The 1130670-nt window shown below is 39.8% G+C and overlaps 1 protein-coding gene across 2 annotated transcripts; it reads right to left on the bottom strand.

Annotated features, from left to right (window-relative positions):
* Window positions 1-239555: 239555 nt before the first annotated feature.
* On the bottom strand, window positions 239556-954752 carry CCSER1 (coiled-coil serine rich protein 1). 2 transcript variants are annotated; one of them, XM_070948723.1, is made up of 9 exons: window positions 953459-954752; window positions 948730-948917; window positions 911072-911165; window positions 857397-857514; window positions 757856-758066; window positions 695408-695485; window positions 664675-664758; window positions 609033-609110; window positions 239556-240041 (listed from the first exon to the last, which is right to left on the bottom strand). In XM_070948723.1, the coding sequence occupies exons 1-9, from the start codon at window positions 954729-954731 to the stop codon at window positions 239556-239558; spliced, it is 2610 nt and encodes an 869-aa protein (XP_070804824.1). In that variant the 5' UTR covers window positions 954732-954752. The 2 variants fall into 2 exon arrangements, with proteins under 2 accessions (XP_070804824.1, XP_070804825.1); XM_070948724.1 differs by lacking the exon at window positions 239556-240041 and adding an exon at window positions 601549-601815.
* Window positions 954753-1130670: the final 175918 nt, after the last annotated feature.

Here is a 1130670-nt window from a genome sequence, read left to right on the forward strand (position 1 = left end):
TTTTAATATGTGCTGGTGCCTCTCTCTCTCTCTCTCTCTCTCTCTCTCTCTGTGTGTGTGTGTGTGTGTGTGTGTGTGTGTGTGTGTGTGTAGCAATAGCAATAGCACTTAGACTTATATACTGCTTCACGGTACTTTACAGCCTTCTCTAAGCGGTTTATAGAGTCAGCATGTTGTCCCCAACAATTTGGGTCCTCATTTTACTGACCTCAGAAGAATGGAAGGCTGAGTCAATGTTCAGCCGGTCAGGCTCGAACTCCTGACAGTGAGCTGAACTAGCCTGCAATACTGCATTCTAACCACTGCACCATCACTGCTGATATATTCATATATACATATACACCCACATCTTGTGACAATAATGGTGACAATCCTGGCATATGGAAGACTGAGACCCAGAAAATGTGATCTACTACGTATGTAAGGATGAATGTCATTTTTAGTATTTTTGAGAGGAAATTATTAGCTTGTTTCATCTCCTTGTCTTTGTTTTATAAGTAATAGTCTAACTCAGTATTTCACATTAGCATTTCTTCCACTTTGTTAACCAAAAATCATTGAGGAAACTGTAGTCAAGTAAATATAATATTCCTTTCCTCTGTATCTCAATGCTTTTACAGATTGTCCTTGCTTAAAACAACAATTAGGATCGGCAACTCTGTCACTATATTAAGCAAGACATCACATGACCACAGCAGTCCCACTTTTACAGTAGTTGTTAAATGATTCACTGCAGTTTTTTAAACAAAGTTATTTTTTCAGCACTGTCATAACTTCAGACAGTGGCTAAACAGGGCAGTTGTTAAGCAAAGAGTACCTACTGTATTTTTTGGACTATAAGACACACCTGACTATCAGATGCACCTAAATTTAGAAGAGGAAAACAACAAAAAAAAGTTTTTGGCCTCCCTTTTTTCGGGCTTTTTGTCGGCCTTTTTCGGGCCTTTTTTTTGGCCCATTTTTGAGGCTTTTTTCAGCAAGTTTTTGGGGCTTTTTAAATCCATTTTTGAGGCTTTTTTCGGCACATTTTTTTGGCTTTTTTCAGCCCGTTTTTGAGGCTTTTCTCAGCCCCTTTTCTTGGCTTTTTCCGGCCCCTTTTCGAGGCTTTTTCATCCAGAAAAAAACGGGCCAAAAAAAGACTTGAAAATGGCAAAAAAAAAAAAAGACCTGAAAAATGGCAAAAAAGACCTGAAAACGGGCGTGCGGGTGGTGGGGCTTCAGCAATATTCAGTCTATAAGATGCACAGACATTTTTACCCCCTTTTGGGAGACAAAAAAGTGCATCTTATAGTCTGAAAAATACAGTATATTAGGTCTTAGTCAACAAGAATTAAGGACAGACTTGATCTGTCTGTAATGTTCACAGGTTTCCAAGAAAAAAAAAAAAGAAGGAATTAAAAAAGGAAATATCTGCGTGGAAGTTTGTATCATTTTCTTCTGTATTCTTTGTATGGTAAATCTTATTAAAATTTATATGCATTTCTTGTTAAATCCATTCTTAAAAGAAATTTTCTCTAGTATATCTTTGGGTGTATATTAGATGCAATAATATACATAAGGAATTTTCCATGGTATGCATATTTGTTTGTTTGCTTATTTTTTTTATCTGAACACTTAGAGAAGAGAAGAGAAGAGAAGAGAAGAGAAGAGAAGAGAAGAGAAGAGTTGGAAGGGACCTTGGAGTCTTCTAGTCCAACCCCCTGCTTAGGCAGGAAACCCTAAGGCACATCAGACAAATGATTATCCAATCTCTTCTTAAAAACTTCCAGTGTTGGAGCATTCACAACTTCTGGAGGCAAGTTGTTCCACTGATTAATTGTTCTGACTGCCAGGAAATTTCTCCTTAGTTCTAAGTTGCTTCTCTCCTTGATTAGTTTCCACCCATTGCTTCTTGTCCTACCCTCAGGTGCTTTGGAGAATAGCTTGACTCCCTCTTCTTTGTGGCAGCCCCTGAGATATTGGAACACTGCTCTCATGTCACCCCTGATCCTTCTTTTCATTCACTTGCATCTCAAAATATTTTTTAAAAATCCCCCGTTTCCATATTTATTTTGGAAGAGTTTGAGTTGGTTGACTAAAATGTGAGGAAGAATCAAGATGCTTTTCCTAAACGGCCGTATCCACAAATGCAGCTAAAAATGCTGATGTAATTGGCAGTTCCCTATTTTAGTTTTAGATATCCACCTAAAACTGGTGGTGACAGCAACCCTCATGGGTGGAGATAACATATGACCAGATATGGAAAAGAAATGTACAGAATGGGTCCTATTGTAGCCACTATCAGACGTGACCACTGATAAGACCCAGCAGAATGATTTTCTTGTGTGTCCATTCTTAAAATAGAATGCAAGATATGAAACAGTTTGCATCAGATTGTCTGCAAAAGAGCAGGTTTCTCTTTGAAGACGTTTTTAAAAGATAACAAATATAACCTTTGATATGTGGCATTTAAAGATAAAAAAAAAGCAATGAACTTCCAGGAGAAATGGCTTGATATTTTGCTCACGGTAGACAATAAGTGACATGTAGATGTTGAGAAGTCTTTCAAATCATGAGATTTCCTGGGAATTATTACAGATATATTTTGTCAGACAAAATCTTCATTTGTACTTCCATTGAAGAAGTACAAGATGTGTGCTGTCAAAATTGAGAAAAGCAGAGGGTGACAATTTCTCTGTCTCTTTGCTGCCATCTACTGGCCATCTGGATTTTTCCGAACAAACTATCAAATTCAATATTTTCTTACTTGATTTTATGGTCTGAAGAGATTCTATTAGAACACTCTGTAAAAGTTATGAGTCAGTACACACATCCCAAGTAAAATGCTGTTTTCCTATGGCTTCTCCCTGGGTATCTTTTGATTTCAGTTTTGTCATTCACAGTGGAGACATTAATAAGAACAGGGATTAAATTGCCCATTCCTACTATTATATTTAATATAGTTAATATGGGAAAATATCCTTGAATATCAGAGATTTGGTTTTGTTTATATTAAGTAAGCTGTCGCTTTAACCAACATATTTATGTCTAAAAATCTGCTTTGGAATGGGAAATATATTGATCTACTGAAATTTACAGCTCAGAGTTTTCATCATGAAGGAGATGTCTCACGATTCTTTATAACATGGGTTTCCAACTCAATTTCATTGTGGGCCACATCAGGGTTGTGTTTGACCTGGGGAGGTGTGGCAGGGTGGGCATGGCCAGGGTGGGCACGGCCAGCTCGACATCACTCGTGTTGGGGGCACCTGTGATGGCCTGAGTGTTCTGCCAGTGAAAACAGGCTTCTGAGCTCATTTTCGGCTGTGCTGGCCTCCTGCAACCCTCTGCCAGTGAAAATGGAGCTCGCAAGCGCCACATGCGGCCCTCGCGAGCTCTGTTTTTACTGGCAGAGGCACCGGGCTGATCTTTCACTGTTTCCAGGGTGGGCCAGATCTCAGCACCCTGCGGGCCAGATTTGACATCCCTGCTTTATAATATCCACTGTGGCACTCATGATTCCATGAATATTTTCATTAACGGACATTATCACAAGTTTACTGAATCTTGAAAGAGAAAAAATAAAAATAAAATATCTTTCTGTCTTCTGGAAATTTCTCCTGGGATACTCATCATTTTGCTCCTTTTCTCTCACTTCTGAGAGTGAAACACAAAGATGGACATACATACTGTGTTTCCCCAAAATTATATTTTTTGAACCCCAAAATAAGTGCTTGGCCCTATTTTTGGGGAGGTCTTACTAGTTTGGGGCGCGTGGAACAAGATGGGGCTCCTCTTGCCGTCTTACCTGATTTCCAGCTCTGTCTCCCTAACTCTAACTAGAGGAAATGACAGGGACCAGCTATGCATGCATTTAAATATTTTTTGGGAGGGCTTATTTTCGGGTGGGGGGTATTTTAGTGCATGCGCTCAAAAGCCTGATTGGGCTTATTATCTGGGGAGGTCTTATTTTTGGAGAAACACAGTATCCATATATATTTAAAAGCTTGCCACCTGTCCTCCCACCCATATCCCCCCCCCCAAAAAAAATTAGAAAAGAAAGAAGCCACAAAGCTCTTTAAGGTGGTATTTTACAAAAGCGCTAAGTGATTTATCCAAGTTTATTCAGAAGATGCAATAATAGAGCTATTTTATTAAGGATATAGCTTTAAGTACAAGTACAGAAGTATCCTCAGATATATTACCGAATGTGCTAACATAAAACACTTTTATTTTACTTTTGGGTGGAGGGAGAAGGCAAATTGTTCTATTACCTACTCTATTTGATGAAGGATTATGAAGAAAATGCATTACCTCTGTAATGTAAATATGGATGCTTTCTAAAACATTACGTATCATTATTTTTGTTCCATTTCTTGGGTGGGCTAGAGAGTCTGTATTAAGGGAGAGATGGAATAAATGGACACAATAGACACCAAAATGCCAACCTTGATAGATTTCTGCTCAGAAGTCACCTTGAACCGCGAGATGGGTAACAAATAAATTTAATGGTAATAATAATAATTTTTTACCTCAGAGAAGATGACTTTTAGATATCAATCATAGGAAAATTTGAATGGGAGGGTAATATTGCCCTTATCTTTTGTTTGTAAACTTCCCATACACATATACTTAGCCATAATGGGAACAAAAGTAAAGGTGTTATATTTCATACATCAGAGCTTTCTTTTTCATATGTTGTATGCAAACTTGAACAAAAGGTGTGGGGAAGGATCAAGAAATTCACTAAATGATTTTAAAAACAAGTTATTTAAAAAAAAAATCCCTGCTTCTAATGCATGGTAGAAGAGAATCCTGTTCTTGGAGCCCTGAGGTAAACAATTATTTGCATAACTACAATTGGTAATTTTATCAGGTAATGCCTCTCCCCCCCACCTTTTTTTTTTCCTGCAGTAAGTGAAATGGTAATTTTTGTAACATACAATCCCTTACAGTAGATACATTAAAAAAAAACACAATCCTCTGGTCTTCTGTTTGATGTAATAAAAATTGACAGCTGAGATTTATTTCCTGGTACACTGGTGATTTTTTTAAAAAAAGAACAGAAAATAGTTTCCTTTGAAGGCTCATATCTATGACTGAAAATTTGCATGGTTCTATCAGCTTAATTATTGTGAACAGTTTGAAGCTGTTCAGAATGTTTATTTTTTTAGTGAGCAATTGAAAAAAAATAAATATTGTAAATTATTCTTCAAACAATAAGGGTTTTCTTTTCTACAATGAACATAGAACATTATAATTGTTTCTAGTCCGTTCCTGCCTGGGTGACATTGGAGGAAGCTTTTCATCAAATGTAATAGAGTGAATATCAATAAATGATACTAAGACGAATACAGAGTTCCCACCCCTAATCCATTATCCTAATTCACCATGTGGTTGATCACTCAGGGATCTATAGAGTAGAACAAATATGCCTCTTAGATACATGCAGAGAAGTCAAGACACTCAAGATGCCAGGCAGAAGGTACGAGATGAAGACTCATCTGCTTTTAATGTGTTGAGTACAGTCAGATTCAAAAGGTACAGAGCTGCCATCTTGACTGTTTTGATACCCTTTCCTTATGGATGCCCCTGGATGTTAAGGAGAAGGAGGTAGAGATGGAAGCTTGCCGTACGGGGTCTAGAACAATTCACCACAGCTGATTCACCACGGCCAACTCACTGAGGGACAACTTGCCATTGGATAACTCCAGAGAAGGACAAGTGAATTGCAACAGATCTTGTCTTGCTTTAGGTTTGAACCTTCTCAAGTTAGAAATCCTTGAGGCTGGGAAGAACCAGAACGTGGAGTTACTTGTCCCTCTTGTCCTCTCTTGAGTTATCCCATGGTGAATTGTCCTTCAGTGAGTTATCCCATGATGACCTGGCTGTGGTGAGTTGTGCTGCAGCAAGTTGACTATGGCGAGTTGTCCTGTGGTGAGTTGCCTGTGGTAAGTTGTCCTGTGGCCAGTTGGCTGCAGCGTGTTGGCCAGGGTGAATCAGCTTCAGCTCAATGGCCTTGGCAAGTTGTCTGTGGTGAGTTGTCCCATTCTGTGCTATATGCTCTGGAGGCAGCTGATAATAAGGAAGAAAAAGATGGCTTAGCCCAACTAAGCATGTAAAGATTTAGCACCGTAACTTCTACTTTCAGCAATGGCCTAAAGGAAAATGAAACGTTTCAAAATATTTGAAAGGTATCTCTTAACTGAGAAATAGATGGCATGGAACTCTACTTATAAAAGTTTCCAGTCAGAAAGCCTATTTGTTCTCCTTTTCAGTTCAATTGTGTGCCACACTTGAAGTTCAATTTTTTATTCCCCGTGCTGATTTGCTTTTTTGTCATAGCTTTATCTGAGGGACAAGAAATGTCACGAGTTCTTAGCACCAAATTAGCCAGGCTCTAACACAGAATCCAGGCCAAATCAATCCCTCCTATCCAAAACATAGATATCTAGTCATGAGAAAAATTGATTTTGCCATGTTGACTATAATAAGGCTTTCTGGGAATTTGTCCAGGAATTAAACTAATTTGGCTTTGACCTTTGGATCACTTTACTGACTACTGTTTCTCTCCGTGGCTATGAGTTGCACTTTTGGAATTAGATGATTGGATGATTAGATTCTGGATTGTAGAGGGCTTTGGCATCTCCCAGAAGGAGACTTAGCTATCTGGACTTTAAATTCTTTGAACTAGATACTGTCTTTGATTTGATTTGATTTTTTTGTACTCCACAGTTCAACACTGAGCTACAAATATTCTATCAGTATTTTTATCTTTGTTCTCTTCCTATGGAGCAAAAGTGGAGATTAAATGATGTGGGGAGGGGAGAGAGAAAAGCATTCCAGTTAATTATGGATAAGATTTGAGGATTTCCTGGTTATTTTATTTTATTTATTTTTATTTTATTATTCATATTTCTATGCCACCCACTCTCCGAGGACTCTGGGCGGCTTACACCAAAGACAGTATACTAAATAGCATATTGCCCCCAACAATCTGGGTCCTCATTTTACCCACCTCGGAAGGATGGAAGGCTGAGTCAACCTTGAGCCGGTGAGATTTGATCTGCTGATCTGCTGAACTAGCAGTCAGCTGAAGTAGCTGCAGTACTGCATTCTAACCACTGCGCTACCTTGGCTCTAATTGCATTAGCTATTATGTGGAACAAGCGTTAAATGTAATGTCAAATGATGTGACACCCTGCATTAAATTGACAGTGTTATTTTCACCCATTTTCCGTAATATAATGAAGGAAATATTACTTTGGCTCCTGAAACGTGACATAATTGTTGAATAAGACCAGATTAAAAAGTGGCCAAAGAATATGTGTTTCAGAACATTGGTTTAAGTTTTTAAAAAAAATGAACCAGGTTCATACCTTCTAAAATCTCCCAAAACATGGGTCTTGAGCTTGTGCCACATCTCATCAACAAGACATATAAACAATATTCTTTACGTATGGAAATTTTTTTTAGAAGGACCACTAAAATCATCCCTTCCACTGAATCCTGTCGACAGTTTTTAATAGATTTTTCCACAAGTCTTTTTCAGAACCTGTGCACCACTCTTCCAATTGAACTCTTTTGTTATTGTGTCATTGCTGTCCCTCCCACATCCCTTAAGAAAGTTCATTATTTGCACTCTTCTTTCTTTCTTTTTTCTTTTTTTTTGCCCCTCTGTCCCAGCCTAATGGTTTGGGAATCCATAACTTGGAACCAAGCAGGATGGTAATTGCTGCCCCTTGGAGCTAATTATCCATGGAGCAACTGACCACCATCAGTAAAGGTCATCTGCTGTAAGCATCTGCCATAAGCCCAATTTTCACTCCTGTGTTGCCAGGAAAATGCTCATTAGTGTATGTTTTACTGCTGTATTATTTACTCTGGTGGATTTATGATCGCATCCTCTCTCTTGTCTCTCTCTCTCTCTCTCTCCCTCCCTTTTTATCCTGATGATGATGGTCATGATAAAACTTCTGGGAGTGCAAAGCCTTGCATTTTTCTTCCACTTTAGGATCAACTTTACACATGACTAGAATAAAAACTTTATTGTCACTTTAAATGTACACTGATCAGCATACATTAAAATGAAATTTTGTTGCATTCAGCTCTTGGAAAATAATCGTTATGCATATACCCACATGCACACACATATGTGACGCAGAGAAACATCACAGTCTAGTTCAAATGTATACATATACATGGCAAAAAAAAAAAAAAAATCCAGCAACTTTATAAGACGGATGATATAAGGAACAAAGCTGTTACAGAATCTAGTAGTCCTTCTACAGATACTTCGAAACCTCCTCCCAAACAGAACAACAGAAACAGACCATGAAGTGGATGTATGGGGTCTGTAAGAATACTTCGAGCTATAAGCCCATAGCGCTTATAAGCAGTATCCTATATGACAGGAAGCGAGCTTCCTATAATCTTCTCGGCTGTCCTTACCACTCTCTGTATCGACTTTCTATCTGAGGCACTGCTGCAGTGGGGGATTCAAATTTTTTTACTACCAGTTCTATGGCTGTGGCACGGTGGGCGTGGCTTGGTGGGCGTGGCAGGGGAAGGTTAATGCAAAATCCCCATTCCCTCCCGATCAGCTGGGAATCGGGAGGCAGAGAATAGTCTATTTACCCCATCTATTCTCTATACCCCAGTCAGAGGTGATATTTACCGGTTCTCCGAACTACTCAAAATTTCTGTTACCGGTTCTCCAGAACTGGTCAGAACCTGCTGAATATCACCTCTGCACTACTGCCACCAAACCAAAGAATGATGCAGTTTGTTAAAATGCTCTCAATCGTGCCTCTGTAAAAAGTGGCCAGAACAGAAGGAGAAAGATGTGCTCTCCTCATCCGATGCAGGAAATGCAAACACTGGCCTTCTATATCATCTTCTATATCAGAGGTCCCCAACCTCCCAGTGTGAAACCCAGTGCTGGGCCACAGTCTATTGAGAACCAGACCGTGGAAGTGGTGAGCGAGTGACCATGAGTGAAGCTGCATTTGTGAAAGCAGTGTGTCAGTATGTGTGTGTGTGTGTGCACGAAACCATCCCATCTCCCCCCCCACCTTACTGCCACCACCACCGCCTCTGTTTGCCAAGTTGGTCCCCAACCTGTTTTTGGCCATGCTCCACCTAAGCATCTCTAAAATCCTGTTGCCTCCCCACCCCGTGACATATAATTTTTAGTATTCCAAAAATTAACTCCTACTCATGCGGAGGAAGCCTAAAACACGATTAACTTGGTTTAAACAAGGTTCCAATTGCCCCCATTAAAAATCAAATTGCCCCCCTGTGGGGCTTGGGTCAGAGGTGGGTTTCAGCAGGTTCTGACCAGTTCTGGAGAACTGGTAGCAGAAATTTTGAGTAGTTCGGAGAACTGGTAGTAAAAATTCTAACTGGCCCCACCCCCCATCTATTTTCTCCCAAGTCCCAGCTGATCGGGAAGAAATGGGGATTTTGCAGTAACCTTCCCCTGGATTGGGGAGGGAATGGAGATTTTACAGTATCCTTCCCCTGCCACAACCACAAAGCCACACCCACAGAACCAGTAGTAAAAAATTTTGAAACCCACCACTGGCGTGGGAACCACTGATCTATACACTCTGATTACAATGAGTAGAATCAGACAACCATTTCATGACATGGTGATTTTTTTTTTTGAAACAACTACATAAATAGGTTCTTAGATATTGTTGTTGTTCCACTATGAATCATGTCCCACAATTAAATTGCAGTCTCACTTAAGATTAAGCTATAGGTTACACCAGCAGCAAGCTACCATGTTTGTTGCTGAAATTTAACTGAAATGTTATGTTTATAATAAATATCTCTCATATTTTATAAAATACCTATTATATTTTAATCTCATAGAGTATGCAATTTCCAACATTTTAAAATCTGTTGAATTCATTTAGTTTTATTAGAAAAAGGTGTTTAGGCAGTTGTGAAATCTAAAATTTGTTACTACTGGTTCTGTGGGCATGGCTTGGTGGGGCTGGGTGGGGGGGGTAATGTGACTGGGTTGGGGTGGCCAACTTTTTTTTTTTTAACTTTTAAAACCATTTTTTCTATAACCTCTTCAGTGAAGAGGTTGTAAAAAAATGCTTTTAAAAAGCTCTGACAATCCCAGCTGAGTTGCCTGATCGGCAGAGGCTTTTTTTCTTTTAAATCTACAGGTCCTGTAGATTTGATGCTTATACAATAAGAAATAAGAATAGTCAAGGCTATGGTTTTCCCAGTTGCAATGTATGGCTGTGAAAATTGGACCATAAGAAAGGCTGAGCCCCAAAGAATTGAGGCCTTTGAACTATGGTGCTGGAGAAGATTCCTGCGAGTCCCTTGGACTGCAAGGTGATCAAACCAGTCAGTCCTAGAGGAGATCAAACCTGACTGCTCTTTAGAAGGCCAGATCCTGAAGTTGAAAGTCAAATACTTTGGCCACCTAATGAGAAGGAAGGACTCACTGGAGAAGAGCCTAATGCTGGGAAAGATTGAGGGCAAAAGAAGAAGGGGATGACAGAGAATGAGGTGGCTGGATGGAAGCAGTCAGTGTGAGCTTAAATGGATCCAGAAGATGGTAGAGGACAGGAAGGCCTGGCAGAACATTGTCCATGGGGTCGCGATAGGTTGGACATGACTTCGCAGCTAACAACAACAACAAAATAAGAACATGGGTGCCAGAAGTTCCCACCTGGAAAAGGCTTTCCAGATTGAGGATGCACTTGTCTATTGTTCAACCTTCTAGATCTGTGCAAAGGATCTCTTCCATCCTCTAAGGTTCTCACCTCCCTCTGATTTGTCACAGTGGACCAACCTGAGGCAATTGCTTTGACATGGAAAACCGAATTGCTTCATCCCACCACTTTGAACTGAAGTTCAGATAAATACCATGTTAGCCTGATGAAAATTATTATTTGTGCATGCACTGCTCCATGCACGGGGGCCCTCTGCTATCCTCTGGATTTAAACCAAGCAGCCACTCTGATCAGCCACTTCAAAGAGAAGCATTGCTTTGATTCAGCACAGTTTGTAGCAGCACTTGAGTTGATGCTTCATTGAACTGAAGTGCCCTTTTGAAGCTTTGCTGCCCCTTAAAATCTTTCCGTTCAATCAAGATTCCCAAACACTTTATTGCATACATACCCTTTTTTGTCTGTTATCGTTCATCACACATCTCTTCCTTCTAAATATCAGCCAAGGAAGCACTCGACAGAGTAGTCATAAACCTGAAGGAAAAGAGTGAAAATAAAATAACACTCTTTGAAGTCCATACGTAGCTGTGACATTTATTCAAGAGGTGGTTTTCCAATTTAATTCCAAACACAATCTAAGTCCTTTTGTTTGCAGGCCAGGTTTTTAAATCGTCTTCTGGGAGAGAGCCATCAAAGTGTATTCTGTGTAAATGTGGAATTAACTAAGCAAAGCTTTACTCATCTCTCTGGTGTCATATAAATTATAACTATTGTCCACAGACAGGTCTAAACTGTTTCCTGGGTTATCTAATTCCATCACCTTTCAGATCACTTTTGTGGATAAGAACCCAGGAAGCCTTTGTAATTATATGTGCTCTCTCCAGCAGGCTGGGTTGTAAATATAATATAAGCCCGAACATCAGACTGAAATGGAGATATTATTTTCAGACACATGGTAGGATATTCAAATAGACTTTTAAATGAATTATTGCAGTAAGTAGGGGGTACTAGAAATTGATCGAGTCATTTAGAATTTGAATGGAAAATTCTGTTTATATATTTAGCCAATCATACGAAAATGGTTGCTTAGTGATTCAAATGTCTCTGCTCTAATAGAAGATTTAGAAAAGGATTGTACAATTTCTCGTTTATTGTATTAAATTGCTGCAAATTCCAAAACAGAAGAGGCCCCATAGAGAACATTGAAATGACATCATCCATCCATCATCTATCTATCTATCTATCTATCTATCTATCTATCTATCTATCTATCTATCTATCTGGTAGGCTGTTTCAATCAGTTTGGCTCGCAATCAGCAAAATTCAAATACAACAACAATAATAATACAGTACTTATAACAGTAATAACATGTAACAATCAGTTGAACAATATATTTTAATCACACAATAGTTCATAAATCATGCATGATTTCAAAAATGAATGTATCACATGTTGGAAATGCCATGTTTTCAGAAATTTCATAAATATTAAGAGTAAGAATGAAGATGTTCCAAGGCCCCCACAGAAAATGCTTGTTTCCAAGACCAGATTTACGGTAAACCTTCTCTAATCAAGCATATTCCCAGGTTTCAAATTTTGTAGGATTTTAAAATAATAGACAGCACACCGAAATTATGTTTATTATTATTTATTAGATATTTATCTCACCTTTATTACTTTATAATTAACTGAAGGCAGCAAATATACCTAATACTCTTTCCTCCTCTTCCTATTTTACTCACAACAACAGTCCTATGAGGGCTGAGAGAAAGCCACTCAGCTGGCTTTCATGACTAAGGCAGGACTAGAACACATAGTATCCTGGTTACTAGGGCATCACTTAACCACTACACCAAACTGCCACTCCAGTTTGTACCTGCAACCAATGTACTACAGTTCTTACGCTACTGGCGATATTAAGTTGTCTCCGTTGAAATTTAAGCTACTGCATTTTACATTAAGTTTTTGGACAGACTCCAAGATCAATCTCATGTGTATGTTTTATATACACATCTGTATATAAAACATCACCTGTGAGGTGATGAATACATGAGTGATTATTGCCAGGTAGCCTTTCACAGACACAATAAAGACATAGAAGTGGTTCTGCTTTGCTGCTCTTATGACCATGGAATAGGCCTGAACTTGAGCATCTGTTCTTGTTCACTTGACTTTGTTTCTTGTCATCCACCAGCAATGCTCAAGGGACTCACCTCTGAGAAAACCAAAACCAACCTTAAGGAGGTCAGTGGAAAGGAAAGGCTACTCAGGAATGTGTTTGAAATGTGAAATCACCTTCATATTCCTAAAAGATCAACTAGGCTTCTAACAGATTGCTAAGAAACTGCTCAAGCACTTTCTGAAAATCAACTGGATCCATTAAATGACTAAGGTTGACTAATTAGTCCTATCTCCCTGTGGGGATATGTGGTCTTGATCAACCCTGGCAAATCACTAGCAAATGGTCTAACTATGGCAAAGATTCACTTTACCATCAGATCTCAAGTTATAAACCAGATCTAAATTGTGGCCTTCCTATGTATGGGCCTTCAAAGAAGTCCATAATTGTCATAAAAAGGTAAAGCTAAAGACTCCCCTCGCACATACTTGCTAGTCGTTCCTGACTCTAGGGGGCAGTGATCATCTCCGTTTCAAAGCCGAAGAGCCAGTGCTGTCCAAAGATGTCTCCGTGGTCATGTGGCCGGCATGACTAAAAACCAAAGGCACACAGAACGCTGTTACCTTCCCACCAAAGGCAGTCCCTATTTTTCTACTTACATTTTTTACGTGCTTTCGAACTGCTAGGCTGGCAGAAGCTGGGACAAGTAATGGGAGCTCACCCCATTAACATGGCACTAGGGATTCGAACCTCGGAACTGCTGACCTTTCGATCGACAAGCTCAGCGTCTTAACCACTGAGCCACCCTATCCCTTATAATTGTCATAGCATTCATGAAATCTTAAGCCAAGTTAGAATCCCCAGTGCCCTTAATGTAGGTATCTCATTTGCATAACACTACTACTAAAATGAGTTCAAATAGCTCAGTAGTTCAATCAATCAGAATAGAGCTGGAAGGGATCTTGGAGGTCTTCTTGTTCAAACTCCTACTCAGGCAGGAGACCTTGTAGAATTTGAGACCAGTGGCTGTCCAGTCTCTTAAAAGTCTCCAGTGATGGAGCACCCATAACGTTTGAAGGAAAGCTCTTCCACTGCTTTTTTTTTTTTTTTGAATTTGCTTTTATTTTATACACAAACAAACTTTTAATACATCAGTCATCCCTCCCATGTGACATCTCGGTGTTTTCTCTGTAACTTCATCTTCTTCTTGTTGTTTCTTCTGTCTTCGTTTTCATCAAATCTATTGCAACATTTCTCCAAAAGTACAATATTCTAATTAAACCATTTTTTTTACATAGCTATTAATTTACTCATCTGTATCTTTTTTCTAACCACTGGTTAATTGTTTTCACTGTTGGGAAATTTCTCCTTAAGTCCATGCAGGAAATGATCTCCTTAAATGACCTTTACATGATCTCCTTAAGTCATGCTGGGAGTGATCAGCAGAAAAAAGCAGAAGGGGCCATTCCAGTATCTGCTGGCTGGACACTATAAAGGATGACACTGGGATGACCATGGCAGATCTGAAAATAGGCAGTGCGAGACAGAGGGGCAGGGAGAGTGCTGACCTATAGAGGGGCTGAGGGTCAGACATGTCTGAATGGCTGACGACAATGTTTTGTTCATCACCCAGAGTTAGGCAGCCCATCCATTTCAATAAATAAATTTTAAAAAAACTCAAAAAGTAGAGATGCTTATAGCTGAAATACTTGAGATGTGTAGCGATGACAGAGATTCTGGTAGGAAAAAACATGTGTTACGCTTGGAAAAATTCTCCCTAATTCATTAGAGTAGAAGTGGGAACAAGTTGAAATCTCAGATAAACTTTCAAATTATATTACTATAGCTGATATCAATAAAGTACCATTCCAGTCAGTGTTTTTCAGACTGTCTTTTAAAGCAATTACGTTTTAATAATTGCATTTTTATTCCTTTACTATCAAGTTTCATGCATTTTATTTCTTATTTTATGTATTGTGTTTGCATTTGAAAAAAATATGTGTTATTCAAATGCCTTGATGGCACAGCAGACTAAAGGGCTGTTAAGTAGCACCAGCTGCCTGCAATTACTGCAAGTTCAAATCTCACCAGGCTCAAGGTTGACTCAGCCTTCCATCCTTTCGAGGTAGGTAAAATGAGGACCCGGTTTGTGGGGGCAATAAGCTGACTTTGTATAAAATAGAACACCGCTTTGGGGGGGGGAAAGCCCTACTAAGCAGGTATATACAAAAGTATGAAGGCTATTGCTTAACGCATTGTAAGCCGCCCTGAGTCTCCAGAGAAGGGCGGCATATAAATCGAACCAATAAATAAATAAATAAATAAATAAATAAATAAATAAATAAATAAATAAATAAATAAATAATTACAAAGGTTATTAGATAGATTGACAGGTACTTTATTATAGTCATAGTGCATTTCATAAACAGAAAGAGAAATGTGCGAGGGCAAACAAAAAGCACAACAATTATTAAATAGGTGAGGTCAAGGCATGCTGCATTTTACAAATACTAAAAAAACCCTTACATAAGTTACATAAAAAATAAATATATAATAAATAAATATCATTGTTTGGATAATACCAAGAAGAGCCTTGGTAGTACAGTGGTCTAAGGCACCCTGTTATTAAGCTGGTTATTAAGACCAGCTGCCTGCAATTACTGCAGGTTCTAATCTTGCCAAGGCTCAAGGTTGACTCAGCCTTCCATCCTTTCTAAGGTAGGTAAATTGAGGACCCAGTTTGTGGGGGCAATAAGCTGACTTTGTATAAATATACAAAAGGATGAAGGCTATTGCTGAGCACATTGTAAGCCGCCCTGAGTCTCCGGAGAAGGGCGGCATATAAATCAAATTTAAAAAAAAACTATAAATAAAATGCAGTGTTGGGTTGCTACCGGTTCGTGCCAGTTCGGGTGAACCAGTAGTAGCAGTGGTGGGAGGCTCTGCCCACCCACCAGGACATCATCAAAATACCCTCTGTGCATGTGCAGTTTGTTCATGAGTGAACAAAGCAAAGGTAAATGAATCCCACCACTGATAAAATGGATCAGGGTAGCCTTGGGCATTATTAACTGGAACTGAATTTTGATAATGGTAGCAATACAAAAAATGTAGGTACAGTTTCACAACTGGATCAAAATTTACTTAAATTCAAAACCCTAGAATTTCTTCTCAAGAACAGATGTTTGGAGGACATCAAATCTCATGAATGGAAGGCAAATATATGTGTCCCATCTGGGTTGGTCACCAGGATGAGAGACTCAGTCTTCTAAACTTTCAGACTCATGCTGGGGCCCATCCTCAGGGAAATTCTCTTTCACCCAAATGTGATGAGACACATTCTCTCACATTCTGGTGAGAGAAAAGTTCCCTGCACAAGTCCCAAAAGCTCAGAAGTCTAAACTTCTGGTCCCAGTGATTAGGCCCGGTGGTGGGATTCCAAATCTTTTTCTATTGGTTTTATGAGAGCGTGTTTTGCACGCTCGCCTAACGTGTGCTTTGCGAGCATGTGCAGCACTCAAAGACCACCTTCGGTGTCAGCGCTGGTGAGGTGAGCTGTTGTTTAGCTCAGCTGAGGCACGGCAATCTGCTCTGCCGCGCGAATCAGCTGAGCTAAGAAACAAGGGAATATAGGGCAGGGGACGGGAGGGCAGGGCCATCCAGAGATGGTGTTTTCCAGTTCTCCAAACTACTCAAAATTTCCACTACTGATTCACCCGAACCGGTCTGAACCGGCTGAATACCATCTCTGATTAGTCCAGATTAGATCCTGCAACATTAAATCTGGCCAGGGTTAGGGGAACCTCTGAATTTGGGGATCACTATTTGGCTTAGATGTAGCTGGCTTGAACAAAAAGGTGAATGACTTCCCAAGAACACAATTTTGGTTTTGGCAGCCAGATGGGATTGGACTCCCAGATCCTTGGCACACTGTTTAAGGGCCATCTCTGCACACTCATATCTCATCACTGAAATTGCATTAAATGAAAAACCACAGCACTTCAATTTCTCATGCAATGCTCTAGCCCAAGATCATACTAAGTCATTACTTAAAATTAAAGGTGTTAAGCCCATGGGGGAAAAAATAATTTTAAATAAAATGCATGCCCAAACATGGCTTTCTATTTTGGTTACACCAGCCCCATGGCACAAGACTATATCACAAAGACATTGTAGGATAGTAAATACGTTCCTTAAGAATTTAGATTGCACTTCCTTCTAAAAGGTGAACTATCTGCAGAATGCCAAATGGGCTTCAAACAAAACCTGTGGTTGATCATACTTTTCGTGCAGCAGGTATGAATAAATCCTTCTGGGGTAGTAAAAGGACTGCAGATTAGTTTTTTCTTAACCCATCTCTTACCACACCTACCATCATCCTCTCCTACCCAGAGTTGTCCACAAGAGGTGAAGTGTCAAGGGATAGAAACAGCAACAACAGAAGCTTCCAACTTCCTAACTTTTTAATTCACAGCTGCCAGAATTCTAACACAGTTGAATCCAAGGGATATTAGAAAGTCAAAACAATAACCACCAGAATGGAGAGGAACCATTCCACTGTAAGAACTTATCACAGCAGAAAATGTGGGAACTGCTCTTCTGAGTGTAAGCTGTGGAAGAATTTTTTAGCAAGAATAACATAACAAGCCAGAGAAGCTAACCAGCCATAAAGAAAAAAAAATCACCTCTTGGATCATTGCCTTTCACTGAGAGACCTAATCTTCAATGCTTCTTAATCTCTTCCTAAATATCCAGCTCTGTATAGGACTAAAAGATTCCATCTATCTTGTAAAGGATGGCAGCGCATGGATTTTGATCCTGAATTTCTTTCCTGACTTCTGACTAACAAGTGCATTTGTTATGTCTCATTCAAGAGTTAATATAATTTTATTTCCTAACATATTGGTTTCAGGTAAAACATCTTAAAAAGCAATCTTCTAAAATGCTTTCCTCTTCACCTATTTGTTGACTTGTTACACAGAAAATCTTTGGAGTTCAAAGCATTTTATAATGCTTGGAAAGCATTTAGATTACAAATGGAAAGTTTCTCCCCAGAGAGAATTAATATTATTAGTGTATGGTGTTGTTACAATCATACTGCAGCCAAGAGACCACAATGCTATTGCAGAGTAGTAGTTTGGCTTGCCAAGATGCACTATAGGAGGGCAAGATAGCTTCGCACTGCTCTTCCTGCAGCATCACCCAACCCTCCCTTCCTGGAGCTGCCTCACAAATGGGCACTGCATCTGGGAAGGTTCAGAGCTTTCAGGAATCTGACAGCCTGCACAGAGCACCAGCTCTTCTTCCCACCAAAGTAGTACCTATCTATCTACTTGCATAGAACATGATTTGGAACTTTTAGGTGGACAGAAGCTGAGGCAAGTGACAGGAACTCAGCCTGTCACACAAAGCTGGGGCTCAAATCACCAGAGTTGAGACCATCTCCAGCGTTATTAGGCCATTGAGCCAACATGCCTCTCTACCCCACAGAAAATAAATTTGGAGATTTAGAAGACTACAATCCATGTCTACAATTTGTACTGTATGCTGTTATAGGAAATCCCATTCTTATATCATTTCACATGTGCATGTATCATGAATCTTTTTGCATATAGTTCATTGTTGAAGTTTATATGCATGAATGTCTTCTCTTTCATTCTACTATGTCTCCCAGCAAGCTGACTTTTCATGCTTTATTAAATCCCAGGAGAAGATGTTATGAGAAAATTCCTTCTATGTTTTCTTTTTCTTTAGTGGTGCTACTGCCTCTGTACAGAGAAGTCTTGTACCATTTAGAGATGATTCTTGGCAATTTACTCAACTTAACAATTTGCTATTTGGACAATTTGGTCCTAACTGCTGCTTCGGAAGATCCACAATTGTTAAAGGAATCAATAGAGGCTCCTAAGTCTAATTACTGGTCTACTAATTACTAATCTAATTACTAAGGAAGTTCAGTATTAGCTATTTATGTGATGTTGGGGATATCTTAGATGCTTCCTGTTGGAGGGGCAACTCAGGAAAAGGAACATTAACTCATTTTAGGATTAACTTGTCCAGAGATCTGTTAGCATGATTTTAGACCAATCTCTTTCTTCCCCTTGCTCATGACCCAGCATTTGACATGTATCAAGGCATCATGTATGGTGGATGTTTCTGCACATGATGGTTACAGCACTGAAAGAATATATCCACATTTGATTTCTAGAAATGCACTGCTAATATGTGAGATCTGTCAACCAGCATTTCATGGAACTAGTTTGTTTGAGCTTATTTTCCAGGCTCTCTCCCCTCTTTTGTGAACATTGCGATGCTACATTATTATATTGACACTGGTATATGTGTGCACATTTTTTTCCTTTGATTTAATAAAAAATAATGTTAAGAAAACTAAAATAGTAAGCCTATTGTTTCATTTTGTTCAGCACCGCTCTTTGACTCTTTTAAACTAACTTATGCTTCATTGTTTTTAGTGAGCTTTAATTATGACTAATAAGCTGGCTTTTGCGCATGGCCTACTTAAACAGTTTTAAGCTGGCAGATGTTTAAGCAGGATGGACTTATCCAGATGGCCAAGAATATGGGATATTGCTGTAACTACCCTGTTTCCCTGAAAATAAGACATCTCCTGATAATAAGCCCAATCGGGCTTTTGACCACATGTGGTAAAATAAGCCTCCCCCCGAAAATAAGCCCTTACCTAAAATATTTAAACACAGAGCTGGAAATCAGGTAAGACGGCAAGAGGAGCCCCATCTTGCTTCATACACCGCAAAATAATAAGACCTCCCCGAAAATAAGGCCAAGCGCTTATTTTGGGGTTCAAAACAATATAAGACAGGGTCTTTTTTTTTTTTAATTTGATTTATATGCCGCCCTTCTCCAGAGACTCAGGGCGGCTTACAATGCGTTAAGCAATAGCCTTCATACTTTTGTATATTTACAAAGTCAGCTTATTGCCCCCACAAACTGGGTCCTCAATTTACCCACCTTAGAAAGGGTGGAAGGCTGAGTCGACCTTGAGCCTGGGGAGAATTGAACTCGCAGTACTTGCAGGCAGCTGGATGTTAAATGCTGCCTTTAGGAGGCATTAGCCTCCTACGCCACTCAGCTCCTTTTGGGGAAACACGGTATATTAGCAGGCAGGTTTATTTTAGTTATTTGTGTCTTTAAATCAGTTCTGTAAAGGACATTTCTCCTTGCCTAGACTTCAGATCATTTTTTCCTCCTTACACTTTATGTCCAGCAAAAGAAATTAATAACTGCTCAGGTGTTACAGTCTTCCATGATACAAGGTAATCAGACAGGTTTCTTGCGTTTTCTTCATTTTTGTGTCAGTTAAAAGAAATGGCTCACTTGGAGTGTATTTAGTTTCAACAAAAAAATCTCCTGCTTTTGTCAGCTATTACCTGGAGAATTATGGGTATTTCTATGGGATTTGTTGCCACAGAATTATGGGAACACCAATTTACAGAATTTTAAATAGGGATCAGAAATACTCATTCAAGTCTTTTGATAATAATAAGCCATGATGTGAAGTGTCGTGATGCAAAGTTTGAAGCACTTTGGAATCTTGTTTGAACTATGCTGGGGATCCTTGTTTGGCAACAGTACATGTTTGGCTCAGTGGCTAAGATGCTGAGTTTGTTGATTGAAAGTTTGGCAGTTCAGCGGTTTGAATCCCTAGTGCCGCGTAATGGGGTGAGCTCCCGTTACTTGTCCCAGCTTCTGCCAACCTAGCAGTTCGAAAGCATGTAAAAAATGCAGGTAAAAAAATAGGGACAACCTTTGGTGGGAAGGTAACAGCGTTCTATGCGCCATTGGCATTTAGTCATGCCAGCCACATGACCATGGAGATGTCTTTGGACAGCACTGGCTCTTTGGCTTTGAAACAGAGATGAGCACTGCCCCCTAGAGTCAAGAATGACTAAGATAAATGTGTGAGGTGAGCCTTTACCTTTACCTTTACATTCAGCAACTGTTCAAAATTACAATGGTGTTGATTTACAACTTATGCGCAATGTTGCAGCTATTGCGCCCATGCGTGCGTGAGCGCGCGCACACACATATATGACACCATGGTCATATGACCAAAATTCAGGCACTTGGCAGCTGGCCTGCATTTATGACTGACTGCAGGATGCTGCAACTTCTTTCACCTTCCTGTATCTCTTTTTATACATACCTTTCACAAAAGATGTTCCTTTTCAGATGCATTTTGTTTTTACAAGCAAGTAGTTGTCGAAGGAGAATTTTGAACACAAAGTATAGACTCTTGTTGTTGTTCAGTTGCTAAATCATGTCTGACTCTAGGCATTTGGTCTTGAAGTGGGAGCCCTAATGAATTTTTTCTTTTACAAAATCTTTTTTCATGGATGGACAGAAGAGCACTTGCCTGTCCATATAGACTTCTATATATCATTTGAACTTTGGCCGTGCTCACATTACAGTACATGCAGGGGTGGAATTCAACTGGTTCGGACCGGATCGGGTGTACCGGTAGTGGTGATTTGAAGTGGTTCACCGAACTGGTAAAAACCACTCCTGATTGGCCATGCCCATCCTCGCCTGCTCGCCCACTCGCCACTCTCTCCTTCCGCTCTGTGTGTATGCCCGAGAAGGAGGAGAAAACCTGGCCAAACTTCCTCCCTTCACAGCAAAGGGAAAGGAGCCTGCTTGGAAGGGAGCTGTGATAGCCTGCCTGTGACTGTCCCTTTAAGGTACTTCAACCCCTGGGAGGGAGGGAGGGGGAACCATGAAGGGAGCAGCAGCTCTGCTGTGAATGGAGGCTTCTCTCTGCCACAGCATTCAATGTTAAATGCTGCAGCAGAGAGAATCTGAAATGTTCTCCCTCCATTCACAGCAGACCTGCTGCAGCCTGTCCCTTTAAGGTAATCCCTGGGAGGGAGGGAGGAGGCCAGAGGAGGACCATAAAGGGAGCAGCAGTTTGACTGTGAATGGAGGCTTCTCTCTGCCACAACATTCAACATGGCTGCTTCTCTCCTCCTTCTCAGACTCATACACACAGAGCAAACATGAGAAGGAGACAAGAAACAGTCAGGTTGAACGCTAGAAGACTTGGCTGAACTTTTCTGTTGGTTCTGTGGGTGTGGCTTGATGGGCATGGCCTTGATGGGCATGACCTTTCCGTGAGTGACATCAAGTTGGCCACACCCACTCAGTCACATGACCCCCACCAAACCACAGTCACAGAACCAGTAGGAAAAAAATTTGAATGTCACCACTGAGTACATCCCAATAATACGAAGAAATGCAGTCTTAAGAAATAAGAGCTATTAACTGTTTTTGTTCTGACTTTGTCCTACTGATATTGCTCTGAGAAAGCTTCTAAATCCTTAACACAGCCTTTAATTAAATGACTTTAATTGCAGCCTTATACCAGTGTAAAGGTCATTTGCTGTCCCAAGGGAAGCCTGAAAATTAGGTCCAGAAGGAGCAGGAGAGAACATTAACAGAATACACACATTGCCTCCAATTTATTATAATTCCCAGGAAGCTTTGGGGAAAAGTGGAAAGATGAAACTAATTTCAGTTTGTGGCATGACAAACTCTTTAAAGGGGACAGTTGTGCTTAGTACAGCAGCTTCTCCCATAATTGCAATATCATGAACATATATCATCTTCAAGGGGCCATGGTGGCTCAGGGGTTAAACATGCTGAGTTTGTCAGCTGGAAAGTTGACAGTCTGGGTTCAAGACCCCTGCGCTCTGTGATGAGCTCCTGTTTCTTGCTCCAGCTCCTGCCCACCCAGCAATTTGAAAGCAGGCAAATGCAAATAGATAAATAGGTACCACTTCAGTGGGAAGGTAACAGTGTTCTGTGCGCCTTGGTATATAATCATGCTGGCCACATGACCACAGAAGTGTCTTTGGACAATCTTGGCTAAGAAACGAAGATGAGTACCGTTCCCTAGAGTTGGGCACGACTGTGTTGTGGCCCGCCAGCAGCCTGCGCGGATTGTGGCTGATCCCAATGACGAGGAGGCTGGTGTGGGGTCACACCAGCAGCCTGCGCAGCTGGTGCTCACGTCGGACAGCGAGGAGGCTGAAGAGGATGTGGTGCCAGAGGCAGAGACTCAGCCAGGGCCTTCAGAACCTCCAGAGGTTCCTTCAAGTGGAGAGAGTGAAGTGGAGGAGCCTCTCCTCAATGCTTGAGCATATAGGGCTGCCAAAAGGCAGGAGTGGCTACTCAGGAGGAGGAGGTCTCCTCGAGAGTAAGGTTTGAGGATAATTGGCCATTCCCTTAGCCTATTTAAGTTGCACACAGTTAGTAATTTCTTACTGGAAACAACATGTAATTATTACAGAGCATTTTGGAGAGTGAGTGTCTTATCGTATCTTGTTTTCTGGGCTGGTTGCCAACCTTTGCCGGACTTTGTTTATTCTTGGTATGTTATAACTTTGATAAGGACCGTTGGTGTGTGTCACAATCCTTGGGAATCCGGAGCTGGGGCAGAACAGAGTGACAGGGAAACCTTTTCCCCTTCAAGGAAACTTTTAAAGGTAAGAATTATTTTCAGATCCTGAATCTGACAACCCCTGTTTAAAAGGAGTTGGAGCACTGCAGCCTAAACAAATGATTATGTCAGTGCAGCTTTCTTGACATTAAAGAAAGCACATCATTGTAACAGGTGATGGAATTGCTGCTTGCAGTTTTAAAAGCACGGACAAATATTTTCTTGCTTCAAAAGTGACACATGGCCATTTAGAAATCATTTGGAGAGAGAGATCTGGCTCGGAGCTTTCATTTGATATACTTTATCTTATAATCACTACCATCAGCCTTATCTAGACTATTCTAAATTAGATGTGTAACTTAAGACTGGTGCACTTCAGCAACCAGGAATCAACCTGGAATCAAAGATTCATACGTCTGAAATAGTGACATTTTTCCCTCAGCAAATCTCATATCTAAGACTCCATTCACATGTACAAGACAAGCTGAGATGCTCATTGGAGAGGTAGAGCTCCAAATGTGAAGGTAATAATAATTTTACACATATCATGCATAAGCCAGTGATAGAGTGAGTGGGGGAAGGGAACCAAGTGGTTGTTTTCCAGCACAAAGGATAATTTCTCATAGTGGATGCAAATTATTACTGTCAGACAAGTTCTCAAATATTCTGTTTTAGAGACAGTGTTTTTTGAAATTAAGAACAACCCCCTCTTCCATGATCTGTTTTCAGCCTATCCTACTCTGTAATGTGTCAAGAAACAAATTCTTTTCATTCAGATATTATTACTGATTGGAGAGGAGTTCATCTGAGGTACCAGAAATTTGCATGAGTTCTGCTACAAACTCCACTTTTAAAGATAGTTCTTAATCTAGTTCCCAAAATCCTCCTTTCCTAGAAGATTCACCTTTCCAAACTTGGGCTTCTTCTACACATCTACTAAGATTGTTAGAAAGACAATTGAGCCACTCCACAAATGCCAAATACAAACATTCTACTTCAGTGGTGAGATCTGAACCGGTTTGCTACCGGTTTGCTGGCCGCTGCGCACCAAGCATGCACTGCATGCGTGCACATGCACACTGCATGCCAAGCATGTGCTGCATCTGCGTGCATACGCAGTACATGCCAAAAGGAGGCTTGGGAAGGTAAGTAGAAAAGCATGGGGAGGGGAATCAGCTGTGCCGCATGATTTAGCTTTTCTTGAAAGCAGGATTTCCTACTTTTTAGCAAAGCTAAACCCCGCAGCACAGCTGATTGTCGGAAATACCATTTCAGAGGAACCAGTAGCTTTTTTAAACTACCGGTTCTACTTCCTTTCTCATTGAATCCTTAGCACCTGAAAAATGATTCAAACACTATTTCACTTCAGATTTATTTATTTATTTAGCATGTGGCACAATATACATGGACTTACCATGTATATTAACATTATAGTTAGATTAAAAACAGAGTAAAATATGAATGTCAAAAAGATCTATATTCAGATACCAATGTCCATCTAACCACTGAAGCGCAGCGTCATTTATCTGAAAAAAATAATAATCAGATACTGGACCTGTATATGCCCTCAGACTGCAGCTGGTCATGAGGTGATTTACAGTTTGATATGGGATTCCACAGTCACCATGGGGGTGGGGTGGAGGGGAATGCGATACCTTATTTATACAGTGAATCCCGTCAGTCACCATGTGAGGTGCGAATCCTATTCAGGGTTGTCCGTTGCTGGTGAGATAGTTCAAAACCTGGCACCTTTTATATGGTGTCTTCCTATGACTGGGCATTCAATGACCCATTTGGCTTTCCATTGGGAACTGATGTTAAAATTGTTAAGCAGATGTTGTGCGACTGCCAGTGGGGGCTTCCTATATTTGAGCCTTCAAAGTGATACATGGGAAAAGTGCATCAGTATGAGAGAATGGTTCATAATATTCTGTATTCTCTCATTATCCCAAAGGTGCTTTTTCAGGAGGCAACTGAACTTCCTTGTTTTTTTCTTTTGAAGATGTTTCGCTTCTCATCCAAGAAGCTTCTTCAGCTCTGACAGGATAGTGCTAGAAGGATTTATATTTCATTCCCCACCATCTTGTCAGAGCTGAAGAAGCTTCTTGGATGAGAAGTGGAACATCTTCAAAAGAAAAAACAAGAAAGCCCTGTTGCCTCCTGAAAAAGCACTTTTGGGACAACCATAACCTGGATGATTGAGAATCTCTGTAGAATTATTCTCTCACTAGTACATCTTGCCTCCATTGAGCTGCTATGTGGCTCAGAACAGGAAACTGGAAAGTCAGAGTGGTTTTAATACATCTGCTTGTAATCCTCATGGTGTCACTGAGTCTGGCATCTAGCTTAATAGTATGGCAGGTCATTTCAGAAAGGACACAGAACACAAGTAGCATCAGTGAGAAGGAAGAAGAAGTGAAGAGCAGAAATAATGATGAGGTGAGAATTCCCTCTGCCCAGAAACTCCTTCTCTCAAAGCTTCCACATAACTGCTTTTCAGTTCTATTTTGAGCAATTGCTTCTGAACCACACATAAGCCAAAAATTACCATATTTTTCAGAATATAAAACACACCTTTTTTCCCCAAAAAAAGAGGGTGAAAATCTGGGTGCATCTTATACTCCAAATGTAGCCCTGCCCAGCCTCGCAATGGAGATTTCAGAGGCTGAAAGAAGCCTCTGAAAGAAGCTTCAGAAAAAAGCATCAGAAATGAAGCTTCAGAAAAAAAAGCCTCTGAAAGGCTTTTATCTAAAATAATATGGCAAGCAACAAAAGAAGAATCAGTAAAGGTTCTAACCAAACTATGCTAACAAATCTGGAGAATGACACAATAACCAACAGATCGAAAGAGGTTAATCTATATACCAATACCAAAGAAAGGAGATTGAACAGAGTACAGATAGTTCTTCAGAATAAAAGCCTCTGAAAGAAGCTTCAGAAAAAAAAGCCTCCAAACAGAGCTTCAGAAAAAAAAGGCTTTTTTCCTGAAGCTCTGTTTCGGAGGCTTTCAGAGGCAGAAAAAAAAGTTTTTTTCTGAAACAGAGTTTCAGAAGTTTCAGAGGCAGGAAAAAAAGCAAGGCACAGAGCTCACAACCAACAAACCTGTTGCTAAAAGTCACCTCTGGGTATAGCTGATTGGGGGTATTCCGGGAGGCTGATCCACCCACCAATCAGCTTTTTTCTTATTTTCCTCCCCAAAAACTAAGGTGCGTCTTATATTCCAGTGTCTCTTATACTCCGAAAAATACGGTAATTTCCTTATTTATTTGTTTATTTGTTTATTTATTTATTTATTTATTTATTTATTTATTTATTTATTTATTTATTTTACCTCCCCTCCCCCCCAAGATGATATGAGAACACAAAGGTAGTCTATTCCAGGTTGGCCAGGAGAAAGAAGGATTCTGGGATCACATTCCCAACATAATATCAAAGAGCACCAGATTGAAAGTGTTTCATTTTGACTTCATTTTCCAGCCCAGATTTGTTATATCCAAGAGCTCTTTCCTGTTAGACTTACAGGGATCATTTCTACTGGAAATCATTTCAGTTTTTGTTACGGGATTGTTTTGAGTTTATTGTGCCTTTAATTACCACTGTTTTGAGGATGAACAGACAAAACTAACCAATTCTATTTTGCTCAGCTTCTCATTTTTGTTATGTTTGTTCTATCATGTTTGATTATTTGTTAACACTAATTTTGGTAAGTTAAAATATCACTTACCTTTTTACCGTTGTATTTATAGAAGTGTATAAGTCTTTTGAAAAGTCCAAAAATGTTTGGGGAATTTGAGGCATTTTTTAAAATGCAAACTGATAAGAATGTTTGTACAAAAATTAATTGCTATTTTGAATAGAATAGAATAGAATAGAATAGAATAGAATAGAATAGAATAGAATAGAATAGAATAGAATAGAATAGAATAGAATAGAATAGAATTTTTTATTGGCCAAGTGTGATAGGACACACAAGGAATTTGTCTTGGTGCATATGCTCTCAGTATACATAAAAGAAAAGATATGTTCATCAAGAATCATAAGGTACAACACTTAATGATAGTCTTAGGGGAGAAATGATACAAGTAACAAAATTACAGTTATACAGTCATAAGTGGAAGGAGATGGGTAATGGGAACGATGAGAAGATTAATAGTAGTGCAGACTTAGTAAATAGTTTGACAGTGTTGAGGGAATTATTTGTTTAGCACAGTGATGGAATTTGGGAAAAAACTATCCTTGTGTCTAGTTGTTCTGGTGTGCAGTGCTCTATAGCATCGTTTTGAGGGTAGGAGTTGAAACAGTTTATGTCCAGGATGTGAGGGGTCTGTAAATATTTTCACAGTCCTCTTTTTGACTCATGCAGTATACAGGTCCTCAATGGAAGGCAGGTTGGTATCCATTGTTTTTTCTGCAATTCTAATTATCCTCTGAGGTCTGTGTCTGTCTTGTTGGGTTGCAGAGCCAAACCAGACAGTTATAGAGGTGCAGATGACAGACTCAATAATTCCTCTGTAGAACTGGATCAGCAGCTCCTTGGGCAGTTTGAGCTTTCTGAATTGGCGTAGAAAGAAAGAATTTCATACCATTTCCTTATATATATTCATTTCCTAGGGATTTGGGCTGGGGTTTTTCCTTAAAATATTTTCTACTTATAAAAGCATTTATTCCACACAGCGACTTCCATGAATGCTTACTGGCAACACCCGGCTAAGCTTCGTGGAATTCAAGATGCAGAAATGTCCTTTTCTTTTCTTTCAATACATTGTCACCATAATCAGGGTTTTAAAATGTAAATAGTTAAGAGATTATGCACTTTAGGCGGGAGTCAGAATAATATATCTTATTTGTTGCAATATTTTCAGGATCAGACTCAATAAGATTAGTAAGAGTTAAAGGTTTAAATATATTTCCTTTTATTTACAATAGGCATTCTATATTCACTGAATATTCACAGATAGAAGCAAGGAAAAGGGTGCAGGTAGCTCCTTATATATACAATGGGTGGAGCTATAAATGGGAGTGGTGAATTATGAATACATTAAGAAGTGAAGAATAAGTTAACCCCTGATACCCCGTTCATATACTATTTACACATTAGAGAATAAGGCATTTACATCTGACAAATCCCCCTCTAAATGCCGATTCGTTATGCAACACCAATTACACTCAGATTCAGGACAATATAAAACATACAACTTAGACGTTAAATATTTGTGCTGCTTAGAAGGCAAAGGCTTTGTCAATATGTCAGCTAATTGTTCTGAAGTATCACAATGCACTGCTTTAATAAATCCATCCTGAGATAATTGTCTCACATGTTTAAATTTTATATCTATGTGTCTGGACCTTTGTCCAATGGCATCAGATCTAGATATTTCAATGGCTGCTTTATTGTCTTCATGCATAACAAAAGGCAAAGCAGGTTTTTTCCAAACATCTGAAATTAAATCATTAAACCATACAAGGTTATTTGCAGCTTTGGATAAACAAACATATTCCGCTTCTGTCATTGAAGTGGCCACTAGTTCTTGTTTACCAGTGTACCAGTAAACTGGACAGTCATTTAAGAGAAATATATAACCAGATGTGCTTTTTCTACATGAGGTGTCTCCAGCCCAGTCCGCATCTGCGTAACATGTAAGCTTTGGTTCTTTATTATCATTAGGTTCTAACATTAAGCAAAAGTCTAGTGTACTTTTCAGATATCTTAAAATTCTTTTAACAGCTTCCCAGTGATACATTGTTGGTTTACTGACATGTCTGGATAATAAATTGAGTGGTAAGGCGATATCTGGTCTAGTCCAATTAGATATATAAAGAAGTGAACCTATGATTGATCTATAAAATGTGTTATCCTTGAATTCGGGGGAAGATTCATCAGTATTTCTTAGAAAATCAGTTTGCATAGGAGTATCACAAGGTTTGGCATTGTTTAAATTGCATTTATTTAAAAGTTCTATGATCTTATCTCTCTGATTAAGTTTGAATCCCCTTCTAGTCTTATTAATTTGGACACCAAGATATTTGTTTACTTTGCCTAGAGATTTCAACGAGAAATGTTCATTTAGCTTAGTTACGAAAGTTTCTCTTCTCTCTTTATGTTTTCCTATGTATAAAATGTCATCCACATAAATCAATACAAATTCAATGTAATCATCACCCTTTTTGACAAAGAAACAGTTATCAGCAGTGGTAGCGTTGAAGTCCATGGTTTTAAGTACTTTTACTAAACAATCATACCATTGTTTACCAGATTGTTTTAACCTGTATAAACTCTTGTTTAACAACCAAATCTCATTTTTGTTTGTGTATTGACTGTGAGGTGCTCTTACGTATATTTCCTTATCTAGTTTTGCGTGTAGATACGCAGTCTGTATGTCATATTGAAATACATCAAGATTGAGTGCTGATGCTACCACTAGAGCTGTTTTGACACTCTCTGTTCTTACTGTGGGGGAATACGTGTCAGTATAGTCCTCCGGATATTTCTGTGCATAACCTTGTGCAACTAGTCTAGCTTTGTATAGAGTATTGCCTCCCTCTAAGTTCTTAATTTTATATATCCACCTGGTACCAATAATTGTTTTATCTTTAGGTGCAATTGCAGGTGTAAATACATTTAATCCTTGTAAACTTTCCATCTCTTTCTTCATCGCTAATTCCCATTTTTCTTTTTCTTCACAAGGGAGTTTTAACACTTCCTCATATGTATTAGGTGTTGTTGGCTCACCATCCATATGCATTATATAATCCTTGTATTTATTTGGCATTTGATTTCTGGTGCTTCTAATGGTTTTTTCAGGTTTACTATCGTTATCATGCAAATATCTTGCTTCCTTTTTTGTTAGTGTGTCTGTCTTTATTTTGTGTTGGCTATTTGTCCAAGTTTTGGTTTTGTTTTTATATTTGTTGATATTTTGCTTTTCTATGGTCCCTTTCTCATGAGATTTTGTATCTTTGTATTTATTTGGAAATATTTCATTAAGATGTAATTTAGACCAGTTGGCTTGTTCATGGAACACAGCTGTTCTGGAGACTATAAATTTGTTATTATTATCAATGAATCTGTACCCTTTAGTGCCAGTCTCATATCCCATAAATCTGAGTCTTCTGGATACGTTTTCTCCCTTTCTTCTTAATTGCTTAGGTATGTGTACGTCTGCAGTGACTCCAAATATGTGCATGTGTGCTAATTTTGGTTTCCTATTATACATCACTTCATATGGTGTCTTATTTACAATGCTGGACCAGGTTCTATTTTGTGTGTAATTTGAATAATGTAAGGCTTCTGACCAGAATTGTTTGCTTAAGCCAGCATCTTCCAATGTGCATCTAATCATGGTTTGTAATGTTGAATTCTTCCTCTCTACAATCCCGTTCTGGAACGCAGAAAATGGACTAGATGTGTAATGTAACATTCCTTTGTCTCTTAACCATTGAGAGAATTCTTTAGACATGAATTCACATCCCCTATCTGTCATGATTTGTTTTATTTTGATATTGTGTTGTGTTTCTATGCATTTGTAAAATTCTTTAAATTTTTGAAAGGTTTCATCTTTGTGTTTTAATGTATAAACAAACCCATAGCGGCTATAATCGTCTACTATTGTCAGGAAGTAACGTTTTCTATAAGTGACTGATGGAGTTAATGGACCAACTAAGTCCATGTGTACTAAATCAAAAATTTTGTTAGTTGATCTAGTAGATTTTCTTGGCCTGGGACTAGTTTTTAGTTTTGTAGATTTACATACTGAGCATTCCAAATAGTTTTCACAATTTTTTATTTTAACACCTTCTGCGTGTTCAGTCATTTTTTGTACTACAGGAAAACTGGCATGTCCTAACTTCCTATGTAAGATATGAGCACACTCATCATGAATTGGCTTACCTATTTTTGGTTTTTTTTCATTGTGTGCATCTATGTGATCATGAGATATTTTACATTCATCATTGTCACTGTTGCTAATATTTTCATCATCTACTTCAATACAATCTTCCATATTTGAATCAATGTTATGCAACCATTTTTCCTTTGTTATCAGATAAGGTAGGCCTCCTTTAATCATCACAGTGCCTATATTTATTTTATTCTTTTCCAAAGTCGCTTTTCCTTTTGAAAAAACAATGTTAATGTCAGAATCTCTACTTAGTTTTATGGCACTTAGTATGTTATGAGGTATTTCAGGTATTAGCAATACCCCCTCTATTTTTCCTAGACCAGGCAAGGTTACATTCCCTCTACCTAATACTTGAACCTTTTCTTGGTTAGCTACCTTTATTACAAATTTATCTTCTGCAAATGAAGACAATATATTTTTGTTATTAGTGGTGTGATTAGTTGCTCCAGAATCAATAAGCCAATTATTGTTCTCATTTTGCTGTATGTTAGTGTTGTCTTGTTTATTTAATCCATTCAGTGAACCAGATTTTCTGTCCTTTGAATTATCTCTGCCCCCTCTATCCTCTTTGTAATTTGGTGGGCTTCTATATCTATGTCTATCTATGGAAGACTGTCTATAATTGTATTTGTTTCTATATTCTGACCTATGTCTTTCCTTTGAAATTTTGGGGCAATCTCTTCTATTGTGTTCCCTGGATCCACAATTGTGACATTTAAATGTTTCATTATATTTTTCTTGGAAAGCTACTTTCCTATATGGTTTGTGTTCTGTGTGATTATTAGAACGATTCCTTCTTGAATTGTCTTCTGCTATCAATTTATTGGATAGACTTTCTATGGATAAGTATCCTAGATTGATTGTGTCTAAATGTGACATAAAATTGTCCCATGATGGATCAAGTGAGTTGATAATAACACTTTTCATTGTTTGGTCTGAAATCACCTCCCCCCTCAAATGCAGCTCAGCTCTTATTTTGTTTAAAGATATTAAATGCTCACTTATGGAAACCCCTGGTTTTACCCTAGATGAAAAGAACTCTTTAGACATCCTTGTGGTGGTAGCTACACTGTCACTGTGAAACAAATTAAACATGCATTGAATAATTTCTGAAACAGTCAGATTTGGCTTAATGCTGTGATACATTGCAGGAGACACACTAGATATTATTAAGAAAAATGCTCTATGGTGTAAACAATCTATTTTTAGAGTCCAAGGTCTTTTTGGGGGACTAGTGATAAAAAACAGTAAGTTTTCCTTCATAAAGACAACCTGGAGCTGTTGATACCATTCTTGCAAATTAATGCCATCAACCCTTAGCTTTGGGAAGTCACTGGGTAAATTTCCGACATTATTGGGTCCATTACTTACAACCTGAGGTAGTCCGTGGTCTCGTAAATGTAGAAAATTGCAAAACGGCGTGGGGATGCTCGCAACGAGCCTGTATGGTCTTCTCGCCAGTTCATGTCTTCCCGGACCGTCTGCGTAGTTTTGCGCATGCGCGTTGTCCATTTCTTCTTTGGAGTCGTCGTGGAAGGTTCTCCCCATTGCGGCTCGCTCGTTCTGCTCCTCTTCAGACGAATCGGTCTCTGGTTCGATTTTGGGAGTCCTGACGACGGCGGCTGCTCTTCCTCTTCTTTTGAGGGCGTTGGTGCTTGCTTCGGTCTGTGGCGTAGGGCGGTATCGGCAGGGCTCTCTGGGTTCGGGCGTCGGCGCTCTCGTAGTCAGGATGGGAGCGGGCAGGTCTTGAGGCATTGGCTTGCTCGCTCGCTTCTTCGGTATCTTTTTAGTAATTTTTAGTTTTGGCCCAAATGCAGCAAAAAGCGTTTTCATTGCTGATTTTATTTGGTATTTTGTTGAATCATCTTCACTTTCTGATTCTGATTCTTCTGAGGTGTTTGAATCTTCTTTTTCATTTTCGTTGTCTGATAATGTTTTTCGCGCCAGAAATTTTGAATTGAGCTTTTTGATTGGCTCTGCTTCGTTCACCTTGGAGGCCTGTTGAAACCAAGATGGCTGCCATTCAAAATTTCGCGCGGGATCACCGTTTTTCTTCTTCGCAATGACTTTCTCTGCAGTCATATCACTCACTATTTTTGGGTCTTTAGATTTTTCATTAGTGATGTTTTTCTCTCTCGCTGCTCCGCTGTTCTTCAGCATATCTTGGAGGTTCGCGATGAGGCTTTCATCATTCTTCTGGCTCTTTAATAGTTTTAATATCTCTGACCTGAGCTCGTTATTCTCTATTTCGATTTCCTCCTGGTCATCATCTTCATCTATTATTTCTTCGCCTTCAGTGGTGTATTCTTCGGATTCTCTCGAAATTGCGTTTGTGGATTCGTTGATTATTTCTTGTTCTGTTTCCATTTCTTTGCTGTAGGCCCTGGTGTTGGGCCTATCTTTCTTAGACATTTTTAAGTTTTTTTATTGAGTCAATTAACCATCCTCTGCTACCAGCTTGTTGCAATATTTTCAGGATCAGACTCAATAAGATTAGTAAGAGTTAAAGGTTTAAATATATTTCCTTTTATTTACAATAGGCATTCTATATTCACTGAATATTCACAGATAGAAGCAAGGAAAAGGGTGCAGGTAGCTCCTTATATATACAATGGGTGGAGCTATGTGTGGGAGTGGTGAATTATGAATACATTAAGAAGTGAAGAATAAGTTAACCCCTGATACCCCGTTCATATACTATTTACACATTAGAGAATAAGGCATTTACATCTGACATTATTTACATCATTGCTATATGGAAAAAATATCACACCACCTTATTTGCAAAGTTCAAAGAACAATGATAATGAAATCATCGGAAGCCTTCAGTCTCTTATGCAAAATTCTATAGAATGCAAGAGACAGAATCCATGACAAATGAAACTCCATTTTTCAGCAAAAAGTCGATTAGTTATGTTTACCCATTTTTTAAATCTTTTCGAGATGACTTTTTCCCCATATTTCTTCTGTCATGCCCCCGCCAGAGCTTGAATCTGTGGGAGAAGATGAGCTGGAACCTGAGCCAACAGAGATTGAGGGGGAGGCTTCGTTGACTTCAGAGGAAAATGGGGAAGGGAAGGGCCAGTCAGGCCAGAGCTTTTCAGGATTAGGACAGTTTGTAGACGGGGAGGAATAGGGGCAGGATGAACATGAAAGACAGAGCTCAGGCGAGGAGCAAGGACCACCCTCTCCTGATCCGAGAGCATGGAGAGTGGAGAGAAGGTGAGAACAGCGCAGACTGAGCAGGCTACTTGGGAGAAGAGTGCCCTGCTCATCTTCAGAAGGCACACCTGGGAAATGAGACTTAAGGAGACGCTATGGGGAGGGGCATTTGTTGGGAACAAACACGAGTTCCTGAAGTGTTGAGTGCTGATATTTGAACTTCCCAAGAGTCCTTGCATTCTTTCTGGACTAATTACCTGGATCCTTTGCTTCCTGAACTCCTTGATTTGTCCTGCTGAATTTATTGCTGTGCAGCCATGGGGTACACAGCGCTGGGCTGGACTATTTGAAGCTAGAGGCTGCTTGAGGTGTATGTGTGTGGGGTTTGACATCACTTTGCTCTGGGACTTGCCAGAAATGTGGGAGCATTTGAGGAAATTTGGAGCAATAAAGGGATGGTTTAAACTGCCAGCTGTTTGTTTTATCTCTGTGCCATGCCCTGGGTCATCACATATTCTTTCACAGGTCCAAAACCTATCTAGCATGAATATATTTACCCCCATTACTGGTAGCATATCAAAGGAACGGATTTAATCTAAGGGATGCTAAGTTTTCACCATTTTCCCTGCACATTCTCACAAGAACATCAGACATAGAGCCCAGTCATCTGTGTTACAGAGACATAAAAGGATGCATCTGGGAAACTTTCAGTCTAAGAGAGGTGGGCAATGGGATTCTTCCACTTTTGCTCCTTGGTGGCTATTTAATTATGCACCCTGTGCAGAAGGTAGTAAAGGGCCATTAAAACTTGCAATCATTATAGCCTGTCCTCTTCCAATTTAAACTGCACAATGATGTGCGTATGCGCACACACACACACAGACACACACTCACACACACATAGATACACACAGAGCTTAGATTTCTGACCAAAGAGAAAACAGATAATCAAAATTATATGCTAGGTAACAATCACTACCTCAAGAAACCGAACTATACATTCATTTAGAGTGCAGTGTTAGGATTTCTGCAAGGCTGTCTTGAGATCACAGTGCTGATCAGATCTCTCAGCAGACAGAAAAATCCACAGACAGAAAATGAGGTCCTTTTTAAAGTCGTTGCATCTTTAATCTCGGATGCATCGTCACATCAAAACATTTGTTTATATGTTATCTATTGCTTATTTTTCTTTTTTCTTTTCTATTAGAAACAGCAGCAGCAAGAGTACAAGAAGTGTCTGGTTCCCCAGCAAAAAAGACTTCCAAGTGTGGACCTCATTTTCTGCCTGTCGATTTTCCTGTCTACTTAAAGATCTGATCAGTGCTATGATCCCAGAAACCCTTCTGAAAAATGCTTCCAAAAATCCTAAAATTGCACTCTAAATCAAGGGTCCCCAATTCCCAGTCAGTGGACTGGTACTAGTCCTTGGCATGCCAAAAACTGGGCCGTGCAAACCAGCAAGCCCATCCATGGGATGCCGGCACCAGATGAAACCATGCTCCCTCCGGTCCATGGAAAAACCTCTGTCCACAGAACTGGTGCCCAGAAGGTTGGGGCTGCTCTAAATGAATGTATAACTCAGTTTCTTGAGGTAGTGATTGTTGATCTAGCACAAGGTTGTCAAACTCAAGGCCCATGGGCCAAATCCGGCCCTTGGGGTGCTTAGTTCTGGTCTGCGGGGCCGCCCTGGAAACAGTGAAGGAACAGTCCACGGTGCCTGTGCCAGTGAAAACGGGCTGCACATGGCCCTCCCGAGCTCCATTTTCAGCTGCGAAGGCCTCCTGCAGCCCTCTGCCAGTGAAAATGGAGCTCCGTTTTCACTGGCAAAGTGTTCGGGCCACCACAGGCACCCCGATATGAGTGATGTCGAGCTGGCCATGCCCATCCTGGCCACACTTTCCCACCCATCCGAGGTGAAGCACAACCCTGATGTGGCCCTCGATGAAATTGAGTTTGACAACCCTCATATAGCATATAATTTTGATTAGCTGTTTTCTACTGTATTTCTTTGGTCAGACTGTCTGTCTGTCTCCCTCCCTCCCTCCCTCCCTCTCTCTCTCTCTCTCTCTCTCTCTCTCTCTCTCTCTCTCTCTCTCTTTTTCCACATGCAGAGGTGGGTTTCAGCAGGTTCTGACCAGTTCTTGAGAACCGGTAGTGGAAATTTTGAGTAGTTTGGAGAACCGGTAGTAAAATTCTGACTGGCTCCACCAGCTGATCTGGAGGAAATAGGGATTTTGCAGTAACCTTCCCCTGGATTGGGGTGGGAATGGAGATTTTACAGTATCCTTCCCCTGCCACGTCCACCATGCCATGCCCACCAAGCCATGCCACACCCACCAAGCCACACCCACAGAACCGGTAGTAAAAAAATTTGAAACCCACCACTGTCCACATGTGCACATGTGTGCGCATCATAGGTACTTTATGTTCTCTTCACATTTTGCTGTAGGGTTTTTTTTAAAAAAAAAAACTATTGCAACGCTCTCTACATGGGGCTCCCCTTGAGGAGCACCCGGAGGCTCCAACTGGCGCAGAGTGCGGCCGCGCGGGTGGTAATGGGAGCGACATGGCGTTCCCATGTAACACCTCTCCTGCGCGAGCTGCACTGGCTCCCGGTGGTCTTCCGGGTGCGCTTCAAGGTTTTGGTTACCACCTTTAAAGCGCTCCATGGCTTAGGACCCGGGTACTTGCGGGACCGCCTACTACCACCAATAGCCTCCCACCGGCCGGTACGCTCCCATAGAGAGGGGCTCCTCCGGGTGCCGTCAGCCAAACAATGCCGACTGGCGGCCCCCAGGGGGAGAGCCTTCTCTGTGGGGGCACCTACTATCTGGAACGAGCTCCCCGCAGAGATACGGAGGATCCCGGATCTGCGCACCTTCCGCCGCGCCTTAAAGACCTTACTATTTCACCAGGCCGGCCTGGCCTAATTTTCCCCCTCTTTTATAAAAGATTTTTAAAATTTTAAATATCTTTTAGTATTTATATATTCAATTTTAAATTGGTTTTAAAAGTTTGGGGTTTTAAATTTGTCAGGGCCAAAATTATTTAATTTGATTTTATTCTATTTTTTAAATTTTGTATTGTATGTGTTTTTATTGTTTGGCTGTGCACCGCCCTGAGTCCTTCGGGAGTAGGGCGGTATAGAAATCTAATAAATAAATAAATAAATAAATAAATAAATAAAGCTAGTTACAGTATGTGTTTCCCATATAGTACTATAAACAGAGAGCCAAATGCAGTTCATTGCCCAAGAAGCTGCCCAAAATTATGAAGCTTCTTTTCCTTTGGAAATATGCTTTGAGATATCCATGCACCATCAACTCTATGTACAGTGAAGTTAAATATGTTTAAAAACAGACTAAAGTCGCGCGATAATAGCAACCAGAAGTCTCTAGGCTAAGTAGCAGATAGAAATGGAATTTGACACAAGTAGAGAATGGGAAAATACATTACACAAATACACAATAATGGGCGAAATGAGCATATCATATTCATTCAAGTAAATAAGACAAAAATATAATCATCACAATTAAATTTGGGTTTTTTTACATGAATTATTGAAATAACGAAGCATACACTTCTATTCCTTTGTTAATTTGTCTTAATTATGTGTTTAATTTCCAGTAGAATGCTGCTGACATGGATTGTATTATGAAAATATTTACACATGCTTGTTATTGCTAAGTATTAAGTATTATTCATTATTAATAATTTATGTTTATCTTCAGTTTTTCATAGAGAAGACCTATTCCAAAAAGAAAAATAACAAGAAAAATAGTATTAACTGCACAGCAATTAGTGCCTTTCATTATCTTCATTAAATTTCAGCTGACCTTACTATGGTTACTTAGAAATAAGTGTCTTTGAATTCCAATACATTTTATTGCCAAATAGGATTGTAAGGCTTATTTTTTTTTTGTTTATTATTGTTGGTACTTCAAGGTAGATGTCAGGCACAAGAAATCAGGAGCCGGGATAGAATTCAAAAGTACTATGAGTTTATTTCATGCTACCTATATACAAGAATCTAATCTACTAAGAGGCAAGGCAAATTGGTGCTCAGTGAGAGTCAATGGAATTCATGGGGGACTGGACTTAGGTCCAGTGTGAAGACAAGAGCTCCTTCAAATATCTTGTAAAAATATATTGTAAAGGGCCTTAAAAAGTCTGTGCTAGCAGTTTAATTACACTGGAAATAAACTAGAATCAAATACAGTTGATGAGGGTTACCCTCACTGCTTTATTTTCATCCAACTAGAGTCTCCAAACCAATTTCAAAATCAGTCCATTGTATAAAATATTACAGAACTCCAGTCTAATTGTTATAAGGCTATTGTCTTTGTTCATCACAATTTGTACATTATCGGTAATTCAACCTGGGGCGGAGGAGGGGGGGAGCAAGAGACAATGTTTTGTCCTTTACAGTCAATAATTCCATTGACTCAGTTCAACTAAACAACAAATGCAATGTTTCTGACACAATAATAGGATTACCAATAATTGCTCTCTGGACAATGCAAAGTTTTTACAACAAAACCATAAGTACTTGCCAATCAATAACATATTCTACTTTTGCAAAACTGAAAAAAAAAAAAAGAGAGAGAACAGATTTGGATTTGGGATAAGCAATGTGTTGTAGTAATTTTTTTCATACAGCAAAGATCTCGATAAATGCATATTATAATTGAGAATGGTCCCAAGACCATTTTAATATGACCAAGAGTCATATTAAAAAACCATTTCTATTTCAAAATTAAAAATATTTTTCCTTTTGAAAATTTATAAAATTTATTTCCACTGATGTTTATTACTTTGGTCATTTTAGAGTGATCCATCCATCCATCCATCCATCCTCCCTCCTCCCTCCTCCCTCCCTCCTTCCCTCCCTCCCTTCCTTCTAGATTTGAAGGTGTTTTGATAGTTCATTTAGAAAGTAATGATATTTTGGTGTAGATTTAGCTGTCGAAACACAAGCAACAGATTTAAACACATTTTTATATAGTCAATCTTTAACTACCAAAAAATTAAGAATTGCTGGACATCCAGTTGGGAGGTAAGATATTTGTCAAGAAATAGATGGCACACTTCCTCCATCAAACAGCTATAAATGTAGCACTTTCAAAATCTGAAAAGTCAACATTGCTACCAAACCCTGTGGTATGATTAATTTTGGTCTATCCTCATTCTGACAGTATCTAAATTGATGCCCCATTAGTCTTTCGAGTTTGGGATTGGTTCCTTCAAATAATATTCCAATTTTTTTATTTCTATGATTGATGTGAAAGATGTTTCATTTCTAGATAACTTGGCATCCAAGTGTCCATACCCTCTTCTGTTTAGCCTAGTAGCTTTCTTATCGATGGCTAGTACCCTTATTTCTTATCACTCTTTTTCTCTAGAATACAGCATATTCCTGTTATTGGAAGGACATGGGAACATAAATCAATCAACACCACCCTTTTCAGTCATTTGCTTCTCTTCATAAAAACATCATCACAGCAGTTAACCAGTGTTACAAGTTAAAGTTCAACATTCAGCAGAGATACCACAAGGCTAATCAATCTATGTCACATTCCACAACCAAGCAGAGAAAGGAAAGAACAAGAGCATTAAACACATATAATTCAGGCAATATTATAGGCCTACCATGATGAATATTTGCATTCAGATATGTACAACTTATGTAAATATAAAGTCTAACCAGCCTAACAGGCTACCCTTGTCTTTGAGTAATGTACTGAAAGTCAGACTGCACATTCCAAACTCTTTTTTGGGGGGTCAGAGGTGAAGAAATAGCACTTAGATTTATATACCGCTTCACAGTGCTTTACAGCCCTCTCTAAGCGGTTTACAGAGTCACCATATTGTCCCCAACAATCTGGGTCCTCATGTTACAGACCTCGGAAAGATGGAAGGCTGAGTCAACCTTGAACTGGTGAGACTTGAACTGCCAAACTGCTAGCAGTTGGCAGTCAGCAGAATTAGTCTGCAATATTGCATTCTAACCACTGTACCACCATGGCTGTTAAGGAATGCTACTCTTTAGTTATGTATTCATTAAATACACAGATTCCATCACTTCAATATACTCTTTCTTGATGCCCCACCCCACCAAAGGAGGGAAATATATTTATATTTAATATAGGGGTGTTTTAACTGTTGGCCAAATTAATTTAATTGGATTTTAATATTGTTTTAAATTTTGTATTTTTTGTATTTTATCTGCTGGCTGTTCACCGCCCCGAGTCCTTCAGGAGAAGGGCGGTATACAAATATAATAAACATAACAAACATAACATAAGTAAAGAGAAAATAAAAAAAAATAAAAAAAAATCCTAAATTCACGCATCTATATTTTTAACAATATATTGCTTCTGAAAACAATGTTCTACTACAAATGAGCGGTTAATTATATGCAGTTACTTTTACTATTTATAATTCTAGAATTATTGCTTTAAAAATGAAGTCACTGAAGTGTATTTTGGAACATTGGAGATAACTCCAGACTGCATGAATTGTACAGAAGTTCCAAATTAGATGTGGGTGGACAATTCCAGGCAACAGGTAAGATGAAGCGGCAGGCAGCAAGCTAAGAATGAAAACAGATCCAATAGAGGTTTTGAAAGCGAAATGGAAATATATAGTTAGAAAGAAAGAGATTACTAAGATAAGAATGACTAAGAAAGGCTTAGATTAAGGAATAAAAGACTTTCACCTTTAACTTTTTTATATTCATTAGCAATGTGACAAATGGAGTTTAAAAATAATAAGACTGCAATATTAATTTTCATTGTGCTGGTAACTCATTTTGTATTGTAAGACTTTCATTTTACTCTGAAAACTTTGCTCTATTAGCAATTAATAATGAGGCATATTTTGAGCTGATGCCAAACCATATTTATACTCCAATCACTCATGTGATCAGATACGTGAGTCCCAACAGTAAAGTGAAATAATGCCAACAACAAAATGAAATAAACCAGAAAATAAACAAAGTGTAAAGAAAGAAAAGGAATATATATATATATATATATATATATATATATATATATATATATATATATCTTTTTTCTTTTTTCATAGGCTTTTATGTGCATATTCTTTCTAGCCAGGTTTTACCTATGTAAACTTAGTTGTTCTTCAGCCCTAGGTTCTGTGAAATCTCATTCACAAGTTCTTGGGCCCTTTTTCTGTTGACAAACTGCAACTCTGTGTTGCTTCCTGGGAGACCCAGATAGCTATTTCTACCTCTTAAGGCGTCTTCGGTGGGCCACACCCACTTCCCAATTATCCTCCCTGTAAAAGGCATAATGTATCTTTTTTTCTTTTTTCATAGGCTTTTATGTGCATATTCTTTCTAGCCAGGTTTTACCTATGTAAACTTAGTTGTTCTTCAGCCCTAGGTTCTGTGAAATCTCATTCACAAGTTCTTGGGCCCTTTTTCTGTTGACAAACTGCAACTCTGTGTTGCTTCCTGGGAGACCCAGATAGCTATTTCTACCTCTTAAGGCGTCTTCAGTGGGCCACACCCACTTCCCAATTATCCTCCCTGTAAAAGGCATAATGTATCTTTTTTCTTTTTTCATAGGCTTTTATGTGCATATTCTTTCTAGCCAGGTTTTACCTATGTAAACTTAGTTGTTCTTCAGCCCTAGGTTCTGTGAAATCTCATTCACAAGTTCTTGGGCCCTTTTTCTGTTGACAAACTGCAACTCTGTGTTGCTTCCTGGGAGACCCAGATAGCTATTTCTACCTCTTAAGGCGTCTTCAGTGGGCCACACCCACTTCCCAATTATCCTCCCTGTAAAAGGCATAATGTATCTTTTTTCTTTTTTCATAGGCTTTTATGTGCATATTCTTTCTAGCCAGGTTTTACCTATGTAAACTTAGTTGTTCTTCAGCCCTAGGTTCTGTGAAATCTCATTCACAAGTTCTTGGGCCCTTTTTCTGTTGACAAACTGCAACTGCAAAATAGTTTCCCTACGTAGCCAAGGTTTTTTTGTAGCTCCAGCTCAGTAGAATCTCATCTACTCGGTTCTGGGCTTTTTTCTTTTCTAACACCTAGCAAGCTCTCACTCTCACATATATATATATATGACATGGTGGCTCAGTAGCTAAGATGCTGAGCTTGTCGATCGAAAGGTTGGCAGCTCAGCTGTTCGAATCCCTAGTGCCGCATAATGGAGTGAACTCCCGTTACTTGTCCCAGCTTCTGCCAACCTAGCAGTTTGAAAGCTCGTAAAAAATGCAAGTAGAAAAATAGGGACCACCTTTGGTGGGAAGGAAACAGCGTTCTGTGTGCCTTTGGTGTTTAGTCATGCCGGCCACATGACCACAGAGACATCTTCGGACAGTGCTGGTTCTTTGGCTTTGAAACGGAGATGAGCACCGCCCCCTAGAGTCGGGAACAACTAGCACATATATATATATATTATACAGGGATAAAATAGTACTCATCTTAAAGGAGAGCTTGGATCACATGTAATTATATCAGTCAAATTTACCACGGCATTGCTGGTAATGCTTGCTGAATATTTTTATCACTTTAACCACTTTCTCTTTTTTCGGTGAAATATATTTTTTTCCTTCTCTCTTTTTTATGCTGACTTTTCCAAGGCAGAAATGAGCTTTCCAACCCTAATCTCAATTCTGAGCCAACTGCTTATCTTCATGTTTTTCCTATCTATCAGGGAATCTTTGCTGTCATATAGTAGAATCAGACTGGTGTACATCTACATGGAGTGAAGAGCTAAGAGTTTGCAGAAAGCGTGGTTTTGAACACAGATTGCTCTAGAGTAGGAATGGAAATTATTTACAGTGCATCATTGCTACTGTCAAATCCTACACTGTTGCGAGAGATCAATGAAGTAAGAATTACAGATTGCAATAAGAGATTGTTAAAACTAGTATCTACGGAGATTCTCAGTCATTCAGGTCATGGTTGTCCCAAAGGTGCTTTTTTCAAGAGGCAACTGGACTTCCTGGTTTTTCTTTGAAGACGTTTCGCTTCTCATCAAAGAAGCTTCTTCAGCTCTGACTGGATGATGGGAAACGCATGGCACAACATAGGAGAACAAACACATCAGGGCTAGATTCAGCAGTCCATCTGCATTTAAAAGACACAGGCCACTCATTTGAAGACAACGAAGTGCATATGTAGACCATACATATTAAGGACACTGTATATTCACTTTCCCTCCTTTCACTTTTCTTGGAGTTTTCTTCTTTCCAAGGAGTTGAATAATTTAGGTGGAGACTTTCTGATAGCAGTGTTCTAATGTCTCAGGGCCTGCCACAAAGAAGAGGGAGTCAAGACAGGGGTGAAATCCAGCAGGTTCTGACAGGTTCTGGAGAACTGGTAGCAGATATTTTGAACAGTTTGGAGAACCGGTAGCGGAAATTTTAAGTAATTCGGAGAACAGGCAAATACCACCATTGGCTGGCCCCAGAGTGGGGTGGGAATGGAGATTTTGCAATATCTTTCCCCCAGGAGTGGGGAGGGAATGGGGATTTTGCAATATCCTTCCCCCAGGAGTGGGGAGAGAATGGGGATTTTGCAGTAACTTTCCCCTGGAGTGGGGTGGGAATGGAGATTTTGCAGTATCCTTCCCCTGACACACCTACCAAGCCATGCTCACCAAGCCACACCACACCCACCAAGCCATGCCCACAGAACTGGTAGTAAAAAAAATTGGATTTCATCCCTGAGTTAAGCTATTCTCCAAAGCAGGACAAGAAGCAATCGGTGGAAACTAATCAAGGAGAGAAGCATTTAGGAGAAATTTCTGACAGTTAGAACAATTAATCAGAAATTGTGAATGCTCCAACACTGGAAATTTTTAAGAAGATGTTGGATAACCATTTGTCTGAAGTGGTGTAGGGTTTCCTGCCTAAGCAGGGGGTTTGACTAGAAGACCTTCAATATCCCTTCCAACTGTTCTATTCTATTCTATTCTATTCTATTCTATTCTATTCTATTCTATTCTATTCTATTCTATTCTATTCTATTCTGCCTTTACATACACACTTGGGGTTATGGGAATTGTATACCTGTCAAATAAATACCATAATTACTTAAAATTTTTATAAAAATTATCAAAGAATTGTCTGGGCAAATGGAGAAAACCTCCAATAATTCAGAACATTTTGAATTATCAAAAAAATGCCACAGTTTTTTATTTATTTAGTTTGTCAAACATGTACAAGATAGCAGGTATAAGTATAAACATGGACATGAACAAGGAATGAGTAAAAGTACATGGGGACAGTAGGACAGGCACGATGGTGCGCTTATGCACGCCCACTTTACAGACCTCTTAGAAACGGGGTGATATTCACAGTAGACAGTTTAAGGTTGAAGCTGTGAGAGTTTGAGGATGTAACAACAGAGTCAGGTAGTGTTCTGCTCCAGCTCTGGATTTCCGAGGATATTGATACACACCAACAGTCTTATCAAATTTATTAAGTAGCAAGAATAAACAAGACCGGCAAAGGTTGGCAACCAGCCCAGAAAACAAGATACGATAAACCAAAATACTCTGATAATAAATACGAGTTGTTTCCAGGAAGAAAGCACTAGCTGTGTGCGACTTAAATAGGCTAAGGGAGTGGCCAATTATCCTCAAGCCAACTCTCGAGTAGACCTCCTCCTCCTGAGTAGCCATTCCTGCCTTTTGGCAGCCCTGCGTGCTCGAGCATTGAGGAGAGGCTCCTCCACTTCGCTCTCTCCACTTGAAGGAACCTCTGGAGGTTCTGAAGGCCCTGGCTGAATCTCTGCCTCTGACACCACATCCTCTACAGCCTCCTCGCTGTCTGACGTGAGCGCTGACTGCACAGGCTGCTGGCGCGACACCACACCAGCCTCCTTTTCATTGGGATCAGCCATGATCTGTGCAGGCCGCTGGCGGGCCACAACAGGTAGTGCATTCCAGGCATTGGCCACTCTATTGCTGAAGTCGTATTTTCTGCAATCAAGTTTGGAGCGGTTTACCTTGAATTTGTATCAATTGTTTGCCCATCTATTATTGAGGTTGAAGTTGAAGTAGTCGTTGACAGGTAGGATGTTGTAGCTGACAATTTTATTTACTATGCTTAGGTCAGACTGTAAGCGGCATAGTTCCCGGTTGTCCAAGCCCAAAATTTCCAGCCTGGTGGCATAAGGTATCCTATTGCGAGTAGAGGAGTGGAGTACTCTTCTCGTGAAATATCTTTGGACCCCTCAATTGTATTAATGTCCAATATACAGGGTGGATACACAGTGGATATACAATGTGGATATACAGTTCAATCATGCAAAAACTGCTATCCTGAAGTATAGGAAGATTTTACTTAAAGATAGCCACTTAAACTTGCACCAAAGTTTTTAGGCATGGTGAGCCACAATCTGGAGATGAATAACTGGCAGAATAATTAGAAAAGGCCTTTATGTTGACTTACCTATGCAGATATAATTGCATAATACCATTATTATTATTTTTTTCCTAAAGGGAAAATACTGAAACCACAGAGCAACAGAATGAGAATAAACTCCTATGGAGCAATTATTGTTCATTAAGAGACTCCATCTGTCATGGGATTTCATGCATTAAAGGACAGTATCATTTTTAACAGTTACCTGCAACCAGCTTAGTTCTTGAAAGTTTATGATTAAAAATGTTTCTAAATTCTGTATCTTGAAGTTCCAAATTGTTTGGTTTTGTTTCTAAAGTGAACCCAGGGAGCAAATCGTTCTTCACTAATATATGTTCTGCTTTGGGGTTTTTTCCCCCCATTTTTGAATGATGTGCCAAATGCTGTGCAATCTGCAGTCAAATTCATCAGAATAAATTACAGATTACGCTGGATTTAGACATTTTAGAAATAACATAAAGAGATTAAAACGGACAGGTGTTACTTGGCATTATACCCTTAGAATGCCTCATCCTCCAAGGCAATCTAGATTTGGAATTAGTGGACTTACTCTTTAAGATATGAGAGATAGACAGCTGCAAGTATTCATCATTCAAACATTTTACTTTTTTTCCCAGACTTGACATTTATATGACATTTCAATTCAGCCTTAAAAGGTACTAGTAGTTTGTACATGTGGATATTATTACATTAATAGATGTGACGCATTTACAGTGATTGCAGGTCCATCTCACCTGCTATCAATTCCAATACTTCCATGAATAAAAAAAAAAAAAGATGAATGGCTCTAATAGTTAATCAGGAGGGATGTGAAAAGTGGATTAAGAGAGCTGCATCACCATCGTTATTTCCTACCATCTCAAGCATCCTCGCTGTTAATGACCAGTAAACTACAGTCAAATGAAATGGCTTTTTCAATGAGAATAACACTAGCACTAGAAATAGTACTTAGACTTATATACCGCTTTACAGTGCTTTACAGCCCTCTCTAAGTGGTTTACAGAGTCAGCCTATTGCCCCCAACAATCTGGGTCCTCATTTTACCCACCTTGGAAGAATGGAAAGATGAGTCAACCTTGAGCCTGGTGAGATTTGAACTGCCAAATTGCAGGCAGCCGGCAGTCAGCAGAAGTAGCCTGCAGTACTGCACTCTAACCAGTGTGCCACCACAGCTCAGAAATCAGAAGTTCCTTGATTGCTGGGGCTGATTTATAGCTCAGTATTAGAGAGCATTGCTGATCAACTTTTCTGAAACCCCTTCTCTGAATGAGACATCAGCCCTGGTGGTGCAGTGGTTAGAATGCAGTATTGAAGGCATTTCTGCCCACAGTTGGAGTTCGATCCTGATGACACTCAAAGTTGACTTAATCTTCCTTACTTCTGAGGCCAGTAAAATGAGGACCCAGACTGTTGGGAGAAATATGCTGATATTGTAAACTGCTCAAAGTGGAGCAGTATATAAGTCTAAATGTCAGGATTTCAAGTTATAGACCCAGAGCAAGCAAAACTCCAAGGCAGGTAGATTCCTCAAAAAATAGCTTTATTGGATATATCATATTGGCACAGATCTGGTGAAAACTGACTATGAAGATTCCTGTGGTTTTTACCTAATTAAAAGTAAAGGTTTTTCACTTCCACAAAACAATTAGTCACATGGTCCAGTCACGGCTCTGTCTGGTTGCCTGGTGACATCACTCCTCCTTCCTCTGACCATGTGTGAGAATGTCTTTGGTTCCCAAGAGAAAGCATTTTATTCTGGCTACGAAGTCCCAACTATTTGAAATCTCCCTATCCCTATCCCTCAGCTCCAGTGTGGCAACACTGAAGCTCCAAGATAGCTTCTGTCAGGTCAGCTTCAGGGTTGACCCTAAATGCTATTGCTATTGCTGTCATAATGGAGATGACCAGGATTCTCTCTGTGTATAAACTGTATTAATGCCACATAGGTTTATGAGGTCACTAGCAGAAATGTTATAAAATAGCTGAGGAGATGCCTTCTTTTGTTACATTCTAAATTTGCTTAAAAAAAACAAAAAAAGGCAAAGTCAATAAATTAAGCAAATGAATAAGTGAGTATTACCGTATTTTTCGGAGTATAAGACACACCTTTTCCCCTCAAAAAAGAGGGTGAAAATCTGGGTGCATTTTATACCCCAAATGTAGCCCTTCCTAGTTTCTCAAACAGAGGTTTCAGAGACTAAAAAAAGCATCAAAAACGAAGCTTCAGAAAAGAAGCCCCCAAACAGAGCTTCAGAAAAGAAGCCCCAAACAGAGCTTCAGAGGCTTCAGAAGTTTCAGAGACAGAAAAAAAAGCAAAAAAAAAAAAAAAAAAAGCAAGGCACCTCTGAGAACAGCTGATTGGGGGTATTCCGGGAGGCTGATCCACCTGCCAATCACCTTTTTTTCTTATTTTCCTCCCCAAAAACTAAGTTGCGTCTTATACTCCGGTGCGTCTTATACTCCGAAAAATATGGTACTTAATGTCAAGGCAGTCTAGTGGCATTGATTTCAAAACATTAAGCTTCAAAGAAGATTCACATAGAACTGATTCTGGAAGGTCTTTTCCATCGCTACCTTACAAACTGATCACAACAATTTAGCAAGTTCAAGATTGTTGTTGTCATTCAGTTGCTAAGTTGTGTCTGACTCTTCCTGACCCATTGGACCATAGTATGCCAGGTCCCCTTTCCTCAACTGTCTCCCAGAGTTTGCCCAAATTCATGTTCATTGTGTCAATGACACTATCTAACCATCTCATGCTCTGCCATCCCCTTTTGCCTTCAATCTTTCCCAACATCAGAGTCTTTTCTCTTTTCATTTAGTATTTGGGATTTTTCTTCAGTATCTGTCTTTCCAAAGGACAGTCAGGGTTAATTTCCTTTAGGATTGACTTATTTGATCTGCTTGCAGTCCAAGGGACTCTCAAGAGCCTTCTCCAACATCACAATTTGAAAGCATCAATTTTTCAGCACTCCTTATGTACAACTCTCACAGTCATACGTTACTACTGGGAAAACCATAGCTTTGATTACACGAACCTTTGCTGGCAAGGCAATGTCTTTCCTTTTTAATATGCTGTCTAGGTTTGCCATAACTTTCCTCCCAAGGAGCAAACGTCTTTTAATTTCATGGCTGCAGTTGCCATCTGCAGTGATCTTGGAACCCAAGAAAATAAAATCACTCACTGCTTCTATTTCTTCCCCTTCTACCATGTGTATTATTTTATTTTATTTTTATTTTATTTGAGACGACATCGAAACCTGACACCATGTTTCCCCGAAAATATGGCCTACTCAGAAAGTAAGTCCTAGCTTGATTTTTACACGTGTGCCCAATATAAGCCCTACCCCAAAATAAACCCTAATTAAGACCCCCACCTACTCCAGAGTGCACGGGTAAAAATTAAGCTAGGGTGGGGATGTGGGGTGAAGATGCCCTACTACTTACCTTCAGATAGTTGCAGCCAGGCCTTGTACACCTTGGCCCATTTCTTCTGCAGCCAGCAAGGCTTTCCTGAAGGCCGGATCCGGAGTTCTGTTATCGGCTACAGAGGCCTTTCAAAAAGACTTGTTGGCTGCAGAAGAAATGAGCCAAGGTGTGTGAGGCCTGGCTGTAACTATCCGAAGCCCACGAAATTCCTGAAGGCCTCTGACAGCAAAAAGAAGGCCGGGGGCAATGCACGCAAGTGAGGTGAGTCAGTGGATGACATCCCCCCCCAAAAAATAATACCTGGTGCCTTTTTTGGTGGCAAATATATTGGGGAAACACAGTATTTTCCAGGAGTTCAGGAATTGCTTCTGTCCAAAAACCAATGGAGATCTTGAATTAGGTTACAATAAGCATCACCGTTCAGTGAAAGTATCCCCAATTACCATGTTTCCCCAAAAATAAGACCCCGTCTTATATTTTTTTGAACCCTGAAATAAGCGCTTGGCCTTAGAGCCTCGGTGGTGCAGCGGATTAAAGTTCTGTTAAGTGCTAGCACTTAGCTGCCAGCTGCCTGCAATTAGTACAAGTTCAAATCTCACCAGGCTCAAGGTTGACTCAGCCTTCCCTCCTTTCGAGGTAGGTAAATTGAGGACCCAGATTGTGGGGGCAATAAGCCAACTTTGTATAGAACAACACCGCTTAGGGGGGGCCGAAAGCCCTAATAAGCAGGTATATACAAAAAAGTATGCAGGCTATTGCTATAATGCATTGTAAGCCGCCCTGAGTCTATGGACAAGGGCGGCATATAAATTGGACTAATAAATAAATAAATAAATAAATTATTGCCATGCGCTCAAAAGTCCGATTGGGCTTATTATCAGGGAATGTTTTATTTTGGGGAAAACAGGGTATGACTGTGGCCTTTGGACAATTGTGTAGTATTGTCAATAGGCATGAGGACTGCGTTCATGGAAGGAAAAGAATAATTGTATGGCCAAGAAATTAATACCTTGTGATGTCTTCATTCCCTCTATGAATCAGCCTTCTTATGGTATACAGAAATGGAAGATCTAAGGAATGGTTATGATCAAATAGATCAGTGGGATGTTTTGTTTTGTTTTTAAAAGAAAGAACTCCTAGAAATAGCATGCATAGCATCTGTGCTATTCTGGTAAACAAAGGAAACTCCACCTGAGTGGCTCTGAGTGGGCTGAGGAACGCAATATGTGGGAGCTCAGCTAGGAAATGTGGTGAGAGAAGGGGTAGGCAGATTTATTTGCAAGAATAATCCAGCACATGGCAATCATCAGCAGAAGCCCAGCCAGCTCACAGCTAGCAAAACATGCCTTATCCACAGGTTATAGCATAAACACAGATGCAGCAAAATGAGTCACTGGAGTAAAACAAAAATTCAAATTGGACGCAAATTAAACTCTGCGCACATGCATGACAAGGAATCCATTGAGCAAAACTAATTTTATGCGAGTGCCAGAATGGCTGTTTTGCATGTTGGAAATGAAACTGAGGCATTGGTAAAAGAACCACAGTTCAGTGGAAGGGTTCATGCTTTGCATAAATAAGCGCCATATCTTTTCTTTGACACATCCATTTGAAAAGTGTCAAGAATTGGGAATGCAGTTTTTAAACGACTAGCAAAAAGTGAAGTTTTTAATGATCTTGCAGATGAGAATGTACAAGTCACAGATTTCCTCAGTAAGAAACGGTCCAGTTCTACATTGTGAAAATAAGTATCATGTGAATAGAAGACAGTCACATGACGAGTGTTATCAAATATTCCTGGGATTTCTTTAGGTAGAAAAAGGACCATTAATTGAACTGTTTGGATTCATTCCAGGTTTTTCAACTCAAACCTATTTAAGGTAGTAAGAATATGTCATTCTGCAGTATCTCTGAAAACAAATAGTTTAGTTTAGTTTAGTTTAGTTTAGTTTAGTTTAGTTTAGTTTAGTTTAGTTTAGTTTAGTTTAGTTTAGTTTATTTGTATACCGCCCTACTCCCGAAGGACTCAGGGCGGTGAACAGCCAAACAATAAAATACATAGATACAAAAAATTTAAAAACCAGATAAAATCAAATTAAATCATTTTGGCCCAGACAGATTAAAATAGAATAGTCTATGACAGGGGTATCAAACTCAAGGCCCGTGAGCCAGATCTGGCTGTTTAGGTCGGTCCCGTAGGGCTGCCTGGAAACAGCGAAGGACCGGCCTGCGGTGCCACAGTCAGTGAAAATGGAGCTCAGGAGGGCCACACGTGGCCCACCCGAGCTCCAGTTTTGCTAGCAGAGGGTTGTAGCAGCTCTGTTTTCACTGGCAGAGGGTTGCAGAAAGCTGTCGCAGCCGAAAACGGAGCTCCGGAGCCCATTTTTGCTGGCAGAGCACTCAGGCCTCCACAGGCTCTCCTGACACAAGTGACATCAAGCTGGCTATGCCCACCCTGGTCATGCCCACCCTGTCGCCCTCAAGGTCAAACACAACCCTAATGCGTCCCTCAATGAAATTGAGTTTGATACCCCTGGTGTCAGCACTCCAAGCTGCATTCACTCCAGTGCTGACATAAGAAGGAGAAGGTGGGGGCATCTGGCAAGAGGACACTTGACTTTTCACCTACTTATTTTCCCTGGAGATACTATCCCCTATCCCCTATATGGGTTGGGAGGGGGGAAATTCCTTTGAGCTGAAGTAGTAGATAACAGCAGAGTGACTTGGAAGATGGCCAATGAGAAGCAGAGCAGTGGGGAAAGGAAAGGGAGGGTTTGGACCAGGAAGTCAGTGTTGGCTTCAACTGAGTCGGAGTTTCAATTGTTGTGCCTAATAAATGAAAGATTTTGATCAAGGACTATTTGTTTGAAATGCAGTTTATTTGATATGACACCGAATCCTGACCCTAGTCTATGTGTTATGCTTCAGCTACATGTTTATTATTTATTAATAAATACGAGCCTGGTGGCGTGGCAGACTAAAGCACTGTTATTAACAGTGCTGTTATTAACATCAGATGCCTATAATTACTGCAAGTTCAAATCTCACCAGGCTCAAGGTTGACTCAACCCTCCATCCTTTCTAAGGTAGGTAAAATGAGGACCCAGATTATGGGGGCAATAAGCTGACTTTGTATAAATATACAAAAGTATGAAGGCTGTTGCTTAACGCATTGTAAGCCGCCCTGAGTCTCAGGAGAAGGGCGGCATATAAATCAAATAAAAAAAAAAGTTTCTGTATTGTTGCAATCTGTATATCTATTCAAAATAAATAGATTTTTTTCTCTCTCCTAAGGAGATATACAACAACTTCCATTCTTATTTGTTATTGGAAGTCCAATCATACTTATAGAAGATATAGAAGAATATTTGTAGCTTAAGGTTGAACTCTGGGGCCTTTGGTGGTTGGCAGGCTTTTTTTGTAGCATCATGATGTACCTATTTTGGCAATGAAACATCTGCAAGAAAACCACCAAACTCAGAGAGCACCAAGGACCCCACAACTCCAATCATATTTGTTCTGTTGGAGAAAAGAAATATGTAAATTATGCAAAGGAGGCTAGGATTCTGTGCATCTGTCCTTATTTCTCTTTTGTTGTTGTTCTGCATAAGAATACTCTGAAAACTGAACACAACAGGACCAAATTTGGTATAAAGAGAGAAACGTTGGGAACAACCTTAAGTTTCAAAATGAGCTGGATTTGATTGGGGCTGAAGAGAAAAGAGTAGCCTAAACTATTCCTCACCCACTGCAGGGGTCTCAAAATGGCGGCCTGCAGGCCGGATGCCTCACGGGCAGGCCACGCCCGTCCCAGCTCCACGAAGGGGAAAAGCATCACGAAACGTGAAATAACAGCAACATGATCAAAACGTTGTTAGCTGCTCCATTCTAACCACCTTTCTCTCCACCTTCCAATCATAAAATCCAAAGCAGAGCTAATTAAAGCAAGAAACTAAAGAATTTCAGAAAGCACGCTCCTATCTTTCACATCTTCCTTTGTACTCCCTCATTTCATTCCCATCTATTCATATCATTAACAGAGTAATTTTCCCTTGGATCACATTCATTAAAAAGGTTGGACATTTTTCCCCCATACAAGCTTATTTTTGAAACCTAGGCGTGGGCAGAATAGCCAAACTGTGAAATGGTCATGTTAAGTCAGAAGTTAGGAAGCAATTAATGAGAGCATAAGAAGGTAAACTCAACTAGAAAAGATGTAAAGGTGAGATGGAAGGATGCTGACCTAGAAAAGATGAAGTAACAAGAGTACATCAAAATCTATCCCTTCATACATTCTACCATCAAGTGTTCATAGGACTGAACACACTAAGACTTTATGGAACAGTATGGTTAAGATCAGTGTCAATCTTACAAGTCTTAATCCATCTTGCTTCTACATCACATTTTAGATGTTCCATCCTGGCTTATTTTAAAACTCTATATAGATATTTATTTTTTAATAAGGCAGCAAACATATCTTCCTCCTATTTTTTCCCAACAACAACAACACTGTGAGCCCGGGGGGGGGGGGGGGGGGGTTAGAGGAGGTGATTCAAAACTGCACATTTTCTCTATAGTTGTAATATACAGCTTTGTCTACAACTGCCACTAATTAACTAACTTAGAGGTAAAGCCTTTTTTATAAATAACCGTTAATTGATTATAAATATAAATAACCAAGTATAAATATTTGCTGTTAATAAATGTTTATTCCTAATAAGATAATGTTTATTGTCACTTTTTCTGTGTATACACTGCCACACATTAAAAATGAAATTCTGATACCCATACCTATATCTTTATCTATACCCATCCATCCCCATCCCCATATACATATCATCATTGTTTAATGACCACATAATCTCTTGCGGGGCAACTAAATGGAGCTAGCAGAATGTTTACTGGCCGGATGCCCTTCCTGACACCAATGTGGAGATTTGTTCAGCAGATATATTCTCATTGTGCCCAGAGAGAGAAATATCTGCCTCTACCTAGGATTGAACTCACAGCCTCCTTATTGTGAGGTGAGAGCTCTACCTCTAGGCTACCACACCACTCCTATATATACATATACATATGCTATATATATATATGCATACACACACATATAATCACTGTCTGTTTTGAATCTGGGGTGTGTGTAGCTTTCTTTCATGTAAAGCAGTTTATTTATTTATTTATTAGTTCGATTTATATGCTGCCCTTCTCCAGAGACTCAGGGCGGCTTACAATGCATTAAGCAATAGCCTTCATACTTTTGTATATACTGTACCTGCTTAGTAGGGCTTTTTGGCCCCTCCTAAGCGGTGTTCTTTTTTATACAAAGTCAGCTTATTGCCCCCACAAACTGGGTCCTCATTTTACCTACCTCGAAAGGATGGAAGGCTGAGTCAACCTTGAGCCTGGTGAGAATTGAACTCGCAGTAATTGCAGGCAGCTGGCAGCTAAGTGCTACTTTAACAGCAGTTTAGTCTGCTGCGCCACCAAGGCTTCTTACATGATTTAACCTAATATATAGTTGTAAAAGCAATTATTTCCATTGTATATTCTTTTCTTAAAATTGCAAATGCCACAAATGAAGTTTTGCTTTAAATTTTCAAAATATATATTAGATGCTAGCAGGGTCCATTTTTCCCCCCAGGCTGTGTTGTAGCAGTTAGTTCACAATCACAGCAATTCAGCCCTACAGAAAGCAGATGTTTTCTTTCTTTACAATAGAGTGACATGAAAAGTGCCTTAAAGAACAAAATAATTTCAAAATATTGAGTTAATGAGGATTCATCCAATAACAGGCCAACTAATTACAAAGCCTTCTTTTTACTGTAATTTTTCAAGAATACAGCTTGTTTCCCTAAGGAAACCAAAGGAAACAAACACCACATCACAAATTACAAACTGTCTGGTTTGGCACAGCAATCAAACAGGACATCTACAGACTTCATCGGGTAGTTACCGTATTTTTCGGAGTATAAGATGCACCTTTTTTTCCCCGTAAAAGGGGGTGAAAATTTAGGTGTGTCTTATACACTGAATGTAGCCCCGCCCCCCACTGCCCCCCCCACCCTTTGGCCTCTGCCTCCCAGCAGTTTACCTCCTTGCAACAAGCAGCAAGAAGAAACAGCCCATTTCAGCTTCAGCATAGCCTAATTAGCACAAGTTGATTGTCCGGTGGATCGGCCTCCCGACTCTCAGCTGTTTTGCGCGGGCCTCTGCTGCTTGCTGCAAGCAGGTAAATTGTTGGGAGTAGATTTTTTTTTCTTGCGCTAATCAAGCTATGATGAAAACGAAAATGAAAGTAAAGCAAGCTATTTGCTGTTTGCTGCAAGGAGGCAAAATTGCTGGGAGGCAGAGGCAGAGACAGATTTCTTTTTCTTCTTTTCCTCCCCAAAAAAGGTAGGTGCGTCTTATAGTCTGGAGCGTCTTATACTCCGAAAAATATGGTAGGTGTGCAAAAGAAAAGAAAAGAAAAGAAAAGAAAAGAAAAGAAAAGAAAAGAAAAGAAAAGAAAAGAAAAGAAAAGAAACAATTACAACCAGCCTACCTTGCACTGAGGACCTATATACTGTATATGCAGGAGCCAGAAGGAGGGCTGAGAAAATATCCACAGACTACTCACATTCTGGACAAAAACTGTTTTAGCTCCTCCCCTCAGGACATCACTAAGGACATTGCATGTCAAACAAATAGACACAAAGATAGTTTCCCCACCACCACCATGCTATCACTCTATTAAACACTTGCCTAAAGATATTTATCTATGTAGTAGGGCTGTAGGATAATTACTAGTATCCTTCTCATCTTCTCAACTTTCCTACTATCTTTTCCTATTGGTATCTTATGATTAATCACTTGCTTTTTATCTTATAATTTATGATTTATGACTTATCACTTTGTTGTTTGTGTGGACCCTGACAGCAAGCCAACTTTCTCAAAACTAATTAAAATAACCGGGACTCCTTACGCACAGTCACTCATGCCCTCGTCACCTCCCACCTGGACTATTGTAATGCTCTCTACATGGGGCTCCCCTTGAGGAGCACCCGGAGGCTCCAACTGGCGCAGAGTGCGGCCGCGCGGGTGGTAATGGGAGCGTCATGGCGCTCCCATGTGACACCTCTCCTGCGCAAGCTGCACTGGCTCCCGGTGGTCTTCCGGGTGTGCTTCAAGGTTTTGGTTACCACCTTTAAAGCGCTCCATGGCTTAGGACCTGGTTATCTACGGGACCGCCTACTACCACCAATAGCCTCCCACCGGCCAGTACGCTCTCATAGAGAGGGACTCCTCCGGGTGCCATCAGCCAAACAATGTCGTCTGGCGACCCCTAGGGGGACAGCCTTCTCTGTGGGGGCACCTACCGTCTTGAATGAGCTCCCCCCAGAGATATGGAGGATCCCGGATCTGCGCACCTTCCGCCGCGCTGTGAAGACTCTTTTATTCCATCAAGCAGGCTTGGCCTAATCTCCTCCCTCTTTTAATATATAAATTTTAAATCTGTTCTTAAATTATTGGGGTGTTTTAATTTGTCTGGGCCAAAGTGATTTAATTTGATTTTAACTGGTTTTTTAAATTTTTGTATTTATGTATTTTATTGCTTGGCTGTTCACCGCCCTGAGTCCTTTGGGAGTAGGGCGGTATACAAATCAAATAAAACATAAACATAAACATAAAACTCCTGAACACCAGGCTCTCCAGTCACTCCCTGACCCCCTGGGGTGTGTGGAGAGAAACTCAGGCTACCATGGCAAAGGGCGGACTATCTGAAGAGAGCCTGTTCCAGGTGACCCATAAAGAAGCAGGCCTCCACCCAGGGACTTCCAGGACCGAGCAGCCCAATTGAAGCTGGAGTGCAGTCCTCCCTGACCATGAAAGCCAAGATGCCCACCCCAGCAACCAAAGCAAAAAGGGATGAGTATTGGTGGAAAAAACCCAAATACCCAAACAAGCCTGGGGGGGAATTGCAACCCTAAAATCTATACCTGTACTCAAATTGTTTTTGCTTTCCACAGGTCACCTTCAGGAAGTGAGGGGAGCCGAATGTCAACTTGCAAAACATCCCTGGCCTGGGCCATAGGCGAGGGGGATGGGAAAATGAACTCTGCAACTGCGGCAAGGCAGCATGTCAGTCAAAATAAAAGCACATTCCAGCCATATCTCTGTCAAGGCCGTCTCCATGGATACCCACAGTAGCTGGAGGGGAGTGATCTCTACAACCAGCAAAATTGCTTTGTTGGAGAATGTGACTGATGACACACTTTAGGGGAAGGGGGAAAACAGGGTCAGAGCTGGAACATAAATTACGTGGGGTCAGAGTTGGCTTCACTTGGAACATGCTGACATGAAGCTCCTAATAAATAACTGGATTTCTTTTGAAGCTTGGCTCAAGGCTCATGATTTAATTAGAGCATTGGTCAGAATCCTGACACTTATCCACCAGAGACAAATTCCTTATGTGTCCAATCACAATTGACCAATATTCCGTATTCCAATTACAAAGTTTTGTAAAGTCAGAGTTAGGGAAGTGACGCTCATTGGCAGAAACATATTTGGAAATCTCATCAGAAATAGAATGACGTGCAAGAAAAATCCAAGAAGCCTTGCTAATAGTCATGGTGGTCATAGGCATTTGGTACAAGCTAAAAAAAATAAAATAAATCAAAAGTATCAAGGCATCACTGTGCCAAATTACCTGATGATGCATTTGTTATCTCTCATCCTCTCCCTACAGACACCTGTAATGATGCCAGCTACTTTTATAATCCAAGTTTAATTCTGGAAAATTATGCGTTGTTTACTTATTCCCCCATTGCTCCAGTGGACTAATGTGATGAATTAAAACAATTACACTTCCATCACTGGCAAGCAATAAGCTTTGCAGCAAAATAAATAAATAAATAAAATTCTCCAAAGTGTATTTATTGTACCCACCAGAAAAATGTAATTGCACAATGGAGTATTTTGCCTGGCCTGGCTTGTTTTATTTTAATGTTTGCTTTGGCTATGTCTTCCTTTCATCCAGAGAAATGGAGCGAACAGCTTACCTCTCCAAACTGTTGTAAGATCACATTGTGGCTTTGTAATAAAGAAGTTCCTTAGATGAGGTGTAGTAATAAAAAAAAAAAAGCAGTGCTATGGGACAAATGTTCATCAGCAAGTTGTTCACCGGTGATGCGATGAAACTTTAAGTGCTAATGGTGGTCTCCAATCTGCTTCAGAGACTTAATTTTCAAACTGAAGGGCACGTGTGCTAAGTGTTGGTAAAAAGCATTGGTGAACAGCTGGAACTCTTCATTGCAACAGCTGTTCAACAACTTATCCCACTAGCCTTCGCATATATCATTATCAATTGGGAACATGGACAATTAACATGGAGATCTATGTAAGCACCTGTAGCTTTAAGAGACATAGCACATTTTCAGTCTGTTCCACCCAGCTACAATAAACTCTCTTCCATGACCAGTATTGCATAAGATCCAGGATCTGATTCAGCCTCAGATAAATGCCAATAGTCCTATTTTTGTTAACCAATTCTATTACAGAATCAGAGTTGGAAAGGACCTACTACACTACAGGATTCTCTACACTACATGATCCTCAATAGATGACCATCGCAGGCCTGTCAAACTGGCGGCCCACGGCCAGATGTGTCATGTGCAGGCCACGCCCACCCTGGCTCCACAAAGGCAAAAAATCTCATGATATGTCATGATACCGTTGGTGGTATTTAGCTGGTTCTATCCGGTTCAGGAGAACTGGTAGCAGCGGATGCAGGAGGCTCTGCCCACTCGCCTGGATGTCATCACGTCCCGTTTTTGATGCTCTGCGCATGTGCGGAAGGCTCTGTGTATGCGCAGAGGTGGCATGTGCAATCGCATTTGCGAACCGGTAGCGAAGGTAAGTGAATACCACCCCTGCATGATACGTCCTGTGACATGATCGAGTTTGACACCTGTGATCTAGTGTCTATTTGAAATCCCCCAGTAAAGGGGAAGAAATTATCTATACCTGCAAGGATTAGATCTATGCAGATCAGGGGTGAAATTCAAAATTTTTCCCTACCGGTTCTGTGGGCGTGGCTTGGTGGGCATGGCAGGGGAAGGATATTGCAAAATCTCCATTCCCACCCCACTCTGGGGCCAGCCAGAGGTGGTATTTGCCGGTTCTCCGAACTACTCAAAATTTCCGCTACCGGTTCTCCAGAACCTATTAGAACCTGCTGAATTTCACCCCTGGTGCAGACAATGGTTTTATACTGTATGTGACACTATATATCAGGGGTGTCAAACTCATGTTGTCACGGCAGCATCATGTGACATATCTGGACTTTTCCCCCCTTACCTAAAGCAGGCATGGGTGTGGCTAGTGTGTGACGAATCCGGCCCATGAACCGGGTATTTGACAGCGCTGCTCTATATACACAACACAGAAGGACTGACACTTTTTAATGATGAGACTTGAGAAATAATTGAGATAATGCTGAGAAAATTGGAATTACAGAGAAGAAAAGACAACCAAAAATAAATTGGTAGATGGTGAATTCAGCAGTGATGGTAAATTATTATTGATAGTATTTTTAAATAAGTAATTGCATAATTATTTGTTAAATTGTTAAATAATTAAATCACTAATATTAATAAATATATTGATCAGGGCAGTACAACATTAGAAGAGTTGAAGAGTTAGGTATAGAAGTGAGATCCTGGAGAATGTTTAGATTGATGGTTCAAGTCAGTACTGACTTGATGACATGTAATCCAATCAGTTTACTAGCTTTATGTTCATAAGGTCTAAAAACTGGCTTGCTTTTTAAAAAGTCCATTCTGATTTTCCGTACTGAGACTAATCTTCATAAAATACACAAATGTGTCCTGAGCCAACTATTGACATTAACCTCTGATGTAATTAAGGTTTCAACATAATTTATTATGGGAAAATATTTTGACTCTTCAGCAAGTCCAGCTGTTTACTTACATGTTGGCCATGTTTAAAAAGCACATTTAGAATTAGACCTCTTTTCCTAATTTCAGTAAATAGCACAAATACAATCCTCAGCATACAAAATGCTGATACAGGTACAACGGAGTAATAAGGCCTCGAGTGTACTTTCAAAATCATAGAAAGCAGTAATTCCACTCCATTCAGCATTGGTCAGATTCCAGCTCTAATGCTGTGCCCAGTTCTTGGCTCTGTGCTTTAAGAATAATAGCAAAATAAGCAGGTAGAAAGAAAGGTCTTTAAGGCAAAATAGAAGGAAGCGGTTTTGAGATAATCTAGCAAGGATTTCAAACCGCATTTTTCAGAATATAAGACGCACCTTTTTCCCCAAAAAAGAGGGGGGAAATCTGGGTGCGTCTTATACTCCAAATGTAGCCCCGCCCAGCCTCTTAAACGGAGGTTTCAGAGGCTGAAAAAAGCCTCAGAAATGAAGCTTCAGAAAAAAAGCCTCCAAACAGAGCTTCAGAAAAAAAGCCTTTGAAATGGAGCTTCAGAAAAAAAGCCTCCGAAACAGAGCTTCAGAAAAAAAAGCAAGGCACAGAGCTCAGAACCAACAAACCTGTTGCTAAAATTCACCTCTGGGAACAACTGATTGGAGTTATTCCAGAAGGCCAATCCACCCACCAATCAGCTTTTTTTCTTATTTACCTCCCCAAAAACTAAGGTGCGTCTTACACTCCAGTGTGTTTTATACTCCGAAAAATACGGTATCATCTTTATGAACAGGTCCCATAGAGAACAGGACTGTGACGTGTTCTCAGGCACCCTTAGTTGAAGAAAAATCCTCTCCAAACCTCTTAAATTAATGGATTCCAGTTGAAAACCTTATCAACAGGGAAAGTTGCTTGATAATGAAACCAATTATATAGGGCAGGGATGGAGAACCATGGCCTGTCAGCGTTCCAAATAATACACCCATTGCAAACAGAACTCCAAGGCAGGTTGATTCCTCAAAGAACAGCTTTATTTGGAGATATCATCTGGGCACAGACTGGTGGAAAACCAACTCTGAGAGTTCCCGCGTTTTCCACCTCATTAAAAAGTGAAGGTTTCTTGTTGTCCCAAACAATAAGTCACATTGTTCAATCTGGATGCTGGCTGGTTGCATGGTTACTTTTCTCCTCCTCCTCTGGCCAGCCAGCAGTTGGAATATCCTTGGCTCATAAGAGAACTACGTTGTTTTGGCTATAAAACCCCAGTTATCTCTACACACAACCCCTCAGCTCCATGCTGTATCAAGCATCCTGGACATAAACTGTTTCAACTCCTACCCTCAAAACGACACTCTAGAGCACTGCACACCAGAACAACTAGACACAAAAACAGTTTTTTCCTGAACGCTATCACTCTGCTAAACAAATAATTCCCTCAACACTGTCAAACTATTCACTAAGTCTGCATTACTATTAATCTTCTCATCGTTCCTATCACCCATCTCGTCCCACTTATGACTGTATGACTGTAACCTTGTTGCTGGTATCCTTACGATTTATATTCACTGTTTCCTAATATGATTTGCTTATTTGTTCCCTATGACTATCATTAAGTGTTGTATCTTATGATTCTTGATGAATGTATCTTTTCTTTTATGTACACCGAGAGCGTATGCAGCAAAGACAAATTCCTTGTGTGTCCAATCACACTTGGCCAATAAAGAATTCTATTCTATTCTATTCTAAGCCATGTGAAGAAAAAAGTCTATAGAGAAAGCTACAAAAAAGAAAATGGTTACAGCCAGGTCAGCTTCAGGGTTGACATGGCCCGTTTATGAACATGGCTGGCTCAGGAATTCTGGGAGTTCAAGTCCACAAGTCATAAAAGGGTCATGGTTCCCCACTCCTGATCTAGGGAATTGCAATTCTTTTGGTGTCTTCTGGGCAACCACATCTAAGGGTATCTTATTTTAGATTTCTCCTCAGAGCAAGTGAGTGGATTTGATGGTTTCTGCAATTAAAAAAAAAAAATCTCACAAATGAACAGAGTGACTTCAGGGAAGTCTAATCCACCATTGAATCATTGCGTTGTACCAGTGGTGAAATCCAATTTTTTTTTACTACCAGTTCTGTGGGTGTGGCTTGGTGGGCATGGCAGGGGAAGACTACTGCAAAATCCCCATTCCCTCCCCACTCTGGGGCCAGCCAGAGGTGGCATTTGCCGGTTCTCCGAACTACTCAAAATTTCTACTACAAGTTCTCTGAACTGCTCAGAATTTCCACTACCGGTTCTCCAGAACCTGTCAGAACCTGCTGGATTTCACCCCTGCCTTGTACTCAAGAACCTCATCAAAAATAATATAAAAAATATCCTCCTGCTGCTCTAAATTGTCTATGTTTCTTTCATAGATTTCAAAGCAGCATTTAACTCCATCTTCAAAGTAAAATTATTGGAAAAGTTGGAAACCCCCTTTATTGATCATCATCTAATGCCTTTAATACAAATGTTTCCTGAAGGTATCGTACATCAAGATATAACTCTAGGGCCATTCTCGTAGTGCTATTAAAAATGTATAAATGGTGTAAATCAAGGCTGCACATTTTTCTCACTCTTATATTTATTCCATATTGAGCCCCCTCTAAAACATGAACTGCCAGTCCCCACCCCCACCAGATCATAGAAATCCATATTTCTGTTATATTCCCTGCAGACAATGCAGCGATGCTTTCAAGAACATCTCTTGGCTTTTAAAAAGCACTAAGGACAGCTGTCCTGGTGACCTATATAGCACCTATATAGCCCCTTCCAGATCTATACTTCTGTTATTCTGTAAAGAAGAGACATGTCGCTAAACATTAGTGGCCTACAGTGGAATCCTAACTCAAAGATATGCTGGCTGGATCAGAAAGTAATCTTTAAATTTAGTTTTGCTGACAGAAATATCCTTCTGATGGAAAACACCAGGACTCACCTGAGAGGTTTTTTTTTTTTTTAGAGAAGGCAAAAAGACCTAAAGAAGCTTCTTATCCAGAGCACACACACACACACACACACACACACACACACACACACACACACACACACACACAGAGAGAGAGAGAGAGAGAGAGAGGGAGAGAGGGAGAGAGGGAGAGAGGGAGGGAGAGGGAGTGTTGGCAGAGTTAAGTCTTCCTTAGGAATCTGTACAACTTCCAATGGACCCACTGTAATGAAATTTTCAAAACACGATTGGGATTCCTATGACAACTTAGCCAACTAAAGTTTCTGCCTGCCACCTTCCTATGCAGCTCTTTAATTATACCAGGCACCTTTTGAATAGCTTGAATTGTTATCTGGAACGGTCACAGTTTCTCATTAGCACAGATTTAGATAGTCTTCCACTTACGAACACAATTGAGACTGGAATTTCTGTTGTAAGTCATTAGTTGAGTCTGTCAGGGTTCCAAGTAATACACCCATAGCAAACAGAACTCCGAGGCAATTAGGTTCCTCAAAATAATATTTTTATTGGATATATCATATTGGTGAAAACTGACTCTGAATGTTCCCATGATTTTCACCTAATTAAAAGTTATTTTCCCTTCCCCAAACAATCAGTCACACGGTCCAATCAAGGTCCTGTCCGGTTGCCTGGTAACTTCATTCCTCCTCTCCCCGACCACCTGTGGGAATGTTCTTGGTTCCCAGGAGAAAGTATTTTGTTTTTGATACAAAACCCCAGCTATCTCTATTCTGCCCTCCGTATCCCTCAGCTCCAGTGTGGCAACACTGAAGCTTCAAAATGGCGTAGGTCAGGTCAGCTTCAGGGTTGACAGGGTCATCCTGTGATTGGACCTAATTTTACAACCATTTAAACCAGTGATGGAATTCACATTTTTTCTACTACCGATTCTGTGGGCATGTCTTGGTGGGGGTGGCAGGGGAAGGATACTGCAAAATCTCCATTTCCACTTCAGGGAAAGGATACTGCAAAATCTTCATTTCCACCCCACTCCAGGGAAGGATACTGCAAAATCCCCATTCCCTCCCCACTCCTAGGGGAAGGATATTACAAAATCTCCATTCCCACCCCACTGGGGCCAGCCAGAGGTGGTATTTGCCGGTTCTCCGAACTACTCAAAATTTCCACTACCGGTTCTCCAGAGCCTGTCAGAACCTGCTGGATTTCACCCCTGCTTTGAACCATGGTTGTAAATCAAATCACAGTGTTATAAGTCAAGTCATGTGGTTGTAAATGCAGCTTAATCATTGGTGGTTTTTGCTGGTTTTTATGGGAAACTGCAGTTATTCATAGTTATGCCAGTGAGGTCCTTTTGCTTCAGTATAGCTAATCATATTTGCCATCTACCAATTTCTCCATTGTTATAATCCTGTTTAAGTCATTGTGGAGAAATGAGCCATTCATATTTGTTTAGCTACTAGTGTTGAAATAGTGCTTTGGTAAAAAACCAAAGATGTGAAAAGGTTTTTCCCCTGTTTTATATTTAACACCCTAAAAAGAAAGGTTGACCAATCCATTGTTTGTGTTTGACCCCAAAATGGCAAACTCTAAACCTCATTTTCTCATCTGTAACTTTTTTGTAGAATGAAGTGTATATGTAGGGATCACACTGAAGACTTCAAGAACACTAAGAGCTGCTAAAACAGCACAGCACAGTATGACAAATATTTTAAGAAACATTTATATGGTCTTCAGATTTAATTTTAATGAAACACTAAGTTATGCAAAACTATTCTTTACCCTGAGGGAAAGGGAGTATGTTAAATTATAATTGACAAATTATTTATTGGTTGACTTTTAAGAGTAGTATGAGGAAGGAAGCTAGGCATCAGAATCTGGAATTAAATATTCCCAAGAATAACTGAATTTTAACTTGTGCCAACTTTTGCCTTTCAACTCTGTTTTCCCCCCCTCCCTTTTGAGTTGTCTCATGAAGCAGGTCACAGTTTTTTTCTTTTAATGACACTGTAATCCAGGGGTGTCAAATGCGTGGCCCGCGGGCCACATGCATCACACACTGGCCACACACCGGTTTAGCAAAGGGGGAAAACATCGCAATACGTCATGTGATATGATGTTGCTAGTTTGAAACCTCTGCTGTAAACCCTTTCATCGGGGGAAGAGTCAGGCAACTGAATGAAGCTGAGAATTTACTGGCTGGATGCCCTTCCTGACACCTGGAAGCAGATCACAGTACAGAACTGAATTTTTTTTTTTAATTTGATTTATATGCTGCCCTTCTCCGGAGACTCAGGGTGGCTTACAATGCATTAAGCAATAGCCTTCATACTTTTGTATATTTTATACAAGGTCAGCTTATTGCCCCCACAAACTGGGTCCTCAATTTACCTACCTTAGAAAGGATGGAAGGCTGAGTCAACCTTGAGCCTGGTGAGATTCGAACTTACAGTAATTGCAGACAGCTGGTGTTAATCACAATGCTATCAGTCTGCTGAGCCACCAGGCCCGAAATATGTATTATCATAGCTCTTATGATTTATCTAGGCATACAACTGACCACCTGACTGATTTATTTGCCTGTTAGCCAGTAAGTTATAATTACACACATGACTGAAAATGTAGTAGTGTAGACTATGAAAAAAAGCCTCCCTTTCATGTTTTTCCCTTCAAAGTCTTTAAAGAAAGAGACATTGCTTCCTCTTCATCCTTTGCTACACAATCCTCTCCCCAATTGTTTGTAACTTCTGTAGCTAAGCATCCTCAGAAACATTAGAAATGTTAAGAGTTCCCAGTGCAATAGTTTGGAAAACCTGAAAGTTAATAATTACTACAGGAATTTTTAAACAATGGTTCATACATTCCTATACCTGTCGCCAGGAAGGTTCATGATCAGGGCCATCAGAATATTTGTTTGTGTTTTGTTTGTTTGTCTATTCAAGTTGTACAATTTTGTCACAGTGCCTGGAGGCGTGGGAGTCTAGATGAGGAACAACAGGTTTCAACTCAATCCTAGGAAGACTGAGTGACTCTGGTTACACTCCCTCAGACAGAACTAAATTGAGGGTCCTCCAGGACTATGGTTCCTCCCCAAGGAGCAGATGGCAGTCATGGAGACGAGAGCCTTTGCATAGCTTTGGATTGTGCATCGGTTGTACCCCTTCCTGGGCTGTGAGGATCTCTCATAGTCACTCATGCCATAGTGACATTCTGATAGGTATGTGCCGTATCATGGGACTGCTCTTGAAGACTATTCAGAAGCTTCTACTGGCACAGAATGCAATGGCATAAGCAATAAGGGCACCTGTTATTTCACACATGTGATACCATGTTCCTTGAGTTGGACTGGCTATCAATATACTTATAGACAGGGTGGGTTTCAAAAATTTTAGCAAGTGGTTCTCTACCCGGTTGCTTGGTGGGCATGGCCATGGTGGGCGTGGCCTAGTCAGCCTTCTGCATCACAGCAGGGTGGGGGGTGTTTTTGCTCTCCCTGGGCTCTGGGGGCTTTCCTTAAGCCTCCGGGAGGGTGAAAATGGCCTCCCCAGGCTCTGGAGGCCCTCTGGAGGCCAGAATGGACCCATTTCCAGCCTTCCCCAACTTCCAGTAGGCCAGTTTTTTGCCCTCCCTACATGCATGCCTTGTATCCAAAATGGGCCTCATGGGGACTCCTGGGAGGGGTGGGGTAGGCGGAGTGGGATTTGGGGGTTCTCTGAACTGCCCAGAATCTTAGCTAGAGGTTCTCCCGAACTCCTGCGAACCCCCAGCAGCCCACCCCTGCTTATAGATGCAACTCAAGGTTGCATGCACCTTTCATGATTTAGGAGTGAGTTACTTATGAGACAGTCTCTTCCTCTTTATATTCATACCGTACCATCCAGCAGGAGGAGCATATTTCAGATCCTGTTTTGTAAGGAAGTGTTGTTTAGGGGGCGCCAGAAGGCGACCTTTTCTACTATGGTGCCTGCCCTCTGGAATATCATCCCTCCAGAGATCAGATTGACCCCAACCCCCAACAAGGCTTTCCAGACTTGGTGCTATGCTGGAACCAGGGACCCTCGGTGTAAAGCTCATTGTCCTGACTATATTAAATTTTGTCATTTTCACTCCACTCCACTCCACTCCACTCCACTCCACTCCACTCCACTCCATTCCATTCCATTCCATTCCATTCCATTCCATTCCATTCCATTCTATTCTATTCTATTCTATTCTATTCTATATAAGGCTAAATGCTATTGCTAATGCTATATAAAACACTGTCTCTTTCCTTCTATCTACTGTAAGAGTCAAGTGGATTGTTGCAGTCCAGAAATGGTAACACTTTAGATGTTCCGTTAAAAAAAAAAAGCATTGATTAATGGGATGAGAGGACCACATAATGTGAGCTGTCAATAGGACATTTTCCACATAAGGTCAATCAAATATATGCTTATTCAACAGATCATGGCTTAATGCAATGAACTAATCCAACCCAAGTTTCAGGATGTGTCTTAATATAGGTAACCCTGAGCTCTAGTCTGCTTTGTATTTTTCCGTTCCTACTCTTCCCCCTCCTCAAAGTGGAATTACTTCCTCTTATTTGCTTTATTTATTTATTTATCTAAAATCAACACTTCTGCTGCTTTGATTGTGAGTAGTGTAGTCCTGTACTGCAAGCGCTGTATTTTCTTTGATAAAACTCCAAACCATCCTGTCTGTGCACTTTAGTAAATAATGTGTCTTCTTTATCCGCCTGCTTTAATGTTACTGTAAAAGAAAACTATTTCTATGTTAAGATCCTCTTTTTTTCTTTTTGTTTTTCTTTTTTCCTTCTTAACATGTTCTTAAAATCTTTTCGTAACTCCAGCTTTGGAAACTGCTTCCTCTACACAACGACGCAGAAGAGAATTAATGCCAATCTCTTGCCCAGCTCAAGGAGCTGTCTCTTTTGAAAATATTAATATAAATGTAAAAAGGGTGGAGGAAGGAAGAAGAGAAAGGGGAGGACTATAGTGTACTTTCCTTCCATTGCAATCGTTTTAGTTTAAATATTTCATCTGCCCTTTAAAGAAAGTTCTAGGCTACTCTGCTGCTTGGTGACAATTTATGCAGGTAAACATCTATACTAGAGGTGTCAAATTCAAGGCCTGTGGGCTGGTTCTGGCCCACAGGATGCTTAAATCCGGCCCATAGGGCCAGCCTGGAAATATCAAAGGATCAGCCCTTGGTGCCTCTGCCAGCTAAAACGGGCCAAGTGCACCCCTCCACATACACGGCCTATTTTTGACTGGCAGACTGCTGCTGGAGGCTGAGGAGGCCGAAAACAGGCTGTGCATCCCATTTTCAGCCTGTTTTTGGCCTGTTTCTGGCTGGCAGACTGCTACCAGCAGGGTGAAAGTGAGGCATGGGGGGGGGCGTAGGCACCCCACATGCCCTGTTTCAGCCGACAGGGTGCTGCAGGAGAGGTCCGTCCATTTCCCCCCCTGCTCCCTCCCTTGCCAGCTCATGGTGGAGAACTACAATGCTGATCCGGCCCTCGAAGAAATCCAGTTTGACACCCCTGATCTATACAATATAAGAACATAAGAAAAACGCTGCTGTATAAGCTGTAGGCTCATTAGGTCATATCTTTGTGTGATACAGCAGCCAACTGTATGGGAAGATCAGGAATATGGATAGGTAGCTTTCTTCCACAATTGCTCCCTAGTTGCTAGTATTTCAGGTACGCCACCTGTAATTCAGGAAGTAGTAAGCTTCTGTCAAGATTGGCTTGAGCTCCCATAAATTTGCCCTGTCCGCTTTTAAAAGTATTTAAACTGGTAGCCACATCTGACAGCAGCAAATTCCATCTGTTGTGGAAAGAATAGCTTCTATCTCACATGAGTTTCCTACATGTTGTTTTACTTTGCTACTTAGCCATGTGCTTCTACTGACTAAAAAAAGGAGGTATTGAGAAATGGTCTAACACTTTCCTGCAAGTATTAGGATATTGTGGAGAGAAAGGGGGAAGTTTGATCTGAAGCACTATAGTCTTTTTTGAGTTTCTTACCCTGTCCATGCTTGTCAGTTTAGGTAGTCTGATGGTGACATATTAAGCTTGAAGAAATGGCAGCACTAAGAGGAAATGTGTGTGTCTTCAATCCTATGTTTTACAGTGAACTGGCCCACCAACCTAAGTAGAACACTTGTCAATAATTTAACCTAGGTAATTAGGTTTGGTCATGAGTATGTAGATGGGCTCCTGGTAGAGTTTCAATATCTTCAATTATCATTAGGCAATATTGTTCTTCAAGCATTGTCCTTTTTCAATGTCTTCTTGTAAGAAAAATTGTCAGATGTTGCTTTTCACTGCAAAGTGACAACACTAAGTGACTGAATCTCACTGACTGATGTACATTAAAAGATTTCCATTATTTTGCTGTTCTTTGGATGTTCATAGTTTTTATTTCCAAGTATATCTATGACATTTGTCTAGACACAGGGGTTTTTGGGTTTTTTTTTTTTTAGAATAGAATTCTTTATTGGCCAAGTGTGATTGGACACATAAGGAATTTGTCTTGGTGCATACCAAGTGTACATAAAAGAAAAGAGATATTCGTCAAGAATCATAAGGTACAACATTTAATGATAGTCATAAGGAACAAATAAGCAATCGAATCATATTAGGAAACAGTCAATATAAATCGTAAGGATACCAGCAACAAGGTTACAGTCATGCAGTCATAAGTGGGAGGAGATGGATGATAGGAACGATGAGAAGATTAATAATAATGCAGACTTAATAACTAGTTTGACAGTGTTGAGGGAATTATTTGTTTAACAGAGTGATGGCGTTCAGGAAAAACTGTTCTTGTGTCTAGTTGTTCTGGTGTGCAGTGCTCTAGAGTGTCGTTTTGAGGATAGGAGTTGAAACAGTTTATGTCCAGGATGCGAAGGGTCTGTAAATATTTTCACAGCCCTCTTTTTGACTAGTGCACTATACAGGTCCTCAATGGAAGCCTGTTTGGTAGTAATTGTTTTTTCTGCAGTTCTAATTATCCTCTGAAGTCTGTGTCTGTCTTGTTGGGTTGCAGAACCAAACCAGACAGTTATAGAAGTGCAGATGACAGATGCAATAATTCCTCTGTAGAACTGTATCAGCAGCTCCTTGGGCAGTTTGAGCTTTCTGAGTTGGTACAGAAAGAACATTCTTTGTTGTGCTTTTTTGATGACATTTTTGATGTTAGGTGTCCATTTTAGGTCTTGAGATATGGTAGAACCTAAAAATTTGAAGGTGTCTACTGTTGATACTGTGTTGTCTAGTATTGTAAGAGGTGGTAGTATGGGAGGGTTTCTCCTAAAGTCCACCATCATTTCTACGGTTTTTAGTGTGTTCAGTTCCAGATTGTTTGGGTTGCATTACGAGGCTAGATGTTCAACCTCCCGTCTGTATGCAGATTCATCATTATCTCGAATGAGACTGATCACTGTTGTGTCATCTGCGAACTTCAGTAGTTTAACAGATGGATCATTTGAGATGCAGTCATTGGTATAGAGAGAGAAGAGAAGTGGAGAGAGCACACAGCCTTGTGGGGCCCCTGTGCTAATTGTACAGGTATCTGATGTGATTCTGCTTAGCTTCACCTGCTGCTTCCTTTTTTTTGCATAAGGGTCACGTGAAGTGTGTGTAACTCATGAATGTGGCCTCATTTGAGTTCACTCACTGAACCCAACTTATTGTTATCTATAGTGTCTGTTTCTGAATATATGTATTCTTTGGGCTCTTTCACTGGCATTACAAAATATGTAGCAATCAAAGGGAATATTATTTTGTTCAGTATGGAAAAGTGTTGCTCTGCGAAATTATGTTTTATAGATCATGCAGCTTTAATTACCTTCAACTCCACATATCAGATAAACCAACTCTTTTTACATACCAGAAGCAACTTTTTATCCCATTTTATTTAAGATTCTCAACTTTCTTGGAAAATAATTTTATTTGCACAATGATTAAATGAAAAAAAAACATGAGATCAGAAATTCTGGCTGCTGTTTAAAACAATCAACTTTGGTTGTACTTCCAAGTCTTCCATAAATTGTAAGAACCTCTTTGGCCATTTCCCCATTTAGTTACTTAACTCATAGCATAATAACTTATAGTTTTCTCCAACCATAATTGAAGTGACATGAAAAACTACCCTCATTACTGCAACTTTGGAGTCTAAAGAAGTTGCTAGTAGGGAAATTATTTTAGTTGGAAATGTGAAGTCATCTGATCCAAGGTCAAGGACATTTGGAACAGAAAATCTGGGGATTTGGTTTTCAGATAGACAGAAAGACTATATAGCTGGCTGATGAACTTATGAAGTAGGCCATAAGAGACACAACATTTATTGCCTAAATGCTTACACACCTCAGACAAGGAAGGTGTGATAACTGTGTGGGTTGATTTTATTTATTTATTTATTGGTTCGATTTATATGCCGCCCTTTTCCGAAGACTCAGGGCGGCTTACAATGCGTTAAGCAATAGCCTTCATACTTCTGTATATACCTGCTTAGTAGGGCTTTCGGCCCTTCCTAAGCGGTGTTCTTTTTTATACAAAGTCAGCTTATTGCCCCCACAATCCGGGTCCTCATTTTATCTACCTCAAAAGGATGGAAGGCTGAGTCAACCTTGAGCCTGGTGAGATCTGAACTTGCAGTAATTGCAGGCAGCTGGTGCTACCTAACAGCACTTTATTCTGCTGCGCCACCAAGGCTCTAATTTTCCTCTCCATGCTTTTAGACTTGGCATATATGATCAGGTTACCTCTATCAGTTATTACAAAATTGTATGTTTTAATGTGTACAGTACTTAACAATAAATAATGGGCAGTAGTCATCTTAATATTCAATGTTAGTGATATTTACATATAACTTAATTTTTTTCCCTAACCCTACTCAGTTCAGACTCAATCTCTGATAAAGACTAATCTCGTCTATTCCCCCCCCCACACACACACATTATTCCATCCTCCATTAAGTCAAATATCACTTTATATCCTTGGAGTATAATAGAAGTAATTTCTATGAATGATTCTGAAATCCCAACTTTATTAAACTGGAAGTTTAAAGCTGCATCCTAAGTCATCAACACAAAAAATGGCAAGATTCACACCAATGGTGAAATGTAAAATTTGTTACTACCGGTTCTGTGGGCGTGGCTTGGGGGAGGGTAATGTGACTGGGTGGGCGTGGCCAACTTTTTTTTTTTTAACTTTTAAAAGCATTTTTCCTACAACCTCTTTGGCCAAAGAGGTTGTAAAAAAAATACTTTTAAAAGGCTTTGACGATCCCAGGTGAGTTGCCTGATCGTCAGAGGCTTTTGTTTTCTTTTAAAAACATTTTTTTTTTATCAGGGAGCATTTCACCCCTGATTCACACATTACTTAGTCATGTCAAGGTGCTTTTCAGGTGAATATTTAGGTGTACTTCAGAGAATACAGATAAACCCTCAAGTGGCCTCAATGACACTCAAGGGAGCTAACAACTCACTTGCTAATGACTGGATAACTGCAAAGAACATAAATCCTTCCATTCCCCATCAGTCAGTGAGAACCAAAGAAGATTCTTGGATGAGAAGTGAAATGTTTTCAAGGAAAAAGACCCCCTAGAATTTTTGTTGCCTTTTGAAAATTACTTTTGGGACAACCATGACTTGGATGATTGAGAATCTCCCTAGACATTTCCTTAGCCATGGTTTATTTTAAACATGATTTGCTGAAGAAGGCAAACCTGGCTGGGATCACAATTCATACAATCCAGAATTGTTGGAAGCACACAAAACGTAAGGTAAAACCAATTAAACCACACTTATAGCTTAGTGCAAGGCATGCTTCCACACAATATGTGGCTTCTCTGATAGAAATCTCTTTTGTCACAACTTTCAGCCTTTATCTTGATTGTCTACCTAACAGCTTTGAGAGACAGATCCCTATGTTAAATTACAATCAACCCTTAACTACATTCCTTTGAATTTACAGCTAATGTTCTTTCCTCCAGGTAATGCTGCTGTTTTCTTATCAATTGAAATTGACATGGACACACACTTACACACACACACACACACACACACACACACACACACACACGTTGTTATGATAAACCTTTGAAATATTTTTTTTTGCCTGCCTGAAATCTCTGGTGTTAATTCACAGTTTTAAGAAGCCGGTATGCAGAAAAGGGAGAGGTGTCTGATTAATTGTGTATTTTATCCAGAAATATTAATTAAAAAAACCAAGAATCTTAGAAAGAGGGGAAAAGCTTGATATTCATCTAAATAAGATTTGTAACGGGCATGTATTGTAGCATTCAATTAAATTAGTAGAGTGGCTTATTAATGAATGTGTAATAATAAATGGATCACATATGTTTTAAGCATTATTCTTAAGCCTATTTATTTTAATATAGACACACTATTATTCAATTCATTTTTTTTCCTAAGCAAGGGATATTTTTTTTTTCCCTTTAGTGACTAACATAAAACATTGAGTTAAAGCACCAATATTGGAAAGTTCATTACTTTTGGTTTGTTTATCAGTATTTATACACTGCCCCAAGGAATCTGGGCAGCATTCAACAATAAATAAAAAATGAATAAATACAAGAGCAACATCACACTAAAATCCACCAGATAAAATATCTATGAAAGACACTGTCAATCCAATCAACTGCAGCTAAAGCTGAGGTTGGTTTGTAAGAATCATGCAAATGTGATGAGTGGTATAGAAATTTGATAAATAAATAAAATATGAGCAGAGTAGTAACAATGCATATCTCTGGGGGGAGAGTATTTCAGAATGGTGATCTCCAGGGAGAAATTTTGTCACCTCCAGTCAGTCCTAGAGGAGATCAAAAGAAGCAAAAGAAGAAAGGGACGATAGAGAATGAGGTGGCTGGATGGAGTCACTGAAGCAGTAGGCGTGACCTTAAATGGACTCCAGAGGATGGTAGAGGACAGGAAGGCCTGGAGGAAGGTTGTCCATGGGGTCGCGATGGGTCGGACACGACTTCACAACCAACAACAACAACAACAACAACCATATCTCTTATAATTCACGTGAGTGGGAAAATGTTGCAATATCTCTCTGACTGCGCCTCCCAAAAAGGTTCATTTGTGGTAGGCTGTTGCTTGAATTATCATGTTCTTCTTTCATTTCTACAACTGTCTACAGAGAATCAGTATTCTTCCTTCCTTCTCTCTCTTCACTCATACATTTTCCATAAGCAACTGCCAAAGTATAATATTTGTGTACTATATAAATATACATACCTTCTAGAGCAGGGGTGTCAAACTCGTGGTGTCACAGAAGCATCAGGTGATATATCGGGATTTCCCCCCCCCCCTTTGCTAATCTGGGTGTGGGTGTGGCCAGCACATGACACATCTGGCCCATGGTCTACGGGTTTGACAGCCCTGAGCTACCGCGTGGGCTTTCTGTTAATCAGCCCTGGGAAAGAAAATGTTTTGAGGGATTTCTAGAAGGCCACTAGGGTTGGGGTCACCTTGGAAGAGATGATTTCCAAAGGTTGGGTACCACAGCAGAAAAGGCTCATATCCTAGATGTCCTCAGATGGAAACCCTATAAACGTGATGATGAACCTATGGCGTGCGTGCCACAGGTGGCACGCGGAGCCATGTTGGTGGACACATGAGCATTGCCCTAGTTCAGCTGTGGCTGAACGGGACCGGAACTCAGGAAACAGGCCATTTCTGGCCTCTGGAGGGCCTCCGGGGGAGTGGGGAAGGCCATTTTCACCTCCCCAGGCTCCTAGAAAGGCTCTGGAGCCTGGGGATGGTGAAAAACAGGTCTACTGGGCCCACCATGCCATCACGTGCCAAAAACGAGGAGAGCATGGGGGGCTGTCATGCATGCATGCACAGGGGGCACATTGAATTATGGGTGTGGGCACACATGTGCGCAACTCCCCCATGGTCCCCCTGCTTTTGGCATGTGACAGCAAAAAGATTCGCCATCACTGCCCTATAACATTTCAGAAAATTGGTTGTCCAATCTCTTCTTAAAAGCCTCCAGGGTTGGAGCACTCACAACTTCTGAAGGCAAGCTGTTCCACTGCTTAATTGTTCTCACTGTTAGGAAGTTTCTCCTTAGTTCTAGGTTGGTTCTCTCCTTGATTAGTTTCCATTCATTGCTTCTTGTCCTGGTGCTTTGGAGAATAGGTTGATCCCTCTTCTTTGTGGCAGCCCATTAAGATATTGGAACACTGCTGTCATGTCACCTCTAGTTCTTCTTCTCGTTAAACTAGATATACCTAATTCCTGCAATCTTTCTTCATAGGTTTCAGCTTCCAGTCCCTTAATAACCTTTATTGCTTTTCTCTGCACTCTTTCTAGAGTCTCAACATCAACATTTATAATATATAATGGTGATCAAAACTGGATGCTATATTCCAAATGTGGCCTTACCAATGCATTATATGCATTTGTTTTCAACTGGAGGGTACCAAATTTAAGGAAGCTAGCTTATCACATGAATTAGCCAAAATAAAGATCCATGTGGGTAGGTTTTGTTAACCGTGATCATCACTATCAACCAATCTTCATTCCACACGCACCACTTTTTTTTGCCCTCCATTATAGGGTAGCTTAGACAGTGCTATCCATACTATTAACAGAAATGTATCTTGTGTGGATTTCATTATCCGTCTACAAGGAAGAGTTTAATTAGGTTAGGAAATTTTATAATTCTTAAGAAGTTCTTAAGAATTATTAAGGACTAAGATTATGAAATTTCCTAGTTCATGGTTCAGTCATTTCATTTCACTAATGAAATTGTGAGGAAGATATGGGGGGGAGGGGGGAAGCAGACTGTGCAGAAGAGCCTGTGAAATAATTTCATCCCAATAGCTCTCACACATGACTTGACTTGACATGACTGAACCATGAACTAGAAAATTGGTAGCTTCCTTTCCTTTCCTTTCCTTTCCTTTCCTTTCCTTTCCTTTCCTTTCCTTTCCTTTCCTTTCCTTTCCTTTCCTTTCCTTTCCTTTCCTTTCCTTCTTTCCTCTCCTCTCCTCTCTTCTCCCTCCCATCTCCCCTCCCTCCCCTTCCCCTCCTCGCCCCCCTCTGCTCCCCTCCTCTCCTCTCCCCTCCTCTTTCTCCCCTCCCCTCTCTTCTCCCCTCCCCTCTCTTCTCCCCTCCCCTCCCCTCCTTGCCCCTTCGCTTTCCTCCTCTCTCCTCCGCTCCCCCCCTCCTCTCCCCTCTCCCCTCTTCTCCCCTCTCCTCTCCCCCTCTCTTCTCTCCTCTCCCCCCCTCCTCTCTCCTTTCCCCTCCCCTCCCCTCTACTCTCCTTTCTTCTTAATACCTTTCTGAATGGAAAACTAACAAGAATAAGGGATAGGCATAGAAAAGACCTATTTGTGGAAACCACATATTCTCAAAGATCTAGCCATGGAAAAGGCAGTGATTGGTGCTTGTTTTCTTCTCACTGGGGACAAAATAAAGAAGCAAGAAACCCATCAGTTAAGGGCTGTGAAAGTTAGGATAGCCTATCCTAAGGAACAGTTGAAACCTGGATAATTTCCATTAAGTTTCACCATGAAAGACAAGCAGCTTAGAGCTACCATGCAAAAACACTTACAGTCTGGAGGGTTGGTTGGTTGGTGGGGTTGCTACTGCAAACGGTTTCAAGGAAAAGTCTTTATAGATTTCCTGCAGCTCTGTGCATTGGAATGTAGTTAACATGATAAAATGGATTAACTTGAAGTCATTTCTGGAACAATACAGAACAATAACAAATAACTGTTATTAATTACAAATTAATTAAGGTGGACATAGCTGGCAAGGCTGGATGAATGGGGGATAAGGGTTCAGTAGCTTATGCAAATGTTGATTGTTTTGCTGGAGTACAATAACCTATCCAGTTATTTATTTATTTATTTTTTGCTTTAGAAAAACATAACAACAACAACAAAAAAAAACCCCACCCCATAAGATGATGTTCCTAGCAGGAACCTTTGCTTTGATTTCTTCATGCCAGCTAACAGTGTCTTTAGACAATAAAGCCAGGCAGAATTAATTACAAGACTAGAAGCGGCAGGTCAAGAGTTCCTCCTCAGTGAAAAGGGGAAACAGATTACTGGGTTGGGAAGTTGAGGGATTTAAGGCAAACTGCAGTGTCCTTCAGGTTAATATAATAATAGCATTTTTTAAAAAAAATTATACAAGGTGTTTTTAAAATTCTTGTCTCGTGTATCTTCAGAAAAAAATCCCCGACCGATTACTAAATTTCTTTTGCTGGGTAGACAATTTTGCTATAAGCTAGAGATAGCAGCAATGTTGTGTGAAAGCAAATATTTCTCTGTATGTTCTACCTCTTGCTTTTAAGGACCATCAGTTGTTCAACGAATCCCTGTACTTTTTGTATACTTACAAAAACATAACATTAATATCCATTAATACAGTCCCTGATCACTACTACCAGTCTTACTTGCATGATATTACATTTTATTTTATCCCAATCTTTATGTTTTAAATATTCAAAATAGGTTCCCTACCTCTTCCTCCAACAGGTTATGAAAAACAGTTTTTACTTCCTCGCTTGGCATATATTTGCTAACAATAGTTCGTAGTTTTGCCCCTGTAAAGCTATATATAAAAAACCTTTAATTGTCAAATAACATTTTGTTTGATTTAAATGTACAAATCTGCACTTTTTCACATAGTGGTAGCTATATTAGTCAATGGTGATTAAGATACTTTGAAGAGGGAATGGTAGAATCTGGGGACGGAGTGAAAAGAGGGTTCAACCTGGAATCCCTATATAGCCACAAGTGAACTAAGTTCAACTTCTCTTGAGTGGCATAGACCCTTATCTAACTCTAACCAAGTGCTGACAGTTGTAGTTGAGAAGATTCCAGTGCATAGACCCGTGATGGCGAACTTATGGCATCTAAGACCAAAGAGCAAGTGTCCCCTTGTCCTTTGCACTCACTTAAGGCACAAAAGTAAATATTTCCTTAAGTTAAACACAACACTTGATGATTGCCTTCAGCACGTTCATGACATTTTTTTCCTGGGGAGGGGAAGAGGAATAATACAGAAGTCATTTGTCATTGCCTTTTTTTTTTTATTATTTGATTTATATGCCGCCCTTCTCCGGAGACTCAGGGTGGCTTACAATGTGTTAAGCAATAGCCTTTATACTTTTGTATATTTTATACAAAGTCAGCTTATTGCCCCCACAATCTGGGTCCTCATTTAGAAAGGATGGAAGGCTGAGTCAACCTTGAGCTTGGTGAGATTTGAACTTGCAGTAATTGCAGGCAGCTGATGTTAATAACAGTGCTTTAGTCTGCTGCGCCACCAGGGCTCTTTGGGGTTTGTTTGTTTGTTTTGTTTTGTTTTTCATTTTAAACTTCTCAGTCTAACCCTGAAATTTTGTAGTGCCTCCCATCCAATGCTCAGCTTTCTCAGGACTATCAATGTTGTTGTTGTTAGTTGCGAAGTCATGTCCGACCCATCGTGACTCCATGGACAATGTTCCTTCAGGCCTTCCTGTCTTCTACCATCCCCCAGACTCTATTTAAGCTAAGGTGACCAGATTTTAACATTGGTAAAGAGGGACATTGTGGGCGTGGCTTATTTTGTGGGCATGGCTAGCTGGTCATGTGACCGGGTGGGCATGGCTAGCTGGTCATGTGACTGGGTGGGCGTGGCTAGCTGGTCATGTGACCGGGTGGCCATGGCTATGCGTATAGGGTAAAGTGAACAGATTTTAACATTGGTAAGAAGGACACCATTGTGGGCGTGACTTGTTGTGTGGGCGTGGCTTGGAGGCCATGTGACTGGGTGGGCGTGGCTAGCTGGTCATGTGACCGGGTGGCCATGGCTATGTGTATAGGGACTACTCAGAGGGCTGAAAAGTCATTTCTGACAGGTCCTCACACTTTTGACTGGTCCTCACACTTATGACCATCCTCACATTTATGCCCGTGCAGTATTCTTAACAACCATGTCACTCATTTCACAACTGCTTCTCTTCACCATGGTGACAAGATAGGGCAAAAACGTAAAATGTGAGGACAGTCGTAAGTTCGAGGACTGGTCAAAAGTGTGAGGACCAGTCAAAAATAACTTTTTCAGCCCTCTGAGTAGTCCATATGCACAAAAGGACTAACCAGAGGGCTGAAAAAAGTCATTTCTGACAGGTCCTCGCACTTTTGACTGGTCCTCACACTTATGACCATCCTCATATTTATGCCCATGCAGCATTCTTAACAACCATGTCACTCATTTCACAACTGCTTCTCTTCACCATGATGATAAGATAGGGCAAAAATGTAAAATGTGAGGACAGTCGTAAGTTCGAGGACTGGTCAAAAGTGTGAGGACCAGTCAAAAATAACTTTTTCAGCCCTCTGAGTAGTCCATATGCACAAAAGGACTAACCAGAGGGCTGAAAAAAGTCATTTCTGACAGGTCCTCGCACTTTTGACTGGTCCTCACACTTATGACCATCCTCACATTTATGCCCGTGCAGCATTCTTAACAACCATGTCACTCATTTCACAACTGCTTCTCTTCACCATGATGACAAGATAGGGCAAAAATGTAAAATGTGAGGACAGTCATAAGTTCGAGGACTGGTCAAAAGTGTGAGGACCAGTCAAAAATAACTTTTTCAGCCCTCTGAGTAGTCCATATGCATTAAAGGATACAGCAATAGAGAGGGATGAAGGAATGGAAATTAGAGTAGGAGTGAGGGTAAGAGAGGGAGGAAGAGAGGAGGAGAAGGAGAAAGGAAGAGGAAGTAGGGAGGAGAAAAAGAGGGTGGGGGGAGGAGAAAGTAAGAAGGAAAGAAAAGAGAGTGGTGGTAGGTTTGAGGAGAAAGATTGCTGTACAATAAAAAAGATGAAAGGGAAGAAAGCCAACCCCAAGCAAATATAAAGATATTAAGATTAAGAATGAATTGTTAAACTTTAAAGAATAAAAGAGAACAAATATGAATAAATAGTAATAATTAGAATTTAGAAACACACATACAAACATGCAATGTATTTTCTTTGAACAGAATATTTGGCTGGTTCACAAATTTAAACAGCGTTTAGTCATTTCAATTAAATTTACAATTTCTATATTTCCTTTTTGCCATATTTATTCCTCATCTATTTTTTTAAAAAAACAATATTACCCTTCATCCTCATCTCTAATCTTAATCAAATTCAATTTTTCCCTTCTATTCTATATTATACCCCTTCCCATTGTCATCTATTTTTATATCCATCCTCACATTGGTTAATTATGTAATTATGTAATACAGTTGTTTAATACAAATTCAACATTTTAATACAATTATTAATAGTATCTCAATTATTACAATTCCCTAGTTAAATAGAGCTTTTTTTCTTTTGTGTTTTAAAATCCAAAATTTCCCATTGTTTGCAGTTTTGTACCTACCTTTTTTGGTGAGGAAAAAGAAAAAGAAAGAAATCTGTCTCTGCCTCATTTTGTCACGTTGCAGGTTTAGTTTCGCTTTCGCCTTTGTTTTCAGTATAGCTAGGGGGGGGGGGAATCTGCTCCAGGAACTTTTTGCAGCTTTTCGCAGCTAATTAACCTAGCGGAAGCTGTTAACAGGGGCTGTTTTTCTATTTTTGCAGGCATGGGTCTATTCATTTTTTTTTTAACACTGATCAGCTGTAGGTCGGCCCTTTGAAGCCCCGCGGCAAGAGTTTAAAGAGTTTTTTTCCAGCGGGGATTCAGGAGGCAGAATTAAAAATCGGGACTTTTTTAAAACGCCGCGGGACGCGGGACAAATTGCTCAAAAGCGGGACTGTCCCGCCAAAAGCGGGACGTCTGGTCACCTTAATTTAAGCTCACACCGACTGCTTCAGTGACTCCATCCAGCCACCTCATTCTCTTTCGTCCCCTTCTTCTTTTGCCCTCAGTCATTGAAGAGTAAGAGATACAAGGATACAAGTGTCAGGTTTCGATATCGTCTTCAAATAAAATAAATTGCATTTCCAAACAGAGAGTCTTTGAAGAAATCTTTCATTTTATTAAGCACGACAATCTGGCCCCGATCGTGGCGTAGCCAGCTCTGGCTTCCTGACCCCAAACCCTCCCTTTCCGTTCCCCAAATCTCTGGGTCTCATTGGCCTTCTTCCAAATCACTCTCCCAATATCTACTACCTAAGCTCCCAGGAATGCCCCCCCTCCCTCTCATCTCCTAGGGGATATTATCTTCAAGGAAAATAAGTAGGTGACGTGTCAAGCATCCTCTTGCCAGCTGGCCCCTCTTCTCCTTATGTCAGCACTAGAGTAAATGCAGGTTGAAGTGCTGACAACAAGACTATCAATACCTACAATTAATCTGCAAAAGCTGCCTTCATAGTTCTAACTAAGCAAATTGCAAGATGCTATTTATTACATACCTAGTAGATAGCATTTTCATGGTGCCACTGTCTCCCAAAAGAAACTATAATTTCAATAATATCCATAGTAGAGAATAGCGATTCGGTGCAGGCAAGACAATAAAATAAAAGCAAAGGTGACATTCAAGTAGTAATCACAGTTTTCCTGCACCACCTAGACTTCCAGACCTCAATTTAGAACCTGGGAAGATTAGATTCTAAATTTAATGTACAGGAAACTTCTAGAAGTGGACAAACTTCACCAAAGTTGCCCCTTAATACACAGAGGAGGAAGAGTACAGTCTCAGGACAGGGGTAAGTACATGGCAGCTGTGTCATATTTATAAGACTCTTCTTGGAAATAACATTAATCATGGTTCATGAGTTCTAACTCCAAATCTCATATACTGTGTCAATTATTTGGTACAAAAAAAAAGAAAGAGAGTTGTTATTCTGTTTTTTCTTGGACTATCACAGATACTTTAGGGGAGGAGGGAATATGGATGAAAAGATAAATCAGATACCCACTTTCCTCTTATTTTCCCTGTAGCTGTTTTTACTCAGACTGGAAAAGTAAATTTAATAGACAAAAGAGAAGAAAAGGAAAAGACGAGTAAGAGCAACAGGCAGAGGCGCCAGTCTGCTCCAGAAAACAAATGCATGTTGAGTTCAAATAAACCAACCAGAGTAAAAAGTGGAGGAAACAACCAGCCTATTAACCTCAAGAACCTGCAGTTGGTTGTTGTTTTTCAAAAGAGAAATACAAGACATGTTGTTGTGTTTTGGCTTGCTCTCTTATGGTACAACAAGCAGGACACCTTGTTTTATTGTTAACAAAGAAACACTGAATTAGGTCAGAAGATAATCCAACCGGAAGCCTTATGTTCTAATGAGATATTTGCCACATACACAGACAGCCAATCGATCTTGCCAAGCAATGACAAAGGAGAAATAATCTTACTAGTCAGTTTCTTCAACCTATTCCAGGCTCCACTGAGCTTTAAATCCAGCTTCTTATGTACCTTTCAACATCTGCTCACAGTTTAGAAAAAAAAGGCTTCTCAAGTGATGAAAATCCATGCAACCCTATGTAGAATAGAATAGAATAGAATAGAATAGAATAGAATAGAATAGAATAGAATAGAATAGAATAGAATAGAATTCTTTATTGGCCAAGTGTGATTGGACACACAAGGAATTTGTCTTGGTGCATATGCTCTCAGTGTACATAAAAGAAAAGATACGTTCATCAAGAATCATAAGGTACAACACTTAATGGTAGCCATAGGGAACAAATAAGCAATCAAATCATATTAGGAAACATATTAGGATGTGGGACATCTGATACACAAACCCTCTGCAGGCATGGAGGGAAAAGTGTGAACCACAGTTCTGAACTGTGTAACAGGGTTACTCAACAAGCCCTTCCTTGAGATTTTGCATTCGATTTGCTAAAGGACAGGGTATATTTCTGTAATGCAGAGAACACTGATTTTGATTTCTCTGCAGTTTAATTGGATTAGGTTGCGTAGGAGCCAACTCGTGAAGTCTTTGTCATTATTAATGGAGAGAAACATATGTTTAGACAATGTCAGTGTACAAGCAAGACTATTATTGCACTAAAGAACATGATTTGCTTCAAGGATAACTAGCCTTCCGTTATTAAAAAGCCATATTAAGAGATCCAAAGCTATCAAATAATTCGGAGATGGGGGTGGGGAATAGCATATGCCACCAAACCATGCTACCGTTTCCAATCAAATTCTGTTCTCTAAATAGATACTAGTACTTCTTTTGATTAAAACATCTGCTACTTTCTCTTTTCATTAGAATGTGATAAGAGCCTATGACAAGACATCAAACCCAGTGGTGGGTTTCCCCCGGTTCACACCGGTTCTATAGAACTGGTAGTAAAACCGGTGGGAGGCCCCGCCCACTGACCCTGACATCTTGAAACTACCATTGCGAACCTGGTAGTAAAGATAAGTAGAACCCACCCCTGATCAAACCACCCTCCCCTAATATATAATGGGAATGCTAATGAATCAGCACAATTATTAGGGCATATTTGATGGTGCGAGATATCAAAAAAAGGAAAGATGGGGGTTGCAACCATGCAATCAAAGCCCTTCCCCTTTTGTATGTCTGTGCAACAGTGGTGTCAGTAAAAAAGAGTAGGGCTTTGATTATATGATTGCCGTTGCCACTGTGATTTTTTTTTTAAAAAAACCCACTTTTTACTTCATTGATGTCCCTGATCATTCTTGAACACAGGTTTGTAATTGTTACTCGCTCCTACAGAAGAGAAACTATAGGCCATCTTAGTGGTGGGTTTGTACTGGTTCGCTCCAGTTCTGACGAACCGGTAGAGGCAGTGGTGGAAGGCTCCGCCTAACCACCCAGATGTCATCACGGACGCTCTGCGCATGCACATTCCCAATTCCAAACCAGTAGCGAAGGTAAGTGGAACATACTACTGGGTCAACTGTATTCCATTCTCTCCCTGACAAAGTACTGTATATAGTCCTTCTGAAAGAATATAGACGGAGCAGGGAGATAAGGATGCAGGCAGTTCTATTTTATAAGCAAAATCTGTCATGAAATGCTTAATGTGGGCCATTTCCAATTTCCTAGATTCCCATTATCCTTTCCCCTCCCGCCTACTTTTTCTACTTAATGGACTAACCTAAAACCCAGAAGTTAATATCTTAGAGAGGTAAAGCTGGTTTATATGAATGATATTCATCATTTTAATGACATGAATCTAAGCAGCTTTCTAAACACTTCGGGTTGCTGTTCTGTAACTTCATTTCTATTCAAAGCATTGTGCTGCCGCTACAGACGGATCACTTCTTTAATAAAAGATTGAGATTAGTCAAGAACAAAGCTGAAAGGTAACATTGGATAACTATATTCCGTACCACTATGTGAACTCCTGGAAGGAAAAGTTGGAAGAAAAATTGATAAATGAATGAGATAATATCTAAATGGCTGTCTTGACATATAAGAGATTTAATATGAAGCAACAGTAAGGTTGAGCATGATAGTGAAAGACTACAGATAGCAGCTAGGATTGCACTTCAACCTGGCCCCTCATTTTAACTTTAAATTGGCTTAAGAAAATCTTGCCTAGACTGGTTGCTTTGGTGGCATCTTGACTAATACTCAGTGAAACTGCAAGCTACTGTAGGAAGTTAGCACCCACCCCTCTCCTAGGAAAATGAAATATTTTAGGAAATATTAAAAGGGCAGAATATTTCCCCTAAAAGGGAGGCAGAAACTCAGCCCCTCCATCTTTGTCAATGGGCCATTAAGGCCTGGGCCAGTCTATTCTACATAATGAAGATCTACCTCCTTCAGGCAGAGCCATAGTAGGAATTGCCCAAAGCCCCTTCATTACATCATCACCTAGCAAGGCTCAACCGAGCTTGGAACTCAAACGCACAACCTGCATGGCCCCATGGGAGTCTGACAACCAATCAGAAAACAAGCTCAAATTCAAAAGCCCAGAGCGGGTATAAAACTCAGGCACTCTTAGCATCCCTTCCCTTTTTTTTCTTCACCCAAGATCTTCAAGGCATGTGATCCTGTCCACCATTAAAACTATCTTTCCAAACAGCCACCATGTTTCCAGTGTCTTTCTCCCCACTTGGAACTGAAGCCAGATGGACATTTCTTCCAACACTACCAATCCTCCCACTGGATTTTCCCATCCTGCTACGTTCTCCCTGATTTCCATGTCAGGAAAATAATTGTTAATCACCATCCTTCCCATGAGTAAGTCTTACTGGAGTTGGATGGCCAATACATTTAAACAAATAAGTAAGCATTTTTTTGGAAACACTTACTGTACACAGGTAAATTTATATATACAAAGTTAAACTGTATAGATATGCTGGAAGAACAGCCAGATTTTTTTCCCCATGAATTCCTCTGTTGTTGCTTTTTTCAATGCCAGCTACAACAGAGTTTGTTATGTCAGATTTTCTGTATTGGCATAACAGTTGTTTGTTTGTTTGCTATCCACATGCTATACTTCCTTTTGCCTTACAAGCAATATTCCTCATATTTGATATCTGAACTATCACAGTTCAAAATGGGAGAAAGAAAGAAAGAAAGAAAGAAAGAAAGAAAGAAAGAAAGAAAGAAAGAAAGAAAGAAAGAAAGAAAGGAGAAAGACAGAAAGAGAGAGGGGGGGTACCGCAGGCAGGCAGATAGATATAGAGAGACAGAGATAGACAGCCAAATGGACAGATGGATGAAGAGATACAGGCAGGCAGGCAGACAGGCAGACAGACAGACAAGAGACATTCTGCCTGTAAATCAGTAATTATGGTGATAATCCTGTAAAATAATCTTGTAAGAGACTCTGCAACTGATATTATTCAGGAATAACAAGGCAAATGTGCTAAAGGTCTTGTGAGGTTCATGGGTTGACCAGAGTGTCAAGCTCAGGTCATCAACATGGCATCATGTGACATATTGGGACATTTTCCCACTTCACTAAACCAGGCATGGGCGTGGCCAGCACATGACGTATCCGGCCTGCGGGCCAACAGTTTGACAGCCCTGGCCTAGAAGAAGTCCAGGCAGCATTACTTAAGCCAACAGAAATAGGAATACGAAGCAGAAAAATGGGCTTGGAAGTCCCATTTTTGAAGGGCAGTGGAAAAACGAGATTAATGCTTTCCATTTCTGCTGTACTGGCATTTCAGAAGATTTCCAGATTGGTAAGGAAATAGTAATTTTTTTCTTTTCCACATATTAGGTATAGTTACAGTTCTGGGTGAAAAGCGTTACTTAATCAACTGAGACAATCTGTATGCTCAACTTAACAAGCTTTGCATTGTAAATCCATTCACACATGGGCTCTGAAAATGTCACTTAGGAAAGTTTGCAAATAGCATCATTGTATTGTAAATCACTTTCACCCTTGAGTCTGTTTGTACAAATACTTCTACTTGTAAGAATAATCTAATTAATCTAACACCTGCTAAAGGTGCAGGTGGGGGGGGGACAATGGTTGCACTATAACGATGTTTGTCTTAACAATATTTTTAGCAAAGAATCACTTATCTAGATTCCTGGATTATTGACTACCAACATTCTCAAATCATACTCAAGCATTTGCTGTGATGATGCCTTACTTCAGAAAGTCTCTAGCACATTTTGTTTGATCTGTACTGTGGGTGGGAGGGGCAGGTATGGTGAAAGCAGGGGGCCCGACATGATAGCCGGGGTGGCGGTTGATACCCCCAGGCTTATGGTTATGGGGGATTTCAACCTGCCATCTGTCAGTGAAACATCAACAGAGCCTTGATAGTACAGTGTCTACACAGCCTGTTATTAACACAGCTGCCTGCAATTTACTGCTGGTTCGAATCTCTCCAAGGCTCAAGGTTGACTCAGCCTTCCATCATTTCTAAGGTAGGTGAAATGAGGACCCAGTTTGTGGGGGCAATAAACTGACTTTGTATAAATATACAAAAGAACGAAGGCTATTGCTTAACGCATTGTAAGCCGCCCTGAGTCTCCGGAGAAGGGCGGCATATAAATCAAATTAAAAAAAAAATGGCAGCCTGGGAGTTCATGGCTTCCATGACGGCCTTGGACCTGACCCAGTTAGTTCAAGGCCCTACCCACAAGGGGGGATACACTCTGGATCTGATTTTTGTCTCTGGTCAGTGGCAGAATGATCTAGAAACAGGGGATTTAGTCACCAAACCCTTGTCATGGTCTGATCATTCTCTCCTTTGTATGGATTTTCAAACCGCTACCCCTCGCCGCAGGGAGACGGAACTGACTAGATGGTTCCGTCCCAGGTGCCTGATGGACCCTGATAGGTTCCTGATGGAGCTTGGGCCATTCCCTGAGGCTCTGGCTCATGGCTCGACTGAAGAACTGGCGGCCGCCTGGGATAGGGCGGCCGCTGGAGCTTTGGACCGTGTCGTGCCTTTGCGGCCTCTGACCCGGTGCCAATACTAATTGGCTCCCTGGTTTTCCGAGGAGCTGAGAGAGATGAAGCGCCGGAAAAGATGCCTGGAGAGCGACTGGAGGGCCAGCCGCTCCGAATCTGACCGAACACTGGTGAGGTCTCATATTAAGATCTACCTAGTGGCGATAAGAGCGGCAAAATCTAATTATTTTTCCACTCTTATTACGTCTGCAGAGAACCCTCCAGCAGCCCTGTTTGGGATGACCCGCTCCCTCCTTCATCTGGGAGTGAGGGAAGACCTCTTGAAGGGCAGGCCTGAGGATTTTATGCAATTCCTGCATGATAAAGTCACTCAGATTCAGGAAGGCCTGGACTCAGATTGGGTAGATTCAGATGGGGTGACGGAGGTGGGTCTTGAGATTGTTATCTGGGAGGGGTTTGACCTTGTGACTCCCAAGGACGTGGACAGGATTCTGGGTAGGCTTAGCTCTGCCACATGCTTATTGGACCCATGTCCCTCCTGGTTGGTGCTGCCTCCCGGGCGGTTACACAAGGCTGGCTCCAGGGGATTATTAATGCTTCTCTGAGTGAGGGTTTCTTCCCTCCCTCTCTAAAAGAGGCAGTGGTGAAGCCCCTCCTCAAGAAGCCTTCCCTGGACCTGGCTGTATTAGCGAACTATCATCCAGTCTCCAACCTTCGCTTTGTTGTGAAGGTTGTTGAGAGTGTGGTGGCGCGACAACTTCCCCAGTACCTGGATGAAACTGTCTATTTAGATCCGTTCTAGTCGGGCTTCAGGCTGGGGTACAGCACGTAAACAGCATTGGTCGCATTGGTTGATGATCTCTGGAGGGCTCGGGACAGGGGCTGTTCCTCTGTCCTGGTCCTATTAGACCTCTCAGCGGCTTTTGATACCATCGACCATGGTATCATGCTGTGACGATTGGAGGGGTTGGGAGTGGGGGGCACCGTGTTGCGGTGGTTCTCCTCCTTTCTCTCTGACCGTACACAGTTTGTGTTGGCAGGGGGACAGAAGTCGACCTCGAGGCGCCTTGTTTGTGGGGTGCTGCAAGGGTCAGTCCTCTCACCCCTTCTGTTCAACATTTATGTGAAGCCGCTGGGTGAGTTCATCCGTGGTTTTGGGGTGAAGTTCCACCAGTATGCTGACGACACCCAGCTATGCATCTCCACCCCGGACCATCCCAATGATGGAAGGAACTAAGAACTCCGTAAACTTCATTCTCATAATAGAGGTACTATTACTGCTTCAGCTGAAGAAATTGCACACGGCCTTTTTTTTTACTACAGTAGTCCTCGACTTACGTCCACGATTGAGCCCAAAGTTTCTGTTGTTAAATGAGACATTTGCTAAGTGAATTTTGCCCCATTTCACAGCCACAGTTGTTAAGTGAATCACTGCGGTTGATAGGTTAGTAACCTGGTTGTTAAGGGAATCTGGCTTCCCCGTTGACTTTGCTTGTCAGGAACTCGCATGATTTTGGGACACAGCAATGGTCATAAATGTGAACCAATTGTCAAGCATCTGAAAACATGATCAGGGGGATGTTGCAAAGGTCGTAACTGTGAAAAACGGTCATAAATCACTTTTTTCAGTGCCATTGTAACTTTGAATGGTCACTAAATGAACTGTTGTAAGTTGAGAACTACCTGTATTCTATTGTCATGAGAAGGAATTTGAGTTCCATTTAATAAGCTGTATCATTCTCAACGTCCAAAATAAACGCATTGTTTCATAGGAAGGACAAGCTGAAGTTGGTGAACTCATGGTACAGCCAAAATTCAAATCACAATCCTCTGGCTAAAAAGTGGTCAATTTTGAACTTTTATAGGGTGATGTTACCAAAAACCAGTCAACTCTTTATAGACCAAACTAAAATTGCTGATTACACTAGAATTTACATTTGGTTATACATTGAATGCGTCAGCATTCCAAGTAATGCACCCATCGAAAGCAGAACTCCAAGGAAGGTTGATTCCTCAAAGAACACTTAATTGGATATATTATATAGCACAATTGGTGAAAACTGACTCTGAAAGTTCCCCCAGTTTTCACCTAATTAAAGAAAGGAAGTTGTTCCTTCCCCTCAGGTCATCGGTCACATTGTCCAATGATGGGGCTGCAGGTTGCTTGGTTACTCCACTCCTCCTCTTTTCAGCCACTTGTTGGAATGACCTTGCTTCCCACACGAAAACTTTTTATTTTGATGGCAAAGCTGAGCTATCTAAATTTTCCCCCTCCCTTTCTCCCCCTCCATTTTGTGGCAACCATGAAGCCTCAAAGATGGCCTGAGCCAGGTTCACTTCAGGGTTGACCGAATGAAATTCAAACATGATGGTAGAGAATGTGTCTGCTCTAATTTACTCAGATTTGCTTGGTTAGGAAGAAGGAACTATTCTACTCCAGCAATCCAGTGTGTCTAAGCAAGAAAAGGCAATTTGTATTTTAAGGAAACTGACATTTCTTTACCTTATCTGAGCACTGTGTTTGCAAATCACCCCTCAAATTCTGATCTCTTTCAAAAGAGACAGAAAGTTTTGTAAAGTTCAGTCCACTCCTGAATGAAGGCGAATATATGTGTCCCAGGATAATGTTGTAGGATCCAATCTGGGTTGGTCACAGTGGTGGGATTCAAATAATTTAACAACTGGTTCTCTGCCCTAATGATTGGCTAGGTGGGCGTGGCCATGCTGGGTGTGGCCAGGGGGTGTGACAGGCAGCACTCAGCCTCCTGCATCCCCCTGGAAGCAAAAACGGGCCATGGGGGGTACTAACCCCCCGCTCCGGTGCCCCATTTTGGGCCTAGTAGGCCTGCCTGCAGCCTCCTGGGAGCAAAAACAGGGCATGGGGGGCGTGCCTCTCTCTCTCTCTCACACACACACACGTGCCCCATTTTGGGTCTAGTAGGCCTCCCTGCACTTACCTAGGAGCCAAAACGGGAGCGTGGGGACTTCTGGAAGGGGAGGGGCCAGCCAGCAATTTAACAACTGGTTCGTCCGAACTGGCCTGAACCGGCTGAATCCCACCACTTGTTGGTCACCAGGACCAGAGATTTAGTCTTCTGAACTTTCAGACTGAGGAAGATGAGCTCCAGCACAAATCTGAAAGATCAGAAGACTAAACCTCTGATCCCAGTGACTGACCCAGATTGGTTCCTGCCTCAGTCCACTCCCTCTGGTTCATCAGGGAGTAAAAAAAAATCCCTTTTGGTCATTATAGCAGCATGTTGCCTTATAAATGACACCTCACTTTTCCCTGATAATTTGGTGCAAAAATGTTATGATGACAAACTCAAATCCCGCCTGTATCAAGGGGAAAAAAAGGATATTAAGAATTAGAGCTCTTCAAGAACGAAGAATATGGTCAGACATAGCGACATAGATGTTCTCAAAAACTTTTTCTAATGATATAGTGTTTTATTTTTTTCCTGATGCTACTGATTGTGAAAACCATAGAAAGTTAACTTGAAAATAATTTCAGATACTATAATAAATTGTATATCATTTGCAATGCTTAACTAACCATAGATATTAGGTTTTTTTTTAGTGTATTATTTTTTTCCTCACATAATTATACACATTTTATCCATCAACATAATTAAAGGTGTTAAAATAGGCACTGGCTCTTAATTAAATGTTTTAATTGCATTTCTCTTCTCATCCCTGAAGTATAGTAAAAAAAGTCAAAGTTTTTTTTTTTTTTTTAACAATATATTTCAGTGAGTCTGGGTTTTTCTAAAAAAAAAAATTAAAAATCAAACCCAAAATATTAATATGATCACACACAATTCTCATATTAATAATCTAAAAATCACAGGGTTTTTAATATTGGAAACCAGATGGTTATTCAAAATATATTGACAATTATGTGGTTTGTTGCAGTTCAAGAAATATGTTTGATGAGACTCACACTTTTAACGATTGCTGATCTTAATGTTTCAGTTGCTTGATAATGTTTAGAAATTGGTTTAGTTAATTGCTTTAGTTTTAAGTGAAATTTTGAAGTAAGAAAATAGCTATACGGATGATATATCCATTCACCAATTATTTAAGATGTGTGTATGCCTTCAAGTTGGTTCCTGCCTGGACAAGTCCCTGCAGTTTTCCTGGCAAGATTTAAGAAATAGTTTGCCATTGTCATTTTCCTAGGGCTGAGAGAGAGTGACTGGCCCAGGGTCACTTAGTTGGCTTTGTACCTAAAGAAGGACTTTGTGGTTGTTAGTTGCAAAGTCGTGTCTGACCCATCCCGATCCCATGGACAATGTTCCTCCAGGCCTTCCTGTCCTCTACCACCCCCGGAGATCATTTAAGCTCATGCCGGCTCTTCAGTGACTCCATCCAGCCACCTCATTCTCTGCCGTCCCCTTCTTCTTTTGCCCTCAATCGTTCCCAGCATTAGGCTCTTCTCCAGTGAGTCCTTCCTTCTCATTAGGTGGCCAAAGTATTTGAGTTTCATCTTCAGGATCTGGCCTTCTAAAGAACAGTCAGGGTTGATCTCCTCTAGGACTGACTGGTTTGATCGCCTTGCAGTCCAAGGGACTCGCAGGAGTCTTCTCCAGCACCATAGTTCAAAGCAGTGGGGAAATCCAATTTTTTTTACTACTGCTTCTGTGGGTTTGGTGGGCATGGCATGGGAAGGATACTGCAAAATCTCCATTCCCTCCCACTCTTGGGCCAGCCAGGGGTGGTATTTGCCTAAGGTGACCAGATTTTAACATTGGTAAAGAGGGACATTGTGGGCGTGGCTTATTTTGTGGGCGTGGCTAGCTGGTCATGTGACTGGGTGGGCGTGGCTAGCTGGTCATGTGACCGGGTGGCCATGGCTATGTGTATAGGGTAAGGTGAACAGATTTTAACATTGGTAAGAAGGACACCATTGTGGGCGTGGCTTATTGTGTGGGCGTGGCTTGGAGGCCATGTGACTGGGTGGGCGTGGCTAGCTGGTCATGTGACCGGGTGGCCATGGCTATGTGTATAGGGACTACTCAGAGGGCTGAAAAGTCATTTCTGACAGGTCCTCACACTTTTGACTGGTCCTCACACTTATGACCATCCTCATATTTATGCCCGTGCAGCATTCTTAACAACCATGTCACTCATTTCACAACTGCTTCTCTTCACCATGATGACAAGATAGGGCAAAAATGTAAAATGTGAGGACAGTCGTAAGTGCGAGGACTGGTCAAAAGTGCGAGGACCAGTCAAAAATAACTTTTTCAGCCCTCTGAGTAGTCCATATGCATTAAAGGATACAGCAATAGAGAGGGATGAAGGAAGGGAAATTAGAGTAGGAGTGAGGGTAAGAGAGGGAGGAAGAGAGGAGGAGAAGGAGAAAGGAAGAGGAAGTAGGGAGGAGAAAAAGAGGGTGGGGGAAGAGAAAGTAAGAAGGAAAGAAAAGAGAGAGGTGGTAGGTTTGAGGAGAAAGACTGCTGTACAATAAAAAAGATGAAAGGGAAGAAAGCCAACCCCAAGCAAATATAAAGATATTAAGATAAAGAATGAATTGTTAAACATTAAAGAATAAAAGAGAACAAATATGAATAAATAGCAATAATTAGAAACACACATACAAACATACAATGTATTTTCTTTGAACAGAATATTTGGCTGGTTCACAAATTTAAACAGCGTTTAGTCATTTCAATTAAATTTACAATTTCTATATTTCCTTTTTGCCATATTTATTCCTCATCTATTTTTTAAAAAAACCAATATTACCCTTCATCCTCATCTCTAATCTTAATCAAATTCAATTTTTCCCTTCTATTCTATATTATACCCCTTCCCATTGTCATCTATTTTTATATCCATCCTCACATTGGTTAATTATGTAATTATGTAATACAGTTGTTTAATACAAATTCAACATTTTAATATAAATCAATTAGTTATATAACTATCTTTTTTGTATATTAATCAATATGAACATGAATATTCCAATTATTTCCATGCAATCCAATTTCTTACAAATCAATTAATTATATTTACCAATAATAATAAACCAAATAATTTCCCCCATATATTCCTCCAAACCACAACTTAATTGCTGGGTCGCCCACCCCTCGCCCTGCCCCGCCTCCCATCCGCGCGGCATTAGCCTACCCTAGCCCAGGGCTGGGCAATTGTGGCTCTTTTACAACCTGTGGACTTCAACTCCCGTCGAGCCCATTCTGGGGAATTGTGGAGAATTCTGGGAGTTGAAGTCCACAAGTCTTAAAGCTGCCAAGGTGGGAGACATCAAGCATGAGGCTGGCCAAGTATCCTCCTTGAGAGACAACAGTTGAACATCAGGAGAGCTGTAAGAGGGCAGGGCTACATTTGGAAATTTTCGCATTTTTGCAGGTGGTGCATTACGATCTGGTGTCTGCAATGGAGAGCAAAATCCGGCTTCTTCTCTCCGCTGTAAGGGCGGCATCAGGATTCCACCTTGGTATATTTGCAGCGCAAGGCAGCCCTCCTCTCCTGTCGCTTGGGACTCGGAGCGGTAAACAGCGTCTGGTTCGGGGAGCAGCCGGATTTTGCTCTCCATTGCTCTCTCGGCCCCCTGCAAGCTCTCGTCTCTCGAGGAGCGCTCCCTGAAATGGCGCGGGAAACTTTGGTTGGGCTTCTCGAGAGACGAGAGCTTGCAGGGGGCCGAGAGAGCAATGGAGAGCAAAATCCGGCTGCTCCCCGAACCAGACGCTGTTTACCGCTCCGAGTCCCAAGTGACAGGAGAGGAGGGCTGCCTTGCGCTGCAAATATACCAAAGTTTTTTTTTTAACACTGATCAGCTGTAGGTTGGCCCTTTGAAGCCCCGCGGCAAGAGTTCAAACAGTTTTTTTTCCCTCTAGCCATCAGCGGGGACTCGGGAGGCAGAATGAAAAATCGGGACTTTTTTAAAATGCCGCGGGACACGGGACAAATTGCTCAAAAGCGGGACTGTCCCGCCAAAAGCGGGACGTCTGGTCACCTTATATTTGCCGGTTCTCTGAACTACTCAAAATTTCCCCTACCGGTTCTCCAGAACCTGTCAGAACCTGCTGGATTTCACCCCTGATTCAAAGGCCTCAATTCTTTGGCGCTCAGCCTTTCTTATGGTCTAATTTTCATAGCCATACATTGCAACTGGGAAAACCATAGCCTTGACTATATGCACTTTTGTTGGCAGGGTGATGTTTCTGCTAAAGAAGGACTAGAACTCATTTCCCAGTTTGCAGATTGATGCCTTAATTACTACATCAAACTGTCTCTTTTTAAAGAACTGCACTGCATTTAATAATGTACATTTGCTTGCCCGATAGTAATACAGCTTCTTAAAACTTCCTGTAGAAAATGCTTCTTATAATGTTGTTTTAAGTCTTATGCAGGTATTTGTAAAACTCCTTCTCCTTCTCCTTCTCCTTCTCCTTCTCCTTCTCCTTCTCCTTCTCCTTCTCCTTCTTCTTCTTCATTTTAGCCATTGGCTATCCACTGCAGGATAAAGGCCTCTTCCACATGTCTCCAACCAAGATGGGATAATTTTCTGAGGACCGTTTTCATGATAATGCTATTTACCTATTCCAGGACAACTGGGCTGGATCTAGCCAACTTTATGGGAGAAATGAATAATGTTTGAAGCAACTGATGACAACATTGGAAGCTTTGCTGGGTAAATACAGCATATCCTCCTACAGTTCGTGCGTTCCGTTTATGAACTCTCTGCAATTTATTTTAGTAAGTTCAATGTTTTGAGTTAGATATTTAGCAGGCCTGACTAATCACTGCACTCCTACAGGTTGGCATCTCAGTAAGTAGCATGTTCAGAAGGACTGTAAAAGATGCAAATAGAGATGGATATATGCAAACCCTAACATCTGTTCCTGTAGCATTTTTATGTACATCTCATATGGCCAAGAAAAGCTTACTGAAGTTCACTGTTCAAAATTGGTGATTTGCATTGTATTCAACCAGCTGATCAATTTTATATCGGAGAAAAGGCTACTGTATTGGAAACTCTCCATTACAGTTAGAAAGGCTATTTTGATTCTGCACATACTATTGCTGTGATAGTGAACCTATGGCATGCACAACATGCAGAGCCCTCTCTGCTGGCACGTGCGCTGTCGCCCCAGGTCAGATCTCCATGGCATTTCTTTTGTGAGCTTCTGTTTCTCTGCAAACGATGAAACAGAAGCTCACGGAAGAAAAAGATCTTACTTCTTGCTGCTCTGCCAGTGTTGGGATGCCCCGCCTCCTGCTGGCAGATGGTCTTCGGGTCTCTGCTGCGCATGCGCATATGCGTGCATGCCTGTGTTCGCGCATGCCTGTGTTCGCGCATGTCCACTCATGTCTGTGCATGTCTGCGCAGTTTGGCCATGCACACGCGCACAGTTTGGGCACTCGATGCCTAAAAGGTTCGCCATCACTGTACTATTTCATACATCCCCCAAAAGTCTTCTAACTTTCTGCTTTTTAATCTTACTTACCCTTTTGTAGCCAAAAGCTGTCTTCCTCATTTGAAAGACTAGAACATGGTAGTCCGTTGGGTTGGGAAAAGACCAGTGGTGGGATTCAGCCAGTTCGCACCACTTCGGGAGAACCGGTTGTTAACTTTCTGAACAGTCTGGTGAACTGGTTGTTGGAAGAAATCATTAGGGCAGAGAACCGGTTGTTAAATTACTTGAATCCCACCACTGGAAAAGACACACTGTTAACAAAATAACAGAGCTGAAAGGGGACTTGAAGGTCTTCTAGTCCAACCTCCTGCTCAAGCAGGAGACCTCATACCATCATTTTTATGAGAGTATTTGAATGTGTGTGTGTGTGTGTGTATGTGTGTGGGTGGTTGCCTCCTTATCTTTCCATAGTACATATTGCCTAAGTTCACACAAATTATAATGATGCTTGTCTATTATAAAGCTAGAATAACAGAGTTGGAAAGACTTTAGGGGTCTTCTAGTCCAGGGGTCTCCAACCTTAGCAACTTTAAGCCTGGAGGACTTCAACTCCCAGAATTCCCCAGCAACTTTAAGCCTGGAGGACTTCAACTCCCAGAATTCCCCAGAATTCTGGGAGTTGAAGTCCTCCAGGCTTAAAGTTGCTAAGGTTGGAGACCCCTGTTCTAGTCCAACCCCTGCTTAAGCAGGAAACCTACCATTCCAGACAAGTGGCTGTCTAGTCTCTTCTTACAAACCTCCAGGGATGGAGCACCCACAACTTCCGAAGGCAAGTCCCTTCACTGGTTAATTGTTCTAACTGTCAGGATATTTCTTCTTAGTTCTAGATTGCTTCTCTCCTTGATTAGATTCCATCCATTGCTTCTTGTCCTGCCTTCAGTTGATTTGGAGAAGAGCTTGACTCCCTCTTCCTTGTGGCAACCCCTGAGCTATTGGAACACTGCTATCATGTCACCCCTAGTCCTTCTGTTTACTAGATTGTTATGTAGTTCCTATGTGGACATGGAGGTGGCTCTGCAGTCCCAGGCTGGAAGTACAGAATCTAGCACAATAGAGATGCTGTAAGTTTACTTGTGTAGTAGGCTATGGGAATTCTGGGATGCTGCTCATAGTTTTCTATCTGTTTTCTCCAGCACATGTTTTCAAAGCCAATGGAAGCTTCATTGCAGGGGTTCGCCACTGGGTTCTGCTTTTAGCAGCTGCAGCTTCTAGTTCCCTTGGCTGGATGCCACCATGGCAAAGGGTTTCTTTCACAGCATCTTTGTAATGCTTGCATTACAACCTCAAGGTCTCTTCCCAGACTTCAGTACACTATAGAGCAACTGGCAAGGCATACAGCAGTCATCCATTCTGATGATGTGTCCCAGCCATCTCACCTGGGCTTTGATCATCAGAGCCCCAAGTTGGAGACATAGTCTTGTCAATAAACGCCAAGGATGTGAGAGAGACTGCACATGTGAAATTTCTCCAATTGTTTGATTTCCCTTTGATACAGAGTCCAAGACTCGCCTCCATTTAGGAAAGAAGGAATAACTATAGTTCAATAGACAGATTCTGTAACTTTGTGGAGATGTGGCTCTTGTGTTGATTGTGTGCAACTGCCCAGTGCCTGGCTGGTTCACAAAATCTGGAACGGGCATTGTGTACATGTTTGCATGAAAAGAAATCTATTAAAAGGAAAACTAATGGGAGCAGGGCATTTAAGAAACTGCATGAGTTGATTGTCCCAAAGATGCTTTTTCAAAAGGACAACTTGACTTTGTTTTTCCTTGAAGAAGTTTTGCTTCTCATCCAAATATATTCTTCAGTTTTGAATGGATGGTGGAGGATGGAAAGATGTATATTCCTTGCAGAATCCTTCCATTCTCCACCATCCAGGACTGAGAATCCACAGACAGTATGTGTTGATTGGCAACAATTTTTTTCTGAAAACAGAATATCTTATGGTTGCAAAGAGTCCCAAGGAGTGCAATGAAAGACTGTGGAAACATTGCATGAAAAACTTAAGTAGATTTACCCTCACTCAAGCATAAAGTAAATATGGATGGTCCAATTATTTTCATAAAAAGGAATATATAGAGAGGTAAGCAACTACACCCCTTTCACGTCTTACTTTACACTGATACTTTCATACTCTTCCTTTGTAAATCTATATTTGGATGTCGGCATGAATCTTAACCCAAAAAATCTGTTATAAGGACTCATGGTTTTGAATGTTGGCAGCAAATTGTTCATTAATGAAGGTGTGATGTGCTATTCATAGTTAGTTATAAAAAAAAAACCCCAAAAAGGAGACATAAGCCAAAGTACAAGCTTAATGCTCCTTCAAAATCAAATCCCCATTCCCCCTACAATGTCTCTGCCATGCCAAATTACGCCATGCTTTTAAGTCACCCTTAAAATAAGCATGATTTATACTCACTAAAAGTCTAACTACACATTCCTGTGCTATTGTCTCGTGTTGTCCAATTAATTTTAAGAATATACCGTATTTCCCTGAAAATAAGACCCTGTCTTATATTTTTTGAACCCCAAAATAAGCCCCTGGCCTTATTTTTGGGGAGGTCTTATTATTTTGGGGTGTGTGGAGCAAGACAGGGATCCTCTTGATGTCTTACCTGATTTCCAGCACTGTCTCCCTAACCCTAACCAGACCAGCTGCGCATGCATTTAAATATTTTCAGGGAGGGCTTATTTTCAGGGGAGGGCTTATTTTGGGGGAAACACGATATATGGAATCCAGTGGATATTTTTTTTTTTGTAATGGCCATCATTGATTTATAGAAGAAAATTGTTATTGTTGGCTGGTCTCCAACCTACCAGTTCTTGATAATTTAGTAGAGAGGCCTAGAAATGCTCCTGAATGAGAATGATGATTCGGTTCAAGCTGCTTTGGTCACTTTCACGAATGTGTTATGGCAGGATTTAAAGCAAATGCATCTCTCCTAATCCTGTTAAACTTTGAAGGAATGCTTGATACCATCTGCAGTGCTAAAATCCTGGACCATCTGTTAGGGCAGGTGACTGAAAGATCTATTTTGAAATGGCTCTGCTACTTTCTCAGTGAGCAATTGCAGTTGGTGTCTTGGAGATCAACTTCAAGGGCTTGGCTCTCTTCTCATCTTCTGCAATAGCTAGATGAAACCTCTGGAGAAGATCATAAGTTGATTCTGGTGAGATGGGCAGCCATGTAAATTTGGTAAATAAATACATCTGCTATAGTAGTACGACTACTACATTTATGTCATGGTCTGACCACTCACTCCTTCGCCTAGATCTTCGAACCGCGACCCCTCGCCGCAGGGAGGCGGATCCAATTAGATGGATCCGCCCCAGGCGCCTGATGGATCCTGATAGGTTCCAGACGGAGCTTGGGCCATTTCCTGAGGATCTAGCACATGACTCGGCCGAGGACCTGGTAGCCGCCTGGGATCGGGCGGCTGGTGGGGCCTTGGACCGAGTTGTGCCTTTGCGGCCTCTGACCCGATGCCGATCCCGTGCGGCTCCTTGGTTTACTGAGGAGCTGAGGGAAATGAAGCGCTGGAAAAGACGCCTGGAGAGCGGTTGGAGGGCCAGTCTCGCTGAATCTGATCGAACACTGGTAAGGTCGCATATTAAGGCCTACCTAGTGGCGATAGAGACGGCAAAGTCTAACTACTTTTCCGCCTCTATTGCGTCATCAGGGAATCGTCCGGCCGCCCTGTTTAGGGTGACCCGCGCCCTGCTCCATCCGGGAGTGCGGGAGGATCCCTTAGAAGGCAGGGCGGAGGATTTCGGACAATACCTGTATGACAAAATCGCCCAGATCCGGGGGGATTTGGACTCTGACTGGGTAGATCAGGGCAGGGTGACGAGGAATAGTCTTGAGAATGTTATCTGGGAGGAGTTTGATGCTGTGACTCCTGATGATGTGGACAGGATTTTGGGGAGACTTAGTGCGGCCACATGTTTACTGGACCCGTGTCCCTCCTGGTTGGTACTGGCTTCCCGGGAGGTTACACGAGGCTGGCTTCAGGGTGTTATCAACGCTTCGTTGAGTGAGGGTTACTTCCCCACCGCCTTGAAAGAGGCGGTGGTGAGGCCTCTCCTCAAGAAGCCGTCCCTGGATCCGGCAATATTGGCCAACTATCGTCCTGTCTCCAACCTTCGCTTTATGGCGAAGGTTGTTGAGAGTGTGGTCGCACGACAGTTTCCGCAATTCCTGGAGGAAACATCTTATCTAGATCCGTTCCAGTCGGGTTTCAGGTCTGGGCACAGCACAGAAACGGCATTGGTCGCGTTGGTTGATGATCTCTGGAGGGCTCGGGACAGGGGTTGTTCCTCTGTTCTGGTCCTGTTAGACCTCTCAGCGGCTTTTGATACCATCGACCATGGTATCATGCTGCACCGGCTGGAAGAGTTGGGGGTGGGAGGCACCGTGTTGCGGTGGTTCTCCTCCTTTCTCTCCGACCGGTCGCAGTTTGTGTTGGCAGGGGGGCAGAGGTCGACCTCGAGGCCTCTCATTTGTGGAGTGCCGCAGGGATCGGTCCTCTCGCCTCTCCTGTTCAACATTTATGTGAAGCCGCTGGGTGAGATCATCCGTGGCTTTGGGGTGAGATACCACCAGTACGCTGATGACACCCAGCTGTACATCTCCACCCCAGGCCACCCCAACGATGCCCTTGAAGTGATGTCCCAGTGCCTGGAGGCTGTACGGATCTGGATGGGGAGGAACAGGCTCAAGCTCAACCCTTCCAAGACTGAGTGGCTGTGGCTCCCGGCATCCCGATATAGTCAGTTGACTCCATCACTGACTATTGGGGGCGAGTCATTGGCCCCCACAGAGAGGGCTCGCAATCTGGGAGTCCTCCTGGATATGCAGCTGTCCTTGGAGGAACACCTGACGGCTGTAACCAGGGGGACCTTTTGTCAGGTTCGCCTGATTCGCCAGTTGCGGCCCTTTCTTGATCGGGATTCCCTGTGCACAGTCACTCACGCCCTCGTCACCTCTCGCCTTGACTATTGCAACGCTCTCTACATGGGGCTCCCCTTGAGGAGCACCCGGAGGCTCCAGCTGGTCCAGAACGCAGCAGCGCGGGTAGTGACGGGAGCAGCATGGCGCTCCCATGTAACACCGCTCCTGCGCGAGCTGCACTGGCTCCCAGTTGTCTTCCGGGTGCGCTTCAAGGTGTTGGTTATCACCTTTAAAGCGCTCCATGGCATAGGGCCTAGCTATCTTCGAGACCGCCTGCTGCTACCAACGACCTCCCATCGACCCGTGCGCTCCCACAGAGAGGGCCTCCTCAGGGTGCCATCAGCCAGACAATGTAGGCTGGTGACCCCCAGGGGGAGAGCCTTCTCTGTGGGGGCACCTACCCTCTGGAATCAGCTCCCCCCAGAGATACGGAGAATCCAAGACCTCAGTGCCTTCCGTCGCGCCCTTAAAACCCATTTATTTAAACAAGCCGGGCTGGCTTAAGATGAAATTTTTAACTGTTTTTTAAATGTTTTAAACGTTTTTAATTGGTAATGAGTTTTAATTGGGCCAAATTTATATATCTTTTAATTGTTTTTAATATTTGTTCTGCATGTTTTTTAATCTGGCTGTACACCGCCCTGAGTCCTCAGGGAGAAGGGCGGTATAGAAATCCAATATAAAATAAAATAAAAAATAAATAAATGTCAGAAGCATTTACCAAGGAGCTTCCAGGTTGAAATTTAGTATCATCAATATTCTAATTATACCCTACTTCATGTCTCTATTTCAGGTTGAGTAAGAGATGATGGGGAAGACTTAATCCAATGCCCGTAAACAGTGTGATACTGAAACAGTCCAAAAGTGAATACTTTCAAGATGGAATTACTATTGGTACAGCAACCTTATGGTTCAATCAATGCTTCATTGATTAGCAATATCAATAGCATTAGACTTATATACTGCTTTATAGTGTTTTATAGCCCTTTCTAAGTGGTTTACAGAATCAGCATGTTGCCCCCAACAATCTGGGTCCTCATTTTACTCACCTCAGAAGGATGGAAGGCTGAGTCAACCTTAAGCCTGGCAAGATTTGAAGTGCCAAATTGCAGGCAGCTGGCAGGCAGCAGTAGTAGACTGCAGTACTGCACTCTAACCACTGTGTCACCGATTGCTCCAAACGGAACTGTATTTTCCCTGAAAGTGCTGATGGAAAGGCTGGGTGGGGAGGGTTCACCAGATCTCATATCTCCAACTGGAAGATATGCCATTTGTACTTATTCATGTACCAGGAGAGGTTTGAAAAGCACTTGAAGATCATGTCTTTGTCATCTCTCATTTAAACTATTGTAATTTGGGAATAATTTCCCTCTAAGGGAAACCCATAAGCTGCAATTGGCATGGAAACCAGCTACCTGGTTGTTGACCAATGCCGATATAATGCCGGTTCAGCAGAATGACATCTATCATTCAGGATCTATAATGATAGCTAGTAGACTTTCAATTCACTGGCCTGGCCATTACGTACAAAGTCATACAGTCCTTTTTTTTCATTTTTTTAAACAGTAGTCTGGTAGAATCTGCCAGTCCTACATTGTCTACCTGGGAGAGAATACGGTCACTGTCACCCCAGATAATGGCTTTCTCAGGGACAGCTCCTTCATTAGATAATAGCTTAATTTCTGAGTTTACCCCACACTTTTGTGTTTAGGAAACTAATAGCATCCCTCCTCTTTCATAAGGTGAAGAAGATTTTAACTGAGCCTGTATCTTCTTATGGTGTTCCTTATATGATAGTCCGAGAAACGTTTTGCTCTCCCTGGTTATTATCAAATTTGAGGGTCATACTCAGAAATGTTATATTCACTTTTTTTTTAAAAAAAGGGGGGATGTTACCACTTCAGTCATATTCCAGGTTGCCTTTATCAAACCATACAGCAGTGTCAAACTTGGTCTCGGATCTGTCGTTCTATTATGTTATGATAATTTCTTGCTACAATAATAGGTTTGCTGCAGCAATCTATTTTCTTTCTCTTATCTGTAATGCTGGTCAAATACCATAATAAAGGCATTTCAATTGCAACTTCAGTGGAGGACAGCAGTGCATATAATTTTAACGTCTGACTGTTTTTCCCTTTAATAGACACTTGAGTGCATATATGTATCTGGTAAGTTATTAGGCTGGACAAGTTGACGGCAGGCAAATATTTGTAATGAATTCCTTGCATTCCTTGGGATGCATCTGTTTCTGAAAAGCCTATGAGGTGCAGGACGTATCTGTTTCGAAGCAGAAGGATCTGGCACAGACTATAATGCCATACGTTCCCCCAGTGACAAAGCCTTAATGTCTCCACATGTTCCAGTATTTCCGAAGCAAGAAGGAAAGCAGGTTGTCATTGTGGCTGCGTTGGCTTCATTTTCCTCATGAAAATGGTTTGTGAAGTAGTTTTCTTTTTCCCTTTCTATTCTTTAAAGCATTGTCTACTCCAATTATGTCAATTTTCCCCTTTCCAAATTAGCAATTTGTTTTAGCAAACACGTAGAAGGGAAGCTTGTTTGTTTGTTGTTTAGCTTGGGTGTGAATAGAATATTTTTTTAGTCTGACATTTAACTATTCCTGGGCCCCTGCACATGAAATAGTTGTTGCTTTTAACAGTGCTTCTCCTATTTCCACCCCCTCCCCTAATAGAACGACGTTTATGGCCCAATTCTTCTTGATTCTAGCAACCACTAAGTGTACTGTTGTCAAATTGCATAAGGCTCCTCATTCCCTAGAAGTTTGGTTTCCCTGCAATTTATAAAAAAGCATGGATTCCTAAATTCTCCACATAATTATTATACGGTTGCGTCAACTTTCAGGATATTACAGTATGTAGAAACATTTTGGGTACTGTATATTGATGGTTATGGCCAGGTTTAGTTTGGTTTTGTTTTTTTCACCACGCAGTATCTTTGTAATTGGTTCGGCTTATAACAGATGGGTGAAATTTCAAATAAATTATTCAAGCAAACAAAGAACCATCAACTACAGAAACATTGTATTTCCAAAGTGGTTGGTATGAGTCCCATCAGGACTTAGATTAGTAATGGAAATCACTGGTGTTATGCAACCCAACAAGACAGACACAGACTTCAACGGATAATTAGAACTGCAGAAAAAACAATGGCTACCAACCTGCTTTCCATTGAGGACCTGTATACTGCACGAGTCAAAAAGAGGGCTGTGAAAATATCTACAGACCCCTCAAATCCTGGACATAAATTGTTTCAACTCCTACCCTCAAAACGATATTATAGAGCATTTCACACTAGAACAACTAGACACAAGGACAGTTTTTTCTCTGAATGCCATCACTCTGCTAAACAACTAATTCCCACAACACTGTCAAACTATTTACTAAGACTGTACTACTACTATTTTTCTCATCCTTCCTATTACCTATCTCCTTTTTTACTTATGACTATGACCTTCTTGTTTGTATCTTTACAATTTATATTGTTTTATTTAGTTTCCTAGTATGATTTGATTGCTTATTTAGTATCATATGACTATCACTAAGTGTTGTATCTTATGATTCATGATGAATGTATTTATGATGATCATGATTCATCACTTATATCTTTTATGTACACTGACAGCTTATGTACCAAAGACAAATTCCTTGTGTGTCCAATCACACTTGGCCAATAAAGAATTCTATTCTATTCTATTCTATTCTATTCTATTCTATTCTATTCTATTCTATTCTATTCTATTCTATCCTATCCTATCCTATCCTATCCTATCCTATCCTATCCTACCCTACCCTACCCTACCCTACCCTACCCTACCCTACCCTACTCTACTCTACTCTACTCTACTCTACTCTACTCTATTCTATTCTATTCTTGTCATTTAGGAAAATATTAGCTGCCCAGAGTCATCTCTAGATTGCTACCTCCTATCACAACAAGCCAGGGAGATTAATGCATTTTTTAAAACAATGTCTGCATTTGTCTGGAGGCCAGGAGTTCTTTTTCTGAATGGTATTAATGGTAACCTTCAAATTGTACTTCAAAAGTTTGTCAGCTTTTGAAATAATTACCCTTAGAAGGTATACTTGCTTTACGTTCCTCCAGTCTTTTATTTTTGGATTCTAATAAACTGTTTGCTTTTGTATAAGCTTTTCCTCGGTGTATTGCCTTCCATACGGTAGTACCAAAAGTCAGTGCAGTTAATGAGTTGTGGTTTGTGTTCCCTGAATTCATTATCCCTATCGTTTCATTAGCAGGCTTGCTTTTTAAAGTGGTGTGATGGGGGTGAGAGGTTGAATATATTCCTTTGCAGGTTTACTTCTTTCTAGAACATGTTCTCAATTCCCTGAATGCTTGTTCCTTTTTTTCCACCCTTTATATCCAATGGTCTGTTTTTTGTTTTGTTGCATTTTGTTCCTTCTCTTAAGAAGCCCTTAAAGATTTGCTGTCTTGTCTGCCTTCATTAGCGTGCTAGGCATTCCTAGCATGGTGGCTATCCCGGATCTCTATTTTGATTCATTGATAATGGTAATTGAAATTATGGAAGGCTACACTTGAGGCTATACATGGGATGCGCTTATAATAGAATGGTAGTTCTAAAACAGAGCTGCGCGTGCTTCTTCACAAATAAATTAATTGACTAGTAATAGCCTTCAGCAAGTCCAAGGAACTTATTCATAGCAAGGCAGCAATTCTGAGAATTAATGTTTTGGGTGGATAGTTGTGTTTGAAAGGATGGGCCTGAGCCACATAGATAGTCCTTTTCTTAAAAAAAGGAAGTCCATTGTTGGAAGATATTCTGTCTTTGAGAAGTCCTGCAGTCCAAATCCAGCTTTCAGTTCAAGAGTGTGAGAAGGGAAATCAGTCTATCAACAGTGAGCAACTGAATATTATTAGTAGAGTCAGTTTGGTATAGCAATTACAAGCCCTGAAGCTAGAAAGAGTTTTAGTTCTACCTTAGGCACAAAGCCAGCTGGATAAATTTGGCCCAATCACTGTCTCTCACCCTAGAGCAGAGTCTTCAAACTTGGCCTAGCTGGCTGGAGAATTCTGGGAGTTGAAATCCACAAGTCTTAAAGCTGCCAAGTTTGAAGACCCCTGCCCCTAGAGTGACAGCAATGGCAAACAATTCCTGAAAAAAAAAAAGAAAACTATTTGTGTTTTTATCAGATATCAGTTTTGAGTTAAACATGCCAAAAAAGTACATTTATAGCCCACCGTTCTACATTTATAAGCCCCCAAGCTGGTTTTAAACAATCAAGTAGAAAATATAAAAGGCAATAAATTAACTGAATAATGACAAACTCAGGAAAAAGGCATTTTTGTCATTTTCTTAAATATTGGGAGAATAGAACCAAACCTTGCCCAAAGTTACCTTAAGGATAAGATGGACAGCCTATAAAATAGATAGATGGATAGAGAGATAGATACAGAGATGATAGAGAGATAGAGAGATGACAGATAGATAGATAGATAGATAGATAGATAGATAGATAGATAGATAGATCCATTGTGTGCAGAAGGAACACAAACTTAAGGTTAGGTATCATGTGCCAGTTCAATTAGCTTCTGAAAGTAAAAGCATATTAAAAGGGCTTTTTCTATCAATCTAAAAAACCTGCAAAGAGGCAATCTGGTCGTGCCGTAAATCCTTTAGTAGATTGAAAGGCAAAATTTCCCTTTAAATTCAACCTAATACACAATTATTATTATTGTAATTATTATTACAATACACAAGTATTGGATTTAAATAACTTGTGTGCAAATTATCTTGAGCTGAAATGGAAAGTGAATAAAAGAAACAACTTAAACAGAAAGCATGGCACTTTTGTCTGCCAAATGTAGTGAGATAATAGACCGTTTGAGGTTTCTCTTGGTGTAGCACCTACATTTTGAACTAGAATCGGGAAGATGCAATTTCTAGACTACCCTTGGATGTAAAAATTTACTGGGTGACTTTGGGACCATCACTTTCTCTCAGCACAACCTATGTTTCAGGGTTGTTGGAGGGGAAAGTAGGAGGAGGGACTCCCATGTATACCTCAGTCAGATATCAATAAAATATGTATATATCTCAACCAACAAATGCTCTGTCTTGCACATTGGCAAAAGAAATCAGAACACAAAATACAAGCTGGGTGGATACAACCTCGTAGATGACCCTCACTCTGTCCTTGGAGTATTCCAAGGACATTGGAGTACTCGTATCTAATGATATAAGTGCCAGAGCTCACTGTAACAACATTGCCAAAAAGGCTCTAAGAGTTGTTAACCTAATCTTGTATAGCTTCTTCTCTGGTAATATTGTACTGCTAACTAGATCATACAAAACATTTGCTAGACCAATTCTCGAATACAGTTTATCTGTCTGGAACCCACAGTGCATATCAGACATTAATACAATTGAGCAAATTCAGAGATAATTCATGACAAGAGTCCTCCACTCCTCTGCTTGCAACAGAATACCTTATGCCACCAGGCTTGAAATTTTGGGCTTAGACAATTTAGAACTATGCCACCTTCAGTCTGACCTAAGCGTAGTACATATAATTATCTGCTACAACGTCTTACCTGTCAATTACTACTTCAGCATCAACCAGTGGTGTGTTGCCCCCGGTTCACACCAGTTCTATAGAACTGGTAGTAAAACTGGTGGGAGGCTCCGCCCACCAACCCTGACATCATCAAAACGCTTCTGCGCATGCATGGCCCCATTGTGAACTGGTGGTAAAGGTAAGTAGAACCCATCCCTGGCTTCAACAATATATAAAGTTAAGGTAAACCACTCCAAACTCGATTGCAGAAAATACAACTTCATCAACAGACTGTTCAATGCCTGGAATACACTACCTGACTATGTTTTTTTTCCCCAAACCTTCATAACTTTAACCTTAGACTGTCTACTGTTGACCTCACCCTATTCTTAAGAGGTCTGTAAGGGGCATGCATAAGCGCACCAATGTGCCTACCGTCCCTGTCCTACCGTCCCCATTTATTCGTATCCATTTCATGTATTCATAATCATGTTTATACTTCTATCTGTAATCTTATATATGCTTGACAAAATAAATAAATAAATAAATAAAAAATACCACTTGAGCTGCTTAATGAAAGATGGAATGTAAACCTGATGATAGATAGATGGATAAATGAGATGAACTGTGCAAATCAGTCAAGAAGCTTGCTCAAAAAAATTAATTTCCTGATTTGCCATATGGGTGAAGTGCAATCGTGTTGGGTAAGCCTAGAAAACAATAACCTTAGCCTACCTTAGTTTGTCAGTTTGTTGGAGGGGAAAAAATGAACTAACATTATGAACTTTGAATAACATTATGTACTTTCAAAGAGAGACATTAAAAAAATAGAGTCAGCAGTATTCTTTTATCCAAAGACAGCCTGTGCATGTATAATAAAGGCATAAAATGCCACATTTAGATTGCAAATCCAATCATTATTCCAGATTTTTCAATTTGCATGAGAAAGGAAGGCTGGCAAAGAGCTTTTTGGGGAATGGAAAAAAGAGGGTGTGGAGACCTTCATGTTAACTCAGAAATATTAAAATTGTTTTAAATTTTTAAGAAATAAGCTTTATTCTGGACTGGGAAGAAATTATTCCTCACATCGTATAATGTAGTTTGTGATGATGATGATGATGATGATGATGATGATGATGATGATGATGATAATATTGTGTTAATAATATTGTGTAATAGAAATTGTGATAGAAAAAATCACAAAGTACCGGGACTTGCAAATTGAAGTTGAGCGACTGTGGAAAAAGAAATTGTGTGTTGTCCTGATTGTAATTGGAGCCCTTGGGGCAATACCCAAAGGGCTAATCCACTTTTTAGAAATTCTAAATTTACTGGACTTGAACATTTTGACTCTACAAAAAACCACCTTACTCGGAACAGCTTATATCCTCCGACGATACCTTAACAGTTCCTAGGTCCTTGGTTAGGACTTTATCTGCTGAGCTATTAACCAGTCTCAAAGGCTGTGAATCTCATTAAAGATTAACCAGTAATAATAATAATAACAACAACCAATAGTGCTCAGTCTTTCCAACCTGTTTCATGGTCTCCTTCCTTCTATCTTTTAATCTTTCTTTTTCTGCTATTAAAAAAGAAATATAGTTGTTCCTCTCAAAGAAAAGTTTTACAATGGAAATGTTGAGCTCTCTATTAATTAGTTATAGAGCTTTGGCGAAGATACTTTTTCACTGAAATGTTTAATAGACTAATTAAGCAAGGCAAAGAAAAGAAAATACATTTAGTGTGGCATTTTCATCTATCAATCAATAGTATCATTTTTCAGCCCAAATAAATGTGTGGATGAGGAGCTAGAGCTGATTAGCAGTCTTAAAAGTGAAAATCAACATTCAATTTGTACCCTCTTTTTTTAATGCCCTGAAGGAAAACTCTGGATATTATGTATATCCATCATTGTATTACGAACCCCGTGAAATCTACAAATAGACTCCAAGATGAAAATATATCATATTGTTTGTTGCTTCTTCAATTTGCTGGATTAAGTGTTGCTGAAATGTGAAAACTTGCCATGATTGTTTATTACTTCAGTTGGACTAATAAAACTACTCCTTGTGTATATATTTTGAATAATTTATGGGAGATGGGAAGACATGTTTGGAATGCATCATATTTCTCAAGGGTCTTCATGTTTGGAAGTGGAAAATCTATTTTTAAGGTTTTTTTGTCTGGATAGATGGACGGGGGAAATGGAAATACATTTTCTAATCATAGGCATTAAAGCCAGGAGCTTCCAAATACCAAAATTCTTATAGCAGGGATTTGACTGCTTCTCTAAACATTGAATATTCTTTCAAACGAAATCATACCTTTCCAAATCGAACAGATAATCTTTTTTATGTTTACCGTGTAGATTTGTTCATTTCGATGAATCATTTCGATAAAATCATAATAACTTAAATAGATTTTGTCTACTCAATTGCATTCATATTAATGTACACTATTAGAAGGAATGGATAAAAAGATTATACATTTCCAACAAATGTCAGTATTAAAATGCCTGAGAGAAATTAGCAAAAAGCAAGCAATGTTAAATATTCAGTTGGCTGTCTAAAAAAAACATTATCCTTCAGCATCATGTTGATTAAAATTAAATTTCCCAGAGCGACAATTCTTCATTCTTACTATATAACTGACTTAAAGAACATGATATATTGGAGAAAAACAATGACAGAGATAAAAGATGCCCCTTCAAATAAGACAACAGCCTAATCTGTTTCTGGTAGCACACAACTCGGGGCTGACCCAACTCTGTAAGATTGTCAAATCTGGTGAACTCTGGGAGTGTTTCAATAGTTGGCTGGCACTGATGACCTGACCTGCTGGCTGGCTTTGTCTTTCAAGGCAGAGAAGAGATATAGAAAGCAAGAGTCAAACTAATAGATGAAAATATAAAGGAAGCAGATTCCAGCTAAACGTGAAAAGAAATGTCCTAGAGGTAAATGTTGTTCAAAAGTGCCATAGATGGCATTCGGAAAGGAACTTGCTCATTGGAGGAAGAAATGGTTTGCCATTTTCTTTGGGTAGAGACCAGGGATGAAATCAACTTACCTTCCTTACCGGTTCAGAAGTGTGCATGCTGCGCGCATCATGTGTGATTTTGGACCCTCTGCGCATGCCCAAAACCACCTACACATGCACAGAGGGTCAAAAACAGATTACTTCCTGGAAGTAACCAGGAAGTAACGACATCCAGGCGGGTGGGCAGAGCCTCACGCTGCCACCGCTACCGGTTCACCGAACCATGCGCCGCCAGCGCTACGCGAACCGGTAGCATTTCACCACTGGTAGAAACAGAGAGAGTAACAGGCTCAAGTTCACCCAGCTGATTTTGTGCCTAAGGTGGGAGTAGAACTCCTGGTCTTCCAGTTTCCAACCTGATGACTAATCGTTACATTAAATTGGCTATGATGGTTAGAAATATCAACAAATAAGCAGGCTAGTATCTTTTTTCTGCCTCCCTCTACTCCAATTCTTTGGGAATAAATATAAAAATGTCCTAGATCTAGGGATATTGTTTTCTTTTGAGCTTCTTTGAGCTTCTCTAGTATTTGTTGGCTCACAAGTTTTTGTATGTTTGCTTCTTTGTTTAAAATGTTTCTTTTAGCATCAATTAGCCAGTATGTCTTTGATGATAGTCACCATTTGGTATTTTGGCATTTCCATAGGGAGGTACTCCTTTTCTAATTTGAGTGTTGCACAAGCTTTTTTCATCAGACAAAGACAGTTATCAACACTCACACACACACACACACACAGAGAGAGAGAGAGAGAGAGAGAGAGAGAGAGAGAGAGAGACAGACAGACAGACAGACAGACAGACAGACAGACAGACAGAGACAGACAGAGACAGAGAGACAGAAAGACAGAGAGAGAGACACACACATACAGACAGAGACAGAGAGACCAATACAATGAATATCTATCAATCATCTATCTATCTATCTATCTCATCTATGTCTGTCTGTCTGTCTATCATCTATATCTATCTATCTATCTATCTATCAATCATCTATCTATCTATCTATCTCATCTATGTCTGTCTGTCTGTCTATCATCTATATCTATCTATCTATCTATCTATCTATCTATCTATCTATCTATCTATCTATCTATCATCTATCAATCTATCTCATCTATGTCTGTCTAGCATCTATCTATCTATCTATCTATCTATCTATCTATCTATCTATCTATCTATCTAATCTCCTGGGGGTGGAAGTGTTTATTTGCTCCAGCTAGGATGTTTAGGCTAAGTAAAATAATACTACTGTTATTTATAGCCGAGACTTTGACAGGCAAATTGGGGTGCAGTTGTGACTGATTTTACATGTATTTTGGATAGAAAGTCTGCCGCATTTCAAAAGCTAGAGCCAAAGTAAGAACCAGTTTATGAAGTTGTGTTCATTATTTTCCAAGGCCTTATCGTTATGCTTCTTTTTCCCATTCCTAGCAACTAACTGAAGAAAAGAAAGTTGACTCTCCAACTCTGCAACAAGGCATCCTTCCGAGCTTGGCAACAGAACTGAGAGGAAACAGAACAAAGAAATTACTAGAAAGGGAAAAGACACAGTAAAGAGATTGGCGAGTTGGCTGAAGCTGAAGCCTCTTGGCATGCTTATCTCTTTTTGAGAATCTGATGCAGGGTAAGCAAATGTGTTGCCTGCTTTGAAAATACTTTTCTCCCAGTCTTCTCTTTCTGTATTTATATATGAACGTATCACAGAGATGCCATCAGTTAGTATCCAGCATTCTGTCACTAATTAAAAAATACCACCCTCCTGGATATTTGATTGCATGGTGAAATAGTTAACACATACTGAGATACAAAATGTCCGGTTATATCCTACTAGGGGAGGTACTATTATAAATTATTGAAATTAGCTGCCACTGCTGCTGTCTCTCCTCCTCCTCCTCCTCCTTTTCTCTTCTTCTTCTTTTTCCTCCTCTTCTCTTCTTCATCTTCTTCCTCGTCCTCCTCTTCCTCTTCTTCTCTTCTTCGTCTTCTTCCTCCTCTTCCTCCTCTTCTTCTCCTTCTCCTTCTTCCTCCTCCTCCTCCCCCTCCACAAACTTTAAGATCTCATTTAGTTGTGCAGGGAAGGTGATATAAGTGCCCTATGTCCTGTTAGAAAATTATTCAAGTACTGGGATTGTTGACACAGCATCCTTTAAAAAAAAACAACACCATGTTAACTTTTCATCCATTAGCTATACAAAAGGCAGGGTGAGGAACAACATTCAGCCTTCTTGATCTCTCTTAACTCATCAAACAGCTGTTGAGCAGAACTTAACATTTGAAAGCTCTCTAGACACAGCATTTAAAATTAGAATGGAAGGGTCCTATCAATTAAGAGTGAGCCTCATCAGTTCCAGAAGGCGAATCTAGCAATATATTAGATCACCCAGTTTCATTTGTTTGGCTTTTAAAATAAGTTACATATTTGTAAACCCTGGCTGTTTACATTGTTTTAAAAATTATGAATTTTAATCAACCTTCTTTTAAGAAGAATTGTTCAGTAATATTACATTCTGTGTGTTGGCATGTTTATTTCATGGAGTAGAACTTTGATAGTGCTAGATCAGGGGTCTGCAACCTTAAATAGTCAAAGAGCCATTTAGACCTGTTTCCCACAGAAAAGAAAACACCGGGAGCCACAAAACCTGGGTGGGTGTGGCCAACTCGATGTCACTCACTTCTACCAGTCACATGACCCACTAGCCACGCCTACCCAGCAGGTCATTAGGGCAGAGAACCAGTTGTTAAAAAACACCGGGAACCACAAAATCCTTTTGACATCTCTCTCTCTCCTCCTCCCTCACTCCTTCCCTGCCTCTCTCCATCTCTCTCTGTATCTCTCTCTCTCTGCCCTGGCCACTTCTCCATCCCTCAGTGTTGCCCTTACTTTATCAGGCCAGGCATGGAGTGACTGGGAGGGGAGGGCAAGGGGCGTGGCTAGTAGTGATGGGATCACCTAACAGGGAGCCACAGCAGAGGGCCCAAAGAGCCGTATGTGGCTCCAGAGCTGCAAGTTGCTGACCTCTGCTCTAGATAGTGAGATGGGCAGCATATGAATTTAATAAATGAACAAATTCCTTCCTTCCTTCCTTCCTTCCTTCCTTCCTTCCTTCCTTCCTTCCTTCCTTCCTCCCTCCCCCCCTCCCTCCCTCCGTTCCTTCCTTCCTTTCTCCCTCCCTCCTTCCCTTCCATACATCCCTTCCTGCCTTCCCTCCCTCCCTTTCTTTCTCTCTCTCTTCTCTCTCCTCCTCCCAATAAACAAACAAATAAATAAATAACTTCATACTGTGTGGCTATTCTGCAGATGGTTGAATATTCAAGGATTGAAGAAGAAGACATTAGAGCTTGTATTGAGAATATTTCACTTTCTTTTAGCATTAATCGTTCAATTTTTAAGCTCTTTCTTTCTGATTTATGTCAGGTTTTATTCTTTAAAAAAAACTGAACAATTTACTCTCTGATTTCAATTTTTGTCCATTCTTGTTAAGTTATTCCTTTTTGGGGGGGGGGGAAGAGAGAGAGAGACGAGTGAAAAAAGAAAGAAAAAAGATACAAAAATACATATTGTGTACAAAGTAATACTGGGCATTTAGGTATATCAGAAATTATACCTAATTTCAAATTAAATCATTCATCTGAACTTTCTTGGGATTTTTTTTCCTTGAAAATATTTAGCTTCTCATCCAAGAAACTTCTTCAATTGTGTCTGAATCGTGGGGAATGGAAGGATTTATATTCTTTAGTAGTCATATATCCTGTTTTCCCCAAAATAAGACATCCCCTGATAATAAGCCCAATCGGGCTTTTGAGCTCATGGCAATAAGGCCAAGCGCTTATTTCAGGGTTCAAAAAAATATAAGACAGGGTCTTATTTTCGGGAAAACATGGTAGTTGTTAATACATTGAAGATCCATCATTTGCTCTCTGTGAGTCATTAAGTCCACTGGGAGGTTATCTCAAAATAAACTCCAACTAACCCCCCCTTCCCAAGTAGCCTCAACACAGTATAAATCCTTCCATCCCCACCATTCAGCCAGAAACGAAGAAGCTTCTTGGATGAGAAATGAAATGTTTTCAAGGGAAAAAAAAACCAAGACAGTCCTGTTGCCTTTTGAAAAGCATTTTTGGGACAACCATGACCTGGATGACCGAGAAATCTCCATAGACATAAACCATTCAATTTTTGAGCACCCAAAGTAAGACTCATTGGTCTTTCACTTGTACCAATAGAATATCGGTTCATAGCCAGTTTGGTTTAGTGGTTAAGGCACCAGGCTAGAAAGCAGGAGACCATGAGTTCAAGTCCCAGCTTGGATGACTTGGGCCAATCACTCACTGTTAACCCAACCTACCACAGAGAATTGTTGTTGTGAGGAAAATAGGAGGAGGGAGATTTGTTGGATATGTCTGCCTCCTTGAATTATTTGTAAAAATAATAACAGTGGAATACAAATAAATAAATAAACAAAATGAGTTCTCTATAATCTGAAACTGGCTACATCCAGGCTAATTCTCTCTCTCTTCCTGTCAAGCCCCAGAGACAAAAAAAGCAAAAGCCAGAAGAACAGCACCTTGGAAACTGTAAGAGAAATTTCTCACCCTTATTTATAGTGAATTAATTACAACAGAGTCTTTTTTTAAATGCCTTGAAATGTTTCTTTGAAGTTTTCTCTGCACCTTGGCTACATTGCAATTTATGAGGTATGCTGTCAACTGACTTGCCCACCGACTTTTGATTATTGGTGTCTACAACAATCTCCCACATCAAAATTGAATAATTACCTTGTTTTCAACCCTTTCAGTACCCTTGTGCACTATGAATCCATAATTCTTCATAGATTCCAAAACATTGATAAATAATTCAAAGGTAAATCCACATACTTAAATAACAAGCACATTTGTAAGTCTGTGTTAAAAACTGTGTGAAAATCAAATCAAAATGGAAGTTGTCTGAAGATTGAATCATTGCAACTGTCATGGTTACGAGTAATAAGGTAAAGGTAAAGGTTCCCCTCGCACATATGTGCTAGTCGTTCCCGACTCTAGGGGGCGGTGCTTATCTCCGTTTCAAAGCCAAAGAGTCAGCGCTGTCTGAAGACGTCTCCATGGTCATGTGGACGTCATGACTAAATGCCAAAGACGCACGGAACGCTGTTACCTTCCCACCAAAGGTGGTCCCTATTTTTCTACTTGCATTTTTTTACATGCTTTCGAACTGCTAGGTTGGCAGAAGCTGGGACAAGTAACGGGAGCTCACCCCATTACACAGCACTAGGGATTCAAACCGCTGAACTGCCAACCTTTTGATCAACAAGCTCAGCCTCTAAGCCACTGAGCCACCGTGTCCCAAGTAATGCTCTCAACCAATTCAAGACTCTGAGGCCTTGCCTTCCTCAAAAATCCGGTTTATTGGGTACATCATGTCAGCACGGTCAAAGTGAAACCAACACTGAGTAATGCCGTTTTTGGTATAATTAAAGAATAGATACTGGCCACCTCCCTTGTGTTACAGGTCATGTTAGCCAACCAAGCAGGTGATGAACTTCTCAGCACTCCCTCCTGCCGTTGCTAGGGCACGCTGATTTGGCCTTGGTTCTCAGGAGCCTTATTGTTGTTATGCCTGGCACACTGAAGGAAAGCATTCTACATTCCATAAGGCCCCCTCTCCCCCATAAGTATGGCAACTAAAAAACAAAGCAAGAAAAATATGGCTTCAGCTAGAGTCTTTTTGAGAGTTGACAATAACTGGACTAATTTTTTTGCTGTTAGTTTCATTGCCCATCCAGGCAATGGGCAAGAAAGTCAGAGCAAGGCAATAGGCAGAGCAAGGCAATAGGCAGAAAGTCACTGGAATGTACCACATTCCTGCTACACCAATCAGAAGACTTCAGACAACTCTACCTGGATGATTGAGAATCTTCATAAATAAAAATGGAATAACAATTGAACAAGCCCATAAACCAGAGGCACATGAAAGGGGGAAGGGCAGGTGGAGGACAGCTCATAAAGACACCTGTGTGCTGTCAGTTCCTACCCTATTATGTTTGTTGTACCAACACACAAATGTATGAAATGGGATTTATTAATATCTATTGAAGTCCAACAGATTTGGAAAAGGAGATTTTTGTTGATGTCTCCGTACCTTAAGATCACAGGAGCTCTATTTAATTCTTTATTTATTTGGCTACTAATGTTGAATATTCTCCCTCCTTATTCTAACATGCCGGAGAATAACTGATAGTCACCTTAGTGACAAAACTTTAATTGTCTATAAAAGTTTGGTGTGTGGTTTCTATTTTTTTTAAATAAATTTTATTGGAGCATTTTGTTATAGTTCAAAAAAATAATTATTATTATACATCTGGTATGTGGTTTCTAGATAACTAGAATAGCTTTCAGTAATGTTAATACCTTCATCTGTGGCAAAAAAAAAAATGGTTGTAAAGATCACTGAACAGCTTTCTCGCTTAGCAACAAAAATTTGAGGCTCAATTGTGGTCCTAGGTTGAGGTCTACCTGCATAGACAATGGTCTTTAATAGGGGTGTCTGTTAACTGGATTTGTTCGAGGTCCGGATCAGCATTGTAGTTCTCCGCGGGTCAGCTGGCGGAGGGGGGGGGGGAGGAGATGGGATGGATGCCTCCTGCAGCACCCTGCCCGTGACCCCTGCCCCTCACTTTGCTGGCAGGGTGCTGCAGGAGGCCATCCAGGCTTAAAATGGAGCATGGGGGGGCACGCACACACCCCCACCCCCCGTGCCCCATTTTTGCTAGCAGAGGCACTGCAGACCAGTCCTTTGCTATTTCCAGACCGGCCCCGTGGTCCAGATTTAAGCACCCACGGGCCTTTTGTTTGACAAAAGGTCTTGAAGATCAGGTACCAAGGCAGCGATCGAATGAATGATGCTTAATAATAATAATAATAATAATAATAATAATAATAATAATAATAATAATAATAATAATAATAATAATAATAATTTTATTTCTAAACCGCCCTTCTCCCGAAGGACTCAGGGCGGTGTACAGCCTATTTAAAAACACAGACAAAACAACAATATAAAATTTAAAATAATTAAATAAGTGGCTCAGATTTAAAACCCCAATAAATTTAAATACCCCAATTTAAAACTATTGTGTTGATAGTCCGGCCTGGCGGAACAACAGGGTCTTCAATGCGCAGCGAAACACCCGGAGGTCGGAGATCTTACAAATTTCCGGGGGCAGTTCGTTCCACAGGGCTGGGGCTCCCACAGAGAAGGCCCTCCCCCTGGGCGTCACCAGCCGACATAACTTGGCTGATGGCACCCTGAGGAGACCTTCTCTGTGGGAACGGACTGGTCGGTGGGAGGCTATTGGTGGCAGAAGACGGTCTCGGAGGTACCCGGGTCCTATGCCATGGAGCGCTTTAAAGGTGGTAACCAACACCTTGAATCGCACCCGGAAGACCACTGGGAGCCAGTGCAGCTCGCGCAGGAGGGGTGTCACATGGGCATAACGGGTTGCGCCCATAACCACCCGTGCGGCCGCATTCTGGACCAGTTGGAGCCTCTGAGTGCTCTTCAAGGGGAGCCCCATGTAGAGAGCATTGCAATAGTCCAACCGGGAAGTAACAAGGGCATGAGTGACCATGCGCAGGGCGTCCTGATCCAGAAAGGGCTGCAACTGGTGAATCAGGCGAACCTGATAAAAGGCCCCCCTGGCCACGGCCGTCATATGCTCTTCTAAAGACAGCCGCGCGTCCAGGAGGACACCCAGATTGCGAGCCCTCTCTGTGGGGGGCAAAGATTCACCCCCAATAGTCAGCGATGGCACCTGCTGACTATATCGGGGCGCCGGAAGCCACAGCCACTCGGTCTTGGAGGGGTTGAGTCTGAGCCTGTTCCTCCCCATCCAGACCCGCACGGCCTCCAGGCAGCAAGACATCACATCAAGGGCATCGTTGGGGTGGTCTGGGGTGGAGATGTACAGCTGAGTATCATCAGCGTACAGATGGCACTTCACCCCAAAACCACGGATGATCTCACCCAGCGGCTTCACATAAATGTTGAACAGGAGGGGCGAGAAGACCGACCCTTGCGGCACTCCCCATACAAGATGCCTCGAGGTCGACCTCTGTCCCCCTGCCAAAACGAACTGCGAGCGGTCGGAGAGGAAGGAGGAGAACCACCGCAAAACGGTGCCCCCTATTCCTAACCCCTTCAACCGCTGCAGCATGATACCATGGTCGATGGTATCAAAAGCCGCTGAGAGATCTAATAGGACTAGGACAGAGGAGCAACCCCTGTCCCGAGCCCTCCAGAGATCATCCACCAACGCAACCAATGCCGTTTCTGTGCTGTACCCCTGCCTGAAGCCCGACTGGTACGGGTCTAGATAGATAGCTTCATCCAGGTGCCGGGGAAGTTGTCGTGCCACCATGCTCTCAACAACCTTCGCCACAAAACGAAGGTTGGAGACTGGACGATAGTTGGCTAATTCAGCCGGGTCCAGGGAAGGCTTCTTGAGGAAGGGCCTCACTACCGCCTCTTTCAAGGCAGCAGGAAAGGCACCCTCACCCAAAGAAGCACCTATAATCCCCTGGAGCCAGCCTCGTGTAACCTCCCAGGAGGCCAGTACCAACCAGGAGGGACACGGGTCCAATAAACACGTGCCGGCACTAATCTTACCCAGAACCCTGTCCACATCCTCGGGAGTCACAGGATCAAACTCCTCCCAGATAACATTCTCAAGACCTGCCCCGGTCTCCTCCCGTGGACTCATCCAATCGGAGTCCAAGCCATCCCGAATCCGAGCGACTTTATCGTGCAGGAATTGCACAAAATCCTCAGCACGACCCTGCAAGGGATCTTCCCGCACTCCCCCCCGAAGAAGGGAGTCCATATCAAGAAAGAGATTTTGAAAAATTACTTAGACAGCACTCTACATCTTTTCCAGAACTGTGCATTGTATTGTACAAGGGAATATACACACATACATCTCACTTATATTAAGTTGCTACAAATATAATTGTTTCTAGTTATTTTTAATGCATTCATTTCAAGCTGGATATTTAGGAACAGAGATCTGAGTTTGTGTATACAATAATCTGCCAATCTAACAGCTGTCTGTGGAATCGTTTTGCAAGCCTTTCCAAATCATGGCTTGAAAAAAAAAAGAGTGAGCCCAGAGCACTGCATTGCAGTAAAGTAATATTCATAAGCCTGTATAAAACAAAAATGCAAAATTTAATAAAGTTGTAGCAAAGCATTATTCATCATCACTTAAACTAAAATTCATAGCAAGAACTTTGGAAAAGGAATTTATAATAATATTCTCCCATGGTTGCTCAAATAGATATTCTTAAAAAATAATTTCCATTGCTGAAATATGCATATTATATTATTTAAGATGAAGATCCTTTAGGTTAGGAAATCTCATTATTTATTTATTATTGTAACCTCATGGAATCCGGTTGTTTTGTGAGGCAAATAAGAGTAATCTACAGAACACTTCTCTCGCTGGAGAATTCAGTCATGTTGGTCTGCTTTCCCTTTTGATGAGTATCAAAGACATAATCTGAACGAAACCCAGAGCATGGGAGGAAAGTTCAAGCAGAGAAAATGTCAAGGTAAGACAAGACTCTGCATGAGCTTACACCATCAACAGATATCTAAAATGGCAGATACTGGGAAATCTTACTAGAGTCTGGAAAGGATTGGATTTAAAGACAGCACTGAGGCACTGATCAGAACAGCAACGAGAACAGTCCATAGAGATTCATCCAGGTCATGGTTGTCCCAAAGGTGCTATCTGAAGAGGCAACTGGACTTTCTGATTTTTCTTTGAAGACGTTTCGCTTCTCATCCAAGAAGCTACTTCAGCTCTGACTGGATGGATTGGGGAATGGAAGGATTTATAATCCTTGCAGACAGCTGGTCATTTGCATTATTTTAGCAGGTTGTTAAGGTCACCTGGAGGTTTATCTGTGTCATCAGGGTCACCTGAGTGCCCCTGATGACACAGAGCCATGTGCAGATCTGTACATTGGGGAAACAAAACAACCACTTCATAAAAGCATGGCACAACATAGGAGAACAACCACATTATGACTAGATTCAGCACTCCATCTGCAGTTAAAAGACACAGGCCACTCTTTTGAAGACAGCAAAGTCCACATTTTAGACACAGAGGACCACTGGTTTGAAAGAGGGGTCAAAGAGGCCATCTGTGTCAAAATTGAACAGCCCTCTCTCAACAGAGGGAGAGGAATACAACATCATCTATCTCCAATCTACAACACAGTCCTTTCAACAGTTCCAAGAAGGCTCCACACCCATTTGCACCACTCAGGTCATTTGCATTCTAAAAGAATGCAAATGACCTGCTGTCTGCAAGGAATATAAATATTTCCATTCCCCAATTCATCCAGTCAGAGCTGAAGAAGCTTCTTGGGTGAGAAGAGAGACGTCTTCCAAGAAAAAACAGAAAATCCAGTTGCTTCTTGAAAAAGCACCTTTGGGATAGCACAAGAACAGGCATTGAGAATCAGATCTATAGAAGCAGAGGTCTACCAAGCTTGATAGAACCCAAGATGGAATCTGGGAAAGAGGCCTCAGAGACAATCCAATACATAGCAGCAAGGTGTAAAATATATGCAGCAACAGCGTATGCTGAACGTTGCAATCAAGCAGCTGGTATTGTGTACCGAAACATCTGCATGAGCTAGACCCTCCAAATCCATATAGGAGATCCCACAGAAGATTGTGAAGAATAAGAAAGCCAAGATCTAGTCTGATCTAGACCAATAGGCAAGTATTAACTAATCTACAAACATTGTGATAGTAGACAAAGACAGTGGTGATGATAGAGGTAGTGATGCCAAGTGACAGCAACATCAAGCAACATCAAGAAGAAGAAGTATAAGAATCTGGAAGGCCTGAAAGAGGAACTAGAGATAGTGTGGAAAGTAAAGTAAAAGTCAACATTGCCCCAATGGTGGTAGGACCACTTGGGGCAGTGACTCTAGGCGGGGAGACTGGCTCCAACAGATCCAATCAAAGCCCAGAAGAGCACAACAGTAGGAACAGCTAAGATACTGAACAGAACCTTCAAAATCCCCAAGATCTAAGATTGAGGAAGACACATGCCACCCATAGAGGTGAGAACGAGAAGTTTTCTTACATCCCTCCTCTTTCTGCCTTCATCCCACCCTCTCTCTCTCCACCTCCCTGGTCACAGATGCAGTCTGGCTAAGTTAGTTAAATTAAATTGGCTAAGTTAAATAAATTATCAGATCAGAAGAGTTTCTACTTCTGAGTACCCCAGCCTTTTGAGATTAGCCCTAAAGTGTACTATTTGAATCAAGCCAAGTTCTACTTGCCAGCTATATTTGGCAGTTCACTAAAATACCACAGTGGACCTATTAGCAAACATATTGAAAAAGCTGCAAAGTGCCAGGTAGGAAACTTCTACCTGCTGGCCTGCTACCAAACCAGCTGCTTCATTGCATATAAGGCATTCAGATCCCCAGAATAACTCACTTTCTCTTAATCCTTGCTACAAGAACCAAACTGAAAAGATCTTCAACGTGATGCATTAGGAGGTGGTTTTGACACGTGCCTTCAGAGGCAGCTGTTTTGGCCACCTGACATTTCAGTTTTTTTGTGGTCTTCTCAGAATGACACACAGCACTCCAGCTGGCTAAAAACAATACACCGAGAGGTTCGTGACAGGTGGAAAACACAGCAGGAGCAGCGAAGGCTACAGCAGATTGTCCACCTACCTCAGGCACCAGATCTTCTTATGTTCCCCTGCTCAGTATCAGTCGCCTGCTAAACCTCAACATACCAATGCTTATTTATTTATTTATTTATTTATTTATTTATTTATTTATTTATTTATTTATTTATTTAAACACAGCTGACAAAAAAGCCAACGCAGTCCTAGGCTGCGTTAACAGAGGGATAGAATCAAGATCAATGTGAAGCGTTAATACCATTTTATAATGTCTGGGTAAGACCACGCTTGGAATATTGCATCCAGTTTTAGTCACCATGATATATATATAAAAAAAAGACGTTGAGATTCTAGAAAGAGTGCAGAGAAGAGCAACAAAGATGATTAGGGGACTGAAGGCTAAAACATATGAAGAATTGTTGCAGGAATTGGGTATGTCTAGTTTAATGAAAAGAAGGACTAAGGATGATATGACAGCAGTCTTCCAAATTCTCAGGGACTGCCACAAAGAAGAGGGAGTCAACCTATTCTTCAAAGCAACTGAAGGCAGGACAAGAAGCAATGGGTGGAAACTAAGCAAGGAGAGAGCAACATAGAACTAAGGAGAAATTTCCCGGCAGTTAGAACAATTAATCAGTGGAATCACTTGCTTCCAGAAGTTGTAGGTGCTCCAATATGGGAGGCTTTTAAGAAGGGATAGGACAACCATTTGTCTGAAATGATATAAATTGAGCAGGGGGTTGAACCAGGGGTGGTATTCACTTACCTTTGCTACCGGTTCGCAAATTCAGAGTGTCAAAAACAGGATATGATGACGTCCGGGTGGGTGGGTGGAGCCTTCTACAGCTGCCACTACCGGTTCACTTGAACCGGATAGAACCGGCTGAATATGTTGTGGCCCCGCCCTCTGAGCCTGTCCCATCGGAGGAAGAAAGCTCCGAGCATGAGGAAGAGGAGTCAGCCAGGCCTCCCTCTCCAGGCCCCTCCCCTCTGGCATTGTCTCAAGTGCCGGCCGAGGGAGAGGAGACAGCTGATTTGGATCAGAGTGATGAGGAAACATCATTCCTGGACGCACGCCTCCGAAGGTGTGATAAACGTTTGCAGCAGCTTAGGAGGCATGCTAGGGATTAGAACTGAGTCACTGGACCACACCCCAGAGACTATATAATAGAGGGTGGTGGTCAAGGATCTTTGTGACGAACAAAGCAAACCTTGGATAGTCACTAAAGCCTCGTCCGGAGCTGCTGAGAGAAAGATTTAAAGTGTCGGACATTTGGACTCTTGAGTATTTATCTTTCTGTTTTACTTTGAAAATAAAGTCACTTGGCAGACGTTGTGTCTATCGCTGCCAAGTGGGAGATAAGACCTGGGTGCGTTCCAAAGTGTTTCCTTAACCCTCGACTGGCTGTGTTTGTGTGTGTGTGGGTACGGGGACAGATCAGAATACCACCACTGGGGTTGAACTAGAAGGCCTCCAAGGTCCCTTCCAACTCTGCTATTCTATTATGTTCACTATTGAATTGTCTCTGGGCAGCTTCAACAGGTCCAGTAGTCTTGGTTTTAATGGATTCAATATTGCAATTGATGCCTACAAGAAGCATGTTGTTCAATGCAGTGGTGAAATCCAATTTTTTTTACTACCGGTTCTATGGGCGTGGCTTGGTGGGCATGGTGTGGCTTGGTGGGGGTGGGAGTGGCAGGGGAAGGATACTGCAAAATCTCCATTCCCTCCCCCACTCCAGTGGAAGGATATTGCAGAATCTCCATTCCCACCCCACTCTGGGGCCAGCTAGTGGTGGTATTTGCCGGTTCTCCAAACTACTCAAAATTTCCACTACTGATTCTCCAGAACCTGTCAGAACCTGCTGGATTTCACCCCTGGTTCAATGGATATACTCTTTATCAACTATGCACATAGCAATAGTGAGCAAGCCAATTACTTCCCTAACCTATTGAAGGCATGCACAAACTTTCTGCACAAACTTTCAGGGAGGTGGCTAGACACTATAATGCTTGCTCCCATTATGTTCAATTATTGAGGGATACACTCACTGGTGCATTGATTACTTATTTATTTCTAAAAGAGTTTTACCACTAATCGTATGCTGCAGTTTAGTTAATATTGAATAATTGGGTGTTTTATCATTGTGCTGAAGGTTTTACATTGTCTGCTCTACTTTCTATATAAGCTCTCGTGTTATGCATAAAAATCAGGATACAAATAAGAGAGAAAGGCTTGTCTTGTTTGAATATGTCTTTGCAGGTAAGCTTTAATACACAGAGAGAGACTTATGGCTGTACTACTGTGTGGATACAATCATTATATAGTTTAATCACTAGATCGTGTTTGTACCTAATTGTATCTAGGTGTGTTTGCTGTCACTGCTGTATCTTTAATGCAAAGAGGGAATATTCACAAAATGCCCCACAAAAGCACATGACGTAATTGTACATAACACAGGTTAGCCTAGTGTGGAAAGACTTTACCAGTGAACATACATTTAAATGTGTTGAATTTATGTTTTACCGACAAAGAAATAAAGGGAGACTAGTATAGATCTATTTCAAGCTATTTAGCTCTCATCAGCTAGCCATACCCTTCTGGGATTTGAACCCTTCTGGGCTACTTGCATATTAGGTAGATGTATAAACTCTAAGCCGTGGGGTCTCCTTGCTTTAGACTGGTCTCACCAGAAAAAACACTTAATCTCTCCCCTGGTGTAGCCGACAAAGCGAGGAGAGCCCATGGCTTAGAGGTTAATATACATCTACCTAATATGAAGCAGCCCTGGTTCGCATCCCAGAAGGGTATGGCTAGCTGATGAGAGCTAAATAGATTGAAATAAATCTATACTAGTCTCCCTTTATTTCTTTGTCAGTAAAACATAAATTCAATACAAAAATAGTTTGTCGCGACTGCCTGCGAAGGCTCCTGGATTGGGGCTGAAAGGCGAAAGCGGAAGCAGTATGTTCCGTCCCATAATTGGGTAGACCAGGTTGCCCTGATAGATCGGTCTCACAGGGAAAAAGTACATTTGAATGATCTGATAAAAATCTTCTCTGTTGATGATTGCACACAGTTCCACCATAGGGAGCAGTGGTTCCCTTCTTTCATTACAAAATGTCATATATAACTAGAAGTTCATCAATGGAGATCTGTGCCATTCAGATATAGAAATGCATTCTCGCAAGATGGTCAGAGATGGCTAGCCCATATGCCCGAGCTCAGGTATTCTTTCAATGTTTAAGACTGGGTGTAAGACGAATGCTTAAAACATTTTCATTTAGCTTCTTGAACTCAAAGGTTCTAGCAGAAATTTTAAGTAGTTTGGAGAACTGGTAAATACCACCTCGGACTGGACTTGCCCCCATCTATTCTCTGCCTCCCGAGTCCCAGCTGATCGGGAGGAAATGGGGATTTTGCAGTAACCTTCCCCTGCAACATCCACCAAGCCACGCCCACAGAACCGAAAGTAAAAAAAATTGAATCTCACTGCTTGAACTTGCTGTTTCTTGATTGCAAACATTTCAATGTAAAGGAGTAATTTGGAACACTCAATAGAATATGCTTATGCAATTGACCCTCCCTATGGGATACCCCTGTGCTAGAGAGGAATTGAAGGGGAGGACAATAGCTCTACAAAGCTTGGTCAATTCTGCAAAAGGTTAGTAGTTTGTGCTGAAATCATGTTGTTTAATTAGAAAACAAAATGGAACACACGCAGAGTAATTCAGTGCTTCCCAAACCTGGGTAAATTACTCAAAATTAGGTAATAGTGGTTTTTCTTTGGGTAATGAACCCATGACCAAAATCACAACATGGATATTTAAACTGACTTACAGTGTTTTATTTACATTGGACAAAGCGGAATTTCTGATAAGTGGTTTTGGGTATTGAAGGAAGAAGTTTGGGAAGCACTGTTGTAATGCATGAATGAAAATGGGTAAGGTAGGAGCTAATAATCCACAGCTAGAGGGCTATTATGCAAAACATATCTCAACACCCTTAAGAGAAAGTCAGGTCTCTTTGTAACTTGGGAAGAGGAATAAAAAAACCTACAGGTCATTAGTATTATTAGCATATAGAGTTGTGGTTACAGTAGCCAGGAGACCACAATGCTTATTGCAGAGAAGTAGTTTGGCTTGCCAAGGTACCAGTCTTGTTATAGAACACGTTTGAGCACACCCCAAGGTGCACCATAGGAAGATGAGCTAGCTTTGCACTAGAAAGAACGATGAACAGCCTTTCCTGCAAGCGTCACCCTAGGCCCCCTCCCTTCCCAGACCTGCCTTGTAGATGGGCAGTGGAACAAGGAAGGTTCAGAGTTGTCAGGAATCTGACTGCCTGCACTGAGCACCAACTCATCTCCCCACCATAGTGGTACCTATCTATCTACTTGCATAGTAGTCTGTAAAGGGGGCGTGCAAAAGCACACCACCATGCCTACCGTCTCTGTCCTACTGTTCTCATTTATTTGTATTCATTTCCGTCGTTCATGTCCATGTCCATGTTCCTATTCATACCTGCTATTTTGTACATGTTTGACAAACAAACAAACACATACATACATACATACATACATACATACATACATACATACATACTTGCACAGTGTCAGTTTCTGACTCACTCTAGTAAAGAAATGTGATGAATCTTTATATAGCTCTCTGGCACGCTTCAACAAACACCCATGAAGATGAAAACATTGTTAGCTCTGTTTGCTCTGTGCTCCCCACCACCTTTTAAAGGTTCCCGCTTCCCTTTTCAGCTCCACCCCATGGCCCTGTGGCCGCATCAGCAATGTCATTTGCATATTGCACCGAACACCAGCTGGTCGCCTCCCAACAATGAATCGGCAGAAGAAATGGCTGTGTTTATTTATTTATTTATTTATTTATTTTATTTATTTGATTTGTATACCGCCCTACTCCCGAAGGACTCAGGGCGGTAAACAGCCAACAATAAAATACATAAATACACAAAATTTAAAAACCCGATAAAATCAAATTAAACTTTTTGGCCCAGACAAATTAAAATACCCCAATAATTTAAAAACAGATTAAAATTTACATATTTAAAAAGGGAAGAGATCAGGCCAAGCCCGCTTGATGGAATAAAAAGGTCTTCACAGCACGGCGGAAGGAGCGCAGATCCGGGATCCTCCGTATCTCTGGGGGGAGCTCATTCCAGATGGTAGGTGCCCCCACAGAGAAGGCTCTCCCCCTAGGGGCTGCCGTGTTTCATTTCGTCATGGGTCTGCGGCACTTCATAGCCTAGCAAGATGGTATTGGGGTTTCAGGGATGATTCCGGTCTCACCTGTGGCTGGAATGCAGCGACTACATTGGGCTCTGGGTGGCTTTTCCTGTGGCTAGTTCTCTCCCCCCCCCGAATGGCAGCCCGGCGGGATGGAACTGACACATAGCACATGTTAAGTATTCAGAAGCTGAGTTGAGTAACAGGAATTCTCTCTGTTACTCAGTGCTTGAGCTTGAACCAAGCCACTGAGCCTCTCAGCCCACAGGTTAAACTCTAGGATATATTTAAGGTCTCACATCTATTCCCTAAAATGAGTAATTAACCAGATAGAAGTAGCTATGTCTGAATAGAAGTGTGCAATTAACATGGTAACACTATAGCAACTAAGACTATATTTGGTCTGCTTTTATCATCAAGCAAAATTCCTCACTTTATTTGGACCTGGAAATCTACTTGATGTCTCCAAAAGTGAATTGTAATTCATTGTCATATTATGCCTGGCACAAAACCTGGGTAACACAAGTCAGAGTATGGAGTATGTATCCACATACATGGACTTTAATATTCTCAGAATATTTAATATTCAATATGGACATTGCCTGTAAATGCATTGTTTAATTTTCAATATACAGGTCTGAGATGATGAGCAGATGATAATGTTGCTTTGCAGAAGCTAAACAGATCTGGATTTCAACAATTTTCAAAAAATAAGAACAATAATAGCAATAACGCTTAGACCAGGAGTGGGTTCTACTTACCTTTACTACCGGTTCGCAACGGGATCACACGTGCGCGCCTTGCTTCTGTGCATGCGCAGATTGTTTCTGATGATGTCAGGGTCAGTGGGCGGAGCCTCTCACTGGTTTTACTACCAGTTCTGTAGAACCGGTCCGAACCGGGGGCAACCCACCACTGGCTTAGACCTAAATACCGCTTCACAGTGCTAAGAGGTTCACAGAGTATTGCCCACAACCATCTGAGTCTTCATTTTACCAACCTTGGAAGGATGCAAGGCTGAGTCAAGCTTGAGCCAGTGAGAATCGAACTGCTGGCAGTGGGCAGAATTAGCCTAGGATACTGCATTCTAACCACTGCACCACCATGGCTCTTCCCTGCATTTCACCTTGAGTTCCACAGTGGAAGATAATAATAGATGCATAAAAAGTGCCTTCTTAACTTAAAATGATTATAAAGAGGAGAACCAGAATCTCTACTGTTTGAGCTGCTTTAAAAACAAAATTAAGTTATATATAAAAATGAAACAGTTAAATGTTTAAACTGATAACAGCAAGCTTTTGAAAGTGGATTTTCAAATGCTGCTGCTGAAAATCTCTATCTCCCTCTCTCATCTCTTCGTACAATTGAATGATCTTGGTATATCTCAGGGGGTACCTGACATTTTGCTGTTGTTTCATCATATTAAATCTACGGAGCCACATACAGTATGAAGATAAACAAAAGTCAGCTCACCTCTGGATGGATATATATTTCTGAAATCTGTGGTTAACCACTTTTAAAAACATCAGATTATGGGGATTTATAGACAGAAAGAAAGCTAGCCAAATGTGCATCTGATGTGATCTTTCTATGTGTAAAAATAAAAATGTTAATTCAAAAGTTCACTGCTGCAGAATGTCAGATAACCTCTACCCGTGAGTATTTAATAGGAACAGTTACAGTAGTTGAAACAGAACAATTAAGTTTTGGTTTCATTGTATGAGCTAGTATGCAATTTCATGTATATCCTATGTATATTGTAAACTATACCGAGATTTGTGCTGAATTGTTGGAATACAGTGGGAACTTCAAGTTCAAATCTTCCATTTCAGTCTCCCTGGAAGAATTATTATTAGAATGAAATGGGAGATCAGGAACAGCATATTGTAGCTCGACCTCCTGGCTACCAACTGAGTCCACCAAATGGTTCATTTATTTAACCACACTTACAAACCACTGCAATCCCAAAGAGTTCTCCGTGGTTTGCAACATAAAATATATACTAAACATATACAAGTATTTAAAAACACCCGAATTAAAAGTTTGCAAACCAATTAACAAACATAAAAAAGAAATTAAATAGCAAAGACAAACCATAACCCAATCAAGATGCTTTCATAGTCCAATGCTCTCCAGAAACCCTTGTTTTAAGGCTTGCTTGCTACCTTTAGTCTCTAATGGTCTGGGTCCTGGGTACCTAAGAGAACAGCTTACTCTTTAGGACATTTGCTTTCATGAAATGAAATTTGCTTTCACTCGATCCATCATGGAAGAGCGAGTCAGCCTATTCTCCAAGGCTCCTGAAGGTGGGATAAGAAGCAATAGATAGAAACTAACCAAGGAGAGGCCCAATCTAGAACTAAGGAGAAATTTCCTGACAAGGAGAACAATTAATCAGTGGAACAAATTGTTTCCAGAAGTTGTCGATGCTCCAACACTGGAAGTTTTTAAGAAGAGATTTTAAGAAGAGACTGGACAACTGTTTGTCTGAAATAGTATAGGGCAATGATGGCTAAACTTTTCTCATCGTGTGCCAAAAACAGCCTCCTGGGCCCTATGTCCCTGCAGCCTACTAGGCCCAAAAAAGGTCCATGGGCAGGCGCGCACCCCCCCATGCCCCATTTTGGGCCTAGCAGGCCTCCCTAAAGCCTCCTGGGCCCAAAAATAGGCTATGGGTTGGGCGCTGCACCCCCATGCTCCTCCCTTCCCCCCACACATGCACGTGTGTCTCCCACATGCGCCCCCCCGTATCTTGAAAATCAGCTGGCCAATGGGAGGTGCATGCACACATGTGCAGTGGAGCTTCGAGATGACTCCGGTGGCCGCAGAGAGGACTCTACATGCCAGCTGTGGCACACATGCCATAGATTCGCCACCATGGGTATAGGGTTTCCTGTTTGGACTGGAAAACCTCCAAGGTCCCTTCCAATGCTGTTATTTTGTTCTGTTATTTATTTAAATATTGGAATAGCAAACCAGAGAAGGAAAGAGAGACACACACACTCACACAACTCTTTTTTTCTGCCTTTATCTCAATACTCTGGGGAAAAGGGAGAAAAAAAACCAGGCCAGATTTATGGTGATCCCAGGAAAATGGTAGACAAACAAAACGAGCTCCCCCCAGAGATACGGAGGATCCCGGATCTGCGCACCTTCCGCCGCGCCTTAAAGACCTTACTATTTCACCAGGCCGGCCTGGCCTAATTTCCCCCCTCTTTTATAAAAGATTTTTAAAATTTTAAATATCTTTTAGTATTTATATATTCAATTTTAAATTGGTTTTAAAAGTTTGGGGTTTTAAATTTGTCAGGGCCAAAATTATTTAATTTGATTTTATTCTATTTTTTAAATTTTGTATTGCATGTGTTTTTATTGTTTGGCTGTGCACCGCCCTGAGTCCTTCGGGAGTAGGGCGGTATAGAAATCTAATAAATAAATAAATAAATAAATAAATAAAAACAAGTTTATAGCAGAAAGGAAAAAATAAAGGCATTTTAGAAACGGTGTGATTATTCTTAATTGGACGCATTCTGATTCAGTCCTGGATGTGAAAAGAAATCAAACTATTTTTCAACTTAAAACAGAATATATCAGTCTTTGGAACCTAGCACTCAACCTACTTGGAAGTTTCTGATCATTTTAAGAAATTTACATCCCGTTTCTCTTTTGTTTTCATTCTTTTATTTTCTAACTCTCGTCTCCATCGTCTCTTTCCTTCTGATTCATCTTGACACATTTCGAATCAGCCGTCTATGGGAGATGTTAAAGACAGAAAGGCAGTTCATGAAGGTGAATGAACCCAGGCAACCGATGTGCTGAAAAAGACAACCCAAGCGAGAAACTCACATTATGCTGCCCTTTTCCCGAGAACTTGGATTAATTGATGTATAGACTTCCACTGCGTGACAAGATCATTCAAATGATGCTCTGTCTTAATTCTTGAATGAAAACAGAAATACCCAGGGATGTTTTAGTTCATATCTCTTTATTAGCTCTGCCACATATATCGATCCATATTTTCTTTCTTTCCCCCATCTGTCTGTGCCTCTCCACCTCCTCTTTAGTCTCTCCATAGAACAGGGACAGTCTTTTCATTTTATTGCTTATTAATAAGCCTACGAGTTTCTGACTAAATTAAATCTAGATTCTGTCCATGTCCTTTGGGGTTGCATTTGTTTGTTTGTTTTCAAAATGAGCTCTTTTTATGGAGAAAGGGAGGGAGAAGAGGAGTGAAAGCAGCTGTCAATTAGGTTTTAGAACTCAGTGCTGGCAAAGACATTAATTTTTTTTTTGTTTTGCCGGCTCTGCAGTCAGGACTGTCTTCAAACTAGTTCAAGGTCAAATTGCATCAGTCTTCCCCAAATAAACAATGCACCTTCTCAAAGTATACTGACAGGAAACCAATAATGTCCAACTGAAGGGATCAGGGCATGAGCAAATTTCAGGAGCGCTTGTGCTTTAGGGGCCGGGCTTTAAGTTAGCTCCCCCTTTTTTTGCCTTCATAGCCTTAGAAAAGTGACACTAATGCATCAAGGATAATTTAGCAGAGATACCATATTTTTCAGAGTATAAGACGCACTAGAGTATAAGACTCACCTTAGTTTTTGGGGAGGAAAATAAGAAAAAAGCTGATTGACAGGTGGATTGGCCTCCCAGAATACCCCCAATCAGCTGTTCCCAGAGGTGAATTTTAGCAACAGGTTCCTTGGTTGTGAGTTCTGTGCCTTGCTTTTTTTTTTTTTTTTTTTTTTGCTTTTTTTTTGCCTCTGAAACTCTGTTTCAGAAAAAACTTTTTTTCCTGCCTCTGAAAGCCTCTGAAACAGAGCTTCAGAAAAAAAGCCTCTGAAGCTCTGTTTGGGGGCTTTTTTTTTGAAGCTTCTTTTCTGATGCTTTTTTCAGCCTCTGAAACCTCCATTTGAGAAGCTGGGCAGGGCTACATTCAGAGTATAAGACCCACCCAGATTTTCACCCTCTTTTTTGGGGGAAAAAGGTGTGTGTTATACTCCAAAAAATACAGTAGTATGGCTACTTCCAGAATGGACTTTGAAGCTCAGTTTTTCCTTCTGATGAGGGAACAGGATTGTGCGTGAGATGATGATGATAGAATGGATGGACAAGAGGTTTTATTCAGGGAAAAACTTTATGAACCCCTTTGCCTTCTTCTAGAACAGGGGTGTCAAACTCAGTTTCAATGAGCTCCATTTTCTCTGGCAGAGGCACCACAGACTGGTCCTCTGCTGTTTCCAGGGTGACCCCGTGGGACATATCTAAGCACCTTGTGGCTCACAAGCTCACAAGCCTTGAGTTTGACACCCCTTTGCAGGGGTGAAATGCTCCCAGTTTGGACCGGATCGCCTGATCCGGTAGCAATGGAGGCGGGTGGTTCAGAGAACCGGTAGCAAAAATCCCTGCCCCCCCCCATACCCAGCTGAGCCGCACAATCATCAGAGGCTTTTTTTTTACTTTTAAAAGTATTTTTTCTACAACCTCTTGTAGAAATGCTTTTAAAAAGCATAAAAATGCTTTTAAAAGTAAAAAAAAATAAGCCTCTGAGGATCATGTGGCTCAGCTGGGATCCTCAGAGGCTTTTAAAAGGCTCTGAAGAGGTTGTAGAAAAAATGCTTTAAAAGCCTCTGAGGATCCCAGCTGAGTTGTCTGATTGGCAGAGGCTTTTTTTCTTTTAAAAGCCTCTGACGATCCAAGATGAGTTGCCTGATTGGCAGAGGCATTTAAAAGAAAAAAAGCCTCTGCCGATCAGGCAACTCAGCTGGGATTGTCAGAGCCTTTTGAAAGCATTTTTTACAACCTCTTCGCCGAAGAGGTTGTAGAAAAAATGGTTTAAAAAGTTTTTTAAAAAATTGGCCACGCCCACCGTCACATTACACCCCCCCACCAAGCCACGCCCACAGAACCGGTAGCAACAAATTTTAGATTTCACCACTGCCCCTGTGCTAGAAAGTTAGCTGAAGGGGAATAGGAGAGGAAGAGAAGAAGTGTGATCTTACCAATTAGTGATCCATCCATGAAAACAGGCTTCCATGCATTGTGTTTACTTTTAGTGTGCAGTGTGAGTTTAGACTCATCTAAATTCAATACATACAGAACAGAACAGAGTTGGAAGGGACCTTCCAGGACTTCTAGTCCACGCCCCACCCCGCCGTTCACATAGGAAACCATTCAGACAAATAGTTATCCAATCTCTTCTTACGAACCTCCAGTGATGGAGCACCGACAACTTCTGGAGACAAGTTGTTCCACTGATTAATTGTTCTAACTGTCAGAAAATTTCTCCTTAGTTCTAAGCTGCTTCTCTCCTTGATTAGTTTCCACCCATTGCTTCTTGTCCTGTCTTCGGGTGCTTTGGAGAATAGAGTGACCCCCTCATTTGTGGCAGGCCTTTAGATATTGGAACTGCTATCATGTTCCCCTAAGCCTTCTTTTCATTCAATTAGACCAGGCATCTGCAACCTTAAATACTCAAAGAACCATTTAGACCCGTTTCCCACAAAAAAGAAAACACTGGGAGCCACAAAATCTGGGTGGGCGTGGCCAACTCGATGTCACTCACTTCCACCAGTCACATGACCCTCTAGCCACGCTACCCAGCAGGTCATTAGGGCAGAGAACCAATTTTAAAAAACACCAGGAACCACAAAATCCTTTTGACATCTCTCTCTCTCTCCCCCCTCCCTCCCTCTCTCCCCTCTCTCCCTCTTTCTCTGTATCTCTCTATGTCTCTCTCTCTCTCCCCCTCTCTCTGTATCTCTCTGTCTCTGCCCTGGCTGCTTCTCCATCCCCCACAGTCGCCCTTACCTTCTCAGGCCAGGTGTGGAGTGACTGGGAGGGGAGGGCAAGGGGCGGGGCCAGCCAGTGGTGGAATCACCTGATAGGGAGCCACAGCAGAGGGCCCAAAGAGCCACATGCAGCTCCAGAGCCGCAGGTTGCTGACCCCTGAATTAGACATACCCAACTCCTGCAACCATTCTTCGTATGTTTTAGCCTCCAGTCCCCTAATCATCTGCTATTCTCTGTACTCTTCTTTGCATCCTTTCTAGAGTCTCAGCATCTTTTTTTTTATATTGTGGTGACCAAAACTGGATGCAATATTCCAAGTTCAGCCATCTATTGCATGCATTCACTTAGTCTTTCATTCTGTACAAATTATTTAAACTCATATGCCCAACACTCTATCTGGATCCCTAGCCTGAATTCAAAAGAAGCTCCCTTACACTCTCTATGCCATAATTACATAAGAATTTTTTATTGCATACTGGAATGAAACCGCACTGAGTTGTTGATTATCAGTTCTCAGTATGAGAGTGCTGTTCCCTCTTAATATCTACTGCAATTTAAATCCAGCAATTTTCTCCAACTTTTTATGCCTTAATGAACACCTTGCACATTAGTGACAGTCCTGCTCTGAGGAAATCCAGCCCTCTAACCACTTTTTTTCTGGGTAACTTTTTTTAACGTACCTATCTGGCATAAATAACCATATTTGGGGCACATGAACATTGCTTCTATTAGTTTGTGAGCCAAGAACTATAGCAGCAAATTGCAACCTTTTGCTCTAAATCAGAGGTGTCAAAATCGTGGCGTCACATTGTCGTCAAATGACGTATCGCAACTTTTCCCCCTTCGTTAAACCCGAGATGGGTGTGGCCAGCAGGTGACGCATCTGGCCCATGGGCCACGAGTTTGACACCCCTGCTCTGAATTAAATCCATGCCAGTTTCTTTCTTCACGCTAATTTTTTTTTACTCTTTGAGCTGATTGGGAAGAAACTGATGGGCAATGGCAACAGAAATCCAGCATGAGAGAACCACTGTTTCGTCTAAGGATAAATCCTCATTTCTAGTATCCTGCTTTCTAAAGGAGCCAACCGTTTAATATTTGGTAAAGAGACATCTTCTACCAGTTCATACCTGCACTTAAACTGCTACATGGAAATGGGTAGGCCCCATACAACGAATGTATATTCGCTGTAGCTAAATACAAGTAGTCCTCAACTTACGACCACAATTGAGCCCAAAATTTATGTTGTTGAGCAAGGCATTTGTTAAGTGAAGTTTGCCCCATTTTACAACCATCATAAATATGAGTCGGTTGCCACTGTCATGTGACAGTGGGAAGCTGCAATGGTTGTAAGTGTGAAAAATAAGTCACTTTTTTTCAGTGCTGTTGTAATTTTGAACAGTCACTAAATGAACTGTTGTAAATCGAGGACTATCTGTATTTCTCCCATATGTGTCAACACATATCCCACTTCCTCTGGCCCAGGGGTGAAATTCAGCCGGTTCTATCTGGCTCAGGCGAACTGGTAGCACCGGCAGCGGGAGGCTCCGCTCACTTGCCTGGATGTCATCATGTCCTGTTTTTGATCCTCTGCGCATGCGCAGAAGGCTGTGCGCATGTGTGGAGGAGGTGCGTGCACTCACATTTGTGAACCAGTAGCAAAGGTAAGTAAATTTCACCTCTGCTCTGGTTCTTAGAGCTGAAATGGACCTCCCAACCATAAGTTGCTTCTTCTTGCTGAAATCATAACACACTGAAGTAGCTAATGCGTCAGATCTTCCTCTATGCTTACCAGGTTTGGAAAACTAGATTCTTCTTTTTTTCCCTGCTGATTAGATTTTCAGATTGAGAAGCTGGATGAGATGCTGCTGCTTGCACATCTGAGGAGACATTAAACTGCAACGCATAATGGGAGGTATGAGAGAGAAGCGTGGAACTATGTAGAGCAATTTAGATTGAATTAGAGAGTAAATTAAGTTGTAATTGGCTCCCATTATGATTATAAAACAGTACCAAGTATTCCAAGTTACAATTTACATCCTGATTATTCCAACAGTTTACAAATGGATGGTGAACAAATGGCTGCCAAATCTCCTCATATATAAATTTCACAGGGAAATGAACCCAAACCCAAATTTGCCCTTAAATGCTTGCACAGCTTGGACATTTTAATCTTTCTGACAACATAGTAGTGTTAGACAACTCTAAGCATAGTACATAAAATTATCTGCCACAATGTCCTTCCTGTCAATGACTACTTCAGCTTCAACCACAACAATACACGAGCAAATAATAGATACAAACTCAAGGTAAACCACTCCAAACTCGATTGCAGAAAATATGACTTCAGTAACAGAGTGGTCAGTGCCTGGAATGCACTACCTGACTCTGTAGTTTCTTCCCCAAACCCCCAAAACTTTAACCTTAAACTGTCTACTGTTGACCTCACCCCATTCCTAAGAGTCTGTAAGAGACGTGCATAAGTGCACCAGCATGTCTACCGTCCCTGCCCTAATATTCCTTTTTACTTACTCTTTTCATGTATTCAAATTATGTTTATACTTTTACCTGTTATCTTATATATGCTTGACAAATAAACTTATGATTATGATTATATGATATGATTATAACATCTGGAGAAGGGAGGTGAGTATGAGTACTCTAGCTCCACTTTCTTTCCATTCCCCTTCTTATTAGCTTTCACTTTTTCTTAGTATCACTGAACTTTTTTTAAAAAAATCTATTTGAGCTCCACACACAAATGCTGCATTTGCACAATATGCTACAGCAAGCAAACTCATCCGGGGAGCAAATTCTTGACATCTTACTCTCTGGTTGCGCTTTTTAGTGTAATCATGATTTGAGGTTTGCTATGTCACTGAAACTAGAAAGCGCTGGGATTTAATAGTCTAGTTTGTGCAAATCCAAATGGCAGAAATAAGCATCAGATAAGACTATGATATGCATACTTGTTAGCCAAGAGTTTCGGTTTAACGTATCACGTGAACAAAAACAATACGGAATCCTGATTTTAGACCATTTTGCCAGCCACAGAGAACAGCTGCAGTGGGAGAATCTAAATTGTTTCAAAAACCGGTTTTGAATGCAAGGAAGTTGATTAGAATACAGACAAAGTGGAGACAAGATTCTTGACTTCATCCTTACCTGTTTTCCTCCTGGGCGACAATAGGATTCAGAATAATTAAAGAAGGATGTTATCTGTAGCCTTTCTACCAGATAAGCAATGAGCACAATGCAGTCAGAATGATGCACATCTCACTGATTTCAAAGAATATGTCAAATCTTTCCCAGTGAAATTAGAGAGATTTTTTAATGGGAAATCCATAATTCCCACATAGAATTTTCAGGTAATGATGGCTTCTATCAATACAAAAGCTTTAATTTATGGATGAATAGAGGTAGCACCAGGGGTGAAATTTACTTACCTTTGCTATCGGTTCGCAAATGTGAGAGCGCGCACCTCCTTCATGCATGCACAGAGCCTTCAAAGGACAATTGCCCCCACAACAGGGGTGCGTTCTACTTATCTTTACTACTGGTTCGCATCGCTCCCACATGCACAGATCACCTATGATGTCATCCCGGTCAGTGGGCGGAGCCTCCCGCCGGTTTTACTACCTGTTCTTGTGAACCGGTCTGAACCAGGGCCAACCCACCACTGCCCCACAATATGTATCTGCTCTGCCATTTCACTTCACTTCCCTGGTGGTCTCAAGGCAGTTGTTGTCTGTCCATGCATACTTCATTTTTAATCTTCATAGCATAACTATTGTTGGAAGAAATATCCATCTGGTTCAGTTCCAAGCCGGGAGAAAGATACTGGAAACATGGAGGCTGATTAGAAACATGATTTAATGATGAAGCAGAACCACATGGGTAGTTCTGGTACAGCTGACCACATGGAGTTGAGAGTGAGGGGCTTTTATACGTTCTCTCGGGCTTTGCACTTGAACTTCCTGTTCCTGTACAAGACCATGTATTTTATTGGCTGTTGTAGGGATCACAGCTGACTCTGTAGATTGTCTGAGCTACGTTTGGTTGAAGTTTGGAGCAGATGCAATGAAGGGGCTTGTTGGGCAATTCCTATTGTGGCTGAGGGCTAACTCTACCTTTTTTCAGACCTTGATGCAGGGAATTTGCTTATGAATAGAGTTAGCTATCTCTTTATCCCTTAAGTGCTGACATCTACTGAGGGCTATTAAGAAAGGTGGGAGCTATTAAGAGTGAGTCTCAGTGGTGAAATCTAATTTTTTTTACTACTGGTTCTGTGGGTGTGGCTTGGTGGGCATGGTGTGGCTTGGTGGGTGTGGCAGAGGAAGGATACTGCAAAATCTCTATTCCAGGGGAAGGATATTGCAAAATCCCCATTCCCTTCCCATTCCTGGGGGAAGGATATTGCAAAATCTCCATTCCCACTCCACTCTGGGGCCAGCCAGAGGTGATATTTGCCGGTTCTCCGAACTACTCAAAATTTCCGCTACCGGTTCTCTGAACTGCTCAAAATTTCCGCTACCAGTTCTCCAGAACCTATCAGAACCTGCTGGATTTCATCCCTGTTGAGTCTTCCTGCCTCTAACAAAACACAAGTTTCTCCATTTCTCATCCTGGAAAATATAATATTCTGACTTCTTAATCTTTGTCAAAATATTTCATTCTTCTAGGAGAGGGGTGGGTGCTAACTTTCTACACTATGTTGGGCAGAAAAAATAATAATGTGTGGTTTAAAGGCCATCAGTTTCCACGGTTGAGGTCGATTTGAACCATGGCTTACTCTGACTTATTTCCACACTCTAACTACCACAACCTATTGACAGTGGTGGGCTACTGCTGGTTCACAGCCGTTTGGGCGAACCGGTAGTTGCAGCTGGGTGCAATCCCATCCTATATCACCAGTGGTGGGTTGCCCCCAGTTCGGACCGGTTCGCAAGAACAGGTAGTAAAACTGGCAGGAGGCGCCGCTCACCGACCTGGACGTCATCAGGAAGTTTCTGCACATGCACAGAAGCTTCTGTGCATGAGTAAAGTGAGCCCACGCACGTGATCCCGTTGCGAACCGGTAGTAAAGGTAAGTAGAACCCACCCCTGTATATCGCTGTGTGTTTGACGCCGCATGCAAGTGCAGAAGGCGCGCATGAGCGAATTGCCGTGTTTATTGATGCCTCACGCATGTACGGATGTTTTCCAGTGCTCACATTTCCGGTGCTGGGCTAATCGGTTGTTACAATATGTGACGTCCACGTCTGCCTATTGACCATTGGTTTATTTGCTTCAACACAACTCCTGTTGTATTCTGAAGTTGGCTACCCGTAGACTTGTTTTGCCAATTCATCATCTGGAGAACTGCTTTTTCAAATTAAAATGACACGCGTGCATTATATTTTATGAAGGCATATTTGTGAAACAGGTTCAGAGAACAGATTCATTTTTATCTGTTAAAAGCCCGATCAATGAATAAATTGACAGGTTAAATCAGCTCCTCTGAAGGTTTCGTGAACATTTATCATACTATATCCTTTAGAATATTTTTGCCTGCTGTTTCAGGAACTATAATATAAAATTATGTTTCCTCAAGGCTTCATGAATGGTTGGAGGCTTTTTCCCAAGTATTCCATTCGATTCTCCCTTTTCTCTGGCATAGGAGGTATAGAAAGTTATCACCCATCCCTCTCCTAGAAGAATGAAATGTTTTAGGAAATATTTCCCCTAAAAGACAAGTAGAAATCTTAAGGCAGACAGAAACTTAGAGCTTCAGTTCCCTGCCCCCAGCAGATTTGGTACCCATTAAGAATCCCTAGTCCTACATAACGGGGTGAGCTCCCATTACTTGTCCCAGCTTCTGCCAACCTAGCAGTTCGAAAGCACGTAAAAAATGCAAGTAGAAAAATAGGGACCACCTTTGGTGAGAAGGTAACAGCGTTCTGTGCGCCTTTGGCATTTAGTCATGCCAGCCACATGACCATGGAGATGTCTTCAGACAGTGCTGGCTCTTCGGCTTTGAAACAGAGATGAGCACTGCCCCCTAGAGCCAGGAAAGACTAGCACATATGTGCGAGGGGAACCTTTACCTTTAAGTAAGACTGGGCCAGCCTACCTACAAAACAAAAGACCTTCAGCTCCAGGGTGATGGGATTAAGACATGATCCTGCAGGACATTATAGGATTATCTAGCAGCAGGACTCACTGCATTACAAAATCACCTGGGGATATTGCATCACCCAGCAAGCTTCAACCAAGCTTGACTCAGAAAACCTACAAGGTTAGCTATGAACCCTACAAGAGCAAATAGCTTGCACAGGAACAGGAAACTCAAGTTCGAATCCCAAGAGAGGGTATGAATAACCCTCTCTCTCAACTCCATGTGATCAGCTGTACCAGGACCACGTTCTTGATGGTTCTGCTTCATCATTAAACTATCTTTCCAACCAACCACCATGTTTCCAGTGTCTTTCTCCCCACTTGGAACTGAACCAGATGGATATTTCTTCCCTACAGAGGGTTTTTCACTTTTGTTCCTTTTTTATTATTATTAATATACATTTATACTTGCTAAAGTCGAGTGCTCAATACATATTCATAATTTTCACAAGCATTATATAGAACAGAGCTAATATCCTAAGGACATTTTTTTGAAAAAGAAAAAAAACAACAACACACCATAGCCTGGATTTTTTAAAATATAAAACCGATTGATTTATGTTTTTAGAAGAAACACTGCTTCCTCCCGATTGGCGGAGCAGGAAGAGAATCGGGCTAGAATTCTTGAACCAGAGCTTCCATTCAAGTCTGAGGAACATTAAATGGCTTTAATCCAGCCATTCTCATTCAAACGAGGCTACTTCATGAGGTGATGACAAGGAGACAATGAAAACAGTTCCCTGGGTTTCCAGGCTTAAATTAAATCTCAAAGCAAGCTGTCAAGAGAAAATGTATCCCATGGGGTTTTTTTTTCAGCTGGTGGCCCTATTATAACCACTAAGAGGAACGCCTCACCCTGAGAGGCATTGGATAATTTCTATTTCCCCTGTTGACTATAAGGGAAATCATCCTCCCCAAATTCTCCGCCAATGAATTGGGTGAAAATTTGTGAAAGAGCAGCAATAATAATAACAAAATGTTATGCAATAGCTGGTGAGAAGGAACAGGACATATCTGGGAGGAGCTCATCAAGGAAGAATAGCAGGCAAGCTTTTTGTTTCTGTTTTTTTTTTTTTTTAAAGAAAAGGGGTTTCTAGAATGAGCCTAAGAAATGTGAGGCAATGTCTTTGAATGCTAGAAGACAGATGATAGGTAAAGGTAAAGGTAAAGGTAAAGGTTCCCCTCGCACATATGTGCTAGTCGTTCCTGACTCTAGGGGGCAGTGCTCATCTCCGTTTCAAAGTCGAAGAACCAGCGCTGTCCGAAGATGTCTCCGTGGTCATGTGGCCGGCATGATTAAACACCAAAGGTGCACGGAAAGCTGTTACCTTCCCACGAAAGGTGGTCCTTATTTTTCTACTTGCATTTTTTATGTGCTTTCGAACTGCTAGGTTGGCAGAAGCTGGGACAAGTAATGGGAGCTCACCCCATTACGCAGCACTAGGGATTCGAATCGCTGAACTGTTGACCTTTTGATCGACAAGTTCAGCCACTGAGCCACCGCGTCCCACAGATGATAGACAGATCTACATTAAGGTGGTAGAAGAAGTATATATACCCAGGAGTGTCAAACTCAATTTCATTGAGGGCCACATCAGGGCTGTTTTTGACCTCGGAGGGCCAGGTGGGCGTGGCCATGGTGGGCATGGCCAGCTCAATGTCACTTGTGTCGGGGGCACCTGTGGTGGCCAAGTGCTAAGGCAGGACTTCCCTGAGACCCTCCCTCACTCTCATTATAATCTCCTTCCTTCCTTCCTTCCTTCCTTCCTTCCTTCCTTCCTTCCTTCCTTCCTTCCTTTTCTTCCTTTTCTTCTTTTTCCTTCCCTCTTCATTCTCTCGTCTTCTTCCTTCCCCTCTTTCCTTATTTTTCCTTCCTCCCTCCCTCTCTTCCCATCTTCCCATCTTTTGCTTTTTCTTTCCTCTTTCCCTTTCTCCTTTCCTGTCCCTTCTTGCATGCTCAAATGCAAAAGGAAAAACACTTTTCTTTTGTTTTTAGTTTGGCCCCCAGAGCTCCGTTTTTACTGGCAGAGGCACCACGGGGCAGTCCTTTGCTGTTTCCAGGCTGGTCACAGGCTGGCCAGATCTAAGCTCGCTGAATGCCCGATCCGGCCCACAGGTCTTGAGTTTGACAGCCCTGCTATATGCAATGCCCCAGGTTAAATCATCTTCACCTAGGGCTGGAAAAATTCCTCCTTGAAAATAACTGGAGAGCTTCTACCCATTGTTATAAACAACAAAAGACAACTGCAGGTATCCTGAATTTGCTTTGCTTTCCCCAAGCTAGAGAAAGACAGAGGGAGGGTTCCTCTTTTTGAAAACACTATAGCCTTTTTCAGTCACTGCAAGGCTGCAAGGAATGTGATGCTATTGTTACTGGAGGAGGTGTGGGTTGCAGTTTTCAACATGTCTTCAAACATTTTTGGGTGTACATTGTTCTGGGAAAAATAAATATCTTTATCTAATCTGTTTTAGTGCTTTACAAACAAAAAACAAAACCGCCAATTTTAAAACAAGAATTAAACGTCTAATCTGGAAACATCTTCTCCATATAACTCAACAGAATGGGGAAAAACCATTGGTGGTCTTCAGCCGGTTCGGACTGATTCAGGCGAATCGGTAGTGGCAACCTGCAGGTGGGCCCGCCCCCGCCCACCCGCCCTGGTGCTATGTCATCCTATTTAGCCACATTTTCTAAGCCTCACTAGTGCGTGTAAGCCGCACACACGAGCAAAGTGCATGCACAGAAGGCCGGGCGCATGCGCGGAAGGCATACTTACATTTTCGGTGCGCGGAGAACCGGTGGTAAAATTATGTGAAACTCATCTCTGGGAAAAACCATCTTGTCCTTTGTCTTAACACTTGATTCTATCTTGATTCCAAGAAGAGAACTGATAATACAGTGTTGAAATCCAAATTTTTTTACTACTGGTTCTGTGGGCATGGCTTGGTGGGCGTGGTGTGGCTTGGTGGGCATGGCAGAGGAAGGATACCGCAAAATCTCCATTCCCTCCCCACTCCTGGGGGAAGGATATTGCAAAATCTCAATTCCCATCCCACTCTGGGACCAGCCAAAAGTGGCATTTGCTGGTTCTCCAAACTACTCAAAATTTCTGCTACCGGTTCTCCAGAACCTGTCAGAACCTGCTGGATTTCACCCCGTGTTAATGTCTTGAGAGCTGAAAGGCACAGTAATGTCCAATGCTGCAGTTCCAGGAATGATTGATTTGAACCCCTAGATAACGCCTCTTCATCAGGAAGAGCTTTCTGCTATTCTTCAGAAACGTTCATCCCTTGTAGGTCTCCATCAGTACTGTGTACTCTAATATCCACCTGCATTCAGAACTCTATAAATCAGCCCCAGGGAAAGGAAGAAGACTTAGAAATGACATGACAAGGCCTTTGGGAGACTTTACATGGTTCAAGAGTCTTCTAATCAAAAACAAAACCTCCTTTATAAAGGGAAAGTTTATTCTCACGATATCATACCTGGGCATAGAACTCAAGGCATGAATCATACCCTTGTGTAAAAGATAGCTTTTCTCCCAGATGAATTAAATTGGTTCTCTCCTTCATATCAAGGAGACTCAAAACACAACTCCATGCTTGTGACTCAGAAATAAGCCTTATTAAAAGTTAATGGCACTTTCTCCCACTGTATATAGCAGTGATGGCTAACCTTTTTGCCATCGTGTGCCAAAAGCTGGGGGAGTGTGGGGTGGTCATGTGTGTGTGTGCCCACACCCATAATTCTATGCACCCTGCCCCCCCACGCATGTGCATGCGACCCCCCCATGCTCCTCCCACTTTTGACATGTGATGGCACCGTGGGCCCGGTAGGCCCGTTTTTTGCCCTCCCCAGGCTCCAGAGGGTTTCTAGGAGCCTGGGGAGGGCAAAAACAGCCTTCCCCACCTCCCCGGAGGCACTCTGGAGGCCAGAAACAGCCCATTTGCTAACTTCCATTGGATCCAGAAGGCCCAAAAATCAGCTGGCCAGTGCGTGCATGCGTGCTGCAGCTGAGCTATGGCAACGCTTGCGTGCCCACCAATATGGCTCCGTGTACCACCTGTGGCACACATGCCATAGGTTCGTCATCACAGGTATATAGGATTGTTGTATCCTAAAATGTGCTTGGTTTGGCTAGGCCTTATAAAATATTGATACCCCTAATCACATTTGTATCTGGAAGAACTTTTCAGGAAAATAAGCAGCCTTTGAAATAGCAATGAAATAAATTGGGGTTTTTTTATGCCAATTTCACAATTTGTTTAAATATCGATGATAAACTATAACAGGTTACATTCCAAAATGCATTGTACATGAATTGCTTGGTTAGCTTTCTTCTTGACAATTGTGCATTTATGAAAAAGGCAGGAGCTCGAAACAGCTTCTGAAATAACAGGAACCTACAGATCGTTTTACAAGGAACGAAATGCACCTTTTTAAAATTCATGCATGAATACGCACTCTTAAATTTTGAAGTAAAAACACGGGGAAAAAAGAATCATTGAGGATAAAACGGTAGATCTTTTTGTTCCTTCCACAAGAATTGTAGTGAGAAAGATGTCGAGAAGATTATGGGTACATGAAATTGTGTAAAAAAAAACCTGTGAGTTTAACATACCATGCTGTCTAAAACCATTCAAAGTTCTGTATCTTCAGTTATATCGTTAAATAACTTCTGTGGAATCTGTCTTTCTTGGTGAAGAAACTTTTCCTTGAGAAATTTCCCAAACTGTCTTTTGATACTAGGCTAGGTAGCATAGGGGTGCTATGGGGTGCTATGGGGTTTACACAGGGGTGAAATGCTCCTGGTTCAGACCGGATTGCCCGATCCGGTAGCAATGGCGGTAGGTGGTTCAGAGAACCGGTAGCAAAAATCCCTGCGCCCCACCCCCCACCATGCCCAGCTGAGCTGCACAATCATCAGCGGCTTTTTTTTTTTACTTTTAAAAGCATTTTTTCTATAACCTCTTCCAACAAAAAAATGCTTTTAAAAGTAAAAAAAAAAAGCCGCTGATGATTGTGTGGTTCAGCTGGGATCGTCAGAGGCTTTTCAAAGCATTTTTTTCTGCAACCTCTTGGCCAAAGAGGTGGTAAAAAAATGCTTTGAAAAGTCTCTGACAATCCCAGCTGAGTTGCCTGATCGGCAGAGGCTTTTCAAAGCATTAGAAAAAATGCTTTGAAAAGTTAAAAAAAAAAAAGTTGGCCATGCCTACCCAGTCACATTAACCCCCCCACCAAGCCCTTCCACAGAACCTGTAGTAACAAATTTTACATTTCACCCCTGCATTTACACTGATAAACTGTAACCAATAAAAGAGATTTTTTTGTAGCTCAGGGTTGAAGTGAGGAGTCCTTGGTGGTCCCCGAGCTTCCCTGTTTTCTTGCAGACATTTCGTTACTCAAATAACTTTGTTTTGTTACTCAAATAAGTAACATCATCTTCCACAGCCCTGCCTTACATACCTTACAAACAATCAGATTCTGATTAACACCATTTGATGACCAAATAGATCAGATCTGGAATTTTTGGAAGTCTTAAGGTGGAGAAATTTTTTTTACTACACAGAGAAATGTTTATTCATTCATGTCTTTTACATTTATCAAGAAGTGCATTGTTTTCAAGCCAAGATATACCTCAATCCAGTGGTGAAATCTAAAATTTGTTACTACCGGTCCTGTGGGCGTGGCTTGGTGGGGGAGTTAATGTGACTGGGTAGGCGTGGCCAATTTTTTTCTTTTTTCTTTTAAAAGCATTTTTTCTGCAACCTCTTCGGTGAAGAGGTTATAAAAAAATGCTTTCAAAAGGCTCTGACTATCCAAGCTGAGTTGCCTGATCATTAGAGGCATTTAAAAGGAAAAAAGGTTTTTTTTTCTTTTAAAAGCCTTTGAGGATCCCAGCTGAGCCGCACAGTCACGAGAGGCTTTTTTTTCTACTTTTAAAACCATTTTTTCGGCTGAAGAGTTTGTAGAAAAAATGCTTTTAAAAGTAAAAAAAAAGCCTCTCATGACTGTGCGGCTCAGCTGGGGGGGGGGCAAGGATTTTTGCTACCGGTTCTCCGAATCACCCGCCTCCATCGCTACCGGATTGGGCGATCCGGTCCAAACCGGGAGCATTTCACCCCTGCCTCAATTGGTAAAGACACAATGTCATTCCTGCTATAATTTAACATCAAGAAAGTCATGGTCTAGACCAGTAATGACTAACCTTTTCCAGCCCAAGTGCTCAAAGCGCACCCCCAAAATGCAAGGTGTGTGTAGTCCCCATGCATGCATCCCACAGCCCCCTGTATGGGCGTGCCCCATGCATGCATGCATGGCCCCTTACATGTGCCACCCCCCACACATGCATGTGTGTCTCCCCACATGCCCCCCGCCCCCGTGCATGCATAGCAGAGACCCAAAGACCAGCTGGCCAGCAGGAGGCATGCGCGCATGCACAGCGGAGCTGAACTGGAGTGATGGTTCGCATGCCAGCAGAGAGGCATTGCGTGCCACCTCTGGCACGCGTGCCATAGGTTCGTCTTCATGGGTCTAGACACATGAAGGAACCTCTTTGCAGCCTCCTGAATAAGAAAGGCAAACCTTGTTCTGCAAATCATTAAAATACTGTACCAGAGGTGGGTTTCAGCAGGTTCTGACCAGTTCTGGAGAACCGGTAGTGGAAATTTTGAATAGTTTGGAGAATCAGTAGTAAGAATTCTGACTGGCCCTGCCCCCATCTATTCTCTGCCTCCCAAGTCCCAGTTGATCGGGAGGAAATGGGGATTTTGCAGTAACCTTCCCCTGGATTAGGGAAGGAATGGAGATTTCACAGTATCCTTCCCCTGTCATGCCCACCAAGCCACATCCACCAAGCCACGCCATGCCCACCAAGCCACGCCCACAGAACTGGTAGTAAAAAAATGTGAAAGTCACCACTGTACTGTACCTCTCAGCTTGAATCTTCTTCCATATATTGTTCTTTGTCTTCTTACTTCCAAATAAGATCCCTTGTTCTGTACAATATTTTTTGTCCAACTGACATTTCTGAACATGCATGCCAGGCAGTAGTGGGTTCCATTTACCTTTGCTACCAGTTCGGAACTCTGAGCGTGCACTTGCTTCGCTCACACACGGTGCTTCTGCGCATGCACAGAACCTCCATGATGACATCCGGGTGGGTGGGCATAGCCTCCTATTGCCGCCACTATCAATTCGCCCAAACCGGGGTGAACCAGTAGAAACCCATCACTGATACCAGATGCTTTTCACAGTGATACGTTCACTTTGATATTCTATCACGGATGATCTAGATCAGTGGTTCTCAACCTGTGGGTCGCGACCCTTTTGGGGGTCGAACAACCCTTTCACAGGGGTCGCCTAAGACCATCGGAAAACACATATTTTCAATGGTTTTAGGAATAATTTTATGGTTTGGGGTCACCCCAACATGAGGAACTGTATTAAAGGGTCGCGGCATTAGGAAGGTTGAGAACCACTGATCTAGATACTTTTTATCAATATGTTTAAAGGATTAGCTTCAGTCTAGTCTATATCAGTGTTTCTTACCCTTAGCTACTTTAAGACATGTGGACTTCACATCCCAGAATTTCCCAATCAGCATGCCTGGTCATGTGGTGGGCTGGGGAATTCTGGTAGTTGCGATCCATACATCTTAATGTCCCTTAGGATGAGTCACACTTAAATAATATAAAATTTCAGAATCTGGTTTAGATGAGTAAAAAGTGACCTTGCGGCTCCTTAAAAATCTCAACACCTTTTATTATGACATAATCTTGTAGAGTTCACACTTCCTTCATTTTATAGTTGAAGTGCTATCTTGAGTCAGATGTACATGCACAGAGGGTGAAAATTACCTTTCTCACAATGATCATTCACAAAACAATCGTTGGAAGTGACACAATAGTCTTATTACAAGTTTTTATTGTTTTGCTGCAACAAAATAATAGGCCTACCTCTAGAAATAGTTTGTAATTAAGTGTTTTAGCTGAATCCGAACTTGCGATAATTTGTTTAGTTGTCTTTTTAAAATTATGGTATTCTCATAGAGGTTTAACATAAATTGCTTTCAATAAACTTCCACTGGGAAATTTAGCAGGATAATTTTGCAAGCACGAAATAAAATAGATACACTGCTACTAAAAGTGGAATTTTTGAGTATTGAAGTATTTGGAGAATACTTCAATACTTTGAATACTTTGAAGAATTTGGAGTATTTCATCCTGGAAGACCCGATGCCATTCTGCCATTTGAATCACCTTTCAGACTGTTTACAGAAAAGCGATGCATGCAGAGAATTATGGATTTTCATTGTATTAAATGATCAATAGTAGTATAAAGGCTCTAAACAAGAAGAGTTCTTTGGCAGTGTGGAACATTTAAGTCTTCGCTACATGAAATGTTTGACCATCTGGTACACTTGAACTGCACCTGCATCCCTTGCTGATGGGCACCATGAAAAACAGCCTTGACAAAAAAAAAAGGGTATGAACTGTCTTTGTGGACCTGACAGAGTTCCCAGTAATGGCATTTAGAAGACATTAATCTTTTAGCAACAGAATAAAGTTCCATTTTATAAACAGAAGGTGAAGGCTGCTCCTTGGTCTTTCTTTCTGGCATCTGGTACCCAGAAGAGCACAGCTATTTACAGTAGATTTACTCAATGTGTACTCAATGAAGCATTATTTTTGGATGAGTAGAAATACAGCAGCAAGAAGGGGAAGTTAATCTTCTGTGATCCAAGGGACTTTTCTTTATGAGCACCATTTCCAGGGCAAGGAATAAACAGGGGGAAAGAATTCATCTCTACATTCATCCCATCTCTTTCTTTCCCGAATTAGCTGATTATTAAAGAGCAAGTAGAACGTTGGTTTGTTGTATGGTTAAGGCATCAGGCTAGAGATTGGGAGAATGTGACTTGGGTGGCCTTGGGCCTCTCACTATCTCAGCCCTAAGACCACATGGGGATTTGCCATAAATCAGGGAGGGACCCCTGCACAGGAGGTGGGTGGTGGGAAGACCATCCCAAACTCAGTCGGAGGCTGCAATCGGTGAGAAACGTGGAGTCAACAAACAGCTAATCCCGACTGAATGCAAGCCAGCTGACAAGCAGCTGATTGAGTTTGCCAGCAGCCCGACAATCAGCTGATTGGGCCTGCCGGATGGTCGGCTGCTCCAGCAGTGGAAGGATGCAGCCTTCAAAGGGCGCTGGGAGTTGGAGGCTCTCAGCGCTAACTTTATTCCTTCATTCTTGTTGATGGAACTCACTGTGTGCCGAGAATCCAGCTTATTAAACCATTTGGAACTCGGAATGAGTGGCATCCTCTTTGTGGTTTATTGTTTATTTATTTATTTATTGGTTCGATTTATATACCGCCCTTCTCCGGAGACTCAGGGCGGCTTACAATGCGTTAAGCAATAGCCTTCATACTTTTGTATATACCTGCTTAGTAGGGCTTTCGGGGCCCCCTAAGTGGTGTTCTTTTTTATACAAAGTCAGTTTATTGCCCCCACAATCCGGGTCCTCATTTTACCTACCTCGGAAGGATGGAAGGCTGAGTCAACCTTGAGCCTGGTGAGATTTGTACTCACAGTAATTGCAGGCAGCTGGCAGCTAATTGCTACTAAACAGCACTTTAGTCTGCTGCACCACCAAGGCTCTTTATAGGTCCGGAGCTCAGACCTGTGAGAAAGGCAATGATAAACCACTTCTGAAAACTTATCAACCCAACTGCAGAGACTTGTACAGGCAGTTTCTAAGAACTAGCTATGATAGAATGGAGGAAAAAATAAAGGAGAAAGGTTAAATATGTTGTGAGGTAAATAAATGAAAAGATAGAGTTTGGATGGGGCTGGAATTTGCTGGTAGATCTAAGTGGAGAAAAAGCTGAGAATTCTTTTTTGGTTGTATGCTGATGTGTGTTAATAATTTTTATCAGTGGGACCCAACTTTGAATGTTGAAGAACACAGTTGACATTCAGATGGAATGGTGAAGTCCCCCCCCCCAAAAAATGGATTCTTGATTAATTTGATTATTGCCATCAAGTCATTATTGACTCTTAGCAACCACCTAAAAAGATTTTTCTCAATGGCAATCTGTTCCTAACCTGGTCTTTCAGATCTCCAAATGGTATTATAATCATTGCTATTATAACTGAATTTGTCTGCCTGCTGGCTCTCCTTTTCTTCTAACTTTCCCAGCATTAGAAGTAGGAAAACTAGATTTTCACATAATGTGGCTAAAGCAGGATAGTTTGAACTTGGTTATTTAGGCCTTGAATGAAATGATAAGTTGATTTTTTTTTTAGTGATCCACTTGTTGTTTTTTCTTGGCTGTCTAAGGTATTTTCAGAAGTCTCTAAAACCAAAGTTCAGAAGCATCAATATTCTTCCTATCTGGTGTCTTCAAAGTCTAATCTCCACTGTATTTTACAATTTCATACTTTAAAAAACCTGAACCTTAGTAGCAACTTTTATTTATTTATAAAAAATAAATTTTTACTGGGATTCTGGCAGTTATATCCGACTTGATATCTAATATAAACTTTTAGGTTCATATAATTCCACACTACAAATTCCACACTTATTTAAGTGTATATTGCTTCCTGAAGCTTGAATTGAGACAACATTGGCTCATCTATACATTTAGAGATGACGAGTTTTAACCTTACCCTGGACCCTAATAACTTTCCAGGCAAGATGGAAACCTTGCAATATTAAATTGAATGGTAACAAATTATGGAATTACAAGCAATAAAGGGAGTGACATTCCAATAATGTTTAATTATTGGAATTCCCAGAATGTCAATCAGGTGGTATTCAGCCGGTTAGTTTCCCCGAACCGGTAGCAGAAATCGTGGGTGGGCCCGTCCCCCTCCCCCCCAGCTCTATGCCATTCACGTTTATGAGGCCAGGTGCATGCATGGAAGCATACATGCAAGGAAAGCGGATGTGCAGAAGGCCAGATGCATGCACAGAAGGCAGGCATGTGCACAAACTGGGCGTGCACATGGCTAACTGGTAGCAACATAATGTGAAACCCACTGCTGCAAACAATCATTCTTAAAGATTTGACCCAGAAATAACCATCACTTTGCAGCATTCTTCAATGGAATCCTAAAATCCCACCAAAACCTGGATTTTAGTGTTGCACTGAATGTCTTTATTATTAGCTTTGGAACTCTCCATGGTACTGCAGTCCTAATCCAGCTGCATGAACTCTCTGTTCCCAGCAGGGGATTACTGTCAATGTGAGAGATTCTGTAAGTCTATATGTGCACACTACGGACATTCTGAAATATTTTTAATTGCTTGTGTCTACTGCCTAAGACTCAAATGTTGCAGCCAGCAAACAGTCTCAGTCTTAATACTTCCTTAGTTTTAATAGCGCAGGACTCACAAATAAAATGAGGATTGTTAGATGGTGCATGCCTAAATGCTAGAGTACATAATTTATGCAATCTTGAGCTCTGGGATTTGATACTAATCCATTAATTGGTCTGAAAATCACTCATCCTAAACTGATACTTATCCTGATACTTATCTGGCTTTACTTAAGGCTAAATAGTCAGTGTCTGAACTTCTTACGGACTTCGGTAGGATCTGTCCCCTACTAAAAAAAAGAAAAAGAAAAGATAATTGCTATTATAGTCTAATTATTTCCTATGGTAAGTAGAACCCAAGAGTAGAACTCAAGGGAGAACTTCCTTTTTAAGTAATTGGTGAGTATTGATGTTTTCATCTGGAAATTCAAGTCTTCAAATGTCTCAATTCCATCCTCTCCCAAAACCAATATGTGATATTTTGGGATTCCTAGAATTACAGTTTTCCTCTGGAGTTCTATTTTACTTTTTCCCCCTTAGTTATGCTTATTTATAGTAATCTAATTATCCTGGACTTCAGGGAGAATATATAAAGCTACTGATACTTTTTCATGGCAGCAGGAGATGGTTATTGTTGCCTAGAGATTTATAAGTTGTCCAATAAAGCACAGAGCCCACAAACCTTATAAAGAAATAAAACTATTTTCCTGTTCGAATATCTTCAAAATCAATTTAGATGCTGTTGATGATTGTCAAGAATGCACTGTTTTGCAAAAGATGCATTTGACTCCACATCAGATACTTAAAACAAAAGTAAAGGAAATCCTATATTTGGTGTTACATATACTCTGGGTAATTACATAACCTAAGAACTGTTCCTCTTAAAATTACAGTATAGTAGATCATCTAACAATTTTTCAAGTTTTGGAGCACAACTTGAATTTGTGCTCTTCCTTGAATAGAAAGAAGTAGTAACAGCACTTCTGTTTCTCTTGAACTCCAATTAATTGTTCCCATTGTCCAATTAATGGTATATCTTACTGCATTCATTTATCCTCTTTTTGCAGTTTATCATAAGCTGTACTCGTGGACAGAGAAGCCAACCAAGTGAATAGACAAAGAGGTAGCCACTTTTCCCATGCTCCATTCATGCACATACAGTGCTCTTATATATCATGAGCTCGGGCTGCCTGATGCTGTACTTCAGCATTCGTTGGAGTAGACAGCACACAGCTACCAAGCGGAGCATCAACAACAATAGCAAGAACACTTAGACATATATACCACTCCATAGTGCTTTACCGCATCTCTAAATTGGCAACTCCAAATCTCAACTAATAAATGCTCTGTCTTACACATTGGCAACAAAAATCAGAACACCAAATACAAACTGGGTGGATACAATCTCGTAGACGACTCGGTTAAGGACCTAGGAGTACTCATTTCAAACGATCTAAGCCCCAGAGCTCACTGTAACAGGATTGCCAAAAAGGCATTAAGAGTTGTTAACTTAATTTGCAAAGCTTCTTCTCCGGTAACATTGTACTGCTAACTAGGGCATACAAAACCTTTGCCAGACCAATTCTTGAATACAGCTTATCTGCCTGGAATCCAGACTGTATATTAATACAATTGAGTGGGTCCAGAGGTATTTCACGAGAAGAGTACTCAACCCCTCTGCTCACAATAGAATCCCTTATGCTACCAAGCTTGAAATTTTGGGCCTGGACAACCTGGAACTATGCTGCCTATGGTCTGACCTAACTCGATTGCAGGAAATACGACTTCAGCAATAGAGTGGTCAGCACCTGGAATGCTCCACCTGACTCCATTGTTACATCCTCAAATCACAGCTTCAACCTTAAACTGTCTACCGTGGACCTCACCCCATTCCAGGAGGGGGCGTGCATAAGCGCACCAGCATGCCTACCATCCCTGTCCTACTGTCTCCATTTATTTGTACTCATTCCTTATTCATGTCCATGTTTATACTTATACCTGTTATCTTGCACATGTTTGACAAACTAATAAATGGAATAAATAAATAAGTGATTTACAATGTCAGCATATTGCCCCTAACAATTTGGGCCCTCATTTTTACCAGCCTCAAAAGGCTGGACGGCTGAGTCAACTTTGAGCCCCATCAGGATCAAACTCCAGGCTGTGGGCAGAGTTTGCCTGCGATCCTGTATTCTAACCACTGCGCCAAGTAAGGGGCACTGAGATGATAGTAAGGATGAGGGCTGTTTTGTTAAACTCGGAATTGCAACTGTGCCAAGTATGAGCCTAAGACTGAATGAAAAAGTACAAAGCATTTTAAAGTGATGATTATAAAAACTTTTTAGAACAGCTTGCTCCCGGTTGGCAGGTCGGCCTCTTCTATTTTCTTTGTCCAAAATCAATTTTCTGAAAGATTTCATCCTTTAGTTCTAGTTCTGGCCTTCTCTGGACATACTCCAGATAGTCAGTGGGGCATTTCAAACTTAACACACTAGTCCACAACTTCTTCTTCATGCTTTAGAAGATGACAAATCGGTGCTGTCCAGATGTGATTAGTCAGATGGTCTCCGTTCTTTATATATAAATATAAATGATATTATATACTGCTGTATATTATATGCTGCTGGGTTAGGATTTAATGGTCTGATGGACAGAAATGAAAATCATTTGCAGCGGAAATGTACTTCCATTAACAAAGAACAAAAAATTAAACAACAACCTTTAAAAGGATAGCATTTTCATCTAGTTTTATCAATTGAATTAAATGTGCCTTATAAAGAGGGCAGTTCTCAAGATCTAAATAAGCCCCTAAATATGAGTTAAAATATAATCCATTGGCAGCCTTTTAATTATAAAACAAGTGTATTATAAAGAATAAATTACTTCCATTTTTCTGTTGACATCTTCTTTTGACCCTGTCATATGTATGAAGCTTATTATTAATTTGAAGGTCTAACATGAGAGCAATGTCTTTTCTCTCCGCTTTGGGAGTAATAAAATAAAATAACCTGTTCTATGATAGCTATTAAAATTTCTGAAGTATGAATAGACAGCTGGAGTCTTTTTTTCTATTATATAATAGCATAGGACTGACCTAAATATTAGTTTGTATTGAATCTAATAGTTCAAGAAACTTGATATATTCCAAAATCTGTTGCTTTCAGGGCATGGACACTTTACTCTGGGGTCAAAGAAGAATAATCATGTTCCATAAAATTGTCCATTTGGGTTAGTTAATATTACAGTTCCCATTGATTAAATTCGGATTCAAAATAGACAGGTTATTGCTCTTGATTATGGTTCTATCTCACTATAATAAAAACCAGCTTTTTCTTTTGTGGGCTGCCGTTTCCTACGAAGTTGATCAAAGTTGATCAATTGGATCCCGTCAGCTGTCAGTCTTGTTCAGCATTCTTTATGCTTCCATTCCTTGGAAGACCTCCTAAATTATCCTGGTTTATGAATCACCATGTTCTCCATGAGCCAAGGTTGATCAATAATTTATTGCTCACAAAATATTGATCGCTGCTCTAGGATATGTATAGTAATGGAGGGGAGGGGATATTAAACTTTTTTAAAGAGCAGCTGCTGATTTTTTTACAATGGTATTTGAACAGAGTTCTGTGGACTTTATCAAGCCTCTCGTGCATTCCCATGTAACAACCTGATCCTCACCCCCATGGACTTCCTTGCTGCTTTCTCCCATCTGGCATCCTGCTGTCTTGAGTGTTCAACTTCCTGGGTCTCGTAAAGGTGCTTCAGAACTGAAGAAGCTTATTGGATGAGAAGCAAAACATCTTCAAGGAAAAACAAAGTCCAGTTGCCTTTTGAAAACACACTTTTGGGACAACTATGACCTGGATGACTGAGAATCTCCATAGACAACTTCCTGGTTGCTTCACTACTGATTTTCTCCCTGGAAGCTTCCCACAAGTAAAGTAAATGGAAAAGATGGAAGGAATGGGATGGAGAGAGGGAGAGAAGGAAGGAAGGAAGGAAAGAAAGAAGGAAAGAAAGAAAGAAAGAAAGAAGGAAGGAAGGAAGGAAGGAAGGAAGGAAGGAAGAAGAAAGAAAGAAAGAAAGAAAGAAAGAAAGAAAGAAAGAAAGAAAGAAAGAAAGAAAGAAAGAAAGAAAAAGGAAGGAAGGAAGGAAGGAAGGAAGGAAGGAAGGAAGGAAGGAAGGAAGGAAGGAAGGAAGGAAGGAAAGTTTTCTGATGTTCCCTGACAGCTTCCAACAGGGAAACTTGTTGGGAAATGGGAAAGCCATCAGGAAGTCAGAAGTCTCTCCTTTTTCTCACTGGCTTTTTGCCCATTTGTAGTCATTCTGTTTTTCTGTTTACATAAGGAAAACAATGACCGAACTGGACATGGCCAATCTAGTACACTTGTATATTTTTTTTCTATTTAATCCTTTCGTAAGTCATGTTCCCTGACAGCTTCCAACAGGGAAACCTGTTTGGAAATGGGCAAGCCATCAGGAAGTCAGAAGTCTCTCCTTTTTCTCATTGGCTTTTTGCCCATTTGTAGTCATTCTGTTTTTCTGTTTACATAAGGAAAACAATGACCGAACTGGACATGGCCAATCTAGTACACTTGTATATTTTTTTTCTATTTAATCCTTTCGTAAAGCATGCTTTATTACTTACGGGATTCCATGCTGGAATCTAAATAGAAACAATAGACCTATTATAAGTCTTCAAATAGATGTAACTCAGGAGAGTAAAACTTGAGATTCCAGGAATGCTTGCTAATCTTATGAACGCTTTGAAAGCAGCTCCAAAGGCCTTCCAAAACTCATTCCCAATTACAATTTTCAATGCAAGGGATGAGGAAATTCATTGTACGTAAGAACTGTGGTGGTGCAGTGGTTAAAATGCAGTATTGCAGGCTACTTCTGCTGACTGCCAGCTGCCTGAAGTTTGGCAGTTTGAATCTCACTTGCTCAAGGTTGATTCAGCCTTCCATCCTTCCGAGATCGGTAAAATGAGGACCCAGATTGTTGGGGGTTAATATACTGACATTGTAAATTGCTTAGAGAGGGCTGTAAAGCACTGTGAAGTAGTATATAAGTCTAAGTGCTATTGCTATTGTACATATAGCAATTATCAGAACCCAATTTAATTTCATGATGTGTAATTGTATTTTAGATAGACATGCAGTTTAGTTCTCCTGACTCCATCTGCTTTTGGAAGGTGAACCCAAGCATACTTCTCAATCGTCATGTACGCCATCAGCCGAAATAGAGCTGTGCATTCCTGATCTAACATCAGTCTAACATCTGAGGATCCATCAAGATTGTACTGATAAATCTACCTAGGGATATACAGTAATATGGTTTCTGAAAGCAGAGACTAGGGCTGTCCAGTCTCCTAGCTCTTGTACCAATTAAAAAATCTCAACTGCTGTGATGGTTGACATGCTGCACTTTGAACCTTCAGCTTGGTCAAGTATGATATTATTCAAGGAATTTAACCTTTAGCCTTTGACTGCTTAACAAACCCTCTGTAGTTCTTGGAGTTTCTAGTTCATTTTCTTCCTCCACATCTTCCATAAACAGTTTTCCAGGGGTGGGCTTCAAAAATTTTAGCAAGGGGTTTTCTGCCCGGTTGCTAGGTGGGCATGGCCATGGTAGGCATGGCCTAGTCAGCTTTCTGACCACAGTGGGGGGGCATTTTTGTCCCCCAGGCTCTGAAGGTTTTTTTTCAGGTCTCCGGGAGGGCAAAAATGGCCTCCCCAGGCTTTGGAGGCCCTCTGGAGGCTGGAAATGGCCCATTTTTGGCCTTCCCGAACTTCCAGTAGGCCCGTTTCTCACCCTCCCTGAGCCTCCATGTGCACCCTGCACTTACCTGCATCCAAAACGGGCTGGGTGGGACACCTGGGTGGGGTGGGAGGGGAGGGGCCAACCAGGAGTGGTATTCTCCAAACTGCACAGAATCTTAGCTAGAGGTTTTTCCAAACTGCTGCAAACCCCCAGCAGCCCACCCCTGTAGTTATCCCAATTTCCTGTGGGATAAGTTTCTGGAACTTCAAAAAACATGGATTTCTCTTTGAGATTTAGATTGTAGTTTGGCTAAAAGCTATGCATTTCTGAATTTCCCTTTCTGTAAAGCCTATTGTGCAGTTGGATAACTCGCAGCTCTTTTGTTTTGAACAAAGGAAAAAAGTGTGTGTGAGTGGATGTCAGAGCTAATGCCAGATGGATGATGATGGAGAACTTTTGAAGTGAAATATATCAGAGGATCATGACAGACCCATAGCAAAGCCATACGGGGCTTTGATTATATTCACTGAGCTGTTCTGACTCTGCAGGGGCTGCCCCTCTGAGTTCAACCTTCATACTCCATTTTGAGCCATCCGTCATTCCAATTCCAATGCATTGCAAGCACAATAACACAAGGGATAAGAACCCGATCCAAATTTCACTGAGGCAAGTTATTAAGATTTGCTGCATGATTAATCTGAAAGCAAAGGCAGGGAAAGGGACATCTGGCTGGGGATGGGTTACGTGTTTCACAGAAATCTGAGTCAGAAAGTTCACTGCCAGAGAATATTCTCCCTAAACGGAGGTGTTGTTACATTCAGGTGTTTAGAGGCAGAGGAAGGCAAAAAGAGAATTGGTCTCATAAGGCAACAACGCTATTAATCGAGGGAGGTGGGAAGGGATCTGCTGCACAGAATCAGAATCACAAAATCAGTGGAATGACTTGCCTCCGGAAGTTGTGGGTGCTCCAACACTGGAGATTTTTAAGAAGAAGAGAAGAGAAGAGAAGAGAAGAGAAGAGAAGAGAAGAGAAGAGAAGAGAAGAGAAGAGAAGAGAAGAGAAGAGAAGAGAAGAGTTGGAAGGAACATTGGAGGTCTTCTAATCCAACCCTCTGCTGAGGCAAGAAACCCTACACCACTTCAGACAAATGATTATCCAACATCTTCTTAAAAACTTCCAGTGTTGGAGCATTCACAACTTCTGGAGGCAAGTTGTTCCACTGATTAATTGTCCTAACTGTCAGGAAATTTCTCCATAGTTCTAAATTGCTTTTCTCCTTGATTAATTTCCACCCATTGCTTCTTGTCCTGTCCTCAGGTGCTTTGGAGAATAGCTTGACTCCCTCTTCTTTGTGGCAGCCCCTGAGATATTGGAACTGCTATCATGTCTCCCCTAGTCCTTCTTTTCATTAAACTAGACATACCCAGAGATTAGACAACCATTTGTCTGAAATGGTTTAGGGTTTCCTGCCTGAGCACAGGGTTGGACGAGAAGACCTCCAAGGTCCCTTCCAACTCTGTTATTCTGAATCTAAGGGAAAGACTGACTTGAATTTATTGCTAATGGCTTCTTGAAAGTTAGAGAAGGTTCCCACAGATAAAGGTGCTTTCTTCTTGCACTTATTAAATGGTGAGTGGGTGGACGTAAATGTTCTACAGCAATCATTATGCTAGTCTGTAACCTCCTCGGCTTGCCCTAAGTAAAGGTAAAAGTTCCCCTGCACATATGTGCTAGTCGTTTCCGACTCTAGAGGGTGGTCCTCATCTCCGTTTCAAAGCCGAAGAGCCAGCACTGTCTGAAGATGTCTCCGTGGTCATATGGCTAGCATGACTAAAATATAGTAAAAGCAATCATAGATGCATAAAGGCGTTGTTAAAACAAGGAACATTTTAATCGTGCTACTAAAATATTATAATTTTACTTCTATGATATTTTAATTTTTTTTAAGGCATGAGTGAATATGTATTGTTTTAAGGCTTAGCCCTCTTCTTAGTCTACAGCAGGGGTTCCCAACCAGGGGCACGAGATGATATTCCAGGGGGTGCGAAAAGTTGGGTTTAGAAGTTTCAAAATTATAGTGTATATGTATAATTATATGCATATAATTATTTATTTTTAAGGGATATGAGAATATATCAGAAGTGTTCTAGAGGGCAAAGATAGCCCCGCACCCCTAGAAGACTTCTGATATATTCTCGCACCCCTTAAAAATAAATAATTATATGGATATAATTATACATATACACTATAATTTTGAAACTTCTAAATTAAACTTTTTGCACCCCCTGGAAGAGGGGTCACCAACCTTTCGGACCTTAGGGACCACTAAATGCATAATTTTAAATCCCACGGACCACTAATATGATCTGCCGAATGACTGGCTGGGTGGGTGTGTCTAGGTGGTCATGTGACTGGGTGGGTGTAGCCAACTCGATGTCACTCATGTCGAGGGGTGCCTCGCCGGCCTCTACTAACCTCTCCCCTCCCAGCCACTCCTCGCCTCCTGCCCAGGCTCCTTAGGGCCCCAACAGGAAGCAGTTGTTGGAGCTAAGCAGCCACCATGAGAAAGAGTTGGCAAAACAGTTGGTTCAGTTCAAACTGGATCTGATTGAGAAAGAGATTCAGCAGAAGCACCTCACTCAGGACTACGAGCATAGGCTTTCCAAGCAGAGGGAAGACCTGCGGGAGTGCAAGGCCAGATACCGGTGCCTGGAGGCTCAGCAGGCTGAGATGGTCACCAGTTCCAGGTCATGATGCCGTCCCATTGGAACAAGACCCTCCGGCTCTTCACCACCAACGATGCTTCCCTCCACCCTTTCCTGAAAGCCCCACACCAGGAGGCTGAAGCAGACCTCAAGTTGGAATTTCTGCCCCACTCCAACCCATACAAAAAGACCCCAAAGGGGGAGACTCTCTGCAGAACACAAACATCCATTGCACGTATCTGTCCCAGGGGCCGTAGTTTGAGGACCCCTGATTTAGCACAATATAAAAAATGCAAATAATTTTTCTGCGGACCACTAAAATTTTCTCACAGACCACCAGTGGTCCATGGACCACCTGTTGGTGACCACTGCCCTGGAATATCATCTCGCACACCAAGGGGGTGTGACCATCCCCGGTTGGGAACTGTAGATGTAGACTAAGAAGAGGGCTAAACCAGGGGTGGGTTCTACTTACCTTTACTACTGGTTCACAATGGGATTGCATGCGCAGATCGCTGATGATGACATCCGGGGTGGTGGGCGAGGCCTCCCGCTGGTTTTACAACCGGTTCTTGCGAACCGGTCTGAACCAGGGGCAACCCACCTCTGGGATAAACCCTAAAACAATACTTATTCACCCATGCCTTTGAAAAAAATTAAAACATCATAGAAGTAAAATGTAGACTCTACATTAAAGAGAAGGCTTTGTTTCAACCATCACTTCCATGACAAAAATATGGAAAAAGTTTATTCTGTTTACTCTTTTTTTTTGCTATCCTTGTTCCCCACCCCTCCCCCCCACCCCCTTGGGTCATCTTAACTTTGAGTTAAAGTGTATTTTGGTGTAGTTTAATCCATCATCATTATCACCGCACAAAAGAAAACTGCCATTCTATGCTTGAGTGAAATATTGGCTAACCTGATGGGACCAGTGCAGGAATTTCCTACTTCGTTTTGATTTCTTTGTAAAGATTGTGTTTCCTGGGAACTCTGAGAGGCCTTCGTAAAATGTCACTTTGTATAAAAAAGTAAAGAATACAAGGAAACGGAAGCAGGGCCCACAGAATAGTAAGAAAGCTCTGGCATTGTCCAAATCAATCCTGAATTATGACAGATCCCCCTGTGATGCCATAGAGTGAAACAAATGTTCACATCAAACAGCAATGAGCACTTAGTTCTGAATGGCTTATGCTCTATTTACTGGGGGTTTCTAAAGGGCAAAATCTGAAAAGCCAAAATGTAAGTTGAGGATATGTGGAATGAGCTGAACTTGAGTTCTCCTAAGCTGCGCATTCAGAGCAGATTTAGATAAAATCCAAAGAAGCTGACCTGAAGTAGCATTATTTATGAGAGTCTAAAACAATGTGTCTCATACTGAACTTAAGAGGGACTTTACTGGAGTCAGGATATGACCTTCCCTGTTATATGTCCATGAATTCTAATCAAAGTTGGAAGAAGTGACAACAGTAAAAAAGAAAAGAAAAGAAAAGAAAAGAAAGAAACTGCTACTATTATTTTCCTGAATCTCCATATTTCATGGAATCCACAATGCAGTGTACCTATTCCATCAATCAACACTCCAAATGGTTGCACTCAGGCTTACAAAATAACTGCTGTCTTGCAGGAAACATTATTTTATTTATGAAGATCTTTGTTTCATTACTGAAATGTGAGCAGATTAGGTTGTATTTGTTGATGGGAAATAACTGTCAATATTGATAGCAGTGTTCCCATATCTAAAAGGCTGCCCAAAGAAAAGGGAATCAACGTATTCTCCAGAGCATCTGAGGGCAGGACAAGAAACAAAGGATGGAAACTAATCAAGGAGAGGACCAATCTAGAACTAAGGAGAAATTTCCTGACAAAACAATTAACCAGTGGAATGGCTTGCAGGTGTTCCAACATTAGAGGTTTTTAAGAAGAGATTGGACAACCATTTGTCTGAAATGGTAGAGGGTTTCCTTCTTGAGCAGGCGGTTGGATTAGAAGACCTCTAAGGTACTTTCCAACTCTATTATTCTGTTAACTGTTATATCCAGTGGTGGGATTCAGCTGGTTTGGGCTGGTTTGGGTGAACTGATAGTTAAATTGCTGACTGGCCCCATCCCTTCCCGCCCTGCCCCTTCCAGGAGTCCCCACGCACCCCATTTTGGCTCCCAGGTAAGTGCAGGGAGGCCTCCTAGTCCCAAAACGGGACATGGGAGGGGAGCAGCATGCCCCCCCATGACTCATTTTCACTCCCAGGAGGCTGCAAGGAGGCCTACTAGGCCCAAAATGGGGCACAGGGGGGCGCATCCCCTGTGGCCCATTTTTGCCCCCAGGGGGGTGGGCAGGAGACCAAGTGCTGCCTGTCACATCCGGAGGCCATGTCCACCATGGCCATGCCCACCCAGCCAATCATTAGGGCAGAGAACCGGTTGTTAAATTATTTGAATCCCACCACTTGTTATAGCCGTTATGTTCCAATGCTCATTTTCTCATATTGGTGCTTGTTTCTTCATTTGCTTCTTTGTTTGTTCATTTGTTAATTTCATTAATTGTACAAGGCCAGCCATCTCCACTGCAAGTTATGGTGCTGCCCTTGACAAGTGATCTGAAGCTTCAGTTCACTGCTTAATGAGATACAGTAATGATGATGATGACTACATCATACTGAACTTGAATTTCTTCACTGGCTGCTGATGAGCTCTCCAACCTAATTGTAGGTTGCCAGATTTTCCTATGCAATCTTTGTGAGCCAGTCTGCCACTAATTAGACATTTAAAAACCCTCCCATGGTGCTATATCATTAATGAATCTGTAGGTGAGAAAGCAAGTTGATTGCCAGTTTGTTGATCAGCAGAAAGTGAATAGGTTTGGACTATGGAATGTACTGGGGAAATATGGAATCGAAGATACATTACTGAATGAGATAAAAGTATTAGGTAATGGGAGCAAAGCACACGTGAAAAATAAATGGGGTCATTATCGGAATGGCCCAGCAACGCAAAAAATATGTGATATCTCCTTGATCATTTATATATTTATGGTTTAAAATGTAAGGCTGGCCTGCATAACATTGTTGGTCAAAGGCAGCTCAACAAGCAGGTTTGTTTAGACAGTTGGCATATTTTTTTTTTTAAAAAAAGCTCAACAAATCCAGTTGCCAAATATTACCACCGCCAGGAAGAACCTGCTGCCACCACCTAGTTATTTTGCAGACACACTGCCAACCTGATCCAATGACCCCAGGTCTCATTAATGCTGCCAGATCTATCACTGCTACATACTGTTAGCAACAGCTGATCACCATACCAACTATTGTTTGTGTGTGTGTGTGTGTGTGTGTGTGTGTGTGTGTGTGTGTGTGGCTTGCAGTTATATTTAAAGTGTCAATGTGATATCTTGCCTTCTATGAGTTGTACAGGCCTGGTGTAACCAATGCTTATGGTAATACTAGTATAGTGTATGGGAATATAATGTTGCATGCGGTTTTGAATGCAGATGATGTAATATTGTTGATTCAAAAATCTAAACGATTAACACTAAATGTTAAATCAAACGTATAATGCAACGAGAAAGATGGATCTGAACATTAATGTATTGAAGAGCAATTTAATCGTGTTTACCAGGAAAAACAAAGTGAAAGATTACAAGGTATACATTAATGACTAAAAACTAGAGCTGAATGAATTGCTGAATGAATTTGGAATGAATGCAAAAAGAAGGGGCATCGCCAATGGATTTGGAGCCCATTGGACTGGTTAAGAGGCTGCATACTTTTTGACCCTGCCTTTGTTATGACCTAGGTTTACTGAGTCATTACAAGACACAATTAGTCCCAAATAAACCTATTTTATTGTAACAGATGAGAATTACATTCATCCCCAGCTGAGTCTCAATTAGTTGCAAACAAGTCCTTCAGAAGACATCCTTCAGAATAATCACTAACCTTTATCTTCTTTGACACCCTGCCAAAGGCCTTACTTGGCAAAGCCCCATGAAGTTCAGAAACAAACGAGATGCCTACCGGAAACAGAGTTAGCAACTTTACTTTCCTGCAAAAGGCCGAAGTGCCTTTGTTTCTCTTTTAAACCTTATGGGAGGGGCCAATCATCTCCTGGCCTTACTCCCGAGTTGTCCTTTTCCTTTAGCTGCTCTTGCCTTCTGGCAGCTCTGCACATGTGTGCACTAGGAACAGGCTTCTCCTGTTCCTCTGCCTCTCTGCTGTCCGACTCTGGGGGCTCTGGAGTCTGCGCACTTACAACCACAATTGAGCCCAAAATGTCTGTTGCTAAGTGAGATAGTTGTTAAGTGAATTTTGTCCTATCTTACGACCTGTCTTGCGACAGTTATTACGTGAATCACTGCTGCTGTTAAGGTAGTAACACGGTTGTTCGGTGAATCTAGCTTCCGCATTGACTTTGCTTGTCAGAAAGTCACAAAAACGTATCAGATGACCCTGGGACTCTGTGACCATCATAAATATGAACCAGTTGCCAAGCATCCAAAATTTGATCACGTGACTATGGGAATACTGCAATGGTCGTAAGTGTGCAAAAGGGTCATAAATTACTTTTTTCAATGCCTTTATGAGTTTGAGGAGTCACCAAATGAACTATTGTAAGTGCAGCACTACCTGTACTGAGATGAAGGAGCCTAGAAAACTCATGGCTCGATGGAGTTGATGAAATTCTTAAAAGGAAAGAGATGAGAAATTGAGGAAAGAAGGAAGAGAAGGGATGGTTTGCAAAGATAAACAAGGATGAAAAAATATAAAAAATATTAGTGTAAGCTGAAGTTCTTTTTTTCCTTCCTTCCTTCCTTCCTTCCTTCCTTCCTTCCTTCCTTCCTTCCTTCCTTCCTTCCTTCCTCATTTATTTATTTATTTATTCATTTTCTTCTCTCTCTCTCTCTCTCTTCTTTCTTTCTTTCTTTCTTTCTTTCTTTCTTTCTTTCTTTCTTTCTTTCTTTTTCTTTCTTTTTCTTTCTTTCCTTCTCTTTTTCTTTGTTTTTCTTCTTTCTCCTTCCTTCCTTCCTTCCTTCCTTCCTTCCTTCCTTCCTTCCTTCCTTCCTTCCTTCCTTCCTTCCTCATTTACTTATTTATTTATTTATTTATTATTTATTCATTTTCTTCTTTCTCTTTCTCTCTCTTTCTTCTTTCTTTCTTTTTTCTTCATTCTTTTTTTCTTTCGTACACACACACGCACATAAATACAGTTTCATATTGTCATGGATAGAAGTAAGAATTTTAGCTTTAGCAAGTAGTTTTGAAAAATAGGACCTTTTAATAGTATCTTGAAACGAGAAGGGTCGTACGACTAAAGATCCAGACACCCTAGAAACATTCAAGGTTAGTGTGAGAGTTAATTATCACAATCCGTGAAAAACGAATAGCTGCAAAAGTGATAGTTCCCCCCATAAAAACGTGTGGGCCAAGGATTCTGTTGCAGCCTGGGAAAGAAAAGAAAATGAACATTGCTTCTATGTATACATGGATTGTTCCTGAATCATAGCAGTTGTTGAAATTCTTTGATTACAGCTTTGTTCTTGGTTCCCCCCCCCCCCAATAGATGTCAGTTATCTGCAGTTCTTGGATTTCTTATGAGCTTAGCCTAAGTAGCTCACTTCTGCCTGAAGGATGATAATTCTAAAAGAAAAATGAGGAACAGAAAACACTCAGAAATGATTCCAGAGAAAGCTTGTCATCAATAGGCACATTTAAGAATCACACACAAAAAAAGTGGTACAACTCACTTTCATGTCATGAAAAGCCAGTTTCCATGAGAACAGCACAGGTTTTTTTTGCAGCAGGGAGATTTCAGTGTAGAATTGTACAGGCAAACATTTCATGCAAATTTCAGGGTTTATTTTTTTGCCGAGTTCTTTACTCATGCACTAGCACATCTTTATGGAGGGAAGTGTTGCTTCTGCTACTTGTATGGTGAGTTGTCTAATTTCTTTCAGCCTTAATTTAAGGCTGGCCCTATGAAAAAAAAGTGAATCAGAATCCAGGCTGTGTCACTGATAGACAGTCTGTGCAGGGTAATTCGAAACAGAATGAAAACACCTTGTCGAGTTTTTCAAAGTTTGCAAATTTTCAAATTAACTGTCTGGGTTTGTCACTGGTCACACCATTTCCCGATGCATCCTCATTATTAAAAGGAATAATGTGTTCATAAAACCTCTGCATATTCATTTTTCAGGAGAAGAAAAGGGCCCAATTTCTTGATTTTCTCCAGTTCTTGATCATGACTTGAAACTTCTTGTCAAAAGAGAGGAGAACATCAATGAACTTATCAGGAGCGGAGTAGACATTTACATTAATATTGTATCTGCCGTTGGGCAATTCGCTCTCAAAAATATACCCGAGGGGAGTGAAGAAGTGTCCCAAAAATTAAGATGGGCACCTCAACTCATGATTGAAACTGCCATCTTGATTTTTTTTAACTTATACCCCAAAGCTTCCTTTGCTTCTTACAACTTCAAGTCAGTACTAAAGGAAGTACTGAGAAAATTTCTCCTTGAGGCTTTTTTTTTTTTACAGTGGAAAGTATGGGCAATCACAGAAGCTTCAGAGTGATGGAAACACATGCAGCAGAAAAGAATAGCTGTAGTAAAATCTGCTGATCCAATAATAAAGTAAGCTCAAAAAATATCTCAAGAGAAATTAGTGTGTAGGTGGGAAGGGAGACAGGAAAATCAAGCATTTTTTTAGAGTAAGAAAAAGAAGCTGAAATATTGTTGGTAGAAAATAGAACTGCGGCGAGGCAGATATTAGCCAAATATTGCTTTATATCATAGTATGCAAGAAATTGATGTATTCCCATCAGCATATTTAGAATTAGAATTCTTTATGGACCAAATGTGATTAGACATACACAAGGAATTTGCCTCCGGTGCATAAGCTCTCAGTGTATACTGAGCAACAAGTGATAATTATAATCATAAAATACAATCATCATAAATCATAGATACAACACTCAGTGATAGTCATAGGATACTAAAGAAATCAACGTAAATCATAATAGGAGGCTAAAGAAAAGCAATCAACATAAATCATGAGTGTTTATGGAGATTCTCAGTCATCCAGATCATGGTTGTCCCAAAGGTGCTTTTTCAAGAGGCAACTGGACTTTCTGGTTTTTGTTTGAAGGCGTTTTGCTTCTTATCCAAGAAGCTTCTTCAGCTCTGACTGGATGGTGGGGAATGGAAGGATTTATACTCCTTGCAAACAGCTGGTCATTTCCATTCTTTTAGTGAGCCATTAAGGCCACCTGGAGGTTTATCTGTGTCATCAAAAAGGCCGTATATGTCGAAATTGAATAGCCCTCTCTCAACAGAAGGGGTCGGATATGACATCATCTATCTCCAGTCTACAACACAGTCCTTTCAACAGTTCCAAGAAGACTCCACACCCATTTGCACCACTCAGGTGACCCTGAGGACACAGATAAGCCTTCAGGTGACCTTAACAACTCAGTAAAATAATACAAATGACCAGCTGTCTCCTGCAGCCCCACCCCCACTCCATTTTCACTGGCAGAGGCAACATGGGCCGGTCCTTCGCTGTTTCCAGAGTGGCCTCATGGGCCAGATCTAAACATCGCACAGGCCGAATCTGGCCCGCAGGCCTTTGAGTTTGACACTCCTGCCCTATAGTGTTGTCTTGAGGGAAGAAGTTGAAAAGTTTACGTCCAGGATGTGACAGGTCTGTAGATATTTTCACAGCATTGTTCAAGTCCTCAGTGGAAGGCAGCCTGGTTGCAATTATTTTTTCTGAAATCCTAAATGTCTTTTTGAAGTCTGTGTCTTTCCTGTTTGGTTGCTGTGTTTGTTATTGCATATCTATAATTGTTTTGGCATCTATTAAAAACAACCTGCATCCAATCGTCCTTTTAACACTGTGAAATTCTAAATCCTAGTTTATTATTTGCAGCCGCGGCATCAGCAGCTCTGCTATTTGTAACTGTCCTGCTTAACAAATTAACATACTTTTTGTGGTCACGTATGTAAATATTGATGGAATTGTACTTAGGGCATCATTTATTAGGAGGAGAATTAAAAAGAATCTAACTGGTTCTTTTGCTTTAATTTATTTTTCTTTATTACACATATTGATCAACTGGAACTGTATCATGGTGAGAAATTGATCTTTCCTTAGAATCATTTAAGATTTTGGCATTTATTCAGTCTACCACTACATTCTGACATTGGCTAATGACTTATTGTAATTTGCTTTTGAAGTTATAGATTCCAAAAAGTGTTTTTAATTATGTCTTCCCCTTCTACGCACCTCAGTGAATTTCTATACTTGTCAGGACAAATGATCCTTATTTTTAGGAACTTGGAGGATTCCTTCTTTATGTTTTCCGTTCATTGACAAGAATAGATCTATGTTGAAGTACAGGCTTATATATGAATATACTCTTCCTTCAGACTCTCCATGACAAACATGCAGCCCTCTGTTACCTAGAATGCCATTAAACAAAATGTGAACAGGTTTGGGCAAATACCAAGTGAAGAAAGTTAGCACCCACCCCTCCTAGAAGAATGAAAGCAGATATTTGGTGCACATTAAGACTGGGCCAGCCTATCTACAAAATAAAAGACCTCAACTCCAGGGTGATGGGATTAAGACATAACCCTCCAGGACATAATAGGATTATCTGTCAGCAGAGCTCACCCCGCACAACCAAGCCCCTCCATTACATCACCCAGCATGGTTCAATCAAACGTAATTCAGATAAACATGACTCCACATGGGAGTCTGTAACCAATAGGATACATGCCGTTGCCACAGGAACAGGAAGCTCAAGTTCAAAGCCCAAGAGTGGGTATAAATACTTCTCACTCTCCATTCCATGTGGTCAGCTACCCAGGACTTCAAACCCATGTGGTCCTGTTCACCATTAAACCATCCTTCCAAGCAGCCTCCATGTTTCCAGTATCTTTTTCCTCACTTGGAACTGAACCCAGATGGACATTTCTTCCAAAACAAGACATTCATTCAAAAATATAAATCTGGTACACTGAATGCTCATTATGACTGAAGATTCAGGAATCAATGAGAAAGTATGAATAGCTGTAATGCAGCACAAAGAGAGCCTTGATAGTACAGTGGTCTACGCATCCTGTTATTAACACAGCTGCCTGCAATTTACTACTGGTTCGAATCTCTCCAAGGCTCAAGGTTGACTCAGCCTTCCATTCTTTCTAAGGTAGGTGAAATGAGGACCCAGTTTGTGGGGGCAATAAGCTGACTTTGTATAAATATACAAAAGTATGAAGGCTATTGTGTGGCATGGTGCGAGAAGGGGGTTGAGGGGTTTTTTAGTTAAATTTTTAATCAAAATTTTAAGGGGACCCGGGAGGAAGGGAGGGGGTTCTAAAAGAGGACCCGGGGGGGTTCAGATAGCAACTGAGCGGGGTGATGGGTTGATTGGCTGCAACGGAGGGGTCGTGAAAGGAAATTTAACCGGGGAGCAGGGGGATGATAGGAAGGGCTGTGTAATTGAAACAATGAGTGGGAGGGGCAGGTATGACGGGCGCAGAGGGCCATATCATGTGCTGGGGGTACGCACACGCTGTTTACGAGCAATTACGCACCCCGGCCCCCAATGTGCGACTCGTGTCCTGGGTTGTGCAGAGTCTCAGGCCCAGGGTCCGCGGCTGATGTTGTGTAATGCCAGGTCGGTCATTAATAAAGCCCCCCTCATCTGTGATCTTATTTTAGAGGGGGGTGCGGACCTGGCAGGTATTACAGAGACCTGGTTGGGCCAAAAGGGGGGGTTCCCCTCGTTGAGATGTGCCCACCAGGTTTCCGTGCATTTCATCAGCCAAGGGCCCAGGGGAGGAAGAGTCTTTGTCCGAGGGAGACTACTGTTCTTCAGATAGCCAGATGTGAGTCCCTCTTTGTGAAGTGGGGCCGTGGGGTGCAGATGGGTTTGCGGACTACGTACCTGGCTCCCTGCCACATGGCAGCAACCCTGCCCGAGCTACTCGACGTCATTGCCGGGGTGGCGGTTGATACCCCCAGACTTATTGTTATGGGGGATTTCAACCTTCCGTCTGCGGGTGAGGCACCAGAGGTGGCTCGGGAGTTCATGGCTTCCATGATGGCCATGGACCTGACCCAGTAAGTTCAAGGCCCGACTCACATAGGGGGACACACTCTGGACCTGATTTTTGTCTCTGGTCAGTGGTTGAATGACCTTGGTAGAGGGGACCTAGACATCAAACCCTTGTCATGGACAGATCATTCGCTCCTTCACTTAGACTTTCCTACCGCTTTCCCCTGCCGAAGGGAGACAGAACCGACCAAATGGTTCCGTCCCAGGCGCCTGATGGACCCCGAAAGGTTCCTGACGGAGCTTGGGCCGTTTCCTGAGACTCTAACACACGACTTGACTGAAGAGCTGGTGGCCGCCTGGGAGATTGCAGCCGCCAGAGCTTTGGACCACATCGTGCCTTTGTGGCCTCTGACCCGATGCCAATCTCAATTGGCTCCTTGGTTCTCTGAGGAGCTGAGAGAGATGAAGCGTCGGAAAAGACGCCTAGAGAACATTTGGAGGACTAGTCAATCCGATTCCGACCGGACACAGGTGAGGTCTTATATCAAGACCTATCTAGTGGTGATAAAAGCGGCGAAATCTAACCATTTTTCCGCTCTTATCACATCTGCAGAGAACCGCCCAGCCGCCCTGTTTAGGGTGACCCACTCCCTTCTTCGGGGGGAGTGCGGGAAGATCCCTTCAAGGGCCGCGCTGAGGATTTTGTGCAATTCCTGCATGATAAAGTCGCTCGGATTCGGGATGGCTTGGACTCCGATTGGATGAGTCCAGGGTAGAAGACAGGGGCAGGTCTTGAGAATATTATCTGGGAGGAGTTTGATTCTGTGGCTCCCGAGGATGTGGACAGGGTTCTGGGTAGGATTAGTGCCGCCACATGTTTATTGGACCCGTGTCCCTCCTGGTTGGTACTGGCCTCCCAGGAGGTTACACGAGGCTGGCTCCAGGGGATTATAACTGCTTCTCTGAGTGAGGGTGCCTTTCCCGCTGCCTTGAAAGAGGCGGTGGTGAGGCCCCTCCTCAAGAAGCCCTCCCTGGATCCGGCTGAATTAGCTAACTACCGTCCGGTCTCCAACCTTTGCTTTGTGGCGAAGGTTGTCGAGAGTGTGGTGGCACAACAACTGCCCGGGCACCTGGATGAAGCTATCTATCTAGACCTGTGCCAGTCGGGCTTCAGGCAGGGGCACAGCACAGAAACGGCATTGGTCGCATTGGTGGATGATCTCTGGAGGGCTCGGGACAGGGGTTGCTCCTCTGTCCTAGTCCTATTAGATCTTTCAGCGGCTTTTGATACCATCGACCATGGTATCATGCTGCAGCGGTTGAGAGGGTTAGGAATAGGGGGCACCGTTCTGCAGTGGTTCTCCTCCTTCCTCTCCGACCGCTTGCAGTTCGTGTTGGCAGGGGAGCAGAGGTCGACCTTGAGGCGTCTCGCATGGGGAGTGCCACAAGGGTCGGTCCTCTCGCCCCTTCTGTTCAACATTTATGTGAAGCCGCTGGGTGAGATCATCTGTGGTTTTGGGGTGAAGTGTCATCTGTACGCTGATGATACTCAGCTGTACATCTCCACCCCAGACCACCCCAACGATGCCCTTGATGTGATGTCTCACTGCCTGGAGGCCGTGCAGGTCTGGATGGGGAGGAATAGGCTCAGACTCAACCCGTCCAAGATCGAGTGGCTGTGGCTGCCAGTGTCCCAATATAGTCAGCAGGTGCCATCGCTGACTATTGGGGGTGAATCTTTGTCCCCCACGGAGAGGGCTCGCAATCTGGGTGTCCTCCTAGACGCACAGCTGTCTTTAGAAGAGCACATGACGGCCATGGCCAGGGGGGGCTTTTATCAGGTTCGCCTGATCCGCCAGTTGCAGCCCTTTCTGGACCGGGACACCTTGCGCATGGTCACTCATGCCCTTGTCACTTCCCGGCTGGACTATTGTAATGGTCTCTACATGGGGCTCCCCTTGAAGAGCACTCGGCGGCTCCAACTGGTCCAGAATGTGGCCGCGCGGGTGGTTATGGGCGCAACCCATTGTGCCCACGTGACACCCCTCCTGCGCGAGCTGCACTGGCTCCCAGTGGTCTTCCGGGTGCGATTCAAGGTGTTGGTTACCACCTTTAAAGCACTCCATGGCATAGGACCCGGGTACCGTCGAGACCGTCTTCTGCCACCAATAGCCTCCCACTGACCAGTCCGCTCCCACAGAGAGGGTCTCCTCAGGGTGCCATCAGCCAAGTTATGTCGGCTGGCGACACCCAGGTGGAGGGCCTTCTCTGTGGGAGCCCCAGCCCTGTGGAATGAACTGCCCCCGGAAATACGTAAGATCTCCGACCTCCGGGTGTTTTGTTGCGCATTGAAGACCCTGTTGTTCCGCCAGGCCGGGCTATCAACATAATAATTTTAATTGGGGTATTTTAAATTTTTGGGGTTTTAATCCGGCCAAATTTATTTAATTATTTTAATTTTTAATCATTGTTGTATCTTGTGTTTTTAAATTGGCTGTACACCGCCCTGAGTCCTTCGGGAGAAGGGCGGTATAGAAATAAAATTATTATTATTATTATTATTATTATTATTATTATTATTATTATTATTATTATTATTATTATTATTATTATTATTATTGCTTAACGCATTGTAAGCCGCCCTGAGTCTCCGGAGAAGGGCGGCATATAAATCAAATTAAAAAAAACAAACAAAACAACAACAACAACAACAAAAACATCAGATTGCTGGTTTTACTTATGTCCAAGTCTCTTTCTGTAATGAAAGGGGGAACAAAGCACTTCGGAAGCAGGAACAGAGGTTCTGTGCTGTAAATAAAATTATATCTGAACATCCTGAGTATATTCTCCATGCAAAGATAATGAAGAATTCCAATATTTGTCCATCCCAGAAAGTGTCACAACGTAACCAGAAATAACCATTGAACATTCTCATCTCAACCCTCACAACTGAAAACACCAAAGCTGATAATACTACACAACTTGCCTTACAATTGAAAACACCACAAACCAACTTCCTGTTGTAGAAAAATCTCCATACTTCAAATAGTGGAAACAGCATGATTAGAAGGAAACCCAAAATATAAAAATGTTTTTTTCAGAATGTTTAACACCCACCGCCCCAAATATGTTTTGTAGAAACTAAGCTCTATATTCATGAATTACTTTATGATGTGATCTGTAATATGTTCTTCAAATTTAGAGTGTCTCCAACTATACAGAAATTAATTGTTGGGACTGCTTGTCCTCTGGATACCAACTTTTCTTTTAGTAAAATGGGAAGTCTATTCTTTCAGTTTCATAAATCTGTAATTCTAAATGTTTACTCATTGTTACAAGCTTACAATAGAACTAAATCTGAATGAGGAAGCCCACATCCTCATACAATTAACTAATAAACTAATTAACTAAATATATTTTTCCATATAATTTTTATTAAAGTTTTACCAAACGTATCGAAACCTACAGAAAGAAAGAGAGGGGGGAGAGGGGAGGGGGAGAGACAGAGAGAGAGAGAGAGAGAGAGAGGGAGGGAGGGAGGGGGAGGGAGGGAGGGAGGGAGAGAGAGAGAGAGAGAGAGAGAGAGAGAGAGAGAGAGGAGCCTGGATAGCTTTGCAGACAAGGCACTGTAATTTAACACCAGCTGTCTGCAATTAAAGTAAGATCGAATCTCGCCAGGCTCAAGGTTGACTCAGCCTTCCATCCTTTCTAAGGTAGGTAAATTGAGGACCCAGTTTGTGGGGGCAATAAGCTGACTTTGTATAAATATACAAAAGTATGAACCATAAATGTAGATATTGTCTTTCTCTTATCAAAAGAAGTTAATTTAGCTTTTCTCTGCAAGTTTCAGCATCTTGACCAACTATTCTTCTGTTGTTGATAGGTGGTGTTGAGACATTTCACATTTGAGCATATAATAGTTTTCCCCCAATTGTCATATATATTTAAAACCTTTTTCTAGTTGTATATCCATTAATCCCAAAAGGAAAGTTTCCAGTTTCAGTTGTACTTTAACCTTTAAAATATTCTGAATTAATGCTTATATTTATATCCAGTGATTTTGATTTTTTAAAACATATCCATGAAACATTATAAAATGTCCCCTCATGTTGTTCACATTTCCTGCAAAGATTCAAAATACTTTTATACATTCTAGTCAATTTCTTTGAAGACAAATACATCATTTGATTAAAAAATACTCTTTAAAGCTAGAACATAAGCGGGATTTCTATTCTTTCAGCCACCTATTCTCCCATTGGTCCATTTGCATATTCTAGCTAAAACTTTTAGCTCATCATATCACAGATTTGTTGACTCCTTCTTCTTCTGTCTCATATTTCTGTAAAAGTTCATACATTTTAGCAATAGCATGTTCATCATTAGTACAAAGTTCTATTTCAGTCTTAGCTTGTTCAAAACCATATCTTTTACCCACCTTAAACCTTTCCATTAATTAGAGAGAAAAACAACAACACTGACAAGAATATCCTTCTGTTATCAAGTCTTTTCTTGATTCCATTTTACAGTCACCTTGGCAAATTCTAGTTCATCTTGGTAGGTTAGTCATTGATATTTACTTATTATTTCTTGTCTATAAAATGCTTCTTAGCACTCCTGAGTTTATACTTATTCCATTATGTATAGCCTATCTAACATAATGATTTTTAAAGTCTACATTCACCTTAGCTTTAACAAACTATAGAATAATTAACTAATAAATAGAAGGTTGTGCTATTTATACATGCAATTACTAGCTGGGGAACACTGAGTTACAATTCTCTGAAGATTTTGGATCTCATTAATTAGTCTTCCCCATGATACATAATTGTCAGTCCATAATTCTTCAGAGAAAAGAAGTATTGCTTTTTATTATAATTCACATGTAAAATAATCAAGTTTAAACTCACTTTAGCATGATGTTACTATAAGATCAAGCCGTTCTTTATTGTTGAATAATACTTGCATTTTTATTTGAATCCGGTTAGAGATTTGTGTTTGCACTGAAGATCTTTTCCATGATTTATTGTGACAAGATTAGGTCATACAAACATTTTTAAAATAGTGATTTACATGAGGAAGATGCCAGAACTTAACTTGTTGGCCAGGCAATTTGTCTTGTGAATGCTTCAGTAAATATTGAGCGTATGACTTAGAACTCTGTCTTAGACAATATTTCAAAAATATTCAAGGATTTAAGGGTACGCTTCTGTCATTTGGAATTCTTGAACAAAGAATGCATCAAGAGGACTTTTTGATATTCCATAAAAAAATAATTACTACCAACCTGCCTTCCATTGAGGACCTGTATACTGCACATGTCAAAAAGAGGGCTGTGAAAATATTTACAGACCCCTCGCATCCTGGACATAAACTGTTTCAACTCCTACCCTCAAAATGACACTATAGAGCACTGCACACCAGAACAACTAGACACAAGAACCATTTTTTCCCAAACGCCATCACTCTGCTAAACAAATAATTCCCTCAACACTGTCAAACTAGTTACTAAGTCTGCATTACTATTAATCTTCTCATCGTTCCTATCACCCATCTCCTCCCACTTACTGTATGATTGTATGACTGTAACCTTGTTGCTGATATCCTTAAGATTTATATTGACTGTTTCCCTATGACTATCATTAAGTGTTGTACCTTATGATTCTTGATGAATGTATCTTTTCTTTAACTGAGAGCCTATGCACCAAGACAAATTCCTTGTGTGTCCAATCACACTTGGCCAATAAAGAATTCTACTCTATTCTATTCTTTTTCTGGCTCCTCCATGGGTAGAATAAGACATTTTAACTTCCCTTTTATATCTTTGAGTACTTATAACTTATTCTAGAGCAGGGGGGTCAAATTCGCGGTGTCACAGTGGCATCACATGACATATCATGACTTCCCCCCCTTTATTAAACCGTCTATAGGCGTGGCCAGCATGTGAGGTATCCGGCTTGTGAGACACGAGTTGCACAGCCCTGTTCTAGAGGATAATCAATATTTAAAATGGCAGTCACACAGGGATGGAGACGAAATTCATTTTATCATATGTATGTATGCCTGCTAGTTTAGGGTTCTGTTGATGCATTGCGTAAATTCAATTTCTTCTGTATTTACAGTTGCAGGATGATCAGAGCAAATGATTAGAAAAGAAAAAAGAGTTTCCTCAATTTACATTTCATCAAAAGTTTACATATAAATATAGTCTACAATAGCAGTGGTGGAATTCAATTTTTTTTTACTACCAGTTCTGTGGGCGTGGCTTGGTGGGCATGGTGTGACTTGGTGAGCATGGCTTGGTGGGCGTGGCAGGGGAAGGATACTGCAAAATCTCCATTCCCACCCCACTCCAGGGGAAGGATACTGCAAAATCTCCATTCCCACCCCACTCCAGGGGAAGGATACTGCAAAATCCCCATTCCCTCCCCACTCTGGGGCCAGCCAGAGGTGGTATTTGCCAGTTCTCCGAACTACTCAAAATATTTGCTATCGGTTCTCCAGAACCTGTCAGAACCTGCTGAATAGAACCCCTGTATAACAGGTTTGGGGCATTAAGCTGCAATTCTCACTGATTTTTACATTATCAATGATCAAGCAAATGGTAGGGCCGATCTGCAGATCATTGGAAGCACCAACTTTGTGTTTCTACAGGAAATAGCATCCAGGGAGAAGTAAGACTTTTGATTCAGATCATTAAAAGCTATGCTTTCCACCAATTGTGAAAATTAGCCATATCGCTAGCAAGCTGTCAATAAGGCACAGGAGGACATAAATTTCATCTTCTGTGAGATGTTAACAAATGACTCCTAAAATTACATTTAGAGGAGGAAAGCTGGAGAAACGATACACACATAATCCTATATCAGACTTCCTGAACTTGCCACTCTCCAAAACTGTTGAGGCAACAATTCTCAGAATTTCCAAGATCAAGAAAAGTGACAAATTGGGAAAGGCTGCTCTATATTTAACTCTCTAAGTCTCATCTTTCAATATATTTTAGCAGCTTATTTAAAGCACCGTTTTAGGTATATCATAATTAGTAGCGTATTAGGCCCTGTACAATAGATCAAAAGATCGATAGTCTTCGAATATGAGATATAAGATGTTTTGAATACTAATGGACAGAGCAATCATACCTAGTGCTAATTTTCTTCTGGATATTACATTACCACTTTTCCTTCCTTCTGATGAAAATAGATTTTCACTCCAAATGTAGTTCAAATGCAATGAGAATTTTGGCAAAATTTGGTTTAAAAATTTTCTTATCCATGTAGGGTATCCTTGGATGTATTTAATTGCAAGTGTGTCTGTAAAGTTCCCATGTTTCATTGCATCTATACCTTTCAGAGATTCTGCAGCTTTCTTAGCTTCCCATGGGCCTTTTTGTATAAATCATAAGAAAAGTCATTCAGATGAAAATTCTCCCTTTGAGCTTTTTCAGATTTCCAAAGGCATGAGCATTCAGAGAAGCTTAAGAAAATACAATAATAGAATTCTTTATTGGCCAAGTGTGATTGGACACACAAGGAATTTGTCTTTGGTGCATAAGCTCTCAGTGTACATAAAAAATACATTAATCATGAATCATAAGATACAACACTTTGTGATAGTCATAAGATACTAAATAAGCAATCAAAATCATACTAGGAAACTAAATAAAACAATATAAACCATAAAGATACAAGCAACAAGGTTATAGTCATAAGTAGAAGGAGATAGATAATAGGAAGGGTGAGACAAATAATAGTAATACAGTCTTAGTAAAATGTTGACAGTGTTGTGGGAATTAGTTGTTTAGTAGAGTGATGGCATTCAGGGAAAAACTGTCCTTGTGTCTAGTTGTTTTGGTGTGCAATGCTCTACAACTGTGATGGCGAACCTAGGCACGCATGCCAGAGGTGGCACACAGTGCCTCTCTGATAACAGATGAGCTGTCGCCCCAATTCAGCTCTGCTGCACATGTGTGCACGCCTCCCACCAGCCAGATGGTGTAGTGCCACACATGTGTAGTGGGTGGGGTGTATGCGATAGGGCCATGCGCGCATGTGCATGGGATGGCTGGGGCACATGCATGGGGGCTGTGCATGGATTGCATTTTGGGGGTTTGGGCGCATGCTTCGGGCACTTGGTCTGGAAAAGGTTAGCCATCACTGATCTATAATGTTGTTTTGAGGGTAGAAATTGAAAACAATTTATGTCCAAGATGTTGGGGAGGTCTGTAGATATTTTCACAGCCCTCTTTTTGACTTGTGCAGTATACAGATCCTCAATGGAAGGCAGGTTGATAGCCATTGTTTTTTCTGCGGTTCTAATTATCCGTTGAAGTCTGTGTCTGTCTTGTTTGGCTCTGCAAACTGTCCGGTTTGCAGAGCCAAACCGGACAGTTATGGGGACGTATGCAAAACAAAACAACCAGAGCAGTAGTTTTCTGCACCATCTCCAACATCAAGAGCATTGGATGGGAATTCTTAACCAGAACTTTATACTTTAACAATAGTATAGAAAAACACCCTTAGGAGAAAGCAGAACAAAGTTTGTCAGTGTATTAATTTTAACCATTACAGGGGACATTTATTTGTGATAAAGTAGTTTTTCCTTAGACAGCTTGATGGTGTCCAAGTGCTTGATCTGGAAGCCTGCAGAGGGAATGAGAAGTCTTTGGATTCAGTGGATTAATTGACATCTCAGGAACTTTTCATTGTTTTGAGGGGGAACCACTGCAAATGTTTTTCTGCTAGAGCTGATCTCTGCTAGCAAAAAGTCTCCATGAAGAATAGTTGTAGGAACTGAGTAGGACTAGTTTAATGAAAAGAAGGACAAGGGGTGACATGATAGCAGTGGTCCAATACCTCAGCCTCTCAAACTGGCGGCCTGCGGGCCAGATGCATCACGCACAGGCCACGCCCACCCCAGCTCTGCAAAGGCAAAAGAACATTGTGATATGTCATGATACGTGATGCAATTGAGTTTGACACCTGTAATCTAAGAGGTTGCATAAAGAAGGGGGTGGGTTTCAACCTATTCTCCAAAGCACATGAAGGCAGGACAAGAAGCAATGGATGGAAACTAATCAAGGAGAGAACCAAACTGGAACTAAGGAGAAATTTTCTGATAGTGAGAATAATTAACCATGGAACTACTTGCCTTCAGAAATTATGGGCTCTCCATCAGTGGAGATTTATAAAAAGAAATTGGACAACCACTTGTCTGAAATGGCATAGAGTCTCTTGCTTGAGGTTTAAGGTTTAAGGTTGAAGGTTTATTTGGATTTATATACTGCCCTTCTCCCGAAGGACTCAGGGCGGTGAACAGCCAAAGATAAAACACATACAATATAAAGTTAAAAAAAACAATTTAAAACATATTAAATTTGGCCCATACTAATTAAAACATACTAATTTGAGCAGTGGGTTGGACTAGATGACCCCCAAGGTCCCTTCCAACTCTGTTATTCTGTTAATTTTAATCCTTGTCACTCATCAAATGATGACTATAAGGGATCTAAATTCAACCTGGTAAGTATCCTTCCAGTGCCCAAGGGCAAGTTAAATTCAGTCTTTGAGGAAATAAATGATTCATAGTTAAAAATGCTTTCAGCCCCACAGCTGTGTAAACACAATTTAACTGCATTTAAAAAGTGGTTTTTGAAACTTAGTGGTGTTTTTTTTAAAGAGAAATCTGCTTGGTTAATATTTTATTTACCTTCTCATGAGGTGGCTGCCTTGGGGGGAAGGCACTAAATTTAGGAACTAAGTGTCTATAATGTTACAATGTTGGTACACATGAATACGAATTTAATAAAATCTAATCTTAATACTAATAGTCCATTCAGAATTACCATGTAGCTTTGTGCACAGCACAAACTCATAAAGTCATTTTCTTGTTATCATGTTTGTGCAGAAATGGTGAATTTACTTTGAGATAGCAATATTTTCAATAATGCTACATAATTGTTTGATTGCAATGATATTTGGGAAAGCTTTGAAATATTTTTGCTAGCAGGCATAGCAATTTATTAACCCATTAGAATTAACAATGTGTTAGTTTTGTGCAATCAAGATTATATTCACTCTATTGAAATGTGTATCCTCTGTCTTAAAGCCATTTTCATAGGCAAATTCTTGTATTCATTAAATCAACAGTAAATAAATGAAAATGCAAAGTTCTTCTTCTTCTTCTTCTTCTTCTTCTTCTTCTTCTTCTTCTTCTTCTTCTTCTTCTTCTTCTTCTTCTTCTTCCTCTTCCTCTTCCTCTTCTTCTTCTCTCCTCCTCCTCCTCCTCCCTCCTTCCTCCTCCTCCCTCCTCCTTCTCCTCCTCCTTTGAGTCAGCCTTGACTCCTGATGACTGCCTTGACTAGTCTCTGCAGTTTTCTTGGCAAGATTTTGAAAGTGCTTTGTTCTTGCCTTCTTCCTAATCCTGGGAAAAAGGGATTGGTCCAAAGGCACTCACCTGGCTTTGTGCCTAAGGTGGGACTAGAACTCACAATCTCCATGTTTCTAGCCTGATGTGTAATCAAAAGTAGCTTTTGTAAGATGCAGTGATGAATAATTATTGTTGTTGCTTGATTAAACATTCCTGGAATCCTGCTTCTTTTGGTCTGCTTGAATCTGTTGTAATTCCTACAGACTCGCTGGAGTAATCCTTTGAGAAGTTTGAAAGAAAATAACCCTCACAAAATGGTTCCTGGCTAAGGTGTCTTTTGCTTGATCAGGAAAAAGGACACAGCAGAAAATGCCAGTGTTTTATTATTCCTTCGTGATATCATTTATATACATATCAGAATGGTTTTTGTTTTGTTGGTTAATCTTGCTTTCATTCATCATGGAACATCCAAGTCTTGTCTTTGAACCAGCACTGATACAAATATTCTTGAGCTAAAAGAATTTGCAGTTAATGTTTGGTTTTATAAGGGCCAGTAGATTTCAACCCATTTGTTTCTTGCTAGAAGAGTCAACATGTACAAAAATTGACAAGGGAGGAGGCGTTAGCTTTGGCACTGGAATAACTATTCTCCTCTTTATCTCTCTCAAACCATTTCAGGGGTCATAACATCATCCCCAAAACTGGGCAACAGACAACTGGCCTCTATTTAAATGATCCACTAATGAGGTAGTGATTTGGGGAAGGCTAATTTGGCTCAGGCTTTCCTTTGAAGCTTTTCTTGATACAATTAGAGTTTTGATCATGAATAATATGCGCTAATTCTAAATCATCCATCTCGTGTCTCCCATACCATTCTGGAGCAGAGAAGAATGAAGTAATTTATTTCTGATCTGCCATTTTAGAATGCAAACAATCCTAAACTCCATCTGTTCAGTTTTGCATTATTATTTTTTTTTAAAACTGGCAAAACACATTTAAATTATATACATTTTTCCCCTTCAAAAATATATTCGTTTTTGGCTGGCATGGTTCTTAGGGACCCATCACAAAAATCAATCAATTTTTATTACGGAAAAGATAACTATATTCCAACTGGCATTCATTCACAGGATGTACAAATGAGTATAGTTTGCATAAAACTAGAGAAAGAAGTCCCAAAGGTGTATTTTTCAAGAGGCAACTGGACTTCCTTTGGTTTTTTTTTTCCTTGAAGACATTTCGCTCAAGAAGCAAAATGTCTTCAAGGAAAAAGAAAGAAAGTCCAGTTGCCTCTTGAAAAATACACCTTTGGGACAACCCTGACTGATGGTTGGATGACTGAGAATTTCCACAGAATGCAGTAGTGGCCAAAATTGTGGAAAACGTTTTGGGAAAAGTGTATTTTTGAGGTTTGTTGGCTAATAGCACCACTTTTGGGGGGGAGTTTCAAGATAATCATATTCCACTGCTGGAATGGCCTGGGAATAGTCCAGACCCTTAACCCAATTGAAAATCTATGGAGCCGACTAAAGTACCTTCGAGACCGACTTCTGCCACCAATAGCCTCCCACCGACCAGTCCGCTCCCACAGAGAGGGATCTCCTCAGGGTGCCATCGGCCAAGTTATGTCGGCTGGCGACACCCAGGGGGAGGGCCTTCTCTGTGGGAGCCCCAGCCCTGTGGAATGAACTGCCCCCGGAAATACGTAAGATCTCTGACCTCTGGGTGTTTCGCTGCGCACTGAAGACCCTGTTGTTCCGCCAGGCCGGGCTATTAACATAACGATTTTAAATTGGGGTATTTTAACTTTCTGGGATTTTAATTGGAGCCTAATTATTTAATGATTTTAAATTTTAATTGTTGTTTTGTTCTGTGTTTTTAAATAGGCTGTACACCGCCCTGAGTCCTTCGGGAGAAGGGCGGTATAGAAATAAAATTATTATTATTATTATTATTATTATTATTATTATTATTATTATTATTATTATTATTATTATTATTATTATTATTATTATTATAGAAACTTGTTAGTCAGAAGCGACCCAGCAATAAAACCCTGTTAATAGAAGCAATCCTTCAATCTTGGTTTCACATTATAACAGCTGCAGAACTAAAAGACTTGGTTCACTCCATGGGAAGACATTGTAAGGCCGTAATTCATGCTAAAGGTTACCCAACTATTAACTGATATGGTGATAATTTTTGTATATCTCCTTTTTTCTATGGTGATAATTTTTGTGTATCTCGTTTTTTTCTGTATGTTTCACTTTTCTCCTTTATACTGTAACTGCTATTCTAATAGCAAATCCTTCATAAAACTTATTGCATTACATTCTTGATTAAATTATCTTTCCATTGATATATAATTTTATGGTACTACTCCCAAAAAAAAAAAAGTGGTGTTATTAGCTAGTTTTAGAAAATACACTTTTCCCAAAAGGTTTCCACAATTTCGGCCACTACTGTAGAGAGAGAAGAATATCCAACATCCTCTTGTGCTCATGTTACATCTAAGCAAGTATTTAGATATTTCCTGAAGTACTTTGTATCTCTCTCTTCATAAGCCATAGTATTCTCATCACAGTTGTCATTGGCTTTTACTATGTAACTTTGAGAGGTATCACTCTCAACCTTTCTATTGAATTCCCATCAAAGATATGCGAAAACAACATTTCTCTTCTGATGAATCAAGAAAGTCTCTCAGTGAATGCAATCTGTGACCATACTTCAAACCATAAGTTGCCATGGTAATGCGAATGCTGCCAACCCCTTTTCTTCCCCATGTAATACTTGCTGGCATTGACCATTAGAATTACTTAGGTTGAACGGTTAGCTCCAACTTGTACCTCATCTTTATCTACAACCGAATGTGTGATTTGGGATGACCCACATAGAAGCTGGTTTTGCAAACAGAGCTTAAATGTGACCACAAAGTAGAGAGATTTCAGTAGCAACTACGTTGCCATGGTGATGGATGAATCAGGTCCAGGAGGAAAGATGTTTCAGGAGACAATGATAAGAGAGATTAATAAGAGTCTGATCACCTAATAAGCTTGTTTTCTAAGCAACAAATGGAACCTATTTCTTAGGCTGCTTCCAGTCATACTAATGTTGATTACGAGGATGTAATGGTAGAGGAAATACTTCTGCTTGAAGACTGAGCAGAATTGTACATGTTTTAGACAGAGGAAAAGAAAGATGAAATTGTTAATGGTTAAAAAAAGCAATAGAAGCCTTACTTGACAAATGAAGTGAAACATTTGAAAATGGGATGTGTTAATATCAACACTGAAATTGCAAGATACAAGCCAGATTAGCAAATCCATCTGCTCCTGGAAAGCAGACATGTCTTGCCTTATCATAGAGTTTAAATGAGAATATGTATTCCACGGCTCACATATTTGCATTACAATCTTTTATTGGCTGGCACCTTCTGCAGTTCACAATCTCAGTTTCTCATCTGTCACACTCCAGAAGTAATCACACCCCCAAAAGAGTTGTTTGGGAGAGCAAATGGAATAATTAATGCAAAACATTTGGCTATAAATCATTCATCATCATAAATCTGATTATCTGAGTGGAAATATAGAGCATGTTCACACTTCCATTTCAAATCGCAATGGATTTAGCCTGATATTAATTTCGACTGTAGAAAAAAAATTAGCACTAAAATATTCACAATGCCACATCAGTAAAGAGGGAAACTTCTGTTGCCCTTTTCTGTTTGTCTCCGTTCCAATAAGAAACTGAGAAATATATTTTATGCCTTTGATTTTAATTAGGATAAACAAGTGCCCTTTTGAAAATCTTAGGCTGTCCAGTAATTTCTGTTCGCAACTTGTTTTTTCCAAACAATTTACCTGATTGTTTCCAGGAGTTTCTGCAAAGTTGGGTGCAGGATCTAAATGTTATTTAGACCTTCCTGTTATCATTTATTTTTCATTTTTCTATTAATCACATGCAAGTTGCTGAAATAAATACCAGTGGTGGGTCAAACATGAAAAGTCTAAACCAAGACACGGAGAAAGCAAAATGATTTCAAAACCTCGTATATTTCCTACAAATACTTTTTCAACGTATTACTGTCTCTAGCAGCACATAAATCATATTGTCAATAATCATTCCATTAATTATTACACTGTCCAGAAGTGGGATTACGAAACTCACTTTTCTCATCATTTTCTCAAAGAGATGGTTCATGTCTTTTTAGGGATTGCTAACAATTTTGAAATTTTGAAAGTTGAACCATAAAAAAGGCTGAGCGCCAAAGAATTGAGGCCTTTGAACTGTGGTGCTGGAGAAGACTCCTGTGAGTCCCTTGGACTGCAAGGCAATTAAACCAGTCACTCCTAGAGGAGAGCAAACCTGTCTGCTCTTTAGAAGGCCAGTTCCTGATGATGAAACTCAAATACTTTGGCCACCTAATGAGAAGGAAGGACTCACTGGAGAAGAGCCTAAAGCTGGGAACAATTGAGGGCGAAAGAAGAAGGGGACGGCAGAGAATGAGGTGGCTGGATGGAGTCAGTAGGCATGAGCTTAAATGGACTCCAGAGGATGGTAGAGGACAGGAAGGCCTGAAGGAATGTTGTCCATGGGGTCAGGATGGGTTGCGACTTCACAACTAACAACAACAACAAACAATTTTGAGAACACAGGCATAATTCCAACTCCTTTTGTTTTTTTGAGCCTTTGATTCATTGCATGATTGCTCAATTGCCACCATCTGAATTTCAGAAAAGGGGACAAAGGACTCTGAAAAACCATGTAATTTTAATTTTTGCATAGAGAATACCCAAAGATCAAATGCAACGTGATAGAATTCACGTACACCCAGTTCCTTGGGAAGCACCTTAACAGAATCCTGGATTTAGTATCAAAACAATGAACACAATCTCTCTCTCTCTCTCTCTTTCATTGTGTTCTTTATGGACATATTTTAATACTTGGAAACTTCTAAAATCATCAGCACATGCAGCCTAGTATGAGGGAGAACTGTGTCAAAAGGAAAAAGATTTGAATTCCCCAGTGAAATAGAGATGCTTAGATGTTCTAGAAGTTCTTCGTAGAGCACATGGATGGTCTTTGAAACTCCAGTTGCTTTGTATTTTCTATTGCCGTACTCAACATATTTTAGATCCAGAGACTTCTTTGAATTTCTGAGAAAGAAATTATGGGTCCCATTCTAAAAAAAACTATACGGGGAAAAACTATACCGCTACAAAACACAAACTTACAGTTTTCTGCTGTTAAAAAAAAAAGGGTGGGGGGGGGGAAACCCAGCCATTTAACTGGGAGTCAATTCCCTCATTTTAGATTGCTTCTGAATACATTCTTCAAAAATTAGTTTCCCCAATTTAGTTTTCCACGCTCAGAGCGTCAACTTTTTTATGTGAGTGCGATAGATGCAGCTCATTAAAATAGTGGACCAGGTTGCCAGGTTGCACCCAGAATTTTGACCATTGACCCACCCTTCTGACACTTGTATCTGCCAAATAAGATCATGCAACCTGGTTCTTTCCTTTATAAAACATAGCCCATGCCATCAGCATACAAAGGTTCTGCTGAGCATGCGTTATTATGTATACATGTTTAGCCATTATGCTATTGCACTTTAAAGCAGAGCTCAGAGAAGGAGTTAAATGTAATAAACGGAAGAAATTAAAGGCAGAAGAGGAAAAGAAACCCACAATGAGTAAGTAGCTTATTCTGCAAGAACTGAATGCATATACAATTGTTTCTCTCTCTTTCTGTTTTTTTTCCATAAGCATTTATTTCTCTAGTAGATTATATGAAACAATCCTGCTATGCAGCATTCCCAGAACAGCATACAATTTAGTTTAAAGCATTCCAAACAGCCAAGCATGTACAGTAATGTAAAGGAACATGCTTTATTCTCTTTCGTGCAACAAATAAAGCTCATCATAACAAAAAGTGCAATAGAGTTTAGGGTCTCCTTAGTACAGACTTCAGATATTGGGAGGGACAGTTAGCAAACTACTACCCTTGGTTATATCAATGCCTCTGTTTCCCAGAGCTGGAGGTTGCAAACACTGCCAGCAGATGCAACTAATGATTTAAATTTTAAGTGGAAATTTTAACCTAGTAAAAGGGTGTCAAATTCGCAGCCTGTGGGCCAGATGCATCACGTGCTGGCCACCCCCACCCCCAGTTTAGCGCAGGGGGAAAAAATCATGATATATCACATGATCACAATGGGATGACATGAGTTTGATACCCCTGCCCTACAGGAACATTGAAAAAAGTGACTGATGACCATTTTTCACACTTACAACCAATTTTTTTCCCTGCCACAATAATTTTACTATTATTTATGGGTCTCTGTATTTTGTAATACATTAAACCTGCAGGCTGCCGCCCATGAATAGGTTGCCAGGGTAGCCGCACAGCACCAGCAGCAGCTCATGGATCATGGCACCATGCAGGGACTGGGCCTTTACCCCTCTTCATAGGAGCCCCAATGATGTCCCTGACCTCCTTAGGGTAGAGCTGACTCTGGGCACTAGATTGACTCCCGCAAAACCCATTGTCTGCTGAGGAGCCCGGCCAAGGCCTCGCTTGCTGCCCGCCGAGCCACCTGGTGACAGATGGGGTCCTTCAGACACTTAGCTTGGCCACCTGTTTAGTAGCTGCAGTCCCTCCCTCCAAGTGCCTTTTCAGAGCTGCCTTCGGGTTTTGCCTGTGTGGACGTCGCTTGCTTGGAGGGGGGCGGAGGGTCAGTTAGAGGAGTGGCAAGATGCCAAAATGGCCTCAGGCAAGGCCGGGAGAGGCTGGGAGGGGAGGAGTGAGCTGTGAGACAGGCCCAGGCATGGTGATTCAGCCGGTTCGCAGAACTGCACACAATGTTAACAACCGGTTTGGCCAATTTGGTGAGAACTGGCTGAATCCCACCACTGATTAGATTTATTGTCCCAAAGATGCTTTTGCAAAAGGTGGCTCCAACTTTGATTCAGAGCATTAGGGAAACTATTATCCTCAAGCAATCTATAGTATAACAACAAACGTTCTTCTTCCTCAAGTTCTGTGGTCTCGGTGATGTGCTGAGATATCCCAGGTGCATAGATATTTCAATTTAATCAGGGCTAAATTTGCATTATTTTCTATTAGAAGCTGTTTATGAAGGAAAAAAGTGTCTCCATTTACAAGTCATTCTCAGTAATACATTATTCATTAAATTGTTCAACAGATTTGATGAAAAGATAGTAGAATTTTCATAAAAAATCATTCTTGTTCATACAAGAAGGATCTGTAAATCCTGCAGAAATGCACTAATAATACTCTAACTATTCCCAGGAAAAATATTTCAAAACCGTAGGGTAACTGTTAAAGGAATGTATTTTATAAATAGGCTGACTGCTACAACTACTACTACTAATAAGAAGGACCCAATAGGTAGATAAAAATGTCAAATGCAGTCTAAACATCTGGCTGATTGTGCAATTAATCATCGCCATCATAATCGCAACAATTGCCAATAAGAAAAGCAAAAAGTCTTGATAGTGGATGTGGCATAACCTGGAGACAGCACAATAAAAGAGGAAGTACTAGAGAAAATTACAAAATACAAAGACCCACAAATAGAAGTAAAAATGATTGTGACAAAAGAAAAGAAAAATGGTTGTAATTTGAAAAATGACCATCAGTCACTTTTTTCAATGGTGTTGTAACTTTGAACGGTCACTAAATGAATTGTTGGAAATCAAGGACTACCTGTACTATGGTGATTTCAAAATGCATAAGTGTTAGAGCAGGGATGTCAAACTCGATTTCACTGAGGGCCGCATCAGGATTGTGTTTGACCTCGGGGGGGGGGGGGGCTGGGGTGTGGCCAGGGTGGGCATGGCCAGGATGACATCATTTGTGTCAGGGGCACCTGTGGTGGCCTGAGTGCTCTGCCAGCGAAAATGGGCTCCTGAGCTCCATTTTTGGCTGTGACGGCCTCCTGCAACCCTCTGCCAGCAAAAACGGAGTTTGGGGTTATAATTAGGGAATAATTATGAGGCAAGAGGACTACGGAACAAGGGCATTTGCAGTTGATCTGGTTGTCACCCTAACACGGTCGATGGATTTAATAATCTAGATGAAAGACTTGGCAGAAGATATCATATGGAATATAAATATAAAGTCACTCGGGGTGGGGGGGTTTATACATAAAAGTACTCTTCAATGATGGGGGCAGATGGCAACTAAAGACACTAAATACACTGTTGGAAGAAGGATCTTATGTGATTGTTTAGATTTTATAAATAATTATATATGGTGGACCTGCGGGAAAGTGGGTGAAACGAAACTGATATGGTATATGGTGATAGGTTAGGTTATATTGGAAAAGGGATGTTATTGAAGAATGGACTCTGAAGGTGGCCAGTCTCACAGAAATGGTGAAGTTATCAGCATATATAAAAGACTGGACACAAGAGATTTATATAAGGGAGAGGAGGATATGGATAGATTATGTGTAGAATAAATACTAAACTAGGAAGTACCAGATAATTCTTAGATGAATGTTGTCTAGAAATGTATAGTTTACAGGGGATAGTATATTAGAATGTCAGGAAGAAATGTATAACATATAGGGGGTAGAATAGATGGGCGGTAAAGTATTATATAACATGATTTGGATTTGGATTTCATCCTGGGGAAGCCATGGGGGGAGGCTAGGGTAAGGGAGGGCTAGGGAAGGAAAGGGAGTGGGGGAAAAAAAGGGGGAAAAATTTGTATTTGTAAAACTTTTTCAATAAAAAAACAAAAAAAACAAAAAACGGAGCTTGGGGAAACCACGTGTGACCCTCGCGAGCTCCATTTTTGCTGGCAGAGGCCCCACAGTCCAGTCCTTCACTATTTCCAGGGTGGATCCCTGGGCTATATCTAAGCACCCCGTGGGCCAGATCCGGCCCCTGGACCTTGAGTTTGTCACCCCTGTGTTAGACTAAACATTGGAGTGAAGACCAGATTCAGATCCTGAGACGTGTAAGAATTCTTCATGTGTTAAAGGGGATGTGAAGCTCACAATTGGAGCTCGTATCATGGATTTGTTGGGGTCTATCTTTCCAAATGGCCCCTTCACTTTTTCACCTAAAATAAAATCAGCGCTAGAATAAAGCTTCTCTTATTCTCCCTCTTCCTCACATCAGTCCCTCAAGCAGCACGGCACAGTTGGCGCTGCCAAGCCAAGTAATTACAGTACATAATTCCAAGTATTTAATTGATTGTCAGACTAGATGGGTAAATTTTCCTTATCATCATAACTGCCTATGCTATTACTTATTGCCTTCAGCTTCAGCCATGTTTCCTTTACACCACAGGTGATAGGTAAATTTAACCAATCAACTCTCTGACATTTATTGCACATTATTTTTGTTTTTGGTTAAGTAAAAGGCGCCTCTGCTTTTTTCCTAGGAAAGTCAAACGGTGAATGCTTTAGTAAAAAAAACAACACAAAATGCAGGTAGTCCTCAATTTATGACCACAATTGAGCCCAAAATTTCTGTTGTTAAGTGAGATATGTGTTAAGTGAGTTTTGCCCCATTTTACGACTTTTCTTGCCACAATTGTTCAGTGAATCACTGCAGTTGATAAGTTAGTAACCAGGTTGTGAATGAACCTAGCTTCCCCATTGATTCTGCTTGTGAGAAGGGTGCAAAAGGACATGACCGTCATAAATATGAGTCAGTTGCCAAGCGTGCAAATTTTCATCACATGGTCATGGGGATGCTGCAAAGGTTGTAAGTGTGAAAAATAGTCATAAGTCACATTTTTCCAGTGCCGTTGTAACTTTGAGTGGTCACTAAATGAACTGTTGTAAGTCGAGGACTACCTGCACTGTATTAGACTTATTGTCCCAAAGATGCTTTCTCAAAAGATAACTGGACTTTCTTTGTTTTTCCCTAAAGAGATTTTGCTTCTCATCCAAGAAGCTTCTTCAGTTCAGAACAAACTATTTTTGTGCTAAATTTATGTTTTACCGACAAAGAAATAAAAGGAGACTAGTATAGATCTATTTCAAGCTATTTAGCTCTCATCAGCTAGCCATACCCTTCTGGGATGCGAACCAGGGCTGCTTCATATTAGGTAGATGTATTAACTTCTAAGCCACGGGCTCTCCTCGCTTTGTTGGCTATACCAGGGGAGAGATTAACTGTTTTTTCTCCGGTGGGACTGGTCTATCAGGACAATCTGGTCTACCCCATTGGTGGGATTCAGCCAGTTCGCACCACTTCAGTGGAACCGGTTGTTAACTTTCTGAGCAGTTTGGTGAACTGGTTGTTGGAAGAAATCATTAGGGCAGAGAACTAGTTGTTTGAATCCCACCACTGGTCTACCCAATTATAGGACGGAGCATACTGCTTCTGCTTCCACTTCCGCCTTTCAGCCCCAATCCAAAACCCGAGCTACAAGTATTTTCTATTATTTCAAACTCAAGCTCCTTGAGTGCATGCAAACAAAGTCCATCTGGTACTTGTTTGGGGGCCATATTGTTCCCCCCCCCTCTTCAGTGGTGGCTAAAATATTGGTGAGTTGTCTGGAGGATGAAGCTGAGTCAGCTGAATGAAGTTGCCCTCAACATTGCTTTGAAGCAACCCAGACTATTCAACCTTCAACTAATGCTGAATCTCCTCTTACTGCTCCTGGGTAGCAAGACTTCTGTAATAGAAGGCCAGAACCAGAATGAGGTGAAATAACATTGCTGAAGTTTTGGCCTTCAAAGGAAAGAAACCACAAGATGGGTTCAGCAGAGCGCGTGGCGTGAAGCTTCATTAAAGCCAGGAAGCTCTTCAAAGCTTGACACGTCTCTAATTAGTTGCATTATTACACTAGGCTTTGCCTGTCTGTACAGAAGCAAGAAAGGCTATCAGTTGGGGGAGGGGAACCCCTATTCCTTTGCATGCCTCCTTAAAAGTGAAGTGAATCTCGCTAGATTTACTGTTACTTCTTTCCAAACCTGTATAAAATTATAACCTCCTTAGAGAGATGGAAAGAATACACTTAGCACATCTATCTATCTATCTATCTATCTATCTATCTATCTATCTATCTATCTATCTATCTATCATCTATCTATCTATCTATCTATCTATCTATCTAAAGGCAAAATCCACTCACTCATCATGAAATCTCCAGAACGGTAAAGCCTACAAACTTGAAATTTGGCTTGTACATTCCTCTTGGCTTCTAGGTGCTTGCTAAGAAAGGATTTTTCAAAATGACCATCAGATCATTAGTATTTCATATGCAACATATTCATTCATATACAGTATATTAACACTTTCTGATGCTATGGAGTTAGTCGTTCTACTCCCCTTCCCCACCAGTTGAAAAGTTCCAGTTGAATGTGAGGCAAGTGGCAGTTGAAAAGTTCCAACTGCCACTTGCCTCACATTCCGTTACCTCAGGTCAAACTGGCAGACATTCCACTCTTTCACTCAGGAACAGTCTGAGGCTCCTTACAGTATTAAACTTCGATACCTCACCAAAATGTCTACGCCTTCCACCTATGGAACTTCCAAACTCCAAACTCAAGGCGGCGGGAGAGATATTCCCTTATGAGTTCACCGACCACCACTGAGCCAACGGATTGTGAACCAAATTTCTCCTGCATAGTGCCCCTGCCCCAACTCTCTTCTTACACTGACCTCCTCAGTTCAGATGAATCTGTTCCTTCTGCTGTAACACCAGTTAAAGGGAAAAGACTGTCTTTCTGCTCGCCCGGAAATACAATGGATGCTTCCAAAGGAGCCTTGGTGGTGCAGCGGACTAAACTGCTGTTAAAGTAGCACTTAGCTGCCAGCTGCCTGCAATTACTGCGAGTTCAAATCTCACCAGGCTCAAGGTTGACTCAGCCTTCCATCCTTCCGAGGTAGGTAAAATGAGGACCTGAATTGTGGGGGCAATAAGCAGACTTTGTATAAAAAAAAGAACACCCTTGGGGGGGGGCAAAAGCCCTACTAAGCAGGGGTATATACAAAAGTATGAAGACTATTGGTTAACACATTGTAAGCTACCCTGAGTCTCCGGAGAAGGGCGGCATATAAATCGAACCAATAAATAAAATAAATAAATAAATAAACAATAAATAAATAAATGAAGTCTTTTGGAGCCAGAGAGATGAAAGAGGAAAATAGCCAACATTTGAAAGGAGGGAGAGGAAAGAGAAGAGAAAGAGAAGAAAGAGTGCTGAAAAACAAAAGATGAAATGGAAGAAAAGCAACCCCAAACATGTTTAAATGTATTAGGATAAAGAATGAATTATCAAGAATTAAAAGAGAATATATATGATTAAAAATGGAGAAATTAGAATTTGAGGGCGAAAGAAGATGTTGTTTATATGCATAAACATAGAAACATTAAGATCTGTTTGAAAAATATGGAAAAAGAATATTCTGGCAGAAATTGTAACTAAGTAAAATGTATTTGGATATGATAAGTTGTATAAGATATGATATGGCCAATACACTGTTCATAAAATGTGTGTGTGTGGGGGGGGGGTGTTGAGGGAAAAAACCTAATAAAAGTTGATTTTAAAAAAAAGGAAATAGCCAACATTCTAAATTCAGGGCCAGTTCTACCACAGAATAAGGAGTATCATGGTGGGGCCTCAGCAGCAGCCTTCATTTCTCCAGATATACTTTGTTAGTGATGATGACAATGAGAGTCTGTCAAGACCATGGGGATGCTACAAGGTCATAAGTGTGAAAAATGGTCATAAGTAGCAAAGCACGGGTATCCATCTAGTAATTAATACAGCAGCAACAGAAACCCTACCAACCTCTCCATCTCTGGCACTCACATCCTCCTGCACTCACCTTTGTTTTCATTCCCTGAAAACCATATCAGGAAGCACTTGTTACCTAGACAATATTTTGGGAATTGCTGGGAGTGGGTGGGCATTGTACAATGCTATACTACATTTTCCTACTCGTGCTCAAGTCCTTAGGCTTATTACCAAAGAATAGGCAATAGACAATGCAGCCTTTTGAAAGAGAACAAAACATGGAGAGCAGGGTCAGATAAAATCGATTGCACAGAAAAAGACAATAAAAATAAAAATAAAAAATGAATCATCTCCCTCTTGCTAATCATTGGTTATAATAAAAGAAATATTAATTGCTCCTAGAGGCATTAGAACTTGCTAGGTTTGCTCACATAATGGCTTTGCTCTTAGCCATTGATCAAGCTAACAATCTTTCTACTTATTTGAGGTCTTGGAAATAAAGGAAATAGCCACCCAGTAAATTTTGATGACTGAGAGTGAACTTGAGCCTGGATCCCTTACTCTTAGCACAAAGTCATAAGAGCTCTATCATAAAGAAGGATATTGTCATTTGGCCCGTTGATTTTTATTTATTTTTTTAATGACAAGTAATAGAATGCATTGTTCCTGGAATGTTAGCCCTCCTTCGAAGTCATCTGCATAACCATGACTACAAAAAGAAATTCTGCATCAATAACAAGAATACACATGGTCAGAGTATCTCTGAAAAATGCATTTTAGCCTACCTAAGTTGGAAAAATTTAGATAGCTACAAAATAGCTGCGAAGAGTCAGACTTTTTTTCTGTCTCTTTCTTCAAGTAGCAATTGTCTGAAATATTGCAGCACAAAGCATAGATAAAGCTTCTCCAATTGTTCTGACCTTATATACCAGGGACACTGACTATTGTTGGGCATAATCCCTATGCAGCCACAACCATAACTTGCCCCACCATGTGCATATTCAGAGCTGGCCATGGCATTTGTCTCTGCAAAATATATACTAAGAATCAGAACAGAGCAGAATAACAGTTGGAAGGGACCTTGGAGGTCTTCTAATCCTGCTCAGGCAGGAAACCCTAATGTCAGGGTTCCCCAAAACACCCCCAACAAAATAAAACTCCAAGACTATATATTCCTCAAAGTTCCATTTTATTAGAGATGTCATGCTGGCACATCTGGGAAAACCCGAATCTGAAAGCTTCCAGATTTCCCCCACCCAGTTGAAAGTTCACAATCCTGCTCCACACCCACGTTTTGTTTTGTTTTTAATTTGATTTATATGCGGCCCTTCTCCGGAGACTCAGAGCGTCTTACAATGCATTAAGCAATAGCCTTCATACTTTTTTTTTTAATTGAAAAAGTTATTCAAATACAGATTTTTTCCCCCTTTCCCCCCCCCCCTCCTCCCTAACCCCCCTCCCCTCCCCCCATGGCTTCTCCAAAATAAAATCCAAATTAATATCACATTATATAATACTTTACTTTACCATCCTTTTACACCCCCCCCCATATGCTAACCATTTCTTTCTAACATTATTATTATATCCCCCCTATACTATACATTTCAGAACAACATTCAGCTGTAAAATTATATAATAAATCCCAATTTGGCATTTATTCAACTCATAATCTACCCATTTCCTCCACCCCCATACATATATCTCTTAATTCAAATCTTTTACGTATATTAATATCTGAACATAACATTCCTTTTCCTAAACTAAACAATCAGTAACCTACCCTATCTCTACCCACTTTCCTACAGGTCTACCATACATAATATTTTTAATATCTTTGTTCTTCTGCCCACACCACTAAAAGATATTTCCATGTATAAATAAAATCCTCGAATGACTTTAAGTTTGTAATCCATATAGTATCTTCTGTAATGTCTTTCAACTAGATTATTAATTCCATCGCCCGTGTTAGGGTAACATCAAGTTCTGCTTCCAACAGTATATTCAGTATCTTCAATTACCATCTGCCCCCATCAATAATAAATGTTTCTGTATATAAAAAACCACCCGAGTGACTTTATATTTATATTCCATGTAGTATCTTCTGTAATGTCTTTTGTCTAGATTATTAATTCCAACCACCACGTTAGGGTAACAACCAGATCTTCTGCATGCCCCAATTCCGTAGTTCTCTTGCCTTATAACTCAACATATATGTAATCTATTTTCCAAAGAATCCAAAATAGAAAGTTCCAATCCGCTCAATCAAAGGCCATCTTCCACATCCCAAAAACACCAGCACTGCAGAGATCTGTTATTCTTCTCAAAATAGTATAAGTCTATAATTTGCCTCAGTTATATTTTCATGTATCAGCCTTCTATAAATCCCGCTTATTATATTTAATCGTCTCTTAAGTAACTGGCATTAGTCTGTTGGCTAAAAAAAAAGAAAAAAAAGGTTTTTTTTGTTTAGTTTAAAATTTTTTGGTTTTGTAGAACCTGCTTCTTCTTTTCTTAACGTGTTGTGATTTAGATCTCCATCCCGGTTGCCTTTCTTGGACTTGTATATCAGCTGATTGAGTTACATGCTGGTCTGTAACTTGATAAGACCTCAAATCGAAATCCAAAGCCGCCTCTCTTATATTTATAGGTGATCCAGCTATAGCCTCTGGAGAAAAATCCAGAAGCGGCTCATCCAAAAAGGCCTCTATAACTTGTTGTTTTTCCATTACCTCTGTCTCCATCTGCTTAGCCTGAGTTTCAATCTCTTGTTCATTTTGCTTTTCTTTATCCCCCTCCTGTGTTCCTAACACTGATGACATACGAGGAGATGTTGGGTCCATTTTAAAAACCTTGTAGTAAAATTCTTCCGCTTTTTCAACAGTATTTAGTTGATATCTTTCTCCTTGATATCTCAATATTATACCAACTGGAGCATCCCACCTAAATGGGATGCTTTGTTTCTTTAGCTCAGTCACCAAAAATCCAAAGTCCTTTCTATCTTTTAACATCTTGGACGGCAGCTCTTTATATATCCAAATCTTCCTTCCATTCATTTCTAGAGTGGAGTTAAAAGACTTTTGCACAATATCATTTCTTATTCCTTTATCAGTAAAGTAAATCACCACATCTCTAGGCAACTGCCTTTGCTTTGCCACCCAAGAATTTGCTCTGTAGGCCTTATCAATCTTACAGGATACCTCTTCAGGACTAACCTTTAAAACCACAGCCAGAACTTTAGCAGACATCTTTCTCAAGTTTTCTCTGTTATTTTCCTGAATTCCCCTGATTCTGACCGCAAATTCCATGGATCTAAATTGCATCATTGTGACTTCATTTTTAATCCTTTGTTTTATATTATCTGCATTGTAAGTCTTGTGATCAGCTTCCTTTATTTTAGACTCTACTTCTGAGCTATTTTCTTGAATCATTGTCAAGTCATTTTCAATTCTTTGTATTTTATTATCCAAATTATAAATCTTATAATCAACTTCCTTCATTTTAGACTCTATTTCTAAGTTGATATCTTTATCCATCTTTATAATTATTTTTGAAAAACTTTTCAAAGCTGTTACAATATATCGTTTCAGGTTATCATACTTTTGTTGTACCAACTCTTTAATTTCCTGTCTAAATTTTTCAAGGTTCTGGTTCACAATCTCATCATGTCTTGCCATCTCCTCCAAAACAAATTCCTTTAGGTCTTTAAAGCCATTCTTCTTCATCTGCAAGCTCAAAACTTGTTCATGTGATTTATAAATGAGGGAGCCCCCCTCCCAGAGCTTAGTTGTCTGGCTTTGTCAGTTTTAACGCCATCCTGCCACACAAACAAAAAAATTTTTCCCTTTTAAAGAAAAAGACTTCTCTCCAGACAATATCAATATCAAGTCTCTAAGAAGGAAGAAACATGAAATAAGAATTTTTCTCTTCACTTCTAGCCAGCGCTATTGTTTCAGATACTTTGTAACGTATTAAACTATTCAAATGGAAGGACTTTCACTTTCAGCTTTCTTCTCAAGCCTCAGCCAGTCGCCATTTTAAACTTTCTTTTTCCCCCTTTCACTCACTCTTCACTTTTAAAAACAGTCTTAGGGTTGTTAGAAATACTTGCAATTTAGAGTCCCAGACCCGGATTTCATCCTGCTTGTTCAGACGATCTGTTATTTTTCATTAGTTGGGTTGGTCCCATCGCCTGGCTCTGCAAAGCGCAGAGTTCTCCCGAAGCCCGGAGCAGCGGCGAGCAAAAATAGGGAGCCTCATCCTGCTTCCTCCCCAAGAGTAAAAAAAAAAAATTCTGGGGACTTCGCAGAGGGCTCTACCTGCCCTCGCCGGCTCTGTCTCACATTTCCTTAAGGAAATGGAGTTTTTCGAGCTGCCTTTCAGCTGTAAAGGCGGCTCTTTATGGGCGACGGGGCTGGCGGTCTCAAAAGACCGTCTAACGGCGACGGAAGCCAAACCGGAAGCCAATAGCCTTCATACTTTTGTATATTTATACAAAGTCAGCTTATTGCCCCCACAAACTGGGTCCTCAATTTACCTACCTTAGAAAGGATGGAAGGCTGAGTCAACCTTGAGCCTGGCGAGATTCGATCTTACTTTAATTGCAGACAGCTGGTGTTAAATTACAGAGCTCTGTCTGTTGAGCTATCCAGGCTCCCTTGTTAATTCAGGCTCAACTGGAGAAAATCCCCAGTCACTACCATCCAGCTTTAGGCAAATATCCTTGACTCCCAGAGTAAGGAATGTTGTTATGGCTAATCTTCCAGAGTTCCAACAAAAAAAACCCCTCCCAATTTCTCAGGCTCAAATATGTGGCAGTTAGGAAGTAAAAAGAAAAAAAATGGTTTCCAAAACTGACACCTATACCATTTCTGACAAATGGTTGTCCAGTCTCTTCTTAAAAACTTCCAGAGTTGGAATGCTCCAACACTGTTTTGTTTTTAGAAAACAAAATGGGTATCATAGAATTGGAAGGGATCTTAGAAACTACCTGATCCAAATCCTTGCTCAATGCAACATCTCTAATAGATGACAAACCAGCTTCTATTTGAAGACCTTCAATGAAAGAAAACACACCACTTAATCTGGCCCTCTCTTGACTCTCATCTAAAGCTATTTCATTATAAATTTAGCCCTGTGGTTATAGTCCTTTCCTTTGGGGAGAAAGAGAATAACCTCTGACCCTCCTCTATATGACATTTCTCTCCAAGTACATTTTGTTGCACTTCATTCGTAAAGGTTCCAGGAGGATACGTGCTAATTAGGAGGAAATCTGTGATGAAGAAAGAAGATGGTTACATTTAATAGTATGCATTGGAAATACATGCATTTGTTTCAACAGGCCACTGAGCTTATTCTTTGTTTTAGAAACAAACCTGGATTCTCCAAGAGGGAAGAATATCAATTGGAACAGGAAAATCTATTCAAGAGGGGGCCAGCCAGGGCGGGCTGCTGGGGATTAGCAGGGGTTCGGGAGAACCTCTAGCTAAAATTCTGTGCAGTTCGGAAAAGCCCCAAATCCCACTCCTGGCTGGCTCCATCCATCCACCCCGCCCCTCCCAGGAGTCCCCATGTGGCCTGTTTTGGATGCAGGTAAGTGCAGGGAATGCACGGAGGCTTGGGAAGGGCTAAAAACGGGCCTACCAGAAGTTTCTGGGCTCTAGAGGGCCTCCGGAGCTTGGGGAGGCCGTTTTCACCCTCCTGGAGGTTCAAAAAAAGCCTCTGGGGCCCGGGGAGGGGGCAAAAACTCCCCGTCCCCACCGTGGCGCAGGAGGCCAACTAAGCCATGCCTACCATGGCCACGGCCACCCAGCAACCAGGCGGAGAACCCCTTGCTAAAAATTTTGAAGCCCACCCTTTGGGCCAGCGTATTTACCAAAGCACCTGAAGGCAAGACATGAACTAATCAAGGAGAGAAGCAACCTAGAACTAAAGAGAACATTCCTAACAGTAAGAATAATGAACAAGTGAAACGGCTTGCCTCCAGAAATTGTGAGTGCTCCATCACCGAAGGCTTTTAAGAAGTGACTGGACAGCCATATGTCAGAAATAGAATAGGTCTCCTGTGTGAGCAAAGGATTGAACTAAATACCCTCCAAAGTCCCTTCCAATTCTTTTACTGTTACTGAACAAGAAAATCTATTCAAGTTGTTGGACAAAGGTATGATAAAAGAAATTAAAAATTTAGCAGCAAAGCATGGAAGTAAAAAGGCAACAAGTGGTCGTACAAATGGTATTAAAAAGGACTTTCAGATTAAAAGCCGCTCTCTTTTTATGACTGACCCTGTCTTTCCATATAAAACCACATCTCTGTGCCATTTTGAGTGCTGTGTTCATGAATACTCTATTCAGAGTTAACCCAAAAGAAAATTTAGATAGTGAATGTTGGCTGTGAAGTATAAAGGAACAATTATTTTGTTTATTTTTTTTAAAGTAATGGTTTAGTAATAGATTATAAGGCAGGAGTGAAATGTAAAATGTATTACTACTGGTTCTGTGGGCATGGCTTGGTGGGGGAGGGGGGTAATGTGACTGGGTGGCGTGGCCAACTTTTTTTTTTTTTTTTTTTAAAGCCTCTCTGACGATCAGGCAACTCAGCTGGGATCGTCAGAGACTTTTCAAAGCATTTTTTTTTAACCACCTCTTCGGCCAAGAGGTTGCAGAAAAAATTGCTTTGAAAAGCCTCTGAGGATCCCAGCTGAGCCACACGATCATCAGAGGCTTTTTTTTTCTTTTACTTTTAAAAGCATTTTTTCATCGGAAGAGGTTGTAGAAAAAATGCTTTTAAAAGTTAAAAAAAAAAGCCTCTGATGATCGTGCGGCTCAGCTGAGCATGGTGGGGGGGGCACAGGGATTTTTTTTATAAAAAATCTAACTCATCTGATGTATGTAGCAAGGTGCTGAGAAAGAAACATTTTATATTCATCAGGTGTTTTCTTTTAAGATGGAAGGTAGAGAAGAAAAAAAAAACATGGAACTGTAAGGGCAGATACTGTGAGGCACAAAGAGAATTATTTGGGAGGCAAAAAGTAGAAATTCTTAGATAACATCCATAAATAAACTACAAAGTGGCCATTCCCAGGGAAATAGCGGTATGAGTTTATTGCAACAAAAATAATTAAGAGTTCTGAGGCATTTCGAAGACTAATAAATCAATTATCACATGAACTTATTATGCCGAAAAAGAAGTAGATTTATACTGTTGAGTAAGAGAGGAGAGGTTGAGAAGAGAGAATGAAAGAAAAAGAAGAGACAGAATGACAACATGGGAAGGAAAGATGACAAGCTGAAGGGCATAAAGAAGCATTTAGCTACGATCTAAATATTCTTACCCTGTAGAGGCCTGTGTAAATATCCACACCCTGGGAACTGCTACCAGAATGATAGTAATAACAGATTTCTTTGATGATTTATTTTTTGCCAGAGAACTTTATAGATGTTGCCTTCCCCTTAAGACATTTAAACTAAAGCAGCCACCAAATCAATACATGGGACTGTGTATGTGCTCCAAAATTAAGGCAGACGTGAGTATAACAAATGACATTTTTGTTCTGTACGTTAGGATTTTAGAACATTTTACTTACATTCAAGCATTTATTAAGTCAGCTGGGGAAGCAGAAATCTAACCAACAGCATCAGTCACTTTAGAGGTGGTGGTAGTGGGGGCAGTGGTGGGATTCAAAAGTTTTTACTACCAGTTCTGTGGGCGTGGCTTGGTGGGCATGACATGGCTTGGTGGAAGTGGCTTGGTGGGCATGGCAGGGGAAGGATATTGTACTCCATTCCCTCCCCACTCCAGGGGAAGGATACTGCAAAATCCCCATTTGCTCCTGATCAGCTGGGACTCGGGAGGCAGAGAATAGATAGGGGCGGGGCCAGTCAGAGGTGGCATTTACCAGTTCTCTGAACCACTCAAAATTTCCACTACCGGTTCTCCAGAACTGGTCAGAACCTGCTGAATACCACCTCTGGGCGGGCCAGTGGGGGGGTGGATTGAATACTACTTATTTATTTATTTGCTGTCCATCTTGTTTCAGAGTGACTCTGGGTAGTTTACATCACAAAAACATTAAAATAGTCAAAAATAAATGTTTGTAACCCAAAAGAATGACAATACAATCAAACTGAAATCATTATCATAAGATGGAGAAGAGAGAGCTTAGAAAAAGAGAGATTAGAAATTATGGGGATTTTGAGATATATTCCCGGGATTGGTTAAATTTTGTTAACTTTATTAGTAGTCCTAGACATTTGGGATATTGAAATTATGGGAGAATAATGAGTAATTTTCAAAATCTTAAATATTAGTAACTTAGTATGGGATAACAAATACATGGTGCAAAGAAATGTTATTTATGTTTAAATGAATTAATGGAAAAAATGATAAAGAATTAGAAAGAGAGAATGGTACTGTTGAAGTTGGAAGATCAGGATTATGCATGCTCATTTGTATTATTACTGTTAGCATTGTTTAAAAAAGATTTGACCCAGTCAATATACTGTCCACAAAATTTGTATTATATTTTAAAAAACAATTTAAAAAAAGATGGAGATGAGAGAGCCAAATAAGAGGAGGAGGTGGGATTAGCGCTTATATGCATTAATCTCCTCCAGTGTGATGCTTCCCCACTGGGGACCCAAGCCATCTGGCAGAACCAGATCTTCAGGTTCCTGCAGAAGGCCTGAATAATTGAAATCAATCTCACCTCCAAAGGGCAGGAGCCATGGCAAAGAAGGCTCTTTTACTGCACCCCACTTTTTAGAAAATTAGATATATTAAATATAATATTTTATTGGCCAAGTATGCTTAGACACACAAGAAATTTGTCTCCAGTGCAGAAGCTCTCAGTGTACATGCACAGCAACAGTGAGAATCATAATAGCACTAGCAATAGCATTTAGATTTATATACACTGCTTTACAGTGCTTTACAGCCCTCTCTAAGCAGTTTACAGAGTCAGCATCTTGCCCACAACAATCTGAGTCCTCATTTTACTGACCTCGCAAGGATGGAAGGCTGAATCAATCTTGAGCCTGGTAAGACTTGAACTGCTGAATTGCTGGCAGTCGGCAATCATTCGGTAGTCAGCAGAAGTACCTGCAGTACTGCATCCTAACTGCGCCACCATGGCTCTTATTGGTATCATAATAATGATACCAGTAAGAGGGAGTGGTATAGAAGACAAATATAATAATACTATTACAGCCATATAACATGGCTAAATATATTTAGATATAAAACAATACTGTGAGGATTAGCTGTTCAGCACAGTGATGGCACAAGAGAAAAAAACTTTCCCTGTGTCTAGTTGTTCTGACATGCAATGCCCTGCATCAGCGTCATCATCAGGTCTGTAGATATTTTCTCCGCTTTTTTAGCTCCTTTTTTCTTTTGAACCAATATTAATAATAGCCATTAGTGTTGACTAGCTGGGGTTGCAAGTATGTAGACTGACTCTGAACAGGGTGTAAGAATCATGCAGGCAACATTTCGTTACTCACGCAGTTTCTAATAATATATAAGCAGAATCTGGTGGATGAATTGAAACAATTCATACGTATGCCTGTATGTATTTATGTGTCTATGTGCATAAATGCGGGCATAGAGGGTGCATGGGTGGGTGGATACATCAAAAGATAAAGTAAGCAATTAACTCTGTGTGTGCATGTGTGTGTGTGATTGTGCACGCACGTATAAGATAGCCTTCTGTTTGTGTAGGTGTGTACAACTCTTCTATATAGATGAAATCTCCATCAGACACTCCAGTTAATTGCAAATGACATCAGCAACCATCAGAAGCTTTAGAACCAACCATGACTTATCCTACTGCATTGGATGGACCAATTTGACAAGACCGCCATTGTTCTCAGTTCCAAGATTTCGTAGTATTTCCTTGCTGTCATAAGTTATAGGTGGCAAAGATGACTACACATGTTGGGCCATTAGTCTGTGACTCTAAGATTGACCTTGACATACTGGTCCTCCAAGGAATGCTGGAGCAGATTGTCAATGTGTCACATCTAATCAGAAATCAACACATTGCCTATTCCATATGACTGATATGTTTAATTTGTGCTACATGAAGAATCAATCTTGTTTCTGCAAAGTGTACAGTATAATACTTTTAGAAAACAATACAGTTGGCATTATTTTGAAAGCACCTTTTTTTCTGTCTGTTTTCTTTAATATAATGATACTTTTAAGAATTTCTTCATCTAACTCAACTTAGATTTACGTTAGTTATGACCATTTGTTAGTTTCAGTGGGTGTTCTCTGAATGTCACTACACATTAGTAGTAACTATTGAGAGGGATCTTGGAGTCCCAGTGGACAATCACTTAAATATGAGCCAGCAGTGTCTGGCAGCTGCCAAAAAAGCCAATACATTTCTAGGCTGCATTAACAGAGGGATAGAATCAAGATCATATGAAGTGTTAATGCCACTTTATAACACCTTGGTAAGGCCACACTTGGAATATTGCACCCAGTTTTGGTCACCACGTTATAAAAAAGATGTTGAAACTTTGGAAGAGTGCAGAGAAGAGCAACAAAGATGATTAGGGGGCTGGAGGGTAAAACATATGTAGAATGATTGCAGGAATTGGGTATGTCTAGTTTAATAAAAAGAAGGATCACAGGTGACATGGTAGCAGTGTTTCAATATCTAAAGGGCTGCCATAGAGAAGAGAGGGTCAACCTATTCTCCAAAGTACCTGAAGACAAGACAAAAAGCAATGGATGGAAACTAATCAAGGAGAGAACCAACCTAGAATTAAGGAGAAATTTCTTGACAGTTAGAACAATTACCGTATTTTTCAGAGTATAAGACGCACCTTAGTTTTTGGGGAGGAAAATTAAAAAAAAAGCTGATTGGCAGGTGGATCGGCCTCCTGGAATATCCCCAATCAGCTGTTACCAGAGGTGAATTTTAGCAACAGGTTCCTTGGTTGTAACCTCTGTGCCTTGCTTTTTTTTTTTTTTTTTTGCTTTTTTTTTTTCTGCCCCTGAAACAGCTTCAGGAAAAAAAAACCTCTGAAGCTCTGTTTGGGGGCTTTTTTTCTGAAGCTTCGTTTCTGATGCTTTTTTCAGCCTCTGCAACCTCCATTTGAGAAGCTGGGCGGGGCTACATTCCGAGTATAAGACGCACCCAGATTTTCACTCTCTTTTTGGGGGGAAAAAGGTGTGTCTTATACTCCAAAAAATACGGTAATTAGTGGACCGACTTGGTTCTAGAAATTGTGAGTGCTCCATCACTGGAGGTTTTTAAGAAGAGATTGGACAACCATTTGTCTGAAATGGTAGTGCTGTGGCTCTGTTACCGGAGCCTGTGTCATCGTCAGGAGAGGACTCCAAGAATGAAGGGGAGGAGTTGGCAAGGCCTCCCTCTCCAGGACCCTCCTCTCTGGCAATGCCTTTGGTGTCCGCCGAAGGGCAAGAGATAGGGCCAGGGCCAAGCACGTCTACGCAGCCACAGATGGACAGTGATGAGGGTAATGAGTCTTGGCTGGACCCACGCCAGCGTCGCAGAGATAAGCGCACGCAACAGAAGGGCATGCCCGAGATTAGGCTGAGTCACTGGACCACACCCCACAGGATATAAAAGGGAGCATGGTGGCCAGTCAAACCTTGTGACGAACAAAGCTGAAAGCTTCCACGCCATTCTGCATTGCCAGACTTTTGCTATAAGACTGGATTATCTCTGGACTTGATTGTAATTATTGAGCTGCTTTCCTTTGATATATCAGAAGTGGGGAGAAGTTATCTCTCCTCTTTGTAAATAATAAACTCTTGGCAGGCAGCCACTAGGTTGTTGCCAAGTTCCGTTATCATAAGGAAAAGGATTTTACCGGCTGGTTTGGTCTTTAACTCCTGAACGTCTGTTGGTGTGTGTGCGTGGGGTTGGGGACAGAACAGGTAGAGAGCAGTGATGGCTAACCTTTTTGCTGTCGTGTGCCAAAAGCAGGAGGAGCATGGGGAGGTTGCGCACGTGCATGCTCACACCCATAATTCAATGTGCCACACACTCCTGCGCATGCATGCGCGACCCCCTGCGCAACCCGCTGCGCGACCCCCACTTTTGGCACACGATGGCACAGTGGGCCTGGTAGGCCCGTTTTCCACCCTCCCCAGGCTCCAGAGGCTTTCTTGGAGCCTGGGGAGGATGAAAAACGGGCTTCCCCATCCCCCAGAGGCCCTCCGTAGGCCAGAAACAGCCTGTTTCCCAATTTCTGGTGGGCCCGGAAGGCCCGAAAATCAGCTGGCCGGTGCATGCATGTGCACCAAAGCTGTGCTAGGGCAACGCTCACGTTCCCACCGAAATGGCTCCGCATGCCACCTGTGGTACGCGTGCCATAGGTTTGCCATCACGGGTATAGAGTTTCCTGCCTGAGCAGGGAGTTGGACTAAAAGACCTCCAAGATTCCTTCCTACTCTGTTATTCTCTTGTTCTGTTATATAAATTCTTATAGTGTCATTTAATAGCACATATTATATACTACGCACTATATTAGGGTTTGAAAATTTCCCTTATTGTTTCCAATAATCCTTCTGAAATAAAATTTCCTGTTTGTCTATTCTCCCCCAGATATTCTCTCTAGAGCATACAGTATAGTTCAACTAGATTCCTGTTTTTGGTTAACCATGCATCTGGGTGATACTGCTGAATTATTATTCTGCAGCAACTCTAATTTGATTGCTATCTATCTCAGCATGTTGCCTAGAAAGTTGTAAACTGTTGAAAGTACAATGTCTTACTCACATCCCAGTAGAGTCGTACATAGAGTACGTTGTATTGCAAAAGTCAGCATCTCATTTAAAAATTTTAGTTCTTTTTAATAAGCACATTTTCAACATGACTAGAGAATAGCAGGAGACCAATATTTCGTTTTAAAAATATGCAATTGTAGAAATCAAAATTAAGTACTTACTGTATGCCTTTCTGTCTTTGTCTAAGGGGGCACAGTGATGTTCTTTCACAATGCATTTGAAGCAGTTAATCTACTGTATTTTCATCATATTCACTGTCTTATTATTTATGTTACACTGATAATTATCATAAAACCAATATAGTTTTCATCTTCATCGCTGCATGACCCATCAACATGGAGAGAACAGCAGCATTAAGGTAAAAGTGAAAACAATGCCCACATTAGTCCTAAACATAAGTAAAATCATTACATTGAAATATTACAATGTGAGAATGAACTATGCCATTGTTTCTCAATCTCGGCTAATTTAAGATAGGTGGTCCTCAACTCCCAGAATTCCCCAGCCATGCCTCATCCAACCCTATATAGGTGCATTGAAACGTCTCATGAAAAGTGCATGGCTTAATTCAAAATAAGTTTGTTTTCTGAGATGCCATATGACCCTTGTCTATGGAGCAGTGGTGGATTCCAACTGGGGTTACTACCGGTTCTCCTTGTGCAGGCACTTCGCGCACGCTTGTGTGTTAGATATCTGCCCAGCTGAGGTGCGGCAATCCACTCTGTCACACCTATCAGCTGGGTTGAAAAAGAAGAAATAAAGGTAGGAATAATGCAGGGGCGGGCAGGAGGACCCAGCTCCCAGACAAAGAGAACCGGTTCGGTGACGTCACATCGTCACCGCTACCTACTCAGCCGAACCGGGCTGAACCGGAAGGAACCCACCACTGCTATGGAGATTCTAAGTCATCCAGGTCATGGTGTCTCAAAGGTGCTTTTTCAAGAAGTAACTGGGCTTTCTGGTTTTTCTTTTGAAGACGTTTCACTTCTCATCCAAGAAGCTTCTTCAGCTCTGACTGGATGGTAGGGAATGGAAGGATTTACACTCCTGGTAGACACCTGGTAATTTGCATTCTTTTAGAGAGTTGTTGATGCCACCTGGAGGTTTATCTGTGTCCTCAAGAGTAGTGCAAATGGGTGTGGAATCATCTTGGAACTGTCAAAAGGATTGTGTTGTATACTGGAGATAGATGATGTCATATCCTTCCCCTTCTATTGAGAGAGGACTGTTCAATTTTGACATAGATGGCCTCTTTGATGACACAGATAAACCTCTAGGTGGCCTTAATGATTCGTTAAAAGAATGCAAATGACCAGCTGTCTGCAAGGAGTATAAATCCTTCCATTCCCCTCTATTCAGTCAGAGCTGAAGAAGCTTCATTGGATGAGAAGCGAAACATCTTGGCATAGGACCCGGGTACCTTCGAGACCGTCTTCTGCCACCAATAGCCTCCCACCGACCAGTCCGTTCCCACAGAGAGGGTCTCCTCAGGGTACCATCAGCCAAGTTATGTCGGCTGGCGACACCCAGGGGGAGGGCCTTCTCTGTGGGAGCCCCAGCCCTGTGGAATGAACTGCCCCCGGAAATACATAAGATCTCCGACCTCCGGGTGTTTCGCTGTGCACTGAAGAACCTGTTGTTCCGCCAGGCAGGGCTATCAATATAATAATTTTAAATTGGGGTATTTTAATTTTTGGGGTTTTAAATCGGCCAAATTTATTTAATTATTTTAATTTTTAATCATTGTTGTGTCCTGTGTTTTTAAATTGGCTGAGTCCTTCGGAAGAAGGGCGGTATAGAAATAAAATTATTATTATTATTATTATTATTATTATTATTATTATTATTATTATTATTATCTTCAAAAGAAAAAACAAGAAAGTCCTGTTGCCTCTTGAAAAAGCACCTTTGGGACATATAACCCTTGATTTTTGTCGATATCTCTGATTTCTGAACTGTCTTGATGCACATGCAGTTTCTGTTGGAGGAATTTTTTTTAAACTTATTTATGCTGAAAAGTGATCTTATTTTTCATGAACAGCTATTCGGTCACTTTAACTCTCCTAACAAATATGCTTTTCTTCTATCTCCAGTTGAGACATTTCTCTAAATCGTTCAGTTATTAAATTATTTCTTTCATTCTATTTCTAGTGATACTGGCCCGGAAAGAAACTGCTGTTAAATTATTATTTTTTTTCAATTTGGACCGGCTTAAAAGCAGCAACGGCGAACCAATAATGTTTTGTTTAGATTTCAAAATACAGTTGAAGTGGCATGTAAAAGTCCAGAAAGTTGTCAGAAATGCTCATGGATTGTACCTTGATTTATTTTTTAAGGGCTGTCAGATTCCATTGTAAATCATATGCTGTGTACACCTAGGAGTTTCAAAGATAACTGAATAAATGAAGTATGGAACAGCACCAACAGTTTCTAAGGCTTCTGATAATGCTGTCATGCTTCCAAATAGACAGTGAAGCAAATGATGAATACTGATCATAAATTAAATCTTTATTCAAGCTCTTTTCATGCCCAGTTCCTGTAGATTTTTAATGACAGGGCATGTTGGCACTTTAGTTTCCTAAGAATATCTGGAATTAGGAGAAAAAAAGATATAAATCATCTTCTTTTAATGACCCCATACTCCCTTGCGGGGTGGAATCTGGGCAACTGAATGGAGTTGAGTGTTTACTGGCCAGATGTCCTTCCTGTCGCCAATGCGGAGTTATATTCAGCAGGAATATGTTTATGTTTATGTTTATTGTATTTGTATTCCGCCCTTCTCCCGAAGGACTCAGGGCGGTGAACAGCCAGCAGATAAAATACAGAAAATACAAAATTTAAAACAATATTAAAATCGAATTAAATTAATTTGGACCACAGTTAAAACACCCCTATATTAAAATCCATAATTTAACAATTTAAAATTAAAACAATTTAAAAAGTTAGGTCAGGTCAGCCCAGCTTGATGAAACAGAAACGTCTTTAAGGCACGGAGGAAAGTGCACAGATCCGGGATCTGCCGTCTCTCCGGGGGCAACTCGTTCCAGAGGGTAGGTGCCCCCACAGAGGAGGCTCTCCCCCTGGGGGCCGCCAGCCGACATTGTTTGGCCAACGGCACCCTGTGGGAGCGTACTGGTTGGTGGGAGGCTACCGGCAGCAGAAGGCGGTCTTGTAAATATACTCATTGTGCCCAGAGAGAGAAATATCTGTCTCTACTTAGGATCGAACTCACAGCCTCCTGATTGTGAGGTGAGAGCTCCACCTCTAGGCCAATGCACCACTCAGGGAAAAAAAAAAAAAAGATACAAATGATGACTACAAAATATTGGGTCTTTAAACAGAGAGCTGTATAGGTAATCCTCAACTTACAACTGTTCACTTAGTGACTCTTTGAATTTACAACAGCACAGAAAAAAAGGAACTTATGACCATTTTTCACACTTACGACTGTTGCAGTGTCCCCATGGTCTTGTGATAAAAATTCGGATGCTTGGCAATTGGTTTTATATTTATGACAGTTGCAGTGTCCCATCATATGAGCATCTTTTGTGACTTTCTGACAAGCAAAGCCAATAGTGAAGCCAGAGTAACAACTGTGTTGCTAAGTTAACAACTGCAATGATTCACTTAACAACTGTGGCAGGAATGGTTGAAAAATGGATGAAAAACTCACTTAACAACTGTCTCGCTTAGCAACAGAAATTTTGGGCTCAGTTGTGGTCGTACGTACGTCCTTGTAGTAGATAAGTAAATTTCAGAATCTACTTATCACAGTTGCAAGTTATAGATCGAACATAGCAGAGTTCAACCTATCTGGATCCATGTCATGAGGGAAGGATTTTTTTGAGATTGTTTTTTTGTAGAGCAAATGCCCTTAACACTGCCCAGTTCTTCCTTTTTTTTTTTTTTTTAGTTTCCCAGAGTTTTATGCTGGCCATGCCTAATAAGTTTTAGGAAAAAAATATCAATCCAACTCAATGTAAATAACATCACATTGTTGTATATGATTGTGTTTCCCCAAAAATAAGACCCTGTCTTATTTGTTTTTGCCACCAAAAAAGGCACCAGGTCTTATTTTCGGGGGATGTCATCCACTGACTAACCTCACTTGTGTGCATCACCCCTGGCTTCCTTTTCATTGTCAGAGGCCTTCAGGAACTTCTTCTAGAGCTGGCAAGGATGGCAAGGAATTCCTGAAAGCCTTTGTAGCTGACAACAGAGCTTCGGATTGATTTCAAGGCAGGTGTTGGGGTGTACAAGGCCTGGCAGCAAGTATCCAAAGGTAAATAGTAGGGCAGCACCACCACCCCTATTCACACCCTAGTTTAATTTTTACCCGTGTACCCTGGAGTGGGCTGAGTCTTAATTGGGGCTTATTTTGGGGTTAAGGCTTATATTGGGCACCTGTGTAAAAATCAAGCTAAGATTTACTTTTATTTATTTTATTTTTTATTTATTTTATTTTATTTCTATACCACCCTTCTCCTGCGGGACTCAGGGCAGTGTACAGCCAAGATAAAACATTGCATATAAAATTTAAAAACAATTTAAAAAACAATTAAATAATTTCGGCCCAAGATTTAAAAACAACCCAATTAAAACCGAATTCAATTAAAACTGAGAGGATGGGATCAAGCCAGCCCGGCTAGATGGAATAGGTGTGTTTTCAGGGCCCGACGAAAAGTCCAGAGGTCTGATATCATGCGTATCTCAGGGGGTAGGTCATTTCAGAGGGTGGGTGCTGCCACAGAGAAGGCTCTCCCCCTGGGGATCACCAGCCAGCACTGTCTGGCCGACGGCACCCTGAGGAGGCCCTCTCTGTGTGAGCGAACCGGTCGGTGGGAGGCTATTTTGGTAAATTTTAGGTCATATTTTGGTAAAATATGTATTTTGGTAAAAATTAGGTCGTATTTTCAGGGAAACACGGTATTAGTAACTGGACTAATATATCCAATTTATACCCATGTATAATATATAAAGTCCTAGAAGCATAGGTCAGAATAGCAATAGCACTTAGATTTATATATTACCCCACAGTGCTTTACAGCGATTTCTGGGCGGCTTACAATGTCAGCATATTGCCCCCAACAATTGGGGTCCTCATTTTACCGACCTCGGAAGGATGGAAGGCTGAATCACCTTGAGCTCCACCAGGATCAAACTTCAGATTTTGACTGCAATACTGCATTCTAACCACTGTGCCACCAAGGATAAGTGCCATTATTATTGCTCTTACTATTGCTAAATCTACTCTATTACAAGCAGGGATGGGATCCTACCGGTTTAACAACCGGTTCGCTGAGCATGCGCTTCACTTGCATGTGTGCCAGATGTGCACTATGCGTGCATGCGCAGTTTGCAGAAAACTCACCTTTGCACTGCTACTGGCAAGGAAAACAGCTGAGGTGTGGCAATCCACTCTGCCGCCCCGATCAGCTGGGCTCCAGAAAACGGAAATATAGTTAAGTATAACACAGGGGCGAATGGGCGGGTCCACTTCAAAATCGGAGCAAACCAGTTCGCTCACGGCTGAAAGTCTGAGCTAACGGTGCGCCTAAACTGATGCAAACTGGTAGAATACCGCCACTGATTACAAGGTTACATTAACAGAATCTTGCAAGCCTGAGGGTACAAACTTCCCGCTGCCACTTTTAAACACCTGATCCATTAGGGCGAGTCCTTCCTAAGTTGCTTTCTCTAAATGTTAAGCCATTGGGATTCCTGCCTTTCTCGTCTGATTGTTTCCTAGGCAGCATCTCTTCCACTCCCTTTCCCCAAGGTTATTCCCACATTCCATTACACTTTTAGACCTTTCGCTTAAGCAGAAGTCATCTAGAAAAAGACATGCGTACCGAAATGATATCTCTCCTCTAAAACCAGAAGGAGAACTTTTTCATCCCCCAAAATAACAAGGCATGTAGGCTCACAGGATTGTCCCACTACTGAATGTACTCTGTGTTCTCCCATACAGTATCCCCATACTCCAAGAAAGGTTTCAATTGTGGCTAGGTGAGCCTTTCACAGCTTCATGTGCATCATTGTGCCCATTGCTGGGGGGGGGGGGGCTCTGTTCATTGTCACTCATGTCCTAGTCATCTCCAAATTGGACTACTACAATGTGGTCTACATAGGACTTCTCTTGAAGAGTATCCAGAAGCTTCAGCCTGGTGGAGAATGCTGCCATTTGGACAGTTTGTGTGCTCCTAGAACAGTGTTTGCTACACAAGTTACATTGGCTGTCAGTTTGCATCTGGGTCCAATACAAAGTGGTGGTTTTAGTCTTTGTGGGAAGTCCCACCTTCTCCACAGAATAAAAATATTCTACAGGATATTAAAAGAGGCAGGATAGACTATTTCCCCTAAAGGATAAGAAGAGGAAAATCTTAATAAAGGCAGATGGCAGCCCCAGTCTTCATGCTATAGGAAAACAGCCTCAAGCAGAAGCTTGAAGAGGCTAGCTTTTAGGAACGGATATTTTGCATCCATTCAGAAAGTTGGGCCACACTATTCATAAACAAAGAACAGCCAGAAATCCTAAATAAGCCACACAATAGGCAAGGAGCCCAAACTGACAAGATTAGCTCAGACAAACAAGACACCTAGATTTGCATTTCCCCTCTTCCCTGTAGAGCCAGCCATTATCTCTACATGACCCCATAGGAATCTGGCAACAGCCATTAAAATATTAAAGCACATATTCTGACACAGGAACAGGCATCTCAATCACAAAGACCCAAAGAATGCGTAAAAACCCACCTAATCTCAACGCCATTTTGTAAGCCACCCCAGAAACATGCTGCTGTCACTGAAGTTTCTGCTACCAAATATACAGAGACCTCCTTTCCTGTAGCCTGCCTCCATTTTATTTAAGGGTCTTTCTCCCAGCTTGGAACCAGACCTGATTTTTCTTCCAACACCTTTAAAGCCCTTTAACCAGGGGTGAAATTTAAAATTTTTCCCTCCTGGTTCTGTGGGCGTGGCTTGGTGTGCGTGGCAGGGGAAGGATATTGCAAAATCTCCATTCCCTCCCCTCCTGAGGGAAGGATATTGCAAAATCTCCATTCCCACCCCACTCTGGGGCCAGCCAGAGATGGTATTTGCCAGTTCTCCGAACTACTCAAAATTTCTGCTACCGGTTCTCCAGAACCTGTTAGAACCTGCTGGATTTCACCCCTGCCTTTAACCCTAGCATGCAGCTGGGTTGTCTAAGGGACTGCCCCTCCAGGATTATATCTGCCAGTTCAACCAGATGTAGAGGTCCCAGTAGGTAGGCCTTCTCTGCCATGGTTCCTGTCTTATAGAATTTTCTCCCTCATGGAAGTGATGTTAACTCCATTCCACAGGTCCTTCAAAATTTGACTATGCTTCAGGCCTGGGGGGGGGAGGGCGGAGGTCCCAGGGTACTGGGGAGAGCTTGTGATGGTTCCTTACTTCAGCTAACATCATCCTCTTGTTATTTTGTGCTTCTATAAGTTTTTAAATATGAATGCTTTATATATTTATTTTTTAAAAAAAATTAAGTGTAATCTGCTACCTAGAGTCACTTTTTGTGACCTGAGCAGCCATATAAACAAAGAAACAAATAAATAAACAAACAAATAATTGTGCAGTCATGAGTTCAAAGATGCAGCCCAAAACTTGGATTCAAAGCTGAATAGTTGAATATGTAAATATTAACAAAATCTGCAACAGATTTCTGTAAGAGTAGATTTGTGCCAAAATGGATTATGCAGCACTGAATGAATTCTATTGAATCCACTCACACCAGTTATTCTCTCTGTCTCTCTCACACAGAGAGAGAGAGATTGATAAATTTGAAAAATAAGAAATGCCTCTGAAAAGGAAATACTAAAAGAAAGTATTCATAATTAAAAAAAAATATGGGACACAGTGGGACATTATAATACAATTGTTTATGTTCAGGAAAGTTGCAAATAAAAATGAATGTAGAATCTTAATGGATCTTTTTGTAAAGGGAATCAGTAAACAATAACTGCTTAATATAGACCTTCTAATAATGGTAGTAAAACATCTCAGATTTATCTGTCTGTCTGTCTGCCTGTCTACCTGTCTGTCTGTCTAGCTAGCTATCTTCTATCCTAGTCCAGTTGGATGTGTAACATGTATACTTATAGTAAGAGAAATAAGGCCCATGTTTAATTAAAAGATTAATTTCTAGGTATTAAAGATATTCTTTCTATGCTTTTGCTTCCATACATGAATTATCCAAAACTTTGTTTGGCATAATTAGTCCTATACCTAGTTATTACCTGAACAAATCTTTAAAAACTTAATCATAGCCAAACCTTAAATCATCTTTTAATTTCCTACATGTATATCTTACGGTTGAATCATTCCTTAATGTTGCAAATGTCACTCTTAGAGCCATCATGTTGATTCAAATAAATATTAAATTGAATTATTGACATCTCTTTAAATTATTTTTTAATTTAAAATCGTGTTATATGAGTACATCTTTCTCCACTCCAGTGTGTGAACTATGACTAAAATCCATTTGACTTCAACTGGTTTCTTAAAATCAATCTGCATTTTACACTGTTCTGACCAAAGCAGATAACTTTAAAGTATCCCTTACATACTCATGCTATCTCCATTCCATTGTTTAAATACATTCACTGAAACATGCCATCAAAGTCTTGGTCATTCTGATTTCACAGTCTCAGCTCTTCAGCCATTCACAGTGCTAGCTGAACTTAAAAACAATTGTCTAGATGGGCAAGAAAAAAAGCAATTTAAGCTGTTTTTCTCAGATTGCTCCAGATGGAATGGTGTATTAATTTTCTCAGCTTTCCATTACTTCCTAGTTCCCTTAACTTTTTTTTCCTATACTCCATAGTAAACTTCACAAACTCTAAAAAGCAAGGATGAAATCAGAGTACTTTGGTGAATTGAATTGAATTGAATTGAATTGAATTGAATACTTTATTTGGCCAAGTGTTATTAGACACACAAGACAGACATCTCTACTTGAAGTGAGGCAGCTTCACTTTCCACAATACCCTTAGTATAGTTTATTGAATAGCCCGAAGGCCTTTTCAAACAAAACAGAAGAGAAAAAGGGAAAAAGTTACAAAAGTTACAAAAATAGCAATCTAAAAATATATGATAGATGACATTAAAATTTTACCATATCAAATTTCAATAACTAAGTTGCCAAGACTAGAAGACTAGATAACCCAAATAGGATAGCTCCTCTCTAACTGAGCTCATCTTTCTTACAATCGATAAAATTTTCCTTGATATAACTGGCTCGTATTGCCGTCAACCTTTTAACGTATCGAGTGATCGCTCTTACCAGGGGAGGAGAGTCAGCCCTCAACATACTCTGGTTTCTCTTCAGATCGTATAAATCTTTCGCCTTTTACTTTCCACAATAAAACCCTGTGTACACTCAGGGCAAGATCTCAGAGGGAGGGAGGGAGGGAGGGGGAGAGAGATGAAGGGAGGGAAAGAGAGGTAGAGAACAGAGAGAGAGAGATGGGAAGGGAAGAGAGGGAGAGAGAGAGGAATGGAGGGGAAGAGAGAGGGGGAAGAAGAAAAGAGGGAGAGGGGAGAGCGAGATGGGAAGGGAGGGAGGGAGAGGGAGGGAGGGAAGAGGGAGAGAGAGGTGGAAGAAGAAAAGAGGTAGATGGGAGAGAAAGAGTAAAGGAGAGAGAGGGGACAGGGAGGCAGAAAGGGCAAGAGAGAATGAGAGAGAGAGAGGGAAAGAGATGATAGGACAGGATCGGTGTAAACATTATGGCTGAGCCACTTTAGAAATGATTTGGAAGCAAAGTCTGTGTTTTGCAACTCTTTGCTGCTAATTAAGGCAACCATATTAAAATATAAACCTGTAAAAAGATTCAGACAAATTAGTAAGTTGGTTTATTAATAAATATGATGAATGTTCTGCAAGGTCTAACCTTATTATTAGGCAGGTCCTGATGGAATACGCAAATTGCTAAAGTGATGATAGATGTGTGTAGAACAGCAGCCTGAGCTCTCTGACATTAGGATTGTCCTTAGGTAGATGACAGTTTAACCTGGTAGGCTATGTTTTTTCAGTTAGCCTTTTATAATGCATACTTAACGATACTATCAGGAATAGCTGTGGATTAGAGAACTGTCATTCCAGGATGGCTGAATGATATATTATGAGAATTACCAAATTCTCTGAAGGAGACATTCATTTTATAGGCAAGGGCTGAGGCAGCCTGCTAGTTGGAAAAATGACGTCATAGCCCTTCTATTTTCTTATAAACTGGCAATTGCTAGCATCAAAGGTATGGGGAAAACTAGAACAGGACTGCACCTGTTCTTCTCATTCAAAAAAAAATATCTTGCTGGTTTTCTCCCCCTTCCATGTTTGTCATCCCAGCTAATTGCCTCATTTGGCCCAATGCCAGGGCTGGCCCATTATGGATTCTTCCTCCTAGTAATCTATCCCCATTCTATAGAAACAGGATCTAATTTCTGCAGGTCACTTCTTGTCCACTAACTCAGGTCTTTTCGCCAAGTGATTCTGACGCTAAAAGCTATTTAACGAATGGCAAAGTGAAGAAGGTGACAGGCAAGGCAATTGCATGGAGCAGAGCATGATAGTAGATGCGTCTTAAATCTTAGATTTAAATCTTAAATCCAAGAGCTTATTGAGCAGCAAAAGAGGCATCTGTACCGTGTAGCCCCAAAAATAAGACCGAGGCTTATATTAATTTTTGCTCCAAAAGACACATTAGGGCTTATTTTCTGGTTAGGTCTTAGTTTTGGGGAAATATGGGACTAAATGCACCTATCTGGCTGACAATCTTAACTGGGGCTTATTTTGGGGGTAGGGCTTATATTACGAGCATCCTGAAAAATCATGCTAGGACTTATTTTCCGTTTGGGTCTTATTTTGGGGGAAGCAGGGTAGGCTAAAAAACAAACAAACCCCAAGAAATCCCAGTTGCCACCTGAAAAAGCATCTTTGGAACAATCATGACCTGGATGACTGAGAATCTCTACAGACTTTTAGCTATACAATTTGGGATGGACACCCTTGGAATGGTGTGAGAGTTAGGAATGGGTTTCCAAAGGGTGGGGGGGGAATTGCAGACTACAGGAACCAGGAGCACCACTCAGGTGATCCTGAGGACACAGATAAACCCCCAAGTGCTTCAGCGACCCTCTAAAAGGATGCAAATGACCAGCTGTCTGCAAGGAATATAAAATCCTTCCATTCCCCACTATCCTGTCAGAGCTGAAGAAGCTTCTTGGATGAGAAGCGAAATGTCTTCAAAAGAAAAAAACAAGAAAGTCCAGTTGCCTCTTGAAAAAGCACCTTTGGGACAACCATGACCTGGATGACTAAGAATCTCTACAGACTGTAGGCTCACCATTAAGAATTGCAGTTCTTGCAATTCATTGATGGAAGCTTTACTGAATTTCAGGTAGGATTTTGTTCCAATCCTCTTTGAGGCATCAGGTAGATAAGGTTTCCTGTATGCAGACATCATTGAACTTATTGACATAAGTTCCTTTCCCAACATTTACTAAATGAGCGAAATTTGTATAAAGAGAAAAATATGCCAAAAAGCTAACTGAATTTAATGTGGCATATCCCATCAGCTGCATCATTGCTTAGGAGCCACAACAGTTCTTTTATCAAGCAAGTCACAAGGCACCTAAACTCAAAGTAGCAGAATTAACAGGTTGCAGATGCCAACAGATGGTCCTTCTGAATGATTGATTTGCCTGCTGGGTCTAAGAAAAGCATTGATGTACTAAATGTTCAGAATTAGGCTATCAAAGGCTTTTAGTCAGGAATCCCTGCAAAACACAAATCTAACACAAAACTAAATCAGGAACTTTGCTGTTGAGGAGCTAAAACTTTGTAAAGGTTACTGAAGAAAAATGAGAAGACGAGGTATCATTTTAGTCTCGTGGAATTTAAGTAATTTTGGCTGTAATGGAAGAATGTGCAAATCCCTTTCTATCCTCCCATTCTCTCTCTCCCATTCTATCTCCCCCATTCTCTCTCCGTCTCCCTCTCCTTTTCCCTCCCCCTCCCCCTCCCCCTCCCCCCTCCCCATCTCCATTTCCAAACTAAAAAACATTAACTCTGTGGAACAAAACAGCAGATTTAAGGCAATTATTTAATACCAATAAGTATAAACAAGTGTAGCAAATTGATTCCCTACCCAAACTACTTTCCCACAATTTACTCTGTATTATTTTTTTTTTTTTTGTATTAATCTGAAAATTTTATTTTCCCCAAATGTATGAAGGGTGAAGGAGGCACTGCTTTTTAAATTTATAATACAAAGTTTTTGCAATAATGCAACGAAAGATGATGGTTACCCTATACCAATGATGGCTAACCTTTTCCGGACCAAGGATCTCCCGCTCATGTACTCTGCCCCCACACCTATGTGCGTGCCCACCCTAATGCGCCCTACCCCCCCATGCCTGCACGCATGCCCCCGCATGCGCCCTGCCCCCCGTGCATGCGCAGCAGAGACCTGATGACCAGCTGACCGGCAGGAGGCACGTACGCATGTGAGTGGAGCTGAACTGGGGTGGCGACTCGTGTGCCCACAGAGAGGACGCTGTGTGCCACCTGTGGCGCGCGTGCTATAGGTTCACCATCATGGCCCTATACAAAATGAATAGTTGATAGTTATCAACAATATTAACCTAATTCCTAAGAAGCAAGTGTATTACATAACTGGAGCATCTCCTATCACTGCCTTTTCTGTCAAGGTTCCACCCCGGCCATCTAGTTATCAAGTATTGTGTGAAAGCAGTCAGAGTCCAAGGGTGGCCATTCCCTTGCCCTTAAGTAAGTCAGTAGAGAGATATGGAAAAGCTCAGGCAGTCTGGCGCTTCTTTGGAAGACTACATCCATATCCAGTAAGGACCAGCTCATGAAACTTTTTAAAATGGCAATGGGAACCATGCCCTCTGACATAGGGATAATCACTCATTAAAACTCTTTCCAATGTTCATGTTATGTATGTTTTAAAAGTATTGTTATTTTTCTCAAAAGATGTGTGCCAACAGTAGTTTTTTTATATATACATTTTTAAATATGTATTTTCTTTACAAAAACAGCCTTAAATGCCTGTTTTGGCACATTTCGTTTGAGATATACTGTGACACAGCAATTTATAGGAGCATAAATTAGAAGAGACTAAAAAAACTCTAGTGGATTAATAGATTGCATATATTGTAAATTCCAGAAGAGCAGATTAGGTCACTTGAATGTGCAAATGTTGAATTGCTCAAGCATGTGTAAAACATACTAAGAAATACTATATGAAACACAGTAATTAAGAACAATAAAAGGCTAGAAATATATAAAATATACCCAGATAGTGAACTAGACTGGATAAATCTGAATAAATCAAATGAATTGCACATCCAAATTATTTTATTTAATTTCATTCCTTTAAATCCTTGCCTTGTTTACTTTAACGGGTTCGTCTCACTGACATATTTATTATAGCCCTAACCCCCCCCTCAAATTCTGCTTTATTGTGGTAGATTAAGTGTAATCTGAAATTTTGTGGGGAAAATAGCAATAACACTTAGATTTATATACCACACAGTTCTTTAAAGCTCTCTCTAAGCAATATACAGAGTCAGGATATTGCTCCCAAAAATCTGGGTCCTGATTTTACTGACCTTGGAAGGATAGAAGCAGGGGCGAAATGCTCTGAAGTCTGCTACCGGTTCACTTCGCTACTGGTTGCGTGCGGGGATGCGCGGTGTGCACCAAACACGTGCTTTGCATGTGCAGTGCGTACCAAACATGCGCTATGCATGCAGGTACACTGCAAGCACTACCACACAGCACTGAAAAAGGAGGATTAAGAAGCCTTTTCTAAGGTAAGTAGAACAGCGAGGGTGGGGAGCAGCTGTGCCACATGATTTAGCTTAACTAGAAAGCAGGATTTCCTGCTTTCTAGTGAATATAAATCGTGTGGCACAACTGATCGTCGGAAATACTGGTTCGCCCGAACCGGTAGTTTTTCTTACTACCGGTTCGGGCGAACTGGTCCAAATCGGTAGCATTTCACCCTGGATGGAAGGCTGAATCAAACTGGAGAGATCCTCATATCATCAATTTTCAAGTAAACCGTGAGTGAAACTTAGTGACTTCTTGTTTATCAAGCTAATTGTGAACATGCACATATTTTTCGGGGGGAAGCAATGCGTTAATCTTATTTTGTTTTTATATTTCTCATGACTGGTTTACTTCTGATATCACAGATTGAATAAAGGGACATGTCTGGAAGCAGCCAGATATGGTGGAGGTTACTAAGTCTCACTTTTAAAATTCCCACTGCAGATTTCATTTTATGCTTAAAATAAACACATGCACAGATACTTTACAGCCAAACTGAGCACTAGAGGCTCATAGATCCAGTCGGATCTAAGAGAAATGTCAAATTAAGGGAGCATGGACCAATCCACTCCACTGCCTATGCACCTCCATTGTAATAAATTGCACAAATTGCATTGTAATAAAAGCCACATTTCCTGCATCAAATAATGCTTTTAAACAAATGTAAGAACATTCTTTTGCAAATTACGTAATTTTCAAGCAGTGGGAGAAAAAGCGAACTCTTGTATTGTTCTTCCTGCTTGAGAACCGAGAAATGATGTTGAGACCATATTAACAAAAGAAATCTCACTTGCTTTCCACATCTTTTAAAAGTAATGCAAGAATAGTATCAATTGCAATAGTTTTGTTTTCCTCCCTGAAGGTAGAGGAAATAACTGTCCTTCAGAATCTCCATCATAATAGAAGGCGATGCAAGAAAGCTGCATCAAAATTAAAGACACCAGACAAAGTGCTCCCAATTAAAAAAAAAAAATCTTAGTTTTATATTAACAGAAGGTTGAAAATGCACAGAAGAATCTGGGGCTTCTGGAAACTTATTGTAATAGGCTTTTTGCAGGAAGATGACAGATTACTATAGATGTCATTAGAGGGAAAAATGATTTGCTGGCTAAATGTGGCCACTCTTCCCACTCCAAAAAAATAAACAAATGAGGAGGAGAGGAGAGGAGAGGAGAGGAGAGAAGAGAAGAGAAGAGAAGAGAAGAGAAGAGAAGAGAAGAGAAGAGAAGAGAAGAGAAGAGAAGAGAAGAATATATATTACTGCCAGCACTTGACTTGCACATTTAGAGTTGTTTAGTAGCTGTCCTGAAAGAAATGTGTATAATACTGACTTCTGGAATATTTTTTTTCCTCAGGGCTGCTGTTAGTGTTTTCCTGTCTTCAAGATTGCTGGAAATTTCTAGTATATCCTAACCATTTTTAACTAGCAGTAATTGTGATACAGATACAGAGACAGATAGACAATGCTTGCAATGATTTTTTTAAAAATTGATGGTGTTAGTATCAGAATCTTGAAAGTTAATACTAGTGTTTCATTTGCCTTTGACCTAATAAAGAAATGAAGAAAACCCTAATGTCTTTTCTTCTGCTAAGGGGATTTGAAATTTAAAGTGGAGTTTAATCCAAGTGTTCACAATTTGTGAAGATCAAGCATGATTCTAGTCACTGTTTTGAAATAAGCAATTTATTTATTTCCTGCTTCCATGAAAGAATAAATTCCAAGCTCTATATGGATTCACATGTGCATAGTCTGTAGCTGACAGATTTTTTAAAATGTAATTTTATCTCTGCACTGGACAGTCATTTGCACACATAGCTTTCAGTATTTACAAAACTATAGAATAAATTATTAAAAAAAATATAATTATAAAATAAAAGTAAAAGACATACAGAAAAAGGTAGACAGAAAAGGTTAGTCTTTCGTGTTTGTTTCTTATTAAATCAAAATTTAGAATTAGAATCTCCATGGTGCCTAGATAAACTCTGAAACTGGCTACTGCAAGCTGTAGTGACAGCTACAAAATGGACATTGTTGGAAGAAGTATCCATCTGGGCTCAGTTCCAAGTGGGGAGAAAGACATTGGAAACATGGAGGATGATTGGAAAGATGGTTTATTGATGGACAGGACCACATGAGTTTGAGGTCCTGGGCACTTGACCACATGGAGTTGAGAGAGAGGGTTATTTATACCCTCTCTTGGGCCTTGCCCTTGAGCTTCCTGTTCCTGTGGCAAGGGCATGTATTCTGTTGATTGCTGTCAGACTCCCATGGGGCTATGCAGGGGTTATAGCTGATCCTGTAGGTTATCTCAGTCAAGCTTGGTTGAAGCTTGGGTTGATGCAATGAAGGGGCATTGTTGTGCAGTTCCTATTATGATGAATGGTTTTGCCATGAAGGATAATCCCATCATCTTGGAGAGGAAGATCTTTTGTTTTGTAGATAGGCTGGCCCAGTCCTGCTGGGGCTATTAACAAAGGTGGGGGCTGCTTTCCAAGAGCATGTTTCTCCTTTAAGGAAATATAATATTCTGCCTTTTAAATATTTCTCAAAGTTTTTCATTCTTCTAGAGAGAGGGGTGGGTGCTAACTTTCTACAACACTTTTGAAAAAAAATATATGAGAAAAACGTTCCAATATATAACCTAATTTGCCATGAATCCCTTCGTGCATTAAAGGCAACACTATTTATCACCTTAAGGTTCTTTTGGGTTACTCCAATTGCTTTCAGGAATATTCCACAGCCAGAGAAATAAATATTTGCCTTGTGTTATGTATATACAGAACCTGGATATGCTGGTGAAAATAATCTGAAGAGAGTGGAGGAAAACACTCTTCCTTTTATTTTTAGAAGCAGGAAAGGGGGCACACTAGCTAGTTTCCAAACTAGCTCCGCTTCTTTAAAGCATCATCAAAAGGCAGACTATTGATGTCTTGAATTTTGACGTTGGAAAAGATGCTTGAGAATACCATGGACAGCCAAGAAAACCAACAAATGGATCATCAAAGAACCCAACAGAGTTCTCACTCAAAGCACAAATGACCAGGCTCAAAATATCCTACTTTGGACACATTATGTGCAATCCTAATTCCCTAGAGAACCCTGTAATGCTGGGCAAGATGGAAGGAAGAGGAAGAGTATTATCTGCAGCATAGTGGAGGGACATAGTTACAGTGGCAGTAACTGCATATTTGGAAAAGCTGAAGGACCAGATTAGTGACAAATCACCATGGAGAACACATCTACGTAGTTGCTAGGAGTCAGTAACAACTTGATTACACATTATCAATCAATCTTCAAGTCTGAGCAGTATATTTAAGAAACAACTTTTTAAAATGTTTCTTTGGCGTTGAGGTCCCTCAAAAATGGGGACTATACACCAAATAAAATTTAAATTTTCTTTCCAACAAAAATGAAGTATGAATAATTCCACCCTATGAACAATACAAGCTTTCTAGCTTTATTCATACTTTCAAGATCTGTTCTACAGAGCTAGGGAAATTATGGTGAACCTTGGGAGCTATAAGCACCAAGACGTGGTTGCACAATATTGGTATGTCATTGTCAAATGTAACATTTTGTATTCCTTCTCACCTGTGGTCAAAACACATACCATACTTTTCAGACTACGAGACAAACTTTTTTGTCTCCCAAAAGGGGGCGAAAATGTCTGTGTGTCTTATAGACCAAATATTGCCTAAGCCCCACCCACCCAGCCATTTTTGGCCTCCACATGCCCTATTTTGGGGCCTTTTTTTGGCCTTTTTCAGGCCTTTTTTGGGCCCATTTTCGAGGCTTTTTTTGACTTCTTTTCTAGGCTTTTGGGGCCATTTCTGGGGCTTTTTTCAGCCCATTTTTGAGGCCCCCTTGGCCTATTTTCGGGGCTTTTTTTTTTTTGGCCCATTTTTGAGGTTTTTTTCCAGCCCATTTTTCAGAAAAAAGCCCCAAAAATGGGACGCAAAAAGCCTTGAAAATGGGACGCAAAAAGCCTTGAAAATGGGCCAAAAAGCCTCAAAAATGGGTCGAAAAAAGCCCCAGAAACAGGCCAAAAAAAAAAAAAAAAGACTGGAAAAGGGCTGAAAAAAGGCCTGAAAAAAGGTAGGCCAAAAACTTTTTGTTGTTGTTTTCCTCTTCTAAATTTAGGTGCGTCTTATAGTCTGAAAAATACAGTAAATAGATCAATGGAAAATCCCCATCAGTTGTAGACTTCCTTTTTCAATGTTGGTATCATATTCTTCTTTTTTTTTTTTCTTCAAAGGGTCTTTGACTCAGAAATTAATGGAAAACCGGTCATTATATCCAAAGGGAATCATTGTTGACCTAAGAATTTGGAGATTTAAAGCCTATTTAAAGCCTTGTTTATATGTTGAAAGGAATATAAATCCTACCGCAGAGCCAGAAGTCCAGGGTTTTCATTAAAAGGAGCAAATTGCCTAAACTTCTTGTCTTCTCTGAAGGAATCATTGTTAAAAGATGAAGGTAAACTATCAGATATACTTTAAGCATTACTTATCTTTGAAGTAGATGCTGTTGGTCAAGGCTCAAGCCATATGCAATGGAAGGTCACTGAAATGAGTTTGAAAGAAGGGCAGAAGCTCAGCAATTTACCGGTAAGTCTCTCTGGAATCAGTCCCGAAAATAAAGTGCATGTATTTATAAGATAGGTCTCCTTGGGAAAAAAAAGTTCAACTGAGTATACAGTTGTATTCGGAAGGATTTTTTAAAAAAACAGGATTTAATGGCTGCAATTTCAATTTGTTCTAAAAATGTGTTAGAAAGCATAAAAGGAAATTAATTGGGAAAGTTTACCTTTTATTTTTCCACTTCGGTTTTGGGTAGCAATCATGACAATATATCTCCTGGAAATGTTTCTAGTCTATTTTAGGACAGTGCATTTTTAAAAATAAGATAATCACTTATAGGATTTACACATTTACCCATAGTTCATGCCATCTTGATGCATGCAGAAAGAGAAATTACTTTTTTTTAACCTACACCGGAAAGCACATGTGCAGAAAGATGAAAGAAAGATGCTAATCTATCCTACTGTTGTAAAATGAAAAAAAAAATTGATAAAGAAAGTGGTTTATAGAACCCTCTGGGAAAATGCCCACCTGCTAAGGCAGGTTAGCAGAGCAATTCTGCATTTTACAACTCCTGGGAAATTACATCATCATGTTTAACTGCACAAAATGAGTGCAGGGAGGGCCAAAATGACTTTCTTAAAAAATAAAATAAAATAAGGGAATAATAGTTACGTGTTTGAAAATATTGCTTGCAAGTTGCTTCTGTTGATGCCATTCTAATTTGCAACTTATTCATGCTTGGGAGAAACTATTGGAGGAATCTAATTCCTTGACATAAAATCAACAGAATGATGACAAAAATCATAGCCTACCAAGGAAACACTTGATCTGTCAAGCCTGGAGCCATCTTGGAATGTCTTCAGGGTTGCCACAGTGAGGCTGGAGAGAGCTGTGGAAAAGGGAGGGGGGAGTAGAGATAGCTGGGGGAATATGTAGCCAAAATAACATTCTTTTTTCTGGGAACCAAGGACACTCCCACCAGCACCAGGAGGAGCGTGGCTGGGAGCCATCTAGGTTGGGGAGGGTGACCTGATTGGGGCATGTAATGATTATGTGAAATGGGGGGGAAGACCTTTGGATTTTTGAATTGGGTGGGGAAAACCCAGGGTACTTCAGAGTCGGGTTTTCACCAGCTGTCCCAATATGACATGCCTAATAAATTTATACTTTGAGGAAGCCTCGGGCCTTGGAGCTTTGGGATGTTACTTGGATCCCTGGCATAAACTGAATGTTGCATTCAAAGCTACCTCATGAGTCTAGGCTGGTCAAATTCAGTGTATCTCTAAAAGCAGAGCTTTATTCAGCATTAATTGGAAATGCCAAGAATTAAACCTGATTGTTTTCCCATTACCAAATATATGCTCTATTCTTGAATGTTGTCTCCTTTCTACAAAAATCACAATAATAGCCACATTCTGGTTTACCATCCTTAGATGGTAAATTTGAATAGTAAGTAATTTTAACTATAGTTTTCAATGTGCAGTGGAGATTAACATGTCAATGTTTTGTTTTTCCCAGTAAAAAAGAAATCTCAGGAACTTCACCTTCTGTTTATTAAAACGACTATTTCCTTGTTTTATTTGTATGGTAGAGAGTGGTTGAGATGTGGCCTAGAATAGGAGTCTCCAACCTTGGAAACTTTAAGGCTTGTGGACTTCAACTCCCAGCTTTGCTGACTGAGGAACTCTGGGAGTTGAAGTCTATAAGCCTTAAAGTTGCCAAAGTTAGAGACCCCTGGTCTAGAGCACATCCTTTGAAAAAGGAGATTATAGATGGATGGATGGATGGATATAGACAGATGATAGATAGGTAATAGATAATCTGTTATCCCAAACTTTGTTAGAATATTCATGACTGGGAAGACATGGTAACAAGGTCAGTCAATGAATAGGCGTAGCAACTACTGTAAGTCAGCCAATTGGGGGCTGAGACAGGGCGTGTCTTAGTCTGCAGCTTCTGATTCTGTGCAGAGAAGAGAAACCAGTGTGTGTGAACCTGTGCTGCTGATCTGCTCTGCTGAAATGAAATTGTGAATCTGCTGTTGGTATTGTAAACTTACATTATGTATTATTCTTGTATATAAAGAAGTTAATAAATCCTGCTGCATCAGTTTATCTGTGTGTGCTTCTGAATTTGATTTTTGCAAGAAACTCTGACAAACTTCTTTCAAAAAGTTGTTTTTGATTGATTACACTGTCTAAATACAACCACTATTTGACACAACCTATACTTGTACTCATATGTACTGCATATTTGTACATTTCATTTAAAATATATATATTTTCAACAAGCAAAAAAAAAAGAAGAAAAGAAGATAATATAATTTCAAAAGATGTGGTACAAATAATTTGTTTATATATAAAACTGTTTGCCTAACGTTAAAGATAGAAAAATACAACAAAAGATTAACTAAATAGACTAGCATTTCATTTTTTTAAAAAATGTTTATGTTATGTCAATTAAATTATATTAAAAATGTGGATATTAAAGGAAAAGACTTGTCCTGCCGAAGTGGTATTTATTAAATAATTCTTTCCTACTAACTATGAAGCATATTAAATTGTAGCAGAATCTTTTTTTTAAGATGTGGGACTCATTGTTACTTGTAATATTTATTGAAAATGAAATCTAGTTTCTCTACTCATTCTGCACCATAGAAATCCATCTAGAAAGTTTTCTTGGCATTATTGATTTCTTCAAAAGGAAGCTTCAGTAAGCAGCATCTCTGAAAACTACACCACCTTCATTTGCTGACATTAATGCCAAATAATCAAACTGTATATTCCACATAGCTTATGGGGAAAAAAAATAGAATAACAGAATAACAGAATTGGAAGGAACGTTGGAGGTCTTCTAGTCCAACGCCCAGCTCAAGCAGAATTTCAGACAAATGGTTATCCAATCTCTTCTTAAACACTTCCAATGTTGGAGCACCCACAATTTCTGGAGGCAAGCTGTTCCACTGACTAATTGTTCTGTCAGGAAATTTCTTAGTTCCAGGTTGCTCATCTCCTTGATTAGTTTCCGTCCATTACTTCTTGTCCTGCCTTCAGCTGCCTTGGAAAATAGGTTGCCCCATCTTCTTTGTGGCAGCCCCTTAGATATTAGAACACTGCTAACATATCACATAGTCCTTCTTTGTATTAAACTAGACATACCCAACCTGCAACTATTCTTCATATGTTTTAGCCTTAACCATCCCATAACCATCTTTCTTACTCTTTTCTACACTGTTCCTATAGTTCCAACATCTTTTTTATATCACTGTGATCAAAACTGGATGCAATATAGAAGAGAACATCAGTAGGATAATTTGGGACTATATGGTTGTTTGAGATAGAGTGACATTTGCTAGAACTCTTGCATACTATACCTTGAATTCAAGATGTCGGAACAAAGTAATAGGAGTATTTGAACCTATAGCAGGGAACATTTTTGCTTTATTCATGTATTGTTTAAGCCCAACTTCATTGTGATATAGCTCATTTCATCTCATTAATTCCATGCTTTGGCAATTATAATGATTTGAAAGATAAAAGCCACAGTAAAGTACAACAGAATTTTTATTAAACAGTTTTCCTTTGAAGGGGGATAAATTAAAGCCATTTAGAACAACGAGCAGAAAAAATCTGTTGATACATGAACATCATTGAGTTCTGCTTGACAATAGAACATTGTCACAATAAAAAATGTTGTTTCTGAACATCTAAAAATAGCATCCTTATACTCTTCCCTCCGACTTATCATGAATACACTGACAGACAATCATTTACAAGATCAGGCAAGCTGTTAATAATCATATGATCCATAGAAGAATGTATAAAATATATAAAACGGTATAGAAGTTTAAAAGCAGTTCTATAATTCCAGATTTTCTAATGTAGCAAATGAAAATCATTATTCTGTTTGCTCAATTGTTACATAGACCAAGCTTCCCAATCTGTGCTCCCCAGATATATCGGATTTCAATTCCCGTAATTCTGGATGGCAGATGGAGGGATACCATAATACAGAATTATATTAAATAAGATCATGTGGAATTCTTCTATGTATGGGGGAATTTCTGTCCCATTCACTGCATGTAACTTTCTTCTGTGCCTACAGAGATTCTTCTATCCTACAATGAATGGTAAATATCTGACAAAGCTCCACATAGAGAGCTGTTATGATTCTGCATTTCAAGCAGACCCAAAGCGCAGCATGCAATCTATGATCAAGTCATTTCTGGGCTAAAAACTGGCTGAGTTTCAGTTCTGTAGTTGCAAAGTTTGAATCGGATCGTGTAGATCAGGGGTGTCAAACTCAAGGCCTGGGGGCTGGTTCTGGACCCTGGGGTGCTTAGATCTGGTCCGTGGGGCCACCTTGGACACAGCAAAGGACTTGGCCTACAGTGCCTCTGCCAGTGAAAATGGAGCTCAGGAGAGCTGCACGTGGCCCTCCCGAGCTCCGTTTTCACTGGCAGAGGGTTGCAGGACACCATAGCAGCTAAAAAGAGAGCTTGACAGCCTATTTTCACTGGCAGAGCGCTTGGGCCACCACAGGCACTCCCGACATGAGTGATGTCAAGCTGGCCATGCTCACCATGGCTATGCCCACCCTGGCCCCCCAAGGTCAAACACAACCCTGATGCGGCCCTCAATGAAATCAAGTTTGACACCCCTGATGTAGACAGACTCCAAATCAATCAAGCCATGCCACACAGAAGTTGCAAGGAAGAGGAAAAGATTGGACCTACAGTAGTTATTGTTTATGTTTAAAAAAAAAAACTTTAGTTCCAGCATCTATTTTAATGAATAAAAATCATCAGGCTGAGAATTCTAGCAATTCGTAGCTAAAGAAGCCAAGATATTGGCAATGCGATTTGGATTTCATTGCTTTTTAATGTCATTTAGCAAAGTTTATAACTTTTACCTTCTTCACACAGTAAAATCATTAAAGATAAAGCAATCTATTCCATTTGTTGCACACGCTGAATATTTGGAAATAAAAATCACAGAATGCTATCGTGCATCATCTAAGTGTATCAGGTAGATGCTTGTAGAAGGCTACAGAATCTTCCAGAATGAGGAACTAAGCAACGAATTGTGCCAGATTGACAGTACAGGAACACATAATTCTTAATCACTCTCATTTACAGCTGGCTATCTGTCTGTCTTAATAGATCAACCTTTTAATGATCCGTTCACAGAAATCTGACAGATTGTTTGAATCAAAGGTGAGTGAACTGGTGTGAATATATAACGGACAGGAAAGAACACTGAAAAATATTATTTATATTTTTTTTGACCCAGAAAATAAAACAAAATGTGAAAGCACATTCCTGTCAAATTCACTGGAGACAGATTCTACTGAACAGATTTTGGCTTTAGGTTATATAATTAATAGTAATTTCCTACAAAGAGTAGAAGCACATGAATTATTCCTTAAAGTGCCAAAGAAGCATTGTTCTTGCTTTCTACCAAATATGGAATACCTGGGATAGAGCTGATCAGGTATAAGTTAAGCCAGTGCTTTACTTTGGAGAAGTGTTTTGCCACCTTGTGTATCTCGAAGATGTGTGAACTTCATTTCCCAGAATTCCCCAACTAGCATACTGGAATTCCCCTATCAGAATTCAATTCTGGAAATTGAAGTCCACACAGCTTCAAGTTGTCCAGGGTTGAGAAACACTGCTCTAGATGTATAAAAATGGATTTTTTTTAAAAAAAAAAAACAAGCTTGAGTCTAAGGACAGTATATTTAATGGATTTGCGCTCAGGAGCAAAGACACACACACACACACACACACAATTGTCTAATGACAAAACTAAATGGGATAAAGAAACCTGTAAGAGCTCCTACTAGACTTGAAAATGATGCTGAAGGAAATCATTGATTTGCCCAGTTCTACCTTTTCTCCAAATCTGTCCCATCTAATTACTTCACTGATTTAAAAAAAAAAGAAACAGGAAATCTAGCTTTACAAGTATATTAATTTGCAGCGTACCTAGGCTGGTATATTAAACAAAATCTGTAGCAGAAAGGATACCAGAACTTTGGCTGCAAAAATCCTTTTCCTGTTAAAGGTAAAATGACATTAACAACCTCTGGAAGTTTCTTTGGAGTTCCTTTCTTTGTCCTTTTATTGGGGCTTCTCCTTCCTTGCATCAAAGACGTTACCAACACTTGTTGCAGCTTTTCCCCTCCCTTGTTTATTAAAGAACTGATTAGAATAGGATGTCTTAGAAGCCCCTTGATTGCATGTCACCTACAGCACCTCTGTGCTGTTATTGTCAGAAGAGCTAACTGACAATCTGTCATTCTTCCCATCAGTCTTGTGCGAAACATCTGCTCTTCTCTCAGAGTTTAATCTTGTTCCTTGGCTGACTGATACTAGAAATACCAGCATTTGTATTTCTGATGCTCTTTTTTTTCTCAGTCTCTCTCTCTAGCTGCTTCCAAAAATGGGAAGAGCAATATGGCAAGGTACACCACTGCTGTTAGAATGGGATAACAAGCAAGAAAAAAAAAATAGCCAGGGATTATTAAAAAGAATCTGACAATGTAGCAGGGCAACAGTGTGAAGAGAGCCACGTTTCTCCTCTACCTAATTCTGCACTCTCCTTTTCACACATATTGAGAGATTTTGAAAATGTGATTTATTTATTTATTTTTTAGAAAAAGACTAATTAAGAGGGCCCAGCTCTCTGCTGTTCTGTGCTGCAAAAAACAAAAAAATCTGTTGTAGCTGTGTCACGTTTGATGTTTTGCTGCCCCAGTGAAACCAAAACATCAAACGGGTAAACAATATTTGGTATAATCCTCAAAATATTTGTTCAAAACCAACATCGATCGAAAGGAGGTTTAGCCTCTCATCCAGTCCTGTGGAAGAGACATAGGAGTGAGCTCATATATGGGTAGAACTATGAAAATACACAGGCATAATACATTAGGAAGAAGATGGTACCCTTGCCTGCTTATAAACCTGGCATCATAGCACAAACCCACCTATTCTGTAGTCAAGGCAGACATTCCTATTATGCCTTAATGTTCCTGCTTAAATAAAAGATCAATCACTAAAGAAGATGCAGTGATTTTGCATTTCCACAAGATGTACCAATATATGGTGAATTTTTAAGGGGAAGCTAAACTAAATGAATACAAATGCAATATGCGTAACTTAGCTGATCACAGTGAGCACATGTCTGGCTGGCATGATTTGTTCCATGTTCCTTTCGCTTCTCAAAATTGGCTGATACCCAGCTGCTTGTGTTTACTGACTCACGGTTGTAAAAGCTAAGAAAGGGTGCTTCACACAAAAGCTAAATTATAACGGTGGTGTTTGGCTCTGGCGTAGCATGTTGTATTAATCTAGCAATTATGGCTTATTCAAAAATCATGATTAAACATGGCCCACGTGATGAACAACCTAGCCAACAATATCTTACCGGAGGCTATGGGTTCATGGCTGAATTGACCATGAACCCAGTAACTCCAGCCTAGACTGCATTAGGTAGGGTAAAATTCAAAGTAACGTGGGAGCAAAGTCTACATCTGATGTTTAAAAAATATTATGGCCAGTTGCAAATGTGAGAAGCATCAAAGTTGAAAATGTGTATCAATTAAGGCTTTCTGGCCTCCAACTACATCAATCAACCAACATGCAGTTACGATAGTTACTAATGCATACTTACTGCATGGTGCAGCATATTAAATCACATTGAACTGCACATGTAACCTTACCAGGGTGGAAGTTATTATCTAGTATTTCTGGGATCTAAATTGGTAACTTGCATTGCATTATAGCTAAATCCCATTCATTCAATTGGCACATTAAAACATCATCATATTTATGGATTGTGTGGCATTGCAGAAACAACCATTTTTATTAAATGTAAGAATTTATACAAATGTAAGAATTTATACAAATAAATTTGTAAGAATTTATTTGTAAAAGGGTTCATATGATAAGGCTTTCTTTCTTTCTTTCTTTCTTTCTTTCTTTCTTTCTTTCTTTCTTTCTTTCTTTCCTTCTTTCTTTCTTTCTTTCATTCATCTATCCTATATTAGAGTTGTTTAATATTTATCAGTCTGAATAACAGTTCACAGTATCAAATAAGCAGAAAATGAAGGCTGAGAACGAAGGCTTGAATGAAGGATGGAAATAAATAAACGCTCACATGCACACACATACCTACACTTGACCCAAGCATTAAAAGGAACTAACATGGTGAAATAATTAAGAATCACACGAATCTTGTCTGCGATCAATACTTATACCAGCACTCAAGTAGTTTTGATTTGCACATAGATTAAACTGTGATTCTTTGGAAGATATTTTTTAGTTTCCTTGCAGTACTGAATGTGTTTGCCTACAGGGAACATTTAAATAACTGCTTAGATCTTTGGATCGACAACAAGGCTGTATATTGAAAGGGCTACACTGTAAAGCACTCTGTAAAGACAGAGCCAAGCATTCAGCGTCAGGATCTTAAGGCAGCTCTCTCCTTCAGTAACAAACAATGGTTCTGGCATCAATAGCATCAATTAAGGAAGATGGAGATCCTGAAACATCTCTTTGCTCTACTATCTAGAAGAAATTCCACATATGCAAACTCTATGTTCCACCTAAATGTCTATGGACATTCTCAGTCATCCAGGTCATGGTTGTCCGAAAGGTGTTTTTTCAAGAGGCAACTGGACTTTGTTTTTTCCTTGAAGACATTTCACTTCTCATTCAAGAAGTTTCAGCTAGAACTCAAGAAGCTTCTTGCATGAGAAGCGAAATGTTTTCAAAGAAAAACGAAGTCCTGTTGCCTCTTGAAAAAACATCTTTGGGACAACTATCAAGAGCCTTGGTAGTACAGTGGTCTAAGGCACCCTGTTATTAAGCTGGTTATTAAGACCAGCTGCCTGCAATTACTGCAGGTTCGAATCTCGCCAAGGCTCAAGGTTGACTCAGCCTTCCATCCTTTCTAAGGTAGGTAAATTGAGGACCCAGTTGTGGGGGCAATAAGCTGACTTTGTATAAATATACAAAAGAATGACGGCTATTGCTTAGCGCATTGTAAGTCACCCTGAGTCTCCGGAGAAGGGCGGCATATAAATCAAATTAAAAAAAAACAAAAAACTATGTTCCATACTTTCGGTAAGTATGGGTGAAACACTATGTGGTTTTAGAAGCCTAGGATAGTGGATGTGATTTCACTGAGCTATGGCTGCAATTTGAGAAACTTGGTTTACGTAGGAAAATACCCGGTTGAAGAAAAATACACACAAAAACCTACGATAAGAGAAGAAAGCAAATACTTAGCCTCTACAGGGAGGGAACATATGGTAAGGGTGTGGCTAACTGATGAGGACCAATCAGGCCAAAATAGATCTATATTAGTCTCCCAATAGGCAGCAAAATGCTTGCTTGCTGTCTGAAGAAGCCTAGGATAGTGGATGTGATTTCACTGAGCTATGGCTGCAATTTGAGAAACTTGGTTTACCACATTTATATTTGCTGATAAAGAAATAAAGGGAGACTTTTCCTTATCAGCAAATATAAATGTGGTATAAAATGGTTTGTCATGAATGCGACTGCTTGAGGGCTCCTGGATTGGAGCTGAAAGGCAAAAGGGACGCAATATGCTCCTTCTCACATGCTGGGGTAGACCAGGTGCCTTGATAGAAAAATATACACACATACACACACACACACACACACACACACACACACACACTGATGGAGGGATTTTAAGCAAAAGCTTATCAGTGAGATTTAAGATCTTTATATTGGCAGAGGTCAGAACCATTTTTTCAACTGTGGATATTAGTTTTGCAGAAGGAAGCACATGAGGTCCTAGAAGCTATAACATACAGGCAGTCCTCAATGTACAACCACAATTGAGCCCAAAAATTTCCATTGCTAAGCAAGACAGTTGTTAAATGAGTTTTGTCCCATTTTATGCCTTTCTTGCCACAGTTGTTACTTGAATCACTTCAGTTTACCAGGTTGTAAAGTGAATCTGGCTACCCCATTAAAGGTGATCACATGACCCCAGTACATTGCAACCATCATAAATAGTTGCCATTTGTTAAGGATCTGAATTTTGATCACCTGATCATAGGATGCTGCAAAGATTGTGTCAAAAACGGTCATAAATCATTGTTTTCAGTGCCATAGTATCAGTGGTGAAATCCACTTACCTACTGGTTTGGGAACGGGAGCGCGCATGGTCAGAGGGTAAAAAATGGGACATAATGATGTCCCAGCGGGTGGGCGGAGCCTCCCACCGCTGGCGCTATCGGTTCGTGTGAGCCGGATAGATCCGGCTGGATTTCACCACTACATTGTACCTTCAGTCACTAAATGAATGGTTGTTTGTTGAGGACTAACTGTAGTGCAAATTATCAAAAGCACCATACATTGTGTAACTTTACTGATGCTGTTGCATCAGAACATTACTGATTTCTCTTTATAAAAACTCTCTATGTATGAAGGATGGTAGCCCTTTTCTCTCTATGAGAAAAATAAAAATGTGTCAGATTGCAATAAAAACTTTTTCTTTTCTTTTCTCTGATTTCCTTAAGACATCAATTAAACCATCCCCTCTAATCTAAGTGTCATACTTGACAACAACAGTTCTGGAATAAACAATAGAAGTTTGTATGTTTGCTCATGTGTGTGCACATGCGGGCACACACACACAATGCACGCAGAAAAAGACACACATACCAAAACCACATGATTTTTGGCTCGTCAGAAAGCTCGGCTCCCTTGAAAAAGATGTATAACTCATTTTTACATGGCACTGCCTTATAAAACTAGAGATCTTTTTCAGTACAAAGGGTTCCTATTCATTGAAAAAAAATGTCAGCATGTGGTTGTTTTATGTGTTGTATTATACACAAGAGTATATTGCAAATGACCTCTGCTTTGGAGGTGTTACTATTGTACAATGTTACAGTATATAGCTGCCAACCTCTCAGGAGGCAGTACCGTTTGCGGTATTGTAAGAAGTACTATACGAATGCCGGAAACACAGATAGAAAACAGGAACAAGTGGATATTCTTAGCTTACACCCCTTGTTTTAAGTCTTATATTGCTTTTTTTTTTTAACAGCGAAATGCATTTTTTAAAAAAAATTAAGAAAATTACAGAGTTATCTTTTCAACAGCGTTATGCAATTTTTGAGACATAACAAAAAAAAAGACAATATCCCACCCACCTCAAGACTGAGACTTTAGATGTGCATAAAATGGAAGAGGCACCTTTATTTATATCCAGGAAAGAATTATTTTTGACATTGAAATGCTAATTGTACATTATCAGGGTGGCTGCAGGACTTCAAAGAATTCCCCTTTCCATAAGCCACACTGAAACCCATTGTCATATATATATTTCATTAACAGGAGATATACTTCTAAATCAGAATAGTGAAATCCTGATATTGAACAATTGCTGGGCTAGTTTTTTTTTTTTTTTTAGTGTTTAATAGAGCAAGTATGACTTTACTAAACCCAGGTAGTCCTCAACTTACACCCACAATTTTGGTTGCTAAGTGAGAAATTTGTTAAGTGAGTTTTGTCCCATTTTCCTGCCTTATTTGTTAAGTGAATTTCTGCAGTTGTTAAATTAGTAAAAACTAATTAAGTGAAATTGAGGGATGCGGTGGCTCAGTGGCTAAGACGCTGAGCTTGTTGATCAAAAGGTTGGCAGTTCAACGGTTCGAATCCCTAGTGCCGCATAATGGGGTGAGCTCCCGTTACTTGTCTCAGCTTCTGCCAACCTAGCAGTTTGAAAGCACATAAAAAATGCAAGTAGAAAAATAGGGACCACCTTTGGTGGGAATGTAACAGCGTTCCATGTGCCTTTGGCATTTACGGCCAGCGAAAACAGGCTCCCAAGCTCCATTTGCGGCTGCAATGGCCTCCTGCAACCCTCTGCCACGGCCCTCCCAAGCTCTGTTTTAGCTGGCAGAGGCACCTTGGCAGTGGTAGGTTCCCCCGGTTTGCCCCGGTTCAGGCGAACCAGTAGCGATGGTGGTGGTAGGCTCTGCCCACTCACCCAGACATCATCAAAAATGCTCTGTGTATGCGCAGAAGTGCCATGTGCTTGCAAAGTAAGCAAACACGCCCGCACGCTACTGATAGCGAACCAGTAGCACCGGGATTTGAAACCCAGATTGGTCCTTCACTGTTTCCAGGGTAGCCCCATGGGCCAGATCTAAGCACCCCGTGGGCTGGATCTGGCCCTTGGGCCTTAAGTTGGACACCTCTGTTACAGATAGTTTAATGGAAGCAGCAAATCTGTTCCAAGCTTGACTCTATAACCAATCACCCACATGAGTTTACAGAGCATGAATAAAAAGTGGGCCATTGTCCTAGTATGCTATGTCAAGCAGCTTATTGTATTAAGCCCTAAAATACAACCTATGTTTTGTGGTTGCATGGGGAAGTGATTTTGGGAGGAATGGGGATGAGGCTGTTGTTGAGGAAGGAAGCGATAAATCTGTTGACACATTGCCGTTCCAAGAACAATACCAATATCCATTTTGTATATCTTTCCTCAGAAAATCAAACACTGGTGTTACTATATAACATATAGCTTGATCTTGTGTTCAGTTGCTACTGCCATCTCAAGCTACAATCTTAACCAGACATAAAGGTGCATATGCCATTTAATATATTAGGGCTTAATTTATAGTAAACATCCATAGAATTCTACCTAAATCATAAGCAAAACATGAGGAAAAATGCATTTTATAAAGTGGGGTTTCTAATTTGTTTAGAAGTTTTAAAATTTCTTGCCATGTCTCTTATCAAGTTGATGTGGGGGAGGGGAGGGTATATACTGAATTAAGTGGTCTTCTGAATTTTTCTTTGAACTTATGGTATGTTATAAATTAATTGACTCCAGGAGGGTCTTCTAATTTGACCTTATATTATCTTATTAAATGTCACTACTCCCCTTAATGCAACAGTTAGTTTGGGCAAATATAAATACACCAACCAGATAAAGAAGGAAAACTAATTAGTATTCAATTGTCCTTCCCAAATGGTAAGTGGATTTTACAAAGCTAAATAAGTGAAAGATACAAACATCAATTGTGAGAAGATACGAACATCAATTGTGAGAGGATACAAACAATTGAAGCCCTTGTCGCTGGATTCCTATGTCTATGGAAGTATTTACGTCTGTGAGTTTCACTTTTACATCTAACAATTTTCCCACCTCAAAGTGAAGGTGGGAATTACAGATTGGCTTCTGTAAATGTAAGGGGCAGATTCAGAAAAAAAATTGCGCAATTAGGGTGCACAAAATATTGTTCAACAACGCTTACAATTCTTTATTGCACATTATCCACCTTGGCTCATTTTGATATTAAAGGTAACAAAATCAACAACACATTCATTTATAATTAATTAGCTGATTTGATGCCCTTACTATTGTGGTAATTTAATGTGGTGATATGCAAGTTCAGACAAAATATTCCCACTTGCAACAATTTGGTTACGAATTGCAAATAAAGTTGTAGTGATTTGCATGTCTCCACATGAGTATGTGGGAAGTCAGCTGTTATTAACCCTATCCGTGATAACTAAACTGATTGATGTTGGAATCCATCAACATTAGGACATTTTTAATCCATGTATTATGCCACCAACAATGCAGTATAAAATCTGCCACAACCCAAATTACAAAGAGTAAAAGCAAAATTGTTATTGATACTAAGCCTTGAAAGCCAAATAAAACCTTAAGTGATTTTCATATTTAATATTTAATACTACCTTTGGAGCCAAAATAAGAAAAAAAAATCTCTCTGAAAATATTTGGAGATTTGCTTTTGAAGGTAATTCTAAATCAAATTAAAATGTGTTTTCAGATTTTTTTTTTAATTAATTGTGTGCCCCTAAATCAATTTAGATGATCTCAACACTTCGGCTCATGTGCAAAAACTGCTTTTTTTCTAATCAAATTGAACTGACTTAGTTTGCTGAATCTATGCGAATCACAATTTTTTTACTACTGGTTCTGTGGGCATGGCTTTGTGGGCGTGGCTTGTTGGGAGTGGCAGGGGAAGGTTACTGCAAAATCCCCATTTCCTCCTGATCAGCTGGGACTCGGGAGGCAGAGAATAGATGGGGGTGAGGCCAGTCAGAGGTGGTATTTACCGGTTCTCCGAACTACTCAAAATTTCCACTACCATTTCTCCAGAACCGGTCAGAACCTGCTGAATACTACCTCTGATGTGAATGTCCAAAGATAACTGAATTGATTTTCCAGTTTGAATCAGCATTTCAAATTAAATTTTGTGTGATATATATATATATATATATATATATATATATATATATATATATTCCCCGAAAATAAGACATCCCCTGATAATAAGTCCAATCGGGCTTTTGAGCGCATGCACTAAAATAAGCCTCCCCCCCAAAATAAGCCCTCCCTGAAAATATTTAAACGCAGAGCTGGAAATCAGGTAAGATGGCAAGAAGAGCTCCATCTTGCTCCATGCTCCCCAAAATAATAAGATCTCCCCTTATTTCGGGGTTCAAAAAAATATAAGACAGGGTCTTATTTTGGGGGAAACACGGTGATTGTCTGTCTGTGTGTGTGTGTGTGTGTGTGTATACAAAGCAAAATGAAAGATGGAAGGAAAATCCCAAAGCCTACAATCATCTTCTTACCCCAATTTAGAAATTGTTACTAATTCTATTCATTCCTCACATTTACATCTACATTAACATTATTAAAAGAACAGAGGTGCTATTTGATATAGTCTTCAGAAATTGTAGGCAATCAAGTGATGGACAGCAAAAGGAAAAAAATAGAATGTTGGACCTCTTCTGGATGTTCAGTCAAGGTGTCCCATCCATTCAATAGGAAGCCAAGGCAGTTATATCATCAACTTCACAAAAATTTAGAAATTAGTCTGAAGAATTCTGGAAAAAAAAAATTCAAATACTCATTAAAGTTAACATGCTAGCTCCCCTATCCTCCCTCCCCTCCCCATCCAATCCCTGTCTTTATTTTACAGGAACAGCTCCAATTTCAGAAATAACCGTTATAAAAGGTAAAACAAATGGGTAGCAGCAGCTGAGAAGAATTGAAGTCAGTTAAATTGTCCACCTGAATAAATACTGACTCTCTTTACCCATCTTGCTGGCCTAAAGTCTGAAGTTCAGAGGTGTGAAGATTGTGGTGAAGGAACACGTTTTTCCTGCTGTACATGTGCAAAGAGATTGGTCCTCTTGGGGGTTGTCCAAGCCTTCCTATGAAGGTAGAGGGTTGTCGACTCAGCGAAGGTTGATCTTTTGGAGGGCCTGGAAAAATGGCGCCGGTATCAGCCTTGGCTGTTGATTTTGACACGTTTTGCACAACTCCTGTTAAGCCGTTGTGGTTCACTTCAGAAGGGAGGGCTTCATAAGAGTCTCTTGTATGCTTGATAACTTCCGCTATTTCTTTCTCCTTCAGGAGGTTGCCGAGACAGACACTTGACAACTGGCAGTTTTTGTTTTCACAGGATGTGGCCTGGCTGCCTGGCGAATATCTAAAATGGTCCTCTGTGACTGTATGTACTGATCTTTTGTCCTTTGTGTTGAGAGTTTGGCTCACCATTTTGTTTAGGTATGTAGCCTGGAGCAAAGGAAACAGAAAAGGGAAGGAGAAAAATATTAGAGAAAAAACATCACTTTTCAGCAAGGTTGCTTAGGGCACGCAAAATGTTCCTGTTAATCTCCGCAGCTACACAACTAGGTGTGTTTTCACCACATCTGCATTAAAATTAAAATCCCCGCCCCTACCTGTAATACTCCGTTAAATGGCCATCATATTTTTCCCTTTTGATGTTTAATTATCATTCTCTATTTTAAAACATCATCCTAATTTATTTTTTAATTTTAAATGTTAATTTTGAGACTTTTTTTAATTGATCGAGAGCCCCTCTTTGAAAGAGAGGTGCAATTTAAAACTGTGAAATATAAATATAAATACATAAAATAGCAACGAACACCAATGTCTGATTTTTCCTTGCAAAGATAAAGAATCTTAGAGGATTTTTTTTTTTTTAATTTGATTTATATGCCATCCTTCTCCGGAGACTCAGGGCGGCTTATAATGTGCTCAGCAATAGCCTTCATCCTTTTGTATATTTATACAAAGTCAGCTTATTGCCCCCACAACTGGGTCCTCATTTTACCTACCTTAGAAAGGATGGAAGGCTGAGTCAACCTTGAGCCTTGGCGAGATTCGAACCTACAGTAATTGCAGGCAGCTGGTCTTAATAACCAGCTTAATAACAGGGTGCCCTAGACCACTGTACTACCAAGGCTCTTTAACTTTAAAAGAAACAACATTTCAGGTATATTTTTTATTGAACAAAGAATTTATTTATTTATCTCAGATGGACGGAAACAGTCAAAAAGGAAATCTTGTCCTAGTCTTATAATACCAAATTCGTGAATAACTCTAATATGTTAATATATTTATCAAAACATTCATTCCAAACCATAAGACTTTTCTTCAAGTTGTTGTTAGCATTCTTTGGTGCTGTTATGTAATTTGGATCTCAGCATTTTATTTCAAAGCAGGCATCCAACTTAAATTACAAGCAGCCCTCAACTTATGACAGTAATTGACCCCAGAATGATGGTCATAAGTTTTGCGAGTTGTAAAGCAAATCATCAAATAACCTCCCAAATATTATGGCCTTTTTTGTGTGTGGTTAATTGTTAACCAAATGCTGTGGTTGTTAAGCAAATCCATTGTCTGCAGTGGGTTTTGGGGTTTTTTGCCAGAATGTGGAAGTAAAAATGTGGTTTCCAGCAAAAAAAACATAATAAATTGTAAAATTTGGATGCTGAAAACATCTGTAATTGTGGGTCAGTTGCCAAGCTCCCAAAATGCAGTCAGGTGACCACGTGGGGATCCAGCCATCGGAACTTTGGTTTGCAAGTTCCTTTTTTGGAGGATCATCATAACTTTGAACAGTTACTACCAGTAAGTGATTGGTCAGAAGTTTGAGGATTACTTGCATTCCAAATAGATGCTGTCTGGTTTCTTTTTAAACACATCCATTGTTTTAGATCTAGTGACAAGGAACCCGACATCTGTCTAAATTCACAACACCCTGGTGTAACCCTGGCTCCACCACCATAACATCTATCCTGAGATCCAAGTTTAACTCTCGGAAAAAGTTCTAAAGTAAGTTATGATCTCATCAATGGACAAATATACAACTGGAAAGATATAATTAGATTTCAGGAACAGAGACATCTAACAATATGAGATAAGTCTGAAAAAAGACAGCTAAACACCTGTCACCAGTGTATTCAGCCAGTTTGGACAGGTTCAGGCAAACTGGTAGCAGCGATCGCGGGTAAGCCTGCTCACCCGCCCCGACACTATGCCGTCCTATTTAGCCACATTTTGGAGGCCGGGCGCATGTGCGGAAGGTGCGTGCGCAAGCAAAGCACATGAACAGAAGGCTGGGCACATGCATGGAAGGCGCATGCACAAGCAAAGAGTATGCGTAGAAGGCCGGACGCATGCGTGGAAGGCGCACACATGCGCAAGCAAACGTGCATGCACGGGGCGAACCAGTGGTAAAAATATGTGAAACCCACCTCTGCAAATACCTCTTCTCTAAGAAAGAATGCTAAAGGCCTGTGTTGTGACCCAGGCCCAAGTAGGTATTATCAGACGCAATCAGTTCGAAACAAACAGACTTTATTAGAACAGCTGAGAATTAACTGATTCTCAGAGTAGTCCAAACTAATTCAAAACAAATTCTTCATAACACAATTCTTCAGCCTTATCACCAACCTTGGTCTCATTAGGCAACCTGCCAAAGGCTTTTCTTGGCAAAAGTTCAGAAGCAGAAGATGCCGACAAGAAATAAATGCAGCAAGACAAGAAATAAATCTATCAAATCTTTGTTTTCCGACAAAGAGGCCAAGAGCCATTGCTGGTCTTTTAAGCCTTATGGGAGGGGCCAATCATCTCTTGGCCTTACTCCCGAGTTGTCCTTTTTGCTTTAGCTGCTCTTGCCTTCTGGCAGCTCTTCTCATGCGTGGACTAGGAACAGGTTCCTCCTGTTCCTCTGCCTCTCTGCTGTCAGCCTCTGGAGGCTCCAAAGTCCGCACATCACTCCCAGATGGCCCTGGCCCCATCTCTGCCTCCGACACAGAGCCCTCATCCAGGCCTTCCCCAGCCTCCAGGACTGGCCCATGTTCTTCCTCAGCCTCTTTACTGTCCAACTTCGCTGCCAGCTCCGCAGGCTGCTGGCGGACCACAAGAGCCTGCCATGGTAGAAGTTCTCTACCTATAGTCACAAAAACTCGCATTCATTTTTCTTCCCTTGAAAAAGTGTGTCATAATACCTGCTGCCAAATTCACATCTTCTAAATGTATTCATGTTGATGTTATCAAGTTAAAGAATAACTGAATGTTTTAAAAAGGGATGTACATGCTTGTATGTAGATTACACAAAGATATGCACAAACACATAGACATACTTTGTTACCCAAATAGGGACCATGGTAACTTCTAAGGGAGTAATTTAAAAGCTATGGCATACTGCAATTAACAAGTTATGTTTCTCGCTGCTTTCTGAAGATAGGAGAAAAATTCACACATATTACAGTTCTAAAGTCCTAGGTTGTTATATGAGAACCGACTATCTTTTGTACATTCCCTTTATGTTATTATAATTATTCTCTAATTACCACATTTCCTGATTTGCACCTGTCTATGAATTTGCCTAGGTATGCAAGTGTCCAATAAAAATGGAAAACACAGGGATTTTTTTCCTCTTCCTACCTTCAGTTGAGTTCATCAAAATGAAAAAAGAAAATATTCAAGTACAAAATTTTAACCAGCTTTTTACACTATAAATTTAACAACGTTAAATTTGTTAATTCAACATATGTAATATGTAATAATAAGTGTAATGAGAAAAATGATTAATGACATGGAAACTATAAAGCATCCAAGAGGGATCTTGGAGTCCTAGTGGACAACCATTTAGATATGAGCCAGCAGTGTGCAGCAGCTGCCAAAAAAGCCAACACAGTTCTGGGCTGCATAAACAGAGGGATAGAATCAAGATCACGTGAAGTGTTAATACCACTTTGGTAAAGCCACACTTGGAATTCTGCATCCAGTTTTGGTCACCACAATGTAGAAAAGACATTGAGACTCTAGAAAGAGTGCAGAAAAGAGCAACAAAGATGATTGGGGGACTGGAGGCTAAAACATATGAAGAACAGTTGCAGGAACTGGGTATGTCTAGTTTAATGAAGAGAAGGGCTAGGGGAGACATGATAGCAGTGTTCCAATATCTCAGGGGCTGCCACAAAGAAGAGGGAGTCAAACAGTGATGGGTTCCTCCCGGTTCGGTCCGGTTCGGCCGAGCCGGTAGCGGTGACGATATGACGTCACCGAACCGGTTCTTCCTCCCGCCCTCCCTCCCCACCCACGTTATTCTTACCTTTTATTTGGTCCCACCCCCAATCTATTGCTGCCTACTGAGTCCCAGCTGATGACTAGAGGGAAAAAACTGTTTAAACTCTTGCCGTATGGCTTCAAAGGGCTGCTCTACAGCCGATCAGTGTTAAAAGCAAACAAATGAGTCGGGTCATAAGTGCGAGGACTGGTCGTAAGTGCGAGGACCTTCCAGAAATGACTCTGACCAGCTAGCCACGCCCACCTAGTCACATGACCTCCAAGGCACACCCACAAAATAAGCCACGCCCACAGAACTGGTAGTAAAAAAATTTAGAACCCACCCCTGGAGTCAAACTATTCTTCAAAGCTCCTGAGGATAGAACAAGAAGCAATGGGTGGAAACTAATCAAGGAGAGAAGCAACCTAGAACTAAGGAGAAATTTCCTGACAGTTATAAACAATTAATAAGTGGAACAACTTGCCTCCAGAAGTTGTGAATGCTCCAACATTGGAAGTTTTTAAGAAGATGTTGGATAACCATTTGTCTGAAGTGGTGTAGGGTTTCCTGCCTAAGCAGGGGGTTGGACTAGAAGACCTCCAAGGTCCCTTCCAACTCTATTCTATTCTATTCTATTCTATTCTATTCTATTCTATTCTATTCTATTCTATTCTAATCTGTTCCTATATGCTATGCAAACTACAGGCAACTGAACAGGGATTGGCTCGGTTCCTTTCTTTATAGCGAAGTGTTTTGACTGCTGATTGGTTGAGCCATGCAAGCTTACATAAATTCAATAAACCATGATGCAGCAAGCTGTAATTTACTGTGTTGTCTGGATCCAGCTTTTAAGTCATTTGCCCTTCTGACAAATGGCAAATGATGGAAAGGTTACATGATGTTGACAAATGATAAACTACTAATGGGCTATATAATCTTCTTTTCTTTTCTTTTCTTTTCGCCTCCTAGGCTGATCCATCTAACCTGATGCTAGAATCTCACAAACGTGCTATATGCAGCTCAGAAACTTTTTACTGGAGATAAAATCTACACAGACATCCCCATCCCCATCAATTCTTTTCCACTTTGGGCTAGGCGACATTCTAAAATTTGCAAAACAGAGTAAGAAATAGTAAGCCCAAGGAATGAAGACATGAGATAAGGAAAAATCTTCTTCTTGTGCCATATCCGTCATCAGATGTTGGCGATAATGTTGGCGATCCTATTTTTATCAACAGCTGCGCGAAAAAAGTGCTGCTGAGTTTTGCCCAAACCAGTCCCTTAGATTTTGAATTGACTGGTTCAAAATAGTTAAATCTAACTTGCACTAAACAATTTGCTATTTGTCTTCATATTTTTATATCCCTCTATATTATCCCTGAGAGCAGTGTTGAAATCTAATTTTTTTTACTACTGGTTCGGTGGACGTAGCTTGGTGGGCGTGGTGTGGCTTGGTGAGCGTGGCTTGGTGGACAAGGCAGGGGAAGGATACTGAAAAATCTCCATTCCCACCCCACTCCAGGGGAAGGATACTGCAAAATCTCCATTCCCTTCCCACTCCTGGGGGAAGGATATTGCAAAATTTCCATTCACACCCCACTCTGGGGCCAGCCAGAGGTGGTATTTGCCAGTTCTTTGAACTGCTCAAAATTTACGCTACCAGTTCTCCACTGTCAGAACCTACTGGCTTTCACCCCTGCCTGAGAGCCTGTTTCGTGTCGTGGTTACAGTTTCAGGCTAGAAATTAGAAGACTGAATTCTATTCCCACCTTAGGCACAAAGTGAGCTGGCTGACCATGGCCAGTCACTTTCTCCCAGGCCTGGGAAGGAGGCAATGGCAAATCTTGCTAAGAAAACTGTAGGGACTTCAATCTCCGAGAATCAGACCCAATGGATTGTAAGAAGAAAAAAAACTGCTTCTTCCTTGTGCAAACACTGCTTCTTTAATTACCTCTATTTGTTTTTGTTATTGTTGTTCTCCATCTAACTATGCCTCTACAATCCTCATTACCTTTGACCTACCCACTTTTCCTTTTCATATTTCTGTTAAGATATAATATTTATTCTCTTTATATAACGAAGTTGTCTTGATGGATTACTTTCATAGCAATCTATTCCACATTATTATTCATATTTCTACACATGTGCTTAAGTAATCCACTGCCACTGCATTCTCCTTACTTTTATATTTTTTCCAAATTTACCCAACTTTCACATTTGTCTCTTACACAGACATTTTCATTTATTCTGACAAACATTAATTCCTTGCAACAGATAACATACTACCTGTGACCTTCTTAACAGCATTTGTAGAGCTTAACATTTCTTCCGTTCCCTTATCTTTAGCACACATTCTCTTAAGGTTCAAATATTCATCCCCTATTTCTGTTTTTTGCTATTTATTTACAATCGGCAGAAATTCACTTCACATTCAGACTGATTTACCTTTGACTTTAATGTGTTAATTTTTTTCAATTCATATCCATCAATTTATCGGAGTGGAAATCACTTGGTAAATACGGCCAAATCTCACACAAGATAAATTTATAATTCAAGCCTGTTCACTATTACTATTATTATTATTATTATTATTATTATTATTATTATTATTATTATTATTATTATTATTATTATTATTATTATTATTATTTGAATTTCTCCGCCCTTCTCCTGAAGGACTCAGGGCGGTGAATAGAATAAGATTTCATATACATATAATAAATTTTTGTTTATAAACAGTAAATAATAAATTGAGTCAACTTAGTGTATCTGCTAAGACCTTGGCATAGAATTTAGATGTTTATGCTAGCCCTGCTTGTATTATATGCCGTCTCTAAAGAAAGAAACATATAATACATTTTCCCAGTCATACATTTCTTTTAACTTGCTGAAGAAAAATAATAAAGCAACAGTTTGGTTTCCAAATTTTGTTGATGATGATTTCTCATACAGCTTTGATCCAAAATTGTGCCAATTACATAAGGCACTTTATCAATGGTGTAAGGTTTCCTTCCCAAGATTGGGGTTGGACTAGAAGACCTCCAAGGCCCCTTCCAACTGTGATTCTATTCTATTCTATTCTATTCTATTCTATTCTATTCTATTCTATTCTATTCTATTCTATTCTATTCATGCAATTTACCATGAGTTGTAGTGTTGGCTATCAATGGCTATCAATGTTGATGGCAGTGTTAACTATCTCTGAAAGCCTATGTGGGCTGCCTTGTGCAATTGGTTGGTCACTTTGAGAACATACTTCTGGACTAGATGGGCATAGAATAAACAACAGCATTTTCCAACCAGCTGTCAAGCAAAAAATTGTTACATGAAGAGCTCTATCCCTCTATGGGTGAACCACTTCCATATTTACTCCATCTACAGATCCAAATTATTGCACAGTCTTTCCCAAAATGGTTTACCAGCCTATGATCACTTCTGTATGATCCCCACCACCACAATTTGCATGCCAGAGCAGTTCATGCTTTATGACACATCCTTTAGCTAGTTCCATTTATAATGAAATCTATACTTTTACTTCCCTGCAGGTATCCTCAACTTTACAAGATCAAGCCATCTTCATTTAGAACTACTGCATCCTTCTCCTTTCTGTTAGGTTCCCAGACAATTTTTTCATTCATTCATTCATTCATTCATTCATTCATTCATTCATTCATTCACTCACTCACTCACTCACTCACTCACTCACTCATGCTCTTTAATATTTACTTCTCTTAAATTTCAGGTCACAATCTTTCATATGCCATGGGCATACCACAGATTGGTCCACACATAAAGATATCTGCTGTCATCTTTACTGTGAACAATTATAGTAAGGCTTGCACATATAATCCTTTAGACCCAGTGACAAGATTGAGGTAGAGAAGACTTGAGACTTCCAACCTTTTACCTTATAGATTAGAGTTTAGAGGGTAAAAGCCTAGAAGTCTCAAATCTTCTCTCCATTAATGTTTTATATTTCCATACCACATCTTGATGTGGCATCTTGGCAATTCTTGCCACCATACTCTATCTTTCAGGAAGATATCTCTTGAACGTAAACATATGGGAGGAATAGGGCTCCTGCAACTTATGCATTTACCCAACAAATAAAAAGGGTTACAGGAAATAATGTAAGATAACAACAACAACAACAATAATAATTAAGATACTTGGTCGATACCTAAGATGCTGGCAGCAACCCGTATCAACTATCAGAGCCAGTCAATGATATTTGTGATACATTTTAAAATGTTCAGTTGATTGAGTTTCATGTTTAATGAAGAAAAGATAATAATAATAATAATAATGATAATGATGATAATAATAATAATAATAATAATAATAATAATAATAATAATAATAATAACAGCTGTACCAGGAGACGCCAGAGTCAAAGAAAAAGAACTGGAAAATATCATGAAATATTGTGACCTGGCCATCAAAACTATGCGATTATGAATGAAACATGTCACAGTGATACCCATTGTCATCAGGGCACCTGGTACCATGTCCAAGAATTTTACAAAATACATCAAGAAATTGCAGCTTCTTGCAATAACACCAACAGAACTGCAAAAAACTGTGCTACTCAGAACATCGTACATCGTAAGAAGGTATTTGGTTGATACCTAGGATACTGGCAGCAACCCGTATCAACCATCGGAGCCAGTCAATGATATTTGTTAAATGTTCAGTGGACTGAATTTAATGTTTAAATAATTAATAATAACAACAACAACAAAATACAAAGACCTACAAATAGAAATTGAACAACAGTGGCAAAAGAAACAAGGGTAGTACCAATATTAACAGTGGGCTTGGGCGCAATCCTAAACAACTGAAGCATCACTTGAACGCCAGAGGTTCAGCAGGTTCTGACCAGTTCGGAGAACCGGTAGAAAAATTCTGACTGGCTCCACCCCCATCTATTCTCTGCCTTCCAAATCCCAACTGATCGAGAGGAAATGGGGATTTTGCAATAACCTTCCCCTGGATTGGGGAGGGAATGGAGATTTTACAGTATCCTTCCCCTGCCACACCCACCAAGCCACACCCACAGAACCGGTAGTAAAAACATTTGAAACCCACCACTGTTGAATACAATTAGCATTGACAAATTCACCATCCGTCAATTGCAAAAGGCAGCTTTACTCGGAAGAGCTTATAAAATGTGACAACACGCCTCTAACACCACAAAACATTATCATTTGCCTATCCCAGTTCGTTGGGAAGAACTTGATAGGTGGATAAAAATGCCAAATCCTGGGCTGAATATCTGTCTGACAGTGTGACAAACAATAAAAAGAGAAATAATTCCTTTTTTGTCATCCTCTCCCTGTGGAAAATAGAGTCCACATTATATTGTGATTAATTGAATGGTATTTGAATAATGAAGGGAAAGAAAAAAACCAGATATTATTTTCAAAAGCCCTCCTTTTTAATGCTAAGTAGCTACATGTGAGCATAATCAGTGATGGAGGAAGTGTCTGTTTAAATCATACATGGCAATTTAGTAGAATATCCTGCAGAAAAATATGCAGGAAAATATAAGAATCTGAGCATAGGATCCCAAGACGATTCTGGCTTACTGTGATGTAGAAGCATCTGTAATGTAAATAGTTGCCGATTTGCATAAATACACAAAAACTAAATTTGTATAGAGCCAATAACCGCCAGAGACAAAATATTAGATTTAGAAACAAATACATAAAAAGATATTACATACTTATCACCGTTCTTAGTTAACTTTTCTTTATTTCTTTGGAGAACAGAAGACCTTGTAACAGGTATTATTTCAATGCCAGTGTGTTCCCTGAAAAATACTTCTGACAAATTCCAAATCTAATAAGAAAGAGAATCTTTGCTCTTTATTTCTGATCCATGCCTTAGCATAACGCACCTTCCAAAATTTGGTCATGTTTTCCAAAAAGAGCCTAAATATTTGATCTCTCACAAAAAGAGAGGAACTGTGGAATTCTTTTTTCATACGTGCTTAAGGTCATGCTAGAGATGAGATCTTAATTCTAATATATGAACTGAAAACGTGTGTGTCGGGGTGGGTTCTACTTACCTTTACTAGGGGTTTGCAACAGGACCGTGTGTGCATGCGCGCTTCACTCTCGCACACGCACACGCATCTGCTTCTGCACATGCGCAGAAACTTCCTGAGGACGTCCGGGTCGGTGGGCGGAGTCTCATGCCGGTTTTCTACCGGTTCTTGCAAACCGGTCCGAACCAGGGGAAACCCATCACTGGTGTGTAGCATGATGGGCTTGGCAGGCAGGTTAAGAGGCAGGATAATGCAAGGAAGGTTGTTTTCCTATTCACTAGGCATATAACAAAGCTGTGTTTTCTCAATTTTTTAAAAAAAATTGAGCTTTGTTCTTTCCTTTTATCTGGGTCTAGCATCTCCATAGGCTTCAAACCTCCAATTACTATTTCCCCAGTGTCTGTCCAAATAGGCACAGTGGAAATCTTTTCGTACATTCATTTCAGTTTCGTTTAAGTAATCAGAGAAAGACATTTGGAAGTAAATTTAGAGAAGCCACCAAAGCTTTTTTTTTTAATCTTCAAAGTTCTTGGTTCAGGGATCCCCCAACGCTGCATGTCTGGTACTCTTTCTCTCATATTGTTCCTTAGCTTCATTAGTAGCTGTTTATTTTGAAAAGTGCTGAGTTAAGTCACCAACACATGCTGACTGCAGATGGGGATTTTTATTCGTTCAAGAATATCTTTGGCAAAAGACCCGTGGTGAAAAATATTCATAGCAAAAGAAAGAACCAAAGTAAGTCAAATGGACAAAGTTGATCTCGAGTAAAACTATAGTATCAAAATCAAAGCTGGATGTCCGTGATGGGAATAAACATTCAAACTAGGTTTGGGCAACCCGGCTGAAAGAGAAAATCAAAGGAAAGGCTATGAAGCAGGGGTGAAATGTTCCCGGTTCGGACCGGATCGCCCGATTCGGTAGCAATGGCGGTGGGTGGTTCTTAGAACTGGTAACAAAAATCCCTGCGCTCCCCCCACCATGCCCAGCTAAGCCACATGATCATCAGAAGCTTTTTTTTTTTTTTACTTTTAAAAGCATTTTTTCTACAATCTCTTCCGATGAAAAAATGCTTTTAAAAGTAAAAAAAAAAAGCCTCTGATGATCGTGCGGCTCAGCTGGGATCGTCAGAGGCTTTTCAAAGCATTTTTTCTGCAACCTCTTGGCCGAAGAGGTGGTAAAAAAAATGCTTTGAAAAGTCTCTGACGATCCCAGCTGAGTTGGCTGATAGTCAGAGAGGCTTTTCAAAGCATTTTTTAAAAAGCCTCTCTGACAATCCCAGTTGAGTTCCCTGATCGGCAGAGGCTTTTCAAAGCATTAGAAAAAATGCTTTGAAAAGTTAAAAAAAAAAAAGTTGGCCACGCCCACCCAGTCACATTAACCCCACCACCACCACCAAGCCACGCCTACAGAACCGGTAGTAACAAATTTTACATTTCACCCCTGCTATGAAGGTTTGTAAAGGAATACATGCAATTTGCTCAAATTGGAAATATGTATGTTGCCCTTCGTTTAAGAACAATCGCAGCAAAAGCTAAGATGACAAAATCTAGGTGTCAGTCCTGCTGCACTGCGCCTTGCGGCTTGGGGCTGTCATTCAGGCAGGACCGGGGACAGTGGTGGGTTGCCCCCAGTTCGGACCGGTTCTATAGAACTGGTAGTAAAACCAGCGGGAGGCTCCGTCCACCGAACCTGATGTCATCAGGGAGCTTCTGTGTGCAGCCCCATTGCAAACCGGTAGTAAAGGTAAGTAGAACCGACCCCTGACTGGGGAGCTGACCTGGCGATGCTCAGAAGTATGTCTGGTCGCCCAGCCTAGGCATCAGAAGCCTGCTGCCACCGCTGTGATCGCCACCAAAGCCTGTGCCACTGTTGCACAGCTGAGAGGTGGGCCCCAGAAACAACTGACGTTCGGGGCCTGCGCAGAGCCAAGCCAAACCAAGTCTCGGCTGGTCTGATGAGTCGAGAGGAAAGGAGGAGTTAAAGCAGGCTAGGTTTGATGTAGGTTGGCTTGCTTGGTCAGATGTGGGTTAACTGTAGAAGAAACGCAAGACGGGGGCGGGGCCAAAGGGTGGAATCACAGATGGAGCATGGGAGCCTTTAAAATGGTGGTGGGGAGCACTGCGCAAAAGCATTGACAATATCTCACTTGGAAAGCTGGTGATTGTTGGAACATGCCTGAGGGCCTGATAAAAATCTCTACAACTAGGAACCCGGTTGCCTGAAGTCTTATTTCAAAGCATCATTCCGGAACCTGACACCAGGCACAAGAGAGAAATGAGCATCATGGTATTCAAAAGAATACCGGTGTCTGAAGAATTACAACATTACAAAAGTTAAGAGTGGGCCAGTCCATAATAAGCTACTGCAGACTGATATAGATTAATAGATCAATTTATTTTTCACAGGAAGAATCCTAAGAGAAAGGAGTAAGGAAAGAAGCTTATTGAATGAGAAGCAAAACCCTCAGAGATTCCTATTGCTTTTTTGGGGAGAAAAGAAAAAACCTTAGCACAAGAGGTCAAAGCCATAAACAGAAATATTTCACTCTGCAGCAGCAGTTTGTGACTTAATGTAATCAACACTGATGATTTTATAGAAAGGAGATAAAAAAGGAAAACTGCTTGCCCCCTTTCTATACTCATACGATTTTAAACAGCTTTTGTAGCCCTGACAGTTTATGTAACTGCGGATCTAATTTACCAGCAACAGTTTAATTTACCAGTTAAAATCAGCCCCATAGTATGTATCCCATCTGTCAGCATGTCAGCTGCTTAATTTCTACAGTGCCTTGGTTTCATGCCCACCAGCATTCAGCGCAGCAAATGATCCAACAGAATGTAATTTAGCTAGACTAGGTAATAGTTCTTCATTTTAGTTTGTTAAGACCTGTTCTTATTTATTGATTTTGGGATGCACCTAAACCATCCACTGTATTTTTTTTTTTTTTTTTACAACCTGAATCTGTTTCCATTGATCAACTTCCTTCTGGCAAATATCTACCTAGCCAGGAAAACAAAGATCTCATTCACCCAAACAAGAGGAAGCAAAGAAGCTTCAGTTATGCTGAAATAAAGCACAACTGGTAAATTCACCACCTGAAAAACCAGCAGGGTGCTAAGTGGTTTAGAAGAACAATACAGAAGGAGAAAAAAAAAGAAAACATTGATTAGCCTGCATTCTCCAATTTTCATTGCCTAATTTAATATCTAAAATCTTCCAAAGTTGTTGAAATAGTGTATAAATGGCTTGTTCTCGTGTCTTGCTCATCGTGCCATGAAGATGGCTTACAATGCAATATTTTTTTAAAAGTATGTCATCTTGAGGTTATCTCCACTTCTCAGCTGAGGCAAACTAGAATCGTCTGAAGTTTTTTCCAGTTTGGAAGTGATATTTTTCTTCTTTTTTCCCAAAAAACCAATCTAGGGCAGGGGTGTCAAACTCGATTTCATTGAGGGTCGCATCAGGGTTGTGTTTGACCTTGTTGGGGGGGGCAGGGCAGGTGTGGCCAGCTCGATGTCACTCGTGTCGGAGGCACCTGTACCTGACTAGGTGGCTCAATGGCTAAGACACTGAGCTTGTCGATCAGAAAGGTCAGCAGTTCGGCGGTTCGAATCCCTAGTACAGGTCTCCTGCGTGAGCAGGGGGTAGGACTAGATGACCTCCAAGTTCCCTTCCAACTCTGTTACTGATGATGGCCCTAGTGCTCTGCCAGAGAAAACAGGCTCCCGAGCTCCATTTTCAGCTGTGATGGCTTCCTGCAACTCTTTGCCAATGAAAACAGAGCTCCTAAGGGCCGCAGGCCAGTCATTTACTGTTTCCAGGTTGACCACGCAGGCCAGATCTAAGCAATCCATGGATCGGATCCAATCTGCGGGCCTTGAGCGTGAAAAATAAATTGATCTATTAATCTATATCAGTCTGCAGTAGCTTATTATGGACTGCCCACTCTTAACTTTTGTGATGTTTATTTTATTGGCCAAGTGTGAATTTGTCTTGGTGCATATGCTGTTGGTGTACATAAAAGAAAAGATACATTCTTCAAGAATCATAAGGTACAACACTTAATGATAGTCATAGGGAAACAGTCAATATAAATCTTAAGGATACCAGCAACAAGGTTACAGTCATACAGTCATAAGTGGAAGGAGATGGGTGATAGGAATGATGAGAAGATTAATAGTAGTGCAGACTTAGTAAATAGTTTGACAGTGTTGAGGGGATTATTTGTTTAGCAGAGTGATGGTGTTCAGGAAAAAACTGTTCTTGTGTCTAGTTGTTCTGGTGTGCAGTTCTCTATAGCGTCGTTTTGAGGGTAGGAATTGAAACAGTTTATGTCCAGGATGTGAGGGGTATGTAAATATTTTCACAGCCCTCTTTTTGACTTGTGCAGGATACAGGTCCTCAATGGAAGGCAGGTTGGTAGTAATTGTTTTTTCTGCAGTTCTAATTATCCTCTGAAGTCTGTGTCTGTCTTGTTGGGTTGCAGAACCAAACCAGACAGTTATAGAGATTTGTGTGTATGTGCTGTATAAATCACAATTTAAATTAAAGATAAACCAATTTGGTCTAGAGGTCAGTCCCTTGGCTAGAAACCAGGAGATTATGAGTTCTAGTTCTGCCTTAGCCACCAAATACCACTGGGTGACTTTGGGCCAATCACCAGGAGTCTGTGAGTTCTAGACCAGCCTTAGGCATAAAAACTGACTGGGTAACCTTGCCTCAGTCCCTCTCTCTCAGCCCAACTCACCTCACAGGGGAAAACAGGAAGAGGAAAGAGTATTAGATATGTTTGTTTACTTGAATTATCTATAAAAATAATCAAGGTAATCCTCAATTTACAACAGTTTGTTTAGTGACTGTTCAGGGTTACAAGAGCACTGAAAAAAGGGACTTATGAGCCTTTTTCACACTTATGACCGTTGCAGTATCCCCATGGTTATGTGATTTACATTCGGATGCTTGACAACTGTTTCATATTTATGACGGTTGCAGTATGCCAGTGTCACGCGATCCCCCTTTTGCGACCTTCTGATAAGCAAAGTCAATGGGAAAGCCAAGTTCACTTAACAATGGTGTTACTAACTTAACAACCGCAGTGATTCATTTAACAAATGTGGCAAGAAAGGTCAGAAAATGGGTCAAAATTCACTTAAAAAATTTCTCACTTAGCAACATAAATTTTGGGCTCTGTTGTGGTCGTAAGTCAAGAACTATCTATATATAAGTAAATGAAATGAAATTGTATTGTATTGTTTAACAATCTAACATAAGGATTGTAGAAAATTGCTTTATATCAATTCAAAGTATTTTCCATCAAAGGGAACACTGTTCATTCCAAACACAGTTAAGAATTCTGGACACAAATAGGATTTTTTTTTTCCAATTCTTAATGGAAAATACTTAGAGTGAAACTTTGGGCAATTACACTCAAGGCATGTCTATTACAACAGAATGTATACTGCCCAAATTACACACAGCTTCTTTTCTTTCCGCACAACTCTTCCAACAGCGCAAGCATCATTTCAATATTAGCCAAGAACACAGAGACAATTTATAAAAATGTCTTAGCGTTGGATGTATTTTTAATTTCTGTTTTTATTAACTGTTGGTTTTACTGATGTTTAATCAAACCATCACCATCATTTGATTTGATTTTGTACATGAATTTATTTTTATAAGTCCTTGGGGTTGGCTTGACTGATTGTATATTCTTAATTAAAGAAATACTGATATTCGAAAAGATTGACACTGTAACACTAGCTAGACAAATAACAGGAGCTTTTAATATTTATGCCAAAAGTTTAATTCATTTTCTTATTTTTAAAAAAACAGATAACCAGGCAAGTTATCAGATAACAAATAGCAAGTTTTTGAAACTAATGGGTAAGTTTGTTTGACTTATATTTCTCATTACTTCTCCAGTTAACCTTTTTTTTTTCTTTTGGGTATGTCCCTGCATAGCAGATTCTCAAAATGCTGGAAAACATTATGTCTTTATAAGGATTTTCAATGCAAAATAATAATATTCAGTGCCTGGCTGGAAAATCATTTTAGCAATGTTGAGTTCTGCCATAGAAGTATATATCAATATCACCACCTTTGCTGTGAAATTCTAGATTCTATCTCTGGCGTCAGTAAACAGTAGTCTGTACTATGGAGAATTGAAAATCAATTTTCACCTAAGACCTTGGAGAACCAGTATTTTTGGGGACTATAATGGGCTAGATTTAGCAATAATCCCAGGCCTGAGAGACAGATGTGTAAATATTATAAAGCAACTTCTGATATTCAATCCCAATCAACTTCCACTAATTGAAAACTAGACTTATAAAAGCTTCCACTTAATTTACCTAGAGCTAATGGTGTATCATATCACTCACTGATTTTAAACCTCTCTGTGATGTATTTTCTGGATGTGCTAATTATAGATCACACCCTTCTTTCATGCCATTAAAGCCCTCAAGCAAACAGTAATATTGATAGGCCCTTATCAGCCTTCACCATTTTGGATATCTTCCAGTTTGTGCGTTTGTCCTGCAGATTGGGGAATACTAAGAGTTGAATCCACATTATCTGAGAAGAATTCAGATTGGAAAAGGTTGCTCTGAGGCAGGGGTGTCAAATTTGATTTCTTCAAGGGCCGGATCAGCATTGTAGTTGTCCTCTAAGTGCGCACAGGAGGAGGCGGGTGTACACGTGCACAGACCCGCCCCATCTCGGCCTCCTGTGTGCATGTGCTTCTGCCAGGATGGTATGGGCTGGGACCGTGCGCGTACACACCTGTCAACTCCTGTGCGTACGCATGCCTGCCATGATAGAAGGGGCCAGGCCGGGCTGAAGCAATGCAGGCCAGGCCCTTACCATTTCCAGAATGGCCGTGTGGGCCGGATCCAACCACTTTGTGGGCCAGATCCGGCCCGCAGGCATTGAGTTTGACGCCCCTGCTCTAAGGATTACTTTCCATTATTCTACATCAGAATTTTTTTTTTCCATTAGGTTCAGTATGCACCCCCTAAAAATAATTTGACCAATTATTATAACGTCAGAAAATGGGAAGAGGGAAAGTGGCTTGTGTAAAACTAGTTCCTGCGCACAAAATAGAGTTTTCTTTATCCAGTAGCACTCTTCTGAGTTTATACTAAATAGACAAAAATGAATAGAAGATTTGGCAAAGCAGTTCATTCGTTGTCAGCTTAATCGGTGGAGGCATCCTTCATTTTATTTATTTATTTATTTATTTATTTATTTATTTATTTATTTATTTATTTTATTAAATTTCTATACCGCCCTTCTCCCGAAGGACTCAGGGTGGTGAACAGCCAGAAGATAAAACACAGAAATACAAAAATTTAAAATAGATTAAAAACGAATTAAATAATTTGGCTGAATTTAAAATACCCCATAATTTAAACAGATTAAAATTTGTATTTAAAATTTATATTTAAAAGGGGAGAAGATTAAACACACAATTCTATTTCACAATGAAAGCAAACATCCAAAAAGAAAGGTTAGTTGGATTCTGATGCAAGAGCTGGGGGGAACCCCTTCCTAATTATCTTCTCACTTTTTTTTTTTTTAATTTGATTTATATGCCGCCCTTCTCCGAAGACTCAGGGTGGCTTACAATGTGCTCAGCAATAGCCTTCATCCTTTTGTATATTTATACAAAGTCAGCTTATTGCCCCCACAACTGGGTCCTCATTTCACCTACCTTAGAAAGGATGGAAGGCTGAGTCAACCTTGAGCCTTGGCGAGATTCGAACCCTGCAGTAATTGCAGGCAGCTGGTCTTAATAAGCTTAATAACAGGGTGCCTTAAACCCCTGTACTACCAAGGCTCTGATTCACTTCTTATGTTTAATGATAAAAAGCCTGAGAAAAGGGCAAATTGTAAAGAAAAATAAAAATGACCCAGTCATATAATCCTCCTCAAACATTTTTTAAAAGAAAGAAATGAAGGAACATGGACGTTCCAAGCTAAAACAAAACTCCAGTTTTCAGAGGTGTTTTTTTTTTCCTATTTAAATTAATGGAGTTATTTATATTTTCTCTTCAGAAAGGAGTCCTATAGAAACAATAGGACTTCATCCCAGGAAAATGTACAGGAACTTTTCTGTATTTTAAGTCTTCCAGATTACATTGGATTTTAACTGCCCAAATTCCTATCCCATACAGATAGCCCTCAGCTTATGTCCACAATTAAGCCCCTCATTTCTGTTGTTAGGTGAAACATTTGTTAAGTGAGTTTTGCTCCATTTTACGACATTTCCTGCCACAGTTGCTAAATGAATCACCGCAGTTATTAAATTAGTAACACGGTTGTGAAGTGAATCTGGCTTCTCCATTGACTTTGCTTGTCAGAAGGTCGCAAAAGGGGATCACATGATTCCGGGACATTGCAACCGTCATAAATATGAGTCAGTTGCCAAGCGACAGGATTTTGATCACGTGCCCATGGGGATGCTGCAAAGGTTGTAAGTGTGAAAAAAGGTTGTAAGTCACTTGTTTTCAGTGCCATTGTGACTTTGAATGAACTGTTTTAAGTCAAGAACTACCTCAGGGGTAGGTTCTAAATTTTTTTACTACCGGTTCTGTGGGCATGTCTTATTTTGTGGGCGTGGCTTGATGGTCATGTGACAATTCTTTAGGATTTAGCAGAGATGCTGGTCTACCAAGCTTTTAACTGCTTGCAGAGTTGTACCGGTCTACCCATTTGTTTTTTGAGCGTCCCAGTCTACCCGTTTGTTTTTCGAGCATTCTGGTCTACCCATTTGTTCTTGGAATGTCCTGGTCTACCCATTTGTTTTTGGAGGCACCGGTCTACCACCACACTGCCTTTTAACACTGATCAGGTGTAGGGTAGCCCTTTGAAGCCCCAAGGCAAGAGTTAAACAGTTTTTTTCTTTCTAGCCATCAGCTGGAACTCGGGAGGCAGCGAATAGATTGGGGGCGGGGCCAAATAAAAGGTAAGAATAACACGGGCGGGGTGGGAGGGCCCAGCTCCCAAACAAAGAGAACCGGTTCGGTGACATCATATCGTCACTGCTACCACTCGGCCGAACCGGGCCAAACCGGGAGGAATCTACCACCTGTCATTAACTAGAAAGAGATCTAAAGGAATCCAGATTGGAAACAGGCTGGTAGATAAAACTGCAATCTATTTGCAGTATTTTTTCAGTTCAAGAGTAATTACAGTTACTCTTCTGTTTTTAATTGCCAAAACTATAATATACTGAAATTTGTTTCTTAAACAAATACAGCAAAAGGAGGATTTTATTGAATATCGTCTACTTTTCCTGTAGAAGATCACAGGTTAAAATCCCTGATATTCAGCAGCTGTTTGAAACCTTGGATAGCTTGCTGACTATCAGCAGAGTGAATACTAAGCAATGTGTGACAATGATTTGATTCTGTTCAGTATAAAGTAAATTCCTATTAGCTTTATGTAAATTGCAGGCATTAAATAAGACAAGAACGCTCATTATCAAGCAGCTGTTAAATAATAATGGTACTATTGTATGCAAATGTTTCATTTTAGCATTAATTGGAGTCCCTACGAGTGGCATTTCTTTATTACCATTAAACCACCTGTAGCACCTTTAGGTCACTTGGGGCACATTTTTTATTTTTATTTTTTGTTCATCTAGAGAACAAGATTTTGCTCAAAGAGCAAAATGAATGCAATAAACTTTACAATGTTTGAAGATATCCTCATCTTTTGCTTTCCTCCAAAAATTGGGCCATGATAGCATTTTGAATTAGGGCAGGGGTATCAAACTTGCGTCGTCACGGCAGCGTCATGTGACGTATCAGGACTTTCCCCCCCCTTTGCTAAACCAGGCAGGGGCGTGGCCAGCGCGTGACGCATCCGGCCCGTGGGCTACAAGTTTGACAGCCCTGATTTAGGGTTTGAGCTTTAAGCTTTCTCAAATTTCAGCCCAGTTCATGTCAGTGATGTCATGTTATCCTGAGTGATGTTCCTGCAAAAACAGCAAGACAAAATGTAGCTTTCAAGTTGCAAAGCTTCCTCATTCCTCATCTACAATTTAACAATTATAAACTGTGGAGACTCAGGTGGCAAAAACCTTTAATAAATTGTTGTCAGTCAAACTCTGAATTCAAACAGACAAGCATCTGCTACATAATATCACAAACGTAAGAATTACCGATAAGAAAGACAAAAAAAGTCTGGATAATGGGAATCAATGCCTGGACTCGGCAGAAAGAACTGGAGAAAAAAAATCACAAAATTCAAAGGGCAGCAAATAGAAATAGAATGACTGTGGAAAAAAGAAAGCAAAGATAGTACCAAGAATCCACAGGTGAATGGGAAGCAGAATGCTCCTTTTCATATTTGGGTAGATCAGGTTGCCCTGATAGAAAAAACACTTAATCTCTCCCCTGGTACAGCTGACAAAGCGAGGAGAACCTGTGATTTAGAGGTTAATACATCTACTGAAAATACAAGCAGCCCAAGTTTGAATCCCAGAAGGTTATGGCTAGCTGATGAGAGCTAAATAGCTTGAAATAGATGTATACTAGTCTCCCTTTATTTCTTTGACAGTAAATATAAATTTAACATAGTACCAAGAGTGATAGGTGCTTTGGTTACAATCCCTAATCATCGCATGAACACCACTGGCATTGACAGAATCACCAACAGTCAATTGCAAAAGGCAGCTTTACCTGGAACAGCTTTCATCCTACAATAATACTTGTAACATCATCAAGCAACAACCTCTGCCTATCCCAGATTCTTGATAGGTAGATAAAAATGCCAAATCCAGTCTGAACTCTGTGATGAACTGTAATAATTACTTGGTTATGTTTTGAATGTTTTAACTGATTATATTCCATTCACGATACCGTCAAAACATGCCATACAATATGCAGTCATGTTTCGATTTTTCAAAAACTAGAATTAAATAATAGTTGCAGGCTATTAAATGCCAACTATGCAAGAAATCTATTTCTTAAGATTTCTTTGTACTTCAGATCATTTTAAAACAGGCCCTCTAAAAGTTGCTGTTAAGTTATAATTTGCAATATGACTGAAGGAGGAATGATTAAACACAGTGGAGATAGTTATACTAACTGAACTTCATTAACTTTCAATCAAAGTAACATTAAAAATGATTCTATTTTAGATTTGCTCCAATTCTTGCTAACTTCTTTTTATAGGCATTTTCCACTTTCTAGAGCAGGGCTGTCAAACTCGCGGCCCACAGGCCGGATGTGTCACATGCTGGCCACTCCCACGCCTGGTTTAGTGAAGGGGTAAAAAGTCCTGATACGTCATGTGACGCCGCCATGATGACGTGAGTTTGACACCCCTGTTCTAGAGTAAATTCCCTAGTACAGTGATGGCGAATCTTTTCAGCCAGTGCACATGTGCGCGCCCCCCAGGTGGTCTTCAGGTTTCCGGCATGCACATGCATGCCAGCCAGCTGGTTTCCGTGCGCATTGGAGCACCAGAAACACAAAGACCAGCTGGCTGGCATGAGCATGCCTGATTTTGGGGCGTTTTTCAGGGTGTTTTGGGGCCATTTTCAGGCTGTTTTTCAGCCCATTTTTCAAGCTGTTTTTCAGCCCATTTTTCAAGCTGAAAACAGCCAAAAAAAAAAAAAAACAGCCTGAAAAACAGCACGGAAAACGGCCCCAAAAATGGCCTGTTTTTTGGGCGTTTTTCAGGTGCTCTGGCACCTGCAAAGATGCACTCCGGAAATCAGAAGAGCAGCTGGCGATGCCATGCGTGCCCACTGAGAGGGCTCTGCGTTCCACCTCTGGCATGCGTGCCATAAGTTCGCCATCATGGCCCTAGTAGGTTCTCAAGGGTTGCTTTGAGATGAGTAATAAATAAAATTTATTTATTAAGAACAAATAAAATTAGTAATAAATATGGGCCAATTGACTCTCAGCCCCTTCCCAAAGTTATCCTATGTCATATTTGAGTGAGAGAATCAATATATGCCTGTCTCTGGGATAATCCTATCTTGATATCATCTTATTTCTAGCCTTATCCCCCGTTTCTAATTGCATAATCTATGCAAAAGCTGGACAATCACCATTACCCCCTCAAGTTATATTGCATGAATACTGTAATCAAGACATATGAAACTTGATAATCTCACTAGGATTTTCTGCTACGCTGCCAGCTACTTTCTTAAAAAGAGTTTGGAGAAAATAATTACAATTTGTCTCCCAGATATCTATATCTATATTATATCTATATCAATATCTATATCTATATCTATATCTATATCTATATCAATATCAATATCTATAGCTATAGCTATAGCTATAGCTATAGCTATAGCTATATCTATATATCTCACAGGAGAAATATCTTAATTGAAAAATAATCTATATTTAAAACCATTCATTTGAATAATAACCTCCATTTAAATGCATTTCATTTGGAAATGAAAGAACCGTGTTTTGTAGTTTTAATACTGGATTGAATCAAATATCGGTTAGGCGCTCAGGTTTTGAAGTAAAAAGCCATGTCATTAGAGAGTCCTATTAATCTCACATTCCTCATCTGGATAGAAGTGTTTTATTTAATTTCATTTTATAATATCAACCTCACTAGATTTAAAACTCAATAAACATTTATATTTTTCAACCCAGAACACAGGAGAGTTGAGAAAGAGGATAAAAGTGGGGCAACATATTTGATGCTACAAAAAAATTCAAATAGAAACTTGCATTTGCACATTATGGAAATATTCATCTGAAGCTTGCTGTTGAATGCTTTAACTTCATTAACTTTGTATGTTTAACAGTAGCCTTTTTGAAGTAGTACAAAATATGTCAATCAATTTGCTGACATTTCTTCATGTCCTTTCCTTTCTGGTTTTTCTTTAAAATTATGATTCCACAGGAATTGGCCAGGTACCAGATTCTTCAAGATCAGCAAAGACCAGCCCAAATCCTGTGGAATTTGATGAATTGTCAACACAATCTTACACAATGGCTATCAATGATATTGATTCTTCTGCTGCATTTTCTTACCTTCCCTCTGCTCTGAAACCAGAGAACTTGATGTTTTATGAGAGCAAGAGTATTTGGGGTTCCTGGGCACTACCAGGCCCTTCAACCCACCTGCTGCTTTGATTTGGTAGTCAAGGTCACTGCCTCTCTTTCATTCTGCTTCTAAATTCTACTGTACATCATCTCTTCCATTGTATTCTCCATTCAGTTTTTATCAACACCAACATGCACAATAAAAGGTAACACTGGTACAAGGGTGGGCTCCGCAAATTTTAGCAAGGGCTTCTCTGCCCGGTTGCTGGGTGGGCGTGGCCATGGTGGGCATGGCCTAGTCAGCCTCCTGCACAACGGCGGGGTGGGGTGTTTTTTGCCTTCCCCGGGCTCTGGAGGCTTTCCTTCAGCCTCTGGGAGGGCGAAAACGGCCTCCCCAGGCTCCAAGGCCCTTCCCGAACTTCCATTAGGCCCGTTTTTCACCCTCCCTGAGCCTCTGCACATGCCCTGTATTTACCTGCATCCAAAATGGGCCATATGGGGACTCTGGGGAGGGGAGGGGAGGGGCGGGGTGGACGGGGCAAGCCAGGAATGAGATTTGGGGGTTTGCCGAACTGCACAGAATCTTAACTAGAGGTTCTCCCGAACCCCCAGCAGCCCTCCGGAGACCTGAAATGGGTCTGTTTCCAGCCTTCCCGAACTTCCAGTAGGCCCATTTTTCACCCTCCCCGAGCCTCCGCATGCGCCCTGTACTTACTTGCATCCAAAATGGGCCGCATGGGACTCCTGGGAGGGGTGAGGTGGGGTGGTCGGGACCAGCCAGGAGTGGGATTTGGGGGTTCTCCAAACTGCATAGAATCTTAGCTAGAGGTTCTCCCGAACCCCTGCGAACCCCCAGCAGCCCACACCTGCACTGGTAGATTTGTACAGCTAAGGTAATGCGCCTTCTTCATTTCAAAAAGTATATGCCTAAAGTAGTTTCACCAATCATATATACTACTGCAAGAAAGGCTTCCAATGAGAACACTGTAATGGCAAATGCTCTAATATCTTAATGATCTCATTGCTCCAATGCCTTAATTACCTACTTGTGCAGAAAGGCAGCACCGCAGTGATTAACTTGTCCATCATTCATATTTTGATTGTTTCCCCTTTATAATGTCACACAGGCCTTTAGTTGGCCAGTACATGCAAGCTGTCAGCTTTTGGAAGACCCTTGAGGCTCTTTTTGATTTTCAAAATGTCCACCAGTAGCTCCTTTTTTTAAAAAAACAACCAAATTGGTTCCCTACCACTTTTCTGGGGAAAAAAACGATCCTTTGCTTTGATTTAAGGATCTGCTACACTTGAAGTAAACCATTCTGCTTTATAGAAATTTCTATAAAAGAAGCAATATATGTAAAATGGTAATCACATCTCGTGTGTGTGTGTTTGTGCGTGGACATCATTGTACAAATTCTTAAATATAAAGAGGCCCATAAAAATATATGTGGCTTTTTTTTTTTTTCAATATGTGGTGAAGACCATGGCTTCCAGCTTTGGGGGAGGGAATGAGTATGTCAGTGCTTGAAATTTGGTGACATTAATTTCAGCGGAGAAAAACAAGGTTTTAAAATTTAATTACTACCAAATGTCTTGGTTCATAAATACCACATGTTCCAATGTAGTATAGTTTGGCAATATTTTTGAATGTTTCTTCCTACTGCAATATTTTAGGGATTTGCAGCACAATTTATTTTGGAAAGATGGGAAGTGAACCGGGGGAGGGAAAGGAAACATTTCGGTCTGTGGCGTGCTTGTTTATAATGTGAAAATTTGCATCTTCATATCTATTTCATACTGGCATCTTAATTTTTGTAAAATTTTTGCACCAAAGGATGTTGAAGGTATTTTAGCACAGAATGAAGTGCTGAAATGAATTTATAGGATTGTGCTTTATGCCTATAAAGGCAGTTCTTGACTTCTCATTGTTGATTTAATGACAGTTCAAAGTTATGAAGGCCTTGGAAAAGGTACCTACCACCTGTCCTCAAAGTTATGACTGTTTCAACGCCCCCTTCCCTGGTGATATATGACCTTCCAAATAGTTTCTGATAAGTCAATGTCAATTGGAAAAGTTGGATTTGCTTAATGGCCACATCATTTGTTTAAAGACTGTGGTGAAAATGGTTCAAAACTCATGTTTGGTCATGTCATGACCAGACCAATTTATGATAGAAATTGTGATCCCAATGGTTGTCAGTCAAAGAATATCTGTAATTCCATTTAGGTAGGAATTTCACTCTTGAATCCAGATATTCCAAAACTGATTCTGAGAAAGGGGGAAAAAATGATATTTTCTAAAGTTCAAATTATGGTTCAGACTTGATGGAAATCAGGGATGCCTTGAGGAAATGTCTGCCTTCCAAGCAGATGGATAACCAAAAAAAAAAAAAAAAAATTGATTCCTTTGGTAATGAACTTTAAAGGTACCTGAAGCTTTTAAGATTTTTTCAAGACAATAAAAACACAATAAATCTAAATGCAAAGTAATCATCCAAATCTGTAGAAATATAAACAATAAAACGATCAATTAAAAGCAGCAGCTGCATAAGATTACGACTTTGATTATAACATTTCTTCCCTGTAGATTTTGATTCCTGATTATCTTCTACAACAGATGGAAACCATTGGTCTTAGAGGCCTGATTTACTGTACTTTCTGGTGAATGTGACTATAGTTGTTTGTTTGCTTCAGCTTTGACTATTCTCATGAATCTGTACCTGCCAAATCTCCTGGTGACCTTGTGGTAGATCAAGTTGATACTTCCCTGCAACGTTCCTTTATATTTGGCTCCTCTACCAATTAATATTTCCCACTAAGTAGAATCGTATTTGCAGAGTACTAGAAAAATGAGGAAACCCCTACAGAAGAAAATGTAATTAATTCTTTTTAGATGGTGCAGAAATGGACAGATGGACATTAAAGATTAAAAAAAAAAAGAAGATATAGAGTATTTTCAAACATGGGACTTGTTTTACAAATGGTTGGATAATAGAGGTAGAAATGAGAAGTGGGAAAAGTATTATTATATCAGCAAAATGATCCAGACAATATGCTGTTCCCTAAGCACTTACGTATGTAAAGTGAAAATGTATAAATAAACTGTTAAAAAAAAAAGAAGAAATATATAGATGCCCGGGGGGGGGGGGATGATTCCCACTAAGTACTTCAATTCATTTTGTACATTTGGTGTTATTATTTAATGCTCTTTTTTGCATACATATCTTGGTTTTGGCTTTTGGTTCTTGTGGGTTTATTTTGTGTGCATTTTCTCCATTATTTTCAAGTAGGTTTAGGGATTACTTTCTTTTGCTCTTTATGGTAAGCAGCTAATGCAGTGTTAGCGAACCTTTTTAGCACCGAGTGCCAAAATGGGAGTGTGCGCACGTGCGTGGGAGAGCACCAGAAACCGGAAGAGCAGTTCCCCAGTGTGCATGCATGAGCTGGGATACTGAGCTTCTGGTTTCCGGCGTGTGCATGTGCGCCGGTCACCTGGTCTTCTGGTTTCTGGCATGCATGCGCATGCAAAGACCAGCAGGCTGGTGCACATCCATGCACCGGAAACTGGAAGCTCAGCTTCTTGGCACACGCATTCACATCAGGGAGCTGCTCTTCTACTTTCTAGCACTCCTGCACGCACCACAGTGGTGGGTTGCCCCTGTCTCGGACTAGTTCGCAAGAACCGGTAGTAAAAATGGTGGGATGTCTGCCCCGGATGTCGTTATCGGTGATCTGTGCATGCGATCCCATTGCAAACCAGTAGTAAAGGTAGGTAGAACCCATCCCTGGCGCACCAAGTTCAGCATCAGAAACTGGAAGAGCAATGTGTGACAGTTGGCGTGCCTGGAGAGATGGCTCTGTGTGCCATTTCCGGCATGCGTGCCATAGGTTCACCATCACAGAGCTAACAGATTTGACAATTAAAGAAGACAAGTCTTGTGCTCAATGTGGTTGAACTCCGATATCCTAAATATATTCTGGTTCTAACTAGGATTCATCTTCCATGTGTTCTTCCTTTTAGTTTCCTTCCAGCCTTCATTTCTTGTTTAAGTATTTACAGTAGTTTTATGTGGGTTTTTATGTGTCAAAATATTGAGCTAAGCTACATTTATCTCCAGCCAAAGATTAAAAATCCTTTCTCTCAATGTGCATCTATGGAACATATATTTCTGTAATTTCTTTTCTGATAAAGTTAACTAGGTAAAAAAGTGTAACTTTGACTGACAGGTTCTCCTGATCAGAAGGAAGAATAACTTTTCTTGCATATGCTTAATGATAATCATAGCCAGGATTGTTTTTATATAATGCAAGTATTCATCATCATCTTTGTTTAACGACCCCATAATCCCTTGCTGGGTGGAGTCTCGGCAACTAAATGGAGCTGAATTTTTACTGGCCAGATGCCCTTCCTGACACCAATGCGGAGATTTGTTCAACAGATATCTTCTCATTGTGTCCAGAAAGAGAAATATCTGCCTCTACCTAGGATCGAAATCACAGCCTCCTGATTGTGAGCCGAGAGCTCCACTTCTAGGCCACTGCACTACTCCTTATAGAATACAAATATTGCCACAGCATAATTGTGTATGGCAGAGAACAGGATGCTATAATTCAAGTTTACTTTTAAACAGAATTTAGGGTAGGAATGTGTGATTACTGGCTGGACCAGTAAGTTTGAATAACAAGTCTTTGAAACTTAATCAAGGTTCAACACATCCATTACTGCTATTTTAACAGTTTGACTGCAAAGATTTCATTCAGTGCACATTGTGCTTTTGAGCTCCTTTGTCACCAGAGAGTAAATGTAATTTTGGAATATAAATTTTGTTTTGGGGATTAAGAATATATTACATTGTATGGATCAAGAATACAAATAAGTAAACTCATTTCCATAGCTTTGTAATCAATCTGCATTGGTCTTCTGGGAAGATGGTGATGTTTGTTTCTGTTTCTTCTGTTGAAAACAATATTTTGGATTGCTTATAAAACCAACTTGTAAGCAAAAAAATGTTAATTGAAGTCTTCTCAACTGTTCTTGGAATTTTTGGGAAAAGTCATCCAGTGAGCAAAAGAAGCAAACTTCTTCTCCAGTAATATTACACTATTAACCAGAGCATACAAAACATTTGCTAGACCAATTCTCGAATACAGCTCATCTGTCTGGAACCCGCACTGCATTTTGGACATTAATACAATTGAGCGTGTCCAGAAATATTTCACAAGAAGAGTCCTCCACTCCTCTGCTCGCAACAAAATAATTTATGCCACCAGACTTGAAATTCTAGGCTTAGAAAACTTAGAACTACGCCGCCTTCAGTATGACCTAAGTGTAGCTCATAAAATTATCTACTACAATGTCCTACCTGTTAATGACTACTTCAGCCTCAACCATAACAATACATGAGCACACAATAGATACAAACTTAAAGTGAACCACTCCAAACTCGATTGCAGAAAATAGGACTTCAGCAACAGAGTGGTCAATGCCTGGAATGCACTACCTGACTCTGTGATTACATCCCCCAGCCCCCATAACCTTAACCTTAGACAGTCTACCATGGACCTCACCCCATTCCTAAGAGGACTGTAAGGGGCATGCATAAGAGCACCAGCGTGCCTAGCGTCTCTGTCCTAACGTTTCCTTTATTCGTATTCATTTTATGTATTCAATTCGTGTTTATACTTATATATATTATCTAATACGTACTTGACAAATAAATAAATAATAAAAATTTGACAATCCTTCTTATAGGCAAGAAAACTTTCAGTATTGAGTTTTTAGTCATGTAGGCTTCTATCAGAAGAACGTTCTTATTTATCTTTCAAAGGTGGTTGCATGTCAGGCATAAAGAATTAGGACCATTTGTAAGGCTTCGACATAGAAGATTTATTTAAGACCATACACAAGAATCTGGTCACACTAAGTTGGGCCGATAAGGGTCAACAGAATTCAGGAATGATTGGACTTGGGGGATTGCAAGGACTCTAAAGTAATGATGCATTTAACTCCACCATCACCCGAGCTTTGCCTATTCTTTTCCTACATTGCATTAACAACAAAACACGATGCTTTGCAAAACAAGTTAAAAGATATAGAAATTTAACTGAAATGACAATTTAAAATTTGGGGAAAGAATACAAAACTTGGAAAGAAGTGTCAATGGTTTCCCCAAAAGCAATTGCTTTGAACCCAATGTCAAATATGTTATTTGTTGTTGTTAGTTGCAAAGTCATGTCCAACCCATTGTGACCCCATGGATAACATTCCTAGGCCTTCCTGTCCTCTACCATCCTCTGGATTCCATTTAAGCTCACGCTGACTGCTTCAGTGACTACATCCAACCACCTCATTCTTTGTCGTCCCCTTCTTCTTTTGCCCTCAATCTTTCCCAGCATTAGGCTCTTCTCCAGTGAGTCCCTTCCTTCTCATTAGGTGGCCAAAGTATTTGAGTTTCATCTTCAGGATTTGGCCTTCTAAAGAGCAGTCAGGTTTGATCTCCTCTAGGACTGACTGGTTTGATCGCCTTGCAGTCCAAGAGACTTGCAGGAGTCTTCTCCAGCACTATAGTTCAAAGGCCTCAATTCTTTGGCGCTCAGCCTTCCTTATGGTCCAACTTTCATAGTCATACATTGCAACTGGGAAAACCATAGCCTTTACTATATGCACTTTTGTTGGCAGGATGATGTCTCTGCTTTTTAGAATGCTGTCTAGATTTGCCATAGCTTTCCTCCCCAGGAGCACGTGTCTTTTAAATTCTTGGCTGCAGTCCCCATCTGTGGTGATCTTGGAGCCCAGGAAAATAAAATCTGTCACTGCCTCCATTTCTTCCCCATCTATGTTATAATATGTTATATGCATATGAGAATAATGAGTTTTCATCTACCAAGTTATACATTTTAATTTATAACTTTTAAATTATATTGTTGCATTGTGGTTGGTTAATTGATTGACAGATGTAACTAAGAGGAGAAAGATATTTTACAAACTGCAGTTATGAAATCCTGAAGATGCATTTTTCTGAAAGAAACTTACATTCTTCTTGATAAAAACATGTTTTGGCTATAAAGTGGGTGGATCAGATTTGTATAATTGGAAAATCGCCGGAGGGATGGCAATATTAACTAGGGAATATCTAAATCTTATACTGCAGTTCAGAAAAAAAGTTTTGGATACTGATAGATACCATAAAACATAATTTTGATTGGTAATGATGGAGGCAGCTTGCTTATATTGCTAAAATCCAGCTAGTGAAAAATGAACACTTTAGACATTATTTTGTAAATAGTTTTTGTTTAGAGGTAGTTGGGGATTATAACTGAGTCCTCAGAAACAGAATGCCCTCCATATGGCACAAGCTCTTTGTAGAAACTATTTTTTAATATCTCGATCTATAATTAGCTTAGTTGAGAAGTGCCACATTGCTCCAATTACTTTTTTTGATTATATCATTTAAATAATGTCACTGGCTTTTGCTTAAAAAAATCAAATTAATAGGGAATGATATGTTAATCTGGTTTTTGTTAGTTTGTTTTGTAAATATGTATTTGATTTTTTTTAAAAAATCACATACTTTTTTTAAAAAAATAAACAGATAATAATGTGAGGAGCAGCTGTCAGCTGTTCAAATCATCCCTTTAATCTTAGATTATAGCCTATAAGTTTTTACTAAGAAAATTTAGTGAAGAACATAAAGGAAGCTTTGAATATTTATACTAGAAATTATACTTTGGACTTATAAAATTGGGAACTCAACCTATTATATCATTTAAATTTATTTAAATTATTTAATTAAAGTGGATTAAGAAATACTGGGAGTAGGAAGAGAATTTGCAAATTGTTGGCTTCACGGTTAAAATAATTGCAAAAAGGAAATGTAACACATGTAAAAAGAGAATTTATGTGGACAATGAATAGGAATTATAATTATTTTTCCATATTATGGACTTTAACTCATGTTCTGTGCATTTGGAATAGGTGGATGTTTTTCAAAATGAAATAAGTTTTCTAAATATTTTGCTGTCCAAATTTAGTTACCTCACTAAATTTATGGGATGTATTTGTTATGAAGCGTGAAAAACTGGAGAGATCCATGAGTCAGATCATATCCTTTTTGAATGTTCTAAAAAACTAGAAGCAAAACCTGATTGTAATATTATTACAAATATATAATTAATGCTTTGAAAAATGGGTACTATCTTCATTGCAGCTTATACAATGGAACCTCACAAACTGTGCAATTTATTATCCTTGTTAATTTAAAGGACAGAATTTTCACTACTATTTTCCCACAAAGATTATAGAGCCGTGATGGTGAACATATGGCACACGTGCCACAGGTGGCACGCAGAGCCATTTCTGTGGGCACGTGAGCTGTCGCCCTAGGTAAGCTCCACCGTGCATGCATGTGCACCACCCACCAGCCAGCTGATTTTCGGGTCTCTGCCGCGCTTGAGGGAGACACATGTGCATGCCCACAGGGTTTGCGCCGAGGCTCTGGGAGGGCGAAAAATAGGTCTACCAGAAGTCTGGAAATAGGATGTTTCCAGCCTCTGGAGGCTTCAGAGAGGCCTGCTAGGCCCAAAATGGTGTGCGGGTGGGGCACATGCATGAGGGGGTAAGGGAGCATGGCGGTCACACACGCCTGTGCGGGGGGGACATGCATAGGGGGCATTACATTATAGCTGTGGGCATGCAAGCGCACGCTACCGTACACACGTACATACTTTTGGCACCTGAGGAAAAAAAGGTTAGTCATCGCTGTTATAAAGGCTATTATCATTAGTAATCTATCCTGCATACTCTGATTTTATGAAAGGAAGTCAGGTCTCTGATAACATTAGATTACTTGTAGACATTATACTCTGACAATAATGAAATAGCCATAATGTCTTTATTAGGTGCAGAAAAAAAACTTTTCAAAATGATGCAAATAAAGCATTTGGAACAAGTTATTAAGAAAAATGTATTTCCATCTCATTTTATATCTTGAGTATAAATGTATTATTCTATGGCTTCCACTAAGGTAATTATCAATAGGATTATTTTCCCTGAAATTAAGATGTGACATGAAGCTCATCAAGGGTCTACCATCTCTTTTTAAATATTTAATTTGCTGAAGGAATTTTTGGTATATTGAATAAGACAATCCAATGATATTTATATGGCAGGATTGCGCAGAATTTATTACGTACTGGTGACAGCTTGGAACTTTTGAATGATGGTCAAAGATCTTTATTTTAGTCCATGATAAAGCAATATATGGCAAGTATCGTGAATGAACAATAAATTGGAAGAAATCCAATATTTTGCTAATTGGTAAAATACTTTTGCAAATATGTGAAAACTGAATTTTTGTTTTTTCTTCTGATTCTATCGAAAACCTCAGAAGTATTTTTTAGATATCTTACAAGTTGTGCAGCATGTATAGACTGTAGAAGAACACAAAAATAGACAAATTGAGAGATGGTTAAAAATCCATATTAGCTGGTGGAAAGCAATACATGTAGTGAAAAAATAAATGACTGAATAAATAAAACAGATAAGGCTGTTATCTTAGAGATAATTATATGCATTAAGAGCAATACTTTTTTGAGCCTATGCAGATGTTTTAAGGAAATTGACAAATGAACATTCAAATACCAAGGATCTCCATTTCAAAGCTACAGCTTTCATGTGAAAATGGAAGCTTTAATTTTCTTGACTCCAGATTATTTTATTATGAGTATTTGCTTTCGAATAGAATGGAATGGAATGAAATGGGATGGGATGGGATAGGATAGGATAGGATAGAGTAAGATAGGATAGGATAGGATAGGATAGGAGGGGAGGGGAGAGGAGAGGAGAGGAGAGGAGAGGGTAGGATAGGATAGGATAGGATAGGATAGGATAGGATAGGATAGGATAGGATAGGATAGGATAGGATAGGATAAAATAACAGAGTTGGAAGGGACCTTGGAGGTCTTCTAGTCCAATCCCCTGCTTAGGCAGGAAACCCTACATCACTTCAGACAAATGGTTATCCAACATCTTCTTAAAAACTTCCAGTGTTGGAGCATTCACAACTTCTGGAGGCAAGTTTTTCCACTGATTAATTGTTCTAACTATCAAGAAATTTCTCCTTAGTTCTAAGTTGCTTCTCTCCTTGATTAGTTTCCACCCATTGCTTCTTGTTCTACCCTCAGGTGCTTTGGAGAATAGCTTGACTCCCTCTTCTTTGTGGCAGCCACTGAGATATTAGAAGACTGCTATCATGTCTCCCCTAGTCCTTCTTTTCATTAAACTAGGCATACCCAGTACCTGCAACCGTTCTTCATATGTTTTAGCCTCCAGTACCCTAATCATCTTTGTTGCTCTTCTCTGCACTCTTTCTAGAGTCTCCACATCTTTTTTTACATCATAGCGACCAAAACTGGATGCAGTATTCCAAGTGTGGCCTTACCAAGGCATTATAAAGTGGTATTAACACTTCAAGCAATCTTGATTCTACCCCTCTGTTTATGCAGCCTAGAAATGTGTTGGCTTTTTTTGGCAGCTGCAGCACACTATATAATTATATAATATAATTATATATAATATATAATATATTAAAATGAAAATTATATTGTTATATACCTTACAGCTCAATCAGAAAATTACTATTTAGCACCGTAAAGTCCTAGCAAGCATTTTGTTGTGAATATAGTAGGAATTATTTAGTATTTCCAGCACCGAAGCAATTAGATATATTTGGGAATGCTTGGTAAAGAAATTAAAATTGAATATTGATGTTCATGAGGTATATAAAATGACCCTATTTTAAAATTGTGAGAATTTTTTTCTCAAAAATATGGATGGATAATTATTACTAGAACAATTAGTATTGTTGGTTTTTCAAAATTACCTAATTTGATTTAAAGAAATATTATTAAATTATATTCCTCAAATTTGGAATGTATTTATTTATGAAAAGCTCTGGATGTATGGAACCAGGATCTTTTTTAAAAAAATGATTGTATTTTTGGAAAGATACTTGAATACCATATTCTAAAGATTGAGTTAATAAAATCTGTCTCGCCACCACCTTTGAATGAAGATCAGGAATATGATTTTGTGTGGTCAAGAATTAATTTCCTGTTCAAAAACTATTTTATCTCCATTATAATAAAGTAAAATTTCTTGCCTATTTCCTTCCTTTTCCCTTTACATTTATATTATCTTGTAAATTGGCTTTTTAAAGATTTTTTTAATGTATAGTTTTGTTTGTATTGTTCTTACAAGATTCCTTTTTATATTCCTCTTGTACTTTTGAGAACATTAATCAAATTACAATAAAAAAAAAATAAAGCCAATCAGTATTGTTATCATATGTATATGTTTGGGTATATCAACATTCAAGAAATGCATACAGAATTCTCGTTTCCTAAATTGAATCACAGCCAAAACTGCAGCTTAGATCAATTCCACCTAGGAAATATTAATAAGCTTGAACGATTCCTGAGTATTCTGTGACATTGAAGGCAAATGAGAAGACAATTTTTGGAATACTTGCACCAATAAATAATGAAAGTAAGAAAGGGAAAAAAATATATTTTCCTTTTCTTCCTAAAAATAAAATAAAACAAAAATATTGATCAATGAAAAATGTATAATTTTCATTAAGACTTGGCTGTGAATTTCTTCAAATTCACAGCCAAGTCTTAATTGATTATGCTAGTCTAAAGCAGGGGTGTCAAACTCAATTTCATTGAGGGCCGCATCAGGGTTGTGTTTGACCATGGGGGAACAGGGGGTGGGGCCAGGGTGGGCGGGGCCAGCTCAATGTCACTACTGTCGGCTCCCGAGCTCCATTTTCTGCTGCCACGGCCTCCTCTGCCAGTGAAAACAGAGCTCGGAAGGCAGTGTGCCGGATCATATGTATCCAGCCCCTGGGCCTTGAGTTTGACACCCCTGGTCTAAAGCAACAAATTAATTATTGCTTTAGACTACAACCATTTTGTCAGCACTTCAACCTGCAATTTATTTGAGACGATATCGAAACCTGACACATTTCATGAAGCAGAGCAGCAGTCTTGAAAATGGCTTAAAAAAATTTCCCACTTAAAAAAAACTTACATAAAAACATAAAAAAAAAGATAAAACAAAAAAGATAAGAAAAGCTGTATTGTAATTGTTTTTCCCTATACAAATGGTAGAAATGTTAATCTTTAGAATGATCCCTAAAAATGTTCAAATAGCATTATCAATTAAAATGAGTCAATGAAATTTTCAGGCAGAATTCTGCAACAAAGGCAAATGTTTAGCATGAGCTCAAACACTTTTGTACTTGTGCCATAATGTCACAGACACAAACACACACAAAATCCCAGTCTTGGAGACATGACTCGCTGCATAAATTCTAAAGGACGTTTTGAAAAAAATACCGTGTTTCTGTATGTACATGCATATGGAGAGGTATAATAAATTTACATATACACATAGAGCAAGGCAATGATGGGAGAAAGAAAAATGAATTATTTAATCACGTGAATATTTCTACCATCATTTCATATCATTAGTGAAGTGTCCCTAAGGCATATTAGTCTTAAGTCTAACCTATAAAGCATTCATAATGTATATTTCACTGAATATTGCACAATATAAACAAACCATCTGTTTTTGTTATGAACTTGAATGAAAATATTTACCAGCAATCTTTCACATTCTTTGATTCTGAGGGGACCAATGTACTGTAGTACAAAAGGTAATGACTATCCATTATTCACTCTGTGCCATGGTGACGTATGTAGCAGACCAGCAACAAGTTTATTATTCATCCCACACTATGAATTCATTAATAACCCATTAAATAATACAGTTTTAACTGTTTTTTGAGAAATCCTCTAAATCACGGCTCAGTAGTCCCCTCTGATAAAAATCAGAATCTTTGGTGAAAATTTTTGGGGAGGGGAGAATTCCATATATTCATTGATAATCTAAATACATTGATAATCCTCATAGACATAATAGAATGAATTTACACGAATGTATGAAAGTGGGACTATACCTCAGCTAGTGACACTGCCCATTGATGCCACCTAAGACTGCCACCCTGAGGGGTCCTTGGTGCTCTCTTAACTTGGTTATTTTCCTGCAGATGTTTCATTATCAAACTAGGTAATATAATCAGTGTTGAAATGTCGGCACAAAATCAACCAAGCTCAGAGAGCACCAAGAAGAGTGGTGGAATTCAATTTTTTTACTGGTTCTGTGAGCGTGGCTTGGTGGGCATGGTGTGGTGTGGCTTGGTGGGCATGGCTTGTTGGGCATGGCAGGGGAAGGATACTGCAAAATCCTCATTCCCTCCCCACTCCTGGGGGAAGGATACTGCAAAATCTCCATTCCCACCCCACTCTGGGGCCAGCCAGAGGTGGTATTTGCCAGTTCTCCGAACTACTCAAAATTTCCACTACCGGTTCTCCACAACCTGTCAGAACCTGCTGAATAGCACCCCTGACCAAGAACACTCATTTCAACTCTGAGCCTCTAAAGTTTTCTCTATGAGAAGCAATATTCCATGTTAATGATCCACATTGCACCCTAAAAAAAGAATTGGAATGCCAAAATGTGTATTGACTTATATTTTTTACAGATGTTTTTTTACATCAATTACGGATGTCCCCAAACCTTTTGCCCATGAATCTTCAGTCTTTAGCAATAGTATATTTTTAGCATAGGCTAAAAATATGAGATAAATGGAACAGTGGTAGCAATTCTTTTACAAGGGGGTGTTGCATATTTCTTCCTTCTACCTGGTCCAATGTGTCTTAAGAACTTAAGCTTTGACAAAGGAAATTGCACTGAGCTAGTAAGAGCCACACTTGTGTTGAAAACATAAAATGAGTCTGCTAAGAAAAGTCTGCTTTCACCTTCAAGGGCACAGTAAAATATTGCCATAGAGATCTATTTTTAGAGATTGCTATCAAAAAAGGCATTTCACACTTTGTACTTTCTATCTTACACTTATCATAAATGAATATCTATTTAAAATGAGGAGAGGGCCAGTGTGATGCTTTTGGTACAACAGGACATACAGGGTCAAGAGTATAATGTTTTCAAATGGTTACGAACTCACAGATTTGGTGATATTTTATTTATTCCTGTTGCATCTTTTCTCAGAAAGCTCAAAGCAGATAAAATTAGGAGGGTTTCCACTAATTTTATACGCCAAAGCAGAGGTGGTATTCAGCTGATTCTGACCGGTTCTAGCGAACCGGTAGTGGATATTTTGAGTAGTTCAGAGATCCGGCAAATAGCACCTCTCACTGGCCCTGCCCCCGATCTATTCGCTGCCTCCCGAGTCTCAACTGATCAGTTGGGTCTTCTTTTGGTGCCCTGCACAGGAGAACGGAGCTGGAAAGCAGGTTAGTGGGGTGGGGTGGGGTGGGAATGGGGATTTTGCAGTATCCTTCCCCTGCCATGCCCACAAGCCAAGCCACACCCACCAAGCCTTGCCCACAGAACATTTAGTAAACATTTTTGAATCCCACCACTGCTCCAAAGACATTGGGATGGGGGATTTGAACAACTTTACTCCAATACTTTGAATATTTCTTGGTCCTGATATCAAATATCTTCCATTTGGACCTTCTTCAAAGCGGATTATAGCCCTTGGCTCGGCTCCAACTACTGTACATTATAAATCTAGGAACATGATTATATGTCAATGGAGAACTTGTATAAAACTAGTACTGGATTGAAGGTATGGGCTCTGAATACGTAGATCACTCTTTAATTTCTTATGGTTATTTTTTTAAAAAAAGAATCTTATCTTATGGCTCTTTGCACATTTTTGTTGTTTGTTATTCTAAGGAATTGTTAAACAGATTAATTTGCATATTCCTGCATAAATAATCAAGGATACTCTGCAACAGATCATCTAAAATGTGGTAAAAATTGACTCATAAAAACTCTTGTGAACATCTTTAACCTCAACAATATGATTTTGAATCATGATAAATAGTACGATGTGTTTGTTGACATATGTTGTTATTTACCTGATTAATGTGGATTCCTTATCTCTATCTCTTACTACATTTTTGATCTACTATTGACAATGGTGACATCTAAAAGGCAGGTCAAAAAGATGTCAGTTATAACTGCAGGATCAAATGTGGATGCCCCTGGCATTATTCACATATGAGTGTCAACTTTCACTAATTTGTTATACTCATTACATGATTTACTACCCCCATGCTGAACATTTATGTTAAAAAAATCCTAATTTAAAAGCCAACTCCAGAGCATGCTATTCATTTCCTTTTCTAAAATCAGGTTACCATTTATACTTTTCAGTAGCTCCCAACAACTTGTTAAACTAGTCTAAAGTTCAATCCATAACTTACTTCAGTCTATTTCACCGACTTTAACAGGATGTTACTGAACACATCTTTAAATATTCTTCATGTTCTCACCTTGTCATTGGTGCTGATTGGAACACATCAACTTAAAAATAGTTTTTAATGTGGAAAACTATATGTCCATGAAGTGATGCTTATTTTCTTAATATATGACCCATTCAGCCTGCATAACTGCTATATGCTACTTCATGATCAGTGGCAGCTGTCAACCTTGCACAATAAAATTCGGTAATCTGATCTTTTTTTACTACCTGTTTTCCAACCAAATCAAGAGCATTGAGTAAACCAGTAAAAAATTATCCATGCTTTTGAAAGTCTGGGGGAAACAAACTTAGTTATTTTCACATTTTATTCACCTAATAGAGCTTTGATTTATATTAAATTGCAGCTGTGCTGATTGATTGGTCTGAATACCTAGAGAGTTTAAGAAATACATACACTAATGAATCAAATACTCCCTTTACATTTAAAAAGCAAAGTGCTAGTTCTTTTTAATTCCTTTTTTAACATCTTCTTTTTCAGCATTTTGTTCTTTTAATCATCTGTAGCTTTTCCCTGTTCACATCTCACATATGCTTCAGAAAAATACCTTCAAAAGGAAAAGTAATTTGCTTGGCCATTAGCAATACCTATAATACCACTACAGGAGCACTTATTTTCTATTTATTATTGCAAAGAAGGCTTAGGTGCAGACTTTGAAAGGAGTGATCTGCAACTTATTTTTATAGAGGTAACAGAACTTAATTTACCATGGTCAACTGATGTACAAACATTTCTGTAGGGTTAAAGGGAAGGACCATGGCAACAGCGGTTAAGATGCTGGACTTTTTCACTAGAAAGCCAGCAGCCAAGGTTCAAGACCCAACCATCAGGCGACAGGGTGAGTTCCCATCCTCACCTCAGCTCCTGCCAACCTAGCAGTTCAAAAACATGCAAATGTGAGTAGATAAATAGGTACCACTTCAGTGGGAAGGTAACAGAGCTTTGTGACATCATGCTTGCCATGTCTGCGGAAATATCTTTGGACAGTAATGGCTCAATAGTCTTGAAACAGAGATGAGCACTGCCTCCTATAGTTGACACCGACTAGTGGAATAAAATCCACAGGGACTCATTTACATTAAAGGGGAGGACCAATTTCAGCAGTTAGCTAACTGATAAATTCTAGAATGATAATTTAGCACGACCATCATTTTCTTAATGTGCAAGGCCCCTGTTGCAACCATTTTGTGATCAGGTTCACCAATGCCCTAAAAATGCCCAGTGTGACCAGCATTTTGACAAAGTTATAGCCATAATCTTAATGATTCCTGGGGAAGGGACAGGGAAATGATTGTTACCAGTGGGCAGGAATTGCCACTACTACTACTCATCATCAGTAAGATACCGGAGGTTGCAGTTTCCAAGAGGGACCCAATCATTTTAAACCCTTTTAAAACTCATCTTGTCATCTTTTAATAGAACCATGTCTGATAAAGAGGCATGTGGCTCAGTGGCTTAAATACGCTGGACTTGCCGATCAGAGAAGGTCAGCTCTCTGTACTCCAGTGGTTCGAATCCTAGCACTGCGTGATGGATTGAGCTCCTGTCACTCACCTCAATTCATCCCAATCTAGCAGTTTGAAAACATGCAAAATGCAAATAGATAAATCGTTATCATTCCAGTGGGGGGAAAATAATGGCATTTTGTGTGGAGGCAAGGAGCCAACCAACGCCAGACCTGCCTGAATTCAAGGCAAAACCAGAGGAGAGAAGCCGTGGATGGCGCTAATAATATGCTGGCCATTAAAATAAACCCTGGATAGCACATGAGCTTGAACTGAATGGATGGATGGATAGAATCCTGAGTCCTTTTACATATTTCCCCCCGCCCACTATTTAATTTTGAGATTTTCCCAATGGATTTTTTATTAGCCAATTTTGACAAATATATATATATATATATATATATATATATATATATACACTCTGACACATCTTTTTTTAAAAAAAAATCAGACAAATTTATAAACCTCACTAGACTCCTTGCCAACCCGTATTTCATATATGCTATAAGAAATTCCTTTATAGGTATCTCAATAATCGGGCAAAAAATAAAATAAAATTCTACGACAGATTTCGTTTGCATTCCTAACGCTTCATGAGAGAAGAATGTCCTTTCAATTAGACAGCCTGATCCTTGGCTGAGGCTGCCTCTGCAATATGAAGATGCCATTTTTAAGAATCAAAATAATATAAAAGAAGCAGTGACATTTGACTAGGCAGATAAACACATAAGTTTTAATTGATTCAGTTTAAGGAACTGCTAACGTTACCACAAAGATGTCTTCTTCCCTTTTTGCAATCAAGATGTCAACTTCTTGGTTACAAAATGAACTTTACATTCGGTGGATACATGCAGTGATTTCTTCACTTGAAGCATAGTCGTTTACATATTATTATGTAACAGTTGGTTTAGATCAAATTGTTCCCAGCTTTCTTTCTTTCTTTCTTTCTTTTTAAAAAAAGTCTCTTCTTCTTGTTTGACAATCTGAATCAGGCTTTCTCTAGAACTTTCTTCCCCTCTCCCCCACTTCTCTGCCAAAGACGGAAAGCAGATTCATCATATTTCAAGTTCTGTGGAGAGAAGAGGATGTTCCTTGGTAATTTAATATATTTTACTAAACGAACATTGACAATAGTTTAGGCAAGTCATTAAACTACCTCTGGTTCCTTAAGGAGAGATAATAGCTGACTACTCTTATCTCAGCCTGACAGAAACATGGTAGACTGATGAATGGAACAATTCTTATAAATGTGCTTGCATAAGGGTAGGATCACACAGATACCAAAGTATCCATTTTAAAACTAAAAGAAATGGATTCATAAGTTTGGCTTTCTATATAGCTGTATTTAAAGCTCATGGAAAAAAATTTCCAGTTCAATTTTAATAAGGGGCAGAAGGAGAGGGAATGGGGAAGGGGGGGAAAACCATAAATTCCTTGGAGAAGGTAGCAATTTTTTTTTTTAACTAAATGAATCGTAGTTTGTCTGATTATGGAACCACTTCACTAAGAATATCAGAAAGAGTGGAGAGTGTAGAAAGAGTGCAGAGAAGAACAACAAAGATGATTAGGGGACTGGAGGCTAAAACATATGAAGAACAGTTGCTGGAACTGGGTATGTCTAGTTTAATGAAAAGAAGGACTAGGGAAGACATGACAGCAGTGTTCCAATATCTCAGGGGCTGCCACAAAGAAGAGGCAGTCAAGCTATTCTCCAAAGCACCTGAGGGCAGGACAAGAAGCAATGGGTGGAAACTAATCAAGGAGAGAAGCAACCTAGAACTAAAGGGAAATTTTCTGACAGTGAGAACAATTAATCAGTGGAACAACTTGCCTCCAGAAGTTGTGAATGCTCCAACACTGGAAGTTTTTAAGAAGAGATTGGATAACCATTTGTCTGAAGTGGTGTAGGGTTTTCTGCCTAAGCAGGGGGTTGGACTAGAAGACCTCCAAGATCCCTTCCAACTCTGTTATTCTATTCTATTCTATTCAGCCATCTTGCTGACAGCTTGGGTGTTGCTTTTTAAAGGACATTGGATACCTTGGCCTCTCTTTCTCAGCACTTTAAGAAATTTACTTTTAGCTATTTTAAAGTTCATAGAGATCTTCAAACCAACAAACCTAAAAACTGCCTGGTGAGTTTACCATCATTTTTGAATAAAGGAAAAATTAACTACAGGCATTAGAATCTAAAGAGTTATAAATAAATGGCAAAATGTTGAATAAGACTGATCTAAAAAAGTTGTAAATGAATTAAAGGTCAAAAAGATCTGGATATTAGGTTATTTACCTAATGATTTTGGAAATAATCACATAAATAGACTGCCTTTCGTGGAAGTGAATTTAAGGATTTTATGATCCAGAAACTGAAGAGACTAAAGAGTCTAGTCAGGAAAAAAAAAAAAAACCATTTTGTTTTCACTGAAGTATGATACAAAATATTATGTCATTTGAAGTTTTTTGAAGAATGGGATCACAAAGTAGCAGCTACAATGTCAGCAATAGTATCTGCTTCTTTGGTTAGATTACGTCCAAAAAATGTTAATGAAGGAATGATAGATGTGAAAGAGAATATTTTGAAAGATTTACAGCATAAAGGGGTGAAACATTTTTTTTTCTTTTGTAGAAATATTATAATCAGAAATACTGGAAAATAAAAAAAAGCATTGATTGTAAGACAAAAGATAACTAAAGTGGAAACACAAATGAATGACCTGTATAAGGACTTTCTAATAGACAAAGACGTTGTTTAAAGCCTTGGAAATTAAAGTGGAAATACAAATGATAAACCAAGAGAAATGAACTGAATAATGACTTTTTATTGGATTTACAAGAGAGGATTTGCTAAAGCCTTGAAGAAGCCTTTGGGATGGGAAGAAGAAAAATTGAAGAGAGATCAAATCCTATGACAACATCGGAATGAATTAAAGATCAAGATAGTTAGAAGTAAAAGGAAGGAATATAAAGTTGGGTTGACCAAGGTTAAAATAAGATATGCATTTATAAAGCTCTGGTAACCCTTTCCAAACTTACAAGTTTCGCCTGTTCAATATCTAAGGAGTTTATATTGCCCCTATTTAAAGACCAGAGGTTTAGGTAGTCTTACACTAAAACCACTGAGCTTGTATTGTTAATTTGCTTAATTTGCTACAACAAACTTCAGGTAGAGATAGAGTAGAGTAGAGTAGAGTAGAGTAGAATAGAATAGAATAGAATAGAATAGAATAGAATAGAATAGAATAGAATAGAATAGAATAGAATAACAGAGTTGGAAGGGACCTTGGAGGTCTTCTAGTCCAACCCCCTGCTTAGGCAGGAAACCCTATATCATTTCAGACAAATGGTTATCCAATCTCTTCTTAAAAATTTCCAGTATTGGAGCATTTACAATTTCTGCAGGCAAGTTGTTCCACTGATTAATTGTTCTAATTGTCAGGAAATTTCTCCTTAGTTCTAAGTTGCTTCTCTCCTTGATTAGTTTCCACCCATTGCTTCTTGTCCTGCCCTCAGGTGCTTTGGAGAATAGTTTGACTCCCTCTTCTTTGTGGCAGCCCCTAAGATACTGGAACACTGCTATCATGTCTCCCCTAGTCCTTTTTTCATCAGACTAGACCAGGGGTGGGCAATTGTAGCTCTTTTACAACCTGTGGTCTTCAACTCCCAGAATTCCTGAGACAGGAATTCTGGGACTGGGAGTTGAAGTCCACAGGTTGTAAAAGAGCTACAATTGCCCACCCCTGGACTAGACATACCCAGTTCCAGCAACCGTTCTTTATATGTTTTAGCCTCCAGTCCCCTAATTATCTTTGTTGCTCTTCTCTGTTTTCTAGAGTCTCAACATCTTTTTTTTTTTACATCGTGGTGACCAAAACTGGATGCCGTATTCCAAGGGTGGCCTTACCAAGGCATTATAAAGTGGTTTTTAAGTTGTAATACTTCAGGAATTCAATATTGGTTGATTTTATTACAAACGGACTTGATTCACACTCCCCAGGCTAATGTGAAGATCAGAATTCATGCATTCATTGTGCCTTTAAAAGCTATTTTCAAACAGATCATATATATTATAATGTGAGCATTCATGTGGACAAAGAAACAGATTACAAAACAATGTGGAAACAGGAGTGAATTGATTTTTGCATGAATGCATGCAAAATTACCTACATTGGAAAAGGTGGACTAATTAGCTCTACCATCAGGTTTAGGTAGGGAATTGGATCATTTTGACTAGAAACAGCTTTCCAAAGAGTTGTATGTGCTGTTGGTTCATCTAGCTGTGTAATTATTTGCTGTTCAGCTTACTTTCTAGGGCTACAGTGTTATTTTTATCAGAGACTATCTACATATAAAAAAAGGTGTTCTCAGCTGTAGCTTTGTTTTCTGTGATAACAACAAGGGGCTTTCAATACTTATTGTGTTATTAAGCAGTAACATTCACGATAAATAATAAAATGTGCAACTCTAATCTTTCTATTTACCTCCATATTAACTATTCATGTACTTTTGTTGAATCCTGCTAAAACATCTTGTATTATGCCACACACTGCATCTTTGGTTCTGTCAAAATGTAATTTTTGGCCTACTGTAATGCTCCTCAGGCTAAACATTTGTATCAGTGGTGGGTTGCTCCCGGTTCGCACTGGTTTGCAAGAACCGGTAGTAAAAATTTGTAGTAGTTTGGAGGACTGGTAATAACATTGGCTGGCCATGCCTCCAAACCGGTCCCTGGCCCAGTCAGTGCTCACTTACCCCACTGAAGAGGTTGTAGAAAAAAAATGCCTTTAAAAGCCTCTGACGATCCCAGCTGAGTTGCCTGATCGTCAGAGGCTTTTAAAAGCATTTTTTTCTGCAACCTCTTAAGGTTGTAGAAAAAATGCTTTTAAAAGTAAAAAAAAAAAAAGTTGGCCACGCCCACCCAGTCATATTACCCACCAAGCTACGCCCACAAAATAAGCCACACCCACAGAACCGGTAATAAACATTTTTAGAACCCAGCCCTGATTTGTTCCTATATATTTGCCTCCCCTAGGTTGGGTCATTCACACAACAAAAAATAGGGACTTAGCTAAAAAAAAAAAAGAGGGGGGTAACATATTAGGAAGATAAAGGTGGGTTTCTTTAATTTCATTAAGTCTAATGAGTTAGAAAAGATGCACTTTTTGAGGTATTCACATAAAAGATACCTACCTGTATCCATACAGATGCTATTATCTATATCCAAAATATTTCCCCCCCTGGAATTTTGGATTTAGTTACCTTATAGGTATAAATTTTGTTCATGCACTCAGGGAATACTGATCTATTGGAATGGTTTGAAAATGCGTTACTTGTGAGTTGCTTTTGTTTCTTATATTTATTTTTCTCATCAGGAAAGGATAGAGGGAAAGTGGACCTAAGGAGTTGACTCTAAGCAGCAGGTGAAAAAAAGCTCATATGCTTTTTCGTGCCATCGAATTCATCATTCAATTTGATGAGAATTTGCTTTATGAAAATATTTCAAAGCAGAAGAGAATGTGAGTGGCCAAGAGGTGTGTTTTCACTTATCCTTCACTGCACAAGTCTCTCCAAGGACAGCTTCTCTAACGTCTTCTTTTCCATTACATTCCAAAGGAAGATGACTATAGGAGAACTTCTCCAGTTATTTTATTTTAAATTAGCCATGAATTTAAAAGTTGCTATAACTGATAAATTATGGGAGTAGTTCCTTGGAAAAAATTCAAAGAAACCCTTCACATTTCTCCGCATACCAACCTGGTAGAGAATTTTAAAAGCTCTATTGGAGCCCAGGTCTTGATGAGATAAATCTCTGGGAAATTCTTCTTCAAGATGATAATGGCAATAATTCTGGAGAATACAGCTCCAGTCTATTTTTGACTTTCCTATTAAGCAATATATAGACCCTGAAGCTCCTGTCTCTGGTCACTCAAAGCTTGGAGTTGAAGTGATGGGATGCCAGATTTCCAAACGTCTCTACAAAATATTAAAATATGTATAAATAATAAGGCATTGGTGTGCAAGGCAGATATTTTGGAGTTTAGGGGTTGCTAAAGTCTATGTTTTCAACAGCCATCTTTGCATTCTACACTCAGTATCTTCAATTTGGATTCTTACTGATCTTTTTCTGTACTTCAACCATGTTTTTAGTCCCTTCACATATAGTTGTCCCAAATGACCCTCTTAAAAGGATGCAAATGACCAGCTGTCTGCAAGGAATATAAATCCTTCCATTCCCCACTATCCTGTCAGAGCTGAAGAAGCTTCTTGAATGAGAAACGAAATGTCTTCAAAAGAAAAAAAACAAGAAAGTCCAGTTGCCTCCTGAAAAAGCATGATCTGGATGACTGAGAATCTCTACAGATTTCGTATATAGTTCTACATTTGGGGCTAACTATCTGGGCTATTGGTGTGAGCTGTAACGCAGAATGGGAGAAGTCAACGTGACTCACAACTGGGCCTAACTGGGCCTAACTGGGTCAAAGACCTATTGCTTTTTTTATCATGCATCACATGTATTCCAACACACATAAAATAGAGATACAGGACTTTGACTTTCTGATCACATAATCATTTTAATCCTCCCTGTGTGGACAATCCCCCAGCGACTGATCTGTCTCTCCGGCTCCTTGCAGTTTGGCAGGATACAATATCAATTCTCAACTCTTTCTATTAGATGAGCTATCAGGATTTCCAGTTTATTCTGGCTTAAACTGCAACTAGGCCCTGCAATTTCTGTCATATTGATATTCATATTGAGTTATCCTCTAGCCTTACTCTTTTGCTGTAAATAACATACAAAAGTCAGTTAAGAGGAAAACACAATTTCATCCAAGATCGAAAAGCTACTGTATTTTTCTCTACTACAAGGAGAATAAGTACATTTAACAAAATCGGTATATAGGTGAAACCTGCTCATTTTTTAATGCTGTAAAATGGAATCTCAATGCAAAAGTGATGTTATACTGAATAGGGATATGTTGTATGGCCCAAATATTATAGTAAAACTCCAATAACTGAGTAAGAGGCAAACTGAACAATAAATTTGACTGATACTGTATGTCAAGCCAATCTGAGCAAGCATCTGTCATCTTACTGTTTCTAAATTGATAGCTGATTATGATGACTAATTCTTCTTACTAACCATCTCTTTATCAGGAAGCTATCCTTGTCTTTGTGAAAAATCATGTTATGTATAACTATAAAACACATTGTCAGACCTGCCCCAACTTGGTCCTTTAGATAAGAAAGACCCTTGACTCCATTCGGGTTGAAAGGTATACTTTACTAAAAGCCAAGTAGAATATAATGTAGCAAAGCCGAAACTGATGTTCACATGCCAAAACTTCCCAGTTAACTTTCCCCATTCCGTTCCTCCCCTCTGCTTATTGCCCAACTGTATTTGAATACATTGTTTTGGTAATGGTCTCTTCAATGGCAGGCTGATTGTTGAACTGTTACCAGGGCTTTGACCTTGAGATGGTACAATGAATTGCCAACCTCCCTCCCACGTGTCCGGCTCCCTCCTCCCCATAGTTCATGGCAGACTGGCAGCTACCAAATGTGAAGCACAGCATATGATGGCAGTGCTGACACATATACAATCTTACAAAGAGGACATAAATTGTTGGGAAAATATTAGTGCAGAAGAATCCAAGTGCCTAGTTAAACAAACAAACAAACAAACCAAGTTGAACACAATTTTTGACTCACTAGAAAAAGCCAATCAATTCTTCCCTTGTTTTCATGGCATTATCAGTGAAGCCTTTATCTTGACAATGATCTGCTCCATCTTATTGTATTTGCAGAAAAATTACTTTATCAAAGACAATGAAGGAAGAGAAATATTGAGATAAGATATTTGTGGCCTCTTTTGAAAAAGCCAATAAAAATACAAACCACCATTTGACAGTGAAATGGCAGAGTTAGTTCTGGGGAAAAAAAACCCTCTGATGTTTTCTATAGCCTGATATATATACAATATTACAAGTTAACTTGTAGTAAGAGTAACATATCTCTTGGAGTCAAATTTATTTACATAGATAAAATTACAACTGAGAGGCTGAAACAGCACAGTTTATCCAATAATCACTCCATTTTGTACTTCTATAGGAATAGGAATAACAGAGTTTATAATTTGAAGCCCTTGCATTTCACAGACCAATTTTTAATGTAATATGAGTTAGTTCCTTCTATCAGTTTAACCTCTGAATTTTCCTTATCTAAAGACTAGTACGGCAAACTAGAAAAGCAACTATGAGAGGTTTATTTATCTCTCTGGCGTTAAATTATAGCCTATGCAAAAGCAGAAGGACATATTAGTGAATAAACTGCAGTAATAAAAGTTAAGAAACAAGCATAACACAATTTTGGATCTAGGAAAACATTTGCAATCAACTAGAGTTAATGGAATTCAGTTAGAATAGAGCTGGAAGAGACCTTGGAGATCTTCTAGTTCAGGGGTCTGCAACCTTAAACACTCAAAGAGCCATCTGGGCCCTGGATGGGTGTGGCCAACTCAACATCACTCACTCCCACCCAGTCAGATGATCCCCCCCCAACCATTCCTACCCAGGTTTTGTGGTTCTCAGGGTTTTCTTTTCTATGGGGAAACAGATATCTCTCTCATGCTTTTCTCATTCTGTTCTGTTCTGTTCTGTTCTGTTCAGCAAAAACCTGTTCTTCAGCTTGGGAAACTATCTTCCCTTGTCCTCATTCTCCTCTCTTGCAACACTTCTCTGGATCAGCTGGAATATATATTCCCAAGTGCATTTCTCCTACTTTCCTTTTTCATTGCAATCACCAAGTGAGTTTCCTACTCCCTTGATTTCTGATCATCGTTGTCAGTCAGGCAGCAGCAGCAGCTGTAGCAAGCTCCTGAAACATTTGTGAGCTGTAGTTGGTAAGGAGTAAGTGAAGAAAAAAATGGATTAGGTTTACAGTACGCTGGGGATAGCTTGCAAATCAAATGGGTTGTGGTGTGACAGGGCTCATTAATTTTGAAAGAAGTACAATTGATGAATCCAGACTACACACCATACATACCTTGATGGGTTTTTTTTCTTTTACTGCTGTTAAGTGCATGCTTTTCCCCTGGCTAATTTTTGGCACCATTCTTCTTCTTCTCAAAACTCCTGCTCTTAAATTGATTGGCTTTGTTTGCAACCTACATGACTTGTTTATTTGAGTCCATGAGATTATATACAAAAGCAAAATGAGTTGCTAGACTAAAAATGCTGGCATGGAAAATTGAAGACATAAGCAAAAGAGAAACGGTTAGTTAATAATTTAGAATATGAGGACAAGAAAGTGCTGAAAATTGTAGAATGTAGAAGACGTGCTTGACAAGAATGAAAAAGATGCAAAACTGAAAAAGATTGAGCTCCCGGCTCTTCAGTGCTTTTAACCTAAGGTCACTCATTTTGTGTGTGTGTGTGTGTGTGTGTGTGTGTTGTAGAATTCAACATCATGGATCTTATGACAGGGTACAAAATCATCCCATGGAAGAAATATGAACATCATTTTCTTCTTGAATGATTATAGACTATTGTGAGTAGAGAAGGAACTACAGGGAAATATTTATGAAGGCATCACTGGGAACTGAATATACAATGCTTCTAGTTCATTAAATGGAAATGGCAAGCACTATTATCTCAGATGAAAAGGTTTCTGGCCATCTTAATATGTGGAAAACTCAAGGGATATGTCATTATATCTTCTTTGGGTTTTTTATTATGCTTCCTTGAACAATGACACAAGTGTTTTTCAGGTGCCAAATTTTTCAACACACATTAAATTTCAGAAAAGACTTCCTGGCTGATCTGAAGGAGAAACACCAGTGACTTCTTAGCTGCACCATTTGAAATATAACTGAATAATAACATGAACATGGAATCATGCAAATGGCTAGACGTTATACACTCTTGAAGATGTGTAGATAAGGGTTAATAAAATCTTGTTCCTAAGAGAATGAATTTGGATGAAGTAGTTCAAATTCAAATCCCTTAAAGTTCCAGAATGATCTGAAGCTGAACTGAGTTCTTCTCATGACATTAGAATAACCTTTAAGGTAAGAGAGTGGTTATGATTTTAAGACAGTGTTCACTATTTTCTGGAAAAACAGGGAAGATTCATGGAACTTTAAGGGATAACAATTTATTATTGTATACTATGTTTCATGAAAGCTTATACATAGTGTTGCAAAGATAAATTGTTAAAACACAAGCATAGAGATAAGTTACTAAAATAATAAAAGAATAGATTAAAAGAATAATGAATAATGAATAAAAACAAATACTTGATCAGAAAATATGTAAGCATGACAAGCACATTATAGATTTTATTGTACCTATCTAGTCTTATGAAAAGAAGGACTAGGGGTGACATGATAGCAGTGTTCCGATAACTCAGGGGTTGCCACAAGGAAGAGGGAGTTCAAGCTATTCTCCAAAGCACCTGAGGGCAGGACAAGAAGCAATGGGTGGAAACTAATCAAGGAGAGAAGCAACTTAGAAATAAGGAGAAATTTCCTGACAGTTAGAACAATTAATCAGTGGAACAACTTGCTTCCAGAAGTTGTGAATGCTCCAACACTGGAAGTTTTTAAGAAGAGATTAGATAACCATTTGTCTGAAGTGGTGTAGGGTTTCCTATCTAAGCAGGATGTTGGACTAGATTCTTGTTTTTTTTTTCTTGTTTTTCTTTTCTTCTAATCTGTTACAAGGATTTCTTATTATGATGACCTACAGATTATTTAACATTTGGTTTGTTATTATTTTAACTAACACTGATGTTATCACTTAATCTTGAAATTACTAGAAATACACCATTGTCCACTGATATAATTATAGAAAACTATGTTGGTCTGAGTAAAAATATGGGACATAATAATTTGTGATTTTAATAATAATAATAATAATAATAATAATAATAATAATAATAATAATAATAATAATAATAATAATAATAATAATAATAATTTTATTTCTATACCACCCTTCTCCCGAAGGACTCAGAGCAGTGTACAGCCTATTAAAAACACAGAAATATACAGACATCAATTAAAAAATAATTAAAATTATTAAATAATTTCGGCCCAAATTAAAACCCCAAAATTTAAAACACCGAATTTAAAATCATTTACATTGATAGCCTGGCCTGGCAGAACAGCAGGGTCTTGAGGGCACAGCAAAATACATGGAGGTCGGAAATCTTGCGCAATTCTGGGGGCAGTTCATTCCACAGGGCAGGAGCTCCCACAGAGAAGGCCCTCCCCCTGGGTGTCACCAGCTGACATACCTTGGCCAATGGTACCCTGAGGAGCCCCTCTCTGTGGGAGCGGACTGGCCGGTGGGAGGCTACTGGTGGCAGAAGTCGGTCTCGAAGGTACCCAGGTCCTAAGCCATGGAGCGCTTTAAAGGTGGTGACCAACACCTTGAATCACACCCGGAAGACCACTGGGAGCCAGTGCAGCTCGCGTAGGAGAGGTGTCACATGGGCACAACGAGTCGCGCCCATAACTACCTGCGCGGCCACATTCTGGACCAGTTGGAGCCTCCGAGTGCTCTTCAAGGGGAGCCCCATGATTGAATAAATAATATGAAATCAGTAAAGAATACATCCCAAAGAGTAAAAAGTGCCAAAGAAAAAAACCTGAATGGTGGAAAGACCATCAAAGCCATCAATACCTGGGCCATACCTGTGATAATGATACACCATTAGAATTATTGTCCCAAAGGTGCTTTTTTGAAGGGGCAGCTGGGCTTTCTGGTTTTTCTTTGAAGACGTTTCACTTCTCATCCAAGAAGCTTCTTCATCTCTCAGCAAGAAGCTTCTTGGATGAGAATCGAAACATCTTCAAAGAAAAACCAGAAAGTCCAGTTGCCTCTTAAAAAAGCACCTTTGGGACAACCATGACCTGGATGACTGAGAATCTCCATAGACACTGCAATTATTAACTCTAGACAAGCACAACTGGACAGTTTGGACTGAAAAACAAGACAGCTGATAACTATTCACTACGCATTAAATCCCCATAGTGATATTAATATCTTACACCTACACTGCAAGAGGTTTACTCAAATCAAACAAAGTGTTGAAGAAGAAAAGCATGCATTGGCTGATTACTAAAAGACAGCCAAAACAAGCAATGAAGCACATTAAAAAAATGGCACTTTCTGAACGGCACAAATAAAACATGAATATCAAAATAATAAAAATAAGAACAAAATGCCAGCAAGGAAAAGCATTACTTATTCAATTTCAATAAAAGGATCGAGGAAAAATATAGATAAAGTTAAAACCTGCCAATGGCTTACAAGTGGAACATAAAAAAAAAAGAAAGAAAGAAACTGAAGGCTTAATTTTGGATGCTGAAGAGCAAACTATTCTATCTAATGCAATCAAGTCCAGATTTGAAAAATAATTAAATGATTCAAAGCGAAGCTTGTGCAAAGAGGCAGAATAAATCAGATTATGCAAGAAGATTGCACAAATTATAAACAACAACATGACACAACATGACACAGTCACCAAAGTGATTCACTTGAAGATCTGTAAAGCTTATCATGTAATGCGATGCATAGGAAGGCCAATACCAGCTTAAAAAATGGCATCTGTAATTTTACATTTTTAGTGTAAATAACAACAACAACAACAACAACAACAACAACAACATCTATAGTCAATGATAAAAGATTAGATTGAATAGCATATAAATAAATGCAGGTTTTATTTTATTTTTTAAATTGTTCTTTTTCTTGAAATCCTTCCCAAACTAATATCCCTCAGATGTCTGGGGGTTACAGGTCTCAATACATCTGGTTATACAGATAGATTATTTTATTGCATGAACCAGGATGGGGAAAAGCAGATGGGAGAGCTACATGAGATAGCTCAATTGTTACTTTTGAAAAACTGCCCTAATTAACAAGACAAATACAAATTGATAATACGTCCATGTGTTCAATAGTTTTGTTTACCACACTGTACTTTCCTCTCCCTGAACAACAACAATAAAATGCAGCGTTGTTTAAAAAGCAGATGTGCAGTTGAACAGGTGATACATATGGTACTGTATTCACACAGTAGGTACCCGAAGCAGCAACAGTAAATTGAAATGACAAATTTTGCTATCACGGCCACATTCCATAACTTTTTGTGGGAGAACAGTTTAACGCAGGTCTCTCTTGCTAAACCAGCTTTGATTCTTATACCTCCACATTTTGGGTCTTCCAGACCCAAGATCTTCCATTTCCTGACATTAATAGCAATAGCAATAGCACTTAGACTTATATACCGCTTCATAATGCTTTTACAGCCCTCTCTAAGTGGTTTACAGAGTCAGCCTATTGCCCCCAACAATCTGGGTCCTCAGTTTACCCACCTTGGAAGGATGGAAGGCTGAGTCAACCTTGAACCAGTGAGATTTGAACTGCTGAACTGCAGCTAGCAGTCATCAGAAATAGCTTGCAGTACTGCACTCTAACTACTGTGTCACCTCGGCTCTTTTTAGCATGGATTTCTTACTCCCCTTATCATTCAATATCTTTAGTTAATTAGTTGTCATTCTGATTGGCAACACAATTTTTGTCTCACCTAACCTTGTAGCATAATCTTACCACCATTACAAGTATGAAATGTATCTATATCTATATCTATATCTATATCTATATCTATATCTATATCTATATCTATATCTATATCTATATCTATATCTATATCTATATCTATATCTATATCTATCTATATCTATATCTATATCTATATCTATCTATCTGTTTTCTGAGGTTTTTGCAGGTGTTTGTATGTAGGTCTTTGGTTATTTGGGTTTTCTCCCACATAAAATTGGAAGTGTCTTGGCGATGTTTTGACGAGGTCTCACTCGTCATCTTCAGGCTGGTGTTTTTGGCTTCGTGCTTCTGCAATGCTCCTAGAATTGGTCCTAAAAGCACGAAGCCAAAAACACCAGCCTGAAGATGACAAATGAGACTTCATCAAAACGTCGCCAAGACACTTCCAATTTTACGTGGGAGAAAACCCAAATAACCAAGGACCTACTATATATATATAGTATCCTCCCTGTAAAGGTACAATGTGTCTTTTTTCCTTTTTCGTAGGCTTTTATGTGCATATTCTTTCTAGCCAGGTTTTACCTACTCCCAGAGAGCAACACAGAGTTGCAGTTTGTCAGCAGAAAAAAGGCCCAGAAACTTGTGAATGAGGTTTCACAGAACCAGGGCTGTAGAACAACTTAGTTTACGTAGGTAAAACCTGGCTAGAAAGAATATGCACATAAAAGCCTACGAAAAAGGAAAAAAGACACATTGTACCTTTACAGGGAGGATATCTGAGAAGTGGGTGTGGCTCACTGATGACGCCTTAATAGGCAGAAATAGCTTTCTGAGTCTCCCAGAGAGCAATAGAGTTGCAGTTTGTCAGCAGAAAAAAGGCCCAGAAACTTGTGAATGAGATTTCACAGAACCAGGGCTGTAGAACAACTTAGTTTACGTAGGTAAAACCTGGCTAGAAAGAATATGCACATAAAAGCCTACGAAAAAGGAAAAAAGACACATTGTACCTTTACAGGGAGGATATCTGAGAAGTGGGTGTGGCTCACTGATGACGCCTTAATAGGCAGAAATAGCTATCTGAGTCTCCCAGAGAGCAACACAGAGTTGCAGTTTGTCAGCAGAAAAAAGGCCCAGAAACTTGTGAATGAGATTTCACAGAACCAGGGCTGTAGAACAACTTAGTTTACGTAGGTAAAACCTGGCTAGAAAGAATATGCATATATATATGCATATATATATATATATATATATATATATATATATATATATATACACACACACACACACACATACATACATACATACATACATACATACATACATACATATGTACATACATACCATAATGTATCATAGTGTAGCTGGCTAAATATTCTGAGTAGATATGCTAACAGCTGTCCACAATTTGATAGCTGGTTTATTATGAAGAGCTTCTAAGTGTTAATAATTAGAGACTGGATACTTTGAAAGTACTAAATCAATCCAATGATCTGTGTGATAAGCCTGTTCCCCATCATAGCTTCTCACTAGCTCTTCATCTATCTATGTACACAGCCAAACCAAACAGGTTGTGCTTGCTTTGCTGATAAGAAGCTAAGAGTTGGTCTTAATTTAGATTCTCATAGAAAAGCTCTGAAAGTGACTGTAAATCAGAGGTGGGTTTCAGCAGGTTCTGACCAGTTCTGGAGTAGAAATTTTGAGTAGTTCAGAGAACCGGTAAATAAGAAACTGCCCCCATCTATTCTCTGCCTCCTGAGTCCCAGCTGATCGGGAGGAAATGGGGATTTTGCAGTAACCTACCCCTGGATTGGGGAGGAAATGGAAATTTTACAGTATCCCTTCCCCTATGACGCCCACCAAGCCACACTCACCAAGCCATGCCATGCCCACCAAGCCACGCCCACAGTAAAAAAAATTGAAACCCACCACTGCTGTAAATGGACTGATACCAGATTCAAATCCGACACTGGCATCAGAGATGAAATTTTAAATATCCATCAGAAAAGATTTTGGAAGGCTCAATAGTATAAGTGACAGCAGCCACTAAAGATATTAGAATGGGCAGAATGGGTTTGTAATGACTTTGAACACAGCCTTCAACATCCAGAGGAAGATGGCTAGAAATCCTAAAATGGATTGAGCAGTGTTTATTTCTGTAGATTTATTTTTTTCCTTCGGCGGTGAGAAGGCCACAAAGTGCCCAATGGTAAGTCCAGGGATGTGATTTTCTGATGAGGAAAAGAATCATAGAATAACAGAGTTGGAAGGGACCTTGGAGGTCTTCTAGTCCAACCCTCTGCTCAGACTATACCCTATACAATTTCAGACAAATGTTTGTCCAATCTCTTCTTAAAAACTTCCAGTGTTGGAGCATTCACAACTTCTGAAGGCAAGCAGTTCCATTGATTAATCGTTCTAATGGTCAGGAAATTTCTCCTTAGTTCTAGAATTGCTTCTCTCCTTGGTTAGTTTCCATTAATTGTTTTTCGTCTTGCCTTTTGGTGCTTTGGAAAATAGTTTCACCCTCCTCGTCTTTGTAGGAGCCCCTGGAATACTGGAAAACTGTTATCATTATTTATCAATTATGTTAGTGCTATCAAAGCATTAACATAATCGGTAACCGGTACAAATGGCACAAGAGATTCCTCCAGAAAATAGATGGAAGAAAGAAATTCAAAGAGTCACCTATCCAAGGATTATAAAATGGATTCCCGCCAGCTGCTAAGACATCTGATGAAAAGTGAGGAAGATCTACTATTCAGTTCTGAAAGCTCTTTTCTTAAAATTATACAGGAATAGTTCCAGTGTTTGGGAACATAGAGGAATACATATATATTAGGCACAGAGATATGTTAAGGTTGACAAATTTAAGTATCTGTTCTGATTAAATTAAGAGTTGTTCGGAGCAGAAAAGTTAGAGAACAGAAAAAAGATGGTTGCTTAGTAATTTTGCACCAGACCATGTGTCAGGAAGAGGGGACTTTGCAAAAAAATTAAATAAGAATCAAAACAATTAATCGAGCTGGGAAAGTGAAATTGCTTGACAGTTCTGATAAAGCTTGACTGAATTTGCTTTAGGTGGATAAATAAAAGAGAAAACAAAACTGTGAAACTCTTTTGCTTCGTTTTGCTTTTTAATTGCAAAACATTAAACACGTTCAAACAAGAGAAGATGAAAATGGGACCCTCAACTCAACTTGAATTGCCTACAGGTTGAAAGTAGCATTTGAATCTGTCAACACAAGAGAAGTTATTTAATGTGCATATGATTTAATCTGTTTTGAGGATGGGATTTTTAGTGTGCACGAATGTTTTGACATCTTAAACTGCCTGCAGAGGCTTAGTGATAGCATCACTGCTTCAATGTGATAATTTCAGGGTCAATGGAATGTATGTAGATAATTGAATATAAAATTAGGTTTCTAAAAACCAAGTAAAGATAGTCTTTGACTAACAATTGGGACCAGAATTTCATTTGCTATAAAATGCTATGTCTCAGGTTATATTGATATACTACAGTACATGGTTATACAGTAATGGCCAAAATTGTGGAAACCTTTTGGGATTTGTGTATTTTCTAAAACTAGCTAATCACACCACTTTTTTTTGGAGTAGTACCATAAAATTATATATCAATGGATAGATAATTTAATCAAGAATGTAATGCAATAACTTTTAGGAAGGATTTGCTATTAGAATAGCAGTTACAGGATAAAGAAGAAAAGTGAAACATGTAGAAAAAATGAGATATAAAAAAATTATCGACATAGAAAAACGAGAGATACAAAAATTATTACATCAGTTAATACTTAGCTGGGTAACCTTTAGCATGAATGACGGCCTTACAACGTCTTCCCATGGAGTGAACCAAGTTTTTTAGTTCTGCAGCTGTTATAATGTGAAATCAAGATTGAACGATTGCTTCTATTAACTGAGTTTTATTGCTGGGTCGTTTCTGATTAACAAGTTTCCTTAGTCAGCTCCATAGATTTTCAATTGGGCTATTCCCAGGCCATTCCGGGAGTGGAATATAATTATCTTGAAACTCCTCCCCAAAAAAGTGGTGTTATTAGCTATCAAACCTCAAAAATACACTTTTCCCAAAAGGTTTCCTCAATTTTGGCCACTACTGTATTCTCAGCCTATATACTATAGCAATAGCAACAGCCTTAGATTTATATACCGTTCCATTGTCATTTAGAGCACTCTCTGAGCGGTTTACAAATGTCAACATATTGCTCCCAACAATCTGGGTCCTCATTTTACTGACCTCCAAAGGATGGAAGGCTAAGTCAACCTTCAGCCTGTCAGGATTGAACTCCTGCAGGTAGGCAGAGTTAGCCTGCAATACTGCATTCTAACCACTGTGACACCTCTGCTCCTATATACTATAGAAATCAAATCAAATCAAATCAATCAATAAAAAGATAACCCACTCACTTTGGATCTCAACTATCCCACTTGTTGGTGAGCTTGCTTTTTATCACTATGGGTAAAACAAACTCAAACCAAGATACTTTTCTTCACTCTTATTTTCTGTGGTTCTTCAAACTTCTGTCTAATTGCTGCCTTTGACAACTTTCTTCTGGTCTAGTTAGGGCTTAAGCAAAGTTGCTTCTGGTGGTGACTAACATTGGCCATGGAAAGATGCAGGAAATCTCTATGACAAACATACATTTAGGACATTCTGCATAGAACGTATAAGCTCAGTCTCTGTTTTCTCTTCTGGAAAGGAAGGATTTTAATGGCCGCTTTTCAGTGCCAGAAAAAATGCGCCAAACAATGTTTTGGAACTATATTTCTATTCATTGTTTAAAACAGATATACAATTGCAATTTTGGAGGAGTATTTTGGAAGCCAAAGCAAGCAGCTGGCAGCTAAAAACAGTCCTGTGTAGTCATTTGTAATGCTTTCTGTTTGTAATTCTATCTGAAATCACAGACTGCATTGGAAGAAGACTGACAAGCATCATTGGGATTGGATCAGGCCTTTGAACCACTATATCGCCTGTAAAAACAAAGGCAATCGTCATGTTGATGATTAAAGCACCTATCTACACTGAAAATGTGCCATGGACTTCAGTTAGATATAGATTTACAACACAAATCTGTGTTTCTTTAATATATTGTTTTGAACTTTTCTGTTAAAAGACATCAACTAGTGAGTAAATCTGAAACAGCTTATAAGTAACATTTTTATCAAAGAACTAAAGCTCTTTCCAAAAAAACAAAAATCACCTCCAAACTTATGAGGGTTTAGATATGCCTATAGAGTGCAAATCTGTGTTTATGTAACATATTTTTTAAATGTTTCTGTTAAAGAGCCTTGGTGGCGCAGCAGACTAAAGCACTGTTAAGTAACACCAGCTGCCTGCAATTACTGCAAGTTCAAATCTCACCAGGCTCAAGGTTGACTCAGCCTTCCATCCTTTCGAGGTAGGTAAAATGAGGACCCGGATTGTGGGGGCAATAAGCTGACTTTGTATAAAAAAGAACACCGCTTGGGGTGGGGGGGCGAAAGCCCTACTAAGCAGGTATATACAAAAGTATGAAGGCTATTGCTTAACGCATTGTAAGCCTCCCTGAGTCTCCGGAAAAGGGCAGCATATAAATCGAACCAATCAATCAATCAATCAATTAATATATCAACTACTGTGTTTTCCCCAAAATAAGACCCTGTCTTATATTAACCCCGAAATAAGCGCTTGGCCTTATTTTTGGGGAGGTTTTATTATTTTAGGGCGTGTGGAGCAAGATGCAGCTCCTCTTGCCATCTTACCTGATTTCCAGCTCTGCATTTAAACATTTTTGGGGAGGGCTTATTTTAGGAGGGAGGCTTATTTTAGCGCATGCTGTCAAAAGTCTGATTGGGCTTATTATCAGGGGATGTCTTATTTTCGGGGAAACAAGGTAGTGAGTAAACCTAAAACAGCTTATAAGTAACATTTTTTATCACAGATCTAAAGGCTATTCTGGGGGGAAAAAACCCCTATGAGGGTTTAGATCAGAGGTGGGATTCACTTACCTTCCCTACCGGTTTGCAAATGTGAGCGCGCGGGCCTCTGCCCATGCACACAGCCTTCCTCGCATGCACAGTGCTCACACATTACGTCCGGGTGAGTGGGTGGAGCCTCTCGCAATCGCTGCTACTGGTTCGCCCGAAACGGACAGAATTGGCTGAATCCCACCTCTGATTTAGATATAAACATATAGAGCTGTGAGAAGAAAAACTAATTATTTATCCTCTGGTGATAGAAAAGGAGTTCTGTGAATATGAAGTTTTTAGAAGCTCGGACCACCATTACGGATACTACAGAGGATTTAGTGATGAGCAATGGATTTAGATGAATCCTGGATGTGAATTTAAACAGATGTTCATTTGGTTAACATAGCTTACCATGATAGGGTGTGGAAAGTAAACTTCAAAAGTTATGATTTTAACCTATTCATTAGATAGATGTCTATATATGATCAGGAGCAGGATTCAAAATCTGTCGCTACTGGTTTGCTCGTGGGCACGCATGGACGCGCATGGCGCTTCTGCACATGTGCAGAAGCTTCCGGGTGGGTGAGCGGAGCGTCTCACTGCTGCTACTACCGGTTCGCCCAATCCAGGGCGAACTGGTAGCAACCCACCACTGATGCTAAAATTTGAATTCCTCCATTAAACAAGGAACTGGATTTACTGGCATAAAAATCCTTTTTAAAGATCCTTCATTCATGATGTTGCTGAACTTCTATGTGTAATATCGAGTAGCTTAGTGAAGGAATAAAGAAGGAAGGAAGAAAGGAAGGAAGAAGTCAAGATATCTCACATTAAAGTGTAATCCTCATCTGTGGGGCCAGTCCAAAGAACTGTGATTCTGGTAAAAAGAATGGAAGGGAGTGCTTTGTAATTGTTGCTCTTGAAGGAAAGGTAATATTTATTTATTTATTTGGGTTATATGCCACTCCAATCACAGCCGTCCCTGAACAGCTTACACCTCACTACATCCAGATAGTATTAGGATTAACCACAAAACCCAAATGCATATAATCTCGCTGGCGTGTTAATTTTATATGTGTCCAAAGGGGTTTGGAGAGATTATAGATGTTTAGGACACCTACTGTTACTGTTCCAAAAATGGCATATATCCTTGGAATGCTACAAGTCTTTCTTTTGTTATATATATATCATTTGGTGGTTCATTGCATGCTGGGGATGAGGAAAATTAGATGGCGGGGTCATGCAGTGCTTTTCATTTATGATCCTGAAAATAGATGCAGATATTTTAATCAGATTGACATTGGTGGATCTCCTTTAAGTTCTGAAACAGTGCATAACCCTGACATACTGTATAGTTGGCCCCAACCCTGCTGGCTGATCTGTCCCCATCCACACATCCACACAAACACAGCCAGCCGAGGGTTAAGAAAGTACTTGGCACGCACACAGGTTGTTATCTCAAACTTGGCAGCAATATAATCACCATCTGCCAAGAGCTTTTACTGCAACAGATAACATAAAATTACATACGCATTGCAAATAGTCCAGCAAAACAATATTCCTTTCGGCAGCTTCAGACATTGTTCAAGTGACTAGCCAAAGTTAGTTTTTGTTCGTCACGGAGTTTTACCAGCCACCACCCTCTCTTATATAGTCTCTGGGGTGTGGTCCAGTGACTCAGTTCTAATCCCCAGCACGCCTCCTTAACTGCTGCAACCGTTTATCACGCCTTCGTTGGCGTGCATCCAGGAATGATGGCTCTCCTTCGCTCTCATCTGAGACACCTGGCTCCTGGCTAATCTCCTCTCCCTCGGCCGGCACCTGAGACAGTGCCAGAGGGGAGGGGCCTGGAGAGGGAGGCCTGGCTGACTCATCTTCCTCATGTTCGGAGCTTTCTTCCTCCGATGAGATAGGCTCAGAGGGCGGGGCCACAACACTGGCATTTATAAAGACTGCCAACGCTATTCTTCTATTCCCAGACCTTTGAATTATGGTATGCTTGAACCCTAGTTGAATGATAATATTACTGCTGTTTGGATTGTCATTTTATTTATTTTTTTATTATTGTTTGTAGATATAGAGGGGTGCGGCGGCCTAGAGGTGGAGCTCTCGCCTCACAATCAGGAGGCTCTGAGTTTGATCCTAGGTAGAGGCAGATATTTCTCTCTCTGGGCACAGTGAGAATATATCTGCTGAACAAAGCTCCATATTGGTGACAGGAAGAGCATCCGGCCATTAAACGTTCTGCTAGTTCCATTCTGTTGCCCAGATTCCACCCAGCAAGGGGTTCTGGGGTCCTTAAATGATGATGATGATGATGATTGTTTGTAGATATGCATATATGATTTGTTGTTGTTAGTTGTGAAGTCATGTCCGACCCATTGCGACCCCATGGACAACGTTCCTCCAGGCCTTCCTGTCCTCTACCATCCTCTGGAGTCCATTTAAGCTCACACCGATTGCTTCGGTGACTCCATCCATCCACCTTATTCTCTGCTGTCCCATTCTTCTTTTTCCCTCAATAGTTCCCAGCATTAGGGTCTTCTCCAGTGAGTCCTTCCTTCTCATTAGGTGGTCAAAATATTTGAGTTTTCTCTTCAGGATCTAGCCTTCTAAAGAGCAGTCAGGGTTGATCTCCTCTAGGACTGACCACTTTGATCGCCTTGCAGTCCAAAGGACTCGCAGGAGTCTTCTCCAGCACCATAGTTCAAAGGCCTCCATTATCAAAGGCATATATGATAGTTTTATTTTTGTTGAGACTTATTGAAGTATGTGAAAATTTCCCCATGCAAATTACTAAATGCATGAGAAATCTATGTGTAAATGAAGTGCCTGAATCCATATTGCTTTGAAGTTGGATTTTTTTCCCCAAAAAAATTCAAAAAGTAACGGCACCAAGAAGTTGTTTTAACTTCTCCTTCCAACCTACAAGAGAAAACAAAGGATGACCCATTTATTCAGAATGGTACCCCCCCCATTGAGAAATGAAAAACAGAGAAATTATGTGTGATGGATGCCCTGCATTGTTAGTCAAAACTCATGTTGGTTTCAAGAAGAAAATGATAATCATCCATTTCATTGTATTCCTCCTGAGTAGAACTAGGCAAATTTTGATGTAAAATAAAAAAATAAAAAAAGATAACACAGCTTTTCTAAGGAATAGAAGAAATACACAATAGTTGGTTGCAACTGCAAAGAATCATGTACACATCAGAATTGCAAGTAGGTCATAAGGCATGTTTGCTAACTTTTCCATTATGATTTGTACAATTCATCTATGGAGAAATAATAATGTAGTTAAAGTGATTAAAGTTCAGATGTCTTTTCATAATACGGAAGATCCACTTTTGATTATATAAAAAGGCTTTTGTAAAAATGATGTAATAACTCTTCAATTCATCTTCCTAAACCGGAATCCAGGACTATCTAAATCTATAACTACTTATTCATTTAATTTATTCTGTTTTTACGTATTTTCATTATTTGTGACCCTTTTTTCTTTTTCATTTAAATTACTATTCCTTTTAAACCAAGGGTAGTAGGACAATCTCTTTCTAAGATGAAGTTTTTATTTGGAGATTGTATTATTTTTATCCAACAGGTCTTACTATTAACTTTAAACACATTTCAGTAGGATATAGAGTAGGATATACTTAGAAAATATATAATGCAAATCATTTTGCATAATATTCTTGGCCATGATGGTCCATGCTGAAAAAGTTACAGTTCAGAATAGGTTGCTTGTATCTACAGTTGGAATCCTTCAACCTGAAAATCTGTATTTGGGTCTCAACATCTCCATCAACATTTAAAATGCTAAGCAGAGGGAAAGCTGGTTAGTACTTGGAAGTACTTAGACCTTAAGAAGATCCATGACTGATGTAACAAGACTATAAAGGTGGATCTTAGAAGAGGGTAAGGGCAAACTACTTCTTCCTCATTGCCAAGATGAATTAACCAGCATTCAAGACCTTACTTTCCTTAATTCTTCAATGTTATAGAAAGGCAAGTTCTGCCATATAAACTGACATTCTTTTAAAGTTTAAGGGAATATTAACAGGGATGGGCTGCTGGGAGTTTGCAGGGGTTTGGGACAACCTCTAGCTAAGGTTCTGTGCAGTTCAGAGAACCCCCCAAATCCCACTCCTGGTTGGCCCCTCCCACTCCACCCCTCCCAGGAGTCCCACGTGGCCCGTTTTGGATGCAAGTAAGTGCACGGTGCGCACAGAGGCTCAAGGAGGCCTCTGGAAGTTTGGGAAGGCCGGAAACAGCCCCATTTCTGGCCTCCAGAGGGCCTCCGGAGCCTCCAGAGCCTGGGGAGGCCATTTTCACTCTCCCAGAGGCTCAACGAAAGCCTCTGGAGCCAGGGAGGGCAAAAATGACCGTGGTGCAGAAGGCCACCATGGCCACACCCACCCAGCAACCAGGCAGAGAACCCCTTGCTAAAATTTTTGAAGCCCACCCCTGAATATGAATGATCTTAATAAGGTCCCAAAGAGATGCCTGGGGCACAATCTTTGAGAGCATTGGTGGCCTGTCCTTTCTACTTTAGCAGCAGTACTGGAACTAACGGTTCTGAACCATTTTCCTTCAGTATACAATATTCTCTTTTGTGGGGAAGATTGATGAGATTGTAGTCACAACTACAGCTTCAGAGTATCCTGGATGAAGTGGGTTATGTGAATCTAACGATGCTTTTTCAAGAGGAAACTGGACTTTCTGGGTTTTTCTTTGAAGACATTTCACTTCTCATCCAAGAAGCTTCTTCAGCTCTGCCTAAATGGTGGGGCATGGAAGGATTTATACTCCTTGCAGACAACTGGTCATTTGTAATTCTTTTAGAGAGTTGTTGAGGCCACCTGAGGTTTATCTGTGTCCTCAGGGTCACTTGAGTAGTGCAAATGGGTGTGGAGCCTTCTTGGAACTGTTGAAAGGACTGTGTTGTCGACTGGAGATAGATGTTGAGAGAGGGCATCAATTGCATGATTAGCTCTATGTTACATGTTTGCTTCACAAACTGATTGTTTATCAATTTGCTGCTAGGTCCAATTCAAAGCTAGCTCCTGAAACCTATCATCTGTTCTGTAGTTTAGCAATTCTTCATATTAGGATTTCCCACCACCCACCCACCCACCCCCGATATTCAACCAAAATCTACTTGCTTTCAACTGAAATGCATTGGTTCCCCCCCTCCCCTCCCCGCCATTTTCTGGAAGAATTCTGAAAAATCTTGTATCAAGTCTACCTAACTGGCCTCCTATTTGAAGATAAATGTCATGTTTCTCCCCCATCTTTTTCTTCTTGAGGCTAAACTCACCCAGCGCCTCCAAGCTATTCCTCAGAAGTATTTCAGAATTATTAACCGTGGCCTTTCAGATGTTGCTTAACTACATCTCCTGACATTCCTTCTAGCATAGCTATCGACTTTCCAAACTTGCTATAATAGCTTAAGAACATTTGGTTGTACCCAGAGTTGGCCTTGCGCTTATTATGCTTATGAGATGTCAAGATTAAACAATACCCAGGATAGAACATTAAGCTTAGTGACCCAGTTCTTGTCATATTTTCTAGAAATTATAAACATCAGATTTAAGAGCACAGCTCTATTGTTGACAAGTACAATGAGTAGTTCAGATGAAAAACCCTTTCCTCCAAAAAGCAAGATTAATTGTTCCCTTGCATCTTTATTACAGCCTTTGCAACAGCTGAATGGTATAAGCTGACTTTGAGTTACTGCAAATGAAACATAAGTTCTTTTTACGGTTCCTTTACAATTGTGTAAGGCATATCCTTAAATATATTCTCTATAAATTGATGGCTGACTACAGCCTAATAATTTTTTCTCCCTTTAACTCATTTAGGTGATATCTTTCTTCTCTCTTGACACCAGTTCACTGTCTTTTTCGCACGTATCATCATTCATTCCCAAATGTATATGGAATTTCAATGGGCTGCATTTAGCTTTTTCTTTCCTTTTCTTTGGAAAGGAAGTATTAATTCCACGTGCGTTTCCATAAGCAATATTCTGATTTCGTTTTATCTCAAGTCATCCAGAGACTTCAATCAAAATGCTACACTAAAAGAAGATGTGTCCAGATCATACTGTACAGTTAAATTAAAATTAATACTGTTCTTGGATTGAAAACATGCTTTCAGTAATACCTGAATCACATTTTCTGGATATATATCTTTTTCTCTAGATCACTGATTCTCAACCTTTTCTTCACCTTGGACCCAGGGGTGAAATTCAGCAGGTTCTGACAGGTTCTGGAGAACCGGTAGAGGAAATTTTGAGTAGTTCAGAGAACTGGCAAATACCACCTCTGGCTGGCCCCAGAATGGGGTGGGAATGGGGATTTTGCAATATCCTTCCCCCAGGAGTGGGGAGGGAATGGGGATTTTGCAGTATCATTCCCCTGGAGTGGGATGGGAATGGAGATTTTGCAGTATTCTTCCCCTGCCACGTCCACCAAGCCACGCCCACCAAGCCACACCACGTCCACCAAGCCATGCCCACAGAACCGGCAGTAAAAAAATTAGGATTTCACCACTGCTCAGACCCCCTATAGATACTGTTTGTGGCTCAAGATTTCTTCAAGCTTTTGCAGACCCCCTGTGATATCATGGCCCCCCCAGAGGTTCTCTGACCACATGTTGAGAATCACTGTTCTAGACCATTAGACAATTTAGAAATGGATAAGAATAGGGCCATTACTCCCTGCCTCCCTCCCTTTCTCCCCCACTCTCTTTTTTCTCCCTCCCTCTTTTTTTCTCTTTGTTTCTTTATCTCTCTCTCTCCCTCCCTCCTTTCCTCCCCATTTCAATCTAGCTCATTTCTGTCTTCCTTCATTCTCTCCATCTGCTCCTTTGGACTTTAATGAATAAGATGCTCATCCACCACCCGCCCAAAAAAGAATAGGGCCATTACTACTGATATCACACTTCTAGACCCAAAAATATTTTCACATTGCTAGACATCCGCATAGTGAAGTGGTTTGAAGTTGCTTTGGAAGACTATCAGCTATGCCACTTCTGAAGCTCCTTCGTACCTTTGGTGCTCAGCATCACAGTGGGCCCTTCCTGTCCCTTCAGTTGTAGGAAAGGCTTTCATGCAAGGACTTAGCAAGGCCCACAAGGCAAGGCAAAGTACCTTGAGGAAGCCAACCCTGCCATCACTACTTTTGACCTTTGCATCCAAATATTCTTGTTCAGGATGCCTTTCTCAGCCTTATTAACATTATTCCGGAAATGTTTTCCGCTTATATTTGCACAATAACAACAAAGGAAAATGTTTAATCTTTAAATCAGGGATGGGCAACTTTTTAGCAAATTGGTATTGCATTTTTCTTTTTTAGTTCTGTTTTGGGTAGCCAAGAGCCACAATGAGCAGTCCATGGGTGGACTGCTCATTGTGAATCAAGATCACGTGAAGTGTTAATACCACTTTATACGGCCTTGGTAAGGCCACACTTGGAATACTGCATTCAGTTTTGGTCACCGCAATGTAAAAAAGATGTGGAGACTCTAGAAAGAGTGCAGAGAAGAGCAACAAAGATGATTAGGGAACTGGAGGCTAAAACATATAAAGAAGAACGGTTGCTGGAACTGGGTATGATGAAAAGGAGGACTAGGGGAGACATGATAGCAGTGTTCTAATATCTCAGGGGTTGCCACAAAGAAGAGGGAGTCAAGCTATTCTTCAAAGCACCTGAGGATAGAACAAGAAGCAATGGGTGGAAACTAATCAAGGAGAGAAGCAACCTAGAACTAAGGAGAAATTTCCTGACAGTTATAAACAATTAATAAGTGGAACAACTTGCCTCCAGAAGTTGTGAATACCCCAACACTGGAAATTTTTAAGAAGATGTTAGATAACCATTTGTCTGAAAGATGATTAGGGGACTAGAGGCTAAAACATATGAAGATCGGTTGCTGGAACTGGGTATGTCTAGCTTAATGAAAAGAAGGACTAGGGGAGACATGATAGCAGTGTTCCACTATCTTAGGGGCTGACACAAATTAGTTAATATATATAAGTATAAACATGATTTGAATACATGAAATGAATATGAATAAAAGGGAACATTAGGACAGGGAGGATAGACACGCTGTTGTGCTTATGCACGCCCCTTAAAGACCTCTTAGGAATGGGGTGAGGACAACAGTAGACAGTCTAAGGTTAAAATTTTGGAGGTTTGGGGATGAAACCACAGAGTCAGGTAATGCATTCCAGGCATTGACCACTCTGTTGCTGAAGTCGTATTTTCTGCTATCGAGTTTGGAGTGGTTCACTTTAAGTTTGTATCTATTGTGTGCTTGTGTATTGTTGTGGTTGAAACTGAAGTAGTCATTGACAGGTAGGACATTGTAGTAGATAATTTAGGGCATACCGAAGGCGGCATCATTCTAAGTTGTCTAAGGCCAGAATTTCAAGCCTTGTGGCATAAGGTATTTTGTTACGAGCAGAGGAGTGGAGGACTCTTTGCATGAAATATCTCTGGACACCCTCAATTGTATTAATGTCTGATATGCTTGCGGGTTCCAGACAGATGAGCTGTATTTGAGAATTGGTCTAGCAAATGTTTTGTATGCTCTGGTTAGTAGTGTAATATTACCGGAGAAGAAGCTACACAAGATTAGGTTTACAACTCTTAATGTCTTTTTGGTGATGTTGTTACAGTGGGCTTTGGCAATTGGATCATTAGATATGAGTACTCCAAGGTCCTTGACAGAGCGAGGGTCATCTACAAGGTCGTGTCCACTCAGCTTGTATTTTGTGTTCTGATTCTTTTTGCCAATATGTAAGACAGAGCATTTGTTGGTTGAGATTTGGAGTTGCCAATTGTTTGACCATTCTAACACACAGTCAAGGTCGTTTTGAAGGGTAGCAGCATGTCATATTTAAAAAAAATCATATGAACATTGGGAAAAGTAACAATCAGATTGCATTTTTGTACCAACAATGTGAATGCTTAAATACAAGGATTTGGCTTTGGACTTAAAATAGCATGCTAGACTCTGAGCAATATACTGTATAATACTAGGAGAAAATCTTGTTTAGAAGGTATGAGTCATTTTTGTCGATGGCAACAATTTTTACTCTTTTGACTAGTCTTCGAAAAATGCTATTACTCAACTGTAAGGATTCACTTCCTTGAAATAGATGAGCAAATATTTACCTTGTCCTTGGCTAAAAATCGACTCTTTTTTCTTGAAAGACATGCGATTGTATCTTTAGTTTCATCTAAATTGTTGGAACAATAAATCTGATCCTTGCTGCAAGTGAAATATATATTTCTTCCAATACTCCAATACTGTACAAAGTGAAATGATTAACATGAAGGTCTCTGGACTCTCACCTCTGATTTAAAGTTGAAAGGGATTTTTTTTTAAAACAAAACAACCTCTACTTTATTATGCTCTGAGAGTTTATCTTCAATGGGGGAAATAATCTTCTGAAATTGTAACTGGCTATTTGTAGAAAATAATAACAAAGCCTTCTTTATCTTTCCGTGCATCATATAATGAATAAAATATTTGGAGGAAATTATAAAAGTGGTAGGTACTTATATAAATTGTATCTTTTTCTTTCAATATATAAACAGTAACTGAAACAGCATGAGGTCTGCCTCTTCAATCATTCCTGATTATATTTGATTTTACATTATCTTCATCTTAGCCAAAAGTCTGAGCGGTATGTTTGGTCTTTTGACTGTAATAAAATAATCCAGTTAGCTAGCTAGTTGTTACATCCTGTTTTCCCTTCCTCGCTTAAATCGTACAATGGGGTTGAAAGGCTGGTTAAGAGAGGCTGCATCGTTGCTTGTAAAATCCCCCTATGTCCGTGATGGCGAACCTATGGCACGCGTGTCAGACATGGCATGTAGAGCCCTCTCTGAAGGCACACGAGCCGTTGGCCTAGTTCAGCTCTGCTGCACATGCGTGCGTGCCTTCTGCCAGCCAGCTGGTCTTCAGTTCTCTGCCACGCATGTGCGGGGGCTGGGGCACCTCTGCAGGGTACATGCAAATGGGGGCACATGCGCAGGGTGCATGTGCAGGAGGCGTGCACACATTGCATTTTGGCGGTTCACACACACTTTGGGCACTCGGTCCAGAAAAGGTTAGCCATCATTGCCCTTTGTAAATCTTGATCATGAAGATTTCAAATGTTTGGTGCCAAAATGTGGACAAGAAGGATGATTGTAAAGAGGACCTAATGTCCCTGACTGTATTGCTTCCCTTAATGAGTGTAATTACAAAAGGAAACAATGGCTGGAGAATTGACCCACTGTCAGCCTCTATGATGCTTGCTTGCTCTCGGCTGCCATTGTAACGGGAGGGGGGAGGTATTGTAGGTAATTGGGAGCGGGGGGAAATGAGCTGGTGGAGATGTCTCGAAAAAGGGAGGAAAATTCTCACTGTCTTCATAGCAGCTGCAGAGAGAGCTGATAGCTGTCAAGGTCAACTGTTCCAGCATACCAGATAGATGGAGCCATATGAAGCAGCACCCCACATGACACCTTGGGGAGATGTGGATTGGACACTCAACTTGTGTCCTTGGGGGGAGGGATTTGGGGATGCTTTCAACATGTAATTTTCATGCCTATTGCCTCAGACTTTGCTTTTCTTTCGTTGCATTCAGTTCATACTCAGTAAAAGTACCTTTCTCTTCAAACATGGAGTTGGGGTTTTCTTTTCTTGAGTTTTGAACGGATGCACACTTGACACCCACACTTTAAAACAAAATGCAAGTTTCAACAGAACCACAGAACGGTCTTGTTTTAAAGAACAAAACTGGGATTTATCAGTGTATACATACAGTATTCCAAATTGAGCACGGCCATAAGGAGTTTGTCTGCAAGACCCAAGCACCACCTATTTCAAAGGAAGAAGTGATGAATACATCTATGAGGGGTCCTTGGTGCTCTCTGAGCTTGGTTGCTTTCTTGCAGACATTTCATTACTCAAACAAATTTCATCAGTGCTAGTGCTACCACTGAAGATGTTCCCTAGTCTGGACAATGAAAGGTCTGCAAGAAAACAACCAAACTCAGAGGGCACCAAGGACTCCTCATTTCAACCCTGAGCTACAAATATTCTCTTTTATGAGTACCTCTATTCAGTGGCGGATTAAGGCTCACTGGTGCCCTAAGCACAAGATGTTTTAGTTTACTTTTACCAATTTTTTTTTTTTTTTTTTACAAATCTTCATTGGTTTTTTTTCTTTCTTTCTCAACTTTGTGGTGCCCTCTTTGGGCCTGTTGCCCTAAGCAGGTGCTTAGTCTGCTTAATGGTTAATACACCACTGCCTCTATTGCACGTTATGGGGCAACTGAGATGCACAAGCTGATACCCAAGGTTATCATCCAACATTTTCTTAAAAGCTTCCAGTGTTGGAGTATTCACAACTTCTGGAGGCAAGTTGTTCCACTGATTAATTGTTCTAACTGTCAGGAAATTTTTTCTTAGTTCTAAGTTGCTTTTCTCCTTGATTAGTTTCCATTCATTGCTTCTTGTCCTGCCTTCAGATACTTTGGGGAATAGCTTAACTCCCCCTTCTTTGTGGCAGCCCCTGAGATATTGGAACACCGCTATCATATCATCCCTAATCCTTCTTTTCATCAGACTAGACATACTCAGTTCCTGCAACCGTTCTTCATATGTTTTAGCCTCCAGTCCCCTAATCATCTTTGTTGCTCTTCTCTGCATTCTTTCTAGAGCCTCAACATCTTTCATCATGCTCAACATCATGCTGCCCTCAATCACCTGGAGTTTGACCCTCAAGGCTCTCCCACAGATGCTTCCATATTATAGCTTTCAAGTTGAAATAGAAAATTATTAAAGACATTAAAAATAGGATGATCTTATCAACTAGAATTTCACTAGGTATAAATGAAGAAGAAATATTTAATTTTGACTCTGTCTCCACATTTTATTTCCAGTTTCCAGTTGCACAAAGGTCTAAAAAATCTGCTGCAGAGCAAAGCTTGGAGGAGAATTTGATGAAACTACACTGGCTAAACTTTTGAGGGAACAAAAATAATTCCTAATTCGTGAATAAGATTGATCTAGGACTTAGATGGAAGGTATTTGCAAATGGTTACTAAAAGATGGTGGTGAGAATGCCATCATTCAATGTTTGGGATTAGACAAAAATATCTTGACAAAATAGTAAATGTAAAACAGTGGTTCTCCTTGTTTTCTGATGCAGAGTTGAAATTTCTGGAGAAACTATAACAAAGCTGTTTTTTGATATTTTAGGGAAAAGGCATCCATGCATTCCTAGCACGTAATCCAGGGGTGAAATCCAGCAGGTTCTGACAGAACCGGTAGTGGAAATTTTGAGTAGTTCGGTGAACTGGCAAATACCACCTCTGGCTGGTCCAGAGTGGGGTGGGAATGGAGATCGTGCAATATCCTTCCCCCAGGAGTGGGAAGGGAATGGGGATTTTGCAGTATTCTTCCCCTGGAGTGAGGTGGGAATGGAGATTTTGCAGTATCCTTCCCCTGCCACACCCACCCAGCCACACCCCACCCACCAAGCCATGCCCACATAACCGGTAGTAAAAAAAAATGGATTTCACCACTGATGTAATCCATGCATTCCTAGGAGTTTCCTCATGCTTCTTTATTGACTTCCACATCATGTGACTATAAACTTTGACAATACATATCCACAAGTCTTCTAGCAACTTTCATCTTCCTCTGAACTTCACTTTCATTCCAGGTATTATTATGGGGGAAAGGAAGCCACTTAGCCTGAAAGATGCTTGCAAAATGTTTTATTGCAAAGGACTATTATTGTGTGCGTCCTCCCTCCTAAACTAATAACCTTATCTCATTTACCTTTCCCTTATGGCTACATTTTTCAGTTGACAAATCACTCCCACATGATGCTACCAAGAAATATGATAATATATGAAAGCGTTTTCTATAAAGCATCTCTAGCAAGGTGTAGGACTTTCCCATTCATAAATGATCCTGGGAGAAAGTGGGATAGATTGTTCATGCAAGACAGTAAATTTCCTTGATTTATGGATGGGGGTTTGTGCCTACAATACATAATCAAATACTTGAAAAGTAGAATAAACTTTTTCCATAGCCTTTTGTATATTCCCTTTGCAGTAACTGGAAGTGCACTTAGCAATGACATTTTACTAATGAGTAGAGATTTTGGAACCTCATTATGGCTGAGGCTTCACAATCCAATTTTCTGACTGAGAAATGCCTTTATTTCTATACAAAACAAATGATAAAGAAAAGAAAAGACTGGTCTGGTGTGTCATAAACTAAATGAATAATAGAAACTATGACTCAGGCTGAATAAGTATTAAATGCTAGTCACCATCCCCAAATATTAACCTGGTAAGTAAAGAGTAGGCATTTGGTAGTTGGTACTCCATTCTTTGCTTATTTCTTTCTATAATTTTCTTTCATTTAACATAACATTAATCAGTATAGTGCATGGCTGAAATAGAAAAAAAAATCTTTTCTTTTTGTCATGTTAGAAATTTATAAAGTTGTGTATTATAAAGCTCATATTCTGAAACTTAAGTGCAATTAAAAATGATGGATTTAATTATAGCATTCTTTACAAAATCATCTCACAAACTTTACAGAAAGACATGGGATGTAAGATTCCCTCTAGTAAAGGGAAGTATCAAGCCTATTTTTTTTTTTTATTACTGCAGAATTTGTATTTTGAAAAATGTAAGGGCAAAGGAGTCTTAGCAACAGGCCTTCCTGAATGAACTTAGTAAAATACATCATCAATGCAAAGGTGAACAGAAATGCCATTTCAAAAAGTTGACCCGATCGTTCTATGAAGCACTAAATGCTCAAGTAGCTGTTCGTAGGTCTTTCAGAAAATAACAGAATTTAATTACTGCCGTTCTTTTGTCCTTTTGCAGGTCATGAACTTGTCACTCAAAAGTCTCTGAATATAAAGTGGAGGGTGAAATAAGCAGTGTTTTTGTACCTGAAAATTCTGTAATGGAAAGATGGTACATTTAATGCAAACTGTTGTATACTCTGCCACGCCAGAGCATAGTAATAAGGAAATGCCTCCCATTGGCTGAAACATGACAGTTCTGCTGGCGGGAAAATGGACGCCCGCTATTGGTTGGCCCGTTTGATAGCTGCTATATAAATAGCAGCTGTCCCGTTTTGTTGTTTGCCGGTTTTCCCCTATTGCCTGTTAGCTTACTGCTGTTGCCGAATAAATGGCTTAAGTTCCATCCGTCTGACCCTCATATCTCTCCACCCTTTGTTCTCCCGAGTCAGAACACAAACTATGCTATTGTTCTCTCTACATATAAAGATTGCTTTTATTAACTTACCCCACTATATTTTTATTTATTTATTTATCAAATATCATCAATGGTGAGAAAAACAATGATTCTAAAATCCCCATTAAAAAAAATACCCCATATTAAACAATGCCCTAAATAAGGCAGTCCTTGACTTACAGCAGTTTATTTAGTGACTGTTCGAAGTTACATCACTGACAAAAGTGACTTATGACCGTTTTTCACTCTTATGATCCTTGCAGGATTCCCCATGGTCACGTGATCAAAATTTGGATGCTTGGCAACTGGTTCATATTTATGACGATTACAGTATTCTCTGATCATGTGATCCCCTTTAGCAACTTTCTGACAAGGAAAGTCAATGGGGAAGCCAGATTCACTTAACAACAGTGTTACTCACTTAACAACCAGGGCGATTCACTTAACAACTGTGGAAAGAAAGGTCATGAAATGGGCAAACTTCATTTAATATCTGTCTCACTTAGTCACAGAAATTTTGGTCTCAACTGTAGTCGTAAGTCAAGGACTTCTTGTAGCATACTATAGACCAGTGATGGCTAACCTTTTTGCCATCGCGTGCCAGGAGCGGGGGGAAGTCATGTGCATGTGTGCCAACACCCATAATTCTATGTGCCCCCCCGCTACCCCATGCATGCGCACATGACCCCCCCCGCTACCCCTGCTCCTGGCACTCAATGGCCCGGTGGGCCCATTTTTCTCTCTCCCCAGGCTCCAGAGCTTTTCAGGAGCCTGGGGAGGGCAAAAATGGCCTTTCCCACCTCCCGGAGGCCCTCCGGAGACCGAAAACAGCCCATTTGTCAACTTCCGGTGGGACTGGAAGACCTGTTTTTGCTCTCCCCAGGCTCCAAAGCCTTTCTGGGAACCTGGGGAGGGTGAAAACGGCCTTCCCCAACCCCCCGAAGGCTCTCTGGAGGCCGAAAATGGCCCGTTTGTCAACTTCCGGTGGGACCCACCAGTTGGCAAATGGGCTGTTTCCGGCCTCTGGAGGGCCTCCAGGGGGGTGGGGAAGGCCATTTTCGCCCTCCCCAGACTCTTAGAAAGGCTCTGTAGCCTGGGGAGAGAGAAAAACGGGCCTTTCCCACCACCCCATGAGGCCCTCCGGAAGCCGTAAACAGCTTGTTTCCCTACTTCTGGTGGGCCCAGAAGGCGTGACCACAATATGACTACGCGTGCCACCTGTGGCACATGTGCCATAGGTTCACCATCATGGCTATAGACCTATCCTAATAGGTGACGATAAACAGTGTTTTTTCCATAGCCAAGTATTCCTAGTAGTAAGAATGCAGAGAATTCTAATTTATAAACACATTACATTCAGGGTAGAAAGAAACTAAGTCTCCTTTCCCTTCTTGTTATCTTTCCTTTCTTGTTTTATCCCCAGTAGGCATACTGATCAAGTTGTGAGTGTCTTCGAAACAAGTATGCATTTGAAATGTCTTCTCCTTAGAATTTAACTTGATTTGGAGACTTGCCTGTTAAACTAAACATTTGCCATTCGCTGCATATAAATAAATAATCCTTTCTTTGTCAAAGAGAACTCTGAAATCATTAAAAAAAAAACTCAGAAGAGAAATGGGAGAAAGACATTTAAATATGAAATAGCACAAACACTATTATGCTTAGACATTCAGTATGATTCGAACAGAAAGCTAGATATAAAGACATATGGTAGGATTCTATGATGGAATGAACGACTGGACTTTGAATTGGTTCTGTTAGTAGAACAATCATTTTATAATGCTTGTTTATCTAATGACTGTTTTTTTTATATATATTGTTGCTTTATTGTATTGTTGCATGTTGCCCAGAGTCACTTCTGGTGAGATGGGCAATTTGGGTATATGCATTTATTAAACAAACAAACATTCAACAATGGCAGGTTTGAGTAATGCGCTCTATAAAATTTCAAGATAGAGGAAAAATTATATTCACATATGTGAAGTAGTGGTGGGGAATAGAATCTCCTAATCATTGAAATGCGTAAAAATTTCAGAACAGTCATCTAGAAAAAGATTTGGTAAATCAAAATCTTTAAAGCCACGGACTCAACAAAATGACATGCTATTGCTTGTTTCTCCTGAAGACAATAAAATCTGAATACCATGACTCCCTATTCAGGTTCAAAAAAAAAAAAAAAAGCTGAAAATTTCTCCCTCTTAAAAATAACGACTATGAAATCACAATTTTACATTCTGTATGGGGGAAAAGAGGCCTCGGATACAAATGTCCATGCTGTGATTATGTTATTTGCATCAATAATGAATAGGAACAGTTGTTTCTTTGTCTTTGCCCGAGCCCAACCAAACTTCCATGGCTGTTACTGTGGAGATAAAATACAGGAAGACTCCTATGTAAGCTGGTTTGAATATCCTGGTGAAAAAAAAAAAAAGGCAAGATACAAATATTAAAAGTAAATAAGAATAGAATAACAGAGTTGGAAGGGACCTTGGAGGTCTTCTAGTCCAGTGGTTCTCAAAGTGGGCAGTACCACCCCTGGGGGGGGTTGACTTAGGGGGGTGATAAGAGGCAAGGAGGGCGGCAGGGGTGCTAAGAGGCAAGGGCGGTGGCAGAGGAGTGCTGGAGATGGGTCCCTCGCAGAGCGCAATTCTGCCTGGGGCTCTGTCGGCCGCCAGTCAGCTGAGCACTTCTGATTCTGGCCCGACTCACCCCATCACCTCCTGCGCCTGTGCATACCGTACGCTGGCAGCCACACTAAGCCTCGTCCATGCTGCTCTGTTTTGCCTGGCTCAGCAAACTTTCCCTATTTTTTTAAATTAAAAAAGCAGGTTTCTACTACTCCCCCCCCCCCGCAACTGTAACTCTTTTCAAATCAGATGTGAACACACACATATTGTATGTATTCTGATTTTCAGAGCAGAAATGGCTAGAATCTAGTCCAACCCCCTGCTTAGGCAGGAAACCCTATACCACTTCAGACAAATGGCTATCCAATTTCTTCTTTAAAACTTCCAGTGTTGGAGCATTCACAGCTTCTGGAGGCAAGTTGTTCCACTGATTAATTGTTCTAAATGTCAGGAAATTTCTCCTTAGTTTTAGGTTGCTTCTCTCCTTTATTAGTTTCCACCCATTGCTTCTTGTCCTACCCTCAGGTGCTTTGGAGAATAACTTGACTCCCTCTTCTCTGTAGCAGCCCCTGAGATATTGGAACACTGCTATCATGTCTCCCTTAGTCCTTCTCTTCATTAAACTAGACATACCCAGTTCCTGCAACCGTTCTTCATATGTTTTAGCCTCCAGTCCCCTAAGCATCTTTGTTGTTTAGGGGACTGGAGGCTAAAACATATAAAGAACAGTTGATAAATAAGAAATCAATTCTTCTCTAATTCAGGTCTAAATTGACTCTCAGAAAAATCACTCCACTGGTAATGCTTGCGTGATATTTACAGTGCTATTTTTCTCTGAAATGGTGTTTTTTTTAAAAGCCACAATGAACATATGGACACATGGCAGGCTTACATCTTTTAGTAAATGAACAAGCCAATTGATTTGTTATTGACCTAAGTTATGTTTGGGCATTCATGTGAAATTAGGTAGAGCTGAAAATTAAGAGGAAAAAGGGATCAGACATGCAATCCCTGTAAATGAACTAAGTTACTCTGTCCGGCCTTCACAACTTCAATCTGGAGTTCTGCAAGGTAACTGTACTTTAAATGCTCGTCCATGTTGTTGGTTGGTTAACCATGTCTGGAACTTTCTGCTAAGTTGCATTTATACAATGCAAGTACAACTCTCTTATTCCTTCCGGAATAAATTAAGATTAGAGAAAAAGTGGTAATGTTTCAACTGTACATGCCCCATTCTCTCCCTGGAGTGTTCTCCATATGCTCACATGACATGAATGTCTGAACAGAACTGTGGTTGCTAGAGAGATGAGAGACAATATTGCCTCTTTCTAAAAACACAAATTTTTATGTATTTGCAATAAAATTGAATGAGTAGTTCCAAAAAGACACCCAAGACTTCAAGAGCTCATGTTTACACAATGTATTTTAGGTAGTTCTTTCCCAATATGTTTCAGAGTGGTTTATATAGGATGATCTGATTTTACCCTCGCATCAGCCTTGAGGTAGATTAAGATGCCTCAGAAATGGTTCTTTTCTAGTTGAAAGTAAAGAAAGAAAAGCTTGCAGGATGAAAACCTTGTGTAATTGACAAGAATGTGGTTTTTCTTAGTTAAAATTAAAAGCCTTCTTAAGGATTAGAGAATAACACTGGTTCTTCTGCGGTCTATTGAAGCAGAAAGGTGTTTTGATTATATAATTGTCTCCAGGCAAAAGCAAATGTGGCCACACAAGGTAACATTGATAAGTCTCAGTTTGCTAGGTCAAAACATTGCACAAGCTTTATGAGGTAATTGACAATAAGCTTCATGATAAAGTAGGAATTTGTACTCAGAGCTAAATTATGCCTAATTTTGGTTGTATAGTTCTGACTTTGACTGAAAAGAAATATATAATTTCTTGTCCCTATACTTAAGCTCAGCATCTTATCCAGTTTATTATGCTTATTATTTTTTCCTTTTTAGGGAGTTAGAAACATAAAATGGGAATTTGTTTACAGTTCTGAAAGATCCTGAAAATGAAAGACATCACAGGTTTGTGAAACTAAGATATGTCTAATAAATCTTAATTGATTTATGGGATTATGTAGGATGTAAAAGGAAAGGAAAGGAAGGGAAGGGAAGGGAAGGGAAGGGAAGGGAAGGGAAGGGAAGGGAAGGGAAGGGAAGGGAAGGGAGAATAAAGAAAGGAAAAGAAAGGCATAAGATACATATCTGAAACATTAGAATAATTTAATTGGAAATCTCATGAAATGTGATTGCAGATAATAAGGATATTAAACTTCTGTAGAAATAGAAGCCACATTTTTAATAATAAAGAAGAGAAATAACACATTTCATTTACCAATGCAACATCATTTCATTTCTATGTGAATGTTGTATTCGTCACATATAAATGAACTGGGAAAAAAGATATAATTTCCAGATAGATACAGTGAAACAAAGAAACCAGTTCTTGAAACAAACACAATAATTTCCTCAGACAGCAGAGTTAACAGATGGATAGGAAATCTCTTTTTGAGTAGCATAATGTATGGCACATTGACCTTTGTATGAAGAAAACTATCTGAAATTATACATATGTAAAGCATGATAAGAATGAAGAAGTAATGAGCAAAGAGTGCTAAACTTCTCAGCTAAGAGAGGAACCAAGGAACGTAAAAGAGATAGTCCTCGTCTTATGACCACAACTGAGTCCAAAATTTCCATTGCTCAGCAAGAAAGTTGTTAAGTGAGTTTTGCTTCAGTTCATGATCTTCCTGCCACAATTGTTAAATGAATCACTGCAGTTATTAAATTAGTAACATGGTTGTTAAGTGAATATGACTTCCCCCATTTACTTTGCTTGTCAGAAGGTTGCAAAAGATGATGACATGACCCCAACCGCTTGGCCAGTTGCCAAGTGTCTGAATTTTTATCACATGACCAGGGGAATGCTGCAATGGTCATAAGTGTGAAAAACTGTTTTTCAGTGCTGTTTTAACTTTGATCGGCCACTAAACAAATGGTTGTAAGTCAAGGAGTATGTGTACAGCAATTATAGTAGCATTAACAGCAAATAATATTAAAAGTACAGTGGTATCTTGATGCTCACCTGCTTTGAAAATTATCAAATTTGGTACTCAATGCATTCTGATCCAAAAATTTTGTCCCGGTACACATTAGATACACAGCTAGAACTTGCCAGTGTCAACTCTCTTGTGACTTACTACATTGTTCAAAATTTGTTTGACATTCATCACATCTCCCGGAACCAATTAATGATGAGTGCCAAGGTAGCACTGTACTGTACTTTGTGAAGTGAAGTATGTATGAAGTTAAGTTAAATACATTTTATTTGCCCTGTTGTTTCAGAAAGTTTAATAACTAAGCAGCAACCTTCTTCAGTTGTCTTTTGAGGGCTTATGGCCAGTTGTTGCTAAATACACTATTCTGATAGCAAGTATTTCCACATAGTGTTGTGGCCTGTCAGCCACCATCCTCTCCAGCAGCCAAATCAGAGGAGGAGGAAGCGTGGGAGTCAGGTCAGCAGAAGGCAACCGGGAAGCTCCGAGGGGTAAGAGAGAATGGAGCTGGCAGAGAGAAAGAGACAGAGGCAGAGCCTGGGCCGTCCGTCAGCCCTCAGATGGAGAGTCAATAGCCTCCAGGTCTGGAGGTGGCTGATTGATCTGTCCCCGTCCACACACACACACAAACACAGCCAGCCGAGGGTTAAGGAAGCACTTGGAACACACCCAGGTCTTTATCTCCAACTTGGCAGCGATATACACACTGTCTGCCAAGTGCTTTTATTTCCACAGAAAACAGAAAGATAATATACTCAGCATCCAAATGTCCAACAACAATAAATATTCCTCTCAGCAGTTCCGGACGAGGCTTTAGTGACTATCCAAGGTTTATTTTTGTTCGTCACAAGGATCACTGGCCACCACCCTCTATTATATAGTCTCTGGGGTGTGGTCCAGTGACTCAGTTCTAATCCCTAGCACGCCTCCTGAGCTGCTGTAATCGTTTATCACGCCTTCGGAGGCGTGCGTCCAGGAATGATGTCTCTCCCTCACTCTCATCCGAGCCACCTGTCTCCCTGTTAATCTCCTCTCCCTCGGCCGGCACCTGAGACAGTGCCAGAGGGGAGGGGCCTGGAGAGGGAGGCCTGGCTGAGTCCTCTTCCTCATGCTCGGAGCTTTCTTCCTCCGATGGGACAGGCTCAGAGGGCGGGGCCACAACAGCTGATGAGGAAGAGGAGGAACAGCTGGGTCCAGTGCCTGACACACAGATGCGCAGAAGGCAGAGGAGAGGAGAGCAGTGGAAATCTGTGGGCCGATCCTTGGGAAGGAAGAGCCACCACTGCTAGCGAAGCCCCATCCTAGCTCTGGGGATAGAAGGCAGGGAGTGGAGATGAATAGATGTGGCAGACAACTATTCATCTTCCGCCCAGACGGACTTGTTAGCCTGTGGTGAGAGAGAAACTTTTTGCCAGGGCTACCAGAGCTCATAATAAAGGAATCTTTGAGTTAACTTCAGAGGGTTTGTCGTGTTTGGGGAGCTGGGTCAGAACACATACAGTAGCTTCTTGTTGTCTCACCTAGGGATTTGGGATGGGGAAAGTAAATAAGGTTCAATAGAACTAATAAAATTGTTTTTGGAGGATCTAATCTGGGTTGATCACCGATACCAGAAGTTTAGTCTTCCGAGCTTTTGGTCTCGTGCTTGAGCCCATCCTCAGCGAACTTCTCTCTCACCAGAATGTGTGTGAGAAAAACACATTGTGGTAGAGAGACGTTCCCTGAGAAGGGGCTCCAGCACAAGTCCAGAAGCTCAGAAGACTAAATCTCTGGCCTGGTAACTGACCCAGATTGGATCTTGAAATATTATCCTGGGACATGTATATTTGCCTTCATTCATGAAAGTTGTTTTTCACATATCTGTTTTCTTTGTTTAAGTTCAGATATATGACTTCCTTACCTATATGCCATGGGATTCTAAATTTGGATTTCTCACATGTGTACAATTTCATCTCCAAGTTTTCCTGGCTGAAGATCATGTTATCAACTAAAATCTTATTAAAAGTCATACTAGCTGGAAATTATGGTTCCAGCAGTATAGAAAGTAGCAAATTAGGGAAGGATTGGGTGAAGATGTTTTTTTTCTCCCTAACGATAAAAAGTAATACTGGGGAAAACAAAAACAACAACAAATCTCCTTCAAGAATACATAATCGTAGATGTTCTTTTGGTTACAATAACTATATGGCGAGTGGCATGTACTAATTCTTATTCTAATATTTAGTCTCCATTTTTTTATTGACAACGAGAAATTGAAATGGAACAACATAAAACTGGCTTCAATATAAATGGATGTGAGGGTCTTGAATACAACCAAGAAAATGCTGAATTTATATTAGAATGAAATGCTATGAAATATTATGTGTCAGTAGATGCTTTCTCTTTCTCTTTCCCTTTCCCTATATACATGGACTAGTAGATATATATATCAGTGTCCATATAGTATGCATGTGTATTATTTCATTGTAAATAATAAAAACAATGGCATTTACTAATCAATATTCCTAGTTGAGCCATGGTGGCACAGTGGTTAGAATGCAGTATTGCAGGCTAATTCTGCCAACTGCCAGCAATTCGATCCTCAATGGCTCAGGGTTGATTCAGCCTTCCATCCTTCCGAGGTCAGTAAAATGAGGACCCAGATTGTTGGCTCTCTAAAGCACTTATATAAAGTTGTAAAACACTACAAAGTTATATATAAGTCTAAGCGCTATTAGTATTGTTGTCAATTATCCTACTTAATTTTTTATGTTTTAATTATTTGTTATATATTTTAATAAATGTTGTAAAAGTACCTGTTCTGCATATACTGCAAACAGCCCAGAGTCATTTAGGTGAGATGGGCAGGGTATAAATTTAATAAATAAATAAATACTTCTATAACACATATTTTGAAATTTGGTTGAAAATTATTGCTAACTTTACAGCAAATAAGTTTTTATTAACGAGAGCATTTTGTAGGTACATAGAGCTCTGCCTAACGTTCTCATCTTAACCAACGTAGAAAATGTTTTTGTGAACCATGACCCATGAAACAATGAAGAGTAGATTTACAAAATATAATTAAAACATACATAAAAGAACCATGATTAAAATTACAATGGTTTTTGGCAAAGCCATCATTTAATTATAAGGGAAAATGAAAGAAACAAATTCATCAGGATGCCCTAATCAATTATACTCATAAAACTGTCAGTAGACAATGACACACAGCAAATACAGTAAATACAGCTTTGGTGCTTTTAGATAAACCCACAATTAAGCTTAAAAATTTAAAGCTAGTGGAAGAAATATGATTGCAGCTGATGATCAGCACATAGGTTGTGTTAAGTTCAATGTACATGAATTGCTGTTAATATGAAATTGCTATGGGGAGTTTCTATGAAGTGGAAAAACGAAGCAAATGTTTCTTTCAATGTCTTTTATTAATTCTAAGGCAGGGGTGTCAAACTCGATTTCATTGAGGGCCGCATCAGGGCTGTGTTTGATCTTGAGGGGGCCGGCAGGATGTGTGGCCAGAGTGGGCATGACCAGCTCAACATCACTTGTGTTGGGGGTTTGTGGTGGCCCATGTGCTCTACCAGTGAAAACGGGCTCCCAAGCTCCATTTTTGGCTGTGATGGCCTCCTGCAACCCTCTGCCAGTGAAAACAGAGCTCGGGAGAGCCACACGCAGCCCTCATGAGCTCCACTTTTGGCTGCGATGGCCTCCTGCAACCCTCTGCCAGCGAAAATGGAGCTTGGGAGGACCAATCGTGCTTTTGAGCGCATGCACTAAAATAAGCCCCCCCCCAAATAAGCCCTCCCTGAAAATATTAAACATATGCACAGCCGGTCCCCGCCATTTCCACTGGTTTCTCCACACGCCCCAAAATAATAAGACCTCCCCTGAAAATAAGGCCAAGTGCTTATTTCGGGGTTCAAAAAAATATAAGTCAGGGTCTTATTTTCGGGGAAACATGGTATGTATCATCCAAGATCAGACCTGTTGTGGCTCCGTTACCTGAGCCTCTGTTATCAGCAGGAGAGGACTCTGAGAGTGAAGGAGAGGAGTTGGCAAGGCCTCTCTCTCCAGGACCCTCCTCTCTGGCAATGCCTTCGGTGTCCTCGAAAGTCAAGAGATAGGCCTGGGGCCAAGCATGTCCATGCAGCCACAGGTGGACAGTAATGAGGAAGATGAGTCTTGGCTGGACCCTCGGCAGCGTCGCAGAGATAAGCGTGCGCAGCAGAAGAAGACGCGTGCCAGGGATTAGGCTGAGTCACTGGACCACCACCCCCCACAGGGTATAAAAGAGGGTGTGGTGGCCGGTTCAGCTCTCTGACAAGCAAAAAAATGGATATCGGACGACCTTCTTTGTATTTACTGGACTTTGTTGATTATTGTGTATTGGCTTTGTTACCGGACGAAGGGAGAAACTCCCCCCTCGTGAGTAAAGAATACCTGGCAGCCAGTCACTGGGTTGCTGCCAATTATGATACCGGATAAACTGTTATCAGTTGAGTTCTTTAACTGTTGCCTGTCTGTGGGGGTGCGTGTGTGAGACGGGGACAGAACAAGACCTTCCTATTTATCCAAAGAAAAAATAAATTTTATTCTATATCTTCTCATGGATTATAGCACTTACAGTATAAGAATTACTGTAGATTTGTATTTAGAAAAACCTGGACTTTTTCTTTTAATCAGTCCTTTTCCTGTTACTTATTAATTTGCTACTATTCTGTTCTATGTCTATGTTGCAACTTGTTGACCGTTCCTGAATATTTGTGTTTGTCTTCTATGTACACTAACAGACATTTTCCTTATAATATTCTGCTTTAATATTTTCAGTAATATACTAAGCCGTAGCCAGAGTATGACAATTTTATGAAATTCAGAGTATTAACTTGATCAAAGACTGAAGGAATTTTGCTCAAAGACAATCTCAGATAAGAGTTTCAGAGTCCCATCTGTTTTAAAAGGCTGAGCTGCATGCATTGATACAACCACCTGACACCACAATATACATTCTTATTGAGTCCAAGAAAATGGATGCCAACAAAATTTGCCACCTACTGAATGTGGCTAGGTTTGAAATCTAGCACAAGAGAATCCAACTGTAATCAGAAATAAAACCGTCCCTACTTTTTACAGAATTGCCGAAACAATTAATGTTGTTTCTATGACAATGTAACATTGAAACATAAAGAGGAAAGATGGCAAAAGTAGCTTTGAAAATATCTTGGAATACTGTAGCAAAGACATTTTAAAGAAAGGGATAAAATATTGTGATTTACCCCTGTATATGGGCCTTGAAAACATGGGGCTTGAAATGTTGATTGAATTCTACTTTCTACTAGCTACTGGCAAAATCTAAATGATAACAACTTATTTATCTATTGAGTCTAGATAAAATATCCTGAAAGGTGGAATGGAAATGATAAAATGATGCTATGACCATGTGTGAACCAACATGATCTTTATAGAGGTGCTTGTGAATTTTGTTTGAAATGCTTTTGAAAGTGAAATGACAACACTCTTCAACGAATGTGTGAAACTGAATGCAATTTTCCACCTGACTGCAATTTCCCAAATTTTGTATTGCAGCTTAGCTATTAAAATTCATATTGAAATACAATATGCACATTATAATGACATGCATATATAAAATGCATTATTATGCCAGTTTGTAACAAAACCGCACATTAATTTTCTTGCTATTTTTTTTTAAAGGAACAAGACAAAATGGGCACGAAGATGTGAGGCAACCTGGAGATAGAATGATCTGTCTACCCTAAGTAGTAACTCATAAGACCATTCCAGAAGTGGATGAATCATCAGAGGATTTTATCTTTGTGGGCTTAAGCATTAAAAGAAATAAAAGAAATCATGAAAATAGTTTTCTTGACATTCACCCATAGGCATCTCTCATTCATGGGAATCACAACATTGGAAAACTCAGGGCTGGTCTCTCCTTTTATTCCAAAACAATATAAATTCATTTAGAATCATCATCATCAATCATCCAGTTGACATTTCTAAAGGTTTCACTCTTTCTTCCCAATTTGTTTCCCACAAAACAACTGACAAAACCAAGTTTTATAATATGCCCAGGCTTAAACAAAGAATGTACCATATTAAAACTATATTGATTGTTAGCTGAAACAACATTAGTGCACTATAAAATACAAGATCCAATCAAACCTCACTTGTTCATCTAATTGAATTGTGCTGAACTCAGAACTGAGTCAGAACAGACAACCAATACTTACGAGCCAGTTGTTAGCAGAGCACAAAACAAGAACGACCTCCAGCCAAACCTTTTCATAGGAGTCTCTTTTTCTACTTTTGAAAAACTGTTTTCTAGCACCAACTATAATATATATATAACTATATTGATATATTAATACCTGAAAAAGGCTGAGCACCAAAAAATTGAGATCTTTGAACCAGGTGTGAAATCCAGCAGGTTGTGACAGGTTCTGGAGAACCGGTAGTGGAAATTTTGAGCAGTTTGGAGAACCGGTAGTAGAAATTTTGAGTAGTTCAGAGAACCGGCAAATACCACCTCTGGCTGGCCCCAGAGTGGAGAGGGAATGGAGATTTTGCAGTATCCTTCCCATGCCATGCCCACCAAGCCCACAGAACCAGTAGTAAAAAAAAATTGGATTTCACCACTGCTTTGAACAATGGTGCTGGAGAAGACTCCTGCAAGCCCCTTGGACAGCAAGGCAATCAAACCAGTCAGTCCTAGAGGAGATCAACCCTGACTGCACTTTAGAAGGCCAGATCCTGAAGATGAAACTCAAATATTTTGGCCACCTAATGAGAAGGAAGGTCTCACTGGAGGGGAGCCTAATGCTGAGAAAGATTGAGGGCAAAAGAAGAAGGGGACAGCAGAGAATGAGGTGGCTGGATGGAGTCACTGAAGCAGTCAGCGTGAGCTTAAATGGAATCCAGAGGATGGTAGAGGACAGGAAGGCCTGAAGGAACATTGTCCATGGGGTTATGATGGGTCGGAGATGACTTTGCAACTAACTACAACAAATATATATGTGGGTGTTTTCTCACCCAAAAAAGGCCATCTCTGTTTGTTCATTATGCAAGATAAACCTATGTAAGATGAATTCCCCTGCATTTAATGGATTTATTCCTTAATAAATATGATTGAAACTGGCAGCCTGCTAAATATATTTACTCTACAATTAACAGGAAAGACTGAAGTGGTACTAAAACAAACAATAGAGCAAAAGGTCAAAAGGTATACTGGACATGATAGTAATTCACCAAGGACTTGTACTAATAGGAGCAATCCTTAGTAAAATGAAATTGCAAAGAAAATAACGCTGAAGGAAGGAAAAAACCTAGAGAAGTAGTAAAGAAAATAGAGATCTTTTGGAGTATGATTAAGAGGTCCTTTGAATAATTAGTAGCTATACAACTTTCTCATAGTTTAGGCAATTGTATTTGCCTTTAATTGGCAAGAAGTTGTGTCCTATTAATTTGCTGAGCATCCTTCAGGTAAATTATCCCATTCCACTGAATGAGAGTGCCCTACTTTTAATATAATGTGAACAGGAAGTAGCCTGGAGTACCCATTTTCACAAAGTTAAAGTGGCCCTTAATGTAATCAATAAAGATATGCTTTTACCTGCCCCAAATACGATTTCATTTGAAATCCTACATTTCAAATGTTCGTAAAGTCATTTGTAGGGACGTGGTGGCTCAGTGACTAAGAGGCTGAGCTAGTCGATCGTAAAGTCGGCAATTCAGCGGTTCGAATCCCTAGTGCCGCGTAATGGGGTGAGCTCACCTTCTGTCAACCTAGCAGTTCGAAAGCACGTAAAAAATGCAAGTAGAAAAATAGGGACCACCTTTGGTGGGAAGGTAACAGCGTTCCGTGCGCCTTTGGCATTGAGTCATGCCGGCCACATGACCATGGAGACGTCTTTGGACAGCGCTGGCTCTTTGGCTTTGAAACGGAGATGAGCACCGCCCCCTAGAGTCGGGAACAACTAGTACATATGTGCGAGGGGAACCTTTACCTTTTAAAGTCATTTGTGGTGAAATAGTGTTTTGAATCCTATTCATCTCATCTCTATTGCAAGCAACTAGTTCATGTAACTGGAGAATTGTTATTTTCCCCTTTAGGAATATAATATAATTGAAAATAGTGTTTGCATAACCAGTAAAGGGAGGGTACTGCTCTTTATCTCTCCTTAATGGGGTTTCCTATGGCTCTCTATCCATGAAAGGTTCAACATTCCTACATTTAACAGTTCTTGCTAAGGAAGCTATATTCCTTTACTACTTCCATGGTACAAATGGAAAATAATGAAAGGCAACAATTTCCATGCTTGCAGTCTGGCTTCCTATTCATCTACTGTACGTTGTGTGAAAGCCATAGCTAAACAGAACTTGAAGTAAATAAAATGGGTTAAAGAAGGTATTTGTTGTTGTAAAGTCGACAAGATCACCCAAGGGGCCGGTCAGGCTGAGTTTTTGCTTCCTTTATTACCCTAGCAGATGGAGTGACAAATGTGTGACATATGGCAAAACCTATCTTTAATGCCAGTTTGTTTAAACAGATTGTCATTTTGACCACTGCTTAGAAAGGCAATTGAAAACCACAGGCGCCGCAGCCTTTACATAATGAATATTTAAAATACGCAAACGTGGAGCCTTTCAATGTATTGTCAAAAATTACTTTTGAACTGATTATGTATTCGTTCCTCTTTCTTTTCCTCCTTTCTGCTTCACCATGCGGTCCTTTTCTTTCTTTTTTCTTTCTTTTTTTTCTTTTTTCTTTTTTATTATTTTTATTAAATTATAAACAGAAATATGAAGACAATACAAAGACAAACGAAATCCCACCACCTACATACCCACACAACATTCTACATATATGTTTTAGTCATCAACAAAGTATATATTATATTACTTTATGAATTAATAAAAAAGTAGTAAACTCTTGGTTCAAGTATTTTACATTAAAAATAATCTTGCATCTTCCCTGTATTCGTCTCCCATTTTTTAATCTTTCACCCTATTTTCTGTCATTTACATTTGTACTGATTTTCCTTTCCAGCCATTGGTACCATCGGTGCCACACAAGATAGTATTCACTTTCTTCCTTATCCTGGAGTTCCAGTGTCAGTCTATCCATTTCGGCACATTCTGTTATCTTTGAGATTATTTTATCTTTGGTTGGGAGTTGATCTGATTTCCAATTTTGAGCGAACAGTAATCGTGCTGCTGTCAGAATATGTATAATGAGGTGTTTTGTCTCTTTGGTGTATTGTGCTGTTATCATGCCAAATCACCATGCAGTCCTTTTCAGGTAGCTTCAAAACATAACTTGCAGTCCTCAAATCGTGAGTGCAGTAATGCTCCAATGGCTGCTACCACTGTTTAACTTTTAGCAGGGCAGAAGTTATTCAATATATCAGGGAACGCCTTATTAACCAGATTAAATCAAATTGTTTTAAATCAAATGAAACGTGACATGATGTTTTGAGTCTCCTCCCAACATGCCATTCAAAAGCCAACTGCAGCCTGCAATCTAGAAGCAGATATTTTAAAACAACACTTTGGTACCTGATTAGTTCAAAACTCAAGCTGGAACTCTGAATGATCAAATGGTCAATTCCCACTTTACAGCCATTTTTGACAGTTGTTAAGTGAATCAGAGCAATGGTTAAGTTAGTAACACGGTTGCTAAGTGAAACTGGCTTCCCCATTGACTTTGCTTGTCAGAAGGTCACAAAAGGTGATCAGATGAATCTGGGACATAGCTGTTGTGGCTCCCTTGCCTGAGCCTGGGCTATCGACAGATGCAGACTCTGAGAGTGAGGGGGAGGAGTTGGCAAGGCCTCCCTCTCCAGGACCCTCCTCTCTGGCAATGCCTCTGGAGGACACCGAAGGCCAAATGATAGGCTCAGAGCCAAGCACGTCCCCGCAGCCACCGGTGGACAGCGACGAGGAAGATAAGTGCTGGCTGGACCCCCGCCAGAGGCGCAGGGAGAAGCGTGCGCAGCAGAGGGGAAGGCGTGCCAGAGATTAGCTGAGTCACTGGACCACACCCCACAGGCTATAAAAGGGAGTGTGGTGGCCATTCGGACTCTGTAACGGACAAAGTTAATCTCTGGCGAGGCACTTTGCACCTTCGGACACAACACCTATTTGCTGTGGATTTAATTACAAACTGGGCTATTCAAACTGTGTGTATTTTTGTCTGTGTTATCGGAGTAAAAGTGCTTGGCAGGCAGCCACGGAGTTGCTGCCAAGTTCCTTATCACTGACGTTGAGTGTTTGAAGAGTTTATTTAACCCTCGGCTGGCTGGTTGGGTGTGTGCGTGGTACGGGGACAGAACAATAGCAAGCGTCATAAATATGAGTCAGCTGCAAGCAGTTGACTCATATTTGATCATGTGACCATGGGATCATGTGACCATGGGGAGGCCACAACAGTAATAAATATGAAAAATGTTCATAGGTCACTTTTTTTAGTGCCGTTGTAACTTCAAACAGTCAGTAAAGAAAAGTTTGTAAGTCAAGGTCTACCTATATTTCTGTCCTATTTTATATTAGACCTATCCTCATTTATCTTTGCAGTCCTGGGTATACCTGGAATTTACTGAGTAACTGCCCTGCCTTGACATGGATAAAGCATGCAGCTGCTTAAATATTTGGAAAATCTGTCTCTATAAACAACCATAATGGGCTCAGAAGCTCTGAGAAGAAATGCATAATTACTGTGTAATACAATGGGAATTTAGGTGGGCAGGCTAAAGCTATTCATTTAATCATTTTTTGTCTTGCAATCTTGGATTGGCCTCTCTGATTATTTTCCCTAGTCTCATTTGCAACTTCCTCACTCATACCTTACAGAGTTCTGTAGAGACAAAAGAGTATGGAGGCTGACCTCACAGGGAACAGCTGGAGGATTGCTTTCTTTTCTCCCACTCATAATAAACGCTACTTGCCACTTCTAGGTGTCTAAGAGTCTGTGCATGGGGGGGGGGGAAATCATCATTTTGCAAAGCACTTTAATATATGGCAACAAAAGGTTGCATTAATTCTTCCGACACAAAACTAACAAATGCAGGAAATCAACTCCTCCTTCCCCTCCATTGCCTACTGTGAAAAGAGCTGCTGTTTTCCTTTCTTTTTTTAATGTTATCAACCTACTAGCCAGACCCCCTCCCCCCCAAAAAAATCCTGCAAGCTTACAAAAATAAACCAAAACCCAAATAAATAAATAAATAAATAAATTTCCCCTTGAGAATACAGATTTATTACTGCATACGTAATTGAGAAGAATGCAGAGCAATATAGAATCATCAACATTTAACATTTTCCCCCCAAAAAATGGCTTTGGTGCTGATGGAGTCAATTTATCAGAAAGAAAATATTGATTGATTGATTATTTATGTATCTATGTATGTATATATGTATGTATGTATGTATTTATTTATTTATTTAGTCAAGCATGTATAAGATAACAGATATAAGTATAAACACGATTATGAATACATGAGATGGATACGAATAAAAGGGATCATTAGGACAAGGCACGCTGGTATGCTTATGCACGCCCCTTATAGACCTCTTAGGAATGGGGTGAGGTCGACAGTAGATAGTCTAAGGTTAAAGTTTTGGGGATTTGGGGATGAAATCACAGAGTCAGGTAGTGCATTCCAGGCATTGACCACTCTGTTGCTGAAGTCGTATTTTCGGCAATCAAGTTTGGAGCAGTTTACCTTAAGTTTGTATTTATTGTGTGCTCGTGTATTGTCGCGGGTAAAGCTGAAGTAGTCATTGACAGGTAGGACATTGTAGCAGATAATTTTGTGTACTATGTTCAGGTCAAACCAAAGGCAGCATAGTTCTAAATTGTCTAAGCCCAAAATTTGAAGCTTGGTGGCATAAGGTATTCTGTTGTGAGCAGAGGAGTGGAGGACTCTTCTCGTGAAATATCTCTGGACTCGCTCAATTGTATTAATTAATATGCAGTGCAGGTTCCAGATGAGAATTGGTCTCGTTTTGCAAAGGTTTTGTATACCCTAGTTTGCAGTACAAACTAAAGTTTATCTAACTAATAAACATTGTCTAAATTTGACTAAGGTCAGAGCCAAAAAACAAAACAAAAAGAAAACATCACGGAAATATATTTGCTGTATCCTCATTGTCAATTTCTTTTTTGACTCGGTAATGTAGCTGGTGCTACCCTTACTTTTTAATGCAGGGCTAGGTAAGGACAGCTTCTGTTAAATTCTTCTATTTTTGTTTCACTGCCCTATGGCATCGCCAGCTGGTAAGAGGGAAAAAAGATATCTTCAAGGTGTCATTACCTGTCAGTTAAAGTACTTTTGAATATAGGTCTAACACTCTTATTAAAAGCCATTAAATGCTCCAAAATAGTCCAGGCAAGAAGTCATTGGCATGGAGGACAGAAATTGGAAAAGTAAGAAGAAGCAAACTCCATTCTCAATTAATGGTGCAATAGGAGGGCAATGCTGGTATGAAGCAACCATGTTTGGAAGCACCTGAAAGCAGGGGTAGGCTTCTGGGGGTTTGGTAGGGTTCAGGCGATCCTCTAGCCAAGGATCGCCGGGGTTCAGCAAACCCCCAAATGCCACCTCTGGCTGGCCACACCCTGATCTGTCCCCGTCCACACACACACACACACACACAAACACAGCCAGCCGAGGGTTAAGAAAGTACTTGGCACGCACACAGGTCGTTATCTCAAACTTGGCAACAATATAATCACCGTCTGCCAAGAGCTTTTACTGCAACAGATAACATAAAATTACATACGCATTGCAAATAGTCCAGCAAAACAATATCCCTTTCGGCAGCTTCAGACGTTGTTCAAGTGACTAGCCAAAGTTCGTTTTTGTTCGTCACGGGGTTTTACCAGCCACCACCCTCTCTTATATAGTCTCTTGGGTGTGGTCCAGTGACTCAGTTCTAATCCCTAGCACGCCTCCTTAACTGCTGCAACCGTTTATCACGCCTTCGTTGGTGTGCATCCAGGAATGACGGCTCTCCTTCGCTCTCATCCGAGACATCTGGCTTCTGGCTAATCTCCTCTCCGTCGGCCGGCACCTGAGACAGTGCCAGAGGGGAGGGGCCTGGAGAGGGAGGCCTGGTTGACTCATCTTCCTCATGTTCGGAGCTTTCTTCCTCCGATGAGATAGACTCAGAGGGCGGGGCCACAACACACCCAGCCCTTCCAGCTCCACCCACCTGCCCCTCCCAGGAATCTCCACGCAGCCTGTTCATCATTCCAGGTAAGTGTAGGGCCCGAAGGAGGGTATGGGAGGGCAAAAAACGGGCTACTGGATGTTCCGGAAGTCTGGAAACGGGCCTGTTTCCAGCCTCCGGAGGACCTCTGGAGCCCGGGGGAAGCTGTTTTTGCCATCCCTGAGGCTTGAGGAAAGCCTCCAGAGCCTGGGGAGGGTGAAAAACACCCTCCCCCCCCGCCGCAATGGTGCAGGCAGCCAACTAGGCCATGCACATCATGGCCATTCCCACCCAGCAACGGGGCAGCCAACCCGTTGCTAAAGGATCTGAAGCCACCCCTGCTTGGAAGTATAGGTGGCCCTCAACATACAACCACAATTGAGCCCAAAATTTCTGTCAGTGAGGCAGTTGTTAAGTGAGTTTTGCCCCAATTTATTACCTTTCTGGCCACCGTTGTTAAGTGAATCACTGCATTTGTTAAATTGGTAACACAGTTGTTAAATGAATCTGGCTTCCCCATTGATTTTGCTTGCCAAAAGGGCACAAAAGGTGAGTCCAGGACACGGCCAGCATCATAAATGTGAACCAGTTGACTAGCATCTGAATTTTGATCATGTGATCATGGGGATGCTGCAACGGTCATAAATGTGAAAAGTGGTCATAAGTCACTTTTTTCAGTGCTGTTGTAACTTTGAACAGTCACTAAAAGAATAGTTGTAAGTTGAGGACTACCTGTATTTATCGTATAGGCTAGGGGTGTCAAATACGATTTCATTGAGGGTCACATCAGGGTTGTCTTTGACCTCAGGAGGCAGGCAGGGCTTGGCCATGGTGGGTGTGGCCAGCTCAACATCACTCATGTCAGGTGCCTGTGGTAGTATGAGCACTCTGCCAGCAAAAACAGGCTCCTTATCTCTGTTTTTAGCTGTGATGGTCTCCTGCAACCCTCTGCCAGCAAAAACAGAGCTCGGGAATATTTCACACGGGGCCTTCACAAGCTGCATTTTTGCTGACAGAGGCACAACGGGCCAGCCTTTCACTGTTTCCAGGGTGGGTCAGATCTAAGCACCCCATGGGTCAGATCTGGCCTGTGGGCCTTGAGTTTGACACCCCTGGCCAGTGGTGGGATTCAGCCGGTCCTCTCCAGATCACGTGAACCGGTAGCGGTGACTGTGGGAGGCTCCGCCCACCCGCCCGGACATGATGCACGACTACTGCACATGCTCACATTTGTGAACCGGTAGGGAAGGTAAATGAATCCCACCTCTGTCCCTGGCATAGGCAAAGGAAGACCTATTAAAATAATAAAAACAGTAAAAAAAAAAACAAAAAAAAAACACACCAGGGCTATATGAAATCCAGAATCAAAAGCAGTAGAAAACCCACAGTGCATCATGAGGGAACCCAACAGGAGCTTGACATATCCTGACTATGTCCATGAACTATTGATGAAGCATGCTGGGTTATATATCCATAACAAAAACTGCCAAAAATGAGTGAAAATACAAGAAGAATGAAAGAGGACTTTAATCTGCCTCAGTTACGGGTTGAAAACAAAGTCATCATAAAATGCCATTAAAACAATAGCTATCAGGCCATATTTATGCCACAGTAAAAGATAAGATTTCCTAAATTTCCTAAATTTATTCTTCTTTTTATAGTTTCCCAACATTTAGGAATAAATTTCCTAAATTTATTCTTCTTTTTATAGTTTCCCAACATTTAGGAATAAATTTCCTAAATTTATTCTTCTTTTTATAGTTTCCCAACATTTTCATGTCTCCTGTGGGATTAATTTTAAAAAGATTTTGGATATTTTTTCTCAATTTCAACACACCCTCCCCCTTCAAATTTCCCAAACTTTTGGTTAATTGGGGATTCCATCCAAAGATGAATATACGTGCCAATTTGTTTTATAACCTTGCCAACAACATCTAAAAATATTGTGATTAATGTAATGCAATTCTAATGCAGTATTATGCCATCAATTAATTATTTTTATTGCCCTTTCTGTATGAATCACTGAAATGGATTTAAAGAGGATTCTGAGCCAGAAAGAATCTTTGCTGAGATTCATTAACTTCAAAACCTAAATCCTGTCCCCAAAGTTTTTAAAGATTTTCCAACCTGTTATAGCCAGACATCAATGAGATTCCTTTACTATCAAAAGAACCATATGAACTATTCCTCAAATGTTTTTAATGAATTAAGAGCTGCTGTCTTCTCCCGCCTCAAAATATTCTCCTGGGTGCCTCTGTTTTAAACATTAGACAGAGGACCTCTGAACTCAGAACTTCTAGATGGAGATTTGTCTCGCACCAATATTCACTGTTTGCAAGGATGAAAATGCATTTGTTCCCTAATTAATAAAGCAAATATTATAGGTTTAATTTATTTTTATGACTAGATAGATTGTATCATTAGTTGATCTTGTCTGAACTCAAAGTGATAAGCATTCAAAATATTAAAAGTTGTCTTGAATAGAATAGAATAGAATAGAATAGAATAGAATAGAATAGAATAGAATAGAATAGAATAGAATAGAATAACAGTTGGAAGGGACCTTGGAGGTCTTCTAGTCCAACCCCCTGCTTAGGCAGGAAACTCTATACCATTTCAGACAAATGGTTGTCCAATCTCTTCTTAAAAACTTCCAGTGTTGGATCATTCACAACTTTTGGAGGCAAGTTGTTCCATGATTAATTGTTTTAACTGAATCTCGAATATTGTCTTGTAATATTACATGTCTTGTAATATTCCAGGTTTTGCACTTTTATATACAAATATTTTGAATGCAGTGAAACTTGTGTTGCAACAGTATGATGCTATGTTTGACATTTGTCCTCCTCAAATCTGCTCTCCGTGTCTCTAATTAAATCTGGTTAGAATTTGAAACTATAGAGATCATCCAGAAATATTAAGGCAGTAGGCTTATAAATAACAACAATAACAGAAGACAAACTAGTTCTGTGCTATGGCTAAGACGTTACTTGGATCTACATCTGTTCATAAAATTCCATCCTGCTTTGGACATCTTACCATCCCGTTACCATCACAGTATTGTGCAATTGTCAACTACATATATTCTCAAGCAAAAAGCAAAAGAGCTGAAGAGAGAGATAGACCATTTATCGAGATTAACTTTTCAACTAGCGATTTTCAATGCTTGTATATTTCTATCCTGTTCAAGGTAGTTTACATCAGCATTCCCCCAACCTTTCTGGGTTGGCAGCCTGGAGGAGGGCAAGTGGGTATGATTTTATGTGAGGAGCAGGTATGGATGTGCATGCACAGTTTCATTTGTGTGAGTTGCATGAGTGGGGCTGCAAGCGCTGGTGCCCGCCGATAGCTCGGCCTGGTTACAAATAGGCCATGGCCCAGGAATGGAATTCAAGATGGCGCTGCCAACAGCCACCTCAGTGAAATGCTGATAGCTTTGTTGTTTTTTATTATTCTTTGTGATTCACTTCTGATGACTATGATAATGATCTATCACTATTGTTGTATGTACACTGAGAGCTTATGCACCGGAGACAAATTTCTTTCATGTCTAATCACACTTGGCCAATAAAGAATTCTAATTCTAATTCTAATTCTAATTCTAATTCTAATTCTAATTCTAATTCTAATTCTAATTCTAATTCTAGTTTTAGTTTTAGTTTTAGTTTTAGTTTTAGTTTTAGTTTTAGTTCTAGTTCTAGTTCTAGTTCTAGTTCTAGATCTAATTCTAATTCTAATTCTAATTCTAATTCTAATTCTAATTCTAATTCTGATTCTAGTGGGCTGGCGACCCCTGATTTAAAATGGAAGTCATCTTTTATTTTAGCCCCACTACAGTTCACTTGTGAAGCACATTGGACTGAGAGAGAGTGGTTTGTGAACTTTCATGGCTAAAGGTACATGTAAGCTTTAATCCCTAGGCCATTATCTTAGCCAACATTCAGCATGCTACCTATTAACAGCACACATCCAGAGAGACAAATTGGCATGGGAACTTTGATACTCCTAGATCTGGACAGTGCCAGGTTACGAAAGGCCATCTTATAAGACAATTCCTTATGCCTCTATGTTACCTCTGCAAAATCTAACACTGGATTTTGAGCAATTTTGGAAGAAGGCATAAAATCTATTGCTAAGACCTTGCTGAATGGATTGTAAACTGAAGGTAATAATACCAGGAGTCCAAAGTGAATATGCTGAGAGATTTATCACCTGAAGTTGTACCTGTGACCAGTGATGCGTTTCCTAAATATGTGAGTTCTGCTTAAATCATCATTTACAATCCCAAGATCCTAGTGCCATTTTTCCGCCTCTTGGAGGAAACAAACCTGATTATCTCTTACAAGGAAGGCTTTTCCATTCCCTGTAACGGTGCTAAGTTAAAGGGTGAGATTTTAAGTATATGTTCTTGAAAGTGAGGTCAACCGAAGTCAATGCAAAGAACTAAAAATAGATTGAGCTGGTATGGCAGCTTATTTGCGAATGTGATGCATCACCTTGGCCGCCATCAGTGATATATTACAATGGTTTCATTTCTGATCAATAAACGATTGTGAATGAAATGTACCCACACAACGCTGCTTTTAAAAATATACCACAAAAATCAACTGCTTCCCATTTGATAAGCAAAGGTTTGGAGTTTAAACCATAGCATCTCTCTCTCTCTCTCTCTCTCTCTCTCTCTCTCTTTTTTTTTTTCTTTCCCTCTCCCTCTCTCTCTCTCCCTCTCTCCCTCCCTCCCTCCCTCTCCTCAGAAGAATAGTGATGGATGGGGTTAAAGAGAAACTATTAATAAGCTCTGTGGGGAGCTTTTAACTGCTGTAGCCTAACAGCCTGACAGGAAGAAAGTTTCTGCTTTAATAGCAGATGATACCATTTTTCCTTTGATACACATCTCTTGTTAATGTTAACAGGACCTGCATGTTTGCATCAAGCCAATAGCATAACCTGAGATCTTGGGTTTGGAGAGTTTAGCATGGTTCCAAACCTGTTTTTTTTTTAAAGTAAGCTATGTAAAATTTACTCTCAGATGATTTTTAACTAAGCACAAGGCAAGCTCCTGTAAGCTTTCATGTTTCTAGGATGAAGAGAAGGGCTTGAGTCATTTTTCCACCGCATCATTAAGCCATGAATGCAGCCAGTTAACAACAGACCCGCAAATTAGAGAGGCATGATGTTTGGTGGTTTGGTTTTATGTTTTGCATATTCTGATTGGGGGTCATTGTCTTATTACCGGGATTCTTCCCTTAATGTAGCTTCAAACAATCCTTTCTATTAAAGCTTCAAAATGCCATCTTGATGCTATTTCATAAAATGTTACATGCAAACACAAAACAGAAAAAAAAAGGAGAAAGCAACTAAGCTGGCAGAACCCCCAGAAGACAAGCTCAAGATCCAAAAAGAACTTGACAAGACAACACTGGGCCCTATCTAACAAAATGGAATTCAACATAGATAAAAAGGAAGGTTTTACACTTAGGCAGCAAAAACCAACTGTATAGGTATAGACTAGGTGAATCTTGGCTTAATGCCAGTAACTGTGAGAGGGATCAAGGAGTTGTAGTGAACAATCACTTATGTGGCAGCAGCTAAAAAGGCAAATGCAATCCTAGGCTTCATTAAGCGAGGGATCAAATCAGGGGTGGGTTCTAAATTTTTTAACTACTGGTTCTGTGGGCGTGGCTTATTTTGTGGGTGTGGCTTGGAGGTCATGTGACTAGGTGGGCGTGGCTAGCTGGTCAGAGTCATTTCTGGAAGGTCCTCGCACTTACGACCCGTCCTCGCACTTACGACCCGACTCATTTGTTTGCTTTTAACACTGATCAGCTGTAGGATGGCACTTTGAAGCCCCGTGGCAAGAGTTTAAACAGTTTTTTTTCCCTCTAGTCATCAGCTGGGACTCAGGAGGCAGCAATAGATTGGGGGTGGGACCAAATAAAAGGTAAGAATAATGTGGGGGTGGGAGGGTGGGGGGGGAGAACCGGTTCAGTGACATCATATCGTCACCGCTACCGGTTCGGCCGAACCGGACCGAACTGGGAGGAACCCACCACTGGATCAAATCAAGATCATATGAAGTTCTAGTACCACTTTACAAAGCCTTAGTATGACCATCCTTGGAATACTGCATCCAGTTCTGGTCACCACAATATAAAAAAGATGTTGAGAATCTGAAAAGAGTGCAAAGAAGAGAAAATAATAATTATAATGATGATGATGATTAGGGGGCTGGAGGCTAAAACATATGAAGAACGGTTGCAGGAATTGGGTATGTTTAGTGTAATGAAAAGATGGACTAGGGGGGTGACATGATGGCATTGTTCCTATATTTGAGGGCTCCTACAAAGAGAGGGGGTGAATCTATTTTCCAAAGCATCAAAAGGCAAGACAAGAAGTAATGGATGGAAATTAACCAAAGAGAGAAGCAACCTAGAACTAAGGAGAAATTTCCTAACAGTGAGAGCATTCAGTCAGTGGAATAACTTGCCTTCCGAAGTTGTGGGTGCTCCCACACTGGAGGCTTTTAAGAAAAGACTGGACAACCACCTTTTTGAAACATTATAGGGCAGTGATGGCTAACCTTTTCTGGACCGAGTGCCCAAAGCATGCGTGCCTGAACTCCCAAGATGCAATGCATGTGCACATGATCCCCCCACACACATCACAGACCCTGTGCAGGCACACGTGCCCCCCCGCCCCCCACGCATGCACACATGCCCCCCCCACGCACTCACCCTACCCCTTATGTGCGGTAGAGACCTGAAAACCAGCTGGATGGTGGGAGGCACGCACGCATGCGTGGCAGAGCTGAACTGGGGCAACGGCTCACGTGCCCACAGAGAGGGTGCTGCGTGCCACCTCTGGCCCGTGTGCCATAGGTTCACCATCATTGTTATAGGGTTTCCTGCTTGAGGAAACTAGAAGATCTCCGAGGTCCCTTGTAACTCTCTTATTCTACATCCTGTGTTCTAACTTCTAACACTGTACAACATATCTGGGTGAGATTCACATTCAGAAATGTAGCTTGAAAAGAAATACTACTTAGCGTTTAGCAGTATCCCATCTAATTAAATGATATTTTATAATTCTTAAATTAAGTGTCAGGTTTCGAGGTCGTCTCAAATAAATTGCATTTCAAACAAAGTCTTTGAAGAAAAACTCCTATTTATTAAGCACGACATTCTAAATCTGACTCCATCGAAGCCAACACTGACTTCCAGACCCAAAACCCTCCCTTTCCGTTCCCCACTCCCCTGCACTCATTGGCCATCTTCCAAGTCATTCTACCCTTAATCTACTGCTCCAGCTCAAAGGAATTTCCCCCCTCCCATCCCATCTCCTAGGGGATATTATCTCCAGGGAAAATAAATAGGTGAAAAGTCAAACATCCCTTTCCAGATGCCTCCGCTTCTCCTTCTTATGTCAGCACTAGAGTAAATGCAGCTTGAAGTGTTGACACTAAGGTCACATTGGAATGCTGAACCTAGGTAAGGTTATTAATAAGATTTATTAAAAGGATAGCATAAAACATCTTTCCTGATAATTAATTTTGTATATGAAATGGGTGTGTGCATGTGTGACTGACAGAAAGTATTATATATACCTCTATCTGAAATTGTAAAATATACAAGTTCCTAAGTCATCGTGAAAAAAAAAAATCTTAGTGAATTTAGGAAGTGAGTAAAAGTAGACATTCTACCTACAAATGTCCTTCCATTTATCAGTGAATACATTGAGTGACTGGCATTGCTGCTCAGTGCTTTTGTAAATAAACGACCTATTACACTCTTTCCAATATGTGTGTGCTACAAAATTGTCCTGAATTACATATTTGGAAGAGAGCCTAACCATTTAAGACAGAATATGCTTCCTTCAAAATGTGCTAGACTACAACAGGAATTACACCTAGAGACTTTATCGTGGCTTTGAACAGTCACTAAACGGACTGTTGTAAGTTGAGTGTATTTGGTGTTCTTTCCATTCATTCTACCTTTGACGTCATATCAACTGTATCTGACATCTGTTGTGACATAAGCGTAGGACAAAACCAGCATTTGAGCTTGTGTCTTTGGGCCATGCATACGTGCACACGGGTATTGTAATGTAAATGTCTTGCATCAACACAACCTTCTATTCCCAAAACAGCCCAGGAAACCAATACAGATATATTTCTATTTACAACTTTGATTTATTTATTTTTTTTGTCCTGAATTCAGATTCACAATCCGAGCTTGGCTTTTGTTTTTTTGTTTTTTTATCAAATGTGAAATCCAACAAAAGATGGATCTGAAAGAGAAAAGAGACATAGCGTAATAGCCTGAGCAGCTCTTTTTATGTTAAGTAGTACTTTCTATCAAGTATGGGAGATTACAGTGATTTGGTGCTGCTGTAGAGATATTGCACACACACACACACACACACACACACACGCACAAAAAAAAGGAAAGGAAAGGAAAGGGGAAAAAAAGGCACAATTATGGTGATTCTGCAATCTATATTGTCCAGTGGAACAATGTTAACAGTAATGATGCTAATTTTGAAACATGCTGTTTTGTGTCATTAGCTTCAAAACGCTATTTATTTCACTCGACCCACTGTAGCATGGAACATTATATTGTAAGTATCTTTTCTAAGCTTCCTGTGACAGATCTGTTACTTGCTGCAGCCAAGAATTCAGAGGACAGACTGTATTACTGAGAAGCCAGGAGATATTTTTCCCTGTTCCATCTGTTGAGGCAAAACAAAGGGCTGAACCCTGTTTCCTATGAAAAATAACATAAAACAAAAAAACACCCCAAAAAAGTACTGTTCGCATTGGTACAATCTTATGTTTCAGTATTTAAATTTCAACAGTTTTATGAACGTGGCTTCCTGGCAATGTTTAAATTGCATTTTTAGAATATAGCGGAAAAACACATATTCCTTACTCTAAAAATAGCAGGACTAAAATAAAATTAAAAAAAAAAAAAAACCCCAGAGCAGATGAAATTAACTTGGGTCTGAAAAGCCCCAAGTCTCTTTGTTAGTTAAACTTTATTATGACTGCAGACTAGCATCAAATCTTTGTTAACATTCTTAAAACCATTAGGTGGCATTTAAAGAGTTTAATTAAAGTTGTGGCTTTCTCTGCTGCATAATCTTGAATGCAAGATTTCAGGTTTCAGGCAGCTGTGGAAAGTGACTTGCAAATTAATTTGGAAAGAAGCTTTTAGGAGACTGAATGACTTTTAACTATGACATTTAGAAAAATACCTAATGATATTCCTTTAGAAAGAAAAAAAAAGAATCTGACTTTTCTCTTTCCAAAATTATTTGTGAAAGCTAGTTTTGAGTACTTCCTGTTTTATTTTAGACATAACAATGCCAATTCCTCAAAAATGGTGCCATTTTCTGAAAGGGCCTTTTGTCTTTCTCCTCAAGCAATTCCAATTTTAAAAGCCTAGCCTGACAATTCTTTTAGGGCTTGGGGAAGAACTGAATTTTTTTTTTATGTAAAACTTTCACAGAACTCAATGTTCTCCAAAGTACAGAGCCTGCTGTTCATTTATACTCAGTTGAAATAAAATTAATAAGGGGAGGAAAAGTAATTTAAAATGATGATAGGTCAATGTTATTCTTAAATATATTAACTTGCTAAGACTTCTGAGGTTTTACTGAAGAAAGGTAGGCGCTTTTATTTAAAATATGAAGCAGGAGAATTACAAGTTACCAGTTGTGCCAAAATTACTGGAGCCATCCATTTTATATATTATGAAATAGAATTCCAGATAATTATCAATTGTTTAAATGTGGAGCATGGGCTGATTAGTATGGCCTCTATTTTTTTAATTATTGGGGAGGATTTTTTTCCTAAGTGTTTTATTTTATTTGCACTACATTTAGGAACTATATTAAATGAGCTTTTCTCTACAGGCAGAATATAAATATAAATGTAATAATGATGCAGATGGTAATGTTCTGTTTTAAGCAAATATAAGGGGTGGATGAGTTTTTGATTGTTTAAATCTGTCTGTAATCAAGATATGCCAGAACGAAGAATTGGCTAAGATATTCAAAGTTGCCATAATATGGAATCAAATGAATGCTTTGTCTAGTTCAGCGGGAAATTCCGTTGGATGGTAGTCCTGCTTCAATAGTTTCAAATGGGTCCATTTCTCAGACTTAATAGGAATGAAATGTGCACTTTTTGGTATGATAAACATACAGATCCTTCTGCCGTTCAGAATCATATGCTAATTACATATTTAATTGCAATTAAATTGCAGAATCATATGCTATATTCCATTTGTCCGATGCAACTGATCCACGATGCTTTAATAAAACATGCCTTCCAGTTTACCATGGTTGAGGAAATATCCCAAATGAAGCTGGAAGCAGTTAATATGAAGCTCCTTATTCTATTAATAATAAAATAATATAGAATACAATAGAATAGAATTCTTTATTGGCCAAGTGTGATTGGACACACAAGGAATTTGTCTTTGGTGCATATGCGCTTAGTGTACATAAAAGAATAGATACATTCGTCAAGAATCATAAGGAACAACACTTAATGATAGTCATAGGGTACAAATAAGCAATCAAATCATATTAGGAAACAGTCAATATAAATCATAAAGATACCAACAATATTATTCCAATAATAAGGATGATCACTGGGAATTTCTTCAGGATAGAAAAAGTACCAAACAACAGCACAGTTATATCATGGCAACAATTAGCGATACTTAATCCTTAAAACAAGAATAGAAACTTAATCTTTGATCCTTAAATCCTTACAACTCGAATAGAATAGAAACAAGAGCACAATATACATGTTTCCAGCATAGGTATTCTTTCAATTCATATTCATAAAATTAATTATGAATAGCCAAGCAAGGTTACATCAAGTCATACACATATCTTTTATTGCATGAATGTTCTGTATAGATCTTATCACCTTGTCTGTTCATAAGGAATGGTTCTGACCAGCTTAGAAATAAGGTGAGCATTATGCCAACTAATAGGATTATTTATCTGGAGGTTCCTTCAGAATTATCTACTATCTACATAATCTGCTTGCTTCATTTTTTTTTCTTTTTATTAACCAAGATCCCTCTACACCATGACTGTTATTATTAAATGTTTAAGCATCTCTTGATCTTTGCCCTTGTTATTAACAATATTTGAAATTGGTGTGTTCTCTAGCAAATTATATAGAATTATATTCCTTATAGGTAAAAGCCAGAGCTGATGTAAGCCTTCCATGACTACCAAAGTAGAGGAAAGGAAAAGCATATCACACCAACAATAAAGCACCAAAAAATAGCCATATCATGGCAACAATTAGCGATACTCAATCCTTAAAACAGCAAGTGAATTTAAAAAAAAACTGCAATATTTGACACATAAAGTTTAAAAGTATACACTTAACTATAGAAGTATATTCAGTTTTGGCAGTGATTTATTATTTTCTATTTTTTTACTTTCCAGGCTAGCCTTTAGTCTTTCAGTCTTAGGATTCCTGATAGTTTGCTATCCCATATTAAAAAACCCAATTCTTCTTAGGTTTTCAGACCAAACAAGAATAGGCACTAAAGTCTGGAAAAATCAGGTTTTGTTCCATACGGCTCTGAAGCGAGATAAGCTTTTCTTGGTAAAGAGGCAGAAAAACCATTGGGAACATTATACCATGAATAACATAAACCTAGGCATGGTCAGTCCTATTAAAGCTTACTCCTAATTTGTTTACTGGACTGCAACCAATTGTGAGATGTCCAGTCACATTTGGCTGAGCCTGTTTCACCTCCTGGCATAGCGCCTAGTATTTAGGTAGAGGAAGGAGGTGAAGACTGAGGAAAGCGGTTACTTAATGCAATTTGTGTACCCATGCTGTTTATTTCATTTATTTATTTTTTCCATTATTGTATCTTAGGAAAGGCCAAGCATGAAATTGGAGCTGCAAAAGCCAGCCTGGATTTATTGATATGAATCTGCGCCGAGAGTTGAATAGGCGTGCAGCAAAGCAAGAAGGGTAAAGGGGCTAAATAATTCATTGATGTTTTAAGCATTAACAAATCCCACTTAGAGTGAGGGATGCCTCCCCCCACCCCAGAGTAGATGTGTAGCATACATGGAAAAGAGGAGTGATACTTCATGAACGTGTTAGGAGGACATTGCAATAAACACCACAGAGGTTGTTTCTTTCTTGGAAGTAATTCTGGGCCGAAAATACAATAAGCCCGTCCTTTTACTAAAAGACATAAAGATTTTATTTTACTTGGCTTGCTGTTTCCAAAGCTGCAAAGGTAAGAAGGCTAAGTCCAAAAGAAAACTAGGAGTTGGATTAAAAAACAAAAATACAGTGGGGAATAGGGGATGGTCAAGGAATTGCATAGCTGCAGAAACCTGGTTACTAAAAACCTGCTAGTAATTATACCTTAATGCCAGTTTAGGAACCAGCTAGGACAGGGGTCAGCAATCCACGGCTCTGGAGCCGCCTGTGGCTCTTCCATCCCTCTGCTGCGGCTCCGTTGCCGGTTGGCTCCATAATTTATAGGGCTTTCGGTTAGGACAGGTAGAGGAAAAAGGAAGACATGCTAGGAGGAGACTCTATGGTGGACTTCTGGTCGGCTCCAGAATTGAATGGGGGGCTTCCAGTTAGGACCTTTGTGGCTCTTTGAGTGTTTAAGGTTGCTGACCCCTGAGCTAGGAGATAACTGGTTCAAATAAAAAGTGGGCACATCAGGAAAGTACCTTGAAAGCTGTCAGAAAGCAGAAAGGTAAAGTACGGTAATATAAGGAAGTAAATTAGGGGAAGCATGCCACTTATAATTATTTCCCACTCCTTAATAATAGCTCTGCTCTGGGTCACATAACTTTTGCTGGATGCTGGAGATACAAATATTTTCAGCTGCTGCCTAAATGCCTCTCTTATACACTGGGGAAATTGGGAGATTCCCCCCCACTCCCACCCCCACATCCACCCATCCTTATGTGGCCACTTTTGTTGCCACCAGTTTAGACATTAATGGCTGTAAGTAAGTAAGCTTTTATTGCGGTCAGAGACCAAATTAAAATAGACAAAGAAAGGGAGCATATTTTACAAATATGGATAGATCATGGGACAGTACACCATCTACTGCCTCAAATACAATCTGTACTGTCAATACTAGTGATCCTCTGCCATCGGGCTTACCCATCTCTTTTCCCGTTTTTTTCCAGCCACGACTGCAGCAAATTTTTTTGCCACCTTTAGAGTTATATTGGGGTCTGCGTCCTGGAGTAGGAAATAAAGGCTGAACATATCAGGTGAACCAGGCAATCTCTGGGAAATAGGAGAAATGAGTCTTGATCTTATATCCCGACATTAATGGCTGTGTGTTGCGTTACTTTGAGGGGACAGCACATTTACACTGTTATACAAGCTGTATACTCACTACTTTACATTGTAGCCAAGTGTCATTTCTTCAGAGCTGCCCCATGAAAAGATATACTTAAATATTTACAAAATGTGAGGCGGTATATTCACTTCTGTGATATACTGTTGCTTATATTGTATGCTCCCACGCTTTAAGGTTTTCCCTGGTTTCCACATTTTATATTTTTCTTAGTTGCTTGGAAAAAAGATTAGAAAATCAACTAGTATTAAAGGTGTTTCTTCTTGACAAAACAGGATTATAATACATAGATCTTTTTTTAAAAAAATAATTTTATTAAAGGTTTTAATGATAGTAAAGGTAATACAGAATAAAATTAAGAGAAAAAAGAAAATGAGAGAAAAAAAGAGAAGAATAATATAATGAGGAGAAAAAAGGAAGAAAAATATACTTAAGGAAGTGATTTCCAATCTTCTTTACAGCAGTTACAAATAGACTTAATATTACAAGAAAAGATATATTGGAGCTCTCTTTGCTCTACCCTTTTATCACCAATATTCTTATTACAAATTTGAGTATCCCCTCAAGAAGTTTTATTTTCCAGGTAAGCATAAAATTGAGCTTTATAAATAGCAGAAGGTAGGCCTATTTTCTCTGAATTAAAAATAAGACAATAAAGGAGAATTAAGAGCCAAACTTGATGATGAGAAGCAAAAATAATTTGAACAGATGGTGCGCACAATGTGTTTCAAAAGTAGCCTATTGGGGTCAAAAAAGTCTTAATCCGTCTTATTCCACAACAACAGCTAAAACTGAATATGTCTAAATCATTATAAACAACTTGAAGTTTAGAAATGTAACACAGGTCAGAAAAATAGGAGAGCGGTCCTTTTTTATTTCTTCATTTGGATATAAGAATATTCATAAATTCTTTCAAAAATAAATCAGAAAATCTTAATAAATCTTAATGGTGCATGTCATAACATCAGCAAGGTTGGCTTATGCATAACTGGAAAAAGGAAGATACCCCCCCCCCCCGACTCGGAAGAAGAAATAATAAAGAAAATCTTGACATGTGCAAATATGGACAGGTTGACACCAGAACTCAAAAACAAAGATGAGACAGAATACTATAAAATCTGGAATAAAGTGTACCAATAGTTGGAGAGGAAAAAAGGAGTTGGAACAAAAAAAGATTTAGGGTTTGTAGAATTAATACTGGATAATATTTAGACAAATATCCGGACAAGGGATATGTATATAAGGACATAGAAGCAATGTAAGTTAAATAGTAATTATATTTGTTGTTATGTTAAAAATATGTATGGATATGACAAGACCAGGATGGTCATGCTGTATCCAATGTTTTTAAAGTTTATTTAATAAAAAAACTTAAAAACAAATAAATAAAAAAAATGGGATTTCAAAGAAATTGAAAATATGAGACAAAGAAAGTGAGAGATCGTTTCCATATTGATTGAAGTATGAGGTCTTTAAACTGTCCTGAATTATCTAATTCAGCATTTGATAAGTTTGACATCTTTATATTTAAAAGATACAACATGGCCCTCTCCATACTGGATGAAGCAAGATTCATCTATTTCAGGGGTATTAAATTTGAATTCATTGAGGGCCGCATCAGGGTTGTGTTTGACCTCGGGGGCCCGGGGTGAGCGTGGCCAGGGTGAGCATTGCCAGCTCTACATCACTCGTGTTGGGGGCGCCTGTGGTGGCCTCCTGCAACCTTCTGCCAGTGAAAATGGAACGTGGCCCTCCCGAGCTCTATTTGCGCTGGCAGGGGCACTGCAGGCCGGTCCTTCGTTGTTTCCAGGGTGGCCCCGTGGGCCAGATCTAACACCACACGGCCCAAGTCCGGCCTGCAGGCCTTGAGTTTGACACACCTAATCTATTTGAATGGATAAGAATTCAATTTCGTTCTATTTAGGATCTCACTAAAATGCACAAAAATTAATCATCAATAGCATGGAAAAAAAGTCTTTTGTACCACTTGGGTGTCTAAACTGTTGGCAATATATTATAGCTTTAATGAATATCATTAATTTTATCATTGCCTGAATTCTTAGTATAAGTTGCCGGTATGTACTGATGTGCTCATGTTGATGTGGAGGGGATGGGGAATGTAAAAAAAAAAAGAAAGAAAGAAAAGAAAAGACAGAAAAGTGAGATGCAGAAAATATGGATAGTCCTTTTTTTAAAAAAGGGAAAAGAACATGTAGAAATTGACATGGAAAAACCAACTTCTACAATATCTAAATCTTTGATCAGTAACACACGTTAAGGTTGTTGGTTTTTTTTGCAGGTGTTCTCCACCCTACATCCCCAACCATGTTCTGCTATGCTTCTTAATTATGGTGAGGAAGAAGATATTCCTGGGAGGGTTGAGTATTTGCCAAGAGTAAATATTCTCAGCAAGATCACCCAGGCATAAAAGTCATCTCAACTGGCCAACTAAAACAAGCAGGCTTCTCTACTGAGCAGCAGCAATATAGGAAGACTCTAGAGCAGATGTTCACTCTAGTGAGAATGGCAAACCCATCCATTCATGTTATGTGGGAGAAGAGAGTGGTGACCACTCCTGTATATTTTTACTGATAAAATCACATGGAAAGAGAATTTAAAATTTAAGGCTGTACAGTGCCTCTCAGATTTGATGGCACTCAATCTGTTACTGAGGAAGAACAGGCTCAAGCATAGTACCAATGTTGTTTTATGGCTAGGTTAAAACTTTCAGGATGTCTAGTTGCTGATATTGCCATAAAGGAAAAGACACTCTGAAACTACAAAAAAACATAGTTACAGTAGGAATATGGAATAAACAGTGGGAACATGGAATGACTCAAGAAAGGTCAACACAATGTGAGGTGAAATGAAATGACTACAAATTGACATCTTAGAAGTCCTATCTCTTATCTAAGTCTCATGTCCATGTGCAAAATCTATCTATCTATCTATCTATCTATCTATCTATCTATCTATCTATCTATCTATCTATCTATCTCATATATTTATTTGTCTGTCTATCATCTCTCTATCTCTCTATCTCTCTATCTCTCTATCATATATTTATCTGTCTCTCTGTGTCTGTCTGTCTGTCTGTCTGTCTGTCTGTCTGTCTGTCTGTCTATCTATCTATCTATCTATCTCTATCATATATTTATTTGTCTGTGTCTGTCTGTCTGTCTGTCTGTCTGTCTATCTATCTATCTATCTATCTATCTATCTATCTATCTATCTATCCATCCATCCATCCATCCATCCATCCATCCATCCATCCATCTATCCATCCTCATCTGATTTTAATTTTTACTGTCTGTGATATTATTTAGATATTACAAATGGTGTCTCATGTTCAAATCATATTGAATTCTGAGCACTTTAAATTGCTTTGCCTTTGGGATGCTTTCATCAGAAGCATCATTTTTCCCCCTGTATCTTTCTTCTCTCTTAATGTCATTTTTTTATTATTATTATTATTTGAGACTTACTCAGGGAGAGGATTTTCTGCTCATCCATTGTCAATATCTTAATAAGATGCTGAAATTTTACTTTTCCTGTTCTTTTTTCAAAAAATGATAAAGTTCCTGTGTCAACATCAAATAAGAAAAATGATGGCAAAGATCATGAAATAAAGACCCTCAGTACAGTTTTACAGAATGGATATGCTGACAGATAAGTATGCCAATCATACTTAAGTTAGTTTTTGGTGCTTATAAATTGTGAACATTCATTATTATGCTGCAAATATCTCCTAGCTATAGACAACAGTATGTTATCTTTCAAGAACATCATTTGTACAGAAGAGTTCGAACATATTTACAGTACAATTGGGTTTTGTGGCATACTGGGCAGAATCTGCCCAAAGTGATCCATACTTCCTTACTATTAGGAGGGATTGATGAATGTAAAAGTGGGAATAAGGTTAATATTCTGATCAATATCTTTCAATTAAAAAAACCCTCCATTTTTATGACCCTGTAATCCCTTAATCAGTAGAGATGTGATGGCTCAGTGGCTAAGACACTGAGCTTGTCGATGGAAAGGTCGGCAGTTCAGCAGTTCGAATCCCTTGTGCCACATAATGAGGTGAGCTCCCCATTACTTGTCCCAGCTTCTGCCAACCTAGCAGTTTGAAAGCATGTAAAAAATGCAAATAGAAAAATAGGGACCACCTTTGGTGGGAAGGTAACAGCGTTCCGTGCGCCTTTGGCATTTAGTCATGCTGGCCACATGACCATGGAGATGTCTTCAGACAGTGCTGGCTCTTCAGCTTTGAAACGGAGATGAGCACCATCCCCTAGAATCAGGAATGACTAGCACATATGTTCAAGGGGAATCTTTAGCTTAATCCCTTAATCTGGGGTAAAGTTGGGGCAATGGGAGCAAAAAGAAAAGAACATGTACTAACAAATGAAAGATAAAGAAGGAGAGGGATGGGTGGTTCCAAAATGTGAAGAAGGAAGGGAGGGAGGGAGGGTGGGAGGGGAAGGGAGGGAGGAAGGAAGGGAGGGGAAGGGGAGGGAGGGAGGGAAGGGAAGGAAGGGAAGGGAAGGAGGGAGGCAAGAAGGAAGGAAGGAAGGAAGGAAGGAAGGAAGGAAAGAAGGAAGGAATACATTTGTGAAACTAAAAGGAAAATAAAAAGCTGATATCAGATCTGAATGAAAGCGACCTAAGTTTAGGCAATGGAATTGACAAATGCATGCAGAGAAATGAAGTTTTAGATTTAATTATGAATGAAAAGGATAAAATGCATGAGAAATGCAGCTGGTGCCATCTAGATTATTATGGGTTAATATGAAAGCAGGAATCCACTGGTTGGTGAGTTCCATATTTATGCTTCAATGAGTGATGGTAAGGGATAATTATTGACAAGCAATGTGCAGCTTTATGAGTACTATGGAAAGAAAATATATGAGGTGACAAAAACAGATGAATGGGAATGAGAAGAGAATAGATAGAATTTTTTTTTTTTTTGGCTCACTCAGAGGTCTAACAATGAGAATGGTAAGTCTCTCATGAGTATCCTATTGGAGAATGGTCTGAGTTTTAAATAAGTAGCCTGAACAACTATTCATGCATACAGAGAGCAAAGAATAAATAAAGTTTTCTTTTAAAAAAAACATTACTGTTTGAATACTTATGATGCAAAACAGATAATTAGGAAAGGATAAAGGGGTGAGGGAAGTTTTAAATGTGGGACAGCCTTTTTTTATGTCAACAATGGATGGTGGAAAAAATGAAGAAAAGGAAAAAAGTAAAAAGAAGTGAGTTGTACTAATGGGAAACATGAAAAGAGCAATATGTAAAATAATGCAGTGAAAGAGGCTGTGCTTGAGGAAAAGCCTGGATGTATAGTTACCATCATAATTCATCATATGTCGACTGGCGGCCCCCAGGGGAGAGCCTTCTCTGTGGGGGCACCTACTATCTGGAATGATCTCCCCCCAGAGATACGGAGTATCCCGGATCTGCGCACCTTCTGTCACACTCTTAAGACTTTTTTATTCCATCAAGCCAGCCTGGCCTAAATCTTTCCCCTTTAAAATGTAAATTTTAATTTGTTTTTTAAATTATTGGGTGTTTTAAATTTGTCTCGGCCAAATTGTTTAATTCGGTTTTATTCTGTTTTTAAATTTTGTATTTATGTGTTTTATTCTGTGGCTGTTCACCGCCCTGAGTCCTTCGGGAGTAGGGCGGTATACAAATCCAATAAATGAATCCCCGTGCCACATCCCCTCAGATTATCTGATCCCTGTGCAGTCCATCTCCTTGGTTCTAATTTTTATACAGTGTAAATGTAATTTTAAATTTAATTGTTTCTATATTTATCTTTTACTGTTTGTAAACTACCCAGCACTGCCTTATCGGCGAGAGGGGGAAGCATATAAGTTTAATAAAATAAGTAAGAATGCTGCAAAGAAGGAGAATGAGAGGAAGATATTACATATTGTGTATAAACAGAAAAAGACTTTCAAATAAGTAGTCAAGCATCGAATTATACTTAAGACTAAAAGAGAAATTTTGATGGAACTGGAACATTGTTTTGGAAGTGGGAGATGCGGGCTGAATGTAAAAGTCCCAGAAGTATCAATGGAATTAAAAATAAAATTAATAAAATTACCTTGGATGAAGGAATGCTGAAAGTTTTTTAAGCCATCTGTATTGTTACAATAGTGTGATATATATCATATCACACACACACACACACGTATGTATGTATGTATGTATGTATGCATGTATATAAGCAGTTGAAAAAGAATGGCAATATTGCTGGGATAGAAATATTGTAAAATACAGATGTGGGCCATTTATTGGCTGAGCAGCTTAACATGTCTGTGAAAAATGAATCCATGCCATTTGTCCAGAGTGGGGTTTCAGCAGGTTATGACCAGTTCTGGAGAACCCGTAGTGGAAATTTTGAGTAGTTTGGAGAACCAGTAGAAAAAATTCTTACTTGGCCCGCCCCCATCTATTCTCTGCCTCCCAAGTCCCAGCTGATCGGGATGAAATGGGGATTTTGCAGTAACCTCCCCTGGATTGGGGTGGGAATGGAGATTTTACAGTATCTTTCCCCTGCCATGTTCACCAAGCCATGCCATGCCCACCAAGCCACACCCACAGAACCGGTAGTAAAAAATTTTGAAACCCACCACTGCATTTGTCCTATATGGTCCAAAACCACTAGTTCAGTAATGATCTATTTTGTTTCTAACCCAAGGCTGGGTATTTGATTTTTATAGTAGCTTTGTAGCAAAATGTTTTATATTAGCAAAACATCTTTGCACCGAGGTTCTTTACAAAAACCAACCTCCGATCTATCTTAAATTGACTGTGCCTTTTAATCACTATCCAACAAGCAGGAAAACAAAGCAAAACAGTGACATACAATGTCAAGATTTCCAGTTGGTCAATTCTTTCCATGGATCATTGATACCATCTGTAGCCCAATTAAACTCAACCACTGTCCAAGTGTTTACAACATTGCTAGCAAAAGCCCCCGTTCCCTTAAGAACGTCTTAAAATTGTTATGAAATGGTATTTGCTTTCTTTGGGTTTGTTTTGGATTTTGCTTTCACACAACTCTGAACATCCCGACTACATAATGTAACTATGGAGCAGAAAAGAAACCAAGCATGGCCATTGGGGGAGAAAGAAACAGCAAAAACTATAAACTAATTAAAACAAACAACTTTCAAGGGTGTGTATCTTGCAAAGGGAAATGCAAAATAAAGGATAAAGTAAGATGCCTGAATCTATGTTGGATATTAAATACCTGATTTTTTCCTTTTATGCAATTAGGGGTCTTTTTAAGAGGAAGATTGATAGTTGAAAGGTTAAGCAACAGTGTTGCTGAAATTCTCTGACTTAAAGCAATATTTTAAATAAGTGGGAAAATTGCATAAACAAGACAAAGGACTAGAATTTGTGATCTAGAATGCTAATATCTTCTAATAGATCAATATAGGCCAGATGCCTGGACTGCCTTAAAGGCACCTGTGTTGCTTTCTTATTTGATGGAATCCATAAAAGAATTAAAACTATATATCTATCAAAAACTCAAGAATAATTTTAAAATGGGGATTTCTGGGATGTTTCAAACATGGGCTAAAGAACTAGTGTCAGATAAAGTCCCATCAATGGATTCATGCCTTTAAAAATGTTTAAATGATATCTGTGAACCTGAGATTAAGGTTGATTCATCAAAAATTGTATTTAGGGTGTACTGGACTCCCCAAAGCATCTATTTGAAAGGACAGATATAAAATGTAATAGTCTGGAAGTATAAAAAAATGTGAGGGTCATATGATCATTTAGTATTCTTTTGGGATAGACCATTGATGTATATAAAATGAATTTAGGGGAAAATCTATAAATATTGGAATAGAATAGAAGAGAAGAGAAGAGAAGAGAAGAGAAGAGAAGAGAAGAGAAGAGAAGAGAAGAGAATTTTTTATTGGCCAAGTGTGATAGGACACACAAGGAATTTGTCTTGGTGCATATGCTCTCAGTGTACATAAAAGAAAAGATAAATATTAGAAATGTTAATGTACCGTTGAGCTATATACACAAAAGCTTTAGAAATTGTTCATCAGGTATTCTGGTTGTAAGGAAAATGGAGGGTGGGTCTAAAAGAATTATACGGAAAAATTGGGGAAGTGATATTATTCCCGATAAACAGTTGTTCGAAATGTGTGTGTTGCAATATTTTCAGGATCAGACTCAATAAAGATAATAAGAATTAGAGATTTAAATATATTTCTCTTTAATAATAATAGGCATTCTATATTCACTGAATATTCAAGATAGAAGCAAAGAAAATGGTGAGGGTGGCTCCTTATATATACAAGGGGTGGAGCCAGGAATGGGAGTGGTAAATTATGAATACATTAAAATCCAAAGAATAAGTTAACCCCTGATGTCCCATATATACATTATTTACACAATAGAGAATAAGGCATTTACATCTGACAAATCCCCCTCTAAATGCCGGTTCGCTATACAACACCAATTACATTCAGATTCAGGACAATATAATACATACAATTTAGAAGTTAAATATTTGTGCTGTTTAGAAGGTAAAGGCTTCGTTAATATGTCAGCTAATTGTTCAGAAGTATCACAATGTATTGCTTTGATGAATCCATCTTGAGATAATTGTCTCACGTGCTTAAATTTTATATCAATATGCCTGGACCTTTGTCCAATGGCATCGGATCTGGATATTTCAATGGCTGCTTTATTATCTTCATGCACAACAAAAGGTAATGCAGGTTTTTTCCAAACATCTGAGATCAAGTCATTGAACCATACAAGGTTATTTGCAGCTTTGGATAAACAAACATATTCCGCTTCTGTGGTTGAAGTGGCTACCAGTTCTTGTTTACCAGTGTACCAGTAAACTGGACAATCATTCAATAGAAAAATATAACCAGAAGTACTCTTTCTGCATGATGTATCACCAGCCCAATCTGCATCCGCATAACAGGTAATTTTTGGTTCTTTGTCATTATTAGGTTCTAATACTAAACAAAAATCTAATGTACTTTTCAAATATCTTAGAATTCTTTTGACAGCTTCCCAATGATACATGGTTGGTTTGCTAACATATCTTGACAATAAATTGAGAGGTAATGCAATATCTGGTCTGGTCCAATTAGATATATAAAGGAGTGAGCCTATAACTGATCTGTAAAATGTATTATCTTTAAATTCAGGGGAAGACTCATCAGTGTTTCTAAGGAAATCAGTTTGCATAGGAGTGTCACAGGTTTTGGCATTGTTTAAATTACATTTGTTTAGAAGTTCAATGATCTTATCTTTCTGAGTAAGTTTGAATCCCCTTCTAGTTTTGTTAATTTGTACACCAAGGTATTTATTCACTTTACCTAGAGATTTCAACGAGAAATGTTCGTTTAACTTATTTACAAAGATTTCTCTGCTCTCTTTGTGTTTTCCTATATATAAAATATCATCCACATAAATTAATACAAATTCAATGTGATCATCACTCTTTTTTACAAAGAAACAGTTATCAGCAGTGGTAGCGTTGAAATCCATGGTCTTTAGTACTTTTACCAAGCAATCGTACCATCTCTTGCCAGATTGCTTTAATCCGTATAGACTCTTGTTTAATAACCAAATTTCATTCTTATTAGTGTATTGACTATGTGGTGCTCTTACATATATTTCCTTATCTAGTTTTGCGTGTAAATACGCAGTCTGTATGTCATATTGAAATACGTCCAGATTGAGTGCAGATGCTACTACTAGAGCTGTTTTAACACTCTCTGTCCTCACCGTGGGGGAGTATGTGTCAGTATAATCTTCTGGATATTTTTGTGCATAACCTTGTGCAACTAGTCTAGCCTTGTATAAAGTATTGCCTCCTTCTAGGTTCTTAATTTTATAAATCCACCTGGTACCTATAATTGTTTTATCCTTAGGTGCGATCGCAGGAGTGAATACATTTAATCCTTGCAAACTTTCCATCTCTTTTTTCATAGCTAGTTCCCATTTTTCTCTTTCTTCACGAGGGAGTTTTAATACTTCCTCATATGTATTAGGTGTTATTTGTTCTCCATTCATATGCATTATGTAATCTTTGTATTTACTTGGTATTTGATTTCTATTGTTTCTAATAGCTCTTTCAGGTTTGCTATGGTTGTCGTGCAAATATCTAGCTTCCTTTTTTGTTAATGTGTCTGTCTTTATTTTATGCTGACTATTTGTCCAAGTTTTGGTTTTGTTCTTATTTTTGTTAATGTTTTGATTTTCTATTTTCCCTTCCTCGCAAGATATCGCATCTTTGCATTTATTTGGAAATATTTCATTAAGGTGCAGTTTAGACCAATTGGCCTGCTCATGAAACACAGCTGTTCTGGAGACTATAAATTTGTTATTATTATCAATGAATCTGTACCCTTTGGTTCCAGTTTCATATCCCATAAATCTTAATCTTCTGGATACGTTTTCTCCCTTTCTCCTCAACTGCTTAGGTATGTGCACATCTGCAGTGACTCCAAATATGTGCATGTGTGCTAATTTAGGTTTCCTATTGTACATCACCTCATACGGTGTCTTATTCACAATACTGGACCAGGTTCTATTTTGAGTGTAATTTGAATAATGTAGGGCTTCTGACCAGAATTGTTTGCCTAAACCAGCATCCTCTAATGTGCATCTAATCATGGTTTGTAGTGTGGAATTCTTTCTCTCTGCAATCCCGTTTTGAAACGCAGAAAATGGATTGGACGTGAAATGTAGCATTCCCCTATCCTTTAACCATTGGGAGAATTCTTTAGACATGAATTCACATCCCCTATCTGTCATAATTTGTTTTATTCTGATATTATGTTGTGTTTCTATGCGTTTGTAGAATTCCTTAAATTTCTGAAAGGTTTCATCCTTGTGCTTTAATGTGTAAACAAAATCATAGCGACTATAATCATCCACTATTGTTAGAAAGTAACATTTTCTATAGGTAATTGATGGAGTTAATGGACCAACTAAATCCATATGTACTAAGTCAAAAATATTGTTAGTTGATCTGTTAGATTTTTTTGGTCTGGGACTGGTTTTTAGTTTGGTGGATTTACATACTGAGCATTCCAAATAATTTTCACAATTTTTTATTTTGACACCTTCTGCGTGTTCAGTCATTTTTTGAACTACAGGAAAGCTTGCATGTCCTAACTTCCTATGTAAGATGTGAGCACACTCATCATGAATTGGTTTACCTATTTTTGGTTTCTTCTCATTGTGTGTATTTTTGTGATCATGAGGTATTTTACATTCATCATTGTCACTGTTACTAACATTTTCATCATCTGCTTCAATACAATCTTCCATATTTGAATCAATGTTATGTAACCATCTTTCTTTCGTTATCAGATAGGGTAGACCTCCTTTTATCATCACAGTGCCTATATTTGTTTTGTCCTTCTCTAAAGTTGCTTTCCCCTTTGAGAAAACTATATTGATGTCAGAATCTCTGCTTAGTTTTATAGCACTTAGTATGTTATGAGGTATTTCTGGGATTAATAATACCCCCTCTATTTTACCTAAACCAGGCAAGGTCACATTTCCTCTGCCTAATACTTGAACCTTTTCTTGATTAGCTACCTTTATCACAAACTTATCTTCTGTAAATGAAGATAATATACTTTTGTTGTTAGTGGTGTGATTGGTTGCACCAGAATCAATAAGCCAATTATTGTTCTCATTTTGTTGTGTTTTGGTGTTTTCTTGTTTGTTTAGTCCATTTAGTGACCCAGATTTTCTCTCTTTTGAATTTTCTCTACCCCCTCTACTTTCTCTGTAATTTGGTGGGCTTCTATATTTGTGTCTATCTGTGGAAGACTGTCTATAATTGTATTTGCTCCTATATTCTGGCCTATGTCTCTCCCTTGAGACTTTGGGACAGTCTCTTCTACTGTGTTCCCTGGACCCACAATTGTGGCATCTAAAGGCTTCATTATATTTTTCTTGGAAAGCTACTTTCCTAAAAGATTTGTGTTCTGTTTGATTACTGGAACGATTTTTTCTTGAATTGTCTTCTGCTATCAATTTGTTAGATAGACTTTCTATGGTTAAATATCCTAAATTAATAGTATCTAAGTGTGACATAAAGCTATCCCATGATGGATCAAGTGAATTGATAATAACACTTTTCATTGTTTGATCTGAAATCACTTCCCCCCTCAATTGCAGCTCAGCTCTTATTTTGTTTAGAGATATCAAATGCTCACTTATAGAAACCCCTGGTTTCACTCTAGAAGAAAAGAAATCCTTAGACATTCTTGTAGTTGTAGCTACGCTATCGCTGTGAAATAGATTAAACATGCATTGAATTATTTCTGACACAGTTAGGTTTGATTTGATGCTATGATACATTGCAGGAGATACGCTAGATATTATTATGAAAAATGCTCTATGATGTAAACAATCTATTTTTAAAGTCCAAGGTCTTCTTGGAGGACTAGTTATAAAGAATAGTAAATTTTCTTTCATAAAGACAACCTGAAGCTGTTGATACCACTCTTGTAAATTAATGCCATCAATTCTAAGTTTTGGGAAGTCACTGGGTAAGTTCCCCACATTATTTTGTCCATTACTTACAACCTGAGGCAGTCCGTGGTCTCGCAAGTGCAGGAAATTACAGAACGGCATGGGGATGCTCGCAACGAGTCTGCGCGGTTCTCTGGCCAGTTCAAGTCTTTCGGGGCCGTCTACGTAGCTTTGCACATGCGCGTTGCTCATTTCTTCCTTGGCGTCGTCGTGGAAGGTTCTCTCCATTTCAGCTCTCTCGTTCCGCTCCTCTTCAGATGAGTCGGTCTCTGGTTCGGTTTTAGGGGTTCTGGTGGTGGCGACAGCTCTTCTCTTTCTTTCGTGTGCGTTGGCACTTGATCCGGTCTGCGGTGTAGGACGGAATCGGCATGGCTCTCTGGGCTCAGGTGTCGTCGCCTTCGAAGTCAGGATGGGAGCGTGCAGGTCTCGAGTTGTCGGTTTGATCTCTTGCTTCTTCGTTGGTGCCTTGGAAATTTTCAATCTTGGCCCAAAAGCAGCAAAAAGCGTTTTCATTGCTGACTTTACTTGAGACTTTGTTAAATCGTCTTCACTTTCTGATTCTGGTTCTTCTGAAGAGTTTGAGTCTTCTTTTTCACTTTCGTCGTCTGATAGCGTTTTTCGCGCCAGAAATTTTGAACTGAGCGTTTTGATTGGCTCTGCTCCATTCTCTTTTGAAGTTCGTTGAAACCAAGATGGCTGCCATTCAAAATTTCGCGCGGGATCACATCTTTTCTTTTTTACAACGACTTTCTCAGTATTCATTTCACTCACAGTTTTTTGATCTTTGGGTTTTTCTTTAACGACGTTTTTCTCTCTCGCTGCTCCGTTGTTCTTCAGCATTTCTTGGAGGTTCGCGATGAGGCTTTCATCGTTCTTCTGGCTTTTTAGTATCTTCAATATCTCTGACCTGAGTTCGTTATTTTCTATTTCGATTTCTTCCTGGTCATTATTTTCATTTATCAGTTCTTCTTCTTCAGTGGTGTATTCTTCGGATTCTCTCGAAATCGCGTTAGTGGATTCGTTGATCATCTCTTGTTCAGTTTCTATTTCCTTGCTGTAGGCCCTGGTGTTGGGCCTATCTTTCTTAGACATTTTTAATTATTTATTGAGTCAATTAACCATCCTCTGCTACCAGCTTGTTGCAATATTTTCAGGATCAGACTCAATAAAGATAATAAGAATTAGAGATTTAAATATATTTCTCTTTAATAATAATAGGCATTCTATATTCGCTGAATATTCAAGATAGAAGCAAAGAAAATGGTGAGGGTGGCTCCTTATATATACAAGGGGTGGAGCCAGGAATGGGAGTGGTAAATTATGAATACATTAAAATCCAAAGAATAAGTTAACCCCTGATGTCCCATATATACATTATTTACACAATAGAGAATAAGGCATTTACATCTGACAGTGTGACTGTTTTTGAAAAGACAATATTTTCTACTAATCAAAAGTAGCAACAATTTGTGTTACTATGGTGCCAATTTTGTGGTGTTTTACAATAATATTTTGCATTGCTCATAATATAGTAGTGAATTCATTAGGAAACCGGAGATTATTGATGAGAATAAACTATACGGAAGATATTTTAATATATTTTTCTCAGTTTGTATATTATTCTTGCTGTGATTGCTTATAGTTTTATATCCTGCCTTTTTTTATGATTTTAAAGTCACTTATAGCGGCAGACAGGGAGGGGATACCCAACTAAATTGTCTATTTTTAATGAACCCCTGTCTGGATTCCAACATATGCAATTTCATGAGATACCTCAAAGACTAGGAAATGTATTCTCATTTAAACTTTTATGAATGTTTATTTATTTCTAACAATTTAGAGGCTGCCTGACTCTCAATAACCCTGTCAACTTACAAAAAAGGAGGGGGAAAAAATCAAGAGTGACCTTTAGACAAACATGTAAACACAAAAGTCATCCCATAGGGGCTCAACCTTCACTCAAAACCTGGAAGCCATGTTTTTAATTCTTGGTTAATGCATAAAGAATGGTTAACAAAAAAATCTTGATTGAATAAGGAGGGTTTTTTTTGGTCTAGCACCTTAATCCTTGCACTAGGCTTTAAATAACATACTTTGCTGCTTTATGTGATTTTTAAAACATGGCTGGAACAATACTTTTTAATTGTGATTTTTCAAATAGATGCTCATTTTTTAAAATGCTTTTTGTACTTATTTTGAAGCAGACTTTGATGGACTCCATAACTGTTCATTAATATAGAAATACAGTGATGTATTCCATCAGCTCTAAGGGATGCGGTGGCTCAGTGGCTAAGACGCTGAGCTTGTTGACTGAAAGGTTGGCAGTTCAGCAGTTCTAGAATCCCCAGTGCCGCATAATGGGGTGAGCTCCCGTTACTTGCCCCAGCTTCTGCCAACCTAGCAGTTCGAAAGCATGTTTAAAAAAATACAAGTAGAAAAATAGGGACCACCTTTGGTGGGAAGGTAACAGTGTTCTGTGCACCTTTGGCATTTAATCATGCTGGCCACATGAAGGGCATAACTAATTAGCTTGAAAATGAAGACAGTTTTTTTTAACCCCTAGGAAATGAAGATTTAATGCAAATCAACTCTTCCTATATGACATCTTTCAGATACTTTTGACTTCAATTCCCATCCTCCCTGATTAGAAGAGCAATCTAAATCCAAGAGGACGAAAACTGATGGATCTACTAGGTCATCTCAAGGCTGAGGTTCACAGAGAGAAAAATTACCTAAGCTTGCTCTACCAGAATTCAATGCATGCTGGCCCAGTAATTCTGAGAGTTGAAATCAGGGGTGGGCTGCTGGGGGTTCGCAGGGGTTCAGGAGAACCTCTAGCTAAGAGGTTCTCCCGAACACCTCTGTACAGTTCAGAGAACCCCCAAATCACACTCCTGGCTGGCCCCACCTACCTCATCTCGCCCCTCCCAGGAGTCCCCATGCGGCCTATTTTGGATGAAGTTAAGTGCAGGGCACGCTCAGAAGCTCAGGGAAAAACAGGCCTACTGGAAGTTCGGGAAGGCCAGAAACAGGCCCATTTCTGGCCTCCAGAGGGCCTCTGGAGCCTGGGGAGGCCATTTTTACCCTCCCGGAGGCTCGAAGAAAGCCTCCAGAGTCCAGGGTGGGAAAAAATGCCTCCCCGCCGTGGTGCAGGAGGCCGACTAGGCCACACCCACCATGGCCACGCTCATTCAGCAACAGAGCAGAGAACCCCTTGCTAAAATTTTTGAAACCCACGCCTGGATGAAATCCACAGGTTGTAAAGGGGGCATAATTGCCCACCCTTGATTTAATGTTTGCCATAATATAGTTAATGTTTGGGCCTGGGTTCATGAATAGAAGGATTTTAAATCCTGCTATGATCAAATTATCTCATTTGGTGGCTTCACATTTGCTACTACTGGTGAAAAACTTTTGTGCATGATGACTTTTCTATTCATGCTGCTTTCTTAGAACATGGAAGGGCTTTTATAAGTAGCAATAGAAGAACTTCTGTCCACCAGCGGTGTCTCCATTTAATCTTCCCTCATTAATCTGCATCTAATGATGGAATCACTCTCCTAATCTTGTTGAAGAGTCCATAAAGGATTGTGGAGCAACAGTATATGGATCTGTTCCTAAAATTGAAAACAGATGGGAAATCCCATAATACTATGTACATAAAATGTGTAATGAATAAAGGTACACATGCCTATGGGCTTTGTTGTTTATGGACTTCTACCTACACATCTGCTAATTGTGATTTTAAAAATATAAATGGTTTAAAATCACAATTTTAACTATAATATTTATAATTAAGAAACTGGTAAAGTAGCATTTTCAAGAGGGACTGATCTTAAACAGGTTTCTTAAATACTTATGAAATTGTTGAGGTGGCAAAAGTTGCAACTTTAGTTCATGCTATGCTTAGCTTTGCAATCTTATTGACATAAACAGTCGATTCCATGTAATATTCTCAGATTGTGCACAGAAACTAAATCAATATATTAAGTGGCGAGGAAAGTAATACTCTTCAGCCTCACCAAAAGGAGATCATTAATAAAGTCATTCATGCACAACACAATACTATTAACAGTCTTATAGCCTTAGACCATATAAAGGTATTCATGACTGATGGATTATATTTTCAAAGCACATGTTCAATAATAATTTTAAAATATCCAAATGATGCACAATCAAAAAAAAATATAGAATACATATAATTCTGAGAACTTGCATAAGGAAAGGATTTGTGTAGAGAAAAAAGTACCCATATTGGAGAACCCTGGGTTGAAATGAGGGGGTACTTGGTGCTCTCTGAGCTTGGTTGTTTTCTTGCAAATATTTCATTACCCAAACCAGATAGCATCATCAGTGCTAGTAAACCCCACTTCAGAGTTGCCCACCCTCCATCTTGCTAGCACTGATGATGTTACCTATCAGAGGACCCATCAGAGAAGAAAGTGCCATTATGATTGTCAGTGAAAGTGCATTGTCCGATTGGTATCATGATGGATTCTTTGAAAATTTGTGTTTTAAGAAGTGATTCTTTCTCATCTGTCAGAGTGTTTACAGCATGATTACTATTTTGAGACCAACCAGGAGCACAATACAGGACACAGAGGTTTGTCTTACAAACAGTGATTTATATACAATACTTCTATATACAGACATACATACCAGACAGTGGTGGGTTCCTCCCGGTTCGGCCCGGTTTGGCCGAGCCGGTAGCGGTGACGATATGCATCTGGGGAGGGTGAAAACAGCCTTCCCCACCCCCTCAGAGGCCCTCCAGAGGCCTGAAACAGCCTGTTTCCCAACTTCTGGTTGGACAGGAAGTGATGTTTTTTGCTGTCTCCAGCCTCCAGAGCCTCTGGCTGAGCTGGCGTGCCCATTGATATGGCTACACATGCCACCTGTGGCACGCGTGCCATAGGTTCGCCATCACGGTCCTATGGTCTTGTGATTGCTATTTGGATGAGTACGAATCAGCTTGAGACAAGCAGAATTAATAAATGATGTGGAAGTAAAATCATTAGTGACAGTCACATAATGTTTCACTTAATGACCATGGTGATTTGCTTAACAACTGAATGGGAAGTGACATCATAAGGCTATTGCAGGCATGGAATGTTCAATTTAGTGCCTGTGGCATTTAGCAAAAGAGTTGTTTGCCTGAATTGTGGTTGCTAAGAGAAGACTATCTGTATATGATTTAGGGTTGTTGTTGGTTGTTTTTTGTAATAATAATATTTTTCAGAAAAAACCTTTTCACCATTTTTTCTTGTCAATTGTTATATTGAGAATCCTGCTGAACATGCATCTTTGCTCCTTTGAGATCTTTTTTTTTCCTTAAAAAATCTCTACTGTTATCATCATCATACATTTATATATTTCAATTTGAATCCTGCCCAGAGACGGGAGCCTTTGATTTAAACTTGTCACATATGGCACTTGCAAGGTATTTTTTTTATCAGCATTTCCAGAGAAAATTCAGATGTTGTAAAGATAAGGAGTTCTAAAGTTTACCTTTCAAAATAATAATATGTTTATGGCTACTGTACAGCTTTCAAAATGGAACGTTTTATGGACTGACAAGGAGGTAGCTATTTTAAAATAGGAGAAAGGATGAGAATAATTTGGCAACTCAGTGATTCTGTTTGCTTCAGCTCTACTATCTAACATATTCATCTAATCAATTTATCTCCTGATGTTCTGTACATATACTGTCCCAGCAGCTTTCTGTTTCCACTGTGGATATATCACATCTTGCCAAAATAACTAAAGAAATAGCAAAAACAGTGGATCTTATGCAGTATAAAATATTCACAGCAGCCAGAGGATTTGTTAAGCATACATTTTTAACAGATGCAAATATGGATATAAAATATTGAAATGTTGAAGGCAGAGGTAGATATATAAGAATATTTTCCTCCCTATATCTATAGGAATACAGGAAATAGGAAATAAAAATACTCTGAGGGATATTTAAAATAAAAACAGTTTCTTCCATAATCTTTGTATCACAAGAGGCAATATTTCTACTCCATTCTATATTGATCAGACTCAAGGGCTATCTTCAATTCTGAGCATCACTTTAAAAAAAAAAAGTTTCTGTTAGGCTGGAAGAACATAGAGAATAGCAATGAAGATAATCGGGACCCTTAAAATCTTGATGGGGTAATTTGGAGGTATGCTTAAAAAAGCAACTTCTGAGACCAATAAAAGCATTCATTAATTGTCTGAAATATGTTATAAAAAAGAAAGTAGAGGTCTGTCCTAAAACACTTCAAGGGATAGGAGAAAGTATAATTGATTTAAATTAAAGATCAGATAGTGTTGGAAATAAACTTCTTAAATATTATGAACCAATTAACTAGGGATGTTGTAGTTTTCCTTTTCTAGATGTCTTCAACTAGCAGTTGGACATATGTTTCTTAACTTATACTCAGCGGTAGGATGCTGCTGGTTTAACAACCGGTTCGGTGATCGTGTGCTTTGCATGATCACCGAACCGGTTATTGGTTTTACAAATACTAACCTTCTGTGTTACCAGTGGTGAAATTCAACTTTTTTTTACTACTGGTTCTGTGGGCGTGGCTTGGTGGGCATGGCAGGGGAAGGATACTGCAATATCCCCATTCCCAGGGGCAGGATGCTGCAAAATCCCCATTCCCAGCCCTCTATGGGACCAGCCAGAGGTGGTATTTGCCGGTTCTCTGAACTACTCAAAATTTGCACTACCAGTTCTCCGAACTACTCAAAATTTCTGCCACCGGTTCTTCAGAACCTTTCAGACCTTGCTGTATTTCACCCCTGGTTTGTCTTGGGCCTATCCAAATGTTAAAAATCAACAGTTTCAGAATCTGAAGAAGCTTCTTGGATGAGAAGCAAAACGTCTTCAAGGAAAAACAAGAAAGAAAGTCCAGTTGCCTTTTATAAAAAGCACTGTTGGGACTATCCTAGCCAAGTTCACAAATGTGGTGTGAATTTTACAAATTAGGGCTGCACAAATCCAAAAGGCAGCAAAGAGCTAAAGAAAACTCTAACTCTGGACTTAAACAGGCTGGAATTGGTAGTCCTAGTGAAGTAGCTGTTCATACAGCCAGGACAAAAGCATCTGTTGAAACTTGTAAAGAGATGTGGCTGCTTTAAGGATCTGAAAGAAGATTGTCTTTCTGACTAAGACAGTGAAGATGGAAAGGCAACAAACCATGAAAACATGATATCCAACATTTATAAGATTTTCCTCTAAAAGTATTGCATTACAATTTATCTGAAAAGTATTTGATTGCAGGAGTAAGTGAAAGACCCACTCCAATTTTATGGGTCAGAAAGTGAGTCTGATTGTTTGGATGACAACTAAAATCTAAACTGGCAAATCAAGAGGATCAGATTTTAACAAGCGAGCGAGGAAGCCAGATAAGGTTGAGGAAAATGCTTAACTGGCACCATCTAATGGTAGAACTACACAGTAAAAAATGCCGATGTTATCAAAAATTGCATCTTTTGCTGTCTTTTCCCCCTAGAATAAAACATGGCCCATATTGTGTGACAGCAATGGATCCATAAGATGTCTACGTGGATTTCTGTGACGGCTGTCAACATTTATTCCTAGGTGGCCCAAATTGCCATATTGAATGGGTTTTTTTACCATCTGGTGGAAAACAGTCAGACCACAAAAGAAAAAAAAATGTGCAAGATCGGAAGTTGGATATAAAAAAAAAGGAGTCATTTTGTTTTGCTTTATAAAAAAGGTGTTAAGTTTGTGTTAAAATATTTGTGTGAATGATATATAAAAGGCTGACATTGTGTGAAGGAAACAACAGTACATAAGACTGACATTGGAAAATTCCCCCCCCTTTTTTTTTCTTTAACATCTATGCCTCTTACTAAAGATACCTTCAAAAGAATCATTTCTCAGAGAAAGTTGCAGATAAAATAGGTATTTAACACATTAACTATATTAAGATAAACTGAAATGCTGCCACATTTATGTAAACAATAAAGTGAATCTGATTTATAATTCTCCATTTAGCCTTTCTGTTTTACTTGTACAGAATAACATGAAATATAGAATATGTTCTCAGCACAAATACAATACTGTATGGAGAGATATTCTACTTTTAAAACAGAGTGCAGTTTTAAATGTCCAAATCTTGGCCTTTGCTTAGACTCTAATTATTCAGCTGAAAATCTGAACAGCCACATGAGTTTTCCATATAACTGATGTATATCAAATGAGGCTGTCAGCACAGATTAGCTACATATGCTGCCAGTCTTTTGGCCTTCTAAAAAGGCCTTAAAACCTGACTCTGCGGATTCGCCTGATGGTGGTGTGTCTGTTGGAAGGGACCTTGCAGATTTTCTAGTCCACCCCCTGTTCAAACAGGAGACTCTATATCAGGGGTGTCAAACTCAATTTCATTGAGGGCCACATTAGAGTTGTGTTTGCCTTTGGGGGGCTAGGATAAACGTGGCCAGGGTGGACGTGGCCAGCTCAACATCACTCATGACAGGGGCACCTGTGGTGGCCCAAGTGCTCTGCCAGCGAAAACGGGCTCCCAAGCTCCATTTTCAGCTGCGACGGCTTCCTACAATCCTCTGCCAGAGAAAATGGAGCTCGGGAGAACTGCCCCTGGCCCTGAGTTTGACACCTCTACCCTATACCATTCCAGGCAAGTAGCTGTCCAGTCTCTTCTTAAAAGCCTCCAGTGATGGAGCACCCAGAACTTCTGAAGACAAGCCTGGTCTGGTTAATTGTTCTCACTGTTAGGAAGTTTCTCCTTAATTCCAGGTTGCTTCTCTCCTTGATTAGTACCCACCCATTGTTTCTTGCCTTGCCTTCTGGTGCTTTGGATTTTTTGTGGATATTGGAATACTGCTATCATGTCACCCCTAGTTTTTTTTTTTTTTTACTAGACTAGACAAATCCAATTCCTGCAATCCTTCTTCATATGATTTAGCCTCCAGACCCCTACTCATTTTTGTTGTTCTAGTGGTATCCTGTTTCCCTGAAAATAAGCCTCCCCCTGAAAATAAGCCCTCCCCAAAAATATTTAAACACAGAGCTGGAAATCAGGTAAGACGGCAAGAGGAGCCCCAACTTGCTCCATGCGCCCCTAAGTAATAAGACCTCTCTGAAAATAAGGCCAAGCGCTTATTTTAGGGTTTAAAAAAAATATAAGACAGGGTCTTATTTTTGGGAAAACACGATAACTGTATTAGAAGATCTCACCTCCACTCTATTGTTTATACCCCATCATGGCATGTAAAATTTGCAGTCCTTTACAGAACCAAAACTGCATACCTATCTTAATTATCAGTTTATTGAAGAACATTTATATGGCTGCCCAACTCATTCTGAGTGACTCCAGGCAGTTTACAAAGGTACAATTCCAATACAAAAACAATAAAAAAGCAATAAATCTCCACTTCCCTAGTGACAATGGTCAAATGAGTTATTTGATGGGCTTCATCCCACTCTAGGGTTCCCAGGCATGTTGGCAAAATCAGGTCTTCAGCCCCTCGTGAGTGTCAAAGTTTGGGCGAGAATGATGATGAGCCACCACAGAGAAGGTCCTTCTTGGTCCCACTAGATGGACTTCCTTAGGAGAGGGGACCCATAACACTCCCTGCCTCCCCACCTTATTTATCCAGTAAATACGACTAGGAAAAGAAATAACTTGTTTATGAACAGTTTAGCGTTTCAAATCAAGGAACAGGAAATTTGAAAGAAAGTTCAGGAAGTGTTTTCCAGTACAACATGTAATCTTCAAGCACAGAAGATGTAATTGCTTTCCTTGTTTTGATAGTAGTAACTCATGTTTAACTGCTTTGAATGAGAAGTATTTCTTAGTTTACACCAACTATGCTGCCTTTGTAACCACTAAAGACACTGGATCAAAGCTTTCCCTTTTCCCCCCTCTTCACATCAAAAAGATAAGAAAAAAAAATCCAGCTTCTTTAACTTTAAAGAGTATATGGTTTATCGGGATAAGAAAATATTTGTCAGCATTGAACAATGCATAATCTCATCCTGGCATTTCCCTTATCTTTATTCCCAAAGAATAAAAATAAAGTTTGTAGGTTGTGTTTTTTAAAATTAAAAACCTCAGAAATTATTCACGAGTTCAGCATTAGAATGTCTTCATCTCTAATCAAACTATCCATGCTCATATTTAAATATTAATTAAACACATCCTGACAGTTTTTAGAGCTTTATTATCTACTCAATCTTCATATGGAAGTTTGGCATATCAATTAGATGTCACCCCGGTAGGGAGATCATCTAGACAAACTAGGGAGAAGGATTGAACATGTTAAGGTATTTAAATTTAGTAGCTGGAGCAATGGGGTTGTGCAATGAGCCAGAACATACAGCTGTGCTTGATTGACTGGAGAAGGCTGGCTCCTGCATGAGGCAATCTGTGCTGTGATTGGTTGCTGTGGGTGTAGAGGGGGCGTTTCCCTTATTTCCCGCCTTTTTCTTCTGTGTGCCTGTATGCTCTGTGATTTACCTCATGATGCTTCTGTTTGCCTGACTATCTAGTTTGGTGTATATATAGATGTGAAATATATTCATTTATGTAAAATTAAAAATTCATGTCAACAATTCTGATTTATTTGCTAAAATACAGAGGTTGACTCTGATTCACACGTGCTTTTAAAGTGACCACTGCACTCTCATCAGCAGGGGTGGTATTGACTTACCTTCGCTACCAGTTCACAAATGTGAGTGTGCATGCACAGAGTGTCAAAAACTGGATGTGATGATGTCCAGGTGGATGGGCGGAGCCTCCTGCAGCCGCCGCTACCAGTTCTCCCAAACCAGATAGAACTGGCTGAATACCACCTCTGCTCATCGGCAAATAACACTTCTTCTTGAGCCTTCAGATAGGTATGAAAGCATTAAGGGTGTGTTTTATTTCAAATTTTATGACTTGGTTTTGAACAATAAATAAAGGAATGCAGCTTTTTTCCTGATATAATTTTAACATTAAAAATTTACCTCAGTTGATTAATATTAATAATCAATAATTATTAATAATAATCAGTAATAAGAACAAGTTTGGTCTAGTGGTTAAGGCACCAAGCTAGAAAGTGGGAGACTGTCAAGCTTTACCTTAGTATGAAAACCAGATGGGTGACTTTGGACCACTCTCTGTCAGCCCACCCTACCTCACAGGGTTGTTGTTGTGGAAAAAAATAGAAGGCGGAAGATGTGTTGGATATGTTAACCACTTGGGGTTGTTTATAAAAGTAATAATGATGAGATACAAATAAATGTTTGTTATTAATTATAATATTGTTATGTTATTAACTGTTATTAATTATTTTAATCATTTTACTACTTGTTATTTTATTTAATTATTAATAATTATATTAATTTATAATGATTGTGTGATTATTAATTAATTACAGTTATTAATAGTAGTAGTTTATTATCACTGAGTAGGGCATAGTTTCTAGTGATGGGAGGGCAAAGGCTTCATATCATCTATGAAGCCTTCTATGGCTACTACAATACATACACCTTCAACGTTATCCCAGTGATCGTTTTATTCCATTTATTCACTTTATTTGCTGTCTTCCCCTTTAACCTTGCCAAGCACAGTTTTTTCTTTTCCAAACCATAGTTTTCTATACTAAATTTAATTTGCCTTGCAATCTGTTTTATGCACTTTGGGGATGCTGTATTATTACTCTCAAGAAAAATGTTAAGAATCTGGAATTGCTCATATTCCTGAAATGCACATTAACCATAACAATCAGAAGTATCTAAGTATCTGATTTAGAAAGCACAGTTAATCCATATGTTTCCTCCAGAGCAAAATAGGTTTATATATTTTAGTTTAAATACTTATGGGATGAGAGTGGACTTAAAAGTTTGATACTACGAATGACATGTCGTATTGACCTAGTGAAAGAATCTGTCACTACTTGCCCTTATGTTTCCTTCAGTGTCCCAAAAAGTATGTCTTTAGACCATTCAAACTTTTAGTTTCCTTCTTACCATCATTAAAAAGTTGTTTTTTTCTTTCTTAAGAGTTTGCTTGGCTCACGGTGATAAATGGCTTTTGAGTGTAATACAGATAGTCCTCGATTTACAACAATTCATTTAGTGACCACTGAACAACAACACTGAATAAAGTGGCTTATGAACATTTTTCATACTTACAACCATTGCAGCAACTCAGGATCATGTGATTAAAATTCAGATGCTTGGCAACTGGTTTATAACTGTCGCAATGTCCCAGGGTCATGTGATCATTTTTTGCAATCTTGTAACAAACAAAGTCAATGAGGAAGCCAGATTCACTTCACAATCGGATTACTAATTTAACAACTTCAGGGTTTCACTGAACAACTGTGGCAAGAAATGTCATAAAATGGGACAAAACTCACTTAACAGATGTTTCACTTAACCACAAAAATTTGGGGCTCAATTGTGGTTTTAAGGTAAGGATCACCTGTAATTACCTAGCAGCTATAAATACCGTACTTCTGAATTAAGGTGAGACTTTTCCACAACTGTCCACTTTTCAATGTACATTCAGATAGATTGCTAAGTCTTATGAATCAAAGTGATATCTTGCTTGCAGATTTTCTGCAGTCAAACTCAAATGTGACCAAAAGATCTTTATGCTGGGTTACAGGCAGTGGTGGGATTCATCCAGTTCACACCATGTTGGGAGAACCGGTTGTTAACTTTCTGAGCAGTTTGGCAAACTGGTTGTTGGAAGAAATCATTAGGGCAGAGAACTGGTTGTTAAATTACTTGAATCCCATCACTGGATACAGGTAGAGAATCAGAAAGTTTTGATATCCAAAATGTCTGGCCTAGATGTATAGATATAATAGTTTTTCATTTAAAACATTATGTTTTTTTTGTTTCTGAACTGACTTGAATGTCTTTCTTCTGACTTCACCCAAGAATTACAAATAATACAGAAAGTTAGGCATGTTCAAATCAATGAGACATAAAGAATCAGTAAGGTTTTTAAATCCCATTGATTACAGGAAAATCTAAAGATAATTATAAAGATATAATTTTCCCAATACATTTATAAATACATTTTCTCCCTAAAGAAGACTTAATAGATATTAAAATGGGTCCAGATTAATTTTTGTTAATATTGATGTTTGTAGGAATGTTCAAATCAAAATGTTCTGGTCTTTGTTAAATGAAATCCATTTCATACACTTCCTGCATTAGTTATAAATTGCTTTTTTTAAATAAAGAAACACACACAAAAAAATATGTGTGTGTTTGTGCATCCACACACCTGCCTTTAGCCAATCTTGACTCCTGACACCTGTTGTTTTCCCACCAACATTTTTCAGTAGATAAAGATAGTTTGTCATTGCCTTCTTCCTATAGCTGAGACAGAGTGGTTATCCATAATCACAACCAGCTGGTTTTGTGCCTAAGTCATGAATAGAAGTCATGGTCTCCCAATTTTTAACCCAGTGCTTTTAACTACGATTCCAAATTGGCATTCATTGATCAAAAATACACAATTCAATTCTCGACTGCAATTTTCCCTTGCATACAATTTTTCAATACAGTTTTTTCCCAGTAAAATACTGAGAGTGATGAATTCTGAAAATAAGCATGCTTTGTATTCAGATCAGTCAAAGAGTAAGAATTTCTAGAAGGTTTAGTTTGGGGGGGGGATTGGGGATAGTGTATTTCCTTTTCTGTACTTCGGGTTGTTTTTAAATGTCAACACATTTATGAAATCTGAAAAGCTAATGAATAACAAAGATCTAGATTAGGGTGTTTAACCTTGACACCTTTAAGACTTGTGGACTTCAGCTTCCAAAATCTCACAGCCAGTATGGCTGGCAGGGGAATTTTGGAATTGAAGTCCACAAGTCTTAAATATGCCAAGGTTGGACACTCCTGATCTAGAATGCCTGAAAATTTAGCTTGTATCAGAAATCAGAAAGATTGGATTCCCTCTGGCATTTCAAAATTGAAGTGTAGATTCTAGTATGAATCCACTTAAGGTCTTGTGCTTTAGTTTGTAAAACTGCCTTATTGTAGATGTTTCTGATTATCCAGGGTTTTGGACTGTACAGTATATATGCTAAATTTCAGCTGACTGGATTGCTTAAAATAGCATAACCCTATTTTGTTTTAAAAGACTGTCCCGTTTTTAGAATCTTGGCTATGCATCTATTGAATGTCTGATCTGATATGAAATTAACTCTTAATCTAGGTAATTATTTTCTAGAAAGAAACTAGAAAGAAAGGGGAATATGTGCTTGCAAAGGTAGTAGGTATAGAATATTCACCAATAGGCAGAGAAAACACCTTAAAAAGTCAATGGAAAAAAGTGAGGAAGTCTCACCAATTTTTCACCTGCTTATACTCCAGAGTGCCTGGCTACAGCACCTCCTTGTCCCTCAACAGATGCCTTTTCTTCACTTAATGCCTTACAACAGCAATTGGAACTGAGGGATTACCATTGCTAAGCGATGCAGACAGGTAACATCACACTTTAGGACTGAATTTGTCAGTAATGAAAATTCCAGTCCCAATTGCATAATTTATTATGATATAACTGCAGTCATAACAAATTTTAACAACTAGAAAGAGAATAGAAGTTTTACATTATGTTAGAAGTATTCACATGAGACCAGAAATTCATGTTAATGAACTTGGCAGTAATGTAGAGAATATGGGTGCTAAACTAAGTTGAGGAATAAATAAAAATTACCCTTCATTTGCTGTCTACTATTGTCCATCCAACCAAGAAGAAAAACAACCATAGATCTTTCAAAGAGTCATGAAATAGAATACTGATTAAGGATTTAAATTATTCTGACATCTATTGGGAGATAGATTCTACCAAGCGTGTATCTTCTAGGACATTCCCAGCCTGTGCTACTAAGAAGTTTCTTATTCAGAGGGTATACTTAAGATGATCAGCTGCTCTTCTTCTGATACTAACCAAGAGAGAAGAGTTAAGGAAATGGAAGCAGCTGAACAACTATCAACAGTGATTTTTTTTTTTTGAAAGGCAACTGGACTGATTTTTTCCCCTCAAAAAATCAGTCCAGTTGCCTTTTCAAAAAACAAAACAAAGCAGGTTTGATATAACTATGACCTGGATGATTGAGAATCTTCATAGACGTTCAGCTGAACAGCTGGTCAGATTCTGTATGAGATTCTGTAAATGCTTGTGTGTTTGATTTTAATGAAAACTTAAGCTACAAATAGGACTTCAAAAACTAATTTTAATAAACGATAAGCAATATAAACTAATGAGAAAGATAAGTGAAAAGATGCTCAAGGTAGTTAAGAATAGCTAAAGTGGGGTACTGGAAGTCCACTTGAAAACAACTTCTGAGTAGTGGGGAGTGGGGAATAGGACACCATAAGAATTATTCTGGCTGCACAAAAAACTTCAAAAGCCTGAAAACAAAAATCAACAAGATGCTCTTTATGAGATACCAAGAAGGACAGGTTGCCAAGGAAGCATAGAAACTAATAGACTAAAACAATAGAAAGCTAAAATTCCAAACGAGCGTCTATTGGTGAACGCTAAGTGTGCCAAAGGACTTTATATATTCTCAAAAGAAAAGGAAAAGAATTAATAAGCCAGCTGTCTAATGAAGACATGAAAATATAACAGATAATAAAGAAAAGTCAAAGATATTCAGTTGCTACTATAACTCAGTTGGATTTGATTTATGAGACAATACCTTTTTTTTTCCTCTGAGAGAAGAAGTTATGTTGTCTACTAGGCAATTATGAAGAGTAAGTTGCAGGATGAAGAATGCAACTGAAACTGATAGAAAATTAGTCAGGGAATACTTATTTACTTTGTGTTTAATTTTCTAGGACTATATGTCCCCTATAGTTTGCAGATAATAATCTAGTACTGTATTTGAGAAATCCTGAAAAATAGGTGACCATGGACTTATTGAGGGTGCAAATGTTTTCTCTAATTTCAAAAACAATAAAAAGGAGGGAAATGCAAATTGGAAAGTTTGAGCTATACATGCTTTGCAAACAATGCTGTGATTACTCAAAATCAGTATATACCAGGGGTGAAATCCAGCTGGTTCTGACAGGTTCTGGAGAACCAGTAGCGGAAATTTTGAGTAGTTCTGGAAAACCGGTAGTGAAAATTTTGAGTAGTTCAGAGAACCGGCGAATACCACCTTTGGCTGGTCCCAGAGTGGGGAGGGAATGGGGATTTTGCAGTACCCTCCTGGAGTGGGGTAGGAGTGGAGATTTTGCAGTATCCTTCCCTGGAGTGGGGTGGGAATGAAATTTTTGCGATATCCTTCCCCTGCCACGCCCACCAAGCTACACCACGCCCACCAAGCCATGCCCACAGAAGTGGTAATAAAAAAATTTGAATTTCACTACTGGCATATACTTATCAAGAACAAAATTTGCAAGACTAATTTTTTAAAAGGATTTTGATTGGGTAAACCACAATCTCTAATACATTGTGGGAATGCTGTATTGCAGCGGACCTTTCTGGCTTTGCAGACCAGCAATGGCGGCACGGGAGGAGGTAGAGGGGATGGTTCCTTGTATGCCACTTCAACGGCCCAGTTCTGAATGGACCACGGCCTGCTACTGGGCCACAACCCGGGGGATGGGAATCCCTGCTGTACTGTACATGTAAATACCTCTTGAATTCAACCAACAGATTATAAACTAACTTACTGATAATTTATGATATTGTACATATATGAAATAGTTAACTATGGGTTGGCTGGTAAGACAATTCAGTAGATACATACTATAGTTGGTTCAAAGTTTATATTAAAATGTTCGTTGAGGAGATGAAGTAAGTATACACATTGGAATAAGTTCAGCAAAGGGTAACAAAATTACTAACGACTTAGAAACAAAATATTTTGAAGGAACTTGGAATGATAGCCTTGAGAAAGACATTCTACATGTATCTGAAAGAATGTTCCTACAGAATAATATAAAGATTGGATCTCTGATGTAGAACATAGGAGAATGAATTCAAGTTAAAGGAAGGCAGATTTTGATTCACCGTTAAAAAAAAAGTTTTCTAGCAGGAAGAAAAGTTTGACAGTAGAAGCAATTACCCAAAGATATGTGTTCAAGAAAAGGTCAGATTAAATATTTAGGAATATATTCCTAAACTTATTCTGTAGTGTTCTTCCTTAACTGTTCATTGTACCATACGGCACAGATCATTCATATTTTAAGGCCTAATTCCTTTCTAACCATTATACTTTCATATTCAAGCTATAAAGACATTGATCTTTGGGAAATTGTTTTTCACATTTTTGAAAGGTAAAATTTCTTTTAAAATACCTACTATGTCATTATCCCATTTTCTTTAAAAAACAATAGACAAGAAGCAGAACTTGATAATTATACTAATTATATTCTGACTCAATTAGCCAATCATATTGAAATAAAAATCTTGCACTCAGCGGGCAAGTGTTTTCAAATTATACCAAACACCTACAATGGTGACATATAGACTTAGAATTTGGAGAAAATGAATTACAGAATTGCATTATAGAAAACAGTACATTATAGAAATAAAGTGAATGAATGAATGAATGAATGAATGAGCATTCCTCTCTGTGACAACTTCTGCAAAGCGATTTACATGTTGTAGTTTGGTGTGACTTTGTAAGGGAATTTACCAAAAGAACTACTGGTCTGAGAAGGTGGAAATTCTGTTAAACTGCTCTAACCTATTACATTAAACATGTCCACTATGTTTAACTACTTTTCATGCCTAGGGTATTTTATTCTGATTCACTATAAAAAAGACATACAAGAAAACTGGGGACATTCTGGTATTAATTCTTCAATAGTAGGAATGTTTCATAATTCTTTTTAAGAAATATAAACCTTCACTAGGTTCGATTATGTTCTATGAAATTCCTTAAACAGCACAGCTAAACAAACTGAGAGAAGATAATTATTGTATAATCAATGGACACGGACAAAACTTTCATTGATTTAAACACTGATTTAAAAATTAGCATTATAAAAGCACAGTGGCTGGGTAAATCTGCAGATCTGCAATAGTTTCAAGACAGATAGGCGCATGTATCAAATAACAAATCCTAAGGAAAAATACATCAATAAATGTATTACTACAATTCATAACATTGCTAGTTATCAACAGAATTTTACCTTGATAATTTTATTGGTATAAGCCTTTGTACATATATTAAGATATAGAGAAATGGAAATTTCTAAACAGATATGGGTTCCAGTTTGCTCAATAGTATTTTCATTGTGAAATTTCCATGAAATCAGGCAGAGAAATCAGGTGAAATGTTTCTCCAAAGTAATCCAGGATTAAGAGAAATTATTGGTAAGCAATGACAGCAGCACAATTACATAGGGAAAAAAAAGATAATAATCAAGAAGAGTTCCTCCTGACATCTTCCCTTGGTAAGATTCATGGAAAATATTTTGATAATGAAAGATGCATATTTTAGTCATTTCATAAGTCCATAATTAAAAGAAGCTTGCACTCCACCCATGAGAATTTCCTTCTTTCAAAGAATTTTTTGGGGAAAGTATGTTTCATCAAACTAAAATGGAATTGCTAGACAAAAAAAAAAAAAAAAAGTCTTGCTAGCGAATAATAATAATCCCAGGTCCTTAGAAAGGACACAAGAGGTAGACCAAAATGCCAAATTCAGACTGAACACGTGACTGACTGTGTGATGAACCTGTTTATTATAATAATAAATAATGGCATGACAAAGTAGCAGCAATGGTGCATTTGAAGATCTGTAAGAGATACCATTTTCCTGCAAGCAAGACCTGTTGGGATTATAAAATAGAGAAAGTAATAGAAAATGAAGAAACTAAAGTGCTTTGGGACTTTAGAATTCAAACAGACAGGCACCTACTACATAACATGCCAGACTTAATGATTGTTGATAAGAAAGACAAAAATGTCTGGATAGTGGATGAGACAGTACCTGGAGACAGCAGAATAGAAAAGAACTGGGGAAGATAACAAAATACAAAGACCTGCAAATACAAATAGAACTACTGTGGCAGAAGCAAGCAAAGGTACTATCAGTAGTAACAGGTGCTATCCCAAAACAATTGAAACATTACTTGAACGCCATTGGCGTCAGTCAATTACAAAAGGCAGCTTTACTCAGAACAGCTTACATCCTGTGACGATAACTTTAATGCCATAAAACATCAACATCTCCCAGGTTCTTGGGAAGAACTCAAACAGGTGCATACAAATACCAAATCCAGTCTGAACATCTGGGTGACTGCACAATGAACCATATTGTTAGCATGTTCTCCTAAATTGCAGTACTATTATGATGTCTATAAGAATTAAAGGAACCATATACTATAGGTCTTTCCCCCTCTACAAAAGTTCAGTCCAAATCCTAAGAACTATATTCTCAATTGCTCCACGTGTACCTAAGGTAGTACTAAAGAGGGAGGCAGAAGAACCAGGAACATGGATTTATATTACTTTCCAGTAATTAAACATTTGATTTGATTTTCAGAAGGCCTCTTTGCTCATTGTGGACAACTATGAATCAACAGGACAATGGACATGAAAAAGAACTAAAAAGCTATAGTACTATAACTATGAATTGTCAAGAAACACCATTCTTATGATAGGCAACAATTGTACATTTACTGCATTCAAGTGATTTGCTATAGATCTGGTAGTTCAGCTGTATCCACCCAGCCTATGCAACCAATCTCTTTTTTTAAAAAGTGGCAAAATATTCAAATCAAATAACTGTCCCTAATTCTGAAGAGTAATAACATGTTTCAATGTTCTGTTGCATTTCAGTTTCTAAAAAGACACAAGGGCCCATTTTATAATTCTTATAATTTTTATAATTTATACTTTGATAAATTGTTCAGATAATTTTGATTTAATTTATTTGCAGCTACTTTTACCAGGAGGAGAGACATATTAGTCTACGGTAGCAAAAAAACGGGAGTCTGATAGCATTTTACCCAGTAGTGGGATTCAAATCCTGTCACTACCGGTTCGCTCATGGGTGCGCACACATGCGCAGAGACGTCCAGGCAGGTGGGCAGAGTCTCCCATCGCCGCTGCTACCAGTTTGCCTGATCCGGGGCGAACTGGTAGCAACCCACCACTGATTTTACCAGATTAACATAATTTTATTTAAAAGTTGCAAGTCATTTCATCATATACATCTGATAAATTTTGTTATCTGTAAAATTAAATATGCCCTCATTTTGTAATGTATAGAATTACTAGAATTGGCTATTATTATTATTTTTTGTAATTTATAGAATTGTTTAATTGTTTGACAGAACAGAATTCTAGTCAATGATTGTGGTAAAGACTACTATTGTTGAAATTAAATGGAGCTTGATTTTGCTGCTTTGATGTTAAATATATTTATCTTGACCAGGAAGATATTTATGGCTCTCCGAAGCAATGCTGTTACCAGAATAGCCTCTCTTCAGTGATCCATTAGCCTGATTCATCATTTGAGAATTGGTTCTAGACATTTATTTGAAAACAATAACATTGTGTTGTATTTTAAAAATATGTTGTTAAAGTAACCATAATAAGATGATTTTCTCTATGTACAAGCTCAGTTTGGTGTCTCAAAATATTTTTTAATTTATTTAAAATAAAAACCTAGAAAGTGTGCAGAGAAGAGCAACAAAGATGATTAAGAGTCTGGAAGCTAAATCGTAGGGCAAACGGCTGAGGGAGCTAGGTATGTCTAACGTATTGAAGAGAAGGATTAGTGGGGACAAGATAGCTGTCTTCCAATATTTGAGGGGTTGTCATAAAGAAGAGTAGATTGACTTATTCTCAAGAGCAGGGGTCTCCAACTTTAACTTTAAACCCCAGGCTGGGGGATTCTGGGAGTTGAAGTCCTCCAGGCTTAAAGTTGCCAAGGTTGGAGAGCCCTGCTCTGGAGCATAGAGGGCAAGACAAAAAGTAATGGTTGGAAGCTTGTCAAAAAGAGATCCAACCTAGAAGTAAGGAGAAATTTTCTGACAGTGATAGCAGTTAATTAATGGAATACTTTGCCTCCTGGGGTCGTGGTGCTTCATTACTGGAGCTTTTCAAGAATAGACTGGACAACTGCTTGACTGGGATAATATAAGATTCCTGCCTTGATCAGGAGGTTGGACTAGAAAACCCCTGAGGTCCCTTCTAGCCTTATGACTCTATGATTCTAAAATAATAACCATGATGTTACTGTTGCTAAAACAGCTATGTGGCCATTGTTCTTTGGTAGGACCCTTAATTTGACCTTTGAGGTTTCAACACGAGCACTGTCGCTGAACCTGGGCTATCATGCTGTGGCTACCAGAGTTTCAAGTTGCTAGAAAATGCATTTTTATGTGGCTAAAATAATTGGTACATCAATTGTAGACATCTGCAGTTATAATGCTCTGGACAGCATGGGGTTTTACAGTGGCCTCGCCAAGTTCTGAGATACATTTCTCTAGTGTTTATTTTAAACCACCTGTTTAAAAAAAGATCCAGATAATTAGAACCTAACCTTCTAATGATGCAGGCCACTATGCAAATTTCATGCCATTTCTCTGAGGACATCGTGTAATAAAATTTTGAGCCTCTGCCAATACTTTTCAGTTTTCTAACTGTTCAGTGTTTTCAACTGTCTAATATTGAATCTTGACATAATCATTTGAATATATATATATATATATATATATATATATATATATATATATATATAATTATCTGTTCATGACTCACACACACACATACACACATATATATGTACAATGGCATTTGTGTGAAATAGTTTAGAATTAGGCTAAATAATTTCTACAATTATAATTATGAAAATTTCTTCTTCCGAATTTAAAGAGGTAACCAGTAGACACTAAGTATGCTATGCAATTATGTATTCTATTTAGATTTCTCAGCTTTGCCATTTTATACCTATTTTAATGAGAGAATTTTAAACACCTCCAAACTCTGAACTATATTATAATTCCTTAAATTTATGCATGGAATTTATTTCCAGGAATTTTCTTCTTCATGCAAGTATCAAAGAAAACCTGTGGTAATACATTGGCAGTTCCTTTTATTCCCTGTGGTGTCTCCAAAATCAAGGGAAGGAACAAGATTTAAAATGAACTTCTGTAGCAAAAATAATTTATTTATCATCCTAAAATAAAAGATTCATTTTACCTCATGTTGTGAGTGTGAAGTCTTAAAGGTGCCTTAAATTGTTTAAATAAATGAAATAAAATGAAGAAAATGAATGTTTTGTATTTTATTATAGCTTTGTGATAATAACAGCAAGTCAGGTTTGTTGTAATTAATTTTCTGATCAGCAGAAGCAGATTGAGAATCAATATCAAATCACAGACTTTATAACCAAAAACTGTATGAATATTTTGATTACCAAAAATATATATAGATTGGATTCTCAATCCATCAAAGCATAGATAAAGGTAAAGGTTCCCTTCACACGTATGTGCTAGTCATTCCCGACTCTAGGGGGCGGTGCTCATCTCTGTTTCAAAGCCGAAGAGCCAGCGCTGTCTGAAGACGTCTCCGTGGTCATGTGGCTGGCATAACTAAACGTCAAAGGCACACGGAACACTGTTCCCTTCCCATCAAAGGTGGTCCCTTTTTTTCTACTTGCATTTTTTACATGCTTTCAAACTGCTAGGTTGGCAGAAGCTGGGACAAGTAACGGGAGCTCACTCCGTTATGCGGCACTAGGGATTCGAAACGCTGAACTGCCGACCTTTCGATCGACAAGCTCAGCGTCTTAGTTACTCAGCCACGGCATCCCTTCATCAAAACATATTTATGTTTTGATGAAGGTTTTTATCAAAAAACCTTCATCAAAAGGTTTTTAAGCCATAGACTATTTTTTAAAAAATGTTGATTTAGCACATTATGATCTCGGCCATTGTAATTACAGGCTATGGTTTATAGTGTATTGAACAAACCCAATCAAAAAGCTATATTAAAAAAAAAAACCTTTGGTAAAAAAAGTGGGACTTAATGCTTGGGTAAACCCTGACAATTTCTAAGGGACAATATTTGCATGCAATATGATGAAAAATGGTTAACTTCTGTATAAGATACATCATCCAAGTATTTTGTTCATTTTATTTGTTCAGTGGTGACCAAATCTGATATAATCTTCCTACATTAAAAGCCCATGCTCATGGTGCAAAATAATTATTTTTTGATATGAGGCATCCCTTAGAAAAAAAAACAAAATCCACACTGCACAATAGTTGTAGGACATAAGTCATAATACCAATTGTTAGAAATCATAATTGTTCCATAATTGTAGGGGTTCCTGGTGCTCTCTGAGTTTTGTTGTTTTCTTGCAGACTTTTCATTACCAAACTAGGTAGCACCATCAGTGCTAGTAGGAAGTGGGGTTTGCTCTTATTTAATATTCTAGCAGCTTATCAGTGCTTGACAAGAGTCAAGAGTCTAGAGTCTAGAGTCTTGTCAGTGCTGGTGGGAGTAGTCTTGATTGGGTTGTTGTTTACTATTAGTTTGTTTGGCAGTTCCTTCATTGGGGTATTGTTTGCTTCTTGATTGTTGGCCCGGTGACCCTACAGTTCAGCCCTGAGGTACAACTATTCTCTTCCATCAGTACTACTAATTGCTTCAGTCTTTTCGGTATAAGTTTTATTTTATAGTTATTTTATATCACTGTTTTTTATCTGAAGTGTTGTTATAGCATCTTCTTTTAAATATTGATATGGACCATAAATAAATAAAATTATTCCAAAATAGATCATATATATATATATATATATATATATATATATATATATATATATATATATATATATATATATATTCTGTTGGAATACATATATATATGTTCCAACAGAAGCTACTGTATTTTTCGGAGTATAAGACGCACCTTCCACCCCCCTTTTAGGGGGTGAAAAGCGGGTGAAAATTTAGGTGTGTCTTATACACCGAATATAGCCCCACCCACCCACTGCCCCCCACCCTTTGGCCTCTGCCTCCCAGCAGTTACCTCCTTGTAGCAAAATGCAAGAAGAAACAGCTCCTTTCAGCTTCAGCACAGCCTAATTAGCACAAGTTGATTGGCTCAGCCTCCCGACTCTCAGCTGTTTTGCTCTCAGCTGTTTTGTGCAGGCCTCTGCTGCTTGCTGCAAGGAGGTAAATTGCTGGAGCAGATTTTTTTTTCTTGTGCTAATCAAGCTATGCTGAAAATGAAAATGAAAGTAAAGCAGGCTGTTTGCTGTTTGCTGCAACGAGGCAAAATTGCTGGGAGGCAGATTTCTTTTTGTTGTTTTCCTCCCCAAAAAACGTAGGTGTGTCTTATACTCCGGTGCGTCTTATACTCCAAAAAATACAGTACATTAATTAGTAGGCCTCTACTAAAACTCTGGATTTTTGTATATTTGGTAAGTATAAACTGAGAATCTGTTAGGGAGGCCAACTAGTGATAAAACTGTTAAGACTGTTTTACAGGATTTGATCTGCTATTTTGTTTTAATTGTTCTTTGTAAATCTTGCACAATTAAAAATGGATGAGAGAGTTTAGTGTAAATACTTTAACAAATAGATATATTGCTATTTATGTGTATCCCCATGTTTGTACAAAGAAAAAACTTCTCAAAACTGCATTTACACTATCTAGTATAGTAAGATAGTAATAATCTATCTTTTCAATACTCCAGCTATTTTCAGACAAAATAATTACAGTCTGAAAGGAGGCATAACTAATTAGTTTTATGCCCATCATCTGCACAACAAAATTCTGAAAAGAGCAATGATATATAGATAATATTAATAAATTACCTATCAGCTGCAGAGTTAGTACAAAATGTGTGAGAATATAAAGATAATTGTTCTTTGTCCTTTAATTTATCAATTGCACCTTTTTCTTGAGAAGTAGCTAATAATACATTAGCTGTGGAAGAAAGTTTGGAAGTTTTCTCAGAAATATAATAGTAGTGGGAACTTAAGAAACTCATGGAAGGAACTTATTTTGGGCTTTATATGTAATGAGCAAATTATAAACTGAATACAGGTAGTCCTTGACTTACGACCAACTCTGAGCCCCAATTTTCTGTTGCTAAGCGAGATAGCTGTTTTGCCCCATTTTATGACCTTTTTTTGTCACAGTTGTTAACAACTGCAGTGGTTTACTTAACAACCTTGGCAAGAAAGGTTGTAAAATGGGGCAGAACTCATTTAACATCTGTCTTGCTTAGCAGCAGAAACGTTGGGCTCAATTGTGGCCGTAAACTGAGGACTACACGTAATAGTACTGCAATAAAAAAATGTTGGTATACTTTTAACGTATTTGCAACCTGTAACAGCATAGTATCAGTTACTTCCTTTTTATTCTAGAATTTCACTGAACTTACATTATGTTTGCAATATTCCCATTGCCATCTGGTTGAATACCATGAAAAACTGAACACACAACAAACTAACCTTTTGGCCTAGGGAAGATTGGAAATGGAAATCCTATTGGGATTATAGGAATCCAGATGGAATCCTATTATAATAGAATGGGTCTGAAGTATTTTTTGTGGGTTGAAAAGAAATTCAAACAGCACCTCTAAAGGCAACACTTTGAAAATTGCTACTGAAACATTACAGTGCAAATGATTGTTTTTTATCTTTCACCTACCACAAAGTCACTTGAGACAGACGACTTCAGCTCAATTCATGACAGATCCAGCCCTCTGGCTTTGCTTCATTCCCAAAGCTCCATCAACCAATTAAAAATAATTCAGTCGTTTAGTCACCTAATATATTTGCTTATTATTGAAATTTCAACACACAGACAGTTTGGGGGTATTGACAGCAGGACACAGCCCCCATTTAAAACCAAGATCCCTTCCAATTTATTCAACAAAAGCTGTCATTCATTGTTAGGCGAAAAGGCCATCCTTAATCATTTGTCCCTATTAGCATCTGTGCCAAAACCAATTTAGCAATGAACTGGTGCCAAGAAATATGAGGGAATGGGATGGAACTAAAACAAAAAGTAAGACGTGAACAGAATAACAGAATTGGAGAAGACCTTCTAATCCAACCCCCTGCTCAAGCAAGAGACCCTACGCCATTCCAGACAAGTCCAATCTCTTCTAAAAGCCTCCAGTGATGGAGTACCCACAATTTCTGAAGGCAAGTCATTCTACTGCTTAATTGTTCTCACTGTTAGGAAAATTCTCCTTAGTTCTAGGTTGTTTCCCTCCTTGATTAGTTTTCATCCATTGTGTCTTGTCCTATCTTCTGGTGCTTTGGAAAATAGCTTGGCTGATTCTTCTTTGTGCATCCCAAAGAATCACTATTATAAATAGATCACTATTGCCATCAGAACTGCAGAAGTTCCAGACATAAAGTTTGCATTGATACTGATTTCTGATACATACTCTCAGGTTCACTTGCCACTGATCCCACACTTATGTGAGAAATAGCATAACAATTTTATCCAGAAAAGCAAATTACATGCATTATGTGAGTCCGTATGTAAAATATCTTTGTTTTCTGAAATGTTGAAAAGAATGCTGGCATATCTGATAATCTACCTCTAAATTTCAGTATCTTTGATGAATTGGGGTTACATATTAATCTGCCATTAGAATCTTCTATCTGGCGATTGCCTTTATCAATTTATGTCAATGAAAGATAATAAAACAGCATTAGAGGTCATTTTAGAAAAGTTTGGACTCAATAGCTCTGGTGCAATATATATCAATCACATCAATGTAGGACTATAAAGTTTCTTGAGAAGCAATCCATTACATTTCTCTCTGCTCCCGATAAACCACAGAACTTTAGGGCAATGTTTTGAAACTTGTGGTTTATGTTCCATGATTTTAAAGTAAACTGCACATATTTTCTCTTCTTCCATGGCCATAAGTGAATATCAAAATAATAAATATGGATGATTGCATCTCATCTACATGAAGCTTACAAAAGTGAAGCTAAAACAAATGGAATCTTCTACAAAATGTTAAAGGCAGAACACTCCTCTCTAGTCAAGTTTACCTCTAGGATGATGAATTATAGTTTGCCACTATTTATTTATTTAGCTTATGGTAGTTTTCCATGAATTTACCTCAGCCCTCCATAGCCCCTGGGCTTTTCCACATTCTTTATTATTACTTTTTTCGCCATAAAAAAAGAGGTTAGTTTGGTTTGATTCTACTTTCACAAGTCTCTCAGTACTTTGCCCTTAGGCAGAGATGATGCCCTCTTGGCTTTATTAGATGAGCTCCTCTCAAATAAATTTAGTGTTTAATGGATGGCCAAATCTGGTGGCTTTTTATACAATAAAACAAGCTTACTCAAGGACATCCCTGTGAAATGTATACTTCTTGAGCCCACCTTAGTTCTTCACATGAAGCTGCAGCAGAGAAAAAATAAGATCATGTAGTAATAACTGGGTTGTTTCCATTAGAATAATGGAAACAGTCTATTTTTATGCTAGCAGTAGCATACTTTAAAATATGATTTTATTGATCTCAGAAAATTATGTACTTCACTCTTAACTATATAATTCATATTGCTTCGCATTCACTTATATTAATCAAAGAAGAGAATATATGACCAATATATTACAGGTACATACTTTCAAGCTAATGCAATACTACCTAGCACCATATCTAAGTCTTTCTTTCTTTCTTTACTATGAATGTTGACCATTTTTTCCTTTTTGTTGTGGAAGCATTCAAGATTTTTTCCATAACTTTTGATATGGGCACATGTATATTTAATGAAACCTTAAAGAAACTAATAAAAATAGAAAGTCAATGATAAATTTTCAGTGATTATGTTAATTTAGTTTTCTGTCACATGTATATGGTGTTTGCATTAGCGTGCTGTAGTGTTTAGCTTTTATGTTCAGAATAAGCAATTTTTTGATTAATATTTTATTTGTATCATTTTATAGAGTGCAGAACTTTTGTTAGCACTGAAAACAGTAATAAAACACTTGCAAATTAAATAGATGTATTAAGTAAAATCTATGGTGATATTCTACTAAACTGAAACTTTTTTTAAAAAATAATTTATATACAAGGATAATGTAAAATGACAATAAAAATAAATAGCTTTTTGCATTTTACAAATGGTGATAATAACAAAATCCTATGCGAAGATTTCAAAATGAGACAAATTAATGAATCATGAGGTTATCAGTTAATAGTTCAGATAAGCTGGCATATAATATTTTCAGACTGAAAATATTAGGTTGATAAATGTTACAAGTAATATTCTGTGCCATAGTTAAATTTTCCACCAGAAACCTTCTAAAAATGTTCACTGAAGAAGCTGAAATACTGGGAGAAAAGGCTTTCGGGAAGAACAAAATTTTGACCCAAGGGTGCTATTTTAAGAGGCAACTGGACTTTCTGGTTTTTCTTTGAAGATGTTTCGCTTCTCATCCAAGAAACTTCTTTAGCTATGTCCAGTCTATCTGCCTCTTGAAAAAGCCCCTTTGGGACAACCATGAGCTAGATGACTGAGAATCTCCATAGACACATTTTCCTTTCTATGAACTTCATATCTGAAGAGCAACTGAAATTATGGTATAATGCATATTTCCTTAACCAGAGACTATCAAAACTATCTTTTTTTATAATGAAGGCCAACATAATTTAATCAATATCTACCAAATCAACAGGATTTCATCTGTTTTCTCCTAAATTTCCATGTAAGTTAGCTTGGTCACTCAACAGTGAGATACTAGTGAAGCAGACACAGCAGCACCTGCATTTTCTGCATCACATGAAAAGAGCACATCTTCATTCACCCGTCCTTATCACTTCCTACAGAGGGACGATTGGAAGTATCTTGTCATATTGTATTATTGCCTGGTTTGGAAGCATTACTGCTTTGGACAGGAAGGCTATGCAGAGAGTGGTGAGGACAGCAGAAAAGATTATTGGAAGTTCACTTCCTTCTATCCAGGCTATGGCATATCAGTGCTGCTTGAGCAGGTTCCGCAATATTGTCAGGGCGCTACACATCTTCTCCATGACCAGTTTTCCTTGTTACCTTCTGGGAGGAGACTTTGTGGTATCTGAAGCAGACCATCTAGATTCAGTCACAGCTTTGTTCCATATAATGTCAATCTTACGAACTCTCCGATTTCCTCTTTCTGCTATGTATTTAAAATGGACAGTGATTAATATATGCGTATGTATGTATGTATGCATGTATGTATGTATGTATGTATGTGTATATATACATATACATACTACATGTGTGTATGTGTGTGCATAGTATATGTGTATGGATATATACCGTATATATATTTTCTTTTGAGAGCAGGCATCAGAATTTCATTTTTAATATGTACCAGTGTTCACAGTAAAAAAAAAATACAGTAAAGGTTCTATCTATCTATCTATCTATCTATCTATCTATCTATCTATCTATCTAACTATCTATCTACCTACCTACCTACCTACCTACCTAATCTATCTAAAAGCAGATTCAAGGTTGGAGAAAGATGAGTAGAAAAATTACTTTTTCCAATTCTGCTGATCTAGTTTTCTGAGCCTCCAATTCCGTAACTGATTGCAGACACAACTATTCTTATAGAAAAAGGTGGATCCTCTATCAAAACATGACCCCACTCCATGTTTAAAGAAAATAAGAGCAATACTGTCTCTGAAGGAAGTTAGAAAGCCCTCCTACGAAAAGCATTCTAGGAGTGGAGTTGTTTATGAATTTAATTGAAGAAGCTAACATGAGCTTGTAACATAATCTCGTCAGTTACAGAGATCAGGACAGAAATGTTGTCTTCTTCCCCCAAATGCCTTTTCATAGATAATTGTGTTCGACAGGAGAGAAATGAAAGAAGACTGTTTAAATGGAAATGCATTCACATAGTGTTGTCCATACACCTGTGAGTCCACCACTCGTAGATAGTATCTTTGGCCAAAAGGCTAGTACTAAGAATAACAACCTGACAACAATACTCCCCTTGTTCCCCACTTGCAATTACTGCTAATGTTCACCCCTGCCCTTTGTACACTCCATATTTTTGTCCACATATATTTGTAAACATTCCTGGCAAATAGATGGGGGAAAAATGGAGGTAGTGACAGATTTTATTTTCCTGGGCTCCATGATCACCACAAATGGGGACTGCAGCCAAGAAATTAAAAGACGCTTGCTCTTTTAAATCCCATATCCCCTTATATGACCTGTGGACTTCAACTCCCAGAATTCTTGAGCCAGCCATGCTCAAGCCAGGAATTCTGGGAATTGAAGTTCATAAGTCATAAAGGGGCCATAGTTTCCCATCTCTGCTTTAGAGGAAACACTTCTATAGAATTAACAAATAAGGACATAAAACCAAAACAACTAGATCCCAAACCTTCATCTTCATTGTCTTTATGCCATATACTCAATTAATTTTGGATTTGGATGGAGATGAATGTCTCTGACTCATTCACCGACCATGGGGCTCTGGATGTTTGGCTGGCCAGATCTAGGGATACTCCATCTTTGATCTTGGATGAGATCTTTTTTCTCCATGCAAGAGTGGTATGCAATATGGAGGTCTTCATGGACTCAGGGCTTCTTCTCAATGAGCAAGTGACAATTGTTCCAGGGAAGACTTTTGCCCAACATTATCTGGGACAACCAGTTGCATCCTTTCCTACATATAGTCCAGGGAGTGTGATAGGCATGCCTTGTTACACCCATGTAATACCTCTCCTTCACAAAACTTACTGGCTTGCTAATTCAAGATGCGTCCATATTCCTGAAAATCTACCAGGTTTCCTTTCTGTTTTCTTTCAGTTGCTCCTCTACCACTATTGTTTTCTTCATATATCACATTCTTATTCCTCCTGTCCCTAGCACCAGAGATCAGAAAGCACTGTATGGAAATAGCTGATTTAGAAGCAGTTATTCATTGCATCCCTCTACTTTTACAGGGGATGATTCTTCCCTGGCTGTAATGTTCTTTGGCTAAATCAATGGCAATATATTGAATTGAAAAGAAACCTATACACTGTAATTTGCTTCCTTAGTTCAGACATCAACAAGAATTGAGAGCTGTGCAAAGCATTCAAAAGAAACATTTCACAACATGGAAAAAAATAAAACAGCTGAAATCTTTGGACAGCTTTACTAGGTTAGGACTATCCAGAGGAAATTAAAAAAAAAGTTCTTTTAGCAAAAGAAGATTGCCCCACTGCTAAATTGTTCTTGCCATTAGGTTCTCTAATATTTAGTTGTAATCTGCCTTCCCATTACTGTTTTGCACATTGGGATATCAGAAATTATGTCATTCTTTTTCTGTCTTAAGTATTCAAGAGTGCTCCCCAATATATTTTTCCCAGAACACACAAACCTTATGGTATTTTATTGTTGTATTACTATATATTTATTATATTGTATTGAATTATAAGCTCCTTACAGTGAGAAAATTTAATCAGTTGGTTGGCTTGCCTCTGAAAGCTGTGGGTGCTTCATCACTACAGATTTTCAAGAAGAGACTGGACAGCCATTTGTCTAAAATGGTATAAGATCTCCTGCCATGGGCAGTGGGTTGGATTAGAAGATCTCCAGCTCCCTTCCAATTCTGTTATTCTATATTCTATACGAATTATGATTCTTGATTAATGTATCTTTTCTTTTATGTACACCGAGAGCGTATGCACTAAGACAAATTCCTTGTGTGTCCAATCACACTTGGCCAATAAAGAATTCTATTCTATTCTATTCTATTCTATTCTATTCTATTCTATTCTATTCTATTCTATTCTATTCTATTCTATTCCATTCCATTCCATTCCATTCTATTCTAAGCTCCCTCTTCTTACAGAATGTAGTTTCCAAGCCTTTGATCTATTCTAGTGTCCTTCATAAAACAGGGATCTTAGAGACAAAGTATTCGGGACATGGTTTAATCAATGTATAAGTTTATTATTAACAAATATTTCCAACAATGTCCTTATAAGCATTCCAGGTATGGATTATCCACATGAAAAGGCAGAAAGAAGTAATGATAAGAAATGGTATGAGACGTTGATCTGATATTGTTTTAAAAAATTTAATGCATTCAAGGTTTTTGAGTGACTGATTTTGTTTTTTGAACCTGATTTTTTTTCCCCTTGCCCTTTAGCTGCAATTCCACCTTAATTACAGGAAATAACAACAGTTTGCCCTTTCTACCGAGAAAGAGAGCAAAAGCTGAAAGAGGAAATAGAGAAGTGGCAGGCTAGAGGATAAGTTACAAGTAAACATAATATGTGAAAGGATCAAAGAAAGTTTATTTCTTCCATGACACAAAGATTAAATATGGATTCTTAACAACTCTTTCTGGCAGAATTCTTTACTTAAACTGCAGGGTCATAAATGCTCCTTTATACAAACTCTTCTGCATGCACAGAGAATTTCTCTGTATTGGATGAAATGCTAATGGAGGCTCCGCTATAAATGAATGCAGAAATATTTTATTGATTTTTCCGAACATGCAATCCTTTTGGGACCTTCTCAGATACAGCAGAGATAGGCCACGTATAAATTCTGGATCTCACGCAATCCCTGATTCCCTTTTGGGAGAATCCCAGTCTAATCCATATGCAGGATGCAACCCTACTTACTTTGCAGTAGAGCAATGCTCATCCAGTGCCTCGCTACTGGGAAAAAAAAAAGAAGAAGTGTTCGCTATGACCTTCTGCTCTTAATATATTTATAAGCAACCACAGGGGCCCTCAATCATCATAGGCTGGCAAGCAGATCTGGAGTTTTAAGAACGCGTGAGCACTTTTGCAAAAAAATTCCTGGGTGGAAGGGCTTGCCTATGCATAAAATGATTGTCATGATCAATTACGAAGAACAAATCTACTAAAATACAATATGCAATCCCCTCTGGCTTGGCCTTATCATGGGCAGATAGCCAGACTTTCAAATCAAGTGCACCAAGCATAACTTTTACTTTGTACAAAATTATATGAGGCCAATTTTAGGCTCAGAGGCATTCCTGGAAATAAAGAGAATGCTAGAGGCAATACAATACTTGGCGACAGCATCAGTTTCTTAGTCCCTCCTCAATAATATCCAGGAACTATTACAGAACTGAGGCTGAGTCGCAAAGAGTTAGATAACAAGGTTTAAAACTTATCTATCTATCTATCTATCTATCTATCTATCTATCTATCTATCTATCTATCTATCTACCTACCTACCTACCTACCTACCTACCTACCTACCTACCTACCTACCTACCTACCTATCAACAAGTATAAGGAAACAAGTAACAGTATAGACATAGACATGGACACATGAAAAAAAAAATTGGCACAAATAAAAGGATATAAATAGGCGGAACAGAGCCATCAACACAAGCATTCAATAATTAAAGCAATCTTTTTTAAAAAATTCTTTGCTTTCTTTCAAATGAAAGAATTTTGCTTAGATGCCAGTTTGTGGATTTTCCTGCCTAAAAGAATAACACTACCTTCTTTGAACTTGCCCATTTCCTGGGTTCATCAGTTTCCCAGTCTTTCAAAATTCCATTTGGAGACAGAGAGAGAAATTGTGTACTTTTTTGTTTCCATTCTGATGCTTTGGTAATTACTGCACTTTTCTGTGAATGCTCACACAAATCTCTCATAATAAAAAACCCGAATACAAATGATGTATACTAGGAAAGGAAAGGAGAGGAGAAGAAAAGAAAGGAAAGGAAAGGAAAGGAAAGGAAAGGAAGGAAAGGAAAGGAAAGGAAAGGAAAGGAAAGGAAAGGAAAGGAAAGGAAAGGAAAGGAAAGGAAAGGAAAGGAAAGGAAAGGAAAGGAAAAAGGTCTCCAGAAGATAGGGCCTACAAATCAGAGGTGGGTTTCAGCAGGTTCTGACCAGTTCTGGAGAACTGGTAGTGGAAAGTTTGAGTAGTTCGGAGAACTGGTAAACACTACCTCTGACTGGCCCCACCTCCATCTATTCTTTGCTTTCCAAGTCCCAGCTGATCGGGAGAAAATGGGGATTTTGCAGTAACCTTCTCCTGGAGTGGGGTGGGAATGGAGATTTTACAGTATCTTTCCCCTGCCACGCCCACCAAGCCATGCCACACCCACCAAGCCACACCCACAGAACCGGTAGTAAAAAAATTTGAAACCCACCACTGCTACAAATGTTATGGAAGGATATTTTAAAATTATTTGGTCAGAGTTAGGCTTGTATGAGGCAATTCTTGAAGGAAATTGGGCCAAATTATGTAGAGGTTTCAGGCTGAAAGTAGCAAGAAGGTTCAAGCAAACAATATAACTCTTGTAGTATTAGTGTCACGTGCATTGATGAAGGGGATCAGAAATTGTGTTGCCTTTTTGTTACAGGCTTATTGCCCTAAGTGACCAACTCCTAATTAAATGCCCCTTATCTTGTTCTCAAGACTCAAGTCTTTTATTAGGTTTTGTTTTGCATGCATTCCCTGACTTTCATCTCTGCATTTCTTTTTTGGAATTAAAAAAACAAAACAAAACGAAGTTCAAACAAGACTCTCTTGTAATTATGCCCTCTAGTCAAACATAAAATTGTAGATCATGTAACAACAATGTCAAATGGAACAAAAATTCTACTTTGGTGGTCACTAATCCGCAACTGATCTGCCCAGATCTAACTGTTACTGGGAAGAGATTCAATGGATTAGAAGGGGCTTAATGAAAACTTCAAACTGTAGCATTTAACCAAATGCATAGCCAGAAATTCCAAGGAAATACAGAGGAACCTAAGCAGTTATCATAGAGGAAAGTGCTGTGACAGAGACTGGCATGATTGTGCCAGGAACAAATATGGGTTTTTCCCACATGGGATAGAATTAATGGCCCCAAATTGCAGATGGTGGAAGTGAAATTGAGCAATTACAGCTTGCTTATGGCTACTGTCTTTCATTGCATGCTCTTACAAGTCAGATGCTCCCCATACAAAGCACAATTCATCAATATCAAAACATATCAACATAATTATAGTTCTAACTGTGTTAATAACAGTGCTTTTTATCATCTTGAAAGGTTCTACAGAAAGCATGAGATAAATCTCTGCTTTTGGAAACAAAGCAATATTAGATTTATTTATCTGATCCTCAAAAGAAGAAAACCTTTTACCACTCAATATGTATAAAAAAATTAAGTGAAAGGTTGTACACCACAATTATCCTGCTTTTTAAAAAGGCTTTATGGATAACCTTATTGCCAATAGGTGCTTAAAATATATCCTATGAAGCAATCCTATCATTGAATAATTCTGAGCTAAAGAAAACATTAAGAGTAAACAATCTCTTTTTCTCTAGTGACTTCCAAACTGGGCTACTGGCTCAGCTATAAAGGTAAAGGTTCCCCTTTATGTGGTAGTCGTTCCCAACTCTAGGGGGCGGTGCTCATCTCTGTTTCAAAGCCGAAGACGTCTCTGTGGTCATGTGGCCGGCACGACTGAGTGGCAAAGGTGCACGGAACGCTGTTACCTTCCCAACAAAGGTGGTCCCTATTTTTCTACTTGCATTTTTTATGTGCTTTCGAACCGTTAGGTTGGCAGAAGCTGGGACAAGTAACGGGAGCTCATCCCGTTACAAAGCACTAGGGATTTGAACCGCTGAACTGCTGATCTTTTGGTTGACAAGCTCAGCATCTTAGCCACTGAGCCACCGTGTACCCCGTGTATATCAGCTCAACTATATAGCTCCTTAATTACAGTTTTGCATGCATCTCTTTAAAATGACCTGTGCAAATGTATGCATGTGTTTGAATATTCAAACATGTTTGAAAGCACGCTTACTTTGAAAATAGACATTTTATTATGTGGGATTATGTAATTGTTTGAGACAAGTATTTTGGCAAACATCAAGTAAACTGGATAACCAATTTCAGCCCATATATTAGTCCTGTGCCTCTGAAGCACCCCAAGCAACAAAATCCCTTTCTTCAGGAAGATTTACAAGTTGCTTTCTTTATTAAAGAAGTAAGTATACTCAATATTGCACACATTCTTTTTTTACTTAGGCTGATTTGTGAGAAAATATCCCCAAAGAGTTGTAAAAGCTATAGCTGTAACAACAAGCCATATTTTTCTTTTGACGCTATTATGAAAAACAAGGATTTGTCTGATCAGCACTGACAGCTGGAAAAAAAAATGATGCTAGAGTGTATGAAGAAATCTCTGATCAGATTATCAAATGAAGCACAATGCCAAATGATTTTTTTTTAAATTGTATATGTGTGCCCATGCACACATGTTCAACAGACACTATCTGAACGACAACATTTTTGTATAAACTACCAGTAAGCTGAAAACAGTTTCGGTGCAACTATTTTTTTTCCTCTAAATTTAGCAGTGGGGTGAATGTTAATATCAAGCAAAAGTTTTCTTAATTGGTGTAACGGTATGTTGCCCAGAGAACTAGTTTTGAAAGTATAGTGGCAAATATACAAATTATTTATCTTTTTTTTTAAAAAAAAAAAAGGTACTAAAACTCTATGCAACAAAGCCATTTTTAGAATGAAAAAAACAAGCAAGCAAGCAAACAAACAATCAAAAAGCCCTTACAATATAAATTTCCCTTTTAAAAGTCTACATCAAGAACAGTTTAGTGCTCAAAGAATGAAAATATTTTTAAAAGTATATCTTTAGCTAGATAGCTAGATAGCTAGATAGATATAGATATAGATATAGATATAGATATAGATATAGATATAGATATAGATATAGATATACCAGGCAATTTACATTATCAATTACATAAATCACAAGATGAGGAAACTTCATTAAGACACACAATAATGCAAATACAAATAAACTTCTGTTTTTGAAAATATTGTATTGTATTGTATTATCCCTTTAAGGTGGAAATAGAATATTTAACAATTTGTATTCAAAGAGCCATTTTGGTATAGTAGTTAAGACTATACAAACAGGAGACTGTGAATTCTAGTCCCACTTTAGGCCAAGAAGGCAGCTGGCAAATCACTTCCAAAAAACCATGCTAAGAAAACTGTAGGCATTTGTCCAGGTAGTTGCCAGGAGTAATAAACTCAAAGGCACAACACATTTTCATTGAGGGGTGGTATGGAAAGGACAATAAAGTACTGCTTTATTGGGTCCAGAACCCCTCAGAAGTATAGGCATATATCTAATAATAGGTCAAAATATGAAATATTTGGGGTCTGTACTGTATCTATACATTGGGAAAACAAAACAACCACTTCGTAAATGCATGGCATAACATAGAAGAACAAACACTTCAGGACTAGATTCAGCAGTCCATCTGCATTTAAAAGACAAAGGCCACTCTTTGAAGACAACAAAGTCCACATTTTGGACAGAGAGGACCACTGGTTTGAAAGAGGGGTCAAAGAGGCCATCTGTGTCAAAATTGAACAGCCCTCTCTCAACAGAGGGGGAGGGATACAACTTCATCTATCTCCAATCTACAACACAGTCCTTTCAACAGTTCCAAGAAGGTTCCACACCCATTTGCACCACTCAGGTGACCCTGAGGACACAGATAAACCTCCAGGTGACCTTAACGACTAGCTAAAAGAATGCAAATGGCCAGCTGTCTACAAGGAGTACAAATCCTTCCATTCTCCACCATCCAGTCAGAGCTGAAGAAGCTTCTTGGATGAGAAGTGAAACTTCTTCAAAGAAAAGTCCAGTTGCCTCTTGAAAAAGCACCTTTGGGACAACCATGATCTGGATGACCGAGAATCTCCATAGACATGAAGGTTCTGTAGTTTCTTTTACCATCGATTTATGGAAGAGATGCAATTTTAAAAGTAAGATTTCAAGGGCCACAGATACCCCTATTATGTCATACATGAAAAAAGGACTTTTAGAAAAACAAAATTACAAATGCAGATGATTTTAGACTGTGACAAAAGCTGAATAGAAAAACACTGTTTATGTCATTTTTTGTGTGTGTATCATTTTTTTTACTCTATTTTTATGATGTTCTTAATATTTGCATCAAAAGACACAAGAAAGGTCATTGGAACAAAAGGAAATGTACTGTAAGTTTCCCAAGTTGTATTTTATGTAAGTGTGCTCTATTTAAGAGATTTCCACAGAAATTCAGTTGTGTTGTTTTGTAAAAGAAAGAGCAGTTATGAAAAAAAAACCCCACATAAATTCTATGTTGGGGATCATTAGGAATCAAACTGAAAATAAAAGTGCCATCATCATTTTTGAATACCTACAGTATATACTGGGAATATTGCCTATCATTCTTAAATGCATTTGATAAGGACTGTGACTCTGAGCGGTTGATGGAAATGCAGAAAAGGTTACATAAAAACAGCGGTCAAACCAATACATTAATTTTGCCACAGGGAAGTGTTGTGAATAACTGAAACCTGAATGGGTTGAGAATGAGAAGTTTCTCCTTTTGGAAATGTGTCCCACTGAGACTAGCCCCAACTCCAAGTTAGGGGGATACAGTGTCTATATTAGTGGTGGAATTCAATTTTTTTTTTTACTACTGGTTCTGTGGGTGTGGCTTGGTGGGCATGGTGTGGCTTGGTGGGCGTGGCAGGGGAAGGATACTGCAAAATCCCCATTCCCTCCCCACTCCTGGGGCCAGCCAGAGTGGTATTTGCTGGTTCTTCAAACTACTCAAAATTTCCACTATCAGTTCTCCAGAAACTGTCAAAACCTTCTGAATAGCACCCCTGGTCTATAGTCATCTCTAGAAGACACTTGCAATTTTCAGAGGTACTTTTCCTCATAAAATTGTATGTGAGACCATGTTTCTGAAAGTGAGTTCTAGGGACGCTGTTACTATTTAATTTACTTACTTACTTACTTACTTACTTACTTACTTACTTACTTACTTACTTACTTACTTATTTACTGTGCTTTTGAGCCAGTGTCTCTGCCTGGACAAATCCCTGCAGTTTTCTTAGCAAGGTTTTTCAAAAGTGGTGTGCCATTACCTCCTTCCTAGGGCTGATAGAAAGCAACTGGCACAAGGTCACCCAGTTGGCTTTGTGACTAGGATAGGAGTAGAACTCATAGTTGCTTGGTTTCTAGTTTGATGCCTTAACCGGTACAACAAACTGACTCTCTCTTGGCACGTTCATGGAGTTTTGTAGTATTGGGAAACTTGGTGATGAGTTAAAGGTTTTGAAGTTCATGGCCACCATGTCTACAATTGCCCTGACCCTGTTCACTGGGAGTATGACACACAATGAGGTTACATGCACGATCTAGATTGTTTGGTGAATGACGGTGACAACTTGATGAGTATATGAGACAGATTAACATAGTCCCTTCTTGTGGTCATAACATTCTTTGATTACTTTGCAGTTCTTCAGAACCTCTTCCCACTGCAAGGAAAATTGTCCTATTTGATTGATCTGCCGTTGCTTCCTGAATCATATCTCTAAGTTTTGAAGGGTGTTTGGTGTTATTCCTGAGCTAAAACTTTAGTCATTGTTTGGAATCAGAGCATAGGGCTTTGGATTGGATTGTACCTATGCCACTTCCTTCCTTCGGAGCCCCTTGGTTTTTCAGAATAATTCCAGAAAAGGTGCTTGGAGCATCACTAGAAGAAAACAATGAGCAGAGCCAACCAAGGATGGAATATACAGATTAACAGCATTGGAAGGGACCTTGGAGGTCTTCTAGTCCAACCTCCTGCTCAAGCAGGAAACCCTATACCATTTCAGAAAATTGTTGTCTAATCTCTTCTTAAAAATCTCCAGTGTTGGACCACCCACAATTTCTGGAGGCAAGTTGTTCCATTGATTAATGTTCTAACTGTCAGAAAATTTCTTCTTAGCTCTAGCTTGGTTAAATATTTAATGTATGTAATGTGCAATTTGTTTGTAAAAGCAAGCTCATGTTAAGGAGCATCTAATTTGCAGACTTCCAAGGTAATGCTTTAGCTGAAGAAGCAAAATGTTATTGTGACAGTTTAATACACTACTAAATATACAAACAGCGCCTGAAATTTTCTAGATGTCTAACAGCCAGAAAACCCACTGAAAGCCTTGTTTGAAGCTTCTAAAAACTTGGTTTGCTCTCTAAAGGCATGCCACGTGAATGTGACAGCTTTGTCTGTTTCAACTATTTTTTATATGGTGTAAATTTACTCTTTATGGTCCTAGAGTAATTTACCCAATCACTTCTTGCTTTTATCCAAACAAGACTGGGCAGCATTATTCTTTACTGGGTGTAATTAACTGGATACAAGGATCAGTCTAATATTTTATTGAAAGCTGTTATCCGTTTTCTCGAAACATTTCTTTCCCTGCAAAAGAGACTTCTTGTTTTCTAATACCTGAATTCGACCAAGTTCCTTTAGATTTTGAACGATAGAATTGGAATGTGGGATGTAATGTCTCTGATTTTTCAGTTTTGCAAATCTGATCCACATTCATGCATGGCTCAGGTGCTAGCTAGGAGCACTTCTCGACTCCTATAGTTAACCAATACATTTGTTTGAAGAGTCAGACTTTGCAATTACGACTGCTCAAATGGGGATAACATTTATTCAGCGCCAATGTGCTTAAGGCACTGTGCTCAACATAAACATTATGCATTATGTGCGGGAAACTTTCAATTTGCAGACATAAAATGGCAAGATAAATGTCAAGGTAGAGTTTCCAACCATACATTACTGGACTAACATGGGGTTCTGTTAACAACCACCTGCTTTGCTTTCCTGTATTGATTTCTTCTTAAGAAACAAAACAAGTCTCATATTTACCTGTAAGGCAAGTATGAAGAATCTCTATGCTGCTGACAGCAGCATTCCCTTGGAAATAATTTATAGGAAGCTGTAGGTCAGTGATGGGTATAGATTAAGCAAGCATTGGATGTATTCAGAGCCAAAGAAATGTGTTGATTTAATGTCTATCTTTATGATATCCATCTTCCTTCTTCCCTCCCTCCCTCCCTCCTTCCTTCCTACCATTCTTTCTTTTCTAGCACACAGGGCCACATTTTTCCCCCTGAGGAATGAATTGTTTGAAGAAAGTTCTTGACAACTTAGTTCTTGAAAAAGTTCTTGAAAACTTAGAACTTCTCCGTCTTCAGTCCGACCTAAGCGTAGTACATAAAATTATCTGCTACAATGTCCTACCTGTCAATGACTACTTCAGCTTCAACCACAACAACACACGAGCGCACAATAGATACAAATTTAAGATAAACCACTCCAAACTTGATTGCAGAAAATACGACTTCAGCAACAGAGTGGTCAATGCCTGGAATGCACTACCTGACTCTGTGGTTTCATCCCAAAACTCCCAAAATTTTAACCTAAGACTGTCTACTGTTGACCTCACCCTATTCCTATGAGGTCTGTAAGGGGCATGCATAAGAGCACCAATGTGCCTACTGTCCCTGTCCTAATGTTTTTTTTTTCTATTTGTATCTATTTTATGTATCCAATCCATGCTTATACTTATTACCAAATACGTTCTTGACAAATAAAATAAATAAACAGGCTGTTGCCAACATAGAAGAAAACCAGGCAGGACCACATGCAGACCCATGTCTATAGGTGCCCATCTCCCTTGAAGACATCTTCAAGGGATGAACACTATTAAAAGCCTAAAGCAGAAAAACAAGTGGTAGTTTAAACCTGAAGTTGTTGCTGGTCCAATTATAGGAAGGTGGTTATAACTCTGCCAGATGCATGTATTTCCATTTGTCAAACTCTAAGGAAACCTGATCAGAAATAGATGCAACACAATTCCTTCTCTCTTTTTTTTGTTAGAAGGAATTCTTCTTAGAAGGAATAGTTATTAGAAACAAACTGCAAGAATTCCTATCCTAACCTCATAAATCTGCTATAATTAAACATTTGGTTATGCGGCTAATTTTTAATAACTCGGGGAGGGAAGCACAGCAAATAGTAGAATTTATGTTTTCTAAAAGGTTCCCAGGTTAATTCTTTTTTTATTTATTTATTTTTATAGAAAATTGGATCAGGGAACAAATTTCTGATGGAATGCAGAGGACCACATGCTCAGTTGCATGAAGGAAAGTTTGATCCAGATTGTTACTGTCTTATGACCTACATTTTAAAACCTTAAATCAAAGGCAGAGTTAGTGTGATAGGTAGTTGGATTCTGTCATTTTGTAAATTGTCCTGAGTTGGTTGAAGCAGAACAGTATAGAAACGCTGTCATAAATCAATAACAAAATGCAATATCAGCATTTTGTCCTAGGACATAGCAGAACTGCAAGAAATAATAATAATAATAATAATAATAATAATAATAATAATAATAATAATAATAGGTCCACAACACACCTGGCATAACAATAGCTGAAAAGAAAAAAGTATGGTTCACTGACATTGCAATACCTGGTGATGCATGGATTGAAGATAAGCAGCAAGAAAAAATCACAAAGTCCCGGGATTTGGAAATTGAAGTTGAGCGACTGTGGAAAAAGAAATCGTGTGTTGTCCCGATCGTAATTGGAGCCCTTGGAGCAATACCCAAAGGGCTACCTTGCTATTTAGAAATTCTAAATTTGCCGGACTTGAACATTTTGACTCTACAAAAAACTACCTTACTCGGAACAGCTTACATCCTCCGACGATACCTTAACAGTTCCTAGGTCCTTGGTTAGGACTCGAGCTGCTGAGCTATTAACCAGCCTCAAAGGCTGTGAATCTCACTAAAGATTAACCAATAGTAGTAGTAGTAGTAGTAGTAGTAGTAGTAGTAGTAGTAGTAGTAGTAAATAGTAGCCTTTATTGTCATTGTACATCATGTATACAACGAAATTAAAGAAGGACTTCATGGGAATATAGGGCTTCAGTAGAAGAGTTGCATTAAACCCTCCCCCATTTCTGGAGGGGGATCATTTCCAGGCACCCACATTCTTCCTAGGCAGATCTACTCCACAATTACCAATATTTTTCAAGTAATTATACTGGCATATGACCATTGTAAAAATTGACTTTATTTAATTTGATTTTAAATATTATTTTTATGTATTAAATTATTTTCCTTCCTTTCAATGAAGTTTTATATTGAAACAGATGTATTTCTACTTATTGCAAAGTTATGAAAATTAATACTTTTTAATACTATATCCATTGGAATGGTCTAAATCTATTTCAGAAAGGAAACATCTATGGAGAAAAGAAGAAAAGTCAAAACCTACTTTTAGAATGATTCAGTCTGATATGTTTTAAATATTTAGTTTTTAAGGCAATAGCACATTGCTAATGACTTTGAATATTAATTACCTTGGTCATAATTTTAAACCCCTCTAACTATGTAATCTCAACTCTTTTATTTGCTGTCCCATTGTATTAACTCAAACAGATGTGAGAGTCAAATATTATATTATTAGATAGAATCTCAAGGCTCATCTTTTGTCCAATGCCAAAGTTGTCTAGTTAAAGATAGAAATTTTTTTTCTTTATTCTTCTGCAAGTTAATATAAAACCACAGGAGTATTTTAATCACATTGTATTTCCCTTTCTCCTCCCTGGTGGTAAACTTCTAGTGCCTTAACCGCTCACATAATGTACAACCTGTTAAATCTAGTGTTAATCTGGGGTATTTGGGCGTTAACAGACTTGTTTGTGTTAAATTACATAAAGAATCAGGAAAACAGAAAACTGATTAATTCCAGTACCAGCTTAAATTTTCTGGGTAAATGTCACCTTTGCATCAGGTTATCTTCTCTTTTTTTCCCCCTCTTGCTAACATCTTGCAAAAAAAGTATGGAAATGGCCCCAAAGAAAGTGTTCAATAGTAAGGATGAATGTCTGCTTAGCCCTGAATGTGAAGAGGCAGTGAAGAAGAATGTCTTGGTTGCACTACTTTGAAAGTAAGAGAATAACCGGGGTACCATGAATTCTCTTCATATATTAATGCTTTCCATTCTTTTCTTCCCCTTTTACGATATGATAGAAATCTCCTGCCTGGTTTTCTGCTGAACCGCTTCAGTAATAGGGATAGGGTGAAATTTATTACAGATTTGTTTCCATGCAGCCCTTATGCCATTTCTGAGAACTATTGCATTACAGTTGAGGGATTTTAGGGTTAGAAATTTAAAATGAAAAGTTTTAGTGCCAAAGTTAAAATTCAGTAAGCACTCAATAAACCAGGGAACAGCTCTTAATAAACCAGGGAACACTTCTTTTTTATTTTACATTTTATAGAGAGCTTTTCCCCCCAATAATTGTGAATATATGGGTTGCATTTATATTATAATGGGCAAATATTACTTTCTAAAATAAAAAATACCTAACACGTGCAGCATTGTAATTCTCTTTTGTGTAGAGTTATACACCTTTAGGGATCAGCTAAAACCACGTATAGGAGTCACAGTCATAATAACTATGATATAGCCATAATCTATCAGTCCTACAGCCACAAGATTTATCTTCTTGGTCATCAAATGCCAAAGCTTTAATGCTTAGTAACTTGATTAATGGAAGAGTTAGTTATAAACAATTCTATGCTTGCGGCCCATGTGCACTATCAATCACAACAAAGAGAGCTATTACTAATGTCTGTTTTTCAAAAATCAAAAACATTAGTGAATAAAAACACAAACAACATAAAAGGTTTGTCCAAAAAGCAGACAAGAATATAGCACAGAAACATAGAATAGTTACAAAATGACATGATATACTTTTACAGTGGTTATTTCATGTTCATGTTGGTGATTAATAGCGACAAACAATAGTCATTGGGCAAGCTATTATCAACTAAATAACAACTAAAGCTGTCAGCAACTATATAACTATAGATAATACTTTTTGAAAAAGTATGTTATACGAGCACCTCATATATCTGGTAACATCCTACCAGTTGAGGAAAATAGTAGAAGCAATGAGTACTCCTACAGAATTAAACATTTGACTTCAAAAACGAAGATCCAGCAGCACACAGATAGAATATTATACCTGGTAACACTTTAGAAACTGAATTCTGCTCCATAAATAATTTCAACAAAAAAAAATCTCTCAAGCATCCAGTCCAAACGCAATCAAGTATTTGGCCTTACAAAAAAAAGAGAAAGATAGATATAATTATGCATGTATTCTGTGTAATGTTCCTTTCGGAGAGAAAGTACAATAAAATGCATGAAATTGCTGGCCTTTTTTTTTTTAAAAAAAGATGCAATTTCCCAAATAACAAACCATACTCTAATGAGGTGATCATTGTTTAAAAAATAATTTTCTGTAGTTTTTGACTACTCAGGTCTGTCAGCAATACAATACTTCCATAATAAATTAAAGCAATGGTGTTTCTTTCATTTCCTATCTTAGCATAGCCATTAAAAATAACAACAGCAGAGAAATCATCACAACTAATAATCCTGCTTACTCTATAATTCCTTAATAAGATAGGTTGTTAAACAATAGATTCCAGATTTCATAGAATGTAACTGCTCTGGAAAGTCCATTCTGTTTTATTCCAGAAATACACCATTAAGTTTTCATACTTTTTTCAAAATCTACTAGTTTTCCATGAACTGCGAGTCAACTAGAGAACAATATCATTAGCCTTATTTTCTCTTTCTCCCAAAGAATGAAACTAATGTAAAAGCATACATAGATATGTTGTAAAGTACTATTGAAAGAAATGACATGACAGTATTTTCACCAAACAAATTAGTATGCGGTATAAATATCCAAGAGGGACCCTGTACCTTCCTGTAACCCAGCTGATAAATTCATAAACTTTTGATAGGACCATCAAATCAGTGCTTTGCAGTTTGCAATGCAATCTTCCATTGCAAGGGAAGAAGGCACAAACTTCCATTCTCTGGTTATCTGAGAGACCGTCTCTTGCCAGTCACATCTACCTGACCCACCAGAGCGGGGAGGCAAGGAATGTTATGGGTCCCATCCCGTAGGGAGATACACCTGATGGAAACCAGAAGAAGGGCCTTCTCTGTAGTGGCTCCCTCTCTCTGGAACATCATTCTCAGTGGTGGGATTCAAAAAAATTTATTACCAGTTCTGTGGGCATGGCTTGGTGGGCGTGGCAGGGGAAGGATACTGTAAAATCTCCATTCCCTCCCCATTCCTGGGGGAAGGATATTGCAAAATCTCCATTCCCACCCCACTCTGGGGCCAGCCAGAGGTGGTATTTACCGGTTCTCCAAACTACTCAAAATTTCCGCTACCGGTTCTCCAGAAGTGGTCAGAACCTGCTGAATACCACCTCTGATCATTCCCCCAGAGATTAGAATGGCCCCCACTTTAACACTCTTCTGGAAGGTGCTGAAGACCTGGTTCTGCCAGCAGGCCTGGGGAATGCAGAGCGGGATGGAGCCAAGGGTGGGTTCTAAATTTTTTTACTACCGGTTCTGTGGGCATGGCTTATTTTGTGGGTGTGGCTTGGAGGTCATGTGACTAGGTGGGCATGGCTAGCTGGTCAGAGTCATTTCTGGAAGGTCCTCGCACTTACGACCAGTCCTCGCACTTACGACCAGACTCATTTGTTTGCTTTTAACACTGATCAGCTGTAGGACGGCCCTTTGAAGCCCCGCGGCAAGAGTTTAAACCGTTTTTTTCCCTCTAGTCATCAGCTGGGACTCAGGAGGCAGCAATAGATTGGGGGTGGGGCCAAATAAAAGGTAAGAATAACGTGGGGGGGTGGGAGGGCGGGGGGAAAACTGGTTTGGTGACATCATATCGTCACCGCTACCGGCTCGGCCGAACCAGGAGGAACCCACCACTGGATGGAGCCATTAAATGGCTCATGTCATGTGTTGTCGCCGGGGCAGAGTGTGGGTTATTTTATTACATTATTATTTTATTATATGATTATTCGCTTTTATTAGTTTCATTGTTTTATATTTGAGGTTTTTATATTCCTGTAAACCGCCTTGGGTCACCCTGTGCGAATAGGTGGCAACATAAATTTCCTAAAATAAATAAATAAATAAATAAATAAATAAATAAATAAATTCTCTCAAAACCTCCATTTAAAGTATCCGGTCGTAGGTGAACTTATAGGCTGAAGAAGCCACCATTATAAATTAATTGGTTCCATGCTGAAATAAGAGCCAGCATCAATCAATTGAATCAAGCAAAAAAACCAATTTGACTTAATGACTTACTCTTCATATGTGAAGGGGGATGCATACAAATGTTCTGGAGGGTTTATTGTAGCTCACTTTATTTTGCTGGTAAGTTCGGTGTTGCTTGTCTTTTGCTACCCAGATAGGTGGATAGATGGATTTCAAAAGATTTATATATCAATCTACCTTTTTAACCTATAGACGTTTGTATTAGCAAAATCAATGACTGTTACAGAAAAATTGGAATCTTAGATATTTTCCTGTCTACTCATATCCCACTGAAAAGAACAGTGCACTATTATTACACAAGCCTATACTTACTTATCTAGTTAAGCTTCTATGAAGTGAATAGAGCTGGCTATTGAACAGACTTTTAATCCTTCAATACATGATTCAGTGATTGCTAGCTCAAAAATTTCAAAGCAACAGGATGTTGCACCTCCATTCATTCTTCCAAAGCAGATCAAAGTAGTAGATGAATCAACCCTTCCTGTAGGAAGTTGCTTGAGAAATTCATGAAAGAATTTTATAATTTTGACTCTTAAGTTTCCCAATGCTGCCACCTAGCCAACTCAGAGATAGTTTGTTCTTTCTTCTTAGTGGTAAATCCAAATTCTATTATGTGTTTCTTCTACCTCTGTATTTTGTGTCAACATTTCTTTTCAATTTCTTTCCCTTTACAAGTAGTCCTTTACTTGCAGCCATTCATTTAGTAACTGTCTGAAGTTACAATGATGCAGAAAAAAAGTAACTTATGACTGGCCTTCAATTTTATGACCGTCACTGAAACTGCAGAGTCACAGGATTATTTTTTTTTTAAATTTACAATGATTGCAGCATCCTGAAGTCATGTGATTGCCATTTGTGACCTTGCCATTGTCAAAGTCAGTGTGCAAAGCTGAATGATTCACTTAACAACTGCACTATTTGTTTAACAATGGTAGCAAAAAAAAAAAAAAAAGAGGTAACATTGAGCATGCGTTCATAAGTTGAGGACTACGCAGAGGTGGGTTCTACTTACCTTTACTACCATTCGCAGCGGGGCCGCATGCCCGCGCTCGCTTCCCGTGCCGCACACGCTCTTCTGCGCATGCGCAGAAGCATTTTGGTGACGTTGGGGTCAGTGGGCGGAGCCTCCCCCCGGTTTTACTACCGGTTCTATAGAACTGGTGCGAATCGGGGGCAACCCACCACTGGGACTACCTAATGTTTTCCTGATGTTTTTGGAAATTCTGGAACAGAGTAATTTTAACTTTCTATTCCTTCATTATTTTCAGCTAAATGCATGATGGCAGGGGGAGAATAAGAGTGAAAGATTGAGATTTTACTACATGTGAGCCTCCTATTTTCAAAACTATCAGCTGGAGATTTGAACACATACATTGGGAGAGTCTAGTGTTTTTCTTCTAATTCAAGTGTGCACTAACATTTCTGTGTATCAGTGGAGATTGAAAAGTTCTTTCAGTCCCATCAGTGTGAAGAGTAACAGTCTTAGAAAAGTTCTTTTTTTTCATTCACTTTATTTTATCTAAAAGACACTGGAATAGGGTAACTGTATGAATGATGTCTTTTAAGAAGATTTGGGGGTAATGCTACATTTGTCTATCACACAGGACCACCAACATGTTAGCTTAAGATATTCTGCAGCCCCAAATTGCTACCAACCTGCTAAAAAATTGCTAAAAATTGCTGAAAAATAATTGCTACCAACCTGTCTTCCATTGAGGACCTGTATACTGCACAAGTCAAAAAGAGGGCTGTGAACATATCTACAGACCCCTCACATCCTGGATATAAACTGTTTCAACTCCTAACCTCAAAACGACGCTATAGAGCACTGCACACCAGAACAACTAGACACAAGGACAGTTTCCCCCCCGAATGCCATCACTCTGCTTAACAACTAATTCCCACAACACTCTCAAATAATTTACTAAGACTGTATTAATATTACTCTTCTCTTCCTTACTAGAATCTATCTCTTCCCACTTATTACTATAACCATGTTGCTTGTATCTTTCAATTTATATTGTTTTTATTTGTTTCCTAGTATGATTTGATAGCTTATTAGTAACCTTGACTATCACTAAATGTTGTATCTTTTTTTTATTCTCGATGAATGTATTTTATTCTCCTTATGTACACTGAGAGTATATATACCAAAGATAAATTCCTTGTGTGTCCAATCACACTTGGCCAATAACGAATTCTATTCTAAATGTATAGTTAGCTTATATGTTGGGGTACTATGCATGCCCAGAAAATTGAGTAAGTTGCATAAATCAGGACTCAGTTATATTCTATATAACACCTTAAGGAAAGGCCCTTAAGGATGAAATGTTTACTAAGGATGTAACCCTTTCTTTCATGTAATAATATGACCTGAAAAATCCAAATGATTCAAATTTGGGATAGGGTAAGGTTGCTCTGAAGAGACACAAATGTCTTCATTTGAGAACAGTCAGTGTCTAAAACCAACTCCAAAATCAACCTTACTCTGTTGTTTGGATCTGATTTCTAGTTCCTTGATTGTGTTTGACTTTAGTTGGATTTCAAAATTACACATTGCCCGTGTAGTTTGACTTCTTTGGAACTGACCCCAGCCCAGAAGATTTCTCACATCACACATATGTTTCCCATGCTTCCAGTTCTTAATTAACTTCAATCTTGGCTGTAGAACTTGACGCAGCTTTAGTCCCTATTCTCGTGGTGCTGGACTTAGGCAAAATGGGATGGAACAGGTCTGATTAAAGCTAAATATTATTGGCTAGCCTTCTAGTAAAAATGCCAGGCTATCATAGTCTTGGAAGACAGCTGGCACTTATCTAAATGGCTCTATTTTGCATCTGAAGAGGAGAAGGAAAAGGAGGAGGAAGGAAGGGGGAGAGGGATCAGTTCCTGCTGCAAATGGTGTTTCACAGGATGCTGTGGATGTATTATGTACAGCAGCCGAGGAGCATGAAGGGCAAAGACAGCTCTGCAATTGGACTTTTTAATATTACCACTGACAGCCTGGGCTCCCTTTATATACTATTGCTGTCCGTGTCAAAGACACACCACTAGTTTATTGCATTTCATTGCCCTTTTATTATAGATAATAAGAGGCAGCCGAACTAGCAAGAAGGCCAGAGAAAGCACTGAAAGTTCACTTCCTTCTATTGACAGGGCATCACTTTGCACAGATCAGCTATTCCCTCACATGGAAGACTGTTGTACTTTTGATTGCATAGCCAGGACTTTTGAATACACAGGTCTTAAATTAGGAACAAGTCCTAAATCTTTCTCTTTCTCTCTCATGCCTGAAATCTGTATAAAACGATGCAATTTCATCTTCTTTTAATAACCCCATAATCCCTTGTGGGATGGAGCCTGGGCAACTGAATGGAGCTAATTGTTTACTGGCCAGATGCCCTTCCTGTCGCCAGTGCGGAGTTTTGTTCAGCAGATGTATTCTCATTGTGCTCAGAAAGAGAGATATCAGCCTCTACCTAGGATCAAACTCACAGCCTCCTGATTGTGAGGTGAGAGCTCCACCTTTAGGTCACCACACCACTCATATAACAATGCAATTTGAAATGATTTTATTTACTTAGCATTACTTGGACTTGTAGTCACCTAGAGTCTGCTTGGTTTCGAGGTGGCCAGATAAACCTCATCAATCATTCAATATCCTAATGCATCTTAAAAACAATCTTTTAACCTATTTCCATCATCACTGAGGTTAGATGACTTTGTGTTGATCCTTGAAAGAACATTTGGTTAACATTTTAAAATAAAGGCTTGCTATCCAATAACTTGGTGAGTCTGCCTATCCAGAGTAGATAAAACTGGTTGGCATGAAAATAAGAGTATTATTGTGGAATAGAGCTGATGGAAACCCATCCAAGGCTTTCTTAGGAAAGGAACTTCTGGATTTCTGTATCTTCATGAATATAGAGACTCAAGTAAGAAAGCAAATGGAAGGTCAACAATGAAACAGAACTTCCAGATGCCAGAAGAAATCCAGATTTGAACTCTGCAAAGTGCTTGACTGGGCTGGGAGGTTTAAAATTAAGTTGCTTCTCTTTGCCTTTTTTAAGCTTTCAGAGGTTTGGCACTGTGCAAAATTGGCAAACCACTGGGTCAACCCAGACACTAAGTTTGAAATCATTAGTGCCGTAGAGCTAACCAATCAGTGCCAATTAAACTAGACAGACATATTTACCAACTAATGAAAATCAATAACGTCCTGTTTCAGCTGATGGGGCTATTGTTTTCAGCAGTACAAGAGTGAGTTTTCTTCATTGATCGATGGTTGTGAACCTATCTCTTCCCATCTTATTAGGTGCTGAAAAGAAGTGAAATGGAAAGGAGTGAGAGGCTGCAAGCATGCAGAAAACTGAGCGTAGCCACATAGCTGTGTTACATTGATAGTCCAGCTTAGAAGAAGAAAGGAATAGCCTTTGAAATAAAAGGAAATCTTTCGAAGATTTGATTGGCTACCTTCTCCTTTCAGCATTTTATGATTGGCTTACACCTTGTAGGGGCTTGGCTGGTGAATTTAGTTTTATTTTCCTAAGATTTCAACAGAGGAAAGTATTGTAATGGTCGAGTGGCTTTTGTTTGGCTGCCTGCATGTCAGAATTTTAGCTTCTTGAATGGTAACTATATCATTATAGTAGAACACAGTGAGGTATTCTACCCGCGGGAAGTAGTAATAGAGTAGTAGAGTAGTAATAGAGAAGATCACACGCTCATTACTCTATCTCCAGATACAGCTATGAAATATAACTGTGGAAAGTCAATCAATATTTTGATAGTTCTTGTATGAAAATGTTAAGAACTGGATTAGTTTCATTTTGTGTCTACATTTTCAATTTATGAGCAGTTGTAAATGAATGCCCACAGGTTTTGCTTATGAATGCTACAATTTCTCTTGATGTTAAAGAGATCTGTAAGAGAATGCTAGAAGATTACCATAAGGATATAGAAAATGAGTAGTCCTCATTCACAGAACATTGCAGAACAATATTTTGAATCTTTAAGTTATTCATAGAATTCAACTTGCTGGAGCAGAAGTTTTTGAAAAAAAATGTTTCACCATCCTTTAAATTACTCTGTAGGGGGAATAGGATCGGTTGGAGTAGGTTGCCCCAAAATTAATATCTGCAGTTCATCTATTTCCTACTGATCAAATTCTTCAGGACTTCTCTGTAAAGTTACTTCATTTTTACTCAGTTATGTGGAAATTAACACAGCAGTAAAAATGAATATGGCAAGATTGTGGACCCAACTTTTATTTCCATTTCAGTTTAAATAGAGCTTCTTAACCGTTATGAGAAAGGATTTAGAAGATGAATAAAGGAAGAAGCAAGCACGACAGCAAGAAACTTACATTGTATGAGTTAAAGAAATTGTTGCTTCCCTTCATATGAATCATTGATTTTGTGAGGAAATTTAATTTAAATAAGCACGAAGCGCCAAATGAAAATCTGTTTAATGAATACAACTCAATTGTATTTTTAATTTAGCCTGCCTCTAGGACCAATAAGAGGGACTTAAAAGGCAAAGCAGTAAGCTAATGAAGAAAACCAAGAAGACAATCAGAACTTCTAACTGAATTATATTCCTAAAACTTCCATGAATGGCTTTGAAACGTGTTCAGGTACAGTCTCATATTTCCAGTATTTTTTAAATAATTATTGTTTTTGAAAACTTTGCTTCTGTTAAGAGCAGTTTCCATGGAAACAAGAAAGAACACCATAGCCACTGGCAACACAAATAGAAGATTCTATATACTTTAGTCCATTATAAGAAAAATAAAGGGCAGGCTCTAAGTTAATGGCTAATTATCCTTATCTTATTTTTTAGGAATAAGAGAAAACATTCAGTATTAAATCTCAGCTTGGAGATTCTGCCCATCCTTCTGTACTTAAAAGATCTTTTCACCTATCTCAAATTTAAGAATGTACCATTTCATTCCTTTCAAAAAAGATAGTTTTGAACTTGGAATATCATGGGGCTCAGTCATTGTCACCATGGACAGAATTTGATGGTTGATACTAAAGACAATCTATGCTCACAGTAGAATGAATTAATCTATTGCAGAACTATTCCTCCATCTTTTTCCCTGCCTGAATTAGAATAATCTATTTTAATGGATTTTAGAAAACAAATTACCTTTGAATGCAATGAACCCAAGCAAATGCAAGTTGAAGATCCTTGTTGAAATCAACTGGCACTTCATTTCAAGACTCAACATTTTGAAGTTCCTGTTCTGAACTTTATGATTTATTGACCTTCATGCAGCATGGATGTTTAGGGCACAACATTCTCTTTAGTACAGGGGGAAAAAAAGAATGACTTTACTTTTATTGATATACAGTCCCAAAGACCAAGAGTGATCATTATCAACTCTCTGTCTGGGAAACATTCAAGATTCTCTTGGCAATGTAGCAATAGCAATAGCACTTAGACTTTTATACTGCTTCTCAGTGCTTTTACAGCCCTCTCTAAGCCATTAACAGAGTCAACATATTCCCCCCCGCCCCCCAACAATCTGGGTCCTCATTTTACCCACCTTGGAAGGATGGAAGGCTGAGTCAACCCTGAGCCTGGTGAGATTCAATCTGCCAAATTGCAGGCAGCCGGCTGTCAGCAGAAGTAGCCTGCAGTACTGCATTCTAACCACTGCACCACTGCTGCTTAATGTATATTCATTGTTATTCCCATTAAGAAACTGACCTTCTCATCTCACAGATTTATATTTTCTTTGGGAATGTCAGACTCCAGATTTTTTTTTATTATTATTAACCACAAAGTTTAAGGATATCATGTTAAAAATGCTGGTGTCAAGTTCTATAACTGGGGAAGACTTACTTTGAAAACTGAAATTCTCCCTTCCTTCCTTTGCCTCCTCACACAATATTCTATTGATGTAGAAGAACTGGTGAGTGGAATTAAAAGAGGAATCAGTCTAGAATCCCGACATAGCCACAAGTGAAATAAGTCCAACCTCCCTTGAATTCCTTGACCCTTATCTAACTCCAAGCAGATGCTAACTGTTAGCTGAAACTATTCCTGTGAATAGGCACTAAATAACAATACATCAGTTTAATCGGTCCTTCACATTTGGACCCGAGCTTTTATGCTTGACAATCTAACTGGTAAACTCCTGAGCAGGAGTTGTTAATTTCAATGTGGCCATAGATATCTCCCTCTGTTATTACTACATTTCCTGCTATATATAATATTAATTCTGTTTCAAGCTTCAGTGAGTTTTTAAAAAAGGAAAACTGACCAGTTTCTAGACACACCTATGTACCCAGATATGTACTGTGTACCCAGATATGTACTGTTATGAGTCCAGTGGGAGAAGGGCAGTATAAAAATCTAATAAAATAAAATAAATAAATTTAAACATACTAATCTGCAGCTCACTGTTTGCATGTATATCCTATAAAATGAACAAACAGGATTTGTGTGTGGGTGTGTATGTGTATGTTGCACAATATGACACAGAGTACCTTTTGACTTTAGGTAAAATGGGTATTTCATAGCTGGTATTTCTGGTGATAGCACTTTCATGATACCTATTACATGTTTTCCATACTCCAAATGTCCACCAATATTTATATTCCAAATGTCCACCAAACCAATTCAAATGGTTTATTTATTTATTTATTATTATTTATTTATTAATTTAATTTGTATACCGCCCTTCTCCCAGAAGGGACTCAGGGCGGTGAACAGCCAAAATTAAGAAACATACAAATGCAAAAGTTAAGATAATTAAAAGAATTAAATCATTGGCTACCCAAATTTAAAACCCCAAATCCATAAAATTTAAAATCCCAATTAAAAAACCATTTAGGCTAGGCCGGTGGTTACCTCTATCCATGCTTAACATGGTACAGAAATCTTAGTTACTCTTTTGTACTGTGCTTGGGGCCATAAAAATGATACTTGAGTTTATTCAAAGAACATAATTCAGCCATTATAGATAAATGCTTTTACCTCTTGGAAGAAATAAAATAACAAGAGAATTGGTTTGAAAGATACTCTGTATGTGAAATGTAGCTACTACATTTTTGGAGATAAATTTGATGATCTTGAAGACAATCTTACCTTTATTACTGGTTCGTAGCGGGGCCGTGCGCACGCGTGAGGTTTGCTCGTGTGCACGTGCGCTCTTCTGTGTATGCGCACATGCGCAGAAGCATTTTGATGATGTCAGGGTCGGTGGGCGGAGTCTCCCGCTGGTTTTACTACCAGTTCTATAGAACCGGTGCGAACCGGGGGCAACCCACCACTGAATCTAAGGTTCCCTCACTTGTTCCATCTCTCTTCTTTGCAGTTTGAAAAAAAAAGTTTTGTCTCACTTGAAAAACCAGAATTGTGGTTTACAGCTAGTAAATCAGTAATTAACTTTGATAGCCTGATTTTCAAATAAATGTTGGTTAACTCAAAATAATCGATTCCTACATTACGGAGAAAATGGACGTGCAATTTGTTATTACATGTGTTTTGAATGTTTTTAATGCACGGAAGAAGAGTCAACCAAATATTTCTCTCGCAGTGTTTTGAAACAAACCGAGAGTGTATAGTCACAATTGTCTTCCAACATAATTTCTTGCTCACATACTTTTTGCTTAGTGTGGAAGTCAAGGTCCACTATAAAAGCAAATGAATGAAATGAAAGATTCTAAAGGTATCTTTGGACTCAGGATGGGGATATACGTTCTTCTGTAAACATCTCTACAATTCTACAAATTGTAGTGTACAAATTGTACAGCCAAACTGTACAAATTCTAGGACTGAGACAATATACCGTAGAACTTGTGGAAGTGTGCGAGAAATGGCTCTGAGGAACCAAAAAGTGTTGTCATCTTAACTGCTGCAAATTCCCACAAGTGTCCCCCTCTTTCAAGACTGAAGAAATCACAACAATGAAAAGAACAAACCAGTGGGTCAATGGAAAGATCACATTGTTCAATATCCCTCCCCCCTTGAATTTGGAGTCCAAAAGAAAAAAACTCAACAACAGGAGAAGTCATACTATGATTAAAAGAAATAACTGATAAACTAAGACTTTTCATGCACACTCTCCATCTTTTGTTTTTCTTCCTTCCCAAGACAGATCCTACTCCACCCTCAAGTCTGCAATGGCTGGAACGGATCATCCCTTTTTTTTTTTTGTAAACTTCAAATGTCAATATCATTTATAATTCCATCATAGCGGCTATTTTGAATCTTATTTTCTTTTCCTCCTGGATACGTACATTGCTAGAAGTTTCAGATTAACTACCCCTAAATTTGCACTGTTCTCATCCGTTCTTTTATTGCCTAGCAATGAAATATCCATAGCAGCTAACTTGCCAAGCCATGCCCTTAGCTCTTTTAGTTCACCTTAATCTACAATGAAGGGCAGCAGCTTCTCAGAGAAGATCCTTTCCGAAGAATGGGCAAATCTGTCAAGTTAAATTTTGCTCAATATGTCATTTTTGCATCCTATTTCTTCATCAGATTGCCATTTTTAAAAAAAAAAAAAGTCATTGTGAACACTGATACATACTTTCATGGCCATCTGTCTTAAGGTACACATTTCCACTTTTTGTGGGATATATTTTGCACAGTTTCCAGTGGTGGGTTGCTACCGGTCCGCCACGGTTCAGGCGAACTGGTAGTAGCGACAGCAGAAGGCTCCGCCCACCTGCCCGGACATCATCAAATATGATCTGCACATGCGCAGAAGCTTTTTCTCTCGCGAGCGAACCGGTAGCAATGGTAAGTGAAACACACCCCTGACAGTGTCCCGTAATCTACAGTGGGGTTTCTTGGTACGTTTTCTGATCAGCAAATTGCACTGTGAGATTTTCAAGATTAAAATTCCAATATGCAACTGCATTCTAACTGTGCCTTTAAGTTCAAGGAATTACTTCCTTGTTTCCCTTTTTCTTCTTTTTACCAACTGGCCTGTAGCCCTTTTCTCTGCGTAACTCCAGGGACCAAACCGTTTCTTTTCGCTATGTGTTGCAGTTTCCAAAAATAAAGGAATTTCGGTTTAGGCCGCATCAGGAAATAAAGAAAGGGGGGAAACAAATAAGTTCTGTCAAGAATCTTTAGTGTCTTGAAAGGTCCTGGACTATGTTGTCCGTATCTTGGTAGGATGGTTCCTTGGTTGAAAAAACATGTCAATATTTTCCAATATCTACACTTATTAAGCTCCTCAGCTTTAGCAAGGAGAACATTATACTCCTATCACAGGCCTCAAAGAACACATTACTATTGTCAGTAATCCAGTTATGCAGAAATCAAAGACTTAAGCAGAAGTAATTCCTCATCTTCTGCCTATATTAATAATGGCCCATCTAGTCAATAAGTCCATACAGCAGAAATAAAACATGAAAATTCCATCCAACAAAAATAAACACTCCCACTAGTGACGTAAGAGAAAGCCCATCATAGCGAGACTATATCTTGCCCACAAGACCCATATTAGCAAACATATGTCATTACTTTTTCAAAAAAATCTCTTTAGTTGTTGGATCATCAGCCATGGTGAATGTGATGCAAGCAAAATGTTCAAAGCTGCCCAGAGTGAAATAAAGCGTTATCTGGATTGAACCGCACTTGGTGAATAAGCCACTAATGTCACATGATGACGAATCAGCTTAGCATTCATCACTGTGATGCATTGTGCAATAATATTGATGATGCGGTGCATTGCTGTAGCATATTTATGCGCAGGTGGAACAAAATGGAAGCCTGGCAAATGGACACATTGTGAGGAGGGAAAAGTGAAAGAGAGGTGGAAACGTACAAGAATGGAGCCCCACCACCCCATTTTCTTTTGATTTCAAAGTCTGATGGCAGTTCGGACTTGCTATACATTGAATTTAGATGGATCTTAAGGAGAAAGCTCTGGTCTTAAGTCACATGGCTAGCTGGAAATCCCCTTCCTTTTCTTATACTATCCAAAGGCAAGGAACCCTTTTCTGACTGCGGGGGTGTTGGGGGGGGGCACAGTTCTTTCCCTTTCTAAAAAAAGGGGCAGGGAAGTAACAGTACCTAAGATGACATTTTTTGGGGTCTTTGCATGTTTGCAGGTTTGGGGATTTTTCAAAATGGCAAAATAAGTTAGATAAGATGTAATAACACCTCTGTTTAATAGCAGGTAAAGGTAAAGGTTCCCCTCGCACATATGTGCTAGTTGTTCCCGACTCTAGGGGGCAGTGCTAATCTCCATTTTAAAGCCGAAGAGACAGCGCTGTCCGAAGATGTCTCTGTGGTCATGTGGCTGCCATGACTAAACGCCAAAGGCACACAGAACAGTTACCTTCCCACCAAAGGTGGTCCCTATTTTTCTACTTGCATTTTGTTACGTGCTTTCGAACTGCTAGGTTGGCAGAAGCTGGGACAAGTAACAGGAGCTCACCCCATTATGCGGCACTAGGGATTCGAACCGCTGAACTGCCGACCTTTCGATCGACAAGCTCAGCGTTTTAGCCACTGAGCCACTGTGTCCCTTTTGTTTAATAGCAACACATACCCAAATTGCATACTACTGAAAATCTGAACTTTGTGAAGGAAGGTTGGTGGGAGAATGCTCAGTGTTGTTATCGGAACTGAAAATCTAGTTCTACCATCTGCAGAATATTCTTTCCTTTTTTTTCCTCTCATGATGGATGGAGCAAGGTGTTGTTTAGAGGCAGCTTATTATTGTCACTTTGCACCTTCCTTTAAGATGTTTTCTGTGTTAATTGGAAGCCATTTTTTTTGGCAGTAGTTTCCAGTGTTGAAACGTTGCCAGGCAGCTGTGTCCGTCTGTCCCTGGTAGGCTTGTTTGCTTGGCCAAGGACAAGCATGACAAATTTGAGAAAAAACGACAAACAAGATTGTAAAGGCACTGCAGTTTTATGAGGCAGAAAGGATGAGTTCACTGATCTGGTAAAATGGGTATGTATCAGGGGTGAAATCCAGCAGGTTCTGACACATTCGGAGAACCGGCAAATGCCATCTCTGGCTGGCCCCAGAATGGGGTGGGAATGGGGATTTTGCAGTATCCTTCCCCCAGGAGTGAGGAGTGAATGGGGATTTTATAGTATCCTTCCCCTGTCATGCCCACCAAGCCACGCCCACAGAACCAGTAGTAAAAAAAAATTAGATTTCACCACTGGTATGTATGATGGCTGAAGTTAAACTAGCATTTGTCTTCCCTCTAGACTTTGGGTGAGCCCGGTTTTTCCACTTTTTTTCTGAACCCTGTGAAACCCTTTGCCGTTGTCCTTTCTAGCTGTACTAGACAAGGAGCAGACCAACTAAGGAAAGGAGGGTGCAGTGGAAACCATTAGCTGCAAGCACGTTACAGGCAATATGCAACACAACCGGTTGCATATTGACCTAAGGGTGTTTCATCTCTAGCAGCATGCCATGCCAGCACATGAACACATATAATCATCTTTACAACACAGAGCAGAATTTAAGAAACTCACATAATTGCCTGCGAGAAGGAATACTTCCATAAGCTGTACCCTGTAAATAAAACACATTTTTTTTTTTTTGGAGCGAGGAGTGTCAGCATTAACAGTCACAGAAAAATAAAAATGGCAAGGGAACAATGATACCAAAGAGATGGGGGGGGGGAAGAGGGAGGAGACAAAAACTTGTAATAAATAACACTTCTTGAAGAAAGAAAGAAAGAAATTACAACATCTCACTTGCACTTTTACAGTTGTCAGAAATTAGGCTTGATGAAAAATAGATTTGGGGGATATATTTATGTCTTCTTGAAGGGTGGGGGTGGGGGGGAGAGAAAGTTCTAGTGTACTAGATACAAAACGAAAAGACCAAATCTTTACTAGCAGGCTGCCTTCTAGTATAGAAGAGAAAAAATATATAGTTCAAGGTTGAATGGTAGAATCCTTGGTGCTTTGAGTTTGATTGTTTGTTGCAGATATTTTGTTACCTAATTAGGTTAATGTCTTCGGCACAAGATTAAACGAGCAAAAAACCAAGATAAAAGAGAGCCAAGGACTTCACACTGCTTTACATTTAAGTCAGGTTTCACCTCCTTCAATTTATCTGAAAATTATGCCAACATTTCTGCGTAATTTTCCCCCCAAGAACCTCAAAACCTCAAAAATAAGTTGGGAAATATTGAAAGCTGTTTCAATATAGACTCATTGGGGCTGGAAGGGACATTAGAGGGCTTCTAGTTCAACCTCTTGCTCAAGGCAGAAGTCCTTATTCGATCCCACAAAAATAATTGACCAGTATTTTCTTGAAAATCACCAGCAATGGAACATCTACAGCTCTGGGAATTAAGCTATTTTATTGACTAATTGTTCTTTTTTTTTTTGCATATGTATTCCTAATTAGTAGTAGTTTAAAGCATTAATGAAAGCCCCAACATGTGAGAATATATCCCCTTTTCTGACTATCTTGATCAGTATAGAGATCATGATAGGATAGGACTAGTGTGTATGTCTCAGCAATAGTTCCCGTCAATGTTCATAATTATTTGTTAATAATGCCAGTGATAGTGATCTGACTTGTACTCTGAGCTATGTTGCATGTTACGACTAGCCAAATCTGGTCAATTGCTCCAGAAGCAAAAATGGCTAACAAAGCAGAGGCAGCTTCATCCACACTCTAGCAACTTATCCAAGACATACACAAGCCAGATATTATTTTATTTTTTTGCCTTTTCTTGCTCTAAATTCAGACAATGCAGTAAACAAACCACAGATTGAGTCTCTATCATTAACTAGACAAACGTACTCCTAGGAGGAGCTAGTAGATATTATAATAATAGCACCTGCTACATTGTCATTAATCCAATATTTAGCAAGATTTATCATGTGAAACTTTCCCATAAGTTTCCCAGGATGGCATCATAAGGTCAAATTCAGCAATGTTTTGTGCACCAGGCTAATGAATCCATTTTAGCATGGGCTTCCCCAAAGCACAGGCTCTGTTGGAAGTCATGCCTTTTATCAGGCCAGTTTAATTGAAGACCCTATATCGCCGTGCAAGAACCCTGCTGCTGCTAAGAATGTTAAAGAAAATAGAAAATATCAGAGTAAGATTAATCCTGTGCAGCTCTAAGTGTAAAAGTAACATAAACAATTAGATTTGCATTAGAAAAAAAAAAGTCATGCTTGTGAGAAGAGGAGAAGAAAATGAAAAAGAAAATGGAGAAGAGATTTCAAGCAGGCAACACATTTTCAACTGTAGAATTAACCCAGGTGAATGCAAATACTGGATACAAAGTTATCAGGATCACCATTTTTCTGAATATTTGAAAATCTGGGCCAGTGTTTGGGATCTTTTAGATCACAATGACTGATTTAATTGCTAAGATATTTCTGCTAAAAAGCAAGACTTTTACCCAGGCTACATGTAGGTTCTGGGAGTTAAAATGCCAACATTTCAGGACAGCACCAGCTTGGGTATGTTCTGTACATGTATGGAATAGACAGCTAGAACATGGGCCATAATTTAGTCCAGTTTGGTTCAGATGAACTGCTATAATATGAGCTTCCTGAAAATTTCTGAAAACTTTTCAGGTTCCCTGGGATTTTAGTGTTTTCAATGCTTAGAGAGGTTACAGGTGGGCCATCTGATTTTCCTTGGATTTGTTCTTATTCGTTGTCGATTTGTCTTGTGCTGTTAGAGATACTTCTATTCATTGCCCACAATTGTTCAATTAGAGTGTAAAACATATTGCAAGCCAGTCAATCATTAAAATGATTCTAATTCTTAATCCTTACCTGGTCTTTGACATGTGATTAATGAATCCATTGGTATACAATCAATCAACCTCTGGAAGGTATTATATGCCTATTGAAATTATGAACATTATGGGCCTTCTTGTTTTTACACCAAGAGATAATTATTGCATGCATTCTTCTTCAAATGCATCAATCTAAGGTGACTACTACATTGCATACCCTCTTTATGCTATATGGGCCTCCCAACCATCTCATAAAGTGTAGCCAGTTTGTCTGCAAATTGACTATCTTGGCTTCTGTTCTACAGGAAACATTGCATTAAGAATTCTGCGACACTTGCTCTGGAGTAGCAGGATGGGGTAACTTCTCCTAAGTTGAAATTTCTGTCTCATCTGACCTCTCACCTCTGGGATTTCTTCCTTGCATCCAGAAGTCCATGTGACAAATGGTGCTTTGGCTTTTTCTCCTAATCCTTCATTGTCAAATTCCTTTCAGATTCTGGGTTTTATTTTTCTCCCACACGAGAAAAGCAAGGAGAATATTCTAGTTGCCTCCTATTTGAAGAGTTAGCTGATACAAGGATGGGAAAGTAGTGACAGCTGGTCAATTACTCAAAAATAATTATTAGAGTGACCAAGGTTAAATTGGGATTAACTGGAAAGGTTTCATACGTAGTCATTTCCTACAGGGAAACTACACATAAGTAACACAGGCAGGGGTGAAATCCAGCAGGTTCTGACAGGTTCTGGAGAACCGGTAGTGGAAATTTTGAGCAGTTCAGAGAACCAGTAGCGGAAATTTTGAGTAGTTCGGAGAACCGGCAAATACCACCTCTGGCTGGCCCCAGAGTGGGATGGGAATGGAGATTTTGCAATATCCTTCCCCCAGGAGTGGGAGGGAATGGAGATTTCGCAGCATCCTTTCTCTGGAGTGTGGTGGGAATGGAGTTTTCGCAGTATCCTGCCACGCCCACCATGCCATGCTCGCCAAGACACACCACACCCACCAAGCCACGCCCACAGAACAGGTAGTTAAAAAAATTGGATTTCACCACTGAACACAGGTAAGGTAATGGGCTTCGGCTAACTCTAGTTATTAATCTATTACTATTTAAGACAAAAATTAGTATCTTTCAGGTTTTTAAAAATATACTCTGTCTACTGCCAGGAGTTCGATCTTGACCGGCTCAAGGTTGACGCAGCCTTCCATTCTTTCCGAGGTGGGTAAAATGAGGACCCAGATTGTTGGGGGCAATATACTGACTCTGTATACTGCTTAGAGAATGCTGTAAAGCACTGTGAAGTGGTATATAAATCTAAGTACTATTGCCATATACCTGAGTTGAATGTGCTAGAGCAGTGATGGCTAGCCTTTTTGCCGCCGCATGCCAAAAGCGGGGGGAGTGCGGGGGGGTCGTGTGTGTGCATGCCACACCAATACTTCAATGCCCCCTGCGCCCTGCCCTCATGCATGCGCGCGAGACCCCCCTCCCCTCACTTCCTCCGCTTTTGGCATGCGACGGCAAAAAGGCTACTGGTGGGCCCAGTAGTCCTGTTTTTCACCCTCCCCAGGCTCCAGAAGCTTTCTTGGAGCCTGGGGAGGGTGAAAATGGCCTTCCCTACCCTCCCAGAGGCCCTCTGGAAGGCCTGAAAATCAGCTGGCCGGTGTGCACATGCGTGCTGCAGCTTAGCTAGGGTAACACTTGCGTGCCCAGAAATATGGCTCCACGTGCCACCTGTGGCACATGTGCCATAGGTTCACCATCATGGTGCTAGAGGAAATACGTCTGCAATGTCAGAAGATACCGGTTCCTAAACATAATTTGCTCTTCTCTTTGTCTTCCACCAGGCTTCATATATAGCTTGGTCACAGTTGTAATTCAGCCCTTCTAGTCAAGTAAGCAATAAACACTGATGCAAGTAATTAATTCTGAGCATGTAATTGCTACCATTTAAAAGTGCATTAGATACTTCTTATTCTACTAACAATTATGCGTCCTAAAGCTATAGTAATTAACTTTTAATAAACATGAAGTAAGATTTCTCTGATGTGAATGACAGAATTTCACTGCGTTGCCACCAGGCTTGTTGGGGAAAGAAAAAAAAAACTTAACATCCATTAGGGATAGGCTCTGATGGAAAAGTCCAGAAAACTTCTATGTGCAATCATACAGAGGACCATTCTACAATCTTGAAATATATCAATATAATTTTATGTAGTCACAGCAGCAGACTTCCCACGTACAGCAATCTTCATTGATTCTATTTATCTTTCTCTCTCTCTTCTCTCTCTTGTTTCTCTCTCTCTCTTTTTTTCCCTCTCCTTTCCCATCCCCTCTCTGTCTGCCTATCTCTATTACCTATCTATCCATCCATCCATCCATCCATCCATCCATCCATCCATCCATCCATCCATCTCTCCTCTCCCCTCCCTGGTCTGTCTATCTTTATTGTCTGTCCATCCATCCATTATCCTTTCCTTTCCTTTCCTCTCCCCTCTCCCCTCTCCTCTGTCTGTATCTATCTATCTATCTATCTATCTATCTATCTATCTATCCCTCCCTCCCTCCCTCCCTCCCTCCCTCCCTCCCCTCCCCAGTCTGTCTATCTCTATTGTCCATCCATCCATCCGTCCATCAATCCCTCCTCTCTTGTCTGTCTGTCTGTCTGTCTGTCTGTCTGTCTGTCTGTCTATCTATCTATCTATCTATCTATCTATCTATCTATCTATCTATCATCTGTCTATCCCTCCCTCCCTCCCTCCCCTCCCCAGTTTGTCTATCTCTATTGTCCATCCATCCATCCATCTATCCATCAATCCCTCCTCTCCTATCTATCTATCTATCTATCTATCTATCTATCTATGTATCATCTGTCTGTCTATCACCAGTTCACTTCCATCTTTCTTTCCTTCTTTTATGCACACACGCACTGCACATAGATAAAAATATTATTTTGGGATGGAAAAAGAGCAACATAGTACAATAAAAACTTCCTTGGTTTAAGTTGTGGTATGGCAGAAGTACAAAGAACACAGTGACAAAGTAAGAACAGATCCTCAGACTTCTCCATCCCTTCCTTGGGAGAGGAGAGGTCTAATGTAGTGGCTGTCTAATGTCTATTGCAGTGGCTCTCCATGGGCATTTTTCCTCTCCATTATAAATTGGTTGGGGAAATACTACAGAAAGATTTGGCAAGGTTACAACCTAGGCTGTATGTGTCAAGTCTATAATGGAGAGACACCCGCAGCTCCTGAGACGTGGTTAATGCCAATGACCATTTTATTAAATTGCATGTGTTCAGTGTTATAAATCCTGCCTGACAACCTTGCCTGTGTTTGCAAGTTTAGCCTGTGCTTTCTGGTAAATTAGGAAACCTTCTCAGGTGGCAGATTCTGGATGCCCTTAAGGGCAATGGCTGATGGAAAGCAGGCAGACCAAAGGTGGGGGAAATAACACCTGCACCGACAAGCTACTTCTTCTTACTTTCCTGCTGAAGCTTTAATAAAACAAGAGGAATTACTACGGTACAACTGTCTTTGTTGTTACCAAGGTACCCAGAGGAGAATTTCTAATAACAAAATCAAGGAAGAGATCATTTCAGGCATCGTATGCATTCTCCTAAAATAAGAACATAAGCCGTGTTCTACTCTGACCCATTTATCCCAGCAGTCTATTCTCACGATACACAAGGAAGCCCTTGAGTCTCCCAGAAGGCTGTGACACTACTATCAAGGCTAAGAATGACTGATCCTCACAATTAGTGCAAGAACTCCAGTGAAAACTGGAGGTGCTTTTTCAGGAGGCAACTGGATTTTTCTTGTTTTTTTTCTTTGAAGACGTTTCGTTTCTCAACCAAGAAGCTTCTTCAGCTCTGACTGGATGATGGGGGAATGGAAGGATTCTGAAAAAGCACCTTTGGCACAACCATGACCTGGGTGACTGAGAATCTCCATAGGCTTTTATCTCCAAGAGAAGACAATCCATATTGTGCTTCAATAAAAGCAGCAATTGTGGTCCATCATGGGTAATACCAATTAATTAAGATTCTGCACAAGGCATATCCCATATTATTGCTATTAAAATTGGGGAAAGTGCCATTTAGATTTTACCACTAAAATATTTTGAGGTAAGCCTACTGGGTAGCTTAGTGAGCATCTTAATAAGAGGAAAATATCAATTACTTGGAAGAAACAATAGTTAGGAGAAATGGACACTCTCTTACTTTCTTTCAACTTATAATTATTTTTAAGTTTCCTTCCCAGATGAAATCTTTCCCAGATAATTGCTTATAAATTTTCTACCTCCATATAAGGGATGATCTGGCTGAGCCCGAGGGAGGGGTCAAACACATCATCAGTCATGAGTCCCTTTGTGCCCATAAAAGATCGAAGTTCAGCTCACCTTGAATTCCTTCTAGTCTTATCTCCCGCTAATTTCCCTTAGTTGTTAGTAGTTCAGATTCTTGTAGAGAGCTTTAACTTGCAATAAATCTTTATACTTATTTAAACTATCTGGATCTCCAGATTTATTATTATTATTATTATTATTATTATTATTATTATTATTATTATTATTTTCTTGGTGATTCACACTCCATGTCATCTGAACTCTTTCCTCATCTGGAGAGACGGACTTTTCCTCTTCAGAAACTTCAATTATGATTGCTGAATACATATTGAGGTCCATATCAATATTTGTTGGATCAGTCCAGGAATCTGTTTTTTATATTGGTGCTTCTAAAACACACACACAACTAGTAGAAATCTCTCATTGTTGTTCTCTGCCAAGTGTTGTGGATTAGTCTGTTGCTCTGTTTGACATCTGTTTCAATGCACCAATAGTTCAAAATTTTATCTAATCATCTATATATCATCTATGATAAAACTATGCCAGCTAGTGGGCAAACATTTCTTGTAACAAGGAATTCCACAAGTTAATTATGGCTTGTATATAAAAATGTATTCTGTTCAGAGTCTACCACTAATTAGTTTAATGGATTGAACATGGACTGTAATATCATTTCTAGGCAATTACTAAGTATCATATATAATGTAAGATTAGTTTAAGAGACACAATTACCAAGAAAAATGAGAATGATTGATGAAAATGAGAGAGGCTTAGGGTAATTAATGGTGATTTCTGGCAAAAAGGAAGAGAAACCTATTTGGAACCTGCATTTTTTCAAAAAAAAAATAACATGTGGATGAAGAAAGGTAAAGATGAAAGGTGAACTTCAATGTGAATATCTAGAGGAAGTTTAAAAATATAAAAACGATGTTGGAACTTTCATCTTAAAGTTCAGAGGAAGATTATCCTTTAAAATAAATTGTGAGCTGTTACTCAAAACTCCAATCACATGAATCTGCCTCTCTAAGTGTTGAATTAGATGATATATAAAATTATTCATCTTTTTCTTCTGTTCTGCTCCTGTTTTTATGTGTTTACTTTTAAGCTTATGGTAGTCTGAAGGGGACCATGATCATAACATCAAGTTCTCTGCTTTGATGTTTATGATTTCAGTTAGCTTCTTGTTGATTTAGATGTATTTGAACCATTATTTTCAAAATCTGCAGCTTTCAAGATTGTTTGAATCAATTGTAAATTGTCTTCAATAAGCTCAAAGTAATGCCTATTCATTTAAAAATAAATAACCGTGAATGGAGAGGAACGTATTTTCAGATAATCAGATATATAGCTTCTGTGAATTGTGTATCCGCATGTTCTATTTCTCTCTGAAAAATTTATATTGTTCATTCTCTTGTAGCTAGTAAATATTAAAGCAAGTTGGTTTGATTATTACATGAATGAGGATTTTATACATAAAAGAGGCTGTATTATAGTTTTGAGCAGGGGTGAAATCCAGCAGTTTCTGACAAGTTCTGGAGAACCGGTAGCGGAAATTTTGAGTAGTTCGGAGAACCGGCTAATACCACCTCTGGCTGGCCCCAGAGTGGGGTGGGAATGGAGATTTTGCAATATCCTTTCCCCAGGAGTGGGGAGAGAATGGGGATTTTACAGTATCCCTCCCCTGGAGTGGGGTGGAAACAGAGATTTTGAGTATTCTTCCCCTGGAGTGGCGTGAGAATGGAAGTTTTGCAGTATCCTTCCCCTTTGCAGTATCCACCAAGCCACACCCACCAAGCCATGCCCACAGAATCGGTAGTAAAAAAAAATTGGATTTCACCACTGGTTTTGAGTCACACAGTGATTCCCCCCCACTAAAAACAACTTTCCTGCCTCAAATTATGGTCTTTAAAACATAATGTGTTTTTCCTAAAAAGTGCTAACTCCCAGGTAATGAGCTCGGCTCTGTGCCCTTAATTGAAGGCTTTTGTTGTCAGGCACATGAAATTTAGTCATAAATTCACAATTGATCAGAAAGTGAGCATTTTTATTTATTCACAACAATGCCAAAGTCACAGCTGGCAAGTTCTTTAGCTGGGGTTGGCCTTTATACACATCAGATTCCTTCCCCAAAAATGTTGTAATGTATTAGTGTAATGTATATGTGGATCCAAGTATTTATTTATTTATTTATTGGTTCGATTTATATGCCGCCCTTTTTCGGAGACTCAGGGCGGCTTACAATGCGTTAAGCAATAGCCTTCATACTTTTGTATATACCTGCTTAGTAGGGCTTTTGGCCCTCCCTAAGCGGTGTTCTTTTTTATTCAAAGTCAGCTTATTGCCCCCACAATCCGGGTCCTCATTTTACCTACCTCAGAAGGATGGAAGGCTGAGTCAACCTTGAGCCTGGTGAGATTTGAACTTGCAGTAATTGCAGGCAGCTGGTGCTACTTATAACAGCACTTTAGTCTGCTGCGCCACCAAGGCTCTTATAAAGTAGTGTGACTTTTGTAACTGACCAATTGCATATTTGTCAATGCAAAGGTTTTCTAAGTGCTATCAATATTTTTTGGTATGGCATCAAATATGCAGATGATCACTGGAACCAATATGGCTGGTTTATGCTATAATCTTTCAATTTTCAGTTCCTGATATTTATGATATTTTATTTTATATGATATTTATATGAAATCATATTTATATGATATCATATTTATATGATATTTTATTACTGTCATATTTGCAAAAAGGTTGCTAAATGAGGTGGTTGCTAAACAAGGAGTGATTGTACAAGCCCTGGTTTTTGTTTTGTTTTTAAAAGCGGGATTGATAAAGATAAAGGTTCCCTCACACATATGTGCTAGTCGTTCCCGACTCTAGAGGGCGGTGATCATCTCCATTTCAAAGCCAAAGAGCCAGTGCTGGCTGAAGACATCTCCGTGGTCATGTGACCAGCATGACTAAACGTCAAAGACAGATGGAAAACTGTTACTTTCCCACCAAAGGTGGTCCCTATTTTTCTACTTGCATTTTTTTACGTGCTTTCGAACTGTTAGGTTGGCAGAAGCTGGGACAAGTAACGGGAGCTCACCCCGTTACGCGACACTAGGGATTCGAACCGCTGAATTGCCGACCTTTGATCGACAAGCTCAGTGTCTTGTCCTGCACCGCGTCCCTTAATACTGAAATACTGCTGTCTAAAAAATTTCACATGCACACACATACACATCTACTAACAGCCTGCCCATATGCAAACTACATTTATTGCTGAAAATCTAGTTTAGCAAATGTCTAGTCTTTCTATTATTATCATTCTACCTTGCAGTCTTTTCCTTCTGTATATTTTTATTCAATTTCTCTCTAAGAAATTTTCGAGAAGTAGAAAAATTCTGGGACTGAATTAGGTGACAAGAGTTAAATATTTCTCTGCAATCTCTCCACCAATGTATATTCACAGCCCATATATTGGTCATGTGGTCATGTCCTTGCATTTTGGAGCCTTAGCAACTGGCTCACCTTTATGTCCATTTGCAACATCCCACAAACATATTACCGCAATTTGCAATATTTTTTGCAGTTTCCAGCATTTACTTCCAATTTCTATCAAAAAATGCCCATTGGGGGGAAGTGGATTCAGTTAATGACCGTGACTTTGTTTAATGACTATCATAGCAAACAGTTGTAAAAAATCCCTTCTGGTCACATGATGCCTTGAGTTATGACCGCAACAACCTATGATCATAATTCTGGGTTCAACTATGGTTTGTAAGTTGAAGACTACCTGCATACACTGAATAGACCCAGTTTGGTGTAGTCATTGAGGCATAAAGCAAGAAACCAGGAGACCTTCAGTTCTAGTCCTGCCTTGGAAACACAAAGCCAGTTTAAACCAATCACTTTCTCTCAGCCCTAGAAAAGGAGGCAATGACAAACTATTTCAGAAAAAAAAATGCCAGAAAACTTCAGGCTCTTGTCCAGGCAGCTCCAAGCATTGAACATGATTGAATAGCACACACACAAAAAATAACTGAATAGTAGTTGTATAAGTTGCCCCATGAATACTATTTCTGACATAGTCATACAGTTTCCAGTTAGAAAACTCTTTTATTGATATTTTTGGAATGTTTCATGTGCAAAACATCTATTATGTAGCTGCTCTTACTCTCTTTCTTAATTGCACATTTTTTTAAAAAAAAAGAAAGGAAAAAAAATCCTGGAGAAAGTGCAGAAAAAAAAAACAGATGACACGTGTACTAAAATAAACCTGTTCCTTCTAGAGATATCTTTCAAAGTGAAGTTATAGCTCAATAAAGGAAGACATATTTACATCCTAAAGTTAGCTGTAAATATTTTATTAGCAGTCTCTTGGCACATTTGCAGTTCTGAAGGAAGGAAAATTTGCATGAATTTTTCAGCAACCTGCTTGAAAATGAAGGTGAAAAATCCTGAATAAATAGTGTTATAATTGCGTCTAAAATTTCCCCAGGGTTTTAAAACAAGGACTTCCACTGTGGGCCTGACATAGTGTTTATGATGAGGTCCTTAAAATTCCTTTGGGATTTCATTACCAAACTAGGTAACATCAGCAATGCTAACACTGATGATATTACCTAGTTTGGTAATTAAACATCTGCAAGAAAATCACCACGCTCAAAAAGCACCAAAGACCCCAGGGTTCAACCCTGAGCTACAAATACAAACATTCTTTTCTATCGGTACTATAACCAGTCTTTAGAAGAAGGAACTAGAAGCAATAAGACACACACACAAAAGTATCACATATCTCACTCGTCCAACTGACTTAAGGGGACCTTCGCATGATCCAGCTACAAAGTCAACTTAATATTAGGAAGCACAAGGGATTAGATTTAATGAAATATTTTAAGAAGAAAAAAAAATCTCTAAGGAAACTTTGGCTTTTCAGTCAGGCTAAAGGTGATATGCTGGTACAATAATTGAGTAACCATTATATGGCCCTTCTTTGCTATGGGACATAATTAACTTGGTCTTTGATTAACTCAGTAACTGGGTTCTACTTACCTTTACTACCGGTTCGCAATGGGGCCGTGTGCATGCGCGGAAGCATTTTGATGATGTCGGGGTCAGTGGGCGGAGCCTCCCACCAGTTCTACTACCAGTTCTATAGAACCGGTGCAAACCAGGGGCAACCCACTACTGGTGGAGATCCTGCCAAAAGTCTTTGGATCCTCTTGGTAGAGAAATGTAAGGCATAAATACATTTTAGCAGGAAAAGGAGAAAACACAATTTATTTTATTTTATTTTTTTAAATTTGATTTATATGCCGCCCTTCTCCGGAGACTCAGGGCGGCTTACAATGCCCTTCATCCAAACAATAATTTGCTGTTTTTTGTTTTTTTACCAATTATGCAGTTAAAGTCTGGATATAGTAAGAATAACAGAATAACAGAGGTGAAAGGGACCTTGGAGGTCAACTAATCCAACTCCCTGTTCAAGCAGGACAAATAGATGTCAAATCAGTGGTGGGTTGCTCCCGGTTCTGTCCGGTTCTTGCAAACCGGTAGTAAAAGCGGCAGGAGACTCCGCCCATCCGCCTGGATGTCATCATGGATGATCTGCGCATGCGCAGAAGCACACACACGCATGCGAGCGAATCGAGAGCTCACACACGCTCCTGTTGCAAACCAATAGTAAAGGTAAGTAGAACCCACCCCGGTGTCAAATGTTTTCTTTGAAACCTCCAGTTTTGGAGCACTCACAACTTTTGGATTCTGGGTTTAATTGCTGAAAAAACATTAGTTTTCTGTTTTCATAATATTTCTATTCTTTTCATTGCTATCCCTTTTTTTTCAGAATTCTTCTAAAAACAATTAGAAGAATCGATACGCAGTTACACCCTTCTTAATGTGAACATTTTTCCATATAGTCACTGCCTGGATACTGCTTACAAGACAAATAGGAAAGAATTATGATCTGTACTTAGTTACAACACACTAATGAAAGCTAGAAATATTACCTTTAAGATATTGCTTACATGTGCTCAAAGTAATGTGCTCTAAAATATACATTCAGGTTGGTTCAGCTCACGGTTGGATAACAGCATGTTAACTTAACATGGTTTCTCAATGTAATTGATTTGGTTATAGTAGCACATGAATGAATATCTACCCCAGTACTTTTAATTCTTGCACACACTTTGTGAGTATTTCACAGCCTCCATCATACCTCATACTTTATCTTCTCAGAATCTCTCCTCTATTTGTCCTTGTATGCAATTTACCTGCTCACAAAGCCAAAAATTGAAAGGGGATGCCTTTAAAAATAGAGTTATCATTCTGGGCTGTAGTCTGAAAAAAGCACCAGAAATGAAGGAAGAGTATGATTTTTCTGTATCTCTTCGTTGCCATTTAGTGATTTGGTTTTCTGCAGGATCCTGGATTTAACTACTTGGCCTTATAAAAGATGACCAGCTAATTTTGCAAACTTCACATTCACTAAGCAATTTAATGAATCTATTTATTAAATTAGGGCAATCAGATCTGGACCGCAGAACTGGACAGCATCAAAGAGACAGGTTAAATTCTGTTTCCCGACATCCAGTGGTCATCTTGATTCCTGCAGCACAGATCTGGTAGCCCTCCTAAGTTGTAACAGCTAATGCTACTATAGAATATTGTTTTTGAAGGATTGAGTTAGAAAATGATTCACAATGTCCATTATATTACCTTTAGCCACTGATACTATAGTTCAGTGATGGCAAACCTTTTTGGCACTGAGTGTCGAAAAGGTCATGCATGCATGCACTCTTGTTGGGGCCGCACTCTGGAAAAGCTGAACTTCCGGGTCCTAGCACGCAGGCCGGTTTTCAGCACTGCCCCATGCATGAAGAGATCACGCTCTGGAAAAGCCGAACTTCCAGGTTCTGGCACACATGCGCACCTGACAATCAGCTGGCTGGCATGCATGCGTACATCAGTTTTCGGCACTGCCGCACACGCAAAGGACAGCTGATCGTCATGTGCACATATGCGCCAGAAACAGGCAAGGCTGCGTGTGCTGGGTGACATGGCTTTGCATGCCACTTTGGCCACGCGTGCCATAGGTTCGCCATCATGGCTATAGTTCATAAAAAACCCCGAATAGGACCATATATCACCTAAAGGCAGGAAACAAGTATATCTTCTTATCATTTGGCATTATTTATTTATTTACCGATATATGCAGACTAATTCCATCAAATAAGACTCTGGACAGTGAATAACCAAGCAAGTAAGCAAGCAGGAAATCAAATTAATCAAAAATACAACATAATACAGTGACACAAACAGAAGCCAGCCTTTCTCATTAAGAGAAAGATGAAGCTGATAAATCATCTAGAGCAGGGGTCTCCAACCTTGGCAACTTTAAGCCTGGAGGACTTCAACTCCCAGAATTCCCCAGCCAGAATTCTGGGAGTTGAAGTCCACCAGGCTTAAAGTTGCCAAAGTTGGAGACCCCTGATCTAGAGACCAAAAAAAAAGTATAATAGGGTCCGTCAGCAAAACATTATATGGAGTGGGATGACACTCAGGAGTGTCTCTTAATTCTGGCCTAAGCAGAGATTTGACTGATTGTATTGCCCTGCTGTGACCTTGATATTGGAATTATTTTGCAATGGCAGGATTGTTCTACCAACAGCCTGGCTACTATGAGCCATGCTGGTGCAGTGGTTAGAATGCAATACTGCAGGCTATTTCTGCTGACTGCCAGCTGCCAGCAGCTCGAATCTCACTGGCTCAAGGTTAACTCAGCCTTCCATGCTTCTGAGGTTGATAAAATGAGGATTCAGATTGTTGGGGGCAATTTGCTGACTCTGTGAACTGCTTAGAGAGGGCTGTAAAGTACTGTGAAGCGGTATATAAGTTTAAGCGCTATTGCTATGTTCATATGCAGCTTCTGCCTCATCTCCAAAGATCACCAGTATGGTGACTGGTGCATAGTGTGTAGTGCATTATAATAGTCCAGCCATATGGTCATTAAGGCATGAGTGCTATCATTAGAGCAGGCTGGTCCAGGCAGGCTCACAACTGGTGAATCAGCCAATGGTGGCAAGGGCTCCTAGCTTCTATGGATTCCACCTTCTGAAAAAGAAGTCTAGGAAGATTCAAGGTCAGCAGACAGTTCTAATACTTGAGGAACTGTCTCAAAGAAGATGTGATTGATTTATTCTCTAGGACAAGAAGTAATAGGTTGAAGCTTGTCAAAGAGAATTCCAACCTAGAAGTAAGGAGAAATGTTCTGACAGTGAGAATAGTTAATGGAGTAGCTTGCCTCCATTTGAGGTTTTCCAAAATAGGCAGGACAACAATTTGCCTGGGATTATATAAGACTCCTGCCTTGAGCAAGGGGCTGACTAGAAGACCTCCAAGGCCCCTTCCAGCTCTTTGATTCTATGACATGTAACTGGAAAGTACATGGAAACCTGAACTCTGTAATGTAGAATCATAAGGATAGACAGTATACACAGATATATCAGTCAAACAATCATTCAGTCAGCCTATGGATCAGTGGTGGTATTTAGCCGGTTCAATCTGGTTTGGGCAAACCAGTAGCAGCAGCTGCAGGAGGCTCCGCCCATCCACCCGGATGTCATCATGTCCTGTTTTTACACTCTGCGCATGCGCAGAAGGCTCACATCTGCGAACCGCTAGCGAAGATAAGTGAATACCACCCCTACTATGGATATATAAAATATATGTGCTAAGTTAATACTTTGATTAAGGAAAACAAAAATATCAGCATTTTTTTTCACTTTTTCAATCATGGGCAAAATAAACCAAGTAGTTGGTTGAAAGGAAAAGACTAAAATGGGGAGGGGAATATATTGGATGGCCATTTTAAACCATTTCCTTATTGTTGCCAAGAAAACTGCATGAAGATGTCTGTGAAGCTGTGCTCAACTTGAAGAAGGCCATAGCTTATTTTTATTCACTGCTATATTTATTTATTTTTTTGCTTTTTAAGCAGCACATCATAGAGATTAATTAATGTGGTATTTTAAGGTGACATCAATGAAGAGGAAAGTCTGAAAATGTTTTTGCAGAAAGGGTAGAAATAATTATCAGGTTTGAAAAAATGTTGTGGGGGGAGGGAAAGAGATGACGAGACAGATAAATGAATCATCTAAAGACAAAGGAAAAGTGTAATGGGATCTGTCAGCAAAACCTTACATGTAAATGACATTCAGATGGGGTATGCATACTTAGAGAGAGCTGACCTTTGAGAGGAAAACAGCAAATGACAAAGGCGTCAAAGGAAGGAAACAGAAGAATTAGCTAATTTAGCCAAGCCAAGAACAAACCCCAGACAGCAACGTCTCTGTGGCCCTGAAACTTAGTTGTGAAACTTTCACCAACAAATTTTTGACAAACCTTTGCCAGACCAATTCTCGAATACAGCTCGTCTGCCTGGAATCCATACTGTATATCGGACATTAATACAATTGAGCGGGTCCAGAGGTATTTCACAAGAAGAGTACTCCACTCCTCTACTCACAATAGAATCCTTTATGCCACCAGGCTTCAAATTTTGGGCTTGGACAATCTGGAACTGCGCTGCTGGCGGTCTGATCTAAGCATAGTACACAAAATTGTTTGCTACAACGTCTTGCCTGTCAATGATTTCTTCAGCTTCAACCTCAATAATACACGGGCAAACAATCGATACAAACTCAAGGTAAATCGCTCCAAACTCGATTGCAGAAAATACGACTTCAGCAACAGAGTGGTCAATGCCTGGAATGCTCTACCCGACTCCATTGTTATATCCTCAAACCCTCACAGCTTCAACCTTAAACTGTCTACCATGGACCTCACCCCATTCCCAAGAGATCCGTAAAGGGGAGGGTGTGCATAAGCATACCAGTGTGCCTACCGTCCCTGTCCTACTATCCCCATTTATCTCTATTCATTTCTTTCGTTCATGTCCATGTTCATATTCATACCTGAAATCTTGTAAATGTTTGACAAACTAATAAATAAATAAATAAAAATAAGTACATTTACCACTAGACCTGCATCCATGGCTTATTCCTTTGAGATGTACTTCCAAGAAACTACAGCCCATGTTAGTGAAAACTATGTTGATGGACTCCTGAGTTCTCTTCACACTCTATTTTGCTAAGTGGTTTAATAGCTTAATTTGAATAGTTGTATTTTTAACTGCATCGCTTCAGCATGCAAAACTAATAAAGTGGGTAAAAAAAAAATATGCTGCAAGAAGAGATATTTTCATCTTCCCATCAGAATTGCTATCATAAAATTTGCTTCATTTATGTAGGACACAGCTTTAAAATAATGAGCTGTACTTGATTAAAGTAGAGATGGGGAAAAGGAAGCCCTTCACATTTAGGGCATTTAAATAGCACAAAGTATCATTTTTCCTAGTTTCCCTCTCCACACTCTCAAAGAACTATATTTGCAAAATCTTAACTGTCCCGTGCTAATTGATTCTATCTAATGAGAGTAGGAAATGGGACTGGAATAGAAAACAGGTAGATTAATTATGCATGTTATTAGTTTCTGCTTCTGTAAGATTCAAATTACGACTCTTCAAGAGGAATATTTTTTCTATCGTGGATAAAACTCAGAGCAGGAGGAAAAAAGCTAATTTTATACTTAGCACCATATTGGTATTGGAAAATGGAAAATCTTTTGCCAGGTATCAGGATAATTAACAGATACACTGACTGAGTCCCTAGGTCACAGAAGGCAAATGGGGCTATTCTAAAAGACAAAGTAATTCCTGCTTGTTTTATTTGACTTTCAACATGTCCTGGCTATACTTACCATTTGTGAGCTACAGTGCCACCTCAATTTGTAACTGGAATTTCAGATCGAGCCCTTTATCTACCTTCTATCTGAAAAGTTAATCTATGAGTCATTATAAGTGAATCCCACCACCTGCTTAAATGTAGTCAAAATGACCATAACTGTCACCACCTTAGGAGGGTTATCTGATCTTGGATGCAGTTATGTGACTATCCAACTCACACAGGACATCTTATAATATTAAAAAAATCCACAACATAAAAACCTATAAAAATCTCAGTCCACTCCATCCATGTCAGCAGCAACACAATCAGCTCAGTGGTGGTATTCAACCGGTGTAACAACCGGTTCGCTGGGAGCGCGCGAGGTGCAATTTAAAAAAGCTCTAAAACATGCCTTCTACTTCATCCCTGGTAAGTAAAACAGCTGAGGCGCGGCAATCCACTCTGCTGCGCCGATCAGCTGGGCTTCACAAACAGGAAATATAGGTCATCCTAAACTTGCTGATGGTGACCAGTCAGCCACTTAGTAGCCCTTCTCAACAACCCCTGGAATTCTGCTGTCACTAAACTATAAAAATGGCAGTAACAAAAATCGAACAAGGGAATGATGAAGAATAACACTTTTCTTACTGGAAAACTTTCAGTCCAGCCCTCAGTTCATTTCAGCTTATTAAATTGATCCATATTTCCACTAACTGATCCATGTTGAGTAACCTTGGTGCCATTTACCGCTCTTCAAACCAAAAGCTAACCTACCAATTAACCCCCCGAGTCAGATATCTTTGGTGTTGTTGTTGTTTTACTTTACTAATAAGATGAAGATTGTGTGACAATTAAGGATAAGTGATAACAGGGCACTCCTGATTCATGGTTTAACTCCTCTGCGACTAAGTTACCTGTGATTCTAATGGTCAAATAGTAGGTGCTCTTTTCATTTATGGAGTGGGGAAAAATCCTTCTGCAGTGACACTGAAAGTCAGTCCTTAAGACAAACCTTTCTAATGCTATGCATCAGGGGTGAAATCCAGCAGGTTCTGACAGGTTCTGGAGAATCGGTAGCAGAAATTTTGAGCAGTTCGGAGAACAGGTAGCAGAAATTTTGAGTAGTTTGGAGAAGCAGCAAATACCACCTCTGGCTGGTCCCAGAGTGGGGTGGGAATGGGGATTTTGCAGTATCCTTCCCCTGGAGTGGGGTGGGAATGGAGATTTTGCAGTATCCTTCCCCTGCCATGCCCAAGCCAAGCCACGCCCACCAAGCTACGCCCACCAAGCCACACCATACCCACCAAGCCATGCCCACTGAACCAGTAGTAAAAAAAAATTGGATTTCACCACTGCTATGCATATCCTAAACTACTGAAAGAATTAGAGACGTCAGTTGACAATGATAAATGGCCTTGATCCAGGCAGTAATATAAGAAGCCGATCTCAAACTGTATAACTCAATTTAATTTTTTTTTTTAAAAAAAAAAGTGTGAACCAAATTGAACTTCTAAATACTTTACAGATTCATTCATGGGTGGTGAAATGGTACTTCTGTTTTGATTATGATTATAGGTACTGTATGTATAAATAAAAAAAAAATCGCTAATGGGAATGAAAAACAAGCAGTTTCTTTCAATCAATATTCTACATAGCATATCCAAGCCAGTCATAGACAAGCGCAAGAGCAGAGAAGAACAGGGGTCTCCAACCTTGGCAACTTTAAGACCTGTGGACTTAAACTGCAAAGCTGGCTGAGGAATTCTGGAAGTTGAAGTCCACAAGTCTTAAAGTTGCCAAGGTTGGAGACCCCTGCTCTAGAATGACTGAGAGTGAGGGATATTAAAGGCCTTAGGTCTGGAAAGCCAGAGACTGGTTAATTGTTCTCATTGACAGGAAATTTCTCCTAAATTGGATCTCTCTTTAATGATTTTCCACCCATTACTTCTTGTCCTGCTCTCAGGTGCTTTGGGGAATAGATGGGTCAACCCTATTTTCTCTGGGATAGCTCCTCAGGTACCAGAAGACTGCCTATCATAGACTCCCTGGGCCTAGACTAGACTTCCACATCTGAGTTGTTTATTTGTTATACCTTTTAATGAGGGATCTTATGTATCAGTAAGGCTCACCAATGGATTGCTCTGATAGCAACAACAGTCTCACAATGATCGATTGATGCCAGGCAGGCAGCTCCACAAGGAGTAAGGGAATCACCATTTACATTTCCCTCAATATACCCTCAATCAGAGTACCTGTCATTTAAATTCCCCATGCGGCAATGTCACATCAAGGATTTTGCCCGTACTGTACATTTAAATGATGTTTTGTTGCATTACTGCCACTTAGCAGAATGACTGCAGGGAGGATGGATAGTGAGAAAAGTGGGGGATCCAGCAGAGACAGTTGAAATGCCTTAGGTAAATGGTATGTGGTATAAAGAAACCTGTTGTCAGCATTTCAGAAAAACCCTAACTCCAAGTAAAGACTCTGAAGCAAGCATTTTTCAAAGTTCTATTTACTAGAATAGGTAAATTGGCACATCTTGGAAAATCCGAATCTGAGAGATCTGGGTTTTCCCTCAGTAAATCAAAACCCCCAAAATCATCCTCTCAGTCCTCAGTCGATCATATGCTCCAATCAACATCCATCCCATGTCAAGATATCACTCTGACCATTTCTTCTCCAGATGCTGGATCACCCTGACCTTGACCGACAGGAAGAATGCTATTATGGCTAAAGAGAATTCCTCTACTAAATCCCCCCTCCTACTTTCCCCACACAGGAGAAGGTAGCAGCATGGAAGCTTCCGGCCTAATATGGCTTCCAAAGCTGACACCTGTTGTGTGATAGAAGTACTTCTCGTATTGCTTATATTCAGATAAAAGAGGGGGGGGGGCATCCAAGAAGGAATCCAATGTGCTTGTGGGTTTGGTCATTTCCTGTGAACTCCAAAACTCTTGTGACTCCTGCTATCAGTGGGGAAGGGAGTAATGTTTCACAGTTTATATTACTTACTTTCATTGCAAAAAATGCCATGGACACATTACTTAGAATAAAGTACTCCTTTATCCGAATAAGCCACTAAGGAGTACAGCCAAGTCACACTATGTGATGTAATACAATATGTAATAAAATATAAGTGGCAAGCCAGAAGGTGAAGGCAAATACAATCTGCGCATTAAATTATAAACACCAGTCATTAAACTTAATTTGTAAACTATTTAAGCCTTCTTGGAGAACACGAAGAACAATAATTTCTCCCTTTTTAATCTTTGGAGAGATACTTTGAGTCTTACTGGCAAAAAAAAAAAAAAAAGACTTTACAAATCACTCTTTTATGCACTAAATATTGGCTGATACAACATTCTCCTCCCCCAAAAAATCTTAATGTAAATTTAATAGTGTAGTTTTCAAAATGGCCTAATTAACATTTTGCAAAAAAAGGTACTTTACAATTAGATATTAGTATTTTGTGCTCAAGGGATTCAGTAATATGTTCCCTTAGATCATTTTTTTATATAAATAGCAAACTTTGCAAAGATATTTCTTGTTAGACCCATGGGGAGTCCTTTGGTCAAGGGAGCTGGCTTGAAAATTAAAAATTCATTAAGAATTTCACTTTTATTTCACCTTTGGAAGATGCAGTCTTAATGACACAGTTGGAATAAAAACAGAGGCAAAGTCATATAAGACCTTTTACAACGATCCTACATCACTTCACTGCAAGGATCCCCAATGGTCAGGGAAGCCAACTTGTAAGATACAACTTAATATATCAAGCAGAGACCAAAAGAACTTATCTTCTGTACAAATATTGTGGGTATTAGGCTGTAAAAGCTTGCTGAATTTACTGGGGAAATGGCCAGAAATGTAGCTACAAATGTTGCATTGGTTCATATCAGGGGTGAAATCCAGCAGGTTCTGACAGGTTCTGGAGAACCGGTAGCAGAAATTTTGAGCAGTTTGGAGAACCGACAAATACCACCTCTGGCTGGCCCCAGAGTGGGGTGGGAATGGAGATTTTGCAGTATCCTTCCCCTGGAGTGGGGTAGGAATGGAAATTTTGCAGTATCCTTCCGCTGCCATGCCTACCAAACCACACCCACCAAGCCACACCATGCCCACCAAGCCATGCCCACAGAACTGGTAGTAAAAAAAATTGGATCACACACAAGAAAGGTATATACAGGACTGGAGAAGATGGATTGATTATATTCAAAATAAGTATCAGACTAAAAAATATCAAATAGCTTATGAATGATTTTTTTTAACTGTATAAGCGCTATATAAGTGATATTAGAAGTATTATGTCTAAGAAGTAGGATTTTATCATGGGGGGTTAAGAATTTTTTTTAGGGGGTGTTACTTTAATGGTTGGTTAAGCAATTTAGTTTATTGTTAAAAGTTAATAGAAATACCTTGTGTTCTGCTCTGGGAAGTCGGGGAGGGGGAGGGGGGTTGGGTGGGAGGGTTGTGGGGAAATTGTGTTTGTTTCACTAATAAAACTTTTTCAATAAAAAAAAAATTGGATTTCCCCACTGGTTCATATCATGATCATGTGAAGATCACATGAAGTGATAATACTGCTTTAAACTGCATTGGTGAAACTACATTTGAAATGCTGCACCAAGTTCTGGTCATAACAATCAAAAAATGATATTGATGCAAAGAGTGTAGAAGAGAACAACAAAGATGATAAAAGGCCTGTGAGCAAAATTGTACAATGAATGTTTGAGGGAACTAGCTATGTCTAGTCAAATAAAGAGAAGGACTAGGGGTGATATGAAGCAGTCTTCCATTACTTCAGGGGCTGTCACAGACAAGAGGCAGTTGACCTATTTCCCAAAGCACCTGAAGGCAGGTCAAGAAGTCATGCATAGACCATAAAAGAGAGATCCAACGTAGAACTACAGAAAAATAGAAGAACACTTATCAAAAGAAGAACATTGACACTGACATCTCATAAAGTCTGCTTGGTAACCTCGCTTGGTAACAAAAATTTGGAAACCAACCCACAAGCTCAGACAACAAACTTTCACCCTCATCCTACACCCAAGCTATAGATATTCACCATTATTACAATAAAGAGAAATTTCCTAATAGAACAATTAATCAGTGAAATGGCTTGTTTCCATAAGCTGTGAGCGTTCAATCACTGGCGGTTTTCAAGAAGAGATTGGAGAGCCATTTGTCTGAAATGGTATAGGGGATTCTGTTTGAGCAGGTGGCTAGACTATAAGACCTCCAGGATTCCTTCCAAGTCTATTATTCTATGTTATAGAATAATCCTACATTAGGATTTTAGAATCCTAATTCTATTGTCAGCGTTCCAGAAAAACTCCAACTCCAAGTAAAGACTCTGAAGCAAGCATTTTTCAAAGCTCTATTTACTAGAATAGGTAAACTGGCACATCTGGGAAAATCCAAATCTGAGAGGTCCAGGTTTTCCCTCAGTAAATCAAAACCCCCAAAATCATCCCCTCACTCCTCAGTCGATCACATGCTCCAATCAACCGCCGTCCCATCTCGAGACATCACTCCAACCACTCCTTCTCCAGATGCAGGCTCGTCCTGACCTTGCCCGACAGGAAGAATGCTATTATGTCTACAGACAACCCCTCTACTAAATCCCCCCTCCTACTTTCCCCACATAGGAGAAGGTGGCAGCATGGAAGCTTCCGGTCTAATATGGCTTCCAAAGCTGACATCTATATTGGGATGGCAAAAATTGCTCTTGGGAAATTATAAATAATACAGAACAGCCAAGCACAAATATACAAAATAAGGGTTTCCAAAATATCATTAGCTATGTTTTCCCTCTATTTAATAATTTGCCATTGCATTAAAATTTTGAATTCGTTGAAAACTTTTTAAGAGATTCATGGGGTCATTCTAGGATTTAGGGACTGGACATGGTCTCAGCGAGTCTATTGGTAAATACTTTTCCATTCCCTGGAGATAATCAGGTAGAAAAAGGAGAGTTTCTAAACAAACATAATTCTATTCAACAGATTTATGAAAGTTTTTGATTGTGTTTTTTTTTACTGTAACATTTGCACAAAGCATAAAATAATGATCCTGTTTTAGCATAGTAATTAGTGTAAAGAGTATTGGATTATTTCATCCTTTGAATGGATAGTACAATACCATTTCCCATCCAATTTCTTCCAAATGGAGATACAGATTATATTAATAAAATGACTTTTATTTTTTTCCTGATGTAAACAAGCTACCTCCTTTGGCAGCTAATAACATTTAATGATTGTTAAAGGTATTGTTTGAATCCATTGTACTTATTTGAAAAGATGTTTTTGATCAGATTGCTGTGGAAAGTATTTATCGTCATTAAAATAAAGTAAGTATGATATAAAGATAACTGAGAGCAAAAGAGTTTCTTAAAACATACCATAATATTCTTGGTCCTGGTCTATTATTTTAACCTTACACCAGTCTGGCCTTCAGATTGTTGATTCTGACAGACTGGTTAAGTATGTGATTCTGTATTTATTCTAGATTAGAATTAGAATTAGAGTTAGAATTTTTTTATTGGCCAAGTGTGATTGGTCACACAAGGAATTTGTCTTGGTGCATATGCTCTCAGTGTACATAAAAGAAAAAATATATTCGTCAAGAATCATAAGGTACAACACTTAATGATAGTCATAGGGTACAAATAAGCAATCCAGAAACAATATCAATATAAATCGTACAGATAAATCTTTCCTTTGTGTTCCTGCTGAATAGCTGTTAAAAGATTTGGAATCTCTCAGCTGTCTCCACAAACATAAAACATAGAATAACAGTTGATTAGTTTCCATCCATTGTTTCTTGTTTTGCCTTCTGGTGCTCTGGAAAATAAGCTGATTCCTCATATTAGCCCCTCAAATATTGGAACACTGCTACCATGTCTCCCCTAGTCCTTCTTTTCACCAGATTAGACATATCCAATTCCTACAACCGTTCATTATGTTTTAGCCTCCAGCCCTCTAATCATCCTTGTTGCTCTTTTCTGTACTCTTTTCAATGTCTCACCGTCTTTAAATACTGTGGTGACCAAAATTGGATGCGATTTTGGGAAATAAAGATAAATAACTCAATCAAGATAAATAAAGAGGAGACCCGTGCTGCATCACTAGAGGTTTTTTTAAAGAAAAGACTGGAAAAGACATATCTGAAATGGTATAGGGCTGTGATGGTGAACCTGTGGCACACAGGTGGCACGCGGACCCATCTCTGCGGGCACGCGAGCCGATGCCCAGGCCAGCTCCACCACGCATGCCCGCACGCCTCCTGCTGGCCAGCTGATTTTCAGGTCTCTGCTGGGAGATGTATGTGTATGCGTGGGGTGGGGGTGGGGTCGCACGTTCATGCACGGGGTTGCGGGGGGAAGAGCCCCCCGTGCCCTGTTTTTGATCCCAGGTGGCTTCAGGGAGGCCTGCTAGCCCCAAAACATGGGGGGGGGGGTCATGTGTGCATGTGCGAGGGTGGGGGAGCATGGGGGGCTGCATGCATGTGTGGGGGTTGAGGCCTGTGAGGGGCACTGCATTATGGGTGTCAACATGCATGTGTGCGCTATCGCGTGCTTTTGGCACCTGAGGAAAAAAAAGGTTCGCCATCATTGGTATAGGGTCTCCTGCTTGAGCAGGGGTTCGGACTAGAAGACCTCCAAGTCTCTTCTAGCTCCATTCTGATTCTGATTCTTCTTGACACAACTTTTTCCTACTTTGGGGGATGGACCCCTAACACTGTGATTATTTATTTATTTATTTATAATGCAATTTATATGCCGCCCTATCTCCAAGGACTCAGGGCGGCTCACAACGGTAAAGATGCACAGTTCCTCATTAAAAGACAATATAAAATTAAAATTACAATTTAAAACAATTTAAAATTCATTAAGAAAACCCCCATCAGTCCAGGCTGCGGAACAACCAGGTCTTCACATCGCGGCGGAATGAGCGAAGGTCAGGGTCCATCCGGAGCTCCAAAGGAAGTTGGTTCCAGCGGGTGGGTGCGCCCACAGAGAAAGCTCTCCCCCTGGGGGTCGCCAGCCGACACTGTCTGGCCGACGGCACCCTGAGGAGGCCCTGTCTGTGGGAACGCACCGGGTGATTGGGAATTGTCACTGGCTGCAGGGGGTCCGACAAATATCCCGGGCCTAGGCCATGAAGGGCTTTGTAGGTAATAACCATTATGTGACATGTATACGTTCTCATTATGCAAGTTCACAAAGGATGTACTTAAACATGCGAGATCAGCAATAGTAGGGGTTCACATAAGTCTGCCACTTAAGATTATTAAACAACTGCACTATATAACTGTTTTTTTTTAAATCAATAATAGATCCCTTCATCAGTCTGAAACGTAGCAACCTTGCCAAGATGATGGAACATGTGGAAGCTGATCAATTCTAAAGGTAAAGGTTCCCCTCGCACATATGTGCTAGTCGTTCCCGACTCTAGGGGGTCTCCGTTTCAAAGCCGAAGAGCCAGCGGTGTCCGAAGACATCTCCGTGGCCATGTGGCCGGCAGGACTAAATGCCAAAGGCGCACGGAACGCTGTTAACTTCCCACCAAAGGCTGTTCCTATTTTTCTACTTGCATTTTTTACGTGCTTTCAAACTGCTAGGTTGGCAGAAGCTGGGACAAGTAAGGGGAGCTCTCCCCATTATGCGGCACTAGGGATTCGAACCATTGAACTGCCGACCTTTCAATCGACAAGCTCAACATCTTAACCACTGAGCCACTGTGTCCCTTACACGATTACACGGAGAAGGTTTTAGCAGCTCAAATACCGTGTTTCTCAACCTGAGTCATTTTAAGATGTGTGTGGAATTCAACTCCCAGAATTTCCCAGCCAGCATTTTAAAGTTACCAAGGTTGAAAAACACTCTCTTAATAGATGATTTGGTAAGGGAGCAGGATGGAGGAGTGTGTTCCTGTTTCTGCTCTTACATAATGGCATTTTTGATACCATTAATCATAGCATTCTGCTTGACTACATTAGGTGTTGGGAACATAGCTTTGTTGTGGTTCCACTCCTGTCTCAAGGGCAGCCGAGCTCTTACTGCAAAGTCATGTTCTCTTCAGCTGCAGCAGCCATGTCCTTGGAAAAACCTGGCAGTTGCAGCGGAAAGCAGCAGCCAGTTGGAATATTTTCAAGGAAGAATGTGTCGCCTGTTCTAGAAACTAGAGGATTTTCCCTGGGAAGATGGCATCCAATGACTGTTCCAGAAGATGCATTTGTGCCTGAGGATTTTCCTGGCCATTCTTGCTAGGGAAAAAGCTCAGATGAGGTATAAAAACACCCCTATGATTATCATGTTGTTGTTGTTTTCAAAATAAAAGCAAAATGAATGCTATGCATTTTGGGATGAACTGCACCAGGAACTAGACAGTGAGATTGAAAGAATTTTATAGAGGGGTGGGCTTCAAAAATTTTATCAAGGGGTTCTCTGCCCGGTTGCTAGGTGGGCGTGGCCATGATGGCCTCCTGCACTATGGCGGGGGGGCATTTTTGCCCTCCCCAGGCTCCGGAGGCTTTCCTCGAGCCTCCGGGTGGGTGAAAATGGCCTCCCCAGGCATCCGTTTCCAGCTGTCCCGAACTTTCGGTAGGCCCATTTTTTGCCCTCCACAGCCTCCCTGTGCGCCCTGCACTTACCTGCATCCAAAATGGGCCATGTGGGGACTCCTGGGAGGGTCAAGGCGGGATGGACGGGGCCAGCCAGGAGTGGGATTTGGGGGTTCTTTAAACTGCACAGAATCTCCCGAACCCCTGTGAACCCCCAGCAGCCCACCCCTGATTTTATCAGAACAGAACAGAACAGAACAGAACAGAACAGAACAGAACGCTTTATTTGGCCAAGTGTGATTAGACACACAAGAAATTTGTCTTCGGTGCAGAAGCTCTCAGTGTACATGCAGAGCAACAGAGTAACAATAATCATAATAATAAAAATATCAATAAAAGGGGTGTCATGTTTCGATGCTATCTCAAAATAAAGGAATTTCCAAACTGCCGATCTTTAAGGAAATTTTCTCTTTATTGAGCATAGTGATCTGTCCCTGGCTCTTGCGTGGTCAGTACTGACCTTTGCCCCCCAATCCCTCCCTTTCCAATCCCCAATTCTCTGCGTCTCATTGGTTATCTTCCAAGCCACTTTCCTCATCCCTCCTCCATCAGATCACAGGAATGTTCCCCCCTCCCATCTCCGAGGAGACAGAATCTTCAAAGGGATTAAGTAGGCAAAAGTTCAAGCTTCTCCTCTCCTTATATATGTCAGTGCTGGGACGCTGACAAGGGGGTTATGAGGAAGAGAAGAAGGATTATAATAATGATTGCTACAGACATATAACCTGGGTAAATGTACATAGACATTAGATAGCCCTGTGAGAATTAGGTAATCAGCAGAGTGATGGCACGAGGGAAGAAACTGTCCGCATCTCCAGTTGTTTTGGCATTACTAGAAAGCTTTTATGACTTCTTGAAGATTTCTACATCAGTACAGAGGATACAAATATAATAAATAAATACTCCAACAACTGGGGATATCATATGTCTTAATATTACTTAGTACCAGAGTTATTTTCGGTTGGAAACAGTCCTGTACCGTTCTGTATTCATGAATCTTATTTGCCTTTTCCAGAAATGGAGGGCTCTTGCTCATTCAAAAACCTTCACATTATTAGGGTTTCTGCTTCTTTACACCGGTCAGCCAATTCTATTTATTTATTTATTTTATTCAATTTGTATACTGCCCTTCTCCTAGTGGACTGAGGGTGGTGCACAGCCAGAACTAAAACACATACCAATACAAAATTTAAAATTTTTAAAAGAATTACATGACTTTGGCCCAAAATTTAAAACATTCAAACTAAAACCCATTTACAATTTAAAAAGCTAAAAAAATTCTATAGTTAATTCTTGACTTATGACCACAACTGAGTGCAACAGTTTTGTTGTTAAGTGACACAGAGATTGAGTTTTGCCTCACTTTACACCATTACTGGCCACAGTTATTAAGTGGTAACCCTGCCGTTATTCAGTTGGTAACACGGTTGTTCAGTGAACCTGGCTTCCCCATTGACGTTGCTTGTCAGAAGGTCGCAAAAGGGAATTACAAGACCTCAGGACACTGTATCAGTGGTGGGTTTCTACCGGTTCTACCCGGTTCGGGCAAACTGGTAGTGGTGGTGGCGGGAGGCTGTGCCCACCCGTCCGGACGTCAACATGGACGCTCTGCACATGCGAACCAGTAGCAAAGGTAAGTGAATCTCACTACTGCACTGTATCTGTCATAAATGTGAGTCAGTTGCCACATGTCTGAATTTTGATCACACGGGGGATGTTGCAATGGTTGCAAGTGTGAAAAAGAGTCATTTTTTTCAGTGGCATTGTAATTTCAAACAGTCAGTAAATGAACTGTTGCAAGTTGAGGGCTATCTATATTAACCAAAGTAGGAAAAGTACAGGGTGAGTGAGTCGGGCGGTCTCTAAAATTTGTTTGGCAACGGATCTGTGCCAATCAATAAAGATTCCCTTAACCGAGGAAGTATTTGGTATAGTGTCATTTTGTTGGATCACTGCTTGCAGTTTTCTTGATATAAGAGAAGCTTCACAGGATGTTACAAAAAAAAAAAAAAAAGGGTACATCCAAAGACTTCTGTTCTTGGACAAAAAAACAAAGGAGCAAGAGCTCCTAGGAGCAAGAACTCTGGTTAATAGTATTTATCAGAAGAAGGTAGAGGCTATGAGAAACTCCTGTGAGTGCAGTCTTTTCAAAGGAGCCACCTATATTGCTACACTGTGAAGTCAAAACTCTTGCTGTTTTCTCAGCTTTTTCGATGTAGTGGGGGTGTAGAGGACATGACTCACTTGTGAAGGAGGGATAATCTACTCTATATCTGTACGCTATTTTGGTAACTTGCCTTCAGAAGTTGCGGGTGCTCTAAGACTGGAGGCTTTTAAGAAGAGACTGCACAGCCACTTGTCTGAAATGGGATAGGGTCTCCTGCTTGTCTGATAGGGGATGGGGGGGAGGTTGGGTTAGAAGACCTCCAAGGTCCCTTCCAACTCTGTTATTCTGTATTCTAACTCTCACTCTAGAAATAGCAATAAAAACTCTCTTTTTACAACCCTATAATCCCTTACTTCACCGTACAGTCAGGGTGATTGGATGGAGCTGAGCATTTACTGGCCGGATGCCCTTCCTGACACCATGCAGAGTTCACAGCAGATATTTTTTCCATACCAGAAATAGCAATAAAATTAGCAAATACAGCATCTGTAAAAAAAAAAAAAAAAAAAGTCTATGGCAGACAGAATTAACCAGTTTTATGGCTGGAAATCTACAGTAGCACTAAGTGATATAAATGCTACTGATCAAGTTTCTTTGCAGTCTTTTTTTATATTGTAGATATTTGTAAGCTTAATTGAAATCAAATGCATAGTAAATCAATGGTGGAGTCTTCTGTGAATCTGAACATATTTGCTTAATCAACAAATCATGCTTAAAATATAAATCCAGCTGTTGTAGTTTAGTTTGCAATGCACATTAAAACAAACCCTAGCTTACTGTGAGATATAAATCCAACCATCGACCGAAGCAAACATGGTTTGCTTATTTGCAACTTAATGTGATAAAGTAACCTTACCAATTTAATATGTAAATTGTGATTTACCATTAAATGTGTTGGATAAAACCAGCTAACTATGGTTTGTCCAATACAGCATATTTAAAGAGTCATCATTGCGAATATTCTGTGAAAATATGTTATGTTGTATTTTGTCATCATTTTCTTAATGGAGTGTCTTGAGTTTCTTTGAGGAAGAAAAAAAAGAAAAATTTAATATAACTAGTACAAGTAATATTCATCCTCCTGGTATGCAGAGTTTCAGAAAAGTGAAAGTCGTAAGAAGTTTTTTTCAAAAAGATATAGTACACTCTGCGGATTTTACTCCGCTAGTCATTGCCAATTATAGACGGTGGTACTTCTTTCCGTTTCAAAGCTATCGAGCCAAAACTATCAAAAGATAGTCATGTGACTAGCATGATGTCATGGAGTGCTGTTACCTTTCCAGCGTAGTGGTACCTATTTATTTACTCGCATTTGCATGCTTTTGAACTGCTAGGTTGGCAGGAGCTAGAGCAAGTAACAGGAGCTCACCCTCGTCACATGGCACTTGGGTCTTGAACCTGGACTGCTTAGCTGTCCAGCCAACAAGTCCAACGTCTTAACCGCTGAGCCCACTGCACTGCCAAAGTCATAAGAACTTTGCTCTTTTATTTTTCATACCTGTTTTAGAGCTTCTTTGTAAATATATCTGCCCTGAGCTATTTCCTTGTCAGCCTTGACAAGGCTTAACAATATGAACATGTTCATTAATGTTGTTTTGAAAAATCATCATCAGTATAAAGATGAGGCTTAACAGCACCAAGACAAGTAATAATGATATCCTGACATGATATCAAATGGGAAACAAAAGGCAATAACATTGTCAGGCTGCTAAAACTTGCCTTTGGGAGGATGACTTATATCTTCCATCATGCCAGACCCCCCTTTTTAATATTTAATTATTTGAATCTTTGACAATTTCTCTCCATCTCTTGATTTCAAATTTTCATCCCCTCACGCAGATGGTCCTCGACTTACAACCATTCATTTAGTGATCGTTCGACATTACGACAGCAGTGAAAAAAGTAATAGGACTGTTTCTTTTCACACTTAACGACCATTGTGGCATCCTCGCAGTCACGTGATCAAAATTCAGGCGCTTGACAACTGGTTCGTATTTATGATGGTTGCAGCATCCCGAGGTTCAGATTTATGATTGATGATACGTGATCACCTTTTGCAAACCTTCTGTCAAGCAAAGTCAATGGGGAAGCCAGATTCATTTAACAAGAGTGTTACTAACTTAAGAACTGCAGTGATTCACTGAACAACTCTGGCGAGAAAGGTCATAAAATGGGGCAAAATTCACTTAATAACTATTTTGCTTAGCAACAGAAATTTTGGGCTCAATTGTAGTCATAAATTGAGGACTACCTATACAACATATTGGTACTAAAATGATACTACCTAAGCAGCAATCTAAATTTAATTAAAAATTTTCTTTCATTCAGGATTGAAGGCAGACTTACCTGACATTTTCAAACTTATTGTTCTGAAGATCTCTAATAGCTTAGAAATAGTTAATGAGCAATTTCCAAAAGTCATTAGAAAGTAAGATTTAAGAACTTAGTGTCCTTTAAAATGGACGTTGTCTTACCTGAACGTCCCTTTTCTGGGCGCTGCGTACACTATCCATGCATGGGTTAATCCTTCAGTGCTTGGCAAACAACTGAGTGAAAACAAAAGGCTTTTGTTCCCCTTTCCGGCTCCCAAGCCACGCCTCTGGTCCCATGATCCCCCAGTCTGAACGAAGGCGCAGCGGACAAGAAACCACACCATGGTAACATATAAAACTCAACTTTATTAACTCAAATTAACGTAAGGTAAAGGAGGGACTAGTCTCAGCCATAAGAGTAGCAGGCAGCCGTAACGGGCGGGATATGGATAGTGTACGCAGCGCCCAGAAAAGGGACGTTCAGGTAAGACAACGTCCATTTTCCTGTGCGCTGCTCCCACTATCCATGCATGGGATATACCCAAGCTTAAACTCCCTGGGTGGGGGGCTGCCTGCTCCCAGAGTCCTCCTCTGTCAGCACTTTTTGCAGGACTCTGCGGCCAAAGGATGCCTCAGCTGAGTTGTAGGCATCGATCTTGTAGTGGCGGATGAACGGTGTGAGGGATGACCACGTTGCAGCTCTGCAGATGTCCACGACCGAAGCTTGTGTGGCCCAGGCCGCCGTAGTGGCCGCACTGCGAGTCGAGTGCGGAAGGATCTTGCCGGGGGTCGGTTTGGCGTTCAAATCATATGCCATGGCGATGCAGGCCTTGATCCATCTGCTAACTGTGGCTGCTGATATCTTCTGACCCATGGACTTTGGGTTGAAGGAGACCAGGAGTCCCTCCGTCCGGCGGAAAGGAGCGGTCCGTTGGATGTAAAGGTGGATGGCACGTCGCACGTCTAGGGTGTGCCACCTCTTTTCTCTGGGGTCGCGAGGTGAGGGGCAGAAATCCGGCAGGATGAGCTCTTGAGCTCGGTGGAACCACGAGTTGACCTTCGGGATAAAGGCCGGATCCAGGCGTAGAGTCACCGTGGATTCGTGGAAGATGCACAAATCTTTGCGAACTGACAAGGCCGCTAGCTCTGAGACTCTCCTCGCTGAGGTGATCGCCAGCAGGAAGGTCACCTTAAACGATAGGTACTTAAGCGATGTCGAGTCTAGGGGCTCGAAGGGGGGCCCGGTCAGTGCCTGCAACACCAGCGGTAGATCCCATGAGGGGTAGCGGTGAACTGTGGGGGGCCGCAGGTTGGTGGCCCCATGCAGAAACCCCTTGATGCGTGGGTGGTGCGCGAGGGATTGGTACGGAAAGCACACAATGACCGTTGACAACGCTGCTGTCTGTCTCCGTAGGGTCGCGGGGGCCAGGCCCTTGTCTAGGCCGGCCTGTAGGAACCGCAGAATGTCCTGAATGGTGGCTGATGTGGGATCGATGTGCTGCTGGGCGCTCCATCGACAGAACGCCTGCCATGACGACTCGTAGATACGGGTCGTAGCTGGACGTCTGGCCGCCTGGATAGTGGCAACCACCTCATCTGGTAGGCTGTCCTTCTTCAAGATGACCCGTTCAAGTGCCAGACGGCTAATTGGAGCCACTGGGGCTCTGGGTGCGTGACTGCTCCCTGGCACAGGACGAGCTGCTGTGGTGGGATCAGCCATGGCTGTTCTACGGACAGTGCTACAAGGTCGGCGAACCAGGGTCTCCGGGGCCAGTTCGGGGCTACCAGGAGTAGGTCGGCTTTTTCTGCCAGTAGCTTCCGAATGACTCGCGGGAGGAGCGGGACTGGCGGGAATGCGTACAAGAGACCCTTGGGCCACCTGCATCGTAGCGCATCGTGGTCCTCCGCTTGTGGTGTCGGGTAGCGAGACACGAAGCGGGGAAGCTGAGCGTTGGTCGGGGTTGCGAAGAGATCTACGACCGGGTTTCCGAAGCGTGAAGTGAGTTCTTGAAACAGGTGAGGGTGGAGCTGCCATTCCGCTTGATCTATTGTTTCGCGGCTGAGCCAGTCCGCCCTCACATTGGTTGCCCCTGAAATGTGATCTGCTCTGATCGAGAGCAGGTGTCTCTCTGCCCAGCTGAACAGCTCCGCGGATTCCATCATCAGGGCACGGGACTTCGTGCCCCCCTCCCTGTTGACGTGTGCCTTGGCCGAGATGTTGTCGGTCAGGATTAGGACGTGATGCCCCTGCACCGTCGTCTGGAAGTTGCGGAGCGCCAGGCTGATCGCTCGAAGCTCTAGGAGGTTGATGCTGCATTGTCGTTCTTCTTGCGACCACTGACCTTGTGTGACTAGGTTGTGGAGATGGGCTCCCCACCCCCGAAGGCTGGCGTCGGTGGTGAGTATCAGACGGTCTGGCTCTAGGAAGCTGGAGCCCTTGAGGAGCGACGGTGACGTCCACCACCCGAGGGACCTGCGGACCTGTGGAGTGAGGCGAACCTCCTTCTTGGAGTTGGCCCTTCCCGTTCGCTGGAAAGGAAGGAGGAACCACTGCAGGGGTCTCGAGTGTCTGCGTGCCCACGGTACGATGCCGAAGCAGGATACCATCTTCCCGAGGAGGGTTGAGAGGTGGATCAGAGCAACTTTCCTCCTCGTCAGGCACTGCAGTGTTAGGGTTCGGATGCTTTGGACTCTGTCCGGTGATAAGAATACCTGGCCGCTGGCCGAATCTATCTGTGCCCCCAGGTGAAGGAGTCTGGTGGTGGGCAGGAGCTGACTCTTTGCAAAGTTTATGGTGAAGCCGTGATCTTGGAAGACCTTGATCACCATCTCCATGTCTTTGTGAGCTTGGTCGGGCGTGGACGACAGGACCAGAATGTCGTCCAGATAGCACAGCACCCGGATCGGGACGGCCCGGAGTCTGGCCGCCACCACCGCTACCAGCTTGGTAAAGGTGCGCGGGGCCGAGGAAAGTCCGAATGGCATCGCACGATATTGGTAGTGACGGCCCGCGTATGCGAACCTCAGGTACTGCCGGTGAAGCGGGTGAATCGGCACATGCAGATAAGCCTCCCGGAGGTCGACTGATTGAAGGAAGTCGCCCTGTCTCACTCCCGCAAGGATGGTCTTGAGGGAGTGCATCTTGAACCTGTGGTATTGTACCGACAGGTTCAGGCGCTTTAAATTCAGTATGCCCCTCCAGCCTCCGGAATTCTTGGGGACCAAGAAGAGGGTCGAGTAGAATCCTGAGCCCCGCTGGCTGTGCGGAACCGGCTCTATGGCCTCGACCTCCAGAAGGTGGGCGATCTCCTGCGACATCAGGTCCTGAAGTTCCGAGGATCGAGGGGTTGGACAACTGACAAACCGGTGGGGCGGCTGGCCGGAGAATTCGATGGACAGACCTAAAGAGGTCGTACGCCTTACCCAGGAGTCCGAGGTCGATCTGGCCCATTGTTGATGGAATAGGATGAGCCGTCCCCCTATGGGCCCCGAGGGCCTGGAGTCATTTTCCCCTTCTGGCGGGCTTAGGGCCGGCTCCGCGGAAGTTGCGTTTGGGCTGTTGGTGTCTTCCTCGGTCTCGGAACTGTTGTCTGTCGTTAAATCTGTCTCCCCCCTGGTAATGGGGGCGGTGCGAGGAGGACCCCCTGGGTCCGGCGCCTGCACGAAAGGGCTGATGGAGCGGGTAAGGCGTGTACCTGCGTTCCTGGCACCTGTAGGTTGATGGGAGGATCTTCCTCTTGTCCTTCCCTTCAATGAGTAGGGGTTCCAGCGATGCACCAAACAGATCTGGTGCTTTATATGAGAAAGCCGCCAGCTTCCATTTGGCCTTGAAGTCGGCTTTCCAAGGCCGAAGCCAGAATAGTCTCCTAGCTGTAAGGGTAGAAGCCAGCGCCCTTGAGGCGAACTTGGCTGAATTCAGGGAGCTGTCAGCGGTGTATTCGGTGGCAGCTATTATCTTATTCAGATCCTGATGCAGTCTAGTGTCCTCAGGAGGGAGCCTGTCTTGCAGGTGCCGAAGCCAAATAAGCGAGGCTCTGTTGAAGAAGGACGAGGCTGTCGCGGATCTGATTGCCCAGCCAACGGCCTGGTGCGCCTTGCGGAAGGCCCATTCCATCCTCTTTTCCTCTGCCTTGAGCGAGTCTAGAGGGTCGGTAGAGATCAGGGAGCTGGAAGACAGGGTTGCCACCGGATGGTCTACTGAGGGGAGCACCAGGAGGTCCTCTAACTCTGGGGCTGAGCAGTAGAGTTTTTTATCTAGGTTGCTGGGTGTCGCCATGGATGCAGGCTGCACCCAGGGGTTCTGAATCACCTCTGTAAATAGCTGTGGACAAGGGATGTAGTCCTTCTGCGGCTTTGAGGATTTGAAGAGGGCGTCGTGCGGACCCGCCGTTGGCGTGGAGGGCGCTGCGATATCTCCTGGCACTCCAAGGTTGGTCGTGAGTCGTGCCTTGTGGAGGAGCGACTTGAACAGGGCCGGGCGGAAAAGGCCTGTAAAGGCCGGAGTGTCCGGTGCTAGTCCTTCGTCCTCCGATAGCTCCATCTCCTCTGGGCCCTCCTCCGCTTGGTCTGATTCCTCTGATGAAGAGTCCTGACCTCGCTGTGGGAGGGGATGGGGCTGAGGGTGGACCGGCCGCGCCTGGCTGGGTGCGGTTTGTACAGGAACCTGCGCCGCCTGCTGCATTGATGCCGTGAAGAAGGATGACAGAGCCGCCGAGAACATGGCCTGGAAGTCCACTGGGGGTGCCAAGCCCAGTCCGCCCTGACCCTGTGGGTCTACCCGTGAGGGTGTGGCACTTGCCTCCCTGGCCTGGCGGTGCTGGTTTGGTGCGGGGGAGGTAGGAGTCTCCCGTCCGGGCCTTGAAGCTGTCTCGGTGCGCGGTGTTGCGCGCGAGGGCCCAATCCCCTCAGGGGTACTGGGGGTGACTGTGATGTCGGCCACAGATGTAAGTCCCCGTTCCGCCTCTCTTGGAGAGATGGGAGTAGGCTCCCCAGGTGTAGGATCCCTGGACGGGGTTCCTGAAACCGTCTTGTGCGCCCTCTCCCACTGTCGCTCTAGGGCGTTGTGCCTCCTCAGGGCGTCCCTATCCTGGAAGGGTAGGGAACCTTCTGAGGCCGCCCTGCTGGCCGAGCTCGCGTGCCTCTTTTTTGATTTCTTCTTCCCCCTTTTATCGCATGTGCGTGGGGGGCTTAGTTCCAGCTCCATGTCTGACGATGGGGGGGAGTGAGACATGGCTGAGTCGGTTGTGTGAGGTAGCAGCCTTGTTCTGTCGCTCACAGGTGGGCGTTGAGTGAGCGCCTCGGGGCCCCCCCCGAACCTCTTCAGACGGTGGTGGTAGAGGTGGTTTGATGCCCCTTCCAGCTGTGGGGGGGGGAGTGCAGGTCTGCGGCTGGCTCCCTGGTGGGTTAGGGAGGCACAAGCCTGAGAGTCTCGCCCAAAATGGCGGCCCGAAGGTCCACCAATATGGCGCTGCCACGTGGTGCGCTTCACCACGAGGGCAGACCTGGCAGCGGACTTATAATGGCGGCCCGAGGGTCCGACCAAACGCCGCGCAATCCCCTTAACGAGGGGCTATTCTGTAGTGCAGGGGGGGCTGCCTCCTTCTTCCGGCGCTTGTTCTCGCGCCCTCGCTCCGATGCAGCCCTGCGGCGTCGGCTTGAAACGCGGCCTCGGTGACTTCGCCGCGTGGGCGGCTCGCTTCCGGCTCCGCCGGCCAGCTGATGCGCGCGCCGGCGCTCTTCAAAGATGCCTCGTGGGCGGCCGGCGCTTGGGGCTCCGCCGGCCAGCTGACGAGCGCGCCGCCGCTACTGAAGCTGCCGCGTGGGCGGCCGGCGCTTGGGGCTCCGCCGGCCAGCTGATGCGCGCGCCGGCGGTATTCAAGGTTGCCGCGTGGGCGGCCGGCGCTAGGGGCTCCGCCGGCCAGCTGAAGCCTCCGGCGTGGGGCGATGAGCAAAGAGCTTCTTCAGAGGAGAGAGCTGTATGAGGCTAGGGGGCTGGCGAGCGAGCGTGTGATCGCTCTGCTCCACTCCCCCTCCTCCGCTCAAATTCGCCCCACACAGTAGTCAAAGAATAGAAAAATTTTACACGAAGGGGAGCTACTCAAAAATAACGTAAAAGCCTAACGCTCAAGGAAAGGAGAAAGCCAAGAACTTTAAAGAATTAAAAGGAATGGAGAAGAAAACCCCCACAGACACACAATACCTTAGCAATCTGTGGAGCTCCAAAAATCACTACAGTGTTTGCCAGCAACTGAGTGAAGACTGGGGGATCATGGGACCAGAGGCGTGGCTTGGGAGCCGGAAAGGGGAACAAAAGCCTTTTGTTTTCACTCAGTTGTTTGCCAAGCACTGAAGGATTAACCCATGCATGGATAGTGGGAGCAGCGCACAGGAAAAATCTCCATTCTGGTTGTGAGCAAGATGGCTAATACCACTGTCTCCTGGCGCTTAGAATAGAATAGAATAACAGAGTTGGAAGGGACCTTGGAGGCCTTCTAGTCCAACCCCCTGCTTAGGCAGGAAACCCTACACCACTTCAGACAAATTTATCCAATATCTTCTTAAAAATTTCCAGTGTTGGAGCATTCACAACTTCTGCAGGAAAGTTGTTCCACTGATTAATTGTTCTAACTGTCAGAAAAATTCTTCTTAGTTCTAAGTTGCTTTTCTCCTTGATTAGTTTCCACCCGTTGCTTCTTGTCCTGCCCTCAGAAAATATCTGTAGTTCAGGATTGAACTGTGCAATCTTTGGTGTTTTCTGAGCTTGGTTCTTTTCTTGCGGGCATTATTTTTTTACCTGACTAGGTTATACTTTCAATGCACCTAGTCGGATAATAAAACATCTCTAAAAAAACAACAACCATCCTTAGAATGTGTGTGGAGATTCTCAGTCATCCAGGTCTATTGTTCTAACTGTCAGGATATTTCTCCTTAGTTCTAAGTTGCTTCTCTCCTTGATTAGTTTCCACCTTAATTCCACTTAAATCCACAAACCACTATTGTCCTGTGGTTTACTCACTGGTTCCTTGTTTTTTGTCATGGTGGTTATTACAGATAGTCCTCAACTTCTCTGTCCCCGGCATCAGGAATTTCCTTCCCCGAGCACCAGATATAAACACCTTTCTCTGTTTTTGTACTTACACTGGGACATCACAAGGAAGTACTTAATGAACAGAGTTTCATAACACACATTGTTATCACCTACTCCCTTGCTCGCCTATAGATGTTCATGTATGCAGTTATCATTCCCCATTCAGCCCATAGATATTGACTTTTACCATCCATCATAGTTTACCATCAAGTGAGGCTTTTATACATACATTCTTTCCAGATAAAGAAGATGTAAGATAAGTTATGAGTTACATCTCATAAATCACATACAGCATTCTTTGATATTAATAAGGACAACACCATTACACCAGGCATTTTTTGGCCAATTCAGCACCAAGAGAATTAAAACCAAGTTTTACTATAATCATGTTCACTCTAGGATTTTTAATTTAGAGATTATTTTACAAGCAAAATACCGTTGCCAACTAGGAGGTACTATATACACAGTCAAAATACCTTTCACTAATATGGTTACTTTACTACATTTCATTCATTATTCTAACCACATGCATGCTACCATTTGCCATTATTTCTTATGCAATACAGGAGATAAATGTATATAGCAGGGGTCAGCAACCCGTGGCTCTGGAGCCGCATGTGGCTCTTTCATCCCTCTGCTGCGGCTCCCTGTCGCCAGTCGGCTCCACAATTGATAGGGCTTTTGGTTAGGTTAGGTGGAGGAAAAAGGACGCCGCACTAGGAGGAAACACTATGGTGGGGGAACCAGACTTCCAGTTAGCAGAGGAAAAAGGATGCCGTGCTAGGAGGAGACTCTATGGTGGGGGAAATGGACTTCCGGTTGGCTCCAGAATTGAACAGGAGACTTCCGGTTAGGACCTTTATGGCTCTTTGAGTGTTTAAGGTTGCCGACCCCTGGTATATAGCATTGCAGCTTTTAAAATGGCTAGTTATGGGGGGAAAGCTTAAAGTGTAAAAGAAGAGAACCTCTAAAAGTTTCTCTCTCTCTCTTTCCTTTTTCTCTCTTGTTCTAAAATAGCTTTAAGACTATTTGCCCCCGCAAAAAAATCTTTTTTAAAAAGAAGAAGAATGCACGGTAGTCTGATCTATGGATAATACTTTGCAAAATCTCTTTCCTCATTAATTTTATACAGGGAATAAAATGCAATTGAAACCAAAATAATTAAGAGCAATTTGGTAGACGGACATTTTCTTCTCACTATGCTCAGTAAATGCTGATTTTATTTGCATTAATCCCTACCACCCACCCACAAAACACAATCCAGCCACAAATGCTTCCATCAAAAAGAATTACGATTACAGGTACTTATGCTTATTTAGGCACACACACACACTGTTGTGCTATCGATATATGAAATATCATCCTCTCAGCTAATTTCAAAAATAACCAGCTACAACCCAGAATTAAATCTATGTAAATAGATCTTCTTCATCCTGGATACCGTTCAGATACATGAGCTTCAATTCCCAGAATTTTCAGGGCTCAGACTTTTGATAGCAAGACAGTTTTTTATAAACAATATTATTTTTTAAAAATATTATTGGTCATTACAAAATTCTCTCTTAAATATTTTTTAACTAAATGCATATTAAAATTCCAACTTGGATTGTTAGTTCAGCCCTTGGTCTCATGGATGCTCAAGTTTGGGAAGTGTGGAATATTCTGTCTATGGAGATTCTCAGTCATCCAGGTCATGGTTGTCCCAAAGGTGCTTTTTCAACAGGCAACTGGACTTTCTGGTTTTTCTTTGAAGACATTTCGCTTCTCATCTAAGAAGCTTCTTCAGCTCTGACTGGATGATGGGGAATGAAAGGATTTATACTCCTTGCAGACAGCTGCAAGATACATGATGTTGTATCCCTCCCCCTCTGTTGAGAGAGGGCCGTTCAGTTTTGACATTGATGGCCTCTTTAACCCCTCTTTCAAACCAGCTGTCCTCTCTGTCCAAAATGTGGACTTTGCTGTCTTCAAAAGAGTGGCCTATGTCTTTTAAATGCAGATGGACTGCTGAATCTAGTCCTGAAGTGTTTGTTCTCCTATGTTGTGCCATACGTTTATGAAGTGGTTGTTTTGTTTCCCCAATGTACAGATCTGCATATGGCTCGCTGCATTGTACTGCATATACCACGTCTGGGTGTTTTATCCTTGAGGTGGACAAGCTTCTGCCTTAGTGTATTCTTGGGTTTGAAGTGTGCACATATGTTATGTTGGCTGAAGATCCTCCTGAGCTTTTCAGATATGCTTGCAACGTATGGAATGACAACAGGATACGACATCATCTATCTCCAGTCTACAACCCAGTCCTTTCCACAGTTCCAAGAAGGCTCCACATCCATTTGCACCACTCAGGTGGCCCTGATGAATCAGATAAACCTCCAGGTGACCTTAACAACTCACTAAAAGGATGCAAATGACCAGCTGTCTGCAAGGAATATATCCTTCCATTCCCCAATCCATCCAGTCAGAGCTGAAGAAGCTTCTTGGATGAGAAGCGAAATATCTACAAATATCTACAAAGAACAACCAGAAATCCATGTGGAATATTCTGTTTAAATGCCATGAATATACACATTTATTAAGATTTATAGGTATACTGGATGCCAGAGGTTGATTTACAGATAAATAATCTTTGGAAAGACATCAGAGGAATCCAATTTCCTTCTTGTTGCTGACTCCAGTATGTTGATTAATACAGAGCCTGTGTGCTTTCAGGGATAAAACAATACTTATAGCAGAAAACACTACGACGGATATTTCTCTCCTACTCAGCATCTGGCTTTGGTCATGGTTTAGTTACAGATACTTACAGTCTTATCAGAAAAGCTGTTATTAAAAGATGAGTAAGCATGCATTATTTGAAAGTTCAATTCCAAAATGTAATAGAAACTTTGTTCTGTTGTCTGATGCTCAGTGACTTTACAATGAAAGAGTAACCTGAAACTATGGCCTAATTTTAAAAGAAGTTTAAAATCTGGAAGTTTTAAGAGGTTGATTACCTCTGGAAATAATCAACCCTTTCTCTGGGATCTTCCTGAACATTGGGAAGAAAAGTTAAAAAGAAAATTAGAGAAAAGAAGAAAATGGTGTTTTTATTCTCCTTTCAGTCTACCCACATCTATGGTACAGGTAATCCTTGATTTACAACATTTCATTTAGTGACCATTCAAAGTTACAGCAGGACTGAAAAAAGTGACTTATGACTGTTTTTCACAGTTACGACCTTTGCAGCATCCCCATGATCATGTGATCAAAATTCAGATGCTTGGCAACTGGTTCATACTTATGACTGTTGCTGTGTTCTGAGGTCATGTGATCCCTTTTGCAACCTTCTGACAAGCAAGGTCAATGGGGAAGCCAAATCCATTTAACAACCGGGTTACTAATCTATCAACTGCAGTGTTTCACTTAACAAGTATGGCAAAAAAGGCCGTAAAGCCAGGCAAAATTCACTTAACAAATATAGCCACAGAAGTTTTGGGCTCAAATATGGTCGTAAGAGGAGGCCTATCTGTAATGCTAATCCCGACCTACTACTTCCCCCAGGATCTGAGAATGCGACCCCTAAAATTTCCAAATTCCAGTTTATAAAGAGGCGCAGTGGATAGAATGCGGTATTGCAGGAAAACTCTGTCCACAGCCTGGAGTTTCATCCTAATGGGGCTCGAGGTTGACTCAGTCTTTCATCCTTCCAAGGTCAGTAAAATGAGGGCCCAGATTGTCACGGTCAATATGCTGACATTACAACACCCCCACCACCCCCGAGAGTGTTATAAAGCACTATGATGTATTGTATTTATTTATTTATTTTTATTTTATTTGATTTCTATATTGCCCTACTCCCGAAGGACTCAGGGCGGTGCACAGCCAAGCAATAAAACACATACATACAAAATTTAAAAGTAGAATTAAAATCAAATTAAATAGTTTTGGCCCAGACAAATTAAAACCCCAAACTATTTAAAACCAATTTTAAAATTTGAATATATAAAATACTAAAAGACATTAAAAAATTAAAACTCTTTTATAAAAGAGGGAGAAAATTAGGCCAGGCCCGCCTGGTGAAATAATAAGGTCTTTAGAGAGCGGCGGAAGGTGCGCAGATCCGGGATCCTCCGTATCTCCGGGGGGAGCTCGTTCCAAATAGTAGGTGCCCCCACAGAGAAGGCTCTCCTAAGTCTAAGTGATATACAGTGTGGAACCCACACTGTATATCGGACATTAACACGATTGAGCAGGTTCAGAGATACTTCTCGAGAAGAGTACTCCACTCCTCTACTCAAAATAGAATCCCTTATGCCACCAGGCTTGAAATTTTGGGCTTGGACAATCTGGAATTGCGCTGCCTGTGGTCCAATCTAAACATAGTACACAAAATTGTCTGCTACAAAATCTTGCCTGTCAACGACTTCTTCAGCTTCAACTACAATAATATATGGGCAAACAATTGATACAAATTCAAGGTAAACCGCTTGAAACTCAGTTGCAGAAAATACAACTTCAGCAACAGAGTGGTCAATGGAATGGAGTGGAATACTCTACCTGACTCCGTTGTTACAGCCTCAAACCCCCACAGCTTCAACCTTAAACTGTCTACCATGGACCTCACCCCATTCCTAAGAGGTCCGTAAAGGGGGCATGCATAAGTGCACCAGTGTGCCTACCATCCCTGTCCTACTGTCCCCATTTATCTGTATTTACTTCCTTTGTTCATACCTATACTTGTTATCTTGTACATTTGACAAACAAATAAAATAAATAAAAATAAATAAAAATATTGCTATTGTAAGAAATGGCTCTACAACTTGCTTTTCTTACCCAAATCAAGATCTGAAATAAACCTAGAACAGATAGAAAAGAGAAGAGTCAAATTAGTTATCCACAGTCCCTGAAACAGAGAACCACCCAAAACAGGAGCCATTTCTGCAGATTCAACTTGTTTCCCGTACATCAAACGCTTGCGTCCTATCCAAGGGGACAGAGAATAAAGGAGAAGGCAAGCAGTTTGTCTTTCCTCTGCACAATTCTGCTGTCAGTTGCTGTTTCCTTGTGCTATTAGCAAGGGGAAGCTCCCTGGTTCCCAACAGATTATCTGATGCTTGGATTGCAATGTTATACATTAAAATTGATCCAGGTGAAGAAGGAGAGTGCAAAAGTTGGCTTGAAACTCAACATTAAGAAAATTAAGATCATGGCATCTGGCCCTCTCAATTCCTAGCAAATAGATGGGGAAGAAATGGAGGTAGTGACAGATTTTATTTTCCTGGGCTCCCAAATCACCGCAGATGGGGACTGTAGCCAAGAAATTAAAAGACATTGCTCTTGGGAAGGAAAGCTATGGCAAAGTCAGACAGCTTACTAAAAAGCAGAGACATAACCCTGCCAACAAAAGTGCATATGGTCAAGGCTATGGTTTTCCCAGTTGCAATGTATGGCTGTGAAAGTTGGACCATAAGAAAGGCTGAGAACCAAAGAATTGAGGCCTTTGAACTATGATGCTGGAGAAGACTCCTGTGAGTCCCTTGGACTGCAACATGATCAAACCGGTCAGTCCTAGAGAAGATCAACCCTGACTCCTCTTTAGAAGGCCAGATCCTGAAGATGAAACTCAAATATTTTGGCCACCTAATGCGAAGGAAGGACTCACTGGGGAAGAGCCTAAATGCTGGGTGTCAGGTATGCCTCCTTTCAGTACTCAAGAAAGAAAAAACCCAACTCCATTTTTTGTAGAGTTGAGTTGAGTTTTTGTAGAGTTTTTGTTGAGTATGAACTGAATGCAACCAAAGAAAAGCAAGGTCTGAGGCAATAGGCGCAAAAACCACATATAGAAAGCATCCCCAAACCCTACTTTGTTGTTATATTTACAAGGGAGACTATTCTGTGCTCAAAAGGAGAAAGATTTGACATTACCCGCAATGATAAAATTTATGGAGGTGACCAAATTAACTTTTTGATTAACCAGAAAAACAATATCTATATTTATGGCTGACTGGAAACCCCTGACGGATTTTTTTTTGCATGAAAAACACAAGAAAAAAAGGCACTTATGACTTTTGGTTTCAACGATTGGGGTGGTGGGGGGGTGTAGGGAAATGAGCATTTTTGTTATGATAGAGTACATGATAACTTTGTAATGATACATGTCTTTTCTGGAAAGGAAACTAGAAACTTCTGTTTATTTTTATTCCTTATGCATTTTTTTCTTCTTGTTTTCCTCTTTGTTCTGCATTCATTTGGGTTAGTTTAATGTTTTCTTTTACATTTTTAATTTTACACGCACATACTTATTCTTCCCTACAACATTGGTAGCTGCTACTGTGGATGTCTTTACAACTTGCAGATTCACTTACTTCTGTTTTTAATTCCTCCTACAGTACAGTTCAACTAATACACTGTTTTCATTCCCTCAACTGAATCAGAATAAATTAAACTGTGGATGGTCTTCCGAATGAATGACAAATCTATCGTGAAATTCTAAAAAAACAAAAAACAAACAAACTGTGTTCCGGTCACATTTTATCACTCTTTTCAGAAAAGAGGAAGATTTAAGAAACAGCTGTTTCTAAAATATTCTTTGAAAAACCAGATTATATGCTGCTCAAGCAGAAGAGGCTGTGACATTGGCTTGACAAATGCAAACATCCAGAACTCTCTGATATGGTTTGGAGCTTATGATCTGTCCTAGGAAAACCTTAGGAAAAAGAAGAAAGAGAATATCATCATGAATTCCCAGCAGACCCAGAAGGTCATGGATTAGATACTCAATTTTGGTTTCATCACAATTTCTCCTGAGAGGAGCATTCTGTGCATTAAGTTATGCACTGATTAATAATGCAATATTAAGAGTTAGTGGGACATGGTCACCATCACTTCATAGTTCAACTATACTTTGAATAGCACTCTCTAATAAATTACTGGAAACAAGCCAATAGTCTTTTGTTGATAGATTCTAACCGGTAAATAAATTCTGCTGGTCATTTGCCAAAGATTTTTACCATTCAAGAAGTGTAAATCAAACTGACTGGAAGAGGCAGTAACCTGCATAATTGTTGACATTGTCTTTGGCCAAGCATAAAAGCAGAAAGTAATTGGCCACAGCTTCTAAACAATGATGTCGAAAGTGGGCACCGAGTTTGATAATATGTGCCTTTTTATGCAGTCACACCTAATCAAAGTTAGGGGATGGAGATCAATGAATTTCTCAGCATAATTGGGTACCGTATGCCAACTTTGTTCAGTCTGCTTTTGAGAGCAAGGGTGTCAGCCTCCACTTCTATATTGCTTGCTTGCTACGGCTACCATTGTAACCGGGGGAGCTGTCTGGTTAGTTGGGAGGGAGGAAGCGAGCTGGTGGAGCTGTCTTGTAACAGGGAGTGAATTGGAGAAAGTTTTCCTCAGCACTTTCTCTGCAGCTGGGAGGCTGCTTCAGTGACTCCATCCAGCCACCTTGTTCTCTGTCGTCTCCTTCTTTTGCCCTCAATCTTTCCCAATGTCAGCCTCCGCTTCTATATTGCTTGCTTGCTACGGCTGCCATTGTAACGGGGGGAGGGGGAAGCTGTCTTGGTAGTTGGGAGGGGAGAAGCGAGATGGTGGAGATGTCTTGTAACAGGGAGTGAATTGGGGAAGTTTCCCTCAGCGCTTTCTCTGCAGCTGGGAGGCGTGCTGATAACCAGTCAAGGACAACCGTCCTGGCATACCAGAAGGATGGAGCCATCTAAAGCTGCATCCCACATGACACTTTGCGGGGATGTGGATTGGATAATCCTGACTGGACCCTTGGGGGGAAGGTTTTGGGGATGCTTTCTATATGTGATTTTCATGCCTATTGCCTCAGACTTTGGTTGCATTCAGTTCCTATTCAGTAAAAGTACCTTTCTCTATGAAAATGGAGTCGGGGTTTTTCTTTCTTGAGTTGTGAAAGGAGGCATACCTGACAAAGGGAGAAATAGCAATAGCACTTAGACTTATATACTGTTTCATAGTGCATTACAGCCCTCTCTAAGCGGTTTACAGAGTCAGCCTATTGCCCCTAACAATCTGGGTCCTCATTTTACCGACCTCAGAAGGATGGAAGGCTGAGTCAACCTTGAGCCTGGTGAGATTCGATCTGCCAAACTGCTGGTAGCTGGTGATCAGCAGAAGTAGCCTGCAGTACTGCACTCTAACCACTGTGCCATGGTGGCTCTTTTAAATACCGCCATGCAAAAGATTTTCAAACAGGTTCCAATCTTAAAACCATAAAAATGATTATGCTAGCGTATTCCTTCCATCCAGAGGAAAAACCAGTGAACCAGAAAAAAAAATCTTAAATCAAAAGGAAGAGAAAAAAAAATTGTAATTAACAAATGAAGGTCTTCTTGGGCGCATATTAAGATAAATGCTTGCAATCATAAAAGTCAAGTTCATGAATAGCAGTCCTTAGAGACAGGATGTAAGGCTCATTTTAATAGCTGCGTAATCTGAAAAAGTGTGGTCCTAGCTGCATGTAAAAATAACATAAAATAAACCACATTACTATTTCTCATACTGCCCAAGGATCAGAGGTGGGATTCAGCCGGTTCTGTCCTGTTCGGGTGAATTGGTAGTGGTGACTACGGGAGGCCCCACCCACCTGCCCGGATGTAATGCTGTCCTATTTCGCCACTTTTTGTGGATGGGCGCATGCACAGAATGCATGAGCGTGAGCAATGATGGCTGAGGGCATGTGCGGACGTTGCCCATGCGAGTGAAGCGCGCATGCGCACGCTCTCACATTTGTGAACTGGTAGGGAACGTAAGTGAATCCCACCTCTGCCAAGGACACTCATTCCTAAGTAATGAGCTGAGGTGGCGCAGTGGTTAGAGTGCAGTACTGCAGCTACTTCAGCTGACTGCTAGTTCAGTAGATCAGTGGATCAAATCTCACTGGCTCAAGGTTGACTCAGCCTTCCATCCTTCCGAGCAGGGTGGGTTCTACTTACCTTTACTACCGGTTCTCTTCATGTGCGCACTTTGCACGCAATCGCCTCTTCGGTCGTGCACTTTGCACATGATCACCGTGCGCATGCTCGGTTCACTCGGACACTAAACTTGTGCTTCGTGCAAGCGCGTTGCGAATCTGCCCAGCTGAGGTGCGGCAATCCGCTCTGCCGCACCTCTCAGCTGGGCGAAAAAGCTGACATATAAGGTCGGCATAACGCTGGGGCAGGCGGGAGGGCCCAGCTCCCGAAGACAGAGAACCGGTTTGGTGACATCATATTGTCACCGCTACTGGCTCTTGTGAACCGGGCCGAACCGGGAGGAACCCACCACTGCTTCCAAGGTGGGTAAAATGAGGACCCAGATTGTTGGGGCAATATGCTATTTAGTATACTGTCTTTGGTGTAAGCCGCCCAGAGTCCTCGGAGAGTAGGCGGCATAGAAATATGAATAATAAAATAATAATAAAAAATAAAAGTAGGCTTAGCCTTTAGTAGATTACTTTGGAATTCCTTTGAAGGTAACGTGAAGGGGGTGAAGTTTTGCCCCCTGTAGATAGGGTGCGCAACTTGGGTGTCCTCCTGGATTCACGGTTGAGCTTAGAAGATCATATAATGACCGTGACCAGGGGGGCATTCACCCAGATACATCTGGTGCGCCAGTTGCATCCCTACTTGGACCGAGATGCCCTACGCACAGTTACTCATGCGCTGGTCACCTCACAGATTGTCTACTGCAATGCTCTCTACATGGGGCTGCCCTTGAGGATACTCGGAGGCTTCAGCTGGTGCAAAATGCAGCCGTGTGGGTTGTGATGGGAGAATCCCAATACTCCCATGTTACACCCCTCCTGTGCGGCTTGCATTGGTTACCTGTTGCCCTCTGGGTGAGAGTCAAGGTGTTGGTGATGACCTATAAAGCCCTACATGGCTTAGGTCCAGGATATTTGGTGAACCACCTACAGCTAGCAACGATATCCCATCGCCCAGTTCGCGCCCATAGAGAAGGCCTGGTCAGGGTGCCATCGGCTAGACAGTGTCAGCTGGCGGCCCCCAGGGGTAGAGCCTTCTCTGTGGGTGCGCCCACCCTCTGGAATCAACTCCCCTCGGAGCTCCGATTAGCGCCTGACTTTCGCACCTTCCCGCCGTGAATTAAAAACTTGGCTTTTCAAATCCCTCGACCTGGACTGATGGGGTTTTAAGGGTTACATTTTAAATTTTTTAGATTTTAGATTTTATTTTGTATTGTGGCTTGTGTTTTTATTATTGTGAGCCACCCTGAGTCCATTGGGAGATAGGGCGGTATATAAGCCAAATAAAATAAAATAAAATAAAATAAAATAAAATAAAATAATAAAATAATAAAATAAAATAAAATAAAATAAAATAAAATAAAATAAAATAAAATAAAATAATAAAATAAAATAAAATAAAATAAAATAAAATAAAATAAAATAAAATAAATGTGAGTGGAAATCTGAGTTGGTGGACTGGAGACAGGTCAATATTCCCAGAGTGGCCAGTAGAAGAGTTCTCTCTGTCCAAATTGATCCAATTGACAGAGCAAGGCAGGAGTTTTGGAGGCTTCTACCTCCAACTGAGTTGGTTACTGAAAAAAAGCCATGTTTTGCCTGTTTACAGCCATGATACTCAAAGAGAACAACAGAGAACAAATCAGCAATAGCAAATTTACACCCAGGGTGGTCTTGAAAGAGAATGCATTTTGAGATAGGAAAAATTAAAAAAAAGAACCACTCTGCCCTGCTCATACTTTTGTTTTTTCCAGCTGCCAAATAATGTTGTGATTCCCCCCCTCCCCATTTGAAGCCTCTTTTCAGTTTATCCCCATGTAGTGTGTATTGTTACTTCCCTACAGGGCTTTGAAAAAAAAAACGAAAGCAAAACAAAAACAAAACAGGAGGTAGTCAATTGATAGCACCTAGTAAAGCACTACCAATTACATAACAAGATAATAAAAACCCTGCTGGATCTGTCCATTAAATTATCTTAATCCAGCATTTTGTTTCTTAATAGCAGTCAACCTGATGCCTCTGGGATATTTACCAGCAGGAAATGGAGACCTTTTCCTGCCAGCATTCTCCTGCAACTGGTATTGGAAGCAGGTTATCCTTAAAACGCTAGGAAGCACAGAATATTTTGAAAATGGAGATACAAAGGAAACCAGAACTTTTCCTTTTGGGCCTAATGGAAAAAAAGAACTGGGAGAAAAAAATTGGAACTTTGTTATTATATATGTTGACAGCAGCAAGAGAATTGTATGCACAAAAATGGAAGGACACTTCAATTCCTACCACGGACGAATGGCTGCAGAAGCTGAGGGAGTTGGCTGGAATGATTAAAGAAAAGAACATAAGTACTTTTGCTTCCACTTGGAGACCGCTTCTGAACTTCATGCTTGAAGTGGAAAAGAATGAAACTTTCATTGTGGGTTTTACTGATCAGACTGATATATCTTTACGGAAATGGTTTGTTCATATTATTGTGAAAAAGCAAAAAGCCGTGATCTGATGTTAATGCCTTATTTTACTGCAACAGAGAGAGTCGGAAGTCAATATTTCTTTTTCTTTTTTCTTATCCTTCCTCACTTCTCTTCCCCCTTTTCCTCCTCACTGCTTTTCTATTTACTTTTGTATTTTACAATATTTTATAACTCAATAAAATGTTAAACTAGAAAAAAAAAACTCTAGGAAGCACGGAATCTTTCAGAGTGCTAACTCTTGATAAACCTGTTCATCATGAATTTATTGAGGCCCCTCCTAAGGCCATCCAAGTTAGTGGCTGCCATCCCCTCTTATAGCAATGAATTTCATGGGCTGAAGTATGTTGTGTGAATAAATTAGGTTGCCATCCTATCAATCAGCTTCCTTGGAGCACTCTTACTCCTGAGTTTTTGAGAGAGGGAGATTATGAATGAAGGCAAATATATGTGTCCCACGATAATGTTGCTGGATGGAATCTAAGTCATCACTGGGACCAGAGATTTAGTCTTCCAAGTTTTCTGATTCGTATTGGAGCCCATCCTCTCTTTGCAGTAGTGGTCAAAATTGTGGAAAACTTTAGGGAAAAAGTATATTTTTGAGGTTTGATGGCTAATAACACCACTTTTTGGGGGAGTTTCAAGATAATCATATTCCACTGCTGGATGTCCTGGGAATAACCCACACCTTAACACAATTGAAAATCTACGGAGCCATCTAAAGAAACTTCTTAGGCAGAAGTGACCCAGCAATGAAACCCAGTTAATAGGAGCAATCATTCAATCTTGATTTCACATTATAACAGCTGCAGAACTAAAAGTCTTGGTTCACTTCATGGGAAGATGTTGTAAGGCCGTAATGTCAGCGTTCCAGAAAAACCCCAACTCCAAGTAAAGACGCAGAAGCAAGCTTCAATGCTGCCACGTAATTCATGCTAAAGGTTACCCAACTAAGTATTAATTGGCATGGTGATAATTTTTGTATGTCTCATTTTTTCTATGATGATAATTTTTGTATATTTCATTTTTTCTATGTGTTTCACTTTTCTTCTTTATACTGTAACTGCTATTCTAATAGTAAATCCTTCATAAAAGTTATTGCATTACATTATTGATTAAATAGTCTTTCCATTGATATATAATTTTATGGTACTACTCCAAAACAAAAGTGGTTTTATTAGCTAGTTTTAGAAAATACACTTTTCCCAAAAGGTTTCCACCATTTTGGTCACTACTGTATGTATGTGTGAAAGACAGATGTTTCCTGGGGGGGGGGGTCCAGCATGAGTCCAAAAACTTGGAAGACTAAATCTCTGGTCCCGGTGACTGACTCAGATTGGATTCTGCAACTTCCGTGGTTCTCAAGAATGTGGAATAGTTTCTTCTCCTTAGTTCTCAGACAAGAAGTACTAGTTGATTTCCATCCAGGGAGTGCAGAATTGCATAGAATTATCTATGCCTTTTACAATTTATTGTATTGCACATAACTTTAATGAGTTGGTGACTCAATAAATTTGCTATTACGGCAAACATGCAAGGAAATTTTGATGGGAGAAAAAAACAGTGCTGGCCATTTGATACAGATCTGTTTGCCTGGTACTTGGATTAATTAGTATTTTATGCGTTTAATTCTGTAATATTTCCAAGCAGGGACCAGTGTCAGTAAACCAACTGTACAGTCTACAACGTGAGTAACAGAGAGATTCCAGAGAGAAAACGAACCCGTAACAAAATCCCCACCACACAATTATCTGTAGTTCATTACTTCTTTCCCAAATAGCTTCTAATAAACCAAGATGTCAATGCCAAAATAATTTGTTCTATCTACAGAGACCATCTTACACCACTATGTAAGTTAACTATGTGAATATTATGTCACCATTTATGGCAGATCCAAGAAAGTCAACATTGTAGCTTCTAGGTGAGTTAGTATTTAAGTGTCCTCCATTTTTCACACTATTGTTTTTTTTACTCCTGCTTTTCTTTTCTTTAGGGGCAGGGGATGATAATTGATGTTGAGCGCAAGTTGTGATATATGTATTAGATGCCAAGTTCAATCTCTGATGGTGCCAGAAAAAAAATTGCTCGGAACTCTGGAGAATTGTGGTCTATTAGAGAGAACAAAATAATCTTTTCCATCATTGAGTAGGATAGCCAGTACTCTGACTTAGTATATATACTCCTATATTTTGAGATGTTAACCATACTTCAAAGACTTCCTTAGAAAATTGGAGGGGAGTTGTATTTCACAAAGAAAAGAATATTTCTTTGCTTTTTTGAACAAAGAAGATAATTGAAGTAAATAAACTTTTGCATATGATATTCAGCAGAGAAAATATTGTATCCAATCTTCAGGAAAAACCGATTCCTAAATTAATGCACTAGAACTGAAGCTCTACTTTCTGGCTGCATCAAGTCCAATTTCTATTCTAGCAACATAAATTGAAGCTGATAATGCTGTTATTTCACTGAGAGCCATAATTCAGAAGTTCCCCAAATAAGCTATGCTGGCTGGAGAATTCTGGGAGTTGAAGTCCACAAGTCTTAAAGCTGCCAAGTTTGAAGACCTCTGGCTTACAAGATGGTTACAACAATAGATGCTAGCAACAGAGTTTTAATTATGCTTATTTAATTAGATTTAGGAACCATCCAGTCTAGATCTGGAATGTATAATTTTAAGTTCCAGAATACCTATGGTTTAAGACTAATTCCAGGTTATTAATTCTTGGAGCTATTATTTAGTACCGTTAAAAGCACAGAATGGCTAGATGAACAGATAGATAGATAGACATACATTACCAAGAGGAAATATTATTTTCTAAAGAGACAGAGAAATAGCAAAAAAGGAAGAAAGAGTTCAGAAGGGAGTGGAATGTAAAAATTGCTCAAAGGAGAAAGATGTTATGTTTTCTGCTTGCTTTGTGCACTCACTCTCCCAAGCTTCTCAAGAAAGATTACATTCATAAAAGATAGCATGATTGGCTCAAGGAAAGAATAGAAATGGTCCAGTGGAATAGTTTCTAATTCCAAAGGCAGATGATATTTATGGTTGACAGTGCTGTTATATCACAAAGAGGCATGAAGTAGCAAAGCCAGGATCTTTCTCTGAAGATAATAGGGGCTGTTGTATTAGTTATTTATGTGGGGTTAGATCAAGTTTACAACTCTTGTTTTCCAAAAAGCCAAAGGGGAAAAAAAAAAGGAAGCTACATGTGGCCATGGACTTTGGGCTGATCAACATTTTTTACCAAATAATATTTTTTTTAAATCAGCACTGTCCAGGTAGTCCTCGACTTATGACCACAATTGAGCCCAAAATTTCTGTTCCTAAATAAGATAGTTGCTAAGTGAGTTGCTAAGTGAGAAGGGACGCGGTGGCTCAGTGGCTAAGATGCTGAGCTTGTTGATTGAAAGTTTGGCAGTTCAGCGGTTCGAATACCTAGTGCCACGTAACAGAGTGAGCTCCCGTTACTTGTCCCAGCTTCTGACAACCTAGCAGTTCGAAAGCACATAAAAAATGCAAGTAGAAAAATAGGGACCACCTTTGGTGGGAAGGTAACAGCGTTCCATGCGCCTTTGGCATTTAGTCATGCTGGCCACATGACCACAGAGACGTCTTCGGACAGTGCTGGCTCTTCAGCTTTGAAACAGAGTTGGGAACGACTAGCACATATGTGCAAGGGGAACTTTTACCTTTATTTTAAGTGAGTTTTGCCCCATTTTACAACATTTCTTGCCACAGTTGTTGAGTGAATCACTGCAGTTAATAAGTTAGTAACAAGGTTGTTAAATGAATCTGGCTTCCCCCATTGTCTTTGCTTGTCAGAAGGTCACAAAACGGTGATCACATGATCCCGGGACACTGCAACTGTCATAAATATGTTCAAAGAAATGAAACCATGTTGCTCAAACAGCTATAAATAAAATGGATCCAGAAAGCCAGGAAATCTGAGCACATGGGACTTTAGTCATTGAAAACAGGTGTCTTAATAATTTCTTGAGATCGCAAAACAATATTGCAGGGCCCCAATGAGGTTTGTTTATTCAGATGGAAATGTGTAATTTACATTTAATTTATTTTGAAAAGGTGCATTTTGAACTTATTTAGATGCCATTGTAGAGCTGAGAATTACCATATATTTTGGAATATAAGATGCACCAGAGTATAAGACACAGCTTAGTTTTTGGAGAGGAAAATAGGGGGGAAAAATCTGCCTACCAGGTATTCATCTGGCTAGCGTCCTTAGTCTGGTCAGCTTCAGCACATTAGCTTGCTGGTTTTTATCCCCTGCTTGGGGATAAAAAAACAGCTTCTAAAGCACAACTGATCTTTGGAGATCAATGAGAAAAGCAGGCAAGCAAACCACAGAGATCGCTTCACTCACTAGTACCTCATTAGGGCTGAAAAAAAGCTTCATAGCAGAGAGCGGAAGATCGCTTCACTGAAAAAAAGCTTCTAAAGCACAGCTGAGAGTCGGAGGGAGCAGGCAAAGCACATAGCACACCAGCGCCTCATTAGGGAAAAAAGTGTGTGTTATACTCTGAAAAATATGGTATATCAGTACATTCAAAGACTTTACTTCAAGATGTACATCTCAAAAATGTATCTTCATACCAAGATTGTATAGCCAAGAAGCAGATTCTGACAGAGATAGAGATCCAGGAGAGGAATTTGGGAGGCAAGTTAAAAAAAAAAAGCATAGCAATTAAAGTATTGAAGTGGGCAATGGATGATGGATAAATGATTTTTCTTCTCTGTTGTTATTTGGATTTGCTTTCCCTTTTTTCTCTTTATTTTCTTTTTTTTTTTTTTAGGTAAGTGACATGATTAGAAGCTAGATAGGATAGAAAGAAAAATTTTTTTTAGTAAAAGATGATATGATTAAAAGTTAGAAAAGTTAGAAAGTTAGAATAAGTGATAGAAATAAAAGAAGGGGGAATGTTAGTGTATACTTTTTTATATAATAAAATAAAAGTAACAATAAGAGAAACATGGAATAATTGAATAATGACAGATTGCAACTTACTATAATTGTGTATCATTATTAGAAATATATAAGTTGATTGAATCTAATAATTATGATTAACTTTACTAGTTTTATTTGTATTAGAATGTTGGACACTCAGGTGCCACACTGTTCACACATTGATTTGATGTGTTTGTAAAAAATAAAAAACTTTTTAAAAATGTATTTGCAAAACCAAAAGAGCATTTTGAATAGTCCAAACAATATAGCAAGGGGAAACTGTTGAAACAACTTCTACGAAAAACAAAGAATTTAAATTCCAGATGAATTTTACTTTTAGAACTCTTCTGAAATAACACTAGATATTCATCAGACAATCTTTTCAAGCAAACGAGACCATCGGGTTTAGGAAAGTATTGCGGGAAGTTTATTTAAATGCCACGTTTTATTAGCTCCATTAGTCCTGTAATAAATATGCACTTTTTTACATTATACAGTATTCAACTTTGAAGTTGAATCAAGATGAATCGGGTCATAACTATTGTTTTGTGTTTTAAATTTCCCCCTTTTCTTTTTCTCACTCACTTTAAAAATGTTAATTTTCTCATCTGATAAGATAAAACATATATAATGTCTCTATATAAGTATGACTAAATAACTGATTCACTAAAATAATTATATTATATCTTGGTTTATATTCTTATCTCAGCAATATTTTAAGGACTCTTGAGAGATGTTATCTAATGAACAAAATTGTTTTAATACAGTAAAACTGGGAGGAAATAATAATAATAATAATAATAATAATAATAATAATAATAATAATAATAATAATAATAATAATAATTTTTTCAAGATAAGCAGCAAGAAAAAATCACAAAGTACTGGGATTTGCAAATTGAAGTTGAGCGACTGTGGAAAAAGAAATCGTGTATTATCCTGATTGTAATTGGAGCCCTTGGAGCAATACCCAAAGGGCTACCCCGCTATTTAGAATTTCTAAATTTGCCGGACTTGAACATTTTGACTCTACAAAAAACCACCTTACTCGGAACAGCTTACATCCTCCGACGATACCTTGACAGTTCCTAGGTCCTTGGTTAGGACTCGAGCTGCTGAGCTATTAACCAGCCTCAAAGGCTGTGAATCTCACTAAAGATTAACTAATAATAATAATAATAATAATAATAATAATAATAATAATAATAATTTTATTTATATACCACCCATTCTCCCAAAGGACTCAGGGCGTGAAGTCCTGTGAATGTGTGAAGTCAATATAACATTGAGAGAAATAACTCTTTATATTTAATAAATTTCAGGATTTTTTTTTTTATTTAATGGCAATGTTATGTAAAAAATAAAATATTCTGAATAAAAAATATTCAGGAGAACAACATGGACATTTAAATACAGCAACAACAGTTTATGTAAAATAGAACAGAACAAAAATGTTTATTGGGTAAGGGAAAGAAGAAGTAAAATATTAATTTATTAGAGGTAACGAGACTAAGTACTCTTGCAAACATTCAAGGAAAGTGAGTGCTTTGCAATGAGTATATGGTCAAAATAACATTGAGTAAAATAACTTTAATTTAAATTTAAATTATTCGAGGATTTTTTAAAACAATGGCAATGTTATTCAAAATAAAATTAAATATTCTAAAATAGAAAAGATTCGGGATAGTGACATGAAATTTACTGCAGAAAGAGTTTATGTAATAAAATACAAATTATAGAACAGAACAAAAATATTTATTGAGTAAATATGGAAAGTGGAAGTGAAATTATTAATTCATTGGAGATCACTAGGATATAAACAATTTTTATAATATGATGCAGAGGTTTCAAAAAAAACAAAACTTGACCATGAAACTGTCAACATGCAACTTGTGGCTTGTTAATATGCAAGTTGTGATTGAATTGGCCTTCCTTCATAGCAGAGGCTTGGAAAGTAGTCAATTTTAAAAATCTGTTCCAAGAAGAGTTGCTAAATTATAGTTTTCTTAGCCAACTACAAAGATATATTGAATTATTAATTAGATACAGAGTATGGTAGCACTTCAAGACTAATTTTATTAGGGCATAAGAGGTTCTGATTCACAACTTGCTTCCTTTCATTAAAATATTAATGAAATAGAAGAACAAGTAACGCTGGAAAAAAAATGACCATTGCTTCAGTAAGTGAATTATTGCCTCACCAATCCCCTAGCACAATTTAAGAGTGTTGACAACAGACACTTATAAAGCATCTAACAGTGATTTGGTAGACCTTATAGTTTCCTAAAAACTTTCAACAAAACCACTTTGCACTGGTAGTTGAATAAATTCAATTATCCATAGATAAAAAGCGACTACAGACAATCCTCATTTAGTGACTGCCTTGTTAATGATTGTTTGTGGTTATGAAGATGAAGATGAAAAAGATAAGTTTATGATCAAACTTTGCATTTACGACCTTCACAGTTCTGTAAGGTAAAGAAAGCGGAAGTAAGAGCAGTGGCACTATTAGGGTTTCATTTAGCAATTTACTTAAGATTTGGGTTGCTGGTCCGACTTTTGTTTGCTAAATGAAGTGTTGTAATTTGTTGAGAAAGACAGAATAAATAAAAATTCTTAACTTGAGTTCGGAAACCCCTCCTGTTTGGCCCACCAGCGGCCTGCGCAGATCGTGGCTGATCCTGATAATGAGGAGGCTGGTGTTGGGTCGCCCCAGCAGCCTGTGCAGCCGGTGCTCACGTCAGACAGGAGGAGGCTGAAGAGGATGTGGTGCCAGAGGCAGAGGCTCAGCCAGGGCCTTCAGAACCTCCAGAGGCTCCTTCAAGTGGAGAGAGCGAAGTGGAGGAGCCTCTCCTCAATGCTCAAGCACTCAGGGCTGCCAAAAGGCAGGAGTGGCTACTCAGGAGGAGGAGGTCTCCTTGAGAGTAAGGTTTGAGGATAATTGGCCACTCCCTTAGCCTATTCAAGTCGCATGCAGTTAGTAATTTCTTGCTGGAAACAACGTGTAATTATTACAGAGCATTTTGGAGAGTGAGTGTCTTATCGTATCTTGTTTTCTGGGCTGGTTGCCAACCTTTGCCGGACTTTGTTTATTCTTGTTACGTTATAACTTTGATAAGGACCGTTGGTGTGTTTCACAATCCTTGGGAATCCGGAGCTGGGGCAGAACATCTCCAAGGTTTTATACTGGGACAATGCTTTGTTTTATTATTCTTAAACCCTTCTCATCAGATTATGACCCTTCTTTAAAAATTAGGGGATGGTTTTAGACAGCATACCTAATTGGGTACCGGAAAGTGAAAAAATTGCCCAATCTAGTCTTCTAGTCCCCTTACTTTGCATGATATTCTGCTCAGTGGCTAAGATGCTGAGCTTGTCGATCGAAAGGTCGGCAGTTCATCGGTTTGAATCCCTAGTGCCGCATAGCGGGATGAGCTCCCGTTACTTGTCCCAGCTTCTGCCAACCTAGCAGTTCAAAAGCACATAAAAAATGCAAGTAGAAAAATAGGGACCACCTTTGGTGGGAAGGTAACAGCGTTCCGTGCGTCTTTGGTGTTTAGTCATGCCGGCCACATGACCACAGATACATCTTTGGACAGCGCTGGCTCTTCGGCTTTGAAATGGAGATGGGCACTGCCCCCTAGAGTTGGGAACGACTAGCATATATGTGCGAGGGGAACCTTTATCTTTACCTTTAACATAGGTTCCATAGGAAAAGTCCTTTACTGACTTTTCAGTAGGTTGACTTGAATGGAAGATCTACTGATCTTTTTTTTTTACTTCATCACCTTTTGACCTCTTTGTTTCTAATATATATCAGCTGATTGCCAAAGATGATTCCACGAGAAGTAATTAACATCTGAGGTAACTTCTTTATTAACTCAAACAGGAGACCATAACACATTCTCCTCAGAACAGAACAGAGAACAAACGCTGACAGCTCTTATATATTAGCTGTCAGCGTGGCTAACCAATCAGAATCTTTTTTTCCTTCTGTACACTCCAACAGGGGGCTCAAACTAGGGAACCTGCTCAGTACACAACAGTTTCATCTTCCATTTAGATTCTTTCCTTTAGATTCTTTTCCAGAAAAGCCACAAGTCTTGGTTCATTGAGGATATAACTCATGGTGCCTTGGTGAAAGTCTGCACTACCTTCTTCATGCTGTGATGAATTCATAACGTTACATTTTTTTGTTCAGCTCTCTTAAATTCCTAGTTGCATCTAGGAAATCAAAAGCTTTCTTACAGAAGTCCCTGATATGACAACTGCCACTGGTTTCAGTAGCAGACAAATCAGCAGAGCTGTCAAAACAGCAAGTTGGGTCTAAAAGCCAGGAAAGTGAAAAGCATAAATCAAAAGTGAACCACAGGAATAGGATGAGCAGGAGAGAGAAAACATGATCCCACTTGTGGCAGAGTTAAGTAGCTGCTTAGAATTATTCAGAGAGCAGGCCAGGGATGGGTTCTACTTACCTTTACTACCGGTTTGCAATGGGATCGCGAGCACTCACTTACTTTGCGCATGCGCAGAAGCTTCTGTGTATGCACAGATTGTTTCTAATGACATCAGGGTCAGTGGGCGGAGCCTCCCACCGGTTTTACTATTGGTTCTATAGAACCAGTCAGAACCGGGGGCAACCCACCACTGGAGACGCAATACTCAACTAGAATAAAATAAATAAATGACAATCTAAGAAAAAAAAAGTTGAGCATAAACCAAGACTATTAAAAAGTTAAAAAAAATGAAATAAAGTTCTGTCAGAGTTTGCAGCAGAAATCACATCCAGAAAGCACACACAGGTAACTGATTCAGCAGGATTCATTAACTTCTCTTTTTATATAAAACCACACATGAAATAAATATAGAATACTAATGACAGATTCTCCAATGTGGTAGTAGTTACAAGCAAAACACAAGCAGAGCACAGCAGAGAAAAGTTTCAGTTTCAATTCAGCAGACTAGTTTAGAAGTTTTGCACACCTTCTAAAGCCACACCTAGCCTCCAAAACTGTTTCCATTTCCAAACAGTTCCCATTGACTGACCTGTTACCATGTCTATCCAAATAGTCCCCATTGGCTGACTTAGTTGCTATGCCTATTCATTGGCTGACCTTGTTACCATGTCTTCCCAGTTATAAACTCTCATACATACTGACAAGTTCAAACAACTTCAAATCATAAGTTGATCTACTTCTTTGACTGCTAGAGCAGACTTTTGCAAAAATTTCTCACTCCTTGGAAATAGCCTTTACTCAGAATTTTCTTATTTTACTTATCCTGACCTGTGGGCAGGGGTGAAATGCTCCTGGTTCGGACCGGATCACCCGATCTGGTAGCGATGGAGGCGGGTGGTTCGGAGAACTGGTAGCAAAAATCCCTGCCCGCCCCCCATACCCAGCTGAGCCGCATGATCATCAGAGGCTTTTTTTCTTTTAAATGGCTCTGATGATCCAAGCTGAGGGTTTTTAACCCTCTGCCGATCAAGGCAACTCAGCTTGGATCGTCAGAGCCATTTAAAAGAAAAAAAGTTTTTTCTTTTAAATGCCTCTGACGATCCAAGCTCTGATGATCCCAGCTGAGTTGCCTGATCGGCAGAAACCCTCCGACGATCAGGCAACTCGGCTGGGATCGTCAGAGCCTTTTGAAAGCATTTTTTTACAACCTCTTCGCCAAACAGGTTGTAGAAAAAATTGTTTTAAAAGTATAAAAAAAAAAATTGGCCACGCCCACCCAGTCACATTACCCCCCACCACCAAGCCACGCCCACAGAACTGGCAGTAACAAATTTTAGATTTCACCACTGCCTGTGAGGTGATTTGCTCATTCCTACATTTATCCTGCTAGATGCACATCCACCTAATAACTCTTGCCAGGGGGGGGGGACACTAATATTTTAAAGGATTAAAATGTTATAGGATCGGACAAACATAGTATGGCCCAACATGTGTCAGCTTTACTATTTCTTGGCCTACCAAATTGTTTTCACCTCAGGGGGAAAGATACGTTTCCCATTTCTTGTTGACAATAAATTTTAACATAAATGACCACAAGGGGCCTGATCTTGATAAAATCTCTACTGATCTGGTGGTTTTTTGTTTTGTTTTTTTGAATGGCCATTTGTAAGAAAAAAATCATAAAGCAATGATGCATTTCAAAAATAACTGGCAAATATTTTTTTTTGTAAATCTGCTGATTATGGTACAAAGAAACCTAATCCTTAAAAGCTTTCTCTTTTGAACAGGAAGATATGGTGTGTAAACTGCATCAAAGTTTATTTTTTCTCAGGAACGGGAAAATGTTGTTCCTCGAGATATTATTGGCTTGAATTCCTACCAGACACAGCCAATATGGACGATTGTCTGAATAATGGAAATTCAACCTCCACAGAGACCAACTGAACATCTGGAAGAGCCGTATAAAGCAAAGTGCTATTTCTCCATTTGAGTTAAATAAAGAGAACAATGCAATGCAAGTCTAGCTTTGAAAAAGCAGGGAGCTCCATTGGTAACATCTCCCGTCAAAGTGTTCCTTTGATTAAGTTCTTTATTGAAGCCGTTGACAGAAGTGCCATCTACACGCGCATATAAGGCAGCTGAGGACCCTTGAAGTGAATGATGTTTTGATGTGGCTTAATAAACACCACGTGCCTTAATGCTTAACGGAGTAACCTTGAGGGATACCTTGACCAAGGTTTTGATTATAGCAATCTGGCTCTTTCATATTGTTGACCCATGCCCTGAAGGCACAGTACACATGCAGATGGCTCCTCTATACTGCACAGTATATACTCTATATGTGCAGATGGCTCCTCCTCCTCCCTTCCATTGAGGACCTCTGCACGAGTCAGAAAGAGGACTGTGAAAATATCTACAGACCTTCACATCCTGGACATAAATTGTTTCAACTCCTACCCTCAAAACGACGCTATAGAGCAGTGGTCACCCACCGGTGGTCCGTGGACCACCGGTGGTCCATGAGAAAATTTTGGTGGTCCGCAGAAAAATTATTTGTATTTTTTATATTGCACTAAATCTGGGGTCCTCAAACTACGGCCCCTGGGCCGGATACATGCAATGAACGTTTGTGTTGCTGCAGAGAGACTCCCCCTTTGAGGTCTCTTTGTGTGGGTCAGAGGGGGACAGAAATTCCGACTTGGGGTCTGCTTCAGCTTCCTGGTGCAGGGCTTTGGGAGAAGTGCCACTGGTGGCAAGGAGCCAGAGGGCCTTGTTCCAATGGGGCTGCATCCTGGCCTGGAACTGGCTGACCATCTTAGCCCGCTGAGCCTCCAGGCAACAGTACCTGGCCTTGCACTCCTGCAGGTCTTCCCTCTGCTTGGAAAGCCTATGCTCCTAGTCTTCAGTGAGGTGCTTCTGCTGAGCCTCCTTCTCGGCTAGATCCAATTTGAACTGAGCTGTTTTGCCAACTCTTTCTCATGACGGCTGCTTAGTCCCAGCAACTGCTTCCTGTTGGGGCCCTAAGGAGCTCAGCGGCCAAGCGAGGAATGGCGAGTAGAGACTGGCAAGGCGTCCCTCGACATGAGTGACATCGAGTTGGCCACGCCCACACAGTCACATGACCACCTTGCCACGCCCACCCAGCTGGTCATTAGGCAGATCATATTAGTGGTCTGCGGGATTTAAAATTATGAATGTAGTGGTCCCTGAGGTCCGAAAGGTTGGTGACCCCTGCTATAGAGCACTGCATACCAAGATAAATAGACACAAGAATAGTTTATTTATTTATTTATTTGTTTGTTTGTTTGTTTATTTATTATTTATTTATTGGTTCGATTTATATGCCGCCCTTTTTCCGTAGACTCAGGGCGGCTTACAATGTGTTAAGCAATAGCCTTCATACTTTTGTATATACCTGCTTAGTAGGGCTTTCGCCCCCCCCAGCGGTGTTGTTTTTTATACAAAGTCAGCTTATTGCCCCCACAAACCAGGTCCTCATTTTACCTACCTCGAAAGGATGGAAGGCTGAGTCAACCTTGAGCCTGGTGAGATTTGAACTTGCAGTAATTGCAGGCAGCTGGTGTTACTTAACAGTGCTTTAGTCTGCTGCACTACCAAGGCTCTTTTCCCCAAACGCCATCACTTTGCTAGACAAATAATTCCCTCAACACTGTCAAACTATTTACTAAGTCTGTACTACTATTAATCTTCTCATCGTTCCCATCACCCATAGCCTCCCGCTTATGATTGCATGACTGTAACTTTGTTGCTTGCATCCTTATGATTTATATTGATACTGATTGTCTCCTGATTGCTTATTTGTACCCTATGACTATCACTAAGTGTTGTACCTTATGATTCTTGATGAATGTATCTTGTCTTTTTATGTACACTGAGAGCGTATGCACCAAAGACAAATTCTTTCTGTGTCTAATCACACTTAGCCAATAAATAATTCTATTCTATTCTATTCTATTCTATTCTATTCTATTCTATTCTATTCTATTCTATTCTATTCTATTCTATTCTCACCTCAGGTACTTGCAGAGTCAGGAATTCAAAGTCATGGGAGGTCACCAGAAAAAGCATCCAAGATCCTGAGTATCCGAGAACATGCAGTGTCTTTAGGGAAACACCCAAAAGAACATCTTCAGCTATTTCTAGCAATTTCTACTTCTTCTTATGTTATCTATGGTGCACCAGCCTTTCTGGGTAATTTCCTTATCTAATGTGTGCCAGTGGTTTGCTTATGTAATCAAACAGTATAAATATAAGGATTTATTGTCATTTGGGGCTTCCTTTCTTTAAAAGGGGCCCGTCTTTGTTCAGCTGAATAAACATGTAATCTTAAAGTCAATCTCTGGTTCTTTTGTGTATATTTTACCAAGCCGTACCTCGAATCTGGCACAACAACATTTCAAAGGCAGATTGGGCTAAGGGAGAATGTCTGATTCAAGTTCATCTCAGCAGTTTCCTTGCTTGAGAATGAACTCGAACCTGGGCCTCCGTCATCCTAATTTAACACTTAAGCCACTATGATAATCTTAATCAGAAATGTCCTAGCTCCCGTTTTTGCTTATGCCAATGTATGGAAGGTGATCTTAGAAGGCTATCATTCCTGCAGATTGCCACTTAAATATCCTGGAGAATCAGAATATATCACATCCCCTCAATTCTATCATAGTACCAATACATTTGTGTGGCGATGATGGCGATGTAAAAGAATGGAGGAATGGAGATGGCTGGTGATGGTTGGCACACTAACAGAGAAGGCATTAATATTTCAATATATAATACATTCGAAACCTGTAGCATTAAGAACTACCTATAATCCACGTCCAGACACAACCTAAGGATGTTAAGCATGCTAAAATGATTGCCTTACTTGCTTTTTTAAAGAAAATAAAGTTGAGGACTTCTGTATTTTCAAGGAAGGGTGTTCCATACAGTAACGCAGTTACTTCAAAATCAGTATCATTCTATAATGACAGAGTTGTGCCATCTACAATTCAGCTGCTGTACTTTGTATCAGTTGCAACTTCCAGGTTGTCTTTAATGGGAGTCCCAAGCATTGCATATAACAATGGTAAATCTATATAGTTCATATAGATTCATATAGTTTATGCCTTCCTTCCTTCCTTCCCTCCCTCCTTCTTTCCTTCCTTCCTTCCTTCCCTCCTTCCCTCCCTCTTTCCTTCCTTTCTTCCTTATGCCAGCCAGCTAAGTACGTATAATTTATTTTCTTTACCTGATTCTTACACTGTGGCAGAAGCCAATTGTGTTTTGCTCCTTTAAATGAGGTGTGCTGTGATTTAAGTAGGGTTAAAACCAGTGATTTCAGCAGGTTCTGACCAGTTCTGGAGAACCGCTAGCGGACATTTTGAGTAGTTCGGAGAACCGGTAGTAAAAATTCTGACTGGCCCCACCCCCATCTATTCTCTGCCTCCCAAGTCCCAGCGGATCGGGAGGAAATGGGGATTTTACAGTAACCTTCCCCTGGAGTGGGGTGGGAATGGAGATTTTATAGTATCCTTTCCCTGCCATACGCACCAAGCCACGCCCACCAAGCCATGCCTACAGTACTGGTAGTAAAAAAATTTGAAACCCACCATTGGTTAAAACGCAATAACTATCCATCTCAGACTATTTTTTTATGAAAATGAAGTTTCCTTGTGAAGAGGTAATGGAGGTTTTGGGGGAGAATAGAGAAACATTAGTTGGATGTGAATTAACAAATGTTCTTTAAATGCTCTTTAAAGCATAACTTGTGTCTCTGAAGGCCACTTCATATCAAATAATTAAATTGCTATGTTAGACATCTGAGCACTATCCCCATCCTTTGAATTCTTTTGGCAGATACAGAAAAGACATTTCTGTAAGGGCACAGACAAGCTTCTTCAAGCATCAGTAGAACTTTCTGTGATGGGTATGGATCAAGGTAGTCTGGACTAAATTCCCTGATCAGATATAATTTTCACAAGAACAAAATACTGCCAGAAAGCAGAGGCGGTATAGAGAGGAGGTTGAATTTATATTGCTTAGCTATTGTCTCCGCATTTGTCATAGTATCTTACCTTGAGGAGGTGCAGTGAAAGGAACTCATATCATGCCTATCGTTTGGATTCTAACAAGGATGCTATTGAGACTAGCTATTGGACATGAGCAAACGATGCATTGTCCGGTTCCGGTTTTTTTATTTTATTTATTTCATTGCAACCATATAGGCTGGATAGAAAGACTATTGATGTTTTTGTGTTGTTAAAAAACATGGAAAACCAAGAAAAACAAATGGATCATTGAGCAATTCTTCTACAAGTTTCATTGGACATATAGTCAGGTTCAAATTATCCTATTCTGGACACACATGAAAATCTAGTTCTTTGGAAAAGCTTTTAATGCTAAGAAAGAGAAGAAGACCAGCAAACTTAGTGATGATGGGTCAGATTCAGGTTAGAGAATCTTCCCTTCCTTCCTTCCTTCCTTCCTTCCTTCCTTCCTTCCTTCCTTCCTTCCTTCCTTCCTTCCTTCCTTCCTTCCTTCCTTCCCTCCCTCCCTCCCTCCCTCCCTCCCTCTCTCTCTCTCTCTCTCTCTCTCTCTCTCTCTCTCTCTCTTTCTTTCTTTCTTTCTTTCTTTCCATCTTCCTTCTTTCCTTCCTAAAATTTATAGGCTACTCGTCTTACTTCAAGGTAACTCTGGGCAGCTTACAACTATAAAGTTATTATCTTTTTTTTATTATAAAATTATTATATTTCTTAACGAATGATTACAACACCTAATCAGTCACAAGATTATTATTAACATTTTAAAATCACCTAAGAGCAAAGCAATTAAACAAAATGCACCAGCATGGATAATGATTCTCCACAAACAAAAATAAACCATCTCTAGGGAAGAATTAGACTTTAGCCTTCATAAATTCCCGAAGGATAGTTAAATCATCACATTTCTACAATTAATAAATAAAACCAAAAACTGTGTGTAGTGGAGCCGACCCACTGGTTGCTTATACTCAATTAAATAAAATTAGGAAGAGCAAAAAGATTACATGAATCTATTTTTACGCTTATTCTGTGCAACCCAATATACACTGCAAGCTGCTCAGAGTCGTTTCAAAACGAGATGGGCAGCAAACAAATTAAACAAACAAACAAACAAACAAACAAACAAACGAACAAACAAACAATCTGACTTCTCTTTCTTACATAGCATTTCTCTCCCCACGATTACCACCTTAAGAAATATCATAAGCAACAAAGGAAGCTTAAGCTATCCTGCAGGGAAAACGTCAATATTTTAGCAGGCACTTAGTCCTATTTTTAAAATCTGTCTGTAATATAACTACCCATGTTTTCCCCAAAATAAGACTGGGTCTTGTATTATTTTTTGTTCCAAAAGACGCATTAGGGCTTATTTTCTGTTAGGTCTTATTCTTGGGGAAATACAGTACTAAATGCATCCATCTGGCTGACAATCTTAACTGGGGCTTATTTTTTTGGGGGGTAGGGCTTATATTACGAGCATCCTAAAAAATCATGCTAGGACTTATTTTCTGGTTGAGTCTTATTTTCGGGAAAACAGGGTATTAGAAATAAAATATGCATTAAAAGGTGACAAATGAGTTTCTTCCAACAAAACTTTAAGAAAATGCCCAATAAATATCCCTGAAAATTTTTTTGAGTGGTATCTTGATGAAAAAGCAAATAATCACCAAACATAAGTAGCATAGCTTTAGCCTCAGAGACTGAATGGATGGCATAAACACATATGTGCGTTAGGCATTGGAGAAATTAAACTACTTCTTTTTCTGTTTGGATGCAAATGGGATATTTTAGTTTACATGGCAGTGTTCGAACTGGTGAGGCTTAAAATAACTCGGTGACCTCACAAACCCATTAATTAAAAGAAAACAAAAGAAAACAAACAAAACCACAAGGCCTTGGATGAGTGCTTAGTCTGTGTTTCATCATTAATTTGCATGAGAAACTGTCTAAAATAAAGCCAACAGCTGGCTGCTAGGAGTGTCTGCAGAACAATTATTTACTCTAAACAATTAGCTGTGATTGTATAAACAATATTCTACACTTCTGGATTCTTGCGTGCAGAATGCAAGGGAAGAAGCCAACACAGTGCTCCAATTGTTTAGAGTAATGTAACAAATTAGTGCAATTTCTTCTAAGTTCCTCTAAGAGTGCAGTTCAAGATAATAATGAGGCTATACTGATTGAAAGGCTTGTTAGAAAATGGTTAAGACTGCCAAATGTGAATTGAGATGAGGCTAAACATCAAAGGAAGATGCCAGACCAAGGACTGACTTTAACTTGTAAACATATAGCAACAGCTTCTCAGGTTCAAGAAACAAATGAAAGCAGACACTGAAAAAACGACAGTGATAAGAAAAGGAGAAAAAAATCCTTACTCTTGAACTGAAATATGCTTGCTTTATAACCACATCGCTTAGTGATGGAAAGTCTGATCTCGGTTGCCGTTGTAACTTGAGGACTAACTGTATCCCAAAATGCAAGATCACTTCTGCTAGAAGACCCACTGATTATGTCAAATATGATTCATGTTTGGTGTAGTGCAGGGGTGGGTTCTAAAATTTTTTACTACCGGTTCTGTAGGCGTGGCTTATTTTGTGGGCATGGTTTGATGGTCATGTGACAATTCTTTAGGATTTAGCAGAGGTACTGGTCTACCAGGCTTTTAACTGCTTTCTGAGCTGTACCGGTCTACCCATTTGTTCTTGGAGCATTCCGGTCTACCCATTTGTTTTTGGAGGCACGGGTCTACCCATTAGTTTTTCGAGCGCACTGGTCTACGACCACACTGCATTTTAACACTGATCAGCTGTAGGGTGGCTCTTTGAAGCCCCGCGGCAAGAGTTTAAACAGTTTTTTTCCTTCTAGCCGATCAGCTGTAACTTGGGAGGTAGCGAATAGATTGGGGGTGGGGCCAAATAAAAGGTAAGAATAACACGGGGGGCCCGGGAGGGCTCAGTTTCCGAACAAAGAAAACCGGTTCGGTGACGTCATATCGTCACCGCTACCGGCTCGGCCGAACCGGGCCAAACTGGGAGGAACCCACCCTTCCTCCCTCCCTTTCCTTTCTCAGGCTTCGTGGCAATTGTGAGGCAGCACAAGATGGCTTCAGCCAGGTTCGCTTCAGAGTTGGTTAGAAACAAGGAGTCAGTGAATTCAAATTCCACTTTAGGCATGAAAGCCAGCTAAGTGACTTTGGGCCAGTCATTCTTTCCCAGCCCAATCAATCTCACAGGGTTATTGGGTGGAAAATAGGAGGCGGGAGAAGTATTATATATGTATTTATAAAAATAATAAAGGTGGGATATAAACAAACAACCCAGAAATAGCCCAATATGGATCAGGTTAATCCAGGGCTGAAATCCAGCAGGTTCTGACAGGTTCTGGAGAACCGGTGGCAGAAAGTTTGAGCAGTTCGGAGAACCGGCAAATACCACCTCTGGCTGGTCCAGAGTGGGGTGGGAAAGAAGATTTTGCACTACCCAGTAGTGGGGAGTGAATGGGGATTTTGCAGTATCCTTCCCCTGCCACACCACACCCACCAAGCCACGCCCACAGAACCGGTAGTAAAAGAATTTGGATTCCACCACTGAGGTAATCCAATGTTTATTGATGGTTAATCTGTTGCTGGTCTTCATGTGCGCATGTGCACCAGAAACTGGAAGACCAGCTGGCCAGCGCACATGTGCGTGACGGAAACCGGAAGATCATGGATGCTCTTTCGGTTTCTGGCACGCGCACGCATTCCTGTTTCAGCACTTAGTGCGGAAAAGTTTCGCCAACACTGCCCTAATCAGTCAAACCATATTATACCTTTACAAAATGTGTTAACCCAGCCATTGTCTTACCCATAGTTTATTTAATTTCAAAGCTGATACTTAAATAATTTTGAGAGCAGAGAACGATCTGTTTCAATTCTACACAATTCTGGGAGTTCTAGCCTCAACTCTTTTAAAAAGAATCAAATTATGGAAAGCCAAATTAAGTATGGTAATATAGCCCTTAACGTATTCAAAGCTATTCCAGACAAATTATGATTATGCATTACTTTTGCATATGACCTAGCCAGCAGCTTTTAACCCACAGCCAAAATAAACATCTCAGAATAAAAATTAAAGCGAACGCTCTACCTCCCTCCCCCTCACTCATTTCAAGACAGAGTTAGATTCATTTTTCATTTTCTCGTCAAGAGACAGTCCTTCTTGATTGCTTTCTTCTGGGACTGGGATAAATAGATCATTTGAATAGAAAAGTTAAACTGCCTTGGTGTGCTGCCTCTTTACCCCTCCTGTGCTGCTGACACTTTAGCTTTTCTAAAGAAGGTCATTTGTCAAAAACATCGACCAATCATTGTACACCATCATTTTATGCAGCTGTACATAGCCATCTCGATATCATATAGTTGGAAACCTCCCCCCCCACTTTTTTTTTTAGTTGGCGGTGAGATCTGAAACTTTGCTGCCAAGCGTATCCTTGCATATTCTTGGTAACCTGCACTGCAACCTTGAATGTTGGTTTATGATTTCCGATGCGTTGCAATGAACTTTTAAATAATCATTTGTCCATGAACCTGGTTTTAGGGCATCTATTTACCTACCACAGAGATATTATGTATTATAGTAAGTTTTGAACAAATGTATTAAGCATTAAAATTAAAGGTAAAGGATTTCCCTGCCCTGCTCATGTCCATCTCTAGGGGGCAGTGCTCATCTCAGTTTCTTATCCAAGGAAGCCAGCATTGTCCGAAGACACTTTCCATGACCATGTGATCAGCATGACTATAGCATTAGCACTTAGACTTATATACCAGTTCACAGTGCTGTACAGCTCTCTCTAAGCAGTTTACTGAGTCAGCATATGGCCCCCAACAATCTGGGTTCTCATTTTACTGACCTCAAAAGGATGGAAGACTGAGTCAACCTTGAGCCCGGTAAGACTTGAACTGTTGAATTGCTGGCAGTCGGCAGTCGGCAGAAGTAGCCTGCAGTACCGCATTCTAACCACTGCGCCACCGTGGCTCTATACACAGAATGCTGTTACTTTCCCACTGAAGTAGTACCTATTTATCTACTTGCATTTGTATGCTTTCAAACTGCTATGTTAATAGGAGCTGAGAAGGGAGCTCACCCTCTCGCGTAGCACTCGGGTCTCAAACCGGGCTTTGAGCTTTACAGCTGAGCATCTTTAACTGTTGTGTGATCACATCCCTTTATTTTTTTATGCAGTGTTAGATCACCATTAGATCAAGTCTATTGGCATAATAAACATCCTTTAAGCACTGCTTGGTTGTCTTATTACCAGAAAATGCCAGCACTATTTTTGAAAGGTGAGAATGGATGACATTGCTTGTACTCTCTCTTCCCATCACAAATGCAACCTCCATATACTTTTTCCTGTTACAGTTTTAAAGTTTTAGTTTCTCCATCTATCACCACAAACAAAGAAGAAAGGAATGAGAGCACAGTAGCAGAGCAACTGTCCATGGGAGGATGTCATAGCCTAGGGCTGTGATGGTGAACAAATGGCACGCGTGCCACAGGTGGCACACAGAGCCATATCAATGGGCACATGAGCTCAGCTCCAGCGTGCATGCGTGTGCCGGCCAGCTGATTTTCGGGCCTTCTGGGCCCACCAGAAGTCGGGAAACAGGCTGTTTCTGGCTTCCAGAGGGCCTCCGGGTGTCGGTGGGAAAGGCCGTTTTCACCCTCCCCAGACTCCTAGAAAGGCTCTGGAGTCTGGGGAGAGTGAAAAACGGGCCTACCGGGCCCACCGGGCCATTGCATGCCAAAAGTGGGGGGGAGCACGGAGGGGGTCACACGTGCATGCGCAGGGGGTGGGGCACATAGAATTATGGGTGTGGGCATGCACATACGCGACCCCCCTGCACTCCCCCCGCTTTTGGCACATGATGGCAAAAAGATTAGCTATCCAGGGGACAGTCTGAACACCTTCAAGCAGGTGTCAGGTATCTCAGGTAGACAGGATTTTCTTAACTGTTTAAGAGCTAAAGGGGCGAGAACACCAGAAAGAAGAAACTTAATCTGCTGTGCAGATAAATCTTAAGAAAAAAAGAAGTGATACTTCTTGAAACTTGAAATTGAAGCGTTCACTTTCAATAAAACCCTAGTTAATGAATTCATAAGAGGTTGCATGAATATTCAATTAAATAGCAAATCTCATGAGCTACTAATATTAGACTTTTATTAATAGAATCACTAAGTGTTAACATGATTCATAGAAGGTTATCTCAGATATCTATTTTTGCTATGAATAACACACATACAAACACACCTATAGAATAACACATATACAAACACACCTATAGAAATACTATTAAGCCTGTGTTTGGATTACCATTTCTTGACTTAGGAAAAAAAGTTATGAATGAACTATTTCACCATGCCAAAAACCTGTTCATATTTCCCATGTATCTGGGTTTGAATAACCCTTCTTAAGTTGTCCACTCTCTGCCTTTTCCTATGTTGTCTAAACCAAGCAAGGACACTTAGCATCTTCAAAACACATTTATATTTGAGAAAGAAATTAGGGAACAACCCATCTCAGGTTACTGCAAAACCATTTTTTCCCCTGGAAATGCAAGACCACGCAATTGGTATTACCACTTGAAAACATATGCTATTGTTTGTTGATTTCTCATCAGTAATTCCTGATAGACTTGGAGCGGCCTGGTGGTGAAGGCACTCACCTCCTATTCAGAAGGTTGAGAGTTCAGTTGTAGGTAGCGGCAGATGATTCTCTCCTAGGGCGCAAAGAGAAAATATCTGCTGCAAACTCCATGTAGGCAGTAGGAAGGGCATCTGGCCAGTAAACGCTCAGCTCCATTCAGTCGCCCCAACTGAACCCCGGATTAAGGGATTACAGGGTCATAAAAAGAAAAAAAAATCCTGATAGACTTAGTCTGTATAAATGGGATGATATGAAAAAGGGATGAGGAATATAAAAGTTTAATGCATTCACATTGAATGATTCTTGTGCAAAGAAAATTGGTAAAGACATAACTGAATGAGGCCAAGACGGACAGAAGAATCAGAGGAACTGTTACAGTATATATACATATACCTACAATGGTCTGGGAACTTTTCAACTTATACTTCTGCTCTACCCAACACTTCCACTTCTAAAGAATTGTAGTTGAGCAAATTCTGCACGCTCATAGAGTCCTCTACTATTCTAGGTTCTACCATATCTCAAGACCTAAAATGGACACCCAACGTCAGAAACGTCATCAAAAAAGCCCAACAAAGAATGTTCTTTCTGCACCAACTGAGAAGGCTCAAACTGCCCAAAGAGCTGCTGATACAATTCTACAGAGGAACTATTGAATCTGTCAAGTGTACCTCTATAACTGTCTGATTTAGTTCTGCAACCCAACAAGACAGACACAGACTTCAGAGGGTAATTAGAACTGCAGAAAAAACAATGACTACCAACCTGCCTTCCACTGAGGACCTGTATACTGCATGAGTCAAAAAGAGGGCTGTGAAAATATTTACAGACCCCTCGTAACCTGGACCCCTCACAACTGTTTCAACTCCTACTCTCAAAATGATGCTATAGAGCACTGCACACCAGAACAACTAGACACAAGAACAGTTTTTTCTCGAACGCCATCACTCTGCTAAACAAATTATTCCCTCAACTCTGTCAAACTAGTTACTAAGTCTGCATTACTATTAATCTTCTCATTGTTCCTATCACCCATCTCTTCCCACTTACGACTGTATGACTGTAACCTTGTTGCTTGTATCCTTAAGATTTATATTGATTGTTTCCCTATGACTATCATTAAGTGTTGTACCTTATGATTCTTGATGAATGTATCTTTTCTTTTATGTACTCCGAGAACGTATGCACCAAGACAAATTCCTTGTGTGTCCAATCACACTTGGCCAATAAAAAATTCTATTCTATTCTATTCTATTCTATTCTATTCTATTCTATTCTATTCTATTCTATTCTATTCTATTCTATTCTATTCTATTCTGTCTAGTCTAGTCTAGTCTAGTCTAGTCTAGTCTAGTCCAGTCCAGTCCAGTCATCCATTCCATTCCATTCCATTCCATTCCATTCCATTCCATTCCATTCCATACTTCGATTCTGTTCTATTCTATATCCTCTGTGTATGCTTTAGGAATGGCAGTAAAATCCAATGACACAAAGTAGGATGACCGCAGTTACAAAACAAGCCTCTCCTTTGTTTTGTTTTTTTAAGTGAATATCTGAAGAATGAAATGTGGGACTTGAAACGAGGAGCATGAATGAACCTAACCCTCTCTTTCCAATATTGAACAACAGAGTTTTAGCTTTCATAAAGTTGTCCGTGTACTGTACATAGTTAACACTAGTAGATCAGAAAGCTGCATTAGGCTCACAATCCCACCATCTGCCAAGAATGTTTGTGTACATCTAGGATGTTTAGCTTATCAGGTCATATACTGTATATCTTATGCATACATTTCTGCTTTTTGATAAGCTGTATTTTGATCGCAGCTGTGTTTTTAGAGCTTAAATTCCAATGTATATTATGACAAATGGGGTCAGGCCTTACTGCTTCTTTATCAAATGTTGCAAATCCTACCCTTTCATATTCTAATTGTCTGGGACAGCTGAAACAGTGAGACATCTGGCAGTCTACTCCATAGGGACTAAACAAATCATTTCCTATCACTCTCCACTGGATCAGACTCTGGGAAATATCCAGTACTAATTTGTAATTGTGCTCTTCTCTTTTTCATGTTATTGTGTGATGTTTGGTAAGTAAAACATAGTCAGGAAATAAGGAGCAGAAATAACTTTGGACTGAGAAGAAGAAGGAGGAGGAGGAGAAAGAGGAGGAGGAGGAGGAGGAGAAAGAGGAGGAGGAGGAGAAGAAGAAGAAGAAGAAGGAGGAGGAGGAGGAGGAGGAGGAGGAGGAGGAGGAGGAGGAGGAGGAGAAATAGAAGTAGTTTCACCTCTCATCCAAGAAACTTCCTCAGTTGTAATGGCGGCGGAGTGGTGGAAGGATAGGTGCTGATAGTTGAGACTGGATGGTGGAAGGATAGGTTCTGACCAGTTTTTGGAGGGTGGTGGTGAGGAATGGAAGGATAGTATTTCTTTGCAGTCATCTGGTCATTAGCACTATTTTGTCCTCAGGGTCATCTGAATCAAAGAGGAATTGGTTGTGGAATCCTGTTGGAATTGCTGCAAGGGCTACGTTGTAGACTGAAGGTAGATGGTGTCTTATCCCACTCTGTTGAGAGAGGGCTACTCAGTGTTAACAGAAATGGCCTCTTTCCAACTGATTATCCTCTCTATCCAAAATGTGGACTTTGCTGTCTTCAAAATCTATCTTTCCAAAAACATTTTGGATAGACAACCAACGACCAAATGACTGCAAAGAAATACAATCCTTCCATTTCCCCTCCCCACCTTCTGGTCAGAACCTATCCTTCCATCTCCCCATCATTCAGTCTCAACTGTCAGTACCCATCCTTCCATCCCTCTCTGCCATCACAATAGACAAAGTTTCTTGGATGAGAAACGAAACGTTTCCTTCTTCCTCAAGGGAAAAAAACCATTTAGTTGCCTTTTGAAAAAGCACAACTATGACCTGGATGACTGAGAATCTCCACACGCATTCTAAGGATGGTTGTTTTTTTTTTTAAAAGAGATGTTTTCTTATCCGACTAGGTGCATTGAAAGTATAACCTAGTCAAAAAAGGTAAAAAAAAATGCCCGCAAGAAAAGAACCAAGCTCAGAAAGCACCAAAAATTGCACAGTTCAATCCTGAGCTATAGATAATTTCTTCTATTGGCAAATAATATGTGCTATATTTATACGGTTTTTGCCCTACCTGGGCTCTGGAGGCTTTCTTTCAGCCTCCGGGAGGGTGAAAACATCCTCCCCAGGCTCCGGAGGCCAGAAATGGCTCATTTCCTGCCTTCCCAAACTTCCGGGAGGCCTGCTTTTCACCCTCCCCAGGCCTCTGCATGCACCCTGCACTTACCTTCATCTAAAATGGGCCGCGTGGGGACACCTGGGAGGGGAGGGGTGGGCGGGGCAAGCCAGGAGTAGGATTTAGGGGTTCTCCGAACTGCTCAGAATCTTAGCTAGATGTTGTCCCAAACCCCTGCGAACCCCCAGCAAGCCCACCCCTGGTTAGTAAATTCTGTGTGGTTCTTATTGACATCTTGAGTTAAGAAAAATAGACCGCATATGTTGGAGGGTTTCCAAGTTGAAAAACGGGATACAGCTTGAAATCAACAACAACAATAATGAAGCTGGATTTTGATTACAGAGTTTTGATAGATAGCCAGAGAAATTGATTTTCCCTTTTATTGCTTATTTCTCATACAGTCTTTCAACAGAACCACGTACCTTCTTTATATATTTCTAATTCCGTGTCTAAATTGTAATGAATATTATTTTGGTTTATTTAAGCAAGCTTTCTTTATTATCATCCTGAAAGATGATGTGGGAATAATGAAAAGTTAGGCTCAATCTTTAAGAAAATTTTGAGCATGTTTTAATCTTAGAATGATAGAATTACTGATTTTAGAAGCAAAAGTTATCCAAGTGGGGCCATGACCAAAATCTGGGATTCAAATTGACTTGAAATTTCATTTGCAATAAATGTTACATACGCTAAAAAAGACTAGTCTAATTTAGAAGGGTCTTGCTTCTCATAAGCTGTTAAGTGTGCCTTGTGACATTACCATATAAATGGAGATATAAATATAAATGAACCTTGGTACACTTGTAGAATGAAATTCTTTTTGATGTTTAGACAATTCAGGAACTTAGCTAGATTGCATTTCAAAGGACAGCAAGTCTATTTGGAAAATCTTGCTACCTAAATAACCTTTTAGACACTAAAAATATTGGCTGAAATGTGACATAATGGAAGTAATAATCACATGTAATAGATATTTGGCTATGGAAATGCATTATTCTGTACCATATGTAAAAGCAAGAGATAATTAAATCTGCTCAAAACAGTCCAGATTTTCTCTAAGTATAACTACTGACTCTTCCACCTATATTTAATCTAAGGGTAAATCCTATTAGCATTTTTAAAAGTTTGCCATCTTATCTGCATGCTGAATATAATGATTTTTCAGTGTATATAAAAATTATGTTTGTACACAGAACTCAAACAATTTGGATCATATTTTTGTGAACTGCATTTAGAATCTAAGCATCTGCAATGCTGAAGCATATTCACAAGACATAAGACTTACTAAACAGATTGTTTTCTAAGTAAAATGCAGTTATTTTTTGCTGCAAATATGTTTCATCAGTTTCAATAGGGGAATCCTTTTTATAATGTTATTTCTACAAATCATTATAGGGCCCGATATTTCACTGATGGTACATAAACACATTAATGAACAGCCTCATGGTAAAGAGAATAATAGTTTCGATAGCTCCTAGAAAATTTCAAATTTGAAGGTCCACTCATGTAAAACTAGTAATTTAAATGACAAGGATTATTAAACCCTATAATTACACCAAAGCTTTTCGATGCTATCCTGTCTTCTCTTATATCAAAGGATATGCATCTTAATGTGGGTTTTTTTTGAGAGGGGGGAACAGGAAAACAATAAAGTCTAACCGTCTATTTCTAAGTGTACTTGAAGGATTTTGCTAGCTTTTTACCGGATTTTATGCTCCTTAGGATAAAAAAAAATCATAACCTCAGAAATAATAATAATAAAAAAAAACGATTTGCCCCAAAATAAGACCCAACTGGAAAATAAGCCCTAGCATGATTTTTCAGAATGCTCGTAATATAAGCCCTACCCCAAAATAAGCCCCAGTTAAGATCATCAGCAGATGGAGGCGTTTAGTACTGTATTTTCCCCAAAATAAGACCTAACCTGAAAATAAGCCATAATGCGTCTTTTGGAGCAAAAATTAATATAAGACCCGGTCTTATTCTGTGGAAAACATGGTACAGGATAGATGACATCGGTTTTCCCCTCAAAATGGTGCAACTCTAGACCCAATTCTATCCAGTGATTCTAATGGATGAGCGAGAACACTTTCTAACAGATAGTGTCTATCTAACACTTTTCCAAAGCACCAACATTTTATTCCTGAATTACCAGCTCTGCAACTAATCAGATTTCTTCCTGGGTGATTTTCTGCATTCAAAACTCTTTGAACTTCCGTTATATGAAAGCAAGGATCCTTAAGGGCAAGTAGGTCAAATAACAATGTGATGATTTCATCACTATATTAAATGATTCACAGAATCAGTTTCAAGAGAAGCTACCCATTAATGTGGCACTGGTTGTTTATGAATTATACCAACATGTTTAATTCCATTTGAAGCAGAATCAGTTCTCTCTTTCTGGTGAGTTTAAATTTATAGCCCACTGCCACTGGGAGGTGCGGCGAGGGGAGACTGTAGTATTTTCACTTTGAATCTACTGCAACTTTGAAGTGTTTCTTCAGTTAAAATCTTGCTCTGTGAAGCATTCTCCTCACAAATGCTTTTACCCCTTCGGTCACCTTTATTTTTTTTATTTTAGCCTGTTTTGTAAGCGCCTAAATCAGGGGTATCAAACTCATGTCGTCATGGTGGCATCACATGACATATGGGGACTTTCCCCCCCTTTGCTAAACTGGGTGTGGGCATGGCCAGCATATGACACATCTGGCCCGTGGGCCGGGAGTTTGACAGCTCTGGCCTAAACCATAATGTAATTAGCCAGTTTTATAAATGGCAAGATCTCAGTGAATGAGATTTATCTGGATGATTGTCCCTCCACCCAATCATCATCCAGTAATGACGCTCAAATAATCATTGCTATCAGTCTATCAGTCAGGATGGTGATCTATCCATAAGTTATCCTTTCACTGCAAATTACAATTAAGCACTTATTCACAAGCAAACAGCTGTCAAACCTTAAGTTAATCTCTGCAAACCCTAAAAGGATGCTATTTATAGAATATTCAATCAAAGTGATGTATATAACTACCCAGTTCATTCCATCTCATAAGCGAATTCTCATTTTGTTGTATATAATTAAACCCATTTTTTTTTGTTATAATATACAGATAGAACAATGGGAGAATATATGGCTGGAAAGATTGAAATTTACACTATGTTATAATCTTAAAGATAATTTTTATAAAATGATGTTTCATCAGTAATATTTTGCCAGAAAAATTGTCTGAAATGTATAAAGGTATTTTATGTTGGAAAAGTGAACAAGAAGCAGCAACATTTTATCCTGTAGAAAAAGAAAACCCCGAAAAATTCTGGATTCAAATCCATACACCAATTCACAGTTCAGAAGTTTTTAAAGATTATTATGCAATTGAGACCAGAGGTTTTTGAGTGTTTTTTTTTTTTTTGCCATTAATAGTTGGAAGAGTTATGGAACTTTGTTTTTGTATGTAATAACTTCAGTAAGATTATTGCATGCCAAAGATGGAAATATTTAGCATTAGAGATTAAATTGATTTCTTTGATTAGAGAAAAGATAGTATCTACTTGTTTATTGCTGATAGGAGAGTTATGTTGTACCCTCTGAAGTAAATTTATAATTGTACTTACAACTTAGTTTTCTCTAAGAAATTGTTTTCTTGTTTTTCTTTTTCTTCTTGTTGTTGTTAGTTGCAAAGTTGTGTCTGACCCATCGCGACCCCATGGACAACATTCCTCCAGGCCTTCTACCATCCTCTGGAATTCATTTAAGTTCACGCCTACTGCTTCAGTGACTTCATCCAGCCACCTCATTCCCTGTCATCCCCTTCTTCTTTTGCCCCTTTCAATCTTTCCCAGCATTAGGTTCTTCTCCAGTGAGTCCTTCCTTCTCATTAAGTGGCCAAAATTTCATCTTCAGGATCTGGCCTTCTAAAGAGCAGTCAGGGTTGATCTCTTCTAGGACTGACTGGTTTGATCGCCTTGCAGTCCAAGGGACTTGTAGGAGTCTACTCCAGCGCCATAGTTCAAAGGCCTCAATTTTTTGGTGCTCAGCCTTTCTTATAATCTAACTTTCACAGCCATAAATTCACACACATGTACATTATTTTTCTTACTTTGACTACAAACTAATATAAAGCAAGAAAAAGAAAAGCAAGAAAAGAAATCCAAGATAAAGATAAAAGATGTTAAGGAAAAAGGGAAAAAGAAAAAAAAAAAGCCTTTTATTTTATTTTTTTAAAAATAAAATTATATAGAAAAGAGATTTGCATGAAAACAGAAGCCCTGGCTTTTTGCTGGCTGCCCCAGAAGCATGGGAAAGTGCTGCTTTAAGAATTGAATTAACTTTAGGAAGTGGATTCCCCAAAGCAGCAGAAAGTGGGGGTGTTACCAGGGGTGGGTTCTAATTTTTTTTTTCTACCAGTCTGTGGACGTGGCTTATTTTGTGGGCATGGTTTGATGGTCATGTGACAATTCTTTAGGATTTATCAGACGTACTGGTCTACCAGGCTTTTGACTGCTTGCAGAGCTGTACCAGTCTACCCATTTGTTATTGGAGCGTTCCGGTCTACCCATTTGTTTTTCGAGCGTACTGGTCTACCACCACACTGCGTTTTAACACTGATCAGCTGTAGGGCAGCCCTTTGAAGCCTCGCGGCAAGAGTTTAAACAGTTTTTTTCCCTTCTAACCGATCAGCTGGGATTCGGGAGGCAGCAAATAGATTGGAGGCGGGGCCAAATAAAAGGTAAGAATAACACGTGGGGGGCAGGAGGGTCCAGCTCTCAAACAAAGAAAACCAGTTTGGTGACATCATACCGTCACCGCTACTGGCTTGGCTGAACCGGGCTGAACCGGGAGGAACCCACCACTGGGTGTTACACACACACACACACACACACACACACACACACACACAAACACACACGTATAATCATATAACCACACACAAACACAGAGAATAGCAATGTCATACGTTGGATTGAAAATTGTTCAATGACTAGACCTTCCTCCAGGTCTTGTGATATTATGTTGTCCTAATTATGTTGTACCTTCTGCTTCTCTTACCTGATCTTTGCCAGACTAAATTTCTAAACAAAATACAACGCTTTGCATCTCTGAAAGATGCTTCTTGTATTTTCCCCCCACATACACACTTATAAACACCCTGTGATTTATTCACAAAGCCTTTCTTGCAAGCCTATTATTAATGCATCACTGTATGGAACGGTATGAGCCCATTTCATCATGATGAACTACTTCAGCTCAATGCAATTATTACAGGTTAAAGAAAATATTATGTCCTGCGGTACAAGAGTGCCATGATCAGTTTTGACCTCGCCCGAAAGAATCTCGGTCGAGTGATTTATGCAATCTTAAAGAGTAGGAAGATAAAAGATGTTTGGATTCAAATGTTTACTAAAAGAAGAACAGGGTCACTTGTACAAGCCGATGTGAAGAGTTTGTCCTGTATTATTTTGTGTAAGTGTCTTGCAGGCTGGAAATAGCTGTGTGCGCGGAAAGCCTCAATAACAATTTTGTTCATTCCAGAGAGGTCCTTTCAACTATTAGTGTCAATATATCACTTCTCAGCCTTTTAGCTAAGATGGTGTGTGTCAATATCCTAAACACAAAAGAAAACATAATATCTGGATGCTATGTTTGATCATGTCAAGTATTAAAATACTGTCTCAGTGGAAATGCTGTTTGAGAAGTAGTAATATATTGTCAGTGACTCCCTGAAACCATCTGCCTTACCCGTCCATTTATGCTTTCATTATGGGAGGAAGAAAAATGCATTTTATTCTCAATCTTCCATTAATCATATCAACCTGCTTTTCCAACTTAGTTGCTTCCTTCTCTGTTTAACTGTGTGAGCCGCTGGAGAGATCCTTTGATTGTTATTATTATTATTATTTTTTGCTGATATTATATTGTAATATACTTTGGCACATTTTTGTTGCAGTATATAGAATGATATTAATAGTAACCATTGTATTTGATTGTATAGCATGAATTTAGTTATGCATTTTCATTGATACTTTACATCTTTTTTTCCCCCAATGCCCAGTAGAAGTACAATACATCCACATCACAGATGCTTTATAAGGGTAGCACATTTTCAGTAAAAACATGAGTACTGATGAGAGAAAGAAAGAAAGTAGCTTTCCAGTAAGATAGAATAGAATAGAATAGAATAGAATAGAATAGAATAGAATAGAATAGAATAGAATAGAATAGAATAGAATAGAATAGAATAGAATAGAATAGAATTCTTTATTGGCCAAGTGTGATTGGTCATACAAGGAATTTGCCTTTGGTGCGTATGCTTTCATAAGATACAACACTTAGTGATAGTCTTGGGATACTAATAAGCAATCAAATCATACTAGGAAACAATAAAAACAATATAAATTGTAAAGATACAAGCAACATGGATATAGCCATAAGTGGGAACAGATAGGTACTAGTAAGGATGAGAATAATAATAATAATAATAATAATAATAATAATAATAATAATAATAATAATAATAATACAGACTTAGTAGTTAATTTGACAGTGTTGTGGGAATTAGTTGTTTAGCAGAGTGATGTCATTCGGGGGAAAAACTGTCCTTGTGTCTTGTTGTTCTGGTGTGCAGAACCCCATAGTGTCGTTTTGAGGGTAGAAGTTGAAACAATTTATGTCCAGGGTGTGAGGGGTCTGTAGATATTTTCACAGCCCTCTTTTTGATTCGTGCAGTATACAGGTCTTCAATGGAAGGCAGGTTGGTAGCAATTGTTTTTTCTGCAGTTCTAACTATCCGTTGAAGTCTGTGTCTGTCTTGTTTGGTTGCAGAGCCAAACCGGAGAGTTATAGAGGTGCACATGACAGACTCAATAATTCCTCTGTAGATGGGAATGTTCTTGTAGGTAATCATTGGTATCATTGTGGAGAACCATAGTGAGAACTTCAGAGCAAATATGCAGGAATGCTTGCAAAAACAAAGCAAAACAAAAAACAAAAATAAAAAAAAACCCAACCCCCAATCCCAAAGGAAGCAGAAGAAATAAGCTAAGCATTGTCTCTTTCCTCATCCAATTGGGTATAAGAGGGAAGGAAAGAAAAAGACACATAGGTTTTGAAGATTATGTCATTAAAATATCAATAAAATAATCACAGTGAAATTTGTTTGTTATTTGGCCTGGCCTGAAGGATTGTCAGTCATCAAGCAAATTTCATTCCTTTACATACGTTGAGTTTCTGCTTTCTTTGTCAACTGGCACTCAACCTTCTGCGCCACATGTCTAATATTTATGCCTACTTTTCTACTTTTATCCTGTCTGTTTCCATGGGTCTGCTGTGGCTCAAATCTTATTGATATTCATCGAGTGCTTTTACAGGATGCAGAATCTAGAGTTTAATTACAAAACAATGAAAAAACACATATAGATATATTCATGTGTATCTATTCATCTGGCTCTACTGATAATTCATTATTCTGTTGGGTAACAAGGACATGATATTTTAGACTTGTTGAGTTATGGTGTGTGTGTGTGTGTGTGTGTGTGTGTGTGTGTGTGTATGCAACTATGAGCTTACAAGAAGGGCAAGAGTGTCTTTATCCATTAATTTTACACTTTTTATTTTGAATCCAGAAATGTTCATGAAGTGTCTATCATGAATCATTTTACAGTTTATTTACTGTGGAGAATGTAGCTTATGTTTCTGTCTGGTCTGTTCTATATAAAGTAATTATTTTCCTCTCACCTGGCCACCAAATCCACTTCCACTGTTTACTTTTTCATTTCTTCCTTTATTTCTTAGTTCTGTTGTTATTTGCCTTTCAATAGAATTATAATACGATTCTAATCTGAAAGTCCAACTAAATAGCTATTGCAAAACAATGCTGTATGCATGAACCTTTCCTCTTAGATTTTTTTTTTAAACGCTCGTCATCAAATCTTCATGAAGCATTACATGAAGATTTGTAATAATATTCAGTGGAGACCAAGGAAAGTTTTTGTTTTTTTTAAAAAAAGTTATTGTCCAGTATAATTCAATGTGATTCATGCAGCTCTGCTGACAAATGTGCAAATGTAATTTGTCCCTGACTTCTTCTGGGACATTTTTGGACTTCCCGGTCTAATCTACTGTAGGAAGAAATATCCTTCTGAGTTCTGCTCCAAATGGGGAAAAAGACAATGGAAACATGGAGACTGCTTGGAAAGATGGTTTAATGGTGGACAGGATCACATGGTTTGAGTTCCTGAACAGAAAAGGGGTGGAATACAGCAAGTCCACGGGTTTTTATGCTCTCCTTGGCTTTGAACTTCCTGGGGCCCAGAAAGAGTATCCTGATTGGTTGTCAGACTCCCAAGGGGTGGGGGGTCTTAGCTAGCCTTGCTGGCTGATGTAATCTTCCCAGGTGCCATGTGGTGAGTTTCTGCTGCTAGATGGGCCCTATTGTTTTGCAGATGGATCCTATTGTGTTGTGATGGTCCATTGACAAAGATTGAGTTTCTGCCTCTGGCCCATTAACAAAGGGTGGGAGCGGGGGCAAGAAGGTGGAAGCTGCTTTAAAACATGTTTCTCCATTTTTCATCCAGGGAAACATAATATTCTGCCTTTTTAATATTTCCCAAAATATTTCATTCCTCTAGGAAAGGGGGGTGCTAACTTCCTACACTACCCTCCAAATACCAACCAATTTACATCTTGTTCAGTTTCTTAGCCAAGACAGGGTCAGCTAGAATTATTTAGTCTCTCTTATTATTTGGTTCAGCAATTTTTGGTTTCCAAGAAAATGTGACTAATATTAGAGAAGGATAGCTTCTAATATTAGACCCAGAATGCAAATGCTGCTTTTGGCAAAAACCAATATATAATGCACATCTGATTTCTTTCCTTCCTTAAAAGGTAATTCCAAAGAATATTGTCTTGCTAAGCTTAAGTTGCATGTCAAATTCTAGTAATTGGGCTATTCAAAACATGGTATATTTCAAACCTCAAGTCTTCTACTTGAAGCAAACCTGTTACCTTTTCCTGATTTTACTGCAAAGATCTGCAAGCATCAATGAGCTGACCTTGTTTATTTATGATATTAACATTGTTCAGGTTTATATTTATTTCTTCAAGAGTGTTTTTGTTGTTTACTGCGAGCTGCCTGTAAGTGCTGGATAATGATAGTTATTTTCAGAATATATTTTTTTATCACTCTCATACTTGTAAGAATTTAGTATCATCACAGCTGAAGATGAAGAATTATCTATTCTTTTCTGAGCCAATTTTGGCAATTAGGACATTTGGAAAAAAATGAAAAAAAAAATAGGACTATTCCAATGCTCACACTGCTATGAGAGAGAATTCATCACATTCACAAATAAATAAATAAATAAATAGATCAGATTTCTCAGAAATCCTTATTTTTGAGGGGTCCTTGGTACTCTCAGAGCTTGTTTGTTTCCTTGCAAACATTTCACTACCCAAACTAGGCAACATCATCAGTGCTAGCCTAGTACTAGTCTAATGTTACTAGTTAGGGTAATGAAACGTCTGCAAAAAAAATCAAGCAAGCTCAGAGAGCACCAAGGACCCCTCATTTCAACCCTGAGCTACAAATATTCCCCTTTATTAGATCTTTATTTGTCTTAAATAAACATAGATACATGGCATTAATTTAGTATCACCAGACAGCTCCAAGTTACTTGGAATTCCTTTCCTAAGGAAAATAAAGGAACTTTTGTTATTATGGTAGAAGAGCAAACACATACCTTAGACATGAAGAAAATCATACAATCAGGGGTGGGTTGCTGGGGATTCGCAGGGGTTCGGGAGAACCTCTAGCTAAGATTCTGTGTAGTTTGGAGAATCCCTAAATCCCACTCCTGGCTGGCCCTGCCTACCCCTCTCCTCCCAGGACTCTCCACGCGGCCGGTTTTGGATGCAGGTAAGTGCAGGGTGCGCACGGAGGGTTGGGAAGGACGAAAAATGGGCCTACCAGAAGTTTGAGAAGGCCGGAAACAGGCCAGTTTCCAGCCTCCAGAGGGCCTCCACAGTCTGGGGAGGCTGTTTCCACCCTCCCGGAGGCTCAAAGCAAACCTCCAGAGCCCGGGGAGGGCAAAAAGCTCCCCTACCCGCCGTGGTGCAGGAGGCCAACTACGCCATGCCCAACAGGGCCACGCCCACCCAGAAACCAGGCAGAGAACCCTTGCTAAAATTTTTGAAGCCCATCCCTGCATACAGCGTATATGTGATGGTGCAGGAGAGGTTGTGTCCTATAACAAGCACTTTGAATTTGTCTCAGTGGCAAAGCTACACCTTCAATACTGGTGTAACGGGGGTACAATGATCCTTTCAAGCAACCTAACCATAGTGTTCTACCCAAGAGTAATTCCAAGGTATGATGGTCTTTGACTCTTCAGAGAGGAATACAATGACTGTAATACAGTGTCCCCAACAATATAAGATACTCTCGAGAAATCAACATGTGTCAACAGAGACTTCATTGATTGTCTCTTTCTTGTAATGGGCATCCATCAGGATGAGTAATAATCATGCCTAGATAATTCTTTTCTGCTAAAAATACTTACAACTATACAACGAATACCCTCTGGAGTATTATTCCCACAAAACAGATAGTTTTAACAAATATTGATGTTATTATATTGATATTAATATGATGAACAAATCAAGTTTGATATTAGTAAATCAACACAGTTTACTTTGGAACTCATGTTCTTATTTTATTTCATAACTTAAAATGCACTCATCATTTGAGCAACAACCTCAGACAGTTCTCAACTTACAACAACACTGAAAAAAGTAACTTATAACCAGTTCTTCCACTTACAACTGTTGGGGCATCTTCAAAGTCATAAGATCAAAATTTGGGCAACCAGCATATATTTAGAATGGTTGCAGTGTCTAGGGTCAGGATCATGTGATTACCATTCTCCCCACCCCCCACCCTCGCGCCCAGCTGCATTCTGAGAAGGAAAATCAAGGAAGGTGAGCCAAAATCCCTTGATAGTGACACATTTAATGCAGTGATTTGCTTAACAAGTGGCAAAAAATTGGGCACAACTCACTTAAAATTGCCTTGCTTAGCAATGGAAATTCTGGTCACTATGGTGGTTGAAATTTCAAGGTCTACCTGTACAACAAAAATCCTGGTAAAATACAGGTTGGTATCAGACTGATTATAGTTGTTTGCTTTAGATTTGCATTGTTATTTCTATCTATCTATCTATCTATCTATCTATCTATCTATCTATCTATCTACCTACCTACCTACCTACCTACCTACTTACCTATTTACCCATATACTATCTATCTATCTATCTATCTATCTATCTATCTATCTATCTATCTACCTACCTACCTATTTACCTATATACTTACTATCTATCTATCTATCTATCTATCTATCTATCTATCTATCTATCTACCTACCTACCTACCTACCTACCCACCCACTTATCTCTATCTATCTATCTATCTATCTATCTATCTATCTATCTATCTATCTATTTTTATATCCATCCTCACATTGGTTAATTATGTAATTATGCAATACAGTTGTTTAATGCAAATTCAACATTTTAATATAAATCAATTAGTTATATAACTATCTTTTTTGTATATTAATCAATATGAACATGAATATTCCAATTATTTCCATGCAATCCAATTTCTTACAAATCAATTAATTATATTTACCAATAATAATAAACCAAATAATTTCCCCCATATATTCCTCCAAACCACAACTTAACCATTTCTGCTTTCAACACAATATATAATTATTAATAGTATCTCAATTATTACAATTCCCTAGTTAAATAGAGCTTTTTTTCTTTTGTGTTTTAAAATCTTGAACTCTCCTATTTTGCCCAAAATTTCCCATTGTTTGCAGTTTTGTACCTACCTTTTTTGGTGAGGAAAAAGAAAAAGAAAAAGAAAGAAATCTCTCTCTGCCTCATTTTGTCACATTGCAGTTTTACTTTCGCTTTCGCCTTTGTTTTCAGCATAGCTAGGGGGAAAAAAATCTGCTCCAGGAACTTTTTGCAGCTTTTTGCAGCTAATTAACCTAGCAGAAGCTGTTAACAGGGGCTGTTTTTTCTATTTTTGCAGGCATGGGTCTATTCATTTTTTTTTAACACTGATCAGCTGTAGGTCGGCCCTTTGAAGCCCTGCGGCAAGAGTTTAAAGAGTTTTTTTTCCCTCTAGCCATCAGCGGAGATTCAGGAGGCAGCCGGGACTCAGGAGGCAGAATGAAAAATCGGGACTTTTTTAAAACGCTGCGGGATGCGGGACAAATTGCTCAAAAGCGGGACTGTCCCGCCAAAAGCGGGACGTCTGGTCACCTTAATCTATCTATCTATCTATCTATCTATCTATCTATCTATCTATCTATCTATCTATCTATCTGTGTGTGTGTGTGGGGACGGGGACAGATCAATCTACCTACCTACTACCTACCTACCTACCTACTACCTACCTACTCACCCACCCACCCACCCACCCACTTATATCTATCTATCTATCATCTATCTATCTATCTATCTATCTATCTATCTATCTATCTATCTATCTATCTATCATCTATCTATCTATCTCTATCATCTATAGTTTTTAAAAGCTACAGAAAAAGAATCTGGTTTGCACATATGCATTCTACCACAGAACATTTTCTGACTTATTCTTGAACTTTTTTGGTAACTGCACTTCATATATTAGCATTCAGTGCCCTGTCTTCTTATCCTTTTACTTCCTGAGTGTTCCAAATTTATTCATTTCAAGGTGCCTTCAGACTTCCTGTTGCAAAAGGAAACGTGGAAAATGGAATGAGAATTAATATTGGGCAAGGTGGATTTTCCCTTTACCATATAAAAGAAGGCAAATTGAGGTGCATCGAATTTTATGTAGCTTGGTACAATTTTTAAAGCTTTTCCTCTCCTATCACTGCCCATAAATTGCTTTGTACAAAAGCTGGTTATTGGATTTTATGCTAACTCAAATATCCACAATCAATAATACTATAAGGAATGCATTCTTTCATTTTAAAACTGTGTCACTTAGTTACGTCTATTTAGAATGCCAAGACATTAGAAAGAAAGAGCTTTGCTGCCAATCAATCTTAGCGTATGCATTTAAATGTTTCCATTGGGATTATTCTAAACAGTACTTAAATCCTCCTCCAACAATACAAAATTCATTCGGTGAGAAGTCAATCACTTCCCAAGATCCAGATTTTGTCAGCAAGAACTCACCTATCTTCTTATTTCTTAAATGCTTAGTACCTACCTGAATCCCTAAATTTTAGTCCATTAGGAACCCAACAGTCAAAAACCCATTCATTAAAATCTGAACCACAAAAATGAACAGGATATATTTCATCTAGACATTTTAAAATGGTAATATTTCATATTCTTATTTAATTATCAATGTAGTCCATCTGATACTAACCATTGGGCTATTACCTTTTCAACCTTCTTGATATTTTTTTCTTGATGATTCTAATCAGTATATGTTAGAATTATTTTAAAATGATAATAATGAAAGTTTGAGAAAAGAATACGGAGGTGTACACCAGTTAGTTTTCTCGCAAATAGGAATTGGCTTCAAACTACAATATGAAAATACTTCCTAACTCATATTACTTACTAGATATGGGGAAGCAGTAGAGTTGAGTTCAACTTATGTATGTAAGAGCCTGTGGTGCGGAGTAATTGAGCAACAAAAAGAGCAACATTTCCTAAGATGCTCACTAGTCAAAATATGGTCAAGTATTAACAGTTTGAGAACAAGAAAGAGGTGATTCATTTACAGGATTGATACTTACTGTGACTATAAGACAGGGGTGTCAAACTCAAGGCCCAGGGGTCAGATCCGGCCTGCAGGGTGCTTAGATCTGGCCTGTGGGGCTGCCCTGGAAACAGTGAAGGACCAGTCCGCGGTGCCTCTGCAAGCAAAAATGGAGTCGGGAGTGTTGAATCCTCACTGTTACGACTCCGCTCACTCGTGCCGTGTTGCTAACCGCTGCTGATTGGTTCAGACACGAGCAGCTAAGTTAGCGGGAAATCGCCGCTCGCCCATTGGTTCGCGCTGACAGCTTGGTATTTAAGCAGCTGTCAGACAGGCCGTTCGTTCGTTGCCGCTACGCGGGTTACTTGTTGGAGTTGCTGTTATAAATAAAGTTAATGGTCTAAGCAGCCAAGCCTCTGTTCCTGTCTGCACACTGGACATTACAGGGAGGGCTGAGGGCTGGGTTGCAAGAGGTCATCACAACTGGAAACAGATCTCACAAGGACCTCAGGCGGTACTCCCAAGCTCTGTTTTCACTAGCAGAGGGTTTCAGGAAGCCATCGCAGCCAAAAATGGAGCTTGGGAGGCCATTTTTACTGGCAGAGTGCTCAGGCCACCACAGGTACCCCTGACATGAGTGACATTGAGCTGGCCATGCTCACCCTGGCCATGCCCACCCTGGTCCCACAAGGTCAAACACAACCCTAATGTGGCCCTCAATGAAATCAAATTTGAGACCCCTGCTATAAGAAAATACCGAGAATATTCTGGAAAACGTGACATTATCTTAAGAAAGAAAAATCCCTCTATGGCTAACATATTATCAGGATGCAGAAATGTGTGGATTGATCTAACTCTGGTGATCTAACAGGACTGCAATGTCAGGATCCTGAAGACATAAGGCCCACGATAGGACATTTCAGAGCAGCTGGCCAAGGAATGTGCAAAGCAGTAGAAATCAAGACAATTACTGTACTTGGTCCAGTCACTGCAAAACAGAGAGGGACTAAGAGCACACAATTGCCCTAGATGTATGACGGGATAAGAATGACTTTGAAGCATTTAAAATGGCTGACATTTGCTTTAATGAGTCAGTGGAGTTCTCAAAGGTCCGAACTACTCAAAGGTCTGAGCTACTTACCAGTAGTAAGATGCCACTTGCTTTGAGGCTAACTGGCTTTATTTAGCCAGACACTGGCATACAATGAGTTCTAGCAGCAAAACAGCAAAATGCCAAGATGCAAAGTCAGCGCTGGGAGCATCCGCCTCCCAGTGCATTTTATTTATGTGAGCCACGCCCTTCCGCCAGTGCTGGCCTCGCCCTGTTGTCAGCTGTGCATTAGCCTGCCTGGTGGGACACCGCCTGGCCATTCCTGACCCAGAATAACTGATTGTCGGGCCAGATCAGCTGGTCGTCGACCAGTAGCTGGAGCTCCGACTCCCAGCAGGCTGCTTGCCTCATATCGCCATGCCTTTCCTCTGCACAGCTGATTCCCAACTTGCCCTCTGCTGACCAGCTGGTCATCAGCAGTCGTCAGCATGCCACTGCAGCCTCTCCTACACCCCCCCATCACCAGTGCTCCGTCCCACCCCGGTATGGCAAACCCCGGGCTTCAGGGGTTGACAGGAGTAGTACCAAAATAGAAGCAAATTTGGAGGAATTTCACGAAACTCTGCATACAGGTAGTTGTCAACTTCCAACAATTCAGCCCCAAAACTTCTGTTGCTAAGTGAGATATTTGTTAAGTGAGTTTTGCCGACATTTCATGGCATTTCTTGTCACAGTCATTAAGTAAATCACTTCAGTTGTTAAGTTAATAATATGGTTGTTAAGTGAATCTGGCTTCCCCATTGACTTTGCTAATCAGAAGGTTGCAAAAGGTGATCACATGACCTCGGGACACTGCAACCGTCATAAATATGAGTTGGTTGCCAAGCACCTGAATTTTGATTACATCACCATGGGTGATGGTGAAATAGTCGTAAGTGTGAAAAATGGTCATAAGTTACTTTTTTTCAATGCTGTTGTAACTCTGAATGGTCACTAAATGAACTGTTGTTAAGTTGAAGACAGTCTCTATTTCTATGTCCCACAAGCAATTCATTTGATTGTGATTCATTTCCTCTTTAGGCTGAACAGATAATAGTATCCAATTAGCTACAGTTAATTTAAACATAAAAGGGATGTGGTGGCTCAGTGGCTAAGATGCTGAGCTTGTCGATCGAAAGGTCGGCAGTTCAGCGGTTTGAATCCCTAGTGCCACATAATGGGGTGAGCTCCCGTTACTTGTCCCAGCTTCTGCCAACCTAGCAGTTCGAAAGCATGTAAAAATGCAAGTAGAAAAATAGGAACCACCTTTGGTGGGAAGGTAACAGTATTCCGTGTGCCTTTGGCGTTGAGTCATGCTGGCCACATGACCATGGAGACGTGTTTGGACAGCATTAGCTCCTCGGCTATGAAACGGAGATGAGCTCTGCCCCGTAGAGTCGGGAACGATTAGCATATATGTGTGATGGGAACCGTTCCCTTTCCCTAATATAAACATAGCAGAAATAAATGTTGCAGATGGAGTCATAGTTTATACATTTATAAATGTATATTTGGCTATTTGTAATGGAAGTCCTTATTCTGTTACCAGATATGTTTCTTTCTATTAAGATTATACGCATAATATGTTTGCTCTACTCACACCATCTCTCAGCTTTGTGATTACACTAAAGGATGATGAACAAATGTGTCAAGAATAAATATCAAAAGTCACTGAGAACAAATTTTTTCCTTGGTACTAACAGACAGTTTATTGTTCATAACAATGAACAATGTTATATTGCCACACAAATATATATCCTTTAGTCGAAGAACACTTTCCTTGCCTGAATTATTCAATATATGCTACCCTGCATTTATGTCATACTTTGCGTAGTATTTTAATCAATTTTCATTTGCATCAATTGGTTCTGAAGTGAGAGCTTGTTTGAAGAGAGCTTCAAATGTAGATTTTCATACACACCCATACCTTATTTTACTGTCTTTCTTTTATATTTACACCGTGCCTTTAAAAAAATGTTTTTTATGGGAATATTTATTTGATAACAAATATAAAAGACCCCATTGGAACAACCCAGCCATTATGTAGCATCATCTTTATGGGCACTTTAGCCAAAGGAAGGTTTTTGTCAACTGTAAAACAACAAATAAAAGTCAATTCTGTTACATCTGAAGTAACATAAATCAAATCTGCTAAATTTTATAGCTTTGTCCCTTCCCTAAAATTTCCAAAATGTGATCGGAAATGCTGAACTGAGCTGAGTGTTTGGCAAAGTTTCCCATCCCATTTATTAAACACTCTCTATTTCCCTTAGTATCTTGCTGCTTTTTTGTTTCCGAAACCAATTTGTTCCTACTGTTGAGTCCTCGCAGTTACGACGCCGGCAGACCTCGTTTGTTGCTGCCCTCCCGCGATTGGCTGAGACGCGCTGGACTGCCGAGCAGAAAAAGTGCGCCCCTATGATTGGACGCTCTGTCTGACAGCTTGCTATTTAAGCAGCTGTCAGGCAGCTTATTTCTGTTCTGAGGTACTGGTTGTAAAATTTGGTTAGCCTAGCCGTATGTCCATGCCTTTGTTCTAGGACAGAACACCTACGCTTTGTTTTTTCGTCCCTAGACCTTTTCTTCCTGTCTTGCTTTTCTCAAAAATCTAAATTAAGAGGGCGGGGTAGGGCACAAATTGAATTCCGATTATTTGTTATCTCTCAAGAGTTGATGAGAATTGGTGTTCAAAGCTGAAGGACTGTGTCTTGGATTAATCCAACTGATTTAATTCCTGACCTAAACTATTGGCCATCAAAGATCCTTGAAGTTGTAAGACCAGTGGTTCTTAACCTGTGATCCATGGACCCTGGAGTGCTGCTGTGTCATCACGGGGGTACACAAAAGCTTGAAGAAATATAATGGTTTAAATCTTGAGTCCATGGTGAAGAAAAGGTTGGGGAACCACTGCCATAGGCCCTTAACTAAGGCAGTTAATGGTTCCTTTTTAAAGTTGTTGACATTGTTCTGACCAAGGCTTCACAAAAACACGAAGCAGACTCCTTGTCCCGACAAAACCCCTTTTTATTAAGCAAATGTGAATTCCTCTCATTCACATCCACCAAAGTCCCGGAAAACAGTCTTTCAAGGGTGAATTTACAACCACACACCTTATCAGGCTTGGAGAGCTGCCAGGCCAATATCTTCCAAACACAATGTTGTACAAGAAAATACTTGACAAGGAGTCTCTGAGAGTCACAGACAGATCTTCACACTAATGAAATGAACTAATTGTCTCCTGCAAACTCCCCTTCCCTTTCGGTCCTCTTTATTCTCTATGAGAGGGGCCATTCAACGTCCACCTGTGACTTTGCTCCCGAGTCAGCCCTTGTTCCTTAACTGTTCCCTTCTCCTGGCAGTTCTGCATACGCGCACATTGGGAACAGACTCCAGCTATTCTTCAGCCCACTTATCTCCGACTCCAAAGGTAGCTGATAACTGTCTGACGGCCCTGGCCCCATCTCTGCCTCTGATGCAGAGCACTCATTAGAGCCTTCCCCAGACTCCATGACTGGCCTATGTTCCTCCCCAACGTCCTCACTGTCCGCTGGCCGCTGGTGGGCCACAACAGATATGTCATTGTTGTTCAGCCAGTTACTTACTGCCAGTGGCTTCATAAATATCTAACCATCTTAAGAGTGTTATGGATATACTAATTCTTCCTAGATGAAAGTTTGCAGGTCATTTACTGTATATTGACTTCCCCTTGCCTATAATTAGAGGGTCTGATCCTGTTAACCAAATTCTTCTCACAGCATTTCTGTGGAACAGGGATGGGTCTTTCCAGCTCCCTTTGAAGCTGTCAAGAATAATTTGTAACACAGTTCTAAGAGACTTACCGTGGTTCAAATTAACTTTTAATGCATTTATTGGTAGTATTCCCCCACTGAGAGAAAGGTGTTGATTCTCAGAATTACATCTCTTCTAATTAAGCTATATATTAAAAAGAAACCACAACTGCATAGTAACAAATACTATTTTTCCCCAAAGACCGTGGCTTATGTAGAGAAATTATAGTCAATTTGCATAATACGGAAAGACATTATCCTGTTATGGCACTAGATGCTATGATTAAAAAAATGAATTTTTGGAGAGCTTTTGGAAGAAATGAAAGAACTAAAATATTTGTCTTTCAAAGTACTATTTTCAGTGAAAAACAGGGCATTCTCGGATAGGATAGGATAGGATAGGATAGGATAGGATAGGATAGGATAGGATAGGATAGCATAGCATAGCATAGCATAGCATAGCATAGCATAGAATAGAATAGAATAGAATAGAATAGAATAGAATAGAATAGAATAGAATAGAATAGAATTCTTTATTGGCCAAGTGTGATTGGACACACAAGGAATTTGTCTTGGTGCATACACTCTCGGTGTACCTAAAAGAAAAGATACATTCGTCAAGAATGTAGGTTCTGCAAGTTTTGATAAATGAGAACTCAAATCCAATTTTGCAAGTTATTCTCCTAATCAAGGAGTGACTGTGCTGTACCTTATACTGCTGTAAGGAAGGATGGGAGGGATACATGAATTGACAGAGTTTGTGGTAAGGAGTGGAAATATGATATTCTCCATTAAGTTTTCTTAGGATCCATGACTAGAATTTATAAGATTTTTCCTCTCTTAAAAGCAGTCTCTTTCAAGATTGAATAAAATAAGCAACTGTTTTGTTTTGAACAACTTTCAGCAACTCCAGAGCTCCTATTTAATGGCAAGGGGTCATGGGGCTGATTGTGGATACCTGAACTCCTACATCAGAAGGTGCTCCCGCTTTGTTGAAAATAGATTGGCATATGGCCATTTCAGAATTTAAAGAAATGTCAGGATAACACAGTGAAATTGTGTGGAATTAACCAATCAACTGCTTTGGGGAATAACGCCTGACTGCTTCAGTGATGGGCATTTATGTCAGAACGTGGGCAGGATGTGAAGTGACTTTGAAAAAGGCAAGGGAAAAATATATGCACAAGGAAAGCTGCATGTTGGCGCAGAAATAAAAACAATAGGGATGAAGAATCTAAAGCTTATTGGAGAAAGGAGGCCAGGTCAATGATTAGAAAGCATCTATCAAATAGGTCACGGGTGAGCGACTATCGCCCCTTTATGATCTGTGGACTTCAAATCCCAGAATTCCTGACTCATGCTGGCTCAGGAATTCTGGGAGTTGAAGTCAACAGGTTGCAAAGGGCTCAAAAGTCACCCTACCCTATTGGCCCAATAGGACAATATGGATAGCTGAAATGATTGGAAAATGAAGGCTAGAATGTGAAGGGTAAGAAGCTAGTCCATCTGATTACAATAGGAATGATTCATTAATAGATTTTTTTTTTCCTGAGTAGGGTAACCCTATGTAAGATCTGTTAGAATTTTACCACCTCCATTAAAAAAGAAAAGAGTATGATTGGGGTTTTGTGTTTTTATATTTTTGGATTTTTTAAAATTTTGTTTTATGGATAGCTATATAAATTCAAAAAGGGATGTGGTGGCTCAGTGGCTAAGATGCTGAGTTTGTCAATCGAAAGGTCGGCAGTTCAGCGGTTCGAATCCCTAGTGCCGCATAACGGGGTGAGCTCCCATTACTTGTCCCAGCTTCTGCCAACCTAGCAGTTCGAAATCACGTAAAAAATGCAAGTAGAAAAATAGGGACCACCTTTGGTGGGAAGGTAACAGCATTCCGTGAGCCTTTGGCGTTTAGTCACGCCGGCCACATGACGACAGAGACGTCTTCAGACAGTGCTGGCTCTTCGGCTTTGAAACGGAGATGAGCACCGCCCCCTAGAGTTGGGTACGACTTGCACATATTGCGAGAGGAACCTTTACCTTTACCTTTAGATAAATTCAATAAATAAATAAATTTAGAAATAAATAGATGAATAGCAAAGAGGACAAAGGAAAAAAAAATGGCTTGGAAGATACTCTTTTCCCCTTATCAAGTTTACTGTAGCCTTTATGTTTATATATAAAAAAGGGGAGATTGGAAATCTAAAAGGGCTCAGCATGAAATGAAAACATGAGAAGATAACCTACAAGCTATCTTCAGGCCATGTTCTTGTACCTGATTGTCTTGGCCTATGCGTGCTCCTTACTCTGCCACTATAGAAAAGAGATATACAACTCAGTTATATGCGGTATTCTCTAGTGTTTTTCTGGCATCCCATGCAAAGCATTAGTTCCAGTCTGCAGCACTAGATATCTTCACTGCTTTCACTCAAGACAAATTGTTCTTCAGATAAGTTGAAAAGGTATCCTTTTGAGGCACTCAACAACCATTACTCATGTACAATGTTTATTTTTCCTAAATGGTACTGACAGCTCAAACTGAAAAAAGCAACCCTATCAAATCTATGTACAGCAAAACTAGTTTGACTTACCGCCGAACGGTAATATTTTATTCCCTATTGTAAACAATTCCATGAATAAACACTCTAATTCAATTCATTGGAAATATTGTCTCTTGTGACATCGAAACTCCCTTGCCCTATCAAACAACCAGTTCCTGATTCTTTCCTTCTAAAAAGATTCGGAGAACTACTTTCACTGCAGCCATTGAAAGAATTTTTAAAGGTTATTTGAGATATTTATTAAAACTAATGCAGAGACTTCCATAGGTTCAAGTTTTGGAAGGACATGGGAAAACCAGGTTGACGCTGAGAATGGAATAACCCGCTTTGCATTTGTTAGTACTTATAATCAATTATATTACACTGGACTAAACAGTGAACAGATTAACAGAGTTGGAAGGGACCTTGCAGGTCATCTAGTCCAGCGATCATCAACTGGTGGTCCGTGGACCACTGGTGGTCCGCGAGAAAATTTTGGTTGTCCGCAGAAAAATCTTTGCATTTTTGCATTTTTTTATATTGCACTAAATCAGGGATCCTCAAACTATGGTTCCTGGGTTGGATACGGCCTGCCAAAGCAATTAATCTCACTCGCTGATGGGATGGGGTCCTTCAGGCATTTAGCTTGGCTGCCTGTTTAGTAGCTCCAGCCCCTCCCTCCCTCCTTGGGAGTCCAGGTGCTTCAGTGAGCGGTGCAAGAAACTTCAGCCGGGTTCCTCCTCCTCCTCCTCCTCGAGAGAGAGAGTTTGCAGGGGGTGGGGTGATCTAGCGCCCGGGCTGGCTACAAGACAAATGTTCATTCTTGGTTGTATTCGAGATTCCTACCTGCAAAGGACAGCAAAGCTAGGGTTGACCCCGGGGGCTTCTCTTTGCTAACAGGCGGCCAAGCTAAGTGCCTAAAGAACCCTGTCCTGTCACTAATTCATATTAGTGGTCCACGGGATTTAAAATTATGAATTTAGTGGTCCCTGAGGTCCAAAAGGTTGGTGACCCCTGATCTAGTTCAACCCCCTGCCCAAGCAGGAGACCCCACATCTGCCTCTACCTAGGATCAAACTCACAACCTCCTGATTGTGAGGCAAGAGCTCCACCTCTAGGCTACTGGGTCTTGTCTAGATTGATCTGTTGGCATTTTAGAAAAAAACAAACCCCTTTACTAAAAGAATAAAATGTATGATTAAAAGTTACATTTTTCATACTCATGGGCATGCACACCCAGACACACACTTACATACATTATAAAGTTTCACTTGACATTGTTGATCAGCTTTCCATTTTTGTCACGCAGGCTATTAAAACCATATTTACCTAATAGTTGCTGCGGATTGCTCATTCAAACCCTTTAATCACTAATGACAAATTAATACATGGCAAACTTAAATGTTGACACGTTTAACCTTTTTCCATGCACTTACTTCACAACTTAAATAGTGATAGTTAATTTCTTTCTGGAAATTAAAATAGCATGTGATGTTCCTCACATGACCTCAACCATTACGTGAGAATGCACACAAGAGGAATTTATAAAGAACAGGCAATATAGATGGCACACCTAATGTGTGGGCTAGACTCCTCAGTCAAGACAGCCGGCATGGCTAATTGTAAATTAGGATGTCCACAACATGAGGTGAAAAAAATCGAGATGAAGGCGACTTAAAATGCACACACACACACACACACACACACAAAAAAAATAATGGACATAACTTTGATAGCATTGTAATGGCCGCCATCTTGTTTTTTTTTTCTGACAGAAATCTCTGCTAGGAAAACAATAAAATATGGCAAGATGACAAGGCCAGGGTCAATCTGTCAAGCACAAGAAAGAGAGCAGAGAGGAGAAATAGAGAAATGACCAATAATATCAGTGTCTAACTTAAAAAGTTTCTCATTTATAAGGCAAGGGTCTTCCAGGATAGGATTGAATAAAAATGAATGAAACTTTTAGACTTGATAAATAGAAATGTTTTAAAATAGTGGTATGTCGCAGGGGTGGGTTCTACTTACCTTTATTACCGGTTCGCTCGCTTGCGCGCATTGCTTTTGCACATGCGCAGATTGCCGATGATGACATCCGGGGAGGTGGGCGGAGCCTCCCGCCGGTTTTGCTACCAGTTCTTGCGAACCCGTCTGAACCAGGGCAACCCACCACTGGTTTGCCCTGGTGTCGGCCTTGTTTACTATATATCCTCATTAAAATAATTGCTTAATCAATCAATCAATCAACTCTGCTACATGGACAGTGCTTTTCCTGCAAACTTTCAGCATAGTGAAAAATCAGCTGTTCACCCCATATATGAATGCACACAATCCGGAATGCAACCTCTCATTCTCTTGCGCGGGAAGCCCCTCCTACAACTTTCAACCAATTCTCCCCATTACATTTTCCGATGGCTCTAACTTGCTGCAGTGAACAACAACAACACCCAATTTCACACCTCACTACTTGTACATGATACGGTTCTCCACTGGCAATTTTTCTCCCTCCCTCCCGCCTAGCAAACTTTCAATTCCAAGTGTAAATTTTTGTTTGTTTGTTTGCTTGCTTGCTGGCTTCTTTGCTGGCCTTGCTATGTGATTCTTGCCTAATTGAAATAATAAAAATTCATTAAAAACCCACATGGGTTTGCATGCCGCTTCTCGCAAGAGAAGCAGGGCCACTTCTCTGCCTTCTTCTAATTAAAGGCTGCAGCTGGCCTCATCTTGCCTTTATTCCCTGAAAAGAGACACACCGGAGGAGCCAAAAGTCAAAGCAATTAGTCACAGCCTGACAAGGCCCCAAGAAGGATTCTCTTCCAAGACATTTTTTTTTTAAATCTAAAGAAATATGAGAAGGGAAAGTAGCTCAAAGGGAACTTGTGAATTTTATTCTCCCTTCCTCACTAGCTGTTATCATCTATTCAGATAGCGGCTGTAATAATATGCAGAGGATGCTATGGAAATCAGAAAGATGGAAAAAGTCTCCTTATGCACTTTTGGAGAAGGTTGTGTTTCTCCGCATGGTCAGAGAGGAGTGGTTCCTGCACACAAGGTTTTCATTTTGTATCACTCATTTTTTCATTTCAATGGCTGTGCAGGGAATCCTCGACTTGCAGATATTCATTTAACGACCGTTCGAAGTTATAAAGTTTGAAAAACAGTTTGAGGATCACAATGATCATAAATGAAACAAGAAAGTACAAAATATAGCGTTGCAGCAAAATAGTTACAGGAGTGCTATAATGGTGAAGGTACACGTAAAAGTTTTCCCAGTCCAGTTGGGTTTGACTCTAGGGCAGGGATGTCAAACTCAAGGCCCGCGAGTCAGGTTCGGCCCATGGGGTGCTAAAATCTGGCCTGCGGGGCCATCCTAGAAATAGCAAAGGACTGGCCCGCAGTGCCTCTGATAACCAAATGTGGCATGGGAGGGCCGCATGCGGCCCCCTGCATCCCATTTTTAGCCTGGATGGCCTCCTGCAGCACTCTGCCTGACAAAATGGGGTGCAGGGGGGGCACATGAGGCCCCCCCGTGCCCCATTTTGGCTGGCAGGGCAGTGGTGGGTTGCCCCTGGTTCGGACTGGTTCACAAGAACCGGTAGTAAAACCATCAGGAGGTTCCACCCATTGACCCAGATGTCATCATAGGTGATCTGCACAATGTGAACCAGTAGTAAAGGTAAGTAGAACCCACCCCTGCGGCAGGGTGCTGAAGGCCAAAAATGGGGTGCGGGGGCGGCCACATGAGGTTTCCCATTCCCTGTTTTAGCTGGCAGGGTGCTGCAGGAGGTGTCTGTTGCCCCACGGCTGGCCCACAGAGGAGAACTACAAAGCTGATCTGGCGCTCAAAGAAATCTAGTTTGACACTAGACCTGCTCTAAGGGTTGGTGAGCATCTCCGTTTCTTAGCCGAGGGAGCCAGCATTGTCCAAAGACACTTTGTGGTCATTTGGCCAGGATGACTACACACCAAGTCATTTGGCCAGCATGACTACACACCATGGAATGCTGTTAGCTTCCCACTGAAGTGGTACCTATTTACCTACTCACATTTGCATGCTTTGAAGGGGGTAGGCTGGCAGGAAGTGATACAATACGGCTATTGAAATTCCATGTTTCAATGTCCCATTTGGAATGGACAATGACAGAGTGGACAGATTGCAATGGGGCATCAAAATCTTCATCAAAGCTAGTGGGCACAGAGTTCCACTAGTCAGGCATCTCCAGTAAAAAGTCCTTTCCAACCCCAAATATGGCTGCATCTTCTCAGAAGTCAACTGGTAGAGTTGATGAAACAGGTTGGACATAGTCTTATTTTCCTGGTCTGTATTCTGTATTCTAGTTTTTTTTTTTTTTTTAATTAAGGGCTGGGAAAGGAAGAACAGGAACAGACCATGGGTTGAATTTCTCAGAAAGATAATGCAGTCAAAAGCAATCCTGGGCAGCAATCAGGAAAAAGGTATTCCCACCACTGTATTGAATAGCTACTTGGGTTTGCATACAAGAAAAACACTGAAATTCAGCACACAAAACAGATAGCACTACTTTTGATGCCGAGTCAGTAAACATAAAACATAAACAGAAGTTATGCTACCTGTCAGCTGGAGATTGGGTTGTGGATGTGTTATGCATTCCTGTTCACCAGAAATCATGGTGGCTTACCGTCACATTCAAAGCATGGATTTGCTTTAGGCAAACCTTGTCTTATTTCATTATTGATAACCATCAAATCCAAGATGCCTTACAAAGAAGGTCTGCAGCTGTCTGGTGATACGTATCTATAGAGAGTTTCTGATATATCAAGAAATCCGTCTCTGCTTAGGTTGCCCCTGGGCCACTCTGACAATGAATGATATTTCCTTTTGCTTCTCATTTGCTTTTTCATAGCTGACATGTCCTGAGCTTGAAATGTTTAACCACCCAAACAAATGTAGTAGCACTTGTGATATTTGACATTAGAGAACAAACTAAGCCTGGGAATTAATGCAACAAAAAAAATGTTAAAAAGTTGTGATATTTATGTAGTTACTTACTACATAAATATCATAATTTATTATTGACAGATGAATATTATGTGACAGACGAATGCCAACCCATCTTAAATCTAAGATTTACAACATCCGCCCTGTTACACTGTATGGCACTGAAGGCTGGGCAGCAACAACAGGCACCGGAAGCTCTCTCCATGCCATGGAAATGCGAATGCTCCCTTCTTGACCACATCACAAATGACACAATTCGACAACATTTTGGTGTGCCACCAATTATAGAGAAGATGAGAGAAGGCCAGCTCCACTGGTATGGACATGTCTTGAAAGCAGCACCTTCCACCGTTGCCAAGACTGCCTACCAACTAGAAGTCAATGACCGGTTACCTTGCGGGCATCCAAAACAGAGATGGCCAGATGGCATTAACAAAAACATGCAAACTGTGGGCCTGCACCCTGGAGATGCAGCTGACTGTGCAAAGTGGCATTCAATGATCCGAAAAGCAGACCCTGCACCTGCAGGAATATGCTAGGAAGAAGATTTATGTAGTTACTTACCCAGTCCATTTGAATTATATTAAAGTAACCAAAATATCTTTACAATCCCCAAGGCATGACACAACTTTTGAGCACCCCTAATGTTTCGAAATTGAAAGTTGAAAAATTGGACACACCCTAAAGTGGAAGGACTCAAACCTAATATAAATCATGTTTTTTCCTCGATGCAATTCAAAATCAAGCAGCAGATTATTCTTTTATACATCATTAATATCTTTGCTTTCTCTAGGGCTGTTGATGTAGGCTGAATCATTCTAGTGGGATTGTTATCAATCACAAGAACAGGTTTTTCCCGAATGCCATCACTCTGCTAAGCAAATAATTCCCTCAACACTGTCAAATTATTCACTAAGGCTGCATTACTATTACTATTAATCTTCTCATTGTTCCTATCACCCAACTCCTCCCACTTATGATTGTAACTTGTTGCTCTATCCTCACGATTCATATTGTTTCCTAGTATGGTTCGATTGTTTATTTGTATCCTATGACTATCAGTAAGTGTTATACCTTATGATTCTTAACGAATGTATCTTGTCTTTTTATGGACACTGAGAGCATATGCACCAATGACAAATTCCTTGTGTGTCCAATCACACTTGGCCAATAAAGAGTTGTGTTGTGTTGTGTTGTGTTGTGTTGTGTTGTGTTGTGTTGTGTTGTCTTGTGTTGTGTTGTGTTGTGTTGTGTTGTGTTGTATTGTATTGTATTGTATTGTATTGTATTTTATTGTATTGTATTGTATTGTATTGTATTGTATTGTATTGTATTGTATTGTATTGTATGTACTGTATTGTATCAGGGATCATCAGAGCCTGTTCCTGGCTGCATTTTCCAAGCATGCAATGAATCAAAATAATGAGTTGGAATGGAAGCTAATTACCATTTTTCATTTGAACTCTTGCCCTCTTGGAGAGGTAGCATCTGTGTAAAACTCTGCTCTGCCTGACCTCAGTGGCCGTCATTGACTTCTTTGTCTTCAACTCTTCAGGGACCTTCCTCCAAAGTGCATGATTTGGGTTGTTAAGAGTCATGGCTTATCCAGGCTAGGCTTAAGAAAATGCAGATATATAAAAGGCGCATCTTATCTTAAAACTTTAGAGGTTGGATTTTATATAGTCACCTATTTCTGACAGCTTTCCTTTTATTAATGGCATCTCCGTCAGTATGTAAAGCAGGGTCTGAAAGCATCGCTGTTCAGTTATTAAGTACTGTAGCAATAGGGTTATATGGCAGGTGTGATTCTATTCTAAAAGATGGTTTGAAGTACATAGGGATTTACGTTGAAAAATTGACATTCCCAGTAGAAAGCGTAATCTTATCCTTTTCATGAAATAAGCAACGCAAACAAAGGCAGAACTTCAGTCTTTACTTTTGACAGTGCTTCTGGTTCCAAAAAAAAAAACCTACCTCAGTTTCCTTTGAAAATGCATTTAATAAGGCATCGCTTCCTTTTGTCATCGCTATTTTGTGATAAACCAGAACATCCCGGATTGAGCGTGGGGGTTCAATCTGTCTGATTCGTACAAATAAGACTGTACAGTTCAGGCAGGTTTCAAATAAACACGCATCCTTCGTTGGGTTCCTCATTTCCATAACTTTGAAAACAGCTCAACAAATAAAAAAGTAGGATAGGGGAAATTGCTTCATTTCCACAAATCACCAAGAGTGAAGAAGTGTCTTCCATCGATATAGATGTCATATTGCAGTGGAAGCAGGAATGGGCTGCTGGGGGTTTGAGAGAACCTCTAGGTAAGATTCTGTGTAGTTCAGAGAACCCACAAATCCCACTCCTGGTTGGCCCCGCTCACCTTGCTCCACCCCTCCCAGGAGTCTCCACGCGCCCATTTTGGATGCAGGTAAGTGCAGGGCGCACGCGGAGGCTCAGGGAGGGTGAAAAATGGGCCTACTAGAAGTTCGGGAGGGCCTCCAGAGCCTGGGGAGACCATTTTCACCCTCCTGGAGGCTCAAGGAAAGCCTTTGGAGCCTGGGGAGGGCAAAAACACCCCCCTGCCATGTTGCAGGAGGCCAACTAGGCCACACCCACCATGGCCATGCCCATCCAGCAACCAAGCAAAGAACCCCTTGCTAAAATTTTTGAAGCCCACCCCTAAGTGGAAGGTATCTGTGTGTGTGTATACATGATTTTGCAGCTCGCTGAAGAGAAATACAGTGTAGATTTTTTTTTTTTCAAATGTAGATATTACATAAAAGTTGCATATTTTTTCAAAATTCCAATGACAGGTAATCCTCGATTTACAACTGTTTACTTAGTGACAGTTTGGAGTTACAACAGCACTGAAGGAAGGGACTTGTGATTTGTTTATCATGACCGTTGCAGCTATCCCCATGGTCAGGTGATTCAAAATTCAGAATGCTTGGCAATTGATTCATATTTATGACAGTTGCAGTGCCCTGGGGTCATTGCGATCATGTTTTGTTACCTTCTGACAAGCAAAGTCAATGGGACAGCCGGATTAATTTAACAACTGTGTTACTAATTTAACAGCTTCAGTGATTCATTTAATAACCATAGCAAGAAAGGTCATAAAATGGGGGAAAAATTCATTTAACAACTGTCTCTCTCAGCAACTGAAATTTTGGCCTCAGTTGTGGTTGTAAGTCGAGGACTATCTGTATAATATAAAACTACAGAGATTGTAAAAGGAAGTGAAATTATTTTGACTTTCCTTGTCACTTCATGCTTTTTGCATCTGTTTGACCCTGCTTTGCTCCCTCCTATGCATAGCTTCCTTATGCTAAAAATGAGTGAAATGTAGACTCCGATCATTCCTGGTTTTTTCTACTGTATGTCATCTACTGCATGGGTCAAATCCAGCAGCTTGACAGGTTCTGGAGAACCGGTAGTGGAAATTTTGAATAGTTCGGAGAATTGGTAAATACCACCTCTGGCTGGCCCCAGAGTGGGGTGGGAATGGAGATTTGGCAGTATCCTTCCACCAAGCCACGCCCACAGAATTGGTAGTAAAAAAAATTGAATTTCCCCACTGATCTACTGTATGTAATCTTGCATGGCTTCTCTTTTACTATTTGTTTTTTACTATCGTGCTTTTCCTCATTTCTTCTTGTACTCTGAATTCTGTTCATTTGGCTGGATCTCCATCTCAAGTAACCTGGGACACACATATATATCCTGAGAACCTATTACTGTCATCCTACAGACAAATGAAGACATTTTAAGGTGTACATTTAAAGGGAGTGGGGTCAGGAGCAAAGGATAATCACAACCACAGCTAAAGTTTTCAGATCTGCAGTATCAGATGTTTGCTGGCTAAGATGTTTGCTAGTTAATATGGCAAACACATCCACACAACAAACCTAATGTGATTACCAACCATATTACATTACAGTAGTGTTCCCTCAAGCATCTGATTATTTCTCCTGCACGGGTTAGAAATTCCGTGATTTCTAATCTAAAACTATCTGAAAGGACTAGCTGAAGAACATTATCCTGTACTACTTCATCCGTAATGTACTTCCATTGAGATTGTATATTTAATAATAGAGTTCCTTACATTCATTCTGGTGCACAGAAGTCCAAATCCATTTATTATTTATACACTGTCACTGTCTGTATTTTTTTAACACCCAGTAAAGCAGCTTCCCCCCCCGCAATCTTTATATGATAGTATGTGCAATGAATGCTTCAGATTCCAGTCCAAAAAAAAAAAAACATTGACTCTATTCCAATCTGCCCTTTAAAGAATCTGAAATTCTTTTTTTAAAAAACTGTCTTTTCCCAAGATCACACAAGTGCTACATTCAGAAGGTTATCTGATTTCTAAAATATTACTGAACTAGAAATACGTTGGAAAGTGGAAGCTTCTACCTACCAACTTCTTTTCATGACCCCATAATTCCTTGCGGGATGGAGTTTGGGCTCTGTTTTTGCTGGCATAGGGCTGCCTTGCGGCCAAAAGCAGAGCTTGGGAGCACCGCACGCTACCTTCCCAAGCTTCTTATTCGCTGGCAGAGGCACCGTGGGCCAGTCCTTCACTGTTTTCAGGGCAGTCCTGTGGGATCTGGCCCGTGGGCCTTGAGTTTGACACTCCTGATCTAGGGCAATTCAGGTCCAGAGTCAGTGGCTAAGATGCTCAGCTTGTCGATCGAAAGGTTGGCAGTTCAGCGGTTCGAATCCCTAGTACTGAATAACAGGGTGAGCTCCCGTTACTTGTCCCAGCTTCTGCAAACCTAGCAGTTTGAAAGCACGTAAAAAATGCAAGTAGAAAAACCTATTACCTTTGATGGGAAGGTAATAGCGTTCTGTGCGCCTTTGGCATTTAGTCATGCCGGCCACATGGCCACGGAGATGTCTTTGGACAGCGCTGGCTCTTCGGCTTTGAAACGGAGATGAGCACCACCCCCTAGAGTCGGGAACGACTAGCACATATGTGCAAGGGGAACCTTTACCTTTACCTTTAAGTACTGCTGGGATAAAAGGCTATTGGATTCTTCTTTATAATTCTTTAGTTATAATTCTTTAATCATATACAGGTAATCCTCAATTTACAACCTGCAATTTTTAACTCATGTGGTTGTTAAGTGAATAGCGCAGGATTTTACCACAGTCATTAAGTGAATCACCATGGTGGTTAAGCAAATCACACAGATGTTAGGCAAGTCCTGCTTCTCCAATTGACTTTTCTTAATGGAAACCCCTGAGAAGCTCCTCCCAAAGGTGCTTTTCAAAAGGAAATTGGATTTTCTTTGGTTTTTCTTTGAAAATATTCCACTTCTCAGCCAAGAAGCTTCTCCAGTTCTGATGGAAGGGTGAGGAATGTTGCTTTTTGAAAAGCCCCTTTGGGACAACCAGGATCTGGAGGATTGTGACTCTCCATAGACACACTGGGAAGGTCGCAAATAGCAATCACATAATCCGGGAATGCTGCAACTTAGTAAATATTTGTCACTTGTCAATCACCTGACTTTTGATTGCGTGACTGCAGAGATGCTGCAATAGTTGTAAGTGCGAAGACTAGTTGTAAGTCACTTTCTTCATAATTTAAATGGTCATTGAACAAGTGGACATGAAGCAAGGATTACCTGTAAAACACTGAAGGGAAGGTTGCTATGCAAAAAAGCATTACATTACTGAGCCACGGTGGCACAGTGGTTAGAGTGCAGTACTGCAGGCTACTTCAGCTGCCTGCTGACTGCCTGCAATTTGGCACATCGAATCTCACCTCAAGGCTCAAGGTTGACTCAGCCTTCCAACTTTCCGAGGTCGGTAAAATGAGGACCCAGATTGTTGGGGGCAAAATGCTGACTCTGTAAACCGCTTAGAGAGGGCTGTAGAGCACTGTAAAGCGGTATATAAATCTAAGTGCTATTGCTATTGCTATTACAGACATCAAATCAGAGGGCACTTAAGTCTGGAAATTAATTAGTCTAGACCAGTGTTGGTGAACCATTTTTGGCACCAAGTGCCGAAATGGGAGTGTGCACATGCCAGAAACCGGAAGACCAGCCAATCGGCATGCATGCGCGCGCTGGAAAAAAGATCTTCTGCTTTCCGGAACACACATGCACACTGTCCACTTGGTCTTCCAGTTTCTGGTGCGCATGTGTGCATGAAGACCAGCTGGTGGTGCGCATGCCAGAAACCAGAAGAGCAGCCGCTCGGTGTGCCTGTACACACTGGAAACTGGAAGATTACCTTCCTGGTGCATGCAGGAGGCTGCTCCTCAAATTTCTGGCCCTGGCGCACACATGAAGACCAGATGGCCGGCGCGCTGGAACCAGGAAAAGCAACGAGTGACGGCTCACATGCCCAGAGAGATGGCTCTGCGTGCCACTTCCGGCACGCAGGTCATAGGTTCCTCATCACGGGTCTAGACAAAGCTGGCTCTTAACTCCTCCTTAAGTTTCAGTATCATCGTTTATTTTCAGCTTCATTTTAATCCATGATCATTGGCCCTAGATAGCAGAGAAGCAATTGTTTTGAACAGTTCATTGTTAGATGATCAGTCTTGCTAAGAGACATGAGCTGAGTAACTAGAACAAAGAAAACAAGCCATTTGTCTGAGAATCCGAGTCTGTGTATAGTCGTGATATATCACAACTCCATTGGCTGCAGTGCACTAAAAGGAAAATGAGCAATTCCTTCCTTTGGCTCTGTGCTGCTAATCAGGGTTAACAGCTTATCCCCTCGTAACATTTTTTATGATAGACTTTAGGGAAAAGACTGGCGTTAGTAAGTATATATCCTTTAATCAATGTTCAGAAATGTAAATCTCATATAATTTTGCATGAATATTAATAACAGTGAAGATTCTTAAGGGGGCCCTAGAGGTGATCTTTGGGAGTATGAAGATTTTATGCTGGGTTATTACGTACGGTTACTGAAAAATGAGTCCTCGTATTCAGTGGGGCCTATTTCTAGAAGTAAAAGCCACTCATACTCTCAAGTAAATATTTACTTACTTTCTTCAAGATAAATAATTAACTAAAGTTAAGGTCTTGGAGCTATATAGTGTATTAGGTAGATACCCTTGAATTGAGATTACTTCTTGGCAACCACATGGACAAATGCTTATCATCTGTCTGTCTGTCTATATCTATCTATCTATCTATCTATCTATCTATCTATCTATCTATCTATCTATCTATCTCTGTCTCTATCTATCTATCATCTATCTATCTATCTATCTATCTATCTATCTATCTATCTATCTATCATCTATCATCTATCTATCAACTATCTATCATTTATCTACTTATCTAGCTAATCATTGTTGACATCTTCAACTTCCCTTCCCAAACAATCATATATTTTTATTTGGGTATCACATGACCAAACGATGTGAGTTTTTGCTTGTTGGTCATTTCAGGGGACTAATCACCCTTTACTAGGACCTGGCCTGCTTATTCAGCTATTATTGCAGTTCATGATTTTCTTAATAAGTATTTCAGGATGCTTAATTCAAAGTCATTTACTTTTTCTTTCCATTATCCAATGTTGACAATTCATACAGGTAGTCCTCAACATACGACCCCAATTGAGCCCAACATTTCTGTTGCCAAGTGAGATTTGTTCAGTCAGTTTTTTGTCCTGTTTTACAAACTTTCTTGCCACATTTGTTAAGTGAATCACTGCAGTTGATAAGTTAGTAAGTGAATTTGGCTTCTGCATTGATTTTGCTCTTCAAACGGTCACAAAAGGGGATCACATGACCTTGGGACACTGCAGGGGTCATAAATATGAACCAGTTGCCAAGCATCTGAATTTTGATCACCTGACCATCAGGGATGCTGCAAAGGTCATAATTATGAAAAATGGTCATAAACAGTGGTGGGATTCAAAAAGTTTTACTACTGGTTCTGTGGGTGTGGCTTGGTGGGCGTGGTCTGGCTTGTGGGTGTGGCAGGGGAAGGATACTGTAAAATCTCCATTCCCTCTCCACTCCAGGAGGATAATGCAAAATCCCCATTTCCTCCTGATCAGTTGGGACTCAGGAGGCAGAGAATAGATGGGGATGGGGCCAGTCAGAGGTAATATTTACCTCTGGTAGTTCTCCAAACTACTCAAAATTTCCACTACTGGTTCCCCAGAACTGGTCAGAACCTGCTGAAACCCACCTCTGGTCATAAGTCACATTGTAACTTTGAATAAGTCACTTTGTAACTTTGAATGGTCGCTAAATGAACTATTTTAAGTCGAGGACTATCTGTATAGATTGCCTTAGGAAAGAATATTGTTGTAACTATTTTCAACTGTTGTCATTGAAACATCCTCCACAATCTTGCCTAAATGTATCATTGTCTTTTCATCTAGGATTAGTCTCCTCTTTACTTCTGCACATAGTAATATTTTGTTCTTGAGTTTTACAACAATATAATCAAAAAAGAAAAAAAAATGTGAACCCACATTCTGAGTTTATATTTATGATTTAGATTCAGTAATAATTAAAAATAATAATAATGTGACTCAGAGAAATCTTAGCAGAAAGCAAGGCAATATGCCCACATAGGATAGGATAGGATAGGATAGGATAGGATAGGATAGGATAGAATAGAATAGAATAGAATAGAATAATAGAATAGAATAGAATAGAATAGAATAGAATTCTTTATTGGCCAAGTGTGATTGGACACACAAGGAATTTGTCTTTGGTGCATATGCTCTCAGTGTACATAAAAAGACAAGATACACTTGTCAAGAATCACAAGGCACAACACCCACTGACAGTCATATGGTACAATAAGCAATGAAGTCATACTAGGAAACAATCAATATCAATATTAATCGCAACCACATTCCTTGGTTAATAAAGTTATGTCTACATAATTTTACACACACGTACTTTAATTTGCTATTTGGAGTCTGCAGCATTATTGGCTCAGATTTAACAGTTAGTTTAACTTTTCTTTTTCTTAAAACACATTAGTGTTGCAACCTCTGAATATTACATTAGTTGCTTCAAATATCTGGAAAGAAGAAATATTTTGATCTGCAAGAAAATGTATAAGCAGAATATAAACAACATTTCATTTTAAAAAAAGAAAGAAACCCTTTGCTTCCAATTCAGAAGTGATGGAGCCTAAAAGGTATGTTGTTTGCAGATCATTCTTGATTAGTCTTTATTGTATTTAATCTATTTTTAACCAAGCACTTTTGCTTTCTTAAATAATTTCCATTGGAGCACTTCTGTCATGAATGGATTAATAATCAGAAATAAGCTAGAATATAGCCATATGGATTATTTTATCAAAGCCACATTCAGTCAGCCTTTTAATATACACTAGGATTTTCCAATCTTTTTCAAGGGATCAGGTTACCATAATAGCAATAACCCCCCCCCACCCCATACAGAAGAAAGCTAACATTATATGATGTAAAAAAGATGTGGAGACTCTAGAAAGAGTGCAGAGAAGAGCAACAAAGATGATTAGGGGACTGAAGGCTAAAACATCTGAAGAACGGTTGCAGGAACTGGGTATGTCTAGCTTAATGAAAAGAAGGACTAGGGAAGACATGATAGCAGTGTTCCAATATCTCAGGGATTGCCACAAAGAAGAGGGAGTCAAGCTATTCTCCAAAGCACCTGAAGAAAAGACAAGAAGCAATGGGTGGAAACTAATCAAGGAGAAAAGCAACTTAGAACTAAGGAGAAATTTCCTGACAGTGAGAACAGCTTGCCTCCAGAAGTTGTGAATGCTCCAACACTGGAAATTTTTAAGAAGATGTTGGATAACCATTTGTCTGAAGTTATGTACGGTTTCCTGCCTAAGCAGGGGGTTGGACTAGAAGACCTCCAAGGTCCCTTCCAACTCTGTTATTCTATTCTGTTCTGTTCTGTTCTGTTCTGTTCTGTTCTGTTCTGTTCTACTCTACTCTACTCTACTCTACTCTACTCTACTCTACTCTACTCTACTCTACTCTACTCTACTCTATTCTATTCTATTCTATTCTATTCTATTCTATTCATTGCAGCTACCTGACTAAGATAGTAATAGGAAACAAACTTACAGAACTGAACATCTATTTGACAGAAAAAAAGCACCACCATAAAATGCATGGCACAATCTTTTGCACTCAAACTGGTCATCTCTTGCACACTTGGAGAAAGCCAAAAAGAAACCTCCATTCATGGAAACCATTGATAAAAGATGAATCATCCATGATGTTTCCAGGAATCTATGCCAAACTACAAACTGCTTTGATTTCAGTTGAGAATAATCAAATTAGCTATTCCTATTTCTCTTGGGACTTATACTGAAGAAGGAAAATGGCAGACTGTTGAAAAGTTGATAATAGAATGAAAGCAAATAGTTGCCACCTTTCAATGAAGTTCTCCCATCCTTCAAAATAAATTGGGAAAACAAATTTGCTTCCATCACATTGTATAAGAATTCTTGGAAGAGAAAGACCAGATTTTGTTTTCTGTATGGCAGTAATTTAATATTGATTTTAACATGGATAAAAGAAACTGAAACCTGATTATTTGGTATGCCCAACTGAATAATTACAGCACATATTTCTGCCACTAGAAACTGATGGAGAATTTTAATTAAGGTTGATGAAATTGGCAAACCTGGTACCGGTAGTCCTTGACTTACGACCCCAATTGAGACCAAAATTTATGTTGCTAAGTGAGACATTTATTAACTGAGTTTTGCCCCATTTTATGATCTTTCTTGCCGCATTTGTGAATTGAATCAGCTGTTCAGCTGTTAGTAACATGCTTGTTAAATGAATCTGTCTTCCCCGTGAACATGCAATGGATGTAAATGTGAAAAATGGTCATAAATCACCTTTTTTTCAGTGCTGTTGTAACAGCTTGTAAACAATCACTAAACAAATGGTTGTAACTACTTGTACTACTTCAACAGGTTTGCTCTGAAAGCTTACAATGACTCATCACATTTCAACAACCTCCCTCTAGGCCAGAGGTGGTCTTCAGCAGGTTCTGACCAGTTCTGGAGAACCGGTAGCGGAAATTTTGAGTAGTTTGCAGAACCGTTAAATACCACCTCTGACTGGCCCTGCCCCCATCTATTCTCTGCCTCCTGAGTCCCAGGTGATCAGGAGGAAATGGGGATTTTGCAGTAACCTTCCCCTGGAGTGGGGAGGGAATGGAGATTTTACAGTATCCTTCCCTTGCCACGCCCAGCAAGCCACGCCCAGCAAGTCATGCCACGCCCACACTCACAGAACCAGTAGTAAAAATTTTTGAAACCCACCACTGCTCTAGGCCTTGTGAGAACTTGCACAAATACTCCAAATCTCACAAAATCTCGTTTGTCACTGCTGATTCCTGGCAACTGCCTGGACAGGTTTTTTTTCTTGGCAAGACTTCAGAAGTGGTTTGCCATTGTCTCCTTTCTAGGGTTAAGAAAGCGTCACCCAGAGTCCAAAGTCACCCAGCTGGCTTCATCTTTAAGACAGGACTATAACTCACAGTCTCCTGGATTCTAGCTCCTTAACGTCTTCACTAAACTCTCTGTGTGATATTTTAGTCCTTCCAATTATCTATGGAGATTCACATTCATGGTTGTCCCAAAGGTACTTTTTCAGAGGTGACTGGACTTTCTGGTTTTTTATATTTCGCTTCTCATCCAAGAAACTTCTTCAACTCTGATCGGATTTTTTTTTTGGGGGGGGGGATCCTTCTATTCGTCACCATCCAGTCAGAGCTGAAGAAGCTTCTTGGACGAGAAGTGAAATGTCTTCAAAGAAAAAATAAGAAAGTCCAGTTGCTTCCTGAAAAAGCACCTTTGGGACAGTCACTCCAATTGTTTAAACATATTTATTTTACAGTATTTTGAGGTGGGGGGGATCAGGGCTGAAATCCAGCAGGTTCTGACAGGTTCTGGAGAACCGGTAGCAGAAATTTTGAGCAGTTCGGAGAACCGGTAGCGGAAATTTTGAGTAGTTCAGAGAACTGGCAAATACCACCTCTGGCTGGTCCCAGAGTGGGGTGGGAATGGAGATTTTGCAATATCCTTCCCCCAGGAGTGGGGAGGGAATGGTGATTTTGCAGTATCCTTCCCCTGGCATGGGGTGGGAATGGGGATTTTGCAGTATCCTTCCCCTGGAGTGGGGTGGAAATGTAGATTTAGCAGTATCCTTCCCCTGCCATGCCCACCAAGCCACGCCCACCAAGCCACGCCCACCAAGCCATACCCACAGAACCGGTAGTAAAAAAAAAAATGGATTTCACCACTGGGGGAGATGACTGCTTTAGGGATGAAAAGAATACCTTGCCAACACAGAGGCTGAGAAATGTTGTAAGTGACTTTTTACAATATGTCAGAAGAAGAGAACAGAAGATTCTACTTGCAAATCCTATCGTTCCAATTCAGTCAGAAATGGAAATATTTTATAATAATACCCTATTTCCATTTCAGAATGAATTGGAATGGTAGGATATAGGCCACTCTCTAATTCATCCATAGTACATGCCTTCCACCAAGCCTACCGAGACTGTCACTAAAACTGAACTCCCACATGGGGACACTTTTAAAAGGAAAGGATAATTGGTTTAATAACTATTTGAACTACATACCCAACTCCTCCACAAGTCACTCACTCTTTCAATCCCTGCAGCATTCATCAAAAATACTTTTAATTTTCTAAATGGCTATTGAGGTCCTGAATTTTCCTCAGGGGGCTTTTTGATGAATAAGGTCCTTGAACTTTAACAAGTCCTTGGTGCACTTATTCATACCTTAGAAACTTCTGAGGTCACTTCCTCAGAAATCAGCGATTAAAACTGTTCTTTTGGAATATATGTTGAGGAAGGAAAAGAATATATAACTTAACAAGCTTGCGAAATAGCAATAGCACTTAGACTTATATACTGCTTCACAGTGCTTTCCAGCCCTCTTTAAGCAGTTTACAGAATCAGCATATTGCCCCAAACAATCTGGGTCCTCATTTTACCAACCTCAGAAGGATGGAAGGCTGCGTTAATCTTTGAGCCTGGTGAGATTTGAACTGCCAAACTGCTGGCAGCTGGTGATCAGCAGAAGTAGCCCACAGTACTGCACTTTAACCACTACGCCACCGTAGCTCTTAAATGAAGAACAGAGTGGTTTTCAAGATGAATATGAAATTATAATTCTGATTTTCTCTTTTCTCTTTTTAAGAGACCAAGATAGGAACAAGAATGAAGGTAATGGAACCCAATACACAGTCAAGTCAGCACAAAGTGACTGATATCACAATTTAATGTTAACCCTGAAGCCAGTGGTGAAATGCTACCGATTCGCACCAGTTCAGGCGAACCAGGTAGTGATAAAAAATACTGGTTTGGGAGAACCGGTAGTAAAAAAAATCTACTGGTTCCTCTGAACCGGTATTTCCAATGATCAGCTGTGGCACGTGATTTAAAATTGCTAGAAAGCAGGAAATCCTACTTTCTAGTGAATCTAAATCATGTGGCACAGCTGTTCCCCCCCTCGCTGTTTTACTTACCTTCCCAAGCCTCCTTTTCCCGTGCGAAGCATGTGTTTGGTATTTACTGTGCATGCGCACACGCAGCGTGCATTTGGTGCACACTGTGCATGTGTGCACAGCCTGAATTTGGCATGCACTTCACATACATGCACTTGCAGCATGCGTTTGGTGCGCACCACACATGCGCGGCCAGCAAACCGGTGGCAAACTGGTTCAGATTTCACCACTGCCTAAAGCTGACCTGACCGAAGTCATTTTGAGGCTTCAGTGTTGCCAAACTGGAGCTGAGGGATAGGGAGTGGGGAATTGAGATAGCTGGGGTTTTGTAGCCAAAACAAAATACTTTCTCCTGGGAACCAAGGACATTTCCACAGGTGGCTGGGTGGAGGAGGAGGAGTGAAGTTATCAAGCAACCGGATGGCACCCTGATTGGACCATGTGACTGATTGTTTGGAAAAGGGGGACATCTTTTACTTTTAATTAGATGAAAACTGTGGGAACATTAAGAGTCGTTTTTTACCAGATCGTGTCAATATGATATGTCCAATAAAACTATTCTTTGCTAAATCTCAGATAGCACCTATGAGTACACATGAGCTCTATGTGTACTCATGTGCACCTATGAGTACACTATGAGCAGATAGTTTTAAGTCTCCAGTATATTTTTTATAAATAGTTAAAGCACATGGTTAAAGTAGGTACATTGGTTGTGTGTCAAAACTTTAGACTAAAGAGATGAAATGCCTGATCTTAACAAATTATGACTATAAAGATAATTAAAATAATTATTACAGTTCTTGAGATTAATTGAGCAAAAGATTGACTTTCAAGTTTATTGTGCAGCTCAGAGAATGTTTCAAATGGATCGGTTGTCAAACATATTATGCTGGAAGTATAAAATGGATTATTTATATGGTTGTGTTGCACTATTACCCTGTCCTACTTTAGTATGGTTTGTTAACAAAAGCCAACACAGTCTAAAGATTTTAATCCAAAATTCCAAATAAGATGCTTCTTCAGTGTTAAGAAAATCCAGAAAACAAATATCTATATTTATATTCTGATCCCAATATATAAATCAGTGGATTTGGATCATCTCTCTCTCTCTCCCTCTCTCCCTCCCTCCCTCCCTCCCTCCCTCCCTCTGTCTCTCTCTCTCTCTCTCACACACACATCTATCTACGTTTTTAGGTTGGAAATGCAATAAAACGCGTAGGATGTTAAGAAGCCTTTGGATAAACTCAACGGAGCTTTCTGGAACTGGTTACCAGTATGAATGTGCAGGGGTGAAATCCAGCAGGTTCTAATTTTGAGCAGTTCGGAGAACTGGCAAATATCACCTCTGGCTTGCCCCAGAGTGGGGTGGGAATGGAGATTTTGTAATATCCTTCCCCCAGGAGGGAAGTGAATGGAGATTTTGCAGTATCCTTCCCCTGCTACATCCACCAAGCCACGCCCACAGAACCGGTAGGGGAAAATTTTGGATTTCAGCCCTGTGAATGTGATATCCAACTTTTCCATGGCAACGCCTGATATTTAATGGCACGCTAGATAATGACTTCCTTATCATGCAAATGACATCAAATAAATATTGTAACATGCTGCTTGGGTCTAATACAGATAATTCCCGACTTACAAAACCCAATTGAGCCCAAAATATTTGTTGTTAAGTGAAGTACTTGTTAAGTGAGTTTTGCCCCATTTTACAACCTTGACTTAACAACTAAATGAATCACTGCAGTTGATAAGTTAGTAAGATGGTTGTTAATTGAATCTGGCTTCCCCATTGACTTTGCTTGTCAGAAGGTTGCAAAAGGGGACAGTAAATGTGATAAATATGAATCAGCTGCCAAGCAGCTGAATTTTAATCACATGATCATGGGGATTTTTCAAAGGTCGTAACTGTGAAACACGGTCATAAGTTACTTTTGTCAATGCCATTGTAACTTTGAATGGTCATTAAACGAATTGTTGTAAGTCAAGGCCTACCTGTCAATGGTGGGATTCAAATTTTTTTACTACCGGTTCTATGGGCGTGGCTTGGTGGACATGGCAGGGGAAGGTTACTGCAAAATCCCCATTTCCTTCCAATCAGCTGGGACTCAGGAGGCAGAGAATAGATGGGGGCGGGGCCAGCCAGAGGTGGTATTTACCGGTTCTCCAAACTACTCAACCACTACCGGTTCTGCAGAGCTAGTCAGAACCTGCTGAATACCACCTCTGCTACCTATACTGCAACAGACTAAAAACATAACTTCTGATCCTTGTCAGAAACCACGTTATATTTACTCTTAACTTCATTTGTATTCCATGCAACACTTGAAATTTAACATCCAATCGTGTTAATTGGTAGCTAATATATTTATGTTTTTCCTAAAATGGTACATAGCTGCCTGCCTTCTCCAGCTTTTATCATTCCCTCCAGTAATCAAATACTGTAGAATATTTTTATAACATTGGACAAGGGCTTTATTATATAGATTTCTTAATGAACTCCTAAACATATGCATCTAAATACCTAGCTGGAAATATCCCCAGGTTTGAAGTAGAAGAAATGAGTCAATTATAAGAGGTCATTGTTGGAACTGAAGTTTGTATATTCAATCTTTGTCATATACTTTAAAGCAGGGGTCTGCAACCTGTAGCTCTGGAGCCGCATGTGGCTCTTTCACCCCTCTGCTGCAGCTCCCTGTCACTCAAAATATATGTTACAACCTCCAATGTGCGACACCCTCCGGCACATGATTTATTGAGCTTTTCAACTCCCAGTAGACCAACCATGGATAAATCCAAGAAAAGAAAAGTTTTGGAAGAAAATTTAATTCAACTACATGTGCTAGTTTTGTGGCCGCTCAAGAAATAGTCAGGCACGGGAAGGGTTTTGTGGCTCCCGGTGTTTTCTTTTCTGTGGGAAACGGGTCCAAATAGCTCTTTGAGTGTTGAAGGTTGCAGACCCCTGCTTTAAAGAATTAGGCACAGCCTGAGGACTGGAAATAATCCTCAGGATGAAGCAGGTTGGATAGACATCTTGAAAATAAAGAATAAAAGCTTATTATACTCTATAGCAGGGATGTCAAGCTAGATTTCATTGAGGGCCGCATCGGGGGCCGGGGTGCGTGTGGCCAGGGTGGGCATGGCCAGCTTGATGTCACTTGTGTTGGGGGTGCCTATGGTCCAGGTTTTCTTTTATTTGGCTGGATGACTTTGGGCCAGTTAATTTCTTACAGCCCAACCCACCTAACAGAGTTCTTGCTCAGAAAATAAGAGGAGAGAGCATTATGGGTCACCTTGAGCTGTAAAAAATAAACTTGGGATATACATCTAATCAATAAATGCATTAATAAGCAATTGAGTTTAGAAAGCCAGATATTTCCCAATATTGCAAAATAGTTTCTTTTTCTAAATTTAATGGTTGGTGAGAGTTCGAAAAGAGGATCTCTGCTGTAAGAATGAGCAAATGGCCTCCAACCCAATATTTTGCATCCTCCAGAAACCCCTAGGATTCATTATTCAAAGGCAATGATTTAATGTCATACCACAAATATTGTTGGCACAATGTTCTGCTGATTTTTTAAAACATGAACATCAAGAAAAAATGTGAACGTTAGGCTGCTGGTTTGAGCTCCAAGCTTGGCAATTTGGTTGCAAATGTTTCATCACTATTCAAGGAGACATCGTCACTGCGTTTTGAGTTCTGAACGTTTTTCCAATTATTAAAATGACATCAGTTTTCACCCATTATAAAAACAAATTATATATTTAAAAAAATATACAGACCCTCCTACTCAAAAAGGAAGGTGGGCAGAGGGGTGAAAGAGAAAGAAAATCCATCTTTGCTATTAAATATTTCCTTAGATCAGCGGTGTCAAACTCAAGCCCCGGGGGCCAGATCTGGCCTGTGGGATGCTTAGATCTGGCCCGTGGGGCTGTCCTGGAAACAATGAAGGACCGTCCTGCGGTGCCTCTGCCAGTGAAAATGGAGTTTGGGAGGGCTGCACGCAGCTCCTCCCAAGCTCCATTTTCATTGACAGAGGGTTGCTGGAGGTCGTGGCAGCCGAAAACGGAGCTCAGGAACCCATTTTGGGCTGCCACAGATGCCGCAGAGCACTTGGGCCGCTACAGGTGCCCTCGACACAAGTGACATTGAGTTGGCCACATCTATTCTGGAAATATAGGTAGAGATCTTGACATTCAATTGATTAATCATATATATATATATATATATATATATATATATATATATATATATATATGTTTTCTCAGGTTTTCGCGGGTGTTTGTATGTAGGTCTTTGGTTATTCGGGTCTTCTCCCACGTAAAATTGGAAGTGTCTTGGTGACGTTTCGACGAAGTCTCATTCGTCATCTTCAGGCTGGTGTTCTCGGCTTCATGCTTCCAGGAGCAAGCTTGCTCCTGGAAGCACGAAGCCGAGAACACCAGCCTGAAGATGACGAATGAGACTTCGTCGAAACGTCGCCAAGACACTTCCAATTTTACGTGGGAGAAGACCCGAATAACCAAAGACCTACATATATATATATATATATATATACACATACACACACACACACGTGTGTGTGTGTGTGTGTATATATATATATATATGTGTGTGTGTGTGTGTGTGTGTGTTGTGTGTGTGTGTGTGTAAAATGCCTGCCACATAAAGCTATTTAAATTTCCTTCAAATTGTCCAGCATGCATTTAAATTTCTTTCAAATTGTCCAGCATGCATTTGGAAAAAGCCCATGACTCAACATTTTGTATTAGAAAATTATAAAGACTCTTAAATCTAAGTCATCTGGGTCTAAAACAGTAAGGAAAAAGATATGAAACGATTCAAAGATAAATTTTGCCCATCAAATAGGAGCCAATGTGACATTTTCAATAATCAGTAGCTTGAATCTGAAATCCAGTTTGCATTAATACAAGGATTATATGCTTCATTTTTGTAGTTTGATTGTTTTTCTTTCCTGGCTTACTAGACCCATTTGCCCGATTTCTCCGGTGCTATATATTTTTCAGTCTGGGAAACTAATACCTGCATATTTGAGAAACAGTTTATTTTTTCGTACAAATGGGAGGGAATATCTCAGAAGCACTTCACAGGTCCAATTTTATCATCTTCCTAGTGAAACATATCTGAAGTAATACTTTCATCTTATTTAAATTATTCAACCGTATGAAATAAAAAAAGGTCTTGGCTCTCCAAGGTACAAAAATAAAAAAGAGATTCTGAAGTACAGTAATAAAATATATTCATAACAGTTTTGCTGTTCTTATTCTAGGGTTTGTTTCCTTTTAACCAACAGAATTTCTTCTTCTATAATCAAAAGAGATTGATTTCATAATTTTAACCATGTATTTAACCTAGCAATGTCATCCTACACATGTTTCCTAGCAGATTACTCTTTGTGGAGTTGAACAGAAATATTGTATTTTTGATATTCACTGATAATACAATAATATCAGAAATCTAAAGAGAATTCCTTTGTTAAACTAAGTGGAATTTTGCTTTAGCTTTCAAATGTTCCAAAATTATATATCAAGCAACGTATTTTAGTTTTAGTTTTTTTGTTTTTGTTTTTGTTTTAATTTGATTTATATGCCGCCCTTCTCCGAAGACTCAGGGCGGCTTACAATGTGCTCAGCAATAGCCTTCATACTTTTGTATATTTATACAAAGTCAGCTTATTGCCCCCACAAACTGGATCCTCATTTTACCTATCTTAGAAAGGATGAAAGGCTGAGTCAACCTTGAGCCTGGGGAGATTCGAACTGGTGTAATTGCAGACAGCTGGATGTTAATTATGGTGCTGTAGTCTGCAGAGCTAAACCAGGCTAAACCGGTTGGGCAATCTATTCTATTGGTTTTAGAAATTGTTTTTTAAAAACTATATTTTTTAAAAAAAAACTATGTATGGGGAAAATTTCTCATGTAAGTGGAGCCGTTTAACATGAATATTTCATATAGGTGTAACTGACGGCTGCTTAGGTGAATTGCTCAATGAGAATTCGTCAGCTTTTGGCTTCCAATGTCCTGGATTTTGATCTTATTTGTCTGTAACAAGCTTAAAAAATCAAAGTATAAAATCTGAAGGCGTACTGGGTTGTTACTGAGATTCAGTCATGTCCCATTCCTGTTAAGACCAAGACAAATTCAAGAAAATTGTATCTGATAGATTACTTTTATTTCGAATTTCATCTCTTATACTTTCAATTATGCTTAAATTACATTGTGAACCTGTGGGGCGAAGCTAGGTTTTTTTTTTTTTTTTAAATAAATCTAATTGATTAAGCAAACCACTGTGGATTACGTGTAAAATTAGATACGGCTTGCAGTGAATAAATTGGCCTGATTTTCTATTTCTGTGTGGGTAGGCATTCATGCGGGTGAGTATCAGGGTGGATCTGCCTTCCGTTGAGGACCTGTATACTGCACAAGTCAAAAAGAGGGTTGTGAAAATATTTACAGACCCCTTGCATCCTGGACATAAACTGTTTCAACTGCTACCCTCAAAACAACACTATAGAGCACTGCACACCAGAACAACTAGACACAAGAACAGTTTTTTCCCGAATGCCATTACTCTGCTAAACAAATAATTCCCTCAACACTGTCAAACTACTTACTAAGTCTGCATTACTATTAATCTTCTCATTGTTCCTATCACCCATCTGCTCCCACTTATGACTGTATGACTGTAACCTTGTTGCTGGTATCCTTACAATTTATATTGACTGTTTCCCTATGACTATCATTAAGTGTTGTACCTTATGATTCTTGACAAATGTATCTTTTCTTTTATGTACACTGAGACCGTATGCACCAATTCAAATTCCTTATGTGTCCAATCACACTTGGCCAATAAAGAATTCAATTCAATTCAATTCAATTCAATTCTATTCTATTCTATTCTATTCTATTCTATTCTATTCTATTCTATTCTATTCTATTCTATTCTATTCTATTCTATTCTATTCTATTCTATTCTAAAAACTAGATAAGGGATTTGGATTCAGGTGATGGCTTTTATGGTTTTTTGTAGGTAGCATCTGCTTGCATGGGAGAAATGTGGTTTGAAAAGGTCATGCCTGCAATCTACATCTTCCTGACATTCTGGTTGTATTTATTCAGAGAAGAGGACTCTGGGGAACTGATTACAGCTATCCAATAAACAGCATATTAAAAATGTACAGTTTTTGCAGTAGATTACATCCAAGAAACACAACTAACACAACATTATTTAACAGAAATGAGAAACAGAAAAATGTGGAACCTGCCTTATGGCCTCAGAGGATGGGTCCCATCAGGTTCAATACAGTTCACCCTGCTTGGAATCAATCTCCAGAGCTCCACATAAGCTTCTTAAATTTTGGAGATGCCAAGAAATGAAGCTGTGGGTTTTTTTTCCTACTAACATGGTCCTTCCCTAGCAATGGTTTATATCATAAACTGAAGATGCTGAAATAAGAAACTGCAGTGGGGGCTGCTGAAATTCTGAGTACGGGCTCCAGGCTGTCCCATTTGCTGTCAGGTTAAGTAAGCTATATAGAACAGGTTATTCTCCGAGTTAAAGATGACTTCCCTCCCTGTTAACACTTAGGAGATAGCACAAATAATTTTCTTATTCTTCTCAGTTTTGGTCCCCATTTGCTGTCTGTCTGTCTGTCTGTCTGTCTGTCTGTCTGTCTGTCTGTCTTTCTTTTTTCCTTCTTTCTTTCTGTCTTTCTCTCTCTGTCTTTCTCTCTCTTTCTTCTCTCTCTCTCTCCTTTCTTTCTCCCTTCCTTCCTTCCTTCCTTCCTTCTTTGCCTTTCTCTCTCTCTTTCTCTCTTCTTTCTCTCTCTCTTTCTTTCTCCCTTTCTTTCTTCTTTCTTTTCCCCTTCCTTCCTTCTCTGTCTTTCTTCTTTCTCTCTCTCTTTCTTCTCTCTTTCTCCCTCTTTCTTTCTTCTTTCTCTTCCCTCCCTCCCTCCCTTCCCCTCTTCATCCATCCATCCACCAGCAATACATGACCTTCAGCCTGAAGTCAGAATATTTACTAGTGCAGGTGATCAATCAGGAAGCCATGAAGAGTTTTATAGGGTACAAATACCACTTTAAATTGTACGTAGAAGCAAAGAGTCCCATAAAAAACATGTATAATATCCGACCAACCAGCTACAATTTGGGAATACCAAGGCACTGCATTTTGCTTTAACTTCTGGGCAATGAATTATTTTCTTTCATGATTTTCATTGTTCTGCTTTTGTTTTTGTAAGCCATTCATAAGCCTTTAGTTAAGCTTCAGCATAAAATATATGTAAAATAAATAAAGAAATGGTAATCTATTGAGCAGTTGCGCTGTGTGAATTGATCACTGTTATTAAGTACAATGAAACCTTCATTTACTAGATTTCAAGGGAGCAGAGTTCAAAAAGAATGGGCCAATTTCCACAGCAAGCTATATATTTACATAATGTTTAACACTAAAAACATAATTTGTACATATAATGCAACTTACATCATATGTTGCTTTATGCCAATTGCATTATGCAAATAGAAAAAAAATGATATAATAATAATAATAATAATAATAATAATAATAATAATAGCTAACGAAGAAGAACTGGGCGAAGTTGAAATTAAACAAGGCATTTTCCAGGGCGATTCCCTTTCACCCCTACTTTTTATACTCTCAATACTATCATTGACAATCATTTCGAAGAAGATGAACTGTGGATACGAACTTGCAAAGAAAGAACTGAAAATCTCGCACTTGATGATTTGAAGCTGTTTGGTAAAACAAAAGCTGAACTTTATTAATTGAAAACACAAAAGAATTCAGCCAAGACATCAGTATACAGTTTGGAATTGACAAATGTGCAACAATGGCAACCAAAGCAGGCAAGATCATAGAAGAGGATGGAATAGAACTAGAGAATGAAGAAACGATAAAGGCAGTAAAATCAGAAGAAGGCTACAAGTACTTGGGAATTTTAGAGGCCTCTGACTTAATACATAATAAAGTCAAGGAATTAACTTCAGCCAAGTACATTCGACGAATTCGTAAGATATTAATGCCCAAACTGAGTGGAGGAAACATCATAAAAGCCATAAATACCTGGGCTATACATGTGATTCGATACTCTGCAGGAATAATTGACTGGACCCAGATGGAGTTAGACAATTTGGACAGAAAAACAAGGAAGCTTATGACAATGAATCATGCCTTGTACCCTAAAAGTGATGTTGACCGATTATATTTACCAAGAGCAGAGGGTGATCGAGGACTCCTACAAGTAAAGCAGACTGTGGAAGAAGAAAAACACAGCTTGAATGATTACATCCAGAAAAGTGAAGAACCAATGATTAAGGAAGTAAATAAGGAAGGCCTTTTAAAGACAACTAAAACAAAAGCAGAATATAAGAAAGAAGTAATTGAGCAGCAAGCTGAAAATTGGAAAAGCAAAGCTCTGCATGGCCAATACTTGAAAAGTATTGAAGGCAAAGCTGATCAGAAACTAACTTGGAACTGGTTAAGATCAGGAGTACTGAAAAAAGAAACAGAAAGCTTTATTTTGGCAGCTCAAGAACAAGCCCTAGCCACAAACTGCATGAAGGCAAAAATTCAACATGTTACCACCAGCAGCAAATGCCGCCTCTGCAATGAGAAAGATGAGACAGTCGACCACCTGATCAGAGGTGCAGCAAAATTTCACAAACTGACTATCTACAACACCATGACCGTATTGCTAAGATCATTCACTGGAAATTGTGCCAGAAGTTTGGATTTGAGTACAGCAAAAACCACTGGGAACATCAGATTGAGAAAGTTTTAGAGAATGATAAACTGAAGATCTTGTGGGACTTTACGATTCAGACTGACAGGCACTTGGTCCACAACACACCTAACATAACAATAGTTGAAAAGAAAAAAGTATGGTTCATTGACATTGCAATACCTGGTGATGCACGGATTGAAGATAAGCAGCAAGAAAAAATCACAAAGTACCGGGACTTGCAAATTGAAGTTGAGCGACTGTGGAAAAAGAAATCGTGTGTTGTCCCGATTGTAATTGGAGCCCTTGGAGCAATACCCAAAGGGCTACCCCGCTATTTAGAAATTCTAAATTTGCCGGACTTGAACATTTTGACTCTACAAAAAACCACCTTACTCGGAACAGCTTACATCCTCCGACGATACCTTGACAGTTCCTAGGTCCTTGGTTAGGACTCGAGCTGCTGAGCTATTAACCAGCCTCAAAGGCTGTGAATCTTACTAAAGATTAAATAATAATAATAATAATAATAATAATAATAATAATAATAATACCCAAAGGGCTACCCCGCTAATTAGAAATTCTAAATTTACCGGACTTGAACATTTTGACTCTACAAAAAACCACCTTACTCGGAACAGCTTACATCCTCCGACGATACCTTGACAGTTCCTAGGTCCTTGGTTAGGACTCGAGCTGCTGAGCTATTAACCAGCCTCAAAGGCTGTGAATCTCACTAAAGGTTAAATAATAATAATAATAATAATAATAATAATAATAATAATAATAATAATAATACAGTATAAACATCAAACGAGATGACCATGCTGGATTTCGTATCCTAAATCACTTGTCGAACATTTCCCAAGCATTTAGGACTGCGTGATGTATCGGCGGATTATGCGAGCAGATCCCAGTAAGGTGGCCTTCTGCACCTGACCAATGGTGATCTTGTCAGCGCCAATTGTTTTTAAGTGCTTGCTAGGTCTTTAGGCACAGCACCCAGTGTGCCGAGTATCATTGGGACCACTTGCACTGGTTTATGCCAGAGTCTCTGCAGTTCGATTCTCAAGTCCTGATATCTGGTGACTTTTTCAAGTTGTTTCTCATCGATTCTGCTGTCACCAGGTATGGCAATGTCAACGATCCACACTTTTTTCTTCTCCACAATCATGATATCCGGGGTATTGTGTTCCAAAACTTTGTCAGTCTGTATTTGGAAGTCCCACAGTAGTTTTGCATGCTCATTTTCGACCACCTTTTCAGGCTTATGATCCCACCAGTTCTTTGCTACAGGCAGATGGTAGTTGTGACACAGGTTCCAGTGGACCATCTGAGCGACTGTGTTATGACGTTGTTTGTAGTCAGTCTGAGCTATTGTCTTGCAACTGCTCAGTAAGTAAGTAAGTAAGCTTTTATTGCGGTCAGAGACCAAATTAAAATACACATAGAAGGGGAGTACATTTTACAAATATGAATAGATCATGTGACAGTACACCATCTACTGCCTCAGATACAATCTGTACTGTCAGTGCTAGTGATCCTCTGCCGTAGGGGTTACCTGTCTCTTCCCCCGTTTTTTTCAGCCACGACTGCAGCAAAAATTTTTGCCACCTTTGAAGTTATATTGGAGGTCATCAACTGCTCAGTATATGATCAATGGTTTCATCCGCTTCTTTGCAGAGTCTGCCTTTGGGGTCATCAGCAGATTTTTCTATTCTGGCTTTGATTACATTCGTTCTGATGGCTTGTTCCTGGGCTGCAAGAATCAAGCCTTCTGTCTCTTTCTTCAGTGTTCCGTTGGTCAGCCATAACCAGGTCTTTTCCTTATCTATTTTTCCTGGGATCTTCTCAAGGAACTGTCCATGCAGTGCTTTGTTACACCAGCTGTCAGCCCGACTTTGCATCACTGTTTCCCTATATTGAGTCTTGGTTTGCTGTACTTTAAGCAGTTTCCACTTGTTGACTTCCAGCAGAGTTGGTTCAACAACAACAACAACAACATCAACTATTATTATTATTATTATTATTATTATTATTATTATTATTATTATTATTATTAGTTAATCTTTAGTGAGATTCACAGCCTTTGAGGCTGGTTAATAGCTCAGCAGCTCGAGTCCCAACCAAGGACCTAGGAACTGTTAAGGTATCGTCGGAGGATGTAAGCTGTTCCGAGTAAGGTAGTTTTTTGTAGAGTCAAAATGTTCAAGTCCGGCAATTTTAGAATTTCTAAATAGCGGGGTAGCCCTTTGGGTATTGCTCCGAGGGCTCCAATTACAATCGGGACAACACACGATTTCTTTTTCCACAGTCGCTCAACTTCAATTTGTAAGTCCCGGTACTTTGTGATTTTTTCTTGCTGCTTATCTTCAATTCGTTCATCACCAGGTATTGCAATGTCAATGAGCCATACTTTTTTCTTTTCAACTATTGTTATGTCTGATGTGTTGTGGACCAAGTGCCTGTCAGTCTGAATCCTAAAGTCCCACAAGATCTTGAGTTTCTCATTCTCTAAAACTTTCTCAATCTGATGTTCCCAGTTATTATTATTATTATTATTATTATTATTATTATTATTATTATTATTATTATGCCAGAGTCCTAGGGACCCTTGGCAGTCTACAAAATGTTAAAAACATTTAAAACTGAACAACAAAGATAGCAGAGAAAACAAACCTGGATGGAAACAAGAAAAGGAAGAGAACAGATAACTTTCAGCAAATAAGTTGTTGAAGTGAGGTTTCGCTATAGACACTCCTGGATTCAAAATATTAATATGGATTGCATTTCTTTCTCTAACGTCAGGAGCTTGTGTTATGAAAATCTACTGTGAAATTAACTGTTGAAACAGCTTTAATATCTGCTGCCCATGATCTGTGGTTCAGAGATTTAGCACAGAAAAATCCCAATTTGCTTATGCTCAAATATTTCCATAATGGGGAATGAGCTGTTCGAACTATCCATGAGAAATTCTAACTTACATTAATTCACCGCAAAATCAAGGTATTCAGTGGATCTGATTAAAAAAATGTGTCCCTAAGTGGTTCTTGTAATACTTTCTTTCTTTGCTATCTCAGAAATGGAAGCCATCCTGCAGAACCATAGCATAAGCAGCATAATCACGGACTTTTCTCTGTGAGTCTTTTTCCTATGCAGTTTTTTTTTTCTTAAAAGTTATGGGGCAAACACAATAGAAATCCATCCTATATGGTAGGGGTGTCAAACTTGATTGCATTGAGGGCTGCATTAGGGTTGTGTTTGACCTCGGGGGGCTGGGGTAGGTGTGGCCAGCTTGACGTCACTCGTGTCAGGACGGCTGTGGTGGCCCAAGCACTCTGCCAACGAAAATGGGCTCCCAATCTCCGTTTTCGGGTGCGACATTCTCCCGCAACCCTTTGCCAGTGAAAATGAAGCTCTGTTTTCACTAGCAGAGGCATCGTGGGCCAATCCTTCACCAGATTATGTAAGGGGCCTTGTGACTCTGTTAATCAGCAAATTTGCACTGGCAGAAGAATGCAGACAGGGATAATCAACATTTCTAAGAAGTTGAATTCTATAGAGGATACTAAAACCTTTCAGGATTTTTTTAAAAAAAATAAAATGTATTGTTAACTGTGCTGGTGAGATATGATAATTTTGTGCTGTGGAAAGTATTGAAATACTGTCACATAATACTAGAGTTAAGCCATATCAAGAAATCGATCAATGGGAGAATTAAAATAGAAATACTATTTTATCATGTAAAAGAAAACAGTTATATGGAATTTCTGTTTCTGGATGTGGATGAAAGATTCCTCAGATGGTTTCTAAAACAGAATTACCCAGAGGACAGGGCTAATGCGCAATATAAAATATAACAACAAATGAAACTCTGAAATTCGGTAGTTGGAGGAAATTGTTCCTCTTTTCAGTTTTCCATAAGTTTTAATGTTAAGCGGTTAGAATATATTTTAACTAACTTGTCATTTCATCTAAACAGAGAAGATTTTCTAGGTGTATGGTGACAACATAGGATCTTGCTATTTATTCATAATAAATGAATAGCAATGCAGAACAAAAGTACAAATTGAGTGCATCAACATAATGTTCACAGATTTCCTCTTGTGCAAGCAAATATTTTTTTAATTAAAAGCTGAACCAGTAGGTTATCTGTATTATACAATATCTGTAGTAGAGGTTAGCAGGCAGGAGAGATGATTTAGAGGAGGGAAGAAATTTTTAGGTGTTTGCCATCTACACAGTGTTAAGAGAATGCTAATTCCTTAATAAACAGCGTTATATGACAAACACTACTGTGTAACACTTGCCAAATAGACATTTTCCCCCAGTTAACTGTTGCTGTGGCAACCTGCTATAGTAAGACACAGCTAAACCTGTCTGAGTATGCAGCAATTATCACAGCCATCGAGGTAAAACTCTATGCACAAAATTATAGAATAACTGTTCAGGGTGCAAAGGGGCTTGGTGTACACCCACAGTTACTACTGAGCTATTCTTAGCGTACTGAAAGAAATTGGTGCAACAGATTATTCTTACTATTAATGTGGTTGATCAAAGATGGGCAGCCCTGAATCTATCCCTTCAGGAGATTACTTTTCAAGCCTTAGGGTAACCCAATTTCTTGAGAATTCTGGTCTGTGTAACCATCAATTTAAGTCTGATTCAGTTTTTATAGAGTTTATAGAGTTTGCATTACGGAAAAATATTTCTTTGACACTTCCAATAAGAACACAATAATTCAAGGATCCTTGAGAAGGATTTAGGGAGGGAGGGAGGGAGGGAGGGAGGGAGGAGGGAGACAGGGGGGGAGAGGGAGAGAGTGTCGGGGTTTCAAGTAACACCCCCACCGAAAGAAAACTCCGAGGCTTGAGTTTCCTCAAAGTTACATTTTATTAGAGATGTCATATTGGCACATCTGGGAAAACCTGAATCTGAAAGTTTCCAGGTTTTCCTCACCCAAAGGAAAGTTCAAATCCCTGCCCAACACCCACAAGTCTATCACATGTTCCATTCAAACATCGTCCCAACTGAAGATGCCTCCCGGTTCCAGACCCGTCCAGGTGCAGGGCAAGTTTATTATTTATTTATTTATTGAATTTGTATACCACCCTACTCCCGAAGAACTCAGGGCGGTGAACAGCCAAATAAAATACATATAATATAAATGTTAAAAAACCATTAAAATACAATTAAATAATTGGCCCGGAAAACAAAATTTAAAACACCCCAAATTCATAAGACAAGTTTAAAATTTAAAAATTTTAAAAACAATTTAAAAGAGAGGTTAGGCCAGGCCGGCCTGCTGAAATAGAAATGTTTTGATGGCACGGCGGAAAGTGCATAGGTCCAGGATCCTCCGTATCTCTGTGGGGAGCTCGTTCCAGATGACGGGTGCCCCCACAGAGAGGGGTCTCCCCCTGGGGGCCGCCAGTCGACACTGTTTGGCCGATGGCACCCTGAGGAGCCCCTCTCTATGGGAGCGTACTGGTCGGTGAGAGTCTACTGGTGGCAGAAGGCGGTCTCGTAAATACGCCATTGAGAAGTCAAGGACAAGTTGTCCTTGACTTCTTGAGAAAGGAATGTTATTATGACTATATACCACCCATGCTCCATACAATCCCCCCTCCCAGTTTCCCACAGTAGGAAATGTGGTAGGTCTGAAGGCCTAATACAAAGGCTTCCAGGCCTGACAGAGAGACCGAGATTTTTATTGTACGGGTAGAAAAAAACAGCTGAACTACTTCCTTGAATATATCTTCTGAGATTTTAAAATGTGTTATTTCCAACTGATGACATGATAGCCATGTTCCGTTATCTAAGGGTTAGGGTTAATGATATTTGTACCAAAGGGGATAGTCTGATGATCTGGAATTGTCCTTTTAAGTCAAATGTTGGAGGAGATGGATCAAAATCCACAATTCTATACAGCCAACCAGAACTCTGTATCTCTAGCTCCATAGAAATCTAGGTAACAGATCCATTGTTTCCTCTTATCTAGTTTCTGCTCACCTTACTTCTATTTTATTTTTGTTTAACTGCCAAAGAAATGTCTATAGTGATTCTCAATCATCCAGGTCATGGTTATTCTAAAGGTGCTATTTTTTTGGGGGGGGGCATCCCAAATGTATTTTTTTAATCCAAAAGGCAATTGGACTTTCTTGCTTTTTTTTCTTAACATTTTGCTTCTCAACCAAGAAGCTTCTTCATTTTAGAGAATCCAAGAACTGAAGAAGCTTCTTGGATGAAAAGCAAAAAAGCAAAAAATAAAAGCAAGAAAGTTCAATTGCCTTTTGGATAAAAACAAAACAAAACACATTTGGGTTGCCAAAGAAATGTAACAAATAAATTATTAGACTTTATTAGATTTTAAGAAAGCCTGTGCTTTTGAACAAACGTTTAAAGCAGACACACCATTTGTTCTATTTAAACCAAGTTTTTCTGGTGATTTCTTCACACTTATGCCTACTATTATGATTACTTTCCATCAAATTTTCCTTCCTGTAATTGTTCCACATCACTTAAATTAGCCCTTGTGAGCACTTCCAGGTCCAAAACATTTATAATTCATTATCTTAACAAAATATCTTTAAAAATCATTTGTAAATGAGATGCACAAACATTCAAAACAAAAGAAAGTGTTCCACCAAAAAAAATAATAATAGTCAGATCTTTGCTGTCAAAAATATCTACTAGGGATACATTTTACTTTAACATAATGATTCTAAACCTTTTAAAATACGTTCACGGTCTAATGGTATTTTCCCAGGCATTCTGTAAACAAAGCATCAAATCTGCATTTCATTATCAGATCTGCATTTCATTATTTTTCATGATATAGTGCAGGCACTTTGGTTCTTGAGAGCCACTTCACTGCAGTGGTTAAGATTTCAGACTAGAAATTGGAAGAGTGTAATTTGTAGTCCTGCCTTAGGCATGGAGCCATTTGAGTGGATCAGTCTTTCACCTTCTCAGCCCTAGAAACCAAGCAATGGCAAACCACTTCCAAAACCTTGCCTATAAAACCGCAGGGAGTGGGGCAGTGGTGGGTTCCTCCCGGTTCGGTCCGGTTCGGCCGAGCCGGTAGCAGTGATGATATGACATCACCGAACCGGTTCTCCCCCCTGCCCTCCCACCCCCCACCGCCCCACGTTATTCTTTCCTTTTATTTGGTCCCACCCCCAATCTATTGCTGCCTGCTGAGTCCCAGCTGATGACTAGAGGGGAAAAAACTGTTTAAACTCTTGCTGCGGGGCTTCAAAGGGCCGTCCTACAGCTGATCAGTGTTAAAAGCAAACAAATGAGTCGGGTCGTAAGTGCAAGGACTGGTCGTAAGTGCGAGGACTTTCCAGAAATGACTGACCAGCTAGCCACGCCCACCTAGTCACATGACCTCCAAGCCACACCCACAAAATAAGCCACGCCCACAGAACCGGTAGTAAAAAAATTTAGAAGCCACCCTTGGAGTGGGGCGATACTGATATTTTTTCCCCCTTAATTTTGACAGTTGCTTTGAGCCCATCCAGAGTTATGGTTCAAAATGGGCAGCCCTAAAGACAGTGCTCAAGTTACAACTACAGTTGGGCCTGAATCTTCTGTTGCTAAGAAATGTGAAAAGTAAGTATATTTACCCAGCTTGATGACTTTTTTTTGGCCATTTGCATTCAGTTAACATTTTTATTGAGTTAGAAAGTATCATAAAATACAAAGTAAATAGAAAAGCAGTGTGTGTGGGGGGGGAAGGGGATAAGATTAAAAAAAAGAAAAAGAAAAGCATTGAAATCCGACTCTCTGTTACAGTAAAATAAGGCATTAACATCAAATCACAATTTTTTGCTTTTTTGTTTCTGTAAAGATCTATCAATCTAATCCAACGTTTCTCAATCTTGGAAGCTTGAAGATGGGTGGACTTCAACTCCCAGAATCCCCCAGCCAGCAGCGCTGGCTGGGGGATTCTGGGAGTTGAAGTCCACCCATCTTCAAGCTACCAAGGTTGAGAAACACTGATCTAATCTGTAAAACTCAAAGTCAGCGTTCCATTCTTTTCCACATCAAGCACGGAGTTCAGAAGCGGTTTCCATGTGGAAAACAAAAGTACTTATGTTCTTTTCTTTAATCAAAGTGGTCAATTTTACCATTTCGGCCAACTCCATCAACTTCTGAAACCATTCGTCCATAGTAGGAATTGAAGTCTCTTTCCATTATTCATCCAAATAAAGATTTAATATAAAATTGAAATTAATTTTATTTAATTATTATTGATTAATAACTGTCAATGATAAATTTCACTGTTGTTTTATTAGGCAAGATGCTGAGAAGGGAGAAGGAAATAGAAAAAAAATACATGACTAATATTAAAGCAATACTGGATGAAGTAATTGTACATGGAAGTTTTCCATCTCTCCATCCAACAATGTACATTGGTACCCCAAATTAGATACATTTTTCCATCCATTTTTAAAAATGAAATTATCTTTTTAACTTTTCTCTGTTTTATTAATACTTTTTCCCATTATTAAATATATTACTGCTTCTTTGGGATAAATAAAAAAGACACTGGATTGAAATGTTTCTTTAGGCAAGTGATGAACAAAATAAATGATATTTTGTCTCATAGTCCCAATTTTCATCTGCTCTCTCTTCTCCCATTTGCACCAATGATTTAAAGGATTAATTTTACTGAGACTGAACATGAGTTACATTGCTTAAATATGAGACTCTAAACTTACACATTTAAATAAAATGGACAGATTGAAAAGAGCCGAACAGATGACAATAAATCTGAAAAATTTCTGCTCAGGCGATTAAGGATAGCCAGTGAAAATTTCTGTATCTTCAGCCCCTTTCCCAACATTACATAAAATGGCAGTGTTAGAAAGTTTTACTGTTTATTTGCCTTCCATATTATACAAGTTTTAGTTTGCAAATTGTGATGTGAAAAGAGCTGCCTTTCAAAAGGAGGGCAGTTAATCCCTAAGGCTTGATGAGTTCCATATATGTGGCTGCTTGCTGTGAGAGCAATTGGTAGAACTTTCATTTGTTTCTGCCTAAAGTATACAAGGGACGAAGGAAGGAAGGAAGGAAGGAAGGAAGGAGGGAGGGAGGGAGGGAGGGAGGGAGGAAGGAAGGAAGGAAGGAAGGAAGGAAGGAAGGAAGGAAGGAAGGAAGGAAGGAAGGAAGGAAGGAAGGAAGGAAGGAAGGAAGACCTTTGCTGATAAGGTGTCCTTATTGTAGGACTGCCTTACCCAGAAGAGAAGAAATCTATCAACAAAAACCATCAGATCTGAGAAAATTAAAGCACCAAATAGGATGTATCTGTAGTATGTTCTATCTCCACAGTAAGACCCTACCCCCATTAGAAGTAAAAGCAATGAACTATTCCTCCTGGGTATTTTGGAAGGGAAAATGGAAAAGAATCTATAATATATCATATTACATATACTAACTGCGAGTAGGATCGTCATAGCACAAAATTGGAAACAACCGGATATCCCCCCAGTGGTGGGTTGCCCTCAGTTCGGACCGGTTCTATAGAACCAGTAGTAAAACCAGCGGGAGGCTCTGCCTACTGACCCTGATGTCATCAGAAGTGATCTGAACATGCGCAGAAGCTTCTGCACATGCGAAGTAAGCACAAGCAATCCCGTTGCGAACCGGTAGTAAAGGTAAAAAGAACCCACCCCTGCCCAAGACCAAATTATAATTAAAATATATGAATGTGCAGAAATGGACAGATTATCCAAGGAAATTAAGGAAAGGGAAGACACCGAATATTATTTAATTTGGAATAGATGGTATTCCTGGCTAGAGAGTAAATCTAAAATGTAAGCAATATTTTGTTACGACACAGAATTGTGAATAGAAATTAGTATAACTTAAATAAGGATGTAAATTAAGATAGTGATAGATAGAAGTAGAATTTGTGTACGGAAGTTAATTAGGACAGAGTTACCAATGTAGAAAAGCTGTTATTAGTGTTTAAGCTTCAATGTGTTTGATTTTCTCTGTTTGTTTTTGTTGTGTGTTATAGTTTTCTATTATTTTTTTTTGCTCTTTTCTATTTTTTGTATTGTATATTTTAATGTTTGAAAATTCAATAAATACTATTTTTTTAAAAAAAGAAAATAGAAGTAAAAGCAATGCAAACCAGAATGTTAAGATTTTTCTGTGGCACTCACAGATGGTAAAATATTCTGGTCCTAGGTTATGCTTGGCTTTTTTCCATTCTGAAGTTTTGAAATCCTTCTTTTTCAGAAGAACTTTGAGGAACTGTGGGAAAGTGTTCAATTGCACGACTCTGATTGCTTTAAAGCAGGTGAGGTGCAATATTCGTTCAGATTAGGAATGACGCATATAGTACCCTGAAGTTTTTTGTAGATCAGAGTGATATAAACATTAAATAACTTAAAGCAAACAACATAAGCAGTTGCACATTTAATTATACTCAAATATAAATAGAAATGCAATACTTCTCACTCCAGAGTTCCATTTCATATTCTGTAATCATCTTTTTGCATGCAGTTTTCAGATCATTTTCCTTTTTTTTGGTCTCTGTTTATCTTGTCTTAATCTTCATAGCCTTACTAAAACTGCTGCAGTGGCAATATTTAAGTGGGCACAATGGACATCTTTATCATTTTTGGTAAGGGCAAGGACTGCAGAGTGTGAGGAAAAGATCTAAATTTAGTAGGCCACATCCGAAACATGAATAGGATAAGGAGACTGAAAAGAGGCGTATATTTTCCTTTAGCCATTCTAGATTTATGCACCAATTTTTGTGTTTTTCCTGCCTCAAAATGATGGAAATAACAGTTTCAGCAATTGTGAATAGTGTGGGCTTCAGAGGAAATGCAATATGAAGATGTAGGGTTGCCTGCTTCTGAAATATAAGTTGCCTTAAAACTGAGGAACCTATCTACTTGGGAAATGCACTGCAACATACACAACATTGTATAATCACAAATAATAGGAATAATAGCAATAGCATTTAGGTTTCTGTATACCATCCCATGGTGCTTTACAGGACTATCTGGGTGGTTTACAATATAGAAGAATAACTTGTAAATTGCTCCCAAAAATCTGGGTCCTCATTTTATCAACTGTGGAAAGATGTAAGGCTGTGTCAACACTGAAGCTCCAAGATGGCTTCTGTCACGTCAGCTCCAGGGTTGACAATGCCCAGATAAAATAATTCTCCCCTATGCAAACTCAGTTTAACAGGAAGAAAAGGAAAGGGACTGTTAATTCTTTTTTCTTTTTTTAAAGAGTTAACAAGACTTCCAGTTTTATATCCCAGGCGGTACAGATTACATTCCATTTTTTAAAGCCTTGTTTGTTCTATGCTTGTGTGATTGATGGCTTCCACTGAGTACCCGTTGGCAATGGATAAGCAAATATGAGTGCCAAAGTGAACACATTTTTCTGACCTGAATTTATCTGAGATCTAAACGAATTAACTTATGTTAAACAATGGCATGTTTGATATGTCTATTTTGCCTTCCAGGTTTATAACCTGACTTACCGAGAGATGGAATTCTTTGATCCCTGAATGTGAACCTCTCTTCCATGTCCATGTTTCATAACATTGATTTAATAATTTCTTTTTTTAACACCGTGCATGTAATCTTAGGCTTCGTCATACATCTTGGGAGAGATTTTAACAGATTTTAACACACACACACACACACACACACACACACACACACACACACACACACACACACACACACACACATATATATATATATATATATATATATATATATATATATATATATATATATATTTCTTCATGATACATGATGGTGGACTGTTGGGAATCTGAGTCTCATTAGTTAGGCTTCTGCTAATTAACTATAACATATTTGTGGGATGAAGCGTTAGGGGAATACATAGGAGATTTAATGCATCTATAACAGATTGCATATTTTAAAATATGGCTAGTACAAGCATGCATGTTCATTTTGTTGTTGAAAACCTGCCTTTTGACTGAACAACCAATTAATTATCCAAGTTTAATATTCAAAAGTGACTCTTTTTAAAGGGACAGTTCCAACTTTTATGTTTTCTTTTTCTCTTTCCAGCTGACTTACCAGACTGCAAAAACAAATCACTGTCTTAGGCCAACATTTCTCAACCTTGGCAACTTTCAGACATGTGGATTTCAACTCCCAGAATTCCCCAGCCAGCATAGATGGCTGGGGAATTCTGGGAGTTGACATCCATGTGTCTTAAAGTTGCCAAGGTTGAGAAATACTGTCTTAGGTTATAGGCATCCACTAGAACCCACAATATTCCATGCATTGTTATTTTATAAAATAAATTAATGCAGATAAGGTAATTTGTATTAGTAGCTCATGAGACGAATGTATATAACAATATATGTCAAACTCAAGTCGTCATGGTGGCGTCACATGACATATTGGGAGTTTTTTCCCCTTTACTAAACAATGTGTGGGCGTGGCCAGCACATGACGCATCCGGCCCAGGGACAGGGAGATTGACAGCCCTGATATAGAATGTAATTTGGATCACATATATACTGACATCATGATGTGTGCGATGTCACTCTTCGCCTCCTCCACATTCCTGTTTTTGATATTTGATCTTTCAAGTTTTTTAAACTATTTTGATATGACTTTGCCTGAAATTATTTTTTAATCAAATCAAATTGCAATTTGATTGAATGTTAATGGGTCTATGAACCCAAATAGAACTTGGGTTTTTTTAAAAAAAAGTTTTGTTAAGAATAAAGCTGTTCTTTTGGCTAAAAGAGCTCTGGTGGCTCAGCAGACTAATTAACATCCACTTACATCTGCTGCCTGCAATTACTGCAAGTTCAAATCTCACCAGGCTCAAGGTTGACTCAGCCTTCCATCCTTTCTAAGGTAGGTAAAATGAGGACCCAGATTATGGGGCAATAAACTGACTTTGTATAAATATACAAAAGTATGAGGCTATTGCTTAACGCATTGTAAGCCACCCTGAGTCTCCGGAGAAGGGTGGCATATAAATCAAATTTTAAAAAAAAAACAACTTACATATGCAATTGGGAGACTTGGTTAAGTGAAATGAGAACGATTAAGAGGTGGTGGCTTGAAACTACAACTTTTTGAATGAAATCTGTAGGTCCTAAGATAAGATATAGTTCATCCAATTACGGAGATCAAATAATAAAAAAAATGGTGCAGAGAAAAATGCATTGTTCGTGACTGTGCCTTCTGAAAAGTTGCTTTAAGGAAAGGAAGTTAGCTTATTTAAAGAAATCCAGACCTGCCACTAGGCAAAGTAGGACAGTGGTTTCAGGTGGTTTGTGTTGAGAGATGATTTAATCTAGTTTACTTCCAAAAACTAAGCTGCTGCCATTCCATGTGGTGAACATAGCCACCACCAACCCACTAATATAATAATTTGCTTTTTCCAAAGAGAATGACAGAGGCACATGCTTGTACTTCAGCACTAGCAGCAAATGCCTTAGTACCGTGATGGCGAACCTATGGCACACATGCCCGAAGTGGCATGCGGAGCCATGTCATCTGGCACACACGGCATCGCCTGTTCCTCTTCTGGGTTTCTGATGCACATGCGCTGATTAGCTGGCCTTTGTGAGTGTGGCAGTGCCGGAAACCGGAGGTACCCTATCAGGCGTGCGCTAATTGCACCCTTTTTGGTATTTGGTGCCCCGCGCGTGCTCCTTTTTTTGTACTCGGTGCCGAAAAGGTTTACCATCACTGCCTTAGTCCATCTCTGGCACTTCAGCCTTCCTTGGTGTTGATCCCTCTCCCATATTTTCTTCTCAGAAAAACATGTAAGTTAAGGTAGGCTTTAGAGGAGTACCCAAAGGTGCTTTTTCAGGAGGCAACTGGACTTTCTTGTTTTTTCTTTTGAAGACGTTTTGCTTCTCATCCAAAAAGCTTCTTCAGCTCCTTAGAAGCTTCTTGGATGAGAAATGAGATGTCTTCAAAAGAAAAAAAAAAAAACCAAGAAAGTCCAGTTGCCTCCTGAAAAAGCACATTTGGGGCAACCATGACCTGGCTGGATGACTGAGAATCTCTACAGACTTTTAGCTATACAATATGGGATCAACACCCTTTGCCTGGTGTGGGAGTAGGGATGGATTTCCAGAGGAAAAATTGCAGACTGCAGGAACCAGGACCACCACTCAGGTGACCCTGAGGACACAAATAAACCTCCAAGTGCTTCAACGACCCTCTAAAAGGATGCAAATGACCAGCTGTCTGCAAAGAATATAAATCCTTCCATTCCCCACTATCCTGTCAGAGCTGAAGAAGCTTCTTGGATGAGAAGCGAAATGTCTTCGTAAGAAAAAAAAAAAGGAAGACCAGTTGCCTCTTGAAAAAGCTCCTTTGGGACAACCATGACCTGGATGACAGAGAATCTCTACAGACTTTTAGAGGATTATTTAAACCACTTGGTGGGCTTCATGATTGAGGTGGGAATTTGAATTTGATTTCCTTGCTCTTAATCTGCAAGAGGAAAGGAGGAGGAAGGGGAAGGGGTTGGGGGGGGGGGAGGGGAAGGGGAAAGAGAAGGGGGAGGCTGTCTCTGTGGATCAAATCCTTTGTTTTCAATTTTGATTTCAGAATGCACAGGATAGGATTTATGCAATCCCTATTACTGGAATTGTATCAGTGCAAAATGTGTTAAGGGGCACCTCATATACATCCATTATACCTACTTGTGGCTCCACTAGATGTCCACCTGCATGTTCCCCTAGACAAAATTATCCAGCTCTTAGTGTTGCTATTTTTTCCATTTAATCTCTGTAATTTGTCTGGCAGAACGTATAGATTTCATTTAGAAAGCTACAGACAAAAGACTTTAGAGTCACAGCTTTCAATGAATTAAATTATCTCTTTAGACTGAAATTGGTTAACAAATGTGCAACAAGAATAGAGCTATTAATGCTTAATATATATTTTATAATAAGGCAAGCAATTCATTTAAATAGAAATGAAATAGAAAATATGGGGAAAATTAATATGCTATTTGAGCATTAGTAAATTAGACACGTTTATTGCATTTAAACCATCACAAAAGAATTGCAATTTTAAGTGAATGTACACACATATATAAATAATCTAAGGTGATAACCCTACGACATTAAAAAAGGGATTTGTATGATAAAGTATAAATCTCATCAGTATATTTTATTAAAGCTCTTTTTAAGGGTTGTTAGTTTTAGGCTTTTAAAGAACAAAATGTCCATTGCTGCTGGGTTTTTTTTTCTTCTAAACCCAGTATAGACTCTATTGTTTTTGCTCTATTACTTATTCATTTCTTATTAAAATATTGGACACAGTGTGACCATCCTGGCATCATCTCCGCCATACATACTAAAATATATAACAAATATGATATATACTCTTCAAACATTACTAATTATATATAATTATTCTATCCAATGTACTCAGTTATATTTACATATATTACATCACATTTTGGGTTAACAAATCCTGATTATTTCCAGTTCCAACTCCCACCTCTCAGTTCCATCCATTGGTAAAATCTATTCCATATATCATGATATTCTGTCTCTCCTTTATTTTTTAATCCTAACATCAATTTATCCATTTTTGCGCAAACCAATATTTTCTTTATTATCTCCCTTTCTTTCATTTTCCCCTTGTTGGGCGTATTCTCGCTGCAGTTATGATGTGTAATATTAAATATGTTGATCCTCTAATATGTCCCTCTGTTATGATTCCTAATACTCATACTCCTATTTTTATTTGCACCACAACAAAATCCTGTGTGGTTGGTTGGACTGAGAATGATTGTCCCAAAGCCACCCACCCAGCTTTCATGGCTAGAACTCATAGTGTCCAAATTTCAGGACTAAAATCTTAACTAGTAGATCAATCTGGCTCTCTATTTAATCTTGAATATCAAATGCCACATTAACCTAAATTTATTCAAGCTGAAAGGAACTGGATCTTGTTTTACCACCACAAAAATCTTAGAATTAAATGTATCATTGCAAAAATACCCTAAACAGAGATTCTTAAGAAGGATTCATGGATCCCTTGGAGGTGGGGTGGGGTGTCTCTGAATAGAGTTCTGTGAACTTGGATAGGAAAAAAGATTGACTTTTTAAAGAATTTTTAAGAATTCTCAACTTTTAAGAATCTTCAACTTCCAGAGAACCAGTAGTAAAAAATGCTTAAATGCTTAAAAAGTAAAAGAAAAAAAAGTTCCGATGATCGCGCATCGCTCAACTAATCACGGGAACTTTTTTTTTTTTACATTTTTTTACTACCGGTTCGGCAAACCAGTAGCATTTTTTTTACTACCAGTTCGGGCGAACTGGCCTGAACCAATAGCATTTTACCCCTGCTTCTCAGCCATTTTCCACTGATACTTGAAACTGACCAGGCTTTAATCAGTTTTACACTGAAAGCTTTTATCAAGTGCAAAAATTTGGTCATAAATGTGCACGTTGGTCAAAATGGTGTTTTTAGCATTACTGTTGTGTTTGTGAACTGTCACTAAAGAAAGTAGCTGCTACATGAAGAGTGACTGCATTACATATTAGATATTTGTTATTTTTAAAATCTTGATAACTGTACTTGAGCATCACTATTACATGTGTATTACAATCTATATCTCAAAGGGATCCTTGGCACAAAATTGATTATGAAACTCTGCCCTCAAAACTTAGTGGAGTGAACTAATTTTACGATTATACGCAGTGAGTTATATTAAATTTGGATGAGATGAATTCTCATACTGAGAGGTTTTATTGATGCTTTGATTATGATGAAATAAAGAGAAATGGAAACCCACCGAGATACTCTGTGGATCGTCCATCACGGAGAATGAAAAATGCATCCTTTTTCCCCCATTGTTTGTGTCTGAAAGAGTTTGTCAGATATTCATATCAAACTGTAAGAGATAAACTATTGTAACTCTCTTGGAACAACAACAAAAAAAAAAAAGCATTTGAATGTTCCATATGCCATTATAATACTAAATCTCTAGATATAAATTATGTCATTGCCAAAAATGCATCCCTGTGTCATGACAGGCACCAGGTGTTTCATTCCCAGTTGTTTTCAGACAGAGAAAAAGATCTGCGAGAGACCATCACAAATGAAGCAAAACTGATTCTGCCAAGATTAAAACTTCTGTTTAGGAAAGTAAATGCCAGCTGTTGCATAGCTATGGTAAGGTAAACTGTCTCAGTACTGAAAAAAAAGTGATGCTGCCAAGGCCTTGCTAAAAACTTAAGTGGCACAACCAGGTGTGTTGTGCTCAATAGTAATGGGAAACATGGTTAGTTGAAAAAAAAAATCAACTTCTTTTATAAGGCACAGAAATTGCTAAAACAGATTGGAAGGGGTATAGGTCATTGTTAACTGGAGAAACATATTTGTCATGTAGAAAGTCCTTGACATAAAGGATACATGCTTGAAAGATATTTCATATTTCAACCCCACTGAACTTTTGCTGAGACAGATCATGTGATACTTCATGGGTCAGGAAACATTAGCAGCTTAATTGTAGCTATACTCCAAAATATGAAAACAACTTCAGGTGTTACCTAGAATCCAAGTTATACACAGGTCTTACTGAAAACTGGGTGACTTTAAAGCACAAAGGAAGATAATAAATATAATTATGGCTCAATTAAGATAGATACAGGTCAAAGATAAGAAGTCTGATCACAACCTGACAGAAGATTGATTGAAAGGTGATGTTGCAATATTTTCAGGATCAGACTCAATAAAGATAATAAGAATTAGAGATTTAAATATATTTCTCTTTAATAATAATAGGCATTCTATATTCGCTGAATATTCAAGATAGAAGCAAAGAAAATGGTGAGGGTGGCTCCTTATATATACAAGGGGTGGAGCCAGGAATGGGAGTGGTAAATTATGAATACATTAAAATCCAAAGAATAAGTTAACCCCTGATGTCCCATATATACATTATTTACACAATAGAGAATAAGGCATTTACATCTGACAAATCCCCCTCTAAATGCCGGTTCGCTATACAACACCAATTACATTCAGATTCAGGACAATATAATACATACAATTTAGAAGTTAAATATTTGTGCTGTTTAGAAGGTAAAGGCTTCGTTAATATGTCAGCTAATTGTTCAGAAGTATCACAATGTATTGCTTTGATGAACCCATCTTGAGATAATTGTCTCACGTGCTTAAATTTTATATCAATATGCCTGGACCTTTGTCCAATGGCATCGGATCTGGATATTTCAATGGCTGCTTTATTATCTTCATGCACAACAAAAGGTAATGCAGGTTTTTTCCAAACATCTGAGATCAAGTCATTGAACCATACAAGGTTATTTGCAGCTTTGGATAAACAAACATATTCCGCTTCTGTGGTTGAAGTGGCTACCAGTTCTTGTTTACCAGTGTACCAGTAAACTGGACAATCATTCAATAGAAAAATATAACCAGAAGTACTCTTTCTGCATGATGTATCACCAGCCCAATCTGCATCCGCATAACAGGTAATTTTTGGTTCTTTGTCATTATTAGGTTCTAATACTAAACAAAAATCTAATGTACTTTTCAAATATCTTAGAATTCTTTTGACAGCTTCCCAATGATACATGGTTGGTTTGCTAACATATCTTGACAATAAATTGAGAGGTAATGCAATATCTGGTCTGGTCCAATTAGATATATAAAGTAGTGAGCCTATAACTGATCTGTAAAATGTATTATCTTTAAATTCAGGGGAAGACTCATCAGTGTTTCTAAGGAAATCAGTTTGCATAGGAGTGTCACAGGTTTTGGCATTGTTTAAATTACATTTGTTTAGAAGTTCAATGATCTTATCTTTCTGAGTAAGTTTGAATCCCCTTCTAGTTTTGTTAATTTGTACACCAAGGTATTTATTCACTTTACCTAGAGATTTCAACGAGAAATGTTCGTTTAACTTATTTACAAAGATTTCTCTGCTCTCTTTGTGTTTTCCTATATATAAAATATCATCCACATAAATTAATACAAATTCAATGTGATCATCACTCTTTTTTACAAAGAAACAGTTATCAGCAGTGGTAGCGTTGAAATCCATGGTCTTTAGTACTTTTACCAAGCAATCGTACCATCTCTTGCCAGATTGCTTTAATCTGTATAGACTCTTATTTAATAACCAAATTTCATTCTTATTAGTGTATTGACTATGTGGTGCTCTTACATATATTTCCTTATCTAGTTTTGCGTGTAAATACGCAGTCTGTATGTCATATTGAAATACATCCAGATTGAGTGCAGATGCTACTACTAGAGCTGTTTTAACACTCTCTGTCCTCACCGTGGGGGAGTATGTATCAGTATAGTCTTCTGGATATTTTTGTGCATAACCTTGTGCAACTAGTCTAGCCTTGTATAAAGTATTGCCTCCTTCTAGGTTCTTAATTTTATAAATCCACCTGGTACCTATAATTGTTTTATCCTTAGGTGCGATCGCAGGAGTGAATACATTTAATCCTTGCAAACTTTCCATCTCTTTTTTCATAGCTAGTTCCCATTTTTCTCTTTCTTCACGAGGGAGTTTTAATACTTCCTCATATGTATTAGGTGTTATTTGTTCTTCATTCATATGCATTATGTAATCTTTGTATTTACTTGGTATTTGATTTCTATTGTTTCTAATAGCTCTTTCAGGTTTGCTATGGTTGTCGTGCAAATATCTAGCTTCCTTTTTTGTTAATGTGTCTGTCTTTATTTTATGTTGACTATTTGTCCAAGTTTTGGTTTTGTTCTTATTTTTGTTAATGTTTTGATTTTTTATTGTCCCTTCCTCGCAAGATATCGCATCTTTGCATTTATTTGGAAATATTTCATTAAGGTGCAGTTTAGACCAATTGGCCTGCTCATGGAACACAGCTGTTCTGGAGACTATAAATTTGTTATTATTATCAATGAATCTGTACCCTTTGGTTCCAGTTTCATATCCCATAAATCTTAATCTTCTGGATACGTTTTCTCCCTTTCTCCTCAACTGCTTAGGTATGTGCACATCTGCAGTGACTCCAAAAATGTGCATGTGTGCTAATTTAGGTTTCCTATTGTACATCACCTCATACGGTGTCTTATTCACAATACTGGACCAGGTTCTATTTTGAGTGTAATTTGAATAATGTAGGGCTTCTGACCAGAATTGTTTGCCTAAACCAGCATCCTCTAATGTGCATCTAATCATGGTTTGTAGTGTGGAATTCTTTCTCTCTGCAATCCCGTTTTGAAACGCAGAAAATGGATTGGACGTGAAATGTAGCATTCCCCTATCCTTTAACCATTGGGAGAATTCTTTAGACATGAATTCACATCCCCTATCTGTCATAATTTGTTTTATTTTGATATTATGTTGTGTTTCTATGCGTTTGTAGAATTCCTTAAATTTCTGAAAGGTTTCATCCTTGTGCTTTAATGTGTAAACAAAACCATAGCGACTATAATCATCCACTATTGCTAGAAAGTAACGTTTCCTATAGGTAATTGATGGAGTTAATGGACCAACTAAATCCATATGTACTAAGTCAAAAATATTGTTAGTTGATCTGTTAGATTTTTTTGGTCTGGGACTGGTTTTTAGTTTGGTGGATTTACATACTGAGCATTCCAAATAATTATCACAATTTTTTATTTTGACACCTTCTGCGTGTTCAGTCATTTTTTGAACTACAGGAAAGCTTGCATGTCCTAACTTCCTATGTAAGATGTGAGCACACTCATCATGAATTGGTTTACCTATTTTTGGTTTCTTCTCATTGTGTGTATTTTTGTGATCATGAGGTATTTTACATTCATCATTGTCACTGTTACTAACATTTTCATCATCTGCTTCAATACAATCTTCCATATTTGAATCAATGTTATGTAACCATCTTTCTTTTGTTATCAGATAGGGTAGACCTCCTTTTATCATCACAGTGCCTATATTTGTTTTGTCCTTCTCTAAAGTTGCTTTCCCCTTTGAGAAAACTATATTGATGTCAGAATCTCTGCTTAGTTTTATAGCACTTAGTATGTTATGAGGTATTTCTGGGATTAATAATACCCCCTCTATTTTACCTAAACCAGGCAAGGTCACATTTCCTCTGCCTAATACTTGAACCTTTTCTTGATTAGCTACCTTTATCACAAACTTATCTTCTGTAAATGAAGATAATATACTTTTGTTGTTAGTGGTGTGATTGGTTGCACCAGAATCAATAAGCCAATTATTGTTCTCATTTTGTTGTGTTTTGGTGCTTTCTTGTTTGTTTAGTCCATTTAGTGACCCAGATTTTCTCTCTTTTGAATTTTCTCTACCCCCTCTACTTTCTCTGTAATTTGGTGGGCTTCTATATTTGTGTCTATCTGTGGAAGACTGTCTATAATGGTATTTGCTCCTATATTCTGGCCTATGTCTCTCCCTTGAGACTTTGGGACAGTCTCTTCTACTGTGTTCCCTGGATCCACAATTGTGGCATCTAAAGGCTTCATTATATTTTTCTTGGAAAGCTACTTTCCTAAAAGATTTGTGTTCTGTTTGATTACTGGAACGATTTTTTCTTGAATTGTCTTCTGCTATCAATTTGTTAGATAGACTTTCTATGGTTAAATATCCTAAATTAATAGTATCTAAGTGTGACATAAAGTTATCCCATGATGAATCAAGTGAATTGATAATAACACTTTTCATTGTTTGATCTGAAATCACTTCCCCCCTCAATTGCAGCTCAGCTCTTATTTTGTTTAGAGATATCAAATGCTCACTTATAGAAACCCCTGGTTTCACTCTAGAAGAAAAGAAATCCTTAGACATTCTTGTAGTTGTAGCTACGCTATCGCTGTGAAATAGATTAAACATGCATTGAATTATTTCTGACACAGTTAGGTTTGATTTGATGCTATGATACATTGCAGGAGACACGCTAGATATTATTATGAAAAATGCTCTATGATGTAAACAATCTATTTTTAAAGTCCAAGGTCTTCTTGGAGGACTAGTTATAAAGAATAGTAAATTTTCTTTCATAAAGACAACCTGAAGTTGTTGATACCACTCTTGTAAATTAATGCCATCAATTCTAAGTTTTGGGAAGTCACTGGGTAAGTTCCCCACATTATTTTGTCCATTACTTACAACCTGAGGCAGTCCGTGGTCTCGCAAGTGCAGGAAATTACAGAACGGCATGGGGATGCTCGCAACGAGTCTGCGCGGTTCTCTGGCCAGTTCAAGTCTTTCGGGGCCGTCTACGTAGCTTTGCACATGCGCGTTGCTCATTTCTTCCTTGGCGTCGTCGTGGAAGGTTCTCTCCATTTCAGTTCTCTCGTTCCGCTCCTCTTCAGATGAGTCGGTCTCTGGTTCGGTTTTAGGGGTTCTGGTGGTGGCGACAGCTCTTCTCTTTCTTTCGTGTGCGTTGGCACTTGATCCGGTCTGCGGTGTAGGACGGAATCGGCATGGCTCTCTGGGCTCAGGTGTCGTCGCCTTCGAAGTCAGGATGGGAGCGTGCAGGTCTCGAGTTGTCGGTTTGATCTCTTGCTTCTTCGTTGGTGCCTTGGAAATTTTCAATCTTGGCCCAAAAGCAGCAAAAAGCGTTTTTATTGCTGACTTTACTTGAGACTTTGTTAAATCGTCTTCACTTTCTGATTCTGGTTCTTCTGAAGAGTTTGAGTCTTCTTTTTCACTTTCGTCGTCTGATAGCGTTTTTCGCGCCAGAAATTTTGAACTGAGCGTTTTGATTGGCTCTGCTTCACTCTCTTTTGAAGTTCGTTGAAACCAAGATGGCTGCCATTCAAAATTTCGCGCGGGATCACATCTTTTCTTTTTCACAACGACTTTCTCAGTATTCATTTCACTCACAGTTTTTTGATCTTTGGGTTTTTCTTTAACGACGTTTTTCTCTCTCGCTGCTCCGTTGTTCTTCAGCATTTCTTGGAGGTTCGCGATGAGGCTTTCATCGTTCTTCTGGCTTTTTAGTATCTTCAATATCTCTGACCTGAGTTCGTTATTTTCTATTTCGATTTCTTCCTGGTCATTATTTTCATTTATCAGTTCTTCTTCTTCAGTGGTGTATTCTTCGGATTCTCTCGAAATCGCGTTAGTGGATTCGTTGATCATCTCTTGTTCAGTTTCTATTTCCTTGCTGTAGGCCCTGGTGTTGGGCCTATCTTTCTTAGACATTTTTAATTATTTATTGAGTCAATTAACCATCCTCTGCTACCAGCTTGTTGCAATATTTTCAGGATCAGACTCAATAAAGATAATAAGAATTAGAGATTTAAATATATTTCTCTTTAATAATAATAGGCATTCTATATTCGCTGAATATTCAAGATAGAAGCAAAGAAAATGGTGAGGGTGGCTCCTTATATATACAAGGGGTGGAGCCAGGAATGGGAGTGGTAAATTATGAATACATTAAAATCCAAAGAATAAGTTAACCCCTGATGTCCCATATATACATTATTTACACAATAGAGAATAAGGCATTTACATCTGACAGGTGATTTATACCTTGAGAGAAATTTTTTGTTCTTTTAAGAGTGCAGCAGTTAGGCATTGGAGATATTTTGTCTTTATTTGAAATCTTTGATTTTGGAAAAGAGATTTTGGATGTTTCTGACAATCCAGAACATACGGTCTGTTGTCAGTTAGATTAACCTGTAGAAAAATTGTAAGAAAAGCTCCTATCTTGATAGTCTTTTTTTTTATTATTTATTTATATGCCGCCCTTCTCCGGAGACTCAGGGCGGCTTACAACGCGTTAAGCAATAGCCTTCATACTTTCGTATATTTACACAAAGTCAGCTTATTGCCCCCCCAATCCGGGTCCTCATTTTACCTACCTTAGAAAGGATGGAAGGCTGAGTCAACCTTGAGCCTGGTAAGATTTGAACTTGCAGTAATTGCAGGCAGCTGATGTTAATAACAGTGCTTTAGTCTGCTGCGCTACCAAAGATTTATAAGAAAGATTTATAAGAAAGATTTCATCTTTCTTATAAATATGTGTAACTAAGAAAGAAAATTTGTTTTTATTTTACCTCAGCTATTTCATACAGAGGAAGTGGGAAATTCTATACATTGATCATGAAGAGGAAAAGCCCAATGTTTGCTCTAAAACACATCTATTGTTTGAATAAATATGGGTGCAAACCACATATTTATTCAAACAATAAATATTGTTTGTAACCTCAGGATATGATGAAATATCATATGAGAGAGAGAGAGAGAGAGAGAGAGAGAGAGAGAGAGAGAGAGAGAGAGAGACAACCATCTTAATATATTGTTGTACAACTTGACTGCTTCACTATTCAACAATGACTTCATAGTCACTCTAATTCCAAATCTACAATAGATACTTTGACTTCAGAGCTTCACTCAGGGTGTTGGATCAATAGCCTTCCTTTGGGAGGCTTGGTTTGTGCTTTCAGTAGTCACAAAACTAATGATGGTGCTATTGATGCTGCTGATGGAAGAAGAGGAGGAAAAGAAGATGGATTAATGCTAGTACTCTCTTTTTCCCTCTAACAATATACCCTTTCTGTACAGATTTGGGAAAAGAAAGGGTGGGGATTGAAGGTTCCAGCTTCCTTATTCAAGACATTTATTTTCTGAAGAGGAATAATGAATACATGAACAGGGCTATAAATAATTCTTCAACTAGTAATCCTGGGAGAGCTTCTGATTGCAAACTGGAAAAGGTTTTAGTTTTTAACCCCTCAAAAGGTATCCATTAAAAATATCAAAAGACAGTTTAACTCTGAATATACATCCTGCACATAGTTAAACTGAAGCATAATTTTTCAGAGCACACTCATAGACTCTAGGGGGAAAAAAAGCTTCTTTCATTGAACAGAATGCGGCTAAATTTATGAACTGTAGGTTTGTACTTTAAAAAAAGGTCTTTTGGCAGCTCTGTGAAAGGCTACCATCACAACCATCTTGAGTGCCTGTGATTTGCTATAATCTCATGTTGGAAGAAAAGCAATCACAAGAAAGCAGAAAAAACAGAGATGCAGGATGAACAAGACAAAATCTTCAAGACATATGTGAATTTTTGAAAAGAACCTTCATAGCTTTCAGTAAGTTTTTTTTTTAAGATAACCAAAACAACATCGGTGTCTCAAAACAATCACAGCTGTGTTTTTGTAGACTTGCTAAATGGTACACAAATTACTCAGTGCAAATAATTGACCTGAGAAGCTCCTCCATATGAAACTTTGACATTTTCATGCCAATCGAGTTGTCTGTAAGGACTGCCAAAGAGGATGTGTGAAAGAACCTACAGTGATTTTTACTACTTCTCTTTCAACGTGAAAAAATAGAAATTGGGTTTGTTTTACTTTGTTTTTTAAGTGGAGAGGAATGTGTTTATGCTTGTGGTAAGGGGGGGGGGGTTGTTGCAAATTTTCTTACTGACAAAGTGGCCAGAAAAGTGTGTGTAAAGATAAGATAAAATGAGATGAGATGAGATAGGACAGGATAAGATAAGACGAGATAGGATAAGATAAGATAGGATAGGATAGAACAGGATAAAACAGGATAAGATGGGATAAGGTAAGGTAAGGTAAAGTGAGTTGAGTTGAGTTGAGGTGAGGTGAGGTGAGGTGAGGTGAGAGGAGAGGAGAGGAGAGGAGAGGAGAGGAGAAGATAAGACACGATAGAATAGGATAGGATAGGATAGGATAGGATAGAACAAGATAAAACAGGATAAGACAGGATAAGATAGAATAAGATGGGATAAAATAAGATAAGGTAAGGTAAGAGGAAAGGAGAGGAGAAGAGATGAGACGAGACGAGATAAGGTAAGATAAAATAGGACGAAATAGGATGGGATAGAATAGGATAGGATAGGATAACTTTATTGTCATTTCTTTTCCTTTGAGCACACTGGCCCACATTAAAAATGAAATTCTGTTGCCTGCTCTCAAGAGAAAATAAATATCTACCCAAACACATACTTAACACACATATACACATGCTATATACATACATACATACATACATACATACATACATATCTGCACTCATTCATATCTATATTATCACTGTCCATTTTGATGAAAATAGAAAACTGGAGAATTCACAAGATTGATGCTATATGAAAGAAAACTGTGACTGAATTGTGACTGGGTGTGAGTTTGTTTAATAAATAAATAATAAATAATAAAAATATATGAAAAACTGTTCTGATGTTATTTTTTACCTGGAAGGTATTTATGGACTAGTATTCTCTGATGATATCCTACCACATTTAAGATTTGGGATCATTTAAAATAAGGGTTCTAAGCTCTTTAACTAAGATTATTTACCTTTATTATATATATATATTTCTTAGCTAATCTGAAATTTGACTTTGATAATTAACTTTCTGTTTTGAAAGCACTGATGTGTTAAATTGCTATAAAATTATATTTGTTCCAATTCAATTTGATATCTATGGAGATTCTCAATCATCCAGATCATGGTTGTCCCAAAGGTGCTTTTTCAAAAGGCAACTGGACTTTTTTTATTTTTTGTTTTTTCCTGAAGATGTTTCACTTCTCATCTAAGAAGCTTCTTCAATCTGACTGAACTGAAGAACCTCCTTGGATGAGAAGCGAAACGTCTTCAAAAGAAAGAAAGAAAGAAAGAAAATCCAGTTGCCTTTTGAAAAAGCACCTCTGGGACAATTCAATTTGATTTTTAAAAGTAAAAGGGAGACACTTTTTCCACTGAAATAATGTGCATTTATTAAAATTTTAACATATTAATCTAAAAACATTTCCAAGTAGTATCTGCATTTTGTCATTTCTATGGTTTTTTTCAGTGGTGAAATCCAAATTTTTTTACTACCGGTTCTGTGGGCGTGACTTGGTGGGCGTGGCGTGGCTTGGTGGACATGGCTTGGTGGGCATGGCAGGGGAAGGATACTGCAAAATCTCCATTCCCACCCCACTCCGGGGGAAGAATACTGCAAAATCTCCATTCCTTCCCCACTCTGGGGCCAGCCAGAGGTGGTATTTGCCGGTTCTCTGAACTACTCAAAATTTTTGCTACCGGTTTTCCAAACTGCTCAAAACGTCCACTACCAGTTCTCCAGAACCTGTCAGAACCTGCTAGATTTCACCCCTGGTTTTTATCCCCTCTTTCCTTTTTTTCATTAAAGGAGCATTTGTGTCTCTGTGTGCATATTCATATCTAAGTATCCTACCTCTTGCTCTACAAAAAATATCTTTCTAGCAACAGGTTCCTCTCTGGCTTTCTATAAATCAATTTAATCCTGTTGGAAGGTAACATAAGGAAACTATTCTCATGGGCTTTTTTCAGAACTTCATGGCTTTCCTTCTGTTACGAGTCAAGGGATAGTTGAAGAGCCAGTGGAACTTCAGAGCCAGTGAACCTGCAACAATAAATTGAACTCAAAATCACTAAGACAGGCTTGAAGTAACTGTTCTGAGAATAAGGTAGGAAGACAAAAAAAAAAAAATCTTTGGCAGCAGAAAAGATCTGACAAAACTGCAAGGCAGGTTTTGGCACAGCAGTATATAAAAACAATGAAAGAACAATCCATTGGTAAGGTTTTCTAGAACATTCACAGACTAGACTTCTAGGGTAAGATTTTTATTTTATGCATTTCCTAATTAAAAGATCCTGATACACACATGCCCTTTTCCAAAAGCTCATCCCAATATTTTTACTTTCACCAGACTGAAAATATGGAAAATCGGAAAAATATAATAATTCTACAGTAGGCAGAACCACGATTAGTGCATTTTGAAGTGTAATATGGGTGGGATAAACAACCCCCCCCAGGGGTGGGCTGCTGGGGGTTCACAGGGGTTTGGGAGAACCTCTAGCTAAGATTCTGTGCAGTTTGGAGAACCCCCAAATCCCATTCCTGGCTGGCCCCACCCACCTGCCCCTCCCCTCCCAGGTGTCCCCACGTGGCCCATTTTGGATGCAGGTAAGTGCAAGGCGCGTGCGGAGGCTTGGGGAAGGCGAAAAACAGGCCTACCAGAAGTTTTGCTACTATCTAGTGACTATGTAGATATTTATGGCTTGGATACAGTGGTGAGATTCAGCCAATTTGGGCCAGCTCGGGCGAATCAGTAGTTAAATTGCTGCCTGGCCTCAGCCCTCCCCACCCCTTCCACAAGTCCCCATGTGCCCCATTTCCGTTCCCAGGAGGCTTCAGGGAGGCCGCCTAGGCCCAAACCACGGCATTGGGGGGGGTGCAGCGCATCCCCCCACGGCCTGTTTTTGCTTCCAGGAGGCTGCAGGCAGGCCTACTAGGCCCAAAACAGGGGGTGGTGCATCCTCTCCGTGGCCCATTTTTGCTCTCGGGAGGGGTGCAGGAGACCGAGTGCTGCCTGTCACACCCCCTGGCTACACCCATCCAGTCATTAGGGCAGAGAACCGGTTGTTAAATTATTTGAATCCCACCACTGCTTGGATATATTAGCTCTGGAATAAATCTGTGATAAGAACAATTGAAATCAAAATGTATTTCACATAACAACCTGTACGGAACAAAACAATTTTTTTTAAAAAAAAAAAGAAAAATGCTCAAAAGTAGAAAAGAAAGGCCAGATAGGAAGCACAGGTTAAAAAAGTAGAAAAGAATATTGCTACCCCCCCCCCCACCCTCCACCCACCCAGTGTTATCAGTATAAACTGACTTAGGAAACAAAGTTTGGCCCACATCATCAAACTGCTAAGAGCAAGAACGTAAAATATACAGATTTGAAAGCAATAAGCCAACTAGATAATTAAATAACCAGATTAAGATGGTTGCTTTGCTGTGTTTAATTAAGGCACTCATCCATGTAGGTAACATAAAGGCCATCTGCTTTGTTTTATTCAAGATAATGTGATGTGAGCCAGCTCCTGTGTCTTATGTATTTCACATAGCCGAAGTATGAAAAGTGCATGAACGTGTATCCTATTGGCTCATTGGATGAAGGAATGTCCTTAGGAGAAAAGCATTTATGTTCTCTTGGTACAATTACTGTGCTAGAATTTGCTGATCCCCAAAAGCTAAACAGGCTCGGATCTTGTTAGCACTTGGATGAAATACTATCAGGAAATCCAAGGCTGCAATCTGGCCTGGAAAGCAAGCAAGCAAACAAAACCAAATCTGGAAAAATACAATAGCAAATCACTTTATTATTGTGACCAAGATGACTTTAGCTAAAAGTTGGGAAGTTTTTACATTTGCTAATTATTTATTGGTAAAATTAAAGTTACCTGTGGATGCTATTTTCCTTATTATGATGCCAGTTTTTTTTATTGTATTAATTATAGCTTTTAGCTTACAGTGTGCAAAATACACAGCGTCTTAGCTGTAAACAAGGACATTTAAATCTGCTTAATAGCCCCTTAAACTATACGCTAAGCTATTCACTCAGGAAGTAATTAAAAACAGACATTAAAATCCTACAGTAAGGTGTAATTGAAATACAATAAGAATTTGTTCCAAACTCTTATGAGAAGGTGAGAGGGAGGGTCTGTTTGTCTTTTGATACCATGAACATGTCCACAGTACAAAGCGTGACTACATAAAGCAAATTCAAGGGTTGTTTTTTATTTTAATCAAAGCTGGACTATATTTCATAAGATGAAAATTTCACAAGAATATCACGGAAGGCTTGCTAGAATATTTCTGTAACACAAAGCAGAGGTGAAATGATACTGGTTTGGACCGGTTCTCCTGAACAAGTAGAAAAAAAAATGCTACCGGTTCAGATGAACCGGTATTTCCAACAATCAGCTGGGCAACGATCAGCTGTGACATGCAATTTATATTAGCTAGAATCATCGGATTTCCTGCTTTCTAGCTAATCTAAATCACGTGGCACAGTGGATTCCCCCCCTCGCTGTTCTACTTACCTTCGCACACTCGGAAGGCTTCAAAATGTTCCTTGTTTAGCACTGCGCAGCTGCGCCTCAGGCGCGCATGCGCATGCTTGGTAGCAGACTCATTTTGCTAGTGATCATAATATGTGTCATTTAAGATTAAAATGACACTTCAAAGTAAACCCAAAGTTCCCTCATTTAGGGGGAAATGATAGCAGATTCATTCGGAAGCAAATTCTATCAAAAGCACTCACTAGATCAGGGGTTGCAAACTCAAGGCCCGGGGGCCAGATCCGGCCCATGGGGTGCTTAGATCTGGCCTGCAGGACCACCCTGGAAACATCAAAGGACTGGTTTACGGTGCCCCTGACAGCAAAAACGGAGCTTGGGAAGGCTGCAGCTGGTAGAGGCTTGCAGGAGGCCATCCCAGCCAAAAATGGAGCTCAGGAGCCCGTTTTCACAGGCAGAGCATTCAGGTCACCACAGGCGTCCCCAACACGAGTGACATCGAGGTGGCCATGCCCACCCTGGCCATGCCCATCCCAGCCCCCCAAGGTCAAACACAACCCTGATGTGGCCCTCAATGAAATCGAGTTTGATACACCTGCCTTATACCATTCCACACAAGTGGCTGTCCAGTCTCTTCTTGAAAACCTCCAGTGATGGAGCATCCACAATTTTTGAAGGCAAGCTGTTCCACTGATTAATTGTTCTCCTTAGTTCTAGGTTGCCTGTCTCCTTGATTAACTTCCATCCATTGTATAATAAAGTATGTAATTCTTCCGTATATTTCCTGACTGAAATATAGACCCTGAATTACAATTTATAATGACTGGAGTCACACATAATACTACAATGAAAACAAATCACATTTTGGTTTAGTGTGATCTGTTAATTCAGCCCCTGAATCATGATTTCTCTATTGATATGTGGTTTGATTTTGAGGTATGCAACAGTATATAGTTGAACCTGAACCAAAACCAATTTGGAGAGGGGATCATGTTGGTGCAAAAAGACAGAAATGGGAAGTGTCTCTAATCTTATAACCAACCAATTTAGAGGTGGGTTTCAGCAGGTTCTGACCAGTTCTGGAGAACCGGTAGCGGAAATTTTGAGTAGTTCGGAGAACTGGTAGTAAAAATTCTTACTTGGCCCGCCCCCATCTATTCTCTCCCTCTCAAGTCCCAGCTGATTGGGAGGAAATGGGGATTTTGCAGTAACCTTCCCCTGGAGTGGGGTGGGAAAGGAGATTTTACAGTATCCTTCCCCTGCCACATCCACCAAACCATGCCACACCCACCAAGCCACACCCACAGAACCAGTAGTAAAACATTTTGAAACCCACCACTGAACCAATTCATTTCATTCTTGTATATGTTTTGGGAACCTGAACTCTAGTCCAAATAAAGAGAGAAATGTAAAATACAGCTCTTTCAACTGTAATAGGTGTTTGCTGTGTTGATTCTGAAAAGAACCAGATCACAGCTGGAAAACAGAGGGAAGAAAAAAAAATGGAAACAAAATGCATCTGTAGTTCTTTCTATTTAACGGTTGAGTTTATTACTTTAAGACCGAGAAATCATTGTTACGAATCATTGTTAAGAAGGTTGCAGCATCTGCTAGAAGAACAGCCCACCTGCCCTTTGTGTCAATTAAGGGAGAAGATTGTATATGTAGAAAATAAACAGTTCAGCTTATTTCAGTCTTTCTTCTGTTTACAAGGCTATATACGTTGCTGTTTAAAGATCAACGCTCGTATTTGAACAGCTCTCACAACAATGAGGTAGGATAATATTCTCAGTAGATCAACACATATCAATTTGATTTCACTAGCACTTGCAATACAGAGAATGAAAGGCAAAAAAAAGGGGGGGATTTAAGAAAACTCATAATAAGCTATTAAATTCTTAAACAGCAGATTTTAAAAAATCACAGTCGAGTTGGACTTCATACAGAAGATTACGCTCATTGAAAATTCCAAGGTTGTAGTTTTTTGTTAGGCATTAGGAAAACTTTGTAATATTCAACAGTATTCTACAACAGAATTGGCTGTTTTGAAAAGCACTTAAGCACTTTGGATGTGTTTAAATAAAGTTTGGATTTATCAGAAATCCTATAGTAAGGGACACAGTGGCTCAGTGGCTAAGACACTGAGCTTGTCAATCAAAAGGTTGGCAGTTCAGCAGTTCTAATCCCTAGTGCCGTGTAATGGGATGAGCTCCCGTTACTTGTCCCAGCTTCTGCCAACCTAGCAGTTCGAAAGCACATAAAAATTTTAATTAGAAAAAATAGGGACCACCTTTTGTGGGAAGGTAACAACATTCCGTATGCCTTTGGCATTTAGTCATGCTGGCCACATGACTACGGAGACATCTTTGGACAGCGCTGGCTCTTCGGCTTTGAAATGGAGATGAGCACTGCCCCCTAGAGTTGGGAATGACTAGCACATATGCCCAAGGGGAACCTTTACCTTTACTTTTTCTTATTCACAATCTTGCCATTTTGACCCACCAGTATAGGGGCCTGGGGAGAGAGAAAGAGAGAGGGAGTGGGGAAGAGAGAGAGAGAGAGACTGTCTTGGGGCTGTGTAAGGATTTCAAACTGACGTTGCATTTGACGCAACCTGAGAGAGAGGGAGAGGGGGTGGGGGAGGAGAGATCTGAGATTTTAAAATGTGATATTTCCAACTGATGACATGATAGCCTGACATGATTCACTGACATACCTGGTCTTGGTTAATTGGCACAAATCCTGACAAAAGAACAAAAGATATATAGATAATATCTGTACTACCTTCAAGTATCTATCATGCTTAGTGTATTAAATGTATGAAGGGGAAAAAAGAAAAGAAAAACAATCTCAGAAATTCTAGTTGCCCTTGGAATGTTGAGAAAGTAGCCATTCTAAGGTTCACCTCAAATTATATTATAGGTCAAATTATGTGTGATTTTAAATTAGAATTTTGTAAAAAAAAATGCAAAAATAATATTTTTTCCAAATTCCTTTAATATTTCATCTTTGGGGTGGTAGTAAAATTGGTAGTTATTTTACTCTACATCTCTGCTGCTTCATTTTAAAACATTTTTAATAACTGTCCATAAAAATGTTTTGAATTTGACATTCGTGACCAATTCTGGAATACTCCTTGACCATTTGGATCTCCACATAAAACTCTTGAAGTTTTCTTTCACAGGGAATTTAAAAAAAAGAAGAAGAACTTCCAGATACTATAGCATAGATTTCAATGGTCTTATTCAGTGCATTTTAAAGTAAAATGAAAAAAAAAAGTATATAATCCATTCATCAACTTTCTCTGGCCCCTTTAACAACTGAAATAAATTCTTGGCCAAAATCCAAGGAACGATGAAGCTGGTTCTACTATGATCTGTGAGTTATTTTGCTATTTGGGGGTGGGTGGGTTATTTGCTCCATGGAATTAGCAATTTCAGAAGTTGGTTCAGATGAATACAGAAATTTTCCTTAAGTGGGTCAAAAAGTGACAAAAACCATTTAGTGCGGAGAACAATCAAGTTGAAAAGCCCGAAATGCTGCAGGAGTTACACCATAGTCCAAGACTACAGTGCAAGTAATAAAGTCAGTTCCAGGGTTTCTCAAAGCTGTTACATAAGATTCTTCAGTGAAATTGCACTCCCAAGCCTGTTTTTTGCCAGTTACATACATACTAAGGAATACTTTGCCACTGACGTTCCCATTATGGCATCTAGAGAAAAATAGCAATAATCAACATTCCAGGAATACTAATAACCAGCGGTGGGTTTCACATTATGTTACTACCAGTTCACTGCGCAAGCGGATGCCCGCCTGCCTTCTGCAATGCCCCTGGCCTTCCATGTATGTGCTTTGCTTGCGTGCGCGCCATCTGCACATGCGCCCGGCCTCAAAATGTGCCTAAATAGGATGGCATAGAGCCGGGACAAGTGGGCTGGCCCACCTTAGATTTCTACTACTGGTTCGGGCAAACTGGTTGAAACCAGCTGAATACCACCTCTGCTATTAACTCTTTGTTAATTCCTCAAATTGGAGAAAGGCAACATGAAGAAAACCTTTCTCTACGTCCCAGTGGTGAAATCCCAATTTTTTTTACTACCTTTTCTGTGGGTGTGGCTTGGTGGGCATGGCAGGGGAAGGATACTGCAAAATCTCCATTCCCACCCCACTCCTGGAAGAAGGATATTGCAAAATCTCCATTCCCACCCCATTCTGGGGCCAGCCAGAGGTGGTATTTGCCGGTTCCCTGAACTGCTCAAAATTTCCACTACCGGTTTTCCAGAACCTGCTGGATTTCACCCCTGCTATGTCCTCTTAATCACAAACTTTTGTTTTGTGCTCATATCATGCAAGACTTTGACTGGTTCATCCCAATAACACATTCAGAGAGAAGAAAGGAAAATAAAACACAGCCTTTCTGTCTCTACCTGCAAAGCACTCAAAGCGGCACTTATATTTCCAAGCATTTGCATTTAGTTACGGGTGACTTTTAATTCTGCAGCTGGAAAGCCTCTTGAGTTGGAGTACAACTTTTATTGCCGTTGCAACGCTAATAAAGAAAAAAACAACAACACTGAATAAAATATGCAATATTTTCCTTTACTCTTCCTAACTATCTATAATTATTTACTGTAATCTCACTTGCTGAACCATTTAGGTGGCAGGTATTTAATTTTTTTATCTCTAAACTCCGTCATGATTATTATTATTATTTTTTTTCATATTTTCTGTCCTCGTTGAAAGCCTATAATTACATAGCTGCCCTTTACTCTTGACAGCTGCCCATAACTGAAGGGCATGTTTTTAAAAAAAGAGGTTTTGAAGCTTACTTATGACTTACTTACGAGCTGTCAAAAAGGCTGTCTGATTGCACCCAGGGCTCATACATCAATGACTCCTATGACATTCCAGTCAATGTTGACATGTAGTTATCTCTTTGAGGCAAGTTACGAGACGTTGTTATTCATCAGATTGGACTCCTGCTTTGAAAGAAAGCTCTTATTTTAGCAGCAGATACCAGATGAAGAAATTCAGTGCCCGTTATATATTCAAAATAACACAGTTGGCGTCAATCAGAATAGAGCTGGAAGGGACCTTGGAGGTCTTCTAGTCCAACCCCCTTCTTAAGCGGGAGATCTTATAGCATTTCAGACAAGTGACTATCCAGCCTCTTCTTAAAAACCTCCAATGATGAAGCACCTACTTCTAGCTGCAAGCTGTTCAACTGATTAATTGTCCTCACTGTTAGGAAGTTTCTCCTTAGTTCCAGGTTGTTTCTCTCCTTAATTAGTTTCCATCCATTGTTTCTTGTCCTGCCCTCCGGTGTTTTGGTAAATAAGTTGATCCCCTCTTCTTCGTGGCAACCTCTCAAGTACTGGAATACTGCTATCATATCCCCCCTAGTCCGTCTTTTCGTTAGACTAACCAAACACAAATCCTGCAACCTTTCTTCGTATGTTTTAGTCTTTAATCATCTTAGTTGCTCTTCTTTGCACTTTTTCCAAAGTCTCAACATCTTTTTTTTTTGTAATGTGGTAACCAAAACTGGATGCAGTATTCCAGCTGTGGCCTTACTAAGGCTTTGTAAAGCGGTACTAATACTTGATTTGTGATTTTGATTCTATGCCTCTGTTTATACAACCAAGGCTTGCATTAGCCTTTTTTTTGGCTGCTGCCACACACTGCTGCTCATATTTAAGACTCATACTAAGACTCCAAGGTCCATCTCACAGTTACTATTTTTGAGCCAGGCTTTTGCCTAATCTGTACTTGTACCATTGGTTTTTCCTGCCTAAGTGTAAAACCTTCCTTTTCTCCACATTAGATGTCATATTGTTGGATAGGGTCCATTGTTCAAGTCTGTCAAGATCTTTTTGGTGTTCCTGCCAGCTTAGTGCCATCTGAGTTCCCCTTCTATTCCCTCAACTAAGTCATTTATGAAGATATTGAAGAGTTCTAGGCTTAAAACGGAATTCTGTGACATCCCACTGCTTACTTCCCTCCATGTGGTGCACCCGAGGCTCCAACTGGTCCAGAATGCGGCTGCGCGGGTTGTTACAGGACCGTTACTCCCGTGTTACACCTCTCCTGCATGAGCTGCACTGGTTGCTGGTGGTCCTTCGGATCCGCTTCAAGTTGTTGGTACTTACCTATAAAGCCCTACATGGCATGGGCCCGGGGTACTTGCAGGATCACCTCCTACCGGCCTCCCAATGCCCAGTGCGTTCACATAGGGCTGCCCTCTTCCGGGTGCCATCGGCCAGATAATGTCAGCTGGTGGCGCCCAGGATGAGGGTGTTCTCTGTAGCCGCATCGACCCTCTGGAATGAATTACCCACTGAGCTCCGGATGGCCCCCAACCTCCGCTCTTTCCATGGTGGCCTGAAGACATGGCTTTTTCAGCAAATCTCCTGATCTGCTGGGAGTTTTTAGTTTTAACTGTTGGGGATTTTAATTGGATTATTTTAGCATTATTTTATTGTTTTGTTGTTTTATTGTTGTGAGCCGCCCTGAGTCCTTCGGGAGAAGGGCGGCATATAATTATGAATAAAATAAATAAAAATAAATAAAATAAAATTGGATGTAGTACCATTAAGGATGACTCTTTGAGTACAGTTTGTCAGCCAGTTACAAATCCATCTAGTGTTGATGCTGTCAATCCCACATTTTTCTATTGTCTTTTATTCAATACAGGAACTTGTCTTTGGACAAGTTCCTTATTGAATAAAACAGTATTCTTTTTAAGCATTAGATCCTCCCATGTTATGTAGCATATAGGGCAGCAAGGGATCTCTAGCATTTTTGGTCTGGGTGAGTACCTCAGCATCTTCTCATGTGATGTTTAGAATCTTTAAGTCTTCCATGAACATTCTTCACCATCTATTTTGACAGTGTCCTCTTGGTGGTTTGGCATCAAAGGGTCCATCTCATTGTCATCTTGAAGATTAGATTGTTCTCCATGCGGAGAATATGATCTGCAAGTTGGAATCTTCTGCATGCGACATTGTTACATAGTTTGTAGGAGAAAGTCTTTTGGAGCACTTCTTTGTTAGTAATATGGTCAAATTAGTAAATCTTTAGGATTCGGCGAAGGCATCTTTGTTGAAAGATGTCAAGTTTCTTGTTAAAACTTACTGATGCCATCCAAGTCTTTATCATAAAATTGTTGAACAAGAAAGATAAAGAAGATAAAAAACTAATTTAAGAAAGAAAACAGAAAAGGAAATTAGCAAAAAAGCAAAATGTGCAAGAAAAGGAAAAAGTTGAAGAAAAATAGGAAGGACAGAAAGAAAACAAGAAATGGCTTTTGATATTATTCACAACAGTTATAAGCAACTATATATTTTAAGTTCTCTCTCTAAAGTTACATTATATTCTTCTTCTTTCTATAGTATCTTATTTCATCAACAAAAGTATAAATCACAAATTCGTTTTATTTTCATTTTTACATAGAAAGTACATAAAAGGCTTCTAGTCAACCATTAATGTGGATAATATCTTTTCTCTAATCAAAGAAGTCAATTTATCCATTTTGGCAAAATTTGTATACTTCACCAAGCATTACTTCATAGTAATGAAGTGCATATAGCAATCTCGCCAAGATGGACAAGTATATCAAAATCACTTGCTTTCGGTTTTGCAACTCTGACTAACTTATTTCATTAAACTATAGATTTGTTTTTTCAAGCGCTGTAAAATTTGTATGCATATTGATGCATACCTTTCTCCAAACCTTTATATTTTTATATGAAATTTTGCCTTACGCTATTTATGCAAACATTTTTCATGAACATAGCTGATGGGTGAGTGCATAAACTTTGATTTAAATAAAGTTGTTTTAAAGGAAGTTGAAGCGCTGACAGGAAAATGTTTCAAAACTTAGAAAATTGCAAAACAAATTGTTTAGATTTGTTCAAAAAATAAAAGCTTCAAAGTATAAAACTTATTCATCATACTCCAGTCTACTCAGTAACCAGAGTTCTTCAGACTGAAATGGATTTGTCTAAATAGTATGGGCAAAGTTCTGGCCCAGAGATCAAATTCTGATTCTATGAAGCAGAGATGGCCAACATGAGCTCTCTTTTGTTGTTATAGAATGCAGAGTTCTGTCAAACCACAACTCCTATTCTGATGACTATTATTTTGTATTTGTTTCCTTTTAAACATTATGTTTGGTTTGATGGCAGTGGAACGAAGCAAACCTGGCTGACCTGGAAAAGCTAAGCAGGAATGGACCTTTGATAAGTAATTGGCAGCCTCCCTTTCCGTGAGTCAAGCTGTCAAGCTTAATTTAAAGGAAATTTTCTCTTAATGCATGGGTACATAGAAAAAACACATTGCCATTAGCATACTTCTTTGCCATTTTGAAATGGGGATATTCAAAAACTTTAAAGCTATAAAATAATAGGAGGGAAGGAAAGGAAAGGAAAGGAAAGGAAAGGAAAGGAAAGGAAAGGAAAGGAAAGGAAAGGAAAGGAAAGGAAAGGAAAGGAAAGGAAAGGAAAGGCTCTAAGAGTTTCTATTTGTAAGGAAGATAATCAGAAAATTACATTCAGCTCTATGAGACTTGCACGCAGCACAGAGAAATAAAAAAATCTTACTAATTAAGTAAGAATTAACATATTTTTCGGAGTATAAGACACACCTTTTTTCCCCCTAAAAGGGGGGTAAAAATTTAGGTGCGTCTTGTACACCGCATGTAGCCCCACCCACCCACTGGCCCCCACCCTTTGGCCTCTGCCTCCCAGCAGTTTACCTCCTTGCAGCAAGCAGCAAGAAGAAACAGCTCGTTTCAGCTTCAGCACAGCTTAATTAGCACAAGTTGATTGGATCGGCCTCCCAACTCTCAGCTGTTTTGCTGTCAGCTGTTTTTGTGTGGGCCTCTGCTGCTTGCTGCAAGGAGGTAAATTACAGGGAGCAGATTTTTTTTTCTTGTGCTAATCAAGCTATGCTGAAAACAAAAACGAAAGTAAAGCAGGCTGTTTGCTGTTTGCTTCAATGAGGCAAAATTGCCGGGAGGCAGAGGCAGATTTCTTTTTCTTGTTTTCCTCACCAAAAAAGATAGATGCGTTTTATAGTCCGGAGCATTTTATACTCCAAAAAATACGGTAAGTACTAATACACTAAGAATTATATTCTTAGTGTATTACAGATAAAGCATGCTTATGTGATAGCTAAAGAGAAAATGTGAAGACAAAATTCACACTATAATGAAGAACTTCCCATAGAAAATCTATGTGGTCATTAAGAGTTGACATCAACTTGACACATAATCAAATGAAAAACTGGATATATGAACTGTGTGCTTTGCGAAGTGCACCAACTTGAAAAGTGCAATCCTCACAGTATTAAAACAGGCACCTGTTTTGGAACAGATGCTTAAAAAGCTTTTCCTAACTATTTGTACATGTCTATTCATTCATAGGTATTTCACTAAATTGCTGGCTCCAGCCACAGCAGAGTGTAAAGGCTTCTGCAAAGAACAAATATAGAGCTAGAAATATAGATTTCATTCATTAATTCATTAATTTTTTTTTTCCTGCTGAGAAAGTTTTCATATAACCGTAGTGCACTGCTGTACTTTGTGGGTTGGTTTTTTTTTTTTTTTTTGGCGTATACCTGCCTGAAAATCAATTGCTGAAAACAGTTTTAAGCAGGAATGCAGGAACAACAAACAATTATAGCTGATGTGCAGGAATACTGTGCCATCTTGAAGGCATAATGCAAGGTATATTGGACCACTCAGATGGGATGTCTTTGAAAAACTCAACTGTCTCTTTTCCATATTTTTACATATAATGAATCAAATTTCAATAATAATGTTTAGAGAATATTATCAAAAAGTAACAAAAAATCATTAGTTGGGGAATAAAATAGTTGGGATTTAATAGCTTAATATGAGTCTGCCTAAGTCACTGTCAGGAAGAGCAATTCTCTGACATCCCCCCTCCCTCCATTAATCCAGTTTGATGAATTGCAGTGAGTCACAATAGAATAGAGTAGAATAACAGAGTTGGAAGGGACTTTGGAGGTCTTCTAGTCCAACCCCCTGCTTAGGCAGGAAACCCTACACCACTTCAGACAAATGGTTATCCAACATCTTCTTAAAAACTTCCAATGTTGGAGCATTCACTACTTCTGGAGGCAAATTATTCCACTGATTGTTTATAACTGTCAGGAAATTTCTCCTTAGTTCTAAGTTGCTTCTCTCCTTGATTATTTTTCAGCCATTGCTTCTTGTCCTGCCCTCAGGTGATTTGGAGAATAGCTTGACTCCCTCTTCTTTGTGGCAGCCCTTGAGAAATTGGAACACTACTATCATGTCTCCCCTAATCCTTCTCTTCATCAAACTAGGCATACCGAGTTCCTGGAACCATTCTTCATATGTTTTAGCCTCCAGTTCCCTCCAGCCCTCTAATCATCTTTGACAAATAACTTTAGCTCAATGCAATTGTAGGTTCCTTTGTAAAAATTCAGATACATCTACTTTAACAAAATATTATGGAATACTCAACATGAATCTTAACTAAATTAGCCCAATGCTACTATTCAAACAACATTTTATTAGCTGTTCATACAGTATCAGTAATAAATTATGATCTAATTTTACTGATTTGATTTGGAAAAGAAAATCACGTTCTTGTTATAAATCAGTGAAAGTTAGGATGTGCTATACATCCCTCAAAAAGCCTAGCAAATGGAAAATCATTTAATTTTTGAAAATAATAATGAGGGGTTACCTAGGTTTAAACTGACATTTCATTTAAGGCTAGACTGAAATTACTGAAAACCTGCACTGATTGTAACTTGTTCCAAGATTCCAGTGTGACCCCATTTGAAATCGTCAGTCATTGGTTCTTACAGTATTGGAAGGAGTATAAAGGTAAGTGTGTGTATGATATCCTGCACATATTGTTTGAACAATGTTTGAACTTCATATTGTGACTCAGCTTTCACCAATTTGTGGTTTTAGATCCAGAAATTAAGCCAAAAAAAAAAAAAACCCACAAGAGTACTGCATCTAGTTTTGGTCACCACACTATAAAAAAGATGATGAGACTCTAAAAAAAGTGCAGAGGAGAGCAACCAGGATGATTAGGGGACTGGAGACTAAAACATATGAAGAATGGTTACAGAACTGGGCATGGCTAGTCTAGTGAAGAGAAGGACCAGGGGAGACATGATAGCATGTTCCAATATTTGAGGGACTGCCACAGAGAGGAAGGGGTCAATCTATTTTCCAAAGCACCTGAAGGCCAGGCAAGGAATAACGGATGGAAACTGACCAAGGAGTGATTCAACCTAGAAATGAGGAGGAACTTTCTGACAGTGAGAACAATCAACCTATGGAACAGCTTGCCTTCGGAAGTTGTGGGAGCTTCATCACTTGAAACTTTCAAGAAAAGATTGGACTGCCATTTGTCAGAAATCGTGTATGGTCTCCTGCTTGAGCGGGGGGTTGGACTAGATGGCCTATAAGATCCCTTCCAACTCTGTTAATCTGTTAATTAATTAATTAATTAATTAATTAATTAATTATGGAAAAAAGGTAATCAAACTTTATTTCCAAAATATCCACTAAAAATATGATGTAAGACATTGTGGCTATCATTTATCAAAAAATATCCTATAGCTTTTACCTCTGTAAGGGTGAATGCCACATGCAGTGAATTTTCAAATCATTATTAAAAAAAACAACAACCTGTAAGTGAACAATATTATATGTTGTGGAGAGCCCCCAAATAGTGGAAACTCAACATTAGTAGGTTTGGGGACTTCTGTTAGTTTTCCAACCCTCACAATATTTATGATCAGCAGAATAAATGAATAATCACTTCAGAAATGTAATCAACTCTGAATTAGTACAGTTGGGTGTGAACTGCTAAATTTTGCTATATTCTGAAAGCCTATTAATCCAAAATGGTTCTCCACAGAATATTTGACATGAGTCATTTATAAGAAGGGCCACTGGCTAATTAAAGTATAACAATTTGATCAGAATTCATAAAGAATTAATTTAATATCAGGTTATAATTCAGGCTCAATGAGTGAACTAGTTTATAGGGATTTCTTTTTTTCTCAAAAAAAGAAAAACATTTCTTTTCTTTTTCTTTAAGAAATAACTTAGAGAAGATAAAAATGTGCAAGATTGTCAATATTCTTGAACAGATCCAAAAATATTAAGAACCTGTTCTGGGACTTTCAGATAAGCTTCAGCAAGTAAAGGAGTGTTAGATTTTTGCCAATACCTATTGAAATCTTTTCCCATCATGATTAAATTTTTGTAACCCCGAAGGCTTGGCTGCAAAATATTATGCAAATAATAACCTACTCAGTAAGAATACTTTGGAGAGAAATTTTTTATAATTCCCTTTTCAAAGACTGCAAGCAGGTGAAATTCAAAGTCATTACAGTGTCAATGAGGATTCCACAGATCCAAACTTCTGAACAAAAATTATTTTCTGGGCTTTTTTATACACACATCCTGGAAAAGGAGCTGATGTTTTAAAATATTCAATATGCTTACCACCTCTGTAGAGGAATAAGTGCTTTTGAGAGTACAAAAATATGTTCTTGTATAGAAAATCTGTGAGGTTTAAGAGATTATCCAAATATTAAGCCGGAAAGGGTGCTGACAGACAATGAGTACATAAGACAGGTATAAAACTAATGCTTTGCATTCATTTTTTAATAGTTCAGTTCTAGTTCCCAGTGTCTCAAGGAAAACAGCTGTTAATACGAGGAAAATAGGAAATAATAATAATAATAAATAATAATAGGAAAATACTGGGATAGGAGGACCAATTACTTGAAACTAAACTGAGAAGATTTTTAGGAGAGTCATAAAAAGGGACGTGGTGGCTCAGTGGCTAAGACGCTGAGCTTGTCGATCGAAAGGTCGGCAGTTCAGCGGTTCGAATCCCTAGTGCTGCGTAACAAGGTGAGCTCCCGTTACTTGTCCCAGCTTCTGCCAACCTAGCAGTTCGAAAGCACGTAAAAAATGCAAGTAGAAAAATAGGGACCACCTTTGGTGGGAAGGTAACAGTGTTCTGTGCGCCTTTGATGTTTAGTCATGCTGGCCACATGACCTTGGAGACGTCTTTGGACAGCGCTGGGTCTTCGGCTTTGAAACAGAGATGAGCACCGCCCCCTAGAGTCAGGAATGACTAGCACATATGTGCAAGGGGAACCTTTACCTTATACTTTGTTTTGGAAGTTGAGTAATAACAACCTTTTAGGGAACAGAGTATTGTTCTATCTGATTAACTCAATCACAATCCAAGATTTCAGCTGCCATGTGTGTGTAGTGAGTGGGTGAAATGACCAAAGGATAACAACACTGAGTACTTGCTCCCAGGTTATATATCTAGCAGGATGAGATGATTGAGACAAATAGTTTTAGAGGTAGAAAGAAAAGTCTAAGGGAGGCTCAGAGAATCAGGGGATAATATCTCTTTTCAAGGAGACAGGTTAGGAATAATTTTTAATAATTCCAGGCTAGGCTAGGATTGATGGGATAGAGATGATTTGCGGTAATAAATAAAAATATTGTGTTTTGCTGATTTCAAAATCCATTTTAAAACTATTTAACAGAGGTCAATTTGTTTCTTTATTCCCATGCTAGCCACATGTTTGTGCTATCTTCTATTTTCCTCAGATTCTACCAAGGTACATTACATTAGAGAGGATTTTCTAAACCCTCACATGGGTTTAGTAGTGGAAGCAGAATCAAAGGATAATAATAAAGGAAACATGCCTACAACAATGAAGATATCCCCCAAATTAACAACTCTTAACTCATAGAGATGATCACATGTTAGACTTGTTCTTCACTGGAGAAGATAGCTTGGGATCTGAAGCATGACATGATTTGTGATTGTGACTATCTTCTCCTGGGTATTCTTACCATCTTGCATGGTCTGTTCAGGGAGGAGCAATTTGGGTTACCATGTGAAAAAAGATGAGGACTGCAGAGGCAGACTTCAACCATTGCAAACCTGTCTTTATGAATCAGTTTACAGACAATCCTTGATTTACAACAGTACATTTAGTAAGCGTTCGAATTTACAACGGCACTGAAAAAAGTGACTCATCACCATTTTTCACACTTACGACCATTGCAGCATGGTAATATAATCAAAATTCTGATGCTTGGTAACTGGTTCAGATATATGATGGTTGCAGTGTTCTAGGCCAGGGGTCTCCAACCTTGGCAACTTTAAGACTTGTGGACTTCAACTCCCAGAATTCCTCAGCCAGCTTTGTTCTGGGAGTTGAAGTCTTAAAGTTGCCAAGGTTGGAGACCACTGACCTAGATCATGTAATCACCTTTGATGACCTTCTGATAAGCAAAGTCAATGGGGAAGCCAGATTGACTTAACAACTGTGTTACAAATTTAAGCATTGCAGTGATTCACTGAACAACTATGGCAAGAAAGGTAATAAAATGGGGTGAAACTCACTTAGAACATGTGGTTAAGGATTACCTGTATTTTCCAGGCACACTTTATGCTGACTTTTAGGAAGTTAATTTGATTGTTATGTTCATTTATGCAAACTTCCTGAAGTCTCAGAAATGATTAGGATACAAATTACTAGAAATTACAAAAAATCCATCCATCCATCCATCCAGAAGAGATGGAATCAAGAAAAAGGAATTTTATCTAGTCTTCATTTTTACATGAACCAATCCACTGTAATCCTTTTGGATTAATATGTAGATCAGGACAGTTGCACAATATTCATGCTAAGATGTAAACTGTAAGAAATTTACAACCATTAGGGAACATTTTATAAATCAGGAATGGTTTCACAGAGATGAAAACAAAAATGTTTTTTTGTTCCTCCTTTAGATTTACAAATTGATATGGAAAGTGGATGAAACATATTTATGTTCAATGAATGCAAAACTGATACAGACTGTAGGCTAATTCATTAGTGTTCCATCTAAAAGCAAAACATCCCTCTTGGGTGTTATATTACCACAGGCCTCCAGTGATGATGTAGAACTGGGGTCCCCAACCCCCAGTTGGTGGACTGGCACTGGCCGTGGCATGCCAGAAACTGACCTATGCAAATAATCAAAGCCCCATCTGTGGGATGCAGGCAGCATGCAAAACTTTGATCCGCGGAAAAATCTCTCTCCATGGAACTGGTCCCTGGTGCCCAAAACGTTGGGGGCTACTGATGTAGGATGTAGAACTCTGCACATTTTGAAAAATGGAAATGATTCAGAAGTAGCACTTTTGATTTCAAATGCACAGAACACCTCTAAGATGTTTATTAATGTCCACCAAGCAAATGGAAAGAGAAGATGCAATTGTCTATGGAGATTCTCAGTCATCTAGGTCATGGTTGTCCCAAAGGTGCTTTTTTCAAGAGGCAACTGGGCTTTCTGGGTTTTCTTTGAAGACGTTTCGCTTCTTATCCAAGAAGCTTCTTCAGCTGAGATGCAATTGCCTTGAACCACCCACTCATTAAGAGGGAGCAGTTCTGTGTTCTTCTGGATTTTCACAGTGAAAAAGGTGTCTTATTAAACAATAGAGATGTATTGAGTCCTACATGACACCTGAAGCATTTCCAAATAATCTGAGAGATGTTCAATTATAATGGCATTCAACGAAATGATGGAATCTCTAATATGTACTCTCTTTTGGAAGGAAAGATCATAATGGAATACTATATTGGAGGGATTATGAGGTAAATAAAACAGAGGAAGGAAAGTTGGGCTTTTTCTTCTCCCTGCCATAACATAAATGGGGTTGTGAATTGGACATCCATTGTCTTGATTTAATACTTGCTTGATTTTAATTATGCTTCCCTACAGTGTGATTTTAAGAGAGGTTTAAAAAAAAATTCTTGGGTTTTCTTCCCTAAAGGCACAATTCTGACTTTCCTTGCTCTTTTTCTGGATAGATTATTGCAATATACTCGGCAAGGCATGGCCTCTGAAGACAAGTTGAAAACTGCACTAGGTACAAAAATGGAGGTCCATTGACTGTCATTAGGTTTCCAGACGCTGGTGAAAATACTGGTATTAACTGATAAAGCACTTTGTGGCTTAGTATCTGGGTATATGCAGAACCATCTCCTCTCTCGCCTCTCCAATGTAGTATTAAATTTAAATTTACCAACAAAGAGATAAAGGGAGATAAAGAGAATAAAATGGAACTTTGAGGAAATTCAAGCCTTTGAGTCTTCTTTCATTAGGGGTGCTATTGGAACCCTGACATTATAGCTATTTCAAATCTCCCTTTATTTCTTTGCCAGTAAACTTAAATTTAACACAAAATAGTTTGTGGTGGAAGCAACTGCCTGCGAAGGTTTCCTGGACTGAGGCTGAAAGACGAAAGCGGAAGCAGTATGCTCCGTTCCATATTTGAGTAGACAAGGTTGCCCTGATAGACTGGTCTCACCAAAAAAAACACTTTTTCTCCAATGTACTGTTTCCAGATGGCAATTTGAAGGATCTTTCCTTGTAAGTGATTTGAAAAAAAGAGGAGAAATGACATGTTTTTTATATAATATTTGTACAATTTACCATTAGAGATCCAGAGGGCAACTTTCTTTTCCTGAGTTTCAGAGTGGCTTTCAAATGAAGGCATTCAGAAATATATTTGGGGGTTGACACCTATTTATATTAATTTAATTCTATTCTCAGTATGTGGTTTTATTAAGTTTGATTGAGTAGGCTGATTTGCTGAAACATTGGAGTGAATGTTCTGATACTTGACGAATGTATCTTTTCTTTTATGTACTCCAAGAGCGTATGCACCAAGACAAATTCCTTGTGTGTCCAATCACACTTGGCCAATAAAGAATTCTATCCTATCCTATCCTATCCTATCCTATCCTATCCTATCCTATCCTATCCTATCCTATCCTATCCTATCCTATCCTATCAGCATGTTTACTTTCCCTGTGTGTTGCTTTAGGAGGCACAATGATATAAACACATAGTAAATAAATAAATAAATATATATCTCCCTTATCGACGCTGGAATAAATAGTTAAGAATGGATGGATCCATTCTGAAGTGGGGATTAGATCACCAAGACTGGAAAACTTTGGTTTTTCAGTACCTGGATTTAAATAGTGCTGGTGCAGGATTAACCATGAATGCCTCTTTGAAATTCACCTTTAGAAGCTGCTCCATACATACAGCATGGCTTTCACTAAATCAATCTAGGAATTTACCTGAAAATTCTCTTTTTATCTAAGTGTCAACTAGTGGGATTAAATCAAAGCCAAATCACTGTTTTAAAGATATTTTAGAACAATGTCATTGCTGACTCGGTTCACAATGTGTCAGGGTTCCAAGTAATGGCCCATATGAAATCAAAACTCCAAGGTAGGGTTCCTCAAAGTATTTATTAGGCATGTCATATTGGCACAGCTGGTGAAAACCCGAATCTGAAATCCCCTGGGTTTTCCCCACCCAGTTCAAAATCCAAAATTCTTCCCCCCCATCACATGCCCCAATCAGGTCTCTCTCTCCATCCTGGATGCCTCCCATCCATGCCCCTCCGGGTGCCAGTAACAGTCTCCTTGATTCCCAGAAGAAAGGATGTTATTTTGGCTACATATTCCCCCAGCTATCTTTACTCCCCCGTCCCTTTCCCACAGCTTCAGCCAGCTTCGCTGTGGCAACCCTAAAGGTAAAGATAAAGGTTCCCCTCGCACATACGTGCTAGTCATTCGTGACTCTAGGGCGCGGTGCTCATCTCCGTTTCAAAGCTGAAGAGCCAGCGCTGTCCTAAGAAGTCTCCGTGGTCATGTGGCCAGCATGACTAAATGGCAAAGGCAGACGGAATATTGTTACCTTCCCACCAAAGGTGGTCCCTATTTTTCCTACTTGCATTTTTTACGTGTTTTTGAACTGCTAGGCTGTCAGAAGCTGGGACAAGTAAATGGAGCTCACCCCGTTATGCGGCACTAGGGATTTGAACCCCTGAACTGCCAACCTTTCAATCGACAAGCTCAGCGTCTTAGCCACTGAGCCACTGTGTCCCACCAACCCTGAAGACGCTCAGAGATGGCTCTAAGATTGACACACTGGGCAATTAGAACAATAAAAACCTGCTGGAGCAAGGCATCCATAGTGCAGACAAACTCAGTTTCTACTTATACAAATTTGAAGATTGTATTATGTTTAATTGGCACTTAATTTTAAGGGTAAATGCCAATCATAATTTCCCTTTGCAAATGGATTAATTAGCAGGAGTAATAACATATTCAAGCACAGATACACTGTGAAACCTGTATGCCCCAGAAACAGAGAAGAGTGAAGTCTGTCTTGATTTTCTTCATTATTGAGTCATGCGAAATTAATGGAAACTATTGCACAAAGTACTCTTTTAATAAGAGAAGTCAATCTGCTAAAGGTTGGATTAGTTTCTTTTGTAGAACATGAACATTTTTGAACTAAAATAATTATAGTCCTCATATTGATTAGTTAAAAGTCATACATGTAACTAATTTTCTTTATAAATGAGTTTGCAGTCTTAATCTTTTTACGTAATTTCAGTCCCTCCCCCTTCCCCTTCTTCCCAAAGATTTACAATTTTGGATAACTGCCTAATTTGGAAAAGGAAAACCAGGATCGTCATGAAGAAAAAAACTTTTGTGATGATGCCAAGATGGGTTGCTGAAATCCGATTGCAGGAAGCCATCCAAAAATATGTATTTCCTAAGTGAATAGGTGAATTTCAGGCCCTGGCATCTGGGTTTTCCAGCTGCCAAATTAAGTTCTCTCTGATGCTACAGCTATTGATTATTTCTCCAGAAAGGAAAGAGAAAGATAAATTAGCAAGGGGTTTGTCAGCTGTAGCTGGAGAAAGTGTTGAAATATTCAATTATGATCATTTCTGTGCCTAATTGCTTATGCATTGGCCAAGACCTGCTGTGCTAGTGTGGCAGTTTTGCTGACTCAATGTGTCTACATATAATCTGCAATCAAGATAATGGGACAGGTAATCTGAGAATAGATGATGGAAAAATTAAGGTAAATACAGTTTACCTAGAATGTTTTTCTTAATCCCCCCCTCAAAAAAAAAGGGGGGGGGAGAGGGGAAGGAAGGTGGAGACACTGGCGGTGGTTTTAGATTTAACTAGCAATCCTGAATTGATTCGTTATCTTACATAGTCAAAAGTGCTGTTTGTATATTCAGCAGTAGCTACATTATTTATTAAGGAATAAGAGCTTTGGGCATCAAGTAGCAAATGTTTAGCATTATATTAATTCAATATTCATGAAAATTAGCATAGCTTTCTTTGCTCCATCTCTACGTTCCATGGAAAAGAAATGGAACCCACAACAAGATACTGAAATACTGAATACTAATACAAATAAGAAGGACCTCGTTTAGAGTTTGATGATTGAGATAAGGTTCTTACAGCTTATTCTCAGCCTTTTGAGGTAAACTAGATAGTTCTGGTCCAAACCAGAATCACGAGTATTATATTTATTGTAAGGTTACAGTAAAAAGAAAGTATGAAAATGTTTCCCTCCTCTCTCTAGTTTATATTCCAGAGAACTAGGATAGATTAATTATGAGATTGCTGCCCCATTCCTGCGTTGGATTAAAGTTTTGTTTATCAGATTGTGGCCTAGGCTGCCGTTGTTCTTCTCCTTTTCCTGTTATTCTCACAGCCCATTATAATACAGCCCATTAAATGACAATAAAATAGACAAGGTTTTCAATAGTTCCACCACTTCTAAATTGGATTCCTGCACCTCATGGTTGGTTAAGGCCTACCTGCCTAAGCATATGGTTGGACTAGAAGATCTCCAAGGTCCCTTCCAACTCTTCTATTCTATTCTATTCTATTCTATTCTATTCTATTCTATTCTATTCTATTCTATTCTATTCTATTCTATTCTATTCTATTCTATTCTATTCTATTCTATTCTATTCCATTCCATTCCATTCCATTCCATTCCATTCCATTCCATTCCATTCCATAAGGTGATAAGAGGTAGAATCCATGCAGCAATCAGTTCTCTTTGAATGAGGCAGCCTTATATGGCTTCTAGAAAATCAATTATCTCAGAGACTACCTTTATCTGAGGCCATTTTTCTATTCAATCGTATCAAATATGATCATCTCTTTCTCCCACATGACTTGTCTCTATGACTGCTATCAGATGGGACCTGGGGATGGTTTTTTTTCAGTTGCTGCCCTCACTCTTTGTAATTATCTCCCAGTAGGAATTTGATGAGCCTAATTTCTCTTAAAGTTTGAGGATCTACCTGTTCCATCTTGAGAGGAGGAACATGTTGTTTGGTTGGACGGTGAATTGCTAGCCGGCAACATTTTTACTTGTTTTTTTTTTTAAAAAAACAACACTTAAATGTATTTGAGGTTTTCTGGAGCATTTTATTTTATATGTTTAGACTGTTAGCCATTTAGAGCACCTGGGAATGGATGACTTACAAATAAGGCAATGAATGAATGAATGAATGAATAAATGAATGAAATGAAATGAAATGAAATGAAATGAAATGAAATGAAATGAAATGAATACCACTATTAGTGGTATGAATTTTTGTAAGTCCCAGACTTACCTAGTCTGATTTTGATTTTAATATTTCTGGCATACACCATTTTAATTTTCTATTAGGAATTCAAAATTCCATTGAAAATCACTAGCATCCCATGTTGTCAGCTGTCATTTTCTTGCTGTCTCCTTTCTTGTAGAATTTTTCTCTCTGAAGATTTTTTTTTCATTTTCTTTTGTGTCTTTAAACCAGAAAGGTAAAACCAATCAATGTGCAATGCTGAAGTCCATAACGGAAAATGACAAATGCACCATAGCGGAATATAACTTATAACTTTTCTCCCAATAACAATTGACTCGCTGGCTTTCAATGTATCAGGATGGCATTCTTTTTATTCCTAGGACTAAAAAGTTCTAAGAAAGGTCAGCGTGATTGTTCAGATGCTGAATGTAGAATACAGAGAAAGCTATCAGAGTTTTAGAATTTATATTGTTCTGAGTAGCTTTCAAAGCCTGCCTATAGGGGAAAAAAAATCAATTGAGAAAGGGAAAAGTAGTGCTACATTCCACTACTTTCCAAACTTATGTAATAGCTATATACAACTGTTGTATTTATGGGCAGGGCCCTGCCACTCTCTGAAGCACCTCAGGCTTCCAAAGTCAGTTGTAACTGATTGAAGGCATGTCTGTGAATGAGCAGAGATGATGACCACTGTGGACAATGAATGACTGGTGAGTGGAGTGGAGAAGAAGAGAATGGAAGATTACCCATAAGAGCTCTGAATGTCAGTTCCTTGCCAGGAGACCAAAAAACAACTGTCTCCAATGGGTTTGAATGACAGGTGTCAAGGAAAGCAACTTGTTGTTCTCAGCAGCAGTGGAGCCTTTAATAAGGACAGTAAACTAGCCAAACTCACTTTCCAATCACATTCCAAAATGTTCAACCTAGCCCAGTGATGGAAAACCTTTTTCATGCTGAGAGCCCAAAATGCAATGCGAGTGCCCCCCGTGCATGTCCCCTGCCCCCCATGAATGTGACCCGCACCACGTATGCGTCCCACCCTCTGGCCCATTTTTGGCTTCCAGGTTGGTGCAGAAGGCCTTCCAGGCCCAAAACAGGGCACGAGGGGGGGCTGCACACCTCTCGTTTTGACTTCTAGGTTGGTGCAGGAAGCCTTCCAGGCATGGGGGGTGCATACATGCACGAACCCCCAAAATGCAATGCGAGCACCCACTGCGCATGTGCCCACCTCCCTGTGCATGCGTGGCAGAGACCCAAAGACCAGCTGGCCAGCGGGAGGTGTGCGCGCATGCGCCGTGGAGCTGGGCTAGGGTGACGGTTGGCGTGCCCACAGAGAAGGCTATTTGTGCCACCTGTGTCACATGTGCCATAGGTTCACCATCATGGACCATCACTTTAGAGATGCTAGAGCAGTGGTGGGTTGCCCCCGGTTCGGACCGGTTCACAAGAACCGGTAATAAAACCGGCGGGAGGCTCTGCCTGCCAACCCCGCCATCATCAGGACGCTTCTGCGCATGTGCAAAAGTGCGTGCGCAAGAGAGAGTAAAGTGAGCGCACCCGCACGGCCCCGTTGCGAGCCGGTAGTAAAGGTAAGTAGAACCCACCCCTGTGCTAGAGCTCTTCAAAATGATGAGCTGCCAAGCCTTCCCTTTGCTCAATAAAAGATAGCTTTGGCTCTATAGCACAATTGAGTAATTAGCAGCCTCATAGTTTAATGCAAAGTTCTGCTAGGCTTGGATTCAAAGACATGGTTGCAATAGTCTCCCCAAAGTTTCTTTGTGGAGAGGAAAATATCCATATTCATTTGAAAGTTCTAAAACTTCTTATTTAAAGCTCATGGGCGGGTAAAGAATGAAAGAATTGAGCGTTTACCTTAATGTCATATACTGTAATTTCTAAAGGGCATGTCATCACAGACAGAAAGGCATCCGTTCCCACTCTTATAAGTCATTAAGTCGCAAATAAAACATATGTCCATGTGTTTACCAGTCCCCAGTTCTTTACTTAATGGCTTTACATAAGCTACATTATATACCACTCACAAAGCAAGTATAACTTAATAAAGTTAATTAAATCTGATATTAAATTTTAAAACTTACTTTGGTATCATTTACTATTTTTATGCTGCTTCTTAAGCCATCCAAATGCACTGTATTTCAATGTGTGTTTTTTCTTCAAAACAATGCATTCTTGACCAAAATTTGTTTTTATAATCTACCAGTTTATTGTTCAATCTTCCTGTTAGATCATTAATGTTGATGTTCCATTTTGTACTTTGCAAGCAGGAACTTAGGTTACTGAAAAATGAATACATGAATTATAAAACTGAGTAAATTAAAATGTATATATGCTACACAGTTGACATGCGGTTAACAGGCAAGAAAAAACAGATCAAAGTGAACCTTATGGTAACTTTCCCATTATATATTACTTGTGTTATATAAGCTACAGAGAGTATGATAGATATTCTATGCTGATAGAATAACATTCTTCTAAGTTCTGTTTTGCGTGTCTGTACTGTAAAGCGTGCTGAAAGTATTACATATATTAATTCTGATGTACAATGTGGAACTTCTCATACTCTGAGACCAAAGTACCTTGTGTAGTTCAGGAAGAATGGAAATAATAGCAAATGTTCTTGTCAGCCATGGAGGCCAAATTTTTCATTGGATCTTCAGGGCTGCCACATTTAGTGCTGTGGGAAACTGGGAGAGGGGATTGCATAGAGTTGCAGGGTTATCTAGTCAAAATAACATTCCTTTCTCAGAGAGTCAAGGACATTCGGCCCTTCACCTGGAGTGGTGTGAATAGGAGGCATCTCCAGTTGGGATGGTGCATTGATTGGACCATGTGATGGACATTTGGGTGCAGGGGAAGAGGCTTGGACTTTCTTTTGGGTGGGGAAAACCCAGAAACTTTCAGTTTCGGGTTTTCCCAGGTGTGCCAATATGACATCTCTAATAAAATGGAACTTTGAGGAACTTCTAGCCTTGGAGTCTTCTTTCGTTGAGGGTGTTCCTTGGAACCCTGACAGTTCTTCTGAGTAATATTTAGAGATCAATGGGGAGAAAAACCAAGGTCTGCCATAGGATCCCATATTTTAGTTTTAGCTTTTATTACAAAAAAATGCTGGATGAATAAAAGGAACTTCATAGCTAGAAGATAATAACCCAGCCACAGTGATTCATTTTTCTTGTAAATCTATAAGTGTTTTATTTTAAGTTTAATGAAAGAAGCACATAGCCTTTTCATCCACAGGATTTCTAAGTAGAAACAAACCTATATCTATATCATCTATATCTATATCTATATCTATATCTATATCTATATCTATATCTATATCTGTATCTGTATCTGTATCTGTATCTGTATCTGTATCTAATCTATCTATCTATATCTATATCTATATCTACATCTATATCTATATCTATAGGCATTGTATTAAAAATCATAAGTGCAGCCACTCTTTTCACTTGGGTTAACAACTGAGTTGTTGGTCCCAATAAAGGTCACTATATAAGGACTACCTATATTTCCAGAGTGTAGGAAACTTAGCAAAATCTCAGTTTCCTTTACTTCTATTTCAGACACTTTTGAAAATGCTACTTATTCTAATGAAAGTAGGACTATCAATAGCATTGCATATAAATGTTGCACATTAAGTTAGAGCCATAAATAAATCCCCTATTAATAATCTCTATTCATTTTGCTTAATTTCTCCTGGGAAAATATATTCAGTGATATTTATTAAAGGTGGAGCTTGCTATTAATAATGGATGTTATACCACTATTTTACATCCTATACAGTGCTCCAGAACAAGCTGATGGTTTCGGGAGGCAGAAAAAGAACAGGAACATAACAAATGGAAAGTATTCAAATAACTTGTAAAAGTCATTGAGGAATTGTTTCTATTACCTATCCATCCTTCAGCGTCTCTTGGTAAAATTTTGTTCAGTTTTTCACCATATGCATCTAGAACAGTGGTGATATTCAGCCGGTTCTATCCAGTTTGGGAGAACTGGTAGAAACGGCTGTGGGAGGCTCCACCCACCCACCCCGATGTCATCACGTCCCCTTTTTTTACGATTTGCACATGCACGGAAGGCTCTGTGCATGCAAGGAGGTGATGCATGTGTTCACATTTGCAAACCGGTAGTGAAGGTAAGTGAATAGCACCCCTGATATAGAAGCAACAATCCAACATCTCAATTTAATTGGCAATCAATCAATAACCAAGAAAGTTATCTTACTACTTTTATCTACTATCTCCTCTTTCCATTATTACATGGTGCTTAAGGAGCTGCCAATAATAATAATAGTAAAAAAAAAACCAAACATATTTTAAAAATCCAATTAAGGCATCCTTTAAATTACTTGATCAAAACAAACAGCACCCACTAACTCAGCAGGAAACCAGTTTTCAGCATAAAAGGATTTGCTTGCTGCCAGTTTTTATTTATTTGCTTTCGTTATCCCCACTATATAACAGTAAAAATATTTAAGTTTTCCCAAAGACTTTAAAGCACTTCAAATGGATTTTTTTACACTGAAATAGGAAGTGGAAAAGGTAAGATAAACAAACATAAAATATAGGAAGAGGCAGATCAACACCACAATCTAATCAAACTGAGCTGTTAAGTACACCCCGTTGAGTTTGGTGGAACTCTCTCTGAGATGAGAGTGCTTAAAAGATCTACTATAATCTTAGAGGAAGCTCTGTGCTTTTTATTGCAAATGCCTAGAAGCAACGGGAAATATTTCATAAGGAGTTTTGCAGTGCAAAACATAAACTATTTTCTTCTTGGCCACTTTAATAATGTGAACAGCAATCATGCCAGGGGGGAAATCCAGCAGGTTCTGACAGGTTCTGGAGAACCGGTAGTGGAAATTTTGAGCAGTTCGGAGAACCGGCAAATACCACCTCTGGCTGGCCCCAGAATGGGGTGGGAATGGAGATTTTGCAATATCCTACCCCTGGAGTGTGGTGGGGGGGAGATGGGGATTTTGCAGTATCCTTCCCCTGGAGTGGGGAGGGAATGGGGATTTGCAGTATCTTTCCCCTGGAGTGGGATGGGAATGGAGATTTTGCAGTATCCTTCCCCTGCCATGCCCACCAAGCCACACCATGCCCACCAAGCCATGCCCACAGAACCAGTAGTAAAAAAAATTGAATTCCACCACTGGTTGGGGTATTTTTTAGTCCTTCCATCTTGTTCCTATTTTTGTAATCAATAAGAAAGAATGAAGTTCATCTTGCAGGATCCAATCTGCATCAGGCATTGGGACCAGAGATTTAATCTTCTGAGTTTTCAGATTCATGCTGGAGTGAATCCTCTCTGCTAGAGAGAAATTCCCAGACGATGGGCTTGGATGATTAAATCTCTGGTTTCGGTGACCAACCCATATTGGATCCTGCAATGATATGCTGGAACACATATATTCGCCTTCATTCGTGATTCATTTTCCCAGTAAGCAACTGTCCCCATACGGATAGAGTTATACTTGATGTAACACAGACACGCACAGAGCCAAAATAGAGCTTTGAAAGGGTCACAGTGACATTTTACGCACCAAATTGTCTGCATCAAATTCTTTTAAAATAACTAGGAGGGATATAAACCTTTAGAAGATTTGTCTGACTAAGAACTTGAATTATGACTTACTAATTCGTGCTTTCATAGAGGTTTAGTGAGAGGTTAAAGAACATGAATGTATTAAATACATCGTCACATTATTATCTCAAGATTAAACATTTCGATTTGGGGTTCAGACTGAAAATATGACTCTTAAGCTACCTTGGGAGTTTATGCAATACTCTACTCATGTTTTACATCATAATGATAACCAAGATGTTAATATTTTAAAAGTGGGGGTGGGGGTGGAAATACTTTTATTTCTTGTCCTCAATCAGTCCTATTAGAATTGTATTAGGGAAAACAAAAAGAAAAAGAAAGAACAGAGTTCTTCTGAATGGGCTTTTAAATTTCATACCACAGAATCATTTTCTCCAATATTATCTTTTGGCAACTAGATGATTGTGTGGCACCATTTGGTGGATAATTCTGATCTGCAGGCTCTCAAATATACCGTATTTTTCAGAGTATGAGACACACCTTTTTCCCCCCTAAAAGGGGGTGAAAATTTAGGTGTGTCTTATACACCGAATGTAGCCCCGCCTACCTACTGTCCCCCACCCTTTGGCTTCTGCGTCCCAGCAATTTACCTCCTTGCAGCAAGCAGCAAACAGCCCATTTCAGCTTCAGCACAGCCTAATTAGCACAAGTTGATGGTCCGTTGGATCTGCCTCCCGACTTTCAGCTTCTTTGCTCTCAGGTGTTTTGTGAGGGCCTCTGCTGCTTGCTGCAAGGAGGTAAATTGCTGGGAGCAGATTTTTTTTTTTCTTGTGCTAATCAAGCTATGCTGAAAATGAAAATGAAAGTATAGCAGGCTATATGCTGTTTGCTGCAAAAAAGCAAAATTGCTGGGAGGCAGAGGCAGATTTCTTTTTCTTGTTTTCTTCACCAAAAAAGGTAGGTGCGTCTTATAGTCCAGAGCTTCTTATACTCCGAAAAATATGGTAGTTGTTTTAAAATGATGAGGATAAAGAATTTTCTTCTTTGTATTATCAACTATCATCTCTTACTGTAATTAGAGAATCATGTTTATATGTTAAAATATCATGGAATGTATTTAATTCAGAATAAACAAATCTAAAAGTTTCTTCCCTCTTCTTCACCTTGAAATGTATACCTTCTGTTTTTCTTTCTATGTGTTTTTTTTAATAGTTTAATAGTTCTTGAAACATCTACTAGATGGTATATTAAAAATGGTTTTAAAAGAATACCTAAACTTTAGACCCCAGCTGAGACTATGATTAAATGGAATGAGGTGGCATAAAGGTGAAGACTCTTGCCTCCCAGTTGGAAGGTTGAGAGTTCAATCCTAGGCAGCAACAGATGCTTCTCTATCCAGGCACAAAGGGAAAAGATCTGCTGAGAACTCCACATAGGCATCAGGAAGGGCATCCGGCCAGTAAACACTCAGTTCCACCCAGTCATCTCAACTCTACTCTGATATAGGAATTACAAGGTCATAAAAAGAAAATAAAAACCACTTTTGTAATTTAATTTACCCGAACTATGGTTAGTGTAGTGATTAAGGCATCAGGATAGAAACCCCAAGGCCATGAATTCTAGTTGCATCTTAGGCACGAAGCAAGCTGCTGACCTTGGTCCAGTCATACTCTTTCAGTTCTAGGAAGAAGGGAATAGTAAATCACTTCTGAAAAACTTTGCCAAGAAAAATGTAGGGACTTGTCTAGGCAATCTCTGAGAACCAGACAAAATTAAACAAACGAGCAAAAAAATCTGAGTATCATTCAATATCATTCAAACCCACACCAAAGGGTTACTAATGGATGCCTATCTCATTTCCAGATGTGTAGTGAGGTCACAAAAATGATCATAAAGTAGAATTGCTTCAACAGCATGTCTTTGGCCCTGGATAAAAAGGGCTAAAGGAAGGAATCATCTGACTCTGTAGGAGATGATCAGGCTGAGCCCAAGGGAGAGGTCAAATGCGTCATCAGTCTCAAGTCCCTTCACACCCAGAAGAGATCTAAGTCCAGCCCACCTTGAATTCCATTGACCACCAATCTACCACCAATTTGCTTTGACCATTAGCAGTTCAGATTCTTCTGGAGAGCTTTAGCATGCAATAAACTTATATTCATCTGAACTGTCGGGACTGTGAATTTCCTGCACTTTGCAGATCCAGTTTTGATCAGACCTCAATATTTCTGTATTTTTGTATGCAAAACAATAAATAAAGCCAAAATCGACATTTGGCTGCCATATTGTAGAAACTTTGCTGGAGAGGAAGAGGAACCACAGACAACTTCCTCCAGTTGATTGGCAGATCATTAAAGGTTATCATGGATAAAGTTGTTATATATGATTAACATTGAATTATTTGTTTGTTTGTTTGTTTGTTTGTTTGTTTATTTATTTATTATGTTTGCACCAGCAACAATAAATTTGGCTGTATGTTTACTCTTAAATGTGAAGGATCCAGAGTGTTAGTTCTTATGCAAGCTGTTTTGTTACCCCTAGATGTCCCTGCTTGATTTAACATTCAATCTTGAAAGAATCAATGTACCTAGCATCAGTTCTTGCATGTCACAATTTCCCTTGCATCACATTGCTGTCCAAGGCAGGTTATATTATCCCACCTTTATAGAAGTCGTGGTCATAAAACTATCTCTAATATTCTTGCCCCAAAGGTTAAATAAAATGTACACAAGTAATAGAAGTATAATTGTATTTTATTTCAATTCTGCAAAATTTGGTCATCATCGATCAATTATTGCTTAATGCAGCTGAGAGAATAGTGTGGAGTATTTTGTGATTGTTGCTAAAGAAGGATTTTTCCCTCTGCCCCTCAGAGATGACATTAAATAGATGAAGCCAACACAGGTTCCTTTTTACACAGGCAAATAAGAGCGGATTAAATTAATGGTCTATGTAGCTTGTATCCAAGCATATTTTATTCAGTTAAAATGTTGGTACCAATGAGATGCTGATACGTTTGTAAACTGAACCGTCAGTACATGAAGAATTCCACAGGGCCTTAAAAAGAAGAAGAGAATGTCAAATGAACTCTCAAATATTAAGGTCCATGTATCATTGACAACAGACATAAAAGAACATTTGTGTTACCAATCCTTTGTAATTTAAGGTTACATTAAAAATATTTGATTTTTTTAAAGAAATTGTAACAATAAATACTTAAATAATAATTAAAACATGTAGGATTGTGCTATAATAATCAAAATGGCATCTAAAACACTATCAGTATGCCAAAAAAGAGGTCTCCCATATTGAAAGATAAAGAGCAAGGGGATAATCAAGTATAATGAATTAATTAATGTTAATTAACAAATAATAATAATCAAGTATACTGAATTAATTAATGTTAATTAACAAATGATAAATTACCTATGCTCGGAATTCAATCTCTTGACTGATGCAAAGAAAATTTGATTGTATTCAACATACATGTTTTGGATACTTCAAATGAGTTGCTAAAATCTAACAGAATACGTAGCAGGAATTCCTCAGTGAGAATCTAATTGTTGCCTCAGATTTACTAATTGACTGTGAAAATGGGAACAACCCCATTTTCAATCTAGGGAGATCTGCCTGCCTTGCAAACAGGTTGCATGGTGGCATTATAATGAATGGAAATAGTGCAGCATGAACGTATCCTTGTAAAACACAACACAAGAGGGAGGGAGGGAGGGAGGGAGGGAGGAAAGGAAGGAAGAAAGGAAGGAAGGATATTCATGTTTATTGTCAAATATATCTAAGAATCAGAAGAAATATAAATGTATTAACTGACAAATAAATATGAATAAATATCACCCACTATGCATTTTGAGATGGCAATATGATTTAAATATTGAAACAAAATGATGATTAACTGGAAGAAGGGAAATATATATATATATATACAGAATAGCAGAAGGAATTAACAGTGACTGTAATGGTTATTATCAGGGGCATCCATTACATCTTATGTAGTATTCTAGTCACCACATTTACATAATTATAGAACAGAATGCGGAAAAGCGTCAAGAGGGCATCCGAAATAATGAGGATGTTGCAACTGTATTCCTATGTGGAGAGACACAGAAATTTGAGACAAAAAGTTCAGAAAAAAAGATACTTGAGGAAGAAATAATCAAGATGTATAGAACATAGAGAAAGTGAAATATGAGGATAAGGAGCTGTCCATTCAAACTGGCCTGGACGTGATTCAAAGCAAAGGAAGCAGTTCTTAACACAGCAGGTAACTAACCTGTGAAATTTATGGCCACAAGAGGTAATGACAGCCATTAACTGATACGGCTTAAAGGAGGGATTGGATAAATTCATTGAGGACATGTTTATCAAAAGCCATTACTTCTGAAGACTAAAATATAATGATTAAAAATCTCAATAAAGGGTAAGTTAACTGTTTTAAAAATGAATCTTACTAAAATATTATATGTCTTTGATAAATTATTAAGAAGGTTTCTATGGAAAAGAGAAACTCAGTGCTTCGTTAACTATAGTTTGTGATGTGATGATGGATCAGTTTAAGTTTTTGACCACCAGGTTTTTTCATTGGCCATATAATATTACCTCTATTCCTGTACAGATCCCAAGTGATCAAGTCTAATAACCATTACAGACCCAATGTAAATATTATTTAGATGACCCTTCCAACATCATGGCAGAAATTTGATTTCTCTTTTAACCCTAATTATTTAGTATTTTTAGCATTAAAGGCTGCAAGAGATATTTGGAAAGTGTTCTGATTAAAATAAAATCTTGATTTTTATTCACATGAAAAAATATGTATTTTAATATGTTCCTAATTTGAAAAAAAAAGGTAAATCATCTTTATCACCACCACTACCTATTCAAAAATTCAGGACTAACAAGATCATTAATACTTTAGATTGGCATACTCTCAATCAAGGTTTTTTTTAAAAAAACAACCCAACAACATAAAATTGTTAAAAAAAAAAAGGAACTGGGATTGCATCAAACGGGCAGGGCATTTTGAAAGGTTAAAATATCTCTTGATGTCAAATTTAGTCTAGATGGACTAGGAACTTCTAATTAACCTTAATTGCCCTGGATATGAAATGTGTTTTGGATTATTATAAATGTGCAGTATGTTTTAGTAGAAATTAAATAATATTTTAAGGTAGATATTAATTATTTGCAAGAATTTTAGAATTAAATGTTGGAAAACTATATATTAATAAATCAATAGATGTTAAGCATGTTTTTAAGCTATCAAGATAAGACTAAGACCATAAAATATTTTTATTTGCTGGCCATCTTAGAAAATGCTTAGAAATAATAGATGCTTAGATGCTTGTTGGACATTTTAAAAAATGCTTAGAAATAACTTGGCTGTCAACTTCACTATGATGGAAGTATAAAATCATAGAAGAAATATAAGCATTATATGGACTTGCCACATTATTACTGGGTTAATGTTCATTATTAGTATTATACCCATATTGCTAAAATGGTTTGAGGAAGAGAGGCACTGAAGGATGGGTTGCCTGTGTGTTTGTTGAACTTGCTTGGATAATTTCATTCAGTGTACTTAGCAACAGCTGAAAGAATAATATGGTTTAAAAATGGAAAAGCAGTTTTGAAATAGATACTGTACCAAAAAATTTGGAATCTATAAATATATGAGTAAAACGAATGTACCACGTTTGTGCATAACAAAAGAGCTCACTCCTTTTTACAGTAATAAGAAGAGGTTTACATACTCTTGTGCTCAGGACATACTCTCTTATTATCCCTTTCTCTGTGTAATGGGGAAAACATGATGATTTTTATTCCAAGCGGTCAAAGTTTAAAATTTAGCTTTAAAGAAAATAGTTGCTCCCACTTCCTTTAAAATTTTTTGTCTGTGTACAATTTCTGTTTGTGTATCTCTCTCTCTCTCTCACCTCATCCCCTACCTCCCTCTCCTTTGGGAATATACCAGAGACATCTAGATGGGTACTCTGAGAAACAAGTAAAGAGAATCAGAGTACATTTTGATCCTTGACCAGCAGATGAGAAGGACAAAATATTCCAGTCAGTTTTAGGGAACCACTAGGGAATGCGGTGTATCAGTTCATCTAGCCTTTAAAAATTTGCTGTGAAAATGTGCTACAGGCATCAGGGAAAGAAAAGAAGAAGAAGAAGAAAAGAGCTGAACTGTACATTATGTTGAACAGCTCATTAGCTTTAAGAGATTTATGCTGCAGAGTCTACAAGAATATATTGCCTGCTTGCTGCCATGTTTACTAGCAGATAAGATGACTGGAATTGAAGACAAAATAAATGAAGGGGACACATAATGTTTAGGCTATGGAATTCCAATTTCAAGGCTCCAACAAACAGGGTTCTCTATCGGTTTGAAGACATATTGTGGCTTTTATGAATATTAAGCCAAAGGAGATCTTGAGAAACCATCATAGGCAGCTTTTGCCCATGAATCTTTCCACACCTCTTATATTTATAGAAGAGCTGTTTTATGCTTGTGAATTATGTTAAAAAAGAAAAAGAAAAAAGGGAGAAATTCAGCCATGTTTTTCCTCCTTAGTGTTAAAACTGTAAATCTTAAGTCAATGCACATCTGTAGGATTAGAGGAGCCATTTTTCAGATGCCATGTTGTTGACTCCTGCTAATAGTAGCTATTTTGGAATACTTAGTAAAAATTAGCAGACAGAAAGCACAGCAGTGGCAACTGTGCTAATGCATGTGTTAATTAGAGCTTGGCTGCAAAAAGACACTTTTGACGGTTTTAGAATTTCATTTATAGGTTTAAAAACTCCGATGTTCCCAGTGTATGCACATATGGATGCACAAAGCACTGAATAGCTATCCTTTAATTGTCAGAGAATTTGGCTGGGGCCCAGAAGCAAACCAATATTCTTTGTTTGTTCTTAATTTTTCCTGATTAGATTTATTTGCATTTTTTCCTCCAGGAGCTAAAAAGAGTGCACAGTTTTTTCTCTCATTTTCTCCCCCTCCTCCCCCCCCCAAAAAAATCTGGAGTATATTGGGTTTATGTGATAGTGAGTGACCCAGATTCACCCACCAAGGTTCCAAGAATACCAGCAACAATTCCAAGTGGCTTTATCAGAAACTATTTACTATTTATTACCACTTATTTCTTTCCCTCAACATGTCTATAGCACACATTTGACTCTTGTGGTTCATAATGGACAAAATCAAACTGAGTATGCATCTTAAACCATCTAAAAAAAAAAATCCTTACAACATGTAACAATTGAGAGCAAATATTTGGCTGTTCTTCAACAGATAAGAGCAAAATATTTCATCATGTTGTGAAGTGAGAAATTCACAGCTGTAGAAGTAGGAAAACAAATGGATATGAGAATATACCTCCCCCATCTGTTCCCTCATGAAAGCCTCAAAGTAAGATTTACCTCATGAGTACATGCATTTTTGCCGTCCAGTGCAGTGAAACCCAATGGTTTCCCTATTCTCCACGTTTTAATAAATCAAGTGACCAAAAAGAAATAAAACCTAGATCTCTCTATTGAAGCAATATCTGAATAAAAATAAAATAAAGCAAGGACAAGAAACTTAAACTGACACTTCTAGTTGAAGAAATCAGCTTTGTTTTTCATGTTTATATATAGCTACTGAATAAACATAGAGATTTGACTGATTAAAATCATTTTTATGGTATTAGAATCTGGATAAACATGAAGCCCTTTCTCCATTTCCATCCCATTATTTTCCCCTCAGTTTTACTATGTTAAAATAGTTTCTTCATTTGAATTACTACCATTCTTTATCAGATCTTGTAGCCTAGATTATCATTATTATTTTTTTAGCCTGGGGTACAAATGAGCCTGGCTGGGAAATACTGAGATTACCAACATTTGCATCCACTTTGGGGGGGGGGATGTACTAACGATGCAGATTTTAGGAAAATGATCAAACTTTTATATACAATATTGTATATTATAGTGAATATTTCAATATGTCTTTCAGTCTTGGAACACAAATATTTTTTTTTAAAAAAAACTAACTTGTTTCTAAGCTTTAAATGTACATATCCTAAATTATCCACATCTAGATTATTTAGAGATTTCCTTTCTCTGATGTCTAAGGTACCCTTGAAGTCATCTCTTTCTTGCAGGAAGTAAAATGGAATATAATCAGTGGGGGGAAAAAACCTGTATGTTGATAAGAAACCAAAATGAGGTCTGAATTCAGGGTGAACAAAAACTGAGCAAATCAACCTTGCAAATTCATTCTTTAATGGAAGAATTTGTTTAAAGCTTTCTGAAAATAACAAAACTCCACTGTGTTTCATGTTAGTATATGAAACTTTAAAGCACATGCTACCGAAATCTTCAATACATCATGATTTTAAACATCCATTGTTTTCAACCAGACAATAAAATCCTGTGGGCCAACATATCTTATATAAGCTGCTTAACGGGCAACCTTTTCCAAATGAATCAAAACTAGTTCTAAGCCACGGCATCTCTTAAAGTACATCTGGCACATTTTGAAAAAAGAAGAAAAAGAAATTGTACCAATTTTGAATAACAGAAAAAGTCATAGGAATAATGACTTAAATAGTACCCGTTTGGCGATTTGAAACTTCTGTATCAATTTGGTTAATCAGAGAACCTAACATGCAGCTGAAAAATATCTACAAAAGAGGATATTTTATTTAAATTAATGGATGATTTAGGAAAACGTGAGGAAAGCTACACATTGAATCCACAGAATACGTAAAATGGATAATCAATGTAAAATAATTATCTTAAACTGATGAGGGGAAAAAGTCAACTACTATCTCAGTAATGGCGCCTCCTATAAGTTTCATTTTCAATTAGACCCATTACATTCTTCCTGAAGTAATCTTGTTTTGCTTCTGATTGATTTATTTCTTTTTGTCGAACTGCAGCTTGATGATTTATTATTGTTATTGTGTTTTGCTGTAAAATAGATAGTTCCCTTGCCGGTCATAATTTATTGCTCTTTCTGATGCCTTACTGTACCGTGTTCAGTTTTTAATATTGTTTTTTAGAACTTTTATACAGATATAATGCAGGAATATAACATATGTATAATAGGTATATACATATAATTTTCTCAAAATTATATTTTTATAGACCTTTATCATTGGTGGCTACTGGTAAGATAGAAAAAATGATCCAAGCTTGAGCAATCAAATCCATGATGCAGCCCCCAAATAAGTGCTGAGGTAAAAATTGGTAAATGCTAGAGTTAAGGTGATACATTTCCCCATGTGACTACATCAGTGTTAACGGTGGACAGAGTGCTAAGATAGACTCTCCTTGTGTCTTAATGAAAAGGTGATCCTTTAAATTTAATGAACATTATACACAAAAAATCCCCATTAAAAACTAACAAAACAAAAAAACCCCACCAATCCACACACAGCTATTCCATGCAGTTCACTCCAAATGTGAAAAAGAGAAATTCAGTACAAGTAAATAGAAGACAGCAATCCACATCAAAGGACAGAGCTAACATCAAAGGTCAGACATTTACTTTAGACTGAGGATACCAAAAAGCAAAAAGTAACAACAAGATGCTCTTTAAGTAAACAATAATTCTGTTTTAGGTTTTCTCTCCAAACCCTGATTACCAAATACTCTTTGAAGGCAGGTTCTAAAGCAAGGAGAAACCAAAAAACTCTCTTAACTGTTCCATCAACATGAGCATTTTCTTAATAGCCACAAGTTCATACTCTCACCAGGGAAAACCAACTAATTTTCGGTTAAATTACCAACAACATTCCCCACTGAGACCCAATGATTAAAATATGAATCTAAAACTCTTGACAAATTTCCTTTGTAAAACAAAACTGAGAAAAGAAAATGATTTGAGCTTCTGATGATTACAAGCATATAATAGATTCATCCGGTTATTGACAAGCAAGTCAATGCACATGTATATAGAAAGATTTCAAATTCTGCTGGTAAATTTTCTCATATTCGCCTCAGAGGAAATTTAGAGAATGGAAGAAGACGGTTGATAAAACACGTAATTACGGAAGCATAGTGCACCAGCAGACAGACAGTTTTTTTTTTTCAGTTGCAGAAGGTATTTAGGAATGATTTAAGAGCAAAAGATGAATGAGGTGGCCCACTTTTACAATAATGCACAAGCCCAGAAGTGGCAAGAAAAAAAAAAAGAGGCGGGTAGAGATTTAAATATTAATTCAGGAGATAAATGAGAAAAATCCCTGTAAAGTGCAGTTACTTACATCATGGCCTACAACTTCAGTCTGTGTGGATTTATCTACTTGAGAGACAAGCACACTCTGTAAATGCCGAGCTTTTTCCTGTGGAGAAAAATAAGATATATATTCCTGGTCAGTCGTGCCAAATTGATTTTCTTAACATTCTCAAAGTAACCTAACCCCCTCCTCTATCCCAAAGGGAAAATATCCCGCGTAGCAACAACTACGAGGAAAGAAGTGAGTATTTTTAAGAGAAAATGTGCTCTACTGATATTATTTTGCTACTGCAAAGTAGTTTTACGTAGATGGGAAGGTCATAAATCATAAATTGTCAACATTAAGAGGAAGTCACCATAGAGTGTCACAAAGGACCATTTTCTAGAAAAATAATGTAAGAGTTAAAAATACTTTGTAAACATCCACATGATATTCTTTGCAGATGCTAATAGAGTTTTACACGCACCAAACTACCTATGGACCCTTTGTTCCATTTGTTTACCCAAGGGAAAACAAAACTGAATTAAAATTATGAAAGACAATTGATTGTGAATTAAACATCAGGAAAAAAGATCTCCAAAAAAATGACCTACATACCATCACTTACAATGCATACTTTCTTTTTTTCAGCTTTAAATGTTTTTTTTTAAAACTTAATTATAAAATTCATTAAGCACCTAAGTTTTACTGACACATTACTGAGAGATATATGAATTATTTTGTTTTTAGTTATTTGCATATGCCCATTTATAAATCTCTTGCATTCTGCCTCTATGTTAATTTACTAATTTATGTTTTACTCCATAAAATTTGCATTCTACTACAGATTTAATTATACATTTGAATGATCATCATAATAACATTTCTAAATGGACTTCCAGGAAAGAAATGGCTGAGAAGATAGCCAACAAATGCAGCAGAATGAACAGCTGGTGAGTAGACTGGCTCTTCATATTCCTCTCCAGACAGGGAGAAGACCCACAAGTGCTCCCTGCGAGGAGACTGCAAGACAATAGTCTCTGGTGGTTTTAGAGTTCTGGGAGAAGAGGGAATAGCTACCTTGCTAAAACTACAAGTTTATGAACAATGGACTTCAATAGAATTCCTTTTCTAATCACTGACAGGAAGTGTTTGTTATCTGCTTTCCAGTTATTAGGAATCTTTGGATCAACAAGTTATATAGGACTGGGTGATTTTCCTTCCATTGAAGTGCAATCCTAGTTTTTAAGATCAATTTTCCAAGGACTTTTCTGTATTCTGAACGTGGTGCTTTTCCATGAAGCTGCTCTATTTAAAATAGAAACTTCTAACTGTATTTTCTTTTTCTCAAATTGGCTTAAGTTCTCCTTTTTTTTTTCTTTTCTTCATCTGGCTTGGTCCCTTTAATTATGACCGATAGCCTTCAGCCTCCCTAGTGCCAGCCAATATATGCCAAACTGCTACTTATGGCTTTTCATGAGTAGCAATCATCCTGATGTGTTATGAACGCACATTAGCGGGTCTCAACCAGTGAGTCATTGATTTAGAATTGCAAGTAGATTTATCAGTTCTACCCAGAAGCATCTTTCTGAGCCACTCTGCACACTGCCTTCAATCAGCCAGATACCTCAGTTACATAACAATTCCAAAAGTTGAAAGGGTTTTATCCTTGGCCAGATTCAATGCCCTCTCACCAGTCGTCACTTTAGGGAGTTCACTCTGATCTGTTTTGTCTGAAGTTGTTATTAACAGATCAGTCCGACTTTACTTCTTTCACTACAGCTAAGTAGTGTTCTACTTTCTACTGCGCGCATATATAATATATATGTATATATATATTATATAATATATTATATATACACACACACCACACACACAATATTTCAAAAGACATTTCCTTTCAAAACACATATATATCTTTTTTTTTTCTGAGAAAATTATATGAATATGTTGAAAACTGGCTAACTACTGATCCATGTATCAGTTTATCCTTGCTATGACTGAATCCCTCAAGCATCCTTAATATTATATGAACATTTGGAACTACTTATAGGAAATGTAATTTGACCAACATTATTCATCCCTGGTTAATTATTTGGCATTAATTTGCAATTACCACAAAGTTCCATTAAACACACACAGGGCATAGATCCAGCAGCTGTATTCACACATGCTCGAGAAGAGGTATTTGTTCTTTTGGGCTAAGTCTCACTAAGATAGCTTTATCCACTAAGGTGAATCATGAAACAATGACTCACATGTCATTCTCAATATGGCCAGAAAAGCAACAGTACAATACATGTGACCATTTCTAATGAATTTTGTGTATCACAGTGAAGGCAGATGTTTGCAATTCCAAAAGTCACAGTTGCATAATGAGCTCGATTCCATCTTGTTTTCCATCCTTACGAGTTAGCACCATCACAAATCCTTCCTATTTTTCTTCTCTCTCTCTCTCTCCCTCGCTCCCCCTTCCTTCCCCCCCTCTGTCTTTTGAACTACTGCTCCTCTTCCTGGCTATTGCATGCAGACTGCCAATTCCTTCCTGTTTAGAATGCTCTTTGTGAATACTGTGCCCCTGTATGACTTAGCAGCTGCCATATTAGTAAGTTAGATGCCAGACTCAATGACACCATGAGGATTATAAGTGGCCATATTAAAACCAATACGATTTGCTGGCTTCCTGTTCTGAGTCATAGAGCACCACCAACTTTATGAAGGCAAGATGCACTAGTGAGAGAATACAGAAACATTATGAGCAACTCACTCCCATCTGTGAGTGCCGGCCTTTCTCATTTATCAGCTGGAAGACTCAAATCCATGAAACCCTCCACTGGCACTTGCACAACATCTGCCCAACAACTTTAACATTAATTTCCAGTGGAAAGCCAAATGGGTTGCTGAACATCAAGACATAAAAGTAAAGGTTCCCCTCACACATATGTGCTAGTTGTTCCCGACTCTAGGGAGCGGTGCTCATCTCCGTTTCAAAGCCGAAGAGGCAGCACTGTCTGAAGACCTCTCTGTGGTCATGTGGCTGGCATGACTCAATGCCCAATGTGCACATAATGCTGTTACCTTCCCACCAAAGGTGGTCCCTATTTTTCTTCTTGCATTTTTTACGGGCTTTCAAACTGCTAGGTTGGCACAAGCCGGGACAAGTAACGGGAGCTCACTCTGTTACGCAGCACTAGGGATTCGAACATAGGAAGACATATAAGTGACTCCACAAAAAAGGTGTCAGGCTTTGAACTACCACATCTTTTTACCAAGCCCTGCATTGTTTTACACTGTGCTTTTTGGTACTTAGTAATCATCCTAAATAAACTGTCAGGTACAAAAGATCAGATCCATACATGAACGACTAATTTAAACACTTGCTCAGAGTCACCTTGTAGAGGAGAAGCGTGACACAAAAATCAATTAATTAATTATACAATAAACTGATGTATTGCTACTCATGCTTATGCAGAGGAATCTTCTCAACTAACAGCACCGGCCAGGAGTTAGATAAAGGTCAACATAATTCAAGAGGTTGGACTTAGTTAAGAGCCATGGTGGCACAGTGGTTAGAATGTAGTATTGCAGGCTATCTCTGCCCACAACCAGGAGTTCAATCCTGACAGGCTCAAGGTTGACTCAGCCTTCCATCCTTCCAAGGTTAATAAAATGAGCACCCAGAATGTTGGGGACAATATGTTGACATTATAAACCATTCAGAGAATGCTGTAGAGCTTTATCGAGCAGTATATGGAGCTGTAAAGCATTATGGAACTGTAAAGCATTATGGAGCAGTATATAAATCTAACGCTGAGACAGTGTTATTGCTACTTCACTTGTGGCTATGTAGAGATTCTAGGCTGATCCTTCTTTTAATTCAGACCCCAGGTTCTGCCACTCTTTCTCTTACATGATGACAGGGGATGTAACAAATCTGGCCAGAACTTTGCCAAGGTACTGTTTCCCTTAAGTGAAAATTGATATAACACCAAGAGTAAACCCCAACATTGCAAAGAACTGTCACTCTTCCTAACAAAGTTATTACCATTAGCCATCAAATTTTCCATCTGAACTTTGGAGCACTCATTAATGAGGACATGAAAGGAATCCCCAATTGGTGTTCCCTGGGCAATAGTGATGTCACCGGTTGATTATTTAACCCTAGAAGCACCTTGGTGTTTCCAGCAAGACAACAACAACAATTTCTTTCCAATAGTTTGTCAGCTCCATGTCTTGATTTTCTAACTCCCAAGTGGGAGTTGAGCTCTGTAGCACATTTTTCAACACCCAGCTATAGCTATAAAATGCAATACAACTCTTGATATCAGAATGATAGTTAATCTGGCATGAAATTTAAATTGTCTATTCTTACCATATGGAAACATATTTTTTTCTTTTGGGAACAGATTTAGTCTGACTTTTCAGTTATCTATGTGGTTTCACATGTTCAGCAGAGCCCTTAGCATCACGAGAGTAGTCTCTACCATGAGAAAGTACTGCTCCTTTCAATTAGACCTGATCTGTCACTCCCGTCCTCCGTCTTCCCTGAGTCTTCCTACTCCCTGGTTGACCAGGGAGCAGCCAGGGCTCAGGACCCTGGACAGCACCCCGGAGTCCGGGGAGTTGGTGATTTGTTTTAAAGGAGATTCGGGTTAATGTCAAGGTTCCAAGTAACACCCACAACGAAAGAAGACTCTGAGGCTTGGATTTCCTCAAAGTTACATCTTATGAGAGATGTCATATTGGCACATCTGGGGAAACCCGAATCTGAAAGCTTCCAGAGTTTCCCCACCCAAAGGAAAGTCCAAGTCCCTGCCCAATACCCACAAGTCCATCACATGGTCCAATTACAGCATGGTCCCAACTGGACAGGCCACCCAATTCCAGCCTCCCAGGTGCAGGGCACGATGGCCTTGACTTTCTGAGAAAGGAATGTCATTATGACTACCTATCACCCATACTCCATACAATCCCCCCTCTCAGTTTCCTAGGAAACACTAGGAAACATGGCAGGCCTGAAAGGCACAATAATAGAAATGGCTTCCAGGCCTGACAGGGCCATTCTATGGACCCTGAGCCACATTTGCCAATTTGGCTGTCCCTGCCCAGCCCACATGGATTGTTTTTATTTTGAAGGCGACTGCTATTCCTTTTTTTATTTTATGTGCATGCGTGTGTGCCTACGCACCTTCACAGCCCTATTGTTCAGCCCTGCACAACAGTCCCTGTTCCTCATGTGGGAAAATGAATTGCCCAGCTCTTCTTTGGAGGGATATTAGTACTGTTATTGTTATTATATGGAAAATACAATTTTTTAATTTATCTATAAAATTTATTAGCCACCCATCTTGCCACATGATAAATATTCATTGAAAGAAGCTGATTAGACAAAATGCTGTTAAAACTGATAAATCATGACCTGTAATTTAAATATTCTTAAAGTTTGGTTCCTCTTTATTTGCATCGGATAACAGAATGTAATTATATAACCATTTAATGTCTGCCTGATCTAAATGCAGTTAATGTATTACAAAATTATACTTGAGGCTTTTGCAGTTGTTAATGATAGAGGTTACAAATATTGTTAGAACCACAAGATACACAGTGAAATAAATATATATCATAGCTACAGAGCTGACACATTCATTCCCAAAAGAACACAGGGGAAAAAAAGAAGCACACCATTATTTTGAAACCATTTTAATTGAAACCAACAGCACTAATTAGGAGTTAAGTAGAATTATAGATCACAGATTATAGAATTCAGCCATTAGTTGCAGAGACATGTCCAAGTAACTTAGCGTGAGGCATATTTGATTAGCACAATCAGTTTCACAGCAAGTTTCCTGCCTAAGACTGCCCAGCAGCATATCATTAACAATGGCTTCGTGTAAAACTAAAAGTGATGGCAAATCTTTTAATAAAGGCCTTCTATAAAAACCATAGATATTAAATGAATGCTATGAACCAATATCCACCATCCACCCCATATTTCAGTCCATTTCTTATATAAAGATTAGGAACTTGGTGAAATCAATAACTTTAAGTGAAATGTTAGGTCACCTATTTGCACTGGAAGGGATTAAAATCAGAGGTGGTATTCAGCAGGTTCTGACCAGTTCTGGAAAACCGGTAGCGGAAATTTTGACTCTGACTGGCCCCACCCCCATCTATTCTCTGCCTCCTGAGTCCCAGCTGATTGGGAGGAAATGAGGATTTTGCAGTAACCTTCCCCTGGAGTGGGGAGGGAATAGAAATTTTACAGTATCTTTCCCCTGGAGCGGGGTGGGAATGGAGATTTTACGGTATTTTTCCTCCGCCATGTCCAGCAAGCCAAATCTACCAAGCCACACCATGCACACCAAGCCATGCCCACAGAACCGGTAGTAAAAGAAAAAGAATCCCGCCACTGATTAAAATGAATGAAAGACATTAAATGGCACATCCTTGAAAAGAGGGTTTTATTGTATAATAATAATGAATTCTGCAGTAGCTGAAAAGTGTGTCTGAATAATCATTTACTGAATTTACCTCCAGATTTTCCCTGTGAGGATTCCCTCAGGGTTAAGATCTTGAAGATTCAAAGTTGCATCTCAGCTAACAGGTAACCAAGGCCTCTAAAATTATACTAGGCAGTAGGGGGAAAAATCCACAAGAAGATAGTGACAAATCACTTTCTTACTTTTGCCAGGAAAATATAACCAGGATTCAAACCCAGCTCGAAACAATCATTACTTTATAGGCAGCTTAAATTCTTGCTCCAGAAGAGCAAACCACCAAGAAATTCAAAGCAAACATTTGGACAGATTAAAAAAAATAAATAAATCATATTGATACCTGACTTAGCATGCCCAATATTTGAGAACTACAAATAAGTTGCAGTCCTGAGTGGCATCCAACACAGGGATAACATCGAGATCACAAGAAGTGTTATACTTCACTAGTGAGTCAACACTTGGAATACTGAGTTCAGTTCTGGGCACCACAATACAAAAATGGGTACTGAGACCCTAGAAAGTGTGCAGAAAAGAGTGACAAAGAGGATAATGAGTCCAGAGGCTAATTTGTATGAAGACTGCTTGAGGAAGCTAGGTATGTCTCAAAGAGAAGGGGGGATATGATAACTGTCTTCCAGTACTTGACAGGCTGTCACAGAGAAGAGAGGATTGGGGTATTCTCCAAAGCACCAGAGGACAGGACAAGAAGTAATGGGTGGAGGTTTGTTAAAGAGAGATCCAACCTAGAAGGAAGGAGAAATTTTCTGACAGTGAGAGCAATTAATCAATGGAATAGCTTGCCTCCTAGAGCAGGGGTCTCAACCTTGGCAACTTTAAGACTTGTGGACTTCAACTCCCAGAATTCCTCAGCCAGCTTTGCTGGGAGTTGAAGTCCACAAGTCTTAAAGTTGCCAAGGTTGGAGACCCCTCTCCTAGAGTGTTGAAAACCTAGAAGTTTTCAAAAATATTCTGGACAACCATTTGACCAGGATGGCCAAAGGTCTTCTGCCTTAAGCAGGGGGTTGGACTATAAGACCTCTAAAGTCCCTTCTAGCCCTACGATTCTATGTTATAGTTATGCATAATACAAATGAGAAAATAAGTCTTGTTTAAAGGGATCATCCACTAACCTTTTTTGAGCTGAACTGATGGACCCTTTGAGATTTTCCCTACATATTCTCCTTAATTGGAGTGTTTCTGCGAGTAGGAAGGTGGCAAGGCCAAAAGTAATAATTTTCAAACATATGCATAGTTTTTGTTTACATTTTCATCTGTTTAAAAACATTGGCAGATGTTGGGTGTCCCAAAGGGAACAACGATCATTCCAAGGACCTTTTGCTCTGTTACATATTTTGATTTGTTTTTTAAGGTTTAATTTGTTGCTTAAATCTCTTACAGAACCTCCTAAAGACATCATCCAAAGTCAAGGGGACTACAGACTTCCTTCCTTTTAAGAAAATCATGAATACATTATTCCGCGGTACAGATTACAGAATTTGACAGCCTACACAGTCTTCGACTTGCAACAGTTCATTTAATGACCAATCGAAGTTACAATGGCACTTTAAAAAGTGATTTAGGACCATTTTTCACATTTATGACCGTTGCAGCATCTCCATAGTAACATGGTTTACATTTGGATGCTTGATAACCGATTCACATATATGATGGTTGCATCCCAGAGCAAAGTCAATGAATGGGGAAACCAGATTCACTTAACAACCGTGTGACTAATTTAACAACAACAGTGATTCATTTAACAAATGTGGCTAGAAAAGTTTTTAAATGGGGCAAAATTCACCTAACAAATTTCTCACTGAACAACATTAATTTTGGGTGCAATTGTCATCATAAATTGAGGACTACCTGCATTCTAGACATCGTCAACAAAACTAAACTCTCACACTTCTTTAAATCTCCTTACATGGTTTATACTTTGGTTTTCTTAAACTTCTTTTCTTCTCAATAGTTAAAAAAGAGGAAGGAAGAAAAAGGTAGTAGAGAGGAAATTAAAGCATTAACATGTTGATTTAAGAGAATGATATTAGTAGTAGAAATTGTATGTAAGAAACAAATTGGAATAAATATATAGATTATTGTAAAAGGGAATACTTAATTGAAATTAAGACATAAAATTGGAATGTTAGTAAATGATGCAAGTAAAATGAAATGAAATGTATGTAAGGAGTTAAAAAAAGAAATATATTTTATAATGTAAAACAGATCAGTAGATGCAATGTGAAAGATAGAAAGGTTTGTATTTTGTTGTCTGGGGATTTATGGATTGGAGAGAAACATCTGCTGAGGGTAAAAAAATGTGTGCCAAAGATTTAAAAAACAAAGGAATTAATTTAAATTAAGAAAGAAAATTGAAATGTTAGTAAATGATGTAAGTAAATTATGTAAGTAAAGATGAAATGAAATATATATAAGAATTAAAAAAAGGAGTATATTGTTAAATGTAAAATAGATCAGCAAATACAGAATGGTTTATATGTAAAAATAACTGAAAGTAATCGAAACATTAGGAAAAGAGAAAAATAATTATTGAAGTGGGAATAAGAAATTAGGAATTAAAGAAAATAAGAGGTGGAAGGTTAATTAAGTTGAAAGATTTTAAGGTAAAAATGGAATAAGTTGAAATATATTCTTAAGAATTAAAAAAACATGACGGGAATCTTGAGGAATATATTCAATAAATGGAGAGAAAATCGGGGATGCCTGGACACCATAGGAAAAAAAAACAGTGAATTGAAAATGAATACAGCAATAAAGAAAGATGGAAGAAGGAGGAGGGAGAAAGAAGGGAGAAGGAGAAAGGAATAGAAGAAAGGGAAGAGGAGAGGAAGAAAGGAAGGGGAAATAAAAGTAGGAGAGAAGGTTAGATGTGGGGAAGAAAGGAGGAGAGGGAGAAAGGAAGGGGAAGTAGAGAAGGAGTAGGAGAGGAAGGAAGAAGAAGGGAAGAAGGATAAAAGAAGGGAGGGAGAGTAAGAGTAAGAGAAGAAAGACTGCTGTAAAACAAAAAATATGAAATGGAAGAAAGGCATCCCCGAACATGTTTAAATATATTAGGATAAAGAATGAATTATTAAAAATTAAAAGAGAATATATATGATTAAAAATGGAGAAAATAGAATTTGAGGACGAAAGAAGATACTGTTTATAGAAACAAGAATAGAAATATTAAGATTTTATTAAAAAATATGGAAAAAGAACACTGGCAAAAATTGTAACTAAGTAAAATATATGTGGATATGACAAGTTGTATATGATATGATATGATATGATATGGTCAATACTCTGTTTCATAAAATATGTGGGTGGGTGTTGGGGAGGGGAAAAACTAATAAAACTTGATTTAAAAAAATCTTCTTACATGGTTTACACTTTGGTTTTCTTAAACTTCTTTTCTTCTCAATAGTTACATCCAAACTTAGCATGTTCTTTATCTTCTTCCTTTCCAATAACACATATTATGATTGGGAAAAGAAGCAGATTTTTTTTGGCTCACATCAGAAAACTAGTACACAAATGCCACAAGTGGTGCTTAACTTGTAGAAATATCTGTCTCTGTCTCTTTCCCTCCTTCCCTCTCCTCTTGCTTTATAGTCAGTAACAGGAGCTGATGGTCTTCTCTAACTAGCAGACCTATCAAATATATCAAAAAGGTTTCTTGATGAAATATCTAGCTATAGAAGGAGAACCATCACACTAGTATACTTTAAAGTTTGATCATTTAGGTCAAGTTGAATTACTCACATAGTAAGAAATGCTATCTGGAATTGTACTTCTGACCTTTGTTTAGCCTCTACATAATAACTAAACAATGGACCTAATAATAGGACCAACATCAAATAAATGCATTGACCATTTCAGAATTGGACTGGGATTTATTTTTCTAGAACTGCAGGTAGGCTTCCTTTTTCTCCTTTGATACCCTTATGGACATGGTGAGAATATTGTATATGAACTATGAACACCTTCATAGTTATGAGACATGATTCCCTCTTTGACCCCCTGTGTCCACTATTGTGAAACATGTTTTTAAGGGAAGTGACAAGAAGAGTACAATAATATTCCTAGGGACATGAGGTAGTCTCATCTTTAAAATGAACAGTAAATTATAATGTCTATATTTTTCTACTGCCCTGAATGTCCTAGAGAAAATGAAGGACCTGGAATTAATGAACAATCCAACTGTAACAGGTAATATAAACCCATAGTTCATTTAACAGTAGGAAAGGCAGTAAGAACTTGGTGAAATTAATCACTTGAAGTTTAAATTTCAGGTCACCTGGAAGAAACTAACAGGATTAAGAGGCAGAGTATAGACATACTGGACTCAAGAGGCTCAACCTTCAGAAGAGTAAATCACAACAATTTCAAGTTATAGGAGTTTAGCCGATTCATTAATGTGAGAAGAGACATTAGCTCTCATCCAGTCCTTGGACTCGATTTCAATATGTCAACTGATGGGAACCGGAGGACAAAGTCATCAGAAATGGAGACAGAGAGATAGTATCAGCCGTTAACATGCTGCCCAAAAGCAGTCTTGAAGCAGATTTAGCAAGAAACTCTTCTCATATTTGAGCAACTTTCAAGGAGGCAAATGAGTATTCAAGGAGGCAAATTAATTCCAGTAATGGCTTCCATTAACTTTGAATGACTTCCATTTGCAGGAACCATATGTTGCAATGCTTTGGGGATCTGTGCATTTGATGAAAGAGCTTTGAGTTTGTCTAGCTGGGGGAAAAGCAAAAACCTTTGGAGCATTGTCAGCAGAGTAGACTATATCATGACAACAGTTGGACTACCAATCGCAGCCTGAACAAGTCAATCTGTAGGGCTCTTAGGAGCTGGCAGGATGTTTGCATTTTGTGTGAAATATGATAGAGCGCCATTTGTTCAATACCATGAAAGATATATACAAGCTGCAACAGCACCTGAATCCATAAAATTTAGAAAGATGTATGGTGAGGAGCTGAAGGACTGAGCCATTATCAGCAAACAGAAAACATGAAAATATGGATTTCAAGTATAACATACATGAAACAGGTTCTGTGGGATCAGAACAGATTTTGTGGGATGGAGCGAAAGCTATGATTGTTTACCCATTTGTCTATATATTTTTAAAACAATGATAACAGAGAATGAAAAGTTACCATACTTTCTGTCACTGTAATGAGGCATATTTCAGTGATAGCCTAATTTTTCTAGGGGATGGTGTCAGAGATAGGTAGAAAACAGCCAATATTTTCTTCACATTCTTCTTTGGAAACTTAGATTTTTCTCCCTAATGTTCTTTCCCAAGTCTTAATATTCAGTGTTGAAGAAAGATTGAAATATTATTGAATAGAATCTTCAGGGGTTAATAAAACCAGTAGCTAATATATTTTACCAAATTAAAAAAAAAAAAAAATCTGTGAAGTAAGTCTATGCCTAGAATCACCCACAAAGGATCACCCACAAAGAGCATTTTAAATATTATTCCCTTATACTTCATAAAAGTCATCTATGATCAGTAATCTTGTTTTATTTTTAAGAACTTAAATATTCCCTAATGAATCTATTAATGTCTTGTTCCATGATTCTCTACTCCTTTTCATTCTTTTTAAAGTGACAGTTCTCTTGTGTTAATAACTAAAGAGTTCTGCAAAAATTTTTCCCTCAGTTTAAAAATATTGGTTAAAAATACTGAAAAATGGATTGATATTTCCAGTTCTAAAGGTTTCCTGGAGGAATAGCCTTTATTATAGGAATAATAGGAATAGCCTTTATTATACATTCTATAGTAGATGAAGAAATGCACAATTTTCTTCTCTTGGGCTTAATTATCACAAACCTTAGAAATGTGAAGCTCATGAGGGCTTCACCCTACAAACAATCTACACTTCTAACAACTATGAAGATTTTAATACAATTCCACTTTAGTACAGTTCCATTAGAAATCTTTCTTATAACTCCTATTTCTCAAACATTTAAACTATTTGTCATACTCCGAGACAGGGGCATTTTTTCACATAAATTATCTCCTCCCATGGTCAGCAGAAATAATGGACTCATGAATTTCATTGGGCCAGTTCTAAATTTAGCTGAAATATCTATGAAAGGTAGAAAGAAAGAATACTGTCACTCCTTTTTATGACTTCTGTTTTCTTTCAGTTGAAAATAAATTACATCATAACTTTTCCCTGGCCAGTCCAAGAATGCCATCCTGTGACTATTTTCAAGTCTTCTTGTTTTATAAAATAAACTAAGCTATAATTCTAAGAAATGACACTCTATCGATGGATTATTTAGAAGTCAGGATAATAGACTGTGATGAACTGCAGTGATAGTTGGCATAAAAGAATAAAGTTATACATTTTGATCAGTGCTCTAACTTTAAAACTACATTTAAAATTAATGTAAGGGTAGCAAAACGCTTCTGCAAAAAGATTGCTTTAAGACCATCCTAAAAAGAAACTAAAAAAGAAACTAACTAAATAATATAAAATAAATAAAATAAAAAATAAACTGAAAAAAATAAAGGGGTGTGGTGGCTCAGTGGCTAAGGTACTGAGCTTGTCGATCGAAAGGTTGGCAGTTCAGTGGTTCAAATCCCTAGTACCGCATAATGGGGTGAGCTCCCGTTACTTGTCCCAGCTTCTGCCAACCTAGCAGTTCGAAAGCACGTAAAAAATGCAAGTAGAAAAATAGGGACCACCTTTGGTGGGAAGGAAACAGCGTTCTCTGCACCTTTGGCGTTTAGTCAGCTGGCCACATGACCACGGAGATGTCTTCAGACAGTGCTGGCTCTTCGGCTTTGAAATGGAGATGAGCACTGCCCCCTAGAGTCGGGTAGGACTAGCACATATGTGCGAGGGGAACCTTTACCTTTAAAGTAATTTCAATCAGCATTTCAAAAACACAGGTGAAAGAAATAAACTATTTCTTTTCAATTCAGTTTCAAAACTCCATAAGGTTGAATAAAGATGGGGATTGTTCTGCTCTGATGTACGCATAGGCCTGTGTATAAATAGCAGTGGCTAAATTTGTGCTAAAAATCAACCATGGGTAGGTTGAGTACAACAAATCGTAGCATAAAATTGGGCAACCTGGAAAGATACCTCTGGTCAGATAGAAGCAGTGACAGACAGACATGGTGTTTTCTACCAGGGTAGTTCTTTTAAACAAGATAAATACATACCTAAATATTAATTCCTTATAGAGAGAGCAACAAAGGAACATATCACTTAGGAGTTTCATAAGTAATTTCTATTAAGTGTGTTGAAATGTGTCTTCTTTTGGCTATTGCTTTTTGGCTCTGTTGGATTTTCATACTGTTAATACAGGGAAGGGAGGGAGGGAGGGAGGGAGGCAGGCAGGCAGGCAGGCAGGCAGGCAGGCAGGAAGGAAGGAAGGAAGGAAGGAAGGAAGAAAGGAAGGAAGGGGGGAAGGAAGGGGGGAAGGAAGGAAGGGGGGAAGGAAGGGGGGAAGGAAGGAAGGGGGGAAGGAGTACTAGTTTGCCCATAATTTTTGTGGCATTAATACTTTAGATACAGTTTAAAACTTTCTATTTTCAGATAAAAGCATCAGTTTACAAACAAGTGATTGCAAGCCCACATTGCTTACTACTATTAGATTTACTGTCTCCAGTAACAGAAATGAAGCATACAAAATTACAATAAAAATTCCTACTGTTACATTTTTATCATTAACATTTAAGCCAATTCTTTTATTGAAGGACTGGTAAAGTCAAAGAAGAAAGTAACATAAACTACAGCGGAAATCTCATTTACTAGGTATGTGAGGTTGAGGTCACTTGAACCATATTATTCTATTGTCCAATAAATCAAATTTTGTGAAATGCACCAATAAACAAACAAACAACACCCAAGATCAGAAGACATTGAGGCTCACCTAAAATCTTCCTCTTTTTCAAAGTGTCTGGCTTTGAAACTGTTGGAACATTTATACTATAAAGCAGTGGTCCCCAACCTTTTTATCGCCGCGGACCAATCAGCCTTTGATAATTTTACCATGGCCCGCTGAGCGTGCGCAGGGGTGAGGGCTTTGGGCCACACGTGCGTACCTGCGCGGGGCTCTCTTCCCTGGAGCCTTTGCGCACGGCCCAGGAGCTTTTGCGCACGACCCAGGAGCTTTTGCGCACGGCCCAGGAGCCTTTGCGCTGCAGCGTTCATGTCCCCCGGCCGCTGCGCGGCCCGGTGCCAGGTACTCCACGGCCCGGCACCGGTCCGCGGACCGGGGGTTGAGGACCACTGCTATAAAGTATCCATTAAAGCAACCAGCTGTGATGATTAATTTAAGCTAAACATTTAGGGTCTACAGCTATATAATATATTTGAGAATTTCTGATAGTATATGTTACAGTAGCACTGACAATTGAAATGAAATGCTTAGAAAACATAAACTTGTTGCTGTCTGAAAGATCCTGAGTTATTGGTAGTTATTATACACACCAAAGGAGAGACACGGTGGCTCAGTGGCTAAGACACTAAGCTTGTCGATTGAAAGATCGGCAGTTCAGTGGTTCAAATCCCTAGTGCCGCGTAATGGGGTGAGCTCCTGTTACTTGTCCCAGCTTCTGCCAACCTAGTAGTTCGAAACAATGTAAAAAATGCAAGTAGAAAAATAAGGATCACCTTTGGCGGGAAGGTAACAGCGTTCCGTGCACCTTTGGGATTTAGTCATGCCTGCCACATGACCACGGAGACGTCTTCGGACAGCGCTGACTCTTCGGTTTTGAAACAGAGATGAACACTGCCCCCTAGAGTCAGGAACAACTAGTACATATGTGCAAGGGGAACCTTTACCTTTATACACACCAAAATTGTTTTATAAAGAAGGATCCATTTTAATTCTACTCCAATACATCTTTCCATTCTGTACATTATTTTTCTTTTTCTCTGATACGTCCCTTGCATTTGATGTAGTTAGACTGAATCTAAATCCATATTTTGTATAAAACTTAACTCTTTCACTCTCTTATAAAATATTGTCTTTGAATACAGTGTACTTGATAAAACAGCAGCCTACTACTTCTGAGAATTAATGAAATCGTAGTCCTGTGATAAATCAATACAATGAAAGATGAAAAAAATTCTAATCGAGAAAAAAATGTACGATTTTCTGATTTCTTCCCTTTGTATTATTGCCATTTCTGAAAACCCAAGAATACAAAATATGTGAGCATATAACAATACATTACATGGTTCGGGAAATGAAAATACAAAAACATTTCATTGACCTCACGTGAAATGTAAACATAGGCAGGAAGACACAATCTGGATGGAATAAGATGAAATAGAGTGGTTCGAGGTTTGAAAATTAATGAGACAAGGCTGTATGCTCTATTCTTATTTACTCAACACACATACATACGGGGGAGAGAGAAAGAGAGAATGAGAGAGCGAGAGAGATTGAGGGAAGCTGATTTGGAGAAAAAGATGATAATAGTTTACAGTTGAAGAATCTATGCTAATAACACTACACCGATGGCTAAAAATGCAAATGTTCTGAAAGCTTTATTAATGAAAACCAAATAGCAAGCACACTGAAAAATTGGGGCTAAGATACACAAAAGATACACAGAATGAAAGTAAGTTCTACAGAAGATGAAACAAATGACAACAGCTATAACAGAGTGGTGGGATTCAAAAAAAAAATTACTACCAGTTCTGTGGGTGTGGCTTGGTGGGCATGGCAGGGGAAGGATATTGTAAAATCTCCATTCCCACCCCACTTCAGGGGAAGGTTACTGCAAAATCCCCATTTCCTTCCGATCAGCTGGGACTTGGGAGGCAGAGAATAGATGGGGGCGGGGCTAGTCAGAGGTGGTATTTACCGGTTCTCTGAACAACTCAAAATTTCTGCTACCGGTTCTCCAGAACTGGTCAGAACCTGCTGAAACCCACCTCTGGTATAACAGCCAGCCTTAGAAATGACAATGCAAGTCCTGAAGTGATGGATAGTTTCTACCTTTTAAGATTCACTGTCAGTAAGAAAGGAACCTTCATTCAAGGAATATACCATAGACTATCACTTGTAATGAAGGCTTTGCAAAAGACATTTATATGCTATGAAGAAGTACTTACTATATACTGAAATACAAAGATGAAAATCATGCAGATAATGCTGTTTTCCTCACTTGAGGCACAAATAACTTAGATCAACTTAGTATATTTTGGACACATTATGCAAAGACCTAGTCCTCTGTAGAAGTTTGTGATACTGAGAAATGTAGAAGGAAAAAAAGAGAGAGGATGTGTCCATTACAGAAGCAATAGATACACCATTAGAAGATCTGAAGGACAAATTTGAGGGCATAGATATGCCGGGGAAAAGATATATGTATGGTTGCTAACAATCAACACTGACTTGATAGAACAAACATATTGACTAAAAGCATATTCTTTAATAAAGTATGTAAACATAAAATAGAAATATACAATATGAGCAATTTAGGGAAATTACAGATATCTATTACATGCTCTCTATGGGAAAAAATAATTCAAGAGCAACAATAGACTTAAGCTTGATTCCACTAAGTAGATGTTAAATCTGTTTTTGGGTACTTATGCAGCCATAAAAAGATTAAATTATCTAGTTAGTGACTTCAGGATTAACTATTTAAAAACTTTCTGTTTCTTCTGGACTTCTCATTTTACTAATCACTAGTTATAATCATAATCATAAGTTTATTTGTCAAACATATATAACAGGTAAAATATAAACATAATTTGAATACATGAAAAGAGTAAATAAAAAGGAATATTAGGACAGGGACAGTAGGCACGCTAGTGTGCTTATGCATGCCCCTTACAGACCTCTTAGGAATGGGGTGAGGTCAACAGTAGACAGTTGGTAAAGTTTTGGGGGTTTGGGGAAGAAACTACAGAGTCAGGTAGTGCATTCCAGGCATTGACCACTCTGTTACTGAAGTCATATTTTTTGCAATTGAGTTTGGAGCAGTTTACCTTGAGTTTGTAGCTATTTTTTGCTCGTGTATTGTTGTGGTTGAAGCTGAAGTAGTCATTGACAAGAAGGACATTGTGGCAGATAATTTTATGTACTATGCTTAAGTCAGACTGAAGTCGGTGTAGTTCTAAATTGTCTAAGCCCAAAATTTGGAGTCTTATGTTTGATAGTATCTCACCATCGTTTCCAGAACTTATAAAAATATATCAGCGTAAGTATTTGCATGTACTTAGGTTCTACTGGTCAAGAGTATCTTTTCTAGAGATAAATGGCTTTTTTCATTTCAGTATCACTGAGAACCAATCAGTATTACTGTTTATATTGACTTAAACCAGTGGATGAACCTTCTCTTCTTCATTGTTTCCATCATGTCAGCAGATTGGAATTGATACAAAGAATGCATGTAGCATCAATGGTAAAATGAAAACCTCTGGACTCCTTTCTAAGTCAGAGTTTTTTGTTTGCTATTTCAAATTAAGAGCTCCTGTTACTAAATCAGAGAAGCTGACTATGAATGAAAAACAAGTGATACATGAAGGGCCGAATGAATTTAACATTTTACTAGAGATTTATGTGGCCTATCTGAAAAGCTCTGATAGTAACGTAACAGTTGATAGAAAAGTTACCCTTTTGATATCCTCTATTGCAGTAGTGAAATGCTACCGGTTCGCATCGGTTCGGGGGAATTGGTAGTGATAAAAACTACCAGTTCGGGCAAATCTGCAGTAAAAAAAAGCTACCAGTTCCTCTGAACCGGTATTTCTGACAATCAGCTGTGCCATGTGATTTAAAATCGCTAGAAAGCAGGAAATCCTGCTTTCTAGTGAATCTAAATTGCGTGGCACAGCTGATTCCCCCCCCCTTGCTGTTCTATTTATATTCCCAAGCCTCCTTTTGGGGCTTGTGTTTGATGTGCACTGCGCATGCACACACATGCAATGCACATTTGGTGCACACTGAGCATGTGCGTGTGCTTGGCGCACATCGCACATGCGTGGCCAGCAAACCAGTGGCAAACCGGTTCAGATTTCATCACTGCTCTATCGGCAGATAATGTTGGTACATCAGTAAATTTCAGAAGGATGAGAAAGTTATAGAGGAAAGTCGTACAATCTTAGAAACTAAATGGACATTTGCACCTGAGGTGGAATTGGAATAAGAATTGGAATAAGAACAAACACAATTGTGTACTGAGCTTTATATACTAAATTCATTTAGCAATTCCTGGCAACCAATCATTTTCTACCTGGTTAATGAGCTGTTAACTTCAGAGACTGGTAGCCTCAAGCTAGGTGAGAATCTCAAGTCCAAAATAAGTTATCTGATAGTTGGCAATAATCATAAAAACTCTCACACTGTGAGGCTAGTCAAGGAACCACTGCTATTATGCTATGTATGTACTGTATAATAAATGATTTTAAGTGCCAGTGTTGCTGAAAATCTTTTTATCAATTCTCCCAGGATTCCTAGAATTGTTTTTTTTTTGGGGGGGGGGATAAATCTTTTAACCGTTTCCTTCTTTATTTATCAGAGGAGACACATTATTTTTAAATGCTTAAATTCCATGAGTTAAATTTAAATTTGTGGAAATGGAGCTAATGCATAAGGATGAATTTCTACAAATATCACTTGTTCAAATTTATATGTTTTCACAGCATAATCACTCAGATCTGAATGATTGTTTTTCCTGTGGAATGAAATTCAAAGAAAAGTAACCAAATTATTTTGCTTTTCATATTTAATCAGTGTAATTGTCTTTCTTAATGGTAATTGCACACAGTACATCCTATAAGCTAGGTATACCGCTAGACTGCATTACTTATCTAAAATTGCAGTTATACTGACACTCAAATCACATATGATTGTTTCCAGGTGTGTTACAAGGTTCTTTTCCCCACCTTTTAGGTCTCACCCTTGAATAATTTCCCTCTCAAGCCATTTCTTAGTGAAACTTAGATAAAATTTGCGGTTCAAAGAAAGTGCTCAGTTCAAGGAAAGAAACATAACAGCAACATAATAGAAACATAGCATAAACAGACAGGCCACATTCTCAAATGTGTATGTGTCTCTCTCTCTCTGTGTGTATTTTTTTAAAATCGAAAAATGAAATAGTCACTAGTTTAGAATTATTTTAAAAATAGAAAGTATGTTTGCTTTTTTTATGTAGGAATGCTATATAGGAGAAAAAAGATTTATCACTCTCATTAGGGTGCTTATTAAATCTTGTCTGTTCAGTTTATTATTATTATTTTTTTAAAAAAACTTCTGGAAGCAAAAGACAGAGCTCTTGTTAATTAAAGATAAGGTTAATTAGAAAGATACAGAACTTTCTATTTTGAAAATGCCTAATAAAATATATAAATAATGTTGAGGATGTATAAATATATAAAACTTTTGTCACAATTTAAAAGGTAAAAAATAAGTCATTTCTCAACCCATACACTTTTAATATAATTCTTGACATTTACTAAACTCTATTAGTTTTATATATACAGTATGTATATACACTGTACATACATGCCTAACATGCAGGGAGCCCAAGTTCAAATCCAAGTAAGCATATGGCTAGCTGATGAGAGCTAAATAGCTTGAAATATACTAGTCTCCCTTTATTTCTTTATCAGTGAAATATAAACTTGGTATAAAATGGTTTGTTGTGAATGCGACTGCTTGAGGGCTCCTGGATTGGAGCTGAAAGGCGAAAGGGATGCAGAATGCTCCCTCCCACATGCTGGAGTAGACCAGGTGTCTCGATAGAAAAACACTGTGTGTGTGTGTGTGTGTGTGTGTGTGTGTGTGTGTGTGTATTGTTGCCCTATGTCTATCACGTTGCTGATGGAGGTGGCTGATGGAGTAGAGAACACTCCACTTCCTCCCTGTGCACACTCTGCTCCCTCCTTCTCCCTCCTGTTTAGCTTTATTTTAACTGAATATTTAAATTTAAATTTAAATCTTTATTGTTTTAATTGCTTTATAGGGCATTTTATTTAATCCCTGTAAGCTACCTAGAGTCACCTTTGGCGAGCCGGCGTCATATAAGTGAAATGAATGAATGAATGAATGAATGAATCCATAGAATTGCCAGATAGTTTCTGCCACAGTTAGCTGCAAATCAGGACCATATGTTAAGTTGCACTTCAGAGGATTTATTGCTCATGCTTATACACAAGAATCTAGTCAACTAAGGTTCAATACTAAATTGGCATCAGATATGAGTCAATGGAATTCAAGAATTGTACTAGACTTGCAATCATTTGTGGCAACTTCACATAAGAACTCCAAGCTGATGACACACTTAACTCTGCCCCCAACTCTGCCTGCTGTTCTACCACAATTACTTCCTTAAAGTCTAGGCAGATAAAAGTCCAACCCATAATAAGACTGTAATAATTCTATTAAACAGTATTTTAAAAGAAGATTAAGGTTACCACACAAGTATTTCAGGGATATCCTTAGTTTCAAATGAGACACAATGAGACTTAAGAAATTGCACAAATGGCATCACCAAAGAAATGAAACACATTACCGGCCAACTACTGGTATCTAATATGTTCATGCTAATATTAAGCATTCTGTTTCAACCATGTTTATTGGGATGCGGTGGCTCAGTGGCTAAGATGCTGAGCTTGTCGATCGATAGGTCGTCAGTTCAGCGGTTCGAATCCCTAGTACTGCATAACGGGGTGAGCTCCCGTTACCTATCCCAGCTTCTGCCAACCTAGCAGTTCGAAAGCATGTAAAAAATACAAGTAGAAAAATAGGGACCACCTTTGGCGGGAAGGTAACAGAGTTCCATGCGCCTTTAGCATTTAGTCATGCCAGCCACATGACCACAGAGACATCTTCGAACAGTGCTGGCTCCTTGGCTACAAAACGGAGATGAGCACCACCCCCTAGAGTCAGGAACGACCAGCACATATGTGAGAGGGGAACCTTTGCCTTTACCTTTCAACCAATGTTACTTTTTAAAAATTATGAACATTAGTAAAATAACTACCACGTCCCCAAACAGCTAAATAAAATCATGAGACTTGAAGCTGGCATTCTGTTTTGCAGTATCCCAGCTTTTCTGATTAATTATTATTAAACTTAAAATAAATAAACCACTGAGATCAGGAAACGTGAAAGGACAGAGGGTATTACTAGTGGTCATGTTGCTCTCTAAGGAAAACTATATTAACTCTGGCTAAGTTAGCCTATTTGAGTTTTACATACAAAGCTATTCACTTTTATCAAGTTGAAGGTGCACAATCAAGCTTCTTCAAGTCCAACTTTCACTGCCATAGAACGATAGGAAAACCACTGCCTGCATGATTTTTATACTTTTAGTTTTAGACACATCACATCTAATATATCTTCCAATCTCTTCCAAACCTTCTAAGGATTTCATTGCTACTTCAGGAGATACTAGTTGATGGGTATTCTTCTCAATTCTTCTGCTAGTTCATTTACTGTTGAAGTCAATCCTAGAACTAGAGCTATCCATCACTTCAGAGTCTTCATTATTAATTCCTAACCTGTTGCCATTAGTTAGGTCTTCTTTCTATTTAATCTTTTCCCATTTTTCATTGTGCTTCTTAATATCAGACAGCCATGAGCAGCTAATATAAGCAGCAGAGTGGAGATTATTTATGTTCATTTTGTCCATGCTCTTTGCTTTCCAATCCAGCCTCCCACAATATATGTCCTGCATATAAGCTAAATAAGTAAGGATGAACTGGCTAACCCTCTTTGCCAATATGGAGCTGATGTGTTTCACCGTGTTCTGTTTCCACTGTGGCTTCCTGCCTTGAGTATAGGCTACATACAAAGGCAATGAGATGTTCTAGAATTTGGATTTTCTGAAGGACATTCCACAGCTTGATAGAGTCAACACAATCAAAGATGTTTGATAATTATGAAACACATGCTGAGTGCTTTTCAATCTTCATTAGCTTTCTCAATTATCCAGCATTTAATTTAAATTTAGTAATAATTTAATACATTTAATAAATAAATTCATAGCAAATAATTCTCTTGAGCCTCAGACTTTTCTAAAATCAGCTTGAACATCTGGCACCTCCCTTTCCATGTATGGCTGTAATCTTTATTGGATATTTCTAAGCATTATTTTTCTGGCCTGAGAAAGTGAATGTATGGTATCATAGTTTACACACTCTATTAAGTTTACTTCCTTTGATAGGGGCATGTTAGCTGGCCTTTTCTAATGGCCACTGTGTCACTTTCCAGTTTTGCTGGCGTAGTTTGTGGTTCTTCTTCTGTTGTTTGACATACTTCCATAGTTATTTTGGTAGCTTTCAACTTGGAAATAACTCCAACGTAGATGTAACTTCATTTTCTAGTATTAGATTTTCTTGTAAACAGAGACACTCTTCTAAAATATTTTGGATACTTGCATCTCTACTGTATAGAACTTCAGTGTACCCTTTCAATCTTTTCTTGATCTACTTTGAATCAATTATTATCTGTTTTTAAAAAAGAATTAACCTTTTAAAGCTCAATAACACTATTCAGGAAATGATCTAAATATCAAAAGGCTTTAATTTCCATGTATACACAACTGTGCTGTAATCAGGGTGATTCAGTATAGTAAATGACTTAACAGTTTTATTTCTACACAATTTAACTGTAGGGAAACAGGAGGAGGAAGGGAGAGAACAAATGATGAGAAGAGTATTCTTAGTTCCTGGTAACTTTAAGTTCAGGCCATCAAACTTCACCCAATTGTGCAGGACTTGGGATCATTAAAGGTAAAGGTAAAGATTCCCCTCGCACATATGTGGTAGTAGTTCCCGACTCTAGGGGGCGGTGCTCATCTCTGTTTCAAAGCCGAAGAGCCAGCACTGTCCGAAGACGTCTCCGTGGCCATGTGGCCGGCATGACTAAATGCCAAAGGCGCACAGAATGCTGTTACCTTCCCACCAAAGGTGGTCCCTATTTTTCTACTTGCATTTTTTACGTGCTTTTGAACTGCCAGGTTGGCAGAAGCTGGGACAAGTAACGGGTGCTCACCTTGTTACGCAGCACTAGGGATTCGAACCGCTGAACTGCCGATCTTTTAATTGACAAGCTCAGTGTCTTAGCCACTGAGCCACCACATCCCTTAGGGCACTAGTGGGACCATTAGGGAGACTTGTAAGAAAACCAAGAACTTTAGATAAATAACACTTCTAAATAAATTTAAAGCAGGATTAAAAGAGTTTCAAGGATTTGAGAATTAGTGTTGTATACAGAAAGGATATTAAAATCCACATTTTTTTTTTCTTTTCCCCCAATCCTATATAACATACTACTTGGCAACCTCTTTTGAACTGGTGGGTTTATTTCCACCTGTCTTGCACATACTTTTTTCCTCTCCCTCTTTCATCCACATCTACAGAAAGATCAGGGTGAAAGGTAATACAAAAAGCTTTAATTAAAAACAACTGCTGGACTGGATTTGTTCAGGTCATTTAACCAGCTACAAAGCAGAATTTTATTTTATCTGCTCTAGTGGTTCAGATTCTGACATGGACTGAACATTTCCAATTACTATGCTACACTATGGTTTTCTTATTAGTCTCTGCTTATAAAGACAGCTCAGTTTCTGTTGTCACTGTTGTTTTCGCTTGTAAAATCTGCTGTTGGAATAATCTCTTTAGCAAAGTGTTGAAATACCTGTTTTCAGGGACAGCAAATTACAAAGGAACTTGAAGAGGAACCAGAACCCAAGCTATAGACTTCCTTGCTTCCAAACATATACAAAAACAAATGATCTTCACTCACAATGCACTGACAGCCAGTATCATGGAAGAACTTGAAGAATGGAGGTGGATGGTGAAGGGGAAGACTGGGGAAAAAAACTGCAGAGCAGAGTGGATTGACTCAGCCGGAAAGATTAAAGCTGTACTATTGGAAATGAAACGTGAGTCAAAATGTGAGCGTTGACAAAATAACAAATTGTTTACAATATTAAAATGTAATATTTTGGAAGAAAAAAAAGGAAATAAATGTCCAATTACCAAAATCAATCTAGACATGTGTCTATTTCTTTTTGTGCACAAGAGCATGCACACACACACACACAAATTTATCTGTCCATCTATTGTCTACCTGTCTTATGTATTTCTATCTATCTATCTATCTATCTATCTATCTATCTATCTATCTATCTATCTATCTATCTATCTATCTATCATCTCTCTCTCTCTCTCTCTCTCTCTCTCTCTCTCTATATATATATATATATATATATATATGTGTGTGTGTGTGTGTGTGTGTGTAAAGGTAAAGGTAAAGGTTCTCCTCGCACATATGTGTTAGGGGGCGGTGCTCATCTCCTTTTCAAAGCTGAAGATCCACTGCTGTCCGAAGACATCTCTGTGGTCATGTGGCATGATTAAACGCCAAAGGCACATGGAACGCTGTTACCATCCCACCAAAGGTGGTCCCTATTTTTCTACTTGCATTTTTTACATGCTTTCAAACTGCTAGGTTGGCAGAAGCTAGGACAAGTAACGGGAGCTCACCCCATTATGCAGCACTAGGGATTCGAACCACTGAACTGCCAATCTTTTAATTGACAAGCTCAGCATTTTAGCCACCGCATCCCTTGTCCCTCTCTCTGTCTCTCTGCCTCTCTCTCTCTCTCTCTCTCTCTCTTTCTCTCTCTCTCTCTCTCTCTCTCTCTCTATATATATATATATATATATATATATATATATATATATAGAGAGAGAGAGAGAGAGAGAGAGAGAGAGAGAGAGAGAGAGAGAGACAGAGACAGAGACAGAGACAGAGAGAGAGAGAGAGAGAGAGACAGAGAGAGAGAGAGACAGAGAGAGAGAGAGAGAGAGAGAGAGAGAGAGAGATCAATACTCTCATCTTTTTGAAAATGCTATATAAAACACTAGATGATGATTGTAATGATAATTCACACACACAGAGACACAAAACATGAATTGCTTAAAATATCATTGTAAGATAATATTCACACCACCTGAACTGATCCTGTGTGCGATAGGAGGAAGACTTAGTCAGGAACCTATATATATAAGCTCTGGTTCTGCTTTTGGTCAGGGATGCTCAATAACTTCGCAAAGCTTTGCAGGGAGCAGATGACTCATGTCTTAAACAAACAAGGTGCTGTGGATAATGAGGGGGAAAGATGCTGGCTAAGAAATAATGAGAAAAGAGAAGCTGGAGCTTCCAGGGGTTTAACAGTCAGAGAAAGATACCCACCCTAATGGATCCAGCAGTTAAACATAGTGGTGGGAAGCTTATACTTTCAGACTTGCAAGATTCTGTTAATATAGATTAATATATAATTAATTCATCTAGTTCTCTTTCCTGTCTGATTTTACTTGGGAGGGTTGACCCTGCCATTCTGGGAAATGAATCAGTAACTCAAAAGCTGTGATTTATAGCTGTGACGCTATAGAGCACTGCACACCAAGACAACTAGACACAAGGACAACTAGACACTCTGCTAAACAAATAATTCCCTCAACACTGTCAAACTATTCCCTAAGGCTGCATTACTATTACTATTAGTCTTCTCATCGTTCCTATCACTCATCTCCTCCCACTTATGACTGCACGACTGTAACTTTGCTGCTTGTATCTTTATGATTGATATTGATATTGATTGTTTCCTAGTATGATTTGATTGCTTATTTGTTCCCTATGACTATTATTAAGTGTTGTACCTTATGATTTTTGACGAATGTATCTTGTCTTTTTATGTACACTGAGAGCATATGTACCAAAGACAAATTCCTTTTGTGTCCAATCTCACTTGGCCAATAAAGAATTCTATTCTATTCTATTCTATTCTATTCTATTCTATTCTATTCTATTCTATTCTATTCTATTCTATTCTATTCTACTCTACCCTACCCTACCCTACCCTACCCTACCCTACCCTACCCTACTATTTGTTTGGTCATTCGTTTTATTTCACTTTTTCACTTTATTTCACTTTTTGTTCAGGAACTCAAAATAATACTCCTGGGAATTTCTTTATTCTCACAATAATAATCCTGTGCAGAAGACTGGACTGAGAGTGACCGAGAGTCTTTTGGTCAAGTGAAGATTTGGACCTGGTAATTCCCACAATCCAAATTGAACTCTGTGCATCTTGCAAAACCAGCACTTATGCTTTACTTAACAAACTTCAACTGAAGCAAACCACAACGTAGTGTGATGATTACAGAATCCAGACATAACTACTCTTTTGATTCCTGGAAGCTACAGAGCAGAACCAAATGGTTACATGGCACCCAGGGTCCTTGTGGAAACAGTCACCAGAAGTGACTTTGTTCTCTTTTATATGCATTCAAACACTTCTCGTTTCTTCAGATTAACATTAAGTCTTGCCCTGCTTTTGTTTTGTGGCACTACTTCACTGGAGCTTTTCCGTCAGGCTTCATGAAAATTAATTGGAATTGTTGAAGAAAAACACCAGGTTTGTAAGTGGCAATCTAACAATTGCTAAAAAGATTTGATACTGGTGGATGACTTCTGACAAGCTTTTACTGGTATGCCGATTGAAAAAAAACACACCCTTGACGATGTCCAATTCCTGAGAAAAAACGAGTGAAAGAAAACATGTCCAATGAAGTTACCCCTAATAGCAGAAGTACTTAATACTGATAAGACTGTGGCAAATGAGAATCAATGAGAAGGAAGAAAAGCTTGTTTCAGTATACTCAAAGGGACACCAATAATTATTAGACTGCTGTGAACATAACTTTGGAATATACGCTAATAAAATGTATATGTCAACGGTCGAACAATAATTACAGCAAGAAGCAATTATCCTGGTAAATACACAACTGGATCTCTACTGGGAGAGAACAGCTTCAACAGGATTGATTTCAAGGGCTGTGTATTGGATTAAATACCATTCCTTCTTAAGTCATAAGTTTACTTTGTCAAGCATATATAAGATAAAAGGTAAAAGTATAAACATAATTTGAATACATGAAAAGAGTAAGTAAAAAGGAATATTAGGACAGGGGCGGTAGGCACGCTGGTGCACTTATGCACACCCTTTACAGACCTCTTAGGAATGTGGTGAGGTCAACAGTAGACAGTCTAAAGTTAAAGTTTTGGGGGTTTGGGGAAGAAACCACAGAGTCAGGTAGTGCATTCCAGGCATTGACCACTCTGTTGCTGAAGTCGTATTTTCTGCAATCGAGTTTGGAATGGTTTACCTTGAGTTTGTATCTATTCTTTGCTCGTGTATTGTTGTGATTGAAGCTGAAATAGTCATTGACAGGAAGTACATTGTGGCATATAATTTTATGTACTATGCTTAGGTCAGATTGAAGTCGGCGTAGTTCTAAGTTGTCTAAACCCAAAATTTGAAGTCTGGTGGCATAAGGTATTTTATTGTGGTTAGAGGAAGGGAGAACTCTTCTCGTAAAATATCTCTGGACTCTCTCAATTGTATTTATGTCCAATATGCCATGCGGGTTCCAGACAGATGAGCTGTATTCAAGAATTGGTCTAGCAAATGTTTGTATACTTTAGTTAGCAATACAACATTACCAGAGAAGAAGCTATGCAAGATTAGGTTAACAACTCTGAATGTCTTTTTGGCAATGTTTCTTGCTACTACCATCTCTTGAAGTCATTTTTTAGTTCATTTTCAAACATATAAAGCACTAATATACAGACCTATAGACATATAAAGCATTGACACTTTTACAGGGGGAGCTGGGACTTTGATTTCAAATCATAAAAAAGAAGATAAATGAGAAATATTTGTTGTTGTTTTAATCATTTGGTCATGTCCGATTCTTGGCAACTTTATAAGTAAATGCTCTCCATGCTACCCTCTGAAGCACAGCTTCTTTCAATTGTTGGATGATCAACTTTGTATCAGATTTGATGTTATCAAGCCAGGGTGTTTGTGTGTCCCTTCTTCTTTTTCCACTAACCATTTCTAGCATCCTTTCCTTCTCCAATACAGGCACCACATGGCCAAAGAAATCAGAAGTAGTCTTGTGATTTTTAGTTCTGGTGATGTGTCTGGTTTTATACAATTCAGCACCTCTCTGTTAGTTGTTCTAGCTATCCATGGTATACACAATAATTTACACCAGCACTACATTTCAAAGGCATCAATTCTTCTTCGATCAGCTATTCTTAGTGTCCAACTCTAACACCAGGGGTGAAGTCCAACAGGTTCTGACAGGTTCTGGAGAACCGGAGTGGAAATTTTGAGTAGTTCGGAGAACCGGTAGTGGAAATTTTGAGTAGTTCGGAGAACTGGTAGCGGAAATTTTGAGTAGTTCGGAGAACCAGCAAATGCCACCTCTGGCTGGCCCCAGAGTGAGGTGGGAATTGAGATTTTGCAATATCCTTCCCCTGCCATTCCCACCAAGCCATGCCCACCAAACCACACCATGCCCACCAAGCCACGCCCACATAACCAGTAGTAAAAAAAAGTTGGATTTCATCACTGTCTCAAACCCTTACATCGTTATAGGAATAAGAACTATACAGAAAAGTAATTAAGGTCAAAAGAAAGAGCTATACCAGCTCATTCTGTTCCCAACGTGTTTAGAAGAAACACTTTCTTATAATACACCAAAACCATAGATGAGGTATAATTATAGAAAGCTGTCTTAAGTAGGATTTATTCAAAAACATAAAGACTTTTTTTTATAAACTCTGTTCTTAAATTATATTGGGAACCATTTTGCTTCTGATTTATTTGCTTCCCTCTATTCCTCCTTACTTAAAATTATATATATATAAGATATATACATAAGATATGGGTGTGGCCTACTGATGAAAGCAAACGAGCTGGAAATGGATCTATTTAGATCTCCCACCTAGCAGTTAGAGCATGCTAGCTGTTGGAAAGGAAAAAAGCCCAGAACTGAGTAGATGTGATTCTACTGAGCTGGAGCTACAAAAAACCTTGGTTACGTAGGGAAAACCTGGCTAGAAGAAAAACACACATAAACCCTACGAAGAAGTAAGAAAATTGATACTGTACCTTTACAGGGAGGATACATAAGATATGGGTGTGGCCTACTGATGAAAGCAAACGAGCTAGAAATGGATCTACTTAGGTCTCCCACCTAGCAGTTAGAGCATGCTAGCTGTTAGAAAGGAAAAAAGCCCAGAACCGAGTAGATGTGATTCTACTGAGCTGGAGCTACAAAAAACCTTGGTTACGTAGGGAAAACCTGGCTAGAAGAAATATATATATATATATATCTTTGACCAATTAAAAGTTGTAATCTCAAAACTATGAAATTAGTCACAAAATGCCAGCTGTAAATTAAACAAGGCTGGTAATTAGCAATAAGCTAAACAATACATTTTATAATGTTAAATGTTAATAACATATACAGACATCTTTACAGAAATGTTCATATATGTACTGACTCTGAAAATAAAAATATTTAAGACTTAAATCTATACAATTAAACTCTATAATATAAACAGCATAGAGTTCAATTAAATTAAAATAACACCTAGTTAATTTAAGATAGTAATTGTATGTTGTAAAACATTATTCACCTATTAGTAATACAGGTACTAATAATGTTGGAAAAAAAGGAATAATCTTAACCAGAAGCTAAATACAGGTAGTTCTTGATTTATGACCACAATTGAGCCCAAAATTTCTGTTGCTAAGTGAAACATTTTTTAAGTGAGTTTTGCCCCATTTTACGACTTTTCTTGCCACAGTTGTTAAGTGAATCAGTGCAGTTGCTAAGTTAGTAACATGGTTGTTAAGTGAATCTGGTTTCTCCAGTAACTTTGCTTGTTAGAAGGTCGCAAAAGGTGATTACATGACCCCAGGACACTGCGACCGTCATAAATATGAACCAGTTGCTAAGTGCCTGAATTTTGATCACGTGACCATGGAGAGGGGGTGCCGCAACATTCCTAAGCATGAAAAATGGTCGCAAGTCACTTTTTTCAAGTGCTGTTGTAACTTCGAACGGTCACTAAATGAATGATTGTAAGTCAAGAAGTACCTGTACAATAGACTTCACTTTCACCATGTCTACCTCCAATTGTAGTCCGATATTTCGTAACAGGGTACTTGAAAAACAACTTTTACACTGAAAAACAAACCAAACAAACTCCAGGGGAATGAAATAAAAAAAAGGGCTCAATTGAGATTTTTTTTAAAAAAAAAATACCCCAAACTTCAATGTTCTTAAGAGCTACTCCAATAAAATAGCTTTCTTAGTGGGCAGAGGAGACAAGATGGCGAAATACTAGCAGCTTCTGAAATAAGCTCCTTAGCGCATGGGGATAAACGTTAAAACAGTAGTTATGTAAATATTTTATGGCACATAATTTCCCTGAGACTTTTCTAATCCAGTAACAGGAAACGCTACTTTCAAATCACTTAAACGTGATATGTATTCAACTGAGTTTGCATTTATCTACTATAATCCCCCCCTCATTGTTATTCTAAACTCTGTAGGGCTTTTAGAAAAGATTATTGAATCACCTACATAAACTAAGCTGTAAATATGCTTTCTGCCAATTTATTGGAATAGAAATCCAAATTATCATTTAAATAATTCACCGTATTGATTTAAAGAAAAATAAACAAATGTAAAATGAGAATGCTACTTTACGCAACATCTTTATTAATTAAACAGGCACTAGATAAATACTCTGAATGTAAATACTCTTTGGTTTCAGAGGATGAATAATAGCAAATGCTGATCAATCATGGAAGTTTCTAACTTTTCCCATCATTTGACATGGAAATAGAATCAAATGTTCACTTAAAATTGTGGAGCATTTGTTAGTCTATAGCAGGGGTGTCAAACTCGATTTCATTAAAATCCGCATCAGGGTTGTGTTTCACCTCGGGGGTGGGGTGGCCAGGGGGCCTGTGGCCAGCTTGATATCACTCTTATCGGGGTGCCTGTAGTGGCCCGAGCGCTCTGCCAGAGAAAACAGGATCCAGAGCTCCATTTTTGGCTGCAACAGCCTCCTGCAACCCTCTGCCAGTGAAAGTGTAGCTCAGGAGGGTCGCCCACCATTTTTGCTGGCAAAGCACTGTGGGCCGGTCCTTTGCTATTTTCAGGGCGGCCCCATGGACTAGATCTAAGCACCCTGCAGGCCAGAGTTTGACCCCCCCTGCTCTATGGGATTGTTTGTTTACTTGAAGATGTTTTGTTACTTGACTAGATAACATCATCAGTGCTAGCGAGTATGGGATTTGACCCCTGTTTATATACAGTAGCTTTCCAGTCAATGTTGGTGAAGGTGTGGTTTTTTCCTTAATTAGGGTATTATTTTCTGCTTTTTTGTCTGATATTAATCGTTGTTTATCTTGGCATCAGTTACTGGAGAGGATGTGTTCTGCCATTTTTGTTTCCTTCTCATTTTTTTTAATTGTCTCTTTTGAATGGTGTGGAAATGTAGTTTATCTCTATATGTCTACTGATAGCTGATTTGTCTGAATGCCAAGCTCCCAGAAATTCTGTAACGTTTTTGGATTTAGCTTGGTATTTAAAGTATATAAAAAGTCCAAGTAAGAAAATCTTTGTACAACAATCCTCAATTAAATGTTGCACCACAAGGCAATGTCAATGGTGGGTCTACTCTCCCTAAAACTGGCTTGTTCCTCTGTTATTTTTTTCCCCAGTCAGTCCCTCTACATACAATACAATTAAGCTTTCCCCACAATAAAACAGATTGCCCTTTACATGCTGATAACCTGTAATCTGTAGGAAAACCTTTTTACCTTTTCTAAAAATGGGGACAATACCTGCTCAACCTCAGTATATAGGAATTTGGCCACACTCATCAATATATCAATATATGAACCTTTTAAAAGAAAGATGAATTGATTTGTTAGTTGAGCGCTATGTAACTGAAAAGGACAGTGAAGTGAATACATTCTGTAAATCAGCGGTCCCCAAATTTTCCAGCTTAACTGCTTGGCCCAGGGTGGGGTGTGTGGTAGAGGTGGGTTTCAGCAGGTTCTGACCAGTTCTGGAGAACCGGTAGCGGAAATTTTGAGTAGTTCGGAGAACCGGTAAATACCACCTCTGATTGGCCTCTTCCCCATCTATTCTCTGCTTCCTGAGTCCCAGCTGATTGGGAGGAAATGGAGATTTTGCAGTAACCTTCCTCTGGAGTGGGGAGAGAATGGAGATTTTACAGTATCCTTCCCCTGCCACGCCCACCAAGCCATGCCACGCCCACCAAGCCACACCCACAGAACTGGTAGTAAAAAAAATTGAAACCCACCACTGGTGTGTGGGTATGTGAGTGGCAGGCGCACACTCCATAGCTTTGCAAGCACGTTCTCCACTCATGCGAATGGAGCTGCATGTACGAGCAGCGGGTGCTTGTGCTCACATGCAAAGCTCCATTCGCGCAAGTGGTAGGCGTTTATGCTTGTGCATGAAGCTCCACTGACTCAAGTTGCACTTGAGTGAAAGGGACTTGTGTTCTCATGTGAAGCTCCAGTTGTGTGAGTAGAGAGTGCTTGCACAGGAAGCTCCATTCATGCTTGGGCACCCTCCTCTTGCATGAGTGGAACTTCGCACACAAACATGTGCCTCATGCTCGCGTGAGCGGAGCTTAGTGTGAGAACACTAAGTGTGAGAACACAGGCACCCTCCACTCACATGAGTGGACCTTCGTGTGTGACCACAAGGACCAACTGCTCGTGCCAGTGGAGCTCCGTGAGAATGTGCTTGCCCACCGCTCGTGTGAGTGGAGCTTCCTGTACATTTGCCCATTGCTTGCATGGCCCAGTGTCGAACAGGCTATGGCCCAGTAGTGGTGCCCAAGCCTGGGGCCTGGGGACCCTTGCAGTAAATGCTTGGTTTAACTACAATTTTCTCAGTGCAGAAATGATTGAAAAGGTTAACTGAAAATTCTAAGTCCTTCAGGTTTATGACACATATAAGATCGGAGCTAACCATTTATTGCACTAGTTACAAGAGAATCCTGCTGTACATTCATAAAGTGTAGAGATGAAATGGTAGTTCATCCTAAAAAAGTAATAGGAAACGGGTGATCTTCTAGTTAGTGTTAGGTACCAAATCTTATCAACTTTACAATCAAATAGCCAATGATCAGAATTAGTGAGATGTAGTTTAAAAACAGCTCCAACATTTACAGAATCATAGTGTTGGATGGAGTTGTTTAAGCCATTAAATCCAACTTTTCAGTTTACCAATTTCCTTGGCAGACAGCACTCGAGCCTGTCCTTAAATCTTCCAGCAAAGGGCAGCGCTCCACATCTTTAAGTAATTCTCAAATTGTTGTTATAATTGGGATTTTCCCCCCCAACATTCAGTTGGAAACTACCTTGTTATAACCTGAATCAACTGCTTTGTCTCCTGCACTCTAGTGATAGAGAACAAGTATGTGAAATTTGTTCAAATGCTTTAAAAGTACTTCTATATCCCTCTTCAGCCATCTTTGCTTAAGACTAAGCATACCCAGCATCTCTAATCTCTCTTCACAGAATCATTTTCTTTGCATCCTTCTCAACCGGTTCCAGACTGAATCTTTCTTAAGCGGGAGTCACCAAAACACTGTATACATCACCACCAACAATAAATGTTTGCCTTTCTAACAATTATATCGAACTCCTGATTCATATTCAGCTTGCAATTGACTGCCATGTCAATGTTCTTTACATACATTCAATTTGCAAGCCAGGTATTCCATCTGATAACTTCATTTTTTTTTTTATTGCAAGTAAATAACTTTGTGGTTGTTCTCCTAAATACAATTCTATTATTTGTACTCCTCTTATCTAATTTATCCTTTTAAAAATGCATTTCCTAGTATATTAATTATCCTATCCAGTTTCATGTCATTTGATTTTATGATTCTCTCCACTAATTTACATACATCAGTATTAAATTTATTGAAAAGTATAGGCCCTGAGCTAAATACTGTGGAATCCCTTATTTTATTCAATACTAGATGATAACGCAGCATTGCCTGGGTATTTATTTATCCCAGTCCTGTATTAGACAGGAAGAGCAACTTCACCCTGATTTTGGTGAGAATTAAATTAGTTAAAAATGTTTTCCCTGTGTCCCCAGAAGCGTCAAGTAAAATGATACCACTGTGTTGTTTTCCTAGCTGATCTATGGTCTTCAAGAATAATGAAAGCCTTGTTGAAAATGTCCAGACCAAATGTAATTTCTAATGTTGGATTTCCCCCTTACCAGAGGGAGTCCCCTTGTGGAATACTGTGAAGCCATTACCATGGCAACTCCACTGTGCTGCACAGTAGAAGCTATTTTAAGGCAGTACAGTAGAAGCCATTTTAAGGCACAACAGACTGTATCTTAACAGAACACATGCCCCGAGGGGTGTTAGGGGTATCTTACTGCCACAATATTTGTTTCCATGGCTTCCGGCTGCTATGGGTAACCCTAGGATACAGCCTTGAGAGAGATAAGTCTGGAATGTGCATCTGACTTTGGCTGCCGTGCTGTTCCGTCGGTTTCCCATCCCCCCTTGCTTATGGCAACTCGAGAGCAGGCCAGGGATGCTTTGCGAGTTGACATTCATCTGCAATTGGTCAACAATGCAACAGTATGACAGTTACGAGTTTGCCCCAGTAAGCCTATAGAATACCACTATTCTGAAAGTTAGTGATTAATAACTCTGCAAATCAAAGTGTTGTTTATCAACTATTGAATTATCAACTACATAGCATAGAACCAGACTATTTGTTGAATTGCCAGTCTCTGGTTAATTATGTCCATCCATGTCCCTATATGATGAGTATGTTCCAGGTCCCATGCCTTCGGGGATGTCTCTGTGATCTAGGAGGTATACCTTCTCTCTTCCTGTTTTCTTACCACTTTCTCTCTCTTCCCCTTTAGAATGATCTTCTCATGATATTTTCTTGTCCCTGATCCTATCAGGCTATAAATATTTGTTTTTTCCCTAGGCTTTGATCAAGAAAGACTGATCCTGTTTTGAAAGTGGTGGGTTGCTCCCGGTTCTGTCCAGTTCTTTAGAACCAGTAGTAAAAGCGGCGGGAGGCTCTGCCCACCCGCCTGGTTGTCATAATTGACGATCTGCGCATACACAGAAGCTTCTGCACATGCGTGCGCTCCTGTTATGAACCAGTAGTAAAAGTAAGTAGAACCCACCCCTGAGGCAGAGTCTGTCTGATGTGGCCTGACTCATACTATTATTATTTAATATTGTTTCTGTTTATGTTCTTGGTCTTAAATGTAATGGTGGGTTGAGGACTGGGTTTATAGGTGGATGTAACCCATCAGTTGTAATCATATAAAGTTTGATAATTCATACACTGTAGTCGTACAAAATCATACAAGTCTTCTAAACACATACACGATCCCACCACATCCAAATTTCTTTTCCAAATAACTTTAACGATAGCTGACAAGCTTGGGGGAAAAAAAGCACAAATAAAATGAGGGCTACTTTCAGCTACAACTGAAAAATCAAACAAAAGCATATAGCTGATATTGAACTACTCAAGAGTAATCATGGAATTCTAATACAGGTCAACTAAAAGCCCAATATAAAACATTTTCTCAATAGGATTATAGAGTGATATAAAAAATACAGAGGAAAAAATAGTATCTAAGTACCAACTTCATCATAAATAAGACATGAAAGGCAATAGACCAAATAGGAAAGCAGTCACAAATGAAATACTCATTAAATTATTTTAACACTGCAGGAGGACAGACAGTTAAAGTGCTGTCATCTCTGTCAAAAATATGGAAGAAGATAGCTAACATAAAAGAGATAACTAGAAGAACAAGAACATTTAAGACATAAGTTATCTTTTGGTTTATAGCACAGAAAGGCCTTTGCGCATATTCCACATTCTTCATATCAGATTATGAAATATGTTTGTGTTGAGTTCTTGAGGCATTCTGAGCTTGCCCTGCGAGAGTTAGGGGTATGTGTGGTTTTCTCCTTGATGAGAAAATTATTTGTCTGGTGCTTGATTATTTGTCTGGTGTTAATCCCTGCTTATCTGGGTGTAGGCTGCTGGAGAGGAAGCGTTATTTTCTTCTGAGTTTTTTATTGTCTTTTTTTAATGGTGTATAAATGAGGCTTATCTCTATATCTATTGATGGCTGGTTTGTCTAAATCCAAGCTTCCAGGAATTCCCTCGAGTTTTTGGATGGCTTCACATTGTTTTGTGGGCTAGTACGCCTTGTGGTTGCAATAGTCTATTGCTTTTTTTTCTTAGATATTTTTGGTGTATGGTAGTGTTATCCTTTTCATAGCTTCTGTTGGTTGTGCTATAGCGAGTTGACTGGTCAAGCACTTTTTAATAAAGCTTCATCGCTATCCATTTTGTTGGAAGATATATGACAGTCTGTTCTGGATGGCTGCAGTACATTTGTATTCTTCTAAATAATGTTTTTATGCAGCTTCTCCTGTGGGAGATTGGTTTAATTCTTCAATAATGGAGCAGTTGGTTAACATGGGTATGTTTTTTGATAGACTTACGTTTCTAATTTGCTTTTGTTTTCTTTGCCAATGAGGATACCCGGGAAAGGTAGTGTTTTGTTGTTTATTTTTCCCCGTATGAATTTTATTGAGATTGAAGATGTTGATTATTTTGTGTGTCTTCTTTAGTACTTCTTTTTCATCATGAGAAGGTACCATTAACATATTGGATCTATATTTGGTTGGGTGTGGGGGAATGCTATAGTTTCCAGATGCCGTATTGCAGCTTCTGCTATGAGTCCTGAGAATAGAGGGAATAGACAAGAGCAAATCTACACTCACTAACACTGATGATATTACTTACTGTATTTTTCGGAGTATAAGATGCACTTGAGTATAAGAAACACCTTAATTTTTGGGGAGGAAAATAAGAAAAAAGCTGATTGGCAGGTGGATCGGTCTCCCGGAATACCCCCAATCAGCTGTTCCCAGAGGTGAATTTTAGCAAAATGTTCCTTGGTTGTAAGCTCTGTGCCTTGCTTTTTTTTTGCTTTTTTTCCTGCCTCTGAAACTTCTGAAACTCTGTTTCAGAAAAACTTTTTTCCTGCCTCTGAAAGCTTCCGAAACAGAGCTTCAGAAAAAAAGCCTCTGAAGCTCTGTTTGGGGGCTTCTTTTCTGAACCTTCATTTCTAATGCTTTTTTCAGCCTCTGAAACTTCTGTTTGAAAAGCTGGGTGGGATACATTCAGAGTATAAGACGTACCCATATATTCACCCTCTTTTTTGGGGAGAAAAGGTGCATCTTATACTCCGAAAAATACGGTAGTTGGGCAATGAGTTCTGTTTCAAGGTTGCTGGCACACACAGAGAGGCTGTAATATTTACTATCGTTCCGGCCAATAGCAGCAGACAGGAATGTAATTCAAATGCTTTGGAGAAAATGGTTGCCTGAAAAATGCCAATATAGCTCACGAAGCAATAGCGTGGAAGATGAGTCATGGCCATTGGACTTCTTTTCTTTTTTTGGGGGGGGGGGTTTGAAATGTTTCACTGCTTATCCAAATAGTTTTTTCACCCTTACTTGGATAAGCAGAGGAACATTCCCCCCCCCAAAAAAAGTCTAGTTGCCATGACTTAACCTCCAGACAATTCTACCTCGATGACTGAGAATCTTCATCAACAAGAAGCAATAGTGTAAGATCCATTCTGGGTCAGTCACCAGGACCAGAGATTTAGTCTTCCGAGCTTTCAGACTCATGCTGAAATCCATCTTCAGGGAACTTCTCAAGTGAACTTGCCTTCATTTGTAAGCAACAGAGTAGTCCCAAATGCATTCCAAATGTCACAGTAAGCCAACTCAAGTATCTCAGCCATTCTAAGAATCAAGAACAAAAAAAACAGGAACAAGAGTCACAAGTTGGAGAGCAAAACAATTGCCTCCAACAAAAACTGCAAGCAAAGCAGCTACCTAAATCTGTCTACTGATAGCTGGCTACAATCACTCATGCCTCACCATTTGTTTAGTGAGAAGTCTCACTGAGGAATAGCAAGAGCAGTAGCAAAAGTAATAGCCCTTAGACTTATATGCCATCCCATAGTGCTCTACAGCACTCTCTGGGTGGTTTACAATGTCAGCATATTGCCCCCAACAATCTGGGTCCTTATTTTACTGATCTTGGAAGGATAGAAGGCTGAATCAACCTCGAGCCTCATCAGGCTCGAACTCCTGGCAGTGGGCAGAGTTTGCTGCAATTCTGCATTCAAACCATTGTGTCACCAGGGAATGTTACTCTGGTTGGCTCCAGAGGTCTAGACCTGGGATTTGGGGGGTTGTGCCTCATCATCTGACTGTTCCAGTTGCACAGGAGATGCCTGAGGCTGATCAGTCTCAATTGAATCCTGGCTTGCTGAGTCATGAGGCTGATAATACTGAAGCCCAGGATTAGCAGAAACAACATAATCAGAGTCACGTTACAAATCATGGCTCATGACAGAAACTTCTGCAAGCAACCAATCAAGTTCAGAGAACACCAAGCCCTCCACAGTTTAACTCTGACCTTCATATATTCTCTTCTAAATGGGTATGCCAGAACATCTGTTTAGTATTCTGAGGAACATTTACCATGAACCAGAAGTTACTTTAAGAAGTGACAATGGAAAAACAGTGCATTAAGGAAAGGAGAGACAAGGGATGGATCTTGTTCTTCTATCTCTTCAATTTATACAGTTAATATAACAATGGCAGCACCGCAAGAGAGGACAGCTGGAATCAAAGTAGGAATTCAAAATACTAATGATTTGAGTTATGCAGGTGACACCATTTTGCTAGCTCAAAGTAAAACACATTTATAAGTGCTCACTGTGAAAGTAAAAAATGGAAAGTGAACAATGTAAATTAAAGTTAAATACAGGAAGATAAAGTTCATGTCAATCAGCATTCTAGTGAATTTGCTACTGAAGGAAAAGAAGTGGAAGTAGTAAATCAATTTGGGGTTGTTGTTTTTTTGGGCTAGTGTACTGGAAATGTTAAAAAAATAAACTAATAATATTGAAGTATACAGAAGAGGCTGTACTTCCTGAGAATGCTCAGGAAGATAAATCTATCTCAGCATTTACTTCTGTCCTACTATCACAGCACCATTGAGTGTGTCCTGACCTACGGCATTCTTGCATGGTATGGGAGCAGCTTTGTAGCGGATAAAAAAGCTCTACAGAGAATCATTAAAACTGCCCAGAATATCATCGGACTCCAGCTACCAGCCCTGGACGACATCTTCAAATCTCGCTGTTTGAGGAAGTTGCATAACATTCTCAGAGATTCTTCCCATCCTGCTTACAATCTTTTTGGACTGTTGCCTTCTGGCAGAAGATACAGAACAATTAAAACTCGGACCACATGTTTTCTGAATAGTTTTTATCCCAGAGCTATAATTGCACTCGACAATGAACTAAAGGGCCACCATCAGTGAGCTGTTGGACAGCATTACTTGGTCTGTTGTGTGGATGTTTGAGTGGTTTAGGGGTAGGGAATTGTGGTGGGTGGGAGTGTGTTTGGGGATTGTTATGTGTGTTTGACCTGGTCTTTGTGTATTAAGTGAATTTTGTTGTATGGGTAGAGAATAGAGTAGAGTAGAGTAGAGTAGAGTAGAGTAGAGTAGAGTAGAGTAGAGTAGAGTAGAGTAGAGTTATCACCCCTGGTAATAACTGAGTTTGGGGATTTTTTTTCCCCCTACGACCAGACCCAAAAGCAAAAAATGATGGACATAAAATGATTGTGAAGGCTTTAAAAGTATGTACTTGCTAAAAGTAAAGATTTGTCCCTTAATAACATTCAATGGACAAATTTTAAAGAAATATCCAAATAGACAGATATTATGTCTTCTGAATGTTAAAAACATATTGTATTATTTGGTCTTAATGGCCTAAGAGAGCTCATTCTTCTCTCTAATTGTAGATTCTTTCATCAAGAATTAGTACATTAAGAAATGAAAAGAAGCTTCTCTGGCAGCTGATACAAAACATAGGTACTGTAATTTCAGAGTCCTGTTAAAAAGATGAAAAAAAGATGAAAAATAGCAGTAGCTTTTCTGCTAAAGCTAACAGTGCAGTACATTAACACTTCAAAACCAATCAATCAACTAGGACTGGATTCAGCTAGATTCATGCCCCTGAAACAAGACTGTATAAATAGCTAGGATAGAACAGCAATCTGATAAGGCCTTAAGTTTCAATTAATGACTATTTTCACAAGTTTGAGCAAGTCATGATTCCTATGAATGGAAAACGCAATGGAATATTGATACCTCTGCTTTCTTTACAGGAAAAAAAAGAAATGCACTTGGATAGAGTGCAATAGATAGAGGAAAAACAGAACCCAGGAATCAATAAAATAAAATAAATGCTTTGGAGATCCTATTAAAATAATCTATCCAGAGTTGTCTTCTTCTGAAAATGGACAATCAATGATATGAAAGTGATGGCTTTCTCCAACTGAATGGCTCCAGTGTAGGAAACCATGCTTCAAATGGAGCAGAGTACATTGACTACATTTGAAGACGATCTGAAAATTACAACTCGTCTACAATGCAGCAGAGAATGCAGCCTGTTGCTTTATTACAGAATAGAATAGAATAGAATAGAATAGAATAGAATAGAATAGAATAGAATAGAATAGAATAGAATAGAATAGAATAGAATAGAATTCTTTATTGGCCAAGTGTGATTGGACACACAAGGAATTTGTCTTGGTGCATAAGTTCTCAGTGTACATAAAAAGACAAGATACATTCGTCAAGAATCATAAGGAACAACACTTAATGATAGTCATAGGGAACAAATAAGCAATCAAATCATATTAGGAAACAGTGAATATAAATCGTAAGGATACCAGCAACAAGGTTACAGTCATACAGTCATCAGTGGGAGGAGATGGGTGATAGGAACAATGAGAAGATCAATAGTAATGCAGACTTAGTAACTAGTTTGACAGTGTTGAGGGAATTATTTGTTTAGCAGAGTGATGGCATTTGGGAAAAAACTTGTTCTTGTGTCTAGTTGTTCTGGTGTGCAGTGCTCTACAGTGTCGTTTTGAGGGTAGGAGTTGAAGCAGTTTATGTCCAGGATGCGAGGGATCTGTAAATATTTTCACAGTCCTCTTTTTGACTTGTGCAGTATACAGGTCCTCAATGGAAGGCAGGTTGGTAGCAATTGTTTTTTCTGCAGTTCTAATTATCCTCTGAAGTTTGTGTCTGTCTTGTTGGTGATTTTTTTTCTTTTTTCAAAAGGGAACAGGTCTTTCTTTGTTTTTGCTTGAAGACATTTAACGTTCTCAAGCAAAAACAAAGAAATTCCAGTTGTCTTTTGAAAAAGCACCTTTGGGACAACCATGACCTAAATGTCTGAGAATCTTCATAAACTTCCTTTTAATGCTGTAAACGTAAGTACTCTATGCCTTCTCAGTGGCAGCCTCTGCTCTGTGGAAATCTCCCCAGATGGACCTCAATCCTTCAAGTCTCCTGGAAGACTTCAAAGACTCTTTCCCCAAGTATTGATATAGAATGAGACTGGAGCTCAGTGATTGTGGTTGTTTATGTATTGGGGATTGTCATTTTAGGGTGCTGTTTACAGTTTTTGGATGTTGAGTTTTTATTGTTTTTTGTTATATTTCTTATTGTTTCTGTTGTGAGCCATCCAGAATTACGGTACATAAGATGGGTGCCTACATAAGCTAAACAAACAAATAAATAAATAAATCACAATTCATGCAAAATATTTCCACACAACACTTTTTCAGTTTTAGTAAAGAAGAGCATAAGAACACAACTGAAGCGGCAGCCATTACTACATCTTGCTCTGAAGCAATCTAACTTTTACCTTAGAAAAGGGTGGGGTACCTTAAGGCAGTGATGGTGAACCTTTTTGGTACTGGGCGCTTGTCTGGGACACAACCCGGAAGAGGAGCTGCCGAGGGTGCATGCACCCCCTCCCCCAAAAAAAACTAACTTCTGGTTTCCAGCACATGCATGCGCGCCGGGCAGCTAATCTTCTGGGTTTCTGGTGTGCATGCACGCACCATAATCAACTGGCCAGCATGCACACTCACATAGGAAAATGGAAGACCAGCTCTTCCAGCACTGCCACACGGAAAAAGGCCAGCTAATCATTGTGCACGAATGCGCACCAGAAACGGCCTTAAGGGTAAGGTGGACAAGCTTCCTGCATCAATTGCAAAACAGTGGCCTCTTGGCAAAGTTGTTTCTGATTTGGATTCTTTCTGACTTAACAAAATACTAGAAAGAAATGGTATAAATAGAATCAGATTTCTGTGTATCCTTCCCAGAAACAAAACTGGATCAAATTTGGTATGGAAGACGAAGCCGGCAACATAAAGAAGAAAGTTGAAATTGACTAAATGTACACTTTCCTCCTGTTGTCTGTGCAGACACTTTTGGCTTCAAATGTAAGGTGTAATCATCAGTAGATTAATTACAAGATAAAAACCTATCTCCTTCCTTCCTTCCTTCCTTCCTTCCTTCCTTCCTTCCTTCCTTCCTTCCTCCTTCCCTCCCTCCCTCCCTCCCTCCCACAAGATAAATGAAAGAATGGCTGCCAGAATGAATTCTAGGACAAAATATATTGCATATTAAGGCACATGGTTATAAAGACTAAGAATGACCAAACTGAGGTTTTCAGAACATTTGGTTCCCTGTTTTCTACGTTTTTCCATTCAGGCTTCAAATTTCCACTGTGGCTTTTTTCCCTGCACCATTGTGCCAAACTTATTAATTTCATTATTGAATCAGACGGATAAATATTAAGACACAAACCAAAACTGAACAGCTTTCCTGCATTATCAACCCTTTCCTCTCTATTCAGTGAATACAAATGGTATCTATCCAGAAGGAAGACAGGAAATTTGTCCTTCAGTTATTATCATACTAAGCTGATTAAGCACTGTGGAGTAAGAGTTATTTTGACTAAAAAGTTCCAGCATTAACAACACTTTTAAGGCAAATAAAAATCAAATAATGGTAGGGGCAAAGGACACACATTATTAATTTGACAGAAGAATGTTGATAAACCACATTGTCCCACTGTTTAAAACCCATAGGAGAAAGGAGGTTAGTAGCATTTTTCCCAAAAGGAAGAATATGGAATGGGACATCTAGCAGTTGGCTAAAATAACTGAGCCAAACTTTTAATTATTTATTGTGCCTTCAAGTCAGTGTTGACGCTTGGTCACTTCTACCTGGACTACTTCCTGACATTTCCTTGGCAGCATATTCATAAGTGGTTTGCTTCTGCCTTCTGCCTATGGCTGAGAGAGGAACTGGCCCAAGGTTATCCAGCTGGCTTCAGCCTAAGGCAGCCTACAAAGAGCCAGAGACTTTGCATCAAAGGACTCATTGCGGACTCATGGCCTGCTGAGAGTCCGGCCTAAATAAATCCTTTTTTCGGTACTAGAGCAAGTAAGCTTTTGTTTTTGTTTCGGTCTGGAACTTGGACCTTTGAGACTAGAACTCACAGTCTCCCAGACCAAATTTAGTGCCTTAACTACCGCACAAAAATGACTCCCATAAGATATACAATAATTTCCAGAAAGTATTTGAATACAAAATTATTCAACTATAAAAACTGTATGGGAATCGTGTTGTAACATGAAGGTTTTCCTATCTTTTCAAACATTAAACTTCATGGTTTATTGTGATTTAAACATTCTAACAAAATGAAATTCAATGGTGAAAAAAGTAAGGTCCTACATTTAGGCAAGAAAAACAAAATGCACAGGTACAGTACATGTGGTACCTCGCTCAATAGCAGTAATTGTGAGAGGGATCTTGGGGTCCTAGTGGACAACCATTTAGATATGAGCCAGCAGTGTGCAGCAGCTGCCAAAAAAGCCAACTAAGTTCTAGGCTGCATAAACAGAGGGATAGAATCAAGATCACGTGAAGTGTTAATACCACTTTATAATGCCTTGGTAAGGCCACACTTGGAATACTGCATCCAGTTTTGGTCGCCACAATGTAAAAAAAGATGTTGAGACTCTAGAAACAGTGCAGAGAAGAGCAACAAAGAGGATTATGGGACTGGAGGCTAAAACATATGAAGAACGGTTGCAGGAACTGGGTAGGTCTAGTTTAATGAACAGAAGGACTAGGGGAGACATGATAGCAGTGTTCCAACATCTCAGGGGTTGCCTCAAAGAAGAGGGAGTCAAGCTATTCTCCAAAGCACCTGAGGGCAGGATAAGAAGCAATGGGTGGAAACTAATCAAGGAGAAAAGCAACTTAGAACTATGGAGAAATTTCCTGACAGTTAGAACAATTAATCAGTAGAACAACTTGCCTCCAGAAGTTGTGAATGTTCCAACACTGGAAGTTTTTAAGAAGATGTTGGATAACCATTTGTCTGAAGTGGTGTAAGGTTTCCTGCCTAAGCAGGGGGTTGGACTAGAAGACCTCCAAGGTCCCTTCCAACTCTGTTATTCTATTCTATTCTAAACGTGAAAGCCTAAAACAGGCTTTGAATATTCTAGAAGCGTTCTGAGGTCAAAATCTTTGCTTTGGGTTTGAAGCAGTGGCTTTAGTTGTTTTGTTTTGTTCTGTTCTGTTTGTTTTGAGGTTTTGTTGTCAGAATAGTTGAGGTAAACAATTTTTCAAAATTATTTTTGTAATATAAACTTAATTCAACATAGCATAGATTCAAGTTTTTTCAAAGCACCATGGAATTGTTTCCTGCCTGAAGAACCAGGGTTGAATGTGGTCCCAAATATGCATTTGGGACTGTCCTCCAATTATATTATCGTATTTTTTGGAGTATAAGACGCACCGGAGTATAAGACGCAGCTTAGTTTTGGGAAGGAAAATAAGAGAAAAGTTTAAAAATACCCTCAATCAGCTATTCCCAAAGGTGAATTTTAGCAACAGGTTCCTTGGTTGTGAGCTCTGTGCCTTGCTTCCCCCCCCTTTTTTTTCTGCCTCTGAAATGTCTGAAACTCTGTTTCAGAAAAAAACTTTTTTTCTGCCTATGAAAGCCTCCGAAACAGCTTCAAAAACAAAGCCTCTGAAGCTCTGTTTGGGGGCTTCTTTTCTGGAACTTCTTTCAGCCTCTGAAACCTCCCTTTGAGAAGCTGGGCGGGGCTACATTCGGAGTACTAGATTTTCACCCTCTTTTTGTGGGAAAAAAGGTGTGTCTTATACTCCGAAAAATATGGTAGTAAATTCAGCTGACTGGCTTCTTGCCATTTTGATCCTAAAACACAGGAGTGCCTAAATGGAAGCTCTCAGTTATCTTAATTACCTTGCCCTAGATTAACCCAACCAAATGTACATGGATAATAAATTGGAGATATAACTGATATAAATTAGATAGTAACAGACTGAAGCTTTTCCCCCTTGATAAAGTAAGTGTTATGGCCAATTAAAATGAGCAGACACAATCTGATATTATGTAATTATATCATCAGATAATGATCCCATGATGTCATTATAATAAATTCATATATAGTGGAAATTATAAAATGTTGAGCATATTTAATGAACAAGATATAAATTCTATACTGTTTTTAAACCAAAACCAATGAGCTGGTATAGCAGTTCAATAAAACAATATTTTTTTGGAAACCTTACATTAGTATCAGTGCAGGAGGTAGGTTTAGTATTTTAATCAAGTCTATTGACTAAGAGTAGCAGATCAAGGATATAAAAACTTGAATTATTTCCAGGAAGCAGCAAAGTTTGAGTAACTCTTTGCCAGTGGTAAAATTCAATTTTTTTTTTTACTACAGGTTCTGTGGGCGTGGCTTGATGGGTGTGGTGTGGCTTGGTGGGCGTGGCTTGGTGGGTGCGGCAGGAGAAGGATACTGCAAAATCCCCATTCCCTCCCCACTCCTGAGGGAAGGATATTACAAAATCTCCATTCCTACCCCCTCTGGGGCCAGCCAGAGGTGGCATTTGCCGGTTCTCCAAACTACTCAAAATTTTCACTACCAGTTCTCCAGAACATGTCAAAACCTGCTGGATTTCAACTCTGACCTTTGCTCTCTTCTACTGATTATCTTCAATTTTGCAACTCAGATCTGCCATAGTGTTCAATATTTTGTAACTCAGATCAGTCATAGTGTTTAATATTAATTTTTAAAGATCTGCCTTCACATTCTTATACAAAGTGTTTTCAACACTCCATGTCCATTCAATTCAATGCAGTTTGCTCAATTTAGGCACTCTCCAACTCATCTGACTTTGAACAAGTCTTAATAAAACAGGACAAAGAAATTCAATACCTATCAAAAAAGAACGTGTTATTTGAAATACCAAACTCTTTCTCTTTCCATCACCACCAATTTATGAAGAATGACCTTCCCAGCAAAGAGAGGTCCAGATGTAACTTTTCTAAGCTACATGTTAAAGAATTCTGCAAAAGATCTGACTCAACATATTCTACAACTGAAATGACTATAGGCTGAATAAGCCTGAAATGTACTGTTTGGTAGATCATTCAACCTATTATTTATATTTGCTCCAAGATATTTTAGATAAAGAGAGAAAAATTCTATATCCAGTACATTTCATTTTCATATGTTTCTATCAAAAATCGATTCAGCCCAGCCCCTGCATTAGTCTGCAATTCAACAAAATGCATATAATGTCCATTTGTCTCTTCTTCCATGATAAACTCATTAATTTAGGCCATTTTGTATCCTACTCTCTATAATTAAAAACAATGCTGGAGGCAGAAGCTATGCTGTTACAATCTAAAATAATTCCAGGAAATGCAAGTTGTCATTGGTATTCTTAAAAATAGAAACTTCCACTACCTATAAAAAACATACCATATTTTTCAGAGTATAAGACGGACCAGAGTATAAAATGCACCTTAGTTTTTGGGGAGGAAAATAAGAAAAAAGCTGATTGGCAAGTGGATCGGCTTCCTGGAATACCTCCAATCAGCTGTTCCCAGAGGGGAATTTTAGCAACAGGTTCCTTGGTTGTGAGCTCTGTGCCTTGCTTTTTTCTTTTTCTTTTATTTTTCTTTTTTTTCTGCCTCTGAAAGCCTCCGAAACAGAGCATCAGAAAAAAAGCCTCTGAAGCTCTGTTTGGGGGCTTCTTTTCTGGAGCTTCGTTTCTGATGCTTTTTTCAGCCTCTGAAACCTCCGTTTGAGAAGCTAGGTGAGGCTACATTCGGAGTATAAGATGCATCCAGATTTTCACCCTCTTTTTTGGGGGAAAAGGGTATGTCTTATACTCTGAAAAATACAGTAGTCATATTTACAGATAATTCAAAATGCTTTAAGTAGGTTCAAGTTATTTCTGAAATGAATTACTAGCCAAACATGTATACATAATATTTAGAGGATGGGATTTCTGGGTAAAAGTCTTCCAGATGAAATACCATCATCAGTTTCTAAGGAGTATTTTAATACTCATCAGAAAATCAACACATTATCAATTTTCTCTATAGTAGGCCTAATCGTTGGCTACACAGAATGGACTACAATTGTATATCTACATAAAACTGATATATTATTGTATCTAATATCCCAAAATTTCACTGATTCATACAGACAGTTACCCCTCCACACACACACACACACACACACACACTCACTCACTCACCAACCACAAAATGTCCATGCATATAGTTTGGGCATCTGCAAATGAGTGAGAAACTCTGCATGGAAAATATCCATCCATGCAGAGTTTCTCACTCATTTGCACTCATTTCTCACTCATTTGCGCACGTCTCACTCATTTATATGAGCAAGGAAACATGGAAATAAATGCATATGGAAATAAACAAAAATATAATATAGCAACAGTTTCACTAATGCTGTGCTCAGTATTCCAAAGGTTTTTTTAAAAAAAGAATAAGGCAGAAAGGTTGGAATAAAGAGACATACTGTGCCTCTTGCCTTATACATCTGGAGACAGCCAATTTATGATTCCTCTGTGCGATAAAAAGGTGAGGGTCCTTGCAAAGTGCAGTCAAATCATATTTATCTAAATCTGCAAGAGGAATCACCAGTAAAATCACCCAGGTCTCTTAAAGCTAACATTCTATCTTCTGACATCTTAACAGAAGACAAGCATATGCAATGCATTATTATTCAAGTAATGTTAGTCACAGTGTAACATCTCTGGAGGCACTTAAGGGCAGCCTTTTATTGCTGGTGCACTCCTGCTACATTATTCCTATGCAGATATGTCGAAGGGAATCAGCATCAGAACGCAAATTCCTTCCTGCCTCTGAAGGCATGACAATTATTTATCTGCATCCGGCACACCAAGTGGTGCAAAAACGCCAGCACTTTTGACAGAGACTTTAAACTAATATGCAGAATCACCTCCACAAGTGCAAGAGAATATTAAAGATTCTATCTCCCTGTCAGCTTTTCATCAAGGCTTCAGAAAGCACAAGGAATCGGAAATTAATCCACATTGTGTTTTTCATTGGATGCTGTCATCTTCCCACTCCGGAGTATCTTGCAGAGTTGACTTGTAGAATAATTGCTGCTGAGATAAGCCTTTTTCTGGACTATGTGCAATTAATTCTCTCCCGTAAAAAGAGGGAAAAGGAATTTGACACTTTAATAATGTTTAAGCATACCTAATCTCTTTCTTTTTCTACTCAGATGTTTCTTAAATATGAAGAAGAAAAGAAGAATTGAAATTACTTAAAGCTGTCTCTTCACTGAAGAACCTGTAATAATTTATCATAAACACCCAAGATGAAATAATAGAAATCAGGATGAGCAAGGAATTACCATAAAGATGGCTGCACAATATAATTGCCCTGAATATAACCATTACACTTATCAGAGTCTATCATATTATTAGAGAGTCAAAGCAAGACATTTAATACCATTTATAAAACATATGTTCAACTAAATTTACTTCTCTAATTTATCTACTTTATTATAAAATTGATGTGTCCCCCCATTTTTTTTTAATAACTAATTTAGAATAATGCTCCTAGGAATTTGAGGTAGAGATAACATAAATGAACGTTTTTATAAAGGCTGAGAATATGTCCCAATACAAAAAGGAAATGATTATTTTAGAAAAGTGTATGGTAATCTTAACAGCATAATGTTTTACTAATGAAATGGTAGTGAGTCATAGGGATTACCATTAAAACCAAAATATCCCTTCAAACATATTACGAGGGTAAACAAAAGATAAACCTGAGATTGTCTTTACTCTTAAGAAAAAAAAAAACACCTTATACTGTAGATGTTTTCAGAAAATAAATCTAGTTAAAATATGTTAAAATAAAACAAAATAATGAAACAAACGGCTATTGTGCATTTCCCAAGATTAAAGGTAGGATTCCACATTCTACGTATTGAGAACGTATTGATACGTTCCATCAATTTATCATTACAGATAATCCTCATTTTATGATGAAAGTTGTGACCACAATTTTCATTGCTGGCAAACGTTGCAGAAAACGTGTGTTCATCCAGTCGTACGTTGAGCATTTGAGAGTGAATTTTCCTTGCAAACCTGGTTTCTGGGCTAATTGCCAACTCTTGTAAGCCTTTATCTAATCTTTGGAATTTCTGGCAGGCTGTTAAGGACATTTTTAGTAATAGCCTGCATTTGAAAAAGACTGTGTTTGTAGTAAACGGAGTTGTTCGGAGTTTTGTGTGTGCTACATTTCTTGGGTTCCATAGCGGGGACAGAACAGGTATTAAGTCACTTTTTTCAATGTCACTGTAACTTTGAATAGTTGCTAAGCAAATAATTGCAAATTGAGTATTACCTACATTATGTTTTCAAAGAAAGCAGTTGTAAAAGATACACATTTTTTCTAAACAAACTTAAGAAAAAAAATTCAGATAAGGAATCAAACTCCACTAACTTTTAAAAGCCAATATGTTATATCCAATTCCAAAATTGTCTGATAGATTTTAATTTTGCACCACACATACCATAATAACAAGTGAAAGTTTAGTGTAAGTTTCTAAGAGAGTGGTAAAGGTTCCCCCACACATGCATGATAGTTGTACCCGACTCTAGGGGGCAGTGCTCATCTCCGTTTCAAAGACAAAGTGCCAGCACTGTCTGAAGACGTCTCCGTGGTCATGTGGCAGACATGATTAAATGCCGAAGGCGCACAGAGCTGTTACCTTCCCACCAAAGTAGTCCCTATTTTTTTACTTGCATTTTTTATGTGCTTTCAAACTGCTAGGTTGGCAGAAGCTGGGACAAATAATGGGAGCTCACTCCATTACGTGGAGCTAGGGATTCGAACCACTGAACTGCCAACCTTCTGATCGACAAGCTCAGCGTCTTAGCCACTGAGCCACCGCATCCCTCTAAGAGATTGACTCCCCGAATATTGTGAGAAATCTTCCATGACAACAGAGCAGCTGGTAAAATAAGGGATCACTTGCACTTCTTGGATTATGTAGATTTCCAGAGAGGATGCTGAGATGCAGAATCTAAGTGTTGCTCTTCATCATTCTTAAGGAAACTCTCAAGAGGACTGCAACTGCTGAGAAGCAGATTCTTACCTGCTATTTCCATTTAAAAGAATCAGGTTGGACATGATGGAAAAGCTTTTTTTTTCTCTACTCATCAAAGGTTATACTACATTAAAAACATATAAACATTGCTAAATAGCAATAGCACTTATACTTTACAGCCCTCTCTAAGCGGTGTACAGAGTCATCCTATTGCCCCCAACAATCTGGGTCCTCATTTTACTGACCTCGGAAGGATGGAAGGCTGAGTCGACCTTGAGCTTGGTGAGATTTGAACTGCCAAATTGCAGTCAGCCGGCAGTCAGCAGAAATAGCCTGCAGTACTGCATTCTAACTACCGCGCCACCACATCTCTGAATAAGCACATTGTGCTTCCATAAAAATATACAATAGGGATGAATGATGAATATGATCATAGATTAAAATTCCTGGAAGGTACCATAGAGACCATATAAACCCAGTGCAAGAATTCACTACTATAAAAAGGTAAAAGTTCCTTTCGCAAATATGTGCTAGTCATTCCCGACTCTAGGGGGTGGTGCTCATCTCCATTTCAAAGTCGAAGAGCCAGCGCTGTCCAAAGACATCTCCATGGTCATGTGGATGGCATGACTAAATGCCAAAGGCGCACGTAACGCTGTTACCTTCCCACCAAAGGTAGCCCCTATTTTTCTACTTGCATTTTGTACGTGCTTTCAAACTGCTAGGTTGGCAGAAGCTGGGACAAGTAACAGGAGCGCATCCTGTTATGCGGCACTAGGGATTTGAGCTGCTGACCTTTCAATCGACAAGCTCAGCATCTTAGCCACTGAGCCACCACGTCCCTTACTATAGGGTCCCTGATAAATCCAAACTCTATTTAAACACATCCAGAGTGCTTAAGTGCTTTTCAAGACAGCCAGTTCTGTTGTGGAATACTGTTGAATATTATAAAGTTTTCCTGATGCCTAACCAAAAACTGCATCCTTGGAATTTTCAATGAGTGCAATCTTCTGCATGAAGTCCAACTCGATTGTGATTTTTTTTTAATCTGCTGTTTAAGAATTTCATAGCTGAAGAACTCTTATAAATAAAAAATATCTCCAAAAATCCTTTGCTTACTATAAATACCAAAGCCCCTGGTTTTATGTCATCCTTGAAGAATTATGTATTTTCTATCCAATGGAGTAGGAATCCATCAAGAAGCAGTAACTTGGAAAGATAACGTAGTATACTTTTGGAGTAACAAAATTTTCAGATATATGCTTTGGACAAGATAGGCAGAGTATCAGTTTTACAATGACATTGTACAAAAATTCACCAGTCTGTAAAAGATTAATCTCTACTTCATTGTGTTACTTAATCTTATTTGGTATTTACATAATACATGATTCTTAATATCTTTTTTTAAAAAAAGAATGTAGAAAAGCAGTATTCATTTCAATTTTGAGGACAGTCTGTTTCCATTGTTATAACATTTTTTCTTGGCAAACATTGTGCATTTTTTATTAATACGAAACTGAGTATGTTTGTCGCCTTGGTGGTGCAGCAGACTAAAGTGCTGTTAAGTAGCACCAGCTGCCTGCAATTACTGCAAGCTCAAATCTCACCAGGCTCAAGGTTGACTCAGCCTTCCATCCTTCTGAGGTAGGTAAAATGAAGACCTGGATTGTGGGGGCAATAAGCTGACTTTGTATAAAAAGAACACTGCGGGGGGGGGGCAAAAGCCCTACTAAGCAGGTATATACAAAAGTATGAAGGCTATTGCTTAACGCATTGTAAGCCGCCCTGAGTCTCCGGAGAAGGGCGGCATATAAATCGAACCAATAAATAAACAATAAATAAATAAATGGAATGAAATCAGTTTCTCGATTACAACCCTGATTTGATCACAAATTAGAAGCATCACTTTTAAACTAAAGCTGGTTACTTATCCTCAGTTCTCATGAAGCCTCTTCGTGAAAAAGTCACGAAGGATTCTGGATGGTCACAGCAACCAGACAAAAAAATTAAAATCATATCATATCATATTTTGTGTACTAAGCTTAGGTCAGACCGTAGGCGGCGTAGTTCTAGGTTGTCCAAGTCCAAAATTTCAAGCCTGGTGGCATAAGGGATTCTACTGCGAGCAGAGGAGTAGAATACTCTTCTCGTGAAACACCTCTGGACTCACTCAATTGTATTAATGTCTGTTATACAGTGTGGATTCCAAGCAAATGAGCTATATTTGAGAATTGGTCTGGCAAAGGTTTTGTATGCCCTGGTTTTAGTTGCTGCCAGATGGGACAGGTACACAAGGTGGTGTGACAGGAAAGGCGTGACATGAGTGTGGAAGCTGGGGTAGCTGCTGCAGATGGGAAAAAGTGGGTTAGAGCCCGGGAAGAAACTACACAAGTGCAGTGAGGCTCAAGAAGGATGTGCAGGTGGAGATTTACCCAAGCAACTTGTGACATTTCCTGCCAGCTTCCCCACTGACTTTAGTTGAGGTATTTGCCATAGAAGGTTGCAAGATCATATAACTATGGGATGTGGCAACCATTGTAAAGTGCTAGGCAGTTTCCAACTGCTCAGATCATAATCATGTGACTGTGCGGATGCTGGGATGACTAGAATTTGAGAACTGGTCATAATCACAATTGGCTCTGAAACCCACCCAGATTTTTTCTAGATAAAATGAGAATGCAATTTGTCCAGTCTAGGGTATTTTATATGCTTCTGGAGAAGCTAACCACGGCACAAAACTCTTATCCTATTCAGGCAGATAGAAAAAAAATAAGCAAATAGGTACATATATCTCAAACCATCACATACAAAAGTGTTTGCAAACACTTCTGAATGTTCAACATTTCTGAATATTATTTAAAATGTGATCCTTGTGAGACAAAAGGCAGAGCCATACGCTAGACAACCATTATTAAAAAAGTACCATAGCACAAACATGGGGAAAGGGGTAAGAAGTGTGTCAGAAGAGCCACTCCCTAGTTTACTGAAACATAAAGGAGGGAAGAAGGGTTTTCAAACTTGCAAGATTCTGTTACTGTAAGCTTATAATAAAAGTAGTATCAGTTCACATGATTTGTGCTTCTTGACTGGAGTGCCTTGGAGGGCTGACATCAATCTTGTCAAACAGTCAAATTGAGTCAACACAAAGAATCAGATGCCTTCAAACTGATTAGAACATTCCAGGAAACTTCTGGACATCAACTCAGCTCATGAATTCATATATTCAAAATGGGTTCTGGCTAATTCATCTTCCCTACTATTTTCACTTTTAACAACAATTTCTCCTAATGTGACTGTTTTATCTAGTCATTAGTGTATCAGATACATAATTAGAGTTTTGGAAGTACACCAACAAACACGCCTTGAAATATATCTCTGTAAGCCTTAGGCACACCGTTGAAAAGATACTGAGACCAAAAGTGTCTTTTTTTCTCTTTTTACTAAGACAAAAATCTATTTGTCTTTTTACTAAGACAAACAATTTAAAAATAGGTCGGCATAACACTCTTATAACCAGCTCGATAATATTTTAAATCAAGATCTAATTATGTATTTGTTCCATAGGGAAGCAAAAGAAAATTAACTGTCCAGTTTGGATAAATGAAGTGGATTGTCAGTTTTACTGCCACTGATGTAGTTGCTTTACTTAATAATTCATGGCTAATATTTGACAGATACCGTTGAGCAGACAACCTCAGCTACTGTTCTGATTTTCACTGAAAGGGTATCTCAGTCAATGGAAAGTGGGATGTTTTGTACTAAGTTTTCTCGAAAGTTTCTTTCCAAGAGCCATTCTTCTTTTCTGCACTTAATATATGTGTGTGTGTGTGTGTGTGTGTATGTATGTATGTATGTATGTATGTAAGTATGTATGCATGTATACACACACATATACACATACAAATGTACATGCATGCATGCATGCACAAGGCAGACTTTCATTCATTCATTTCTGTATTTTTCATTCACCAAGATTCCTCTCCAAATTAAAATGAGCAATCAATGTATGCTCTCACATACTGAAAACCACATGGATATTTAATATAAATTTACACAGGAGTATCAATAAGTTCTCTTAATTAGAGAAACATAGCAGTTGGTCAGAACCAGTGGTGAGTTGCCTCCGGTTTGCACCGGTTCTATAGAACCGGTAGTAAAACCGGCGGGAGGTTCTGCCCACCGACCCCAACATCGTCAAAATGCTTCTGCGCATGCACAGAAGAGCCCACGTGTGAGTGAAACGAGTGTGCGCGTGGTGCCCCGTTGCAAACCGGTAGTAAAAGTAAGTAGGACCCACCCCTGGTCAGAACATCAGTTGATAGGAAACTTTCATTTTTTCTGTTCTTGTTTCAGTTCCAGTTTTCAGTATGTTGATAAGATAGTAATTTAAACAGTTTTACTAGCAGCAAGTGTAAAGTGTACACTGTTGTATGAAAACCTAAAAAGCTACTGAAATTTACACTCTGTATACTCGTGTATTTCATGCAGTGGGAGCAGGGGAAATACTTTACGGAATGATTATATCAATACAGACACCCGCAAATCAGAATATGGTATGTAACCATCAGAATATTTGCAATGTAAAATGCACAGAAAATTGTGGCTTGTTTTACATCAGGGATTAAAGGGAACTGTCATTGGAGGCTTCTAAAACAAACAGCCTCCTTTGACTTACCTGCAAAATTGCCCTTTCAGAAGTTGACACGTTCTCAGTTTCAAAATCTGCCTAATATGACTCTAATGTAAGCATATATTCAACCTCTGTTTGTATTATCCCCAGACAATAATCTTAGCAGGTCTAGTAAATTCCAAATAAGAAACAAACATTGTTAGTCACTTACCAGCTCTTCACGAAGTTGGGAAATGAGTTCCTCTTTCTCCTTTAGTTGCAGTTTCAGAGTCAAGCATTCATCTTTCATTATATCCTATAATAACATCAAAAGAGATGTTACAAAGGGCTTAGCACTTTTCCCCCCTGCTCCTCACAAGAAAAGACAATGTCACACTGTGCCAAATAATTACATCCAAGTAATGAATCTTGGGGCTCCCTTTTCATGTGTGATATTTCTAATAGCATATTCTGTTAGTAATGCAAATATTGTAATCTAATGCTGCTGAAATAAAAGCATATTAGGCTCAAGGTTGACTCAGCCTTCCATCCTTTCTAAGGTAGGTGAAATGAGGACCCAGTTTGTGGGGGCAATAAGCTGACTTTGTATAAATATACAAAAGTATGAAGGCTATTGCTTAACGCATTGTAAGCTGCCCTGAGTCTCCGGAGAAGGGCGGCATATAAATCAAATTAAAAAAAAAAAAAAACCAAACTGTGAACGGAATCCTGTGTGATAAGTCCATTTGGTTAGTGTGTCATTCTTTTGAACCCCTGCAGCAGGGGTGAAATGCTCCCGGTTCGGACCGGATCGCCCGATCCGGTAGTGATGGCGGTGGGTGGTTCAGAGAACCAGTAGCAAAAATCCCTGCCCCCTCCCCCATACCCAGCTGAGCCACACGATCATCAGAGGCTTTTTTTTTAACTTTTAAAAGCATTTTTTCTTCGGTCAAAAAAATGCTTTTAAAAGTTAAAAAAAAAAGCCTCTGATGATCGGGCGGCTCAGCTGGGATCATCAGAGCCTTTTAACGATCCCAGCTGAATTGCCTGATCGTCAGAGGTTTTTTTTTCTTTTAAAAGCAAAAAAAAAAAAATGCTTTTAAAAGAAAACAAAAGCCTCTGATGATCAGGCAACTCAGCTGAGATCGTCAGAGCCTTTTAAAAGCATTTTTTAAACAAACTCATTGGCCGAAGAGGTTGTAGAAAAAATGCTTTTAAAAGTAAAAAAAAAAAAAAGTTGGCCACGCTCACCCAGTCACATTACCCCCCCCACACACCAAGCCACGCCCACAAAACCAGTAGTAACAAATTTTACATTTCACCACTGCCCTGCAGTGATCTGTGGATGCGGGTGTCCAATTACATATCCAAACTTGCTTGGTTTTCTAGTTATCTCCTCTTTTCGGAAAGTTATCGACGTAAGCAGATTTATTAGTTTGTTTAACAGGGAATATAATAAAGTCTGCAATAAAATGTCGCAAGTGGAACTTGCAATAATATTTTGCAAAGCAAAGTGCTTTCTTTGATGTAAGATTCTGTGCAGGCAGCTTTGCCCTCTTCCAGGTTTCTCCATTCCTCTGTATCACTGGTATTATTTTTTTCCCCCATTTCCCAAGCCCAGCCTTTACAGATTACAGATTTTACAGATTAACAGAGTTGGAAGGGACCTTATAGGTCAGTGACGGCTAACCTTTTTGCTATTGCGTGCCAAAAGCAGGGGGAGCACAGGGGGTTGTGCGCGTGCGTGCCCACACCCATAATTCAATGCGCCCTGCTCCCTGTGAATGCACACGTGACCCCCCATGCAACCCCCGCTTTTGGCATGTGATGGTACGGTGGGCCCGGTAGACCTGTTTTTTGCCCTTCCCAGGCTCCAGAGGCTTTCTTGGAACCTGCGGAGGGTGAAAACTGCCTGCCTCCCCCCCTGGAGGCCCTCCAGACACTGGAAACGGCCCATTTCCCAACTTCTGATGGGCCCAGAAGGCCTGAAAATTAGCTGGCCGGCGCACGCATGTGCACTGGAACTGAGCTAGGGCAATGCTCACGTGCCCACAGATATGGCTTCGCATGCCACCTGTGGCACCTGTGCCAGAGGTTCGCCATCACAGTTATAGGTCATCTAGTCCAACCCTCCACTCAAGTAGGAGACCCTACACCATTTCTGACAAATGACAGTCCAATCTTTTCTTGAAAGTTCCAAGTGATGAAGCTCCCACAACTTCCAAAGGCAACTTCTGTTCCATTGGTTGATTGTTCTCACTGTCAATAGCCTATCACCAGAAAACAACCGAGAATATAGTGAAATGTGTAGGAACACTTGTGTATATATGAGCTGAGACACTGACTACAATATAGCAACAGCTCTATCAAAAAAGCAGCTGGGGTGTGCAGGGAAATGTATGTCTACCTCTTAAAGAATTAAAAAAATAGCAAATACCAGAAAAACTGAGGTGAAGAACAGGTTGTAATTTTAGAGCCTGCTGTCTCTTAGCCATTACTGTCAAGTGCATCGCAATTTGTTATGAAAGCTTTTAAAGCAAAGGAGAAAAGAAAGACATAAGAACATAGATTCCGATTTAGGCGACGGGTAAAAAAAAATACTGTGAAATATGAAGTCCACTACAGAAATTTGTCAGAGAAACTTGTCTCCTAAAAATTAGCTACAGGAGATAGGATGAGGGGTGCATTGCAACTGTCTATGATTTCACATCTGACACACGATAAAAAATAATAATAATCAAACATCCACCAAAGAAGCCAGCTGTTTTTAAACATTTTAAAAAAAACCCTCAACCTCATATGTGTCAAAGGGGTTTTAGCAAAGTGCAAGTAATCTGTAGAAAGAAGATTTTAAAATAGGCGGTACCAACTCCCTCCCCCCATAAGATAAAGGTAACGGTAAAGGTTCCCCTCGCAAATATGTACTAGTCGTCCCCAACTCTAGGGGGTGGTGCTCATCTCCGTTTCAAAGCTGAAGAGCCAGCGCTGTCTGAAGACATCTCCGTGGCCATGTGGCTGGCATGACTAAACGCCAAAGTCTCATGGAGCACTGTTACCTTCCCACCAAAAGTGGTCCCTATTTTTCTACTTGCATTTTTTTAACGTGCTTTCGAACTGCTAGGTCGGCAGAAGCTGGGACAAGTAACGGGAGCTCACTCCGTTACGTGGCACTAGGGATTCGAATCGCTGAACTGCCGACCTTTCGATTGACAAGCTCAGTGTCTTAGCCACTGAGCCACCGCATCCCCATATCATTCAGCAAATGTGGAATCATTCAAAGTTTTGCCTTCATTTGTGAAATTGAGAGGATTCAAGGATTGAAGAATGAATGTCATTGCCGATAATATATCCTTATTGCCACTTCTTGCTATGACTGCTTTAATGTCTTCTGTACTGCTGAAGAAAGGGGACAGTTTTGCTTCTTGTCTGTATCTAAGAGAGAACTGCCCAGATTCTCCTGTGGGAGGCCATTTATATTTAGTTAATAAATAAATAAATCCTCTGATTTGGCTTTGTAGTATAGCAATCAGATGAAGCCTAGCATGGTTTCAGGAAGTCTTCACCCAAACCTTAGACACACCTGAGGAATATCTGAGAAAAAGTTAAAATCACATGATTTTATGGTACTTCAGAATTACTTTTTTTCCCCTCAGACACAGGGAAAAACCACCACCAAAGGAAAAAAACCAACAATATTTCAGACATCAACTGCCAGCAGACTGGAGATCAGTGGTGAAATCCAATTTTTTTTACTACCAGTTCTGTGGGCGTGGCTTGGTGGGCATGGTGTGGCTTGGTGGGCGTGGCAAGGAAAGGATATTGCAGAATCTCCACTCCCCACCCCACTCTGGGGCCAGCCAAAGGTGGTATTTGCCAGTTCTCCGAACTACTCAAAATTTCCGCTACCGGTTCTCCAGAACCTGTCAGAGCTTGCTGGATTTCACCCCTGCTGGAGATCCTATATTTTCTTCACTTCAAGTAGCACTGAATCCTGGAAGCGTTGCTCAATCGTTATCCAAAATCTTGAATCTACAAAGACTGAGATCCAGATACAGCTGTTGTATTATTATGCAATATATACCAAGTTTAGAAACTGTTCTGTATAGGGCAAAGTTATTTATTTTCACAGTGAATAGCATAAGACATTATTAATTTCCTAAAGGCATGTTTAAACAACTAGCTGGGCAAGCAAAGATATAACTTCATCTCCTTCACACATCTCATTCTGTATTCTCAATTTATCTATGTACACTATTAATGTTTATCCGATGCTTTAAAATGATTTACTACTATCAACCAAGACAAAAATCTATTATTTCTCTTGCTCAGTTATTCAAAACAACCTAAAGCAAATAAGTTCCCTTCACGTTTTATTTTCAAATAAAGGGTTTAACTTAATAGCTTTCCTCAATTGCACTTTTTTTAAAATTCAAAGAAAAGTATATATTTAATTGACTTATTTTATCCAGATTTTCTATATTTCTATACCTTTTAATAGGTCCTAGTAGTGGATTTCCTGAGCAAGAGTGATTCGATTAATGAGCTCATTATAATTCATTAAGGAGTGTTGTGTGGATGGCTGCCTACTTTAATTAGTTTTATTACAGAACAAAATTGCTTCATATGCCAAGCTCAACGACAAACATGTTTGGAAAACATCAGAGTAGTAATCAGACAAAATATGGACCATTCATTAGACAACCTGTCTAAAGTCATTAAGAGCAAGAAGAATGTGAAAGTGATGGACATTCCAACATTATTAAGTATATTAAATATTTTTTTTTATATTAAAACAATTTTTCAGATCTAATGATTCTGGGACAAAATGAGCAGCCACAATTCTCAGGAAAGGAGTTCCTTCGTTACAGTAAAGGTTTTTGATATGATACAGGAGTTGTTCTTTCCATAATTATAGCACATGCTGACAGCTGAAAATTTAGAACATCACATTTATTCAGATAATAATCCCTAATGTAGCTCTTCAATGGAAAATTTTATTAGTAACTGGAAGCTTTACCCACCCCTCAAAAAAGTGTGGAAGTGTAAATTTTCCATTATTGTGTTGGCCATTCAAAAACAAAACAAAAAAAAAATGCAAGGACTTCTTGAAGAAAAGAGCCTTGGTGGCGCAGCAGACTAAAACTGCTGTTAAAGTAGCACTTAGCTGCCAGATGACTGCAATTACTGCGAGTTCAATTCTCACCAGGCTCAAGGTTGACTCAGCCTTCCATCCTTTCGAGGTAGGTAAAATGAGGACCCGGATTGTGGGGGCAATAAGCTGACTTTGTATAAAATAGAACACCGCTTGAGGGGGCCAAAAAAGCCCTACTAAGCAGGTATATACAAAAGTATGAAGGCTATTGCTTAAAGCATTGTAAGCTGCCCTGAGTCTCCGGAGAAGGGCGGCATATAAATTGAACTAATAAATAAATAAATAAATAAATAAATAAATAAATAAATAAATAAATAAATAAATAAATAAAACAATTGAATCATTCAGTTCTCTATCTGAAAACTATCACAGAAATGAGTGGCTATGCTGAGAAAGTTTCAGATGTTTAAAAAGGCAGAAGATTAGAAGCTACCAGTTAAAATGGGGAAAAAAAGATTGCTAAAATGACTACTTTTTTTTTCCTTCTGGCAAACAAGCAGTAGAGTTATTCTTTATCAGACTGATACATCCAATCAAAAGAAAGTGCCAAGAAAAAGAGGGGGGGGGAAATGTAGAAAGCTAGGTAGAAACGCAACAAGAGCCCAAAATGAAGTCATGGCAAGTTTAGAGAAATGTTTATTATGGCTGCATATTTTCAGAGAGAGATTTTATATACCGTATTTTTCGGAGTATGAGATGCAGCGGAGTTTAAGACGCACCTTAGTTTTTGGGGAGGAAAATAAGAAAAAAGCTGATTGGCAGGTGGATCGGCCTCCTGGAATACCCCCAACCAGCTGTTCCCAGAGGTGAATTTTAGCAACAGGTTCCTTGGTTGTGAGCACTGTGCCTTGCTTTTTTTCCCTGCCTCTGAAGTCTCCGAAACAGAGCTTCAGAAAAAAAGCCTCTGAAGTTCTGTCTAGGGGTTTTTTTCCTGAAACTTTGTTTCTGATGCTTTTCTCAGCCTCTGAAACCTCCGTTTGAGAAGCTGGGTGGGGCTACATTCAGAGTATAAGACGCACCCAGATTTTCACCCTCTTTTTTGGGGGAAAAAGGTGTGTCTTATACTCTGAAAAATATGGTATTCTAAATGTAGCCATTGATTATATGAAGGTTAAAAACTCACTGGAATTAAATCTTTAATGACCTGTATGGATGATGCATTTAAATTTCTTGATAACATCCTTATAGGTGGGTTTCATCTCTCCTTTCAGTTTTCCAGAAGAATTTACTTATTTAAAAAACAAACGAGAAATCCCACTGGCTGAGCCCAAATCTTTAAGATTGTCTTAATCAAGTCTTTAGACCATGACCGTACAATATTGTTATTATCCAAGGCTATTTTGGTCTTTATTATGAACATAGAAAATAAATTTAACAAAAGCCTGTAGAACATTCAGTGAACAATATGGATTTTCTTAAGGAGTTTCTCTGAATATCACAGGTTTCCGGCAAAAAGACAACAGTAGAGCCGACAACTCTTAAGCAACATAGATTTGATCTCTCGTAACCACGGGTGTCAAATTTGCAGCATCACGTTGCCGTCAAGTGATGTTTCACAACCTTTTTCCCATTTGCGGAGCTGGGGTGGGTGTGGCCTGCGAGTGACGCATCTGGCCTGCGGGCCGCCAGTTTGACACTCCAGCTCTTGACCCAAAATTGTAGCTTTCATGGTATTAATTGATATCTATGAGAAGTTTCTATTGACAGCAGCAAGTATCTGAATTTATCTTATTAAAATCTGGTAGGCCTGCCTTTTTACTTTTTCCATGAATTCTTACATATTCTTATTAAAAGAACTAGCAAAAATAAAGGCCCCCTCAAGGCGAGCGTGACTGCTGGTGATTGTAAGCATGCAGCTTTCTTGGCACTCTTACAGAATAAGCTTGCCTATAAACCTAATTCCCCTTCCAGGGGAACCTATTTAGACTAAGTGCCTGAAAAAATTACATTAAGCTAATGATCTTCTATAAATCCATTTTCAGTTGCTGGGAGGTAAGAATTTCCTTGGAGTATCCTCACATGAAAAAGGAAATGTGATATCACAAGAGCACAGTGTACTATCAGAAACACATATCCTAGTGGAAATAGATTTGGACTTTTTTTTTTTAAAAAAAGTATTAGAACAATGATTTTCAGGGTTTTTTTTTAAAAAAATCCTAATTCAGATGGTTTATTTAGCTACAAGTTACAAAAACAAAAGTAGATCAAACTTCAACAAAATATCTATAAAGGTTTAGCCAAAGATATTCCCTGAGGAAGAATCAGTAACTTTTCTATTTCTCACTACCACAACCCTACAATGTATAATAATAATAATAATAATAATAATAATAATAATAATAATAATAATAATAATAATAATAATAATGATTATTATTATTATTATTATTATTATTATTATTATTATTATTATTATTATTATTATTTACCGGACTTGAACATTTTGACTCTACAAAAAACCACCATACTCGGAACAGCTTACATCCTCCGACGATACCTTAACAGTTCCTAGGTCCTTGGTAAGGACTCGAGCTGCTGAGCTATTAACCAGCCTCAAAGGCTGTGAATCTCACTAAAGATTAAATAATCATCATAATAATGATGCTGATGATGCTGATGATGCTGATGATGACGATGACAATACCCATTGTCATCGGGACACTTGGTACCATGTCCAAGAATTTTATAAGATACATCAACAAATTGCAGCTTCCTGCAATAACACCAGCGGAACTGCAAAAAACTGTGCTACTTGGAACATTGTACATCTTAAGAAGGTACTTGGTTGATACCTAGGACGCTGGCAGCAACCCGTATCAACCATTAGCATCAGTCAATGGTATTTATGATGCATTTTTGAATGTTCAGTTGACTGAGTTTCATGTTTAATGAATAAAGTAAATAATAATAATGATAATAATATAGACAGATCATCATTTGGAACACAACATGCCAGATATCACGGTTGTCGAGGGCCGAAGTGTACAATTTATTGATATCGCTGTACCAGGAGACACCAGAGTTGAAGAAAAAGAACTGGGAAAAAATAATGAAATATTGTGAACTGGCCATCAAAACTACACAGCTATGGATGAAACATGTAACAGTGATACCCATTGTTATCTGAGCACCTGGTACTATGTCCAAGAATTTCACAAAACACATCACCAGTCAGTGGTATTTGTAATGCATTTTTGAATGATCAGTTGACTGAGTTTCATGTTTAATGAATAAAGTATATAATAACAATAACAATCATCATCATCATCTTTCAAAATATGGGAAGAAAGTTAAAAAAGAAAGAAATCTATGTCAACTTGTATCTTATACCTTATGAGATTTTCAAAGTTTATTTTCAACAATAGAATATTTTCTGTTGTCCATTAGTTCAGTCTGAACAGGAACACATCTGATTTCTTTTTTTTTTTCTTTTGAGGGAGGGGGGTTTCAAATTTTTTTTTCTTCAACTCATTAAAATTGCCAGCCCACAAGATTTGTTCTACACATGAAATTAAGTAGAAGTAAGGCATCATGCTTCCTGTCATATAAACTGTCATTCTAGCTTGAAGACTTGTTGTCTTCAAGATGGAATGATAATTATGTAAATAGAACTGACATTCAGAAGACATATTAAATCTGTTTATTATAAATTCAGTCATTTAATGGTATCTGGATCTACCAGTTCAAGTGTGTAAGTTGAATTAGGAACATTGCTGTTGGAAACTGGCATGGTTTTTTTATCACAATAGAAAGTTCTATCAACCAAACACTTTTGATCTCTAAGGAAATCCCATTCTTATTATTTTATTATGTTTTTTCTGTTTCACTTGTTTGGGGAACTTAGTGTGTGACCTCAGATGGTGCTGTCCAGTGGTGGGATTCAAATTTTTTTACTACCGGTTCTGTAGGTGTGGCTTGGTGGGTGTGGCATGGCTTGGTGGGCATGGCTTGGTGGGCGTGGCAGGGGAAGGATATTGGAAAATCTCCATTCCCATCCTGCTCCAGGGGAAGGTTACTGCAAAATCCCCATTTCCTGATCAGCTTGGACTCGGGAGGCAGAGAATAGATGGGGGTAGGGCCAGTCAGAGGTGGTACTTACCAGTTCTCCGAACTACTCAAAATTTCTGCTACCAGTTCTCTAAAACTGGTCTTACGGACAGTCTGTAATAGAAGGTTTCATATTTAAACTATTAAATAAGATCAGTTTTTATGGTCATTTATTTTAACCCACAATTGTTGGCTCTGCATATAGTTCAAAAAATTATTTGCGAACAAAGGGATAGGTTTGGGGAGAAGGACTGAATTCAGTTCTAAACTTTAATCATTTATTTTTAAGATGACTTCTTTTTTCTCTCTCTCCTAGTTCTGGTTGCAAAATTCAGGATAGCAAAAACAAACAAAAAATAAGTCAAGAAACATCTTCTGGGAGCTTTTACTACAGCTTTGTAAGAGTATTATCAATCCAAGAAAAATACAGAGGAAAAGATTCTATATAATTGTGGGGCAATTGATTGCTAGACAGCATTATAATTATGATAAGCATTCATTGCCCTGAATAAGGGAGTATAGAATTAGTTTTAATTTACAAATTTCTCTTCTTTCTTAGAACAGTTACATGCAGGAAAATCATTTAAGTCTTCAGTTTCAATTAATTTTGAGAAACCAGAGGAGAATTTGGACACTCTAATTATAAAGCTGAAAACAAGATCTGTATATTTCATTTACATACAATCAGGGTTGGGCTGCTGGGGGTTCATAAGGGTTTGGGAGAGCCTCTAGCTAAGATTCTGTGCAGTTCAGAGAACCCCCAAATCCCACTCCTGGCTGGCCCCACTTACCCTACCCTGCCCCTCCCAGGAGTCCCCACACAGCCCTTTTTGGATGCAGGTAAGTGCAGGGCATGCATGGAGGCTCAGGGAGGGCAAAAAACAGGCCTACTTAAAGTTCGGGAAGGGGAACATTTCCGGCCTTCAGACAGCCTCCAGAGCCTGGGGAGATTCTTTTCACCCTCCCGGAAGCTCGAAGAAAGACTCCGGAGCCCGGGGAGAGCAAAAATGCCCCCCCCCCAGCCTTGGTGCAGGAGGACAACTAGGCCATGCCCACCATGGTCATGCCCACTCAGCAACTGGGCAGAGAACCCCTTGCTAAAATTTTTGAAGCCCACCTGCATACAATCTTTAATGAAGAAATTTCTTCTTCCATGATATAGAATCTAGACATTACTACTTAGTGCTAAGTGTAAACCAGGCCGAGATGTATTGTTCACCAACAAATGACTAAATATATCAAGAGCAAAACCTAGGAAAAATGCAAACATAGTCTATGGGTAGACAGCTCATCCTTGTTTCACTGAAACATCTGGAAACAAGGAAATTACTATTCAGCAAGATTAATCAATCTGTGCAACGAAAACAACAATAAATAATAATACTTTTGTTTGAAGGCATGCCATGAGTTTGAACAAACATCTTCTTCAAAGCGGTATGCTAACATTATCCACAGAATCAATACATACGGAAGATGATCAACTCTCTGTCTTAAAAGTTATGATCTGAAGCCATTTGAGTGATTGGTATGCATCCAACAATTCTAATATCTACAATGATGATCTAAAAAGCTGAAGTGACAGCTTCACATTACTTAGTAATTTTTCCCTCAATTAATTCTCATTTACACCAAGGACCTGTCTGTTTGAGAGGCACAGACTGCTTACATAAAAAAAAAGAATCTATCCAATACTAATTTCATTTTAATTTATGGAAGGATAATTCTGTTTGTCTTGTCAAATTATCCTATTTCTGCAAACAAATATTGTATTCATCCACATTCAGCAGGGAATATACAGAGAGATAGATGTACACAGACACAAAGAATCAGTTGCAACTGATTCCCAGTCCAGTTAAGAAACATTAAGTACAGAATAACGATGGAAGAAATTTTCAGAGAAGGAAGAACAATGTTGCCCCCACAGAGAAGGGGAGAGCCTTCTCTGTGGGGGCACCTGCCATCTGGAATGAGCTCCCCCCGGAGATATGGAGGATCCCAGATTTACGCACTTTCCGCCGCGCCCTCAAAACATTTTTATTCCAGCAGGCTGGTCTGGCTTGACTCTCCCTTTTAATTTGCTTTTAAGTTTTGTACAAATTGGGTGTTTTTAAATTTGTTTTTGAGTCTAAATTATTTAATGTATTTTAAATGGTTTTTAACTTTTGTATGATGTATTTTTATCTTGTGGCTGTTCACCGCCCTGAGTCCTTCGGGAGTAGGGCGGTATATAAATAAAATATAATAAAATAAAATAAAATAATAAAATAAAATAAAATAAAATAAAATAAAATAATAAAATAAAATAAAATAATAAAATAAAATAAAATAAAATAAATAATAAAATAAAATAAAATAAATAATAAAATGTCTATCAAGTAGGAAAAAAAAACATAAATCAGTAGCAGGCAGGCATTGCAAAAGAAAAGAAACAAGGCATAATGTTTCTCACATTGTTGTACTTATTTTGGTCTCCTTCTTTTTTGACCATATATATGTCATAACAAACGAGGGACGCAGTGGCTCAGTGGCTAAGATGCTGAGCTTGTTGATTGAAAGGTCGGCAGTTCAGCGGTTCGAATCCCTAGTGCCACGTAATGGGGTGAGCTCCCTTTACTTGTCCCAGCTTTTGCCAACCTAGCAGTTCGAAAGCACATAAAACATGCAAGTAGAAAAATAGGGACCACTTTTGGTAGGAAGGTAACAGCGTTCTGTGCGCCTTTGGCGTTTAGTCATGCTGGCCACATGACCACAGAGATGTCTTTGGACAGTTCTGGCTCTTTGGCTTTGAAATGGAGATGAGCACCGACCCCTAGAGTCAAGAACGACTGGCACATATGTGTGAGGGGAACCTTTACCTTTACTATGTCATAACAAACATAGTCCTTGATTCCATTCCATTTCCTTTAAATGCTAAAAATACAAACATTCATTGCAGAGGGAAATGTACTGTGCTTGAATGATACAGTAATTTCTTTACGTACTGACTCCACACATTCTTGGTTGATTGTATATCATGTTTTCCCCAAAACAAGACCCTGTCTTATATTTTTTTGAACCCTGAAATAAGTGCTTGGCCTTATTGCCATGCGCTCAAAAGCCCGATTGGATTTATTATCAGGGGATGTCTTATTTTGGGGGAAACAGGGTAGCAATTACTACCTTTCCAAACAAGTTTCATAATGTGTTGGGTAATTGTTACTATTGATAGATTAAGCATGCCTGTGTTATTGTATTATTGTTCAATTACCTTCGGAAACCTATTATTTATTTCATTTTTATACCATCACAATCAATCACACTCTCACTGGTTTGAACAATAAAATGCAGTAGAAGACATGAAAATACAAAATGACCATAAACATAATTATCAAACAAACAGGGGCCCTCTAAAAGAGTTGGATTTGGATATTTTGGAAGGTGGCCTAGGAAGACCAGTTCTTGTCACAAGTGGGAAGCCATTCCAGGGGCTGGTACAGTAAGTGAAAAACATTACTGAGAGTCCATCCTTGACCATCTCAAAGTGGGGAATGATCAGCTCCTTCTTCTACCACAACTGTAATGTTTGGTCAAACATTATTGTGTTGACTGAAGCTCAATACTATAAGCAGCTGAAGAAACACCAGAGGCACAAAAAGAAAGAAAAAATGTGCCTAACATGGTTAGAGACCCGGTTATTATTCCTGAGATAACATCAATAGCACCAACCCCTCAAAATAGACAATCAGTCATTGTTCCATGATTGGAAATACTGTTGGATAATAGCTTATTTAAATATGAAATCCACCACCGCATGTGTAAATGTGTAAATATAAACCCAAATAAAGCTGTCTTGGTAGGAAGGAATGCAGTATATATTGTGATATTATCATTCATTATACTGGTCAACAACAATTTTGCCACACAGATTGTAGTGGGTTTTTCGTGGCGAATTCAAAAACAGGATTGGATTGTTTTCTTTCAAATTTAGCTTTCCACCTTCATTATTCTAAATTAGCGACACTACAGTCCTATATTTTAACTATAGTAGCTTATCTGAAATAGCATTGAGACAAATCTAGTTGTTGTTCTCTAACATAAATACAGTCAAGACAAAGGTAGAAAGCATAACAACTAGCATAGAATAGCACACGTCAGGTCGAGTCATGTTCAGACATGAGCACAATGGTGGGTTTCGGATATTGTTACCTCAGGTTCTTCGCATGCTCACTTCCGTGCATGCGCCTGGCCTTCCGCGCATGTGCCTGGCCTCAAAAACATGGCTAAATAGGACGGCATAGTGCAAGAGCAGATGGGGGGTGGGGGTGGGGGTGGGGGGCCCCACCTGCAATCTCCGCTACCAGTTTGGACAAACTGGTTGGAACTGGCTGAATACCATTTCTGCATGAGCACATCCTTTGCCTGGAAAACATTCCTTGTCAGTCTGGTGCCAGAGCTCAGTTCATAATGTCAGCATTCCAGAAAACCCCCCAGCTCCAAGTAAAGACTCTGAAGCAAGCATTTTCAAAGTTCTATTTACTAGAATAGGTAAACTGGCACATCTGGGAAAACTCGAATCTGAGAGGTCCGGGTTTTCCCTCAGTAAATCAAAAACCCCAAAACCATCCCCTCAGTCTTCAGTCGATCACATGCTCCAATCAACCACCATCCTATCTCAAGACATCACTCCAACCACTCCTTCTCCAGATGCAGGATCACCCTGATCTTGACCAACAGGAAGAATGCTATTATGTCTACAGACAACCCCTCTACTAAATCCCCCCTCCTACTTTCCCACACATGAGAAGGTGGCAGCATGGAAGCTTCCAGCCTAATATGGCTTCCAAAGCTGACACATAAACAGCTTAAACTTACTCTCTTTAGGAAGATATCTTACCAAGTTTGTTTCTGAACTGGGAATACAGAACGGAAGCAGTTGCTTGAATCAGATGTGGAGTTTATTCCAAGGGAAACATTATACAAAAATTAGCTGTTAATTCTCACAGTTAAGTATCTTTCTCAAAAGTCCTTTATATAGGAAAATCTTGCTTCTTTAGTCTGTATTTTACTGTATTTTTTAAAAAACTCTTTTTAAAGGTTAAAGTTATTTTATTTTTATTTTATTTTTACAAAAAAATAAAGATATTAAATTTGTCTAAGAATTCTAATAAAATGCATTTACTTAGCATTCCAAAAAACAGGGCTTTTTCAGTCATGCACTCTGCTATGGTTTTTTGCTTGATAAGTATTTGTTTATTAAAAATGGTAATCACTTTTGGAGAAATGATCCTTTTTTTATTGTTCGATCAAAGTGATCTCAGGATCACTTTAGGATAAATGAGATCTCAGGATCAGGGAAAGAAGAATGCTCACCTGATTATATTTGGTGTTTCCCATTCCACTTTGATCTTTAGAGCCTATTGTAATTTGTGACTTTGAATACAAAAGGAAGAATGTGTGAAGGGATTACTTCAGAGGTGGTATTCAGCTGATTTGGACGGGTTCGCCTGAACTGGTAGCAAAGATCATGGGTGGGGCTGCCCACCCACCCCAGCTCCAAGTCGTGCTATTTAGGAATGTTTTCAGGGCCGGGAGCATGCGTGGAAGGCGAGCAAAGAAAGCACATGCGCGGAAGGCAAGCAAGGAAAGCGCATGCGTGGAAGGCGAGCAAGGAAAGCACATGCACGGAAGGCGAGCAAGGAAAGCACATGCGCGGAAGGCGACCAAGGAAAGCACATGCATGGAAGGCGAGCAAGGAAAGCACATGCGCGGAAGGCGAGCAAGGAAAGTGCATGCGTGGAAGGCGAGCAAGGAAAGCACATGCGCGGAAGGCGAGCAAGGAAAGCACATGCGTGGAAGGCGAGCAAGGAAAGCGCATGCGCGGAAGGCGAGCAAGGAAAGCACATGCGCGGAAGGCGAGCAAGGAAAGTGCATGCGCAGACGGCCGGGTGGTAGGTTAACATTTAATAAATGTGTGATATTTGTTGGCACAAAGGGGATCTGAATGATTTTGTTTGTGCTATGAATTTGTCTAAGAAGCAAGATGAACTTTTAGGTACAGCATTAAAGGCCTAGAATTGTTTCCATTATATATAAGTTTGTAGTCAACATGATGAATGTAATACTTTCCTCAAGAAGATGGATGATGTTTTATAAAGACACTTGCTCAGTTATGGAAGGTCTTGGTCATGAGCACAATGTAAATGTGTGGCACTTCTTCATGACTCCTGCAGGTTACCTTGAAAGTTGTCTTTCCTCATAATAGAAATAGATTATTGCCTGTATCATTAATCCATAAGAGAGTTATATAAAAACATTAAACTACTTTTGGAAAAGACCCACTTTGTAAAATATGAATGGAAAATCTGTGGAGATATGAAGGTCATTGCACTTCTGTTCAACCACAATTTCAATACACAATATACAGATTTTTTTTTTTAAATGAACAGAACAGTAGGAACAGAAAAAAAACATTTCATTTAGAAAGGCCAAAACATACTTCACTGCTTCCTGGGGGCGGAAGAATGGGATAAACGGTTCACTTCTCAATCCTGAAAAAGTTTTACTTCTTCTTTGCACGTGAAATTTATAAGTCATAAGTCATAAGTTTATTTTGTCAAGCATATATAAGATAGCAGGTAAAAGTATAAACATAATTTGAATACATGAAAAGAGTAAGTAAAAAGGAATATTAGAACAGGGACGGTAGGCACGCTGGTGCACTTATGCATGCCCCTTACAGATCTCTTAGGAATGGGGTGAGGTCAACAGTAGACAGTTTAAAGTTAAAGTTTTGGGGGTTTGGGGAAGGAACTACAGTCAGGTAGTGCATTCCAGACATTGACCACTCTGTTACTGAAGTCATATTTTCTGCAATTGAGTTTGGAGCGGTTTACCTTGAGTTAGTATCTATTATTTTCTCATGTATTGTTGTGGTTGAAGCTGAAGTAGTCATTGACAGGAAGGACATTGTGGCAGATAATTTTATGTACTATGCTTAGGTAAGACTGAAGTCGGCGTAGTTCTAAGTTGTCTAAGCCCAAAATTTGGAGTCTGGTGGCATAAGGTATTTTATTGCGGTTAGAGGAAGGGAGAACTCTTCTCGTAAAATATCTCTAGATTCTCTCAATTGTATTTATGTCCGATATGCAGTGTGGGTTCCAGACAGATGAGCTGTATTCAAGAATTGGTCTAGCAAATGTTTTGTACGCTCTAATTAGTAGTACATTGCCAGAGAAGAAGCTACGCAATATTAGGTTAACAACTCTTAATGCCTTTTTGGTAATGTTGTTACAGTGGACTTGGGCACTTAGATCATTAGAAATGAGTACTCCAAGGTCCTTGACAGAGTGAAGGTCATCTACAAGGTCATGTCCATCTAATTTGTATTTTATGTTTTGATTTTTTTTTTTTGCCAATGTGCAAGACAGAGCATTTGTTGGTTGATATTCGGAGTTGCCAATTGTTAGACCAATCTGACACATAGTCAAGGTCTTTTTGAAGGGTAGTTGCATTGTCGGTGGTGTTGAATACTTTAACATCATCAGCAAAGAGAACATAGTTGCTTTTAATATGATCACAAATATGATTTATGTAAAGTATGAAGAGTGTTGGACCTAAGACACTGCCTTGGGGAACACCGCTATTAACATGTACAGGAATAAATAATAATAAATATAATAAATGAATAAACTTTGTAAAAGCAATGGATAAACAGGGACTGGTTGAATGTACCTGATGAATAAATTTCCAGGATTCATGATGCTAAGATTAAAGAAACTACTTTTGTAGTACTTCAGATAAGAGAATTAATGAAGATGGCAAATTTGATAAATAGGTATGTGGAAGAAGTTTAAAAATTGGTACATCAATCTTTCAAAAGATATGGAAAATATATGCATGATTTTGGGGGTGGTGGTAAATTTTAAAGGTGAAAGCTATCATGAAATTGAGAATGATCTCCTGAAGTTGTACTAAGTTATGGACTGTAACATGTCATTGAAAAGTTCATTCTTCAGACTCTTGCTTGGATTTTTTTCCCTGTGAATCTTGGGGCATTCAGTAAAAATTATGTCGAGAAATCTCACTAAGACATTTGAAAGGGTACTAAGTCAAAAAGGGTCCCAGTATGCTGGCTGACTACTGCATCACCCATAGAAGAGATGTTCCTGAGATGACAGTCATCAGAAGAATGGCAAACCACTTGTCAGGCCTGGAAGCCATCTTTTGCATTGGGCCTTCAGGTCTGCCACATTTCCTACTGTGGGAAACTGGGAAGGGGGGATTGTGTGGAGCATGGGTGATATATAGTCATAATAACATTCTTTTCTCAGAGAGTCAAGGACATCCTGCCCTGCACCTGGAAGGCTGGAACTGGGAGGCCTCTCCAGTTGGGAAGGTGCTGTGATTGGACCATCTGATGGTCTTGTGGGTGCTGGACAGGGACTTGGACTTTCTGTTGGGTGGGCAAAACCTGGAATCTTTCAGATTAGGTTTTCCCAGGTGTGCCAATATGACATATTTAATAAAATGGAACTTTGAGGAACTTCTAGCCTCGGAGTCTTCTTTCATTGGGGGTATTACTTTAAACTCTGACACCACTTCTGAAAATCTTGTCAAGAAAACTGTGGAGATTTGTCCAGGCAGTTGTCAACAGATCACTAACTCAAAGACACCCTACACATACTCAAAATAAATAAATTAATCCTACACCCAATTCTGGTGTTTTTTGTTGAACATGAGGAAAAAAAATAAAACATATTACATGTCTGACAATGCTACAGCATCTTTATTTTAAATCCTAAATACAGCTATTCTTGTGTCTTATTGCCTTTTTATTGTAATTTCAAGTGATTAACAAGCCACCCCCACAGTTGTTATCACTGTGCAGCCACTAGTAAGTGAATAGGTCCTCCTTATTACGGCCTATCTAATTGCATCTCTTGTGTTAAATTTAAAGTGGCATTCTTTCATCCCAGCCACATGCCTTGAATTTCATGTATAGGAGAATGGCTCTATGTCATGTTTCTCACACAAAGAAACATGCATGTTTTATGGAGAAAATGGACAATGCAAGTCAAATTGTAGATATTACCCTGACTTTCAGATTATATGGTTCAAGGAAAACATAAATAGCATTAGCAGGGAACAATAACTAAATAGTATTAGCAGGGAACAGTTTCCTAGACTGAATCCCTTCTGAGTCCCATCATTCCAGTGAAGTGTGATGGGAACAATCTTAAGACCACTGTAATATAAAGAGGTGAGTCTTATTTTTTCTGTTTCTAACTCATCTCTTTTTCCTTTCATGTTATGTCTGGTGTAGATTGTAAACCTCAGGACAAAAACTGTATCTTTCAATTGATCTGTAAATTTTAACAAGTCTTCTTAAGCTAAAGTGTGTAGTATAAATGATTTAAAGGAAAATAAATAAAGAAATGTGAGAAGTGTATAAGTTGGCTTGACGTTCCAAAGAAAAAGAAAAAGAGCATAAGGAATGCAGGAAATGATGAAAGAGAAGAATCCCTCAATTTTCTACCCAGGAATTTTCTTTATTATTAATGGGACTATGTTATTGTCTCTGAGGAACAGAATTGGCCAGGCTAATTACTTACCTAAGAACAAAATATCCAAGCTAACAAAAGTTGAAGGGAAGGATCAGTTCCAATGGTGGGTTTCAAAATTTTTTACTATGCTTGGTGGACATGGCTTGGTGGGCATGGCAGGGGAAGGATATTGTAAAATCTCCATTCCCACCCCACTCTAGGGGAAGGATACTGTAAAATCTCCATTCTGTCCCCAATCCAGGGGAAGGTTACTGCAAAATCCCCATTTCCTCCCAATCAGCTGGGATTTGGAAGACAGAGAATAGATGGGCGCGGGACCAGTCAGAATTTTTACTACTGGTTCTCCGAACTACTCAAAATTTCTGCTACCGGTTCTCCAGAACTGATCAGAACCTGCTGAAACCCACCTCTGATCAGTTCCCTCAAACAGTTATAAATCAAACAACATGTGTCATTTTAAATATCTATTAAAAGAAAGTCAATATGAATTAAAATGCAGAATAGCTTAAGAATCCGTTAAACCTGAGTGGGAAAATAATTTGTTGACACCTTTCAGAAAAGAACATACATGATTAAGGTGGCCAGCTTTATATTATCTTGCTCAGATACAATCCCTACTTCATTTTTACTGTATAATAAAAGCTTAGATGGTACAAATCAGACATGGAGACCTGACAACATTTACAAACCATGATGTGATATGCAGATATTCTGTCTTTAGATTTAGATTTCTGTTTCATAAATGCATTACTGAACTTTCTTGTTTTGTTTATGATTTTGTTTATAATTCACAATATTATTATATTGTAACTTTTTTTTTTTCAAAGTACCACTTAAGATGCATGGCAGGCAATGTCACACAAATGCTCCGTGTACACATACCAACTCCTTTTGATAATCTTCACTGATATTCTTTGCTAGGCTTAGATCCATACAGCATATGCAAAGTCATATGTTACACTCCCATACTCAAAGGGATAAAACAAAATAACATAAAAAAAGCAGCCTAACAATAAAATTGTTCATATCAGGTAGCATCAGATCAATCAGATGAGCAACTAAAACAAGATTTAAGGGGAATCAACATTCAAACTAAGGAGGTACTTATTCTCCAGTTTTGTGATACAACATACTATATAAGTGATGGTTAACCTTTTTGGTGCCGACTACCCAAAGCGTGCACGTGCGTGCGCAAATGCAAACGCATGTGCCAGAGCCCCCAAAATGCAATGCGAGCAACCCCCAAACATGTGCCCCTCTCCTCCGTGTCCCGTTTTGGCTTCCAGGTTGGTGCAGGAGGCTTTCCAGGCCCAAAACGGGGTGCGGGGAGCCTCATACCCCAATTTGCACCTGGAAAACCTCCTGCACCAACCTGGAAGCCAAAATGGGGCCAGAGGTCCACGCGAGGCTCCCCCGTGCCCCGATTTGGGCCTGGAAAACCTCCTGCACCAACCTGCACCCCCACACACACGCACGTCCCCCCCCATGCACCCCCCCCACGCATGCACGGCAGTGACCCAAAGACCAGCCGGCCGGTGGGAGGCGCACACGCATGCGCGGTGCAGCTGGACTGGGGCAACGTCTGGTGTGCCCACAGAGAGGGCTCTGTGTGCCACCTGTGACAAGCATACCATAGGTTCGCCATCATGGCACTATATGAATTCAACCTCTAGCCAAAAGTTAGACAAGCTGAGAATATGGTGCCTTGGTGGCGCAGCAGACTAAAGTGCTATTAAGTAGCACCAGCTGCCTGCAATTACTGCAAGTTCAAATCTCACCAGGCTCAAGGTTGACTCAGCCTTCCATCCTTTCGAGGTAGGTAAAATGAGGACCCGGATTGTGGGGGCAATAAGCTGACTTTGTATAAAAAAGAACACCGCTTAGGGAGTGTTATATACTAAGCAGGTATATACAAAAGTATGAAGGCTATTGCTTAACACATTGTAAGCCGCCCTGAGTCTCCGGAGAAGAGCGGCATATAAATTGAACCAATAAATAAATAAATAAATAAATAAATAAATAAATATTCTGAAAAAGCTACTTCATTAAGAATCACTTAGTTCTTAATAGCGTATACAGCACTTCAGATCTGATCTCCCAAATTTGTTTTAAAATAAGTGGGCTCATGAATGCAATATCTGTCTATAGCACCTCAAATAATATGTCATTTCCTGGGACAGGGCAAAAAACATTTTCTTTTATATTTCTTTTAATTTAAGAAGTTGTGGGAAATGGCTTTTATGGCTGTTCATTAAAAATTACTACTTCTGACAAGTTACTTGAGGCTATTATTCCACTCTTCCCAGACTGAGAGATGCTTGCACATAAAACCTATATAAGGAAATGATATGTATGATAATAAATGTCACTGTGTAACTGATGTAGATGTTGGGTTTAAACTGATTCATGAATGAAAAATGACTTGGACTCATCCGGAATGACAAGAAAATAGCTGTGACGGAACATCTCAGTTGAGACTCTAGAAAGAGTTCAGAGAAGAACAACAAAGATGATTAGGGAACTGGAGGCTAAGATAGATAAATAATGGTTGCTGGAACTGGAATTGTGTATGTCTAGTTTAATGAAAAGAAGGACTAGGGGAGGGATATGATAGAAGTGTCCTAATATTTTAGGGGTTGCCCCCAAAGAAGAGGGAGCTAAGCACAGTACATAAAATCGTCTGCTACAATGTCCTACCAGTCAATGAATACTTCCGCTTCAACCAAAACGATACAAGAGCACACAATAGATACAAACTCATGGTAAACCGATCCAAACTAGACTGTAGAAAATACAACTTCAGTAACAGAATGGACAACACCTGGAATGCACTACCTGACACTGTGGTTTCTTCCCCAAATCCCCAAAACTTTAACCTTAGACTGTCTACTGTAGACCTCACCCCATTCCTAAGAGGTCTATAAGGGGCATGTATAAGCGCACCTACATGCCTACTGTCCCTGTCCTAATGTTTTCTTTTTTTCTTTTCTTCTTTATTCTCCAAAGCACCTGAGGGCAGGACAAGAAGCAATGGATGGAAACTAATCAAGGAGCGATCCAACCTAGAACTAAGGAGAAATTTCCTAACAGTTAGAACAATTAATCACTGGAAGCCCTTGCCTCCAGAAGTTGCGGGTGCTCCAACGTTGGGAGTTTTTAAAAAGAGATTGGGCAACCATTGGTTTGAAATGATATAGGGCTTACTTGAGCAGTGGGTTGGACTAGAAGATTTCCAATGTCCCTTCCAACCTTGATATTGTGTTATTCTGTTATCAGGTGAGGCAGAAAGTATGCTGGAAATCACAGGAAGACATTGTGGACCTATTGGCAACTTCCAGATGCTAATTTATTTATTTATTTATTATTTAAATCTCTATACCGCCCTTCTCCTTTCAGACTCAGGGCGGTGAACAGCCAAAAATAAAACATTTGTACACAAAAGTTAAAATAGTTTTAAAATAATTAAATAAAGTTTGGCCCATAATTTAAAACATTTCAATTAAAATCAGTATCAATTTTGAAAACCAATATAAAATCAGGCCAGCCCGGCTAACTGAAAGAAATAGGTTTTAAGGGCCCGACGAAAAGTCCGGAGGTCTGGGATCACTCGTATCTCTGGGGGTAGATTGTTCCAGAGGGTAGGCGCCATCACAGAGAAGGCTCTCCCTCTGGGGGGTCGTCAGCCGACATTGTCTGGCTGATGGCACCCTGAGGAGGCCCTCTCTGTGGGAGCGAACTGGCCGGTGGGAGGCAATTGGTGGCAGAAGGCGGTCCCGTAAGTACCCCAGCCCTAAGCCATGAAATGCTTTAAAGGTGATCACCAACACCTTGAAGCGCACCTGGAAGTCCACCGGAAGCCAATGCAGCTCGCGCAGGAGAGGAGTCACATGGGAGCATCCCGTCGCTCCCATAATCCCATAATAATATGGGGAATTTAGAAATAAACTGATTCATTCATTTCTTCTTGTGCCTGAACACTTACTCAAGAACCTAATGAGAAGAGGGCATATGTAAGCTTTCAAATTAGTTTTTAAAAAGCACTAAATTGCTACAGATCTGAATAGCAACCAAAAACTTGGCTAAATTCATTGTTACTGCCATCATAAAAGTATAGAAAGTAATTATTCATTTATTTATCTTTATCCCACTTTCATTGTTTATAAATATCTATATTCATAATACAGCAAGTAAGTGTGGTTCGGAGTTGATATAATGCCTTGTTGGAATTCTCTGAGCTACTCCTCCTCCTCCACTTGCTTTTATCCTTCTGCATTAATTTCTAAGATAACAACACCAGGAATTTTGGAAAAATGAGTTTCATTGGCCAGGAGGAATTGTAAATCTTTGTCATCCAAGTAAATAACCTACCATGAACAAAGCATAAATCAGAACCACACAGATCTACAGTGCCACCCCTTTCAAAAAACTGGAAAGCAGACAGGACAGATATATCATATTTTTCAGAGTATAAGATGCACCTTAGTTTTTGGGGAGGAAAATAGGGGAAATAATTATAGCATCCTTTAGTCTGGTCAGCTTCAGCACATTAGTTTGCTGGTTTTGAGCGTGCACATACTTTTTATCACCTGGTTGGGGATAAAAAAACAGCTTCTAAAGCTGATCGTTGGAGAGAGAAGCAATGAGAAAAGCACGGAAGATCACTTCACTCGCTAGCGCCTTATTAGGGCTGAAAAACAGCTTCTAAAGCACAGCTAATTGTCAGAGGGAGCAGCAATGAGAAAAGCAGGCAAAGCGCAGAAGATCAGTTCACTCACTAGGACCTCGTTAGAGCTACATTTGGAGTATAAGACACACCCAAATTTTCAGCCTCTTTTGTGGGGGGGGAGGGAAATGTGTCTTATATTCCGAAAAATATAGTATATCTAACTTCTGCCAAGATTGCAGTTCAAAGACAATGGCATATATGGGTCTTGGCCAAGACCCGGCCATGAATGGAGTGTATGGGTTTTTAATGTTTTCTTAAAACAACTTTTATGGTATATTGTTCGCATTGTTTTTTGTTGTAAGCCGCACAGAGTCTCCAGGGAGTTGGACGGCATAGAAATGCGACAAATCAATAAATAAATCTTGAAGGATTCCTTAGGCATGGCTGAAAAGGGCAGGAGTCAGGACAGTAGGTGGCATCCATCAACTTTATTTCCCCATCTCCTGTGCTAAATCTACAGATCTGATTCACAAAGCAGTATTTTGAATTCTGCTGCAATGGACAGATAGTAAGGATAATCTGCATCCTCTTGTACCTCAAACATACATCTGCTTTGTGATTTTCTGACACAGTAAGCTGTTTAGCCTATCTCCTAAAGCCATTTCTCTCTTCCTTCCATTCAGAAAGGAGAAAAGACTCCTAAGAGCTCAAAAGTTTGGCTTTCAGTGCACATGACAGATATAAACAGCTAACAGCTGGAAAGGAAGACCTAACTCCTAAATCAATTATAACTGCTCCTCCCTCACTTGAAAAAAATTCACTCTTAAGAAATATTGGAAAATGCATGATACTTTATATATGCTTTTTCCTTGAATGTTCATATCTACCTTTGTTGTTACACCAGAGTTCGCATTACTTATTATACCGAAACTACTAGACTTTGTAAACTTTTGCATAAAGGTTGAGTCTCTAGGGGTGGTAGGCTATGTGGCAAAACATATTCAGAGTTCCCACTTGTTAAAGAACACAACAGCTGTTGGGAATATCAGGGGTTGAAAAGTTCAGATAGTTGCAAATCTCTAATGCTTATATGCTGTTTGAGCATTCTACCCTTCCGTGCTTCTTTTATCTGTCTGTCGCCCTTCCTGAATGACAAATTAGTAATATGTGTAAAAAGAACTAGGCAAGATTACTTGGGGTATATTGTGTTCAGTCATCCCTTCCATGTCAGCTGTGCTTAGTCAAGTCAGAACTTTTGGTGTTTAGGAAGCAGTCTTGGTGTGGCAAAATCACTGAAAGCAGGATGCTATAGCGCTTAAAATGTTGGATTACGACCAGGGAGAACCGGTTTGGTCCACCTTGAGTCAGAGAAGCTCACTGCCTCCTTCTTAACCCAACATATTCCACAGAATATTGGAGGGGAGGAAGAGAAAATATCTATCTATCTATCTATCTATCTATCTATCTATCTATCTATCTATCTATCTATCTATCTATCTATCTATCTATCTATCTACAGTATCTATCTATCTATCTATATATCTATATCTACCTATCATCTGTCTGTCTATCATCTCTCTCTCTCTCTCTCTCCATCCCTCCCTCCCTCTCTCTCTCTCTCTTGGAGAAAAGGCAGTTCCTAACAAGGAACAACTTGAGAAGATTGTCCATCACTCTCAGCTCATCAGCATCCTTGCTCTCTTGAAATGCTTTTGACTTTGATCGGTTCTTGACATTTCCATTCATTTTATTGCTTCAGATGTTATTTTTCCAGTCAGTTTACTTTTGTGACCTAAATGTGGATTGGCTTTATAAATACAAGATTAGCTTGATTGATTTATTGTAGTAATAACCCTGAAAAAAACTGCCAGTTAGGAGCCCAGGCTGGCAAGTAAGTTTAATTCAGAAGCAGAGGGCAAGAAAAGTAAGCAATGGTGAGGACCTCTGGAAGTAGAACATTCTTAATTGCATGAAATGTAATAAAGTAGAATTCATTTTTTAAAATGACTCTGTAGTGTGTTACTTTGAGATAGAGTCGAGGAAGGTGGGAGACTGGATGGAGCTGAATGCTTTGCTGGCTAGATGCTCTTCCAGATGCCTACATGGAGTTGGCAGCAGGTATTTTTGCTTTGTGCCCTAAAAGAGAAACATCTGCCTTCTCCTAGAATTGAACTCTCAACTTTCTGATTGGGAGGTGAGCATTTTCACTACTAGGCCATCACGCCGTTCAGCATAGAATTCAATTCTATTTCATCCAAAATTAAATCATGTCAAACATATTTGTTATTTTAATTCTAGCTGCTTCTTCATCTACTGTTTGGCAAATAGCCCCTACATTCTACTCAAGAGCCAATCAGGACCCTTGGTCTGAAAACATTCTGCATCTTCTATTCTACAACCTTCCCACTCCGAAGGTTGAGAGTTCAATTCTAGATTTTAGAGCCTTGGTGGCGCAGCAGATTAAAGCACTGTTAAGTAACACCAGCTGCCTGCAATTATTGCAAGTTCAAATCTCATCAGGCTCAAGGTTGACTCAGCCTTCCATTCTTTCAAGGTAGGTAAAATGAGGACCCGGTTTGTGGGGGCAATAAGCTGACTTTGTATAAAAAAGAACACCGCTTGGGGTGGGGTGCGAAAGCCTTACTAAGCAGGTATATACAAAAGTATGAAGGCTATTGCTTAACACATTGTAAGCCGCCCTGAGTCTCCGGAGAAGGGCGGCAGATAAATCGAACCAATAGATAGATAGATAGATAGATAGATAGATAGATAGATAGATAGATAGATAGATAGATAGAGGCAGATGTTTCACTTTTACATCAGCCTATGAGATTTAGACTTGGAAGGTGCCAAGGAAGTCCTCAACAGCAGTACAGGTGATCTGTCTTGGGAACAAATACTCTATACCAATGATGGCTAACCTTTTTGGCACCAAGTGCCCAAAGTGCATGCGAACCCCCAAAATGCAATGCAAGTGCCCACTCACGCATGTGCCCAACCCACGCGCATGCACGCACATCCCCATGCATGCAGCCCGTGCATGCATCCTCCTCCCGCGCATGCATTCTGCCCCCCACACGTGTGCATGTCCCATGTGCCCCGCCCCCCGCACATGTGTGGCAGAGACTAAAAGACCAGCTGGCTGGCAGGAGGCGTGCGCGCCATAGGTCCGCCACCACGGTTCTATAGAATACAGTATGATCACTATGTAGGAGTGGATAGAATGTGAATAGAAATATTTTACCTACCTGGATTCTTACTTGATTTATACGGGATTAGTATAAGCCAAACAATTTTCTGACGTGCAGATAGACAGACCAACTTGTTCCAAATTTAAATGGAATGAAATAGGACAATTCAACTTTACACAGAGTCTTTTGCATATTTATTTATTGCACAATTTATATAGCTATCCGTGCAACATGCGAAGTTAAAAACAACAGTGTATGCAATCCAATCCATAATGGCCAAGGTCACAAACAAGATTTCCAGTGTACACAAAAAGAACAACAGAGCTCACTTACCCTCCTAACCTAAATGCCAGGAAGTTTACATTCTAAAAGTGGTTGCAAGGCCAAACTGATTTGCTGACTAGAAAAAAAGATCATATATTCCTTTATTGCAGATTGGAAACCACTGGTGGAATGTTTGCATGCAATAGGGGGAAAAAAAGAACTTATAATTTGTGGCTTTGATGATTACATAGGATAGAGTATAGAAAGAAGAGAGCCAGGATGTCAGGACTAGGGGTAACATGATAGCAGTATTCCAATATTTGAAGGGCCGCCACAAGGAAGATGGAGTCAACATATTTTCCAAAGCAGCAGAAGGCCAGAGAAGAAGCAATGGATGGAAACTAATCAAGGACAGAACCAATCTAGAATGAAGGATAAATTTCCTGACAGTGAGAACAATTAATCAGTGGAACAACTTGCCTCCAGAAGTTGTGGATGCTTCATCGCTGGAAGTTTTTAAGAAGAGACTGGACAGCCATTAGTCTGAAATGGTATAGGGCAGTGATGGCTAACTTTTTTGCCGTCGCGTGCCAAAAGCAGGGGGAGCGTGGGGGGGGGTCACGCACGTGCGTGCCCACACCCATAATTCAATGTGTCCCGCCCCCTCATGCATGCTCACGCTACCACCCCATGCTCCCACACCTTTGGCACACGATGGCATGGTGGGCCCAGCAGGCCCGTTTTTTCACCCTCCCCAGGCTCCAGGGGCTTTCTAGGAGCCTGGGGAGGGTGAAAACGGCCTTCCCCACCCACCCCAGAGGCCCTCCGGAGGTCAGAAACAGCCCATTTCCCAACTTCCGGTGGGACCGGAAGGCCTGTTTTTCGCTCTCCCCAGGTTAACATCAGACCAACAATCATGTAAACAATATCTGAATCAAGAAATTGTCAAAAAAGCGAACAGCAAATAGCCCAACCAAAGAATCTCTAAGACTGCCCTCACCAACACTGACAGACAAACAAGCCACCAGAATATAAATTGACAGCAAACAACACTCTGTACTAGCACTGATGATGTTACCTAGTTTGGGAAATGAAACCTCTGTAAGAAAACAACCCAGCTCAGAGTGTACTAAGGACTCCTCATGAGAAGAAATAAGAAATTGTATAAAGAAGAAGAAAGAAAGGACTACTTAATATTATGTAACTAATGCACACACTCTTCTCTCTCTGGAACAGAAAAGGGCATTATAAAATCCACAAAATGACAGAATGTATTTTTTTCTGAAAATATAGTTGGCTTATTTCAGATTCAACTCTGAATTATAAAAAGGCCATCCGTTCTCCCAGAGATCCATTCTTGGGTCCTGTTTAGTGACATGACCATTCTCAGCACTGCCCCAGCAAACCAAATTATAAATTTAAACATTTGTGTTCACTTCAAGCCAAGCAGGAAGATGGGAAGCATCACAATTGTGTTGGTCAGAGTAACACACCTCTTGTCATCAGAACCCAATATTACAGACTGACAGTATTTGGAAGAGGTTATTGCATATCAAATCATTCCATCACATTACTGCTGAGACAATATTGTTCTCTCCTGGAGCCAGTAGGAAAGCAATAAGAAAAACTGTTGCATTTTATATTACTTTTATTTCCACTTAATGGTGCTGGCTCTCAGAGATATATCTGACTCTCCCTGGAGCCTGACCTTAGTGCTTTCTTAGGAAGACACATTTTGTTCAAAAACAGTTAAGACTTAAAATGACCATTAAGGCTACAATGAAAACACATTTGATTTTGATTCGTAAAACCTTTCCCTTTCTGTCTTAGAACAGCAAACAGCAGACTTCTCTTTGCCTTCAATTAAATTATTTCCTTCCTTCCTTCCTTCCTTCCTTCCTTCCTTCCTTCCTCCCTCCCTCTTTCTTTTTTTCTTTCTTTCTTTCCTCCCTCCCTCCCTCTTTCTTTCTTTCTTCTTCCTTCTTTCCTTCCTTCCTCCCTCCCTCTTTCTCTTTCTTTCTTCTTTCTTTCTTTCTTTCTTTCTTTCTTTCTTTCTTTCTTTCTTTCTTTCTTTCTTCTCCTTCTTTCTTTCTTTCTTTCTTTCTTTCTTTCTTTCTTTCTTTCTTTCTTTCTTTCTTTCTTTCTCTCTCTCTCCCTCCCTCCCTCCCTCCCTCCCTCTCCAATTCAATATTTGAATACATTTTATGCCAGTACTTGGGAACAAACATTCACTGAAACAACACAGACACTAACTTGAATTCAGTTTGTAGGGAAAAAAAGAAATATATAAATGTGATAAGTTAAAAAAAATGTAACCAAAAAACACAAGCTGGTAATGTCCAGATCTCCAGATCTCCTAGCAAAGTAACAAATATTTTCTGAGAGAAGGTATAAAGCCATATAATATCAAATTAATATCATAATCATGGATTATGGTTTAAAGGTAAAGGTTCCCCTCACACATATATGCTAATCATTCCTGACTCTAGGGGGCGGTGCTCATCTCCGTTTCAAAGCCGAAGAGCCAGCGCTGTCCGAAAATGTCTCTGTGGTCATGTGGCTGGCATGACTAAATGCCAAAGGTGCACAGAATGCTGTTACTTTCCCACTAAAGGTGGTCCCTATTTTTCTACTTGCATTTTTTACGTGCTTTTGGACTGCTAGGTTGGCAGAAGCTGGAAGCTCATCCCGTTATGCGTCATTAGGGATTCGAACTGCTGAACTGCCAACTTTTCGATCGACAAGCTCAGCATCTTAGCCACTGAGCCACCGCGTCCCTCTTGAGGTCTAGAGACGGAGTCAAAATAGGAACTGGAAACCACAAAACATGAGCCTAATCTTGCCTGTTGACAGCTCACCAAAATGTTTCTGCTTCTAGTAACTTGAATTGCGTTTGCAAGTATCTCAACTAGAGTTCCTTCTAATAAAGCTTTATCTCAGCTGTTCTTTCTCCATTTCTCTTTCCTTAGGCCCTATTCACAATGTTCTCCAATGGATAAAGAATGGAATTTTGTTCCTGGGTCAGAACCATTTTTCAGTTATATGGCTAATGGCTTTCTAAAATCTGAACAATTTAGACTTTGGATAGATATACCAGGCAGCTCTCAAGACAAAAGTAATTTAAAAAGGATTGGATTTTTTAAGGTTTAATTTTTTTTTTTTTTTAGAAAACCACTAATATAATCTGCACTTAAGAAACTGAAGCTCTGGAACCAGCAACTGACCCACAAAATTCCTGGGTCATCCTACTGAGATTGATATAGTGCAGAAGTCTTCAAACTTGCCAGTTTTAAGACTTGTGGACTTCAATTCCCAGAATTCTCCAGCCAGCATAGGTATGATGGCTGGAGAATTCTGGGAGTTGAAGTCTACAAGTCTTAAAGCTGGCAAGTTTGGGGACCCCTGATCTAGTGGTTAAGGCACCAGGTTAGAAATTGGGAGACTGTGGATTCTAATCCTACCTTAAAGATTAAAGCCAGGTGGGTGACATTTGGGTCACTCAATCGCTCTCAACCCAACCCATCTCATAGAGTTGTTGTGGGGAAAATAGGAGAAGGAAGTAATATTATAGTAGGTATATTCACTGCCTTAAGTTATTTACAAAAATAATAAAGGTGGGATTTACAAATAAATAAAAATGGGAACTGGGTTAATGATGGTGTGTGACCACTTTGCCTTATTGACATAGTGACTGCAGTAATATTATAATCTCTGTGTTCACATTAAGACAGAATTCAGAATTGCCTTGGTTATCATGTATAAAATATGATTTTAGATTAAGCTCCCGCTGTGCACATAGTTCCATGTATACGGTTGAGACAAATACATGCCTTTTGGTTGAATATGTTACACAGCACTACTGTCCTAATATGCACGCACAATCTCACACACAAATCCATGTGTATGTGTGGCCCTAAAGTGATGGAAGTTTCCTTTTACCACCTCATTCATCATTTTGAGTATAAATCATATATTTCTCACAAAAATGTAGCAGTAGTGATGAAATTTAAAGAGCATGTCTGTCTTTAAATCAAGTACTATATTAAGCTAAGAAGGAGGAGAAGAAGAAGGAGAAGGAGAAGATGATTAAAAAATAGATTTACCTTGAATGGCAATGGCTCCTCGGTAAGTGGGCTAACAGGAAGTGAGTTGGTGCTGATGGCAGGACTCATATCTGAGCTCTAAAATAAAATAAAATAAAAATCCAGACTTAGCCTAGGACATATTATCATTGTTATACATTCAGGAAGTCAATCAGTCAGTTAGTCAATCATTTATTTTCTATGGCTACCCACTCATCAAGAACCCACTCACCAAGGGTTAAAAACTTTGCAGTATCATAATAAGATAATACCTGGGGGAAAATAAAGAACTTGTGTCATTACAAAAATATACTATCCTTTCCTGGTTCCTGGGAAAAGAACCAGGCCTTTAAAGCAAGGGTCTCCAAACTTGGCAGCTTTAAGACTTGTGGACTTCACAAGTCTTAAAGCAAAGTCTCAGTCAACAAAGCTGGCTGAGGAGTTCTGGGAGTTGAAGTCCACAAGTCTTAAAGCTGCTAAGGTTGGAGACCCTGCTTTAAAGCATTCTTAATCTGGAATGGTTAGAGCCATTGGAATTTTGACAATACAGTTCCATAGGGCAGAGGTTGCAACAGAAGGCATACTACCTGCCTCCCATGCAACTTTAATCCCTGTTTAATGTTGCCCATCCAGAACATGATACTGTCAGAGTTTGAAAAATGGTCAGAGATCATTGGAAATTATTTCTCGTCTTGCAAAGCATCCCAACAATATGTGGGACATGGTCCTACAAAAAGACCCTGTGTCTTGTACAGCTTTGTAGATGATAACAAGCACCTTACATTGCATCTGGAAATCTTTTGGTAATTATGGCAGTTCACAGATAATAATATATAAATGTAACATGGGCTACATGTACAGCTCTACATGTATTGTCACGTTCTGGACCAGATCAGATTAACAGAGCTGGAAGGGATCTTGTAGGTCATCTAGTCCAATCCCCTGCCCAAGCAGGAGACCATTTCTGACAGATGGCTGTCCAGTCTCTTCTTGAAAGTCTCCAGTGATGAAGCTCCCACAACTTCTGAAGGCAACTTCTGTTCCATGGGTTGATTGCTCTCACTGTCAGAAAAATTTATCCTTACTTCTAGGTTGAATCTCTCCTTGATCAGTTTCCATCCATTATTCCTTGTCTGGCCCTCAGGTGCTTTGGAAAATAGATTGACTCCCTCTTCTCTGTGGCAGCCCCTTAAATATTGTAAGACTGCTATCATGTCTCCCCTGGTCCTTCTCTTCCCAGTTCAGCTTCTGAATATGAACTTCCCAGTTCAGCTTCTGAATATTTTCCAAGGGCAGTCCCATGTAGAGAGTCTTGGCAGTAATGCAGATGAGAAATGTCCAAGGCATAGGTTAATGAGTAACCCCCCCCCCCCAAGCCAGAAATTGATGCAATTAGCATACAAGTTAAATTTGTACAATGGTCCTCCTATCCATTGCTGTCACCAGCTCTTCAAGAAGGTAGCTGAGAGTTGAGGTGGATCCTCAGACCAGGGATGAAATCTACTTACCTTCCCTACTGGTTTGGAAGTGTGTGTGCACGTGTAATGTGTGTATGTGCAGACCTTCTGTGCATGCGCAAACCCTTCTGCACATGTGCAGAGGGTAAAAAACAGGTTATTTCCTGGTTAAAACCAGAAGTAACGACCACCAGGCCAGTGGACAGAGCCTCATGCTGCCATCACTACTGGTTCTCCGAACCACCCACTGCCATCACTACCAGTTCAGCCGAACTGGTCCGAACCAGTATCATTTCACCCCTGCCCCTGACTGCACACTATCTCCATCTATGGAAAGATAATCCTAGTCAGAACTAATTATGGGAACCTGTTGTTCTTCCTGGGTAAACTAGATAGGAAACACAGCTAGCTGAACTAAATCTACTTTATTGTAAGGCTCCATTCACAGAATCTTGAAGAATCTGAAAGCACAATCCTCCCTCCCTCCCTCCCCTTCTAATTGCTCATTCCATAAGGACATATCTTTCCTAAGTTTCTTTCTCTAATCCAGGGGTCAGCAACCTGTGGCTCTGGAGGCGCATGTGGCTCTTTTACCCCTCTGTTGTGGCTCCCTCTTACTCAAAATATGTATCACAACCGCCAATGTGCGACACCCGCCAGCAAGCAATTTATTGAGCTTTTCAACCCCTGGTAGGCCAACCGTGGATAAATCCAAGAAAAGAAAAGTTTCAGAAGAAAACAGAACATTTAATTCAACTACATATGCTAGTTTTGTGACCGCTCAAGAAATAGTCAGTCACGGGAAGGGTTTTGTGGCTCCCGATGTTTTCTTTTCTGTGGGAAACGGGTCCAAATGGCTCTTTGAGTGTTTAAGGTTGCAGCCCCCTGCTCTAACCATTAAGCAAGTGCAGAATCCTGCCCCTTTTGTTTGCTTGTTTCCTAGGCAGACTCTTTTCTCTCTTTTTTTTGTCAAAGTCACCTATGCAATGCATTCCATTACAAAATCCATAGAACTTGGTAGACCTAAAATTCACACCCAATCAGTTTTGTTGTGCTTTATTTAATGTTGGGGCATTTTATATCACAAGAAATAACACCCAATTTATAGGAACAGCAAAGTGTGTTATCTACCCAGTGTTTGTTTTGCCAATTTTTTTCCATGAAGGTTTTTTAACAGACCCCTTCAGGACTACTTTCACTAAATAATGAATAAGATCTTCAAAACAATATCCTGAGCAACATAGGTATGTAAGCATCCTTAACAGTCCCAGTGGGAACAATTATTAACAAAATGCCAGTGAACTATATAATACAAAATGCTGTGGTCAAAAAGATCAGCTTCTTATCAGCAACAGAAGAGCCCAAGAAGAAAGTAGAAGTGCTGAGTTTCTCAGTTATCAGAAAACAATTCCAAATAAGAATAAAACTGAATAACCATTGAAGTGTTAAAAAAATTGCAAAAAGAAAGCAAAGCCCTTCAGCATTTTCTTAAGAGTATGGAGAAAGCTTCATGGATTTTCATACACAGCTCTTGGTCTGCTTAACAAAGTATGAACCACAGATGACACACTCAGGTACAGTGGGGTTGTAGATGCATGACTAATAAAACCCAAATGCCTTTGGTTTATAAATCATGGATTATAGTTTAAAGGTAAAGGTAAAGGTTCCCCTCGCACATATGTGCTAGTCCTTCCTGACTCTAGAGGGCGGTGCTCATCTCCATTTCAAAGCCGAAGAGCCAGCGCTGTCCGAAGACGTCTCTGTGGTCATGTGGCCGGCATGACTAAACACCAAAGGTGCACAGAACGCTATTACCTTCCCGCCAAAGGTGGTCCCTATTTTTCTACTTGCATTTTTTACGTGCTTTCGAACTGCTAGGTTGACAGAAGCTGGGACAAGTAACGGAAGCTCACCCCGTTATGCGGCACTAGGAATTCGAACCGCTGAACTGCTGACCTTTTGATTGACAAGCTCAGCATCATAGCCACTGAGCCACCGCATCCATTAATGGATTATGGTTTAGCATGATGTATAAAACTCATGATAACTAGTCAGAGAGGACCAGTGAATAGTGGTTTTCCTTCACTCCACATCAGTGGAACAATGAAACATTTTATTTGTTATTATTTCATTTTACTCCTTAAAAAAAAAAAAAGTCCACTGGTAAACCGGTGAAATACCATCATCCACTGCCAAACTGGTGGAATGAAATACTTTAGTACATTGACAAATCTTGTATCAAGTGACAGCAAAAACGGTCAATTTGTCTACAGATGGTTGCAAAATTGGCAAATTTCCACCTAAACAAAGGGATTTATGAAAAAGATTTCTAAACAGAAACTGTGTATCCTCAAAGATTTTTCTACAAAAAAGTGCAAGAGTGGTGCTGGCTATTCCATCATAGGTACAGGGCAATCCAGAAATCCAGGCTAATGGTCACTGTTATCTACACAAGTCCCCTTTTAACTTCATTGCCAAAAGTGAAGAACACAAGCAATGTAAGACTGCTGTTAATATGAGCCCCTAGTCAAGCTCCAAATAGATGCATCAAAACACGATACAAAATAGACTCAGTTATTACATGATTCCAGTAGGTATTTTTTGGGATCCAGTCAACTGTGAATATATTGAAATTGTCAAGTATAAGATGTGGCTGAGAGATTACCTTTTGTACATATCCTGCCTAGGCTGTCTGAACCATCAATATTCAAAGGAGTTTTAAAATTCTGCAACAACTCCAGATATGTCAGATATTCTTTGTGAAATTTGACAGCTTCTGCCATCACTCATAGAAGTGAGTCGTTCAAGCTGCTCATTGTTTTATAGAAAGAAGGCACAGCGGTGACTCTAAATAGCTTTGATTAAAAATTATATACAATATCCCAGTTCTCCCAATGCCTAATTTTCTCTACAACTGCTTCTTGCCAGAGAAGTTCTGCAATAGTGAATACTGACTTTTCTCAAGATCACTATCCAAATTTATTGATCCAAGAATTTAATGCTGACAGAAAGTATTTTTGCTGGATATTAGAAGCAAGAGACCGATATAAATCTTGATAATTAAAGAAAGGAGAAGACAATCTGTATATTTTATAGTTATTTAAAAGCAGAGGAGTGAATCGCTAACTTATTTTCAGGGTGATCGCTTCCACTGTTTCGTTGCCACTATGTTGAATTGAAGTTACAGTCTAGAAGTTGAATTACACTTAATAAATGTGATATGGCTTAATAAACAAGCCAGCATTTTGGATGCTTTGTACTGAAAGATTAGTAAAGGAGTTGGCTAAAGTGATCCTTCATTTTTATGACCTTTTGTATTTACTTTATTGCTGCCCCCCAATTTTTCCAGCTCCCCTTCAGGAGATGAGAAAGTGCATGGAGGAGGAGGGTGTACTGATGACATCTATGGTTTGAAGATACTCACTGATACTCCTCTAGTCTCCATTTAGTGGTTGACCAACCCTCTTGGAGTAATCTTACATCACAATGTATAAATCACAAAAGTTTGTCTTGAAGAAAAGTTTGTCTTCATGTCCTGATTCCACCCTATTTTTCAAAAAGTGGAAGAAATATTAGACAAAATATATAGTGGCATGGATGGATGGATGGATGGATGGATGGGAGGGAGGGAGGGAGGAAGAGAGGAAGGAATCTGGCCCTCCAGGGGCTCCATTTCAGCCTGCAATGGGCCAGGGAAAGCCTGCAGAAGGCCGAACGGAGCATCAGATGACCAGATCTGGCCCTTGGAGGCTCCATTTGGGCATGCAATGGGCCAGGGAAACCCGCGGAGGCCGAACGGAACTGCAGAGGGGCTCACGCAGCTGAGACCCTAGAGAGGAGATTGCTTGCTAGATCTTCACAAGGTAAATGACTCGGCGTGGCAGGTTGGGGGAGGAAGCAATTGTGGGAAGATTCACTCCCACGAATCCTCGGGTTACAAATGGAATGGGCAGTCTCCATTACATTCGTAACTCTAGGACTACCGGTACATAGTGCATGTTAGTGGCACATTGAGATCATAAAGTTACTTGTTTTGTACGTAAGTGGTCCTCTCTTTGCACTCTGTGGAAACCCATGTTTAAGAGACAATGTTTCCTAAAGCATCCAAGTTAAAAACATCACATATTGATGTCTAATAAGATTCTGTTCACTGAGAACCTATTCAAGGAATAGAAAATACGGACTTGGAGCTCCTCAGCTAAGTAAGTTAAAATGACCTGTCAAAATAGTTCCATACTGAAATCACAAAGAGGTCTTTGGAGAGTAGATGAAGCAGTGAGAATAATTGCAGTCACAACATTTAAGACGTGTAAAGTAGCTAGTAAAAAGCTTTGGTAGAATGCATGGCAACTCAAGGATATTAATTCCTTTCTGAAAGCTCCTGAACAAAACAAAACACAACCTTTTATGTGACATCTTCCTTCTTCAATTAAGGGAGGCTACATTACTTTTGACATGTAGAAATATACAAAATTTAATCTATTCACTTTAATATAAAACTATGCAAAATAAAAAGTATATCGCATTGTTTCCCTCTCTTTCTCTGTCTCTGTCTCTCTGTATGTTTGTGTGTGTGTGTGTGTGTAACTTTAGGCAAGTTTACCATGGCCTAAAATAAAGTGAAGATTCATAATCAAAATGTACTTCAATATGTTCAATATGTTGAGTTTTAAATTTAGATATGGGTAAAAACCAATGACACTGATGTCAATAACAATTATTTAAAGTACCATGAGTTCAGTTGTATGCTTTCAAAATAACTGCCTTGAAATGTACATAGAAGCTTGCAGTGCGAATGCTAGATAATATTTTAATAAATGATATTGAATTAAAAAGTTTTACTCTCTCTCTCTTTCCTCTTATACCCATCAACAGGTTTCCATTCAGACTTTTTTTTTACCCAAAAAACATAAGCAATGTTGAAACTGGTTAGTACTTCTATGAGCAATTATTAGAAAATTCTAAGCATTAAGCTTGGCTGGGAGATTAAAAATTAATAAACAAATCCCAGAGTAATGTGGAAGTAGTTTGTCATTATCTTCTCTCAACAGCTGAGCATCCTCAGAATCAATGACCAAATTACACATTGCATAAAATCATGGTTTGTTTTAAAAATAATTTGTTAAATAGCTGTAATGCCTGCTTCATTTTTTAAAGCTATAAACTGTGGTTTAAAATGACTGTGGTGTATTGCCCTAAATCAAATCACAATAGTGCTTCTGAGGCTGAGCCCAGCCTTTGACTTCTAGATTTATTTATTTTTTTGCTGATTCTTATATAGCTTTGAGGCATCTTGAAATAAATGAGAACCAATTCCACATACCAAATTTCATGATCTCTGTGGATCTCTGAATCATCCCTTCAGTACTAGAATAGGCTTCGATTTTACAAGCACCATTCAGCAAACTTTGGATGAAATGGACTATACCCTGTTTCCCTCAAAATAAGACATCCCCTAAAAATAAGCCCAATTGGGCTTTTGAGTGCGTTGCAATAAGGCCAAGCACTTATTTCAGGATTCAAAAAAATATAAGACAAGGTCTTATTTTCAGGGAAACACGGTATTATATTTTGAATATTACCCTAAAAAAATAGGGGGGGGGAATCTTTTTTTTGAAAAGCCATCTGGATAACTGAGAAATAATGTATGCAATTTGCAAAGATTCCCATGATTTACATAATGATATTATTTACATATTGGTTAACAATGATAATGATTAAGAGTTCTCCAGAGTTCAAGGATGATTTACAGTTAAAAAATAAAATAAAATAAAATAATAAAACAAAAAATAATAAAATAAAATAAAAATAATATTAAAATATTAAAATAAAATAATTAAATTAAATTAAAAATAAAATAAATAAAATAATATAACAAAACAAAATAAAGCACAAAACAAAACAAAACAAAACAGACAATTGGTTATAGATATTGGCAAATGTGTCCTCAGACACACTGGTATAAAACGGAAATCACCAGCCTGGCAAGTTTTCAGTAGAAAAGATGAGAACTGGTAGATATGATAACAAGCCATATGTGATTTCTGGACTCTTCTGATTGAGCCTCCTTGGCAACTTAAATTCTGGTTTGGTATTAGACTTTCCACAAAAAAAACAAAACAAAAAAAAAAAAAACAGGCTGCATTCTGAGCATTAGAATGATATTTCTTTCCTAAACAATTCTTGAAGGGTTTAAAAAAAACCTCTGTTCTTCTCCATCGTGATAGTAGACGCTAAAGTTTTGATTTATGTGATGGGTTTTTGTTACCAGCCGATGAATAATACAGGAGGGAGGGAGGGAGGGAGGGAAGGAGGGAGGGAGGGAAGGAAGGAAGGAAGGAAGGAAGGAAGGAAGGAAGGAAGGAAGGCAGGCAGGCAGGCAGGCAGGCAGGCAGGCAGGCAGGCAGGCAGGCAGGCAGGCTATTATTTATATCTCATAGCTTGAAGAAAAAGGAAAGTTCAGTTACAAACTTACAGTACATTCGTGGAATAACTGAGAAACGACCCAGAGGCAACTTTAATTATTGCTGGGAATTAGGAATTAGCTCAAGGCTAATATATTTTAAAAAGAGACCTAATTCAGCTTCTTTGTGGCAAACTGAATCAAGATCTAAGTTGGCATTGTAATTGATTTAAGCAAGCCACGTGGAGTGAGACAGTCTTTTAAAATGATAATTATACGTTGAATTCACAATATAAACTAATCACCTCAATGTTGAGCATGGCAGAAATTAGCATTAAAACACAGGTGTGTGCTGAGTTGCTATGTATTATGCATTTATGTTAGAAGTGAACTTCCAGTTATATTGGATTGAAAACAATAAAACAAAACTGCAGGAGGAAGCTAATTTGCATTGCTTACAAATTATTATTGATAGCTCAATATATGACTTACCAATTTGAGAAAAAAAGTGATGTATTTTTAATAAATACAATCAGTTATTCAGATATACTAGCAGATTTCTAAATAATGTTACATTTTGAATCTAAAAATGATAGATAGGATTAATATGAAAGTACATGGATGTCATTTATTGCTATATGCTCAGCAAAATCAACCATTTCCCCTTTAAAATGTGATTATGCCTCTATAACCAACTAAGCTATTCATATGTCCTCATATTAAAATCAATTAGTACTTTATTAGATCTGACTTGATGACACAATATTTAAAAAAAAAATAAACCCAACAAGGAACAGAAATAAAATAAAGTCACAGCCAAGCTTTCAAATAGCATAGCGTTTGTGGTATAAAGTAAAGGATTTCAGGTTTCTACTTAATCATTTGCATAAATCATTCACGGTAATGATGATTTAAAGCTGACCAGCCAATGTAAGGCTGTAGACCAGAATGAGTCAGCAGGGTTCTTGTCCCTTTAAGTAGCTGTCTATATAAGGGTGGCCATTAGAGGGTGTCTCTCTCTCCTCGTTTATCACTCTCCTTATTGTGTCCTACCTGCATTGTAGTTCTCCATGTAGAGTTGAAGATTGATTGATTGCCTGGTATGTGCTTACCACGTGTATGTCTCAGTGGCTGGTTTCAAATTTTTTTACTACCGGTTCTGTGGGTGTGGTTTGGTGGGTTTGGCATGGCTTGGTGGGCATGGCAGGGGAAGGATACTGTAAAATCTTCATTCCCTCCCCAATCCAGGAGAAGGATACCGCAAAATCCCCATTTCCTCCCAATCAGCTGGGACTCAAGAGGCAGAGAATAGATGGGGGCGGGGCCAGTCAGAATTTTTACTACCGGTTCTCCGAACTACTCAAAATTTCTGCTACCGGTTCTCCAGAACTGGTCAGAACCTGCTGAAACCCACCTCTGGTATGTCTGTATATAGAAGTCTTGTATATAAACCACTGTTTGTAATGACAAAACCTCTGTGTCCTGTAGTTTGCTCCTGGGTTGTCTCAAAATAGTAGTCACACTGTAAACTCTCTGACATTGCTTAGAGGCATGTTTCATGTGAATAACAGATGGTAAAATAATAGTTTGGAGGTGATTAATTTAAAACTTCTGTGCAGTCAGCAATGTCCACATTATAATCAAAAAAGCCCAACAAAGAATGTTCTTTCTGCGCCACACTCAGAAAGCTCAAACTGCCCAAGGAGCTGCTGATCCAATTCTACAGAGGAATTATTGACTCTGTCATCTGCACTTCTATAACTGTCTGGTTTGGTTCTGCAACCCAACAAGACAGACACAGACTCCAGAGAATAATTAGAACTGCAGAAAAAACCATGGCTACCAACCTGCCTTCCATTGAGGACCTGTATACTGCACGAGTCAAAAAGAGGACTGTGAAAATATTTACAGACCCCTCACATCCTGGACATAAACTATTTCAACTCCTACCCTCAAAACGACGCTATAGAGCACTGCACACCAAAACAACTAGACACAACAACAGTTTTTCCCCGTCACTCTGCTAAACAAATAATTCTCTCAACACTGTTAAACTATTTACTAAGTCTGCACTACTATTAATCATCTCATCTTCCCACCATCCATCTCCTTCCACTTATGACTGTATGACTGTAAGTTTGTTGCTTGTATCCTTACGATTTATATTGATATTGTTTCCTGATTGCTAATTTGTACCCTATGACTATCATTAAGTGTTGTATCTTATGATTCTTCATGAACATATCTTTTCTTTTATGTACACTGAGAGCATATGCACTAAGAGAAATTCCTTGTGTGTCCAATCACACTTGATCAATAAAAAATTCTATTCTATTCTATTCTATTCTATTCTATTCTATTCTATTCTATTCTATTCTATTCTATAATTTGATATAAGGAAACATCTAATGCATATAACTTTCAAAATTACTTGAAAATACTCATTTTCAAAATCTGCATTCAGTTCTAACACTAGAAGTATCCGAGTGGATACTTCTCTCTCTAATAACACTCTAGATCAGGGGTGTCAAACTCACAATCTGTGGGCCGGACGTGCCTAGCCACGCTCACCCCCATTTTAGTGAAGGGGGAAAAAGTCATGATATGTCACGTGACGACAATGTGACAACGCGGGTTTGACACCCCTGCTCTAGATGCTTCTGCTGTTAAATTTGGTGACAGATTATACAAATTTAAAAGTAAATAAATAAATAAATAAAATAAATTATTGTTAATGATACTTGAAATGCCCTCTTTGCTTCAGTATTGGCAAATTAATCTGTTGTATTTTGTCAGCTTTTAATGGTAACAAGAAAAAGGAATATTGATATAGTAGACACTTGATAGACATGCACGTAAGTCCCCAAATGCTTGTTAAAAATATACATAATTTTAAAATACCTATACACACACTGTCATAATTAAACATAACATGCATATTTCTCTTTACTCTGGATGCTTCCCATCTGTTTCCAATAACAGATAGGTGGGTCATGTTAGCATCATGGCACCATAATTATCCCCCTTTTCACTGGCCTGGTTTACCTGTGATACTAAATGTTAGTGTGGTTGGTTTGGCTACTGCAGATAACCCTCGAGTTACAACCTTTCAAAATTCTGGCAATGTTGAAAAAAAGTGACTTACAATCTATCTTTGCATTTATGACTGTTGCAGTGTCATTGTGGTCATGGGATCAAATTTTGGGTGCTTGGCAATTGGCATGGTTGCGGTGTCCCAGGATCATAGGATGATTAGTTGTGACCTTCAGTTTTCAACAAGCAAAGTCAATGGGGAAAACCAGTTTTATTCAACTGTTGAATAACACATTTAACAAGCACCGTGATTTGTTTAATGAGCCTGGCCAAAAAAAAAAAAAAAGATTGAAAGATTGGCTGCATCTCACTTAACAATAGCTGTGCTTAGTGATAGAAGTTACAGTCTGAATTGTGGTCATAAATCAAGGATGATCTGTAATGAGTTTTAGTTACTGTGATTTATTGTCCATGTTGGAAACCAACCATCCCATTTGGGAGGTGGGCTCAAGCACAGAATTAACCTAGTCTCTGAATAGAATAGAATAGAATAAAATAGGATAGGATAGGATAGGATAGGATAGGATAGGATAGGATAGAATAGAATAGAATAGAATAGAATAGAATAGAATAGAATAGAATAGAATAGAATAGAATAGAATAAGTGGAATGGAATAGAATAGACTAGAGCAGAGCAGAGCAGAGCAGAACAGAACATAATTCTTTATTGGCCAAGTGTGATTGGACACACAAGGAATTTGTCTTTGGTGCATATGCTCTCAGTGTACATAAAAGAAAAGATACATTTGTCAAGAATCATAAGGTACAACACTTAATGATAGTCATAGGGTACAAATAAGCAATCAGGAAACAATATCAATATATACACATAAGAGGGCTAGATCTGATTCCCTCTAAATGCTTTAGAGCAGGAGTGTTAAACTCCGGCCCAGAGGGTGCTTAGATCTCACCCACGGTGCCGCCCTGAAAACAATGAAGGACAGGCCCGCAGTGCCTCTGCCAGTGAAAACAGAGCTCAGGAGGGCTGCGTGCAGGCTTCCCGAGCTCTGTTTTTGCTGGAAGAGGGCTGCAGGAGACTGTCGCAGCCAAAAATGGAGCTCGGGAGCCCATTTTCGCTGTCAGAGCGCTTGAGCCACCACAGGCACCCCTGACACGAGTGATGTTGAGCTGGCCACACCTACCCTGGCCACGCCCACCCAGCTTCTTAAGATCAGATGCAAACCTGATGCGGCCCTCAAAGAAATTCAGTTTGACACCCCTGCTTTAGAGCCTTATCTAGTAATCCCCATCTGAAAGCTACCAGTTTAGAGGAGATTCTGAGGGATCTGGAGCATTTGATTATTTACTCCTGACATCCATGCCCTAATATTTGAGGTATTTGGGGGATCCAGCCAATGCTATTTATCCAAAAGAGAAATATAAGTTATACATAATGAAATAAACAAAATGTTAAGAAGTTATGACATTTGTGTAGTTATATACCAGGCACATCTAAATTATATTAAAGTAACCAAAATATATTTACAATCCCTAAGGCATGTCAAAACCTTTGAGCTCCCCTAATGTTTGGAAATTGAAAGTTGAAAAATTTGACCCTACAATGGTCTAGCATGATATCTGAACCAGTCAGTCTCTGTTACACTATTACTAGAATTACTGGTAAAGCAGAAAAAGTTTAGAAACCAATGTTGATAATGCTATGATTGTGACATACACATTTAATTAACAAGATCTTAGATCCTATTCACTCATTCATCGTACAAATGTTTTAAAAGACTGAAAAATAAGCAATATGTCAGCAGTTTTGTTTCCAGGATTCTGTATTGATGTGAATTTCCTCAAATTAATGAAACATTTCAACAAAAGTATTTTGAGTTCACAGCTTGAATCTCTAATTTTCAATACTGGCTTTAATATATCACCTTCACAAGACTGTCTGCGTAAAAAGGAGACTGAATTACTACAGTTTCAAAAATTCTCACATTCCTCATCTAAACAAAGAAGAGTTGTAATTTATTACATCTTGCTGAAATCTTCTGTAAAGTTTGACAGATCTGCTCATATGTTTAGAATGCTAGATAAATAGATTAATAAATAAATATATAATCATGTTTAAAGTAACATAAAAAAATGATTTTAGCTTTTCAAGGCTTCAAGAAACTTTCAAAATAGCCCAAGATGAATGGGTTTGTTTTTCATAGTTTTAATATGGTTTTTAGGTTGCTTTATTTTTTGAGTAGGAGCTACCCAGTTTGTTATAAGTTATTTAATATAACTTAATAAATAAATAGGACAGTCAGTCAGTTTAAATTTTGATACAAGACCTATATATTCATTGCTGATGCTTTAAATATTAAAGCCATGTGTGTGCTAATTTATTAGAGCTACTAATTTATTAGAGGCACCACAAATGCCTCTAATAAATGCCTTTAGAATGCCTTTTTGAAAGAGGCCCACATCGCTTGTTTAATATACTATTATTAATATTTATTTATTTATAAAATGTATTTATTTAAACATATTTATTTAAAAATTATTTATTTATTTTAAAAATTATTTATTTATTTTTTTAAAAATATTTATTTAAAAAAATTATTGGCCACCCATCTTAGCATGGGGTAATTCTCGGTGGATTACAGTTACATCCAGCTAAAACATAAAAAGTTAACATAAACCTTACAGCCAAAGACACATGGGGAGGCCGTGGGCGGAGTGGGAGGGGAGGTGGGATCTGTTATTACTCAATCAATCACCTCTGCTGTTCCCCCACTGGAGTTCCAAACCAACTGGTAAAGCCATGTCTTTAGGCCCTTACAAAATTATAGGAGGGTTGGGTACAATCTCACATCTGGGTCAAGATGTTCCAGAGGGTAGGAGCAGCAGCAGAGAAGGCCCTCCTCCTGGACCCTGACAGGTAGAATAATTGGGGTGACAGGATCCATAGCATGCCTCTTCTTTAACTGTTATAATATCCAGAATATTTACCTCCTAAGAGTTCCAGAAAAGCCACTCACCATCAATCAAATTATATCAGCCTTTTACAGTGTTTCCTACTACGTTAGGTTATTAGCTTACTGTTCACATAAATGCCCATGTATTTCATATGTGAAGACATTTATTCTGCAGACAACTTTGTACATGTCTACAGGATAACAATATATTTGGAGTAATAGGGATTGGATATATCTAATGCTGTATATAATGATACTAGATGGACTCTCGTGCTTTGTTAAGAAACTATATGATCGGGCGGGATAAATTGACACTTAAAGCCTGAAACTTAATGTAGAATGTGTAACTCCGTAGCATCAGAGCATGTTAATATAAGGCAACTGGCAGTTGGAACAGAGGGGGAGTGAGAGTAGAATGTCCCAGCTCGCAGGCCGGATGAGTCATGTGCTGGCCACGGCCATGCCTAGTCTAGCAAAGGGGTAGCATCAGAGCGTGTTAATATAAGGCAACTGGCAGTTGGAACAGAGTTCCTTTCAGGTGGGGAGAGGGAATAGAATGTCTAGCTCCTTAGCATCAGAGCATGTGAATATAACACTGTATATGAAATACTAATGACCTGATGGTCATTTTGAAAAATCCTTTCTGAGCAAGCACCTAGAAGCCAAATTTGTGCCAAATTTCAAGTTTGTAGACTGTACCGTTCTAGAGATTCCATGATGAGTGAGTGGTATTTGATGTGTGTGTGTGTGTGTGTGTGTGTGTGTGTGTGTGTGCAAGTCTTGGTGTATTCGGGTCTTCTCCTGTGTAAGATTGAGAGCACTTTGGTAACGTTTTGGCAGAACATTGTCAAAGTGCTCTCAATCTTACATGGGAGAAGGCCTGAATACACCAAGACTTGCATACCTGTACCCATGAAAATCTATGAAAACAAATATATATATGTATGTATGTATGTATGTATGTATGTATGTATGTATGTATGTATATATGTATATGTATATGTATATGATTATGATTATGATTATCATCTCTGACTATAGTTTATCTGTATTCTGTTAACTGATGAAGAACCATGTCCTTAAAGGAAGAATTTGTGGTAGGTTGAATTTTTTTAAAAAATCAGTTATAAGCATTAGTTTTGATTATTGCAAGACAACCTGTGACTTATTGTATCATCATTTCAATATTCCCTTACGTCAACAGGCAAACAGAATGAGACCACAGACAGGCAAATGAGCATTGGAAACTAGAATGACTTCCAACTTCCTACTGGCTTCTCCACTGACTTTCCTTGTAGGAAGCTGGCAGGGAGCAGCTGAAATGATGACCACGTGACTGCAGCCGACTATGGCAGCACAGCATTGAAGTGGCCACAACTTTAGAAAATTTCAATTCAATGGGAGTCCTCGGTCCTAGAGTATTACTACCACGAAACACCAAAAAATATCTGAACAAAGAAACATGAATCATGAATTGTTATTTTATGTTTTCCCAAATGCTACTTGAACTCACTATTATGACTTTTAAAGTGTTACTGATGAAAAAGAGATAAGTTTTATGTGAACTATATTTTTTATCAGCAATGAATGATATACTAAAATTAAATATTGATGTGTGTTGTCAAACAGCAAGTAAGGGCCTTGAAAAGGTTCTTTTATTAGCTTAGGAAGAGATAAACATTTGGATGGGCTATTGAATTTATTGACAATGCTGGAATGATATATTTCTGGTTTCTTCCTATTTATTTCTCTAGTTTTATAGCAAGCACCCAAAATAAATATTTCTTATTTGTCCTCCCACATTGGACATATGGCAGACTAAATATTTGTACTACACATCAAGAAAAAAATGTCACTACAAAGTCTTCATAGTTACAGTGCATAAAATGAGGATGATTTATGACAAAACTATTCATTCTTCTCCTGCATAATTTAATTCTGAAACTGTCATGTAGTAAAGACTTTTCCAAATTTCAAAATAATTATTGATTATGATAACCCATAACCGCCAACCCGTATTTTCAATAAATAATTGAGATATATAGGATTAAAAGGCTGATTTCTCTATCTAGGTGGCTCAGTGGCTAAGACACTAAGCTTATCGATCAGAAAGGTCAGCAGTTTGGCGGTTCGAATCCCTAGTACAGGTCTCCTGTGTAAGCAGGGGGTTTGACTAGATTTATTTATTTATTTATTTTATTAGTCATATTTCTATGTCACCCACTCTCCGAGGACTCTGGGAGGCTTACACCAAAGACAGTATTCTAAATAGCATATTGCCCCCAACAATCTGGGTCCTCATTTTACCCACCTCGGAAGGATGGAAGGCTGAGTCAACCTTGAGCCGGTGAGATTTGATCCGCTGATCTGCTGAACTAGCAGTCATCTGAAGTAGCTGCAGTACTGCGCTCTAACCACTGCGCCACCTCGGCTCTTGACCTCTAAGGTACCTTCTGTTAGGATATGGTTTGAGCCTAACTATGTTGTCCAGGCAATATAAGTGTACTGTTACTTTATCTGTATATGTATTATGTGGCTTTAATGCTGAGTCATGCTGTAATCACATAATTACTGGTTGTAAGAATATTTAAGCAAGGTACTGCAACGTGTTCAGTTGCTGCTATGATATGCTGTTGAGAGGTTGCTGCTATGATATGCTGTTGAGAGGTTGCTGCTATGATATGCTGTTGAGAGGTTGCTGCTATGATGCTGCTGTTGATGATAAGCTACCATTGAGAGGAGTTGTTATCTGCTAATTATCATTGGATGGATCTGCAACCATTGTGGTTTGTGAACCAGAGTGAGTTTGTTATTCTAACCAACTACTGTTTGTTGAGTAAGAAGATTCTGTAACTACTGGACTGATTTACTGGCAAAGACTTGGAATTTGTTTAAAGATTATGAGACTGTTTTTCTACTATAAAGTAAGCTTTTGATAAACCAGTTTGCATAACTCTTATTCATTGCTCTCAGCAACGTTTCTCTGTGCAATCTACTCTGCTGGTTGGTAACACAACAACAATAACCTTAACACCTTCCAACTCTGTTACTGTTACAGTAGTCACAGAGCAATCCACATATTTGGTATCTTTTTAAAAAATGTTACAATTTTTTAGATTCTTGAAACATCCATTAAAACTTCTGTGCTGTACTTGTGACTGAAACTTTGAGCTTTGTGAAATGTATTATGGATAGGTGAGGTCTGAGTGGATCCTATTGATCAAGAAAGGCCACAGAACACATACCTAATGATAGTTTAGCAGTGGAGAAATCCAAATTTTTATACTACCGGTTCTGTGGGCATGGCTTGGTGGGTGTGGTGTGGTGTGGTGTGGCTTGGTGGGCTTGGAAGGGGAAGGATACTGCAAAATCTCTATTCCCTCCCCACTCCTCGGGGAAGGATATTGCAAAATCTCCATTCTCACCCCACTCTGGGACCAGCCAGAGGTGGTATTTGCCGGTTCTCCGAACTACTCCAAATTTTCGCTACCAGTTCTCCAAACTGCTCAAAATTTCCGCTACTGGTTCTCCAGAACCTGTCAGAACCTGATGGACTTCATCCCTGGTGTTTAGTAGCAAACAACCAAATACCTCAATCAATTAAAATGACAGGCTTGCTTTATTCTGCACTTGCCCCTTTCAAACTGAAATCAAGGCTTGTGAAAATACTGAGTTATGTTTGACACTAGACCATCATAGGGAACTCCAGAAAGTGATGAGAGTCGAATAAAAGAGAAGATGAGGGAACATTAAGTAGGAGGAACAAAGCAAGACCTCCTTAATCTAAATATCTTGTAGTTTATTTATTTACTAATTACCCTGTTTCCCTCAAAATAAGACATCCCCTGATAATAAGCCCAATCGTGCTTTTGAGTGCATGGCAATAAGGCCAAGCGCTTATTTCAGGGTTCAAAAAAATATAAGACAGGGTCTTATTTTTGGGGAAACATGGTAGCGCCTTAATTTTTTGTTAGGAATTCAAGAAAATGTCCACAGTACTTCCTTATTTCTCCCAACAACAACACTGTGAGATAAATTAGACCGAAAGAAAATTAGGCACTAGGGTCTTCCAGGGCCAGTGCTATGCCTTAACCCCTAAACATATTGGCTCTTGTATAATGAATGTAGAGTTATAGAAAAATCCTTGAAGGCACTTGTAGAAAAGAAATTCAGGCAGAGCTATAAATCCTTAATAGATTTGGAGCTTTGGGCAGCATAGACACATAGTTTAACAATGACCACAAGTTTCTCCTAGTTGAGTCTAAAATGTAAACAGTTCTGTGAAGGACTAGACTCCATTTTTCTTAGCAAGTTGATTTCGTTGCCCAATTTAACTCATTTATTTATTTATTTATTTATTTATTTATTTATTTATTTATTTTATCAAATTTCTATACCGCCCTTCTCCTTTCGGACTCAGAGCGGTGAACAGCCAAAGTAAAACATTTGTACACAAAAGTTAAAATAGATTTAAAATAATTAAATAAGTTTGGCCCATAATTTAAAACATTTCAATTTAAAACCAATTTCAAATTTTAAAAACCACCATAAAATCAGGACAGCCCGGCTAACTGAAAGAAGTAGGTTTTGAAGAAGATATTTCCCAGTAGCAATAATATCCCTTGAAGAAGATCTCATAAAATGACTCTTAAAAAAAAGATATCAGAACTGAAAACACCTTAACATGAAGAGTCGCATATGGGACAATATAAGGTATAAATTTAGGGGGAAGATTTAGGATTGCAGCAGGTGAAACGCCAATACAAAGCAGCGGAGATTATGTCATCAATATGAGTGTAGGCAGGATTTGCTGTGCTTTAATTTTACCCCTTCTGGATTTGGGAAGATGATTTCATAAGAGTGTTGAACCTGTTTACAGTTTGTATTTCAAAATGTTCTTTTTCAATGTCAGGAATGTCATAGAATGCAAGGATTGGAGCCAAAATACATTTCTTGCAGTCTTTGCTAATCATGAAAGCTGCTTCAGAAGAAAACCTTGACAAATATTACTGATTTTTTTTTAATCAAGCTTCCCCCCCTCCCCAATATACAACTCAAGGTGGCCAACGTACCAATACTCCTTCTTTATCCTATGTTCCCCATAGCAACAACCCTGTGAATGAATTGGACTAAGAAAGACTCAATGGCCCAAAGTCACCTACCCAGCTTTCATGCCTCAGGAAGAACTAGAACTCCCAGTCTCCTGGTTTCTAGACTGATGCCTTAGCCACCACACCAAACTGGTTCTTTCTAGACTGTGGACAAGCTTTTTAGCTCTGGCATCCTCTGTATACACAAACTTCTAGAAGCTGTGATAGTAGGGGAGTCCTGGGAATTGAAATGTATACAATTGGAAGGTACGTAAAGTGGAGCAGATTGCTCTTGGCAGTGATAATCTGGAATTACTCTTTACACGGTAAGGAATATGACTTACTGTATTTTTCGGAGTATAAAATGCACCAGACTATAAGATGCACCTACCTTTTTTGGTGAGGAAAACAAGAAAAAGAACTCTGCCTCCCAGCAATTTTGCCTCCTTGCAACAAACAGCCTGCTTTACTTTCATTTTAGTTTTCAGCATAGCTTGATTAGCACAAGGAAAAAAAAATCTGCTCCAGAAATTTTCCTCCTTGCAGCAAGCAGCAGAGGCCCGCACAAAACAGCTGAGAGCAAAACAGCTGAAAGTTGGGAGGCCGATCCAATCAACTTGTGCTAATTAGGCTGTGCTGAAGCTGAAAGGAGCTGTTTCTTCTTGCTGCTAGGATGTAAACTGCTGGGAGGCAGAGGCCAAAGGGTGGGGGCCAGTGTGTGGGCGGGGCTATATTTGGTGTATAAGACACACCTAAATTTTCACCCCCTTTTAAGGGGGAAAAAGGTGTGTCTTATACTCCAAAAAATACGGAATGATGCTGCCCCTTTCCTTTATATAAGCAGTCAGGCAATTTTGTTGCATTTGACTGTCATCACGCTCATTTTCATTCTTCTCAATGAGGTATGGAACTTCTGCCCTCAAGGCCAGCCTTGACTGACCCAGACTGATCATCTTATCTTCTGGAAAGAAGTAGGCATATATCTGGACAAGAATTCCTATTTTTTAAGGTAGATCACAATTGGATTCTTGGACGCTCAAATCAAGAAAAGGAATCTCAAAAAGTAATAGTCAGGAGAAGAGAGGGAAGAGAAATTTCAGGCTATTTCCTTTATTTTGCCAAAAAGTTAAAATGGAGTGAAAGTTTCTACCTCTGTTGTGGTCGAGTTGCAATAATACTTTTGCTGGCCTGAAGCAGCAATGAAGAAAATTCTAATTACAGAGGGGAAGGCTGCATACGCTGAAAAGATATGCGTGGAGTTATTGCCAAAAGCTCTTCCAGCTAACAGAATGTTCTATGAAGTTGATCTGCTTCATTGCTCACTGATATCTGACTTAAGTAAAACAAATCTTTTTACACCACTGGCTAGGGATTCCTACAAAGATGTGAATCTCTATGGTTACCCCTTGTGAGACACTGCAGAAGCCAATATAACCATCTACATGGCTAAAATTAACTTGTTAATTATGGAAAGATTTCCTTATCACCATGGACCACTGACTCGTGACATACAAGTAGATGTGTTCATTAAATAAATAGTGCTACTAATAAAAAAACATAGAAAAACTGGAAAGCAGAGTAATTTCAACAGCAAGATAGCAAAGGAACAGTGGTCTCCAGCAGAAAGGCAAACTGCCCAGGGACAACAGTTTATATTGAAACTATAAGTCGTAATTATTGCTTGTCCGGTTACTAATGTACAAGGCAAATTAATACAGTTATTCCACATAACTAAAGTGTCAAGTAAGACCAGTAGGGAATAAAACAAGGAGAATAAATCAAATATAATACTGATGCAATAAAATCACCAAACTGGTCTAAGGTTGGTAAAGTACCAACAATTCAGCTTAAATAGGATGGCATGGATATACAAGCAAAATCATGGAACAGGCTAATGCTATTTGAAGAGCATTGCCACTTGGAAATGGGAAACAAAATACAAATCTAAATTGGCTAAATCTAAATGTTCAGTTCTCCGGAGTTGATATTAAAAACAAATACATTAAAAAAAACAGAGTATTTTGTTATACAATCTTATTGTAAGGACTACAAGGACTCTATGGAGATTCTCAGTGATCCAGGTCATTGTTGTCCCAAAGGTGCTTTTTCAAAAGGCCATTGGATTTTCTGGTATTTCTTTGAAGCCATTTTGCTTCTCATCCAAGAAGCTTCTTCAGCTCTGGATGAGCTTCTTGGATGAGAAGTGAAACATCCTCAAAGAAAAACCAGAAAGTCCAGTTGCCTCTTGAAAAAGCACCTTTGGGACTACAAGACTCAGATCATGTCCAACCTCTATGGCCTAAATAATTTTCCATATCTAGGAAACACATCAGTCTTGCTAATCAGCTCAAAATCTTCTCAAATTCAGATTGGTATGACCAAGAAGGTGGTTCTCCTCAGGCCATAACTTTTCCTTTCTTCAAAGAGTAAAATCTGTAGCGTATTCACCGATACAACTGGTTATGAAGATAAAGAAAATGAAACCTTTCTCCTGGGACAACCACGATAACTTAATGCAGCCTTCACCTCAATTTCAATACAAAGGATAAGTTCAGAATAGAACAATAGCACATAATTTATCAAATCTGTGGCCAGAGAACCACAGTTGAGCAATTTGTATAAAGGGAGAAATTCACCTTTAATTTCTAAAACACTAGACTCCCAGAAGCGCTGCTATTTTAAAAATCTCAAGAGGAAGGATTCTTTTATCTCTGTTTTTAAGCCAGGAAGGCAGGGGTGAGTTCTAACCGGCTTTACTACAGGTTCTCTTTGTGTGCGCGCTTTGCGCGCGATCGCCTCTTCGGTTTCTATTGCACTGTTGTCCTCATCATCTTTTATCAGATCATCAAGAATTAGCATGGTGTAATTTTACATCTTCGCCTTGTCCTGGGTGATGGCAAAATGCAGAAGAAAAACTGGACTTGCATTTCTCTAATTGGAGAATTAGGAAGCAGACACTTCCAGAAGTTTATCTCCTGCTTGCTCTCCCAATGAATTAATTGACCAGATTAAAAAAAAACACTAGCAGAGACTAAATAGATGTTGCTTTTCTCCAAAGCAGCAGCAGCAGCAGCAGACAGGTAGATTCCTGATTTTCCTCCTGTTAATTAGACAGACTGGGCTAGCATGATCCACACATCCATTTTTCTGAGAGTGAAGCCATCTTTCCTAACTGGATGGACTAGGAAGGAGAGGGAAGGAGAGATTCGATAAAATATATTGCTGCAGAAAACAAGCAAACAAAACCAAATAAATAATTCTAATAATCCAATTAAGTACTAATAAACAAACTAATGAAACAGACCTTTCAAACACGGTTTAATAGAGTAATAAGTAACAGAGTTAGGCCAACAGATTGATGAACTTTGCTATTGTAATTGATATAACATTCTAAGGTAGGACTGAACTGGGGAATCAAGACAACTCTTCCCACTCGTGGTGAAATTTTCCAAATGGAAACATTGGAAAATGTAATGCAGGGGACAGAAAGAAGAAGTCTCAAGCATTTAGGGTTCTGATACTACCCATGCAATAGTGGAGTTATATCCACCCAGTATAGTATAGGGATGTGGTGGCTCATTGACTAAGACACTGAGCTTGTCGATCAAAAGGTCGGCAGTTCAGCGGTTCGAATCTCTAGTGCCGCGTCATGGGGTGAGCTCCCGTTTCTTGTCCCAGCTTCTGCCAACCTAGCAGTTCTAAAGTACCTAAAAAATGTAAGTAGAAAAAATAGGGACCACCTTTGGTGGGAAGGTAACAGCGTTCTGTGCACCTTTGGCATTTAGTCATGCCGGCCACATGACCAAGGAGACGTCTTTGGACAGCACTGGCTCTTCGGCTTTGAAATGGAGATGAGCCCCACCCCCTAGAGTCAGGAACAACTAGCACATATGTGCGAGGAGAACCTTTACCTTTATCTTTATCCACCCAGTATCATCCAATAAATTACAATCCAGGGAATGCCGCCTTCCATGACACATGTAGTAAACCTGAACAGTTTTTTTCTCAATACAATTTGAGCATTAGGAGTGTTTTAGATACCAAACTGGAAATCACCAGGGGGAGATTATTCACTGTGTCAAGTCTTAAAAGATACTAAAATAATAAATTTGGATATTTATTAAAGTATCTACAAATTATGCCAGACACTTGATTTGAGTCCTTCCCTGTTTTCTTGCTTCACAACATGGGGTAAACAAAACTAGGCCCACCATAAGGGAGAGCTCAACCAAGATAAATAAATGTAGTTAAAAGCACAGGAAGAGCCATAAAATCCTGTCATTAAGTGTTAATGTTATCCAGCTCAGTCATTATCAAGCTCGTTTTTGCTTGTACTGCAAGTACTCTTCCAATTCGCAAAACAGATTGGCTTTGCTACTTTATTAAAGATGCAAGCAGATATTTCCAAGGCTGCCTTTTTTTTTTTTCCAAGTTTAAGCCAGATGCTCCAAGTGCAGGTACAATCCTCTTAGGGCTGCCTACACTAGTGGGGATGCTTTGTGAAAAGAAGTCAGGAAATGAATGGGAATTAAGTCACCTCAGTACACCAAGAATTGCAGACTAAAACCAGTAAAGCTAGAGAGAATGGCTGTCCAGTTGAAACAGTGTTATATTGTTGGAAGGATGAGATATCTTGCTCAGTAATGATGGGAGAAGGTGGTAACATTTGTTTGGCTTCCATTTTAATATGAAAAAGCCCAACTCACAGTTCCCAAATTCATATATCAACAAGAATACAATCATTATCTGATTTTGCACTTCTTTGAATTTTGTAATGCAGTTTCTACTTTAAAAATGCATTAGGGAAAACTGCATACTACTTTCAGAGAAAGTTGTTTAAAAATGCTTATTTTAAGAAATATTATATGCTACACCAAACAACATACCATATTTTTTGGAGTATAAAAGATTTTCACCCCAAAAAGAGGGAGCAAATATTGGTGCATTTTATAGTCCGAATTTAGCGCCACCTAGCCTCTGAAATGGAGGTTTTAGAGGCTGAAAAAAGCCTCTGAAACCTCCCTTTGAGAGACTGAAAAAAAGCCTCTGAAACCTCCCTTTGAGAGACTGAAAAAAAGCCTCTGAAACCTCCATTTGAGAGGCTGAAAAAAAAGCCTCTGAAACCTCCCTTTGAAAGACTGAAAAAAAGCCTCTGAAACCTCCATCTGAGAGGCTGAAAAAAAAGCCTCTGAAATGGAAGTTTCAGGGGCTGAAAAATACCAAGGCGCAGAGCTCACAACCAACAAATCTGTTGTTAAAGTTCACCTCTGGGAATAGCTGATTGGGGGTATTCTGGGAGGCCGACCAACCTGCCAATCAGCTTTTTTCTTATTTTCCTTCCCAAAAACTAAGGTGCGTCTTCAGTGCATTTTATAATCCGAAAAATATAGTACCCAAAATGATGAAGAAATATTGTGCATTTTTGCTTGGAGAAAAAGCCGAATGTTATACAGAATGAAGAAGACAATTCTGCAATTCATTTAAACACTTGCTAATATCAGTTTCTTAGTTTTGAACAGATGCATCCAAAAAGTGAGAAACTCAATTTAGGGTTGATTTATGTTAATTTTTTTTCCTGTTATCTTTTTTTCCTGCCCTCTGTAAAATAGTTACATTTAAAAAAAGAATTCTAGATTTTTTTGCAGATGACCAGGCTTAGCCCAAGGGAGAGGTCAAATGCATCATCAGCCTCGAGTCCCTTCACGCCGACAAGAGATCTAAGTCCAGCCCACCTTGAATTCCATTGACTCTTCTCTACCACTAATTTGCTTTGTTGATTAGTAATTCAGATTCTTGTAGAGAGCTTAAGCTTGCAATAAATAGTTATACTCATTTGAACTGACTGAATTTCCTGATTTCCCTTGCCCTTGACATTTTGTTTGGAATAAACTCACTTCTTCCAATAAATAATGAGAACCACTCTTTCACATTTTGGAAATATTTCAGCTATTAACATAATTACAGATACTGATTCAATATCATGTTAAGCATGTAATTTATTATTATTATTATTATTATTATTATTATTATTATTAATTAATTAATTTATTTATTTATTTGATTTGTATGCCGCCCTATCTCCATAGGACTTAGGGCGGCTCACAACAATTAAAATCAAACCAGATAAAACATGTTAAAATACATATTAAACACATATTAAACATATTAAAATAATCCAAACCCCATCAGTCCAGGCTGGGCAATTTGAACAGCCATGTTTTTAATTCGCGGCGGAAGGTGCGAAGGTCAGGGGCCAACTGGAGCCCCAGGGGGAGTTGATTCCAAAGGGTGGGAGCCCCCACAGAGAAAGCTCTACTTCTGGGGGTCGCCAGCCAACATTGTCTAGCCGACGGCACCCTGAGTAGGCCCTCCCTGTGAGAACGCACCAGGTGATGGGGAGCTGTTGCTGGTTGCAGATGGTCCGACAGATATCCTGGGCCTAAGCCATAAAGGGCTTTATAGGTAATCACCAGCACCTTGAATCTCACCCAGAGGGCAACCGGCAACCAATGCAAATCACGCAGGAGAGGTATAACATGGGAGTATTGGGACCTTCCCATCACAACCCGTAATACATGTTGTATCGAACGCATAGGTAGGCAAGGAATACAGTAGTGGCCAAAATTGTGGAAACGTTTTGGGAAAAGTGTATTTTGGAGGTTTGATGGCTAATAGCACCACTTTTTGGGGGGCGTTTCAAGATAATCATAATGCCCTGCTGGAATGGCCTGGGAATATCCCAGATCTTAATCCAATTGAAAATCTATGGAGATGACTAAAGAAACTTGCTAGTCAGAAGCGACCCAGCAATAAAACTTAATAGAAGCAATCATTCAATCTTGGTTTCACATTATGACAGTTGCAGAACTAAAAGATTAGGTTCACTCATTGGGAAGACATTGTAAGGCCGTAATTCATACTAAAAGTTACCCAACTAAGTATTAACTGATGTGATAATTTTTGTATATCTCGTTTTTTCTACATGTTTCACTTTTCTTCTTTATACTGTAACTGCTATTCTAATAGCAAATCCTTCATAGAAGTTATTGCATTATATTCTTGATTAAATTATCCTTCCATTGATATATAATATTATAGTACTACTAAAAAAAAGGTGGTGTTATTAGCTAGTTTTAGAAAATACACTTTTCCCAAAAGGTTTTCACAATTTTGGCTATTACTGTAGGAAGATTTGTGAAATCCACCTCTCTGCTGTTCATGAGTTAGACCATGTTTTCAGAGACATTGCATGCCTACAACTTTATGAGTTATGACTTTTTCTTGTAGCTGGGACATCCACTTACAATCTACACTTTTAAATTGTGTAAAGCATTGTAGTAAAAGGTCAAATGCCCTGAGGATTAGGTGTAAATGGAGAATTTCTATCATAGAATGGAAGTGAAGTTGTGGAACATTACTCAGAAAATATGGCTGTTCCAATTTCTTTTATTTAGCCCAGTAGCCGTGGAGAATGCAATTAGCATGTTCTGATGTTCCAGACTGGCACATATGCTTAAACAACCAGTAATAACTTACAGATACCAATCTGTGGTGGGAATAAATGCTGTGGAAAAATCACAATTCAGTTCTGGCACAAACTCATGGAAATACATTAAAATAAATAGAAACTTTATCACCATGAAATTTTGGCCCAATATGTCTTGTAGTTGGTACTTGACTTGATCTAATAACTTGCTTATATGGTTCATATTCCCATATCAATTTTAGCACAATGCAAACATAACTAATAACTATATTTTAAGTTTTTCTTAGGTTCAATTATAAAGAAAAGCATTAGTTAGGCTTCTTAGGTCATGCTGAAATCAGAGGGAGTTAATTTTCCATTAATAAATAATTAGGGCACATGAAAAATCATTGCAGGAACATTTTTGCTTTAAATACAGCATTTTGACTTTAATAAAAACTGACAGCAATAAGTGGATAAAGTTTGAACTTTGGACAGATTATAAGCAATCTATCTATCAGCCCATAACAATAATTTCAGTTTTATTCATTTTTAAAATTTGGCATTAAACACTGAACCAGAAAAAAAAATTGTTTTCATCCCTACTAGAAGTCCAAATTCTGGCTAAGGCTCTCTTTATTTATTTGTCAATGCATCAAACTCATAGTGAGCTAATGTTTCCCCTATGACATCATTATTTGATAGCTGACCTTGCAACTGCTTTCATCTTTGTGCAAAGCAAAGAGGCCAACTATTTAAAGACATTTCAATTACAGTAAGGAAACCTTCACCTTCAATTTTAGATCATACCAAAAAAAAAAAAAAACACTTCTAAAGAGAAAATTGCAACAATTAAGCTGAAAATGTAGATTGGAAGCTCTCTGGGGAGGGATAACATTGTACATCTATTGCTCTAAATAGTGCTTTAAAGCCAGTGCTTTAAATAGTACCAATTGTAAAAAAAAATAAATAAAAAAAAATTGTCATCTAAAGCAAAAATGGCTTCAAGCTTTCAGCCTCAATGTACCCCTTTCAAACAAATCATTTGATTTTCCCTCTTGAAAATTCTACCAGGTAATATAGGGTATAGTGTAGTGTAGTGTAGTGTAGTGTAGTGTAGTGTAGTGTAGTGTAGCGTAGTGTAGTGTAGTGTAGTGTAGTGTAGTGTAGTGTAGTATAGTATAGGTGGCACATGGAGCCATAACTGAGGGCACACGAGCATTGCCCTAGCTAAGCTCTAGCCCACATGCGCGCACCGGCCAGCTGATTTTCGGGCCTTCCGGGCCACGAGAAGTAGGAAAACGGTCTGTTTCCTGTCTCCAGAGGGCCTCCAGGAGGTGGGGGGTGGGGAAGGCTGCTTTCACCCTCCCCAGGCTCCTAGATAGCCTCTGGATCCCAGGGAGAGCAAAAATCGGGCCTATCGGGCCCACCGTGTCATCGCGTGCCAAAAGTGGGGGTCGCGCAGGGGGTCGCACACATATGCACAGGAGGCAAAGTGCATTGAATTATGGGAGTGGGCACATGCGCACGACCCCCCCACACACTCCCCCCACTTTTGGCATGCAACAGCAAAAAGGTTAGCCATCACTGCTATAGTATATATTTAAACTTTAAACCACAATTTATTCAAAGGGAGAAAAATCCCTTGCCCCAGTTGTGGCATGTATGGACCTTATTCAATGTCTTCTAGTCTTTGCAAAAAGAACCAGTTTTGGTTGCCCCAATGTAGAAAAGACATTGAGACTCTAGAAAGAGTGCAGAGAAGGGCAACAAAGATGATTAGGGGACTGGAGGTTAAAACATATGAAGAACGGTTGCAGGAACTGGGTATGTCTAGTTTAATGAACTAGACATGTCATTAGGTGTGACATGATAGAAGTGTTCCAATATTGAAAGGTCTGCCACAAAGAAGAGGGAGTCAACCTATTATCCAAAGCACCTGAAGACAGGACAAGAAGAAATGAATGGAAACTAATCAAGGAGAGAAGCAACCTAGATCTAAGGAAACATTTCCTGACAGAACAATTAATTAGTGGAACAATTTGCCTCCAGAAGTTGTGGGTTCCCCCAGCACTGGGGATTTTAAAGCAAAGATTGAACAACCATTTGTAGTTTCAGAATGGTTGGAAAAATATATGCAACAGAAAACTGTAACAGTATGTTCTTCCACTAAGTTCAGAAACGTTGTCAATCTAAAATAAAAATTTATTTATTTTTATTTTATTTATTTTATTAAATTTCTATACCGCCCTTCTCCCGAAGGACTCAGGGCGGTGAACAGCCTGAAATAAATTCTCATTCCCCTCTGAACATTAAGTAGAAAAAGAGAAACGTCTTCTGAAGAGATGTATACTTGTTTCTTTTAGAGCATGGCTGTCAAATTCGCAGCGTCATGTTGCGGTCACAAGATGTTTTGTGACATTTTGCCCCTTCACGGAGCTGGGGTGGCCGTGGCCGGCGGTGAACAGCCTGAAATAAATTCTCATTCCCCTCTGAACATTAAGTAGAAAAAGAGAAACGTCTTCTGAAGAGATGTATACTTGTTTCCTTTAGAGCATGGCTGTCAAATTCGCAGCGTCATGTTGCGGTCACAAGATGTTTTGTGACATTTTGCCCCTTCACGGAGCTGGGGTGGCCGTGGCCGGCGAGTGATGCATCTGGCCCACGGGCCGCCAGTTTGACATCCCTGTTTTAGAGAAACTGCCAAAAAAATTTCAGCACAGACTTAATGATTTAATATATTTCCTTAATGTCCTTTGACAATAGTCAACCTGATGTCTTCCAAACTTGTTTAATTACAGTTTTTATTTTATTTATTGATTTATCAATTTTAGAAATCTTCCATCTCCCTCGAGGAGGAAATTCTTCCATAAGTACTGAATATTATCCTTGGTAGTTGGAGTTTAGGAAAGGTGTGCTTCAAAGCATCCAGTGTCCTAGTGTACCTATTGTTCTAGGCATTATAGTGCATGTGTTCACAATTGCTAAGTCTTTATTGTGAGGTAGTGACAAACTGATTGCCCAAGATTTTGTGTTACTTAAATATACCTCAGGTTCATGGAACATTGACAGAAGACAAAAGGAGCCAATAAATGTTTACATTGGCCAAGTCCAATTTGAAGTGTGCATGACAACTTTTATATATAAAAAATCTGTCAAATTTATAAGATTTAAGATTGGCATAAATTCACCAAAACTTACTCAACAGATCATGCAGGTAATATTAAACCATCAAATGGACGTGTTCATGTGGAGATGAACAAGTGGTTATGTCCTTTATATTTACAGAATAAACACTGTACAAACACTGAATGAGTACTGTCTCATTGCTACTTTTTTTGTAAGTAAATTGAGTTTTTTTAAGGAACAGCACACATTCCCTGTTAGAATTTTATTATTTAACTAAGAGAAAACTGAAGTTGTCACAAACCCTGATTTATTTGGGGGTCTAAAGCTCAGGATGCTTGTAAGAAAATTGTCCCTTAGGAAATACAGAAAATAGTCCCGTACAACACTTCAAATTTGAGTTTAAAAATCTCTATTTGAACATTGTTATGCTTTTAACCGATGGCAGACGTAACAATTGAACTCTTAATTAAAACTGTTAAATAAAGTTTCAGTTGATAGAATGTAGATTCTGCACAAAATATTTGGGTTAAAAAACTGCCCTACATTTGAGTTAGCATTTAAATGTGCAGCAGTTATTTTAGCATTAGTAAATGTTTAGAAGGAAAATGAATGTTTAAGGACTACTTAATTTGGACCACAGAAATTGAAATGACAACTGGATGGTTATATCTTTCCTGTAACTTTTTGCTGCCATATAGTGATCATGGGGATTTTACAGTCCAGATCTGATAGTCATTCATTCATTCATTCATTCATTCATTCATTCATTCATTCATTCATTCATTCATTCAGCCACCCACCCAACCAACCAACCAATCCATCAATCAATCATTGCCTTCTCTTCCCAAAATACATTGTTTTTATTCAATCCTCTTATATTAAAAGTCATTTTTTGTTACTATGTGGTATTCAACATAGTTTTTTTTTTTTAACCAACAGAGAAAGAAAGACAGAGATAGGGAAGAACGGGTACTGTTTTATGAGTTGACTGTAATGTAAAAAAATAAAATAATAATCATACTTTATAGTCTACAGTGTCATGTTTTTAAATACAGAAAAGTAATTAGATTAAATTAGAAAATATGCATTATAATGGAAAACAAAACAAAAAAAGGAAATACAGCACTTCCTTTTTAATAGTCACCCACTGAATGACTTTACACAGAAATGATGTTATTAGTAACATTAAATATATCTGTGTCTCTGAAACCATTAATACAATATTGTGTAAAAATTAAGAACAACGTTGGGATATATTGGTGGAAATCCAGTCACATATTTGGTGTTAGAAAGAGAAAATCCCTTCAATGCCCTGATAGATTTATGTCTGTATCTGACATTGAGCAGTTTTCAGAAAAGACAAAAGAACTTGTCAGATGAGAAAGAGACAGGTAAGCCATAAATGGCTTGACAGTCAGCAATACGTGTCTCAACTTAAACTTTAACACTGATGTTTAAAATGACACACAAAATCAAACTGGGAAATTCTGCTTCTCTGAAAGATTTGGTTGACTAATCCACCAATTGAATCTGGGAGGAATGTTCATAAGACTTTCACTTTAATTATGCATATAATATAAAAGCTAAATGATGAAATATTGCACAAATATTCCAATAGATCTCTGCCTGTGTATCATGATAGAGAACAATTCACGGTTTATTATCCATATGTTTCTATAACTTTCATGTCTGTTATTGTTTGTAACCTTCAATTGGGACCAACAGTGCATTATATGGCAACAATTTTTGAATTGATGTATCTCAGATGGATTAACATTCAGAATGCCTCCAAAGTCCAGGACCCAAGATTCCCATGCATTGTAATTTGGAAACATGGTTACCCCTTTGATGCCATGCTGTTTCACTACAAGCCATGATATATGACCACCATTCCCAACTGTCTCTGCCAGCTTCCTACAAAGAACAGCCTAGTGGTGAAGATGCTCGCCCTCCACTCGGAAGGTTGAGAGTTCAGTCCTAGGTAGTGACATATGTTTCTCTCCTAGGGTGCAAAGAAAAAAACAACTGCTATGAACATCATATAGGCGTCAGGAAGGGGATCTGGCTGGTAAACGCACAGCTCCATCCAGTCGCCCCGACTCTACAACAAATAGGGACTACAGGGGTGTAAAAAGGGAATTTTTTTTCCCTACCAGCTTCCTATAAGATAAGTCAGTGTGGAAACCAGCAGGAATTCTAAAGTAACTTGTGCTCCAAATGCTTTTTTTGCCTTCTAGTGGTTATTATTTTTTCTCTTTTTAGATAAGGAAGAGAAAATAAATATGTTCAATAGTTGTATTTAACTATGTCATTTCTCCTACATGATCACTACCAGTTTTGTTTTTTGTTTTTAAGGTTAGCTATTTTATATAGCCATATATATTTCCCAAAAGGGTTGGATAAATGGGTATGTATATCAAGTGGTCAAATTTTTATTTCCCCATTATATTTCTGTTTTAATTATAAAGCATTTTTATAGACACACTGAACCTGACTTTTGATCATTTATTCCATTTTTTTAAAAAAATATGCCTATAAATTAGTTTAGCATTTATAGCCCTAGTTAACTGGCAACTTAAGTAGACTTTTTAAGGTAGACTTTGTGTGAAACAAAAGCCAGTGTACCTTTTGAAGTCACAGTTAAACATTCATGGAATTTAAATGTGGATATCCAAAATACAGAATAACTGAGTTGGAAAGGACTTTGGAGGACTTCTAATGCAGTGATGGCTACCTTTTTGCCATCGCGTACCAGGAGGGGGGTGGGGGTGGGGTCGCACAGAAGTTGGCAAATGGGCCATTTTCGGCCTCCGGAGGACCTCCAGGGGGTGGTGGGGAAGAACGTTTTTGCCCTCCCCAGACTCCTAGAGAGGTTTTGGAGGCTGAGGACAGCAAAAAATGGGCCTTCCGGTCCCACCAGAAGTTGGCAAGCAAGCCATTTTTGGCCTCTGGAGGACCTCCGGGGGGATGGGGAAGGCCATTTTCGCCCTCCCTGGACTCCTAGAGAGGCTGTGGAGCCAGGTGAGAGAGAAAAACAGGCCTTTCCCACCCCCCCACCCCCCGAGGCCCTCCGGAGGCAGGAAACAGCCTGTTTCCCTACTTCTGGTGGGCCCAGAAGGCCTGAAAATCAGCTAGCCGGTGCGCACATGTGCACCGGAACTGAGCTCACGTGCCCACTGATATGGCTACGCATGCCACCTGTGGCATATGTGCCATAGGTTTGCCATCACAGTTCTAGTGTAACCCCTCTCCAGGCAGGAGACGCTATACTACTCCAGACAAATGACTGTCCAGTCTCTTCTTAAAAACTTCCCATGTTGGAGCAACCACAACTTCCATTAGACAAGTTACTGATTAATTGCTCTCACTGTAATATGTAACAAAAGATACTGAAGAAGAAAGACACATATTACATAATACAGAAAATACCACAATGACCCAGACATGGCAAACACACCATGACTGACACAAATGGGGGATGCGGGAGAGGAAATTAAAGGGAGAGATCCTTGCTTATTTTCCAATATGATACAAGCTTTTATCTCCTACTAACATGGATAGAAACAATTCTCAAAAATGATTGTTGATGGCCTGAATTATGATGCCAAAGTTTAGGCTATCTTCTCCCTGAAAAAAATGTCAGAATATAAAATCTGTAGTACCTCACCTATAAAATATCTCACGTGTAAGCTTTTGTGCATATGCAGGAACACTCCCTTTAAACCAGGCTGCTGAAAATGTAATTGTCATGTTGAGAGGACAAACAGTTGTATGGATGGCTGACACTTCCAACCTCAACTGCTTTTTCAAACATGAAAAAAAAAAATGAGAAGAACAGTGGTTTTGTCCTCTTTTTGTATTAAGAGCTGCTCTCTTGTATTGTGAGCCACTCTTAAGGTAAAGGTTCCCCTTGCACATATATGCTAGTCGTTCCTGACTTTAGGGGGCGGTGCTCATCTATGTTTCAAAGTCGAAGAGCCAGCGCTGTCTGAAGATGTCTCCGTGATCACATGGCCGGCATGACTAAACGCCAAAGGCGCATGGAATGCTGTTACCTTCCCACCAAAGGTGGTCCCTATTTTTCTACTAGCATTTTTTACATACTTTCGAACTGCTAGGTTGGCAGAAGCTGGGGAAAGTAACAGGAGCTCACCCCATTACGCGGCACCAGGGATTCAAACCGCTGAACTGTCGACCTTTTGATCGACAAGCTCAGCGTCTAAGCCACTGAGCTACCGTGTCCCTGAGCCACTCTTAAAAATATTAAAATAACCTACGAAGCAGGCAAGTCTTTGCCCTGTCTTTGATGCATCTGCCAGCTGAACTTCAATCAAAGTTCAAGCCTCAAGAGCCTCAAAACTTTCTTCAGTTTGGTTTGGCACGAGTCCTGGAGAAAATAGGCAAAAATTGAATCAGAGCAGTTTGTTGGCTCAGCATTAAGAAATAGCAGTATCTCCAAACCAGTAGGGAAATGTTTTTCTTTCCTCTTTTTTTTCCCCCTCCTCCTCTTCTTCTTCCTAAGACATAAACTTCTATTGCAGGATGAGAAGCTCATGTCAAATTTGTCTTTGAAACGCTTCAAACGTGTTGCTTTTGCTGCAATAGGCTGAACTGGCTATTCCCACAGAAACAGCATTTGGTGTTGTGGTCCTATATTTGTAGACCCTATTTAAGCAATTTTATCTCTGACCTCTCCACCATTGCCAATTTCTCTTTCCCCATCTTACCCCCAAGCAACACTGTTCACATAAAATGTTCCTTTTCACAATCACGCTCCATACATGCCGATGAACTTCAGGAAAAAATTATATGAGAACATAATGCCACAATACAGTGAGTAATCTGCCTTTTAATGGTGTAATAGCAGATATTTATATCAACCTTGGCAAGAAAAAGGGACAACGGGAGGTAGTTGCTCATATCCCTCATTAGAAGTAGTAACAATAAAAAGGTCTTAGCAGGTAAGAGCATCTAGCCAATCTTATTTAGGCTCAGGAATACAGTGCTGGATCTAATTAGTATTTTAATAAGAGATCATTTGGAGAGGTTATGGCTGTAAGTTAGACTGGGAAAAAGAAAGAAAAAGAGAGAGAGAGAGAGAGAGAGAGAGAGAGAAAGAAAGAAAGAAAGAAAGAAAGAAAGAAAGAAAGAAAGAAAGAAAGGGGGAGAAGGAGAGAGGGAAGGGAGGGGGAGGGAGGGAGAAAGAGAGGAAGAGAAAGGGGGGAGAGAGGGGAGGATATTTTCTATTAAATAACCAAGAGTTAAATTTGACTTGAGTAATATCAGGAAGATAGATAGATAGATAGATAGATAGATAGATAGATAGATAGATAGATAGATAGATAGATAGATAGATAGATTTATTTATTTATTTATTTATTTATTTATTTATTTATTTATTTATTTATTTATTTATTTATCAACAAGTACAAGGAAAAAAGTAACAGTATAGACATAGACATGGACACATGAAAAAAATTGGCACAAATAAAAGGATATGAATAGGCAAAACATAGCCATAAACACATAGAAAGATTACATATAAATGGGGACAGTAGGACAGGGAGGGTAAGCACGCTGGTGCGCTTATGCACGCCCCCTTAGGGACCTCTTAAGAAACATGAAAGGTCCACGGTAGACAGTTTAAGGTAAAAGGTATGGGGATTAGCGAGACTAACAACTGGATCAGGTAGCGTGTTCCAGACATTTACTACTCTATTGCAGAAGTCATATTTCCTACAATCAAGATTAGAGCGAATGACATTGAGTTTGAATCTATTGATAGAAAGACATATCCTTGTGTTATTAGGGTTGAAATTAAAGTACTCATTTACAGGTAGGACGTTTTGGTAAATAATCTTATAAACTATGCATAGGTCAGAACATAGACAGTGTAGTTCGAGCTATCCAGACATAAAATTTCAAGCCTTGGTAGTACAGTGGTCTAAGGCACCCTATTATTAAGCTGGTTATTAAGACCAGCTGCCTGCAATTACTGCAGGTTCGAATCTCGCCAAGGCTCAAGGTTGACTCAGCCTTCCATCCTTTCTAAGGTAGGTAAATTGAGCACCCAGTTGTGGGGGCAATAAACTGACTTTGTATAAATATACAAAAGGATGAAGGCTATTGCTGAGCACATTGTAAGCCGCCCTGAGTCTCCGGAGAAGGGCGGCATATAAATCAAATTAAAAGCCTGGTGGGATAAGGAATTATATTATATTTATTATATAGATAATAAATAAAACAACCAGGATTTTTTTTTGTCAAAACTTGAGCATCAATAAATACTGTTACCAAGTTCAGAAATTATATTTTGTAGCACAGCACCAATGGGGTTGGTGGATATTTCATTCTAACATTGTTCTTGCATCAGATGAATACCTTTTTAACAGGTATAGCTTCAAGATGAGGGGCCTTAATGGGCGGATTAACCTTTTTGTGTGGCATCCTTAGTGATGCTATGAAATGTTGATTGCCTTACCTGAAAAAAGTGGACAAAGAACTGATATGACACAACTTTATGTTTTCTTTAAAGGTTTTTATTTGTATTTTATGTATTGTATTATCTCCAGGGTGGATTTAGGTTCTTTCTGAATAGAGAAAATGCATCAATGAGGAAACCATTAAGAAAGTCTATTAACCTTTTCTGTCCCACGTCTGACAAAAGGGAGAGAATAAATGCCTCTATAAGAATAATGTGACAACAAAGAACATTAAGATCAAGTATTCCAGGCGCTTTACATTCGGCTTTCAATCTGTAGCTCTGTGTCATCATCCACCTTTGTGCAATTTAAGCTATTTAGCACAATCTGTTTAGCCTGTGTTACTGCTATTAGAGATATTAATATCGCCAAATCAAGTTATATTAATATTTTGAATACAAATTTAACTATAATTAAAGGGGAGAGAATGCACAGCCTCAAACATAAACCTCCGCTTTAAAAAGTAAATTATTTCTACTAAGATATACCTTGTGGCTGCTTAAAGCTTTTAATAATCTGTTCCTACCTGTCTTAACTAATGGAATATGGCTGATTTGCTTCTAATTATTATTTATGAAAAAAAAATATGAGCCTTCTTTTAGTCAACCAGTTAACTATATTGCACAAAACTGCTGGTCTAGATTGATTTCAAGACTTCCAATAATCATTTACTGGTTGTCATCTGTATACAGGTAGCCCTTGACTTATGACCCCAAAATTTATGTTGCTAAGTGCAACATTTGTAAGTAAGTTTTGCCTCATTTCTTGCCACAGTTGTTAAGTGAATCATTGCAGTTCTTAAAATTAGTAACATGGTTGTTAAGTGAATCTGGCTTCCCCACTGACTTTGCTTGTGAAAAGCTCGCAAAAGTTGATCACATGACCCCAGGATGCGGCAACCATCATAAATATGAGTCAATTGCCAAGTGGATGAATTTTGATCACATGACTAAGGGTTTGTTGCAATGGTCATAAGTGTGACCAAAGGTCCTAAGTCACTTTTTTCAATTGGCTGATATTTTGGATGGTTGCATCAGGCTCATGTGATTTCCATCAGCAACCTTTTGACAAGCAAAGCCAATGGGGAAGACAGTTTAATTTAACAACCATATTATTTATTTAACAACTTAGAGATTCACTTGGTTAACTGTTTTGGTTAACAACAGAAATTTTGAGTTCAACTGTGCCCATCAACAAAAAATAATCCTGATGGTGACTATCCTATACACACTTGACTACTGTTCTGACTTAGGCTTCCCCAAATCATGAAGCAGAATCGTTGTCCCGACAAAATCCCCTTTTTATTAAGTTACTGTGAATTCCTCTCATTCACATCCAGCAAAGTCTTTCAAGGGTGAATTTACAGTCACAGACTTTATCTGGCTTGGGGAGTTGCCAGGCCGATATCTTCAAAAACTTGGCAAGGAGTCACAAACCAATTAAGCGAACTAATTGCCTCCTGCAAACTCCACTCCCCTTTTGCTCCTCTTTTATTCCCCCTGGGTGGGGCCATTCATCGTCCACCCGTGGCCTTACTCCCAAGTCGACCCTTGTTCTTTAGATGTTCCCTTCGTCTGGCAACTTTGTGCATGCGCACACTGGGAACAGGCTCCAGCTGTTTGTCTGCCTCACTGATGTCTGACTGTGAAGGCAGCTGATAACTGGCATATGGCCCTGGCCCCCTCTCTGCCTCCGATGCAGAGCCCTCATCAGAGTCTTCCCCAGACTCCAGGACTGGCCCATGTTTCTCCCCAACCTCCTCACTGTCTGAATCTGCTGCCAGCTCCACTGGCCGCTGGCAGGCCACAATAGCTACTAGAAATAATTTCGGTCTCCTTCCATCTATTATTATCAATTAAAACTTCAGCATCAAAAGCTTTTTTGATAAAAAGTATCCGCCAAGGCAGAAGCTACCTTATTCATATGAATTCGAGGTCATGGTCCTTTTCTATAATATCAGATTATTCAAAGGCATTTTTTCTCAATATTAGGTAGAATCCTACACTAGCATAAAGATGACCTTTAGCAAGAAAGGACACATTCTTCATACTTACAGTCCTTCTCAGAATAAAGATGAAAGATTCTCCCCAGGATGCTGCCTGCTCCCCAGACAATTTATTTTATGAGAATAAGTAATAGGACAGTTTTCACACAAACACCATGCCTTGCTTTAGTACTCTCTTTCACACCAGGTTATTTTTATTCCAACAGTCAATTTCAGGTGAAAAGATCCACAAAGTTGTTCCAAATCACTGAATTCTTGGGGGAAAAGTCTACTGTACTGTGAATCTGAATCACTTGAAGAGCACTTGCATGAAATGTCATAATCTATCAAAGAAGGGAATGATTTCTGAAATGAATGCTCTGTTGATGAAACTGAATTTGAACTTTGAATATAACCTGTTTCAGTTTTGCTTTTTTGCTATGTAGTGATATGTAGTGATAAATTTAAGAAAGTAGACTATTTAGAAATGCAGACATACCGTGAAATATTTTAACTCATCAATGCATCATGAAGTATCTATGTAATGATTACTGTAATTGTTTTTATTATTTAAATTATTACTATAATCCATCCTTCCAATTTCTCCCTGCTAGAATTTAGCAAATTCTGGCTTGAAAGAGAATAAAATTTGTTATGTTACTTACAAAAATACAGACCCCCCCCCATAATTAAATATCTAAGCTCACTGTGCTTATTATTTGCTCATAATGGAACACAAGGCTTAAGCCTGAAATTCTGCACACGTTTATCTAAGAATTAGCGGTATTTAATTTAAAAACACTTCTTTCAGAGTGGAGAAATGAAGGTCTACACCTTTAATTCATTAATCTGCAGTTATTACCAGTCTCTTAAAAGAGTCATCTGGTCTTTCATTGAAATATATGCTTATATCCTATAAAAGCAAATTGTTTTCAATAGCTTCATTAAGAGTGCTCTCTAAATTTATTTTAATTTATAAACTGGATGAAGCAAGTAGAAAAGAAGTGTATTCTTTCTCAAACTGACGAACACCTTGACTAATGTTTTATATTACTGTCAAATGCCATCAATGCCCCGGATCACCCCAACGATGCCCTTGAAGTGATGTCCCAGTGCCTGGAGGCCGTACGGATCTGGATGGGGAGGAACAGGCTCAGGCTCAACCCATCCAAGACCGAGTGGCTGTGGTTTCCGACGTCCCGATATAGTCAGCTAATGCCATCGCTGACTATTGGGGGCGAATCATTGGCCCCCACGGATAGGGCTCGCAACTTGGGTGTCCTCCTGGATTCACGGCTGTCGTTAGAAGAGCATGTGACGGCCGTGTCCGGGAGGATTTTTCATCAGGTTCACCTGATCCGCCAGTTGCGTCCCTATCTAGATCGGGACTCCCTACACACAGTCACCCATGCCCTCGTTACTTCTCGTCTGGATTACTGCAACGCTCTCTACATGGGGCTCCCCTTGAGGTGCACTCGGAGGCTCCAACTGGCGCAGAGTGCGGCCGCGCGGGTGGTGATGGGAGCGACATGGAGTTCCCATGTGACACCTCTCCTGCGCGAGCTGCACTGGCTCCCGGTGGTCTTCCGAGTGCGCTTCAAGGTTCTGGTTATCACCTTTAAAGCGCTCCATGGCTTAGGACCTGGTTATTTACGGGACCGCCTGCTACCACCAATAGCCTCCCACCGGCCAGTACGCTCCCATAGAGAGGGGCTCCTCCGGGTGCCGTCGGCCAAACAATGTCGGCTGTCGGCCCCTAGGGGGAGAGCCTTCTCTGTGGGGGCACCTACGATTTGGAACGAGCTCCCCCCGGAGATACGTAGGATCCCGGATCTGCGCACCTTCCGCCGCGCGCTTAAGACTTTTCTATTTTATCAAGCTGGCCTGGCCTAAATCTTCCCCCTTTTTAAATGTGGAAATTTTAAATTTTTAAATTTTAAATTCGTCTTTTTTATAGGGGTATGGGTAAGGCATTTTAAATTGGGGAGCCATTTTAGATTTAATTCTGTTTTAAACGTATTTTAATTGTTTATATTGTATGTTTTTTAACTTTGGCTGTGCACCGCCCCGAGTCCTTCGGGAGAGGGGGCGGTATAAAAATCTAATAAATAAATAAATAAATAAAATAAATAAGCAGCAATAAATAAATAAACAGTTATTCCAATTCCTTTCTTTTCACTCATAGCAATGGTGGGCTCCTCCCGGTTCGACCCGGTTTGGCTGAGCCAGTAGCGGTGACGATATGATGTCACCGAACCGGTTCTCTTTGTTTGGGAGCTGGGCCCTCCCGCCCTGCCCGTGTTATTCTTACCTTTTATTTGGCCCCGCCCCCAATCTATGATGGCTAGAAGGAAAAAAAACTGTTTAAACTCTTGCCGTGGGGCTTCAAAGGGCCGCCCTACAGTTGATCAGTGTTAAAAGGCAGTGTGGTGGTAATAATAATAATAATAATAATAATAATAATAATAATAATAATAATAATAATAATAATAATAATAATAATTTTATTTCTATACCGCTCTTCTCCCGAAGGACTCAGGGCGGTGTACAGCCAATTTAAAAACACAAGACACAACAATAATTAAAAATTAAAATAATTAAATAGATTTGGCCGATTTAAAACCCCATAAATTTAAAATACCCCAATTTAAAATTATTAAGTTGATAGCCCGGCCTGGCGGAACAACAGGGTCTTCAATGCGCAACGAAACACCCGGAGGTCGGAGATCTTGCGTATTTCCGGGGGCAGTTCATTCCACAGGGCTGGGGCTCCCACAGAGAAGGCCCTCCCCCTGGGTGTCGCCAGCCGACATAACTTGGCTGATGGCACCCTGAGGAGACCCTCTCTGTGGGAACGGACTGGTCGGTGGGAGGCTATTGGTGGCAGAAGACGGTCTCGAAGGTACCCGGGTCCTATGCCATGGAGCGCTTTAAAGGTGGTAACCAACACCTTGAATCGCACCCGGAAGACCACTGGGAGCCAGTGCAGTTCGCGCAGGAGGGGTGTCACGCGGGCACAACGAGTTGCGCACATAACCACCCGCGCGGCCGCATTCTGGACCAGTTGGAGCCTCCGAGTCCTCTTCAAGGGGAGCCCCATGTAGAGAGCATTACAATAGTCCAGCCGGGAGGTGACAAGGGCATGAGTGACCGTGCGCAAGGCGTCCCGGTCCAGAAAGGGCTGCAACTGGCGGATCAGGCGAACCTGATAAAAGGCCCCCCTGGCCACGGCCGTCATATGCTCTTCTAAAGACAGCCGTGCGTCCAGGAGGACACCCAGATTGCGAGCCCTCTCTGTGGGGGGCAAAGATTCACCCCCAATAGTCAGCGATGGCACCTGCTGACTATATCGGGATGCCGGCAGCCACAGCCACTCGGTCTTGGACGGGTTGAGTCTGAGCCTGTTCCTCCCCATCCAGACCCGCACGGCCTCCAGGCAGCGAGACATCACATCAAGGGCATCGTTGGGGTGGTCTGGGGTGGAAATGTACAGCTGAGTATCATCAGCGTACAGATGACACTTCACCCCAAAACCACGGATGATCTCACCCAGTGGCTTCACATAAATGTTGAACAGAAGGGGCGAGAGGACCGACCCTTGTGGCACTCCCCATGTGAGATGCCTCGAGGTCGACCTCTGCCCCCCTGCCAACACGAACTGCGAGCGGTCGGAGAGGAAGGAGGAGAACCACCGCAGAACGGTGCCCCCTATTCCTAAACCTCTTAACCGCCGCAGCATGATACCATGGTCAATGGTATCAAAAGCCGCTGAGAGATCTAATAGGACTAGGACAGAGGAGCAACCCCTGTCCCGAGCCCTCCAGAGATCATCCACCAACGCGACCAATGTCGTTTCTGTGCTGTGCCCCTGCCTGAAGCCCGACTGGCACGGGTCTAGATAGATAGCTTCATCCAGGTGCCCGGGCAGTTGTCGTGCCACCACACTCTCAACAACCTTCACCACAAAACGAAGGTTGGAGACCGGACGGTAGTTAGCTAATTCAGCCGGGTCCAGGGAAGGCTTCTTGAGGAGGGGCCTCACCACCGCCTCTTTCAAGGCAGCGGGAAAGGCACCCTCACTCAGAGAAGCAGCTATAATCCCCTGGAGCCAGCCTCGTGTAACCTCCCGGGAGGCCAGTACCAACCAGGAGGGACACGGGTCCAATAAACATGTGGCGGCACTAATCCTACCCAGAACCCTGTCCACATCCTCAGGAGCCACAGGATCAAACTCCTCCCAGATAATATTCTCAAGGCCTGCCCCTGTCTCCTCCCCTGGACTCATCCAATCAGAGTCCAAGCCATCCCGAATCCGAGCGACTTTATCATGCAGGAATTGCACAAAATCCTCAGCGCGGCCTTGCAAGGGATCTTCCCGCACTCCCCCCCGAAGAAGGGAGTGGGTCACCCTAACCAGGGCGGCTGGGCGGTTCTCTGCAGATGCGATAAGAGCGGATAAATGGTTAGATTTCGCCGCTTTTATCGCCACTAGGTAGGTCTTGATATAAGACCTCACCTGTGTCCGGTCGGAATCGGATTGACTAGTCCTCCAAATGCTCTCTAGGCGTCTTTTCCGACGCTTCATCTCTCTCAGCTCCTCAGAGAACCAAGGAGCCAATTGAGATCGGCATCGGGTCAGAGGCTGCAAAGACACGACGCGGTCCAAAGCTCCGGCGGCCACACTCTCCCAGGCGGCCACCAGCTCTTCAGTCGAGTCGTGTGCCAGAGTCTCAGGAAACGGCCCAAGCTCCATCAGGAACCTTTCGGGGTCCATCAAGCGCCTGGGACGGAACCATTTGGTCGGTTCCGTCTCCCTGCGGCGGGGGAAAGCGGTAGGAAAGTCTAAGTGAAGGAGCGAATGATCTGTCCATGACAAGGGTTTGATGTCTAGATCCCCTCTACCAAGATCATTCAACCACTGACCAGAGACAAAAATCAGGTCCAGAGTGTGTCCCCCTATGTGAGTTGGGCCTTGAACTAACTGGGTCAGGTCCATGGCCGTCATGGAAGCCATGAACTCCCGAGCCACCTCTGACGCCTCACCCGCAGACGGAAGGTTGAAATCCCCTATGACAATGGTAGACCAATGTGCTCGAAAAACAAATGGGTAGACCAGTGCCTCCAAAAACAAATGGATAGACCGGGACGCTCGAAAAACAAATGGGTAGACCAGGACGCTCCAAAAACAAATGGGTAGACCGGGACGCTCGAAAAACAAATGGGTAGACCAGGATGTTCCAAGAACAAATGGGTAGATCGGTACAGCTCTGTAAGCAGTTAAAAGCCTGGTAGACCAGTACCTCTGCTAAATCCTAAAGAATTGTCACATGACCATCAAACAACGCCCACAAAACAAGCCACGCCCACAGAACCAGTAGTAAAAATTTTTAGAACCCACCCCTGACTCATAGGTATAAATGTTATAGAAAGATATAAGAGAAAGGCTTGCTATTAGACTAGACCGCTGAAAAAGCATATTTGACCAAGTTAAGGATGACAGTTTAATGTGATGGTACACATTTTGTGCCCACTCACAGCCACTTCAGAATATAATGTTACAGAAAGCAGAACAGAAAAAGGATTACTGTATTTTTCAGAGTATAAGATGCACCTTTCCTCCCCTAAAAAAGGCTGAAAATTTGGGTGCGTCTTATACTCCAAATGTAGCTTTTTCCGAAGCTTTTTTTCAGCCCTAACGAGGCACTAACAAGGCACTAGTGAGTGAATTGACTCTCCACTATGCTTTAATGAGGCGCTAGCAAGTGAAGCCATCTCCATGCTATGCTCCGACTCTCAGCTGTTCTTTAGAAGCTTTTTTTCAGCCCTAACTAGGTGCTAGCTGAGTGAAGCAATCTCTCCTCCCCCGCTTTGCCTGCTTTTCTCATTGCTGCTTTCTCTCAGCTGTGCCTTAGAAGCTGTTTTTTATCCCCAAGCAGGGGATAAAAAAAACAGCAAACTAATGTGCTGAAGCTGACCAGACTAAAGACGTTAGCTAGATGAATACCTGGTAGGCAGATTTTTTCCCCCTATTTTTCTCCCCAAACCCAAGCTGCGTTTTATATTCTGGTGCGTCTTATACTCTGAAAAATATGGTAAGCGCATAGAGCAGGGGTGAAATGCTCCCAGTTCAGACCGGGTCGCCCAATCCGGTAGCAATGGTGGCGGGTGGTTCAGAGAACCGGTAGCAAAAATCCCTGTGCCCACCCCCTCCATGCCCAGCTGAGCCGCACAATCATCAGAGGCTTCTTTTTTTTAACTTTTAAAGCATTTTTTCTACAACCTCTTCCGACAAAAAAATGCTTTTAAAAGTAAAAAAAAAAAAAAAAAGCCTCTGATGATCCTGCGGCTCAGCTGGGATCGTCAGAGGCTTTTCAAAGCAACCTCTTGGCTGAAGAGGTGGTAAAAAAAGACTCTGACGGTCCCAGCTGAGTTGCCTGATCGGCAGAGGCTTTTCAAAGCATTAGAAAAAATGCTTTGAAAAGTTAAAAAAAAAAAAGGTTGACCACGCCCACCCAGTCACATTACCACCACCACCAAGCCACACCCACAAAACCGGTAATAACAAATTTTACATTTCACCCCGGCTTATTTATTTGTTTGTTTGTTTGTTTGTTTGTTTGTTTCCATTTATATACCGCCCTTTTCCAATAGGACTCAGGGCGGTGAACAGCCAAAATAAAAACAGAACATACAAAATTTAAAAGCAGTTTAAAATGATTAAATATTTTTTTTGGCCGTAATTTAAAACAACCCAATTTAAAATCAATTAAAATTTAACTCAAAACTGTGGGATCAAGCCAGCATAGAGTTTATATTCATACAATATGTTTAAGGATAAACCTGGGCTAACAAAAGTTAATGTTGCGTTCATATAAAATTTACAACCAACTAATTAAACTGATTTATGGCTTAATGCATGCCCTGGTTCAGAGAACATGGTAAGACAACGCTGAGAAACAAACTGCCTGGCATCTTAGCCTGGAGTGAAGTCAAGTCAGGTATATTATTTCTTCAATCTACTGAGGTTTTTGAAGGATTAAACACTTCTGACTCCGAAGCCATAAACATTTCACATGCTGTTGTCCAGAAGCATAAACACATAAAAGTTATACAAAGACTGTAAATAAAATAAATAAATAAAAGCAAAACGCTAGCATGTCATTCCATTTAACTGGACAGGTCACCAATTAAAGTAAGTGAACTTGGATCCGGGAGGACCTCAGATACAGTACGCATAAATGGAGCTGGGCAGAAATAAAATATCATTATGGCTCTGTTCTCTGCCATCAGACATTGTTGAAAGTCAACGATGTACCATTTTTAACTTCTATAGCCATCAGCATTAGAGGTTTAGGAAGGGACCTTAAGCAAACAACTACATATAGATACTTTTGGTTAGTCATACTAATGAATTCACAGATGGCAGGAAGCCAGGTTTTGATTAACCATGACATGTTGAATTAGCCACAGTTGGCCAGGCTCACAAAACATGTTAAATCATCAGCAGTTTCCATTACAGAAAGTAAAAACTTCAATAGGGCTTCCTACAAACAATTGAACCGGCTACCTTCTAAGCCTAGCCCATATAGCACCAACCAAATCAAAGCAAATGAGAAAAGTTGATGCTATCTGGGTGTGTTTAAATAGCCACTTCCAGAATCCCCAGGCTGAAGGACCATGCTCTTTGGGGAAATGGAAAATTCATTCAATCTTCTGAAAGATTTTGGCTAAAAATTATGTCCTATTTTTATTGTTTCAGTTCTTTTTAATCTACCTTCAGATCTTTTTAAATTGCAATAAGACTTTTTTGGTGTGTCGTTGTAAAGACTAGCATTAACTACTAGCCTGAAAATACACAACAAAGAGCTTGAAATTATAAACTCAGGAAAGAGTTTCTGTAAATTTATCTGAGTAGAAATGAAATAGGAGAAGAATAGAAGGAGGAGGGAGGAGGAGGAACAAGAAGAAGAAGGAGGAGGAGGAGGAGGAGGAGGCACCTTGTGTATCATGTAATTTCACAGGCCTCTTTAAACAGGAATTCATACATATTTACATGCTCATCCCAACTTATTTAGCTAGAGGTTCATCAAAAGGCCTTTATATGCATTCAATAAATAAAAAAAGCCTATTAAGAAGATATTGATTTGTAGCACAAGGAAGAAACAACTATGCATAGTTAATACTGTTACTGATATGGTAAACACAATTTAATATTGGTTAGATCTAACAGCAAAAGAGTAAATAATGGGCACAAAAATTTAAAAGATTCCCCTCGCTGCAGAGAAACAAATATTGAGTATCAAGGACAGAAAGAGAAAAAAGATGAAAAATGATGCAGTTATAATGTGCCCTCGAGAAACTACACCAATATTTTAAACTGTCCAAGCATTGTTAAAATAATGAAGAAGGTTAAGATAAGTGATGAAATTAGATCAAGGACAAACATATCCATATTTTTAAAAAAGGAGACATTAATGGGGCTGTTGTCCAAAATGATAGCTGGACTGGCAATAGGACTCTGAGGGCATGGGTAAAACTACATAAAGCTATCATAAATTTAGCAATAGCTGCATTTAACTTCCGCCTTAAACATGAGAAAAATCAATAGAATATTTCATTATTTAACAATACACTTTAGCACAGGGAATGAAGAATTTAAGATTTTTTAAAAATAATATCTGAAGAAAGGTAACAGTAGAGGCATCTGCAGTCCACTAAACGTCACAGATTTCTGATCTTCCTCAGCATTGGACAATATTAACAGGGATTGTTGAAAATTATTCAACAATTCATCAAAAGTGAAGGTCCACAGATTTTATCTCTTCCATATACTCGATGACTTTATTCTTTAAATTCTGATTCTTACAAAGCTTTACCAGACTGTCTATATGCACGAACGAGGTTTCAGCTTTGGAGTGCCAAAAATGAACATATTGATTTCCCCATTTTACAAAATATTGTGATACTATTAGGGGTGGACTGCTGGGGGTTCGCAGGGGTTTGGGAGAACCCATAGTTAAGATTCTGTGCAGTTTGGGGGATCCCCAAATCCCATTTCTGGCTGGCCCCACCCACCCTGCCCCACCCCTCCCAGGAGTCCCCACATGGCCTGTTTTGGATGCAGGTAAATTCAGGGTGTGCACGGAGGCTTGGGGAGGGCGAAAAATGGTCCTACCTGAAGTTCTGGTACTGGCCCGTTTCCAGACTCCAGAGGGCCTCCGAAGCCTGGGGAGGCTGTTTTTGCCCTCCCGGAGGCTCGAGAAAAGCCTCCGGAGCCCGGGGAGGGCAAAAACACCTCCCCCGGCATGGTGCAGGAGGCTGATTAGGCCACGCCCACCATGGCCACGCCCACCCAGCAACCAGGCAGAGAACCCCTTGCTAAAAATTTTGAAGCCCACCCCTGAATACTATCTCTATGATACTCTTGATGTCTCTTCATTTCCCTCAGCTCTTCAATAATCCAAGGAACTGCAACAGATCTGATAGATGAAGGAGGTTGTATCTGGGCAATCCAGACAAGTAATCTCATTTCCTCATTATTCTTGATCAAACTGACCACCAAATCTTCAGAAAATTCCCCAACACTCTCTGAATCCTGTAGGCACCTCACGCACACCAACTTAACAAGTCCTTTTCCTTCTCTGCAGAAATCAGTGTGATTGGTTCATGATAAGAACTTGATGACCTCCACTTTCTAATCATGTTGTGTCTGCTGGTTGTGAGACAAAAAAACAAAACAAAACCCAGATCATGTGCATCAGGTCCCCTGTGAGTTGGTCATGTCCATGGTTGTCATGGTGACCATGAACTCTAATTAACCTATTATTCTATCTGTATTGTCCCAGTAAGCTTTGTCCCCTCATAAAAGACTTGCTATCTAAAGATAATTGTATGAAGATAATAGAAATGTGTTTCTTGCTTTCATTTTCTGATTAAGGAGGAAGGACAATTCAGCCATGATGGTAATGCATTTGCACAATAACTAAAATTACACTAATTTATAGAAACATAAGGAGTTTTCATGCATCACAAAAGCCTTTCGCACTTTTTAAATATACACTTGGTGTTTCTGTTGCAAATTTAAAGAACAAAAGCTGAAGCATGCTTGCCTATAGTAATGACTACCCTTTGCAAATACAATTGCTGACATTCTATTATATTTTACAACTGGGAAAGAAAAACATTGTAGTAATTAAACATAATACTGTACTGTAATACAAGCATGAAATGCACCACCTGCTGGCCATTGTCCTTACTGTGTCTGAGAGATACTTCACAATTTGCTATACAGTAATACAAGAGAACTTGAAAATTTGGATTTATAGAGAAGATTGAATACTAGACATGCTTGATAAATACTATATTGTAGTAGTTATCTAATCAATGATGGAAAGCCATCAGGATGTATCAAAATATATATTTCTTCTCTTCCTGTCCAGGTTATCCCAGAACAATCTACAGACTTCAAGAGTGACTCTGCTGAATTTCAAATATTACAGGAGCTTTTAATAAGCTCTTAACCCAGTGGTGCTATTCAGCCGGTTCTAACTGGTTTGGTTGGGTGAACCGGTAGCAGCGGCTGCGAGAGGCTCCGCCCACCTTCCCGGACATCATCACTTCCCGTTATTAATGCCCTGCGCATGTGCATTTGCAAACCAGTAGCGAAGGTGTCATGCAAGGGAAAATTAACCCTTCTCTTCAAAACCCAGGGCAATATTTATTTTGTAAATTTTGTGTCCTGGGAAAACCCTGACAAAGGGAGAAAGTGAGCAATGGAGTTATCACCGACTGATGTGGTCCGTCAGCGGCCGGTGCAGCTAGTAACTGATTCCGACAGCGAGGAGGCTGGTGTGGTGCTGCGCCAGCAGCCTGTGCAGCTGGCACTTGAGTTGGACAATGAGGAGGCTGGAGAAGATGTGGTGCCAGAGGCGGGGATTCAGCCAGGGCCTTCAGAACCTCCAGAAGCTCCCTTAAGTGAAGAGGACAAAGAGGAGGAGCCTCTTCTTGATGCACGGGCATGCAGAGCAGCCAAAAGGCAGGAGTGGCTCCTCAGGAGGAGGTCTCCCCGAGAGTAAGGATTGGGGCTAATTGGCCACTCCCTTGGCCTATTTAAGGAGGAACGCCGACTGAAGCAATTTGCAGGGAACAACTCCGTTCACATACCTTTGTGTCTTGTCTTGCTTATCTTATCAGCTTCCTGCAAATTGCTTCTGGGAATTCTGCCAACCACAGTAAGCTTTCAGTATTATTCTTTGAATTCTTGGTGGCTGTTAATACAGTTAATTAACAGCCGTTGTTGTAAAAAACTGGTTTATTTAGTAAACTAAGGTTTGAATGGACTTTGTGTGTGCTGCGTTCTTTGGGGTCCGTAGCTGGGGCAGAACACCGACTTTTCCCCACTCTAAAACATACCTATGAGAAAAGTAGATATCTATTTCAACAGCTGAGTAGAGGTAAATCTTGAAGACAATTCAGAAGTTTCAGCCGGTTCAAAATACAGCAAATCATGTGTCACTCCTTTTGTAGGAGCTGTGCTGCTGCCCATTTGCTTCTGGGTCCAATTCAAGGTGCTGGTTATCACAAGCCCCACATGGGTTGGAGCCAGGTTATTTGAAGGTCTGTCTCTATCTGTTTTTTGAAGGTCTTTGTTGTTGTTGTTTTTGGGGTGTTTTTTTTTTTTTTGAAGGTCTTTGTTTTTTGTAGGTCTTTGTTTTTGAAGGTCTGTCTCTAGCTGGTTTTTTTTGTTATTTGAAGGTCTGTCTGTTCCATCTGCCTGGCCCATCAGGCAAGGTATGTTATGGGTCCCATCTATCAGACAAGTACATCTAGTGAGAACAAGATGTGATGGCTCCCTCCCTGTGGAATATCATTCCCACCATGATGCTTTTCTGGAACGTACAGAACATGTGGTTCTTTCAGCAGACCTTGAAATACTGTGGCTGAATTGTCTTTGTTGCTACCGTGGGATGGGGAGTTTATGGATTTTTCTACTGTGGGTTTTTAATTTTGTAAGCTGCCCAGAATCACCAGCTGTGGATTGGATGGCCATATAAATTTGTTAACGAACGAACGGACGGACGAATGAATGAATGAATGAATCTGGATGTCCCATATCTAGTTTATCACGGAGATGCCTAAAATAGTGCATAATGAAAAGCTCACACATTCACATGTGAGAAGAAAGCTCATTATGTTTCCACAAAGCATCAGAAGTAGGATCAGGTGTTCCTGGTTATGTATGGAAACCACCTTTAACCAGAAATCTTGCAAATCTTAAAGGGATAACAATTAAGAAGAAATTAACCTTGGTGAAAATGAAATCATTGATATGAAGGTAAGGTCAGTGGTCTGAACAAATTATTCATTTCTGCAGATGACAAAGGTATTCAATGCACAAGGAATGAGACTATTTGAAATACTTGGTCCTTTAGGGCAGCCATCCATGATATCAGAGATTATATATATAGACAAAATATTTTTTCTCACAAAGTCACAACTGCTGTGCTTCCTAATCACTTGATCGCATTTTGGCCTATGGCAACCAGCTCATATTTACCACTCAAGGAGTGGGTTCCACTTACCTTTGCTACCAATTCGCAATGGGAGCGTGCGTGCACGTTAGCTTCATGTGCATACACGCACGCTTCTGCGCATGCACAGAAGCTTCTGCACATGCACAGATCATCCATGATGATGTCCAGGTGGGTGGGCGGAGCCTCCTGCTGCCATTACTACTGGCTCGCAAGAACTGGACCGAACCAGGTGCAACCCACCACTGTTACCACCGGTTGTAGCGTCCTGCAATCAGTTGACAGCAATTTGCAATGTGTTTTTGCAAGACTAAACTTGCATTTTTTACGTGCTTTCAAACTGCTAGGTTAGCAGAAGCTGGGACAAGTAACGGGAGCTCACCCTGTTATGCGGCGCTAGGGATTTGAACCACTGAACTGCCGATCTTTCGATCGACAAGCTCAGTGTCTTAGCCACTGAGCCACCGCATCCCACTCTATTAGTAGGACTAATTTTAGCAGAATAACAGAGTTGTAGTTGACTAGAAGTCCAATCCCCTGCTCCTGATAAAAATATTTTATCTAATGTGTAAGGGTGCGTGGGTTTAAATTTTCCACTTAGACCTATTATAAAGAAAACACCAACTTTTGAAGTCATGTACTTCTTGAAAGGAGTGTGTCTTCTTTCAGAAACAATTATTTGAAACACAAACTGAAATGTAATCATATTTAGTTTAAATTAGAAAGGCTAATTTAATAGGAGATAATGTGCAAATCCTTTTCTTACAAGAACATAGAGCAATTTGTCACAAAAACCGGCAGACCAATTTGCATTATAATGGGTTCCCTTATCATTTTGGAGTATAATTGTTTAGAACATTTTGATACAGTTACAGCAAACATCCCACAGAGAGAGATTTTCAAGTTGTACCTAAGAACTGCTGACATTTATTACTGCCTGCATAAATCTGAGACTGTATGTTGGATGTTAATAAAGATCAGATGAGATATGGAAGATTACAGTCTCCAAAATAACATCTTCTAATCCATATGCATTTGGCAAAAATATAAGTATTTTTAACACAAACACAAAAAGGAGGCCATTCTAGCTTCGGATGTGTAGAAAGTAATCTGTGAAACAAATCTGATTCCCAGTGCTACTCAAAAACATCTTTTTAAAGCAAGAGGCATCAAAAGAGTTGTTTATTTGAAGAAAAAGATGCATGCTGTCAAAACTTGAGACAAATAGAGATTTAAATATTCATAGGAGTGTGATGCTAGACTGAATGCGTACACGGAATATATCTTCCATACCTTACTATGGGACAAACTGTGTTTGTAACATGAGGGAAATATATAATTATATGTGATTGTACATATAGCTGGGCACTGTTCTGCCTGAGCTCATGTATTTCATCCCTAGGATAAATTACCACCAGGTGGACTTTAAGCACTAAAGAGATGAAAGAGGAAATTGTTTAGCATGACGTTTTTGAACTCAAACTGTTGTCTGGAGAATGGGCTAAACATCAAGGATAGAAAAGCATACACTGTACTAAAGTCATTTAATTTAAATAAAGCATAAGGATATGCTGGGTGGCGTGGTGGCTTAGAAATTAAGATGCTGGGCTTGTTGGCTGGAAAGCTGTGAGCCCAAGTTCGAGACCAAGCACCATGTGACAAAGTGAGCTCCCATCCTTGCTCCCGCTCCTGCCAACCTAGCAGTTTGAAAGCATGCAAGTGCAAGTAGATAAATAGGTACAACCTAGATGGGAAAATAAAAGAGCTCCGTGATGTTACACTGGCCATATGACCGTGGAAATGTCTTCAAGACAGCACTGGCTCAATGTTCTTGAAATGGAGATGAGTGCTGCCCTTTATTGTCGGCAATGAATAGCGGAGTAAAATCTGCAGAGGCTTTACCTTTTTTATAAGGATATGCTAAAATATGGAATTTTTGTAACAATTAGAACTTTGTCTGTTCATTGCTCTATATCCATAGTCTACCAATCAAGTTAGTATTCAACCGTAAACCTAATTGGCTCATGATTCTGTGGAAACAAAGGCAATATATAGCTAGCTTGCTTGCTTTTATACTTAGATGCCATCAAATCATTGCCAACTCTTACCAACCATATTTTTTCCATGATGATCTATTAACCTGGTCTTTCAGGTTTTCCAATGGTGCTCTCTTCACCACTGTAAACTTCCAGTCAGATAGGGGAAAATACATGCAGTGCAATGCATGTTCAGAAGCACATTCTGGCTATTGGAATGGCTGGCTAAGCGGTTCAGAGAGATGGGAAGCAATTGACGGATGATATGCATTCATGACGTTACCTAGGTTGATAATGAAACCTCTGCAAGAAAACAACCAAGCTCAGAGAGCACCAAGGACCCTGCAGCATTTGATGTAGGACAGGGGTGGGATCCTACCGGTTGAACAACCGGTTCTCTGAGCGCGCACTTCGTGCGCAGTTTCCATAAAATTGAACTTCTATGTTGCAAACAAGGAAAGGAGCAAGGAAAACAGCTGAGGAGGACCAATTCAATCTGCTGCCCCTCATCAGATGGGCTTCAGAAGCAGAAATAAAGGTCAGTATAACCCGGGCGGGCCCACTTTCACAGCAACAGAGAACCGGTTCACTCTCGGCAGGAAATGGGAACTACCAGTTCAGCTGAACCGGTCCAAACCGATAGAATCCCACCACTGATGTAGGATAATTGTGGCATCTCCTAGCCTTGACTAGATGAATTGTCTTGCTTCTGGGCTTTGCTTTAAGTTAAAGCAAAGACCTTCTTTACCCAAGATAGATACTGGTATGTATAAACCAGGCCTACATCTTTTGGGTTTTTTTTTCATGCAAATACAATCGAGAGAGTCCAGAGATATTTTACAAGAAGAGTCCTCCATTCCTCTACCAGCAATAAAATACCTTATGCCATCAGACTCCAAATTTTGGGCTTAGACAGCTTAGAATTACGCCGACTTCAGTATGACCTAAGCATAGTACATAAAATTATCTGCCACAATGTCCTACCTGTCAATGACTACTTCAGCTCCAACCACAACAATACCCAAGAAAATAATAGATACAAACTCAAGGTAAACTGCTCCAAACTCGATTGCAGAAAATATGACTTCAGTAACAGAGTTGTCAATGCCTGGAATGGACTACCTGATTCTGTAGTTTCTTCCCCAAACCCCCAAAACTTTAACCTTAAACTGTCTACTGTTGACCTCACCCCAATCTTAAGAGGTCTGTAAGGGGTGTGCATAAGTGCACCAGCGTGACTACCGTCCCTGTCTTAATATTCTTTTTTTACTTACTCTTTTCATGTATTCAAATTATATTTATATTTTTACCTGTTATCTTATATATGCTTGACAAAATAAATAAATAAAATAAAATAAATTAATTAATAAGTAAATTTTATTTTTTTCCAATAGTTGCTAATGATATACATAATGAAATCTTTACTCCTCTCTACATTCTGTCTAAAATAGGTATTGGAAAATATCAGTAGGGATGAAAATAAATACTATCTCTGACAATATAAAGCTGAATACATAGTAGAATTTGAAAATCCTTCCCCACCCCCAGCCATACATCCAGACTCCTAAAAAAAAATTTAATTTTAATATACCATACTAACCTACTTCACATATGCTAAGCCATGGTTTAGGTGCTTGGCAACGAGTATCTATTTGCCAAGGTTGCAGCATCCTGGATCACTTGATCACCATTTACAATTTTGCAATCTGGTTTCTAACAAGCTAAATTAATGGGGGAAGGTGGATTCACTCAATGACTACATTATTCACCTAATGACTCTGGTGATTTGCTTAACCTGGAAAAAATGTGTAAAATTTGGCACAACTCACTTAACAACCGCCTCACTTAATGAAAGAAATTCCAGTCATAACTGTGATCATAAATTGAAGATTACTTGTAATGAAGAAGTGAGATTGATTTCATGGATGGGATCCGTGAAATTTTGTTTTAAAAGATTGATTTGGCTTATATTTTACTTTATTTTTCATCCCATTCTTTTCTTAGCCTTTCATTCCTTATGTTGAATGTTGGCCTCACCTACTTTGGAAATATAGCTCTTCATATATTTAAACTCTTAAGTTGCAAATGTTGATTTAATATATTTTTGCACACAAATGTATATCTCAAGATGATGAATACGATTTTTTTTAAAAAAAAAGCAAATTAATGTGCCAGAAGAATCCCAGCGGGTTAAAAGAAAGCAGAATAATCCTATTTAGGGGGGACAATGGTTAGAGATTCATTATTGTGAATTTACTGTGAGTTATATATTTAAAAGGCAGAGCCTCCGCTGCTTTTATTTTTTTTTTTCCTCCTGCAAAATAAAAAATAATACTGCTGATCCAAAGGAAAAGAGCAAAACTGATTCTCCCAGGAGAAAGAATCTCAGGATGAAAGTGATTCATAGCCTGATATTTATTTTAGCTATCTCCATCCTGCACAGTGGAGATAAGAAAGCTGGTAGTCATTTTACTGTATCATTTGTAAGTCTGCCAAAGTACTGGCAGTAGGACTTGAGTGTATCTTTGTTTGCAGGTAAGTTATCTTTCTACAGATTTGAAATTAAAAAAAAAATGTTGCTAGGATAGGAAAAGAAGGCAGTGAGGGAAAGAGAAAGAGGAGGAGAGAGAGCTGGAATTTTCTTTCAAACGTGAATGCTAGATGAAAACACTTTTCACTCGGCAATCAACTGTTCAAAGTTTACCGGACACTTTCATAGTGTGAAATTAAAAGAGAGTTTATTTTTGCTATACAGTTATCCGTTGATGTGCAACACTTAGTGTTGATGTCCAGTTAAGGTTTGTTTTGTTTTGTTTTGTTTTGTTTTGTTTTGTTTTGTTTTGTTTTGTTTTGTTTTGTTTTGTTTTGTTTTGTTTTGTTTTGTTTTGTTTTGGCATTTTTAAATGATGCTAGAAAATAGAAGCAGCAGCTCTGCATTTGCCTTCATTAAAATCATTATCATAACTGCCCCCCAAGAAAACTACATGTATGTGTATTAGGAATTGAGCTTTACTTCAACCTCTCATTATCTGTAATGTTAAAAAGTCTTCCTAATTCATTATGGATTACATCAGAGGTGGGTTTCAGCAGGTTCTGACCAGTTCTAGAGAACCGGTAGCGGTAATTTTGAGTAGTTCGGAGAACCAGTAGTAAAAATTCTGACTGGCCCCGCCCCCATCTATTCTCTGCCTCCCAAGTCCCAACTGATCAGGAGGAAATGGGAATTTTGCAGTAACCTTCCCCTGTCACGCCCACCAAGGCACACCTACCAAGCCATGCCATGCCCACCAAGCCACACCCACAGAACCAGTAGTACAAAATTTGGAAACCCACCACTGGACTGCATCCTAAATGTTAATAAATAAAGTGCAATTTTCTTAACCAATAATAAATAAATGTGTGAGACTTATTTAACAAAAAAAACCAACAACAACAGCACGAAAACTATTATGTAGTAGGGTCAAAACTCCAATTAGTTTTATTTTTGGATAACAGTCTATTAAAATTATGGTATTTTAATAATGTAATAATATAAGCTAACCAGAGGCACCTTTCATTTTCACAGGAATACATTTCTAAAGAGAAACGTGCTATGGGATCTTCCAGATTTTTCCATAGTCCTAAACCAACCTCTCAACAAACCTGTTGCTCCTAGTTTTCCTATACAGAATGTCTTACTTCTCAAACTAAATTATTGCAATAACCAGGCTTGTTGAATAAGCCAAAAGGGTCTATTTCTCAAGCAATGGGCTTAGACACTCTGCTGAACTGGAAGCAAATTGTATTAATTTGCTATGTAAAGGCAAGCATGGATTGGTTCATACATCAAGTTAAGCCATAAAATAGGTGATTTTGTCTATGTGATATTTTCTTATGTGTATATCCAGCAGCTGTATTTCATACACTGTAGCTTATGGCCTAATGTGACTATAAACTCAGTCCTTGTATTTATTCAATCCATTAGTTAATGGACTATCCCCTGTGTAGTGTGATGTACAATTTCAGTCAATGTGCATCTTGCTGTTCCTGTTCAGCTTTGAGTTAAATATCTTTATGCCCCTACATAAAACTTGTATTTTTTAACAGATTATATATCCAAGAAATATAAAGTAAAAAGTTTGAGGAAAATCTCCATCAGTTATTGCTGCTGCTAAAATGATGATGGTGATTGGTCACAGAGTCAGCCAGATATTTATTATCTGTTCACAACCATGTGAAGTCACAGCTGCCAGGTCTTTAGCTGATATTGGCCTTTGGACCCATCACATTCTTCCCAAGAACCTAGAACGTCATAATGTATCAGTATATCATATGTACAAATTGAAGGAGTCTGGCCTTTTTCAGCTGACAGAAATTTTGCCAAACCTGCAGATTATCTAAGTGCCATCCCAAAATTTTTGGTACGGCACCCAGTGTGCCAACAACACACCACCACAGCTGGCTTATGCCATCATCTTTCAATTTGGATTTTCAGATCTTGATGCTTTGTGATCTTCTCTGTCAGGGTGGCAATTAATCCCATTCTGCTTTTGGGTAATTGCACCTTGGTTAGAGAATGGATCGTGACCATTTCCTTGAAATATACTTTAAGAAAATAAACTTGAAGATATATTTTCTAAGAAAAACTCATTTATTTGTTATAAAGAAAATAAAACATCTCACTAGCTAATTAATTACATCTTGGCAAAGCTTTCCCGGCCACCTCTCTTGGCTGGAGAACAAAGAAAAGATAGAAGAAAGTGAAAGAATGTGGACATGCGCAGTTAGCTTAGAGATAAGAACTTGGCAAGCTACGGTAAGTCTGAAAGTTCAAAAATAAGAGCTCATCTGGTAAATACAAAAATGCAGTGACATTCTCCAATTCTTTCCCTTCTATTCTATTATGCCCTAATATTGTCACATTAATTATCCACACTTGTTTTCTTTTCAACCATGGTCGTATCTAGTGTTTTGTGAGCAATAACTTGTTATTACTACATAAACAAAAATCTGCAGTCACATCTGCCAGTTCTTAGCTACTGTTGGCTTCCATAGGAAGTAATTTCAAGTTAACGTATATTTAATGTATATGGGTGAAATCCAAAAGAAGAATTTAACATTTTGCACTTGCATCTTTATTGTTGCTTCACACTTTTGAAAATTACGTTTGACAACTTGACACTTTATTTTTTTTTCAAACCAATTAAGCTGTTGGGAGACTCAATTACCATATAACATGGGTTAGGAACTCCTCAATGCCCTCCATTTTATCCCTCTTTTATTTCCTCTTGCTTTATTAACAGAGTGGAGGAACTCATTAGGAACCTTGTTACCATTAACTTTGCCTTCTTCATTATGACAGACATTTTATCTCTGCGGTCTTTAAGCACCACCTCGTTTAGTCCAAAATTATTCAAACTATGAAAGGAACGGTGCATGTTCCATTCACTTCTCGGTTGTGTGTGAGAGAATAATCTTTTATATGCAGATTATTTGAAGTGCAAATGACTCAGAAAAAGAAATGAGGTTCCTCAGTTCCACTGCCAAGTCATTGGAATAGTTGGCCTAAAGCAATACAAAAAATGCCAAAATTTCTGAACTAGAAAATTTGCTCTTTGGATTTCTTTTAAGGGGAAATGTTTACAAATAAATACACAAGTATAAACATACATGACGTGGTGGCTCAGTGGCTAAGATGCTGAACTTGTCGATCGAAAGGTCAGCAGTTCAGCGGTTCAAATCCCTAGGTGCCGCGTAACGGGGTGAGCTCCCGTTACTTGTCCCAGCTTCTGCCAACCTAGAAGTTCGAAAGCACGTAAAAAATGCAAGTAGAAAAATAGGGACCACCTTTTGTGGGAAGGGAACAGCGTTCCGTGCGCCTTTGGCATTTAGTCATGCCGGCCACATGACCATGGAGATGTCTTCGGACAGCGCTGGCTCTTCGGCTTTGAAACAGAGATGAGCACCGCCCCCTGAAGTCAGGAACAACTAGCACATATGTGCGAGGGGGAACCTTTACCTTTACACAAGTATGGAGAAATGAGTATTTCCATAATGAAGCTTTTGTAGCCACTACTACAGTGACTGTCTATATATGTTTAGCCCAATCCTCCATATTCATCATATTCAGCTTTCCAACTCAATTTGGGATTCCTTGAATAACAGTTTTCATCAGGAGTTTGTCTGACAGAAAATTGAATGAGGAAAAATTATCTTCAGCTTTATTTTTAATAGTTAAAATATTAGAAGCAGGATCAAAATAGAGTAGAAGCAGTATCAAAAGAATTATTCTTCGCTCCTGTATGACGATCCTTCAGTAATTATTCATAACAGTTCTGTCTGAAAAGGAACAGCAATGGACTGAATTTCATACCAACGAACAATGAGATTTGTAACTGGATGGCAAACAGATACTGAAGCAAAATAAACAGGGGGCTTGAGATATATTACTACACTGTTGTCAGAATCCATTAACCATAACAATAAATATAGGCACATTTATAAAATGACAGCTGTAATATTGAAGAACAATATTAAGGACAATATTCATATTTAATGTATTTTAAACTGTTACAGAATGATGACACTTTTAGCACACATTATTTGAAAAAGTTTGCTTTAAATTGAGATTTATTCAATAAATGTGTAATGGTGTGCTGTTTAATTAAAACCTCTTTTAGAACAAAAAAATACCTGCAGAGATTTACAACTGAATACATTTAATTTGTTAGAAATTTGGAGATGCTATTGGCCTCAGAGAGAAAGATCTAGCATACAATCCAGGGGTGAAATTCAAAATTTTTCCCTACCGGTTCTGTGAGCGTGGCTTGGTGGGCATGGCAGAGGAAGGATACTGCAAAATCTCCATTCCCTCCCCACTCCTGGGGGAAGGATATTGCAAAATCTCTATTCCCACCCCACTCTGGGGTCTGCGAAAGGTGGTATTTACCGATTCTCTGAACTACTCAAAATTTACAACACAATTGTTTCTGCTGGGTATAGTTACGGATTGTATGGTTATAGAGACTAATTTGATTTTGAATTTAATAACTGCAGAAAGATTGTTGGTGGCACAATATTGGAAGAAGCAAGATTTACCTACAATCCAAGAATGGACAATGAAAGTAACAAACCTAGCGGAAATGGCAAAAATCTCGGTGTACTTGAAGGAACATTCAAATGAAAGATACTTAAGGGACTGGAGAAGATGGATAGATTATATCCAAAGTAAATATCGGAATAAGAAGTTGCAGATAGGTTATGAATAAATATGTAGATATTTGCTGTTTTTTAGGTAATTAAGTTAGCAGGGTAATTAGGGAATTGAAGGAATAAGAGATGCTGAATGTTATAATTACTTAGATTAGGATGGATTATGATTGTTGAATGTTATACCCTGTAATCTGTTCTGGGAAGGGGGGGGAGGTGGGCAGATGGGAAGGGGAAGGGGTGGGGGGAGCGGTGGTGGGGGTAAGGGAGGGGAGGGGGTGGGGGTGGTAGGGAAGGGGGGAATAAATCTGTAAACCTTCTGTAAAACTTTTTAATAAAAAAAAAAAAATTCCGCTACCAGTTCTCCAGAACCTGTCAAAACCTGGATTTCACCCCTGATACAATCCTTATTGCATGACTGCTCATTATTGATTTTATAAATTCCAGAATCAGCTATTTGCTATTTGTATTTTTACATAAACTTTCATTTTACAAAGTTTCTAGCCCTCCTTTTCATAGATAGATGCCTAATTATGGACAGGCTATGAACACAAGCGAAGATGACAGAATTAGCATTTTGACGCTCTTTTATATGGCTGCAACATTCCTGTAGTTCTTCATATTTATTCTGATATAACAGTAATGTACATTTTCCATACATTGCTTTTGTTTTATGTTTTTTTTAAATTTTAATTAAAAACCCCATGTATGTTCTAATCCTAAACCTTCCAAAAACTTATGTAAAGTTATATCACAATAGGAATTCATTGATAAGTTTCTTCCCAACATTATAAAATAACAAAAATCCATTGAACAAATACCATTCGATATATACTGCTCAAAAAAATAAAGGGAACACAAGCAGAAGACATCCGAGATCTGAATGAATGAAATAGCCTTATTAAATAATTTGTTCTTTACATACAGTAGTTTATACACTGCTCAAACAACTAAAGGGAACACAAAACTACTGTATGTAACGAACAAAGTATTTAATAAGGCTATTTCATTCATTCAGATCTCGGATGTCTTCTGCTTGTGTTCCCTTTATTTTTTTGAGCAGTGTATATACATCAGGGGTAGTTTCTACTTACCTTCACTACTGGTTTGCAATGGGAGCACACACACATGCTCTCGCTTCTCATGCATGTACAGATTGTCAATTATGACATCTTGCTTCTGCGCATGCGCAGATCGTCAATTATGACATCCAGGCTGGTGGGTGGAGCTTCCCACCGCTTTTACTACCTGTTCTAAAGAACCAGACAGAACTGAGCAACCCACCACTGATATACATCCACTATCAAGCATTGCTTGATGACTTTCATTTGTAAGTCACAGTGTTAGCACAACAGATAACAATTTCACACTGACTTGTTTAGATTCAATACTTCTTCCATCTTCAAGCTACACGGATAAGTCTGATCCTTGTGTTATTCTCCGCTACCACCTATTTTGCTCATAGGAGTGCAAGAAAAATAAATGCATTCTTTTCTGCTGATTGCAGTTTATCTGATTAAACAAAGGTCAAACTGAAGTTCTAAATCTGGTTTGTTTAAATAAGCAATAATTAAAATAATTGCAGTTTAGGTGTGGGGCAAACCAAGTGAGAATCAAAAACAGAAGCAGATGCTCCTAATCTCCTCACATTCTCACCTGAAGTGAGAATGTCTGTACCAGTGAAACGTAATTTAACGTACCAGCAAGGTCACCATTTCACATGCAATACTTTCAGTTGAAGCAGTTGCTACGTAAAGGTCTAATAGCTCTTCAGAGTGTCCAGATCTACTTCAAGTCTTCCAACAGAATGCTTAAAACATTACTGAAATGGATGAATATTGATCTACCTGCATGGCTGAGAGATCAAATGGCTACTTGACCATGTGGCCGTCTGTAAGGTACCACAAATATTTCACATGACCAGGGACAATTATAAGTCAAGTCAATAAGATCCCAACAAGCTTTTATTTATTGTTTCAAACTTGACTGGCATCCTAATGCTTTCTGACTAGCTCTTCGTTTCTTTTTTTTTCCTTGTGTGACAAATTCCTTCTGTATCTACTGTGTTTCCCTGAAAATAAGACCCTGTCTTATATTTTTTTTGGACCCTGAAATAAGTGTGTGGCTTTATTGCCATGCACTCAAAAGACCGATTGGGCTTATTATCAGGGGATGTCTTATTTTGGGAGAAAAGGGGTAATCACATCACTTGGCCAAATAAAGTATTATTCTATTCCTTTTCCTTTTCCTTTTCCTTTTCCTTTTCCTTTTCCGTTTCCATTTCCTTTTCCTTTTCCTTTTCCTCTTCCTTTTCCTCTTCCTCTGCCTCTGCCTCTTCCCATTCCATTCCCTTCCCTTCCATTCTATTCTATTTTTTTTTTTAGTTTTTCATTATGTTTTTACCTGCTCTTGTAAACAAAAATAGTTTATTTCTTCTCCTACCCACAATTGATATTGCAGAATAGAAAGCAAGCCAGGAGCCACTATTATCAAGTTCTGACCATTAAGAATATCTAATAGAATAATCTTTAAAAATAATTGTGGAGTTCAATCAATGACATCTTTAAGAATAATCATGGAGTTCAATCAATAATTTGCAAATAACATAAAAGTGGTCAATAAAAGTGATTGACCATTTTTTAGCGGTCAATCACACCATCATTATGTTTTAAAAACTATTTTGATCCTTTAAAAGCTTACCTCTTGGAGAACCCTCTTCATTTTCAATAGCAATGTTTTTACTGCTGTGCAGTCTTGCATCATCAGCCGGAAGGGCAGAGATTCCAGGCCGCAACCTTCCTCCATGGCTGCAAAAGGCCATTCTATAGATGGGCTGTTGGCCAGCTGATTCAGGCGAGGACATCGGGCTTCCCCTCGATCCACTTCCTTGGATAACTTAAGAGAAAGGTTCCTGTCAAGAAATAGCATCCATATGTTAGCAAGCAACGCTAATGTGGGGTATTTTTTTTTTTTTTAGGAAAAGAATTAAAAATATGAAGCACTGTTCAAACAAAGGCCTATTAACTTTCCCTCCATTCCCTGCAATCTTCAGTACTTTCAGCACAACGATCCATAAATCTGTTACATCACAGTGATTTCTGAAGAACTTGAAAGCAAGGTTCTATACTCAGCCCATTACTTACCTATTTAAATCTGAGGGCAACATCTCAATTAATAAGGAAAAGCTATAAAACTCATGACCCTTCAAGCACTTTGAGAAAGAGAAACTGATTCAGATTCATAGACAAATAACTTGGAGCAATAAATTCCAAAATTAAAGAGCAAAATAAAAAAAGGAAAAGAATACAAATAAGGTAATGCAGACAGGAGAAAGAGAAAGGGGAGGAGATGCAAAGCATTAGTTAGGAGACAAACAAGGATATTTCAGCATACATAAGAGACTGAACCACGAGAATTACTTCTCCGTCTATATACTTTATTCTTTGTGTACATTTTTGGTTCTAGTTTTTTTCTCAATAAAATCCTAATAGCTGTCTATGTAGCAGATCGTTTTGAATTATGCAACTTAAATATAAATGGTCTTCTTGCCTGAGCCCCACAGTAATTAAGCATAATTAGTTCTTAAATCAGCATCAACAAGAAAAATTATGTGCATGAACACACGTGCATATACTAGAAATAATCTTGGTTCAATTTGCATCAGTGTGGGTTGCCTCTGGTTCGGACCGGTTCACAAGAACCGATAGTAAAACCGGTGGGAGGCCCCGCCCACTGCCCCGGAGGTCGTCATCAGCAATCTGCGCATGCAGAAGCGATCCTGTTGCGAACCGGTAGTAAAGGTAAGTGGAACCCACCCCTGGTTTGCATCCTCTAATGACACAAGACATTATTACATACAGTCATACCCTCAAAAATATGATCCTCTTGAAGTTGCAACTAACATAATATTATTAGAGAAAGTATAAAGTATAGTACCATATATTCTTACTGTATTCCACCCTGGGCTATGCAAGCTATTGTTGGAATAAGTAAGGACAAACCGTGTGTGTGTGTGTGTGTGTGTGTGTGTGTGTGTGTGTTTCTGTCGAGACACCTGGTCTACTCCAGCATGTGGGAGGGAGCAAACTGCATCCCTTTCACCTTTCAGCTCCAATCCAGGAGCAGTCGCATTCACTACAAACCATTTTATACCAAATTTATATTTCGCTGATAAAGACCAGGTGTCTCGATAGAAAAACACTTAATCTCTCCCCTGGCTCAAGCTGATGACAGGAGGATAACTTGTGGCTCAGAGGTTAATACAACTGCCTAACATGCAGGTAGTCCAAGTTTGAATCCAAATAAGGGTATGGCTAGCTGATGAATTGTGAAAATAGAATCAACTGCACAAAGGTAAAAATGGAAATTCTGGAAACTTCAGGAGCTTTATGATGATCTCACTGGATGTAATTTTGAGGACCTGTCAAAGAGAAGAGAGGGTCGAAATTTCTCTAAAGCACCTGAGGGTAGGACAAGAAGTACTGGATGTAAATAATTAAGGAGAAATTTCCTGTCAGTGAGAACAATTAATCAGTGGAACAGCTTGCCTCCAGAAGCTGTGGGTGCTCCATCAATGGAAGTTTCTAAGAAGAGATTCAACAGTTTTTCTTCAGAATGTTATAGGATCTCCTGCTCCTGCTAGTAATTAGTTGGTCACTCTTGTTTTAAGTGGATGTGTAAGGAAACTGGCCTTGTTTGATGATTCTGAACCATAACAACCAGCAATCCAAGTAACAAGCATTATGATGAAAAATACTGGGAGATCTAATTCTACCAAATCAGGGTGCAGACAGTGCAATTAAAAAAAAAAATGCTTAATGCAAAAAAAAAAAAAAAAAGAAGAAAAGAAAGACGTGTGATCAGAACAAAAGTTCTTTTAAGACAAAATTGTTTTCCAATTTCCATGAAACTATTGTCTTAATGGTCTTATTTGTATTAATTAAAATACCCACAAATGCCAATGTTAGAGTGACATTTCTTTGAACAGAGTCATTTGTATCTCATAGCAGGAATACATTAAATGAGCACATTGCATAAGAGGAAACTTGGTCGAACATTTGTATGAAAATAATGTTTACCTTGAAGTTTAGAATCAATGTTTTAAATAAGAATAATGGCTATGAACAAAGAGTAGGACAAAAACAACATGAAATAAAAATATATAAGATAGTATAAAAAGAATATATTACAATAAAGATTAATTAAAGTAGGCTTCAAAAGTAGGCCTGGTGGCTCAGTAGACTGATAGCATTGTGATTAACACCAGCTGTCTGCAATTACTGTAAGTTCAAATCTCACCAGGCTCAAGGTTGACTCAGCCTTCCATCTTTTGTAAGGTAGGTAAATTGAGGACCCAGTTTGTGGGGGCAATAAGCTGACTTTGTATAAATATACAAAAGTATGAAGGCTATTGCTTAACGCATTGTAAGCCGCCCTGAGTCTCCGGAGAAGGACGGCATATAAATCATTTTTTTTAAAAAAAAGATGGAATGTTTGGAAAGCAATTATATCATTCATATATATAATATGGGGTGAAGTTGGGGTTGGAGGTGACTATAAACTCTATGACCACAGAAATCTGAAATATTTTTTTTAAAAAAATAGTGTTTTACTATCCCCTTTTACCCAACAACTTCCAAATCATTTTGAATCTCTCATGGGTAATTTCAAAGATATCTTCAATAAATTAAAATTTGAAAACATAAGTATGCACTGGCACACCATATTGTCAAGATATATGAGCTGCAGTGGCACAGTCGTTAGAATGCAGTACTGCAGGCTACTTCTGCTGATGACCAGCTGCCTGCAATTTGGCAGTTTGAATCTCACCAGGCTCAAGGTTGACTCAGTTTTCCATCCTTCTGAGGTGGGCAAAATGAGGACCCAGATTGTTGGGGCAATATGCTGACTCTGTAAGCTGCTTAGAGAGGACTGTAAAGCACTGGGAAGTGGTATATAAGTATAAATGCTGTATGGTTGATGTTTTATAAGTATTTAAGAGTATTTAAGATTATAAGATTCCTGGCAAATAGATGTGGAAGAAATGGAGGTAGTGACAGATTTTATTTTCCTGGGCTCCAAGATCACCACAGATGGGGACTGCAGCCAAAAAATTAAAAGACGCTTGTTCCTGGGGAGGAAAGCTAGACAGATTATTAAAAAGCAGAGACTTCACCCTGCCAACAAAAGTGTGTATAGTCAAAGCTATGGTTTTCCCAGTTGCAATGTATGGCTGTGAAAGTTGGACCATAAAAAAGGCTGAGCACCAAAGAATTGAGGCCTTTGAACTATGGTGCTGGAGAAGACTCCTGCGAGTCCCTTGGACTGCAAGGTGATCAAACCGGTCAGTCCTAGAGGAAATCAACCCTGATTGCTCTTTATAAGGCCAGATCCTGAAGATGAAATTCAAATACTTTGGCCACCTAATGAGAAGGAAGGACTCACTGGAGAAGAGCCTAATGCCGGGAACGATTGAGGGCAAAAGAAGAAAGGGACGACAGAGAATGAGGTGGTTCGATGGAGTCACCGAAGCAGTAGGCATGAGCTTAAATGGACTCCAGAGGATGGTAGGGGACAGGAAGGCCTGGAGAAACATTGTCCATGGGGTTGTGATGGGTTGGACACGACTTTGCAACTAACAAAAGATTATAAGATGGAAAAGTAGATGTAAAAAAATAGACTATTTCCACACCTCCTATGAAAGAGGAACTATTCAAAAGTTATATCTAATTGCTGAGAATTTCTAACATCTATAATATAATTTATCTTATAAATTAATGAAGAAAAAACTGTGAACATAAGTAGCATCCTATTCCATTAACACATCAAATAGTGAAAAGCTAATATTACTTTTTTAACATTGTTTATGGTAAGTTTCCACTTTATGGCCCGTTAAGAAGAAAACTCAATGTTTTTAAGAGTTGCATCTCATATGTGAATAATTTATTCTATTCAAAAGCCTGAAAACCCTTAATTTTTCTTTTTCTCTGCCTTTATTCTTTTTCCTCAAAAGTATTAATTAATCCAAAATGCTGAAAACAATGCAAACCATCAAAAAGAACTGAATGTATTTCACCATATATTTGACAATTCTATAAATAATGAAAGAACAACAGCTTGAAACGGATTCAAGTAAAGGAGTGCATGTTTGTGAATGCTTGCACGCATTTAATATTTGCTTTGTTGTCTATAGAGCTAGAGGCCTATATTTCTTCCCTTCAAATCTATATTGCAAGTCACCTGAGTTCTACTTGGAATTCAAATTCCCATAGAATAGAAAAGAAGTGAAAATCACATATTGGATCCCAGAACAATAAAAAGAATGCACAAATATCACAAGACAACACATAGATCTGAAACCTGAGACATTTTTGTTGGGCATGCTTCCAGGAAACTATAGGAAGGGTAACACATATTTGGATTTACATTTCCTAACAGCAGCTAGGATTGATTCTACACAATGTTGGAAAAACCCAGAAATCCCTGCAGGTGATATTATTATCAAAAAAAAATAATAATAATAATTCTGGAGTGTGCAGAAATGGACAGGTTAACCCAAAAATTAAAGGAAAAGAAGATTCGGATTATTTTACAACATGGGAATTATTTTACAAATGGTTAAATGACAGATATTGAGGTTAGAGGAGTGGAATTGGATGAAATATGGTCTACGTGAGAAAGAAAAATAGATGAGCTATTATTTTGATGGTTATATAATCGACACTTTGATGGAAGATAGTATATGTTGTAAAGATGATCGATATTATTGCATATTTGTTTATATATTACTGTATATTTGTTTATATATTAATATATATTTGTGTTTATATATTTGTGTTTATATATATATATATATATATATATATATATATATATATATATATATATATATATATATATATATATATATATATAAAGAAGCAGACATCCTGCGAGCTCTGGAATTTAAAATTTTAAAATAATTAAAATTTTATTTTACTAAGCTTTCGTCAGCCATCTGCTGACATCGTCAGAGTATTAAACTACCATTGCAAAGATCTCTGCCTTTATATGCCATTAATCAATTTGGCCATTGTGTGTGTAATAGGCCCTTCCAGCCGTCCCCCACTTGTAATTAGCTGTGTTGTTTTTTCTGTCATTATGCTGGATGATGGAGGCTTAATTCCTACTGTTTCCTCCCTCCTAGCTTGCTCATCAGTGGGGGATGATGTTAGCCTGTCAACCATTGCAATTTGCTGCCTTGTCCATGACCTTGTGGTTGGCCAGGTTCGTTTCTCATTAATCCTATCTGTTACAGTTTGAAACAGCCCTGCCGGGTTGCTCTGTGTTTGATCAGGACTGACTATGCCTTCACAGGCTGAGTCTGCATGCTCAGAGGTGGGGGGTGGGTGCCATTGGTCTCTGCTCACTGATGGAAAGCCATCTCTGCTCATCCTGCAGGGTCTTTCCTGGTGTCTCAAAACCTGGTAAACCGGTAGTGACGATGATGATGTTTGTATGTTAACACCGTGGACACATAGAGAATGCACTGTTCAACATAGAAATGGAACGTATGATATAAAACAATAAAAAATATTTTTTTAAAAAAGAAGAATGCATATAAAGACAGGAAATAGAGAGAAAAAAAGTCCGCAATCAAGCAGAAACTTTCACCTGTGGGCAAGTCCAACATCCCTGAGCTTTTCAGAGGACAGGGGAGGAGAGAAGGGAAGGATTGTTCTCAGTACCACAAAGATGACTAGCATTTCCAAAAATGCAAAATAAAATCATTCTATTTAAAGAAGGATCGAAACATTCCTCCTTTGTTCCAAAGGTTTCATGCATACAGATGTTGCAAAAAGTGAACAGGCTTATCCATTAATAGCATCAAAGCTTAATTTTCAATCAAGATGTTTAGAGACAAAAAGCAATAAACTAATTAATGGTGTACTTAAATTAGCATAAATTGTGATGTTCTTTATTACTCAAAAGCTTTTTTTTTTAAATAAGAGTTTTTTATAGAGTTTATAGAGTTTTACCTCTGTAAAATCAGAACTATAGCCCAAAACAAAGTGACTTGTGTACATACGAGTTGTTTTTGATGGGAATAATGCTGGTGCTGGTGATTACCTATAAAGCCGTTCATGGCTTAGGCCCAGGATATTTGGCGGACCATCTTCAGCCAGCAACAGCTTCCCATCGCCCTGTGCTTTCCCACAGGGAGGGCCTACTTAGGGTGCCGTCGGCCAGACAGTGTCGGCTGTCTACCCCCAGGGAGAGAGCTTTCTCTGTGGGCGCACCCACCCTTTGGAATCAACTTCCTCTGGAGCTCCAGGTCGCCCTGGACTGATTGGGGTTTTAATAGAATTTTAACTGGGTTTTATTGAATTTTTGTTAATTTTAACTTGGTTTTTTGTTTTAATGGTTTGTTTGCTTTGTTTTAATTGTTGTGAGCCGCCCTGAGTCCATTGGAGAAAGGGCGGCATATAAGTTCCATTAATAAATAAATAAATATTTAAATATTTTGTTAGGTGCTTGCATATAATATATATTTTGTTAAATATACAGGATATCACTGTTAAGTTTTATTTTCCTCCCAAAATAATACATAATACATTCCCAAAAGGACAGAGAAGGGGGAGGGACATAAACAGCTGGGAAGAGTTGAAATAGAGGCCAGAACATGAGGGGAGGGGAGGGGAGGGGTGATGTCCTGGCTAAAAACTGTATGGTCTTGGCCTATTAATAGCAACTGGAATTACTGGAACGGCACCCAAAAGGTGTAGTCACATGATCTATTACAATGAGTAATAGTATATGGGAAAGACCTTGGGAGACAGTGCAAAGAGATGCTATGTAGGGAATGGACAGATAAAAAACAGCATAGTCCGCAGCTGGATAGTAGGCAGGGCAAGAAGCTCAGAATGATTCCCATAGGTATTACAAGCATAGTTACTTTATTATGAGATGGTTTAAGGCTTTTAACTATTTCTTTAAAGTTTTTTGCTCAACCTACTCTCCTAAGAACAGTTACAAAGCCATAATACATTGTCCTTAGGGATATTTCTCAACCCATATTCAAGGCATCTTCAAGTGGCTATTATCACTAATTTACTCATACATTGGTTTTTGAAGAGCTTGTGAGCATGGTGAGATGATTAAAGGCTATCTTATAGCCAGGGGTGGGCTTCAGATCCTTTAGCAATGGGTTCACTGCCCCGTTGCTGGGTGGGCGTGGCCATGGTGGGCGTGGCCTAGTTGGCTGCCTGCATTATGGTGGGTGGGTGGGCATTTTTGCCCTCCTCAGGCTCAGGAGGCTTTCCTCGAGCCTCCCAGAGGATGAAAACAGCTTCCCCCCGGGGTCCAGAGGCCCTCTGCAGGTGGGAACCTCTGGTAGGCCTGTTTTTTGCCCTCCCAGACCCTCTGTGCAGTCCCTGCACTTACCTGGAATGATGAACAGGCTGCGTGGAGACTCCTGGGAGGGGTGAGGTGGGCATGGGCATGGCCAGCCAGGAGTAGCATTTGGTGGTTTGCGCTAGAAGATCATCCGAACCCTGCCGAACCCCCAGGAGCCCACCCCTGCTTATAGCAGTGTAAAGTATACTATGAGAACCAGTTTGATGTAGTTGGTTAACGTATCAAGACAAGAAACTGGGACATTGTGAGTTCTAGTTCTACCTTAGGCATAAAGCCAGACAAGTCATCTCGGGCCTACTATTCCCTCTCAACCCTAGGAAAAAGGCAATGACAAACCACGTCTGAAAACTTAGCCAGAAAACTGTAGGGACCAATAAGCCACCATAAGTCAACACTAACTCAAAAGCACAAAAAGGTGTAGCAGAGTATATTATGAAAATCAAGCCTCTAAGTATTTGTCTCTAAAATATTTTTTTTAAAAAGCAGGGTTTGGGGTTTTAAAATAGAAAAGCACAATAAACTTGTGCTTTTGTATTTTAAAATCCCAAACCCTGCTTTCTTTCTATTTTAAGCTAATTGGAAGAGAACTTACACTATTACATTTGGTAATAAGAAAAAAAGATTTTTTTCCCCCCCTCTGCCAGGCAATTTAAAAAGTCAAACTACTATATTATTAGCAAGGCACAGGGAGGAGGGAGAGGACAATGGAATGCAATTAACTAAGTTGTAAGTTATACTTGCAAAGCTTGGTTGAAAGTGAAAGCAATACTGCTTGCTTTAATTAGAGGGGGGGAAATGCATCAATGGGCAGTTTTGTACTGTACATTCCATTAATCCTTGAGAATTTACAAAAAGCCTGTGACAAAGTGCAGGTAAAGGTGAGATTTCATTGATTACTCAGTGCTACTAGCTTGCAGTGAAGGATGGCACCCTTGAAGAGCAGGAGACATGTCAAACGCATGATCACATGATATATGAGACAATTAGCAGGTATGTTACAATTCAAGAAGCCAGAGCCACAGCACATATGGGAGATGGACAGCTCTTTGTAATGGATCCTACTGGTAAATTTCAAGAGAAGAGTCCTCCACTCCTCTGCTGACAACAGAATACCTTATACCACCAGGCTTGAAATTTTAGGCTTAGACAATTTAGAACTATGCCGCCTTCGGTCTGACCTAAGCATAGTACATAAAATTATCTGCTACAATGTCTTACCTGTCAATGGCTACTTCAGCTTCAGCCACAACAACACATGAACACACAATAGATACAAACTTAAGGTAAACTGCTCCAAACTCGATTGCAGAAAATATGACTTCAGCAACAGAGTGGTCAATGCCTGGAATGCTCTACCTGACTCTGTGGTTACTTCCCCAAACCCCCAAAACTTTAACCTTAGACTATCTACTGTTGACCTCACCCCATTCCTAAGAGGTCCGTAAAGGGGGCATGCTTAAGTACACCAGCGTGCCTATCGTCCCTGTCCTACTGTCCCCATTTATTTGTATCCATTTCCTCTATTCATAACCATGTTTATACTTATATCTGTTATCTTGTACATGCTTGACAAACAAACAACAAACAACAAACAAATAAAAATCCAAAGTGGTTAGATCCTTCCAGCAATAGAAATGGAGAGGACCATAGCTGATCCTCAGATCAGAACCCCACTTTTGCCCTGATGAGAGTGGTGGGGTGGATAAGGCTTTTTCATAATATGTTTTGATTGTAACAAGAGGAGAGAAAGAAACGAGACAAATCCCAGACTACCTCAATCGGTGACAACAGAAAATGGTACAGACAAGTTTCTTAAATCCTGTACCTAGAAATGTTCTTTGTCAGATTAAAAATTGTAAAGGAGCTCAATACAGATTTTATTTTGTGCTCTTTGGAAGGTCTACTTGAGGCCTGGATTTGTAGATGGTCAAGTACACCTTCCAAAGAGCACAAAATAAATTCTGTTTAAAAATAATATTTATTAAATTTCCAAAGATTAAAATACACAGTACAAAAAGAAACATAATACACAAAAAAAGCAAGGAAAACACACACACACACACACACACACACACACACACACACACACAAAACAAAAAATATAAACAACCAAAAACAAACATATCAAAATTTCAATACTAATAACAACTTTTCTACATCGGTATCTCTAACCTATTTAACCTCTTTACACAAATTCTACTTCTAAATATCTCTATCTTAAACTTGCATCTTTATTTAAATTATCTTGATTTCTATTTACAATTTGATCTCATAACAAAAACATCCCTTAAGTTTTATGTTTACTCTCCAGCCAGGAATACTATTTATTCCATATTAAATAGTGCTCGGTGTCCTCCCTCTCCTTCATTTCCATAGATACAAAACAAATTCTATATTGACCTGGGTTTATGAGATTTTTAAAGTACGAGAGGCTAACATAATTATTTTGTTGCCGAATCAGGAATGCAAACTGCGAACTAGGTACAAGAACTATTTATTATAATCCGGAAAACAGAATTTGTCGATACAAAATAAATGTAGGAGGTGGAAAATCAAAGTCTATCATGATACCTATTAAAGAGATGGGCTGAAATAAAATAAGTACAGAAGATAGAAAAGTTAGGTGTTATCGAGTGTTTACCTAGCGAATTCTCTTTAGCTACTATGTTGTTTCCTGGAGCTTTTGGCTTGTATGATTTCATAACAGCCTCTGCTAATGTTCTGAGAAGCCAATAGGATCCTGCTATCTCCACAGAAATGTATCAGGCCTGGATGAGATATCCACTTTCTGAGAGTACTACTTCACTATCACTGAAGCTTTGAAAGAATCTGGCTAACATCCTGAATTGTATCTTTTACCTGTTTATGGCTCTTCTAAGACATGAATACGACTTTTGATGGAATACCTTCCTCTGTGTGTGAGCCACGTCCAGCAAAGACCACAATTAATTGGATACCATCAGAGCAGTGGTGGGTTGCACCCAGTTCGCACCGGTTCTATAGAACTGGTAGTAAAACTGGCGGGAGGCTCCGCCCACTGACCCTGACATCATCAAAACACTTCTGCGCATGCGCAGATGCTTTTGCGCTTGTGCAGAAGAGTGTGCACACACATGAGCAAAGAGAGTGTGCACGCGTGGCCCCATTGAAAACCAGTAGTAAAGGTAAGTAGAACCCACCTCTGCACCAGAGGGTTGGAGAAAAAGAGGAAACCCAAAGAAAACCTGGTGCCTGTTGTGACCTAGGCTTCCTGAGTCATTAAAACACATGAGTCATCCCAAAAACCTCTTTTATTGCAACAGCTGTGAATTACGTTTGTTCACAGCTGAGTCCCAATTAGTTGCAAAAAGTGCTTCCGGAGAAGTCCTTCAAGATAATCACCAACCTTTATCTCCCTTGACATTCTGCCAAAGACCTACTTGGCAAAGCCACACGGATTCCAGAATCAAACAGAGATGCCGACTGGGAACAGAATTAACAATGTTGTTTTCCTGCAAAGGACCCACGTGCATTTGCTTCTCTTTTAAGCAGTATGGGAGGGGCCAATTATCTCCAGACCTTACCCCTGAGTCATCCCTTTTGTTTTAACTGTTCGTGCTTCTGGCAGCTCTGCGCATGCACACACTAGGAACAGGCTCCTCCTGTTCCTCTGCCTCTCTGCTGTCCGACTCTGGAGGCTCCGGAGTTCATGCATCAATCCCAGATGAACCTGGCCTCATCTCTGCCTCCGATGCAGAGCCCTCATTCGGGCCATCCCCAGACTCCAGGACTGGCCCATGTTCCTCCCCAGCCTCCTCACTGTTTGACTCCGCTGCCACCTCCACAGGCTGCTGGCAGACCACAACAGTGCCAAACGTTTCAAGATGCGGAGACTATAACCGCAGACTGAGAACTGTGGAGCACGCTTGTAGCCCAAAGTGCTTAGTACAAGACGTGATGATCTTCCTCTGCCATTCTATTTCCTACTAACCTCAAAGTAAGGAACCCATTAATTGTTTATTAATAGCTAGATGAAAGCTAATCATGTAATGCAAATGAGAATTCTGGACTATTTAGTATTTCTACCTGCACTGCAAATTCAAACAAAACAAAGGTTGCTTTTCAATATGAAAACCATCTAAAATTGCAGCTATGAAATAAATTCCATATTGGCACATTTGGATGTTACCATATGATTCCAGTACAGTTTTAGGGGAGTCTATCACCATTTACCTACAAAGAATGAAGAAATAATTATCTTGGGCTCAATTTTGTCTCCAGTTATGAAGCTCTAGCTGCACTATGAATAGTATCTCTTTTTCTTTTATGCTCACTGAAGAATGTTCAACATTTAGATAACAGAAACTACTGGAAGCGAAAAGGGAATTCTTCCCTTCATACTGAGTACCACAAACATTGATTACTATCTTATTCAATTGCCTTTTAAACGAAATCCAAGAATGCAGAAAAATGGTTCTTCACAAACAAGGGAAAGATGATCGAAGTTCTCTTCTGCTATTCTTTTTCCAGGAGAGATTCATCCAGCAACAAATGACAAATACTATGAAAGCAACTAAGGGAGAGATTTTAAACCTTGTGATATGTCATAGATAGATAGATAGATAGATAGATAGATAGATAGATAGATAGATAGATAGATAGGTAGGTAGGTAGGTAGGTAGGTAGGTAGGTAGGTAGGTAGATAGATAGATAGAGAGGATGGATGGATGGATAGATAGATGGATGGTTGATAGATAGATAGATAGATAGATAGATAGATAGATAGATAGATAGATAGATAGATAGATAGAGGTAGAGTGAGGTCGAGTGGACTGAGAAACAGCAACTAGACCAGTCACCCAAATGGCTTTCTGGCAGATCTAGTACTCAGTATCTCAACCCTTTTAACCACTACACCAAACTGACTTTAAACACAGATGCATGTATTTCTATAAATATACACATTACATACATATATGCATACTAGATATCGACATTATTGATATTCTATTTAAAGTTTTACTATGTGAATCTAAAAGCCGAAGGCACCTGACAAATATTAAACGGTCCTATTGGGTCAACCTTGAGCCGGTGAGACTCAAACTGCCAAACTGCCAAACTGCTGGCAATGGCAGTCAGCAGATGTAGCCTGCAGTACTGCATTCTAACCATAGATGGTAGCAGGGGTGAAATCCAGCAGGTTCTAACAGGTTCTGGAGAATTGGTAGCAGAAATTTTGAATTGTTTGGAGAACTGGCAAATACCACCTCTGGCTGGCCCCAGAGTGGGGTGGGAATGGAGATTTTTCAATATCCTTCCCCTGCCACGCCCACCAAACCACACCCACAGAACTGGTAGGGAAAAATGTTGGAATTCACCACTGGATGGTAGGTAGGTAGGTAGGTAGGTAGGTAGGTAGGTAGGTAGAGGTAAAGAAATAGATAATCACTGTGAGGCACTAATATTTTAAAAGACAAATTAATATATCTATTTGAAATCCAAGCTAATTTGAAGCTAGTAACAGAACAATTATGCTTAATCATTGTTGTTTTAGGACACAGAAAAAGACAGGGGAGAAGATGGGGAAGGCACCTTTCCTGGCACTGGAAATTTTTCTAAACCTGTGATGACACGAGACACCTGTTATTTCCCTCTTCGAAAATCTCTCCAAGTACCATAACCCCAGAGTCACTCTGTATTGCCAATTTACCATTCACAGCTGCTTCCTTCAAGAATTAATCACTGTGAAGGAAAGAGAAAGAAACAAAGAAACAGGCCTCTCGAAATGAACTGGAGCATGGCGGTTGAAATTAAAAAAAAAAGGGAAAGAAAATCTACACTGAGCCATTAAAAATACAAATTACTTGAGAAAAAGGCAATCGATAAGAGAAACATAAATGAAGTTTATAGGACATGCAGCTTAACGGCATCCGACACAGACCATCACAGTATCTTTTTTTTTTTTTAAAAAAAAGGAACAATAAAAAGAAAATAAACTTTTTTAATACTCAAGGTTTTTGTTTTGTTCTCTTTTGCAAAATCTCCCTATGTCTGTAATACATTAAATACTGGGAACATAAAGTAAAAAATCCAGTCCCATTTGAGCTGTGCTCTGTGAATGTGACAGAAAAAAACATGAACATAGATTTAACTTTCTTTCAGAAACTGGCACATGATTTTGAACCATGGGATGTATTTCTGGCTGTAATTGTTTTAGGAATTTCAACATTTTGCTAGACTGACCACTGATATTACTGTAGGTGATTTTAAAATGGAATTGGGGAAAAAACCATGTCGAAGAACTATGGATGGCCAAGAGACCAAGAGGAATTTGAATTTTCAGGGCTGGGAACACCAAATTTGCCCAGGGACCACCAAATTTGGGGCTCCTTTCACATCTCCATTGTTGCCCACCAAAGTGGCACCCATCGCTCTTTCAAACTTATGGGTTGGCAGGAGCTGGAGCGAATGATGGGAGCTCACCCCTGTCATGCAGCAGCACTCAGATCTTAATCATGGGCTTGCTGATTGTCAAACCAGCATCCTAACTACATGAGCCACTGCATTCCAGTTCCAGGGTTGATATTAATCTTTACTGTTTTCTTTCCATCTTTTGAGTCAATCAAATTCTGTTGTCCTTTCATCAATTGGGAGGTCTATATTTATATAACAGATATTTTTTTTCCTGATATGAACAGCTCCTATTGCCACTTTGCCAGCTTCAGTTCTTACAATTACAATATGTCATGGCAAGTGCTAAGCTCCTCAGGACAGGTATAAATTAGGCTGAAGCTTCCCTGAGATTGGACGACACATCTAGGACTTAATTTTCTTTCTTGCAATTCTGGAACAGTTGCTATTTGACAGTCACTGAATGAGCTTGAGGATGATGCAGAATTTAATCCTTTCCCAACAGCACTTTCTCTGCTTTTCCCTGTGTAATGAAGCTTTTATTTTATTTTCTCAAGCTAGTCCTAATTGCATGTTTACATTCTCTGCATTCATGCTCTCAGCATCTCTTGCCACTAACAGATCTTGGCTTCATTTTTTTTTTGGGGGGGGAACCATATTCAGGAAAAACATGGCTGACCTCCACTACCCAATGTAGTGCTCTCCCGCCACATGTCAGAAGTAGAATGAAGAATACAAAATGGTAGGTATGCTAGTTTGCTGAAGGAAAAAATAAATAAAGAAACTTACAGCATCTTAGAGAAATAGAATAGAATAACAGATTTGGAAGGGACCCTGGAGGTCTTCTAGTCCAACCCCCTACCCAGGCAGGAAACCCTACACCACTTCAGACAAATGGTTAGCCAACATCTTAAAAATGTCCAGTGGTGGAGCATTCACAACTTCTGCAGGCAAGTTGTTCCACTTATTAATTGTTCTAACTGTCAGGAAATTTCTCCTTAGTTCTAAATTGCTTCTCTCCTTGATTAGTTTCCATCCATTGCTTCTTGTTCTACCCTCAGGTGCTTTGGAGGATAATTTGACTCCCTCTTCTTTGTGGCAGCCCCTGAGATATTGGAACACTGCTATCATGTCTCCCCTAGTCCTTCTCTTCATTAAACTAGATATACCCAGTTCCTGCAACCATTCTTTATATGTTTTAGCCTCCAGTCCCCTAATCATCTTTGTTGCTCTTCTCTGCACTCTTTCTAGAGTCTCCACATCTTTTTTACATCGTGGCAACCAAAACTGAATGCAGGTATTCTAAGTGTGGCCTTACCAAGGCATTATAAAGTGGTATTAACATTTCACATGATCTTGATTCTATCCCTCTGTTTATGCAGCCCAGAACTGTGTTGGCTTTTTCGGCAGCTGCTGCACACTGCTGGCTCATATCTAAATGGTTGTCCATTAGGACTCCAAGATTCCTCTCACAGTTACTACTAACTGTGTGGAAAACATATTTCCCCACTGCTACACAAAGAAGGATGTTGTTGTTGTTGTTTTGTTTTTAGCAAGGTATTTATAGCAGTGCTGAAAATAATCATCTGGAACTTTGTCATTTTGATTCCTCTGTCAGAAAATCTTGATTCTTTCCCAAAATAGAAACTAACTATCCTACTCTGTCCTATTTGATTGCCTATTTCTGCAGCACAGCGAGAGTTTAAAAAAAATCAATATATAGGAATTATATGTAAGCAAATATGGAGTGTGTATTTCTGGACTTGTTAAGTAGCTTAAAGAGTACTGGTGAATGTAAAAAAAAAAAATCCAATAAATGCTTTGGGGAAACATTTTGAAAACAAGCCGGCTAAATGCATATTTGAATCTTTCTGGCAAAAAGCATGCTTCCCTTCACAATTGAAAGATTCAATACCTTGTTAGTACAATTTACATGAGCTATTTCTCTTTCTCTCTTGAAAGAAGGGGGCAATTTTAGGAAAAAATAGTCCCGATAAAATTTCAGCTTTCATTATTTCAATCTATATAATATATATCAAAACATGACTGGTGCGGTGGCCTAGAGGTAGAGCTTTCACCTCACATTCAGAAAGCTATGAATTCGATCCTAGATAGGGACAGAGATTTCTCCCCGGGTGCAATGAGCAATTGTTTGCTGTGAACTCCACGTAGGCGTCAGGAAGGGCATCCGGCCAGTAACCGCTCAGTTCCATTCAGTTGCTCCAACTCCACACCAATGCAAGGAATTACCAGGTTGTTAAAAGAAATCTATATATTTCCTGCAAATTGCCTGCTGAGTATTATATGCTAAAGTTCCTTACGAAGCCAAAATGGAAAAAAGGAGGGATGTGAAGAGATCTAGAACAAGCAAGAGCAAACATCAGGACATGTCCTTAAAATTTGCTTTCCAAATAACATTCCATTTGGTTGTGTGATGAAGGAGCAAGACTAAGACCAACTTCATTCATTGCAATTAGCATAGACAATTATTTAGCATTAGGAAGAACATTTTTTAAAAAATCTTCAAGCAACCTATACCTTCTAATGCCAAACTAAAGACAATACAATTTAATATTTGACTTCACACTACAATTTAATCAGTCTAGAATTTCCACAATAGGTTTCCCCATGGTTATTTTAACCCCTGTTTACACATCACAATTTCCTTTGTTTGCATAATATTTAGAAAAGTATAGGAATGGTAATTATTGGGTTTACATAACAAACTAAATTGTGTTTGGCTACTTCAAAGTTCAATCTGCAGGCAAACACAGCTGAGGAGCTATAAATAATTCAGAAGTCGGTATACTTCCAAACTGCCATGCTTTAGAACAATTAGTTGATGGACTTTTATTTGCACCTTTCATAGATTCATTAAAAACTACAAGTCCTGGAGCTTATAAGCAAAAACATATATTGTTTGTATTTTAATAACACACAGGTGGCAATTAGGCATGGCTCTCATCAGAAAGAATTTGAAGCTATGTGACAAATAGGATTGGCTCATTATATTATTCACTCACAGTTAATGGTGTAAGCATTTCTTTTTTGTTAGTTGCGAAGTCGTGCCCAACCCATCGCGACCCCATGGACAACGTTTCCTCCAGACCTTTCTGTCCTCTACCATCCTCTGGAGTCCATTTAAGCTCATGCCTACTGCTTCAGTGACTCCATCCAGCCACCTCGTTCTCTGCCGTCCCCTTCTTCTTTTGCCCTCAATCTTTCCCAGCATTAGGCTCTTCTCCAGTGAGTCCTTCCTTTTCATTAAGTGGCCAAAGTATTTGAGTTTCATCTTCAGGATCTGGCCTTCTAAAGAGCAGTCAAGGTTGATCTCCTCTAGGACTGACCGGTTTGATCGCCTTACAGTCCAAGGGACTCGCAGGAGTCTTCTCCAGCACCATAGTTCAAAGGCCTCAATTCTTTGGCGCTCACTCTTTCTTTTGGTCCAATTTTCACGCCATACAATGTAACTGGGTAAACCATAGCATTGACTATACACACTTTTGTTGGCAGGGTGATGTCTCTGCCTTTTAGTACATCGAGGAAGATGTCTAAATTTTCCATAGCTTTCCTCCCCAGGAGCAAGCATCTTTTAATTTCTTGGCTGCAGGCCCCATCTGCGGTGATCTTTGAGCCCAAGAAAATAAAATCTGTCATTACCTCCATTTCTACATTACTACAATAAAAAGAATAATTAAACTATACCTATTTCTGAATCAGTATACCAGGAAAGATATATTTATATGTGCAATTGGTTCTAGTTATACCCACACAGACAAGATCTCCCTAGCTAACTTAATGGACTCAAAAGCAGCAATGATGTTGCCACTTGTATTAGCTGTATTAACATATTAACATCTTGTGGCTATTCAGTTCATTGTATATATTAGATAATATTAGTCCAGTAAGAGTACACAATGTAGAGAACACATTACTAGCCAGTCAATTCTGTAAAAAGATTCAGAAAACTGAGTTAAGTATGAAGGTAAGGTAGTTTTTAGCCTTTTCCACATGCTAGCCCATCATAGAGACAATGCAGTAGAAACTGATGAGCAACTGCAGAAGATGACTATTCTATGCATCTGATTAACCAGAAAGTTAACAATTGAGAATGTTTACAGATCAAAGATATAGGAAAATAAAAATAAATAATGGTTACAACTAGGCAGGTAGTCTGCCATTTTGGTTCAACTACCTCTCCCCTACATCATTAAAATACCTTGATTTTTATTTTGCATCTGCACTAGTTGAAAACATGAAATAAAGCTGCAGTTATACAATATGGTTTTATTCGTTTTATTTCTTATTTAAGAGGATAACAGAATAAGGCAGTTTGTCCCATTCATAAACCATCTCAGTTGTTTTAGCCACATCCAATTTATTCAAATAATAGCATAGATAGAAAAAAAGGAGTAATAGAGAGTCAAAAGAAATAAATAAATTTTCTGAATAGTTTTTATCCCAGAGCTATAATTGCACTCAACAATGAACTAAAGGGCCACCATCAGTGAGCTGTTGGTCTGTTGTGTGGATGTTTAGGAGTGGAGAATTGTGGTGGGTGGGAATCTATTTGGGGATTGTTATGTGTGTTGGACCTGGTCTTTGGGTGTTAAGTGAATTTTGTTGAATAGGTATATTGTGTATACACGTACAATGACAATAAAGTTATTATTATTATTAAATACATTGCTTGTTTCAGGAAAACCAGTAAAACATTTCTATATCAGTGCAGACGTCACAAAAAAGTATGCAAAAGAACCTGTTGAAAAAAAATCACATTTTTGAAGCTGCCATACCATCATCTTAATTTAATAAAATGATTTATTAAATTTATTTATTAATTAACTTATTTATTAATAAAGTAATTTAATAAAGTTGATTTATTCTTAAAATGCAGTCATTGGGCCACTGCCTGGATAACAGATGTTATCAATGCCTTTTTTTGTGCCCAATTCTGTGACTGAACTGAACTCATCACTTCCTGGTGAACAGAAGTTTTCACCCAGAGAGTCTAAGGTCCTTTTTCTTGGTCTATATTAGGCCTCACAATTTTGCCAGTTACTAGGTTAATGTACGGGCCTATATACGTTAGTTAACATAGCATCTTGTTCCTCTTCTCATCTGTTTGGCCCTGATAAGCCTATTAGAAAATGCTAAGTGCTTCCTGAATATGACCATTTCAGAATGGCCTTTTCTAAAATTCAAATTAAATAAAAGCATTTTGTAGCAAACACAGCTACATTAATAACTGTTTATGCCTGATAAGTAATGAACCCCAAAACAGAATTAGTTCCCAGCTCTGCTACACTGGTAGTAAAACTAAAGCAAAATAAACAGAACATCCAGTCCTACATACATACATACATACATACATACATACATACATACATACATGTGTGTGTGTTCATGCATACATTTTTTTTATTTCCCATATTTTTTGAATGGCCCATCTCCTTGAGAGAATGCATATATGCAATATCCATCAAGAAATGATAGTTTGTTCTCAATAAAGTTGAAATTCAACTTGAAATTCTTCAGAATTTTAATGATGCCTTCTATCTTCCATTACTAGAAAAAGAAATTGCATGGAAACAGTACTAGTTGTGCTTGTGGGTAATTTTTGGATAGATCTTGGTGTTATAATACTATACTTCTGGGTCCTCTATGATCTCTCATCAGCTTTCTTCTGGATCAACTTTATTGAATTGGACGGAGGCAGTGGTGGGATTCAGCCATTCGCACCACTTCGGGAGAACCGGTTGTTAACTTTCTGAGCAGTTTGGCAAACTGGTTGTTGGAAGAAATCATTAGGGCAGAGAACCGGTTGTTAAATTGCTTGAATCTCACCACTGGATGGAGGGGTCATTTTTCACTGGTTCTTCTTTTTTCTAAGGAGCTGTTCTATCGATGTTGATGGAGGGAGGTCTGCCTGAAAATCTGTAATTGTGGAATACTTACTGTCTCTCCACTCTACTCTTTTTGACATCTTTCTCCTTGATATGAAAACAATGGGGAGGTTATCTGTCAGCATACATGTCTGGCATCAATAACACTCAATTAAATATCTTATCCCCAGGCAGAGATTACACCCGTGATGGCGAGCCATCGCCCTAGGTCAGCTGCACCATGCATGTGTGCACGCCTCCCACTGGCCAGCTGATTTTCGGGTCTCTGCCATGCATGCAGGAGATGCATGCGCGGGGGCCGGGAGGGTGCAGCGCATCTCCCCAGCAGCCCGTTTTTGGTTCCCGGAGGTTTCATGTAGGCCTGCTAGGCCCAAAACGGGATGATGGGGGGGGGGGGTTGCACATGCATGCACAAGAAGCATGGGGGCATGGGGGGCACGCAGGCATGCAAAGTGGGCGGGGCATGCAGGGGCATTGAATTATGGGTGTGGGCACATGCAAGTGCACTTTCGACACCCGAGGAAAAAAGGTTGTCAGGTCTCGTTGCTATCTTAAATAAACTTCATTCTCAAACGCAAGGTCTCTGATGAATCTTATTTTTATTTAAGAATAGAAGAACGACATCCCTGAACTCTGGGTGCAGCCAAGACTAGCACCTCCTTCCAAACCCCTCCCTTTCCATTCTTCAACCCCAATGTCTCATTGGCCATCGTGCAGATCCATCTCTTCGTCCCAAGCACTTTCTTTTCACAGGAATTTCCCCCCTCCCTCTGTCACCCAGGTAACGCTATCTATTGAAGAGCAGGGAACTAGGTAAAAGTTCATCTCAGCATTAAAGCAAAGCTTCTCCCTCTTTCATTCATTCATGTCAGCGCTGAAGGAGATCATAATTTGGAACACTGACAAAGGTTAGACATCACTGGATTATACAGTAGAAATATGGATCCAGAGTCTAGAGCCGTAATGGCAAACCTATGGCACACGTGCCAGAGATGGCACACATTACCTTCCATGTAGGTACATGTGGGGAGCCATGATGTATGTGCGGGGCTGCATGTGCATTGCATTTTGGGGATTCGGCCCCGTGAATGAGCATTCACACACACATGTGCATGCTTTGGGCACTCGGTCTGGGAAAGGTTAGTCATCACTGGTCTACAGGCTGTCTAGGTCTGGATGAGGAGGGAAAGGCTCAGACTGAACACAATTCTTCCGAATTCTAAGACAGAATGTCACTGGTTTTTATAATTTCCTGGCCTATCAGGGAAACATTGACTCAAAAAAGGGTTGCATCTACATACAAGTAGTGCATAATTTAGGGGTCATCCTGAACTTACAACTCATAATGTCTGAACCACCCGCAGCATTCCACAATGGGGAAACAATGATAAGAATGTATGCATGAAATTGCTCAGCCCGTAGGGTGAAATGTCGGCGATCTCAAGAGTTAGTTATTCTTAATCTCAAGGGTTACTCCAGCTATACTGCAGCAAATGTGTCTTCTCCAAACAGATCATGAACCACAAACTGTTGTTCATTTTGTTAAAAGGTTAATAAACAGCAACATAGGAAATTGTTGATGTTAACTCAGTCTCCTTATCTGTTGTCTCCAATCTCAGTTCAAGCTGGGTCAAACATGCTGCTTCAATTATTATTATGGGTCCTTTAAGGATTTTTATTTGTTTCTTTTTTTAAGGATAGAGATGAACATGTATCTACAAATGTTCCTTGGAAGATGCATCTTAGTATTGTGTTCAACAGAGTACATATTACCCATTCCATTACTTCACTAAAAAAAAAATATTAAAAAGGTAGTTGAGAAGCTAGTAATAAGCTAAAGTAATAAGATTCTGAACAATGTGATTTTGTTTCTATGCATAATGTGGCAAAAAGTAGGCCTATAGGAAAATATTACTGGTATCTACAGACTATTTATCTACCTATCTTCAGTTTTCTGCTCTAATTAATAATGATTATTTGGTGTTTCCTCAGGACTAGGCTATTCAAATGAATTCTATTATCCTTTATGGATTTTTCTCAGAGTTTAAGAGGAGATGCATGTCATATTCAGCCCAGGAGAATGTGTACTTATAAAGTCATTATGAAAATGAGGTTGCAAATGCTCTTGGGGAGATGTAAAATAATGCTATTTTATTGCATTTGTATAAAGCTTAAATTGTAAATAGTCAATAAAAATCAAGGCAACTAGTTCAGATTCATTGCAAATGCAATGATTAGTATAAATGTGCAAAGGAAATTTTTAAAAATGAGCAAAAAACCCCATTTCTACAGCATCAAAACAGCTAGTTAAAACTAATTCCAATATATTTACAACTCAGGTTTCAGGTACAAAAGCTTGCCATTAAGCTCTTCCTCGCGGCCACATTAATGCGCTGTTCTCCTGTCCTTCACTTGGAAGGCAAGTATAGCAGCATAAAATTGTGCTGCCTCCATAGCAACAAGGCCAGAAGTAAAGCTTTTAACATTATTTAGTAGGTGATAGGTTCAAGGCAGCAAATGGTAGAATTCCCTCCTATCTATTCCCTTTTCCCCTCGCTGTTATCTATTGGTAAGAAAAGCAGTTACCGATCACTTTCTCCAATTCTTGGTATGTTTGGAGTTGAACTCTTAGATTTGTATTGTTTATTTATCTAGTCGATTTTATTATTTACACCGCTCTTCTTTTGACAAGACTGGATCCAGAAGATCAACAGAATTATGAACAGATTTCATAAATGCCACTGGGTAAAACATTTGGTATGATTTACTAAAAAGCAGAGACATCACCCTGCCAACAAAAGTGTGTATAGTCAAGACTATGGTTTTCCCAGTTGCAATGTATGGCTGTGATAGTTGGACCATAAGAAAGGCTGAGCACCAAAGAATTGAGGCCTATGAACTATGGTGCTGGAGAAGACTCCTGTGAGTCCCTTGGACTGCAAGTCGATCAAACCGGTCAGTCCTAGAGGAGATCAACCCTGACTGCTCTTTAGAAGGCCAGATCCTGAAGATGAAACTCAAATACTTTGGCCACCTAATGAGAAGGAAGGACTCACTGGAGAAGAGCCTAATGCTGGGAATGATTGACAGCAAAAGAAGAAGGGGACAGCAGAGAATGATGTGGCTGGATGGAGTCACTGAAGCAGTCGTCATGAGCTTAAATGGACTCCAGAGGATGGTAGAGGACAGGAAAGCATGGAGGAATATTGTTCATGGGGCACGATGGGTCGGACATGACTTTGCAACTAACAACAACAGCAACAATAGATTACTAAATTACTGCAGATTTGAATCAGAATCTTGGGAGACTGGTATACCTTCACAGAAACAGAAAAGCAATATGTCTGTGTGAAATCACCCACCCTTCAGAAAATTATCTTCGTGTAATCAGAAGGATTGATTTGAAATACAATGTAGTGTATCTCAAACCAGAGAGCTTTGAGTGTAAATGCTTTTGGATCTTTCCATCTTTTCTCTTTCTTTGAAAATAAATATTTTTGATCAGGAAACTAACTATAAGATTTGACCATTTCCAAACTAGATCAACAAAAAGCAGCTACAGGCTATTTTCTCAAAGGATGAGGCAATATCCTAAGAACTTGTTTGAAGAAATGTTTAGTATAACATATTTGTGCTGTAATAAACAAGACTAAACTGGACATGCTGCAAAAACCCAAGTAATCAATACTGTAGGTAGTGGCAACAAGTTAAAAGATATCAGAGACTGTGCAGCTTTGCGGCCATTTATTTGCCATGTGAATTTTTGTAGTTCCCAGAAATATGGGTAGTTTGGAAGTCATTAAAATTTGAGGTAGCTGGACCTTTTTAGTAACAAATTTTACAAATAGTGACAATTATGTTTTCCAAACATACAAGCTTCAGAATTTGGTAGGATGGGGAAAAAAATACCTCATTCAAGATTTAGAATATGTTGAAAAACTTCCTGAAACAAATATTAAAAACAACCCCCCCCCATTTGTCTAAGAGCAGACAAATATGATATGTCTAGAAATATCTAGATCCGTTCCAGTCGGGCTTCAGACCTGGGTACAGCACGGAAACGGCATTGGTCGCGTTGGTTGATGATCTCTGGAGGGCTCGGGACAGGGGTTGTTCCTCTGTCCTGGTCCTGTTAGACCTCTCAGCGGCTTTTGATACCATCGACCATGGTATCATGCTGCACCGGCTGGAAGGGTTGGGGGTGGGAGGCACCGTTTTACGGTGGTTCTCCTCCTTTCTCTCTGACCGGTCGCAGTCTGTGTTGACAGGGGGGCAGAGATCGACCCCGAGGCCCCTTATATGTGGGGTGCCGCAGGGATCGGTTCTCTCGCCCCTTCTGTTCAACATTTATGTAAAGCCGCTGGGTGAGATCATCCGTGGTTTCGGGGTGAAGTACCATCTGTACGCTGACGACACTCAGCTGTACATCTCCACCCCGGATCACCCCAACGATGCCCTTGAAGTGATGTCCCAGTGCCTGGAGGCCGTACGGATCTGGATGGGGAGAAACGGGCTCAGGCTCAACCCATCCAAGACCGAGTGGCTGTGGTTTCCGACGTCCCGATATAGTCAGCTGGCGCCATCGCTGGCTATTGGGGGCGAATCATTGGCCCCCACGGAAAGGGCTCGTAACTTGGGCGTCCTCCTGGATTCACGGCTGTCTTTAGAAGAGCACTTGACGGCCGTGACCTGGAGGATTTTTCATCAGGTTCGCCTGATTCGCCAGTTACGTCCCTTTCTAGATCGGGACTTGTTACACACAGTCACTCATGCCCTCGTCACCTCTCGTCTGGACTATTGTAATGCTCTCTACATGGGGCTCCCCTTGAGGTGCACCCGGAGGCTCCAACTGGCGCAGAGTGCCGCCGCGCGGGTGGTTATGGGAGCAACATGGAGCTCCCATGTAACACCTCTCCTGCGCGAGCTGCACTGGCTCCCAGTGGTCTTCCGGGTGCGCTTCAAGGTTCTGGTTACCACCTTTAAAGCGCTCCATGGCTTAGGACCTGGTTATCTACGGGACCGCCTACTACCACCAACAGCCTCCCACCGACCAGTACGCTCCCACAGAGAAGGGCTCCTCCAGGTGCCGTCGGCCAAACAATGTCGGCTGTCGGCCCCTAGGGGGAGAGCCTTCTCTGTGGGGGCACCGACGATCTGGAATGAGCTCCCCCCAGAGATACGGAGGATCCCGGATCTGCGCACCTTCCGCCGCGAGTTGAAGACGCTTTTATTTCATCAAGCGGGCCTCGCCTAAATTTTCTCCCTTTTAAATGAAAATTTTAAATTTTTAATTGTATTTTAAAATTATGGGTATTTTTAAATTATGGGTATAAATTCAGCCAAATTTATTTAATCTATTTTATTCGATTTTAAATTTTGTATATTTATGTGTTTTATTTCATGGCTGTACACCGCCCTGAGTCCTTCGGGAGTAGGGCGGTATAGAAATTCAATAAATAATAATAATAATAATAATAATAATAATAATAATAATAATAATAATAATAATAATATGTAGATTCTCATTTTCAAGAGAATATGCATATCATATGAATTTCTAAAAATCAGTATAAAAATAAATCATAATTTTAAAAGCTGCAGAATTCATTATCACAGGACATGGTGATGGCTTCTAATTTTTTTTTTTTTTTTAAATTTGATTTATATGCCGCCCTTCTCCGAAGACTCAGGGCGGCTTACAATGTGCTCAGCAATAGCCTTCATCCTTTTTGTATATTTATACAAAGTCAGCTTATTGCCCCCACAAACTGGGTCCTCATTTCACCTACCTTTACCTAATTTACCTAATTTAGCTGGAAGCTTTTATATTCATGGAAAAAAAATATCTACCAAGGGCCACAGGTGTTGAAGTCTCAATGCTACTGTCAAGGGCCAGGGAAATCGGTTATAAAGATTTATAACTAGCTTAAGCTCTCTACAAGAATCTGAACTACTAACGGTTAAAGCAATTTGGAAGTAAATAAGGAATTTAGGGTGGGCTGGATATAGATCTCATGGAACTCATGATTGATGACACATTTAAAAAAAAATCCACAGCAGCACAAAGCCAAAGACAACCCAAATCATGTTATTTATTGAGGTGAAGTTTCTCAGAGAAGTCGTGATAGGATAAAATTTTCTATTGCAACAGAAGACAGAAAGCCAACATATGAGATGCATGGCAGTCGTGGGTTGCTCCCGGTTTGCACCGGTTCGCAAGAACCGGTAGTAAAAATTTATAGTAGTCCGGAGAACCGGTAATAACATTGGCTGGCCACGCCCCTGAACCGGTCCCCAGCCCGGTCGCCGCTCGCTTACCCTGTTCACCTCATCAGAGGCTTTTTTTTTCTTTTAAAAGCATTTTTTCTACAAACTCTTCAGCCAAAAAAATGCTTTTAAAAGTTAAAAAGAAAAAGCCTCTGATGATTGCGTGGCTCAGCTGGGATCATCAGAGGCTTCTAAAAACATTTTTTTCTGCAACCTCTTAAGGTTAAGTTTAAAAAAAAAAGTTGGCCACGCCTACCCAGTCACATTACTCCCACCAAGCCATGCCCACAAAATAAGCCACACCCACAGATCCAGTAGTAAATATTTTTAGAACCCATCCCTGATGCACGGTGAATAGTCCGTGGGCTGTCAAACTCCTGAATGAAAAATAACTCTATAACAACATAGCACGATTGACTTGGGGGGCAATGCGACATGCAATAAGTTCACATGGTACAATAGAACTGAGTGGTTGTTAGCAAGATTCACTGGGCTAGGGATTTTTTTTTTTTTTTTTTTTTTTGTCTTTCACTGTGAGTTCAGTGGTGGGATTCAATTGGTTTTGTCCGGATCGTGCGAACCGGTAGTGATGACTGCGAAAGGCTCCGCCCGCCCACCCGGACATAATGCGTGACTAGTGTGCATGCACTCACATTTGCGAACCAGTAGGGAAGATAAGTGAATCCCACCTCTGTGTGAGTTGTATTGTGTTGGGGGGGGTGCACGAAGGGATGCTCAGCCAATCTCATTGTACACATATTGTACTCTGACAATAAAGGTTTGAATTGAATTGTAATTGTAATCAGGCACACAGAGCTTTGTCCTCCAGTATCTCAGAAGCCCATAACATTTGCTGCATCTCTGCCTAATTATAAACATCAGTTCCATGTTGGCAAAAATCAATGTCCCTATAAGCTTAATTGTATCTTCTGGAAATGCCTAATTCATAAACTCTATATAGATCTTTTCAAGTTTTTTCCCCTCTTTGACATATTCAATCTGGGGGTGGGGGAATTCCTCTGTTTCCCAAATCCTCTACTAAAAAAAAAATAATATAGCTATCTGTATTTTAATCATGGCAATTTATCCAAACAACCTCAACTATTTTGCTATAAGCAGCCCTATAGATATTTTGATAGCTGCCATCGCTATGACAGAATATATATAGAAACTTCAATACAGCTACTATAAAAATACAACTGTTTCATTGTGAGGTCAGAACACTTGAGCTACGAAGTTGTTTTTGTCTATCTAGTGAGAAATTGACTTTTTCAAAAGGAAGAGGGGAAATAATTTATTACAGAAAAATAAGTCATTACAATACAATTTGATAGTGATACATTGATGGTCTATTAGCTTTATTATGAGCTATCAAATAGCCAAAAGTTATTTGTAAGCTTTACAAGAATAATGAGGCATGCATCCAAGCTGAGTGGTAAGGACAGTTGGATGCAGGACAGGACTTGGTCAATTATTTATTTATTTATTTATTTATTTATTAGATTTTTATACCGCCCCCTCTCCCGAAGGACTCGGGGCGGTGCACAGCCAAAGTTAAAAACATACAATATAAACAATTAAAATACGTTTAAAACAGAATTAAATCTAAAATGGCTCCCCAATTTAAAATGCCTTACCCATACCCCTATAAAAAGACGAATTTAAAATTTAAAAATTTAAAATTTCCACATTTAAAAAGGGGGGAGATTTAGGCCAGGCCAGCTTGATAAAATAGAAAAGTCTTAAGCGCGCGGCGGAAGGTGCGCAGATCCGGGATCCTACGTATCTCCGGGGGGAGCTCGTTCCAAATCGTAGGTGCCCCCACAGAGAAGGCTCTCCCCCTAGGGGCCGACAGCCGACATTGTTTGGCCGACGGCACCCGGAGGAGCCCCTCTCTATGGGAGCGTACTGGCCGGTGGGAGGCTATTGGTGGTAGCAGGCGGTCCCGTAAATAACCAGGTCCTAAGCCATGGAGCGCTTTAAAGGTGATAACCAGAACCTTGAAGCGCACTCGGAAGACCACCGGGAGCCAGTGCAGCTCGCGCAGGAGAGGTGTCACATGGGAACTCCAAGTCGCTCCCATCACCACCCGCGCGGCCGCACTCTGCGCCAGTTGGAGCCTCCGAGTGCACCTCAAGGGGAGCCCCATGTAGAGAGCGTTGCAGTAATCCAGACGAGAAGTAACGAGGGCATGAGTGACTGTGTGTAGGGAGTCCCGATCTAGATAGGGACGCAACTGGCGGATCAGGCGAACCTGATGAAAAATCCTCCCGGACACGGCCGTCACATGCTCTTCTAACGACAGCCGTGAATCCAGGAGGACACCCAAGTTGCGAGCCCTATCCGTGGGGGCCAAAGATTCGCCCCCAATAGTCAGCGATGGCATTAGCTGACTATATCGGGACGTCGGAAACCACAGCCACTCGGTCTTGGATGGGTTGAGCCTGAGCCTGTTCCTCCCCATCCAGATCCGTACGGCCTCCAGGCACTGGGACATCACTTCAAGGGCATCGTTGGGGTGATCCGGGGTGGAGATGTACAGCTGGGTGTCGTCAGCGTACTGATGGTACTCCACCCCAAAACCACGGATGATCTCGCCCAGCGGCTTTACATAAATGTTGAACAAAAGGGGCGAGAGGACCGATCCCTGCGGCACCCCACATATGAGGGGCCTCGGGGTCGACCTCTGCCCCCCTGTCAACACAGACTGCGACCGGTCGGAGAGAAAGGAGGAGAACCACCTTAGTACGGTGCCTCCCACCCCCAACTCTTCCAACCGGTGCAGCATGATACCATGGTCGATGGTATCAAAAGCCGCTGAGAGATCTAACAGGACCAGGACAGAGGAGCAGCCCCTGTCCTGAGCCCTCCAGAGATCATCAACCAACGCGACCAATGCCGTTTCCGTGCTGTATCCAGGCCTGAAACCCGACTGGAACGGATCCAGATACGACGCTTCATCCAGGTACTGGGGAAGCTGTCCCGCAACCACACTCTCAACAACCTTCGCCACAAAACGAAGGTTGGAGACTGGACGATAATTAGCCAATATTGCCGGGTCCAGGGAAGGCTTCTTGAGGAGGGGCCTCACCACCGCCTCCTTAAGGGCGGCGGGGAAGACACCCTCACCCAATGAAGCATTTATAATCCCCTGGAGCCAGCCTCGCGTCACCTCCCGGGAAGCCAGTACTAACCAGGAGGGACACGGGTCCAACAAACATGTGGTCGCGTTCAATCTACCCAGAATCCTGTCCACGTCATCTGGGGTCACAGGATCAAACTCATCCCAGATAACAGTCTCAAGACCTGCCTCCGTCACTCTCGCTGGATCTACCCAGTCAGAGTCCAGACCTTCCCGAATCTGAGTGATTTTGTCATACAGATACTGAACAAAGTCCTCGGCTCTTCCCTCCAATTATGGCTCATTATAGACCGTTAGGAGTCTCCACAAAGGCAGAAGTATAGAAATATAAACAAATTATTTCCCAATAAGTAACAAGCACACATCCCAGACTATTAACAATCAATTAATAAAGTGCATAAAAATCCAGGATGTGTTAACATTAGAAAACAATAGAAAAGAGCCACAAACAACCTATTCCTAGATGTAATTGATAGAGTTAGGCAGTTGGTCTTGAAATAATAGAAAATGATAATAGTTGGTCCCCTTTCTTCGGATCTAAATTATTCTGGTGGCCAATAGAAAATAGAAAACCATAAAGGATTAGCCAGTGTCATCACCATTGCCCTGGGGACCCCCAGTTCCTTTCATCTCCGGCAGTAGCTGGAGTGAAGGACAAGAACTCAACCCCGCCTCATAGCAGCTTTCAGGTCTCGAATACCACTCTGCCAACTATACTCCTTATAGAGATAGATATTTCACTTAAAGCAGTGGTGAAATCCATTTTTTTTTACTACCAGTTCTGTGGGCGTGGCTTGGTGAGCATAGTGTGGCTTGGTGGGCGTGGCTGGGGAAGGATACTGCAAAATCCCCATTCCCTCCCCACTCCTGGGGGAAGGATACTGCAAAATCCCCATTCCCACCCCTGGGAAAAGGATATTGCAAAATCTCCATTCCCATCCCATTCTGGGGCCAGCCAGAGGTGGCATTTGCCGGTTCTCCAAACTACTGAAAATTTCCGCTACCGGTTCTCCAGAACCTGTCAGAACCTGCTAGATTTCACCCCTGACTTAAAGTAATTTCACAAAAATGTACTTATTTTCTTCAATGCAAATGTCATTCTTTGAATTCATTTAGTATGCACCGAAATGAAACTGAATTTGCCTAGTGGCTAAAACCAAGGTTTTACAAAACATTACCAATATTTCCTTTCTTCCATTCTTCAAAACACCTTCCTCCAACAAAGGGATCCATCCAATTCTCTTTCCTCATTTACAAGAATTTCACTGCTACAATTTTAGAGTAAGTTTCCTTCGCATTAAATATTTACATACTGTACTCTTAAAATGAAGTAATTTAGCAATCAAAAAAGATTTCCTAGCAGACTGGCAGTAAAAAGCAACAGCTCTCCAGTTAGCAATGATGGAGAGAGCAAGTAAGAACATATCAAATCATAAACCCCAATGATGGGAGCAAATAATTAAGAATACTTTTGCACAAGGCACATTTGGCATCCTTTTGTGGAACATGTAGATATACTAAAAATCTGTTTACAAAAACCCCCAACCTCATAAGGAATCACAGAGAGGATATATTTCTTATGATCGCAATGTTGCATGTTTCTGACTTCCTGGCTCTTAAGACTAGTAGGTAAAGAGCCAAATGTCCAGAGATGCAAAAAAAAAAAAGACTATTCAGAGAATATTCAATGGCTTCAAAGTATTCAGTGGCTTTAAAGTGCTTAAATGAATATTCAGGGAATATTCAGCGATTTCAAAGTGACAGAGAAAATGTGTCATAAAAAGGATTTGGAATTGAAATTGGGGATCAAGAAAATACAAAAGTATTTGGCTGCAAAAGTTGGTGGAAGCGTATGATGAAATTTCATCAGCCTTGTAATAACTCACAAATACCTATCTGTGAAACAAAAGACAGGACATTCATGACCATTAGTGGATGTCAATTCACCAGAACTGTTTACAAGTAGTCCTTTACTTATCATCACTGTTTGTAGTTGGTGGCCTTGGAAGTTGTGCTTTGTGACCCATACAGCACTTCGAGCCATTGTAAAATATTGTATTGTCATCTCTCCAGGCATAAATATATATATGACTGCATTTGTGGACTTTGGCATTTACAATTGTTGGTCGAGTACTCTGCAATCATGTGATTGCCATTTGCAATCTTCTCTGCTGGCTACCTGAGAAAGTCATTGGGGAAGATGGCAGGGAATGTTGCAAGTAAAGAGGACATTGGGTTTGAGGTCGGTACCCCTTGCATGCCATAGGATTTCCTCTCTTCTCCGTGCAAAGAGGGGAAATTCTCCCACATTTTTGGAGGAATGGATCTCAAATCTGGCAAAAACTAGTCAGCATTTTAACAAATGGCATTGTTTCTGTTGTGGGCCTCCAGTGGCCAGTGGAGCTGACAGCAGAGTTGGACAGTGAGGAGGTTGGGGAGGAACATGGGCCAGTCCTGGGGGCTGGGGAAAACTCAGACAAGGGCTCTACATCGGAGGCAGAGAGGGAGCTAGACAGCAGTGAGGCAGAGGAACGCTTGGAGACTGTTCCTAGTGTGCACATGCGCAGAGCTGCAAGAAGACAAGAACAATTAAGAAAGCAGGGTTGACTTGGGAGTAAAGCCACATCTTGGAGGTGATTGGCCCCTCTCATAGGAAACAAAAGAGGAGACAATGGGGTGGGTAGGTGGGCTTTTGCAGGAAACAATTCATTCGTTCGGTCGTTTCAAGAGTGGAAAGTGCTGTTCATGACTCTAAGAGACTCTGTGCCAAGTTTTGCCTTACTCTGTATTTGGAAACTAGTTATCTGGCAGCTTTCCAAGCGAGATAAGGTTTGTGTTGGTAAATATTCCTCTGAAAGACTGTTTGCCAAGCCTTGCTGACTGTGAATGAAAGGAATTCACAGTCGTGTAAATAAAAGGAGTTTTGCCGGGACCAAACTCTGCTTCATGCTTTTTAAGGAAGCCTAGGTCAGAACACTTTCTGCCCCTATGGGAAGGAAATGACTAGAGAAAACCAGCAGTTCTGAACCTTCTAGAATTAGGAGATTCATCAGTGTTTTTGCCAGATTTGAGATCCATTCCTCCATGCTAAGAAAGTTATCTTTTGGAGGAATTGGAGCAGACCAAATGGTCCTCAAACCTGGGCAAAACTCTACCAAATGCCAGCAGTACTGCAATTGTTCTCCTCAGCAGGGTGAAGAAAGGGCCCAGGCCTCCAAAGTGGTGGTGGTGGTAGCACCAGGCCCTCTGCCCGCCCACCATGCCAGGATCTGCTCCATAGTGCTTAGCACAGAGGTCTTCAAACTTGGCCGCTTTAAGACTTGTGGACTTCAGCTTGCAGAATTCTCCAGTCAGCTATGCTGACTGGAGAATTCTGCAAGCTGAAGTCCACAAGTCTTAAAGCGGCCAAGTTTGAAGGCGTCTGGTTTAGCATAACACCCCATTTTGTCACTCAATAAACAAGCTTTCAAGCCCAACTATAATCATTAGTGGAGGATTACCAGTATACTTTTCAAAGGAAGGCTGCTATCTTGCAAAATGTCAAGGAAATGAATATTTATTTCAATTTATACTTAGCCCTTTTTATTCAATGGGTATTTCGCAATTCAAAAAAATTATTAGAATGCAATAAAATTATTATTCATTTGATATAAAAGGCCTGAAGGTGGACAGAATGGACATACTGTAACTTTCAAGGGAGCACATTCCTTAGATGAGCAAGTAAAAGCAACATGAAAAGATACTACAGGAGGACAAATGGAGAAATAATAATGATTTCAAAAAGCTTTTTTGTTGCATGGCCCAAGAAACCTTTTTCTCTGTAACATAATAGCACTAAACAAGGACAGCGTGTTTTTGTAGAGCTATAGTGAACTATGTGCAAAAATGTGAATTTTGAGGGACTGCAAATATCTGTCCAGACAGTCAATAGGATTCTACACTGACTCAAACACGCACACAAGAGAGATATGTGTATCAGCCCCTCTCTCACACATACACACACAGAAACACACTTTATTCATGGCCAAGAACAGAAAGAGAAAGTAGCATGCACATAATTTGGGTGCCTTATTATGGAATTTGCTTCCCCCAAGAGAAGAGGCATTTCTGAAGAGGGAAAAAATAAGAGAAGAGGATACAGGTCTAATAGAAGACTATCTTAAATGCTGGCATACCCTATATTAGGGTTATTCAACTTTGGCAACTTTAAACACTTGTGGACTTTAGCTCTCATGACTTCAACTATCATAGCTGGCTGGGGAATTCTGGGAATTGAAGTCCACAAGTCTTAAAGTTACCAATGTTGGACACTCCTGCCCTGTGTCTACCCTACATGGATTCTAAATGATGAATCTGTCTTCTTTTCCTGAATTGTCAACACAGTTAAATAGTGAACTTGAGGCTACTTACACAAAATGTGGAATTCATATTTAATTTTGCCATCAGTTTCGGCAGGACAAATTGCCTAAGATTTGAAGATGTTTTTCAACTTAAAATGGAAAATATTCTCTCATTTTTCTAGATGAAAGAAAATCCCATTTTCCAACAATACATTTTCCTTCAATTTGCAAAAATTGTGAAATCCATACAGGACTATTTCTGAGATGCTGTCGGATATATTAACAAAAGTGATGCAAACATATGGTGAAGCAATCATGATGTTATTTGTTCTAATCGTAGGATTAAACCTGATTATATTCTGAAAAAAGTCTCGAGCTTCCTTAGATTATGAACTCCGATTCAGTAAAAAGTTAAATTGAAGCACAACAGCCTGTATTTTATACTTGGCTAAAATGTCAAAAGTGGGGAAAATCAATATAATTCATTTTTTTCTTCTTTTTTTTTCTTTTTTCCCCTGAGGCAAGATATATACTACATTTTGTAAGGTACCATTTTCTGAAAAAAGTCATATAATTTATTTATTTATTTCCTGCATACTTCCAAGACTAAGGTGGAACTTAAACTCACACTTGCTTTCTAATCTGGTGCCTTAACAACTAGACAAAACTGGCTCTTTATTATCATGTACCCTTCCAAATATGTTAACTTCTTATGTAAATTAATATTTCTAAATTTTAAGAAATTATATTTTCTTCCAGGCGGAGGGACACTACTAGCTTTTAGAACTGAAAGCAGTGAATTCTGTACTGAGAATAAAGATCAAGTATTTATGAAGTAGTGTTCATATTTTAGAAGCAAAATGTCTTCATATGAAAAATAGCACCTTTTTTTTTTTTGAAAAATAACAAAGAGAGCTAAGTTGTCTTGCCCTTGTATTTGACCCTTAAAGAGCAATCCATTTTTTACACCTGCCACGGAGGATGAGGATGTAAAAACTGAACAGTACCTCCAAGTGCTCTTAGTATAATGTACTTTGCCAGAAAAAGTTATTAAAAAAGATTGTATATTTAGAAAAGCAATGTACAGAAAGGTATTTCTGTGAAAGCTACATGCAAAAAAAGTACGTTGGGGTAAACTGTATTTAACTAACCACTAAATTAGTGAAAGGCTTTCAAAGTACAAAATTAAACAAGGGATTTAAATTAAATTAAGTTTAAAAAGAAAGGGTTTCTATATACAAAAATCTGCAAGATTATGGACAGGCAAACCAATTGCATAGAAAATTTATACAAAGTCTTGTAGGTTTCCCTTAGGTATGGTAGCCAGCAAAGTGACTGTGGGCCAATCCACTTTCCACTTGACTTCAAGCTCTGCAACAATGAACTTTATAAACAAAATCCTTCCTTACAACAGGCATAAGTAAGTCTCGCTGTGAAGTTCTTTAGGGAGTGCAGTCTTTAAGCAGGACAAATACTGAGGAAAAACCACTCTATAAAACAGAGTTGTGCAAAGTAATTCAAAGAGGTGTTTGGCAATTCAAATTAGTGCCAGTGAAGCAGGACAATATGAAAGGCTCTTGTGGCTGTTTTGAAGGTTTTTCCTGTACATGGCCATGCATGCAGATCTGTTTCATTTTGCTAGCAGTTTCCACTGAAAGGGTTGCCTGGATGTGCAGATCTGTTAAATTCTAGTATCAAGTTCAGATATGAAGCTTACAATCACTTTGAAGATTTGCTGTGCTTCTGTGATTTTATTGATTAAAAAAAAAAAATAAGGGAGCAACACTACATACCATATTTTTCAGAGTATAAGTCACACCAGAGTAAATAAAATGGGGGGGGGGAAATCTGCCTACCAGGTAGTCATCTGGCTAGCGTCCTTAGTCTGGTCAGCTTCAGCACATTAGTTTGCTGGTTTTTATCCTCTGCTTGGGGATAAAAAGCAGATCCTAAAGCACAACTGATCTTTGGAAAGAGAAGCAATGAGAAAAGCAGGCAAACCACGGAGATCGCTTCACCCGCTAGTGCCTCCTTAGGGCTGAAAAAAAACTTCACAGCTGAGAGTCAGAGGGAGCAGGCAAAGCGCTTCACTCGTTAGCGCCTCGTTAGGGCTGAAAAAAAGCTTTGAAAAAGCTACATTCGGAGTATAAGACGCACTCAAATTTTCAGCCTCTTTTAGGAGGGAAAAAAGTGTGTCTTATACTCCAAAAAATACAGTAGTACATAGTGCAAAAATAGATGATACCTTAATATACTATTAGCAAATAATAGAAAAAAATATATTTACCTGTGGCTGCTACTTAACTTAGAAACAAAGCTTATCTTAAAGTGTAGCATCTCTGAAGAATATATACTTCTTTTCAAGCAAATTATTGATTTTTTAAAAAATTACTGCCATTCTAAAACCCGTTTGTGCTTTTCATATTTAAAATGTCACTAAGCATAAATTTGATAAACCGTCATCAAGGAGAATTAAGAAAAGATTTCTTAAAGTACCGGCAGCACAGAATGAATCAAACCAGATTTTTTAAATGAAATACCCATTGGTAATAGTTAAGCAACACTAGACTAGAGCCAATTCAAGTGCTCTAGTCCCAAAGGAAAAAATTAAGCTTTTGATTGAAATTAATAGGGCATAAAACATAAAGGACCTGATGGCTCAGTGGCTAAGACACTGAGCTTGTCGATCGAAAGCTCAGCGGTTCAGCGGTTCGATTCCCTAGTGCCGCGTAACGGGCTGAGCTCCAGTTACTTGTCCCAGCTTCTGCCAACCTAGCAGTTCGAAAGCACGTAAAAAATGCAAGTAGAAAAACAGGGACCACCTTTGGTGGGAAGGTAACAGTGTTCCATGCACCATTGATGTTTAGTCATGCCGGCCACATGACCACAGAGATGTCTTCGGACAGCGCTGGCTCTTCGACTTTGAAATGGAGATGAGAACCGTCTCCTAGAGTCAGGAACGATTAGCACATATGTGTGAGCAGAACCTTTACCTTTACCTTTAAAACACTGCTACATCGTAAGTTACATTTCTAGCAACTTTTACACCTATAAATATATGATGTATAAAAAAGGGCACCATCAGTTTTCAGAGTGCTATTAGGAACTGTGTTTTTAGCACGAGAAGTGTCTTCACTCTTTGCTGGCATCATGTGATAAATAGCAGAAGTCAATTAAGAGCAGGGACAAAGCTCTTTGATATATCAATCAAGACAACAATCATAGCATTTAATAATGGAATGATAATAGCATCCATAAAGTGTTCTTGTTCATTGCTCTTTCACATTGCCAAAATGACTTCCAACTCTGCAGTTGCTGGAAAGCATCAGTTTGACACTACATAATAGTATGGAGAATGTTGGTTCCTGTTTGTTTTTGTCTACACTTTCACCCAAATCCAGCTAAAAATCCAATGGGCAGCAGGGAGCTTGCTGGCTGATGGAAGAAAAAAAGCCTAGAAACTAGTGGATTGGGATTTCACTGAACTAGGGCTGCATAAAAATCTTGGTTTATGTAGGAAGAACCTGGCTAGAGAGAAATACATACATACATACATACATACATACATACATACATACATACAGAGAGGGTGGGGAGAGAGAGAGAGAGAGAATAGGCCTTGTATTCATTTCAGTAGTTTTTTGATTATATTGTAATTCTTCTCCAGCATGATTTGTTTTTATTGTGGAACTGCATTTATTATCTGTAATCAAGTCCATCTCCCTGGATGCTAGTTGTCCTTTTCTCTTTCCTTTTATCCTTCCAAGCACAATGGACTTCTCAAGGGAGCTTGGTCTTTGAATAACGTATCCAAAATAAGATCAATGAAGCTTGGCACATCTCAAGAGAGAATTCTAGATTGTTTTGTTCTGAGATCTCTTTGCTTGTTTTCTTGGCTATTCAATAACTGAATATTATCTTAAAGACATGATGTTAGGGCTAGTGAGAGCTAGTTGGTATAGAGGTACGGTGCAGCAATTAAGGTGAATTTTAATTCCATCTTAGCATAAAACACAGAACTAAAATCATAGCACTAGAAGGGACCTCATGGATCATCTAATCCACCTTCTTGCTCAAGGCAGGAATCTATATACCATCCTGGGTAAATAGTTCTCAAGTCAATTCTTGAAAACCTCCATCAAGCTGACCTCAGGCCATTTGCTTTCTCTCAGCCCTAGGGAGAAGTTTAAGGACAAATCACTTCCAAAAATTTTGCCACGAGAACTGCAGGGTCTAGTTGCCAAGAATCAATACTGATAAAGATAACAAACTGCGGAAGAGGAAAAACACAGCTTAAATGACTGCATTAAAAAAAGCAGAAGAGCCTTTGCTGAAGGAGGTGAACAAGGGATACCTCTTGAAAACAACGAGATTGAAAGTAGACTATCGAAAGGAAACACTTAAGCATCAAGTTTCTAACTGGAAAAAGAAGCATATGCACAGTCAATATCCGAAGGACACTGAAGGAAAGCTAGACACAAAGCTAATATGGAGATGGTTGAGATCAGGGATGCTGAAGAAAGAAACTGAAGGCTTCATTTTGTCTGCCCATGAACAAGCCCTGCAGACCATGAAAGCAGAAATTGAACATGTCAGTAACAGCAAATGTCGCTTATGCAACAAGAAAGATGAAACAGTGGATCATCTTATCAGTGGCTGCAGCAAAATCTCACAAACTGCAAAAATCATATATTGGAAGCTTTGCCAGAAGTTTTGGCAAAGCTTACAATATATAATTTGGGTTTGAATGCAAAATTTCCAAATCTATGTATGATTTGGGTTCAAATGTAGCAAAAATTACTGGGAACACCAAATTGACAAAAGTTCTTGAAAATGAACAGGTCAAGATCTTGTGGGACTTTCAAATCCAAATAGACAAGGCATCTGGCCCACAATTGTGGAAAAGACATCACTATTGTGGAAAAGAAAAAAAAAATCTGGTTCCTTGACATTGCAATGTTAACGTGATGCACGAATTGAAGAGAAGCTAGAAAAAAATAACAAAATACCGCAATCTGCAAATTGAAGTTGAGCAATTATGGAGGAAGAAATACTAATAGTACTAATAGTAATAGGAGCCCTTGGAGCAATACCCAAAGGATTGCCTAGATACATGGAAATTTTGAATTTATTAGACCAGAATATTCTGACTTTGCAAAAAGTCACCCTATTAGGAACTGCCTATACTCAGACGATACCTTAACATCTCTTAGGTCCTTGGTTAGGACTTGAACTTTTTCCATTTTTACCAGTCCGAGACTGTGAATCAAATTGAAGATTGATGATGATGATGATACAATGATGTCAAACCACACAAAAAAGTTAAGTTGAAGCCTTCAAAAAGAATTTATTCCAAGGCGCTGAAACAAGGCACTTTCAGATGACTTAAAACTTGAGATCCCTGGCAACTCATGCTATAGTTCCACTTATTAACTAAACAATCCCTGCCTTAATTAACTGAAATGCAATCCGTGGCAACACATCGGTATCTTGCCCTGAATTATAGCTTAAGATCCACATTGTTTTTCTAAGACAGCGTATTCTAAGAAAGCAGTTGCACTGGGACCAGGTCAGAAGGCATTTCTGTAACTAACTGCATATTTAAAACGTAGCTATGATAGCAGTGAGAAAATAGCCGAAGTTCAAATCTTTGATCTATGAAATGGTCAAACTAAAGGTTTATTCTGGCAAGCCTTTTTTTTTTTTTTGACAAATCTACCGACTTCTGATAACTGTGACAGTGTATTTGAAGTATATTGCAAAATTGCTTTGCAATCAGACCTAAAATATATCAGTTGCTGATGTCAAATTATGTACTCTTTCCAAGTAAGGTCTTCTTTTTGCTTTTTATGTAAGTTCCTGTCTGTTTTCAGATCTTCACCAAACTTTTTGGCCTTTATTGTTCTTCACCATTTTTTTCTAAATTCCAGGAACAGCTAGCAATTGGTATTTTAGCATTTCCTTGTTAGGCATTCTTACCCATCTTATGTCCTCTTTCCTCTTAGTACATTCTGCCATGGAATCTTACTCTGAATTTATTAAAATGTACTTTCTTGGAATTTAACTTATGTATATAATGGTACCCAGCTTTAGTTTCTCTTAAAACTCAAGAACTCTGGCCACTTTTCCCAGTGTTCCTGCAACATCCACTTCTCTAACAAATTATTCATTGTTGTTAGTATTCAGTGAAGGACAACAGATTGAATTTTGAGTCACTCCACTCTTTAAAGGAGAAAAATACCAGCAAGACAAGTGAGGGTTTACTGAGAAAAATTATTGTCACTTGTGAACAAAGCTTTTCAGCAAGACTGGGCGATTGGTGATTTGTCATTTTTTAAAATCAGTATTGGGGAGATGATATGGGAAAAGACAGACAGACAGGCAGATGGTCTGAGGGAGGGAGGAGAAAGAGAGAGAAAGAGACAGACAAACGGATGGACAGACAGACTGGCATACATACTGAAATCACTGGCAAACTGGCTGCTATGGTAAATAATCACTGTTCTGCATTTCTCTGAGGAATAAGATTTATTCTATTTTTTAAGCAAACAGATTACTATATGCAAATATTTACAGAGCTGTACAAATGTTACGTTCTGTTCAAAAAGTATATTATACTGCAGATGTGCTGAACACACAACCGGGCTGCAGCTCATAAACTATCAGGCATATTTTTGAGAGCAGCAACTGCATTACAAAATCAAACATAAGCTGCAGAAGGAGAGAAATGTGGACTATGGATAACCATGTCATATTCTGGAAGAAAGAAACCATATTACAGGTATGAAAGTGTCTGATTAGTCAATATGTCAATACAGGCAGTCCTCAAATTACGACTGGTCGCTGAGTGACCATTCAAAGTTGCCCAAAAGGGGAACAAATGGAGTAACATGACTGAACTTTGAATGCAGTGGTGGGTTCCTCCCGGTTCAGCTGAGCCGGTAGCGGTGACAATATGACGTCACCGAACCGGTTCTCTTTGTCTGGGAGCTGGGCCTTCCTGCCTGCCCCCACATTATTCCTACCTTTATTTCTTCTTTTTTAGCCCAGCTGATAAGTGCGGCACAGTGGATTGCCACACCTCAGCTGGGCAGATACCTAACCCGCTTGCGCGGAGCGCAAGTTTGGCGCGCATGCAAGCAAAGCAAGCATGTGCATGGTGATCGCGCGCGAAGCGCGTGCACGAAGGGAACCGGTAGTAACGCTGGTTGGAACCCACCACTGTTTGAATGCTTGGCAACATGGCCACATTTATAGTGGTTTGCAGCACCCTACATTCACACCGCATTTTATGATAAGTTTTGCTGACTATCAGCACTTACTTCTGGTTTTCAGCAAAACCATGCCCATAAGCAAATCACCACTTTGTTTAACAACTGTGGGGTTCACGTAACGATCACCACCCAAAAAAAGGTCATAAAATCATGTTGGTCACATGATCGATCCATTTTATGCTTGTTACAATATACAATAATGAGAAATTCCTATTGCACTCATATGTCCAGGACTTCTTGCATGTTTAACAACTTCTGGCTAAATTCAGGTGAATCCTTCATACATAATGGTTCTCCAGTTCATAATGGGCCAGGGGGGGCTATATAAATCTGAGTAATGGAGAGAGGGAAGGGGAGAGAGAGAGATACTTGTATCAAGCATGCTATCTTTGCAATACCAAAATACTGCTTGTGCAAGCATTTTAAGTTTCTTAGGTATGTGGGCTCCATTACATTCCCTGAAAATTCTTTCCATTGAAAAAAAATTAATATTTTAGAGAACAGGAGGAGGGGGGGAGGAGGAGGAGGAGGAGGAGGAGGAGGAGGAGGAGGAGGAAATAGAGACCATAAATCATAAATAAAGACAATCAATCATGAAAAATAAATCTGAAATCTAATAATGTAAGGTAATTTTCCAATCAAATAATAATGTATGCAGAAATGTGCTCATTGGGCAAACCTACATATATTAAACAGAAATGCTTGGAAACAAGGGTCCATTTATCAAACAATTTGTGCAAAAATGCATATGTACACATCTGTATGCAGAGCTTCAGGAAAAAACTAATTTAAGTAATATAATGGAACTAGGAAACTGCAACTGACCCGAGTATCTTGTGTTCTCCAGCATTGGATCATTGAGTAAGTATCTTACCTTCTACCTATCTGACTCGATTTAGGGCGCTGTGTGCAGATACTCCTAGAACTTTCTTAATGTACAGCTGTTCAGGGCAAAGCAGCCCAGCTAGGAACCTCGGAATGGCAATAGAAGGCACCTGGGACTTTATGTTGATCATAAACCAGAAGAAGAGAATAGCAAAAGAGCAAGTGCTTCATTTTTGTGCCACTTAGGGACGCTTGCTTGGATTATAAATTGATGAGCAACAACTAAACAGGTGTGACAATAGCAGCTATAGTGTTATTGATTTAGCGGTCTAGAGTGCAATCCTCATATTCTCATTAGTTGTCTTTTTTTCTCCACCCTCTCATTCATCTTCCCTGTTTTGTACACAACTCCGTGTTAGGGGATAGTGTTAATTTCAAAATAAAGTTTATTGCTCCAAGACGTTAACAGCCAGAAGTGATGAGTAATCACAAATATAGCATATTACCGAAACTGGGGGAAAAAATGTCTGATGCAATTAATTGGCTTACCACATTTAGAGGACCACCAGATCTGAAAAGAAAACCTTTTGCAAGAATAGTGTTGGAGTCACCTATTTCTGTTGCTGTTAGCAACTAGGATTTAAAATCCAAGTTGGTGTATGTCATTTATACTGCAACAGTATTCTGTGATTGGTCAAACCATTATGGTGCCTAGTTTGTGAACAGGTAATCTTCCATGTTACAGAAATTTCCTGACAGTGAGAACAATTAATCAGTGGAACAACTTGCCTTCAGAAGTTGTGAATGCTCCAACACTGGAAGTTTTTAAGAAGAGGTTGGATAACCATTTGTCTGAAGTGGTGTAGGGTTCCCTTTCTAAGCAAGGAGTTGGACTAGAAGACCTCCAAGGTCCCTTCCAACTCTGTTATATTATTCTATTCTATTCTATTCTATTCTATTCTATTCTATTCTATTCTATTCTATTCTATTCTATTCTATTCTATTCACAGTTATGTGAAACAGCCACTTAGCAAGATGCCTACACCATGGTCGCAGCATTCCAAAGGTGCTTACAGAATTGAAACCCTTGGCAGATTTTCTTTAAATGCTATCTACAGCATTTTATACCCTTTCATATATATTATTTCCGTAGGCTTTATTTTCACTACCATGCATATGAGACATAGCAGGATTGACAGGGATCTTAAGAGAATGTAGATTTTCTTTTCACCAATCACATGTCATTCCATATTAATCTAATTACATCTTTCAATCCATATATAGGATTGTGTGACGCTTTTCTATGGGAGTTGCATGCAGCCTTTTCAAGAAATTAAATTCAGCAATCCAAGCTATTTCAATCAAACAGATTACATGAATATTACATTCAACAGTCAGTTTGTTTTACAGCAATCTTGTGCAATGGCTCAAATTACTTGACAGTCTGCCCTGCTGGGTTTCTTCTAATGTAATTTTAATGCTGGCATTTGTTTGTGCGCTATATTAAAATGGCATTGTTTCATTATTCTCCCTTATAAATTTTATGTGACTTGCTGATATCTCTCTTCTGACTTTTCCAGATGGGCTTGGAGAATGGCTGACATTAAAAAAAAGAGAAAAAGCTTCATCAAGAGATGGAAGGTGTCTGATCTGGTCTTGGTGTTCTACACTGCACTGTGGTGCCATAAATCTAAATTTATCTTCTCCACCGCACTTAGAGACAACCACTGAGGCTTGCGCTGTTGAAAGATGCAAAGGATTTATGATTTAATATTTTGTCTAGAAATTCCTGCCTGTCCCAATTTCCATAGATAAGGGCATCCTAAAACAGTGGCTAAGATGCTGAGCATGTCAATCAGAAGCTCGGCAGTTCGGTGGTCCGAATCCCTAGCGCCGCGTAATGGAGTGAGCTCCCGTTACTTGTCCCAGCTTCTGCTAACCTAGCAGTTTGAAAGCACATAGAAAATGCAAGTAGAAAAATAGGGACCACCTTTGGTGGGAAGGTAACCGTGTTCCGTGCGCCTTTGGCATTTAGTCATGCCAGCCACATGACCATGGAGACATCTTTGGACAGCGCTGGTTCTTCGGCTTTGAAACAGAGATAAGCATTGCCCCCTAGAGTTGGGAACGACTAGCACATATCTGCGAGGGGAACCTTTACCTTACCTAAAACAGCTGAACATAACATTTCTGCTCATGGTGAATCTAAACTTTTTCCTCTCCCAGGTTGGATGGGAATGTGAATACTCAGAGTGTCTATGGGAAGTCCCAAACAGTTTAAACGAAACAGGTAGCCACACAACCAACTATGAAACTGCTGGACCTTGATGTACCTGGACCATTAAAGAATCTGAACTAAACACAGGAGGGTTAGGAAACCTGAAAAGTATCAAGAGATATGTATACCTGGTCCTTGTGAGTGCAATGTTGCCTGCTTTTATACTATAATTCAGGAATCTGCAACCCAACAAGATGTTCTGTCCCCGTCTCCACACACACACAAACACAGCCAGCCGAGGGTTAAGAAAGCACTTGGCATGCACACAGGTCGTTATCTCAAACTTGGCAACAATATAAGCACCGTCTGCCAAGAGCTTTACTTCAACAGATAACATAAAATTACATACGCATTGCAAATAGTCCAGCAAAAACAATATCCCTTCGGCAACTTCAGGCATTGTTCAAGTGACTAGCCAGAGTTAGTTTTTGTTCGTCACAAAGTTTTACCAGCCACCACCCTCTCTTATATAGTCTCTGGGGTGTGGTCCAGTGACTCAGTTCTAATCCCTAGCACGCCTCCTTAACTGCTGCAACCATTTATCACGCCTTCGTTGGCGTGCATCCAGGAACGACGGCTCTCCTTCCTCGCTCTCATCAGAGACACCTGGCTCCTGGCTAATCTCCTCTCCCTCGGCCGGCACCTGAGACAGTGCCAGAGGGGAGGGGCCTGGAGAGGGAGGCCTGGCTGACTCCTCTCCCTCATGTTCAGAGCCTTCTTCCTCCGATGAGATAGGCTCAGAGGGCGGGGCCACAACACAAGACAGACACAGACTTCAGAAGATAATTAGAACTGCAGAAAAAACAATTACTACCAATCTGCCTTCCATTGAGGACCTGTATACTGCACGAGTCAAAAAGAGGGCTGTGAAAATATTTACAGACCCATCACATCCTGGACATAAATTGTTTTAACTCCTACCCTCAAAACGACACTATAGAGCATTTAATAACAGAACAACTAGACACAAGAACTTTTTTTTCCTGAATGCCATCACTCTGTTAAACAAATAATTCCCTCAACACTGTCAAACTAGTTACTAAGTCTGCATTGCTCTTAATCTTCTCATCGTTCCTATCACCCATCTCCTCCCACTTATGACTGTATGACTGTAACCTTGTTTCTGATTTATATTCACTGTTTCCTAATATGATTTGATTGCTTATTTGTTCCCTATGACTATCATTAAGTGTTGTACCTTTTAATTCTTGACAAATGTATCTTGTCTTTTATGTACACCAAGAGCGTATGCACCAAGACAAATTCCTTGTGTGTCCAATCACACTTGGCCAAAAAGAATTCTATTCTATTCTGTCCTGTCCTGTCCTGTCCTGTCCTGTCCTGTCCTGTCCTGTCCTGTCCTGTCCTGTCCTATCAAGAAAAGCTTCTCATCCAAAATTCAATTTAACCATTTTGGAATTGAGGCCTTTGAACTATGATGCTGGAGAAAACTCCTGCAAGTCCCTTGGACTACAAGGCGATCAAATCGGTCAGTCCTTTAGACTGCTCTTTAGAAGGCCAGATCATGAAGATGGATCTCAAATACTTTGGCCACCTAATGAGAAGGAAGGACTCAATGGAGAAGAGCTTAATGCTGGGAACGATTGAGGGCAAAAGAAGAAGGGGACGGCAGAGAATGAGGTGGCTGGATGGAGTCACTGAAGCAGTTGGCATGACCTTAAATGGACTCCGGGGAATGGTAGAGGACAGGAAGGCCTGGAAAAACATTGTCTATGGGGTCGTGATGGGTCGGACACGACTTCGTAACTAACAACAACAAATATCTGCTTTGTTTAGTAAGGAGGACCATGTGGGTTTTTTTCCCCTCCAAAGCCAACATATACTCCGAAACCCTATAAATACTTCCACCTACCTCTCTATTACCTTGTTTTCCCCAAAATAAGACATCCCCTAATAATAAGCCCAATCAGGCTTTTGATCACATGGCAATAAGGTCAAGTGCTTATTTAAGGGTTCAAAAAAATTTAAGACAGGGTCTTATTTTCAGGGAAACACGGTATTACTGAGTGCTTTAGTGTTTTCCAGATATTTTTTGACTGAGAGAGAAAAAGCATGTGCAGAGGTCTTTTTTCAGTGAGGAACTGCACTGCATTTTTTAAAAACATTTTTACAATTTCTCAGGCTATAACTAGTGACACCGAACACCTTGTTTTATTATGTGGGAGAAAATTTCAGAGCCAGTCAATTCATCTATTTTGCACCATTTAGAGAAAAAACAGCTAGAATATTGTATTCTAAAAAACCCTGATTTTTGCACCAAATTTTAGGTGGATCTTGGGGCCATGAAATAAAAGCTGGATTGAGTGTAGTTAAGTAGATTTTAGCAGTATGTGGGTGTATGGAGAAAAGGAATGGGAGTTAAAAGGCAATTAAAGTTCAATACAAATATAAATTATAAATAATATAAATTACTTATAAATATAAGTAATACATATGTGGGAGGATTTAATGGTAGCTATTCAAAGAAAAGGATTTTGTCATTAAAAAAATAAACAGTTTAGTGAAAAAAAGAAATTGAACAGTGAAGATGTTTGAAAAAAGAGACACATTTCATATTGGAGGTTACGAGGAAAATAGATTTTGAAATGCCAATATTCTGTTGCTTTTATGCAAATGTACCATATGATCATGCTTGCATAGATATGATCTCCACTGCTAAACAATTGTAGAACTGGGGATGAAAAACAGAACATAAGGACCCAGATTGCTGGAGGTAATATACTGATTCTGTAAACCGCTTAAAAAGGGTTGTAAAGCACTATAAAGCTGTATATAATTCTAAGTGCTAGGCTATGATGTAGACACTTAAAGTCATACACAATGAGAATATGTTATGAAATGTCTTTGAATACTCGTAGCTCAGGTGGATAGTTAGGCTGTTGGTTTGAGCTCCGACCAATATATTCATTCATACTAATTTGCATCTCATAAAAAGGTATTTAAAGACCTGTTTTCTGACAGACGAGCACAATTCAAAATGCACCGACAATGTCTCCTCGAATGGAGACGAAACATTTGCAATCAAATTGCCAACCTCAGAGCTCAAACGAATAGCCAGAATATGTTATATATAGATATAATTCTTCCCTCACCCTTCCCTTTTTTTAAAAAAAAACCTTACATCTGAGAAAAAGTCAAAGATCTAACTATAACTAGCTATATGACACTTGTTAATAAACCAGTTATATTCAACTCTCTTGATTATCTATATATCAATATCTTTACACATGCATTACTGTTGTTATGTTCTATTTTATTAAATTTATTTTAACAGACAACCAAGTGACATTCAAAACAATACTTATTAGCTAAGCACTGTACAAAGAAAATTACACAGGTGCCTAAGGAATCAAATTAGAAATTGCAAAACTCTCATTTTTGTGGAGCCATTACAGTACAAGGGCTAAGGCCAGTCTTTACTCAGAGATCAGAGTTCAACTGCTTTTTCAATGTTGGAAGCTTGCTGGACATATTTGAGCTAATCATTATCTCACAGGCCACATCTCAGAATTGTTATTGCTGGGAAAATTTGGAAAAGGAAGATAAGGAAACCTTTGGCTGTTTAAAAACAAAGCTATCTACTAAATGACCAGAAGGTAAAGCAGCAGGTAAAAAGATAAAAAAAACCCAAAAAACTAATAGATCTACCTAATCTATTCACAGATTAGACAACTGACTGAAAGCGGGATATCACATTTTTCACTGCAGTCAATCCAAGTGTTTTACTCCAAATCCACCTGCAGTATAAAAATGGCTAAATTAGTAATATACATACTTGATACACTGTAATTAAAAGAGTGAAAATTCAGAAGAAGCTTCTTTGATTCTTCCATTTTTCCTGTAGTTATTAAAATAAACATTATAGTACTAATTTTTTTCCAATACACACACAGAGAAAAATAGATTAAAAAGGCCAACTATATATATACACCGCCCTGAGTCCTTCGGGAGAAGGGCGGTATAGAAATAAAATAAAATAAAATAAAATAAAATAAAATAAAATAAAATAAAATAAAATAAAATAAAATAAAATAAAATAAAATAAATAAATAAATAAATAAATAAATAAATAAATAAATAAATAAATAAATAAATAAATATATGGTATTTATCTCAAATTTAAATTCTCAAAGAATCTGTTTGCAAGCAAGAGTAAGCAAATAAGTTAGGATAATATCTATATTATTATCCTAAGTTAGGATAATATCTATATACCGAGAGGCCTTCTTCCTGTAACTTATAAAATAAATGAGAAAGATATTATTTCGGTCTTTGCTGAAGAGACTATTTAGTATGAATTTAACTTCTGGCACAAATGCAAAAATATTTTTGTGTATCCAAGATACAGACAAGAGAAGAATGGAGTTAAGTAGGACTCAAGAGACTGAGTATTGCAATTATCCAACACAAGGCAAATAATGAGCATTAATGAAGATAAAACAATGAGCTAGAAAGAAAATTATTCTAAAATGATATCTTAATGGTTCCTTGTTATAATTTCCCTAAGAATATGATTTTTAAAAATAGTTTATAATATAAACTGGCATGACATATTAATGCCTTTTAGAGTTAATATAATACCATGGTGCATTTAATTTTACTTGACACTGCAAACAATTCATCATCTACCTGTTGAAATTATTCCCTATAAACTGCTCCATTATCTTCTCTTAAATATTTGGATCTTAAAAGTAAAACTTACATTTAAAAGAGAACTTTAGACAAAATATCTTCCAAGTCTTAATCAGAGTCACAGCTCATTATCTCTAAAACTCTGTTTCAATGGCACAATTCAGCACAGGTCATGTAGAATTCATATTCATGTGTGATTTTGCTTATTACCACATAAAATAAGAAGTCTAAACACACCTGGCATTAAAAATTTAAAAAAGGCATTTACTTGCATCATTTCCCTGCAAAAATAACATTGAATTTTAATGTTTTTATTAAGGTATTCAAAAATGTTAAAGGAGAAACAGAATGTCCAGCAATGTAAACTTCATTCAGGCATTAAACCCAGTTAGTCCTCTAAATTGCCAACGTTGCAAGACTTTGCTTTACAAATTCTTAAGAATATATGTGGGTACAATTTTTATGAGCGGAATAAAGCATTTTTTGCATTAATTTACTTATAAGATAGCTTTGCAACAGTGTCCACTCAAAATTCCTGTTCTAATTCTTGTACTCCTGCATATATATTGTACAGTTATAAGTAATACTTATAACAGAATTTATAGCATGCTTATCACCATAAATAGCTTTACTATCCAGTAAAAAAAAAAATGTAATTATCAAACATCTCCTGCAAATACTAGACAGGAGATTAGAAGTGATCTAATCTAGAAGGTCTACAGATAGTCCTCAATTTACAACCTCAACTGGTAATGAAACTTCTGTTTTAAGTATATTTGTTTTGTTTTTTTCATAAAAGATAAAATACAAAGCAGAAAAACAAATAAACTAAACAAAAGAATTCAGACCAGGGGTGGGTTCTGCTTACCTTTACTACCAGTTCACAACGGGGCCGGGCGCGCACTCTTCTGCACATGCACAGAAGCATTCTGATGATGTCGGGGACAGTGGGCGGAGCTTCCCGTCAGTTTTACTACTGGTTCTATAGAACCGGTGCGAACCGGGAGCAATCAACCACTGATCCAGACGGTGTGAATTCTATATGTTTAATGTTAAATTTATTTGATATTTGGGTCACCTTTTCTCCTTCTTGCTATTGGAACTTCTGCCAGTAAGAAATGTGATTGTTAAGAGACTTTTATCCAATTTTATGGCGTTTTTTGCCAGGATCATTAAGAGGAATATGCAGTTGTTAAGTAAATTCAGCTTTCCACCATAATTGACTCTGTTTGTTGGAAGGATGTTAGAGGAAACCTGTTAGGTTTTTTTTCTTGTTGTCTTATTATTGCCGTTTTGTTGTTGTTAGAATGATTTCTTTTTAACTAATGAAGTATTTGAGCTGCTCAAAGCCATCTGTTGATTGGAACAGTAAATAAATAATTAAATTGTTGCTGAATAGGTTAGTTTGATAGAATGGTATAGGATGAGAAGCATTAGCACCTTTGATTGCCTATTCAATTATTAAAATTCTTAGTTCCCTGAGAAAATCTAACACAAAAATAAGAGCAGATTCAGCCCTTGTGCTTTCTAAAAACCCTTCATGCATTTTGCTGGTTCAAAGTCAAGAAAGAGAAAAACCATCATCCATTTACTTTCATCCAACTTAAACTGTCCCAGGTGAGCAGAATGAAAGGAAAAAGAAAGAGTGGCAATTCTTTCTTTTAGCTCCATTAATTCCTTGAAGACCAATATTTTCTTCCTCCATCTTTAAAATGGAGTTGAAAAGAAGTCATCTTAGTAACAAAGTTATTGAGAATTTGATTGGGCTCTTTTAAATTTGTCTACAGGGAGATATTATAGAAAAAAACATGCTGTGAACAGAATATTTTAAATAGATGCAACTATATTTAAACACACATATATACCCATACCATATCTTTTTTTCCTACGAAGGAACTTACAAAATGAAAAAGAAGCTACTGTAAGAAATTAATTTGGAGAAAATAAAATGGGAAAGAAAATGTGGCAAGGATGCACGTGGTTGTTGTTGTTGTTGTTGTTGTTGTTGTTGTAGTTGTTAGTTGTGAAGTTGTGTCTGACCCATCATGACCCCATGGACAACATTCCTCCAGGCCTTCCTGTCCTCTACCATCCTCCATTTCAGCTCACACCGACTGCATCAGTGACTTCGTCCAGCCACCTCATTCTCTGCTATCCCCTTCTTCTTTTGCCCTCAATTTTTCCCAGCATTTAGACTCTTCTCCAGTGAGTCCTTCCTTCTCATTAGGTGGCCAAAGTATCTGAGTTTCATCTTCAGGATCTGGCCTTCTAAAGAGGAGTCAGGGTGGATCTCCTCTAGGACTGACTGGTTTGATTGCCTTGCAGTCCAAGGGACTCGCAGGATGCATATGGACTCCATATTTGTTTAACATACAGCAAATATATAGAAGAGTAGAAAAATTCACAGATCTTTGAATCAAAATGGGAGCCTGGAACAGTAATAATCTGATATATGAAAACTGAAGCCACTTTGATAATCAAAACTAAAAAAAAATGTGTATGAATTTTTATTTAAGTAAAAAAAATTAATTAAGAAGACAAAAGTAGTACAAACAGCATGCTTAGTGAATTTAAGCAAGAAATTAAAGTGTTTTTTTCCCCCATTGGGCTCAAGAATAGAGATAATAGAAGAGAAAAGAAATTATCCTAGAGAAATGACAATGATAAATCTACATACAATAATTATTATATCCTTATAAAACGTTGTGTGCCAGTTAACTCATTCCTGGATTGACTGCCCTTTTCACAGTCACCCCCATCCTGGTCACTTCCCATATAGACTACTGTAATGTGTTCTACATGGAGCTATCCTTGAAGGGTATCTATAAGCTTCATTGAGTTCAGGGTGCAGCAGTTTGAACAATTCTGTGTAAGCCTAGGCTTCTGCATGTGTTACCTCTTTTGCGGGAATAGCACTGGCTACCAGTCTGCTTCCAGGCACTATTTAAGGTGCTGGTTATCACATTTAAAGCCCTATAAACCTTGGGGGCAGGCTATTTTTAGGACTGCCTCTCCTCCATTATATCCACTGACCCATCTGAATGAAAAAGGAATATATTGCAGGTCTCATCTATTAGGATGTACATCTAATAAAGGGGAATATTTGTAGCTCAGGGTCGAAATGAGGAGTCTTTGGTGCTCTCTGAGCTTTTTTTTTTTTCTTCCTTGCAGACATTTCATTACCCAAACCAGGTAACATCATCAGTGCTAGTATGGGGTGTACTGTACATCTGGTGGGACCACAACAAAAGGGCCTTTTCAGCACTGGCCCCTTCCCTATGGAGCATCACTATCCTATGGGTCCAATTGGATCCCCCCCATCTTGTTGCTTTCTGAGACACACCTAGGACAGTTATGGCAAATCTTTTTGCCATCACGTGCGAGGAGCAGGGGGGGAGGTCACGAATGCACCCGGCCCCTGTGCATGCGCCCCCCCACTCCCCCCCAGCTCCTGGCATGCGATGGCCCGTTTTTCTCTTTCCAAGCTCCAGAGCCTTTCTAGGAGCTTGGGGAGGGCGAAACGGCCTTCCCCACCCACCCACCCGGAGGCCCTCCGGAGGCAGGAAATGGGCCATTTGCCAACTTCCGGTGGGCCCAGAAGACCCGAAAATCAGCTGGCTGGTGCGCACATGCGCGCCAGAGCTGAGCTCGCATGCCCTCTGATATGGCTACGCGTGCCACCTATGGCATGTGTGCCATAGGTTCGCCATCATGGACCTAGGATGTGGCTTTTTCCTTATTCTTATTAAAACAAGATAGAAAAGAGATGTAGGCAAACATAGAACTAACCCCCCCCTTTCCTATAAATCCTGGAACAAAACAATTAATATGCCTATCATACTGTTTCCAAGCCAGGTCTTAGGCATGTTGGCAAAAGGCAAGTAAGTGGCAAAAAGGACAGGAAAAAAACAAAAAATCAGAATGCTCTTTTAGTCAAGCCAACAATAGTTTTGGCTAAATCACAAGATCTTCTATAATAGTCTATGGATTCTCCAAAGACAATTACAATCTACTCTGCTGCCTGCATGGAAACTCAATAATTGCACTCATACTAGTGCCAAACTTAATGTATCCTTTAAATCACAGTTGCAGGCTCCAATTTGACATTTTATCTTGATGTACCGCTTCCAAAAAATCAGTTGGGGATGTGATAATCTAATAAACATAAATGTTAAGATATAAGAATGACTTCTCACATTGATCGATTATAAGACGTTCTATTACGAAGGAAAGTTTCACTCATTATTCATACGAGTGAATAAAGCATTTAGATTTGTACTTATTATTTGATGACTCATAAATTAAATAGGGTATTTAAATATATTTAACAAAGACAAACTGCTTTGTAAGTTCTTGATCTTGCTGACCTGAAAGTGGGTGGCTCACTTAGCTGTTTCTGTTAATCTTTGGTTTGTTTGTTCTTAAAATCCTGCAACTCAAAACAAGGTATCATATCCACCACAATATTTTTGACGGGATGGAGTTACAATCATTGACCTATTCCTTTCACATATGTTGAAATATACTGTTCAAGATGGTTGTTATAATTATACATATGAATTACTTTTCTTTGTGATAGTGTCATAATTATGATATGCAATCCATGGATATGCTGAACAGAGAGTTGATGTTTCAATCATCACGTGAATAATACCCTGTTTCCCGGAATATAAGACCCAACTGGAAAATAAGTCCTAGCATGATTTTTCAGGATGCTCGTAATATAAGACCTACCCCCAAAATAAACCCCAGTTAAGATTGTCAGCCAGATGGGTGCATTTAGTACCGCATTTCCCCCAAAATAAGACCTAACCAGAAAATAAGCCCTAATGCGTCTTTTGGAGCAAAAATTAATATAACACTCGGTCTTATTTTCAGGGAAAATGTTATGAAATAGGTAGTCCTCAACTTCTGACCACAACTGAGCCCCAATTTTTTGTTCCTAAGCAAGACAATTGTTAAATGAATTTTGCCACATTTTACCACTTTTCTTGCCACAGTTGTTAAGTGAATCACTGCAGTTATTAAATTAGTAACATGATTGTTAAGTAAATCTGCCTTCCCCATTGACTTTGCTTGTCAAAAGGTCTCAGAAGGTGATCACATGACCCCAGGACACTGCAACCGTCATAATTATGAATCAGTTGCCAAGTGTCTGAATTTTGATCACATGACCAAGGGGATGCTGCAACAGTGGTAAGTGTGAAAAATGATTATAAGTCACTTTTTTCAGTGCTGTTGTAACTTCTAACGGTCACTAAGTGAAGTATTATAAGTCAAGGACTATTTGTACATCATTAATGAGTAAAGTGTAATAGATATTTTTCATACTTGTGACTTAAAACCAATTTAATTAGAATAAAAAACAACCTTTTTCCATATCCAATAAATTTTACATGGGAATAAAGGTGTCTAGGTATCCTAAACAAAATCCCAAATGTAAAACAGATACATTATTTTTCAGTATGAATTGGGATATTTACAATCAAGTTAGACTCTTACAGTCAACAATGGTTCACAATAGGCCAGTAAGGATTTAAAAACTATTTCTTGTATGTTCCCAATGTTAACAATTAACTATATTCAGTGGTGGGATTCAAATAATTTAACAACTGGTTCTCTGCCCTAATGGGTAGGCGTGGCTTGGTGGTCATGTGAACGTGTGGGCACGACCAACTCAACGTCACTCACCTTGATGGGCGCTTCGCCTTAGCTGTTACAATGTAATAAGGGTTAAACCAGTGAGGCAGTTTCTGTAAGGAGGGCAATAAAGATTAGGCTAGAAACACCACCAGAATGTTTCCTTCCTGTCTTCCTTACAGGATTAGCCCTGTAAAGTGGAAAAAAACAAAAGATTTCTTCCAACAACCAGTTCTCCCGAATAGGTGCGAAATGGCTGAATCCCACCACTGACTATATTCATAAATATTTTTGGTTCTACTTATTAACAAATAGCTTTGGTGAAGAGTGAATCACCAATTCTTTCCTTATCTAGGAAAAAAAAGTGATCTAACAAAGGGGGAGTTGCACTGGGAAAACAGACAGGTTGTTGAAAGGGTTCCTGAAAGACTCTAGAAATAAGATTTGTCCTCATCGCTACATGTCACTACCTATTTTCACATATTGATCCCTCTTGGTGACCAATGCAAAATTGAAGCATCAATTCCAAAAAAAAAGACCTCTATGTTTGTATCTGCACTGAGCCAATGTACTCTGAGACTTCAATAATAGGCTAATAAAAAAATGTGTCTGATGGACTGCAAAAGGTATTGGCACTACATCAACAAATTACATAAATCAAATATTGAGTAATGGGCACTTTCAGCTAAATGCTGTTATAAATAAAGGTATGGTCTTATCGGATGGAGATCTTCTGCCTGTCAGCTGCTGATAAAGATTCATTCTGTAAATCACTGTAATTTCCTCTTAGCTGCCAGGATGGAGATTTAATATGGTGATAAAGAAAATGGATGAAAAAAGTGTGTTTTGCTTTCTAAAAGACTTGTATATTTTTATGTACTTATTCCAGAGTGGCGTTTTTAAAAGTTTATGTTCACATAATGCCATTAATTCATTCAAACAGATGATATCCTGTTCTGACACTCCCATAGAAACTCTGCTCTTGGATTTTGACAGACGAATACAGTACCATACAATACATTTTCATATCTGGAGTGCATCTCAGTATATTCAGCGCATACAGTACATACACACAGACAGACAGACACATGTATTTCTGAGTTGATGGGTGTTGTGGACCATCAGCGGCCTGTGCAGTTAGTAGCTGATTCTGACAGCGAGGAGGCTGGTGTGGTGCTGAGTCAGCAGCCTGTGCAGCTGGCGCTCGAGTCAGACAATGAGGAGGCTGGAGAAGATGTGGTGCCAGAGGCGGGGATTCAGCCAAGGCCTTCAGAACCTCCAGAAGCTCCCATAAGTGAAGAGGAAGAAGAGGAGGAGCCTCTTCTCGATGCACGAGCGCACAGAGCTGTTAAAAGGATAGGAGCCTGGATAGCTCAACAGACAGAGCACTGTAATTTAACACCAGCTGTCTGCAATTAAAGTAAGATCGAATCTCGCCAGGCTCAAGGTTGACTCAGCCTTCCATCCTTTCTAAGGTAGGTAAAATGAGGACCCAGTTTGTGGGGGCAATAAGCTGACTTTGTATAAATATACAAAAGGATGAAGGCTATTGCTTAGCGCATTGTAAGCCGCCCTGAGTCTCCGGAGAAGGGCGGCATATAAATCAAATTAAAAAAAAAAAAAAAAGGCAGGAGTGGCTCCTCAGGAGGAGGTCTCCTTGAGAGTAAGTCTTGGGGCTAATTGGCCACTCCCCTAGCCTATTAAAGAAGGCCGACGACTGATGCAATTTGCAGGAAACAACTTCGTTCATATTCCTTCGCATCTTGATTCCAGAAACGTTTGAATCGGCTCTTGTTTATCTCTTGTCCGTTTTCCTGCAAATTGCTTCTGGGCATTCTGCCAACCACAGTAAGATTACGTTTATCTGAAAGACTGTGCCTCAGAATTGAGTTATTATTCTTTGGATTCTTGTCGGCTGTTAATGAAGTTAAATTAACAGCCCTTGTTCAGAAAAGACTGATTTAAACTGTACTTGTGTTCGAACAACTACTAAGAAAGCTCATTAGTAGTCCTTAATTAGTAAACTAAGGTTTGTACAGACTTTGTGCGTGCTGCGTTCTTTGGGGTCTGTAGCTGGGGCAGAACAATGGGACACAGGCAAAAGTATGTTGGCTTGCAAAGAAATTTCTAAATTAGAGACCCTTGCTTGCATAGAATTTTTTGAGCAACCATGAGTTAAAATGGGCTTTAATTATGCTTGTGGTTCTTTGACCGAAATATATCATAACTGGCATGGTCTTCACTGTTACCATAGAATGCTTACCATGACATACAGTAGATATGCCTAAAACTGATAGTCAACCTCTTCTCAACATTATTAGTAAAGGTAAAGGTAAAGGTTCCCCTTGCACATATGTATTAGTTGTTCCTGACTTTAGGGGGTGGTGCTCATCGTTTCAAAGCCGAAAAACCAGCGCTGTCCGAAGACGTCTCCGTGGTCATGTGGCCGGCATGACTAAACACCAAAGGTGCACGGAACGCTGGTCTCTTCCCACCAAAGGTGGTCCCTATTTTTTTACTTGCATTTTGTACGTGCTTTCAAACTGCTAGGTTGGCAGAAGCTGGGACAAGTAACAGGAGCTCACCCCATTACGCGGCACACGGGATTCGAACCACTGAACTGCTGACCTTTTGATTGACAAGCTCAGTGTCTTAGCAGTCAGCTGGGAAGGTAACAGCTTTCCGTGCACCTTTGATGTTTAGTCATGCCGGCCACATGACCACGGAGACGTCTTCGGACAGCGCTGGCTCTTTGGCTTAGAAACGGAGATGAGCACTGCCCCTAGAGCCGGAAAAATCTAGCACGCATATGTGGGGGAACCATTACCTTTACCTTAGGAAGGGCCATTAGAGTAATGAGCATACATGTTACTATATGTTACATGCACATATATTGGATAACATGTTTTGGAGCAGAATCAAAGGATGTTGACAATCAGCGATGCTACAGATATGTTTTGGATTTAATTAATGGTTATTTATCATTCTCATTTTTCACACATTAAGTGGAAAGCAATTTCCTCTGAAACAAAAATAAAATTAGAAATGGCTAAGTAATAATGTATGAAATGAATTTATGTTCATGTTGTTCACATTATTTTTTTAAAAAAATGTCCCATGGCCCAAATTATACTATATTACATTTATGCATTCCCAGATCTTCTGCTTTTCCATTTGCTTTCCGAGTACTATTAGGAAGAAAAAAAGTATTTCCTGCTCAGCAGGCTCACACAAAAGATTCCAGCGTTGAAATCAAACTTGTTAAATGAAAGAACTTTTTTTTTTTTAAATGAAGTTGCTTAAGAGAGACAGCAAAGACTAAAGAGTTGTGATTTTATTGTTTTGAAAAAGAAATCACACATTTCATATTATATTTTTTAGCTTCGAGATAGGATCAATATTTTGGATGTACTAAAGTAACACTCGTAATTGCTAAAGGTAAACAGGTTTCCCCCCCCCTCCAACAGCTTTGCTGCTTCTGTTTACTATCCAATTTTACAGAAATTAATTTCAAAAAACAGAGAATTTTTATGAGCAAATATTCTCCACGGGATACAGCTACGGGTTGTCATAATCATAATCTCAGCAACAGGAGAATCCTTTTTGACACAGCCTAATAATAGAGAAGGGGAAATAATCTGCACAGGTAAAATAAAAGAACAAGATTTGGGTTATATGTATTAGGGAAATGACAGCAATCTGTGGCTACAAACAATCCCCAACTCAGAAATTTCACCTGCTTCCATGATGAAAATATTCCATGCCAATGTGGCTAGCTAAGTCTTCATTCACCCACTGCATAGACACATATACATTAGAAACTTATTTATTTGATTTTTATTTAATATATTGTTTCCATCTATCAAACAAGTGTTAATGATACATTACTATCCCATGTCCAACACTTCTCTTGTGTCAGCACTCTCAGTTACACCAGACAGGAAACAGGACCAAATGAACTAAGTCTAAGGTAAAGGTTCCCCTCGCACATATGTGCTAGTCGTCCCTCACTCTAGGGGGCGGTGCTCATCTCCGTTTCAAAACTGAAGAACCAGCGCTGTCCGAAGATGTCTTCGTGGTCATGTGGCTGGCATGACTCAATGCCAAAGGCGCACGGAACGCTGTTACCTTCTCACCAAAGGTGATCCCTATTTTTCTACTTGCATTTTTTACGTGCTTTCAAACTTCTAGGTTGGCAGAAGCTGGGACAAGTAATGGGAGCTCACCCCGTTACGCAGCACTAGGGATTTGAACCGCTGAACTGCGGACCTTTCGATCGACAAACTCAGCATCTTAGCCACTGAGCCACTGCCTCCCTTAACTCTACTGTATTAATTTACCACGTCCCTTACAATTCTACTGTATTGTAGGGCTATATTAACAGAATCTTGAGAGACTGAAAATAAAAACTAACCACCACCATTTTGACTGCTTGATCCATTAAGGCGGGTCCTTCTTAAGTGTCTTTCTCTGACCGTTAGGTCACTAGGGGTCCCTGCCTCTTTTGTCTGATTATTTCCTAGGGAGCATCTCTTCCCTCATTCCCCAAAGTCATCTACACATTCCATTACACTGGCAACAAGTCAAGGAAGGCTGTTCATTGTTGAATATAATGGAGAATAATGGAGTTATACTGTAAGGTAACCCCAAATTATGTTTTATTATTACAAAAACAACCTTCACCAAAAATTCATCTTTCTTTTTCTGTTCCTTCTCTTATCTAGCAGCATGAGATCACACATTTTTTTTTACATCTTTACAGAAACTATGACTTTACATAAACTATAGCGATGGAGCCCTAGATTCAGTTTAATCCTACCTTCAGTGAACCATGCCAGCTTCATAAATTATTATTTGAAGTTGCAACATGCCAGCTTCATAAATTATCTGAAAATATCGGAGACTGACTACAGTCTGTCCAGGTTGGGAAAAATGATAAAGCAGTTAATCTAAAATGCCTGATTTTAAATTAAAATGGAACAAAAGCTCCCAAATCCACTCCTCTCTATGTGATCAATATGGCTTGACATTAGATGTTCAAATTAGCCTGTTTTCCTATCATTGATTTCTCCACTGGTCATTTTTCTCATGACAAAAGAGAATTACATATACTCCTAACCAGATTACCCTAGATAGAAGTGAAAACATACATATATCTTATTTTTTTCTCCCCCCAAAAAATGTTTGCAAAATATACTTCACCAGCTGTTTCTCATACTTTTATATGAAGATAAGTTTAGGAGATCAGGCTTTGATTTAAGACGTTAGAAATATTTTTTAAAATATATTTTATCATTAAGTATATATTTTTCTCATAATTACATTACCTGCTGTTCAACCTAATTACCAAAAACAACAGAGAAAAAAAGTTACAGTAAAATAACTCTAATTAAACTGATTAAAATTGAATTCATTAACAATAGTACAAGCGATTTCCAGAATCGTCTAATTTGCAAGCACTACTTTCGATACATGATTGCTTCCTCACTACAGATAGCAGAAGTAAATTAAAGTATTAATATCAATGGAAGTGAGAGACAAACAAAACAAAAAGTTTTTGGGATAGAATTCCGTGTCCACTGCCACTTTGAAGGCACAGTGAAACAGTAGATACTTTTTTAAAAAAAATAATTTTATTAAATATACCTTTTAAAAACATTAGACTTGGTGCGACTTGTCTGGTACATACTTTTCTAGCACTTTTTCTTTCGTGTATATTAAAATATAATATGCATATTCCATATATACTTTTTGTACATTCAATCCCACTTCAGTTACATACATATTGCCTTCGTACCTATTCAAATCCAATTTATTCCTATCTAATATTTCTTAATTTTATTTTATTTATTTTTCTCCCCTTTCCTTCACTCTGTTTCTAATTCTCTATTCCTACATTCCTCCTTTTCTCTAGCCATTTATAAAATGTACTCCAGGTTACATAGAATTCCGATTCATCTTTATCTTTGAGCTCCATTGTTAACCTGTCCATTTCTGCACAGGTCAATATTTTGTTAATTATTTCTACCTCCTGTGGGTTCTCTCTGCATTTCCAATTTTGTGCGAATATCAACCTTGCTGCCGTTAGTATGTGTACCATAAGATATATTTAAAAGTAGATACTTTTAAATTCATATCATGTCCAGTATTAGAGATATTTAGAAATTCATGTAACCTTGCGGATAGAAGGAATCTAGACACAGAAACTCTACCCAGCCAAAAGAGCTGTTTTGGTCATGTTACTTTGGGCATAGGGCAGTGATGGCTAATCTTTCCTGGACTGAGTGCCCAAAGTGAGCACAAGCATGCACCCGAACCCCCATAATGCAATGTGTGCGCAGCCCCCATGCATGCACCCTGCCCCATACACATATGCATGCACCACCACACATGTACGCGCACACCCGCAAGCACCCGCCCCCATGTGTGCGCGCCAAAGACCCGAACACCAGCTGGGCAGTGGAAGGCGTGCGCGCATGTGCAGCAGAGCTGAACTGGGGCAATGGCTCATATGCCATCAGAGAGGGTGCCATAGGTTCACCATCATGGGCATAGGGTGTGGAGATTAGGTGAGATCATCACTGTGAATTTGTCTTTCATATGATTGGAGTTGGGTCTGACTTTGATTGTCATTACATTTATTTTTCTTATCATGTTTGGGTTAATTAGGTTTCAATCCTATATGCACTGTCCAGAGCTGTAATCAGGAGATGGGCAGCTATATAAATTGATGATTAAAGAAATAACTTCATTTGATCCACAGTCTCTTAGAAACAAAGTTTTCACTTAGGTATGCTAAGCAATAGACATCGTTGTTGATCTAAGCAAACTTTTTATTTATTTATTTATTTTGTCAAGCACATATTTAATAACAGATATAGGTATAAACATGGTTATTAATACAAGAAAAGAGTAAGTAAAAAAGGAATATTAGGACAGGGACGGTAGGCACACTGGTGCACTTATGCACGCCCCTTACAGACCTCTTAGGAATTGGGTGAGGTCAACAGTAGATAGTCTGAGGTTAAACTTTTGGGGGTTTGGAGATGAAACCACAGAGTCAGGTAGTACATTCAGTGGTCAGGCATTGACAACTCTGTCGCTGAAGTCGTATTTTCTGCAATCAAGTTTGGAGCAGTTTACCATAAGTTTGTATCTATTGTGTGCTCCTTTATTGTTGTGGTTGAAGTAGTCATTGACAGGTAGGACATTGTAGTGGATAATTTTGTGTACTATGCAAATTTTGTGTAATATGCAGATTTTGTGTACTATGCAAATTGTGTATTGTGCACAGTAATTCTGAAAGCAGCATCTTTGTTTAATCTGAAATCTTTCTGCTTTAACTTGGAGTGTGAACCGAAATATTTATTTGGAAATATGACTACCTGTATTTATAAATTTTCATTGATCTGCAGAATTGGAGAACATTCTCAAGAATAATACAATAAATGAAGAAAGTGTATAACAACTTTCAGACAAAGAGGTATATGCGGAAGGTGACAAAATTGAAAACTGGATGTAATGAAATACAATACTCAATATCAGTATAATAAAGTTAATATGACAATTAAAATGTATTATTTTTCAGAAACTGAAATGGATGACTTCTGGTAAATCTCACTCTTCTAACACGACTACTGCTAATAATTTTCATAAATTTCCAGGTTGTTTACCTTTACCCATAGGAGAGGAAAATTCACTGGATTCTTTTCTCATTTTTTCCAGTTTTATTTCCTATAGCAATTTGTAGAAAAATACTATACAGGCAGCAGCATCTACAACACACAACTGTAATGACTAAATGATAGCACACACAGGATATCAGTACTCAAATGCCATCCCTACATTTGTCTCCCTATGTCTGATGCAAAGAAATAAATAATGGCATTTGAATGATGTCATAAATCATTGCCACATATCCTCCCTGCCCACCTTGTGGATGGCCATTACAGAGGTTCAATTGGCAAGAAGTCTGTGAAAGTTCAGGGGGAAAAGGCACAGGAGGATGAAATGGTAGGGTTGGGAGCAGTGGTGAAATTCAATTTTTTTTACTACCGGTTCTGTGGGCGTGGCTTGCTGGGCATGGCAGGGGAAGAATACTGCAAAATCCCCATTCCCTCCCTACTTCTGGGGGAAGAATATTGCAAAATCTCAATTCCCACCCCACTCTGGGACCAGCCAGATGTGGTATTTGCCAGTTCCCTGAACTACTCAAAATTTCCGCTACCGGTTCTCCAGAACCTGTCAGAACCTGCTGGATTTCACTCCTGGTTGGGAGGGAAAGAGACTTATTTGTATTATACTCAATTGACCATTACTTGTGTGGAGAGAAGAAAGAAATATTGTCAGCATGTATAATGTAAGAATATGGCTTCTTGAAAGACGTTATTTTTTTAAAAAAAAAAATGGGTTATTTCTTAGCATAAGGCTGACCCTCTATCACCCAATTAAATAAAACTAAAAAAAAAGAATAGTTTTCTGCCAAATTACAATACAGACTCAAGTTTGTAAACAATATTTTAGAAAAAAAAATCCAATAGGAAAATGGTCATTTTTTTTAAACTTTCTTTTCCCATCTGTCACTGGTAAGACATAGGTGCTGTGGGCTAATTAAATGTTAATGAAATCTAAATAATCTGCTGGTCCTAAAGCATTAGCCAAGCACAGTAACTGCTGAACAGCTGTTGCTGTTTGACAAAAACTACTTCAGTCAGCACCTTCAAATAGATATGAAGATCTGGACTTGGTGATGCATTTATGCATAATGTATTTCAGAAGAACCTGTAATTATTTTTGCTTGAATTACAGGTTAAATGTCTCCATTGTGGAAGAAAGAAGAAGTTTGACAACAGAAACATAAGGTGGGAAAAGGTTTTCAATGACATTTTGAAAAATAAAGTATTTCATTTACACATATTGCTCTTATTTTTACTTTTCAAATTCACCATGTATAGTACAGTATTGAACTACTAGATTGGGACTAAAGATCTAATCAAGTCCCCACTTGATCAAGCTCAACTGATGGCTTTGGCCCATTGGCTCTTTCCAGGGGTGGGCTGCTGGGGGTTCGCAGGGGTTTGGGAGAATCTCTAGCTAAGATTCTGTGCAGTTCGGAGAACCCCCAAATCTCACTCCTGGCTGGCCTTGCCCGCCCCACCCCACCCCTCCCAGGAGTCCCCATGCGGCCCATTTTGGATGCAGGTAAGTGTAGGGCATGTGCGGAAGCTCGGGGTGGATGAAAAACAGGCCTATCAGAAGTTCAGGAAGGCCGGAAATGGGCTTCCTAGAGGACCTCCGGAGCCTGAAGTGGCCGTTTTTGCCCTCCCGGAGGCTCGAACAAAGCCTCCGGAGCCAGGGGAGAGCAAAAATGCCCCACTCCCAGTCAGCAACCGGGCAGAGAACCTCTTGCTAAAATTTCTGAAGCCTACCCCTGCCTCTTTCTCAGTGGAACCAACCTCACAAACTTGTTGTGGAGATAAAAAGAGGGTAACCTCCTAGTTTAATTTATTGATCTGTTGACTGAGCAGGCTAGAAGTTGAAGAACCTGTAAATAGTTGTACCTACACAATGGAGCAAAAGGGCTAGCATTTCTGTGTTGCCAGTCTCGTTGCCTTCTACTTATCCTCACAATGATATAACAATTCACTTGTTTAAAATTAAGAAAGCTTACCCAGAACAGCTTGAAGTTTTTGCTGTCTTTAAAAAAAAATCCACCTCTATTAGTACAATTATGCAAACTTTCACACTCTTTTGTTTTAGAGCTTATTCCACAAACCAAAATAATTACTTTCTCCTGAGAATAAAAAAAAAAAATCCAGACAATAAATAAAGGCAGGATGACTATGAACCAGCATGTCACCTAATACTTCCTAGCCAAAAAGCATGGGTACATATATTTTTATATGTTCAACTTTATGGGTTTAAGATGAGCCGTTGATTCTATCCTTACAGGAAAAGTCTGGTGGACGTTGTTTCCTTAATGTTAGAGCAGGGCTTATGTTGCTTAGTCAGGTATTGCCTGAACACAGTTACACAAGTTAGGTGATACATTAGCAGCATCGCTCTGCTGATATCTCAATTCAAAAAGGGGGGAAAAGACTATATTGTGGGCCATATCGTCTTCAGCATTAATGTGAAAGCAACTCTCAGCTTATTTAACCACCTCAATCAAAGTAGAAGGAGCCACAGTGGTGCAGTGGTTAGAGTGCAGTACTGCAGGCTACTTCTGCTGATCACCCAGCTGCCAGCAGTTTGGCCGATCGAATCTCACCAGGCTCAAGGTTGACTCAGCCTTCCATCCTTCCGGGGTGGGTAAAATGAGGACCCAGATTGTTGGGGGCAATAGACTGATTGTGAAAAATGCTTAGAGAAGGTTGTAAAGCACTGTGAAGCGGTATGTAAGTCTAAGTGCTATTGCTAGTGCTAGAATTCCTCTTTCCTAAATTTAAAATTAAGACGAGGGGTAGGCAACGATGGCCCTTTTATGACCTGTGGACTTCAACTCCCAAGAATTCCTAAGCCAGTAAGCTCAGGATTGTTGGGAGTTGAAGTCCACAGGTTGTAAAGGGGCCATTGTTGCCCACTTCTGGACTAGACAGTTGCCTGCCTTTGTTTATGCTGAAGATGCAGCAAATTTCGCTATAACTCTAGTTGGACTTAAACCTCCTATTATAAGGAGGAAAGGCTCACAGTCAATATTACAAATGCAAAGCCATGGTTTTCATGAAAGGACTTAGATATCGCAAGTACTGAAGCTGATAAATATAGAGCAGGTTTCATTCTTCAAAAAACTCAGCATAGTTTTCCAACCCTCTGAAATCTACAACTAAGCTAACTTTCTGACAAGGCCATCATTGTGCTAAGATTATACCGGACTGCTTTCACACTAAAGGAAGCAAAAACATACAGCTGCCTAAACTCTTTGAAGCCAAATCCATCTGTCAGTTCTCAGGTATGAACATATAATAACTTAAAACTCTTAGACATCATATCCAGTCCAGAATCCTAACAATGCCTTTCAAGATCTTTCCTGGGTTTCAAAGGGAGCACTCCACCTAAACTGGGATTTTCTCTGCTGGCATTACCGGCTGCTGGTGCAATGGAATGCAAGAATAATTGAAAGAGAGAGGAGGAAAAGTCACAGATAGTCTTGTAAGAAAAATCTGAGCCCAAAGGAGAGATGGGATGGACAAAGCAACACAGAATTAACTGGCTTCTCTTGAATGTAAAGGGGAGGGGTGAAGCCAGTGGTGGGTTGCTCCCAGTTCGGTCCGGTTCTATAGAACCGGTAGTAAAACCAGCGGGAGGCTCCGCCCACCCGCCACAACGTCATCATGGGTGAGCTGTGCATTCGCAGAAGCTTCTGCATGGGCTCCCGCTGCAAATCAGTAGTAAAGTAAGTGGAACCCACCTCTGGGTGAAGCACTTCAGACTTGCAAGCATCTGTTACTGTAACCTTACAATAAAGGTAATATTAATATTGTTGGTTTTGATTTCCTGTTCTTCGCTACCTTGAAGGGCTGCCAGCAAGATAGCAAGCTGGATGCCTGTCACAGTCCTGAGATAGACAGATTCAACTTTTAAAAGCAAAGAGCCTTTTTCCTGTAGCTCAAGATGGGGATTGTAACGTAGTCAAGGTTCAGCAAGGGTCAAAACCAAGATTCCAACAAACAGATCACAAATCCAAGGGAAAAGATGAGAGATATGGCGAGATTGAATCCAGAGTTCAAAGCATGTCACAAGAAGTTAAACAGGACAAAGCTGAAGCTTGAAAAGGGGTTCAAAGCATTTTCGCTCAATGAGAGTGACCAATAAATAAGCTAGCATCTAAGTGCACAGCTGAGGTATATTACTCCTTAGAGCCTGCTCTCCTGCCAGCCCACTTCTTGGCTAGTCTATGTAATCTGCAAAGCTCAGCTCTCTGCTCCTCCATTTTTAAAGCAAGTCTCTGCTTGGAGTAGAAAGATGAACTTCAGGGACTCGGAGGTTGTCAGTGGGTGCAGGCAGGTGTCAGGCCTGGAAGCCATCTTTTGCATTGGATCTTCAGGCCTACCACATTTACTACTGTGGGAAAGTGGGAGGGGGGATTGTATGGAGCTTGGGTTATATATATAGTCATAATAACATTCCTTTCTCAGAGAGTCAAGGACATCTTGCCCTGCACTTGGAGGGCTGGAACTGGGAGTCATCTCCAGTTGGGACGGTGCTTGATTGGACCATGTGATGGACATATGGGTGCTGGGTAGTGGACTTGGACTTTCCTTTGGGTGCGGAAAACCTGGAAGCTTTCAGATTCGGGTTTTCCAGATGTGCCAATATGACATCTCTAATAAAATGGAACTTTGAGGAACTTCAAGCCTCGGAGTCTTTTTTCATTGGGTGTGTTACTTGGAACCCTGACAGCAGGAAGTCCTCCTGAGGGTTTGTTGGAGCAATTGGCATCATGATTGCCCCTTCAACACTGTTATTTCTCAAAGCTCTTGCCTCTACTTCCTCCTCCTCATCCATAGAAGAGGAGTCCAGCAGGGTCATAAAAATGAGATGATCACACTGGAATCCACATATACCAGCTCTACCACTACCTCTACCTCAAAATTAACTTTTTTGGTGAGTCCTTAGTCTCCATGATCATGCTATAATTTGTTAATTCTTTCTGAAAAACTAGAATAGAGAATAATTTAGGCCAGTGCAGCTTCTCATGTCCAGCTCTCCTGGCCACGTATCAATTAAGAGCTGGAGCTGCCATCGAGGAACAGATGTCGATATTGTTCTCCAGCCAGATCAGGGCAACATAGGCAACCAATACTGGGAAGATATAAACAAGTAATCCTTCATAGCTACAAATTAGCTATTCAATAATACCTGCCAGTGCACTGTAGAATTTTTCTTCCCTTTAGTCTGCAATAGGAGAGGGAAAGTATATTTGTTTGTAGACTGAACCTGTGCAAGGGTTGCTGGGTCAGCATGACAATGGTGGGTGTGGCCTAGTCGGCCTTCTGCACCACGGCAGGGGGGGTGTTTTTGCCCTCCCTGGGCTCCAGAGGCTTTTTTCAAACCTCCGGGAGGGCGAAAATGGCCTCCCCAGGCTGCGGAGGCCCACTAGAGGCCAGCCCAAACTTCCAGTAGGCCTGTTTTTCACCCTCCTTGAGCCTCCATACGCGCCCTGCACTTACCTGCATCCAAAATGGGCCACATGGACTCCTGGGAGAGGCGGGGTTGAAGGGGAGGGGCCAGCCAGGAGTGGGATTTGGGGGTTCTCCGAACTGCACAGAATCTTAGCTAGAGGTTCTCTCGAACCCCTGCGACTCCCAGCAGCCCACCACTGTTTCATAGAGACTGTAAACAAATTACTGTTTGATTCTTCCCCCTGATTCTACCAGTATCTCTCCTAAATTAGTGTACTTCAGTGGACATAATCATCTAGACCTAATCAATGCAATTCTCTTTGAGTGAATATATAGGCAATTGTACTGCATATGAATTAAATGTTTATGGTTGCCAGGTCATAGCTGTCTTTAAAACACCTGGACTGTTTTTCCTTGAGGAAAAAGATGTTTCACTTCCCATCCAGGAAACTTCATCAGTTCTTTGAGATGCATATGACTTACTTTCAACCTTGTAGCTTTGACTATCCAAGTGTATATACATGCAAAGTCACATCAAGCAAACATCTAAAAATTAAGATAGGGATTGACATTATCATTTAGCAACTGAAATCTTTAACTATGGTGTAGCAGCAGAGACAATTGTTCCAGACTTCAGGAAATAAAGATCATTTGAAGCTAAAATTAGCATTATACCAAGAACACAGAGAATTAATTTTTATCCTGCTGCTTAATTGTTCATATCAGGAAAACATACTTATGAAAACACTGAAGAATTTAATCATCAATATGCCAACCACACACGTGCATTTCCAATTTACACAGAGAGAAATTAAAAGAGGAAAATATTATGAAGAGACTAGTGTTTAAATCAATTGTAAGTTTCAGCTTCTTTGATGTTACATTATCATGGGAGGTGTTATTTCCAGAGGAAATCATGGCAAATGGAAGAAACAATTTTGATTTATTCTACATGAATAAACGTACAATAAGTGTTGCAGTTCATTATGTATAATATAAAATTTCACCAAATGGGAATTTTGCAAGTCTGTGGGTTTATATAAGTGATACGCCTTCTATTGAAACATTGTAGACACTGATATTTCTGAATATTCAATTAATTACTTTTTCAAAAGCATTTCATATTCAGGATGTTTTTTAAAAAAAAAATCTTTTTAAAGAACCCTGGTGTTAATGTAGTTAATGCAGGCATTTTGGAAATTACAAGGGTGAAAGAATAAATATCAAGAGAGTATAACTGTACAGCCATCTTACTAGTGGTAGAAATTTGGCAACCTGCTCTTAAGATGATGCACAATGATAATATGCCATTGTTATAAATCCAACTCCTAGTGAGTCTGTTGAAATCCAGTAATATCAACTCCAGCTTTTGAATGTGTTAAGATAAAACGTAAATGGTGTACTCTTTCTACTTTGACCTCCAATGTGCTATTTATGTGTCATGTCTCTGTGGACTCAATCCATGCCACTTTCTGCAAAGCAAATAAGGAATACCAATGTGTTCTGATTTTTGTAATTGTACTACTACTGGGAAAATGTAACCAAGTGGAAAGAAATAGCAACGAAGAAGGAACAGCATCAAACTCCAAACATTATGAGTGGGTTTAGACCAGTGGTGAAATCCAATTTTTTTTACTACCGGTTCTATGGGTGTGGCTTGGTGGGTGTGGTGTGGCTTGGTGGACATGGCAGGGGAAGGATACTGCAAAATCTCCATTCCCACCCCACTCCAGGGGAAGGATACTGCAAAATCTCCATTTCCACCCTACCCTGGGGCCAGCCAGAGATGGTATTTGCCGATTCTCCAAATTACTCAAAATTTCCACTACCGGTTCTCCGAACTACTCAAAATTTCCGCTACCAGTTCTCCAGAACCTGTCAGAACCTGCTGGATTTCACCCCTGGTTTAGACTTTATAGTATAGACATATAGTTTTGTGGATCAATAGTTCATTTGCAATCTGTGATACCTCCCTATCTAACTTAGTACTGCACAAATAGGAGGTCATCTCATCTTATGCCATATCAACTGGGCAGGTAATGCATCTCTGCAAATGGAGAACCTCCTTCTCTATAACACCTATCTTGGCAACAAGTGTCACTGTTGAACTGCCCTAACCATATGGATATTTTTGTTGTTCTTACGATTTTCCTAATATTTAGTGGGAATAAACATGTCTATAATACAATCTATTATTTCATGTCCTACACTCTGGGAAAAGGGAAAACTGATCTCGACCACCTTTTATGGGGCATGCTATCATATTCCCCATCCCATCTTTCCTTCGAAAGGTGAAACATTCTCAGTTTCTTCGAGCAACTTCGCACAACTTCAGATCATCAGATGATGATCCATGGTGGTGCAGTGGTTAAAATGCAGTACTGCAGGCTACTTCTGCTGACTGCCGGCTGACTGCAATTTGGCAGTTTGAATCTCACCAGACTAAAGGTTGACTCAGCCTTCCATCCTTCTGAGGTGGGTAAAATGAGGACCCAGATTGTTGGGGGCAATAGGCTGACTCTGTAAACCGCTTAGAGAGGTCTGTAAAAGCACTGTGAAGCAGTATATAAGCCTAAGTGCTACTGCTATCATTTTTTTTTTGTCCTTCTCTGCATCTGTTCTACTTTGAATAGTTCATACATAACCTAGTCAGAACAGGACACAAGGCCAAAGTTGGATGCAATTTTATTGACCAGTTGAAAATAAAATAAAATGATTATGTCTCATGATTTTGAAATTATACATTTGTACACATATCGCTTATTGATATATACTCAAATGCTATTCTGAGATCTTTTCAATAAGCACTATCACCACCACCTATCCTAAACCTACACAATTATTTTCCCCCTAAATAAAGAACTTTATATTTGTCTCTGTTGAATTCTATTCTATTCTATTTTCAATCTATTTCTCTATAAACTACTAAATTTAGCCATTCCTGATATATATCCCCAGGTTGTTTTCAAAACAAATGTCAATCAGGCAAGGGTACAATATTACTGTTGGTATCAATTGTGTATTTATATGGAACAAAAAAAGAAAAAAGAAAGAAAAATTATTCAAAATTCTCCAAGACTCAAAAGGAAGAGGTGGATTAGCATTTTCTAATCTCCTATTATATTATAGAGCAAACTGCCTATTATGGATAAGAGAATGGTTAAAATATCCAAACAGCAGGGCACCAATTATGGAAGAAGCAGATGTCCCAATTGGACTTCATAGATGTCTATGATATGAAGAATTAAAAAATCTGAAAGGACATATAGATGATTTTTTTAAAAAAAAAGAGTGTGGAAACTTGTATAAGTCAGGTTATGTCTGGCAATCTCACCATCACTATCAAAGTCACTATCAAACACTTTTACACAAAGGTCAATTACAAACAGAAAATATTTAATTAGAGAAGTTAATATGGTATATCTCAGTGATGGCTAACCTTTTTGTCGCTGTGTTCCGAAAGTACATGCATGCAACAGTGCATGTGCATGTATGTGCACCCATAATACAATGTGTGTGCGATCCTCGGGGTGTGCCCTACCCCCCATGCATGTGCACCCAACCCCCCGCTGGCCCGACACACCTGCACATGCGTGCACCACCACCACCCCCGCACCCCCCCCCCATGCATGGCAGAGACCCAAAAAACGGTTGGCTGGTGGGAGGCACACGTGCATGAACGGTAGAGCTGAGCTGGGCTGATGGCTCAGGTGCCCACAAAGACAGCTCAGTGTGCCACCTGTGGCACGTGTGCCATAGGTTCACCATCACAGGTATATCTGAATGCAAGGAACAGAATAAAAATATGACAAAGGTGGTCCAAGGAAGGAAGGAATTAATTATGGTTAATGCATGTGCAAATAACTGGAAAAATAAATGTTATCTTAAAAAGAAAGAGACCTTGAGAAAGACAATCAAACTTGAAATGGTTAAATATGGCCAAAATCACTTATTAGGATGACTTTACAATTTGTCAGTAAAATAAAACAGATCTAAAGCTGCATGATAAAATTGATGTAAAACTTCAACAATGCAATCAGATAAAAAAAAAAGAAATAAAATTTACTCCGCATTATAATTTAAGAGAAAATTGGTAAGATTTGCAAATTGTATGAAACGCCATTTGCCAAGATAGACAAAGCCCATAATGACAAATGCTAGAAATGTCACAATAAAGATGAGACATTTTACCACATGTGGTGCTAGGTTGGAAAAAAAAAAAACAACCCTCAAAAGTACTGGAAACAAATCAAAATATTAAAGAACAAACGAACCTGAAAGTAAAAATTGAATTGAAACCACAGTTATTTTTATTCAGCCTAATTCCAGAAAACATAAATGGAAAACATCACAATTCACGATGATATATGTTGACAGGTGTGAGAACAAACTTGGCACAACACTGAACAAGAGACACTTTGCCAATAATATTAGATTGGAGATGAAAATAGAAAAATATGTTGCCATGGCAAAATTGATGGTATTATATCCACAATAGAAGTTAGCCAAATTTAAGAAGGAATGGATTCTTTATATGCAACCAATTACACAAGGAATCTCAAAGAATGAGACAAAAAGGAAAAGAAAAACAAGAAAGACAAATGTTATTTAATATAGGGTTAATTAAGACCTAGGAGTCAAAACAGGACCAGAATTAAATTCCAATGAGTTATCAAGCCAAATCTTTAACTAAGGTTTAATGGATGCTTGATATACATTTGTAAAATGTGTTCAGTGAAACTCCTTTGGTAACCAGCCTTGCTTCTTGGTAGTTGAGAAACAACAAACATGTACCTTGTTTCCCCAAAAATAAGACCCTATCTTATATTTTTCTGAACCCTGAAATAAGTGCTTGGCCTTATTGCCATGCACTCAAAAGCCCGATTGGGCTTATTATCAAGGGATGTCTTATTTTGGGGGAAACAGGATAGCACTAAGTCCTAATTTTCTTCAGCATTCTAGAATAAATCACAACTGACTGGGATTTCACACTACACTGACATAAAAATCAGCTTTCTAAACTAGAATGGTTAGGTTCAGACAACACATAAAAACAAACCATGCAAACAACGCTATGGCATAGTGTTATGCATGAACCCAACTAACATTGAGCCTTGATGGTACAGTGGTTAATGCACCCTGTTATTAACACAGCTGCCTGCAATTTCTGCTGGTTCGAATCTCTCCAAGGCTCAAGGTCGACTCAGCCTTCCATCCTTTCTAAGGTAGGTGAAATGAGGACCCAGTTTGTGGGGGCAATAAGCTGACTTTGTATAAAAAAATATACAAAAGAATGAAGGCTATTGCTTAACACATTGTAAGCCGCCCTGAGTCTCCGGAGAAGGGCGGCATATAAATCAAATTAAAAAAAAAAAAAACATCCTATCACAGAAATCAGTTATAAATTGAAGTTTATCTCATTCTTCCTGGTATAAATCATGTTTTCCCCAAGAAGTAGCACTGCAAGACATTACTATTCTACAGTCACCTCCAAAATGCAATGCCAAAGGAGGGATGTTGATTGCTTTTCATAAAATCACTACACAAAAGGAAAAATGGGTGTATGATAATAGCCTTATCATGCAAAAGGCATGTCCCGCTCCTCTATTCCTTCTTCATACTGCTCTACATTTGGCTCACTTTAACAAAGGGAAATATAGGCATAAATGAAGCACAAACTTGTCATCTGAATCAAAGGAAATGTACAAAATAATTGTTATTCTTATACTTCAATTTCTATGTGGGTACCGGTAGTTCATAAATTTAATTACAGATTCTCATTTCAATAACAGTGACAGAAACATTGTTTTCAAAGACACTTTCTTAATGCATATCAGCACTCAACAAGATTTCACTTTTAACGATGTTTAACGACACCCTTATTACAATGTCAAGAACAAAATGAAAAATGGGTAAGGTTTCCTCTAATTATGACTTTGGGTACACTGAGTTTGGCCAAAACAAAAATAAGTTACTGTATTTTTCGGAGTATAAGACGCACCTACCTTTTTTGGTGAGGAAAAGAAGAAAAAGAAATCTCCCTCTGTCTCTGCCTCTGAGCAATTTTGCCCCATTGCAGCAAACAGCCTGCTTTACTTTCATTGTTGTTTTCAGCATAGCTTGATTAGCACAAGGAAAAAAAAAATCTGTTCCAGCAATTTACCTCTTTACAGCAAGGAGCAGAGCCCTGCGCAAAACAGCTGAAAGCAAATCAGATGAGAGTCCAGAGGCTAATTAGACTGTGCTGAAGCTGAAAGGAGCTGTTTTTTCTTGCTGTTTGCTTGAAAGGAGGTAACTGCTATGAGGCAGAGGCCAAAGGGTGGGGGCCAGTGGGTGGACGAGGCTACATTCGGTGTATAAGACACACCTAAATTTTCACCCCCTTTTAGGGGGGAAAAAGGTGCATCGTATACTCTGAAAAATACAGTACCTACCATTAGGGTGGGAGGGGAGTGCATTTCTCAAATAGGTGGTGTCAGAAAGAAAAATAATGGAAGAGGAAAAAAAGCATCTTGACAAGGATCTTGAGAGTCTAAAATATACTCTCTGTAGTAAGAATGGTGAAATAGAGAAGAAAGTAACCTTGTTGAAACATCGTTTCTGGCAAGGTGATTAGGTGGTGAGGAGAAGAATGCATATTGTCAAGTGCAAATCCCTAAACGGAGCCCTTCCTTTCATGATGCACAGATTTTTCAGGAGGGACAAAAATTAAAAGATGGAATTAGAGAGGTTTTTCTCTAATGTCACTCATCCCCTCCAGCAATATAGTTAATACCAAAAAAAAAAAAAAAAACTTTGATTTAAGGTAGCATTGTAAGTCAGATCAGTTTTCACTCAAACTTCAACCAATATGGAAAAAAATACAAGATATCTCTCTCTAATAATCCATGCAGCTTAAACTATAAAGACTTTGTACAGTTTCATATCTTAACACTGGCTTTGTTGTATACCGCCATGGTTTTGCAAATCAACTTTCCTAGAATCATAAGGCTGGAACGGACCTTGGAGGTCTTCTACTCCAATCCCCCTGTTCAAGGTAGGAACCTTATTTATTTATTTATTAGTCGCATTTCTATGCCGCCCAACTCCCTACGGACTCTGGGCGGCTTATGCCATCCTGATCGAATGGTTGTCCTGTTTATTTTAAAAAACTTGTAGCGATGGACCTCCCACAATCACAGGAAGCAAGCTATTCCATTGATTGTGCTCACTGTCGGAAAATGTCTCCTTACTTCTAGGTTGGCGCTTTCTTTAACAGGTTTCCACACATTGCTTCTGGTCTTGCACCCATTGCACGAACTCAGGGAGCTCAAACTGCCCAAGGAGCTGCTGATTCAGTTCTACAGAGGAATTATTGAGTCTGTCATCTGCACCTCTATAACTGTCTGGTTTGGTTCTGCAACCCAACAAGACAGACACAGACTTCAGAGGATAATTAGAACTGCAGAAAAAACCATGGCTACCAACCTGCCTTCCATTGAGGACCTGTATACTGCAAGAGTCAAAAAGAGGGCTGTGAAAATATTTACACACCCCTCGCATCCTGGACATAAATTGATTCAACTCCTATCCTCAAATGATGCTATAGAGCACTGCACATCAAAACAACTAGACACAAGAACAGTATTTTTTCCCGAACGCCATCACTCTGCTAAACAAATCATTCCCTCAACACTGTCAAACTATTCACTAAGTCTGCATTACTATTAATCTACTCATTGTTCCTATCACCCATCTCCTCCCACTGCATGACTGCAACTTTGTTGCTTGTATCCTTACGATTTATATTGATTGTTTCCTAGTATGATTTGATTGCTTATTTGTTCCTTATGACTATCATTAAGTGTTGTATCTTATGATTCTTGATGAATGCATCTTGTCTTTTTATGTACAGTGAGAGCATATGAACCAAAGACAAATTCCTTGTGTGTCCAATCACACTTGGCCAATAAAGAATTCTACTCTACTCTACTCTACTCTACTCTACTCTACTCTACTCTACTCTACTCTACTCTACTCTACTCTACTCTACTCTACTCTACTCTACTCTACTCTACTCCACTCCACTCCACTCCACTCCACTCCACTCCACTCCACTCCACTCCACTCCACTCCACTCTCCACTCCACTCCTACTCCTACTCCTACTCCTACTCCTACTCCTACTCCTACTCCTACTCCTACTCCTACTCCTACTCCTACCCTACCCTACCCTACCCTACCCTACCCTACCCTACCCTATTCTTGTCCTCAGGAGAGTAAGTCAGTCCCCTCTTCTTTGTGACAGCTCCTCAAGTACTGGAAGACAGTTAGCATGTCCTCCCCAATCCTTCTCTTCAATAGGACATACCTAGCACCCTCAACAGTCCATCATATGACAACCTCCAGACCCTTTTTCATCTTTCTTCACACTTTAATTTGTCCAAGCAGAAATACTACTTCCCTAATCATGATGATGATGCCCTAATAGATGTATATCTTGTATACCTTTATTTATTTATTTATTTATTTATTTATTTATTTATTTATTTATTTATTTATTTATTTATTATATTTCTATACCGCCTTTCTCCCGTAGGACTCAAGGCGGTGTACAGTCAAGAAAAATATAGATACACAAACATCATAAAATTGCTAATTAAAATTATTATTATAACATAGTTTGGCCCAATTAAATAGAACCTAAAATTAGATAACATTTTAAAAACATTCACATGTTCATATGTTTAGCCCCGCTTGTTGGAACATCAGGGTTTTGAGGGCACGGCAGAAAGCACGGAGATCAGGGATATTTCGTATCTCAGGGAGCAGTTCATTCCAAAGGGTTAGAGCCCTCACAGAGAAGGCCCTCCCCCTGGGAGTCGCCAGTCGGCATAATTTGACCGACGGTACCCTGAGTAGTCCCTCCCTGTGAGAACGAACTGGTCGGTGGGAGGCTATTGGTGGCAAAAGACGGTTATGAGGTTAAGGTTTGGTATGTTTTTTTTTTTTCAAATTTATCTAACGTAGTAATTGTGCAGACAAAAAAAATCCTAATCCATCCACAATTACTTTCCACAAATATGCCTAATATATTTCTGCCTAATGCACAAGGATGTTATTCACAGTGGGTTCATATTTTCATTTCCTGCTAACAATAATGAAAGGTTCTTACTTTAGCATATTGCAGAAGAGCAGAAAGCTTCATCAACCACCCCCGTACTCAGTCCTGCAAACACCCTTTTGTCTTGCTTGTCAGAAAAATTCCTGAATGACTTCCACAGATATTATATACGCCTAAAGCTTAGAGCTGTCATGAATTAGGTTATTTGCTAGAACTTTATTTGCAGTTAAAATAGGCCTTTACCCATTTATCAGCTTTATGTTGATAGGGACTTTTTGAAGAAAAAAAAAAAAACACCAAAGCACAATCTTGAGAGATGTTCAATATTTCTAAAAGCAGTTCAATATCAAAAATTAACTCTTTTTCTTTAGTGAGAGCCAGATTGCTTTAAAATATAATGAAATCTTTATCTTCATAAAAATAGACAAATTAAATGATCTCTTTGAAGTCAATGCCTTTACTAGCCCTGCTGACCTTTTTTACTGGAATTAAAGCTTATGTGTTTGTGCCATTCATTTTTTCTATAAAAACTACCTTTCAATTTGAATTTAAGTAGTTCCGTTCTCTCACTCTTTCACAATGCTGTGGCTAAGCCGCTTTGGAGCGATCCCTGCTGTTACCTGAAGAGTGGAGCCCTTAGTTTATATCTACTTTGGTTTCTTTCCAAATTACTTAATTAAATATCGATAGATTGCATTCTTTCTTTAGACGTGCCTCAGCAACCTCAGTTGAATTCAAGAAGTATTGATCTAGTCTTTTGTTTTTTTAAAAAATAATAATCAGCTGATTTGAAAGAGTAAATGCTTCTCCTAAAGGAGTTGTGTATGGATCAGGAATGGGTTCTACTTACCTTTACTACTGGTTCGCAGCGGGGCCACGCACTCTTCTGCGCATGTGCAGAAGCATTTTGGTGACGTCGGGATCGATGGGCGGAGCCTCCCGCCGGTTTTACTACCAGTTCTATAGAACCTATGCGAACCAGGGGCAACCCACCACTGGTATGGATGCTTGGACAAAATGCTTTGTAACCTTTACTTTTTTTTTTTTTTTAAAAATTTGATTTATATGCCGCCCTTCTCCGAAGACTCAGGGCGGCTTACAATGTGTTCAGCAACTTTCTTGATGCTTTAAATCCAAGAGGAGCTGGGAAGCCAGTCGCATCCTTAAAACAAATATTTCTGAATGCAGATGATTTTTAAAATGCTCTAATCGAGCACCTTCAAGATGAATTAGAAAGCTGGAGAAAATGACTAGCCAGGACTTCAGAATTTTGGACAGCACAGAAGTGATTTTAGAACTAAACTCAGGGGTGAAATCTACTTAACTTCCTTACCAGTTCGGAAGCGCATGCATTGTGTTAGTGTCACATGCGCACGCAGACCTTCTGCGCATGCACAATACCTACACATTACTTCCTGGTTAAAACCAGGAAGTAATGACACATGGGACAGGTGGGCGGAGCTTTGCTCCACCATCGCTACCGGTTCACCGAACCACCGGCCAAGATCGCTACCAGATCAACTGATCTGGTCTGATCTGGGAGCATTTCACCCCTGACTAAACTAAACAGTACAAGGACTCATTAAGGCTGTGCAGTACTTTAATGTTTCAGAGGGTGCAATTGTGCTCAAGTAGCATCTGTTACCAATTTCTTAAAGCAACTTCATCTCTTCCTAAGATCACACAGCTCCTGCGGGAGGGGAAGTTTGGTTTAAGAGGACACCAGTAAGTCCTAAGTGTGAGTACACACATGCTATGAAGAACCTTTTTAAATCTCTGAAACAGGAAAGTAAACAGACAGTGCATGGCGAATGACTTTTTTTTTTTTTTTGCTTTAATTTATATGCCGCCCTTCTCCGGAAACTCAGGGCGGCTTAAGCAATAACCTTCATATTTTTGTATATTTATACAAAGTCATCTTATTGCCCCCACAATCTGGGTCCTCATTTCACCTACCTTTGAAAGGATGGAAAGCTGACTCAACCTTGAGCCTGGTGAGATTTGAATGTGAGATGTAAATGCCTTATTCCCTAATGTGTAAATAATGTATATATGGGACATCGGGGGTTAACTTATTCTTTGGTTCCTAATGTATTCATAATTCACCACTCCCATTCTTGGCTCCACCCCTTGTATATATAAGGAGCCACCTTCACCATTTTGCTTGCTTCTATCTGTGAATATTCAGTGAATATAGAATGCCTGTTATAATTAAAGAGAAATATATTTAAACCTCTAACTCTTATTATCATTATTGAGTCTGATCCTGAAAATATTGCAACAAGCTGGTAGCAGAGGATGGTTAATTGACTCAATAAATACTTAAAGATGTCTAAGAAAGATAGGCCCAACACCAGGGCCTACAGCAAAGAAATAGAAACTGAACAAGAAATAATCAACGAATCCACAAACGCGATTTCGAGAGAATCCGAAGAATACACCACTGAAGAAGAAGAACTAATAAATGAAAATAATGACCAGGAGGAAATCGAAATAGAAAATAACGAACTCAGGTCAGAGATATTTAAACTATTAAAAAGCCAGAAGAATGATGAAAGCCTCATCGCGAATCTCCAAGAAATGCTGAAAAACAGCGGAGCAGCGAGAGAGAAAAACATTGCTAAAGAGAAACCCAAAGACCAAAAAACTGTGAGTGATATGACTACAGAGAAAGTCGTTATGAAAAAGAAAAGATGTGATCCCGCGCGAAATTTTGAATAGCAGCCATCTTGGTTCCAACAAGCCTCCAAAGTGAGCGAAGCAGAACCAATCAAAATGCTCAGTTCAAAATTTCTGGCGCGAAAAACGTTATCAGACAACGAAAGCGAAAAGGAAGATTCAAACTCTTCAGAAGAACCAGAATCAGAAAGCGAAGACGACTTAACGAAATCCCAAGTAAAGTCAGCAATGAAGACGCTTTTTGCTGCATTTGGGCCAAAATTAAAAATTTCCAAAGCGACAACAAAGAAGCTAGAGAACAAGCCGATACCTCAAGACCTGCACGCTCCCATCCTGACTTCGAGAGCGACGACGCCCGAGCCCAGAGAGCCATGTCGATTCCGCCCTACACCGCAGACCGGATCAAGTACCAACGCACACAAAAGAAAGAAAAGAGCAGTCGCCGCCATCAAAACTCCTAAAACCGAGCCAGAAACCGACTCGTCTGAAGAGGAGCGGAGCGAGCGAGCTGCAATGGAGAGAACCTTCCACGACGACGCCAAAGAAGAAATGAGCAACGCGCATGTGCGAAACTACGTAGACGGTCCGGAAAGACTTGAACTGGCCAAAGAACCGCGCAGACTCGTTGCGAGCATCCCCATGCCGTTTTGCAATTTCCTGCACTTGCGAGACCACGGACTACCTCAGGTTGTAAGTAATGGACAAAATAATGTGGGAAACTTACCCAGTGACTTCCCAAAACTTAGAGTTGATGGCATTAATTTGCAAGAATGGTATCAACAGCTCCAGGTTGTCTTTATGAAAGAAAATTTACTATTCTTTATCACTAGTCCTCCAAGAAGACCTTGGACTTTAAAAATAGATTGTTTACATCATAGAGCATTTTTCTTAATAATATCTAGCGTGTCTCCTGCAATGTATCATAGCATCAAACCAAACCTAACTGTTTCAGAAATAATTCAATGCATGTTTAATCTGTTTCACAGCGATAGTGTAGCTACCACTACAAGAATGTCTAAGGATTTCTTTTCTTCCAGAGTAAAACCAGGGGTTTCCATAAGTGAGCATTTGATATCTCTAAACAAAATAAGAGCTGAGCTGCATTTGAGGGGGGAAGTGATTTCAGATCAAACAATGAAAAGTGTTATTATCAATTCACTTGATTCATCATGGGATAGTTTTATGTCACACTTAGACACCATCAATCTAGGATATTTATCCATAGAAAGTCTATCTAACAAATTGATAGCAGAAGACAATTCAAGAAAAAATCGTTCCAGCAATCACACAGAACACAAATCTTTTAGGAAGGTAGCTTTCCAGGAAAAATACAATGAAGCTTTTAAATGCCATAATTGTGGGTCCAGGGAACACAATAGAAGAGACTGTCCCAAAATCTCAAAGGAGAGACATAGGTCAGAGTATAGGAGCAAATACAATTATAGACAGTCTTCCACAGATAGACATAAATATAGAAGCCCACCAAATTACAGAGATAGTAGAGGGGGTAGAGAAAATTCAAAAGAGAGAAAATCTGGTTCACTGAATGGACTAAATAAACAAGACAGCACTAAAACACAACAAAATGAGAACAATAATTGGCTTATTGATTCTGGGGCAACCAACCACACCACTAATAACAAAAATATATTGTCTTCATTTACAGAAGATAAATTTGTAATAAAGGTAGCTAATCAAGAAAAGGTTCAAGTATTAGGCAGAGGAAATGTGACCTTGCCTGGCCTAGGAAAAATAGAGGGGGTATTGTTAATTCCAGAAATACCTCATAACATACTAAGTGCCATAAAACTAAGCAGAGATTCTGACATCAATATAGTTTTCTCAAAGGGGAAAGCAACTTTAGAGAAGGACAAAACAAATGTAGGCACTGTGATGATTAAAGGAGGCCTACCCTATCTAATAACAAAAGAAAGATGGTTACATAACATTGATTCAAATATGGAAGATTGTATTGAGGCAGATGATGAAAATGTTAGTAACAGTGACAATGATGAATGTAAAATATCTCATGATCACGCAAATACACACAATGAGAAGAAACCAAGAATAGGTAAACCAATTCATGATGAGTGTGCTCACATCTTGCATAGGAAGTTAGGACATGCAAGTTTTCCTGTAGTACAAAAAATGACTGAACACGCAGAAGGTGTCAAAATAAAAAATTGTGAAAATTATTTGGAATGCTCAGTATGTAAATCCACTAAACTAAAAACTAGTCCCAGACCAAAAAAATCCAACAGATCAACTAACAAAATTTTTGACTTAGTACATATGGACCTAGTTGGTCCATTAACTCCATCAATCACTTATAGAAAACGTTACTTCCTAACAATAGTAGACGATTACAGTCGCTATGGTTTTGTTTACACATTAAAACACAAGGATGAAACCTTTCAGAAATTTAAGGAATTCTACAAACGCATAGAAACACAACATAATATCAGAATAAAACAAATTATGACAGATAGGGGATGTGAATTCATGTCTAAAGAATTCTCCCAATGGTTAAAGGATAGAGGAATGCTACATTTCACGTCTAGTCCATTTTCTGCGTTCCAAAACGGGATTGCAGAGAGAAAGAATTCCACACTACAAACCATGATTAGGTGCACATTAGAGGATGCTGGTTTAGGCAAACAATTTTGGTCAGAGGCCTTACATTATTCAAATTACACTCAAAATAGAACCTGGTCCAGTATTGTGAATAAAACACCATATGAGGTGATGTATAATAGGAAACCCAAATTAGCACACATGCACATATTTGGAGTCACTGCAGACGTACACATACCTAAGCAGTTGAGAAGAAAGGGAGAAAACGTATCCAGAAGATTAAGATTTATGGGATATGAAACTGGCACCAAAGGGTACAGATTCATTGATAATAATAACAAATTTATAGTCTCCAGAACAGCTGTGTTCCATGAACAGGCCAATTGGTCTAAATTACATCTTAATGAAATATTTCCAAATAAATGCAAAGATACAAAATCTTGTGAGGAAGGGACAATAGAAAATCAAAATATCAACAAAAATAAAAACAAAACCAAAACTTGGACAAATAGTCAGCACAAAATAAAGACAGACACATTAACAAAAAAGGAAGCAAGATATTTGCATGATAACCATAGCAAACCCGAAAGAGCTATTAGAAACAATAGAAATCAAGTACCAAATAAATACAGAGATTACATAATGCATATGGATGGTGAACAAATGACACCTAATACATATGAGGAAGTATTAAAACTCCCTCGTGAAGAAAAGGAAAAATGGGAACTAGCTATGAAAAAAGAGATGGAAAGTTTGCAAGGATTAAATGTGTTTACACCTGCGATTGCACCTAAAGATAAAACGATTATAGGTACCAGGTGGATTTATAAAATTAAGAATCTAGAAGGAGGCAATACTCTATACAAAGCTAGATTGGTTGCACAAGGTTATGCACAAAAATATCCGGAGGACTACACTGACACATACTCCCCCACAGTGAGAACAGAGAGTGTTAAAACAGCTCTAGTAGTGGCATCTGCACTCAATCTTGATGTATTTCAATATGACATACAGACTGCGTATTTACACGCAAAACTAGATAAGGAAATATATGTAAGAGCACCACACAGTCAATACACTAATAAGAATGAAATTTGGCTACTGAACAAGAGTCTATACGGATTAAAGCAATCTGGCAAAAGATGGTACGATTGCTTGGTAAAAGTACTTAAGACCATGGATTTCAACGCTACCACTGCTGATAACTGTTTCTTTGTAAAAAAGAGTGATGATCATATTGAATTTGTATTAATTTATGTAGATGATATTTTATATATAGGAAAACACAAGGAGAGAAGAGAAACCTTTGTAAATAAGCTAAACGAACATTTCTCGTTGAAATCTCTAGGTAAAGTAAACAAATACCTTGGTGTACAAATTAACAAAACTAGAAGGGGATTCAAACTTACTCAGAAAGATAAAATCATTGAACTTCTGAACAAATGCAATTTAAACAATGCCAAACCCTGTGACACTCCTATGCAAACTGATTTCCTTAGAAACACTGATGAGTCTTCCCCTGAATTCAAGGATAATACATTTTATAGATCAGTCATAGGTTCACTTCTTTATATATCTAATTGGACCAGGCCAGATATTGCATTACCACTCAACTTATTGTCAAGATATGTTAGCAAACCAACAATGTATCATTGGGAAGCAGTCAAAAGAATTCTAAGATATCTGAAAAGTACATTAGACTTTTGCTTAGTATTAGAACCTAGTAATGGTAAAGAACCAAAACTTACATGTTACGCAGATGCGGATTGGGCTGGAGATATATCATGCAGAAAGAGCACTTCTGGTTATATTTTTCTATTAAATGACTGTCCAGTTTACTGGTACACTGGTAAACAAGAACTGGTAGCCACTTCGACCACAGAAGCGGAATATGTTTGTTTGTCCAAAGCTGCAAATAACCTTGTATGGTTTAATGATTTGATTTCAGATGTTTGGAAAAAACCTGCTTTGCCTTTTGTTATGCATGAAGATAATAAAGCAGCCATTGAAATATCCAGATCCGATGCCATTGGACAAAGGTCCAGGCATATAGATATAAAATTTAAGCATGTGAGACAATTGTCTCAAGATGGATTTATCAAAGCAGTGCATTGTGATACCTCTGAACAATTAGCTGACATATTGACGAAGCCTTTACCTTCTAAACAGCACAAATATTTAACATCAAAATTATATGTCTTATATTGTCCTGAATCTGAATGTAATTGGTGTTGTATAGCGAACCGGCATTTAGAGGGGGATTTGTGAGATGTAAATGCCTTATTCCCTAATGTGTAAATAATGTATATATGGGACATCGGGGGTTAACTTATTCTTTGGTTCCTAATGTATTCATAATTCACCACTCCCATTCTTGGCTCCACCCCTTGTATATATAAGGAGCCACCTTCACCATTTTGCTTGCTTCTATCTGTGAATATTCAGTGAATATAGAATGCCTGTTATAATTAAAGAGAAATATATTTAAACCTCTAACTCTTATTATCATTATTGAGTCTGATCCTGAAAATATTGCAACATTGAACTTGCAGTAATTGCAAGCAGCAGATGTTAATAACAGTACTTTAGTCCACTGTTCTACAGGCTCTTCACAAGAATGCCCAGTTTAAGTCCAGGGCTTATTCTGTGTGGTAGGTCTACAGCAGGACTGTCAAATTCCTGGGCCGCAGGCCAGATGCATCATGCGCTGGTCACACCCATACCTCGTTTTAGCAAAAGGGAAAAAAGTCCTGATACATCACATGACAGCACCATGACGACATGATTTTGACACCCCTGGTCTACGGTATATACCATGATCACAGCTGTACTGTATTTCCTGTCCTCTCCCTCTTCTCTCCATTTAGCTAATTCAGCTACATATTCAAACCAGTGGCGAAATTCAAATTTTTTTACTACCAGTTCTGTGGGTGTGACTTGGTGGGCATGGCAGGGGAAGGATACTGCAAAATCTCCATTCCCACCCAACTCCAGGGGAAGGATACTGCAAAATCCCCATTCCCTCCCCACTCCTGGGGTAAAGATATTGCAAAATCTCCATTCACACCCCACTCTGGGACCAGCCAGAGGTGGCATTTGCCGGTTCTCCGAACTACTCAAAATTTCCGCTACCAGTTCTCCAGAACCTATCAGAACCTGCTGGATTTCACTCCTGATTCAAACCAACAAAGTTACAATTGCTGTATATATATATTTATTTTCAGTGCCTCAATCCAGATTTTGGTAGCACCTTTGGCATGTCTCACTTTTAAAGCAGTTGTCAAAAATATAAGTAAAATCCTTTTTTGATGTCACACCTGTCTATCTTACTAAGAAATTCACACCATAACAGACTATCCATTTAATACTTGTTTTTATGGGGAAAAAAATAAAATGAACACCTCCTCTGCTTGCCCTCTCATCTAGCGATAAAGTACATTATAAAAAGTGGACACTTAAGCAAAAGGAACTAAGATTTTCGAAATGATAAAGCTAGCTTCGCATTAGTTAGCCTTTTAAAATTCAGTAGAAAAATAAACAGTTGTTGCTTATGTTCGTACACCAGCAAGCTATCAAGTTTAAACATGAATTTTAAGAGTTTGGGTCACATAGAATAAAATGGCTAATTCCATTACTTTTTGTATTATTTTATCCTCTAATGGCGTATCTTCCGATTTCCACATTTGTGCGAACATGATTCTTGCAGCTGTGCGGAGATGGACAGGCTTACCAAAAAAATACAGGAAAAGGAAGACACAGAGTACTATCTAGTTTGGCAACGATGGTACGAATGGCTAGAGAAAAGGAAAATGAAATAAGAAAAAATCAAAAGGACAGGAAGGGAATACCAACCAAGGAAACAAAAATTAAGAAATAATCTTAAAATATTGTTATGTAATGAAGGATGTGTGTGTGTGTGTGTGTGTGTGTGTGTGTGTGTGTATATATATATATATATATATAATGAAGGATGTAGATAGATATATAGATATATATAGAAATATAAAATACCAAAGTAACTTTCTTTTAGGCTCAAGTTATAAGACTTGATTTTAATGTATAGTTTGTCTATGTTGTGTATTGTATGTATGTATGTTTTTGTTTGTTTATCTTTAATAAAATTAATAATAATAATAAAAAAAGAATAAAATGGCTAAAATACTTTGATAATCAACCCAGCTAGGAAAATCAGAAAAGCCTAGTAAAAATGAATAATCAATTAGAAATTGATTTCATTTCAACCTGGATAAAGTGCCACATTGCTATGCCTACCTAAGGGGCTCCCAGGCTCTCCAGCTTGAGATCAGCAGATGTTATACAGACACACAGCTCATCATGGTAGGAAAGAATCTTTACTCAGCTTACATATTATATCACATATTATTGAGAAGCTACTTTGTGCATCAATTGGTCTCCATTAATATGAAAGCACAATCTACTCCTACCCATTGCAGTAAAATATGGCACTTTTTTCACCACAACTTAATGACATCTTGGCTTGCACTTCTCAGGCCTGAGGCTAGATAGCATTTGATTGTTGACATTGGGGAAACTCTAGGTCCCAAAGAAATTCCTAAGTAGAAAGCTATTAATCCAACACACTTAACTAGTGTTACAACTCTGCCTATGGATCTGACCAAGCCCAGCCATATGCATTTCTATGTTTCAATGTACTGTGGTGCTTCTGTGATGCTTCTGAATAATTACGTCTTGCAAGATAGTATTCAAGAGATGCTTAAAAATTGCCATTCTTTCACTCCAAAAAGGCACATGATGGATCAAGCTAACAAAGGAATCAAACCCAAGTATTTAATGATGTCACATACTCATGATTCAAAGCAGGGGTGGGCTTCAAAAATTTTAGCAAGGGGTTCTCTGCCCAATGGCCATGTTGGGCTTGGCTAGTTGGCCTCCAGCACGGGGGGGGGGGGGGCGTTTTTGCCCTACCTGGGCTCCAGAGGCTTTCCTTGAGCCTCTGGAAGGGCAAAAATGGCCTCCCAGGCTCTGGAGGCCCTCTGGAGGCTGGAAACTTCCGGAACTTCCAGTAGGCCCATTTTTCGCCCTCCCCAAGCCTCCACACACACCCTGCACTTACCTGCATCCAAAAGGGGCCACATGGGGACTCCTGGGAGAGGCAGGGTGGGCGGGGCCAGCCAGGAGTGGGATTTGGGGGTTCTCCAAACTGCACAGAATCTTAGCTAGAGGTTCTCTCGAACCCCTGCAAACCCCCAGCACCCCCACCCCTGATTCAAAGACCATAGAACGGTCCTGTCTTTGGCCTTTATAGAAAAAAAAATATGGAATGAAGGTTTAGAAATAACTACAGTTTATAGATTAAGGCTGGAGAAGAGGAATCTTTGCTTTTCAGGATTGTACTCGGATCTTGTACAAGTCTGTTTTTGAAATGTAATGTGTAACTTTTGAAACAGAGTATTTTCAAAGGCTGTACTGTTCAATAGTGACAAGATAATCATATACTGTAAGTCTACTCAGAAGGAAGGGAAATATATTTGCAAATAAATCACTGGAACATTACTTTCAGATGTAAGATTATAACTTAAATTATTTTTTTTCTATTTCTTTCATAAGAAGTCATTTGGAAAATTTATCTAGATATTCCCACATGATTTATATAATGCAGGCTTATAATTTATACCAGATTCTGTAGTATTTTTTATTTATTTATATCATAGGAATTGATGTTTCATAGGAAGCTCATAAGCTTCTGTGTTGGAATTCTTCTAAGCATCTTTTTTTTTTTTAATTTTTGGAGAAGAAAATACAACTAATTATGAAAATATGAATTTGGACAATGATAAAGAACACTTGAAATATGATTAATCTGAAACAATCATGGCAGGGAGTTCAGCAATTGATTCCTCTTTTTTAACACTGTTGATTTTTTAAATCCTGATTTTATTATTTTTATGTGGCAACTCAAGGCAGACAACATACCTACTATTCCTTCGTCCTCCTATTTTCTTCACAATAATAACTGTATGAGATGTGTTGGGCTGAGAATGGCTGCCCAACCAATATGGCTTTCATGCCTTATTTCATTAATTATTGGAATTGATACACTTCATATTTGATTACAATAATATACATTATTTGTTACAGTGCAAATAATTCTCGTATTGTAATAAGGTTTCGTGTGTGGCAATTATTCACTTCTTAAAAGTACTGTAATGGAACATGAATCTCTGCTTCTTAAAATAAGATAGCTGTGGGAAAATTATGAAAAACTGAAATAGGTTACTTCCCCATGGGTTCCCACTGAATTGGTTTCAACCAGGGGTGAAATCCAGCAGGTTCTGACAGGTTCTGGAGAACGAGTAGCAGAACTTTTGAGCAGTTCATAGAACCAGTAGTGGAAATTTTGAGTAGTTCGGAAAACTGGCAAATACCACCTCTGGCTGGCCCCAGAGTACGGTGGGAATGGAGATTTTTCAATATCCTTCCCCCAGGAGTGGGGAGGGAATGGAGATTTTGCACACATCCTGCCACACCCACCAAGCCACACCACGCCCACCAAGCCACGCCCACAGAACTGGTAGTAAAAAAATTTGGATTTCACTACTGGGTTGTCTTGTCTTGTATTAAATATTAGTCATTGAATGGATAAAAAAAATCTTCTCCATATATTGCATTACTTCTAACACCTGTGGTTGTACACAGTTTTTAACCATACCATGGGAAAAGGAAACTTGATTTTGTGCACAAAAATTTGCAAACTGATATTTCCAATGTTATTTCTTTATGCTTGTCTGCTGCACATTATCATTCCCAGCATTTAAAAAGCAGGTATAAAATTGCCTTAGCATTCTCTTGATTGGTTGGAAGCCATGCCAAGTATACTGAATAACGGACTTCCAAGATGTAATAAATTTACAGGCAGTCATGTATCTGGCAGTGGATAAAACAATACAGCCACGCAATCACAAGTTCTTAAAAAATGATTTTAATTTTCTTGATACAGAATTAGATTTGATATAGAAAAAGTAAGCACACCCATGGAGGAAAATAGGCATCCTCTGTAAATCATTATAATCTATTTCTGTTGTGCCATCAAAGCAACCTTGGCTCTATGCAGCAGTTGTGTTTGAACAGCAATTTAACATTATTCTGGTTGGCAATATGTTTTACGAGGATGTTAACAGCTGCCAGACAGGCTAATAAAAAGCCTCACCAGTTCATTACAATAACAAATCTGATCAGACACTTTCTCGTTCAGCAAAATAGCTCTTTCTGAGTATCTGCACAGCTAATGCACACAGAAAGTTTTATTATCTATTTCTAATTTCACCTTATACCTTGGGGGGTCTCCCCATCTGACTCGTTACTTGCTTTCGTAGTTTTGCCTCCTTCGTTTATTTCTTTATTCCATTTTTAAGACCTAATGCGACCAGTTTATCAAAGCTAGCATATTACTGCTTTGTCTTTATGTTTTATTGTTTTTGCTGCGAGCAACAGAGGTTGACCATAAAAGTTTTTTTTTTAAATAAATAAAAAAATGAATAAATAAAAGAATTTAGATTAAGCAGCTAAGACTAATAAACCATGGCTTTCGGGCTCCAAGTTCCTTTTTTTTCTCTCCATACTTTATACTTTCTCTCCATACTTATCAGATGGATGGTTTTGTTACAGCAGAAGTTAACGCATATGTATACAGATGACAGTACAAAGATAAGACTCACCCGAAAACTTTTGCTTTGGCCTGCATTTTAAATGACAAATTTACATGTCAGGTTCCAAATAAACCCTATCCATTTCCAGCTAAAGAAGGGTGTTCGGTACAAATCACAGAAAGTAAAGCATGATTCTCGTAAATTTTGAATGGACTCTTTCTAGGCCAGGGGTCTCCAACCTTGGCAGCTTTAAGACTTGTGGACTTCAACTCCCAGAATTCTTTGCTGGATGAGGAACTCTGGGAGTTGAAGTCCACAAATCTTAAAGTTGCCAAGGTTGGAGACCCCTGTTCTAGGCTCTTATATGTCCATAGATGTAACATTTCCTATTTCCAACCACTGAAAAATAGATTCGTAAATAGCTGAAAAACTAAATCTGCTCAATCAGGACACAATTGATTTTCCAATTATGGGGCTATTGATACATTTCTTGGTCAATAAGATCACTTTTTTAAGAGTAATTCATTTCTACTTTTTTATCATAGCACACAATGTTGTTAAAGCCTGAAGAGAGGGCAAATTCATTCATGGAAGGAATAATGACATTGTCAGCATACAGAAGGATAGAAAGAAGGTTATGATCTAACCCAGGGATGGGCTGCTGGGGGTTCACAGGGGTTCAGGAGAACCTCTAGCTAAGATTCTGTGCCATTCGGAGAACCCCCAAATCCCACTCCTCGCTGGCCCCAACCACCCCGCCCCACTCCTCCCAGGAGTCCCCATGCAGTCCGTTTTGGATGCAGCTAAGTGCAGGGTGCACGCGGAAGCTCGGGGAGGGTGAAAATGGGACCTACCAGAAGTTCGGGAAGGCAGGAAACAGGCCCATTTCTGGCCTCCAGAGGGCCTCTGGAGCCTGGGGAGGCCGTTTTTGCCCTCCCAAAGGCTTGAGGAAAGCCTCTGGAGCCCGGGGTGGGCAAAAATGTCTCTCCCCCACCGTGGTGCAGGAGGCCAACTAGGCCAAGCCCACCATGGCCACACCCACCCAGCAACCGGGCAGAGAACCCCTTGCTAAAATTTTTGAAGCTCATCCCTGATCCAACCAGAGGAAAGAGTATTTGAAATTGTCTATATTGCACTATTGGATTAATATAAAATATAAATAAAATGGGAACATGGATGCACTTTGTTAACTCCTATGAGTATGGGAGATACAAAAAGATCTCAGATTATAACTGATTGTTGTGCTATTAAGTCAGGATCAACTCTTAGCATCCACATAGACTTTTCCCATGACAATCTGTCTCTAATTTGTCTTTCAGGTCTTCCAATGGTGCACTTATTGGCACGATAACTGAATCCATCTATTTACTGCTGCTCATCCTCTTCTTGTTCCTTCTACCTTTCTCAGCATCCGAGCCTCCTCCAAAAAGCTAGATCTCCACACAACGTGTCCAAGTAGGATAATTTGAGCCAGGTCATCTGTGCCTTCAGAGTGGGAACTCTGACAACAATATATTTTACCTTCATTTAAATGATCCCATAATCAACTAGAGTAGATGGAGTCTTCAGAAGACGCTGCCAACTTCATTCATAATTTCTTCATTGACTATTATCAAAAGCCATCCTTAGTTCATGCAAAGCAGCATGGAATTCATTGAAGGCAACAGGAGTATTTTGCTTTCAGATGATTTAAGTAGATACTTTCGTCAAAAGTTGCCAGCTAGCACTTTTCCTTCAGCTGACAAATTAATCATAAATGTGTCTGGCATATAGTTTACTTATAATATTTAATAAGCAAACTGGCTGGAAATTAATCTGTTAGGACTTGGAAGCCTTTTGAAAGATTTGAATTGTTGTAAATCAGCCCAAACTCTTTGGACCTCTGTAAGAAATAGTTAACATAAGTGAGTTAGGATGCCAGCACAGGAGTCCACCATTCAGAATTTAATTCCAAGATGGTGCAGGAGTTAGAATGCAGTACTTTAGGCTGACTCTGCCAATAATCAGGGGTTCAATCTTGACCGGCTCAAGGTTGACTCAGCCTCCCATTCTTCCAACAATGATAAAATGAGGACCCAGATACCTGGATTGTTGGGGAAAATATGCTGGCTCTGTAATCTGCTTAGAAAGGTCTATAAAGTACTATGAAGCAGTACTATACTGCTTAAAAAGGTAAAGGTTCCCCTCGCACATATGTGCTAGTCGTTCCCAACTCTAGGGTGGAGTGCTCATCTCTGTTTCAAAGCTGAAGAGCCAGTGCTGTCCGAAGACATCTCCGTGGTCATGTGGCCGGCATGACTAAACGCCAAAGGCGCATAGAACGCTGTTACCTTCCCACCAAAGGTGGTCCCTATTTTTCTACTTGCATTTTTTACGTGCTTTCAAACTGCTAGATTGGCAGAAGCTGGGACAAGTAACGGGAGCTCACGCCACCGCATCCCTTACTATACTGCTTAGTACAGTGCTATTGCTATTGTACTAAGTGCTATTGCTATTGCGATTCTGCAGGAATCAAATTCTATTCCCCAACACCTTGAAAACTTTAGAATGTTTTATCTTGCAGAGGCCTCCAGCAGTGGTGAGTAGACAGATAAAGGCTCAAATTCACTAGCTGTTGTAGCACAAAGCTCATGGAATTGATTGACTCATCTCTTCAGTAGGGTCTAAAGGCTGAGCTGGCAACAAGATTAAGCAACAAAATTATTCAGACCTGTTAAGGGTTTTTGTTTTGTTTTTTAATTCACATTTTTAAATTTCTTCATGATCCAGGAAGAAGAGAGAGATTTAAATGTGCAAGAGAGAGAAAAAACAAAAAACAAAAACAAACTAACAGATTCATTCATCCAAACAGTGAGCTTTAAGTACTTTGCATCTAACAATTCTGATGATGTTACATAGTTTAGCAACTTTTTATTTATAACTATTTCCTTATTTTTAAAGCTCCATGGCACGCAAACAAAACCTGATCTTCTCTATAAAGAAAATTAATTGCACCACAGTATTTGAGAGTGAAAATTGCATTCCGGTAATAATATTCATATTTCATTTGCTACATGCTTCTATATAAATGTGATACAATATTGGGATGAACAATCTTCAAAGTTCTGTGTGTGTGTGTGTGTGTGTGTGTGTGTGTGTGTGTGTGTGTGTGTACGCACATGAATGTGTACAGTTTCCAAAGGCTACAGAATGGAAAGTGATTTGGATGAGCTCAAATTAGGATGTGTTTTTGAGGTGCTTTCAGGGACAAAAAGGAGTGTGCTGGGCTGCAGTAATCTTAGCAAAGGCTTAAATTCCTTTCCCCACCCTCCCACCCCCACCCCATATTTACATTTTAGCCCCCTGTCCCAAATCTGGAAAAAGATTAGCCTAACTTGTTGTGGAATAAAAGCCTTTAAAGCAGGGATCAGCAATGTAACATCAAGTGAGCAATCTCTGAGTTCTCCAAAATGAAGAAAAATGAAATTCTTGGAATCACAAACATAAAAATATCAAATCTCATTTTGAATTCAACGAAGTCCTCCTGGAAATCACTAAAATTCTTAGCCAAGAATATGATTTTTTCAGAGGCCATTTAAGAAGTAGATGGTGTATTTGTCTATTATCTATCTATCTATCTATCTATCTATCTATCTATCTATCTATCTATCTATCTATCGAAAGTTGGACCATAAGAAAGACTGAGCCCCAAAGAATTGAGGCCTTTGAACTATGGTGCTGGAGAAGACTCCTGCAAGTCCCTTGGACTGCAAGGCGATCAAACAGGTCAGTTCTAGAGGAGATCAACCCCGACTTCTCTTCAGAAGGCCAGACAACAGAGAATGAGGTGGCTGGATGGTGTCACTGAAGCAGTAGGGATGAGCTTAAATGGACTCCAGAGGATGATAGAGGAAAGGAAGGCCTGGAGGAACGTTGTTCATGGGATCGCAACAGGTCAGACATGACTTCGCAACTAACAACAACAACATCTATCTATCTGTGGTGAACATACCCCATACAGTTGCCTTCTATTTTCCCCATAGCAACGATCCTGTGACTGAGTTGGACTAATAAAGAACCCATGGCTCAAAGTCACCCAGCTAGCTGCTCATATTTTCTTGGTTTTTAGGCCACCACCTTAATCACTGCACCAAACTGGCTCTTCTCCTTTATCTGTTGAAAACTGAAGAATGGTAACTTCCACAAGCCCACAATTGGTCAGTGAATGAGAGCTGGAAATATACTGGAAACAACTTATTGAAAGTAAGAAAGTAAGGGAATCAGGCGAAAATATATTGATGAATCATCTGTCGTGAATGAGGGTGGTTTTAAATTTTTATGCTACATGCCATTTTTTAAAATGCTATTTCACAATGAACATTAAATAATCAGGATATTTAGCAGCTAAAATATTTTTCTCACCTATCTTTCTCCGGATCCTATAGAATTCTCTCTCCAGGATAGTTTAAATATTCATATGACAATCTATGATGACCTACACTTCGTTGTTGTTAGTTGCGAAGTCATGTCTGACCCATCGTGTCCCCATGGACAACGTTCCTCCAGGCCTTCCTGTCCTCTATCATCCTCTGGAGTCCATTTAAGCTCACGCCGACTGCTTCAGTGACACCATCTAGCCACATCGTTCTCTGTCGACCCCTTCTTCTTTTGCCCTCAATCATTCCCAGCATTAGGCTCTTCTCCAGTGAGTCCTTCCTTCTCATTAAATGGCCAAAGTATTTCAGTTTCATCTTCAGGATCTGGCCTTCTAAACAGCAGTCAGGATTGATCTCCTCTAGGACTGACTTGTTTGTTCACCTTGCAGTCCAAGGGACTCACAGGAGTCTTCTCCAGCACCATAATTCAAAGGCCTCAATTCTTTGGCGTTCAGCCTTTCTTTTGGTCCAACTTACACTTAGAAATATCCTTTTTCCCCCTCAAGATATAAAGTACTTTTTTTTTTTTGTCAACTGTGAGAAATATTTTCTGTCAAACTAAAATCCAAATCATCATGTCTCAAACTTCTATTTTTCCTCCTCAAGAATTGACATAATATATTTAGCCCCTCCTAACACTTAAATGAAAATTTTAGCTTCTGAATCCTTGCATGTTTAGCATCTGCATCCTTTCAGCACTGAACCAACTTCTTAGCAGTACCAAGGTGTCCTGGAATGTATGCCCCCAAACGTCAGTGCAGTTTTTAAAAAATGTTTTATTTCTGTGAATCTAAACAGTAAATTGGTTCCCAACAAAAGTCATATAGCAAGAAGAGTTATGTGCAAAAAACGTAATAAAGACTTGAGGTACTGGAAATTTCTACTTTCTTAGTTTTTTATCTCATTTTCCTCTAAACCTGCTTACAAAATTTCTTTAAAATATCCTAGGCAATCACATGGTATGAAGGGAGTAAAGGTGGTTGGAAACAAGAAATACAATCTTTTTTGCATTAACAGCATACTTTTTTCCATTTAAAGTCTGATTTTTGTAGGTTTTGCTTCACTATGGATAACTTTGCCTCTCTCTAGATTATCATCCGAGATCACAGACCAAAAATGAGGCAAAATCAAAAATAAACACCAGTTATGAAAAATACATTGGTTCTAAATATTATTAAACTAGAACCTTCAACCTCTATAACAATGAAGGCTAATGGTGAAGGACAATGGAAACTCTAGGTTAACAACATTTGAAGAGACACAGTTTTCCATCTCTGCTTACATATGATAGGTTGGTATAGATTTTAAGCCAAGATTTGTACTTGTGACCAATTCAACTTCTTATCAATATCAAAATCAACTGATTAAGCTCTAAGGCCTTGAATTTCAGGAAATTTCAGAAAGCTTAATAACTAATCCAAATAATGTCTGTGATATATATAACATTTCCCTTTAATTGCACCTATTCCTGTTATCAGTTACCCAGAGTAGTACATTGCATCAATCTAATCCATGGGTGTCAAACTCGTGGTGTCACGTTGCCGTCATGTGACGTTTCACGACATTTTTCCTATTCGCGGAGCTGGGGTGGGCGTAGCCGGCACACCCGGCCCGCGGGCCACCAGTTTGACATCTCTGATCCAGTCCAATCCAATCCAATCCAATCCAATCCAATCCAATCCAATCCAATCATACAGCCTTTCACTTATAGTTATACTGTTTAGAATATCATATGGCTACAGATAGTTTTCATTTAATGTTGATTTTATGACTGTTCGGAGTTACAACGGCCATAGAATGGCCCATAAAGCCAAGCATCACAAATGGTCACACCAGCATCACCCCATGGTCACATAACTGCATGTCAGGTGGGTCAGCGGCATTCTGGAGTCACCTGGCCACCATTCACAATGATTTTTGCCAGTTTCTGGCATTTTCTTGCCAGTTTTTAGCAAAAACACCCATTCAAATGAATGCTTCATTTAATGACCATGTTGAAAAACATCGTAAAATTACTTCCAGTCACATGAGTGCCTCAGTTTAGAACTGCAATGACTTGCAGCCATAATTTCAGGTTCAATTACACCATAAGGCAAGGTCTACCTTTGTGGCTTTGCTTTCTAAAAGGCTGTAGTAGTAACTGATGACTATGAGGAAACAACTGTGAACTTTCTTGCCTTTTCAGGTGTTCTTGTGACTTCAGCTGCTGTTTTACTGATCTGAATAGATAGGATCAGTGATTGATCTGAATCTCTCACAGCCAATAACTACTAGGGACTTCAGCAGTGATAATATTCTTTCACACTCTTCCCATTAAAATATTCACCACTTCATGGTCCTGTCCTGAGACTCGAAAATATTGGCTAAAAATTAAAGATTGGCTACAGGAAATTACTAACAAACGATTAGACTTAGAACCGGAACTCTTCCTATTGGGGATCTTCAAAAAAAATATGATATATATATATATATACGAAGGGCACAAAATATCTAATACTACACATATTAACCACTGCCAGGATTGCCTATGCTCAATGTTGGAAACAACCATGTACACCCGCAGAGAAACTGATCATACAAAAGGTCATGAATTGCGCAGAAATGGACAAATTAACGCTGAGTTTAAAAGATAAAGAGACATTGATATTTTACAATGTGTGGGAACAGTGGTATACAGTAACTGGATGGAACAGAGATAGATTTAAGATAGATAGTTATTAAGTACAAGTAATAGATAAAATAAGAATGTAAATACACACAATTTAATTTTTGTAAATAATGCACAAATTATTGTCACAAGAAAAACATCACAATTAGCTGTTGTTGAATGAAATATTTTTTTATGTTTTTAATGTAATAAAAGTTTAATAAAGTGTGTATGTATGTGTGTGTGTGTGTATACATACATACATACATACATACATACATACATACATATATATATATATATATATATATATATATATATATATATGTTTTCTCAGGTTTTCGCGGGTGTTTGTATGTAGGTCTTTGGTTATTCGGGTCTTCTCCCACGTAAAATTGAAGGTTTCTTGGCGACGTTTCGACGAAGTCTCATTCGTCATCTTCAGGCTGGTGTTCTCGGCTTCGTGCTTCCAGGTGCTCCTGGAAGCACGAAGCCGAGAACACCAGCCTGAAGATGACGAATGAGACTTCGTCGAAACGTCGCCAAGAAACCTTCAATTTTACGTGGGAGAAGACCTGAATAACCAAAGACCTACATATATATGTATGTATGTATGTATGTATGTATGTATGTATGTATGTATATGTATATTCACCACTTCAACAGTGGTTATGCGGAACAACCCAGCAGCCCAAATATTGTGGCCCTATTGAAGTGAGAGGACCCCAAAGAAATCATTTTTTTTCTACATATAAGTATGAATATAATTCCATGTAGCTATAGCAAATCAGAAAACAGTATTTCCATATTAGAGCACTGAGTTCATTGTTAGATTAACATTCGATAATGAAGGAGATGAATTCTGTGTACACAAGTATTTTTGGAAATCTGCAAGACAGGAATTGTACCTTAGTAGATGAATAGGTAACAGATAACAAAATCACAAATGAGGAGGTGATAAGCCACCTGGGAAAGCAAAGGGAAATCATCAAAGCCATGAAAAAGCGAAAGTTAGAATATTTTGGACATGTGATGCGACACCCAGAAAAATATGGTATCCTTTACTTAATCCTCCAGGGAAAGATTGAAGGCAAATGAGGTCCAGGCAGAAGAAGAACATTTTGGCTTCAAAACCTAAAGGACTGGTTTGGACAAAACTCAGTAGCACTTTTTCATGCGGTTGCTGACAAAAATAGGATTGCCAACATGATCGCCAATAGGTAGTCCTCAATTTACAATCACATTGAGCCCAAAACATCTGTTGCTGAGACATTTGTTAAGTGAGCTTTGCCCCATTTTACGACCTTCCTTGTCACAGTCATAAAGTAAATCACTTCAATTGTTAATAATATGGTTGTTAAGTGAATCCGACTTCCCCATTAACTTTGCTCGTCAAAAGGTTACAAAAGGTGATCGCATGACCCCAGGACACTGCAACTGTCATAAATATGGGTCAGCTGTCACGCATCTGAATTTTGAACATGCGGCCATGGGGATGCTGCAATGGTCATGTGAAAAACGGTCGTAAGTCGCTTTTTTCAGTGCCTTTGTAACTTTGAATGGTCACTAAATGAACTGCTGTAAGTTGAGGACTACCTGTATTCTAGACCAGGGGTCGGCAACCTTAAACACCCAAAGAGCCACAAAGGTCCTAACCAGAAGCCCGCATTCAATTCTGGAGCTGACTGGAAGTCTAGTTCCCACCTCATAGTCTCCTCCTAACGCAGCGTCCTTTTTCGTCTGCTGACCGAAAGTTGGTTCCCACACCATAGAGTCTCCTCCTAGCGCAGCATCCTTTTTCCTCTACTTGTCCTAATCGAAAGCCCTATCAATTGTGGAGCCGACCAGCAACAAGGAGCCGCAGCAGAGGGATGAAAGAGCCACATGCGGCTCCAGAGCCACGGATTGCTGACCCCTGTTCTAGACCATTGCATTATGATATCTCATCTCAAAAAGGATGGTACTGAGCCGTGAAAGTGAAATGAGCAATAGTATAACATCTTTATGAGGAAAAAGTAACAGAAAGTTAAGAAGAAAAATCCTGGGAAGAAGATATATTTAATCTACTTAGTACTTAGTCATCTACAATTAACTTTTTTTCATTAAACAATCCACTGACATAAATTATTGACATATATCTTCCGTTGCAAAAGACAAGTTAAGCTGAGTCATAAAGTAACTTCAAAAGAAAATTATGGAGTCTTTGGTGCTCTCTGAACTTAATTCTTTGATTACAGACATTTCATTACCCAACTAGGTAACGTCATTAGTGTGTTGTGAGTTTGAAAGAAGTTTGGAGCACACCAAGAACTCCACAGTTGAACTTTGAACTACCTGTATTCTATTCTATTCTCAAGATTATCAGCAAACAAAAATAATTTTATAACTTGTCCTTAAATTTATGACTTTCCAGCATCCCCGCAATTACATGATTGCAGTTTGAGTGCTTTGTAACACTCTTCCAACAAATGAAGTTAATGGGGAAATCTAACAATAAAATCACAAGCCACAGTTCTGTTATGACAAAATGCCACAAAAACGGCCTACTTCTACCAAATTAGACCTAAACAACTTCAGTGTTCTTGTGTAAATGTGAAAACCAAAATACTATTAAACAATTTACTGTATACACTGTATATTTTACTGTATACTGTGTATTTTAATCTATTCATTCCATTATTACTGTGGAAATCCTACAAATGCAAAACCCCATTTAACCTTCCCATCACTCATCAATCAACAATATTTTAGATTCAGATCAACATTTACCAAGAACAATTTACTCCAGTGATTAGATAGATATTTTTTGAAACCCTTTTTGGAAACATCCCTTAAGTGGAAAAGAGAATTGAAACTTTTATCAGAAACGTATTGTATAGCATATCAAAAATGAAAGACATACAGAAGCTAATTCATATTGGCTGAGTTCTATTAAAATTAGGAAGTTATATTGTTCACTCACTGTTTAGTCACTTCAGGCATTTGGGGAAATTCCTTTTTCTTGTTTTCAGCTGATTCAACAGGAGTAAGCAGCGTGGCAGCACAGGAGACGATTGACTGATGAGAATCTTCCCGACAAACTACAAAACAGCAAGAGTTTAGTTGCCAACGGTCCAACAATGCCTCCTGTTTCTGGATGTTTTCAGATTAGCATCTCATACGTGTACTAAAGGGCTTCAAACGATATTGTGAGTGTGGGGCAAAACAGGTTATCTATCCAATGGTAGATTAACCCTTTTAATTAAGTTATGTAACCTTGATCCCAGGGATGAAATCCAGCAGGTTCTGACAGGTTCTGGAGAACTGGTAGTGGACATTTTGAGCAGTTCGGAGAACCGGCATCAGAAATTTTGAGTAGTTCAGAGAAACCAGCAAATACCACCTCTGTCTGGCCCCAGAGTGGGTTGGGAATGGAGATTTTGCAATATTCCTTCCCCCAGGAATGGGGAGGGAATGGGGATTTTGTATATTCTTCCCCTGCCACGCCCACCAAGCCACACCATGCCCACCAAGCCACGCCCACAGAACCATTAGTAAAAAAAATTTGGATTTCACCACTGCTTGTTCCTTCAAAAATACAGGAAGGAACATACTAAGTTTTGATTCTTTATCAATTATCTGAAATGACAGTATATGGTCCAGCAACAACACGGAACACGGAACTAATAAATGGATGTCTGGGAAGGAAATGAAGTGCCATTGTTTTCCCTACACACTGGGGAATTCTTAACATGCTCTGATAGCTTTTTGTATGCTCTCTACTGCTAGCATCTGGCCTTCCTCTAAGTTCAAGGCTTGTCAGGGAAGGATGACAAAGAAACAGAACTGTAACCTACTCATCGGAGTGATATGTAATAACACTTAAAAAGCAACAATTTTTTAGATTCTGTTCCAATGCTGACTTTCCCCCTGTGGCAGGCGACTCAGAGAAAACAGTTATTGTTAAGTACATGGTAGATATGCAGTGGTTTAATTGTTCCAATAAAGTTGTTAATTAGTATAGCTATGATGGGGTTCTTTAATTATATTTTATATCTGAATCTAGATTAAATTCTTTACCCACTTTTATAGTCACTTGGTTTAGGAGGCTCTGGAATCAAGTGAATACTTGATGCTAGATCTTCCCAGTCTAATGTATGAAGCACCTTAACAGTGCTTCAGTCTATTTGTCTGTCTGTCTGTCTGTCTGTCTGTTTTTGTTTTCCTTTGTCAGATGCCACAGAACTTGCATGAGTTTATGCAGTCTAAAAACTATAAAACACACCAGGCTATATGTCTACATTTATGTTACATTGAGCTTATCCTTATTTTGCTTCAAATTCTGATCGAATGACAGTGGTTATGCTTCTCAGATACACGACAATTGCTAAGGAACTTCTGTTCTTTAAACTGTTAGCTGCCAAAACATGATTACAGACAACAGTATTCCCCAAAGCATTGGTTGCTATAAATCTGCAATTAAGCCACAGGCCAGGTTCTTTAAACACTGCAGAGCCACAATGACAAAATTGTAATTACTGTAATAGGACCATTACTAGCAAATGAATTACACCCAATCAAGCTTTGCCTATTTTCTCCTCCTTTCACAACAGCCACAAAGGATGTAGTTATATTTGCTTTGTGGTATCAAGACAGGATCCCAAAAGAGGAGGCTGAAACTGACTTATTTAATGAAAAGAGATGTCATGTATATGAAGAGCTTTTAGGTTCCTTGGATCTCATAATATGAAGCAAAATAGCATGATTCAACTGCCTTTATAATGGAATCCATAAAGCAAAGGAAGATTTTCAGCCACAGATTATGCAGAAAAATACACCTGTACCTGAACCAAGGATTCCACACCTCGAACTACAGGTAGTCCTCAATTTACAACCATTTGTTTAGTGATCATTTGAGGTTACAGTGGCACTGAAAATGTGATTTGTAATCATTTTTGATACTTATGACCAGTGGTGAAATCCAATTTTTTTTTACTACCAGTTCTGTGGGCATGGCTTGATGGGCGTGGCAGGGGAAGGATACTGCAAAATCTCCATTCCCACCTCACTCCAGGGGAAGGATACTGCAAAATCCCCATTCCCTCCCCACTCCCAGGGGAAGGATATTGCAAAATTTCCATTCCCACCCCACTCTGGGGCCAGCCAGAGGTGGTATTTGCTGGTTCTCTGAACTACTCAAAATTTCCACTACTGGTTCTCCGAACTGCTCAAAATTTCCGCTACCAGTTCTCCAGAACCTGTCAGAACCAGCTGGATTTCACCCCTGCTTATGACCAATTGGAGCATCCCCATAGCCACATGATAACAATTTGGATGCTGGGCAACTGGCAAGGGTCATGACCTTTTGCCTTCTGCAAAATCAATGGGTCAGATACATTAACTTAACAAGCATGCTGCTAACTTAACAACTTCAGTGATTCACTTAACAACTGTGGCAAAAATGACTAATTTTTAAACTGAATTTTAAAAGAAAATCATCATTTGGAATGTTGCTAACGGTTGGGCCATACCACATTAAAATGAGCCAAATTCAAATAATATAAACCACTGGTATGAAAGTTGACATATTCTGCTGCCTCAAACAACAGATGTGTTTTATATGCAGCACCATCTCCAACAACGGTGGATTGCCACTTGTTTATTTGCTAGGTTTTGTTTGCTTACTGTAGTTCAGTTTTTATTCTAGCTTGTCTAAAGGATCTTTCCAGATAATCAATTCAAAAGCCAAGCTGCACCTCTTGTTTAATTGATACAGTTTTCCCACCAATGAATTAACTAGTAATAATACTATGTTAACTTCTTTTAAATGTCTTAATAAAGAAAATAAAAAGCACTCAAAGAACGAAACAATCAAATCATTTTATAATTTAAAAGTTCAGCCACACTAAATAGACTTTTGTATTATGCAAAAATAACAGAACTCCATCCTCAAAATACTGGAACAAGCATCAAGCAGCTCTTCATCTTCATCTTCACTTCTGCTTTTAAAAAGCCCTTGAACCAGTGGTGGGTTGCTCCCGATTCGGCCCGGTTCAGCTGAGCCGGTTGTGGTGACGATGTGACATCACCAAACCAGTTCTCTTAGACTGGGACCTGGGCCCTCCCTCCCGCCCCCACTTTATTCCTATCTTTATGTCTTGTTTTTTAGCCCAGCTGATAGGTGTGGCAGAGTCGATTGCCTCACCTCAGCTGGGCAGAAACCTAACGCGCTTGCGGGGAGTACAAGTTCGGCATATGTGCAAGCAAAGCGAGCATGTGTGTGGCGATCATGCGCAAAGCGCATGCGCGAAGAGAACCAGTGGTAATACCAGTTGGAACCTACTACTGCCTTGAACTCAGTAGGGTTTTGTTTTTATTTGCAACTCTAGGGAGACACAAGAGATTTTGCTACTGCCTTCTAGGCAGGGGTGGGTTCTATCTACCTTTACTACCGGTTTGCAACAGGGCCATGCGCGCACCCTTCTGCGCAGAAGCTTCTGTGCATGCGCAGAAGCGTTCTGATGACGTCGGGGTCGGTGGGCGGAGCCTTCTGCCGGTTTTACTACCGGTTCTGTAGAACCGGTGTGAACCGGGGGCAACCCACCACTGCTTCTAGGGTATGTTTTCCAACAGCTCAATCTAGTCCAATTTTCTCAACTAGGGTTCCACAAGACATGAATAAGGGAGATGCAAGGTATTGTGATATATTTTTAAAAACGTTGTGCACTGCAACAATGCTAGTACTTACAGTGGTGAGATTTTATTTTTATATGCTGTGACTAAATTGCAGGTCTGCTACTTGCTATTGCTGTAAATGATGTACAGCATGAATTGTGTAGGTTTTATAAAAGTGAATGGTTTTCCGAAGTGTTGATCTCTTTTGTGATAAGAGAACCTGAGACCTGAAAAATATCCCAAGGGTTATTCCAAAAAGGTTGAGAAAGACTGGTCAATTTATGGCTGTAAGAAAACAATTTCCAAAACTCCATAGAAACAGAATAGGGAAATATTTTGATTTGCCACATTGTTCTGCAACAAGACAGAAAGGATTAATTTATGTTTTACTTTATTTTATTGAAACAGACAATGTTCACAATTCACAATTCTTTAGGATTCTCTCGCACATCTGTAAACAGACATAAAACTTCACCTTGGTGCTTTACATTAAAAGCTCCCTCTGGTAAGAGATGGAGCAATCAGACAAATAGTCACACAGAGTGTTGTTTCTTGTTCAATGTACATTTACTTTGGTTCACAACTCTGAAATCACTACTCAAATTAAAACACAATTATCCTTAAATATCCACATTTTACTGTACTTTATGATGCAATTATCTAATAAGCGCATTCAAATGTGCATATTCTAGAAAAAAATCCAAAAATGTACATATAAAGGAAAAGACCTTACGAAACTCACTGTAGGAATATTAGGAAGGTATTACAAAAAACTATCAGGAAATGTGAGCATGAATTCAGGTAGACCATAACTGAGCCCAAAATTTCAATTACTAAGCAAGACAGTTAAGTGAATTTTGCCCCATTTTACAACCTTGCTTGCCACAGTTGTTAAGTGAAACAAGCAGTGGTTAAGTGAATATGGCTGTTGACCTGGCTTGTCAGAAGCCAGCTGTTTGGTTAGAAATGGTAATCATATTAACTCGGGATAGTAACATTGTCAGAAATACATGCCCGTTGCCAAACGCCTGAATTTTCATCATGTAATCATGGGGAAGCTGCAACGGTCACAAGTGTAAAAACTGGTCTTAAGTTGCTTCTTCCAATGGCATTGTAACTTCAAAGGTCATTAAATGAATGGTTGTAAGACAAGGACTATCTGAATATGCTTATATGGGCTTCATTCTAAGTTAAAATAATCACAAACCCCTCTAGAAAAGGAGGGATGGAGGAATGGGAAAGAAGAGATACTGAAAGAGTCCTATTTATCCAACAAAAGAGAAAATATATAACCATGCACATACATAAACGAACTGGTATCTGTACTGTGGCCATCAGCCTCCCCCTCCCTCCTCCCTCCCCCCTCCCCCTCCCTTTCCTCCTCCCTCCCTCCCTCCCTCCTTCCCTCTCTCTCTCTCTCTCTCTCTCTCTCTCTCTCTCTCTCTCTCTCTCTCTCTCTCTTGAAGTAGCAACAGCACTAGCATTTAGCATATTCTATAGTATTAGTCCAGTGGTGGGTTTCAAAAATTTTTACTACCAGTTCTGTGGGTGTGGCTTGTTGGGCGTGGCACGGCTTGTTGGGCGTGGTGTGGTGGAAGGATACTGTAAAATCTCCATTCCCACCCCATTCCAAGGGAAGGATACTGCAAAATCCCCATTTGCTCCTGATCAGCTGGGACTTGGGAGGAAGAGAATAGATGGGGGCAGGACCAGTCAGAATTTTTACTACTGGTTCTCTGAACTACTCAAAATTTCTACTACCAGTTCTCCAGAACTGGTCAGAACCTGCTGAAACCCACCTCTGTCTTAGTCCTATATCCTATATTTCATAATGGTCTACAGCCTGGGTGAAATTCACTTACCTTCCCTACCGGTTTGCAAATGTGCATGCTCCGTCATCCATGCATATGCAAAAATCTTCGCAAAAAAGTGACGTCATGACATCCGCGGGGGTGGGCGGAGCCTCCCACAGCCGCTGCTACCAGTTCGCCCAAGCTGGATAAAACCAGCTGAATTTCACCCCTGTCTACAGCCCACTCTAAGCAGTTTACAAAGTCAGCAGATTGCCCCCTATACTTTATAACTATACTTTATATAGCTTTCTAAAATAAACTATTGAGCTCAACCTATAATGGGATTTTTATTTAATTTGCATATTTAGCAGAGCAATAACAGCAAATGTAAACAGACATTGCAGATAAAAGGTATTAGTGGACAAACTAGGGCATTAAACTATCAAAATATCACAATGTTAAGTGATGGGGAATAGTATGGAATATATTATTAAAAGGTTGGCTGATCATGAAATAATGTGGTACTCTCATATCTTATTTGGCAGCTCAGGAGAAAGACAGTCCTAATTATTTTCCATATAAGCTATAATTATGCACGAAAAATGTCATAGCTTAATGTTTCCAGCATTATCAGTAGACTTAGTGAGTGACCTAATCATTGCTTTTTAAAAAAAACCCGAAAAGGAGTTAATAGGTTTTTGCATAAGATTATGATCTGTGCCATAACTATCAAAATAATTCTTCCAAATTGCAGCTGGTGCAATACTATCCTATGACCTATCCATTAGTATGATATCTCACTCATTTAACTTCAAAATCTAGAGTGCCTAAATAAAAATAAAACATAAGCTATAGAAAACATATATTTTAGAGATTACATGGCATCAGCCTCTTATTGTCAGGGACACCACTGTTCTAAATACATCCCTTTGGTCTTCATTGCTTCCCACCTAATTTTCTCAACCTGACAATGCAAACTCCTTGACCTGCCATCAGGATTGACAATGGGATACGTTTGAATAAGTATCATTTTTGTTCCCCTAAGTATGTCCTTTTCAAGCCATTACAATAACGGAAATATCTGGGTTGTAACTATATGATCAACCAGGTCGTAACTTTATCCATCCTACTGTGGTACACACTTGAAAAACTCTTGATAGGTCGCCAAACCAACAAAGCGTTGAAGGAGAAGTTATGTGAGCAATAAAAGGAGCAGATTTTGTACAGGTAGTCCTCAACTTAACAAATATTTACTTAATGACCACTCAAAGATACAACAACTCTGAAGAAGTGATTTATGACCATTTTTCATACTTACAAGCATTGCAAAATCCTCATGGTGACATGATCAAAATTTGGGCCCTTGCATCTGACTCATATTTATGATGGCTGCAGTGTCCTGAGGCAGTGGTGAAATCCCCCCGGTTCTATCCGGCTCGCCGAACCGGTAGCACCAGCGGCAGGAGGCTCCACCCACCCGCCGGAATGTCATTACGTCCCGTTTTTTTAACCATCTGCGCATGTGCAGAAGGTTCTGCGTATGAGCAGAAGAGGCACTCCCATGCGGGATCACACCCAAACCGGAAGCAAAGGTAAGTGGATTTCACAGCTGTCCTGGGGTCATGTGATCCCCTTTTGTGATCTTCTGACAAGCAAACTCAATGGAGAGTCAGATTTACTTAACAACCCTATTACTAACTTAACAACTGCAGTGATTCACTTAACGACTGTGGCAAGAAAGGTCGTAAAATGGGACAAAACTCACTTAAATGTCTCTGACAGAAATTTGGATCCATTTTGGCCATAAGTTGAAGACTACCTGTAATTCAGTTGTCTGCCAGTGTATTTTGTGGTAAAATTGTACATTTCAAGGCTGTAGATTGCAGAATATAAATGAGGAATGTGTTTCCATTAGCATAGAAACATTCAGCAGGCATACCAATGTAGAAAACATGTGCCTTTATAAAGTTATCTGTGAATCCCCAAGATGGTTGGGGCAATGATAGGTGTCCACTCTGAAAGGCATTCTTTTATAATCTCTACTATGTCAGACATGACTTCTCTTAAAAGGATGCCTTAGGCATTTTCCTCATATTTGGTGATTCCAGAAAGGAAACAGTGACACTTAGTGGCCACACATTTCCATTTTCTCTATCACAAATTTTGCTATATTGTACCTTTATAAGGATCATAATCAAGAAAGATTAGGAAAGCCCACTAAATGTTGCTCAAGTATCATAATGAAATTTAGAAACGGCAACATTAATAAATGCATGGGTTAAGGATATTCATTGTTTTGCTCAACTTGGATAAATTATGAATACATGCAAGAGATCTCATTTAAAAAAGAAATATGCGGAACTGAATCTATGCCAAACATATATACATTTCTAGAATATGACAGTATTTACTATATGTAAAATTATTCCAGTAGATTAAAAAATACCCTGGTGGAAAGTGCTTCTGCAAAAACCAGATGACAATAAAACAAGAGAACATGCTTTTTAAGCATTCCTGGGACTTTTGTTGTTAGAAAAATAAGCTGATAATTACTAAGTCACACACATAAAAGCAGAGGAAATGCTCATGTGAGATGAAAGGAGGGGGGGAGAAAAGAAATAGAGCGGCACTATAGTAGAGGTCAAAGGGAAGCAGTGGCTCAGTGGCTAAGAAGTTGAGCTTGTCGATCGAAAGGTCGGCAGTTCAGCGATTCGAATCCCTAGTGCGGCATAATTGCCGTGAGCTCCCATTACTTGTCCCAGCTTCTGCCAACCTAGCAGGTCGAAAGCACGTAAAAAATGCAAGTAGAAAAATAGGGACCACCTTTGGTAGGAAGGTAACAGCGTTCCGTGCGCCTTTGGCGTTTAGTCATGCTGGCCACATGACCACGAAGTCGTCTTTGGACAGCGCTGGCTCTTCAGCTTTGAAATGGAGATGAACCTACTAATAACAACATCAGAGTTTAACAGATTAACAGAGTTGGAAGGGACCTTGAAGAACTTCTAATCCAACTCCCTGCTTAAGCAGGAGGCCCTCCAGTGTTGGAGAACCCATAACTTCTGGAGGCAGGTCATTCCACTAATTAATTGTGCTCACTGTCAGCAAATTTCTCCTTAGTTCGACGTTACTTCTTCCCTTGATTAGTTTCCATCCGTTGCTTCTCATCCTGACTTCAGGTACTTTGGAGAATAGCTTGACCAGCCCCTCAAATATTGGAAGACTGCTATCATGTCAACCCAGTCCTTCTTTTCCTTGGACTAGAGCCAGTGATGGCAAACCTTTTAGACACTGAGTGCCCAAATTATGCGCATTTACATGCCTAAACTGAAGGTGTGTGCGCGCGTGAATGCGCAGACATAAACACGCATGTGCAGACATACACACAGCCGCAGCAGAGACCCAAAAACCAGCTGCCCAGTGGGAGGCGGGGCATCCCAAAACCGGCAGCATGGCAAGATGTAAGATCTTTTTCTTTTGTGAGCTTCTGTTTCAGTTGTGTCTCATGGGGTGGGGGGTGCTCATCTCTGTTTGTTAGATGAGGGAGCCAGCATTGTCCAAAGACGATTCCATGGATGTGTAGCTGGCATGACTGTAAGCTGAGCTGCACGGAATGCTATTACCTTCCCACCGAAGTGGTATCTATTTATCTATTCGCATTTGCATGCTTTCAAACTGCTAAGTGGGCAGGAACTGGGCAAGTAATGGGAGCTCACTCCATCACACAGCACTCGGGTCTCAAACCCGGGCTGCCAGCTTTCCAGCTGACAAGCTCAGTGTCTTTAACCACTGAGCCATCGCAGCCCCTTTTAATGGCTCCTTGTAGGGCTTGGTTTTCCTTATACTGGTATTCTTTTCATGTTCCAGTTAAATGTAATACTTAGTACTGGATCCAGTACTCCAAGCACAGACTAACCAGAACACAGTACAATGAAATGATTATCTCCCATGAGCTAAATTAACGCTTCTGTTAATGCATCCCAAATATTCCGTTTGACAGCAGGACCTCCAGGTTATAGAAGGAGAAATATTTCTGATTGCTTGCCATCTGGTTCTTTTAATTGGAATTGCCAGAATTTGAACTTAGACCTTAGACTTGCTAAATACAAAGCTCAAAACTCATTTTTGGCTTGCAGTGAAAATAAGCCTACACAATATAGTAAAAATACCTCAGATGCAAAGTAATGTTCCTGCTGCTCACAGAAGGACTGTTTAGCATTTCACATATCCATGTTGGATGATAATTATGCCTCACCAAATGAATATTAAAATTGTTAATATACCTGCATAAAAGATAATTTCGCAGCCTAATATAAACTAAAAGAAAAATAGTTAAAAGTTGGGAATGATCCAGTGTTAAAGCAGCTGAGATAACATAAGAAATCTTGATTTGTATCTATTCCATCTTTACAGTCACAATGAGGAATTTATGTCATATATTTTATGGGACAAAAATTACTGGCAGCTGGGAAAAATCTTAAGAAATCTGATTTTCAATAAAATACATTTAACCATATGTCAGTGTACATGTTCCCATACATTATTGGAACTTATTTAGGAATTTGTTACTGATTAATTCATTAAGAAGTTACTTACAAGAGCATGATTTATTTTATTCCTGAATATGCAAATTATTAGCCCATTAAAATTTAACTCTATGTCTAAATTGATACCTGACATTATTCAAGTAATTGTCATTAACAACATAGTTTAAAACAAACCAATGAAAAGATAACAGTAACAGCATTAGTTTTGCTTCGACTGAATATTTCCTGATTTTACATTTTTGGAAATGAAAATACTGATTTTGAAAACAGGCGAGTTAGAAATATTTCCTGACAATTTTCCATCCCCACTTCTATATGTTCATTATTTTGCTTACTGAACTTTCAGTAATTCTAAATTTGTCACATTAATTACTGATATCAGAGCAACAGAAAATGGAAACCAAAGTGTATAAGTGTTTGCATATAGGGGTCTCTCTGTGTGTGGTAATGACTAAAAGTGTGTTGTTTGTGCTTACTAAATGAAAATGAAAAAAAGGAAATCTATATATCTAAATTATATATTATACTTATACCTACATAAATAGACACATTCATATTCTACTCATGCTTCAAATTAAGTGGATTATCATATTAAATTTAAAAAACAAGCCTTGTAGCACGTTGAAGACTAACAATTTCATTATTGTGTGACAAAAATCACAGCATTCTTCATGAAAAATTATGTAATAATAAATCAGTCTTTAAAACACTGCAGACTTCTTTGCTATTTTCGCTACAAAAAATTAACAGACTTAAAAACTTTAATTTTTTTTAAAAAAGTAATCTTTAACCTTAAATGTACAGTCTAAAAAGTACAATTAAATAGCAGAAGGGATTGCAAAAGAATCCTAGTAATTCTATTCTATTCCATTCCAGTCAAGTCCAATCCAGTCCAGTCTACTCTGTTGTAGAGTTACTCCTCCCTCCACCAGTTGCATATTCTACATTAAATAGAGTAGAGTAGAGTAGAGTAGCGTAGCGTAGAGTAGAGTAGAGTAGAGTAGAACAGAACAGAACAGAACAGAACAGAACAGAACAGAACAGAACAGAACAGAAAAGAAAAGAACAGAACAAAAAGCAACATCTTAAATGACTATTTTGACTGGAGAAATATTTGAAGAGATGAGAAGTCATACCAATCCCACAACTGGATGAGAAATTGTCTTCCTTCCTGTCCTTGTCTACCTCACCTCATAGCAATGAAATTGTATTTTTAAGTAATCTGGTAGAGGGAGATATCTGATGGTGTGCACTGCTGCTTCTGTCTTTCTTGGAAGCTCAGAACTGTGGACAAATATTTTCAGTCCCTTCCTCAGGTCAAGCAGAGGAACAACTGGACTCCATGGTAAGTCACGGAGCTTTATTTGAAGAAAGACTGCAGTTGTAGAGTACCAATCACTGAAGGCATTGGACATGCTCTTTTTGACTGCAAACTGTACTCTACAAAAGGGGCTGCTTATTTAGATTCTTATTTAAAAACTAAAAAAATATTTGGGCCCTTGGGAGAAACTCACCCTCTTTTTGCAGGGAATGAACTTTTACATATCACTAGTAAGACTGCACTCTTTATTTCAACGAAGATAGAATACCTTGATCAGATTGCGGTTAACTGTAGGGCTGACAACTTGTCCTGTTATTTCCTAATTGTATTTTTATATCAGTTTTAAATATTTGATATGGTCAAATGACTTAATTAATAAAATTTCTATTCTATTTGCAAAGTGTTCTGTTTAAAAGGAAAACAGTTCCAATCTTTAGAGAAAGAGTGTTTTACACACAGTGTTATCCACAAACAAAAGAATTACAGATTGCTTTTCTAAATATGTTACAGTTTTAACTATATCCCTTCATTTCCCAGGGAACTGTTTTCATAATTTTCTTTATTTTCACCATGTATATGTATATATTTGAACTAGACGGTGTTGTTTCTCTATGTCATATATGTATGTGTATGTGGGTATATGCATAATGGTTATCTTTGGAAGGTTGAACGCAATGAAATTTAATTTTATGCTGATTAGCATACATTTAAAGTGACAATAAAGTTATATCCTATTCTATTAATTTATAATATTGAGATGAAATGGGAAGAATGGAATTCATACTGGAATCCAAATAACATTGCAATGAATTCGTTTCAAAACCAGAATCAACTAGCATTTCTTTGCAAAGCATAATCTATAGTTTAGAGTTAGTTTATTTTCATAAAGTAGATTTAAAGAGTTGTGTCTGAATTTGCCCTAGAAGCAGAAATCTTAGAAGGGACAATAAACATTTCTTTTCCATAATAAATAACTTGCTTCAGCCTTGAGATCTGAAGGAAGAATGACACTAGAGATCCACAACTGTGTCCCCATAACAGAGTGACCCTCTTACTATAACTTGTACTGGGTTGGCTCAATATTTTTACATATTTAATCCAGTACTCAGTAGTGAAATCCAAATTTTTTTACTACCGGTTTTGAGGGCGTGGCTTAGTGAGCGTGGTGTGGCTTGGTGGGCATGGCAGGGGAAGGAAATTGCAAAATCTCCATTCCCATCCCACTCTGGGGCCAGCCAGAGGTGGTATTTGCCGGTTCTCCAAACTACTCAAAACTTCCGCTACTGGTTCTCCAAACTACTCTAAATTTCTGCTACTGGTTCTCCAGAACCTGTCAGAACCTGCTGGATTTCACCCTGTCAATAGTATGGTCAAGCCAACAGATCAAAATTAAGTGATTGCAGGTAATAATTCCTTTTTGTAATGCAAATGATCTTATTATGTGCCAAAATTGACCAATATATTTATTTATTTATTTTATTTATTTAATTAAATTTTTATACCGCCCTTCTCCAAAATAGGACTCAGGGCGGTGCACAGCCAAGGTAAAAACAAGACATATATACAAACATGGTGAATCTAAAAAACTATTTAAAATAATTAAATGTTTTGGCCGAATTAAAACCATTTCCAATTTAAAATCAATTTAAAAATTAAAAAATTTGGTCAAGCCAGCCCAGCTTGTTGGAATAAATAGGTTTTTAGGGCCCGACGAAAAATCCGGAGGTCTGTTATTATGCGTAATTCTGGGGGGAGGGTGTTCCAGAGGGTAGGCGCCACCACAGAGAAGGCTCTCCCCCTGGGGGTCGCCAGCCGACATTGCCTGGCGGACGGCACCCTGAGGAGGCCCACTCTGTGTGAGCGTACTGGCCGGTGGGAGGCTATTGGTGGCAGAAGGCGGTCTCGTAAGTACCCCGGCCCTAAGCCATGGAGCGCTTTAAAGGTGGTCACCAACATTTGGTGGGATAAGGATCTAATTTGGAAAAAAAGAAAGCAGAGTCCCTTCCATTACCCTTCTTTGGCACCTTACCTACAGCAATTCTAATAGCATCAGGAAATAAAACTGATATTTAAAGGAACAACATAGGATACTCTTTCCAATATGCAAGTCATTTCCTTCTACTTTCTCCATTTGCATTGCTAATAAAATAATGTGGAGGAATTGCGCAGCAGCTGTCCAGATGAAGTCAGAGCCACTAACACAGACTTGTAGTTTATATGCATAGATATATGCATAGATACAGTCAGGTCCAGAAATATTGGGACATCGACACAATTCTAATATCTTTGGCTCTATACACCACCACAATGGAGTTGGAATGAAACAAACACAATGTGCGTTAACTGCAGACTGTCAGCTTTAATTTGAGGGTATGTACATCCAACTCAGGTGAACGGTATAGGACTTAAGCAGTTTGTATATGTGCCTCCCACTTGTTAAGGGACCAAAAGTAATGGGACAATTGGCTTCTCAGCTGTTCCATGGCCAGGTGTGTGATATTCCCTCATTACCCCAATTACAATATGCAGATAAAAGGCCCAGAGTTCATTTCAAGTGTGCTATTTGCATTTGGAATCTGTTGCTGTCAACTCTCAAGATGAGATCCAAAGAGCTGTCACTATCTGTGAAGCAAGCCATCATTAGGCTGAAGAAACAAAACAAACCCATCAGAGAGATATCAAGAACATTAGGCGTGGCCAAAACAACTGTTTGAAACATTCTCAAAAAGAAGGAATGCACCGGTGAGCTCAGCAACACCAAAAGACCTGGGAGACCACGGAAAACAAGTGTGGTGGATGAATTCTTTCCCTGGTGAAGAAAACACCCTTCACAAGAGTTGGCCAGATCAAGAACACTCTCCAGGAGGTAGGTGTATGTGTGTTGAAGTCAACAATCAAGAGAAGACTTCACCAGAGTGAATACAGAGGGTTCACCACAAGATGTAAACCATTAGTGAGCCTCAAAAACAGGAAGGCCAGATTAGAGTTTGCAAAACAACATCTAACAAAGCCTTCACAGTTCTGGAACAAGATCCTATGGACAGATGAGACCAAGATCAACTTGTACCAGAGTGATGGGAAGAGAAGAGTATGGAGAAGGAAAGGAATTGCTCATGATCCTAAGCATACCACCTCATCAGTGAAGCATGGTGGTGGTAGTGTCATGGTGTGGGCATGTATGGCTGCCAATGGAACTGGTTCTCTTGTATTTATTGATGATGTGACAACTGCTGTTACTGCTGACAAAAGCAGCAGGATGAATTCTGAAGTGTTTCGGGCAATATTATCTGCTCACATTCAGCCAAATGCTGCAGAACTCATTGAACGGCGCTTCACAGTGCAGATGGACAATGACCCAAAGCATACTGCAAAAGCAACTAAAGAGGTTTTGAAAGGACAGAAGTGGAATGTTATGCAATGGCCAAGTCAATCACCTGACCTGAATCCCATTCAGCATTTCACTTGCTGAAGACAAAACTGAAGGGAAAATGCCCCAAGAACAAGCAGGAACTGAAGACAGTTGCAGTAGAGGCCTGGCAGAGCATCACCAGGGATGAAACCCAGCATCTGGTGATGTCTATGCGTTCCAGACTTCAGGCTGTGATTGACTGCAAAGGATTTGCAACCAAGTATTAAGAAGGGAAAGTTTGATTTATGATTATTATTCTGTCCCATTACTTTTGGTCCCTTAACAAGTGGGAGGCACATATGCAAACTGCTGTAAGTCCTACACCGTTCACCTGAGTTGGATGTACATACCCTCAAATTAAAGCTGACAGTCTGCAGTTAACGCACATTGTGTTTGTTTCATTCCAACTCCATTGTGGTGGTGTATAGAGCCAAAGATGTTAGAATTGTGTCGATGTCCCAATATTTCTGGACCTGACTGTATATGAACTTGTATTTATATGCATAAATATATTTAACATTCAAAGTCTTTGTCATCATCCAGAAAAAAGGAACACAAGATAGTCAAGGGACACAGGAACATCATGGGGTAAATTCAAACAGCATACAGAACACACAGAAGAAAAAGGCGGGAAAAAAAGAGATACGCCCCCTTTATCTTACGGCAACATATCATAGTGTCGATTGCCTCATGCATGAGTCAGCGCTCTCCACCTAATCACCTACCACTGTGTATCCTGGCTTATTGTACACTTTTCTGTTCCAGCTAGTAAATTCAATATCCTAACAAATAATGGTAGAAGTAGCAGAATTAATCCAAACATGTCATCCAGTCACCCCATGACTTAATGAGCTGTGTTCTCAATTGGCATCCATTTTTTTTGTCCATAAAGCTTGATTCTTTGCTACTTATTAATTAGACCTTGAATAAACAGGAACTGTCACAATTCAATACAGCATTTCCTTTTCTCTCTTTGCATCAACAAAAGCCTACAGGCAGGACAACTATAGTTAACACTGTGGCAAAGTGATCAATTTGCATTCAAGATACTTATTTGGATTAAATGCTTTTCAGCTCAATACAAAGTAGCTCAGCTGGATGTAGTCAACCTTACATTAACAAATGAAAAGCAGAGGTTTCATCCAGATGCTTATATTTTCATGCAAAATAATTTGTGGGGAAAGTACAAACAAAACTGGAAAGGTATATATTTTAAATTGGAGTGATTTCTACCCTGGCTGATTGCATAACAATATATGTGACCTCTGGGCTCTTTGCTATTTTAAAAAAATCTGTAAGGCTACATGTGGGAGTTGCAACTACAGGAGGTTTGAAATTTGCATATCACCTAGACAGGTAGTACTTGCTTGGTGACCACCACTGGGACTATCAATTTACTTGTTAAACAAGTGGATGCTAAGTGAAACTGGGGCTGTGTCTATGCTTATGATCTTGAAACTTCACCTATTCTTTGTTTTACAGACCACAAAGGTCATAAATGCGAGGATGGGTCATAAAATTACTTTTTCATCACCATCATAATTTTGAACAGTCTCTAAATGAGTCTGTCACTAAACAAAGACTATACAATTCATTTTATTTGTTAGTTAACATTTGTTAGAGCCTTGGTGGTGCAGCAGACTAAAGTGCTGTTAAGTAGCACCAGCTGCCTGCAATTACTGTAAGTTCAAATCTCACCAGGCTCAAGGTTGACTCAGTCTTCCATCCTTTCGAGGTAGATAAAATGAGGACCCAGATTGTGGGGGCAATAAGCTGACTTTGTATAAAAAAGAACACCGTTTGGGGGGCCCCGAAAGCCCTACTAAGCAGGTATATACAAAAGTATGAAGGCTATTGCTTAACGCATTGTAAGCCGCCCTGAGTCTCTGGAGAAGGGCGGCATATAAATAGAACCAATAAATAAATAAATAAATAAACATAAAAAATAAACAAATCCATCTTTCAACTTTAAGAAAAACCCTGTCCTTGAAGAAAACACAAGCATAAATCTCCAAGAACATGCTGTTATGTCACAATCTGTTTCATTACTTTTTCACATCAGTAGCTATGGGTCTAAAGTTAGGGAGCTAGACCAAATAATTTTTCATAGTTATTAGGAATTTACAGATCTCTAAGATATCCAGAATAGAATTCATTTATTCATTTAAGTAACATTTTAGCTTCTCATCTTATGGCAGTGACAAGTTAAATAGTACAAATCATAATGTCTCACGTTGCAAATCCAGGTAGTTCTTGAGTTACGACTATAATCGAGTCCCAAATTTCTGTTACTAAGCAAAACATTTGTTAACTGAATTTTGCACCATTTTACCACTTTTCTTGCCACAGCTGTTAAGTGAATCACTGCAGTTGTTAAGTTAGAAAACACAGTTGTTAAGTGAATCTGACTTCCTCACTGACTTTGCTTGTCAGAAGGTCGCAAAAGGTGACCACATGATCTTTGGACACAGCAATGCAGGGGTGAAATGTAAAATTTGTTACTACTGGTTCTGTGGGCGTGGCTTGGTGGGGGGGGTAATGGGACTGGGTGGGTGAGGCCAACTTTTTTTTTTTTTAACTTTTCAAAGCATTTTTTCTAATGCTTTGAAAAGCCTCTGCCGATCAGGCAACTCAGCTGGGATCGTCAGAGTGGCTTTTTAAAAAATACCTCTCTGCCGATCAGGCAACTCAGCTGGGATCGTCAGAGACTTTTCAAAGCATTTTTTACCACCTGTTTGACCAAGAGGTTGCAGAAAAAAATGCTTTGAAAAGCCTCTGAGGATCCCAGCTGAGCCGCACGATCATCAGAGGCTTTTTTTCTTCTTCTTCTTCAGTAGTAGTACATTGATTTATTGACTATTGATGTACAATCACATGTGAAATCAAGAACCCACCAAAATCAAACCTGGTGGTGTTAAAATTTGACTTTTGTAAGACGGAGTGCTGCTATATTCCGACAAATAAACAGGAGTATGCAGAGAATACAGGACATGAAGGGAAGTGAAGAGTGTGTGATTTTTTTTCCAGAGACATCCCGACCATTTTTTAATATATACTTTTCTCATAGCATTTTCCTCTTCTCAAACTCCTTATACATTTTTTACTTTTAAAAGCATTTTTTCATCGGAAGAGGTTATAGAAAAAATGCTTTTAAAAGTAAAAAAAAAAGCCTCTGATGATCGTGCGGCTCAGCTGGGCATGGGGTGGGGTGCAGGGATTTTTGCTACTGGTTCTCCGAACCACCCGCAGCCATCGCTACCGGATCAGGCGATCCGGTCTGAACTGGGAGCATTTCACCCCTGCAGCAATGTTATAAATATGAAACAGTTGCCAAGCATCTAAATATTGATCAATTTTGGGGATGCTGCAAAGGTCATCACTGAAAATCAGTCATAAGTCACTTCTCCAAGATCCCTTCCAATTCTGTTATTCTGTTTGCCTTTGTTTGCCTATTGATATCTAACATTTTTGTTTCTCAAACAAATTAACTTATAAAAGAAACTAATGAAAATAAAACAAGAAGTAGACAAATCCATAAAACTGCAATGTAGGAATAAAAGATTAAAATTAACTTTCCATATAGCCAGATAAAGTAGCTTCCTGGGAAAAAGCATTTTTAGGGACCAGCAATAAAAGGGAATAGGAGTTGTTACTAGTGTTACTATCCAAATGTTTTATACTGATTTATATCCATTGAGTTCATTCATTCACACAGAAGAAGAGACATGTCTTCTTCTGTGAATCTGTTGAAAGGTATGAATGGCATTTATGAAGAATAGCATATGAGAGACAGAAACTCCCTACAAACACCCCAAATCAGGCTATAGAAGCACAAAGATTTATTTAAAGGTTTTTTGATTGTTTATGCAACATGTGGAGTACTAGTGTGGGAAGAAATATCCATCTGGTTCAGTTCCAAGCCGGGAGAAAGGCACTGGAGCAGTGAGGAAATCCAATTTCTTTTACTACCGGTTCTGTGAGCGTGGCTTGGTGGGCGTGGTGTGGCTTGGTGGGTGTGGCTTGGTGGGCATGGCAGGGGAAGGATACTATAAAATCCCCATTCCCTCCCCACTCCTTGGGGAAGGATATTGCAAAATATCTATTCCCACCCCGCTCTGGGGCCAGCCAGAGGTGGCATTTGCTGGTTCTCCAAACTACTCAAAATTTCCGCTGCCAGTTCTCTGAACTGCTCAAAATTTCCGCTACTGGTTCTCGAGAACCTGTCAGAACCTGCTGGATTTCACCCCTGCACTGGAGACAAAATGGAGTCTGGAGGCTGATTGTAAAGAGGGTCTATTTATTGGTGAACAGAACCACCAGGTTTTATGGTTCTAGTGCAGCTGACAAAATGGAGTTGAGAGTGAGTGGCTTTTATACCTTCTTTTGGGCTTTGTATTTGAGATTCCTGTTCCTGTGCAAGAACATGTATTCTATTGGCTGTTGTAGGGGTTATGTAGAGGTCATAACTGGCTTTATAGCCAAAAGGGGAAATGCAAATCCTAGGTGTTTGTCTGAACTCCCAGGTTTGGTTGAAGTTTGCGGGGGGGGGGTCATGCAACTGAGATGATGCAATGAAAGGGCTTGTGTTATGAAAGGTGTTGGACAATTCCTATTATGGCTTAATGACTTTGTCCTGGTTTGGATCTTGTGTGAAGGCTAATCCTACCATTCTGTCTTTGTTTCAAAATATCCTGTCTTGAATGGATGTCTGCCTGCAGTATTTGTTTGCCTATGAATAGAGCTATCTCTTTATCTCTTAAGTGCTGACATCAGCTGTGGGCTATTCAGGAAAGTGGGGGTTGCTTTCTGCCTCAAAAAACATGTTTTTCCATTTCTCCCTTTGGGGAAATATAATAATCTTCTTTCATATTCCTCAAAATATTTCATTCTTCTAGGAGAGGGAGTGGCTTCCTATACTAGTACTAGAATGGAAATTTCTAAGATAAACAAGATATGGTTCTCAAAACACAAAATGGTCCCATGTGAATCAGATAAGGAAATGGCACTCAAATTGAGAAGCAATACAAGCAGTGGTGAAATTCAATTTTTTTTTATTACCGGTTCTGTGGGCGTGGCTTGGTGGGCGTGGTGTGGCTTGGTGGGCGTGGCTTGATGGGCATGGCAGGGGAAGGATATTGCAAAATCTCCATTCCCTCCCCACTCCAGGGAAGGATACTTTAAAATCTCCATTCCCTCCTCACTCCTGGGGGAAGGATATTGCAAAATCTCCATTCCCACCCCACTCTGGGACCAGCCAGAGGCAGCATTTGCCGGTTCTCCGAACTGCTCAAAATTTCCGCTACCAGTTCTCAAAACTACTCAAAATTTCCGCTACCGGTTCTCCAGAACCTGCGCAGAACCTACTGGATTTTACCCCTGAATACAAGGTACAATATGACAAACAAGGTGGGGCTTTCTAAGACTTTCTGAAAACTATCAAAGTGGGTAGAAATGCAGAACAAGGTATGAATGATCAGTTTTCTGACTTAATTCCTCTAGAACTCAAACTACCCTAGATGCTTAGTTTGTTACGTGTAGATTGTTGCTAAGTGTGTGAATAAGCAAAGTTTCCAGTTTCTTTATAACTCTCTGTGTGATAAAGAGAGGACAAACAATCCAATATTATTTGACCTGAAGTCCAACTCAAGAAAGACCACAATAGATTAGCAGAAAGATTCAAAAGAGTGTTCTGTGTTTCCATTTCAAAGCTCTAACCCAGCTTCTAGGATTGTTGAGAAGAGAAAAGATGAGGCAAGGGCACCGAGTATACCTGGGTTGGAAAATGATGGTAGAATAATGTAAGAAAAATAATAGCTAAAGATGTGATCTTAGTGCTGTATCTGATTTAACTTTCATTCCAAGAGTTTCTGTGTTTGGTTTCAATTCAAATAATATGTAATTATAAGCAAGGCCATTTCATTCCCCCATCCTGCCACACCAAGATAATAAATCCATTGAACCAACTGCTTTCACAAGTTATGACCCAAACATCTTAGGGTGATTATTAATACATTATTGTTATGATAGCTAAAGAATCCACTAAGTTTAAGACTGCAGGGCAATCGAATTTTGAAATAACAAGCAATAAAGTTGTACAAATGGCTTTCCTGTTATAAGATACTATAAGGCTACTGTATAATAGTTCAAACCCGGGAAGAAACAGAAGTTAAATACAATAACAAATGTTCAACTGATCCCCTTTCCTATTGATTTTTTTTTTCTTGGCAACAAGCTTCCCAGAGTTTTCTATATTTCATTTCTAAGAGTATTATCCTCTATAACTGTCAGTCTTATGAGGTAGACCAGACAGGAAACGGGGCCAGATGAATTAATTCAACTTTATTGTAAGGTTGCATTAAAAGAATCTTGCAAGTAAAGAGAGTTTCCTGCTCACATTCCTGCTGCAGGCTAAGCTATTTTTTAATTGTTCTTTTGATTGTGTCTTGTTGCCCTGTTTCCGAAGGTCATTTCCAAATACCGTTACAAAAGCACAATAACCTTTGAATAATATTAAAAGCTGCCACTCATCTTTTAACCCAACATCTATACAGGGCATGGTCGCCATTTCTAACAGAATTCCATTCCCAGATCTACTTTTCCATAAAAAGTAGTTTGTATGTTTAGAATATATTTTAAAACTTGTTTTGCACACAGTGATATAAAACGAATAAAGAAGTGAATAATGATGCCTTGTATCTATGCCATCGTTTGCCCAGTGCTGTGCTGCAAACATGAAAAACTTATTTCAAACCACCATACATAAAACATGCATCCATTACTAAGGAAACCATATGCCTTAAAACCCTGCAATATTAACCGCATACATAAATCAATATAAAGAACACACAGCTAATTTTTAATCATTAATTAATTCTTTAGCTGTTTTTCTTATTAAAGCTCAGGGCTTAATTAAGCACCAAAGGAATACTCTTCCATGCTTCTGAAAGCTATTGATATAGATGAAATTATATACATCTATACATAAACATCCAGCTACAACATTCATTTTTGATATCCTGAAGGTTTTTTTTAACAAGATGCAAGTTAATAATTCAGCATGTAGGTGAGTAAGTATACATATATACCTAAACATGTAAAAACTCTGGATCAAGCGAGCCAAGGGTGAAATCCAGCAGGTTCTGACAGGTTCTGGAGAACTGTTAATGGAAATTTTGAGCAGTTCGGAGAACCAGCAAATACTACCTCGGCTGACCCCAGAATGGGGTGGGAATGGAGATTTTGCAATATCCTTTCCCCAGGAGTGGGGAGGGAATGGGGATTTTGCAGTATCCTTCCCCTGCCATGCCCACCAAGCCACACCATGCCCACCAAGCCACGCCCATAGAACTGATAGTAACAAAAAATTGGATTTCACTACTGAAGCGAGCTACTTATAAGTTGGTAACTCTCTCTCGCTTGCTAATGCTTGTATTCTTGTAAAACTCATTCATTCATTTTTAAATTACTGTTTCCAGAATAGCTGCCAAACTCACATTTTTGCAATTATATAAATACAGAGCCTGCAAACAAAAACTGAAAAGCAGAGAGATTCTCACAGCATAGAAAAACATGTCATTGGTGTAACTATATTTCTTTTTAAAAATTCCTTTGTCCACTTTTTACCTGTCTACTTTCTCATGAAGGAATGAAATTGGCTCACTAGTTAAGATGCTGAGTCTTAGACCATTAAAGGTCTATATGGCATGGTTCCGAGCAGGAGTGGGTTCTACTTACCTTTACTACCGGTTTGCAACAGAGCCGCGCATGTGCGCTTACTTCGCTCTCGCGCATGCACAGAAGCTTCTGCGAATGCGCAGAAGCGTTCTGATGACGTCGGGGTCGGTGGGTGGAGCCTCCCACTGGTTTTACTACTGGTTCTATAGAACCGGTGCGAACCGGGGGCAACCCACCACTGGTTCCGAGTATCCCAACCAATTCAAGACTCGGTTCTTGGCTTCCTCAAAAATCCTGTTTATTGGGTACATCTTATCGGGACAGTCAAAGGTGAAACTAATACAGAATAATTTCCGCATTTTTGGTATAATTAAAGAATAGATACTGGCTACCTCCCTTGTGTCACAGGTCACGTTATCCAACCAAGCAGGTGATGAACTTCTCAGCAATCCCTCCTGCCATTGCTAGGGCACGCTGATTTGCCCTTGGTTCTCAGGAGCCTTATTGTTGTTATGTCTGGCACATTGGAGGAAAACATTCTACATTCCATAAGTCCCGCTCCCTCCCTCCCCCCATAAGTATGGCAACTAAGAAACGAAGCAAGAAAAATATGGCTTCAGCTAGAGTTGTTTAGAGAGTTGACACTATAGCTCAACAGTTTGAGACCTGAGTGCCATGAGATGAGTTAAGTTACTGTCAATTGTCTCAGCTCCTGCCAACCTAACAATTTGGAAGCATGCAAATGCAAGTAGATCAATAGCTAATTCACGTAAGCATGCAGGAAGCTAAAGCATTCTATATTTTGCTATATGCAGCATGATGTCATGCCAGTCATGTGACCATAGAAACATCTCCAGACAATGCTGGCTCTTTGGCTTAAGAAACAGAGATGAACACCACCCCCTAAAAGTGTGTCATGACTAGAGGGATAAAGATTGTAGGGACACTTTCTCATGAACAGACCAGATGTCAACTCGCAAAGCATACCTGGTCTGCTCTCGAGTTGCCATGGGCAGGAAAGGGGGGAGGAGTGATGGAGCAGTTCAGCAGCCACGTTCAAAAGCACATTCCATGCATACCTTCTTCAAGGTTGGATCTCAGATTACCAGAGCCGGCAAGTGAAGCGTGGTTTCTACAGCCCGTGAAAGTGTCTCGTTGGAGAATGTGATTTATGACACAGACTGAGATGAGGGTGGAAACAGGGTCAGAGTTGAGCCATAAATTATGTGCGGCAGAGTTGACTTCACTCGGGAAGTTACTGACATGTTGCTCCTAATAAATAACTGGATTTATTTTGAAACTTGGCTCGAGGGTCATGAGTTACCGGTAATTAGGGCATCTGTCAGAACCCTGACAGTAGAGTTGGGACCCACTGATCTTTTGACATTCTTCACCAGATCTGTGCAAAGAGAAATTAAGTGAATGGTGTCTCCGAACCTGTTCAGGAAAATGAGAAATACTCCAATAATTACTTTAATAATACATAGGAATGATCTTAGGAGCCAGGGGGGTGGGAGTGGTAAGAGACAGCATAGCCCACAGCTGGATAATGGGTAGGGGAGAAGAAGAGACCCTCCCTAATTTCTCAAAGCATAAAGGAGACAGGGAGAATTGCAAGATTCTTTCTTCCAATAAAGAAGAATTAAGAATTAAGTAAGGCAGCAGTTACTAAAGGGCAGGACTGCTATTTAGGGATAAGACTCTAATTTATCAAGGAGCTTTGAAAGTTGATGGTACTTCCCAAAATACTTCCATAACTCATACATAAATTAGGCATAAAACATATATTTTTCACACTGCCTAGTTTAGACACCACATACTTTTGCCATTTTCTGCTCTGTTTTATGAATGTGTGGGGTTGAATGAGGAACAGAAGAATATTCCACTGAACTCCCAGGCTGTCGGGGCTTTCAAACTTCAGTAATTGCTTGATTATCATATCAATTCTGAATAGACTGCTTGAGAAATGCAACTCCACTATTAACTGATTTAATCCTCTCCTGTCTGGACAATTATCCTGCTCAGAATCTTGTTACCCATGAGCTTTCCAAATCCTATTATGTTCTGACATAGTTATTACTTTAAAAATAAATTCCATATATAATTTGTGCATCCATAGTTTATAGTGGAAACAGGCAAATTAGAGCCTATTATTTCTTTCATTAAATTTAGACATTGATTGACTGCCAACAACTCTGAAAAGTTCACAAGTTAAAAAAAAGGGGAAAAAATACATAATAGACAAAATGAAGGAATAAACTATGGCAAAGACGACAAACTCTCTGTGATTGCTCAAAACTAGTAATGGAAATTCCTTCTTTGTTATGCTTGTAAACTGCCCAGATTTTCTTTGTTATCTGCTGCTTATTTTTATTGCTGGTAGCTTTTTAAAAAAATGCAAATAGTAAATTGAGATGATTTAGATACATTTAGCCTGAAGTTTGACTTGGCTACTTCCTTCTTCAAAGACGACTATACATGCATGTAAAATTACATGGAGGCCAAATTTCACAACTGCATTAAATCAATTATTCAAGATAGCAAACCATGAAATGTATACTGAAAAATACTTTTAATATTTCTGTATTATATATTCTTCAGCACAGGGATAAGGACAAGCTGAAACCAGTTTTGTATACTTTTTGTTTTTGTTGTTAAAACTGTATATTATTCACCACAGAAAGAAATTGCACACATATTAAATATGGTGTTGTCAGAGAGATTACAGATAAGCAAAGTTGTTCCTAATTCTAAACATATTATTTTGACCATTCTGAAAATGTACTGATCTCAAAGCAGCTTTGTTTTAAGATCAAAACAAGTGTTTCGGTCACAAAGCAGGGCCATTGTGAACTCAGACTCTTTCATAATAGCTGAAACAGTGCATTTTGGACTGGAACCATTTCAAATTCAAAAGATTCTCCACAGTTACTGCTGACTCTGTAAATGACTGTCATCACCATAACTGGCAACACACATAGCCAAAAACAATTTCATCATATTTTCCAAGGCACCCAAAGGCCAGACAAGGAATAATGGATGGAAACTGATCAAGGAGAGGTTCAAACTAGAAATAAAGAGAAGTTTTCTGACAGTGAGAACAATCAACCAATGGAACAGTTCAGTGTTGGGTTTCAAAATTTTTTACTACCGGTTCTGTGGGCGTGGCTTGGTAGGTGTGGCATGGCTTGGTGGGCGTGGCTTGGTGGGTGTAGCAGGGGAAGGATACTGTAAAATCTCCATTCCCACTCCAATCCAGGGGAAGGTTACTGCAAAATCCCCATTTCCTCCCAATCAGCTGGGACTTGGGAGGCAGAGAATAGATGGGGCAGGGCCAGTCTGAATTTTTACTACCGATTCTCCAAACTACTCAAAATTTCCGCTACCGGTTCTCTAGAACTGGTCAGAACCTGCTGAAACCCACTTCTGAAACAGTTGTGGGAGCTTCATCACTGGAGGCTTTCAAAAAGAGATTGGACTGCCATTTGTCAGAAATGATGTAGGGTCTCCTGCTTGGGTTTTGGGGGGGGGGTTGGACTAGATGACCTACAAGGTCCCTTCTAACTCTGTTAATCTGTTTAAAAAAGTAATCGAAGGCACAACGTCATCACCTTATTCAATGTGTGAATGACTAGGGGAAAAATGCCTTCCAATTAGCAACAAAATAGAAAAAAGTATATATAGTTACCAACAATAATTACAACAATCCCAAAACCACCTCCATCTTTGGGAGGGAGAGGAAGGAAGTAAACATTTCAATAAAGAGAGAACATCAGAGAACCAAATAAGCTGGTGCTTAAAGCATCAGGCTAGCAAGCAGGAGACAGTGAGTTCTAGTCCCATTTTAGGCATGAAACCAGCGAGGTGAACTTGGGCCAGTCACTCCCTCTCAGCCCTTGCAAGGAGTCAATGGCAAGCCACTTCTGAAAACCCTGACAAAAAAACTACAAGGACTTGTCCAAGCAGTTTCTGTGAATCATACATGATTGAACAGAAGGGGATAAAAAAAAAAGAATGTGAGCATATCTGCATACATTATAAGAAACAACCAAAAAGTTTCATTAATTAGAAATAGCCATAACTGGACCATTGTATTTATAAGCTCTTCTCTACCTAGTAGGATTTTTAAAAAATGATTTTTTGCCGTTTTGGAAAGCTAATATATTTCTCTTCCAAGCTGAACCAGATGTAACCCATTTGAATGTAAATTAATGCCTGTGATTAAAAAGTCTTCACCTGCAGACCATATTTAAAACATTACAGGAGTTAATCTTTCAGAATGCCACGAGAACATAAATAAATATGAATAAGAATATGATAAGGTCACTACAAGAGCTTTAAAACACTACAAGAGTTTTCCTCTTGATGGACCAGACCAAAAGCCTACTTAATCTTTTAATCCGTAACTCATTTTCTGGAAAATGAGGGTTCATATGTTTTACATACAGTACGCAGCACAGCTGTAGGACCCAGCAAGTTGGAAAGGTTAATCAGCAGGTCGAATAACTACTATCCTAAACTTGGACTCATCGGAGTTCAAAAATACAGTTTTCAGGCAATATGAATTATAGGTAGTTCTCAACTCATGAGCACAATTGAAACCAATATTTCTGCTGTTAAGCGAGACATTTGTTAAGCGAGTTTTGCCCCTTTCTTGCCTCAGTTGTTAAGTGAAACACTGTAATTGATAAATTAGTAATCCGGTTGTTAAGTGAACCAAGCTTCCCCACTGATGTTGCTTGTCAGAAGGTTGCAAAAGATGACCACATGATCTTTGAACACAGGAATGTTATAAATATGAAACAGTTGCCAAGCATCTAAATATTGATCTATTTTGGGGATGCTGCAAAGGTCATCACTGTGAAAATCAGTCATAAGTCACTTTTTTCAATGCTGTTGTAAATTTGAACAGTCACTAAAGCCAACTATTGTAAGTTGAGGACTACCTGTATGCTTAAGTGAGATGAGCCAACAATACAGTATGAAATAGAATATCCGTTCAGATCTTCTCTTACTTTATCAACCATCACATTGCAGATACATACATATATATATGCGTGTGTGTGCATATCTATTTATTCCTTTTCATAATAAGTAAATGTATACCAACCACAGAAAAAAAGTGAAAAATAATTGAGGTATTGGAGAAGGAAAAAAACATAGCTCAGTTCAGTTAAACCAATTCCATTTACTAAACCCCGGGTCTCCAATCTTGGCAACTTTTAGACTTTGCTCAACCAGCAAAGCTGGCTGAGGAATTGTGGGAGTTGAAGTCCACAAGTCTTAAAGTTGCCAAGATTGGAGACCCCTGTACTAAACTGTTCCTTTCCTCTCCATCCTTCCAAACCACTCTTGTATCCATCGTGTCCATACTCTGATTTTTGTTCTTTAAACTTCTAACCTCCCTCTTTTTCAGGACTTCACCAACTTCATCCAACCATGACTTTATCAGTCTTCTCCTCTCCCTTGACTCATTCACATTTTCCCCAATTGATCCCCATTTTCACAATACCACTTCATTTTATTTTTTGATACTGGCCGTTAATTTCTCTGTTTGTTCCGAGGCCAGTAAAATGAGGATCCAGATTCTTGGGGGCAATATGCTGACTCTGTAAACCACTTAGAGCAGGGGTAAAACACTCTCACCTTCACTACCAGGTCGGAAATGTGAGCGCACGTGCTTGTTACCCTCACACACAACTTTTCTGCACATGCGCAGAGGGTCAAAAACGGGACGTGATGATGTCCCGGAGGTGGGCAGGGCCTCTCACTGCTGGCCCTACTGGCTCATGTGAACGGGATAGATCCGGCCAGATTTCACCATTGGCTTAGAGAGGGCTGTAAAGCACTGTGAAGCGCTCTATAAGTCTAAATGCTATCGCTATCATTCTTCCCCTTATCTGTACTTTACCCCACATGCTTCTGACCTATTTTTATTTATTTATTAAACTGGTATGGCACCCATCTCACAATGCGAGGCGACTCTATTCCTATGTTACGCTAAATTTCCCAACGACAGAAACGCAACCAGAAATAGAGGTTGTTTTTCCTGCAAAAATAGAAGCCACTTTTTTTTTTCCCCACTTCATCCTCTTGTTTTTCATCTCTGTGCTAACTGGCTCAGAGCGTTTTGTTTGTAGCAGGGAAAGCTCTGTAGCTTAATGCAGATATGTGACTCCCGTGAACATTACATTCAAATTAACAGCACAGACACATCCATTTGCATACCAATTTCACTAGAATGTCAAGGCAGGAAGATTTTTAATTGGAGGCAGCATTTGCAAACATTGCACAAAGACACCCTTTCCCTACTTACACCTGAGACAGATAAACTGCTAACAACTGAAAGAAGGCCAATTTCTATAGTACAAGTCAGTAGCGACTTGCTAGATGGAAATATTCTCCAGTCATGTGCGGCAACTAAAGGGAACAGAATTCCCATCCTTATCAGAAACCAAAAGGACATGATGGCAAAAAACAAGTATCTTAACTAATTAAGAACTATGCACTTGTACAATGCTGACTGCAGGGCCAAATACACAATTTTGCGCAAAATTACGGGGTCCTTGGTGCTCTCTGAGCTTGGTTGTTTTCTTCTGGATGTTTCTTTACCCAAAGTAGGTAATATTACCAGTGCTAGTGCTAAATCCAAAAATGCCAGGGAATTTCTAGAAGCCTGGCACTCTGACAAATCAGCCATCAACAGACACATGGACTTTAACAACGTCTATAGACTATGCAAAAGAGACAATCAACCAGCCCAAAAGAGAAAAAGACTCCAGCACCTCTTCACCAGCAATCAGCATCCAGATCAGCATAGATTAACTTCAAGGTCAACTTCAGACCTACGATCAAGTAAGCAATACCCCAATCAAGAAACTGCCAAAGAGCCATCAGTAAACATTCCAACCAAAGAATCTCTAAGACAGCCCCCATCCACACAGACAGGCAAGCCGCCAGAATATAAACTGATAGCAAACAACACTCCTTACTAGCACTGATGATGTTACCTAGTTAGGGTAATGAAAGGTCTACAAGACAACAAGCAAGCTCTGAGCAGCAAGGAACTCTCATTTCAACCCTGAGCTACAAATATTCTCCTTTATTGTTAATGCAACGTCTGCAAAAAAAAAACCAACCAAGCTCTGTGAGCACAAACCCCTTTTTATTAAGTTACTGTGAATTCCTCTCATTCACTTCCAGCAAAGTCTTTCAAGGGAGAATTTACAGTCACAGACCTTATCTGGCTTGGAGAGCTGCCAGACCGATATCTTCAAAACTTGGCAAGAAGTCTCTGAGAGTCATGAACCAATTAAGCAACCTAATTGTCTCTTGCAAACTCCAGTCCCCTTTCGCTCCTCTTTATTCCCTATTGGAGGGGGCATTCACTGTCCACCTGTGGCTTTACTCCTGAGTCGACCCTTGTTCCTTAGCTGTTCCCTTCTCCTAGTAGTTCTGCGCATGCGCACACTGGGAATAGGCTCCAGCTGTTCTTCTGCCCCACTGATGTCTGGCTCTAAAGTCAGTTGACAACTGTCAGACAGCCCTGGCCATATCTCTGCCTCTGACGCAGAGCACTCATCAGAGCCTTTCCCAGACTCCAAGACTGGGCCATTTTCCTCCCCAACCTCCTCACTGTCTGAGTCTGCCATCAGCTCCGCTGGCTGCTGGCGGGCCACAACAGACCCCCCCCCATTTCAACCCTGAACTACAAATATTCTCCTTTATTGGTACCACTAAATAAGACTTGGATTCAATCACTGACTTCCAAATGTCTTTGATTTCCTTATCTATGGATCCTGTCTGCTAAGAAATTCTGGCAGGTGGGGACAAGGAGAAGAACCTTTTCAGCTGTGGCCCCATCCCTGTGGAACAGTGTGCCACCAGAGGTGAAAAGTGCTCCCAACCATTCGGAAAGCCAAAAGGGTACTAAAACTTGGTTTTGATAGTTGGCCTGAAGCCCTAAAGGGGTGTTTATTCACCTCTGGAGATAGTTGACAGGATAAGAAGATCTCATTCCTACGCCGTACATCCCTTAGCTTATGGTTTTAAAATTTTAATTTGTATAGTTTTTAACATTTTAATCATCTTTCTATAAGCCGCCCAGAGTCACCTTATAGGTGTGATAGGTGGCATAAAGATGAATAAACAAATCAATAAACAAATACCCTGCCAGCCTGTTTAAGAAAGACTGTGTTGGTCTCCTTTGGTTGGCTTTCACAATCAAAGATTCCAGGATCCTACTGTAAGGACTTGCCTGGGCTACCTTCTCAGGAAAGCATAACTTTTGAAGCAGTTTGCATTTCAAAAGGAACTTTTACTGAGAGATAGTGATTGCAGAGAAGTCAGAAATTTGCTTGTTATTTATTTATTTTATTTATTTATTTATTTTATTTGTTTCCATTTCTATACCACCCTTCTCCAAACAGGACTCAGGGCGGTGAACAGCCAAAGTAAAAAACAGAACATACAAAATTTAAAAACAGTTTAAAATAATTAGATATTTTAGCCGTAAATTAAAACAACCCAATTTAAAATCAATTTAAAATTTAACTCAAGCCAGCCCAGCTAGTTGAAATAAATAGGTTTTCAGGGCCCGACGAAAAATCCGGAGGTCTGTTATTGTACGTATCTCTGGGGGGAGGTTGTTCCAGAGGGTGGGTGCCGCCACAGAGAAGGCTCTCCCCCTGGGGGTCACCAGCCGACATTGTCTAATGCTTGTGAAGCATTAGGCTAACTTTCCCCCCCTTCAACCCCCACCCCAATGCCCCATGTCCACCAACAGCCAATAAAATGCCGCAAAGGTGTTTTGAAAACTCTGTGGCTGGATGGTGAGAAGAGGAATTCCTCGAGGTCCCGCAACTTTGGGTAACAGGCTGGAACCGGCTGAGAGGGAGTCTGCGCAGATAGGTTGTCCTCCTTCCCTAACTCCCAAGCAGTTATAACAAAAGCAAAAGCACCTAAAACATTCAGCCCATGGAGCCTCCCCTTCAGAATGGCAGTGTTTTGGTAGGGACCTGACACCTATTCACAAAACCCATTACTGCCTGTTAAATTTCTCTAGGTCAAAGGTGTCAAACTCAAGGCCTGGAGGCGTGGGATGCTTTGATCTGGCCCCTGTGGCTGCCCTGGAAAGAGAAAGACTGGCCCGCGGTGCCTCTGCCAGAGAAAATAGCTCTTGGGAGGACTGCAGGTGGCCATCCTCAGCTCCATTTTCACTGGCAGAGGGTTGCAGGAGGCCGTCGCAGTCGAAAATGGAGCATGCGAGGGCCACGGGTTTCATTGCAGAGGGTTGTAGGAGGCCATCACAGCCAAAAACGGAGCTTGGGAGCCTGCCATGCCCCCCCCCCACGAGGTCAAACACAACCCTCGCAACAAATGCAACCCTCAATGAAATCGAGTTTGACACCCCTGCTCTAGATTATGACCAAGTCACTTAAAAACCTGACCTTGCAATACTACATACAACTTCTCAAGCCTAAAGAACCTATCCAGCTCGAACATTCGAGCTCAAATATTTGAGTAATGATAGATAGATAGATAGATAGATAGATAGATAGATAGATAGATAGATAGATAGCACTGTTGCTATATATTACTCAAAGGAGAATCACAGAGTCACAGGGATGGGAGGGGATGCATACAGTACACTGCCAAGTCCATTAAATCCATTCCAACAAATAAGTCCAGTCTCTGCTTGAAGGCATTCAGCAAAGGAAAACTTCTCTCTCAAGGGTATTGTTCCCATTGTTGAACTGAACTTACTGTTAGGAAGCTTAGTGTGATCCTTCACCACACTAATCTGATTTAGGTAGTTGCAGCTCCCCCTGCAACATCGAATCACAGTCATGTGGAAACAGCAATCCAAAGTTTATTGCCCACATCAACAGCTGTGCAACTAAGGCTTAGAAGTGGTGAGCCAGAAGAAAAGCCAAACAGTTCCAGAAGCTGTTCAATTATGATACCAGATTATCTGGATGGAATTCTGTTCTTCTCAGCATTCTGAGTAGGAGCGGCAGACGCTGAAAAATGTGTGCTGATATACTCAACAAAATTGCATTACCTAGTTCATTTTTTCATTCATTCGAGTTGAGTTTAACTGACAGTAAACTGAAAACTCATACTAAGAACTCAGCAGGCCCCTCATTGGTTTCCACTCCATTTAAATAGGATCCTGCTCAGAGGAAGGACTTTTAAAAAAGGACTTAAGTGGAACACTAAAAAAAAAAAAAACACACACCACACCTTTATTTTTAGCTGTATATGGCAGTGGATAATCAATGTGGTATACTGGTGATATCACATTGATTATCCGCTGGTATCAGAGTAGGATTCAGCCGGTTTGGGCTGGTTCGGGAGAACCGGTAGTTAATTGCTGGCTGGCTCCACCCCTCCCTGCCCCGCCCCTTCCAGGAATCCCCACATGCCCCATTTTGGCTCCCAGGTAAGTTCAGGGAGGCCTCCTAGGCCCAAAACAGGGAGGGGTGGCACATCGTCTCTCCCCCCGGCCTGTTTTTGCTCCCAGCGGGGTGCAAGAGGCTGAGTTTTGCCTGTCACACACCCTGGCTACACCCACTAGCCGGTCATTAGGACAGGGAACCGGTTGTTAAATTATTTGAATCTCATCACTGACTGGTATACTGGTGATATCATGTTGATTTTCTAGAAATATACTATCCTATTTAAAGTATTAAACTTTTGCTATGGCCAGCTCTTTCTAAAACGTCAGGTTCCAATACCAGTTGCGGTCTTATCTAAGTGAAAAAAAGTTCCAAAAAGAAGAATCGTGAAGATATGATCTACAAAGTATGATGCACCAGAGCTGTGACAGCCTCACTGTAAACTATTTCAAGGAAGGTAAACATAATCCAAAGGCAAAATGGCATACAATTGCCTGCAAATGTTGGGATAATTTACATACTCGTTGAGTGGAAACACTTGTGAGTCCTTGCATTAGCAATATTCATAAATCAAAGACATATCAAAGCATTTGTGTTAATACAGATTCTGTTTTCATTACTGGCAGCATATTGCTTGGTTCTGAAAAAACACCAATCTCTTCCTCAATGTGTGTGTACACACACACACATACACAAACACACACACACACACACACACATTCTGCTAATATTGTTCATTTAAAATATACTGTGCTATTAATGTAAGTTAGCTAATGCAACTGCTTTCTTGATTCCATTTATATACATACCCCTGGTCACGCATATATTTGAGGAAAATGAGTACCAGAAACACAGAATGAATAGCAATTAACTAATTAACTATAAGTCGCAGCCTACCCAGAGACAATATATAGGACCATGTATGTGTGCTTGAATTTTATGGTCAATATTTCTTCTAAAATTTCCAAATATTCCATTATGCTACTATAAAATGAACTTTCTTATAACTTAACCGCAAATCTTATATAATACCGCTTTGTCTGGAAGCATAAAGTTTCTCTACAGTTTTTTTTTCTAAATTGCTTTTGATATAATATTGAAAACTGAAAATTAGGAGCGTGGAAAGCTCAATCCAAAATATATTTGCTGAAGATTATGAATGTATGATTTAGCCTCTCTCTGCTCCATCAAAAATGGTCATCCTTCCTGCTCTGTGCTGTTTAGCTCTTGTATTGTACACCTTGACACCCTAGTTGTAGAGAAAGAATAGCAAATTTAGTCCAGTATGGACTAGTAAAATAATCCTGATCACCAGGGATCAGATTTGGGGTTTGGTAATGCATGTCTCTATGTTTGGGGAGGAAAAAGACATTGAAACGCAGAAATGCAATGTTAACTATCCAGGGGCCTCCCTCTCCGTCACAGAGATTCATCATCATCATTTAACTATGCCATAATCCCTTGTGGGATAGAGCCTAGGCAACTGAATGGAGCTAGCAGAGTGTTTAATGGCCAGATGTCCTTCCTGTTGCCAATGTGGAACTTTGTTCAGCAGATGTATTCTCATTGGGCCCAGAGAGAGAAAAATATCTGCCGCTACCTAGGATCGAACTCACAGTCTCCTGATTGTGAGGCGAAAGTTCCACCTCTAGGCCAATGCACCACTCTCTCTCCATCACAGATAAAAGCATGTGGGAGACGGACATATCATAGAAAAATAATGAGAAGAAAGAGACCATTTAAAGCCAGAGTCCCCCAACTTTTTTGGCTTTAGGTGACTGGCAGCGGGGGAGGAGAGATGGTTATGCATGGACTGGTTCTGAATGGGCTGCGGCCCAACATTGTGTTGTGACCTGGGCTTTCTGAGTCATTAAAACACACGAGTAGTCCCAAAAACCTCTTTTATTGCAACAGCTGTGAATTACGTTCATTCACAGCTGAGCCCCAATTAGTTGCAAAAAATCCTTTGGAAGAAGTCCTTTGGGATAATCACCAACCTTTATCTCCCTTGACATTCTGCCAAAGCCACACGGATTCCAGAATCAAACAGAGATGCCGACTGGGAACAGAATTAACAACGTTGCCTTCCTGCCAAGTGCCCATGTGCCTTTGCTCCTCTTTTAAGCCTTATGGGAGGGGCCAATCATCTCCACACCTTATTCCCGAATTGTCCCTTTTGTTTTAACTGTTCATGCCTTCTGGCAGCTCTGTGCATGCATGCACTAGGAACAGGCTCCTCCTGTTCCTCTGCTTCTCTGCAGTCCAACTCTGGAGGCTCTGGAGTCCGCGCATCACTTCCAGATGGCCCTGGCCCCATCTCTGCCTCCGATGCAGAGCCCTTGTCCGGGCCTTCCCCAGACTCCAGGACTGGCCCATGTTCCTCCCCAGCCTCCTCACTGTCCGACACCACTGCCAGCTCTGCAGGCTGCTGGCGGATCACAATACATTGGACCACAGACCGGAGGTTGGGGACTCCTAATTTAAGCCAGTAAGTCTAAGCTTTTTCTCATTGTGGGTCAATGCCAGTTACAATATGCATGGGACAGACACATGGGTATAAGACATGAAGGGCGGGACACAAAAGGGCAGAAATACAAACCTACTGTGGTTATACCTGCTTTCTTCTACAAGCAGCTTGATATCTGATGAGAACCTTCTCAAACTACCACCATCTCACCACCCTATACATGGGACCCACACTGCATGTATTTCAATGCCAGGCTAACACCTTTCTCTTCCAACAGGCATTCCAACGTTGCAATTATTCTTCAGCGCTTTCCATACTATCTACCACAGGTCTATTACCCAAAATTTCATAGTCTGCATTATTAACTTTTTTACTGTTTAAATTTATTTGCTGTTTTCTAGTGTTTAATTATAAACTACATTGTGACTAATGGATGCAGAAGTAGAATCAATAAGATTGATTTAGAAATGAATTTTGATTCCGAGCTTGGGGGGGAAATATAATACAGTGACCTTTATCCGAATAGCTGTTTTCACAGAAGGAGAGAAAATGATCTATTTTTTTGCTTTTAAAAATCACAGAAGAATAACCCTTCTAGATCAGATCAGGATCCATTGTAGTTCCAGCATTTTGTTTTTCGCAAACAGATCCCCAGGGGATGTGCATAAACAAGAGATAGGGTCTTATCTCCTGCCTCCAGTGTTTCCCGCAGCTGGTATTCTGGGGAATGAATCTTCAGTTCTAACAGCTATTGACAAAGCTCTCCTCCATGAATTTATGGAATTCTTTTCTAATGCCAGAAGACTACATATTGTTGTCATTGAATTCCACCTGCAGTTTTATTATGCTAAGATGCACAAGTACTTCATAAAACAGGAACACATATAGTTTGAAATACACAACACTTAAGTAAGTCAGATGGACTTCACTGTGGTTTATTCCCATGTAAGGGAGGTCAGAGTGTATTCACTATTGTTAACCATGGATTATCTATTTCTGATGAAATTCTAATTTAGAATAATGCTGTGACATCTGGAAAAACAAGAACGTATTCTTACCCAATAAATAACGGAAAGTGGGTGGACATAACCAAGACATTAGCATCTAGCAGCCTAAGCAATGGCTCATTACTCTTTAAAATATCAATGTTACAGTACACATACTTTGTTTCATGCAGAAAAATCCATGTCTCCATTAAAAAAAGATAATAGAAGTATGAATAAAAGAAATGTTACAGGGCTGTAACTTAAAACAACAGAGAACAATTAAAGTAGAATAGATTGGGGAGGGGGAGGGAGATTAATATTGAGGACAGAATATAATTTATTAGAAAGATGGAAGAAAGGTGTGGGAACCCAGACAAACTTGAATGGGATGGAAAGTGACCAGCTTCTCAAAGAATGAGAATCAAAATGAGATAAGCAGGCCCCTGTTTTATCAATGCATCAAAGCAGAATTGATGGAGAAGCCAAAGGGAAATAGAAATTCTTGCTGATCAATTGCAAATTATCCATCAGTTCATAAAGACAGAGGTGGGCTGCTGGGGAGTCTCAGGGGTTCAGAAGAACCTCTAGCTAAGATTCTGTGCAGTTCGGAGAACCCCCAAATCCTACTCCTGGATGGCCCCGCCCACCCCTCCCCTCCCAGGAATCCACACGCGGCCTGTTTTGGATGCAGGTAAGTGCAGAGTGTACACGGAGGCTTGGGGAGGGTGAAAAACCGGCCTACTGGAAATTCAGGAAGGCCAGAAACAGGCCCGTTTCCGGCCTCCAAAGGGCCTCTAGAGCTTGGGGAGGCTGTTTTTGCCCTCCTGGAGGCTCAACGAAAAGCCTCCAGAGCCCAGGGATGGCAAAAATGCCCCCCCCCATGGTGCAGGAGGCCGACTAGGCCATGCCCACCATGGCTAACGCCCACCCAACAACCAGGCACAGACCCCCTTGCTAAAATTTTTGAAGCCCACCCCTGCATAAAGATATTCACATTTTGTATCAGACTTACAGAATAAATACCTATTCTTTTCAAGGAACTCCTACTTTAGCCGATGTTTGTAGGTGTGAAAATAGTGGATGGAAGGATAATGATTATGACCTTATTGGGAAGTAATTGATGGGGCTTACTTCTGAAACTTCTGGTAGATGTTTCGTTCCGAAAGTATGGAACATCATCAGTGTTCGAAGGAGTAAGGAATGTTCTCATTTTATATACTAGTGATTTACCCTGTCAGTATTGGTTGGAGCAGCCTTGGGGATTCTTTGATTAGGGTATTGTTTACAATTACCTTGTTTGTTTGAGTTGGTGGTATCTTGATTGGGGTATACTTCCTGATTGTTGATCTAGAGTTAATGAGATCCATAATCAAGGAAATAGAGCTAATCATCCATCCATCCATTCACTTGACTCTTTTAAAACTCAGTGCCCTTGGGACTTCAGTTGCGAATAGGACATAGTGATATGAATGAAGTCTAGGATTCTGAGAGAGAATAATTTTCTCTGTTAAATTTACACAGATGAATGCATGAAGCTGCTCCAGTCAAATCAGATCACTGATCTATTTAACTAAATCTGTCTCCTGTGAGACTTAATAGCTGTACAGAGTCCTGGACATTGAACTCTACTAACTAAAACTCCCTTTAGTAAGTTTTAACATAAAGCCACTACCCCAAAACCCATCATTTATATCTGAAGATTTTCTGGTCTCTAAAATCCATTTCCTTCAGACCACTTTTAGACTATATTTGTTCATGTTTGGAATCAATCTCCAAAACGTATCTCAGAGGATGAGGGTGTGTGACTGTGTTATCTGTCTGAAAAAACTTAAACCAGGGTTATCTTTTCTTGAAATCCAAGTAAGGTACAACACCTATATTCTCATACATTCCAAGGCTCCTTGTGGAAACTGAATCCAAAGCTTTGCACAGTAATAATGTCATATACCAGTGTTTCTCAAGCTTAGTAATTTATAGCCAAGTGGACTTCAACTCCCAGAATTCTCCAACCAGCCATGAAGTCCACTAGTCTAAAAGTTGCTAAGGTTGAGAACTACTGTCATATACTGTTATGTTGTACAATGCTTAGTGCAGGGGTGACATACTCAAGGCCCACGGGCTGAAGGCCTGCAGGGTGCTTAGATCTGGCCTGTGGGGCAGCCCGCTTGCGGCCCTCCCGAGATCCGTTTTCGCTGGCAGAGGGTTGCAGGAAGCCCTTGCAGCCGAAAATGGAGCTCAAGAGCCCGTTTTCGCTGGCAGAGCGCTCGGGCCACCATAGGCACCCCTGACACAAATGATGTCGAGTTGGCCATGCCCAACCTGGCCACGTCGACCCTGGCGCCTTGAGGTCAAACAGAACCCTGATGTAGCCCTCAATGAAATCAAGTTTGACACTTCTACCTTAGTGATAAATAAAACTTATAATTCATGTTCAGTTTAACTCTTTTAATACCACAAAAGGCACAGTGTGATTCTTCCAAGCAGCTTTCTTCATTGTTCCACACTATAGACCGAATCTTGCCAAACTAAAGCAAACTGCCACGCAGATGAAGCAGATTATCTGGGAACAATTAGGGAGGAGCTGTCTTCATCCTTTTTCTCTCACACAAACTACTTGAACTGAGTTGCCTCTTGCTCCTCTGAAATGTACTCCCTCCCTCCTGGGAATCCAGACTCCATTCAATGACATCAGGCTGTCTTAATGAGGCTTTCTCAAAAACGGAACATCAAAGGAGAAAAGTATGAGGAAAGGGCATAATGAAATTATTTGTTATAATTCGGTAAGAAGCAAATTAATGCTAGCATAGAAAGTTAACATACTTCTAGTATATTAGATTCATTTCTCTCTGGTTATGCACGTAACTGAGAATAACAGAGAATTTAGTACAGCACCAGCCCAAAGGCATCGCTACTTATCAGAGAAAGTCTGGCTTCACTCTTTGTAAACACATTAATTAGCACCTGGAACATTCTTAATACTTTATTGTCCAAACAACTGAAAACATTTGGCAATTGTTTTAAGCAAATGTGGTTGTATGTTAATTTGTAATAATCAGAAGGGGGAAAGGGTGTTCATTAAACGGTTTCTCTTCTCTACCCCGCAGCTTGTATAATGATTATATTGTTCATCTCAGTGAGTTTCTGCCCTTCAGGCTCTCTTTCAGAAATTTAGGAATACTGGCCCTTCTAAAAACAGGAATTGTATTGGTTCGATTTAATTAGTGCATCATACATATCCTTTTCTAAAAAAAAATGTAATTGACAGTTGATAATAAGAATATTAATGTTTATGACAGGGTAGCCTTAAAAGTGGAGGGACGAAATATTATATGGAGATAATATTGGCGCAGCAGACTAAAGTGCTGTTAAGTAGCACCAGCTGCCTGCAAGTTCAAATCTCACCAGGCTCAAGATTGACTCAGCCTTCCATCCTTTCGAGGTAGGTAAAATGAGGACCCGGATTGTGGGGGCAATAAACTGATTTTGTATAAAAAAGAACACCGCTTAGGGGGAGCTGAAAGCCCTACTAAGCAGGTATATACAAAAGTATGAAGGCTATTGCTTAACGCATTGTAAGCCGCCCTGAGTCTCCGGAGAAGGGCGGCATATAAATCGAACCAATAAATAAATAAATAAATAAATAAATATTTTAAACTATTTAGTAAATAAATTGATCGATTATGTAATCTAATTGTTAAATAATTTTATTCTACAGTATTGTTTCTAACAATCTATCAGCATTTCCTGCAATGTTAATGAACACATTACAAGTAATATTCACATACAGAAAAAGAAAAACCCAGTTGATCGATGCATGAATTTGGCACTTTACTTATGATTGGACTGTGAATCCAAGCGGATATCACTTTTAAAGATGACTGGGAAATTAATGATTCATACCATTAGGGGATGAACTCAGTCAACTAAGCTATTCATTTGCAGAAATTAAAATAATATTATGACTCCTAATATACTTTTTCTAAATGACGCAAAAAAGTCAAAACTTCTCCCAAGTGTTTTTTTTTTAATAAAAAAACAAATGAACTTTTTATCTTTAAACATCATCAATTATTGTTATTGTTTGGAACAAATCTTCATATTTAAATGCAAAAGAACAAAGTTTGCCAGATCTGTTGGATAGTTACCCAGTTCATCTCACAGATCTGGCAAACACTGCTCTAGAGGATCTGCTCCCCAGGATTGATTTTGTGGAAGACAATTTTTCCATGGACCAGGGAGCGCAATGTTTTCAGTTTTGCTCACCTGCCCATCACTCACCTCCAGCTGTGCAGGCCAGATCCTAACAAGCTGGGAGTTGGGGATCCCTGCTCTAAAGAATAGCCCTGACAATCACTGTTCTATTGGCAGCCATATAGAAGAGGAAATGGCATCGCTATGGGCTGGGAATTGGGAATAGCAAAATAGCAATAGCACTTAGACTTATATACTGTTTCACAGTGCTTTACAGACCTCTCTAAGTGGTTTACAGAGTCAGCCTCTTGTCCCCAACAATCTGGGTCCTCATTTTACCCACCTCGGAAGGATGAAAGGCTGACTCAACCTTGAGCCAGTGAGAACTGAACTGCCGAACTGCAACCAGCAGTAATAGCCTGCAGTACTTAGACTTAGAATAACTTTATTGTCACTTTGAATGTACACTAATCGGCATACATTAAAATGAAATTTCATTGCAGACAGCTCTCAAAGGGAGCTGTAGGCAATGAATCCAATATACACTATATAAACCTGACTAAATAAACAAACAAACAAACAAACAAACAAATACAAAATTATGCATATACCCACATATATTATACGACACAGAAAAGCAACACAGTCTAGTTCGGGTGTATACATGTACATGGTGAGAAAAACAAATCTTGTGAGTTTACCAGGCGAATGGCATAGGTAACAAAGCTGTTACAGAATCTGGTAGTCCTGCTAGAAATACTTCAAAACCTCCTCCCAGAGGGGAGCAACAGAAACAGACCGTAAAGTGAGTGTGTGGGGTCTCTAACAATTCTTTGAGCTCTAAGCACATAGCGCTTATAAGCAGTACTGCATCCTAATTACTGTGCCACCACAGCTTATAAAAGGAGGCTTACACCATATGCTCCCTCTTCCTTTTGAACATGTATCCAGCTGTTGCCCACATGTTTGAAAGGGGGAGAATTTGCTTTCCAAAAGTACAACACTGTTTTCATCATTGACAAAAGTCCTAACTCAATGTTAATGCCTTTGTTCTGTCATTAAACTGTGCAACTTGACTAACCGGGCCACAATTGAGATAATGGCAGAGAACTGAGCTGGTATATATGGGCTTGACCTTCAAGTCAAGTTCAAGTTCTAGACAACACACGGATACATAATTTTCTGGGCAACAATATGAAAAATGCCCCATTATTTCCTTTCTTTCAGAAATATCCTAATCTATGATACAACCAGTGGATTCAACTGTTCGCACCACTTCGGCTGAACCAGTTGTTAAATTGCTGGCTGGCCCTGCCCCGCCCCTTCCAGAAGTCCCTTATTTTGGCTCAAAGGGAAATGCAGGGAGGCCTACTAGGCCCAAAACGGGCTGCAGGGGGTGTGGCTGCGCCCCCCCCCCCACAGCCCATTTTTGCTCCCAGGAGGCTGCAGGGAGGCCTCCTAGGCCCCAAATGGAATGTGGGGTGCGGTATGCCCCCCATGGCCCGTTTTTGCTTCCAAGGGGGTGCAGGAGGCCGAATGCTGCCTGTCACACCCCCTGGCCATGCACATCATGGCCATGCCCACCCAGACGGTCATTAGGGCAGAGAACCGGTTGTTAAATTATTTGAATTCCACCACTGGATACAACCCATTGGTTTTATTGTGGCCTTTCATCCAAATACACACCAGATCCAATCAGATGAGGTGTCTCCTTATAGTTATCTGATTTTTTTATTTATTTCCCCAAGACAGAGGCTTAGCAGCCTATTTAAATGAAAGTGCTTTCTATCAGGTCATCCTACTGTCCTTCTAGTTCCACCTCTACATTATTTTCTGGACTGTCTTCTTGGTAATTCACTTTCTCCTAATTCGTGTATTAGTGAGCTGCCCTCATGTGCTACTCATCTTTTTCTCATGGTCCTTTGTAGCCACATAATAGGTAAGATGGGTAGCAGTGGTGGGATTCAAATAATTTAACAACCGGTTTTCTGCCCTAATGACCGGCTGAGTGGGCGTGGCCATGGTGGTGTGGCCATTGTGTGTGACAGGCAGCACTCGGCCTCCTGCACCCCCCTAGGAGCGAAAATGGATTGTGGGGGGCACGTCGCCCCCATGTGGCCCGTTTTGGGCCTAAGAGGCCTCCCTGCACTTACCTGGGAGCCAAAATGGAGTGCGTGGGGACTCCTGGAAGGGGCGGGGTGGGAAGGGGTGGAGCCAGCCAGCAATTTAACTACCGGTTCATCTGAACTGGCCTGAACCGGCTGATTCCCAGCACAGATCGGTAGGAAAAATCCAAAACTAGGTGAGTGTTCATTTGCTTTCCTTACCATTTTTAATGTTGGTCACTAATGAATACATTCTTTTATTTCCAACAAAATGAGCCAAAAAATAATGTAACTCAATAAAATTTAAAGCCAGTAACTACATCCATCTAGACTGTAAGATGAAAAAATAATAATAACAGTATTAGCACTGCTAATACAAACATCCAATATCACTACATTCTAATGTTAAGACAATAGAGAAAAAAGAAGACGCCAACACAAAATATAAAATGTTCAATTTGTATCTGAGACAAAGGGGAAAACAAATGGCTTGCTTAAATTAGTTTCTATGTGTATGTTTGGCAGCCACATCCTGAGTTTTATCTCTGGATTATGCCGGAATGTGATGCTGTTTTTGAAATTGTTTGCATAATACCCCTTGTATAATCTCCCATTCTTAACAAACTCTTTTCCTACTCTGCATTCAGTGACAGGATTCAGTTGTTGTTTTTCAATTATTAAGTCCTAGTATATTTTCTTTCCGGACACATTTCACATGCAGGTTTCATATGCCAAGCCGCTGGGGTTCTGCGACACTTCAATTGTTTCCTTTCCCACTTGAAACATTAACAAATATTGCCAGGTTTAATTTATACGTACAGCACAGCTCCTAAATCACTGCAGTGTTTTGCACCCAGCCTTGTTCATCAAGCTCCAAAATAATTTAGCTACTCCTTAATTAATTCCTAATTGACATCCTTGGGTCATTACGCCAACACTTTCATTTGGCTATGTACCAGCAGACAGTGGCTTAGGGGCTATTTTGATTTATGAGAATTCTCCTAGGATGCCCAATAAAACTTTTCCTTTCAAAAATAAATTTTCTAGCTATTGCAGCTGCCAATTGTTAAATTGATTAACATCCAAATTCTGGACAATTTTGCTTTAAAGCGTCTACTGATCTCAAAAGGAATTAATCTCAAGAAAGGTACAACTATTTGTGACAAAAGCAGCGGGAGTCCTAATCAAATTTCCTGCCTCATTTTAAGCAACCTTAAGATTATCCATCAGGTAATTCTATTTCATACCTTGCTGCTAAGGGAGCAGGGATCGGGCGAGCCTCCTCATCTGAGTCATTTTCTTCCCTTCAATTCTTATGTCATAAAAATATGAAGCCTCCCCTTGAGTAATATTCATGTTCTGATGACTTCATTGCCACATCCAACGTAATTTTCTTGGTAACAATTCAAAATCAGCTTTCTACTGCTTTTCAGGGAGATGTTTCTTCAATATCTCAGTCTATGTTCTAGCCATAGAATCTCCTGGGAGTCTTCAGCCAAGGATTAACCAGATCCAACCTTGTTTCTCTTTTGCAAGAAAGATTAGCTCAGTGCCACCATGTGCTGTATTATTTATGGCCTGGGATGAAATCTACAGGTAACTGTGTCCACAGGTTGTTGTGGGTTGTTGTTGTTTTTTTGTTTGTTTTGTTTTTGTTTTGCCATTTATCATCTTGATGTAAATGTCATCTTCAAGAGCTCAGGTTTCTGAACTGTGAATATCAACCTAGCAGCATGCTGAAAGTGTAAAAGAATCCATGCAACCCTCCTCCCTCAATGTAAGAAATAAAGCTGGTAAGACAAGGGATGACAATTCCCAGGTTAGAAAGGATTATTATGTCAACACAGATCAAAGAGGTCTCAAGGCAGGGGTGAAATCTACTTACCTTCCTTACCTGTTTGGAAGTACACGCATCACATGTGCACACAGATCCTCTCCACATGCACAAAACCTTCTGTGCATGCACAGAGGGTAAAAAATGCATTACTTCCTGGTTAAAACCAGGAAGTAATGACACCCGGCGGGTAGGTGGAGCCTCAAGCCGCCATCGCTACCGGTTCTCTGAACCACCTGCCACAATCGCTACTGGATCGCCCGATCTGGTCCGAACCGGGAGCATTTAACCCCGTCTCAAGGCCACAAAAACAAAAAGCCAGGAAAACACCAAACTGACTTGAAAAAGCAAGAAAAGAAGAATGCCTAGAATTTAAATCTGCAATACAGACTGATGGAGACTGATTTTCTGTGTGTATAGGACTTGTCCCTGTTTATAGTGAAGAAACTAATCTAATCCCATCATGAGCCTGGTGGCGCAGTGGACTAAGTGCTGTTAAAGTATCACTTAGTTGCCAGCTGCCTGCAATTACTGCAAGTTCAAATCTCACCAGGCTCAAGGTTGACTCAGCCTTCCATCCTTTCGAGGTAGGTAAAATAAGGACCCAGATTGTGGGGGCAATAAACTGACTTTCTATAAAAAAGAATACTGCTTAGGGTGGGGCAAAAGCCCTACTAAGCAGGTATATACAAAGTATGAAGGCTATTGCTTAATGCATTGTAAGCCTCCCTGAGTCTCCGGAGAAAGGCGGCATATAAATCAAATAAATAAATAAATAAATAAATAAATAAATAAATAAATAAATAAATAAATAAATAAATATCTGTGAGCCTTTTGTCAAGTAAGTCAGTTCATAATTAGGGAGTCAAAGTCCATTTTCAGCTATACAGTCCTCGACTTATGACCGCAATTGAGTTCAGAATTTATGTTGCTAAGTGGGAAATGTGTTAAGTGAGTTTTGTCCCATTTTACGACTTTTCTTGCCACATTTGTTAAGCGAATCACTGCAGTTGTTAAATTACTAATACGGTTATTAAGTGAATCTGGATTCCCCATTGCCTTTGCTCATCAGAAGGTCACAAAAGATGGTCACATGCCCCCGGGACACTGCCACCGTCATAGATATGAACCAGTTGTCAAGCATCTGAATGTAAATCACATGACCATGAGGATGCTGCAATGGTCATAAGTGTGAAAAATGGTCATGTCACTTTTTTCAGTGCCGTTGTAACTTCAAGCAGTCATTAAACAAACAGTTGTAAGTCAAGGACTACCAGTAGTATATTTATGGTATAAATATGATAACTATGGAGCTTCACTCAGTGGTGGGATTCAGCCAATTTGGGCCAGTTTGGGTGAATTGGTAGTTAAATTGCTGGCTGGCTCCGCCCCATCCCATCCTCCCCCTTCTAGCCCCACTTTTGCTCCCAGGTAAGTGTAGGGAGGCCTACTAGGCCCAAAATGGACTGAGGAGGGGCAGCACGCCCCCCCCCCCCCAGCCTGTTTTTGCTCCCATGGAGATGCAGGAGTCTGAGTGCTGCCTGTCACATCCCCTGGCCATGCCCACCATGACCACACCCACCTAGCCAGTCATTAGGCAGAGAATCAATTGTTAAAATTATTTGAATCCCACCCCTCGCTTCATTGTATATCCATGCAGTCTTTCCAAAATAGGGTTGAAGCATAGGTTGAAGCATTCAAACAGGGGATGTTAGTAGTGTATTGGTGTGAAAAATAAGTCTACTGTATTTTCCCAAGAGGAAAATGATTTTTTTCCCAAATACTTTTTCCTTTAAAATGTGTGACTATTGCTAAATTAATGAGAATATAATTAAAGAGGCAGGGGTGTCTGTTTCTTCTTTCTATTCTTCCTTCGGGGTTTGTGTATATGTGTGTCTGTCTCTCTATTTCTCTGTCTGGGAGGGCAATCTTAAATTCAGTGTCATTCTATTTTTAAATAAACATGATCTGTCTCATTGCAATAGGCTTCAGAATTACCTACTTTTCATAGACATAAATTGGTGCTGCCAATAATGAATTTTCATTTCTGAAATTTGCATAATCATCTTCCATTGCAAAGATGACAGTGTTCTGAAAAGTTCCTTACTTTTTCTTTTAACCAGCATCCCTTGAGAATATTCTATGAATAAGGTGAAGAATTTTCATCCACTTTTAATATTATTCGAACACTGCTAAAGGAGCTGGCACATTTTTATAAAATTATTATTTATTTCTTATTAGATTTATATGCTGCCCACCTCGTTTCATTTACAAGCCTCTCCTTAACTTCCTTTCGCCCTCCAGTATGAACTATAAAGATAATTAACTAACATTATTTGGAGAATTCTGCCTTGGCTAGAGAATATTTGGTGAAATACCTCCACCCTCAACACAACACCTACTCATGTAACCTACCCATAATGAAAGGATTAATATTTAATCAATTGCAATGTGTCATATTAAAAAGAAAAACTTATTTGGGAAACTCTTTATGGTATTTTCAAACAGAAAATACTCTTGATTAACCTCTTAGGAGTCTCCTACTAATCAGTACAGTTTGTTAGGTCAGGATTCAGAAGCTTTAAAATGTTACCTATCATTTCAGAACCTCCTGATTAGTAGGAAAGAACAAAACCTGTTCAGTGAACACCTGTTAAAACGCTAACCTAGAGACCTTAATTATTTCATCGGCATTTTACACCAACAACTCATTATACAGTGTTATTGAAATAGCCACAATGCCACAACATTAAACTTTAAAATGACAAAAAAAGGAGATCCATTTAATATTTTTATTATTTTCTAAATGGCACAGAGCGATTAAAAAGCTTATGGAGTATAAAAGTTCTGCAGACAAATGAATACAGGTGAAACAAATGTAGCACATAGACATGCTGACTTCAATCAGTTGCAATCCTCACAAATGAAGGTAAATATACCCTGTTTTCCCAAAAATAGGACCCAACTGGAAAATAAGTCCTAGCATGATTTTTCAGGATGCTCGTAATATAAGCCCTACCCCCCAAAATAAGCCCCAGTTAAGATTGTCAGCCAGATGGATGCATTTCCCCAAAAATAAGACCTAACCAGAAAATGAACCCTAATGCGTCTTTTGGAGCAAAAATTAACATAAGACCCGGCCTTATTTTCAGGGAAACACTGTACGTGTCCCAGAATAATGTTGCAGGACCCAATCTCGGTCAGTCATTAGAGAGATGTTCCCTGAAGATGGGTCCAGCTAAAATCCGAAAGCTTGGAAGATGAAACCTCTGGTTCCGGTGACCAACCCAGATTGGAGTTGCAATCTTCTACAGATCAACCTAAGTTGTATAGTAATACCTTGAATTAAACTGTACATATAGCATTGTACTTTGTCCTTGATCTATTGGTCTTAAAAGATCTTAAAATCACTGCAATGAGAAGACAATGAGAAAACTTTGCCAAGACCACAATCCCTACCTTGTCCAAACACACAATAAATCTGTTAAATAGAATTATAGGGCTGGAAGGGATTTGGGAAGTCATGCAGTCCAATTCCCTGTTTAAGCAGGAGACCTTATATCATCTGAACAAATGGATGTCCAATATTTTCTTGAAACCTTGAAATGATGGAGCATCCACAACTCCAAGAGGCAAGCTGTTCCATTGATTAATTGTTCTTACTGTCAGTAAATTTCTCCTTAGTTCCAGCTTGGCTTTCTCTGTAACAAGCTTCTACCCATTGTTTCTTGTCCTATCCTCAGTTGCTTTGGAGAATCGGCAGACAACAATTGGTTAAACATTTAGAGTTAGTTTTTCAAGCTTCTGAAGCCCAAAATGTTCCCAAAATGCCCAGAAAGCAGAATCAGACATCACAGCTTATTATTTTTATTTTCCCCAGGGAGAACAGTTTATATCTGCTGTAATTAAAAGTCATTCTCAGGCTAAATCTAAATGCTATATGGGGCCCTTTTAGGACCATATAACCATGGCTACCTGGAGACATTTTTAAGAAGCATCTTCCAGGCTACCTGTTGGGTCTTAAATGCGGTAGTTTGGAAGAAAGCAGTTATTGATAAATTCGAATCCAGCCTTTGCATAAATATTTTTTATGTACTACTCCACAACTCTGTTGGACTGGTCCAATTACTATTGGCAGATAATATCAAATTGTCCTCGGGGGGAGAGGGAAGAATTCCAAAGAAAATTGAGTTATTAGGACTTTTCTAGCGATACAATTTTGTAATTAGGACCAAATCAAGCTAAATTAGCTTTAAGGCAGAGAGTATCAGAGACCGAAGGTCAAATAGAAAGTATTGTCTTCCCATGGAATACATTTTATAAACAATCATATTTCAGCTCTCAAATAGCTTCATATTTACATCAAATTCCAAACCCTACTTCAGGACACCTTTAACTTTGGTCTTTTTTTATATTATCTAGCTGATTTGGAAAGGAAATACAATTTCTCTTAATGTACAATATTATCTCTGTGACAAGGGTGTGATAGAAAACATGACCCACTGTCTGTTTTACTGGGACATCCATCATCAGTCACTACCAGTCTCTTAATTAAATTTCTAGGGCATTCTGACAACTTCTAGTTATACTATCCGTTAGACAAGGGAAACAATTATTTTTAAAAGTAACAAAATTTTGTTACCTGATGTGTAAACTTTAACCAAAAATGACAATTGACAATTAAAGGTAAAGGTAAAGTTTCCCCTCGCACATATGTGCTAGTCGTTCCCGACTCTAGGGAGCGGTGCTCATCTCTGTTTCAAAGCCGAAGAGCCAGCATTGTCCAAAGACGTCTCCGTGGTCATGTGGAGGAGCCTTGGTAGTACAGTGGTTTAATGCACCCTGTAATTAACACAGCTGCCTGCAATTTCTGCAGGTTCGAATCTCACCAGGCTCAAGGTTGACTCAGCCTTCCATCCTTTCTAAGGTAGGTTAAATGAGGACCCAGTTTGTGGGGGCAATAAGCTGACTTTGTATAAATATACAAAAGGATGAAGGCTATTGCTTAACGCATTGTAAGCCACCCTGAGTCTCCGGAGAAGGGCGGCATATAAATCAAATAAAATAAAATAAAATAAATAAATAAATAAATAAATGACTAAACGCCAAAGGGGCACGGAACACTGTTACCTTCCCACTAAAGGAGGTCCCTATTTTTTCTACTTGCATTTTTTATCTGCTTTCGAACTGCTAGGTTGGCAGAAACTGGGACAAGTAATGGGAGCTCACCCCGTTATACGGCACTAGGGATTCGAACCACTGAACTGCCAACCTTTCTGATCAACAAGCTCAGCATCTTAGCTACTGAGCCACTGCGTCCCCTGGAATTGACAATTGGCCAGGTGCTAATTTTATATATTTATTTTACATAGAATACATAGAATAAAATAAATTTACACGATTTACGTGTAAATCAGGATTATTAGGGAAGTGCTCAACACTTTTTAGATTCTCCATCATCCCTTTCTTCAAGGAAAAGGTATTACAGTAGTATTATAGACATATCATTAATGTTCAGTTTGAAATACCAGTAGATTTCAGTAATTTATTGATTTTATATACTATTTTATCCATTCCTATTTAGTCATTTTTAGCATTATGTATAGTTTTATATAAAAAAATATAGTTATTATATACATTTACATTGTTGTATTCATAGTTGATTTTGAAATCCTGATAAATATAACTTTTATTGTTTTATCAATATATAAAATACAAAGAGAAATAAAAGTAAGAAATGGAAGAAAAAAAGGGGGGAAAGAACATATGAGGTACAAGAGAAGAGAGAAAAAGGCGTTAACTTCCAATTCTTTTTAGCACGGTAAAAGATAACAACATTACAACCTCAACTTTTTACTTTTACACATTAGTACATAACTAGCCATTTCTATAACAACGTCTGTCTAATCAGTAAAACCAAAGTCAAAGTTCCTTTTTTTTTCATCACAAACACAAAATCTAGAAGTGATATCCAAATAAAAAACATAAATATATTCTCCTCTTTGAATAGAACAATCAATTTAATCATTACTGCTTTATCTTCCTTGCTGTTGAAATAATACGTATTTCTATTTTCACTTAATAATCTTTACAAACTATTGCCATTTATATTAAAAAAATTTACTGTATTCTTTCAGATTCTTTAATTTGATTTGATTTTGAAATCCTAATTTTATATCTCAAAACATCACATGCGCTCCAAAACTGAGTTAATTAACCCAGGGATTGGATTTAACTCCAAACAGATTATATCATTGAAATCAACTAGGTCATCTCTTATCACACAAACAGGACTGACTGTTTTTCCCTCCTGATGTCATTGATAGAGATAAGCTCCTAGAGAGGTCCCATGAAAGTAGATGATAGGAGTCCAATCTCTCTGTTCTTGTGGATGCTTTTGTTTTCGTTTTCTGCAACAGCCCAAGAAGTATGTGAATCTATTTGAGCTTCTGTGTGAGAAATGTCATTTTTAAAAGAGAAACGTGAAATGGCAGGAAGTAGGGAAGGAAGTGGTAGCCTCATTTGTGATGGCTGGATTAAAAACATGGTAGATAGATTACTATATGGTGCTTAACAGGATAGCATGGAGAGTAAGGTAAAGATAAAGGTTCCCCTCGCACATATGTGCTAGTTGTTTCTGACTCTAGGGGATGGTGCTCATCTCCGTTTCAAAGCCAAAAAGCCAGCGCTGTCTGAAGAGGTCTCCACTAGGGATTCAAATTGCTGAACTGCCAACTTTTCAATCGACAAGCTCGGTGTCTTAGCCACTGAGCCACCACGTCCCTTTTAGCATGAAAAATACTTGCCTATAAAGTGATCAAGAGTTGGACATGACTACATGGTTAAAAGCAACAACAGCAACAGTTAGAAGGCTGGTTGTACCATAAAAGATTGTGTGCGACTGCCACACCAAGGTGAGTCACATTATACGTGGGTTGGATCCTCTTTCTAATCTAAATAGGGAGATACAATCCAACTGGTACCTAGAACTAGTAATATTATATGCAAACTACAGCCATTTGTATTCTATCTTACTCTGTTTTGGGAGAGAGTAACACTTTTTTCTTGAGAATATACTTAATAAATTCCTATCGTATAAAACTGAAATCTACTGTTATGCCAGCCAATTGTTCTGATAATCCTTTCCTCTGATAACTGAAATATAAGCTCTTTATTTATACATGGAATGTTTTGAGTTACGAATTTAACATTGAAATGTTAGAGAGAGAGATTTGAATAGCAGAGTAGAAGAAAAATCTCAGAACAAGAAAGGTTAATTTAATACTCCTTCTTTGTGTAAGTGCTTGACTTTTTACTGTATAAAAACAGTAACCTACCGTACAAAGCTGTCATCATGTGGTGTTTTCAAAACATTTAAGCTCCTAATTTATGTACTGTAATAAGCGGGCACCCCTTAGGCAGATCGTGTTTGATTTATCAAGTTAACTTTTTAAGCATCCAGTATTGACACATTTCTGGAAACACTAAGAGACTCCAAATAAATATTTATCACATCTATCAGGAAGCTTTTTTTCGCATTCCAAGTACTTTGTGGTTAATTCCCCACAGCAGCCCTATAGAAGAAAAAGAAAACATATCCCTTGGGTCCTTCCTTGTTTGTTTCCTGCCTTTATTGTTTTTACAAATAAGTCAAGGCCGCAAACATATCTAACACATGTTCCTTCTCTTATTTTTTCTCCACAACAAACAACCCTATGAGTGGGTGACTTGCCCAAAGTCACCTTGTTGGCTTCTAGGCTAAGGCAGGGCTAGAACTCATGCTCCCCTGCTTTCTAGTGTGGTGCCTTAACCATGAGACCAAATTGGCTCATCTTCAAATTGTAGAGCAACTCAAGGCCCAGGGGACAGATGTGGCCCATAGTGTGCTTAGATCTGGCCCACAGGGCTACTCTAGAAACAGCAGAGGACTGGCCCGCAGCCCCCCAAGGTCAAACACAACCCTGATGCGGCCTTCAATGAAATCAAGTTTGACATCCCTGTTGTAGAGAGAAAAGCTACAGCAGTTTGATAGACATCAGTCGACGTTAACCAGAACTTTGTATTTTTTTAGCTCCTGAGAACAGTTTCTTTATTATTTATGAAGTACCGAAGGAGTGATGAAACCTAGTTTGGTGTAACAGTTAAAGGCACTGGACTAAGAGTAGCCATGTTCTAGTCCTTTCTTAAGCACAAAAGCTAGCTGAGCCAGTCACTCTCTCTCAGACCTAGGAACAGTGGTGGGATTCAGCCGGTTCAGGCCGATTTGGGAAAACCGGTAGTTAAATTGCTGGCTGGCCTCGCCCCACCCCTTCCAAGAGTCCCCACGCACCCCATTTTTGCCCCCAGGAGGCTGCAGGGAGGCCTACTAGGCCCAAAATGGGGCCCGGGGATGCAGCACATCCCACCCACCCCCGTGCCCCGTTTTTGCTCCACGGGGGTGCAGGAAGCCGAGTGCTGCCTGTCACACCCATGGCCATGCCCACCATGGCCACACCCACCGGTCATTAGGGCAGAGAACCGGTTGTTAAATTATTTGAACCCCACCACTGCCTAGGAAGGAAGCAATGGCAAAGCAGTTCTGAAAAGTATTTCAGAAAACTGCCCAGGTACTTAAGAAGAATGACACGAAAACCAAAAAAAAAAAAAAAAACACTTAAAGTTTTGACACTCTTAAAAGAAATCCTACTTACGCAAGGCTGTAAACTAAATTGATAATATAAAATGAGTTTTAAAAAATGATATAAAAGCATTAATGGTGAAAGTGAAAGAAAGGGTAGGAGGAAAAATTTAAGGAAAAAAACAAAACTCTGGAGAAATTACCAGGGTACTCCTTTGTTTAGGCAATAAGTATTAAGCTACCTGAAGAATCATTAACCTCCCAGTTTCTGGACAGTTAAGATTCAACTGTATAAAAAAGGAGCAAAGAAAGATGTGAGTATTAATCTTACAAAGAGAAAAATGCATGGTTTTTTTCAGTAAAAACAGCATTATGAATGTTGTTAAGGAAGAAATAAGCATCTGAGGAAAATGACGCCGTCTTTGCCAACAGCCTAAAGCAATCTGAACCATTCTGAACTAGATGCACTTGAAAAAAATTTAAATTAGATGTATCCTCTATTCTTTTTTTTTGTCCTGTTAAGAATTATATTTACTACTCGCTTCCTGAAAAAGAATTCACGAGTAAAAAACTCATTCAACAAAAGTGTTGAAGCTATTATATTTTATTGTCAGTACTAGACAATAGTTTCTTGGGGCTTACCAGACTGTCGATGCTGCGGATCTTCTAGGAATTCCAAATCAAGCATCAGGTCATCTTCATCCAGGTCACAGGAGCCCAGGTTATTCAATACATCCTGTAATAAGCCCCGAAAATAGGATATGTTAAGGAGGAAGGAGGAGAACAGATCAAGAGTAGCAGCACAGAAACAACATAATGGGTTTGATGGAAGTAATACGAATTAAGTGAAGAATTGCTTCAACACCAGGCACAGACATGAAGAATGTACAGAATATAAATTGAAATTGGCAACAAAGGGAATATTTTCAGCACTGTCCCATCAACATGTATTAAGTCAAGATCCGTGGAATATTTAACAGATTCCTGAGATGTGAAACCAACCCCAACTAGAACAGAAAAAAAAATCCATCTGGATTTACAGTGTTCTCCCAGTGATAGTTTTAACAGAGTAATAGAGTTGGAAGGGACCTTATAGGTCATCTAGTCCAACCCCCCACTCAAGCAGGAGACCCTACACTAGTGATGGCTAACCTTTTTGCCATCACATGCCAAAAGCAGGGGGATTGTGGGGGATCACGCATGTGCGTGCCCACACCCATAATTCAATGCTCCCCAGCGCCCCGTGCATGTGTGCGTGACCCCCCGCACTCCCCCCACTTTTGGTATGTGATGCCAAAAAGGTTACTGGTGGGCCCGGTAGGCCCGTTTTTCACCCTCCCCAGGCTCCAGAGGCTTTCTTGGAGCCTGGGGAGGGCAAAAACGGCCTCCCCCACCCCCCTGGAGGCCAGAAACGGTCTGTTTCCCAATTTCCAGCGGGCCCAGAAGGCCTGAAAATCAGCTGGCCAGCACGCACATGTGTGCTGGAGCTGAGCTAGGACAACGGTCGCGTGCCCACAGATATGGCTCTGCATGCCACCTTTGGCACATGTGCCATAGGTTCATCATCATGGCCCTACACCATTTCTGACAAATGGCAGTCCAATCTTTTCTTGAAAGTCTCAAGTGATGAAGCTCCCACAACTTCCGAAGGCAACTTCTGTTCCATTGGTTGATTGTTCTCACTGTCAGAAAGTTCCTCTTCATTTCTAGGTTGAATCTCTCCTTGGTCAGTTTCCATCCATTATTCCTTGTCTGGCCTTCAGGTGCTTTGGAAAATAGCTTGACCCCCTCCTCTCTGTGACAGCCCCTCAAATACACTCCTATCATGTCTCCCCTGGTCCTTCTCTTCACCAGACTAGCCATGCCCAGTTCCTGTAACCGTTCTTCATATGTTTTAGTCTCCTAATCCTACTGTGGTGACCAAAACTGGATGCCGTACTCTAGGTGTGGTCTTACTAGGGCTTTATAGAGTGGTATTAGTACCTCACTTGATCTTGATTGTATTCCTCTATTACATTGCTTTGATGTTTAGAAAGGATCACGTGGGTTGTAGAATCTAATCTTAATTTTGATCAAAAGATGTATTCTCTGGGAAAATAGGAATTACTACACATCTCCATGGCTTATGGATTGTACAACTACTGTATGATAAAAAGAGGACTGAGGATTCATCCGAAACATGTGTCTAATCCACCATAAATTATGTTATATAACAAATGTGGCAAACCCTTTGCACTGCTTATTCTTTTCCCTTTTAGTATTAAACTGACAACGGGCCATAAGTTTTATGAATTGTAATTTGTTAGACCACATATAACTGACAGACTGGACTTTATCATAGATTTTAGTTGTTATTTATTATTTTATACTAGAATTTTTAATTGTATATTACTGAGTGTTTTTATTTGTTCTGGTCTCTGGTCTATGCCTGTTTAGAATTTTGAACAACTATGATAAAGGAAGCACCACCTGTACAATTTATTCAGGATGAGAATATTAGTGAAACAAATATAAAAAAATTTTCAAGCATAATTTCCATCAGAGCCAATGAAACGAAAAATATTCAGAGAAGAAGCAACTACAATTAATTTGACAGAAACTGTCCTGTATGCTTTATTATTGACCCTGGTATCTGGTAACCTTATCAGTGAAGCTCAGAGCTAGGAAGGCACCATAAAATAAATTATGATAGTGTCACAGATTCCTTGTTTGTTCTTAGAATGTCTTCTGAACCATACCACACAAATTTTTAAAGGAGACCTCACACAGAAGTTTCAGATGATGGGATATTATTTTGCACTACAAAATCTCCAGGATCTCAGAATATATATAATCATAATCATAAATTTTATTTGTCAAGCATATATAAGATAACAGGTAAAAGTATAAACATAATTTGAATACATGAAAAGAGTAAGTAAAAAGGAATATTAGGACAGGGACGGTAGGCACGCTGGTGCACTTATGCACGTCTCTTACAGACTCTTAGGAATGGGGTGAGGTCAACAGTAGACAGTTTAAGGGTAAAGTTTTGGGGGTTTGGGGAAGAAACTACAGAGTCAGGTAGTGCATTCCAGGCATTGACCACTCTGTTACTGAAGTCATATTTTCTGCAATCAAGTTAGGAACGGTTTACCTTGAGCAAATCTATTATTTGCTCGTCTATTCTTGTGGTTGAAGCTGAAGTAGTCATTGACAGGAAGGACATTGTGGCAGATAATTTTATGTACTATGCTTAGGTCAGACTGAAGTCGGTGTAGTTCTAAGTTGTCTAAGCCCAAAATTTGGAGTCTGGTGGCATATGGTATTTTATTGCGGTTAGAGGAATGGAGGACTCTTCTCATAAAATATCTCTGGACTCTCTCGATTATATTTATGTCTGATATGCAGTGTGGGTTCCAGACAGATGAGCTGTATTCAAGAATTGGTCTAGCAAATGGTTTGTATGCTCTAGTTAGTAGTACCACATTACCAGAGAAGAAGCTATGCAAGATTAGGTTAGCAACTCTTAATGCCTTTTTGGCAATGTTGTTACAGTGGGCTCGGGCACTTAGATCTTTAGAAATGAGTACTTCAAGGTCCTTGACAGAGTGAGGGTCATCTACAAGGTCATGTTCATCTAATTTGTATTTTATGTTTTGATTTTTTTTCCCCAATATGCAAGACAGAGCATTTGTTGGTTGAGATTTGAAGTTGCCACTTGTTAGACCAATCTGACACATAGTCAAGGTCTTTTTGAAGGGTAGTTGCATATATACTGACAAAGGTATTTGATACGGGAATATGTAATGATTTCTATGAAACAATGGGATTATCTTGAATTATCTGATCATAAACATCCCTTGAATATGAAATATGAACCATTAAATAAATATTAGACTGGAAAGAATATAAAAGAATTCATAAGAAGCCACCAAGGTATCTGAAATGGACTCCTTTGTTTCTTGCATATTATTTTGATAATGTTCTTAAACAATACCTCATAAGACTTCATGTAGAAATGTACTAATTATGCTAAATTAACTGTGTGATCTGTTAATGTGATTTTTGCTGTTTTAAGTTGTGATATAATTGCCTAAATAAATAGCATTTGCTGGCTCACAGAGCTTATTTAATTTTAACAGTATTTCTGTGATTTTTGAGATCAGCAAGGTTAGTGGGACAAGATACTTCAAAACTCTGAATATAGTAAAGTTTGATTCTAAATGTAAACTGACTCCTAAACTGTAAAGCTCAGTGAGTTTAAATATTAAGCTAAGTAACTTTAGACAGATATTAAGATGATTTTCAAATATAAAGCAATTATTTATATGAAAAAATCAGAGAGTGGTGTGATGGGCTAGAGGTGGAGTTCTCGTCTCACAATCAGGAGGCTGTGAGTTCAGTCGTATGTAGCTACAGATATTTCTCTCTCTGAGCACAAAGAGAAAATATCTGCTGCTAACACCGTGTAGGTGGAATGAAGGGCATCAGACTAGCGAATGCTCAACTCCATTCAGTCACTCCGACTCCACCGCAATGCAAAGGATTACAGGGTCATTAAAAGAAAAAAGAACCTCATATAAAAAAGTTAGAACTCAAAAACGCTGTCATTCATCAACTATTCTAACCTGGACACCTTTTGTACCCCCCCCACCTTTTAAAAAATTACTGTTATTAAGGCTATTTATAAATTCATCTAGTTCAGACTGCAAAAATCAGGATGACCCCTGATGGCACTAAAGTGACATAGAAACTCTTTAACTGCATCATGTAGAATTTAGGAAATCCAGATATAGTAGCTCTCGTTAGAACTTTGATTTAGCAGGATGTGCAAAGTTTTAACAGTATGTGTGCACCTGTGCGTTTGTATAGTTTTTAACACTATGTGTCAATATCTAGTTTAAAATCCCCTCCAATAAACACATTCTGTTAGTTAGGAAAGAGGAAAGGAAAGGAAGGAGACATTTTTCATCGCTAGTCCAAAGAAATGCTGACAGATGAATGCTGACATGTTCACCTCCTCTTTTTTCTCCCTCAAAGGTTTAATTACTGCTTGCAGAAAAATGTTTCAGCAAAAGGCCTTAATAAAACTCTCCATTTATTCTGAAATAGCCCCTTAGAAATTCTAAAATACAACTTCCCTCTTTTGCTAAACATGCTGATTTTAATCCCTGCTGTACATATAAAATGAATATTGGCTTTGCTGTTTTGCTCAACCACTTATATTTGTACTGAGACACCTCTCTTATACTAAAGTGTGTGTGATGTCATCACACAAGGCAGGTAAAATACCTCCACAGTGGATTTAGGCACCTGCAAGCTGGCTGATAACTCTATTTTATAACTCTAAAACCCACAATCATTTTTTTTCCAGGGGTTGGGGGGAGAAACAAACTCTAAACTGTGAGAATCAACTTTAAGTTCCTTTTCCCTCAATCTAAGTAGGTTGCAGAAGCAACAATGCTGGTCAAAGGAGGATTGCCACTGGAATTCAAACTATTTGCCCCAATGCCCTGGGATAACTGAAAGCAGTAAACTTAACAAGGAAAGTGTAGATTGAAGATCGATAGATAGAAGATAGAATTCTTTATTGGCCTAGTGTGATTGAACACACAAGGAATTTGTCTTTGGTGCATATGCTCTCAGTGTACATAAAAAGACAAGATACATTCCTCAAGAATCATAAGGTGCAACACTTAATGATAGTCATAGGGTACAAATAAGCAATCGAATCATAATAGGAAACAATCAATATAAATCGTAAGGCTACAGCAACAAGTTACAGTCATACAGTCATAAGTGGGAGGAGATGGGTGATAGGAACGATGAGAAGATTGATAGTAATAGTAATGCAGACTTAATGAATAGTTTGACAGCATTGAGGGAATTATTTGTTTAGCAGAATGATGGCGTTCAATCAACCTTATCACATTAAGGTCACAGGTGGCTTTTCATTGTGACTTTAGCTCAACTGGTGGTAATGGCACTTCTTACACACCCTTGACCTTCACCCTTCTTCTTGATCAATGCTACCTTCTCCCTAAGCACCCAACCTGCAAGGCATCTCTTACCTTGGAAGTCCTTCCAACAAGGAATGGATGGAATCCTTCTGTGATTGTTTAAAGGCAAATCCACCATTTAATGCCAGATCACCACCAGCAAGTCAAATTTATTCAAATTTACTTCATGGATTTTCAAGACAAAACTAAACAATGTTAGAATTCAAGAGAGAGACACTTGTCTACCTGCTAAATCATCCTTGAAAGTTTCCAGTTTCTCACAAACTTCAGCAGAGTTGTAGAAGTTTCGTTTTCCCTAGTAACCTCTCGTAACCAACATCTCCCCCCTTCCTTTAATGATGAGTTGAAACGATGAGACATGTCTATGCCAATATTTCATTCTTGACAATCTGTTGATTTGTGGTTCTTCCCAACATTCTGATTTATCCAAATACAGAACTGTGTGTGTAATATCTACGTGTAAAACTTCTAAAACAAGGTTTCTCAACTTGGGCAATTTTAAGATGCACGGACTTCATCTCCCAGAATTCCCCAGCTCCAACTTCTCACCTTAAAGTAGCCAAGGTTGAGAAACATAGTTCTAACACTTTTCTAGAACTCATTCAAAGATAATCTCTTTGCTCAGCCATTTATATTGGCCTTTTCTTGTTTATTACAGATCGTATAGAAAATATTTATTGTCTCTTCTTATGAACCAATATTCTCTTATTCAGATGATGCCAATTACTATCCAATTATAGCAACATGATTACAAAATCTTGACTAATGCTCGTGACATTCTGTGTTCTGATTGTGAACATCATAATGAATCCACATCCCATTAATACCAGATGTTTATTAACAAATTCTTAGGCTTCTACTGTGTCTGTCGCATTGTTCAGCAGTTAATTTTGGTTACGCTCATAATTAAAGTTGCCATCCTCCAACATAAATAATCTGTATTGTTATGCCATTGTTTTGTCAGATTTCAACTGTTACTTTGCAAATGCAATCAATACAATTTGATTTATGATAATCTTAATGACTTACTGAGATTTTTTTTTCCAGAAAATACCCCTGAGGGATCAATTTAAAATACAGTATGCTTAAAATACATATGCCATTTTTCCACTTCACAATAACTTTTCAGAATAAGAATAATTTAGGTAAAATAAGAAATAGTAAAATATAAAAATGGATGGGGTGGGGGGGAGCAAAAAGCATATTCCTTCAGAAATTGCGTGTGATCTCAATTTTGTCCAACTTTAGAAAAGAAACCAAACTCTTTCTTCTCAAGCAAAAGTTCTGTATTTTAGCTTTAAAATATGCTTTAATTTTTTTTTGTTGTTGTTCTGGAAAGCGTAGCCAATCAATTTAGCATGGATTATAAGGTAAAATGATGATGACAGTTTTAAATGTACTTGTTTGTGGGTACGTTTCATTTCAGTAATTTACTTATAGAACATACCAACAAAAAAGCTCAAATACAAAAGTACAACAGGAAAAAAAATCAATAAATGACAGAAACATTTTAGAGACTCACATTTTTCAGTTAAAAGGACCAAAAATATTTATAACTACAACTAATTAAATATTTCCATTGACTAGGATCAGAAAAACAACTGGCAACGTTAAAAATAGCAAATCCATTTATAGCAATGTTAACTTCAAGAATTGTAACTAAGTAATTCATAGGAATAATAAAACACTTCCTTTTAACTTATTACAGCTTTCAGAAAAAAATAAAATCATTTGATAAACCGAAATAGGGGGAAGACCTATAATCACTGATTTTACTTCTGTCATTCCAACAATTGTAGTGCATTTAAGGTACAGGATATTCTGTGTACTTCTTAAATACTACAGATTGCCTTTCACTACATGGCAAGGTTGATTGGCGGACAGTAGGCAAATTTATATATTTGGTTTACCAAAAATAGCATCAACAAACATATATTCTGCTGATATATACAGTATAATGTTTTGATGATAATCAAATTTCAATATTGGCAACTAAAATATTTATTTTCTGAATATTCTTATTAACTCAATGTTCCATTTTTTTATTACCTCAAGATATACTATGTTGCCCAGGTCAAATTTCCCAAAATTGTTATTTCAGCATATTTTTAAAATCTTAACTATTTCATGCAGTTGTGAATAAGAACCTACACTATTTACAAAATTTGCCATCAGTACCTCTCAGTACTGTAGCTCTTATGCTTCAAATATGAGCATATTGCAAAACCTGAAGTAAACTGATGTTATGATTTATATAATCTAATTATTTTACTGAGATATGCCCTTAATGTCAGAAGATAATTCTTCAAACTTTGTTAATGTGCAAAGGTCAAAGAAAGGAATAAATGCAAAACTCTGTGTGTGCGTGCATGTATGCTTATTGTAAAGGTAAAGGTTCCCCAATGTTCATCTCTATTTCTTAGCTGAGGGAGCTGGCCTTGTCCAAAGATCCTTCTGTCATCAGGTGCATGTAATGCTAATATTTTCCCACCAAAGTGGTACCTATTTATCTAGTCACATTTGCATTTCGAACTGCCATGTGGGCAGGAGGTGGAGCAAGTAATGGGAGCACACCCCATCATGCAGTGCTCAGGTCTCAAACCTGGACTGTCAGCTTTCCAACTAGCAAGCTCAGCATCTTTAACCGCTGAGCTGTCACACTCCTTTGATGCTTATTTTACAGTCATTAAGTGAATCCAACTTCTCCCACTAACTTTCCCATTGGAAAAGTCACAAATAGACATGCCCATTCCAAACTTTTATTAATATGACCATAGGGATGCAGTGATGGTCACAGATTCAAGGGCAGGTCATACATCACTTTTTTCCTGTGCTGTTGTAATGTCAAACAATTCTTAAACAAATGATCATATGTCAAGGATTAGCATGTATGTAAAACATATTGTAGTTCAGGAGTCCCCAATCCCTGGGCCGTGGGCAATTAGTGGGCTGCGGCCTCTTCAGAATCAGGCCACCTAAGCAGTGAGTGAACATGTGTGCACCTCTACTTGTGTGAGCGGTGGGCACTTGTGCTAGTGTGCAAAACTACATTTATGTGAGCAGTGGCTGCACGTGCCTACGCATACACTTGCCGCTCACACAGAATCATTCCCTCTCCCCTCTTGCGCCAGTCCACCAAGCTGGAAAGGTTAGAGACCACTGTTGTAGTTTATCCATTTCCGCTGAACTTCCTGTCAACTTTCCAACTGATGAACCCAACCTAAGCAAGCACCGTCGAGATGATTCAATCTCTGAATGCAAAACTTTATTGAGTACATTACTTTGGCACTGATTAGAGCAAAACCAGCTCTAGCTAATTTCCATGCAAATCCACATAATTACAGTATAGAATTCTCCCTCCCCCTATTATTGCAGGTCACATTGTCCAATTGAGTATCATCATATTGTTATGAAAAAAAGTCTTTGAGTTTGGCAAACAAAAGTGTCCTTGGGTCTCATGGCTCATCTTCTTGATGTCTGGAGCCCACATTCCATCCCACCCTTCCCTCCCCACTGGTTCGTTGGAAAGCTGAGAAGCGATAATAGTTGCAACAACATATGCGCGTTTCAAACTTGACACTCCCTTTTTAAAATGTTTATCATATTCACATACTTCATAAAGAACAATGGTTAGGAGTGCTATCTGAAGCATGAAAAATTCAAACTACCACTCAATGGCACCAAAGAGAATGTTCTGTTTACCTTGGTTGCTATTCAGTGGTCTTCAGGATTTCTGCAGCTCAGCTATGATAGCCCCGATAGCTGCTGAATCGGAGCCTCAGATCCACTGAGTTCAAAGGGGCTTAATTTCATGAAATTGAATATGAGGTTTGTAAATGTTTCAAAAAGAATTTGAAAGGCAAGCATAAAAAACCCATTTTTTTATTAAATAGCTCCTCTTTTTAAGGTTTGTTATAAGTCTAGAAAGTGCTGCTTTAGGAGCAGAAGTCTGAAGAATAATGGATGACTTTAATAAATAGCACAAATATGTTGTGGTTGGATAAGAATCAAAGCAGTTCTTCCAGATCATATTTGAAGCATGCAACACCTTGGTGGATATTTCTTTCTCTGGTATCAGTGGGACAGAAAATTTTAACTGTGGTCAAACTACAATTCATACATCTGTAATTAAGAGACGTCCACATTAATTACATGGATTCAAATTTCCTTTAAAGAGTTGTATAAATACATCTAATCAATCTAGATACCTTGCACTCAGGGCCGGATTTAGATGAAAAGAGGCCCTAGGCTATTCCACTTATGAGGCCCTTTCACCTATAGTGAAAGTGTAATTTTAATTTTGCTAACAATTTGAATGTAGGCCCCTCTTAATCTTGAGGCCCCCTCTTGATCTTGAGGCCCTAGGCTGAAGCCTAGTTAGCCTATAGGAAAATCCGGCCCTGCTTGCACTTTTCCAATATTCTCCTCCCCCACTTACAGAAAAAAAAAACCTGCATTAAATGACTGATTTCCAACAACAAACTTCAACATTGATCATTTATGGGCCTTATTTAACTGATTTGTCACTTTAATTTAAAATGGAATGAATCTGCTTGGTGAATTGCATTATCCCTCTATATAGCTATCATCAAATCCACTATCAACTGTGAATAGGTTTTAGAAATAGTTTGTCTATAAGAATTTCAGCCCCATCACAACAAGAACCTTCTTTCCAATTTGCCTAAAAACAAAAGCTATTTTGCTTTTGGAGGAAAGCACTTAACTTTTATACTGAATGGAAAACATTCTAGAAATATTTTGGAGTGAGTGGAGAGGAGACACACCACTTTCCACCATTAAGTTTGAATCTATGTCTTACTGAAAATGCTTCTTTGGCTCAAACGATCAACCACCAATGACAGGTTTTTTTATTGTCTTGGGGCAGATTAGGACTGGCAAAGCATGTCACAAACTCGATTTTGTGACTTTTTTAAAAAAAATTAACTGTGACAAATTGAGAGTTAGCTGAACTGTCCATAGCCATTTATTTCATGACGTTGCTACTTAGCGTTCTTGTTTTGTGTCACAAAGTTTACCATTAACCAACAAGTTGAGGAGCAAGCCCAGGAGAATCTACAGCTCCTTTATGGAGCAGGCAACAGTTACTCCATGAATCTAAAGCTCACTTGCCCAATTCAAATCTGAAATCTGCATCACTAGTTCAAATGATGGTACAGTGGTACCGTGGTATTCATCGTTAATTGGTTCCAGGCAGTGCAATGAGTACCAAAAACAATGAGTACTAAACCATTTTTTTAAAATTAAGAGATTAAAATAATGTTTTTATCTGAAAAAGGTGGTGTCTGAAGGTAAAATGATTAATAGGGAAATAATAAATAATAAATTGGTCCACCTTAGAAAATAATTGACATTAATAGACAAAGGTGAAATATCAAGCTATAACAAAGAAAAAAAAATAGAAATTAAGGATGGAAATGATTATGTTTAAATTAAAGGGTTTCAACAGAAAAAAGGAAGTAAGAGAAAAAGTTATGATAATTTACAAATGCAGTGATTCTGAGAAATATATGTGACAAATGGGGCGGATGGCAATACTGATTATATATTAAATATTAAGCAGAGATGAAAAATAAAAAAGTAGAAAAAAGAATATTATGGCAGAAATTGAAATAAATAAATTATATTTGGGGAAAAAATTAAGAAGAGGATGGGAATTTAAAACATTATACTTATGTTATAAGCTGTATAAATTTGACTCGGTCAATACTCTATTCAGAAAAAATGTATTGTTTGTTTGTTTGTTTGTATGTTTGTTTGTTTTAAAAAATTAAAATTAAAAAAAAAAGATCTAGTTGACTATAGAGGTAATCTGTCAATATAACCATTCATTTAGCAATCATTTGAAACTTCAGTAGCGCTAAAAAATGACTTATGATTGGTCTTCACACTTACATCCGTCTCAGCATCTCCACGATCACATGATCAAAATTCAAACCCTTGACAATCAAATGAATTTACAACAGTTGCAGCCTCCCAAGGTCACCTTCCCAGCCAACTGCTGACAAGGAAAGCCAATGGGGAAGCTGGATTCACTTAATGACGTGATTCCCTTAAAGGTTGTAATAATTTGCTTAACTGTGACAACGAAGGTATAAAATCAGCTGTGATTCATAAACCAACTGCCTTGATTAGCAATGGAAATTCTGATCCCAATTGTGGTCATAAATCGAGGACTACCATCGGGAAGATGAGGGTGAAGGTTCAGAGATGGTCACAAAAAGAATATTGGGTTTTAACCTTTCCATATTTCTTGAAGAGAATTATGGACCCACCAGAAAGCCTTATCACTCTATTACTTTTGTTCCAACTTATTGTTTTCAAAATCTTTATGCAAGCAAATGTGATCATAAATCCACTTGTATTGATTCTTCACTGGTAGCCTTCTTCCTCGCAGGGTAGAAACCTTTCTCAATAAAACAGTATTTGCTGGTTGGATTTTGTTGTGGCCCATCAGCAGCCTGTACAGATTGTAGCTGATTCTGACAATGAGGAGGCTGGTGTGGTGCTGCGCCAGCAGCCTGTGCAGCTGGCACTCGAGTCAGAAAATGAGGTGGCTGGAGAAGATGTGGTGCCAGAGGCAGGGATTCAGCCAGGGCCTTCAGAACCTCCAGAAGCTTCCATGGGTGAAGAGGATGAGGAGGAGCTTTTTCTTGATGCACAGGCGCGCAGAGCTGCCAAAAGGCAAGAGTGGCTCCTCAGGAGGAGGTCTCCTCGAGAGTAAGGCTTGGGGCTAATTGGCCACTCCCTTAGCCTATTTAAGGAGGAACGCTGACTGAAGCAATTTTGTAGGAAACAACTTCAGTTCACTCTCCTTCGCGTCTGGATTCTCTGTAAATTGCTTCTGGGCTTTCTGCTAACCATAGTAAGATTGTGATTACTTTATCTTTGGTTTCTTGTAGGCTGTTAGGAAAGTTTATTAACGGCCTTGGTTTGAAAAAGACTGAGTTATTTTAGTAAATTGAGTTTGGTACAGACTTTGTGTGTGCTGCGTTCTTTGGGGTCTGTAGCTGGGGCAGAACAGATTTAAAAGCTACTGTTTATGCCACCAGATTGGCAAAATAGTTTTCCTGTCAGGCTGAACACCAATGGCGGTTCTTCTCCGCCAGGCCAAGTTACAAATAGAATGCTAAGGTGAGTTACTTCGGCATCGGAGCAGAAAGCCCCTGCAAATCTGCTCCCCTGCTTTTCTGCCTGCTTACCTGTTTATTCATTATGCTTGTAAATCACTTCTCATTGTTAACACATCTCAAAGCAGGGCAACTAAAACCAATTATTTATTTTTATTTATTTTATTTTATATTGGATTTCTATACCGCCCTTCTCCCTGAGGACTCAGGGCGGTGTACAGCCAGATTAAAAAACATACAGAACAAATATTAAAAACAATTAAAAGATATATAAATTTGGCCCAATTAAAACTCATTTACCAATTAAAAACATTTAAAACATTTAAAAACAGTTAAAAATTTCATCTTAAGCCAGCCCGGCTTGTTTAAATAAATGGGTTTTAAGGGCGCGACGGAAGGCACTGAGGTCTTGGATTCTCCTTATCTCTGGGGGGAGCTGATTCCAGAGGGTAGGTGCCCCCACAGAGAAGGCTCTCCCCCTGGGGGTCACCAGCCTACATTGTCTGGCTGATGGCACCCCGAGGAGGCCCTCTCTGTGGGAGCGCACGGGTCGATGGGAGGTCGTTGGTAGCAGCAGGCGGTCTCGAAGATAGCTAGGCCCTATGCCATGGAGCGCTTTAAAGGTGATAACCAACACCTTGAAGCGCACCCGGAAGACAACTGGGAGCCAGTGCAGCTCGCGCAGGAGCGGTGTTACATGGGAGCGCCATGCTGCTCCCGTCACTACCCGCGCTGCTGCGTTCTGGACCAGCTGGAGCCTCCGGGTGCTCCTCAAGGGGAGCCCCATGTAGAGAGCGTTGCAATAGTCAAGGCGAGAGGTGACGAGGGCGTGAGTGACTGTGCACAGGGAATCCCGATCAAGAAAGGGCCGCAACTGGCGAATCAGGCGAACCTGACAAAAGGTCCCCCTGGTTACAGCCGTCAGATGTTCCTCCAAGGACAGCTGCATATCCAGGAGGACTCCCAGATTGCGAGCCCTCTCTGTGGGGGCCAATGACTCGCCCCCAATAGTCAGTGATGGAGTCAACTGACTATATCGGGATGCTGGGAGCCACAGCCACTCAGTCTTGGAAGGGTTGAGCTTGAGCCTGTTCCTCCCCATCCAGATCCGTACAGCCTCCAGGCACTGGGACATCACTTCAAGGGCATCATTGGGGTGGCCTGGGGTGGAGATGTACAGCTGGGTGTCATCAGCGTACTGGTGGTATCTCACCCCAAAGCCACGGATGATCTCACCCAGCGGCTTCACATAAATGTTGAACAGGAGAGGCGAGAGGACCGATCCCTGCGGCACTCCACAAATGAGAGGCCTCGAGGTTGACCTCTGTCCCCCTGCCAACACAAACTGCAACCGGTCGGAGAGAAAGGAGGAGAACCACCGCAACACGGTGCCTCCCACCCCCAACTCTTCCAGCCGGTGCAGCATGATACCATGGTCGATGGTATCAAAAGCCGCTGAGAGGTCTAACAGGACCAGAACAGAGGAACAACCCCTGTCCCGAGCCCTCCAGAGATCATCAACCAACGCGACCAATGCCGTTTCTATGCTGTGCCCAGACCTGAAACCCGACTGGAACGGATCTAGATAAGATGTTTCCTCCAGGAATTGCGGAAACTGTCGTGCGACCACACTCTCAACAACCTTCGCCATAAAGCGAAGGTTGGAGACAGGACGATAGTTGGCCAATATTGCCGGATCCAGGGACGGCTTCTTGAGGAGAGGCCTCACCACCGCCTCTTTCAAGGCGGTGGGGAAGTAACCCTCACTCAACGAAGCGTTGATAACACCCTGGAGCCAGCCTCGTGTAACCTCCCGGGAAGCCAGTACCAACCAGGAGGGACACGGGTCCAGTAAACATGTGGCCGCACTAAGTCTCCCCAAAATCCTGTCCACATCATCAGGAGTCACAGCATCAAACTCCTCTCAGATAACATTCTCAAGACTATTCCTCGTCACCCTGCCCTGATCTACCCAGTCAGAGTCTAAATCCCCCCGGATCTGGGCGATTTTGTCATACAGGTATTGTCCGAAATCCTCCGCCCTGCCTTCTAAGGGATCCTCCCGCACTCCCGGATGGAGCAGGGCGCGGGTCACCCTAAACAGGGCGGCCGGACGATTCCCTGATGACGCAATAGAGGCGGAAAAGTAGTTAGACTTTGCCGTCTCTATCGCCACTAGGTAGGCCTTAATATGCGACCTTACCAGTGTTCGATCAGATTCAGCGAGACTGGCCCTCCAACCGCTCTCCAGGCGTCTTTTCCGGCGCTTCATTTCCCTCAGCTCCTCAGTAAACCAAGGAGCCGCACGGGATCGGCATCGGGTCAGAGGCCGCAAAGGCACAACTCGGTCCAAGGCCCCACCAGCCGCCCGATCCCAGGCGGCTACCAGGTCCTCGGCCGAGTCATGTGCTAGATCCTCAGGAAATGGCCCAAGCTCCGTCTGGAACCTATCAGGATCCATCAGGCGCCTGGGGCGGATCCATCTAATTGGATCCGCCTCCCTGCGGCGAGGGGTCACGGTTCGAAGATCTAGGCGAAGGAGTGAGTGGTCAGACCATGACAAGGGTTCCATGTCTATATCCCCTATAATAAGACCACTCAACCACTGGCCAGAGACAAAAATCAGATCCAGAGTGTGACCTCCCCTGTGAGTAGGGCCATGAACTAACTGGGTCAGGTCCATGGCCGTCATGGAAGCCATGAACTCCCGAGCCACCTCAGACGTTTCACCGACGGATGGCAAGTTGAAATCACCCATGACTAAAAGCCTGGGTGTATCTACTGCCACCGTGGCTATCACGTCGAGTAGCTCAGGTAGGGCTGTTGCCACGCGGCAGGGAGCCAGGTACGTAAGCAACAAGCCCATCTGAACCCCACGGCCCCACCTCACAAGGAGGGACTCACATCCGGCTATCTGAGGCACAGTGGTCTCCCTCGGACCCAGATCCTCGTTAATAATAACCGCCACCCCCCCGCCCCTCCCCTGAGCCCTCGGCTGATGGAATGCTCTGAAGCCTGGTGGGCACATTTCAACCAGAGGGACGCCACCCTCCGGGCCCAACCAGGTCTCCGTAATACCCGCCAGGTCCGCTCCTCCCTCTTGTATAAGATCGTGGATGAGGGGGGCCTTATTGACCACGGACCTGGCATTGCACAGCATCAGCCGAAGGCCCAGCTCCTGAGTATCTAAGCCACCTAGTATCCGAGCTGAGCCTTGGGGACCGGGGCAAGCAATTAGGGCTGCAGTTACATGCCTATATCCCTACATGAATGGAGGAATAAATACATTGAGAAATGACAACCTAAAGTATCTTATTCTTCCTAATCATAGTCTGGCCTTACACTTTTATCTCCACAAAACACTTCTTCTTTTATTGTGGTAGTAGTTCTTTCTTCATTGCCCATTCCAAATTTTCTTTCCTCAACTGAATGAAATGGAATAATATTATCCTGGTAAAAGAATTATTGTAGCAAGTAATATTCAAAGCAGAATTCTGCTTCGGCCAACCTTATCTTTGCCTGCTGCTCTATATTTCATTTGCAAGATGTTTTACTCATTTATGCAAGGAATTGATTTGTCTATGTGTTTTGCTGTAGGGGTTTGTTCAACACGATAGTTCTCCAATCAGAACTTTAAAATGGCCCAGCCCTCAACACTCCCTACCAACCTATACAGTTGCTGAAGCAGATCTGCCTAGTGACATGAATCTCTTCCATATCAGCATTATTTCATCCTTCTTTATAAACACCACATCCATAATCACATAAAGAAAGAGAGAATGGGGGAAGAGGGAAGGAGGGAGGGAGGGAGAGGGAGGGAGAGAGAGGGAGGGAAGGAGAAAGGAAGGGAGCAAGGGAGGGAGAGAGGGTAGGGAGGGAGAGAAAGGGAGGGAGGGGGAGGGAGGGAGAGGGAGGAGAGGGAAAGAGAGAGGGGGAGGGAGAGAGGGAGAGGGAGGGAGGGGGAGGGAAGGGGGAGGAGAAGGAGGGAGGGAGGGAGAGAAGCAATTTGCGGAACAATAAGAAGACAAATACACTAAAGGATAAAAGACTAACATTTGAGCAAAAGCCTTTATCAAAAGAATAATTTAATACCACAGAAGCAGCCATAGGCCTAGGTTGCCATGGAAACAGAGAGAATCCCAATAATATTTAGCAATAGTGTTTTTATTATACCATTATATTAATAATATTCCAGTAAAGGGTCACTTCAGATTTAATATGCAAGACTCCATTTTAACTAGCAAACCCTACCAAAAGACAGGAAATTATCATTACAAAGTAAAGGTCAACCTTAAATAAGTTATTTACCAATTTCCTGACTATTAGAATGAATGAATGGAACTGTTCAGAAATGGCATTATATTTGGTTTTCAGATATTCTTTTTGTAGTCTTCAAAAAACGGTATGATTAGATAAATGATATTGTCCTCAGCTTTGGGCTCCTACTTTATATACTGAAACTGAGACCCAGCTCTGAAAAATACAAACCCACACACACACACAAATGTGTGTGTTTGTATGTGTGAGAGAGAGTGGAGGAAAAGAGGGAGGGAGGGAGGGAGGGAGGGAGAGAGAGAGAGAGAGAGAAAGAGAGACTGCCTCATTCAAATACAAAGAACAAAGAGAAAGTGAATGAATGGTGGGAGTCAACTCTTTGTGCAAAATTCAGACTTTTCCCTCTGCTCTAATAGAAGAACCAAATAAAAATGCTTAGAGTTATGGCATACAGTAATCCTTGACCTACCACCATTCAAACTGGCACTGAAAATAGTGACTAATGAATGGTCCTCATGTTTGCAACCAGTGCAGCACCCCCATGGTCATGTGATCAAAATTCAGACACCGGGCAACATTTAGGATGGTTGAAGCATCCCAAGGTCATGTGATCCCCATTTGCGATTTCCCCAGCTGACTTCCAAAAAGCAAAGTCAATGAGAAAAGCTGGATTTGTTTAACAAGAGCATGATTCACTTAACACGCTGCAGTGATTTGTTTAAGAACCGTGGCAAAAAAAAAATTGTAAAATTAGGCGTGGTTCATTTAACAATCCCCTTGTTTAGCAGCGGGAATTCTGGCACCAACTGAAGTCATAAGTCAAGGATTGCCTGTACAGCAAGGTAAGATACAAAAAACAGAAGGCAATGTAACTGCACAGCCTACTTTCTAAGTAACTCATTCTACTAACCCATAGCTCTTACAAAACTTTCACTATAATCTACTTTCTCATTACTTCGGACCAGGGTGGATTTGATTTAAATCAACTCGATTTAAATCATAATTTTTAAAGAGCAACTGTCATCTCTGCTACTCCTTTGACCCACTGTTGACTCACCGATAGTCCCAGTGTTGCAGAATATACAGCCTCATGCTACATAACTAAGCTCCATTTCATGCTGAATAAACTAAATTATTTATGTATCTTAAATAGAAAACTATCTTACGATAGATTTTTACCTCAAAAGTTTTTTATTAAAATAAATTCGGTAAAAATCAAAAAAATCCGATTTAAATAAAAAAAATCCGATTTAAATCAAAAAAATCTGATTTTTTTGATTTTTTTAAAAAAATCATTGATTTTTATCCACCCTGCTTCGGACCATTGTTCTGTGTTTAAAATCTGGAATAGATCATGGGAAATTAGTTCAGTGTTTGTTTCCGGTTTTCGGGAAGGGGAGAGGGCTGTGTGAAATTTGTCCTTTCCTTAAACTTGAAAAATATGAACTCCATTAGTATCCCATATACAGTTCCTGTTGTATCAGCAGTTATCTGAAAAGTCCGGTTTAGAATTCCCTTGTGGACACTGTGTTTAGAAAGATCACAGATATAAACTGCCCTTCGCTGAAATCGCTCTATAATAGCAAAAACGGACTCATGTACAACTTTCAGTTCATTGGACTGTACAGCTATTATCAGAAGTGGCATAATGCCAGTAAGAATAGACTGAATATAATGACTGCTGTAGAACCACTAGAGTACAAGAAAAAAGACACTACTCTTTTTAATACTTTCTTTATCGTATTATTAAATGGTCTCTGGCTACTGTTATTTTATATATTTTAATCACTTCAAGGAACAGAATACAATGCCACCAGCAGTGGCTGTCTGGGTGCTTTCTGTACCAATGAAAAACATCTTTTTATCATTCTAAATTCTTTGCTATTTATACAGTATATATTTTTTTTAATCTGATCATTTTATTAAAAAGACTCAAAAACCATCAAAATGATCTGTATGGTTTGGTCAATGCGTAGTTCCTGAACTAATCTTAACAGAACTAAACTGCTATTTTCATTTACCTTTCATATAACTTACCGATTGACTTGACTGTTGGGTTTCCCTTATCAAATATAATTTGAATAAAGAACCCCCAAAAAGTAATCATCAGGCCAGTAATCTCTACAAGACTTATGACATTTTTTAAGTTCACTGAAACCTTTATGAAATGTATGGCAACCGAAATAATTCTGGGGGTTTCTACTGTAAATGGATTAAAAAAGTACAGGTACTATAAATTTAAGCCTCAGCATGGGGAACAAAACTTAGTTGTGTTGTGCTATCTTCTTTTCCACTTATTAATACATTTGATCAACGTCAATTAAGTTTCCTTGGTTAAAACAAGAAGCAACTTTTATTACATTATTACTACATTTGCATCCCAGAAAAATGCAAAGTGTTGAAAGGGGAAAAAATATTTTCCAGTTACATGAATCGTAATTGAAAATGCAGAGAACTGTTTTCCTTGCCAAAAGGAGCGTGTGGATTGCAGTTAAATAATATCCTGCATCTTGCCGCCAAAGGAGTCACCTTTTGTACCACAGCCATGAAAATCAGCTCGAAGATTAAATAGAAACGGGCATCATCCATTTACAGAAATGTTTGCTGGCCTGTACTTTACCTTAAATTAAATAATAACTGGTAAGGGGAGTTTCCAGCAAAGAGGAAAAAAAAATTCAGGAGAATGTCCCAAGGTTCTTTTTTTTTTCCCCCAAGAGGCAACTGGACTTTCTGGTTTTTCTTTGAAGACGTTTTGCTTCTCATCCAAGAAGCTTCTTCAGCTCTGACTGGATGGTGGGGAATGGAAGGATTTATACTCCTTGCAGACAGCTGGACATTTGCATTCTTTTAACAGGTTGTTACGGTCACCTGAAGGTTTATCTGTGTCATTATGGTCACCTGAGTGATGCAAGTGGTTGTGGAGCCTTCTTGGAACTGTTGAAAGGACTGTGTTGTAGATTAGAGATAGATGATGTGTATCCCTCTCCCTCTGTTGAGAGAGGGCTGTTCAATTTTGACAGAGATGGCCTCTTTGATCCCTCTTTCAAACCAGCCATCCTCCCTGTCCAACCTATGGACTTTGTTGTCTTCAAAAGAATGGCCTTTGTCTTTTAAATGCAGATGGACTGCTGAATCTAGTCCTGATGTGTTTGTTCTCCTATGTTGTGCCATGCATTTATGAAATGGTTGTTTTGTTTCCCCAATCTACAGATCTGCACATGGGCTCACTGCACTGTACTGCATATACCACATTGGTCAGTTTCTGTCTGGGTATTTTACCCTTGGGGTAGACAAGCTTCTACCTTAGGTTATTCTTGGGTTTGAAGTGTGCACATACAGTATGTTATGTTGACTGAAGGTCCTTCTGAGCTTTTCTGATATGCCTGCAACGTCTTCAAAGAAAAACCAGAAAGTCCAGTTGCCTCTTGAAAAAAAGCACCTTTGGTACAACCATGACCTGAGTACAGAATCTCCTTAGACATTCAGGAGAATGGATTCGCTTACAACCAATGGTTCACTTAATGACCATGTGATCTGCTTAACAAGTACAGTGACTCATTTTATGACCACAGTAAGAATCTTGATAAAATCAAGTCAGGCCACATGGAGACCTGCTTAACACTGCGACAAATTATATGACTGAGATTCTGTGCTCAATTGTGGTTACTGGTATTAAGTGAGACCTACATGTAATATACCAATATGAAAAAAATAACTGCCCATTTAGAATCAGTTAAGATGATTGGATCGCTTTTAATAACAATGACAACACTGATGAATCAAGGAGAGAAGCAACGTAGAACTAAGGAGAAATTTCCTGACAGTTAGAACAATTAATCAGTGGGACAACTTGCTTCCATAAGTTGTGAATGCTCCAACACTGGAAGTTTTTAAGAAGAGATTGGATAACCATTTGTCTGAAATGGTATATGGTTTCCTGCCTAAGCAGGGGGTTGGACTAGAAGACCTCCAAGGTCCCTTCCAACTCTGTTATTTTATTCCATTCTAATTCTAGCTCATTCCTCTACGACAAACTGCTTCAGTTCTGTAGTACAAACTGCTTCTTTTAATTTCAGTCACAACATTTCTTTGGTGTTAAGTTCTGGAGTTTGATGTGGCCTTTCCAAAACAGTTCATTTGTTCTTCCTCCATTCTCTTATATTTTTATTTGTGTACTTGGAACTGATACTTGTTACACGGCCTGATATTCTCCTGTGGAATTCAAAGTAGAATTCATGCTTCCTTTTGTGACAGCAAATTGTCCAGGTCCTGAGGCAACAAACCATCTGAGATATACCTCTACCAGCTCCATGGTTGACAGCTTATCTGCAGCTGTCACTGTGGAATATAGCATTTCTTTCCATGAGGCATAATACCAACATAACCCAGAAAGTTCAATTTTTGGACTCATCGGTACATAAAATGTTTCTCCCAAAAACAAACAAAAAAAAAAGCCCTACCCTAAATTAATGAGGGACATGGTGGCTCAGTGGCTAAGACGCTGAGCTTGTCGATCAAAAGGTCGGCAGTTAAGCAGTTCGAATCCCTAGTGCTGCGTAATGGGGTGAGTCAGTGGTGAAATGTAAAATTTGTTATTACCAGTTCTGTGAGCGTGGCTTGGTGGTGGTGGTGGTGGTGGTGGTGGTGGTAATGTGACTGGGTGGGTGTGGCCAACGTTTTTTTTTTTTTACTTTTAAAAGCATTTTTTCTACAATCTCTTTGGCAGAAGAGGTTGCAGAAAAAAAATGCTTTTAAAAGCTTCTGACGATCAGGCAACTCAGCTGGGATTGTCAGAGGCTTTTAAAAACATTTTTTTTTCTACAACCTCTTTGGCCAAAGAGGTAGCAGAAAAAAAAATGCTTTTAAAAGCCTCTGACGATCCCAGCTGAGCCACGCGATCATCAGAGGCTTTTTTTTTTAACTTTTAAAAGCATTTTTTTCTGCAACCTCTTCTGCCAAAGAGATTGTAGAAAAAATGCTTTTAAAAGTAAAAAAAAAAAAGTTGGCCACACCCACCCAGTCACATTACCACCACCACCACCACCACCACCACCACCAAGCCACGCTCACAGAACTGGTAATAACAAATTTTACATTTCACCACTGGCTCACCCCGTTACGCAGCACTAGGGATTCGAACTGCTTAACTGCCGACCTTTTGATCGACAAGCTCAGCGTCTTAGCCACTGAGCCACCATGTCCCTCATTAATTTAGGGTAGGGCTTTTTTGTTTGTTTGTTTTTGGGAGAAGCATTTTTTTCGGCCGAAGATGTAGAAAAAATGTTTTTAAAAGTAAAAAAAACAGCCTCTGATATCGCGCAGCTCAGCTGGGCATGTGGGGGAGGGGACACAGGGATTTTTGCTACCGGATCTCCGAACCACCCGCCGCCATCGCTACTGGATCGGGAGATCCAGTCCGAACCAGGAGCATTTCACCCCTGGGGTGAACTCTCGTTACTTGTCCTAGCTTCCGCCAACCTAGCAGATTGAAAGCACATAAAAAATGCAAATAGAAAAATAGGGACCACCTTTGGTGGGAAGGTAACAGCGTTCCGTGCACCTTTGGCATTCAGTGATGCCGGCCACATGACCACAGAGACGTCTTTGGACAGCGCTGGCTCTTCGGCTTTAAAATGGAGATGAAAACCGCCCCCTAGAGTCGGGAACAACTAGCACATATGTGCAAGAGGAACCTTTACCTTTACCTTAAATTAAAGGGTTATCCACATACCCTCTGAGAAGACTGATTTTATGCTTTGTTCTTGAAGTGCAGGAGAGCACTTTGGACAGAAAAAGCTACTTTAGGAAAATTCACTATTATCCAAACCATTTCAAGAATCTATCTGTAATTATGGATCACAGGAGCTCTAGAAATTTCTTCTGAAATTTTGCTGGATGGATAAGCATAAGACATGACATGTTTCTAGAAAATGTGTGCTTAGAACTTAACTGAAATGAGGGGCGTGAGATTTACAGGGTGCCGGAGAGCGAGAAAAAAGCAGGCTAAATATGAATGCGCCAGTGAATTAATTCTGTAATTCTACAGGGCATCGTGCAGGTCAAGATCAGATCTGATAGTTTAATAAGGTGCTTATAAAATTTGTTTGTTTGTTTGTTTGTTTGTTTACTATTAAAGTTGCAAGCTGGCTGACTCCCAACACTTCTGGGAGGTTCGCAACCATTGAGAAAAGGAAAGGAAAGGAAAGGAAAGGAAAGGAAAGGAAAGGAAAGGAAAGGAAAGGAAAGGAAAGGAAAGGAAAGGAAAGGAAAGGAAAGGCAATAAAACCAGTTCAAAGAAAGAAAAAAAGATGAACACACAAAATTTGATCACATGACAATGGAGATGCTGTAAAGATCATAAATTTAATAAACGGTCATGACACTTTTTTCAGTGCTGTTGTAGATTTGAGTATTCACTAACCGAACTGTTGTAACTTGAGGACTACCTGTACAAGGCCCCCTTGATTAAACAGCATAACCTGTTGCCCTTTATAATTGCTTTGCTGTAAGGCTGCAATCTTGTTATTTTGTAATGCTTTGTTAATTCCCTACATTTTATTGTTTCTTATGTGTTGCTGTGAACCTCCCAGAGTCGATTGGAGTAAGGCAAGCATTGAGACGAAGACAATTAATCAATAAAAAAAAAATATCTCTACTTGCAAAAACCCTCATCTCTTCTTTTCTCTTTCAAATTCTACAGATTTTTCTTTCCTTTTTTTTTTTTGTTCCAATTAGACATTTCTCAGCTACAAATGGTCCTTAAGTATTATCGCAGTTATTAATAGACAGTAAGTAAACTCATCATTTATGTTTTAATTGAAAGCTTTTGGTTTCTTTATTATGACAGTAAAGGCAAGTTGTCTTTTTGTTATAGTTATGGATATTCCCCCCCCCCCAATTCTTAAAAAGACCTTTGCTGCCACCTAGTGTTCCACAGCTACACAAAAAAAATCTCTACAGAGAAGTAATTATCCCATGTCCAAATATGCCCTCCTGTTTTGTCCTGCCCTTGAAGCACTTCCCAGCGACGACTTATTTTGATTTGCAGTCAATGGTCTGTTTGCATTAAAATAGAGGAGGGGGAGGGCTAACTCTAATCAAAAAATTCATTTCAAAGCACAATAAGTGAAGGACAATTTTAATAGATCTATGCATGGACAATTGGGGTATTGTGATTGTATCTTAAAGATAATTGCCTTCAATTTAAGCCTTAGCGTTCTGCATCATAAATTTGTTTTGCAATGCAAAGGTATAAAATTTAAATATTAGTGCTTAGCTGCAATTAAAACTCACAAATCACTGAAGTTAGCAGTAGCAGATCAGGAAAAAGAAAATATCAGAATTGTCTGTAACAGTAGTGGTTCTATCAGAGTCAAGAAGATTAACTTTGCTTTTTTTTCAGTTTTTAATAGGAAATTATCTTGAACCCTTTGACATTTTTGTGGTAAATAAATGTATAAATAGCAACCTAATACACATACACACACGGTTCAGGAGAGTGATTATTTGTGACCTGGTTTATACCCCAGACTAAGCCATGTTTATCTCTGAACTACGCCTGAAATGGCTAGTTTCATAAAACATTAGCCATGATCTATATTCTATAACATATGGTGGCTGAATTCACACAATAAAGCTTCTATTGCATTTTGAAAGTCTTACAGCCTACTTCAAATATGGATGACAGTGGCTGGATCCAATCTCAGAGTAGGCTTGCGAGATCAACCAGCCTTATTTCTCTAAAAACATCATTATTTTAATGAAGCTGTTCTAAAGAGATGGTTTTCCCAGTTACAATGTATGGCTGTGAAAGTTGGACCACAAGAAAGGCTGGGCAACAAAGAATTGAGGCCTTTGAACTATGGTGCTCGAGAAGACTCCTGCGAGTCCCTTGGACTGCAAGGCGAACAAACAAGTCAGTCCTAGAGGAGATCAACCATGACTGTTCTTTAGAAGGTCAGATCCTGAAGATGAAACTGAAATACTTTGGCCACCTAATGAGAAGGAAGGACTCACTGGAGAAGAGCCTAAATGCTGGGAAAAATTGAGGGCAAAAGAAGAAGGGGACGACGGAGAACGAGGTGGCTGGATGGAGTCACTGAAGCAGTAGATGTGAGCTTAAATGGACTCCAGAGGATGGTAGAGGACAGGAAGGCCTGGAGGAACGTTGTCCATGGGGTCGTGATGGGTCAGACACGACTTTGCAACTAACAACAACAAATTCTAAAGAGTCAAAGAGGCCAAAATCCTGCTTTGGAAGCAGCAGCATTTATTTGGATTAAGAGAACTATTTTTGAAATTGTTCTTCCGTGAACAATTTCTTAGAGGATTAATGATGACTTATGTATAAATTAGCTATTAGCCCAGGTTTAAATGGCACTGATGATCCATGGTTAAAATGAAAAACGAAGTAAATGATGTATAACTTACTCTGAAATCCAGTTCACTGACATTTCAAGAATGAAATAAATAAATGCCTACATGCATGCACACACACACATGCACACACACCATTAACTCTTGGACATCTGCTAATTTAGCAATTCATCTCCATCGCTTATTTGAGTTTGACATCCCAGGCTGAGGACCAGCCGTTACATCCATCTCATTGCATTGCCATCAAAACATGCACAACACTTAACTGAAACAAACAAGTCGGATTATAATTAATAGTATTTGCCAAGCAATTGGATGGCAAAAATAAAACACCTCGCTGCCCGTCAGAAATTTTAGGCCAGGAGACCAAATGACCCATGTTCACCATTACATGAGTGTATCATTAAAAAAGGGAAGTTCTGATCTGAAATTAATCACATTCTTGTAAGGTGGCATTTTGAATAATAACAGAACATATTCGCTGGAGGCAGCAATTTTTCCCTATTAGTAATGCTTTTGCTCATCCAAATTACTCCCAGGAGTGCCACAACGTAGTATCTAATCACTATAGAAAGATAAAGGCAATCTAAAATGATGGGGTAATGGGGGAAGAAGAAAGAGAGAAATATGTTTAACTGAGTTATATACTACATTGGGAAAAAGCAAAGATTTGGGTCTTTTTTTTCTTTTCTTCATTGGGTATTCAGTGAAGAATAATTTATTGTTTCAATTTACTGAATGGCCAGTTAATACATTCTCAATCAACGAGAATTTCCCCACCTTTCAATAATGAAAATCCACAGGTATTCAGTATCCCAGAATGTCTACAATTCAGAATAGTTTACATTACTTTTATTGTTGACTATATGTCTTCTTTTTTTCATTTGGGCAGACAGAAAGCAGTTTATAAAAATAAAATATAGGATAACACTAAACCAGATTAAATCCATATACACAGATAGTATATTTCAAATTGCTTCTACAATTAAAAAGTAATTGCTAAGAATTTCCAGTAATAGCTGAACTTGTGAGCTGCTTCACCCCTATTTCCTTGAACTCTTCTACTCTTTGCTCATAGGGTTTAAAGGCTAAAATATATGGTGTATATATTTTACACAATACACAATATATTTAACCTAATACTGAATACATTCATTTTGAATTCACACAGTGTTGATCTGTAAACTAACCATCAGGCTAAATCACATAAAGATTAACCAAGATTAGCATCCTAGCTCTTTCCTTGGCCTAATTAAGATGATTGTGTGGATACAGCCATTTTGAACATCATAGCTCACCAAGCCGTAAAATGGCTTAATCAAATTGCAACCTAATGTTGTGCAAATCCAGTCCAGGATCTGAGTTTATAATTCCCACAGATCAAAACAGAACATTGCTTTAACAGAGTAAGCTGTGGCTATGATGCCAAAGATAAGTGTGTCATAAGTCAGTCTGGGATTCATTTGGTACTCATTTCTCAATTTCAGTATCACTCTATCTGTTCTAATTGAGAACATATCACTATCCTATATTGATCCATTCTTGCTGGCTTCAAAGGCCTTAGGTAAATTGGCATTTTTACAGACTGCTGAAGGAACTCAGTACACCATATCTCACGTCACAAGGTAGGGAGGCATAAGAGTAGGAACCTACCAAAGAATCCCAAGACTAGACTGGGACTTTGGACTGGGAACTTGACAACATCCTAGGAGAAAGCATGATAAGCCAATTCCATAGCACTGCCAAGAAAATTAAATGATCATTACCATGAACATACCAGAAGCAGCATCATATATTCAATTCAATTTCAATTTATTCAATTTATGTGCCGCCCCTCTCCAAAGACCCAGGGTGGCTTCCAGTGGTGGGTTTGTTGCTCCCAGTGGTGGATTTCAAAATTTTTTACTACTGGTTCTGTGGGTGTGGCTTGGTGGGCGTGGCGTGGCTTGGTGGGCGTGGCTTGGTGGGCATGGCAAGGGAAGGATACTGTAAAATCTCCATTCCCACCCTACTCCACGGGAAGGATACTGTAAAATCTCCATTCCCACCCCACTCCAGGGGAAGGATACTGTAAAATCCCCATTCCCACCCCAATCCAGAGGAAGGATACTGTAAAATCCCCATTTCTTCCTGATCAGCTGGGACTTGGGAAGCAACCCGCCCCGGCGCTATGCCATGCTATTTAGCCATGTTTTCTAAGCCGCGTGCATGTGTGCAAGCCGTGCCGTGAGCAAAGCATATGCACGGAAGGCTGCGCGCATGTGCGGAAGGTGTGCAGGCGAGCAAAGCAAGCGCACATGCGCACTCACATTTTCGGTGTGTGACAAACCGGTGGCAAAATTATGTAAAACCCACCTCTCAGGGGAACTCCTTTAAAAAGGCACGTACACATACTAATTGAAATAATTCTTACTTTTAAAAAAACTACAATCATTTATATGGAGCAAACACAGCAAGTCTGGGGACTGGAGCTTTGATTGTTTTGTAATTAGCAATGCTTTTGTATTTTCTCAGTGTAATATCCCCTGCAGATATTACTACCTTCCCAACTGGACCCATTCGGTAGGTGACTTCAACTCAAAAGTCTGAACCGGAAAGGAACAACGAACAGCCACACAATCTCCTGAGTTGATTGGAAGCTTCTTTTCTGATCACAAAGGCATCAGTCATGATTTACTAGGATCCCACCACGGCCTTCAACTCAACTTTCCCATTCTTAGAAATGCAATTGGTGCAGGGTCATTAAAAATAGGAATGGAAAAGGAGGGGGGGAATGAATACACACGAGCCTCACTTTAGCTCTAAATTAGTGAGCCTGCAGATTAATTAAATTTCCAGTAGATATTCCAGACAGCAAAGGCAGATAGGGGAAAACTCTGTAATAGTAACACTGGGGTTAGAGTTAGTGTTAGGGTTTCCCCCCCCCCCCCGAAAGCAAAGGTGTTTTCCTGGAACACATTTCTTCCTGATCAGCTGGAACTTGGGAGGCAGAGAATAGATGGGGGCAGGGCCAGTCAGAATTTTTACTACCGGTTCTCTGAACTACTCAAAATATCCGCTACCGGTTCTCCAGAACTGGTCAGAACCTGGTGAAACCCACCTCTGCTGTAGCCCCTTTTTGTCATGTAAGGCCCCTATTCTCACACTATGTAGAATTAATATCAAGCAATAATAAACACTTGTCCTTCACTTTAGTTGTGTTTTAACCTCCTTTATCTACATAAACTTGAAGATTACTGCCAGGCTTCTTCTACAGACTAAACTAAAAAAAATGGTGGTTGTTCCTCCATCCTGGTCCTACTTGACCTCTCAGCGGCTTTTGATACCATCAACCATGGTATCCTACTGCAGCGACTTGTGGGGTTGGGGGTGGAAGGCATTGTTTTACAGTGGTTCCCTTCCTACCTCTCAGGTTGCTTGCAGTTTGTTTGGGCAGGGGGGCAGAGGTCCACCCCGAGGCCCCTAAATTGTGGGGTCGGTTCTCTCCCCTCTGCTCTTTAACATCTATATGAAGCCGCTGGGTGAGATCATTCGTGGCTTCAGGGTGAGATATCATCAATATGCTGATGATACCCAGTTATACATCTCCACCCCAGAGATGCCCTTTCCGTGATGTCCCGTTGCCTGGAGGCGGTGCGGGCCTGGATGGGTAGAAACAGACTCAAGACTCAACCCCTCCAAGACTGAGTGGCTGTGGATGCCGGCATCTCGGGTTTCAGAGACCCCATCACTTTTGGGGGGAAAAACTTGCCCCCGTTGATAGGGCTCGCAACTTGGGTGTCCTCCAGGATGCTCGGCTGTCCCTAGAAGACCACCTGACAGCCGTGACCAGGGGGGCCTTCGCACAGGTTCGCCTGGTGCACCAGTTGCGCCCTTTCCTGGACCGAGATGACCTTCGCACTGTCACTCATGCCCTGGTTACTTCCTGCTTGGATTACTGCAATTCCCTCTACATGGACCTGCCCCTGAGATGCACCCGGAGACTCCAGCTGATCCAGAATTCAGCCGCACAGGTTGTTATGGGAGCCCCTCATTACTCCCATATAACACCTCTCCTGCGTGAGCTGCACTGGTTACCAGTGGTTCTCCGGGTCCGCTTCAAGGTGCTGGTTCTCACCTGTAAGGCCCTACATGACTTAGGTCCGGGATATTTGCAGGACCTTCTCCTGCTTGCCTCTCACCGTCCTGTTCACTCACATAGGGCTGCTCTCCTCAGGGTTCCGACGGCGAGCCAATGTCGTATGGCAGCGCCCAGGGGTAGGGCGTTCTCTGTGGGTGCTCCCACCCTCTGGAATGAGTTGCCTACTGAGCTCCGGACTGTCAGGGCATTTATTAATCCCATGTTTGGCTCTGGGACTAATTACCCTGGTTTAATTAGAGGAGATGAATCGAGGTTTATTCCTTGTTGCAATATTCCGAAAAAGAAACGCGAAGGAAGGTTTCTAATAAAACTCATTTATTTGTTATAAAGAAAATAAAACACCTCACTAACTAAGAAAAGTTAATTGTTACATTTTTGAAAGTAATTCGGGCCGGCTATCTCTCAGCCGGACCTTTCTGGAAAGAGAACAAAGGAAAGAGGTGATGTGAAGGAATGTGGGTGGATACGGAAACACGTAGCTTACTGATAAGAAGTTGGCAAGCTACGGAGAGTCTGACAGTCCAGAAATAATGAGCTCAGCTGGTAACTAAAATAACGCAGTGACACGGACAGCTCCTGATCTCCGCTCCTTCCGTCGGGACCTGAAGACTTGGCTGTTCAAGGAAATAGGCTGACTCTGATTCTGGGTTTTATTATTTATTATTTATTAGTTAATTTGGTTTAAAATGGGATTTTGTTGTACATGTTTTTAACTTGTGTTCGCCACCCTGAGTCCTTCTGGAGAAGGGTGGCATATAAATACATGAAATAAATAAATAAATAAATAAACACTCATCCTTCTAAGTTTATCTCCTGTTTCTCCTTATTGAAAAATATGAGCGAGGAAAATAATATTTAAAAAGATAGAGCTTATCTCTGTTTAGATTCTAGGCCCCTTCTTTTCAGCTGAGTTTGAATCCTGCTTTTGTAGATCTATGTTTATAAGAATTTGCATGCGCAGAAGACATTTTGCTTCATAAAGCCTTGTTTTTCCCTCCATTTGAAAAGTTTTTCTAGATCTGTCGCTGGTACAATCATCAGACTGCCTCCTCTACCCCTTTCCAATTTCAAACCACTTTAGAAGAAAATAATGAAAGCACAGAAGATGCATTGCCAATTGTGCAGATCATAGTCACATTAGATTGCTTTCCCACAAGAACTCAGTCCGTGAACTGTGCATACATTATGGGATGAAATACAGTCCACCAGAGAGATTTCTTTTACTGGATGAATACTACTAAATTTCAGCTCACTGCAGGTCACAAAAACTTTGTTTGGTTTATTATTGCAATTTATATTGATATTGATTGTTTCCTAGTATGATTCGATTGCTTATTGTACCATATGACTGTCACTGGGGGTTGTACCTTGTGATTCTTGACGAGTGTATCTTTTCTTTTTATGTACATTGAGACCATATGCACCAAAGACAAATTCCTTGTGTGTCCAATCACACTTGGCCAATAAAGAATTCTGTTGTGTTGTGTTCTGTTGTGTTGTGTTCTGTTGTGTTGTGTTGTGTTTTCTGTTCTGTTCTGTTCTGTTCTGTTCTGTTCTGTTCTGTTCTGTTCTGTTCTATTCTATTCTATTCTATTCTATTCTATTCTATTCTATTCATCTGTGTTCCACTGAACTACTAATTGTGACTCTTTAAGGCAGGGGTAGGGAACTATGGGCCCTTTATGGCTTGTGGACTTCAACTCCCAGAATTCCTGAGCCAGCATGGCTAACTCAAGAATTCTGGGAGTCGAAGTCCACAAGTCATAAAAGGGCCATGGTTCCCCACCCCTGCTCTAAGGCAAGTGAGAGAATCTGTGCCTTTCAGATGATGTTAAACTAAAACCCTTTGCACATTGCAACTAGCATGAGATGCGTACCAGGGATTGTGTTTCAGCAATGTTTAGAAGGTCACAAATACCTGCTTCAAGTTTTTACTCCAATGTATGCTCTGGTCCTAACTAACAGTGTTAAAGACCACATTTGCAGCTAACTATTGCTGACATATAGCCCCTTCAAGATTCTTACAAGAGAGAGTAGAGTAGAGTAGAGTAGAGTAGAGTAGAGTAGAGTAGAGTAGAGTAGAATAGAATAGAATAGAATAGAATAGAATAGAATAGAATGGAATGGAATGGAATGGAATGGAATGGAATGGAATGGAATAGAATAGAATAGAATAGAATAGAATAGAATAGAATAGAATAGAATAGAATAGAATAGAATAGAATAGAATAGAATAGAATAGAATAGAATAGAATAGAATAGAATAGAATAGAATAAACAGAGTTGGAAGGGACTTTGAGGTCTTCTAGTCCAACCCCCTAATCAGGCAGAAAACCCTATACCATTTCAGACAAATCACTGTCCAATCTCTTCTTTAAAACTTCCAGTGATGGAGCAGCCACAACTTCTGGAGGCAAGTTGTTCTACTGATTAATTGTTCTAAATGTCAGGAACTTTCTCCTTAGTTCTAAGTTGCTTCTCTCCTTGATTAGTTTTCATCCAGTTGCTTCTTGTTCTGCTCTCAGGTGCTTTGGAGAATAGCTCGACTCCCACCTCTCTGTGGCAACCCCTGAGATATCGCAACACTGCTATCATGTCACCCCAGTCCTTCTTTTTATTAAACAAGACATACCCAATTCCAGCCACCGTTCTTTATCTGTTTTAGTCTAATCATCTTTGTTGCTCTTCACTGCATTCTTTTTAGAATCTCAACATCTTTTTTTACATCACGGCGAACCAAAACTGGATGCAGTATTCCAAGTGTGGCCTTACCAAGGGATTACAAATTGGTATTAAACCTTCACATCATCTTGATTCTATCCCTCTGTTAATCATCTTAACAGAATGAAGCATCTGCAAGCAAACAACCAAGAACGCCACATTCCATCTATTTCTGCCACCTTCAAAGTGATTTTTTGAAACGTTTAAAAATACTTCATAACAGCTTGTTTGCATTTTTTTCCAATTCTATGCAACCATATTCAATCAGTGTGCCCCAGGTACCTAATGGATCCTGTTGAGTTCCAGAAGGGGGTTATATATCTAAGGCTCTGGTACATGATTGATTGAGGGCACAGTCAACACTTGGAAGAAAAGTAAAGAATGTCAATAGCCTTGGATTAGATTTTACCTACGTGGTTTCTCTCTATCCACGAATGCAAGAGAATTCCCTGATTTTCCACAGGAACTCCTGCAGATGAAACAGCAGAAGAAACTCTCTCTACAGGAACCTACAGGACACTGATAAACAAATATTGGCAAGAACCTATATTAAGGATCACTTTTTAAATTTTTCACCACATTGCAGCTTTGCCATCTGGCAGTCCTATTTAAAATTAATTGGAGGAGAAACTGATAAAGTCACGAATAAATAAATAAATGAATAAATAAAATCACTCAAATCTACTCAGAGTTGGACTCCCAACTATGCAAGAGATGTGGTGTTAACTGAAGCAAAGTCTTGTTTGATTATCTGGAGGTATCTTGAACTGTTAGTCTCAAGGAATGGACAGGATACTGTTAATTTAGGTGACTTGTGTACTTAATACATGACCATCTTGTGGAGTGGGTGGACATATAAATTTAATAAATAAATGGCAAGGAAATCCATTACGATATTGTATATTTATATATTATGTTCATCAATCTACACATGATTGCTTGAAGATTTCTTTCATTGTAAGTATTGAAATCCAACATTCAGAGACCCCCTCAAAAAAAATCTGAAAAGATGGTCCATTAGAAGGCTCCAAGCAATGGAAGAAATAGATTATATTCCTTCCATTCAAATATAGCAATATTTGCCCCCCGATCTCACACCTAAATTTAACATGATTTTTGAAGAATTCCATGATCAATTTCAGTCTGGATATGAAACCCCAACCATAGATTTCACTTTCCTTCCCAAAACCGTTCTCTTTCCAAAATTCTATTAACAAGAAATCATTGGAAAGTGGCCCAAATCAATGAAGTTAGGATACCTGCAACAGATTTTTATTTTTATTTTTTATTTTTTTGCTTCCTGAGCCAGCTCTCTCAACTGGAAGAATATTTCTAGGTCTGTTCAAATAGAGCAACACTGACATCTTATGGAAAAGAGAAGCTACTGCAAAGGTGATAATTAAAAATAACTGATTTTTTAAAAAGAAAACGGGATCATTCCAGACACAGCATTCCTAACATAAGTTAGCAATAATAACGTAAGTTGGTAATATACTGCTCAAAAAAATAAAGGGAACACAAGCAGAAGACATCTGAGATCTGAATGAATGAAATAGCTTTATTAAATACTTTGTTCGTTACATACAGTAGTTTATACACTGCTCAAACAACTAAAGGGAACACAAAACTACTGTATGTAACAAAGTATTTAATAAGGCTATTTCATTTATTCAGATCTCGGATGTCTTCTGCTTGTGTTCCCTTTATTTTTTTGAGCAGTGTATTTAGCACCTATTTAGAAGCCGGATTTAATTTCATTTTGAAATCGCTCAAATTGAGGTTTGTCAGCTTAGGCAGAAAAGACAAACAAATACAGCTGTGAATGCCAAATATGATCACTGTGATATAATGACCAGAAAAAGGCAAGAAACAAAAAGTTTCAATAAATATCTGGAATAAGGGATAAGAGGCAGGGTGGCACTGAATAATATTAATGTCTAGTTTAATGACAAGAAGGACCAGGGGTGACATGATAGCAGTATTCCAATATCTCAGGGGCTGCTACAAAGAAGAGGGAGTCAAGCTATTCTCCACAGCACCTAAGGGCAGAGCAAGAAGCAATGGGTGGAAACTAATCAAGAAGAGAAGCAACTTAGAACTAAGGAGAAATTTCCTGACAGTTAGAACAATTAATCAGTGGAACAACTTGCCTCCTGAAGTTGTGAATGCTCCAACACTGGAAGTTTTTAAGAAGATGTTGGATAATCATTTATCTGAAGTGGTGTAGAGTTTCCTGCCTAAGCAGGGAGTTGGACTAGAAGACCTCCAAGGTCCCTTCCAACTCTGTTATTCTATTCTAATGGTGCTTCCTAGAAGAAAAGACAAATGGTAATAGTTAATTTAGTCATGGCAAAAATGAAATTGGAAGTGCCTTTTAGAGGCACAGAGAGTTACATCATATAAGGATAAGTTTGTTTTATTTGTAGGAAACAGTTGATTTCCAGATGCACACAATCTTCATCTCAACCGCAACAGCTATTTAGGAACACCTTGATACTCTTGCAAAAATAGACGGATCTTTAAGTTGCTTCTGAAAAAAGACTATTAATTACATATTGTGCTATTTATGGCTCGCTAGCTCTCCTTGGCTCTCTTTATTCTTCAGTTTAATATTCTCTAAGATCAGCAATATCACAAGTATTTCAGGATGTCGTCATTCCTCGGTCACTCAAGACACGGCAAAATCAGCAGAAGAATGAAGGAACCAGGACCTGCTCACCACCTTCACACAAAGCATCTCAAAGGGCTCCTTTCTTTGATACCTGAAAAGCATGGTACTGACTCCAAAGCTTCTTTTACATAAAACACCATCCTGAAAAATAGCTTTAATTGGCTACTTCTTAGTTATTACCTTTCCTCAGTGGTGAAATCCAAATTTTTTTACTACCGGTTCTGTGGGTTGGTGGCCGTGGCAGGGGAAGGATATTGCAAAATCTCCATTCCCACCCCACTCTGGGGCCAGCCAGAGGTGGTATTTGCCGGTTCTCTGAACTACTCAAAATTTCCGCTACTGGTTCTCCAGAACTTGTCAGAACCTGCTGGATTTCATCCTGGGGTGAAATGTAAAATGTGTTACTACCAGTTCTGTGGGCATGGCTTGGTGGGGGGGGGGTAATGTGACTGGGTGGGTGTGGCCAACTTTTTTAGAAAAAGCATTTTCTCTAATGCTTTGAAAAGCCTCTGGCGATCAGGCAACTCAGCTGGGATCGTCAGAGAGGCTTTTTAAAAAATGCCTCTCTGCCGATCAGGCAACTCAGCTGGGATCATCAGAGACTTTTCAAAGCATTTTTTACCACCTCTTCGGCCAAGAGGTTGCAGAAAAAAATGCTTTGAAAAGCCTCTGAGGATCCCACTGAGCCGCGCGATCATCAGAGGCTTTTTTTTTTAACTTTTAAAAGCATTTTTTCGTGGGAAGAGGTTGTAGAAAAAATGCTTTTAAAAGTAAAAAAAAAAGCCTCTGATGATTGTGCGACTCAGCTGAGCATGGTGGGGAGGGCAGGGATTTTTGCTACCAGTTCTCCGAACCACCCGCCGCCATCGCTACCGGATCAGGCGATCCGGTCCGAACCGGGAGCATTTCACCCCTGCCTTTCCTGCTATAAATATATATATATTTTAAAAAGCAACACCGCCGTCTTCAGGACAATGATGGAATACCACAAAGTCTTCCCTTACTCTTGGGTTTTTGTCCCAAAGGTGCTTTACTTTTTCAAGAGGCAACTGGACTTTCTGGTTTTTCTTTGGGGGGTTAAAGAGGCCATCTGTGTCAAAATTGAACAGCCCTCTCTCAACAGAGGAGGAGGAATATGACATCATCTGTCTCCAATCTACCACACAGTCCTTTCATCAGTTCCAAGAAGGCTCCACACCCATTTCCACCACTCAGGTGACCCTGAGAATACAGATAAACCTCCAGGTGGCTTTAACGACCTGCTAAAAGAATCCAAATGGCCAGCTGTCTGCAAGGAGTATAAATCCTTCCATTCCCCACCATCTAGACAGAGCTGAAGAAGCTTCTTGGATGAGAAGCGAAACATCTTCAAAGAAAAACCAGAAACTCCAGTTGCCTCTTGGAAAAAAAAGCACCTTTGGGACAACCATGAGCTGGATGACTGAGAATCTCCATAGACATTCATGGTTTTTTTTGCTTTCTTTTTGCTTGGTTACATTTTCAGTTCCATGTTGTACTCCAATTTTTCCCTTTTGCCTAAATAAAACCTTCAGAATAAACATTCTGTGTGAATATTTTCCCTCTTGTCCAAGGAAACCCTTTGGTAGAATATGACATCTCATGGCATCCTTCAAAGATATTATTGGGAAGGAAAGAACATAAAGATCTCTAGTTTTATGAAATTTGCTCCATAAAAAGAAAAAAGCTCAGAATGTAAACAGAGAAATAAATAATACAGTAGATGGAACCTCCAACTAGGGAAATTGGATTATATAGTATTCATTATTGCAATGTACTGTATGCATATATATATATATATATATATATATATATATATATATATATATATATATATATATGTGTGTGTGTGTGTGTGTGTGTGTGTGTGTGTGTGTGTGTGTGTGTGTGTGTGTGTGTAGATACATACATACATACATACATACATACATACATACATACATTAGTTTTGAAATTCTACCAGAATCACTGATCTTCACTCCTTAAATTCTGTTGTAGGAAACAGGTATATAAAAGGGAATTTCTCCACTGGAATCTCCTTCTATTTAACAAGATAAGTAGCCTCTACTTTTTCTCTAAGAGGGAGAACATCAAAGAAAGTTGTGAGTGTGATAAAACCCATTTACATTCACCAGTGCCTCAAACATCATCTGGAAGTTTTTATTCACTCAGCCTGATTTGTTATATAAAACTATGCTCCCACTGGAGTCAGATACATCCCAAGAGAACATTGTTACGACACTGTGGATTTTATGTATCTCCATCATCCATATAATCCATTCCACCAGCTATCCAAAGTCGAACTCTTCTAAACTAGAGGTAAAGGTTCCCCTTGCACATATGTGCTAGTCGTTCCCAACTCTAGGGGGTGGTGCTCATCTCCATTTCAAAGCCAAGGAACCAGCGCTGTCCGAAGACTTCTCTGTGGCCATGTGGCCAGCATGACTAAATGCCATAGGTGCACGGAACGCTGTTACCTTCCCACCAAAGATGGTCCCTATTTTTCTACTTGCCTTTTTTACGTGTTTTCGAACTGCTAGGTTGGCAGAAGCTGGGACAAGTAACGGGAGCTCACCCTGTTATGTGGCACTAGGGATTCGAACTGCTGAACTGCCGACCTTTCCATCAACAAGCTCAGCATTTTAGCCACTGAGCCACCATGTCACCTAAACTAGAGATGCTCCAGACTAAATATGGAAGTTTCTACAGATAAAATATGTGTTTTCAGTTTTCCTGTAGCATAGATCCAAAAAATTGCAACTGTGATTGTAACTGTCCAATTGCCCATAGTCGTGCAACTGTTTTCTACATAAAGAACATATAATGCAGGCTCAGGCTCAGAAAACCTGACAACCAACACATCACCAAAAATTTCCATTTATGCTACCAGATTTTGTTTATTCATCAAGAACAAGATTGAAAGAAGCAACGAGGCTTTGCAAACTTACCAAGCTATTCATTTTAGATGAGGAGGAACTCGTTCTCTGTTTCCTTAAACAATTTATGTCTTCTGGGTTTCCATCTTTTGGCTTTAGGATCATCCGACTGTTCCCAGCAGTGCCTTCCGAAGAGGACCTTAAACGCTTTTCTATGAATCTTCCTTCTCGAAATGGACTAAAACTATTGGGAAGATTCACTGTGAAGTAAGATATATAGGTTTATTTACAATTGCCATCAATGCTGCAAGCGTCATTCAGAAACATTTCTTTTAATCAAAAGTGCATTACTCAGAAATTGAGCTGCAGCCAGTTTAGTTTAGTTTAGTTTAGTTTAGTTTAGTTTAGTTTAGTTTAGTTTAGTTTAGTTTAGTTTAGTTTAGTTTAGTTTAGTTTATTGTCATTGCACATAGTACAACAAAATTAAATGCCGTCTTCAGTGTACATTATAACTATAAAAATAAAAACACAAACATACATCCTTCACACATTCTATACAATTGAAATTGAAAACCCAATATTACACTATACCGCAGAATTCAATATGGTTATTGCCCTGGGTTAGAAGCTGTTTTTCAGCCTATTTGTCCTTGTTTTTATTATCCTGTACCGTCTGCCAGATGGTAATAGTTCAAAAAAAAGGGTGCCCAGGATGAGATGGATCTTTAAGAATGTTTTGAACTTTCTTAAGGCAGCGGGAGCTATAAAGCTCTTCCAAAGAGGGGAGAGAGCAACCAATGATCCTCTGGGTAATGACGTTGGCCCTCTGGAATGCTGTCCTATCTGCCACTGTGCAATTGACAAACCATACACAGATGCAGTAAGTTAAAATACTCTCTATGGTGGAGCAGTAGGTCACCAGCAGTTTTTCATTCAGTTGTTGTTTTGTAAGAAATCTCAAGTAGTATAATCTCTGCTGGGCCCTTTTGACCAGTGGTGCAATGTGAGTGCCCCAAGTCAGATCCTCTTTTATGATAACACCCAGAAACATAAAACTGGCCACTTGCTCCACTCGGTCTCCATTGATAAGCAACAGGTGGATGTCTGATCTATTCCTTCTACAGTCCACTATAAGCTCCTTGGTCTTATTCGTGTTAAGGATCAAGTTATTGTCTCCACACCACGAAAGCAACCGTTCCACCTCATCTCGATAGGCAGACTCATCCCCCCCCAGAGATCAGTCCCACCACTTAAACCTTGATCTGGGTTTCTTACATAGCTATTGGAAAATCCTGGCCCATACATTGGGCAGCCAAGAAAACAAACCAATGGATCATCGACTAAATCAACCCAGAGTTTTCACTCAAGGCACAAATGGCCAGGCTCAAATTATTCTATGTCACACACATTACATGAAGATCTACTGCTGTGGAAAAGGCTCTAGTGCTGGGAAAGGTGGAGGAGAAGATGAAGAGGATGATCAGCTGGTTACAGTGGCAAAGAGTGCACCATTTGGAGACTTGAAAAAAGAAGTAGGGGGTACACTGTCATGGAGAAAATCAGTTTATGTGATCAAATAGGAGTTGAAAACAACTACCGTATTTTTCAAAGTATAAGACATACTTTTTCCCCCCTAAAAGAGGGTGAAAATTTGGGTGTGTCTTATAAAGTGAATGTAGCCCCACCCACCCGCCAGCCCCCACCCTTTGGCCTCTGCCTCCCAGCACTTTACCTCTTTGCAGCAAAGAGCAAAGAGCCCGTTTCAGCTTCAGCACAGCCTGATTAGCACAAGCAGCTGATTTGTTCATTGGCTCGGCCTCCCGACCATCAGCTGTTTCAAACTGCAGGGATTGCCATTGCCTATTGCTGCGCACCCCATTTGCTGCAAGGAGGTAAATTGCTGGGAGGCAGAGGCAGATTTTTTTTTCCTTGTGTTAATCAGGCTGTACTGAAAATGAAAATGAAAATGAAACAGGCTGTTTGCTGTTTGCTGCAAGGAGGCAAATTGTTAGGAGGCAGAGGCAGATTTTTTTTTTCTTGTGCTAATCAGGCTGTGCTGAAACTGAAACTGAAACTAAAACAGGATGTTTGCTGTTTACTGCAAGGAGGCAAATTGCTGGGAGGCAGAGGCAGATTTTTTTTCTTGTTTTCCTCCCCAAAAAGGGTAGGTGCGTCTTATAGTCCGGAGCGTCTTATACTCCAAAAAAATATGGTAGATGGCACATAATCAATCAATCACATTGGAAATAGTCAGTAGTATATGCTGAAAGGCGCCACCGTCTAACTTTAGTAATATTTCTGAACCAAGCCATTGCGACTTCTTCAAAAACAAGTTGATTAAAATAAATGTGTGGCTGTAAGTAATACAATGTGTAAAGCCAGCTGTAATTTCTTGAGAAGATAGCAGGAAGCAACAATGCAGTCTTCCCCAATCTACTGCCTTTAATCCTGGAATATTGGAACGATAGCTCTTTAGTTTCTCCAAACACGACCTAGTATATTTCTTAGATATTTTGCAATTACCAGTCCCAACATACCTAGTTAATTACTTAAGGATTTTAAGAAGTGTTTGGGATCCTTAAAGCAGAGAAGTGTAGTAGTCATACTGTATGAAGTCTAAAGCGCTTATTCCAAATCATTTTCAAAGCATTCACATCCCTAATCTGTGGGAGGAGGCAGTGCGGTTGTTAATCCCCTTGATTTCACTAAAGGATTTAGGGCGATACACATAGAATTAAAAGCTTCTAGTGATGGCATAAACTCACCTTCACTTCCATGAAAATCTATTTTGGATTGAGATGCTTAGCATCACTTGAATCGTGTTACTATTCCAAGCTTTAATCAGCTCTGCTGAATCTACTTTATCATATGAAAAAACAAGACACAATCGTATCTAGGCATCAAATATATTCTATACGTTCAGTTGAGAAAATCAATTTGATCTAAAAACTTTGAAAATAGATGATGCCATTGTTGGTAGCAAGACAGCTGCCTACAAGAATTTGGTGTAAGTAAACTTTTTTTTCCAGTTTTGCAAGAAGAAATTCCAGCACAAAAGCTTCATATGATATTTCAGCTGTCCTGATATAGTAACTGTAAGTTTTATATGCTTAAAATGTAGTCATTAACTTCTCAGTTACAATACCTCAATAATAAGTGATTAGCATAGCACATACAGTATTTTTTGGAGTATAAGACACACTTCCCCCCCCCCCACAAAAGGGGATGAAAATTTACATTTGGTCTTATACACCAAATGTAGCCCCGCCCACCCACTGGCCCCCACTCTTTGGCCTCTGCCTCCCAGCAGTTACCTCCTTGCAAGCAAACAGCAAGGAAAAACAGCTCCTTTCAGCTCAGCACAGCCTAATTAGCACAAGTTGATTGGATTGGCCTCCCGACTCTCAGCTGATTTGCTCTCAGCTGTTTTGCGCAGGCTCTGCTGCTTGCTGCAAAGAGGTAAATTGCTGGAGCAGATTTTTTTTTTCCTTGTGCTAATCAAGCTATGCTGAAAATGAAAATGAAAGTAAAGCAGGCTGTTTGCTGTTTGCTGCAAGGAGGCAAAATTGCTCAGAGGCAGAGGGAAATTTCTTTTTCTTCTTTTCCTCACCAAAAAAGGTAGGTGTGCCTTATATTCTGGTGTGTCTTATATTCTGAAAAATACAGTAATAAGCAATATATCACTGCAATATCTGATACCCATAACTTTCAAAGGACAAGAGAAATGGATAATGGCATTTTAAAAATAGTGTAGAGATAAGTAGATGGAATTAGAAAGCTGTGGAATATGTTAAAGTAGAAACTCACTGTTACAAATCACAGTTAAGTGGATGAATGGAATCACATTTAGCTTTGAGTATCATTTGCCTGAAATATATCCCTAGGAATGTCTGTCTGATTTTGAATGTGACCCCTAACATCAACTAATTAAATAGGAAGGGCTTCCCACAAATCTTGCTGAATGCTTATTTTAGGAAATAATGGCATTCGTCCCTATGTACAGGTTGTCCTCAATTTACAACCGCAATGCAGCCCAAAATTTTTGTTAATTTAATAACATGGTTGTTAAGTGAATCTCGCTTCCTCATTGACTTTGCTTGTCAGAAGGTCACAAAAGGGAGTTACATGACCCCGGGACACTGCCGCTGTCATAAATGTGAGTCAGTGTCAAGCATCTGAATTTTGATCATGGGATTGCTGCAACAGTTGTAAGTGTGAAAAATGGTCACTGGTCACTTTTTCTAGTGCTGTTGTAACCTTGAACGGTCGCTAAACTAACTGTTGTAAGTCAAGGACTATCTCTTTCTTTTAAAAATATCTTTGTAAATTCAAATAATTTGGAAAGTACCACTGATCATTCATTTATAAGACCACTCACTAGTAATTTAGAGAACCCAAAAGCCTCATCTTCATAACATGCCAAGCATAAATGATGCTACGTGTTTCCCCGAAAATAAGACCTCCCTGGATAATTAAACCCTCCCCCGAAAATAAGCCCTCCCCGAAAATATTTAAGCACATGTGCAGCCGGTCCCCGCTATTTCCTCTGGTTAGGGTTAGGGAGAAGACAGCAAGAGGATCCCTGTCTTGCTCCACGCGCCCCAAACTAATAAGACTTCCCTGAAAATAAGACCAAGCGCTTATTTCAGGATTCAAAAAATATAAGACAGGGTCTTATTTTTGGGAAAATATGAATATTATTATATCTGAATATTATTCGTGCATATAGTAATTGGAAGGAAACACATTTTTATGAATGAACATTTTTTATAGAAGACAGCAATGGTTGAACGATACATACCCTTGGCATGGTTTATGTCACTTGGCTGCTGTGTTTGAAAAGACTGAGGTTCAGAAGACAAAGGAGTGATCTTAGACTCGATGCCTGGAAAGACTTCTCTGACATGTTCCGATACTCTTCCTTTTTGTTGGTCCCTCTGTAATCTCTGTGCTTTTGGAGAACTTTCAACTACTTCTCCCTGGTTTAAGACAAAGGTTTTTAGTTGTGCTTTAGCTCCTGAGTTGACATCTTCTGGATAGCTGGTCTGTTTAGCAAAGAACTCTGGCAATAATACTTTTGTATGCTTTCGGTTTGACTCAAGGATTTCCGAGAAAGCACTGGCTTCAGTGAGCAATACATTTCTAGCCCTGTAAGTTTCAGCAGAAGGGGAAACACTCTCTGTAAGGTTTGTTTTCCTTGAAAGAGGAGAAGCAGCAAAGGTTTGAGAGGTAGACACATTGTGGGCCAAGGTTTCTGGGTGCAAGTTTCCACAGGCAGGCAGCCCATCAACCTCCGAAACCGAATCCTCAGTCAACGCTAAAAACTCGGATGGTGTCTGCACAGTTGTCAAATCGGCGGAAAGCAAAGAGCTACCTATACATTCCGAAGGGGAAGATTTTGCAGACACGGGATCAGTTTCAACGTTGGATTTAATCTCCAGCAAACAGGAAGAGGGTTGTTGAACGCAGGAAACCGACTGACTCTGAGGGACCGGCTTTGAGAATCTGTAGTGTGTTGAGAACGACTTGGGGAGAAGCTTCCTTGAGGAATGTTTAACAGAAGACTTGCTTTGGGCCTCTGCGAAGCCAGAGTCATCGCTTTCGTTCTTTCCAGAACTTATGCAATTTATGAAAACGTTCTTGTTGGTCGAGGGCTCCCTCCCCTTTTCAAAGTCCTCCGTCAAGGACCTCGTGATCTTTTTACTTCGAGAACTTCCGAAACCGACGGAATGTCTGCTTCTATTCTTCACATTTTCCTCCAAACCAAGCTTTTGCAAAGTGTTGTGGCCTGACTGGGCGCCGTTCAAAACACCCACATTCTGGCACGAAGACTCTGTCTTCTGATCGCTCCCCTTTCTGTGATGGAAGCTAATGGACGGTGTCCGGAAGAGGCTTCTGCGTTTGCCTGTGCTACCTGAGCTAGAGTTGGTGCTGGAAGGAGAAGAACTGTGAACGCCAACGGTACTGTTGGAAGTAGGTGATGATGGGAGGGAATCATGTCTTCGGTTAATACTTCTCCGGAATATTGGCAAACGAGAGACAATGATTGACCGCCTCGATGTCGAGTCACCCATCAGGACCCCGTTGTGCTTGGCTAGGCCCAGCCAATAATAAAACCTATTTGGATGGAAAAAGAGACATTATTATTATTGATTGTGATGATACAAAAAGACCCACAAATTCATAGACACATTTCAATTTCCTGCCTGTAGAAATGGCATTCAGAATCAACATGCTGGGGAGGGGGACCACCATGCACCCAAATTCTCTATGAATTATCATAAATGCCTCACACTTCTGAGATAATGTGGGTATCAGCCAGTGGTGGGATTCAAACTTTTTTAATACTGGTTCTGTGGGCGTGGCTTGGTGGGCGTGGCAGGGGAAGATATTGTAAAATCTCCATTCCCACCCCACTCCAGGGGAAGGATACTGTAAACTCTCCATTCCCTCCCTACTCCAGGGGAAGGTTACTGCAAAATCCGCATTTCCTCCCAATCAGCTGGGACTCGGGAGGCAGAGAATAGATGGGGGCGGGGCGAGCCAGAGGTGGTATTTTCAAGTTCTCCGAATTACTCAAAATTTCTGCTACCAGTTCTCCAGAACTGGTCAGAACCTGCTGAATACCACCTCTGGTTTCAGCATTCCAAGTAATACACCCATTGAAAACAGAACTCCGAGGCAGGTTGATTCCTCAAAGAATAGCTTTATTTGGAGATATCATCTCAGCACAGACTGGTGGAAAACCAACTCTGAGATTTCCCGCGTTTTCCACCTCATAAAAAAGTGAAAGATTCTTGTTCTCCCAAACAATAAGTAACATTGACCAATCTGGATGCTGGCTGGTTGCCTGGTTACTTTTCTTTTCCTTTTCTGGCCAGCCCGCTGTTGGAATGTCCTTGGTTCATAAGAGAACAATTTTGTTTTGGCTACAAAACTCCAGTTATCTCTACACACACACCCTCAGCTCCAGGCTGTGTCAAGCCTGAAGCCATGTGAAGAAAAATCCTTATAGAAAAATCTACAGAAAAGAAAACGGCCACAGCCAGGTCAGCCTCAGGGTTGACAATGGGACTGAAACCAAATTTCTGAAGCAATGTTTTAATGTGAGGGTCACCAGAATGAACAGCTGCAAAATCGAACTGAAGGCTCAGGATACATGCAGTCTTTGTTTAGTGACTGTGATTGGGACTAGCAACTCAGTCATCAAACAAAGCAGCCACCAAGTAAAATCACAACTCTGTTTCTGATCTTATTTCAGCTTTCCCTGGTGGTGCCGTGGTTAGAATGCAGCATTGCAGGCAAACTCTGCCCACAGCCTGAAGTTCGATCCTGAAGAGACTCAAGGTTGACCCAGCCTTCCATCCTTCTGAGTTCATAAAATGAGGACCCAGTTTGAAGGCAATATGCTGATACTGTAAACCACTCAAAGAGTGATTTAAAGCACTCTGGGGTAGTATATAAGTAAATGCTATTGCTATTTACAGACCTCTGGAGGTCATCAAAGTGAGGATTGGTCATAAAGGTACTTTTTCATCACCATCATACCTGTGAAGATTCACTATCTAAGGCAGTCGCTAAGCAAGGATTATTTGTACACATATATATTTTAGACCAGTATCTACCATGTCCTTGGAATCAGGTGCTTTAATTACCAGTATTTACTCCATATACAAGATCTATGCCATGCTTTAATCAATCATCCCTCTGTATATCTAGAACAGGAGTGTCAAACTCAATTTCATTGAGGGCCACATCAGGGTTGTGTTTGGCCTCGGCTGGGCGGAGTGGGAGTGGCCAGGTGGGCGTGGCCAGCTCACTGTCACTTGTGTCAAGGGCGCCTGTGGTGACCCAAGCGCTCTGCCAAAGAAAACAGGCTCCCGAGCTCCGCTTTCAGCTACAACGGCCTCCTGCAACCCTCTGCCAGTGAAAATGGAGTTTGGGAGGGCCGCCTGTGGCCCTCCTGAGTTCCGTTTTTGTTGGCAGAGGCACCATGGGCCAATCCTTCCCTGTTTCCAGCGTGGCCCTGCGTGCCAGAGCTAAGCACCCACAGGCCGGATCTGGTCCCCGGGCCTTGAGTTTGACACCCCTGATCTAGAACGTCCTTATCTCTGCTGCCTGCCTATTGTACCTGCTGCTACACTGTTCATGGGATGGAGAATGAGGAATTGTCCTTGCTCATCCTACCTGTCTTTCATCCACTTCAGAGTGTCCTGCAACACAAACACTCCCACACAGTCAATCAAAATCTCCTCTATCCCTTCTAATAAAGCTATTCACTTTACCAAATATTTACTCTCCTTTGTGATCTCTTATTTCTAACCTTGCCAAGTTCATTTCCAGTAAGGAATTCTAATGGTCTTATGTATTTATCCGAATAAGGAAATTACCCTGTTTGTCTTCAGATTAATCTTGCAATGCGGCCTACCTAATACACATTTGAATGGAAATTAGTTTTTTGCAGGACCCTCCCACCTTGTGTTTACTTGCTCTGATTGTGCAGTCGGACAGTGAAAAGTGTGATAAATCCATTACATCTAAATGTAAACAAACTTTGGTGTTTTCAAAGAAAATGGATTAGGAACCCAATTCCACTCCAGATTTGATAATGTAAACCTTAAATCAGTATGCACAGTGTGTTTCTACCAAGCCAAAGTGAACATCTTAGAATAGAATAGAATGAATGAACTGAAAGGGATCTTGGAGGTCTTCTAGTCCAGCCCCCTTCTCAAACAGGAGAACCTCTACCAGTGGTGGCGAACCTTTTACTCACCGAGTGCTAAACCACGTCATCTGCACATGTGCACAGCTTTCGCACGGCTCCCCTGTACGCTGTATGCACAATCGCACCATCAATCGCAAATGCCATTTATGCATGCATGTGCTACACGTAAGTACTCTCACGCACATGCGCAAATGTGCACGCATGTGCAGGAGAGCTCCGAAGACCATCTGAGTCCCCTGAATTGCGTGCATGCGGACCAGAGGCCCAAACACCAGCTGGGTTGCATGTGCAAGCTCAGCTGCAGGTGAGTTGGGCAACAGCTCGTGTGCCCGGAAAGATGGCTCTGTGTGCCAACTCAGTGCCATCACGGACCTATACTATTTCAGAATAGTATCAGAATAGTAGAATCTTCTTAAAAACATCCAGTGATGGAGCACCCACAATTTCTGGAGGGAAGCTGTTCCACTGGTTAATTGTCCTCCATTCAGAAATCTTGTTTCTGTTCTCCGAGCCATCAATGTTCAATAAACTTTCTGCATGTGAGGTTTACAGAGACCACCATAATAGGCAAGTTATCAAGCAATGGACCGTCATAATGCAAGATTGAGGCGATGTTTAAGCATTGTCTGACTTAGTAGCTATGTAGACCTGCTCCTTAACAAGCCATAAATAGAATCAATCCTAAATCACTGCTGGAAAAAAACAGAATTACCTTGCTAAATTCTGGAATCTCTTTATTTCCCACTGAAGAAATTAACTTTATGTTAGAGCTTTTCATATTCTGGCTTGCCATTGTGATTACTCATTTTTATGGCATTTCTCTGTGTACACTGCTTTGCCTCTTTAAAATATTCTCATAAAAAAAATCTTAAGAGATAAACTAGGCTTTCCAAGGTACTGCACAGCTAACTAGGGGTTTGAATTAATGCAGGATACCAAACAATATTGTCATGAAGCTCTTTCACAGACTGCCACAAGATTTCCCCAGTTGTACATCTGCCAATTCTAATATAACAATTACTCAGTGATTTCTTTTCTTTAATCCCACAAATTTCATTTTTATAACCTATATTGAAATCCCTACGCAATCTATGCTGTTTCAGTATGCCTCAAGTTATGCCTCAGTATGCCTCAGTATTCTCTGTATGCCTCAAGTTATTGCTTGGGGTTATTTTGCAGCTAAATAATTTTATACAATCACTGTAACCCCATGGACAAATCTATCCATAGAGCAGGGGTCAGCAACCCACTGCTCTAGAGCTGCATGTGGCTCTTTCATCTCTCTGCTGCAGCTCCCTGTTGCTGGTCGGCTCCACAATTGATAGGGCTTTCAGTTAGGACAGGTAGAGGAAACAGGACGCCATGCTAGGAGGAGACTATGATGGAGGAACCCGACTTCCAGTCGCCTCCAACGGGGCTTTCCAGTTAGGCCTTTGTGGCTCTTTGAATGTTTAAGGTTGCCGACCCCTGCCATAGAGGAAGCACTGCTAATCCCCCTGGAGACTACAGAGGGGAAGGACAGCATAAAGGTAAGTCTAGGAAGAAAGGAGGACTCAAAAGCAGGGAGAGAGACAAGTTGCTATTACAGAGCCCTTTAGCCCATATCCTATTCAATACTCACTGTACTGATTTTCCAACTTAGTTCCCTGGTGATAGTCAATGAATGCTTTATTATTACCAAAAGGCAGAAACTTAAAATATGTCCAGACAATAATACAAGGCACAATAAAACAGGAAGTCACATTAAAGCAAGAGAAGATTATTCTGTACTTCAACTGTAAGATAACTCCCACTTTCCAATATTTTTTGCCCACTTGTGGTCATTCTGTTTCTCTGTTTAGGTCAGCGAATATTTCTCAAATCTTGACCCAACAGGGCACACGGATTGTCTAGTGCTGATGTAAGATTCAAGCACATGATCTACTTAATAGAAATTGGTGTGATTCATTTGCATTCCAAACACAGGGTGGTCATTTCCTTCCAGTTTTTTCCACAATAACTCAATGAAACAGTTTCAGATCAGATTGTGCAATCTTTTGGCACTGTACCCAGAAAACTTTATCAGGGGTCAGGTTTTCTCCTGAGGCCAGAGCAACGAAATCCTTGAAAGCAATTTATTTATTTATTTATTTTGTCAAATTGAATGCCGATGGTAAAAACGTTGCAAAAAGAATGTTCAACATTTTTTGAAGAAAGAAATTAGTAAAGGTAAAAGTAAAAGGTTCCCCTCGCACATATGTGCTAGTCGTTCCCAACTCTAGGGGGCGGTGCTCATCTCCCTTTCAAAGCTGAAGAGCCAGCGCTATCCAAAGACATCTCCGTGGTCATGTGGCCGGCATGAGTAGATGCCAAAGTCGCACAGAAAGCTGTTACCTTCCTATCAAAGGTGGTCCCTATTTTTCTACTTGCATTTTTTACGTGCTTTTGAACTGCTAGGTTGACAGAAGCTGGGACAAGTAACGGGAGCTCACCCCGTTACGCAGCACTAGAGATTCGAACCGCTGAACTGCCGACCTTTCGATCGACAAGCTCAGTGTCTTAGCCACTGAGCCACCATGTCCCCTTAGAAAGAAATTACTCAGAGGCAAATTGTGCAGATGGAGGCAACTGCTATGCTACTAGCTTTTTTTTTTACCATATGCATGATTTCATTATTGAATTTTCTTCTATGTGTGGCACATGTATTCTGCATTTATACAGTACAAATTCATTTTGCAATCCACTTGGGGGAGAAGGAGAATTACAGCATGCAATAAAATAAACAGAACTAATTTAAAAGTAACCTACAAATAACATTTCACGAAATCTAAATCCCTGACCTGAAGAAACATACATACCAAATTGCTGATCTTCAGCAAAACTTCATGAAAAAGCTATGGTCCTTTTTTTTTTTTTCCCCTAGAGCTGACTCCGGAGGTTCAGCTTATTCAGGAAACAATGGGCTCCCTTGGGCACATTTTTTTTTTTCCTAGCCATAATTATTTTTATGCATGCAGAACCAAAAGGCAGAATTACAGCTCCAAGGGGGAAAAGAAAGTGAAGCTCTAACTTTTAGCTGATATTTCATCAGAATCACCGTAGAAATGTCATAATTTATATAAACCTAACAATAAACTGGCTGAATCACAAGAGATTTGTATTCCAGCATAGAGTGTGCTTTTCTCTGGGCATTCATATATTCACACACAAAGGCTCACTGCATTGGCAAAATAGCTTGCATGAGAAAAAAACTGTCTGGGGGAAAAAAAGATCAATACATCCATAGAGGTCGAAGCTTATGCCACTATGGTTGATAAACTCAATCTAAGCAGGAATAGTGAAAGGAAGTTAGGGTGGTGTGGTGGCCTAGAGGTGGAGCTCTTGCCTCACTATCAGGAGGCTGTGAGTTCGATCCTAGGTAGAGGCAGCTATTTCTCTCTCTAGGCACATTGAGAATGTATCTGCTGAATATACAGTATATCACAGAAGTGAGTACAGCCTCTCACATTTTGTAAATATTTAAGTATATCTGGAGAGCTGCAATTCATTGAGGGGACCATGAATGCTAACATGTACTGTGACATTCTGAAGCAGAGCATGATCCCCTTCCTTCGGAGACTGGGCCGCAGGATAGTATTCCAACATGATAAGGACCCCAAACACACCTCCAAAACGACCACTGCCTTGCTAAAGAAGCTGAGGGTAAAGGTGATGGACTGGCCAAGCATGTCTCCATATATCCTGGATAGAAGGGAGTAAACTGCCAATAATCAATAATCTAACTATTTACAGCCTTTATTTGCTAACTGTACTCTGCAGTATGTTAGCTTCACAGCCAATAAACACAGGTTTATTGCAGGAGTGAAGTACTATCGGTTCGCACCTGTTGGGACGAACTGGTAGCGGCAGTGGCAGATGGTTCAGCGAACTGGTAGCGGCGACAGCATGATGCTCCGCCCACCCACCCGGACATCGTTACTTCCTGGTTTTAACCAGGAAGTAACCTGTTTTTGACCCTCTGTGCATGCACAGAGGGTCCATAATCGCACATGATACATGCATGCACTTCCGAACCGGTAGGGAAGGTAAGTAGATTTCACCCCTGGTTTATTGTCATATAGAATTCAAACTGAACACATGCTGAACTTCAAATTTAGTCAGATATCCTCCAAAATGCTGCATTCTGTTCTGGATATTTAATATCAAGATGATATTCATAAATCTATGTGATTGAGATCAAGTAAGTGGCATTTGAAGCACCTTTGACAGTTGCCTTATCAGGTAACTGAAGGACTCTCACACTGAAATAGTTCAATAGTACTTGAAAGGGTACACCCTTCTTAGAGAATTAAATTAATGAAGTGAAGCGGTCAAGGTTATCAGAAGCAAAATAAATATTTGCTTATAAGATTGTGTCTCAGGCTAAATTACATAATAAGGCTTCAGTGCCCAAGAAGGTAAGCAATAAAGAGAATCCACATGAGAATAACATGCAGAAGACTTCATTAGACAAAAGCATTCCTCCATTAAAAATAAAGAGTGTGTTACTTTTTCCCTCATTTTTTACAATGCAGCAAAGCAGGGACATGATGGTAAAACTTGGTATATTTGGTGCATGTGCATTTACAAAACAGAATGGGGCATCAACTCTTTAATCACCATTGCCATCTTGAATTCTCTGATCCTCCTCTCAGATCGAGGGGGAGGGGACAAGTCACAAGGAGGGTCATTGTTCATAGTCGTTGGGAATCACTTTGGCCTAGTGATTTATGAATACCATCTTTATATGAAATATCCAGAATAGAATGCAGAATTTTGGAAGATGTCTAGTTAAATCTGAAGTTCAGCACGTATTCAGTTCAGGGGTGAAATCCAGCAGGTTCTGACAGGTTCTGAAGAACTGGTAGTGGAAATTTTGAGTAGTTCAGAGAACCGACAAATACCACCTCTGGCTGGCCCCCGAGTGGGGTGGGAATGGAGATTTTGCAATATCCTTCCCCTGCCATGCCCACCAAGCCACACCCACCAGGCCCGCCCACAGAATTTCATCACTGATTCAGTTTGAATTCTATATAGCAATAGCATCTAAACTTATATAGTGCTTCACAGTGCTTTACAGCCCTCTCTAAGCGGTTTACAAAGTCAGCATATTGCCCCCAACAATCTGGGTTCTCATTTTACTGACCTCAGAAAGATAGAAAGCTGAGTCAACCCTGAGCCAGTGAGAATCAAACTGCCAGACGGCAGGCAGCCAGCAGTCAAGAGAAATAACCTGCAGTACTGCATTCTAACCACTGGGCTACCATGGCTCATATGACAATAAACCTGCTGTCAAGCCAACATATTGCAGAATTTTGAGTAGTTCAGAGAACCGGCAAATACCATCTCTGGCTGGCCCCAGAGTGGGATGGGAATGGAGATTTTGCAATATCCTTCCCCTGCCATGCCCACCAAACCACACCCACCAGGCCCGCCCACAGAATTTCATCACTGATTCAGTTTGAATTCTATATAGCAATAGCACTTAAACTTATATAGTGCTTCACAGTGCTTCTGCAGAATATAAATGCCATAAAAAGCTCTAAGATAGAAACCAAGAGACTATGAGTTCTAGTCCCACCTTAGACATGAAAGCCAACTAGGTGATTTTGGACCAATCATCTTCTCTCAGCGCAACCCGCCTCAAGGATAGTTTCTGTGGCAAAAACAAGAGGAGGAAGGTATGTTTTACAAAACTCCTGTTTTGTAAAAATTTTAGATGCCAGCAGAGACTTAGATGGTCACCTCTTTGGTGACCCTAATGGAAAGTATCCTAGTAGAAAGACATTGTGCAATAATGCACAGGAGAAAAGTCTATGGAGATTCTCAGTCATCCAGGTCATGGTTGTCCCAAAGGTGCTTTTTTCAAGAGGCAACTGGACTTTTTGGTTTTTCTTTGAAGATGTTTCACTTCTCATCCAGTCAGAGCTGAAGAAGCTTCTTGGATGAGAAGCGAAACATCTTCACAGAAAAACCAGAAAGTCCAGTTGCCTCTTGAAAAAAGCACCTTTGGGACAATGCATTGGATAACTTTCCTGTCTGGTCAACATCTTGTGTACATCTGCTGGCAGTTTCCCATTCACACAACAACCAAGTGTAATCCTACTTGATTTTTGTTTTGTGCTTTTTTTTCCAGGTAAGAAAACCTGACAAAGTGGGATTACCTGTTCTAGTCAGTGAAGCAGGTAACAAGGGGTTATGTCAACCCATATGGAGAGTCCAATAAATGTCAGGTACAAGAAACCAGAAATGACAGAAAGAGCTGATCAGAGTAGTGTATTTGTTCCTTCTGGGATATTGGCAGGAATTTCACCAGACTAATGAACTCACTACAGAACTACTACATAATAATACGAGGAGACTTTCATAATAATTCAGGGAGACTTTCCTTTCAGTAGATTCCCCCTTTATCAGTGATTCAAAGCTGGCCCACCTTTTCACTTCACATGCAACTCTGCTTTAGATACACCACACCTATGCTTATTAAAATAAAATTAAGGACATAATTGCTGTCTTAGTTTTAAACATTATGAAGTATTTCAATAATAGTAGTATTCACTCTATCGCTATCTCCATCTTTACCTCTATCTATATAAAATTTCATGTTCTATAGCAGGGGTGTCAAACTCGATTTCATTGAGGGCTGCATCAGGATTATGTTTGATCTTGGGGGAGGCGAGGGGGGGGACATGGCCAGCTGGACATCACTTGTGTCAGTGGCGGCCCGAGCACTCTGCCAGTGAAAACAGGCTCCTGAGTTCTGTTTTCTGCTGGGATGGCCTCCTGCAACCCTCTGCCAGCTAAAACGGAGCTTGGGAGGGACGCACACAGCCCTCATGAGTTCCGTTTCGGCTGCGATAGCCTCCTGCATCCTCTGCCAGCAGAAACGGAGCTTGGGAGGGACGCACACAGCTCCATTTTCGCTGGCAAAGGCACTGTGGGCCAGTCCTTCACTGTTTCCAGGGCGGCCCCACAGGCCTGATCTAAGCACCCCATGGGCCAGCTCTGGCTCCCGGGCCTTGAGTTTGACACCCATTCTATAGTCTTGAAAAGTCCAAGAAATATTGGTTTGAGTGAATTTTGAATATGATGTTTTTATTTTTATTATAATGAAGGTATTTTTCAGATAGGATTGCTCCTACAGTTTAAAAAAAATAAAAGGCCATGTTGCCTTTTTGTTTCATTTGCTTTATTTTTCTTTTGAGTGACTGGTTTTTTTAAAAAAAAAAGTCAAAAAGCTTTCTTCTTCTTCTTTACAATAGCAGACAAAAGACAAAAGAGTGGGTTAGAGATTCTAATTTTATTAACATTATTGTTCTTACCAGTTTCGGCAATTCATATAAATTATTTAAGCAACGGATCTGATCTCCGAACCACTCTTCTTCTTTTTTAAAAAAATTGGATAAAGAGACACAAAATAGTGGCTTAACTGCATTGTTTGATTTACTAATTTTTCTGACAGGGTTTCAAAAGTACTCTTCATTGTGTGTGATTGTGTGTCTAAGAAAGCCAGGCTGATTTTGATCAGGCCCATTGTGGGTGATCATTCTGAAAACACCTAAAGAGAGAAAAATTAATGAGCATTTTTGTCTTTTCAAAAGTACATTTAATTGCCAAGTATGATTAACAAAGGATTATATGCTGAAAGACCATGAGAGCTAAGCCTCAACGCAACATGACATTGAAATAATGCAAATCAATAAGAAACGAAAGTAGACAAAACACTTTGCTCCCCCACCCAGTGAACCATTAGCAATTTTAGATGACATTTACATAAAATCAGTATTCTTTTGAATAACTGTACAGGAATAGAAAAATAATTAAACTTAAAAATCAATGCTAAGGTAAGGCTAAAATAGGCTAAGGTAAGGTACTTCTGAACTCTTCTCTGTGGTTATTTTAAGACACACCCCATAACCATTATAATCTACACTTTGGGGGGGGGCTGCTGGGGGTTCGGGAGAACCTCTAGCTAAGATTCTGTGCAGTTCTGAGAACCGCCAAATCCCACTCCTGGGTGGCCCCACACACCCTGCTCCGCCCCTCCCAGGAGTCCCCATGCGGCCTGTTTTGGATGCAGGTAAGTGCAGGGCGCACGTGGAGTCTTGGGGAAGGTGACAAACGGGCCTTCCGGACGTTTGGGCCCATTTCCGGCCTCCAGAGGGCTTCCGGAGACTGAAGAGGCTGTATGATTATGATTATGATTATGATTATGATTATGATTATGATTATGATTATGATTATGATTATGATTATGATTATGATTATGATTATGATTATGATTATTTATTGATTTTGTATACCGCCCTACTCCCGAAGGACTCAGGGCGGTGAACAGCTGAAAGATAAAATATATATAAAGTACATTTCGTCATCCTAGAGGCTCAAGAGCCCAGGGAGGGCAAAAATGCCCCCCCCCGCCTGTGCTGCAGGAGGCCGACTAGGCCACGCCCACCATGGCCATACCCACCCAGCAACCGGGCAGAGAACCAGTTGCTAAAATTTTTGAAGCCCACACTTTATGTACACTTTATGCATTTTGTCAGCATGGTTCTAACGTTAGTTTGAGGTCCCACATATTTGGTTTTTAGATGAGCTAGAACAGGGGTGTCAAACTAAATTTCTTTGAGGGCTGGATCAGCATTGTAGTTCTCCTCCGCAGGGTGGCCGGGGGCAGAGATGGCCTGGACAGCCTCCTGCAGCACTTTGCCGGCCAAAATGGGGCATGGGGGGGGCACACATAGCCCCTGCACAGCCCATTTTCGGCCTGGAGGGCCTCCTGCAGCACTTTGCTGGTGCGGCCCCCCTGTGCCCAGTTTTGTCTCCCAGAGGCACTACAGGCCGGTCCTTTGCTATTTCCAGGTTGGCCCCGCGGTCCTTGAGTTTGACACACCTGAGCTAGAAAGAAAAACAGACCTTTCCAGGAATTTTTTTGTTCTTAGCTATTTTATAAATACTGAACATTAACAAATAAAAGTACAGAGATGTACGCAAACAAGAAGTCCAGAAAGAAAATCACAAAGCTTGCAGCTGTAGTTATCAATCCAGAGTTGCCATCAGTTGTTTCTTCTCCTTCCCCTCTCCTTAGTTAGAAAGTTTGACACTTCAAACATTTGCAAACACAGTACAGCTCTGTTCTAGCCCGTCTTTCACATGATGGAGCAAAAGATTACTCAGATTACTCAGATAATCCTAGTTCAAAATATTGCACAAAGATCTTAGAGCAGAATCGATAGATAAGAACCAAGATCAAAGTCAGTCCAGCTTCAGGTAAAGAGTTCCAGTATCCATAAGCAAAGAACTGTCAACTTATCAAGCATTAGCAAAGGTCAAGTTATCCAAATATCATAAGAGGGAATGAGTTCAAAGCCGAAAACACTGTATATCAGGTTGTCAAAGACACTGTTTTGTCCTGATTGCACTTGAGTAGAGATTTTTTACACTAGAAGCTCTCAACTCCTATCCTAGGCACAGTTGGCATTGTCAAGACTGATTAGAATTGCTGGAGTATTTGGAACTAATCAGAAGGTGCCCATTACACAATAACAGAATAACAGAATTGGAAGGGATCTTGGAGGTCTTCTAGTCCAACCCCACGCTCAAGCAAGAGACCCTATACCATTTCAGACAAAAGGTTGTCCAATCTTTCCTTTAAAATCTCAAATGTTGCAGCACCCACAACTTCCACTGATTAATTGTTCTAACTGTCAGGTACATTTCTCCGTAGTTCTGGGTTGGTTTTCTCCTTGACTACCTGAATACCCATGCTCCGCTACAAAACTATGTGATTGGGCTTGATAAATCGACACTTAAGAGTTTGAAAATTAATGAGTAGTTACGATCGGCTTCTCCTCTTCCCTTCTTTCCCTCAGGCTAGCCCCACAGAAGCCCCTCCTCTTTCCCCTTCTGTCCCTCAGGCTTGCCCATAGATCCTCTCCTATCTCCTCTCCCTCAGGCTTGCCCCATAGATCCTCTCCTATCCCCTTCTCTCCCTCAGGCTTTTTAGCCCCTCTCTCCATGAGGCTTGCCCCACAGAAACCTGTCCTATGCTATCCCATTCTCTGAGTTATTTTCAAGTGGGGAATGGGAGTAGAACATCTAACTAATTAGCATCAGACCGTGTTATAATATTATAGGAAATACTAATGTTCTTATGGTCATTTTGAAAAATCCTTTCTTAGTGAGCACCTAGAAGCCAAGAGGAACATACGTGGCAAATTTCAAGTTTGTAGGCTTTACGGTTCTGGAGATTTCATGATTAATGCGTGAGTGGTTTTTGCTTTTATATATATATAGATTCTATTCTATTCTATTCTATTCTATTCTATTCTATTCTATTCTATTCTATTATTCTATTCTATTCTATTCTATTCTATTCTATTAACATACAGATGTGTATGTATGTCATTTCACACTATAAGGTAAACAAAAAAAGTAGGTAATAAGACACACCTTACATACATTTTGGCAGTAAAGGGGATACCAAGATATGGAAAGGAAGAGGAAAAGGCACTAAATATGAACTCAAGCAGGAAGTCCTTTGTTCCCCCATTTTTCCTTTTCTAGGCTAATTCAAAACGAAGCCAAAATACAAAGAAATATTTTTTTTCCCCATAGAAATACCTAGAAGGTAGAAAGATATATTAATCCCCACAATGGAAGAATGGATGGAGCTTACAAAGATGGCCAAATTAACTGCTTTAATCAAAGAAAATAATATTTTCTAGTTTTGTTTCAATTTGGAAACTGCTTCTATACTTTCTGCTGGATACAGTAAACAATGGAAGCATGACTTTGAGATTTGCTGGTAAATCTGTTACTATAGACATGTTTACTATACTAAGCATGTAAAAGAAGTAAAAGGTTGAGACTGTACCTTACTATTTTTATTCTTTCGCACTTTAAAAAGTTGGACGTTAACTCTTTTTTTCTTCTTTTTCCCATAACCCCACAGTTTTCTTTCACCCTTTTCCCTCCCCCATTTCGTTACTAACTTTATTTTCATTTGTATTTTATATTATGAAATTCAATTAAAAATATGTTTTTAAAAGAAATAGCTGGAAGGAAGTGCAACTTCATTAAAAAATGTACAGGCATAATATTTTATCTCCTGCTTATATCACATTTCCATTCAGGTGTTATTTTTTTCCCCCTCTCTTAAAATGCTTGCTTGGATATTATTGCCCCAGCAGATGGAGCTGTCGTTTTAGTTTCTTTCAGGAAAATCAAAATAGGGCATTTTTCTTTGGAATTTAAGGTTAGAATGCAAACTTTAGCAAATAGACTTTGCAGTTAGGCTAAAACCCACAAGTCAGCAAATATAGACAACATTATTTCCTCCTCTTCCTCTTTTTCCTGATAACAACAGCCCTGTGAGGTAAGTTGGGCGTAAGAGAATAATTGGCCCAAAATCAGCCAGTTGGCAGGACTAGAATTCAGTCTCCTGGTTTCTAGGCCGGCACCTTAACCGTTAGAGCAAACTGGCTCTATTGTTGAATACTGAATATTGAAGCTCATGCTTTTATGGGATATCATTAAAAGTACTTATACAGCAGTGACGGCTAACCTTTTCTGGACCAAGGGCCCAAAGCGTGCATGCGTGCACGTGAATGTGCATGTGCATGCCTGAACCCCCAAAATGCAATGCGTGTGCAGACCGCCGCATGTACCCCACCCCCATATATGTGCGCATGGCCCTGCCCCTTGTGCATGCGCACGCGGGGCCCCATACTCGCCCCGCCCCTGCCCCTGCCCCCGCGCATGCACAGCAGACACCTGAAGACCAGCTGGCGGGCAGGAGGCACGTGTGCATGCACAGCAGAGCTGAACTGGGGTGACGGCTTGCATGCCATTAGAGAGGGCGCTGCATGCCACTTCTGGCACGTGTGCCATAGGTTTGCCATCACAGTTATATCACTCATAGTGAACCAATTTTTCACACAGTGGTCAGTCTGTCTGTCCGTCCGTCCATCCATCCATCCATCGTCTATAAATAAAATTTAATGGATGCCCATCTTACCACAGGGTAACTCTATCACAGGGGCGCTTACAATTATGTGTATTACAATTGTAAGCTTACAATCATGTATGTATATGTGTATGTGTACTGTACACACACACACACACACACACACACACACACACTTGTAAGCGACTCAGAGTTAGTTATCCTGAGGTAAGATGAGGTAAGACCAATAAATTTTATAAACACATACTTACATACATACATTCATACATACATACATACATACATACCAGTGGTGAAATCCAATTTTTTTTACTATCGGTTCTGTGGGTGTGGCTTGGTGGGCGTGGTATGGCTTGGTGGGTGTGGCAGGGGAAGGATACTGCAAAATCTCCATTCCCATCCCCCCCTGGGGCCAGCCAGAGGTGGTATTTGCTGGTTTTCCGAACTACTCAAAATTTCCACTACCGGTTCTCCGAACTCAAAATTTCTGCTACCAGTTCTCCAGAACCTGTCAGAACCTGCCGGATTTCACCCATGATACATACATACTTACATACATACATACATACATACATACATACAGTGTGTGAAATATGGTGTGTGTATACACACAGAGAGAGACACTACACACCTAAATTAATACTAACTGCTAAAATCCAATTACAGATTGGAAGAGGGAGAGGCCAGATGTATTGTCACTTGATCAACCACCTCCACTGTAATGTTCTTCCATTGGGGCCTCAAACTAACTGACAGAGCTAGGTCTTTAGGCCAGGAGGGCCACCTCACATGGGGGCAGGGCAGAGAGCAGGGGCAACTCCTCCTGGACCCTGCCAGAATAATCAGGGTGATGGGGGGGGCCTCTAGCATGCCTCCTCTGCCAGCACGAGTGGGGCCGGTCAATCCCAGTGGATGAGATGGTCCCTCAAGTAGCCCAGACCCATGCCATGAATGGCTTTTAATGGCTACCATAAAAGGAGGATTTTCACTGATAAAATTATATTTTAATTGAATATAGGAGTCTGTAGATGGTTCACAATATAATTAATTAACAATTCAGAAAATTTTGATTTAAGAGGCTGAAGTTTTTAACCCATCGGATAAGCAAGTAGCTGCATTTTGACATGCAGGGAAGAATACAGTAAATAAGGCTAAGCGTTTGGCTTGCATAGTTTTCTAACAAGAAACTTGTCATGTAATTTATACATCTAAGTCAGGGGTGTCAAACTCAAGGCCCGGAGGCCGGATCTGGCCCACGGGGTGCTTAGATCTGGGCCGCAGGGCTGCCCTGGAAATAGCAAAGGACTGGCCCACAGTGCCTCTCTCAGCAAAAATGGAGCTTGGGAAGGCCGTGGGCAGCCCTCCCGAGCTCCATTTTTACTGACAGAGGGTTGCAGGAGGCTGTCGCAGCTGAAAATGGAGCTCAGAAGCCCATTTTCTCTGGCAGAGCACCCGACCATTACAGGCACCCCTGACCCAAGTGACATCAAGCTGGCCACACCCACTCTGGTCATGCCCCATCTGGCCCAAGGTCAAACAAAACCCTGATGAAGCCCTCAATGAAATTGAGTTTGACACCCCTGAGCTGAGTAATCACAGTACCCAGAATATTGTTGAGTCAATATATTGTTGAATGAATACATACAAGATTTGTTGTCGTTATTGTTATTAGACCTTCCATCATACTTTATTTAGACTTCCAAAAAAGTCTTCCCCTCAAAACTGCTGCTGTTTCTAAGATAGCCTGCAAGGAAGTCTTGGCCACCTGTCTGTTTTAGTTGGAGGAAAGCTAATATATCAATCTGACAAATTAGAACTGGAATGTTAAAAGTGGCCATTATATAATTCACCTTTGCTGAACTCTGCTAGCTAGCAGTGCCCCTAATACTAGATTCATTGACGTGGGCAGAATGAATTCAGATCCCTAATTGCAAAAGCTAAAGTTGTGTCCGTGAAACAAGCAGTGTCCTCACATTAAAGAAGTGCAATTGTCTTTCTTCCCCTCCTTGACCACCTCCAATCCTCTCCTTTCTCTCATTCCTTCAGCCCAATATCATCCTTCAGGGTTTGTGAACATCAGATCCTGAATGTCATTCAGTCTAGTTTGGGTGGCAACAAGCCCATTCTTCTCCAAATTAAAGCAATTTGCGGTCCAATTCTGAAGAACATGAAATATGAAAGTATTCATTCTAAACCATTGGAATTTTGGAGTAGCTACATCCAAACGCAAGGGCATTCGCAAGCACACACTGTTTTCAGTAGACAGCCAGGTCAGGGGTGGGATTCAACCAGTTCGTACTAGTTCGTGAGTACCAGTAGTTATGACTGCGGGTGGGCCCGCCCGCCTCCCCACCCCGGCGCTATACTGTCCTATTTAGCTGCATTTTTTAAGCCGTGTGCATGCGTACAAGTGCACGTGCGAGCAAAGCACATGTGGAGAAGGCTGCATGCATGTGGTAAAGGCTGCACGTGTACGCACTCACATTTTCGGTGCTGGGGCGAACCGGTTGTTAAATTAATGCTAAGATTCCCTTCTATTTAAGTTTTCCTTCAGCTGAATTTAATTTTCTCTAACTGCCAGAATTTAAACCATTTTCAATTGCTGCTCGCCGTTCTATTATGATTTTCTTTCATCCTTTTGTATTTCTCTGCAGGAACTTATCCTGATAAACACCCCTGTGAGAATCTTACCTGCAGCCATACCAAAGGAATTCAGTATGTTCAGCAAAGTTACCAGATCTGGACTGCAAATGTCTGGGTGAACATTAAATGGCAACAAAGAGCAATGGTTAACATTGTGTAGTTATACAGTGGTCATTTGGATATTTACATTCCAGATCTGGTTGCCCTAATGTTGAGGTCCACCCTTATCCCTGGCATGGACATGTAATTATATTGGGTTATACATATAAACTTGAAGAACAGGAGGAAAAGGTGCATCTAAGACAACTGTCAGATAAAAAAAGTTTGAGTCCAAAACTGAAATGAAATTTGTGAAAGTGTTTCAGACTTGACCCTCTTTAGTTCTCATGAAGATAAACAGAAGGAAGGAAGAAATGAATTCAGACTTCCAAGATACTGTAACCATATAATAAAAATAGTATTAGTGTCAAGTGCCAGAGAAATTAGAAAATCCAGGTAGTTCAAATGGGTATAAAGATGTATTGCAAGCTTAATCTCTCTACAAGAATCTGAGCTACTAACTGTCAAAGCAATTTAGCAGTAGATAAGAGTCAAAGCAATTCAAGGTGGACTGGACTCTTGTGTGCATGAAGGGATTCATGACTAATGATGCATTTGACCCCTCCCTTGGGCTCAGCATGGGCATCTCCTGCAATTAGGATCCATAAGTAGTTTTTTAGTCTTCCAAGCTGATCTACCTTGAAGGGTTGATAGTAACCGGCTCGAGAACAGTAATTTACAAACAATAGGTTTAGGACAACTGTGCTTCCTAAATGTGAAGTCCTCCAGATGAGTTACATCATAATTCCAATATTCAGGTAACATAGCCAAAAAATATGGGATTTTTTACACCAGCCCCACAAATGGAAAGGTTGTGTTGAAGGAGGACAGTAATGGATAATACTGTTGAGTTCAATACTAAATTCAGATGATCATTCTAAACTTCATGAATCTTACTTCTGCTTTATTCCTCCTGGCTTAGCACTTGTGTTTTCTAATGAGAAAACTCAACATGCAATAACCTAATCAAGTCAGATGCCTAGATTATAATTTCAAGGAACAACGAACCTTGGAAACTATAGTAGTGGCCAAAATTGTGGAAACCTTTTGGGAAAAGTGTATTTTCTAAAACTAGCTAATAACACCACTTTTTTTTTTGAGTAGTACCATAAAATTATTTATCAATCGAAAGACAATTTAATCAAGAATGTAATGCAATAACTTTTATGAAGGATTTGCTATTAGAATAGCAGTTACAGTATAAAGAAGAAAAGTGAAACATGTAGAAAAAACGAGAGATACAAAAATTAATCACCATAGAAAAAACAAGATATACAAAAATTATCACCATCTCAGTTAATACTTAGTTGGGTAATCTTTAGCATGATTTATGGCCTTATAACGTCTTCCCATGGAGTGAACCAAGTCTTTTAGTTCTGCAGTTGTTATAATGGGAAATTAAGATTGCTTCTATTAACTGGGTTTTATTGCTGGGTCGCTTCTGACTAACAAATTTCTTTAGTTGGCTCCATTGATTTTCAATTGGGTTAAGGGCTGGGCTATTCCCTGGCTATTCCAGCAGTGGAATATGATTATCTTGAAACTACAAAGAAAAAGTGGTGTTATTCGCCATCAAACCTCAAAAATACACTTTTCCCAAAAGGTTTCCACAATTTTGGCCACTACTGTATAATGTGTAGGTGCCATACTCTCAGAGAAAGTTCTAGAGGCCAGACCAAATGGTAAAATGCAAACTTGATGTATGAAGCTTTCTAACTCACCATAACCTTAGCTTGACTGCTAAAACTAAGCTGGTCCAATCTCTCCTGGTATTTCAAAAAACCAGTTAAACCTGATTTTTCTCTGAGCTTTCGTGGACTGAAGGTTTAGTAATAAAAAAGCCTCTCTTGCCTTATGAAAGGAATGCACTCTGCTTAAATGTGGGACGAGTGGTTATATATGTACTCAATAATTAATTTAAATTTCTATATCCATAGAGTTCTGTATCAAGCTGTACAGTTAACAAGGATGACTCAAGTGACATATACTGTATTTTTCAGAGTATAAGACGCACCTTTTTCTCCCCTAAAAGGGGTGAAAATTTAGGTGTGTTTTATACACTGAATGTAGCCCGTCCACTCACTGGCCTCTGCCTCCCAGCAGTTACCTCCTTGCAGCAAGCAGCAAGAAGAAACACCTCCTTTCAGCTTCAGCACAGCCTAATTAGCACAAGTTGATTGGATCGGCCTCCCAACTCTCAGCTGATTTGCACTCAGCTGTTTTGCGCAGGCTCTGCTGCTTGCTGCAAAGAGGTAAATTGCTGGAGCAGATTTTTTTTTTTCCTTGTGCTAATCAAGCTATGCTGAAAACGAAAATGAAAGTAAAGCAGGCTGTTTGCTGTTTGCTGCAATGAGGCAAAATTGCTCAGAGGCAGAGGGAGATTTCTTTTTCTTCTTTTCCTCACCAAAAAAAGTAGGTGCATCTTATACTCCGGTGCATCTTATACTCCGAAAAATATGGTAAATTTTTGTAGTGTAAAACTCTAAGAGGAATGAAGTGGCATATTGCACGGTTGCAGGAATTGGGTATGTCTAATTTAGAGAAAAGGAGGACTAGAGGTGCCATGATAGCAGTGTTTCAATATTTGAGGGGCTGCCAAAAAGAAGAGGAGGTCAACCTATTTTCCAAAGCACCAGAAGGCAAGACAAGAAACAATGGATGGAAACTAATCAAGGGGAGAAGCAACCTAGAACTATGGAGAAACTTCCTAACAGTGAAGACAATTAACCAGTACAACAGGTTGTGCCTTCAGAAGTTGTGGGTGCTCCAACAATGGGTTTTTTTAAGAAGACACTGGAGAGCCACTTGTCTGGAATCACATAGGGTCTTCTGCTCAAGCACAGGGTTGGATTAGAAGACCTCTAAGGTTCCTTCCAATTCTGTTACATAAGGTAAAGGTTCCCATCACACATCTGTGCTAGTCGTTCCCAACTCTAGGGGGTGGTGCTCATCTCCGTTTCAAAGCTGAAGAGCCAGTGCTGTCCGAAGATATTTCCGTGGTCATGTGGACAGCATGACTCAACGCCAAAGATGCACGGAACGCTGTTACCTTCCCACCAAAGGTGGTCCCTATTTTTCCTACTTGCATTTTTTACGTGCTTTTGAACTGCGAGGTTGGCAGAAGCTGGGACAAGTAACGGGAGCTCATCCCGTTACACGGCACTAGGGATTCAAACCGCTGAACTGCGGACCTGTCGATCGACAAGCTCAGCGTCTTAGCCACTGAGCCACCACGTCCCTTACAATAAATTACATAAATCCAAAAGTTACATAAATTATGTAATAAGTTACATAAATCCTTACAATCTAAATCAGTGGTCCCCAACCTTTCTGGCTTTGTGGACTGGAAGCAGCAGTGGTGGTGGAAGTGGGGAGGGGATGGTTTTGCACAAGCCCTCGTGCAAGTGGACCTGTGTGTGCAAGCATGCTTGCCTGCTGCTTATGCAACCTGGTTCTCAACGGGCCACAATTCACTATCAGGCTGCACCCCGGGGGTTGGGGACCCCTGATCTAAATGACAAGAATTTTGTAAACCAAGTTTTTCATTGGTTTTGGAGGGGAGAGGTTGCATCTTATAGCTTTGGTAAGAGCACCGAGGGTTAACTCATAAACTTTATTTCTACTTTAAAGAAAGAAGCAAACAAATAACACACTTGAAATTCAAACACCATCATTTGGTGATTTGCTACAGAAATATACAGAAAATTATATTTGATACGAAGGCTTAGGAAACTATATGTAATGTACTAGGGCAGTGATGACTAACCTTTTTGCCATCACGTGCCAAAAGCAGGGGGAGCGTGGGGGGGTCATGCCCACACCCATAATTTAATGTGGCCCGCCCCCCCACACATGCGCGCATGATCCCCCCCCTGCTCTCCCCTTGCTTTTGGCACACGATGCCATGATGGGCCCAGTAGGCCCGTTTTTCGCCCTCCCCAGGCTCCAGAGGCTTTCTTGGAGCCTGGGGAGGGCAAAAACGGCCTTCCTCACCCCAACCCACCCCGGAGGCCCTCCAAGGCCAGAAACAGCCAGTGTCCCGACTTCTGGTGGGCCCAGAAGGCCTGAAAATCAGCTGGCCGGCGCGAGCATGCGCGCTGGAGTTGAGCTAGGGCAACGCTCGTGTGCCCACAAATATGGCTCGGGTGCCATAGGTTCGCCATCACAGTACAAGAGCATAAAATACATAAAATATTTCCCAGAATTGCATAGGTATTTGAGGTACAACAAAATCCATTTCTGGCACACAACAATATTGAGGACTTTATAGGAACGACAAAAGGGGGGGGAGCTCCAGTTATATCAAGTCTCATCAATGTTTAATGAATTATTCCCCTTGCACTAGATGCTCTATACATAGCACATCTCAAACTTGGTTTGAGCAAGACTTTTTACAGCTAAATGGATTAAGACAGCCACTTCAATTCATCCTTATGCAACAGTATCACATAAAGAAGATCCGCTTCCTGAGATTGCATTTTAAATGTATTAGCCCACAACCAAACTCAATTTCATTCAACAGTATTGTTTTTTTTAAAAAAAAAGAAAGAATGCAAGCTAATTGTTCCATGTCCTTATTAATCTACTATAAAGAAGATTTGTTTCTCCTAACAAAGCGTTCATCAGGAGAAATTGCACTTTTGACACAATATATCTATAGTAAAACAGATTTTAAAAATGTTGCTGCAATTCAAAAGGGAACATAAAACCCATTTCTTCTTCTGGTCTACTCGAAACACAGTTAAATCCGAACTAGATTCATTAGATCTGTTGCATTTCTTCTTCTCCCTCAGAAACACAAATGGCAGAGTAAGGTAAAGGTATATATGTTCAGTGGTGAAATCCAATTTTTTTTACTAGCTGTTCTGTGGGCGTGGCTTGGTGGGCATGGTGTGGCTTGATGGGCGTGGCAGGAGAAGGATACTGCAAAAACGCCATTCCCACCCCACTCCTGGGGGAAGGATATTGCAAAAATGCCATTCCCACTCCACTCTGGGGCCAGCCAGAGGTGGTATTTGCCGGTTCTCCAAACTACTCAAAATTTCCGCTACCAGTTCTCCAGAACCTGTCAGAACCTGCTGGATTTCACCCCTGTATAGGTTCCCACGCACATGTGTGCTAGTCATTTTCAGCTCTAAGGGGTGGTGCTCATCTCCCTTTTTAAGCCAAAGAGCCAGCGCTGTCAGAAGACATCTCTGTGGTCATGTGACCGGCATGACTAAACGCCGAAGGCGCATGGAATGCTGTTACCTTCCCACCAAAGTGGTCCCTATTTCTCTACTTGCATTTTTTACTAGGTTGAACTGCTTGGTTGGCAGAAGCTGGGACAAGTAACGGGAGCTCACTTTGTTACGCGGTGCTAGGGATTCGAACCGCTGAACTGCTGACCTTCTGATTGACAAGCTCAGTATCTTACCCACTGAGCCACCGCCTCCCTAATGGAAAAGTACTCCAAATGAAAATCCACAAAACAATTTTCCTGTGTTCCCACACATTTCATGCTGTGTATACAATAAGCAAACTTTTTCCAATGACCTTGAGCAACAATCTAAGTTCTTTGACAAATATAATGACAATGTTTAGACCAATTTCTGATTCTTGTAACTCTTGCACACGCAAAATGAGAGCAGGATATCAGCAAAAGGGATCAAAATTTTAGTGGATGAACAAAGACGTGATGTGTGAGCGTTCCCTGAATAAATATATATGAAACTGAGTGTTTAGATTAAGCCTCCAGTCATGCAATCAGCTCTTGAAAGAGGTATCCCCATGTGTCCAGGAAAAAATTTAAAAGGCAGTTTAATTAGCACATTTTTCATTGCATTTTAAAGCCCAATCATTTTAACATCATTCCACTGTAAAGCCATATATTTACAGGTGATAACATAAATTTACCTCAACAAATCTTTGGGGAAATGGACATTTTATAGTTGGTCAGCAAGTTAAATTATATTACCTTCAAATCAGGTTTTATGGGGAAAGAAAGTGTAGCATTTGATGGGAGACCTTTTGCATATATACCTATTGTCTGTGTCTCAGTCAATCATCCATCCATCATCTATCTGTCTGTCTGCCTGTCTGTCTGTCTGTCTGTCTGTCTGTCTGTCTGTCTGTCGAATCATTTCCTGTGGTTGGGAATTGGTGGCGGTCATTTTGTTAACTAACATGAGTGGCCAGTGAAATTCATGCTTTCTTCTTATCTGGCCATCTGGCTATCCATCTATCTAGCTATCCATCTATCTGGCTATCCATCTACCTGGCTATCCATCCATCCATCCATCCATCCATCCATCCATCCATCCATCCATCCATCCATCTATCATTTATCTATCATCTATTTATATCTATATACCTATTTATCTCAGTATCTTCAGGAAGTCAACAGTGAGACAGTACAAACTACATGCAGTCCTGGACTTACAACCACAATTGAGCCAAAAATTTCTGTTGCTAAATAAGACAGTTTTGCCCCATTTTACAACTTTTCATGTCACAGTTGTTAAGTGAAACACTGCAGTTGTTAAGTTCGTAACACGTTGTTAAGTGTTCCCATTGACTTTGCTTGTCATAAAGTCACAAAAGATTATCACATGACCCCCCCGAGACACTCCAACTGTCATAACTGTGAGCTAATTGCCAAGCGTCCAAATTTTGACCATGTGATCATGCGGATGCTGCAATTGATATGAGTGGGGAAAGGGCCGTAAGTCATTTTTTTAGTGCCACTGAAACTTTGAACTGTCACTAAACAAAAGGTTGTAAGTCGAAAACTATCTGCATTCCAAATATAAGCAGAGACCTGACCTTCAGATACAGAAATAGGTCAACTATCCATCTAGATCTGGTGAAGAGGAACCTACGGCATGTGTGCTGGAAGTGGCACACAGAGCCATCTCTCCGGGCATGAGAGCCATCGCCTGTTGCACTTCCGGGTTCCGGTGCACCAGCCAGTTGGTCTTCATGCATGCGGGAGCACTGGAAACAAGGAGAGCAGCCGCCTGGTTCACCTGCAAGCGGTGGGAAAATGATCTTCCAGTTTCTGGCATGCACATGTGCACTGGCCAGCTGGCGTTCATGCATGCCAGAAACCGGAAGACCAGGTGGCCAGTGCGCATGCGCATGCCAGAAACCAGAAAATCATCTTCCCGGCACAGCATGTGAACCGGGGAACTGCTCTTCCGGTTTCCGGCATGCACAGGCATCCCCATTTCGGCACTCGGTGCCGAAAAGGTTAGCCAACACTGATCTAGGTTTTTGCAATTCTGTTACCTTCTTCCAATCTTTCACTTGGATAATCCATTTGCTCCCCAGCCATGAACTAACGTTAGAACTATTTCACAGACAACCTTTTTAATATTAACAAAGATGAAATTTAGAATGACTTGATTATTCAACTCTGACAGTTTTTTTACAGCTATTCAAATGCATTATAAAGAGAAGAAAAATAGAACACTATTATTATTTTTACAAAAAAAATATGATATTCAGCATTCTACTAATGATTTCCAAACAAGCAAACACACCCACAAATGCAGAGACAAAACTTAAGCAGCAAGAACAAATGAATGCATTATTTCCTTCAATTTATGCACCAATCTAATTGCGATGCAAATGCAATTAAGGAGATCTAAGACATGCAAAACTAACATAGCATATGGTTCTCAGTTTCCAAAAAATCAGAGACATAAAAGAAGATTTCACAGTTTGGCTGCGAACATGAAATCCTGATTAAAAGGTTGCTGAATAAAGTAGATGCCTGCATCTTTTTAGCAGTGGGTTTTTGATTTCCGCCAGAAATTGTTGCTGTGAACAACATAGGTAAGGAAAGCCTACACAGGTCTTGATAACTTAAATTAGGGTTTTCCAAGTCCTACTGTGAAATCATTTGCAGGCAGTAATTATATTCAAATGTAATCATTAGAAAAGATAGTAATGCCACTCAAATTCACCCATCCCCTCCCTGGTAAAGAGATACAGAAGTAGTATTGTTCGAACAAAAAGACTAAAGCAATTTGGGGAATGGAGCCCTGGCGAGTGTTCAAAAAGTGAATAATCCCACAACAGATTCTCACTAGCTAAGAGATGTAAGGGATGAGGCAAGACCTTCAGAAGAGTTTTGAGAGAGGACTGTGTACGTGCCAAATGAAGTCGTGCTAATTAAGCTGGTGGTAATTGAGGATGAAATCAAATTTATACACTCGAGGTCAGATAATATAAATGTTTTACAACCTTCCGATAAAAGAAATCCCATGGCTGTCTCATCTTCAGGAATTATATTTTACATTCAGAAGTTCAGTCCAGCGATAGGCAGCTTAATTCAAGGCAGAGATCTGGTGTGTCCAGCATCACACACAAAAAAATGGCAAAAACTGTGGGAATACCAGTCCAAATACCAGGAACACAGACACAAAATAGCAAAAACTATGGGAATATCAGTCCAAAATACCTGGAACACACACACAAAATGGCAAAAACTGTGGAAATATCAGCCCCAAATACTTGGAACGCACACACAAAATGGCAAAAACTTATTTATTATTTATTTATTAGTCGCATTTTTATGCCGCCCAACTCCCGAGGGACTCTGGGCAGCTAACAACAAAGAATAAAACAATGCGAACAGTATCCCATACAAAAGTTTAAAAAAACATTAAAACCTATACATTCCAATTCGTGGCCGGATCTCACAAGATCACCGTAGTGAGATCAATGGCCCCAGGCCTGCCGGAAGAGCCAATTCTTCACCGCTTTCCGGAAGGCCAGTAGGGTGGGGGCAGTCTGGACCTCAGGGGGTAATTGGTTCCAGAGAGCCAGGGCAGCCACAGAGAAGGCCCTCCCCCGCGGGCCCGCCAGCCGACATTGTTTAGCTGATGGGACCCAGAGGAGACCGACTCTGTGGCATCTTACCGGTCATTGGGAGCTATGCGGTAGAAGGTGGTCTCGAAGATAGCCTGGCCCTTAGCCATGTAGGGCTTTAAAGGTAATAACCAACACCTTGAATTGCGCCCGGAGACCGATAGGGAGCTAGTGCAGCTCGCAGAGAATTGGTGTAATGTGTGTGTATTTAAGTGCACCCACAATAGCTTGCGCGGCTGCATTCTGGACCAACTGTAGTCTCCGAACACTTTTCAAGGGTAGCCCCATGTAGAGTGCGTTGCAATAATCCAACCGTGAGGTGACAAGGGCATGAGTGACTGTGAGGAGAGCCTCCTGATCCAAGTAGGGTCACAATTGGTGCAGCAGACAAACCTGTGCAAAGGTCCCCCTAGCTTCAGCCATCAGATGTTGTTCCAAACTCAGCTGTGAGTCTAGGAGGATACCCAAATTGCAAGCCCGTTCTGAGGGGGGCACTTTCTTCCCCCCCCCCAGAACCAAGGATGGACAATCAACATAGTCTTTAGGGGGCAATACCCAGAGCCATTCGGTCTTGTCTGGGTTAAGTCTGAGCCTGTTGACTCCCATCCAGATCCTCACAGCCTCCAGGCACATCACATCCACCGCCTCACTGAACTGACGGGAATATCAGTCCAAAATACCAGGAACACAGACACAAAATGGCAAAAATTGTGGGAACACCAGTCCAATATATATGCAGTTTAAACATTAATTCGAATGACACTCCCTTTTGGACTTTTTGCATGAAACAGGAAAAATGAAATTGTGACATATGGATTTGATGATTATACAAAATGATAGGTAACAGGAATAATGAAAGCTATGTCATAAATTTAGAATAAAAGTACATTTAAACTCATATCTGTTGTAAAAGAAAGCGAGAAGTGGATTTGTTCTATTTCTTTCTCTTTCAGCAGTTTTGGCTCTGCTTTCTTTTTCATTGTTTACCTTTTTGTTCCTTCTTCTTTAATTATTCTTTTTTTTTTGTCAGTTTTTAATCTCTTTATCTGAAAAATTTAATAAAGTTATCAAAATACATGCGGGGGTCCTGGCTGCTTATTATCCCTGCATGCGTCCTTCCCAATCAAAAGATTCCTGCTAGAAGCATTACAATTAAAAGGACACATGGTTAGAAGCCTACACAAGTCAGCACCGATGAAAACTGTAAGAGAGAATGTGTTAAAACTGAAGTAAAGCTTTAGAATGGTGAAAACTGGGTTCCATTTTGCGCCGGTCACGGGTTCTTTAATTTTAAAGAAATGAAAAGCGATTTATATGCAACAATCTGAAACAATCGGTGGATGGAGAACACGTTTTGTTGCTGTGCTTGCAGAGTAGAAAGCTATGATAACTTTAAAGCAGCCAGTCTGCTGTCTCCAGTCGTCCACCTTGCCCTCTCTTCTCTATGAAGACAAAGCACTGACTTTGTCTTTTTATCACTTCAAGAATAGGATCGACCTTTTACACAGTCCAATGGGTTGCATGGTCTGGCAGTCATCTGCTTTGACTCAGTTCTTCAGTTTCAGCGCTATGTAGTAAGATGCCAATTTTTCACTTCTCTGCTTTCTCACTTTCTCTTTACTAAAATATAGATGGGTATATATTGACGTTTCCAACCAATAAACCCAGGGTTGAAATCTACTTACCTTCCTTACTGGTTAGGAAGTGCATGCACCGTGCATGCGCAGAGGGTAAAAAACACATTACTTCCTGGTTAAAATCAGGAAGTAACAACACCCGGGTGGGTGGGCAGAGCCTCGCGCCGCCATCTCTACCGGTTCTCCGAACCACCTGCCACAATCACTACCGGATCACCCGATCCGGTCCGAACCAGGAGCATTTTACCCCTGAATAAACCATATTGGTTGGGAACATGCAAAAAGAGGCCTACATCCTCCAATGGGTAGACAATGGCTAAAGTGTTATATTGCTGTGTTTTCCCATCACAAGACCCCCAAAACCAGCCACACATAACCCTCTTTTATCCCTCTTTTTGACGGGTATGGCTTTTGCACTAGCCGTCAAACAAAAGTGGTCGATCAAGAAGAAAATAATGGCTTGCTGTCCTCCTACATCAGGGGCGTCAAACTCAATTTCATTGAGGGCCACATCAGGATTGTGTTTGACCTTGGGAGGCCGAGTGGGCATGGCTGGGGTGGGCGTGGCCAGCTTGACATCCTGCAGCTCTCTGCCAGAGAAAATGGAGCCAGGAAGGCTGTGTATGGCCCTCCTGGGCTCCGTTTTCGCTAGCAGAGGGCTGCAGGAGGCCATCACAGCTGAAAACAGAACCTGGGAGGGCCGCGCATGACCCTCCTGAGCTCCGTTTTCACTGACAGAGGTACTGCAAATTGGTTCTTCGTTATTGCCAGGGCGGCCTGGTGGGCCAGATCTAAACACCCAATGGGCTGGATCCAGCCCACAGGCCTTGAGTTTGACACCCCTGTCCTACATGGCCCAACATTTTAATGAAAAATTTTGCTCAATGCTGCCACAAACATTTGAACATTATTAGTTTTTGTGAGAACTAATTTGGTCTTTTCAGGAACATAACTCCTTTAAATATAGGCCAGTACTTAAATATAGATTTTTCTGTACTTTAATGAAGCATTCTATTCTAATCATAATACAGTAACTAATGATACATTCTAGCTAGCCAGTCTGTAAAAAGATAGATGGATCCTTTTTAACTAGGATTTCAAGCTATGAAGGAAGGCTGATACCAGTGAGAAAACTTGCCAGATATTAAAAAGCGAAAGTAACACAATGATCTGGAGAAACTTCAGCATTCACCTTAATCTGTAAAAAAAATTAATTGGAAATCAGCTAGTGGTATTTTAAACTCTATATCTTACTTATCCCATCCCTTACATACAAAAATTGAAACTAAGAATAGGTTTACAGGCAAAATAAACTGCAGCACAGTTCAATTTAATAGTTATTTGATTTTGCTGGACCAAAATGAAGTGGGTTCTTTAAAAAATAGATTTACCTTAAATTGTTGGGTTTTATCATGTTATTCTACTTGTTATATAATGTTTTCCTGGTTCATATTATGATGAACCGATATTGAAAGCAGTAACTCTGCAATGAATTTTAAGGCATAGGTAGGCATAAGAATGCCTATAAAAAATTTCCAATGTCTGAAATTTTCAATTTCATGTTTGCAACAAAACCAGGATTCTTGACCTACTACAACAGCAAATTGCATTTCCAATAAACAAAACTCTGTGGTCCCCATTTACTTCAAGTCTCATTGCTCTATTTGGGGTCAAATTCCTGCTTCTCAATGCACTGTCTACAGTACTAGAGATAATATACAAGTGAACAAAATTGCATGACCCACAAGCGAAGGTCATGTCTAATGAGCATAAACCCATGCTCTGACTACCTAAAGTCCTACTTTTGATCCATTCCTCTCTATTGAAACATTTAGGTGATGAGAAAAAGGAAATTTCTGCCATAAAATCTACAATAACCTACACACATATCATTATATCATTCTCTTTCAGAGTGACCACCATCACACAAAGTGCAGAAATGGAATAGATAGAGTAAGCTTAAGAAATTAAAAGCAGGAGTTCTTTAGATAATTCAATTTAGATAATTAAAACTGCTTTACATCAACCTCATACAATAAAATTCTCCATATCATCCCATCCTTGCAAACCATCTTTGCTTCCACAAGGCCCACACACTGCTTCATAGTTTCACACACTGCCTAATCTAAGGGATGATAATAAAACACTCGGGAGGTATAAACACACCACATAAAGTCATGACCAAATGATTAACAAAATCCATATGTTATTTTGATTAGATCAACCGAAACATATTACGGGAATGATATATTAGATAGCAATAGCAATAGCACTTATATACTGCTTCACAGTGCTTTTTACAGCCCTCTCTAAGCTGTTTACAGAGTCAGCATATTGCCCCTCACAGTCTGAGTCCTCATTTTACCTCAGAAGGATGGGAGGCTGAGTCAATCTTGAGCCTGGTGAGATTCGATCTGCCAAATTACTGACAGCCGGCAGTCAGCAGAAGTAGCCTGCAGTACTGCATTCTAACCACTGCGCCACTGCAACTCATGGATAATATTAGTAATATTAGTATATTATATAATATTATATGGTATTAGTATGGTAACCCTGGAATGAGTAGGCCTATGAAATCAAAATAACTGAAAGATTACAAACAGGAAGAGATTAGATGACATAAACGTAACTATAACTAAGCTATACATCTCAAAGAAAGCCATCATTTCTTTCTTCAATGCCAGAATGCAGCCATCGTCATAAGTGTATTACTCTAAATTTTAATATCCACCAGGGATCAACCTGGTAAGAGAGGGTTACCGAACCACCAGCTGCCATCGCTACCGCTTCGGCCGAACTGATCCGAACTGGGAGCATTTCACCCCTGCCCTTTTCGCTACAGATACCTACAGAAAAGTCCTCAGTGTTAAGCTTCACTATTCCCTATTGCTGATATAAAAATCCTTGCCATGGCCTAAAGGAAGACATGGAGGTAGAAATTTGCTCAAATTAAAGTAGAAGAATTTAGAGTTTGACAGTAAAATACAAAACTATTGCACATCTTTAAGAAGGTAATCTGACAACAAAAGTACAGGGCAGAGTGTCTTATTTTGCCATATTTTTTTTTAAAAAAAGTAAAGGAGTCCCTGTGAATTTTACTCCGCTAGTCACTGCCAACTACAGAGGGGGCCCTACTCATCTCTGTTTCAAGGCCATTGAGCCAGGGCTGTCTGAAGACATTTCCCTGATCATGTGTCCAGCATGACATCACAGAGCACTGTTACTTCCCATCCAAAGTGGTACCTATGTATCTACTCGGATTTGCATGGTTTTCCACTGCTAGGTTGGCAAGGGCTGAGGCAAGAACAGGAGCTCACCCCATTGTGTGGCACTTGGGTCTCGAACCTGGGCTGCCGGCTTTCCAACCAACATGCCCAGGGTCATAACCGCTGAGCCACCACGCCAGCCTATTTTGACATATATGTTAGACCAGGGGTGTCAAACTGGATTTCTTCGAGGGCTGGATCAGCAGTGTTGTTCTCCTCTGTGAGCCGGTGGAGGGGGGGAAGGTAGATGGGACAGACACCTCCTGTAGCATCCTGCCAGCCAAAACAGGGTGCAGGGGACTGCGCGCAGCCCCTCCACACCCCATTTTGGCTGCCAGGGGCACTGCAGGCCAGTCCTTTGCTATTTCCAGGCTGGCCCTGCGAACCAGATTTCAGCACCCGCGGGCCAGATCCGGCCCACGAGCCTTGAGTCTGATACCCCTGTGTTAGACCAACTCATAACCTAAAGAAAGCTTTACTGAAGTTCATGGCATTAAAGTAAAAACCTCTTTTTCCCCCATTGTTTTATGTATGCTGAATCAGCCGCTCTATGAAAAAGACAAAGAAAGCAAATCTGCTTTTTTGCTTAACGAGAGGAAATATTTGCAAGCTTATCTCCGTGCTACGGAATGCACGCATTGCTGTAATGTCCATCCCCCTACAGTCTTTCTTGGAAGCAATACGTCTGGAAATCTAAGAAGAAAAGGGGGAGATAGGTAACCAAACCTCACAGCTGCTCAGTGCTGACAAAAACCTAACACGAGAGAATGAGTTGAAGCATTTTTAATCCCTTTATAGCAGCCACTGTGCCTGGTTTTATCAAAGGAATACATTTTAAGTTATCCTGGGTGATTTCAAAATAACACCAGACCTCATTTATCCCTGCAAAATGACTCTACCTTTTTCCCATTACGAAAACCCTTTTACAGCTAGAAAATGGTTGTCATTTGAGAGTCCCTCAATACTCTTAATGTCATTACTGGGTAATGGCTGATGAAGGAGCAACACGAGTGTGTTATTACTGAAGCAAAGAAGGGACAAACACATGATAGCAGTGTCTGAGGGGCTGCCACAAAGAAGAGGTGGGTCAACTTATTCTCCAAAGCACCAGAAGGCAAGACAAGAAGTGATGGATGGAAACTAATCAAGGAGAGATCCAATCTAAAACTGAAGAGAAATTTCTTGACAGCGAGAATAATAAACCAGACTTGCCTTCTGAAGTTGTGGATGCTCCATCACTGGAGGCTTTTAAGAAGAGGCTGGACAAACATTTCTCTTAAATGGTATAGGGTTTCCTGCTTGAGCAGAAGGCTGAACTAGAAGACCTCCAAGGTTCCTTCCAGCTCTATTTTGATTGACTGATTTTATTTATTTATTATCTATCTAGCTATCCAGCTATCTAGCTATTTATTGGTTCGATTTATATGCTGCCCTTCTCCGGAGACTCAGGGCGGCTTACAATGTGTTAAGCAATAGCCTTCATACTTTTGTATATACCTGCTTAGTAGGGCTTTCGCCCCCCCCCCAAAGCGGTGTTCTTTTTTATACAAAGTCAGCTTATTGCCCCCACAATCCGGGTCCTCATTTTACCTACCTCGAAAGGATGGAAGGCTGAGTCAACCTTGAGCCTGGTGAGATTTGAACTTGCAGTAATTTCAGGCAGCTGGTGCTACTTAACAGCACTTTAGTCTGCTGCGCCACCAAGGCTGATGATTGATTGATTGATTGAACAGGCATATTATTCTAGGAGCAGGTCCATACAGCTAGACCAGTGATGGCTAACCTTTTCAGGACCGAGTGCCCAAAGCATGCACGTGAATTCGCGCGGCCCCACGCATGCGTGCACAGCCCCCATGTGAGTTTTCCATGCATGCACATGTATGTGCGGCCCCACCCCTGTGCTCCGCCCCCCCTCTGCATGCATGGCAGAGACCTGATGACCAGCTGGCTGGCAGGTGCGCGCACATGCGCAGCAGAGCTGAATTGGAGCAATAGCTCGCGTGCCCACAGAGAGGGCGCTGCGTGCCACCTGTGGCACACGTGCCATAGATTCACCATCATGGATCTAGACGGTGCCCAGATTCCTAGGCCCAAAACGGGGCACAGGGGGTACGGTGCAGCCCCCCCCCAATGGCCCATTTTTGCTCCCAAGAGGCTGCAGGGAGGCCTACTAGGCCCAAAACGGGGCGCACGGCAGGCAGCACATCCTCCCGCACCCCGGTTTTGCTCCCAGGGGGGTACAAGAGGCCAAGTTCTGCCTGTCACACCCCTTGGCCATGCCCATCATGGCTACGCCCACCCAGCCGGTCATTAGGACAGAGAGCCAGTTGTTAAATTATTTGAATCCCACCATTGCCTAAGAACCTAAAGACCTGGGTCTTCCAGTTAGTTCATTTATTATTATTTTTTTATCAGCATGTTCACATCTAAATTCAGGTTTGTGTAAATGCACGGCATATAATAAGAAAGCTGCAAACTCCCTAGTTTTTCTTCAAACAACTAAATGAGTAAAGGCCCATGCGCTGCCAATTGTCTGATGGAGATGCATGTAGAAAGATTGCAAATCTTGGCTCGGAGGTGCTAAATTTGAATGAAAGAGTGATACGTTAAGCACAATTAAGCCAAAAAAAGGAAAAGACACCTTAAAAACCAGGATGATAAAAATTAATTATGAATGATCCTAACGTTACCCTCAAATCAGAACGCTCCGTTAATTGTTACACGACACATCTGCTATTCTTGCCTGAACATATGGTGAGAAATGTTATCAAGAATTGCTGAATAAAGGAAAACAGAGCTTTGGGAACTGGCCAAGAAGGGTGTGGGGGGGGGGAGAGAAAGCCATGGGCAGTATGTATGCATCATTTCAGAAGCTGCTAGACCAACATTTCACAGGTGAAGCACCCTCAAACATGTCTGTCATGTTCTGATTCTTCCCCTATTAAATGATTATGCTCATTTCACTGCCATGGTTTTCAGGAGGTTCAGCTTCGCCTTCTGTATTCTGTATACTTTGTAATTTTGTGCCCTCCACCAATTTAAAAGCCCAGAGAGTAGAAGCAAAATTGTTATTATTATACCACATATTACCATTCTCTCTGGTTCAGTCAGGAAGGAAGGAAGGAGGGAAAAACATTTTCACTGTTGCTCTGACTGGAAGAAAGGGGTGGGGGGGGGGGAGAACGTATTTTAAGTGATATCACCAAGGGCAAAGGAACTGTCAAGCCAGGATCTCTTGTAGGGAAACAGGAAACGGAGTAGCTTAGAGAAGAAAACAACAAAAAGTTGTTGCCTTCAGATATTCCAAAAAAACCTGATTTACAATGCTGCAGTCAGAGGTGGGTTTCAGCAGATTCTGACCAGTTCTGAAGAACCCGTAGTGGAAATTCTGAGTAGTTCGGAGAACCGGTAAATACCACCTCTGACTGGCCCCGCCCCCATCTATTCTCTGCCTCCTGAGTCCCAGCTGATTGGGAGGAAATGCGGATTTTGCAGTATCCTTCCCCTGGAGTGGGGAGGGAATGGAGATTTTACAGTATCCTTCCCGTGGAGTGGGGTGGGAATGGAGATTTTACAGTATCCTTCCCGTGGAGTGGGGTGGGAATGGAGATTTTGCAGTATCCTTCCCCTGCCATGCCCACCAAGCCATGCCCACCATACCATGCCACACCCACAGAACCAGTAGTAAAAAAAATTTGAATCCCACCACTGGCCGCAGCATATCTTTCTGAGTAGAGAAACCGTCATTTGAGGGGTTCTTTGTGTGCTCTCTGGCACTAGCTCTGATGATGTTACCTAGTTTGGGTAATGAAACTTCTGCAAAAAAAAAAACCATCAGGCTCAGAGAAAACTAAGGACCCCTCCTTTCAAACCTGAGCTACAAATATTCTTATTTTATTGGAGACAGTGATTTCTTAGTACAGATAATCCACAATATTAACTAGCTCAGGGATGGGTTTTAAATTTTTTTACTACCGGTTCTGTGGGCGTGGCTTATTTTGTGGGCGTGGCTTGATGGTCATGTGACAATTCTTTAGGATTTAGTAGAAGTACTGGTTTACCAGGCTTTTAACTTCTTGCAGAGCTGTACCGGTCTACTCATTTGTTTTTGGAGGCACTGGTCTACCCATTTGTTTTTGGAGGCACTGGTCTACTCATTTGTTTTTGGAGGCACTGGTCTACCCATTTATTTTTGCAGGCACCGGTCTACTCATTTGTTTTTAGAGGCACCATTCTACCACCACACTGCCTTTTAACATTGATCAGCTGTAGGGCGGCCCTTTGAAGCCCTGCGGCAAGTGTTTAAATAGTTTTTTTCCATCTAGCCGATCAGCTGGGACTCAGGAGGCAGCAATAGATTGGGGATGGGGCCAAATAAAAGGTAAGAATAATGGGGGGGCAGGCGGGCAGAACCGGTTCGGTGATGTCATATCGTCATCGCTACCGGCTTGGTGGAACCGGGCCGAACCAGGAGGAACCCACCACTGGACTAGCCCTCCCTGATGTATCAGAACCACTGGAATTAAAATGACCATAGTCCCTCTAAAATGGATTGATTCTTGTTGTTTTGAACTGTGTATAGCAGCCAAAATCACTTTCGGAAGATAGGTGACCATGTAAATTGTTTAAATGATGTTAAGCATACAATGACATCAATAGGGTTGTTTTCTTGCTATTCTCACGAGTGTATTCCCACCTACTGTTCAAAAGCATCAATACTCTATCTTGTTTCTTCAAACTCCAATTACTAAGGTGCAGGTTGTTTGCATAGCACCATCATTATTGAGCCCTGAAGTTATTACAGCACAGGGTAGGTTTCTTTTAGTTTCCAAAACAAAACAAACACATAATTGCCATGGTTACTTTCATAATCTACAGCATGAGTGAGCATCCTACGGCCATAAATCGAGTACCAAAGGGACCCAAAGCCTCCCCTAATCATGCTACTGAATTCCAGCTACATACAGCAATTATTAAACCTTTGAGAGAAGCTCTATGCTTAACACTATTGTAAAAATAAATGTATAAAGAAATAACAGTTTTATAATAATTTATAAAATGATTTACAGGGGGAGCTCTCCCCTCCCTCTCCCTCCCCTGTGTTTCAATTCTTAAAACATCAATGTGGACCTCAATTCAGAGTGGAATTTAATGTGGACCTTAGGCACTTTTTTAAAAAATGGGATTGGTCACTAAAACGTTGCCTATTTCTCATTTCCCATCCTCTTTCTTTGAATGCTGCAAGAAGTTTACGTAGAAATGCTTTTGAGAAACTGTTAATAAAATATTTCAAAATCCCTAATTAACTACCAAAGAAGCCTTCGTCCCACTCTTCCTCCATCTTCCACCACTATACATTTTAAGAGGAAAACAGGTAAGACAATGCCCTAAAAGAGTTTACTTCGTGCCACCTGAAGCATGGCTTTGGTTATTTGCAAATAAATGCTAGGAAAGCAGATCATAGACTTGCGATATTAAAACTACATTTGTCCTTTCAAGCTTGTTATAAATTCAGCCACTTAGCATCCTTAAACTGGACCAGTTTTCAGTCTTGTAGACATACTAGCACAATTAATGCCTGCCTACAGTTTGACTCGGGAACAAACAAGCCGTTCCACCTGTCCCTGCATATATGTAACAAGAGAAACAACTGGATAGGACCTGCAGTTCCCTTTTCCTCCCCCAACAAGACCTACCTTTGAGAACAACTTGCCTCTTTTTAATCTTCAGAATTTCTCCGTGCCTTCCTTCATCCTGAAACGGCACGCGAGGTCAAAAGCTACAGCAGGCAGTTGAAGAGTGGATAATCCAAAGTAACATAATCTCCTATAAATATTACATCAAACACGTGCCTCAAAGGAACAACAGAGGGTCTAAAAGCCTATAAACGAAGACTTCTTCAAACATGGAAAGAGACCGTGTCTCACCAGGTGGCATCTGACCCTTTTCACAATGTCTGGCTGAAGTTAATTAAACAAATGCTCCCTATGGAACGATGTGATCTTCCTGACTCCAGGCAGGGCGATTTTGCAACCGTCCAAAATACCCAGGGCGCCTTTTATTTGCAGCTTCCTTGCTCCACACACCAAAAGCCCTCTTTACACTTTTGTAATCTAAGAACTGAACCCTGCCACAGGCTCGGCACACCTATTATTTAATTCTTGCTTCACTGAACGGAATAGCCCGGCACTTACTGTTTCACAGCCAGAGGCAGAAAAACAACAGTGAAGCTTTAAGAAGATATAATTGACTCAAAAATCACCCATATATGTGGGGCAGGAAAGGAACACATTCGGCGACTTGATGATTCACTGAAGACAAAATGCATCGGAAGGAAGGCTTAGAGGAAACAGTCTATCTTTCCCAAATGCATTTATATATATACTTATATATATGGCTTATGGCTTAGGCCCGGGGTACTTGCAGGACCATCTCCAGCCGCTCTCCCACCGTCCTGTGCGCTCTCACAGAGTCGGCCTCCTCAGGGTGCCGTTGGCCAAACAATGTCGGCTGACGGCCCCCAGGAGGAGAGCGTTCTCTGTGGGAGCCCCGACCCTCTGGAATGGATTGCCCACCGAGCTCAGGACAGCCCCCGACCTTCTTTCCTTTTGTCGCGAGCTGAAGACGTGGCTCTTTCGTCAACTCAACTGATCCGTTTGGGGGTACACTGTCATAATTTTAAACTGTTTTTAATAGGGTTGCTGATTTTAATTTTATTTCATTGTGATTTGTATTGGAATTTGTCATTTTGTAAGCCGCCTTGAGTCCCCAGGGAGAAAGGCGGCATATAAATCACAAAAATAAATAAATAAATAAATAAATAAATAAATAAATAAATAAATAAATAAATTGCCAACATCTACTCTTTTAATAGCCCAACCAGCTTTACAAATTGACTGGCTGATGTACATTCTTCGCACGTAAAGCCCTCGGGATTGTCTGGTTTACTCTTCAGTAAAACCTGCAATTCCAAACCCCTGTGATTTTGAACAGCTAAGATAGATTCAGAAAAGGGTGATAAAAAAAAAATCAAAGAAGAGAACATCTCTGCTTTGCATGCACTAATTTCTTCACAATTTAAGAAAAAAGGCAAGTAAGAAGCCAAGGGAAGTTTGTGAAATAATGAGCCTGCATAAAGGGTGGATAACTCATTTAAAAATAACACCTTGGTTGTAATACTAGATATTGTAAATAATAACACCAATAAAAAAACACCTTGCTATTAACTCTCCTACATATGCCCAGACTGCCAATAACTTTTTTTAATTAAAAGACAAAATCAGGGACAGTCCACCACCACCCCCTCCAAAATAAACTGTGTCTTGAGGAGCGGTGACAGATGCTAAAATGGTGGAACTGTTACTTCTCTGTTACCTGTTGTTATTTCAGGAGTAATATTCCAATCTCCTCTTATCTGGTATTGCCCTGCAATTCTGTCTGAGAATATTGCAGTGATAATGTATATCTGAAGGGCAATGCAATCTGTCTATGAATGCTAGGCAGCATGCATCAGCTTTGTAAGCATTTTGGGGGGCATCTGGCTTATTATTATTATTATTTTAATAAAGGAGGCTACCTTACAGTTTTTTTTCCTCCATTCAGATGTTCTCTGGGTAATTAAGACTTCAAATTTCAGCAATTCAAGTCAGCATTGCTAAGGAATATTTAAAAACACCAGGGTGCCCTGAATTAAAGAAAGCTGTGATATTAGACAGATTTATCTTACAAGACATTCTTATCCAAAAATGGTACCACACTGCTGCAAGCATTCAGGCAAACATTTCTGAGTACAGTTATTTTTAAGAAATAGTAATAATAATAACAATAATATTCATAATATTAATAATAATGACATAATATTTGCTTATAGGTTTTAGTAAATCTTCAATGTAGTTGATCATTTCCTTATGCTTTTAAATTTCTAACTTCTGTTTCTGCTAGTTAGTCATTGATAAAACAAATCCCATATTAGAAAGTATTCAGTTTCTTCTTTCTCCTTAATTCTGAATGTTAGTCTATCCATTTCTGCACATTCCAATATTTTTTAAATAACATTTTCATCTGTAGGGATCTCTTCATTTTTTCATGGTTGTGCAAACACAATTTTAGTTGCAGTTAACACATGTAAAATTAAATATGAATTCCCTTTATTATATGTTTTTGGTAGAATACCCAACAAAAATATTTCTGGCTTTAGTTCTATGTGTTGTTTTACTATTTTTTAGACAAACGTTTCTGTAGGAGATAATCAGGCTGAGCCTGAGGGTGGGGTCAAATGCATCATCAGTCTCAATTCCCTTCCTGCTCACAAGAAATCTAAGTCCAGTCCATCACCCACCTTGAATTCCATTGTCTCTTATCTACCACCAACTCACTTTGATCGTTAGTAGTTCAGATTCTTGTAGAGAGTTTTAAAATGCAATAAACCAGAGGTGGTATTCAGAGGTTCTGACCACTTCTGGAGAACTGGTAGTGGAAATTTTGAGTAGTTTAGAGAACCGGTAAATACCATCTCTGACTTGCCCTGCTCCCAGTTGATCAGGAGGAAATGGGGATTTTGCAGTAACCTTCTCCTGCTACACCCACCAAGCCATGCCATGCCCACCAAGCCACACCCACAGAACCGGTAGTAAAAAAAATTGAATCCTACCATTGCAATAAACTTATATGTTCATTTGAACTGCCTGGAATCCCAATTTCCTGCGCTTGAGAATTTCTGCCATATTTCTTTTTTTTAATTTTCTCACCCTGTACAATCTTCTTGCTTCTATTCTTAGCAAGAATCTAAGGATGACTCAATTAGGAAATCCCTAAACTTTGTAAGCAGAACTTCATTTGTTATTTCTTGATATCTTAGGACTAGAGGAAGTCCTGAGGTTAAGAACATATGACTGAAGGACAATCATTAGATATGAACAGACGGCCTATTCCTAAAAATAGTCGACAGTGTTGTCCATCCTAGAGCCAGTAAATCACTGAAGCTGATTTCAGAAATCTCTGAAGCCCCATGTGTTTAATATGCAGCCTTTTTTCAATTCAATGAAAGCACTGCACAGCTTCAGCAGTTTGTAGGCTCAATGAAGGACACCAGCTGCCATTTTTTTTAGAAATAGGCAGCCCATTTCTAAATACAAGTTCCAACTTACACACAAATTCAATTCATACATAAAAATGGAGTTAGAAACATAATTCTTTCTTAATCCAGAGACTGTCTGTAATTCCAATACTTCTGTTGGCTTTAGTCCTGAAATATTGCGTGAAGGTCATAATCAGAGGACAATCAACCTGCCAAGGCTAAATCCTAATTTAAGATAAAGAAATGGAGAAAGAATGGAGACAGGCTTAAAATTACTTCTTAGCAATTGGCAACTGGACAGCAGTAAAACAGCTCATCAATCTTTTGGACTGACACATGGCTTGTACAATGTCAGCTGTAGTAATTCATTATTTCTAGGTTTTAATCTTTATATGACAATTAGCATATTTAAGAGTTTTTTTTTCTATATCTTTTATTTCCTTTCTTTTAGTGATTCTTCTCTCTCTTCCTTTCTGGAAATGCATGAATGCTTACTCTTGGATGTGAATGCATGTGTTTTTAAAAGAGAAATTAATATTTACAATGATATTCCTCTCTATGGCTCTCATTTTTTACCCATTCATAATCTTTTATCAATTTCTCCCACGGAACTTCTACTTCTTTGACAAAACAACAGTGGAGAATACACATAGCAGCCACTACAATTACGTACAACTGGAATCTCCCTCTCCATCCTTCCATCTTTTGTTATCATATTGATGTATTCTCATTTCTTTCTCATCGTTTATTTTATTTTCCTGTTATTTTACTTCTGCTTTGTTTGCACTTTTCATGTCTACCTTTTTTATTGTTTGTAAGCCGCCTAGAGTAGGTTCAAGGCAAGATAGGAGGCAAATAAACAAATTGAACAAATAAATAGATAATAAATAAATTTCCCACTGAGGTATATCAACAAGAAAGAAAACCCTATTCATTATTTCTGTTGTCTTTTCGCTTACATTTCCTCTTTTAGACTTCGCGTATTTAGAATTGATTCTCCTTTGCTAGGGTTAACAGCATGCTTCTGCCTCAGTTTCTTAATGAGGAAGTCCTTAATGGGTCAAAGCTCAGATATAAATCAGACTGTTCAGGATCATAGCCAAGACTACACAACTGCACTTATCATCAATTTCCACCATTTAAAGAAAAAAACCAAAACATTTGTTAACAGTTCTACAGTTTGATTCTCTCCGGCAAAGCTCAAGAGAAATAAATCCCATTACATTCAGCAAGATTTATGTCCAAGGGTATCTGCTTATAACTACAGCCTTCTCTAGTTGAGTCCACGACAGGAATTCTCCATGCGGCTTAATCAATGCAAGCCTTTGTAGGGTTCCGCCTATTGTTACCTCCTGCAGCACAGCATTAAAAAAAAACAAAAAAGAGCCAGAAAGAGACACATCCCTAGCAATGATTAAGCTGTTAAACCATGCCCCCAAAGCACTGAGGACTGCCAATAAACATGTGCCGAAAACGTTGTGCATTCTGAACATGAACATGTTTAGTAATAAATTTGGAAGACCAAACAGAACTTTTATGGAATGCGGATCCCTCGGAGGTTCAGTGGGTCAGGGAAGGTACTCTGAAACTGGAGAAGGTCAAAGCCTATTTGAAGGAAATGTGAGAATTTTCTCAGTCCAAGTCTTCATGAATCCTATTTTGCTCTTCTATATCACCTAATTCTATCTGTCTCTCTTTCTCTCTCTCTGTCTCATCTATCTACCCATCCATCCAGCTAGCTATCTAGCTACAGTATCTATCTATCCATCCATCCATCTATCCATCCATCCATAAAAGAGACGAGGTGGCGCAGTGGTTAGAATGCAACACTGCAGGCTACTTCAACTGACTGCTAACTGCAGTTTAGCAGTTCAAATGTCACTGGCTCAAGGTTGACTCAGCCTTCCATCCTTCCGAGGTTGGTAAAAGGAGGACCCAGATTGTTGGGGGCAATATGTTGACTCTGTAAACTGCTTAGAGAGGGCTGTAAAAGCACTATGAAGCAGTAGATAAGTCTAGATTGCTATTCCTTCCTTCCTTCCTTCCTTCCATCCATCCATTCATCCATCCATTTATCTTCTGGTTTTTGCCACAAAAGGATGCTGACAATAAAAAAAATCATATTTGCCCTCCTGCAACCTTGCCTTAGCCCACTTGTAGTTTCCTATGGACTTCACAGAACTGGCTCTTTAAGTAGAGACATCTTTTTTTTCCATTTCTTTTCAAAAGTCTTTTCAAAATGGCATTCAGTGCTAACAAGGCACCTACTGACATTTGTCCACATTCATCTCCCACTTTCTTCCTTTTTGGCTGCTTTAAATGATCAACGAGATAAGTCTATGATGCCTGTTCCAACACTTCCAATTCCGTTCAGATGGGATGCTCTGGAATGCACAAGAGCTCAAAAGGCAGCCCCTCTGGGAACCATTAAAATAGCCATATTAGTTTCCAGGATTGCACTGGAATTGCAGTGCCAGATTCCCACCCACAGCCACTCAATCCTGGAAACAGGTGTGACCATTTGTGAGTCACAGACAGATGCTACGTTTGCACTCGTGAACATTCTGAAATCACTTTTCCAAACCAAATAAATCCAAAGTATTTTATAGTCTTACGGATCATTCTCCCTGACCTTAACAGTGACATTTGCTTGGTCATGAAGGCAAACACATTTACAAGCATATCCAAAAATGTTTCTATTCCTCAAAGGACTGCTCTGTGAGTAATATCGGTGGGGGAAGAACCTAGAGGAGTGCTGATATGTGGAGAACATGCATTCTTTCTGAATATGCCACTTGGTGCCGTGTCCAAACCAACAAAACCACAATTGCAATGAAGTAACAAGTAGAATTAGAAACTGCTAACAAAGCACATTTTTCTAAAGAGGAAGCAAGCATACCATAGCCACCCAGAGTTGTGGTTTAAGATGAGTGGCCATATATATTTATAAACAAACAAACAAACATGGAGAAGCTCCAAGCATCTTGCTTGCAAAGGGCTTTTAGGAAAAACCCATCTCTTTAAAATTATTACCAAATAAAATACTCAGCAAAGAACAGTATTTGTTATAATGACTTCACAGGCAGTTTGCAGTGTGAAAGAGAACTTCAAGTATTGGGTGGGTGGGTGGGTGGGTGGGTGGGTGAGTGGCCAACAGGCAGGCCAAGTCAGTTGGACAACATAGCATGAAGCAGTCATTTGAAGGGAGTATCCCAGGAAAATTCCTCCTCATACAATTGACCTAAATGCCAAAGGAGGGAAAATAGAGGAAATTCAGAATAAAGCCTTTGCCCCATGAGAAAAAAGGAAGGCATTAACTACTCTGTGAAACAGAGGAACTCCATGTCACAATGTTCTCCTCTGACTAGATTTATGATCTGCATGATTTTATTACTTTAATCTAGACTCTCTAAAATTCGTGGGAAATTAGCCCAGTAACTGCAATACCCTAATCCCTTTTAAATTGTAGCCTGGATGATTAAGGATCTTTTGTCAGATGAGCTTTTTTTTCACAATGGATCATCAAGGGCAACTCTGTTTAAATAAGTTCTTCTAATACCGTCTTCGAGACCGCCTTCTACCACATGGCTCTCAGCGACTGGTAAGATCCCACAGAGTCGGTCTCCTCCGGGTCCTGTCAGCTAAACAATGTCAGCTGGCGGGCCCGCGGAGGAGGGCCTTCTCTGTGGCTGCCCTGGCTCTTGGAACCAATTACCTCCTGAAGTCCGGACTGCCCCCACCCTATTGGCCTTCCGGAAAGCAGTGAAGACCTGGCTCTTCCGGCAGGCGTGGGGCCGTTGATCTCGTTATAGTGATCTTGGGAGACCCGGCCACAAATTGGAGTGTATGTGTTTTAACGTTTTAATGTTTTAATGTCTTCTTTTAACTTTTGTATGGGATATTGTTGCATTGTTTTATTCTCTGTTGTAAGCCGCCCAGAGTACCTTGGGAGTGGGGCGGCATAGAAATGTGACTGACTGACTGACTGACTGACTGACTGACTGACTGACTGACTGACTGACTAAATAAATAAATAAATAAATAAATAAATAAATAAATAAATAATAACACTACTCTAAAATCTCAATGTATACTATTATTACTAAAAGAGATATTTGTAGCTCAGGGTGAAATGAGGGATCCTTGGTGCTCTCTGAGCTTGGTTGTTTCCTTGAAGACATTTCATTACCAAAACTAGGTAACATCATCAGTGTTACTTTGGGTAATGAAATGCCTAAAACACGGGTGTCAAACTCGCCGCATCTCGTTGCCGTCCCGTGACGTTTTGAGACGTTTTTCCCATTTGCAGAGCTGGGTGGGCGTGGCCTGCGCATGACATATCTGGACCGCGGGCCACCAGTTTGACACCCCTGGTCACAAGAAAACAACAAAGCTCAGAGAACACCAGGGACCTTCTCATAGTATTATTAATTGGGATTTTAGAATAGTGGTATTAGAAGAACTAATTTAAGGATGGTGGTGAATGTTCTGAAAAATATTTATTTTATTTTATTAAATTTCTATACCGCCCTACTCCCGAAGGACTCAGGGCGGTGAACAGCCACAGGATAAAACACATAAATACAAAAATTTAAAATAGAATAAAAACGAATTAAATAATTTGGCTGAACAAATTTAAAATACCCCATAATTTAAAAACAAATTAAAATTTACATTTAAAAAGGGGAGAAGATTTAGGCCAGGTACTCAAGATTACAAGATTTTTTTTCCCTTGGGTATTTTAGCAAGGTTAGGGGCCTTCTTGTTTGAGTGTTAAGCTGTGTTGTGGCCCGCCAGCAGCCTGCACGGATCATGGCTGATCCCGACGAAGAGGAGGCTGGTGTGGTGTCGCGCCAGCAGCCTGCGCAGCCAGCACTCGCGTCGGACAGCGAGGAGGCTGAAGAGGATGTGATGCCAAAGGCAGAGACTCAGCCAGGGCCTTCAGAACCTCCAGAGGTTCCTTCAAGTGGAGAGAGCAAAGTGGAGGAGCCTCTCCTCAATGCTCGAGCACGCAGGGCTGCCAAAAGGCAGGAGTGGCTACTCAGGAGGAGGAGGTCTACTCGAGAGTAGGGCTTGAGGATAATTGGCCACTCCCTTAGCCTATGTAAGTCGCACGCAGCTAGTGCTTTCTTGCTGGAAACAACTCGTATTTATGATCAGAGTATTTTGGTTTATCATATCTTATTTTCTGGACTGGTTGCCAACCTTTGCCGGTCTTGTTTATTCTTGCTACTTAATAAATTTGATAAGTACCGTTGGTGTGTGTCAATATCCTCGGAAATCCGGAGCTGGGGCAGAACAAGCTGAGTGAAGCCTACTTAATGCCTGGCTTGATAATTTCTGTGTTTTTCTGCCGGAAATAACGGAAATCCTTGCCATCAGTGCCAGCGTTAGAAGTCATGGGTTATAAGGCAGGAGCTTTAAACCTGCAAGATGCCTGGCCCCGACATTTGGAAAGGATGTATTTCTAAGCAGAGGTATATATCATAAACAGCTAAATATTTTTGCTTTCTTTTTCATGATATCCTTGAGCCACCACTTCATACCACTTAATGTGAAAGCACTCCCACATGGCCACTCACCATCCAATGTCTACCTTATAATTTATTTTCACATGTTAACCATCCTTATGAACTCGGCTTTCTTTCTTTCTTTTTTTCCCCTAAGAAACCATAATTGCTCTGTAGCCACTTTCTTGCTAATTACAGCCAACGTTTCAATTGAGTGCACAGGTTCAACATCATGTACATCAGGTGATCCACATAATCAGCAGAACAGTAATTCTACAATAATATGACACCCATAAAACAAAGCACTATTTCGAAAATCCTCCTGAGACGAGCACTGACTTTAATGAAACTTTATATTCAATAGATATCCTCATTAGATGACTGATGGACTAGAAATGCAAGCCCCACTGATATGAACAAGCTATATTCTGTGTTCTGATATGTACTGTGTCAGCTGCCACAGTTCAGGGAGAGGAAAATAGAACTTAGAGAATGGGCAGAGCCGAAGGGCAACGGGCAAAGCGCCAGAAACCCGAATGGCTGGGGGGGAGCCAGCGGAGGAGGAAAACTGGCTGTGAATGGTCTGAGGCGGGTGGCTGGAGGCAAAGGAGACGCAGCCAAGGGTGGGAGCCTGAAGGTCCTAGATCCCTCAGTTCTGGCTGCACAATACTGCAATACATTTAATCTCTAATAAAACTATACCTTTCTCAACAAATGGAGCCAAGGATCATTTCTCTTTAGAGGTTTAAGTTGTGGCAGGTCTGACATACTGTTTTCTCATTTTAATTTCATTTAATGTCATTTTAATGTATGTTGATTGGTGCACATTTAAAGTGACCATAAAGATTTCTCCTCTCCTCTCCTCTCCTCTCCTCTCCTCTCCTCTCCTCTCCTCTTCCCTACCCTACCCTACCCTACCCTACCCTACTAACACTATCGTCATTTCATAGAGCCATAGGATGGAAAGGTTCTTGAAGGTCTTCTAGTCGAACCCCCTTCTATGTTTCAGAGACAGTACAAAAGCCACTCTGTGGCAGACTGCAGCCAATTTTGTACAGATCAGTTCGAGCTGTCGGTTGGAAACGTAATAGCATTCAAGATTCTTGGACAGCATCAACTTGTGAAAGAAAATTAGGAAAAGCATGCAATTGCCGACAGTTCATTCCAACGAGGTCGGGATTTTCACAGGGTAGTGGGAAAGAACCTAATGGTAAGTTACAGTTTGGCACTTTCACCTTCCCTTTTCCACCTGAGTGAGAGCACAGCCAATATTAATGTTCATTGAAATGAGTGACTGGTATCAAATTGGACTGTGCACCACACGCTTGTTATCTAGTACCTGAGGGGCGGAGGGAAAATCAATAAGGCTATTTAGTTCAGCAGCCATGATCTGTATGCGCGGCTCCCTGTTAAGAATCAAAGAGTAAGCCCAGATTCTCTGCCACTACAGGTACAAAGCACTTTCAGAGATGGGGAGTAATTAAAATGCAGATTATTGATATTGTACCTTTTTCCCATTCCCTCTGAGAGATCTTGAGCAACCGGCCTGAAAAAGCAGCTGTCTAATGGAGCACAAAAGCTATTGATGCAATCCTGAAATCTCCATTGGAAATGTAGCAATGCCTTCAAAATTAATTTTTGCAAATTATCTGACCTGACCCGATGCAACACACACATTCTGGATGAGAACATAAGGGTCTGCTAGATTTGGCATTCATTCTTCTGAATGATTTTGGCAGTTTCAGTTTATCAAAACTAATATTAAAGCATCCCTGCTGAGAAAAAATATATATACTTTAAATACATATTTAAATACAGTTTTCAAGATGATTTTTCAAATGGGAGACTAGCGTCAAAATGTGGTGATGGAATGTGTAAAAACATGCAAAACTTGGAAAAAAAATAATTAACAGATTTGCACCACGTATGTTTGCACTTCCAGAAAAAAATATTCCGTGTATATTTCTATCAAGCTATATAAAACATATTCCCTTTTTTTTGTTTCTAACCACTTTTCAAAATAATCCAAAGGATGTGTGATTTAGATAACTATTTAAACTGCAGCCTTACTCTCTTGTCTTTTCTCTGTTTTTTATTCTTTCAGTATTGCAAGCCAGGATTTATATTACCAAAAATTAAGAAAAAAACATCAGCTAGGATTTACACAATTTACACAGGCAACTTCTCAATGCCTCCATAGAAGGCGCTCGAAACACAGAAAGATGTTTCCAAAAGACCAAGAAAAAACCCAAATCTCCTTTAGATCACCCTAACCCTATCTTCCAAACCAAATTATAAGGATATTGAGGAGAGGGGCGAGAGGGGGAAGGAGAGGGAAAGAGGGAGATGGGTGGTAATGCAAATTTGAATATTCAAAATACAAGCAAGAACAAGCAAGATCACATCCAGGTTATCACTAAGATGTGAGTAATTTGTAAAAGCTATCTGAAAATATGAGCTATTATAATTATAGGTGCCAAAGACTTGTTAGCACCCCAAATTCATCAGCCTGGGATGGAGCTCATGTAAAAAATGGAAAATCCTTACTAAATTACCCGTATTTTTCAGAATATAAGACGCACCGGAGTATAAGACGCATCTTAGTTTTTGGGCAGGAAAATAAGAAAAAAGCGGATTGGTGGGTGGATCGGCCTCCTGGAATACCCCCAATCAGCTGTTCCCAGAGGTGAATTTTAGCAACAGGTTCGCTGGTTGTGAGCTCCGTGCCTTGCTTTTTTTTTTCAGCCTCTGAAACTTCTGAAACTCTGTTTCAGAAAAAACTTTTTTTTCTGCATCTGAAAACCTCCGAAAGAGAGCTTCAGAAAAAAAGCCTCTTAAACTTTGTTTCAGAGGCTTTTTTTCTGAAGCTCTGTTTCGGAGGCTTTTTTTCTGAAGCTTCCTTTCAAAGGCTTTTTTCCTGAAGCTCTGTTTGGAGGCTTTTTTTCTGAAGCTTCTTTCTGAGGCTTTTTTTCTGAAGCTCTGTTTGGAGGCTTTTTTTCTGAACCTTGGTTTCAAAGGCTTTTTTCAGCCTCTGAAACCTCCATTTCAGAGACTGGGCATTCGGAGTATAAAACGCACCCAAATTTTCACCCTCTTTTTTGGGGGAAGAAGGTGTGTCTTATACTCTGAAAAATATGGTATATGCAAGGGCCGGAGTTATGCATAATACAAGGTTTCCTAATTATCAATTTAACTTATTTGGGAATTTGTAGAGTGATTCTTCAGATACATTTGGAATCATCAGATTGGAAGAGGCTGGCTCATCTCATAATATTTTATATATAATGAAATTCTCTCTCTTCATATATAATGTGTAATCATAAATAAAATGTATTTCTTCAGATGAACCGAGTTATGGGTATTCTTTATCACATCCCTAGTGCATCTTTTCTCTATTTCTTTCATTGACAGCAAGCTGAGAATGTTGTTTTAAGAATCTCATTCTGCAATGTTTTATGGAGTTTTGGGGATTAATTTTTATTATTAAGTTCTGGTAAAAAGAAAACAACCCTTATTGTAAAACTAGTTCTCTCGTGCAGAACTGCATTAAGTCAATGCTAAATCTAAGAATCAAAAGGGTATTTTAAACAATAGTGCATTACTTTGTATTAACCTGAGCTTATTCGTGGTGAATAAAGACTGGTATCAAAAAACAGAAACTTTTTTAAAAAAAAGCAAACTAGAGGTTTTTTGTGTGTGGAAGGGTTACTTGAAATCTAAAGGTACACAACAATAAAAGTGAAATCAATGTTCTACATGACTATATGTTACCACAGAAGTCTTACAGTGTCAAAGATCAATGCTTAAGTTGCAGTCCATGTCTCAAAAGCAATGAAATGATCAATATCGTGGGCTGATGAGCATCAGAAGGGCTATTTTAGAAAGATTAACTCCTCAGAATGGGAGATCCAGAGACAGATCTCTTGATTAAAATTTCAAGTGGCTTTGTTTATTGCATCCAGACAATATGAACATTCTCATTCTCTCTCTCTCTCTCTCTCATTCTTTCTCTCTCTCTGGCTGCCCTATCGTATTAACTCTTCAGGGGGAAAAGGGTTTCTTGCCACCAAGATAAAATTTTAGCTTCAAAAATGTCAATGAGAATTTATATCACTGTCGAGAGAAGAGAGTTGGGCCGCTAAGCAATATCAAATAGACCTTGCAATATAAGGGAAAAAAGTAACTAATGGCCTCAGTGTTGAAAATCAAATTTCTCGCTTAAAAATAATAATAAGAAACATCGGTATCAGAAAGCAAAAATGATTGAAGAGGGGAGAACATTTCAAGTACCAAGAAAAGCAATGATTGTGTTACCTTGTTGTGCTTTTATTCTTCTATGAAATCAGGAACATATGGGGAGTTCCCATGTTATTGCAAACCCCAAATGCTAAAACTAAAACAATGAAAGAAGTTAGAAGCTGGCTGGGGAATTCTGGGAGTTGAAATTCCTTTATCTGAAAGCCAAGGCTGGGAAACACTTTTGTACACAAACACAAAGTCTACGTATAAATCAGGATCAGTTCTTGTGACTCACACATATTAATAAACATTTTACAAGTTCTTTTGGGAATATAAGACATCTGACATCCTGAGGACTTTATATAGTATCTAACAATTAAGTCTGTACAACAAGGATTTTTTTAAACAGCCGTAACTATGATATTGATAAGTAATTTATATTCAATGTATACATGAAATGTAGAACTGGAACAGAAATTAGAAACAACAATCTATTCCCATTGTTCTTATTAATTATACAAATAATAATAAATGTATGCAATTTTCATATTTTACAGTAGTGGCGAGAGCTGAGCTTGCTATGAGACAAAATAATACCATCTTCAGTAGAATGTGTATTGCTTTTCTATGCGATAAGTTATGGGATTCACTGTGATACCATGTTTCCAGTTAAATGTATAGAATGGAATGGAATGGAATGGAATGGAATGGAATAGAATAGAATAGAATAGAATAGAATAGAATAGAATAGAATAGAATAGAATAGAATAGAATAGAATAGAATAGAATTCTTTATTGGCCAAGTGAGATTGGACACATAAGGATTTGTCTTTGGTGCATATGCTCTCAGTGTACATAAAAAGACAAGATATATTCATCAAGAATCATAAGGTACAACACTTAATGATAGTCATAGGGTACAAATAAGCAACCAAATCATACTAGGAAACAATCAATGTAAATCATAAGGATACAAGCAACAAAGTTACCACAGCCTTAAATTAAGCCTGAACAAAAGGGAGAACTACAGACTTTGCAAAACTCTGGACTATGAGCCTGCAAGAACATTATAAAGGAGAATATCAAAGGCGCCAGATAGGTAAACATTGTCTGCCTCCCCAACCTGCGATGTCCCACTTCATTAACTGCTTTCTATAAACTAGAGGCAACAGGTTATATAAAATCCTAATTTAACAATTCCATAAAAGGCATGATTAGTCAACACTTGAGATGCTGGGATTACCAGCAAGCAAATACTGGAACAGAGGAGAAGACTGAAGTGGTCTCCCATGGCCCCAGATATGAAGAACTCATGCTTGACCTTCAGTTTGAGATAAGAAATGCATATCAAAATGTTTATCCAGCTGAGTATTGCCAATTGTCCTTAAGCTTTTGTGAAGTGCCACAGCTGCTTTCAAACCAGGGTGTTCAGCAGCTAAGTTCTAGGGCAGTGATTCTCAATGTTCAAATGTGTGGACTGCAACTCCCAGAAGTCCACAGCTAGCCAAGCATGTTCTTAAAGTTGCTAAGGTTGAGAAAACCCCATTATGGGGTCTTTCTTCCTAGTGGCGCTCAAGACTTGCAAACTGAATTCTCTATTGATAAGATATTCTCCTAGCTACATAATCTAAGGTTACATTTTCACTAAGTTGTTCTGTCCCCGTACCACGCACAAGTTAATAAGCCACACGACAAAACTCTTTGATGATAAAGCTGGCAGCAACCCAGTGGCTAGCTGCCAATTCAGACTTTACTCACACAAAACAAAGATTAGATTGCAGCATTCCGATAAAATAGGCAGAGTGTCAATAATACAAAGATTAGTCCAAATGCAGTCCGATAAAGCAGGCAAAGTCCAGTAACGCAGAGATCATGGAGTATTTCCAGTTTTTGCTCGTCACAAATTGAACCGGCCACCACACCCACATTTATATCCTGTGGGGTGTGGTCCAGTGACTCAGCTAATCTCTGGCACGCCTTCCCCTCTGCTGTGCACGCTTCTCCCTGCGCCTCTGTCGAGGGTCCAGCCAGCACTTATCTTCCTCGTCGCTGTCCACCGGTGGCTGCGGGAACGTGCTTGGCTCTGAGCCTATCGTTTGGCCTTCGGTGTCCTCCGGAGGCATTGCCAGAGAGGAGGGTCCTGGAGAGGGAGGCCTTGCCAACTCCTCCCCCTCACTCTCAGAGTCTGCATCTGTCAATAGCCCAGGCTCAGGCAACGGAGCCACAACATAAGTAATTCACTAATAGTAACTGCATTACTATTACTATTAATCTTCTCATCATTCCTATCACCCAACTCTTCCCACTTATTACTGTATGACTGTAACCTTGTTGCTTGTATCCTTACGATTATATTCCTAATATGATTTGATTGCTTATTTGTTCCCTCTGACTATCATTAAGTGTTGTTCCTTATGATTCTTGACAAATGTATCTTTTCTTTTTATGTACACATATGCACCAAAGACAAATTCCTTGTGTGTCCAATCACACTTGGCCAATAAAGAATTCTAATCTAATCTAATTTAATCTAATTTTCTATCAGTAGGTTTTCTACTGATATCATTTTTCCCATAATGTTCAGTAATAAAGATTTCACTAGGCTAAGAATTAGAACTTTGTAGGATAATGATTAGTGCAGATTTGAATGTTGTATTTTTCTGTATCTTTGTAATGAGCCCCATCCGGTTCAAGGAATTTTTCTGTTTTCTATTCTCAACAAGTAATGGGGTAGATTACAAAGATTTGGAAAACAAAGATTTAAAGAACACAGGGATTTCCCAGCCAGATCAAATACATATCTGTCCAATCAAGCATAAAGGCATACTAAACAGGAGGAAATTATTAACCAAAGGAGGAAATCCAGCAGGTTCTGGAGAACTGTTAGCAGAAATTTTGAGTAGTTCAGAGAACCGGCAAATACCACCTCTGGCTGGCCCCACAGTGGGGTGGGAATGGAAATTTTGCAATATCCTTCCCCCAGAAGTGAGGAGGAAATAGGGATTTTGCAGTATCTTTCCCCTGGAGTAGGGTGGGAATGGAGATTTTGCAGTATCCTTCCCCTGCCATGCCCACCAAGCCACGCCCACAGAACAGGTAGTAAAAAAAAAATTGGATTTCACGATAGATAGATAGATAGATAGATAGATAGATAGATAGATAGATAGATAGATAGATGATAGATAGGTATCATGGCAAAAAAAAAAAAAAATACAACCTCACCAGTTAACCAGTGTGACATCAGTCTACTGTCCACCTGTTACTGGGCAATATCCCTTCAAATAGTTCATTATATTTAAAGCAGAATAGATTAAGCCCAATTCAAGCACAGTAGGTATGATTGGACCATACCTTTGTATCTTCTAAAATCCTAGAGCAACATGAAGCAAATCGCCCAATAAGGCAGATGCAATTTCTTGTGAATTTTTCAGGTAAGCAAAGAAAAAAATAAGAGGTATACATATTGAAACAAAATCAACAAACCTAAATGAGTTATTTTTTCCTAAGAAAATTAAACAAAAAAGAAATGTGAGGTGGAAGAAAGCTCACCTAGAAGAATCAGAAAGATGGAAACTCTTAATTCCCATATATGTTGACAGGAAAATATGGCTTGAAAATGGTGGAAAAGAGCAACATTCACTCAATTTGTCCCAAAGGTGCTTTTTCAGGTGGGAACCGGACTTCCTTGTTTTTTTCTTTGAAGATGTTTAGCTTCTTATAAAAAGCACCTTTGGGACAACCATGACCTGGATGATGGAGAATCTCTACAGGCTTTTAGCTATTCAATTTGGGATGAACACCCTTTGAATGGTGTGGGAATAGGAATGGATTTCCAGAGGAAAAAATATTGCAGACTACAGGAACCAGGAGCACTAAGGTGACCCTGAGGACACAGATAAACCTCCAAATGAGGTTCAACGACCCTCTAAAAGGATGCAAATGACTAGCTGTCTGCAAGGAATATAAATCCTTCCATTCCCCACCATCCAGGCTCCGACTCAACCCTTCCAAGACTGAATGGCTGTGGCTTCCGGCGTCCTGATATAGCCAGCTGGTGCCATCGCTGGTTATTGGGGCAAATCACTGGCCCCCATGGAGAGGGCTCGCAACTTGGGCGTCCTCCTGGATGCACGGCTGTCTTTAGAAGAGCATATGACGGTCGTGGCCAGGAGGGCTTTTTATCAGGTCCGCCTGATACGCCAGTTGCGTCCCTTTCTGGATCGGGACTCCCTACCCACGGTCACTCAGGCACTCGTCACTTCCCGCCTGGACTTGGTTGTCCACGGTGTTAACCAGTGTTCATGGTTAAAAGCCTAGTCTGAGTTTCTAGAAGATGTATTTTCTCCTGCGTCAAGTGGATTCAGAATTCTTCTACAAAACCTTAACCCGGTGATGGTTAACCTTTTTAGCACTAAGTGCTGAATCTGGAGCGTGCGCATGCACACCGGAGCACTAGAATCAGGGGTGAAATGTAAAATTTGTTACTACTGGTTCTGTGGGCGTGGCTTGGTGTGGGGGCGGGGTAATGTGACTGGGTGGGCGTGGCCAACTTTAAAAAAAAATTCTAATGCTTTGAAAAGCCTCTGCCGATCAGGCAACTCAGCTGGGATCGTCAGAGACTTTTCAAAGCATTTTTTTTACCAGCTCTTCGGCCAAGAGGTTGCAGAAAAAAATGCTTTGAAAAGCCTCTGATGATCTCAGCTGAGACACGCGATCATCAGAGGCTTTTTTTTTTTTTACTTTTAAAAGCATTTTTTCTTCGGAAGAGGTTGTAGAAAAAATGCTTTTAAAAGTAAAAAAAAAAAAGCCTCTGATGATCGTGCGGCTCAGCTGGGCTTGGAGGGGGTGGCGCAGGGATTTTTGCTACCGGTTCTCCGAACCACCCGCCGCCATCGCTACTGGATCAGGCAATCCAGTCCGAACCGGGAGCATTTCACCCCTGACCAGAATCCAGAAGAGAGCAGCTGACCAGTGCACAGGCGCGCACTAGACAGCTGCTCTCTTCCGAGTTCTGGCACATGCATGTGCCCCAGCCAGCATGCACACACTGGAACCCGGAAGAGAGCAGCTGGCTGATACACATATGTGTGACAGAACCCGGAAGAGCAGCTGGCGATGTACACATACTCACAGAGAGGGTTCTGTGTGCCACCTCTGGCACACGTGCCATAGGTTCGCCATTACGGCCCTAACCCATCATTTTTTATTAGCAAAGGAGGAGAACATTTTGATAACTATAACCAAAGCCTTCAGTAACATCAACTTTGTTCTACAACCATTAGGATGCATGCAAAATCAGGCTTTTTGTAGGCCATATAAATATCAGAAAATTATATTTGGGATCTGTAAGTTCAATTCTATCATCTCTCGTCAGCACCACCATCATTATCCTTCTCTACCGTCATTCCTCCAGGATATCAAGGCAAAATGAAAGAGACCCCAAACGGGGCAAAGATACACATTTTGTTCACTTTCAGATACAATCTTGTTCTCCCAGGCAGCATCCCTTATGAATTCCGCATTATTTACATTTGCAATGCACTTTGTTCTGCCATAAGTAATTTATAAGCAGAGGCATCTGTCCGAAGAGTTATTAAAGAAAGCATTCAAAATAAAATTATGCATGCGGCGGCTCCAATATAGGTTTCATTTCTAATGCAAATACGGGATATCGAAAATGAATCATGTCAGTAAGCAAATCAAAATATGTCACTGCCATACTTTCAACAAAAAAGCTTCAGCTTTCATACACCAATGGCTTTCATTTATGCATCCAAACCATTTGAGATAATTAATATCAACTATATTTAAAGTTCAGATGCACCGCACAGTATTTGAACTTGAACAAAATGGCTTGAATTTCATTTTGCAAAGAAGATCTAAGTCAGGGGTGTCAAATGTGATTTCATTGAGGGCCGCATCAGGGTTGTGTTTGACCTGGTGGGGCTGGGGTGGGCGTGCCCAGGGTGGGCACGGCCAGCTCAACATCACTCATGTTGTGGGGGGTGGGGGTGGCCCGAGCACTCTGCCATTTTCGGTTGCAATGGCCTCCTGCAACCCTCTGCCAGCGAAAATGGAGCTCGGGACGGCCGCATTTTAACTGGCAGAGGCACCATGGACCATTCTTTTGCTGTTTTCAGGGTGGCCCCACGGGCCAGATCTAAGCAACCTGCAGGCTGGATCCAGCCCGCATGCCTTGAGTTTGACACTTCTGATCTAAGTACAGCCAACATCAAAATGGATTTAGTTCATGGGAATTATTCAGACACCTATTTTATTTATTATTATTTATTTATTAGTTCAATTTATATATGCCACCCTTCTCCGGAGACTCAGGGCGGCTTACAATGCGTTAAGCAATAGCCTTCATACTTTTGTATATACCTGCTTAGTAGGGCTTTTTGGCCCCCACTGAGCGGTGTTCTATTTTATACAAAGTCACCTTATTGCCCCCACAAACCGGGTCCTCATTTTACCTACCTCGAAAGGATGGAAGGCTGAGTCAACCTTGAGTCTCGTGAGATTTGAACTCGCAGTAATTGCAGGCAGCTGGCAGCTAAGTACTACTTTAACAGCAGCAGTTTAGTCCACTGCGCCACCAAGGCTCTTTTTTCCCTTGTTAAGGGACAAGCTCCTTCAGAAGTATAATTTGTTTGGGAATCTGGATACACATGGCTTAAGCAAGCAGTAGATGGTGCCAGAGTTAAAAATAGCTGGAGATGTTGCTCCTCTTCCCATTTCCCTATATGAATCTCTCTCTTTCCATTCTTTTTTTCTATTCCCTATTCTCATTTTAATTAGACAATACCTTGGGACTGAACTCATCTAAAGTTAGGTCAAGGCTGGCCTGCATGAGATTAGGCTATAGGCCTCAAGTCACCAATATCTGACTTAAATAAACCCATCTGCATTTAAGCTGAAAAGAATAAAAATCTAATCAGATTTAATTTGAAATGGTTACAGTTTCAATGGAAAATCAGTGGAGTACAAGGTAAAGCCTTCATACTCAGCTTAACTTCAAGTGGCTTCAAGTGGACATATTAATGTTATTGTTTTAACAATACCATGAAAGTGGTATTTGATTCTGCCTCCTTTTCCACCTCCTTCCATGGATCTCTTCATGTCGGAGAAGATAGCAGGAAATTGGGCGAAGAAACTGAGAGTCTTTGGACAACTACTGCTGCCTTATGCCAGAGGAATGTGTTATGATCTTTGCCGGTGGCTTTTGCCACCTAGTCCGCTGTGAGAGGGCGGCTGTGGTGGACTCCCCTGGATAATTCATCGCAGCTACTTTTTGACTTGTTCCATTGCTGTGAGAGAGTGATGGCTTTTCCCGGTGCTTTAAGCCCAATTTGTTCTGCACTTACTGTTTCCTGTTTTTACCATCTCCGATGCCCATAGTTATCTTTCACCTGTTTACCTATATTTTAACTGGCTTATACCTCGGCAGACCTCCACTCACTGCGAGATGCCCCCTTCTCGTGGTTATGGCCTTCCTATCTATCAAAGGCCTTCCTCAAGGACAGGTTTTGGAACCCCGAGTGGTGGCATGCTTCAAAGTAGGGCTTGAGGGTTTTTTTAATTGGGGTTTTTAATCAAATTTTAAGGGGACCCGGAAGGCGGGGGGTGAAAAATGAGCCAGCTGCCAGCAGTTCGGCAGTGCAAGTCTCACCGGCTCAAGGTTGACTCAGCCTTCCATCCTTCCGAGGTTGGTAAAATGAGGGTTCAGATTGCTGGGACCCATATGTTGACTCTATAAAATGCTTAGAGAAGGCTGGAAAGCACTGTGAAGCGGTATATAAGTCTAAGTACTATTGCTAGTGCCTTTGCTACCTTCCCTTCCCTCATCAGTCCACAAAACCAGAAAGTTTGGGAAACTGTTTTAGACAACATACAGCAACAGTCTGAAGATGGCAAATCTGTGTATTTTCAGTGAAAATCATTTCTAAACCACACATTAGACCAAAACTGAAGTAGAAGTTGTTTTATTTATAATGCCCTTATAACTTAGAACAGATGCAGAATAAAATAATTGGTACAATAATATATTACAATCAATTTTAACATCATGTAATAAAAGGAACCTCTACAATAAAAATCATGAGAAATGAAGTTACCCTTTAAATGGTTAAAGTGATGAATAAGAATTTATTTATTTTTAAGCAATTTCATGGGGACTCATTAAAGAGACACATTTGTGCTTTTTAAAACTTTTTAAGTTATTCATTTCCAAGCATAATCTTGTTAGGAATACTGATCATATACATACTAAATACTGTGGGGGTTGTTATTAAATCACTTCTGAAAACAGGAAAGTTTGAAAAATTTGAAAATAAAACAGAAAGTTATGGAACTACGTATTTAAGAATGTTTCGATGCAGCAATGCTTAAAATAATAGTGAAATAATGTAAGCAAAAAGAATGCAGCTTCTTCCTATTAAGCAAATTGGCAATAGATCACTGAAAGGAAAAGCAAAGCCCGTCACCTAATTTTGTTCTTCAGATCTATATAAATCTAGCAGTTGTTAATGGATCAATCATGCAAGATACCAAACTTGCTTGCCCTCAGCAAGATAATAATAATATAAAAAAATGTTCCAGCTGTGAGCACTTGAGTAGACCCATTTACTTTAACTGGAAAGCCAGCTTGCTTGAGGTTAAGTGCTTTGGTGAATTGGGGACAGTGATAAACACATTGCAAGTGGAAATGAATTTTAATAGCACATGGATTGTTAAGCAGCATTAGCAGCCAGTTAGTAATTGACCATGCTAGAAACTAATTATAAAAATGTTTGTGCTTCAAGGATTTTCATTTTGTTTGCTAAAGTATTCAGAAAGATATTCTTCCTCATTTGGGTAAATGCAAAACATTTAGTTAATTTGGTAAAGCAAGGAATGGCTTTTTTTTAAAAAAAAATTACCTGGTGCCTTCCAAAAACATTAGAAAACACTTATAAGTATCTATCATTTCAGATCATGGATTTAATGCAAGTGAGTTATATTCTCAGACCATTGATCCATTAATTTTTCCACTCTGAGGAACAGCAATAATCAAAAGGGCCTCTCTATTTCTTAGGCTGGTTGACATTTTCTGAAATCTGTCATTAGACAACTTCAAGAGGACCAGAAGTTGCAGAGACCTTCGTCTTAAGACCTTTTTCTTTTGAGATCTGGAAATGTCGACATGATTGTACATGTAAAATCAAAAATACTTTTACTTCCTGATAACAATTGAATGATGCCTGTAACTAAAACAAAAAACTAAGAACATTTCAAACCTGAGAAAACATCTTAAAGAACTTCAGGAAAACAAATTCTGCAGGTGTGACCTCCATTTTGCTATGTAAACAGAGAGCAATGGCTCAAATCTAAGTCTTCAGCCTACTCAAACTATTAAAACAAAAATCCAACTCCATTCATCCATTCATTGCTAAATATTCCCCATGTCATATTCCATTGAATACATTCTTAACTCCCAGTACATTATACCTGATACATCATTCAATGGATTTCTAGCTGACTCATGTACATTTAATGCATTTCTAGCTGACTTTCCAGACTTCTGAAAATTAATTTCTTAAAAAAAAAATAGAAATGCGGAGAGAAGAATCACACCTTCTCTGCCCATAAAATGTGAGAGAAGGATCTTTTAAAAAATCAAAAATTTTAAAATAGTTATTATAGCAAAATAGCATTTCAAAGACACACCGGCCTAGAGACACTCGCAATTTCACTACCATGGTAGACATGCCTGACAGAAACATAAGAAAAGTCCTTCTTAATGTGCATATGCTGGTTTGATTTCCATTTTAATAGTTTTCTCATTGCATTTTGCACTGCTGATAACTCTTAAGAAATCCAGCACTTTATTGGTGACTGAGTGAAACCACAGAATTGAGGGCAGAGAAGGTGTGATTCTTCTCTCCGCATTTCTATTTTTTTTTAAGAAATTAATTTTCAGTTCAGGAATATCAGATAAGGGAGAGAGAGAGAGGGAGAGAGGGAGGGAGGGAGGGAGAGGGATAAAATCTTAGTTTTGCGACTTTATTCTGTTTTTAATTAGACAGATCATTTATTATATATTTTTGGTGACCACTTTAATCTACAGGTAGTCCTCGATTTACGACCATAATTGAGCCCAAAATTTCTGTTCCTAAGTGAGGCATTTGTTAAATGAGTTCTGCCCCATTTTACAACTTTTCTTGCCACAAGCTGTTAAGTGGATCAGTGCAGTTGTTAAATTAGTAACACGGTTGTTAAGTGAATCTGGATTCCCATTGACTTTGCTTGCCACATGACCCCGGGACACTGCAATCGTCATAAATATGAGTCAGTTGCTAAGTGGTTGAATTTCAATCATGAGACCATGGGGATGCGACAATGGTCGTAAGTGTGAAAAATGGTCAAAAGTCACTTTTTTTTCAGTGCTGTTGTCACTAAATGAACTGTTGTAAGTCAAGGACTACCTGTATTTGCTAAAATATGAGATATAAACTAAATCCAATAAATCCATGCATTTAAAGCAATCTTATCCAACGACAGTCTTTCCAGGTGATCTAGAATACAGCACTGATCATTCCTGCACATTGTCTATATTAGGCCGGGGATGGTAGTACTCAGAATAACAGAATAACAGTGTTGGAAGGAACCTTGGAGGTCTTCTAGTCCAGCCCCCTGCTCAAGCAGGAAACCCTATACCCATGATGGCGAACCTATGGCACGCGTGCCAGAGGTGGCACTCGGAGCCCTCTCTGTGGGCACGTGCGCCGTCACCAGCTGCTCTTCTGGTTTCCATCATGCTAGTCTTTGAGTGTGCCAGAGCACCGAAAACAGCCTGAAAACGGCCCCCCAAAAGGCCAAAAAACAGGCATGCGCGCGCCATCCAGCTGGTCTTCAGATTTCCAGTGCTCCGGTGGGCGCGAAGACCAGCTGGCTGGCGTGCATGTGTATGTCGGAAACCCGAAGACCAGCTGGCCGGCACGGGCATCCGCACTGGCCAGCTGGTCTTCCGGTTTCCGGCGCTCCAGCACACACATATGCACACACATGCATGCACATTCCGGTTTGGGCACTCAGTGCCAAAAAGATTCGCCATCGCTGCCCTATACCATTTCAGACAAATGTTGTCCAATCTCTTCTTAAAAATCTCCAGTGTTGGAGCACCCACAGCAAGTCATGTTATTTAGACAGTGTACAGTTGAGAAACTCTGAGGTAAATTATCAATGAAATAGTAAAATCAACAGGATTCTTCTCTCATTTTTAATTTACTTTCAATTCATTGTTGTGTTGGAAGAAAAATCCATCTGGTTCAGTACAGTTCCAAGCTGGGAGTAAAGACTCTGGAAACAACATAGAGCAGGGCTGTCAAACTGGCAGCCCGCAGGCCAGATGCGTCACGTACTGGCCACGCCCACACCCGGTTTAGCGAAAGGGAAAAAAAGTCCTGATACGTCACATGATGATGCCATGACGCTGCGAGTTTGACACCTCTGACACAGAGGCTGAAGGCTGATTGGAAAGAAGGTCCATTTATTGATAAACAGAACCACCAGGGTTTGTGGTTCTGGTGCAGCTGATCAATTGGTTTGATGAGTACATGGATTTTTATAAGTTTCAGAGATGCTGCTGGGCGGGGGGGGGGGAAACTGTGCAATGTCTGAAATGCCTTTAGGAGATTGTGCGATGCAGTGAGATCTGTATCTTCTGCTAAATGGTAGTGGGTTAATCCTATTATGTCCTGAATGATCATGTCCTGTTCTTAATCCCATCACCCTGGAGCTGAAGGACTTTTGTTTTGTAGATAGGGTGGCCCAGTCTTTCTTAATGGGCACAAAATATCTCTTGGGGTGGGGGTGGCTATTAAGAAAGACTGAGTCTGCTTTCCATCTTTAAGAACATGCTTCTCCATTTCTTCCTTTGGAGAAATATAATATTCTGCCTTTTTAATATTTCCCAAAATATTTCATTCTTCTGAGGAGGGAGCTTCCCAAAGTTGGCATGGTCGACCCTGTTTACTTGTCCCAGCTTCTGCCAACCTAGCAGATCGAAAGCATGTAAAAAATGCAAGTAGAAAAATAGGGACCACCTTTGGTGGGAAGGTAACTGTTCCGTGCGCTTTTGGCGTTTAGTCATGCTGGCCACATGACCACAGAGACGTCTTCACACAGTGCTGGCTCTTCCACTTTGAAACGGAGATAAGCACCGCCCCCTAGAGTCAGGAACAACTAGCACATATGTGGAAGGGGAACCTTTACCTTTTCCCTGCTTACTCCAATATAATGTTATTGACAGCAATGAACAGGATGAATGATCTGAGTGAATGCAGAAGTGGGATCTAACCTTCGCAGCTGTATTTTCTCAAGAACACTAACAGTTTTTACAATCTGCAGTTGCCGATTCTTTTTTTTTTTTACTCTGTTGGCTCTTTCAATGGGGTAGATTAGACTAGCCATTTCCACCCTGGCCAAATTGCAATATTAGCCTGAAAATAGCAGTGGATCAATATAAGCTATTTTGTTTTCCTTCTGTGGTTTGTCCTCCTCTACTCCCATTTCTTTTGTTCCATTTCTATAGAGGAATAAATAAGGACTATCTGAACAGAATCAATGATGATCTAGGAAATCCATGGTAGTCAAAAAGCTAAATGGCTGTGAATTTATCCAAGTGAAAAATTACTGAAAGATTGAGATGCAGTAAGAAGGAGTGGGGAGGAGAAATCTTTCAAGCACAATCATTTCTCTTATTAATTTTGTGGCCTAAGCAATTATTCATTCACTTGCTAATATAGCAAAACAATTCACAATTCAATTTTATTGAAACTCTTTGTTTAGCAGTATAAACCCAGGTGCTAAGTAGCTTGCTTCCAAACCAATTCCTTTTGCAAAAACCAATCTATTTTACAACAAAATCTTATTTATCTCTGTATGAAAAGACAAAGCAGCGTGGATATGTCTTCTACAAATAGGGCCTGGGTTTTGAGGCGTATCATTTTTTAAATTAGCTAATGAACTTTTGAAATTATACAATTACAGTCATATTTCCCGACAATAATAAATCAGAATATCTACAAAAAGTACTATTTAATATAATTGGAGGCAAAACTATAGAGTAGCAACAGTAAACTAAAATTACATGCATATAATACAGAAGGAATCAAATAAAAAAGATTTTTAAATCTTACTTTAACCATGCATAATGTTTTTCCATGGAGAGCTGCTGGTCCGCTATTTTAAACAGTCCAAAGCCATGTTTTTATTAGCTGTCCCGACTGCTTTTCATTCAGATTATTATGCTATACATAAAGTAGCTTTGGGACTTTTTAAATACAAAATTGTATTGGCTTCGCTTGTTTGCGCAACCTGGTTTCTGGCATACCACAGATCAAGGCCAATCCACAGACAAGTGTTTGGGGACCTTTGGTCTAAAACCACTGTCTGACACTTTCTCAACAACCTTCCCCACAGAGGGAACATTAGAAATTAGACAACAGCTATCCAGAATGGAAGGGTCCGGCAATGGTCTCTTGAGAGAAGAGTCCCACCCTTGCTTCAAGGCTGAAACAAGGGTGGGATTCAGACAATTTGGGTGAACCGGATGCTAATTTTACATCTGGTTCACCGAACCAGTAGTTGCAAGGACTGGCTGCCCCCGCCTCCCAGGAATCTCCACGTGGCCCATTTTGGATGCCAGGTAAGTGCAGGGCCCGCACGGAGGCTTTGGGAGGGCGAAAAATGAGCCTCCCAGAAATCCATAAATGGGCCCATTTCTGGCCTCCATAGCCTGGGGAGGCCATTTTCACCCTTCCGGAGTCTACGGAGGGCGAAAATGCCCACCACATTGTGGTGTAGAAAGCCGAGTAAGCCGTGCCCATCATAGCCACACCCACCCAGCAACCGGGCAGAGAACCCCTTGCTAGAATTTTTGAAACCCACCCCTGGATTGAACCATCTGCTCCCTCAAAGGTGCCAATGCTTCCTGAAGCACCTTAATAAGCCTGGGCCTAGCAAACAGAGGACAAACAGATCCACTTCATCAGGAGTTATAGAATCTAGCTTAGTCCAGATAACATTGCAAGACTCATTTAGACTTTTGTCCAGTTGCGGTCCAGTTCTGACAAATCCCACATTAGGATACCGATCTTCACAATTCATAACCAAGTGCTACAATTTTAAGCAAGCTTCAGACTGTAGCCAAGAGTTAAACAAAAGAACATTTGCTTAAGGCAGTGCACACTACTGTGGAAACCTTCAGAGGAACGTAGAGAGATGTTTAATTAAAAGCATTTCACTTAACTGCTTTGAACACTAATACATGCACCTATATTAGAGAAAAGGCAGTCACAGGATGGGTGCATTCAGTACTTAGGAAATGGTGGCTGTTCAAAGAAGAGAAATTATATCCCATTCATTCTGTGAGTGGTTTCTACCCAGGAAGAGAAAGCTGAAATGAAACAATCAAACAGCAAGGTCCATGAAGTATAAAGTACTATACAGTATGAAATCAATAGGCTAAACTGGGTGAAGCGTTGGGCGTTACATTAACAGAAAATTAATCAGCAGGTAGATTCATATGTAAATAAGGTAATACTCAAATGATCTAAAATAAGTGCTGCACGTTCCGAGACCAGAAAATCCACTTTCCTCTCTTTTTCGCCTATTGTTTTAGTACAAAGAATCACTTACTGTGGATGTAGCTGGGCAGTTACATTCAGTAAATTATTAACCTTCTGAGAGAAAAATCAATGAAAGACATCACTGAATGTAAGAGAACTTCTGCACTGCATAATAAAACTTCACTATTTTCCTTTACATAGAATGTGGTCAGGCCCTTCTCATTTTTGGGATAATCGTGTTTACTATAATCTCAATGTGTTGTGAATGAATTAATGCTTTGCAAGCCAATAAGCCCATTTGGAATTTGGAAAATATGTTTTAAGCTTTGTCATGCAAAATGGCTTCTACGGTGAGTTTGGCCAATCAGAAGCTGTCATGACTTAGAAGGCAAACAAAGCATGAAGTTTTAACTTCTGAGGGGACGGAGGCATAGTTCTAGGTTGGGAGTTGGCTTTGCAGCACGTGAACTTCTAATTCACTTTTTTTTTAATCAAAATGACGTTTAAAAATCAGATAGCAAAGAGGATGGCAAGAAATTTAACAGAATAACAGAATAGTAGAGTTTGAAGGGACATTGGAGGTCTTCTAATCCATCCCCCTGCTCAAACAGGAAAACCATTCAGACAAATGGTTGTCCAATCTCTTCTTAGAAACTTCTGGTGTTGGAGCATTCACAACTTCTGAAAGCAAGCTGTTCCACTAGATCCGTGATGGCGAACCTATGGCACGCATGCCAGAGGTGGCAACAGCGCCCTCTCTGTGGACATGCAAGCCATTGCCCCAGTTCAGTTCTGCCGTGCATGCACGCATGCCTCCCACCGGACAGCTGATCATCGGGTCTCTGCTGCGCATGCGCAGGTGTGGGGCATGTGCGGAGGGGCCACACACGCTTGCACAGGGTGCAAGGCACATGCGGGGGGCGTGTGCACATGCGCAGGGGGTGGGACACGTGCGGGAGCTGCATGTGCATGTGCGGGGGGATGAGCAGGACTGCACACAAATTGCATTTTGTGGGTTCAGTCACATACACGTGCTTTGGGCACTCAGTCCAAAAACTTGGATAATTGTTGTAAGTGTCAAGAAATTTCTCCTTAGTTCTAGATTGACTCTCTCCTTGATTCCGTTCCATCCACTGCTTCTTGTCCTGCCCTCAGGTGCTTTGGAGAATAGGTTTACCCTCTCTTTTTTGTGGCAACCCCTCAAATATTGGAACAGCGCTATCATGTCACACCAGTCCTTCTTTTCACTAGACTGGACATAACCAATTCCTGCAACCATTCTTCATATGTTTTTGCTTCCAGACCCCTAATCATCTTTGTTGCTTTTCTCTGCATCCTGGAGAACTCCAGGATTCACACTTGAGAATTTTTATCCATTTATCCAGTACATGTCTCTTTATGAAAAGTGCAGGGATCACTCTAATGAAGAAACTAGAACATTAGTGCAGCTCCAAAACTAGTCAGAAAATCCCTGTCACCATATAAATCTCATGTTATCTTTGAATTAATTTATTTAAAGACATTTTCCACATAATGAAGTATATGTGTAACAATCAATTTCTTAATAAATATTGTACAGCTGATAAAGAAAAAAAAATGGAGTTGATGCATCTTAGTGGCAGACTCCACGTTAGAAAAATATAATTAATTTTAAAATCCTTCTCAGGTGCTAAAGTAAATCTACAGCATTCTTTGCCAGTCTAAGCTCTGGCAAGAGGGATGTAAACATATTTTTAACAAAATGATACAACTTGACTAACTCTTCATTATCCATGCCCAATTATATATTTGGTTTTGCACTTTAAATTTCTAAATAATTTGGGCCAAGGATAGCTTAATGTTCTCATTTCAACATATCCATATGTATGAAAGATTTATTTCCTGCATCCTTTATATGAAAAAATGGCAGAGAAGCTGAATTCCAGTATTTTTTCCGTGACAGTACAAAATTGTAAAACTCAATTTCTAAAGAATTTGATTTTGCTTCCAGAGAACTTTTGATGCATTCCAATTTCTGACAAATATTTGACAAAGAATGGTCTATTGGAATATAATCAAAGCCACTGTTTAAATGAGAAACCACATTAGAAATATTTTACTAAATAAAATATTGTGAGTCTTAAAACCCAAATCAAAGTATAGTTATTTGAAATTGACTATGCTTAATTACATAGCTTTTACATAGCTTGCAGCCTATGGATTAATGTTCAAACGAGCCCTTTATTTATTTGCATATATATTCTCTTTCCCTTGCACTACATCATGTTTGCACCAAAAAAGACCCACCAACCCAGATATTTCCCCAGTTTGAGATACAGAAATATAATAAGGAGCAAGCAAGAGATCACGCCTATCATTTATCAATTAACATGTATTATTAGAAATCATAATGCAGCTGTGTTTCCGACACAATGCATTTCCATGGATGAGCTGATATGTGGCAATTTCAGTGAATAAATTCATAAATGTCACCATCTAGGAAAGTGGGCAGGCCTGAGTATGCAATTAAGAAAAATCTCCACAAACAATGATCTGAACTCCGCCGCTAATTAATGGAACTATTTTCCAATGAACGGTGGCAGAAAAGGAGAAAGGAAAAAAAAATATGTGTGTATTAGCTTTGGATAAATAATAAGCACTGTTCTAGAGAGGGTGGAAATGGAAGTTGTTGTTTTTTAATTCAATCAATTCTTAGGCACAGAAGCTGGTGGACTGACTTTGGGCCAGTCCCTGTTTCTCAGTCCTAGAATGGGAAGTCAGACAATATTAGCAACCAACCTGTATGGAACAAGAACAGTAAATTATGATCCATAGCCTTCCATCAAGAGGCCTTCAACCAGAAACAGATTAGTTGGTTTGAACAACTACCAAGTGATCTAAACCAGGGGTCACCAACCTTTCAGACCTCAGGGACCACTAAATTCATAATTTTAAATCCCGTGGCCCACTAATATGATCTGCCTAATGACTGACTGGGTGGGTGTGGTTAGGTGGTCATGTGACTGGGTGGGCATGGCCAACTCCTTGCCTCCCCACCCAGGCTCCCTAGGGCCCCAACAGGAAGCAGTTGTTGGAGCTAAGCAGCCATCATGAGAAAGAGTTGGCAAAACAGCTGGCTCAGTTCAAATTGGATCTGACTGAGAAGGAGGCTCAGCAGAAGCACCTCACTGAGGACTAGAAGCATAGGCTTTCCAAGTAGAGGGAAGACCTGTGAGAGTGCAAGGCCAGGTACCGGTGCCTGGAGGCTCAGCAGGCTGAGATGGTCAGCCAGTTCCAGGCCATGATGCAGTCCCATTGGAACAAGGTCCTCCAGCTCTTCGCCACCAGTGGCACTTCCCTCCAGCTTTCGCCCAAAGCCCCACACCAGGAGGCCAAAGCAGACCCCAAGTCGGAATTTCTGCCCTCCTCCAACCTACACAAAAAGACCTCGAAGGGGGAGACTCTCTGCAGCAACACAAATGTTCATTGCATGTATCCGTCCCTGAGGCCGTAGTTTGAGGACCTCTGATTTAGTGCAATATAAAAAATGCAAATAATTTTTCTGTGGACCACCAAAATTTTCTCAAGGACCAACAGTGGTCCACGGACCACTAGTTGGTGACCGCTGATCTAAACTGTATAAATAAATGTGACCCACCAAGAGTTTCAGAACATCAGAACAGAGCTAACAACCATTTCTGGGGAATTAAGAATATAACATCCACTCAGCCCATTTCCTATTTTAAAAACTTAGCGAAATTCTGAAAATGTTCTGCAGAGGACCCCCATTAGAAGAAATGAAAGAATGTAAGACAATAAAGCAAGCATTACCGTTTAGTAAGTTCTGGGGATAAACTGCAGGTGTTCCACATATGTTATTGTGGTTTCTTATATATGCATGATCAAAGTGAAAAGTGAAGATGGATGTATAAAGTGTATATTATTTCCATTAATAGAGATAACATGCATCTAAATGACAGTTATGGGGACGCAATGGCTCAGTGGCTAAGATGCTGAGCTTGTCGATCGAAAGGTCGGCAGTTCAGCAGTTCGAATCCCTAGTGCCGCATTACGGAATGAGCTCCCGTTCCTTGTCCCAGCTTCTGCCAGTCTAGGAGTTCGAAAGCACATAAAAAATGCAAGTAGAAAAATAAGGACCACCTTTGGTGGGAAGGTAACAGCGTTCCGTGCACCTTTGGCATTTAGTCATGCCAGCTACATGACCATGGAGACGTCTTCAGACAGCCCTGGCTCTTTGGCTTTGAAACAGAGATGAGCACTGCCCCCTAGAGTCGGGAATGACTAGCACATATGTACAAGGGAAACCTTTACATTTACCTTTATATATGCATGGTCAAAGTGAAAAGTGAAGATGCATGTATAAAGTGTACATTATTTCCACTAATAGAGATAGCATGCATCTAAATGGCAGTTGCTGGTGAACAATTGGTCAACTTCTCGGAAGAATGTGATTGTGATAGTGAAGAAACATACCCAAAATCAAAGAAATGCCAAACAAGCTAAGTGGTAAACAGCCCAACCAAGAAACCATCAATACCAGTCCCAACAACACTAACAGGACAAGTCATTAAAATACAAATTGAGAAGAAACTCCATTCCCTACCAGCATTGTTCCTTAGTTTGAGTAATGAAACATCTGCAAGTAAACAACCAAGCTCAGAGAGCATCAAGGACCCTTCATCTTTTAATCAGAACCAACAGACCGATAACTGCATCATTAATCAGTTCTGTCCTTAATCTCTTAAAACCTGCACTTCCTCCTATTTTCTTCTCCTTTCAACTGTTAAAATAATTGGAAGAAATACTTAAGTATGAATACTTCAGAATATTAAATTTCATGATTAGGAAACAATAACACCAGTGAACTCAGGAGGAGGAAAGAGAAAGGCAGGTGTAGAAAGTTAGCACCCAGCCCTCTCCTAGAAGAGTGAAATATTTTGAGAAATATTTTAAAAAGGCAGAATATTATATTTCCTGGGATGAGAAATTGAGAAACATTTTTTTAGAGGGAGAAAGCAGCCCCCACCTTTCTTAATAGTCCTCAGCAGATGTCAGCACTTAAGAGATAAAGAGGTAGATAACTCTATTCAGAAGCAAATACCCTCACTCAAGAGGAGGAAAGCAGTGGTGGGATTCAAAAATTTTTACTACCAGTTCTGTGGGCATGGCTCAGTGGGCATGGCAGGGGAAGGATACTGTAAAATCTCCCTTCCCTCCCCACTCCAGGGGAAGGTTACTGCAAAATCCCCATTTCCTCCTGATCAGCTGGGACTTGGGAGGCAGAGAATAGATGGGAGCAGGGCCAGTCAGAGGTGGTATTTACCGGTTCTCCAAACTACTCAAAATTTCCGCTACCGGTTCTCCAGAACTGGTCAGAACCTGCTGAATACCACCTCTGGAGGAAATCCATTAAGACACGATAGGTATCGCCCAACATTCTTTCAGAACACAAGCCTCTTCATTGCATCACCATCAGAAACCTCAGCCAAACTTAGCTCAGACAAACATAACCCCTACATGACACCATGGGAGTCTGACAACAGCCAACAGAATACATGTTCTTGCACAGGAACAGGAAGTTCAAGTGCAAAGCCCGAGAGAAGGTATAAATACTCCCCACTCCATGTAGTCAGCTGCCCAGAACCACCCATGTGCTTCTGCTTCACCATTAAACCATCTTTCCCATCAGCCTCCAGCCTCCATTTTGTCTCCAGTGCCTTTGTCCCAGCTTGGAACTGAATCAAATGGATATTTCTTCCCACACAGGCCTCAGAGCCTCTGATTCCAAAGCCCACTAAAGTCTTCAAACTTTTCAGGACCAAACCAGACAATGAAAGCAAAATGTAATACCCCACGCTGCTCCTGTTTATTTAATTAATGATTTAAAAAAAAAAAAAAACTAATCACTATTAGGTACAGTGCAGTGGTGGGTTGCTACCGGATCAGGTAAACTGGTAGCGGTGGCGGCGAGAGGCTCTGCCACCCACCCAGATGCTTTTGCGCATGGCAGGTGCGTTGCGAGAGAGCGCGAGCGTGCACGGGCAAACCGGTAGCAAATTAAATTGAAACCCACTACTGGTCCAGTGCATATAACATGGGGAGAGTCAAATATTTTCTTCGGTTCCTTCAGAAAGAAAAGTCATTTCACTGCTGTGCAGAATTTTAAAAAACATTTCAGTGGAAACAATGAAAATACCAAAGGTTAATCTGTTTTAAAGGGAAGTGAAGGGCAATATTCTTCCAGCCCATGTGAAAGACTATCATTCAATTATAATTGTGAAAAAATGTATAACCCATATTGCAGAAAACAATATATTGTATATGTTGTTAAATTTGTGTCTCAGATTTCAAATCTTCAAATACCTGTTGTGTAAAGTAAAAATGGTGAATGCTAATTTATATGCCAGCTGCTGGGTTTCCTATATGAATAATTATTACTGTTGCATTCTAAAAATGATGCAGTAATTTTCCCATTATTTTACAAGAGATGTAACAAGGAGATTAGTTCCACAATAGATAATTAATCTAAAAGAATCCATATATGGTATTAAAATTTAGGGATGCATTTAGGAATAATGTAGATAGATTATTCAGTCAGGCAAAGAAATCACACATTTTTTTAGTACTGGGCTGAAACTTTAGAAATATGTGCAAATTCAAAATAATCCCTACTCCATTCTTTCTCCAATAATACAATAGAGCATCTAAATAATTCCTACTCTATTCTTTCTCCAATAATACAATAGAACATCTAAATAATCTCTACTCCATTCTTTCTCCAATAATACAATAGAGCATCTAAATAATCTCTACTCCATTCCTTCTCCAATAATACAATAGAACATCTAAATAATTCCTACTCTTTTCTTTCTCCAATAATACAATAGAACATCTAAATAATCCCTACTCCATTCTTTCTCCAATAATACAATAGAACATCTAAATAATTCCTACTCCATTCTTTCTCCAATAATACAATAGAACATCTAAATAATCCCTACTCCATTCTTTCTCCAATAATACAATAGAACATCTAAATAATCCCTACTCCATTCTTTCTCCAATAATACAATAGAACATCTAAATAATTCCTACTTCATTCTTTCTCCAATAATACAATGGAGCATCTAAATAATCTCTACTCCATTCCTTCTCCAAAAATACAATAGAACATCTAAAATAATTCCTACTCTATTCTTTCTCCAATAATACAATAGAACATCTAAATAAACAATCAAACATAACAAACCCAAAGAACACAAAACACCCAAAAAACCTCAACCTTTGATCAAAAAGTGAAATCCAATCTATTCTCTCTCTCTCCCTCTCTCTCTCTCTCTCTCTCTCTCTCTCTCTCTCTCTCTCTCTCTCTCTCTCTCTCTCTCTCTCTCTCTCTGCAAGATCATGCTTCCAACCACTCAGCTGCTATCATTCCCCAATACCTTGTTCTTTTATAATACAATCTGAGAAGCCAGTCTTGATTCATTAAAAAAGAAGAAGTGTATTGCTCTAGTGATCATGTGATGACTAGGGCCTACAGCTCACAAATGACAAGACAAAGTGATAACGTTGCATCTCAACTCTGTTCACTACTGAATGAATTTGGCGATTCTCCTCCCATAGGGAAAATTCTCCTACGTTTCAGAAGGGAAAACAAAGCTGGCATGTCACATAAAAGTCTAAGACAGAACCTGTCCCTGGGACAGCTAATTGCTTATATGCATGAAAGAGTTGCTTGATTGTGGGGAAGGTAATGCACAGACCTGTTCAATTATACAAGAGCATTATGAATTCCTATAGTTCAGCCATAGTTTTACTGTATCATTTGCTGTTTAAAAGAGACGCATTATAGATGTTTATTTCTAACCTGCAAAAAGAAGGGACATTTAAGCAAAAAAAGCCAGCCGCATGCATATTCAGTGGAGAATTTAGTACCCTCCTTACTTTACTATACATCAGTGTCTGCCTTACTTGTTACTTCCTTTGAATTGACCCATTTTAATATTTTATCACCTCTTTCAATGTCATTTTGAAAGGCAATTGAGCTATTACACAGCCTCTGTCCTCTGCTCTAATAATCTAACTTGTTCCTGTCAGTTCTATAAATCTTAACACATCAAAGGTGCCATGACAGAAGACAAAGGAGCTGCCCCAGTGCATAAACACTCCAGGTACCGTGGCAAAGTTCTTTTCTTCATGTTTGACTTCATGGTATGTACTGATGCAACCTTAATGTTAAAAGAGATGTCTTCAGATTCTGGTCTGAGGGGTTACTTCAATGGGAACTGGGCTGGCTGCAAATATCTCTCCCTCTCTCTCCCTCTCTCCCTCTCTCTCTCTCTCTCACACACACACACACACACACACACACAGAGAGAGAGAGAGAGAGAGAGAGAGAGGTGGGCTGCTGGGGGTTTGCAGGGGTTCGGGAGATCCTCTAGCTAAAATTCTGTGCAGTTTGAAGAACCCCTAAATCCCATTTCTGGCTGGCCCTGCCCACCCCACGTGGCCCATTTTGGATGCAGTAAGTGCAGGGCAGGAGTCCCCTGCCAGGAGTCCCCACGTAGCCCATTTTGGATGCAGGTAAGTGCAGGGCACGTATGGAGGCTCAGGGAGGGTGAAAAAACGGGTCTACTGGAAGTTCGGGAAGGCTGGAAACAGCTCCGGAGCCTGGGGAGGCCATTTTCACCCTCCCGGAGGTTCAAGAAAATCCTCCGGAGCTCGGGGAGGGCAAAAATGCCCCTCCCCCCACTGTGGTGCAGGAGACAGACTAGGCCATGCCCATCATGGCCACGCCCACCCAGCAACCGGCCAGAGAACCCCTTGCTAAAAATGTTGAAACCCACCCCTGCATACACAGACGAATGGACAGAAACCAAGCAAATGTCCTATTGACCATTGTGTGCTGAGACCATCCTAAATTTTACAAATTTACTCTTTCGCATTATTTTGTTATGCCGAAATCCAAAATGCCATGCCACATACATCTTGTAAGACCTTTTGTTTATAAACACCCGTGGATGTTACAGATCTGCTTAAGGAAATGCCACCAGCAGTGAAACCATTTTGGCTTCACACTCTCAATCATTTCCCAAATCAATATGGCATTGACCAAATCTTTCTTTGCCCTATGGGGGAAGAAAAAGATGCAATACAGTTTCTTTTCTCCCCCCCCCCCATATGAATTAATAACATTTTTTCAGAGACAATATTTCTCCACTTTTCAGTAGAAGCATGGAGGGGCAACATATGAATGAATTATACCAATTTTATATACTAAGTGCATCAAGTCTCCTAGAAGTACATTATTCCTGTTATATTTCACTGGATGGTTGAGAGATAAGAAAGACAATGATTTCAATAACTGATTGAATACATTATTTGGCATTTATCTTCATTTGTTGTTTCTTATGGCCATAAACTGTTATTGTTTTTAATCATGGGGCCAAATTTATATATATCTTTTTAATTGTATTTTAATGTTTGTAGTTTATGTTTTTACTTGGCTGTTCACCGCCCTGAGTCCTCAGGGAGAAGGGTGGTATACAAATTTAAAAATAAAATAAATGAAATAAAATAAATAAACAAGCTTAACATTCTGTCTTGGGCAATAATTTTCATAAAAATATGTTAGACCTCTTAAGGGTCATTTTAAAATATAACAGGAATAATTTTTCATTAAAGACTCTCCAAGAATAGCACATAACCCCTCCCCCCCTTTTTTTCAACACACAATAGCTGTAACGGTCTAAAGGAGATTCTGAATTCTTTGAAATCAGAATTATTAATCACTCCATCCAGCTAAGTACATTCTTTTAAAATTTCTTATCATGCTGAAGCAGGTGAAATGAAAACAATCACACATGCAGTGTATAAAAGTTACTGTATATCATTTGCTAGGTAACAGCAGAAATTCTCAGTTGTATCAGTATATACAATGTTTCTAAAACACAATTTTATATAGCATCATACCATATACGCATACAATTTTCATTTTTACTTTTAAAAAAATGATTCAGGGTAATTGAAACAAGTCAGAGCAAATAGCAGAAAAGGTAGTTCTTCTGAGTCAAAAGAACACAAAATAAATTAAGAGAAGCAGAAAATTAAGAGAAGTTTTCTGCTGGAATTCCATTCAACTTTGCAAAGTTTTGTCAGAATTTCTGAGGAAAAGGAAATGTCACGGGTACAGCCTGTACCAATCAAATACAAACGTACATTGCAGCCTTTTGGTTATACATTATGTGTATGTATGAAGACACAACTTCTCCTCAGAACACAAAGAGCCTCTATAAGAGGGGTGTCAAACTCAAGGACTGTGGGCCGGATCCAGCCCGCAGGATGCTTAGATCTGGCCCACGGGGCCACCCTGGAAACAGCAAAGGATCGACCCGCAGTGCCTCTGCCAGCGAAAACAGAGCTCAGGAGGGCCGCTCTGTTTTCGCTGACAGAAGATTGCAGAAAGCCGTTGCAGCCGAAAACAGAGCTCGGGAGCCCGTTTTCGCTGGCAGAGCACTCGGGCTGCCACAGGCGCCCCCAACAAGAGTGATGTCGAGCTGGCCATGCCACCAGCAATCAGCACTCAGATCATCATAGATTAACGTCAAGGTTAACTTCAGACCAACCATCAAGTAAGCAATACCCCAATCAAGAAACTGTCAAAGAGCCATCAGTAAACAGCCTAACCAAAGAATCTCTAAGTCCGCCCCCACCCATACAGACAGGCAAGCCGCCAGAATATAAACTGATAGCAAACATCACTCCATATTAGCATTGATGATGTTACCTACTTAGGGTAATGAAACGTCTGCAAAAAAACAAACCAGCTCAGAGAGCACCAAGGACCCTTCAAACTTATCATGGTTTGCTTGCAAAAGCATTGCTTTTGCGTTTTGCATTTGGTCATACCAGGGCAAAGGATCATCCCATGAGAAGCCGCCTTTCCATAGGATGGCTAGAATGTTATAAATAGATGTCAAGAATTGCAGTGTTCAACTCTGGTTGTAGAGTTAGAGGCAGCGGTGTGTTTCCAATATTATTACCACCAGTTTGCCATGTGTGCATGTGCCGTGCGCGCATGAGTGTGCATTCTGCGCAGGCCCACGGCCTTCCGCACATGCGCTTTGCTCGCTCGCGCACCTTCCATGCATGCGCCTGACCTCAAAAACATGCCTAAATAGGTTGTCATAGAGCCAGGGCAGGGGGGCATCGTGGGCGGACCCACTCGCGATCTCCACTACCATTCGCCCAAACCGGTACGAACTGGCTGAATACCACTTCTGGTTAGAGGCCTGAAATATATAGACTGAGTGCCCAGAACATTGCAGACTATATTTTAAGCAAGCTGATCATGATTACATTGTTTTATCTTGCTCTCCTGATGATCTGGTTATCTGCATTTTATTTTATTTTTTGGCTTCACGTTAGAAGGGATTTTTTTCCCCACTCTAGGTGATTTGTTTGTTATTAGCGTTCAAGACCAGTTTCAGTCAAGCTGTTCAGCTGTGTTTTTTTCAGTCCCATAAGGATAGATGCAGGGAAACCTCTGTACACCGTCCAGGATTCTCTGTTCAAATTTATTTCTTTCAAACCAATATAAATTGAAAAGGAAAGGCGTATGTATTCAGAGCTATCAGAAAGTGATGGATAAAATCTCATGACGGGGAAGCCACAGGTTTTTCACCCCTAATGTAAAATACAATTAGCAAGTGTGCTATGAACAGAATAATACATTGTTTTTTAAATATCATGATATTCATGTGAAAGTAAAGGAAATAACAAGCAGTAAAAAGATGCATGGTTCACACCAGAAATTAATGCAAAAAATGCAAATGAAGATGAAAGCAAAATTCTGGAGTGGAGCACAATTCTTTATGTGTATATTTTTTGCACGCGACTCCAGTCGTTTAATAAGCTTTCAAATATAGATACCCATATGCTGAAATTTGTCCATTTCGGATGCGAATTAGTAAACTGTAACAGAAACAGAATGGTCTTCACAGAGAATATTTTTGTATTTTATATTAGGTGTGCAATACTTACAACATGTAAAAGTTGACATCCAATATAAAAATTTAATACCGTGTTTCCCAAAAAATAAGACCCTGTCTTATATTTTTTTGAACCCTGAAATAAGCGCTTGGCCTTATTGCCATGCGCTCAAAAGCCTGATTGGGCTTATTATCGGGGGATGTCTTATTTGGGGGGAAACAAGGTACTTTATGCTTGCTATTTAAAGAGGGAAAATCTAACACACGCACACGCACATACAAGCATTTTATAAGCAGAATGTATTAAATTTAATTTTGTATAAATCATATACAAATGTGATTGGGACAATGCAGATTTATGATAGCAATAAGATAACACCAAAGTGTCATGTATAAATGTTCTGTGAATCAGTTTCAAATTATATCAACCCTTTTTTAACTCTCAAAGTAGAACAATAGTCTAAATAGGGTTTAGCCAACTATTTCTTGGTTAACTCTTTACTATCTTTGATTTGGAAGCTGTATCTCAGCCCAATTTCATGAAAACCTATTTCAAACACTACTGCAGTACTATTTCAAAAACTGTTTGCAAGTGTTTAGACCTTTGACAAGAATATCCTGCTCTGAAACAAGAAAGGGAGGAAGAGACAGAGAGAGAGAGAGAGAGAGAGAGAGAGAGAGAGAGAGAGAGATGTCATGAAAAGAAAGAAAAATGGGTGACAGAAAGAGGTTGAATGAGTAGTGAAGGTCATTTTCAGATCTGCCCTGCCCACTGCTTAGGTAATCCCCACCTACTCTTAACATACAAAACCTTACAAATGATTCCCAATGGAGTGCAATCCTTCACAAAAAGAAATATATGTGGCTTTCCCATGCTCTAAAACAGATTAATGCCATCTTAATGTCATTCATATTGCCAATTCAGGAATTTGCCGATTTACAGGAATTCTGGGGAGATTAAGGTGGAATTAAATGCCATTGTCACCTCACTCAATTCTTATCTTCAGAACACTATATTTTCCAACCATTTTGTGTTGTCACCTTGCTCAACAAAGCTCTCAGCTTCACCAAAAGATCATCCAGCCCTGTGCTAAAGTCCCTTTTTTCCTAATCCAGAACAAAAGATTCTGATTGTAGTAGTAACTAGGGCCTCTCTCATCTAATGGCTTTCTAGAAGAGCCCTGATTAGAAATTCTTTCAAAGGGATCATCACTACAAGAAGTCCACTCTAGCTTGAATCCCAATGAATAAGAAAGATAATGTGTCGATTAATACCTCAGTAGACGAGACATATTTCATAAAACATGAGATTTCAGCAGACAAATAACCAGGAAATTATCTCTTACCCTGCAAAAATATAATTTGAGGTGTTGATGGACTGTGCACATGGTTTTCAAGATTGGAGAAATAATTTTGTGTATTTAACTATAGGTAGTCCTCAACTAGGTACGCGGTGGCAAAGACGGTACACGGAGAATAAAAACTTGCTCAATTGAGATTTTAGGTACCGCTTTGCTTACGTTTATCTTATTTGCATGGGAAGGAAAACTATTCTCAGGGAAAAATTCCTAGGAAGGTACTGAGCTTACAAAGGGAAAATCAAATTAGTATAGTCTGCCACACTTGGTCAGCTCCCACGTCTCCAAATAATATGCCTTACAGAACTGTCATTCTTTGATGTTTATGTGCCAAGGGGGGGTGGGGTTAAGAATGGACGAAAGGAGGGAAGAATCCTGCAAATGGGTTCACCATTATAAGCCAAGAAGCGGAAAATATTTAATGCAGACTGGGATTTGCAAAGAAGAATACTTAGTAGGTTTTATTTTGTAAATACTAGTAGTTTCCTCCCCAGTGGAACGCTAACCCTTGGAATCCTTTTGTTATTTAAATTACAAGCTAGAATGAATGTAGGAGGAGTGGACTAAGCTGGATATTGATTCCACATGCATTTTATCTGAATGAATAGACCTCTTGTATTTCAGGTTCCATATCAGGTTGAAAAACCTTTGATGTGGGATCTGGGCATCCTGCAGATCTGGTATCCTGCAGTATCTGTAGATCAGTATTTCTCAATCTTAGCAATTTTAAGACGTGGGCACTTTAACGCCCAGAATTTCCCAGTCAGCCATGCTTCTCAATATTTGAGAGGTTGTCACAGAGAAGAGGCGGTTGACCTATTCTCCAAAGCACCTGAGGGCAAGACAAGAAGTAACAAATGAAAGAAAGAGATCCAACCTAGAATTAAGGAGAAATTTCCTGACAGAACAATTAATCATTAGATAGGTTTGCCTCCGGAAGTTGTGAGTACTCCCATCACTGGAGGTTTTTAGGAAGAGACTGGACAACCATTTATCTGAAATCGTCATGCCCCCGTTGGCTTCGTTGGCTTCAGAGGAAAACGTGGAAGGAGAGGAGCCAGTCAGGCCAGGGCCTTTCAGGATTAGAGCAGTTTGTAGACAGTGAAGAACAGGGGCAGGATGAACATGAGAGACAGAGCTCAGGCGAGGAACAAGGACCACCCCCTCCTGATCCGAGAGCACAGAGAGTGGACAGAAGGTGAGAACAGCGCAGACTGAGCAGGCTATTCGGGGGAAGAGTGCCCCGTCCATCTTCACAAGGCACACCTGGGGAATGAGACTTAAGGAGATACTGTAGGGAGGGGCATTTGTCGGGAACAAATGCTGTGTTCCTGAAGTATTAACTGCCGGCTTTTGAACTTTCCAAGAGTCCTTGCATTCTTTCTGGCTTTCTGAACTAATTAACTGGATCCTTTGCTTCCTGAACTCCTTGATATGCCCTGCTGGATTTATTGCTGTGCATCCTTGGTGTAGATAGCGTTGGGCTGGACTATTTGCAGCCAAAGGCTGCTTGAGGTGTGTGTGTATGGTGGTGGGTATCATCACTTTGCTCTGGGACTTGCCAGAAAGATGAGAGTGTTTGGGGAAATTTGGAGCAATAAAGGGGTGTTTTGAACTGCCAGCTGCCTGTGTTATCTCTGTGCCGTGCTCTGGGTCATCACAGAAATGGTTGAAGGTCTTCTGCTTGAGCAGGGGGTTGGCCTAGAAGACCTCTAAGGTCCCTTCCAATAATATTCTGAATTTTTTTTTTCTGATCTGGATCAATCCACACAGAGCAAAAAGATCATCCTATGGCATTCACTTGTCACTGTCTGTAGGGGACAAGAAGCTGAGGCAAATCATATACCAAGGAAGCAACTTAATTTAGCCAACAGGGAAGGGCTTAAATTAAGCAAATATGAGAAAATTACCTAGAAACCAGTGGTGGGTTCCTCCCAGTTCGGCCCGGTTTGACCGAGCCAGTAGCGGTGACAATATGACATCATCGAACCGGTTCTCTTTGTTTGGGAGCTGGGCCCTCCCACCACCACCCCGCCCGCGTTATTCTTAGCTTTTATTTAGCCCCACCCCCAATCTATTGCTGCCTCCCGAGTCCCAGTTCCTCCTCCCTAGAAGGAAAAAAACTGTTTAAACTCTTGCTGCGGGGCTTCAAAGGGCCGCTCTACAGCTGATCAGTGTTAAAAGGCAGTGTGGTGGTAGACTGGTGCCTCCAAAAACAAATGGATAGACTGGTATCTCCAAAAACAAATGAATAGACCGGTGCCTCCAAAAACAAATGAGTAGACCGGTACAGCTCTGCAAGCAGTTAAAAGCTGATAGACCAGTACCTCTGCTAAACCACCAATAGCCTCCCACCGGCCGGTACGCTCTCATAGAGAGGGGCTCCTCTGGGTGCCGTCGGCCAAATAATGTCGACTGGTGGCCCCCAGTGGGAGAGCCTTCTCTGTGGGGGCACCTACTATCTGGAATGAGCTCCCCCCGGAGATACGGAGGATCCCGGATCTGCGCACCTTCCGTCGCGCTCTCAAGACTTTTTTATTCCATCAAGCCGGCCTGGCCTAAATCTTTCCCCTTTAAAATGTAAATTTTAATTTGTTTTTAAATTATTGGGTGTTTTAAATTTGTCTCGGCCAAATTGTTTAATTCGGTTTTATTCTGTTTTTAAATTTTGTATTTATGTGTTTTATTTTGTGGCTGTTCACCGCTCTGAGTCCTTCGGGAGTAGGCCGGTATACAAATCCAATAAATGAAATGAAATGAAATGAAATGAAATCCTAAAGAATTGTCACATGACCATCAAGCCATGCCCACAAAATAAGCCATGCCCACAGAACCGGTAGTAAAAATTTTTAGAACCCACCCCTGCTAGAAACCTATCCTGGGTAACAACTGAAAAGAAATGGCTCCATCACTGTTTTCTCGGCTTGAACAGTAAAAGAACATTACGATTTGCCTCTGAAAGTAAAGGCAAAGCTTTAATATTACAATATTAATGAAAATACAATATTAATACTATGCCAAAAAATGTAATGCAAATGCTCTCTACCATATCTTTAGTAATGACCCCACCCAGCAATTTAAATCTATATAAGAGAGGAGAACAGAGTGATGTACACTATGATTAAGCATAATGGATAAAGAATGGGCCAAGGAAACATATATTCAAAACAAAAGTATATGAAGTCTCACCTACCAAATAAGGGTAGCATTCCTCTCTTGAGCTACAAATCAGATGTAGCCATGGTACAACCTCAAATGAATCTAAATTCAGAAATAGAACCTCAAGACAAATATCATACGTAGGAATTAAGTAGGTTTCTACTGGGAGTGAAATCTACACAATGTTCAATTTTTCTTGGACATACTCTACAGCAGGAAAGAACAACTTTCTAAATTATGCATTACCTCCAAATCTACCTTTAAAAAAAATCATTTAAAAGGTTTTTGGGCTGACAGAGGCCCAAGATTCTTATAAGTCTTGCAGCATTCTTCCCTGTATTTCTAGAACAGTTACTGTTTGTGTCTATGCAACAATTTGGTTACAGCTCTACATAAAAATGCTGAGTGAACATTTCCTAGCTGAAAGGAGGGGAAAGTCATATTGTTCTTCAGAGTCCCAAAGGTGCTTCTTTCAAGAGGCAACTGGACTTTCTGGTTTTCCTTTGAAGACATTTCACTTCTCATCCGAGAAGATCCATTCTTCAGAGAGGCAAAATGTCTTCAAAGAACTACCTAAAACTCCAGTTGCCTCTTGAAAAAAGCATCTTTGAGACAACCATAACCTGGATGACTGAGAATCTCCACAGACATTGTTCTACAGACATTTTATGAAGTGGCTTAGAAAACATGTGTTATGTATGTGGGATGATTGTGGGTAGGTGCAACATTTAAAATACAGCATTTGTAAACACAGTGTTCTGTCCCCAATCCCACGCACACACACCACAGACGTTCAGGAGTTAAAGACCAAACCAGCCGGCAAAATCCTTTTCCTTATGATAACGGAACTTGGCAACAACCTATTGGCTGCCTGCCAAGAGTTTATTATTTACAAAGAGGAGAGATAACTTCTCCCCACTTCTGATACATCAAAGGAAAGCAGCTCAATAATTACAATCAAGTCCAGAGATAATCCCGTCAAGTCTTAAAGCAAAAGTCCGGCAATGCAGAATGGCGTGGAAGCTTTCAGCTTTGTTCGTCACAAGGTTTGACTGGCCACCACGCTCCCTTTTATATCCTGTGGGGTATGGTCCAGTGACTCAGCCTAATCTCGGGCACGCCCTTTCTTCTGTTGCGCGCGCTTATCTCTGCGACACTGGCATGGGTCCAGCCAAGACTCATTACCCTCACCACTGTCCATCTGTGGCTGTGTGGACACCGAAGGCATTGCCAGAGAGGAGGGTCCTGGAGAGGGAGGCCTTGCCAACTCCTCCCCTTCACTCTCGGAGTCCTCTCCTGACGATGACACAGGCTCTGGTAACGGAGCCACAACACACAGTCTCCCTTCCCTCACAATGCTAGTCACCCCCTCTGTTGATGCCCAATCAACAAATCATTGCAAGCCAGAAAAGACAGGCTAACTGATAACGTAGCCATAACAAGGATAACTAGAAGACCTTCCAGGGATGAGAGATTAACCCTTCTTTGGGACAAAGTCTTTCACCAGTCCTGAATATGCTGATGCCTGGTATAACATCAATCCTGAAAAGAGGGAAACCTAAACCCACCCATTCTTCCAAAATTCTTTACCACTATCATTTTAAAGTAGAATAAAGAAATAAACACAGTTTTTGTCCCAAAGCTGGGTTTTTTTCAAAAGGCAACTGGACTTTCTGGTTTTTATTTTTGTTTTCTTTGAAGATGTTTCCCTTCTTATCTAAGAAGCTTCTTCAGCTCTGGCTGGATGGTGGGGATTAGTGGGAGGATTCAAATTTTTTTTACTACCGGTTCTGTGGGCATGGCTTGGTGGGCATGGCAGGAGAAGGATACCGTAAAATCTCCATTCCTTCCCCACTCCAGGGGAAGGTTACTGCAAAATCCCCATTTCATCTGGGACTCAGGAGGCAGAGAATAGATGGGGGCGGGGCCAGAGGTGGGTTTCAGCAGATTTCGACCAGTTCTGGAGAACCGGTAGCGGAAATTTTGAGTAGTTCGGAGAACCGGTACATACCACCTCTGATTGGCCCTGCCCCCATCTCTTCTCTGCCTCCCAAATCCCAGCTGATCGGGAGGAAATGGGGATTTTGCAGTAACCTTCCCCTGGAGTGGGGTAAGAATAGAGATTTTACAGTATCCTTCCCCTGCCACGCCCACCAAGCCACACCCACCAAGCCATGCCACGCCCACCAAGCCACGGCCACAGAACTGGTAGTAAAAAAATTTGAAACTCATCATTGGGCGGGGCCAGTCAGAGGTGGTATTTACCGGTTCTCTGAACTACTCAAAATTTCCGCTACCGGTTCTCCAGAACTGGTCAGAACCTGCTGATAACCACCTCTGGTGTGGATCCTTCCATTCCTTCCATTCCCAACCATCCAGTCAGAGCTGAAGAAGCTTCTTGGATGAGAAGCGAAACATCTTCAAAGAAAAAAAAACCCAGAAAGTCCAGTTGCCTCTTGGGGGAAAAGAAAAGTACCTTTGGGACAACCATGACTTGGGTGACTGAGAATCTCGATAGACAAGCACAGCTTTTAGAGTAGTGACCTAACAGATGTCCTTAGATTTATAATCTCACTAGCGTAAAGTTTGAGTGTGAAGCCTTACATAAATCTACAATAAAACATATAAAAGAATCCTTCAAAGAGGGAAGTTAGGCTGTCCTAGGATGTGCACAGTGGTGGGTTCCTCCCGGTTCGGTCCGGTTCGGCCGAGCCGGTAGCGGTGACGATATGATATCACCGAACCGGTTCTCCCCCCCCCCGCCCTCCCACCCTCCCACGTTATTCTTACCTTTTATTTGGTCCCACCCCTAATCTATTGTTGCCTCCTGAGTCCCAGCTGATGACTAGAGGGAAAAAAAAACTGTTTAAACTCTTGCCGCGGGGCTTCAAAGGGCTGTCCTACAGCTGATCAGTGTTAAAAGCAAACAAATGAGGTGGGTCGTAAGTGCGAGGACTGGTTGTAAGTGCGAGGACCTTCCAGAAATGATTCTGACCAGCTAGCCATGCCCACCTAGTCACATGACCTCCAAGCCACACCCACAAAATAAGCCACGCCCACAGAACCGGTAGTAAAAAAATTTAGAACCCACCCCTGGATGTGCATGAATGCTGACATGCACCAGATGTTTAATTACTATTCTTCGAGATAACCCAGGTGCTTAAAACAGCCATTTCTGAGAAGAGTGCTACAAGCCACAAACGTACAAGCTTCAAACAATGCAGCTCTTTAAAGCAAGTTTTACAGCTTTCCAGCCTAACGTTTCTGTATTATTGTTCAAATCTAGCATGCTTCTTTTTTTTTTTTTACTCGTCTCTTCACTTGTAGAGATTAGATTGTATCACTAAAGGCAGATTCGATGTTAATTATTTGCTCTATGATTTAGTTTAAATATAGAATGATTTATAGCCGAGCTTTGGATCAATAATGGGGGGGGGGGAGAGAGAGAGAGGAAGCAAGCAACCATGAACAGCCTGGTTGCGTTCCTCCAGAAACCCTGAGCAGCAGCCTTGATTTTGACAGATCTGTTTTTAAAGAGAACGAGGCATGGTTCAACCATATATGACGCAGGGTTTTAATGTCTGGGAAGGATACAGTGCTCCTTCATTGGACTGCATATTCCAGCATGCGCAAGGACTGCAAATACCGTACGAATCCATGCTAAGAACTAAGAAGGGATGGGAATGCTTAATCGCCAACGAGGAACGCACAAAAGCAGCGTGGGCATCCTTGTCCAGAGATAGCTGGTTGGTTCATCATCTGCTTCAGTTTTGTCCCTTCTGATTGGCACAAGAGATTGCCAAGAGATTTGCTCCAGCCCTGCTTTTTCAGATTCTTTTAAGTGAAATTCTTTTTTTTTTTCCAGGACTAAACTGAGGATCTTTTGCATGCAACGCAGGTGCTATTGCTGAGCTATGGGCTTCTGGGAGCATTAATCCTACACCATAGACTCTGACATTAAAGACAATTCAACAGTGATTTTAGATCTCGGACTTAATGGTCTTAGGGGAGCTTTGCTTTAGCTAGCTATGTTTTAGCTCTCAAGTATATAAACGATGTTCTCTTCTGCTGCCATTCTATGTTTCTACAGTCACAATATTGCAGCAAGACTTCATTCCCATAAAATAGAATCAACAGCCCTAATTAATAAATACTCTGAGCATGTACAGTTTCTCTGTCAGGTTTCGATGCTATCTCAAAATAAATGAATTTCCAAACTGCCGATCTTTAAGGAAATTTTCTCTTTATTTGAGCACAGCGATCTGACCCTGGCTCTTTCACGGTGAGTACTGACCTTTGCCCCCCAATCCCTCCCTTTCCGATCCCCAATTCTCTGCTTCTCATTGGCTATCTTCCAAGTCACTTCCCTGATCTCTTCTTCATCAGATCACAGGAATGTCTCCTCCCTCTCCCATCTCCGAGGAGACAGAATCTTCAAAGGGATTTAGTAGGCAAAAGTTCAAGCTTCTCCTCTCTTTATATGTCAATGCTGGGACGCTGACATTCACATTTTAAACTCATAAATCACTATTGTGTCGGGAGGTATAAAAAGCTTCTTCCGCTGTCATGTTAAACACATTTGCCTGGACACAGAATTGTTTTGGTGATGCTGAGACATTTCCTGCTGCCCCTGATAGTTGAGGGGATCAGGTTGTGAGGCTTTCCATCCTAAGCACAGGTTGAGCTCTAAAGACAATTTGGGGTTCTAGCTACTATCAATAGATTATCAGTAAAGGTAATTCAGGTTTCCTTCTTAAAACTCTTCAAAATCAGTGGTGGGTTGCTACCGGTTCGCCCCGGTTCAAGCAAACTGGTAGCAGCGACGTCATCAAATACGCTCTGTGCCAGTGGTGGGTTTCAAATTTTTTTACTACCAGTTCTGTGGGTGTGGCTTTGTGGGTGTGGCATGGCTTGGTGGGCGTGGCAGGGGAAGGATACTCCATTATATAAAATCTCCATTTCCTCCTGATCACCTGGGACTCGGGAGGCAGAGAATAGATGGGGGCAGGGCCACTCAGAATTTTTACTACCAGTTCTCTGAACTACTCAAAATTTCCACTACCGGTTCTCCCGAACTGGTCAGAACCTGCTGAAACCCACCTCTGCTCTGCGCATGCGAGCGAACCAGTAGCAAAGGTAAGTGAAACCCACCACAGCTCAAAATTCTTGTGAACAATGTCATGAAAATAATAAAGTTATATATCTGCGTAGCTCATGCAGAAATATTTCTTCCCAATAAATATGCTGGGTTTGACACATCCAAAATTCCAAACAGCTTTCTCAACTTTTGCTGATAGATAACATAATACTATTTTTGTAAAAAAAAAAAAAAAAAAAAGCCTAATGCTTTATTGAGAACCAACTTGGTGTAGTGGTTAAGACATCAGCCTAGGAATCGAGAGATCATGAGTTCTAGTCTCACACTAGACACGAAGACAGCTACATTGACTTAGACTGGTTGCTCACTCTCAACCCTAAGAAGCAGGCGACGACACATTATTTCCAAAATCTTGTCAAGAACAGGCATTAGTCCAGGCAATCACAGGAGTCAACTGACTTGAAGCAACAACAACAAAAAAAGCTTTATTAGCAGGAGTTGAAGAAGCTGTTCTCCAAAGCCCCTGAGGGCAGGACAAGAAGCAATGGATGGAAACTAATCAAGGGGAGAAGCAATTTAGAACTAAGGAGAAATTTCATAACAGTTAGAACAATTAATCAGTGTGACAACTTGCCTCCAGAAGTTGTGGGTGCTCCAACACTGGAAGTTTTTAAGAAGAGATTAGACAACCATTTGTCTGAAATAGTACAGGGCTTCCTGCCTGAGCAAGGGGTTGGATTAGGAAACCCCAAAGTCCCTTCCAACTCTGTTGTTCTGCTCTGCTCTGCTCTGCTCTATTCTATTCTATTCTATTCAACATTTGCTTAGCTTGACAACTTAAATTCTCGTCAATTTTGTTATACTGGCAGAGTCATAGGAGGACTGTATAAGAACATAAGAGGATATCTTTGTTGACTCAAACTAAGTCCAACCCTGGAATTATATGAGCAGCTGTCTTGGATAATATGCAAGTAGACATGATACTGGATAGCACTGTTACTATGGTAGTGTACTCATTTTATAATTTGGGCCTGAATAAGGATATTGTCAGCACTTCAAGCTGCCTTTACTCTAGTGCTGACATAAGAAGGAGGAGCGGAGGCGTCTGGAAAGGGACGTTTGACTTTTCACCTACTTATTTTCCCTGGAGATAATATCCCCTAGGAGATGGGATGGGAGGGGGGAAATTCCTTTGAGTTGGAGCAGTAGATAGGGGTAGAGTGACTTGGAAAATGGCCAATGAGTGCAGGGGAGTGGGGAACAGAAAGGGAGGGTTTTGGGTCTGGAAGTCAGTGTTGGCTACGATGAGTCGGACTTTGAATGTTGTGCTGAATAAATGGGAGTTTTCTTCAAAGACTTTGTTTGAAATGCAATTTATTTGAGACGAACTCGAAACCTGACAGATATTTTTTTTTCCATGATTGTCCATCAGTCATTTGAATGTTTATACTCTATACTTGTGCTCATGTTAACTTTGATAGCTACTTCGCCATCCTTTTTCCCTATTGCTTTTGACTTTTCCATCACTGCATTCTTCCATAACACTTGCCTTCATATTATGAGTTCAAAATATTTAAGCTTTAGTTTCATTATAAAGAATCAGTCAGATATAGATGTTCAGGTTTTAGATATCCCAGCTCTACCATTGATAAGCCTGTCTTCTCTGAGATATCCATTTTCTATGAGACAGTCTTGTCTGATCTCAAAATCTCAAATCAGGATCTTCCCTACTGTGGAAAAGAATCAAACCCTCCCTGCCATCCAATCTCTCCATTTCTAGGGCAAAAGGGTTAAAAATTACAATCAGGACAAAATGTGACTAATTGCAATGGGCTCCACACAAAGTTCAAAATGTAGTAAGAGGTACCTGCCCAGGTGAACAGTCCTTCCAGAATGCCAGAGACTTTCCTAATTACAAATAGAAATAGAATTCTTTATTGGCGAAGTGTGATAAATAACAAAAGGTCCTTTTTTCAAAGAGATGTCCATCTCCATCCACAAGGTTAAATCAAGACTCAACAACTAAAAAGCCACATTCAACAGGTACAGAGTTGGCATTCAGCCGGTTCGCGTGAACCGGTAGTGGAGATCGCAGGTGGGCCCGCCCACACACCCCAGTTCTATGATGTCCTATTTAGGCACATTTTCAAGGCTGGATGCATGCGCGGAAGGCGCACATGCGTGGCGAACCGCTGGTAAGAATATTGGAAACCCACCACTGAACAGGTACCATATAAATATCACACACAGAATAACCCAAAGCACACACTCTGCTAGAGAGAGATTTCCTGAGGATGGGCTCCACCATGAGTCCGAAAGCTCAGAGGATTAAACCTCTGGTCCCAGTCACTGACCGAGATTGGATCCTGTTATAAATTAAGAGAAACCACAGATTCATGGTACCTGATCATAGAATGCCCATATTGGAAACCTGGTCAAAATTGCATTTTCTTTGAATTCCTAGAGAGTGGGAACTCTTTTGAACAACAGCAAGATCTTCCTATATAAGGGGACTAGCTGGATGCCCGTGCTTCGCTACGAAACTATGTGATCGGGCGTGATAAATTGACACTTAAAGCCTGAAACTTAACATAGAATGTGTAACTCTGTAGCATCAGAGCGTGTTAATATAAGGCAAGTGGCAGTTGCAACAGAGGGGGAGGGGGAGTAGAATGTCCCAGCCCGTAGGCCAAATGAGTCACGCGCTGGCCATGCCCACGCAAGTTTAGCGAAGGGGCATCAGAGCATGTTAATATAAGGCAACTGGCAGTTGGGACAGAGTTCCTTTCAGGTGGGGGGTGGATAGAACGTCTAACTCCTTAGCATCAGATCGTGTGAATATAATACTGTATATGAAATACTAATGATCTGATGGTCATTTGGAAAAGTCCTTTCTTAGCGAGCACCTAGAAGCCAAGAGGAAATACATGCCAAATTTCAAGTTTGTACGCTTTACCGTTCTGGAGATATTGTGACGAGTGAGTGGTATTTGGCTTTTATATATATATATAGAAGATTGCAGGGCAGGGCTAAGAGTGGCCACCTCTGAGCAGCAGATCTTCTACTCTGCTCTCAAAATAAACTTCACCCCTGCTTCAAGCAATTGCCTCGGTTCTGTGTTCTTTATTTCCCGCACAGAAACAGACTTGACTTCTTTCTAGCACTACCTAATGTCTGGATGGGGAAACCACTTGATAATTTCACAGCTGTAGGCTATACAAGGCAAGAAAATAATAGCAATAATCAGAGAAGACGATAGCAAATCACTTCTGTATTTTCTTGAGAAAGCTACGTAGATGTGTTCATGAACTGAGCTTGAATCGGAGAACTTTCTTTTCTGTGAATAGGTAAATTATTCATCTAGCCATCTAAGAAAAAACTTTTTAAAAAAGCAGCATTTTCCGATGTTGAATTAATTCTACTGTCATGGTGAAGACATGGCAGCGCTGCACACAGTTGAGTTCTTTCAATTTCCCAAAGGAATGTTTTATTTGCTTACATTAGTTTCTTCACTTTGGGGATCTCTCATTTGGGAAACGCTTTTACCTTAATGGTATCTTAACGGAGCATCATGCCTTAAATTAAAATGAGGTTTGAGAGATCAGGCAAACCCTAAAGACAAAGAAGCTAATGCTATCTCTCATGAAGCAGGAGGCTATCACTCAATTTTTTTTACTACCAATTCTGTGGGCGTGGCTTGGTAGGTGTGGCAGGGGAAGGATACTGCAAAATCCCCATTCCCTCCCCACTCGTGGGGGAAGGATACTGCAAAATCTCCATTCCCTCCCCACTCCAGGGGAAGGATACTGCAAAATCCCCATTCCCTCCCCACTCCTGGGGGAAGGATACTGCAAAATCTCCATTCCCTCCCCACTCCTGGGGGAAGGATACTGCAAAATCTCCATTCCCTCGCCACTCCAGGGGAAGGATACTGCAAAATCTCCATTCCCTCCCCACTCCTGGGGGAAGGATACTGCAAAATCTTCATTCCCACCCCACTCCAGGGGAAGGATACTGCAAAATCCCCATTTCCTCCCCACTCTGGGGCCAGCCAGAGGTGGTATTTGCCAGTTCTCTGAACTACTCAAAATTTCCACTACCTGTTCTCCAGAACCTGTCAGAACCTGCTGGATTTCACCCCTGCTATCACTGGGTTACTAAAATCAATATTCCCAAGAAATTTTCATAGAATCACAGATCTTGAAGGGTTTATTTGAATCCTTGAAGCCACCCTCTGCTCAGGGCAGGAATCCATATCCTAAGCCTCAACAAAGATCTATTCATCACAAGGAACCACATTTCTCTATAGTCTATATAATTGATTCCGTTATTGAACACATTTTATTACTAGCAAATTCTTAATGGTATTTATTTGAATCTTCTTTTGGTGCAGTGAAGGCCAATCTATAGTCAAGAATCTTCTGGTAGTGTTAGCATCTCAAGTAATGAAGACAGGAAACACAATAAGATGGACTAACTTTATTTTATTTTAAAATTACATTGGCAAGTCTGCAGGTACCAATCTCCTGCTGTCTGTTTTTACTGCTCAATATATTAGAGCAGATTGTATTTGCACAACACTGGAAAAATGAGGAAACTCCTACAGATGAAAATATAATTTAAAAAATATTAAATTGTGCAGAAATGGATAGTTTAACATTAAAGATAAAGGATAAAGATGACACAGAACAATTTTTAACATGGGATTTGTTTTATGAATGGTTAGATAATAGAGCTAGAAATTAGAAGTTGGAAGAATACCACTATATACAAGTAAATGATATTAATATTACTATCTTTATGTATAATTGACCCAGACAGTACACTGTTTACTGATCAGCTAGCCATACCCTTACTCGGATTTGAACTTGGGCTGCCTGCATATTAGGCAGTTGTATTTTTTTAATTTTTTTTTTTTAATTTTGATTTATATGCCGCTCTTCTCCGGAGACTCAGGGCGGCTTACAATGTGTTAAGCAATAGCCTTCATTCTTTTGTATATTTTATACAAAGTCAGCTTATTGCCCCCACAAACTGGGTCCTCATTTCACCTACCTTAGAAAGGATGGAAGGCTGAGTCAACCTTGAGCCTTGGAGAGATTCGAACCAGCAGAAATTGCAGGCAGCTGTGTTAATGACAGGGTGCACTAAACCACTGTACTATCAAGGCTCTTAATCTATCAAGGTATTAATCTCTGAGCCACAAGTTCACCTCCCTTTATCAGCTGAGCCAGGGGAGAGATTAAGTGTTTTTTCTGTCGAAGCACCTGGTCTACCCCCAACTGCCTAATATGCAGGCAGCCCTACTTCGAATCTGAGTAAGGGTATGGCTAGCTGATGAGAGCTAAATAGCTTGAAATAGATCTTTACTAGTCTCCCTTTATTTCTTTATCAGCAAATATAAATTTGATACAAAACAGTTTGTCGTGAAAGCGACTGCCTGTTGGCTCCTGGATTGGAGCTGAAAGGCGAAAGGGAAGCAGAATGCTCCCTCCCATATTGGGGTAGACCAGGTGCTTCGACAGAATATATACATACATACATACATACATACATACATACATACATACATACATTGGAGCAGACTCTTTCTAGGTTCCTTTTTCTGCTCATTACTCAGGCATGAGCTCCTCCCCCTTTTAACTATTGGTCCCTAGGAAGCATCTCTCTCATCCCCTCCACATCTTCCAAGGTCATTCTCACGTTCCATTACATGCAGTTAGAATATGTCCAAGTGATACTAGTCCTTCAAGGGACTTTGCTGGGCTACTGGGCCTTTGTGCCAATGCCAGACACATATATTTTTGTTCTTTATAAATGAAGTGAAGATACAAGAGAAACAGCTTTAGTCACACTGCTCTGATTCTTCCTTTTAACAATACTTATTCTTAACTGTGGAACTGCAAAACTTCGCCTACGTGAAGAATACAGGGGGGTATCCTAAAGAGCCCTTTGCATGTCTGCAAAGCAGCTCAGTTGGGGGAGTTCAAATGAAGTCACAATGCATTATCTAACGTTCAGCAGTTTTCTTGACCCCACTAAACATTCTCCTTTGCCACATTTGCAAGAGGGAAGGAAGATGATAGAGCAGCCAATTTCATATACAATTGTCAGGCTCCTACCCACTGTGGTCTCTCCTGCTTCCTTTGAAGAAAATGGCATGTAAAGCAGGAGAGAGAGAGAGAATTGCTCAGAACATCAGACGGGAGCATCTGTGTGTATATGAATGTTGGAATGACACTGTGTGCTACTTTGAGCTTCACAAAGGCAACGCCGAGTAGTTCCCTATAAAGAACGAGGAGTATAAAAAGAATGGAGATGGGAGTTACAGGCAGTTAGGATTTAAGTAGCAGAACACTTGCCTTGTAGACAGAAGGAGTCTGCTATCAAAAAAAAGAACAGGCAAGCAAGTATTTGGAAAGATCTCTTCCCTGACTTCTGGGAAAGATACTGCAATTTAGACTAGATAAGGCAAACACTGTGAGCTGGTGTAAAATGGCTTCCAAAATATATGAACTGCATTCCTCTGGGATGTGGGATTATGCCGAGCAGTGCACAATTTAATTTCCTGTGGCTTCCACTTATTTTTTTTTAAACCATATCAAACAAAGAGATACATACAGAAGCAACTTGCCCAAGTATGGGAGGGAGGGAGGGAGGGAGGGAGGGAGGGAGGGAGGGAGGGAGGGAAGGAAGGAAGGAAGGAAGGAAGGAAGGAAGGAAGGAAGGAAGGAAGGAAAACAAACGAATATCTGAAAGAATGATGGTTCATACCTTTAATCAAGTTTCCACCTGTTGCTTGCTTTCCCCTTACTCAAAAAATATTTCTCCCTGTGTGCAGCAAAACACTTAAAATAGAATGCAAACCTTGAGAGAGCGAGAGAGAAAAAATCCAGCCCCCTTTTAGCATGCAGAAGTACTATCTAATGGGTTTGAGAGTAGAGGAAAGTATGGATTATTGTATTTGTATTTGTATTTATTGAATTTGTATACCGCCCTACTCCCGAAGGACTCAGGGCGGTGAACAGCCATAAAAATAAAACATGGAAATACAAAATTTAAAATAGAGATAAAACAAATTAAATAAATTTGGCTGAACCATATTTAAAACCCCAATAATTTAAAACCAAATTTAAAATTCCCATTTAAAAGCGGAGAAGTTTAGGTCAGGCCGGCTTGCTGGAATAGGAACGTCTTAAGCGTGCGACGGAAGGTACGCAGATCCGGAATCCTCCGTATCTCGGGGGGGAGCTCGTTCCAGATAGTAGGTGCCCCCACAGAGAAGGCTCTCCCCCTGGGGGCCGCCAGTCGACATTGTTTGGCCGACGGCACCCGGAGGAGCCCCTCTCTATGGGAGCTTACTGGTCGGTGGGAGGCTATTGGTGGTAGCAGGCGGTCCCGTAGATAACCAGGTCCTAAGCCATGGAGCGCTCTAAAGGTGATAACCAAAACCTTGAAGCGCACTCAGAAGACCACCGGGAGCCAGTGCAGCTCGCGCAGGAGGGGCGTTACATGGGAGCGCCACGTCGCTCCCATCACCACCCGCGCAGCTGCACTCTGCGCCAGTTGGAGCCTCCGAGTGCTCCTCAAGGGGAGCCCCATGTAGAGAGCGTTACAGTAGTCCAGACGGGAGGTGACGAGGGCATGAGTGACCGTGCGTAACGAGTCCCGATCCAGAAAGGGACGCAACTGGCGGATCAGGCGAACCTGATGAAAAATCCTCCCGGTCACGGCCTCATTGTACTCTATGAGGTTTAAAAAAACATAAAAGAAACCAACAAAACAAAACTGTATAATAATAACCAGCCTCAAAGGCTGTGAATCTCACTAAAGATTTAATAATAATAATAATAATAATAATAATAATAATAATAATAATAATAATAGCCTGTTTCCCCTAAAATAAGACATCCCCTGATAATAAGCCCAATCAGGCTTTTGAGCGCATGCAGTAAAATAAGACCACCCTGAAAATAAGCCCTCCCTGAAAATATTTAAATGCATGTGCAGCCAGTCCCTGCCATTTCCTCTGGTTTCCTCCATGCACCCCAAAATAATAAGACCTCCCTGAAAATAAGGCCAAGCGCTTATTTCGGGGTCTTATTTTCAGGGAAACACAGTAATAATAATAATATAAACCAGACTTAACAACCATTGATAAGAAAAACAAAAAATCTGGATAGAGGATTTTGCAGAACCTGTAGACAGCAGAATAGAAGAAAAAGAACCGGGAAAAACCATAAAAATCTGCAAAGAGAAGTAGAAAGACTACAGCCAAAGAAAGCAAAGGTAGTAACAATAGCAACAGGGGCCTTGGGTGCCCTGGAGCACCACTTGAATGTCACTAGCATTGACAAAAAGCACCATCAGTCAATTGCAAAAAGCAGTTTCACTTGTAACGGTTTACATTCTTCAATGATACCTTTAACACCACCAAACAACGTCTATCTTGGGAGAGGTCCTTGGAAAGGACTTGATAGTTGGATAAAAATGCCAAATCGGTTTAAACATCATGGGGTTACGGTGACACAGTGGCTTAAAGACACTAGATTTGTCAGTCAGAGATGGTCAGAACTCTGGCAGTTTGAGTCCATGGCATTGCATGGTGGAGTGAGCTCCCATCATTTGCCTCAGCTCCTACCCACCTAGTACATTATTTCAGTGTTTTCCCTTGGTGGTTAATGTCAAATAAGACAAAGGTTACTTTCCAGCCCTACCTTTTAACCTACAAGTCAAGGTCACTAATTGGTCCATATGAGAGCCGTGGTGGCGCAGTGGTTAGAATGGAGTATTGCAGGTGAACTCTACTAATTGCCAGCAGTTTGATTCTCACCGGCTCGAGGTTGACTCAGCCTTCCATCCTTTCGAGGTCAGTAAAATCAGGTCCCAGATTGTTTGGGGCAATATGCTGATTCTGTAAACTGTTTAGAGAGGGTTGTAAAGCACTACGAAGTGGTATATAAGTCTAAGTGCTATTGCTATTGCTGTATGAAAAGTGGTTAGAGAACCCTATGCAGAGGTGGTATTCAGCCGGTTTGCACTGGTTTGGGCAAACCGGTAGCGGCGATCGCGGATGGGTCCGCCCACCCACCTACCTGCCCTGGCTCCAAGTCATGCTATTTAGGCACATTTTGAGGCCAGGTCCATGCGCGGAAGGCGCGGAAGCAAACAAAGCACATGCATGGAAGGCCGGGCGCATGTGCAAACAGTGCACACGTGTGTGAAGTGAATGTGTGCACGTGCGTGCGAAACTAGCATGCACGAGCATGGCGAACCGGTGGTAAAGGTAAGTGAAACCCACCCCTGACCCTATGATGGGAGATACTTCACGGATGCTCCAGAAGTAATAATTGCGAGTCTTTGCTAAATAGTTTTAGTTGTCAAACCAACGGATTAAATTTGCATATAAGAACGGAAAACATACTGAAGAAAAACGTCTCATTGATTTGGTTTCAGGTGATACATGCATTTACTTCAGCAACTATCACTTTAAAAAAGATTTTTTTTTTAATGCTTTCAAAGTTCAGGAAAATGTTTTCCTTCTGCAGTTTTCATAAGTACTTATATTTAAAAGCATTTATGTCCTAAGGGAGACATCCCTGTTACTAAAGATTAGTTTCTTGCAAAGGAATGGTTAAAGTCAAGGCCACTTAATGGCTAAGGAGTTATATAAATCCAGAACCTCTTTAGCTGAGAGTTCATACTCTTAAAAATCCTTAGTCATCTAAAATTACTTTAGCAACAGAGGTGGCATACCTATAGATACATAAAGTAAATAAAAAGATGACTACACATGAAATCTTAACCCTTGAAAATTCTACAATATTAAATTACAAATATGTGCAGGTGAAAAATCAATTTCAAATAAGATCATACATCAAACTTTCAAGGCAAAGTTGACCTTGATTAAAGCTGGACTCTTTGTTCATTATAAGGACATATGCCTACACATTTCTTGGAAATATATGCACTATTGTTCACTGAATATAAGCATTTTTAAGCATTTTTAAGTTAGATGGTTTAATTGCAAAATTCAGAGAAATGCAAATATTCAAGGCTGCGTTCCATTCATGCATTGGTTTGGGAAGTTTGTGTTAGGGAGGTTTGCACTGAAAAATAAATTCTGGCACCATCTTCCCTTACTTAAAGAGAAGGGGAATCCACATACAGAGTTCACAATGCTAACATCAAAAGCCACCAGAGATAGGAAGGGTCCAATTGGCCACATTTTTGGGATTCTCTAATCCACTCTGTTGGATTACAGTAACTCCGTTACTTGGTTGCCTAGAATTCCCTGTATCTACAAGATAAGGTAAAGGTTCCCCTCGCATATATGTGCTAGTCGTTCCCGACTCTAGGGGGTGGTGCTCATCTCCATTTAAAAGCCGAAGAGCCAGCGCTGTCCGAAGCCGGCATGACTAAACACCAAAGGCGCATGGAACGCTGTTACCTTCCCACCAAAGGTGGTCCCTATTTTTCTACTTGCATTTTTTACGTGCTTTCGAACTGCTAGGTTGGCAGAAGCTGGGACAAGTAACGGGAACTCATCCTGTTACGCAGCACTAGGGATTCGAACCGCTGAACTGCTGACCTTTCGATTGACAAGCTCAGCATCTTAGCCACTGATCCACCATATCCCTTATATACAAGATACAAAGCTGATAAAAGATTCCACAAATTCTATTTTTTTCTTCTCTATTCAGCTTTATTTAGCAATGATCTCGTATCCTGTGATAGTGGGATAAGATCAGAGAGATGTGGTTGTAAATCGAGGACTACCTGCACTAAGTGTGAAATGTTCTCTATTGCTATGTAGCCTCAGGGTCCTTTCAGACTGGATCTGTTCTGGCCTGCTACAAAGCTGGTGGCTCTTCCTTGAATTGGGCAAGAGAAAGAAATTATACCCGTGATGGTGAACCTATGGCACATGTGCCAGAGGTGGCATGCAGCGTCCTCTCTGATGGCACGCGAGCCGTCGCCCGAGTTCAGCTCTGCTGCGCATGCACGCGTGCCATCCGCTGGCCAGCTGGTCTCTGGGTCTCTGCCACACATGTGGGGAGTGCATGCGTGGGGCCACACGTGCATGTGGGGGGCGTGCAGGGAGTGCAGCGTGCGTGCATGCACAGGGGCCGTGGCATGTGCAAAGGGGGTGGGGCACATGCACATGCATGGGGGGTGGGTGCATGCAGTGAGGCAGGGCATGTGCAGGGCCCCATGTGCGGGGCATGGGGTGCATGCGCAGCCCCCCCACGCACATTGCATTTTGGGGGCGTGTGCGTGCATGCTTTGGGCACTCAGTCCGGTAAAGGTTAGCCATCACTGAACTATACTTTTTAATCTAAAGACCTTTCAAGTTTAAGAATAAACCCTTTCCTTACCCCTTAAAGTCTGTTCAGCTGAGTGGCTGAATCAGCTCTTCTAACAGTTTCTGTCAGGCAGGCAGTCTGTTTCCCGCCTCAATTCCAGGCAGGCCCCCATCTGCACTGTCACAGAGATTAAGAGAGCTTAATCCACTTCAAACCCCTTGCCACCTTCAAAATAGAAAGCTGTTCTCCCTCTTCCTGCACCGCTGGCCACACAGAAGCGATGTTTTCAGTAGAGAAATGAGTTGAACAATAGCATTTAGGCACTCTGCATTTCAGGCAGACTTTGTAAATATTAACTTTTCAACGTATCTTTCCAAGACAAGGATTTTCCTCCATGATTACGGTGGCATCGCAAGATACATTTTGAGCAGAGATTCCTGCAAACCACTGGCCCATCAATTCACGGGCCCATCACTCTCCAAGCGATACCTTGCTGGAGGATCACATCATCCTGTAACACTGCTAATGCAGCTTAAAACTGCAGACCACAGAACGGTGCTGTTAGTTCCCACTTATCTATCGGTCCACTTGATTTAACACAGTCCAGCTCAGTTGTTGCATGTGCTGGAACTGACCCTGTGCAAGTTGTCTGTCCAATTTTCACAATCTGGCCACCCTGCTTGATCACTGCGGAAAGTCTGATTACATTTTGATTCTTGATGCACTTATACTGAACTGCATGAGACATTTGTGTGAAAGGTAGCTTATTAAAGCATTTTTATTGCTATTTAATAGTCATGACCTAACACACCAAAAAAAAAAAAAAAGACTTTTAGAGTCTGTAATAATCAGCTATAATAATAATCAACTATAATTCCTTTTATTGTCTTTAGAAAGGCAATAATATTAACCCGTCTAAAACAGGGGTCTGCAACCCTAAACACTCAAAGAAACATTTGGACCTGTTTCCCACAGAAAAGAAAACACAAAACCCTTCCCATGCCTGACTATTTCTTGAGTGGTCACAAAACTAGCATTTATAGTTGAATTAAATGTTCTGTTTTCTTCTGAAACTTTCTTTTCTTGGATTTATCCATGGTTGGCCTACCAGGGGTTGAAAAGCTCAATAAATCGCATGCCAGTGGGTGTCACACATTGGCGGTTGTGATGCATATTTTGAGTGATAGGGAGCCGCAGCAGAGGGGTGAAAGAGCCACATGCGGCTCCAGAGCCACAGGTTGCTGACCCCTGGTCTAACATATTTAAGACTTGTCTTATGGTTCTTTGAATCAATCCTGAGTCCATGCAGTTTTCTTGGCAACATTTCTGGAAACAACTCTTCCTAGGGCTAAGAGAGAAAGGCTGGCCAATTCATCCAGCTGCTTTTGTCCTTTAACCAGGGTCTAGAACTCATGGTCTGCTGGCAGCACCTTAAACCATTATTTAGGATTAAAAAGGTAAAGGTTCCCCTCGCATATATGTGCTAGTCGTTCCTGACTCTAAGGGGTGGTGCTCATCTCCGTTTCAAAGCCGAAGAGCCAGTGCTGTCCAAAAACATCTCTATGGTCATGTGGCCGGCATGGCTAAACACTAAAGGCACACGGAATGCTGTTACCTTCCCACCAAAGGTGGTCCCTATTTTTCTACTTGAAATTTTTACGTACTTTCGAACTGCTAGGTTGGCAGAAGCTGGGAGAAATAATGGGAGCTCACCCCATGACGCGGCACTAGGGATTCGCTGAACTGCTGACCTTTCGCTCTACAAGCTCAGCGTCTTAGCATATACCTATATGCTACAAAAATGCTCATTGTCATGATCTTTTAGTGGGCAAAAATGGTGCATTATACAGTCATGATTTTTGAACTAAGGTATTTCGAATGGGCTAATTTACAGAATTCGTCCAAAATCCAGGATCCATGACCCCCAAGGGAATGAGAATTGGGAAAGTTGTGGTTGTTTCAGTGCTGTTGGCTGCTGCTGGGCTGTTGGTCACATGACATCATTTTCAACACTACATGACAGTTTCCCAGACAGTCTCGCAATCCCCAACTCCGTCCCTCATCCAGAAGCAGCTATTTACCTGCCTGCTGGGGAGGGAAAGTCGAGGAAAAGGAGATGGGGAAGGGGAAAGGGAGAGGGAGAGGGAGAGGGAGAGGGAGAGGGAGAGGAAGGAAAGGGAATTCCCAATGTTCCCTTCCCTACCAGATTACCACAAAAAAAAAAAAAATCAATGGGAAGCCATCAGGAAGTTGGAAGTCTCTCCTATTCCCATAGGTGTGTGAAATCCAGCAGGTTCTGACAGGTTCTGGAGAACCGGTAGTGGAAATTTTGAGTAGTTCAGAGAACTGGCAAATACTACCTCTTGCTGGTCCCAGAGGGGGGTGGGAATGGAGATTTTGCAGTATCCTTCCCCTGGAGTGGGGTGGAAATGGAGATTTTTCCTTCCCCTGCCACGCCCACCAAGCCACACCCACAGAACCGGTAGTTTAAAAAATCTGAATTTCACCACTGTTGTTTTTTTTTTGTTCATCTTTGTCCATTCTGTTTTCTGTTTAGGGAAGGAAATATCTGTGAAACGATAACTCAATGGGACGTAGATTGTCTACTCCTAAAGGTGAATTGTTATTTTTTTCCATTCCTTTAGTAATGTGCAATGCTGGGAGACATATTGTGCAACAGTAATTCCTGACATTATTGTTGATCTACACCATGAAGATAGAAGCCTTTCTGAAAGGCTTTATACTCATGGAGTTATATATATATATTTTAATAAACTTAACTACTACCACCCACAGCCTATCTTTATCTATGAAAGGCTGCCAAAGCTATTGATTGCTCATTACAGTGATTGACAGCTAAATAAACACTTGCTCTAAACAAATAGCTCTGATTTCTTAAAAGCAATTAGGATCTCTTCAACCTGCAGCTGTAAAACTAAAACCAAATCATCTTTTGAACACAAAAGCCCACATATATATAAACATAGAGGCTATACACACGCATATGCACACATAAACACACCTACATATATGTGAGTATATATGTAAAATAAGTATAAGGAAAAAGATATTAATAAAATTACACGTATTTCTATAGTTGATGGCTTCTGTACTTCTACCCCAAAATGCAGAGACCCACAAGCAAAACTAATAATAATTAAAAATAAAATGTAAAAAACCTCCAAAGCTCCTTTTCTCAAAGCTGCAAACAGCTTTGATTTACACCAAAGGTTCATCAAAAGCTTCCTTAATTTTGCTCTGACAATATTTTTAGTTGAAAAAAATAACTGCTCTGCACATAAAGATACTTTCCATATAGAAAGTTTGTGTTTAAACAAAGGGCTTAAATTCTTTATATTTCATTGTTTACAAATGGAGTAAATGGAGGAGGCTGGGAGAGAAGCGTACAAGACCTGGAGTTTATAAATCATGATGGATGGGTTTGCATATAAAGTGAAGCAAATCAATTTAGCCACTGAAATGCTGTTAAACAAACCATGGCTTATTGCAATGTCTGAATCAGTTTCAGAATCATGTTGTGATCATGGATTTTCATTTCATTTTAATTGTTCGCATTTTAGTTTAGACGTTGGTGCCAGTCAGTAGCTGCCGACCAGAAAAGGAGTGGAATAAATCAAAATAACACAGGAATAAATAGAAACTCACATGACTTCACACTGTAAAAGTTACCTTGTTAGAAAGTAAAAGTGGAAAGCTGGATTCCCAAGCCAGGGATGGCCATTAGGTAAACATAAAAAGGACTTCAAAGACACCAAGACCCATGCCAAGTGTCAATTAATGGGAAATATTGGGAAGAAAAAACAATCTGAGCATACACTTATATCATAAGGCCTGCCAACCCTATAGCATTTCTGGGCAACAGGTAATATTAAAACAATTTAAAAGTTCAGACAAAAGAACAACAGGCGTCTTGGTAAGACATCTATCACTGACCCCCACTTTTGGCACGCAATGGCAAAAAGGTTAGCCATCACTGCTCTAGCCCAAAAGCTGGGGAAGAGACAGCTTTACACATAGTCACTTTGGGGTCAAATGGATTTCAGTAGTTATGTTGTCTCAGATGGTAGGTAGATGCAACCGAGAAGGCATGCTTCCTAGGTCCCATCAGATGAAACTGGTTAACTGACAGCACATGGAGCATGCCAACTTTGTCCAATGGCAAAGGGCAGGCAGAAATACGGAAGACAGATAACTAAGCACTATGGCAGAAAGAGCTTTATGGGTACATCTAATTGCATCTTGAAACTTGCAGCTGAGGTCAGAGGTGAGTTTCAGCAGGTTCTGACCAGTTCTGGAGAACTGGTAGCGGAAATTTTGAGTAGTTCAGAGAACCGGTATACACCACCTCTGATTAGCCCTGCCCCCATCTATTCTCTGCCTCTCAAGTCCCAGTTGATTGGGAGGAAATGGGAATTTTGCAGTAACCTTCCCCTAGAGTGGGGTGGAAATGGAGATTTTACAGTATCCTTCCCCTGCCACACCCACCAAGCCATGCCACGGCCATCAAGTCATACCCACAGAACCAGTAGTAAAAATTTTTGAAACCAACCACTGGCTGAGGTGTTACATGTTTGCATTATAAAAATTTCCTTTGGCTTTCTACAGATAGTCCTCGACTTACCACAGTTCATTTAGTGACTGTTTGAAGCTATAACAGCACTGGAAAAAGTGACTTATGACTATTTTTCACACTTGCAGCCTCCCCCCATGGTCATGTGATCAAAATTCAGCCGCTTGGCAAGTAGTTCATATTTATTTATTTATTTTAATATTGTTTTTTCTTGTTTTTATATCACAAATTCCATTTCTAAATTGAACAGTGTGTTTTCTAGGTAACAAGTGTTAAAATTTAAACAGCCTCATAATCGTTATGATCATATCAACATACAAACATATAGTAGATACTATCAATCATTGTTATAAAGTATACTATCTTCCATGTTAACATCAATTATATAAGCACCAAAATGTTTACTAATCAATTTTTCTTTCTCATATAATCCATATTTCATATAAACCCATCCATCTGATCTCTGTATCTACCAACTAACCATTTGTAAAAAAAGTTCCCATGTCATAAAATATTCAGAATCTTCTGTTTCTTTAATTTTTAGTGTTAACCTATAATAAAAAAATGCAAGTAGAAAAATAGGGACCACCTTTGGTGGGAAGGTAACAGCGTTCCGTGCGCCTTTGGTGTTTAGTCATGCTTTAATTTGCAATAATTTGAGGTGTTGATGGACTGTGCACGTGGTTTTCAAAATTGGAGAAATAATTTTGTGTATTTAACTATAGGTCGTCCTCAACTAGGTACGTGGTGGCTCGGTGGCTAAGACACTGAGCTTGTCTATCGAAAGGTCGGCAGTTCAGAGATTCGAATCCCTAGTGCCGCGTAACGGGGTGAACTTCCATTACTTTTCCCAGCTTCTGCCAACCTAGCAGTTCAAAAGCACCTAAAAAATGAAGTAGAAAAATAGGGACCACCTTTGGTGGGAAGGTAACAGCGTTCCGTGCACCTTTGGCATTTAGTCATGGCGGCCACATGACCATGAAGATGTCTTCGGGCAGCACTGGCTCTTCGGCTTTGAAACAGAGATGAGCACCGCCCCCTAGAGTCAAGAACGACTAGCACATATGTGCAAGGGGAACCTTTACCTTTACCTTAATGAAATGTTCTTTGAGGAGCTTGCCTGCCTCAGGGTTTTTATTGAATGGGACCAATTTCTTGGAACCTTGATAGATAACACCTAAAAAGACATCCTTAATACCACTGAAATTATATTTACAATGAAATCCTTGTCAGTCCCATGGGAATTACATTTTCTCCACATTGTATCTGTGGTGCTCTGCAGTAGCACTGGATAGCAAACAAAAGCTCTGAACTGGGCTCTTCTTGTGGCAAAATCTTATTGCTTCCATCTTTTATTGATTTTTTCCCCCTTATTGATAAATCAAGAGATCAAGATAAAGACTTATATAAACCAAAACAAAGTTAAAAGAAAAATAAACCGTAAGGAAAAATAAGAACAATTTAAAAATAAACAAAATTAAAATAATTTTTTGAAATGTGTATGAGGGGCAGAGAGAGATAGAAAGAGAATGAGAGAGACGTTCTGATATTTTCTCTTTTCATTTTCAGGCATTTTGCAATAACTGGCCATCAAGCTAACAACAGGAGCTGAATCAATGTTGCATCAATTTATACACTTTTGGAAACCCAGGTAATAAATGAACGTTTCTGAAATTTGATCATAACTGGTAGATTTCTATATGGAATTGATTTTAATAAAAAGATTTTTGTCCCAAATTCACTGCATTGAGCCAATGGGCCACACTGGAAAAAGACAGCAATAATACACAGGGCTATTTTTTTTTCTCGCCCAAAATTAATGGGAAATAGTTATAATTGCAATCCACTTTTTTTAAAAAAAATGTCATTCATCATTACTGTGTCATCACCATCATCAAAACTGTGTTGTTTGGGTTTTTCATTCTGATTTTTTTTTAAAAAAAAATGAAGAATACTGTAGGAAGTTAGCATCTACTCCTAGGAAAATGAGATAGTTTAGGAAATATTAAAAGGGTAGAATATTTCCCCTAAAAGTGAGTCAGAAACTCAGCCCCCCCCCCAATCTTTGCCAATGGGCCATTAAGGCCTGGGGCAGTCTATTCTACATAACAAAGATCTACCTCCTTCAGACAGAGCCATAATAGGAATCCCAAAGCCCTTTCATTACATCATCACCCAGCAAGAGTCAACTAAGCCTGGGACTCAAAAGACAACCTATAAAGTTATCCCTGCATGGTCCCATGGGAATCTGACAACCAATCTGAACACAAGCTCAAATTCAAAAGTCCAGAGAGGGCATAAAACCAGGGCCTCTCAGCATCTCTTCCCTTTTTTCCCCCAGGACCTCAAACTATGTGGTCCTGTCCACCATTAAAAAACATATTTCCAAGCAGTCTCCATGTTTCCAGTGTCTTTTTTCCCCACTTCCCCAGATGGACATTTCTTCCAACAATTCAGCAAAAAAAAAAAAAAAAAAAGGTTGACTTTCAATGAAATCACTAATTAATGGATCATCCCATTAGTTTCAAGGTTTTTCATCAGCACTGTGTTATGTTCTATAAAATCTGAATGCAAATTCAAACAGCTGTTTACAGAATTATTACTGGCACACTATTTTTTCAAATTCCAGCAAGCTTCACAACCTGTATGCAGTGGTGAAATGTAAAATTTGTTACTACCGGTTCTGTGGGCATGGCTTGGGGGGGGGGGTAATGTGACTGAGTGGGCATGGCCAACTTTTTTTAAAAAAAAACCTTTTAAAACCATTTTTTCTACAACCTCTTCAGCCGAAGAGATTGTTAAAAAATGCTTTTAAAAGCCTCTGACGATCAGGCAACTCAGCTGGGATCGTCAGAGCTTTTTAAAAGCATTTTTTCAAAAAATGCTTTTAAAAGCCTCTGATGATCCCAGCTGAGTTGCCTGATCATCAGAGGCTTTTTTTTTTCCTTTTAAAAGCATTTTTTCTACAAACTCTTCTGCCGAAGAGGTTGTAAAAAAAATGCTTTTAAAAGCCTCTGATGATCCCAGCTGAGCCAAGAGATCATCAGAGGCTTTTTTTTTTTTACTTTTAAAAGCATTTTTTCAGCTGAAGAGGTTGTAGAAAAACCTCTGATGATCACGCAGCTCAGCTGGGCATGGGGGAGGGGCAGGGATTTTTGCTACCGGTTCTCCGAATCACCCGCCGCCATCGCTACTGGATTGGGCGATCCGGTCCAAACCAGGAGCATTTCACCCCTGCCTGTATGTTTATGTTTATTTGTAAACCTGTTCTAAGCACTCCCAAGAAGTTTCAAGTTGCTGCTTTAACGCAGCATTTCCTGATTTACAATCCATTTTCATATACTCCATGATATGTCATTACTGTAAAATATGGGAGGACTGTGAGAAGAAGTAATATGGGTATTTTTAAAAGAGAATTATAGAGAAAGGATTTTTTTTTTCCTTTTTCAAGAGTGCTGGAAATCTAGGTCCAATAAATTCTATTGAGAAGAAATTAAAGGAAACTGTTTGCTTCTGTGTTACAGTTATCTATATCTTGAAAGCAGTCTGGAATAAAATCTGCTTTTGTTTTTTCTTAAATTGTAAGTACTTTTTTTATTTATGGCATGTATATTACGCATTGGCATAAAAAGTTTAGGAAGGCAAACACTGTAAGATAAATAAAACAAACAGTGGCAAAATGTAGTATACAACTAAACATAATTAAAATACTATATCAATGTAAAGCCCCAATTTTACATTCAACACAAATGCTTATGGAATTCTGCAGAATAACCAGAAGTGTTTCCAAGGTTTTTTTTTTTTTTTTTTTTAAAGTGTTTCCATATTGAGTCAGTGTGAGTACAAGTGTGGATATGTACAAAAATATATGGATGTCAAACTCTCAGGGCATCCTGACATATGGCCATGAAATTGGATAGAAGGATGTTTTAATTCAAGTGAAACTGGGTTTTCAAGGGACCAAATTCATCTCAACGAACTGTAGCTGAAGGCTGAAGAAAGGTATCTGAATTTTTAGAGCTGAGTTCCGCAAGCCAAATGAAATTAATCTTCCCTTCTGCTTCATCGTTATTATTCACTTCTTCGACTCCACTTAGTGAAAGCAAAACATCCGTCGTTTAGTTAAGTTCTTAACATGAAATCAAACCATAAAACATGCAGCAATCAAGTGATGGCAGCACTCGTGAGTTCCATTTACTAGGTGATTACTAGGTGATTACTCTTTCTTCATATGTCCATTGATACTCAATATCAAGTTTTGATCAAAGAAATATGAACAAGTTTAAAAAGAACCTGGTAAAAATATGCCATTTTCATTTTAAAAATATTAGGAGTAAGAGCACTTAAGACTTATATGCTTTAAAGCACTATCTGGGCAGCATATTGCCCCCAACAATCTGGGTCCTCATTTTACCAACCTCAGAAGGATGGAAGGCTGAGTCAACCTTGAGCCTTGTCAGGATCGAACTCTAAGCTGTGGGCAGAGTTTGTCTGCAATATTGCATTCTAACCACTGTACCACCAGATTAGAAATCAATTTTTTGTAATTGCACATCATAGTCCTGGATGAAAGAATGGATGTTTGCAGAGTTGCTGAGGATTCACAAAAAAACAGAGAAAACTAAGAAAGATTCTTATTGCAAATGAGGCAATAAGAATGAGCAATAGCTTAGCAGGAGTTAATCCCCATAATCAACATCAAATCAATCGACCCTTTTAACAAAAGCATGTTGTGGAACAGGACAGTGTCAAGTATATCACAATCCAAGCAGTGACTAACCATACATACCATCACGGAGGTTAATAATTTAAAAATACTATTCCTTGTAGTAATTTGAATAACAAATAGTATCTGCTGTCACCTCCTAGAGAAATAAAAGGCAAGCAAAATGACAACAAGACACAAACACAAGTTCATTGTTTGCAAGGTCAAATAAAATAGCATGCAGTAACACTAACATATTGTCTTTAGCAATTATTTTCCAAGTACTGCATTCTATAGTCTGGCATTCTAACACTGTGACTTGGATCCAGTCTAAGGAGGTAGCTCTTGAAAAAGAAAACGGGCCTTGTGAAACTTTGGACACTATCAGAAACACACTAGAAGGCACAACTGTTGTGGCCTGCCAGCGGCAAGTGGAACTGGCAGCAGATTTGGACAGTGAAGAGGTTGGGGAGGAACATGGCCTAGTCCTGGAGTCTGTGGGCTTTGCGTCAGAAGCAGAGAGGGGGCCAGGGCCGGATGCCAGTTATCAGCTGCCTTCAGAGTCGGACATCAGTGAGGCAGACGAACAGATGGAGCCTGTTCCCAGTGTGCGCATGCACAGAGTTACCAGATGAAGGGAACAGCTAAAGAATAAGGGTCGACTTGGGAGTAAGGCCATAGGTGGATGATGAATGGCCCCTCCCAGAGAGAATAAAAGAGGAGCGAAAGGGGAGTGGAGTTTGCAGGAGACAATTAATTCGCCTAATTGGTTTGTGACTCTCTGAAACTCTTTGACAAGTTTTGAAGATATCAGCCTGGCAGCTTTCCAAGCCAGATAAGGTCTGTGACTGTAAATTCTCCCTTGAAAGACTTTGCTGAAGATGAATGAGAGGAATTCACTGTTTGTGTAATAAAAGAGGTTTTGTCGGGACCAGGATTCTGTGCAGTTTGGAGAACCCCCAAATCCCACTCCTGGCTAGCCTTGGAGAAAGAATGAAGCAGTAAGGTGAAGTTTAAAAGCATTGCATACTACTTTTCAAAACAAGCTACAGGTAGTCCTCAATTTACAACACTGATTATTTGAGTTTTTTAGTTGAGGTGTTGAAGATTCAATAGGATTTTGATCAGAGTCACTTTTTATTAAGTGACAAGTAACATTTCCCTTTTTTTGAATTGCAGGAAGGACAGCAGAAGAAAGGAAGGATTGAATGATACTAGTATTAATACATCCTCGATAACCTTTCTTTTACATTTGTATGTTGAAAAGACAATGAGTTTTCTTTAACTCTTCTGTCACACTTTATGTTCCACATGTTCTAAAAGTTGCACACATGAGATTAGATCTTCATCCAGTAGCACCAAATAGCTTCAAGTTACAGTACATGATTCTGATGTCCTTTGACTTCAGTTATAAAATCCTATGTATGGCTCTGCAACCAAACAAGATAGACACAGACTTCAACAGATAATTAGAACTGCAGAAAAAACAATTGTTATCAACCTGCCTTCCACTGAGGACCTGTATACTGCATGAGTCAAAAAGAGGGCTGTGAAAATATTTACAGACCCCTCGCATCCTGGACATAAACTGTTCAACTCCTACCCTCAAAACGATGATATAGAGCACTGCACACCAGAACAACTAGACACAAGGACAGTTTTTCCCCGCATGCCATCACTCTGCTAAACAATTAATTCCCACAACTGTCAAACTATTTACTAAGACTGTATTACTATTATCCGTCTCACCCTTCCTATTACCTGTCTCCTTCTACTTATGACTATAACCTTGTTACTTGTATCGTTAAGATTATATTGTTTTATTTAGTTTCCTAGTATGATTTTGATTGCTTATTTAGTATCCTATGACTATCACTAAGTGTTGTATCTTATGATTTTTGATTAATGTATTTTTTATGTACACTGAGCATTTATGCACCGAAGATAAATTCCTTGAATAGAGTAGAGTAGAGTAGAGTAGAGTAGAGTAGGGTAGGGTAGGGTAGGGTAGGGTAGGGTAGGGTAGGGTAGGGTAGAGTAGAGTAGAGTAGAATAGAATAGAATAGAATAGAATAGAATAGAATAGAATAGAATAGAATAGAATAGAATAGAATAGAATAGAATAGAATAGAATTTTTATTGGCCAAGTGTGATTGGACACACAAGGAATTTGTCTTGGTGCATATGCTCTCAGTGTACATAAAAGAAAAGATACATTCATCAAGAATCATAAGGTACAACACTTAATGATAGTCATAGGTTACAAATAAGCAATCAGGAAACAATATCAATATAAATCGTAAGGATACCAGCAACAAGGTTACAGTCAAACAGTCATAAGTGGGAGGAGATGGGTGACAAGAACAATGAGACTTGTGTGTCCAATCACACTTGGCCAATAAATAATTATATCTCTTTTTATAATTATGTTAGTACTTCAGTGGAGAACTAAAGCATATGAAGAATAAGCACTAATCCTTGTCCTCTGCCTTAAATGAAGATTTCATTTGGAACACCTTTGGGTTAATGCCCTCCAAAATCCAAGAAGTCACATTACTAGTAATGCACAAAGAATGAACTAAGTTACATAAATCACAATCTGACCTACTGTTAATATGACATAAACTGCAGTCGTGAGGTCAGGCTTTCTTTATGTCATTTACCGACACATGGATAGTCTCCTGTCATTTTTAATAATAGCTGTACATTTTTGTGCAATGACGCTTAGAAAAAAAAGAATGAAGCTATGCAAATCCTCAAATGTGAACTGTATCTCTTTTTCAAAAGAAATAACAATTTAACATGTGACATTAAAAATAGCTTATGCATGAGATTTAGCCTATGGTAAGATGGGGAACCAATAAATTTGATAAATAAATGAATAAAATCCATATGCCAAAGAAATCACACAACAAAAAGGCAATCTAAATATTTCACACATTTTCTTTCTCCCATTGACACTTTATAGCTCTCACAATCATTTCTTTCTCCCATTTTCTTTTCAGAGATTCTGTTGATATATTTTCTCAAAATCTACTTATCCTACTAACATTCTTCTATAAAACTGCACTTGAGTTATTCCATACTTCCAAAACGGCACTATCCATTCACAAGAAACACAGATAACTAATGTTTTAACCCATACAACTAGATAGATAGATAGATAGATAGATAGATAGATAGATAGATAGATGGATGGATGGATGGATGGATGGATGGATGGATGGATGGATGGATGGATGGATGGATGTTAGTTAGACAGATGGACAGACTCTCTCTTCAGAAGGCACAAAAATTAGACTAGGAAGAAATGAGGATATTCAAAACACACAGAATCCTGATTTGGGGTTAATAGAAGATAGCAAAAACCAAAAATAGTCCACCCTGCCAACTCCAACCACAAAGTAAACTCAAAAAATGTTTTGGTTTTTTTTCATTTTATGAAAGAAAAGTTTATTTCCTAAAATATAAAGAAAATTTAAAGTGGTCCTAAGAAACTTTAAGGGAAGTTTTAACCAAGCTTAAGAATAAATGAAAGCTATCAATAGAGAAAACTTCCCAGAAAAAGCAAGGCAGAATTTGGCATGGAATTTATCAAAAATGTACTCCATACTTGCCTAGTTTAGTTCCTGCCATCTGGTTTTAAGCAGCATGTGACCTTTGAATGAGAGTTTAGAAAGAAGGATAAGAGAAGGGAGAGCTGTGGGGCAGAGTTAAGTGCATCATTAGCTTAGTGTCGCTGCGGCACTCCACAGGCACTCCAAGTCCAACCTCTCCTGAATTCTGTCAACTCTTACCTGTCGCCAATTTAGTGTTGACCTTTAGTTGACCAGATTCTTGTCTATAGACTTGAGTAAATCTTCTATGCTGCAACCTTACACAGGGTCCTGATTTGTGCCTGATATTAATCCACTTACCTCTGACCCTTCAGCTCTGCCTCTTCTTCTCTTGCAAAAAAAAAATTTTTTACAAAAATATAAGCATCAATAATGGTTTCATCGTTAGTTGCATTGGAATGTGTAAATGGAAAACCAGGATAGAAAGATTTTATTACAATTAACACTAAAAGGTACAGAGACCGTGTAGATCAGGTAACTAGCCATAGTCATATTTGTGTCACTATGTCACAAGCTCAAGGGATGTCCAGTTATAAAATGAGGTTAGACAGCTAAAAGAAGGAGGAATATGTTGAGATTAACAGTAAATATGAAATGAATAAGTTGGGTTTAATAACAGAAATAAAGATGACAATATTTTAATAGTAAAAATAAAATGATTATGTTGGAATTAAATATTTTTGAATGCTTATAATAACTGTAATGATGTATGTTTTTAAAATATATCCATCTAAGTAAAAAGAAAGAGAAAAATGGAACGATATTGGTTAGGTTTTAAGATTTAATTAACGGGTTTTTGGGATAATGGCATAGATAGAATTGAGGGAAATAACTGAGTAAAATATTAAGTTGTGTTAATTGAAAATTAAGATTTGTTAGTGATTTGTATTAATCTGTGACCGGATCAATGATTCGTTTTGAAAAAGATGTGTTTTATGTATGTTTTTAAAAAAAATAATAAAAAACTTTTTTCAAAAAAAAAAAAGGAATGTCCAGTTATAACAAAGTATGCTTTCATTACAGGTAGTCCTTGACTTACAACAGTTTGTTTAGTGACCATTCAAAGTTACAACGGCATTGAAAAAAGTGACTTATGATCATTTTTCACACATATGACCGTTGCAGCATCTCCAAGGTCACATCATCAAAATGCGGATGCTTGGCAACTGGTTCTTATTTATGACGGTTGCAGTGTCCCAGGGTCATGTGATCCCCATTTGCAACCTTCTGACAAGCAAAGTCAATGGGGAAACCGGATTCATTTAACAACTAGTGGACAATCATTTAAACCTAGTGGACAACCATTTAGATATGAGCCAGCAGTGTGCAGCAGCTGCCAAAAAAGCCAGCACAGTTCTAGGCTGCATAAACAGAGGGATAGAATCAAGATCATGTGAAGTGTTAATACCATTTTATAACGCCTTGGTAAAGTCACACTTGGAATACTGCATTCAGTTTTGCTTGCCACGATGTAAAAAAGATGTGGAGACTCTAGAAAGAGTGCAGAGAAGAGCAACAAAGATGATTAGGGGACTGGAGGCTAAAACATATGAAGAACAGTTGGAGGAACTGGGTATGTCTAGTTTAAATGAAAAGAAGGACTAGGGATGACATGAGAGCAGTGTTCCAATATCTCAGGGGCTGCCACAAAGAAGAGGGAGTCAAGCTATTCTCCAAAGCACCTGAGGGCAGGACAAGAAGCAATGAGTGGAAACTAATCAAGGAGAGAAGCAACTTAGAACTAAGGAGAAATTTTCTGTTAGAACAATTAATCAGTGGAACAACTTGCCTCCAGAAGTCGTAAATGCTCCAACACTGGAAGTTTTTAAGAAGAGGTTGGATAACCATTTCTCTGAAGTGGTGTAGAGTTTCCTGCCTAAGCAGGGGGTTGGACTAGAAGACCTCCAAGGTCCCTTCCAACTCTGTTATCCTATTCTATTCTATCTTGTCACAATCATGTTATTAACTGAACAACTGCAATGATTCACTTAACAGCTCTGGCAAGAAAAGTCGTAAAATAGGGCAAAATTCACTTAACAAATATCTCACTTAGAAACATAAATTGGGCTCAATTGTGGTCATAAGTCGAAGATTACCTGTACTGTATGCAAGGTAGAACAAATAATGATATTGCAAACCAACATACTATTCTTCATATCTTGACAATTTCATCAATGTACTTACATCCAGGGTGCAAAATTCTACCCATGGAATGGATTAAATCAAGTGATCCTTTAAATTATCGTTGCAGTATTCTTTACAGTCAAATCCGGGAGTTCATTTTAACTTGAACATTCAAGACACATTAGCCCTGCCAATACACCAGTTAGGAACCTACAGAATAGTATTTTGGAAAGATAAGATATACTCGCTTTTCACTGATAGTAAGCTACGTCTCGCAATTCTTTGGCGGAAAGCCACGACAGTTAATAATGATCGGCCAGTATAGTGTGGTGTAAGGAACCCACTTACTCTCTGTCAAGGTAAAAAAAAAATGTTCTGTTCTTCTCCACTCCACCAGACAAAAACATTGTGTGTGGGTTTGCATGCTCCTTGCTCCAGTACAAAACAATCACTCTTGTATTAAGATCCCATTTTGCGATAGAATTCACTCTATCCCTATGCAATAAATCCCTGCTTTAAAGCATTATGATCTAGTAATAATAAGGAAGAGATTTTGTCTGCAAACCAGATGCCCTGCCCTTTTCTACGAATGTAAAACCAGAGATCGCTGCTAAAACTGCCCGTTTTAAGATTTACAATATCGTCCTTCCTTTTTCTTTTGTTGGGTCCTTTCGAAAGCAAAATGCTGAAATCATAGTAAAAAGCCCAACTTACTTACGGCTTTAGTAAAGATTAACCTAGCTTTTCAGTAATAGTAGTAATTTCTGAAAAGCCTAGCAAGGTCATTATTCATTTTAATGACATATGGTTTATTGCTTTCATGGATCTAACAAAGCAAGATTTCGGTGAAAGCATTTCTCCTACGTTGCCCGAGCTTTGCTTGAAATGGCAAGCAATATTGTGCTGCTAAGTGGAAACAAAAAAAATCATTTCCAGTTATTCTATGCCAACATAATTAGGCAAACACTTACTGGGATCTTCCTGCAATATAACCCATCAGACAGCTTAGCATATTCACAGAAAAGGTAGGTGCCTCTTCTTAGGCGTAAATTCCCCAAGGTTGAATCTTAGCAATAGTTGACGTTAAAATGGGCAACTATTCCATAATTGGAATGGCCTGGGAATAGTCAGGACCTTAACCCAATTGAAAATCTATGTAGCCGACTAAAGAAACTTCTTAGTCAGAAGCGACTCAGCAATAAAACCCAGTTAACAGAAGCAATCCTTCAATCTTGGTTTCACATTATAACAGCTGCAGAACTAAAAGACTTGGTTCACTCCACGGGAAGACGTTGTAAGGCTGTAATTCATGCTAAAGGTTACCCAACTAAGTATTAACTGACGTGATAATTTTTGTATGTCTCGTTTTTTCTATGGTGATAATTTTTGTATATCTTGTTTATTCTACGTTTCTCTTTTCTTCTTTATACTGTAACTGCTATTCTAATAGCAAACCCTTTATAAAAGTCACTGCATTACATTCTTGATTAAATTATCTTTCCATTAATATATAATTTGATGGTACTACTCCAAAAAAAGTAGTGTTATTAGCTACTTTTAGAAAATACACTTTTCCCAAAAGATTTCCACAATTTTGGCCACTACTGTATTTCATATCCTTACATTACACATTTAATATTTATGCATATTTATATTATATATACCTGGATGGGTAGGTGTACGTGTTTCACAATCCACATCCATCAATATGTAAAAATGAAGTAAGGAAATAAAGACAATCATCTAGTATGACATGGATCAAAATGTTAAAAGAAGTAAGGAGATAATAAAAAAATATAGAAATGTGGTGAGCTTATTGTATTATCAGAGTCTATTGTCCTGCCCACAGAAATCTTCCACTAATCCCGACCGCTTCATTCATGTGCAATATTTTATATTTTATATTTTATTTTATTTGACAAAAAGCTTTTAAGGTGCTACAGAGGCTGAACCAAAATAATAAGATATAAAATCAACATGATGTTTTAAAAAAACATGTGCCGCCACCGTGATACTTCCGAGCAGCCAGAAAAATTATGCATGAACAGGTCTGTCTTACACTGTTGCCAGAAACATTTTTAATAACTGAAGTCGGCAAATGTCCAGGATAAAAACTCTACCTTTTGTCCATGGCTCAGCCCAGATGATGTAGCAGATGGTCACCTGGCCCTCATTAAAAAAAAATAAAAAGAGAGAGAGACAGAGAGAGACACCTATCAGTTGCTGGAAGTGATCCATTTGCTACTGTGATGAGTCTAGAATCTATTTAAATTATTCATTTCCTCTTTTTTTTGTTTTCTTCCTTTTCGGGATAAGAAACCTGAACTTGTACATCAACCAAACTTAATCTGTGGGATGCAAAGTCTTAGAGCATTCAAAGAGTTAATGGAGCTTTGCAATGGATTGGCTTCTGAATTTTAGTAGCCAAAACCCTTTGACGACATATAGTAGGTTACTTGATCTATTGCGATGCGTAGATTGTTAATATCAGGGAATGAACATAATATCTTTCAAGCAGTTATTGCTTTCCAGGAAATGTTCTTATTCCTATTGATATATTACAATTTCCATGATTAAGGGGGGGTGGATGGGTGAGCTAAAATGAAAAATATGTGCACTACAGATTGTTTTTCAATCAGTAGAAATTGGGATATCTTCTATAATAAAATATCCAGTTAAGGAGTCTTCTTATTAAATGATTTTTTTTTTGTTCACCCGAGTGCTGCAGCTTTGTGTTTCTACTCTTTGTGTCCCTTTTTTCTGGGACTTTTATTATAGTGATGATTTAAAAATTTTTTCATTTTTCCAATTTACGTAACAATAAGCATTTTTAACAGTACTGTGTCATGTGTCTCTTACAGTTATGATTTAATTTCTTATGTTTTTAACATTACAGCCTCCAAGAATCTCTTGCCCATAGTAATCATAAAAATGGAATATTTTTTTTTAAAAAAAAGTTTCTTGAGAAGAGCTTAAAGGTTCTATTACTAAAGAAGGAATGCCATTCATTCTCTTGCTCAAAATACATTCCCACCAGCTCTGTTTAAGTACTTCCTACATAGTGCTTAAACATAGCCGTGGTGGCACAGTGGTTAGAATGCAGTACTGCAGGCTATTTCTGCTGACTGACTGCTGTCAGCAGTTCGGCAGTTTGATTCTCACCAGACTCAAGATTGACTCAGCCTTCCATCCTTCCAAGGTCGGTCAAAGGAGGACCGAGATTGTTGGGAGCAATATGCTGACTCTGTAAACCGCTTAGAGAGGACCGTGAAGCACTGTGAAGCGGTATGTAAGTCTAAATGCTATTGCTACCTAGTTCTGTCTGAGTTGTTCCTCTGTAGCATAGCAGAAGCATCCTCTACTTATAAGGTTGCCCATCCTTTATTTTGCACTGAACATTGGCACTGATAAAAGGTGACTTACTGTATGATTGGTTTTCAGATGATTGTTGCAGCATCCCATGGTCACGTGATCAAAATTTAGATGCTCGGCAACTGGTATATGATTGAGGGACACTATGAAGGTCGTAATTGTGGGCATTGAAAGTAAAGTTAATTTTCCAGCACCATTATAAGTTTGAATCAGGGGTGGGTTCTAAAATTTTTTACTACCGGTTTTGTGGGCGTGGCTTATTTTGTGGGTGTGGTTTGATGGTCATGTGACAAGTCTTTAGGATTTAGCAGAGGTACTGGTCTACTAGGCTTTTAACTGCTTGCAGAGCTGTACCGGTCTACCCATTTGTTTTTGGAGCGTTTTGGTTTATCTATTTGTTTTTGGAGGCACTGATCTACCCATTTATTTCTCGAGTGCACTGGTCTACCACCAGCGTTAAAAGGCAAACACTGATCAGCTGTAGGGCGGTCCTTTGAAGCCCCGCGGCAAGAGTTTAAACAGTTTTTTTTCCTTCTAGCCGATCAGCTGGGACTCGGGAGGCAGCAAATAGATTGGGGGCGGGGCCAAATAAAAGGTAAGAATAATGTGGAGGGGTGGGGGGGGGCAGCTCCTGAACAAAAAGAACCGGTTCGGTGACATCATATTGTCACCGCTACCGGCTCGGCAGAACCGGGCCGAACCAGGAGGAACCAACCACTGGTTTGAATGACCAATGGATGAGACCGCTACTAAGTGAGAACTTCCTGTAAAAGAATCCCCACCCTGAAGACTAATATTTCCGTCTACCAGCCCTTGTATTTCCCTATTCAAGGCCCCACAAAAAAGTGTCTAAAAATATAACACAGGTAGCCCTCGAGTTATGACCACAATTGAGCCCAAATTTTCTGTTGCCAAGTGAAACGTTTGTTAAGTGAATTTTGCCCCATTTTATGACCTGTCTTGCCAGTTAAGTGAATCAGTGCAGGTGTTAAGTTAGTAACACAGTTGTTAAGTGAATCTGGTTTCCCCATTGATTTTGCTCATCAGAAGGTCGCAGAAGCTGATTACATGACCCAAGGATCTTGCAACCATCATAAATGTGTGTCAGTTGCCAAGTGTCTGAATTTTGATGATGTGACCACGGGGATGCTGCAATGGTCGTAAGTGTGAAAAATGGTCACAAGTCACTTTTTTGGTGCCATTGCTACTTCCAATGGTGACTAAGTGAACTGTTGTAAGTCGAGGACTACCTGTACTGAATAAGGCATCCAAAATGACAGATATACAGTTGAAAAGAGAGGTTCATTTGAGATAATCTTTATCCTGAAAGACTCCATCCAAGAAATTTATATTTCAAAGGACAAAAGCTGATCTTAAGAAAGTTTTCGTATATTGTAAGAAAAGTTACACAATTTATAAGGGAAAAGACCAAAAACATTTTTCCTCTTAATTAGACTATCTCAGCAGGCAGGGAAATCACACATAAGTCTTTCTAACTTGTCTTGTAGAAGATGCTGTTTCAAGCTGCTACAATAAATACTTCTCCTCTGGCCTTTCTTGACTCCAGTAGCAATCAAAGAGTGATTCAGATGCACCAGAGTTCAGGGCCCAAATAGATGTAAAATGGGCACCCGTAACCGTATCAAAACAGGGACAGCAATGGCATTAGTCAAAACTGACATTAACCCTAATCTCCTTTAACAACATTCAGCTTTTCTGCTGGGGGGGGGGGGCTGTCAGACCTGGAAGCCATCTTTTACATTTGCCACATTTTCTACTGTGGGAAAATGGGAGGGGGGATTGTATAGAGTATGAGTGATAAGTAGTCAAAATAACATTCTTTTCTCAGAGACTCAAGGCCACCTTGCCCTGCTAGCAGTGAAGCATCTCCAGTTTTGGATGGTGCCTGATTGGATCATGTGATGGACATGTGGGTGCTGGGCAGGGACTTGAACTATATTTTGGGTGGGGAAAACCTGGAAGCTTTCAGATTCGGGTTTTCCCAGATGTGCCAATATGACATCTCTAATAAAATGGAACTTTGAGGAAACTCAAGCCTCGGAGTCTTCTTTCATTAGGGGTGTTACTTGGAACCCTGACATCTAGCTCAGGTAGCAAATGCTAAGGCACAAAAGAAATTAAGCTGTATTCCCTGGGATACTATAGAAGCGAAAGTTGGGACTTTGGAGAGGCAAGATAGGAGGGAAAAAAATACTGATTCTTTTGAATTTTGGTTTGAAGAAGACTCCTGACAATACCATGGACAGCCAGGAAAGATGATCAAACGTATCAACCCACAGTGTTCTCTTGAGGCACAACCACCAGCCTCAAATTATCTGTCATGGTATGTGGCGATGACCTTGGAAGGTGAGGGCAGTGGGAAGGGCACAGCCCGCAGCTACAGAATAGACAGAGAATCAAAGTCAGAAGGGAACCTCCCTAATTGAACAGGCTGTAAAATAGGCAGGAATTCTGTACTTTCAGATTTCAAGATTCTATTAAGGTAGCCTACAATAAAGCTAGATTTAGCTCATGTGGTCCAGTTTTCTATCTGGTTACCTGGGCAAGGTTTACCTTATACTACATCAGAAACACTATGCAAAGCTCTAGAAACCCTGAGAAGGCTCTAATGCTGGGAAAACTGGAAGAAAAGAAGAGAATTATATATAAATGAAGACTCAATCATCCAGGCCAAAAGGTATCTAAAAAGCTGAAATCATGGTAACTGGACCAACATTTATTAAAACAGAGATGTTTCGTTAGTCGTCCAAGTAACTTCTTCAGTTGACTGAAGTCATCCAAATATCTTTTTCAGTTGACTGAAGTCATCCAAGTAACTTCTTCAGTTGACTGAACTCATCCAAGTAACTTCTTCAGTCAACTGAAGAAGTTACTTGGATGAGTAACGAAACATCTCGGTTTTAATAAACTTTGGTCCAGTTGCCATGATTTCACCTTTTCAGATACTTTTAGCCTGGATGATTGAGTCGGAAGAAGTGGATTCAACTCTGAACACTAAGAAATTCAGTCTTGCTTTATCCATTTATTTATTAAGTGGATTTATATGCCTGCCTAACTCACACACAGCGACTCCAGGCAACATACAGCTTAAAAATCAACAGTGTAAAAAACCCCAGAAACCCCCAGTGTCATGGTGGCGACAAACATGATTATGCACAACGATCACTCGATCGGAACTGAATCCACCAAGTAATCTTTCCCAGATATGCCCAGTTAGTGTATTTTTACAACTCTATTCTCTCTTGCACACACAAATCGCTCTTACTGACATAAATACAAAAGTACACATACATGTACAATCTCTTTAGAACAGGGCTGTCAATCTTGCGGCCTGTGGGCCAGATGCATCATGTGCTGGTTTAATGAAGGAGGAAAAAGTTGTGATACCTCACATGATGCCATGACGATGCGAGTTTGACACCCCTACCTTAAAACAAAAAAAAAATGTCAGGGTTCCAATGGATGCCCTAATTAAATCATGAGTCTCGAGCCAAGCTTCAAAAGAAATCCAGTTACTTATTAGGAGCTTCATGTCGGCACATTCCCAAGTGAAGCCAGTTCTGACCCTATGTAATTTACACTCCAATTATGACCGTGTTTCCCCCCTACCCCAGGGGTGCCATCAATCACATTCGCCAATGAAGCAATTTTGCGGGTTGTAGAGATCACTCCCCTCAGCTACTGTAGGTAACCCTGGGATACAGCCTTGAGAGAGATAAACGTGGAATGTGCATCTGTCTTTGGCTGCTGTGCCATTTCGCTGGTTACCCCCCCCCCCCCCCCGGCCTATGGCAACTCAAGAGCAGGCCAGGGATGCTTTGCGAGTTGACATAAAACATAGGAAAACCAAGTGGAGATGAGTGTGGTGGTGGGGACAGCAACATTTGAAAAAGAAAGGGGAAAAAGGGAAGGAATGGAGACAAGTTATAGGAAAAGGCTAGGGAGTTAGAGATAGGAGTTATGAGACACTGCACAAAGAATTAACCTTCACTAGGCAAGCAGTCCTGCTGTTATTTGTTACTTGTGCCCATTCCTGTTTCCAACAGCTTCTACTCTTATCAACAAACGAAAGAAAAGCCATTCAGTTCATAAGTAATTATTTGGGGAAAGACCTGTATTATGTTAATACGCTAATTAACACACAAGGGAACAGAAGGAAACTACAGGTTCACCTGATCACAGCCTATTTTTTGTCACATTCAACTTTCACTGCTAATGTTTAATGTTCTGCTAAGATCCGTCTTGCGGTTCTTTCCCCTCTAAAATAAGCTTTCATTTTTCTACCTTTTTTGTTCTCTTAAGGTGGCAAAGGATGCTGCTGCTTTCTGTGCCACATTTATTTCTCCATCATTCCAAATCCGAAAGGCCCATGGGAAGAATTCACTTGTGAGATAAACCTTTAGAATGAAACTGGAGTATGAGAAGTTTAGGAAGCCACAAGTCATTAAAGAGCCGATGGCAAAGTGAAAGATGGGGCATTCCCAGACACCCTCTGGCTACCCACAACTAAGTAAGTGCAATACCACATTTCACCTAGGAGAATTTCACCGACATTTTCTGGTTCTTTGTAAACAAATTTTGAAAGCCTATGAGCAAGGATGATAGACAGCCATCTGTCAAGGACACTTTGATTTGGATTTCTGCTCTAGGCAAACTGATGGCCTAAATGCCCCCTTCCCAGTCCTTTAATTCCATGAGGAAAAAAAAATACAGCAGATTTTCTTTCCAGTTAGCAATTTTTATTTATTTATTATCTCTATTGCATCCTTCTCATTCAGATCCTTCTCTATCTGATTCAATTTATCATTTGCTTCAGGGCATGGATGCTGAAATCTTGTTTCGATACTCTTGAATGTGCTTTCCATGATCTGCTTCCATTTTCTTAAGGACATATAGTCAAAAGTTTCACAGTCTTGCAAGGTAGCTTGAGAAAAGTCATTCCATGTTTGAGAGGGTTCTCATTTGCGCTGGATGATCGCTAGATATGAGACCAGAGCAGATTGGCATCTATTTCCATCTTCCAGACAACCCATCTGCTGCGGGCTATTTTAGGGGAGGGAAAAAAATGAAACAAGGCTGGAAGCCAGCCAGAGACATTTTGGAAGTACCATCCGAACTGTCACAAGAAGTCATCTTCCAGGCATTGAACCTCACATTGTGGAACAAATCTTTTCTCCGGCATATTAAAGTTTCCAAGTGAGAGTTTCTTTAACTACCTTTGCTACAGATTGGTATTGACACTTGCTGGTTTTTGAGATGAGGTACAAGGACCATGAGACTACAGAGTGCATACCATATTTTTCGGAGTATAAGACACACCTTCTTCTCCCCTAAAAGGGGGTGAAAATTAGGTGCGTCTTATACACCGAATGTAGCCCCGCCCACCCACTGGCACCCACCATTTGGCCTCTGCCTCCCAGCAATTTACCTCCTTGCAGCAAACAGCAAGAAGAAACAGCTCCTTTCAGCTTCAGCACAGCTTAATTAGCACAAGTTGATTGGATCGGCCTCCCGACTCTCTGCTGTTTTGCTCTCAGCTGTTTTGCACGGACCTCTGCTGCTTGCTGCAAAGAGGTAAATTTCTGGGAGCAGATTTTTTTTTCTTGTGCTAATCAAGCTATGCTGAAAACGAAAATGAAAGTAAAGCAGGCTATTTGCTATTTGCTGCAACGAGCCAAAATTGCTGGGAGGCAGAGGCAGATTTCTTTTTCTTGTTTTCCTCACCAAAAAAGGTAGGTGTGTCTTATAGTCCGGAGCGTCTTATACTCCAAAAAATACAGTAGCTTGTATGAGTGATAAGGCACTTTTTTCCCTAAAAGAGGCTACTTGGAAAACATTGTTCCAATGGTGAGCACGATCAAGGGCCAAAAGTGAAACTCTTGATATATTGGGAGGATATCAATTTCAGAGAGGCTGAAATGAAGAAAAAAGCTGATAACCTGATTTAACAGAATAGAATAACAGAGTTGGAAGGGACCTTGGAGGTCTTCTAGTCCAACCCCCTCCTCAGGCAGGAAACCCTATATCATTTCAGACAAGCAGTTGCCCAGTCCCTTCTTAAAAACTTCCAGTGTTGGAACATTCACAAGTTCTAGAAGCAAGTTGTTCCAACAATTAATCAGTGGAACTACTTGCCTCCAGAAGTCATGGATGCTCCAACCCTGGAGATTTTTAAGAAAAGATTGAACGGTGATTTGTCTGAAATTGTTTAGGGTTTCCTGCCTGAGCAGGGGGTTAGACTAGAAGATCTCCAAGGTCCCTTCCAACTCTGTTACTCTATTCTGTTCTGTTCTGTTCTGTTCTGTTCTGTTCTGTTAAATCAGGTTATCAGCTTTTCTCTTCATGTCAGCCTCTCCCAGCTTGATATTCTCCCAATATATCAGGAGTATAACTGCCTCATTGCAAATACTAAACTTGATTTAGGATTATGCCCAGATGTCAATATTTACCAATGAATCAGTCAGCTTCTCGCATGTGTATTTCTTGTACAGGTAAGTCCTCCACTTACGATCAAAATTGGGCCCAAAATTTCTGTTGCTAAGCAAGACAATTGTTAAGAGAGTTTTGCCCCCTTTTACAACATATTTTGGTCACTGTTGTTAAATAAATCACTGGCATTGTTAAGCTAGTAACGCTGGTTGTTAAGTGAATGTGGCTTCCCCATTGACTTTGCTTTTCAGAAGGGTGCAAACAGGGATCACATTGCCCCAGGATACAGCAAACAGCATAAATACAAGCCAGTTGCCAAGTGTTCGAATTTTTATCATGTGACCATGAAGATGTTGCAACGGTCGTAAGTGTGAAAATCATTCATAAGTCACATTTTTCAGTGCGTGTTGTCACCTTGACTGGTCACTAAGTGAACTGTTATAAGTCGAGGACTACCCATATAGCAAACTTTTCAACTGACTGTGCTGACGTTAACTTGGGCAGCTACTGAAGATTAGGATGGAAGCAATGGAAATTATGAGCTAGAACATCTGTTGGGCAGCAGGTTAGAAAAGGCTGTTGCCTAACCTTCAAATATTATTTTTTTAAATGGATATTATGAAGAAAAAAAAAAACTAGCAAAACTGAGATGATCAGAAGAAAACCAAATTAGTATGTCACGTCAAGATGTGTCTGATTTTTTTATTATTATTCTTAATATACGAAATAAAAAAATAAAAATGATTGAGAATTGACCCAAACAGAGCTTTTTTAAAAAAAACCTTCCTACCATGTCTCCAATCTTAAGAATAATCAAGAAAAAGTGTAGAAAAGTTATATGCATTCACAGAATGCAGAAAACTGTATTTACCCCACAGAAAACCGTATTTACCACAAAATCAAGGATATCTTTCCTCTCATTTTTAAGTTTCCAGCTGTTATGAATGTGAAAGCAATATGGAATATGTTTTAATGCACAATATCCCTTGTGGTGTATAGAAAAGGGGTGGGTTTTTTTTTTAATGAAACCGTGCACAGAATTCTACATTATTTCCTCACCTTATATTTCTTCTAAGCACGAATTTGAGGTAGCATGTTATGGTGGGGAAATTCTATTTCAAGAAGTCCAACTCAACATAAAAGCGTTAGCAGATTAGTTAGCCCGATAATCCATGAAATGGCCAAACTACCAGAGTTTCTGCACACAAAATAAAAGTCTGAAGAGAAAAATCAGAAAGATGGGTTCCCCTATCAGTTATGTTTTATTTTTAAGAGAAGACAGCCTCCGTTTTGCCTTGCCTTTGGATATTTGTCTTTCCTCCTCCAAGAGTAGATGAAAAAAAGCTCCCTCAGCAAGAAGACTAGGCTGAGTAACCTGAACAGCAAGGTAGGAACAGGGAAGCTAGTTGTGGTATGTATTTGCTATGGATTGAGATCTGGGTTGTACAAATTTGCCCTCAGGTGTCATGTGTGTAACACATCCAGGAGCACCTACTCCCCGTCTTGAAAATGACAGAGATCAACCTCTTCAGAAAGCTATCGTTCCTTCCTTCTCCCATTTCTTTTTTCTTCTCAGCCTTCTCAGTCTTTGACATCTTTACATCTATAAAAACTCTGAGGACTTTATATATAATAAAAACTCAAGAATTCTCCAAAGCAGGGTTGTCAAACTAGTGTCGTCACATTGTTGTCACATGACGTATCACGACTTTTTTCCCTTTTGCTAAACCAGGGGTGGGCGTGGCCAGCGTGTAATGCATGCGGTCCGTGGGCCACAAGTTTGACACCTCTGCTCCAAAGGGATCTAGTCTTTAGTACATGCCCTCTCTCCAGATGGGTTAATGAAGGAAGGGAATTAGTAAATTAGTGCAGACTGATTTCTCGGAAATAAGCTGGCATACCTTATCCACCCTTCCCCAAAGGTTGTTAAGAGGCTATTCTGGGATTTTAAGAATTATCTTCAGATTCCTTATGGAAACCAGTGGGAGTGTAAGCCAGTACATACTATGCAAGCACATAAGTGTTCCACCCATACTACTTAGCCTTATGTCACCTTTATCAGGCAGATCAAACAGAGAACACAACCAGATAAGTTAATTCTACTTTATTGCAAAGCTCCATTAACAGCATCTTGCAGGTCTGAAAGTACAATTCTCCCAACATCTCCTTTAAAGCTGAGAATTTAGGGAGGATGACTTCTGAGTCTCTTGTTTTGCCTGCTATGCAGCTGTGGGCTATGCTGGCTCTTATCTGACCATTCTCTAAGCAGCATCTCTTCCAGCCAAGGTTATTCCAACATAACATTAGACCTTGTGAATTTTCTGCCTTATAATCCTTCAATACTCCAGGATTCTCTCCTTTCTCTCCCCCCCAGTAGTATCATCTAATTAAACTATGCTGGTTGAATGATTTCCCTGTAATTGCTTAATGCATATATTTTCCTTGACATAGAATTGAGTTGTTTTTTAAAACAACATGCTTAAAAGACAGTATCAACGGAGAGAGATGGAAGAGAGTTGTTAATGCGTTCACTTCAGCAGAGCTCCCATTAGTAAGGAATAACACATATTTCCGAATCCGTATCAACTTGTAATAAAGACACTGACCAGTTATTCCACATAGTGTTGAGCATACAAAAAAATAATGAGCTTAAAGAAAGTGGTTGAGGGAGAGAGATTTAGCTTAACATTAAGGAAAATTTTCTACCCCAAAGAATAGACTGCAAATTGAAACTGAAGTACCAGCAAGGGTCCAGAATTTTAAAGCAGAGCAAAAAAAAAATTAATGTAGCTACATACCTGCTAGAAAGGATTAAACTTAATTAATCAAGCTCTCAAACATGTGAGGTTAGGCGAGTTCCTTTCTTAGTTATCTTCCAACCTTACAACATTGAAACAGCAAAAAGATTACAGGAAAACAGATCCTGATCCTGCAAAATCAGATTGCAGGTTTTAAGTCCTACTCTATTAAGGAAAGCAATAATTATTTGTCCTGCTAGTATTTCAAATATCTTAAATCAACATTTTTTTCAAACCATTCACAATATCTAGTCAACTCAATACAGAACAGCTGCCTGACAAAAAGAATTTGGGGAAACAAAACAAAAAGACTTCCTCCTTCATTCAGAGCATTGTTCAGATAAATAATTCTTCATTTTAAGGCTTACTTCAGCTGTATTAAGAAATAATTTTCTCCACTAAAAACGGAAAAAAAAAAAAAGAAACAATTCAGCAATTGGTAAACACATGGTCCAAAAACCCAGAAGAATTCTTTCTGTGTAAATCTAAGTAGTCCTCAACTTACGACCACAATTGAGCCCGAAATTTATGTTGCTAAGTGAGAAATTTGTTAAGTGAGTTTTGCCCCATTTTACGACTTTTCTTACCACAGTTGTTAAGTGAATCACTGCAGTTGTTAAATTAATGATATGGTTGTTAAGTGAATCGCATTTCCCCACTGGCTTCGCTTGTCAGAAAGTCACAAAAGGATATCACATGACCCCGGGGATACGGCAACCGTCATAAATGTGAGTCAGTTGTCAAGCATCTGAATGTAGATCACAGGACCATGGGGATGCCGCAACGGTCATAAGTGTGAAAAAATGGTCATAAGTCACTTGTTTCAGGGCCGCTGTAACTTCAAACGGTCACTAAGGGAACCGTTGTAAGTCGAGGCCCACCTGTATTTACAGATGTTTCCATTTTTAGGTAGTGTTCCTAAATCACTTCAATAATGTATTTTCTTACAGGCGATCCTCAGCTTACAATCATTCATTTAGTGACGGTTCGAAGTTACAACATTGAAAAAGTGGCTTAGAACTGGATTTCACACATACAACCATTGTAGCATCCTCACGGTTATTTGATCAAAATTCAGGCCCTTGGAAACTGGCATTTATTTCTGACAGTTGTACTGCCCTAGGCTCACATAACCATCATTTGTAACCTTCTCAGCCAGCTTCTGATAAGCAAAGTCAATGGGGGAAGCCAGGTTAGCTTAACAACTGCATGATTCACTTAACACCTGCAGTGATTCGTTTAACGACTGTGGCAAAAAGGTCATCCATTGAGGAGCAACTCACTTAAAACTGCCTCAGTTAGCAATGGAAATTTTGGGCTCCATTGTGGTCCTCACTACCTATTGTGGTCCGCTAGCAGCCTGCGGAGTGGCAGCGGAATCGGACAACGATGAGGCTGAGGAAGAATATGGGCCAGTCCTGGAGGCTGGGGAAGGCCCGGATGAGGGCTTTGCGTCGGAGGCAGAGATGGGGCCAGGGCCATCGGGGAGTGAGGTGCAGACTCCAGAGCCTCCAGAGGCTGTCAGTAGAGAGGCAGAGGAACAGGAGGAGCCTGTTCCTAGTGCACGTATGAGAAGAGCTGCCAGAAGGCAGGAGCAGATAAAGCAAAAAGGACGACTGGGGATTAAGGCCAAGAGATGATTGGCCTCCCATAAGGCTTAAAAGACCAGCAACGGCTCTTGGGCTCTTTGTCGGAAAACAACGTTGATAGACTTGTTCTTGTCTTGATGCACTTATCTCTGGTCGGCGTCTTCTGCTTCTGAACTTTTGCCAAGAGAAGCCTTTGGCAGTTTGCTTAGTTATACCAAGGTTGGTGATTACACTGAAGAATTTGTGTTATGAAGAATTTGTTTTGATTTAGTTTGGACTACGCTGAAAAGGAGTTAATTCTCAGCTGTTCCAATAAAGTCTGTTTGTTTTGGAACTGTTTGCGTCTAATACTACCTACTTGGGACTGGGTCACAACACTACCTGTACACAATATCTCAGAGCAACTGCTATTCCTACTGCCTCACTTTCTTCTGAAACCAAAACGAGGACTTTAAAACCAAAACATTTGTCTGGCTTCTCTTTATCTTCAAACCAGGAAACTATAATTTGCTCAAACCGCCCTTTATTAATGCTTTCGTCTACATAACTACATAACAAATTTCTGTTTCCTGAATTTAAAGGTGAAGAAAAAAACGGAAGCTTACTCTAAGCCGCAAAAAGTAATTTTAAGCTTCTTGTCCTTGTGTGAGAAATAGGAAGGAAGGGAAATGTTCAACCTCACAACTCATTCTTCTGACAGGAAATCACAGTTTGTTATTATATCTGAAGTGTATATCAGGCTAGTCAAGGTTTTCTACACCAGCAAGAAATTAGATTAAATCCCCACTGGCCATCCCCAAACAGACTCAAGGTGATCAGGTAAATGAAGTTAATACAAGGAATTAGGAAGCTATATAAACAAAGTTTTTATTTCATTTAACAACAACCAAGAATACTCTCCTTTATATATTTTAGTCCCAAGCTTTGAACCTTGAGACTTCTTCTCCCTCCAACAATAACACAAATACTTGTTTTATGGTTTTGAAATTTTCTGCTGTATGCCTTGTTTGCAAAATAGCTTTTTCCACTGTGAAAACCTGAGATTTCCAACTCGGCAGCTTGAACTCGTGAAGGTCTAAATGTGCTCTGATCCTGTTTATAACGTTTGACTATATTACCTGGGGTGTCAAAAGAAAATCAGAATATGCATTTGTTTTCTGTTTCTATACTGTTTTGTTTTAGGGACAAAGCATTCTAAGAAATTCTACATCATCAGAATGTTATAGGGGGGAAACAGGAAAAAAAAACAACAACCCTAAGCTAAGATTCAGAATGCATTCAAAACCAATAAAAAATAACAACAGTTTGTTTAAAGGACAAAGGCAGGGAGAGTTAAAGGTTTCAGAAGATCAATATGAAAGGGCTGCTTTTAAAAAGTTGGTTCACATACGTTACTCTTGGGTCCCGACATCTACAGAGAAGTTACAATTTCACAAAATAAACTATATAGTGTTTGCAAAAGAAATGGAAAATGATCATAAGCTTCAAGAGCTTACCATGTTTCTCAATGGAAATATTAATGGCTGATAATTTTTTCTTAGCAGTTGTTTGCTCCTAGCTCACAAACCTCTCCTATACTGTAAACATTCAAGGAGAGCATGTCCAGACACACTGCCCAAATTAAATACAGTATTTTCAGAATTGTAGAGACCACAACTGCAGGGGTGGTATTCACTTACCTTCCCTACCGCTTCGCTCGCACACGCCCTGTCCACGCATGCACCTGGCCTTACGTGCATTCGCTTTGCTGACACGCGTGCTTTCCAATTTCTGGTACCGGTTCATGCGAACCGGTCCAAACCAGCTGAATACCACCTCTGCACAACTGACTTCAGCTCCATCATGTCAGGTTCCGGAATGGTGCTTTGAACTAAGACTCCAGGCAACTGAGTTCCTAGTTGTAGAGATTTTTATCAGGTCCTCCGGCGCGTTCTGACAATCACCAACTTTCAAAGTGAGATATTGTCAGCGCTTTCGCGCAGTGCTCCCCACCACCGTTTTAAAGGCTCCTGCGCTCCACCTGTGACTCCACCCCTTGGCCCCGCCCCCATCTTGTTTTTCTTCTACAGTTAACCCACATCTGACCTATTAAGCCAACCTACACCAAACCTAGCCTGCTTTAACTCCATTTTTTCTCTCGGCTCATCAGACCAGCTGAGGCTTAGCTTGACTTGGCTTTGCTCAGGGAAGGTCCCAAACTTCAGCTGTTTCTGGGGCCTGCCTCTAGCTATGCAGTGGCGGCACAGGCTTCGGTGGCGATCACAGTGGTGGCTTCTGACGCCTAGGCTGGGTGACCAGACATACTTCTGAGCGTCACCAGGTCAGCTCCCTGGTCCTGCCTGAATGACAGCCCCAAGCCGCGCGGTGCAGCAGGGCTGACACATCAACTAGTTAGCATTACATGAGCAAGCTTGCTTGAGCATTAGACCTCTTTTGTTTCGGCTGCTTACGTCTCCACCAGAGCTGCACAAAAACATTAGGTATACTCACTTCTTCTTTACTGCTGACCACAATTTATCACAAATAAAAAGGGTGCACTATGAATGATCACTTCTTGAAACGTAGAGTTTCACTAAACACAATTTAGCATTAGAACTGAACATGACTATGGACCAAATCAAATCTCCATGCTTCAAAGGCTGTGGAATTTCCATATTATGAAATGTGTTATCCTGGTAGTATGGATGGTATTCTTCGTTTTTGTTTTCAAGAAGACTGTGAGAACTTTCTTTTTTTAAAATGAGTTTCTGACTGGAGAATGAAATATCCTTTATACATATGCGCTTCTGTTGTATTTAACTAATTGTTTATTTTTCTATTACCTTCTGGGCAGTGGTGAAATGTAAAATTTGTTACTACCGGTTCTGTGGGCGTGGCTTGGTGGGGGTTAATGTGACTGGGTGGGCGTGGCCAACTTTTTTTTTTTTACTTTTAAAAGCATTTTTTTCTACAACCTTAAGAGGTTGCAGAAAAAAATGCTTTTAAAAGCCTCTGACGATCAGGCAACTCAGCTGGGATCTTCAGAAGCTTTTAAAGACATTTTTTTTTCCTACAACCTCTTTGGGTGAAGAGGTTGCAGAAAAAAATGCCTTTAAAAGTCTCTGAGGATCCCAGCTGAGCCGTGTGATCATCAGAGGCTTTTTTTTTTACTTTTAAAAGCATTTTTTTGGCCGAAGAGGATGTAGAAAAAAATGGTTTTAAATTTTTTTTAAAAAGCCTCTGATGATTGCGCAGCTCAGCTGGACATGTGGGGGGGCTGAGGTTTTTTGCTACTGGTTCTCCAAACCACCCACAGCCATCGCTACCGGATCGGGCGATCCAGTCCGAACTGGGAGCATTTCACCCCTGTTTCTGGGGTGTTTTACTTTATATACTGCCCAGAATCACTGAGAGCTAAAGAAGCTTCTTGGATGAGAAGCGAAACATCTTCAAGAAAAACTAGAAAGCCCAATTGCCTCTTGCAAAAAGCACCTTTGGGACAACCATGACCTGGATGAATTTCCATAGACATTTGCCATGGAATCGAAAGATCTGCATGGTAATAAATATAATTTAAAAAGTAAAATATACAGCGTGCATCTTCCAGGAAACGTAATATAGAGTAGAGTAGAGTAGAGTAGAGTAGAGTAGAGTAGAATAGAATAGAATAGAATAGAATAGAATAGAATAGAATAGAATAGAATAGAATAGAATAGAATAGAATAGAATAGAATAGAATTTTATTGGCCAAGTGTGATTGGACACACAAGGAATTTGTCTTGGTGCATATGCTCTCAGTGTACATAAAAGACAAGATACAGTCGTCAAGAATCATAAGGTACAACACTTAATGTTAGTCATGGGGTACAAATAAGCAATTAAGGAAACAATATCAATATAAATCTTAAGGATACCAGCAACAAGTCATACAGTCATAAGTGGGAGGAGATGGGTGATGGGAACGATGAGAAGATTAATAGTACTGTAGATTTAGTAAATAGTTTGACAGTGTTGAGGGAATTATTTGTTTAGCAGAGTTTGAGAAAAAACTGTTCTTGTGTCTAGTTGTTCTGGATATATACCATGCTAAAGATATGATACGTTATCTGTTACTATAATTTTCTCAGGAGCCATTTATATTTATTTTCTTCTGTCTTTACATTATTTTAGAATTGTTCGCATTCCGGAATCACTTGGTGGAGATGGGCGGTTATAGAGATTAATTAAATAAATAAACGCTCGCAGAGTTGGCAGACATATTCCTGGTACGAGGTACAGACTCATTACCTTCCGTAAACTTGTGCACACAAGTGATAAAGTACTATTTGACAGCTGAAACAGATGCCAAGCAACTATCGCCTACCAGCCATGCAACGTGACATAGAAAATATGTCATTGACGAGGTTACTTTTGTGCCAGTGCACGAAGCATTTCTGAACATCTCACGTGTCTGAAGCCAGGCAAATTCCTGCGTGTGTATGCGTGTGTTTGTGTGGCACACTCTTATCTATTGCTTTCATATTGTCACTCATGACTTGAAGATGAATTACTTCAATTGACGTCCCTCATCCCATGAACCCTAAAGACATACTCTGAAGCAAACGGTTACTGGAAACAATGCCATTCTGGATCTTTCCAGCATGCCATTTCTATTGTTTCTATTAACACACAACTGTGAGTGATCAAGCCGGATTTGTCTACAGCCCAATTGCAAAAAAAAAAAAAGGGGGGGTCCTTTCCTTTCCTTTTCTTTTCTTTTCTTTTCTTTTCTTTTTTTTTTGGCACTCATTAATTTATGAGTGGAACCGGTAGCCATTGGTCACGAAAGCCAATAGGACTTATCCTAGATTTTAACAGGTGGCTGCGTAATTCACGATTAATAAAGAAAGAGAATCCGAGGGTGAAATTAAAACATCCTCATTGTCTTTTAAAAAAAAACTAAATGAGCATTATGAACAGTGAGCTCAAAAAGAACAGGTGAGGGGAAGAGGAAGCAACATTATGGGGGGGGGGAAGAAATGTTCCTACAGCAGAATTATCCACCATTTAGCATGTTTTAAAACAAGGGTCTCCAACCTTGGCTACTTTAAGGCTTGTGGACTTAAAACTCCCAGAATTCCTCAGCCAGCATTGAACTTTACCAGTCAGTGTCCATTGCCTCAGCCTTTTAAAACAAGGGTCTCCAACCTTGGCTACATTAAGGCTTGTGGACTTCAACTCCCAGAAATTTTGAGTAGTTCAGAGAACCAGCAAATGCCATCTCTGGCTGGTCCCAGAGTGGAGTGGGAATGGAGATTTTGCAGTATCCTTCCCCTGGAGTTGGGTGGGAATGGAGATTCTGCAGTATCCTTCCCCTGCCATGCCCACCAAGCCATGCCCACCAAGCCACACCATGCCCACCAAGCCACGCCCACAGAACTGGTAGTAAAAAAAAATTGGATTTCACTACTGGTTCAAAGACTGTAAGGAGAGACAAGAGTCAAAACAGAAGCATCAGCACTCAGAGCATGGTAAAATAAAGATTGCAATTTTTTTAAAAAAGCCCTCGAAAACTCTGCAAAAGCGATAAATGAAGATGGCCACATCATACACCCCATGAGAGCAACGAAGATACAGCCCTAGCATTATTGAAAGTTGAAAAGGGTTTTCAGTCACGGTCTTCAAAGCAGTCTCGTGCAGGTAATCCTCAACTTACAACCATTCGTTTAACAACGTTTTGAATTTATAGCAGCCCTGAAAAAAAAGTGATTTAAAACCAGTCCTCGGACTTACAACTGTTGCAACATGATCCCCACGATGACATGGTCAAGGTTGGCAACTGATCTGTATGTATGGTGGTTGCAGCATCCTGAAGTCACGGGATTGCCACTTGTGACCTTACCAGGTGGCTTCCAAAAGCAAAATCAATGGGCGAGGTTGGATTTGCTTAATGACTGCATGATTCACTTAACAACCGTGGCAAAAAAATGTACAGTCGGGCACGATTTACTTATCAATCTTGCTTAGCAATTCTGGTCTCAACCTGCGGTCGTAAATCGAGGACTACCTGTAGTTTACATGTGGTAGGTCTCTGTAAGAGTGTCTGTCTTGGAATTCCATGCAAATATGATTACTTCTCAGGGTTTTTTGGTTACTTGTGACCCCCAAACACCTTGTTTGCATACTTGGATACCTCTCAAAACTTCCAAATTAAAAAAAAAAAAACCAGGAGGAAATTTTTATGCTGAAAAGTGAAATGTCAGCATGTAACGAAGTACTCATTCCTAAAAATGCCTCTGGCCTGTGTTTGAGCCCCAGAGGCATTCTTATAAATAAAACAGTCACACAGTGCAATGGTGGGCTTTCTTAGAAGCATACTCATCATTATTAAAAATAAAGAACCAAACAACTAGGAAGTAGCATCCGTACAGAGATGAGGGGGCAAATGACAAAATGTGTGTGATGTCGCATCAGATAAATGTCATAAAGTTACTTTTTTTGCATCAAATATCAGGGCCCAAGTATGCAACTGTGACATTTATGTAGTGACATCACTGTGTGTGTTTCTGTGTCAGTAATCATTTTGACACAATGATGCTTTACTCTGAATGCTACTGTGTAACCTTGGGGAGGTGATAGATAGATAGATGATAGATAGATAGATAGATAGATAGATAGATAGATAGATAGATAGATAGATAGATAGATAGACAGACAGACAGACAGACAGACAGACAGACAGACACAGAGATAGATAGATACTCAGACAGACAGACAGACAGACAGATGATAGACAGACACAGACATAGATAGATAGATAGATAGATAGATAGATAGATAGATAAAGACAGACTGACTGACAGACAGAGAGAGAGATAGACAGAGAGACAGACAGACACAGAGATAGACAGACAGACAGACATTGATACAGAGACAGGCAGACAGAAACAGAAAGAGAGAGAGAGATGAATATCGCAATCTAGTCACTTTCTGTTAAATGAGCATTTTGTATGGCCAAGCCACACGCACCAACACAGCAATTGTGTGAAAGCGCTCCTGATGTCCTTACACAATTGCAATAGTTGGGGGAACCCTCACATAAACAGTCCAATGCATACAAATAGTCCTAGTTTAACTATGGGATCAGCAATTCAAGCATATAGTGGAGCAGTCGCTAAGTGAAATCGCTACTCTGCTTATAGCTCAAGGTTGACTCAGCCTTCCATCCTTCCGAAGTGGGTAAAATGAGGATCTAGATTGTTGGGGGCAATATCCTGACTCTGTAAGCCGCTTACAGAGGGCTGTAAAAGCACTATGAAGCGGTATATAAGTAAGTCCTATTGCTACTTCAGCTTTCTTTTGTTTTAGACTTGCGAAGGCCATAAATGTGAGGATTGGTCATAAAGTTACTTTTTCGTCATTGTTGTACCTCTGAACAGTCAATAAACAGGGCAGCCACTAAACAAGGGCTACCTTTGCAAATTATTCACTAGCTTGACCAAATTTGGTTTTTAAAAAAACCTTCAAATTTGGTCAAGCTCTCTCTTTCTGGAACAAAACAGATAATATATATTGTAAAAGAAATGTTGGCATTTCATTTGCCTATAATTTGGCCCTTACGTTCATCTTAAGGAACATGAACATCAAAATAAAGAAAACAGATGTTTACAGAAAATAGCAACCGTTAAGTTTATTGGAGGCACCGAATTCCATTCAATCTACCTATTCTTACATGGCTGTTTATTATTCTCATGTTCCCCAATTTAAATTATTTTTTCCTCATTCCCAATCTAGAGGAAAATCTAGATGGGGAAGAAGGAAAATTCTGAGGACCCAGTTTGTGGGGGCAATAAGCTGACTTTGTATAAAAATATACAAAAGTATGAAGGCTATTGCTTAACGCATTGTAAACTGTCCTGAGTCTCCAGAGAAGGGTGGCATATAAATCTAATTTAAAAAAAAATGTGTTTGTTCCCCAATCTAGAGCAAGAGGAAAATCCATAATGCAAGCAAGGAGATATTAATGAAGATATTTTTGCAGCTTATCTTACTTTTTCCAATCCAGGACGTCATCCTTGCATTTGCAGTGGTAGCTTTGTATTTTCAGCTACAAGTCTCTTCCGTTTTTATACCCAATTCTTGTGCTTCGTTATAAACTATCTATCATGTATAGCACAGATGACCAAGCTGATAAAAGCAATTGCCTCACATATAAAGCACAAGTATTTTGTTACAATCCAGAAGGGAAATTTCACTCAATTTCCCACAGACAAGAACACTGCACCCGATTTGTTACAGGCCAGGAAAGGAAAAAAGCAATGTGCATATATGCTCCCAGATTTAACTTGTGAATAGCTAGGCTATTGCTTATCTGATTGCATGCATAATATACATTATCCCAATGGTATAGGCCTCCCTCATAAGCATTTCAGGATTGAATCAGCCAGCTGTGAACTACACCATGTATTCCAATTCCCAAATTCTTGTTTGTGCCATAATATGCTGTCAGGTCACAAAGCCAGCAATTGCAAGGGAAAAAAAAAAAAAGAACCAAACACACATCAGAGTCAGAACTGTTCTGAAAGGAGCTCAAATCTCAGCCATTATGGAAGAGAAACATACTTCCAATAACAAGGAGAAATTTCCTGACAGAACAATTATTCAGTGGAACAATTTGCCTCAAGAAATTGTGGCTGCTCCATCACTGGAGATTTTAAAGAAGAGATTGGGCAACCATCTGTCTGAAATGGTATAGGGCAGTGTTGGCTAACCTTTTTGCCATCACGTGCCAGGAGCGGGGGAGGGTAGTCACGCACATGCATGCCCACACCCATAATTCTATGCGCCCTGCCCAGTGGTGGGATTCAGCCAGTTAGCACCACTTCGGGAGAACCGGTTGTTAACTTTCTGAGCAAACTGGTTGTTGGAAGAAATAATTAGGGCAGAGAAGCGATTGTTAAATTACTTGAATCCCACCACTGGCCCTGCCCCTGCCCATGTGTGCGCAACTCCCCCATGGTCCCCCCGCTCCTGGCACGCGATGGTACGGTAGGCCCATCTTTTGCTCTCCCCAGCCTCCAGAGCCTTTCTAGGAATCTGGGGAGGGCAAAAACAGCCTTCCCCACCCTCCCAGAGGCCCTCCGGAGGCCAAAAACGGCCTCTTTGCCAACTTCCAGTGGAACCAGAAGGCCCATTTTTTGCTCTCCCCAGTCTCCAGAGCTTTTATAGGAGGCCGAAAACGGCCCATTTGCCAACTTCCAGTCCCAGCCTATTCAAACTAGAAAGATCTAGCAATTTCCAAAACTTTCAGGGAAAGAGCAACCAAATTTTACAATTTTCCATTTTATCTTTAAATTACAGCATGGATGAGATTCTCTGCTTATTCCCCCCCTTTTTTTTCTCTTAACCACAAGAAAAGGCTTGCCTTTTATTCAAGCAGTAAGCCAGCTGTGTTTCTGGGACATCAAACTCAAGGGAGCTGCGTCCTGCAGCATTGTCCCTTATGGTGTTGTTGTGGTTTTGGGGGGTGGGGCGAATGGCTCCTGCTCTTGGTTTTGTTTCCAGAGTACAAATGGGCTGCTGAGAGTTACCTGTTTCTATTATTTTTCAATGGTCATATTGAATTTTACGTTCCACTGAGTGTACTTTTCATGCTATACACTCCCCAGGGATGGTTTGCAAAATAGGGAAAACATAAATAATGTAAACAAACAAAGCACTTACATCCATACTGTATAGAGTGTGATTGTTTCTGAACCCCCATCCATCAGCTATTTATTATGATGATCATTTATACCCCCTTCTTACTGTCCATAGAGAATTATAATGGTTAAAAATAACATGACTATTAAACTACCTCAGGCTGAAACAGAAGATCTTGACTTCTTAAAAAAAAAAAAAAGCATGGATGATGAGAAATCCTCAAGATTTCTCTTCCAGAGCTTGGGAACAACCCAAGAGAATATCCTAAGACCTCAAAAAGTGTGGCATCTCCTTACTAGGATTCTCCTGGGAGTAATTACTAGAATTACTAGGGAATCTCCTGATGATCTTACTATTTGGAGAGACACGTATCAAAATAGGACTGCTTCTCTGATGAGATCAACTCCCAATGATCTAGCACACATTCTAAGATTTTTTTTAACAACTCAATATTATAGTCCCAGAACTATGTAACAATTAGCAAGCAAGGGGCCAGGTCTTGTACTAACTGAAGTCTCCATGCACGTCTCAAAAGTTAACTCAAGTTAAACACCTAGCAAGAATCATTATGAGATGTAATCAGATGATGAGTAGTTGATACCTGTTCAGGAATGACAATAGCAGAACTCATTGAAGTAAACATGTTGTCAGGGTTCCGAGGGATGCCCTAATTAAATCATGAGTCTCGAGCCAAGCTTCAAAAGAAATCCAGTTATTTATTAGGAGCTTCATGTCGACACATTCCCAAGTGAAGCCAGCTCTGACCCTATGTAATTTATGCTCCAATTATGACTCTGTTTCCCCACTCCCCCCAGGGTGTGTCATCAATCACATTTGGCAACAGAGCAATTTTGCGGGTTGTAGAGGTCACTTCCCTCGGCTGCTGTAGGTAACCCTGGGATACAGCCTTGAGAGATAAGCATGGAATGTGCATTTGTCTTTGACTGCTGTGCCATTTTGCTGGTTTCCCATCCCCCCTGAACTATGGCAACTCGAGAGCAGGCCAGGGATGCCTTGCGAGTTGACACATGTGAACATATTCCTTGTTTCCACTGTCATCTGGATATCGAGAGACAACAGATAGGATCATTCCTAGAATGCAATCTCATCTTTAAAGCGACAATTTCATTCACAACAAGCAGAACCACAATACCAGAGCCTGAAGACCAGCGGTGAAATGCACTTATCTTCGCTACCAGTCCAAAAATGTGAGCGCGCGCACCTCTTCTGCGCAAGCACAGAGGGTCAAAAAGGGACGTAAGGATATCCCGGTGGGTGGGCAGAGTCTCCCAGCGGCGGCCCTATCAGTTCGCGCAAGCCAGATAGATCCGGCCGGATTCCACCACTGCTGAAGACCAACATCACACCATTTTATTTGGTTTAATTCCAGCTTATTTATTCATATCTCTACTCTAATTGAACTTGGACAACAGCAAGGAAACCAGAGCTTTGTTGGCGATAGATGACAAGAAACCTTTCCCAACAGAGTCCACACAAGGTCTGCTTGATATCAAGGTGGCGTTCGCCGCATGCCTACATAGCAATAAGTGCCACTGAGCTGTGAGGGGATTAATCAGTAAATGGAAGATTTCACTTGGCCGCAGAGTATGTGTGTTTCAAATCCCTTTGAAGTGGAACATCCTCTGGAGTAAACATACATGGGAATTGTGTTTGCAAAAGGCAGCCAAGAGAAATACAGGTACTTAAGTGGCTTCAGTTAGGCATTTAACACCTATTTTACATAGGCAGATAGATGGATAGTCAGATAGATGAATAGCTAGCTAGCTAGCTAGCAAGGTAAGTAGGTAGGTAGGTAGGTAGTAGGTAGGTGGGTGGGTGGGTGGATAGGTAGATGGATAGCTAGATAGATGGATGGCCAGATGGCCAGATAAGAAAGCATGAATTTTATTGGCCACTCGTGTTAGTTAACAAAATGACTGCCACCAATTCCCAACCGCAGGAAATGATTTAACAGGTTGTTTTCCTTGTCTTCACATGACATGCATCACCTACCGTGTTAACCAAGAAAACATCTGTGCCAAACCAAACTGAACAATAAGTTGGGAATTATCTAAAATGATCAATATCATGTGTGCTGGATTTTGGCAAAGCCGTCGTAAACACAATCAATCTGACCCCTGGACCCTATTAAAACTGCTGCAAATGTAGCCAGGTTACCAAGTGCAATTACATGACCAAAAAGAGAATGGGAAACATCTCTCAGAACTTTGAATCTGGGTGATAAATCCCCCCAGGGAAGTCCATTGTAACTTTGAACAGTTGCTAAGCAACCTGCCATAAGTCGAGGTTTATCTGCAAGAAAACAAGACTTCCAATTGTCCAACTGTAAAAATGACACTAGGGCCATGATGGTGAACCTATGGCACGTGTGCCACAGGTGGCATGCTTAGCCATATCGATGGGCACACGAGCTCTAGGAGCCTTTCTAGGAGCTTGGGGAGGGCAAAAATGGCCTCCCCCCCCCGAGGTCCTCTGGAGGCTAGAAAAGGCCCATTTGCCAACTTCCAGTGGGACCCACAATTTTCTACTTGTATCACCTTTTCACAGCTATAATATACAAGTAGTCGTCAACTTACAACCACAAGTGAGCCTGAAATTTCTGCTGCTGAGTGAGACGTTTGTTAAGTGAGTTTTGCACCATTTTACAACCTTTCTTGCCACAGTTGTTAAGTGAATCACTGCAGCTCTTAAATTAGGAACATTGGTTGTTAAGTAAATCTGGCTTCCCCATTGACTTTGCCTATCAGAAGGTTGCAAAAGGGGACCCTGGGACACTGTAGCCGTCATAAATATGAGCCAGTTGCCAAGCGTTTGAATTTTGATCACATGATCATGGGGATGCTGTAATGGTCGTAAGTGTGAAAAACAGTCATAGGTCACTTTTTTCAGTGCCGTTGTAATTTTGAATGGTCACTAAATGAACTGTTGTAAGTTGAGGACTACCTGTGTAAGATGCAATACAGTATAGTGGTTAAGATTTGGATTCAGACCAAGATGCACCTCCAAATTTTCTTGGACTACTAAATTCACTAAATAACATAAATCAACCAGTATTCCTCGTGCCATATGATGACACAGTTTTCTACAGGGAATAAAAAACGAAAGGAGACCCATGTTCATTATATCCAACTTTTTAAAAAAAACAATGGATAGATGATAGATAGATAGATAGATAGATAGATAGATAGATAGATAGATAGATAGATAGATAGACAGAAGATAATCAAGTGATTCTTCTCTCATTTTTTCTATAATAAACCTATAATGTCCAATAGGATAACTTTGTAGAGATAACGGTCGTATATTAGTAACCATCCAAGAGTCAATCCATCCATCAGTTCAATGAGTTATGGCAGGGGTGGGCAAATGTGGCTCTTTTACAACCTGTGGACTTCAACTCCCAGAATTCCTGAGACAAGTTGGCTCAGGAATTCTGGGAGTTGAAGTCCACAGGTTGTAAACGAACCACATTTGCCCACCCCTGAGTTATGGCAATTCACATCATCAGATTGGTTTGATTTGATCTGAAACACTGAATAGAAATGATCCAATTTGAATGAAGGTATATGTATCAAAATGCATCGAATCTTCAAGTTGATTCAAAGGTACCCCATTCATTTCAACACTGGAGGCTGATCTGACAATTCAGTTCAACAGAATAATTCGATCAAACCCACTCCAGATTGAATTGATTTAAAGATTCTATTCAAAAGCGATTTGATCAAATTGCTCTTTTTATACTTGGTCATTTATTTTTAAAAATTAAACTACCCTAATAGCTGAAACTCACTGTGTGGCTTTACAAAAAAAAACAAAATACTAAAAAAAAAAAAGTTGGAAGACACATTACACAAGACAACTGTGTATATTAGAAAGAAGCATCCAGCAAGCAACAACCAGGAGCCAGATACCTTGAGAGTATATTCCAAATATTATATAGTTGTGCAATTTGCACTCTCGACCTTCCTCAGTTTAAGAAGGTCGATTGCCGAAAGACCCACATAATGTTGCAGATTGCCCTGCTTCAGGACTTCCCCAGATTCCAATATTCAATCTTCCCATGTTTATTTTATTTATCAGATTTGTATAACTGCCCATCTCACACGAAGGTGACTCTGAATGACATACAGCACCGACTTTAAAAAAAAAAATGCACAAAAAACATTCACATTTAATAACTGTAAAAAAGAAGACACACAAAGCAAGAGGCTGTATTTGCCTCCCCTGCTACTGAACCAGGAAAATATCACACACTATTACAGACACTAAACACTGGGGAGCAGGAAAGGAAGAGGGGGAAGAAGCGAAGAAGAAAGAAAGTGGAACAATTAGTCCCTTAACTCTAGGCCTCCTTTCATCTGTGGACCAAGCAAGAATAATAGTTTCTTCAGCGAACAGTGCATTAACTAGTCCTGTGGGTTTATGCTGAGATCTCAAACAGGTGTTACCTCTCCACCTTGGTGTTTTATAATCTCAGTTGCAAAATCTTCCTTTCATCCTAGTCATTCACTTCAACAGCTCCACAGCACAGGCATATATTATTTTTTTTAATATTTTGCTGATGGAAGAAATGAAAGGGTAGCAGGCCAGGTGCACAAGTGAGTGGAGACATACCAGTCGTTGATAAGCAAAACTGGCATTAGAGGCTTGGTATTAGTGATGAGTACAGCGGAAAGTCAGAGAGAGAGCAAAGTGGGAAAATTAGGATTGTACTGTGAGCCAAAGCCACCATTTTTACAGAGGTTTGCAGAATGGATCGAGGACAGGAAATCAAGCGGTCCAGCATTCATGGTCACCCAGGGAGTTTCACTACACTATCCAGGAAATTCAAAATATGGGACAGTATTTCTCAAGCAAGAATTAGGTTACCGCTGTTCAGACCAGACTGCGCAAACACATTTTAAATACAACTAAAAGCAATACACCAAATGAAATCAATGCTTCAAAGTCAAGAGTATGGCAATAGCTGACAGAGAAAGTCAATTTACCTAGTCACAGACTATTGGAGATGGGGTTAATGAGTAGAAATGCAATGCTGGAATTTTTCTGAGTTGCACTCATATGACAGTTTTGTGCTTCCTGTAATCCTACGCCAAGGCATGTTGATAAACTTGAGGCTAAAACAAACAGTATTTCACAGCAGACTTTTTTTTTTTTTGGCCAAAACTTGATAAATGCTCATGCAAAGCTTTTTAAAAGGTTTCTACAGATTGCATTTTCCCCAAATTCAAAAACAATTCAAACCACAGATGTTCTCCAACGGGAAAAAAATAATGGCTGAATTGCTATTGCGATTCATTGCTTAGCATCATTCTTTCTTAATTGCAAATCCTGAACTTTACAAATCCTGAACTTTTTAACTGCACTTGTAGTTCAGAAATACAACTTCATCTATTGCAAGGAGCTGCAATACACAATGCCTCCAGAAAAGTTAGCATGCGGTTATCTGCTAGCTAAGCTTTCCCAGGTCATCAATAATTCACTGTCATATATGCCCAGAGCTGGTTTTTTAGAACATGCTTTCTTTTCATCCCCTTTCTAAACTTAAGCAAGATGTAAAGTGCTAGTAAAACCTTTCCTACACCTGTCTTCTCCTTTCCCAGCCGCAATCACTCTTCCTTTCTTCATCCCCATCTCTCTTGAGGATTTTAACACTTCAAGCACAACCTAAACCCGAAAGAAAGTAAGGGTTCAAACAAGCCTACTGTTGAATTCCCTCTCAAGGAAAGAGGGCTGTTCTAATTGTTTTGTACTAACATCAGCTGTGAAAATGACAAAGAGAAAAAAAAAGTCAGCAAAAAATATGTGTGATTACTACACGCTGTCAGGCTGAAAGGGGAAGCATAGTAAATGCAGCAGAAACTCCAGTGGGCGAACATTTCATGAATGAAAGTCATTAGTAAGCACCAAATCCTTCACCTGTTCCTTGCCCTCGCCGCGCACAGCACTAGGCACCTTGAAACTTGTCTGATTTCCTGGAGGCGCTCTTTCCTATTCATCTCCCACAGAGTTGGCAGACCTATTATTATCTTGCTGCCTTTCCCCCACTGCGAATACAGAAAACAGCCCCCTAACTAATCTATAATAGGGATACAGTGGCTCAGTGACTAGGACGCTGAGCTTGTCGATCGAAAGGTCGGCAGTTCAGCGGTTCGAATTCCTAGTACCGCGTAACAGGCTGAACTCCCGTTACTTGTCCCAGCTTCTGCCAACCTAGCAGTTCGAAAGCACGTAAAAAATGCAAGTAGAAAAATAGGGATCAGCTTTGGTGGGAAGGTAACAGCCTTCCGTGCGCCTTTGGCGTTTAGTCAACCATGGAGATGTCTTGGGACAGTGCTGGCTCTTCAGCTTTGAAACAGAGATGAGCACCGCTCCCTAGAGTCAGGAACAACTAGCACATATGTGCGAGGGGAACTTTTAACTTTACTTTTAACTAATCTATCTCTCACCATCTCTGGCAATCCCTGAGAAGGTTTCATTCATTTGATCCCTGATAATGGGTAACGCCTGAGCATTTCTCTATGCAAAGCATGTTCTTTTCTGTCCCTTGCCTTCCATTTACTCCATGAAGCTTTCTAACCTCCCGAAACCCAAAGGCACGTGGCCTGATTCACTCAGAGGCCAGAGGTGGCCACAGTCACTGCATATTGATCAGAAAAGGTAATGCAGCGACAGAGAATTTGATAAATTAGTCCTCTCAAATTTCCAGGCTTCACTATCTCTGAGATTCCATTCCATCACAGTGAAATCTGTTCCATTGAAAAAAAAAAAAAGAAAAAAAAGAAAAAGAAATGTTCACTGGAATTTCAGTCTGCTTAGAGGCAGACTGCAAGGACCACCCCCCCCCCCAACCATCCCTATTGCACAGAGAGGAATCTTTAAGCAATGGCTCTAAGCAGGAATTTTGGACAGTGGCTTGCGGCGCGAATGGCATGGGGAAGAAAGTCACTGCAAGTAGGGTAAAGCGATGCCATGTGGCACTTTCCATTTGCTCCATGAAGCATTCTAACCAGGGGTGGGTTCTAAATTTTTTTACTACCGGTTCTGTGGGCGTGGCTTATTTTGTGGGCATGGCTTGATGGTCATGTGACAATTATTTAGTATTTAGCACAGGTACTGGTCTACCAGGCTTTTAACTGCTTGCAGAGCTGTACCGATCTACCCATTTATTTTTGCAGGCACTGGTCTACCCATTTATTTTTGCAGGCATTGATCTACTCATGTATTTTTGCAGGCACCGGTCTACTCATTTGTTTTCTTTTAACACTGATCAGCTGTAGGGCGGCCCTTTGAAACCCCACGGCAAGAGTTTAAACAGTTTTTTTTCCCCTCTAGCCATCAGCTGGGACTCAGGAGGCAGCAATAGATTGGGGGTGGGGCCAAATAAAAGGTAAGAATAATGCAGGGGGTGGGGGGCTGGGGGGGCGGTAGGGGAGAACCGGTTCGGTGACATCATATCATCACTGCTACCGGCTCGGTGGAACTGGGCCGAACCGGGAGGAACCCACCACTGATTCTAACCTCCCAAAACCCACTTGCACGTGGCCTGATTCACTCTGGGGCCCCGAGGTGGCAACAGTTACTGCATACTGAGCAGGAAAGTTAACGCAGTGACAGAGAATTTGATAAGTTGGTCCTCTCCAATTGCCAGGCTTCACAATCTCTGAGGTTCCATCACAGTGGAAATCTGTTCCATTGAAAAGAGAAAGAAATGGAATTTCACTCTGCTTAGAGGCATTGAAAATGATCCTTTTAACTATTTGGCAAGATGTCGCTCCTTATGTTGCTGGGGGGGAGGGGGGGCACGACCAAAAAATCACCAAAGAGGGACACTATGATAAAAACAGCAGACTGCAAGAAGCCATTAAATCTTCCTATACCTCTCCTTTCTCACCCCCATCTGCCCTGATCTTGCTATTCAGGGTACAATTATCCTATCTTACTAACACGTTCAGTTTCTTCAATGACACACACACACACCAAAAAAAAAAAAAAAGGCACAGGTAAGCATCATCAGTCAGTGTGCAAAAATGAACCATCCAGGAACGCAGGCGTCATCATCTCCCGACACGGTCTTCCCATTCAAACACTTTCCAGGAATTCCGTTCTTCACACCCATTCAGAAGCCTGAGTCCACTTCATTGTAAAAAAAAAATAAAAATGAATGAATTGATTTAAGACATCTATATCCCTACGGGGGTGGGAGATGGGGGGGGAGAGAAAAGCAAGGAACCCTAAGGGACATTGCCCCTTCTTTGCAACATGGCACAGGGTCAAAGCTCAGGGTTTTTCCACCGCTGGGAGAATTGCCTGTGCAAAGCCGTTGTTAGGTCAGTGTGTACAAGCCTATGTGTTCCTTGAGTTGGCTGGTCCTTCTTTTATTTGGACCCATAGTACCTTGAGAATACAACTCTTAGTTGACCTTTGTCTCCTGTTCCACATCTTGCACACAATCACAAGGAATCATGCATCCTTTCTCTCTCTCTCTCTCTCTCTCTCTCAATCCCTTCCTCCCTCTCCTTCTCCCTTCCTTCCAGCTCCCCCAATCACTGCCACCCCACCCCAATGGTTACAAGGACCCCCAACCATCCCTATTGCACCAGAGAGGAACCTTTAACCAATGGGCCTAATGCTGGAATTTTGGACAGTGGCTTGCACTGTCCAAATGGCAGGGGAAGAAAGTCCCAGCCAGCCAGCCAGCAGGGTAAAGGAGATGCCATGTGGCACCCCCCGGCGTACCCACATGGCTTCCAGCCTCTCCCAGCTGCCAAGTGCTGCAGAACCGTAGCGGGGAGGGGATGGAGGTGGAAAGAGAGAGAGGGAGACCCTGGCTCAGCAAGGGGAGCTTCGCTTCTGTGCCCCCCCCCAAAAAAAGTCCAAACCCGACACGGTTTGGGTTTGAGCCCCCCGTGCCCGCGTGCACACGTAACATTTCTCCCCCCCCTTTTTTTTTTTCTTCCAAAAGAGCCCCGCCACAAAGCCATCCATCCTCGCCCTTAATCCAGCCCTTGTCGATGCCGACTTGCTCCAGCCAAACCCCGGGGATTAAAGCTCGGGAAAACCCGCTTGGCGCACAAGAACCGAGGCACTGCGGCTCTTCCACCACCACCACCACCCCCGAACCCCGCTGCTTCTCTCGGCACCGCTCGGTGTAACCAACGTACCGGCTCCGGCTTCTCCTCCTTCGTCCAGCCTCTTTTCTCCCAATCAGCTGCCGCTTACCGCCTTGCCCAACCCCGGATCTACCTGCAGGACCCGAAAGCCGCCTCCTAAAGCCAGCCAGCCTTATGCACCACTTCCCGGTCCAGCCGTTTCCTCCTCTAGCCGGGCACTTTTCTCTCCTTCTCTCTCTCCCTCTCTCTCTCTCTCTTTCTCTCTCCTCCACCCTTCTTCTCCTCCTGATCCGCCCACCCGGCCACCGCCTGCATTTTGAACCCGGCGCCTTCACCCGGCTGAAAATACCCCCCCACCCCTCCCCTCGCTTCTCTCCTCCTCCCAAAATAGGAAGTCAAGTCTCCTTTAAACTGCGCAGCGCTCCGGCTCAGTTTCGCTCTCTTCCCTTCCGCGCCCCCAACAGACAGACACGCGTCTCTCAAATCCCGGGGTGTCCGCCCCGCACGTCTGAATGCGCCCCCACAAGCGCATTGGCTTCCCCCCCCCCACAACCACCACCACCACCACAACCTTTGGGTGCCCAAAGCTTGACGTTCTCCCTTGGCTGAGCCACCCCGCTTAGTTGCCTCGGGAGCTCCTCCAAGTGAGAGCTTGGGAAAGGGAGGGCGCTGCGGAGGATGGGTTGGGGTGGCCGCCCGGGACTCATCCTGGCGTCCCCCTCCCCTTCCCCGGTCTCCCCAAAACTCCTTCCCCGAAGCTTGTCGGTTTGAATGTCCTCATCTGCCACCGAAAGAGAAAAAGAAGAGGAACCCACCCTTGGTCCAGAGTTGGTAGCAGCAGCAGGAGTAGGAGTAGTAGTAGCAATAGCAGCAGCAGCAGCCAAGGGAGCACTTTAATCCACCGAGCGCCCAGCGGAGGCGAGCCGAGGCTGAGCCGAGACGGGAGAAGGCAGCGTTTTCCCGGCGGCGCTCATGTTGCAGCGCTCCGGAGCAAGAGCGCCGGCGAAGAAGAAGAAGAAGAAGTCAGACGCAGCCCCAGCGACAGGCGGCTTTGGCAGCCGGCGCTGTTTGTGGCGAGGAGGAGAAGGAGAAGAAGGAGAAGCCGGGGAGGGGACTAAAGGGGAGGCGCTTGCGAGTCAGGCGTCCGGGAGGGTGTGTGAGTGCGCGTCTGTATGGGCTGCGCGTTATGTGGCGGCGGCGGCGGTGCCTTGCCACCTCTTCGCCAGCGCATTGCAGCGCGGCTCTCTCTCGGCTGGCTGGCTGGCTGGCTGGCTGGGGCGGGAGCGAGGAGGCGAAGCAGCCGGCTCAAGATCGGGCTTTCCGTGAAAGGGATTGACACGAAGGATTAAAAAAAAAAGGGGGGGGCCTCACCTTGCTGAGCTCTGAGTCAGCGAAGGGTGGATATACAGGTTCGTGGCTCTTCTTTTTCTTCCGCCTCTCTCCTTCTCCCTCCCTATCTATCTATCTATCTATCTATCTATCTATCTATCTATCTATCTATCTATCTATCTATCTATCATCTATATCCATCTATCTATCTATCTATCTATCTATCTATCTATCTATCTATCTATCTATCTATCTATCTATCTATCTATCTACCTGTCCTATCATCCATCCATCTATCTATCTATCTATCTGTCTATCTATCTATCTATCTATCTATCTATCTATCTATCTATCTATCTATCCATCCATCTATCCATCTATCTCCTCCTCCTTTCGCTTCTCAAGCCAGCAAGACTTTGGGAGAACCTGTAACTTCTGAAGGGGAGGACCTCGAAGCCACCTTAAGAAAGGAGAGGTGTGATCTTGGTGACCTTCAGCCTTCTGGGTCTCCTCTCCTGAGTTCTCCTGGACTTGGGAGTCCCCATCCTTTCCCAACCTGGGCTAGCTGGCTGAAAAGAATGGGAGGGGGAATCCAGTTGATTTGGACGGAGGGCATAGGACTGGGGTAGAGATGATCTGTGGTGTGTTTGTTCAAGGTTATCTTTCCTACCTTTTCACCCTTGGGTGGAGGAGGGCAGTTTTCAAGGCTGGTGCCTTCCCTTCCCATGATCAGAGGACTGTATAGTCCAGCCTTTCTCAATTGTACAATGTTGAGGGCATCTTTTTTAATGCACCGGCTTTGAAGGACTTCCAAAGAGAAACAACGTGGGTGGGGAACAAACACCCCCATTTTTATTTATTTTTTGTTGCACCTTTATTTCGCTTGCCAGGGGGATTAGTTGCTGGGTAGGTTTGCATCAGGTGCAGGAAGGTGCCCCGAATTCCAGATTATCACCAAATGTTACAATCTGCTTATGTCCTTGGTGCTCAAAGTCAAGGTCACTTGGAAGGCCCCCTTCTCCCCCCCCCCTTTCAACAAACAATTAAACTGTCACCAGACATATGCAAACCCCAGGGTTGTTAGCCTAAATATGTTTTTCTAGGGGAAGTATAGCCTATATAGATTGTGTACAATTGTGCCGCAGGTGATTATGATTACATTTGATGCTTTGGAGCTCAAGGAAAAATGCACAGTAGTTTAAATGCCGTTCTGAGTTTGCACTGATCAGCCAGGAAAAAAAAAAGCAATATTCAGCCATAGCAGTGATTAGGGTTGGACTCGAGCAGATTAAAAAGATTCTCCATCTGCCTTTTTTTGGGGAAGAGGAGGTGATAAGAAAGGAGTTGCTGCTTCTGATTTTTCCACCATCTATGAATGAAACAGGTGTGCCTTTTTTTCTCCCTTAGGCTGTGCAAAAAAATCTTCAAGGCAACAGCCTCTAGATGACCTTTGAATGTTTACCATCATCTTGTTCTACCTTTAGCTCTTGTGAGTTTGGGGTGTGTGTGTGTATATATATAAGTGAAGGATGGGAGTGGTAAAGAGTTGGGGATTTTTTTCCCCCTTTTAACCCTCCTTAACCAGGAAGCAGCCAAATGGAAAGCTAATCAAACTCCAACCAAGGAAAAGTGTACTGATTCAGCGCACTAATTAATTAACTGCATATAGCTTAGCAGCATGGGACTATCGGTAGGTATTGCTCTTCGTCGTCTTTTAATTTAAAGCGGGTTTGGGGGGTTTTTTATGTCGTGGAATTTACAGTGGGTGGAATTTAGTTTGAAGTCAGTGGAATGAGGTTAACTCGTTCCTCTCCATGTCATGCTGAAGCCCTGGTTTCTTTCAGGTGTGGTTAAGCAAACGATTATTGGCTGGGTTCACAAATCATAAAAATTCTCTAGGGTGCTCTCATTTCTTTTTCAGTGTGGCTTTTGGCAACTTTAACGTCATCAATTGCAGCTCAGCTTCAGATGACTTCGTGGACATGTGAATTTGGGCAGTTTTCTTGATATTAAGCTGGAATGGTTAGATGGAAGGCTATTGTCTTCTTCCAGGACTTTATATATATATATATATATATATATATATATATATATATATATATATATATATATATATATGTAGGTCTTTGGTTATTCGGGTCTTCTCCCACGTAAAATTGGAAGTGTCTTGGCGACGTTTCGACGAAGTCTCATTCGTCATCTTCAGGCTGGTGTTCTCGGCTTCGTGCTTCCAGTAGCAATTGCTCCTGGAAGCACGAAGCCGAGAACACCAGCCTGAAGATGACGAATGAGACTTCGTCGAAACGTCGCCAAGACACTTCCAATTTTACGTGGGAGAAGACCCGAATAACCAAAGACCTACATACAAACACCCGCGAAAACCTAAGAAAACATATATATATATATATATATATATATATATATATATATATGTGTGTGTGTGTGTGTGTGTGTGTGTGTGTGTGTGTGTGTGTGTGTGTATAATTCAAGTCCACCTAAGAACCTTTGTTCGTCTTCTACTCAAGGACTACCAGTCTGGTCCCACTTAACATCTCAGCTCAGATAAGATCAATGAAATGGTGCCACTTGCTGAGGTATTTTTAGCATTTAGTGAAAAAACTTTACCACTAATGTGGAAGGATGAACTTTAAACCTTCAAAAATACAGCCACCATTAATTTTATGAAATTTTGCAGTCCTTTAGTTCTGGAGATTATCAAACGTTCCTGTGAGGTCTACTTATCCACTGTCATCCCAACATTAATATGCCAAAAACTAATACTTGACTTAAGGGACGGGGTGGCTCAGTGGCTAAGTCGCTGAGCTTGTCGATCAAAAGGTTGGCAGTTCAGCGGTTCGAATCCCTAGTGCTGCATAACAGGGTGAGCTCCCATTACTTGTCACAGCTTCTGCCAACCCAGCAGTTCGAAAGCACGTAAAAAATGCAAGTAGAAAAATAGGGACCACCTTTGGTGGGAAGGTAACAGCTTTCCATGCACCTTTGGCGTTGAGTCATGCCAGCCACATGACCACGGAGACGTCTTCGGACAGCACTGGCTCTTCGGCTTTGAAACAGAGATAAGCACTGCCCCCTAGAGTCAGGAACGACTAGCACATATGTGCAAGGGGAACCTTTACCTTTACTTTTTTATTGTGCCACCTTTTACAGCAATAATTGCAACACAATCTTATCACGTTGCTGCTACATAAGACGTTTGGGTCTATTCCACCATAGCAAACATTTGAGGGATTTCTAATATAAATGGCTTCTTTTCATTTCTTGTCAGATTTCTATGAGGTTGGGTCTGGCTTTGTCTTGTTCTTTTCAAAGCCCTGAATTTGTTCTTTGTGATTTCTCTTTTAGATTCTCATATGCTTGAGACCACTGTCTTGCTGCATGATCGACGTGTGATTCAGCTTCACCTGATGATAAATGGGTTGATATTCTCTTGTAGAGAGGAAATCATGCTTTCTTCACTTATGGCAAGACTTTCAAGTCCTGAAACCACAAAACAAAGAACAACACTGCTACCACCATGCTTGGCAATTGGTACAAAGTTCTTACGGAATACAATATTTGGTTTCCTCCAGAGATTCATGGCTGATGTAGACTGAAAACATCCATCTTTTGCTCATCTACCCACAGAGCATTTCTCCATAAGTCTGGAGAGTTATTGGGGTGCTTTTTTTTAGAAGACCTGACCTCACTATCAGTGCCATGAATCACATTTTTACCCAATGGTTTTCTGAGGGTAGAATTGTGGACGCTGACTTTTACCAGGCACTTGAGACCTGCAAACCCTTGGATGTTTTTATGGAATTCTTCATAGCTTCCCAGTTATATGCTGCACCTTTGGGTTGATTTTGACAAGACAGCTGCTCTTGAGAAAGTTTGGTATTGGCCCAGTCCTCTCCATTTCAAACATATATCCCTTGACCATGGATTGATGGAACCTTAGCACTTTATAAATGGTTGTATGGCCTTATCCAGACTGACAGCCATTATTGATTTATGGAGATCCTCAGATCCTTTTGAGCAACATATTACACGCCTGTAGAATCTATGAGGCGAGAATTTCAATGTAATGAAGCAAGCTAAATTTTGCAGACAAACATGGCTGGCTGATTCCTAATATCTTTAATTGAATCGATTAAACCAGGGGGCACCGTTAACATTTCTCACAGGACACCTTTGCATGTTGGACAAGTATCGTTGATGAAGTGAAATGAAGCAAGGGGCAAATTTTGGAGAGAATTGTTCACTCAAACTTTTTTTATATATCAGTAGGACTGGCAAATAAATGGAAACATTCCAAAAATTCAAATGCTTTTCACAGATTTCTTCCTCTATGTCATGTATTTCTCGGTTGCTTTTAGAAACAAAGAGGTAGGTCTCTTGGAATGCTCTTTTCAACTATTGTTTACTCTTTGCGTTTAAATTTACATAATGAGTCATATAATTTTGGCAGTCTTCCCAGTCTTCTGATATCCTCCAAAGTTACTGGACTTCAACTCCTATAAATCACAGTCAGCTTCTCCCAAAAGCAACTGGTTGAGAAAGTTCTCCTTGGTTTTTGACAATATTGCATTTCTCTTATGTGCCTTGTAGGGAATTCCCTTGTTGCAACTTTTGAGAGCAATCTAATTTTCCTGGTGAGCAAACTTGATTAAAGTGTGGTATGTTTGTCCAGATCCAGATGAAATCAAGCTTGGGTTTGGTTCAGTGATTCCAGCTGGTCATCCCAGTTTTTAGAAGAGCCCCTCATTCTAAACTTCTGAAGGCCTTTAGAGCAGCAGATAAGTCACTTGGAAACAAACTGGTGTGCAGAGAGAGAGAAAAAATCACTGCACGGTTACTTTCTGCTGTTAACAGAATTATTCCCAAATGAAGAGTTAGTTATTAAAAGAACAAAGCCAATGCAAATCTAAGCTTTCCCATGTTGTAGGGTTAATGCCAAATGAAGCTTAAATATGTAAAACTACCTTTTTCTTGTCTTTGTCACCAGTGGGAATTCGACTGTAATTCTTTGTAGCCTATATGGGTGGCAAGATTTGTTGTTCTGTCAAGTTTCATGATACTATAGGTCAATCCCAAACAAATTTGCCTAAAAATAATGTTAAATTTAGTGAAATGTATTTCCAGTTGTGTACACTATGAACAGCTTTTCTTATAACAAGTGCTGTTAATGGACCAGCCCAGATCTCTTTCATTGTAGCTGATTTCCACACTTCTCTCAGTGTAAATATCACCGCATTTATTTCATATTTCTAATTAATTTATTCCTATTTATCTTGGACCTTTTCCAGCTGAGGTCTGCACTTGGTCTTTGAATGGTGAGCTGGGCACAGCATTCTAGAGCGGTTAGAACCAGGATGAAGACATTAGTGGGTGCAGAGTAAAATTACATTTGATTAAAATCTAATTTATTTAGAATTTCACAGCAATTTTTGGAGTGATTCTGGGAGCCAGGGATGAGTTTCACTTAGGCCTAAAGCATAAATCCTTGCCTTTTTTTTTCTTAAATCAATTTTATAGTAAAACACAGTTGGATCATTTCTGTTTGTTTTATCTTTCCAGTTTTGTCTGGTGCTTTGAAGGACGTTTAAATTTTTTATGCGTGTGTGTGTGTCTATTTTAAAGAAAACCACAAAACGTACTAAGTGTAGATGCTGATTGCAAACAAAGGGGGATTGGAATTAACATGATATTGAAAAACTGAAACTACAATTGTTCTTAAAACAATAATATTAAGTTGTTTTAAATTCCAATTACAGGAAGTCCTTGAGATGTGACCATGACTGAGCCCCAAATTTCTGTTGCTAAGCAAGACAGTTGTTGAGTTTTGCCCCTTTTTATGACCTTTCTTGCCATGGTTGTTAAGTGAATCACTACAGTTCTTAAGTTAGAAACACAGTTGTTAAGTGAATCTGGCTTTCCCATTGACTTCGCTTGTCAGAGATCGCAAAAGGTGATCACATGACCCCAGGACACTGCAACTGTCATAAATATGAACCAGTTGCCAAGCATCCAAATCAGGGGTGGGTTCTAAATTTTTTTACTACCAGTTCTGTGGGCGTGGCTTATTTTGTGGACATGGTTTGATGGTCATGTGACAATTCTTTAGGATTTAGCAGAGGTACTGGTCTACCAGGCTTTTAACTGCTTGCAGAGCTGTACTGGTCTACCCATTTGTTTTTGGAGCGTCCTGGTCTACCCATTTGTTTTTGGAGGCACCAGTCTACTCGTTTGTCTTTGGAGGCACCGGTCTACCACCACACTGCCTTTTAACACTGATCAGCTGTAGGGCGGCCCTTTGAAGCCCCTCGGCAAGAGTTTAAACAGTTTTTTTCCTTCTAGCCATTAGCTGGGATTCGGGAGGCAGCGAATAGATTGGGGGCAGGGCCAAATAAAAGGTAAGAATAACGGGGGGGGCGGGAGGGCCCAGCTCCCGAACAAAGAGAACCGGTTTGGTGACATCATATTGTCACCGCTACCGGCTCGGCCGAATCGGGAGGAACCCACCACTGATCCAAATCCAAATCAAATCCAAATGTTGATCACATGACTATGGGGCTGCTGCATGATTGTTTGAAAAAACGTTCATTTCACTTTTTTCAGTGCCATTGTAACTTCGAACAGTCACTTAATGAATAGTTGTAAGTCAAGGACTAACTGCAGTAAATTTGCCATTATAATCCTTACTCTCAAAAGAGGATGCTACAGAAAAGAGAAATGAGATTTTTTTAAATGCACGTTTTAATCTTCCAAAAATTGCTTATTTATTAGATTTCCATCGGGCCTTTATTTTGTACAAGTAAAGGGAACGTGTATAATGTTCCCTCCTGTTTCCCCCACAACAACAACAGCTGTGCAGTGAGTTGGACTTAAGAGTGATTCACTCACAGACACCCAGTCATTTCCATACCTAAAGAAGAGCTTGAACTCATAATCTCCCAGTTCCTAGTCTAATACTTCACCACTACACATCATTAAAAAGAAAGGCTCCTATTGCAAATCAATATTTGTCTCCAAACTCTTCTCTACTTTTAAGTATGACTGTGGCATTCACACAGTCCTAGGTTTTTTTAGAAAATAAAAATATTGAAAATGTCTGCACCTGAGTATATTTGCTTGTAAGGCAAGATCTGTACTAGTGATGTGCAGCTCTGCCTGTCCATAAGTAAGGTGATTTAAACCTGTTGTCATTATGGTTGTTTCTTCACAACAGTGTTTGGATAACTACAGAAGACACTCTTAAGTTAATAACTTTTAAGTTATGAATGAGCCCTGCATAAATTAGGCTACTTACCCAGAGCACTTCTGCTACCTCCAAAAGACAATGGAAAGCTATGAATTGAGAGTACATATCCTGGGGGGGCAGAGTTTATGGTAGAGGCAGATTTAGGTTTTGGTAAATTGGAGGTTCGTGATAGGCTTTATCTGCTCTGAGAAACATTTTGGGGTTCTAACTATTTTATTAGTTTATCGAAATATAAAATACAAAGAAAAATGAAAATAGTGCAGAAGTAGGGAAGGAAAAAAAGGATGAGGAAGAAGTGTAGGATAAAGGGGGGAAAAGAAAAGCATTGAATGACTCTTTTTAGTGCAGTAGAATAAGATAATAACATGCAGTTTCAACTTTTTACTGTTACATAATGATATGTACTAGCCACTTCTCTAGCAACAAACTCATCTAATCAGCAAAACCCAAGGTTAAGGTTCATTTTCTCTACCTCAAGCACAAAGTCCAGAATTGGTTTCCAAGTGTAAACAAAGTTAGCTGTATTCTTTTCTTTGATTCGGCCAGTCGATTTAGCCATCTCTGCTAATTCCTTGTGGGAATTATTCTAACCGCTGCTGCTGCAGTGGTGAGAAAGCAGTATTGCAGGCTAACTTTGTATTCCACTGCCTTGAGTTTGATCCTGACCGGCTCATGGTTGACTCGGCCTTCCATCCTTCCGAGATGGGTAAAATGAGGACCAGATGGTTGGAGGCAATATGATGACTTTGCAAACCGCTTAGAGAGTACTGTAAAGCACTATGAAGCAGTATATAAGCCTAAGGGCTATTGCTATTCCTTTCCATTTTTGTGCATAGAGAACATTCTTGCTGCTGTCACTCAGAGCCATTTTGGAAATGTAAAAAATGCCTTTTCTTTGCCCAGGAAACACTTTCAGAATATCCCAAGTGCCATTAATCCCAAATTTCAACATTTCTCAATGACAGTTGTCGGGCAGTTGCCTTTGCGTCTGCTTGGCCTCTGTGAAACTGGGATGATAAGTAAAATGATCCAAAATAGTCTGGCTATACTTCTGATAAAAAGTTACTTCTATCCCAGAATGCCACCATGCTAGAAAACTGGCTTTGCCACAGGACAGCATTTCTCAACCTTGGCAATTTTAAGACGTGTGGACTTCAACTTTTAAGAGATTCCCCAGCCAGCATGCTGTAGGGACTTTATAATAATCTTTCAAGCTTGGTTATTACTTCTTTTTTTTTTTTTAGCAGGAGGTAGGGCTGGAAATATGCCTGCCTGGAAAACAGAAGATTTGCAACCTGTCTGTCTAGCTGGGATTATGCAAAATGAACCAGATGTTTGGGCATAAGGAAGCTGTCTCGGTTTCTAAGACGGATCCGTTTCTTGCCGCGTGAAATAGGATTGTGATGTTTAGTTGCTTCTGGGGTTGTTGTTATTACTCCAGAGCTCAAGGGAACTAACAGCCATAACCCTGTGAGCTCAAATGGACTGAGGAAGAATGACCGAAAGCACAGTGACAGACTTTGGCTGGAGTCATCTGTGTTTAAGTCAGGCAGTTTAGCTGCTACACAACACTATACAAAAAGTGATGATGATTTTTTTTACAAAATTTTCATTTAATTATGCAAATACCAGGGAACCTTAGATGTCAGGCCTCCCAAAAGACCGTTTACTTATTCATTCCTTCTAGTTGCAACCTATTCAGGGATAAAAGACTGATCTGTCAGCAATTCTGTCTTGGGTTTCCATGTCTATCAATATATGCCATTATTAGTGAAAGTGGGACAAAAAATGTTCTCGGATTACCCTAAAATTGGCAGACCAGTGTCTCTCGCAAAATGTCTCCTGTATACCCCGGTTTCTGTAGATGCCATAATCCTGCCTCTCTTGTCAATTTGGAATGGATTTCCTATCTAAAAAAAGACTGTGGGCAGATGTCAGCATGTCAATTCGATAAAATAAAAATAAAAATCCCCACTTCCCCTTTTCAAAGTGTGCCATTTTAATGAAATCATAGCTGAATACTCAATGAAATTCATAAATTAACATTCCTTTTCTTAAGAAAAAAAGATTTTTGGCCAGGGCTTTCACTAAGCATAATTAAGATATAAAAATTTTCAGGACGCAAACAAAATTTCAGGACTGAAATTTTGTTGGTGTTGTGTACTTCTGAAAATTTATATATCTTAATTATCCACCCTAATGGATATCTTAGTAAGTCCACCCTAATGAGACACTTAGGTGCACAAAAATATGTTTTCTCACATAATATTCAAGTATGAATTTTTAGAATTATAGCCTATTTGATCACAGTAGTTCTCATAAAAGGGCTACATCCAGGGGTGGGATTCAAATAATTTAACAACCGTTTCTCTGCCCTAATGACCAGCTGGTTGGGCGTGGCCATGGTAGGCGTGGCCAGCGGGTGTGACAGGCAGCACTTGGCCTCTTGCACCCCCCTGGGAGTAAAAATGGGCCATGGGGGAGATGCACCCTCCCACCCCCCATTTTGGGCCTAGTAGGTATCTCTGTAGCCTCTTGGGAACAAAAACAGGCCACTAGAGGTGCGATGCCCCCCTGCACCCCGTTTTGGGCCTAGGAGGCCTCCTTGAAGCCACACACCCCCGCACTCAGTTTTGGGCCTAGGAGGCCTCCCTGCACTTACCTGGGAGCCAAAATGAGGCGCGTGGGGACTCCTGGAAGGGGAGAGGCATGGAAGGGTAGGGCCAGTCAGCAGTTTAACTACCGGTTCACACGAAGTGGCCCGAAGCGGCTGAATCCCACCACTGGCTACATCTGGACTGTATTTGGCTGCGATTTTCTACACTATGTTACCATGATAAACTGCATCTGCAAGTTCTGTGAACCACAGTGAAGACTAAAGGCAATTTTAAATTGTTTAATAATAATAATAATAATAATAATAATAATAATAATAATAATAATAATAATAATAATAATTTTATTTCTATATCGCCCTTCCCCCGAAGGACTCAGGGCGGTGTACAGCCAATTTAAAAACACAAGACACAACAATAATTAAAAATTAAAATAATTAAATAGATTTGGCCGATTTAAAACCCCACAAATTAAAATACCCCAATTTAAAATTATTATATTGACAGCCCTGCCTGGCGGAACAACAGGGTCTTCAGTGCGCAGCGGAACACCCGGAGGTTGGAGATCTTACGTATTTCCGGGGGCAGTTCATTCCACAGGGTTGGGGCTCCCACAGAGAAGGCCCTCCCCCTGGGTGTCGCCAGCCGACATAACTTGGCTGATGGCACCCTGAGGAGACCCTCTCTGTGGGAACGGACTGGTCGGTGGGAGGCTATTGGTGGCAGAAGACGGTCTCGAAGGTACCCGGGTCCTGTGCCATGGAGCGCTTTAAAGGTGGTAACCAACACCTTGAATCGCACCCGGAAGACCACTGGGAGACAGTGCAGCTCGCACAGGAGAGGTGTCACGCGGACACAACTAGGTGCACCCATAAGTCACCCGCGCGGCCGCATTCTGGACCAGCTGGAGCCTCCGAGTGCTCTTCAAGGGGAGCCCCATGTAAAGAGCATTACAATAGTCCAGCCGGGAGGTGACAAGGGCATGAGTGACCGTGCGCAAGGCGTCCCGGTCCAGATAAACTGATCAAGGAGAGATTCAACCTAGAAATAAGGAGAAATTTTCTGACAGTGAGAAAAATCAACCAATGGAACAGAAGTTGCCTTCAGATGCTCCATCACTGGAGGCTTTCAAGAAGACACTGGACAGCCACTTGTCAGAAATGGTACAGGGTCTCCTGCTTGAGCAGGGGGTTGGACTAGATGACCTACAAGGTCCCTTCCAACTCTGTTATTCTGTATTTTAACTGTGGAAGCATTTGGCTAGTCACAGATCTGTAAAAGAATCCATCAAACTGCCCCTCCTCCAAGACATTTTAGTCCAAATGCAGACGTTGGGATGTCACTCAGGATTAATACAGGATCTACAAAGACTAACAAATGAAAGAAGCACATCTGAGAAAAGCTTTAAGTAACCGAAACAAATTTTGAAATGGGTTCTAGTTTAAAGTTCAGAGAAATCCCGATTCTACTACAATAAAGTGCTATAAAGATGTTTTGCCACTGAGTTGAGACAGTTTGATTTCTTGCTGCAGCAACGAGTTTTCTTACATTTAGTGCTTTCTAAAGTTTCTGAAAGATGCTGGCTTGGAGAAGTTTGGAGAAAGCTTTATCTGACCAATCAATATTTGACTCTAAAGAATTTTTGATGTTGTTGGAAATCTCTCTCCCTCTTCATCCCTCCACCCCCACCATTTAAGGTTTCCAAGGAGCCTGGCCATGATGTTGCAGTATTAATGGAGGGAATGCGTAATGAGTGTTACTAAATTATCTGCTTTTTAACATAAATGAAGAAATTAACTGCTGTCATTTATTGGTAGAATGTTCTTAGGATACTCCATACTCCTACAAAAAATAGGAAAAAGAAAAAAGAGGGAAAAAAGCAGGAAGTCCATCTTTGCTCTGCTTATCCTTGCATATAGTACTAGTGTGTTATGATTTGGAGCAGGGGTGAAATCCAGCAGGTTCTGACAGGTTCTGGAGAACCGGTAGCAGAAAGTTTGACCAATTCAGAGAACCGGTAGTGGACATTTTGACCAGTTCGGAGAACCGGCAAATGCCACCTCTGGCTGGCCCCAGAGTGGGGTGGGAATGGAGATTTTGTAATATCCTTCCCCCAGGAGTGAGGAGGGAATGGGGATTTTGCAGTATTCTTCCCCTGGAGTGGAGTGGGGTGGGAATGGAGATTTTGCAGTATCCTTCCCCTGCCACGCCCACCAAGCCATGCCCACCAAGCCACACCACACCAACCAAGCCACGCCCACAGAACCGGTAGTAAAAAAAAATGGATTTCACCAGTGGTTTGGAGTGCTCAAAATTTAGCAGAGAATTGAAGAGATAACTAATGCCTGCCTACCACAAATGTGCTCTTTCTGAATGATAAATAGGCAGCAGTCAGAAGAATAAAAATGCAACTATAGGAATATGTAAATAAATTCATAACAACATACATATGTATATACTGCATGGGGATAAACACTTCTGTAGGTTCAGGTAGCATCATTGCTGAAATAGAAGAGTCTATCTGGATTACAGGCACTTCTGAGTAAGTAAGTCATCAGGACTTATTATTATTATTATCATTATTATTATTCATTAAACATGATGATGATGATGATGATGATGATGATGATGATGATGATGACGATGACCTTCAAGAGCCTTGGTACTACAGTGGTTTAAAGCACCCTGTTATTAACACAGCTGCCTGCAATTTACTGCTGGTTCGAATCTCTCCAAGGCTCAAGGTTGACTCAGCCTTCCATCCTTTCTAAGGTAGGTTAAATGAGGACCCAGTTTGTGGGGGCAATAAGCTGACTTTGTATAAATATACAAAAGTATGAAGGCTATTGCTTAACGCACTGTAAGCCGCCCTGAGTCTCCGGAGAAGGGCGGCATATAAATCAAATTAAAAAAAAAAAAAAGATACTTCATCTATGGAAATATAGATCAAGACAGTATATGTCTTGCTGGCCATCAGATGGCAGCAAAGAGCTGCAGAACATTCTGGCCACCTACAGATCACTTTGCTGCCACCTGTTGACTATTTATATTTTGGAGTCCAATGAGGAAGTGCCAATTGGCAATGAAGTGATATTCTTCAATAAATTGGAAGGCTGCCGGTTACTTACTGTAGGAAATATATATTAGTGTCACTAGAAATCTCTTACTAAGGCAAACAAACTTAAAAGCAAAGTAGGAAGTGGGGGGGAGGTCTGCTGGCCTTCATCATCATTGTAAATAACTTGAAAAGTGGCACAGCAGCTATAGTATACTTCAACTACATAGTATACTGTGTACAGCTAATGTAAGAAATACTAGAATTGCACTGAAATCCATAATGTTTCTAATGATATAACACTTAAATCTCGACAACTTGGTGCTCAAAAATAGCAACAAGAGACTATCTCAAATTGTCCAGTCTGTGGTTTTCCAATTTCTTTCCCTCCTTGTTGTCATTTCATTGCTTGCAGATTGCCAGCTATCATTTTGCTACTCACATTTTCTTTTTAAAAAACCTTGAAACTCTGATTCATCAAACAGATGTGCCTGCACTGGAATTTTTTTTTTTGCTTACTTATACTATAGTCTGTCTATAAATAACCTGGAGAAATACAGTGGCTTGGCAGACTTCACACAACAGGAAGAGATGACTAACAAGGAACTATTCACCCCATACTTATGTGTATGTCTGTATTTGTATTTATGAAGGCATATGTGTTTGTGTCTGTGTATGTACTTTTATTATTTATTTTTATTTATTTTATTTATTTACTTTGTCAAACATGTATGAGATAACAGGTATAAGTATAAACATGGACATGAACACAGGAAATGAGTACAAATAAATGGGGACAGTAGGACAGGGACGGTAGCAGTAGTGGGTTTCAAATCCCGGCAGTACTGGTTCGCTATCGGTAGCGCGTGGGCACGCACGCTTGCTTTGCGAGAGTGTGGCGCTTCTGCACATGCGCAGAGCATTTTTTATGAGGTCTGGGCGGGTGGGCGGAGCCTCCCACCGCCGCCACTACCGGTTCGCACAAACCAGGACAAACTGGGAACAACCCACCACTGGACAGTAGGCACGCTGGTGCGCTTATGCACGCCCCTTTACGGACCTCTTAGGAATGGGGTGAGGTCCGCAGTAGTCAATTTAAGGTTGAAGCTGTGGGGGTTTGAGGATGTAACAACGGAGTCAGGTAGAGCGTTCCAGGCATTGACCACTCTGTTGCTGAAGTCGTATTTTCTGCAATCGAGTTTGGAGCGGTTTACCTTGAGTTTTTATCTCTTGTTTGTCCGTGTACTATTGTGGTTGAAGCTGAAGTGTGTGTGTCAAGTTTAGAAGCACTTTCAGAATGTAACACGTCCTGTTTGGCACAGCCATGTAACTCCATTTCCACTCTTCTGAGGATTTATTCAACTGCCTGCATGCATGAAAATTTAGATTGCAGATCCAGTGCATCAGTCATTTCCACTGTTTGAAAGAATATTTGTAGAACCTTGCTTTTAATATTACTAAATTAATATTACTAATATTACCTAATAGTACTAATATTACTAAAGTTATACCTCCATTGCAACTGAGACAAAAAGTGTATTTTCTTAACAACCATGGATTTGATTTCCAACTAATTTAAATTGCAACATTTACATTAAAATGTTGAGTCCTGCTGCCCTTCACCACTTTTGACAGGTAGCTTTCAGCCACTCAAAAGTAGCTGACTTAGCTTTCAAACTGGGCATCTCTGCCTTACGTACAGAAGCACTTCTTAGACGGAAATTATACAGAATCTCACAAAAAGGGGTTCTTTTATTTTATTTTATTTCACTTCATTTTATTTGTTATCTGAATGCATTACGGTTATGGTTAGCAACCGCTGCCTATTTGCTGGTCTCTGAATTGTATTGTTTGGAAATAGGGAAGAGGTCTCCTTAATGAAATTGCTACAATGATGAATGAGGGACATTCGAATTCCACGCACATTGAATGTTGCATGAAAGATTAAAATATATATAACATATGGTTTTGTCCTATAAAAACTGCACGGTTGCCATTCCCAGGAGGTGACTGAGTTTAAAGCAGCCCCACCTCCATATTTAGTTCCAAAAGTACATTTCATTTCTGAGAATATAAGATATTGGTTCACAGCTTTACAAATGTGTAGCAGAAGCCAGCAGGGCTTGGCATTGATCGCCTAATACTCCCTCCCTCTCTTTCTGACTTGCCAATCATCTCCCCGGAGCAGATTTGCATTTTTAACATTTTATAAATGTAGATTAAAAAGGGATTATTAAACAAGGAGAAGGGATAAAATGACTTGCAATTCCTATTAGGAATTGAGGACTGATTCCTCCACTCATAGCAACAAGCTAATATCTACAGAACTCAGAACATCATCGCATGACATTTCCATCAACTCCGCTAAAGATCAACCTATGAAAAAGGGTGATTTTAAAATCTGGTTTGGGCTGCATATTTCGCATGTCTGTTGGAGTAAAGATGTGTATTTTAGGTTTAGGATTTTTAAGGTTTTGTTTTTCTCAAAATGCTACCGTGGGGGGGAAAAAAAAACCCAGTGGTGGAATTCAAATTTTTTTACTACCGGTTCTGTGGGAGTGGCTTGGTGGGTGTGGCATGGCTTGTTGGGCATGGCAGGGGAAGAATACTGTAAAATCTCCATTCCCACCCCACTCCAGGGGAAGGTTACTGCAAAATCCCCATTTCTTCCCGATCAGCTGGGGCTGGGGAGGTAAAGAATAGATGGGGGCGGGGCCAGTCAGAGGTAGTATTTATCAGTTCTCCGAACTACTCCAAATTCCCGCTACTGGTTCTCCAGAACTAGTCAGAACCTGCTGAATACCACCTCTGCCCCCTCCCCCTTAGAAGAATGAAATATTTTGGGGAATATTAAGAAAGGGGGAAAACATGTTATTTGAGGCAGAAAGCCTCAAGTCTTTCTTAATAGTCCACAGCAGATGCCAGCACCTTAAGGAGTTAAAGAGCTTATTGAAAGTGGAAGCCAACTATCTAGAGGGCCCCATTCATAAGCAAAGCAAAATACTGCAGGCGGAAATCCATTCAAGACAGGATATTTTGAAACTCCTTGCGGCAAAGTTCGACAGCTAACAAAAGCAAGAATTGGAGCAAGCAGCTCCTCGTTCCCCCCCCCCCAAATCCAACACAGGACGAAAGCCATTAGCCACAATAGGAATTGCCCGACACCCTTTTAGTAACACAAAGCCAATATTGCACAAATCCCAAACTTCAAAGTTACAGAAACTATAAAGATCCATCCACCTATTCAGCCATTTGTTCAGCTGACACAGAACTGCACGCCGTCCTTGTGTGTGGCTCTGCTTCATCAATAAAAGTAAAGGTAAAGGTTCCCCTTGCACATATGTGCTAGTCGTTCCCGACTCTAGGGGGCAGTGCTCATCTCTGTTTCAAAGCAGAGGAGCCAGTGCTGTCCCAAAAACGTCTCCATGGCCATGTGGCCGGCATGACTAAACACCAAAGGTGCATGGAAAGCTGTTACCTTCCCACCAAAGGTGGTCCCTATTTTTCTACTTGCATTTTTTACGTGCTTTCGAACTGCTAAGTTGGCAGAAGCTGGGACAAGTAACGGGAGCTCACCCCGTTATGCAGCGCCAGGGATTCGAACCGCTGAACTGCCGAACTTTCGATCGACAAGCTCAGCATCTTAGCCCTGAGCCACCACATCCCCTGCTTCATCAATAAAGGGAACCTTTCTTTCCAATCAACCTCCAGCCTCCATTTCATTTCCAGCGTCTTTCTCCCAGCTCGGAACTGAACCAAATGGATTTTCCTTCCAACACTACCATTTGAATGAGGTTATCCAACAATTTTATGTCTCACTGGAGGGTTTTAAATAGTCAGACAGTGTAACTGATGGCCACCGCTTCATATGTGTGGGAGGTTTGTGCTCCAGATTATAGTTTTCCCAATACACAAATGACAGAGGTCACTGCTACACTAAATGATGCTTACTATTCCAATAAGACGGGAACTGAGTTCCGCCTTTACCAAAAATGCTTTTTTACATTCATTCTTCAACCACATAAAGGAACTTTCTTACAGTTTATGCCTTACATGAAAAATCAGAAACAAATCCACTTGAACTCTCAAAGGAGGTGATTTTATTTTATTTTTGTATTGTTGTGTCAAAGCAGACTGCCCTTTGGATGCAATTCTGGAAAGTGTTGTCTGGCGAACAGAAAAAGTAGAAAATCATTATTATCAAAGTAACCATGCATACAGGACACACCATTCCCTTTGGAGTAATAGTAGTAGCACTTAGACTTATATACTGCTTTACAGTGTTTTATAGTCCTCTCTAAGCAGCTTACAGAATCAGCCTATTGCCTCCAACAATCTGGGTCCTCATTTTACCGACCTCGGAAGGATGGAAGGCTGAGTCGACCTTGAGCCTGGTGAGAATTGAACTGGTGGCAGTCTGCAGAATTAGCCTGTAATACTCCATTCTAACCACTGCACCACCACGGCTCTAAACAACATGCAACGTGGAGAGAAGAAGTGGTGAGAAAAGAAATACAGGTGGTCCTTGATTTACGACCACAGCTGAGCCCAAAATTTATGTTGCTAAGTGAGACATTTGTTAAATGAGTTTTGCCCCATGTTGTGACCTTTCTTGCCACAATGGTTAAGTAAATCATTGCTGTTGTTCAGTTAGTAAAACGGTTTTTAAGTGAATCTGGCTTCTCCATTGACTTTTCTGGTCACAAAAGTCACAAAACCTGATCATGTCATCTCCACCCCCTGCCTTTTATCCCCAGAGCTAGGGTGGGGGTTCACTAGCAGCGGTGGTTCTTCCTTCCCAAGGATCGGCCCACAGATTTCCACTGCTCTCCTCTCCTCTGCCTTCTGTGCATCTGTGCATCAAGCACTGGACCCAGCTGTTCCTCCTCTTCCTCATCAGCCACCTCCAGACCTGGGGGCTGTTGACTCTCCATCTGAGGGCTGATGGATGGGCCTCCGCCTCTGTCTCTCTCTCTCTGTCCGCTCCATTCCCTCACATGACTCTAGGACACTGCAACCATCACAAAGATGAATCAGTTGCCAAGCATCCAAATTTTGAGCACCTGACCAAGGGGATGATGCAACGGTCGTAAGTCGGTCCTCTCGCCCCTTCTGTTCAACATTTATGTGAAGCCGCTGGGTGAGATCATCCGTGGTTTTGGGGTGAAGTTCCATCAGTACGCTGATGATACTCAGCTGTACATCTCCACCCTGGACCACCCCAATGATGCCCTTGACGTGATGTCCCTGTGCCTGGAAGCCATGCGGATCTGGATGGGGAGAAACAAGCTCAGACTCAACCCTTCCAAGACCGAGTGGCTGTGGTTTCCGGCGTCCCGATATAGCCAGCTAGCTCCATCGCTGACTATAGGGGGCGAGATCTTGGCCCCCTCAGAGAGGGCTCGCAACTTGGGTGTTCTCCTGGATGCACGGCTGTCTTTAGAAGACCATATGATGGCTGTGGCCAGGGTAGTTTTTTATCAGGTTCGCCTGATTCACCAGTTGCATCCCTTTCTGGACCGGGACGCCTTGTGCATGGTCACTCATGCCCTCGTCATGTCCCGTCTGGACTACTGTAATGCTCTCTATATGGGGCTCCCCTTGAAGAGCACTTGGAGGCTCCAACTGGTCCAGAATGCGGCCGCACGGGTGATTATGGGGGAGACACGGCACACCCATCTAACACCTCTCCTGCACGTGCTGTACTGGCTCCCGGTGATCTTCCGGGTGCGATTCAAGGTGTTGGTTACCACCTTTAAAGCGCTCCATGGCTTAGGACCTGGGTATGTACGAGATCACCTTCTGCCACTGATAGCCTCCCACCGGCCAATACGCTCCCACCGAGAGGGACTCCTCAGGGTGCCATTGGCCAAACAATGTTGACTGGCGACACCCAGGGGGAGAGCCTTCTTTGTGGGGGCACCTGCCCTCTGGAATGAACTGCCCCCGGAGAGCCGCCTGATCCCCGACCTACGTACCTTTCGCCGTGCCCTTAAGACTCTTTTGTTTCAACAGGCCGGGCTGGCTTAGAAAATGAATTTTAATTGGGTGTTTGTAGCTTTTAACATAAGGGCCAAATTTTATATATTTTAAATTGTTTTTAAATTTTATGGGTATATGTTTGTTTTAATATGGCTGTACACCGCCCTGAGTCCTTCGGGAGAAGGGCGGTATAAAAATTTAATAAATAATAATAACAATAATAAAAAGTGTGAAAAACAGTCATAAGTCACGTTTTTCAGTGCCATTTAAACAGTCACTAAATGAACTGTTGTAAGTCGACGACTACCTGTAAAAGCCAGTGAACAGAAAAACAAAATAAATCTAATTTAGCACTTGTCAGTGTTCCTCTCTGAGCTTTTCTATTCTTGTAAATATCTTGGTTCCAATAATTCTGTACATTTCCAATATTCTCCTTTGTCTTTCAACTTCTCACCTCTGCCTTTTATCAGGATCTCATCAACTCCACCAACCATAACTTTCTTGATCTTCTCCCCCCTTCCTGACCCAGTCACATTTTCCTTCATGTATTTCTTTTCTGATTCAGTCTTCATTCATTTTATACGATCAAACATCTCAAGTATTTTTTCTTTTTATGTAGGCCACTGACTTTTGAATCCAAAAGCTGCAATCAGTCAGCACCTTTTCGGCTTATCATACAGATTTCCTAAACATAATCTATTCCAGGGGAATAGATTATGTTTCTCTTGATGCCCTCCGGCCGTACTTCCATGTAGCAAAATAAGCAAAAGGATACTTCTGTACAGAGATCTGTTTGCTTCTTCCAACAAATATTCCTTCCAATAATTAATCCGAAACACAGGTTTTTATATAAATCTTTTCCCCATGACTTCATGTGTCTGGAATGGGAAGGCATATATCTCTCTCTAAAGCTGCAGAGTTCCATAGGGTATAGGAACCAATTGTGCTGTGTTCCTACTGTTGATGAAACGTGATAGTCTACATAAAGCACTGAGATTGACTGATCTCGTTATTTTAAATTATTTCTACTTCACAATTTGCATACTAAACTACCCAGGGCAGTATGTTTTACATAACATAAATGTAATACAGTATTTGCAGAACTAAGATGATTTATATACCTTAGAATCTACATCTGTCTGTCTGTCTCCCTCTCTCTCTTTCTCTCTAACTCTCCCTCTCCCTCTCCCTTTCTCTCTCTATCTTCTATCTATCTATCTATCTATCTATCTATCTATCTATCTATCTATCTATCTATCTATTTATCTACCTACCTACCTACCTACCTACCTACCTACCTACCTATCTACAGTATCTATCTACTCTCTCTCTCTATCTCTACCTACCTACCTATCTACAGTATCTATCTATCTATCTATCTATCTATCTATCTATCTATCTATCTATCTATCTATCTACCTACCTACCTACCTACCTATCTACAGTATCTATCTACTCTCTCTCTCTATCTCTACCTACCTACCTATCTACAGTATCTATCTATCTATCTATCTATCTATCTATCTATCTATCTATCTATCTATCTATCTACTTACCTACCTACCTACCTACCTACCTACCTACAGTATCTCTCTATCTATCTATCTACCTACCTACCTATCTACAGTATCTATCTACTATCTATCTATCTATCTATCTATCTATCTATCTATCTATCTATCTATCTATCTATCTATCTATTTATCTACCTACCTACCTACCTACCTATCTACAGTATCTATCTACTCTCTCTCTCTATCTCTACCTACCTATCTATCTACAGTATCTATCTATCTATCTATCTATCTATCTATCTATCTATCTATCTATCTATCTATCTACTTACCTACCTACCTACCTACCTACCTATCTACAGTATCTCTCTCTCTCTCTATCTATCTACCTACCTACCTATCTACAGTATCTATCTATCTATCTATCTATCTATCTATCTATCTATCTATCTATCTATCTATCTATTTATCTACTCTCTCTCTATCTATCTATCTGCCTACCTACCTATCTACAGTATCTATCTACTCACTCTCTCTCTCTCTCTCTCTCTCTCTCTCTCTCTCTCTCTCTCTCTCTCCCTCCCTCCCTCCCTCCCCCCCCCCCATTGACTTTGCTGGTCACAAAAGTCACAAAACCTGATCATGTCATCTCCGCCCCCTGTCTTTTATCCCCAGAGCTAGGGTGAGGCTTTGTTAGCAGCGGTGGTTCTTCCTTCCCAAGGATCGGCCCACGGATTTCCACTGCTCTCCTCTCCTCTGCCTTCTGCGCATCTGTGTCTCAGGCATTGGACCCAGCTGTTCCTCCTCTTCCTCATCAGCCACCTCCAGACCTGGGGGCTGTTGACTCTCCATCTGAGGGCTGATGGATGGGCCAGGCTCCGTCTCTCTCTCTCTCTCTCTCTCTCTCTCTCTCTCTCTCTCTCTCTCTCTCTCTCTCTCTCTCTCTCTCTCTCTTCCCCATTGACTTTGCTGGTCACAAAAGTCACAAAACCTGATCATGTCATCTCCGCCCCCTGTCTTTTATCCCCAGAGCTAGGGTGAGGCTTTGTTAGCAGCGGTGGTTCTTCCTTCCCAAGGATCGGCCCACGGATTTCCACTGCTCTCCTCTTCTCTGCCTTCTGCGCATCTGTGTCTCAGGCATTGGACCCAGCTGTTCCTCCTCTTCCTCATCAGCCACCTCCAGACCTGGGGGCTGTTGACTCTGCATCTGAGGGCTGATGGATGGGCCAGGCTCTGCCTCTGTCGCTCTCTCTCTCTTTGCCAGCTCCATTCCCTCTTCCCCCTCAGAGCACCCAGGTTGCCTTGATGCTAATCCTGACTCCCACGCTGCCTCCTCATCTGATTCGGCTGCTGGAGGGGCCAGCGGCTGACAGGCCACAACAACAAGACATGGTACAGCAGTAATGCTAGGGCTGAAGCCCCAACCTCGGTGCTGCTGCCAAGTGCCTCTGTTCAGGGTGACCTAGATGGGGAGGACACCGAGAATGGATTCTCTTCTGTTCAAGGGTGTGTGTGACATGCCAGCAGAGTCAAGTTAGGCATTTTCCAAATTTTTGTCACACCAAGCTCAAAAGCTTCGTCATCACTGACATGGCACATCCTGGCTCCTCACGAAGAGTCATCCCAAAGCTGGGCACATAATTGTTAGGGGCCTTCTGAAAGTCCAGTAGGGTTAGGGCCAATTTAATCACAGGTGAACAGTGTTCTACAGGGCAGGGTCAGCAACAAAAAAACTCTCGATTCCTGGCTCCTGCAAAATGGGACCATAGCATGATTCTCCTGCTGGATCTCAAGCAGTGGTGGGTTCCTCCCGGTTCGGCCGAGCCGGTAGCGGTGACGATATGATGTCACCGAACTGGTTCTCCCCCCCCACCCACGTTATTCTTACCTTTTATTTGGTCCCACCCCCAATCTATTGCTGCCTCCTGAGTCCCAGCTGATGACTAGAGGGAAAAAAACTGTTTAAACTCTTGCCGCGGGGCTTCAAAGGGCCGTCCTACAGCTGATCAGTGTTAAAAGCAAACAAATGAGTCGGGTCATAAGTGTGAGGACTGGTCGTAAGTGCGAGGACCTTCCAGAAATGACTCTGACCAGCTAGCCACGCCCACCTAGTCACATGACCTCCAAGCCACATCCACAAAATAAGCCACGCCCACAGAACCAGTAGTAAAAAAATTTAGAACCCACCCCTGATCTCAAGGGATAGGTAGAAACAACTGGAAAGAGGCAGTCCCCCCCAATCTGATCCTATGCCACGAATAGCTTTATAAGTGACAACCAGCACCATTAACTGAGTCTGAAACACATTGGTAATCAGTGGAGCCCACAGAGCAGAAATGTCATATGAATGCACCAAGCTGCATTTATAATTGCCTGTAAGATTATATCTGGCACCCGCAGCAGCTTCTGAATCTAAGTGATGACTAATAAGGAATGCCTGAAAGAGTTTTTAATGCCCTTCCCCATAGCTACTTTTAATTTTTATGCCTTTAAATTCTGTTTGTTTTCACCGAGTTTTGTAATGTAAACTGCCTTTCAGATTTAGTGGGCATACATTACAAATAAATAAATACAGACCTACACATATGCTTACATTTATCTTCAAGAAGATATGCCTGTTCTCCGTGGTCCTTCCATTCTCATAATAAGATAAGCTCCATAAGATTTGTGGGAGTAACATCTGAAGGCACCAGAATGGAGAAAGATGGGTGAAGCTGAACGAGAGCCAAGTAGACTTCAAAGAAAGAAAGAATCTTTACAAATCTATCTGTCTATCTAGTTGACATAGATAGATAGATAGATAGATAGATAGATAGATAGATAGATAGATAGATAGATGATAGATAGATAATGATAGATTGATAGATAGATAGATGATGGATGATAGATGATAGATAGATAGATAGATAGATAGATAGATAGATAGATAGATAGATAGATAGATAGATAGATATCATAGGTAGGTAAGTAGACAGACAGACAGACAGACAGACAGTTAATTTTCCTGCAAGTGTCAAAGTGGAATGTTTACTGTTCTTCATTTTTATCTTCAAAACTGCTGTTTTGATAGCCAGCTGCTCAGCCTTTCAGAACAAGGAAGCAGAAGGCACAGCCCACACTCTTAATTAAATGAGAAACAGTTAGATCTTGTTTAGAGTATTCAGGTAAAAGAAAGTTCTCCAAAGGCAAAACACTAAATAAGAAATATCTCTAACACAAAGGAAAGCCTACACACCTTTCTGGCTGCATACAGATAAATGGCAGCAGCCTGAAATCCTGCCGATGGGTGCTTAAATTCCAATCAAGGAGAACTAAGCAACTGTGATCCAGGCCGAGTTACCAGAACCACAGTGGCTATCCTCGTTCCGTTGATTTTTATTTTATTTTTTTATCTCTATCAAGCAGATAGAGATAAAACGTTTTCAGATTTTTTAAGCAGAAACCCCTGCAGAACTGCTGAGGTGGAGATAAATGGCTGGTGGGGAGAGCTCCAGGGTTGTGGCGGTTGTTTTTGAAAGGGAATCCTGAGGGACCTTTGAAGGGATCAAAAATGGTAGAAGTAGGTCAACTGCAACTTAATATGACCCTCAAAAGTGAGGAAGCTTCAAAGGGAAACATAAAGCTTTGGGGAAATGTGGATTGTGGTTCTTGTCTCCTCCTGCCATATCCCAGCCAGTGATGGGTTATGCATACCCACGTGAGTTAGGCTGGTAAGCGTGGTAATGTCACCCTATATATATATATGTGTGTATATATATATGTGTGTGTGTGTATATATATATATATATATATATATATATATATATATATATATATATATATATATATGTATAGTTTTACAGTACCACCGATGTCTTTCTAACGCAATGAATGACATTAACAGCAGAGGTGTTCCTGTGCGGTTATTTTCTAGAGGAAAAAAGTATTGACAGTAACATGTTGTAATCAGTGGTGAAATTCAATTTTTTTTACTACCGATTCTGTGGGCGTGGCTTGGTGGGTGTGGTGTGGCTTGGTGGGCGTGGCAGAGGAAGGATACTGTGAAATCCCCATTCCCTCCCTACTCCAGGGGAAGGATATTGCAAAATCTCCATTCCCACCCCATTCCAGGGGAAGGATACTGCAAAATCCCCATTCCCTCCCCACTCCTGGGGGAAGGATATTGCAAAATCTCCATTCCCACCCCACTTTGGGGCCAGCCAGAGGTGGTATTTGCCAGTTCTCTGAACTACCCAAAATTTCTGCTACCGGTTCTCCAGAACCTGTCAGAACCTGCTGGATTTCACCCCTGGTTGTGATGGAACCTATAGGCCAGAGGTGTCAAATTCAATTTCATTGAGGACCGCATCAGGGCTGTGGTTGACCTTGGGGGGAGGGGCTGAGAGGGCATGGCCGATTGGGTGGGCGTGGCCAGTTTGACACCACTCACTGGGCATGGCAGCTGGTCATGGGTGTGACCAGCTTGGTGGGTGTGGCCATTTTGATGACACTCCCCAAACTGCTGGCATGTTTCCTCTTTGTATTGGGTAGATCAGGCCGAAGCGACATGGGTAGACCGGGCCAGAACAACATGGGTAGACTAGGATGAAGTGATGTGGGCTGGCACCTTACGTTTTCCAAGATGGCCCCACGGACCAGATCCGACCACATCGCAGGCCACTTCTGGCCTGTAGGCCTTGATTTGACACCCCTGCTAAACAGACTTCTGGATTCAAGGGCATTTCACACGTGAAACTCATCTATGCTGTGATGTCTATCAGCTTTGGCAGTTCTGAACACATAGATACTCAACAATTTCAGCAGAGCTGATGGTGGGTTACACCACTAAGTACTTTGACATTTATTGTCCCCATTTGTTTTGCCTCAAAATAAGATTTGCATAGTAATCACGAGACCTTGCCAACACATACAGGCATTAAAACAACCCGTTTCTAAGCTACCTTGAATTAAGAAGGAAAAATGCATATACCTTTGTCGACAGGTCTATTTCTCATATTTCCCTGCATGAATTTTATATAAGTATGCCCGGAGCCTAGTTAAATAACTCTTAAGAAGAGATATTAAACAAAAAGAAAAAGAGATGTGAAAAGAAGCATAACTATGTACACCTTTGCCAACACATTAAATGTATGAATAACAACAACAGAAATAATTAAAAACGGAAGGTGTTTCATCCTCCAGGCACAGTATGATATGCCTCAACAAGCTGCCTGAACTTATGTTTGTTAAAATTACCTTTTAGGTTGGTAAACGGCGTTCATCTTCCATCCTGTTTTAAAACCAATCTACATACTTGCAACAAATTTCATTTGAATTTGTAAGAAATGTAACTTATCTTTGGCGCTATAATTTAGAAAGTAGACGAGTTCTTCATTTACATACTTACATGTCAAGCAACAGAAAATGGGCATGTTCTATGATTTGGAACATGGGATGAGATTTCCTTCTTTTTTGGTGGTATATATTTTGCCAGAATATTTTGAATGAAACTATGGCATAGAGAAATGCTATTTTTCCTTTTCATTTACTCCAGCCCAACCTTCCTTCCTTCCTTCCTTCCTTCCTTCCTTCCTTCCTTCCTTCCTTCCTTCCTTCCTTCCTTCCTTCCTTCCTATATCTATTTATCTATCTGTCCAGTTGTGGGATTCAAATAATTTAACAACCGGTTATCTGCCCTAATGACCAGCTGGGTAGGTGTGGCTCAGTGGTCATGTGACCATATGGGCGTGGCCAACTCAACATCACTCACGTCAATGGGCGCTCCGCCTTAGCTATTACAATGTAATAAGGGTTAACCAGAGAGGCAGTTTCTGTAAGCAAGGCAATAAAAATTAGGCTAGAAACAGCACCAGAATGTTTCCTTTCTGCCTTCCTTACAGGATTAGCCCTGTAAAGTGGGGAAAAAAACAAAATAAGATTTCTTCCAACAACCGGTTCTCCGAACTGCTTAGAAAGTTAACAACCAGTTCTCCCGAATAGTTGCAAACTGGCTGAATCCCATTACTCTATCTATCTATCTATCTATCTATCTATCTATCTATCTATCTATCTATCTATCTATCTATCATCTACCTACCTACTATCTATCTATCTATCTATCTATCTATCTATCTATCTATCTATCTATCTATCATCTACCTACCTACTATCTATCTATCTATCTATCTATCTATCTATCTATCTATCTATCTATCTATCTACCTACCTACCTACCTACCTACTACCTACCTATCTATAGCATCTATCTATCTATCTATCTATCTATCTATCTATCTATCTACCTACCTACCTACCTACCTATTATCTATCTATCTATCTATCTATCTATCTATCTATCTATCTGTCTGTCTGTCTGTCTGTCTGTCTGTCTGTCTGTCATTTATGTCACTGTTATGTGGTTGCCCATCTCATATCAGCAGCTCTTTAAATAGAAAAAAAATCAAGGCCGAAGTTGCAACCATGAGATCAAAGCACCAAGTCTTTTATTTGTGCATCGTGACACATGTAGAAAAGGGGAGGCCATTGATTGTGTAATTTTGACCAATCTCTTGACTTCTTTAGCTCTCTCCCTGCAGACAGCCCTGTTTAGCACTATCCTGTTCTTCCCAGCCATTCAGATCTTCTCTACACAGAGTGTTCTCATACTGGAATGTTACTCTCTTCAATCAACAGCTTTCGATCCCCTCTTTCTCTTTGACAGATGAGCATCAATTGATTTTTCTTTATTCCCCTCCCCCCCCCCGGCGCAGAAGGATGCAGGAGGAGAATATCAGTTGCTGTGCTCATCCAACATGCTTAAACAGGTCAGTTACTAGCAGCTTGCACATGTGCAATGTTGGACAGAGTTCAGTTTAGTACAATTTCCGATGAACTGCCATAATGTGTGCACCCAGAGCTTCTGGCTAGTTTTTGGTCCAATGTATGGTGGGAAACCAGAAGATATGGTTGATTCTATAATTCTGTTAACAGAAATTATGTGAAGGCAGCCAATGTTACACTTTGCTCTTCTCTGTGGAACTGTCACAAATAAATCAAAGTAAGGGTTGAATTGGGCAAAAAAAAAATTAAAAGCAAGCATAATGTTAAGAAAATCTAGCTTTTATTGCAACATGTTCATTATGTCTCTTTCTTTCTTTTAATGTCAGCAAACAAATAAGGATGTTGGTGAACCATTACATGCACTAAGGAGCTATTTTTTTGGAGGTGTATGGCTAAAGGATGTAGGACAAGGAAGGCATGGAGAAGTTGAGGGAGATGGTGGCTGCATGCACCAGTAACTGAGGTAAAATAGGAAATGAAGGCGCTTAAAAATGGAGGCAGAGTATGATTGTTGACCATGTTGTGCTTGAAGTCAAGGATGTTGGTGGTGGCATTGTTTCAAGAATGGTAGGTTCCGTAGGCTCACTTCCCTCTCTTTGCTTCAAAGGTTTACTGTTCTATCTTTCTGATTTTCCAAGTACCTTTCTTTTCCTACCTTTCCCTAGCAGCCATCAGTTCCTTGAGACAGAAAGAGGAAAGTTCTAGGAAGATTGAAGGGCAAGTAAGCCAACAGGAAATCTTCTTTGGTAGCTTTTACTAACTCTATTCAACTGGATTTCTTGATCTTCAAGCCATTCACTTTTCCTTCACATGTTTGTTTTGCAATTCAATTCATCTTCATTTTTCTATAAAATCAAATTATTCCAATATTTTGTACTTCTCAATTTTTTTAGATTCAATACACATTCAATCCACAGCATCACTTCAAATTTCTTGTTTTGTCACAAGACAAAGTTATTAGAATTAACCTGCAACAATTCAGACAACCATTAGGTGGCAGCAAAACATTAAAAGAAATTCCTCTCTGCTGCCCTTAAGTGGCCGCCTGACTTATTGCAGCCCACATCTGGTAACTTTATCTCACACACTTAAGTGATTTATCCTCACTAGGTTCTTATTTTGGTATCAAAAGTAGACAGATGCATTCTCTTACAGAAAAACATTTTTACTTCTTTTGATGAATATTCATTCCTCACAACAGATTATGCATTATCTACTACCTTTGTAACAGCTTTGGCAACTCTTAGAGTTTCTTCCGCTTTTCTTTGCTGTCACTTTTTAACCAATCACATAAAGATTGCAACTCAGCAAAATTAATTTGAAAAGTGTCCAATTAAGAAATCACTATCTTCCTGTTGAAGATGAGCACTTGATTATTTTATGTAAATTATTTCCTTAATAAACATTTGTGTCAGTTTTTGACATTTTGTATGTAGTGACAGTGTCAATCCTGTACCTGTGACATGAATAAAAACACCGAATTTCTATAAGATAAGATAATTTATTTTGGTGGTAAGGTAGAGTTGCTCAAGAGTTGAGCTAAATAACTAGTGATGTTTTGGAGTACAAAATTGTGGTTCTTGGGAATAATCAGGGGTGGGATTCATCCGGTTCTGACCGGTTTGGGCGTACCGGTAGCTCCGATGATCAGATGAGAGCGAACCGATTCACTCCAACAATCAGATGGGCTGACCCGCCCACCCCTGAGCTATAACCTACCTATATTTCTTTTGTTTTAAGCCCAGCTGATAGGCGCGGCAGAGCAGATTGACGCACCTCAGCTGTTTTACTCAGTCTGGATTAAGTAGAAGGTAACTTTCAATAGTAATGAGCATGCA

Source organism: Pituophis catenifer, unplaced genomic scaffold (genome assembly GCF_029215685.1).
Source record: "Pituophis catenifer annectens isolate HBS135680 unplaced genomic scaffold, rPitCat1.0.hap2 SCAF_8, whole genome shotgun sequence".
Classification (NCBI taxonomy): Eukaryota; Metazoa; Chordata; class Lepidosauria; order Squamata; family Colubridae; genus Pituophis; species Pituophis catenifer.

Coding starts and splice junctions, on each gene's coding strand:
- CCSER1 (XM_070948723.1), bottom strand. CDS start 954,731: ATGGGTGACTCGACATCGAGGCGGTCAATCATTGTCTCTCGTTTGCCA. Junction 948,918..953,458: donor TGACATAAACCATGCCAAGG/GTATGTATCGTT, acceptor CTTACTTCACAG/TGAATCTTCCCAATAGTTTT. Junction 609,111..664,674: donor CCCAACTTCGTGAAGAGCTG/GTAAGTGACTAA, acceptor TTTTCTCCACAG/GAAAAAGCTCGGCATTTACA.